The sequence below is a fragment of the Ovis aries genome, chromosome 5, assembly GCF_016772045.2.
Source record: "Ovis aries strain OAR_USU_Benz2616 breed Rambouillet chromosome 5, ARS-UI_Ramb_v3.0, whole genome shotgun sequence".
NCBI classification, from domain to species: Eukaryota; Metazoa; Chordata; class Mammalia; order Artiodactyla; family Bovidae; genus Ovis; species Ovis aries.
Window position 1 is genome coordinate 81,273,331 of NC_056058.1, and position 1,153,433 is coordinate 82,426,763.

General features: G+C 37.4%; 1 protein-coding gene, 2 long non-coding RNA genes, 1 other non-coding gene and 1 pseudogene across 5 annotated transcripts; 4 read left to right on the forward strand and 1 right to left on the reverse strand.

Moving 5' to 3' along the window:
- Nucleotides 1–119,930: 119,930 nt before the first annotated feature.
- Nucleotides 119,931–594,061, reverse strand: EDIL3 (EGF like repeats and discoidin domains 3). Of its 2 annotated transcripts, XM_027970497.3 has the most exons (11): nucleotides 593,536–594,061; nucleotides 458,932–459,060; nucleotides 427,294–427,323; nucleotides 380,694–380,822; nucleotides 332,178–332,291; nucleotides 296,091–296,272; nucleotides 261,284–261,439; nucleotides 259,519–259,663; nucleotides 250,432–250,616; nucleotides 171,597–171,752; nucleotides 119,931–123,102 (listed from the first exon to the last, which is right to left on the reverse strand). In XM_027970497.3, the coding sequence occupies exons 1-11, from the start codon at nucleotides 593,600–593,602 to the stop codon at nucleotides 122,953–122,955; spliced, it is 1,443 nt and encodes a 480-aa protein (XP_027826298.1). In that variant the 5' UTR covers nucleotides 593,603–594,061; the 3' UTR covers nucleotides 119,931–122,952. The 2 variants fall into 2 exon arrangements, with proteins under 2 accessions (XP_027826298.1, XP_027826299.1); XM_027970498.3 differs by lacking the exon at nucleotides 427,294–427,323.
- On the forward strand, nucleotides 189,859–189,931 carry TRNAS-GGA (transfer RNA serine (anticodon GGA)). The gene has a single exon. It is a non-coding gene; the product is annotated as a tRNA-Ser (tRNA).
- Nucleotides 593,722–601,320, forward strand: LOC132659838 (uncharacterized). The gene is made up of 2 exons (XR_009600735.1): nucleotides 593,722–593,832; nucleotides 594,214–601,320. It is a non-coding gene; the product is annotated as an uncharacterized LOC132659838 (long non-coding RNA).
- Nucleotides 601,321–677,069: 75,749 nt separating this feature from the next.
- Nucleotides 677,070–681,490, forward strand: LOC132659853 (uncharacterized). Its single transcript, XR_009600757.1, has 2 exons — nucleotides 677,070–677,257; nucleotides 681,179–681,490. It is a non-coding gene; the product is annotated as an uncharacterized LOC132659853 (long non-coding RNA).
- Nucleotides 681,491–1,015,038: 333,548 nt separating this feature from the next.
- On the forward strand, nucleotides 1,015,039–1,016,159 carry LOC101103893 (cystathionine gamma-lyase-like; annotated as a pseudogene).
- The last annotated feature ends 137,274 nt before the right edge of the window (nucleotides 1,016,160–1,153,433 follow it).

The following is a 1,153,433-nucleotide window of genomic DNA, read 5'->3' on the forward strand; positions in this document are numbered from 1 at the left end:
TCCTAAACTACCTATGCCTATCCCAACAAGGAGAAGCTAGAAATACAATTTCATACTTTAATTACTGCTGTATTAAGCAAAGAGTATTTTAAGATAATGGCTGACTTGCATTAGCAATGCAGTGAAAACAATGTTTTCATTTATTCAGCAAGTATTAATGGCCTCCTGTATTACATATGCCAGGCACTGTTTTGAGGCTAAAAGGAAACACTGAAGAGCAAGAGATGCAGCCCTGCTCTGCTATGGACTAGTTGGGAAAAGACATATTAGTCAAATGAGAGTGCAAAAGGATGTATGATTATGAACAAAGATATGTGCTAGAAAGGAGGGGAGAGAGGGAGATGGAAAGAGAGGGGCTTTCTATGTAGCAAAGGAACCTGGCCTAGAACGTGAGGAGGTAAGGCGAAGCTTCTAGCGTTCATAGGAGGCAGTGGGATGAAAAAGAGCTTTATAAACAGAATGGTAAGATCAAAGGCCTGGTGTTTACAAGGAAAGTGGAGAATTTAGAGAGAAGGCAGTTTGGCCTGAGTGCATAGACAACGTGAGAGAGTGATGATTGAGACTAAGGAGATAAGCAACTAACAGGCCTAGTGGACGCTGAGGCTGTGCTTTGGATGCAGTTGTTCCGTTTATCAGCTATGGGAAGCTACTGTGGGGTTTTAACCTTGGGGGATAATGTAATTGGTTGGCTTTGCATTTGAAAAGATTCCTTTCTGCTCCTGGCAGACTTTGAGTTTGGTGAAAGGGAACTCAGTGATCAATTTTGTTCTCTGGTGTCCAATTATTATTTACGATTTTATCATTAAGAAAGAGAAAATTGAGAAGCATGTTCTATAATGCCATCAGTGAATTTCTTTCTTTCTTTCTCCCCTCCCTCCCTTTCCTACCCTCTCCCCTTTTTTCCGCCCTCCCTTTCTCCCCCATCTTTCCTTCCTTCCTGCCTTCTTCCCTTCTTGAATTAATACTATTAAGGCTAGCTTATTCAAATAGAAAAAAGCTCTTTGGAGAAGGCATCACTAAGCTTCACTTATAAAGATGTATAGAAAAATTTAAATTCTCATACAGTGCATGAAGAAAGACTGATTATAATAATCAATGGCCACGTACAGGTTTATAAGCTAGGAGCAAATTTATTTCTCATATGAAAATAATGTACAGGGAAGACATGATATGCTTCCATATGTACAAAGATATTTTAATCATTTTTGGAGTGTTCCTCTAAGAAATGTAGCTATTTTTAGAGAAACATGAAATCTCTTTACCCAGAGAGAAGTACACCAAAGCACTCTGGACAGATGGTTATAATATTTCTCTTAGTGTGAAAGGAAGCTTGTATTTGATTGACTGATTCATTCACTAAATAACACATTCTTAAGGATGTCCACCCTGTGTCAGATACTGGTTTGAGAGATATACTAGAAAATTAGAGATAGCTGCTGTTCTTATGAGGCTTTTATTTTGGGTGGAGTAGATATTAAATAATCAAGGAAATACATGGTATGTTAAATGGTATAAACAAAAGAAAAGTGGGGAGGGAGTGGAATAAGATGTCATGAAGGGTACTTGCAAGTATGTATATGCTACCAGTAAGGTTTTTTTCTCAGTATGCATGTACATACACATATGTACATATACTTGTGTATACTTGTTTTTGTACAAATTCATATTGAGAGAAATATCTCACTGATGAGGTGGCACTTGAATCAGTCAAAATACTGACACCCTGAATGAAAGAAAATCAGAGAAATCTCTTTAAAAATTTTTGCTCCACCAATTGGTGAAAGAAACACCAGTTCAGTTGCTGAGTTGTGTCCTACTTTTTGCAACCCCATGGACTACAACACGCCAGGCTTCTCTGTCCTTCACTACTTCCTAGAGTTTTCTCAAACTCATGTCCATCGAGTCAGTGATGCCGTCCAACCATCTCATCCTCTGTCATCTCTTCTCCTCCTCCCTTCAAACTTTGCCAGCATCATGGTCTTTTCCAGTGAATCAGTTCTTCCCATCAGGTGACCAAAGCATTGGAGCTTCAGCTTCAACATCAGTCCTTCCAAAGAATATTCAGGGTTGATTTTCTTTAGGATTGATCTAAAGGCAGTTTAGATCAATTGGGCACTTTGATCTCCTTGCAGTCCAAGGAACTTTCAAGAGTCTTCTCCAACCCCACAGTTCAAAAGCATCAATTCTTTGGTTCTCAGCTTTCTTTAAGGTCCAACTCTCACATCCATATGTGACTACTGGAAAAGCCAAAGCTTTGACTATACAGACCTTTGTCAGTAAAGTCTCTGGTTTTTAATATGCTGTCTAGATTTTTCATAGCTTTTCTTCCAAGGAGCAAGCGTCTTTTAATTTCATGGCTGCAGTCACAATCTGCAGTGATTTTGGAGCCCCCCCAAATAAAGTCTCTTAATATTTCCATTGTTTCCCCATCTATTCGCCATGACGTGATGTCACCAGATCATCAATTATCTAAAAGTTGAGTTTTAAACCAGCTTATTCATTCTCCTCTTTCACTTTCATCAAGAGGTTCTTTTATTCCTCTGTACTTTCTGCCATTAGAGTGGTGTCATCTACATATCTGAGGTTATTGATATTTCTTTTGGCAATCTTGATTCCAGCTTGTGCTTCATCCTGTCCAGCATTTTGCATGATGTACTCTGCACATAAGTTAAATAAGCAAGGTGAAAATACACAGCCTTGATGTACTTCTTTCCCAATTTGGAACCAGTCCATTGTTCCATGTCCAGTTCTAACTGTTGCTTCTTGACCTGCATACAGGTTTCTCAGGAGGTAAGGTGGAGAAGGCAATGGCACCCAACTCCAGTACTCTTGCCTGGAAAATCCCATGGACGGAGGAGCCTAGTAGGATGCAGTCTATGGAGTCGCTAAAAGACATGACTAAGCGACTTCACTTTGACTTTTCACTTTCATGCATTGGAGAAGGAAATAGCAACACACTCCAGTATCCTTGTCTAGAGAAACCCAGGGATGGGGGAGCCTGGTGGGCTGCCGTCTATGGGGTCGCACAGAGTCAGACACGACTGAAGCGACTTAGCAGCAGCAGCAAGGTGGTCAGGTATTCCCATCTCTTGAAGAATGTTCCACAGTTTGTTGTGATCCACAGAGTCAAAGACTTTAGAGTAGTCAATGAAGCAGAAATAGATGTTCTTCTGGAACTCTCTTGCCTTTTCAATGATCCAACAGATTTTGGCAATTTGTTCTCTGGTTCCTCTGCCTTTTTTAATCCAGATTGAACATCTGGAAGTTCTCAATTCACATACTGTTGAAGCCTCAGTTCAGTTCAGTTCTGTCGCTCAGTCGTGTCCGACTCTTTGCGACCCTGTGAATTACAGCACGCCAGTCCTCCCTGTCCATCACCAACTCCCGGAGTCCACCCAAACCCATGTCCATTGAGTCAATGATGCCATCCAACCATCTCATCCTCTCATCCCCTTCTCCTCCTGCCCTCAATCTTTCCCAGCATCAGGGTCTTTTCAAATGAGTCAGCTCTCCAGGTCAGGTAGCCAAATTGTTGGAGTTTCAGCTTCAACATCAGTCCTTCCAATGAACACCCAGGACTGATCTCCTTTAGGTTTGACTGGTTGGATCTCCTTGCAGTCCAAGGGACTCTCAAGAGTCTTCTCCAACACCACAGTTCAAAAGCATCAATTCTTTGGGACTCAGCTTTCTTTATAGTCCAACTCTCACATCCATACATGACCACTGGAAAAACCATAGCCTTGACTAGACAGACCTTTGTTGGCAAAGTAATGTCTCTGCTTTTGAATATGCTATCTAGGTTGGTCATAACTTTCCTTCCAAGGAGTAAGCGTCTATTAATTTCATGGCTGCAATCACCATCTGCAGTGATTTTGGAGCCCAGAAAAATAAAGTCAGCCACTGTTTCCACTCTTTCCCCATCTATTTCCCATGAAATGATGGGACCAGATGCCATGATCTTCTTTGGAACTCTGCATTCAGATGGATCTATCTTTCCTTTTCTACTTAGCCTTTTACTTCTCTTCTTTTCTCAGCTGTTTGTAAGGCCTCTTCAGACAGTTATTTTACCTTTTTGTGTCTTCTTCTTGGAGATGGTTTTGCTCAGCACCTCCTGTATAATGTTATGAAAGGCACACAGAGTCATCTTGTTTTTTTCTTTAAACATCATGCTAAAGTGGATCGTTGGTGTGTGACATTGGAGGATCGCACCACTGCAACCTCACCTCCACTGCCACCCTCTCTTCTGCTTTATTCTTAATTCCTTTTGGCTGATCTGCTTCTGGCTCTGTCTGGAGTGCCTGCTATTTGATGATTATGGATGCTATGAAGAGCGTGTTTGGGAAAAGATCCACTTCATTTGCAACACAATTTAATTATAAAAGAACTTTTTAAACTAATGTTTTCTTGCTAATTCCTTTCTCAAACTTAGTCTTTCTCTTTTGTTTAGCAGATGTGTTTTCATTACACACCCATTTGGCAATTTTGAAACAAGTTCACAACAGAGCCCATTTTCTAAACAAATCTGCACAAATATGCAAACTGTGAACTTGACATTCAGCTTTACAGCTGCAACAACTGAAGGATAGATAGTTTTGTTAGAAATTACCATCACAAGTTGAAGATTAAAATTCCCTTTCAGGGCAGTATCACCAAACACTATTACTTATCTTGATATCTGGAAAGAAAATGATATATTTATTTTTAATAGAAATGACTTCAAAGTATTTAAGAATCCATTTCTTCAGTTCAATAGTATGAAAATATGTCATGTCTGAGCACATTTAAAAAATCACTTTCATGTAAATACTTTCAAGATGTAAGTCTGTCATTGGCCATCATATTGCACAGAATTTTTAAAAATGGATCAGATTGCTGAAAGCACACATATGGGGTTGTATTACAAGCTGTATGTTCTATGTTAATAAATGAACTCACAGAGAAAAGTAATACGACTGAAATACTAATCTGAAATTTCCATGTAGGGTATCAGCATAAGGAAGCAAAATTATGAAAAAGAATGTGGCAGGACATGCACACCTGGTATTCAAATCTTCTGATTTGGAACAAGCAAGTATTCAAGAAATGCTTTATCACAAGGGCCCCAATTCATCTTGCAGACCCTTAAGATTCACAAACACATGCAAATATATTGCCCACCGCAGGCTTGCCTAACTTTCAATAATGTTTGATATAGTAGCAAGATGTTAAGGAAAAACAGTAAGTTGACATCTCACCGTGGTGATGATATTTGTTTATCACCCAAAGTTTAATTCTTTTATTTTAACAAAGAACATGGAAGGGCTTCTCTGGTGATTCAGACAGGAAACAATCTGCCTGCAATGCAGGAGAACTAGGTTCAGTCCCTGGGTCCAGAATATCCCTTAGAGAAGGAATGGCTACACACTCCAGTGTTCTTGCCTGCAGAATTCCATGGACAGAGGAGCCTGGCAGGTTACAGTCCATGGGTCTCAAAGAGTTACACACAACTAGTCCATGAGTTTTAAAGAGTCGCACATGACTAAGCGACTTGTCACTTTCATAAAAGTTTTACATTATTTTTTGAGCTAGCATAGAACTAACTGAGGGATAATTCAAGAACTTACATGAACTTATTGATATGATTTAAATATTTTTATTCTTTTGTGGAATTCTGAATAGCATGATATAGAAAGTTTGAGTCAAGAACAACTGTTATACTCACCAAAGTGATCACTGTATTTTTTTTCCCCCAAGAATAACATGCAGGAATTTAAATTGAAAAAAAAAGAAAAAAGCAGTTGTTAAATATGGTCTGACTTAGAATCATGACTAAAAAAAGTAAATTCCCTCAAGGATTTATGAAAGATAAATTATGAAAGATAATTCACATATAGAAAGATAATTCACACATAAACATCTTCCCTCTTGTCCTTCTATAACCTAGAAATGAAAGGTAAGGTTACTGTTACCTAGAGAGTAAGGATATGAGAGGAAAGCACTGAATATAGTTTTTGAATTATATTTAAAATTATGTCGATGTTTGAGTCTTGGAAAGTTACTTTCCCTTCTCATTCATAAGGTCCATAATAGTGAGCAGTAATTAATGATTAATTACTGCTACTGCTAAGTCACTTCAGTCATGTCCAACTCTGTGCGACCTCATAGACGGCAGCCCACCAGGCTCCCCTGTCCCTGGGATTCTCCAGGCAAGAACACTGAAGTGGGTTGCCCTTTCCTTCTCCAATGCGTGAAAGTGAAGTTGCTCAGTCATGTCCAACTTAGCGACCCCATGGACTGCAGCCTACCAGGCTCCTCCGTCATGGGATTTTCCAGGCAAGAGTACTGGAGTGGGGTGCCATTGCCTTCTCCAGATTACTAGGTTTTCCAAAAATTTTGTTGTTGTTCAGTCCCTCAGTCCTGTCCGATTCTTTGCAGCCCCATGGACTACAGCATGCCAGGCTTCCCTGTCCTTCACTATTTCCTGGCTCAAAATCATGTCCATCGAGTCAATGATACCATCCAACCATCTCATCCTCTGTCATCCTCTTCTCCTCCTGCCTTCAGTTTTTACCAGCATCAGGATCTTTTCCAGTGAGTCGGCTCTTCACATTAGGTGGCCAAAGTAATGGAGGTTCAGCTTCAGCATCAGTCCTTCCAGTGACTATTCAGGGTTGATTTCCTTTAGGATTGATATGTTTGATCTCCTTGCAGTCCAAGGGACTCTCAAGAGTCTTCTCCAGCACCACAATTCCAACGCATCAGTTCTTCAGTGCTTGGCTTTTTTTATGTCCAGCTCTCATGACCATATATGATTACAGGAAAAACCATAACTTTGACTATATAGACCTTTATAAGCAAAATAATGTCTCTGCTTTTTAATATGCTGTTGAGGTTGGTCATAGCTTTTCTTCTAGGGAGCAGGTATCTTTTAATTTCATGGTTGCAGTCACCATCTGCAGTGATTTGGAGTCCAGGAAAATAACATCTGTCCCTGTTTCCACTGTTTCCCCATCCAGTTGCCATGAAGTGTTGGGACCAGATGCCTTGATATTAATTTTTAAAAGTTTTACTTTATTTTACTTTACAATACTGTATTGGTTTTGCCATACATCAAGATGAATCCACCACAGGTGTACACGTGTTCCCAATCCTGAAGCCCCCTCCCACCTCCCTCCCCATACCATTTCTCTGGGTCATCCCAGTGCACCAGTCCCAAGCATCCTGTATCCTGCATTGAACCTGGTCTGGTGATTCGTTTCTTATATTATACATGTTTCAATGCCATTCTCCCAAATCATCCCACCCTCTGTGTCTCCTGCAGAGTCCAAAAGACTGTTCTATACATCTGTGTCTCTTTTGCTATCTCACATACAGGGTTATCATTACCATCTTTCTAAATTCCATATATATGTGTTAGTATATTGTATTGTTGTTTTTCTTTATGGCTTACTTCACTCTGTATAATCGGCTCCAGTTTCATCCACCTCATTAGAACTGATTTAAATGTATTCTTTTTAATGGCTGAGTAATACTCCATTGTGTATATGTACCACAGCTTTCTTATCCATTCATCTGCTGATGGACATCTAGGTTGCTTCCATGTCCTGGCTATTATAAACAGTGCTGCGATGAACATTGGGGTACACGTGTCTTTTTCAATCCTGGTTCCCTCGGTGTGTATGCCCAGTAGTGGGATTGCTGGGTCATAAGGCAGTTCTATTTCCAGTTTTTTAAGGAATCTCCACACTGTTCTCCATAGTGGCTGTACTAGTTTGCATTCCCACCAACAGTGTAAGAGTGTTGCCTTTTCTCCACACCCTCTCCAGCATTTATTGCTTATAGACTTTTGAAAGGATAAATAAAATTGACAAACCATTAGCCAGACTCGTCAAGAAACAAAGGGAGAAAAATCAAATCAATAAAATTAGAAATGAAAATGGAGAGATCACAACAGACAACACAGAAATACAAAGGATCATAAGAGACCACTATCAGCAATTATATGCCAATAAAATGGACAACATGGAAGAAATGGACAAATTCTTAGAAAAGTACAATTTTCCAAAACTGAACCAGGAAGAAATAGAAAATCTTAACAGACCCATCACAAGCATGGAAATTGAAACTGTAATCAGAAATCTTCCAGCAAACAAAAGCTCAGGTCCAGATGGCTTCACAGCTGAATTCTACCAAAAATTTAGAGAAGAACTAACACCTATCCTACTCAAACTCTTCTAGAAAATTGCAGAGGAAGGTAAACTTCCAAACTCATTCTATGAGGCCACTATCACCCTAATACCAAAACCTGACAAAGATGCCACAAAAAAAGAAAACTATAGGCCAATATCACTGATGACCATAGATGCAAAAATCCTTAACAAAGTTCTAGCAATCAGAATCCAACAACACATTAAAAAGGTCATACACCATGACCAAGTGGGCTTTATCCCAGGGATGCAAGGATTCTTCAATATCCACAAATCAATCAATATAATTCACCACATTAACAAATTGAAAAATAAAAACCATATGATTATCTCAATAGATGCAGAGAAAGCCTTTGATAAAATTCAACATTCATTTATGATAAAAACTCTCCAGAAAGCAGGAATAGAAGGACCATACCTCAACATAATAAAAGCCATATATGACAAACCCACAGCAAACATTGTCCTAAATGGTGAAAAATTAAAAGCATTTCCCCTAAAGTCAGGAACAAGACAAGGGTGGTCAGTGTCTCCGCTACTATTCAACATAGTTCTGGAAGTTTTGGCCACAGCAATCAGAGCAGAAAAAGAAATAAAAGGAATCCAAATTGGAAAAGAAGTAAAACTCTCACTGTTTGCAGATGACATGATCCTTTACATAGAAAACCCTGAAGACTCCACCAGAAAATTACTAGAGCTAATCAATGAATATAGTAAAGTTGCAGGATATAAAATCAACACACAGAAATCCCTTGCATTCCTATACAGTAATAATGAGAAAATAGAGAAATTAAGGAAATTGCAATGAAAAGAATAAAATACTTAGGAATATATCTACCTAAAGAAACTAAAGACCTATATATAGGAAACTATAGAACACTGGTGAAAGAAATCAAAGAGGACACTAATAGATGGAGAAATATACCATGTTCATTGATATTCATTTTATGAATGTTGAGTTTTAAGCCTGCTTTTCCACTCTCCTCTTTCACCTTCATCAAGAGACTCTTTAATTCCTCTTTGCTTTCTGCCATTAGGGTAGTGTCATCTGCATATCTGAGGTTATTGCTATTTCTCCCTGATATCTTGATTCCAGCTTGTGCTTCATCCAGTCTGGCATTTCGCATGATGTACTCTGCATAGAAGTTAAATAAGCAGGGTGACAATATACAGCATTGATGTACTCCTTTCTCAATTTGGAACAGGTCCATTGTTCTTTGTCCAGTTCTAACTGTTGCTTCTTGACCTGCATACAGGTTTCTCAGGAGACAGGTAAGGTTGTCTGGTATTGCCATCTCTTTAAAAATTTTCCACAGTTTGTTGTGGTCCACACAGTCAAAGACTTTAGCTTAATCAATGAAGCAGAATACATGTTTTTCTGGAATTTTCTTGCTTTTAAAATTATCCAACAGATGTTGGCAATTTGATCTGGGTTCCTCTGGCTTTTCTAAATCCAGCTTGTATATCTTGAAATTCTTGGTTTATATACTTGTACATCTGGAAGTTCTTGGTCCTAGATTGAAGGATTTTGAGCATTATCTTGCTAGCATGTGAAGTGAGTGTAACTGTATTGTAGTTTGAACATTCTTTGGCATTGCCTTTCTTTGGGATTGGAATGAAAACTGACCTTTTCCAGTCCTGTGGCCACTGCTGAGTTTTCCAAATTAGCTGGCATATTGAGTGCAGCACTTTCACAGCATCATCTTTTAGGATTTGAAATAGCTCAGATGGAATCCCATCACATCCACTAGCTTTGTTCATAGTAATGCTTCCTGAGATCCACTTGACTTTGCACTCCAGTATGTCTGGGTCTAGGTGAGTGATCACACCATTGTGGTTTTCTGGATCATTAACATCTTTTTTGTATAGTTCTTCTGTGTAATCTTGCCACCTCTTTTTAATATCTTCTGTTAGGTCCATCCTATTTCTGTCCTTTATTGTGCCCATCTTTGCATGAAATATTCCCTTGGTATCTCCAATTTTCTTGAAGAGATCTCTACTCTTTCCCATTTTGGTGTTTTCTTCTATTTCTTTGCATTGATAGCGGACTTTCTTATCTGTCCTTGCTATACTTTGGAACTCTGCATTTAGAGGGGTATATCTTTCATTTTCTCCTTTGCCTTTCACTTCTCTTCATTTCTCAGCTATTTGTAAGGCCTCCTCAGACAACCATTTTGCCTTCTTGCATTTCTTTTTCTTGGGAATGGTCTTGATCACTGCTTCCTGTACAATATCACACACCTTTGTCCATAGTTCTTCAGGCAGTCTATCAGATCCAATCCCTTGAATCTATTTGTCACTTCCTCTGTATAATCATAAGGGATTTGATTTAGGTCATACCTGAATGGCCTAGTGATTTTCCCTACTTTCTTCAACTTAAGTCTGAATTTTGCAATAAGGGGTTCATGATCTGGGGTACAGTCAGCTCATGTTCTTATTTTTGCTGATAGTATAGAGCTTTTCCATCTTTGGCTACAAAGAATACAATCAATCAGATTTTGGTATTGACCATCTGGTGATGTCCATGTGTAAAACCAAAGATTTTAATGGTTAGCTATGGTGGTGGTTTAGTTGCTAAGTCATGTCTGACTTTTGTGACCCCATGAACTATAGCCTGCCAGAGTCCTCTGTCCATGGGATTCCCCAGACAAGGATACTGGAGTGGGTTGCCATTTCCTTCTTCAGGGGATCTTCCTGGCCTAAGAATAGGATCTCCTGCATGCAGGCAGATTCTTTACCAACTGATTTATGAGGGAAACCCCTATTGTTAGCTATAGGAGATAGCAAATACTAATTTAGCCCCCAGTCATAAATTTCCTTTTCAAATTCAGTTACTTTAAGGTTTAATTCTATCTGCCTGTGTTTGATCCCTGTGTCAGGAAGATCCCCTGGAGAAGGGAATTGTTACACACTCCAGTATTCTTGCCTGGAGAATTCCATGGACAGAGGAGCCTGGTAGGCTGCAGTTCATGTGGTCACAGAACCAGACATAAATGAGTGACTAACACTTTCATTTTTACAGTTTTAATTCTATCATTACTTTGCCAACAAAGGTCCGTTTAGTCAAGGCTATGGTTTTTCCAGTGGTCATGTATGTATGTGAGAGTTGGACTGTGAAGAAAGCTGAGTGCCGAAGAATTGATGCTTTTGAACTGTGGTGTTGGAGAAGACTCTTGAGAGTCCCTTGGACTGCAAGGAGATCCAACCAGTCCATCCTAAAGGAGATCAGCCCTGGGATTTCTTTGGAAGGACTGATGCTAAAGCTGAAACTCCAGTACTTTGGCCACCTGATGCGAAGAGTTGACTCATTGGAAAAGACTCTGATGCTGGGAGGGATTGAGGGCAGGAGGAGAAGGGGATGACAGAGGATGAGATGGCTGGATGGCATCACCGACTCAATGGACGTGAGTTTGAGTGAACTCCGAGAGATGGTGATGGACAGGGAGGCCTGGCGTGCTGTGGTTCATGAGGTCACAAAGAGTTGGACACAACTGAGTGACTGAACTGAACTGAATCTGAAATGAATCTTGCACTTGAGTGTGATATCATGTTCATAGGGAAAAAAAGTCTCAAAATAAAATATAAAATACACATGAAAGATAATTCAGTAAAATGTGATTGAGGAAAATCTAAAGCAATAGCATTTCAGGACATACTGGTGAGTTAACCTTTTTCAATTTGATCTTGGACCTTTAAGAACACTGTCCAACAAATTATGTGTATGCGTTAAACCTTAACCAACATTCATTAGCAATAGGCACATAAGTTCATGCAATCTCTTTTTTAAGCTCTCTATCCTTCTAGAGGCTCAATTTGTATAAATAATTAATCATCAGTTTGTATAAATTATAACACACACCCAGCCAAGAACAGACTGAAGAAGGCAGCTGGACACTCATACTACATCTGCGTTTCTTTTGCCGTATGTTGCTTTGGTTGAAGCATATAAAGAATCTATCTTCACACAGATGTATTGTTGGGAAAGAAGCATTTAATAGCCTTTCCAATTATGTATATTCTTCTTTGATACTGTACTAATACTTGACATATGGTGGTTTCTTTAAGATTAGTTGCTGTGTAGAATTTGAAGTCCTATCAATGAGCTTTTCTTATACTATGTAATGTTAAAACTCATAGGTCTGTCTTGCATTTTGAATACCAGTTACACATGTACGATTGATTTTGTAACATCATACGTTTGTTACTTGGAAAATATTGGTTTATTGAGTTACATAGATTTTTTGAATGTTGATATAATTTACAAAGTCAAAAAATCATTTTCATTTATATCCCACCAATTCTATCAGAAATGTCTATAAGTTTGGGGACACTTTCAAATTCACCATGGTAAATACAGTTTTTCAAAATAAATTTCCACTTGGCAATCTTATTCTATTACTTGCAACAAATATTGTGAGTTGCTTTTCTGAACTGATGGATTCACATCATTCATTAAAACAAAAAAAAAGATCCCAAATACTCATGTGTGTAGCCATAATTTTTCTTCAGTTCTTTCAAATAAAAATGGTATTCTGCCAAAAATAAAGGAAGAAAGATGGGAAAGAATTTGCATACGTGCTTTACCTAGAGATCACTGTCATGCTTATTTGTGCAGTAAAATTGCTTTATGTGTATTTCATATTCAGTTATAAATAATATTTTAAAAGATATTTACTGAAGAACAGGACCTTAATAAATAAAATTCATTTTATTTATCAAGGACCTTATGTAAAATGGACTTTTTAAGAACTAGAAGTACATATAACAAGAGAATACGCTGACCATTATTAAAGTTTGGCGCTGCTGCCCTGATTTGTGTCAAGAGATCAGTAGATTTATCTACAATTGCTTTTGCAACATCAGTGCAAATGTTAGCACAACAACAAAAAAAATAAACCTGTTGTATTATAGAAATAGCTTTTATCTTTCAGAAACCCTTGAATGGTCTGGGGGACTAAGAGCTCCACAAAACACACGTTGAGAACTACTTACTGTTCTATATCAATGATTCTTACCTTTGTTTTGTTCTTAGAGTAGAAACAAATCATCTTATAATATTGACAAATTGATTAAAGAATTATAGTGATAATAGTCACTGCTATCTATTTAGCGCATCTACTGTGGCAATTATATACTAAATATCTTAGATGCACTATCTTATATAATCTGTACTGGAAAACAGAGATGTATTATTGTGCCCATTTTATAAAAGAGAAAATTGGTGAACTTAAAAGGTTAAGTAGTTTTCCAAGATCGCATAACTTGTAACTTGCAGGATCGAGAATGGAATGTTGGAACCCTAGCTACTCTTAACCATTAGGTCAATTCAGTTTTCAATAGATGTACATATTTAAATATGAATTTAAGGAGATTCAGAGACCCAAAGAAGTCAATTTATATAAACAGTTATTGTTCTGGAATCTAGATCACTTTATAAAACTTCCAAGGAAAGCTTCCTAAGATGCTTTCCACGGAGCAACATCCTTTACACTTTTTCCTACAGAAAATTTTAATTTTTGTTTTATCCATTCATTCCCATTTCTTCATCACTTTCCACTCTTTGAAAATTTAGTCCTCCATTCAATACAGCTTCACTTTTAAAACTTTGGTGTAGAACATTGACCATATCATCTTTAAAGCTTAAGTCCTCTTTGAAATTGATGGAATTTCAGTAGTTCACATTCACTGCAGACCCTCATATCACTCTAGATTAATCAGGCATAACTGACTTCCTTTTCCAGAAGTGTGTTATTTTCTTTCAGATGCTAAGCCTTTGGGAACAGGAACTTGTTTCATCCCTATATTGTTTCCTGTGTGACATCATTGGTGCTACTCCTGATTAGTAAGACAGGGTGATAAGGGGGTGTCCCCTGACAGGAATTGATAACCCAGCAATGTCTGTTCATTTCCTAGTTGAGTTGATACTTCCCTTTCAGATAACAAGGTCTTGAAATCTGTGGGAACTCTTCTCCCCGAGTGGTAACCAAGAGCATAGTGAATAACTGACATCCAGGAGGACAGAGTTTGACTGATCACTAAACGTAGCAAATGCTAGCTGTGTGAATGCTGCATCTTCCCAGCACTTAGTTCCCAAGCTCTTACTGCAGGCAAGGTGTTAGAAGCTGGAAAGCGACAGTGAACAAGACATTAGGTTCCTGCCCTCACAAGACTGGCTGTCTATGGGAGAAGTCAAATAGTCAGCGTGTAATTAGACACATGACTGTTCTTACCCTTGCTTGGTTATAGGAAAAAAAAAAAAAAATCTCAGAGGAGGAAAAGCTTCCTTTGGAATCAGGACCTGATAAAACCACCTATCTGGTTTCAAAATCAGCCTCTGCTGTGGGCAACAACTTGCTGGCATACAAAACCTCTTCCTGACCATTCCAGGCCTTCCTTTACTTGGAATGACTGTACCCTCAGGCTCCTCTGTCTTCAGTTTTCCAGCCCTTCTGTTGTATCCTCTGGCATGGAGTAAACCAGAAAATGCAAGCTTTCCTTCCAAGGATTCAGAATTCAAGATGCTTGTGTTTGAAGGCCAGCTCTTCTCTACCTACTGTGTGATACTGGACTAGTTTCATAAACTCTCCAAGGTTCAAGCTTCTCAAACTAGATTATAGGATAGGTTGACTGTGTACATTTGTGAAATAAGCTGGCACATAGTAAATGCTCAGAGTTTATTGGCTAATGATATATTCGTGATTGCATCCATTCTTTGACAGGACTTCCTGAATCAGTATGTGAATACTCAAAAGCCTCAATGACAGCACTTCTCAATCTGCTGTGACATCTACCGTGGCTTCCGTCTCACTCAAAGTCAAAGTCAAAGTCATTCAAATGACCTATAGTAGGACTCTAAGCTGGCTTCCCTGGTGGCCCAGTGGTAAAGAATCTGTCTGCCAATACCGGAGATGTGGTTTTGATCCCTGGGTTGAGAAGATGCCCTGGTAAGGAAGTGGGAACCCACTCCAGTATTCTTGCCTGGGAAATCTCATGGACAGAGGAGCCTGGTGGGCTACAGTCCATGGGGTTGCAAAGAGTCGGACATGACTTAGCAACTAAACAACAGCCACAGGGCCCTAGGCAATCTGTCTTCTTTTCCGTCTCTGGCCTCACCTCTTGTTACTTTTTCTCTCCCTCACTCTCCTCCAGCTACGCAGGCTTCCAGGTTGTTTTACATTTCAGCAGTTTCTGTCTTTGATCCTTTGCATTCCTTAACTCTTCCTGGCCTGATCTTCCCAGGGATCTTCCCATCTTTTCAGTGAAGGGCCACCTGCCCCCTTCAGCTACCCTTGCCCTACTCCTCTTAATGTCAGTCCTTAGCTCATTTCCTTGCTCCATTTTTCTTTATAGCACTTATTATGGCTGTGCATCTTGTTTCTCACCTAATCCCTATATTAAAATAACCTTATGAAGTAGACATTTATGACTTTCATTCACCACCCGAATCCTGAGCACCTAGAACAGTGCCTGCGTCTAATAGGTGCTTAGTAACTGTTGCTGAAAGAAAAAAGAAGTGGTTTTCCTCCCTTTCCTTGAACCCCTTCATAGTTTCATTTGCAGGAGATATTTAGCAAACACCAGTTTAGTTTATGCAAATAAATTGTGGTGAATGAACTGAATTAGCAGGTTACCTAGTCAACTTTTACCTTTAAAGATTAATATGAAAGATGCTTTCCTGTGTGAACAAGTCTTTCTACCCTATGGAACTATGGGTTTTCACTGCTCGTACCAGAATCATTTTCAGAAATACCTTATGAAAGTATTTATTATTCAATGCTTCCCCCTCCCCATAACCAGAACACGCTATAACTCAAAAGGATAAAAAATATTTATGACATTCAAGTGTGTTTGTTTTGTTTTGTTTTTTGAGCCTGGAGTCTTGAAAAATGTAGAACTTTATCTTTGCAGTTGTGAAATTTTCACTTCTGAATAATAATTTTTCATCAAAAGGTTTAAATTGCTCATGACCAGTTTTTACTCCAAGAGGCAGTATCATATTTACAAGGGCTTCAAACACATAATTAATTCTAAAGCGGTATCAGGTTGCAGCCAACTCTTACAGGAGTTGGCTTTACTGTCACTCCACTGATATTACCATTTAAGGATCAAATCTATAGCCAGGTTGCTGTTTGCTTCTTTCTCAGTTGCTCAGTAGTTTGAGCAAATTATGTAATACTATTTTAAAAATATTCACTCTCAGATGTATCCATTCAGAACATATCTTTCAGTCTTAAAGGCATCAGTTTTTTATCTTAATTTTATTATTGGAAGACTTTGCTTCCCTTGTAGCTCAGCTGATAAAGAATTCACCTGCAATGGAGACCTGGGTTCAGTCCCTGGGTTGGGAAGATCCCCTGGAGAAGGGAAAGGCTACTCAGTCCAGTATTCTGACCTGGAGAATTCCATGGACTATAGTTCATGGGGTTGCAAAAGAGTCAGACACGACTGAGTGACTTTCATTTTCACTTGCAGAATATAGGTGGTGTATGTATACATTGCAAAAAACTCCAGAAATAAAATACATGGCTAGAAAAGATGAACACATATTGGTGGAGTATAAGACTCTTTGATAGCAGGGGAAGTGAGTAAGTAGAATGTTAGTGATGCTTAGATAATGACTGCTTTAAAAAAATACATATTACAGCTCTCTAATACTTAATTATTAAGGAGACTACAGAGATTAATGGTAAGGGAACTTGGGAAGAAACCAAATTAATTTATCATGTTTTATTATCATTATGAATTTTTGATCACTGAAGAAGAAAATACTTATTTTACTGATTTAGTATTATAATTCCAAATGTAAAATGAGTTATTAAATATAAGTTATAAGTATGTGGATAAGAAATTACAAAATTTAAATAACTATAATTTTGAAGGAAAAAGCGAGAAAGGCAGAAATGAGCCTTCATTTGCTCTGGGGAATTTGCGAACATGGGTGTTCTGAACTCACTCACAAATCTTTCTTCTTTGATGCTCTTTCCTTTTCTACAGACCCTTTGGTGGCAGAAATGGTTCATGACTTTCTGAAAAGCAGCTCTCCAGCCAAATTCTGTCTGCTGGGCCTGAAACTGAACTTTAAAGGTGATATATGAAGGCTGACTTTCTCATCAGGGCTGAGGTTAGCTCTGTGGGTTCCAACTAGTCAGGCATGTCAAGAAAGACCGCATATATCTTGTGTATGCCAGGTTTCGATTTATCTGGTTTATTCTATAGTTATTGTCATGATTGTTTCCTAATTACACTTGAGCAGTTGTATGCAGGACTTTTTCATATTAGAAAACCAGAGACTATACTAGCAAGGGTGAACTTTACATGTATATTTTATTTTATCATCTATTGGAGATAAGAAAATATATTCCAGGGCAAATGGTCATCCACTTTACTAGCTATGAAACTGTATACAAATTATTCTCTCTGGGATTCAGTTTTCTCATTTGTAAAATGGGAAATGTTAAGGTGATTGTGAAGATAAAATGATTTCATAAATGGAACACACTTAGAATTATGCCTGGCTTATAGTATACTCCTTGGAAAGAAAGTTATGACCAACCTAGACAGCATATTAAAAAGCAGAGACATTACTTTGCCAACAAAGGTCCGTCTAGTCAAGGCTATGGTTTTTCCAGTAGTCATGTATGGATGTGAGAGTTGGATTATAAAGAAAGCTGAGCACTGAAGAATTGATGCTTTTGAACTGTGGTGTTGGAGAAGACTCTAGAGAGTCTCTTGGACTGCAAGCAGATCCAACCAGTCCATCCTAAGGGAGATCAGTCCTGAGTGTTCATTGCAAGAACTGATGTTGAAGCTGAAACTTCAATACTTTGGTCACCTGATTCAAAGAGCTGACTCATTTGAAAAGACCCTGATGCTGGGAAAGATTGAAGGCAGGAGGAGAAGGGGACGAGGATGAGATGGTTGGATGACATCACCAACTCAATGGACATGAGTTTGGGTAAACTCCGGGAGTTGGTGATGGACAGGGAGACCTGGAGTGCTGTAGTCCATGGGATCACAAACAGTCAGACACAACTGAGCGACTGAACTGAACTATAGTATGTGCTTAATGAGCATCAGCCATTTTAGTGTTGAGGGGTTTTAATTTTTGGCTTAATGAAATTGCTCTGCAATATAACATCCCAGGTTAATAGCACCATCAAATGCTGCAAGCGAACATTTTTTGGAGATAAAATTATGCATGCCAACCCACTCCAGTATTCTATTCATGGGGATTGCCTGGAGAATCCCCATGGACATAGAAGTGTGGCAGGCTACAGTCCGTGGGGTGGCAACGAGTTGGACATGACTGAGCAACTAAGCACAGACATATATACTGCTTCTCTAACCAAATCCAGTTCTTTAACTTTATTTCTGGTCACTGCCATCACGTTTTAGTGAACAAGTCTAGAATCTAGGGCATACTTCATTCTTCACTGGAAGAACTTCAGGCATTTCATGTAGAGAAGCGATTCTGAAATGTCAGCATGCTTGTGGAATATTTGTTAAAACACCAGTCATTGAGCCCTATTCCCAAGGTTTCTGACTCATTCCCCTAGGGTATTGTCCAAGAATTTGCCTTCCTATCAAGTTCCCAGGTGGTACTGATACTATTGATACATGGACACACTTGGAGAATCTAAATGAAATGGTACACTTTTTTAGGTGTCTTATAATTCCTTTTGTTGTTGTTCAGTTGCCCAGCCATGTCTGACTCTTTGTGATCTCATGGACTACAGGCCTCCCTGTCTCTCACCATCTCCCTAAACTTATAATGCCATCCAGCCATCTCATCCTCTGATGCCCTCTTATTCTTCTGCCTTCAATCTTTCCCAGCATCAGGGACTTTTCCAATGAGTCAGCTGTTCGCATCAGATGACCAAAATACTGGAGCTTCAGCTTCAGTATCAGTCCTTCCAGTGACTATTCAGGGTTGACCAGTTTCATCTCCTTGCTGTCTGAGGGACTTTCAGGAGTCTTCTCCAGTACCACAGTTCGAAAGCGTCAGTTCTTGAGCTCTCTGCCTTCTTTATGGTCCAGCTCTCACAACTGTATGTGAACACTAGAAGACCATAGTCTTGACTATATGGACTTTCGTCAGCAGAGTAGTGTCTCTGCTTTTCAACACACTGTCTAGGTTTGTCATAGCTTTGCTGCCAAGAAGCATCGTCTTCTGATTTCATGGCTGCAGTCACCAGCCACTGTGATTTTAGAGCCCAAGAAGAGGAAATCTGTCTCTGCTTCCATCTTTTCCCTTTCTTTTTCCCATGAAGTAATGGGGCCAGATGCCATGATCTTAGTTTTTTTAAATGTTAAGTTTTAAGTCGGCTTTTTCACTCTCCTTCACCCTCATCAAAAGGCTCTTTAGTTCCCCATTGCTTTCTGCCATTAGAGTGGTATCATCTGCATATCTGAGGTTGTTCATGTTTGTCCCAACTATCTTGATTCCAATTTGGAGCTCATTCAGCCCAGCATTTTCTCATGATGTGCTCAGCGTATAGGTTAAACCACTGGGTGATAGCAGACAGTCTAGTCGTACTTCTTTCTGTTTTCTTCCCTAATCTGTGTGTTTGTCTTTACTTGTTTACATATAAACCTCTTGATTTCAGGTTTCAAATTAGAAACTGGTGAAGGCTAGGTCCTGAAAGCGTTGAAAGAGAAGCAATAACAGAAAATCACAAAAGACGACAGAAATTTTGACAAAATGGCATTCTTTACACTTTTAATATTGCATTAAAAAATCATATTGTATTTACTTTCCCTTTAATAGCTGCTTTGAAAAATCTTACAGAGATTTCCTCTTATACCTATCTTGCGGATTACAGGGCCACCATTTCTAGTCCCGTGGAGCAGCACAAGATGTAAGTAACAAGAATGATTAACTCTGAGTATTTCTTTCTAAAAAGGTAACAGAATATTTTGCTTTATTAATCTCCTTTTGTTTGCTTTTCTTTTGAGAAACCACATTGCCTAGCAAATCAGGTTTGGAATGTAATGTGATGTAGTACATATTAGACTCAATATATGAGTGGCAATTCTGTTTTTTCATAGCTATTTTCTAAGCTTTTGTGGCATATAAGAACATTATTAAGAGGAATGGCAACATCTCAGTTCTAAGAGTACTTTAAAAAAAAAAAAAATCAGCCCTGGATGAGTACTTTTTGGGCTGAATATTACAACCTTAAGATGAATCACAATGTTCTTATTTTTTGAAAATATTAAAAAAAAAAAACCCATAGATAAAATTGAATGAATGTTGGGCCATTTGAAATGAGCAATTGATGGGTGATAGAAGGATCCAATCAGCTAATCATGGCAGTATCTAGAGACTGTGTCTTTTTACAGTTTGCTCTTTTAAGAAATATCTTTTAAGAAATAGCCATTAATACAAACTACAAACAAAGCCCGTTCAAGTCCAAGGATAAACTTTCTTATTTAACACCACAGACCTTTCCATAAAGGATGTACGAGTTTCCCTCACACCTGTAACTGAATTTGACCTTGTATTGGAAACACTTCACCTTGTTGGATATACACATTTTAAAAAGAAACACTCATTTTAATTTAAAATATCTAATTTATTGTATTTAACCCAACGTTAATACATAGTGACTCAGGAGATCCTCTCCCAAACACCTCAGTCAGGAGGCCATTTGTAAGACATCCAAAGACAAGTGACCACAGGCATGAGGCCTGGGAAGGGGATTTGAAACAGCAGCCAAAGAAAACTGTATCTTGTTAAAGGGGCGTGTTACTTAGAAACAAAGCTGCCCTTTTGAAAAGTGTACATTTGGAATGTTTCCAACATTGGGGTGACACTAAGCAAAATAAGAGTTAAAATGGAGTCCTTCAACCTTGCTGTCTCATGATTTTGGAAGTGAAGCATCAGGCTGTCCACCGGAGATGCCATTTTAGGACTGGAACAGAGAAGCAGCTGAAAGGAAAGCAGAGCACTTTGCTGAGACAGGATGTGCCTGTGTGCGAGCTCCCAACAGCTGTGTCCTCAAAGAGGATAAATGAGGGCATATTCACTCATTAATCAACCGAGAGGGATCACACACACAGAAAAAGGCTCCAATTGAGTTGCTCGGATGTTTTGGTCTTTAAGCGCGATCACTAATTGCCTGGAAATGTGCCCACAATTCTTAGAGATGGCCCTGGGCTCCTCTCATTGTGAGTCCTGTTCAAATAGCAAGAGCCAGCTCCCAAAATTCTGCCTACATCTGGAGCCTCAGATCTCGACACACTCAGCTGCTCTCCCCGATTCTGCCAGAAAGAACGTGGCAGCCTGGTTTGAAGTGGCTGGAGAGATAGGGCTGGGGATGAAGGGGTGGAGCATGCCATCTCTTTCAGAACAGCCTTAATGACTTAGTTGGGTTCCTCTTGGGTTTTTATTTGTTTTACATCCCATGTAGCTCTCCTTCCTACAGGAGAGGTTGAAGATGCCACATTTAATGCTTGTCAATGAGACAGTGTGAGTCTGCTTACAGCTGAGTTCCCTATGAGCCCGAGAGAAGAGCTATTTCCAGTTTGGAGTGAGTTGTAAGACGAAGCTGTGCTGTGGGATCTAGACAGCAATTCTTCACAGCAAGACTTTACTATTTAAAGAGGAACTCAGAGACACTTTGATTTGCTATGCTGTGAGGGGCCCTAGATTCAGTTTCTGATCTCGTTCTTTGTTTTCCCTAAGAGGAAATGAGGCCAGAGAGGGGCAATCACTTACAGAGGTTACTCAGTCTTGGATCCAAGACTAGTTTCCCCAGGGCTGTGGTTCTCAGCTACAGTGCTTCAGTTTGAAGTGAATTTCCAGATCATTCATATTCAAACGGGAGAAACAAAATACATTCTGAAGTGAAAGATAAAGGTTTCTTCCCAGAACACTGGCTTGCTTTGTCTTCATTAGGAATAGTCAAGTACTAAATATTAATTATTTGCAGTGTATATTTTAAAAAAAGAGGGAATAATTAAGGCAAATGTATACCTATCTTGTAGGTATAGTGAAGAAGTAACAATATTTTAGAAAGACTTTTAAAAGAAATTTAGACTAGATTAATTAATATTCTGAATTTTATATCCTAGTTAGGTAAGATGTGGACAGGTGGGTTTGGTTGGGGACTGAGAAGAAGCAAGACTTTATGATTAAAATCCCCTCACCTTTTTGCATTCATCCACTTTCCTTCAGCTCTCTAAACATGGCATAGGTGTTCTTTTTTAAATTTTTATTTGTTATTGAAATATAGATGATTTATAATATTGTGTTTTAAGTGTACAGCAAAGCGATTCAGTTATACAGTGTATGTAACTCTATTCTTTTTTAAGATTCTTTTCCCAGATAGGTTCTTTAAAAAGTGTTCTTATATCCTCTACCCTATATGGGCAAGTACAAGAGGTAGGGTTGAGTCTCCAAGCTTTGGTCAAGCTGGGTAAGAGTCTGCTGAGGCGTACGTGTTTTGCTGAGCCTTACAAAGACCCTTCCTGGGAGGAAGCCAGCCCCCAAACTTAAAGAGCAAGATAATAACAAACATGGAGTTGTTAACAAACTTCTAAAAGAAACACTGTGTATATAACAGGAAAGAGAGGAGAGGTTCTGCCTTTGTAGGTTCTAATGTGACAGGTAGGTTTTCCTCAATAGATTTTTGACACCATGGAGTAGAGTTTTAATGTTCATAAATGAGGCTAGCTTCGGAAGTTTCTAACACATTTACCTTCTTAGCAAATGTATTTTTTCTTCAGGAGTATAATCTTTATAATTTGAGAAGTTACTGTACATCAAACCCAGGTTTACTCATGCCTCAAAAGAAAGACAGCAGGAACCATATAGCAAACAAAAAAACAAGCTCCAAGGCTATTCTCATCAATACAGCTCAATAGATCAACAGTGGGATAAAGATGCTAAAGCATTGTCTTTGGCAATTTAGTTCCATTCCACTCCACTTCTTCTTTAAATTTTCCTCTCCTCTGCTGTCAGTCCTGCTTGCTCTGCAAAGATAGGCTTTTTGACTTTAGGATAATGTTGCTGGTGGTAAACGCTGGAGGTAAGGATAAGCATGGTAAGTAGTTTTGTGAAGAATCACGCAAGTTCTGGGCTGGACTAGAGTAGAACTGGAATATACTATGAGGAAAGGAGAGAAGGGGGCAGGAGGTGTAGGGTAAAAGAGTCAGAGAAGGTGAGGTTCAGAAAAAGAACAAGACCAGCACTTGACAGGAACAGATCACCTTTAATGAGGCTAGAAGGGGCAGCAGTCAGATTAGTGAGCTGCTGCACTGACCCAAGAAATGAGTAGGTATGTATAGGCATATATATGGAAATCTGTTGTCTTAAGGGGGCCTGTTCTTCTCCAAGGTTGTTCAGATTAGTTATCTCTTTTTTTCAGAGTTTTTTTTTAAATTAATGTATTTATTTTAATTGGAGGCTAATTACTTTACAATATTGTAGTGCTTTTTGACAAACATCGACATGAATCAGCCACGGTGTATATGCGTTCCCCATCCAGAACCCCCCTCTCACCTCCCTCCCCATCCCATCCCTCAGGGTCATCCCAGTGCACCAGCCCTCAGCATCCTGTCTCATGCATGGAACCTGGATCCGGAATCTACTCCACATATGATAATATACATGTTTCAACGCTACCCTCTCAAATCATCCCACCCTTGCCTTCTCCCGCAGAGTCCAAAAGACTGTTCTTTACATCTGTGTCTCTTTTGCTGTCTCACATAAGGGGTCATTGTTACCATCCTTCTAAGTTCCATATACATGCATTAGTGGATCTTCCCTGGTGGCTCAGGTGGTAAAGCATCTGCCTACAATGCGGGAGACCTGGGTTCGATCCCTGGTCTTCCCTGGGATGGGAAGATCCCCTGGAGAAGGAAATGGCAAACCACTTCAGAACTCTTGCCTGGAAAATCCCATGGACAGAGGAGCCTGGTAGGCTACAGTCCATGAGGTCTCAAAGAGTCAGACATGACTGAGCAACTTCACTTCACATACTTGTATGTATGCAAACAGTTAGTATACCGTATTGGTGTTTTTCTTTCTGACTTACCTCACTCTGTATAATCGGGGCCAGTTTTATCCACCTCATTAGAACTGATTCAAATGTATTCTTTTTAATGGCTGAGTAATATTCCAATGTGTATATGCACCACCACAGCTTTCTTATCCATTCGTCTGCCGATGGACATCTAGGTTGCTTCCATGTCCTGGCTATTATATCCCTTAAACGGATGGGGCAAGGAGTTCTGGAGATTGGCCAGAGGTTGGGACCGGCTGGGAGCTGGTGGTAATCAACCTTAAGGTCCATTTTTTCCTGTGGGTGAGAGAGTTCTTTGTTTTGCATAGAATGCTGGGGAGGACCTGGAGGAGAGTTTTAACTCCAGGCTATTTTGAGCCATGTAACTTTCCTTCAGGAGGAGCTAGGGCTGAATCAGAAGGTACCACTCCACTCAGCAAGCACGTCTTGTACCAAACTTTGGATCTGGGAAGAAAAGTGTCCTTATACTGCTGCTGCTAAGTCGCTTCAGTCGTGTCCGACTCTGTGTGACCCCCATAGACGGCAGCCCACCAGTTTCCCCCATCCCTGGGATTCTCTAGGCAAGAACACTGGAGTGGGTTGCCATTTCCTATGAATTCTCATTTTTTATGTATCTCTGTAATAATTTAGTAGTAATTTACTGCCTATCCTAAAATATTTTAATATAGATACTTCTTTTGTTCAAAAATAGACTCACGTTCGTTGTAAAACACTGTTACATTATAAGCCTTCCTGCTGTTAGTCATATGAATGCATTTTCAGAACCATGCCCAGGTAGGGGCTCATGGGAGAGGCTGCCCATGGTTCAGGCTATCAGGGATTCATTGCCTGGGGAGAATTTAAGAGCAAAAGTAAAACTTTTAGTGAATCTGCTTTTTTATTAACACTATTTGCCCCAAATCCCAAAGGATGTCAGTAATAAAATATTCTTCCTCTCCAGAGAGACTCATTCCCGCTGTCTTGCCCTTTCTGTACTACTGTTTTTCCTTTAACAGAATTGGATCATTCTATATTTTTTTCAGTACTCAATGAGCATTGAACATTTTCTTTTATCACTAATCAATACCCTTCTAGGGCTTCCAAGGTGGCGCTAGTGGTAAATAACCCGCCTGTCAGTGCAGGAGACATTAAGAGATGAGGGTTCGATCCCTGAGTTGGGAAGATCCCTGGAAAACGAAATGGCAACCTGCTCCAGTATTCTTGCCTGGGAAGTCCCAGGGATAGAAGAGCCTGGTGGGTTAGTCCATGGGGTTGCAGGGTCTGGCACAACCGAGTGACAGCACAGCACAATATCCTTCTCTGTTATAAATTTTGTATCTGCCTATCATGTCATCAGTTACTTACACAATCCCATGCTTTTGATTAGACTGCTTCTAATAATTCTTTCATATTTAATTACTTGTATTTTAAAAATGTAACTACTGACTCAAAATGTATGGGGAAACTTTGACTATTTATATTAATTTTTTAACATTTATTTTTTAGTTGGGAGATGTGTTGTATTGGTTTCTGCCATGTAACAGTGTGAAACAGCCATAAGTATACATATATCCCCTCCCTCTTGAACCTCCTTCCCACACTCCCATTCCACCCCTCTAGGTTGTCACAGAGCAACAGGCTGAACTTACTGTGTTATAGGGCAACCTTCCAGCTAGCTCTCTTTTACACATGCTAATGGATATGTTTCTTTTCTTTTTTAATTAGCGGAACACTGCTTTACAGCATTGTACTGGTTTCTGCCGAGAAACAAAGAACATTAGTTATAACTGGCAGTGTATTTATTTCAGTGTTATTCTCAATTCATTCCATCCGCTCCCTCCGCCACTATGTCCACAAATCTGTTCTTTCCATTTGCACCTCTATTCCTGCCCTGCAAACAGATTCATCAGTACTATTTTTATAGATTCCTTGCATATGTATTAATATATGACATTTGTTTATCTCTTTCTGACTTACTTCACTCTATATAACAGGCTCTAAGTTCATCCACCTCAGTTCAACTGACTCTAATTTGTTCCTTTTATGGCTGAGTAATATTCCATTGAATATGTGTACCACAACTTCTTTATTCATTCATCTGTTGTTGGGCATATAGATCGCCTCTATGTCCTGGCTATTGTGAATAGTGTTCAATGAACATTGAGGTTGTTGTTGTTCAGTTGCTCAGTCGTGTCTGACTCTTTGTGACCCCATGGACTGCAGCATGCCAGGCTTTCCTGATCTTCACCATCTCCCGGAGCTTCCTCAAACTCATATCCATTGAGTTGGCTGTGTTGTCCAACCATCCTCTCTCATCCCCTTCTCCTCCTGCCTTCAATCTTTCCCAGCAACAGAGTCTTTCCCAGTGAATCAATTCTTCGCATCAGGTGGCCAAAGTATTGGTGTTTCAGCTTCAGCACCAGTCTTTCCAATGAATATTCAGGACTGATTTCCTTTAGGATGGACTGGTTGGATCTCCTCGCAGTCCAACGGACTCTCAAGAGTCTTCTCCAACACCACAGTTCAAAAGCATCAATTCTTTGGTGCTCAGCTTTCTTTATGGTCCAACTGTGACATCCTTATTCCTTAAATTTTATTTCTTTTTTGGATCTCTCCTAACAGGGATGCTTGAGTTTCCACTTATTATAGTCCAACTCTCACATCCACACATGATTAGTGGAAAAAACATTGTTTTGACCAGATGGACCTTTGTTGGCAAAGTAATGTCTGCTTTCTAATATGCTGTCTAGGTTGGTCATAGCTTTTCTTCCAAGGAGCAAGTATCTTTTAATTTCATGGCTGCAGTCACCATCTGCAGTGATTTTGGAGCCCAGGAAAATGAAGTCTGTCCCTGTTTGCATTGTTTCTTCATTCGTTTTCCATGAAGTGATGGGACTGGATGCCATAATCTTCATTTTTTGAGTGTTCAATTTTAAGCCAGCTTTTTCACTCTCCTCTTTCACTTTCATCAAGAGGCTCTTCAGTCCCTTTTCGCTTTCTGCCACTAGGGTGGTGTCATCTGTATATCTGAGGTTATTAATATTTCTCCTGGCTATCTTGATTCCAGCTTGTGCTTCCTCCAGCCCGGCATTTCACATGACGTACTCTGTGTATACGTTAAATAAGCAGGGTGACAATTTACAGCCTTGACATAACTTCTTTCCCATTTTGGAACCAGTCCGTTGTTCCATGTCCAGTTCTAACTGTTGCTTCTTGACCCATATACAGGTTTCGCAGAGACAGGTAAGGTGGTTTGGTATTCCCATCTCTTCAAGAATTTTTCAGGTTGTTGTGATCCACACAGTCAAAGGCTTTATTCTAATCAATGAAGCAGAAGTAGATGTTTTTCTGGAATTCTCTGCTTTTTCTGTGATCCAACCTTCACCATCTCTTGGAGCTTCCTCTAACTCATGTCCATTGAGTCAGTGGTGCTGATGTTGGCAATTTGATCTCTGGTTCCTCTGCCTTTTCTAAATCCAGCTTGAATATCTGGAAGCTCTTGGTTGACGTAGTTTTGAAGCCCAGCTTGGAGAATTTTGAGCATTACTTTGCTAGAGTGTTGCTGCTGCTGCTAAGTCGCTTCAGTCGTGTCCAACTCTGTGTGACCCCATGGACGGCAGCTCACCAGGCTCCTCCGTCCCTGGGATTCTCCAGGCAAGAACTCTGGAGTGGGTTGCCATTTCCTTCTCCAGTGCATGAAAGTGAAAAGTGAAAGGGAAGTTGCTCAGTCGTGTCTGACTAGTAGCGACCCCATGGACTGCAGCCTACCAGGCTCCTCTGTCCATGGGATTTTCCGGGCAAGAGTACTGGAGAGGGGTGCCATTGCCTTCTCCTTGCTAGAGTGTTAAATGAGTGTAATTGTGCAGTAGTTTGAACATTCTTTGGCATTTCCTTTCTTTGAGGTACATATGTCTTTTTCAAGTATAGTTTTCTCAGGATATATGCCCAGTAGTGGGATTGCTGGGTCATATGGTAGTTTTATTCCTAATTTTTTAAGGAAACTCCATGCTGCACTCCACAGTGGCTATATCAGTTTACATTCCCACCACTAGTGCAAAAGGGTTCCTGTTTCTTCACATCCCCTTCAGCATTTTTGTTTGTAGATTTTTTGATGACGGCCATTCTTACTGGTGTGAGACATACCTCGTTGTATTTTTGATTTGCATTTCTCTAATATTGGCAGTGTTGAACACCTTTTCAAGTGTTTATTGGCTATCTGTATGTCTTCTTTGGAGAAATGGCTGTTTAGGTCTTCTGCCCATTTTTTGACTGGATTGTTTGTTTTTCTGATATTGAACTATACGAACTGCTTATAGATTTTGGAGATGAACCCTTTGTCAGTTGCTTCATTTGCAATTATTTCTCTCCCATTCTGAGGGTTGTCTTTTTGTCTTGTTTCTAGTTTCTTTGCAAAAACTGTTAAGTTTAATTAGCTCCCATTTGCTTATTTTTGTTTTTATTTCCATTACTCTAGATGGTGGGTCAAAGAGGATCTTGCTGCACTTTTATGTCAAGAAGTGCTTTGCCTATACTTTCCTCTAAGAGTTTTATAGTTTCTGGCCTTACATTTAGATAAGACTTTTAATAATGAGAAAATTTCTTTAAATAGTGTTTACTATTGACAATCCCATAGCAGCATAAGAGAATAGGCATTCCCCAATAGCTGTGCCAACACTACAATTTGTCTCACAACAAAGCAACGTAAAAACATAAACATTTGATCAGTTTGGTAAATTGGTGACTACATTTGATTGTGTTGTAACTTATTTTACTTTGACTAGTTGTGGGGCTGATTATTTTGTTATATTTATTATTTTTAATTCTGCTCTTATAGTCACCCTCTTAACATCTTTAAATGATCTCACCCCTCTTTTGAACTGTGTGTATATGTGTTCATACATTCATAAAAATCTGTGTAGGTTAGGAACATTACCATCTATTTGTTGTATATGCTGCTGATATTTCTATAAAGTTTATCATTTGTTTACTGATTTTGAGTCTGAATTTTTGGGTTAACTAACATTTTTTAAATTTAATACTATTGTATTCTATCTTTAACAACATCCAAAATCAGCAGTGGAAATGTCAGTTTTCATTCCAATCCCAAAGAAAGGCAATGCCAAATGATGTTCAAACTACCACACAATTGCACTTATCTCACACAATAGCAAAGGCTCAAAATCCTCCAAGCCAGGCTTCAACAGTTCATGAACCGTGAACTTCCAGATGTTCAAGCTGGATTTAGAAAAGGCAGAGGACTCAGAGATCAAATTGCCAGCATCCACTGGATCATCAAAAATGCAAGAGAGTCCCAGAAAAATGTCTACTTCTGTTTTATTGACTACACCAAAGACTTTGACTGTGTAGATCACAACAAACTAGAAAATTCTTCAAGATATGGAAATACCATACCACCTTACCTTCCTCCTGAGAAATCTGTATGCAGGTCAAGAAGCAACAGTTAGAACTGGAACAATAGACGGTTCCAGATTGGGGAAGGAGTGTGTCAAGGCTGTATATTGTCACCCTGCTTATTATCCCTATTGGGATTCCCTGGTGGCTCAGATGGTAAAGCGTCTGCCTGCAATGTGGGAGACCTGGGTTCGATCCCTGGGACCTTGGGTCGGGAAGATCCCCTGGAGAAGGAAATGGCAACCCACTTCAGTACTCTTGCCTAGAAAATTCCATGGATGGAGGAGCCTGGTGGGCTACAGTCCATGGGGTCTCAAAGAGTCGGACGTGACTGAGCGACTTCACTTTGGGTAAAATTATTATTGCTAGTTCTATCTTCCAAATTCAGTATTTTTCCTTTGCTTTCACCTACTGCTTCTTAATTTATTATTAACAGTTATTTTTGTTTGTTATTTTGATTCCTATTCATCCCTTGTGGATTGGAACACATTATCAATAATTTTTATATTTTAAAAAGCCAGAGAAAAGTATATGTGTTTATATTTATAAATTTCTTATATTTCTGACAGTTTAACTTCCTTTATGTTGCTATTTTATTAAGTGACATATAAATGTAAATGATCATTGTATATTTGTTGAGAACTGTGTCTCTTAGCAATATAAAATAGTGAATTTCTATCTCATTTAATGTTTGTCCTTGAACTTGTTTTGTAGGCTGTTTATATCACTGCTTTTCTGTTTATTTGCATTTTCTTATAATCCTGTGTTCCCTCTTTTATTTTGACTCTTTTACCTAATTTTATCTTAGATGCTTCTCATATGAAAAGTGTTTTTATATTAGAGGAAAATTGTTAATTTAAAATCCAAATAGACTAAAACAGTATCTGTCTTTAGGAACTAAGGGAGGATATGGGAACAGGTGATGGACTAATTCATATTCAGGGAGGAAAGCAAAATCTCTGACTCCCTTGCATTTACATAGGCTTATAGAACAGTCAAAGTGAATAGTGAAATTTCAAAGCCTATTCTTCTGGATTGCTAAAAGGTGAGACCTAGAGTGAAAGGGCTGTTTGAATAGTGATATTAATAGAGTTTGGAAAAGCAAACGCAGGATGGAAGACTATTTGTGGTTCAAAAGCTAGATAGATTGCCCTGTTTAATGTAGGGAGGATAGCTGAGTTTTCTGTAAGTATAACAGTGAGGAGTTCTTGGAAATCTGAGGGACCTTGTGATATGCAAGGCCTCTTGAGAACAAAAGAATATGCAATAAACAGATGTGTTGGGGCCCTGCCATGGTCTCAAAGCTTCAGTGATGTCTGCAACCCACACCATTGCTTATCTAGGGAGCTGGACACGGTGAAAAGCCAGGAGGGAGGGAGGAGTAAAAGCTGGAGAGATAGGAGGTTAGATCAAGTGAGATTTAGAGTTTAGAAGTTAAAGACCTTGACTCCAGCAAAAGCAAGAACATACCAACTCAGAACATTGATCTTCCTGTAAATTGTGAGGTGATACAATGTGTATTTCTTTTAATCTCATACAGCATATCATCTCACCTGACATCTGGGTTACATATATCTGAAATTTTTGTTTAACCTAGACTGACCATTTTTGCCTTTTAATAGGAAGCATAATCTACTTATATTAATCATCTTATCTGATATATTTGCATTTATTACCATCACATTTATACATATTGGGCCTATTTTTAAACTTAAAATATAAAATATTTTTCAGAATGGATACATGGACAGATGCATATTTTTTAAGCACCTAACTAAAAATATTTTTATAACTTTTTCACATGAAGAGAATCAAAATGGAAAAAATATATCTTGGGTTAAATTTTTTATTATTGTTGTTTACTTTTCAGAACTCAGTAAACATTGTTTGTTGCCTTCTGGAGTCAGTGTTGAGAAGGAGATATCTAAATTCAATTCGAATTTTGTTCTTTTGGGCATCCCTGGTAACACAGCTGGTAAAGAATCTGCCTGCAATGTAGGAGACCCCAGTTTAATTCCTGGCTCGGGAAGATCTGCTAGAGAAGGGATAGGCTACCCACTCCAGAATTCTTGGGCTTCCCTGGTGGCTCAGCTGGTGAAGCCCGATACAATGCACCTACAATGCAGGAGATCTGGATTTGATTCCTGGGTCGGAAAGATCCCCTGGAGAAGGGAAATATGACCCACTCCAGTATTCTGGCCTGGAGAATTCCATGGACTGTATAGTCCTTGGGGTCGCCAAGAGTCAGACAGGACTGAGCGATTTTCACTTTTGTAGATTATCTGCTTTCCTTTATAGTAGTTGAGTGTCTTCTACCCCTCGATTTTGTGAAATATAAGTCATAACTAGGATATATTACCATATTAACTCTTTTCATTATTTATATCTTATTTTTGTCCAGTCCTTTAGGTAAAGACTTTGTCTTTCTTAAGCTTAAACATTTTTTTTTAAATTTCATCTATTACTAACCTTGTAATTAAGTTTTTTTTTTTTTTTCCTTTTAATTCTGGGATGTCTCATATAGGTTGGATTCTGACTCTTTCCTCCGTACCTAACATATTTCATGACACTATTTTTATCTTTTTGTCTTTCTTTTCTGAATTCAGGGTTGATTTCTTAAGTTCATCTCCTACCACACTAAAGTAAATATGCAAAACCCAATGTACTGTTCATTCTCATTGTCAAGGCTCAAAATGCAGGTAAGTAGGAGGCATATTTTCTGTAGAGACTTTAAAAACAATAATAAAATCAAGTTAAATCACTTTTCTTTTCTTTATCATTATGTGGCAGGAACTGTAATAATGCTTGCTTAGGGTACAGATTATGTCTCTAATCCTGGTAGGACTACATATTTATGCACTAAATAGTCATTATAAGAATTAACAAACAGATCATTAATTATGTCAATTCTGCTTTTCTATATGGCTAATTGAGTTTTGTTTTTGTTTAGAATTTAAATTAATGAACTGTTAGTATGATATTTTTAATTGATAAGTGAAAATTTTAGCTTCTAAGTAAGACATTTTATTGCACTTAAATAGTAATAAATATATAAATTCTAAAAATAAAGTGCTATTCTTTTAAATGATAATTAAAAAGTAGTGACAATGATGATTACTTATTACTACGTGATTGTAGTTTTTGTCATATAGAGGAAGGAGATTTTAAAACACGATCTGATTTTGTCATCAAATATGCTAGTCATGTCACTGCCAACCATGGTGATATCAGCTTTTTTCAGCAGCTCATTCTGTGAGGAAATTTGATCAATTAGGTTTTCTCTTTAAAACCCTATTAACATTGACAATCTGCTTGCTGTGGCCATCTGGTCTACCCAGTCTCCTTTCTCTCCCTGCACTTTGATGCTGTGTAAGTGAAACGATGTAGGATCTTTTAAAAGTCTCCTACCCTTGTTTCCTAGAAAAGCTGAATTTTTGCAGGTCTCTAATGGCACCCCACTCCAGTGCTCTTGCCTGGAAAATCCCATGGACGGAGGAGCCTGGTGGGCTGCAGTCCATGGGGTCGCTAAGAGTCGGACACGACTCAGTGACTTCCCTTTCACTTTTCACTTTCATGCATTGGAGAAGGAAATGGCAACCCACTCCAGTGTTCTTGCCTGGAGAATCCCAGGGATGGAGGAGCCTGGTGGGCTGCCATCTATGGGGTCGCACAGAGTCGGACATGACTGAAGTGACTTGGTAGCAGCAGCAGCAGCATGCCTCTTTTAGTGCAGTCCTATCTCCACTTCCTCTTGAAGAAATTCATCAAAGCTTTCAACTCTTAAAAAAAAATTGTTTATTCATTTTTGGCTGTGCTGGGGTTTGTTGCTGTGTGCCGTATTTCTCTAGTTGCAGCAAGTAGGGGCTACTCTCTAGTTGTGGTGTGTAGGCTGCTCACTGCAACGGCTTCTCCCGTTGTGGTACATCGGCTCTAATACGCAGGCTTCAGTACTTGTGGTGCACGGGCTTAGTTGCTCCATGGCACGTGGGATCTTCCCAGACCAGGGTCACACCGATGTCCCTTGCATAGCAGGGAAAATTCTTAACCACTGGACCACCAGGGAATCCCCATCCTTTCCCCTAGAAAGGATGGAACCCTTTCTACTTTCTAAATGGGTAGGAATTTTTCTGTATTTTGCTTTCTATTTCCATATACACAGAAAATATGAGGAAAATGTGAGAATGGTGGGGACCATCTATGCTCCTGTCATTATCTTTCCCTCAGTTTTCTGCTGCTTATTGATTTAAATCCCCCCGACTCTTACTCTCATTGAATGCATTTCTGGAAGAGGCGTTAATAAGCAGGCATTGTGTGTGTGTACACACAAGTATGTGTGATGGTGTGCATGTATGTGTGTATGGATTAATTTTAAAGACTTACAGCTGTTAGAAGAAAGCTCTTGAGTAATCCTGTAATTACAGTGCACTGCATAGTTTAATGAAACCATACAGTTTTTTTCTTTCTTTTAAAGGAGTTAATGTAAGAATCTGAGTAAGTGTACTGTTACAACAATTTCTCAACAGAAATTTTAAAGTTTATACATGCTTGCATTCATAAAAGAGGAGACCTAGAAAACCACTTTGACTAGTTCAGGAAATATAAACTTTATTTTCTCAAAGATAACACCCGCAGTAGCTTGTAGAGGTAGTAGAACAGCTTAAGAATTACTGTTTTGAAGATGAAAGTTGAACATCAGTTTAGGGAATTGTGGTATCCCTAAGACTTTAAAACTCTTTATTTCTATCCTATATGTTTCAGAGCTGGTGTTTTTCTACTCTTAGATTTATCCAATATAATGTACTTTTGATGAAACTGATTCTACAGAATGTGACCAAATCACTGGCTTCTGAGGGAAGGCTAACAAGTCCCTAATACTGGCTGCAAGTACAGCAAGTGTATAAAACTCCTAGAAAACATCAGTGGAATTTAAACAATTCAGGACTAGGCTCAAAATCTAGGGTTAATAGGTAGAATCCTGTTATTGAGATAGTATTATTTGCCAAGATTAATAGTTAATTCAGTGAAAAATTAGTATTTATGATGTGTAAGAGTTAAGTCCACGTAGAAGGAAGACAGAAGGCTATTTCATAATGGCAAATTTTTAAATGAGAATAGTACCTTGGGGGCAAAAGCAAGGCACCTGTGTGTGTGGGGTTGGGGAGGAGGAGAAGATGAATCAAATTCTGACTCCTTCTGGGGTCTCTCTGGTTCACCTTCTGAGTATAAGCCTCATTCCCATGCTACCACCTTATATGTCTGTTTTCTTGGGCTCCAGAATCACTGAGGACAGTGACTGCAGCCATGCAATTAAGATGCTTGTGAAAGTTTGCTGCTGTGAGCTGAGCCATGAATGATGTGATTCCTGGCCTCTGGTGGAGAGGAATTCAATCTGGGGCCAGAGACAAGGCTTGATCACTCAGAGCTTTTGTGTAATATTAAGGTTTATTAAAGTATAAAAGAGATAGAGAATGTTTCTGACATAGACATCAGAAAGGGATAGAAAGAATGCTCCCTTGCTAGTTTTTAGCATGGAGTTATATACCTATTAACAAGCTACCAATTAGAGAAAGGAAATGCCTCAAAGCTGAGAGTTTCACCAAGACTTTCACCCACAACATGCATTTTGAGATAGTGTTGGCACAACGTGAGTCATCCCTGGCCATAAAACAATTGACATGAATCTTGAAGAAAGGCAGTTTTCTAAGCAAATACATAGTTCATTAACACAGCTTAAGAAAATATTTCCATATGGAAAACACAGTGGTTAGCTCAAGGTTTGAGATAAAGTTAGAAGAGAAAAGAAAAAAAAATTGAAAAACACCTACCACTTGCTGTTAATTTTTTCCTGCCACTTGGGGACCTCTGACCTTGCTACTGAGGCTATTAACACTCTCACTTGCTCCTTGGAAGAAAAGCTATGACAAACCTACAGTTCAGTACAGTTAAGTCGCTCAGTCGTGTCCGACTCTTTGCGACCCCATGAATTGCAGCACGCCAGGCCTCCCTGTCCATCACCATCTCCCAGAGTTCACTCAGACTCATGTCCATCGAGTCCGTGATGCCATCCAGCCATCTCATCCTCTGTCATCCCCTTCTCCTCCTGCCCCCAATCCCTCTCAGCATCAGAGTCTTTTCCAATGAGCCAACTCTTCTCATGAGGTGGCCAAAGTACTGGAGCTTCCGCTTTAGCATCATTCCTTCCTAAGAAATCCCAGGGTTGATCTCCTTCAGAATGGACTGGTGGGATCTCCTTGCAGTCCAAGGGACTCTCAAGAGTCTTCTCCAACATCACAGTTCAAACGCTTCAATTCTTCGGCGCTCAGCCTTCTTCACAGTCCAACTCTCACATCCATACATGACCACAGGAAAAACCATAACCTTGACTAGACAGACCTTGGTCGGCAAAGTAATGTCTCTGTTTTTGAATATGCTATCTAGGTTGGTCATAACTTTTCTTCCAAGGAGTAAGCATCTTTTAATTTCATGGCTGCAATCACCATCTGCAGGGATTTTGGAGCCCCCCCCAAAAATAAAGTCTGCCACTGTTTCCACTGTTTCCGCATCTATTTCCCATGAAGTGATGGGACCGGATGCCATGATCTTCATTTTCTGAATGTTGAGCTTTAAGCCAACTTTTTCACTCTCCTCTTTCACTTTCACCAAGGGGCTTTTTAGCTCCTCTTCACTTTCTGCCATAAGGGTGGCATCATCTGCATATCTGAGGTTATTGATATTTCTCCCGGCAATATTGATTCCAGCTTGTGTTTCTTCCAGTCCAGCATTTCTCATGATGTACTCTGCATAGAAGTTAAATAAGCAGGGTGACAATATACAGCCTTGACATACTCCTTTTCCTATTTGGAACCAGTTGTTGTTCCATGTCTAGTTCTAACTGTTGCTTCCTGACCTGCATACAGATTTCTCAAGAGGCAGGTTAGGTGGTCTGGTATTCCCATCTCTTTCAGAATTTTTCACAGCTTGTTGTGATCCACACAGTCAAAGGCTTTGGCATAGTCAATAAACCAGAAATAGATGTTTTTCTGGAACTGTCCTGCTTTTTCCATGATCCAGCGGATGTTGGCAATTTGATCTCTGGCTCCTCTGCCTTTTCTAAAACCAGCTTGAACATCAGGGAGTTCACGGTTCATGTATTGCTGAAGCCTGGCTTGGAGAATTTTGAGCATTACTTTACTAGCAGGTGAGATGAGTGCAATTTTGTGGTAGTTTGAGCATTCTTTGGCATTGACTTTCTTTGGGATTGGAATGAAAACTGACCTTTTCCTGTCCTGTGGCCACTGCTGAGTTTTCCCAATTTGCTGGCATATTGAGTGCAGCACTTTCACAGCATCATCTTTCAGGATTCGAAACAGCTCAACTGGAATTCCATCACCTCCACTAGCTTTGTTCGTAGTGATGCTTTCTAAGGCCCACTTGACTTCATATTCCATGATGTCTGGTTCTAGTGATCACATCATCATGATTATGTGGGTTGTGAAGATCTTTTTGTACAGTTCTTCCATGTATTCTTGCCACCTCTTATTAAATATCTTCTGTTTCTGTTAGGTCCATACCATTTCTGTCCTTTATCGAGCCCATCTTTGTACGAAATGTTCCCTTGGTATCTCTAATTTTTTTGAAGAGATCTCTAGTCTTTCCCATTCTATTGTTTTCCTCTATTTCTTTGCATTGATTGCTGAAGAAGGGTTTCTTATCTTTTCTTGCTATTCTTTGGAACTCTGCATTCAGATGCTTATATCTTTCCTTTTCTCCTTGGCTTTTCACCTCTCTTCTTTTCACAGCTATTTGTAAGGCCTCTCCAGACAGCCATTTTGCTTTTTTGCATGCCTTTTCCATGGGGATGGTCTTGATCCCTGTCTCCTGTACAATTTCACGAACCTCATTCCATAGTTCATCAGGCACTCTATCTATCAGATCTAGGCCCTTAAACCTATTTCTCACTTCCACTGTATAATCTTAAGGGATTTGATTGAGGTCATTCCTCAATGGTCTAGTGGTTTTCCCTACTTTCTTCAATTTGAGTCTGAATTTGGTAATAAGGAGTTCATGATCTGAGCCACAGTCAGCTCCTGGTCTTGTTTTTGTTGACTGTATAGAGCTTCTTCATCTTTGGCTGCAAAGAATATAATCAATCTTATTTCAGTGTTGACCATCTGGTGATGTCCATGTGTAGAGTCTTCTCTTGTGTTGTTGGAAGAGGGTGTTTGCTATGACCAGCACATTTTCTTGGCAAAACTCTGTTAGCCTTTGCCCTGCTTCATTCCGCATTCCAAGGCCAAGTTTGCCTGTTACTCCAGGTGTTTCTTGACTTCTACTTTTGCATTCCAGTCCCCTGTAATGAAAAGGACATCTTTTTGGGTGTTAGTTCCAAAAGGTCTTGTAGGTCTGCATAAAACCGTTCAACTTCAGTTTCTTCAGCATTACTGGTTGGGGCATAGACTTGGATAACTGTGACATTGAATCGTTTGCCTTGGAGATGAACAGAGATCATTCTGTCATTTTTGAGATTGCATCCAGTACTGCATTTCAGACTCTTTTGTTGACCATGATGGCTACTCCATTTCTTCTGAGGGATTCCTGCCTGCAGTAGTAGATATAATGGTCATCTGAGTTAAATTCACCCATTCCAGTCCATTTTAGTTTGCTGATTCCTAGAATGTCGACGTTCACCCTTGCCATCTCGTTTGATCGCTTCCAATTTGCCTTGATTCATGGACCTGACATTCCATGTTCCTATGCAACATTGCTGTTTACAGCATTGGATCTTGCTTCTATCACCAGTCACATCCACAGCTGGGTATTGTTTTTGCTTTCGCTCCATCCCTTCATTCTTTCTGGAGTTATTTCTCTACTGATCTCCAGTAGTATATTGGGCCCCTAATGACCTAGGGAGTTCCTCTTTTGGTATCTATCATTTTGCCTTTTCATACTGTTCATGGGGTTCTCAAGGCAAGAATACTGAAGTGGCTTGCCATTCCCTTTTCCAGTGGACCACATTCTGTCAGACCTCTCCACCATGACCCGCCTGTCTTGGGTTGCCCCACAGGAATGGCTTGGTTTCATTGAGTTAGACAAGGCTGTGGTCCTAGTGTGATCAGATTGACTAGTTTTCTGTGAGTATGGTTTCAGTGTGTCTGCCCTCTGATGCCCTCTTTCAACACCTACCATCTTACTTGGGTTTCTCTTACCTTGGGCATGGGTATCTCTTCACTGCTGCTCCAGCAAAGCACAGCTGCTGTTCCTTACCTTAACCTATAGCATATTAAAAAGTAGAGATATCACTGCCGACAAAGGTCCATATAGTTGAGCTATGGTTTTTCCAGTAGCCCTGTATAGTTGTGAGAGTTGGACCATAAAAAAGGCTGAGTGCTGAAGAACTGATGCTTTCAAACTGTGGTGCTGGAAAAGACCCTTGAGAGTCCCTTGGACTGCAAGCATATCAAACCAGTCAACCCTAAAGAAAATCAACCTGGAATATTCATTGGAAGAACTGATGCTAAAGCTCCAGTAATTTGGCTACCTGATGCAGAGAGCTGACTCATTGGCAAAGATCCTGATGCTGGGAAAGATTAAGTTCAGGAGGAGCAGGGGATGACAGAGGATGAGATTGTTGGATGGCATCAATGACTCGATGGACATGGGTTTGAGCAAACTCTGGGAGATGGTGAAGGACAGGGAAGCCTGGTGTGCTGCAGTCCATGGGGTCACAAAGAGTTGAACACGACTGAGCAACTGAACAACAATGTTCTATTTTTGATAAACTGTGGACCATTTCCTAAACATGTGTTTCATTTCATAGCATTCTTCCTTTGTATATGCTGATCCCTCTCTTGGAATGCTTTTCCTATTCTTGCTTGCCTGAATAACCCTCCTCATGTATTAGGGCCCACTTCACACGTCCCCTGTTCCATGAAGCTTTCTCATCAACTATAAGTAAACAGTATAAGTTGCTAGGATCCCTGTGCCCAGTCCCTCACATTCACCAAGCCCAGCATTTTGTTTCCACCGGCACCTACCACATTGTTCATAATGTTTGTTTTTTCATGTATCTTGCTACTAGACTGCATGGTCCTTGAGGACTGAACAGTGTCATGCATTTTTGCATTTTCATTATCTTATATAGGGCTTGCTTTTTAGTAGAAGCTCATATATGTTAAATGCATGAAGGAGTGAAGGAACAATCCTATAATGTTAGATTTACCTCCGTAACACAGACTTAATTTTTCTAAGAATGGTGAACATAGAATTGTGTTTGTATTATTCAGAAAAAAAGAAACTTCAAGTGCTATGTTGCTTCCTTTGGGATGTGGGCTTTCTAGAATGGTGGAAAATTAGAGATGTTGATATTGTTCAAGGGTACCTAGGTACTAGGGCTTCCCTGGTGGCTCAGTGGTTAAAAATAAAAAATAAAAAAAATCCACTTGCCAGTGCAAGAGAAGGGAATTCTATCCCTGGGCCAAGAAGATCCCCTAGAGAAGGAAATGGTAACTCACTCCAGTATTCTTGTCTGGAAATCCCATGGACAGAGGAACTTGGTTATAGTCCATGGGGTCACAGAACAGTCATATATGACTTAGTGACTAAACAACAGCAACCTGAGTACTGGCAATGCTTTCTCCTTATAGTTGAGAAGCTCCCTGTTTTACGCTCTTTGTATGTGGAACAGGATATTTGTGAATAGTCCTTCTAAAGAGGAATATAGATCATTGGTAAAAGTTTTTCTAGATTGGGGGTGAAAAAAAGACTAAGTGTAAAAAGGGCACTGGCATAACACTATTTGCTTCATTCTTAACACTTTAGTTCAGTTCAGTTCATTTCAGTCACTCAGTTGTGTCCAACTCTTTGAGATCCCAGGAATCGCAGCACCCCAGGCCTCCCTGTTCATCACCAACTCCTGGAGTTCACTCAAACTCACCTCCCATCGAGTCGGTGATGCCATCCAGCCATCTCATCCTCTGTCGTCCCCTTCTCCTCCTGCCCCCAATCCCTATCAGCATCAGAATCTTTTCCAATGAGCCAACTCTTCTCATGAGGTGGCCAAAGTACTGGAGTTTCAGCTTTAGCATCATTCCTTCCAAAGAAATCCCAGGGCTGATCTCCTTTAGAATGGAATAGTTGGATCTCCTTGCAGTCCAAGGGACTCTCAGGAGTCTTCTGTAATACCACAGTTCAAAAGCATCAATTCTTCAGCACTCAGCCTTCTTCACGGTCCAACTCTCACATCCATACATGACCACTGGAAAACCATAGCCTTGACTAGATGGACCTTTGTTGGCAAAGTAATGTCTCTGCTTTCGAATATGTTATCTAGGTTGGTCATAACTTTTCTTCCAAGGAGTAAGCATCTTTTAATTTCATGGCTGCAGTCACCATCTACAGTGATTTTGGAGCCCAAAAAAGTAAAGTCTGACACTATTTCCACTGTTTCCCCGTCTATTTGCCTTGAAGTGATGGGACCAGATGCCATGATCTTCGTTTTCTGAATGTTGAGCTTTAAGCCAACTTTTTCACTCTCCTCTTTCACTTTCATCAAGAGGCTTTTTAGTTCTTCTTCACTTTCTGCCATAAGGGTGGTGTCATCTGCCTATCTGAGGTTATTGATATTTCTTCTGGCAATCTTGATTCCAGCTTGTGCTTCTTCCAGCCCAACATTTCTCATGATGTACTCTGCGTAGAAGTTAAATAAGCAGGGTGACAATATACAGCCTTGATGTACTCCTTTTCCTGTTTGGAACCAGTCTGTTCCATGTCCAGTTGCCTAAAAGGCTAACCTGGACGCTCCAGGAAGAGGGACAGAAAGACCACACTAAGTGTACTATTTCTGCAGCATTTTCTATAATGCCACGTACAAATTCTCATAACTTAAAAATGCATAGCAGGTGTGCATGTAAGATCTTTTCCTGCCATCTGTGGTCCACCTGCAGTGCTGCAAATTATTTATACTGGATTGTGTTGATCACCCTCATTAGTACTTCACTTATCAAAGATTGTCTATACAAAGAGGAATATCCTTGATTTCATAGAAAAACTCCTTGGGTTCCCAGTTAAGTTTCAATAGAAGTGAACTTAGAGTGAGTGTTAGTCACTCAGTCATGTCTGATTCTTTGTGACCCCATGGACTGTGGGGTCCTCTGTCCATGGAATTCTCCAGGCAAGAATACTGGAGTGGGCAGCCTTTCCCTTCTCCAGGTGATCTTCCTGATCCACGGATTGAACCCAGGTCTCCTACATTATAGGCAGATTCTTTACCATCTCAGTAATAGGGAAGCCCAGAATGAATTTACTTTACACTTAATGTGTATCTGTGTAAATCAGCATCTACTTTTTGAGTATTCACAAACATGCTTGTTGCTGAATTAAGATGACATTCTGAGTCAAAATAACACAGCTACCCATGACCTAATTGGTTTATCTACTTGTGAGCTCATCTTCTTGATGCTTTCATGCGTCCTTTGTATGCTAGTTCCTAATTCTAGAATTGGTTGCAGTTTAAATAGAATGTTTCAAAGTTTGACTCTGCCTTGAACAGTTCTATCTATAGTAGCTAGTTATAGAGAATTATGTCAGCATTTCTTAATTGTTGCACTAAGAAACACTTGTGTGTCTACAATTCCATGATATTATGCTGAGATACTGAGTTCTTTAATCCCAAGCATAGCCAGAAAACACACACACACACACACATATGGAATGGTACTTCTAGCCACAAGCAATCCTAAACTTTGATTCCAATCTGCTGGTCAAATGTTATCTTTTTTTCTTGTCTGTGCCATCATGTGAAAAATGCAGAGGCACTGAATTGTAGCACGTTGATATAAAAAATTCCACAAGGTGTATCTTCAAGAGAACTATAAAGATGCTGAGAGGGTCGTAGAATAGTGGTTGGGAGCCTGTACTTGATGTGCTATATGAGTCTGAATCCCTGGTCTCTTCTTTACTAGTTGTGTGGAATTAGACAAATTACTTAGCTTCTCTATGCTTTACTTTTCTTATCTGTAAAATGGAGATAATAACAGAACCTAGCCTACTGGACTGAGAAGATAAATTAATATAGCCAGAGTGCTTAGAACATGCCTGATATACAGTCAAGGTGATGAAAGTATTTACTGTTATGATTTATTTTCTTGTTGAGGAATAAGCTCAATTATCGTATAATTGGAAGGAAAATTTGTCTCTGGCGCTTAGTATACCATCATTAAGATGCATTCATCTCCAATACACCATAAACAAGTATAATATGTTTATAGTTATTCACATAAAATACATAGCATTAAGGGCTTCCCTTAATATCCTCATACTCTCATTGACATCACTTTGCCAACAGAAATTGCTTATTCTAGATGAGTCTTATAAAAATTCAAAAATTTTTTTCTTGGGTCATACAAATGACTTATTAATTAGATATATGGCAGGGATGAAAAATATGCTGATGAATAGCAATAGTTTGTTGGCCAGATAATTAGGCTCACTAGAGTGTTTTACTAGGAAAAACTGGTGGAGCATACAGGACACCAGAAGCCCCATCATTCCTAAAAGGGCAGTCAGGTTGATGGATCAGCACATCTGCTTGGTAGAAGAACATAGACTTTTGTTCAATAGATTAGCACAAAATAGAGCTAAATTTGTGATTTAATTGACTCAAACTATAAAGTTTCATACATAAAATTAGGCCAAATGTGATAGTTATAAGATTCCTTTTAAAACTGTAAGTGGTGCATGTGTAATTTTTTAAATTTGTAGTTAAAGTTGACAAGGATTTAATATTTCAACAGCATCTTCATTTGTGGTTCCCAGAGAATTGCAGAATATGTTGATACAGTTCAGGAATCTTTTCATCTATGCTACTGCGTGCGTGCTAAGTCACTTCAGCCGTGTCTGAATCTGTGCAACCCTGTGGACTGCAGCCTGCCAGGTGCCTCTGTCCATGGGATCCTCCAGGCAAGAACACTGGAGTGGGTTGCTGTGGCCTCCTCCAGGGGACCTTCCCAGCTCAGGGATCGAATCTGCGTCTCTTACATCTCCTTCACTGGCAGGCAGGTTCTTTACCACTAGCACCACCTGGGAAGCCCGTCTGTGCTATTATATTTGAGGAATACCAACAAAGATTTTTTTTTTCATTTCATACTATCAACTGAATGCTTCAGTTCATTCCCATCCAACACACATCTGATAACTGCTTCCTCCCTGAAAATTAAGTCTACCCGTTAACTAACATTGCAATCAAACCATAAATTAATCATGTAGTTTATTCACCCCCTGCTGCCATCATCCCCCAATAGCAACTTAGATGCCTCTGAGAGTATGTTGACTATGGAAGTGCACAAAATGGCATCTTAATGACCTGAAAGAGCTAATACCCTTCTGTAAGTGCCTTGCTAAATATCACAGAGTGACTTGGACGCTGGGGAAGGCTTGGCTCATTATTCCACTCTGCTGAGCTAAATCATTTGGGTTCTCTTTATTTGCTGTTGGCCTTTCTCTTTGCCTCTCTCTGCTCATGCATAAAGGATATTGATTTAAATAAAAGATACTGTAAACATGCACTTTGTTAGGGAAATCTGACTATGCAAGTATAATTTCAAAGGTCAGAGTTCTAACAATGCTTGATTTACATTAATTTGTGCTTGAGGAAAATGCCTACTTGACTTAAAGAAGAAAAGAAAAAGAATTTAATTCACATATTGCTCTGTGTTTTTCCATCATGTTCTTCCAGAGCTGATCAAAGAGGAAAATCATATTTACAGCAATCTTTACTGGGATCACTCAGTGTAGCACAATAGATTAAACCTTTGAGAAAAATATGTAGTCTGAATGTAAATCTGAAAGAATTTGGGACCTCCATCCTAAAATGATTGCCATAGTGAAATAAACAATTTGTATTTTTAAAGACTTTTTTACAGCTTTTTCTAGGACAACATAATAGTTTAATTCTGTAAAGGTATTTTCCGTAAAGGTCTATCTTTACTGACATGGAAAAACAGAAGAAAAATTTAAAAAGATGATTATATGCTCTGTGAACTGAAAAATTGCAAATAATTTAACTATTTTGCATACTCCAGAAACAAATCTGCCTTTCATTGCCCTTATTTTTCTACATAACTTCACTTTTTAGTCCTGATTTGCTTGTATTAAAATGTACTTCTATTAATATGGTTAATAAGTATTTTTTGAGTGCTGTTCCTTTTAAAGTATTTTCAGACTTTTTAATTTACCATTTTATTACTTTATTCAGTGTCGTTTTAAAATATTTATTTATGGCTGCCCTGGCTTTTCATTGCTATGCAGGCGCTCTCTAGTTGCCATGGGCAGGGTCTACTCTCCAGACGGAGTGTGCGGTCTTCTCATTGTGGTGGCGTATATCGTTGGAGAGCACAGGCTCACGGCACGTGGGCCTCAGTTGTTGCAGCGCCTGGGCTCAATAATTGGCGGTGCGCTGGTTCTAGAGCTCAGGCTCAGTAGCTGTGGTGCAGAGGCTTTGTTGCTCCACGGCATGTGAGATCTTCCTGGACCAGGGATCAAACCTACATTACAAGGTGAATTCTTAACCACTGGACCATCAGGGAAGCTTCTATTCTGTGTATTTAAAATATAAACATGAATTAAAACTTTGTAAGTTAATGATCAAATGCACAATAATGTCAGAAGCATAAAATCCCCCTATGTAGTATCACATATATATTTTTTAAACTTAGAGTTTGTTTGTTGTTATTGCTGGATTTTTTTTTTCTTTTTGTCGTTTTTTGATGCCAGATTTGGTTCCAATTGGCAGATTTACCTCTTACTAGATAAATTGTGAAAGGGAGGTGACAAGTACCACCTTATACATTGTTGAGGAACTTGCTGATAATAAAGTGATCGTTTAGTGATCATTTTATTGTGTTCACTCTCCCTGCAAAGTCTTAAAGACAGTACTGTTCCTTTTCATCCTTATAACAAACCTTTAAGGTAGACAGCGAGATTGTTATATTTACTGATGAAAAATGAGAAGTTAAGAGAAGTGAGGTAATATTCAAGATCAGATACCTAACAAATTGCAGAAACAGGACTGGAATCTTGGAATCTGACTTACACACACACGCACAAAAGCTTAACGACAGAACTGTATTGTTCCTAACTGTAGGGATGTAGAAAATCATCTGGAATCTGATAGAGTAATAATTGATTACTATATTTAAATATTTGCTATTGCTTTGATATTCAGTAAGAGATGGTTGAATGCTCAGAATTCAAAATTATAATACTGGAGTTAATGAGTGTTTACTTGTCTTGGTAGTTGAAATTTTAGACCTACAATTGACTTAGCTTATTGTTACATTAATTATCTTTGGTGGCATTTATTTTTCTCTGCTTGAATTCTGACTTTAAGACCAGTACTTCCCTTCATTGTCAGATCCTCTGAAACTATATATACTTTTGACAGATTTATAATCCTTCAGCTGTCAGATGCTAATTGTAGTATAGAGTCCATTTTTTTTGAGGTATATGCAAGTCACTTATCTTTCCATGCCCATAAGATTTCCTTAGGCTTCCTGACCTAGTCCATGAAGCCTTTCATTCATAAGTAGTATTTGCCACCCCAATTTACATCTCTGCATTTCTGCTTCTGCTTCCCTTTTCATTGACTCCATACTCATTTCCTCCCATAAAACCCCTACAGTATAGAATATACATAATATAATTTTTAGGTTGCTGTAATATTATATTACCATTTGCTTCTGTTTCCACATGTTGCTAAAATATTCAATAACTTTGCCCAGGAGGAGGATATTAGTGCTCAGATAGCTCATATAAAATGTTTTCTGAATATTCCTAATTGTTATTCAAGTATTTTCAGTCATTTTGTTCCAAGGCCGGCATAACACTTTGTTTCGTGTTATAGCTTATTTTTCCTTTATAAAAGCCCAGAGTATTGTGCACAGATAATGGAATCATGAAGTTTTGTAAACTTGACGTGTGCTTGTTGTTTTCAAATGAGTGAAAGCTATTCTGTCTTAGGGATATTCCTGAGTATCCTCGTAAGACTGAAATGAATGGTCATTGCTAGTTCTAATGCTCCTTAAACTACTATATCTTGAATTTTTTCTGGAATAGAGAGCTGGGAACAAAGATCAGAAGACTATTTGTTTAATCTCTGTAATGACATTATTCAAGTCCATTATGTTACACACCATTACACACCAAAAGTTCATTCATTAAACTACAGATGCCTGAAAAACATAATTGGAACAAAATTTATTATATGCATAGGTATACATCTCTTTGGTGTTGTAAATACTTGTGTGTACACAAACATGGGCTTCCCATGTGGCACAGTGGTAAAGAATCTGCCTGCCAATGTAGGAGATTCAAGAGACTTAGTTTCAATCCCTGGATTGAAAAGATTCCCTGGAGTAGGAAATGGCAGTCCATTTGAGGAGTTTTACCTGGAAAATCCCTTGGACAGAGGAGCCTGGCAGAGTTGGCAGGCTACAGTCCATGGGGTTGCTAAGAGTTGGACCTGGCTTAGCATACACGCACACGTACATAATATGTATATATATTTCACATATGTATAGATATGCAATCATATAAATTCTACAGAAATAATATTACTGTGTATATTACACTAGAAAATATATATAGTAGTTCCTTTCATCAAAAAGAACTAGATAATTAACTGCATTTTTATTTGGCTTCACTTATGTGGCTAATAGCTCTAGTTTTCCATTTCCCTCTGTGCATTTGTGTATGTGTGCATCTGTGGAGTCAATTTATTTAATGCAATAAAACCTCACCAAAAAGTTTCTCTAGATCATCTTTTCAATTATATCAATGCAATAGAATATATTTTGTGCATTCATTATGATACTGGGTAGTTCTCTCTCCTTTTACGAGTGAGAACCTGAAAAATAGATCCATGTTCCTCAATATCACATATTTCTTAACTACTTATATTAAGCATTTGGGTTTAACTGTATCACCATCCCCATAGTTTAAAAATTATAACAAAGGCCCAGTCAAATCGTCACCAAACTTTAGAGTTGTAGAGAACTCTACGGGTTGTTTAATCCAGAGTCTTTATTTTGTGTATTTTAAAAGGAGCTTTGTATGTGTGTGCATTATAAAAATATAAAATGTCAAAAATTAGAACAAAATGCTTGATATTAAAAGATTGGAATTTTTAACTTTCGGAATTTTCTGTGACATTTTAATGAGAAAGGAAAAAGTATCCTTTACTTAATTTTAAAGTTTCTCTTTGCACTTTTATAACAGCATCCCTCCCTGGGAAAGAATCTTCTAAAATGTTCTGGAGTAGCCTCTATGGGATAATGGTTTATAAATACATTTTAGTTAGTTCAGTGGTAATTAGTGACACATGAGCGAAGAACCATATTTTAAGTTCATGGATACTGAGCTTAGTGAATGATGTTTTGCTTTATAAGAGTCTGTTGGGGGCTGTTATGAATAATAATGAGGGAAGAACATATATTTGCATCTATAGTGAATGCCCCCTGGCAGCAAGGCCTTGAGAATCCTCAGTGTCCGGGTATGGCTGCCTGAGTGACACTCCAGACTACGCTCCCCAGCACAGCAAAGCTGCAATCAGCGTATTGCTGCAAGGATCATTACCTTTTTGACACCACTTTCATTGCTTCTTTCATTCTAAATTTCTCTGAGAATGAGTTTTATTCATTCTATAACTATAATACATCTAGTTTTGACACTTTTTATCAGTAATTACAAAAGAAGCAGTAGACTGGAGTTTGGAGCAATTCAGATATCGTCTAACTCAAGCGTAACTCTTGCTTTTGGAGAGTTCCTTGTCTGAATTAGGACCAGCGCACTTGCCTACATTGTAAGCTAAGGCCTAAAGACAGTATCTGCTCCAAATCCCCTCATTAAGGCAACCATTTCTAAACCAACACCTTTCCCGTCCTTCTCTGTGTTCTTTCCCTGCTTATGTTCATTCTAGCACACATCACTCCCTGACACACTGTTTAATTAGAATTCTCTCAATCATTTTCCAGTGGAAAGTAAGCTTCATAAAAACAGAATTTTACCTGTTTTACTCACCTTTGTATCTTTAGTTCTAGAACACTGGCTGACACATTATTGTTGGATGAATGAAAAATGATGAATTATAAGAACTTTGAAGCTGGTTATATATATTCTTCTTATGGTTCACAATTCCAAAATAGATTTCAGCATTTATTCCTATACTAATTGAATTCTGACTATGTGCTTAGGCATTACGACAAGTGAAGATGAATAAGATAGAATTCTTGCCCACATAGAACTGACTGACTCATGTGCTGTGCTTGGTTGCTCAGTGTGTCCAACTCTTTGTGACCCCATGGACTGTAGCCCTCCAGGCTCTTCTGTCCATGAGGTTTCTCTAGGCAAGAATATCGGACTGGGTTTCCATGCCCTCCTCCAGGGGATCTTCTCAACCCAGGATCGATCCTAGGTCTCCCACATTGCAGGTGGATATTCTTTACCATTTGAGCCACCAGAAAAGTCCAAGAATACAGGAGTGGGTAGCTGATCCCTTCTCCAGGGCATCTTTCTGACCCAGGAATTGAACTGGGGTCTCCTGCAATGCAGGCAGATTCTTTACCAGCTGAGCTACCAGGGAAGCCCTACTGACTCATAGGATGTTCTATTAATCTGATTTTCTGATGATGATTTTAAGGCTGCATAACTTGAAGAGTGTCCTTTACCTATAAAGTAAGGGGCTCAATTTGAATGTCATGAAAGATACTACTAATCCCAGAATAAAATTATTTTTATGAATTAAGCCATTGTTTATGTCAGGCAGTGTTGAATGCAAACATGTTAGCAAGGGGTGGTAGTTTATTAATGCAATGACATGTAGTACATTTTCATTACAATTTTTTATTGAACTTCTGTACCAGGTGAGTCTATATCTATAATTACAAAAATACTTAGAAGTAGCACTAGAGAAGATCAGGTTTGTGGAAGGCACAGGCTAAGGACTGAGACAAGTCTAGGTGGAGCACAGAGTTTTGCCAGGAGTCTCAGTCTTACCACAGATGAGGACCTGGGCTAAGCAGGGAAAAACATGAGGCCAGAGCACCTGGTAGACAGGCATTAAAGGGAAGGGACATTTATGAATTATCATTGAACTCTATGGTAAATTCAGATATTAGAAGTCATCCAGGTCAAACCTGCATCTTTTTTAAAAAAATATGTTTTAATTGAATGAAAGATTCTTTATAGTGCTTTGAAAGGAAGAAAGTGAAAGTGAAGTTGCTCAGTCGTGTCCGACTTTGAGACCCCATGGACTGTAGCCTGCCAGGCTCCTCCTTCCATGGGATTCTCCAGGCAAGAGTACTGGAGTGGGGTGCCATTTTCCTTCTCCATTATAGTGCTTTACAATTTTCAAAAGTTTCACACACACAATTTCATATAATCCCATAATAACCCTTTTTCAATCCCCTACTGCTATATTACTCCTCCTTCCCTTTCCCCCCACTGAGAACTTCTAGTTTGTTCTCTATATCCATGAGTCTTCTTCAAAAACAATTTTTTATTCACTAGTTTGTTGTATTTCTTTTTAGAGTCTATATACAAGTGCTATCATACAATATTTGTCTTTGTCTGATTTATTTCAATTAATTTCACTAGCATGATGCACTCCAAATCATCCATGTTGCTGCAAATGGCAAAATTTCATTCTTTTTTTAATAGCTGAGTCATATACCATTGTATACATGTGTGTATATGTGTGTGTGTGTGTATATATACACACACACACACCTCTTTTTTATCCATTCATGTTGATGGCCACTTTCATTGCTTCCTTTCCTTGGCAATTATAAATAATGCTACTATGAACATTAGGGTGCATGCATCTTTTCCAATTAATGTATCTGTTTTTGTCAGATATATATCCAGGAATGGAATTGCTGGGTCATAAAATTGCTTCCCTGGTGACTCAGATGGTAAAGAATCTGCCTGCAATGCAGGAGACCTAGCTTCAATCCCTGGGTTGGTAAGATCCCTGGAGAAGGAAATGGCAGCCTACTCCAGTACTCTTGCCTGGAGAATCCCATGGACAGAGGAGCCTGGCAGGCTACAGTCCATCGGGTCACAAAGAGTCAGAGGGTCATAACATCCACTTTTTTTTTTGATAGTAAGTACTGAGTGACTAATAACTTTCACTTTCTTTCATAATAGTTCTATTTTTCGCTTTTTAAGAAACCTCTATACTGTTTTCCATAGTGGCTGTACCAATTTACATTTCCACCAACCGTGTAGGAGGGTTGCCTTTTCCCAACACCCTCACCCATATTTGTTATTTATTTTCTTTCTGGTGACAGCCATTCTGGAAGATGTGAGCTGATATCCCATTGTGGTTTTGATTTGCACTTAGCTGATGATTAGCAGTATTGAGTACCTTTTCATGTGCCTGTTGGACATCTTTGGATGTTTCCTCTTTGGAAAAATGTCTATTCAGTTCTTTTGTCCATTTTTTAATTGAGTTGTTTGTTTTTTGATGTTGAGTTCTACTAGCTGTTTATATAAGTTGGATATTAACTCCTTATCAGTCATATCATTAGAAAATATCTTCTGTCATTCAGTAGGTTGTCTTAATTTTGTTTTTGGTTTCCTTTTCTGGGAAAAAAGTTTGTAAGTTTAATTTGATCTTTGTTTTTTTTTTCTTTCATTTCCATTTACTCTACAAGATGGATCAAAAAATTTTTGCTGCAATTTATGCCAATGAGTATTCTGCCTGTTTTCCTCTAGGAATCTTACAGTATCTGGCCATATATGTATGTCTTTACTCCATTTTGAGTTTATTTTTGTATATAGTGTTAGAGAATGTTCTAGTTTCATTTTTTTTCAAGTAACTGTCAAGTTTTCCCAGCATCATTTATTGAAGACACTGTCTTTTCTCCATTGTTTATTCCTGCCTTTTTTTGACATCGATTAGCTGACCATAAGTGTGTGTGTTTATTCCTGGAATGTCTATCCGGCTCTGTTGATCTATGTGTGTGTGTTTGTGACAGTACTACACTGTTTTAATTACTGTAGCTTTGGAATATAGCCTTAAGCCAGGGAGTGTGATTCCTCTAGCACTGCTATTTGGCTATTTGGGGGTCTTTTGTGTTTCCATACAAATTTTTATATTATTTATTCTAGCTCTATGAAAAATGGCATTGATACTTTGATAGGGGTTACATTGAATCTGTAGATTGTCTTGGGTAGTATGGTCATTTTGAGAATATTAATTAATTTGCATATGGTCAGTTGAGTATTTGGTTGCTATGGTTTTATGATCAATCAACATCCACTTTTTCTTTTGGTAGTAAGTACTGACTGGGCTTCCCTGGTAGCTCAGAAGTTAAAGCGTCGGTCTCCAATGCGGGAGACCCGGGTTCTATCCCTGGGTTGGGAAGATCCCCTGGAGAAGGAAATGGTAACCCACTCCAGGATTCTTGCCTGGAGAATCCCATGGATGGAGAAACCTGGTAGGCTATAGTCCATGGGGTCGCAAAGAGTCATACACGACTGAGCGACTTCACTTTCACTTTCACTGACTGTGTTTAAGGATCTGCCTTTCTTATATCCCCAGCTCTTGTGACATAGTGAGTACCATTCAGATTCCAGAGGTGGCGTATGAGATGTCAGCCTAACCCCATCAGAATAAACCATCTCCCTGAACACAGTGACGTCTTACCACGACTCATGCTGTGTGACTCAAGTGACACTTTGCTACTTCCAGTCTTTTTCTGGTCCCATGAGAAAGTGTTCCTTATTTCTAGTGGACTCAGACTTGAAGGACCGAAGCTGCTTCAAGTGTCTTGAAGGTAGAAGTCTGTCTGTGACAAGTAGAGCCAGCTTGTGACTGGAAGAGGGTGCGGGAGGGCACAGCCTGGTGCCACTGTTGGAACCCCTGTATCAGACAGTGTTTGGAATAGAACAATGCCTCCTGGGCTTCCCAGTTTCCTGAGCCATTGAGCTGCTTTTTTCCCCTCTTTTTCCTTTTTATCCATGCTTGGATTAAAGCTTGGGTTTGTCTGGTTTTGCAAAGTAAATGTCCTCACTGACACACTGGTGGATTTCTAGTTTAGTTCTTACTTGTTTGGTGTTTTTGTGTGTTTTTTGAACCCTGACATAAAGAGTGTTATAGGTGAATGTGTGTGTGGTACAATTTGGTGGAACTAGTTTTAATTCTAATGATAAAGCCACAAAAATATTAGTATAGTACAGAGGTTAATAATACCAAGTTTGGAGTAGAAAACTAGGAGCTCAAGTCTTCTTTCTAGTTCTGAGATCTTCAGTAATTTCCTGAGACTCACTTCTTTTGTGTCTTTTAGAGACACAGTGGAAATAATGGTTATCCTTGCATGGTGGGCTCACTGTGAAGATTAAGTGAGATTATATGCCTATGGCATGTTACAGAGCACAGCATGTGGTAAACAACCACAGGTGTGTAATGGGGATTGATATTATATTGTGCTAACAACTGCTTAGTCATTGATAAGTAAATGATACATTGAAAAGAGATTGTTTTAATTTGGGATCAGAAGAATTTGACTTTATTCTCTCCTTCAAAGATTTCATTTTTAAAGTCTCATTCTGCTCCTTTTTCAATTTTGTAAACTTTGTTTAGGCAATTATTTTTTAGGCTCTTATTTTTTCATATTTTTCTCAAAAAACCCTTTTGGGATTTTATTTCCATCCTTGATTTCCTTCTGCATAGCTAGATATTGAATGGGCAGCTTGCCTGCTAATAAAACATACTCGGAGAAACTACGCCTAATCCATTTATTTTTATTTCCAATTGTTTTTATACACTCTCTAAAGATGCTACTTGCAAGTTTTATTTGAGATCCCAGTCATTTTTTGGTCTAATAAATACCATTTTATGTTTCTAAAACATATGTTAGAGTAGGTAGAAAAATTGATCTCTCCTGTGTTTTTAGTTATGCTATCCTCACAAAGTAATGGTAAAACTTCTTTTGCACTGATAGAACAATTTCATGTATATATTTTCGCACTGAAGGTTTATCTTCATTTTTGGTAATTACACTATTCAGGGGTTTGAAATTCTCTGATTATGTATTAACTGTCTCTCATCACTTTGTGTTAGCATGTACCAGAAACATGATTTTAAGTTAGAATGGACCACATGCTGAGAAAAATGGGATAACCCAGGCAGTGAGAACTTAATAAGTTTAGTAACCTAGGATTCTCCTTCTAGTCTCCTTACTGGGTGATTAATGAGGAGCCGTGTACATAAGGTAATCCTAAGGCAAGATTTTCCAATTACATTATTTTGTTCTATATAATAAAATTTTGAGTGTGTAACTGATGTCTTTTCATATCCCAGCAAAACTCCAATATGGAGAATTATGCTGAAGAAAATTATATTATTTATAGGTCTTCAAACAAAACAGCTTCTACTGTTCTCTAGGGTCTGAGCTCCTAGGATCTAAACAAAAGTCTGCCACTGATTTAGAATCAAGGAATTTTTAAGAGCATATGCAAACCAATGGACCTAGCAGCACTTCTATCAACCACTGTCTTGAGTGTGCCATTTGGGTAAAAGCCCATTAAATGTTCTTATCAATGATACATGAAAATATAATTTTTTATGATAAAGAATTCTCTTAATCAGTGTGATTCAGTAGCTTGAATGATATAGATTTTTATGAATTTTGTGCATTCTATTTTGGAAATTAAAACGGTGATATCTATAGTTGATAGATTTATCCTGTAGTGAATTTCTCATTAGCAAAAATGGATTGTCTGAAAGAAGAAAGTATACTTAAGTAGTCTGGTTTCTTCCTGCAGCTAGAGTAAGTTTATCAGTCTGGAGTCTTAACTACAGAAAATAAAATGTATTCTAGATGGTTTAAATTCAAGGGATTATTATGGCTCATATAATCATTGGTAGAACTGATGAAAGAGATGCTCAGAATGTTCAGGAATAGATTCCCAAACTGTATAGCAGGGGTGGACTGCAGATGGATCATGTAACTCTTCAAGACCCTGTTGAGCCAGGAAGTTATTACCACACCTGTCAACTCAGCCCCCTGAACTTGTGTCACTATGTGACACACATCCTACTCCTCCTATGAAATTCAGCTTAGATTCAGAACCCTGGGATTCCATCTGATTGACAGAACCTAAATTGTCTGTACTGTTAGCTGCAAAGGAATCTGGGAAATCTAGCGTTTAGCCTTCAAGCCAATGCAGATGGAAAGGGACGTAGAAGCAGGTGGGAATGACTGCTGAGTGAGCCAGCTACAGTGTTTGCTATGTGTAGCCCAGAAGTGCACATGTTTTAATAGTTTAAAAATCTGATGTGTGATATCCTTAAAAGCAGATTACATTACAGAAAAGTGTAGGTTGTAAATATCTGACTATTTGGCCGAGGCACATAGAAGGAAGGGAAAGAGATCAGAAGGAACAGGACGAGTTTACAGGAGCCATGATTCTAAAATCAGACAGATGCCTGTTGGTGAGATCTTGAGAGTCTTCAGTCTCCTTTAACCCCTGTCTCTGCCCTGCTTTCTTCATGGGCAATTGCTTACATGAAACATCTTCTTGCCTTACCTCTTTACCTTGCTTATTCCACCTCTTAGACAGAAAGCTTTAGTCTGTGAGCGAGGAATAGTTTTCTCTGTGGTCCTTTCATTTTCTGTACAACTAACACCAAATGCACCATTAAATGCATCACCATTCTCCAACCATCACCACTATACAAGAAGAGGGCTAAACTAGTTCCTTACCAGAGGTATCCACTCTGTGCATTTGGATCTCTCTTTGCACAGCCTGGGGCTATTACCAGGAATGTCTGCTTGGGGAATGCTAAAAAATTGGCAGAATCTGGCATTGCTTCAACTACAGGGTCTGAAATGTGAGATTTTAGCAGACATCTTATGGCCCCGCACCAAGCTCTCAATTCCCCAGCCCTGACCAATTAGCTGTTTCTCTCCTCTTCTCGAGTGACAGCATCTGTACAGTCTTCAAGATGAGAAGCATCTAATTTTTCATTTTTCCTGCATCTCAGACACAAAGCCTAGTGCACAGCTGAGCCCATCAGCAAGCTATGTGTTTGAGTGGCAAATTGGGGTGTGTGTACCCCTTTCTGAGCTGTTTGCAACCTCTCTCTTGTCATGACACTGGGTCCATCGTCTGTGGCTCTCTACAGGCAAGGCTGAATTTTGAAAGCACAGAGTTCTATTGATGCTCTTTTGATTCTGATTATCTTTAAGATGAGTGACTGAGATATTATGATCAAGATGAGAAAAACCCACAGTCTTTCCCCTCCCAACACTGAAATTATCAGGAGACATTTTTTTGGGGGGGCTTCATTGGAGTGTGGAATGAGTATTTTCAAAGAATTACCTAATAGCTCTTAGTAGAGGGCTTCTGAGCATTTTTGTTTCCCTTGTAAAACAGACAAACTAGTAGGAACACTATATCGATTGTTATTTCAAAAATTCTGAATCCTCTGAACTTTTTTTGTAAGATGCTAGACATTATCAAACGTCTACAAAATAGGCTGTTACCTTGCCCACACGGTGACCTTGTCCTTTTAAACAATTTAGCACAGTTGGCTGGGTGAGTCAATCCGATTTATGTCTGCTCTTTGGGAGAAAGTAAATGGTCATTTGAGTCTACTAGAGGACAATAGTTATCTTCTAATAGGGACAGGCAATATTAAATGTTGGCTTTAATTGTGGAAGTATCAACTGTATGTCAACTGGATAAATGCTTTACCAAGTGAAAGGAAAGTTCAGATGGATAGAAACGTTTTCTTTTTTAGACTCATAGTCTTCAAGTTAATAAAATTTAAATTCAATAAATAGTTTTCCACATGAATATAATTCTGAAAACGTTTGTCTAACACTTATCATCTCTAATGGCATTTATAACAAATCTGCATTCATTAAAACATATTGCAACAATAATTTTGTGTGTGTCAGTATTAACTGAGTTTCTTTTGAAATGAGTACTCTTTGTAGAGGAAGGTTGGAGGTTATATTTGCTGTAGTAGGATGTCATCAATGTAGTAAAAAGCATACATGTTTGAAATTCTGAACCCTTTTGTTTCGGGAAATTTGGGCAAACATTCTGCTTCTGTTTTGTCATAGCTACTATAAGGATAATTATGGTGAAATTAAAAATTTATTGGAGGATTAAATACAGTCATTGATGCGCTCAGTAGCAATTTGTTGGGTACACACTCTGTGCCAGGCACTAAACTATTATTCCAAAATAAGACTGACTACTGCCATTAAGAAGTTGTAATATAGACTATGAAAAAGCACTTTGGGTGTATAAAAGATGTTAAACAAATACTTGAAGTTACTACTAAAAATGTAAAGATGGAGTAGTTATCTATTCTGTCTTTGAGCTAAAATATTCAATGCTCTCTTCTTAAACAGTAACTTGTCAATGTTAAATCAGTTTAAGCAGTGTAGTCTCTCAAAGAGATTCTCTACTTTTCCGAGACTCTATCACAAATAATTACAATAATAGTATCTTTATAATTCCAACTCTTTCATGTGACTTAAGCAAAACCTTGATTATCTCACCAGTATCTAATTTCCAAAAGGACAACTCACTAGTTTTATTAGTCATAGACTGATTAATCTTTATAGTTTCTGAAGCATATACAAATTTGCGAGTTCTCTTTAGAAAAGAAAATCTAATATCAAAATACAAAATTCGGTTCAAATTAATATAGATTTAAAATAAAATGATAAATCAAATCACATATATTTAAAAAGCCATCATATACCAGAAACATCACAAAATTCATAAGTAATGCTTTATTAGTTAATTTTTTCTAAAGGTTAAGATTATTTTCCTTATAATTTTGGCAACCTACTCCTTGATCAGGCTTCCCAGGTGGCACTAGTGGTAAAGAACCCACCTGCCAATGCAGGCGACATAAGAGATTGGGCTCGATCCCTGTGTCAGGAAGATCCCCTGGAGGGGAGAGCATGGCAACCCACTCCAGTATTCTTGCCTGGAGAATCCCATGGACAGAGGAGCCTGGTGTCCTACATAGGTTGCAAAGAGTCAGACATGACTGAAAGCGACCTCTCAAGACACACGCATTCCTTGATCACCTATCCATATGACAATAATTTTCTAACACCGCTTTCTATAGAGATAATAGAATTCAGCTTTTATCCATGTTTTATCAAACATGGATAATTGAAATCTTCTTTTTGTTAATTTAAAAATGTTTCTTTCAGCTTCAGCTGAAGCTCTCAACTGATGATGTTGTATACATTTTTAGAATTTCTATCAAATTTGGGGAAACTTCTATCAAATGTCTTTTATACATGAATTATACAGTTTGGAAGAATTTTCTCTGGTCCAGTCCGTTTCAAGCTGCCTTTCTCTTTGACTGCTGGTACCTTCCAGGCATTAGAACAGAAGTTGATATTCTAATCCAGTTGCATGGATTGTATGCATGTCATGGAGCTGGATGAGTAGGCATAACTAGGGGTAAATGTGTTCCTAAAATTGTTCCTACATTGGTCAGTAATAACTTAATCATATGTGGAAACAAATGAAACTATATATATATTACTAAACCCAAGCTAAACATATTTTCAATTCAACATTTCCCTAACTGTACTTCCCAAATCCCTATGACGTCTCCCACATGAATGGAAGGGAAGCAAAATGGAAATAAGTGTAGAATGAGATACACGTAGTTATATGTACAGCATCCTATGTTTTTAAATATTTTAAAAAAGTGCAAATGACCCTGTGAACATATTGCTGGAACTCCTCCAAGAACTGTGGAAGTGGCCTCTGCAAGTGAAAATGTCCAAGATTATGCTTCATTATTTCATGGTAAAATTTCCTTTGTATCTAGTGTATCTTTTTCCTTATAGAGCAGAACATTTATCAGATGACTGTTACCCTTGCAGTAGTATTATTTAATATAAAATGGTACTATTTTAATGTGAGAGTCATGTAGTTCCATTTTCCTGAGTAGGGCCTTTATTTCAAATACTGTCTTTATCAGCTGTTAATTTGCTTTGAACCATTTGTTCTTAATTTAGTCACACAGATAACCAATGGATGTCACCTATGCAATGTAGTGTACTGACCTTGCAGAGGATGAGAGGTGGAGAAGAGTTACTGCCCTTCAGGGGTGGTGGGTGGGTTTTTAATAGAGAGTGTGCAGTTAGTAAACTGATACTGTAATTCCTTGGAATTCCAGCTTTTCTCTCATATTTTACAAAATAGTGCAGAAAAATATCTGCTTACCCAAATGTCTCTTAGTATTGTATTTTTCTTTCTCAAAGCCACAGTAGTACATTTCTAGTATTCTCCAACACTCTCTAATATCCTCTATTTTTTAAGTGGATAAGCCACTTCCTACCACCATTATGCAGATTCCAGAGGCTGTCTCTCTCTGCTACATGTAGCTTTATAATTAGATGTTTACAGCCATGTCCTTTGGCAGAGACTGATGATGGACAAAAATCTTTGAACATTGCCAATGGTCTTGAAATGCTGTCTCATTACTAGATTCATGGGGCTATCAAAGCACCTCATTTCCTTGTGATGTTTCTTTCTAACATTCTCCCCATGGTAAAGATATTTCCTTGCACATTTGCTTTAGATGTTATCAAAATCATTCTATGTCTTCTGGCATGTGAGTTGGTAAAACAGAGATACTAACTGATAAAATGTTGATAATTTATATCAAGTATCATTGTGTTTCATTTCTGATATCCTGTTCTTGCAGGGGGCCTATTTTTATTTTTGTTAGTTTAGTTGTTTGTGTGGGATAGTGTCGTGCGTGTGAATAGATTTTCTTTTGGGGGCCATGCCTTGCAACTTATGGGATCTTAGTCCCCTAACCAGGGATCAAGCCTGGGCACAGGGTAATGAAAGTGCCAAGTCCTAACCAGTAGACCATCAGGAAAGCGTGTGTGAGTTGCTCAGTCGTGTCTGACTCCGTGCAACCCCATGGACTGTAGCCCACAAGGCTCCTCTGTCCATGAGATTCTCCAGGCAAGAAAACTGGAGTTGGTTGCCATTTCCTTCTCCAGGACCACCAGGCAATTTCCACATTTTCTTTTTCTTTAAAGAAGAGTACTTCAGTTAAGAATTATACTATTCATCTGAAGAACTAACTTTCTACAGAAAGAGAATCAGAGGCCTAGGATGAACTTGGGAGGGCCTCCTTGTACTGGGCCAGGATTATCATCTAATTAATCAAGATAGATTAAAAACAGTATTTTGCGTTTAAAGAAAGCATCTGAACAATTTTCCTAGTTACCCATTCCAGTTTTAAACAATTCTCACTCTTAGGCAGTTGTTTCATTTATAATAAAATGGCCCAATAGTGAATTTTGGAAAGGAATACAGGTGGCTTATAACATGAGTTCTCCAAAGGGTACCATGAATTAAAACAATGATATTGAGGCTTGGAGTTTTGAAAACCTCCAATAGCTAACAGGGGAAATAAGGTAAAGAATTCAGCTTTGCAAAGGATTCCTATTAAGACCCTGAAAACTCACAAATTTATAAAAATTCACTGAGTCTCTCTACAAAAGGCAACTATAATTCTGCTTCTCAGAAATGACTTCTTCCTTGTTCAAATCTCTTTGCTGTCCTTTGGTGAAATGTTTTCTTCTGTATGCACTTATTTTTTCATTCAATATACTTTTTCATGGTCTGCAGTGGTGTTCATGGGCTTTCCTGATGGCTGAGATGGTAAAGCGTCTGCCTGCAATGCGGGAGACCTGGATTTGATCCCTGTGTCGGGAAGATCCCCTGGAGAAGGAAATGACAATTCAGTCCAGTACTCTTGCCTGGAAAATTCCATGGACGGAGAAGCCTGGTAGGCTACAGTCCATTGGATCACAAAAAATTGCACATGACTGAACAACTTCACTTCAATGGTGTTCAAGACAAAACATTAAGGATCAAGAGATGAGCAAAGATCCACAGCCCCTGGCCTCGAGGAACACCGTCTAGGAAATGATAGACGCGACACTAGGTGTAGGATTGTTACGGTGGAGTTAGGCCCAAACTGGTTGAAGCCTATCAAAAGGTACCACTAGGTAAGGGAGAAATCGCAGGAGTTCTACCCACCCTTACTATGCTGCTGCTGCTGCTGCTAAGTCGCTTCAGTCATGTCCAACTCTGCAACCCCAGAGACGGCAGCCCACCAGGCTCCACCGTCCCTGGGATTCTCCAGGCAAGAACACTGGAGTGGGTTGCCATTTCCTTCTCCAGTGCATGAAAGTGAAAAGTGAAAGTGAAGTCGTTCAGTCGTGTCCAACTCGTAGCGACCCCATGGACTGCAGCCTACCAGGCTCCTCTGCCCATGGGATTTCCCAGGCAAGAGTACTGGAGTGGGGTGCCATTGCCTTCTCCGACATATAGTGGCATTTTAAAGCAGCTTTTCAAATTAGAAAATAAAACGCCAAACTCCCCAAAGCGTATGTTCCATTATATCTCTGAAGTCTAGAACAATCAAAATCTAGTAAATGGATACCTGAATGAGAAGGCTCAGGAAAGCGATGCTCTCCAGACAAACTCTTTGGAGTCAGGTTTCTCAACTAATTGACTTAGAGGAAGTAAATTCTTGGTAGTGTTACAACAAATTGTTGATCATTTCTTCAATTTATCAACACTTCAGAAATACTGAGATCCAGTCTTAAAGCACTTATCTGTGCAAGAAAGAACAATTAATTATGCAAAACATAGATTCTAGAATCCATTTAAAATTAGTCTGATCAGTAGGTAATGAATGGGAGTAGAAACTTCAATAATGTTTTTAGGCATTCTGAGTGAGATTGAAACAGACTTGAAAACTGTATATAGAATAGTAATTCTCACTCTTTTTATATCATAGATGAAGTATGGATCTTCTTACAAAAATGCACATTCACAATTTTAGGGGTTTCATTGAAACCTTTTAAATGGAGTTTCCATCAGTTTTTTCAGACCCTTTCCTTGTTTTGGATTAGCTTGCTAGTACTTCTTTCATCAAGAAACCGTATGTCTTATAATTACTGTTGGAATACAAGAAGCACTTGAGAATAATGAAATCACACAGCTAAATATTTCTGTTTCCTGAAGCTTTGGGGTTTGGGCCTAATAAGATCAACTTCTACATTTCCAATGGTGCTTTCTTCCCGAGGCTTGGTCAAGGATTACCCTGGCTATCTGAATAGCCTCTTAGCTATTTAATATGTCACTCTCCCCATGCCTCCCACCCCTCTGCCACATTAGCTGTCAGAGTGATTGGGCCAAAGCATGCGTCTCATGATTGAAAACCTTCACTGGCTCCTGAAACCCATATATTCAAGCCCTGCATCATGGAATTGAAAACCTTAATCATTTTTCCCTGGATATCTCTCCAGCCTCATGGCCCCCTGTTCCATCTGCTATTTCTTTATCAGATGCTTGTTACATTCCATTATGGTAAAACCCCAAAAAACTGTCATAGCTTATACCTCCATTCTGCCTTTTTGCTTGAAATCTATTCATCTCTTGCTCTCCTGTGAACTATTTCTCATTCTATAAAATTCAATGCAGAGGTCAGTTCACCTGAGGAAACCCTCCCAGGCAGCACCAATCACTTTCCCTCTGATTCATGGTATTATGAACAGAATTCTACTGATGCTTTCATCATATCATATTTAAATCTTTGCTCATTTATTTGAACCACCACTAGATTCTTGTGAACATTAATTTTTTGGTTTTATAGCCCAGTACCATAGTCAGCACACTGGGCAAGGTAACTGAATTGAGAAGTACAGCGTCATTCTTCTGAAACTTTAAAAAATCCATTTAATTTTAGTAATAACTGTTTTGTTTGCAGAAGAAAGGACTAGTAACACTTTAGTTAGTTCTCTATTACTGCATTAAAATATTAATAGTAACATAGCAACAGTTTAAAAATCATCCAGAAGCCAGTGATGTAAAGTGATCCTTAGAAGAGAAAATCATAGATAATGTAAAGCCAGCCCTAAAATATGGGCAGACAAAGCAGGAAAAACACATAACATATATATGAGTGCAATAAATTGACAAATTTATTGGTGCAATAAGTTGACAAATATTACTAAATATCACTTGGAAGCTCACCCAAACTCCCAAGATCAATTTAAAGTGTAGAAAGTTGGGGAATGAATGGCATGACTTTTATCTCCTAGAATAGCAGATTTGACCAACTTAGCTGGCAAATAAATAATTTCAAAATAATTTTTGAAGGATTTGGTAATTTAGTTTTAATTAGTAACTATTCACATGTAGAATTAGATCAGCATTATTATCCTAATTTTAAAGACCAGCCTTTGTCTTCTAAGTATTTATTTATTCTTCCTATATTTTTGATTTCAAAAGGCATTTTTTCCTTGAAATATAGCAGTTGCTTAAAACTTTCTACTCATAAAAAGTCATTCTTGGTATTGTTGGGTAAATATCTTTATAATGCTATAATTACAGGACAGATACTGGTTAATTTTGTAGATAATTGAATCTTCATTTTGACCTTTTCATGTTTCCTTGAAATATTTTTCTTTAAGCATTGCTATTTTAAGGATAACAACATACCAGTTTATTCAAAATTTTAGTACAAATCACAAAACAACCAGAGCAGAAGAAGTGTTATGCTGGTGCATTAGAAAAGTACTTGTTTCTATTTTGTTTTCAACATTAATTTTGTTGTATTTTTTCAATATGGTATTATTTGACTCAAAAACTGCCTAAATATATCACTACATATAGAATTGATACTTTCTAAACTTTGAAATGGATAAATCTGCTGTTTCAACTAGAAATAATCTTAGTGATGATAATAAAATATGATTATAGAATAAATATGAGGAAAGTGAAAGAATAAGACTTGTGGAGGTTTTACTGACTAGGAGAGCAGGTTAACTTTTGGAATGAAGCATCAAAATAATTATTAGCTTCAGTGATTTAAATATGTGTGTATACAAATGTATGTATATAGGGGTATGTAAGTATATGTGTGATTCCATAATTTTATGTACAAATAGTATCTATCTATTATACATAAATATATTATTTATATAATATAACACACACAAATGATCTACTTTATATAATAATATATTATCAGTATTCATACATATTTTATATATTATATATGTGTATATACATAATAAAAAGCAATGAAATAACTAGATATTTACATATTTAAATATCTTATGTTACATTTATATATACACACATATTTATATTTATTTATTTATCTCCAGGAAGATAATTAGTGGAGTCTTTAAACTTTGAGTGAAAAAGTTAAAGAAATTTTAAAAAAATGTTAAAGAAATCAAAGCATGGTTTTATGTCTGTACATAATGCACCTGGACTGCAATTACTTGATTTATCAGCTTTAGTTCAGTTCAGTCGCTCAGTCGTGTCCGACTCTTTGTGACCCCATGAATCACAGCATGTCAGGCCTCCCTGTCCATCACCAACTCCCGGAGTTCACCCAGACTCACATCCATCGAGTCAGTGATGCCATCCAGCCGTCTCATCCTCTGTCGTCCCCTTTTCCTCCTGCCCTCAATCCCTCCCAGCATCAGAGTCTTTTCCAATGAGTCAACTCTTTGCACAAGAGGGCCAAAGTACTGGAGTCTCAGCTTTAGCATCATTCCTTCCAAAGAAATCCCAGGGCTGATCTCCTTCAGAATGGATTGGTTGGATCTCCTTGAAGTCCAAGGGATTCTCAAGAGTCTTCTCCAACACTACAGTTCAAAAGCATCAGTTCTTCGGTGCTCAGCCTTCTTCACAGTCCAACTCTCACATCCATACATGACCAGAGGAAAAACCATAGCCTTGACTAGATGGACCTTAGTCAGCAAAGTAACGTCTCTGCTTTTGAATATGCTATCTAGGTTGGTCATAACTTTTCTTCCAAGGAGTAAGTGTCTTAATTTCATGGCTGCAGTCACCATCTGCAGTGATTTTGGAGCCCAAAAAAATAAAGTCTGACGTGGTTTCCACTGTTTCCCCATCTATTTCCCATGAAGTGATGGGACCGGATGCCATGGTCTTCATTTTCTGAATGTTGAGCTTTAAGCCAACTTTTTCACTCTTCACTTTCACTTTCATCAAGAGGCTTAAGTAGTCTTTATTGATCTCTTGCTATAAAATGTGGGCCAATCACCTTTATCCACCTTCCTTCCACTATTCCATCTCCCTTTTTTTTGTGTGTGGCTATTTAAATTATTTCTACATTTCCAAATTCCTATAGTTATGCTTTGATTTGCCCTTAGAATGCATGTAAAGTAAACTCAAATCAGAAGCTGATTTGAGTTTACTTTACATGCATTTTCTCATATTAGACAATATTTTCTCCCAGAGGGAGAGAAAAATCTATTGCTTATAGTGAAAACAGGTAAAATTCATGAAACAAAATAAATGAACAACAGCTCATAAAAAGCCAGGTTCTTATAGGCCTCTGGAAACATCAGTGTTACTGACCTATAAAGTATTCATTTACTCTGTGAAAGAATGCATGTCCTTTGTCCTCTGAGGGTGGGTTGTCAACCAATATATCTTTGAACCAATACCATGAAGGAGTTACCAAGTTATTATCCTTTCAGTGTCTTCTCTATACAGATTGACAGCTAGGCAGACAGCAAGAGTGTAAACCCATGTTTCTTAAAGTGAAATAGTTTGTAGGGAATTCTAGGTCACTCTAATTACTATCACTCTAACTTACACATAATGGCAGGTTGCTTTTTGATTCAGAGTCTGATGGTGTAAAGGGATTTGAAAGATGAAACAAGCTTTTAATCCAGTGTGTTCACAGAAGGTTGAGTTGACAGTCACATGGGCAGAAGCAGGGGCAAGCTTTGAATCAAACTGAGAGAAATAATCCATTTAATTTCCTTTTTCCCATAATTTTGATCGTCATGCTGATTAATCATAGACCATGTCATGAGTATCTCAAGATTCCTGGACAGGTAAAATTAGAATAATGCCTTTGATCAAAAACAGTGTGTTAATGCTTGTAAATGGAGTCGGTCCTCTTGGACTGTCTCTTGTCAGGAAGAAGGTTCCTGCTTGATCCTCTTGAGCCCTGTTTTGTTGGAGCATCTGCTTTCATTGGCTCTGACAGGAGCACTTACCTGAGGGAGCCCCACTTTCCACTTTCCTTTCTAATTATTATTCAGAATGTTTCCATCCTTCTCTTAGCTACCTGCATTGGGGCAAAGCTGTGTTCAGTGATTTCTCCGGAGATGAAACTGAGCTGGCAACTTACCATAGACAACACAGATGTGACAAGAAGTTATCTAAGAATTCAAAACTATGAACAAGAAAAAATGTATACCCAAGCAGCTTAAGCAAAGAGGTAATCCATGTAAATATCTTTCCTGATGCTTCAAAGACCTCTCAGAGCAGGAGTTTTTATTATCTTGCATACATTGGGTGCTTAAACTTTGCATCTTGATACTACTAATAATTATTGTAGGTCTGCCTCTTTAGAAAGAAATACGATGTAAAAATTGTAGCCGGCTAGCTGCTGAATTCGGAGAAGGCAATGGCACTCCACTCCAGTACTTTTGCCTGGAAAATCCCATGGACGGAGGAGCCTGGTAGGTTGCAGTCCATGGGGTCGCTACGAGTCGGACATGACGGAGCGACTTCACTTTCACTCTTCACTTTCATGCACTGGAGAAGGAAATGGCAACCCACTCCAGTGTTCTTGCCTAGAGAATTCCAGGGACGGGGGAGCCGGTGGGCTGCCGTCTATGGGGTCGCACAGAGTTGGACACAACTGAAGTGACTTAGCAGCAGCAGTAGCTGCTGAATTGAATGGCTGTGCAAATTTTCTTAGCTGGCTATTCATTGTTCCTTAAAGTTAACTGCACATAGAATAACCTGGGAGGTTTGAAATATGGATGCCTGGATCCCATCATCAGAAATTCTAATTTACATGGGCCAGTGTATAGCCTGAGCACTGGGACTTTTAAAACCTCCCAGGTTGTATGTACAAGGTTGAAAATCATTGTCTAAATTGTATTAGCTGGCATATACTGAGTGCTTATTTTGTTCTGGCTCTATGTTAAACACATTACCCATGGCATCTTGTTTGCTCAGCAAAATTACACTTTGAAGTTGCAAATAGTATCTCCAATTTACAGATGAAGACTCTAAACTCAGACAGGCTAAGTAAATTTCCCTAAGCCATGTTTCTGGTGGATAATAAAGAGAGGATTTGAACCGTGTCTGCCCACAGTATTATACAGTTGACCATCCTCATTGGTGGAAGTTTTGAGGCCAAGATAGAACAAACGGCTTATGACATGTTATTGGGCTTCCCTTGTAGCTCGGCTGGTAAAGAATCCGCCTGCAATGTGGGAGACCTGGGTTTGATCCCTGGGTTGGGAAGATCCCCTGGAGAAGGGAAAGGCTAGCCATTCCAGCATTCTGGCCTGGAGAACTCCATGGACTAAGTCCATGTGGTCACAAAGAGTTGGACACGACTGAGCGACTTTCACTTCACTTCACTATCAATAGTTTAGGGAGGCACTGGGCTTGATGACTGCTGCAGAATCCTGGGATTCTGTGTGAGCCTTTTTCCAGTCCTTCCAGGGAAAAGTCTGAAGAATGATGGTTCTGAATCCTGTTGAAAACTGGTGACAAAGACAACCTTTGTGCTACATACTCCTAAATACAAGCTCAGGGTGTAATCCTGTCCCAAGGGTTTGGAGGCTGCTCTTGGGGTACCCATATCGGCAGTATTGGGACCTATGCCTTTTACAGGTTTCTGGTCCTGCCCCATCATTTCAGCCCCTTTCTCTTAAGAGTTGATTGTGCTCATCTCTGCCTGTGTTTCCTCTGCATCCAGTGATATCACATTGGCAGTTTGAAGTTGGCCATGTTGGAATTCTTAATTTTTAAAATAAATTTTTATTTTAAGGTAGTTTCAGATGAGCAGAAAAGTTGCAAAGATAAAACATGGATTTCTCCCACCAAGTGGAGAATTTGGGTTGGAGTTTTGACATCACAGAAATCAGCAAATGCTAAAATCAGGACTTCATCTCTGTTCCCACTCATCATCCTCCAGCTCATTTTTTTAAAAAAAATTGGAATATAGTAGATTTACAATGTTATGTTAGCTTTAGGTATGTAGCACAGAGATTCAATTATACATATATATGTATATAGTGAAAGAAAGTGAAAGTTGCTCCATCATCTCTGACTTTGCCACTCCATGGACTGTAGCCTGCCAGACTCCTCTGTCCATGGAGCTTTCCAGGCCAGAATACTGGAGTAGGTACTGTTCCCTTCTCCAGGGATCTTCCCAACCTAGGGATTGAACCCAGGTCACCCACAATGCGGGCAGGTTCTTCACAGTCTGAGACACCATGGAATCCCATATATGTATATTTAAATCACTTCTTTTCCTCTATAGATTATTACAAAATATTGAATATAGTTCCTTGTGCTATATAGTAGGTCCTTGTTGGTTATCTATTTTATATATAGTAGTATGCATATGTTAATCCCAAACTCCAGATTTATTTCTTCCTTTCCTATGGGAAACCATAAGTTTGTTTTCTGTGTCTGTGGGTCTATTTTGTAAATAAGTTCATTGGTATCCTCTTTTTTTTTTTTTTTTTTTAAGATTCCACATTAAGTGAGGAAATGGCAACCTACTCCAGTACTCTTGCCTGGCAAATCCCATGGACAGAGGAGCCTGGTAGGCTACAGTCCATAGGGTCACAAAGAGTCGGACAGACAGTGTCTTTACTTACTTTAAGTGATATCATGTGATATCTGGTTTTCTCTGTCTCATTTACTTCACTTAGAATGATAATCTCTATGCCCATCCATGTTGCTACAAATGGCGCTATTCCATCCCTTTTTGAAGGCTGAGTAACATTCCATTGCATGTATACACCACATTTTCTTTATCCATTCATCTGTTGATGGACATTTAGGTTGCTTCTATGTCTTGGCTATTGTAAATAGTGCTGCAGTGAACACTGAGGTGCATGTATCTTTTCAAGTTAAGGTTTTCTCCAGCTGTATGACTTGGAGTAAGATTGCAGAATCAGATTTTCAGGTTTTAAAGGAACCTCCATACTGTCCTCCACAGGGGTCACACTAATTTGCATTCCCCCCAACGGTATAGCAGAGCCCCCTTTCTCCACATTCTCCCAAGCATTTACTATTTGCAGATCTTTTGCTGATGGCCATGCTGGCCAGTGAGAAGCGGTACCTCACTGTAGTTTTCATTTGGTTTGCTCTAATAGTGAGCAATGTTGAACATATTTTCATGTGCCTGTTGGCCATCTGGATACCTTCTTTGGAGAAATTTCTGTTTTGGTCTTCGGCCCATCTTTTGATCCTCCAGGCCACTTTCTAAACATTTAGCAGCAATCTCCTGCTTACGCATCTGAAGATGCTTACAAAGGGTATTAACATTTCCGCCTGGAAAAGTTAAACTTTTACTTAGCAGTTATTTTCAATTATTCACAGACTTTTGGTTTTGGTAAGATTCTACTATAAAAATTTTCAAATGTAAGAGATGGGTGCCCAAAGGTTGAAAGATAGAATGCAATGCTATTTCCTTCTGATAAATTTTAAATGACGGTGAACATGATGAAAAAAAGAAAATAATGCCTCTATTTTATATTTAACACGTCTCAAGGGGACTACTGGATAAACTTGATCTAAAAACGTCTGTAGAAGCCTGACCTCATCTCAACCTAAAGGTATACATACAAATATATTATATTGCTTTCATTTTTTATGTAGTACTTCAGTTCAGTCTCCTAGTCGTGTTCAATTCTTTGTGATACCATGCACTGCAGCACACCAGGCTTCCCTGTCCATCACCAACTCCCAGACCTTGCTCAAACACATGTCCATTGAGTAGGTGATGCCATCCAACCATGTCATCCTCTGTTGTTTCCTTCTGCTCATGCATTAAATCTTTCCCAGCATCATGGTCTTTTCCAATGAGTCACTTCTTCGCATCAGGTGGCCAAAGTATTGGAGTTTCAGCATCAGTCCTTCCAATGGATATTCAAGACTGATATCCTGCAGGATTGGCTGGTTGGATCTCCTTGCAGTCCGAGGAACTCTCAAGAGGCTTCTCCAACACCATAGTTCAAAACCATCAGTTCTTTGGTGCTCAGCTTTCTTTAGAGTCCAACTCTCAAATCCACACATGACTACTGGAAAAACCATACCTTTGACTAGATAGATGTTTTCAGCAGAGTAATGTCTCTGCTTTTTAATATGCTGTCTAGAGTTATCACAGCCTTTCTTCCAAGGAGCAGGCATCTTTTAATTTCATGGCTCAATCCCCATTTGCAGTGATTTTGGAGCCCTAGAAAACAAAGTCTCTCGTTTCCACTGTTTCCCCATCTATTTGCCGTGAAGTGATGGGACTGGATGCCATGATCTTTTTTTATGAATGTTGAATTTTAAGCCAACTTTTTCACGCTCCTCTTTCACTTTCATCAAAAGGCTCTTTAGTTCCTCTTTGCTTTCTGCCATAAGGGTGGTGTCATCTGCATATCTGAGTTGATTGATTTCTCCCTGATATGTTGATTCCAACTTGTGCTTCATCCAGTAGAGCATTTTGTATGATGTACTCTGCACATAAGTAAAATAAGGTGACAATATACAGCCTTGAGGTACTCCTTTTTCAATTTGGAATCTGTCCATTGTCCCATGTCCAGTTCTAACTGTTGCTTCTTGACCTGCATAGAAATTTCTCAGGAGATAGGTAAGGTGGTCTGGTATTCCCATCTCTTGAAGAGTTAAAGGCTTTAGTGTAATCAGTGAGGCAGAAGTAGATGTTTTTCTGAGATTCTCTTGCTTTTTCGATGATCCTTCAGTTGTTGGCAATTTGATCTCTGGTTTGTCTGCCTTTTCTAAATCCAGCTTGAACATCTGGAAATTCTTGGCTCAGGTACTGTTGAAGCCTGGTTTGGAGAATTTTGAGCATTACTTTGCTAGCATGTGAGATGAGTGCAATTGTGCAGTAGTTTGAACATTCTTTGACATTGCCTTTCTTTGGGATTGGAATGGAAACTCACTTTTTCCAGTCCTATGGCCACTGCTGAGTTCTCCAAATTTGCTGGCATACTGAGTGTAGCACTTTCACAGCAGCATCTTTTAGGATTTGAAATAGCTCAACTGGAATTCCATCACCTCCACTAGCTTTGTAGTAATGCTTCCTAAGGCCCACTTGACTGCACTCCAGCATTACCCAAATAGAATTTTCACTGCAACACAATACAGAAATTTGTTTCATAATTACTTCATTATAATTTAATATTTCTAAGTTTCTGTCCTGGAGACTTTATGACATAATCAAGTATATTAAGGGTTTTAGAAAGAGTTTCTGTTTAAAATACAAAAGAATACCCGCCAGTTATCAAAGCCATATTGCATGCAATATCACTGTGAACTTAGCTAAATCAGACTCCTCAAAGACAAAACCATTTCTCACTTCAAAATAACGTTTCATCCCTACTCCAGTGAAGAATGATCCTTCCGCCTTCTAATTTATTGCTACTTCCTGTACTCACCAATCTATTCACTTGGCACTTAACACCAAAAGATTTGTCTGGACAAAGTTGCTTTTCAGGTTTCTTAAGACAGGTCCTGTCTTGTTGCAAATTTCTTGCTTTGATATTCATCTTAGGATACATGTTGTTTTTTTCACTTACAGTAACTTCTTAAAATCTCCAATTCCATAGTATCTTTGGATTTGGAGAGAGTGTAAAGGCTTCCTTTCCAGCACCTGTTTGATGATATCTCCTCATACATGCTTCCTGTTTGTAACTATGTAGTCACTGAGCCAGAGTTGACTTCAAGGGTGAGTGACCCATGTGATGAGATGGGACCCTGTATTCAAAAGGACCTTGTCGTTGTTTATTTACTCACTTAGTTGTGTCTGACTCTTTGTGACCCTATGTTCTGAAGCACACCAGGCCTCCCTGTCTTTCACTATCTCCAGTTTGCTCAGACTCTTGTCCATTGAGCCAGTGATGCCATCCAACCATCTTATCCTCTGTCATCCCCTTCTCCTCCTGCTCCCGATCTTTCTGAGCATCAGGGTCTTTTCCAATGAGTTGGCTCTTCATATAAAGTGGCTAAAACACTGGAGCTTCAGCTCAGCATCATTCCTTCCAATGAATATTCAGGGTTGATTTCCTTTAAGATTGACTGGCTTGATCTCCTTGCTGTCCAAAGAACTTTCAAGAGTCTTTTCCAGCACGGCAGTTTGAAAGCATCAGTTCTTCAGCGCTCAGCCTTCCTTATGGTCCAACTCTCACATCTGTACATGACTACTGGAAAAATGGTATCTTTGACTATAAGGATTTTTGTTGGCAAAGTGATGTCCCTGATTTTTTATACACTGTCTAGGTTTGTCATAGCATTTCTTCCAAGGAGCAAGAGCCTTAATGTCATGGCTGCAGTCACCATCCACAGTGATTTTGTGACCCAAGCAAATAAAGCCTGTCACTGTTTCCATTGATCCACCATCTATTTGCCATGAAGTGATGGACTTGATGCCACGGCATTTGTTTTTTGAATGTTGAGTTTTAAGCCAGAAGGACGTTACACTTTGTTTAATGCTCTATTGTCATGTCTTTAAATTCTTCATAATTTTTGGACACTGAGTCCTGAATTTTATCAGTACTAGACCTGTAAAGTGGAGAAGGCAATGGCAACCCACTCCAGTACTCTTGCCTGGCAAATCTCATGGACAGAGGAGCCTGGTAGGCTGCAGTCTGTGGGATCGCTAGGAATTGGACACGACTGAGTGACTTCACTTTCACTTTTCACTTTCATGCATTGGAGAAGGAAATGGCAACCCACTCCTGTATTCTTGCCTGGAGAATCCTGATGGGCTGCCGTCTATGGGCTCGCACAGAATTGGACACGACTGAAGCGACTTAGCAGCAGCAGCAGACCTGTAAATTAGGGGACCATTTCTGCATCCAACTGTTCATTACTGGAGGACATTGACTACCTCTTTCATTACTTTATAATACTCATTGCTTAGCATGTAATTATTACTTATTAGATTAAATCTTTTCTGATTGTATGGAAAAAATTCCCCGCTGATCCTTGCTGATTCCACCCAAGAAGACAGAGCATAGGGGTATATACAATGTGTTTGAATGTATAATAGAATGTTTTCCCAGTGGTAATAGCTTTTACTGTATAATTAAATGATTTGATGTTAGGCATAGAAAAGGAGACTTGTCAAGTAAATAGACATATTATCTTACAAGGTGACTAACATTAAAGACCATTTTTTTTAACACTAAAAAGTTAATGGTTTAGGTTTTGTGTATAATGTTGGTAATAATAATTTATGCTAAAAATATTTATAACATCAGGAAAAATCCAACTGAGATTCCTTGTCTCATTTTCACTTAAGCCTGAAGGTATTAAAAATACCAGTTGGCAAATGTAGGTTTTGAATAATCAATTAGCAAAGTTAAACCCTTTATTTAATGTTTCATGAAAATTTTTTTAAAAAGATTTTTACCAGAGACTCAAACTGAGCTATACAACTCAGTGGGAAACCTTAGTCAGAACATTTTTGTGTTATGTTATTTGCCTTCATTAAGTAAATGAATATTGAAGAATAAAATAAGGAGCAAAAAATCGTCTTAGGTCTGTACCTTGAAAAAGCAACAAAAGACCCACCAGCCATTCAAGTGCAGACTCTAATAAAATTGGAGATTTAGACTATGGTATTTTGATGTTTGAATGTACAAGTGGTAAGCATGCATGACATGTAAACAGAAATGCTTACTGCAGTTTAAGATAGTTCCTCAAATACTGAGGTGTGATTCAAGCAGTTTTATTTATGCATATATATATTAATAAAACACATCTCACTTTTATGATGGAGAGTAGACGGGGGAGCCTGGTGGGCTGCCGTCTATGGGGTTGCACAGAGTCAGACACGACTGAAGCAACTTAGCAGCAGCAGCAGCATAATTGAATGAAGGGAAGTACTTAATGATATATAATATTGTTGCAGTAGTGTTCTGGTCCTGCTGCTGCTCAATCGTGTCTTACTCTGAGAACCATGTACTGTAGCCCTCCAGGCTCCTCTGTCTATGGAATTCTCCAGGTAAGAAGACTGGAGTGGGTTGCCTTTTCCTTTTCCAAGGGATCTTCCCAACCTAGGGATCGAACCTGCGTCCGTTGTGTCTCCTGCCTTGGCAGACGGATTCCTTACCACTAGCGCCACCTATATATTAATAAAATATATTATTGTTGCAATAGTGCACTGAATTCCTTTTTAAAATTTTATTTATTTCTGGCTGTGCTGGGTCTTCATTGCTGTGCAGGATTTTCCTCTGGTTGTGGCGAGGGTGGGGCTGCTCTCTAGCTGCGGTGCACCAGCTTCTCACAGTAAAGGCTTCTGTCGTTGCAGAGTACAGGCTCTAACACGTGTGGTTTTCAGAAGTTGCACCTCCTGTTCTCTAGAGCACAGGCTCAATAGTTGTGCTGCACAGGCTTCATTGCTCTGTGGTGTGTGGGGTCTTCCCTGACTAGGGGTCAAACCCGTGTCTCCTGCACTGGCAGGCAGTGAGCCACCAGGAAAGCATAGGTATAGACTTCTTACCATGGGTAATAATGCTGTTTTATGTTTAGAAAATAAATAAACTAAGAATCTTTGTTATCTACTGATTTAATTTAGCCTCCCCTGAAATCATGTAATTGAAGAAAATTAGGCTGCATTACATTTTAAAGACAGAGGTGATATATGCATAATAGTAAACACTGTAGGGACAAAAAAACATTAGCGACCATTATTGTAATATTGAAAACTTCCCCTTTCTGGTGGAGCAGGTAGTTTTCTTCTGAAAATCCAGGCCACCCTTTGTCATTTTTATCTATTTGAGTTCCATGCTGAGAAATATTACAGGGTAAGTGTTCAACAGTAAGCATTATACTAATGATTTCTACCTAGATGGGTACTTAGCCTAAAAAGAAAGCATTTATTTGCTCTGAAATTTTGAGATTTTAAGAATTAAGCCAGATGCATCATTCCTGTTAAGTGGATTAAAAAAGGCAGCACTCTGAGTTTTCAAAAGTTAAGGAAAAATTATAAGCTAATTTTTGGTTTAAATGTGAGAGAGCTCTCATACGGAAACATGTAAAATGTATCAAAAAATAGTGACTTTGGAAATAAGTTAGTTGAAAATCCTCCCCGAATCTCCATATTACATTCTGTTTTAGATAGGTTAGTATTCATACATACATTCATTTATTTGGTAGACTGTAACTCCTAGTGGCAGGGCTAATTTAATGTCTGTACCACTTTTGCATATATTTACTAAAGATACATTTGTGAAAGGAACTGTGGAATTTTTTCGTATTTTCCATTGTGGTTTATTATATGATATTGAATATAGTTGTCTGTGTTCTACAGTAGGACCTTGTTGTTAATCCATTCTATATATAATAGTTGGCACCTGTTAATCCCAAACTCCATATCCCTCCCTCCCCCTTGGCAACCGCAAGTGTGTTTTCTATGTCTATGAGCCTGTTTCTGTTTTGTAGATACGTCCATTCATGTCATAGTTAAGATTCCACATATAAGTGACATCATATGGTATTTGTCTTTCTCTTTTTAACTTACTTCACTTACTATGGTAATCTCTAGGTTCATCCATGTTGTTCCAAATGGCATAATTTCATTCTTGTTTATTTTAATGTCTGAAGGAATTGTTGAATTATTATAGATGTGGTAAAAACTGATAACCGGATGAAGCAACCATACAAATCACCCAAGAGAAAAATCAAAACCATTGACAATGTGTGAAAATGATATAAATAGAAATGCTGAAATACTCATTTTGGCCTTCAACAGACACATTATTATATGAAATGCAGTAAATGAAACTTGCATTTCTCTCTTTCACTGAGAAGTCTTTAAAAAAAAAAAAAAAGATTCCTCAAACTCCCCTTTGTTAGGAACCCAAGAGACTAGCTCCTTCAGTAAATCTAATCCCTTGGACTACACCTAATTTGCATGTCAAGTACGCTTTTCCATAGTCATACATCTACAGTTTATATCCCCCGAATATTTTTCTTGGAAGTTCATAGGATGTTGAATTTCAAATCGTATCTGTAATATCTACATTTAATTTCCAGAAGTCACACAAAATTAGGCTCAAAAGTAATAAATTGGCTGCATGAGTGGGAATCTTGCTAATTCTCAGGGAAAGCTGATCCCTGCTAGGGCAGAAGTGGAGGCCAGGCAGGCAACAGGCAGGCTTACTTCCTGCCAGGCTCAGGGATAAGCTATCTCATCCTGCAGAGCCAGAAAGCAAGAAACCTGAAGGCCGGAATTTGGGAAATGCTATGTGAAATCTGAAAACAGGCTTCCCATGAAATGTAACATTTCTCATTAAACTAACGATTGGAGAACAGCTGTTGACTTTAATTCAGTGAGCTTTGGGGCTTTCTCTTATTGCAGCTTTCATAATGTACAAGTGTTAGTGGAAGGATAAAGTCTGGGGCCTCCAGTTAGGTGACCTGAATTCACTTCCTTTTCCAGCACTAAGAGGCTCTGTGATCTTCATCGAGATTTTCCCCTGTCCTGCTTCATTGCCACTTATGAAAGACAGTAATAAGTTATCTTTTAGATATTTTGTAATTTTTGTCATCATATTTAAAGGAAAACAGATACTTTAATTACATATATTCTTGTCATTTTTTCTAATTGATTTATTCTCTACCTCAAGACATGTGTGTACACACACACACACACACATGCACACATATCTTGTGGCTAAATGGAAAATATTTGTGGGTAACCCTCTAGGCAAAGGCACTTCAGTGTCGAATATCTAAAAGGTCTTTGCGCAAGTCTTTATGCGAGCTTCTTTCTTGTCACAGTGAGTTTATTTTATTTTGCAGTTCATATTCCCTGCTCTGTATTTATAGGTATATATTGTACACACCCTTTGGTTAAAATCTCAGCTTACAGATTATTTTTGTTCACATCAAAGGGTCCATTAATTTGCTTTGGTTCATAAAAGTCTGCATTTAGTTCATAGGAAAAAGTTCATAGGAAATATTTGAAGAATGTAACTTTTAAAATTAAATGTACTCAGAAAAAGGTAGGGTGTCAGTAGATCCTTTTCCTGTGGTTATCCAATGACTTTCTTTTCTGAAAATGTTAAATTATTAGAAATGATTTAATGATTTTAAACAGCACACATTTTATTTCTGTTAATGATAAAACAGTATGTGAAAGAACCTAGATACCCCATGGTTTTTATTTATATTATTTATTAAACCCAATTTGGGTTCAAAGTGATATGGTAAATTGGAGAACTCCTCAGAATTCATATGTTACAGATGGTAAATATGGAGGATCTTTAAGCTCCCTGGTTACTGGATTTGAAGTCTAATCTCCTGACTTACTTAAACTGTTTCTATTCAAAAGAGCTCAGTGAACTCTACTATTCCAAATACTTGGCTTTTTCTTGTTGTGGTATGAATCACCTTATTCCATTTTCTTGCAATTCACAAAACTTTGTGCAGTGTTGAAATAGTAAGTGCATTTATCCAACTACAAAACTTTCAAGTTGAAAAAAAATACTGGATTTGAGAAAACCATAATTCAAAAAGACACATGTACCCCAATGTTCACTGCAGCACTGTTTACAGTTGCCAACCCAAGAAAGCAACCTAAATGTCCATCGACAGATGACTGGGTAAAGAAGATGTGGTTCATGTATACAATGAAATATTCAGTTCAGTTCAGTCACTCAGTCGTGTCCGACTCTTTGCGACCCCATGAATTGCAGCACGTCAGGCCTCCCTGTCCATCACCATCTCCTGGAGTTCACTCAGACTCACGTCCATCGAGTCAGTGATGCCACCCAGCCATCTCATCCTCTGTCATCCCCTTCTCCTCCTGCCCTCAATCCCTCCCAGCATCAGAGTCTTTTCCAATGAGTCAACTCTTCTCATGAGGTGGCCAAAGTACTGGAGTTTCAGCTTTAGCATCATTCTTTCCAAAGAAATCCCAGGGCTGATCTCCTTCAGAATGGACTGGTTGGAACTCCTTGCTGTCCTCAAGGGACTCTCAAGAATCTTCTCCAACACCACAGTTCAAAAGCATCAGTTCTTCGGCGCTCAGCTCTCTTCACAGTCCAACTCTCACATCCATACATGACCAATGGAAAAACCATAGCCTTGACTAGACGGACCTTAGTCAGCAAAGTAATGTCTCTGCTCTTCAACATGCTATCTAGGTTGGTCATAACTTTTCTTCCAAGGAGTAACTGTCTCTTAATTTTAAGGCTGCAGTCACCATCTGCAGTGATTTTGGAGTCCAAAAAAATAAAGTCTGACACTGTTTCCCCATCTATTTCCCGTGAAGTGATGGGACCAGATGCCATGATCTTCATTTTCTGAATGTTGAGCTTTAAGCCAACTTTTTCACTCTCCCAGCCATAGAAACGAAAGTGATTCATTTGTAGTGATGTGGAAGAACCTAGACTCTTGTCATATGGAGTGAAGTAAGGTCAGAAAAACAAATATTGTATATTGACACATATATATGGAATCTAGAAAAATGATATTGATGAACCTATTTGTAGGGCAGGTATAGAGACACAGACATAGAGAATGGACTTATACAGATGGGTAAGGAGAAGGTAGGACAAGCTGAGAGAACAGCATTGACATATATATACTACCATGTGTATTAATAATACTTAACTAGTGGGAAGCTACTGTATAATACAAGGAACTCAGCTTGGTGCTTTGTGATGACCTAGTGGAGTGGGATGGGGGCAGTAGGAGGGAAGCTCGAGAGAGATGGATATAAGTATGCATATAGCCGATTCAGGTTGTTATAAAGCAACATTTAAAGCAATTATAACACACTGTAAAGCAATGATACTCCAATTTAAAAACTTTTTTTTTTTTAAGGGTTACAGTAAGACCAAAACTACCATGAAAAAAATGGAACCTTTTATCAAAAGTGGGATGTGGCATTGGGCCAATGCTTATAGAGAAGTCACTGGTTTTATCATGTTCCTGCAAGCCTGAAGCAGCTGGTTTCATAGAATGATGAAATGGTCTTTTGAAGACCCAGTTAAAACACCAGCTAGTTGGAAATACCTTGCAGAACTGGGGCCAGGGTCTCTAGAAGGCTGTATATGCTCTGAATCAGCATCCAATATCTGGTGGTGTTTCTTTCATAACCAAGATTCACAGGTCTGGTAATCAAGGAGTGGAAATGCAAGTAGTACTATTCACTAGTACCCTGAAAGTGAAAAGTGAAAGTGAAAATCGATTAGTCCATCTGACTCTTTGTGACCCCAAGGACTATACAGTCCATGGAATTCTCCAGGCCAGGTTACTGGAGTGGGTGGTATTTCCCTTCTCCAGGGGATCTTCCCAACCCAGGTCTCCCACATTGCAGGAGGATTCTTTACCAGCTGAGCCACAAGGAACGCCCAAGAATACTGGGGTGGGTAGCCTATCCCTTCTCCAGGGGATCTTCCTGACGTAGGAATTGAACCAGGGTCTCCTGCATTGCAGGCAGATTCTTTACCAGCTGAGCTATAGTGACACACTACTAGTATTTTTTTCTTGTTTCTGTAACTTTATGCTCTGCTGGCCTACTGATCTTAGTTCCAAAGGGAAGGATGCTTCCACCAACAAGAGTCCATTGAATTGGAATTTATGACTGTCATCTGGTTACACTGGGTTTCTCGTTTCTTTGAATCAACAGGGAAATAAAAGAATTACTCTGTTGGCTAGGGTAATCGATCATGACTACCACAGGAAAAGGGCTTCTCTGATTGCTCAGTTGGTAAAGAATCTGCCTGCAATGTAGGAGAATCTGGGTCGATTCCTGGGTTAGGAAGATCTGCTGGAGAAGGGATAGGTTACACACTCCAGTATTCTTGGGCTTCCCTTGTGGCTCAGCTGGTAAAAAATCCACCTGCAATGCAGGAGACCTGGGTTGCCTGGGTTCAATCCCTGGGTTGAGAAGTTGCCCTGAGAAGGGAAAGGCTACCCACTCCAGTATTCTGGCCTGAAGAATACCATGGGATAGCCAAGAGTTGGACATGACTAAGTGACTTTCACTTCACCACAGGAAAATTGGAGTACTACTCTACAATGGCAGAGAAGTCAATGACACCCCACTTCAGTACTCTTGCCTGGAAAATCCCATGGACAGAGGAGCCTGGTAGGCTGCAGTCCATGGGGTCGCTGAGTCAGACATGACAGCGACTTCACTTTCACTTTTTACTTCCATGCATTGGAGAAGGAAATGGCAACCCACTCCAGTGTTCTTGCCTGGAGAATCCCAGGGATGGCAGAGCCTTGTAGGCTGCCATCTATGGGGTCGCACAGAGTCGGACACAAGTGACGTGACTTAGCAGCAGCAGCAGCAGCAACAACATTCTACAATGGAAGTAAGAATAAGTCTGGAATACAGGAGATCCTTTAGAGTATCTCTTGGTAATACCATGGACTTGTGAATAAAACCAGTGAAAAACTACAACTCAGTTCAGGCAAGACTATTAATGTACTAGATCCTTCAGGTATGAATTTTGGGGTCAACACACTGAGAGAAAATTACAATGAGAAGAAGTACTTGCAGGACGCAAAGGGACTACAGATTGGGTAGTAGAAGAGGGTTATAAATAATATTTATAACCACATGATCAGTTACAGAAATGAGGACTGTGATTTCTTTCTTATTTTGTTGTAAGTATGTTTGTGTATATACACACACACAATAAGCAAATATATTTGTCTTCTTCCTCTTTAAAATCTCTTTATCATTTAACAAATACTATGATACAAATGTATTCACCTCGTATCATAATGTTTAAGTTTTATTCGTTTTACATCATAGTATTTAAGTTATGAGATATCAGGGAGAAACTAAACATTACCTAAGTGCTTTATCTCCTCTTACGAGGAAACGTTCAATGTGTTTTCAGTTGCGTTCAGGATACCTGTATGGTGTTCAGTGGAAGTATGATGACCATGTTTTTGTCTTTATTCAAAGACTAAGTGTTTAAGAAGGTGTGTTTAGATGCCAAGTTGACAAGGGGTGAACTTGTGATGGTTAATTTTATGGATCAACCTGGCTGGGCCACAGTACCCATATATTTGTTCAAACATTATTCTAGATACTTCTGTGGTATTTTTTAGATGAGATTAATGTTTAAGTCAATAGATTTTGAATAAACCTTCAAAACATGGGTGGACCTCATCCAATCACTTGAAGGTCTTAATAGAAAAATACTGGCTTCCCTGCAAGAAAAGGGAATTCTTCCGGAAGAATGAGCTTGAACTGCGACATTGACTCTTCCCAGGGCTGCAGTCTGTCTGCCTAATCTGCAGATCTGGGACTTGCCAAGTCCCCACGATTACATGAGCCAATTCCCTAAAATAAATTTATCTCTATATATACTTCCTGTTCTGTTTCTATGGAGAACCCTGACAACTTAAAAACCAATAATAACAATTTGCTGTAATATAATGGAGTTCCACCAGAATTAACTGATACAGTGGAGTTCCACCAGAATTAAGTTCAATGAAGGCAGGGGTCTCTTTTTATTATTATTATTTTTTTAATGAAAGATTCTTTCAATTATATAGTGCTTTAAAGCTTTCTAAAGTTTCCAACACGTGATTTTGTATAATCCCTTAATGTTGCTGTTGTTGTTCACTCAGTTGTGTCTGACTCTCTGTGACCCCATGGAGAGCAGCACATCAGGCTTCTCTGTCCTTTACTATCTCCTGGAGCTTTCTAGCCCCCTTTTAAATCCCCTTTCCCTGTTGGCTCAGTGTAAAGAATCCACCTGCTAAAACAGAAGATCCAGGTTTGATTCCTAGATTAGAAAGTTCTCCTTGAGAAGGAAATGGCAACCCCCTCCAGTATTCTTGCTGGGAAATCCCATGGACAGAGGAGCCTAGCGGGCCACAGTCCATCCTGCAGCGGAAAAGAGTCGGACGCTCCTGAGTGACTAGACAACAATAACAACGGCCCTTACATTGCCGCTCTCCCTTCCCTCTTCCTACTGGTAGCCACTAGCCTGTTCTCTGTATCTGTGAGTCTGCTTCTGTTTTATTCACTAGTCTGTTGTATTTTTCGTATTACACATGTAAGTGATATGCAGTATTTGTCTTTCTCTGTCTGATTTATTTCACCTAGCATGATGCTCTTCAAGTCTGTCCATGTTGCTTCAAATGTCAAAATTTTATTCGGTTTATACCTGGGTAGTATTCCACCGTGTGTGTGTACACACACACATACATACATACCACCTATTCTTTGTCCATTCATCTGTCGATGGTCACTTTTATTGCTTCCTTACCTTGGCAATTGTAGAAATGCTGCTGTGAGCACTGGGGTGCACTCATCTTTCCCGAGTAATGTCTCTGTTTCTGTTAGCTCTGTAATTAAGAATGGAAGTGTTGGGTCATATGGTAGTTCTAGCTTTAAGTTTTTTGAGAAACTTCCATACTGTTTTCCAGGGGCTCCCCAGGTGATGCTAGTGGTATAGAACTTGCCTGCCAGTGCTGGAGACGAAAGAGACATGGGTTTGATCCCTGGGTTGGGAAGATCCCCTGGAGAAGGAAATGCCATTCCACTCCAGTATTCTTGCCTGGAGAATCCCATGGACAGAGGAGCCTGGCAGGCTATGACCATATGGTCACAACGAGTCAGACACGACTGAAGTGACTTAGCCTACTGTTTTCCACAGTGGCTGTACCAATTTACGCTTTACCAACTGTGTAGGAGGGTTCCCTTTTCTCCTCATCCTCGCCAACATTTGTTATTTGTGCTCTTTTTGATGACAGTCATTCTGACGGGTGTGAGGTGGAACCTCATTGTGGTTTTGAGCTGCATTTCTCTAATGATCAGTGATGCTGAGCATCTTCTCTTGTGCCTGCCGGCTGTCTGCATTTCCTCTTCAGGAGAATGTCCATTTAGTTCTTCTCCCCCTCTTAATCAAGTTGTTTGTTTTGTGACATTGAATTCTATTAGCTATTTGTATCAACATATGTGGGATGTTAATCCTTTATCATCCGTATTACCTGAAAATATATCTCATTCAGTAGGTTGTCTATCATTTTTTCAGTGGTTTCTTTTTCTCTGCAAAAGGTTGTTAGTTTAATCCTGTCCCATTTGTTCAGTTTTGTTTTTGTTTCCATTACTGTAGGAGATGGGTCCAAAAAATTATTGCTACAATTTATTTCAAGGAATTTTTTGCCTATGTTTTCCTCTAGGAGTTTTTATAGTATTTGGTCTCACATTTAGGTCTTTAATACATTCTGAGTTTGTTTTTATGTGGTGTTAGTGCTTAGTCACTCAGCCATGTCCAACTCTTTGTCACCCCTTGGACTACAGCCTGCTAGGCTCCTTGGTCCATGGGGAATCTCCAGGCAAGAATACTGGAGGGGGTTGCCATGCCCTTCTCCAGGCAATCTTCCCAACCTAAGTATCAAACCCAGGTCTCCCACATTGCAGGTGGATTCTTTACTGACTGAGCCACAAGGAAAGCCCACATGGTGTTAGAAAATATTCTAATCTCATTCTTTTACAACTAGTTATCCTGTTTTTTGAGCACCACTTATTGAAAAGACTGTCTTTTCTCCATTGTAGATTCTTGCTTCCTTTGTTGTAGATTAATTGACCACAAGTGAGTGGGTTTATTTCTGGGCTTTCTATCCTATTGTATTAATTTATGTGTCTATTTTTGTGCCAGGACAATACTGTTTCAATTACTGTAGCTTTGTAATATAGTCTAAAGTGAGCTGGTGTGATTCCTCTAGCTCTGCTTTTCTTTCTCAAGATTGTTGTGCTATTTGGGGTCTTTTGTGTTTTCATACAAGTTATGAAATTATTTGTTCTGTGAAATTGTGAAATTTGTTCCATGAAAAACATCATTGGTATTTTCATAGGGATTACACTGACTCTATAGATTGCCTTGGATATTATGGTCATTTTAACAAGACTGATTCTTCCAATCCAAGAATCTGGTATGTCTTTCCATCTGCTTTTGACATCTTCAATTTTTCATCAACATTTTTCAGATTTTCAAAGTACAGGTCTTTTGCCCCCTTTGCTAGGTTTACTCCTAGGTATTTGTTTCTCTTTGATGCAGTGATAAATAGAATTGTTTTCTTATTTTCTCTTTGTGATATTTCATTGTTAGTGTATAAAAATGGAGCGTATTTCTGTATATTGTTTTTTGTCCTGCAAATTTACCAAATTCATTGATGAGCTCTGGTAGTTTTCTGGGCTTCCTAGGTGGTGTTGTGGTAAGGAATCTGCCTGTCAATGCAGGAGACCCGGGCTCAATCCCTGGATCAGGCTCATCTCCTAGAGTAGGAAATGACAATTCCTTCAGTATCTTGCCTGGAAAATTCCATGGACAGAGGGGCCTGGTGTGCTACAGTGCCAGGGGTCACAAAGAGTCAGATACAACAGCACACGCCATCTGCACACACACACGTGGAACAGTAGTTTTCTGGTGGTATCTTTAGAATTTTCTATCTATTGTGTCATGTCATCTGCAAATAGTGACAGTTTTACTTTTTCCTTTTCAATTTGGATCCCTTTTATTTCTCTTTCTTCTCTGATTTCTGTGGCAAGGAATTATAAAACCATGTTGAATAAAAGTGGTGAAAAGTGGACATTCTTCTCTCATTCTTGATCTTAGAGGAAATGCTTTCAGCTTTTCACCATTGAGTATGATGTTAGCTGTGAGTTTTTAACATGTGGCCTTTATTATGTTGCAATATATTCCCTCTATGCCCACATACTGGGAAATCTTTATCATAAATGAATGCTGAACTTTATCAAAAGTTTTCTCTGTACCTACTGAAATGATCATATGTTCTTTATTCTTCAATTTACTAGTATGGTATTTATATCAATTGATTTGTGGATGTTGATATTGCATCCCAAGGCAGGGGATTCTTGATCTCTGTTCTCTCTACCACTCAAAATATTGCCCAGGAAGTCAATATATACTGTTTAATTAATGAATGATAAGTTTTCAGAGGGATAATCATTTGGTAAATGAAAAACTACAAAGTTTATGAAGGGATTAATCAAACCTGTTAAATACTTAGAGTGTGGATTTGATGATGATTGATAGTCATTGATAGAGAGATGGTCTTAGAGGAATGGTAGAAACACAAGGCAGTTTAACGTTGATTTAGGACTTGGTTAAGAAATTGATACAAATGTATATCTTTCAAATAATTTGGTAATAGTGGTTCTTTCTCTGTATATGTTTGTATCTCTCTTTTTCTCACATACAGATATGCATACATAAAGTAACAGGTGGGCCACAGCAAATTTTCTTAAAAATTAAGGGAGTTCAGCATGTTTGGGAACGCAGTACACCCGTGGTGGATTCATGTCAATGTACGGCAAAACCAATACAGTATTGTAAAGTAAAAATTTTAAAAAAATTTAAAAAATTAAAAAGAAAAAAAATTAACAAGTTCAGTAGACAAAGATTAAAGACTGTAGGGGAAGAATGATTCACACTTGTTAGGAGTAATACTTAATAAAAAGAGCTTTAAAATATAGGTTTACTCACTAGCTAGCTGTTTGACCTTTGGCAAGTCTGTTTGCTGTGCTGAGACTCTGCTCATTCATCCATAGAATAAATATAATGATTTCTACCTCACAGGATATAACTGGAGACTAAAACACAGAAGAGTTCCCAGAATGTTTAATTGGTGAGTGTAGCAGTTTCAAAACTTGGCCATAAATTCCCTAACACTCCTTGAGATGTTCTACCCACTTGAATCTGGTTTGAACAACAGGGTGTCAAAAGTGATGATGTGCTATTTCTGACACTAGGTCAAAAAATGCTAGACAGCTTCTGCCTTGTGCTGTTGCAATACTGAACCATCATGTAAGAAATCTGACTACCCTGAATCTACCTGTTATGCTGGAGAAGGCCATGTGCAGGCACTCCAGAGACGGTGCTAGCTGAGTCCAGTCTACTGCCTTGATGGGCTCGGATGGAGCTGGATGAAGGTGGCAGGGAGCTGCCATAACCCCAGTCTTCTCTGTTCTGAGTGAAGGGCCTTTCATGGGGCTGAGAAAAGAGGAAAATGGTAAAGGTTTTAGATTTAGACCACTACTGTTGGGCCCAGGAGAGGGAATTGCCTAAGCAGAGGCAAAAAATTGCTGGACAACAACTGCATTATGAGTCCACAGGACCTGGAGATGGAGAATCTGTCATGGCAGCCAACTACAGCACTGTCACTTCCCTCTAGGGTGATGTCAACCAAATACAGACTCTGCAGAGGAAATGCTGAGCTTGGTTGAAGGTTAGATGGTTGCAGGATCAGTGTGCTGGAAGTATGTGGTAAGACAGGGGCAATGAAAAGAAATTCGATCAGGTTTCTATCTACTCCATGCCAGGCACTCAATATGTATTGACATACGAGTCAAGGATGCTGGGGAGGCAAGGTCTAGATTAGTGAGGGTGAACTCCCTCAGTCTAGGGAAGGAAGGTTTGAATGAGAACAGAGAGCAATTGTAGGAGAGTGAGGCAGTGAGAGATCCTGACAAGTGGGAGAGAGTGAGATTCTAAAGTTTAAAATATCAAAGAAATAATATATCTTCTTGGTGACAAGGTCTTGAAAGTTGAGAAGCTGTCTTTAAGGAACTAAAGGAAATGGTAGACAAACGGGATTCAAAGAACACGGAGGCTAGACATATTTGTTCCATCCTTCTGGACCTTCAATCTGCCTGACATATGATAAGATGACTGCTATGGTTGCCTCAAAATTCACACGCTGATGTCCTAAGCACTGTGGTGGTATTAGAGGCTCAGCTTTTGAGAGGCAAGTGATTAGGTCATGAGGATGGCATTCTCGTGAATGGGATTTTCCTTTCATAAGAAGAGATCCAAGGGAGCTTGCTCCCCTCCATCTCTGCTTCCCATTGTATGAGCATGCCAGAGACAAACTTCTGCAATGCCTGATGAGGATGCTCTTCCTCACGAGACACTACAAGTGCCAGCATCTTCATCTTGGAGTTTTGTACCTCTAGAACTGTGAGAAATGTTTATTATTTAAGCTTCCCAATGGACGGTATATTTGTTACAGCAGCCTCAGCTGGCTAAGACTGTGACTTTTAGGGTAAGCCTTGAAGAATGAATAGGATGCTTCCATATATTTTTAAAAAATAGTGAGGAAGGATATAATAGTCACAGGGCACAGATTGAATAGAAAATCAGAGATAAGAGCCAAACTAAGTGCTTCCATGGTGGCTCAAACGGTAAAGAATCTGCCTGCAATGCATTAGAGCCCAGTTCTATCTATCCCTGGGTTGGGAAGATCCCCTGAAGAAGAGAATAGTGATCCACTCCAGTTCTTGTCTGGGAAATCCCAAGGACAGAGGAGCCTGGTGGGCTACAGACCGTGAGGTTGCAAAGGGTCAAACATGACTGAGCAGCTGACCCTATGAGCCAAACTAGCTCAGCTATTGTCTTAGATAGTGGCAACAGGAAGTGTTTGCACAGGGATAAGTGGGGTAGATCAACCCTGGGATTTCTTTGGAAGGAATGATGCTAAAGCTGAAGCTCCAGTACTTTGGCCACCTCATGCGAAGAGTTGACTCATTGGGAAAGACTCTGATGCTGAGAGGGATTGGGGGCAGGAGGAGAAGGGGACGACCGAGGATGAGATGGCTGGGTGGCTGGATGGCATCACGGACTCGATGGACGTGAGTCTGAGTGAACTCCGGGAGATGGTGATGGACAGGGAGGCCTGGTGTGCTGCGATTCATGGGGTCACAAAGAGTCGGACACGACTGAGCAACTGAACTGAATTGAAGTGGGGTTAAGCTCTATATGAGGCAGAAGACCCCTCTGAGTGCCAGCTTTTCAATGAATTTAGTAATATTAGATGTTTGAAAATGATCATTTCTATTTCTGACACTAAAATAACTCACTTGTGACTGTAAACACATTGGTTATAAAAATACACACTAAGTGTGTGGAAAGCTATGTGAAAGTATATAACCCCTGTAATATAAGTATGTTCCAAATTCTGATGCTCATACACACATAGAGGGCAAAAGAAATCCTGACTTCTAGCCAAATAACATTACCAGTGAAATTTGAACGAACGTGCTTAATTGAGATTTTAGGAGCCATCAGACAGCTGGACAAAGGTTGTACTTTTCCCTCTATCCACCCAAGAACGTGAACAAGGTGCTTTATGAGTTTATCATTCATAGTGCATTGTACTGTCAGTCTGAAAAATAACAGTTCAGCTAGAATCGCTCTGTAAAATGAAGATCCCCGAAGGCAATGCATGTGGAAATCCTACCACTAATTACTGCCTGTGCCGAACATTCTCATCAAGCAAGCCCAAGCCCTGCATGCTGCTTTAGGCTCAGGAGGGCGCTGTGATTCTGAGCACAGAGGGCAGCCAGTGAGCTTCCAGTGACCAAAGGGAATGTCAGTTAACATGGATCACAAGAGAGAATTGCCTAAAGTGGCTGTTCTCGGGCTGCTGCTCAGCGGAGCAATTCAGTAAAGCAGACAGAAGCCATGCTTTCGGCATCGCTTGTCTCGATCCCAGATATGCCAGCTGCCGAGTCTCTCTGAGGTCTGGCCTGCATCGCTGCCTTCCTCTTCCCTGTTTCTACAATCACCGCTTTAATTAAATTCATCAGCTCTCATCGAGGCTATGTGATGTTCTCATGGATCTCCTCCTTCCCTCCAGATACTCTACTCACTCTTAAAAAGTATGTTTCTCAAACACAAGTTGATTATTTCATTTATTTAAAGGTGAGGTTGCTATTTAGCTGAAGAATCCTTCCTTGGGTCCAAGGATGTGATTAGATTGTGTCCAAGGGGACATGAATTGATGAGTGCATGTCCCAGCCTATGGACAGGGAAAGGGCTGTGTCTTCATCCACCCTTGTCACTTTTCCCTCCCAGGATGCATATATGATCTTGGGGGCTGGATCAAGCATTTTAGGACACCTGTTCAAGATGCCAGAGCAACAAGATCCAAGAGGCCTGGAACCTCAAAAGCCCTATGCCGCCCTATCAGCACTGGTTTGCTTATGCTTGGATCGCTGTGTGTGAGAGAAATAAACTTTCAGATTGTTTAAGACACTATTAATTTGGCCCTTACTGTGGCAGTAAAACCTACATTCTAAGACACTTTGTTTCAAAAGCTCTCCAGGGCTTGAAGGTAAGTCCCTCTCTCTAGGGAGGACGTTGAGTATTCTCTCAGATCTAGGTTCAGTCCATCTTTGCAATTTAATTCCCTTCCATTTGTCCTGTGCTCAGTCACTTCAGTCCTGTCCAACTTTTTGTGACCCCGTAGACTGTAGCCCGCCAGGCTCCTCTGTCCCTGGGATTATCCAGACAAGAATACTGGAGGGGGCTGCCATTTCCTTCTCCAGGGGATCTTCCCAACCCAGGGTTTCAAACCCGTGTCTCTTGCATTCCCTCCATTGGCAGGCAGGTTCTTTACCAACTGTGCCACCTGGAAAGCCTAGGGGTGCATTCCTCTAGCCAAATTAGTCCTCTCTGTCTACCACATATACCTTTATTTAATGGTTTGACACATGTTGTTCCCTCTTTTCCCCACTTCCAAAAAGCTTCTCACTCACCTTTCAAGTTCTGAAGGTATGTGCTGCTTTCTTGGGCTTCTTGCAATGATTTTTCCTGGCAGATTTAATTTCTTCTTCCTCAGGGCTTTTAGAGCACTGTGTATGTGTGTTTAAGAAGAAGACAGTCATATACTCATTTCCTATAGTTTCTTGCATTATTTGTGTTTATCTTCCTTGCTAGGAATTATTCCATTACAGTGTTATTGGTCAGAACCAGACTACATCCCAGTCCTCCACCTTTAGTCTTGTCATAGGCAAAGTAAACAGTGAATGATCAGAATGGACACAAAATTTCATGGGGAGTGGAACCCTGAGTGAAACTGACATTCTGTTTGCAAGGAGGAATGGAGCACTTTTTTTTTTTTTTTTTCCTCAATGAGTATGTTTTTGACAATGGTAGGGAGACTGGGAAATTCAACAGCATGGGGCAGATGTCTTTGATTACTGGATTCAAGCTGGAAAAACAGTCCCTGACGAACTACAGTCATTACTGTGTATTTCTAGAACTTTGAAAGATAAGGAGGAAATCTGCAGAGTAGCCCCCTAAGGGATAGGAAGGGAATTGGGCCATTGTAGTCCCCAAAGACAGGCTTTTCTTGTTTCACTGGTTGTAGAGATGTCTTCTTTAGTATCCAACATCAACAGCTGCCCCTTGACTCTGAGATTCTGACATGCCTGACTACAAAAGTCCCAGTTGGTGTGGAGTGCAAAAAGTCACAGCTGGTGCATTTGGTTTAATCTGCTTTACCCCAGTCTCAGCCTTAAACAAAGACTTGTTTAACCTCCTCCAGCCTCAACATTTGTAAGTGAAAATCTATGCATTTTAGCATCTTTAATTTCCATGGAGAAACACTGTGCTCTCAGGTGTACCCCAAGTGTCCAAGCTCTGTGAGATGGATGTATGGGCAAGACTTGACTGAATTCTAGTTCTATGAAACCAGGAGACATTGGAAAGATAATGCACATGTTTACAGTTACAAAATGATTTTGAAAATAAACCAGTGATATAATAGTGTTCTTGTCTCTTCCTCCCCCACCCACTGCAATATCTTAATAAGCTTTGTAGAGTAGAAAAAGCATAATGTTGAGAAGAAAGGAAGGAAGGTAGTCACTTAAATATAATGGTTGAGAACTTGGGTTCTGAAGTCAGAGTGTATGGGTGGATGGCTTGGGTTCATTGCACAATACAGAGAAGGAAATGGCAACCCACTCCAGTATTCTTGCCTAGAGAATCCTGTAGACAGAGGAGCCTGGTGGGCTGCTGTCTTTGGGGTCGCACAGAGTTGGACATGACTGAAGCGACTTAGCAGCAGCAGCAGCATTGTACAATCGAAGGCTACTTAAACCTGCTGTACCTTTAGCTTCCTTATGTTTAACCTGGAGATGATGTTACTGTCACCTCATAGGTCTTCTTTAAGAATTAAATGAGCTAAATATATAAGATCTTCCTTTAGTAACGGCACATAACAAGTACAATAAATATTAGAGCTATCTATGACTATTTTATGTAGCATTCATTTGTCAATTAATACTCCTTCTTGATCTCTTAACAGCCTGAGATGCTGGACTGTTTCACACATCATATCATATTGCTCACATTGGTGACCTTATAAAAAGAGAATGTCAAGAATTCAATATCTTCTTTTCCAGCATACTAAAACATGAGTTGGTAGAATATAAGTTGATGTCTCAGTAATGACTCCAGATTGGATTTAGAAAAAAAGAGTGTCTATTATATTGGTTCTTGTGAAAGTGTGAATCAGACTGCATATGATGGAATTTTGTAGGTAGACATTTGGAGGTGGTAGTGGATAAAAATCATAAATGTGGGGGAGGAGAAGGGTTTTTAAAATTAACCCACACAGCATTTTTGGCACATAACTTTCTGTTGGCCACCCCTGAGACAGTGCGAGGGTTTGAAGTGGATTTATGCCCAAATTCTTCAAGGCATAATTTAAAAGATTTTAAGCAAAATGTGCTGCCACAATGAACACACACTCTATGCTTTATGAATGGCCTGTTTATTGCTGTGGTTCCTCACAACTAGACGAAACTGGTCTAAACTAGTCAAATTCATGCAGAGTCACGGGCTTGTGCTCTAAATCCATCCCTCACTTCTAAATCCACTTTCAACTACTGTAATGTGTAGATATTGCAATGAAATATACTGGGTTGCGCACCTTCGGAACGACTCCCCGTCTCTCACTATTTAATGTGGAGCCTGAAGGAATTTCTGATTCTCAGGCTGCAGTGTGTTCTTCCAGCCCGTGCAGGTCTGGCTGCAGGAAACAGCAGCTCAATCTTTGAAGCAAAGACTTTTCCTCTGCCTCTCAGAGTAAATAGCCCAGGAGAGCTTCCTCCCTCCAAGGAAGTCGAGATAAGTGTGTGATAGGAAGCGAGAGAGCTGTCTTTGTGTCTGTCAGAATGGCACCCGGAGGAAGGCAGCTGGTCTGCTGAGTGATAAGGTTAAGGTTACAGAGGTAGAGAGAAAAAGTCTGCTTGGTCAAAAAGCATTACAAACCAAAAGACGACCAACAGGAGTTTTTAGCATTACACCCCCAGCCTGTCTCTGAACAAAATGACAGTCTGTTATTTTTGTTGTTGTTGTTGAGGGGATGTGAGAAGTATACGTCACTAAGTGGAAGAAATGTAGGGGACACACACACACATCACACACACACACATCCCACACCACCCTCCCCCACACACCCCCCCTCCCACACACACACCCCAACACACACACACACACACACACCCCACCCCAGCTTTACTAGCTGTAGGTGGTTGACTCCTTCCCCAATGGAACACTTTAAGAAATCATTGCAAAGGACCAGAATAGATGGGACAGAGGATTTTATTGCTTGAAGCAGGAACTTTTTTTTGCAGGCGTTGGTGGTGGTAGTGCTGGTGGTGGTGTTAGAAGTCGGGGAGTGCTCGGAGTAAAACGCCTAAATGTAAGAGTTGTGGCCAACAGTACTAACTCAGTCCCCTTACCTGCATAATATGAAATGATATTATCACCTTGACCTGGCTCCTTTCACACTAGGTATAAAACAGTCCCTCATACCCCACGGATGGGGTTACCACCCTTCCTCACCCTCATGTATGCTGGAATAACTAGTGAAATGACGAAATTTGCCTAAAAGAGACCTGGCAAAATATATGCTGCAATACAGGGGTCTTAAAGGGAAATTCCTATTACTTTCCAGTTTTAAAGAACAAATAGAACTCTCTCTTGCTAGTTTCCTTCCTTGAGGTGAGATTTCAACCCCTATGTTTTTTGCATACCTCCAAGCAACAGTCCCTAGTGGAGCAAGAATTCCTGAACAAGAGCTTGTATTTTGTTGACCCCTTGCCAAGTGAGATCTGTCTTACTGAGCAAGGCCATCAGGGGGAGCTCTCTGAGCTTCTGTGAGGTCTGGGAGAAAGACAAGGCAAGACTTGTTCAAGGTCACAGAGTTGCAGGACCAATAATTTCTGCATGCAGGGACCACAAAGGGCTTCCCTGGTGGCTCAGCTGGTGAAGAATGCACCTGCAATATGGGAGACCTGGGTTCGATTCCTGGGTTGGGAAGATCCCCTGGAGAAGGGAATGGCTACCCACTCCAGTATTCTGGCCTGGAGAGTTCCATGGATTATACAGTCCATGCGGTCCGCAGAATTGGACACAACTGAGCAACTTTCACTTTCAGGGACAACAAAGACCACCCTTCCCTTCCTACCCAGTAGGTTTGCTGGGTAGCAAAAGAAGCAGCCCAGCAGAAATGAGGACCTGGTCAGCATTTAAAAGGAAATGAGTGTAGGGGAATGCTTGATGGTTGGATGAGGAGGAGATTTTTGGGCAGAGAATAGCGGGCATTCCTGTTAGCTCCAGGCATAGTTTGTAGGAATCTAGACCTGTAAACATTGAGGAGAGAGGCCCCAGCAAAGACTCTAGCTTCAAGGGTGGAGTCAGCACCTAGTGGTGGCCTATTGATGGAATAAGTACCAGAGGTGATTAAAAAACAAAGGATATTTTTGTTGCCTCATTTACAGGCTTGTTGGGGGGCAGAGTGGAAGTACAGCTGTGGTGATACTAATGCAGAAGACCAGGTTAATTGGTTTTCAGAATGATGGAGGAAATGGCAGATGACACAAGATAGAAAAGGGGGAGATGTATATATGAACCCTTTTGTAGGCCTCTGTGAGCCAGAAAGCAGAGATCTGAAGACACCATAAGTTCCAGAGATGTTGCTCCCAGTGGGTGAGTCAGATTTACTGTTCTGATGCCCAATTAAAGTCCCGTCATCTAGGATGACTTGGGAAAGTGTGTTTCCTTTGCACATATAGCCATCTAACAGTATCTCTCCATCCCATCACAAAGACATTCAGAGCTCCAGATATCACTCTCCATCTCCAATATGTCCAAGTTATGATTTCCCCACCCATCGCCTGAACTATATTTTTGTTGATAAAACAAAAGTGCAAAAAACCAAGAGAAAGCAAATACAAGGCATAGCTTTTTTCTCTCTCAGATTCCCCAGAGAGAATTCCACCAGTGATGCCACATTTACCTGTCACCGCTCTGTAGTAACACTGTCTCCTACGAAAATGATTTCTCGAGAACTTTCCATGAGGCTAAGCGCTGGCCTTCTGCCCGGCAGAGTGAATGACAGACTCGTCAGTGGTGGCTCTGACCTGAAGTTCTGGCTGGCACAGCCCAGGTGCCCCGACATTAGGGAGACGCCACTGAGATGCTGCTCTATGAATAGCTCCTTGCAGTTGTGGTTGTTGCTCCTGGAACCAGCTGGATTAAAGGAGTTCTGTATGCAGCAGACTTTTCCAGACTGTGGGCTACATGCGACTGTTTTTTTCCCCCCTTTGGTATGTTCAACTTGACGGTTGTATTTTGACCTCCTTGTTGGAAACAATGGGACAGTTGGGGCACATTAATGACTCTTTTCAAAAAAACATGTTTTCTAAACTGAATTTGGAGACTTACGGCTTCAGATGAGTGAAACAGTTCCAAGTGGTATTTGCTTTTTCAGCCCAACCAGCTATTTCTGAATTTATAAGTGGAAGAGGTTCAGAATAAGAAAGTCCAGGAGGAAAGAGAGGTTCACAAATGGAGAGAAAGGGGAAGGAGAGAAATAGATAACAAATGGGGAAAGAGAGTATAGTGAAAAGAAATTACTTGTGGAAATACTTCAAAGGTCAGAGTGGTTTTTAGTTTATCTTCATTTATTTATCGATTCCCACAGCCTTAAACCATAACGACAACAGTGATAATCATTTGTTTTAGTAAATACAAATAACTTCTCACAGCTTCTACGTGCAGAAAATAACTACTAAGAATTTTCATATGTATTTTAAACTACTTAAGCTTACATATAGTTACTAAATATAGGATTCCTGCCAATTGTGTTTAAAATCTTCAAATAAAGGAAGAAAAATACATGGTCATAATTCATTGTGCTTTAATTCAATAAGGCTTCAGAGTGCGAGGCCTTTATCTGTTTGCAGGTTACACAGCTCTTTCATTTTACTGATAGGGAGGCTGAAGTCAGACAGGTTTAGTATATTTTTGTTTATGCATGTGGCTCAGTGATATAAAAAGTATTAGCTGATAGGTTTCTTCTTCACAGGCCTTCATATTTTTAATCATTGTCTTCTCCCAATTCTTTAATTTCAAGTAAAAGCAGAAAAGTCAGAGTCTAGGGGTCATTCGCAACATCTGAGACTCCCCAAGCCCCTTGGAGCTTAGAGGGAAAGGGCAGAGGGAAGAATGGCCCTTTTGGAGCAGGTCCGTCTCCCCTTTGGTAATAGGATGCTCACGAGCAGAAAGGACCCGTGACTCCCGTCAGTCCAGAAGGCTGGGAGTTGGCGGCCTCACAGAGTGCTTATACCACATTGTCCTGGGCACCTAGACTAGAGCTGCTCTGAGGAAAGTTCCATGTCTTTCCCTCTAAAGACAATCTCAGGAGAAGCTGTATTCATTCTTTCATTCATTCAACAAATTTCCAGAGAATAGACATCTGTACAGGGCTGAGATTCAGCAGCACATAAAAGCCTTCATGGAGCCCAGTATCCTAGTGAATCATCTTAGTCACCCAAAGAAGGGCCCGTGTCAGCTTAGGCAGAGGACAGTGGTTCGAGAAGTAAAGAGCAGTACCTTCTGACAGCATGATGGGGAAGCAAGAGGCCCAGTGGAAAAGGCCACCCCAATGGATGGCAACAGAGATGCCATCAATGAGATAGGATGCTTCTCTATATTCAACCAGATGCCAGACGAGGAGGAGACCTGGGTATTCCCTGTCCCACTCACTCCTGAAAACTCCTAAATACCCTGAAGCTTAAGGCAGGAGAAAATTAGTGCATTTGCAGAGAAATCACTAAATCCATAAAATAACTTAAAATTACTAAAGTAATTTAGTTTTCTTGGAAATGATTAAACTACTTTCTTTCTTTCTTTTCTTTTTTTTTGGAGGCAGGCCTTAGATGAAATACAAAGAACAGCATTTTGTACACCTAAGTTTGTGGTCTCTGAAAAGTAAGCCTGCTACAGTGACAAAAGCAACAATCACATCCAAAAAACAAGTTTACTGAGTGTGGGTTTGTGTGTATGTGTGTGTATGCATATACATACATACACACACATACATGTATACACATATGTATATATATACATACCTACATATATATATATATATATATATATATATATATATCTTTCCAGGGGAAAAACTCCTAGAAAGCTGCCGAAAAAAGATCTGACATCTAAACTCAGGGCTGTCTGATTTCCAAACCTAAGATTTCTTTTTTCTTGGTACGGGAAAATATAGGTTTATTAATTATTTGCACACATCGATGCCTTGGATTTACTAATCTAAAGAAGGAATAGTCGCCAAAAAAAAATTGGCACTTGTCAACAGATGCTGCTCTTGTAGGAAGTCTGGTGCACTCCCAAGGGATAGATTTCCTCCCCAGGGGGATCTTTCCTAGTCAGGGATCGAACCCAGGTCTCCTGCATTGCAGGCAGATTCTTTGCTGTTTGAATCACCAGGGAAGACCCCAGATAGATTTAGGTTTGTAGCTCAGATGGTAAAGAATCCACCTTCAGTGCAGGAGACTCAAGTTCAATTCCTAGATCGAGAAGTTCCCCTGGAGAAGGGAATGGCAACCCACTCCAGTATTCTTCAACTTCCCTGGTGGACCTGACCGTTAAGAATCCACCATCAATGCAGGAGACCCAGGTTTGATCCTTGGGTTGGGAAGATTCACTTAGAGAAGGGAATAGCTACCCACTCCAGTGTTCTTGACTAGAAAATTCCATGGACAGAGGAGATTGTCAGCTACAGTCTATGAGATCGAAAAGAGTTGGACAAGACTGAGCAACTAACACTTCAGTTCAGTTCAGTAGGGTCTGACTCTTTGCGACCCCATGAACTGCAGCATGCCAGGCCTCCCTGTCCATCACCAACTCCCGGAGTTCACTCAGACTCACATCCATTGAGTCAGTGATGCCATCCAGCCATCTCATCCTCTGTCATCCCCTTCTCCTCCTGCCCCCAATCCCTCCCAGCATCAGAGTCTTTTCCAATGAGTCAACTCTTCGCATGAGGTGGCCAAAGTACTGGAGTTTCAGCTTTAGCATCATTCCTTCCAAAGAAATCCCAGGGCTGATCTCTTTCAGAATGGACTGGTTGGATCTCTTTGCAGTCCAAGGGACTCTCAAGAGTCTTCTCCAACACCACAGTTCAAAAGCATCAATTCTTCGGTGCTCAGCCTTCTTCACAGTCCAACTCTCACATCCATACATGACCAGAGGAAAAACCATAGCCTTGACTAGATGGACCTTAGTCAGCAAAGTAATGTCTCTGCTTTTGAATATGCTATCTAGGTTGGTCATAACTTTTCTTCCAAGGAGTAAGCGTCTTTTAATTTCATGGCTGCAGTCACCATCTGCAGTTATTTTGGAGCCCCCCAAAATAAAGTCTGACATTGTTTCCACTGTTTTCCCATCTATTTCCCATGAAGTGATGGGACTGGATGCCATGATCTTCGTTTTCTGAATGTTGAGCTTTAAGCCAACTTTTTCACTCTCCTCTTTCACTTTCATCAAGAGGCTTTTTAGTTCCTCTTCAATTTCTGCCGTAAGGGTGGTGTCATCTGCGTACCTGAGGTTATTGATATTTCTCCCGGCAATCTTGATTCCAGCTTGTGTTTCCTCCAGTCCAGCGTTTCTCATGATGTACTCTGCATATACATTAAATAAGCAGGGTGGCAATATACAGCCTTGACGCACTCCTTTTCCTTTTTTTTTTTTTAACCAAGATTTAATGTACATTTATTCTTAACACGTGGAACATATAGTATAAAGATTTCATACTGAATAAATGATATTCATTAAGCCAAAAAAGGAAAAAAGGAGGAATTTACATCAAGTTTTAGCTACATTGTTTGAAATACAAATATGCAGATTTTATCACTGAAAAAAAATCTCAATTGTGTTTCTTCATCAGGAACTTCAACTGAACCTAGAACTTTTTCACACCTCGATTAGAAAGAAAACAAAAACAAAAACCCAGAAAAAAAATAAACTATAAGTTGATTGACTGCTGAGACAGCAAGGACTTTTTACAGAGACCTGTACAGCATCGCACCAAGAGGGGCAATGTCTGGCAAGAGATTAAATAGCTGTGTCTCGCTTTGTGCAGGTCACCAACTCGTTAACACGTCATACTATAAAGGGGTACCTGGGAGGGGGACCAAACTGTGGGGATCCAAGGGTATGTGCAATGTACAACATCCAGTCTGTTGTTCCATGTCCAGTTCTAACTGTTGCTTCCTGACCTGCATACAGATTTCTCAAGAGGCAGGTCAGGTGGTCTGGTATTCCCAATCTCTCTCAGAATTTTCCACAGTTTATTGTGATCCACACAGTCAAAGGCTTTGGCATAGTCAATAAAGCAGAAATAGATGTTTTTCTGGAACTCTCTTGGTCTTCTCCAACACCATAGTTCAGAAGCATCAATTCTTTCCAGCTGACTGGAAAAGTCAGCTTTGGCTACACAGACATTTGTCAGCAAAGTAATGTCTCTGCTTTTTAATATGCTGTCTAGGTTTGTCATAACTTTTCTTCCAAGGAGTGTCTTTTAATTTCATGGCCGCAGTTACCACCCACAGTGATTTTGGAGCCCAAGAAAATAGACTGTCACTGTTTCCATTGTCTCCCCATCTATTTACCATGAAGTAATAGGACCAGATGCCATGATCTTTGTTTTTTGGATGTTGAGTTTTAAGCCTGTTTAACACTACTCTTTCACTTTCATCAAGAGGCTCTTTAGTTCATCTTCATTTTCTGCCTTAAGGGTGGTATCATCTGCATATCTGAGGTTATTGATATTTCTCCCGGCAATCTTTATTCCAGTTTGTGCTTCATTCAGCCCTGCATTCCACATGATGTACTCTGAATATAAGTTAAATGATCAGGGTGACAACATACAGGCTTGGCGTACTCTTTTCCCAGTTTGGAACTAGTCCACTGTTTCGTGTCCAGGTCTAACCATTGCTTCTTGACCTGTGTACAAGTTTCTCAGAAGGCAGGTCAGGTGGTCTGTATTCCCATCTCTTGAAGAATTTTCCACAGTTTGTTGTGATCCACACAGTCCAGGGCTTTGGCAAAGTCGATGAAGCAGAAGTAGATGTTTTTCTAGAATTCTTGTGCTTTTTCTATGGATATCGGCAGTTTGATCTCTGGTTCCTCTGCCTTTCCTTAATCCTACTTGACCATATGTGAGTTCACATACCGTGCAGCCTCACTTGGAGCATTACTTTTCTAGCATGTGAAATGAGAGCAATTGTGCAGTAGTTTGAACATTCTTTGGCGTTGCCTTTCTTTGGGATTGGGATGAAAACTGACCTTTTCCCTTCCTGTGGCCACTGCTGAATTTTCCAAATTTGCTGGCATACTGAATATAGCATTTCAACAGCATCATCTTTTAGGGTCTGAAGTAGCTCAACTGGAATTCCATCACCTCCACTAGCTTTGTTCGTGACACTTTGTACAGTCCCCTTGACGTCACACTCCAGATGTCTGGCTCTAGGTGAGTGATCACACCTTCCCGGTTATGCAGGTCATTAAGATCTTTTTTTGTACAGTTCTGTGTATTCTTGCCACCTCTTGTTTAATATCTTCTGTTAGGTCCATATTGTTTCTGTCTTTCATTGTGCCCATCTTTGCATGAAATGTTTCCTTGGTATCTCTAGTTTTCTTAAAGAGATTTCTAGTCTTTCCCATTCTATTGTTTTCCTCTCTTTCTTTGCATTGTTCACTTAGGAAGGCTTTCTTATCTCTCCTTGCTATTCTTTGGAACTTTGCAGTCAGATGGGTATATCTTTTCCTTTTCTCCTTCACCTTTCACTTTTCTTTTCTTGGCTATTTGTAAGGCCTCCTCAGACAACCATTTTGCCTTTCTGTATTTCTTTTTTTTTTTTTTTTTGAATTCTGACTTAAATTGAAGAACATAGGGGAAAACTTTAGGTCATTCAGGTATGACCTAAATCAAATCCCTTACGATTATATAGTGGAAGTGACTAATAGATTCAAGGGACTATATCCTGAAAAACTATGGACAGAGGTTTGTAACACTGTACAGGAGGCAGTGATCAAACCATCCCCAAGAAAAGAAAACACAAAAAGGTTTGAAAATGGAATTTTACAATTTAAAATACCAAACTTACAATGCGCTGATGATATTAAAGTTTTTATATTTCTATTCCACCAGGGGATTGCTCAGACAGTAAAGTGTCTGCCTACAATGCAGGAGACCTGGGTTCAATCCCTGGGTTGGGAAGATCCCCTGGAGAAGGAAATGGCAATCCACTCCAACACTCTTGCCTGGAAAATCCCATGGATGGAGGAGCCTGATAGGCTACAGTCCATGGGGTCGCAAAGAGTCGGACACGACTGAACGACTTCACTTCATTCCTTGAATACTGTCAATGCTTGAGCCTGAATAACTTTTGGGGAAGATAAAACAGTTAGCAGAGGTAAGAATATAATTTTTAAAGAGAAAGTAAAAGTGTTAGTCGCTCAGTGGTGCCTCACTCTTTGAAATCCCATGTACTGTAGCCTGCCAGGCTCCTCTGTCCAAGGGATTCTCCAGGCAAGAATGCTGGAGTGGGTAACCATTCCTTTCTCCAGAGGATCTTACCAACCCAGGGATCCTGCATTGCAGGCAGATTCTTTACTGTCTGAGCAACCAGGGAAGCCCTATAACTCTCAAATGGATAAGTAATGTTATTGAAAGTTAACACGTAGAACTGAACCATTCCAGTGGAATGAATCTATCCTAATAAATATTCTCTAAGCTAATGTAAATTTCAGCTGAACCAGAGTTATTATTTCAGGGCTTGATATTGTGGTAGGGCCCAATTATACTTTTATTTAGGCAGCATTACATAAATTCTGAAAAAACCAAAGGATATGCCAACAGAAAGAAATATGACTTATAGGGAAACCATTGCTTTTCTTTTCCTGTGATTGTGAGGAATAAATTTGCTTAAACCAGAAGCTAACTTAGGAGACATATGTTTTTAATATTTCAAGAATCCTTTTAGAATATAAATCAGTGAGTCTCATGCCCTGTTAATTATGGAAGTGTTCTAATAAAAGTTTTTGTGGAATCACCTAGCAATTCAAATTTGCAAAAACAACACTCTGCCTTTCATTCCATGTTTCTTGGTAATATGCAATATAAACCATAAACTATAATATAAATGGGTGGATATTTGGTTTTATTTGCATTCTTAAATAAATTTTTGATTAAAATATTCCAATAAATGTACTGTGAAGGAAAAAAGTAACTGAAATATTTTATAGATAGGATGAAAGGTAAATATTGGGAGATTCAATATTTTACCAGCTATAAGCATATTCTTCAGGAAGGGTCAGTAATAAAGGTCTCAGGCACTTAATCAAAGGTGCGATTTAAATCAATGCAATAAAAAAAGCTTTTGCATATGAAGGGGTGCAATTTGCATCAGTTCCTCTCCAAATTCTACCGTTATTATTAGCAAGCTCTCTGAGTTCAGTAGAATGTCAGCTATTTTATGTGGTTCTTAAAGTCCAAGCCACACTGAGTAGACACTTAATTGTTGTTTAGTCACTAAGTCAAGTCTGACTCTCTGTGACCCCATGGACTGTAGCATACCAGGCTTCCCTGTCCACCACTATATCCCGGAGTTTGCTCAAACTCATGTCCATTGAGTCAGAGATGCTATCTAACCATCTCATCTGCTGCCCTCTTCTCCTTTTGCCTTCACTGTTTCCCAACATCAGGGTCTTTTCCAATCAGCTGACTCTTTGCATCAGGTGGCCACAGTATTGGAGCTTTAACTTCAGCATCAGTCCTTCCAGTGAATATTCAGGGTTGGTTTGCTTTAGAATTGACTGGTTTGGTTTCCTTGCAGTCCAAGGGACTCTCAAGAGTCTTCTCCAGCACCACAATTCAAACCCATCAATTCTTTGGTGTTCAGCCTTCTTTATGGTCCAGCTCTCACGTCTCTACATGAGTACTGGAAAAACCCATAGCTTTGACTATATGGATCTTTGACAGCAAGGTGATGTCTCTGCTTATTAATAGGCTATCTAGGTTTGTCCAGAAAGAATACTGGAGTGGGTAGCAATTCCGTCTGCAGGGCATCTTCCCAACCTAGGGATCAAACCTGGGGCTCTTGCATTACAGACAGATTATTTACCATGTTAGCCACCAGGGAAGCCCCAGACACTCAATAGTAACTTATTTAATGAATAAAGAAGTTTCTAGAATCTTTTTTAAATTTTTCTGTCCAGTATATGACTTATCTGATATTCTTACTATAACTATTCTAGCTTTTTAAAATGATGTGTATACAGTAAACTTTTTTTTTACTATTATATATTATATTGAAGTGTAGTTGATTTACAGTGTTTTAGGTATACAGGAAAATGATTCAGTTATGAAAATATATATAGTTCAGAATATTATACAATGTGGCAAGATATTGAATCTAATTCCCTGTACTCTTCAGTGTGTCTTTGTTGGTTTTCCATTTTATATGTTCAGTTCAGTTTGCAAAGAGTCAGACACAACTGAGCAACTACTTTCACTTTTCAGTTCAGTTCAGTGGTGTAGTTGTGTCTGACTCTTTGTGACCCCATGGACGGAAGCACAACAGGCTTCCCTGTACATTACCAACTCCCAGAGCTTGCTCAAGCTCATGTCCATTGAGTTGGTAATGCCCTCCAACCATCTCATCCTCTGTCACTCCCTTCTCCTCCTGTCCTCAATCTTTCCCAGCATCAGAGTATTTTCCAGTGTGTCAGCTCTTCACATCAGGTGGCCGAAGTATTGGAGTTTCAGCTTCAGCATCAGTTCTTCCAATGAATATTCAGGACTGATCTCCTTTAGGATTGACTTGTTTGGTCTCCTTGCAGTCCAAGGGACTCTCAAGAGTCTTCTACAGCACCACAGTTCAAAAGCATCAATTCTTTGGTGCTCAGCTTTCTTTATGTTCCAATTCTCATATCCATACATGACTACTGGAAAAATCATAGCTTTGACCACACAGACATTTGTTAGCAAAGTAATGTCTCTGCTTTTTAATATGCTATCTAGGTTGGTCATAGCTTTTCTTCCAAGGAGCAAGCGTCTTATAATTTCATGGCTGCAGTCACCATCTGCAGTGATTTCAGAGCCCAAGAAAAATAAAGTCTGTCACTGTTTCCATTGTTTCCTCATCTATTTGCCATGAAGTGATGGGACTGGATGCCATGATCTTAGTTTTTTTGAATGCTGAGTTTTAAGCCAGCATTTTCACTCTCCTCTTTTACTTTCATCAAGAGACTCTTTAGTTCTTCTTCACTTTCTGCCATAAGAGTGGTATCATCTGTATATCTGAGGTTATTGATATTTCTCCCTGATATCTTGATTCCAGCTTGTGTTTCATCCAGCCTGGCATTTTGCATGATGTACTCTGCATATAAGTTAAATAAGCAGGGGCAACAATATACAGGCTTGACATACTCCTTTCTCAATTGGAACCAGTCTGTTGTTCCATGTCCAGTTTTAACTGTTGCTTCTACACCTGCACACAGATCTCTCAAGAGGCAGGTCAGGTGAGCTGGTATTCCCGTCTCTCTAAGAATTTTCCAGGTTGTTGTGATCCACACAAAGACTTTGGCATAGTCAACAAAGCAGAAATAGATGTTTTTCTGGAACTCTCTTGCTTTTTCGATGATCCAACAGATGTTAGCAATTTGATCTCTGGTTCCTCTGCCTTCTATAAGTCCAGCTTGAACATCTGGAAGCTCATGGTTCATGTACTATTGAAGCCTAGCTTGGAGAATTTTGAGCACTACTTTGTTAGCATGTGAGATGAATGCAATTGTGCAGTAGTTTGAACATTTGGCACTGCCTTTCTTTGGGTTTGGAATGAAAACTGATCATTTCCAATCTGTGGCCACTTTTCCCAATTAGCTGGCATATTGAGTGCAGCACTTTGACAGCATCATGTTTTAGGATTTGAACTAGTTCAGCTGGAATTCCATCACTTCCACTAGCTTTGTTTGTAATGATGCTTCCTAAGGCCCACTTGACTTTGGAACCCAAGATGTCTGACGCTAGTTGAGTGATCACACAATCATGGTCATCTGGGTCACTGAGACCTTTTTGTATAGTTCTTTGTGTATTCTTGCTGCCTTTTAAAAAAAAATCTTCTGCTTTAATCCTAATATCCCCTCACTTTTCCCTTTGATAATCATAAGTTTGTTTTCTGTCTGTGAGTCTATTTCTGTTTTGTAAATAAGTTCATTTGTATCATTTGTTCAGTTCAGTTCAGTTCTGTTCAGTTGCTCAGTCATGTCTGACTCTGTGACCCCATAAATCAAAGCACGCCAGGCCTCCTTGTCCATCACTAACTCCCGGAGTTCACTCAGACTCACGTCCATCGAGTCAGTGATGCCATCCAGCCATCTCATCTTCTGTCGTCCCCTTCTCCTCCTGCCCCCAATCCCTCCCAGCATCAGAGTCTTTTCCAATGAGTCAACTCTTCGCATGAGGTGGCCAAAGTACTGGAGTTTCAGCTTTAGCATCATTCCTTCCAAAGAAATCCCAGGGCTGATCTCCTTCAGAATGGACTGGTTGGAACTCCTTGCAGTCCAAGGGACTCTCAAGAGTCTTCTCCAACACCACAGTTCAGAAGCATCAGTTCTTTGGTGCTCAGCCTTCTTCACAGTCCAACTCTCACATCCATACATGACCACTGGAAAACCATAGCCTTGACTAGACGGACCTTGGTCAGCAAAGTAATGTCTCTGCTTTTGAATATGCTATCCAGGTTGGTTATAACTTTTCTTCCAAGGAGTAAGCGTCTTTTAATTTCATGGCTGCAGTCACCATCTGCAGTGATTTTGGAGCCCCCCAAAATAGTCTGACACTATTTCCACTGTTTCCCCATCTATTTCCCATGAAGTGATGGGACTGGATGCCATGATCTTTGTTTTCTGAATGTTGAGCTTTAAGCCAACTTTTTTATTCTCCACTTTCACTTTCATCCACATATAAATGATACCTTACATTTTTCTTTCTCAGATTTACTTTAGGATGATAATCTCTGTGTTCATTCATGCAAATGGCATTACTTTATTCCTTTTTATGGCTGAGTATTCCCAGGTGGTGGTAGTGGTAAAGAACTTGGTTTCTGGGTCAGGAAGATCCCCTGGAGGAGGGCTTGGCAAGGCACTCCAGTATTCTTACCTGGAGAATCCGATAGACAGAGGAGCCTGGTGGGCTGCCATCCACAGGGTCACAAAGAGTCAGACACAATTGAAGTAACTTAGTATGCACACAAGCACTATTTCATTTTATGTGTGTTTGTGAGTGTGTGTGTGTATAAGTTTCACTTGTGGCTCAGATGGTAAAGAATCTGCCTGCAATGCAGGAGACCCAGGTATATACCATCTTCTTTATCCATTCATTGGCTGAGGGACGTATAGGTTGCTTCAATGTCTTAGCTATTGTAAATAGCTGTTATGCATACTGAGGTGCATGAATCTTTTTGATACATGCCCAGGGATTGCACGGTAGCTCTATTTTTAGTTCTTTAAGGACTTCCAAACTGTTCTTCACAGTTGTGTACCAGTGTGCATTCCCACCAACAGTGTCAAGGAGTTATCTTTTCTCCATGCCTTCTACAGCATTTGTTATTTGTAGGCTTTTTGTTGATGGTCAGAATGACCATCAGGTGTGAGGTGGTACCTCATTAGAGTTTTCTTTTTTTTTTTTAATTTTTATTTTTACTTTATTTTACTTTTACAATACTGTATTGGTTTTGCCATACATTGACATGAATCCACCACGGGTGTACATGCATTCCCAATCATGAACCCCCCTCTCACCTCCCTCCCAATAACATCTCTCTGGGTCATCCCCGTGCACCAGCCCCAAGCATGCTGTATCCTGCATCGGACATAGACTGGCTTTGTATCTCTGTAAGACTAGCAATGTGGAGAATCTTTTCATGTGCTTGTTTGCCATCTGGATGGCCACCCCTTTGAAAAAATGTCTGTTTAGGTCTTAGGCTCATTTCTTAGATTGGGTTGTTTTTCAGTATTGAGCTGAATGAACTGTTTGTATGTTTTGGAAATTAAACACTTGTCAGTTGCATTGCTTTCAAATAATTTCTCTCATTCCATAGCTGGTCTTTTCATTTTGTTTATGGTTTCCTTTGTTGTGAAAAAACATTTAAGTTTAATTAGGCCCAATTTTGCTTTTATTTCCTTTAGTCTAGGCTGCTGTTGTTGTTCAGTCACTCAGATGTATCCGACTCTTTGTGACCCTTGGAATGCAGTACACCAGGCTTTCCTGTCCTTCAGTATCTCCTGCAGTTTGAACAAATTCATATCCATTGGATTGATGATGCCATCCAACCATATCATCCTCTCACCCCCTTCTCCTCCTGCCCTGTCTTTCCCAGCATCAGGGTCTTTTCCAGTGAGTCAGATCTTCACATCAGGTGGCCAAAGTATTGGAGTTTCAGCTTCAGCATCAGTCCTTCCAATGAATATTCAGGACTGATTTCCTTTAAGATCTCCTTAAGAGATCTTTTGCTATCCAAGGGACTCTCAAGAGTCTTCTCCAACACCACGGTTCAAAAGCATCAATTCTTCAGTGCTAAACCTTTTATATAATCCAACTCTCACATCCATGCATGACTACTGGAGAAACCATAGCTTTGACTATATGGAGCTTAGTTGGCAAAGTAATGTCTCTACTTTTTAATATGCTGTCTAGGTTTGTTATAACTCTTCTTCCAAGGAGCAAGTGTCTTTTAATTTCATGACTGCAGTCACCATCTGCAGTGATTTTGGAGCCTAAGAAAATAAAGACTGTCACTGTTTCCATTGTCTCCCCATCTATTTGCCATGAAGTGATGGGACTGGATGCCATGATCTTCATTTTTGAATGCTGAGTTTTAACCTTGTTTCACTCTCCTCTTTTACTTTCATCACTAGGCTCTTTAGTTCATCTTCATTTTCTGTCATAAGGGTGGTGTCAACTGCATATCTGAGGTTATTGATATTTCTCCCAGTAATCTTGATTCCAGCTTCTGCTTCATTCAGCCCTGCATTTCCCATAATGTACTCTGAATATAAGTTAAATCAGCAGGGTGACAATATACAGCCGTGAAGTACTCCTTTCCCAATTTGGAATCAGTCCATTGTTCCCAGTCCAGTTTTAACTATTGCTCCTTGACCTACATACAGTTTTCTCAGGAGACAGGTAAGGTGGTCTGGTGTTCCCTTCTCTTGAAGAATATTCTTCAGTTTGCTGTGATCACGTAGTACAAGACTTTGGCATAGTGGGTGAAGCAGTAGTAGATGTTTTTCTGGAACTGTCTTGATTTTTCTATGATCCAGTGGATGTTGACAATTTGATCTTTGGTTCCTGTCTTTTGTAAATACAGCTTGAAGATCTGGAAGTTCTTGGTTCACGTACTGTTGAAGACTCGCTTGGAGAATTTTGAGCATTACTTTCCTAGGCATATTACTTTGCTAGGTGTGTGAGGTGAGTGCAATTGTTCGGTAGTTTAAACATTCTTTGGCATTGCGTTTCTTTGGGATTGGAATGAAAACTGACCTTTTCTAGTCCTGTTGCCACTGCTGAGTTTTCCAAATTTGCTGGCATATTGAGTGCAGCACTTTCACAGCATCATCTTCTGGGGTTTGAAATAGCTCAACTGGAATTCCAATACTTCCACTAGCTTTGTTCATAGTGATGCTTCCTAAGGCCCACTTGACTTCACATTTTAGGATGTCTGTCTCTAGGTGAGTGATCACCCCTTCATGGTTATCCAGGTCATTAAGATCTTTTAAAAATAGCTCTATTGTGTATTTTTGCCACCACTTCTTAATATCTTTTGCTTCTGTTAGGTCTATACCATTTCTGTCCTTTATTGTGCCTATCTTTGCATGAAATGTTCCCATAGTATCTCCTGACTTTCTATGAGAGATCTGTAGTCTTTCCCATTCTACTGTTTTCCTCTATTTCTTTACATAGTTCACTTAGGAAAGTTTTCTTATCTTTCCTTACTATTCTTTGGAACTCTGCATTCAGATGGGTATATCTTTGTTTTTTTTTTTTTATTTTTTTTTCTTTTTTTTCTTTTTTTTTTTAAATTTTAAAATCTTTAATTCTTACATGCGTTCCCAAACATGAACCCCCCTCCCACCTCCCTCCCCATAACATCTCTCTGGGTCATCCCTATGCACCAGCCCCAAGCATGCTGTATCCTGTGTCAGACATAGACTGGCGATTCAATTCTTACATGATAGTATACATGTTAGAATGCCATTCTCCCAAATCATCCCACTCTCTCCCTCTCCCTCTGAGTCCAAAAGTCCGTTATACACATCTGTGTCTTTTTTGCTGTCTTGCATACAGGGTCGTCATTGCCATCTTCCTAAATTCCATATATATGTGTTAGTATACTGTATTGGTGTTTTTCTTTCTGGCTTACTTCACTCTGTATGATCGGCTCCAGTTTCATCCATCTCATCAGAACTGATTCAAATGAATTCTTTTTAACGGCTGAGTAATACTCCATTGTGTATATGTACCACAGCTTTCTTATCCATTCATCTGCTGATGGACATCTAGGTTGTTTCCATGTCCTGGCTATTATAAACAGTGCTGCGATGAACATTGGGGTACATGTGTCTCTTTCAATTCTGGTTTCCTCAGTGTGTATGCCCAGAAGTGGGATTGCTAGGTCATAAGGTAGTTCTATTTGCAATTTTTAAAGGGATCTCCACACTGTTCTCCATAGTGGCTGTACTAGTTTGCATTCCCACCAACAGTGTAGGAGGGTTCCCTTTTCTCCACACGCTCTCCAGCATTTATTGCTTGCAGATTTTTGGATCGCAGCCATTCTGACTGGTGTGAAGTGGTACCTCATTGTGGTTTTGATTTGCATTTCTCTAATATTGAGTGATGTTGAGCATCTTCTCATGTGTTTGTTAGCCATCCATATGTCTTCTTTGGAGAAATGTCTATTTAGTTCTTTGGCCTATGTTTTGATTGGGTTGTTTATTTTTTTGGAATTGAGCTGCATAAGTTGCTTGTATATTTTTGAGATTAGTTGTTTGTCAGTTGCTTCATTTGCTATTATTTTCTCCCATTCAGAAGGCTGTCTTTTCACCTTGCTTATATTTTCCTTTGTTACAACAGATGGGTATATCTTTGATTTTCTCCTTTGCCTTTCACTTCTCTTTTCTTAGCTCTTTGTAAGCCCTCTCAGACAACTGTTTTGCCTTTTTGCATTTCTTTTTCATGGGGATGTTTTCGATCACTGCCTCCTGTACAGTGTTACCAACCTCCATCCATAGTTCTTCAGGCACTCTGTCTATCAGATATAATCCCTTGAATCTATTTGTCACTTCCACCATATAATCATAAGAGATTTAATTTAGGTGATACCTGAATGGCCTAGAGGTTTTCCTATGTTCTTCAATTTAAGTCTGAATTTTGCAGTAAGGAGCTCATGATCTGAGCCACAGTTAGCTACAGGTCTTGTTTTTGCTGACTGTACAGAGCTTCTCCATCCTCTCCTGCAAAGAATATAAACAGTCTGATTTTGGTACTGACTATCTTGTGATGTACATGTGTAGAGTTGTCTCTTTGTGTTGTTGAAAGAGGGTGTTTTCTATGACCAGTGCATTCTCTTGGCAAAACTCTGTTATCCTTTGCCCTGCTTCATCTTCTACTCCAAGGCCAAACTTGCCTGTTATTCCAGGTATCTCTTGACTTCCTACTTTTACATTCCAGTCCCTTATGATAAAAAGGATGAAAGGGACTTGTGTGTGTGTGTGTGTGTGTGTGTGTGTGTGTGTGTGTGTGTTCTAGAAGATCTTGTAGATCTTCATAGAACTGTTCAACTTCAGCTTCTTTGGCATTAATGGTTGGGGCATAGAACTGGATCACTGTGATACTGAACAGAGATCTTTCTGTCATTTTTGAGACTGCACCCAATAGTGCATTTCATATTATGAAGGCTACTCCATTTTTTCTAAGGCATTTTTGCCCACAGTAGTAGACATAATTGTGATTGATCTGAATTTCACCGTAGGAGATGAATCCATAAACTCTTGTTGCAAGGTATACCTATGTTTTGCTCTATGAGTTTTATACTGTTTGGTCTTACATTTAGGCATTTAATACATTTTATCTTTTGTGTATGGTGTTAGACAATGTTCTAATTTCATTCTCTTACACGCAGTTGTCCAGTGTTCCCAGCAGCGCTGCTAAAGAGACTTATCTTTTCTCCATTCTATTTTCTTGCCTTTTTTCTTCCAGATTAATTGACCATAAGTGTGTGGGCTTATTTCTGGGCTTTCTGTCCTATTCCACTGACCCACGTGTCTCTTTTTTTGTATCAGTATCATACTCTTGTGATCCCTGTAGTCTTGTAGTGAAGTCTGAAGTCAGAAAGGGTGATTACTCCAGCTCTGTTCTTCTTTCTTAATATTGTTTTGGCTATTTGGGGTCTTTTGTTTTTCCATAAAAACTTTAAAATTATTCTGTGACATGTTGATGTATGGCAAAAACCACCACAATGTTGTAAAGTAATTATCCTTCAATTAAAATAAATAAATAGGGACTGCATTGAATCTGTAGATTGTTTTGGGTACTATGGCCATTTTAACAATAGTGATTCTTTCTATCCAAGAACAGAGTATACCTTTTCATCTATTTGTGTGATCTTCGATTTCTTTTATTTGTACCTCATAGCTTTCAGAGTATAGGTCTTTTGCCTCTGTAGTTAGGTTTATTTCTAGGTATTTTATTCTTTTTGATGTGATGGTAAGTGGGATTGTTTCCTTAATTTCTCTGACATTTATTTGTTAGTGTATAGAAATGCAACAGATTTATGTATGTTAAATTTATATCCTGGAACTTTACTGAATTAATGAACTCTAGTAGTATTCTGGTGGTGTCTTTAGGATTTTCTCTGTGTAGTTGTCATTTCATCTGCAAACATTTGATAGTTTACTTCTTCCTTTCCAATTTGGATTCCTTTTTTTTCTTCTCTGATTGCTGTAGCAAGGACTTGGAAAATTATGTTAAATAAAAGTGTCAAAAGCAGGCATCCTTGTCTTGTTTGAGATTTAGAAGCTATGCTTTCAGCTTTTCATCACCATTGAGTATGATGCTAGCTGTAGGCCTGCTGTATATGGCTGTTACTGTGTTGAGGTATGTTTTCTGTTTCCACTTTCTGGAGAGATTTTATCATAAATGGATGTTGAATTTTATCAAAAGCTTTTTCTGTACCTATTGAGATAATCTTATGATTTTTTATTCAATTTTTTAATGTTGTGTGTCACACTGATTTTTGTGGATATTGAAAAATCCTTGCCTCCCTGGGATAATTCCCACTTGATTATGGTGCATGATCATTTTAATGTGTTCCAACATAGGAGGAACTCACTATAGAAGGCAAATATTAACAGGCATAAAGGAGGAATCAACTGTAATACAATAAACCTAGGGAACTTTAAAACCCCACATCATCCAGATTATTCCAGAAAATCAATAAGGTGAAACCAGCCTTAAATAACACATTAGACTATGACATTTTCTTCTGAATCATTTAGTCCACTATTGATTCCTTCTCGTATATTTTTCATTTCATTTATTGTATTCTTCATCTCTGATTGTTACATTTTCTAACTCTGTTTAAAAAATCTAACTTCTTGCTCTGTATATCCATTCTTCTCCCAAGCTCTTTGATAATCTTTATAATCATTAATCTGAAATTTTTCTTGGGTGGATTGCCTATCTTCCCTTAGTTCTTCTGGGGTTTTATCTTGTTCCTTTTTCTAAAACATTTGCCTCTGCTGCCTTATTTTATCAAAGTTTCTATTCATATTTTTATGTATGAGGCAGGTTAGATACATTTCTCAACTTTGGAGAAGTGGCCTTCCATAGGAGACATCCTATGCATCCTAACGGTTCACTTCCCTCTCATCACCCAAGCAGTATGCTCTATGGAGTTGTGTGGGTCCTTCTGTTGTGGTGAACTGACTATGTGGGTGGTCTGGTAGGCTCGGTTGGCCCATAGTCCAGTTGGTTGCCAGGCCCTGCCTTCTGTGGATGCCACTGGTTGCTGTTTAGTGGGTCCTGGTCATGAGATATCTGGTTGTAGAACCCTAGGGGCTCTGGGACTACTGCTGGCTCACTGGAGGATAGAATCAGAGCTCCTAAGATTCTGGGGTTTGTGCCTACTGGCAGGCAGAGCTGCTTCCTGGAGTCTGGGTGCAGGGCCCACAGGTCTCTGGGCTCATTTCAGACTGTTAGTTTTGGGGGTGCAGTGTTCCTGACACAGTTGGCTTTGGAGTCCTGGGTATCATGAAAGATGTGCTGGCCTGCTAGTGGGCAAGGCTGGGGCCCAGCTAGTCCCAGGGTCTAGCTTGCTGTTGGCAGGCTCAGTCTGCAGGTTGTTGGGATCATAGTTTCTGTGCTTCTTGTGTGCCCTAGTGGTGATATTGGTCTAGTGGCTGCAGCTTCCTCTTGGGGAGGGATGGTCCCTGCTCATTGGTGAGTAAAGCTGGGCCTTAGCCTTCTGGTGGGCAGGACTGGGTCTCGGGGCATGTCTAGAGGCAGGTCTAGAGGCAGCTGTGAACTCAAGTCTTTAGGAAGGCTGTCTGCTGATGGGTGGGCTATCTACCCATCCAGTTAGTTCTTTGGCCTGAGGCATCCCAGCACTGGCACCTACAATCTGTTGGGTGGGGCCAGGTCTTGGTGCTGATAAGCCAAGATGGCAGCCACCAACAGTACTGTTCATGTGTTTGAATGCTCCCCAATATGCCTGCTGCCATTGTGGAAGTCCCTAGGGTAAGCCACAGCCACCTCCCCAGCCTACCGGTAAACTCTCCAAGACCAGCAGGTAGGTCTGACCTCCCTGGTCTGGCTCCTAGCCAATTGTTGCTTTTTCTCTGGGATCTGGTGCACGTGGATGTTGTGATGCCCTTTGAGTGAAGTCTCTCCCCGAGTCCAATGAGGCTCCTGCAATTAAGGCCCAGTGGTCTTCAAAGCCAAATGTTCTGGGGGGCTTATCTTCCCCATGCTGGAGCCCTGGGCTGGGGATCCTGATGTGGGGCTCAGAACTCTCACTCCTGTGGGAGAACATCTGCAATATAATCTCTCTCCAGTTTGTGGGGCACCCACCTGGTGGGTGTGGGATTTGATTATATCACAGGTCTGTCCCTCCTCCCCTTCTCCTTCTTTATGTCTTTAGTTCCAGAAATCTTTTCTGGTAGTTTGTAGTCTTTTTCATCAATAGTTGCTCTGCAGATAGTTGTGGTTTTCATTTGCTCATGAGAGGAGGTAAACTCAGGGTCTTTCTACTCTGCCATTGTGTAAGTCAAAGTCGCTCAGTCATGTCCGACACTTTGCGCGTCATGGACTATACAGTGCATGGAATTCTCCAGGCCAGAATACTGGCGTGGGTAGTTTTTCCCTTCTCCAGGGGATCTTCCCAACCCAGGGATCAAACCAGAGCCTCCTGCATTGCAGGAGTATTCTTTACCAACTGAGCTATCAAAGAAACCATTGTGCCCACTCCTTTATTTTAGCCATTTTAAAATTCAGGAATAAGTGGTAGGAAAACAGGACCTCCAAACTCATTTTAGGTGCAACTTGTGATCTAAAACACAAAGGAGAGGAAATTGAAGCAAATCTGGAATTTTCACTTTTATGCTTAAGATTATACTGGGGTGTCATCCCATGGACTGGATCCTGCCAGGCTCCTCTGTCCATGGAATTCTCCAGGTAAGAATACTGGAGTGGGTTACCATTCTCTTCTCCAGAGGAAATATTTAGAATATGCTAAACATATTACAAAAATGTAAGATAATAACAGTCTTCTATACTGGAAGATTGGCTTAATAGAAGTGGTAGTCAGGCACTGAAACTAATAAGCCTCTACCCTCAGAATATAAGATGCTTATTAAAATTGGCAAAGGCACCTCTTGTGGGAATATGATATACACAAAGGCACTTTGTGTGGACAGATCTTCCTCAGGGTTTGAGCTTGCCAAATGGGAAAGAGGCTAGATACCAGCCTTCACTCATATCTCTTGGCCTGTCTCCTCTGTGCATGGCACAATCTATTTGGCCATACACAAATGCTGTGGGCATAAATTTCACACTTGATATTTTTATGAGTCCTTTTGCCTTTAGTAGACTCTAAATAAATTTCTTAGATGAGAGAGTGCCTGCAGCACAGGTTTCAAATCATAATTTACCATGAAAATGGTTTTTTAAAGAGAAAATAGGAATACATATATGACAATGTGTATAATAAGGAAAAGAATATTGGCCCAAAACCAAGACTCAGAATAACTTAACATGCAGAAATGCATAGAGATAATCAGGTACTAATATTAGACTGCAGATTGAATATCTTTCAGGCTTATAGGTGCTACTGTTAAATAAGCCTACTAAAAGCATAAACAAGATAAGGATCATAAATAGCCTTTTCATTATAGTCAGTGTACCTTATCCAGTTTGAGACCTAACATTTTCAGAAGATTATTTAAAATATTGAGTAGGTTTAAAGAAAATGTTAAAGAGAAGTGAAAGGGAAAAAACAGGGTAGTCATAAAAGACCATAACTACCAGTTTTCTGATTTTAGAGAAATATATGATTTCAGCTTTAAGCAAGGATATAATTCAAATATTGGGGTTAAGATTCATTAGTCATTAAAACTATTAAGAACTCACTTAGGTTATACTATTTTTTCTTGAACACATTTAGATATTGGATGAATACAACCTAGGGAATTAAACATTTAAACAAATGCATCCCAGAGTTGATGGTTCCTTAGTTCCAGTTGTCTACGATTCTTTCAGCTTATCCTGCTTCACTGATGAAACATTGACAGAGAATTGACTATTTAAATCAAGTTGTAGAAATTTCATTACTAATTACATGAAGTTGCACAGGGTTATTAGTCACTGGTTAAGTCCCTAATTCTACTAATTGAAAAATCATCAGGGAATGAAAGAGATAATGCCATCTATTTATTGTTAAGATGTCGGTTCCTTAAATTGGGTTAGTAGACATACTTTTGGAGAAGGCAATGGCAACCCACTCCAGTACTCTTGGGGAAAATCCCATGGACGAAGGAGCCTGGTAGGCTGCAGTCCATGGGGTCGCTAAGAGTCGGGCATGACTGAGTGACTTCACTTTCACTTTTCACTTTCATGCATTGGAGAAGGAAATGGCAACCCACTCCAGTGTTCTTGCCTGGAGAATCCCAGGGACGGTGGAGCCTGGTGGGCTGCCGTCTATGGGGTCACACAGAGTTGGACACGACTGAAGTGACTTGGTAGTAGTAGTAGTAAACATACTTTATTTTCTAAGATATTGTTCACTACTTAGCTTCTCTTCTGATCAAGCAACTCACAGATATTGGGTACCAGAACTTAAGAAGAGGTGGTTTTATATTTTATATTTTTTGAATGTTATTTGGAATTCTTTTTAAAAACTGAAAATATATGTGGATTCTTTTTATATATTGAAAACTATTCTCAAAATTTTCTTAAATATAACTGTTTTGATTATTACATTGACAGTCTTATGCGTTACACATGAAGACAGTCCATTAATTGTGCCTTGGGATAGTGGACACTTTGACATTTGGGGCTTATTCTCCTTTTAAAAAATCGATGCTACCAAATATCTCACAGTGGTCATTAGCTGTTCATCATTTGATGATCTTTCCTCATATATTCATGTGATGATCAACACCTCATCCACTAATGAATTATTTCAAAAGCATTACTAGTTAATACTAGTATCTTCAATTATTCAGGACACTATGAGAAGTTGCAAAGTAATGACAGCTGCCTGGAGGCAAATCATTCCTGTTGTTAAGTACTAGTATGTAATGAAACGCATTTTCAACAGCCTCAGACTTGGGCATTGCAGTGCGAAGGAGATGTCATCAGGTCTAGGTGCAGATCAGAGCGGTGTTCCTTGGGCAAATCTCTTAACCTCTTTTAGCTTCTCTTCTCTTCTCAAGAGGAAATGTTAATCAGTTCTTCCTAGAATTGTCACGAATAGTCAATTATAGTTTTCAGGGGCCATGAATATTAAAGTGGACGGTTCTGATGTCCTTTCAGAGGTTCCTCCTCCCTGCCCAGGGTGCTTTGCCTGACATGCTTCCTTTACTTGTGTGAGTGCTCATGTTCCGTGCTCTCTTTGCACTTTGAGTATATTTCTGTCACAGCACCCACTATGACTGTTGGCTTCCTTGTCTCCCCTGTACCCCCATCCTCCAGACTATGAGCTCCTGAAGGTCAGAGTATTTCCATCTTTGTATTTTTAGAAATTTACATCGTTCTTAAACTTATCTTAAAGAAGGATTTTTAAAAAAGGTTGGTTAATCTTTCCTTAATATTGATTTAGTAGTTTCCATAGCATTATTTATGAAAGAAAAAAATTTTTATATCTCCAGTGAAAGATTTCAATATCTTACAGGTTGTGAAATACAGCCTAATGCTACCATTTGGAGGTATAAGTATTTGTGATACTAGGTTTAGGTAGGAAAACTCTCAAGCACAGAATTGTGAGTTTCTGAAAGACAGGCTTAAAAGGTTAGATTAAGGGTATTGGGGGGTGGGGGATCAGATTATGGACTTTTAAGCCAGAGAAGTTTTAAAGTCCATTTTAAATGTAGAAAAATCCTTAAAAAAAAAAAGAAAACCAAGCATCGTCTTTTCACAGAAACAAATTTTGATATATAAATCTGCAGTATATTTAGCCTCTCAAGTGCCAAGTCTCCACTTGCAGCCTCTGCTCACGCCACAAACCCACCTTTGAGCTGTACTCAACACCTGGGTACATCTTTCCTAGCAGAAAAAACAATGAAATTGAAGAAAGACAAACTTTTTAAAGTATTTTAAGGGGAAAGAGACAAAGGGTTTTGCCCACCACATAGGAGAACTTGACACAATTTTCTGTGTAATATCTTTATTTGTTTTCTTGGCGTCTCTTAGACCTCCAGCACCACATGCCTTCTCTGTCTCCAACCAGGCCCTAAAAGCCTCCTGTTGACAGGATCCATCTAAACCTGACTCTAAACTCACATTGGGCCCCCAGCATACCTGGCGGCCAGGAGATGCCACCCATTTAGAAAGCTATTCCGGACCATATGGCAGCGGTTTTCAAACTTCAACTGCTATATAAGAGGAAGAAAAATAATGAGTATGGTGATCAGGAACAGGTATATACATAGGATTATAACTGAAATAATAATGCTTTGTGAAAGAACTTTAACAATGCAGTCATTCTGCCCCACCCCCCCGCCCCCCCGCCCCTGCCCCACAATGTATTTACTTAAAAAATCAAATACTAGTCCTAACCCACCAATTTCTCTTCATTGGAAATCTGAAAAACATTTTACTATTTTTTAGAAGTTCACATCCCCAGCAGATTATCCAGGTATTTATACCACTAAGATCAGATTCCTTTTTGGGATGTGTCTTAGTCCATTAAGGCTGCTATAACAAAACATAGGCTAGGTAACTTATAAACAACAGAAGTTCATTGCTCATAGTTCTGGAGGCTGGTAAGTCCAATTTCAAGATACCAGCACGGTCACTTTCCGGTGAGGGTCAGCTTCCAAGTTCACAGCTAGTGTTTCACTTGGTAGAAAGGGCTGGGAAACTCTAATCGGGCTCTTTTAGAAGAGTACTAGTCCCATTCATGAGGGTTCCACTTTCATGACCTAATGCCATACACCACAGTCTTCACCTGCTGTACCATCACATTTGGGGCTGAGGAGTCCAACATATGACCTTCTGATCACAGCAGGATGCTTCCACTGTTTTTTAAAAAAATCTCTGTCATTATCTAAGAAACTTGAGAACTGAGGAAATTAAACTCTTGCAGTTGATTATTTAGTGCTTACTTTGTAATATGCCGTCTTTAACCTCTGTTCAATTCTTTCCCAGGCTGAGGTGGAAACTGTCATTGGCCTTGAGAAGTGCTGTATGAATTCTCTCTGCCACAGCTGTTGGCCCGCTATGGTTGTCTTCCTGAAAGGCAAGTCTTTTTTTTTTTTTTTTTTTAAATTTTACCTTTAAAATTCTAAAAAGTGGGAAAGTTATAAAATATGGGTAAAGCTATGCTTAATTGGTCACTTAAGTAATTTATCACCCAAAGCATTCCTTCTCTCTCAGGCATGGAGGCCACTCCCAGTTGTCTTCATGTTAATCCTCCACAGCGTTCTGGCCTGATGCCTAGGGAAGTTTCCCAAAGCTGCTCCCACAGAGGCTGTGGGGGATATATTGTTTGAATGCACCACCAGTCTCACTGCCTCTACTTCTTTCCAAGGTGGCAGCAGGTTGAGCTTATGTCACCATTTATCATCATTATTAACACATTTATATGTGAGCATATGTATCGTTCTATGGGGATTTTTACATAAATATGGAAAATATGGAAGAGTGTGGTTCATACCCTTGAGGATGGTAAAATAAAATTAAATCAGAGTCAATCACCATATGCAATGTTTAATCACGTCATGTGGTGACCATTTGCTGACACTCTATGCCATATCCCCACAGCATTCGTGTTTTCTAATGGCTGAATCAACTCCTGCCAAGATATGCAAAAACAACAAGGGGTGTTTTCCAAAACTGTTTTCCCATTTCTGCTACCAAATTCACCTAATAGAAATAACTCTGAGTAACTGCTCCTTGCCTACTGTGGAAAATACTTTATTTGGTGGCAGTGTTGAAACATCCAATGTGAATTATAGCCTCTTACAGTGGCGGTAGAGTCAAGGAATCCGAGTTCCTTTTCAAAACCAATGGAAAAATTGCTACCTACACTTGGTATTCTTTCTTTGTAAAGACAAATGACAATGCATTCTCTTTCAAGGTCAGCTATTTCTCAGCTAGCAAAGTGGTTTAATCCTCCACTTTAACTGCTCAGGTAAAAGGATTCTTTTGCATCTCAAAGAAACCTTTGTGACAGTATTTTTCATAAACAACATACTACCTCTATTGTCAATATTATTTCAAACTAGTGTTTGGGAAGACAGAGAGCATGGCATTTCTAATGATAAAAATTAATGTTTTTTTTACCAAAATATTAAAATGATATACTCAAAGCTGAAGTGTTGGTTGTTTTAAAATTTTATGTTATATAGAGAGAATATTTTCCATTCGTGAAGCTATTCTTATTTTTCAAGTCAAACTTCAGTATGATCAGACTTTCTGCCCTGAAAATGTTCTTGAACCAGTAATTTCAAAAGTCTCATAGTAGAAAATTTTGTTGAATAGTTATTCTGTTATCACAGAATTTTATAAGGTATAGATGTTGAATTTTACCCTCTACAGATGTTGTCATAAGTTTTATTGGCCTTATTGAAAAACATGTATAATCGCTTATATTTGAACACATTGGGCTTGTGAAAACCAGGCAAGCAATGGAAACCCACTGAACCATTCATATTAAAATGCAGTTAAATAGGAACATGTATGGGTACACAAACATATATAATAAGCTAGTATGTAACTGTCAGATTCATTGAAGCTGATAGTTCATTCATTGAAGTTGAAACTAAGGAGTCAATGTTTAATATCTCAAAATTTTTTCCCCTAAATTTTTTGAATCTTAAAATATCTAAAAAGTAGGAAGTTCTCAGACTCAGTATTTACCAGTGACTTTCAGAGAAGGTGAAACAGGGTTTATGATGAATCTAAGTGTTATGATTTTCTTTAAGTGGAAGCTAGGAGAATCCCAGGGACGGGGGAGCCTGGTGGGCTGCCGTCTATGGGGTCGCACAGAGTCAGACATGATTGGAGCGACTTAGCAGCAGCAGCAGAGTTACACAGATAGATATATTAGTAGCATTTGTATGATAGCTTACTATTGACTAGATCTCTTCATTATATTCCTGAGAGTCATGTACTTAAGAACAACAGAAATACCAGCAATAGCATCCGCTTACCAGTGGACAGATCAGTCCTGGAGCACAAGACTTTAATTATGCATGAGGCAAAAAAAAAAAAAAGACTTTGGGTTATTAGTATTCCAATAAAATTTCCACAGCTAAAAGCAGGAGAAATGCACAAATTTTAATAATTTTGCAAAGGCCAATTTGGCGGATATCAATGTACATTTGAAGGCTAATATGATTTCCTTTTTCTGTACTTCTTTAATTTTCCTGTACAAAGAAAAAGTAAACCAGCATGTAGTTAAGAGTAGTGCATATTCATATTCAGACAGTTTGTGTGTTCTTACAAATGTGTTTGATTACAACTGCTTCAATAGTATCCCAGATTTTCAAAAGTTTATTTTAACTTTGAAGACTAGACAAGGTCATACTGATTTTACAACATCCTACATGATTTAAGTATATATTACAAAGAAAAAACCCAACATTGGAATGTTACACAGCTTGAAAGTTTGCAAAGGTTATTTGTATCTTACTTATTTCTGTACTTACTGACACATCAGACGCCAGCAATGAATATTATATTTCATATTTTGTTGATTAGCAAAGATACAATCATTAGTACCTTAAGTCTTCAAAATTCACATAAACCTTTATGAAGCCATTCAGAAAGAGAAAGTCAACCCTAAAACTAGAATTAGTGATTATGATAAATGCTTTTAATAAGACAGATATACTGGAAATGTTTAAAATTATAATTTCGTAGATTATGAAATTAGCATGTTATAGTTACTCATGGTGAAGGCTAGGTGATTCTTCTGTGCCTTGTGCTTATGAGGTTTTACTTGCTTTACTGTGAATTTAAACAGAATAAATCTGCTTCACTTTAATGTCATTGATAGAAATTACACAAAAGCTATATACTACCTCACAATACATTTCTACAGGGAATCCCTTTAATCTGGGGCATTGTGGGTTAAAGAGATATTCCATGTTGGTGAAAAGCATATACAGAAGAGAGAAAATGCACAAAGAAACAAAAGCCATTTCTATGCATTTCTAATAAAAGGTAACATTTTAGCAAACTCTTTGAAAATATATCTTTTTAAACTACCAATAAAATAAAACATCATAAGAAGCAATGAATAATTCTGAGAAAGTAAATCATTGCAAAAAATTACTCATAACTTTAAAAATATACTATGTAGAGAATCAAGGGAGAGTTCAGTGGGACAGTAAATCTTTAAAGAAATAAGGGCCATTGGCTGCAGAGTAAATGTGTATATCCCTTTGACCCAAAGTATTTACTTGTGATATGATCTTACAATTTAGTAAATTAAATATAGTTACATTCCCAATTGAAAGCTAGCTTAAGAAGATGTTATTTATGACATGGCAGTACTTTTTTTTTTAATATGCTAAAAACTGATCACCATTTCAGATGCGTCAAAGTAACAATTTTATAATAGAGTCTGAAGTAGAAAGCATGTAGGCATAGGCCAAATATGTGGCCAGCCAGTACTAATTTTGCTTTTACTAAAAATGCCATTATGATCGACTTTCTCTTTATAAATCATCACTATGATTGAAGACCACTCCATATATACATCATCAAGAAATGCTGTTAACACATGGACAGACAAGACAGTAACAGTCTAGGCGCTTTTGTTATGCAGCACAAATAATAACGAAAAAGAAAACAACTTAGTGTTGCACAGGACCTCAAAGCTTTGTACACATACCATACTTTCTTTTCCAGAACCTTTAATTTAAAACTCCAATAATTCTGTGTCTAAGCCTTAATGAAACAAACACTGGTAAAGCTTATAAATTAGATGTTGAGGACTTTCATGGAGGCAGTGAGAACTTTAATTTGTGAGAATGTCAATGAAACCTCCATTATCAATAACAAATTGTTATGATAATTGCTTATTTTTTTCAGGACCTTTGAAGCAAAATAAATAGAAATCAATTTTTACCTTGAAAATGGTTGACTACTTTGCCATTAGTAAATACTTTTCTCCTCACAAATATCTACACATTGTGCTTTCCTGAGAAACCATCACTAGTTTCAAACCTCAATAAAATTCTAGTTTCACAGGAAATGCAGAGATGAACAAAGAAATGATGAGTATGGTTGGCCAAGTTATGCAGTACTATGTCAATATTTGCTAAAAATTTTTTTAAATAGACAAATAATTATTCTATTATTTTTAAAGTGAAGATAAGACTATTTGTAAATACCATCAAAACAAAGATTTCAATTTTGCTTTAAAGAAACATAATGGGATTTTGTTTATTTTGCAAGATGGTAGTACTGGGGTCTTTAATTAAGGAAGTATTTCAAGATTATATAGTTATAGCTTCCTTCAAAAACCAAAGAATTGCAGATTTAATCTACTGATATTAAATATGCTCAATCTACTGATACTCAATCCTGTTTCACATGTATATGTGTGTGTGTATATATGTGCACATATATATATATATATATATATATATACACACACACACACACAAGCATACTTTTTTAGGCAAGTAATAGGACAAAAGTCAACTGGGGAAAAATATGAACTTATTCAGGCAGTATGTAATATATAGAATATAGAATAGCACAGAAAATAAGATCATATAATCTGATTAGAAATAAAAGTCAAATGAAAATTACAATATCAATTAGTACTGCATGTTACAGATTCATCTTCAAAATTCGATTACAAACACTGACAGTGTTTGGTAGGCACCGGGAAATAATTAGGATAATATAGACTCATTACAGAAGGACAAAACTTATTGCTAACATTGCAGTATTCTTTTTATAAGTTCAGTATTGATCACGAAAGCTCTGACAACTCTTGCTTTTATTTAATAATTATAAGATTGTTTTACCCTTGCTATCAAGAGTGCTACTTTCTTTGCCTAATACATTTCAACCAGTATGAATAAGAAAACAATGAAAAAACTAATTTACAGTTAATGTGATGTTGCTTAAGGAATTTAAACGATAAAAATCAAATTAAACCATTGAAAAGGCAGGCTTAGACCTCCTTAAGAAGACAGTTAGTGGCCTACCGTAATTTGAGCACTTTTCATGAAAAATCCTGTTCAGTTTCCTATAGATTTTGCAGAGTTCATTCCATGGAGATACTTAAGGAAAATAGAGAGGAGGCCTGTGATGTCTCTTCACTCTTCCTCTGTGCAGCCCAGCAGCTCCGACCTCAGTGTGATCCTCCCGTACCAGGACCAAGGAAGGATCCTTATGTGCCGTGCATAGATAGGAGGATCAATGACATTTTTTCTGTGAGTATCATTGTCAAAATTGCCCTGGAAAACCTAGCAAAGAAGAACAGACTATTAATCATTTGGCCTTCCTTCTCTTGGGAGTTATTTTTATTATTTTCTTGTTTGGATTTCCCCCCACCACATGTGAGGTCTGATAATGATGTTTTTTAAAACACACTGCTGCCACTTTCTTAATGATAATTTTAAAACTGAATGGGTGATGAATGAGCTTCCCAGGTGATGCTAGTGGTAAAGAACCCGCCTGCCAATGCAGAAGTCAGAGATGCAGGTTTGATCCCTGGGTGGGGAAGATCCCTTGGAGGAGGGCACAGCAACCCACTCCAGTATTCTTGCCTACAGAATTCCATGGACACAGGAACCTAGAAGGTTACAGTCCATAGGGTTGCAAAGGAACCTAGAGGGCTACAGTTCATAGGGTTGAAAAGAGTCAGACATGACTGAAGTAAGCTGCATGTAACACAGGCAATGAATATTTAAAGAGTTAAATAAGTTGAAAATTGGTTTTCTGAAGCAGGAATACATAGATTTATCATTTTTATGTATTTTAAAAAGATCTTTTTTTAATGCAATCGGTATTTATTTTTGCTTCTGGCACAGGCTGTTGGTCAGGCAGTTTGCTGAAGGTGGTCTCTTCTAAAGAGTGATTCAGAGATCCAGGCTGTTGCAAATTTTAGCTAGTATCTGAAAAATGCAGCATTCACATTCACAACGGCCAACAGGAAAGAGCTGTGAGATTATGCAGGGTGTTTTAAAAAACCAAGGTATGGAAGCAGCTTAAATCATTTCTGGATACATTGCATTGACCTTAACTAACTATATGACCTCAGCCAAATTGCAAATAATGTTGGGAAATGGAGAGGAGCAAGTGGATATCTGGTGCGCATAATGGTCTCTATCACAGGGTCATTTGTTAATTTCTCACCTAGAGAACAAAATCAACCCAGTATCAAGAGAGATAACGCCAATCAATGCTATTTTTAAAATACTTTTTTTTTTTTTTGCCTTCTGTATTAATTCCTAGATCCATACAATACTCTTGAGATCATTGTGACCTATAGTGTCCTGACGCAGGGCATTGCATGACTTTGTTCTTCATTCTTTAATTTCAAAGATTTTTGAACTTTGTCTGTCTATTTTTCTCCCAGAAGGCTTTTAGAATAGTAAACTGTGAGACGTGCTTGCTTCAGAAAGAAACAAAACAAAATTAGCAGCTGGTTGGTAGAGCATGGAGTAGTGGTACGTGGCATGAGTAACTGAGGTTTTCCCGTGTGCTTACTTGTGCTGTGAACACTTGGAAATTGGAAAGGAAAAGTTACAGTGGACACCACAGTAATATAAAATGTCAACTACAAGTTGGCACTAGCCAAGAGCATTGTCAACAACTGAACAACAGGGGCATTTGCCATCGGCCTCTGCGGAGACTGAACCCCGTGCTGCTGCAGCTGCTGACCTTCAACGCCCGCTGAGGGCGTTCAGGGTGGAGTGAGGCACTCTGTGCTCCAGGGAATCTGGTGGGATGGGTCTTTGGATAGTTGGATATTTTCAGGAACAGAGTTTATGACCCCAATCCTGGCACCTCCTCATATCTAGAAAAGCACGAAATCCCTCGTGATGACATCAGATCCTCCTGACTAGCAGGAAACCTTTTGTAAAATGAGTGCCTAATGGTACTGAACTCCCCCTTCACCAAAACCTTACACGATGACCGTCCCTTGCTGCGTCTTTGGAGCAGTCTCTCAGAAATCTCTGAGGTGCTGCTTCCCAGGCTGCAGTCCTCATTTTGCCCCAAAGAAAAGTTAACTTGCAACTCTCAAGTTGTGCATCTTTTTTAGTTGACAGTTATGACAACCGCTGAAGTGACCCAGAGTGGAATTCCTTCCTTCGTCTGAGCCCCATGAAGAACCGGAACTTTGGTACCAGCAGCGGCACCCTGGGCCCATCTACCTCCTCAGGGAATGCAGATGAATTTGGGTAAGTCTCTTCTGGTTCTCGAATCTCCTGTATTGGTTGAGATTCTGAGTTTTGTTTGGTGGTGGAGCGGGTTACCTGCTCCCTCCCAGCTGGAAACATACTGGGGATGGGTGAAACATTCAGGGCATAGCCACCCAAGAGCTAGACACTGAGTTGGGCTCGGTTGGAAGACAACAAGAAATTTCCACCCGGTGGAAAGGTACTGGGGGTGGGGGCTGGATTGAAAAAAATCAAGGAATACCTGGGTCTTGGCTGAAAGATGCCGAAGTCGCTCCGTTGGAGGGGACTGAGTGGTTTTGTTGAGTGGTTAGGTAAGAGGCTGATTGGACGCTTTTCCTCAAATCAACTGCCTTTATAGAATTTGTCAGGATAAAAGTGAGGAGAATATACGAGAGCTTTGCTCTGAAGAAAAGTGACAATACTCCTCCTAGCAGATTTCGGTGTTGTCAGGTGACTGAGAAATTTACTGGAGTGGTGGCTGCCTAGTCCTCATCCATGCAGTGGTCCCACAGGGAAACCCACTCATTAATGAAAACACTTGCTCACCCCAGGCTCGCAGATAAGAACTGGCCATTCAGCGACCTGAGAAGCCATGGTGGTCTTAGATTGCCAGAGGCAGAATCTGAGCCACCACGTAAGACGGGCTGAAATGACTCTGGGGTGACTCCTGAAGGAGTTAAGCTCACAAGCAGCACACAGGCCCACTACACAATCTCACTAGTGATTTTTACCCCTGACAAACTCAACTTAATATGGGAAACAGAATCTCTCAAAAACAGAAAACAGGGGCATCAGAAAGCCCACCTCTGACTAACATTCCAGGCAGATTCATGTACAATACATGCAGAACTCATACTTGCAAGTACATACTTAATTGGAGAAATTATACTAAAAGAGATCTCAACCTAAAATGGCCAAATTGGGGCTCTTTTGATATTCCAAAATTGATATTTTTCATGCACGATTAGAAAAGGCCAGCCATGCTTGCTTTTATTGGTTATCTAGAAGTTTCTAAAAGAGGAAACAATAGAGTAACTTCTTTGTAGGAAACAAACAAGAAATCGCTTGCAACTATATCAGAGCTAAAAAATGGCTGCTAGCAGGGACGCTGCCAAGTTGCAGGTCTAGTGGGTCTGGGAAGTCACATTTGACTTTATGCCATTTGACTTCTGCTTTATTTAGAGTGTGACTCCCAGCTGGTAAGGTTCTGGTTTGGTTTTGTTGGTTTGGTTTGAACACACAGACATCTGGTACAAAACTGCTCAAGCTAATATGGGAAGACCTTCTTCTAAGGTTCTACACTCCACCTGGGTACCCCTTGGAAAAAATGTTTTAAATGACTTGTCAACCTATAGCTATGATCCAAGGACAAGAAAAATGGCCTAAAAATATTAGATCTTTATTGACAAAGGATAGGAAAATGGATGGAAGTTCCCTTATGTCCAGGACTTTCTCCTATAATCAACAGCCTGGGTCTGATTAAATTAAGACCCCCACTTCCCCATAGGGACACTCCCTGCTGGGGCTAATCTGCTCTTGTTATCAGGGCCAATTTGAGCACTATCTATCTGAATCTTGGCTATAAAACTATGACCATGGAAAAATATGATTTTTGACAGTGTATTAAAGACTTCAGAGAAAGTTTGAAGAAAAAAAAATTTCTTTAAGAATTCTTGCCCTGAGGAATTAACTCTTCTTATACCTTGAGACCAGAGCTCTCTGGATCATTTATCTAGTAGTGCAGTCACTACTAGTAGTTGTTCAGTTGTATCTGACTCTGCCTGCTAGGCTCCTCTGTCCATGGAATTCTCCAGGCAAGAATACTGGAGTGGGTTGTCATTTCCTCCTCCAGAGGATCTTCTGGACCAGGGATCCCACATTGCAGGCAGATTCTTTACCATCTGAGCCACCAGGGAAGCCCTTATCTTATCTAAACAATCTCTAATTCTTGAAACCAAAAGAAAAAAGGGATCAAAGCCTTTAAAAAATCTTCTTATTCCAACTGTTGTTAATAACTAATGAGTTTTGTATTGTGATATCTAATTTATAACTAAGTTTGGAAAGCAAAGCTATGAGATCTCTTTTGTGTCTATTGGGACATATATCTGCCTATGGTCTCCCGTGTGTGTCTTTGTTTTGGGATAAGATTGCTGAGATTGGTTTGTAAATGAGCTCTAATTGGCCTAAAGAAAAGTAAGCACTTACAAATCAAACAGTTCTAAATACAAGACAAATTAAACCTAAATGAATTTCAGGTTCATATGAATTGGGAAATATTCAGTATTAAATACCTGGTATTATTGTTTGTTTGTTGACCTAACATAGACATTTCTAAGAGTCATTAACATGAAGCAAAATATTTTCATCGTGCCTAGGTTTAATATGTAAAATACTATTATATCTGTTACAAGTTTGTCAGCAAGGAAAGTACCTTGAGTGAGGAAACTTCTAAAAATAATGTAAATGATATATGAGCTTTTAGACAAACTCTATTAAGAATAATTACACTTTAGGAATGTCTGTCTAAAATAGTTTCTCCAGAATGAGGTAATCTGAATTTGTAAGGGTTGTGCTAAACTAAGTGTTGGAAGTCTATTGAATAGCTAGATCATTTCCAAATAGAATAAGAATTTGAAATATTTATTACTGAACACTATGTTCCTCTTACGGAGAAACCAAGGAGATTTGAGACTCTTAATGAATAACGTTTGGTGTCATCCTAAGATGTACTCTATAAGAAATCAAATGTTTTTAGAAATTATCACTGGTAGTTATGGTTACCAATCTACAGAATGCTAATATAAAGGTCAGTTCTTGTTTGCTTAAGGAAGGTAGGATGTGTAGTTTTCAGTAAAGAAGGTATGAGGAATGGAATTGCATTTTATGAGGAAAAGGAAGTAGGTCTGATTTACCGGTGGCTATTTCTGAATGGGAGAAAAGAGTAACTGATACAGAAAGTGATAAAAAGGTTTGTGGAAAGTGGACCCTGAGAAAAGAGTTTCGTGCATGGTTAGGACTATGTTTAGGCTTTCCTCATACCTTAGTCAGTAAAGAACCTGCCTGCAATTCAGGAGACTTGGGTTCGATTCCTGGGACAGAAAGATCCCCTGGAGAAGGAAATAGCAACCCACTCCAGTAGTCTTGTCTGGAGGAGAATCCCATTGATGGAGGAGCCTGGCAGCTTATAGTCCATGCAGTCACAAGAGTCGGACACGACTGAGTGAATTTCACTACTAATTAATTAAGTTTACCTTTAAATGAATTTAAATGCAAGCTGGTACAAAAACTTGAATTTGGTTTTTCTCTCTGTTAAGGGCACATGCTTTCTTCAGATGTTGACCTGCCTCTGATAATAGATTTAAGTTTATTTACCTCTTAAATGATCAGTTCTATATTGCCTCTGAAATACTTTATTGTTACTTTGACTAAGTGAATAACTATTGTTTCACAATGACATTTAATCCTATCTGACTGAGTGTCTAAACCTTTTTGACATTTGTTGACAAAACTTCCTGAATCACTCTAATGCAGCACTTTTGACTTCTAGCTAACTTTGGGATGCTTCAGAGGGCCCCTGAAGCATCCCTGAAAGAGATATTACACTAATTAGGTTCATTTTGTATGCAGAATTACATGGGAAGTATTGTCAAGTCAGTCCGTTGGAGAATCTGCCTGCAATGCAGTTGACCTGGGTTCGATCCCTGGGTTGGGAAGATCCCCTGGAGAAGGGAAAGGTTACCCACTCCTGTATTCTTGCCTGAAGAATCCCCACGGACAGCTTGGCAGGCTACATACAGTTCATGGGTTGCAAAGATTTGGACATGACTGAGTGACTAAGCACACAACACACTGTCAAGTGAGTAATAAATCTTGGGTTATATTGTAAGGTAAATGTTACTAATATAGATATCCTAGAAACTATATGGAGTTCTTAAAATTCCGCTATGTCCAGGTAAAATGTTATCAGTCATAATTCTAGCTAGTATCACAGCACTAACCAAGTTTCGCAAAAATGCTTCCACTTCAAGAAGCTTCTAGAAAGGACTATTGGATAAATACAAGTTTCAGAACTAGGTAAGAAATGAAAGGATTCTAATGGAAAACTTGATGACTTCACAGAGGTTAACAAAAGGACTGAATGAACTGGCAAATATGTTTATAACTTTTATGGTTTCTATCGGAAAAGTTATTGGTTTGAGTCTATGTTTTCCAGGTGTAAGAAAAACCTTCCCCTCAGATTATTATGGCAGTACTTTCAAAAAACTATACTTTATAAACAAATTGAAACATTTATTTTTTTCTATCTGGCCTGTCCAGAGATTGTAAAACAAGAGTTTCCAATAACTTTATCAGATCAGTTAGGAAGGTTATCTCACAAACAGGTACAGAAATCTCAAAGAATTTTGGAGAAGTTGAGAAAGGGAGGACTTCACTGTTAGGCAAAATCTGTGATAAGACTTCAGTGTGACTTTCCTAGCCCTGAAAGGTTTTATTTTAAAAAGTTCAGTTCAGTGTGAGACTCTATGAAAGTTTCAGCAAAAAGTCTATGATCAGTTATGATTATATAAATAATCAGGCCAAATTTATTGAGACCAAACCAATTTCACGAACAGATCTATTTGGTTATAGTCAGTAAAAATGAAAGTGATTTTAGAGAGAAAAAGATATTTCAATGAATGTTAAATCCCAGTTTGTTAATGGAGGTCTGTATCTACTAAGACTCATTTCTTGAATAGTTCTTTTCTGTTAGGGTATTTTAATGTAATATTTAATTGAATTATTAAACAACATTCTAAGTTTATTTCTGAAGCTTAGCCCAGTAATCTATCATTGGATGAAGATCAGATGCCTCACGAACTGCAACCAAGACTGGAAAAAGACATAATTTAAGAAACTATCTCCAACGTGAATGGAAAGACCTTTTTACCAGATACTCTTTTAACTATCTCATACACAGTGAAACTGAAGTGAAATTGACTACTGGATTAACTCCTACTTCCAAAGGCCCCTACACTGGACTGGTCTATAGAGAGGCCTGCTGACCTCAAACTCACCTTAAAACGATGCTCAGAGGAAACTGCACTATACTGGAATGAGAAGAAAACGACATCAGGAGTAGACAGCTTGCCCAAGATGCTGGACCTGATTTGTATGATCATTTATAATGGTTTTTTTTTTTTTAATTTCTTGGACCTTTGCATATCCATCAAATGTTTTCTATCATGGACACGATTCTATGCTAGTTTACAGCTCAATCCAATTGTTGCGTTGTGGCCAGTTACTTCTGTCTAGTATTTCTGGGTTGCCTTGGTAGACTTCTCCCCTCCAGGGTTCTGATTGGATAACCACTAGGAAACTTGTTTTAGAAGAGAGTTCAGTCCTTTTCTGTCTATTCATGATATTACTAGATGAGATCCTCTCACCGGGCCAATTAATAATACCTGCTCTGACCCTGGCCATTTATTTAAGTAAGTTTTTTCTTAGAGTCATTCAAACTCAATCAGAGTGATGAGCTAAGTCTCAATCAAAACACTGTAACTTCTTGTCTAGTAAAAGGAAAACTCCCATAATTATGGGATGGATCTATATGGTTGACACCAAGCTATCATCATTTAAGTTTAAAAGCTCCTCTATGTTGGGAACAATTAAATCATACAAAGAATGATCAACCTAGTAATATTATGAAACTAGGCTGGGTATTTTATGAACTATGCCTATTATTACCCTTAGAGAGACAGTGATATGGAACTCAGTGGATTTGTGGAGTGGTTCAGATGGTAAAGAGTCTGCCTGCAAGGCAGGAGACCTGGGTTCAATCCCTGGGTTGAGAAGATCCCCTGGAGAAGGAACCGGCAACCCACTCCATGGACAGAGGAGCCTGGTGGGCTACAATCCATGGGGTCACAAGGAGTTGGCACGACTGAGTGACTAACACAATAGGCTGGGTACTTTATGAACTATGCCTATTATTACCCTTAGAGACAGTGATTGGTATGGAACTCAGTGGATTTGTGGTACTAATTTATGGCCTTGGTATCTACAGAGATGGATAAGAAGGTGTAGCCATGAACTTAAGGTTATACACGTTAACAAATTAGAGGTAACCCCAACCAATCTACCATTCGTATGAGTCTAATGGATCAAAAGATTTGTATTCTACTGATATGACCATTTAGCAGCCTTTTCTTTTTTTTAATGTGTGTGTGTGCCTTCAATGAGATTGGAGGATGTAATTGGCCATATCGAGGTGAGCCTTAACAACTTTCACTCAACAAGCTTTAAATGATGGTAACCAGGTTATTAGCTTATTGAACTCTGAGGTCTCCATAATGAGAAAGGCAGTGCTACGAAACTGCATGGCCCTTGACATCCTTTCGGCACCTCAGGGGGGCACCTGTGCCACAATTCAAGCTGAACGTTGTGTTTTCACACACGATGAATACTTTAATGTAACACATTTGATGAACCATATGAAAAATCAGATTTCTGCCTTAAGTAACCATTTCCTTGGTCTTGATGATCTTGAAAGAAAATAAACTGGTTTGGTGTGGGAGGCTCGTGGCTGAAATATTTACAATTCCACTAATGTTATTAATTTGTATTTTGCCTGTTTTATAAGATTATTGTCTTGTATTACCGAGTGTACGACTGAGCCTCCAACAAAAATAATGATGACTAGACTTAAAGCAGTTGATCAAATGTATGCTTTGATATATGATCAATGATTAGATATGGGAAAATGCAACGAGAGGGAATATTTTTTGGACCATAACTAGAAGATAGGTGTCCAGAGAGCTTTAACCATTACGACTTCGGCCACTCCATGTGCTATTACTGGACTATCAGCAAAAACCTTCTTTAGAACTGGGAATGAGCCATTCTGGCCACATGGGACAACATGGTCATGAAATCTCTCCCCAAATATGGTTGAATTTATGACCACAAGGGGGCCCTGTCAACTACAAATTGGCACTTGCCAAGAGCACTGCCAATGACTGAAAAACAAGGGCATTTCCCATCCGCCTCTGTGGAGACTGAACCCCGTGCTGCTGCAGCTGCTGACCTTCAACACCCGCTGAGGGCGTTCAGGGTGGAGTGAGGCACTCTGTGCTCCAGGGAATCTGGTGGGACAGGCCTTTGGATAGTTGGATATTTTCAGGAACAGATTTTATGACCCCAATCCTTGCATTGTTATTTTTGAACTGTGGTATTGGAGAAGACTCTTGAGAATCTCCTGGACTGCAAGGAGATCCAACCAGTCCATCCTAAAGGAAATCAGTCCTGAATATTCATTGGAAGGACTGATGCTGAAACAGAAACTCCAATACTTTAGCCACCTGATGCAAAGAACTGACTCATTAGAAAAGACCCTGATGCTGGGAAAGACTGAAGGAGAGAGGAGAAGGGGACGACAGAGGATGAGATGGTTGGATGGTATCACCGACTCAATGGACATGAGTTTGAGCAAGCTCCGGGAGCTGATGATGGACAGGAAAGCCTGGTGTGCTGCAGTCCATGGGGTTGCAGAGTTGGACACAACTGAGTGACTGAACTGAACTGAATCCTTGCATCTCCTCATATCTAGAAAAGCACTAAATCCCTTCACAGTGACATCAGATCCTCATGACTGACTAGCAGAAAACCTTTTGTAAAATGAGAGCTTAATGGTATCCACTCCTCCTTCACCAAAACCTTGTATATTGAAGGTCCCCCACTGCATCTTTGGAACAGTTGATCAGAACTATCTGAGGTGCTGCCTCCCAGGCTTCAGTCTTTCTTTTGCCCCAAAGAAGACTTAACTTGCATCTCTCAAGTTGTGCTTCTTTAGTCAACAAAAGGATCATAAGATACTACTACAAGCAACTATATGCCAACAAAATGGACATTCTGGAATAAATGGATGAATTCTTAGAAAGGTATGATCTCCCAAAACTGAACCAGGAAGAAATAGAAAATATACACAAATACCAAAATGGAAACTGGGATTAAAAACCTCCCCCCAAAAGTTCCAAAACCAGACAGTTTCACAGGCAAATTCTATCAAACATTTAGAGAAGAGTCAAGAGCTAGCTTTCTGAAACTATTGTAAAAAATTGAAGAGGAAATAACACTCCCCAAATGCATTCTATGATGCTACTATCACCCTGATACCAAAACCAAAGATATCACAAAAAAAGGACATTACAGGTCAATATCACTGATAAATACAGATGCAAAAATCCTCAATAAATACTAGCAAACCAAATCCAACAATACATTAAAAGAACATATACACCATGATCAAAGAACATATACACCATGATCAAGTGGGATTTATCCCAGGGATGCAACAATTCAATATGTACAAATTAATCAGTGTGATACACCACACTGACAAATTGAAGAATAAAAACCATGTGATCATCTAAACAGATGTAAAAGAAGCTTTTGACAAGCTTCAACACCCATTTATGAAAAAACTCTCTACACAGTAGGTATAGAGCAAACATATCTAAACATTAAGGGCATAAAAAGGGCATGAAAAATTTCAAACTTAATAGGGTAAAGGTGAAAACATTTCCTTTTTTCAAGAAGGTCAAGAAGAAGAATAGGATGTCCACTCTCACCACTTTTATTATATATAACTGTGGTGTTGGGGAAGACCCTTGAGAGTCCCTTGGACTGCAAGGAGATCCAACCAGTCCATTCTGAAGGAGATCAGCCCTGGGATTTCTTTGGAAGGAATGATGCTAAAGCTGAAACTCCAGTACTTTGGCCACCTCATGCAAAGAGTTGACTCATTGGAAAAGACTCTGATGCTGGGAGGGATTGGGGGCAGGAGGAAAAGGGGACAACAGAGGATGAGATGGCTGAATGGCATCACCGACTCGATAGACGTGAGTTTGAGTGAACTCTGGGAAACTGGTGATGGACAGGGAGGCCTGGTGTGCTGCGATTCATGGGGTCGCAGAGTCGGACATGACTGAGTAACTGAACTGAACTGAACTGGAAGCCCTAGCCATAGCACAGAGGAAAAAAAAATGAAGGAATCTAAATTGAAAAAGAAGTAAAACTGTTTGTTTTTGAAGTCACTGTTTGGAGATGACATGATACTGTACACAGAGAATTCTAAAGATGCTACCAGAAAACTACTAGATCTCATCAACAAATACAGTAAAGTTATAGGACACACAAAAATCTGATGCATTTCTATACACTAACAATCAAAAGTTAGTGACCAATCAAAAGAAAGATAAGGAAATATTTACCATTGCAACAAAAGAATAAAATACCTATGAAGAAATCTGCCTAAGGAGGCAAAAGACCTGTACTTTCAAAACTATAAGACACTGATAAAAGGAATAGAAGATGACAGGAACAGATGGAAAGATAAACCATGTTCTTGGATTGGAAGAATCAGTAGTGTCAAAATGACTACACTATGCCCGGCATTCTATAGATTCCATGCAATCCCTATCAAATTACCAATGTCATTTTTGGCAAAACTAGGTAAAAAAATTTTAAATTTATATGGAGGCACAAAAGACCCTGAATAGCCAAAGCAATCCTGATGAAGAAAAATGAAGCTGGAGGAATCGGGCTCCCTGACTTCAGACTATGCTACCCAAGTACTGTAATCAAAACAGGATGATATTGGCATAAAAACAAGAATATAGATCAATGGAATAGGATAGAAAGCTGAGAAATAACCCCCCACATCTGTGGTCAGTTAAACTATAAAAAAGGAGATAAGTATTTGCAATGGAGAAAAAATAATCAATCTCTTTATAAATGGTGCTGGGAGAATTAGATAGCTACATGTTAAAAAACGAAATTAGAACATTCTTTAACACCATACACAAAGATGAACTCGAAATGGATTTAAGCCCTAAATGTAAAACTGGATACTATAAAACCCTAAGAAAACATAGGCAATATATATATTTTTCTAGAGTAATAGAAATAAAAATAAGTAGACCCTCATTAACTCAAAACCTTTTGCACATCAAACCATAAACAAAATGAAAATACAACCCACAGAATAGGAAAAATACTTGCAAATCAGGGAACAGAAAAGAGATATTAATCTCAAAAAATAATAAAGAGCCCATGCAACTATGTCAAAAAAACAACCCAAACAAAAAATGGGAAGAAGACATGACAGACATTTCTATAAAAAAGATACACAGATGGCAAGGAGGCTCATGAAAAGATGCTCAACATTGCTAATTATTGGAGAAATGCAAATCAAGTCTACATTGAGATATCACCTCTCAGCACTCAGTATGGCCTTCATCAAAACGTCTGCAAACTCTAAAGGCTGGAAAGGGTGGCAAGAAAAGGGAATCCTCTTACACTGTCGGTGAGAATATAAATTGGTATTGGTACTATGGAGAACATTATGGAGGTTCCTTAAAAAAAAAACAAACATTGAGGTGCCATATAATCCAGCAATCCCACGCCTGGGCATATCCAGAGAAAACCATGATTTGAAAGGATACATGTACCCCAATGTTAATTGCAGCATGGTTTACAATTGCCAAGACAAGGAAGCAATCTAAATATTCACTGATAAAGCAGATGTGGTACATATAAGCAACAGAATATTACTCAGCCACTAAAGCATGAAGTTTTGTCATCTGAAGCAACATGGTTGGACTTGCAGATGACCAAACTAAGTGAAGTAAGTCCGACAAATATCATACGTCACTTATATATAGATCCTAAAAAAAATGCTACAAATGAACTTATTTAGAAAACAGATTCAAAGAATTAAAGAATGAACCTATGGTTACTAGTTGGGAGGGACAAATTGGGAGATTTGGATTGACATATATATGCTGCTATATTTAAAACAGATAACCAATAAGGATATACAGTATAGCAAAAGGAATTCTGCTCAATATACTGTAATAGCCAAAATGGAAAAATAACTTGAAGAAGGATAGATAGATTTATATGAATAACAGAATCACTTTTCCGTACATCCAAAACTAACACAGCAGTGTTAATCAACTGCACTCCAATATAGTTGGAATTGATAATAAACTATACTCCAGTACCAACAAAGCCAGTGGAGGTGATGGAATTCCAGCTGAGCTATTTCAACTCCTAAAAGACAATGCTGTTAAAGGGCTGCACTCAACTGACTGGTTCCAAATTGGGAAAGGAATACATCAAGGCTGTTTATTGTCACCCTGCTTATTTGACTTATATGCAGAGTACATCATGCGAAATGCTGGGTTGGATGAAGCACAAGCTGAAATCGAGATTAATGGGAGATATAACAATAACCTCAGATATGCAGATGATACTACCCTTATGGCAGAAATCGAAGAGGAACAAAAGAGCTTCTTGATGAAAGTGAAAGAGGAGAGTGAAAAAGCACTTTATGTCACCAGAGATTCCTTAACTCCCTGTACCTCAGTTTCTTCATTTAAAGGTGGGTACAATAAAGGACAGAAATGGTATGGACCTAATAGAATCAGAAAATATTAGGAAGAGGTGGCAAGAATACACAGAAGAACTGTACAAAAAAGATCTTTATGACCCAGATAATCATGATGGTGTGATCACTCACCTAGAGCCAGACATCCTGGAGTGTGAAGTCCAGTGGGCCTTCGGAAGCATCACTACGAAAAATGCTAGTGGAGGTGATGGAATTCCAGCTGAGCTATTTCAAATCCTGAAAGATTGTGCTGTGAAAGTGCTGCACTCAATATGTCAGCAAATTTGGAAAGCTCAGCAATGGTCCACAGCATTGGAAATGGTCAGTTTTCACTCCAATGCCAAAGAAAGTTTAAACTACCACACAATTGCACTCATCTCCCACACTAGCAAAGTAATGCTCAAAGTTCTCCAAGCGAGGCTTCAATAGTACATGATCTGAAAACTTCCAGATATTCAAGATGGATTTAGAGAAGGCAGAAGAACGAGAGATTAAATTGCCAACATCTGTTGGATTATAGAAAAAGCAAGGGAATTCTGGAAAAACATCAACCTCTATTTCACTGACTATGCTAAAGCCTTTAACTGTGTGAATCATAAACTGTGGAAAACTCTTAAAGAGACTGGAGTTCCAGACCATCTTTCATGCCTTCTGAGTAGCCTGTATGCAGGTCAAGAGGCAATATTTAGAACTGGACATGGAACAACAGACTGGTTCCAAACTGGGAAAGGAGTGCATCAAGGCTGCATATTATCATCCTGCTTATTGAACTTATATGCAGAGAACATCATGCCAATGCCAGGCTGGGTGAAGCACCAGTTGGAGTCAAGATGGCTGGGAGAAATATAAAAAATCTCAGATATGCAGATGACACTGCTCTAATACAGAAAGTGAAGAAAAACTGAAGAGCCTCTTGATGAAAGTGAAAGAGGAGAGTGGAAAAACTGGCTTAAAATTCAACATTCAAAAAAATAGGATCCAGGCATCCAGTCCCATCACTTCACGGCAAATAACAGGGGAAAAAAGTGGAAACAGTGACAGATTTTATTTTCTGGGGCTCCAAAATCACTGTGCATAGTGACTGCAGTAATGAAATTAAAAGATGCTTGCTCCTTGGAAAAGAAACTATGACCAACCGAGACAGCATATTAAAAAGCAGAGTTATCACTTTGCCCACAAAGGTCTGTATAGTCAAAGCTATGGTTTTTCCAGTAGTCATGAATGGATATAAGAATGGACCATAAAGAAGGCTGAGCACCGAAGATCTGACACTTTTGAATTGTGTTGCTCAAGAAGACTCTTAAGTATTCCTTGGACAGCAAAGAGATCAAACCAATAAATCCTAAAGGAAACCATCCCTGAATATCCACTGGAAGGACTGATGCTGAAGCTACAATACTTTGGCCACGTGATGTGAACAGCTGACTCATTGGAAAAGATCATATTTCTGGGAAAGATTGAGAGCAGGAAGAGAAGGAGGCAACATAAAATGAGATGATTGGATGACATCACCGACTCAAAGGACAGGAGTTTGAACAAATTTTGGGCGATTATGGTGGACATGAAAAGTCTGGAATGCTGCAGTCCATGGGGTCATAAAGAGTCAGATACAACTATGTGATTGAACAACAACAACAATACTCCAATATAAAATGAAATTTAAAACTGTAGTGATAAAAGTAAGCATATAAAACATTGGGGAAAAAATAAAAAGAAAGTTCCAGAGAATAGTTAAGGAGAGATAAGGCCTTCTTAAATGAACGATGCAAAGAGATAGAGGAAAACAATGGAATGGGAAAGTTCAGAGAGCTCTTCAAAAAAACTGGAGCTATCAAGGGAATATTTTATGCCAAGATGGGGATGATAAAGGACAGAAATGGTAAGGACCCAACAGAAAAGAATAGGTGGCAAGAATACACAGAGGAACTATACAAGAAAGCTCTTAATGACCCTGATAATCACCATGGTGTGGTCACACACCTAAAGCCAGATATCCTGGAGCGTGAAGTCAGGTGGGCCTTAGGAAGCATTGTTATGAACAAAGCTAGTGAAGTGATAGAATTCCAGCTGAGCTTTTTAAAATTCTAAAAGATGATGCTGTGAAAGTGCTGAATTGAATATGCCAGCAAACATAGAAAACACAGCAGTGACCACAGGACAGGAAAAGGTCAGTTTTAATTTCAATCCCAAAGAAGAGCAATGCCAAAGAATGTTCAAACTATCATAAAACTGTACTCATTTGATATGCTAGTAAGGTTATGTTCAAAATCCTTCAAGCTAGCCTTCAGTAATATGTGAACTGATAATTTCCAGATATACAAGCTGGGTTTAGAGAAGGCAGAGCAATCAGAAATCAAATTGCCAACATTTGTTGGATCATGAAGAAAGCAAGGGAACTGCAGAAAAACATCTGCTTCACTGACTATGTGAAAGCCTTTGACTTGTGGATCACAACAAACTGGAAAATTCTTAGAGATGGGAATACCAGACCACCTTACCTGTCTCCTGAGAAACTTGTATGTGGGTCAGGAAGCAACAGTTAGAACTGGACAATGAATGATGGAATAGTTCAAAACTGGGAAAGGAGTACATCAAAGCTGTATATTGTTACCTTGCTAATTTAATTTCTATGCAAATTACATCATGCGAAATGCAAGTTGGATGAATCACAAGCTGGAATCATGATTGCTGGGAAAAATCAACAACCTCAGATATGCAGTGGACACCACCCTAATGGCATAAAGTGAAGCGGAACTAAGGAGTCTCTTGATGAAGGTGAAAGAAGAGAGTGAAATGCTGGCTAGAAGCTCAGCATTGAAAAAGCTAGATCATGGCATCCAGTCTCATTCCTTCATGGCAAATATGTGGCAATAAGTGGAAGTAGTGACAGATTTTATTTATTTTTTTCTCCAAAATTACTCACAGTGACTGCAGTTATCAAATTAAAAAATGCTTGCTCTTTGGAAGGAAAGTTATGATCAACCATGACAGAGAATTAAAAAGCAGAGACATCACTTTGCCCACAAAGTTGCTGGTGCAGTCTACGTGGTTGCAAAGAGTTGGACACGACTTAGCAACTAAACAGTAACAGCAAGTAAGGCATGGGAAAACAAAAAAGAAACAACAAAACCAAAACACTGAGATCCTGATAGGAATGGCATTAAATTATAAATTACTTTTACAGACATTAATATATTTATAATATTTAATTTCACTGGAAGATTTTATCACGTTTAACCTATAGATTATGAATATTTATTATTAAAGCAATTTCTAACCATTGTATATTTATATTTTTGTCCTAATTCAACTAGGGTAGTGAAAATTGCTTCAAAATTTTCTCTCAGTTTTATGAGGCTTCTTACAATTAGAAGATAATTTTTAGCTTGCTAGAGATCAAAAGATGACTACATATCCAATGAAAGACTTGAAAATAAAAGTCCCCAAAGGGAAAAAAAAATAAAGAAAAGAAATTCCATTATCTCTTGCCAGAGTATTTAACCCAGATCTTTTAACAATTATGAAATTAAAGGGAAAGTTTTAAAAATGGCCTTCTCCAGTTGGTTCAGTCTCACGTGGTCACAAAAAGTCCCCTGGAAAGAGGAAAATAAAGATATTCTTCCTGATAGCACTGGAGAGTGTGCTATCACTCTATTAGTGTAGCTATTAGTGTCACTAATAGACACAAGAGACACGGTGGCATAATCTCTTTTGCTAGTTCCATGAAAAGATTATGTGCCACTGACAGTGAATACAAAGTGCCATCCCCATCTTACAGGGGAATAACTTTTCAATGTGACGCAAACTATATCTCAAAGGCTGTTTCTGAATAAATATTTGCTGAAGAAAGAATACTGAACTGTGCCAAGTCTGGAATTCAGCATTCTGACATATCTGAATCCATGTTCTTGAAGTACAAATTTTATCCTCAGCAATGTTCTGGCTTACACTGACCAAAAAGGAGCTAGTTTTGGACTGAAATGTGTTACTAAATAGCAATGTCTCTGTCAGTGAAAGTTCACATGTATAGGATATACCACATAAACACTCACCAAAAAATCTTGAGAAATATCATTGTAACAGCAGAAAATAAGAGTACATTCTGTGGTTTCCTGACTTTCTCTCTGACATATGGTGTTGGGATCAATGCTTCACTGAGACTGTGGTGTTACAATTTAATAGAAATTCTAAAATCCAATTTCATAGCCCTGCTAGTGAACTTAATGCATATCTTTGGAATAATAGAGTTTAAATTCATTAACTTTCATTGCAAGATCTGCAATAGTCCAAAATATATAATGTTATACCACTTCTTGGGAAGGAAATACAGGAAGAAATAATTTTCTTTTAAATTGTTGGTTTTCAGCATAAGCTCCAATAAGGAACTAGCAATCCACAAAGCAGTAATTGAATTATTAGTTTTACTTATCTCTTTACACTTAATAGAGAACACCTAGAGGGAAACTACAGCAACTCTGAAATTGCATACAGCTACGACATATCTAATTTAATGTGTGAAAGTTATGGACACTTGAATGCCCATTAAAAAATAATTAAAAAACCAAAAGTGCCCACCAAAAAACAGCCTATGTCTGTATTGTTAGTCCCTCAGTGGTGTCTGACTCTTTGTGACCCTGTGGACTGTAGACTACCAGGCTCCTCTGTCCATGGAATTCTCCAGGCAAGAATACTGGAGTGGGTAGCCATTCCCTTCTCCAAGGGATCTTTCCCACCCAGGGATTGAACCCTTGGACTCCCACACTGCAGGCAGATTCTTTACCATCTGAGCCACCAGATAAAACCAAGATCTAAAAGTACCAACAGTATTCTTTTGCTTTCAGAGTTCTCTCAGTGATGATACAGCACATAACACAAGGCACACATTTGCAAATTCTAGCATGACATCTTGTGCTTGCTGTGCAAACATGTGGCACATGTGCTGTTTTCTTGTCTCAAGCACGAGGAAGACCCTGCTAAATAATGCTATTTCAGTGCGTTACCTGGCAAAGGAATGCAAACTCAGTATTTTCAATTAACTAGAAGTTTTTAGAAGGAGTTTGCACCTATTTACAATAGCCGTGACATGGAAGCAATCAATCCGAATGTCCATTGACAGAGAAATGGCTAAAGATGTGTCTGTGTGTACACACACACACACACATAACGGATACCCACTCTAATATTCTTATCCAGGTCAGAATACTGGAGTGAAGATCCCCTGGAGAAGGAGATAGAACCCAGGGATCGAACCCAGGTCTCCCACATTGCAAGTGGATTCTTTACCAGCTAACCTCATGTGAAGAGTTGACTCACTGGAAAAGACTTTGATGCAGGGAGGGATTGGGGGCAAGAGGAGAAGGGACGACAGAGGATGAGATGGGGGGATGGCATCACTGACTCAATGGATGTGAATCTGAGTGAACTCTGGGAGTTGGTGATGGACAGGGAGGCCTGGCGTGCTGCAATTCATGGGGTCGCAAAGAGTCGGACACGACTGAGTGACTGACTGAACTGAACTGAAGCCATAAGGGAAGTGTGTCAAGGAGTATGTGAAGGCTGTGTGTTGTTACCCTGCTGATTTAACTTTTATGCAGAGTACTTATATGCAGAATACATCATGCAAAATGCAGGGATGGATGAAGCACAAGTGGGAATCAAGATTGCTGGGAGAAATATCAATAACCTCTGATATGCAGATGACCCCAAACTTATGGCAGAAAGTGAAGAACTAAAGAGCCTCTTGAGGAGGAGAGTGAAGGAGGAGAGTGAAAAAGTTGGCTTAAAATTCAACATTCAGAAAACGAAGATCATGGCATCCAGTCTTGTTACTTCATGGCAAATAAATGGGGAAATAATGGAAACAGTGACAGACTTTATTTTTTTTGGGTGGGGGGAGCTCCAAAATCACTGCAGATGGTGACTGCAGCCATGGAATTAAAAGACACTTGCTCCTTGGAAGAAAAGCTACGACCAACCTAGACAGCATATTAAAAAGCAGACATTACTTTGCCAACAAAGGTCCATCTACTCAAAGCTATGGTTTTTCCAGTAGTCATGTATGGATGTGAGAGTTGGACTATAAAGAAGGCTGAGCACTGAAGAATTGATGCTTTTGAACTGTGGTGTTGGAGAAGACTCTAGAGAGTCCCTTGGACTGCAAGGAGATCCAACCACTCCATTCTAAAGGAGATCAGTCCTGAATCTTCATTGGAAGGACTGATGCTGAAATGGAAACTCCAATACTTTGGCCACCTGATGTGATGAACTGACTATTAGAAAAGACCCTGAGGCTGGGCAAGATTGAATGCAGGAGAAGGGGATGACAGAGGATGAGATGGTTGGATGGCATCACCGACTCAATGGACATGAGTTTGAGTAAGCTACAAGAGTTGGTGACAGACAGGGAAGCGTGGCATGCAGCAATCCACGGGGCTGCAAAGAGCTGGACCTGACTGAGTGACTGAACTGAGAGATTATAATACTACGTAAACTAGGCACAAAAGCCACATATAATATGATATCACTTATATGTAAAATTTAACAAGTGATACAAATGAACTTATTTTCAAAACATAAACAGACTCACAGACTTTGAAAACAAGCTTTAAGTTACCAAAGGGGAACGAGGGGGGAGGGATAAAATCAGGAGTTTGGGATTAACAGATACACACTACTATATATAAAATAACCAACAACTCCATCACAGAGTACTACATTCACTCTCTTATAATAATTTATAAGGGAAAAGAATCTGGAAAAAATTATGTGTATGTATAAAGAAAGTAGATGGCAACCCACTCCAGTTTTCTTGCCTGGAGACTCACCCTGGACAGAGGAGCCTGGCAGGCTACAGTCCATAGGATTACAAAGAGTTGGACACAGCTGAAAAGACTTGCTTAGTGCACACAGAACTGAATCACTTTGCTGTACACCTGAAACTGCTGCTAAGTCGCTTCAGTCGTGTCCGACTCTGTGCAACCCCATAGATGGCAGCCCACCAGGCTCCCCAGTCCCTGGGATTCTCCAGGCAAGAACACTGGAGTGGGTTGCCATTTCCTTCTCCAATGCATGAAAGTGAAGTCGCTCAGTCGTGTCTGACCCTCAGTGACCCCATGGACTGCAGCCTACCAGGCTCCTCCATCCATGGGAGCTTCCAGGCAAGAGTACTGGAGTGGGGTGCCATTGTCTTCTCCAACACCTGAAACTAACACATTATTAATCAATTATACTTCAGTTTTTAAAAATTGAATATGTGTATGCACAAGTTTCAGGTTTAGGAGAAGGTTTAACTAATTAGCTGGTAATAAGTTTGCTGAGATACTCAAACATGATGTGCTTAGGAGTCTATTAGGTTTTCCCAACACATGGCGCCTGGAGATAAAGGCATGCAAGGTACTTCGGAGAGGCTTCCACAATTACAAACCAAGAGAAGATAAGAAAGAAAATAATGAAACTGCTTCAGTGTGACTGAAATCTTGGATTTGGTTTTCTTATGTCAACTCTCCTGTGATACTAGATAAAATTCAAATCGGATTCTAGTGAGGATTGAAAATCTCAACACAGAGGGACTATCAGATAAAATAAAACAAATGTTGCTAGAAGCTACATTTTTTTGTAAGATAAGACTTGTCATTCTTTGGTAGGGAAAATGCTGGGTTTAGGCCAGGGTTGTTGTTGGTTAGTCACTAAGTTGTGTCAGGATTCTTTTGTGACCTCATGGACTATAGCCCACCAGGCTCCTCTGTCCATGAGATTTTCTAGGCAAGAATACTATAGGGTGTTGCAATTTCCTCCTCTGGGGGTCTTTTTGACCCAGGGATGGAACCGATGTCTCCTGCATTGGCAGATGAATTCTTTACCACTGAGCTACCAGGGAAGTCCCTTAGGGCAGAGCAGTTGTCCTGGATAGGAGGCTGCCAAGCAGCACAGAGTAAGGCAAGGTTATCCTCCTACTAGCCAGAGAGCTGAGGCACATATCAGCTTCTCTTAGCAGTCAAGTGCTATGACTCTGCCTCTCATAAATACCATGGATTCCTCTGAGGATTTCTTTCACACACTACTTATTTACTAAGTCATTGGGTTTGTAAAGATGTACTTTTTATTTGTCTTAAACCTAACTCATTAAAAGTTTTTAAAGAGATTCTCATTGTCCTAACCTTTTGGAATTTACATTCACATCATCCAAATAGTAAGTGGTTTTAAGCATTTTTCTATAGTGTCCCTGAGCTCTTCAAGGCTAACAGGTCAGTATTTCAGCAAGGTCTCCAGTGATCATCGTTTTATCCCTGTTGGCCTTCTGGTTACCCCCCCTAGGTGTCTTTATTTGTCTTCTGATATGCAGAGGCTGGAACCATATTTGGGATTCCAGATATTTTGGAAATAAAAGGGTTGAATCAAGCTTTCTCAAGTTTCCTCTACTGTTTGCATTTGCCTTGGTAATAGAGTCAAACAAAGCATTGACTTGATCGAGTATACCTCTATAGTGATCTGATGACTTAAAGGAGAAAGGGCAAAGATAAAAACCCATTTCCTTATGGCAGCATGTGTGTATATGTGCATACAGAGAGCAGGGGGGCAAAAACTAATCATTCTTTTTCTAGCATGTGTGCATGCTAACTCACATCAATCATGTCTGACTCTTTGCAACCCTTTGGACCGTAGCTCACCAGGTTCCTCTGTCCATGGGATCCTCCAAGCAAGGATAATGGAGTGGGTTGCCATGTCCTTCTCCAAGGGGTCTTCCAGACCCAGGGACTGAACCTACCTCTCCTGCATGGCAGGCAAGTTCTCTGCTACTAGCGCCACCTGGGAAATCCTTACTTAGCATACATATTTCAATCATTTGTCCTTTCATCCAAAGTGCATAAAAAGAAGTTGGGAAAAAAAAACAAACATCTTTTCCACCTCTGATCCCTGAGACAGACTGTTTTTATGGAATTCTATTCATCCAATGAGAGATTCTGAGACTTGGAAGAGAGGGCATGCTAGTGCCAACTTCCTTCTCTAACATTCCTAACATGGAACTTTCAGCTTATCCGTGAAACTCTCAGTATAATAGAGCAGCCAGCCCCTCCCAGCAGGAAGCTTGCAAAGCCTCTTGTCCTCATCCATCAGAAGGCAGATGGAATGAAAACCACAATCACAGAAAACTAACAAAAATGACCATATTCATCACAGCTTTGCATAATTTACTGAAACTATGAGCCATACCGTGTAGGGCCACCCAAGACAGACGGGTCATGGTGGAGAGTTTTGACAAAATGTGGTCCATTGGATAAGGGAATGGCAAACCACTTTAGCAGTGTTGCCTTGAGAACCCAATAAACAGTATGAAAAGGCAAAAGATATAACACTGAAAGGCGAACCCCCAGGTCAGTAGGTATCCAATATGCTACTGGAGAAGAGTGGAGAAATAGCTCCAGAAGGAAGGAAGAAACTGAGCCAAAGCACAAAGTATGCCCAGTTGTGGATGTGTCTGGAGGTGAAGGTAAACTCTGATGCTGTAAAGAATAGCACTGCATAGGAACCTGGAATGTTAGGTCATGAATCAAGACAAATTGGAAGTGGTCAAACAGGAGACAGCAAGAGTGAACACTGACATTTTAGGAACCAGTGAACTAAAATGGATGGGAATGGGCAAATTTAATTCAGATGACCATTATATCTACTACTGTGGGCAGGAATCCCTTAGAAGAAATGGAGTAGCCCTCATAGTCAATAAAAGAGTCCAAACTGCAGTACTTGGGTGCAATCTCAAAAATGACAGAATGACCTTGGTTCATTTCCAAGGCAAGCCATTCAATATCACAGTAATCCAAGTCTATTCCCCAACCACTGAAGCCAAAGAAGCTGAAGTTGAATGGTTCTATGAAGACCTGTAGGACCTTCTAGAACTAACACCAAAAAAAGATGTCCTTTTCATCATAGAGGACTGGAATGCAAAAGTAGGAAGTCAAGAGATACCTAAAGTAACAGGCAAATTTGGCCTTGGAGTACAAAATGAAGCAGGGCAAAGACTAACAGAGTTTTGCTAACAAAACACACTGGTCGTAGCAAACACCTGTTCCAACAACACAAGAGACAACTTTATACATGGACATCACCAGATGGTCAATACTGAAATCAGATTGATTATATTTTCTGCAGCCAAAGACAGAGAAGCTCTATACAGTCAGGAAAAACAAGACCTGGAGCTGACTATGGCTTTATTGCAAAATTCAGACTTGAAGAAAGTAGGGAAAACCACTAGACCATTCAGGTATGACCTAAATCAAATCCCTTCCAATTATACAGTGGAAGTGACAAATAGATTCAAAGGATTATATGTGATAGAGCCAGAAAAACTATGGATGGAAGTTTATAACATTGTACAGGAGACAGGGATCAACACCATCCCCAAGAAAAGAAATGCAAAAAGGCAAAATGGTTGTCTGAGGAAGCCTTACAAATAGCTGAAAAAAGAAGAGATGTGAAAGACAAGAGAGAAAAGGAAAAATATACGCATCTGAATGCAGATTTCCAAAGAATAGCAAGGAGAGATAAGAAAAAAGCTGTCTTAAGTGATCAACGCCAAAAATAGAGGAAAAACAATAGAATGGGAAAGACTAGAGATCTCTTAAAGAAAATTAGATATAAAAATGGAATATTTCATGCAAAGATGGGCATAATAAAGGACAGAAATGTTACAGACCTAACTGAGCAAAAGATATTAAGAAGAGGTGGCAAGAATATACAGAAGAACTATACAAAAAAGGTCTTAATGACCCAGATAACCATGATGGTGTGATCACTCACCTAGAGCCAGAATCTGGAGTGTGAAGTCAATTGGGTCTTAGAAAACATTACTAAGAACACAGCTAGTGGAGGTAATGGAATTCCCGCTGAACTATTTCAAATCCTAAAAGATGGTGCTGTGAAAGTGCTGCACTCAATATGTCAGCAAATTTGCAAAACTCAGCAGTGGCCACAGGACTGGAAAAGGTCAGTTTTCATTCCAACTTCAAAGAAGGGCAATGCCAAAGAATGTTCAAACTACTACGCAATTGCACTCATTTCACATGCTAGCAAGGTAATGCTCAAAATCCTTCAAGCTAGGCTTCACCAGTATGTGAACTGTGAACTTCCAGATGTTCACACTGGATTTACAAAAGGCAGAAATCAAGAGCTGAAATTGCCAACATTAGCTGGATCACAGAAAAAGCAAAGGAATTCCAGATAAACTTCTGCTTCATTGACTATGTTAAAGCCTTGGACTGTGTGGATCACAACAAACTGTGGAAAATTCTTAAAGATGATATGGTATGGGATGTGGTATAGGAATACCACAACACCTTTCCTGCTTTCTGAGAAACCTGTATGCAGATAAAGCAGCAGCAGTTAGAACTGGACATGGAACAACAGACTGATTCCAAATTGGGAAAGGAGTACATCAAAGCTGTATATTATACCCTGCTTATTGAACTATATGGAGAGTACATCATGTGAAATGCCAGGCTTGATGAAGCTCAAGAGGGAATCAAGATTGCCAGAGAAATATCAATAACCTCTGATATGCAGATGAAACCACTCTAATGGCAGAAAACAAAGAGGAACTAAGCAGCCTCTTGACGAAGGTGAAAGAGCTGAGTAAAAAAGTTGGCTTAAAACTCAACATTCAAAAAACTAAGATCATGGCATCCAGTCCCATCACTTCATGGCAAATAGACTGGGAAAAAAAAGAAACAGTGACAGACTTTATTTTCTTGGATTCCAAAAGCGCTGTGGGTGTGTTGCAGCCATGAAGTTAAAAGACGTTTGCTCCTTGGAAGAAAAGCCATGACAGACTTGGATGGTGTATTAAAAGCGGGAACATCATTTTGCTGACAAAGGTCTATGTAGTCAAAGCTATGCTTATTCACTAGTCATGTATGGATGTGAGAGTTGGACCATAAAGAAGACTGAGCACTGAAGAATTGATGCTTTCGAACTGTGGTGCTGGAGTAGACTCCTGATAAAATGTTGGGGAGCAACAGGATCAAAGAAGTCAATCCTAAAGGAAATCAACCCTGAATATTTTTTGAAAGGACTGACCACCTGACCTGCCTCTTGAGAAACCTGTGTGCAGGTCAGGAAGCAACAGTTAGAACTGGACATGGGACAACAGACTGGTTCCAAATAGGAAAAGGAGTACATCAAGGCTGTATATTGTCACCCTGCTTATTTAACTTCTATGCAGAGTACATCATGAGAAACGCTGGACTGGAAGAAACACAAGCTGGAATCAAGATTGCTGGGAGAAATATCAATAACCTCAGATATGCAGATGACACCACCCCTATGAAAGAGAGTGAAGAGGAACTAAAAGCCTCTTGATGAAAGTGAAAGAGGAGAGCGAAAAAGTTGGCTTAAAGCTCAACATTCAGAAAACTAAGATCATGGCATCTGGTCACATCACTTCATGGGAAATAGATGAGGAAACAGTGGAAACAGTGTCACACTTTATTTTTGGGGGCTCCAAAATCACTGCAGATGGTGTTTGCAGCCATGAAATTAAAAGATGCTTACTCCTTGGAAGGAAAGTTATGACCAACCTAGATAGCATATTCAAAAGCAGACATTACTTTGCCAACAAAAGTCCATCTAGTCATGGCTATGGTTTTCCCTGTGGTCATGTATGGATGTGAGAGTTGGACTGTGAAGAAAGCTGAGCACAAAAGAATTGATGCTTTTGAACTGTGGTGTTGGAGAAGACTCTTGAGAGTCCCTTGGACTACAAGGAGCTCTCCCCAGTCCATCCTAAAGGAGATCAGTCCTGGGTGTTCATTGGAAGGACTGATGCTGAGGCTGAAACTCCAATACTTCCGCTACCTGATGCAAAGAGTTGACTCATTGGAAAAGACCCTGATGCTGGGAGGGATTGGGGGCAGGAGGAGAAGGGGACGACAGAGGATGAGATGGCTTGATGGCATCACCGACTTGATGCACATGAGTTTGGGTGAACTCCGGGAGTTGGTGATAGACAGGGAGGCCTGGCATGCTGCGATTCATGGGGTCGCAAAGAGTCAGACATGACTGAGTGACTGAACTGAACTGAACTGATGCTGAAGTTCAAACACTTTGACCACCTGATGCAAAGAGCCAACTCACTGGAAAAGAACCTGATTCTGCAAAAGATTGAGGGCAAGAGGAGAAGGGAGTGACAGTGGATAAGATGGTTGGATGATATCATTGATTCTACGGACATGCTTTTAAGCAAACACTGGGAGATTGTGAAGGACAGGGAAGCGTGGCATGCTGCAGGCCATGGGTCACAAAGGGTTGGACACTACTGAAGGAGTGAACAGCAGCAACATGTATTTAGACACTGAAAATCTCTCTTCCTATTAGGCTGAAATAACATCCATCTCTCATTATAGAGTTTTATTCTCAGTGGGCATAGAAGTCTATCTAGCAAAAGAAAACACTGTTGACATATTTAACAATATCTAAACACAAGCCTTTCAAAATCAGAGTCAATGCTTCTGGCTAAACATTCATGGTTCCTTAAAATATTCCATAAGTTAGATGATTTTCAGACTTACATTAATTATGTTCCATTGGATAAACCCTAGCTTAATTGTGATTCTGTTAAAGTGTGGTATTTGCTTGGACATAGTACATAGTTATTATGCCAATGGCTCAAAAAATAGAGCATACCTTTGTTGTAGATACAATGGTTCTATCAAAATAGTCTAAGATTTAAAATGACTATATTACATTTTGGGTCATGATTGATTGTTTATGGTCAAATAAACTCTGAACTTTTTCATAAAATTTTTCTAAAGCCAGGGCTTCCCCAGTTTCTTGTTTGTAAAATGGATTTATAGTACTTTTAGAAATTTACATTCATCCTGATTTCATTTCATTGAACACACGGCCTTTTAAAATTAGCAATTCCTACTTAAAATTATGATCTATTTAAAAAGTGTGGAAAGAGTGGATATTAGATAATCTGTTTTATAAAAATATATTTTTATAAAGTAACAATATATTATGTGAGAATAAAATTTGACTTTTGTGACTAACATAAAGGACTTATATTTACTAGTTTATAGTTCGGCATCATAAAACTTATTTTTATATACTTAGCATCAACATACTAGAATTTTTTTTGACTTAAAAATTTCAGAGTTACAACTTGAATCAATGCTTTAAGTGATTTAAAGTCTTAAGAAAAAATTTCAGTGAATTAGTATGCACAAATGACATTCAACCTAATATTTATCCATATGTATAGTGTTTATAAGAGGCTTCATTTCTTTCTGATTCTGTGACTGGATTGTTAATATTCTTTAGGCTAAGCTGCATTGTAAGTTATATCTTGCTTTGTGTTATATTGGAGCATCCCAAAAATCAAAACTTTTTATGAAAAAAGCAAACTAAAAGCTGTGCTACAATGTATAGAATTTTTTTAAAATTTTCATTGAGTGGCATAAATCTAAATTACATTTAAAGAAGTCTTATTGGAAGTTTTATATTTTGTTAAACTTCTGTTAGTGATTCAAAATAAAAAGTTTGAAACTAATGTTTGGTTCTTTTATCTAACATAGACTCTAGCTATTATTCAGTGAATTCAATTTTCTAGGAAAATTTACCAGCACCCTGAAACCATTTCATGATTGAATGGCTGGTATATCATTCTTGATGGTTTTCTTTGCAATCAATTCCACTAAACCAATGAAACTCTGTAACAAAATTAGTCTAAATATAAGTACATTCTTTCAGATGTAATAAGGAAACAAGAAACAAGTTTCCAGGTAAATTTCAATATTCTAGGACATGTTCCTTGGAAAATAGTTCATATTGATAATCACATTCTAAGAAATACACCGAAGGTGGGGGAGGGAAGGAGAAGGGGAAGGCTTTGGTTAGAAACAGTAGATTGCATTAACAAAAGTCTACATACACTGTCACAAAAGAATAAGCTAGGAGATGAGTCCTCACTATGGTGCATCCCAACAATGTTGCAGCAAAAATCCTCATTTGCAGAAAGGAATAGGAAGCTGTCAAATTGTCCTTTAATCCAAATAATCTTAAATAAAATTATTGCTGTCCAAAAAGTGCAGATGAAGTAATTGCCATAGCCAACAGAAACAATAGCAGTAATGTCAGATCAGAATAACAGAAACATCAGCAGTAGAACATTTCTGTAGAGTTCAGGATGTGTTGAATCCAATGTCATCATAGTTCTTGCAGATACATGTCATTGCAGTGAGGGGTGTACAGTTCATACAACTTTGTGTGATATGAGTGTACAGTGAAAAATTAAGTTTATCCAAGGTGGAGTGGGGGGGGTTACATTTTGCCCTCAGCTCCTGGGATGATAATCTCCATAAACCCCTGGAAAATCCTACATAATAAAAGTGTCCTTGTGTGTACATGGGGGTCTTAAATCACACAAGACAGCCCATGATAACAATGTGATGGATGGTGGGGGCTTTGTGTCACCTTGACCACCAGACGCTGGAGACTAAAGTTAGCCATGCAAGTGGTCAACCATATCTACATGATTAAACTTCAGTGAAAACTCTAACCATCAAGGCTGAGGTTCTCTTCCCTAGTTGGCGACACATGATTGTCGAGAGGAGTTACCACTGTCTGAGGTTCCATCGAGTGAGCAAATGACAGCTCGTGTTCAGAACCTTCCTGGATTCTGCTCCAGATGCCTCTTCACTTGGCCATTTTATTCTTTTTTTTTTTTTTACTTATTTTTATTTTTATCTATATCCTTTATCATATACTGTAACTATGAATATAAGAGTTTCAGATGAATTCTATGTCTTTCTAGTGAATCATCAAATGGAAGATGGTCTTGAAGATCTCAGAACTCTCAACTGATACCAGGAGTGAGGGTGAATTTGAGAACTCACAACGTTGCACTGAGCAATTGGTGTTCAAATGTTATAGGTTCCACAAGGCTTTTTGATATTTGCAACATTCACTTGTCTAAAAGAATTGTATTCAACACTTCCTCAACATCATATACCAAGCCTGTGACATATACTCAGGCTTCAAAATTGTGAATTTTTTTTTCCAGATTCTTTGAATAAACCCTGACATGACAAGCTATTAAAATATACTTAATGTGGTCCTGAGTACACTTTCTAAATCCTCTACTATTAGTTTCTACTCTTTGTTTTATTCTAATTTCTAGATGATATTAATTCTTATGGACAAAAACTTAATAAAACAAACAACTATTTCTTTAATATCATTTCTGCAAAGGTTTATATGTTCTTTGGAGAGTACTACTTTGGCCTTATATGGGGATTAATTTAAAATTCCCTGTGAAACTATAGTCAGGTTTTCTGAAAGCTACAGAGCATGGTGACATATATAAATAAATCTGTGTCATATTTCATATTTGATAACAATTTTCATAACTTTCAAATGCTGTTTTGTTCCATAAACCCTTTTAAAAATCTGGCTTGAGATTTCCTTGCTTTTCAAAACTCTCAATTAAATTATATGAGGTTTTCAAACTGCCTATCAAAAGATTTAACTTCAAAGGTCCAATTATAGAATATTTTTGTTTGATAGGGAAAGTGAAAAGAAAAATACGGGGATAAGTTCAATGTCTTTCTTCCACTAGTACATGACTCACTTTAAACCATTAAAATGAATATATGCATTCTCTGAGAAAATTATCTCCACCCCATGGTTGCTCACAGATTTCCTGTGACTCTGAAGTTTCCTCTCTTTTGTAATTATGTCCTAGTAAGTCTTTGGCTAGAGGGAATGCTGCATTGCACTGAACCAATACTGTTTTGCTTCATCCTCCTGGTAATATTTAGATTGCTGATTTTATCCCAAGAAATTTTTTATTCAACCACAAACTTGATGTTCACTTAGATCCCCTGAGGCATTCTTTGTGCTCTATTGTTCTTTCTTGTTAGACATTTGTTTTCAAAATGCACCAATGTAAGATTTAAGTAATAATTGGCCTTAAAATGCAAATATGTTGTCTTTTTTCTCTCCTACCTTGACAATAAAGAGCCTTTTATTGCTTTTAAAATCATCACACAGTCTTCTTCATTTTCTGTAATTCATGTGAATGCTGTTGACTGATAGTTAATTCTCGATTGAGAAAGAGAGTTGTGATATGTTTCTAGAATTCCTTCTATCCTGAGTACTCTGGGAGTTTCAAGTATTGGGAAATGAGGAAATGGAACATCTTTGGGAGTATTTTTGAGAACTTTCAACTGCCTCTCATAGAAGGGCTCAAATGACCCAAATTGGCATGAGAATAAGGGATATATTGTTCCACTGTAACTTCTGTATTACTGGCAAGCAAGAATAGGTTATCTTGTGATTCCCTAGTCTACTATGAGAATGACAAATTGAGCTAAAGAATTGCTAAAGAAAATAAACAAATGGGACTTCATCAAGCTAAAAAACTTGCATAGCAAAGGAAACCATAAGCAAATCAAAAAGACAACCTACAGAATGGGAGAAAATACTTGCAAATAATGCCACCAACAAGGGATTAATTTCCAAAATATACAAACAGCTCATACAACTCAATAAAAAAACAAACAACCCAATAAAAAAATGGGCAGAAGACCTAAATAGACAAAGATATGTCTCCAAAGGCGACATACAGATGGCCAAAAAACACATGAAAAGATGTTCAACATCACTAATTATTAGAGAAATCAAAACTGCAATGACGCAGCAGCTCACACCGGTCAGAAGGGCCATTGTCAAAAAGCCCAGAAACAATAAATGCTGGAGAGGGTGTGGAGACAAGGGAATCCTTCTACACTGTTGGTGGGAATATAAATTAGTGTAACCACCATGGAGAACAGTATAAGGTTCCTTAAAAAACTAAAAATAGAGCCACCATATCCAAAAGTCCTACTCCTAGACATACATCTGCGCAAAATATGGATTCAAAAATATACATGTATCATAATATTTATAGCAGCACTATTTATAATAGCCAAGTCACGGAAGCAACCTAACTGTCCATTAACAGATGAATGGATACACACACATGCACACACAGGGATATACTCAGCCATAAGAAAGAATGAAATAATGCCATTTGCAGCAACACTGATGGATCTAGAGATTATCATACTAAGTGAAGTAAGCTAGCATCCTAAGTTGCTTCAGTCATGTTCGACTCTTTGCGACCCTATGGACTATAGCCCACCAGGCTCCTCTTTCCATGGGATTCTCTAAGCAAGAATACTGGAGTGGGTTGCCATTTCCTACTGCAGGATATCTTCCTGACCCAGGGGTTGAACCTGTGTCTCATACATTTCCTGCATTGGCAGGCAGGTTCTTTACCATTAGTAATATCTGGCAAGACCCAAGTTTGGCAGAGAAAGCCAAATGTAATATAATATCACTTATATGTGGAATCTAAAAAAAATGTTACATATGAACTTATTTACAAAATAGAAACAGACTCATAGACTTTGAAAACAAACATGATTACCAAAAGAGGAGCACTAAATTAGCAGTTTGGGATTAATTATATATATATATATATATATATACACATACCACTATATATAAAATAATAAAATAATCAACAAGGACCTACTGTATAACACAGGAAACTCTCCTCAATATTCTGTAATAAAATATGTGAAAAAAGAATGGATGTATGTATATGTATATCTGAATCCCTTTGTACACCTGAAACCAAACCCACATTTTTAAGTCAACTATAATATAAAATAAAAGCTAAGAAAAGAAAAGAAACATGCACCTAAACGCTCATAGCAGCACTATTTACCATAGCCAAGACATGGAACCAATCTAATTGTTCACTGACAGATGAATGGATAAACAAGATAAGGTGTATAGATACAATGGACTCAACCATAAATAAGAATGAAATAATGCCATCTGCAGCAACATGGGTGGACCTAGAGATTATCATACAAAGAGGAGTAAGTCAGAAAGATAAATATGATACCACCTATATGTGGAATCTTGAAAAAGTGATACAAATGATCTTATTTACAAAACAGAAACAGACCCATAGACATAGAGAACAAACATAGTTACCAAAGGAGAAAGGTGAGGGAGGGTTAAATTAGGAGTTTGGGATTAGCAGGTACATACCACTATGTATAAAAATGATAACCAACAAGATCTTACTGCATATCACAGTAGGAGATATCTACTTCAATATTTTGTAATTAACCATAATGGAGAAGAAAAGGAACTGCTAAGATTCAACCCAGGCTTCCCCGGTGGCTCAGTGGGAAAGAATCTGTCTACCGCTGCAGGAGATGCGGGTTCAATCCCTCGGTCAGGAAGATACCCTGGAGAAGCAACCCACTCCAGTACTTTTGTCTGGGAAATCCCATGAACATCAGAACCTGGCAGGCTACAGTCCATGGGGTCGCAAAAAGGTCAGACATGACTTAGCGGCTAAACAACAACAAAGATTCAACCCAACCTGAGGAAAGGGGGAATCGGCCTGGGGACCAAATTCCACCTCCCTTCCTTCTGTGGTTTTCTAGCATAACCTTTGCACCAAGCAACTGGAGACCTGGCAGCTTGAAAAGAGCCAGAAGAACTCCTCTGAGAAATCACATGACTTTTATTAATAGGTGTTGACCTTGGAAAAAGATCCAGAGAAAAACCAAAGTAAAAGTTCTAACTCTGTTGACTGTTACCTTCCTTCCCCTCAACTGACTGGCATTTTGAATGTTCACTCTAAAAGTCAGTAGGTAGGACACACAACCATATTAACTTCTTTTTATGATGAAAATTTCCTTAAGTAACAAGAATATCCTAGGAAATACATCACATAGGATGATTGCCTATAAAGATTTATGAAACATAAAATATGACATTCTAAATTGTTGCTATATATTTAAACTATCTGCTTTCTAGCGACTGGGATCTTGATTGTCATAAGAAATATTCCGATAGGAGGGAATAAAAAAGAACTGGGAAAAAAATCTCTGCTTTTCAAAGATCTCTCTTTCCAATTCTCTATAAAAATACAGAACATCCTGCCTCTCTTTTGAAGCTCAATGCTCATCTCTCAGAATTTCCTAAATGACACCAGTCATTATGCATTTTATCAGAACAATCTATGCTATGATTTCAATCCCTTCATAGTAAATATCGAAATGATGACAGGAGAGAAATTGGTATCTGATAATTTCCACCCCACATTAGGAACCTTTTAATCACTGTGTGTCTCTTTGAAAAGTTTCACCTATCTTGGTCAGAAATGACTTAGTACAGAGCTATATGCATGAGAGCAGTAGTGATTTAGGCATTCGGCCATGTGTCTTCTAAGCTAAAATAGTACTGAGGAGAAAAGTGTTAGGGAGACGGAGAAGATAATCCTGGATATGGATGAGGAGGTGGCAGAGGGGAATCTCAGAGCTGAAGCAGAGTGTGGGTGTGGGTGAGGTGTGGTTTGTGTGTGGGTGCATGTGTATTTAGGCACAGAAATAAGGCCTTTTCCTTTCCCTGCTCTTCTGTGTATTCTCAGGAGACCATCTGGTCTAGCTGGGAAATTGGAAGATCTTTAATGGAGACAAGGCTGCAAGATTATGAGTTATGGGATATACTTATACTAAAATTGCACTGTTTATCTGAAATGCTAATTAACAGATGTCCTGTTTGTCTAACCTCCTGCACTGCAGGCAGATTCTTTACCGTCTGAGCCACCAGGGAAGCCTCTGTATTTTATTTGCTAAATTTGGCAACCCAGGGAATCCTGGCCCTGAGTTGAGCAGGTACAAACTCTGTTTTGATCTGAACTGACTCCCGAGTCTTTATCTCAATGATGTAAGGGTTTACTGATTATTAAAAATATATTTGATATTAGGAAGGAAAGTCAGCTTTGCTATTATAGTGATAAACTATCAAAAAGAAGAAAAAAATGGTACAATATTGTATGTAAAAGTAACATTTTTACTCACTCAGGAGGAATGCCTCCTTTTATTATTAACATTTCATTTATCTGTATGAAATTAATTTTCCCTCTAGTTTTATGGTAAAGTAGGAAATTATTTCTATGTTTGGTCTTCCAGGGTATAGCAATTTGTTCACAGTTATAGAAAATGTGAGAGGAATGCCCTTTCATGCAGGTATAATTCCTAGATTAATCTTTCATTTTTTAAAGATATATTTAAATCAGTTTTGTGCCTCAGATTATATCAGAAGCTTTTAATGATGAGAAATGCATTGCCTCTTTAATAAAGATCCCAAGGGGTTTTGCACAGACATGCATCTCAAGAGTGCATAATACATATTAGTATGTTTTCTCTTTGAGTTCTAACAAAAGGAAATGCATGAGAGTCACTGCCAAATGGGTCCTTTTATAGGGTGGTGGTAGAGTCAGAAATTCTTTTATGGTTTCCCATAAACATAGACCTGTAGCAGGTATTGTTTATTCTCTTTCAGATTTAAACTATGACAAAATAGACATAAATGTTAATTCATCTAAAAAGGATTAGAGACTTAATTGCTCAATATATTGTAGTTGATGGTGTGATGGAGGCTAGGAAAACTGACGTGTGCACTGTGGACAGTGTCTCTGAGGAATTATTACCTTCAATATTCATTGTTTGCTAATTACTTAGAAATGAAATGGATTCATATTTTTGCTGTATTTTAGTCAAACGTCAATGCATAGTTCTAACAACCAAAATAATGACATGGTTTCTGTCTTATACTGACTAAGCACTCATTTTCATAGTAAAATTATCAGATTCACATTAAATAGAATTTTGTAATTATTCTGGTAAAACATTATAAAATTTTTTTCACAGTTATGCTCTCTTATTTTAATCAGGTTCATCACCTCCTTTTTATGAATAATAATACATGAATTTTTAACAATTTATTAAAGTTTGATGGCCTTGACCATTCTATTGGGAACCTATCACCATTCAATACACATATTTTTTCTTTTGTTGAAATTTAGTAAATTCACAGCACTCAAAAACAGTTTGCCTTTTGCCTCTCCTCCAAACACTAATGTTTTTGCCTTACAAATAACAATGAAAACACAACCATACGCAACCTATAGGCTGCAGCAAAAGCAGTTTCTTAGAGGGAATTTCATAGTGATAGAGGACTTCTTCAAAAAACAAGAAGAACTCTGGTAAACAACCCAATATATCACCTAAAATAATTAGAAAAAGGACAAACGAAAATTAAAGTCAGCAGAAAGAAGGCAAGAATAAAGATCAGAGAGAAATAAATAGAGATTTAAAAACCAACAGAAAAAATCAATAAAAACAAGAATTGGTTCTTTGAAAGGGTAAACAAAATTGGCAAAGTTCTGGTGAGTCTCACTAATAAGAAATAACCCAAATAAAATAGGAAATGAAAAAGGAGAAATAAGGACTGATACCACAGGAATACAAACAAATAAACAACAAAAAAAGAGAATACAATGGACAATTTATATGAGAACAAATTTGACAATCCAGAAGAAATATACAAGTTTTTAGAAACATACATCCCATCAAAACTGAATCAAGAAGTAACAGATAGTGTGAACAGACTGATAGCTAGCAGTAAACTAGAATCTGTAATTAAAAACTCCCTACAAATGAAAAGTCCAGGACCAGATGACTTCACAGGCAAATTCTACCAAATATACAAATAATTTATGCTGATCCTTCTCAAAAGTCTTCCGAAAGACTGATGAGGAAGTGGAGGAAGCATTCCCAAAGACATTCTATGAAGCCACCATCATCCTGATGCCGAAACAAGACAAAGACATTACCAAAAACTAAAATGACATGCCAATATCCTTGATGAATATAGATGTAACATTCTCAATAAAGCTATTAGCAAACTGAATCCAGTAACACATAAAAATATTACATGCCATGACCAAGTTGGATTCATCCCCGGTTCACAAGGATGGTTTAAGGTATACAAATTACTGTGATATACCACATCAATAAAAGTAAAAACAAAAACCACATGATCATTTCAATAGGCACAGAAAAAGCATTTGATAAAATTCATCATCTATTCATCATAGAAACTAAAGTGGGTATAGTGGGAACCTTATCTCAACCTAATAAAAGCTCTTTATGACAAACCCACCACCAATATAATACCTTGATGAAATTGAAAGCTTTCCTGCTAAAATCTTGAATAAGACATGAATGCTCACTCTCACCACTTCTATCCAACATAGTATTGGAAGTCCTAGCCACAGAAAACAGTCAAGAAAAAAGTAAAAGGGATCCAAATTGGAAAGGAAGAGGTAAAAGGGTCTTTTTATAAAGATGAAATATGATACCGTATATAGAAAACTGTAAGGACTCCACACAAAAACTGCTCGAATTGAGAAATGAATTCAGCCAGGTAGAAAGAGACAAGATTAACATACAGCAGTCTATTGCAATTCTTTACAATAATCTGAAAGGAAATATATATTTTAAAAAAACCCTTTTAAAATCATATGCAAAAAAATAGAATAATTTGAATAAACCTGATCAAGAAGGTGAAAGACTTTTATGCTAAGAAATATAAAACATTTATAAAAAATTGGAGATGATTCCAAGAAATGGAAAAATATCCTATGCTCTTGAATTAGAAGAATTAATTTTGTTAAAATGGCAATATTATCCAAAGCTATGTGTGGATTTAATGTGCTCCATATCAAATTACCCATGACATTTTTCACAGAGCTAGAACAAATAATCCTAAAATGTATATGGAACCATAAAAGACACAGAATTGCTAAAGCAATCTTGAGGAAACAGAACAAACCAGGAGGCATAACCCAAACCAGACTTCAGGCAATACTACAAAGCTACTCAAAAACAGTAACCAAATCAGCATGATTTTGACACAAAATTAACATATGGGTCAATGGAACAGAATAGAGAGCCTAGTAATAAACCCACACACCTATGGTTAATTAATCTTTGACAAGGGAGGCCAGAATATACAATGGTAAAAAGACTGTTCTCTTAGGCAAGTGATTTTGGGAAAGCTGGACAGCCACATTAAATCAGTGAAGTTAGAACATATCCTTCAACCATACATAAAAATAAAGTTGAAATGGCTTAAAGACTTAAATATGAGACACGACAGCATAATATTCCTAGCAGAGAATATATATTCTCTGACATAAATCGTACTAATATTTTTCTTACGTCAGTTTCTCAAGGCAATATAATTAAAGACAAAAATAAACAAATGGGAGCCTAATCAAATTTAAAAGATTTTGCACAGCAAAAGCAAAGGATAAGCAAAATGAAAAGACAATCTACAGATGGGGAGAAAATATTTACAAATGATGCAACCAACAAAGGATTAATTTCCAAAATATATAATTGAATAACAAAAATATAAACAACCCAATAGAAAAATGGGCAGAAAACCTAAAGAGATACATCTCCAAATAAGACATACACATGGCCAGCACACACAAGAGAAGGTGTTCAACACTGCTATTTATTAGCAAAAAGCAAATCAAAACCATTAAAATGTCTACAAATAAAAATGTTGGAGAGATTGTGGGGAAAAGGGAACTCTCCCATGCTGTTAGTGGGAGTGTGTGTTGGTGCAGCCACTATGGAGGACAATATGGAGATTACTCAAAAAACTAAAAATACAGTTGCCATACAATCCATCAACCCCACACCTCGGCATATATCCAGACAAAACTCTAATTCAAAAAGTTACATGCACGACTATGTTCATAGTGACACTTCACAACAGCCAAGACAGGGAAAAAGCCTAAGTGTTCACTGGCAGAGGAATGGGTAAAGAAAATGTTTTACACACAAACATATACATGGAATATTACTGAGCAATGGAATATGACTCAGCCATGAAAAAGAATGAAATAATACCATTTTCAGCAATATAGATGAACCTAGAGAGGATCATACTAAATGAAGTAAGTCAGACAGAGTAAGAAAGACATCACTGATGTCACTTTCACGTGGAATCTAAAATATGACACAAATGAACCTATCTACAAAATAGAAACAGTCTCACAGACATGGAGAACAAACTTGGATTTGTTGAGGGGGAGGGCCCTACGGTAGGGATTTGCATTGGGAGTCTGGAGTAGCAGATGCAAACTACTGTATATAGAATGGATGGATACACAGCACGGTCCTACTACAGAGCACAGGGAACTCTATTCAATATCCTGTCACAGACCATAACGGATAAGAATATAAAAAATAGTGTATGTAAATATTAAAAAATTAGGTTAAAAATAAGATACAAGGATACTTTTATAGCACAGGGAATATAGCCAGTATTTTTAATAACTTAAAATGGAGTATAATCTATAAAAAATCAAATCACTATGTCGTACATGTGAAATTTAAAAAAAATATATATTTTTTTATGTCTTAATATTTTTAACTGATGCATAGGCTCATAGTTGGTCTAACATTTGATAGTCCTCACAACAGTTATCCAAGAATGAACTAAATAAAAAGCAATTCTTTTCCATTAAAAAATATCTTCCTTATGCAACTGTGCCTCATAATACAGAAGTCAAACATGAACATGAGACATTCAGAATTTTCAGTGAGGAAATTTTTATTAATTTTTGGTGAGTGATGGTGGATTAGAAAGACAAAAATCATGAAATTTTAAGGTATCTGGTATTTGAGTATTAGGATAAGTAAGACCATAAAGCCAGTAATCATAAAAAAATATTATTTTTTACTAATGAACATTTTACTTGAATAACTATATAACATATTCCCTGAGCTTTTCACACATTTTTGTTTTTATTCACGCAGAAACATCTGTTGACTAGAAAGACTATAGTGTTTCAGACTTTAAGGTAGTTTATCAAATTTTCTTAAAGAAGTTGAGTTTTATACATAAATGAGACATATATAATTAACACAAAGAACAAACATATTCGTTCCTCATTCCTGTATTTCTCTGTATTGTTTTCTCTTTTCCCTATAAACTTCCCTATAAACTGAGAATGATGTTCCCCAGCATCTGTGCTGGGATGTTACCTGTCACTAAATATGAGTCATACTGGCAGGGATGTATTTCCTCCTCCAACACACTCCCAAATTGGTGAGTTTTATGGATCTTGTACCTGATGTTTGATTGCTTTTTTTTCGTCTATTATCTGATGATATGTCCTTAGAGAAGCACTCTGCTTTCCCTTTTTGTTTCAAATGAACACTAAAACTCCAAATGTCTTCTAAGATATTTAAACACTTCACTGGCCAGAATTAACCATATATTTTACATGGCTAGTTTTTAATATTATAGAATGTGAACTGACATACAAAAGAGTTTTCTTTGCAACTTCAAAATTGATCCATGAAGAAAGACAATTAGGTTTCTAATTCTGTCTCCAAGTAAACCTAATGTCTTTTTAAAATTATCGAGCGCCTTATGATGCACTGGCCCGTGACTACTCCTGTGGCTACTCTGTCACTCCAGCTTGTCCTTTACTTCTAACAGACAGGTAGTTATTTGACTGTACACTTGTAGTTCCTTACTAACTAACCCTCTCCCTGTTCACCTCCATCCCATAAGCCCCAGTTCCTGTTCCTTTGCTTCTCTTCTGCTCTTAAACTCTTCATCACCCTAGGTTCAGGAACAGATATCTTTGAGTAGGCAGACTATGTGGAGCTTGCGTTAAACATGAAATGGAAACAGAGGTCTTTTTACAGATGATCCAGCCCTTTTGCCTCTGGACTTGCATCTGGGCTTTGGCCTTGTTTCTGACCCCAATCCCCCACATCACAACTGACTTTATGTGAGTCCCCACCAATGTTCATCACAGCAGTGTTTATAATAGCCAGGACATGGAAACAACCTAGATGTCCATCAGCAGAGGAATGGAGAAGAAAGCTGTGGTACATATACACAATGGAGTATTACTCAGCCATTAAAAAGAATACATTTGAATCAGTTCTGATGAGATGGATGAAACTGGAGCCAATTATACAGAGTGAAGTAAACCAGAAAGAAAAACACCAATACAGTATACTAACACATACATATGGAATTTAGAAAGATGGCAATGATGACCCTGTATGCAAGACAGCAAAAAACACACAGAAGTGTATAGCGGACTTTTGGACTCAGAGGGAGAGGGAGAGGGTGGGATGACTTGGGAGAATGGCATTGAAACATGTATACTATCATGTAAGAATCAAATCGCCAGTCTATGTCCGATGCAGGATACAGCATGCTTGGGGCTGGCGCACGGGGATGACCCAGAGAGATGTTATGGGGAGAGAGGTGGGAGGGGGGGTTCATGTTTGGGAACGCATGTACACCCGTGGTGGATTCATGTCAATGTATGGCAAAACCAATACAGTATTGTAAAGTAAAATAAGGTAAAAATAAAAATTTAAAAAAAAAAGAAAAAAACCCATTATGTTCTTTATGTACCATGAACAACTGCTTTCACAGTGGTCACTGGTGAAAATATGCTACTTTCTTTTTTTTTTCTTTTTTTTATTAATTTATTCCTTGCTTCTTTGAGAACATCATCCATATTTTATTTTATTTTATTTTTAGTTTTTTATTTTTTAAATTTTAAAATCTTTAATTCTTACATGCTACTTTCTGAATTTAAATTTGTTCACTATGGCTGCCCTTTCCCAATCCAACAGGCAGACCTTGCTCTGCAAACAACATCCCCTTTGATGAGTCAGTTCTTCACTGGAATACTTTCTGAGATGTGGTCTTCTTGGTCAGTGACCTAAGCAAAATTTACAGGGATCCCATATTTTTGGCACGATTTTAAAAGCTATATAAGGAATTGGGTTTCCCAGGTGGTGCTAATGGTAAGAATCTGTCTCTCAATGCAGGAAGCACAAGAGACTCAGGTTTGATCCCTGGGTCTGGAAGATCCTCTGGATTAGGAAATGGAAACCCATATAATCAGAGTCTCTTGGCCACTCATTGCCAATTAATCTCGAGTTAAACGTGAGTTAAGCAGCACATGGAACACAGTATCTGGACAACTTGGTGATGATGCCACTGCGGGTGGTGTGGGGTGAGGGGAAACAGGGTTATTTGTAGTTGCACTCACAGTTACAGATAGCATCTCTCATGTTTTGGCAGGATGCTGACGTATACTTTGACTATTTTACATGCTTATTACAGGCAGAAGGTGGGGTTTCCTTACTGCCATGTTTTCCCCTGCTGTCTTGGCCAAAGGAGCTTATCTCAGGTGGTGTCCAAAGTTTCAAAATCCTATAACACTCCCATTTATGTGAACATAGGCAATTTTGTATTCTTTACACCAACTATATAGTAGTCGGGTCCCATAATATTGAATTACAACAAGGGAAGAAAGCAGATAAAATTGTAAATAACAGCTGATACCAGATGGTGTTTATTTAAATAACACTGTACTTAAATTCAGACAATGCTGAAACTATATCCTTGTCTCTTTAACTTCCAATTAAGTCACTCACTAGATCCCTGAGTAAGTACACTACTGTGTCTATATCACGAATCTCTAGCAAATAGGGGCACAAGTCACTTGCTATTTTTAAATTCAAGTGTTTTGTGTGAAGTCAATTAATCCTTGGAAATCAGCTTTTCTTTCCCTTCCTGCCTTATTTGAATACAGCAAGAGGACTCTGAATGAATGAGATGAAGGGTGTCCATGCAAGATGGAGAGATTGCCCTTGATCTTGCTATTCCAAAACATGTAGCTGGTCCTCCTTGAAAGACCAATTCACCCCTTTCATTTTATGCTGCTAGCATCCTCCTTATTGACTGCTCCTGAGGATTCCTTTTATTTACTTCCTAGTGAAATGAAGCAGGATCTTCTTTTCCTTACTCTGCATGTTCTCTGACTGCTTTTTTCTGTGGAAAAACTTTAGCCCAGACTAAGTTTAATCAGAAGTGAGACAATACAGGAACAAAGGAAAACAGTCAAAAGAGACCAAATACTAATAACGTTGTCATTAAGTATAGCCCTTCAGTTGCTCCTCAAGGGCTATAGATAATATTCAGCTGCATCTTATGAGCTGTCTTTTAGATGCTGAAACTCGCACCAGTCATGACATAAGCTGCCACAATCCCAAGAATTGGCCTCAAGGAAATGAGAACAAGCCAAACACAGAACTGAAGATTAACTGTACCTAAAATAATCAAGATGATGCTGGTCAGGCCACCAATGACCAATTTCAAGCCAACTGTCAAGAGTTGACTATTGTTTCTACATGTAGCCTTCTCCCTCTGCTAAGCTGCTGCTGCTGCTGCTAAGTCACTTCAGTTGTGTCCGACTCTGTGTGACCCCATAGACGGCAGCCTACCAGGCTCCCCCGTCCCTGGGATTCTTCAGGCAAGAACACTGGAGAGGGTTGCCATTTCCTTCTCCAATGCATGAAAGTGAAAAGCGAAAGTGAAGTTGCTCAGTCGTGTCCGACTCTTTGCGACCCCATGGACTGCAGCCTACCAGGCTCCTCTGTCCATGGGATTTTCCAGGCAAGAGTACTGGAGTAGGGTGCCATTGACCTCTGATTGTCAGGGCAGGAGTTGGCCTTTGGACCAGCATCCAAAATAAAGCAAACTTTCCTTTCCATCAGCTCTGCCTCTTTATTGATTTTTTTTTTTTTTGAGTGGCAAGCAGCTGGACTCCACTTTTGGTTGCACTTAGGCATGCTTCAGGTTCTAAATTTCTGGTCCAAATCAAATTTCAAAGGAACAGCATGGGTATTGACTGCTGGAATGATGTCTTCTTCAGTTTGCTTCACTGATGAGCTGGACTTTCAAGGCTTTAAGTATTCAAATTTAATTTCAGCTACCTGGGAGTGCTAGCGTCAGCAGGAAAGAGAGCATGCCCTGCGGCATTTGCAATTACTCTTGGATTTGAATATACTCTCCGATACAGATTTGCAGGCTGTATTAATAAGGACTGTTATGCTATTGCTCCTTTTTTTCACACTGAGTTGAGAAAAGAAAGGCAAGAGGGAAGGACAAGGAATTTTTTTTTTTTTTCTATTGGAAAGTCACAAACTTTTTGAAATGGACATCTGTGCTACTTCTTTCCTAGAGTTGTTTTATCAAATAATACACTGGGTAGAGGATATTTTGATTCTTTAAAATAAGCTGAATGAATCAAAGTTTTTCCATCTTTCCTGAGTTCCTTATTAGGCTGAGAGTTCTTTGAGCCACTATGTCATATTCAGACATCCACCCCCCGCCCCTGCCACCTTACATATGGCATGGAGGGGACAATAACTGCAGAACACATATTTCACATTCTTCTAGATGCTTTCCCAGAAAATCTGTATTCCTAACTACTTAAATCTATTTAAATTTAAAATTTGTTTAAAACTAGTACCTGTTGCTTTCTGGTGTTCATAAGAGAACTGGTAAACATATCAAAATCTAAACCTCCTTTTGGAAGCACCAATTCATATTGATTTCTACTGACAAATTAGAGGCCAAACAAAGCCCTAAGGAATAAGTTCCATTCTCATTAGAAAAATACAAAACTGCATTTAGTTCAGAAAGCTTAATCTGAGTTTTGGTATTGATTAGAGTCATCTTTGCTTATTATTTAAATTAGCTTAGGCTTTTGTAAACATTTAAATTCCCAGAGCCTCCCTGCAGAGTATGAGGCAGAGCCCAGAAAACTGTGTTTCTTAACTAGCTCCCCCATGAGTGTTATAATCAGAAAATTTTGGTAACTACTGAATTAGAGAGTCCGCCAAGTTGCAGAATAGTTCTTGATGACTATACGGAATTCATCTTTTTAAGAACGAACAAAGAGCAGGGTTTAGGATTTTCTTTTACAGAAAACCCAGAATGAAGTTGCAGTTTTTTAACTTTTTTTTTTTTTTTTCAAACAGGGTAATTTTAGGGGAGAGACAAAATAGACTATTACCAGCATTTTTTTTCTTCTCCCAAAGAAGAAAGCTCCCATGGTGTAAATTCAGGTCTACTTAAAAACCATATTATGACTAATACATTGGTTCAGAAAACCAATTTTCATTTCTACTTTTTCCATAGAAGTACTCTCCCTGAAATTTATTATTTTGGCTTCTAACCTTAAAAATTAAATACAGAAAGTGTCTGTCAAATTTTGCAATTTTCCTGCTGAAATTTGCAGTAAAACAGCTCCAAGAGTACAAAAACAAATGTCACTTTCATGAGAGCAAAGGAACATTTGACTTTTAAATGAAAGAATCTGAATCCATGTTGGAAAGAAATACAAAATTAAATGTTAGAAAATATTGTAGACTAGAAAGAAAAAATATTGATAAGAATGTAGGGATTGTACTGAGAGAAGTATTATCACATGCTCCATAGCAAAAGATTTCATGGAGAATTTTGTTCAAAAATAGAATACAAAAGTCAATTCTTAAGAAAGCTCAGAGAAGGTAAATGAGAAAGTGACATTTTAATGATGAGAACAAGGCATGTCTATTCCTGCAAGTAACTTTTGTTGTACATGTACACACATACACACACGCACAGTCATGCATATATTTAGATACTCCTATACACTGGAAAAGACTCTGATGCTGGGAGGGATTGGGGGCAGAAGGAAAAGGGGATGACAGAGGATGAGATGGCTGGATGGCCATCACCGACTCAATGGACAAGAGTTTGAGTGAACTCTGGGAGTTGGTGATGGACAGGGAAGCCTGGCGTGCTACAATTCATGGGGTTGCAAAGAGTTGGACACGACTGAGTGACTAAACTGAACTGAACTGATACATATACATTGAATTGGTTGAACTGAAAGTCACTCAGTCATGTCCAAATCTTTGTGACCCCATGGACTCTCCATGGAATTCTCCAGGCCAGAATACTGGAGTGAGTAGCCTTTCCCTTCTCCTGGGTATCTCCCCAACTCAGGGATTGAACCCAGGTCTACTCACATTGTAGGTGGATTCTTTACCAGCTGGGCCACCAGGGAAGCCCACTCCAGTACTCCTGCCTGGAAAATCCCATGGACAGAGGAGCCTGGTAGGTTGCAGTCCATGCCGTCGCAAGGAGTCAGACACGACTGGGTGACTTCACTTTCTTTCTTTCTATACATATACATAATTTTTCCTTGTCATTGTTTTCACAACATTAATCCTGTTTCTAGATCTACATTAGACTTCCACATCCATAGCCCCCAAAATTGATTACAGGAAGTGTTGGGTAAAAACAGAAAACAAGATAGGTAACTTTTGTGAATATTTCCTTTGAAACGTGCATATATAAAACATTTCACAGGCATACGTTTTGCCGTGAAACATTCATTTATTATATTTATTTGAATGAAAGCTTGTGGTTGACTTTATACTTGTAAGAAATGAATTTATTGAAGACCTTTTCCTCTTATGGCAGGTAACCACAGAAAACAAGATATAAATAATAAGAATCAAGAGAAGATGGTTTATTCAACTTCAGAAAAGTTAATTGCTGAGTTGTGTAGGACCTCTTGAAAGAAGAAAAACAACACTTGTATAAATATATGAAACTGAAGTGGCAGTCCACTCCAGCACTCTTGCCTGGAAAATGCCATGGACGGAGGAGCCTGATAGGCTACAGTCCATGGGGTCGAAGAGTCGAACACGACTGAGCAACTTCACTTTCACCCTTAATTTCCTAGTATTAATAGTAATACCAACACAAAACACAACTACTTGGAGACATATATATATATACACACACACATATATATAAATATAAAAACATACCTTGATTGGTGTGTGTGTATAAGATGCTTGTATTTCCAAGTGCTAAAATAACACATGCAATCCATTTTCTCACTTATTTTATAAAATTCCCTTCTCTGTAGGAATGGAGATGTTTATGCCCTATACTTCCTTCTTATACATAAGGTATTTTTTTATTATGAGAGTAACTGCAGCATTCTTATGTTATTGGTTTATTGGTGCTAGTTGCTTTCTTTGGTAATAAATAGTGAACTTATTAAGGTTTTTCTTCAATGTACCAATCTATAATATTAAAAACAGAACAGCAAAATCTAATTTTAAAACTACTAGTTATATTGGCTGAGTTTAGCCAGCTGTCATATTTATATTATAAACTAAAACAATCACTAAAATAAAAAAAAGTTATGGCAAATAAGTCAACAAATGAAACACAATGGAATCACTAAAAAAATGCAATTAATTCAAGAAAAGACTGAAAAGAGGGAAAAAAAATGAAAGAAAAGATGAGATACATAGGAAATAAATAACAAGATGAGATTTAAACCTGATCACTTCAATACTCATATCAAACACAAATGGTCTAAATGCTCCATTGGAAAGCAGAGATAGTTGAATTGGAAAAAAGGAAAAAATCTTATGCTGGATAGAAAAAATACATTTAAAATATAAAGCAGAAATAGTTAATAACAAAAAGATGGAGAAAAACATATACCAATGCAGTACTAATCAAAAGGAAGCTAGAGTACCTCTATGTAGAGAAGCAAAGTACGTTTCAAAGCAGAAATACCACGGGGAATTAAGAAGGTCCTATTCTAATGACAAAAGTTATTTGATCAAAAACACATTACAACCCTAATGATTCATACATTTTTTAACAGACTTTCAAAATACATGAAGTAAATACCAATATAACTGCCAGGAGAAATAGAGAAATCAACAATTGGGGTTGGAGATTTTCACATTACTGTCTCCGTTACTAATAGTACAAGTAGATAGAAAATCAGTAAGAATATAGGAAACCAGAACAACACTATCAAATTACTTGGCCAACTTGACACCAAAATTTTATGTACATTTTAGACTGAGATAATGAAATAAAATGAATTAATACACATATGTCCAATATATCAGTTAATGAAATTTAAAAATTATTCACAAATAACAATTAAATCATATGCTTAATATAAATGGAGATAATGAAGTACTTCATGAGCACAATAGTTTACACCTCTTCCCTAAATTGGGCTACACAAGGATTTTAATATTACAGATATATGCTTTTCAGTGAATACTGCATTAATTATAGATGAGAATACTTACCTTAGAAATAATTTTAAGAACTGTATAATTTATGAAAAATTACACCTTACAGCATATATTTTCACTCTTTGCACATAAAAATGCCTACTGTAAAAGGTGAGAACAGGAATTGAAGGAGTTATTTGCCATAAATTATAGCAGATATTTGTCTACACATAAAAAATTTGAAGACATTTTACAAAATATTCAATATTTATTCAATTGAAGATGCCTCTGATTATAAAACATGCCATTTTTTATATTCTTCTAGAAAATAGTAAGCTTCCAATTAAATTGTGATATTGAGATACACCAATTTCTGAGATGTTACAGCTCAAAATATGTTTTCTGAGATGTTAAGTGAACGTGTCCATCCTGAGATGCTAAATGGGCATGTTCTGAGATATTAAAATGTAAGTAATTGTAGTTTTTGTAATCTAAAACTAAAAACACATCTCTCCTAAAATGAATTTCCTGTTAATTAAATTCAGACTTTGTAGACCTATTGAAATAGCCACTCTGGTCTTAGTATTTCCGGGAAAATTAAATCTTCTACCTTGGATATTTGAAGAGAGAAAGATATTCCCAACCTTTCTATTGGTTAATAACAAACAACAGTAAGGAAATAAAGGTGTTACAGAATATGGAAAAAATCATTATTAACCCAGAAATGCTGAACTTGGATGAAAGTATATTTCCCCCCACATCACTGAGCTAAGATATTTCTCCTGATGTGTTCAGAAAGCTATATTTCTTGCATAAAAACTCTAAGCAACAAATTCAATTTCATTAATGTAAGGCCACATTTTACCATTTGATCCAATTAACTACTGATAGTTTCCTTGAGCACTTTCATTCTCCAAGGTCCCAGAGACATTCAGGCCATCAAACACTAACTAAGAAAAGATGTTCAACACACTAAGAACTTTCTTGGAAAAATAATTAGAGATTTTATGGTGCAGTTTAGGTATACAAATATATGTTGATTATTTTAATATTAAAACATTTTATGGCTCAAAAATTAAATCTACAAATTAAAACACAATCAAAGAAACTCAACAAGAAACAATGAATTAGTAATCAAATCTGTTCGCTTCTAATTATAATTCTACAATCCCTAATTATCAAAATAATCAAGGAAATTAAAAATGTTAAACACTTTGCTCCTCCACTTCTGCATGTCATAAATCACCAGAATGACTTACCTTATCTTTTCTTTGTTTTCCATCCTGGTATACGGTCCAGTGTTCTCCATCATTGCTGTAAGCTAGTTTGTAGGAGCCTACAAACTGCACATGACCAAAATCTTTAGCTCCTTGTGTGATAATGCCAGTCACTTTGGTAGGGACTAGAAGATCTACCTACAAAAAAGAAAAGACATCATTTAAATGCCACGATAGAGTCTATCATAAATTTGTAATTCTTTTGAACTCAGGAGATTAAGAAATATAAAGGCTAAAGCCAAAAATCCACTTGATTATTTGCATTTTGAAATAGATGACTGAGTCTATTACTGGCTTGTAATTTTGATTATGCCAGTGGGTAAAACTAGTTTAAAACTTGAACAACTACTCTGAGCAGTCATTTCATTCTACCATTTAATTTTATATTAAGTTGATTCATCTAGCGTGTGGTTTTTGTGTAACTGAGATAGTACAGAACTGGCAAGGCTGACCTTCTTGAGATTGATCATTTTCTCCCAGAGTCTGTGCTTATAATTCAACTTTCTGACTTTATTGGACACTTCAGTAATAATAAAAATAAAACTGTTGTTGGTCACTTCAGTAATAATAAAAATAAAATTGTAGTTGTGATCACATTACAAAATATTTGTTTTATAATTAAATTAAAAAATCAACCTCATTTCCATAAATTTTAATTGGTTCAGTAATACATAACTGAATAATAGCAATCATGTGAAATGCCAGGCTACATAAATCACAAACTGGAATCAAGATTACCAGGAGAAATATCAGCATCCTCATAATGCAGATGATATCACTCTGATGGTAGAAAGCAAAGAGGAGCTAAAGCGTCTCTTGGTGAGGGTGAAAAGAGGAGAGTGAAAAAGCTGGCTTAAAAGTCAATATTCAAAAAAACTTGAGATCATGGCATCCAGTCCTATCACTTCATGGCAAATAGTAGGGGAAAAAATAGAAGCAGTGACAGATTTCACTTTCTTGGACGCCAAAACTACTACAGATGGTGACTGCAGACACGAAGTTAAAAGACATTTGCTCCTTGGAGGGAAGGCTATGACAAACCTAGACAGCACATTAAAAAGCAGAGAAGTCATAGACAAAGGCCCATATTGTCAAAGCTAATGGTTTTTCCAGTAGTCATGTACAAATGTGAGAGTCAGTGCATAAAGAAGGCTAAGTGCTAAAGAACTGGTGTTTTTGAATTGCGGTGCTAGAGAAGACTCTTGAGAGTCCCTTGGACTTGTGAGGGGATCAAATCAGTAAATCCTAAGGGAAATCAACCCTGAATATTCATTGGAAGGACTGTTGCTAATGCTGAAGCTCTAATACTTCAGCCACCTGATGGGAAGAGCTGGGAAGAGCTGACTCACTGGAAAAGACTGTGATGTCGGGGAAGATTGAAGGCCAAAGGAGAAGAGGGTGGCAGAGTATGAGATGGCTGGATGGCATCACTGACTCAATAGATGTGAATCTGAGCAAACTCCAGGAGATAGGGTAGGACAGAAGAGCCTGGATTGCTACAGCTCACGGGGTTGTAAAGAGTTGGACAGACTTAGTAACTGAACAACAATAGTAATCACTGTCCACTGAAAATCATATTTTAGAAAGTTACAATCCTAAAACTGTTGAGGAAGACAAGTGTTCTTTAAAAATGAGAGAGAATTAAAATGCATCAATGGCATTGGGATCTGTATTCATAATGTGCTCACTGTTGCAAAACATTTATTAAAGGGCTTAAGACTCATTGTGACTTAGAAAACATTAAATTCTTCAAATGCAACACTGAAATGCAAAAGACAGGGGTGATTTTCATCAAAGAAGACTACATAACATTGAATAGTTTAGTTTTCCCCTTTTTGTTCTCTACTTCATGCATCTTTTCTTATATCTTATGATGCTAATTAGCAGAAAAATTATAGGAAACTTTGTTTTCCATGTGGAAAATTCTTATAAGAACTTTACCATTTGTTGTCTTAATGTTCTTTGATCTACAGCTTCCTGTATTCCTACAATAGCCTACTACTTCTTCCTGCTTCCTATGACTAAGTACCCTGGTACATCCTTGATCTTATCTTCTTCAACTGTCATCATTCCACATGTGACCTCAGTGGCTTTCAACCACTCTGACCTCCTGTTTCTATTTCAGTTTCTCCATTCTGAGATGTACAGAGCCACAAATAGACAGTCATGGGTCAGACAGAGGCCATGGCTAAGAAGAAGGGACTAAGGAGAATGCACTGAATAGACCATATTTAGTCTGACATAGATGCTTACCAAGAAGGATATGAAAAAGTTCCCAGTGTTTCCTGGTATAGGAATATATTTCTAAAAACTCACATGGGCTTTTTCCCCACTTTTTGGAACATTTATCAGTGATATCAGGCTCAAATTGCACAATGGATTAAGACAGAAAACCACCTAATGCTGCCTTAAAATATTCTAGAAAGTTTATAAAAAATATAAAATATTTGTTGTTGCTGTTTTCCAAATAATATATTATGTCATCTAAAACATCTTGTGTATCCTCAGCAAAGAAGGATGGCAAAATTATGGTATCCTGGGAAGGAGAACTGTTGCTGCCGCTATGATAAATGCTTTGTGGTATGTCTTCAGTGACTCCTCTGAACACGCTTGTATGGCAGGGTATCATCTCCACTTTAGCGAGAACAGATGCCTATGGAGCTAACATGACATGTGACCCAAAGATCAGCAGTCGGTAAAGGAAGGGCCCCAGATTCAAACCTGTCTTTCTGAGTCGAAGTTCTACCACATGCATGGACTCTTATGCAATGATCTCATTGCACTCTCTTTTTCAGAAATTTCTGAAGAGTCTCAAAGCTTTCTTGCCACACTCATCAAGCATAAAGGCACTCTAAGCTTCAAACAAACAACAATTCAGGCTTTACAATATTAGGAGAGTCCTGTCTTTAAACTTTCATTTCCTCTCTGTCCTTTAGCTGTCTGAATGGATTGCTATTGCAATCCTAAATCCAAATCTAATTGCGCAGAAACATCTAGGCATAGTGGCTGGTCTTCAAAGTGCTCTTAATGTTGCTGACAATAAATGGAAAAAAAAAAAAAAGAAAGAAAGATCTTACAGTACTCCCAGTCACTGTGTTGTCATCGAGGCTGTAAACACACAAGAACTCAAACTGTCACAAGAATACAAACACCTCCAGTGGCTTCTTCAGTGCCTAAATGTAAGTCTTGAGCTAAGACGATGCAGTGAGGAATCTTGTAGCATCTTTTGCAGTGGCATTTCTTAAAGTCACGGTTTCCTGCTGGGTGGAGATGTTTTCTCCTTAAGTTGTGTGTCTTGGCTCTTTCTAACAGATCTGTTTTTCTCCCAGTCTAACTGCTCCCCTTCTCAGCTTTTTTTTTTTTTTTTTCTGATCAAGAAATGTTTTTCTTTTTTGTTCCAACTCCTCGATTTAAATAGTCAGCAATCTGTTTCAAGCTGGATTTTGTCCTAAAATTTGTTACATTATAAACTTAGAATACCAGGCCTAAGCAAACCTTCTTTCTGCATAAAAATAACCAGCATCCCACACTTCACATGAGGTTGCTGCAACAGTGATATACAGATTTCACTCCGAGACATTGCAAGGATATATCACTCTTGTGTTCAGTATGCAGGGTGATTCCAGAGAAGCCCTCTATTTTGGACCTATGCCTATCCCTGGCCCAGGACCACTCTGCCCTCTCACAGAGTTTTTGAGCTAAAGTTGTACTCCAAACATGCTTCTGCTATTTTAGACACCTCCCAAGGCTTGGCTGAGATATAACAGGTTATTTAGGGCACTAAGCTGGCACATGGGTAGGCTGGCACTGCACCTCATGTCCAGATCTGTATTAAAAGTGCCTAACATGTAATGGTCTCTTAATAAAGTTTTGCTGGATTGAGCTGGAACTGCTTCCTAAGTATGTTCAATGGACAAAATCAACCCATGGCAAAGGATGTTATAGAGCATCACAGCAGGAAACGTTAGCTGCTTTTCTCATGGTTCTCTACACAACATTACTGGTCAAGGAAATATTGTTATAGCTGAAGTAACAATTTTTACTGGGGGTGCAACTAGCTAAAAATCTGCTCCAGTCTTCAGGAATGTGATTGTGAGAACCAGTCTATTCTAGCAGAACTGAATGGCCTGGGTTCACGAACAGCCACTACCTTACTAGTTACATGTCTTTGGCAAGCTACTTTACCTCTATACAGTTCAATGTCTTCATGTGAAAAAAATGAGAACAGCCCTGTTATTAATATTTTACAGATATTATGAGGATTAGATGAGTTAATATGTGTGCAAAACAATATATAGGGCATAGTAATGGTATATAAAACTTGGTTAACAGTAAAACAATAAGTAAATCTGGGGGAAGAATTTAATATCACTCTGAGTACCTGTTAGAAATATAAATATAGAAACAGGGAAACTAGGTTCCCAGCAACTTTTTATCATAGCACATTTTGGTCACCTTCTCAGGATGTACACAAAGATAATCATTTCATTTTTCTTGGGTGAAATGGTTAACTAAGAATAAGATAATTTATGAAATTTGTACATCTCTTTTTAAATACTAAGATTATGTTATAATAAGGAAATGGTCTCACTGTTTGCAGATGACATGTTACTATACAGAGAAAATCCTAAAGATGTTATCAAAAAACTATTAGAGCTCATCAATGAATTCAATGAAGTTGCAGGATACGAGCTTAATACATAGAAATCTGCTGCAATTCTATACAATAACAATAAAAAAATCAGAAAAAGAAATTAAGGAAAAGATTCCATTTATCATTGCATCAAAAAGAATAGAATACTTAGGAACAGAGGTACCTAAAGGAGGCAAAAGCTCTATACTATGAAAACTATAAGCTACTGATAAAAAAAATCAATTCCACAAACAGATGGAATGATATACCATGTTCTTGGCAGGAAGAATCAATACTGTCAAAATGACTATACTACCCAACGCAATCTATATATTCAGTACAATTCCTATCAAATTACCAAGGGCATTTCCCACAGAACTAGAACAAAAAAAATTGCAAATCTGTATGGAAAAACAGAAGACCCCATATAGTCAAAGCAATCCTAGGAAAGATAAACGGAGCTGGAGGAGTTAGGTTCCCTGACTTCAGACTATAAAGCTATATTCACCAAAATAGTACAGTACTAGAACAAAAACAGCAATATAGGTCAATGGAAGAGGACAGAAGGTCCACAGATTAACTTGCACACCTATAGTCAATCAATCTAAAACAAAAGAGGCAAGAACATACCATGGAGAAGACATAGACTCTTCAATAAATGGAACTGGGAAAACTGGGCGTCTACATGTAAGAGAATGGAATTCGAACACTCCTTAACAACACACACAAAATCAACTCAAAATGGATTGAAAACCTAAATGTAAGCCTCGATGCTAGGCAGAACACTCTGATATAAATCACAAGAAAATCTTTGATCCATTTCCTAGACTAATGAAAATAAAAACAGAAATAAACAAATGCGACCTAATTAAACTTAAAAGCTTTTGTCAGCAAAGGAAATCATAAACAAAAAGACAACTCACAGAACTGGAAAAAATATTTGCAAATGAAGTAACCATTGAGGAATCAATCTCCAAAATATATAAACAGCTCATGCAGCTCAATATAAAATAACCCGCTAAGTCAAAAAATGGGCAGAAGATTTAAATAGACATTTCTCCAAAGAAGACATGCATATGGCCAAAAAAACACAAGGAAGATGCTCAACATCACTAATTATTAGAGAAATGCCAAATCAAAGCCACAAGGAAGTGTCACTTCACTCTGTTTTAAAATGTGCTGTGCTTATCGCTCAGTCCTGTCCAGCTCTTTGCAACCCCATGGACTGAAGCCCACCAAGCTTCTCTATCCATGGGATTCTCCAGGCAAGAGTGGGTTATCATGCCTTCCTCCAGGGGATGCCAACCCAGGCATTGAACCCAGGACTCCCTCATGGCCATCATCAAAAAGTCTTTAAACAATAATTGCTGATATATATGGAATTTAGAAAGATGGTAACGATAACCCTGTATGAGAGACAGCAAAAGAGACACAGATGTATAAAACAGTCTTTTGGAGTCTGAGAGAGGGAGAGGGTGGGATGATTTGGGAGAATGGCATTGAAATATGTATAATATAAGAAATGAATTGCCAGTCCAGGTTTGATGCAGGATACAGGATGCTTGGGGCTGGTGCACTGGGATGACCCAGAGGGATGGTACGGGGAGGGAGGTGGGAGAGGGGTTCAGGATAATGAAGCAACCTAAATGTCCATAGAAGAATGGATAAAGATGTGGTTCATATTATTATATTACGACATATTACTCAGCCATAACAAGGAATGAAACAATGCCATTTACAGCAACATGGATGGATCTAGAGATTATCATACTATGTAAGTCAAAGACAAATATCATATGATATCACTTATATGTGGGATCTAAAAAAATGATACAAATGACTTATTTATAAAACAGAAATGGACTTAGACAGAAAACAAACCAATGTTCCCAAAGGTAAAATGGTGGGGAAGGGATACATTTGGGATTAACATATACATACTGTTATAGTATGTATACATAGATAACCAACAAGGGCCTACTGTATAGCATAGAGAACTATATTCAATCTCTTGTAATAACCTATAGTGGAAAACAATCTGAAAAAAGACGTACATTTGAATCATCTTGCTGTACACCTGAAACATTGTAAATCAATTATATTTCAATAAAAAAGATGAAACAACCAACATTATAAATATTTGGAGGTAATAAAATAATATTATAAGGGCTGAATCTAATACCCTTATGTTAATTTACTTAATGATATATAAATAAAAATAACTTAATTTTCTGTATTTTTGATGAGAATTTTGTAATATTCTATATAAATTTTGTCTTGAATTGTTTTGAAAAATTATTCTCAAACAATTTTAGTTACAAGTAACTAAAACTGACATCAAATTAATAGGTAATCTATGTCCCAATTTCTCTAAAACCTATGTCAGAAAGATTAAAACATTTCTGAAAAGAAATGTAAAACTTTGAAAATTATTAGTGAAAATAATCATATTTTTCTCATTGGGTTATTTAAGTGACTTTATGCTGAGTTCCTAAAAAGTAAGACCACACTGAAAAGTAGAATGAACATATCTTCTTTATTTACCTCTCAAGCCTGATTTTGGTTAGGATGGGAACTTTGACTTATTCCATGAACCACTCAGGGTGGTGACTAATTGAATTACCCTGTAATGGATGGAGTAATTATTAATAGATTAATGGAGACTTAAACTAGTCTTTGATCAAATAGCATGATGATATCCAATAAGTGTTTTTTAAATACTTTAATTATAGCAGTGCCAAAGCCCAAATAAAGTAGAAAACAAAGAAAATGACCAGTAAATGATATGCATGTAATTCAGAAAACAATACCATAACTTTTAAGTAAGAATTGAAATAGTATTTTATCCAGTGCTTTTTGAAAGCACAATGAAAGGACAGCCTATGCAGAAACCTGCATCTTTTTATAAAGGTAAAGATCTAATGAACTGGCATGTACTTCAGTAGTCAGAATTTGGTTGGTTGTTGACTTGAAAGAGCTGTTGAATATATATTTTTGATAACTACATTACTGAATATAATCTTATCAAAGGCATTTGTGTTTTTGTATAACCATTACATATATTAGATACCGACATTTATAAGCATAAAACATCTATACACAAATATGTGTCAATATGTATATTTATAGAAATCTCCTTGTTCTGTAACAAATAAATGAAAATCATGAGAATTCTGAAAATAAAAACATCCACAGCATACCATATGTTGCAATGGCAAATCACATTTCATATCCTCAATATTTAGAGGCCCATGAAAAGTAGGAAGGTTGACAGAAAACACAGAATATTTTTATGTACCATGCTTGCTGAAGGAACTGTGCATTTTATGTTGATATAAGACTTTGCCATTCCCACAATTTGTAAATCATCCCTAGAGTCCTGTACATCCTTTTGTTTCATGAGATCATGCAAGCCTTAATTCTAGACATTTTGGTCTTAACTGACTATGTGCATGTTTTATCATGATTGCTTTTTAGGCTAAAACAGCAACAATGCAAAGAAAACCTAGATGTAATTTTTTCTCCTTGTCCTTACAAAAAAAAAGTAGAAAGGGGCATGGCCTCTTAGGAATCAGGATGAGATAAATGCTGGAAATTGCTTTGGGAAAATGTAACATCAACATCAACAGCTGAAAAACAGCCTGGGTCAGCATGTTGCCCTGAAGTGATTGGAGGGGAATGGGTGGGTGATGCAGGAAGAGAACTGCCTGCAGATTTCAAGGTTAAGAGCCACAGACACAGAAAGTGGACTGCTCTAAAGCGCAACATTAAAAAAAAAAAATCTTGTGTATACACTGTACATATCACATAGGTAACAAGGAGATAAATTATTCCCATTCAAATGTATAGTCAATAACATTGTCAACATTTTATTTGTGTAAGAAGGACAAGCTCAACTCTGGTGGAAATGGCAGGCAGGGCTATCTAACTCATGAGAACTCCAGTCACCACAAATTATAGTTGTCTTCTTGGAGAGCCTCATTAGAAGCCATGGTTATAGTCCTTCTCTGAATTTGCGTGAAATCAACATGCTTTATTTCTTCATATTAATACATTTACGGTAAAGTGTTTTATCTGTATTCTTCTGCTGTTATTGACATTATTTTCAATTTATTTTGTTTCCAGGTGGAAGTAGGAACAGCTCGTATATACTTGAATTTCCAATCTCATTAAGATTTTCTTTATGTCTCAAAATGAATTTATTATTTATTCTCTTTAACATAGTATCCAAGGTCTTTTGAGCTTATTAAGTGGAAAAATATAAAACAGGGTGCTGAATGCTGATAAAAATCTGAATACTAGCTGATGAACATATTTTAATTAAGCCCCACAGTGCAATATGACCTGAAATCTCTCTAATGAAGTCCCAAACTTGTTAGGTATATGCCTAACAAGTTATAATGATATGGCTCAAGAATAGGGTACATAACTTTCACAAAATATGTTCTTCTTGACTGCATGTGAACAATAAGATACTCATACTTTCTTCTTTCTAAAGTTGACACATTATTTAAGGGACTCCTGTATACATCCCTATCTAGAACAAGTGTTCATTTCTTTGTACAGTCAGCTCCAAACAATCTCATATATGTAAAATCACATTCTTTAAGACTATTCAGGCACTATATTTTCTATTATTATAAAATGGCTCATAAACCACCATAGTAAATTAGGTATGGAATTAGTAAATCCCTTGGAACAAACTTACTATATTAAACTTACTTAATTTTTTTCTTTATGTATTCAAGATTTGTAAAACTCTCCAGGTTATACCTCACTTCTCTGAAAGCCCACTTATAGATTTAAGTGAAGACTTTCATGAGATAGTCCCTGTGGTTGAACATCTCTGTAATAATACTAATTAATATCTCATCTGAGACTTCAGGCACAAAATTTCTGACATTTTAAACATAATATGAAAAAAAATGAAAAAAAAAAACCCAGAAAGTTGGGGCATAACTCCTTCTTATTGGATATAAGTGCTTAAGGATCCTGAAATCTAAAGATATTTTAATGAAATTCAACCACCAATTTAAAGAAAAGAGGTATCATGTAGAAATTATTAGAATAACACTAAAAATACAATTTTAGAAAGTTATTCACAGTGGAAATAGCAGGGAAGTATAAACACAAAAACTTTAAAAAGCTGTTCATCCTCATAGACAACTCACAAGATCAGTCTCTTATCTTGTGGCTTGTCAAACTTAAACAGGTTATTTTGACATGTTTTTCCCATAACAGAGAAATTGTTATATTTCAAGAAATACTGAAATACCTGTTTATGAATCAGAATATAAGCTTTGACCCATCTTTATGGGAAACAGTATCACTACAGGCCCAGCACAAATGACTTTTCCAAATCTCCCTTTAGGGGACACGGGATGGAGCTCACAAATAAAATTTACTACACTTTAAATGGTTCTAGGTACTTTTGCCATAAGACTCTTTGATGTAGACATCTTTGCCACAGATATTTTTGCATGTAACTAATTGGTTATAAGGCAATTTTGCCATAAAAGATAAAAAATAACCTAAAATAAAACTGGGACATTATAAAGCACATAAACACTAAGCATGAAAAATTAATAACAAAACTAAAATGACTTTATCATGAAATAGAGAATATTTGAATACACTTAAAATGGGGCTTCCCAGCCCATTGCCAGGTGGCACTAGTGGTAGGGAATGCAGGAGACGCAGGAGACATGGGTTCAGTCCCTGGGTCAGGAAGATCCCATGGAGTAGGAAATGGCAACCCACTCCAGTATTCTTGCCTGGAGAATCCCATGGACAGAGGTGTCTGGTGGGCTACAGCCCATGGGCTTGCAAAGAGTCGGACATGGTTGAGTGACTAATACTTTCAACACTTTTAAAATGTGTGTAGATTCATAGCTAGACATATTTTGAAAGTGTTAATCCAACTCTTTGCGACCCCATGGACTGTAGCCTACCAGGCTGCACCATTCATGGGATTTTCCTCATTGTAGGTATTGTTCAGTTCAATTCAGTTCCTCATCTATTGAATCAGTGGTGCCATTCTCGGAGTCAACTCTTCGCATGAGGTGTACTCAGCTTTAGTTCTGATCTCTTTCAGAATGGACCCTTGCAGTGGACTCTCAGCAGTTCAGCATCAAGTGCTCCATGACTACTTAGCCCCAGATGCTGGAAGTCCATAGCTGCAGTGTCCGACTCTGTCCATTAGGCTCCCAGGATTCTCCAGGCACGAACAGAGTCACATCGCTCAGTCATGGACCCCACTGCAGCCTACCAGGCTCCTCTGTCCAAGGGATTTTCCAGGCAAGAGTACTGGAGTGGGTCGCCATTGCCTTCTCATAGCAATACTACACATATAACATATTCTTTTTTTGCAGATTGTGCCTATTCTTGTACTCAAAGTTTTGCATTCATTGAAACATCTTTTTTTTTTTTTTTTGCTTGCTGATTACTTTGTTGGGCATCACACTTGTTTCTTTTTTGCTAGACTTTCTTCCTTCATTAAGAGAGTATTTGTTTCCATACTAGGATGCATATTTGTAGCTGAGCTTTGTATCATATTATGAATGATTAGGCATTGTTGTTGATTCTTGACATCCTGTTCTATGTCTATTGATATTCCAAAGTTCTGTGGGAAGTGTCAACTCTGTATCTTCCAGGCCTTTGACTCTGGCCACTTCCTGTTCCTACGCAAAGTACTGCAAAATAACCAACTCTTGGGGCATGTCCTCATATGTCTGTTTAATAAAGCCATCAACAATGTCACTATCCAGAAGAAATACTAACTCATTTCAACCAGTTGAAAGCAAATTGTCAAAGCAAAACTATAACCAGTTATTTCATGGTCAAACTGCCTGATGAAAAATTAGTTATGCAGTGAAAGTGTGGCAAAAAATGCTTATAGCAAAGATACTTACAGCAAAAAAGCTATGGAGAAAATACTGGATATGCTTTTTAATACCATCTATTCTGAAAAAGCGTGACCTTGTAATGCATTGCCTCCAACTCTTTTGTAGAGCAACATTTTCTTTAACAAGTAACATCAAGTGGCATAAAAGATTAGGTAGAAATTATGCTTTAAAAGCAAGATATGTCACTGTTGTTGGAGAGATTGGAAGTTAAATTATGAAGAATCATTCTGATATAACATATTATTTTAACTTGCAGATCAAAACAATATCTTGTATTTTCAAGATGGAAATTATAATTAAAAGTAATCCAACAAAAGGAATTTCCCTGGAAGTCCAGTGGTTAAGAATGCCCGCTTCCACTCAGGGAACACAGGTTTGATCCCTGTGAGGGGAACTAAAATCTCACATGCCTCAGGGTGAGCCCTGACCGGGCTCCCACCCCCCAGCCACAAAAAGTAATCCAACAATAAAAACATAGACATTGAAACTATGTATCTAATGCTTCTGCAGTGAGAATGCTTTTCCATGTTGCTTTTTTAAAGATACATTTGATTATATTAAGGACTTTTCCTCCTGTGAGTTGTTTCAGAATTTAAAAGTCATGAATAGGTGCTGAATTGTATCAAATTATTGTTTATTCATATTGAGATGCTTATACATATGTCTCCTCAGTGAGCAGTCATGAACCCAATCAACCTAAGAATCAGACACTGACAATATCTATATGTGCATTTCCCACTGTTTTCCTGCTTCTCTGGAACATGTTTACTAATCATACATTTTCTGTTATTTCCTTACTTTTTCAAGCACAGTTCTACTAGATATGAATGGATCTCTAAATAATATTTAGTTCTAAGTGTTTTAAACATTCCTAAAGGAGAGACATACAGTGATATTTTAGGACTTATCTTTTTCATTCAATATTATATTACTAAGACTTATCAATATGTTTGTTTATAAGGCATATTTTCTTTGGTGACTCTGTAGTATTCCACATGCACATATAAGTCAATACATCTACCTAGTCTACTGATATGAGTATTAAACTATTTTCAGTTTTGTTTTTTAAAACCAGTGCTATGGGACTCACAGATATAGAGAACAAATTACCAGTGGTTACCAGTGAAAAGAGGGAGGGGAGGGGAAATACAGGGATGGAGGAGTGGCAGGTACAGCTCTTGGGTGTAATAGAGGCTACAAGGATGCATTTTACAACACAGGGAATGTAATCTATATTTTGTAATAACTGGAAATGGAGTAACTATTAAAAATTATTAAAAAATAGAAAAAATCAATGGTATTAACCTTCTTGTACTTGTTTCCTGGTGTATATAGTACTCAGAATTTTTTTAGTGATGATACTTATTTAACTTATATGCAGAGCACATCATATGAAATGCTGGGCTGGATGAATCACCAGCTGAAATCAAGATCGCCAGGAGAAATATCAACAACCTCAGATATGCAGATGATATCACTCTAATAGCAGAAAGTGAAAGGGAACTAAAGAGCCTCTGGATGATGGTGAAAGAGGAGAGTGAAAAAGCTGGCTTAAAATTCAACATCCAAATAACTAAGATCACGGCATCTGGTCCCATCACTTCATGGAAAATAAGGGGAAAAGTGGAAGCAGTGAAAGACTATTTTCTTGGGCTGCAAAATCCCTGTAGATGGTGACAGCAGCCATGAAATTAAAAGATGCTTGCTTCTTGGAAGAAAAGCTATGACAAACTTAGAGTATTACAAAGCAGAGATGTCACTTTGCTGACAATGGTCTGTACAGTCAAAGCTATGGTTTTTCCAGTAGTTATGTACAGATGTGAGAGATGGACCATAAAAAAGCCTGAGTGCTAAAGAACTGATGCCTTTGAATTGTGTTGGTGGAGAAGACTCTTGAGAGTCCCTTTGACGGCAAGATTAAACCAGTCATTCCTAAAGGAAATCAACCCTGAATATTCATTGGAAGGACTGATGCTGAAGCTAAAGCTCCAATAGTTTGGCCATTGGATGTGAAGAGCCAACTCATTGGAAAGGCCCTGATGCATGGAAAGTCTGAAGGCAAAAACAGTAGGTGATGGCAGAGGATAAGATGGTTAGATAGCATCACCAATTCATGAAACTGAGCAAACTGCAGGAGATGGTGAAGGACTGGAGAGCCTGGCGTGCTGCAGCCCATGGGATCACAAAGAATCACACAGACAAAGCTACTGAATGACAACAACAGCAAACTACAAATCGATTTTTTGGTTGGAGAGTGCACAAACGTGTAATTTTATAAATTTACTTAGCAATTTCCAAAATGATTTTATCAGTTTATATTCCTACCAGAAAGATATATACATTTTCCACTTTCAATTTCCTGTCTTGGTGAGTAACATTAGTAGATTATTTTAGGAAGATCATTTTATGCATTCCTTTGATAAATTCTTTTTTATTAGTAAACATATTTAAACCTTGATGGATTCAATTTAGTAATGTTCTGCTGCTTTTTACATTCTTGCATTTTACAAGTGAGATTCTAAATCATTTCCTTTCTTGTACTTTTCCCCAGATTTAGTATCAGGAAATCATGATTTTATAAAAGAATTTGGGAAGCCTTTTTCTTTTACTTTAGAATAGTTCATGTAACACAGAAGGTATATGTTTTTGAAAACTGTAAAGTCTGGCTTGACATCTATAATAATGGTAAGTCTATTGAAGGATTCTTTGCTTTCCCTCTCTCTTTTCTGTGCCATACAGGTTTCCAGTTTTCTTTGAGTAAATATATTTTGATAATGTACCTTTGCTATAAATATGTGTGTATATATATACACATATAATATCTCTATATATGAAGTAACTATGGTATGATGCTAACTTTTGTTAGATTTAGGCATTATATTATTCTCTGTACATGACTGAAATATTTAAAAAACACAGTAGTCCCTGGGGAAGGACTTAAGTCATCCTTGTTTTTACATCTTAAGAAGAATGGAGATGAGGGCTAGCATAGACTCTGCTGCTGCTGCTGCTAAGTCACTTCAGTTGTGTCCGACTCTGTGCAACCCCATAGACGGCAGCCCACCAGGCTCCCCCGTCCCTGGGATTCTCCAGGCAAGAACACTGGAGTGGGTTGCCATTTCCTTCTCCAATGCATGAAAGTGAAAAGTGAAAGTGAAGTTGCTCAGTCGTGTCTGACCCTCAGCGACCCCATGGACTGCAGCCTTCCAGGCTCCTGTGCCCATGGGATTTTCCAGGCAGGAGTACTGGAGTGGGGTGCCACTGCCTTCTCCGATAGACTCTGCTAAGCTATCTCATTTTCAGTAATAATGACATGATGTGTTCCATTTTGCTATATACCTTCAAAACACATTCAATCTTCAAATGAAAAAATATCATATTTAAGTAACTTCTAATGTTTTTAAAGAAATTCTGCTTGACCAACATGAGTCTAGGCCTAATAAAAGCTAGTATACTTGTGTTTAAAAATCAAAGTTCTTTTCTTTTATTTTTTGGCATTTCACATAAGCTCTTTTCATTACTGCAACCATACCACCAACATTGAGCCATTCGTTTTAAAGAAAGGTTTTCTTCTGTTAGTTGAATTCATTTTGTATAATTAGTTTTCATGTTTCTAGACTTTTGCTGCCTTTGGCATATGACAGTTATAGCAAAATCAGGTACATATGAAATAACAATGAAATCTGAAATATTTCATAAATTATATTAAAAAATTATGTGTTTCATAATGATAGGTAAGGAAAGTCAATATAATTGTCTTTCATAAATTTTATCATTTTCTTAAGTTTTATGGAAAACAAAACTTAACATACAGACATTAAAGATTTTTTAAAACCATGTATAACAGTAACAAGCTTTAATGAAAGTAATTAAAAAATATTTATTGCCTTCCTGACATGTACTGCCATGCCTCTCCCAACCCAGCTTTTCTAATACTGCGTGATGCCTAGTACAAAACTAGATGCTCAACAAATTTTGTTTTTATTTTCTCAGTACTGAATGAGACACAAAATTAGTACATCAACACACCAAAGTTAATACACTGACATTTGACATTTACGTGAAACTTGACTACAAGGGGCTCTAAGCCTTTTTTCAATCCAGTCTATGTTGTTCAGCTGATCCCTCCATCATAGTAGATACCACACTGTGTCCACAATAATCTGTTTATGGATGTTTGTCATCTACCAAATTTTGCACTCCTTAGGGTCCTCCAATCATGGTTTAGTCATCCTTGCATCTTCCAAGTTTATTGCATGGTCTGCATATGTTAGGTATCTGAGAACATGCTTATTAGATGGTAAACAGATAAAATGGAAAGAAATTGGGTCAGGAACATAGACTGGGTTCATTTTTAAAACACAGCAGAGTCAATTTTTCTTCAGAGATTAGCAGTAAGGAAAAATGATGTGTAGATATGTAAAGAAGTGTTGAGGGAAGAAGACTTTCCTGAAGGAGAAGTTTTAAGACATAGTATTAAGAATTTCATGATTATAGTCCTTGGCACTGTGAATTCGGCAGCACTGCCAAACTTTGGCAGGAAAAAAATTAATGAGAATGACTTTAATGCTTTGTCAGTAATGCAGAATGAAGGAAAGGTCCTTAGAATCAAAGAGTGGTAGTGAGAATGGAAAACCCAGGGACAATCTGACAGGTGAAAGGACAGGGTCTCTCTTGCTTTTTTGCACTGTTCATTTAATTTAATCAGAGCTTTCATCAAGGTAATGAGCACCAAAATGACAGCCAATGACAGCCCTCAGGAATAAGAGTGAGTTAACACATCTAGCTCAGAAGCAGGTAGGTAAAGATGTGGGGACACGTAGGAGAAACTAGTAGAATATCAAGTCCAATGTCATTTTGCCAAGTAAGTTTCAGAATCAGAAGGCTAAGTGAAGCAGTATGGGTTGGATTCTCTTGCAAGGACTGGAAAGATAGACTCTGCAAATGTGAACTCCACGTTGACTAAAGAGGCTGGATCAGAGGGATGATAAACATAGGGACAATGAAAAGAGATGAAGTCAGGCCAGTTGGTCTCAAGTATCTTGGGAGACAGCATGTTAAGTGTGGCTGATGGAATTTTGGGGACCCAAGGATGAGAAAAGACAAGAGACCTGTGGCAGAAAGTTGCAGATGTCAGAGAAGTCCAACAATAAGTACTATGTAAGCAGGCAGGCAGGAGAAGGGGATGTGACCGAGGATGAGATGGCTGGATGGCATTACCAACTTGATGGACGTGAGTCTGAGTGAACTCCGGGAGTTGGTGATGGACAGGGAGGCCTGGCACGCTGCAGTTCATGGGGTGGCAGAGAGTCGGACACGACTGAGCTGAACTGAAGCAGGACTATACAAGTAGAGTGAATGAAGGGGTATCAAATGGGGACTGCTAGGGGCTTTGCAGAGGTCTTCTAGAAAACAACAGGTAAAGTTCCAAACACTGTGTATCATGGAACAAAGACAGGGGCATAAGACTGTGTCTCCTCAGTGACTGGATTCTCTTCTTAGGGACTATTGGTGAGGCTACCTTTGGTAAGGGCTGGAATATCATGCAGGGAATCAGCTCAAAGGCAGAAGAGAATTCTTGTCCAATGCTGCATACGGCATGAGAGAGGAATAGCTGCCTATGACCCAGAGTTCATTTGACAGGGTTTTATATGTCCACTGTCTTGGAATAAGATAAACTCCAAAGAGTGGGACTCTCAGGGACACTACTGTGATTATGCATGGACTGCCCGCACTTGTGGGGGCTCGAAGTACACAGAAGTAAAATGCCAGAGAGGTCATTACACTGACGAACTCCATCCAGATCAATGAGGGGCAGAGGGCCCTGAAAAGGGCTCTACCAGATGTCATCTGTGCTTCCACCTGTTCCCTGGCATCAGTGGCAACCCGTTCACAACCAGGCAGCTTCTAAGCTGCCCATGACAGACTGCATATTATGATGAAGCCACATGGGTCACACATCACAGTGCTAAGCAAAGATGTACGCACACACAAATGTACATGGAAAGACTATACTTTCTACAATTTTAAAATTTCATTGATTTACTCCTCAAACACTTCCTTGCTCCATCTTCTTCCATTCCAGACTAAGTAAAAGGAAGAATGCAGGAGACTGGGAAGGATCTTTCTGCTTGCTGTCTGCAGATTCCTTTTCAGGCTAAGGTATATTATATTCCCTCTTATGCTGATTACTCTGGAAAAACCTAATCAGAAATACATATAATAAAAATCTCTCATAATCAATAAAAGGCATAATTTTTCCTATAATTTGGCAAGTCTCAGTGGGGCATACCCACTAGGAAAAATAGAAGGTATATTTTGATTGGACAAAATATTCCATAAGAATAATTCCCATTGTTTTTCTTTACTCTTTGTTGTAAATATGAAGTATGGGCTTTCAGTGATAGGATTTAATTGGATTTAATTGTAATGCCTGTATGTTGGTGCTGTGCCCAGAAATCTTTGGGAAATGAATAATTTTTGTATACCAAAGAAATAAATTAAGGCCATACACTCTCTGCTCTAAAATGTCTTGCTTATTCTTGTTCCTGAAATCAACTTAAGGTTAAAATAAAAAATTTTATTTTTGAAATAATTATTTTTTGAAATAAATAAACTTTTTGAAATAAATAAACTGACCCTGATTTAATGTTAGCTTGAGGTGTCTTGATTGTTTTTTGTATTTCACTTGTCTTGTGTCTGGGCTTCCCTGGTGGCTCAGAGGTTAAAGCGTCTGCCTGGAATGCAGGAGACCCAGGTTCGATCCCTGGGTCAGGAAGATCCCCTGGAGAAGGAAATGGCAACCCATCCCAGTATTCTTGCCTGGAGAATGCCATGGAGGGAGGAGCCTGGTAGGCTATATAGTCCATGGGGTCGCAAAGAGTCGGACACGACTGAGCGACTTCACTTTCAGTTCACTAGTGGGGAGCCTGGTGGGCTGCTGTCTATGGGGTTGCAAAGAGTCGGACACGACTGAAGTGACTTAGCAGCAGCAGCAGTGCTAGTTAAAAAAAGAGTTTAATTTTACTTTAAAATTCAGTACATTAATTCATGCACTTTCAAATCTGCTCTTAACAGTTGTTTGTACAGTCTTGTATTATTATTTTATACATAATACATGTGTAAAATGTATATATCATATATTATATACTATATTATTATACATAATATGTATTATAGACACAATATATTCTAAAAAATAAGTGTTATTCCTCAGTCATCTCCACCTCTCTATGATCCTATGGACTGTAGCCCACCAGGTTTCTCTGTCCATGAGATTTTCCAGGCAAGAATACTGGAATGAGTAGCCATTCCCTTCTCCAGGGGATCTTCTTGAACTAGGGATTGAACCCAGGTCTCCTGTATTATAGCAGATTTTTTACTATCTGAGCCATCAGGGAAACCAGCAAACTACTGCAATAATTTTAAAAAAGCAAAACAAAACACAATAATGTGTATAACAGATCAGTCATCAAGTACTCACTAATACTTGCAACATTTTTAATGTTTATGAACTGGTAAAATTCCAAGTAACCAAGATACAGCTTGTATAACAAAGTTATCTCATCAGATGGCTTACAATATAGAATTAAAGTTTGATGATATGGATTTGAATTTTTAATCTGCTGTATACTAGCTTGGTAACCTTATGTAATTAACCTCCTTGAATATACTTGTAAAATGAGACATAGTTTTAGAGGATTTTCAAGTTTCCTTTTATTAGAAAAATCTCTGACTCCCTATGCTACATGTTAATTGAAAATAACCACTTCTATTAAATTTTGTCTTCTACTCTATTTATCCAACATTAATCCAATATTTATTGAGTGCCTACTATGTGCTAAGCACTCCAGTGACTAAAATTCCCTCGTGGAACTCTGGTGTCAAGGGAGAAGCAGACTTGGACCACATAGATTACAGCAGGGGTAGGGACCCCCACCCCCTTGTGGAGAAGGCTATAGCACCCCACGCCAGTGCTCTTGCCTGGAAAATCCATGGATGGAGGAGCCTGGTGGGCTGCAGTCCATGGGGTCCCACAGAGTTGGACACGACTGAGCGACTTCACTTTCACTTTCTACTTTCATGCTTTGGAGAAGGAAATGGCAACCTACTCCAGTGTTCTTGCCTGGAGAATCCCAGGGACGGGGGAGCCTGGTGGGCTGCCATCTATGGGGTCACACAGAGTCAGACACGACTGAAGTGACTTAGCAGCAGCAGCAGCAGCAGCATGGACCCCTGGAGGCAGGGGAATGGTGCCAGGAGCTGTGATGAGCCAGTGGAGCAGAGGTGAGCCTGAATGTTGAAGGATGCTTATGAGTGAGACAGCGAGGAAAGGAGGGAGGAACATTCCAGACAAGGGAAAGTGTACTTGCAAATGTGTGATATCTTCAAAGAGTTTTCTGTGTTTACAGAAGGAGGAGGATTTTCTTGTGGCTAGAATATATGGCAGAAGAACCTTAGGAGAGGAGGCTGGAATGGAAGGTTTGAACAATTTGTGAAGGGCTTTTCTTAGTCACCTGCCATAGTTAGTAAATGAAGAAATGTATAGCTTATAAGGAATTTAGATTTTAACTTTAATGTGCTCTTTTAAAAAGGAAAGGCACTTACAATTTTATCATGTGCTCTACTTGAACAAAACCTTTAACATCTCTGGATTTTAGGTTCTTGGTAAAATGCCTTATCCCACTGCTCAACACTACATTTCTGCTTTTCAATCTTCTTAGGTCTATCTCTAAATTTGGGTAGTCCCAGCTATCAATTTTTATATAAATCACTCCATTTTCAAATGGCATTTTTTCTTCTTGTTTAGCGTTCAATAGCATAAAATCTATTGCCAGTATATAGCTTGTGAGGCCAGTGAGCAATTCAGTAGCATTGTATACCTTTGAGAAAAAAAATACCATATATTTATATAGTATGATGCAAATTGAAATCTTTTGACTTAGCCAGATTACCAAATAGTATTCTATCTTTAATTTCTGGTGACATTAGTATGCTGACTTTTTCATGTTTATTATTTGTCAAAATATATAGCCAATTTTTCATCTAGGGAGAAATTTCGTATAACACATTTTAGGTATGCTAGAAAAGAAAGCAGCTGCTAAAAATCAATTTTCCATTTCTGAAAAGTGCAGATCCTTTGTGTATATGTGGCTTATATTTCAAAGTATTTGCTTCTTACAGCTTAATCTTTTCAATGGTCACTGCAACTATGCCTCATTAACCATATATATGTCCAGTATAAGCAGACTCATCACTTGTATCCAAACTTCCACATTTTTGTTATAGTCTCTGAGGAGGAAACAATTACATATTTAACAAAGAATCTGGAAAGAGTAATGTAACACATTCTTTTTCATATTTCTTTGGGTTAAAAATTTTTTGTTTTACAGCTCCTACCAGGGAATACATACCTAAATATCATTATATATATCACACATAGCTTATATATATAACAACTAACTATACATCATATAGTTTATTATGAAAAATCTCAAATGACATTTGTTATAATGTAACCAATGTCCACTATAAAGCAAAATAGACCCTGGGCTGGGGTCCCAAACTGGATTACTGTGACTCTCTCAGGACCTCTCTTAGGTAGTGTTGTCTTCTGACTACACAGGATACGCTTGTCTGCAACTCGCCTTTTTCCACTGAAAATGACCCTCCTTGTTTAGATATTACCATTTCAAATCCACACTGAAACTGATCATGAAGCTCTCTTTGTAAGTTGTTTCTCATATTTGAGGACAACAGTAGCGGCAGCATTACGTACAGCAGCCAAAATCAACACATATGTGTGTTGACATTTCGAGTGATTTATGTGCTTATCAGACTGCTCAATAAAACAATGCATAATTACCAAGTCTACTGACATATGAAAGAACTAATGATATTTTCTTGACACAGGCACCTTCTTTTTAAAAGGTAAATGCAATTCAGTCAGTTTATGTTTATTAAAGTTAAGTATATTTCTATCTTAATGACTAATTAAAATTACATTCCCATAAAAGCCAGAGGAAAACAGCCCTTCTTTCCATTTTCCTCTGGATTCGGTGCCTGTTCCATTTTGCAAAGAGCTCATCTGTTCTAGTCAGGAAATACATGGAAGAGCTTTCTCTGTAAAGCTGCAGCCTGCATTTAGCCTGCATTTACTGGCATCTTAGTCATTTTTGGCCTGGGTACCCCTGGATAGGGCTTCTCTGGTGGCCAAGATGGTAAAGAACCCACCTGCAATGCAGGAGACCAGAGTTCAATTCTTGAGTTAGGAATATCACCTGGAGAAGAAATTGGCAACCCACTCCAGTATTCCTTCCTGGAAAATCCCATGGACAGAGAAGCCTGGCAGGCAACAGACCATGGGGTCACAAAGAGTCAGACACAACTGAGCAACTAACACTCACTCACTCCCTGGGCAATTGCATATCCTTTCTGAGACTATTTCCTACAAAGTAGGGTTCATATCCGGAGAAGGCAATGGCAACCCACTCTAAGTACTCTTGCCTGGAAAATCTCATGGACGGAGGAGCCTGGTAGGCTGCAGTCCATGGGGTCGCGAAGAGTCAGACGTGACTGAGCGACTTCACTTTCACTTTTCACTTCCATACGTTGGAGAAGGAAATGGCAACCCACTCCAGTGTTCTTGCCGGGAGAATCCCAGGGACGGCGGAGCCTGGTGGGCTGCCATCTATGGGGTCGCACAGAGTCGGATAGGACTGAAGCGACTTAGCAGCAGCAGCAGGGTTCGTATCAGCTGCCCCTGACCTCTTCATCTAACTGCTCTTAGGGTCAAGTGAGATACGAAAATATTTCTGTAAAAGTAAAATTCTGTACCAAGATGTATTTTTTAATGACTTCCTTTTATCAATACATTTAGTCAAAAATATGTTTGTTCCTAAAGAGCAATATAAGCTGAGGCTCCTAGAAATAAAATGACATCTATTTAAAATCCAACATAAAGATGTAATAAGTAGCAAGAGCAGCTATATTATGACCACCAAGGATGGCATTTCTTAACTCGAGGTTAAAAGCTAACATCACTACTTGAAGGAGTGGTCAGCTTTTCACATTGAGAATCTTCTGAGAAGGGGTATTTTTAAGTCATTGGAAGAAGATTTTTAAGAGAAAATGAAATCAATTTTTAAGGCTTTGATTCACGAATTGATTTAGGGTTACAAAGTAAACTTGCAGATTGCTTCCTTTCACTTTCCATGTGGTTTAGGATAGTTGAATCCCTAGCAGTGCAGTAGCAGTTCTCCCTTAGGTACCTAAACACCAGGACCTGAGAATGTGGGGAAACAGAAATTCTCTTATTTTAACAAATGCCGAGCAGAGAGAAGCAGCAGCTCCTTACCATTTGCTTTTCATCTTCCAGCTATAAGAAAACATTAGTCCCATTAGACAAAGATCTAGGATCTCACCACCTTCCTCTGTCCTCCTCTGCCCCACACCCTGGAGAAGGCGATGGCACCCCACTCCAGTACTCTTGCCTGGAAAATCCCATGGACAGAGGAGCCTGCTGGGCTGCAGTCCATGGGGTCATGAAGAGTCGGACACAACTGAAGCGACTTAGCAGCAGCAGCAGCAGCAGCAGCCGCCCCACACCCTGTGTGAGGGTTGCCTTTGTTCTCATTGTCCAAATGTGAGGCTTCACTAACAGGTCTATGAAATAGAGATGGCTCCTACACAGAGGAGATATATTGCCTGGAGGAATGTTCTGATTTCTTCCCTTGCTGATGCTGTCTTAAAATTTGTTATTACTTCTTATCTTTCAGGAAGGGGAGTTGGAATGTCCCTGATGATTATTTTGAGCCTTTACAGAGTGTGCTTTGGAATCAGTCCTTTGAGTGAAAGGAGACAGAGGATGCGGGGGGTACAGGATGTCTAAAGAGACAGATGGATCTTGTAAGAGGTGTGTGATGAAAGTATGGACTCTAGGTGTGGCAGACGGGTAGTCGGGGTGGCCCCACGATTTTCATCCTCCCTGCTGTCCACACTGTTGCACACTTCCCTCCACAGAGTGCAGGCAAGACCTGTGACTTGCTTCTAACCAACAGAATAATACAATGAGATTTCAGTTTCTGTGCACATTACATTATTTAAGACTCAGCAGACTTCAGCTAGAGTTTCTTTCTAGTAGCTTCATAAATTGAGAGACCATGCTGAGAAATTTACTTGGCAGGAAACTGTGGATTACTTCTAGGAGAATGTGACCTCCAGCAACTAAAGGTGTCCTCTAGGACATGAGGGCGGCCTCCAGCTGCCAGCCAGAAAAACACTTGAGCCCTCATACGGCAACAGGGAAATGAATTCTGACAACAATTCGAATTGGCTTGGGAGCAGATTTTTCCCCAGTCAAGCTTCCAGACATGAATACAGCCCAACTGACACCTCGATTGCATTCTTCTGAGTCCTTGAGAAGAGGACCCAGCTACTAGATTCCTGACCACAGAAATATGACCAAATAAATATGCATTGTTTTAGTTTGCAATAATTGGTTATAGAGCAACAGAAAATGAATACACCAAATAACAGGAAGAAGTAAGAAAGATGACTTGGCGAAATGATTAGATGTCAAGTAATAAAGAAAAAGATGAAAGCAATACTTTAACTGAAGGTCACAGGGCAGCATGGGAGAATGGATACCATGACTGTTCCATATTACTTACAAAGAGTAAAGACCTGCATTTGTGAATGTAATGTGAAGCATTGCTGTACAGCCTACCTTTAGAATGCAGAGCCATTTCAACTTATCCTGTATTTTTCAGATTTTGAATCTTTTCTTCCTATTAAACATTTATATTGCTTGCTTATTTAGTGCTATCTCTGTATTGCATGTTTCATTTCATGGCTTTGTTTAGAATCTCTATAGCAACTGGTCTATTCCCACTTCCTTTCGTTACCTAGTTGAACTGCTAAAACTCTACTTTCCCTAATAACATAAATAGCGAGATTTGACATTGTAAAAGTCTCTTTTATTAGGGGTAAGAGTACAATGAAGTAGTTAAATCTCTTTTTAATTAGGAAAAGCTAGATGTACTTTCTGGTAACCAATCACTCTGTCTTACTGTATTTGCCTCATCGATTCACCATCTGCTTCCAAATTTCATCCAACAACATGTTTTTCTTCTTTGATCACACCTCTTATTTTCTCACTTTTATTTAAATTCATATGAACCTTATGAAAGTTAACACGTTCATGCTCTCAACACTGCACATATAATCACAGTCTCTTGGCCACTCATTGCCAATTAATCTTGAGTTAAACGTGAGTTAAGCAGCACATAGAACACAGTATCTGGACAACTTGGTGATGATGCCACTGGGGGTGGTGTGGGGTGAAGGGAAACAGGGTTATTTGTAGTTGCACTCACAGTTACAGATAGCATCTCTCATGTTTTGGCAGGATGCTGACGTATACTTTGACTATTTTACATGCTTATTACAGGCAGAAGGTGGGGTTTCCTTACTGCCATGTTTTCCCTTGCTGTCTTGGCCAAAGGAGCTTATCTCTCCAGATTTTCCCATGTCAAATTGTGAGTATACTCATATTCCCTGCTGCAGTGAATCTATTTGTCATCCATTTGGCAAACTTGTGAATTCACATAATTTCCATTTTATGCTCTGCAATCTATTAGTTGGACTTTGGAAGTTTCACAAAGCTTAGCAGGTGCAACACACAGGGATTCAATGATGTAAGAATGATGGTAGATGGTAAGTGCTATTGTTACAGTGCTATATTTCTAGATGGCAATTCACAGCTTGGACCCACAAAGGAATCTAAAGGTAGACTTTGTGTAACTCCAAGCCAGGTCATAGCAACAAAGGATGGAAAGAATATGATAACTATGTTCAGAAGTCCACTTTATAATTTTTTTAAAAAATATCTATATTTATTCCATAGACATAAAATCATGATGATCAGCCATTGAGAGAGAGCCGGAAAGAATGCAGCCTCAAAGGGCATGTGAAAGGAAGACAGCCCTGTTGCCATTATTGTGGGTTTCCAGGCTGCCTTGAGCTATGTCTGCTGTTGCAAAGACTTTTTAAGATACTCACTAAAAAGAACCAAACAAAAAATACTGATTTGAATTTGACCATTATCAAGTCAATTTAGATAATACGCTCCATAAGTAAATAAGTAAGTGAAGTCGCTCAGTCATGTCCGACTCTTTGCGACCCCATGGACTGTAGCCTACCAGGCTCCTCTGTCCATGGGATTTTCCAGGCAATAGTCCTGGAGTGGATTGCCATTTCCTTTTCCAGCGGATCTTCCCGACCCAGGGATCAAACCTGGGTCTCCCACATTGTAGACAGATGCTTTACCATCTCAGCCATCAGGGAAGTCCTATAGGCTCCATGAGCCTTCATAATTAAGACTGAACACACTCCTGATTCTTAAAAGTATCTTCATAATACATGATCTTACAATGATCATTTCAATCAGATTCAAAACATTGCCATCTAGACACTGGTTAACAAATTAGCAAGGAAGAGATAGAGGCAAATAAAATAACAGAAATTTCTATAAGCATTCAATACTTAAAATATGCTTATATTCAGGTTATTAATGTAAGTTCATAGCCAATTTCGGTTTTAAGGTACTTTATCAATGAAGACACTGTGATATATACACATATTTCAGGGTTTTTTCACTATTCAGTTATTTTAAACAAAGTACAGCCTGGATAAATGAAAGGTGTTTTACATAAATCTATTTATTTTTAATGGAATAGAGCAATCGTTGCTCTCTACCAACGATCATTGTTATTATGTTTGGTGTTAGTCTCTCAGTGGTGTTCGACTCTTTGTGACCCCATGTACTGTACCCTACCAGGCTTCTATGTCCATGGAATTCTCCAGGCCAGAACACCAGACTGGGTAGCCATTCCCTTACTCCAGGGGATCTTCCCAATCCAGGGATTGAACCCAGGTCTCCCACACTGCAGGCAGATTCTTTACCAGATGAGCCACAAGGGAAGCCCAAGAATACTGGAGTGGGTAGCCTATCCCTTCTCCAGCAGATCTTCCCAACCCAGGAATCAAACCAGGGTCTCCTGCATTGCACATGCATTCTTTACCAACTGAGCCATCTTCTCTTTTGGATTGGAGAAGGAAATGCCAACCCACTCCAGTATTCTTGCCTGGAGAATCCCATGGACAGAGGAGCTTGGTGGGCTACAGTCCACGGGTCACAAGGAGTCGGACACGACTGAGTGAATTTTAGTAATGTACAAATATAAAGGTTTAAGATTTTGGTGCAGATTAAGTGCCTACCCAAATCAACTACTGCTGAAGTATCTGTGGAAGCCCCAGTTGCAGTTTTGGAAGATTCAACTGCTGCTGCTGCTGCTAAGTCACTTCAGTCGTGTCCGACTCTGTGCGACCCCATGGACTGCAGCCTACCAGGCTCCTCCGTCCTACTAAATAAGAGAATATCATAAAGAGTCACTAATTTGAAACATTAGAATGAATAATTCCAGTGAGGAAGGAATATAAGAGACCAAGTGGTGAAAAACTGCCCTTTAAGCAAAACTTTAATTATAATAAAGCAATATTTCTTGCCTTTATAAAAGGCATGGTTTCCTTTGTTGGACAAAAAGGTTTCACAGCTATAATATTATCTGAAAATTTTTTTTTTTAATTTTATGAGTAAAACCAAATCAAAGTAATGTGACAAAATGATGTTTTGTTATAAACCACACCTATTCTCCTCCATTCCTCTTTAAATTAAGAAACCCCAGGGGTGCACTACTTTCTCCAATCTGCATCCTTACCCTTCCATTCTGTAAATGACATCCTTTAATCTTATTAAAGGAAAAATGGAGAGAATCTTCACAGCTTATTGAATCACCTTGTCTACCTGCCATAAAACCTTCTTATATTCTAAATCAATGGTATCCAAGTATGTCGAATTTTTAATTAATCCCAGTAGGGAATAAATTTCTTTGAAAACCAATATGAGGTATGATTTCTTTGCATATAATTTAAGTTATACCTTGTTTTTTTGGGCTTTCCTGGTGGCTCAGTTGGTAAAAGTCCACCTGTCAATGCAGAAGACCTGGGTTTGATCCCTGGGTTGGGAAGATCCTTTGGAGAAGGGAATGGCTATCCACTCCAGTATTCTGGCCTGGAGAATTCCATGAATTATTCTATGGAGTCAGAACAGTCAGACACAACTGAGTGATGTTCACTTTCACTTTCACACCTTGTTTTTACAAACATGATCTTCATGGAAACTGGATCTGCAAAATGGTGGACTGAGGACAGGAGCAAGGCTTCCCTAAACCCACTTGTTAAGTCTTCCTGCTGCCCTCTAGTACCCACTCTGAACCCAAGAACTCTACAGCAGCCCAGAGTTCTGAGGCATATGTACTATGCTTGGTCACTGAGTTGTGTCCAAGTCTTTGTGACCCCATGGACCATAGCCTGCCAGGCTCATCTGCCATAGGGATTCTCCAGGCAAGAATACTGGAGCGGGTTGCATACTCTCCTCCAGGGGATTTTCCCAACCCAGGGATCTATTTCTGACATATTCTGTTATTGCTCATATTGTGCCCTTCCTCCTCTGATTCAATTATTGACCACTTTACTTCCTAAAGAACTTCCTTCCAAATGGTAAAGTGTCTGCCCTCAATGCGAGAGACTGGGGTTTGATCCCTGGGTTGGGAAGATCCTCTGGAGAAGGAAATGACAACCCACTCCAGTACTCTGGCCTGGAAAATCCCTAGGACGGAGGAGCATGGTAGACTACAGTCCATGGGGTTGCAAAGAGTTGGATACGACTGAGCAACTTCACTTTCACTTTACTTCCTAAAGCTTTCTGGGACTACGTGCAGTTACCTTAAGGGGACCATAGCAACAGTGTTTTATAACATGGTTACTTTAAATTAGGACACAATTGGAAACCTTGCAAATTATATCTCTCCATCATTTTGTATTTAAGTACTTTGTGTCTCCTTTATGGAGCACATAGTCTTAGATCATCCCATAGAGCTAGGAGTTTTAAACCTAATGTATAAGATACTTTTAGATATCCACATTCTTTTTCAATAACTATATGCCTGCTATACTTAAATTATCAGTAGACTACATCAAATGGAAGAGATTTTGATTACTTTATCAAGTGACTTTCTGGAAAGGCATTTGAAACTGACCTTCTAGAAAGCCACTGAGGACAATTTCACAAGACATTTTTTTTTTCCCCATTTCAATTATTCTACCATTTCAGATTATCCTGCAAAAGTTTTGTTTAACAAAATATAGTTCATTTTAAAAGTTAACAACAAATCTAAATTGCATTAAAAGCACCCATTTAATAACATTTTTTTCCTATACTGGTGGACAGAAAGAAAATTCTGAATAAAGTCTTAAATTTGGAGATTGGTAATTGTTATAGACTCTTTTTTGGCTGGCATTTTATGAGAAAAAAATCCCACTGTTTACCAACACCATATTGCTTAGTTCTTTCCAAATTACTTTTTGCCTGGAGAGAAAACCTGGATCTACTGGATGTATTTCCACCTAAATTGTGTACAGAGAAAAACATCTCATTTTGTTTATCAAGGAAACTTGTTTTTCATTGGAATGACTTAAAATTTGGCCTAATTAGGAAATATAATTGTTTGTAAAACTCTTTATTTCAAAACTTCTAACTCTTTACTTATCTCATTCTTTCCTTTATATCCTATTTATCTGGACTGTTGGTAGGTGAAAAATATGGTCTCTTCCACTGCAGGAGCAATTGGGATTAAATACATATACATACACACACACAGCATTTGAGATGTCTTTTCCCTTTTTTTATAGAAGTAGTTTTACTTTTAATACCTGCTTACTGATAAAAGACATAATGTGAAAAGAAGCATTTCAGAATCCAGTGACGCTTTTAAATGCATTTTAATTCCTAACTGCAATATCTATACATATTTTCTTAATCCTGACGACAATACTTAATATGTTATAAATTCCAAGTACTCTAGCAAACCCTCTGGCCCTCCTCTCTCCTCTCTTGTTCCCTAATAGTAGGCTTATAGGACTCTGACTCAGAGTTACTATATTTTTATATAACACATGTTTCAGGGCAGAAGGGTGAGGAGCTAAGGGAAGTCATTTATTCCTCAGATGTCATTTTCCATAGTGTCCCTGCACCAGTATCTGGCAAACAACTGATGAACCATTTGCAAAGTTATTTCTACATCAATCTAAAAAGTAGAATTATCTGGCAATAATCATTAAAACTGCTGAGCTGTTCCATGCTAAAAATAAATGTCAAATCTAGGAAGTTGAAACTTTAATCCATTTTCATATACTCTTAAAATTTTTAATAAAACCCAAACTCTGTAACACGTATCACATAATCACTTTAAGGATTAAAAAATATCATAATCTTGGCTGATGAGTCATTTTAATGGTCAGTGAAATCTATATGCTATCTGAGATCTTACTTAGTGGATATGTCTCAATTTCTGCTTTATTACATTCCATTACCATGTTTTATTCATTTGCATATTCCTCTCCAGCTCAAAATATCCAACTGAGAACAGAAAATGCTTTAACTTTTATGAAGGCTCATTCTCCCTCCTACCCAGTAAGCAATGCTATAAGTCTGATTATGTTCTTAACAAAAGTATTTTTATCCATAATGAGCTGAGACAATTGATACCCTAAATTTCCCTTGGCTTCTGTAATTGATCAATTAGTAAGCATAAAGTATAGCCCCTATGTTCATATTTTCCCCTGACCTGTTTATGAGTAATCTTAAGCTTCCCTCATTTCAGTAGTCAAACTTAATGATCCTTGGTAAACCTAAAGATATTTTGAGATGAATAATCTAGATGAAAAGAGGGCAAGGTATTTCTGATTAACTTGAGTTGTTTCTACAAGCATGTCAGCCAACATATTATGTAAGTGACATCAGACAAGTGTAAAACTTTCTAACAATACTGGACACAGAGTGATTAGGTAGTAAAATCCCATACCACAGTAATGAGTAAGAATTTTCATGATGTCTATATTTCTGGATAATTATAGCTGTGTTTTCCACTCAATCTACTCTGACAGCAAGGATCTCAAGTACCTCTCCTCTCATCCCAATATGTGTAAGACTATAGAATAGGAGAGAGAACATGTCTGTCAGAGCAGCACAAAACACCGATGGTGCCAGAAGATGCATGCACCGTGGAGAACGAGCGTATTCTCCAGCCGTGAGCCAGCCCTGCAGATGATGAAGGAGAAGAGCAGACAGAGCAGCAGTAGAGGCAAGGAGCAGTATCAGCATGGGGCATGCCAGAGCAGATCCAGAATGTCTGGGATACACTGTGGCGTATGATGACATTGTCGGTCCATTCGATTGTGGTGACATTGTAATAAACAGGCACTAACAACAAAGGGCTTCCCTGGTGGCTCAGAGGTTAAAGTGTCTGCCTCCAATGTGGGAGAGCTGGGTTTGATTCCTGGGTCGGGAAGATCCCCTGGAGAAGGAAATGGCAACCCACTACAGTATTCTTGCCTGGAGAATCCCATGGACGGAGGAACCTGGTGGGCTACAGACCACGGGGTTGCAAAGAGTCGGACACGGCTGAGCAACTTGTCTTCACTTCACTTCAACAACAAAGGGCCATGAGCACTGTGATACATGGGAATACTCAACATGTTATAACAAAAGAAGCTTTCCAATCTTGAAAGGTCAGGCAAGTCTTCCCAGAATTAGTGATATCTGAAGTGAGTTCCAGAACTTTCCTAGTCAGAGTGTCATCTACCAGACTGTTGCCGTCATCCAGAAGTGATCGTTAGAAATACAGAATCTTGTGCTCAGCTTGGACGCACTGAACAAATCCATATTTTAACCAGATCTCCAGGTGACGTGTGTGCACATGAAACTTTGAGAAGCACTTTCCTGGAAGACAACTTGTGAGCAGTCAAGTGAACAGGCAGGAAGACAGGCTTCTAGGCAGAGAAAACAACATGGGCAAAGGGCTGGAGGGAGGAAGAACCTGTCCTGTGCCAGGGAACGTAGGCATGACCGTGATGCTGGCAAAGACTGAGGGCAAGAGATGAAGGGGGTGACAGAGGATGAGATGGCTGGATGGCATCATCAACTCAATAGTCATGAGTCTGAACAAACTCTGGGAGATAGGGAAGGACAGGGAAGGCTGGCATGTTGCAGTCCATAGGGCTCCAAAGAGTCGGACATGGCTGAGTGATGGAACAACAACTGGTTAGTATGGGCGGACGGCAGAGTTTAACGGGAGGGTCACTGGATATGAGGCAGGAGAAATCTGCAGAGGTTGGGTAATGATAGATAAATAACATTGCATACATATAAGTTGGGATTTCTACAAGATAATGATCAAGAGGATTGGCTATGTATTGGCTATGTATTTTAGTAGAATCCCTTCAGCTGTTAATATGGAGAACTTTTTGACAGAGAGCAAGTACTGAAGCAGGGAGACCACTTAGGAGCCTGCTGTAGCAGTTAAAGGGAAAAAGGATAATTACTTTAACTAGACAGTGGCCATGAGGGTAGAAAAAAGTGCACACATATACGGGATATATATATGGGATATTGCTGCTGCTGCTGCTAAGTCGCTTCAGTTGTGTCCAACTCTGTGCGACCCCATAGACGGCAGCTCTCCAGGCTCTGCTGTCCCTGGGATTCTCCAGGCAAGAACACTGGAGTGGGTTGCCATTATACGGGATAGTAATATGAAAAATCTGAATAGACTTGGTGTCTAAGTGAATACAGAGAACTGAGGCGGGGGGCGGGGGGGTGGGTGTGAGCAAAGGAGAAACCACAGAAACTGCTAGATTTCTGGTTTGAGTATTGTTGGCAGCCCCAATCCCTGAAAATAAGGACTGAATTTGAATAGAAAAGGTAAGCAACTTGTCAAGCATGTTGAATTTGAAATATCTGTAGGACATACAAGGATACTATCTAGTAATAGCTGGCTCTGTGGGTCTAGAGCTATAAATTTGGGAGTCATCAAAATACAGTTGTTACCAAAGGATTATATCCACACAGAGGAAGCATATAGTTTGAATAGCAGAGAAAACAAAAAGAGTATTGAGCAGTAGAAAGAATATCCCTAAAAACATACCAGAAAGGATTATCCAGAAGGTTAGGAGAAAAAAACATAGTATTATTTCCACAACAAGAAGGGACTTCCTAACTATGTCAAATGTAAAATCTTGATTGCTGATATGGTCTTGCTGAAAAGCAGTCTCAAGGAAGTGATGGGGCAGAAGAGTGAGTAGGGGGTGAGATGACTGTTAAAAAAAAATGAAGATAATGAATAGTTAATTGACTATCAGTGGGAACAGAGAGACGGGATATTCCGGAGTCAGATGTTAAAAGGCCAGGGTTGTTAAATAGACATATCTGAACTCAGTGGGCACACTCAGGTTGCCTATCTTTTTGTTTCATTTTCAACTTCTTCCCAAAGCAGAAAAAATAAACACAGCCACTTTCCTGATAAAAATCTGCTTAATGAGGCTTCTTTCCATTTGCATTTGTTCATGTTATACAAATATCATAACTGGGAAATGATAGCAGTGATCATCATTAACCTGATGATCATTTGATTTACAGCCAGGAACAGATGGAGCCAATGGGATCTCCTGATATTCTTTCTGAATTTGGAAGATTCCGACTGCAATGCGAAGAGATGGCATTTTCACTCCCTGGGCCTTATTAAGCTTTTGTTTTGAATAATAAGTATCTTTAACACATTGAAGTCACTATCAATCTGTGATATGATCATCTGTGGACATAATCTGAGCATGCAAACATTATTGTCAGGTTATTAAGCAAAATTCCAGGTAGATTAATGTTTCATTTAATGAGGCTAACATTTGAGTTAAGAACTTGTGAGATTAATGACACTGAGAAATGTCAAGAGTAAAAAATACTGTCGTGCACAGGCTCTTGCACAAACATCAAAGAGATGGCTGGAGACTGGGAGGTTTCTAGGAACTGCTGAAAACTATGACTAGAATCAGACACTTGAATGGATGAGAAGGGATAACTTTCTGTTGACCAGGAAGGATGGGGGTTAATACCACATGCAATCTTTTTATACAGTTTTGGCCCTGGCCCAGATGGCAGCTGACAACCACCAGTTCAGGCACAGGGTCAAGTTCTTTGCTAGTTCTTTATTTCATGGACAATTCATGAGTCTGCATAATTACTGCTATTCTGAAAAGGCAAGAACTAAGCATAGTCAGGGGCTCCCCTAGTGGCTCAGGTGTTAGAAAATCTGCCTGCAGTGCAGGAGGCCAGGTTCAATCCTGGGTAGGGAAAATACCCTGGAGAAGGAAATAGCTAGCGACTCCAGGATTCTTGCCTGGAGAATTCCACAGACAGGGGAGCCTAGTGGGTTGCAAAGAATAGGACACAACTGTGTGAGTAACACACACACACACACACACACACACACACACACACACAAGCATAGTGGCATAGCGACTGAACAACAACAAAGCATAGTGAGGTTAGGCAGCTGCTGCAAGTCACACAGCGAGCAGATGGCCCACCTAGGACTCAGCGAGTCCAGCAGATGCTGAGACTCCCGCTTGTAACAGCGAGGTTCCTGCCTCTCAGGAGCCCACCAAGTACTTATTTTTCAGGTGCATGGTTGGTTGGTTTGAAATCTAAGCTTAACGTCCAAACTTTTCATTTCTCCCTCTTTCTCAATATCTTTTTCTGAGTAATTTCTTTATCAAAGTAGCCTTTTTATACAATTAATTCACATGCAATTCTTTCTAAGATTTCTGTTGGAGTATAGTTGATTTACAATGTGGCATTGGTTTCGAGTATACCAGCAAAGTGAATCAGTTATACATATACATATGTCTACTCTTTTTGTCTTTTTTTGATTCTCTTTCATTATAGGGCAGCCATTACAGAGTACTGAGTAGAGTTCCCTATGCTATACACTAGGCTCTTATTAGTTATCTCTTTTATATAGAGTAGTGTGATCAGAGAAGGTGATGGCACCTCATTCCAGTACTCTTGCCTGGAAAATCCCATGGACGGAGGAGCCTGGTAAGCTGCAGTCCATGGGGTTGCACAAAGTCGGACACGACTGAGCGACTTCACTTTCACTTTTCACTTTCACTTTCCTGCATTGGAGAAGGAAATGGCAACCCACTCCAGTGTTCTTGCCTGGAGAATTCTAGGTACGGGGGAATCTGTTGGGCTGCCATCTATGGGGTCGCACAGAGTCAGACACGACTGACCCGACTTAGCAGCAGCAGCAGCAGTGTGATATAGGGGCTTCCCTGGTGGCTCAGATAGTATAGAATCTGCCAGCAATACAGGAGACCTGGGTTCAATCCCTGGGTAGGGAAGATTCCCTGGAGAAGGAAACAGCTACTTGCCTGGAGAATCCCATGGACAGAAAAGCCTGGTGGGCTACAGTCCATGGGGTCGCAAAGAGTCTGACACACCTGAGTGACTAAGCACTCAGGCAGCGTGTATACTTAAGTCCCAATCTCCCAGTTTATCCATGCTCTTATCCCCTGGTAACCGTAAGTTTGTTTTCTACATCTGTGACTCTACTTCTGTTTCATAAATGAGTTCATCTGTACCCTTTAGATTCCACATATAAGTGATATCATATGGTATTTGTCTTTCTGTGCCTGTCTTACCTCACTCAGTTGTTTAGTCACTAAGTCAGAACCAACTCTATTGTGACCCCTTGGACTGGAGCCCACCAGGTTCCTCTGTCCATGGGATTCCCCAGGCATGAATACTGGAGTGGTTTGCCATTTCCTTCTCCAGGGGATCTTCCCTGGAGATCGAACTGCATCTCTTGTTTTGCAGGAGAATTCTTTACCATGGAGCCACTAGGAGAGTCCACTTCACTCAGTACTCAAATGCAATTCTTAATCAGCCATCTGGGGGCTCTGTAACAATCATCCTTTCTCATTCTTTGTAACATTTTGCTTGCACTTTTCACTCATACTATGGCAGGCTGCTCATTTTCTCTAGCTTTGTCTTCATTCCTGGACTATATTCTACTCTCCTTCAAAGGTATTATTAATTCTTCCTGATTACCTTTCCAGGACAGGTTCCATTTCCTTCAAAATTTACATGTGTGGTTGTAGCTGGTTTCACAAGTGTAAGGTATATTATCTTTCATATTCTCATCTAGTTTCACAGGTACGATTTAATGTTGGTAATGCTGTATACAGTCTTGTGTTTCGCAGTTTAGAAAGCATAGGTGTTATCTCAAGGAAGCATTCTTTTTCATTTGCATGTAGTGCCAATTCTCTTGTTCTTCTTGCATCAACTGTATCTGGGATCTGCGCACATCGGTATATAAAGGGATGTCTAAGAGGCAGTTCACACTTACATTCAGTCACATTCTCTCCTGCAGGAGAAAATTTCAGACATGCTTGAAGCCTAACACAGCCAGGAGTGCTTCTGAGGAAACAGACCTAGACTTCAGTCAAAAGGAAATCCATCCCAGTGAGCAGGTGGAACATAACAAGAGTGCCTAAAACAGTGTCGGGGGTCATGTGTGGTATGGAAGGCGGCATACCCGCACAAAAATGACTTCACATCATACCTCAGGGTGGGAGGTTTCCTCTAAGCTCCAGGGAAAACGGTAGGGCCCTGGGAGAGCCAAGTCTCTTGACTATAGCTTGCTGTGGTATCCACTGTTTCATTTAATAAATACTGCCTTTGCCATTAACGACACCTCATGTCATCTGGATCTTCACACTTCTTTAGTCAGCTTACATCACTGTCCACTACAGACCCGCAAAATCCTAAACTTGCTTTTCTTCTAATCTTCCCTATCTTGGTAATCAACCCAAAACCTAAAAATCATACTTAATTTCTCCTTGCCCTCAAATCCCACAATCATTCTATCAAATCTTGTAAGTCCACCTTCAAACTTTAATCTGAGTCTGTCCACTTCTCCTTATCTCCACCACTGTCAGCTCAAAACCCTTTCTCACCTGAATACTGCACTGTTCTCTTAGATGGTCCTAACTAGTCTCACTGCTTTTAATCTTGTCTTTCTCTTGTCAGTCCTCTCTCTTCATAGCTGCCAATATCATCTTTGGAAACCACACATGGCTCAGATTCCTTCCACCTAGTTTAAAGTGTCCAGTGACTTCTTATCACACATGAAGCGGGTGGCCTTGTTTGGTCTGGACCCTGTCCACCTCTCCAACCACAACCACACATATTCCTGATTTGGTCATACTGCTCTGGCCAGTATTCTTCCATCTGCTCTAATACATCCAGTTTATTTCTGCCTTAGAGCCTTAGCCATTGCTAGTGGCCTTAGCTATTCTTCCCATGAATTTCCTTTGCAAGACTTGCTTCCTCACTTCAAGTATCTATTCTAACTTCAGGTCTTTAGAGAGGTGGCCCTTCTGACTCCCTATCTAAGATATTACCTTACTTCCATGCAAGCACACACATATATGCCCTCACTCAATTCTACCGATTTTGCCCTGTTTCGGGTTTACTTTACGGACTTTTTCACTACCTGGCATTATCACTAATTTACATTCTTTGTTCACTGGCATCCTCTCCACTAGAGTATATGTACCACGAGAGCAGGGATTTTGTTCATTTTAGTTTTCCCTTGATTCCCAGTGCTTAGCATGATGTCCAGCCATGAAATACACTCAGTAAATGTCAGCTGAACAAACTGTAATTATTTACATCTATCTTTACAAGAAGATATGAAAATGGTAAGCCTGATAGGGAGGGTTCACTTAAGAGTCAGCAGGATAGATGGTAGAAGAGGTTGTAATCTGGAGTTAGACAGACTTGGACTGGCTAGAAGAGCAAGTCAGCCCTTAACTAGCTAATTGTGTGATTTTAGGCAAGTTACTTACCTCTCTTAAACCTGTGTGTGTGTGTTTCTTTCATTTTTGACTTGTAAATAGCGATGATGAGACTTATTTTTCATACTTTCTGTAAAGACCAAAGATAACGTCTATGGAAATCCTAGCTTCCTGCCTACCCCTGCAGTTGGTTAATTCCTATAGGACTGTCACCAGTCAGGATACACAGAGCAAGTGTCACAACAACGACCTCATTCTGAGTTCAAGTGACACATACCAATTCAATAAAACAAACTGTTTGATTTAAACAAATGTTCATGCTCACATTAGAAATGCAGTCCAAAGGCACTGGGAATAATGCCTGTTTAATATTGACTGTACCAAGGCTTTTTTAAACCTTGCATTTTAAAAAAATTACACAGATTTTGAGCACAGTGGACCAACTTGCCACTGAATCAAAAATATTCCATTTGTAATTATAAACACAGTTTCCCAATTTGCTATTCTCCATGGTTTAAAATACATTTTAAAATTATAATTACTTTATCCTAACCTATTGAAAGAGATGATAAAGTAATCAAAGGAATTTCAAATCCTTCCAGATATGATTTAATCTTTTTTTCCCCTGACTGAAGAAGCCAAGCTTATTACTCCACAAATAGCTTTCATTTTCTATGACTCTAACTGAATATATAAAATCTATTAGGTACATTTCCATTTATATGAAGATTTTACTGTGTTCAGATAAAATGTGTACTTCCAATCTTACTAGAGTTTCCTCCTAATTAAAGAACATACGGTGGCTTGCAGATTTAAACAATTTAAAAATGCTTTAAATTGCTTTACAAATATAATTTTTAAATAATAAGAAAACCTTTCTATGCTTTCAGGAAATGATTTTTAACCTATTATGCTTATTTTATTTCTAGGAACAGAAACTTAAAAAGTGCATCTTCTATTTTAACATAATCTTATACACAAGTATAATATACATTAAGGGAACTTCAAAATTAAGTTTCAGACCTTTAATCTAAAAACAATCAGGGACACTGTTCATTACAAAAAGTACCATTTTATTATGAAATCACAGTTGAAGTACTAAACATGGTTTATGATTTATAGAAGGCATATTAAGAGCTGGAATGGCCGATAGTTTAGTTTTTAAACAAGATGAAAAGACAGCCTTCAGAATGTGAGAAAATATTTGCAAAGGAAGAAACTAACAAGAGATTATTCTCCAAAACATACAAACAGTTCATGCAGCTCAATATCAAAAAAACAAACAACCCAATCAAAAAATGGGCAAAAGACCTAAATAGACATTTCTCCAAAGAAGACTACAGATGGCCAAGAGGCACATGAAAAGATGTTCAGCCATCACTCATTATTAGATAAAAAGCAAAACTACAATGAGGGATCACCTCATACCAGTCAGAATAGCTATCATCCAAAAAAAAAAAAAATCTACAAACAATAAATTCTGGAGAGGGTATGGAGAAAATGGAACTCTCTTATACTTTTGGTGGGAATGCAACTTGAAACAGCCACTATGGAGAATAGTATGAAGGTTTCTTTAAATCTAAAAAGAACAACCATATGACTCAGTAATCCCACTCATGGGCATATACCTGGAGAAAACCATAATTCCAAAAGATATGTGCAGCTCAGTGTTCACTGCAGCTCTGTTTACATAGACAGGACAATGGAAGCAACCTGAACGTTCACTGATGGGGGAATAGATAAAGAAGACGTGGTACATTTACACAATGGAATATCACTCAGCCATAGAAAGGAATGAAATCGTCCATTTGCAGAGATGTGAGTGGACCTAGAGACTGTCATAGACAGCTAACTAAATCAGAAAGAGAAAAGCAAATATTATATATTAACGCATATATGTGGAATCTAGAAAAATGGTACAGATGAATCTATTTGCAAAGCAGAAATAGAGTCACAGATGTAGAGAACAAACTTATGGACACCGATGGGCATTGGGGGAAGTGGGATAAATTGGGAGATTGGGACATACATACGCTACTGTGAATAAAACATAACTAATGAGAACCTACTGTATAGCAAAGGTATATACCTACTGTATATAACATAGACTCAATGTTCTGTGGTGCCCTAATTGAGAAGGAAATCCTAAAAAAGTGGATATATGTACACATGTAGCTGATTCTCTTTGCTGTACAGCAAAAACCAACACAACATTGCAAAGAAATCATACTCTAGTAATCTCTTTAAAAAAGAATTCTCTAATCACAAAGCCTGAAACTATCTGATATTTACCAAAAGGCTTCCAAAATATTATTTGCCAAGAACAGAGATTCTTCCTTGTGGGCAGTGATTATTAATATATTAAATGAAGAAATGTTGAGGTATATCAGATAAACATGTAATTCCCTTATTCATTCTTTCTACAAATATTTACTGAGTGCCAATCACATGGTAAGTTTGGTTCTGAAGGTTGGTATTCAGTAATGAAGAAAGAAAAATGTGTTGTGTAGAAGAATATGTTCATATTGAAGCTTACAGTACATCCTCAACCCAAGTCAGATGATGTAGTATGTACAAATACATCTTCCAGAAGAACATATCTTATAAATATAACCTATTTTCCAGAGAATACTCTTAAATGGAATTAACAAAATGCAGAAGTCCCAAATCAATCTGGTTGAAAAGTTGGCCAATATGATAATATTGCATCATACAGATTTAATTATTGTAAATCAAAAGCTATTTTGTTGTTTGTATTTGGCTATTTTTGAGACATGATGCACCTTAAGATCAGTCATATCTCAAGATACTGTTTTTGTTTTTCTAAGCTTCAAAATCTGGACCTTGATGATTGGACAGGTCTATAAACCTACTCCGTATAACACTTCATTTGTGTACAAGAATATTGCCTTCATTATATGTAACAGGATTTTTCAAGGTGCTAATTTCTCTACTCTTCTGAAATCACATAGCTGACGTATCAGTTGTCTAGAACCGTTGAGTCACTTTAGAAAAGTCTTTGATCACATTTGTGACTAAAAAGTAGCCTCTCTAATGAAGTATAAAGTGAAATGAAATGCTGCTTTAACAAGAATCCAAAAGAAAAAAACGAAAAACTAGTTAACAACCTAGCTAACTAACCAAGGAAATTCCTTTTCTCTATCTGTGGGTCAGTTGGCTGTGGGTTTTGGCTAACTGAAGATCAGATCAGGAGCTCTGGATAACAAAATAATACCAGAAATTGACATGCCCGGCATCTCGGCCACAGTAAGATTTGCAGCTAAAAACGGAAGGCAGGACAGAGTGCAGAGCGACCTCTGTACCCCTGAGCAGTTTTGTAGACTTGCTACTTCTGATGATTAAAATGAACTGCTCTTCTTTTATAGATAAATGCCATGGGTCAGTTCAATGAGGTAAGGAGGGATTTTAGTATGTGGTACACTCACGACCCAACAGGGTAGAGCTAGTGACTGCTTCATAAGCATGGCTTTCTAAGAAGTGAAAAAGACTCTTTCTAAGTGAAGTGATTCTGAAGGGAGAAATTAAGTTGAAGGGCAAAGCAGGTATATCACAATACTACAATGGCATGTTAGAACTAGATAAATGGTATAAGTCATCTACTCCAAATGGGGAATGGGTAAAACTACTACTTAATAGGTAGCATAACTCAGACTGATATGCTAGACTCTGGTTCTTAAGCCAATATTTTAGCATTTCAGTTGAGAATTTACTCCTAAGTGTCTTTTCTAGGTGTAGCTCAGCCATTTTTTTTTTCCCCAAAGATTGCAAATAAGGACTTGGAATCAACTATATAAAAATATTTGATTCCTAAAATGAAAATTTAAAAAAAACCATTATTTTTATACCCAAAATGCATAGTTTCCTAACAAAATTCTCAGTATGGTATGAAGAAAATCACTTGCTTAAGATGAAGCAAATAATAATGAATATTATCAATGTACAGTGTGGACTATCACAAGAGTACATACATAGGAACATGGTTGCCTGGTGTTGAAATAGAGTGGGGAAAATAAAGTTTTCATCAGCACTAAAAACTCACAGAACTTCTATCAAACAGATGAACCAGGCTGAGAAGCTTCTAAGACGTGAAAAGATTCATATGAATAACAGAAGTTCTCTTTGGAAGTAAATGTTAAAATTGTGGCAACAGCCTTGAGAGTTTTCATTTAGAATTACAGCTTTTCTGGAAACTGGATTTCTCCTCTACTTTTGTCATCTCACAAATCCGTTTATTACCATGTGTGTTACAGTTCGCAGAGCAAATTTGCTCTAAATAGTGTGTGATGAGATTTGTAGCCAAAGGAGGACGTTTAAGTCAAAGTTTAGCATAAGACTAGTTTATTTTCCTGCACACCAAAACCCTGGTTAGCTCTAATGAAGCTCATCTCATTTATTTCCCTTTATCTTAAGTCTTTTCTAATCCCATTGTTATGAAATGTGTGGAAATGAATGTTCTGAATTTATATTCCCTATTGTGTTTCACATTTGACAGGTGCTGCAATTCGTCTAGTTCAACAGATACTGAGTGTAAAGACTTTGTATTAAGAATAGATGAGATAACAGATGATTTAAAAATCCTAAGATTATTAGAGCTGAAAAGGTTTCAGATTATTTGTCCAATCTTCTTATTTAAAAAAGAACCTGCTGAAGATTTCTGTACTGGCTGGTAGGGCTAAGACTAAAACGGAGGCCCCTTGAATTCTGATCTATCTTGCTTTATACTACACTTTAGCAGGCCAGAATCCTTGAACTTCTGAAGCTTACTATTTTCTAAAGGTAATAAACCTTTTTACAGTTGACTTAAGGAAAAATAGAAATACGAGATCCTACTGGGGCTCGAAATATTATACCGGGAACAAAGGAAACTTCAAGTAAACAAAAAGGGCATTGTGGAAGTTATCACAGTAAAGGAGTGGTGTGTGACACCTGTAATCCATTTGTGGTAAAGTTATCTGTTCTACTTGGACTGCTACACTTTTTGCTGAAGGCTACCCAACTGCAGCTATATAAACAAAGAGTACATCAAGATGGGTAGTGGTCATAGAGAGAGCCAACAGCAGGAGGTCTTAAAACTACCCTAAACATTTCTATATAAAAAGCCAAATTTAATCCTCTCAACAGTCCTCTGAAGGAGCTAGCAGATATCTTCTTTAACAAATCATAAATAAACAGATGAGGAAACAGGACCTAAATAGATGAATTTGGCTGTCTAGAGTCAAAGCTTTTGTGGGAGAAGGTGGATCCGTAACTAGACCATTCTGTTCAAATCTGTTCTTTCTCAGGAAAACTGGGTGGGGTTGAGGAGCAGAAGTCCAGGCCTGTCACCTTGTCCTTCAAGCCTAAAGTTATCTAAAATGTTACTTTTATGGAAACAAGCTGTGTGGGAACCCTGCAGAAATTCAGCTTCCACACAGGCTGGTTGTCCTCAGGTAGTACTGGATGTGGCCACTGGAAGACCCAGGCTTGATTCTTTATTACGTAGTAGCTCTGTAACATTAGACTTCATCCTTAATCACTGTGAGTCTCACTTTCCTCGTGTACAAAATGATGAGGGCAGTGAGGATGGCAGTATCTGCTCAACATCTTTCACTGTTTTTACGAGGATCAATGCAGAAAGTGCTCAAAAAGTCTACTGATGTTCTTCCTCTCATAGATGCCATTCCGTGCAATTAAGTTCTATCGTCAAGGTTCACGGTATTCTTTTTGTAAATCTAAGCTGCTGTACAAATAGAAAGTATGACATAATGTTTCACACTGCTATGTAGAATTTTGCTACTGATGAACCTGTTCTTCCATTTGTTATTCAGTATGGTCCATAGAAAGGTGCCGTGAGAGTAATTATGGTATTTATTAACTTTTCAGAAGCTTTCACTTTATAAACCTATAAAAAAAAACTCTGATTTCATAAGGATCACAACCTCTGAATTATTATTTTTTATTTCATAAAGTTGGAAGCATCTTTTATAAGCAGCTATGTTTATTCTTGTAGAAATCTGTGAGGGTCAAAATCATACTTAAATGTAGGGCTTTACTCAACAGTTTAGGGATAGAAACATGTGACATACCAGTGCAAATTTCAAGCTTCTTTTTAAAATTTTGTTTTTAAAAGAAATGTGTAACACATGTGGGAATTGCATTCATTGGACAGGAAATATATAATGAACCAAGCTTTTGGAAAAAATGATGGGAAAAATGTCATACTGGGTAATAGGACATCAAATAAAAAACAGTACAAAGTGAATTCATTCTGTTATTTTCTTTTCAATGATTACTTATTCTGTCATTTCTTAGTATTGATCATAAATTGTGTCACTTCCAAAAAAGTTTCCATATAAATCCAGAGGAACAAATAACACATTCTCAAAGAAGATTTGTTTTACTCCATTCTGAGTCATCAAAGACGTCATCTTTCTCTTGTCATCATATGAAAAGCTGTCCATGGGAGGAAAAATCATTGACTTAACTGTGCATATATTAGCCTTACTCTTTCAAAAAGTGAAAGTGTTAGTCGCTCAGTCATGTCTGATTCTATGTGACCCAATGCTTTGTCGCCTGCCAGGCTCCTCTGTCCATGGAATTCTTCAGGCAAGAATACTAGAGTAGGGATCTTCTCCAGGGGATCTTCCCAACCCAGGGATCAAACCTGGGTCTCCTGCATTGCAGGCAGGTTATTTACCATCTGAACCCATCAGGGAAGCCCCTACTCTTTTATGTCCAACAAAATCCCTCCTTTTCTCTGAAGTCCATAGTTATCACTTTCTTTGGGGATTTTTATGGCACGGTGATCTAAAGTATGCAATTGGCAATCAGCATAAGTAACCTGGACTGTTTTGCATGTTTATACTGAGTATAAACTCTCGCTCTACATTTAGATATGAGACTCTTACATCTAATACTTCTGATAACCGTTGTCTAATACAGCATCTGCTTTATTAGGCAACCGTACAAATCCTTGTTGAGATTCATGAAGCAATGATGGCTTAGAAAACCTCCTGGTATTTTAACCCCTATTTCCCCAAGCAGACTAATTCCCTTAAAGACAAAAGCAGTGTTTGGTTCCTCTAATCTCTCTGGGTTTAACACACTGGTAGGTTAGAGGGGCATGAATAAAACGTTCCATCTCTTCACCGCTGTCCTAACTCTCACATTTGTCCTTGTGCTCAACCTTGTTCTATTCCCAAGAATCATAAAGTACCATCAGCACCTGATTCTTCTCACTCACTCCTTATGATGGCCTCTGTCTTCAGCTGGAGTTCGTTGGGGATGCTCATAAAACTCCCCATTCAAAGAACTGTTAAGGTCTTCTGAGGCTAGCCTTTCTCCAGTAGTGTTAGAAACTTCCTAACTTTGGAATTACAAAACTTTGAATCTCCAAAAGGCAAAGGGAATCTCTGTCCCTGGGGCTGGTCAGAATGTACATTGCAAAGATTCTCATTTCGCTCTTAAAATGTAGAAAACGGATATAACACAGGGAGTCTAACACACTTTCCTTGGGTTTTTAAGTAATTACCAGTGAAAGGTTGGATATGCAAGACCTATTTTCATCTGATTTCCTGGCAACATAAATTTGAATGAGAAACCTGAAGTAGGCTAATCATGCTGGTTCTAACTGAAACTTTGATTCTGTTCCTGACTCCTTGGAACTTTGTTAGTCAAGCTTTCCGGTAAGACCTTCCTGGGAGGTCCTGGGGCTGCTGTGCAGAGCAATTGGCTGGCAAAAGTGCTTTGTAACCAAGAGCTCCTTGGCCAGATCAGTGTGGGAAACACGGCAATTAACAGCCCTTCTCCAATATTCATAATGAGTATTAGTGTATCAAACTGTAGATTTAACTTTGAGCAAAAAAGATGCTTTCCTTTTATAATCTCATGTATTTCCTTCAGCATTAGCTTTCTAAGGACAATGCTTTGTAAAATGCTGTTTCAGTACAATATACAATACACCGTTTACATATAGAGAGGGGCATTTAGGTGCTTCCAACAGGTTTTAACCTCATTTGAGCCTTATACTCAGATATCAATTGCTTTAATAATTTAGGAGACTTGAATGGATAGGGAATGACTCAAATTTATATGCACCCAAAGGAAATATGGATTAAGAAGATTGCTTTCTTATGGGCCATTTCTCCAGAGATAGTTTGCTGAATTAAGGAATAAAATGTCAGGTCAAACTCATTTCTTATTACAATCTAGCACTCTAAATGGCAGCCATTGAGATAAGTCCAGAGGGGGTTACATTTATAAGGGAACAGGTTTATTGACTGCTTTAAATCAATTCTTCTTTGCATCTCTTCAACTTTTAGAGGGATACTTTTTACAGGGTTAAAGTGATCATTCTCTTTTAAAGAAATCTTGACCCTCGATATGGTTAACTTTGCAATGAGATACAGTAAGTCAGTTACACACCCACACACAGAGCACATATAAAATGATAGCTGTCCCAGTGATTGACCTAGCTATAAAGCTAACTACTTCTGTCAGCAAAATCAGTATAGGAAAGGTCTAAATAAACACATAAATCATATTCCCTACCAAAACAGTTATATTAGAGAAATACCATTCTAATTCTTTTACATTTCTTTACCAAAATACTATCTAAGGATATCAGTAAACAGATATGGTGTAAATGCCAACAATTTCTAATTTTAGGTGGAATAAGGGAAAAAAAATTACTTGTATTTTTAAAAACAGTTAAAAAGTAAGTCAAGGAGAAAAAAGTGTTCCTATAGGATTATATGGAATCATTTAAAAAGACCTTAAATGATCAATGCAGAGAAGTAGAGACAAACAATAGAATGGGAAAAACTGGAGATGTCTTCAAGAAAACTAAAGATATCAAGGGAATATTTCATGCAAGGACAGGCACAATAAAGGACAGAAACAGTTGGGAACTAACAGAAGCCAAAGAGATTAAGAAGTGGTAGCAAGAATACACCAAAGAACTATACAAAAAAAGATCTCAATGACCTGGATAACCATGATGGTATGGTCACTCACCTAGAGCTTGAGATTCTGGAGTTTGAATTCAAGTGGGCCTTAGGAAGCATTACTATAAACAAAGCCAGTGGAGGAGATGGAATTCCAGCAGAGCTATTTCAAATTCTAAAAGATGATGCTGTTACAGTGCTGCACTCAATATGTCAGGAAATTTGGAAAACTCAGCAATGGCCACAGGACTGGAAAAGGTCAGTTTTCATTCTAATCACAAAGAAGGGCAATGCAAACAACGTTCAAACTACCCTACAATTGTGTTCATTTCACATGCTAGGAAGGTTATGTCAAAATCCTTCAAGCTAGGCTTCAGCAGTACATGACCTGAGAACTTTCAGATGCACAAGCTGGATTTAGAAAAGGCAGAGGAACCAGGGATCAAATTGCCAACATTTGCTGGATCACAGAAAAAGCAAGTTCCAGAAAAAGGAAGGAAGGAAGGATCCACTTCTGCTTCATTGACTACGCTAAATCCTTTGATTATGTGGATCACAACAAACTGAAAAGTTCTGAAAGAAATGGGAATACCAGACCACCTTACCTGTCTCTTGAGAAGACTGTATGCAGGTCTGTATTGCAAAAGCAATAGTTAGAACTAGACATGAAACAACGGACTGGCTCAAAATTGGGAAAGGAGTATGACAGGGCTGAATGTTGTCACCCTGTCCATTTAACTTCTATGCAGAGTACATCATACAAAATACTGGGCTGGATGAACCACAAACTAAAATCAAGAGAGCTGAGGGAAATATCAACAACTTCAGAAATGCAGATGATATCACTTTAATGGCAGAAAGTGGAGAGGAACAAAAGAGCCTGTTGATGAGGGTAAAAGAGAAGAATGAAAAATCTGGCATAAAACTCAACACTCAAGGAACTAAGATCACAGTATCCAGTCCTATCACTTCATGGCAAATACAAGAGGAAAAAGTGGAAGCAGTGACAAACGTTATTTTGTTGGGTTCAAAAAATCACTATGGACAGTGACCGCAGCCATTAAATTAAAAATTGCTTGCTCCTTGCAAGAAAAGCTATGGAAACCTAGACAACATATTAAAAAGCAAACATCACTTTGCTGACAAAGGTCTGTCAATTCTCTGGTTTTTCCAGGAGTCATGTATGGATGTGAGAGTCGGATCATAGAGAAGGCTGAACCCTGAAAAACGGGTGCTTTTGAACTGTGGTGCTGGAGAAGACTCTTGAGAGTCCCTTGGACTGTAAGGATGATCAAAGCAGTCAATCCTAAGGGAAATCAACCCTGAATAATCTTTGGAAGGACTGATGCTGAAGCTGAAGCTCCAATACTTTGGCCACCTGATGTGAAGAACTGACTCATTTGAAAAGACCCTGATGCTGGGAAATACTGAAGGCAAAAGGAGAAGAGGGCAGTAGAGGATGAGATGGTTAGATAGCATCACTGATTCAATGGACATGAATTTGAGCAAACTTCCAGAGATAGTGAAGGACAGGAAAGCCTGGCATGTTACAGTCCACAGACACAACTTAGCAACTGAACAAACAACAGCAACATGAAACCATTTGGGTGAAACTTTTGAAAACTATGGAGCACTATAGAATTTAAAGAATCATTCAATAAAAATATACATTAAAATATTTTTTAAAATTTAAGGAACAGTCTAATACAAAGTAATGTATTTAAAGGTAATACAATTGAAAGAGAAGATAAGTAGATTTTAAAAATGAGCTAAAGAAACATCTGACATATTCATTCTTTATGTCCTAAGACTTCATAAATTGTAGAAACTATTTATGCTGCTATGCAGTAATGTATAGGGTGGAACATTAAGCACCTTTTGCAAATATATGTTCATTTTAGTCATTTATGAATTTAAGAACAAATAGATATTGGATAGCACAAATTGAGTCCAAATATTAATGTATCATAAAATCTTGTCCTTTGGAATAATACATGAATAGCTATTAAGTAATATTTTGATGTAATATTCCTACTGATTTAACAATTTCAAGATTGCACAAAACGTTTAAGCTACATGCCTGCATTTTGTCTCACAAAGCCTGTAATAACATGTTTAATGTAAATGCAAATTATGTATTTGACTATTTAGATTATATTCAAATTTGAAGCTGAAGAGATGTGTTCTTTAGAAGAAACAGTTGGGTGTCAAGGTTCCTATTAACCTGTCTCATGAGGACTTTCTTCTTTATGGTATACTGTGGAACCAATTACTAGCTAACATAGGGGAAATTGACAAATCATCCCATTATCACCCAAATGAGAAAAACTTGAAAACTTATTTCAATATTTAAATCACTTGCAAGATTACAGTTCAAATGACACAACAGCATTGCTCAATTTAAACTTACATCTTTCTATAAAGCTGAAAAGCAGATTAAACTTGAATAATTAATTTTAATGTTTTCATTTATATGGGGTGCATTAAAAATTTACTTGCTTTGAGCTGTTAATGATGGCCTATAACCCAATTTCCAGGATTTAGAGATTATTTCCACACAGATTAGCCTCAGTGTTTGTACCAAGCAAACCTTCTAAGAGCAATGCAAAATTTGTAACTATACTTCACTCTTAATTGGCCTGAGTCAGGCATGCTATAACTAAGATTCTTCATGGTATATGGTTCTCAAAGATATTGTAGCAATTTTCTGGGAAATATCCTCTCTCAGTTAATTTTCAATCACTTTTAAGTACAATATAGTCCTTTAACATTACTCTTTTTAGCTTACTTTAAATCAAACATTATTTAAGATTGCCAAGAAGAATGTTTTAATAAACTTTCCTTAACATCAGCATTTCATTTGCTTTTTCCTTCTGTCCTGTAATACCTAAAAATTCAATCACTTATTCATTCACTTAATGTCTGTGTGCTAAGCACCCACCACATATAATACCCTGAGACAGGCACTTTTCAGGGCATAGATGTTGAAGTTCAGAACCTGGTCCCATATAGTTTATTGCAATGTGATATAATACAAGGCAGCATGGAAAAATCTGCAGTACGAAGAAAGAGACTGAACAGGGAATCAGAATCTGTGGGTTTTGATCGTGAAAACTGCTACTTTCTAGCTCAGTGATGCTCTGAGCTCTAAGTAACTGAAAAACTCAATCCATGATGGTTTAAATATATCGTGAAATCTATTATTTCATATAACATAAGATGTTAAAATAGGGGTGCTCCAGGGCTGGTTAATTGAGGGGCTCATTAGTATCCCCAAAGACACAAGTTCTTCCTAATTTTTCTACCCCACCTTCTTGAGAATATTGATGTTATCCCTCCAACTAGCTTCCTTCAGTATCCCAGGATGGCTGCCACAACTACATACCATATCAAATGCCAACACAACACTCAACATTCATTATTCAGCAAAAATCATGTTTATCAAAGAAGAGGAGTTGTCCCTTTCTTTGTAACAGTATGCAAAAGACTGGGCTTTTGCCACCATGAGGTTACTCTTGTGTGCCTTGCACCCTTTGCTACTTCACTCAACCTGTGTTAATCATATTTTCTCAAAAAATTAGGGCTGAGCACTGGCTCATTAGTTTGCCTGATGAAGATATAAATTTGATTCCACAAGAAATTCTAGTACAGTACCTTTCTACTCAAAGTGAGATCCCTGAACCAGTATAACATGGCATCACCTGAGAGCTGGTTAGAACTGCAGAGTATCCAGCCTCACTCCAAGATGTCCTGATTCAGAATCTTCCTTTTAACAGGATGCCCAGGTGATTCATTTGCACACATTGATGCATGGCATCAGTCTTGTAGAATATAAGATTTCTGGACCCCAAAGATGTTTTGAATTCAAGTATTTTATCAGCATTATGCTAACATTGATGTTTTCATAAGAAAGCATTTTCTTAATTGGCTTTGAGCCAATTAAGCTTTGGCTTAAACAATTAAATTGCTTTGAGCCAATTTAATTCTTTAATCAATTTTCTTTACAGAGAAAATGTTTCTCTTCTGTATTTTTTTCAAATTATTTTATTGGATTAATTCTTCTCTAAATAAAATTTATAACAAATTCAATCACTTATCTTTTATTTTTCATATAAAATTATAGTATTTAACCTACTGCTACTATGTCTTTTTTTGTGTGTATGGGGGGCATATTTCACTAAATCCAATTTTTCTTCCTTAAATTGATCAATTCCAAATGTTTTTTCAGAAATATTTGATTAGTCTATTAATATTTAGTTAATACAAAATTTAGTTAGCACAAATTTTACTATATTTGGTTTCAGCCACAGCTAATTTTATTTTCATTTGCTTATTTATAACTGTGATTTTCTTTATGAAGAGAAAAAAATCATCTCTGAATGCTTATCTTCAAACCAGTTAAACAGCTGCAGCTATCCTGATATGTTGTCTATTAAGGACTTAAATGAATAAAAGAGGTCTCAACACTCAGGTTCAAAATTGTTAGCTCTGATATCATTTGAACTGAAAATAGATTATATTCATTTATTTTTGTACAATATAAAGACATTATCATATATAATAGCATGTGTTGGTTACTATATAAGTATCCACAATAAAGATCCTACTGGAATATAATCTCCTAAAGAATAAGGTCTATGTCACATTTACATGTATTCCCCTAGAAGAATCTGTGGTACAAGTGTTCAAAATAACTGTTGAATTAGGAATAATAAATATGTCAATCTTCAAACACATACTATGAGAATTCAGAGAAGGAAAACTTCCTCTTATCTTGGTTGTAGGAAACTTTCATGGATTATTGGTATTCTTTCTACAAGGTAAAGCATAATCCAAAAATGGAGGTGGAAAATGTCCAGAGCTCTTTCTGGGACACTGTCCATTTTGATTGTGTAAAACATTCATGAACTAGTATTAGAATGTGAATTTGGACAGATGGAAAGATTTTGAGAGGCTGAACATTCTGATCAGTGAGATAATCTGATAGTCAAGTGCATACTAGATGGATATAGAAAGTGGGGAGTCTGATGAGAAGAAAGTATTAAAAAAAAAAACTGGAGAAATTTGTGTAGGGCATGAACCTAGGAAACAGGACTGGAGTGGAATAAAGGATAGATCCTGAAGACACTTTGTAGCATTGGTGTCCCTTGCCTTTGACTCTCTTCCCTTTTCATGACATATTCTTCTTGAGGAATTTAACCCTCTGTGAAGTTATTTGCTAAGAGCTTTCAAATTCTAGTTGGTTCTCTCCTGAACTGTGGACACCATTTTAATTACATTAGTCTAATTCCTGAGCATTTCTACTATCATATTTTCTATGAACCTATGTCCCAAAGAATAATCCTCCATGTTCTTTCCCAAACTAAGATTTGCTTTCTTGGTAACTACCTTACGACACATAGAAAGAATTTCTTGAAGGACTCCCAATTTTACCCCTTAATTTGCTATTCCAGTTTTCTCCCTGCCTTTTCCCACTCCTACCGCCAACAGCCAAGGGCTTATTATTTTACACTTACCTTTATAATTTTTTAATTATAAAATATTTTTATATTTTATATAAGGCAAGTATCCTATAGAAAAAACATTTACATGTCTCCCTGAAATATAACCATGTCACTCTTTGACTTAAAATCTGTCAGTGGTTCATAAGTCTTGTCTTTGGGAGATGTAGTGAGTTATATTGGAAAGGGCAATATGATTTAGAATCAAACATGTAAACCTAAATCTTGATTCTACTACATATTAGTCATGTGGCCTTGAGCGAGTTATGTATCTGGTCCTCAGTTTCAAAAACTGTCCTTATAAGAATATTCTGAAAATTAAAAAAAGTATAAATAAAAAGCTTAGCACAGTACATAATAGGCATTGGATACACACACACAGACACACATATATAAGAAAATTACCATTGAAAATAAACAATAATAAATTATAAAATATTCTGGGAAAAACCAAGAATGAATATTTTCTTAGCCTAATGTGGCAAAATATCAATTACCTAATGAAGAAGCAATGAAGTTGGTGTGAAGATTAATATTAATTGTTTAGGAAAACACAATTCAACTATAGAATTACCTATTTTCAGTGAATCTTGACTCATGTTATAATAAAGTCATACATAAAGAAACCCTCTTTGATATGTTAGTTATTGGCCTCTCAACCAAGTAAATATGTCCTGAAAAAATCCTGGTGTCCTATATAAGCATACTGGATTGGCTTTACTGCTTTCGGATTTGTGTCCAGGTTAAGTATGAGACTTCTCTGGTGACTTAGATGGCAAAGAATCCACCTGCAATGCAAGAGACCCAGGTTCAATCCCTAGGTCAGGAAGATCCCCTGAAGAAGAGAATGGCTATCCACTCCAGTATTCTTGTCTGGAGAATCCCATGGGCAGAGAAGCCTGGTAGGCTACAGTTCACGGGATCGCAAAGAGTTAGACATGACTGAGCAACTAACACACTTATGTATTGATATCATTTCTATCTGGGCATGCCATTTGGTAACTGATGGTGAGGGGGAAATGACAAGATATGGCCACCATTAGAAGCAAAGAGAGTTAACAGTGATGGAGAAATTGTTGAGGAAGGGAATGGGACTAAAGTTATCTTCTGATAGTGGAGGGAAAAGAAATAGAGGATTGTGCTTTGACATATATTTCGAGAACTAAGAGATACTTAAGCTTTTTTCTAGATAATGGGTAGGAAGAAGTGAGAGACTCAACCTGTAGTACAGAAGCATATAACTAAAGTATCAGATGAGTTAAGAGGGGGGTGTAATCAGAAGATTTACATGGTAATACTTGATAAAGGATCCTTGACTATAAAAAGAATACTTGATAAAGTAAGCCTTGATAAGAAGGAAGAGTCCTCTTCTATTGAAATGGAAAGAAGAGGGTCAAAGATTCATATTATTGAGATAAATCTGTGGTCATGAGTGATTTCCAATCTTGTCTGCACATTAACATGAGGGAGCTTCAATAAAAGGACAACAGGGTACTGCTCTGGGACTCTGACCTAAGACATCAGGACAGATATTGGGTATGGGGATTTTTTTTAAGCTCCCATGTGACTTTAATGTGCAACCAAGGCTGAGATCTACAGTTGCCATGATGTAGAGGAGATAAAATGGAAGGGAAATGATATCAGGAGATATCATTTATTTTACCTCAGTAGCTATGAAGAAAGTGCAGTTTTTGCAGGAAGAGGGAAGTGTTTACCGGATGGGGACAGGGAAACTATTGAAGGCTGTACAAAAGCTCCCATTTCTTATCATACTACTCCTTCTGTCTACATCTGTCTGTGGTTAAGCACTACTTAAAGACATCAAGAACACATCCTAGAATGAAGAGGAGCTTCATGGAACCATCCATCTGCTATTAAATTTCCAAGGTGATGTTCAGTAAAAGTGGGGGTGCCTGGTTTAGAAGAAGAGATGACACAGGGTGGCATATTTTTTCACCCACATTAATGGAAAACCCAAGAAGAAAAAGATTACATTAAAAAATCCCAAAATAAAACAAGGTCGCTATAAAGAATATATATGTGTGTAGATGATAGTTGCAGTATATATTATGAATTTATACTTTCAATTAACAACTTATAATTCTGACACATAAAACATCTAATATAGGAGAGCTCAATTAGGCAAACCTGATACGTAAAAATACACACAAAAAAGCAATGGACAATTTACTGGAAAATTTTAAACTTCAAAACATGTTTCCAAAGGTTTCCAATAGTCCTATATGTACATATGTATGTATGTATGTATATATATACATGCACATATATAGTTCCACATATATATACTCACTCAGAGTCTTTAAATATATATATATATATACAACATAGCTTATGTATAATTTTAAATTTGAGTAAATTATGTCCATCTGTTTTGAAGTTCCAAACAAAGACACATACTTATATCTCATGAGAAATAACAGAAATAAAAGCACAGAAATAAGCTACTTTAATGTTTTCACCAAAAGAGAGTATTCAGTTTCCCCAGACCAAGTTGATATTTATCACAGGTATATCTTTGAGAATTGCTTTGGCAGCCTGCAGTTAGTTGGAATAGGAAACAAAATCTTACAGTTTTATGTTGGGGTATGCTTCCCTAGTGGCTCAGACAGTAAAGCATCTGTCTGTAATGCAGGAGACTTGGGTTCGATCCCTGGGTTGGGAAGATCCTTTGGAGAAGGAAATGGCAGCCCACTCCAGTATTCTTGCTTGGAAAATCCCATGGACAGAGGAGCCTGGTAGGCTACCGTCCATGGGGTAGCAAAGAGTCGGACATGGCTGAGTGACTTTACTTTCACTTTTCACTTTTATACTAACAACACGGGCTTCCCTTGTGGCTCAGCTGGTAAGGAATCTGCCCGCAATGTGGGAGACCTGGGTTCAATCCCTGGGTTGGGAAGATCCCCTGGAGAACGGAAAGGTTACCTACGCCAGTATTCTGGCCTGGAGAATTCCATGGACCATATAGTCCATGGGGTCACAAAGAGTCAGACACGACTGAGCGACTTTCACTTTCACATACAAACAACACACAATAACTTCTTTCATCTCTTTCCTGTAAGAATGCAATATACTCCAACAGTGTGATAATACTGAAAGAACGATAAGAAAACCTTCTCTAGTACTGGGTCGCATTTATTCAAGTCTGTATCTGTTACAAACTCAGAGGCAGGGACACCATCACAGGGTACTCTGTCCTCCTCACTCCATACTAGCTAGAACATTTATGGAGAAATGTGATCAGTTCTGAGGACCACATTTTAAAGGGGATATTATCTCAAATCTTGTAATAACCTAAAACAGAAGAGAATGTTAATAAAAGAATATATGTATATATATATTCTATATATATATAAACAAATCACTTTACTGTACACCTGAAACTAAGACAACATATATCAACTATATTTCAATAAAAACCTAAAAAAAAATAAATGAGTTATTAAATTTAAACAACTGTATGGAGAGAAAGACAAATGAGTTGGCTAGGATGACCATACTTTATTTACAATGTAAAGGTTAGAAAGTGGCTAGAAAGTCACCAAAGTTTTTATTAAAGGAAGGGAAACTTATTAATTTTAAAATTCATCACTGGAGGGAATTCCCTGTAACTGGAATTACCTAGGCACAGGTTCAATGTTTGTATGTCTGTAAAGGCTATGTTAAAAAAATTCTAAACATCAAGTTTGATTCATCACATCTGATTTTTCACCTGGATGACCTTGTCTCTCTCTAAATCTATAATGTAATTATTAGGAAAAGAGACACATGCATAGTAGATAACCAGTTGAAAGTACAAAGGTGTTTGGGTTTTTCTTTTTTGTTTAAGTATTTTAAATGTCTTATATGTGAAATCCTCTATGTTTACACACATATTTGCATATCTAAATGTAAGTAATATTCTTTTAAAAATTACATTGAAAAATTACATTTCTCAGGAAGCTCAAACCATTTATCTGCAATTTTTTTTTTTTTTTACTTCCAACCTTGTAACCTCTACTTCATAAGCATTAAACATGAGGTTAAATGGCTTTCGCTAAGGAACAGAGGCATCAAGAGTTGTTCTAAAAATATCTTATGTACTAAGCAAAGCAGTTTTCTAAGACATAGCTGAGATATGATAAATAGCACAAGAACTATGTGCATTGGATTTTTGATTATTCTTAGGTCTGTATTTATATATTTATAATATATAAGGGTTTATAGGCTATTCAATTAAACATTTATCTTAAAGCACCTGCCAGCCTATGTTGTGATGCTATGGATTTCCAGCTTCTGGGGTTTGGTTTTATCATGAACAAGGCAGCATCTTCTCCCCTCTCTAGGTTCTGTCCACTGAGGGACACTACATTACTAATTCTGATTTCTGGAGTAGCAGAGTCATAGGTGGCCTAAACAACTGGGGAGTAGTCAGGGCCCCCAAGATGTGGCAGTCTGCCCCTGTGGACCCTGCCTTTTTGAGCTTTTCACACAATCCCAACCATTGTTCTACTTTTCCCAAATCTTGTCACTTCAAAAAATCCTGCCACAGATGGACCAGTTTCAATAACTGTCTTGGTTTACTGGGGCTGCTGTAACAAAGAAACACCTATGATTAGATGCCGTAAACAAGAGAAATTAATTTTCTTACAATCTTGGAGGCTAGGAGTTTGAGAAGAAGATGTCAGCAGATGGCCGACTTTTCCCTGTGTCTTCACGTGGTTTTTCCTCTGTGTATGCCTGTGTCCTAATTTCCTCTTCTCATAAAGACACCAGTCATATTTGATTAGGATTTTTACATATGACCTCATTTCATTTTAATTACTTCTTTAAGAGTCCCTATCTCCTAATGCGGTCACATTCTACTAGAAGTTAGGACTTCTAATATAAATCTGTGAAGCTTCCCTGGTGGCTCAGAGAGCAAAGAATCTGACTGCAATGCAGAAGACACAGATTCGAAGACTGAGGTGGGGAGATCCTCTGGAGAAGAGAATGGATATCCACACCAGTATTCTTGTTTGGAGAATTCCATGGACTGAGGAACTAGACACAGTATTAAAAGGCAGAAACTTTGCCAACAAAGGTCCACATAGTCAAGCTATTCTTTTTCCAATGTTATGTACAGATGTGATAATTGGACCATAAAGAAGTCTGAGTAACAAAGAATTTATGCTTTCGAACTGTGAGGCTAGAGAAGACTCTTGAGAGTCCTTTGGACTGCAAGGAGATCAAACCAGTTTATCCTAAAGGAAATCAACCCTGAATTTCATTGGAAGGACTGATGCTGAAGTTGAAGCTCCAATACTTTGGCCACCTGATGCGAAGAGCTAACTCACTGGAAACGACTCTGATACTGGGGAAGATTGAGGGCAAGAGACAGGGACAACAGAAGATGAGATGGTTGGATACTACCACTGACTCAATGGATATGAGTTTGCACTAACTCCAGGAGATAGTGAAGGACAGGGAAGCCTGGCATGCTGCAGTCCAAGGGTCACAAAGAGTCAGACACAACTTAGTGACTAAGCAACAACCTATGAATCTGTGGTTGGGGGAGACACAATTCAGTATATAACAATCACTTAAAAAAAATAATAATGCATGTACTAAGCTGATCTTTTTGTATAAAATACTTGCCTTCAGTTCAGTTCAGTTCAGTCGCTCAGTCATGTCTGACTCTTTGTGACCCCATGAATCACAGCACGCCAGGCCTCCCTGTTCATCACCATCTCCCGGAGTTCACTCAGACTCACATCCATTGAGTCCGTGATGCCATCCAGCCATCTCTCACATACTTGTTTTCAAGATTTGATTAGATGTCTTTGCATTATGGAATTTTGCTAAATTAAAGATAACTGTACTTTCAGGCAAATGTCTGGTTACTATTTGAAATTGTGAATTAGTTGGTATCTATCTGTTGACCACTTATTACCAGAGAAGTTCTAACGAGAGATGACACAAACCATTTTCAATAACTTAAAATATTTGAAAGAACTTTCAGTTGTAATTTCAGATTTGCAGGACTTATTAGCCCAAAATTTTATTAAAGTTTGTCGATGTGCCCCATAAACCATAAGAGGAAGAAGTGTAAAGTAGTATTTGAAAATTGTATTTCTTCTTTACATATGGAGAAATCACTGATTTCTTTTTCTTATGAAAGAACTTCTCAGAAAAGAATTCATGTAAGATTGCTAAATGACTTTTCTATTTAATTAAAAAATAAAGTTTTATCTGAAGTGGATTAAACAAAACCGCTATTTAATTAAACGAAAACCTTTAAGAGGATCATTTCAGTAAGATCAATTAGTAGTCTGTTCTATGTTATAGAACATAATTAGAAAGACAATTCTTGTAATCCATTGGCATAACCTTTAAAATATGCTTGGCCTTTACAACATACCTATATGGTATTTTTTTAAAATCCACAGAGTTAAACAGAAAAAATTCTATATTAAGTTTAATGTTAGTTTTCATTTTAAAATTAAAATCATTCTAATAATCATTTGAATAGAATTCAAAATAGAACTAAGAAATCTTATTTGACAATTGGTACTTTTGATTAACTGAGAATTCTCCATGAAAAATACATTCCCATATGTGGGCAGGGCAGGGGCAGGGGGGAAGAGTTAAACCTTAGACAAAGAAACTGCTATATTGAGCAAATACAACCAGAATTTGAATTTACACATTCCCTTTTTAAAACTGAAGTGTTTTCAGTCAGGATTTTTGAAATATTTGCTTTAAATTTCTGAGTCACACAGATTAAATAGACAGAGCAAGGTTTTATTAATGCCAATAATAATTTGAAAAGAAATCTTCTATTTCTAAGTATTTGTATGAAATAGTCAGGAAAACTTCAAGAAACAGAGAAAAGCTATACTGAAGTGTCCTCTGAGGGCTCTTGCTTTGTAGTATAGTGATTATTAATGAAAAATTTTAAAGGATGCCCTATACTGTTGATACTGTCGTCAACAACAGTGTTGATACTGTCATACAAAACAGTATGCCACTGTTTGTTCCAAATATATGCAGTTTTTGCCTTAGAAATAGTTTGACATATGGTCTGAGACAACTAGGTAAGTAGTTAAGAGTGTGTTTGAGCATGACATTTAACAATGCTCAAGGGGACTAAGCGACCCTTCAGAGGGGTCTGGCCTTGGGCACGCTCACTGGGGAAAGCCAAGATACCAAACAAGGTAGAGTTTTAGAACGCTCAAGTTTGAACAGCTCCTAGTTCCATAAGTCATATTTTTAGGTCTTTAATTTTTTTTGTCTTATTTCCAAATTGATCTAAAGCAACATACAAGAGTAATTCAACATTATTAAAATATTAATCAGTTGGTATGTGACACCTAGATAAGATTTGGTGGGGGGGAGTGTGTCTAGATCTTTGATACAATTTCCTGTGACTTACCAGTTACTTCTGGACAGTTGCACTCTCTGTAGGATATACTAAAATAGTGATCTGAACTCTGAGTTGTTCTGGGACTACATTTTAACATAGTAGTCAGACCAAAAGGGGTCTGTTCCCTTAACCTGTATGGCTATCTTTCTGACACAAGAACAAAATTTTCCTCTCTCCCTGAACAGTCGTTTCTGGAGGGGAAGCTCTCCTGGGAGGTAAGAGGCTCGCTGGCTCACTCTATGCCACTTTCCACCCAGCAGAACACAGGGCAAGTTTCTGAATCCACTGAAAAGAGTCTAGGCTGCACTGTTGAACATAAAAGCTGTGTGCAGCTACTGCATGGAATTAGAAGACCAGAAATTTGATAGTTATAAAGGTTTTGGCATTTAAATCTACTCATTCTAAAAGAGTAATTTGTTATGTATTTCCTAAATAGTTTAATCAATTTTACTAAAATTAGAAGAGCCACGCATTGCAGGTGCGTAATTACACTTGCCATTAAACACAAACACAGATGCACGCAAGAAAATTAGATGCAATCATTTCATTGAGAAAAGAATGGTGCCTGTTTCCCATTTTTCATTTTTGATTCACAAAATGAAAATAAACTTTGCTTTTTCTTGAAGACCAATGGGCATATTGTACCCAGTATTTTAATCCCCCCCCCAAAACTTTAGTGGGAATTGATCACGTCATTCTAAAAGTAATGGAAAGAAACTTTACCAAATTGTAGGCCAGGCCTCCATCACTACATTCACGGTAATCATTACTCTGTCATAATCAACTCTACAAGTTATAGACACCACAAAAAGCAAATGTGCCTTCAAGCAATCTAAAATGGCCCTTGCTATAATTTTGTCCATTGGATATCCATGTGGCGAAAAGGCATTACTTATGTACCAGGTGGCTTGGGAATGACTTTCCCATATGTCCTCTCATTTTACCTCCACAAAATTCCCTTAAAATAAGGATGGCCTCATTTTGAGGATGAGGAGCTCTGGGGTGGTGAATTCATTTGCTCTGTTAATAAAGATAGTAAGAAGCAGAGCTAGAATTCGAACCACAGTACTTGGAAACTATTTTGGCATTTCACCTCCTCACCAGTCAATAAATCCTCAGAAGACAAAGCCTTCTCCAGCCTTGATAAGATTGGCCACACCACTGATATTTTGAAGTCCCAGTATGTTAAGTCCTGCTGGCTGAGTGAGTGACCCCTCCCAGTACCAGATCTTTCACAGGACAAAAGTCATGGTGATTTATTTTTCTATGATATTGCTTTTTATCAGAGACTGTAAGACTATACTGATGTTTCTAAATTGGGCTTATGAAACTAGAATGAATTTCTCAAACCAATATGACCTTAGGAATGTCTAAACTGAATCCCACATCAGAATTCTCATCAATATTTAATTCATTTGAGCATCTATATAAATAAAGTGCTTTATTCTAGACTTCACGCAATTTAAGGGGGAACAGGGAGCAAAATTCACCCTCATGTTGATATAATTTATAAGTCTCAACAAAGCTATGCTGATTAATTCACCTTCCTTATGCTAGAATCATGATGTGAATTCTCTTCTCCAACTCTTATTATAGAAACTTTTCAGTTTTAATATTAAATGGCATGTTTTTAATTTTTCTTAGCTAGAGGATTAAGAAATAAACCGGCTACATTTAAAAAAATGGTGATAATCCTTTAAATTAATTCAATGCATAATGAATATTTATGTATTTCCTGAAAAGGGGTCATTTATTAGTACAACTATTCCATTAAGCATCTTGAATTCATTATACTTTTATGCTATCACCTTATGGAAAATTATACACAGAGATTACATAGGGTAACATACATAAAGTATCATTTAAACTGTTAGGAACTAAACCTCTTTCAGTTTCTCTGCCTTCTATCACCTCAAGCATTACCCATATTGTTCTTTCTGGAACATTTTTTTTTTTATCCCACCTCCCTACTCCTACTTGCAGGTACAATTAACTCTTGCTTCTATTCTAGGTCTCAGCTCAAACATGTTCACAGGATGCCTTCCCTAATCCCCACGCCAGAGCAGATTTCCGCTGTATGTTCTCATGGTCTTCTATTTTCTCAGAATAGTCCTTTTTCTTTTCTTTTCTTTCTTGTGTATAACTCCGTCTTTATGAGCTATAAAGTTTGTAAGAGCACAAAACTTTCTTCTTCACCTCTGTATCCCCAGAGTTTGGGGCTAGAAGTCACTCAATAGATATCTGCTGAATTGAATGGGTGATACTGAGTAATACTGTAAAAAAGTACATATTTTTGTTTAAAAATCTCATAAGATAGCATGATGAAAATTATTGAAATGAGAACCAATGATCATCATTCTTTGGGTCATTCCCTCCTGAGTAGCCTGAATTGAAGCTTCTGGATAATGATGTTAAATGCCCAGGAGACTTCTTTCTCCTGGACTGGCAACTTGGAGCACAACATATGGCTCCTGGGAGAGGTTTGTGTACAATGTGATCAAATGTTTGTGTCTGTGGAGGATCATTCTGGGTTTGGTCTGGATCAGATAGTATCTTAAGGCACAACTGTGGTACTTTTCCTTCCCGGTTACCAGACACGTATCAATAAGAAAGGTAGATTTTTTTCCCATTTCTGTGATAATATACCTCTACTTTAAAAATAAGGACTCCAGAAGAGGCAGGTCACCCCCCAAGGCATTTCTCTACTTCTTCATTCATTTTAAGGCTAACTTTTCTAAACATTTTAAGGAGATACACATTCAGCATTGCTAAGGGGAAGGTTCTAAAATCAACTAAAGACTCAAGGGACTATAGTAAAATGTGATGCAAAATTATAAAATCTTAGTTCTGTGAGAGACTTATCTCATTTGGAGCTGCTTGAGAAGTACTGTTCATGTCTCCATTTTCTTTGTGATTCTATGTGTATTTGGTATATTAGTGTATGTGTATTTTGGTTCAGTGGTAGAAAAGTAATAAGCCTCATTTATTTGACTTTCAGTAGGAAATAACTGCTGCTTCTAATTTATCTTGGAGCCATTGAAAAGTAGGTAAACTTTTCAAAACTATAAAGGAAATGCTAAGAAATATGATAGATTTCTTTAATATGTTTTGCATTTATTTGATCCATTAAAAAACCAACCTTGGAAATAAATAAATTTGTGTTCTATATAAGCAAATTTTAGTATATTAAAAAAAAAAAACTCAAAGAAAAAAACTTCCTAAAGAGATTCTATACTTTCTGTATTTAAAGCTAATTAGCATTTTAATTCATGCTATTATTTACACATTAAATATTTCAAGTGCTGAAGTTTCCAGTTGCATTTTTTTCTTCAAGACCTGAATAATAGGCAGAACAACTCTTTCTACTATTATCCTATAGACCTCCAAAGCCAACAACAAAAATGATCCCAAGACAATCTAGTAGACAGAGTTTTCTACTTAAGGCCTTTCAACATGAATTTTTCTTAAATATTGGCCATCCTCTCATTTGTTATAGAAACAGTGTCCCTTTAAATGAACAGTGAGCTCAAGAAAGAGCAAAGCATGTTGGGATTTTCTTCTCCACTCAGAGAACCACTCTTCGATTGGTTAGGGACAGTCTGTATCTAGCCTGTCTCTCAGTTTCACACCTGAGGGTGGAATGGTGACTCCAAGGTGGCTGGGAGTTTTCAGTTTCTCCTGAAAGACTCTCTTAATAATCCTTTTGTCATACATTACGGAGTGCTTGCTCTACAAATGCAGATTAAAGAAATATCTCCTACTCTGTCTCTACCTTCTCTGCCACAATTCCAACAAGGTGCTTCCCTTTTCATCAAAAAGTTCTGGCCTCTCCCCTTAAGAACTCAGCTGTGATGAGTGAATGCAGGACTATATTGATAGCTCCTATTACACATGCTAGGTTAGCCTGGGATTACCCCTCAAAGGAAGAGAGACTTCCTGGAAGGAAAGATAGGTTGATAAAACAATGGATAATCTCCCAAAGTGGTGAGGGAGAGGAGATTTACAGCATTTTTCCAGACAGTTAAGTAGAACTATTGCGGGAAAACTCAGGAGTCTAGGCAAATTTTGAAAAACATGAAATAATCTGAATGAAAGCTAGAGACACAAAGTACCCTGCATTTCTTCCTTAATTTGTCTTGTGATTAAATATAATACAGCCACAGGGTATGGGATCAAAGTTGGTTGCACTACTGCTAACCTCTAGGGTTTCTGCCTAAATGCTGAAGCAGAGGCAGGGAAGAGAACACACAGAGGGCACTTAGTCTGTTCCAAGGACCTTAAATTGTGTTTTATATTGCTAGTATCTCATGGTCACTGTTAGAAATATCTGTTATTGTGCTATCCAAATGAAAGGATTACCAAAAATCCATGAGAACATTAATTCTGTAATCCCATTGCTGCTGCTGCTGCTAAGTTGCTTCAGTCGTGTCTGTCCCATTAGACCTATACATATATATTTCATACTCAGCTAACTCAGTCTTCCAACAAGCCGGTGGAATGGGCAGTTTATTTCTCAAATGAACAACTTGATGCTGGAGGCGGGTAGGGTATCATCTCCTCATTCAGGGGATCAAGAGTCAGGTTCTAAGGACAGTGTCTTTTTATAATATGAACTCACTGAACTAAAAATCTTTGAGTATTTTAGACACCATCCAGTGATAATTTCTGCAAACTGTAGACACAATATCCTAAATGTCATCAAGAGTTAGTCACTCAGGGGCATTTCTAGCAACTTACACCCATTTCCAAGATGAAAACTATTATACTGAATCTTATATATTTGAAAGAGACTGATTTCCAGCATTTATTGCTTTGTTCTATGTGTGGATCTCTTTTCCCCCAAAAGAGATTCATCTTATCCCCCAAAATCCACTAAATGTAGAAGAGTCAGAAGGAAGAATAGTTTCTTTTTGTCCATAACAAAATATGGATTAATAATTTTGAAGTAGAAGGCAATTTAAGCATATTTTTCTTGGGTTTAATAAAGTATTGGATTTCTAATATCTATTCATCTGGTATATAGGCACAATGAAAAACAATTATAGATGAGCAATTAATTTAAAACATTATCTATTGACTAAATCATCACTATATCAATGTAACAACTTAGTTCAGTCAGAGCAGAGATTCCAGGGGAAAGAAGGCAAAGCCAGATTGAAAATACGGCTGTTGAATGAATGAATACAGGATGTCCAGTTAAATTTTGAGTTCAGATTAACAACACTGGGTCTCTCTCAGTGTGTGTGTATAAATATGGCCCTTGCAATATTGGGACATCCTTATATTAAATGATTATTCATTACATATCCTTAACTAAGCATTCTAGATTTTTTTTCTTTATTGGGCAACCTTAAAGTCCTATACAATAGTTTCACTGGTAACTGACTCATTCTGATTAATAAAGTAACTAATATTTTTAAGTGCTTATTTTCAATTTGTTAATTAACTTATTCCTTAACAGCCCTATAAGATACTATTGTTACTAGTTTAGACAATGAACCAGTGAGACAATAACAGGTAGAGTCACTTGTCCATAGTTAGATAACTAGTTAGTGGCACAGTATGAACCCAGATAGTTCTGCTATAGAGGTTACCATCTGAACATTACATTACATTACATTTTCTTATTGAATATATCAATTAATTTAAAATTAACTCTATAAATGACACATACATTGACAGGTTTTGAAAATATTCAACAGATTTTCAATAAGCATCTTCTCTAAATAAGGCCTCTTTATGAGACAAAAACAGTAAACTTAACACTTTATCTTCACTGAATATATTTTACTCTCTTCAAATGTTGCTTCAGAAATTGATAATGTTTCACGATCACTGTTAGGAATATCTGTTATTGCACTACACATACCAAAGGATCAATTAAGAAAAATTTGTGATAATACCATAGTCACTCCATAAATCCATAATTCCACAAACTAGACCTTTATTTTTTCTTCTTTTCTGTCTGTCTTTCTTGCTTTCTTTCTGGCTTTCTATCCATCAACCTACCTACCTACCACCTACGTACCTAACTTCAGATCTAATGACCACATTCAGATCTAATGACCTACCTAACTTTCATAGCCAGAAGATACTAGAGATACAGAAACCAATACAAATCTTCTTCCCAGATTTTAGATCTGGTTCTATGTGAGTATGTTTGATACAACTTATTTCTTATCAGTTCAGTTCAGTCACTCAGTCATGTCCAGCTCTTTGCAACCCGATGGACTATAGCACGCCAGCCTTCCTTGTATGTCACCAACTCCCAGAAATTGCTCAGACTCACGTCCATTGAGTAGGTGATGCCATCCAACCATCTCATCCTCTGTCATCTCCTTCTCCTCCTGCCTTCAATCTTTCCCAGCATCAGGATCTTTTCCAATGAATGAATCAGTTCTTCACATTAGGTGGGCAAAGTATTGAAGTTTCAGCTTCAGCATCAGTCCTTCTAATGAACACCCAGGACTGATCTCCTTTAGGATGGACTGGTTGGATCTCCTTGCAGTCCAAGGGACTCTCAAGAGTCTTCTCCAACACCACAGTTCAAAAGCATTAATTCTTTGGCACTCAGCTTTCTTTACAGTCCGACTCTCACATCCATACATAACTACTGGAAAAACCATAGCTTTGACTAGATGGACCTTTGTTGGCAAAGTAATGTCTCTACTTTTTATTTCCTATAGAGATAGGAGAAATGACTTTGACACCAACATGCAAGAATATGCAAGCAGCTGGTGGTATGCTTTTTCCCTCTCAGGACTTTAAAGATTTGTTGTTGGATTCATTCATTTAATAAAAGTCAGAGAATACAAGGCTGAATTTTTGAACTCTGAATTCTGGTATCATGACATTTGCTTAATTAGAAGTATCTGAAACTCTGTTCCTAAATTGCAATTAGATACATACTAAAATATTAACATATCTAAGCAGGGCCCATTCAAATGGTAGACTCTAAACAAATATGTTTATCCATTCAGGCCATAAATTACTAATTCCATTTCTCTCCTGTTATACTAAGTGCAAGAATCCCTTGATACATATCCCAAAATATACATTTCTATGCTCATTCTAGACTGAAAAACATCAGAGTCTTTGGGGATGGCATTTGGGAATCCACATTTTCAGCTAACTCATGCCAGCTGATTCTGATGCAGGAGGTCTCTAAACCACATTTTGAGAAAATGACTTTGACACTAACGTGCAAGAAGATATAAGCAGCTGGTAGTATGCTTTTTCCCACTGAGGACTTTAAAGCTGCTTTATTTTTAGAATTTCTCCTATTTTCCATTATGGTGCTTTGAGGCAGCTGTATACATACATACATACATACATACATACATACATACATACATATATATGTATATAGAGAGAGACCGTTATGTTCAAAGTACTCTTAGATCCATTCTCTTGTGAATACGACTCCTCCCACATCATCAGGCATGTGCCTAACAGAACAGATGGGTGCTGTGTTACTCATGAAGGGCCATCAAATCTCAGAGCTAATTTTGTGGATAAAAAATCCACAGTGCTTCTCATGAAAGAAACAAAGGCTGGGCCTCAAATAGGTGGCAGGACATTGGGAGAAGGGAGAAAGGTAACTCAGAGTTTAACTGCAAAAACAGCTACTCAATTATCCTTGCTTTTATTCATTTACCTTAAGCCCTTTTAATCATATTTGGTTTGTTAACTAAGTTACATATAAAATGGTAATGATAATCACATAATTTCACAATGATAATTAATAGCATTTTGAATGCAATTTACAGATTTTTATTTTTAATTTTAAGACTATAGATATCACATAAACAAGTACTAATTAATGACTATAAGTAAATTCTCTTGGTTTCTTCTTATATTGGATAATTTTGGACGAAATGCTTTTTATCTGCTGTTAGCTTTCTCTATCAAATTCCACTGAGCATGTAGAAGAGAAAATATATGGGACAGTAGACGTCATATTCAAACAGACTGTGGTCTGAATTCTTAAGTGAGGAAAATCTCCAAGGAACTTATTTATAAAATAACAATGCTTTCATAGTTCTGAGTTCATGTTGCTCGACAGAGGTGAATGCTAAACATGTCTATTATGTGTGTTTTATGCCTGATTTTACTGTAAAACAGTGACTATTCTAATAAGAATACTGTGTTAAAATTTAATGTAGGTCAGTTACAAAAGTCTCTCCCATTGGAATAAAGAGAAAACTTCATACTATGAACACAGAGAAGGCAAAACCAAAGAGTATGATCATCTACAGGAGGACCAACTTTATTGACTTAAAGATAGGTTCCAATGAAAATCTTCTGTCATCTTAAGTGAGAGGCAGAGATTTAAAGATAATTACCAAATGCACTTTTCAACAAATGAGAAATTTTTATTTTTACCAATTGAGTTGACAAATAAATATCTGCGTACTGTTGTAAACTCCTCTTGCTAGTAAGCCCACTAACTCATAGGAACTGTTTCTTAAGAGGCGAAACTGTTCTTATGTTACTTGTTGCTCTTGGAGTGGTCAATGTATAGAGACCATTTTACTCATGACATGGGGTGACTACACTTCAGATACACCAGGGTCGACTTTAGCTTATATGCAACATTCCTTCTGATGAGAAAATGAAAATGCTCTGAATCCATTTAGGCAATTTTATAGGCTTGGTTTGACCATACAATTGAGCTTAGTTAACCTGCTAGTAAGGTTATGCTCAAAATTCTTCAAGCTAGGCTTCAGCAGTATGTGAACTGAGAACTTCTAGATGTAAGCTGGGTTTAGAAAAGGCAGAGAAACCAGAGATCAAATTGTCTATATTAGTTGGATCATAGAGAAAGCAAGGGAGTTCCAGAAAAATGTATGCTTCACTGATTATGAGAAAGTCTTTGACTGTGTGGATCACAACAAACGGTGAAAAATTCTTAATGAGGTGGGAATACCAAAACACCTTACCTGCTTCTTGAGAAACCTGTATGTAGGTAAAGAAGCAAAAGTTAGAACCAGGCATGGAACAACTGACTGGTTCCAAACTGGGAAAGGAGTACGTCAAGGCTGTATATTGTCACCCTGTTTATTTAACTTACATGCAGAGTACATCATGGGAAATGTCAGGTTGGATGAATCACAACTTTGAATCAAGATTTCCAGGAGAAATATCAATAAATTCATATATGCAGATGATACCACTGTATGGCTGAAAGTGAAGAGGAGCTAAGGAGCCTTTAATGAGGGTGAAAGAAGAGAGTGAAAATGATAGCTTAAAAATAAACATTCTAAAAACTAAGAAAAGGAATCTGATTTGTTTTAAAGTATACACATTTTCAGAATGAAAGAGTGATAGATATTATTCTAATTTCATCAGTTCATAATCAGACTGAGAGAGGACTTTTTAGAAACTCCAGGTCTATAGCTGAGAAGACTGGATTCTGGTAGGGGAACTATTTGAAGAAAAGAAGCATCTGGAGAAACAGAAATTTTGAGTGCCAGGACTAGAAGCTAAGAGAGCTAAGACTGAAGTCAGCTAGGACAGCAAGACGGCCCAGTGAGAGCCAGGGCAGGGCTGAAACCACAAAGATGAGAACGAGCTGATGATAAATAGGCAATTAGCCTTTAGAGGGCAGGCTGGAGCTGGAATGCAAGACCAAAGAGGAGATAAACCAAATCGCAAGAATCCAGGAAAGCTGAGATGAGAAGAGGGCACAAGGTTTCACAGAGGGGAGCAGGCAGGTCAAATGGAGGGAGTAGCGCTGGCTAATTTGGCAGACCTGGGTGAAGAGCCCAAGTGATGCTTTATGAAGTCAGAATTCTGGTTGGCTTGATAATGGTCAAGAAAACTGATGTCTATTTTCCTCTGAAATACACAGTAGCTCCAGAAAGTGATTAACTGGAAGCTAATTAATTGGTTGGCAGACATGTCAGGCACATCCTAAAAGATATGAGGGAATATTCTAACCAAAGGCTAACACGAAAAGGGGCATGGGTAGGTGTACCTACACTTTCCAGGAGACATACTGTGCCACAGAGACACTAGAAACTTAAAAGTCACTTCACTAGGGCATGTTTTCCTCATTGAAATGCTAATAGTGAAAGAGAAAATGAATGTAATATTTTCTATAAATACATTTATGTTGACAATAGCTAGCAAATAAATACTTCACAAATGAAAGACACCTTACTCATGAATGTAAATTAAAACTCAATAACCTATTCATCACAGCACCACTGACTTTGAACAAAAATGACAAAGATCTCTAGGATAAACCAAAGTAATCAGACCAGGTGGCCTTAACTACAATCAAGAGTGTTGGGTAAAAAAAAAAAAAAAAAAAAAAGAGTGTTGGGTAGAGAAGCTTTGTCTAAGAGGTGGCATGTGCACAAACAATACACCGGCGAGTTGTAGGAAGAAAAAGCTAGAATTTGCATATTTCCTATCTGCTTCATCTTAGAAGAAAAAAAGAAAAGGAAAAGTTGTAGATATTTAATGTGTGGGCTCAATGTTTAGCAACACCATAAGGGGTATACTATTTCTATAGTGCCAAACCACAAATGTAGAGAGCAAGCTGGATCCACAGAGGTGCCAGAAGCTCTCCTTCAAGAAAGCCATAGACAGAGCTACACTGGCTGGCACTGTACCCTGGAAGAGCTTCCTACACCAACAAACATCCCCTGAAAATAGGAGTCCCCACACTCACTTAATCGCTCAGTCGTGTCTGACTCTTTGCAACCCTATGGACTGTAGCCTACCAGGCTCCTCTGTCTGTGGGATTTTCCAGGCAAGAGTACTGGAGTGGGTTGCTATTTCCTTCTCCGGGAGATCTTCCCAACCCAGGGATCGAACCCAGGTCTCCCACATTGCAGGCAGACGCTTTACCATCTGAGCCACCAGGGAAGACTCAAATGGTTTACCAGAGTGTGGTACAAATCACTGCATGAGCTTCCTGCTGTATTGAGTTCCCCTTCTACTGCTGACTGCCTGCTTAGTCTTTAGCACGTCTCTCAGACTCTCTTGTAGCCTCATAAAGCAGAAATAGCTTAGTCACCGAGAAGGCTGCTCTAAAGACAAAATGAGATCGCCGATTAAAGTTGATTCCTATTTTATCTGAAAGCCTTTACAAATGCTCATCTTACTTGAAACAGTATTCCCAAGTTCTCAGTTTTACTCACTGGCATATTTTCAACTCATATTTTTAGAGGAAAATGATTACTATTCTTGTAACTATATTTTGCTACTATAAAGATAGCTAATAGCCACAAATTAAAATTCATTTGCACACAAAGGAATCAGAAGTCATTCAGTTCTCATTATCATAAAAACATGAATGGGCCTGCTGTGCACATACAGTTCTTTTAAATCCTGCTGTTCAGGTTTGCAGTGGTTTCAAATACAGCCTCTAAGCAGACGCATCCAACTTCCTACATTTCTGTTTATCGCTTTTGGAATGTTGAATCCATGACAATAGAGCCTCAGTAATCATACCTGCAGGCAGATGCAGTGCTGACTATTTCTTTCAGTTCTTTGTACCTGGTATAATAGGTATCTCAAAAATATTTATTTGAATTAAAAAAATTATGAAGCCATTTAGAATAACCTCTGAACCTCAAAGCCAACATATAATTTTTAGGTACAATCAAGGCTTGCTTTCCAAAACTGCACCCTGCCCTCAATCTCATCTACTCCTTCCATCACCCGAACTATTGCTTTGTGTATTTTTCATGATGTGCTATACGTAAATGCTAATACACTAGTACTTCATAACGACTTGATATGTCTCATTGCCTTGTCTTAGGAAATTCTTTTCTTTCAAGCTGTTTAAAGAGAGATATAACACAAAGAAATTATTCCAAATGAGAATGGATGGAAATGTAGGGGCAATATCTGGAGTATTAAGTAGATATAATATGCATAACAGGGCTTCCCAGGTGATGCTAGTGGTAAAGAACTTGCCTGCCAATGCAGGAGACTGAAGAGATTCAGGTTCAATCCTTGGGTCACAAAGATCCCCTGGAAGAGGGTATGGCAACCCATTCCAGTACTCTTGCCTGGAGAATGCCACGGCCAGAGGAGCCTGGCAGGCTAGGGTCCATAGCATCGCAGAGTCACACGACTGAAGCGACTTAGCATGCATATACACAATATGAATAATACAAAGTTAACTTTTAAAAAGATTAATTTATGCCTATACTGTAACACTAATTATATGATGTTTCTATTAACTTCACCAGAAATTATCTGGGAGGCTTGGTAATTTTCTAACTACTTTGGATTTGGCTAGTCATCATTTAGATACCAGAATCTTAGTGATGTAAAAGTTTTTTTTTGTTTTTTTTTTTAAAGGAAAGGCTTCCTGAGAGATTATCTTTTTTGTAGTATCTATAGTTTAGGAAAAGAGCAAAAGATGATCCCATAGTATTGATGTGATTTGTCAGCCTTTGAAATCAGGTTTTGGGCATTCAAACTATGCACTCAGTACAAATACACTGATGTTGATAGCACTTTCTTTTGCCATAGAAGTATTTTCTGTATAAATACCCTACTCAATTGTGCTTTGCTCATCAAAAGTGATCCCCCGCCCCCCGCCTCCCCTGGACTTCCCTGGTGGCCCAGTGGTTAAGAAACTGCCTGCCAGTGCAGGGGACATGCGTTTGACCCCTGGCCTGGGAAGATCCCACATCCTAACTAAGGGACAACTAAGCCAACGCACCACACCTACTGACCCAGTGCTCGAGAGCCCAGAGGCCACAACTACCGAGCCCTCGCATCGCTGCTACTGAAGTCCACACACCCTAGAGCCTGCGCTCTGCAACAAGAGAAGCCACTGCAATCAGAAGACCATGCCCCGCAAGTGGAGAGCAGCCCCCACCCACCACAACTAGAGAAAGTCTACGTGCAGCAACAAGGACCTAGCGCGGCTAAAAATAAATGAATAACTCTTTAAAAAATAAAGCATTTCTTTCCTAATTGGATTGTGGAGATTTCCTTTGATATTATAAAATTATAAACAAATTTAAAGGTGAATTTATAGTCCAAGAAAAGAATAGTCCTCCTTTGATTCATTTAATGCACTCCAAAATACATTACCATTTATGAAAAGTAGAAGATGTTTTATAATCCTGCATAAATTGTTTCATTATTTGACCTCTTTTAGATCTGCTTTATAACTGAACCCTTCATGTAGGCTTGAAGTGAAGTGAAGTCGCTCAGTCGTGTCCGACTCTTTGCGACCCCATGGACTATAACCTATCAGGCTCCTCTGTCCATGGGATTTTCCAGGCAATAGCACTGGAGTGGATCGCCATTTCCTTCTCCAGCGGATCTTCCCGACCCAGGGATTGAACCCAGGTCTCCTGCATTGTAGACAGACGCTTTACCGTCTGAGCCACCAGGGAAGTTTCCTATATATGAAATATTGAAAGAGTGAATCAGAAATCAGAATATTCCTTCTTCTTGCCAAATGTTTTCCAGTGGCCGAGAGGCCCCTTGACCTTCAAAAATCTTTCCTTTAGCTCTTCTCTATATGAATTGTCCAGAAGGCAAGGGAAGTTAATGGCTTGAAAAAAGTTAATAAATTTTATGGCTACAACACTCCCTTTTAAAAATATGAAAGGGACTAAATTAAATAAGGCTTATTTAATTTGAAAACCTAAATTCAATTGCTTTCTTACACATTTCCCCGAAATTAGTATTGAAATGAAACTGTGTAGGGTTAGCTGCAATTTTGACAAAGGTCAGCATTAAAGTATGCAGTCTAACAACTCTATTAATTCTACTAATCTGGTTGAAATAATATGCAAACTATCTTAAATTAGCAAATGTCTCATGAAACAGAACAAAAGGTCATTTCTTAAGTGACATTGTGGCATTTTTCTTCCTATTAGTCATTTATCTTATGCTACTCTTTATGAAATCTGAAAATTTTTTAATAGATTCAATTACAGATAGTGAGTTATCCATTTTCTTTAGTCACCACCAATAAATAGGGCAATGAGTATATACACAGAAAATTTATGATGTCTTATTCAACAGAAGTTTTTAATCAAGGCAAGCTAATTTATAGTGTTCTTTGTTTACATGCATCTACTACAGCAAAATATTTCTTCACAATTTTGAAGATTATCAACAATAATACACCTACTCCTGATAGAATGTCACGAAACATCTTAACCTCATGCTGAATTTTAATCATTTTGTATAATCCGAGCATAAACCAAAGGGAATTTACACAATCTTTTGAAAACATCCTGAAAATGAACTTTAAAAGCATTCAGCCATTCTAAAAAGGGCATGATTTCAGTACAGAACCTCGCTAAATGACATAATGTCCTTTTAAAGTTAGTAATAATATTATTACTACTCTCAGGTAAAGAATCTGAAAAACAGCTGATGCTGCCTAAACAAAAATATTTACAATTTTTGCTTGACAATGCAAATGTATGTAATTTATCAACATTGCTCAGTCTGTAACTGAACTAATGATATTTCCATTTCATAGTTTTATTGGAAATTTCCTTTTGGAAGAAGCAAAAATACATATGCATATCTTTTTGCTTGGTTAATATTGGCGTCAGATGATTGTCTCCTGTTTTATCAAAAGCCACCAAAAGAGAAAGAAGGGAACTAGTTGCTGAGTATTTACTATGTGCTTCCTCTTTTCTGTTATTTGTCTTATTTAATCCATGTTAAAACTCAACAAAATTTCTGGGTTTTTGCTTAGAAAATAACACAGGAGGTAATAGCTTGATTCTAAAAGATCTCTGTAAATTCAACTTGCTTAAAATGCCACTTTATCTTATGAGCTTCCCTGGTGGCTCAGATGGTAAAGAATCTGCTTATAATGCAGGAGACTTTGGGTTGGGAAGATCCTCTGGAGAAGGGAATGGCTACCCACTCTAGCATTCTTGCCTGGAGAATTCCATGAACTGAGGGGCCTGGTTTGATTCTAAAAGATCTCTGTAAATTCAATTTGTTTAAAATGTCACTTTATCTGAAAACAAGGTTTAAAATCTAGTGTAACCATGTGTTAAGAATGTTCAACTCCAAGCCAGGAATGATTGCATTATGACCTTTCAACTTAGGTATAGTAAGACTTTTTAAAAGCAGGACTTACAATTTAACCTCTGCAGGCTTCTGGAAAACACATTGATAGAATTTCCTGCTTAAAGCTTAAAAGACCATCAAACATATCAAGAGATGGGATAATGGTTTTTCAGAGGTCTGAGAAATGCCTCTTATTTAGGACTGCCTGTGGACTTAACACATTTTTACCATGTTCATACAGAAATATTATGATGATTACAAGATTAACAGTAGCTCAAGGAGGCAAATCAATTAGGTAAGATCACGCCAAATAAATTCCACAAAAACATTTGGTTGAGGATTTTCTGAGATTCTGACTTTAGAGAAGAGACTAGAAGCAACATTAGAGTAATAATAAGAATAAACATTAAAATGATATTTGAATACATAAGAATTTCTTAAAAGAATGCATAAGTATTCCTTAAAATATATCACAATTGGGCATAAAGGGTTTTTGAGGATTCATTTTCAATTGTATTTCCAGATAATATATGATTACATTTTGAAAAAACTACAAAACTTATATAAAACTCTCATTACTAGAGGGTTACATGCATAGTTGGCATATAAAATAATTTTAAAAAATTAGCAGGAGATCAATAATGAAGGAAGAGAATTTAAATTACCATCATAGTTTCTCTTCTGAAGAGCTATTTCTCTAAAGCAATGCATCTTAGTTAAGATTACAGCTAAAATTTATAAATTCAGAAGTCCCAAATAAGGATAAAAGTTGACTGTACACCAAAAATTAAACAAATATCACCCTATACATTATCTATGAAAATATTAATCTTATTTCCAACAAAGATACAAGTATAACAATGTACAGTTGAACAGATTCTACTCTCTTGAGGAGAAAGCACTAAAAATAGTCACAGTGCTGGAGCTTTTTCTTGCATGATGTCAAAAAAGAAAAAAAATAAGTAAAGATGTCAATTTCCCTTGCCTTGGAGACTCTGAATATGTTTTGACACAACAAAAGAATAGACATACTCAAAGAATTGGTCCTTGAATTGACAGAAAATCTATCACCAACAGAATGAATCAATTTCAGCATGCAAGTGGCTTTAAGAAGACAGATGAAAGGTCATCTTAAAAAAAGTGATGGATGAAGGTTTGCACTGAACATTACACCCTGATTCATGTACGTAAAAATACTTGTTTTATCTTTCTAAAGAAATTTTCCATTGGCAATACCATTATGTGGGTATTTCTAGAGTCTACCAGCCTTTTTGAATTACTTATGGGGTGTAAAATATTTTATTTCACATGGCATTATGATTCACAAACATTAGCCATAGCCAGTGAATCTGAGATATGACTGGTATGTTTTCAATTTTAAAAGTATTATATAGTGACAAAGAACAAGTCTAACTTCACCATTCAAGTCTAACAAATGGAAAGGAAATTCTCCATGGTCTCTTCTAAATAAGAACTTGAAAAGTTCACAAAAGCTATCCAGTTCCTTTAGTAAAAAGGTTAGACTTTTAATATGACCTTTTAGATTTACTTTTCAAATATTACTCAAAATTTTGAGGATGTTAGCAGTTGGTCTCAAACTGGGGATCAAATTATATGCATTTTAAGTACAAATCAATAACTTAAATAATGCTTTGATGGATGAATGCATTCTTTCACTCAGCAGTACTTATCGTGAGAATATAAAGTGATACAGCCCCAGTGGAAAACAATACAGAGGTTCCTTAAGAAACTAAACACAGGCTTATAATATGATCCTGTGATCCTACTCCTGGGCATCTAGTTGGGGAAAACTATACTTCAAAAAGACACTTGCAACCAATGTTCACTGCAACACTTATTAACATTTACAACAGCCAAGACACTGAAATACCTAAATATCCAGCTACAGATGAAGAGATAAAGAAGATGCTGCATATATATATATACAATGGAAAATATTCAGCCATGAAAAATAATGAAGTGATGCCATTTGCAGCAACATGGACGGACCTTGAGATTATCGTACTAAGTGAAGTAAGTCAGGCAAAGAAGGACCAATATCATATGCTATCACTTACACAGACCCACAGACATAGAAAACAAACCTATGGTTACCAAAAGGGAAAGGGGATGGGGAAAGGATAAATTAGGAGGTTGAAATTAATATATACACACTGTTATATATAAAAAAAGATGACCCACAAGGACCTACTGAATGGCACAGGGAACTATACTCAATATTTTGTAATAACCTATAAAGGAAAAGAATAAAAATGAATATATATATATATATCTTACATATTTATGTGTAAGATTGAATCACTGTGTTGTACACATGAAACCATCACAATATCATAAATCAGTTATACTTTAAATAGACAAAAACAGTATTTACTGAGTGCCTACCACATGTCAGATGTTGTGACAGGTTATTTAGTTAGGTACTGGACAACAGGTTGAGAAAGTAGAAAAAAGACAAATGTGGTTCCATCTGCCCTGAGCAAGTAATGCAGCACAAAAACACAATTTCCAGTGGATTGTGATAATGGACTGTGAGAGAATCACAGAGGACACAGTATATCCAGGAGACAATTTAAGCCAGATGTGGTATGGGATGGAGCTGGCAGCAAAGCCTTCCCAGAGAAAAGCACAGCTACAGAAAAGCAAAACTACAGTTGAAGTATTTAACCAACAGAAGGCTGAGATATTGTGGGCAGAGGTGCTCTTTCCATTCTTTTTCTCCAGGAAGACGATATTTATAAAGGATGGGGAAGACAGAGAGTGTTGTTTCGTTTGAGAAACTGAAGCAAAATTAGAAGGGTGGTGAGAGATGAACTGAGGCCAAATCACAAACAGATTTTTAGGCTATCTTAAGGAAGCTGCCCTTTATTCTGTGGCTGATAGGGAACAACTGAAGGGTTTAAAAAAGGGAGTCAAAGAATCACATTTACACTTCAGGAAAAATTCACACGGATGGCAATCTTGGAAATAGGTTTTTAGAGAGTAAGGCCAGAAGCCAGAAGGCTGGTTAGGAGGCTTCTGCAAAAACCCGGGTAAAAGAGGGCAGTGGCCTAGTTCTTGGAAGTGGCAGTGGGGATGATGAGAAGTAATAGAATGTTAAAGCAGTTGAATCCATTCCAGTAGTTGAAATAACCAGTTCTTGCTAAAGTAGTTAAGGTGAGTGTATGGAGTTGGTGAGAGTGAGGTTGTTAGGAAGATAACAACCTGGAAGGGTGGCCTGGGGAAGGATAGTGGGAAGAACCAGCTAAAAGGATGAAGATAAACAAACCATGGTGTCATCCAAACCAAATAAGAACAATGGTTGATGGAACAGGTGAGGTCTTAGGAATACAAACTGTGTTGCTCGCTTCTGTACCATCACTATTTATCATGCTCTATGATGCTTCACAGGTGCATCACAGACATTTATCAAGTGAATTATTTCATTTAGTAGTATTGCTACTTATACACAAGGACATAAGACTGGGTTGTGGGATGATAAATATTTACCTAGGTAAATACCTAGGTATTTACCTAGGTAGGTATATAAAACCTACCTTCAAAAAGCTCAAAGAATTGTAAAAGGAGAAAGACATACATAATTATGCATAGTATATGGTAATGCGAGACCTTAATAAAGCTTCAGATCAATAAAGATCCAGATACAATGTCACAGGACAGTAAAGAAAAAAATAAGAATAGTGAAAAAGAGTAGGGAAAAGTAAGGTCAAGAAAGAAGAGACTATGAGAAATTTCAGGTGATTTGGTAAGAATAATTTTGTACGTGCAGATTTGGTTCGATGAGGGGTGAGATTTGCTATTGTAATTGTTTTTGCTATTTCCAGAAATACAATGAATTACCACAACTTTGAAACTCATAAATGCAGCATAAAAATCAGTAAGAGGAGAACTCATCTTTCTCAAATAAAATGAGCTCATGATGGAATTAAGCTGTCTTACTTTGCCACAGAAGACATTAACAAATTTGTGCCTACTTAAAAGTACTCCACAAATAAGTGCATTTCAAGAAGGTTGTTTTAAAAAGCACTGACTGTAACCTTACCTCATTTGCAAATGATAAACACACTCTGCAGTGTCTATGCTTTCCTTCTATAAGCAAGCACTCTTATGAGAATGCAATCAAATCACTCCATTGCTTAGCAACCACAGGTAAAGGGCTAATAAACCATGAGTCATGATTCTATGGGAACAATCTGCAGGTCAGTGGCATGATTTCAAGGTGGTTTGGATTTCTGCTGTGATGCTTTCAAACCAATGCTGACACAGAGCATTAGAAGAGATGAGAGTTAAAATGCAAATGATCACATAATCAATTGAATTGACCTATACATAGTGTGATTTGGTTCACTGTGCTGCCTCAATCTGACAGTAGCTTCGGTAAATCAACATCAGCATAAAAACAACACATGAAAATGAATTCATAAGGAATTTTTGTTTTACCCATTTAGTTAAGCCAAACAGGAAGACACATTTAAATTAGCATGAAGGTAATGACTCCTATAGACACCTAACTAACAGGAAATCTTATAAGGAAGAATGACAGTGGGTTGTGAGACATTTTTAGAAAATATTACCTGTAGCCACTGTGATTGGTCATTGTGGCCGGAGGTCCAGGCATTCACTTTGCCCTGCTTGTCCAGCCGGGCTTTCCTTGGTTCCCAAGTGAACATGTCCATATTGAGAGTTCTGAAGATGCTGGAGGCAGTGATCTGATAGTCTTGTATATGTCCTGATTTCATCCCCAGAGGCTCAGAACAGCCTGGAAGAAAATGAGAGGGGTGCCATGAGAAAAATAATTTATCACCCTGAAAGTCTGCAGCCTTCAGTTTAGATAGGCAAGAGAAGATTAAGCATAATGCTATTCATTTCCCGAAAGAGAGAGCATCTAAAGTCAAAAAAAGGCTATAATCAGAAATAAATCTGAAACAAAATCGAAAAACAAGATAGCCAATTCAAACTATTCTGTCTGAATATATTTTGGAAAAATTGAAAACAAGATAGACAATTCAAACTACTTTTCTCTGATATATGATTTGGCAAAATGAAAACAATGTTGAAATGCTCTCTCCTGTCTCATTACTGATAGCCTCATGACGGGTCCCTGGTTCTCAACAGTTTCATTTTGTCCTTAAAATTGGAACATTTTCTCAGAAAATATATTTGGTTTTCTTTTATCTGTTTCTATAACACTGCAAATGAAAATTCTCCCAGGACAATGTCATTTTCACAAACTGCTCCGATGTTATATTCTAAACTGGACAGTATTTCATGTTCCAAGAAACCTGTTAATCATTATCAGTGACTCTTATAGTACCAATATGGCTTCTTCCGGAAGGTAAGAAGCTATTATTTATTCAGTGTTTACCATGTGCCCTGCTTTGTGCTAGTATAAAACTTAATAGGTAACAGAAGAAATGAGCTAATTCTAGCAAAATCCATGACTGGACAGCCTTTTCATAAATTTTTGTGTTTCAGTCATACTCAATAACTTTTAGTAGTGGATATTTTTTGAAGATTCTCAAATCTGCCACATATATTTTCAGGTGTGACATGATGTGAAATTTGGGTTTGTTTGTCTTTGAAAAATCTAGCCTGTGTGTGTACATATACACAGAATTTCGTAATCTTGAGTTGCAACTGTGACAAAATTACATTCATAAACCTTGTAAAATGCAGTGTGATTATATCATTACATTAGACAGCAGTTGAGTCATTTGTAAAATTTTACATTTTGGCCAAAGAACACAAAAGGTAGTATGATCATCAAGAACACCAAGATAAAATAGGAGACTTCTCTGATCAATGCCATCTCTTCACACTCAACTGGTGCTTGACTTATTAGATGTGTCGCCTTGTACCTAATACTAAACCTGTTTGTGCCTCAGTCTTATCATCTGTAAAATGGTGATAATAATAAGTTCAGTTCAGTCGCTCAGACATGTCCAACTCTTCATGACCCCATGGACTGTAGGACACCAGGCCTCCCTGTCCATTACCAACTCTGAGAGCTTGCTCAAACTCACATACATTGAGTCGGTGATGCCATCCAACAATCTCAACCTCTGTTATCCCCTTTTCCTCCTGCCTTCAATCTTTCCCAGCATCAGGGTCTTTTCCAATGAGTCAGCCCTTTGCATCAGGTGGCCAAAGTACTGGAGCTTCAGCTTCAGTATCAGTCCTTCCATGAATATTCAGGATTGATTTCTTTAGGATTCACTGGTTGAATCTCCTTGCAGTCAAAGGGAACCTCAAGAATCTTCTCCAATAACACAGGTAAAAAGCATCAGTTCTTTGGTGCTCACCTTTGTTTATGGTCCAACTCTCACATCCATTGATAACAACTAGAAAAATCATAGCTTTGACTAGACAACTTTGTCAGCAAAGTAATGTCTCTGCTTTTTAATATGCTATCTAGGTTGGTCATAGCTTTTCTTCCAAGGAGCAAGCGTCTTAATTTCATGGCTGCAGTCACCATCTGCAGTAATTTTGGAGCCCAGAAAAAGAAAGTCAGCCACTGTTTCTACTATTTCCCCATCTATTTGCCATGAAGGGATGGGACCAGATGGCATGATCTTGGTTTTCTGAATGTTGAGTTTTAGGCCAACGTTTTCACTCTCCTCTTGCACTCTCATCAAGAGGCTGTTTAGTTCCTCTTCACTTTCTGCCATAATGTGGGGCCCTAAATGGGAAACCTTGAAAAAAGAAGGGCTAACTTTGTGGTTTAGAGCTAAGATGGCGCCTGGGGGAAAAGATGAGGGCGTGGCCTAAGTTGTTTGTTAAAACTTTTGATTGGCTCTCTTGATTTCCGTGCTCCTGGACGGGGAATGATCACCATAGACTCCTGTTACAATGAAGCGCATGACGACTTGACCTTTAATGTGATTGGTGCAACTATGGTATATTAAGATTTGACCTTTAACGTGATTGGTGCAACTATGGCATATTACAATTTGACCTTTAACGTGATTGGTGCAACCCTCGCAAAACCCCCTTGCTTGACTATATAAACCAAGAGTTTGTGGCAATGAAGTGGAACTGCTTAGACGGAACCCCTGTTGGGTCTGATTGTCTCTTGCTTGCTGAGGGGCTGGGTTGGCGGACAGCAGGCTCACCTCTCCTCGGGACCCCTTGGCTTTGCTGAGGGAAGTTCCACTGCATCTCTCTTTCTGCGGACCGCACCCTGCACCATAAAGGTTGTATCATCTGCATATCTGGGGTGATTGATATTTCTTCCAGAAATCTTGATTTCAGTTTGTGCTTCATCCAGCCTGGCATTTTGCATGATGTACTCTGCATATAAGTTAAATAAGCCGGGTGACAATATATATAGTCTTGATGTACTCCTTTCCCCATTTGGAACCAGTCCTTTGCTTCATGTCTGGTTCTAACTGTTGTTTCTTGACCTGCATACAGGTTTCTCAGGAGGCAGGAAAGGTGATCTAGTATTCTTATCTCTTTAAGAATTTTCCACAGTTTGTTGTGATCAACAGAGTCCAAGGATTAGCATAGTCAATGAAGTAGAAGTGGACGTTTTTCTGGAATTCTCTTGCTTTTTCAATGATCCAATGGATATTGGTAATTTGATCTCTGGTTTCTCTGCCTTTTCTAAATCCAGCTTGAACATCTGGAAGTTCTCAGTTCACATACTATTGAAGCCTAGCTTAGAAAATTTTGAGCATTATTTTGCCAGTGTGTGAGATGAGTGAAACTGCAGTAGTTGGAGCATTCTTTGGCATTGCCTTTCTTTGGGACTGGAACGGAAGCAGACCTTTTCCAGTCCTCTGGCCACTGCTGAGTTTTCCATATTTGCTGACATATTGAGTGCAGCACTTTCACCGCATCATCTTTTAGGATCTGAAATAGCTCAGCTCGAATTTCATCACCTCCACTAGCTTTGTTTGTAGTGATGCTTTCTAAGGCTCACTTGACTTTGTACTCCAGGATGTCTGGTTCTAGGTGAGTGATCACACCAGTGCAGTTATCTGGGTCATTAAGAAATTTTTGTATAGTCTTCTATGTATTCTTGCCACCTCTTCTTAATATCTTCCGCTTCAGTTAGGTCCATACCATTTTTGTCCTTTTTTGTTCCCGTTTTGCATGAAATGTTTCCTTTGTATCTCTAATTTTCTTGAGGAGATATTTAGTCTTTCCCATTCTATTGCTTTCCTCTGTTTCTTTGCTTTGATCACTTAAGAAGGCTTTCTTATCTGTCCTTGCTATTCTTTGGAACTCTGCATTCAGATGGATATATGTTTCCTTTTTTCTTTTATCTTTGGCTTCTCTACTTTTCTCAGCAATTTATAAAGCCTGCTTAGACAACCATTTTGCCATTTTGCATTTCTTTCTTTGGGGGGGGGTGGTTTCAATCAATGTGCCCTGTACAATCTTATGAACCTCTGTCCATAGTTCTTCAGGGATACTATCTATCAGATCAAATTGCTTGAATTTATTTGTCACTTCAACTGTGTTATCATAAGGGATTTGATTTAGGTCATTCCTGAATGGTCTAGTGGTTTTCCCTACTTCCTTCAATTTAAATCTGAATTCTGCAATAAGAAGTTCATGATATGAGCTACAGTCAGCTCACAGTCTTGTTTTTGCTGACAGTATAGAGCTTCTCCATCTTCGGCTGCAAAGAATATTATCAGTCTGATTTTGTTATTGACCATCTGGTGATGTCCAAGTGTAGAGTCATCTCTTGTGTTGTTGGAAGAGGGTGTTTGCTCTGACCAGTGTGTTATCTTGGCAAAACTCTGTTACCGTTGCCTTGTTCATTTTGTACTCCAAGGCTAAACTTACCTGTTACTCCAGGGATCTCTTGACTTCCTACTTTTACATTCCAGTTCCCTATGATGAAAAGGACATTTTTTTTTTTTTGAAGTTTAGAAGGTCTTTTAGATTGCCACTGAACTGTTCAGCTTCTTTGGCATTAGTATTTGGGGCATGAAAAGTGAAAGCCACTCAGCTCAGTTCAGTCACTCAGTCGTGTCCAACTCTTTGCGACCCCATGAATGCAGCATGCCAGGCCTCCCTGTCCATCACCGACTTCCAGAGTTTACCCAAACTCATGTCCACTGAGTAGGTGATGCCACCCAACCATCTCATCCTCTGTCATCCCCTTCTCTTTCTGCCTTCAATCTTTCCCAGAAAGCCACTCAATTGTGTCCAACTCTTTGCAACCCTATGTACTACACAGTCCATGGAATTCTCAGGCTGGAATGCTGGAGTTTGTAGCCTTTCCCTTCTCCAGGGGATCTTCCCAACCCAGGGATTGAACCCAGGTTTCCCACATTGCAGGCAGATTCTTTACCAGATGAGCCACAGAGGAAGCCCAAGAATACTGGAGTGGGTAGCCTATTCCTTCTCCAGGAGTCAAACTGGGGTCTCCTGCATTGCAGGCTGATTCTTTACCAACTGAGTTATCAGGGAAGATTTGGGGCATAGACTTGGATTACTGTGATATTGAATGGCTTGCCTTGTAAGAGAAGAGAAATCATTCTTTCATTTTTGAGATTGCACCCAAGTACTGCATTTGTTTTGCTGTTTTTTTTTTTTTTAGTTTTTTTTTTTTAAATTTTAAAATCTTTAATTCTTACATGTGTTCCCAAACATGAACCCCCTCCCACCTCCCTCCCCATAACTTTTTGTTGACTAAGAGGGCTACTCCATTTCTTCTAAGGGATTCTTGCCCACAGTTGTAGATGTAATGGTCATCTGAATTAAACTCGCCCATTTTGGTCCATTTTAGTTCACTGAATTCTAAAATGTCGATGTTCACTCTTGACATCTCCTGTTTGACCACTTCCAATTTACCTTGATTCATTGACCTAACATTTCAGGTTCCTATGCAGTATTGCTCTTTACAGCACTGGACTTTACTACCATCCACAGCTGGGCATCGTTTATGCTTTGGCTCAGCCCCTTCATTCTTTCTGGAGTTATTTCTCCACTCTTCTCCAGTAGCGTATTGGGCACCTACCCATCTGGGGAGTTCCTCTTTCAGTGTCATAGCTTTCTGCCTTTTCATACTGTTTATGGAATTCTCCAGGCAAAAATAATGGCGTGGTTTGCCATTCCCTTCTCTAGTGGACCATATTTTGTCAGAACTGTCCACAATGACCCATCTGTTTTGGGTGGCCCTACAGAACATGGTTCATAGTTTCTTTGAGTTAGACAAGGCTGTGATCCATGTGATCAGTTTGGTTAGTTTTTGTGATTGTGGTTTTCATCCTGTCTGTCTCTGATGGATAAGGATAATAGGCTTGTGGATGTTTCTTGATTGGAGGGCTAATACTAAAAATGACCTCAAAGAAGTATATTAAAAAAGTAGTTAACTATTTAGAAACAGTGCTGGCATGTAGCTAGCATTCAGCAAATGTTAGCTAGTTTATTATTTCCACAAAATTCATTGCAACAGGTGACAATGTTACATCCAGAAGTCAGCATATCAGTGGGTATTAAAGAATATATTATGACTGACTATGGTTTCTAAAACTAAGTATTTTAAGTGTAATCTAAGAGAGGTGGCTTAAACTCTTCTTTGATAAAACTAATTCTTAACTACAATTACTTGATTTCTGTTCTAGTCAATCTAAGTCAGTTCGTCCTTCTTGAGTCTCTTCCATGTTTGTCTTCACCTGTACCTTCTAGGAAACTCCTACCTATGCAAAATGACAAAAACTGACACAGAGGTTCAGCAACTGGATGTCTAGCTCAAGTCTTGCTTCCATAGGAAACCTATATCCCAGGTCTCATAAATAGTTCTAGATCCTAAATATAAATTCTAGAAAAGAAAAAAAAAAAAAAACTCATGACCAACTGCTAATATCCTCAAAAATTCATGACAAATCTCAAAGATTCCAGAAAGTTCTAAAGTTTTAGTAGCACCCTGCTTGTCTTCAAGCACTTATAAATTAACATGTGTTCTCTGTATTGTGACTGATAATAATAATAATCAGTCAGATTTCTGACTCATTCATCTATCATCACCACCAACTCTCTGTCCTCCTCCTACCTTGCCACTGGAACTTTGTACAACTGCTTCCTTGGCTTTTGGAAGAGACACAAGTGAAAGGAAACATATTTGTTTTTCTCCTTTTGTGAGATAACACAGTACTTGATGTATTGGATAGAAAAGGAGCACTTTTACTTTGACCACTTCTACTTAGCCACAGAATTCATTTCATTGCCCACTTTATTGCCCAGAGGGGGTGCTGAATAATTTGTTCAAAGAATGAATGAATGATTATTCCTCTACTAATTATGATCACGATCCATTTCATTCTAAGTATCTTAAGTCACATCTCTTTCAGAGAATATTGGGGAATTTTCTTTTTTTAAGTGTCTGGGAAATGATTAACTGCTATCTCATACACTGAGAGATCTTATAACAGTTTATTGACTCCTATAAGGCAGCCTTGGGCTTTACACTGTTGCACTGTGGGAAATAGTTTGTACATTATGTTATTGTTCATTGCCAAGTGTTATAGCTAGTCTATCCTGCCAATTTGCCTCATACCATGAATTTACCTTCTCATCCATAATATTTTATACATACATATTAACTCTTTCCAGAGAAGGCAATGGCACCCCACTCCAGTACTCTTGCCTGAAAAATCCCATGGACAGAGGAGCCTGGTGGGCTGCAGTCCATGGGGTCGCAGGGAGTTGGACACGACTGAGCAACTTCACTTTCACTTTTCACTTTCATTTGTTGGAGAAGGAAATGGCAACCCACTCCAGTGTTCTTGCCTGGAGAATCCCAGGGATGGGGGAGACTGGTGGGCTGCCGTCTATGGGGTCATACAGAGTCGGACACGACTGAAGTGACTTAGCAGCAGCATTAACTCTTTTACCAGCATGCACAATGTGTTATCTATGTGATGGACAATAGCTGAACAGAATAAAGTATTAACAACACAACTGATTATTTTTACAGTTGAAGTGCCCTAGCTTTTATAAACATTCCTTAAGAGATATCATTCCCTGTACACACTTTTAAAATAGATTCGTGGGGTCAGGAGATGGGGTATGACTTCTTTCTGAAAATGTAAAAATCCATAAAGGGTCAGGTATAATCTCTTGTCAAACTTGAAAGTAAAACATATTCATATCTTAAGGGTGTAAACTGTGCCATGTCTGAGACTGGCCTTCATGAATTAAAAGACTGAAAAATTGGGGAAGGTGATGTTCACCAACTAAAAAGCATAGAACTTGCAGCAGACTTCATCGCACGAGGGCTTCCTCTTGATTGCTTTATGATGAATGAGTTCAGGATGACACTGGCCTGTGGTGATGCAGTGACACGCAAGATAAACACTGCAGCAATAATTCTGCCGAGATTTACGGGGAGTCAGTAAGCCTGCTCGAATTACCAAAATAGGGAAAACATCCCTATCGGGGTAATTAATGGTACTAAATCTGTACCATTGATTGCTTCATAAAGGAAACCCACATATAGTATGAAAGTGTGATTCTTAAAATAGATTCACTCATCTGCCCAAATGCCTGTAATTCCTCTGAATGTAGAGGGTTCATTTAAAGTTTGGTTGTTTTGAACAGTCTCTTGCATTTCCTTCAAAACCATTCCCTTTCTTAGCATCACAAATAAACTCCAGAAGGTAAATAGATATAAAGTGTGCATTTTAACCATTGCATGCAGCCTTTTGAAATGAATAAAATGCTCTCAGTTGTCTCTTTGCAGGGATGTGTTACCTAAATGGAATGTTTATAAATATAAAAGGCTCTCATACTTGGAGGTTACACTAAAAAGTGGGACACACATGGATATTTAGTTTTCTTAAAAACACGGTAGTTTCAACAAAATTTCAGGCTACAGTGACAAAGAGAGTTGTAAATGTTTATGACAAAAATATAAGAGTCATCGCCAAAAATACAGCACAGTGAAATGCCTGGGCAAGATTTTCTGTTTAGTGCAGAATCTACCTAGATTGAAAGTGAACAACTGAGAGACCCAGTCATAAAGTCTTCATTTTTATATCTAGTCTTGAAGCTCCAGGAGGCCTAGGATTATTTAAATTTGAGTCCTTTGGTAGTTATCTTTGTGTTTAAAAATCACTTTTTGGGTAATAGGTAAGTTGCTAGATAATAACAATCTAGGAATTCATAGTAGCAATCTTGGTTTTTAAAGTATTGTCTCCTTGGAAACAATGATCAATTTACATGTTTTGGAAAACCTAAAGAAAAAAAAAAGACGAAACTAAACGCTTATGGTAGATGTACAAACAAAAAGCTTACTTTTCTATGCTATACAGTCTAAGTGTAACTGCAGTTTATGAGGTCAGGCAGATTCCAATTTTCACTGAAATTTTCCTAAAACATAACTCATAGTTGCTATTAAAATTAAAAAGACATGTTTAAATTTGACAAGAGTTTCCAGTAAAAATTTGTTGTATTTTCTTTACCACTAAAAGAAATACACTGCCCCTTCTACATTAATCCTATTCTGTAGTGTGTTTTAGAACTTGTTTATCTTTTACCCTCTAAATCTTGCTCCTTCTCACTGAACCAAGCCTTAGACATTTTGTAGCAAAAATGAACATCTATGAATATTGAAAAACTGCAAGCTAGCAACACACTACATACAAGTGTGCTTTGTTTTCCTTTAAAGAGAGTACAAAAAGAGATGATATGAGACTTACCTGACAGTTCACATCCAAGAAGCTCCATTCTCAAAGTGCAATGCCTTCGACAAACTTGGGGATACAGTCTCACATACTGAGCTTTTATGGGGGGTGTGAAAGAGTTAGCATACGGTGTGTTGTTATCAACATTTCCATGGAATACCTATATAAAGAAATAACAGAGTTTAAAATTATTAATTTCAGTTTTTAAAAAAACCTATTTTCAAATATTGACTCTATATCCTACCCAACCAAATCCCTCAAAGACTGGATTAAATAATTTAGAGGTCTGGAGCAATTAGAGAGCACCTTACCATCAGGGCTTTCCTTGTGACTCAGCTGGTAAAGAATCTGCCTGCAGTGCAGGAGACCTGGGTTCAATCCCTGGGTTGGGAAGATCCCCTGGAGAAGGGAAAGGCTACCCACTCCAGTATTCTGGCCTGGAGAATTTCATGGACTACCCAGTCCATGGTGTTTCAAAGAGTCGGACATGACTAAGCAACTTTCACTTACTTTGCCATCAGAAGCAAATCTAAAACCTATAGATAGAATCCTCATTAAAGCTGTAAACCACTGTAACCTATGGCTTAATCTATACCCTATTATGTTGGGCTTATCAATTTAAGTCTAGTCCTTGAGAATGGAATGCTCCTAAAGGGAAATGCCTCCTCAACTTAGTTCGGGATCTGGCTCTATCTATTTATTTTGCTACTTGGTAATTACGTATGTTGTTTTAGGAACCAGCCTTCAGTGTTATTTCCTGATCACTTAGTTTCTCTAAAGAGAAGTCGCTCAGTCATGTCCAACTCTTCATGACCCCGTGGACTGCAGCCTACCAGGCTCCTCCATCCATGGGATTTTCCAGGCAAGAGTACTAGAGTGGGTTGCCATTTCCTTCTCCAAGCTGTGATCAAATTTATGATGCTTTAGGGTCTGAGTCCTCCAGTCCCAGATCACTGGATAAGAGACTCACTTCTTTATATATACATCTCCAGTGAAAAACCAATTTATCTCTAAAATTTAAATGCTAAAATGTTTTATTTTTAATTCCTTTAAATCTCATTTCACTTTATCTTTTCTATAACCTAGTAATCAAAAAACCTATTTACATTCATTTAAGAAGTTAATTAAAAAATCTTTCATAAAATTTATCAGTCTATTTTCATGATTCAGTTTTAAATGGAATGAACTACATTGCTGCTTTTTAAAATTAGAAATTTGTGTTAAAATTAATTAAAAAATTGGAAATATATGAAAGGGCAAAGGAGATACTGAATATCATTATGTAAGATGCACACAGATAAATATTCCTCTAGAATATTTTATTCTGCAGAACAAAAATTTCTTCCAATATTAAGATATTAAGTAATAGAGAGATAGTTAATTTTTCTATAACTAGGTGTTTCTCTTTAAAAATTTTATTTTTTCTTTAACAGTTTTGATCTGTATTTATTTAAGGAGAAGGATCATCTGTCAAAGCAATAAAATGAAATTGAAAGCTGACTATTGTTAAAATAACTGTTATGCACAGGACTATGCTAACCTTGTGATAAAGTATTTATAGTCCCACCAGTTAAAATCTGAGGAAGATTTAAATGGTCGCTACTACACACTGATAATTTGGGATAACTCCTTACCCTCTCCACACACCACTGGTCCTATTAAAAAAGTCATAAATTTATTTTCAACAACATAGGACTACTTTTGACTATTCAGTAGTCACTTGGTAATAGATTATGTATGACAGGTTATGCTCAAATTAAGCAAGACATGGAAGTCTTACCATGTCTTCATTGGTTCCTTTCGCTCTGTACATTGTCCAGGTTTTTCCATCATTACTGTATGCTATTTTGTAGGATTTGATATACTCTGGACTTCCAATCCTCTTGGCTCCTTGAGTAATCACACCAGTAACTCTCATTTTTCTCTGTAAATTTATCTGAGGAGACAAAGTACAATCAACTATAATTTCCCTGCTTTCAGATAACAATGCTTACAGTGTCACATTTGAAAATGGAACATTTTTATTTATTAGTGAAGATTGAAAATAGTATATATCAAGCCTATATCAAGCCTAGCTTCAAAATGCCTTTCTCTAATGGTATACTTTTCATTTTTAAAGTAAAGTAATATATATGAACAAGTTTTAAAAAGGGTAATGTGTCCCCAAAATATAAGTATTGAAAGCATTTGGTGATTATGATATGTGAAGTATGAGTTAGCAAAGTGAAAAATGAGCATGTTATCTTCTCAAAATAACCTCAATGATGTTACCATGAAACTAATATCAAAAAACTGTTAATGTGTCTCAACTGCTTTAGACTTAAAGAAATTCCATTAAAATAAACCATGCAAATCCCTGAGATCTTTGAGTGTTAGAATAAAAAAAGGTAAAGATAACAATGATGGCAAAACACAAATGCAAAAATATCTTCAGTTTCTGAATCTTTATACTGTAGTTTCTGCTTGTGTTAAGTACACGTTCGTCATGGAGAGTTTTTCACCAAATACTTTTCAGTGTATGGAGATGTTCTAACTGATGTTTTCTCTCCATATTTTCTCCCCATTCCAAGTCATAATACAACAGTTTGCTACAGCATAATTATCACCTAAGAAGTTTTTCAACATTTTTCTCATTTAAGTAGAAATTTCCTCGTAATACAACATAATAATTCATTAAATACTACCATGTTAGAAAAATATTTTCTACATATATGGCAAATATTAAAAATTGTTACGGTCACTTTAAAATGCCTTTATGATGTCTATAAAATCTCAAGTTCAGTAGAAAGGTAATGTTTTAATGATCTTGACAAATTGCTATAAAGCTCTCCACTCTTAATTATTAATATTAATAATAACATAGTATAAGAGATTTAAATTGGTGTAATTCAGAGACCACTTCCAGAGAAATCAGGAAATCTTCACATTCATGTAAGTGATAAGGGCTTTCTACTCTCTGACGGGACTCTAAGAGTTAACATATGAAATGGCAGAGGTTGAGCATGAAAAAACCAGCTCCTCTAGAATCATTTGTTTTTAATATGTACATTCATGTCACGTATTTAAAAAGTCAAAAATTGGAACTACAAAAGCAATCCCTGGAGTTTGCACCCCAGACAAAGACTGCAACTCAGTTCAGTTCAGTCACTCAGTCGTGTCCGACTCTTTGTGACCGCATGGAATGTAGCACGCTAGGCTCTTTAGTTCTTCACTTTCTGCCATAAGGGTAGTGTCATCTGCATATCTGAGGTTATTGATATTTCTCCCAGCAATCTTGATTCCAGCTTGTGCTCTTCCAGCCCAGCATTTCTCATGATGTACTCTGCATAGAAGTTAAATAAGCAGGGTGACAATAGACAGCCTTGATGTACTCCTGTCCCCATTTCTAACTGTTGCTTCTAACTGTTCTAACTGTTGCTTCCTGACCTGAATACAGATTTCTCAGGAGGCAGGTCAGGTGGTCTGGTATTCCCATCTCTTTCAGAATTTTCCAGTTTATTGTGATCCACACAGTCAAAGTCTTTGGCATAGACAATAAAGCAGAAATAGATGTCTTCTGGAACTCTCTTGCTTTTTCGATGATTCAGCGGATGTTGGCAATTTGATCTCTGGTTCCTCTGCCTTTTCTAAATCCAGCTTGAACATCTGGAAGTTCATGGTTCATGTATTGCTGAAGTCTGGCTTGGAGAAGTTTGAGCATTACTTTCCTAGTGTGTGAGATGAGTGCAATTGTGCGGTAGTTTGAGCATTCTTTGGCATTGCCTTTCTTTGGAATTGGAATGAGAACTGACCTTTTCCAGTCCTGTGGCCACTGCTGAGTTTTCCCAATTTGCTGGCATATTGAGTGCAGCACTTTCACAGTATATCATCTTCCAGGATTTGAAATAGCTCAACTGGAATTCCATCACCTCCACTAGCTTTGTTCGTAGTGATGCTTTCTAGGGCCCACTTGACTTCACATTCCAGGATGTCTGGCTCTAGGTGAGTGATCATACCATCGTGATTATCTTGGTCGTGAAGATCTTTTTTGTGCAGTTCTTTTGTGTATTGTTGCTACCTCTTCTTTTTATCTTCTGCTTCTCTTAGGTCCATACCATTTCTGTCCTTTATTGAGCCTATCTTTGCATGAAATGTTCCCTTGGTATCTCTAATATTCTTGAAGAGATCTCTATTCTTTCCCATTCTATTATTTTCCTCTATTTCTTTGCACTGATCACTAAGAAAGGCTTTCTTATCTCTCCTTGCTATTCTTCGGAACTCTGCATTCAAATGGGTATATCTTTCCTTTCCTCCTTCGCCTTTCGCCTCTCTTCTTTTCACAGCTATTTGTGAGGCCTCTTCAGACAGCCATTTGTTTTTTTGCATTTTTTTTTTCTTGGGGATGGTCTTGCTCCCTGTCTCCTGTACAATGTCACTAATCTCAGTCCATAGTTCATCAGGCACTCTATCAGATCTAGTCCCTTAAATCTATTTCTCACTTCCACTGTATAATCATAAGGGATTTGTTTTAGGTCATATCTGAATGGTCTAGTGTTTTCCCTACTTTCTTCAATTTAAGTCTGAATTTGGCAATAAGGAGTTCATGATCTGAGTCACAGTCAGCTCTCGGTCTTGTTTTCACTTCTCTATCTTTGGCTGCAAAGAATATAATCAATCTGATTTCAGTGTTGACCATCTGGTGATGTCTATGTGTAGAGCCTTCTCTTGTGTTGTTGGAAGAGGGCATTTGCTACAACTAGTGCATTCTCTTGGCAAAATCCTATTAGCCTTTGCCCTGCTTCATTCTGTACTCCAAGGCCAAATTTGCCTGTTACTCCAGGTGTTTCTTGAATTCCTACTTTTGTATTCTAGTCCCCTATAATGAATAGGACATCTTTTTGGGGTGTTTATTCTAAAAGTCTACAATCTTTTATTTCCCTGGATTTATGGATTTTAAGGGACTTCCTAGGTGGCGCTAGTGATAAAGAACCCACCTGTCAATGTAGGAGGAGACATAAGACACACGTTCTATCCTTGGGTCTGAAACATTCTTTGGAGAAGGAAATGGCAACCCACTCCAGTATTCTTGCCTGGAGAATCCCAAGGACAGAGAAGCCTGGCAGGCTACAGTCCATAGGGGTCACAAAGTGTCAGATATGACTGAAGCGACTTAGCACAGCACAGCACATAGATTTTAAACATGTTAATATGTTAAGGGAAATCCTGAATCTTCATGTAGTCAGGGCCCTTTCAAGCTTCTGAAAGTTTGCTAACATGGCACAGTCCACTTTTCTCTCTATTCTGAGTGTCTCTAAATGTCATTTCTATCTCAGATTCTTCTTCCCCAACTAATGTTCACAAAATGATTCTCTGTCTTTGTTATTGTTGTTCTTTTGCTCAGTCATGACTGACCGTTTGCAACCCCATGGACTCCAGCATGCCAGGCTCCCCTGTCCTTCACCATCTCCTGGAGCTTGCTCAAACTCATGTCCATTGAGTCGGTGATACCATCCAACCATCTCATCCTCTGTCGTTCCCTTCTACTCCTGCCTTCAATCTCTCCCAGCATCAGGGTCTTTGTCTTACTCGATTCTTTGTCTTACTTGTTTATAAAGAAAATCCAGAAATTGGATAAGCTAAAGAACTGGGGCGGATGGTCCCCAGCCTCTGATATGTGAGCATACCCATCTTTCACTCCTGTAATGCAAACCTATAAGTGATATTTTTCTTATTAATTTCTGGGCCTGTAGGTTCTTTTTTCTCCAACAGGGCCAAGTGAGTTGACTTACATATCCAATTTTACTTTTCTCATTTTAGCACTTAAGATATCAAAATCACTGACATGAATACATTTTATGTCCCATTTTTGTTTGGAGGTACAAATAAGAGAATATTCACCATCAAGGCAAATTTTACTTATTACTCTTTAATCTCAATTAGTCTCTAAAGATTGATTTTGGAATTATAATTGTTAGATTCAGTAAAGGTAAGCTCCAAAAGAGACTATCTTAACATATTAGGTAAATGAGCACAACCTTGTGAAAGAGCCATATTCATCCACCATCTTATATACAGCATTCCTCTTTATTTTTCAAGTGGAGAGTCTTCATAGTCTGAATCTTTCTAATATATATAACAAACACTAGACACTATGAATAAAGTGTCCTCCCATTTTGCAAGCCAAATTCCACTTGAAAGTACTGAACATTCCTTTTTCAATTATCTTTTATCTTGTTTACACCTTCTTATAGATGGCCAAATTATCTCTGCTAGAGTTTCAGCTGATGAGCTGTTGACTAATTTTTCTGAAGCTTAAATTGAGTAACAATCAAAAAATGAAAATCTGTGTACATGTTTCTAAGTCATGGCAGAAATGATGTTTTAAAAGATTATTTGCTTTAATATTTATAAGCTCTGAATATATATCTCAAGGAGCTGGAACTCCAGAGAGTAAAGCAGCACCCTCCTTGGGTTGTATCTATTTTAAGTAGTTGAAAGTAAAGGTGTTAGTTGCTCAGTCATGTCCAGTTCTTTGTGACCCCATGGACTTTACCAAGCTCCTCTGTCATGGAATTCTCCTCTCATATACTAAACACTTTAAGCAGGTATCTGTAATTAAATTTCAGTACTGTTTTCATCAAATAAAAAATAAAAACCAAAAAGTGATTCACAGAACACTGGTTCAGGGATTATTAGCAATTATTAAGTTTTAGGCTTTTGAATGCTCCTCTATCTAGTACTACTAAGCTTGGAATAATAAGAAAATCATATAGAAAAGAGCTATGATTTCACTGTCACTGTCATATTCAAATTTAAATACCAGGAATCTATATTACTGTGAGAAATAAACAAAGCCTTGAAGAAGGTTATCACCTGATTTTAGAAATATCTCTACCACAAAACTTATTGCAAGCCATTCCCTCTCCTCCTACTCCAACATTATTTAGGGATTTTTGTGATTCTTTGTAAAATAACATTGGCTAGAAAGTGATCTGATTTCTATTTTGTCTTTTTCTGCCTTTATGGAGGTCTAAATATACTAAAGAGTGGGGATTGCATCAGAAATTTCAAAATTACTCCCTGTGACCTTGATAGATGTTTGGATATGCCATAAAATATTTTCATTTATTTATCCTGTTTCAGAGAAATTATTTTTCCACTGGATGGTAGGTACACTGCCTGTCCTTAAAAATAAAAGTACTTACATTCTAAGGTATTTTGAGTGAACTGCTTTCCCTGTACTAATGTAAATATTAAGAAACATAATCTGGACCTAGAATGCCTAGAATCCAGGCAAAGCCCAGGCTGAAGGCAAAAAAGGACTGACAGTTTCAGCCCTGGTTTTTTCCACTTCTCACCAATGTAATCTTCAACAACTTGTCTAAGCTTCCTGAAATTTAATTTCCTCCCCAGTAAAAGGAATTTTAATAGAATTCTTACGTGTGAAAATTAAATGATAGAGTACATGCAGAAATTTAGTAACACCTGCCACCCAGAAAGCTCCGTGGTTGCTTTTTTTGGGTTGATTTTTAGTTTTTTTGTTCTCTAAATGAAAAGGAGCATTCCTTTTCCATGTTCTCCCCTTATGTGAGCTGATAATCATAATAACCATATTTAAAAAGTATGAAATCAACTTCCAAAGCTATGTACTAATAAGACATTCAGGGTTATTATGTTTACGTGTGTGTGCCTCTGTGTGTGTGTGTGTGTGTGTGTAAATCTAACCATTAGATTCAACATGGGGGAAAGGGAGAAATCAATGAGGTCCTGACAAGATGGCAAACTAGCATGGGCTTCTAGCTCTCTCTGCTGAATCCAGCATCAAATGTATTCTAGGAGAGAAAGCCTTTTGAGACTGATCAAACTCTAACACAAAAAACCTTGGGAAACCTTCAGGAGTTTTTGAGACTTTAGTGCATGGTTGTGTGTCTGGGGTGTGCACAGAGGAAATCCAGGAGCCAACTATGATGAAAACAGGCAACTGAGGGAAGAGCTTTCTAGAAGTGCCATTTCTCATTCTCATTTTGTTTGCCTGGCTCCTCCTCAATTTTCCCATTTCCAGCCTATTGCCTATGGGAGGCCAGCTGGGAATGAGGAGCCCACAGTCACTAAAAGACCTGATTGCTTCACCTTCTGCACCATACTTCTTGTCCACGGATTAAGAAAGTAAAACAGAGGGATGGAGGTCTTGATAAAAGCAATATCTGGAGTTGACCTGGTCTTCTGCAGGGAGAAGACAGATTTTAGTTGAATACAGCCATAGTCAATTCACTCAAAGTAACGAAGCTAGGGCATGGGTTTCACCTTTCCCTCCAGGTATATCACTAGCCAAGATATTAATAAAAAACAACTCTCTCAGGAACAGAAGAAGGAAAAAAAAGAACTAATATAGAAAAAAATAATTTAAAAGTGGCAAGTTAAGACTTCACATTTTTAAAAAAAATCTCCAAGATAAAGAAGTTTTTGGAACATAGGACAGAAATAAGTATATAAATAAGAACCAATTGGAAATAATGAGAATAAAAAATATAAAGTAAAATGAAGTTTAAAATGAAGCTGAACAAGTTCCCATTGGGGCTATTTCAAGCAAAGAGTCACAGTTGAAGAAGACAGTAGTGAGCAGAAAGACAGGTTATGAAATCCTTTCTAAATGGCAATGGGATGGGATAAAGATATTGTTCATATTGGCAGATGATATAAAAATTTACTTTGAAAATTCAACAGAAATTAATAATAAATATTAATTAAAAAGTTCTGCCAGTTTGCTTAATATAAGATCCACATTTAATTAATCTGTATCAATAATTATTTAATAATTATCAACAATTATCGAAGGAAAATATAATACAAATAATCAAAATAGCATGATCCTGGCACATGTAAAGGCAGCTTGATCAATAAAACAGAAGAGAAAATCAGTAAATAGATCCCGGTATGTAAGGAAATTTTGCATATGAAATAAACAATACTCAAATTAGTAGATAAAATGAGCAAAGGATTTCATTAGTTGAGATCTAAGGAAAGACCTATGAATATTAAACATGAAAGATACTCAGTCTTACTCATATAAATCAAATTAAATCTACCCCAAGTTACTAAAATTCACCTTTCACAAGAGCAAAAAGGAAAAAAAAAATTATATGCTATATCAAAAGTATAAAGAAATAGGCAAGCATATAAATTCATGATGACAGTATAAATGACATAGTCTTGTATGAAGGACAATTTATGACTTGAAACAAAATGACAAATGCATATTTTCTTAAAGTCACCAATTTCATTCTAGGAATGCTGGCTACAAGTATAATCATATATAGGCAAAATGATGTAGGTACCAAGTTGTTCTCCCGGTACAAAGTTGTCCCCTGCAGTGCTCTATAAAACACAATTTCAAACAATTTAAAATGTCTGTTTATAGGGGTCTAAGCCATTTTATTATGAAGTCCAGAAAATGAATACAATTCAGTTGTAAGACAAAAGAATAGGAATGAAGGAGAGGAAGTGGGCAAGGAGAGAGGAGAGAGAGATCTTGGGATACAATTTAAGAAATTACTGCTTTCAAGTTTTGGTGTGCTATCAAGCAGATCTACAATTATCTGGAAACTGCGTGAAAAGAGAAATAACAGGACAATGTGTATTGCATACTCCTCTTTATTATAAAGGGCAAATAATATGCATATTTTCTTATATGTAGTTATAATTATATGGCACAAACAAGAAACTGCCTAACAATAGTTTCAAATGAAGTTAAACAGATACCTTGAAGAGAGAGAAGTAGGAAGAATTTTTATTATAATCTTCTGTGTCTTTTGAAACTTCTAATGTGTAGGTGTCTTACCTATTCAAAATACACATAAAATTAAAGTGAAAAAAATGATAAGATGCTATTTATAATAGCAAACTAATTATAAAATACCTAGAAATTTACCTCAAAAATAATTAATATGATCTTATGGAGAATATTTTTTAACTAGAAGATCTTACAGAATACCAGTATAAATTTTAATGGATGAGATAATACAATAAATTTATTCTTTCAGTTCTGTAAATTTGTCATAAAATTTTATTCTAAAAATGTATACTTTTTTATTTTGAATGATACACTGACAAACTTCCATTAATAGCGAAATGAATCTTCAAAAAGAAGTAATAAAATGGGAGAAGTCTGCTATGTATTAAGAATTCCAGGACCATGTGGAATAAAATAATGTGGTGCCAGCACATAGGAATACCCAGACCATCTTACCTGTCTCATGAGAAACCTGTATGCACGTCAAGAAGCAACAGTTAGAACCCTGTACGGAACAAGTGATTGGCTCAAGATGGAGAAAGGAGTACGACAGGGCTGTCTGCTATCACCCTGTTTGTTTAATCTATATGCTGAGCACATTGAGAAACGCCAGCTGGATGAGTTACAAGCTGGAATCAAGACAGATGGGAGAAACATCAACAGCCTCAGATATACATTGGATACCACTCTAATAGCAGAAAGCAAAGAGGAACTAAAGAGCCTCTTGATGAGAGTGAAGAAGGAGAGTGAAAGAGCTGGTTAAAACTAAACATTAAAAAAAATGAGATCATGGCATCCAGCCCCATCACTTCATGGCAAATAGAAGGGGAAAAGGTGGAAGCAGCAACAGATTTCCTCTTCTTGGGCTCTAGAATCACTGCAGATGGTGACTGCAGCCATGAAATTAGACGGCAACTGCCTCTTGGCAGGAAAGCTATGACACACCTAGACATGTATTGAAAAGCAGAGACATTACTCTGTCAACAAAGGTCCATATAGTCAAGGCTATGGTCTTCCCCATGGGCACATACAGTTGTGAGAGCTGAACCATAAAGAAGGTGGAGCTTGGAGAATTGATGCCTTTGAACTGTGGTGCTGGAGAAGACTCCTGAGAGTCCCTTGGACAGCAAGGAGATCAAGTCAGTCAATCTAAAAGGAAATCAACCCTGAATACTGGTTGGAAGGACTGATGCTGCAGCTGAAGCTGCAGTATTTTGGTCATCTGATATGAATCATTGACTAATTGGAAAAGTCTCATTTGGTGGGAAAGATTGAGGGCTGAAAGAGAAGAGAGCCATTAAAGGATGAGATGGTTGGATGGAATCATTGATGCAATGGACAGGAACGTGGGCAAACTTCGGGAGATGGTCAGGGACAGGGAAGCCTGGCATGCTGCAGTCCACGGGGTCGCAAAGAGTCCAACATGACTGGGCCACTGAACAACAGCAGCACTAGGTAGGAAAAAATACACGTGAATTGGAAGGGGGATCCAGAAAGAGATTAAAATATATACTTACACTTGAGGCAGCATTACAAGTCAGGGGGGAAAGGATAGATTATTTAGTAAATGGTGCTGGGAAAATTGATTCTCTATGTAGAGAAAAATGAAGTTGGATTGGAATGTACTAAGGACCGAATGTGAAAAGTAACACTATTCATCTAATAGGAGAAAATGTAGAAACATATTTTTATGACCCTAAAGTTAAAGAAAATGTTCTTTTAAGAAGGCCAGAGAAGTACAGAATGTGAAGGAAAAATAAAATTGGCTCCAAAAGGAAATTAAAGGTTTCTATTCAACTAAGTACATCACAGGGAAGGTTAATAGAAAGGTGACAGCCTTTGATATTTGTAATGTCAAAAACTGGCAGGTTATTTAATGTACTAGTTCTCATACTTTTAGATCTCAAGACTCCCTTACTCTTAAAAATTATTGAAAGACCTAAAAAGCAAATGCACTCACATCTGATACTTGGAACACACACACACACATATAAAAATGCTTATTGTATTAAAAATGAAAATATCACATTTTAGAAATATTTGATTTTTTAAAGAACTATTATAATCATAATAATTTATTAATCAAATATTACAGTAGCAAACCAATTATATCTTAACATAAGCTTCATAATATCATAAAATTGTCCAAAGCCAAAATTCTACTGAGTTGTGTTCATTTTATATTTTGTAAAAATGTCTTCAGTATCTGACTTAAAAGAAGGTAAGTAGGTTCTCATATTTGCTTCTATATCAAGTGGACTACAAAACATTATTTGCCTGAAGTATGTGAGGAAAATCTAGCTTCACATAGATATCTAGTTGGAAAAAGAAGCAGCATTTTAATAACTTTCCAGATAAGTATTCATATTCTTCTTTGCTACCATATCACAACTTAACAAAAAAAACAGTTTCTTAAATGTTAGCTATGGTGTGTAATCTAAAATCTACCAGGGAAATTCTCACAGTCATCATGTTAAAATCCATTGGCTTATTTCGCACTTTGAATGGATCTTTATTACTCACGCATTTTTGGTTTTGTAACATCATGCATTGGTCATTTGGAAAATACAGACTCACTGAGCTATGTGGATTCTTTAAAAGATTACACATTTTATTATTATATAATATCAAAAAAGGCATTTTTGTTAATATCACTACCAATTTCATTAAAAAATCTTAATCTTAACTTGGAATCTCTCAAGTTCATGCTGGCAATTGTATTTTTTCCAAACTTCTAATTTTCCCTTGAAATTTCAAGCTTTATCTAGCAACAAATACTGTCAATTGTTTTCCCTAATATGGCAAGGCTACTTGAGTTCATTTTCAAGAAAATATCTGCCAAATCTCCAGTTGCGAATAGTCATGGTTTGTTAGTTGTTCTTTGAAGTAAACTTGATGCTCAAAAAAGGAGGCAGTGGTTCAGCTTGCAAATCACACAATCTCCCAAGTACGACTCCTGAAGATTATTGCTACACTTCAGTACCCAGCAGAAGTTCTCTCCCTGTGAGACCCATATCATCACACAGAATATTAAAGATACAGCCAGCACTGGCATTTAATAAAATTAATGATCATTACTGTTTCATGAAGGACATTCTTAATTGAGCTTGATCTTTCTTTTCTCTTTTTCTCCAGCATGTACATGATGAAGGTGACTATAAAGACTATTAGTACAGTTTGATGCTACTGTCTCGATTTGTGCGAAAGCTCCAGCAGTTTTACCCACCAGTCTTTTGTGGCATTAGTACCAATGTTAATATAGTGAAGATATTCAAGAAAATCTTATAATTATTATAGAAACAGCGTTGACCTGTGAACCTTCTGAACAGATCTTTGGGGATCCCTGCCTCCACGTGTACTGCAAGTTCAGTTGAGAACTACTGACATGAAATATACAAGAGGTTATTACAAACACACAACACACACACAAACTCCAAAGAGATGAAGAAACTAACAGAAAAAAGAGGAAAGCATATTAATAGGCAATTCAGATAGTTAACTTTCACTTTTAAGTAAATGCAAACTAAATGAAAAGCAATTTATAACTAACAATGAATGTATAGCCAAAGTGGCAAAACAAAAAACATGAGATAATATCAAGTATTACTGGAGTATTCCTCTGCTTATGGTGGGAGTATCAAATGGTTTGTAACTATGAAGTAACTACGGTAACTATGAAGTAACTATGGTTACTTCAATGCATTAGTTGTTAGTGAAAATTAATCAACTTATTCCTGAGCATTCTCCCCACCTCAAATTTCTCTGTTGGTAATCAATGAGAAATACATATACGTATTTATTGTAGAACTTTTTTATATTAGCAACGGATAGCAGCTGAAATGATTTATCTCTCAAGGAATAAAAATTTTAAACATAAAATGTGCATGCAAACGTGTCTGTGTGTGCCCCTGCACGCATTCACAAAGGCATACTTTCTGAGATCCAGAAGTAATTAACTAGATTCAAATATATTGGGTTGGCAAAAAGTTGGTCAGGTTTTTCTGCATAGGAAAATAATAGTATTAATAGCTTTTCTGTATAGAAAAACTCAAATGAATATTTTGGGCAACTCAATAGCTATCTAAAAAAATAATTATAGATCAATGGAATATGATAGAAAACCCAAAAATAAACCCATGCAACTACGGTCAAATAATATATGAAAAAGGAGGCAAGACTATACAATGTTGGAAAGACAGTCTCTTCAACAAATGGTGCTGGGAAAACTGGACAGCTACATGAAAAAAATGAAGTCAGACCCCTCTTTAACACCAAACACAAAAATAAGTTCAAAATGGATTAAAGGCCATAATGTGAGATCAGATACTATAAAACTCTTGGAGGAAAACAAAGGCAGAACACTGACATAAATTGCAGCAATATCTCCATCAATTCATCTCCCAGAAATGGAAATAAAAACAAAAATAAATTGGATCCACCTAAACCCAAAAACTTTTTCACAGCAAAGAAAACAATAAACAAAATGAAAAGACAAATCACAGATTGGGAAAAAAAAAAAACAATTTGTAAATGGTGTGATCAACAAGGTATTAGTTTCCAAAGCCTCCAAACAGCTAATTATGCTGCACAGCGTCAAAACAAACCACCCAATGAAAAAATGGGCAGAAGACCTAAATAGACATTTCTCCAAAGAAGACATATAGATGTCCAAGAGGCACAGGAAAAGATATTCAGCATCACTGATTATTAGAGAAATGCAAGTCAAAACTACAATGAGATATGAAGTCATACCTCCCAGAAATGGCCATCATCGAAAAATCCACAAGCAGTAAATGCTGGAGAGGGTGTGGAGGTAGGAACTAAACTGTTGGTGGGGATGTAAATTGGTATAGCCACCATGGAGAACAGTATGGAGGTTCCTTAAAAAACTAAAAATAGAGCTACCATGAATCACTGCAATCCCATTCCTGGGCATGTATCTGGAGAAAAACATGACTGGAGAGGATCCATGCACCCTTGTTCATTTTAGCACTATTTACAATAGCCAAGACATGGAAGCAACTTAAGCGTCCTTCGACAGAGGAATGGATAAAGAAGATGTGGTACATAGATGCAGTGGAATATTACTCAGCCATTAAAAAGAATGAAATAATGCCATTTGTAGCAACATGGACGGGCCTATGGATTGCCATAGTGAGTGAAGTAAGTCATATGTAGGAGAAATATTGTATGACATCCCTTATACGTAGAATCTATAAAGAAATTATACAAAATAACTTACAAAAGAGAAAGACTCACAGACTTAAGAGAATGAACCTACAGTTACCAGGAGGCAGGATAGGGTGAAGGATTAGTTAGGGACTTTGGGATGGACGTATACCGACTGCTATATTTAAAATGGATCACCAATAGGATCTACTGTATAGCACATGGAACTTGGCTCATTATTATGTGACAGTTTGGATGGAAGGGGAGTTTGGGGGAGAGCAGATATATGTATATGTATAGCTGAATCCCTTTGCTGTCCACCTGAAACTATCACAACATTGTTAATCAGCTATGCCCCAATACAAAATACAGTTTTTTAAAAAATGACACAATAGCATTTATATATTTAAAAAACATATACAACATAACACAACATAACCACGAACTTTTCAATATATCACTTGTGCAAATCAACACAGGACAGGTAAAATGAAAGGTTATACATCATCTCTTCTAGGTTGAATTTCTATAAGAGAAGAAGAATGAGAGAAGACGGGGAATGAGTAACAATGCCAGGAAAGGAGATTCATCCTGAAATCAGTGCTTGCAAATGATATTCTAAGTGGGGGAAGGGATTAGTGGTGCTTCTCATTTCCCCTTCTGTTCTCAAGGAAAAGAACTTAAGTATGTCATATGAAGCTGAAGCATATGAATACTTTGGCCACCTGATGCAAAGAGCCGACTTACTGGAAAAGATGCTGGGAAAGACTGAAGGCAAGGGGGAAGAGGGCTGCAGAGGATGAGATGGTGAGGTAGCATCAGGCTCAATGGACATGAATCTGAGCAAACTCTGGGAGACAGGCAAGGACAGGGAAACCTGGCATGGAGCAGGCCACGGGCTCACAAAGAGTCAGACAGGACTTACTGGCTGAACACTGAATAATCGCCATCTGATCTAACAGTACATACAAAAGTATTTTCTGATACTCATTCTCTAGTATGAAATACAGTGCCATAAGCATTTCAAACATAATAACATACTTAGAAGTATTTACAGTTGTCAGTCTTAGGCAAAGGCTAGTATTAAATAAGCAATTAGCTTTAAGAATAGCTTTATGAATAGTTAATTGCTTTTTTTCTCTTTCTACCTCAAGCTAGAAGTTCTGATATGCCTAAATAATGCATTCCAGTGTGAGTTTGACTGGTATTACTACATAAAAACAATACGAACATAAAATGCAAGTAAACAGTTTGCCAAAAGGAACTACTTGCTACTTAACTGAAAAAGATTTCAGTATCTAAAATTTTGTAATATTTGGGAAGTGGAAGAGGAAATTTTTTTTTCAGAAGAAACTCTAGGAAACATTTGCCAATTAAAGGTTTATAAAAGATAAAGTGAGGCATATTAAAAATTTAAGGGTTTATCTGATCAAACATTGATTGGAATGGGGTAGCACCAAATCAGATGTAAGAATGTTCCACAAACAGGAGCTTAGGGGAGACTTTGAGAAGAGGGGAAAGTAAAGCAATTATTTGATTAGCTATAGCTTAAGCAGTTGCATCATTTGGGAAAATCTAGTCGGTTGTTTGTGATTGGTTGTATTTAGGTTTCCATTTCTTAACCTTGAGGAATTTATAGGCTTAGGTTTGTGTTTGCTTATGTAGGCTGCTAAGGTACTAAAGTCAACTCAATCTAAAACATACAAACAGCTCATATAACCCAATATATTAAAAAAAAAAAACCCAAACAATCCAGTAAAAAAATGGGCATAAAACCGGAATACACAGAAAATACACAAATGGTTAACAGGACATGAAAAGATGCTCAACATCACTAATTATCAGAGCAGTGCAAATCAAAACTACAATGAGATATCACCTCTAATCTGTCATTAAAATGTCTAAGAATAACAAATGTTGGCAAGGATATGGAGAAAAGGGAGCCCTTATACACTATTAATGGGAATGTAAATTGGTATAGTCACCATGGAAAACAATATGAATGTTCCTCAGAAAATTAAAAATAGAGTCATCATTTCCACTCTTGGGTACATATCTGGAAAAAATGAAAATACTACTTTGAAAAGATCCATGCACCATAATGTTCATAGCAGAATTTTTAATAAAAGCCAAGATATCAAAGTAACCCAAGTGTCCATCAACAGACAAAAGGATAAAGAAGAAGTGACATGTACATATATGAACATTATTCAGCCATAAAAACAATGATACTTTGCCATTTGCGGCAACACGGATGGATCTAGAGAATACTGTGCTTAGTAAATTCTCAGACAGAGAAAGACAAATTCTAAGCATTTTAACTTATATGTATAACACAAAACATAAAACAAGTGTTCATATATATCAAAACAGAAACAGACACACAGATACACAAAACAAATCAGTAGTTACCAATGGGGAGAGGGAAGGAAGGGCACGTTAGGGGTATGGAAATAAGAAATAAAAATGATTATGTATTAAAAATGCAACAAGGATATACTGTATAAATACAGTGAATTATGGCAATTATCTTATAATAACTTTTAATGGCATATATACTATAAAAATACAGAAACACTATTCTGTACACCTGAAACTAATATAATGTTGTAAACTCTACTAAAGCTAAACTCCTTGTTTAATTTAATAAGATCAATTAATAAGAAAAATAAATGCTTGATTCATAACTTATTAGTAGGAAAATGATATTAAAGTCATGCTGAATCATGTTAAAATCACTTCAGTTCAGTTCAGTTGCCCAGTCATGTCCGACTCTGTGACCCCATCAATCGCAACACGCCAGGCCTCCCTGTCCATTACCAACTCCCAGAATTCAATCAGACTCATGTCCATCGAGTCAGTGATGCTATCCAGCCATCTCATCCTCTGTTGTCCCCTTCTCCTCCTGCCCCCAATCCCTCCCAGCATCAGAGTCTTTTCCAATGAGTCAACTCTTCTCATGAGGTGGCCAAAGTATCGGAGTCTCAGCTTCAGCATCAGCCCTTACAGTGAGAACCCAGGACTAATCTCCTTTAGGATGGACTGGTTAGATCTCTTTGCAGTCCAAGGGACTCTCAACAGTCTTCTCCAACACCACAGTTCAAAAGCATCAATTTGGTGCTCAGCTTTCTTCACAGTCCGACTCTCACATCCATATGTGACCAATGGAAAAACTATAGCCTTGACTAGATGGACCTTTGTTGGCAAAGTAATGTCTCTGCTTTTGAATATGCTCTCTAGGTTGGTCATAACTTTCCTTCCAAGGAGTAAACACTTAGGGGTTGTTTATTTCATTGTTGTTGGGACACACAAAAATCAGTAGTCTGTGATTTGCTATTTAAAAAATGAATATTTGAAGGTTAGGTAACATATTCCACTGCTTGCTTGCTTAGTCCTGTCTGACTCTTTGCGACCCTATGGATGGCAGCATGCCAGGCTTCCCTGTCCTTCACCATCTCCCAGAGCTTGCTCAAACTCCTGTCCACTGAGTCAGTGATGCCATCCAACCGTCTCATTCTCTGACGTCCCCTTCTCCTCCTGCTTGCAATGATTCCCAGCACAGGGTCTTTTTCAATGAATCGGCTCTTTGTATCAGGTGGCCAAAGTATTGGAGCTTCAGCTTCAGCATCAGTCCTTCCAGTGAATATTGACGATTGATTTCCTATAGGATTGATTGGTTTGATCTCCTTGTTCTCCAATGGACTCTCAAAAGTCTTCTCAAAAAAAAAAAAAAAAGTCTTCTCTAACACCACAGTTCCAAAGCATCTATTCTTCAGTGCTCAGGTTTCTTTATCTCCCAATTCTCAAATTCATACATGGCTATGGGAAAAACCATAACTTTGAGTATATGGACCTTTGTCAGCAAAGTGATATCTCTGCTTTTTAACACATGGTCTAGGTTTGTCATAACTTTGCAAGGAGCAAGCATCTTTTAATTTAATGGCCATGGTCACCATCCGCAGTGATTTGGGAGCCCAAGAAAATAAAGTCTATCACTGTTCCCATTGTTTCACCATCTATTTCCCATGAAGTGGTGGGACCAGGAGCCATGATCTTAATTTTATGAATGCTGAGTTTTAAGCCAGTGTTTTCACTCTCCTCTTTCACCTTCATCAAGAGGCTCTTTAGTTCCTCATCACTTTCTGCCATAAGGGTGGTATCATCTTTATATCTGAGGTTATTGATATTTCTCCTGGCAATACCAATGTTTTAATAATTTTCAAAAAAATTATTTAAATTGATCACTTAGTGCTAATGAATAGTTTTAATTCCTAATTTTTCTCTTCTGAATGATGTGGGTTATGGATTATCATTTAAATATTAAAAGTATCAAGTAAAAGATTAAGTAATAAAATAATCTGCCAAACAGGATAAGGTTGATATATCAGAACTGATAAAAGATAACTTGAGAAATTTGCTGCAATTATGTATTAGCTATGCACATAGTCAAGCTTGAACTAAAAGAAAAGTATATATTTCTTAAGGAAATAATAACCAATTAAAATGTTTTTTTTTTCTTTTAATCAGTTTTGATTAACTAATGTAATAATTAGTTCTGAAGCTCCAGACAAGAGGATTCCTAAATTACCCTCCACTGTTCTGAATGCTGGTCAACCTGTGACATGGGTTCAATTAACCCAACTCTCTTCTTTGAAGAAAAGATGGGGAAACTACAGATGTGAATGAGTTTTAAAAACTATAATCTCCTTATGACTCTTTGCACCTGGTAAAATTTCCAGTCAAAGTGGAACACCCTAGTCACTAAGTAGTCTGAAACAGAAGCAATACACCATCATGGGTGTAATCTGTTAGCTGTTCCAAGAGTCCTGGCATAACAGTTTCCTCTGAATTTCTACCTGGTTCTAAAGGGCTTTCTGTGTATTTTACTCTTCTCCCCTTTCTTGGTACTTGCTGCGGTTAGAGTTTCTTAACACCGTCCAGTATTTATATTCAGGAATGAACTGAACTGTGTATATTTTGTTCAAATACTTCAACCTGTATATTCAATTAGATGTAATAGTATGTATTAAGGCAGTAGTACTCCAGAACTCTCATAAATCAAGTTTTATGGTCAGAGGTATAGATTTTAATTCTTGTGTTCTGAACTTTAGATTTTTGTCTTTTTCTTGGTTATACTAGAACAAGAATGAAAGGAGTCATTGTTTGCAAAAAGCCTGGCAATTTGAATAGACTCAGTAAAAAGATGGGAGGAAGGAAGGAGTGAAATACAGAAGGAAGGAGAAAAATAGAAACTTCAACAAAAGATAGAACATGACGATGAAAACAGATGATTAAAAAGAGAAAAAGATAACAGTGTACGAGTAGAAACACGACAAGTGACTTAGCAGCAGCAGCAGCAGAAACATTCATCTCAATAAAGATACCTTAGAAATAATAAAAATAAGGTTACTTTACTAATCTATATATTTTCAAGGAAGCCCGAGGTGATACCAAGAAGGAAAAACAAATCCTGGATGCACCAGCACATAAGCAGTGGGTGTGCCATGAAGGGGAAAAGAAAGAGGGGGGCTGTGGGTGGGGGACTGGACTTGCTAAAGTTCCTATACACGTGGCCAATGTCAGCAGCAACAGCTCTTAGGTGGATATAAGGAGGGCAATCACCTGCTCCACCAAGAGGGGTGAGGAGGAGAAATTAGCATGTTGAAACATTTTAATAAGTTTATCAATTAAAAAAGTAAATAAATCAGGTAGATATTAGGAGAGGTGCCTTACTTCTAATAGCTGGCCCAGGACCGAGGTAGGGGGGATATCACTTTAGGGTCCACTTTAGGGTTCTCTGCTTCTACCACCTCACTGAGCACACTTCAAAGCGAGCGTGACTGAGGACAGTGCTAAGGGAATGAGAAAACAAAAACGAAAAACAGGATCTCTAGGTATTTTAAGTATGCTGCTACTGCTGCTAAGTCGCTTCAGTTGTGTCCAACTCTGTGCAACCTCATAGATGGCAGCCAACCAGGCTCCCCCGTCCCTGAGATTCTCTAGGCAAGATCACTGGAGTGGGTTGCCATTTCCTTCTCCAATGCATGAAGGTGAAACGTGAAAGTGAAGTCGCTCAGTCATGTCCGACTCTTCGCGACTCCATGGACTGCAGCCCACCAGGCTCCTCTGTCCATAGGATTTTCCAGATGAGAGTACTGGAGTAGGTTGCCATTGCCTTCTCTAACTTTAAGTATAGTCTTAGCTAAATCTGAGAATTCCCCAATATTCATATCCAGGACAATGAAGGGTTGGCAGGGAGAGAAGAATGCATTATTCCACGTGTGGTTTTTTTTTTTTTCTTATTTAAGAGTGCTGTTGTTACACACAGTCACCAACAGTGTCAACGGAAGAGTTTCTGAGTTTTGCTATGAGAAAACCTGATACTTTTCTATTCGTGAAGATATTATTGGTTGTGGCAGTAAGTGCCCTGATATTTAAAATGTGGACATGGGATCAATTAAACATCAAGACAGAAACAAATATCACATAATAAAAACTTAAAGGGTACTTCTGGGGAGCCGAATAGTATGATACTTTTTATTTTCATGTAGTGAAGGAAAAAATCTAAGCAAACATATGTTCTAGCTAACAGAGTGGCCAATTTTCTAGGACATTATTGTCTAGCATTGGGCGATATGAATGAATTAACCAGAAAGAGAAATCAGAGGGCTAAACAGAAAGAGTTGAAATCCCTGGGACACAGACGCAGCAGCCATCACCAAATAATAACTTGGTGTTCTACACTTCTTGTGTTCTTCTGGCTTTATTTTAATCTAAATAAGTACAATCTTCCATCTGTGTTTCAAAAATAAAATTAAATATTTTTAGAAATTAAACTTCATTGTCACCATGGAATATATCAGCAAATGTTCTAAACAGTAACCAAACAGACTTAACATTTCATGGCTTTTTTGAGAACTTAACTTCAAGATTCAAAAACTCTGTTTAAATAGACAAACCAAACAGTGCTTGGCTATTTTTCCTTATTATTAAATTGTTACTCCAGACCTGGAGGTGGCTTCTAGGAATGTTATTACCTGAGATAACCAGATTATCTAACTTCAGACATGCTGAAAGCAAGTGTTTCATACTGAGTCCAAAATCAGACTCACATTGGCAATATTCCATAGTATCTTAGAGTGCTGCCTGATACAAAAGATTCATTGCACTCTATAAATGTCTCCCCAGAAGAAGCAAGTAATGTGTTTTAATCCTGCCACCTGTTTCTACACTTCTGTAGGAAGGATTCATTTGTAATTTGCATTGCAGTTTTACGAAAATTATGGGCACCACATTTAAATACCTAATTATTTTAAAATAAGGGACTTCCCTGGTGGCTCAGACCATAAAGAATCTCCCTGCAATGCACGAGTCCTGGGTTCGATCCCTGGGTTGGGAAGACCTCCTGGAGGAGGGCATGGCAACCCACTCCAGTATTCTTGCCTGGAGAATACCCATGGACAGAGGAGCCCTGCAGGCTACAGTCCATCGGGTCGCAAAGAGTTGGACACCACAGAGCGACTAAGCACATTTTTAAATGAAATATGAAAGATGAAATGCTCAAAGCTATTTGGACACTGTGAATCCTTTTATGAGCAAACAAATCCTGAAATTTGAACTCAGCTTTTCCACAGCAACTGATATCCGGGACTGAACTTATTGAGCCTGGACCTCTTATTAGGTTTTGGGAGAAAGACAGCAATATGGGAACACTGGAAAGCTAGGAAACAAAGAGCAGCAAAAGCCTGCAACTGGGAGCCCTGTACGGTATGCCTTTAAGATATGCAGACAGGCCCCTCCTTTCTAGGTGATGACCAGTGACAAGAACTGCTATGACTCAAAACTTCCTGCCTCCACCAAGGGATTTTAGAAGGAACAACAAGAACTCTTGTTTCTTTCGGGTGGGAGAGGATCATTGGACTTAAGACGTTTGTCTTCTGAAAACCCATGCTAGAAAGCCGGTTGTGCCACAGAACTTCCTAACAGGACCTTGTGCAAGGTTTTTAACCATTCCGAAACAGAATTTCTTTATCCATACAATGGTAAAGAGATGCTATCCAGCTTACAGTGTTGAGTATTAAAGGTGATGTGGACTGTTAGGGGCCTAGCATCTTTACGGATTCTATGATTGTCTGCTATCATTACCATTCTTTCCAGGAAAGAACAAAGCTGAATTTCTCATTTGCAAACATAGGAAAACAATAAAAAGAAGAAAATGATTCTTTACTTCACACTGATCAGGTGTATTAGACTTCATTTCCTTAACTTCTACTTTTCAAAGTGCTTTTATACATGTTATACTATTTCTTTGCCTTTTTTTTCTTTTTAAAATCTGCCCTAAGAAATACAGTGGATAATTCTGGTCTTCCATATGGGTCAACGGGAAGGATGATGGGGGAATTTTGGTCACTTCTGCTTCCTGAGAAGGAGAAGAACACAAAAAGAGCAAAGGCAAACACAGAAAAAAATCTGCTCCCCACACAACACTCTTGTCCAATATCAACTCCTTGATAAAGTAGAAAGGTAATGCTTCTACATGTTTTCAAAGAAACACAGATCTGCCATTATCTAAAAAAAATCTGCACAGCAAAATATTAAAATATTTGAAATTTAGGAGGAAAAAGTAGAATATATTTCAATATTTTAAAATGATAATTTTGCTGAATAGATGTTGGCAATTAAAAAATCTTTGAAAAATGTAATGACTATATCATTTGGAAACTTTCATTTCCTCTTCCTCTAATTCAATACTATAATTCAACTTGATCTAACATTTTCAAAACTTCAAAGAATAAATTATTTTTAAATCGAAGAATATCATTCTTTTATTTTTGTGCTTCCATTAGAGTGTGACACGAATTTAAAAAATAAGTAACTTTTAATGGCCGAGAGCTATACATACTAATTACTGACCAAATTTCTTCATACAAAATTATATCCGCAACTCTAGGTTTACAGTTAATTTTATAACCCATTTTTCTAAGATTCATATGATTTTAAAACTGATATAAAATTTCTGATAATGAAATACTATAATCATGTTATTAGGACATTCAAAACTAGGCACACTATGTTGCACTTGATTTTGTTTTTTGTTTTTTTTTGGTGTCTTGAACTGTAGACTTTCTCCAATCTTAGATCACTTCTTTGTTTTCAAACCTTCAGCAGTTCACCCCTTACCACCAAATTAAACAGGCACATTTTTCACTCTGGCATGCACTAATTCCTACCAGGTCATTGCAACTATATTTTCAGCTGCACTTCTAATTACTTAATAGATTTAATTTGTCCCATATGTCTATAATTTACAAATATGATGATAGAGACAGTGGAATATGGAAAGACAGAAAAGCTATTTACACATGTAATCTAGAGGAAAAAATACAGTTGACTTGTAATTCAAAGTAGAATATTTCAAATAATAATGGAAGAAATGCCTTGTCATGGACATAGAGAAAATATCAATTAATAGTGACTGGAAACAGAAAATTAAGGTCTAGAAAGGTCAAGTGGCCTGCCCAAGGCCACATGCCAGGATTGAATGGTCATCTCAGACTCAGAGGAGAGCAAGTGAGACGGTGGAGCACCACTAAATTTCTGAGGGTCTGGTGAGGCTGGACAAAAAGGTAATTTTTCTGTTGCCATGTCTGTCTATATGGAAGGCCTCTTTCATCCACTGGAGCAGTCTGAAATCTTACCTGGTCTTTGAGTCTCATCATAAATAGCTTCCTTTGCACTGACACATAATACTTAAAAATTATTATTGAGACACTAATATATTCTGCCTTGGAACTGATATTAAATATGTCATTTGCAGACTCATATTAAGTACAATTCTTTTCAGATGTGAGTGACAAAAAGCCAAGTTAATTAAGAGTGGCTTAAACGAAAAAGAACTTGGCTTCTCCCTTGTGTAAACACGTGACGAGGCAGAAGGGGCAGACATAGCATGGCCCCAGGGGCCTTTGTCTTGTTGCCACCAGATATAACCCTGATCTCATGATCCAAGATGGCAGCCTCTGAGTTCCTGGCAGCGGGATGCAGGAAGAGACGAAGAGGGGGAGAAGGGGGCACGTGGGCAGTCTCTCAAGGAAGATTCACCAAAACCACCATGTGATACACCTACTGATATGCCGTAAGCCATTTTTTAATCACATGGCTACACTGAGTGGAAAAGGAAGTTGGGAAATATAGCCTAAAGACTATATTTTTATATAGAATATACAGAATATTACACTGAATAAAATAATCTTATACAGAATAAGACTATATTCTGAGGTAAAATATGCTTATTAGCTAGTTATTCTCTTGCTATGGAAGCAAGTGAATGGGATGTTGTGAGACAACTAAAAGTCTTGGCTACAACTTTAAATAAATGAGTGAGAATGTACACTTACTAATCACTCGCTATATGGTCAATATGTGACAACATTCATCATATAACACAGCAATCCTAAAAGCTACTCTATTTTTGTTTCCACTTTATATATAAAGTTGTATCTTACAGTGGTTAAGCAATTTTGCCCAGAGTGACAGTAGCCAGTTGAATCTAGAACTGCTGATCTTGAACAACACATTGCTTTACCACAGAAAAAGACTCTTGCAAATATGTTTTGTTTTACTATAAGATATTATAGAAAAACCCAAATAAACATGTTGGCCAACCCAATATTAGATTTACAGGTAATGTGGCTTATCTTCACTTACTTGTTAATTCATTTTATAAATATTTATTGAGCAAATAAAAACTGTTCTAGGTCTTGGGGATACCAAAAGAATTATGATAGCAATTTTATCTTATTTATTAAAGGTTTAGTCACTGGGATTGCTAAGAATACAAAGTGCCCCTATCCTCATGCAGCTTACCTAATAAAATAGCCTCCTGGATAGTCTTTAATTATAAGCAGCAACCAAAAAAGAATAAGAAGTTGTAAGAACATAGATTAGGAGAACAAAATCTAGGCTGGGGTGAAGAGCTGAGTCAGGGAAGGCTTCCTTGAGAAAGTTGCCTCCGGAAGAGCAACTGACATGTGAAATGCTCCATGTATATACTGAATTAATCAATTTATTAATGAAAAGGGAGATCAGTTCAGAAGATATCTTTTCTAAGCCTGGGAAACGGAGGGCCCTTGTAAGTACCCATGTGGCTGTAACTCAGAGTAGATTCTCCCACTTCCCAGAGCAAATGGTTGATTCCAATTTCTCATTGCATTAAATCAAACAGCTTTGTTTCCCCTCTCAAATGTCCATGCAATGAAGTAAAAATTTTCAGCATAAGATCACCTAACACGTGTTACTTACTTAAAAAAGCACCACATAGGATCAGAAAACCTGTCTATTGCTCACATGGTTTTCTGAAAATAGGAGTTGCTCAATAAATATTGATTCATCGACAGCAAATTCAAAACTAAGGAAAGCATTCTAAAAAATTTGTAACAGTACTCTTCTTTCAACGTTTACATACATCTTTTCAAATTTGGGTTAATGCTTCTAAGAAAAATGCAGTTAAGACCCACCAGCAATATCACAATGTTTTACTTGTTGTTTTGTTTTGCAAGATAATCACATTTCAGTTTAAGAGCTTCTTGAAAGCTACCCTTATGGAAAAATACTGGCTTAGGTTGGGCTCCTGCTGGGAAAACTAAGATAGAAAATTTTGCATCTGCATTTGAAACTCAGCCCTCTCTCTCTTAGCAGTGCTAATGATGGTAACTAAGGTGACTGAGTTTAACATTGCTTTTTTCTTTAATCTGAAGAATGAAAACATAGCCTATTATTATGAACTGAGAGAAAAATACTTCAGATATATTGAAACATTAAATACATAATGTAAACAAGAAATCTGAGAGCCCATTTGCAGGGAACAAAAGGAAAACTGTTAATTTTTTTTCAAGAGCCAAAATCACAACAAAATAAAATAACCCATGGGAAATAGATGGGGAAACAGTGGAAACAGTGTCAGACTTTATTTTTGGGGGCTCCAAAATCACTGTAGATGGTGACTGCAGCCATGAAATTAAAAGACACTTACTCCTTGGAAGGAAAGTTATGACCAACTTAGATAGCATATTAAAAAGCAGAGACATTACTTTGCTGACTAAGGCCCGTCTAGTCAAGGCTATGGTTTTTCCAGTGGTCATGTATGGATGTGAGAGTTGGACTGTGAAGAAGGCTGAGTGCCGAAGAATTGATGCTTTTGAACTGTGGTGTTGGAGAAGACTCTTGAGAGTCCCTTGGACTGCAAGGAGATCCAATCAGTACATTCTGCAGGAGATCAGTCCTAGGTATTCTTTGGAAGGAATGATGCTAAAGCTGAAAGTCTAGTACTTTGGCCACCTCATGAGAAGAGTTGACTCATTGGAAAAGACTCTGATGCTGGGAGGGATTGGGGGCAGGAGGAAAAGGGGACAACAGAGGATGAGATGGCTGGATGGCATCACCGACTCGATGGACGTGAGTTTGAGTGAACTCCGGGAGTTGGTGATGGGCAGGGAGGCCTGGCATGCTGCAGTTCATGGGGTCGCAAAGAGTTGGACATGACTGACTGACTGAACTGAACTGATTCTAAGTATATGGTGTGGACTTCCCTGATGGTTCAGCGGGTAAAGAATCTGCCTGCAATGAAGGAGAGACAGGAGACTCAGGTTCGATTCCTGAGTCGGGAAGATCCCCTGGAGGAGGAAATGGCAACCCACTCCAGGATTCTTGCCTGGAGAATCCCATGGACAGAGAAGCCTGGCAGGCTTCAGCCCAAAGGGATGCAAAGAATCGGACACAACTTACTGCGCACACAAGCTTACTAAGTATACCAATTTTAGGCTGAAACAGCCACTGTTTTAATTAAATATATCAATTTTGGGGAAAACAACAACAGCCACAGCAATATTGAAAACAAATTCATGGATAAAATGTAATCAACATATACAGTACAAAAAATGAAATGTCCTGAAAAAGGTGTTAATGTAGAGTGGATACACTTATTTCCAAGCTCAGAGTTCAGTTCTTTGCTTCCTCAGGGTGCAGTGGTGTTCCCAAGTAAGCTATGGGCTTATAAACTGTTTTGATGGAAACGGAAATAAGAGAGCAAGGCACCTTTACCTCTGTTGGAGGACACTCTCTTAGAGGTCTCCTCTGTTCCCTCAAATAGATATTGCAACTCCCCGTGGACACCACCTAACCTCCCATTCCAGCAGGCCCGGCCTTGCGACTCAGAGCAGTCAGTGGTAAAAAGGAAGACGGTCACACAGTGGTGGTGTCCATTTGATCTACTTCTATTCTCTATATAGCACAAACACTTTTCCAACTTCATGCTGGACATTTACTTTCTCAAGGCAAATCACCCAAAATACATCCAGCATTTTCATGCATAACTTCTATATTTCTGTTCATGGTACCAAAATCATGCTCAAGCTCAAAATCCTGGAATTTAATTTTTCTTACTTTTTTCCTTCCCCTCCTCCCATAACAGACAATCAATTGTCAATGATGCACCCTCAACCCTCTTACAATCTGATTATTACTTTTATTTCAATAGCCACCAGTCTCATCCAAGTTCTTCTCTGGGGAGTTAGCCATAAAAGCCTCTTAACTGGTGTGCCTGCCCTTAGACTTGCCTCTGCGTTAAATATAACATTTATTCTGGCTGAAAACCCTTCAGTAACCATCTTAAATGTCTCCTTCATCTAACATTGATGTAGTTCACATTCTGGTATCTCCTTATCATTGCAGACTTTTATCCTTTCATTCCACACCTCCCTCCCTCCTTCTCCCCTGCTGCCAGCTCCATCCCCAATATATACCTATCTTTTCAGTATAGCAAACCAGTCCCTGTAGTACCCTGAGTTCCCTTCATCTCCCTTGTGACTATATTCATTCTATTCCATCCATCTGAAATAACCTCTTTAATGTTATCCTCAAAAATGGTGAATATGCTAAATTCACCTTCAATAATTAACATGTAAATGGCTTTTTGATGTTTTTATTATACTCTGGTTGAATAGAAAATAAGTATTTCTTCCTTAAAGACTCCTAAGACCCAGCTGAGGATTTAAAAATAAAACATTTAAAGCCTGATCTTCCAGGGATGTGGATATTTTATGGTCCTTTTACTATTTAATTAAGACTTAATTATTGAAGGTCTCCTGTCATAGGCAAAAATCTTTTGAAAACAATTAAGCATTACTATTTCCAGTTCATGGAGGAACGGGGATTCCACTTAACGCAGACAACTCATACAGGCAGGTTAATAATAAAATATCACCAAAGCAGCTTAAGTAGTTAGGTCTTAGAATTGGGACGTGTTGATGCCATCCATTACTTTAAAATATTCCACACTATTGTCTCATTTGGAAGAGCAACATGCTATTCTCCAACATCTTAATTTATTTAATTGATTTGCTTCTAATAGTGAAAGGGGCACATCCAAGGATAAGTGTGTTTCTCCTGCCAGATTGTGAGCTCCATCAGGGTAGCAATTATTACTCTTCCCCTAAGATCACCAATATTACAGTCCACCTGAAGTGTCTGCTCATTAAGTAATCCCCTGGGTCTAACTCTGACCTATTAATTCAGAAACTCTAAGGATGGGGACCATATTTAAAAAAAAAAAAAAACACAACTCTCCAGGTAATTTATAAGTAGTTGAAGTTTGAAAACCACTGCCCTAGGCTAGAGGAGAACTTCTTGCTTATAGGAAGATTATAAATGTTATAAAATACAATAGCTACTTTATAGAGTCTTAAGAAAATCCAAGATTCTCCCATACCCACTACCAGTGCCCACTGTCCACCTCCCCCCAAAAAAAAAAAAAAAAAAAGGAAAAGAGCACTTTCAAGAGCTTTCAAAGTAAGAACAGTACTGAGGTTAGGATAGTTTAGCTCTGACCTCACCCACAAGCTGCCTGCATTTAAATCCCAACTATGCAATTTACTAGATTAATCAATTTGGGTAATGTACCTTTCCGAGCCTAGATTTCCCTATCTGACTAATGGGGATAATAACGATAGGAATTGCGTGGAATTATGGACTCAACGCATGCGAAGTTGAAACAGCACATATTGCTAGCTCTCAGATTAAAGTTAATACATAATGGTGTGGATAGTGAACTCAGCTGGACTAAGTAGAAGTGAACAGAGTAACTTTTTCTGCACTTAAATCTAACCACATTCAGTTAAACCACCATCAAATTCCACAGGTTGAAATGGTTTCAAATTAATTACTGTCTCAAGAAAAATAAAGCTTTCAGAATTAGGCCAGGTGGCTTGGTACTTGGTCACATTTTCAACACAAGGAGGTTTTCAGTGAGGCCTTGCGGCAGAACAAATTTGTTCAGTGTCTGCAGTGGAAATAAGGGATTCCTTCAGCTCAATCCAAATAGAAACCCCAGGAGTTCCCAGACGATAAACATAATGAGACAATCACACCTTTAGCTCAGAATCTCACTTTTCCCCTTGCTTCTCTGCATTTCCCACCCCTGAGGACTCAGGACAGACTGCCAGCAGACCTTCAATGCCCTTGCAGGAGGAGCTGCTGCCATCCTTTCAGGATGAGTTGTTGCCTTGGAGGCAGTAGCTGATGCTGATTCCTAAGCAAAATTTCCCACGGGCAGGTGTCATAAGCAGGTTTAACACCTCTGGTTGAAGTCGGATTCACATACACAGCAGACTGACGTTCATGAGCGCGTGTAGGAATAACTGAGAAAAGTTCCAAGAAACTCTAAAAGACAATAGGAACTCAGAATGTTGTCTCCTTTAGTCCTAAATGTCAGAAATTGAGATATATAGTCCAGAGGCTGCCCAGATGGTCATGTGAAGAGATTTGAAGAAGGAACCAGAATAAGTTTGCCATGAACGTGATCAAGGTAGACTGGAAAATAAATTAAAGAGAGATTAAACTTTGAATGTTTTGTTTTTTCCATGACAAGAGTAAGTTATTTTCAATCAATTCAGATGATTTCCATTTTAATCTACCAGTACCATAAACTAAAAAATCACTCTGGTAACATTCATGAGACCATGGGAACTAAAATGAACCATCTCAACCTTTGTAATATAGAAGGTAAGTTGGAAATGCTTTCCTTGTACCAAAAATGTAGAGCAAGTATATATCATGAAAAAGTATTTTATACAAGAGTAGTTTACTGAATTATCTACTAAGATTTTATCAGATGCTAAAAATTGTGTTAAAACAACTCCCTATAACTCTTCATATTCTATATTTTATGAATAATAGTAATAGATTTAGTTGTTTTTTCTGACAATTCAGGTAAGGGTGAAAATGACATAGCATAAATTAGGGAAGTACTAATATTTTAAATGTTTTTCTGTGGTCAATTAATCTTAGAGAGAGAGGATATGGCTATTTTAACAACAGAGATGTCTAAAGTTTCAAACTCTGATGGCGCAATTATAGCAAATATTTTGCAAGAAGCTAAACAAACATTTAATTTGTAACATTTCAGGAACAAACCATAAAGAGGATAGGAGAACATGAAAATTCTAGTGTTTGGTACTCAGAGTTTAATTAGCAGACTTCCTGGCAAACACCTTACAAATATTATCCCCGCCCATTTAAAGTTGCATATGAAAGGGGTTTGCTGTGATTACAGAGGAAAGAATAGGCCACTGTGATTACAGGAAGCTTGATTCCTCTGCTGTCCAGATGGGTGAGGGATTTCTTAAACTGTAGAGAGATACAGTACTCTCTGCACCAGTGGGATCATGCTCAGAAGACATAATTCACATTTAAGTACACAACAGCTGAACACAGTGAGCTAGGTCCTTTGGACATTCCCAGTACCACTCAGTGCAGTTTAATTACCATGTGAAAACAACCACTCTCTCTCCCATCTATTCTGTTCAATAGTCTCTATTCTTCTATAAATCAATTGTCTCTATCTATCCATCCAATATAGTTTTTTTTTTAAATCAAGGTGTTATGAAATAAACTTAAATCAGGTATAATACTAACTCTCGCTATGATTGTAATGTATACTTATCAGGGTGGGAGAAAAGGACAGTGTAGTCACCTCTGGCTTTAGAGATAAAAAGCAGGAATTCTAGGAATCACTTTATAGACAAGGCAGTGAAGGAGTTGAATCTAAAGAAGACTGGTAGATGGTCAATAGAAGAACCAAGAAGTGTATGTGCCTAATCACAGAAGCATCAAACAGCCAGGTAAAGCTGAGCAAAAGCAAGAAATCCAGGTCAATGAGGTCTTGGGTGCTGAAAGAGAGGGAGCAGCTTAGAGGAAAGAGAATCTGATGCAGCTTCTTTTATATTAGAGAACAATTTCTACCTGGTTAGTCATCTGTTCCATACTTCAGAGAATCTGGAATTAAGATTCAGATCACATTCTTTAAAGCAAATAAGCAAGCAATATGCATTACTATTAGTATAAATGAGGTAAATGACCAAATAATTACTGTATTATTTTTCAGTATAGATAAGTCCTTTTTACATAATGCTAAGTGCCTTTTTGTTTTTAAAAATTAAAAGTTAACATTAAAAAAAAAAACACATACAACTATGTGTGGAAGCTCACTTCAAATAAACAACTTAAAGGAAAGTAGTAATTTTCCATACAGGATTACTGTTTTTTTTTTTAAAGAAAGATGATTAGAAGCAATATATGAATGTCTAGATGTAACTAACCTTATAGAGACATATGGTATGGATGAGAGTGTATCTGAGAACATAGCTTTTTTTTCCAGGAAAAAACAGGATAAAGACTTTTTACTTGAATAAAGAAGTAGTAAAGACATGCTAAATTCTGCGTAATTCAGGTTCTGTAACTAGAAAACATCCTGAAAATGAAAAAAAATTTTTTTTACTTCTTAAATTCTATGATTCTAAAAATGGTTTTGGTGTCTCAAGGAGCTCCAGGTGCCTAGAAGTACCAAAAAAAGTCTTTACACACATTATATATAGGCTTTGTAAAGGAAATAGATGATTACTCTATTTTTTGCAGCATTTGTGAATCTGGTTCACGAAGTTTTAAAAAATCCCCACTGCGTATGCAATTCATATTCTAGAAATCTGAATTTGTAACATAACATGTGTTCACATAAGTCTGTTAGGCCCATGTATTCCACATTATTATTTTGTTTAAAATGTAAAAGGCAGATGGTCTTGCTTTCGGGTATTTAAAATTTTCTAACAGAGAAGAATCTAATAGTCATTTAGGGACATTAACTTTAGAAAATACTTTAAAACTTTATGACTAATGAAAAATGACTACTGATGAATTGCTGCAAAGGTGGGATAAACGTCTGACTGGAATATACAAGATGGTTCTGCCTCCTTCTAGTTTAGAAACTTTTTGTGGGTCACATAATTCCTACTACATTTCCTCATTTTTATTCACTTTCTTCTCCTCCACCTTTACAGTTTATCACTACTTGCAGTTTCAAAAACAAAGTGCCCAGATCATCAAGCAAAAGTGTCCTTTGCATTTTATTTATTTTTAACATCTCATGCAGTACAAATTTATAAACTGATAAGACATGTTTTTACAGTGCGGTCTGCGGATGACCTTCAATAAATGGGACTGTGGGGCAATCCAGAAGTTTCTGTTTTCATCCAGTGACCCACGTGATTCCTGTACCCACTGAAGTCTGAGAAATAACTACCCTCCACCAAGCTCTGTGGCATACAGAAAAGGAACATATTAAGATCATATTCACATTTTCTAAGGGGTAATGAATTACTTAAAATAGAGATCAACATCTATTTTTTTCCGTGATTAAATAGTAGCACTGAAACAATTACTGTTAAATTAACTTTCAAAGGAAAATTATGGCTTTTCCTTAGTATGTCTGTACATGTTATGTCACTTCAGTCATGTTTGATTCCTTGCAAGCCTATGAACTACAGTAGCCTACCAGGCTCCTCTGTCCATGGAATTTCCCAGGCTAGAATACTGGAGTGGGTTGCCATGCCCTCCTCCAGGGGATCTTCCCAATCCAGGGACTAAAACTGGGTCTCCTGCTTTGGCAGGCAGGTTCATTACTGCCAGTGCCACCTGGGAAGCCCTTTCCTTGGTATAGCCATCAAATAGATCTGCACGTAATAACATAGCCATGCAATACATATATAATGGGAATTTCCTTTTGTATTCTATAAATACACTAAGCTAGTTTTTAGCTTAACAAAAGGTCTATTAAAAATAGACTGTCTCGATATAAAATATTATGGCTCAAATAAAATGGTTAGCAGATGATGTAACACCAGGCTACACATGTTGCATTATTATGTTTACTCTATTTACTTTCCTATATCTTAGATACAGAGCATTGTAAAGGCAAGTGGTATTGTCTTTCTAGAGCCCAGTGAAAAATAGACCACAGGGCAGACATTCATTTAGTGAATGTCTGGTGAGTGGATGAATAAATAAATGACTGAAAATCCAATATGTGTGCATCCCAGAAAGAACATATACAAACAAAAATTACTTTAGAAATTAAAAGAAGAAAACAATAAAACATATTTTACTACATGTATCTGTAAAAAAAGAAAAGGAAGATAATAGGAATGGAAAATATTTATCTTTTAAAATAATAATCATCCTGATTAATCTGATTCAATAAGCAAAGTTCCCAGAGGTTTGCTGCTGCTGCTGCTGCTAAGTCGCTTCAGTCGTATCCGACTCTGTGCGACCCCATAGATGCCAGCCCATCAGGCTCTCCCGTCCCTGGGATTCTCCAGGCAAGAACACCGGAGTGGGTTGCCATTTCCTTCTCCAGTGCGTGAAAGTGAAAAGTGAAAATGAAGTCACTCACTTGTGGCCGACTCTTAGCGACCCCATGGACTGCAGCCCACCAGGGTCCTCCATCCATGGGATTTTACAGGCAAGAGTACTGAAGTGGGGTGCCATTGCCTTCTCCATCCCAGAGGTTTAGATAAGCTTTTAATTTCTGCATAATACAAGGCATATTTCTATAATTGTATAGTTATTATTTCTAACATATCAGCCAAAAGGGAAATTGATATTCCAGGATGCTAATGAATGAGTTAATGTTTAAGATGGTGGTTATTTATAACTTGGGGAAAAAAATCTAGGTGAGGAAATAAAGGTCAGAAAAACTTGAAAAGAAAAACAAAAAGATTTCTGTTTAACTATATTTACTGAACTAACTCCTAAAATTCAGAACCAATTATGAACATTGAGGTACTATCCATAATTGCACACTGAGTGTGTAAATTTAAAAATGGCAATTTTAATTTTCATTTCATCAGGATAAGGGAGAAAATGAAATTGAATACTAATTAGTATATGTGTCTTATACACCTAAAAGATTAGGGGAATACTGTGCTCATTATAAGTAAGTTTAAGCAAAGTACTCAAATGCTTCATTTGAATGACTGAATATAAATAAAAGAATACAGTGACAAGGGAAATTAATAATGCTCAAACAAAGAAAATCTGTAAAAATTACTAGATATGGTTGTTCTTTAAGAAAAGAGACATATTTTTTTTTGAAAAATAACTTAGAAAATGAGGTGTTATTAAAGACTATAATAATTCTCTCAACACAATAATGAAATATGTATTGAAAACCAATAGTGAGTTTTCAGTTTTCCTCCATCATATGCAAGATTTCCTTATCTAACATAAACTCTTTTAATTAACTTTTACTGTTTTTATATGAGTTCATTATCATCTTCATAGAAAAAGCAAGAGAACTCCAGAAAAACACCCATTTCTGCTTTACTGACTACGCCAAAGCCTTTGACTGTGTGGATCACAACAAACGGTGGAATATTCTTCAAGAGATGGAAATACCAGATGTCCTTACCTGCCTCCTGAGAAATCTGTATGCAGACCAAAAAGCAACAGTTAGAACTGGATATGGAACAACAGAGTGGTTCCAAATTGGGAAAGGAGTACATCAGGGTGCACTGGATTTCCTGTCTTTTTAGCACACCTCACTGAATCGTTAAATGTTATTAACATGGGCCACACGAACAGAGGTATAAGCTTTCACAGAAATCATAGTTTGAGGACCTTTTCTGCCTTCAAATATGTAGTTTTCCTGTCTCACTTCAGTAAAGGGCTCAAAAGGTATTAAACGGATAATATATAAGATGCAGGTATTACTCCCATCCATCATACCTTTCGAAAATTATTTAATTTCCTGGTATTGCATCATTTTCTCACATTTAAAAACATAGCTGATGATAATAAATGATAGAGTATGAATTGAAACACACCCAGTTATTATAGAGGGTGCTGAAGACATTTGAGATATTATACTCCATTGTATAATTTATATATACACATATGGAACCACTAACAGAGAAGGAAAGGACACCATTTTCATTCTCCTGAAGTACCAAAAATTGCTGCTAAGTGTTAACACAGTACTAATGGACACACGGCATATGTAAAATCCTCTCTTTGACATGTACCTTCAGAGAGTGATATTTGCAACTCAAGGTCATTTTAACATTTTTAACTCACTTCATTAACTTTCAAAAGGAATATTCATATTTCCCACAGTTGCAGGATTTATAGTCAGTTTGGACTCTAGCTAAATCATCCTTTCTTCTGTGACCATGAAGAAAAGTCACACATTGGACACTCACTATCTTCTTTCTGAAATGACTCTAGCCATTCCTTGGCAGAAACCCTGTCCTATCCCATCTGTTACCTGAATCCACGGCCATCTGTCATTTTCTGCAGCTGTCCAGGCATTTATTAGTCCCTTCTTATTCAGACGTGCATAGTAGGGATACCACTTCTGGAGTCCAAAAAGAGCTCGGTGGGTAGATGAAGCTGTGATTTGCTGATTTGAAATGATTCCTCCTTCAATTCCCAATGGGCCAGAGCATTCTAGGAACAAATTAGATGAAAAATGTGAAGGTATCAGAAATAACATATCCAAATGTGGCTGTTAGACTTGATAGGAAATTTTTAAAAGTGATTTCAACTTAGACCATCATGCCATTCAAGCCCCTCTCATTTCACAGGTTTGTTACAGATCACAGCATGAAGTAATTCTTGCTTCTCCCGCCACTCTCTTCTCACTTTGCTGTGAATGTGGCATCTGAACAGACATGTCCCTTCCGCACTGCTATTGTCTTATACACTGCCATCCTTTATTGATCACATCAACAAAAAGTGTAACGTCCTTAGAAGGTCTATCTCGTATTTTGAATTTCCATTAGCACACCTCACAAATCATAATTTGTCAAAAAATATCCATTGGTCCATTATTTCTTGGCTAGGCTACATCTGAGTTTAGTATTAAAATAATTTTCACACTGACTTAGCACTTCTCACTACTATAACTTTTTCAGTTGTATTTTTATAATGGCTGGCAGTTATGCTTCCAAAAAAAGGGTGATGTGTAAACCTGTTAAAACATTTTAAACTATTATAATAATAACTTGCGATATGCTATAAGTAACAGGAAATATGTAGACAAATTATTTTTATAGAGTAAGCAGGTAAGCACTCAGACATTATATAGAACAGTATAAATACCACTCAGTAAATCAATATATTAAAATATTTACATTTCTAATTTTAATTCAAAATACACAACTCTATCGATAGGGATTCTGCATATATTTTAGCATGTTTCTTTATTTTTTGTTAAATTTGTAAATTGGAATTCAAGATACATTTACTAATAAATACTTAAAATACCAAGATTAAGGCATAATATACTCAAAATAATAGGTCCTCAGATACTGAAGGTATTTAGATTTAAAAATCAGAATTAAAAGTTAATTGATGTAAAAATAATATATGTATTCAGAATTTTTTAAATTAAAAAATAAAAATAATATAAGTACTATGTATATAATATACATTTGAATTTCTTAATTATTTACTAAAAATTCACCAGACAGTACACTTATTTTTAATTCAGTTTTGAAAATTCAGAATAAGTATTATTATAATGAAAAGCAATACCTAGTTTTCTTAATTTCAATAACACATACTATACTCATTGAAAAATTAGGTTTGTATAATAAATATGATAATCCTATTATAAAATATACTACAATGATAACTAGAATTCTTGAAAATATGAAAGGAGTATACTGCTATTATTAAACCTTAGTGCATATAAGTCACAGAGAAGGCAATGGCGACCCACTCCAGTACTCTTGCCTGGAAAATCCCATGGGCAGAGGAGCCTGGTGGGCTGCCGTCTATGGGGTCACACAGAGTTGGACACAACTGAAGCGACTTAGCAGCAGCAGCAGCAGCAGCAGCAGCATGTAAGTCAACTTAGTCATTGCTACCAAGGATGTTTTAGATTTTAATTACAACTGAAGTCTAACAATTGTTAGTAATTATATGTTTACATTCAGATTGAGGATGCAAATATGAAAGGAAGAATTCTGCCACTGGACTATAATATTTTAAAAAGTTACAAGGATGATTCTCACTGGTAACCATTTTGTTTTCCACTAAGCATAAATGTTTCTTTTTTCTATTCCAAGCTCAGATAATAAGTAGCTCAAAGGACATTACTTAGAAACATTTTCCCAATGAATTTAAAACCTTTAAACACTTTTTATAAAAACAAAACTTGTGGCTAAGTTATCATCTTAATCAGTTGTTATTAGTATATATGACATTAATATAGCAAAAATTACATCTTTGTGATTGATAGCTGACAAATTATTCACTTGCTGAGTTAAACTTAGTATAGATATTTTCTAAAGCATTGTATTTAGAACTCTAGCACTTTATAAAGGTGCACTATATCACTTGGAAGTCATTTAATTAAGAAGCCATTCATTTTTAGAATTGCACCATTAAGAGTCACGGATAATAATCTGATTTTCACATTCCTAAAACATAACATTGAAAACTCAGATATTGAGTCTTTGGATTCTTGCTCTGCTTTGCATTTCAAACTTCAAGATCTTTACAGATTTCCTAAAAGCACTAAGTAACTTTCATGATGACACTTTGATTTTAAGCAACTGCAGGAGGCTGGGTTTTTAAGAACGCTGCCATTAAAAAGAGTCTCAAGGATGCTTGTCCTTGATTTGTACAATGTTTGGATGGAAAAGTACAGCAGGCAGGGAGGCCATTTATTGTAGGCCAGTCAGTGGAATGGCAGAGCCAGAGTCAGCTTTGATTAATTAAACTGCAAGATAGCCTTAGAAAGAACTCTGTACCATTTAGTTGTTTACTTCTAAAGACCTTATGCGGAATTGGATATCCTCACCGAATTTGTAACCATTAAAAAAAATTAGACCTCAAACCACAGTATTCAGCATGTCTACTTTGTCAGTCCTCTTAACCTCCCTTTACTAGCAACCATATCAGCAAACAATGGCTATGAACTGTTACCTTATCATATAGGCCAAACACCAATGAGCAATTTAAAAAGATATTTGCATTTATTTACTCTGCCATAGGCTCCCAATTTTGTCATGTCCTCAATAGTCATACATTCAAACAAAATAGAATTAAAAAATATATATTGACATGCTGTATATATATAGTATTTCACAGCTTACAAAATACTTTCTCCTGAGCTATTTCAGTGCTGTGAGGTCAAAACGGATGCATTTTTCTTTTCTCAGCCCTCAAGTCCACAAGTTCTTTTAGAATGAACTTTTGTAATATTTACTTACATACCATACATACTACATGTGGGCTGTGACTCTGGTTGCGGGGGTGGGGTGGTGGGGTGGGGTGGGGCGGTTCTTGAGCAAAACATGAGTGTGTGAAGTATCAGCTTAATTCCTTAAAAATGAAATGGTCTTCAATTTTTCTTATTTCAAAAATTGTGGTTATGGTGACACTGAGTCTACCAGCTGTGAGGTAATGACAGATAAATGGTGTGTTCCCTTTGTGACCATAAATTGTTAATAATGAGCCTGGTTCCACAAGGTCACTTGCACGTCTCTCCTTAGAGACGAGGCCATTGCAGCCTTTTAGCTCTGTAGAGCAGGCACTGAGTCTTACACTGCTGCATTCTCAGATGCTCACAGTAGCTTGGCTTGTACACAAGAGCTCAGGAAATATTGCTGAATACTGGTACTGGGTGCTTTTATTCCTAGACAGTAACCTAATAAGCAAATCTCAGTATTACACTTTATTTCACACTGGAAAGTTGTCACAACAGCAGCTTTTTCTTCACTAATCATTTGGACCACAATCAAATGGATGTCATCATAATAAAAGGTTCAAAATCCAATTTCCTTTTGCCTGTGCCATCCACTTCCCCAATGTCCTATTAAATACAACAGTTATAAAAACTAATGAAGGAGCTGCAATTCAGAATGCAAATGATTATACACCTAAGATTAAGTGACCTTAAGCTGTGAACAATAAGATGATTAAAAGAAAGATAACGTGGAGATATATGCTATCACCATCCATAAATGAGGGAAGGACATGAAATCATACTTGATGAAAAATAATATTAGATGAGCATTTTGAAGTTTGAAAAGTGCATCCACATGCGTTTCCTCACATAATCAACATAACAGTTCAAGGAAAAAAGGTTATCACACGCATTTCATAAATGAGGAAACCAGTGAGGAGGGAAGGTAAACTCGTAAAAGGTAAGTCTGGAATTTAAGCCAAATGTTCCTGCAGAAACAGAAAATAATATCAATTGATAAAGTGAAGAGTTCAGTAATTCTTTAAAAGCTGATGCTGAATTGTTTTTCTTCTGTTGTTATTTTACATGGGGATGTGTGTACACATACTAGGAATAGAGGATAGGAGAATTAACATGAAGGAATCATGTAGAGTATTACAAGTGGTACTCAGGATATGCTAGAGCTTTCACACCGGGGAATATGAAAACAGTAGGCAACAGTCTGTGACAGTGAGTCACAGAAGTAAATATTGAGGCAATATGGTGGTCTGTGTCCCTTTACACGTGTTAAAAAAAAATTGACCCTCTACCATTATTGATCTATAGATTGCTTTCCTAATTTGGATAGGTTTACTCAGTCCTGACTAATTCATTGACCTCTTATTATGTGCCCATCTACCCAGCAATATATCTATCTATTCATCCATCCATCCACTCTCCATTCATTAAATTCAATTTTGAAAGCTGCATATTAATTGAAGGCCTTCTATACACAGGCACTTTTTAAGGCAGTGGAGATACAAGGATGAAAAAGGCAGAAAAAGCCTCAGCTCTTGAGGTTCATATTCTAGTGCAGAGACAAACTCTAAACAAACACTTACATAAACAAGGAAACACCATAAAGTGGTAAGTGAAGAAAAAAAAGGGTGAACCAGGTGGAGGTGTGAGATGATCAACGACAGGCTTTCTGAGAGATGACATATATCTGATCTCTAAGTGAGAAGCAGGAATTGGCTACTGCACTAGATTTACTGTACTGGTTTTCTGAAGGAGCTTTCAGTCCAGTGGGAGAGACACCCATAGAAACAAACAAAGAAAGAAACAAAAAAATCAATATAACATGGCAGATGCTGTGATGTTGGATGTACAGGATTCCCTGGGAGAATGGGAGAGGGAATTATAATCCAGCCTGGGCTTCATGGTATAGAGTAGGGGTTAACATATTGAAGAAGAAAGGGAGGGCAGACAGAGAAATAGGAAAAAACCTGGCATGACTAGGGACGTGAAGGCAGATCAGTATTATTAGGGCAAGATGGGTTGGTGAGAGGTTAAAGGATAGGGTAAAGAAGCAGAGACAGATTATTTTTCTGGAAATCTTGCTGAAAAAAAAAACACCTGATTCTATTAGTGAGGGGAAATTTTCAAAGGATTTTAACTATGGTGATATTGTCACTTAGCATAAATGATTTAAGAGGGGCCAAAACTAGGGCCAAGTAGCAAACTACTACTACAGTCCAGGTGAAAAATGATGCAGGTCTGAAAGAGCACTGGAGAAGAAGAGGAGTTCAAAGCGTATTCAGAAATCAAAATCAAGCATCAGTGTTTACAGTGTTAGTCATTCTGTCATGTCCGAATCTTTGCAACCCCATGGACTATAGCTTGCCAAGCTCCTCTGTCCATGGGATTTCCCAGGCAAGAATATGGAGTATCCATTCCCTTTTCCAGGGGATCTTCCTGACCCAGGCATCGAACCTGGGTCTCCTGCACTGCAGGCAGATTCTTGACTGTCTAATTAGATGTAGAATGGAGGAGAAAAATGGAGTTATCTTCGAGGGTGACAGACAGTAAGTAGCAGATAGTTGTTCCCAGTTGAGGGATTGGCTATGTCTGACAAATAACACCTTTAACTCTAATTCCTTCCTTAAAATGTTATCAACAATTATTCTTGCTGCTGGACTGCATTTGAGAGGATCTGTCTTAATCCCACTTGCTATTACTATGCAGAACACCACAGGCTACATTCACATCAACCAGGCTCCAGGGACAGTTTTGAAAATTGAAAACCTGTTTCTATGCTGAGGCCACACCCAGAACTTGCCTGCCTCACAGCGCATCCATGCATGTACATCTGGTGTCCCACAAAATGGGGAGCCCCTCATAGACCAGGGTTATATCTCACATGGTATCCGGCAGCAAGCCTCATTCTCAGCAGAAAACTGATCTCAAAATAAATATATAAGGCAAATAAACAGTAATAATTACAGCCAATATTATAACATTTTATTTTTATAATTTACTTATAAATTAAGAACATTTCACCTAGTCTCTCAAGAGTACACCAATATTGAGACCTTTAGAATGTTTAAACATTGAGCAAAGAGGAAGAGCATCTTTTCCATTAAAAAAAAAAAAAGGACTGACAATCAAGTAGGTTAGTTCTGTTTCTCAACTTGTTGCTGCCCAACAACCAGGTATCTCTGAAACCATCTACTCTTACGCCTTGAGTAGGGTTTTCCCAGGTGGCTCAGATGCAGGAGATGCAGGTTCGATCCCTGGGTCAGAAAGATCCCCTCGAGTAGGAAATACCAACCCACTTCAGCATTCTTGCCTGGAAAATTCCATAGAGAGGGAAGCATGGTGGGCTGCGGTCCATAGGGTTGCACAGAGTCAGACACAAATGAACACACACACACACACACACACACACACACACACACACACACACACACCTACAGTGTGCTAAGTGGCAATTTGATCACCGCCGAATATGGCGATAGAACATGGCGGTCTACGGTTTGTGACTATTAGACCTGTGTTTATGTATCTTTGGTCCTGTGCTTGCTTTTGTCAGATGCAACAATAATTCTAAATTAATGAGTCCGATCAACATCAATGACTAGAGGCTTTTAGGTGGCGTTTACATAATCAGTTAAATAATCAGTTTGTCGGAATGGTCTGAGTGGCCTGGAAATGCCTCCTGCCCTTCACACGGACAGGGTGAGTGAGTGATGTCACCTGGCAGGGGTGCTCAAGCAGCTGGGGCAGCTGGGGCCAAGCCTCATGCGTTCTCCCCAGAGCCACTTTTCCACCTTTGCCAAGTCCACGCGCAAATAAAACGGCTTCAACATGAAGCCTTTCTCACTCTGCAAACTCATTCTCTGGAGTGTGGTAAAGAATGGCATCTGCATTTTATTGATCTTGCAGCTGACAGGGAAGTCATACTTCAAGATGTCTCACATCTTGTTCCTGAGTGTGCTGGTTAAGCCTTTCAAATAAGGGGGATGCTTGGCTGCATCCATAACAGGAACGTATTGCTTTCATTTGCTCTATCTCAATATCCAGACATCTTCAGAATGAAAGGATTTCAAATTAAAGCCATGTTAGAAACAAATCTTTAAACATCTCCAGTCCTCTCCTTCTCTGAGCATCTCATCTTACAGGAGTGCGGATCCTCTGCTGTGCTTAGCATAGCACGATAATTGTGCTGAACAAGAGTGCTGGCGAAGGAATTACTGATGACCTCCAATACTGCGGAAACAGATGCTGATTCAAGCAGAAACTTCTCTCTGTGCCACTTGGACCACAGCCTTTCTTTTATTCCTAGGGTTTGTTCTATTTTGAGAGTTGTCTTGAGACTAGGTTCTAAATTGGTGAGGGAGAGATCAAGGCCACTATTTCTCACTTACTGGCTCAGAAGTTGAAAGGAACCCTTAAAATTTTTGCTTGTGAGTTTTCCAGTATTGAAAATAATAGAGTACAGTTCTTAATAGAAAGGGGAAATTCTTTAGTGGCCACCTATCACAGAACCAGTCTTTAAGACTGAAGAAAATTAGCATTTATCAAGAGTAAGCAGCCCATCCGATGCAAAGAAGTAGAGTTTTCTCTAAGGTGGACAGGCATTTTATGTGCATTCCAAATAAGCTTAACTTATTTGGAATTTAAGTTAAATTTAAATTTAAGTCCCCCCCATCCCCACCCCAGCCTTCCCACACGCTTGCTGGTTTTTCTCAGCTTATCATTTTTCAGGGGTTGGGAAGTGGTGTCAGAGGAAAGTGGACAAGGAACCGAACAACCTCATAGAAGTAGAAAAGTTGCTCTCAGAAATAAGGTTTGGATGCACTAGCTTGGAGGTAGGAGAGCAGGGGGATGGGGAAGGAGCCCCCTGGACATGGTGAGAGAATGTGAAGGTAGACACACACAACACAGCCCTCCTATCACTCACAAACCACCTCGGAGCGCCCGTAGGGATCAGCCAGCCTCGCCTCATCGCACTGAGAGTGATCATCTTAAAAGGACTTAGAGCGAAAAATCCCATTTGGGGATGTTTGCTTCTCTCCACACACTTAGAGAATGCTTCAGGACATAGATTTCACATATGGCCACAGTAACCTTGCTTAGGGAAGCTAGTACTTACAAAAATCATCAAAATAGTTTCTCCGGATTAGTTAAGCTTATTTGGAATTCACATAAAATGCATGTGCACCTTGGAGAAAACTCTACTTTTTTGCATTGGTTGGGCTACTTATTCTTGATAAATGCTAATTTTCTTCAGTCTTGAAGACTGATTCTGTGATATATGGCCACTAAAGAATTTCCCCTTTCTATTAAGAACTATACTTTATTATTTTCAGTATCAGAAAGCTCAGAGGTGCCTGAGATAAATGATGAGGAACTACTATTTATGCGTATTTTTTCCTCTTGGACAATAAACTTCTTAACGGTAGAAACCACGCCTTTTGCATTCTGTATGTTTTCAAAGCACGTAGCACAGTGCCTTACAATTGGCAGTTCTCAGTTCTATGGGTTATCATAAATTAAAACTAATCACTGCTGTTTTGGAATTACTTTTCTTCCTTTCTTGAAACTAAATTAATCTTCTAAACATAGATATTATCACTCTAGGGATTCTACATACTAGGTGGGCATTAAAATCAGAAATACTTTTGGTATGCTGGACCACTTTAAATACATAAGAATTAGCTCTTGGAGGTAGGGGAAATATGTTTGGAATGCAAATCAGCCTTCATAAAGTTACAAATTCAATTATCAGCCATCTAGCTATTTCCCTATAAAAGATGGTTATGCTTTTCTTCACATTGTATTATCTTAAATCAATTATGATGTAATCTCAGTTAAATTAATTGTTTTAAGTTCAGGAAAAATTAAACTCATGAATAAGCTAAATTAGCATAGGAAATTGTCCATTAATATTTCCCCAAGCTAATTTTTTGAACATATTGATGCAGAATGATAGTGTTATTTAAATAGCAGGGTCTACAGACTCTAGTATTCAAAAGCCAAAATTTGTATTGAGATAATCTACAGAAGTCAATTAAATCTAATATTATCATCCTATCACAGTTAAAAGGCATTGCCATAGGACAATCAAAGAGCACATTTTAGTTTGTGTAAGATGGATTCTCTCAGAAGAGAAAAGCACACGTGCTTTTCAAGCACTGAATGCACTTTTGCAGGCAGGCAAGATTTTAGTAACTTGTACTCAGGCTTCCACCTACACTGCACAATTCATCTTCTACCAACTATGAAGATAACAACATGGTTTGATGAAATATTTGTCTGTAGACTCAAAAGCCTGCAATTCAAAAACCTGCAGGTATACCTACTCTCGCCTTCTGACAAAACATATCTGCACAGGAAAAGCTAAAAAGGGGTATAATGGCATGGTAAATGCTAAAGGTGGGATTCAGTTGCTTCAGGACACAGGAGTCGAATACTAAATGCAAATATTCAAGCACTGCCATGCAAAAGACACTTTCCCACACTTACAAGTTATTTACATCTTTTAGGTGTCTTTGGTAAATGTCTATCATGGTAAGTACTGCAAGGAACTGCCTCTGATGTTTGGTTATAACACAATATGACTGGTATGCCAAACACAGACTTTTATTTCAGAGATAAATCACTGTCCCAAATCCAATTATTAGCTACCTAGGTGTTTTTTTCTGTACAATGCAGCTTTGCTTTTCTTCATGCTGGATGTTATCTCAGGTTAAGTATGAAGTCTCAGTGTTCCAGAGGTCAAAAGAAACTAAGCCGGAAAAGAACAAACAGGAAGCTACTATAGATGGCAGGTACAGCACAACCAGCCCTCTCTAAGGCTGGCATTCCTTGAGAAGTTGGTGGAACGAAGGCTCGAGGGCAAAATGGAGCCTGAAAGTACACAGCAGCTGATTTGATTATTTGAATTCTAGAACTATCTATTGATACATGTATATTAACTCCTAAAATATCTACATAAATAGCTATACTATATAAATGGATAATTCTTATATAGTCAGAGAGGTATGAGAGCAGAAAAGGGAACTAAAAGTTCTCCCAAGTAATTTTTTTTTTAAAGTCTGCTCTCCACATCACAGCATCAGCTGCTGTTTTTCCTCTTTCCAAACTAAATCAAAGAGTAAATCTTGGGCTTCTATTGTGGTCCAGTGGTTAAGAATCCAGTGGAAACCTGCCAAAGCAGGGGATATAGGTTTGATCCCTGGTCTGCAAGGATTCCACGTGCCACAGGGCAACTAAGCCCATGAACCACAGCTACTGGGCCCAAGGGCAAAATCTACAGAAGCCCAAGTGCCCTAGAGCCTGTGCTCCACAAGAGAAGCCACTATAATGAGAAGCTTGTGCACCCCAGCTAGAAAGTAGCCCCGAGGCAAAAAGAGAAAGCCCACACAGCAACGAAGAGCTGCTGCTGCTGCTAAGTCGCTTCAGTCGTGTCTGACTCTGTGCGACCCCAGAGACGGCAGCCCACCAGGCTCCCCCGTCCCTGGGATTCTCCAGGCAAGAACACTGGAGTGGGTTGCCATGTCCTTCTCCAATGCTTGAAAGTGAAGTCACTCAGTAGTGTCCGACTCTTAGAGACCCCATGGACTGCAGCCTACCAGGCTCCTCCATCCATGGGATTTTCCAGGCAAGAGTACTGGAGTGCTAGGGCAGCCAAAAATAAATTAATTTTTTAAAAGTTAATCTTTTGTCACTATTTCCAGGACAGAACTGAGACAGAAGATTACATTTCTAGAGAGTATCACAAATGCTTTGCATAGAGTGTTTGCCATGATTTTGGAATTTCTGAAAGGGAAAACTGAACAAAGAACTTATAATAAAACAAAAGTAAAGCTATGGAAACAAAGGATGAATTATGAATTTTATAGAAAGAGCACTCTAGGAAAAGTTAATAGAGTACCATTTTGTTATAAATCTGTAGAAGCTAGGCCAGCTTTTCATACATTATTTCTTATCTGAGATTCATATGAGATCAGTTTTATAATGTAAGGAATATAGGTCAGCCTATTAAAATAGGAAATTTACCTTTGCTTCTTTTCAAAGCTACTATATATAATAATAAAGTAGACCTTGATGTTTTGTTATGTTCAGGTTAAAAGTTCATTTTTGTTAGACAGTATTTGTAGAAAAAACAGCTAAATAGTGTATTGTGCTGTGTGCTGAGTTGCTCAGTCATGTCTGACTCTTTAAGACCCCATGCATTGTAGCCTGCCAGTATCCTCTGTCCATGGGGATTCTCCAGGCAAGAATACTGGAGTGGGTTGCCATGCCCTCCTCCAGGGGATCTTCCCAACCTAGGGATCAAACCCCGGTCTGTTACCTAATAATGAACACTAGTAATATACCTAATCATGGGAAAGGTTGAAGGCCAAAGGAGAAGAGGTGGCAGAAGACGAGATGGTTAGATATCATCACCAATTCTACAGACATGAATTTGAGCAAACTCTGGGAGATAGTGGAAGACAGAGGAGCCTTGTATGCTGCAGTCCGTGATGTCACAGAGTCAAACACAATTCAGCAACTGAACAACAACAAATAATGACACATATATTTCTGAAAAGTAAGGTATTAAAAACCTTACATCTAGAGTTAGATATTCCGTTGCTGGAAAAGGTATCGAATATTAGCTGTGTTCAACAAAATATTCATATACTTTATGATACACTGCTATTTTCTGGTATGTTCAAACAGAATACATAATTGTTATGTAGTCTGACCTTAATGATTAAGTAAATAGATATGCTTCTTATAAACTTCTTATAAACTTAAAAATAGATGTCAAATATAAAGTTTTAAACTACAAATAATCCTGTGACTACCCATTACAAGTTTCAGATTTTGAAAAGGTAGTCAAAACTAGGATTTTATGCTTTTTCTTAAGCTTTTAATTAAAAGAGGACTTAATATTTCTCTTACTTTGGAATGAGATAAAAGACTAGCTTCTCCAGAGGCTTTATCTTACCATCTTACTCATGATGAATTGCTCAACACCCTAGTTACATATTTACAAGATTAACCAGGAATCAGGTAAAGGTCAACAAATCACAAACATAAAATAAAGCATAGCCATTAACCCAAAGCCATTAATGCTTCTCTTGTGGCTTAAAAGGTAAAGTATCTGCCTGCAATGCCAGAGACGTGGGTTCAATCCCTGAGTAGGGAAGATCCCCTGGAGAAGGTTATGGTAACCCATTCCAATATTCTTTCCTGGCTAATCCCATGGACTAAGGAGCCTCATGGGATCACAAAGAGTTGGACACGACTAAGTGATTAACACTTTTATTTTCATTAACCCAAAATGAAGATGGAAGAATTATTATCATTGCTAAAAATTCCTGTAAATTATGCAGAAAGTGATTTTCATTCTTAGGAATTCTTCACTTTAGTCAAATGTTTCAAAAAATACTAAAAGCAGTTACTTTGCAACTTAACAACCATTAGGACACAGCAAGATATAGCTATTATTATTAATATACAAGAATGATAAGTTACACAAAATAGAACAAGGGATATAAATTTTACCTTGTATTATTAGGAAAAATATTTCATTAGTTGAACATTTTTCTTCAATTACCCAAAACCTTTTTAGACACATAAAAAGAAATATTATGAACTTTAAATATTATGTGAACTATAAATTGCTCAGGTAGGAGTTATTACAGTTCTTCTTTGTGCCTTAGTTCTTTCAAACGTTATCTGCTCAGCTAAATCAAAACTGAAGAGATAAAACGAAAATAGAAACATTCATTTTATATTAATAGATATAAAAGTCTACAGTTTCATAGGATCATACAATTTTCAAATGTAGGTAATTTATTTGGGAAATAAGGTAACAATTAAGTGTCATATACTGGGGACATAATGTATATAAAGTGACTTATTGAGTCTTGGCCCACTTTCTAGTATATTAGTTCATCAAGACTATTTTCACTGTAATTTTGGTGGAGGGTATGAATGAAAATACAGTTCCAGATATCTGTATTTTTAAAAACATCTGGGTGATAAGGGCTTCCCTGGTAGCTCAAAGGTTAAAGCATCTGCCTGCAATGTGGGGGACATGGGTTTGATCCTTGGGTCAGGAAGATCCTCTGGAGAAGGAAATGGCAACCCACTACAGTATTCTTGCCTGGAGAATCCCATGGATGGAGGAGCCTGGTGGGCTACAGTCCACTGGGTCGCAAAGAGTAGGAAACAACTGAGAACTTCACTCACTCAATATATATAGCAAAGTATGGAAACTATGAGTTAATCATCTGTATTATTGGGAAAAGAACATCCACCTTAGATTTGTTTCATAGACTAGAAACAATATATCGTAAACACATAGTAAATCATATGGCAATTAATATGCCCTTAATGAATAGCAGTTCCTTATACTGTAATTGTTATTTTATTGTTGTTATAAAGCAAAAGTTAGGATTAAAAGTTATGGTTAAGAGAGACTGACTTTCACTATGACTATCTGAATACTGAAGACTGAAAAATATATTGCCAGTTCAGCCAGGTTTTCCAAGTATTCACTTCTTATTCAGGAAATAAAAGAAGAGAGAACATCTACTCCCATTTCCCACACAAAATATTCTTAATAAAAATTAATACATACATAAGCATGATTATTAATCATGAAGAGTCATTGAAAATGATCCAAAATGTCATGCCACTTGGCATTTCCTTAATATCAGATTCATCATCAAATAATTCTGTCACCAAAGCATTCAAATTGTCATATAAATCTCTGCCTAGGGGAAATATACACTATAGCTTCTTATAATGAATGAAAACGAAATGGTTCCCCACAGTATATTGCCAGACTCACTGGATATAAAAATAACTAATTAAATAATCTCTTTTTAAAATAGGTCTGTGACTGGCATGCACTTTTTTTCATTGTGGTACAAAACAGGGATTTCTCCTATGGAAAAATCTCATATTAATACTTTGATAAACTAGATTATAACTCTGAAAAGAGCCTTTATAATCAAGTTTTTTTTTTCCCCCAATTTAATATCCGAGTAATCTTATCTTTAGTTTGGATGGAGATAAAGTTTTAGCTGGCAGCAATTTTGCTGCAGTAATCAAAGAAATCTCATTTCCTCAAGTCCATAACTGACAGTAAAGCAACAAACCATTTCCCCCCAAATTGAATAGTACCTGATTTCTTTATCTTCAGCATAACCGTTTTTGTTTCATCATGACTTATTTTTCCAATCAATGTGAGAAGAATGTTAATATTCACTGTTTTGGATTTCCAAAGACATAAAGTGGATGTATTAGAAGAAAAATCATGAAATGCCCTGTTAGTACCTAGCCACCTCTGTTTTGATCTGATTTTCAGACATAAGAAAAACACGCACGAGTACTGGTTTCTTGTGTATGTGTGTTAGTCTCTCAGTTGTGTCTGACCCTTTGCGACCCCACGAACTATAGCCCCCCAGGCCTCTCTGTCCATGGAATTCTCCAGACAAGAACTGGAGTAGATTGCCATTCCCTTCTCCAGAGGAACTCCCAAGCCAGGGATCGAACCCTGGTCTTCTGCCTTGCAGGCAGATTCTTTACCATTTGAGGTGTTAAATAAGCAAAGTAAAATAAAGAGACACTTTCAGAAGAAACTTCTTTGCTCCAAATGTATGGATTTTTTCTCTCACAGACATTCTTAAAGAATAAAAATGAAGACTGCATATGTTTATTGCAAAGAAAATATGTCAAATATTTCAGCCTCAAAATAACCCCATGGAGACTAATTTCATTCCCAATTTTAAGTGAGGCTCAGAGAGGTTAAATAACTCCTAAGTTCACAGAGGAAAGATTTGGCCCTAGGTGTTTTGGTTACCAAAGGGTCATGACAAACACTATGGCATGATACGATGTTTGGGGGACATTTGCTGCACTGTGTGTTAAGGGTGTGGAGAAGTGATGAGAAGTGACAAGCAGTTCCATCATATTTATAAAGACGAAGAGTAGTAAAATAGCTCACTCTATGTTCTTCATCATTTTTTCTGTCAAGGCGTATAGGCTGAAGGGTCAACACTGATAGCTATCCATCTAACATTTAAAAAGAGATTTTGAATGTTGAAGGAGCAAAGTAGAGACATGACATTTCATACTCTAGTCTTAAGGTTCAAGTGACGCTAATTTAAAGTTAGCATCATTTGATAGCTAGATATCCATAGAAAAGGACTATAGTGAATGGCCTACCTCAAGGGTTTCTATAACTTTATTTTTCTTCTCTCTCTTGCTTTTTATTTTCTTTCTATAATACATGAACTGCTTTCATATATTCACCTATGAGAAAGTCAATTACAATAAGGGCATTCTTCTCTGTTTAACAAAATACCTCTGCCTAAATTATGGAGGCGACTATTCTCAATGTTAATATCTTCAAACAAGAAATTCGCAAATGGGTAAGTATCACATTAGTCTATATCTATAATTTATAGTAGTAGCAGTGTTAGTGGCTTAGTCGTGTCTGATTCTTTGCGACCCCACAGACTGGCCCACCAGAATCCTCTGTCCATGGGATTCCTCAGGCAAGAATACTGGAGTGGGTTGCCATTCCCTTCTCCAGGGGATCTTCCCAACCCAGGGATCAAACCCGGGTTTCCTGCATTAAAGGCAGATTCTTTACCAGCTGAGCTACAGGGAAGCCCATATACATAGTTTATATATAGTTTATGTATATAATCTCCAAAATTCATATCATTACTTTATCAAGAACTTTATGTTCTAAACCTAGGATTGGGGTAGCTGTTAAGCTTTGTTCTTAAAGCTTTGTATTTTAGGTGCGCAATAATTGTTAGAAAAATGAACAGACACCACTTATACATTCACGTACACATGAACTTGGATTTCCCCAGTGTATTTCCCTTTCCTTTCATACTCAATTTATTGTATATCCAAGATTCAGTGTCTGTGATAGCATATTGAGAAGCATGAAGAAAATAAATCAATCGATTATATTTACTCCACATACCTTATAATTACTTTAAAATTCAGTTTTAACTCTAATTTCTCACGAGCATGCTGTAGGCTATGCTTAGTCTCTCAGTTGTGTCTGAATAGTTGTGACCCCATGGATGGCAGCCTGTCAGGTTCCTCTGTCCAACGGAATTTTCCAGGCAGGGATACCAGAGTGGGTTGCCATTTCCTCCTCCAGGGGATCTTCCCAACCGAGGGATCCAACCCAGTCTCCTATATTGCAGGCAGATTCTTTACCTACTGAGCCACCAGGGAAGCCCAGGCATAGCTATTTAATAATGCGAATTATTAACTGAAACACAATTTTTACAGTATTTAATTTCTATCAATACTCTCTGGCTAAGGTGGAATACTAAAAATAAATTTCATTTCAACCAGTAATAAAAGCAGCCTATAGACAATTTACCTGGCTAGCCAGCTCCTGGAATTTCAAAAAACTGTATGTACTATTATATTCTTGGGAGTAGAGAGGCTATGAGTATAATGTGAAGTGGTTACTCCTTTTTACTTATATGCTGGTAAAAAGTGTAAGACCATACCCATCACATTTTCCAATATTTTTCTTTTTTAAAATTCAGTTTAAATTTAGATTACATGTTTCCAATGGTCTGTTCATTATGTTTCAATAAATGATAGTCTGTTTCCCCTTCTTATATTAATCAATATAGATGAAAGCTAAGTGCACAGAGATAGTCACTAGAATCTCCTTGATAGATAAATGTGCCTGCTGCTGCTGCTGCTGCTGCTGCTGCTGCTGCTGCTGCTGCTGCTGCTGCTGCTTCAGTCGTATCCGACTCTGTGAGACCCCATAAATGGCAGCTCACCAGGCTCTGCCATTCCTGGGATTCTCCAGGCAAGAACATTGGAGTGGGTTGCCATTTCCTTCTCCAATGCATGAAAGTGAAAAGTGAAAGTGAAGTTGCTCAGTCGTGTCTGACTCTTCACGACCCCATGGACTGCAGCCCACCAGGCTCCTCTGTCCATGGGATTTTCCAGGCAAGAGTACTGGAGTGGGGTGCCATTGCCTTCTCTGGATAACTGTGCCTAGAAAAAAGATAATTAAACTGTTTTCTAACTAAAGTAGGAGTGTGTGTGTGATAGATAGAGAGAAAGGAATGTTTTATAATGATCATTTTTGGTCTTGAATTATTCTAAACACATTTCCATATATGCAAAGGGTAATCTGTGGGTAATAACTGGCTTCTACAGATGTGGCCTGATGTAAATAATGGTAAAGTATTCATACAATGGGAAATACAAATGAACAGCATGAATTTATGCATCATTTTTTTTAGTGTTAATACATATTTTTATTCTATTGATTTAAAATCATTACTTGCGGTGTTAGAAAGTGATCTAGTTTCATTCTTTTACAAGTGGTTGACCAGTTTTCCCAGCACCACTTGTTAAAGAGATTGTCTTTACTCCATTGTATATTCTTGCCTCCTTTGTCAAAGATAAGGTGTCCATATGTGTGGATTTATCTCTGGGCTTTCTATTTTGTTCCATTGATCTATATGTCTGTCTTTGTGCCAGTACCATACTGTCTTGATGACTGTGGCTTTGTAGTAGAGCCTGAAGTCAGGCAAGTTGATTCCTCCAGTTCCATTCTTCTTTCTCAAGATTGCTTTGGCTATTCGAGGTTTTTGTATTTCCATACAAATCTTGAAATTATTTGTTCTAGTTCTGTGAAAAATGTGGCTGGTAGCTTGATAGGGATTGCATTGAATTTGTAAATTGCTTTGGGTAGTATACTCATTTTCACTATATTGATTCTTCCAATCCATGAACATGGTATATTTCTCCATCTATTAGTGTCCTCTTTGATTTCTTTCATCAGTGTTTTATAGTTTTCTATATATAGGTCTTTAGTTTCTTTAGGTAGATACATTCCTAAGTATTTTATTCTTTTCGTTGCAATGGTGAATGGAATTGTTTCCTTAATTTCTTTTCTACTTTCTCATTATTCGTGTATAGGAATGCAAGGGATTTCTGTGTGTTGATTTTATATCCTGCAACTTTACTATATTCATTGATGAGCTCTAGTAATTTTCTGGTGGAGTCTTTAGGGTTTTCCATGTAGAGGATCATGTCATCTGCAAACAGTGAGAGTTTTACTTCTTCTTTTCCAATTTGGATTCCTTTTATTTCTTTTTCTGCTCTGATTGCTGTGGCCAAAACTTCCAGAACTATGTTGAATAGTAGCGGTGAAAGTGGACACCCTTGTCTTGTTCCTGACTTTAGGGAAATGCTTTCAATTTTTCACCATTGAGGATAATGTTTGCTGTGGGTTTGTCATAGATAGCTTTTATTATGTTGAGGTATGTTCCTTCTATTCCTGCTTTCTGGAGAGTTTTTATCATAAATGGATGTTGAATTTTGTCAAAGGCCTTCTCTGCATCTATTGAGATAATCATATGGTTTTTATTTTCAATTTGTTAATGTGGTGAATTACATTGATTGATTTGCGGATACTGAAGAATCCTTGCATCCCTGGGATAAAGCCCACTTGGTCATGGTGTATGATCTTTTAATGTGTTGTTGGATTCTGATTGCTAGAATTTTGTTGAGGATTTTTGCATCTATGTTCATCAGAGATATTGGCCTGTAGTTTTCTTTTTGTGACATCTTTGTCAGGTTTTGGTATTAGGGTGATGGTGGCCTCATAGAATGAGTTTGGAAGTTTACCTTCCTCTGCAATTTTCTGGAAGAGTTTGAGGAGGATAGGTGTTAGCTCTTCTCGAAATTTTGGTAGAATTCAGCTGTGAAGCCATCTGGATCTGGGCTTTTGTTTGCTGGGAGATTTCTGATTACAGTATCAATTTCCGTGCTTGTGATGGGTCTGTTAAGATTTTCAATTTCTTCCTGGTTCAGTTTTGGAAAATTGTACTTTTCTAAGAATTTGTCCATTTCTTCCACGTTGTCCATTTTATTGGCATACAACTGCTGATAGTAGTCTCTTATGATCCTTTGTATTTCTGTGTTGTCTGTTGTGAACTCTCCATTTTCATTTCTAATTTTATTGATTTTTGATGAGTCTGGCTAATGGTTTGTCAATTTTATTTATCCTTTCAAAGAACCAGCTTTTGGCTTTGTTGATTTTGCTATGGTCTCTTTTGTTTCTTTTGCATTTATTTCTGCCCTAATTTTTAAGATTTCTTTCCTTCTACTCACTCTGGGGTTCTCCAACTCTTCCTTTTCTAGTTGCTTTAGTTGTAGAGTTAGGTTATTTATTTGACTTTTTCTTGTTTCTTGAGGTATGCCTGTATTGCTATGAACTTTCCTCTTAGCACTGCTTTTATAGTGTCCCACAGGTTTTGGGTTGTTGTGTTTTCATTTTCATTAGTTTCTATGCATATTTTGATTTCTTTTTTGATTTCTTCTGTGATTTGTTGGTTATTCAGAAGTGTGTTGTTCAACCTCCATCTAAATGTAAGATCAGAAACTATAAAACTCCTAGAGGAGAACATAGGCAAAACACTCTCAGACATAAATCACAGCAGGATCCTCTATGATCCACCCCCAGAATTCTGGAAATAAAAGCAAAAATAAACAAATGGGATCTAATTAAAATTAAAAGCTTCTGCACAACAAAGGAAAATATAAGCAAGGTGAAAAGACAGCCTTCGGAATGGGAGAAAATAATAGCAAATGAAGCAACTGACAAACAACTAATTTCAAAAATATACAAGCAACTTCTGCAGCTCAACTCCAGAAAATAAACGACCCAATCAAAAAATGGGCCAAAGAACTAAATAGACATTTCTCCAAAGAAGACATACGGATGGCTAACAAACACATGAAAAGATGCTCAACATCACTCATTATTAGAGAAATGCAAATCAAAACCACAATGAGGTACCACTTCACACCAGTCAGAATGGCTGCGATCCAAAAATCTGCAAGCAATAAATGCTGGCGAGGGTGTGGAGAAAGGGAACCCTCCTACACTGTTGGTGGGAATGCAAACTAGTACAGCCACTATGGAAAACAGTGTGGAGATTCCTTAAAAATTGCAAATAGAACTACCTTATGACCCAGCAATCCCACTGCTGGGCATACACACCGAGGAAACCAGAATTGAAAGAGACACATGTACCCCAATGTTCATCGCAGCACTGTTTATAATAGCCAGGACATGGAAACAACCTAGATGTCCATCAGCAGATGAATGGATAAGAAAGCTGTGGTACATATACACAATGGAGTATTACTCAGCCGTTAAAAGAATTCATTTGAATCAGTTCTGATGAGATGGATGAAACTGGAGCCGATTATACAGAGTGAAGTAAGCCAGAAAGAAAAACACCAATACAGTATACTAACACATATATATGGAATTTAGGAAGATGGCAATGACGACCCTGTATGCAAGACAGGGAAAGAGACACAGATGTGTATAACGGACTTTTGGACTCAGAGGGAGAGGGAGAGGGTGGGATGATTTGGGAGAATGACATTCTAACATGTATACTATCATGTGAATTGAATCGCCAGTCTATGTCTGACGCAGGATGCAGCATGCTTGGGGCTGGTGCATGGGGATGACCCAGAAAGATGTTATGGGGAGGGAGGTGGGAGGGAGGTTCATGTTTGGGAATGCATGTAAGATTTAAAGATTTTAAAATTTAAAAATAAAAACTAAAAAAATAAAATAAAATAAAATCATTACTTGCTTAGCTTAGATATAAATGCTTGCTTGTGGTACATTTTTTTGGAACGGTTATGTTACCAAAATTTCTGTTTTGTTATTAATTTAGTAGACTTCAGTGAGTCAAAGATCCCATTATTATATACTATTAACATATCAATGATTTTAAGATGCCTCCCCAAATGAGAGATGTTAATATGTTTCAAACATAAAGGCATATACATCTTGGAATTGTGGAAATGAGGAACTGTCCATGATGCATGTTTATGTTTTCTGTTAGAGGTGCATGTTTTCATTTTTTTCTGGACAATTCTTTATCCTCATATTACTGGTATTAGTAGCGGTTTCCCTGGTGGCTCACATGGTAAAGCATCTGCTGGCAATGCAGGAGACCTGGGTTCAACCCTGCGTCAGGAAGACCCCCTGAAAAAAGGAATAGCAACCACTCCAGGATTCTTGCCTAATCCCATGGGCAGAGGAGCCTGGTAGGTTACAGTCCATGGAGTCGCAAAGAGTCAGGCACGACTGAGCAACTTCACTTCACTGGCATTAGGCAATTGCTACTGCTGCTAAGTCACTTCAGTCGTCTCCAACTCTGTGTGACCCCACAGACGGCCTCCTACCAGGCTCCTCTGTCCCTGGGATTCTCCAGGCAAGAACACTGGAGTGGGTTGCCATTTCCTTCTCCAATGCATGAAAGTGAAAAAGTGAAAGTGAAGTCGCTCAGTTGTGTCCGACTTTGTGCAACCCCATGGGCTGCAGCCCACCAGGCTCCTCTGTCCATGGGATTTTCCAGGCAAGAGTACTGGAGTGGGGTGCCATTGCTTTCTCCGATTAGGCAATTAGACAACCCTATAACTGATACAGTTAAACCAGAACTACAAATATTCTCTTTTCTAGGTCATATTAGAAACCAAAATCTGAGGGCTTATTACCAGACTGGGAAAATGACATATTTTTTCCTATTAAATTATCTTATCCATTTTATGTGATAGAATTTTATATAATGCTCTGTAATATTTTCAGGCAACAATTTGCCATTATTCTTAGAATATTAAACAAAAATTGTTTTACGTGACTAGACCAAACACTAGAATATAGTTAGTAGTTCTGTGAGGACTTCTGTAGTGTTCTGCATAATGAATGAACTCACTTAAGCCCCTATGATAAAATCCACTTGACTGCTCAAAAGGTTAAATGTGTATAAAAAAGCTGCCATTTTGCTATGCTAGAAAGAAGAGTTAAGAGACACTAAATAAATTGTTTTTCCTTCTCAGATACAATTGTAAGCTTATTGCTTTTTTGTGTTGTAAGTAACCTTTTCAAGTGCAATCCACAGCACTATTTATTATTCATTAAAAAAGCTATCTCAACTAAAATATTGCTAAAATTGAAGAATATTCAATAAATTGAAATTCATCATGAGTATGAAAGGAAGCAGGGTAAAAACAGAGAAAAGCAAAAAAGTTCTATGAGAATCCATGTGACGTGGAAACAGGAACAAAAATAGAATGAGAATGTAAGACATAGGTCCAAGTGGCCCACAAGCCTTCTTTATAGTTTTGGTTCACATATAATCTTAAAAACAGTCCTCTTAAAAGATGAAATGAATGACCATATTTTTCCTATAATCAAAAAAAGCCAGAAAAAATGACATCAGAGTAATATTTCAAAAGTCTTAATGTCAATAACTATGTGTTCTATATTTTGATAGTTGTCTTATCATCTAACATAATGCCACTGTTACAGTCCTGTTGCAAAAGATCTAGGTTGTTAGATGTCTAGTCATTTCCACCTTTTTATTCCAGTTCAGCACTTACAGATCTGTGCAAACTTTTCCTCCTTATGTGAACCGTGAAATCCCAGATGTTCAAGCTGGTTTTAGAAAAGGCAGAGGAACCAGAGATCAAATTGCCAACATCCGCTGGATCATGGAAAAAGCAAGAGAGTTCCAGAAAAACATCTATTTCTGCTTTATTGACTATGCCAAAGCCTTGGAATATGTGGATCACAATAAACTGTGGAAGATTCTTCAAGAGATGGGAATATCAGACCACCTGACCTGCCTCTTGAGAAACCTATATGCAGGTCAGGAAGCAACAGTTAGAACTGGACATGGAACAACAGACTGGTTCCAAACAGGAAAAGGAGTACGTCAAGGCTGTATATTGTCACCCTGCTTATTTAAGTTATATGCAGAGTACATCATAAGAAACACTGGGCTGGAAGAAGCACAAGCTGGAATCAAGATAGCTGGGAGAAATTAATAACCTCAGATATGCAGATGATACCACCCTTATGGCAGAAAGTGAAGAGGAACTAAAAAGCCTCTTGATGAAAGTGAAAGTGGAGAGTGAAAAAGTTGGCTTAAAGCTCAACATTCAGAAAATGAAGATCTTGGCATCTGGTCCTATCACTTCATGGGAAATAGATGGGGAAACAGTGGAAACAGTGTCAGACTTTATTTTGGGGGGCTCCAAAATCACTGTAGATGGTGACTGCAGCCATGAAATTGAAAGACGCTTACTCCTTGGAAGGAAAGTTATGACCAACCTAGATAGCATATTCAAAAGCAGAGACATTACTTTGCCAACAGAGGTCTGTCTAGTCAAGGCTATGGTTTTTCCTGTGATCGTGTAACGATGTGAGAATTGGACTGTGAAGAAAGCTGAATTGATGCTTTTGAACTGTGGTGTTGGAGAAGACTCTTGAGAGTCCCTTGGACTGCAAGGAGATCCAACCAGTCCATTCTGAAGGAGATCAGCCCTTGGATTTCTTTGGAAGGAATGATGCTGAAGCTGAAACTCCAGTACTTTGGCCACCTCATGAGAAGAGTTGACTCATTGGAAAAGACTCTGATGCTGGGAGGGATTGGGGGCAGGAGGAGAAGGGGACAATAGAGGATGAGATGGCTGGATGGCATCATGGACTCAATGGATGTGAGTCTGAGTGAACTCCGGGAGTTGGTGATGGACAGGGAGGCCTGGCGTGCTGCAATTCATGGGGTCGCAAAGAGTCGGGCACGACTGAGCAACTAAACTGAACTGATCTTCCTTAAAGAAAAAAGGCCAAATAAATGATGGAATCATATGAGTCTTAGAAGTATAGACTGCTTAAAATAATTCTAGGTACACATAAACTATGAATTAAGAACTAAATTCCAAAATAGACTTAATTATATACTTAGTGACAATAGCCTGATGCTTTGAAATTGATGTGATCACCAGTTAAAAATATTACTTAGTAGACTGGCATTCTTTTTTTCTCACATAATGAGCAATACACATTTTACTCTGTATTTGATTCTAGAGAACTGGCAATTTTTTGTTAATTTATACACAAGCTGTATTCTTCTAAAGCAATTATATATATATGTCAAATTCTAAATTGACTATAAAATAACTAAATAACTAAATGATTATAAAATTTTACACAGATTATAATTGGTCTTAAGAAAATTGGAAAGGCCCTGGTTAAAAAGAAAGTAGACTGGATGTTTTCAACTGCAGACTGTAGTGTATCTTTAGTGTATCTGTTTTTTTGTCTTTTAAATATGGATTAATACCCATATCTAACTTCAAATATATCACTTCTCTATGGGGTTAACAAACTTTCTGAACCACCATTGTTGGTGAGAAGCAGCAATGCTCACTAACAACTCTGCTGTTAAAACTCCTGTAAACACAATGACAAAAATGTGGCTTCACAGTATCATTTTCTGCTACTTATTTTTTTTTATACATGCAGCTAGAGAACCGAACTCAGAAGATGGCTAGAAATGGACATTCATGGAGCTAGAGAACCAAACTCAGAAGATGGCTAGAAAATGGATCATTAGTAGCTTATATTTCCCAAAGCTTCATGAATATTATCCCGGAGGATAAAATATCTTTTGAAACCAAAAAGCCAGTAACTCAGGATTCTGAATCTTTTCTGCACTATGGATACTTTCATCAGTCTTGTGACGCCTAGAGGGCCTTCTCAGAATAATGCTTTTCAGTTCACAAAATGAAATAAACAGAAGCACAAAGTAATTATCAAAATATTTTAAAATGTGTGATATAATAACATGCACGCTCATCTATTAACACATTCAATAACAGAGGTGGTGGCAGGACCACTATAGTTTCTTATTAGTGAAAACTAAATGGTATTTTCAGTGATGCACAACAAGATAATGTGGTATGAAAATAACTGTGGTTTCTGTTCGTGACAAAGTCACTGGTACTGCTAATGCAATGATTCATTGTTGTCTGCATCTGTAATGGATGGAAATTCTAAGTTTCAGAGAGCTATTAGTAAAAAAGAAACATACAATTTTTGTTTCCTCATCAAAAAACACCGACACCCTGAATTCTAGCTATCCCAGAGGGTCCTGTAGCCTTGGTCAAAAACTTTGCATTAAGCACTTAGAGGGGATGGGGCTAAGAGCATCTTTTATACAAATCCCTGTAGGAAAGTGCTCATGTTTTATTATACTTAAAGCTATTAACAATGGTAGAATCGAGGAATAATTCTAATGGGAAAGGAAAAGGCATTATTAAGTTACTGCTGAGTGGATATGAAGCAACATTTATATATGAAATAGCCAGGTTATGGATGTTCAAAAAAATTGTGTGTCTTCCTGAGTGTACCAAAAAATATAAATTGAATTTTATTTTGAACAAACTACCACAAATATCCTTGGATTTCTTGGAGCTAAGAGGCACAGTTTCAACTCTTTGGTGTTTTGTACTTAGATAATAGTGCTGAGTATTTATAGGCTCCCTTATATAACTATAGTTCTATCCACTTTTCTTGTCAGAATAGTTTATTTTCTGTCCCTGCTCCTGTTTTCCTTGAATTTTAGTATTGAATTTACTGACTTTGCTCTGGCTCTACTTCCTTTTATAGAACCATATTCCTCCAGTTCAATTTATTTTTAAGTTGGATACTTTATATGTCCATTCCCTTTGGAGTTCTAAAAAGAATGTGTATTATTGACTAGATAAAGCTATTAAAGTAACTATCATGAAACTTATTTTTAGGTCCTTGGCTACCTTAATGGTTCTTTGGGGTTTAAGATATGCTCAAAGTTGAGCATTCCATAACCTGGGAGGAGCAGTCTGTGGCGATTATTTCTTCCTCAACACCTGTTCCATATGGAACAGGTGAAATCTGGCATTCTCTCTACCACCCACCACACTTATTTCAGGACTATTAATGATTACAGGATCTACATTTTTTTTAAAAAGTGTCTTTTCTTAGGTATCCATCTCCCTGACCACCTCCTATTCTGGAAGCATTATTTTCTTTGCCCTCTCTACATCTTTATTCTCTACTTCTCTGATGACTCTCTTTTCGTCCCTTGGCAGACAGAATTGCCTTTTGTTAAAGTCTATTTTAGCAATCTTGTACTCTTTATTCTTTTTAATCTCTCTTTTGACACTAATATTAAACCTTTAGTTCAGTTCAGTCGCTCAGTCGTGTCCAACTCTTTGCGACCTCATGAATCGCAGCACGCCAGGCCTCCCTGTCCATCACCAACTCCTGGAGTTCACTCAAACACGTCCATCGAGTCAGTGATGCCATCCAGCCATCTCATCCTCTGTCGTCCCCTTCTCCTCCTGCCCCCAGTCCCTCCCAGCATCAGAGTCTTTTCCAATGAGTCAACTCTTTGCGTGAGGTGGCCAAAGTACTGGAGTTTCAGCTTTAGCATCATTCCTTCCAAAGAAATCCCAGGGCTAATCTGCTTCAGAATGGACTGGTTGGATCTCCTTGTAGTCCAAGGGACTCTCAAGAGTCTTCTCCAACACCACAGTTCAAACGCATCAATTCTTGGGCGCTCAGCCTTCTTCACAGTCCAACTCTCACATCCATACATGACCACAGGAAAAACATAGCCTTGACTAGACGGACCTTAGTCGGCAAATTAATGTCTCTGCTTTTGAATATGCTATCTAGGTTGGTCATAACTTTTCTTCCAAGGAGTAAGCATCTTTTAATTTCATGGCTGCAGTCACCATCTACAGTGATTTTGGAGCCCAAAAAATAAAGTCTGACACTGTTTCCACTGTTTCCCCATCTACCACTTCTCCCTTCTCATCTGATTCTTGAATCTGAGTCTGTGTTACCAGCGCTTCCTTGAGTTATCATTCACATTTTTACAACTGGCTGTCCTAGCTTACCATGATGTGCCAGTTGCACCTACCATTCAATGTGACTATGCAGGAAAGAAATTTTTTGGAATCCTCTCCTTCAGGTGAAGAAAAATACTTTGAAGATTTGATTCAAAACATATACAAGGCTCTTTGTGCTACATGCTGCTAGAAGCTATCACTTCTAAGGCTGCAGATGTAGCTAACAACTGCAGCCAGCAGCATACCAGGGGTTGGTGTCCCGCCCAACTCAGCTCCATGGTTGCCAGTAAAATTTTATTGGTACTATTTGAAACCCTTGGGATTTCAGGAAATCCTGGAAAGCTTTGCATATTTGATAAAAGATTAGATGTCATCTATGTTCTTTTCTTTCTCCTGAGAAAAGTGTCTCTGCTATTCAGTGAATTTGATTAAAAAAAGAAACAAAACACAGTGATTTATGCCTGTAATTCTTCCATGATAAAATAACCATTTCAGCCTCACCCTGATAATCAGACCCCAAATTTCACCTAAGCACCCCAAAATGCCATGGCACACATGTAAAGAATAATGACTAGCCCACAAATTACATCTTAACCATGTTTCAAATTGCAAGTCATAGAATGACTTCTTTTCTAGTAGTTTTCCTATAGGAGATTTTTTTCTATAGTGAGTTCTTTTTTTTTTTTTCCAAGGGTAAGGATGGAGTGATAATTGAAAAGATTGATATTTACGGTCTGAAAAAATTGCGGTATTTCTCAATCATATATTACAGTTTTAAATGCTACAAAGATGACATCACATTATCTTGTTCCCACACTCTCTTAATCTCTGCATACTTTACCTGCCTTTTTTGAGATAGGGATATATTAGAATGAGTTTCAGTTTGGAGAATAAATGCAAAATTAATTTTGATCCCTGAACATATGCTATTAAGTGCATAATGGGAATGTTACATAATTTGAAAAACAAGAAGGTCTTCTTGAATGTTTCAGTAATTATTTGTAATGAAATACAAAACTGTCAGGTAATGAGAATCTGATTCAATTTGTTAGATGTACTTAGTAAGTCCTAGGGGATCTATTTGAGCATTCTGCAGATATTTTTACATCTTTCTTCTATTAGATTATCACTTTAAGGTACAGCAGGTGAACTTTCAAAGTGTGACATCTCTGTACAAAATTGTTGGGCAACATTTGGAAAAATATACCCAGAGGCATCTGATTGAAAATGGAACTTCTGTGTTAGACACATAAAATCCAATTTGGTTTTGTCATTAAGTCAATTTTTTGTGTTTATTGTTGCAAAGACTTCATCCTGCAGTAATGTTGGAGTCATTTCTTCCCTTGAGGGCTATTGATATACTTGTACAGTATTCTGGATTTTTTGTACTTATTGCCAGGTCTTTGTAAAGAATGTGAGAAACTAAATTAAATAATTATCCATGTTCAAGTATTTATAGTTATGGTTACTTCCATTTATATCGCTATATATTTATGGGTAAATTTTAAATATTGTGTGTCTTGGATTTAACATTATACAATTAATCTTAAATATAAAACTTTCATCAACCCATAGTTACTTTTTCTTTTTTTTTTTAATGTTCACAAAAGGTGACATCCTGTCCTATTGGAGTTCTGAATTAATTCCTATTCTATGTATTCAAGGAAAGTAACCTTACGCTGATATTAGGCAATGATTTCAAAGGCAAAAAGCACTGCTAAAGCACCATTTCAAAATTCTAAAACAGAGTAGACTTTTTTCATCTGGAATAAAACTAGAATTAGCATTAATGATTATTATTCTTTGCTGTTCTTTGATTTCTTGCTATACCTACAAAAGCTAAAGTCTATTTTGTTGTTTTAAAAATCCCTTGTGGACACACAAAATAGATAGTTTGTGAGATGGATTATTATAATACTTAAATATCTTTTCCATCAGCTGGTCTTAACCCTGTATTGTCAAAGCCTAAAAGGCAAGTGATCATCCTAAAAACCTCATCACATGATTACTACACAGCAATCAGAACTCATCCACTTAATATTTGTCTTCGTATTAAACAAAGAGCCTGTTTATCCTTGAGCATATTGTCCTTCTTGTGAAATCCTCATTTCGACAGCCCACCCTCTGTTTGGTACCTACTATTATGTTCCTCTGGCCTCAGTTCACATGTCATTTCCTTAAACTTCCCCAAACAGAACAGGTGCCCCACCATGGCTCCCTCTTCAGGCACAGTGCTCATGATGTTCCGTAATCAGCTATTATGTGATTCTTGGTTTTCTCTCCCATTAATCTGCATGCTCCACAAGCACAGGAACTGAATTTAACCGCTATTGCTGCTCCAGCTGTAGCGGGTGGCTACTGTTGGATCTAGGTTGGTGAAGGAATTAATTCATACGTTTTCTGAAAATTCTGTACATAGTTAAGAAAAAAAAATCAATAAATATCTGTGGCTAGTTTATTTACTGAACACCTAGCTGAATACTTTCACTATGTTATAATACTCAACTTACACAATTTTCTTATTAAATTTATGTGTGTCTTAGTTCTCATTTTCATTTTTATTATTTTTAAAACTCTTTATTTTAATTAGAATCTCTTATATTTTACCTTTGGATCTATGTAATATCTGGATATAGCAGAATAGGAATTTAGTGTTATATAGGCTAAAACTATAATCTCTGACCATCTATATTAGATAAGAAAATACTGAAATTATTTGCTCCACTATTTCTGTTCACCATTCACTAAAATACCTAATCAAATAACAGTGGCATCTTAATAATAATTGCAAACAAAAAAACTTAAAGAAATGAACTTTGGTATTTGTGGTTCAGAGTATGTTATGATATCATGTTTTTCAAAAACTAAAGCAACTCTTATCCCCTATAATGGTTTTGGTTGAATTAATAATATTTGTTTATTAAAAATTCTGCTAATGTCACTGGATTTCCTAAATTAATGTACTTGTAAAACATGGTATGCAGTGCATTAAAAAACTGACTTCTATACATTTTTGTTCTCAATACACACAGTCAGTTGCTAAAGATATGCAGTACTTTAAAATTTTTAAAAATTATAACAAGGAAAAGGGGACTAAACTAGCATTAACTTTTTTTAAGTAATTCCAAATCATTGTGTCTATTTATTTATGCAATTATTTGCTTATCTACATGTATTGACCTATGTAATTTACTAAATAGTTTATATATGCTCCTAGTTTTAATCTAGTCATCAATTTAAACCAAAAAGTGCTATTTATTCTATTTATAGATGAAGAAGATGAGGCTCAGAAAGGTCAACTAATGCTATTCAGACATATAAAGGTAACAAGCCAGAATCTAAACCTCAATTCTACAAAAAAAAAAAGTCAGTTTAAACTTTGATTCTATTTCAATTCAAAGCCTATGTTCTTTCCTTTTACTCTGCGGCCACTTGTCAAGGTCACTCTAGTGAAAGTGTTCTTAAAGTGTACTGTGTAGTAAACAGTGTTCCTTTCACCCGCCAAAGGGCAGGATCGATCACACTTGGGAGGACAGGCTATGCAGATGCAATGCCTGGGGTTAAGACCAGGATCTGAACTTTACTAGCCATGTGAACCTACACAAATTATTTCACCTCTCAGGAGCTCACTTTTTTTCTGTAAAATGGAGCCAATGATAAACAGGATCTACAACAAAGAGTGTTAAGAGGATCAAATAAGTTGTTATTTAAAGTACTTAGAACAGTGCTTGGCTCATAGTAAAATTAAAATCAACATTATCATATAACAATTGGTAATACAATTTAAGAAAAGTTGAGAGTTTTTATTTACAAGTTTGTCTTTCAAAAGCAATAATTAATTGTTGAGCATATAATAATGCAGATGACATTATTTACTTATCAAATGTTTTATCAATTTTAACAGCATAAGTCTTCACTTATAATTCAAGTGTACTTGGCAGCATATGTTGATTTCAAAAGAAAAAACACATATATACATCTATCTAGCATATGTTTGTTTGTAAATACTAGCTCATTTATAATGAAGGCTTAAAGAGTTACAGCTGCTCAAAAATGAAGATACAGAAATATTAATCTATAGTTTTCAAACTCTGTTCACATGTATCATCATCTTTTGGCCTTATTAGTTTATAGATGGAATTCCTAAAGTACTATAGAATTATGTAGATTATTTCACTAAATTAAAAAAAAATGAATTTTGACTTCTAGGAACATCACTTTCTCCTCAGTTGAAGATTTGTTTTGATTTTTAATAAAATGCTCTGAAATCATCCAAGTCATAATATTTTCTGGCATAATAGTTTGGGGATGCTGTATTCTAAGGGCTCCCACGGTGACTATTTTAATTTCCAGAAATAGTATCAATAATGGAAATGAATTTGAGTGCCATTCCTGAAGTTTAATCATGTCACGTTTAAACACCCAGAAGGGAACTGTATACGGCTCCTGCAGCCACAAAAGCCCCCAAAATGAAACTAATCCTAGTTATTTTTAGATAGTTAACTAAAGTGCTATCAATTTCCATTGAATTTACTTTAAACATCATGTTCTGTTAATCCTACATGACAAAGCATATCTATTCTCCTGAGAACAGGTTTCTCATTCCAGTTCATCATCCTTGTCCTTTGAAGATGTTTATAAAAATGGCCATGTGAACACTTGAACTTATTTAAAAGAAACAAGGGAACATAAATTAGAACTTCAATTAGAAGAATATCTGTAAAACTGTTAATAGATACTAAGTGTGTGCTTCGTCGCTTTAGTCAGGTCTGACTCTTTGAGATCTCATGGACTGTAGCCCATCAGGCTCTTCTGTCCATGGGATTTTCCCAGGAAGAATACTGGAGTGGGATGCCATTTCCTCCTCCAGGGAATCTTCCCAATCCAGGGATCAACTCAGGTCTCCTGCATCTCATGCATTACAGGTGGATTTTTTTTTTTTTTTTTACCACTGAGCTACCAGGGAAGCCCCATTAGGTGCTATGGAAACATCTTAAAAATTTTCACATATCAATCAAAAGTAACTTCAATTAAAATAAAAATAATCAAAGTTAATCAAATGCCCTGTAGTATAAAAAAAAAAGAACTAAAAAGTAATTGAGATCTTCAAAGTCAATGATAAGCTCTATGAACCATAATTGGAAATCTAAACTGAAATTATATAAATCAGATGTATAATTGCCGTAACTCATCCACAAATATTAGGAAATAATCAGTGTTAAAATTATAAGTACATTCTTTGCCAAGTATTAAAACACTTGTTGTTAACATATGAATTAATTATATTGTTACAGAAAATGTTTAACAGGTGATTGATACACATAATAATTATTACCACATAATTAAGCATTATCTTATAATAGAGCTAGATATAAATTTATTCCTTACAAATAAAAAGAACTTAATAGCTGTATTAATTAAAGACATACATTATAAAAAATAATTCACATAATAATTTAAAAAATAATATTAAACTCTCATCTCAACATAAATGCCTTGCCTTTAATTGTTTAAATGAAAATGAATAATGAATGAATAAATGAATTTATACTTAGGTTTTTAAAATGAAGGCTATAATTAGTATTAAAAATATTTCATTTAATTACACTGAAAATCAGTCATAATAAATTGCTTAAAATTGAAGTTATGGTAAAAATGAGGAAAAGGCAAAGAAAAAGCTAAGGACTGAAAAAAAAACCATCTTTTGATGATAAGTATATAGATATCAAGATCAGTCTCTCTACACTGTGAGAAATGCAACCTCCAAAATTACCACTTTTATATTTTGATATAAGGCTTGCTAGTAGTAGTAGCAGCTGGTAAGATCATAGCATCTTATGACTGCTGATTATTTGGAGTGAGTGAGAAGTAAATAAGTGATCTCAGATAAACTATCAAGATGCCTGCATGCAGAAATGGCCTAAAATGAGAAACTCTTATTCAAGTTCATTTGCATAACCCCATTGCAAAATGTACCAGATCTCAATAAACCCATCAATACAGTTAAGAAGGAAGTAGATATCTGTCAACTATACTTCAATATAAAATCAAAATTTTAAAAAGGCAGAAGTGGTGCAAGTCAGGCAAATGTAAGTGCAGGAGCCCCAGTTAGACTGAAGACAATTTGAATGCAAACACAAGGACAACAGCATTTTGGTATGGATGTCCTCTAACCCTTCCCTCCCCTAATCCCTCACCCCCACACCCCTACCCCAGCTCCCTGCCCCACCAAGCACTTAATCTCCATCATTCTCTCTTCCCTCCCTCACATGAAATATCTGCTGAAACAAATGGCTTGTCTCCCATTATCGCAGGTATAAACTGACCTTGTGGTATTCCTATGGGACAGCATACAAAGCCTGAAGAAAGTGTATCAATCTTAACTTCAGAGTGGACGTGAGCAAATTGGTTATAATCTCTGTAATGTCAACTCCCAAGATCCTAAACTCAATCAACTGGGAGCTGGCACTAGCTGTAACCTGCAGGTACATCTATACGCTGTGTAGTCAGGGGCGGTCTAAGTTTTCAATGTGAGCACTGAATCATCACTGTGGCAAGGTGCACTTTCTTACTCTGGATTTTCTAAACATTATAAAAAGCCACACAAAAAAGCAAAACCATATATCCTCAGCCACAAAGACAATGGGAAGAATCAGAATCCTTATTACATATTCTCATAAATCAATGCAATAAAAACAAATACCCCAAGAGGAACATATTTTACAGTGTGCCTTACGTGACCCTTTTTGATCCCTGACAAGGCACAGAGATGAAGAAGGGAACAGCAGAATGTCAGAGAATATGATAGATAATGGGAGGCACCTCACTATCACATTTATGTCAGAGAGCAGTCTGGATTTACATATAGATATTATATAGAGACAAAACCAAGTCAAAGAAAAACAAAATTTTGTTCAACACAGTAGCAAAAACTAACTGGAAGACACTAGATGCAAGCTGGGGGCAATTAAGCTGGAAGTCTATTTCGATACATCCTTCTTAATCTATCAGGTTTCTTTCTTTCCAAGGATATTTTCACATGTGGTGACTTCAGTAAAATCGCTAATGGAGAGATGCACAAGCTTTAGTCATTGGTTTCACTTTCTAGCTCACATCCTTCCATTTTCAATGGGTGGAGGTGATGGAATTCCACCTGAGCTATTTCAAATTGTAGTGTGGAAAAAGTCTCGAGAGTCCCTTGAATAGTGAGATCAAACCAGTCAATTCTAAAGGAAATCAACCCTGAATATTCTTTGGAAGGACTGATGATGAAGCTCCAATACTTTGGCCACCTGATGCGAAGATCTGACTCATTAAAAAACACCCTGATGCTGGGAAATACTGAGGGCAAGAGGAGAAGAGGGTGACAGAGATGAGATGATTGGATGTCGTTAGTGACTCAACGGACATGAGTTGGAGCAAATTCCGGGAGATAGGGAAGAACGGGGAAGCCTGGTGTGCTATATAGTTCATGGGACAAGGAGTCCAACACAGCTTAGTTACTGAACAACAATAACAGGCAACCAACTGGTTGTCTAGTTGCTCCTTGATCAATACAGGTGGCAAAGGCTTGCTCACTAGGCAGTATATTCAGGTCCCGTGAACCAAAGGTTCATGCAAGAGCTGGGCCTGGGTGGGCCAAGGACTACTTGAAACTGAATTTAACTTAGTGGGAGGTTAGTTAAACTCTTTGTAGGAAGGTTGCTAGGTTAGTTGACTGGATGGCTATGGGTTATTCAGAATAATCCTCTTACTCAGACTCTCCTTTCCTTCCTTTCATCCATGCTTGAAACTCCCTTTACTAACGTGTGCTCCGTGTCCTTCTCCAATTATTTTCATTTTTTAAACAGTCTTATTTATTTGTGACTGTGCTTAGTCCTCTTTGCTGTGCAAGCTTTTCTCTAGCTGTGGCCACGGGGGCTACGCTCTAGCTGCAAGGAGCAGGCTTTTCGTTGTGGTTCCTTCTCTTGTTGTGGAGCACAGGCTCTAGGGCATGGCTTCACGGCCTGTGGGATCTTCCCGAATCAGAGATTGAACCAGTGTCTCCTGCATTGGCAGGTGGATTCTTTACCACTGAGCCACCAGAGAAGCACCCTCCAATTATTTTCAAGCTTAGAAAAATTTTGCTCAGTCTCAAGTATTTCTTTGATATTCACAACTTCATCACTTCCATGAAGGTTTTCAGGACTAGTGTGATGAGAATCCCCAGATAATTTTGTTTAAATATATAACCCAAATTAATTCTTCAACAATTTTCCTTGTTTTATTTTATAAATTACCATTGGCAAAGGAGCATAAAGAGAGGGAAAGTGAGAAATAAAATTGTTACTCTGGCTAAAGAGAAAGAGGGAGAGAGAGATGGAGTGAGTGAGTGAGTGAGTGAGTGAGTGTGTACAAGAGAGAGTAGAGGTGGAAGGTGCTTTCAAGTTTACCATGTTCAGCTCTATCCACAGAGACATCTTGATTTAGAGAAAAATATACAGAATTTGCAATCTTAAGACCTGATTCTAGATTCCTTCCAGTTCTGCTTTCGGCACTAACTTTGAGAGCCTGGGAAAACCACATAGCCCACGTGTCTTAGTTTCCATGTCTGAATTCTCATCTTTATTTGCATTCTGAAGTTGCATAATGTTACAATGCTCTAACATCAAAGCCATGGCACTATGAAGTTTCTATAAATGTCCAACAATTAATAAACTACACCACTACTGTTCTCATTAGCAAGTATTTGTGCCCAATTCCAGTCTCCTTCCATCAACTGTATTCCTGTGATTACCTCTCCCTCGTTTTTGTTTGTTTGTTTTTGGAAAGGTGGGGTGCTCTGTGCTACATGGTAAACACTTCAGGCAAATTATTGTCCTATAATTTGATCATCACTTCAAGACCTTACGGACTTAGGCTTCCAAGAAGACAAATAAATGGTGTTTAAAATTCTTACCAATAGATAGGCCAGCTTAACATGAATCCTGATTAATCTCTACCTTTTATTTGTGACCGAGGTTCTCTGTTTAGAATCCTCTGAATTTATTGTTTGAATCAGAATAACCAGTCTGGGAGGAAATTAGGTCCTATATATACTCAAAAGCCAAAATGAGGCTCATAAAAGTGATGTACTTGTGTCTTTAAGGAACTGTTGAGCTCCTTTGAGGTCACAAGGTAACCACTCATATCCCTATCATGCTCTGAGACCCATCCAGGAGTATATATGTACACTAACAACATTTGATTGTTGTTATATTTGATAACAACAAATATGAAATGCACATTTCAATATATTATAAACCCCGGAAACAATTATTACTGATTTTGACCCAAATTCCAGATTAAGTGAAAGTGATGCAAACAGAGGATATATATACATATATAGATATTCACATACATGTGAATACTTACTGTATTGACAATTTCTTCCCATGAATTCCCCTGGGCACTCACAGGAATAGTTAGCAACAAGGTCTGTACATATCCCACCATTTTTGCAGGGCTCAGCTTCGCATTCATTTATATCTGAGGAAAATAGGAAGAAGAGAAAGAGAATTATTGGTGAAAAAAGATAGATTTTTAGAAGGTTTTAGGCATTTCAAATAAGAGAAGGTCTAAATAATGGCGTGTGTGTATGTCTTGTCAATAATATAAATGGTGCTTACAATAGACAATTTACTAACAATAAAACTAAGTCAAGTTCAAATGGAACTGAGAATCCAAATCCAACAGAACTAAAACATCCTCTAATCCCGAAAATAAATATGACTAGTTGGGGAAATATTCAGTGTATCCTTAGAATTAAATCAAGCAAATTAACCCCGATCGAGAAATGAATTGGTATCACTTACAAGATCTAGAAACCCCCCAGCAGCAACCACTGCCAATTAACACTGTCTCATTTCATCTTAATTCATTAAAATTCTAACTGACAGAGATGTTTTAGTTTCTAAATAGTTCGCCTTTGATGAATGCGAAGAGAAGCAAATTAGAGTTAATAGCTAAAGCTTGTTACATGCAAAGTATAATAAATGTAAATGACGATCATTTCCTAATTTCATTCAAGGGTTTCTAAAGTTAGGATGACTAAAGGGATTTACCTTTGATATTCTATTATTATATCTGATGAAAAATCATATGCTATATAAAACATTCAGCAAATTATACTACATTCCATGCTAATTTTGGATAACAGGGACAATAAATGGGTTTTGAAGAAAAAAAAGGGATAATGATAATAATGAACTCAGTGAAGTATCAATCACTGATATTTGCACATCACTTCCTCTAAGCGCAGCACTGAGTTTGGTTCTGTGGGAACTAGGAAAGTAATTGGAGGACGTACACGGCTCTGCACTGCTTTCCCTTCTATCATCTGTTTCAACTGAACACCTGCTCTGCTCCTGTTCCCACATCCACTTCTTACATACCTAGATGCTCTTCTCTTCCTTAGGAATTTCTTTCTGTGGGTCTTTCCCTCTCACAGTCAACCTGTGAACTTTACAAATGCAGGATCTGCCCAATACTATTCTTTGTACCCCCCAAAATTCCACACACTATCAAAAAGACCACTGCTGCTGCTGCTAAGTCGCTTTAGTCGTGTCTGACTCTGTGCGACCCCAGAAACGGCAGCCCACCAGGCTCCCCCGTCCCTGGGATTCTCCAGATAAGAACACTGGAGTGGGTTGCCATTTCCTTCTCCAATTCATGAAAGCGAAAAGTGAAAGTGAAGTCACTCAGTCATGTCCAACTCTTAGCGACCCCATGGACTGTAGCCTACCAGGCTCCTCCGTCCATGGGATTTTCCAGGCAAGAATACTGGAGTGGGGTGCCATTGCCTTCTCCAATAGTGCCCAGTAAATATTGCTTGATCAAATATCTAACAAAATAGTGGTGCAATCTGAAGAAAATTATTTCAGATGTGTAATATGCCTTCTGATAAACATATCAAAAGCTATTCTAAAGTTTTGGGTTTTCACGGTGCTTAAAACAATATGACCATTATATTACCCTCTCAATATTAAACAAGGACAAAATATTAGAAAACCTCTAGTTTTCCTTTTCCTTTAACTTCTTTCTTATAAACAGGATCTCCTCCTGGAAGCAGATTCGTTCACCCTCTCATTCTCAGGTTATGGCAAAGTTTGGTCTAAATTTCTTTAGGCAGGTGACCACTTCATAAAAGATTTCTGGTCCTTTTAAGTTTCTGGTCAACTGGTATATCTTGAGAGTAGAGATAATTCATGACTGTGTTCAGAAATAATCCAAATCATTTAAACCAAGGTGGAGTGCTCAATCATGTCTGACTCTTTGCTAGTTCAAGGACTGTAGGGCGCCAGGCTCCTGTGTCCATGGGATTCTCCAGACAAGAATACTGGAGTGGGTTGCCATTTCCTACTCCAGGGGATCTTCCCAACCCAACGTGGCAGGTGGAGTTTGTACCACCTGAGCCACCAGGGAATCCCATTTTAAGCAAATATAACATCAAATAATAGGATTAAATCAGAATCTGATCATTCTAAGAAACAGCTGTGTACTATAAAATAGACTCAAATTTTTGACACTAAAACTTTCAAGAGAGGAAGAAGGAAGGAAGGAAAGAACTAAAGGAAGAAAATGTCATTTATTCATTTTCACACCCGATGAAACATTTGGCTCTTTTTTCCCTCAAAAATTCATCTTTGCCTACATCATATCTATGGCAATTTGTTTCAGGTGAGGTATGTCAGTGGCTGATAAAAAGTTAAATCTTCATGTCTTAAAGAATACATTGCCTTATTTTGTAAAGTTAGATATAAAAAGTATATATATATATACATACATATATATATATGCATGTATGTATATATACTGAGGTGATACTGAGTATTAATGTCTGAAAAAGACCACATGCTGCTTCTGTTACTGCTGCTAAGTCGCTTCAGTCGTGTCCGACTCTGTGTGACCCTATGGACAGCAGCCCCCAGGCTCCTCTGTCCCCAGGATTCTCTAGGCAAGAATACTGGAGTGGGTTAAGGGGAATAAAATTTGATCTTGGACTTGAGGGGAAGTTTCAGTTAGGATTAATAAAAACAGGATGACGAGGGTATTGTATTAACATTGCCAAGCAGGGATCCAGAATGAGTCACAACTTTGAAGAGGAATGTTCACAGTGTGATGGTGTGTTCAAGTACACAAACAGCAGTTTGTCTGAAGCAGAGAGTGGGAAGGAGGGTGCTAGAAACCAAGTATGGGGATGTAGGTAGGGGCCAGATTACTATGAATGCCCAGTGTCAGCTAAGGGAGACAGGCTTTCTCTTTTGGCACTGAAGACGTGGAGCTGGCTGGGAAGGTAGCTTCTGTACCCTGGTTTCCTAGAAAGACCTAGAAAAGTCACATGTGGAATGGACTTAAGAAATGAATGCAGGAAGGCTGCATAGAGACTCACCCAGGATTTGAAGCTAAGGGATACAACATACATTTTAATTCTCATGTAAGAGAATTACCTTATCTGAGCATTTCTCATTTCAATATTGACCTATATCACAAGCAAAATCTAACTCAGCTCTTGCAGCTTTGCAATGATGACAGAAGGAAATCTTCACAGCTGATGATATGAGACCAATCAAGAGTTATTATATATACTTTTAGGATATGTATGCACCATTTTTCTTTGCTTCCTCATTTCTTCTGTTTTTAAATAATAAGTTGTACTTTACACAGGAGAATGTGAATTTAATTGAGATTAATCAACCTTTGAATTTCGATCTACTTGTCCATCAGACTGGGTCTACAATCACCAACAATGAAGTTAAAATTAACAATATTTGTTTCTAAAAATACAGTTACACCTTTACCCAGGGGTTAACTTGAGGTGGAATGAACTAAAATTGCATTTGCTGAAGAGAAATGCAATGCTTTCTAGCCATTATTCAGTTTGTGATTTTAAAAAAAATGACATTTTACTGTTTATGCATTTTTTAGATAAAAATAACTACCTTAACCTAAATTCATAAAATTAAAAACACTATATTGAATTTCATACTTTAATAAAGTAGAAAAATAACTAAAACATTTCTATGTACACACCTAGTAACATGTAGGCTCAGATAGCAGATGCAAATTACACAGGAGCTTTTATATATCAATATAATATAAGAGTTCTTACAGGAGTGAAGGCTATTTGCACAGTGATTAACACTGAAAGGAATCTAAATGGAAACAGACCTCAATTTGGATAAATCATGTTTAATTAAAGACTGGATATAAATGTTCACAGAATATAATGTAATGAAATGAAAGTTAAACTCCTTTGTAATAAATCACATACATCTCTCTTTGTCATAGATCATGCCATTGCCATTTCCAGAAAAATGTCCTCATATCTTGGGCTCCAAAACCACTGTGGACCATGACTGCAAGCATGAAATTAAAAGATGCTTGCTGCTTGCGAGGAGAGCTATGACAAACTTAGTGTATTTAAAAGCAGAGACATCATTTTGCTGACAAAGAACCATATAGTCAAAGCTATGGTTTTTCCAGTTGTCAGGTCTGGATGTGATAGCTGGACCATAAAGAAGGCTGAGCACCAAGAATTGATGCTTCTGAATTGTAGTGTTGGAGAAGACTCTTGAGAGTCCCTTGGACAGCAAGGAGATCAAACCAGTCAATCCTAAAGGAAATCAACCCTAAATACTCATTTGGAGGACTGATGTTGAAGTTGAACCTCCAGTACTTCAGCCACCTGATGGTAGAGCTGATTCATTGGAAAAGACTCTTGATTCTGGGAAAGACTGAAGGCAAAAGGAGAAGGGGGCAGAAGCAGAAGAAGAGATGGGGATAGCACCACAGACTCATTGGAGATGAATTTGAGCAAACCCCAGGAGACAATGAAGGACAGGAAAGCCTGGGCTGCTGCAGTCCATGGGGCTGCAAAGAGTCAGATATGACTTAGCAACTGAGCAACAGTGAATTTCAAATGCACTGAGATATTCTAAACATTTTATAACTAAGAAAATTTTGATACAGCAATTCTATATAAAAATAGGAATTTCTATATATGGTTATTTAATAGTTCATTTATAATTATTACTTTTTGAGTTTTTTAGTTCTATGACTGCTTCCCTGTGAATTGTTTTTAAAAGTAGCATCATTCAAAGCTAGATTTTATAACAACACATCTAGCTGAATCCTGATTCCTCACTGAAAACATTAAACTTTGCTGCCTACCCTCTAGCTGACTGAAGGACAGTGGCAAGAGTTGAGCACAAATTCCCAGATATAAATTCATGGTGCATGTGTGTGAAGAAATTAAAAAGCAAAGCAAAGGAAGGAAGGAGAGAAATAGATGAGAGAGTAGATAGTTGATCACAATAGCATGCATATCTTTGAAACAAAAAGTACTCTACAAGGCTTTCCAGACCCCTTTTCTGTTGTAAATACAGAAACTCATTAGTATTATATGCATAACTTAGCTTCTTTATCTTTACCATCATTTTGCCCTTAGCCCACCTTACACCGATTTGGAAAGGTATGCTGCAGTCTTTCCTCTTAGGATTGGTTTTTTGCCAACAGAAATAATGCAAGTCCACGCATTCTCTGGCGGTGTCATTGTAAAGAAGTCTAGTAATTGCAAAACACGTATATTCATTCTGATCATTCTGAGTACTCAGGAACTTGCACACATCTGCATCATGAGAAGTGCTCAGTTACTTCGAGTCTTTTTTTCTTGATCTTTGTTAGACCCATCACTGTGTAAAATATAGCCCCAAGCCCATGAAACTGACTTCAGAGTAGTAGGTTAGCACAGAGTTTTTAAAATCAAAATTATATTGGAATGGCCACAAAGTTCATTTGGGCTTTTCCATAACTTACAGAAAAACCCAAATTAACTTTTTGGCCAACTCAATATTTGCTAGTTCCTTTATCTGTGTCTTCAAAAAACAGTGACTTCTCTGGGCATGATTCTTGCGACAGAAATGCTGCTGCTTCTTCTCAGATAATTATATTTAAATAATCTGTAATCCCATTCTTCGTTATAGACTCCACGAACTGGCCAGAGATGAAATGGAGATTTCTGAAGTCTAATTTGCTAGGACATCCAGTGGAAACTTTCAAAATGAATTGACTAAATAATTAATTAATTAGTTTTTAAACTGGCTGCCATTTGCAACATGCAGAATAGAAATGACTGCCCGTTGTACTCGTGGGCCATTGGAGTCCCAGCTTAGCCTTGCTTCTCTCCAGAGCTCCCGAGGTAGGCAGCATCTAGCCCCAGTCGTTCAACTACATTTACTTTGCCAACTTGGCCTGGAATGTTTTCAATACTGACCATCATTTAGACTAGGACATCCGATCCTTTTTAGGACAGAAATCCATATAACCTCCTCTTGAGCGGAGGAAAAAAGACAATTTAATTCACTCGGGAAACGACCTCCTTTTGATCCCCAAGTATATTCAGGTTCCATGAGCATCAAGAAAGAGCAACTGATTGTCAGGCTGAGCACCCTCATTTTGATATATTAAAAGGACACCATAATTAAGCCCTTTTTTTCTTCTCAAAGACATAATTCCTTGGTTCCCTTATTCCCTTCCCTCAGGTTGTCTTTTTGCCTGCAATATTGTTATTGACTGTTAATTAGCCAGCAAGAGCTTATTTTCAAGAGTCTGCTCTTTTTGATCCTTAACAACCTATCTTCCCTGGGCTCCCCATTAGCGGTTAAATAGTCTCCAGACCTCCTGTGAGTGACTGTCTTTTAAAATTTGACCTTTTATTTTTTTTCTTATCTAAAGACTACGGTTATTCCATTTTTCTTTTAAGGCTGAATAAATTATGATGAATTTCTAGGAATTCTGTCCTCCCACTCAGATACTGAATTTAATTATGTCATAATCAGAATAATCTATAGGATTCCCCAATCATTTCTAGGACAAGACAGTATATTTTTAATTATGTGTGCTTGAACGCTGTTTTGATCCAGCCTTTTGCTATATTGCTAGCAATTCCTTTTAAAATAGCAAATTAACACATATGGACACCTTATCTTTGACAAAGGAGACAAGAATATACAATGGAGTAAAGACAATCTCTTTAACAAGTGGTGCTGGGAAAACTGGTCAACCACTTGTAAAAGAATGAAACTAGATCACTTTCTAACACCGCACACAAAAATAAACTCAAAATGGATTAAAGATCTAAATGTAAGATCAGAAACTATAAAACTCCTAGAGGAGAACATAGGCAAAACACTCTCAGACATAAATCACAGCAGGATCCTCTATGATCCACCTCCCAGAATGCTGGAAATAAAAGCAAAAATAAACAAATGGGATCTAATTAAAATTAAAAGCTTCTGCACAACAAAGGAAAATATAAGCAAGGTGAAAAGACAGCCCTCTGAATGGGAGAAAATAATAGCAAATGAAGCAACTGACAAACAACTAATCTCAAAAATATACAAGCAACTTCTGCAGCTCAACTCCAGAAAAATAAACGACCCAATCAAAAAATGGGCCAAAGAACTAAATCGACATTTCTCCAAAGAAGACATACGGATGGCTAACAAACACATGAAAAGATGCTCAACATCACTCATTATTAGAGAAATGCAAATCAAAACCACAATGAGGTACCACTTCACACCAGTCAGAATGGCTGCGATCCAAAAATCTGCAAGCAATAAATGCTGGAGAGGGTGTGGAGAAAAGGGAACCCTCCTACACTGTTGGTGGGAATGCAAACTAGTACAGCCACTATGGAGAACAGTGTGGAGATTCCTTAAAAAATTGCAAATAGAACTACCTTATGACCCAGCAATCCCACTTCTGGGCATACACACCGAGGAAACCAGAATTGAAAGAGACACATGTACCCGAATGTTCATCGCAGCACTGTTTATAATAGCCAGGACATGGAAACAACCTAGATGTCCATCAGCAGATGAATGGATAAGAAAGCTGTGGTACATATACACAATGGAGTATTACTCAGCGGTTAAAAAGAATTCATTTGAATCAGTTCTGATGAGATGGATGAAACTGGAGCCGATTATACAGAGTGAAGTAAGCCAGAAAGAAAAACACCAATACAGTATACTAACACATATATATGGAATTTAGGAAGATGGCAATGACGACCCTGTATGCAAGACAGGGAAAGAGACACAGATGTGTATAACGGACTTTTGGACTCAGAGGGAGAGGGAGAGGGTGGGATGATTTGGGAGAATGACATTCTAACATGTATACTATCGTGTGAATTGAATCGCCAGTCTATGTCTGACGCAGGATGCAGCATGCTTGGGGCTGGTGCATGGGGATGACCCAGAAAGATGTTATGGGGAGGGAGGTGGGAGGGGGGGTTCATGTTTGGGAATGCATGTAAGAATTAAAGATTTTAAAATTTAAAAAAAAAATAAAAAAAAATAAAATAGCAAATTAAAATGAGCCTTCTTCGATTAGAACATATCACCCACAAACCTTTTATAATAATTTACTGATAACTTTTATTACCAAGAATAACAGTGTAAAAAAATATCCAAGAGGTATTTACCCATCACCACTTACTAACAAAGACAGTATTCTATGCTCATCTGTATGGCATCCTGAAACTTATTTTGGGACCTCAATTTTGACACAAAAACCTCTGCTACTGGTAACCAGGTAGAGTCCAATTCTCTAGAATGTTTCCATATAAAATTATTTCAGTAAGGCTTTATTTGTCTCAATCAGATATTGGCCAGCAAGATAAGACAGCCATTCCAAGATACTTATAAAGCCAAAACCAGGGAATATGGAAGAAGGGTTGAGGGAGGGGTAATCAAGAGGGTGATACAACTCAAATATTAGAGCCCTTGAAGAAATTCATTTAAAAAGCTATATGAAAAACATAGTAGATGCCAAAATGAACCAATGTCTCTGGTAAAATTTTTTACCAAAGAGCAAACCATTGCAAAGAACATGACCTTGGGGACATGTGGCATAGTAAGTTGACCTGCAATAAATATTTGCTGATTGGCAAGAAAGAACTGAGAATATTAGAGACCTGGGGAATCTCCATGTGTACTAGGACAGTGAATTCCTTGATTGGGGCAGATGTACCAGGCTATTTCTAAAGGGGTTCTATTAAAGAAAATGGATTTAGAGCAATGCTTCCTTTAAAAGTTAGAACTTTAAAATACACCAGATACATGGCCACCCTACTAGAGATTCTAATTTAAATGGACTTGAGAGGAATGAAGGCATATTTATGTTATACATTTTGTTATTATACAGTCAGCCTTAGATTCTAAGGGTAACCAGGGTTGACAGGTACATAGAACCTCTATGTATAAGCCTATCTATCCATCCACCTATCCTCAGTTCTCTGCTAGGTTCCAAGAATGCAAAGATTAATATATCATGGGCCCTTACTTTCCTCAAGGCTCTTATACAGTACAAAGTGACAAGTGCTCTAAAAAATGGATGCTAAGTTTCTCAAAGAAGTTTTAAATATCAATAACTAAATTACTCTAGCGGGCTAGACAATGTTGAGTTTGAGAGGAATCTGACTGTAGAAAACACATTATGTCAAGTTATAACTAATTACTCTGCAAGTTATTTTTCTAAAACTATAAGCATCTTATTATTCTGCAGATCTGAGAGTGACTCCTCATTGTCCCATAGTTCTTTGCTCCAAGTATAAAACTTGTATGTTTCCCAATTTCCTACTTTCATTATGTGTGCTATAATTTCTATATTTTTGCATATTCATAATGGTCTATCCAAAATTAATTACTCTATTCTGTCAGATGCATGTTAAATTAGTTTGCTAGCAGTTCTCCCAATTTTAGTGGTTAATACTAAGGTTCAACTATTTTGGTTTTTTTTTTTTCTATAGTGAGCTATCAAAAATCCATAACTGGCTAAATGAGTTGGGATTCACATGGGAAGCACAGCTACGATTCACATGGTTGCTTTTCACCCACCCATTCACTCACTCACTCATTCCTTCATTCATTAAAGCTCTGGTGAGCACCTTCTATGAATCAGATTCTAAAATATATCATAGGATACTTCAGGGAATAGGGATAGCCCCTCTTCTAAGAGAGCTCACCTCCTATAAGTCTATCCAGACAGATAATTATAATAAAATGTGCGCTACGTATCATTATGTACAAAATGCGCTGTGATCACAGAGGAGGCAACAGCTTTCTCTAGAGATGTGGAAGAATGCTGAAAGAAGGCAATATTTGGTTTTAAAGGATCAGCAGGAGATTTTTAGATGTGTTAAAGTAGGAGGGACCATAAAAGGACACAATGTTTTCAGTGAGAACTGAGCACTTTCAAATGTCTGGATATGCACAGCGACTACGTGTGTGGAACTACTAGGGATGGTGGTGACTAGCTAGTCTGGGACTAGATTTTTACACCCTTACAAATCAAGTTAAGGAGTATTAACTTTAGTCCTTGGATACTGGAAAGCATAGAGAATTTAAAAACAGTGGAAAGGGGGGCAGGGATTCAATAGATCTATGGTTTAAAAAGCTCATTCACCCTAGAATTTCATTACTGGTAACGTTTGGAAAAATAATTCAAAAACTTGGAAGGGAAATTTAAATTGACTCTATATCACTCAGACCATACATATAACATGATGACTATAGCATGCATTTTTAAACATTAAGCTTGATTTTAAATGCACAGAGACTTCCTAATATTTAGGGTTGCCAGATTCAGCAAATAAAAATACAAGATGTCCATGCAATATTTGACTCATAGCTTATCAAAAAAATTTTTATGTGCAATTCAAATTCACCTTGCCATCCTATATTTTATTTGGATATCGTACTTGCATTGTCAACTAGAATATGATCTCTCCATATTTTCTTTCTTTCCTTTTATATAAGCACTTTAATTTTAGCAATATGGCCATGCTTTCCATTTTGTATATGCAGCAGACCCTAAGGAAAACTACCTACAGTAGAAAATCATTATTGACAAATGAGTCCTCAGGTTTTTGCTCAAACTAAAATTTATTACTTGAATTCAGCAAAGCAGTTCATAATCTTTAGACTTTACCTGTATGTAAGCTTCAGTGTATTATTTATATAGGTATACTTGTATATATACTTCAGTTATGTAAGAGCCAAAGAAACTCACTTCTAAATAGACAAGCAGTTAGGGATTTCAGAGATAAAATATTAAGATATTCATTAAGCCAATCACTTAAGAGTTTAACAAAAATTACTAGGATGAATAAAAGAATTAGGGGAAAATTTGAACTCTTATCAGCAGATTAATTCAAAACAGTTTGGAATCTATAATATACATGAAACTTACCATAACCACTTATTTCACTACATATACAAGTTGTAAGTGGAGAGTTTAACATCGATATATTATTTTTAAGACATATATTTTTATCAAGAGAAGCTTTTAAAGGAGTAAACTGAAACTTCCAATTCACCAGGTTGAAGTATTTTTCTCTTCAATGACAGTAATAAGCAACAACGACAGACAATAACTTATACTAAAAATGATGAGCCACTAAAAGCATACAGGCAATGCCACATTTAAATAACAGGCGCTGATACACAGTTATACTTTGAATACATAGAAACTTTAGCTCTAGAATTAATTTCTTAAAAATAACTCTGCAATTTATATTAGGTATGTACAAATAGTACTTTGGGATGACAACCTATTGACAATAATTAGCACATTCAACCACTTGTACTATGAGCCAAACATTGTTTTAAGCACTTTGTATTATTATCACACCTTCTGAGCTACATACTACTATCATGAGTGTTTTCCAGATGAGTGACTTGAGACATTGAAAATATAAAAAACTAGCCCAGAATCACACATATGGTAAAACTGAGATTAAAACGCAGAAATTTATCTTCAGAATCTGTACTATTCACCAGTTAACTTCACCACCACTAGGAAATATGAAAGTCTTTCACCTTCACGCCATGGTTGCTTTCAAGGCGCCACTCTATGTGCTGAGGAGGGCAGAAAAGTCACAGTACCTGGTCCTTGATCTCCAAATGTAGTGGGATTCCCAGTGGTTCCGTGGCAAAGAATCTGCCTGCCAATGCAGGAGACTTGGGAGATGCGGGTTCAGTCTCTGGCTGGAGAAGATGCCTTAGAGGAGGATATGGCAACCCACTCCACTGTTCTCGCCTGAAGAGTCCCATAGACAGCCACAAATCCCATAGAAATCCCACAGGCTGAGCAGGGACAGAGTAATATTAGTATTGCCACTCTAGGCCAAAGACTCCAGTACTAAAATCTTAGTTTGGAATACTTTTCCCTAATTCTTTTGTTCCTTTCAGGAATTTTTCTCATACTCTTAGTTTAGGCTTAATAGGCATCTGTTTTAATTTTATCCCTGAAACCCACATCGCTGTCTATTTAGAAATGGACAATTTTGGCTCTTACACTCTTTTCTACTTGCCTTTTAACCTTACATTCTGATGAAAAGAATACATTTTTGTTTCTTTACAGAGGACACAGATCTATTTTATACCTGTACAGTTAGAATTTTTATTTTTCAAAGGCGGTAATTCACATTTTTAAAAATCTTTGTTTGCAAGATAATACACACACAGAGAAATACACAGAGCAATAGAGTTAAATGAGTTATTGTTAAGAGACAATCTGTGCGACAGTCACCAAGGTCAAACACAAGAATAATGCCAGCACTTCAGAGCTTTCCTTTGCCCTTCCATTCACAACTTCCTCTCTATCCTCACAAACATAACTGATTTCCTGCTTATTATGCAATCCCAGCCTCACTCTTTGTATGGTTTAGAGTTTTGTGGTCTAAATACACATTCCTAAATAGTACCTTTTATTTTTACCTTATATTTGAAATTTATATTAGAAAGAAGAAATCATTCAGTATGTGCTCTTTTGTTTGAGGCTTCAGTCACCATGGTTCTATAGGTAGTTTCAGTGGGTTCCTTTTTACCGCTTTATGATATTTCACTGTAAAATGTATGACAATGCATTTTCCTTTTCTATTGTTAATGGCACTTATGTTGTTAAAAATGAAAGCATCCATGAGTGCACTTGTACATAAGTGTATTGAACTTTCTCTGCATATACCTAGGAATGAAATGGCTGAGTCATTTATATACTTTGGTAGATAATGCCAAACTGGTTTTTAAGTGGTTGCACCAACTTGCACTTTGATCAGCAACTTAACTCATAATATTTTTGAAGATACACATGAAACTTGCATTTAATCACTTATTTCATATACAAGTCATAAGCTGAAGGGCTTAATACCCATATATAATTTTAAGATATTTTATCAAGAGATTTTTTTGAGGGAGTAAATTAAAACTTTCAACTCACCAGGCTGACTTATTTTTATCTTCCATGACCATGATTTTTTTTAAACATTGACAGTAACTTATACTAAAAATGAAGAAGCACTGAAAGCATAGTGGCCAGATCACAATTAAATAACAGGCAGTGATACACAGTCACGTCTTATATATAAAGAAAAATAATTTCACTTAACTCTAGAATGATTTCTTAAAAATAACTATAAATCAGTCTCACCTACATATACATGTAGACTCAGGTAATAAAATAAGAATGGTTCTGACTTTTACATTTTAATATCTTTGAAATTTTTTATCATAGGCATAGTTAAAAATAATGAATTCTATTATACTTTAAAGCTGCTCTATAGATTAAATGATGTAATTTATGGGTAAATATCAACTTTAAGGACTAAAAAACAACTGTCTACTGTATTATAATATGGGCTAATTGATATTTCTATTGTTCAGTTGAATGTTTATTTATCATGTTGCTGGATAAAAACATAGGTATATTTTTAATGAGACTTTCTGTACACAGATACTTCTACTTTGGGGGTTATCATCAGGGTGAATAAATGGGCAGCAATTTAAAAAATGTTCTACAGAAGAGCAGCCCTGCCCTGGAGAGGCATGGAAGAGTAGTTATCCCCACAACTGCAAAGCCCATAGGAATTCTGATCCACTGAATGGGGCAATTTAACAGACACCCTCAGTATACTTCTTTCTAAAATGGTGCCATTTACTATTTTTAAAACTAGTACATTGACTCTCCATATGTCAGGTCTAAGAGATCACCGAGCTCTGTATACGATAGACATACGTTATGGCTGGTAGAGAACATTCCTTTCAAAATTCTTAGGCATTTCAGTTTCCATCAGAGTAAAACAGCTGGCTGGCTAGATTACCTCAATTCCAGGACCTCAACTGCATAATTACAGGAGGTTTCCTGGCAGAGCTGGAGGCAACACAACTTGGGCCACACTCAAGGCCACCGTGGAAGCTTCTGCCTCAGCAGCTGACTCAGTCCTCAATGCCAAGTGTGCCTACAAGCCGCTAATCTTTATATTTTATTTTTTCTCCCATATTTATTGTTAAGGATGCCAAATCAGCATATTTTCTTCATTAAAGCAATAATGTCCTGGGATTCAAGAGAAATCTTGCTTCTGGCCAAGGCAGAGTATAGGAAGGAGAAGTGCCCTTCTGCCTGAAACCACCAAAAATTAAAACAGACAAAACATATGAGACAACTGTTTTCAAGACACTTGACATTAGGAGAGAAACGGTAGTAACAAACCAGCTGAGTTCTACAACTGCCCAAGTTGACTGCCTTAAGAGAATTCCAAGACATGGCACACTGAGGAAGAATCCAGGTGGAACCTGGCCAACTCCATGAATTAAAAAGAGGAAGGTAAGAGTCTGGAGAGCCCAGGAGGCTGGAGTTTGCGAAACAAAATGGCTATAAAGAGGCAGCCCTCAGGGACCTGCAGAGCACGTCCTGAATCCTGCAGTGCTCTCTCGGGAGTTCAGCAGCGCGTGTAGCAACCCATGCAAGTGAAGAAAATACCGAGGAAGGAGCCATCCAATTGGCCCAGTATGCACGTGTGTCCAGTCACTCAGTCGTGTCAGACTTTGTGACCCCATGAACTAGAGCCCACCAGGCTCCTCTGTCCACGGGATTCTCCAAGCAAGAATACTGGAGTGGGTTGCTATTTCCTTCTCCAGGGGATCTTCCTGCCTCAGGGATCAAACCTGCATCTCTTAAATCTCCTGCATTGGCAGGAGGAATTTTTACCACCTGGACCGGAGGGAGCCATACTTGGGGATAACACTGGCCAGGGAAACTAGCAATTCCCTCCTATTAGACTGGGAAACAAACTAATTCCTGGGGCCCTGAGCAAAGAGGCACTGAGTTAATTACTCCTGCATTAAAAATCTTACTGGTCCCACCAAAGAAATTTCAGAAGACTCAGTAGAATAAAACCATTTTCAAGTAATTTAACCTTGTTTATGCAAGCTCAAGAAGATATTCAGGAATACAGAGTATCTAGCAGTCAACATGGTAAAATTAATGTCGGGAATCCAGTCAGGGTTAACAAACGTGAAAAAGTAGGTAAAAAGCATATGAAAACCGTTATAACTGTGTTACATATATTGGAAATGTTAAGTACAGACATGGAAAATACAAAAAGAGACCCAAATTGAACTTCTAGAGATGAAAACTACAACTTGAGATGAAAAATACACTAGAAGGAAATACAGCAAATTAGATACTTCAGAAGAAAAGATCAGTAAATATTTAAGATATAATAGAAACTATACAAAATAAAATACAGACAGGAGAAGAACTTGGACATCGTGAGTTGTGGGACACACACAAATAGGTAGCCTAAAATAGATGCAATTGGAATCCCTGAAAAGAATGGGCAGGAAAGTATTTGAATATATAATTTTTCCAAATATGATGAAAACTATATCTGCAGATCCAGGCATCAGCAGTGCCAAACACCAGAAATATGAGGAAAACTAGACAAAGACTCAATATGATTACAAAAGATATAAAAGTAATTCTGTAGACGTCATCTTTTCAGGAGGTAATTCGGGGACAACCATTCAACTAAGTACATGACAATCACAAACAGATAAATAAAACAAGTAGTCAGATCCATATCATACACTACATGGAAAAATTAATGCAAAATGAATTATAGACTTTAGAATAAAACCTAAACCTCTATAAAATTACAGGAGAAAGTCTCTTGGGATTCAATTTTAGGCAAAGATTTCTCAGACATAACATCAAAAGTATGAGCCACCAACATTGATAAATTGTACTTGAACAAAAATTATAAAGGTGCATTTTTGAAAATCAATTTTAAGAAGTAAGCCACAGATTGGGAGAATATATTTGCAAATCTAACATCTGATAAAGTATTTGTATGCAGAATATATAAAGAACTTTCAAGACTCAATAGTAAGAAAACAAATGACAAAAAATGGACAAAAGATTTCAACTTCAGAAAAAAAAATATGAATGGAAAAACATGTAAGATGTTTGACATCATGTGTCAATAGAGAAATCCAAATTAAAACCAAAAAGGTATCACTACACAATTTTTACAATGACTAAAATGAAAAAGACTGACCATAACAAATATTAATGAATACGTACAGGAATTGAACTCTTATATACTGCTGGTCAGAATGTAAAATAATACAATCAGCTGGGAAAATAGTTTGACAGTTTCTCCAATATTTAAACGTGTATTTACCATATGGTCCAGTCAGTCCTCTCCTAGATATTGACCCAAGATAAGTAAAAAGTCATGTCCAAATGAAGACATGTATGAATATTCACAGTTGCTTTATTTGTAATAGCCAAAAAATAGAAACAAACCAATGCCCATCAATCAGTGAACAGCTCAAACGATTATGGTTTATAGCCATATAATTTGAGTACTACTCAGCAATAGAGACGGAAAAGGCAATGGCACCCCACTCCAGTACTCTTGCCTGCAAAATCCCATGGATGGAGGAGCCTGGTGGGCTGCTGTCCATGGGGTCGCTAAGAGTTGGATTGAGTGACTTCACTTTCACTTTTCACTTTCATGCATTGAAGAAGGAAATGGCAACCCACTCCAGTGTTATTGCCTGGAGAATCCCAGGGATGGGGGAGCCTGGTGGGCTGCCATCTATGGGGTTGCACAGAGTCAGACACGACTGAAGCAACTTAGCAGCAGCAGCAGCAGCAGCAATAGAGAAGAATGAACCACTGGCACAAGCAACAACATGAAAGGGTCTCAAAATAATTATGATGAGTGAAAGAAAACAATCCAAAAAGTACATTTATTTTTTACTCTATATGACTTTCTAGAAACGCAATCTAATCAATAGAGACAGAAAGAAAATTAGTAGTTCTCTGGGATGAAACTGGAAGGACAGATGGGAAGGAATATAATGGGGAGGGAGAAACTTCTGAGGGTGATGGAAGTGTTCAAAATCTTCATTAAGATGGTTGTTTCACTGGAAATAGAACTGCCATATGACCCAGCAATCCCACTGGCAGGCATGCACACTGAGGAAATCAGAATTAAAAGAGACACATGTACCCCGATGTTCACTGCAGCACTGTTTACAACAGCTAGGACATGGAAGCAACCTAGGTGTCCACTGGCAGACAAATGGATAAGGAAGTTGTGGTCCATATACACAATGGAATATTACTCAGCTATGAAAAGGAACACATTTGAGTCAGTTCTAATGAGGTGGATGAAACTGGAGCCTATTATACAGAGTGAAGTAAGTTAGAAAGAGAAACACCAATACAGTATATCAATGCAAATATATGGACTTTAGAAAGATGGTAACGATGATCCTATATGCAAATCAGCAAAAGAGACACAGATGTAAAGAACAGAATTTGGACTCTGTGGGAGACGGCGAGGGTGGGATGATTTGAAAGAATGACATTGAAACATGTATATTACCATATGTAAAATAGATGACCAGTGCAAGATTGATGCATGAAGCAGGGCACTCAAAGTTGGTGGTCTGGGACAACCCAGAGGGATGGGGTGGGGGGTGGGGTGTGGGTCGGGGGTTCAAGGTGGAGGGACACATGTGCACCCATGGCTAATTTATATCAACATATGGCAAAACCACCACAATACTGTAAAGTAATTATACTCCAATTAAAATAAATTAACTAATTTTAGCAAGATGGTGGTTTCACAGATGCATATACATGTCGAAATGTATTACACTGTATATTTTAAATATGTGTATTTTATTGCATGGCAAGGATGCCTCAACAAAGATACTGAAGATAGTGAATGTCAAGGTGCTTTCTATAATCCACTTATTTACCATCTGTGGGTTTAGTTGTACACAGATGTATGCATTCATGCACACACACGTATGCATTCATGCACACACACACTGCATCACAATAACAGGCCCACAAAATTAATGAGGGACATCAGCCTTCTGAAATTCACATCAGAGATGGCTTGTTTTCTTTTACACTTACACTTCAAACTGAAAGCCATGTAGCCCAAATGAAATGAGGCAGGCCTTATTGGGAAGACTGAGTAGTTTAATAAAACATACTAATAGAAGGAGCTGTATTCATAAAAATGACAAAAATACTAATTTTTTCACAGTCGTTCACCTCCTGCTTCGCAGGTTATTTTCATCACTCAAGAAAGGCTTTGCAGGAAGCCTTAAATGAAGAGGAATGGGAAAAAAGTAACATAACTGCAAGATCTTCTATTGCTCATATATTTTTGGTTTCAGATTGGATTTATTTCTGATATGGCTGACTGTCAGAAAACTGAAGATTATTAAACTATAACTGAAGTTTCCTGTACCTTCACTAATAGTTCTTATTTCCCAGAAATTTTTCTGCACTAAGTTCATAGAGTATATTGATATGTATGTATCCTGGACTCTTAGGATCTATTTAAGAGGTTGCAATTTTCATATAAAAAGAATGACATGCATTTCTCTAGTTTTCTTTGCTCCTATAAGAGATGTATGACTTTAAACACAGAGGTACACATGTATATTTAAAAGGCAACTTTTATTATTAATTCATTTTAATATACAGTAAGATGGAAATCTCAGTGCTATTAATTACTTACTATGTAATTTCCCATTGTAAAAGTAAGCCTTCAGGGCAACAATTTTCATCATCTGCAATGAACCTGATTAAAATAATTGGCTATTTCCATAACAAGTGCTTTAACAAATGATCCTATGTCAAAGAGGACCTGGTCTGATTAGAAACTGCATTGTTGCATTATGCTATTATCAGATTAATGCAAATAGAGCTTAGTTCCTTTTAATAAAATCCAATGACTTGTGAATTGGACTATCAGTTAACTATCAGTTAATAGTAAGCATAAGTGTAACCTCATCTCCTTAATTTAGTTGTCTAATTTGGCCCTGAGTATAATGACTTAATTTACACAGCAAAATGTACTTCCCCACCCTTGTTAAGACTCCATCCGTGTTTCAGAGAATAAAGGAAGAGAAGTGAAGATGAGAAGCTAAAGGCAAGGAGATAATGAAAGCTATATCCATCTGAATGCAGAGTTCCAAAGAATAGCAAGGAGAGATAAGAAAGCCTTCCCTGGTGGCTCAGAGGTTAAAGCATCTGCCTCCAATGCGGGAGACTGGAGTTCGATCCCTGGGTCAGGAAGATCCCCTGGAGAAGGAAATGGCAATCCACTCCAGTATTCTTGCTTGGAGAATCCCATGGACGGAGAAGGTTACAGTCCATGGGATCGCAAAGAGTCAGACACGACTGAGCGACTTCACCTTAACTAGAATGCAAAGACTAGAGATCTCTCCAAGAAAACTAGAGATAGAAAAGGAACATTTTATGCAAAGATGGGCACAATAAAGTACAGAAATGGTATGGACCTAACAGAAGCAGAAGATATTAAGAAGAGGTGGCCGGAAGATGCAGAAGAACTACAAAAAAGACCTTCATGGTCCAGATAACCACTATAGTGTGATCACTCAGCTAGAGCCAGACATCCTGGAATGTGAAGTCAAATGGGCCTTAGGAAGCATCACTATGAAGAAAGCTAGTGGAGGTGATAGAATTCCAGTTCAGCTATTTTAAATCTTAAAAGATGATGCTGCTGTGAAAGTGCTGCATGCAACATGCCAGCAAATCTGGAAAACTCAGCAGTGGCCATAGGACTGGAAAAGGTTCTATGAAAGAAAGGCAAATGCCAAAGAATATTTAAACTACCACACAATTGCACTCATCTCACATGCTAGCAAAGTAATGCTCAAAATTCTCCAAGCCAGGGTTCCACAGTTCATGAACTGAGAACTTCGAGATGTTCAAGCTGATAAAGAAAAGACAGAGAAACCGGAGATCAAATGGCCAACATCTGGTGGATCACAGAAAAAGCAAGAGAGTTTCCGAAAAACATCTACTTCTACTTTATTGACTACACTAAAACCTTGATTGTGTGGATCACAACAAACTGGAAAATTCTTCAAGAGATGGGAATTCCAATCCCCTTACCTGCCTCCTGAGAAATCTGTATGCAGGTCAAGAAGCAACAGTCAGACCGGACATGGAACAACAGGCAGGTTCCAAATCGGGAAAGGAGTACGCCAAGGCTGTATATGGTCACGCTGCTTATTTAATTTATATGCAGAGTACATCATGAGAAATGCTGGACTAGATGAGCACAAGCAGGAATCAAGATTGGCAGGAGAAATATCAATAACCTCAGATATGCCGATGACACCACACTTACGGCAGAAAGCGAAAATCTAAAGAGCCTCTTGATGAAAGTGAAAGAGGAGAGTGACAAAGCTGGTTTAAAACTCAGCATTCAAAACACAAAGATCATGACATCCAGTTCCATCATTTAATGGCAAATAGATGCGGAAACAATGGAAACAGTGAGAGAGTTTATTTTCTTGGGTTCCAAAATTGCTGCCAATGGTGACTGCAGTCATAAGATTAAAAGATGCTTGCTCCTCGTAAGTAACGCTATGACAAACCTAGACAGCATATTAAAAAGCAGAGACATGACTTTGCTGACAGAGGTCCATCTAGTCAAAGCTATGGCTTTTTTTCCAGCAGTTATGTATGGATGAGAGAGTTGGACCATAAAGAAAGCTGGATGCTGAAGAATTAATGCTTTTGAACTCTGGTGTTGGGGAAGACTCTTGAGAGTCCCTTGGATAGAAAGGAGATTAAAACAGTCAATCCTAGAAGAAATCAGTCCTGCATATTCACTGGAAGGACTGATGCTGAATCTCCAAATCTTCGGCCACCTGATGAGAACTGACTCACTGGAAAAGACCATGATTCTGGGAAAGACTAAAGGCAGGAGAAGAAGGGATGACCGAGGATGAGATGGTTGGATGGCACCACTAACTCATGGACATGAGTTTGAGCAAGCTCCAGGAGTTGGTAATTGATAGAACAGCCTGGCGTGCTGCACTACATGGGGTCACAAACAGTCAGACATGACAAAGCGACTGAACTGAACTGATGTAGTCTGAATTAAATGTACTTCAGAAATGAAGTTAATATTTTCCCAAAGTAGAATCCATCCACAAGATACTACAATAAAGCGCTTTGATTAATTTATCAGAGGTAAATAACAACCAAAATCAATTGATGAATCTATTATATTGAATATACAAATGTATTTTTGAAATCTGTAGACCTCTTTATAAGTATTACCACTAAAGTATACTAAATTCATATTTTAAAGAACATAGGTTATTGTAATTACACATATTACACATTTATTTTTATCTTATTACATACTTTATCTTATTACACAGTTATTTTTATTATATACATCATATAATTTTATGGATGTATAATTTTTTAGTTTCTGGATTTTATTCTACGTGATTCATTATCAATAATAACTCATTTTACAAATGAGTAAATTATCTTCCAAAACTACCTCCTATTATCCTCCATGCCTTCTGAATTTTCTTAATTGCTTTCCTTCTTCTACTGATTACTGTTACAGTCTTAACCAGCATATTTAAACCTGCTATTTGTTCATAACCTTTAGACATCATTCTTAAAACCTCTTTCCTTCCTTTAGAGTCTCACTATTTATTCCACTACCAAAATTTTATTTCTGTTTTTCCAACACATTCTGTTCTATCATGGTAAGTGTGTTAGTAAATGAAAGCTACAGTTAAGTCTGGGTAACAATCAGAAACCTCCATAGCACACAATATGTATGTTTATTTCCCAGTGAATGCTTGTGGCATCAGGAGATCTCAGGTGGGCTCCATAGAGGAGCTTGGCTTTGACCTAAAGATACCGCCGTGCTCAACTCCTCACTGACATTTGTGCTCAAGTCCGCTCCCTGTGCGACCATTCTGAGATCCAAGCTAAAGGTATAGCAGCTATCTTTTGACCTCATCCATGTGATATCATACCCCAAAGTTCACTGCAGCACTGTTTATAATAGCCAGGACATGGAAGCAACCTAGAATTCCATCAGCAGATGAATGGATAAGAGAGCTGTGGTACATATACACAATGGAGTATTACTCAGCCATAAAAGGAATACATTTGAATCAGTTCTAATGAGGGGGATGAAACTGGAGCCAATTATACAGAGTGAAGTAAGCCAGAAAGAAAAACACCAATACAGTATGAGTGAGTGAGTGAATGAAGTCAGTCACTCAGTCATGTCCGACTCTTTGCGACCCTATGGACTAATGTGTATATATGGAATTTAGAAAGATGGTAACGATAACCCTGTATGCAAGACAGCAAAAGAGACACAGATGTATAGAACAGTCTTTTGGACTCTGTGAGAGAGGGAGAGGGTGGGATGATTTGGAAGAATGGCATTGAAACATGTGTAATATCATATAAGAAAGGAATCATCAGTCTAGGTTCGATGCAGGATACAGGATGCTTGGGGCTGGTGCACTGGGATGACCCAGAGGGATGGTATGGGGGGGGGCAGGTGGAAGGGGGGTTCGGGATTGGGAACACGTGTACACCCATGGCAGATTCATGTTGATGGATGGCAAAACCAATACAATATTGTAAAGTAAAAAAATAATAATAAATTAAAAAAATTTTTAAAAAGAAACATGAAATGCTTAAAATACAAACGATAAAAACAAACAAACAAGTGAAACATGAAAGATTTCTTAAGGCCTAGGCTCAGAAGTGGCTCGCTGGCATTTCCCTTCATTCAATTGGTCGAACCAAGTCACATCTCCAAACTCAGTCAAGGAATGAGAGAAATATATTCCTTCTTCACAGGAAGATGCAAAGTTACATATGACAAAGTGGGAGAATATACGGAGGGACGAAGAACAGTGGCAATATCATCGGCTGTATATTAATTCTCCAAAGTCTTGTATATAATTAATTGTAAGAAATGGGAAATGAAGAGCATTTACACAATTGTACAACAATATAAATATAGTTTACTATAGAACCAAGTAGAAGAATGTTACTGTTCTTTATTAAAAATATCACACATTAGGGAGGACGTTCTAGCATCACAGTCAAATGAACTTCCTTTGATACATTCTATCAATTGTTTAAAATCATGTCACATCTAGATGCCTCATATTAACAGAGTGTTTATTTTTCTTTCAGTTTTTCTGTAATATTTGTTTTTCTTGTTGTGAGAAGTATAAAGGTATTCAACATGTGACCACAGTCTTTCTCTATTTTGACTGAAATTTATTCCCATGTTTCTTGAAGAGATTCTGGTGGGATCCCCTGATTTCTTGTTCTGAGTTGGGCTGCTTGCTTTCTGGGGATGCTGCGAGCTCCTTCCTGGGGTTTCTTTTCCTTCCCACCCCCGTTTCCTTCCTTCTGTACTTCCTTGGACACTAAGTTTCTTTTCCATATTCACTTTTCATTGCCAACATCTTCAGGTAAACAATTCCACGATGGCTTAGTGGTCAAGAATCTGCCTGCAATGCAGGAGATGTGGGTTCGATCCTTGGGTCAGGAAGATCCCCTGGAAGAGGAAATGGCAACCTGCTCCAGCATTCTTGCCTGGAAAATTCCATGGACAAAGGAAACTGAAGGCTATAGCCCAAGGGGTCACAAAGAGTTAGACATGACTGATCTACTGAACATATCTTCAGGCAATGTTCACGAAAGAAGTAAGATAAACATTATTTTGAGCCTTTGTCTTATTGTCCCCACATCTAAATAAAATATAGCTGGTAAGAGAAGTCTAAATTCAAATTTATGTATTCCCCGAAATGTAAAGGTACATTCATTCCTTCACTGAATTCTAATAAAACTGTTGCTGTCTGGGAAGTTTGAAGTCAATGAAATTTTTGCTTCTTTAGGGTTAGCATGTTACCTCTCTTAGGGATTTTGGGATTTCCTCTATATCCAAATTTCACTATAATTTATCTGGATATATCTCGCTTTGTGTTCGATGCTTTGGTACTAACAAATTTATTTCAATATGAAGTATTATACATTTTTGCCTACAGTTCCTCTATTTCCCCTGGATCTACAAAATTGGTCCTATGTTCAATTTCTTAAATTGACTCTCCATGTTTGCATATATCTCATTTTTAAATTTCTTTGTATTTTCATCTAAGCCTTGGAAGATTTCTCCAACTTTACTTTTCTTCTGTATTAATTTCTTTTAGTTTTATTTTCATATCCATTAACTTTTTCATTTTTATCTTATGAAGATCATTTTTTCTTTATGTTTCTAATTAGGATGTATTAAAATGTTCTCTCTGATCCATGAATCACGCTTGCTTCATCTAGTACCAGTTATTCTATGCGTCCATTTTGGATCTTCTGTTTTGCATAGTTGACTTCAGTGATTGACTACTGTTCAGAATGAAAACTATATTGATGAATATATTTAACTTGTATGGTTTCTTCAGTCTCTATAAGTTTATTTCCACCCAGTCTTCTCTCCTTCATGGAGGGACTGATTGGAAACTCTTACCACATGGAATGTAAGGGAGTAGGCCCCAAGGTCCCCTCCATTTACAAAATGAAAAAGGTTTTATTCAGTGATAGCTACTTCCAAGCTTCCCCCAAGGAAACTCTGATTATAGCTTTTTGACAGCAGTCTCCCACTGTCAGACTCAGAAATCATGCTTTGTATACTGGGGGCGGGAAATGAAAAGTTCACTGGGGTTGCTGTTGTAAAGAGTGTTCCTAATGAATGATCCTTGTTTCTGTCCCCTCATGTCTCTGTACCAGATGACTCCCCTTGGCTCCTAGTTTGTATTCTTCCACTAAAAGAAAAATAGCCATTGACACTATTTCAGGCTTTTTGAGATCAAGGATTTAGGTTCTTGGTTCCCTTCTCTATTAATGCTATTCTGTCTCATTCCATCATCTAAAAATATTTAAAATTACTGGATGCTTAGAGTTCCACCTCACTATGTTTATAATGTTAAAATCCTAAACCTCAAAAAATCTTCACTGTCACTTTCATGAGATTTGAGGACTTGAGAATAAAGGGATGGTACTATTGTCACCCTGCTTATTTAACTTATATGCAGAGTAAATCATGCGAAATGCCAGGCTGGAAGCACAAGCTGGAATCAAGATTGCCAGGAGAAATAGCAACAACCTCAGATATGCATATGATACCACTCTAATGGCAGAAAGCAAAGAGGAAATAAAGAGCCTCTTGATAATGATGAAAGAGGAGAGAGAAAAAGCTAGCTTAAAATTCAATATTCAAAAAATGAAGATTATGGCATCTGGTCCCATCTCTTCATGGCAAATAGAAGGGGAAAAGTGGAAGCATTGACAGATTTTCTATTTTGGGCTCCAAATTCACTGCACATGGTGGCTGCAGCCATGGAATTAAACATGCTTGCGCCTTAGAGGGAAAGCTATGAAATACCTAGACAGCATATTAAAAAGCAGAGATAATCACTTCGATGACAAAAATCTGTATAGCTAAAGCTATAGGTTTTCCAGTAGTCATGTACAGATGTGAGAGTTGAACCACAAAGAAGGCTCAGCACTGAAAAATGGATGCTTTCAAGCTGCGGTGCAGGAGAAGGCTCTTGAGAGTCCCATGGACTGCAAGGAGATCAAACCAGTCATTCCTAAATGAAATCAACCCTGAATATTAATTGGAAGGCCTGATGCTGAAGCTGAAGCTCTAATATCCTAAGAGTCAATTCATTGGAAAAGACCCTGAAGCTGGGAAAGATTGAAGGCAAAGAAGAAGAGGGTGGCAGAGGATGAGATGGTTGGAGACCATCACCAAATCAATGGACAAGAACCTGGGCAAACTCCAGGAGATGGTGAGGGACAGGGAGGCCTGGTGTGCTTCAGACAGTAAGTTCAGTCCCAGAGACTGTTTATGGAAGCTTCAGGAAAAATTATCCTTTTTTTTTTTTTTTCCAAATCTAGCATCCACTAGATAAAATCTTCCTCTAACATATTCACTTGAGACACCAGAGTACTATCAGCACATGTCAGAGACAGAAAGAAAAGGAAAACATAGCTGGACTTTCCCCTTCTCCAGTGCCATCCTTAACAAAAATTTTGTGCCAGAAATTTACCATGATTCATAATTGTTTCTATAGGTTTTCCTTACACAAAGAAAAAATAGAGAATTCTTAATAAAGCTCTAAAAATATCTCTGTTACCATTTTATTCTAATAAAACTCTAGAGTATTTGACAAAAATATCAATATAACACTTTGGTTCTCCCTTTAAAATGGAGTGGTGAACTTACTCACATCATTGATTCTAAACAGCTTTACATACAATCCAGATGTGAAATAAGGTGCCCAGTAAATAAGATTCAGACTATCATGAAGAATCAATATGGAGAAAGGTGTTGGTGATTCTGGTAGAAAAGACACTCGAGGTTTTTAAATTTTCTTATTTAACAATTTACAAAAAGACGATCTTAAAGGTTTTACCAATTTACTTCTTAACTGTCAAAGTAAATACTGCTCTCTGTGTTCACTCCCTATCTCTCACAGTTTCTGGAATTATTTACTTAAGCTCTATTTTCTTGAATATTCACATTCTGCACAATCAACATAACATTAAAAATACAAAGCCTGGTTCTATGCTTTCCTAAAATCAATTTCTTGGACACTTTCCCATTCTGCCTACAAAATATAACTCAGTGTTCCTGACAAACTGTGATATCTGTAAGGAAGCCTGTGGAGAGAATGATCTTAAAGATGATGAGGAGGTATTTTTAATTCTTCTGCATTCTTTTCAGCAAATTTGCTTTTTCCTTATAATTATTTCTTATTAAGATGTGTTCTAAATGAAAAGAAGTAGCATATAGAAAGCTAAATGCATAAATATTCAGAAGAGGTAATCACAATAAAACAATACTTCAGTTTTACAATACTGCATATTTTGGTGACAAATCAAACTGGTATATGTTTCTGAAACTTTCTAGACCACAATAGCTAGAATATATTACTGAACAAAGAAGTGTCACTATAATGAAGCGACATGCTGCATATAATTAAAGTATTAGAATAGTACACAGACTATTTTAATAGTCCACAGACAAAACTGTTAGGTACAACAAGCTTCATTACATACGAGCAAAGAGAAAAAAGAATACATTTGCAAAACCATATATCCTAATAAGTACAATTAACATTAATTGAAATCTGACTGGTTTATAAATCTATCAATTATACTGGACAGAGTCAAGTAACTTTCGGCATTCTCATTTTCTATTTTTACCTAGCAATTCACAAAAAGCGGCAACTTTAAGGGTTTTACCAATTTACTTCTTAACTGTCAAAGTGAACACTGCTCTGATATTTTAAAGAACAGTATTAGCATTGAAGAAATTAAAGTGAATACTGGGAAAATAATTATCCAATTCCCAGTAGGAAAACACACGCAAGTTCAGCTGCATTCATACATATCCAAATATGGCAGCTTTTCTGCAGAGACATGCTTTGAATTATCCTACAAAATAAAATACCTTGGAGATGAAAGAGCATTCAGAACAACAACACAAATACACTGATTACTAAAACACAATTGTAAAGTGCCTCCAGCATACATGAGATATATTTATATTCCACAGGCACATTGTACATAGCCCTACCTTACCATGAAGTAAGCTTTGCATCTATTTGCTATTTATCCCTTAATTACATGGCAAAATTGGATAGTTAAAAATAGAAGAAGACATAAATAGAGAAACCTTTGTTTTTTATGTCCTAAAACCTTTCATGTTAAGATGTGCAGAAAAACAAAGTATTTATGATAAATTCTCCATTTTCTATAAAAAGGTGTTTGTTTTTATTTTTGAAACATTCAAGTCAAGGAATACGATTGTGCCACTCCATGCTTTTCTGTTTCAGTGTCATTTTCAGTATACTGAATATTGATCTAATAATAATACTCTACTACCCCAAATATCTAGTCATTTTATATCCCCCAAACTAATTTATTATGAAACCCATAAAATTATCCCCTGTAGTGCCTATAACAAAGGAACAAACAGAACAATAAAAAGAAACAATGTACATTTTTATTACATTTTAATGATATCCCCATTGCCTATATATATGTACAACCACTTGGAAATATTTTAGCCACAGGCATCTCTAGAGATTTACTTTTTACCACCCTGTAATACAAATTAATGGGTAGAAACTTCCATTCACAAAACAAGTTAAAAGGCAACCATCTATCCATTATAAATAATAGGGCATTTATGAGTTAGCTCATCTTAAATCATTGTATGAAAACTAGGGTGGAGACATTGTTACAAGTACTGCATTTCTCCCAGGGCTGCATAAATCCCTCTGAATGAAGTTTTATATTGTTTCCATAATCCAAAATAGACTACAAATTGATAACTAGAAAATGGCTTCTTTGAGGTTAGCTAGAAGCAGAGGAAATAGGTTAACATAAATATAATAAGACCATCATTTGTCTTACAAGTTGAAATATACATGAGTTCATCTGTCATATTCTTCAAAAAATTTACATATTCTTCAATCCTTTCTAATCATAACCTCAAAACTCTTAATCATATATCTCTACCAGTAAAATTTTAATTGTGATATCTACTTTCAATAAATGTATAGTTAAGTGTTTGTAAAGTATATACAAGTATTAAAAATGAATATATTTTTGCATATAATGTAGGCAGGAAATAAAAATTTTAAAAAGAATGAGAAAGTTTGCAACACAATTTTTAAAGAATCATCCTAATTGTGATGGCTTCATATCATCATTAATATCTCAAACCATGATATTTACTTGGAGTGAATTCATCAACAAGAATAGTAGACATAAAATGTATATCTTGGTGATAATTTTGACTTGGGGGCCAATGTCCTGTTGGGTATAACTGCTGCTGCTGCTATTAAGTCGCTTCAGTCGTGTCCGACTCTGTGTGACCCCAGAGACAGCAGCCCACCAAGCTCCCCCATCCCTGGGATTCTCCAGGCAAGAACACTGGAGTGGGTTGCCATTTCCTTCTCCAATGCATGAAAGTGAAAAGTGAAAGTGAAGTTGCTCAGTCGTATCCAACTCTCAGCAACCCCATGGACTGCAGCCCACCAGGCCCCTTCGTCCATGGGATTTTCCAGGCAAGAGTACTGGAGCGGGGTGCCATCGCCTTCTCCATCTCTGTAGATTTCTTTTTAGGTCAGTTGTGGATTTGGTGAGGGTTAATTTACCTGAAACTCATAACACAGGCAGCCACACTGTGCTAATGGTGTGCTGCTTTGTACAATTCCTACCGTCACTCAGGACCTCTGCACTGGTGTCCCTCTGACAGAAAAACCCAGTGAGGCGCCTCTGTCAATCCATGTGGTAAACAGCAGTATGATTAACATATAAAAGTAAGCATAAGCTATCTAACTTTCTTTGCTCTTATCAAAGGATTGTCTCCAGCACTTTTCTAGGGTATATGTACCTCAGTGTGGAAACAACTGCACTATGGGTAAAGGTATAGGAAGATGGACCTGGGGATTTAACATAGGTCCATTTGTTTTTAATCATAAAGCCTTGCTCAGCTACTTGTGACTTCTAGAGCATAACTAATGGTTAACAGAATTTGATTTTTGCTATTTAAATTATTTCTAATGTAATGAAGTATTCCCAACTTTAGAGAAAAAAAAAAAAAAGCTTTGTTTGTTTGTTTGTTTCCCTTTGGCTAATTTCAGGACAATTGCCTTTTCAAAAACTGGGTTTGGTAGGCCTAAGGTACTCAAGTCTCCGTACTTTGGACAGATGCTAAGATCACAGAGTGACTGTAAGAGAATGATCTACACGAATTAAAAAAAAAAAAAAGAAAACTGCATTCTTCATTACCCAAAGAGATTCCTAGTATGTAAGATTTAAGAAAAAATAAAAATGGCCTTTGAAAGTTTAAAACATCCTTTACCTAACACTGAGTGTTTCTGTCTATCACTGAATCAAATTTTGAAGCAGCTTCCATAGATTTTCTGGTTACTTATGAATAACAAAACTACCCTTAGTTTGAAAGTGAAAGCCAATTGAGTCTGACTCTGTGACCCATGGACCATAGCCCACCAGAACTCTCTGTCCATGGAATTCTCCAGGCAAGAATACTGAAATGGGTTGTTATTTCCTTCTCCAGGGGATCTTCCCAGCCCAGGGATTGACCCTGGGTCTCCTACACTGCAGGTAGATTCTTTACCATCTGAGCCATCAGAGAAGTCCTATCCTTAGCTTACTTTGAATTAATAAACAAATAGCTCACTTATATTTTATATATTAAAATAAGTCTACTCATAATTATATTTGATTTGGACATTTCTTCTCCAGCTTAGCATTACCTTAGGCTGGTAAAATTGCAGTGGGGAAGGAGCAGGCCCTCCCTTAATATTTTCAGAATCTCTTACATATCTAACTATTTTAAAAATTAAAATAAGTTTAATAAATCATATATATTAAATAAGTATATATATACACATATATATTCTCCTACATTTGTAACAACGTGGAAGACTAGGTTTGAATCGAGACTCTCAGATGCTTCAGAGTTCCATAAAACAAAGGAGGACCCCGGGGAAAAGGACTTCCAACCCACTCTTCTCCATGGCTACCCCAGTGTGAACACCCAAGTTCTTCCTCTGTTCCAGTAAACAGATACTCAATCGCCTGTCACTGAGCTGAGGGGTACACACACTAGGGACACAGTCCATTCGTGGCAGGGCAGATAAGGGAAAAGAGGCCTGCACAGGCCTTGAAAGTATGTTGGAAGCCTTTTGACAGAGTATTCTGGAATCCCAAGTGTGAGCATGGTCCAGGATAGGGGAATCTGTCTCCAGGTGAGCATGTTCCTTGTGCCCACTGACTCGTTGCCCCACAGAGAGGGCTGATGCCAGAGAAAGACCAGAGCAAGGTCTCAAGGGTGAGGTCCAGAGCAGGGGGCCCTCCTGGCAGGGTCAAGGAAGGAACTGGGACTTAGGGACCTCCTCTCTCTCATTCCAACTCATCCTCTATTCTCTAGCTGTATTTCAGCCTCTCCAGTTTCAGAGTAGATGAAAGTCTTCCTTGATATTCAAATTGAAATGTGGCACTGGTGACCCTGGATGCGGCAGATACAGGTGCAGGCTCATTCTCTTGTGGGGCAATTCTGGGAGTCCTTTGAAAACATCTCATCACTGAGAATTCCCTGCCTCTCACTTGCCTTCTCTGATGGGTCAGCATGCTTCGCCCCTCGGTTTCCTGTGGGCCACCATGTAGGTGGGTCAGAGGGCTGCTCAGGGTTTTCTACTTAGCCTCCATTTCTTTTAAGATAGCACAGCTGCTTGGTTTGGGGTCATATCTGACCCACAAGAAATCCACACATATCCTCGCCCTACCATTTTCTGTAAGTGCAATCTACTCCTGAAATAATACCTTGGGCTTGCACCATAACACACAGGGGTAGCTTCAGTTACTAGCCTCTTGTCTTTGAAACTCTCCAGGCAGGCATTAAATCACTGGTATGTAAATGTATATAAGAAATAAGTACAAAAGAAGACAAAAAAAATATATTCCTGCCTGATCTCCCAGTGTCTCTCTTTTTCTTTACTAGTGATAAGGTACTTAATATCCATCATGCTTTTTTTAAAAGGAAATGGTTGGAGGAAAAAAGATTGTCTGCTTTTAAAATCTACCAAGGCTCATGCGTTCTGTATTTGAGAAAGTTTTAAAAATGAAAGTGGGGAAAGAAAGCTGAACCTCAAAGAGTAATTCTAATTCCAAATGACAGAACCAAATCATGTCCAAAGTCCCTGAAAAGCAGAAAATGACCTAAAGGTTCATTTCAAATATACTTGGTGAACCATTGGAGAATGGCAGGCCATAAACTTGGAGAAGGCAATGGCAACCCACTCCAGTATTCTTGCCTGGAGAATCCCAGGGACAGAGGAGCCTGGTGGGCTTCCGTCTACAGGTTCGCACAGAGTCGGACCCGACTGATGGGACTTAGCAGTAGCAGCAGCAGGCCACAAACTATACAGCAGAAAGATAGCTGGCAAGAAATATTTTCCTTCAATTCAATCTCTCTGAATAGGAAAGGAAAAGATTATGTTCTCAGATAAAAATGTCATTTACATTCTTACAAGACCACACTTAAAGAGAAATCGAAATAAGTTGTGTTTCCTATGAGTTTGAAATAGCAATTAAAAAACAAAGTCCACTAAGACTTAAACTACCCCAAGGAAAGAAGACAATTTCACATCTGTTGTTGATATATAAGACTATCAACACACCATTTATTAAATACCTTATATGACTTTATAAGTTTAAAAAGTAATCGACAGTATAGGAACTTACCTAAGCAGACTTAAAAGATTAACCAGTTTATCATGAGAGAACAATCAGCAATCCTGAGTCAATCTGTCTCTATCAGTTAGGGCAATGTTGATAGTAATGCATTAACATGGAGAAGGAAATGGCAACCCATTCCAGTATTCTTGCCTGGAGAATCCCATGGACAGAGGAAGCCTGGCGAGCTACAGTCCATGGGGTCCCAAAGAGTTCGACATGACTAAACGACTTCACTTACTTACTTTTCTATTAATATGGGCATTGTGCCATCTTTTACTGAGACAAAAATGCGTGTGGCAATTTTACAAAAAAAAAAAATTCACAGGTATAGACTTGAAGATATATAAAGAACTTCAACTTAAATGAAGACACAGAGTGATTCTAGAATACGCTAGCCATACTGTCACCAAAATAATACTTTATTCATTTCTAAGTGCACTCCATTGCTTCTCTATTCAAATATGCTAAATCATTTATACAGAGCTTCTTAGAAATTTGGAGTAATTGTTCCGTCTCTAAAAAGACTGACTTGGACCTTTGGAGCTGGCCATGAGGGATTTATCTTTATTGCTATATATGCTGTGCTGTGATGTTCTCATTATATATGCAGAACCAATTGGGAAGCATTTTGAAAAAATATTTATTTTTAATATATACCCTGCTTTTCTACAAAGCAGTTGAAAAAGCCTGCAATAAAATCTCTACAAATCAAGATAGTTAAAAATAGATACCCAAACCTATACAGCAGAGTGAGAGCAACAGGAACTTAGGATGGAATACTTACTGGATTTGAACATTAAGTTTGTCCATGCCAGCCAAGCAAAACAGCTTTAATAGTTCTCAGTATCAGATAACATGGAGCATCTCTGTACCTCAGAAAAGAGAAATATGTGCTTCCCTGCATTTATATAAAATGTATAAATAAAAAATTGATGTGTCCTCACATTCATTCATTCAACAAATATTTACTGTATACCTACTATGTGTACATTGCTAGATACAAAGGATAAGTTGATGAAAACAGACATATAATATTAAACAGACATATAACTGCCAAATAAGGCCAAATAACCCCAACAGGTCTAGTGCAAGAGACAAAACAACTGCAACCATCTCTGTTGTAATCAGCATGGTTTTCTTAATGTTTCTATTTTAGTAGTCAAAGAATAAGCAAGGGTTTACTGAGCTCTTACTAGTCAGCCATTTCTTCGTTAATTTATCAACTACATCTTGAGTACCTACAACATTCAATGTACAATTCTTGGCTGTGATCAGGAATCAAGGATAACTCAGGTGTAAAGGGTCTTTAAGCTACCTAGCAAGACGAGAAATACACAAATCATACAAAGCAAGGTAGACAGAATAAGAAAAAGAGCTATGCGAGGTGGAGGGCGTTGGTTGGGGGGGTTTCTTGCTTAAGGAAGGAGTGGGATCATGGAAGCGCTCCTGGAGGGTCTGTGGCTGGTATTACAGACAAGTCTATGGGGGGAAGGGCTCCAGGCACAGGCAGCACACCCGCTAAGGCAGCAGGACAGGCAGTTAAGGAATGTGAAGGACCAATGGCAAGTGGCTCACTTGGATGATGCATTTGGCAAATAAAGGGGAACATGGAAATAAAGTAGGGAAATGCGTTCAGTGTTAGATTTCAGCAAGAGAAGAGGTTTAGCTTATGCAGCTGGTGCCCCTAACTGTGCCTCTTGCAGTGAAAAGCTGGCAAAGGAAACACACAGCTGGACTTGCCCTCAAGGACTTCATAAACTAATATGTGTGTGGAAAGGCAAATACAAGAAGCTTGCATCTAATTATTCTCATGTACTTTGCTTCTACCACCTGATGTATACAGAAAGCTCTCTAAAAGAAGCAACTGCCACAGCTCTGGGAAGGGCACATATTTGGAGCCATCTGATCTGTGACAGAATCACTTCTCCCTGGGCATACCTTTTATGTGTGACTAGTGTTCTTAGGACCCATTTCTCCCACAAGGGCAACTCTTGCGGTGCGTTCCCCTGTAAGTGCTGCTGGAGCCTGCCTTGTAATATTACCCTTGAAGGATTCACTGCCTGGGCTGCGAAAACACAGCTCATAAAGCTCTTTAGTTCAGTCTGAAGAGCTGGAACATTAAAACAAATACAACAGGGAAAAGGCTGCACTGGACCAAGCTGGTGAGAAGGTAGAGGAAGACAAGCGGCCCCAAGAAAGAGTATGCGGACTGTAAACCACGAATAATGGCGATGCCTCCAGAAGCAAAAGTGGCGAATGGCCCTCTAGGTAATCTTGATGGAAAGCATCACTCATTACTCCCTTCCCTCTTAGACAGAGGAAGTCACCAGAGGCAGGGCAACGTTAACATGATCACTATTTCCAGGAGAACTGTACATATTGAATTGATGCTCACACACAAGTAGGCATCGGTGGATATTCCTCCTTGTGCATATTTGCATTAAAACATGAGTATGTGCAGGGCTTCCCTGGTGGCTCAGATGGTAAAGAATCTGCCTGCAATGCGGGAGACCTGGGTTCAATCTCTGGGTTGCGAAGATCCCCTGGAGAAGGGAAAGGCTACCCACTCCAGCATTCCTGCCTGGACAATCCCCACGGACATAGGAGCGTGGTGGGCCACAGTCCATAGTGTTTCAAAGAGTCAGACCTGACTGAGTGACTAAGCACATGTGCAGATGCAAAGGATCCCTGAAATAGCTTTCCATCTCATCCTACCCTTGTTTCCCACATATTTTCCATTCCTTTGGCAGTAACATGCTCGCCTTCTGAATCTCTACCTCATTTTTTTTTTTTTAATCTGTCCTCTCTCCTTTGCTTACAGTGTCAACTCTCTATGGTCACTCTCACTCCTGTATCTTCACAGTATTAAAAAAGTTTTTTTTAAAATTATATAACAGTTATCAACTGAATTGACAATCAAAGCACTGACAATCTCTTGGCCGTATGTAAAAGGAGGAAAAAACGGACAGTTTTCTCAAACTTATTTGGCCATAGGACTCCTGTTGGATGACAGCTATTTGGTTATCTTTCTCCATACTAATTTCACAAGCCATTGACGGCAAACACTGATTTTTAGGGTTAATTTTTGGTCTTGCACAGACCTCAGCATCATGGAAGACAGAGAATTAGTAGATGATACATTAGTGGGGTAACAGACAAACGGTTTAGCTATTCACTTACTCGTTGAATGAGTATTTATTGAGTACCTACTATGAACTTTTTAGGCATAGGGAGCAGAGTAAAAAGTAAACAAATCAAGTCCTTGCTCTTAGGAAGCTTATGTTTAGAGGAGATTAAAAACGATAAAAAATAAATATATGTCAGGAGGCGAGGAATGCTAAAAAACAAAGATGAGTAAAAAGGTTGGAGAGTAGAGGTGGTAGAGGAAGTTTTTATAAAATTACATTTTATTCAGGTTAGTTTAGTTGCAGAAGGGCACTCTGGTGAATTACCACTTGTGCAAAGATCTAATCTGAAAGAGAAAAGGAGAGAGTCTTGTAATTCTCCAGGAAGGAGAGGGCAGGTAAGTGAATATAGAGGCAAAGACCCGAGACTAGAAGCAGGCTTGGCATGTTTGAGGGCAGCAGTGACAGTGTGACCCCTGCTGAATCAGCACTATGGAGGATGGCTGGGGTCAAGGTCAGAGGTGGCTGGGAAGAGAATGCATCAGTCTCTCTGGGTCGATGCAGCACTTTGGATTTTACTCCAAGTACACTGGGAAACCCTGGAGGGCTTTATACACAGAAATGACATAGTATGAATTGTGTTTTACGTGGAGCACTCTAGCTGTTGTTTTGAAAAGAGACTAGGGACAAGTGTAGAGACAGCACAATCATTAAGAGTACTTTCTAGTGGATAATGGTGCCTAAGGGAAGAAGTGAAGGTGGAAGGAGGTGATCAGAATCTCATATACAGTCTTTAAGTAATCACGGAGCACACAGAAGACACTGAGTACAGATGACTCATCTAAGGAGCTTTAACAGAAAGCTGACAAATGGAACCAAAGTACTGAAAAGTACTCTCTCTTCCTCTTTTTCTTCCTCTCCTTCTATTTCTCTGTCTCTATCACTGTGTCTATGTATCTCTCTCTCTTTTCCCCTTCCTTTCTCCCTACCTCTCACGCTACCTACTGGGAAGGTATACACTCTCAATGACAAGATTTCACTTTTTAAATTGAGGCCTTTAACCTTCCTATTCTCTCTGTTGTAAAATCTGCTTAGATAAAATCAGTATTTATTTTAGTACCAATTTATTCTATAACGACTAAAGAAAAAGTATTTCAAAAACTACTCAGAAATAATAATAAGAATTTATAAACATACATACTTCTAATTGTCCATAACACTTTTACATCTATTAAATTGTCTGGGCATCATTAACTTGGACCTAAAGGTAGGCAAAGGGCCCAGTTATTTCTATTTTTCAAAGGAAGAAACCAAGGCTTAGTATAATCATTATTTCAAATTGATATGACTTGTTAATAACATAGAAAGAATTCAAATTTGAGTCTCTTCTACATTTAAGTTCTTAACCTCCTTAACAGTCATGCTTTTGTTATTCAAATAAACTATACTCTTTCTATTTAGCAAGAGTCAAAAGCAATTCCTTTACTTACCACTGAAAGAGTCTTTTTCAATATTGTTGGGGGAACAATACCCATTTAGAAATGTTTCAGTTTAAGATGCATCGTATAAAATGATTAAAACTTTCAGAAAATCTAAGAACAAATTACTTCTAAGGAATATATTGCCTCAAATTTCTATACACTGTATCATGATTACAAAATCAATTTGGAATCACTAAAGCAAAATCCATCAAATTATATTCTAAAACTGATGTCAGAAAATATCCACTCAAAGCAATTCTGATTTCCGGATTTCCCATTAAAATGCAAATAATGTCTTCTTTTTCAAAATCATATTATATTTTAGTATGTAATTATACTAGTCTTGATTTATGTATTACTTCTGTTATAATGTTTTCCTTAAAATATATTGCACTATACTATTAAGACTCAGCTAATGTGAAAGATAAAGTGATCATTGTTGCTGTTTAGTTGGTAAGTCATGTCCAATTCTTTTGTGACCTCATGGACTGTAGCCCACCAGGATCCTCTGTCCATGGGATTTCCCAGGCAAGAATACTAGAGAAAGTTGTCATTTCCTCCTCCAGGAGATCTTCCTGACTCAGGGATTGAACCCACACCTCCAGCACTGGCAGGTACATTCTTTACCACTGAGCCACCAGGAAAGTCCCCATTGATTATATATGTATATACATATGTGTATATAATACGTTTTTTGTTTAAAATTCTAGATTCTATCTTAATGATACTGTTAAAGGCTAGAAACAAACCTCAGTAACAAGGCGTAATGAAAAATATAACCATATATCATACTGGCAAGTTCATGACAAGAAATTAAGTTCAAACAATAATTAAAATGCTATTTAAATTAGTTAGAAACCAAGTATTTACAACCTCAGTGTCAGCCACTTGAAATAATTTTCCAAATCTCATTGTTGTTCAGCTCAACTCCTCATTACACCCTCAGTCCTAGCCACCATCATCTTGCCTCCAGCAGAGCCTGTTCTTCACCAGTGATCAGAGTCATTCTCCAAACAAGTGAATTAATGTACTCTTTTGCTCTCCACTCTCCAAAGATTTTTTCCATAATTTCAATACCAGAAAAAGTCTAGTCTATGCTTAAAAGGCACTACCCTGATCTAGCGCCAGTCTGGTGCTGCCTTTCTGCCTCCCCTTCTCATCATTCATTGTGCTCCAAGAACACACCCCGCTTAGGACCAAGCACTTGCTACTCCCTCTGGTTTACTTGGCTGACCCCCGAGTTCATTCACATCTCTACTCAAGTGTCACTTCCTGGGAGAAAATTTTGGACATGCTCTAAAACATCACTCAAAAACCTCTGCTCCTTAGACCGTTTCCTTATAATATACATCATTGCTATTGCTGACATTACATGTTACTATATATTACTATAAGTTATATAATATATATATTTTATAATTAAACTTCTATTAAAATAATTAAAGATTCAAATGTATGTATAAAAAAAAATCCTGCAGAAAATACTGTATACATTTTACCTAGTTCACAATGGCTAACAATTTACAAAGCTGTAATATAAAAGCACAATTAAAATATTCAGATTTCACCAGTTTTACTTAATACTCATTTGTGTATATATAAGCAATTCTGCACAATTTTATCACATAGGTAGGTGTGTGTATCTATCATTCTATTCAATACATAGAATAGTTCCAACACTGCAAGGATACCTCATGTTGTCCTTTTAAGACCACCTCACCTTCCTCTATTCCCTCCCTAACTTGAAAATCGATTCTCCTTTTCCAAAATTTTGTCATTTCAAAATGTTTTATTTGGAATCATCCTATAGGTATCCTCTGGGAATTAGTATTTCCTCCCACTCAGCTTAATTTCCAGGAGATTTACTTAAATTGTGTTTATCAACTGTACCTTCCTTTTCGTTTCTGAATACTAAGCATTTCATGGTATGCATATACTAGTTTTTGTTTAGTCATTCACCTATTGAAGGATATATGGGCCAATTTAAGGTTTTGGTTATTACCAAAAAAGCTGCTATGAACATTCACATACAGACATTTGTGTGAATTTAAGGTTTCATCCACTGATCTCCAGTAGCATACTGGGCACCTACCGACCTGGGGAGTTCATCTTTCAGTGTCCTATCTTTTTGCTGTTTCATACAGTTCATGGGGTTCTCAAGGCAGGAATGCTGAAGTGGTTTGCCATTCCCTTCTCCAGTGGACCACATTTTGTCAGAACTCTCCACTATGACCCAACCGTCTTGGGTGGCCCTACAAGGCATGGCTCATAGTTTCATTGAGTTACACCAGGCTGTGGTCTGTATGATTAGATTGGTTAGTTTTCTGTGATTGTGGTTTTCAGTCTGTCTGCCCTCTCTGATGAAGGATAAGAGGCTTATGGAAGCTTCCTGGTGGGAGAGACTGACTGAGAGGGTACTGGATGGTAAATAGATGGAGAAACAGTGGAAACAGTGGCTGACTTTATTTTTTTGGGCTCCAAAATCACTGCAGATGGTGACTGCAGCCATGAAACAAAAAGATGCTTGCTCCTTGGAAGACAAGTTATAACCAAACTAGACAGCATATTAAAAAGCAGAGGCATTATTTTGCCAACAAAGGTCCATCTAGTCAAGACTATGGTTTTTCCAGTAGTCCTGTATGGATGTGAGAGTTGGACTATAAAGAAAGCTGAGCACTGAAGAATTGATGCTTTTGAACTGTGGTATTGGAGAAGACACTTGAGAGTCCCTTGGACTGCAAGGAGATCCAACCAGTCCATCCTAAAGGAAATCAGTCCTGAATATTTACTGGAAGGACTGATGTTGAAGCTGAAACTCCAATACTTTGGCTACCTGATGTGAAGAACTGACTCACTGGAAAAGACCCTGATGCTGGGAAACATTGAGGGTGGAGGAGAGGGGGATGACAGAGGATAAGATGGTTGGATGGCATGACCAGCTCAATGGACATGAGTCTGAGTAAACTCCAGGAATTGGTGATGGACAGGAGGCCTGGCGTGCTGCAGTCCATGCGGTCTCAAAGAGTCAGACATGACTGAGTGACTGAACTGAACTAAACTGAAGGTTTTATCTCTCTGGGATAAATGCTCAAAAGTACAACTGCTGAGCCATATGGTAAATGCCTATATTCTATTTAATTATTTTTTTTTCCTATTAGAATGGAAGTCCTATGACACCATGGACTTGGTTATTTCAGTATCTTCCCCTTGTTCCTGGTACACAGCGCCTGTGAAACCCTTATAGTTTCCTGGGTGTTAGGACTGTCTTTTGTTCTAATGAGGCAAGACTAGGTGCTCTCTTGGATGACGGATGATTACATAAACACCAAACCATGATCAGAAGCTTGATATTTTTAGCATTGCCCTCCATCCTGGGACAAGGGCTGAAAGTAGAATTAATGACAGAGCATGCTTATATGAGGAAGCCCTGATAAAAATCCCAAAGGTTCGGGGCTCAGAGAACTTCCAGGTTGGGGAACATATCTTACTGGGAAGGTGACATAGCCCAATTTACAGAGAGAAGCTCCTGTGCTCAGGGCCCTCAAAGACCTCGGCCGTGTATCTCTCCATCTAGTCTTCCACCTGTATCCTCTATCACACCCTCTAATAATTTTGCCTGCATACTTAATGCTTGCTTACATGGACTCCTTAGGGATGAGCACCAGCTCTGTGGCTCTGCTCTCAGTTTCACCTTGAGAATATCACTAGAGGGTTGGCTGCTTTCTCCTCTGGTGACCCAGGCACCAGAAACTGCTCATGGTCTGAGAAACTATGGTCTGATCTTATTTAACACATGTTGGTTCAGAATTTACGGTTTCCTGACAATCAACTTTCTTTTAATAGGTAACAGGAAAAACTGTTGAACTGTCACTTAATGTAGAGAGTTTCAAATATGTTGAGTTTGACAATATCTGAATATTTCATGGCAAAATTAATGTCAGTATAAGCAAGTGTTTTCCTGAGATCTGTGCAAATTAAGAGAACTGTAAGAGGGAACACCACATTTGCAGCAAAATCCGACAGCAGTTGTTGCAACCTGGAGACCTACTATGTTCCACTGGTATCTGGAGTGGGGAAGGGGCAGTTTTGTGGTACTGAGCTCTCAACCTGTGGGAACTGACGATATCTTCAGATACACAAGGATAACAATCACCACCGCTTGAGATGAACAGAACAAAACTGTTGGTTGCCAGAGGCAGCGGGGTGGAGGAGAGGGTGAAATGTATCAAGGGGGTCAAAAGATAAATAAGTGCTGGGGATGTCATGCACAGCATGATGGCTATAGTTTTAATGCTGTATTCCATATTTAAAGGTTGCTAAGAGCATATTTCAAAAGTTTTCATCACAAGAAAAAAAGTGCTGTATACCTGATATGAATATACTGTTATTCATCCACTGTACCTCAGTTAAAAACAAAAAGAAAGAAGCAGCAGTTAGGGCAGGAGGTTGAGTGGTTACATCCATAAAGAGACATGTGAGGCTCTGGGAAAAGTCCTGTGACCCTCCGGTCTCAGGGAACATGGTTGAACCCAATGTCCTTAAAATGGCTCATCTCAGTCTGATGGTTCCTCAGACCATGTGCAATTTCAGGTGCCTGGGTTGCCACAGGAAAAAGCAGCCAGCCCCTTAGCAACATTTTCAAGGTGGAACCAGGGGCAAGGCCAGGGAGCTTGTACTCATTCCTAAGCATGTGGCAGCCTGAAGAAAGTAAGTAAGCTTTCAAAAATCACTTGTCAAATCCATAAATAAATAAACTCCTAGCCTGAGTGAGGAAGAATTCGGGTGAGAATGAGGCCCCACCAGGGCAAATGACATTAGAAAATGGTAGCAAAGGGCAACAGGAATTTGGAAATCAAAGATAACATCCTTATAAGCTGACAGGCCTGGGAAGTTTGGATTACATGCAACAGATTTCTTTTTTAAGCTGTATTTGTGGTACTATCTCTATTACCAGAGAGATTCTTTATAAAATCATAAGTGAATCTGTTTTAGGTCACATCTATTAGCACAAATACATCACCTTCATGAGTCTAATCTTTGTGGCACATTTTGCTTAACATATTTTTGTTCAGAATTATGGTTTCCTGACAATCAAATTTCTTTCAATAGTTAACAGGAAAAAAAATGTTTAACTGTCATATGAAGGAGTGATTTTCAAATATTTTGAGTTCAACAATATCTGAAAATTTCATGGCAAAAAATCCCAGATTATGTCTATATTTGAATAGTGTTTCAGTGCAAACATCTATTGCATTTCTCTGCCAGGACAGTGCTCTTTGTGAGGCTTCTAAAAAGACTGAAAACAAGAAAATGAAAATGCCTTGGAACTCCGACTACTGCAGATGGATTAAAGGGTAACATATTTTAAGAACAGTAAGTTAATGTCTTCCTTTGGCCTGATTATTTCAATCAGTTGAGGGTTCTTGCTGTAAGATGATTTCCTATATATTAAGTAAAGGTTAAAAGAAAAAAATTCAATAAGGTTGCCTGATTATGCATGTAGTGTGCAGGTACATTTGTCTATCCTAAGCTCTGTTTCTTTTTGAGTATTTCTCTTCTTGGTATCTTTAAGACATAGTAATTCTTCACAGTATGGTTCTAGAACACTGATTCCCAGACTTGGCTGCACATTAGAATCATCTTGGGAGGTTTTTAAAACTCCTAATGCCTAGACCATACCCCAGACCAATTAAATCAGAATCTCTGGGGTGGAAGTCAGGCATCAGTATTTTTCATAAGTCCCCAGGTGATTCTAATGTGCAACCAAGGTGAGAACCAGTGTTCTAGAATCATTTGTGTCAGTTTCACTAGGGTAATTGTTAATAGACAGACCTGAGTACAAAATTACCTCTATTAAACTGGGATCTCTATGGATGAGCAAGAGGAATTTGAATATATTTCTGTACTCCTTGACGATTCATATGCACATCGAGTTTTGCAAACATTTGGCTTATAGAGTTAAGGGGGCTAACGTTGACTTGTGAAGTCCTCAGCGAACAGAAAAATCTGAATTCTCAATCTATAGTCAGAAATCTTTTGGGGTTGGAGGCAAGTCTATTTTGAAAGTTTCCTTAGAGGTCTTTAGTTAGCACTGTAATTCTATAGCTTGCAGGTGTCAGTAATAACTTCAGGTTAAGTTTCCACACAGTTTTGAAGTGAATACTTTAATCAGGACAAACTGATCCTCTAGTGGGCAAGATAAAATAAAGAGGCCATCAAGCTAAAATTAGAAAGAATAATTTAAGAAAATAATAATTACCTATTAGAATTAAGGATGTAAGAGGAATTTAAAATAGAAAAGGATAAAGCTCCAATTTAGCCTTCCCCCTGAGCCACAACTCATTTTTTTTTTTACAATTGAAAAAACTTTAAGAGAAGGGAAAAATTAAAGACCAATAGGACTAAGCATTATATTTTAAATTATTCATCCATTCAGAATATGCTATCCTTTAAGATATGTAAAGTATGTTCTAAAACTTCTCATATGGTTCTAACAAACATCCTACTTAGTGAAGCAGGACAAAGGATTATCAATTCTACTTTTTATAACCGTGTTATTTCCGGCAGCTAATACAGTATGAAGTTCTCTGTGTCTATTGAGTTGAACTGAATCATCGGATAAGAAAGCTGAAGCAAAGAAACATTAAATGCTAACTGAGTCTTCATCAACTGATCAAAATAAAACTGCATCAGAAACCCAGGTCTAATCCAGAGTTCTCTCCCTGAAAACAAGCTTCCTTCCAAACAATTTGGAAATTACAGGTCATTCTTTTAGCCAGTAGTCCTGAAGGTTGATTCACTTAAGGATCATATGGATGCTTTTAACTGTATCCAGGATACCAACCGAAGACTGTGATTCAGTAGAGCTGAAGAGGAATCAGATTCTGTTTAACAAGCACTACTTCCCTGGTAGCCACCAGAGGTTAAAGCGTCTACCATATGTAATTGCCAAATATGTAATTAATCCAGTTAACAGTGATTGTCAAAACAGCAAATACCGTTAACTAACTCTGAGAAAAGTGAAACATATGTTAAAAAAGTAAAATGACTCATGTCCCCAATAAGTTTCTGTTGAATGTATGAATGTACTAGTCGATAGTATAAAATTAAGACCAAACTGGTTTACAACATTTTGCATAATGTACACAGAGGAAAGGGCTTCCCTGGTGGCTCAGCAGTAGAGAATTCACCTGCAATTCAGGAGCCGCAGGAGATATGGGTTCGATTCCAGGGTCAGGAAGACCTTCTGGAGAAGAACATGGCAACCCACTCCAGTATTCTTTCCTGGAGAATCCCATGGACAGAGGAGCCTGGCAGGCTATAGTCCATAGGATTAAAAGAGTCGGACACAACAGAATCTACTAAGCACATATGCACAAAGAGGAAAGTTTTAGATTCTGTGGTGTTTTCTGGTCAATTTTATCAGTGTGATAAGGGATTCAAGATTATCTTGAGCTAATCTGATAACAAGGGCCTGCTTTAACTTTTCTTTTCTTTCTTTTTTTTTTTTTAGGGCTTGGAGGGCACCCAGATCAACTCTTCCTCAAAAAATAGGAACCAATAAAACTTGTTCTTTTAAAAGAAACTGAAGGTTCCAAATCCATGCACAGGTATGGAAGAACTCAGAGAATGCCTTCAGTGGTAAGATGGGCAAAGAATTCTGAGACTAAAGAAAGAGTTCTCCCCTAAGGCATTAGATTTGTAACTAGGCAACAAATAAAATATGATTACTTCTAGCCAGCCCAAAATGCAGTTCTCACCAGAAAAGTGCTTGCTTAAAAATGCCTTTCAAACTTTCAACTCTTAGACATTCTGGGATTCATTTTATCCTATAATTTACACACACACACACATATATACATACAAACATAAATATATATATATATATATATATACATATACATGCATATATACGTACATGTACACATTAACATGATATTTAAAAAACATACAATTTGATAATTCTATATTAAAAACCAATACTAATCAATATGACTTCTAAAGTTATAACCTCACGCTATTTTCATTATCAAAAAAGCATTTGTAATGGCTAAAATACAAAACACTGACAACAACCAGTGCTTGTAAGAGAAGGAAATTCTCAATCGTTGCTGACAAGCATACAAAATATCACAGCCTCTGTGGAAGGCAACAGGGCAGTTTCTGACCAAACTAAATGTGCTCTTAACCATAAGAATTGCACTCCTGGGTCTTTAGTCAAGTAAAGACATGAAAACTCAAGTCCACACAAAAACCTGCATATGAATGTTTATAGCAACTTTATTCATAATTGCCAAAAGGAGAATAACTATTAATAAGATGTTCTTTAATAGGTGAATGAATGAACACACTGTAGTACATCCCTAAAGTGGAATATTATTCACTGGTTAAAAGCAAAAGAGCTATCAAGTCACAAAAGAAAATGGAGGAAACTTAAATACATACTGCTAAGTAAAACAAGCTAGTCTGAAAAGCCTACATACTATATGATTCCAGCTATACTCTAGAATTCCAACTGTATGACGTTTTGGAAAAGGCAAGATCACAGAGTTAAAAAAAAAGAATGAGTGATTGCCAGGGGTTTGGAGTAAGGAGAGAGGAATGAATAAACAGAGCACAGAGATTTTTAGGTTAGTGAAACTATTCTGTATAAGGCTTTGGAGGACACATGATATGCATTTTTTTTAAATCCACAGAACTGTACAATGCAACATCAAATCCTAATGTAAACCATGGACTTTACTTAATATATGAATATCCGTTCATCAATTTCAACAAAGTGTTAAAAATTGTTAATCACGAAGTTGTTGCTGACTCTTTGTGACCGCATGAACTGCAGTCTGCCAGACTCTTCTGTCCAGGGAATTCTCCAGGCCAGAATACAGGAATGCATTGCCATGCCCTTCTCCAGGGGATCTTCCCAATCCAGGGTTCGAACCTGAGTCTCCTGCATTTTACGCAGATTCTTTACCATCTGAGCCACCAGGGAAGCCGAAAAGGAATTTGGGAGGGCTATGGGGATCAAACCTGGATCTCCTCCATTGCAGGTGAATTCTTTTTGGACTGAGCCACCAAGTGAAACCTCATGGCTCAAATATACCATATTAATGGAAGAATTTAATATCAGAGAAGACTACAGAGGAGGAGGGATATTTGGGAACTCTGTACTCTCTGCTCAGTTTTTCTGCAAACCTAGAACTGTTCTTAAAGCCAAAATCTAATTTTTTAAAATGCATATATAATGTTAATGCTAACACTAGAAACCTTTCTTCTAATTTGTAACAGTGACAAAATAGTTGTTATACTAAACTATGTATTTGTCACTCCTGTATCATAAAACTTAAAATTCTTTAGCTATTAAGCTATATTCTCAAAGATATTTACTTCACAATCTATCACACAGAACTAAATTAATAAGCCCTCCTATACATGGAAGTCTGAAGAATTGTTTTCAATTCTTTTCCCAAATGAAATGTTCATATTATGTTGGTCTATCTTTCATTTTCATTGATTTTCAATATAGCTTTTATTAGCCAAAACATAATAAATATTTTGCCTATAACGCATGGTTATGTATCTGAATGCAGAACTGCTACCTTAACCTACAAGATGACTAGGTTTAGCTACTGAAAGTCTTGTGCAGTATTTCTCAAGCTTCAACATGTGTGGGAGTCAACTGGGAATGGGATCATTTTGAAATACAGTTTCTGATTTAGTTGGTTTGAGGTGGCACCTGGCAATCTTCATTCCCAACAAGCTTCCAGGCAATGCTGACGCATGACTACACTTTGAATAGCAAAGTTCTAGGCCATAAAACTCTTACCACTATGAAAAACACACAATTCCCTAGCAGTTCTTGCAAGGAAGTAAAGAGCTGCTTTGTTTGTTTATTTTTCTGTTTATCCCACTTGGAAAAACTCTCAGTGCTTCCAGCACTTTGAAATTTGCTTTCCCAATATATAATCCATTTCAATTTTATCTATAAAGACAGAGACTTGATAACCTATGTACAGTAAGCAAGCTACCCATTTAACCATAATACTCTTCTATCCTGTATGAACCAAAGATCATTTATTTCTAGTTTGACTCCTCTATTTCTATGTCTTCAAGCACAGAAAGGTCAAGTGACTGTCTCCACTTATCCAATAACTTAGAAGTCAGGTCTCAAATCCAGGTCTCTGATTCCAAATCCCGTCCTTTCCCCCTCCATTCTCTGCTACTTCTAATAATGACGCACTTCAGAGAAGAGGCACCAGTTTGTTTAGCTCACAAAATCCCAGTTCTAAATTGAATTCCTCAGCCTCCAGTTTCCCATAAACCTTAAGCATGCGTTTAAGGTCTTCCAGGACCTGAGTCTTGAAGCATAGGGTATTGACCAGAGGGAGAGGAATGCGGGGATGGCAAGTGGCCTGGAGTGGGCAGTGAATACATGGGCCATGAACACCACAGTGATGATTAAGCCCATGGTGTGAGGAATGAGTAAGGAAAAATTGAGTCTGTCAGTCAGAGCCAGACTTTCAACCACCAGCAAAAAATTATAGAGTGCACCCTGGCTCTGAGACTTTGAGAACATTGTGTCCTTCTCTGGAGACCTGCAATGGCCAGGAACGTGTGGAATTTCTGTACAGGCCTGTTATAATACAGCCTATTGTAATACGTACACTGCTTGTAACTGGGTTCAATCACCAACAAGGAATGAGAAGCTCGTGATTTTTCTCAGGCTGAGTTCAAAGTCACCATGGCTGATTTTTCCTTGTTATAGAATCGCTGCTCAGCCTTTATACATGAATATCACAAAACATTTCAGGAAAGACAGGGATTTGAGCTCAGAATCTTGACTGCCTTGACATTCCCCTGATCACCTAAAGAGGATATTACTAATCCTACTTATTTCCAAAGATTTGTGACATAGTGTCAGAGCAGTATCCAGAGTTTCCTCAGTCTGGCCAACCTACCTGAGCCTCTCAATTAAGGGCTGCCTGCATGGAGCACACACGCTACAGTGGAATTCCCCCTTGAAATGAGAACAAAGTTTCCATAATGGGATATTGCCCAGTGTCTAGAGGGAGGGTTTGCACCTAAGGGCATAACATCTGAACTATTTTTTTTCCCTATGCAACAGGGTTCTAAGACAAAGAGGGTGAGAGTATACAAAGGCATATTCTTACTGTTAGAAATACTTAGAAGGACAATAATGCTGAGTCATACTTCTAAGAAGAAATCATCACAAGTGGACAAATTTTGTTTAACTTCAGGATAAACAAGAACAAGAATAAAACAGAGAAGTGCAGATAACACCCTTTTGGAACTTTCAAAGATTTTCACACTAAAAATGCTAACATGTGAGATGGAGAAAACTAGCTTATAGAAAAGACAGAGTGGGCAGTTTTCTCTTTTAGGTATCATCTCTGAAGCCAAACAAAAAAATGTCTGGGAAGCTTGAAGAATATAGCTTTAGGACACATGTGAAAGAAAGACATAGATATGAGATCAATACAAAAGCAGCATTTTGCAAGTATGGCCGAACGACAGTGAAAAGGGTTGATAGAAGATTGCTAGCTTCCCACACCCTTGGGAGAATAGAAACACAGACTAGGGATAAGTCCTCGGCTGGGGATATGGTGTATCCAGTGGGAGAGAAGCAGGCTCAAAGATTCTATCATTCTACTCCAAACAAGAATGATAATGACCTGCATACTTTGCAATCAATGATAATAAAAGCACAAAGACTGTGGATGACTTACTGTGCTGACAGTGAATCCCATTAAATCCTTGGGGACATTTACAAACGTAGCCTATGAATGTGTCTCCTCGGTACGCTTCGCTTATTTCGCAGGTTCCTCCGTTATGGCATGGATTAGGAGTGCAGGGGCCTGAAAGACAGAAGGCAATATTGCTACATGATACATACGCTTTAAAGTAGACACCAGGTCAACACTTTGCAATTAACAATTTTACGGAGAAAAGTGTTCTGGATAGTAGTGCTACAGGAAATGCAGAAGCTGTGAGGGCTCTGGAGACCAATGGCCTGGGCTTGAATACTGGTTTCACCACTTTCTAGCCATGTGGTCTTGGATGATTTAATTAACCTCTCTATACCTCAGTATCATCTTCTGTGAAATGTCAAGACTATAATAATACCATCTACCTCAAAAGGCAATGACAGAGAGGAAAAGAATCCATACATATAAAATACCCCGAACAGACACATGTCAAACATTCACAAAGTATCAGCACTAAGTAAAACAATGTTACTAAGGTTCCAGATTTGAAAATCTCCTCTGCATGTTTAAAATGCAATAGTGAATGGCAATTTCTACAGTTAAGAACATGCAAGACTTCTTGTACCCTGCTGGTGAAAGTAGCATAAACTTAAAAGTCATTGTAACCACATTGGCCAAGTGAAGTGGATGGTTGGTTGCAATACTTTTATTGACTATTTGTGAGTTTGTGGTGGGGCATACTTCAAGAGAACTCCAATTTTTGCCAATGTATAGGAAGTAGCTCATTGAAACTTGCAAAGATAGAGAAGAGACAGAGAGTTATTTTTGAGCCTTGAAAAAGTAACTTCACCAGAATGACTGGTACCTGGTACCTCTATTGAGGTACCAATACCTCAACTGGTACCTCTGTTGAGAGTCAACAGAAGTGTGGTGCTCCACCTCTGGGAGTATACAGCTGAATCAGTTCTGCCTGAACCTGGGACTCCTCTACTGCACATTCTTGCCTGGGGGGTACTCCTTTGGTATGGCTGTGATTCTTTTTCAACTGGCATAGCATCCAAGAATATTGTTTTCTTTGCAATAACCCTTCTGTCCTTTCCTTACTTCAGAGCCTACAGGCTTGTGTCAGTCTGAAGGCTCGTCCTATCTACTCTTGTGCTTTCTCTCTCGTGTCCATCACAGCTATTCCCCCTAATAAACCTTTGCCTCTCTAATTCTGTTTAATAGCTGGTTTCTTGAAGGATGCTGAATGACTCATGGCAGAATCCACACTGGATGTTGTGAAGAAGAGACAAGTTGAAGGAAGAAAAAGCTCTCCCTGGGAGATGAAGAGAGATCAAGCAAACTATATAGCATTGCCTAATTTTGTGGCCCCCCCCTCCTTTTTTTAAATTGGAAAGACTAGAACATATTTATATGAAACAAAAATCACTGAAAAGAAAGTTAAGATGTACACACTAGAAAAACAAAGCAAGTGTTATTAAACCAAGTGTCTGACTCTGTATACAGAGATGAATTCTGGAGTCACGGAGGGCATAGGAGAAGAAGAGAAGCCAGTGGTTTCGGCAGAGACTAGAGAGAAGGTAACAGTGTTGGCAGGAGAATGGTGAGAACGAGCCAACTGGGTGGGAGCTCCATCAGGTAAGGCTATAAAAGAGCACAACAGTGAACGCTGCTCAGTTCAGTTCAGTTCAGTCGCTCAGTCGTGTCCGACTCTTTGTGACCCCATGAATCGCAGCACGCCAGGCCTCCCTGTCCATCACCAACTCCTGGAGTTCACTCAGACTCACGTCCATCGAGTCAGTGATGCCATCCAGCCATCTCATCCTCTGTCATCCCCTTCTCCTCCTGCCCCCAATCCCTCCCAGCATCAGAGTCTTTTCCAGTGAGTCAACTCTTCGCATGAGGTGGCACACTAGTCAAGTGTGGGTCAAAACCCTTTAACGTCTTAATGACAGAAAAGGAAATTCACCATCATCACAAAGTTAACAACAGGCAGCCCTTAAGAGTTTGGGCAATGCTATTCTGGAATATTTTATAATTCTATTACCTCCTCCAGCAGCTCTTAGTACAGTTTAACATTCCATGACAGTCAATAATTATATAATTTAATAAAGATATGCATGAAATAGGCAACAATATGACAACTATGCTGTCAAGATCTTAGTACCACTGACTTTCAAAAAGTGCAAAGAAAGCAATGGGTCCATAATTTTCTTCAGATATCTCCGTACCGGTTAAAAACAAAACAGTTATTCAAGTAGGCAGTTTTGTGCCTTGCAGTACTGGTCAACTAAAAGGACTAACACCTGCCCTTGAGATAGTATGTTGTCAATGATTGAGACAGGAAGAAGGTGCAATACCAGGGACCATTTTCTCCCATCACCAAGAGATGTAAACCATGCTACAGAACCCTTTCCCCCTCTTCTTTCTCACTTTCTAATTCTTCCCTCCTCTCAAATTAATTAACATTAACAATGCCAGACAAGTTACAAATTACTTTCAGATAAATAATCTCATTTATTCCTCCCAGCAACTAGCAGAGGTCATTGTCTGTATTATTCTCATTTACCTTATTTAAAAAAAAAAAACCGTAGGTCAGAAATTTTAGATAATATTTCTCAAATGAACATTACAAATGAAGCATTCAGTCTCAAGCCAAGAATCTGTGACCCTAAAACCTACATTCCTTACAGAATCAGCCAAATGGGGAAGGGAGAATGAAATAAAGGTGATATTAGAGCTTTGACTCATCAGTTCACTCACGCAAAATACAAAAATACATGACAGGTTTTTAAATAACTCATAACTGACAGCCATGCATGTAACTGCTAAAAAAAAAATTATAAGAATATTTGTGAAAGTGAAAGTCACTCAGTCATGTCTGACTCTTTGCAATCCCATGGACTATTCAGTCCATGGAATTCTCCAGGACAGAATACTGGAGAGGGTAGCCTTTGCCTTCTCCAGGGGATCTTCCCAACCCAGAGATCAAATCCAGGTCTCCTGCATTGAAGGCGGATTCTTTATCAGCTGAACCACAAGGGAAGCCCAAGAAATATATAATTTTAAACAAATAAGGAGTGTTAGAGATCATCCAATCCAATCTTTAAATTTCGCAGATAAGGAAACAAGCCTAATAAGAACTCAGGATTTCTCAAAAATAAAAACAAAAACCTCAACTAATATGGGGAAAACTGAGTTTGAGGAATTCCCTCTAGTAGGAAAAACCTTTTTAAAAACAAAATTGATAAAGCTATTTCTGGCCCAACAAGAGAGCAATATGATTTCTACCAGAAAGAAAAGAAATATTTTTCATGTTTCCTTCTACTGATACCCTGGAGAAGGTAATGGCTACCCACGCCAGTATTCTTGCCTGAAGAATTCTATGGACAGAGGAGCCTGGTAGGCTACAATCCATGGGGTTGCAAAGAGTCAGACATGACTGTGCAACTAACACTTGCTCTTTCTACTTATAAAGCTGAGGGAGGGATAAAAAACAAACTGAAATAGTAAGGCCAATGCCAGTCCTTGGGAGCAGTTAAAGACATGATTACGAGCGGAGTGGTCAATGGAAGTTACTTGGAAGAACAAGGAGCAAATATGAGCCTGGAAGGGATGATTACATTTAATCAAGCCTTCTACATCTCTGGAAAAGTAAAACTTGGCTGAAGAGGAGTCAGCAGCTCTGCCTTATAAAGGAAGGATTTAGGAATGGATGGGGGTAACCCTGGAGGAGAGACCCTGCAAACAGAACAGAAAGTCAACTTCAAGGAGCAAGGGGGTATGCTCATAGAAGTATGCTATGAGGCTGGAATATGGGAAGAAATGTCGCTAGTAGGAAACCATGATGCCTAAAATTCAGTTTTGTTTGTAAAGCTACTATGTGACCTGTCTTTGTGGGACTATCCAAGTCTGCTAGACACACAGACCTATGTATGGAATTGGGGGAAGTCGGAGGGAAAGGGCTGTGCTATTCATCAGGCTCATCCTGGCAGAAGGGAAGAAGCGTTGCAGCACACGATGCCCAAGGAACTCAAGAATCCAGTGGATACAGGAACCTGAAAACCGCGCTGACAGCTATCTAGTCTTAGACACTTTGTAGATATTTCCTGGGGGCACAGGCAAAGTCTATCAAGTAATCCTGGTGTAGCCTCTGGAATTCCCCAAAGACAGGAGTTAGAGAGTTGGAGCTCATTTTATTTATACCTGCAAAGACATCATTGACCTTAGCTGGCATCTTGGTTTCAGAGAAAGATTACTTGTTACAAAGGCTGTTTGCTGCTGTTATTTTTCCTACTCCAAGAAATTCAGTGATTTTCATTTACATGACAAAGATGACATAAAGCAAAGGTGGCAAGCATTTAACCTTTTAAGAGTGCTTTATATGCTAGGCAACATGAAATACATAGTATTCTTTACGATACTTTGTTAAGAACATAGGTTTTTTCTATAGGCAAAAAAATCGAAAAGGCTTACTCAGAGGTTAAGTGTGAGTCTAACTGCAAAAGCCAAGATCTGTTTTTTAACACATTCTGCCTGACTACAAACCTAAGTCCTTTCCATTAAACTACACTTCCTGCCCAGTTACAGATCTGTAGATGAATACAGTCAATCTTGATAGATGCTTCCAGAATTTAGCAAGTACTCACTAAGGACACAGGATTCCAAAACCTTCCTAAATGAAAATATTTTCAGCAAATTGGTCAGAGTGTATTAGATATCATGAATATAGAGAGTCTCTGCCATGCTAACAATACTCCACTTCAGCTGTGTTTGAAATAAGCTGTCAAACGTGAGTATTTCCCCACTGTTGTTGCTGCTGCTGCTGCTAAGTCGCATTGGTCTTGTCCAGCTCTGTGCGACCCCATAGACGGCAGCCTACCAGGTTCCGCCATCCCTGGGATTCTCCAGGCAAGAACACTGGAGTAGGTTGCCATTGCCTTCTCTGATTTCCCCACTACTATTTCGTAATGTACTTGGTATGTGTATACTGCTGCTTACACTGTGAAGAAACTGACCCTGGCCAACATATAGATTTATTTCCTTTTTCTATTTTGTCCCTAACAACTGTACTGTGAAACTAATGTTATAAGCCTTGTACATACTCTTTTGGAGAAGGAAATGGCAACCCACTCCAGCATTCTTGCCAGAAAAATCCCACGGACAGAAGAGCCCAGTGGGCTATGGTCCATGGGGTTGCACAGAGTCAGACACGACTGAGTGACTGAGCATACACACAAACACACACACACATACACACATACACACACACACACACATACACTCTTTTGGAAAACTCATGACAGAGTGCTGAAATGACTGCTTACATGGCATGTTCCCCCATTAGACTCTTAATTCTCTGTGGTAAGTCATGGTTGGCACACAGTAGGTTTACAATATATCTTTAATAAAGAGTGTGGCGATAATGAGTGATAACCACCATATCTTTTGCCTAACCCCATTCAAGCTTACAAGATTTATAAGCTATAAATATCTTTTGGCATTTCAATTGATAATTAAGATAGTCTAACTTTTCTACACTTTCTAAGGTTCAAATTCTTTAAATTTATATATCTAATATGGTATAAGCTTCTAGAGTATCACAGGTATAATATTATTGTATCCCTAAATGTACAATGTGTTGGCGACGGAATGACACACCAACACTGCAGAGTGATTTAAATCTTTATATTTTAACCCTTGTTTTTTATAGCTGTTTAATTTTTATATCTTTTGTACAACCCCCTACAGGGCAAGCTGCCAAGCACTATGATTTAGAGACTATACAGTGCGCAGGCGCAGGGCGAGATAACCTTTACCTTGGCTTATTTACTGCAGCTAAGACTTTGTTTTGGGGAACTTTCTTATCAACTTAGAATCTGTTTTGTCCCAAGGTCTGTTCCTATTGAGGAATCAGAGAAACATCCTTGTGTGCAATGCAATGTTCTTTTCCCACGGGAACAAACAGGATTTTTAGCTGAGCATCTCGTTAGCAAGCACTTCTCAATCTTCCTTAAACCTAGTTCCCTACACTGGGCAGAACATCTCGTTTGCAAGAATGTCCAGCCCTGGTTGAGAGTCTCGTTTGCAAGCACTTCTCAACCTTCTTTAAACCTAGTTCCCTACACTGGGCAGAACATCTCGTTTGCAAGAATGTTCAGCCCTGGTTGAGAGTCTCATTTGCAAGCACTTCTCAACCTTCTTTAAACCTAGTTCCCTACAACAATGATTACACATATCTTAATTCTTTAGCAAATATATAATCGAGAAATATGTGACATTATACAATCCTATCAATAGTGTTTTGGTCTCCTAATTGAACAATCCTGTGTAAATAAAGACATTCACTTGGAGCATTAGCAAGATGAAATAATCAGAATATAAGTTAGTACATAAAGATGATAAATGTAGCCCAAGGTTTCAACTCACCAAATTTTCATGTAGCCAGAAAAATTTGTGTTTGATGTTAATCAGTGACAATTAAAATGTGTCAGGAGTTTTCAGGTTTCTTTCTCCAAATGATAAGCAGACTAATCATATGAGAACTAAAGATCCTAGGAAACTTCTGTCTGTTTTTATATTTCCTCCCCATCTAACAATCTTCTCTATTTTGATACTGAAAGTAAGTAGGTATCATTTTAAGGTGTTCACACACATAAATAATGATCATCACATATAGCATTTACATTGCTCTCATACTGTGAGAAGAAGAAACTGACCATAACGTTGTTCAGCATAAAAGTGTTTTTCTTTATTTTTCATGATTTCAGCATAATATTCATTTATTAAGCATCCATTATGTGCTGTGTACTCTGTTACTTATTTGTGATACATGTTTTAAGTGGAGTTACTATTGTCAGCTGCTACAAGAGGATGCTAACAACTCAAGGAAATATTTACTTATCCAGTTTATAAGGTAATTTTAATGACTTTTTTACTGTCAATGTACTGTGCTCAGTATTAATATTTTTTATGTAATAGTTTCTGAAAAATTAATTCTATAATTCTCTTTGTGACATCATATTAACAAATGTTTGTAATATTACCACATCTGTAATTTTTGCTGTCAAAATTTTGGAATATTTAGGGTACCTGATACATTTTTTTGTAACGTCAGCACTAATCTATAGCTGATACATAATTTTGAAAACAATTTAATAGTAGAGCAAATTCTGAAAACAAATGAGTCTTACTGAACCACTCAGAACTTGTAAAAACAAGTATGATCTCAATTCCTTCTTACTTCAAAAATTTGCTTCTTTTTCTATCACAGGTATACAGAAGTATGCAGAGTGCTGGTTATGAGCTTCAGTTCTGATTAGTATTCATAAAAGTTGAAATGATCTGATTAGATAACAATATTTGATAATATCACTCTTAACAGTGAAAGTGTAAGTGGACTTTCAAGATACAAGAGGCATCAGGGAGTTTTAAAATCGGTAATGCTGTAATACTTTTGTAGGTAATCTTTAAGTAACTCCTAACACAATGGGGACAGCATATGATCAATATTAATGAACAACTGAACAACAGCATGCTCTCCAGGCATTTTTATGCAAGCTCATATAAATATGTCAACAAGATTAATAACTCACAAAAGCAACAGATCTATATATGATTTTCTACTTTTCTGCATTGACCTTCTCCCAATTCCAACTGTAGAGAGTCTAAGTGATTTCTATATATGTAGGATAGTTAGTTTTTCACACATTTAGAGACTATGCCCCAAATCATTAATTCCGTATAGTGTGGAAGCAAATTATTAGAAAATAAATAGGCTAACACTCTCCTGTGACAATGTATACATAGACACAGTCAATTTTACAAATTATGCTTTCAAACACTGGCATCTAGATATTAAAAATGAATGTACATTTTAGAGAATGTAATAAGGAAATACCAATTGGGTCACAAAAAGAGCATTGTTTCAGCATTTATTCTAGCAGTACAATCAAATAGGAACAGATATGACCCAAAAGTTCACTCCAAATTCCTGTCTTAAAAACATGCTAAAATCATATCATGATGTTGCTCTTACATTTAATAAGGTCTGAACATTTTGGCAGTTTTCATTTGGAGTCATTGCCACTCTATAACTAGTTGAAAAAGAAGAAATTATTCTGGTAATATTCACATGATTGATGCTTTCAAATCATTTTTGACGCTAGTTGCTTCTCCTCCTTTTCTTCATCCTGGTTTCTCCTCCTCCTCTCTTTTAAATGTAAACTATAAAATCAGCCATTTGAAGGAAAAAAAAAAAAAACTGTCCATATTTTCTGGGTATTTTGTATGCATTCAGAAAGGTAAATTATAGTTAATCTAAACCATTCCATTTAACAGAGAAGGCAATGGCACCCCACTCCAGTACTCTTGCCTGGAAAATCTCATGGATGGAGGAGCCTGGTAGGCTGCAGTCCATGGGGTTGCTAAGAGTAGGACACGACTGAGCGACTTCACTTCACTTTCACTTTTCACTTTCATGCATTGGAGAAGGAAATGGCAACCCACTCCAGTATTCTTGCCTGGAGAATCCCAGGGATGGGGGACCCTGGTGGGCTCCCGTCTATGGGGTTGCACAGAGTTGGACACGACTGAAGTGTCTTAGCAGCATTCCATTTAAGGGGAGAATCAGCAAAATGAACAAATTGTTCCTCAAACATAAAATATTTGAATAGATTATGAAAATTGCAATCTGGAGCTAAAGAGAGATTTTTTAAAAATACACTACTGATAAACTTTCTTCTCAAGGATTAATATTGGACTCTCTTTGTACATATCTGTCCAAAGGAAAATACTGACACAACTAGTGATCAGAAAGGGTTTAGGGACCCTGTACTTGTTTCCATGAGCTACTCTATCAAGTTACTGCAAACTTTGTAGATTCAAAGAACAGTTATTTATTTTGTCTGAAGTCAAAGTGTCAGGAGGGCCATTATCCCTCTGGAGACTAGGCAGACACCCTCCTGACTTCTCCAGCTTCTGTTGGCTCTTGGTGTTCCTTGGACCATAGCAGCATAACTCCAATCTCTGCCTCCATCCTTCAGGGCCCATCCAAATCCAGGATAATTTCATCTCAAAATCCTTAATTACTTATATTTGCAAAGCCCCTGTGATGGCTAAATTGTATCCCTCCCCGCCACCCCAGTTCACATGTTGAAGCCCTAACTTCCAGAGCCTCAGAACATAACTGCCTTTGTAGATAAGCCTTTAAAGAGGCAATAAGGGTGAAAGAAGGTCATATATATGGGCTGTAACCCAATCCAATCTCCCATCTAAGAAGTCAAAATTTGGACACACGAAAGAGATATCAGTGATGAACCACAACCAGAGGAAAGGTCACATGAGGACAAAGTAAGAAGGTGACTATGACAACCCAGGAAGAAAGGCTCAGGAGAAACCAAGCCTGCCAACACCTTGATCTTGCGCTTCAAAAACTCTGAGGAAATGCATTCCATTGTTGAAGCCACCCATGCTGTGGTATTTTGTTTTTGGCAGTCCCAGTAAACTAACACAGACTCAGTTTTCAAATAAGGTCACATTCTGAGATTCGTGGCAGACAGGAATTTTGGAGAGGTACTCTTCAAACCACTACAGTCCCCAAGTAGTTTTTTCTTGTAGCCAAGAAGTTGATTAAGGAAACCCTCATCTAATGTTAGAGTTGGCTGACAAAGCACTCACATTTATTAACAATTACCAGCTTATCTAAAACTAATTTCACTTTGCTCTCATCGCACAGAGTGGTAAAAAGTTTTGATGATTTTGGAGATCAGGAAAGCAGTTTAATTTTTTAGCAGTCCCAGGGAGAATTGCAGAAGTGGCTGTTTAGGTGGCATCAGGGAGGACCTGTCACTGTAAGACAGAAGGAAGTACTGAAAAAAGAATTAAGATTTCCGGCAGTCATTCTTTATCCATTTACTCTAGAGTTGGGCCTGCAAATGGCAGTACACGGTGAGTCCATACTCAGAGAAAGCCATTATACACATTATTTCCATGTTGTTGTTGTTCAGCCACTAAGTCATGTCTGACTCTGTGACCCCATGGACTACAGCAGGTTAGGCTCCTCTGTTCTCCATTATTTCCTGGAGTTTGCTCATTTTCATGTCCATTGAGTTGGTAATGGTGTCTAACCATCTCATCCTCTACCACCCCCTTCTCCTTTTGCCTTCAATCTTTCCCAGTATCAGGGTCTTTTCCAACGACTCAGCTCTTTGCATCTTGCAGCCAAAGTACTGGAGCTTCAGCTTCAGCACCAATCCTTCCGATGAATATTCAGGGTTAATTTCCTTTAGGATTGACTGGTTTAATCTCCTTGCAGTCCAAGGGACTCTCAAGAGTCTTCTCCAGCCCAAATTTGAAAACATCCATTCAAATCAATTATTTCTAAAAATACATGTAATCATTTGTATAACAATATCTGTTATTTCTCTTTTATCAATAGATATGATTAAATATTAATATTAGTATGGATTTTAAAAATTATTAACAAAATAGAGCTAAAGGATCTATTGTTTACAAAGCGACAACTGTTATTATAGAGCCATCTAACATTTTGTCCCCTGTCCATTTATCCCCTGTCCATCCTGCACTGATGCCAAAATAAGCTTCCTAAACCCACCACGAGCTCAGAATGCTTTTAACTCACACAGAAATTTGTCTCTTCAGGTGTAGTCACAGTGCACATATATATATTTTTTAATTCTTCAAAACATGCTACTTTAGGACATCTTTACTCAACAAATAATACTTACTTCCTGATCGATTATGTGATATTATCCTTAACAGAACAATATATAGTAAATACAAGACAAAAGATAATTAGCCCTTTTATTTTCTTTCTAAAATAAAGGACATCAATTTTGGCATACTATGACTATGAACATTAAACATAGTATACAGAATCCTTTTATAAACTACAGAATGTCCTATGAAATTAAGTAATGATTATTATTGTTGAAGTTAGTAACAGAAGACCTAAGTATACCTTGAAATCTTGGGTCAATAGGATAAACATTTTTAAAATCTAAAGGAAACATGGGTATCTAAAGTATGGACGATCATGATAATCAATGTTATGCTTTCATTTTCTTTCCATGGCCAATAGAGTAAGAGAGTGAAACTTCCCATAAAACTTTAGGAACCATAAATGCAATCCAATCTAAATGAAAAAAAAAAAAAACCTGACATTCAATAATTTTTTGAACCATAGAAGGGAAAAAAATCCCTTTCTGCTTCAAGTGATTTTAGTAAACCAGCTCTGAGTAATGCCCAGAAATCGTAATAATTTCTAATTACTTAAAAAGCCCTTAAAAATCAGGGAGCTGTTTCCAAGTAGAAGTCTGCAAATCACTTGTCTGAAAAGCGCATCTGTCAGAATGCACATACCATGCATTGCAAAATACAATTCGAGCTCCAGAATACACATTAGCAGGTGGTACAAAGTGGTAAGATATCGTTCACGTTTGCCGTTAGCCACCTTTGTTTGCTTCCTCTTCTATATGTCACTAGGACAGGTCACGGAGAAAAGACAGAGACCAGCGTATTTCCATTATAAGCAAAAATCTGAGCCCAGGTTTCAGAAGCATCAAGCAATCTCACTGTTTTACATGGTGTCTCTAAGCAGCTACAAAATTTCCATGTTCTCCATCAATCTTTCTCTGACAGCTCTTCACCTTCTTCAGGCTTCTACTGAACTTGCTGCCTGTACTATGCGATTAGTATCTCACTGTATACCGCTTCCTTCTCTAATTATTTTATGCGCCTCTCTTGTCTCCCTGATGAGGTTATAAACAGTTCTTGCACAGGAATGCCTACGCCCTGTATTCTTTTATACCCCCACAGACTCTGATAAAGCACTAGATTCTCTAATGCTGCTTCATAAATACATGATGATTGAAAATTATTAATTATTTTAGGAATAACAGCATATATTCTAAACTACCGTTCACAGTCTATAACAGAAACCTAAAGTTTAGAGGTTGGATGCATTTTCATTTGTAGCTCTTTCTCATCCACACTTAGCAGGTTGCGACAACCCAATTTTAAGCCTGGAGCCAAGTTTAATTTTCTCTGCTGAAGGCTGTGGTAATTTGTAGAATTCCAGACTGCGGATAATCTTATACATAGGTATTAAAAGTAGGTGCACTCTTTCTATAAAACTACAGGTCTTTCTTTTGAAATCTAGCAGAGCAGTTTTGATTTTAAAGCCAATGACAGAAGGTAGAGGAAAGGATTTCTATTTTCACTTTCAGAATCTGGCCTCTGTGACTGCCATGCTAATCATGAGGCAGGGAGAGCCCTGGAGCTCAGGAATTCAGAGCACTAAGATGGGAAGGGTGCCTACCCAGACTTCATAGCTGAGGACATTGAAACACAGCTGGACAGGCAAGGTACTATTTGCATGGCCTCCTTAGGTCTCTTATGTGACTTCTTTGTGGCAGACGAGAAAGCATGAAAAAAAGCAGGCATGGATACCAGCCAGCTGGCCATCTGTTCCTTCACCCACTGTGATAATTTAGTCTTGTAGAATTTTGTTAAGTGAACATTAAGTAATGACCATGTCAAACGGAGTGCATAATGAATGCTTCCTAATCCCTGGATAAAAGCTTAGGGGAAGCTTGCCCAAACACGGAAAAGGTCACCAATGCAAACCAAGAATTAAAAACAAGAGAGCAATGAAAGTGATGGAGAACAGCAATAATTAACTTCTTTTCCAGTTTCACTTCTGATCATATGGAATCTATGTCACATGGAAGATGGGGGTCTCATAAGGAAGCTGGGTAGTAGTGTCATAGTTCCTAATTTCCCACTATACATGTGTCAAACTCAGGAAAAAAATTTAAATGAAGAAAACATGTGAGGAGATTTATCATTCAGACTCGAGCTGAAGGCACCAGGGTTATAGCTATTAACACCAAACTTTTCCAAATAATTCCCTGGGTTAAGGTTGAGAATTCTGGAAAATATTTTCTGTGTTGTTTTCTATAAAGATCAACTGAAATATCTCATTCTGAGAAAGAAGGTTTTTTTTTTTTTTCTCTCATAAACAATACTTGCAAAGTTATAAAGTTTTTTAATCCCCCAATGGAATGATGTACTCGATTAACTGTTATTATTGGGATGGTCGGTCTCCTACTGCCTGGAATTATGAAGTTCATAAGTTTACACTAATCTTAGACAGTCAGTGTTACCTCCACTATTCATGAAAAGGAATCAGAATGTTTTACTTGGTTGCTACTATCCTATCACCTAAAGAAGACAATATCTATTCCTAAGAATCTGCTTATATGGTTCCCCAGCTCAGAATGCCTTTCTTCACTCCACTGTCTCCTTCAAATCTCCCCTTCCTTCCAAGACCTTCCCAAGTTTCATATTCTCCACTCAGCCAGTGGACACAAGATGGGAATAGGTCAGTTTTCATTCCAAAATCAGAGCAGGGCAATGCCAAAGAATGTTCAAACTATCATACAATTACACTCATTTCACATGCTAGCAAAGTAATGCTCAAAATCCTTCAAACTAGGCTTCAACAGTAGGTGAACTGAGAACTTCAAGATATATAAACTGGATTTAGAAAGGGAGAGGAGCCAGAGTTAAAACTGTGAACATTTATTTGTTGGATTATGGAGAAGGCAAAGAAAGGCATTACAGAAAAACATCTACTTCTGCTTCACTGACTACACTAAAGCTTTTGACTGTGTGGATCACAACAAACCGGAACGTTCTTAGAGAGATGGGAGTACCAGAACACCTTACATATCTCTTGAGAAATCTGTATTCGGGTCAAGAAGCAACAGAACTGGATATGGAAAAACTGACTGCTTCCAAATTTGGCAAGGAGTATGACAAGGTTGTATATTGTTACCCTGTTTATTTAACTTAAATGCAGAGCACATCATGCAAAATGCCAGACTGGATGAACCACAAGCTGGAATGAAGATTGGCCAGGAGAAACAGCAATAACCTCAGATATGCAGATGATAATACCCTAATGGCAGAAAGTGAAGAGGAACTAAAGAACCTTTTGATGATGGTGAAAGAGGATAGTGAAAAAGCTGGCTTAAAATTCAACATTAAAGAAAAAAAACACACACTAAAAAAAACAAAAACTAAGATCATAGCATCTGGTCCCATCACTTCACTGCAAATAGAAAAAGTGGAAGCAGTGACAGATTTCATTCTTAGGCTCCAAAATCACTATGGACAATTATTTCAACCATTAAATATAAAAAGACACTTGCTTCTTGGAAGGAAAATTATAACAAACCTAGACAGTATATTGGGCTTCCCTGATAGCTCAGTTGGTAAAGAATCCACCTCCAATGCAGGAGACTTCAGTTCAGTTCCTAGGTTGGGGAGATTCACTGGAGAAGGGACAGGCTACCCACTCCAGTATTCTTGAGCTTCCCCTCGTGGCTCAGTTGGTAAAGAATTGGCCTGCAATGTGGGAGACCTGGGTTTGACCCCTGGGATGGGAAGATCCTCTGGAGAAGGGAAAGGCTACCCACTCCAGTATTCTGGTCTGGAGAATTTCATGGACTACAGTCCATGGGGTCACAAAGAGTCAGACATGACTGAGCAACTTTCATTTTCACAGACAGTGTATTAAAAAGCAAAGATAACACTTTGCCAACAAAGGTCTATACAGTCAAAGCTATGGTTTTTCCAGTAGTCATGTATGAATGTGAGAATTGGACCATTAAGAAGGCTGAGCACTGAAAAATTGATGCTTTAAAATTGTGGTGCTAGAGAAGACACAAGAGTCTTGGACAGGAGATCAAACCAATCAGTACTAAAGGAAATCAAATATGACTATTTATTGAAAGGACTGGCTTTAAAGCTCCAATACTTAGGCCACTTGATGCCAAGAAGCTGATTCATTGGAAAAAGAACCTTATACTGGGAAAGACTGAAGGCAAAAGGAGAAGGGGGCAGCACAGGATGAGATGGTTAGATAGCATCACCGACTCAGTGGACATGCCTTTGAGTAAACTCCAGGAGATACAGAGGCGCCTGGTATGCTGTAGTCCATGGGATCACAAAGAGTTAAATAAGATTTAGCTACTGATCAACAACAATAGCATACAACAAATACTTGCTGGATGGATGAGAAATGTTCACAATTTTATGAACTGAATGTACTGGCAAAATATGTTAGGGATTTAAGTGACATTATTGCATACCAAGAGGACATTCTGGTTGATTCTTCCACTTATCTAGGGAGTCACTTTCATATAAATTACAGGAAAAGTCAAGTTGGATAAACTGTTGATACTCTTTGTTGCTTTCAAAAGAAGTTTTGTTTGCTCTATAAGAGTAACACATTCTTTAGCAATGTCAATTCCTTTTAGACTTCACAAGAGGAAAAGAAAAAAACACGAGAACAAAAACAATGATAAGAAAATGAAGGTAGGAAGAACATGTTGAGAAAAGTTTCAGACTTACCTAAAGTCCTTTGGCTGGTTTTTGTTTTTCCTTGATCTCCCTGGTGCTACTCTCAACGCTACACTGTCATTTCACTAACCTTGTAAATCCTTTTATTTGACTACACATCTAAAACTGGGTTCTGTAAGATCATTCTGACAAGAGAATCTAGTTTAAGCCGCTACACTATTAGGCTGAGAAAACCTCTATCAAGACTTGCCCATAGGGATAAGCAGTGTGTGGGTGAAAAAAAGGAGAAAGCCATTTAAAAATAATAACATCACACTTTACATAAAGTAATTGTCTGCTTGCTTCCTAGTAGACATGAAAATGTAGGTGGCAGTTAAATATTTGAAAACTCTAGAAATCCACTTAAAAATGTGTATAACAATTTATTATCATTACAAAGCCAATTAAAAAATGTTGAGCTATTAAACACAATTCAGTTTCCAACCCAGGAGAGAAAATACTAAATGTATTCAGCACAAATTTGCATTACTATAAAAATCTATATTTCTACTTTTCCAGTGTTACGCATTTAAATTTGTAAATTCCATGTTGCATTAATCACATGAATATAGATGGGTAATTTTGGAGAGCTACAGTAATCACCCTATTCCCTATAAAAGAAATCATTCCTGCTGACAATTTTGTGGTGAATTTTGCTAAAACTGACTATTGGTTCATAAAATAGCAAGGCTTCCTTCACAAAAGTTATTAGATGCTTGAGCCCTTCTCAGCTTTATCAAAATAATGAAAAAAACTTGTTAAATACTACACTTTAACAGCACTGTCTTTGGACTCTGACACTGCACTTAATACTACATAGAATATGGCCATATAACCATTAAAAGAAATGGCAGTAATCCAAGTTTGACTGTACCTTGATTTAAACTGTATAGTGTTTTCATGATTCAAATAAAGTATGCTGATTAAAACGATCAGGATGCCACCACATGGATGGACAAAGCAGCTGAGGTTCACATCTTCAGTATAAAATGCCTCAACTTACTTCTGCCTGTTATCCTTTCTTATTTCCAACACAATTTCTGTTAAATGAAATATCATAGTACAAAGAAATTATATACAGTAGAGAAGATCTTCGTCAACCAATGAATACCTTAAATAATTAATTAGAGAAGTTCTTGCCAACATGCTACTTAAATATGGGTTTCCTTGGTGGCTCAGTACAAAGAACCTGCCTGCAATGTGGGAGACGTGGGTTTGATCCCTGGGTCAGGAAGATCCCCTGGAGGAGGGCATGGCAATTCAATCCAGTATTCTTGCCTGGAGAATCCAGAGGACAGAAGAGCCTGGCGGACTGTCCAGTCCAGTCCATGGGGTCACAAAGAGTAGGACATGACTGAAGCAGCTAGGCTAAGCATGCCACCTATTTAAATATGGTATGTTAAATATAGTATATCTGAAATTTATATTCAGTAGCTCATTCTTTAAGATCAGCATATCAAATATAAAAGATTTTGAGAGTAATCAATAGTTTACAAGAAGTGACTAAATGTGTAACTGCCATTTGGTAAATATGGTATGACTTTCAGTCTGATTTTTCCTACAAAAAGCCTTTTAAAATAATTTATGGGTCTAATTGAAGTAGGTCACAAACAGTAAAGAGATTTATGACTGTTGACTCAGCACTTGAAAAAACAGCTGTAAATATACAGACATGGTAATTTCCAAAGAAGCAACAAAATTACATCTTCATATCACTGTACAAGATAGAATGGAACTATGATAGGAAGAGCACACTGAATTCTAATGAAGATTAACAAGCAGCAAAATACTCTAACATGGGTATTCAAGGATAACCATATTGTTCAAGATTAAATTTCTCTTAGATGTGGACTCAGGCTCACTCTCATAATTGTAGTAGGAACCTTATTACACTATTTTAATATTTTTCTGGATAAAATAATCTTGACCACAATTTAGTTCATAGAACTGTAAACAAGGGTTCCAAGTTTCCTTGATCTATGTGCCAGAGGGGAACCTGAAATCTCAAGAATCTTAGCTCTTTACAGAGAAAAACTACCTTAGTCCACCTCTGGGCTAAAATGCACAGTCTTTGATTCACACACTTAGGCCCATCAGGCCTCTCAACTTCCCTAAGAGGATGTCCTCAGCTCTGCCTATGTTGCCCCTTGGAACATAAAAGACATATATGCCTTTACCCTGCAGCCAAACTCATTAGGAAACGCTATTGATTCCACCTGCAAAATATAACTGAGTGACTATAAAGCCAGGGAACACAGATAAATACTCACAACAAATGATACATTAATATTACACTGCAAAACAATGAAAAACATTGTGTTTACACAGCCCCTGTTGCTGTATTGAACAAAACGATGCTACCTGTTTACTATTCAAAACTGCAAGTCACACCTTCAGGCTCAATATTCCTATTTCTCCCTTATTGTGATCTGGTTTTCTTAAAAGCATTTACCACCTTCTAATAGAACTTGTTTATTTTACCTCTTTCCCTTCCTCCTCTTCCTCCTTCTCTATTATTTGGGTTTTCGCTTATTAGCTCCATGAAGACACAGAACTTTGTTTTCACCACTGGCATATCCCAAGTGTCTGGGAATGATGTACTCAGAGTACCTTTGTTGATTGAATATGTCTCTGTATTTAAGTAGCTAAGTTTTCCAAGTGTTTGTCGGGAAATAGAATGTTAAACTTACTAAATACTGGTCAAAGCTGGATTTAGCCTTGCATTAGGTCAGAAAGGCCATCATATATATAGGATCATTTTGATAAACACGACAGTGTTTTTATAGGATTGCTTTTACTGTAATCCTATTGACCTACATGAAAACCAAACTGAATAAACAAACTAAAACTTTTGGACAAAAAGAAAAGAACACCCTGTTTTATTTATTGGAGTCATGTTATCAAGGATCCGAGGTGGAGAATCTCTGAAATTGAGACCAAGAATAGTTTTGTTTTTCATGAGAAACAAATCTAGTTATTTCTTATGAAAAATTTGAATTTATAACAGCATTCCGTCATCAGAAACTTCTTAAGCAGCTGCTATACTGAATCATGGAAAAAGCAAAAGAGTTCCAGAAAAACATCTATTTCTGCTATATTGACTATGACAAAGCCTTTGACTGTGTGGATCACAATAAACTGTGGAAAATTCTGAAAGAGATGGGAATACAGACCACCTGACCTGCCTCTTGAGAAATCTGTATGCAGGTCAGGAAGCAACAGTTCGAACTGGACATGGAACAACAGACTGGTTCCAAATAGGAAAAGGAGTACATCAAGGCTGTATATTGTCACCCTGCTTATTTAACTTCTATGCAGAGTACATCATGAGAAACGCTGGACTGGAAGAAACACAAGCTGGAATCAAGATTGCTGGGAGAAATATCAATAACCTCAGATATGCAGATGATGCCACCTTTATGGCAGAAAGTGAAGAGGAACTAAAAGCCTCTTGATGAAAGTGAAAGAAGAGAGTGAAAAAGTTGGCCTAAAGCTCAACATTCAGAAAACGAAGATCATGGCATCTGGTCCCATCACTTCATGGGAAATAGATGGGGAAACAGTGGAAACAGTGTCAGACTTTACTTTTCTGGGCTCCAAAATCACTGCAGATGGTGAATGCAGCCATGAAATTAAAAGACGCTTACTCCTTGGAAGAAAAGTTATAACCAACCTAGACAGCATATTCAAAAGCAGAGACATTACTTTGCCGACTAAGGTCCATCTAGTCAAGGCTATGGTTTATCCAGTGGTCATGTATGGATGTGAGAGTTGGACTGTGAAGAAGGCTGAGTGCCGAAGAATTGATGCTTTTGAACTGTGGTGTTGGAGAAGACTCTTGAGGGTCCTTTGGACTGCAAGGAGATCCAGCCAGTCCATTCTGAAGGAGATCAGCCCTGGGTGTTCTTTTGGAAGGAATGATGCTAAAGCTGAAATTCTAGTACTTTGGCCACCTCTTGTGAAGAGCTGACTCATTGGAAAAGACTCTGATGCTGGGAGGGGTTGGGGGCAGGAGGAGAAGGGGACGACAGAGGATGAGATGGCTGGATGGCATCACTGACTCGATGGATGTGAGTCTGAGTGAACTCCGGGAGTTAGTGATGGACAGGGAGGCCCGGCGTGCTGCGACTCATGGGGTCGCAAAGAGTCAGACACGACTGAGCGACTGAACTGAACTGATGCTACAGACACTAGGTATCATGAACAATATCAAAAAGAGCCAGTGGTCTCAAGAATCCTGTATGTCAAAGAAGATTACAGGGAAGTAAACAAAAAACTTCAGTACAATGAATTAAGTGCTAATGTATGGCAAGTACTGAGAGTTTTGCGAGAATGTAAGAGAAATACCTAATTCAATAATGGAAAATCAATTTTGAGATCCTAGAATAATGAACTTTTAAAACTGAGATCCACAGGATGAATAGAATAGGCTAATAAGGTAAGTAGGGTATAGCCCTTCTGGTGGAGGAGGGCTTTATCACACATGAATACTTAAAGTAAAAAAAAAGAAAAATAATAATAGGTAATTTGAAGAAATGAAACAAATGCAGTGTCACTGCAGTCCAAAGTGTAACAGGGAATGGTAGGAGAAAAAGAGAGATTAGCAGAGCCTAAGGTTTGTCCAAACCTCACAAGCCCACTTAGAGATTTAGACTTTATCCTGAAGGCAATGAGAAGTTGAGTGGTTTAAGCAAAGAATGACTGATCAGATGCACACAAATTGAATGTGTAGGATTAGCTACTTGATAGAGTTATTGAGGGATGGTTTCTATTTCCTCTACGAAGCATATCTGTCTCAATACTAGAAAAGATATGGCCAGCAGCCACTATGTAAAACAGTATGGAAGTTCCTCATAAAACTAAAAAATGAGTTGCCATATGATCCAGCAGTTTCACACCTGGGCACATACTCAGACAAAACTATAATTTGAGAAGATGTATGCACCCCTATGCTCACAGCAGCACTATTTACAATAGCAAAAACATGGGAAAGGCCTAAATGTCCATCAACAGACAAACGGATTAAAAAAGATGGAGTACACACACACACACAATGGAATACTGTTCAGCCATAAAGAAGAATGAAATAATGCCACTGGCAGCAACATGGATGCACCTAGAGATTATGACACTAAGCGAAGTAGGTCAGAAAGAGAAAGACAAATGTATGCTATCATTAAATGTGGAATCAAATATATGACACAGATGAACATATCTATGAGACAGAAATAGATTCACAGACAGAGAACAGGCCTGTGGTTGCCAAGGGGGAGAGGGGTGGGGAAGAGAGGTACTGGGTTTGGGATTAACAGATGCAAACTATTATATATAGGATGGATAAACAATAAGTTTACACTGTATAGCACAGGAAACTATATTCAATATACTCGGATAAACCATAATGGAAAAGAATATATATATATATATATATGTGTGTGTGTGTGTGTGCATGTGTATGTGTGTGTATTTAAGTAAGTCATTGTGTTATACAGCAAAAATTGACAAAATATTAAATCAATTATATACTTCAATAAAACTAAAAAAAAAGATAACGGGTGGTAGTGTGACACAAAAGGTAGCAGAAACATTTTAAACAGCAACTGGCGGAGCTTAGGAAATATCAGATGAGCAGTGAGAGTATCTGCAGGCAGTACTGATGTTCAGCTGCTGTTGAAGACTAGGAAACTGTAATGGTGGCATTCTCTGTAAGACGTGACATTTCTTCTTGTGTGCTTAGTAGAGAATGATGACGACACCACTAATCCAAAATTAGAAGTTTCTAGTTGTATGCAGTTCAATAATGGCAAGCAAAGAAAAATATGTGCAAGAGAGTGGTTTTGATGATGGAACTTGTGGTCTTTGCTAGGAAAAAGAGGGTGATCAGGCTCAAAGGAGCTGAACAAGAATGCTAGCATAACATAGGGACTGGAGGTGTGAAGTCAAAAGAAAGGTGTAGTTTAAGAATTAAATAAATTCTGGATCTGGAAGGAAAATAACCGTTCTAAGTCAGATAATAAATGTATACGTACACTTTGAATATACATTTATAATGTGCTGCTGCTGCTGCTAAGTCGCTTCAGTCATGTCCAACTCTGTGCGACCCCATAGATGGCAGCCCACCATGCTCCTAAGTCCCTGGGATTCTCAAGGCAAGAACACTGGAGTGGGTTGCCATTTCCTTCTCCAATGCATGAAAGTGAAAAGTGAAAGTGAAGTCGCTTACTTGTGTCCAGCTCTTAGCGACCCCATGGACTGCAGCCTACCAGGCTCCTTCACCCATGAGATTTTTCAGACAAAAGTACCGGAGTGGGTTGCCATTGCCTTCTCCATTATAAAGTGCTAGAGACTTGTTAAAGATTAGCAACACACTGAGCTATTCTTGACTTGATCAGAATGAATAAAAGAGAATTAGCATGAAGGCAACACTTTGTGTAACACCATGTCATTCAAGGTTATTCATGTCTTGTCTGCCTACCACCTAAGGTCATCCAATGACAAGCAGCAGTAAGCACCATCCTTTTGGAAACACTGTGTTAAGAGAAAGACATGTCTGCAAAGACGTCCAGCATGTCATGGAATTTGTGTGCCATGGAATAGGGCTCTTTAATTTTAAGAACAAGGTGACAGCAGAAATTTGGATATGAGCTGAGTAACCAGAGCTGTATGAGAACATGGACTAATGAAGATCACCAGCCAGAAGGCTTCGATTTTAGGAGTCATCAAAATATTAAGGTTTCTGAGATGGAATGAGATTGCTGAACTGTGAAGATTTCCAGAATAATTAATTCCCAGCAGTAACTTACTCAATGGAGAGACCCAGAATTCTGTTTAAAGAGCAAACTGCAAGTTGATTTCGCTTCTGAATAAGTCTTTGGTGGGTAGTGATGAGATGGTCCAGTGTGTCAGGACCTTTTATATGTTGAAAACAGCAACCCTTAAGGGAGATGTTTAGAGCCAAATTCACGGCTCACCTCTATCATCCAGAGCTATGCTAAGAGTGTGCAAGCCCTTTAGACACAGATCGTTCCCCAGTTTCATCTTATTGACTGCTTTCATGTTTTTTCCTTTGTCACATATAACCAGAACAATCACCCTCACTTTCTAACCATTTTTAGAAGAAAGAGATGGAAAACCCTAATATTGCATATATTAAACGTTCAAACATCAAAGGAAGACAATAGGTTCCAAAATGTGATGTAGTCCCCAATAAACACCTCTTAGGTAGGAATTCTTTTTGTTTTTGCCTGGCAGTGCTTTCTAATGTTGATCTCTTATACTTAAGTAGGTATCTGCCATTACCTGAAGCATGAGATCTTCAATGGGAGGATTGAACAAGGCAGCAGATTTCAGAGCGAAAGAGGTTTTGTGCGTGTGCGTGTGTGTGTGGTTTTGTTGTTGTCATTATGTTCCTTTTATTTCTTCCAGGGAGCCTCAAATCTCCAGTAAAATTTTTGCAACAGGAAGCTTTTTGTGTTGGTTGGATTGAAGAGGCTTTAGTGGTGGCAGTAAACGCAAATGTTCAATTCCTCCTATCCAACCTCAATGGCACCCCACTCCAGTTCTCTTGCCTGGAAAATCCCATGGGTGGAGGAGCTGGGTGGGCTGCAGTCTGTGGGGTCGCTAAGAGTTGGACACGACTGAGCAACTTCACTTTCACTTTTCACTTTCATGCATTGGAGAAGGAAATGGCAACTCACTCCAGTGTGCTTGCCTGGAGAACCCCAGGGACAGGGGAGCCTGGTGGGCTGCCGTCGATTGGGTCACACAGAGTCGGACATGACTGAAGCCACTTAGCAGCAGCAGCAACCTCAGCTTAGGTGAGGGCTCCATTAGTAGCAGCAGATGGAGGAGCCCTGGAAACTTAACCTGTGATGGACTACAAAGTGAGCGAAGCTGACAGCCAGGCTGAGAGCAGCTAAAGCAAATAGTACCTGATGACTGAGGAAACCAAGCCCTTCCCATGTGTGAAGATGGGATATTGGTACAATTTCCCCAGAAGCTTGAAAAGAGTAGGGGACCTGAGATGACTACAATCAGGACTACATTCAGGGATTAATTTTCTTGAATGAGTTTATTTAGAATATGAATTATAAACGCTCTATGATTTATATCTGAATTTAAAGATGATTTTGTAAAATTATTCTGAACAAAAACACAGAGCTGATAAATTAATCAACTTATCAGTGAGTTCAGATTTGGTCAGGGATTAAGCACAATGCTATGTAAGATATTCAGTACACATAAGCAATGAAGCATCTTTGTCTTCAATAAAACAAACTGGACATAAAAACTAATATCTATGAGTGAAGAAAATATAACATAACTTCTCCTCAGTTCTAAAAATAATCACAAATTCCAAAAAAGGAATCCTAATATATATAGGAGAGAATAGCAGCGTATTGTCTTAAATTACTACAGAGTTTGATGATATCTGATATGATTTCAAACTAAGAGATAGGAATATATTTTATGACATAACCAGATAATTAAACTTTTTCACAGCTCTGTGAAATACTATTTTTTTAATAATAAAACTGAAGTGATTAGTCACATAATTACTCTAATGAAACTGAAACTTATTTTAAAAGAAACAAAATATTTTAAGTCCACATCAGGCCAGTGTTTGCAGCAGACAGGCATTGCTAATTATGTAGATATTGATAATAAGAAAAAAACTTCCAATAAAATACTGGCATAATTGGAAAGACCTGGAAAAATTGTTTTCTAAGGGTAAAAATTGAGTGACAAATATTCAAGCTGATATGATTTAAGATTGACTAAAATTCATATTCAGAGGAAAGCCTAAGATATTCATTAAGCATTTGTTAAGCACTCAAGTGTGGATCACAGTAAAGTTAAGTGTTTATAACATTTTAACAGGATATATTTGCTTTTGTAATAAAATAATTTATTGTGTATTATATCTCAACGAAATAAACTGGTTTATGAATACTAATTACCAAACATGTATCACCTGAATCTTGTGGAGAGATTAGCCAAACAATTAAGGGTATGAGAATCCCTTGGACTGCCAGGAGATTAAATAGGTCAGTCCTAAAGGAAATCAATCCTGATTATTCATTGGAAGGACTGATGCTGAAGCTGAAGCTCCAATACTTTGGCCACCTCATGCGAAAAACTGACTCATTGGAAATGCCCCTGGTACTGGGAAAAATTGAAGGCAGGAAGAAAAAGGGATGACAGAGGATAAGATGGTTGGATGGCATCATTGATTCAATGGACATGAATGTGAGCAAACTCCAGGAGATGGTGAAGAACAGGGAGGCCTGGCATGCTTTGTCCGTGGGGTTGCAAAGAATCGGACACGACTGAGTGACTAAACAAGAATCAGGAGTGTGATCCAAGAGAAAGACAGGCAAACGCTTCCATTCTTTGTAAATATACAGATAACTAAGGCTGCTAACAAATATTTGCTAGCAGGAGAAGGCAGTATATTTCTAGTTTAGGACTATTTCTGGTAAACAATCCATAATCTATGAATTTATAAGGCACAGTTTTATGGCAAATGTCCTATAAGCTAGTCAACTATATTAAGATTGATCATTATCTAAACACCCATGTACACGTGATAATCCATGTCCATACATAGAGACCCCAATTGTTTTCCAGGGTCAGATATCATGTGTCCAGTGCACAAATGAAGGACCTAGGGAGCTGTCCTCAATGTCCTAAATCTCTCTGCTTCACTTGTGCCTCTTGACTGCTTCTATCATTGAAATTGCTAGTAAGCTTTTTTTTTTTTTTTCAGATAGGAATTTCTTTTTTTTTTTCAGTTTTTTATTTTTTAAATTTTAAAATCTTTAATTCTTACATGCGTTCCCAAACATGAACCCCCCTCCCACCTCCCTCCCCATAACAGCTCTCTGGGTCATCCCCATGCACCAGCCCCAAGCATGCTGCATCCTGCGTCAGACATAGACTGGCGATTCAATTCTTACATGATAGTATACTTGTTAGAATGTCATTCTCCCAAATCATCCCACCCTCTCCCTCTCCCTCTGAGTCCAAAAAGTCCGTTATACACATCTGTGTCTCTTTCCCTGTCTTGCATACAGGGTCGTCATTGCCATCTTCCTAAATTCCATATATATGTGTTAGTATACTGTATTGGTGTTTTTCTTTCTGGCTTACTTCACTCTGTATAATCGGCTCCAGTTTCATCCATCTTATTAGAACTGATTCAAATGAATTCTTTTTAACGGCTGAGTAATACTCCATTGTGTATATGTACCACAGCTTTCTTATCCATTCATCTGCTGATGGACATCTAGGTTGTTTCCATGTCCTGGCTATTATAAACAGTGCTGCGATGAACATTGGGGTACATGTGTCTCTTTCAATTCTGGTTTCCTCGGTGTGTATGCCAAGCAGGGGGATTGCTGGGTCATAAGGTAGTTCTATTTGCAATTTTTTAAGGAATCTCCACACTGTTCTCCATAGTGGCTGTACTAGTTTGCATTCCCACCAACAGTGTAGGAGGGTTCCCTTTTCTCCACACCCTCTCCAGCATTTATTGCTTGCAGATTTTTGGATCGCAGCCATTCTGACTGGTGTGAAGTGGTACCTCATTGTGGTTTTGATTTGCATTTCTCTAATAATGAGTGATGTTGAGCATCTTTTCATGTGTTTGTTAGCCATCCGTATGTCTTCTTTGGAGAAATGTCTATTCAGTTCTTTGGCCCATTTTTTGATTGGGTCGTTTATTTTTCTGGAATTGAGCTTCAGAAGTTGCTAGTAAGCTTTGACATTGGCTAAGATCTCTTGATTTGTGTAAGGCTGATTTAACAATCCAGTCTTTTGAATTAACTCTATACTTACTCAACCTTTCTAGAAAAGTTGTATAGACTAAAAGTGAAATGCTTGAAAAAATTCAAATGTCCATAAGCTTAGGAATAGTTAAGCAGCCCTCAGTATAATTATGAAGTATAATAGAAATCAGCCAGTTTAAAATATGAAAACTTCATTACATGATAAAATCTACATAAATTCTGTTAAATGCAAAAAGCAGTTTATGCTACAACAAATGATCCTAAAAAGTCATGTTTAAGAAGAGAGTGAAATAGAAAGTGTCTTGGATGTTCTATGTCTGACAGAGAAACTGGTAATGTCATTGAGAAAGCTAAGACATGAGAGCAAAGGGGGAAAAAGTTAAGAAAATTTTTGAAGTTAAGAAAAAAATTTTGCCTTTAAGTCATTAAATCTGTCTAAATGATATCTGAAAATGGAAATATGAAATTCGATAGTGAGGCCACATTTATAGAAAAGAAGAGGAAGAAGAGAAAGCAAACTCCCATATTTTATGAGCTGGGTATTCCCCTCGGTCTTTTACATATATTTTTAATTAATAATTGAAAGTTTCATCACTGCACTGACAAAACTGAATCACTAAGATGTTCAGCTACCCAGATTTGGGAATATTTTCCATATAGGAACTAATAGAAGCCTGGGAGAGATTACAGAAAAAGGGGCAATGAGACAGTAAAAACTATATTCAAAAGACAGGCCAAAGAAACGGGACACTAAATAAAAAGCAAACATTTTAAAAGTCAAACCAACATACAGGGCCATTGAGGTCAAAGAGAAAATGTCAACAGGTGAAAGACTGTTCTGCTCATGTAGAATGCTTCAGAGAAAACTAACTAGATTCATTATCTTCAAACTACTGAATTTTGTTTCAAAAAGATTATCTTACAAGAGGCAAAAGCTGAACAGTATTCAGGTTTTAATATATTAATATTATGCAGAACATTAAGGTGAATGAATCTCAAAGATGGGGTGTTTTATGAGCATTACACCTCATGTTTTTCTAAATTAAAATCTCGGGAATTAAGTAAATACTACCACTAGGAATTTTTTTTTATTTCTTTAGATAAAATTTCCAGCAAAGATGACCCAACAGATGTTGAATAAACCCCTTAACAGGCTTGAATCATCCAGGTAAATTAATTCCACAAATTGCTCTCAAAGGGAATCTGAATCTCAGTGCTGATTTTGATGTGCCAACAGCACATGTTCCCGATGGTTCATAATGCTTCATGAGATGCTTGGGAACCTCTGGATTGGATGAAAATTCAAAGTGATCTTCAGGGAAATACTAAATTAGAATGCACTCCAATAATTGAATGGAAAGGTCACATAGGTGAGTGACCATTATAAAATCTGTAACATAATGGAATCATTGTATTCTCACAAGTGGCAGTTAGGAACTTTAGGTCAAAGATTTATTGCATTTCTATACTTATAAAAAGATAATACTCATAACAAGTGTTCAAATTTCTCTAAGGAAAAAAATATACTCTTTTTTATGAAACCAGACAAAACACTTATATTTCTAACATCAACTTAGAAAAGAGGCAAATTTTAAGTAAGAGAAGCACACATCTGTAGATACATCTTTTTTTTTTAACATTTAGATTGTTACAGGCTTTTGCCAATTCCTTAGATTGGATAGAGAATTTGTATAGATATTGGGTTCTACTATTAGAAAAAATGCTTTATTTACCTGTTTGCTCCACTTTTGTTGTTTTGTAGTTTTATTACTTTTATTCTAAACTAGATAGTAAAAGCAAAACATCAAACATGATTTTACTTTAGTAGAGAACATTTACAGCATTTTGGGGACACTTGGTAAATAAATCCAATCATTATTATCATAAAATTTATTTAAAATATTTCATTAGAAAATCATTAGTTGTCCAAGGACAAATTACGCATTTGTATAGTCCTATTAGTTAAATTCATTTTCATATACTTCAGGGAGGAATATCTACTATCTACTGTAAATCTTCTGAGAGTAACAATACAGAATACAACTGATTTTAAAACTAAAATATTTTGAATACTATCTATTCTAATTATATTTGGTACAGAATTTATTTCCTTTATTTTTATCATAAAGTAGGTTAAAAAAAAGTGACTGAATTTTCTCAATCAAGATAATATATTTTTATAACCAGGTTTAGCCCTTTCTTTAATTAAAAAACTCTTCATTTTTTCTTCAATTCTATCACAAAATCTGCATACATCTCCATTAAGCCCCTAGTTTCAGTCATTATGTAATTATTTTCTGTCTCTAGGTCTACATGCAACCTGTTCTTCCCTTGTTGGCTTGAGTTCCAATAACTTGCAAATTCAGCAGGCCTCTTAAAACTGAGACATCAATATCCTTCAAAGAGTCTTCTGCTCTTCTTTTGAAGTAGCATATTAGGGGTCTCAAGGTAGCTCTTAAAATCCTCTTTCCTATTGTGACCATTTATAAGCACAAGTTAATTGGCCCAAGCCAACTATCAAGAAATGGATATGTGACCTGAAAGGGAAATGTTACTTTTGTATGGTTTTTCAAATGCAGTGTGTCCTATAAGAAGTTTTAATAATTACTATAGTAAATTTCTACATGCTCATGTGTTTGTACCTGGGTCTCACTTTTATTCCAGGAGGGATTTTGAATAGCTGCAAAATAATGGAAAATAAACTAGAAACATTCAATAACTAACAAAAAATAAAGATGAGCAGTGATGCAAAAAAGGAGCAAGAAAGCCAAAGAACTAAGCTGTGTTCCTGTAAAGACTCTATTTCTTTTACAGAGGCAACTGAAGAAGTGTAACAGTCATGATATTTAAAATCTTATAAAGAAGCTGTGTCCACTTGAAGAACTTGACTCTAATAACAGATGGTGAACAGTAAGGCTATTCTCAAATTCTATCAATCATAGGGTAGAGAAGTTGGCAGTGCCATAAACAACTCAGCAACAGTAATACTTGCATTTATTGGGTATCCTGGTCACTGATAAAGTGGAAGAAATTCCGTTAAAATGTTTTCCTGACACATTTTTCACAGCAATCTACTGGTATTTTCTGCTCTATCCCTCAAGTTACTCAACATGATGATTTCCCAAGGGTTGTTTCCACATCACACTGAGAAACTTGGTTCTTGTTACCTGAATCTAGAGAGAGCTTAGACTCTTGTCCAAGCACATTCTAATTTACCCTTTATTGCCACCCCTTTCAAAGAATATCTTTTAGGTATAAACATACAGTAACTTAACAATAAGATTTATTATAGTTAAAATTATTATGAAAGTAAAATGTTAAATAGTAACAATTTAAAAGTTTCTATATTTATTACAGTAAGGTTAAGCTTTGGTTCCCAAATTGCAAAAAAAGAAAAAAGAATTTGGACAAAAAGACTGCTCTCTTTGCCACAGTAAATATTTGCTTTCTATTTAAAACAGATTACCCATATCAAGACAATTTTGTTCTGCCGATAAATAATAAAACTAAAATAAAAATAAGATAAAAGTTTAATTTTATGTTTTCTCATTATGTGTCACTTTAACTAAGTTGACTGAATAAAATAAATGCATTTCAGTTTTCTAAAATCTGGGGCTCTGCTTTCCTTTTTCTTGCTTTTACAAATTAGTGAATTCAGCATTAAAGCTGAATAAATTGTAAAACACCAAGTAATTATAAAAACATGTAAACATATTTAAGAAGAAATTTGTGAATAATACTTTTCTTTAAAATGAACAGGAGATACTTCATAATGTAGTTAAAAATTGCAAATCTGTTTTTTTTTCTCCTCTGTAGATATTTCTAAACATATCTGTTTAAATTAACTATATTATATCTATTATGTAATTTTTTTGTTTTACCTAGTACCCACTTCATAGAAGATACAGAGTTTTCAGTAATATTGAAGTCAGATCCACTTTTACTGAATTATAATGGACTTTGACCACATCTATAGGGTTGGGAAGACCCCCTGGAGAAGGGAAAGGCTACCCACTTCAGTAGTCTGGCCTGAAGCATTCCATGGACTGTATAGTCCTTGGGGTCACAAAGAGTCGCACAGACTGATCGACTTTCACTTTCATAGGCTTTATGAATGTTTTCTGTGCTGCTTTATTGAGTCAATTATGATTTCATCATTATACTTTTATGATCCATTTTTAATCCAGGGAATAAAATATATTAGAGGTGCAAGAATAAAGAGTCTATCCATTTTTGCAAAAATCTTTCATTGAACATTAATATGTTCATTTACTTAAATTTTCCAGTCCAAAAAGAGGACAACCTAATTCACTGTACCTTTATTTTACCATATTTACTTTAGCTGTTGAAGTAAGTTGAATGATGTCCCCTAAAAAACAATGTCAGGGATTAAATCCTCAAATCTCTGAGTGCTATGTTATCTGACAAAAAAGGTCTTTTCAGACGTAATTACAGTTAAGGATCTTGAGAGGAGATCATCGTATATCACATGGGTAGGTCTTAAATCTGATGGCAAGCGTCCATATAACACACAGAGGAGAAGCTGCAGACAGAACAGGAAAAGAGGATGTTAATAAGGAGGAAGGGATTGAAGTGATGTGGCCACAACCACCGGAGCCAAGGAATGCTGACACCCACCATGACCAAGAAGAGGAAAGGGGGGGGGTTCTCCCCTAGAGCACTCAGAGGGACTCTGGCCCTCATGACACCTTGGTTTCAGAACTCTGGGCTCGACAACTGCAAGAGAATAAATGTATGTTGTTTTAAGCCAATGAGGTAATGGTAATCTGTTATAGGAGCTCTGGAAAACTAATATAGCTGTAGTCAAAGTGATTAAGGAAAGACTGAAATCAAGAAATGTGACTAACATAACTGTAATTTATACCAATCCAAGAGGATATAATTATCACATAGCTTGTATACTTTGTATATTTGCAAAGCACCATGTTCAGTTAATTTCTTTCTCTCTTTTTGCTGTATGATCCTAAGGGGTGAGAATAATGGTATGTATCTTGATCACAACACAGATATTGAACCCTAACCCTGTCTTAATCATTGCTGGGAATAAAATAGAAAGATGAGTCACAGTCAAGCCTGAGTCACCAGTTCAGGGGGTGAAGCAATTCCAATGAACATCTAGTATATAATAAACTCAAATCCCTGTAAGAATAGAAAATATTATATCCCCAACCTCTATTCCATACCTGTTTTTATACTCACAGAAACATGGTGTATTTGAAAGGTAGTAATGATGGCTTCCCAGATGGCTCTGTGGTAAAGAAACTGCCTGTGATGCAGGAGACCGGGGTTCAGTCCCTAGGTCAGGAAGATCCCCCCAGAGAAGGAAATAGCTACCCACTCCAGTATTCTTGTCTGGAGAGTTCCATGAACAGAGGAGGCTGGTGGGCTACAGTCCATGGGGAAGTAAAGAGTTGGACACAACTAAGTGACTAATACTTTAATGAAGATGCTGTGACCTCAGAGAATGGACTCCTTCCCCAGTCATGTTAATCTCAGTTACCTGCTACAGAGAACACTCCAACAGATACACAAATTGAGATTTGGGAAAAGAAGAGACATCAGTGTAGGTTGCAGCAGATGAGAAACACAGGACCTGAGAGGAGTGTGAAAAGATGGGTAGGTTCTGGAGATGTAAAAGGGAAAGGAAAGTATGCCCTAGACAGAAAAACATGAATTAAAGCTTTGAAGCAAGACTGAGCGCAGCAGGTATGACTTGGAAGAGCAGTGACTGTTTGTCTCCTAGGGAGAAGAAACACGCGTGTGACGGGTTATAAAAGCTAGGCACAAGTTTCATGGAGCGAAATGAAAGAATGTTTTTAGGAGACCAGCTTTCACTGGTTCCCTCATTTGCAGAATAAGAATAAAATTAGTGTGAAGCAATAGTTCTGTCTGTCTCCTGCCACCCGCCAAAGTATTAAGGAGTACAGAAACTGAACGATATATATACAGGAAATTGAAAAAAAGAAAAAAAAAAGTCTGAAAACTCAATTTACTTAAAAATATGCTAATCCTTCTTCTGTAACTCTATTAATCTTGAAGGTTAGACAACTTACTTGAGCATTCTGCTTAAAAAGTATCAGATCAAAGAATGGCATATCATAAGAACTCAACATGGATCAGAATTCTCAGTGGTTTCTTGATGATACTATAAATAAATCTTACTACAAAACAAAGCGTTTGAATAGGTAAAGCGTTTGAATAGGTAAAGATGCTAAATGTTAAAATTATGGGCAAGGGGGGCTTCCCTCGTGGTCCAGTGGCTAAAACTCCAAGCTCTCAAAGCAGGGGGCCCAGGTTTGATCCCTGGTCAGGAAATAAGATTCCTCATGCCACAGCTGAAGACCCCTTGTGCCACAAATAAGACCAAGTGCAGCAAAATAAATAAATAAGTACATATTTTAAATCCTGGGGGGGGGGGGGAATCCCTATTTATTCACTTACTTATCATTTTTATTTTAGTCTGTTTATATTCATCATTTATTACCTATACAACTCCTCTCACACATTTCTAAACACTAAATTATGGAATGAAACAGATTTCACAGGGCTTCAGTCATAAGGTCTTTTAAAAATCTCTAAAGCCTTAGTACAAACTTCTACTTGATTTGAACAATTGTTTCTATTTTTGAGAATTGGATTGTTCATTCTTTTTCAAGAGTCTCTAGTAAGTTCTCAAAACATATGATTTAACTTAGATAAGAAACACTGGATATTTTCTCATTTGAGATTTATGTTTAGAGTAGCAGAAAATTAGATGCAAAGTATAGAATGGATCTCTAAATCTTTGCTAATTCTAGAAGTTAAAGATCTGTATTGGATAAAAGTTAGAAACAAAAAGGTGTATCCCAAGAACACTATATCCAGATACTATTCAAAGACTTAAAAAGTCTCCCACCCACACAACTTGGAAAATAAAACTACCTGAAATCATGTCTGTGAGCTTATTAATGAGAATTGCATTGATAACAATGCAATAAGAAGGAAGGTATTGCACCAAAACAAACAAACAAACAAACAAACAAAACTACAGGCCCTTTTTTATTTCCCTTGGAGTTCAAACCCTGGAAGCCAATGGCCCAGCCCACATCCTTCCTGCTGCCTCCTGGAGCTCTACCCATGCCTGGCTCTAGATAGCGGTTATTGCCAAGTTTGAGGCTTCTTAGCATTACTGCAGAGTACATCATGAGAAATGCTGGACTGGAAGAAACACAAACTGGAATCAAGATTGCCGGGAGAAATATCAATCACATCAGATATGCAGGTAACACCACCCTTATGGCAGAAAGTGAACAGGAACTAAAAAGCCTCCTGATGAAAGAAAAAGAGGAGAGTGAAAAAGTTGGCTTAAAGCTCAACATTCAGAAAATGAAGATCATGGCATCTGGTCCCATCACTTCATGGGAAATAGATGGGGAAACAGTGGAAACAGTGTCAGAGTTTACTTTTCTGGGCTCCAAAATCACTACAGATGCTGATCGCAGCCATGAAATTAAAAGACGCTTACTCCTTGGAAGAAAAGTTATGACCAACCTAGATAGCATATTCAAAAGCAGAGACATTACTTTGCTGACTAAGGTCCATCTAGTCAAGGGTATGGTTTTTCCAGTAGTGTGTGGATGTGAGAGTTGGACTGTGAAGAAGGCTGAGCGCCAAAGAATTGATGCTTTTGAACTGTGGTGTTGGAGAAGACTCTTGAAAGTCCCTTGGACTGTAAGGAGATCCAACCAGTCCATTCTGAAGGAGATCAGCCCTGGGTGTTCTTTGGAAGGAATGATGCTAAAGCTGAAACTCCAGTACTTTGGCCACCTCTTGTGAAGAGCTGACTCATTGGAAAAGACTGATGCTGGGAGGGATTGGGGGCAGGAGGAGAAGGGGATGACAGAGGATGAGATGGCTGGATGGTATCACTGACTCAATGGATGTGAGTCTGAGTGAACTCCAGGAGCTGGTGATGGACAGGGAGGCCTGGCGTGCTGTGATTCATGGGGTCGCAAAGAGTCGGACATGACTGAGCGACTGAACTGAACTGAACTGAACATTACTGCTGCAGGGTCCATTCAGTAATTACTAACAATCACTAAATTATCAGCTTTGTTAGGACACCATGCTCAAAGAACTACTAAACAAAATGTATTTTATTGTACTGCAATGAAAACAGAAAAACAAAAATCCATGTAATGACTTTTAACTACTGATTTCAGACCTTTAAAGCATCCTTAGGGCTTCCCAGGTGACACAGTGGTAAAGAAGCCACCTGCCAGTGCAGGGGATGCAGGAGACCTGGGTTCGATACCTGGGTTGGGAAGATTCCCTGGAGAAGGAAATGGCAACCCACTCCAGTACTCTTGACTGGAAAATTTCATGGACAGAGGGGCCTGGCAGGCTACAGTCCATGGGTTCTCCAAGAGTTGGACACTATTTAGCATGTGCATACACATGCAAAGTATCCTTAAAATTCTCATTAAGGTATTAGTGCTATCCTTTATTTAAGCTGGGAACTACATCTATCATCACTCCTCTTTATATCATACAGGGAAGAACTGTGTATGTTAACAATGCTTTAAAATCAGCATAACTTGATTGATTTTTTTATTCAATCATACGAAAAATATTTATTAAGCATCCACCATGTACCAAACAATTATTCTAGCAGCTAGGCATTTAGTATTGAATAAAATAGATCCCCAAATCCTCTCCCTTGGGGATTTCTCTCTCAGGCTAGAGAGAAAAATAAACAAAACACATCAACCATGCAGACAATACTAATGTTACAAAATTAAGCAAAGCAGAGGATCATGACATGGTGGAGGTGGGACCATTTTAGAGAAAAAAAGGTCTTTCTGAGAAGGCATCTTTAGGTCAAGACATAAAGGATACGATGGAGGAGTCATGCAGATAACTTTTAGGAGAAGCTGTCTGATAATGGGTCTGTGAGTGCAAAACCCACCCAAGACAGTGTGTGTTCAGGCCTTGTGTCTATTATATGGAAAATAGAGGACAGGATAACTACAGAGAAAATGTAGCCAGGAGATAATGAAGGGTGCAAATTACATCCAGCTTCAATCCTAGATCTACTGGAGGGTTGAATGAGAGGTTCTAAAGTAGCCTAAGGCTGAAGAGTGATGGGATCTCATGGCCTGGTAGGAGAATCACCCAGCCTCTCTGCTGAGAATGAACTGCAGATGGGCTGAGGGTGCCAAGAAGAGAGCCACTTAGAAGGCTACTACGTGATAGACCAAGTGTGAGAAGATGACTTGGACAAGGGTTATTGTATATGAGATGGCAAGTGATTATGTGCAGTATATATTTTGAAGGAGAGGCTAAAAGGGTCTGGTGAGAATGGAATGTAGTGGGAATCTTTAGGGTTGACCCTGACGATTTTGGATTGAGCCACGGACATGGATAAGATTATAAGAGCAACTAGACTGAGGCAGAATGTTTTTTGAAAAAGCAAATATTCAATTGGGATGAAGGTAGGCAAGAAGATTTTCATTTCGCTATTTTATTATTTTTAAAATGTCTACAAGGTCCATAAATGACTACGGTAATCATATTATCCTTTAAAATAATAGGAAAAATTTTGCACATTATTAGGTACAGCTTTATAATATAGTTCATTTGGGTTTTCTATAAGATGGTATGGAAAACCCAAATGAACTTTCTGACCAGCCTTATATATGCATGACAAAAAAAAAAAGAATAACTATTACTTTCATAACTGAAAGAAATAGTATATGTGATCCTTACAGCAGGCCTTTTATTAATCCATTTTATAGACAATGAACATGAAACCTATAAAAGGAAAATACTTCATAGGTAGGAGGCAGCTATTTCTAAGTGAATAAAAGGCAGTTTGCTACAACAGAGTAAGCATAAGTTTCTCCAGAGAAACCTGAATTGAATCCTCCTTTCGTTAGTTGCTTACTGAGTAACCTTGGACATGTTTCTTTAGGCTTTAAAATTAACTCAGTGCTTTCCCCTTTAATAGGAATATATATATCTGTACATATGTGTGTGTATATATATGTATATATACACACACACATGTATTTAAATAGGAATATTTAATTTAATTAGCTGTATTCTTTTATTGTGAAAATTAAATTAAACATTGCACATAAAACACTCAGCACATTGCCTGACAAATGATCATAATCAAAATAACAACAATAATATGGGAAACAACACTGATGATAATGAATGTAACAGCAACAGCTTAGAATCCCTGTGCTTATTATAGGGTAGACATCATATAGTAACTCTTTCAGTTCAGTTCAGTTCAGTTCAGTTGCTAAGTCGTGTCCAACTCTTTGCGACCCCATGCATCGCAGCACGCCAGGCATCCCTGTCCATCACCAACACCTGGAGTTCACTCAGACTCACGTCCATCGAGTCCGTGATGCCATCCAGCCATCTCATCCTCTGTCGTCCCCTTCTCCTCCCACCCCCAAACCCTCCCAGCATCAGAGTCTTTTCCAATGAGTCAACTCTTCGCATGAGGTGGCCAAAGTACTGGAGTTTCAGCTTTAGCATCATTCCTTCCAAAGAAATCCCAGGGCTGATCTCCTTCAGAATGGACTGGTTGGATCTCCTTGCAGTCCAAAGGACTTTCAAGAGTCTTCTCCAACACCACAGTTCAAAAGCATCAATTCTTTGGCACTCTGCCTTCTTCACAGTCCAACTCTCACATCCATACATGACCACAGGAAAAACCATAGCCTTGACTAGACGGACCTTAGTTGGCAACGTAATGTCTCTGCTTTTGAATATGCTATCTAGGTTGGTCATAACTTTTCTTCCAAGGAGTAAGTAACTCTTTAACGCACCATGTTTTATCCTCATAGCAAATCTTTCAGAAGATAGCTATTGGTCTGAAGATAAAAACACCTAAAGGCATAGGCTTAGGCCTTTAGGTCCATAGGTTTTACCCTGCCCATCATGAATAGCAAAATTCAATGCCTTCCTGAGCCAACACATTTCTGGAATATTAAATTAATACTTCTTCAATGCTCTATTTGTAATAAACTTTGAGGTGAAACTCTGGACAACAACAACCAAAAAAGGACAAGGACAATTGGAGAGGGACTTAGAGATAAATATAGTCATAGCAAAGAAGACTAGAAGTTAAATAAGGCTTGAAGTCCAAGTGTATACAGATAGTGGGACAACATGTATTGGTCTATTTTCCTGAAGCACATAGGTTGAAAATTAAAATATTTTGTATTTATATAACGTTTACTCATTTTTGGTGATAGTTCAATTTTGTCTGTCAACTTGGGCTAGACTGGGGCACCCAGCTGCTTGGTCAAATACTAACCTAGATACTGTTGTGAAAGTATTTTGTCAATGTGATTAACATCTACAATCAGTTGGCTTTAAATAAAGCAGATTACCCTCCATAATATGAGTGCACTTCAACCAATTAGCTCAAGGCCTGGACAGCAAAACCAGATTTCTCTGTGAAGAGAAACTTTGCCTCAAGACAAACAGAAATCCTGTCAGAGTCTTCAGCTGGTCAGCCTTAGAGATTTCAAACTTGACAGCCCCACAAGCACAGGAGCCAATTCCTTAATATAAATCTCTGTATTTTATATACTTTTATATATTATATATCCTTTTGATTCTGCTTCTCCAAAAACACTGACTGATATACCTTTCCTTTCCATTGATATATCTTTACTACTATTTTTGTTTACCTTAATAAAACACCAAATATAAAATAAGAAAAATACTATCTACCTATAATAGAAATTTAAATAACTATTTTTCTCACAATTCAACATCACTATCAAGTATTTATCAAAAAAAAAAAAACCACCACATTTTTTTAATTAAAAAAAGAAGCAAGCACTATTTGGCCTTTTCACCACTGTCTCAGTGAATTGGCCAAAGCTAAATTTTTAGAAGGAATTACTTCTTTCCTATTCCACTGAGAATCTACAAATAATGACTTCTCACTATTCTTTAAAGATTGCAGCAAAAATCATTTCAGTTTTTAATATGTAAGCCATTCGTTTCTCTAGGGGATCTTCCTGACCCAGGGAATGAACCTGGGTCTCCTGCATGGCAGGTGGATTCTTTACAGTCTGAGTCACAAGAAAAGCCCATAATCCTACTTAGTATGTATTTATGAGCAAAGGATATACTTGATAAAATAATTAGTAAGCTTCCTTTATGCACTAGAGGGAAAACAGACATGCCTGTATAAAAAAGGAGAAAATGTGTAATAAACGTAAAATGAAACAAAAAAGGATGTGAAACTTTACTGTAGATTCCCAAGGAAATAAAGTGCTAAGATCAAAATGAAAAAGCAACTCATGTTCATTAGAGAATAATATGGTTAGATATCACTCCTTTTAAAATGCATAAGTTGTAGAATAATTGAGCATAGTCTGCCATGCAGAATTAAATTCTACAAGAAAACAGAAAGGAGATCTAGAATAATCTGCACCACAGTTAAGAAAATCAGAAAGTCCACCGTAAAGAGAAGTAATGCTTTTGTTAAACTAAAACTGAGCATTTCAAAAGTTAGAGAAAACTACCTAATCACTGGGTCCTGTGGTTAGCTTCCATTTATATATATATATAAATGGATATTTTAAAAATCTGTTTGCAATGCAGGAGACTTGGATTTGATCCCTGGGTTGGGAAGATCCCCAGGAGAAGTGAAAGGCTACCCACTCCAGTACTCTGGCCTAGAGAATTCCATGGATTGTATAGTCCATGGGGTTGCAAAGAGACACGACTGAGTGACTTTCATTTTCACTTTCATGTATACATATATATGTGTGTGTGTGTGTATTTGTTTTAAACTATATATATATATGAAGTTTCTTTATAAAACTATGAATATACATTTATAATATAAAACTATATTAAATCTTTATTACTGCTAAGGTGGCTCAGTGGTAAGGAATTCTCCTGCCAGTGCAGGAGATCCAGGAGACATGGGTTCGATCCCTGGACTGGGAAGATCCCCTGGAGGAAGAAATGGCAACCCTCTCCAGTTTTTTGCCCAGAGAAATCTCATGGACAGACAAGCCTGGATGGCTATAGTCCTTGGGGTCACAAAGAGCTGGTCGTGACTAAACAACTGAGCATGTGGCACTGCACATCCTCAGTGGCCAAATTGATCACTTCGAAGATGAAACACATTAAAAGATTTAGAAGGAACTGGTAACAATGATGAAGCTCTGGTGTGCTGAATTACCACTGCCTCCACCTCTGATGGGCATCATGAAGGTCACAAGAATTCTTTTATAAACTATTGTAACCAGGCAATTATCTCTGTCATTACTACTATTTGGAATCAGATGTTAATAGGCCACAAATACAGATGTACATTTAAGTAAATGATGAAATTTTAACTTTATAAATATATGAAGAACAGGATAGCATTTACAGTGTAGTGTTTTTAATAAAGCTGATTGCTAAAAAGATTTTCCTTTTACATTCATCTAAAATTTCCATTTTTTTCTAATATTTTTATTATATGAGCTAATTCAGTATTAATATTTATTTTATATATTCAAAACTCAGTCTCTTTCTTTGATATTAAAAAACTGACATATGACAATTAAAGCAATTAAAAATCTTCCCTTAGGCAAGAGAAGAAGGATAAAAAGAAAAAAAATCAAGTTTTGCTTTTGAGTTGTTATGAATAAAAAGCTAACTTGCAGCTTGATTAATTTTAGCCACTGATTTATCATACAGCTACAAGATCTCAACTGTGTCATTTTCTGACAGATTGATCCCATTCAGTAATATTTTCTATTTCCAGTCTTCTTAATTTTTATCATGACTTAATTAATTATTGAGAAGAGGTAGTAAGAATACACAGAAGAACTATACAAAAAAATCTTAATAACACAGATAAACATGATGGTGTGATCATTCACCCAAAGCCAGACATCTGGGAGTGCAAAGTCAAGTGAGCCTTAAGCAGCATCACTAGATGGTACTGGATGTGATGAAATTCCAGCTGAGCTATTTCAAATCCAAAAAGAGGATGCTGTTAAATGCTGCATTCAATATGCCAGCAAAATGTGGAAAACTCAGCAGTGGCCACAGGACTGGAAAAGGTCAGTTTTCATTCCAATTCCAAAGAAGGGAAATATCAAAGAATGTTCAAAATTACCGCACAATTGTACTCATCTCACACGCTAGTAAAGTAATGCTCAAAATTCTCCAAACTAGGATTAGTACATGAACAGAGAACTTCAAGATGTCCAAGCTCGATTTAGAAAAGGCAGAGGAACCAGAAGCAAAATTGCCAATATCTGTCAGTTCATAGAAAAAGCAAGACAATTCCAGAAAAACATCTACTTCTGTTTCACTGATTACGTTAAAGTCTTTGACTTTGTTGATCACAGCAAACTGGAAAATTCTTAAAGAGATGGGAATACCAGATCACCTTACCTGCCTCCTGAGAAGCCTGTATGCAGGTCAAGAGGTAACAGTTAGAACCAGACATGGAACAACGGACTGGTTCAAAATTGGGAAAGAAATACGCCAAGGCTGTATATTGTCACCCTGCTTATTTAACTTATAAGCAGAGAACATCATGGAAATGTCAGGCTGGAAAAAGCACAAGCTGGAATCAAGATTGCTGGAAGAAATATCAATAACCCAGATATGCAGATAATACCACCCTTATGGCAGAAACCAAAGAGAAAATAAAGAGCCTCTTGATGAAGGTGAAAGAGGAGAGTGAAAAAGCTGGCTTAAAACAACATTCAAAACAAAACAAAAAAATCATGGCATCCAGTCTCATCAGTTCAGTTCAGTTCAGTCACTCAGTCATGTCCGACTCTTTGTGACCCCATGGACTGCAGCATGCCAGGCCTCCCTATCCATCACCAAGTCCCAGAGTTTACTCAAACTCACGTCCATTGAGTTGGTGATGCCGTCCAACCATCTCAACCTCTGCCATCCCCTTCTCCTCCAGCCTTCAGTCTTTCCCAGCATCAGGGTCTTTTCCAATGAGTCAGTTCTTCACATCAGGTGGCCAAGTATTGGCATTTCAGCTTCAACATTAGTCCTTCCAGTGAACATTCAGGACTGATTTCCTTTAGGATGGACTGGTTTAATCTGCTTGCAGTCCCAGGGACTTTCAAGGGTCTTCTCCAATACCACAGTACAGAAGCATCAATTCTCCGGTCCCATCACTTCATGGTTAAATAGAAGGGAAAACCATGGAAACAGTGACAGACTTTATTTTGGGGGGCTCCAAAATCACTGCAGATGGTAAATGCAGCCATGAAATTAAAAGATGCTTGCTCCTGGAAAGAAAAGCTATGACAAACCTAGAGAGCATATCAAAAAGCAGAGACATTACTTTGCCCACAAAGGTCTGCATAGTCAAAGCCGTGGTTTTTTCAGTAGTCATGTATGGATGTGTGATCTGGATTATAAAGAAGGCTGAGCGTCAAAGAATTGATGTTTTAGAACTGTTGTGTTGGAGAAGACTCCTGAGAGTCCCTTGAACTGCAAGGACATCAAAACAGTCAATCCTAAAGGAAATTAGTCCTGAATATTCATTGGAGAGACTGATGCTGAGGCTGAAGCTCCAATACTGTGGCCACCTTAAATGAAGTGCTGACTCATTAAAGACTCTGATGCTGAGAAAGATTCAAAGCAGGAGGAGAAGGCGATGACAGAGGACAAAATGGTTGGATGGCATCACCAACTCAGTGGATTGAGTTTGAGCAAACTCTGGGAGATGGTGAAGGATAGGGAAGCCTGGTGTGCTGCCATTCATGGAGTTGCAAAGAGTTAGACATGACTATGTGACTGAACAACAACAAGAATTAATTTGATGAATATTTCTAGAGAGGCAAAATAATAGCTTCTAAGTCAAAACAAAGAAAAATGAAGAAGTTTATATGACAGCAAGCTGAATTTGATAGACCTTATAGTTAATAAATTAAATTTATATAGATTAGTTCATTTGCAGCAGTTAATTTTCTAATGTAAATGTCTTAATTTCTTAAAAGACAGACAAAGGATTAGTGTAATCAATTTATCAAGTCTCTCCTTATTATGAAATTTAATAAAACATAAATGAAAATTGGATTTGTGCAACATGGGAGAAGCATCCGCTGACTTAACTTTATTAAAGAGCATTATTAAAGTTATAAACTGATCTGTATTTTACACCTACAGATACATACACACACAAACACTCTTAATATTTGGACATCTTTGCTTTGAAGGCCTATTTTTTAGACCACTGTGTGGTGAACAGAGCAACGCAGTTCTGAGACTATAAAAGAGAATAATTGATATTGCAATAGCTGGAGGATATTTTGAAAGAGAGCTACCAAAATTATTTGAGGAACAGCAATATAATTGGAATACATATATCACCTCTTAATATGAGTCATTTGAAGTTACAGTATCTGTTATGATTGCTCCAAAAATATGAATCTCATTAGTTTATAATTAGATCTTGGGCTATAACCTAGTTTGACAGGATTTCTTATATAGTTCATTTGTGTTTTTATACTCAATGATAAGATGTTTAAATACCTGAACATAAGATTCAACTAAGATAAACAAAAAGAAACTTCTGGTAGTTACAGAACCAGGTGTTAGGTGAAACTGCCCTAGTAACTCAGATGCTACAAATATGTTGCTCTGGGCTAATGCATCCCATCTGAACATTTGGAGATAAAAATAATGAACAAATGGATGGCTCCATATTCAATATGGGGATACATCTCCATGAGGAGTAATGCAGATGTGACAGGTTTTTTTTTTTTTTTTTGCATCCCCTCTATAACTCAACACGCACACAAAAGCTGTTACTAGGCACTTGCTTTTTGCACGGCAATTTAGAGGTTCAAATAAGAGAAATTAGGTGTATTTGAAAACAGACTAAAGACACAGTGAAGGATAAAAATATTGTAAATAGAATTATATGGGGAGAGAGTAGAGGGATCAGTTGTCTGTTTTAATGCTGCAGTCATAATAATTCTAAATATAAGGCAAACAAAATATGCTCTATTGTAAAGAGAAAAGCCCAGATCATTTTGTAGAATTATAACACAAGTAACACACTCTCTAATATCTCATTAATTTTCTCAGAGTTATAATGTCTCTATTTTTATACTATCTGTTAGTCCAGACAGAAATCTATTATTTCTCTAAAATATATTCTGGACAATGAGAATTTGTCATGATTATCAAATTATAATTGATTAGTTCTGTATACTTCTGGGGTAATAATAACTTAGATTTATTATATAAATCTCTACCTTCCAAATATTTAATAAATAGTATCATTCAGTCACAGTGTCCAGTAGGCCCCTGTATATTTAGATAAACCATACACATATTTTTAAATAATAATTTTAACTTTTAATTCATATTTTAACATCTAGTGATCAGGAACCTGTGATGCTTTGGCAGCAATAAACACCTCCATTTACTTCATTTCTTCTACTGTTGAATTTTGAAGAGTAGCAGATCTCCTACTAGAAATATCTGAATTATTTAATTTAAAGAAACTGTGTCAAAGAACTGATGCTTTTGAACTGTGGTGTTGGAGAAGACTCTTGAGAGTCCCTTGGACTGCAAGCAGATCCAACCAGTCCATTCTGAAGGAGATCAATTCTGGGTGTTCTTTGGAAGGAATGATGCTAAAGCTGAAACTCCAGTACTTTGGCCACCTCATGCGAAGAGTTGACTCATTGGAAAAGACTCTGATGCTGGGAGGGATTGGGGGCAAGAGGAAAAGGTGACTACAGAGGATGAGATGGCTGGATGGCATCACAGACTCAATGGACATGAGTTTGAGTGAACTCCAGGAGTTGGTGATGGACAGGGAGGCCTGGTGTGCTGCGATTCATGGGGTCACAGAGAATAGGACACAATTGAGCCACTAAACTGAACTGAAAGTGTATTTTAAAAAGTCACTGTCCAATTATACTGTGAATCAGAAGGAAGAATGTGAAACTGATAAAGCTATCATAAGGGGACATATAAGAGTTTAATCCAGGTACAATTACTGTGTCAAACAAATCACTGGGTTTCACTGATAATTTAAATAGAATCAAGAAATAACAGGAAATAAAGATAGAGAAGGATCACAAAGGATAAATTAAGCAAGTCTGAACCTGGAAAAGATCATTCTAGATAAACTCTGTTGGCAGGAGATGAAAGCAAAAACAGAGAATATTAATAATCCATTAAATATATTATGCATAATATTTTAAATAGACATATTTTGATAAAATAGACATATGAATATAATAATAAATATTTAATTTAGAAAATTATTGAAAAAATTAGGGGCAAGTAGTAGCAACAAAGGACTAAACAATCTAATCCACTTTCCACAATTATTCATAGTCTTTATGAAATCAGGCCTTTACTAACCTCATAATACCACATCAAAAGTTTTAATAGAACTACACAATTATATCTTTTATTATATATTTTGATAAAATTAAAGGAATAACATTTGGTTCCCAGTGGCAGTGCAATGTAAAAGGAATGTCTGCTTTATTAAATGCAAATTTTCTTAATGTAATATTCATGTGAAATTATTTAAGATATTACTTAAGAATACATTTGCTCTATTCTAATTGTCTATGCTAAAATCACACAAAAAAACCTGGTCATATCTGAAAAAACAATTTTTTTAAGCATAATTTAAAGTCTATGATGTTCAGATCATTCTCAAGTTAAATATTTGTGCGGGGGAAGTATTTAGTTGCATTTACAAAAGAATTTCTTAATAAGCATAGAAAGTATTAAATTAATTTAAAACAAGAAAATTATAGCAAGAAATATTTATATTTTAGGTATTATTTACATTAAGTTACAATTAATCTTCATCATGCAAAAATAATAATTCTTTTGCGAAGTCCCCAAAATTGCTTGGCAGGCAACCTAACAAGGAATGGGGTATAAGAATATTAGAGGAATGAGCCTGGGCTAGAAAGCACGGGCTCACAAGGACTTGTACTCACAGAAAGAAAAGATTCAATTGAGGCTGAGAAATAGTCTGTCAACACTAAAGCCTCAAGTTAGGGCAAAAAATTCAGAAACCAGGCAGTGGAAACTCATAACACATAAGTCTGCTACTGAGTCATATGATTAGGTTGCTCCTAAAAGTATGCTACATAATACTGACTAGAGTAGGAGAAAATTATAGAGAGTTCTTATCCAAATCAGGTTACAGACTATCTAGCAATATTATGAAAATTAAACATTAATTGAGAATTTACCTTATTCTGTGATTCCATTTCAAGACAGCGATAATGAGCATAATGCAATATGGTATTTTTGAAGTTTACCAAAGATATTTGTAACTTGTCTATTTCACTTTCTTCCATTGAATTTTGACTTTCTGAACTACTTTTACAGGTAAAAATCCCTACCCAGTTTTAGAAGGTAGAAATCAAGAAGTCTCCTACCAACTGAAATGTTGTCTCTGAATTGAAAAGACCCTATCTTGTACCCAAGTTCCAAATAACAGGGCTACATTTCACATTTCCTATAAAGTCAAGTCCCATTTGTGTCCATTAGTTTCAGTAACCATTTCCTGCTTATATGTCTCAGGCCTATCTCCCTCAAACTGCCTAAGACAGATTCTGGTGCAAAGGTCTCATCTTTCTCTTCCAACCAGCCTCTGACCTCCATCTTAAGACTTCATCCCTTTTTCCTGATTTTGCTGTCTGCTAGCCTGGGCCTTTTATTGCTTGCTAACCAGACTGGCTGTGGTGCTGACTTTCTTCTTATAAATGTACTGTTGGCATTCCTCACAGATTTTAGTTCAGATCTCAGCCTTTACTTGATAAATGCTGATCGGACAAATGAGGAGCAATATCATGGAGCCAAATTTCAGTATCACTAAGTTATAACTACAGAAATTATTTTCTTAAAGAAAGTGAGTATTTGAAGCAACAACATGATTTTTATCCTTAAATTTATATGAATATCATGTTCAATATCAGTCAAATATGTGATAATGCAATATTCTATCATGGTAAGTCATATTTCTGAAAGTATGTTTTACCACTTTCCTATTTTTCCTTTCAGTCTCATTTATTTTTCTGCATTTTATCATTTCAGTTTTTCTCCCCATTTTATTACTTATTGGCACTTTTCTCAATGTTTTAATATTCCAATTTTCCTTATTCTTTCCTACCGATGTGTTCTGTGTTATGATTTCCTCTGTGACAGTTCATTTTTAATTATTTTCTCGTTTTACTTTAAACTCATAACAATGTCATTTAGTCTGGGGCAGTATAATGGATTCAAGAAATAAAGTATAGTAAACTGTGCCAGGTTTCTGGTTGAAACCTGAACAAATACATCTCTATTAAAGGTCTTAAATAGGAATAATTTTTATAGCATAGAAATTTTACCTGCTGAAGTTGGCTCTTCTTCATCTGATGCTATGATGGAGGAAAAGAGATGGAGGGGGGAGTAGGGGGAAAGAGAGGTGGGAGTGAGGTGAGAGGGAGAGAGAAGGGGAGAAAGAGAAAGAGAAAATGAGATTGAACATAAATATATTTCACATTTCTAAGAATAAATAAAAGTATTGACTTGACATTCTGTGTCATACATTAGAAATTTGTCATTAGATAATTAGATAAACTGATACACATGTTAAATGAACAGTTAAGTACTCCCATATTTTTAAATAAGGATTAGAAAAGACCATTCAGTTATTTAAATTGGAATTTTCTGTCCTTTTGCAAACAAGGTTGATTTTTTTTTTAGTCTGAGTGCAAATTATATTATAAATAATATTGTTTAAGTATAAATTATATGTTACATATGAATACCCCAACCATCACCACTTCATGGAAATTTTCCATTAGCAAAGAGGAATTAAAAGGTATTGTTAACTGTCAAAAATTTTGCTTCACAAGGTAGAAATTATTTTTAAAAAATAGGAATTATTAAACCTTAAAGTAACTTAGAATCACTCTGAATGTTGGTTAAACACAGAGATTGAATCTTTCTCTTGCCCCAACACATTCACACACAAATACACTCAACTCATGGGTATCACACATTTCAAGATTCAGCAGCGGCAGTTCTGTGGTGAAACTACAGGATCCTGCAATTTAAAGGTTGATCCCAAGTGATTCTGACACTAGTGTTCTACTGCCCATACATGGATAAGCATGGGTATTACAAAAGGAGAGATCACATTATGAAAACAACTCTCTGCTAAAGCAGTTCATAACTCCACATCTATACAAGATGCCAAACTCTGGGCCCCATTTCAAACCAATTAAGCCAGAGTCTCTTTCAACAGTAGTAATTTGGAGCCAGAATTGAGATAAGACTAGGTAATATCATTATAACGTATTGATTATATTGGAGCTATAACTCAAATTGTTAATCGTTTTGATTTGTTCTTTAAAGGGAAACATTTTTGAGAAGAGCACAACTCCAAGGGTAATCATGAACTCTGTGTTTGTGGAGGATGGAGCTGCAAGAGTGAAGCTGCAACAGTGAAGCAGTTCACAATGTTGCCTAGAATTCACATTTCACTAACAGACATCCTCTGTGAGAAGATATTTCTGCTCTGTGCACAAGTGCAACTTAAGCAGAATATTACTGTTGAATTATATTACTCTAGGCAATACTACTTCATTGGATTTATGAAGTTTTAAAATAAAAATTTACTCAGCTGAATTGCTTATAAAAGAGCTTTGTTCCCAGGCGATTCGTTCATCAAGGTACCACTGTCTAACTAGGGAGAGTTCTCCACTCTTTCCCGTTAGGGTTACATCTGCACAGAGTACACATTAGACAAGCTCACTTTGTGTCCTGACAGTATTTTCCTCTCACACTGTTTGGCTTGTCTCCTTGGCACCAGAAAAAAAAAAGAAAAAGAAAAATCGAGAGTGCAAACACACTTGGCACGCATGGTGTAGAGAACATACATTTTTAAAAGCTTTTTGCTGCTTTATCATGTCCCAAATACATCACAACATGTTCAAAGAGGAAAACCTTCAGCAGCTTCCAGGAATTCCCTTTTAGGAAAATACCACAGGGGCTTAAAGAAGTGTTGACTTTTATAGGTCATTGTTAGTAAAAGTCTGGAGATTCAAAAGGAACAACAACCAAAAAAAAAAAGTTTATAGCAGGTCACTTTGTGTGTGTGAACTGAATTTATAAAAGAAACAAGGAGATGAAGTATACTCTTATTTGACAGACGAAGGGACAGAGGTTCCTAGTGACATAACAATTTGTCTAAGGTCAATTTGAATTTGAGCTCATGTGATTTGAAAACCACTTTTTCCACTGTGCATTACTTTCTCACAAAGTGCTGATTCAGTATCCAGTAAAATAGAAAAGTAAACAAGAGAAGGAATCAAGAAGTAAGGATTAGTTATAACTATGATAACATTCCTTGGTCTTAGCCTAAGGGAAAAAAACAAAAACTGGATATAAGGGCTGCAAGAGAAATCCCTTTAAGAAATGAAGTGCTGTCTTAGAAACTTTTTCAAGTCCCTTACAATCCAGGGATAGGCAGAGGCAGCTTAGAGTCTGCCTAGATGGTTAAACAAAACATCCTAAGCCTGTAATGCCTACGAAAGAAGATCAGAACTACTAAGATTTTACTTCTTCATTATATATGGAGAAGCAAGAAATTTTAGGAAAGAACCAGCAAGCATAGAAGTAAAGACAATTCTAAACTTACAGGAGTAATAGCAATTAGTCTTAAAAACAAAGCTTCTGGGGCAAGCAGTGCACTAACCTACACTTGAGACTATAATACCTAAAAGAAGGTTTGTAACAAATTAACAATATTAGAATCAAGTCTGCATACAGTTGCATTTCCATGAAACATCTCCATAATCGTGGTTTCTCATAACGTGCAGATGTAACTATATTCATATTGCTAACTATATTCATACTATTAACCAATATGCATATTATTAAAACAACATTCCCTGGTGGTGGCTCAGATGGTAAAGTATCTGTCTACAATGCGAGAGACCTGGGTTCAATCCCTGGGTTGGGAAGATTCCCTGGAGAAAGAAACGGCAACCCACTCCAGTACTCTTGCCTTGAAAATCCCATGGACAGAGGAGCTTGGTGCAGGCTACTGTCCATGGGGTCGCAAAGAGTCAGGCACAACTGAGCGACTTCACTGTATACTCACAATGTCACATATGCGTTAGGATTGGTATTAATTCACTGTTTCAGATATCGCTGGCAAAGACGGCTTTGTAGACTAACTCATTTCCAAAAAAAGCACCATGAGTTGGAGTACAACCAAAACTCTAAATGGACAGTAGTGGTTTATTTAGTGACATTTAAGTGAAATTAAGGATCACAGAAGTCATCTCATGATATCCAATGATTCCTCACTCTTTTATTTGCTTCTTGGAATTCATGAATCAGCAAATCAAATAAACACAAACATATTTGTGTCACATGCAATTTATTCTAATCCTGGAAATTAAAAACACAGGAAAACTAAAAACTAAAAACTCTGTATTGTTCTCCCTGGTGACAACGTAGATGAATGTACTGAAATTATAGTAATAGTAGGAAAACAGAGAGCAAATGTATATATTTGATACTAAGAAGCTAACCCAGCATGTGGACCACAATAAACTCTGGAAAATTCTTAAAGAGATGGGAACACCAGATCACCTCACGTGCCTCCTGAGAATCTGTATGCAGGTCAAGGAAGCAATAGTTAGAACTGGACACAGAACAAGAGACTGGTTCCAAATAGGAAAAGGAGTACGTCAAGGCTGTATATTGTCACCCTGCTTATTTAACTTATATGTGGAGTACATCATGAGAAATGCTGGGCTGGAGGAAGCACAAGCTGGGATCAAGATTGCTGGGAGAAATACTTATAACCTCAAATATGCAGATGACACCACCCTTTTGGCAGAAAGCGAAGAACTAAAGAGTCTCTTGATGACAGTGAAAGAGGAGAGTGAAAAAGTTGGCTTAAAACTCAACATTCAGAAAACTAAGATCATGGCATCTGGTCCCATCACTTCATGGCAAATAGATGGGGAAACAGTGACAGACTTAATTATTCTTTGGGGCTCCAAAGTCACTGCAGATGGTAACTGCAGCCATGAAATTAGAAGACGCTCACTCCTTGGAGGGAAAGTTATGACCAACCTAGATAGCATATTAAAGAGCAGAGAGACATTACTTTGCCAACAAAGGTCCATCTAGTCAAGTTGTGGTTTTCCCAGTAGTCATGTATGGATGTGAGAGTTGGACTATAAGAAAGCTGAGCACTGAAAGAATTGATGCTTTTGAACTGTGGTGTTGGAGAAGACTCTTGAGAGTTCCATGGACTGTAAGGAGATCCACTCAGTCCATCCTAAAGGAGATCAGTCCTGAATTGTAAGGACTGATCCTGAAGATGAAACTCCAATATTTGGCCACCTGATGTGAAGAACTGACTCATCTGAAAAGACCCTGATGCTGGGAAAGATTGAAGGCAAGAGGAGAAGGGGATGACAGAGGATGAGACAGTTGGATAGCATCACCGACTCAATGGACATGAGTTTGAGTTAACATCGGGATTTGGTGATGGACAGGGAAGGCTGGTGTGCTGCAGTCCATGCGGTTGCAAAGAGTCAGACATGACTGAGCGACTGAACTGAACTGAACTGAAACCAGAGTGGTCCTCTCATTGCCCATAACAGAATCATCTGGGATTTTGTTAAAATGTCGTACAGGATTTGACATTTGGGTGTTTGGATTTGAATTCTGGCTAATAGCCCAAGTTTTTGCATTTTTAGAAAGCTCATCATGTGCCTGTTATGAACACTAGGTTTGAGAATTATGGCTCTACCCATGAAGTTTGCTGCAGAGCAATGAGTTCCGTTGTTGGAAGTACAGAAGCAAATTAGCAGGCTTGTAGAAAACCCTCTTCAGTGTACACTGTGGTTGCTTCAGCTGCTTTCAATACTTTATCTTGCAACATGTTCACGTTTATTTGGCTTTCTCACTATCAGTGCCTTGGGGGTGATGACTCGCCCTTCAAATTTAGAAAGAAAGTTTGTATCTCAGAACAAAGTAAATATTTTTCCTTGTCCTGCGCACAGTTATTTGTCTAGGTAAGTATATGATCCATTTGGGGACAGTAATATATGAGGACAGGTTTATGTTTGGGCAAGAAGAAGCTCTTGGAATTTACTTCCTTCTGAGAAAGTGTCTGCTAATAACCCTCTCTCTCTCACCTCTTCAGACACAGACAAGCAAGTCTATGGCCCCAGAAGCAAGTTGACAGACATCTTGCAACCAAGATGGAAGCTGGCTTTAGAAAGAAGCCAATTCTCAAAAGACTAAGTAGATAAACAAAAGGAAATTAGATTGTTGATGATATTATTAGGCCATTGAATCATACCCTGATCTCACTCTAGACTTCTCGCTCTGAGGAAAAATACTAGCACTTTATTGTTTATATAGTTTCAGTTGAGCTTTCTCTTATTTGCCAGTAATAGCACTCTACTGCAAAGCTACATAGTTTTGCTGTTCCCACTTAAAATATGTTTGAACGCCTAAGAAATTAATTGTCTCTGAAGGAGGCAACAAAGCTCCGCCTAATCAAGGCCATGATTTTTCGAGTAGTTAGGTATGGATGTGAGAATTGGACTATAAGAAAGCTGAGCACTGAAGAATTGATGCTTTCGAACTGTGGTGTTGGAGAAGACTCTTGAGAGTTCTGTGGACTGCAAGGAGATCCAACCAGTCCATCCTAAAGGAGATTAGTCCTGGGTGTTCATTGGAAGGACTGATGTTGAAGCTGAAACTCCAATACTTTGGCCACCTGACGCAAAGAACTGACTCATTTGAAAAGACCCTGATGCTGGGGAAGACTGAAGGCAAGAGGAGAAGGGGATGAAAGAGGAAGAGATAATTGGATGGCATCACCAACTCAATGGACATGAGTTTGAGTAAATTCCGAGATTTGGTGATGGACAGGGAGGCCTTGCATGCTGCAGTCTATGGGGCTGCAGAGTTGGATACCATACGACTGAGCAACTGAACTGAATTGAACTGAGGGAGGCAAGACTAGAAATATATACAGTTCAGAACTGTACTTCAGAGGACAGGTGGGCTTTCTGCAAATTTTAATTTTTCCACATAGCACACCACCACATCTTGATACAATGAATCTATTTCTCTAATTTCAAAGTTGCTCACAAACTTTTCAGGGCAGTCTGGCAGTGAACATGTTCATGAACTGATCTGGTGCTTGATCAAAGAAGAATGCATTCTACAGTTTTTTCTTCCCTTCCTTCTCTCCCTTCTCCTTCCCTTTTTCCTTTGCTCACAGGATCAACTATCAAGCACAATAACTATCCACTGATGCTGTGAAAGTGCTGCACTCAATATGCCGGCAAATTTGGAAAACTCAGCAGTGGGCACAGGACTGGAAAAGGTCAGTTTTCATTCCAATCCCAGAGAAAGGCAATGCCAAAGAATGCTCAAACTACCACACAATTGCACTCATCTCACAGGCTAGTAAAGTAATGCTCAAAATTCTCTGAGCCAGGCTTCAGCAATACGTGAACCGTGAACTCCCTGATGTTCAAGCTGGTTTTAGAAGAGGCAGAGGAACCAGAAATCAAATTGCCAACATCCGCTGGATCATGGAAAAAAGCAAGAGAGTTCCAGAAAAACATCTACTTCTGCTTTACTGACTATGCCAAAGCCTTTGACTGTGTGGATCACAATAAACTGTGGAAAATTCTCAAAGAGATGGGACTACCAGACCATCCAACCTGCCTCTTGAGAAATCTGTATGCAGGCCAGGAAGCAACAGTTAGAACTGGACATGGAACAACAGACTGATTCCAAATAGGAAAAGGAGTACGTCAAGGCTGTATATTGTCACCCTGCTTATTTAACTTATATGCAGAGTACATCATGAGAAGCGCTGGGCTGGAAGAAACACAAGCTTAAATCAAGACTGTCAGGAGAAATATCAATCACCTCAGATATGCAGATGACACCACCCTTATGGCAGAAAGTGAAGAGGAACAAAAAAGCCTCTTGATGAAAGTGAAAGAGGAAAGTGAAAAAGTTGGCTTAAAGCTCAACATTCAGAAAACTAAGATCATGCCATCCGGTCCCATCACTTCATGGGAAATAGATGGGGAAACAGTGGAAACAGTGTCAGACTTTATTTTTCTGGGCTCCAAAATCACTGCAGATGGTGACTGCAGCCATGAAATTAAAAGACGCTTACCCTTGGAAGAAAAGTTATGGCCAACCTAGATAGCATATTCAAAAGCAGAGACATTACTTTGCCGACTAAGGTGTCTAGTCAAGGCTATGGTTTATCCAGTGGTCATGTATGGATGTGATAGTTGGACTGTGAAGAAGGCTGAGCGTCGAAGAATTGATGCTTTTGAACTGTGGTGTTGGAGAAGACTCTTGAGAGTCCCTTCTGAAGGAGACCAGCCCTGGGATTTCTTTGGAAGAAATGATGCTAAAGCTGAAACTCCAATACTTTGGCCACCTCATGCAAAGAGTTGACTCATTGGAAAAGAGTCTGATGCTGGGAGGGATTCGGGGCAGGAGGAGAAGGGGACGACAGAGGATGAGATGGCTGGATGGCATCACTGACTCTATGGACATGAATCTGAGTGAACTCTGGGTGTTGGTGCTGGACAGGGAGGCTTGGCGTGCTGCGATTGATGGGGTCGCAAAAGTCGGACACGACTGAGCGACTGAGCTGAACTGAGCCGTGTATTGCTCTGATATACATGTGCTATTAAAACACACATACTTCTTCACTGGACCAGCTCTAATTTCTATGTGGTCTCAACAATTCTTATATCTCCTTTTTTCTTTTTTTGGTTGCTGTTATTTTGTTTTTGTCTTATCCTTGGGTGTTTTAAGTACACTTTCAAAACATAGAAATTCTACCCATTTAAAACAATTATATACACAGCATGGCTCACCATCAAGTTGGAAAAGCTCATTACGAAATATATAAAATACACTTCTTAGCATACGATAATTTATTTTACGAGATGTTACTCAGTTCATATTGATTTATGGATCATTTTGTCTGCTATACTATATAGTTAATTATGCACTGAACATGCTTTGCAAATATAGAATTATCTATGCAATCCTTTATTTCCGTGAGCAAAGCAACAAGAAATATGTATTTTTGTACTTTCACAACATCTTAGAATGCTTTTACTCAACTGCAGTGATGCAAAAATAACAATGATGTTATGTATGCACGATTATTCATGCCTGCCCAGATGTTAAATGCTATAAATGTGTGTGTGTATGTGTGTGTGGGTGTGATTACTAACACAAAGTAGAGTAAACTACCATTTAAAATTTGTGAATTTAGTCATTTAAGTAAGTTGTGGAGCTGCCTCTGGAAGTTTTCAGGGAAGTATTTAGAGGGAGGTTTTGGTTTATAAAATCTTTGTTTTATTGTTTGTTGATTTGCTTGTTTTTGGCCAATGGCCCAATGAGGAAGTGCCTCAGGACTTACAGTTGTTATTACCAACTGCTTGTTTGCGAAAGCATGAAGAGAAGCGATAATCTCTCCTGGCCAAAGACTTCAGAAGGCATACTGTGTGGTCACTGCCCCACCCTAAGAACTGCAGAATAACCGGGCCACAGTGAGGAGCAGCAGAAACTGCATAGAAAATGTGCAGAAAATTACAAAGTCTCCTCTACATGAAGTTTAATTCTGGTGCTAGATTTGGAGGATGGTACTTATTTGAACACAGTTAACAATATGCAATACCTAAGATATAAGTATCTACACATGTGGTTAGCATGTTTACTAGTCTCTGCCATTCGACTAGGAGTTTCACGAGGGCAAGGATGTGCCTCTTTTGCTCACCCTTATAACTATAGTTTTTAGACTAGTACTTATAACACAGCAAGGCTCAAATATTTGTCCACAGAAAGAAAGAAATTATCAACAAATACTTAATTCAGTCTTCCGTGTTACTCAGTAAAATTTAGCTACTTCATTATGTTACATTAGTAGGCTTACCAAAGACAAAGTCTTAAATGTCATCTATATTTTAGTGAGATCAAGTTATATGTGCATGGGTGTGTGCTCATTTGCTTCATTCATGTCCAAATCTTTGTAACCCAATGGTCTGTAGCCTGTCAGGCTCCTCTGTTCATGGGGATTCTCCAGGCAAGAATGCTGAAATGGGTTGCCATGCCCTCCTGCAAGGGATTTCCTGACCCAGGGATCGAACCAGTGTCTCATTGTCTCCGGCATTGGCAGGCAGGTTCTTTACCACTAGCACCACCTGGGAAGCCCCAAACTTATATGTAATTATATATAATAACTTGTATCATTAAATATAGTCATATAAATCAGATTTTCTTTCTCGGGGCAGGAGAGAAAAGGAATAATAATTGAAAATACAGTGCTCTAATAACCATTTGATCATCTCATGAAAATACAAATCTGTGATTTTAAATTAAAAAGCACCAAACTATAGCTTATTAATTTAATAGATTCATTAACATAGAAAACACCAAATTCACTCTATAAAGTTTAGTAGTACTAGAGCTCACATGAGTTTTATAAGCTACTTATATAGTGAATCATCTTAACAGCAATTAGCAATGCATTTGTGATTTTTCAGTTTAGAAAGAGGTACAAATGGGGAAAATAATAAAGAATGAATGAAAGCTTTGGTTTCATTTTTTTCCTACTGAGTAAAAAAACAACATGTAATTTACAAAGTATTCCCAGAGTACTGGGTAGCAGACAGTAAGCAGACTATATTCATATCCCAGGTAGTATTAAAGAGACTTTGGGGACATAATTAGGGCATATTTTGCTACTTAAAGGAATCACTAAAAAGATCTTTAAGCTAGGTGATTTGACATTATAAAAGCCTATAATCCAATATCTCATGTATCTATACAACTGTTCTCAAATATCCTTTGTTTATTCAATGTGCCCTCCCTCATATCTGAATTCGTCTCATCACTATAGACTGAATGCAAATCTTACCACCCTCAATTCTTTAGTATTTATTTCAGTTTTTAGACTTAGTTGACTCTTTAAAGTTTCCACTAGCTTTTAAACTATAACCTAAAGGCAGTTCTAATCAAAATGGCAACAGTATTTTCCAGTCTTGGTCCTGAGCTGGGCATTTTCCATGACCCTTCTTTCCAGGGGAGCAGTTACGTTTTAATTTTGCACAGCGCACATTATTAGCACTAAGCAAATATTTCTGGAAAGCTATCCAGTTTTAGAGATGAGCAAATGAAGTCCAGTTAGTGACTGGGAGTCATGTAAAAGGCAAATTAGAAATTAAACCTAGAGCAGCGTAAGAAAATTCATGAACCAACAGAAGAAACTTGTGAAGGATAAAGCAGATCTGGAGTTAATATAAATGATTGGTCACATTTATCAACTTCCAATAAAATTAATTCATAATTGTTTAAAAATTTAATACAGGAGAGAGGGGATAGACCTGGAAAGAAGAATGCTATTTAATGTGACAGGAAACTCATGCAGGTTAGGTCACTTGCTTATCATATGTGAATTTCAGATGGTTACAGAATCCATATCATTCTGTTTCACAGCAACTGACAGAAGGAAGCTAATATCATCAGGCTCATGTTCTATGGATTTCTGCTTTATTTATGCATGGGCAACCACTCACTTCAACCTCAGTTCACTCCTATATTTCTGGACAAACGAGCTAATCTAAAATGTAAATCTATTAAAACCGAAAGAACCAAAAAAGTAATGGCTAAGTCAGCAAGACCGGGACAAATCTCACAGAAACACCCACTTAAGGAAACCACAGAATCGTTGCACATAAAATATTAATGTCAGAAGAGATTTTGTGATTAAGGAGTCGGCAAACAAACAAACAAAAAAAAGAATTGTTATAATCGGTTAAGATTTGCATTATAAGATAGAAATGTATTTATTAAATTATCTAAATTATCAACTAAAAACTCAACATAAACTGTACTTTTAAGTCAAAATAATGAAATATCAGATTATATATATAAATATATGTCAGTTAAGTTGCTCAGTCGTGTCCGACTCTTTGCAATCCCATGAACCGCAGCACGCCAGGCCTCCCTGTCCATCACTAACTCCCGGAGTTTACCCAAACTCATGTCCATTGAGTCGGTGATGCCATCCAACCATCTAATCCTCTGTCATCCCCTTCTCCTCCTGCCTTCAATCTTTCCCAGCATCAGGGTCTTTTCAAATGAGTCAGCTCTTATGATTAAATATTTATATCATAAAAGTAAAAAGAGGATTATGTAATAATGATATTCCTTAACTTGCTTCCATTAATATATTGCACAATCTTTTCTATGAAAATATAAAGTAGTATTTTATTTTATGGATAAATCATGGTTTATTTAACCGAGTCTCCACTGAATGAGGGACTTCTAAGGTGGTGCTAGTGGTAAAGAATCTGCCTGCCAGTGTAGGAGATTCAAGAGACATGGGTTCAATCCCTGGGTCAGAAAGGGATAACTCTCTCCAGTATTCTGGCCTGGAAAATTCCATGGACAGAGGAGCCTGGCAGGCTACTGTCCATGGGGCCACAGAGAGTCAGACACAATTGAGCAACTAAACACACACACAGCACTAGTGAATGACACTTGGATGGATTTACGGTTTTTCTCTTAGAAATACTATTTCAATGAATAATCAAACTCCATTTGAATGGTGGTAAACAAAAATCAGTTCAGTCGCTCAGTCGTGTCCAACCCTTTGTAACCCCATGGACTGTAGCACACCAGGCCTCCCTGTACATCACCAACTCCTGGAATTTACCCAAACTCATATCCATTGAGTCAGTGATGCCATCCAACCATATCCTCTGTTACCCCCTTCTCCTCCCACCTTCAATCTTTCCCAGCATCGGGGTCTTTTCAAAAGAGTCAAACAACTGACTGACTTTGGCCACCAAAGTATTGGAGTTTCAGCTTCAATGTCAGTCCTTCCAGTGAACACTCAGGACTGATCTCCTTTAGGATGGACTGGTTGGATCTCCTTGCAGTCCAAGGGACTCTCAAGAGTTTTCTCCAACACCACAGTTCAAAAGCATCAATTCTTCAGAGCTCAGCTTTCTGAGCAAAATAAATGAGCAAATAATTTCATTAAATAAATAAAAGCCCATAAGCTTAATCACAATATAAACTATTAACTTCTTGTAAATAAGGCTTTTAAAGGAACCTCTTTTATGCTGTCAGCCTATCTTTAGTAACATGCTTCTTAAAAATACTGGACAATATTATTGAGTCAGTGATGCCATCCAACCATCTCATCCTCTGTTACCCCCTTCTCCTCCCACCTTCAATCTTTCCCAGCATCGGGGTCTTTTCAAAAGAGTCAGTCAAACAACTGACTGACTTTGGCCACCAAAGTATTGGAGTTTCAGCTTCAATGTCAGTCCTTCCAGTGAACACTCAGGACTGGTCTCCTTTAGGATGGACTGGTTGGATCTCCTTGCAGTCCAAGGGACTCTCAAGAGTCTTCTCCAACACCACAGTTCAAAAGCATCAATTTTGTATTTGTAACTTCTTCCCATTAAAGTTACTCCCTTGGATTTGAGTTACTGTTAATGAAGATTAAGTAAAAGTTGCAGTGACCTATGCCCAAACAGCACAAGACACAGGCAAAGAAATGCCTTGAGCTCTGGGCTTGAGCAAATGAAGCTGCGGAGGATCAGATTTCCCTGACCATCACCGTCACCTCAACTGGGGTGTGTAGGGCTGTACATTGAATATAATATCCTTACACTGAATAATATACAACTTCAATGTTTAGTAAACTTAATGGTTACTGAAAACAGAAAATTACCTTATTACAAAATATTGACATATCTGTGTGTGTGTGTGTGCACAAGCAAGTATTTACTATGCTACGGTTATGACAAATATGACATTTATACCACTAATGAAGTTTGAGAAGCCTTTTTAGTAAGATATCATTCGTTTTTCACTACTCGTAAAGAGGAATTCAGAAATTTTATGATGGCTTTGAAATGACAGGCTCCCAAAACACAGATCCACACATCTGGCTTAATTAAAATATCTTTGAAACTCAAAAGGTGAAGGGAATAAAACAGTGGAAGGTGTAACTTAGAAAAGAGCTGAGCTACCTCTGGTGGATCTACCTGTTTCTGTTTGGTCAAGGGGAATTACTGTTTCATGTAGTTTGAACTCATCCCAAGGACACTAACTGGAAGAGATAAAGTACAGTCTCTGCTTGCCTATACAGAACTCGATTAATCTAATGTGCCACTGACTTTCTCAGCAGTGAGTTAATGACTGCTATAGAGAATTTTTTCTTGCCTGTTAAAATAGAAGCTAAAATTAAATGTTTTCTCTTCAGACTCGTTAGGACCTTCTTTAAAAGAAAATAGCCAGTGTATCCACATTTAGGTGTTAATCAAATGACATTGACAATGTAATTTCCCTGTCTTCAAAACTTGGCTCCCTGGGCTGAATTTTTCGTTAATTGGGATGTCTTTAAGGAACTCAACTGAAAAAAAGTGGACAGGTCTAACTTTGAGACAATGAAAATGAATAAAGATACCGGTATTCAGGGGGAGCCCAGGCCCCATTCCTGTTATCTTTGAGGTAATTTTCAAGGTGTGAATGCACACTATTAACTTCTACTTTTCCAAACCATCAAGAAACAGTCTAGGAAACAGCCTGTTCAGAGAACAGGATGTAAAGAACTTCACATAAATAAAAGTTTAAATCCAAACCCACATTGAAGATCATTTAGTCTAACTTGCCAACAAAAATCTCAAAGTTGCTTTGAAACTTCTAGTGGCAGGGAACTCTAAACTCACAAAGAAACGTCACATCACTCTCCCAAAGATAGCCTCTGGAAAACAAAGGAATAATGGGTCTTTCTTTGACGTACCAGCCATTCAAATATTTGAAGACAACTATATAATTCTCTTAACTGAGACAAACATCTCTACTTAATTTTATAATCATAACATACAACCTGGCCATCCTTTTTTGTTAACTATTTCTTGATAAATTAAAATGTATCAAGGTCTTTCAAAATGTAGCAACAAAACAGAAATCTTAGAGCAACAAGAATTGATGTCCAGGTGAGATCTAACTAGCACAAAATGCAATGGCATTATTACCTGACTTCTTTAGGCTACTGAAAGAATTCACTTCCATTCCCTCATTCCTCCTGGGCATCCCTAATAGGTCAGTTGGTAAAGAATTGAGTGATTTTCACTTTCCTTCCCTTCCCTTCCCTCCTTCCTTCAGCCCCATCTTATAGACCAATAGCTAGAATGCTGGGGACAGCCAATCCTATCTCCTTCCCATTGGAGGGCAAGCTTGAGCAGAAAAAAAGAAAGGAGAAAATCATGAGGTGACTGTCAAGAAAGAATAGACTGGCTTGCAGGCAATGCTAAAAGTACCTTATAAAAAGGAAAATCTGCAGAAGTTTAAAACCAGGCAAAGCCTTAAAGGTATGCTTCCAATCTTTCACTTTCTCTCCAGCAAAAATATCTAGCTTGCATATATTTCATATGTAGCTGATGAAGTTCACAGAGAGGAAAAACAAACATTTTCGGCATTGAAATAGTTTCCTTAGTGACCGGGACTAGGTACTCACCCAGGTGGATATAAATATTTTGTGGTTTTTCATGGGATTTTTCCACATGTCAACGACATTTTTAGTCATAGAAGGGTCTCCTGAAAACTATTTTTGAAACTTTATGCTTGTTTCTTTCAACAATTATTTCTGGTTAGAAATTCTAGGCTAGAAATTAGCACTGATTTCAGTCAATAAGCCACACTGAGCCTTTTCCAAATCAACTACCTATTACACTAAGTCTTATTGAAAACAATCACAACAGTTAATGAATCTGAAAAAAAGACTTATCTTGGAGGCAGAAAAAAAAATGTAATGGAAAAAACAGTACAATTTAATCCTAAAAAAAAAAAAAAGAAGCCTGAGGTAGTACTTAAAAATTATCACAAGTTTTGTTAAGAGTTTTGTACTGTTTTGTTTTTGTGTTTGTATACTTCAATTATATTAGGAAAAGAGATTACGGAATCATGTTCCTGGAATAATACTGTTAATAACACTGAAATCTCTATTATAGAAATAGTTCAAGAGGATCGACTAAAAGCCCTGTACAGCACAGAGCCAAACCACTATCCTGTCCGGCTCTTCATCATCTCCACAAACCCCGCATAGTCTAGAAAAGCACTCCCGCTAATTCTTCCAGAAGGTTCCCAAGCTTCTTATCTTTGTGCTTTTTATCATCTGGAAGAGACTGCTAGGCTACAGAACAAGGAGTCACAAAGAGTCAGGCAGGACTTGGTGACTAAACAACAAACTTTGCTGAAAACGTGTCTACTAAATAATTTTACTCGTGAAGTGAAATTTTATCCCATCCCATCTCAAAAGCCTTCTCACCCAACAAATTTGATCCTTGGGACTGGAATTAACCTTTCCTCCTCCTGATACCCACAGTATTTTTTTTTTCTCCTCTTAGGATAATTATTTTCTGCATTGTGTAATGACTATCGATGTGTGTGTTGTAGTCTTTCCCAGATGTATTTCAAAGTCAAGCTCTTTAGCTTGGGGGCATAGACAAAGAGAAGAGTATACCCTGGAGTGAGGAACAGCTTTCCAGAGATGCTCGGTAATAATCATTAAATGGAAGATTCTAGTTTTCTTTCTGCTCTGTGATTCTATCATCTTTATGCAAAGCCACAGAGAGCTTATTGTTGATGTATCACATCTAAGAACCTAATATTAATATGCTGTCATAAATTCTAACTTCATATTTATTATGCCTTTATAGGATTTCCATTTTGCAATCTTATAAAAAAACAAATTCATAAGTTATTTGCTGTAAGCATAAGGAAAGCTCTATTCCAGAAAGACCAATTCCTAATTATACAAACATTACTTACATTACTCATAATTTTCAAATAATAAAACATAGGGTTCTCTTTTTTCCCATAATAAGTGAGGTGATTTGTCAAATTATACACTGAGGAAAAGAAAATTTTGAAAAATTAAAAGCTGACAGCTAAATTGCCCCCAGTTTGCATATTGAAGCACAAGCAGAAAAAATCCTGACATAAAAATAACAGGTCAGGATTTATTGGACATTTCAACAATATTATTAATGACTGAAATGATGGAAGAATATTCAGGAACTTCAAAATTTGATTTCTGCATATGTTTGAATTGTCTATAAGGTTTAATTATATTTATTTACTTATTTGTACAACTCCTACATAGCTTTTATTACAAATCAGGAATAATCCTAAGAACCTTATATATATAAATCACTTAATTTGAACAAAATCTCTTTGAAGTTGATACTTAGTTATTACCCAGATTTTACAGATAAGTAACAAAGGCATCAAGAGGTTAATCAACTTGGCCAAACTAACAGGGACAGTAAATAGAAGAGTCAGAATTTGAATTCAGTCTGGCTGAGCTCTTGATCAAAATATCATGATACAGGTTCTTTAAAGAATGTGTTTCTACAGAATTCCAAGAGCATGATCAGCATGAAAACACTGGAAATACAGGTTTTATTATTATTATTATTGCTATTGTATCTCTAGGTTCTCTCTGTGTTGCCTCTTGAGAAATCTTGTGCAGGTCAGGAAGCAACAGTTAGAACTGGACATGGAACAACAGACAGGTTCCAAAGAGGAAAAGGAGTACATCAAGGCTGTATATTGTCACCCTGCTTATTTAACTTATATGCAGAGTACATCATGAGAAACGCTGGGCTGGATGAAGACTGCTGGGAGAAATATCAGTAACCTCAGAGAAGCAGAACACCACCCTCATGGCAGAAAGTGAAGAAGAACTAAAAAGCCTCTTGATGAAAGTGAAAGAGGAGAGTGAAAAAGTTGACTTAAAGCTCAACATTCAGAAAATGAAGATCATGGCATCTGGTCCCATCACTTCATGGCAAATAGATGGGAGAAACAGTGGAAACAGTGGCAGACTTTATTTTGGGGGGCTCCAAAATCACTGCAGATGCTGACTGCAGCCATGAAATTAAAAGACGCTTACTCCTTGAAAGGAAAGTTATGACCAAGCTAGACAGCATATTAAAAAGCAGAGACATTACTTTGCAAACGGTCCATCTATTTAAGGCTATGGAGTTTCCAGTAATCATGTATGGATGTGAGAGTTGGACTATAAAGAAAGCTGAGCACCGAAGAATTGATTCTTTTGAACTGTGGTGTTGGAGAAGACTCTTGAGAGTCCCTTGGACAGCAAGGAGATCCAACCAGTCCATCCTAAAGGAGATCAGTCCTGGGTTTTCATTGGAAGGACTGATGCTGAAGTTGAAACTCCAATACTTGGGCCACTTGATGCGAAGAGCTGACTCATTTGAAAAGACCCTGATGCTGGGAAAGATTGAAGGTGAGAGAAGAAGGGGACGACAGAGGATGAGATGGTTGGATGGCATCACCAACTCAACCGACATGAGTTTGAGTGAACTCCGGGAGTTGGTGATGGACAGGGAGGCCTGGCATGCTGCAGTCCATGGGGTCTCAAAGAGTCAGACACGACTGAGTGACTAAACTGAACTGATCCATCAGCATATGTGTAATAGGTACACTTTAATTTGGATACAAACACTGGACTGTGGAAACAGGCTGGAGCAAATTTTCAGGTTTATTACGTACATTTGTCTCTGAACAGGAATCTATGACCTGGGTATAGTCATTCTGTTTATCTCAGAACCCCTTTCCCAATACTGAGATTGGTATTTCTTTAACTGTTTATTTCATTATTATTGCAAGAATAATACATAGATTAGCCTTTTAATGGATAGAGTACTCTAAAAGCACTATTAAAAGGGAAAAGGGTGAAAGAAAAGAATGTCCTTGGAATTATGGTCATTGGCAAACTGCTTAAATGCCCAACTTCAACATTTAATACATGGCCTTATACCCAGAATGATTATGAGGCCAGCCTTACCACAGAAATTTTAAGTCAACAAACCATTGTGGTGATAATATAGCTCAACCTCCATAGATGAATAATTAATGGAAGCTGACAAAGGTCTGAGCATGTTCTGTGATGAACCTTGATTTATGCCATTTATACCATTTATGCCATTCAGTCAATTCCATTGACTGAAATAGAGATGAGTTGACATAAACATAGGTCTTATTGAAAATATTTAGTAGCTAATGTGTTGATGAGTAGCAGTAATGAGTTCTATACTCAATTGCTGGCTATGATTTGGATGAAACATTTGGGGATCTGATTTCTCAATTAAAATGTTACCAGGCAAAGACACTGTGGGGGTTTACCAATGTGCTATGCAAAGAAGGTGGTAATTCTTACTTAAAATTTGCTATATTTTAGAAGGATTAGTACTAAAGGAAACACCCTTATCTGTGGTTCTTTTCCTGAGAAACAAAAATTGTGTCCTCCCTACTTTATTTTACAAGCTTTGATAAATATAAAGATAACAGTAAATACTGATTATTTTCTGTTTCAAATCATAGTTTAGTGAATTTTATACTTTCTTAGGGAAAAATTAAATAAATCCTGAAAAAAATTAAATTAAATCCTGAAAAGGATTTGGCTCAATTCTCTCTCATAATATGACTCATTTAAAAATTATGTGTTGTTACTATACTTCAAGTATGGATTACAGAATTTGCTTTCACATAAATACTTTGATATATGCTGAACAATAAATTTTCCATAGACAACACAAGTTGTCTTGATGCATCACCCAGGTTTCCTACGGCTTCAGGAACTGTGGCCAAATAAGCCTTCCAACACAGTGACATCTACTTGAAGCTCCTCGAGACATGATTCATGCCTTCTGTTTCACTGTAGTAACCATGATGCTTTACCCTAGCAATTCCTTGTAACAAAAAGTATGATTATAGCACATAATAGGTGCCAATATTTGTTGATCAATCTAATTCACTAATATTAAATACTACAGAGATTTCAAATAGCTTTAAAGAAATATCAACCTATCAAAATACAAATTTCAATGAATCTTTAATGCTTCTTCGCTTTCTCTTCATTCTACCTTCTATGTAATTAATGCTAAGTGGGAGCTTTCTTTTCATTCTACCTTCTATGCAACTAATGCTAAGTGGGAAGAGGACAGCAAATGTTCTGTCATGCATCTTACAGCCTTTCACTTTCCACTAGAGACATACCTATTTTTCCCCTACTTTGTACCTTTATCAAACCTTCTTAGGTTTTCCTTCCCTAGTCATTCTCAGTCCGTTCCATACTCTAAATGCTCTACAGCCATTTTTAAGATTTCTTTGATAAAATGCCTCTCCTCCTCTCCTTGGCCTCTTATTTTTAGAGAATAGCCTTTTCCTAACAGTTTTTTTTTTTTTAATCAGTCTAACTGAATTGGTAAAAAATTTCATTATTTTATATGAATATTTATAGTTTGCCCTTTTTAAGGATAAACTATTAAAACAAGGACTATAAAAATAGTCCTTTTAAAATGATCTATGGCCTTATTTAACTGTTTAAGTAAATAATAGAAGGGGATGTAGCCTTCATGTGTGTGTGTGTGTGTTAGTCCCTCAGTTGTGTCCAACTCTTTGCAGCCCCATGGACAGCAGCTGCCAGGCCAGTCTGTCCGTGGAATTCTCCAGGCAAGAATACTGGAGTGGGTTGCCATTTTCTATCCCGGTAGCCTTCATATGGTATTTTAAAAATATATTTGATAGGAAAACAATCTCTTCTTTTAATAAGTATATTTTTCTCCTCCTATTATACAAATAACTCCAAATCCACATTATTATGATTTAGTAAATTTAAGCCCGTTAAGCCTTCTTTTCACCAAAAAACCCACCATGATAACTGTTTACCTTCCCTACGTAATACTCTTGATAGTAAAGTTCTCAAATAACTATTACCCAACCATTTACTTTTAAGTATTTAGTCTAAGGAGACAGTGGTGAACATGCACACACACACACACACAATTTAGTTAGAAGAATATTTACCAAAATGTCGATAATAGAAGAAATTTATATGGAACTTATATGTCCAAAAATAGGGGCTGGCTGAATAAAATGAAAGTAGACGATGGAATGTTAGCTGGATATTTTAACGTCAGGAAAGAATTTTTAATGAAATGGAAAGATATTAATATCATATCTTAAGTGAAAAGGAGTGATCAGAGAATATGCTACATACAGTATAAGTTTTATGCACATGCATGTATACACATATAGACAATTTTATATAAAGATGTCAATTTAATTTGCTATGACTCTTTATATCACTGTAATACGGTGTTCTAGGTGACTCAGTGGTAAACAATCTGCCTACCAACGCAGGATACACAGGAGACGTGGATTCAGTCCCCAGTTTGGGAAGATCTCCTGGATTAGGAAATAGCAACCCACTCCAGCATTCTTGCTGGGAAATCCTATAGACAGAGGAGCCTGGTGGGCTACAATTCAAGGGGTCAGAAAAGGGTCAGATACTACTTAGTGACTAAACAACAAATCCCAAGATAAAAGCGTTCACTTTTCTTCCTGTTAATGGCATTCAGCAACTCAACCTAAAGATAATTACATTCTCATTTTCTTGTTTCTATTGTAATTACAGGAAGAATATTTTGTTTATTTTTTAGCAAAATTTCAATTTCCTTGAAATAACAGAATCTTAACACCTTGTCAAAGTTGGTTAATGGCAATATTAATTTTTAATGACTTGCTTTGTTTGGGATACCATGGGTTGATGAGTAGTTAATTTAATTGAAAGGAAACAGACAATAGCAACAATTGTTAAAATCAAGCAATAGATTGATGGTGAAAATAACTGAAGAAGATAAAAGCAAGTGACAATATGCTGGCATGTATGCTCACTCACTCAGTTGTGTCCAACTCTCTGCAACCCCACGGACTGTAACCTGCCAGACCCCTGTCCATGGGACTTCCCAGGCAAGAACACTGAAGTGGGTGGCCACTTTCTCCTCCAGGACATGTTCCTGACCCAGGGATTGAATCTGTATCTCCTGAGTCTCCCGTATTGGCAGGCAGATTCTTTACCACTGAGATACCTGTAATAGCAGTGGTAGGTCCAAGAAATGGAATAGAAGGTTTAAAAGATTGTTGGACATGCTCTAACTATTTTATAAGTCATGTGCAAGTTTCCTATATATCTCTTTTCAATTAAATTGGAAGAGAATTTTTTTCCAGAGGTTAATGCTAAATTTGTAATTTAGCCTATTACTTAAAAATAGTAATTTTCATAAATGTGGGAGAATTGTACATATTGGTAGTGCCACAAATCCATTTGGAATCTGAATAAAAAGAAAAATTAATGTCACTACAAATTTTCATGCTTCTAATGTCTTCAATGTATTTTCCTAGATTAAACAGAAAATAATAATCAAGCTTTGCCTTTTAAAGAATTTTGTACTTTTTCCTCCCTTATAAAAAATAGAGGACTGTTTTGATGAAAATTAGTGTTATAAATTTTTTGTATTCATAGTTTCTAACATGAAAATAAATATCCAGAGACATATCTACACGCTTACCAACTTTTTGCTGCAGTCCATGGGGTTGCAAAGAGTCAAGACACAACTGAGCTACTGAACTGAACTGAACCAACTTTTTGTACTGCTAATAAAAAAGTGAAAAGATCAAATGAAAAAACAGCAGACTAATACTTCAAGGTAAACTGTAGAATTGGCTATAAGTTCTTTTTGCATTCTTGCTTTGCAGTGCTGTGCTGTGCTCAGTCAGTCAGTAGAGTCCGACTCTTTGCCACCCCATGGACTGCAGCCTGCCGGGCTCCTCTGTCCATGGGATTCTCCAGGCAAGAATACTGGGGTGGGTTGCCATGCCCTCCTCCAGGGGATCCTCCCAACCCAGGACTGAACTGAGGTTTCTCGAATTGCAGGTAGATTCTTTACCATCTGAGCCACCAGGGAAGATGTGCCTTAGAAAAGTGGAAAATCCTCCCAACAAAAGTATGCTTGGTTAATGTGGTACAGGCTAAGATTCGGTAAGCGCTTGTAACTGGGATTTGGTCTTTCTCACTGCTTTTGGGACCTTTCCATGACCGCTATGTAAGGGAGCGTGAGCTGTCAGAGACACGCCAACCCATCCAAGCCATCTTCTTCCACTAGGCAGTACTTGTTAACCAGGACACCACTTACACAACTCACAGAATTGTGAGATGAATTGTTATTGTTTAAACCCACTAAATTTGGGATTTGTTAAGCAGAAAAAGCTTAATAATACACATCTATCACTTCATTCAGGAGATATTTATTTCTAACTAATGGGAAGGGTATACTTAGGGGGAAAAAAAGAGACTGGTTTAAATGGTATATATCAAGAAAAAGAATTTATACACTGTCTTTTCTTAAAATTAAAAGCCTTACCACACAGTGACACTCATCTTTTGGCTGGGCAAGAGAGGATTTCTGTGTTTGATATTTTCTGAAGTTCTTTGATGTTATATTGATATATATGTTCTCTGAAGTTAGTATATAATTGGGTTTGGAATTGCAAGTTAACAAAATCTAATCATTATAATTAACAGTAAACACAAAACAATTTCAAAATTAATAAGCTGGTTTATATGCTATGTTATAAAAATTTATATGTGTATATATAACAAAATTATTTTTCTGTAATATATGCAAAATAAGTGGCAAAATATTTCCCTTAAATTATTAATTCTGTCATCTTAACTGCAAAATTCTGTTTGTATGAATACATACTTAATCATTTTTACTATCAAAAAATTAACTAAACATAACTCTGAAAATAAATCCCTTTGACTCTCACTGACTGAGAAATTTCTAAACTATCATGCATGGCTAGCAGCTTTTGAGAAAAGATTTTAGTGTATGCAGAAGAGCTCTCATTATGATAATTTCAAGAAATATGGGTTTAATCATGAATTATCCTTCCTTAATCCAAGAAGTAATCTTAAGGGGAAAAGCTGATAACTACTCATAATTTCATGTAATAAATGAATAATTTAACTGAAATTTACCAAATCTCTCTCTCATTTGGTAACCAAAGTTCAGAAATCTAAAAATAGCCTCATTCACCCAAGAGATCCACTTGAAGCTTTTTAATATTCTGATATTTCATTATCACTAACAAGAAGTCTTTTAGACAGAGTCAGTCAGTCTTTGCTACACTATTTGAAATTCTGACACTGATCACCCTCTAAAAGATAAATATGAATGTGGCTATGCATGGAATAAGATGTGCAGTGGAAATTGGTAGCTTTTTCTTTTAAATTTTTATGAAATACTTTGTGTTTTGGAGGCAGATGTAACTAATTTATCATAATGAAATGCAAGCAGAAGGACAGATGAGCAGTGAAGGCCACAAATTTAAAAGAACCTGAATTCATGTTCAAAATCGGATACCGACTACCAAAAGGAAATGAGTTTTGATGGAGTGCTACAGAAGAGGACAAAAGACATAATAGGATAAAGCATCTTCATGTTTATTGTTTTTTTTTTCTAAATGAGAAAATCTGATCAGAAGCCAGTAAAATGACAGAGAGAATAAAGAGGAAGAACAAGAAATGAAACGATATGCTAACTTTGTTACCCTGAACCGAACAGGATAACTTTGTTACCCTGAACTCTCAGGAACACAGGTACTTTGAATTCTAAAAGTAATGATAGATTTTACATTACTATCAAATTCCAATGTTTACATCCTTGTTTTCAGACTGATAGCTTTAATAGGTTAAATGTATGCTAAATACTATTGACATATCTACATAGGTCATTCAATATAGTTTATTCTTAGTAAAATACAAGCTACGGTTGTATATCATATTTCTGAATCATAAAGACATCACAGTTCATCTTAAAAGAAAACCCCCCTTTACCTAAATTTCTCTTTAGTTACTGTCCTCACTGTCCCATCCATATGCAATGAGGGCATCAGCTCCTCTCTCTGTTCAAACATCAACCTCTCAATCTTTCCTAATGGTCTGACCAAAACATATATCTACTCTTATTCCAGCTCATACTTGTCTTTATTTTTTAATAGAGCTTACCATGGTAAGTGTAGCAGTTTACTGTCTAGTCCCCCTTTAAACTAGAATATTTGTGATATCTTTTTTTAACAGTTATATTCTCACTGCCTGAAAGAGACTCTGGCACAGAGTACACGCTCAATAAATATTTGATGGACAAATAATTGAATAAATTGATGGATGTTTAATATAGTCATTCTCTAAAATTAAGGACTACTTTTTAGAGTAGTTTCAGGTTCACAGAAAAACAGAGGAAGGTACAGAGATTTTCCATATAGTCTCCGACCCCACACATGCATAACACCCTCCATTATCACCACTCCCCACCGAAGTGGTACATTTGCTGCAACTAATTAACTTACATTTACCCATCATAACAGTTCACGGGGTCGCAAAGAATTGGACACGACAGAGTGACTGAAATGAACTGAACTAAACCCATTATAATCATCCAAAGTCTATAGGTTACATTAGAGTTCACACTTGGTGTTGTATAGTACATGGGTTTGGACAAATGTATAATAACATGTACCTAACATATACTATAATATCATACAGATTATTTTTATAACCTAAAATCTTCCTTACTCTGTCTATTCATCCCTATCACCCTTCCCCAGCATCCACTGATCTAACTGTCTCCAGTTTTGGCTTTCCCAGAATGTCATATAATTGGATTCATACAGTATGTAGCCTTTCAGTCTGGTTCCTTTCACTCAGTCATATGCATTTAAGGATCCTCCATGTCTTTTCATTACTTTATAGCTCATTTTTTAAAAGACCTGAATAATATTTCCATATTTTAAAACATATCTAGGAATACAGGGGGAACTTCCTCAACTTGATGAAGAATATCTATAAGAAACTTACAATACCAGCATACTTAATGATGAAAACCTCAAAGCTTTCCCATTAAGATCAGAAATGCTTTTTAAAATATTTACCCATTTATCTATTCACCTACTGAAGGACATCTTGGTGGCTTCCAAGTTTTGGCAAATATGGATAAGGTTGCTGTAAGTATCTGTGTGCAGGTTCGTGTGGACTTAAAGTTTTCAACTTCTTTTGGCAAATACCAAAGAACATGATAGCTGGATCATACGGTAAGAGTATATTTTGCTTTGTAAAAAAACTGCCAAACTATTTTCCAAAGTGTCTGTAACATTTTGCATTCTCATCAATAATGAATGAAAGTTTCTACTGCATTATCTGCTTTCTAGCACGTAGTACTCCAGCATTCAGTATAGTCCGTGTTTTAGAGTTTGGTTATTCTGAGAGGTGTGCAGTGGTATCTCATTGTTTTAGCTTGCATTTCCTTGACAACACATGATGTGGAATATCTTTTCATAGGTTTATCTGTTTTCTATATGTCTTCTTTCTTCCCAATCTTTGTACTTCCTTTACTTGTCTTACTGCATTAGATAGCACTTATAGTAGAATATTAGAACAGAGTGATGATACAGGTCATCCTTGCCTTGTTTCTGATCCTAGTGGGAAAGCTTTGAATTTCTCAGCATTAAGTATGATGGTAACTCATAGGGATTTTTGTTTAATAAATATTCTTTATCAGGTTGAGGAAGTTGCCCTGTATTCCTGGCTACTTTATTAAAAAAAAAAATTCCTCTAAATCTTCTATGTGCCACAATTGATTCCAGCAAAATTGATCTTGGCAAGACCATAGTCTTGCTGTAAGTCACATGTAATCAATGTAAATGTTTGCCTTGGTCAACTTCTCCACGGTATTTGGGCATAGCTGATCACTCATTCCTGTCTGCTCTTAACTTTGGCAGCAAAACCCTTTCCTGGTTTATCTTCTGTCTCCCTAACCACTCTTTCTCAGGCTTCTTTATAGATTTTACTTTCTCTTCTTATTGCTTAATTCTTGGTCCTCTCATTTCACAAGTTGTTCTACTTCTGGACAGACTCATACACTCCCTGAGCTTAAATAACTATCTGGATAATTATGACTTCCAAACCTGTCCCTGCTGTCTTTACTACTATCTAGCAGATTCCTCCAATTCAGTAAATGAAATATTCGTTTTCTGCCTTCCAATCCCTTGTATCCTCAGCATTCACTGTCTCAGTAAATGGCACCAAGTTGCTCAGGTATCAGACATTTGAGCTGTTTCTTCTTTTTCCTCCCTTCATGCAAACTCCTTTTATTCAATAACCCCATAAGTCATGAATAATATATTGCATTCTTTAAATACTTTAATTGAATACTTCAAATACTTTAATACTTACTGACTCTCTCCTTTTCATCCTGTTCCTGACCTAGGATAAGATCATCAAGTCTGACCTGGTTTCTGCTGTAGCCTACAAATTGTCTCCTAACTTACTTTGCTATGATTTTTTTTTCCCATATTGCAATAGCAGTGGTCTTCTAAAAGCACAAATCCCCTCCATTACTCTTAAAAAGAAGTTCAAATTCCTTAGAACATCACTCAATACTGCAGAACCTGCCACCATCACCATTGCCAGACTCACAGCTTTTGGCCTGGTGGATTAAAATTATTCTTTGGAAACATGTCAAAATACTATTTTTTTTTCAGGTAGGCATGCATTCTCTGACACCAGCTTTAAAGAGGACAACTGCTTTATATTCTTATGGCTCCATCTAGTTCTCCAATCACAAAGTCCATCATATTTATTTATTTATTTATTTATCTGATTTCCAAGCTAAACAGCAATTCCTGTAAATTTTGTTTACCAATGCATCTCTGCCATTAGGTAACTACTACTTAGTCAGTGCTTAGTAAATATTTGTTTAAAAATAAGTGAAAGCTAAAATTTTATTTTTTTGAAGTCAATCAATCACATTGTCCCCCTTGATTACATTAATATACTATGTAATTGATTTGTAAAATTTATATTTGTTACTAATTCACCAAATTATTCTGAAAGCATAGAGTGGAGAATTATACCACAGAATTCAGATGCTTTAATAAGTCCCAAGATTTCCATATATGAATGTCAGAGTATTCACTAGCAATAGAAATTTTTCTATGAAGTAAATGTGTCAACGTTTGGCTCAAAACTCCACAGTGCCATCAAGGAATGTGAGTAGGTAATTGGGAAGTAATTTGGGGTTTGATCACATGGTGCTCTCTCTACGAGTCCCCTGGAGAGGGTGGCAGTGTCCAGTGAACATCTGTGCAAACACTGGGAAAACTGGCTGAAGTCTGCAAGGCAGAGGATGCTAACTAGGCTTTTTTCCCCTTTCCTTTGCTCATAGAGATGCTTTCCTATTGCCTTTTGTGGAGATCAGAAGTGAGCTTTCATAACTCTTACGAGGCTGAGAACATCGTGTGTACGTGTGTCTGTATAAGGGATATGTGTGGGGGAGGGGCAGACAAAGAGACAGGAAATGACAGAGATAGAATAATGATATTGGAGTACACAGCTAGATCAAGAATTAAGTCCAAAGAAAAGCAATGCTGTCTAGTAAGTGAAGTTCACAAATCTGAATAAGTTAATTTCTCCAAACTGCCACAGGTAGTATAGAAATGTAAGTGATGTGAGGATTTGATGTGAGGATTGAATGCAAACAGGGTAAAGTGTTTTGTGCTTATCTGACACTACATGCTTTGAGAGGCACGAATGAAAGCACAGAAATGCATGAGGCTCTCTTTGAAATAAGTAGCATCAAGAAATTAGGTTTGAGGTAAAATCAAAATGCAATTTTTATCAAAACGCAATTTTTATCTCTGAGAGTAGCATATGCTTGATACCCCCATATACTGCAATAAAGTATATTTTTGATTGTAGAATAAAGAGTAATAATAATGTTTAAACTTAGATCAAACCACATGTTTTTTAAGCTAATATAGATCAGATTATTTTCTATTCATTGCAAATTTAAGGCAATTTAGAACTTCATATAATCACAAAATGTATATGGTTCAAAAGGCTAACAGAAGGCTTAAACACCTCCATCTTTGGGAGGATTAACGTGAAAGTGAAAATACAGCAGTGCTGACAGTTCAAATAATTTGTCTTTTAAGACAGCACAGCAGCTCAATTCCAGAAAAATAAATGACCCAATCAAAAAATGGGCCAAAGAACTAAATAGACACTTTTCCAAAGAAGACATACAGATGGCTAACAAACACATGAAAAGATGCTCAACATCACTCGTTATCAGAGAAATGCAAATCAAAACCACAATGAGGTACCATTTCATGCCAGTCAGAATGGCTGCAACCCAAAAGTCTACAAGCAATAAATGCTGGAGAGGGTGTGGAGAAAAGGGAACCCTCTTACACTGTTGGTGGGAATGCAAACTAGTACAGCCACTATGGAGAACAGCGTGGAGATTCCTTAAAAAACTGGAAATAGAACTGCCATATGACCCAGCAATCCCACTGCTGGGCAAATACACCGAGGAAACCAGAATTGAAAGAGACCCGTGTACCCCAATGTTCATCGCAGCACTGTTTATAATAGCCAGGACATGGAAGCAACCTAGATGTCCATCAGCAGATGAGTGGATAAGAAAGCTGTGGTACATATACACAATGGTGTATTACTCAGCCATTAAAAAGAATACATGTGAATCAGTTCTAATGAGGTGGGTAAAACTGGAGCCTATGATACAGAGTGAAGTAAGCCAGAAAGAAAAACACCAATACAGTATACTAACGCATATATATGGAATTTAGAAAGATGGTAATGATAACCCTCTATGCAAGACAGCAAAAGAGACACAGATGTATAGAACAGTCTTTTGGACTCTGTGGGAGAGGGCGAGGGTGGGATGATTTGAGAGAATGGCATTGAAACATGTATAATATCATATATGAAATGAATCGCCAGTCTAGGTTTGATACATGATACTGGATGCTTGGGGCTGGTGCATAAGGATGACTCAGAGGGATGGTATGGGGAGGGAGTGAGGAAGGGGGTTCAGGATGAGGAACACGTGTATACCTGTGGCAGATTCATGTTGATGGATGGCAAAACCAATACAATATTTTAAAGTAATTGACCTCCAATTAAAATAAATAAATTTATATTAAAAAAAATACCTAGAGCTTTTGAGGGCTTTTTTTTTTTTTTTTTTTTGGATAAAATTCTAGTACAGTCTGTTCTTCTGCCTCAGCACTACCCAACAGCAGGGAAACAACAGCAATGGCCCCAAAATGTTCCAGTAGTAGATTTTTTTAATTAAAAAGGCAAGGTGGTATTTAATGATCTAATGTTCATATATTTTGTACCAATTGTTGCTGTTTAGTTGCTCAGTCGTGTCAGCTCTTTGCAACTTCATGGGCTATAGCCCACCAGCCTCCAGTGTGCTTTGGATTTTCCAGGTGAGAATGCTGGAGTGGGTTGCCATTTCCTTCTGTGAGGGACCTTCACAATCCAGGGACCAAACCTGCGTCTCCTGCATTGGCAGGCGGATTCTTTACCTCTGAGCCACAAAGTAAACCCAATAATTACTTTTCAAGTCATGAAAAAAATAAGATAGGCTAGATATTAAAGATATTCCTATTAACTATTTTTACTCAATAAATACTTAGTATTTCCTGATTATATGCAAGAGATAAGAAAGAGGTACAAGAAATGTGGGGGCTTCCCAAATAGCACAGTGGTACAGAATCTGCCTGCAATGCAGGAGCTGCAAGAGACACGGGTCTGAACCCTGGGTTGGAAAGATCCCCTGGAATAGGAATGGCAACCCACTTCAGGCTTGTTGCTTGAAAATTCAATGGACAAACGAGCTTGGCAGGCTACAGTCCCCAGGGTTGCAAAGAGCTGGACACGACTGAGCGACTGAGTACATACACACACAGAAGAAACATGAGGTGCTTTAGTAACAGAGAATACTGGATCTAAGTAAATTTTAATTATATACACATTTGAGTTTTCAAAGTCTCATTGAACTACGAGGAGTATGGCAGTATGTATAGTTTTTAAACTACTGTAGCCTATAGTATCATTCTGATAAAATGGCAAATGTTGTTTAAAAATATAGCCCAAAGTATTCAAGTATTTATTTCAAAATTCTATAAAGATACATATCCACCATAGTCAAAGCTCTGGTTGCTCAGTGTCATGTACAAATGTGAGAGTTGGACCGTAAAGAAGGCTGAGAACTGAAGAACTGATGTCTTCAAATTGTAGTGCTGGAGAAGACTCCTGAGAATTCCTTGCACAGCAAGGAGAGCAAACCAAGTAATACTAAAGGAAATCAACCTGGGATATTCATTGGAAGTACTGATGCTAAAACTGAAGCTTCAATACTTTGGCCATCTGATGCAATGAGCCAACTCACTGGAAAAGATCCTGATGCTGGGAAAGGTTGAGGGCAAAAGGAGAAGGGGGTGACAGAGGATGAGACAGTAGGATGACATCACTGACTCAATGGACATGAGTTTGAGCAAACTCCTATAGATACTGAAAGGCAGGGAAGTTTGGCATGTTGTTGTCAATGCAACTGCAAGGAGTCAGACATGGTTTAGCAACTGAACAACTGGCTTCTTAATTATTAAAACACATTTGCCTCTTTGATTCCAGATTTTACTTTTGTAAAGTAGCAACCAAAACATTATATACTACAAATCTAAGGCACTGCTGATTTGGGGTCAGTGGACTCAAAATATAACACTAAATTTTAATTCTATTCATATATTTTTGTTAGGAAAACTTATGACTCTAATTTTTCTCAGAGATATAGACTTTTGTAAGGAAAGATTCCTCATATTAAACCCTGAAACTCACTGTACATACTTGGAGACTTGTCAAAGTAGTTAAAAGTTGTATTCCTATAACACTGCATCAAATCCCCTAAACTAGCAGCAAGTTAATAAAAGATTTACAAGAGAATTGTCTTTGAAATGAATCAAATGAGTATAGTATCTGTTAGCAATAACATAATTAACTTTTTCAAATATACTAATTCTTACCAATGTAACATAAAAAATACAAGTGAGATACACTTGTACTTTAAAAAGTAAAGCACACTAAAATGTAAAAGGTAGTAGCCAAAAATGACTAGTTAGTGGTTTTATTTAATTATTCTTTCATTCATTCAACAGTTATTGGGTTCCTATTGCACATTAACTAGGTCAGATACATCATTGCATTAGATGCAATGATGAGTAACACACTGATCCCTTACTATAGACACAATTACTTCTCTTCTTCAAAACTATTTTTAAAATGCTATGAAAACTTCTGAGTTCCAAAGTTTATGCTGGTTGATTGAACTTTAATCCAATACATAATTTAGTTTTCCTGTATTGAACAGATACAATCTACTTTTTTCTTCTTAGTATTGACATGAAAAAGACAATTTTTTTCAAACATAACCATGGTATTACCTTTAATCAGAGGAAAAAAATCTATATAAATTTACATAGTGTTAAATTATTTAAAGTATCATTACCTTCTCAATGGGGAATAATTTTGAAATTATGGAAGCTATCCTGAATCCATAATGATATATGCCAGTGAAGTACTTCACACATGAAAACATTTTGAAATGTGATCACTGACTGATATTTATCAAGCATGTTTTTGAAATTCTGAAGAACAATCCAGCTGGAATAATTTTTCTTTCATCATATAGTCTTAGAAAAATAATGATTAAAACAGCTATAAAATATTGATGAATATTTTCAGGCATTAAAATAACTTCTATTTTATTTACAGTGACTATTTAACTTGACTAAATTGACTTGGAAATTACTTTCCAGTGAAAATAAAATTTAAATGCATATTAATATTACAAAGATAAGAAATTTATTATATTCAAGTAATACATGTAGTGCCTTTAAAGTATAATGTTAATCACTAAGTCATATTTTTAAATTATTTGTGAGCACTACAAATAACATAATTTAAATATTAAATAAAAATGTTACAGTTGAGAGACCAACAGAAGATTACACTAATTAGCAACACACAGCAATCTTATAGAGAGCACCCATAACGCACTCATCTCCAAATATGTCAGTCATTCATGAAAACAATGATGACAGCTATTGAGATGCTTAAATCTTGCACTTACCAACCTCCACAACACTAGAACAGTTGGGGCCTGTGAAGCCATCTGGACACTTGCAGGAAAAGGAACCGTCAGACGATCCTGACAAGCAGATACCCCCATGTTCACAAGGATTGGGATCACAAATATCACCTGAGAAATAAAGAAACAGATATTGACTGTTTTTGCCTTAGGTACTAAACTGTATTATTTCATAGCCCCCACTCATCTTCCTTTGTAAAATCACAATACTTTATACAGATTTACAGATAAGGTAGGCAAGACCCATTTGAAACCATGTGCTTCTAAAAGAAATGGTATGTAACAAGGTTAAAATGAAATTTTTCAATTCAAACATTGCGTACTAAACTGCATACCAAAAGCAAGTAATGTACTTTGGAGTTCTTTCATTATGTGTAAATGAAAGATTTTCTAATTTGTTAAAGATTAACCAAAATGTCTGTAGTTGACTGGTCTGCTAATTACTCCTATAAATAACCTATCTATATCCGCACATTTTGCTTGATAACTTTGCAAGTTCTCTCAGTAAAGGGGGTGTTTATTTCTTGATGTCTAGAGTCTGGGCTTATCCATGTGACTTGCTTTGGCCAGTAGGGTGTTAAGAGACTTAAAGTCAGTTGATATTTGATAAAACATTTGAATAATTCTGCTTCCTTTCTTGGAACTCTGCCACAGCCCTGAGAGTAAATTCAGCCTAGCCTGCTCAAGAGAACTGAGAGGAAACATGCAAGGAAAGAGAAATAACTTGTGCAGTAACCAAAACCAAAGACACGGGGCATGGCTTTAATACAGGGAGTCGATGGAATCTGGAAAAGTACTGAAAGAATGGCCACAGAAGGCTAGAAAAATGGGTTCTCTGTGCCATATAGAGATGCAGTTGGTAAGATCATCACCTGAGGAAACTTTGGTGAAAGCAAATGTACCTAATAAGCTACTGTAAATGAGTAAAGGCGTTTGTAAGCAGAATGTAAAAGTATCACTTGATTCAATAACTGTATTTTATAAGGTATGATAAGAAATACACATGCTAAATAAAGAACTGATGAGTTTGAAAGTAAAGGAATAGGGAGGCACCAGGACTTAGGATAGAAAACAAAACAATTTCTCAACCCCAGCTTCTCAAACCAGTGGAAGATCAAATCCAGAGCTTTGTCAGAAAGACATGGCTTCAACATAAATATCAAATGAAGGCTGTAGCTACAAGACCTCTGTGAAAACTTTTCATGTAACTCAGGTGCAGCCTGAAAGAATCTCTCAGCTAAATAGAAAGAGATTCTAGAAATCTTAAGGATATTATCCCTGAGCAACCTGACAGATCCAAAGTAGTGCCGATTAGGTATGGAGTGATAAACAGGCTTCAGAGAGTCACGGTTGTGGCTTTAGAAAGAGCATGTGAATCAGATTCAGAAAAGCCCATACAACTTCTAAAGGAGCTTTATAGGTGAAGGTGCCATCTCCTGGAATAAAAAAGAATGAAGCTTTTCAAAATTAAAAAAAAAAAAAAAAGCAGCAGGGCCCCAACTTCCTTACTACTTGGTATTTCATAGGAACTTTATTCCCCTACAGAAGTTTTCTCATGAATTATTTCATCTATTTTCCAGACTAACTGCTCTAAAACTTTACAAAAAAGGAAAATGGAGGTTAAGATATTTGTGAAATGTATAAAGCAGGTCATTAGCTATACTAACATGATAGACTAAAATACTACATTGGCACTGGATAAGATATTAGAAAAAGAGTCCTGAAATAAGTTAATAAATGAATGAAAGAATATGCTTTGGGATTACCACAGAATTTAGCATGGCTGAACCCTGGAGTATTTGATTGGCAATGACTGAGAAAGTATAAATATGTCAGATCAGGGGAGATTAAAAAGTGACATCACCAATTATCAGCTGAGGAGAGAACAAATGTTTTTAATATGTATTTTAAAATTTAACATGGTCAGATATATTTTAAGAAGACTATTCTGGCAGCATTATCTATCAAGTACATTTGAAAGTGGAGGCTGATGAATGGTAAAGATATTTCAATAGATTATTTATCTATCTCTTTATATATCTAGCTAGTGAGTCATTCAACTATCCCTCCATTTGTCCATCCAACTATCTATTCTTTGAGTACCTATTTAATGATAGGCACCAAGTGGTAACTTAAGAGACATATATAAAGACAGTCCTTACGATCAACAAGTACAGATCCCACTATAGGAGATGAAAAAGACAGAAACAATTACAGCACATGGTAATAAGAACTATGACTGTATACATGATCCAAATCATAGGAGCACAGGAGACTTCTAAATGGATGCAGTGCTGTTCACTGATGCAGAAGAAAAGGTACATGCTTAATATCCCAGGAAAAGAAAATAACATATATGAAGGACAAAGATCACTGTGCATCCCAGGAACTTCAAATAGGCCAGTATAATTAAAGCACAGAAGAGTATGATGAATAGAAAGAAATGAGTAGAAAAAAAGGTTAGCATGGTCATCTAGATAAAGGCCTTGTATGCTGTACCCCAGATTCTGAAGTTTTTATGTAGGCACTGAAAAATCATAAAAGGACTTTACATATGAGCAAGTATATGATCACATTGGTGTTATGGAATGCTGACTCAGGCAACACTGTGTTGAATCAGATGGAGGAGTCAAGGCTAATGGCAAAAGGACTACGCATGAATCTTCTGAGGTAGTCCCCTAAAAAATGATGACTTTCTTAACTCTCTTTAGAGGTAGCTATGGACAAGGAAAGCAATGTAAGCATCATTTAAACCCAATCCAGTTAATAAATGCTAGCTAATAAGACAGGAAATGATAGTCCTCCCAAATTACTACTTCCTCCATTAGAAAAAAGGCATTACTGTTGAGATTGTCTAGAAAGTAAATTACTAGTTTAAAAGTGTGATCCTGCCTGTCTTCAGTGTGAGCAAAGAAGCACAGCTTTGTACAGTCAGACTAACAACATTGTCATCTGCTCACTCTGTACATTGCATAAAGATGAGTCTTAACACTGAAGCTTTTTTTGATAAGATGTCAGTCATATTTCTGTGCATTGTGAACACTACAGAAAGAGAAGTTCTACGTTCCCCAGACGAGGATCTGTTGTTGCAGCAATGTCAACAGATCAAGGAATATTGTGGATGTTTATATTGATTTATTTACACTGACAGGAGTGATCTCCACAGGAAAAAGGCAAGGCATGAACAGTATCCTACAGGTTCACAAGAATACAGGCTATATTTATACATTTATCCAAAATCAAGATCTCTCATACTCATCCCTCTCACTCCTACAGCCAGTTTCCTTTAGTGAGCTCACCCAGGGCCACATGAGACCACGATGTCTGGTCCCTTTGGTTAACCCACCATCACACAGAGCTTTGTTGTCCTAAGAAACCTTTCTTAGTACTTGTGCTGCCCTTTCTAAGTGATAGTACTTAATCTAGTTGGTTTTCTACTGGTGCGTCTGCCAGTCATACGATGCATGTGGTCACAATGAGACAGGATGGTCTGTTTACCTCTCATTATAGCTCATAGATGCCAGCTGCTCTTCAGCTGACCTGTTTTCTCTTTTGTACTTCTTGTTCTTTCTGCTTATTACTTATATCTAAGACGTTAATATTGTGGAAACCCATATTTTATCACCATTATTGATATCTACTCAGCGCCTTTCTGAAACATAGAAAAGAGGTAATAGATTTGACCAAAATATGCCAGTAGAACTAAGAGGACATCTTGACCAAACTGACATGTGGGTTGAGGGAGAGCGAAAAATCTGGATTGATTTCCAGAGATCCTGCCTGTACGACTGTAAGGCCGTCTTTCATAAGGAAATATAATGGGTTCATTGTTAAAGGGATTATTGTGTTTAAGAAGTCTGCTGAGTATCCAAAATGATAATGTCCTATAAAGGTACTGAATGATCACATATGGAATCAGAGTGTTTGATAAAACACAGATTGTTAAGTATGGATGTGAATACTATAATCCAGTGAGAGTCATTAAAGGGAGGGGAGGAGAGCAGAACAAAGGGGAAGGGAAAGGGGAGGAGAAGTTCTTGGGCACACTAACAAATAAATGAGAATAAAGAGGGAAGATTCTTCAGGAGAGAAAGAGGAGAAAAATAGTGATAGGCCTCTTCCACAACAGTATGTATATCCAGTCTATTCACTTAGGGTCTAATATGTCGAAGACTGCCTGAGATTAATTAAAGGCCCCCACATGTAGCTGTGGTAGATGGATAATGTCAGGAAAAAAAAAATGAAAGTTTAGATGGGCACAACAGAATCCAAACACAATTAGGGTGATTAGCTGCTGCTGCTGCTGCTGCTGCTGCTGCTGCGGCTAAATCACTTCAGTCATGTCTGACTCTGTGTGACCCCATAGACGGCAGCCTACCAGGCTCCTCTGTCCCTGGAATTCTCCAGGCAAGAACACTGGAGTGGGTTGCCATTTCCTTCTCCAATGCATGAAAGTGAAAAGTGAAAGTGAAGTCTCTCAGTCATGTCCGACTCTTCGCAACCCCATGGACTGAAGCCCACCAGGCTCCTCTGTCCATGGGATTTTCCAGGCAAGAGCATTGGAGTGGGGTGCCATTGCCTTCTCCTAGGGTGATTAGAGGCTGTGCTATGCATTTGTTTCCCCACACCTAATTATTAACAGCACCCCTGTGTCAGCTGGGTTCTCCATGAAGACAAAGAGTATAGCAAGTTTATTAATAAGTAACACCCAGGAAAAAATGAGGAAGAAGCAGAAAAGGGCTGGGAAAGCTTGGATCTTGTGACGCAGATCTGACACCTGTGAAAAGAAATGGGTGGTGGTGGGAAGCGGGGAGGTCACTGAAGGAAGACTGAGTCTAGGAGTCTCAGTCTATAATGCAGAATTGACAAAGTCTTAGCTAATCTACCTGGGAGCTCCAGAGCAAAGATTACACCTTAGAGGAATCCCCCAAAGGCAGAAATGACCTGACACTTACTCAGTTTTTGGCAGGAGGAGGCCCAGGCAGAGTGAGGCTCTAACGCTCTAATGGGATCATGAAGAAAGTGCTACCAAAGAAAGTCGGTGGAAGCTAAGTGCATTCTTTGCAGCCAAACAGCTTGTTCTTTCTTGAAAGGATATTGCACCTCCATGGGTACCAAGGTCCTCTTTCACCCTCAAAGCTGTCCTGGTTTGGATAAGTTACATAGTTACTTTGGTCAAAATCAGGTTATCTTAGCTTTCTTTTATCTACACCCACTATCTCAGTAGGCTGATACCTTCAGTTCAGTTCAGTTGCTCAGTAATGTATGACTCTTTGCGACCCCATGGAATGCAGCACGCCAGGCCTCCTTGTCCATCACTCCGGGAGTAAACTCCCAGAGTTTACTCAAACTCATGTCCATTGAGTCAGTGATGCCATCCAACCATCTCATCCTCTGTAGTACCCTTCTTTTCCAGCCTTCAATCTTTCCCAGCATCAGGGTCTTTTCAAATGAGTCAGCTCTTCGCATCACGTGGCCAAAGTACTGGAGCTTCAGCTTCAACATCAGTCCTTCCAATGAATATTCAGGACTGATTTCCTTTAGGATGGACTGATTGGATCTCCTTGCAGACTCCTCAAGAGTCTTTTCCAACACCACAGTTCAAAAACATAAATTCTTCAGCGCTCAGCTTTCTTTATAGTCCAACTCTCACATCCATACATAACTACTGGAAAAAACCATAGCTTTGACTAGACGGACTTTTGTTGGCAACGTAATGGTCTCTGCTTTTTAATATGCTGCCTAGTTTGGTCATAGCTTTCCTTCCAAGGAGTGAAAGTGAAAGTGAAGGTGCTCAGTCATGCCTGACTGCACCATGCTCCTCTGTCCATGGGATTTTCAAGGCAAGAGAAACGGAGTGGGTTGTGACAGTGAAGTTGCTCAGTCGTCTTTTAATTAATCTTTTAAACGTCTTTTAATTTTAAGGCTGATACCTTAAGTAGAAACAAACCCTTTCTGGCTAAAATTTCAAGTCTAATTCAAATGTACTTCAGGGACTTCTGATTCTCTGTCATTTCAATTAATCTGAAAAAGCATCAGCTTAAGAATCCTGATTAAAATGCAACTGACTTCTGGATTTCAAGTCAGTGCTTTGTTGTCTTTGTTTCCCAGTGGATGCGTTGGTAGAGTCTTTTATGTCTAAGATGGCAACTGTACAAGAAGTCAGTCTCAGGAACGGAAAACAGGACAGCACACGCTTTCATGGTTCTTTATTTCACTGTCAGCAGGTTCCTGAAATATACCTCTGCAGATTGTAATCTGTGTGCAGTGTTATACCTTGATGCTTCTTGGCTGGCTGGCCTCACCTGCTTTAGATTAGGACAGATGTGTTTAATTTGAATCTAACTATGTTTTATGATTCCATCTGCAGTTTATGGCAGACTCAGGCAAATTAAGCTGATGCCGATTTGCCTTTTGGCAATCGAATGCAGCAATTATTTTTCCCAGGGGCAAGAAATCATTGCAGGCTAAATTTAACTTCCCATTTGCCTTCTCTCTCCCCCATTCTCCAGAGTTCTGTTTGGACTAGGACCATCCTGACTGTGCTCCGTGTCCTCCTCATTCTTCTCACTGACCCATCACCTGTTGCCAGTCACCTCCTGTTCAAAATGATTTAGGGATTGTCTTATTTCACTATATTAGCAATTGCCTGATCTTTTAGCCAAAATCGCAAAGTGTATATGAATCTATAAAATCCAGCACTGCAGAAGAGAGTGCAGAAAAGAAAAAAAAAAAAACACTAAAATTTGTACCATTATGATTGTGGTTGTATTTTTCTGTGAGCTCAGTATACAGCCATGCAACTTGTGATGTAGGGAAAAGGAAAAAATTCTATGTTGGCACTAACCTGGGAATCGGGTGGACAGAACAGCTAATTTGCCTCATTGATATGTAACTATCTGATGGTTTATGCATTGAGTTTTCTTTACATATTACTGCTTATCTCCAGTTTACAAATCAGAGAACCTCTGACTCAGTTATCAGGTATTGATACTCCAGGAACCAAACATTAGACACTGGGAATGTGGCCTAGATGAAGACACATATGAACCCTACATTCCTGAAATTCATAGTATAGTGGAGGGGCTGCACATACGAAACTGACAAATAAGCGAGGCATGGTCCACTGCAACAAAAACCACGCTGGGGTGGGGGAAAGGTAAGAGGAGAACAAACTGAAGAGAGGGGCAGTAAATACAACTAGTTACTTAAGACACCCAGTCAAGAAACGCTTCTTTAAGAGGTGCCACTTGAGCTGAAGCTGAACATTAGCCAGTCATGTTAAAACCTAAGGAAGAGTCTTCTAGGCAGAGGGAATAGCAAGTGTGTGGCCTGAGTGATAGGCAAGAGAGTGATGAAGTCAAGCAATACGAAGGAGGCCAGAGTGTCCAGAATACAGTGATAAAGTGTCACTAAATGTTTTTTGTCAGCAACAGTTTTAGCAGGAACCAAGTTATAACTAACGCCCCACATTTGATTCTCTGTCCTTGTGATAATCAAGGACATTTCTTCTAAGCCTACTCTTACTATATTATCAAACATCTACTGAAAATATACTATTTTATTTCTATTTTTTAGATATTAATACAGGTACACAGTACTGTATTAACATAGTGTTGTAAATATATGAATAATTTATTTGGATGAATGCATGCATCTCCATTTCCTTTGTTCCTTTAGCAATCCAAGAAGCCACCTACAATATATCTGTACCTTCATCCCTGCCCTCTCATTTCTGAAAGAAAATTTGTATACAGATGCAAAATTAAAAACAAAAATGTAGTAACAAATCTCTAAAACATATAGCTACACTAACACGATATTAATATTAATTTCTTCAACATCTCTGCAAACTAAATGTAACAATTGTCACAGTACATATTTATATGTGGTTAAGTAAATGGAGAATATATTTTGTTTGTTTTACTTTGGATCTTTTTTAATACAATTATAATTGACAAATAATATTATACAGTTTCAAGTGAACAACAAACATAGTGATTTAGTATTTTCATACACTACAAAATGATCACAACAAGTCTAGATACCACATGTCACCACACAGAGTTATTATAATATTACTGACTATATTCCCAGTACTGTAATATTACTTCCCTGTGACTTTTATTTTATAGCTAGAAGTTTGCACCTCTTAACCCCCTCCACACATTTCTCCCATCTTCCAACACTCTCCCCCCTGCAACCACCAGTTGCTTCTCTGTATCTGAGTCTGTTTCTATTTTGTTTATTCACTTGTTTTTGTTTCTTTGGCTGTACTATGGGACTTGTGGGATTTTAGTTCCCTTAGCAGGGATCGAACCCCAACCTTAGTAGTGACAGCTCAGAGTCCTAATCACTAGACCACCAAGGAATTCCCCTTGTTCATTTGTTCCATTCTTTAGATCTACATTATAGTGAAATCATATTATATTTGTATGTCTCTGTCTGACTTATTTCACTTAGCTTAATACCCTCTAGGTCCAAGTTTACATGATCAATTAATCTATGACAAAGGAGGCAAGGATATTCATTGGGGGAAAAACAGCCTCTTCAATAAACGGTGTTGGGAAGACTGGGCAGCTACATAGCACAGAATGAAAGGACTTCTTCCTCACACTATACATACAAAATAAATTTAAAATGGATTAAAGATTTAAATGCAAGACCTGGAACTATAAAACTCCAATAATAAAATAGGCTCTAGTCCCTTTAACACCATTATTAGCACAATTTTGGGGATTATGTCTCCTCAGGCAAGGGCAACAGAAGCACAGATAAACAAATGGGACTACATCCATGTAAAAAGCTTCTGCACAGCAAAGGAAACCATCAACAAAATGAAAAGGCCAACCTACTGAATGGGAGAAGATATTTACAAATGACATATCTGATAAGGAGTTGATATCCTAAATACATAAAGAACTCATATAACTTAATATCAAAAACAAAAAGCAAACAATCTGATTAAAAATCAGACAGGGACCTGAGTAGACATTTTACCAAAAAAAAAAAAGACATGCAGAAGGTCAACCGGCACTTGAAAAGATGCTCAACATCCCTAATCATCAGAGAAATGCAAATCAGAACCACAGTGAGATACAAGAGAACATTTAAATTCATGTTCCACAACCAGGACAACCTCATCTTCCGTTTATTGCTCTCCATTGAACTTGGCAGCTATACCATCCCTTCATTTAAAACTGAAAGAAAACAAAAGCTTTGTCTTCAATTGCACAAGTTAGAATTTGAACCAATCTTAAAGCAGAGTACTTGGCAAAATGAGCCACTTCTCATACACAAGTGAGCAATAACTCTAGTTAAAATGAGATAAAGTTCAGGAGAATTTGCATAGTCAACCTGGTAAAACTCACAAATGTTAGCACCCTTATGACTTACTGCCAGTGAAATTGTACAGAACAAAATAAATGTCACTTTTGAATCAACAGTAGGACTGAATTTACTTCGGTGCCTCTTGAGAGACCATTTATGCTGAATACTACAATTTTATTTGTTGCATGCTCTAATCAATTTGATGCACAGACTTTTATTTTAAAGTCTTTCTTCGCAAGCTAAAGCTTAAAAAAGTGGACAGTTTAAATTAAAAAAAAAAAAAAAACAGAACAAAACACAGTTCAAAAGGTTTGGTGCGATTGCTAGCTTCATTTGTGCTTTAAAAACAAATTTTAGTTGATGTTTCAGACCATTCTGCAATTTGGAAGAGAAAGAAATAAGATTAAAAAAATAAGAATATTAGTGTTGAGAGAATCTGTCATTTCACTGGAAAAACCATGCGATACACTCGTTAACGAAAGAAAAATTAACACCTTGATGTCCACAGGACTCCCAAATGACCACATGCAGCTTCGGAAGACAAACTTAAATTTAATGAAAGAACAAGGAAACTTTGTAGACTCACCCAAGGATACCCTAAAGCTAATTTAAAGCAGGATGTTTCTTAGTTGTTTTTGGAGTTTAGTCTCTAAGTCCTGTCTGACACTGCACCCCACTGGACTCATGGCATAGGCCCCCAGGCTCCTCTGTCCATGGGATTTCCCAGGCAAGAATATCAGAATGGATTGTCATTTCTTTCTCCAGGGGATCTTCCCAACCCAAGGACTGAACCCACATCTCCTGCATTGCAGGCAGATTCTTTACTGCTGAACCAATAGGGAAGTCCTTCTTAGCTGTTAGCCAGTGGTTTATCCCAGTATTTTTAAAGACAGTTTTTTTCTTCTTAGATAACTCTTTAAATGTGAGAGAAATATAGTATTGAAGAGAGTCAGAAGGAAATCAGCAATAATTTTGAATGTTGACTATTTGAATTTTACATCCTTTACCACACAGCTTCAATCAAGGCTAATGGCAGGAAAATATAAAAATATTTTGGGCTCTACATTTTGAAAGAGGCTTTTGGCATATTTTGTATTTTAAAACACTCTAGAGAGTCCCTTAAAATAACAAAATCTAGAGTTTTTAGAATTGAAAAGGACATTAGAGATGATCTAACACAGTGGTTCTCAAACTTTGCTGAATATTAGAATCACAGGGGAGTTTTTAAAATTCCTGATGCCCAGTCCAATTAAGTCAGAATCACTGGGGTTAGAAAACAGATATCTGCATTTCTTAAAGCTCATCCAAACTTTTCAACTTATTAAAGAGAAGGAAAACAAATAAGAGAATATGAGGAAGGCAGAAAGTTTGTATTTTCCTGTTTTCAATTGAGAGGAAGGCAAAAGAGAAAAGAATTTATTAGACTAGCTTTCTTGGTAGTTCAGAATGAGTTATGGAAAAAAAAAAAACCTGCAGGAAGTCAGAATCAGCAAATTGAAAATAAAGGCATGCAGCCATGTTAGGGAGAGCAGAACAGATACTACTTACTACTAACATATTGAATTTCCATGGAATAATTAGCTGGAACTTTATAAATCACCAGCTAATTCAACCATATCATGGAATTCCCAAGTATTTTTGGACTATATTATTTCTACCTGTGAAGAATATTCATCAAGTTAATATTAACTGAAGCCCATTTACATGACATTAAGAGATAATTGCTGCACATATAATGGGGCCCCTGATGGACAATCACCTGTTCTTTGGAGTCTAACAAAAGACAAAGATAAGTTGACAGGTGGTTACCAGGGCATGTTAGGTGTATGAGAAGGGAAACTCCTGGTGCCAAAGGATCATGCAGGAGCAGCACCAAAGTCTGCCCTGTGAGTTAGGAAGCTCTCCCAGGGCAAGTGATCTTCAATTCAAAACAAGAGGATTAATGGAAACCAGCCAGGCAAAGGGCTGGCCCAGAGATCCCCTACAGAGGGGAACACATGTGCACATGTAGGGAGCAGAGCCAGAGCCCTGCTTAAGAAACAGGATGAAACTCATTTTAGCTAGACAGAAGACAGAGAACAGAAATGCAGAGGCAAGACTGAAGAACAGGCGTTGCTCAGGGTGTGCAGTGTCTGTAAGACACTCCTAAGGAGTCTGAGATTTCCCTGGTGGCTCAGACGGTAAAGTGTCCGCCTACAATGCAGGAAATCCAGGTTCAATCCCTGGGTCGGGAAGATCTGGAGAAAGAAATGGCAACCTACTCCAGTATTCTCACCTGGAAAATCCCATGGACGGAGGAACATGGTCAGCTATAGTCCACAGGGTCGCAAAGAGTCAGACATGACTGAACGACTTCACTTTCTTAAGGAGTCTGGGCATTCCTGAGTATAAAGGACAGCCATTTAGGGGTCTAATCAGAAGGATGAAATGATAATTCACCCTGGAAGCAATGTGGAGAACGGATTACAAGAGGTAAAGTCTAAGGGTGACAGACCAGTGAGAAAGTGGCAAATTTTAGTCTGGCAGAAGGGACTGCTGACTTGCCTTAGAGTACTAATGGAGAGAAGAGGATCCCAACAGACACATGGAGAGAGGAAATTCATAGAGCCAATGGGATGGCTGAAAAGAAAGAGAAGAACTAAGGATGAAACTCATATTAAACTTTAACAAAAAACTCTGTCTTTCATTTTGATAGAAAACATGGTCTAAGGAGCAACTTTGGTGATGGTGATGAAGGGGAGTGAAGATTTCTGTTTTGGAAATGCTTGGACAAAAATGCCTATAGCCATCCACTTAGAGATATTTAGTGAGAGGGTAATTTTATGGATTTGAATCCATGGAGAAAGATTCAGTTTAGAGATCGAGAAAACAGCATAAAATCGATCTTTTAAATCATGGAAATACAAACACAAATTCTTAGAGGTGTTTCTGGAAATATGATCTAGAAGTAGATACATGTTTCTACCTTGTAATGGAGAAGGAAATGGCAACCCACTCCAGTATTCTTGCCTGGAGAATCCCCATGGACAGAGGAGCCTGGCAGGCTATAGTCCACGGGGTTACAAAGAGTTGGGCATGACTGAGTGACTAAGCACGGCACACTTGTAAACTCTCTTAAGTGTGGAATCATTTCAACTTATTCACCAAATTCTCCCCATGGCAAAGATTGGTGTCTGATCATTTTATTCAAATAAAATGCTATCCAAAAGACAATTGTGTGGGAGAGAGTTGGAAATGTATTTAAAATGGCAGAAACCGGATAAGTGTTCTGGCACTGATGGGAAGCAGCTATCAGAACAGAAGATGTTAAAGGGACAGTAGAGAAGGAAATGCTCAGAAGGGTTTGAAAATCACTCAGTTGTGTCTGACTGTTTGTGACCCCATGGACTATACAGTCCATGGAATTCTCCAGGTCAGAATACTGGGGTGGGTAGCCTTTCCCTTCTCCAGGGGATCTTCCTGAACCAGAAATTGAACCAGGGTCTCCTGCATTGCAGGTGGATTCTTTACCAACTGAGCTATGAGGGAACACTGTGAAGGATGGGCTTCAGAGATATATGGAAGGAATCACCTTTGGCACGAGGAGGGATCTGATATAATACAACTTGGATGTCTATATGTTTACAGATGCTTTAGACAAATTGAGGGAGTTTTCTGGTGGCTTCTCTGTGTAGCAGGGCTGCTGAAAATATGAAGGGATCATAGGCTTGAGAAGAGTAGACTGTAAGTAATATGTACTGAGCGCCGAAGAATTGATGCTTTTGAACTGTGGTGTTGGAGAAGACTCTTGAGAGTCCCTTGGACTGCAAGGAGATCAAACCAGTCCATTCTGAAGGAGATCAGCCCTGGGATTTGTTTGGAAGGAATGATGCTAAAGCTGAAACTCCAGTACTTTGGCCACCTCATGCGAAGAGTTGACTCATTGGAAAAGACCCTGATGCTGGGAGGGATTGGGGGCAGGAAGGAAAAGGGATGACAGAGGATGAGATGGCTGGATGGCATCACCGACTTGATGGACGTGAGTCTGAGTGAACTCCGGGAGTTCGTGATGGACAGGGAGGCCTGGTGCGCTGCGATTCATGGGGTCGCGAAGAGTTGGACACAACTGAGCAACTGAACTGAACTGAACTAAACTGAATATGTACTTGCAGTAAATAGAAGGTTGCTGCCTGGAAAGCATAGAAAAAAGCCTGAGGGAAAGGAGTAGGCCCCAGCTAGGCTTGGAGTCAAGAACTGACACCAGCAACACGTACCCAACCTTGTTATCTGGTTAGAGGACAATAGCTGGTGCTCAGGCAGGAAGACGACCCTGACCCAGGTTTGTTGTGTTACCAGACAGGTGTGATGGAGGTCAACAAAAGAGTGACACCTGACTGCTTTGGATTTTTTAATGCATAAATAAGATAACTTATTGTGTGTTATGCTCTAAGATTATATATTTTTCTAATTATGAAAACATTCTAAACCCAGCGAGTTGTTCTTTCAGAGACTATCATAGTTCTTCAGTTGACAGCAAAGGACAAACTGAAAGATAGAATTTGGCTGCTGTATATAAATAATTCAGTACATCATGATGATAACACTTAGTCCATCAATCCTTGTCAAGAAAACAAACTCACACTGACTTTACAAAAACAATCAGCTGCTACAAAGAAGATGAAATCCAGTGCCATATGCAATGGTTGAAGATTCACATTGCCTTCGTTTTTAGACCTTAGACTGTGAATTACTTCGTTTCTAAATGTAAAGCTGCACAGACACAGAAGACACATAATCTCCAAGGAAAATGAGTAGAACAAGAAATTGGCTATATTGATCACTTATTAAGCATAGTGACTCAAGAAACACCAGGACATTTTATCAATCATCACATTACCCATTTAATTATGTTTTTCAGGTAGAAAGGGTATGTAATACTAAAGTTAGAGAAAAAATTTGCAAAGTCTAATTTTGTGTTTTATTTAGAATCTTATTTTTAAAAGTCATAATTTAAGACAGCAGTAAAATGATAGTTTCAAACTCCAGCATGCAAAAGTTGAAGCAATATATTTCACTGTTTTAAGGGCAGCCCCAACTATTTACTGCTAGAACGTTTAAAGTAATCAATCGTTTCATTAAATAACATGTTTATAAACTGTGCCACTGAAACTGACTATATATGTTCCTCCATTTGGTGCGTGGAGGAAAGAAATCACAAAAATTAAAACTAGTTCTTTTTCAGCTAAAGATAGGCAGTAGAGACACCTATCTAACTTACAGAATATAAGTCATATTTTACAAGTCTGATTTAGATCTTGATTAAATTTTATAAAAAGTGAATGATTTCATATTTATCTTTTACAGTAATATTTTCACATGAAAGCAACATTTTATAGAATAGCTGCCGAATGCTCTAATTTCAGGTAATCTCTAACATTTCAGAATTTATATCGTTTATCCAAAGATAAAACAACCTTAAAAGAAACATAAATTACTTTGATAGGCCACTCTCCGTAAATAGATTCCTGATAAACAATTTGATATATTTACTTGCTTGCTTAAATTTTCATATATCCTTTGATTCTATCATTACATAATTCAGCCAATGTTAGAATATTTCATTATTGTATAGTAATATTAGTTAATATTTTGGTGACTATGTAGCAAACACTATACTAAGTGCTTTATGGGTATTATATCATTTAATCTTCATAATATGCCTATGATAAACTTTGCTGATATTGTTAATAAGCCTCATTTTATTTATAAAAAACTGAAATTTACTGAAGTTCCAGAATGTAAAGGCATAGAATAACAAGGGCAAAATAAAATTCCCAGGTAGTCAGCATGGCTCCAGGAATAAGAAACTATGCCTGTTGGAGTGATTTCCCTTGCCCCTGTTTTCCTTCACCTTTCTATTTGCTGCTTCAAATTCTTTATTTTTAAAAGTTCTTTCCATTCTCTGACTAGAGGTCAGTTATTTCGTATTATTATGTGTTGTCTACCTTCTCATTTTTGGATAATTTCAGCCTCTTGGAAAATTAAGTGGATGAACAACATATGAATCATTGCTTGAGTCAATGATAGCAAGCACTAGAATAACACCTGGTTCACAGTAGGATATATACACACACATACAAATATACGCATATATATGGGGAAAGAGTATCATATTCGTATTTGAAAGAACTTATACATAAGTTCTATTAGCACAAGAAATACAATGATGACAATTATTTGAAAATAATGAAACACTTGCAATAGAAATAAAGCTTTTAGAAAAGTGAGGTAGAATATCTCACCAGCAATTTGGCTAGAAAGAGGTAAAATCCAGGTAACATTTCACACACTGATATTACTGTCATTCTGTTGTTTAAGTCTGTATTGTATACAAACATGAACATAAAGGCTTTTTTCCCTAGACTTTAAGTTAATAATAACAACACCTTCATTTTATTGATCACTTACTGTGATCCAAGCACCTTCATATTTAGAAAAAAATCAAAACAATTGCCTATATTCAGAGCATGTGAATTCTGGCAACATAATTAAATCAAGAACCTGAACTATTAATTACCACTTTATAGCATTATGTTAAAATTCCACATTTTTCCTAATTCTAAAAACAGTATATATTCTAGGGGGAAAAAAAAAGGATAGCCACATGCGAAACAGGGAAACTGGACCCTTCTCTGCATTTTACTCTTGAACCCTAGCAGTAGCCACTGTAGTGAAGTTCACTCAGTTGTATCCAACTTTTTGCAACCCCTTGGACTGTAGCCTGCCAGGCTCCTCTGTCCATGGAATTCTCCAAGGAAGAACACTGGAGTGGGTTGCCATTCCCTTCTCCAAGGGATCTTCCCAATCCAGGGATCAAACCCAGGTCTCCAGCACTGCATCAGATTCTTTATCATCCAAGCCACCAGGAAAGCCCACTGTTAGCTCATTCTTTTGTATCTTTCCGAAATTTACAAGTCAGTACTCTTATATTTGTTTTATACAAATAAACATAAATGGTGTTTATACTGGGAATATAACCTTATAAGTAAGTGTTTGCTTCAGAAAATTTTATTGACATTGCCTAATATCCTTTCAATATTATTATCCCAATCTAGAATATCACTAATAGAGAACTGTACAAAAAAGATCTTCATGACCAAAATAATCACGATGGTATGATCACTCACCTAGAGCCAGACATCCTGGAATGTGAAGTCAAGTGGGCCTTAGAAAGCATCACTACGAACAAAGCTAGTGGAGGTGATGGAATTCCAGTTGAGCTATTTCACATCCTGAAAGATGATGCTGTGAAAGTGCTGCACTCAATATCCTGTCAAGTTTGGAAAACTCAGCAGTGGCCACAGGAGTGGAAGAGGTCAGTTTTCATTCCAATCCCAAAGAAAGGCAATGCCAAAGAATGCTCAAACTACCACACAATTGTACTCATCTCACACACTAGTAAAGGAATGCTCAAAATTCTCCTAGCCAGGCTTCAGCAGTACGTAAACCGTGAACTTCCAGATGTTCAAGCTGGTTTTAGAAAAGGCAGAGGAACCACAGATCAAATTGCCAACATCCGATGGACCATGGAAAAAGCAAGAGAGTTCCAGAAAAACATCTATTTCTGCTTTATTGACTATGCCAAAGCCTTTGACCGTGTAGATCACAATAAACTGTGGAAAATTCTGAAAGAGATGGGAATACCAGACCACCTGACCTGCCTCTTGAGAAACCTGTATGCAGGTCAGGAAGCAACAGTTAGAACTGGACATGGAACAAAAGACTGGTTTCAAATAGGAAAAGGGTACATGAAGGCTGTATATTGTCACCCTGCGTATTTAACTTCTATGCAGATTACATCATGAGAAACGCTAGGCTGGAAGAAGCACAAGCTGGAATCAAGATTGCCGGGAGAAATATCAATAACCTCAGATATGCAGATGACACCACCGTTATGGCAGAAAGTGAAGAAGAACTAAAGAGCCTCTTGATGAAAGTGAAAGAGGAGAATGAAAAAGTTGGCTTAAAGCTCAACATTCAGAAAACGAAGATCACAGCATCTGGTCCCATCACTTCATGGGAAATAGATGGGGAAACAGTGGAAAAGTGTCAGGCTTTATGTTTTGGGGCTCCAAAATCACTGCAGATGGTGATTGCAGCCATGAAATTAAAAGATGCTTACTTCTTGGAAGGAAAGTTATGACCAACCTAGATAGCATATTCAAAAGCAGAGACACTACTTTGCCAACAAAGGTCCGTCTAGTCAAGGCTATGGTTTTTCCAGTGGTCATGTATGGATGTGAGAGTTGCACTGTGAAGAAGGCTGAGTGCTGAAGAATTGGTGCTTTTGAACTGTGGTGTTGGAGAAGACTCTTGAGAGTCCCTTAGACTGCAAGGAGATCCAACCAGTCCATTCTAAAGGATATCAGCCCTGGGATTTGTTTGGAAGGAATGATGCTAAAGCTGAAACTCCAATACTATGGCCACCTCATGCAAAGAGTTGACTCATTGGAAGACTCTGATGCTGGGAGGGATTCGGGGCAGGAGGAGAAGGGGACGACAGAGGATGAGATGGCTGGATGGCATCACTGACTCGATGGACGTGGGTCTGAGTGAACTCCAGGAGTTGGTGATGGACAGGGATGCCTGGTGTGCTGCGATTCACGGGGTCGCAAAGAGTCAGACACGACTGAGCAACTGAACTGAACTGAGCTGAACTCTTCTTTAAGGTTCACGTCATTGGGTTAGGACTGTTTGCAAATTAACCTACATTATCGTAAGCATTATATACATATGATTTCCATTCCTCCTTAATATATGCAATTTAGAACTTAGTTCCAACAAAATAAAAACTCTGAGTTTTGTTACGTGAGAAGAAAAAATAAGGGATGATCTGCTTAACTGTATAACTAATCTACAAGATACACAAACATGGAGACTCTTTAATTCTATTCTGAATGTGGGCCACAAAGTGAGATTGCTGTTGGCAATTTTTTTTCCCAGACCCAGGGTTAGGAAACTCAAGAGGCACGTCACTGCACACTAAAGGGTCTTCAAAAGACCTACCTTCCATCCTTACCCTCTTCTCCCTAACCTTGAGGATGAAGTAACTCTTTACAGGAGATCATACAATTTGTAAGCATAGAGTCAATATATGAATGCTGTTGGATCATATCAAAATCCTGTGTTAAATGAAAAAGCAGGAAATACTCTATAAGCTCTTTCTAGAGTTGGAGAGAAGAAAAGAAAGATCTGGAAAGGTATATGCAAAGAGATCAAGAACAGCCATCTCTACATAGGGAGTAATCAAAATATTCAAATATTCTTCATCATGTTTATCTTTATTTTGTAATACTTCCCAAAATTTTGTGCAGCACTTTTTTGAAATAAGAAAAGAATCTACTTAAAAATCTCTTAACATTTTAAAATCCAATTAGCAGCTAGGTAGAAGAAGAAATGATAACTACCAAGGTTGAACTGAAAGTAACAGAGGTTAGTGAGCGTTATGATGTTTAGTGAGCATATTTACTTATTGCTAAAAATGTGCTCTTTAGGAACTCAGTCTATTCCCATCAACCATATGACATGCATACTAGTATCAACATACTACTACTATTATCAGTCACTTTGTGATTAGAAACAAGTAGTGAATAAAAAGTAAGGTTAAATAACTCACTTGAAATTCCACATCTAATATGTAATAACACCTATATTCAACCCCATGAAATCTGATTTCTTATTCTTTGATCTAGAACCTGATAGGAAATGAAGTAATATCCATGGAATAGGCAACCATAAAAATATTATCGAAATGTAATTAGTGGTCTAGATCACTTATACAGCCCAATTCTGAGAAAACTATCTTAGGCATTCAGTAACTCCTTGAGTCATTCAAAAATGTTTCATCACCCCTGTTATATTCAGGGCTTCCCTGCTGGCTCAGCTGGTAAAGAATCTGCCTGCAATGCGGGAGACCTGGCCTTGATTCCTAATTTGGGAAGATCCCCTGGAGAAGGGAACAACTACCTACTCCAACATTCTGGCCTGGAGAACTCCATGGGCTGTATAGTTATGGGGTTGCAAAGAGTCGGACAGGACTGAGCAACTTTCACTTCACTATTATATTCAAAGCAGAGGGCCAATTGGTGTGAGTTAAACTGCAAACTTATGACACAGCCCTGTGCTGTGCTTAGTTGCCAACTGTTTGTGACCCCATAGACTGTAGCCTGCCAGCCCCCTCTGTCTGTGGGATTCTCCAGGCAAGAATACCAGAGTGGGTTGCCATGCCCTCCTCCAAGGTATCTTCCCAATCCAGGGATCGAACCCAGGTCTCCTGCATTGCAGGCAGTTTCTTTACTGTCTGAGCCACCAGGGAAGCCCATGACACAGTACTGGTCTTACCTAATTTATTCTTCAAATTTTATCTAGACAACTTAAAATTCACCTTTTCTGGGTCTTCCTAAAAGAAGAGAAATAGAAAAAATTGACTGTTTGAAAGCATCAGATTATTAACATGAAATTTGACATGAAATTAGAATGTTCCTTTAACTGTCACTTTAAATAAAAAAGAGACATAGTTTATCACAGAAAGAAGACTAATGCTTATGTTCAGAGGATCCCTCATGAATGATTTATACACCTTTGATTTTCCCATGAAGCCACTAGTTACTGATGTAAGCTTATAAGCTACTGTGATTTAGTTTACTTCTGGAAAGAGAATCTATTTTATGTTCATTTCAAATCCCTTATCATGTTTCTCACTTTGATTAATATAATTATGTTTCAAGCTTTTTAATGTAATTACTTAATTACTAAATAAGCCATTTCTAATACTATTGGGAGTTGAGTTCAATTTTAGTATCTTTATTGGCATGATAAAATCGAGAAGAATTTCCAGGATCAATACAGACACTCTTCAGGCAGGATGTCATAATTCACAGCAGTCAAAGAAATTACACACTGCATCCTCAATTGAGGAATTATTCATATTTGGATATTCCACTATCACCATATTCTCAGAAGAGTTTTGTTGGAACATTCCTTCTTGCTTTAATTTTTTTTTTTTTTAGTTTTGTTCTTTAACAATAAAAGCAAGGGAAGAAAGGAAGGAGGAAAAGAGGGAGAGAGGGTGAGAGAGAAAGAGGAAAGGCTGGAGAAATAAAGAAATCCTGGAACTACTTACAATTTCTACAGATCCTATTGTTTAAGGGCATGGAGTTAAAAGTTCAAGAAACATCCAAGAGCATGGCAATGATAATCCTTGAAGGGGTGCCTTCTGAGTACAGGGTGACTCTACCTCTCTTCTCCTCAGTTCTCTTGCCTTTGCTTGACTTTAGTCCCTGGTCATGTATCAGAAGGATCTCTCTTACAGCGCCAAGAAGACAAAAAGCAGTAATAAGATGTGAAACCTCATCCTGTGAGATTCAGAAGAAAAGACTCTCTGAGAAGCCCCTTTTGCTACGAGCAAAAGGATTTCTCTTCCAGAAAATTCAAGTAGTAGAATTTTCCCCACTACTTCAGTTCAGTTCAGTAGCTCAGGTGTGTCCAACTCTTTGTGAGCCCACGAATCGCAGCACGTCAGTTCTCCCTGTCCATCACCAACTCCTGGAGTTTACCCAAACTCACGTCCATCGAGTGAGTGATGCCATCCAGCCATCTCATCCTCTGTCGTCCCTTCTCCTCCTGCCCTTAATCCCTCCCAGCATTAGAGTGTTTTCCAATGAGTCAACTCTTTGCAAGAGGTGGCCAAATATTGGAGTTTCAACTTTAGTATCAGTCCTTCCAGTGAACACCCAGGACTGATCTCCTCTAGAATGGACTGGTTGGATCTCCTTGCAGTCCAAGGGACTCTCAAGAGTCTTCTCCAACACCACAGTTCAAAAGCATCAATTCTTCGGTGCTCAGCCTTCTTCACAGTCCAACTCTCACATCCATACATGACCACTGGAAAAACCATAGCCTTGACTAGACGGACCTTTGTTGGCAAAGTAATGTCTCTACTTTTTAATATACTGTCTAGATTGGTCATAACTTTTCTTCCAAGGAGTAAGCATCTGGTGGTGGTTTTTTTTTTTTTTTTGGCCATTTTTCACCTTTATTTAATTATTATTATTTTTACTTTACAATACTGTATTGGTTTTGCCATACATTGACATGAATCTGCCATGGGTGTACCTGAGTTCCCAATCCTGAATCCCCCTTTTATGGCTGCAATCGCCATCTGCAGTGATTTTGGAGTCCCAAATAATAAAGTCTGACATTGTTTCCACTGTTTCCCCATCTCTTTGTCATGAAGTGATGGGACCAGATGCCATGATCTTCGTTTTCTGAATGTTGAGCTTTAAGCCACCTTTTTCATTCTCCTCTTTCACTTTCATCAAGAGGCTTTTTAGTTCCTCTTCACTTTCTGCCATAAGGGTGGTGTCATCTGCATATCTAAGGTTATTGATATTTCTCCCGACAATCTTGATTCCAGCTTGTGCTTCTTCCAGCCCAGTGTTTCTCAGGATGTACTCTGCATAGAAGTTAAATAAGCAGGGTGACAATATGCAGCCTTGACGTACTCCTTTTCCTATTTGGAACCAGTCTGTTGTTCCATGTCCAGTTCGAACTGTTGCTTCCTGACCTACATATAGGTTTCTCAAGAGGCAGGTTAGGTGGTCTGGTATTCCCATCTCTTTCAGAATTTTGCACAGTTTATTGTGATCCACACCGTCAAAGGCTTTGGTATAGTCAATAAAGCAGAAATAGATGTTTTTCTGGAACTCTCTTGCTTTTTCCATGATCCAGCAGATGTTGGCAATTTGATCTCTGGTTCCTCTGCCTTTTCTAAAACCAGCTTGAACATGAGGAAGTTCATGGTTCATGTATTGCTGAAGCCTGGCTTGGAGAATTTTGAGCATTCCTTTAGTAGCGTGTGAGATGAGTGCAATTGTGCAGTAGCTTGAGCATCCTTTGGCATTGTTTTTTTCTGGGATTGGAATGAAAACTGACCTCTTCCAGTCCTGTGGCCACTGCTGAGTGTTCCAAATTTGCTGGCATATTGAGTGCAGCACTTTCACAGCATTGTCTTTTAGGATTTGAAATAGCTCAACTGGAATTCCATCACCTCCACCAGGTTTGTTCATAGTGATGCTTCCTAAGGCCCACTTGACTTCACATTTCAGGATGTCTGGCTCTAGGTGAATGATCACACCATCGTGATTATCTGGGTCGCAAAGATCTTTTTCGTACAGTCCTTCTGTGTATTCTTTCCATTTCTTCTTAATATCTTCTGCTTCTGATAGGTCCATATCATTTCTGTCCTTTATTGTGCCCATCTTTGCATGAAATGTTCCCTATATCTCAAATTTTCTTGAAGAGATGTCTAGTCTTTCCCAGTCTTTTGTTTTCCTCCATTTCTTTGCACTGATAACTGAGGAAGGCTTTCTTATCTCTCCTTGCTATTCTTTGGAACTCTGCATTCAAATGGGTATATGTTTCCTTTTCTCCTTTGCTTTTCACTTCTGTTATTTTTATTACGATTTATAAGGCCTCCTCGGATAGCCATTTTGCTTTTTTGCGTTTTGTTTTTCCTGGGGATGGTCTTGATACAAATATTAAGAGGTTTTTAAGTAATGCACAAAGAATATTTTGTTTATTGATTTTAATATGCCTTAGAAAAAATAAAATTGATATATGAAATCACCCTTATTAATTTCATTTTTAATTTTAAGTTAAATGTGATAATTTTGTAAAATGTTATACAATTAAATGATGGTAAATAGTTACAGTAAAAATTCTGGCTATCATAACAATAGTTGATTTTTTGAAATACTACACAGCACTGAAAATCAACAGCAGCAAGAACAACAACTATTACTACTACACCACACACACACATACACACACACACACAGAAAGAACTTCAGAGGACAAGAGTCATCAAGGGCAAGAGGCCAAGAATGGTAACAAGAAGCATAATTATAAGGCAATAATATACTGCATTTTATACCAAATTAATTTGTGAGCATTATGATCATAAACATATTTTAATCTCACAAACAACCTTTTGATTTAGTACGGAATATATTAATAAAGTTTCAGAGATAAAGAGGACCTCAGAGACTACATGATCTGTCTCCCTTGTTTTTTAAATGAATAAAGGGAAGTCTAGAAATGTAGTCATGTGCCACCCAGCCAAGTATGTGCACATTTGGAATTAAAATCTTCTTAATCTCCTGATCCCTAAACCAGCATTTGTCTGTTTTACTGTACCATGCCATCTAAGTTTTCCCTTCCCTATAGTTATTCTTATTTTAGGGAAGGGAAAACTTAGACTCTGGTGCTAATGAGTGACTAGAACCCAGTTTAGATGTCAGGATCATGCTTCTACTACCTGCCACACTATGAGGTTGAGAATATAATAAAATCCACTCTCCAGTTTACATTCAGTAGAGATTTCTTTTTGTCAAATATGAAAAATAATTGACTATCACAAAAGTCTTACACCAGTTTTTGATTTCCTATTCTAACCACTCATTTAAAATATAGTTGGTTCATTTAGCAGCACAAAAAGGAAATTGGAAGCATCTACATAAAATGTATTAACATACTCTTAGCAATCACTCTCAATTATGTGTAACTTATAATTTATTTGTTGGTTTCACTTACACATTGAATTCCATTGAATGTTTTCCCATTTATTCCCAGCTGAACTGATTTTGGTGTGTGGTATCTGTTAGATATTAAAAGAATACTCCAGAACTTTTAAATTTTTACTCCAAAGGCAATCTAAAGAATTGGAGGTGAGGATCTAGAATATTTGTAGTGCTAATAAGTGATTAAAGAAGCATCCTCATTCACAGACAGTGGATATGAGAGAACTATAACAGCAAGGCAAATATTTTAACTGAGTCCCTTGAGGGAGGTGGTGAATGATTTTGACAAATGCATGCTAAAAAACAAAGATCTAATAGATAAAATGCAAGAGTAACTCTTAAGCATCAACATTTTTCTTGTCAAACAGAACTATTAATTCTAGCTCAGGGTCTCAATATGGCAAGACGGAACTACTTTTTATTCATTGGATTTATATATTTGCTGCAGGGAGGTTTCCTACTTTGCATTTTTCAAGCATGAATATTCGGTAAGTTTCTCCTTGTATTAGTGGAATCTCACTTTATTACTACCCTGAGCCTTTCAAAACAAGCCACAAGTCATTCACAGTTTTCCTTTATAAACCTGCTTGAGCCTATAAGGCTGGTCCTTTGCCATCTCACCCTACTGCACATTATCTATTTCGTTGGATGATTATCATAGTCATTTGTTTGTAAAACGTTTGGTTTGTTTAGTGATACAGGGAACCTCAAAATAAGAAATATGGCCCTCTAGTTCCAATCCAGTTTTTGAACACTACAGTGTGAAGGTGTACCATTTACACTCAATGAATTTTAGAAAATATCTACATTTTCTTGCTTATGAATTTTCAACACAAACTCAATATGTGTTTTCAGAATTCTCGGTTCTGGTTATTAACCCTCGTTAATCTCTAAATGTGCTTGATTGGCTTCTTTGTAACTTTATAATCTTTCCCTTCATAATCTGTCAATTTGATTTTATTTGTTTTTTGATCTGTTTATTTTGCTTATCAATGTCTTCATTTCCTCCTTCATATTAGTTTGCTGCTATACTTTTGACTTTATGTTCAAGTCAAATAATGTTGGTTTTATTACACAGCATATTCTAAGAGTAAACAGAATCAAAAACAATTTTAATCATTTAAACTTTTAAAACATATAACTTATAATAATCAGAACTTTTTTTATTCTCTAACCTTGGTCCATTAATACCTGTAGTGTATAAAACACTTCTTCTGATATAAAGTAAGCCTCTTGAGAAACCTATATGCAGGTCAGGAATCAACATTTAGAACTGGACATGGAACAACAGACTGGTTCCAAATAGGAAGAGGAGCACATCAAGGCTGTATATTGTCACCCTGCTTGTTTAACTTCTATGCAAAGTACATCATGAGAAATGCCGGGCTGGAAGAAGCACAAGCTGGAATCAAGATTGTCGGGAGAAATATCAATAACCTCAGATATGCAGATGACACCACCCTTACGGCAGAAAGGGAAGAGGACTAAAAAGCCTCTTGATGAAAGTGAAAGAGGAGAGTGAAAAAGTTGGCTTAAAGCTCAACATTCAGAAAATGAAGATCATGGCATCCGGCCCCATCACTTCATGGCAAAGACATGGAGAAACAGTGGAAACAGTGTCAGATTTTATCTTGGGGGCTCCAAAATCATTGCAGATGGTGACTGCAACCATGAAATTAAAAGATGCTTACTCCTTGGAAGAAAAGTTATGACCAACCTAGACAGCATATTCAAAAGCAGAGACATTACTTTACCAACAAAGGTCCGTGTAGTCAAGGCTATGGTTTTTCCTGTGGTCATGTATGGATGTGAGATTTGGACTGTGAAGAAAGCTGAGCGCTTTTGAACTGTGGTGTTGGAGAAGACTCTTGAGAGTCCCTTGGACTGCAAGGAGATCCAGCCAGTCCATTCTGAAGGAGATCGACCCTGGGATTTCTTTGGAGGGAATGATGCTAAAGCTGAAACTCCAATACTTTGGCCACCTCATGTGAAGTGTTGACTCACTGGAAAAGACTGATGCTGGGAGGGATTGGGGGCAGGAGGAGAAGGGGACGACAGAGCATGAGATGTCTGGATGGCACCACGGACTCGATGGACGTGAGTCTGAGTGAACTCCGGGAGTTGGTGATGGACAGGGAGGCCTGGTGTGCTGTGATTCATGGGGTCGCAAAGAGTTGGACACGACTGAGCAACTGAACTGAAGCCATTTTTAAAATTAAAAGGATGTCATGTCTTGCTTAATTAAAATTTCAATTATTGATCACTTGCTATTTTGTTATATAATGACATTTATTTGTGAAAATATTACCATTTATTTATCTTTACTTTCAAATATAGTTACTAAAGCTATTAAGACCAGTCTTTCAAATCTCTTATATGTTTACTAATAGTTCATAAAACATAGTTCAGCATAGCTGTCATAATTTTAAAATTCATTCATTCATTCTTCACTCCACATATATATTTTAAGAATCTGTTGTACCTAATACATTGAAATAGTAATTTATAGTATCACAGTTATAGTTTCTAGCATTAACATGTGAAATTTGTAATATGTTTTTCCTGAAAACACTGAACTAATAGAAACCAAATTAAAATTGATTCTTTTAATTTAAAAATCAGTTTCAGTGCATAAAATTGAACCTCTTATTTTTGAAGTTAATTCACATCATAATGTATTTATTGAAAACAATGTATTCCATTCTATCAGTACTATACCCTTGAAGTATTATCGCTGAAGATTCAACCTTTTAATGTTTCCATCACTGTGACTAGAATTCTAATAATACCATTTGTATATAGTGTACTTACCCCCAAATAACTCAAAGCACTTACACAAATCTTTTTTCCCCTAATAGTTGATATCAATCACATAGTCTAACATGTACCCCAATGTTCATCACAGCACTGTTTATAATAGCCAGGACATGGAAGCAGCCTAGATGTCCATCAGCAGATGAATGGATAAGAAAGCTGTGGTACATATACACAATGGAGTGTTACTCAGCCATTAAAAAGAATACATTTGAATCATTTCTAATGAGGTGGATGAAACTGGAGTCTATTATACAGAGTGAAGTAAGCCAGAAAGAAAAACACCAATACAGTATACTAACACATATATATGGAATTTAGAAAGATGGTAATGATAACCCTGTATGTGAGATAGCAAAAGAGACAGAGATGTACAGAACAGTCTTTTGGACTCTGTGGGAGAGGGAGAGGGTGGGATGATTTGGGAGAATGGCATTGAAACATGTATAATATCACATATGAAACGAATTGCCAATCCAGGTTCAATGCATGATACTGGATGCTTGGGGCTGGTGCACTGGGACAACCCAGAGGGATGGGATGGGGAGGGAGGAGGGAGGGGGGTTCAGGATGGGGAACAGGTGTACACCATGGCAGATTCATGTTGATGTATGGCAAAACCACTACAATATTTTAAAGTAATTAGCCTCCAAATAAATAAATAAATTTATATAAAAAAATCACATAGTCTAGCTTGTTTTGATTTTAGGTTAAAAAAAAAAACTATATGCAGATGGACAAAAAAGGGAATGTCTAAGAATGTTCTTATACAGAATAAGTAGATGGAAGGCAAGAAAGTTTAGTAGAAGTTGAAGAGGATGGGTGGATAATATAACAGGGTGTGCGGCCCTCTTGTGTCTCACAAAGTGCTTCACTCATTCATTTAACCACTGCCTCCATTCCTACCTAGAGTGTATGCACTTGAGCATATGGATTGAGTCTACTATTTGTGTTTCTAGCATCAGCTTTTACACTAAATAGAGACTCAGAAATTATCTAGACTTTCACAGAATCAGACGGGTAAAATTATTTTCTCAAAGACACAAACTTCCACATAAAGGCTGAAATTTCTGATCTTTTCATTTTCGTCCTCTCAACACAGATTAGCACACTGGGTCCTACCATGTACCCAATACTATGACAGAGATAAGGGATGAGAAACACTGCCTGATGCCCCCAGCACCAAGGAAAGGGGCCCTTAACACACCCGTGAGTGCACTGTTGCTTCCTAAATTCTAACCCTGCCTCAGAGACCAAAATTCTTAATGGAAAGAAACAGCACAGTGCAGAATGTCAGTACATAACATATTTGCCTTGCCCAAGTGACTTTATCCTAAATAAATGCAGATCTGCTCACTCTTTTTTGGGAGAGTGGTGATTTTCATCCTTCTCCTGGAATCTTCCTTGATGTCTCTGAGAGGGAGGCACCAGTAATTGTCCCTGCCCAGGGACCGTTGAGAGGGGACCACTGCTCTCCTCCTCTTGAGAGCTCGCAAAGGGCAGTATTTCATAATACAAGGGTATAGGCTCTAAGAACCAGATCGACCTCTTTCACATCTCAGTTCTACTACTTTTAGCCTTGTCACCTTGAGAAAACCTTCTCTGCCTCAGTTTCTTTTTCATTCTTAAATTGAAAATCTTAGCTGGGATTACAGAATAGAGCGTGTAAAGCAACTAGCGCAATGCCTAGTGCATGAGAAGAATTCAACGACTATAAATTCCCTGCTCCCCTTCTTCTGATGAAAGAAAAATTATTCAAATCCTGCACTAGAATAAAGTTTATTAAGCCCAACTCCCTCCAGTGAGAAGAAATCATTTAAATACATGCAGAGTAATCACATCAAAACACTCTCTTAACTATGAGTAAACACAATCAATAAAAGAAAACCAATACTCTCCTTTGAAAAGTTCCCTCAGCATCCCACTGGCATGCTAAAAACTGTTTTCTTATATTTTCCTTAGGAATCTTTCCACATAGATTAGCGTAAACTCTGCAATCTGCATTCTACATATGCATTCCCTATCTGTAGGCAACGGTATTTACAGAGATTACTAACACTGTGTTCTCTTAAACCCACAATGGCTGCTGCTTTGTGAACAGATTATGCTATACTGTGCCTATCTTAAAGCTGTTCCTTTTTATATTTGTAGTCAAAGCTACTCTTTACAGAATCTTTTGCTCTTCGCAACCCTGCCAGCCTCTCTGATTCCACTTCGGGTGGATGGTTTGGTCTCCAAGGACCCCTGCCCTTCACCGCTGCTCTGTCTTGTTCTCCTTGTTCCTCATGTGACTCGCTGCACACGGAGAAATCCCAGGGCTGCGGCTTCTTTCAGATATTTCTCCTGCCCTTTCTGCTGACACCTTCTCTTTTCCAGCTCCCATTCCAAAACTGTTGGAATATTCCATTGCTGCAGCTCTCCTCAGATACCCAGGAATTCTGCACTGAAATAAGCATTCTTTTGTTGCCAGTGGACCGATACACACCAGGACTTAATCCCCAGGGTCTCCTTCCTGCAATTTAATGTACCACTGCTCAAGATTTGATGCTGTCCAGTTTTCACAGAAGAGTGAAAGCTGCACATTCTCATTGCTTTATGGCACTTGACACTTTGGCCACGTTGCTTTTCATTCTTCCCACGACTGGTATCATCGAAGGACGATGGTGAAGTAAGGGAAAGGCAAAAATGTGATGTTTTTGTCACTTCTCTCTCTACAAATGCCTGGCAGAGAACTGTTTGCCTGTGGCATCCAGGATTCATGTCCTTGTTATTTTGCTCTTCCCTTTCCGTCCTCTTTACTGAGTAGTAAAGAGTGTGTCATTTACCAATGTCACGAGGGATAACAGTAACATCTCCCGAGAATCCCACCAGACATAAAGAGAATGTAAAGTTCAAATAGGATGTATTGTGGTACAGAGAAATGGATCTCTGGTTCACAATGCGTGCATGCATGCTAAGTTGTTTCAGCTGTGTCCGACTCTTTGCGACCGCATGAACTGTAGCCTGCCAGGCTCCTCTGTCTTTGGGATTCTCCAGGCAAGAATTCTGGAGTGGGTTGCCATGCCCTTCTCCAGGGGATTTTCCTGACCCAGGGACCAAACCTGTGTCTCTTATGTGTCCTGCAATGACAGGCACTGTACCACTATGCTATTTACCATTCTTTACCACTAGTTGCCACCTTGGAAGTCCCTGGTTCACAGACCGGTGTTCAAATGCTAACTCTACCAAATATGAGACGTATAACCCTGCACCGATTCATTACTCTCTCTAGGGTTCAGGTTCACCTCCTTGAAACTGATATTGCTAAATAAGATAATGACCATCTAGTAGGCATCCATTCGATAGTGACTGCTCTTTTACTAAAAGACTCTTTTTCCACATGTTTTCTTTTCATTGTCATGCTACATGTCTGTATACCTTTTTCTTGGTAGACTGTATTCTTAACCACTATTATATAATGATGTCTTTTCTTCACTTGTGAGGTATTATTTGCAAATATATTTTTCTATCACTTTTCACATCATTATTGTCAGCAGTACATTATGGCTAAGAATACCAGCCCTGGAATTCTGCCCTTATTACAGACTGACTTTGTGGATTTGGGGAAATTGCTTAAAATGTGTGCTTCAGTGATCTTTTCTGTGAAAGAAAAAATATCCAAGGATTTAACTCACAAGTGTCACTGTGAGAGAAAAATGAGTTCATGTTCACAAAGCTCTTAGAACAGTGGCTGCCACACAGTAAGTGTTCAATAAATGACCATTCTTATCAACTGCTAACTTCCCATGATCCAGTTAATAGACTTGGTGTATTTCCTGAAGTGCTGAAGTGTAATATTTATTTTTTTCTTCTCACTTGATTCTCATTCAATTCTAATTCTTACCTTTACTGTGACCATTAGAATTCAAATCTGACTTTCATGAGTTATGGTATTTTTATGCACAGGCTACCATCTAAATGATTACAAAATGGAAAAAGAAGCTGACTCCAAATAGAGGAGGATGGCATCTATATTATATGACATCACTTCATCCTCAAATACATCATTCACTTGGCGTTTAATGCCTTTTGCAACCCAAATCCTCTGTCAGTAATGGGCAGTCCATTATAAAGCCCATTAGGTCTCACTTAAATGACTTTCATTTTCATCTCACCCTAATATTGTAATACAGATAAAAACACTCAGCAAACTATCTAATAGTGAGGTTTAAAATGTTAAATCTATGACTTGTGGGCAACATCTGCGATCACAGTGTGGAAATGGTTTGGTCTTTTTCTCCATGGGCAGTTGTATGTACAGCCCTGACTCCAGTTTGCTCTCTTCTAGTTATGACAGCCACTCTCCTGAACTGGCTGTGCTAATAATAACCTGTAACCTCAGGCAGTTCAGGTTCTTTTTTCAAATTATGAAATATTTCAGGAAAACAGAAAAGTGTGATTAGTACAATCAACACCCACATATCTAACTACCACCTGATTTTGCCAAAGTTTAACATTTTCATCTGTTTCATTTTTTTCTTTTTAAAGCAAAGCATTAAAGACATGATGGTAAGTTTATATTTACCCTTCTTGATTCCATTCCATTTCCTTGCCCATTCTAAAGAGGAAATTATTAATATAATTGCATATTTATCATTTTAATATATGGTATATATTTTAATATATACACCTGCTAGAAAAGTATGAAAGTGAAAGTGAAGTCGCTCAGTCGTGTCCGACTCTTTGTGACCCCATGGACTGTAGCCTACGAGGCTCCTCCATCCATGAGAGTTAAGAGAGTATTAGAAAACTCTAGATTTGTGTGGATCTATGGAAAAATCTAGATTTGTGTGGATCCATGGAGAGTATTTTCTAATACTCTCTTAACTTTATTTATAGTACTATACTAAATGTACCCTTTCACATTCTTTTTCCTTAAATCTGTTTTTGTAATTTATCCACAGATCTCCAATTAGTACGTTGTAATTGCTTTATTGTGTTCTATTGTGTACATATACTGGAATGCATTTACCTTTTCTCCTGTTGATGGGTATTTAGGAATTAGGTTCTTCCAGTTTGTTTTGCTTTTGCTGTTATATTTTAGTATGTTTCTCCTGAAGCACTGTGCAAAACAATGTCTTTTGGATATCTATCTAGAGGCAGAGTTACTGGGTCAAATGATATGCATGTACTAGACCATTTACAAGCTACTCTGCCAGGCAGCGCACCTACATTCCCACCATCAGTGTGCGTCTCCACTGCTCCACATTCTTGCCATCACTTGGTGCTGTTGGACTGTTTATTCTCTATAAATGGACAGGGATAGTGTCGCCTCTCTTTATTGCTCTAGTTTGTATTTTCCTGATTACTGTTCAGTTTTCTTTTACTTAAATTGAGGAAATGGACATCTAAAGTTAAGTATCCAATATTGATATTAAGTGACTGACTCGCCATCATGTATCTTCCAGTGGGTTTCTTACATTTTTTTGAAAACCTATTACATACTGATTATTTTTTTCAATTAATTTGTTCTTGGGATTACCTAATCAAATGCCATGAAGGAAAGATAAAAGGGTGCAAATAAACTGTGTCTATTTATTTTAGTTCTTTTTTATTTTAAATCTACATTGAACTGTGGAAGATGAGCTAGTAAAATTCTATTTTGGGCTGTTCTGTTCAGTATTCCACAGTTACAAGAACAACTATGGAATATAAGAAACATATTGGAGAATTAACTATAAATGTGCACTATGTGGGGCTACAGGTTCTTTCTAACTATGTCATCTCATGTGGTTATTTAATAAATAGCTGCTGATGATACAATAATAACATGATGATGATAATCATTATAATAAGATTCATCACCTATTCTTGTTTATGTTCTGAGAGTTAGAAATTGCTGTGATTATGGCTGGCTGCTCTTTTCAAATAAACAAATTTTTTCACCCTAACTCTGCTTTTCTTCCAGGAGAACAGACTGAGATAACTCCACTTTGTTAAGGTATCATTAGTATAAGGACTCCTATTTTTACAGCCAAGTAGAGCCATAGGTTTACCTTCAAAAGCCATTTGAGAGTAAACCAGGCTGCAGTTTAAAAATCCTTCAGAGGTGCACCATTCACTTTAAAAGAAAAATGTCAATTATATAGAATTACACACAAATTCTTGTACATTTCTGGCAATATTAAACTACTCACTTACCCTTCACACATCTTTCTCAGTCTCTGCCATTTAGCAACAGAAGCATTATCTCTTCCATAAACACTGTTTACATATATTCCTAGTTTCCTAGCACATATCCCTAGATTTCTTCCTACCACTCTGGCCATAGTTTTTTTGTCATTTTTTGTCAACTGACTATCCCAATTCATCTATCTCTATGCCACCAACTTTATCATATTCAAAATTGAGCATGGGTTCCCTCTAACTGCCCGCAAAGCCTTCAGTGATGAGCACAACCACTGACTCAACCACACAAGACAGGAGTGTGTACAGGTGCTCTCTCCTCATTTCCAGCAGCCAGTCCTTTCATCTTCTGCCCTTTATATCACCTTGGAATCCACTCCCTTTTCTTCACCTCCACCCTCAACTCCATCATCACACCTCTGCACTTTCCATACAGCCTTGCTAAGAATCCTCACCCTCACGCTTTCCAGTCTTCATCTCTTAACTATGGACTGACCTCCCAAATCAGAGCCCCTTCCCCTGACTTCCTTTCACACCTATTCCTCCCAGAAGCCCCCTGGCACGTCTCCTACAGCTTCACTGCCATAGCCATATCCTTGTTCTGTGTTCTGGTCCTTCCCCACTAGACCACATCATCTCTGAAGACAAAGGCCTATCCTTCATCTCTTTATCGCTGGCACCTAGAATACACCGTGCCATCATCACGTCCAAAAACCATTTGGTAAAAGAACTGGTGACAATAAATCTAATGAGATGGACATTATAAAGGAAAGTAGTCTTAGGTTGCTTTTCCTCTTTTGTTGTTTTTGATGAACAGACATTTCTGCCTCATATAAAAACAATTCTAACTTCTAAAAGTCTTTAAATAGTTTTGTCCTAACATTATAATTAAAAGCATTGCAATAGAAACAAAAGTCTTAAGGAATTCAGACCGAAAACCAATTACAGTAGACAGATGCCATAGCTTATTGCTGTAATGCTACCTTCGTATTCTGTGCAAAAAAAAAATGCTGTTCCATTCCTTCCTGAAAGATATATTTTTTGATTAGTTTCTAAGTATCAGTTACCATCCAGAAGACAATGGGAAAAAAATCTATAAAAACTATTATTTTCAGTGACATTCTGTGTACCAGAGAAAGCTCTGTGATGGGCTGAAATTCAGTTTAACAAACAAAGCAAACAACTGTCACAAGAAGTCAATACTTACAGGAGTGTTTCTAAACATGCCTGTAAGTGAGTCTACATTAAACAGCACTATGATGAGAGTATATATGTAGACTACATATATAATCTGTGTAACAATGAAATTGAATATTTCTGAATAAATAGGCTCCTTTTAAATGTCAAAAAAATTATAAGCTCTCACATAATCGGAATTGCACTCCTAAGGTTCACTGGTTATGAAAAAGCTTAATGACAAAAAAGCTACTACTAATTAAGTAAACTAAATAAAAATCTTCTAATCCCAATAGTCCCCACATATCTTTCAAAATAATAGTGTGTGTTTGTGAATGTAGTATCAAATGTTACTTTGCCTGCAAAGAGACTGGCTAATCTGAAACCAATTGAGAGCTACTGATACCTTCTATATAGGCATTACTGGTTAGAAAGCAAGGATCATTTCTAGCTGACTTAAAATCCTTTGTGCCTGGAACAGTGTCTGGAAGGACATCATAATGAAAAAATAATCTTAAATTGGACTGAGGCTTCTAGGTTGTTGAAAATAAATTCCACATGTAGTTACTAAGATGCTTGGATCCAGTTGGTATGCCTTACTGCACTTTCCATGATAGCCTCTGCCTTTGCCATGGATTTAATGAAGGGAAGTGATGTTCTGTGGAAGGCCTCAGATAGAAAGGCTTTACAGAAGTGTCAGGGTGACTGTTGTCAGTGGCATGAGGGATCCAGTGGCACTGATTAATTTCAGTGCCGGCACTTTATATGGAAATAGGAAGACACATAGAGCACAAAATTGTAACTATATTATACATGGAGTCCTTTTTACCTGTCTGAACATAATTGCTGGCAGCCAGAATCTCAACCTATATAATTCCATGGGAATTTTTTTCATGGATTTTCCTAAGATGAAACTTTTGTCCTGCATCCTTAAATTCTTGTTTTAGCTTTAGGCTTCATAGTCAGACTGCATAAATATTCTTGAGCTGTGCTTTGAGAAGCCAAGCTCTCCAGAGAATAGCACAGGCAGTAGACTGCAGTTTAGGATGTTAAAATTGTTTCTAATTCTGTGATATCATGTATTTTCACACACATACACACACACACACAAACTGATATGTGTTTAACTTTCTATACTTTCCATTCTGTACTTTTAGAAGGGATTGTAAGGTGTAACAGTCTATCCCTGATTTAAAAAAGAAAGAGATAAGATATCCAGATGAGGGAACAGAAGATTTATTAATGGAAAATTAAATAAAATACTCTTTAAAGTATAAAAAAAGACAATTCAGCATTAAATCTTGCAGTACAGGCTGATAGGCTGTGCTTAAGATCTTATCAAGCTTGTATTTAAGGAATTTAGGAGACAACCACACTGGATCAAGACAATATATTTAACATCTATTCTCCAAGCGCTTGTTTTATTTTGATAAATATAAGCTAAAAATCCACAACAGCAGGCCTTTAGTTGGATTCTTTATACAAATTACTCTTTATTGCCCTTTTGTATATTTTATAACATTAAGTTAAATATGGCAATCAAATACATAGAATAATATAGAACCTATGTGTTCTCTCTGAAGACTTCAGATGCAGTGCTTTCTCTATTCATGCCGTTTCTCCTGCCCATATAAAACAAAGCCCCACACTTCACGTTAGAATCAATTGAGCTGATCCTCAGCTGTTCCCTGGTCAGGGTTCCCAGTGGGGCAGCCCACATGTGGTACTTGCTCTCCTCCCTGGGCTTCCAGGGTAAACTCTGGGATTCTGGCCACCCTTCACACCCTGCACAGTAAGCCAGCCATGCTAGTGTGTAAGGCTGAAGAGGATTGTAAGAATCCTACTTCATGATGAAGATCGCATTTTATCAGTATGCTGGAGAAGGGTAAATTTCTTGCTCTACCCCTCTTGAATTCTTGTGCCAGGACTAATAAAAAATGGCACAAGGCAGATTAATAGGAGGGAAAAAAAAACGTTTTAATTCATGCACATGGAGTTACCACAGAAATGGGATCTAAGAAGTGGCCGAAGCAGGCAGATTTTATGTTTTTGAGGTAAATAAAAATCTGTAAGGAACTGACAGGACAAAGAAACTTGGGTTTGGGGTGCCCAACTGGTAAAGAATCTAAACCGAGTTTGGGCTGGGGGCAGGAAATTAGAGAAGTAGCAAGGTTGTTTATATAGGATTCTCGGCTTGAATTCCCTATCATCAGCAATAAGGGTGTCCTTCTAATTCCAGACACAGCAAATACACATTTGACCTGAGAGATTTATTTCCTGTTTTCAGGGAGACAAGAGGGTCAGAGTTAGTCACCCTCTAGCACTGATCATTTCTTAAATAACTTTAATTCAAAATAATCAATATATCATTGAGGCACATTTTGGGGTTGCCAAATCTGGGCCCCAACAAATACTCTTCTGAAAACAACCCTCTACCTAAGATGTCTATAACTGAAGACTATTCCTGGGAATAAGAGTAAGATGGACACATAACAGGAGATACAGAGACTTTTGGTTGGTGATGATTCACAAAATATTGTTGAAAGATTTAATACAGGCATATGTTTTATAAATTGTAGAGTTTTGTTGATTTCAAATCTGTGTTTTTCAACTTGCCTTATTTCATAAGGTATACATAGTAATCTACACTCCAAAGACAAATGTGCTATTTTGATTCTTTATACAAGCTTAGTTTATGGTACACGAGACTTTTAAATGGAAAGCTTATTATTAAGAATACAAGTTGATGTTTGACTTCCAAGGGTGTTGGTCTTACCATAGTATACCTTTAGGTCATCATTAAAAGAACTAACAGGAACAAAAATGAAGAAAGCTACTGCTTTTCAGATTCTGAATATTTAAGATATTTAATTTGGAGGTCAGATCACCACATTTGCCAAATGATTTCCAATGTTGTTTGAAATTCAGGCTTAATAAATAGGGATCAAAGTCCAAGAATGCCTGTTTCCTAAAAGGATACACATATAGGACAGACCATACAGATTTCTGCATGGTCATATGGGGAAATGATGTGAACCATTTAAAATCATAAACACTACATAATGCAACTGTCAATTCTTAGTTTTTATCTTACTTGACCAGTAATAGCCTTTGACATAGTTGAACCCTGCCTCCTCTGTAAACTATTTTCTCCACTTAGCTTTCAATATGCTTCTTTCTCCTGGATTTCTTCTTTTCAGGCTCCTTCTCTTCCTCTCCAACTATTAATTTTAGAGCACTGCAGGGCTGTCCTTGGACATTTTGTCTTTTTTTTTTATCTATGCACACTCCTTTTGTGATTTCATCCAATCTCCTGGCTTTAAATACCACCTACAGACTGATGACTCAACACTTTTACCTCCAGCCTGATACACTGCATTAGAGTCCAGACATAAAATTACAAACTCACTTGGATGACTAATGGGCATCTTAAATTTTACACGTCCAAGCTCTTGATCATCTCCCTCAAATCTACTTTTCCTACTGTCTTTCTCATCTCAGTTAATGTCAATTCACTCTTCCAGTTGCTCAGGCCAAAAGCCTTAGAGGCATTCATGACTCATTACTTTCTCTCATACCCATAGCCTCTCTGTCAGCAGTTTCTGTTGGCTCTATCCTCAAATTACATCAAGAATTTGACCACAACTCGCTCCTCCACTTCTAACACTCAAATGCAAGTTGTAATCCTCTTTTGTCTGGATTATTGCAATAAACCCCTAACTGGTGTTTTTTGTTTTTTTTTGTTTTTTACGTTCACCCTTGCCCCTTTCAGTATTTTCTCACATGTCAGCAAGAATGATTTTGTTAAAACATGGCAGATCATGTTACCCCTCTACTCAAACTCCTCAGTGTTAAGGATATATTTGAAAACTTTAGCAGGGAATATAACACTGCCCTGACACACTGAAATAGATGCCTGCATCAGCCTAGTAAAATGAGCCTAACATCCAACCCCAGTGGGTGTGGGGGACCCCCATGCCAACAAGCGATTCTCAGACACCAGCTAGGTGTCCTAAAACTTTATCCTGTCACTATCCACTTAGAGATAACTTCAGATCTCACAGGTTAAGGGTTCATTCCTACCAGACTGTCCCCCTGGCCAACCATATGTTGTTGGTTAGCATCAGATGCCAGTCACAAGCCCACAAACTCACACAAACTGACTTGCTATTATAGATCAGAGGTTCCAATGACCCTGTCTCTGGGTTCTATTAATTTGCCAGGATGGCTCACACAGTTCAGAGAAACACTTTACCTACTATGTTACTACTGCTTTATTATAAAAGGATATAACTCAGACACAGCCAGATGAAAGAGACGCAAAAGGTACAGGAAAAGGGGCAGAGTTTCAGTGGCCTCAGGGAGCATACCATTCTCCCCTCGGCACCCACATCTTCACCACCCCAGCACCTCCCCCAACTTTTGTGTTTTTATAAGGGCTTCATTACACAGGCAAGGATGATTAAGTCGTTGGTAATTGGCAACTGATTCTACTTTCAGCCCCTCACTTCCACTTTGATGTGGATCTAATCTGAAAGCTCTAACCCTCTAATCATATGGTTGGCTTCCATAACAACCGGTTTCCATCTTTAGGTTACCTAAGAGGTTTCCAAAAGTCACCTCATTACCATAACAAAAGATACTTTGGTTGCTCTTATCACAGGAGATTTCAAGGTCTAGCAGTTCCCTTCTCCAGGGGATCTTCCCAACCCAGGGATCAAACCCAGGTTTCTCATATTGCAGGTGGATTCTTTATCAACTGAGCTGCCAGGGAAGTCCAAGAATATTGGAGTGGGCAATCTATCCCTTTTCCAGTGGATCTTCCTGACCCAAGAATTGAACTGGGGTCTCCTGCATTGAAGGTGAATTCTTTACCAGCTGAGCAACCAGGGAATCCCTTCAGAAACATAACAAAGACCAAATATGTATTCTTATTATAACCCACAAGATTATACATACCAATTTAAATACTATACTCCAACGGCTTCCCAGATGTTTGTTATCTTTCTGACCTCTGTTCCCAATCCTCCTTCTCCTCATCTCTTGGTTTGCTTCAACTCATGACCCCTTTCTATTTCTCAAATATTTCAGCCTTAAGATCTTTGCATCTAAAAAACTTCCCTCTGTTAAGAATGCTCATGTTCCAAGCATCAGAAGTCCTTGTTTCTTTACCTTATTTAAGTCTTTGCTCAGATATTACCTTTGTAAAGTCCTCCCCTGCGTCCTCAACCTAAATTTTTTAATTCATTGCCCCCAAATCCGGACGTTTCCTTTATAACACTTATCACCAACTATCATACTGCTAATTTTACTTAAACATTTTGTTTATGGTCTCTCTTTTCCACTACAATGAACTCTCACAAAGGCAGGGTTTTTTTTGGTTTGTTTGTTTTTACTATTATGCCCATTACTTATAACCAGCCTACATACAATATGTGCTTTAGAATATTCAATTCAGTTCAGTCCCTCAGTCGTGCCGTACTCTTTGTGACCCCATGGACTGTAGCACACCAGGCTTCCCTGTCCATCACCAACTCCCAGAGCTTGCTCAAACTACCTAATTTTAAAATTAAAGTTGAATGACTGAATAAATCAACACATTTGAAATGTACAAAGCTAAGAAATATAGATCAAGGTTTGGGGATTGTGACTAAAACATCCCTGCCCTACCTGTATTTTAACAATATGTCTCTTTTTCCAGGCAATCTACAAAACTCAAGCATTAACATCCTCCAGGTTTCTAAATGGAGCTGAGCAGCTAAAAACAAACAAAGATAATAAGTTTTGCCATGTAAACTTTGACTTTTGGTTTTAATGTTACATATTTAACATTCTGTTTCTTTATCTAAATAAATTTACTTAAACTTGGCCATTAACAATAATAGAGCATTTTGTGAAATACTTCTTCCTTTAAATTAGTAAAAGAGCTTAACGAGGTAAACAGATCACTGTATGAGTTTTCTGTACTATGTGTTCTTTCCAGAACCTATCTTTTTCCATCTGCTCATTGGTGAGAGTTGCCAGCCCTCAGTTCTCTGTTCTTTGAATTTTCTCTTCATCAGCTACTTGTGGTCAGCACTGAAAGAGCTTATGAAGCAAGTTCTTTTACTGACATGCTCAAATTGTCCAATACACTTCCTCCCCTATGAATCATTCAGTCACTTCTTCACTCCTTGAAAGCTGTTAATCAGCCTCCAGTTCCTCACCTTAAAAAGAACCAAGGACCATTTGGTTGTGAATCTCATAGGTATTCCTCAGTTCCTATATTTTCTGACTTCCTGTCAGCAACTAACACAACGGACCATGCTCTGATTTTTGGAACATTTTCCTCCTGATAGCATTCACTTCCTTTTATCCTTCCATCCCTCTATTCTCTCTAGGTTATTCTTTCTGATATTATCCTTATCAGAAACAGATAGGTTTGTTGAAGTTATTACTGATCATTTCATTCACGTCCAACTTCTACTCACTAAAACATAGGGAGGAAATTAAAACCTTAATACATGAATTGTATACTCTTCCAGGAAAATGTCCTCACTGTTCAACATAAGAAATGCCATTTTATTAATAATACCTCTCTGTCTAATGAAAAGAATTAAACACAAACTTCTCCTGTCTTCTAAATTATATACTGTATAAGATATGCTCGTGGGTCTCTTGAATCCCCTGTCAGGAACAAAACACTAATTTTTCCCCAGTTAGGAGTACTTGCTCCTACAAGCTTCGAAGTTAGTTCCTCCTTGTCTGGAGAAGGGAGCTGCCTCACAGGGCCTCACTGGAGCCACCACCCCCTTCCCAAAGACTACATACATCCAGGACTTGTTGGTGCTGGAGTACAGAAATACAGACCTTGGGTTCACTGCCAGACACCTTGTAAGGGCTTTCCCAGGTTTAGAGCTGCCCATGGTACCACCTGAGACTTCTTTCACAATTTCATCATGGTCAACTTTGTCTTCTACTCTTTTCTGCTCCCCTTATTCCCTGCAAGTATTCTCCCTCCAAGCAAATCTCCAATCAGAGTCAGCTGTCTGGGGAGTCCCATCTGGATATATAGCATCTCTAATACTAGGATATTGAGTGTCTATGCTATTTCAAGTAGCTCAGCTTCCATCCTTGAACAGACTGCTCACTGAACACTTGCTATTTTGGCTTTCCTCTGACTGCAACATTTAAACTAAAATATCCTCTGCAAGGGAACATTATAACCAGGATAGCTTGCTCATATTATAAACTGCCTGATAAGCCAATTTAAAATTCAATATATGGTATCAAAAAAAAAGCAAGGTAATGTCTGTCCAACAGTGAGGCTATGTGACATTTTGAATCATACAAGTTACTCGGTAGCTGCTTGTAAAATTGAACAGAACAAAAGCAGAGAAAAGAACTCATAGTTTTATATTCAGCTAAATCAATTAAGAGTTACCATTTCTCCTTACTAAATTGATTTTCATTATCTGACCAGAATGTTAGACAAATGACAAGAGAAATTTAATTATATCTTAGCTCTATTTATGGACACACACACACACACACACACACACACACACACACACACCCCAACTGCTTAGTTCGAGTAGAGTGAAAGAATATTTGAATAAAGGAATCATTTCACTTTTTAAGACAGAGGTTATCAGATTGAATTTATGGAAATCCATTTCTAAAATCCTTCCTTGTAAAAAGGGAAGAAAGCAAAACAACTCTGAAAGAAAATAATGACATTTTGACACACATATATTACTTAAATAAAAACAATATAAATATCAAAGATGGAACTTCAGACAAAATTCTACACAAGGACTGTAAAAGAAGCGAAAATACACCAAGAAGTTAGAACATTCATTATCATGCACACACATAAATGCAGAGCCCATGTATAGAGAAAATAATAATTGAAAAAATTCATAGCATAAAATACAGAACAAATTTAATTATATTCTATAGTCCTTCCTCCATACACAAAATACATATATTATTGCTCTGCTCGGATATAATTTTTAAAAAGCTCAGAAGATATACTAGAATTTTACTGTCTATTGTGGTAGAAGTGACAGTATGTGAATTTAAAGTTAAAAATAAAATTACAAATACAAACTCAGATCTTCACATTAGCTACATTTTAAATGCTCAATCAGCCATGGGGCTATTGAGTGGCTGCTGCTGCTGCTGCTGCTAAGTCGCTTCAGTTGTGTCCAACTCTGTGTGACCCCATAGACGGCAGCCCACCAGGCTCCCCCATCCCTGGGATTTTCCAGGCAAGAACACTGGAGTGAGTTGCCATTTCCTTCTCCAATGCATGAAAGTGAAAAGTGAAAGTGAAGCTGCTCAGTCGTGTCTGACTCTTAGCGACCCCATGGACTGCAGCCCACCAGGCTCCTCCATCCATGGGATTTTCCAGGCAAGAGTACTGGAGTGGGTTGCCATTGCCTTCTCCATTGAGTGCCTACCTTATTACATTAATCAGCCATAGAACATTGCCATACTCACAAAAGTTCTATTGAGTAGGGCTCTGCTAGAGTGGAAATCAAACTTTCAACAGAGAAGACAGGGGTTGGGGGGAATCACTGAAGACAAATTTCCTTTGCACTGTCACCTAAATATTAAAAACAAACAAACAAACAAACAAAAACAACTATATTCATGGATTGTGCAGCTAAAATAACTTTTGAAAAGGAATCATCACTGCTCACCGAACTGATAACTTCCATGAATGATTCTATGCATGGTAATGTCTTAGATGTTTATATAAATTTTGACGTACATCACAATATGTAACAGCAGGAAGAAAATTACACAGACCAGACAAGTGTCTAAGGAGATTCTTACCATTACCATAAAGCAGAATCAAAAACTTTGCATCCTGATATGGGGTACTTGGGGCCCAATTGTGCCTCCCCAAATCCGTAAGTCCCAATCCCCAGGACCTGAGCATGTGACTCCATTTGGATATATGGTCTCTAAAGAGGAAAATAAGTTAAATGAGGTCATGAAGATGAGTCTAGTCTAGTATAACTGATGTCCTTGTAGTAAGAGAAAATGTACATGAATTCCTGCTAAGTCCCTTCAGTTGTGTCCGACTCTGTGTGACCCTATGGACTGTAGCCTGCCAAGCTCCTCCATGGGATGAGGATCCATGGGATTCTCCAGGTAAGAATACTGGAGTGGGTGGCCACGCCCTCTTCCAGGGGATCTTCCCAACCCAGGGACTGAACCCATGTTTCCTATGTCGCCTGCATTAGCAGGCAGGGTTTTTTGTTTTGTTTTGTTTTTACCACTAGCACCACCAGGGGAGTGTAGACACGGAAATAAATGTACAGAAGGAAGACTACGTGAAGATACAGAGAGAAGACAGTCATCCACAAGAGACAGAACGAGGTCTCAGGAGAGGCCCCCCTTGCTGACACCTAGATCACAGATTTCTAGACTGCAGAACTGTGAGAAAATAAATTTCTGCCATTTAAGCCATGTAATCTGTGGTACTTTGCTACACCAGCTTTTATAAAAACCCATACATCAAGCTTGGCATCTTTCTGCTATGCCATGCTCTCTCTCCTACCTGTTCACCAAGAGTGTTTGTGAACATTAATGTGGTAATCATATTATTTAGGGAAAAAACTTCAAAATTAATAACTTTTTCAAAATTTAGATCCTGTATTCCGAATAAAATACTACAAAGCACTTAGAGTTTCAGAATCCATCTCATGCTGAATAGAATGCAGTGTTCTACAGCCAAGAAAGCATCCACTCATTATTAAAGCTTTTCCTGTTCAGTTCTCTCAGCTGTGTGCAGAAGAAAGAGGACAAAGGCATGGCACAGATTTGCACAGCGTATTGTCAAGTCAACAACAATGATACAAACTCTTCATGGCCAAAGGGCAGCTATCTGCTTGTCGTCAATGACCGATGATAAAAACAAAGAAGTATGCTACACTTACATCTTCACTATTTAAAAATACTTTTGAAAATACCCTACCATCAAAATATTTGGCTCTCAGACTATATACTCTTAGTGATTTCACAGGCTGATGAATATATCAGATGTTAGAAACTTATGAGTATGTTGATTAAACCAAAGGCTATTGGTGAAAACATAATTTTAACTGTTGGTATATTTGCTTAATAAACACAAAGCACTTTGCCAAGTCAATTAATGATATTTTTAATTTTTACAACAATCCTATAAGCTAACACTATCGTTGTAACCAAGCAGGATTCTGCGGGACCTTACTAGGACAGACACCGCCTCTCATGTTCTCTGTCCTCTTGTTTGTTAAAAAGTTATAGTCTGCCAGGCATCCCTGGCTCATGAATTAACAACTGAAAGAACCTGAACATGTAGTGATGAAAGCAGCAGTTAGGAGAGGAAAACTGGTAAGAATTTATAAACAGTCACAGAATCTTTATTTCCTCCCTGAAGTACCCAACCAGTCCATTCTGAAGGAGATCAGCCCTGGGATTTCTTTTGGAAGGAATGATGCTACAGCTGAAACTCCAGTACTTTGGCCACCTCATGCGAAGAGTTCACTCATTGGAAAAGACTCTGATGCTGGGAGGGATTAGGGGCAGGAGGAGTAGGGGATGACAGGGGATGAGATGGATGGATGGCATCACTGACTCAATGGACATGAGTCTGATTGAACTCCAGGAGTTGGTGATGGACAGGGAGGCCTGGCGTGCTGTGATTCATGGGGTTACAAAGAGTCCGACATGACTGAGCGACTGAACTGAACTGAACTGAAGTACCTAGATAACAATATCAGAGATGCACATTTCCTGAATTGTTTCATATTTGCTAAAACCCCCCCTAAAGGGAAGAAGTGAACTGCTTAATGACCATGTACAGGCCCATAGCCCCACAGACCTATGGGTACCTGAGGATGATAATGTTAACCCCCATGACACTGCCCGCCAACCTCACCATTAACCATCATAGAATTGTGCATGAGCTGATCACACATCCTGTGACTCCCCTCCCTTACCTTGCTTTTAAAAATGCTTCACTGAAACTCATCAGGGAGTTTGGCTTTTTTTGTGCATGAACTGCTCCAGACTCTGGTACCTTACAATAAACTCTGTACTTTCTTTCACCACAACCTGGAATTAGTAGATTGCCTTGAGTCTGTGGGTGAATTGACTCAAGGCTGGTTTAGTATCACTATTACTCAGTTATACAGATGAACCTGAGGTGCAGTGATGTTGAAAAACCTTCTCAAGGTTTCTGAAGCACAGCCAGGATTCCAACCCAGGTTCTCCAGCTCCAGAGTCTGTGCTCTTAACCACTGTGCTTTCATTTGCAAATAGCTCTGCTAAATTGCTACAGTCCCTGGGGTCTCAGAATAGGACAGGATTTAGCAACTAAACAACAACTGCTGTACTTGCTTTCAAGGACAGATCCACTCATGCGTGGGGAAAATAAACTGTCAAGTTCAATCCATATGTGTCCCAGTGAAATTTTACATGAAGGCAAAATTTAAAAGTAGCAGTACTATGGTCTTTAAGGATACATTTAGAAGTTGCAATGTTGTAAAGAAATCAAGAAAAGTGATTACTATACAAATAAAGAAAATGTTTCCTTTGCTAATTGGGAAGAACAAGGGAGGGAAGAGCTGTGCTTAGAAAGGGACATCAGAGGTAGTATCTCAGGGATAGAGACTGTTAGGTGATGGTTACATAAGTTTAATTAGGGGCTTCCCTGATCGCTCATCTTTGCATGAAATGTTCCCCTGCCCTGCCCTGCTAAGTCACTTCAATCGTGTCCGACTCTGTGCGACCCCATAGACAGCAGCGCACCAGGCTCCCCCATCCTTGGGATTCTCCAGGCAAGAACACTGGAGTGGGTTGCCATTTCCTTCTCCAATGCATGACAGTGAAAAGTGAAAGTGAAGTCGCTCAGTCATGCCCGACTCTTAGTGACCCCATGGACTGCAGCCTACCAGGCTCCTCCATCCATGGGATTTTCCAGGCAAGAGTACTGGAGTGGGATGCCATTGCCTTCTCTGAAATGTTCCCCTGGTATCTCTAATTTTCTTGAAGAGATCTCTAGTCATTACCATTCTATTACTTTCCTGTCTTTCTTTGCATTGATCACTGAGGAAGCCTATCTTATCACTCCATGCAATTCCTTTGAACTCTGAAATCAAATGGCTATATCTTTCTTTTCTCCTTTGCCTTTAGATTCTCTTCTTTGCTCAGTCTTGAATATGGTATGGACCTAACAGAAGCAGAAGATATTATGAAGAGGTGACATGAATACACAGAAGAACCACACAAAAAAGATCTTCATGACCCAGATAACCACAATGGTGTGATCACTCACCTAGCCAGACATCCTGGATGTGAAGTCAAGTGGGCCTTAGGAAGCATCACAATGAACAAAGCTAGCGGAGGTGATGGAAATTCAGTTGGGTTTTTTCAAATCCTAAAAGATGATGCTGTTAAAGTGCTACAGTCAATATGTCAGCAAATTTGGAAAACTCAGCAGTGGCCACAGGACTGGAAAAGGCCCATTTTCATTCCAATCCCAAAGAAAGGCAATGCCAAAGAATGCTCAAACTACCACAAAATTGCACTCATCTCACATGCTAGCAAAGAAATACTCAAAATTCTCCAAGCCAGGCTTCAACAGTATGTGAACAGTGAAATTCCAGATGTTCAAGCTGGATTTAGAAAAGGCAGAACAACCAGAGATCAAATAGCCAACATCCACTGGATCAGCGAAAAAGCAAGAGAGTTCCAGAAAAACATCTTCTTCTGCTTTACTGACAACACCAAAGCCTTTGACTGTGTGGATCACAACAAACTGTGGAAAATTCTTCAAGAGATGGGAATACTAGACCAACTGACCTACTTCCTGAGAAATCTGTATGCAGGCCAAGAAGCAACAGTTAGAATTGGACATGGAACAACAGACTGGTTCCAAATCAGGAAAGAAGTATATCAAGGCTGTATATTTTAACCCTGCTTATTTAACTTATATTCAGAGTATATCATGCAAAATGCTGGGCTCAATGTAGCACAAGCTGGAATCAATTTTGCCAGAAAAATATCAATAACCTCAGATATGCAGATGACACCACCCTTATGGTAGAAAGCAAAGAACTAAAGATCCTCTTGATGAAAGTGAAAGAGGAGAGTGAAAAAGTTGGTTGAAAGCTCAACATTCAGAAAACTAAGATTGTGACATCCGGTCCTATCACTTCATGGCAAATAAATGGGAAACAATGGAAAGAGTGAGAGACTTTATTTTCTCGGGATCCAAAATCACTGCAGATGGTGACTGCAGCCATGAAATTAAAAGACACTTGCTCCTTGGAAGAAAAGCTATGACCAACCTAGACAGCATATTAAAAAGCAGAGACATTACTTTGCCAACAAAGGTCAAAGCTATAGTTTTTCCAATAGTCATATATCAGTGTGAGAGTTAGACTGTTAAGAAAGCTGAGCACCAAAGAATTGATGCTTCTGAACTGTGGTGTTGGAGAAGACTCTTGAGAGTCCCTTGGACTTCAGGGATATCCAACCAGTCCATCCTAATGGAAATCAGTCCTGAATATTCATTGGAAGGACTGACGCTGAAGCTGAAACTTCAATACTTTGGCCACCTGATGTGAAGAACTGACTTATTGGAAAAGACCCTGATGCTGGGAAAGATTGAAGGCAGGAGGAGAAGGGGATGATAGAGGTTAAGGTAGTTGGATGACATCACCGACTTGATGGACATGAGTTTGAGAAAGCTCCAGGAGTTGGTGATGGACAGGGAGGCCTGGTGTGCAGCAGTCACAAAAGTTGGACATGACTGAACCACTGAACTGAACTGAATTGATGGCTCAAATGGTAAAGAATCTACCTGCAATGTGGGAAACTCAGGTTCGATCCCTGGGTCAGGAAGATTCCCTGGATAAGGGAATGGCAATCCACTCCAGTATTCTTGCCTGAAGAATTTCATGGACAGAGGAGCCTGGTGGGCTATAGTCCATGGTCTTGCAAAGAGTCAGAAATGACTGAGTAACTAACACTTTCACATGAATTTTCTCTTTTAAACAGTCTATTGATCCCAATGTATATTTGTTTTTATTCACTTTTTTGCTTCCTTTTTTTTTTTACAATAAAACCTTTATAATAAAGAGACATACAAATATATCTTTTGCATTTGTTGGAAACAGAGAATGTTGTATATCCCATCTGAAAGTGTTTATATGAAATACATGAAGTATCACAGCATGTAAAGTGTAAGTCAAAATTACATACTGTAAGGTAATAGATTCCTTTCAAGAACTGCAGTGTACCATAATGCCCATAAAACTGACCCATCATCAGAAAGAAATACTGTGAGAAATTTCAACTAGCCATATACACTATGCAAATATTCATAATAACTAAAATGTTTTGATGCTATTCTACCATCAGGGTTTAACCTTTTGGCATATGTATACAAACGTACATGTATATATCTCATGTATGTGCCCATGCTCAGAGTACTATACTAATTCAAGGAATTCTTATTACAAAACAAAACAAAACAAAAAAACACCCTGCAAAACATTTTTATTACCTGAAAGCATTCACATTATGTGAAAGCATTTTTAAAAAGTCAAGTGGATTTTCCAGTTAGGAAATATATTAGCCAACATTTATTGGTCAATCTTTATTGAGTACTTACTAGGTGTCAGATGGTATAGTAATACATTATGTGTATTACCTCTCTAAACCTCAACAATGAAGCAACCATCATTATTATCCTCATCTTACAGATCTTAGAGGTTAAAAACCTGAACAGGTTATAGTGCCAGTATGTGCTGATTAAGGATCTAGACAAAAGAAGACTTTCAAGGCATCTCATTATTTCACAGAAGCAACGGCAAAATTGAAATGTGCCATTATATTGAACAGAAAATACATTAAGATGTAATGCATTTTAATATTTATACATTTCAATAAAGTGTAAGTTTATCTGGAGCACTTATCTAGTTCCCACAGATGTTACACAAGGAATTTAGTACAGCAATGGTGGCTGGAAAAGAAAAAGGCAGAAGACACAGGAGTCATAAAAAAATGGAAACTTCAGTGTTTTTTTTTTCTATTCCTATGCCACACATCCATCATAACATAGAGGAAATTAAATAAAAATATTATCATTTATATAAATTTAAAAATAACTCTGTAAGAATGAATATGTAGGTGAGTGTTTTAATCTGTATATTTAACTAGAATGTCACTTGAGGAAAGATGTTACCCCACGTCAAAGCAATGTTAGATCACATTCATGTTCTAAGAATATGAACACCAAAGGAAAACATCTAAAGTAATTCAGACAGTGGTATTCACGCATAATGATAAATCTAGCAATTATTACCGAAGCAACAGGAAAGTCTGTCATTACAACAATGGGATATTAAAACGTGTGTGTGTGCTTGGTTGCTGAGTTGCGTCTGACTCTTTGCGACCTCATGGACTGTGGCCCACCAGGTTCTTCCATGCATGGGGATTCTCCAAGTAAGAATACCTGAGTGGGCTGCTTTGCCCTCCTCCAGGGGATCTTCCCAACCCAAGGATCAAACCGAGGTGTCCCTCATTGCAGGCAGATTCTTTACCATCCAAGCTACCAGGGAAACCCATGAATAGTAATATTGGAGTGGGTAGCCTATCCCTTTCCCAGGGGATCTTCCTGACCCAGGAATCAAACCTGGGTCTCCTGCACTGTAGGCGGATTCTTTACCAGCTGAGCGACAAGGGAAGCCCCAAATTAGAGCGTATCTAAACATAAAGGTGGAGAAGGCAATGGCAACCCACTCCACTACTCTTGCCTGGAGAATCCCATGGACGGAGGAGCCTGGTGGGCTGCAGCCCATGGGGTTGCTAAGAGTTGGACATGACTGAGCGACTTCACTTTCACTTTTCACTTTCATGCATTGGAGAAGGAAATGGCAACCCACTCCAGTGTTCTTGCCTGGAGAATCCCATGGACGGAGGAGCCTGGTAGGCTGCAGCCCATGGGGTTGCTAAGAGTCGGACATGACTGAGCGACTTCACTTTCACTTTTCACTTTCATGCATTGGAGAAGGAAATGGCAACCCACTCCAGTGTTCTTGCCTGGAGAATCCCAGGGACAGAGGAGCCTGTTGGGCTGCCGTCTATGGGGTCACACAGAGTCAGACACGACTGAAGCGACTTAGCTTAGTAACCATAAAGGTTAACTAAATTAATTGTTAAGACTTTATAGGTTTTTTTGAATATTCAACAAAGGTTTCACATGTGAAGTAGGAAGAAGGCAGACCTACTAATCTTTCTTAAATTTAATGACTAACTGTTGGAAAGCTAAGAATTCATTGCTTCATTTTAAAAATAGCAATAAGAAAAATAAGGATATGGACCTTTAAGTACATTACTTGGAAAGACACACCTACATGCTTTCCTAAATTACTTATAATAACGCAAACTGATATTCACTGCCATTGTTTATTATACAAAAAATGAGTTTAATTACTCCTCTGTGTTTCTTAACTGCTATACAAACACGACTTACTATATTGTAATAGAAACATTTTGAATGCCCAAAGACTGTAGTTGTGAGAACAATGACTCGGGATATCAGCAATCATACAAGGAAGGAAGATTTGTCATAAGCATTAATAGAAGTTAGTGTATCTTTACTTCAAAGTTGGGTTTTCTCAATTTTCTACCTGGGCCACATTTTCAAAAAGTAAGAAAAAACTAAAGTAAACCCCTTCTAATCTTAGTTCTCTTCATTTGTAATATGAGGATAATCAAAGTAACCACCTCGATTATATTGTAACAATAAGGGTAAATTGATACTACACAGAAAGCAAGAAACTTTGTATTTGACACATAGTAGGCAATTGATACCAGTCAGTTACCTGCTTTCTTCCAACTCTAGCAAGCTGTAGGTTAGTCACAGAAAAGATACTAAACTCTTTCCACCTTTCTTTCCCTAGGGCATTCATCATCCTTTCTACGTAAGTTTGGGAGCTCCAGGCAGCATAGTTCAGACTAGCTAAGTAGGTCCCTTACTGCTTTGTATCAAAGCTTAGCTAGATATTTTAGTGATTTTTATGGATACAATTTATATTCTAGAATAAATGTTTTCTGTTCTGTATTTCCCACAGGACCCAGGAGAGTGACATATAGTCAATGAACATTAAACCCATATTCTGAAATCTATATCTGAAGAGCTCAAGGTATTTATTTCTTATTTTGAGAAAGTTAATGTGTTTTTAAACTGATGAAACTAATCATACAAGTTAATTTTTATGTCATCTAAAATTTAAACAAAAGTCAAGTTTAGGTGGATGCTTTATTAAATACATCAAGGGGCTTAAGAAAAACTTGACACCACCATGTGGCAGGTGCCCACTGTAATTCACTGTAATAGAAAAACTGGCTACAAGACTCTAAAGAAACTGTTATCATCAAGGTCACATATAACTTCCAAGTTGTGAAAGCAATGTTCACATCTTCATCTTCCACTCAAACTGAATGCAGCTGACCTATACATCCTTCTTGAAACCACTCTCCTCTCATGCCTGCCACTCTCCACTGGCTCCTCTCTTGTCTCGCTAAATACTGATTCTCAGTCTTTTTGGTTGGGACCCCACTAGCTTCAGCCTTATTGCTGCTTCTTCACCAACTACCTCATTCTCTGGAAACCTCATAGAGCCTCACTGCAAGCTGCCTAGTTGTCACAATAGCATCCAAATCCACTGTGAAGAGGGGAGGCATAACCAGCAGTTAAAGTATTTAACAAATGTCTGGAAAACTTACGAGCTCATACTGAGAAATTCAATACTGAGAGGGACAACTTAGTTCAGAATATTCTGTTAACAAGTTGTAGTGGAGGTAGGGAAGATTCACCTTGAATCCACTAACAGGTAATGGAAAGACAGGTACAATCTTCATCACATGTGGTAGAACTTCAGTTACAAAGTTGTTGAACTGGTGGGGTAGACCTACATTTTCTAAAAGTACATAAGCTAACATGAGAAGAAGGAGCTAAAGCAGGTGAAAGCAGTGATGCCAAGAACAGTAGAATAGAGCTGGGTGGCAGGGACTGCTGTTTCCTCTGTGAGGACTTTTGGCATTATTTGATATATTTTAAAAACAAAATACACATTATTAATTAAGTATATATATTTCATATATACACGCATACTCACATACATATAATTGTATATATATATATATATATATATATATATGCACACAGTTGTCTCAAGATCCCCAGTCCTTATATATTTCTACAGAAATTTATATATTAAGGCTGATCCAATAATTCTACCTCCTTAAATCCATTTTTTTTCTATAGCAAAAAATGTTTCATCTGTCTTTTGAATCTAGCCTCCATTTTCCCAATATACATTTAACAGGATTCATATGGAATTGTTTCATCCTTACGATTATAATTATTGCTTTCTGTTGTTCCAAGTAGTCTCCATTTATTATATTTATATTCATATACAAAGCTCAGTTTTTCTTAGAGTTAGCAATTGCATTTTAAAAATTTTCCTGTGCTTAGTGATCTTTGTATGTAGTACCTCCATTTCAATCACATCTCAGAATGGATAGTGAGTCAACATAAATAATAAGCTAATCACAATAACCCTATATTTTTGTCTATAGAGCAGTCATTATTAACCGATACATTTAGAACATTCTATATATAATAACATTGGAAATTTATGTTACCACACCATATATCTCTATCAATCTTTTTAAAAGTCTATCCTTTTGATCTAAACTTATTTCTCAATGTTTTGGTTTTCTACTGTTGTCATAAAAAATTACCGCACACTTAATGGCTCAAAACGACAAAGATTTATTATGTTAGAGTTCTGCAGGGTCCAAGTCTGACATATTTCTCACTGGATTAAAATCAAAGCATCAGCAGGATTGCATTCCATGCTGGAGGCTAAAGAGGAGAATCTCTTTGAAGCAGTTTCCAGCTTCTACAAGCTGCCTACATATTTTGGCTCTTGGCCCCCTTCCTCTATCTTCAAAGTCAGCAGCACTGCACCTCTCTGACTATTCTGTTGTTACATCTTCCTCTCTTTTGAACCCAGCTAGGGAAGGCTCTTTGATTTTAAGGGCCCGTGTGATTAGCTTTGGTTCACCTGGATATTCCAGGATAGTCTTCTCATCACAAGGTCCTCACCTTAATCACACCTGCAAAGTGACAAGGAACACAGTATATTCACAGATCCCACAGGTTAGGAAGGATGTAGGCATCTCTGGGAGGCCATTATCCTGCCTTCTACACCAAGTATGTATTACCTACACAATCTTTTCAGTGAAAGCTCTTAGCAATGGATATGCTGTATGATTTAAGGAATTATTTTATTTCCTGGGTTAAATGTCTATGATTTCAAATTAGCTATGATTACAGGGCTTCACTCATAGTTCAGTCAGTGAAGAATCTGCCTGCAATGCAGGAGACCCGGGTTCGATCCCTGGGTCAAGAAGATCCCCTGGAGAAGGAAATGGCAACCCACTCCAGTATTCTTGCCTGGAGAACCCCCATGGACAGAAGAGCCTGGCAGGCTACAGTCCATGCAGTCATAAGAGTTGGACACAATTTAGCAGCTAAATCACCCTATAGAAGATAAAATGTATATCCTAACAAAAAACACAGAAATATATGTCTAAGAAATATTTGTTAATTAAGAGTGAATATACAGTATGGGGAATATAGTCAATAAAGTCATTACTAATGTAGTATTTTGTTTCCCTGGTGGCTCAGATGGTAAAGTGTCTGTTTGCAATGCAGGAGACACAGGTTCAATCCCTGGGTTGGGAAGATCCCCTGGAGAAGGAAATGGCAGCCCACTCCAGTATTCTTGCCTGGAAAATCCCATGGACAGTGGAGCCTGGTAGGCTACTGTCCATGGGGTTGCAAAGAGTTGGACACGACTGAGCGACTTCTTCACTTCAGTAACAAAACTAACTGTGGTGACCATTTTGTAATATATAGAAATATCAAATCACATATGTTGTATATCAGAAATTAACATAGTTCTTTGGTCAGTTATACTCCAAAAACAAACTCATAGAAGAAAAGATCAGATTGATGGCTACCAGAGGTGGTGAGTGGGTAGAGGGGGAACTGAAGGTAGGTGAGCAAAAGATACAAACTTCCAGTCATAAATAAGTAGTAGGGATGTAATTATAACATGATTAGTACAATTAATGCTGCCATATATTATATACAAAAATTGTTAAGAGAGTAAGCCCTAAGAGTTCTAATCACAAGAAAAAAATATTTCTTGGTAAAACCTAGCATAGAACTAGAATTCAGGTATACTGACTCCAAGCCAATCCTAATATAAGCTCAGAAGCACACAAATGCACACGTGAATGTCTCATAGAGTATTTTAGAAACTGTACAGAATCATATGGAATCAGAAGGAAGAAAAAACTCAAATCAAACTCATGAAATAAAATGAACCCAACACCAAGAACTACAAAAGATAGTAATTAAGACAGGACAATTTTTAGATTTGCCAATCTCAAAATAATCCTGTTAAATCAACTCATATGTAATACAGAATACTCTTATCTTTGTAAGCTTTAGTATCTGCTTGCTGTAGTGGGCTGAGTACAGAAATAGAATAGTCAGATCCTTTCCTGCTAAAATATGTCAGCCTCCATCTTGTCATATAAATCACAATTATCATTACTTTAAGAAAAGCCTGTCATACTTGTAGTAAAGAATGAAACTACAACTATAAATCATCAAGTTGCAGGCCACTGTGACTTATGGCTTGTGAAGCAATCATTAATCAAATAAATTCTACATTTTAAAAAATCAGCAAGACTGAACTCTTTTGTGATGATCTTTATGGATCCTTTCATGGAGTGTCTCTAACTCTTTAGCACTGACTGGTCCAAAGCAGATAAGGAGAATTTAAGGAAGACGATGAAAAGGTAACAGGAATTCTAATTGCTAATTCACCTGGTGTCCAGCTGTGTGTGTGTCTATGTGTGATTTTTTTTTTCCCCCTGACTAGAGATGCCATAGTTTTCATCACATTATCAAAGTAGTTTGAGACACAGGAAGTTAAGAGCCATTCTAAGATGAAATTAAATAGCTGGAAAGCCAACAATGAAACAGTTATTTTGTAACATTTTTCTCTATCAAAAGTATTGATTATGTAGAGAAGGTATTTTCATAATATCTATCGTAAAAATCAGTCTTCTACTGCAATTATAAATCTGCCTGGTAACTTCCTGAGAGACTTAGTATTAATTGTATCGCATTCACTTAATCATGTGTGTGCTCAGTCATCCAGTTGTGTCCAGCAATTTGCAACCCCATGAACTATAGCCGACCAGGCACCTCTGTCCAGGGGTCTTCCCAGGCAAGAATATTGCAGTGAGTTCCCATTTCCTTCTCCAGGAAATCTTCCCCACCCGGGGATCAAACCCATGTCTCCTGCACTGCAGGTGGATTCTTTAGCTGACTACAATGCAGTTAAGAAGCTCCTAACTCCATCTCAGAGACACAGACGGTTTCCTTTCTACAGAGAATTTCTCTACCTACAACTCTGGGTCTCACCTCTTGGCACATCTGCCAGACTTTTATTCTGCAATGATTGCCTCCAGCACCTTTAATTATTCTTCTTATCATGAACCTTTTAAGGTTTTATTTGGGCCCACGTCTTTCTTAAACTTAAAAATGAGGGACTATACAGAAGCCACATAATTCATTCAGTTTCTCTGTTAATATCTTTAAAATAGTGATCTCTACAGTTTTCACTTCAATGCCCCATCTCAGTCCCTTTGAGTGGAACAAAATCACTTGATCATCCATTAATTTACTGAATTCCAGGAACAGGCTAGACACAGTGCTTGTTAAAGTTCTCTCCACCATAATCTGTACTATGAGCCACAGTGTCTCTAAAAGCAAGTGAAAAATACTGGTATTTTTCTGTGAAGCAATTTTCTGATCAAATCATGACGATCTCTTTCAGGATAGTGTGGACCATTGAACAGTTGTGTATTGCACAGCTCTAGAGGTGCCATATATAAGGATGTTAATGGTGGCAGCTGCAACTGTATAGTGTAGGGGCCTTGGACTTTTTAGTCTTGTGGCTCTATTACGTAAATTCTCCCTCTGTCTTTCATGGGTCCTGCTTAAACTGGTCTATGCGTCTTTATCCACACAATCCTGTTCTCTTAAAAAGAAGTGAATAACAAAACATGCCATCTAGCTCCTATCTCTGAGTCATTGGCTATACCCTTTGTGCAACCTCAAGGTGAACCTGTGCACTTTTGCGCTAAGTTGCCATTTTCCAGTTTCTTTCTGGTATACACACTCTGCTCTCTTTCTTAGCTGTTTGGCCAGAATCCTCCCCACCTCCGTTTATTTTCATTATGTACAATATCTAAGGAATGGCGACAGTGTATTTGCAAATACTTTCTGCTGCTTTTGTCCTGACTTCACAGTCATCGCACTCAACTAAGAAAACTAGAGAACCAGGAATACTTTCAAGTTAAACACATTACTCATCCTAGCCTTGCTCTCCTAACCTGACTTATAGCTGTCCACCACTAATGTAATTATTAACATCCATGTGGGCACATGAAAAAAAGTTAATATTTTCATTGTACTATATATTTTATTGAATATATTTAATTAACATTAAATATGCTAATATATTATTTATTTTATTATTATGCCTAAAGTTAATAATTAAGCATAGTTAAATATTTATTAGGTATAAATTCACTTTAATAGTTACCACTGAATTTTTACAGTACAGCAAATGGTAAGATGACAATTTTAAATTCTTTCTATTCCTCCTTCTCTCAAATACAACTTCCCTGATGCAACAAGTGTGTGTTTGTGTGTACGTGTGCATATGTACGTCTGTTTGAAATAAAATGGATGGTGCCATTTAAACTGTTTTGCAACTAGCTTTTTCACTCAACAATACATCTTGGGCAACTTTTCATGACAACCTATATAAATTTATCACTGTATTTTTAACGGTTGCAGAGTAATGCATTCATACGGTGTACAAACCATAATTTATGTAAAAATCTGACTGTAAGTGCTTTTAGAAAAATCTGCTATAACAGTAAATATATGAAGATATGCAGAAGTAGATGGTCCAGTAAACAACATAGCTCATCTTTAATGTTTTCACCATTGAGTAACAGGGGTGTTTTCTAGGTAAAAACTGAATTTGTAACAGAATATCTAGTTTTAACATAACGTAACAGGCCTGACTACACTTTTTGGTATATGTCAATGAACTGACAAGCATGTCAAATTTAGGATTTTCAACTCAAAGTCACCTAGGGTGCCCCAAAATTGTGTTAGTTAGAATATGGAACTTTCTCAATGTGCTATAGGACATCTAGGGCATTTCTGTCATTTAACTGACATGCATGACAGACCACAAAATGTTGAATGCCAGCTCGCATTTTGTAGGTCTGAACAGGCAGCCTCTATTCCGCTGTTCCTGCTGCAGTGAAGTTGACATAAGAATACCAGGGAAAACCTTCTTATTTTATGTATCCTAAATGAACATTTGAAGCCAAACCTTAGAACCAATTGTTATAAAGATCAATGAAGTGTGCAAGGTGCAATTATGCTTTGAATATCATATTGAGGATTTGATGAATGATTTGTACTGTTTTGAGATAAGCTCATTGAAATCCATTAATTAGTTATATATCTTTATGACTAAATCTTCAAAAATTACTTTAATATAAGTAAATCTAAGCAGCCAAAAAAATACAACCAATGAATATAAGGCAAGAAATCCCAGGATGATGAAAACTGTCATATTTAAAAAAAAATAAAAAAGCCCACATTGTGTCTCGTAACACATTTTAGAAATATGTCAGAAATAAGGATCTCACTCTTTGAAAAAAAAAATAAAGAAAAATAGTCTTCAACAATATAATGTGATGTAATGCCAGGTAGAGGAAAATATTTTAATGTAAACTTAACGTGGCTAAAAATAAATCTAAAGCTCATAGGAGGGCAAAACACTGCAATAGATACTGGCTTAGAATGTCTTGGATAAACTAACATAAAAACACATAGTATTTAAGAAGTGAATAAAATTAAGCAGTCAGAAAACAAATCTAGGACTACCAGATTTAGAGTTTAAGCAGTAACTAAATAATCCTGACTTCACCATTCTTTAGGAATAGAAAAGATACATTTAAATGCTATTAACATTTTTAAAATTCTAGTGATTTCCCCATGGGTACATATGCTAACACATACTAAATATGTCTTTCCTTTTGTATAGTAAAACTGCTTCTTTGGACCACCTTGCAACTATTTTCTGTGTCACTGTTGTACATAATTTGTTCTACGAAATTTAGCTCTTAACAGTTATTGTGAATTACTCCCAAAGGCTCACATTAGCTTAGCTGCCCCATATTCCAGGAGTCTTTTTAAATGTAGACTGTAATCAACTTGCTAACTGAAGCAAGGTCTCTCGAAAACCCAGAGCTTGATTTGGTGCTATGATGGACAAATCCAAGCTGTGAGTTCTAGTACTCATTACTTAAAAAATAACTTCAAAATATACTGTCTATATGTTTTCTTTTGTCTTCTGTCCTTCAAATTCTATGATCTGTGAACTTCAGCACAATCCTCTTCAGATTTATTTAAGCAATAGAGTTTTCTTCTGTTTCATGATGAGAATTGTTTTCTAACTTTGTATTTTTAGACAAAACATCAAAGCAAGCTTAGGATGTTATCTTAGGAATAGTCACCCATACATTTCTTTCACTGTTGGGAGAAAAGGATTAGAATCAGTTGCCATATAAAAAGTTCATTAGCTTGGGTTGAGCAATGGCTACAAATATAGGAGGAAGACCAATCACAACAGCAGGTAATGCATTTGGAAATGTATTCCATAGTCAAGTTTAATTAATATTGGAAATAGTGATATATGTGAACTAATTGAAGTCTAATGCTCATAATAAACTTCTAAAGTTAGGACACACTTGATTGAAATCAGCACACTGGTAAATATTACTGTTATAAATAACAATGATTTTACTCTCATTTCTCACCTTCTACAAACTAAATAGAATCTTCCTTGAGATCTGAAATTATGGCAAATGGGTAAAGAACATTCTACAGTCAAACTGTCTACAACCCTCTCTTGACCAATATAGCTTAGATGGTTTCAGAAAAAATTAGAGCTCAGTGAGACAGTTAGCCCTCAATCATGAGTCAAGTGCTAAACACAAATCCACATCTAATGAAAGCAGTTCTTTCCCAGTGCTTCTGCTTTATTATTTTGTGGTGTCAAAGTTGGTGGTGAAAATTTTGGAGCTAGAAGGTACATGTCCTGAACAAGTAATTTCCTGAGAAGATTTAATCATCAGTGGGATGTTATGTTGCTCTTTTAAGTCATATTTTCCAAACTGAGTTAGTGATTATACACAAGGTTCCAAACTCCAGCATCTCTACTCATCCGCCATCAGTTCAGTTCAGTCGCTCAGGTGTGTCCGACTCTTTGTAAACATCTATGGTCATCTTCCATATGACTTTATACAAAACATTTTACCTCCTGTGTCTTAGTTTCCCTATATGTAACAGAAGACTGATAATAGTACCACTTCAGAGGAGGTTTCTGAAAAATGAATGAGATGACTCATGTAAAACACTTTCTATAATACTTGACACCTAATAAATAGTAAGAGTTAATTATTACTCATATACTCTTCTAGAAAGCATCAATTAAGTATCTATCTCTTATGTCTTACATACTAAGGATCCAAAAAAAAGAAAAAAGGCATAAATAACATGATCATAACAGATTTGTTCAGTTCAGTTGCTTAGTCATGTCCTACTCTTTGCAACCCCATGAATTGCAGCACACCAGGCCTCCCTGTCATCAAAAACTCCTAGAGTTTACTCAAACTCATGTCCATTGAGTCAGTGATGCCATCCAGCCATCTCATCCTCTGTCATCCTCTTCTTCTCCTGCCCCCAATCCCTCCCAGCATCAGAGTCTTTTCCAATGAGTCAACTCTTCGCATGAGGTGGCCAAAGTACTTGACTTTCAGCTTTAGCATCAGTCCTTCCAATGAACACCCAGGACTGATCTCCTTTAGAATGGACCAGTTGGATCTCCTTGCAGTCCAAGGGACTCTCAAGAGTCTTCTCCAACACCACAGTTAAAAAACATCAATTCTTCAGCACTCAGCTTTCTTCACATTCCAATTCTCACATCCATACATGACTACTGGAAAAACCATAGCCTTGACTAGACCGACCTTTGTTGGCAAAGTAATGTCTCTGCTTTTTAATATGCTCTCTAGGTTGATCTAATTAAAAAATAAGAAGAAATATGATAACACATTTTAAAAGTAGAAGATAAATCCAGAAAGAGTGACAGGAGAAAAGTAGGGTTAGTCAAAAACAGTTTCACAGAATAAGCAGATCCCATATGGGTCTTATTGCAAAATTCAGACTTAAATTGAAGAAACTATGGAAAACCACTAGGCCATTCAGGTATGACCTAAATCAAATCCCTTACAATTTGGAAGTAGAAGTGTAGATTCAAGAGATTAGATCTGATAGACAGAGTACCAGAAGAACTATGGACAGAGGTTCATAACATTGTACAGGAGACTGCGGTATAAATTATGCCGAAGTAAAAGAAATGCAAAAGGGCAAAATGGTTCTCTGAGGAGGCCTTGTAAATATCTGCAAAAAGAAGAGAAGCAAAAGGCAAAGGAGAAAAGGCAAAATATACCCATCTGAATGCAGAGTTCCAAAGAACAAGGAGAGATAAGAAAGCCTTCCTAAGTGATCAGTGCAAAGAAATAGAGAAAAACAACAGAATGGGAAAGACTAGAGATCTCTTCAAGAAAATTGGAGATACCAAGGGAACATTTCACAGTAAAGGACAGAAATGGTATGGACCTAACTGAAGCAGAAGATATTAAGAAGAGGTGGCAAGAATACACAGAAGAACTGAACAAAATAGATCTTCATGACCCAGATAACCACAATGGTGTGATCAATCCCTCTCCTAGAGCCAGACATTCTGGAGGGTGAAGTCAAGTGGCCATAGGAAGCATGACTATGAACAAAGCTGATGGAGGTGATGGAATGCCAGCTGAGCTATTTGAAATCCTAAAAGATGATGCTGTGAAAGTGCCACACTCAATATGCCAACAAATATGGAAAACTCAGCAATGGCCACAGGACTGAAAAGTGTATGTCAGTTTTCATTCCAATCCCAAAGAAGAGCAATGCCAAAGAATGTTGAAACTACTGCACAACTGGACTCATTTCACATGCTAGCAAGGTAACATAAATATCTTTCAAGCTAGGCTTCAATTGGATGTACATAATGGATGTAGAAAAGGGAGGGGAATCAGAGATCAAATTTCCAATATCTGTTGGATCATAGAAAAGCAAGGGGATTCCAGAAAAATATCTACTTTTGCTTCACTGACTTATGCTAAAGCTGTTGGCTATGTGGATCACAACAAACGGGGAAGTTCTTAAAGAGATGGTAATACCAGACCACCTTACCTGCCTCCTGAGAAACTTGCATATAGGTCAAGAAGCAACATTTAGAACTGGACATGGAACAACGGACTGGTTCCAAACTGGGAAAGGAATATATCAAGGCTGTATAATGTCACCCTGCTTATTTAACCTGTACCAGAGCACATCATGTGAAATGTCTGGCTGGATGTAGCTCAAGCTGGAATCAAAATTGCTGAAAAAATATCAATAACCTCACGTATGCAGATGACACTACCCTAATGGGAGAAAACAAAGAGGAATTAAAGAGCCTCTTGATGAAAGTAAAGAGGACAGTGAAAAACCTGGCTTAAAAGTCAACATTTACAAAACAAAGATCACGGCATCTGGTCCCATCATTTCATGGCAAATAGATGGGAAAACAATGGAAACAGTGACAGACTTAATTTTCTTGGGCTCCAAAATCACTGCTCCATAATCACTCCAAAATCACTGCCATGAAATTAAAAGACACTTGCTCTTTGAAAGAAAAGCTATGACAAACCTAGACAGCATATTAAAATGCAGAGACATCACTTTGCTGTCAAAGGTCTCTTAGTCAAAGCTATGGTTTTTCCAGTAGTCATGTAGAGATATGAGAGTTGGACCATAAAGAAGATTAAGCTGAGGAACTGGTGCTTTTGAACTGTGGTTCAAAAGAAGACTCTTGGGAGTCTCTTGGACAGCAAGGAGTTCAAATCAGCCAATCATAAAGGAAATCAAGCCTGAACATTCATTGGAAGGACTGATGCTGAAGCTCCAATACTTTGGCCACCTGATACGAAGAGCCAAATCATTGGAAGGAGCTGGATGCTGGGAAAAATCAAAGGCAAGAGGAGAGGGGGATGACAGAGGATGAGATGGTTGGGTTGTATCACTGACTCAATGGGCAAGAGTTTGAGCAAACTCTGGGAGACAGTGAAGAACAGGGAAGCCTGGTGTGCTGCAGGCATAGGATAGCAGTCAGATATGACTGATGGACTAAAGAACAACAATCTGTGTCTTGAGTTTAATGACACCTGCAGATTAAAAGAAAATTGGGAATGATGTTCTAGGTGAGAAACCAAAAGGAAAAGTCACAGAAAAGAAAATTAACAACATGATACGAGTGAGACCAGAGCTGAGGTAATATGAATAAGGAAAAATAAAGAGGATGCACAAAAATAGAGGGGATGTTTGAGAAGAGGTCCCACAAAACAGAGAAGTCATTTGCAGAAATGTCATATAAGCTACAGTTATGAAAGAGGCATTTAGATTAGCCCTATCCATTTATATACATAAGCAATAAAAAAAAATCATTATAGCTTCATGAAAAGGAAAATAACTTGTCCAAAATCATGTTTTAGAAAGGTTACGTCAGCAGCTGTAGGCTGCATACTCTGGGTTGAGGAAACATGGTAAGCACAGGTGGCAGTTGAAGCTTCGAGAGCAAATGAACTCTCTCTGAGGGAGTTATTAGAGGTAAAAAAAAAAAAAAAAAGCAGAGGGCAAGGCTGAACTTAAGTCCACAGTTATCTAGAGCCTGTACAGGAAAGAGAGATATAAAAAATATAGGAGAGATGAGAAGGTGCAGTACATAAAAAGTTTAGTTTCTAGTACACAAAGCAGTGAAGAAATGGAGGAGAATACAAATTAGGAGGAGGGGAAAAGCCATGTGAGTTTGAAAAGTGTGGCTAGGGTAGAAAATGAAAACAGGTAGTTTGAGGCCAAAAGTTTGTGGGATTCTTTCATTCTTTTTTCACTCACCAAAAAATTTCAAACAATCATGACTAGATCTATATTTCACAACAATAATTCTGGACAACAGTGTAAAGGAAATACTGGAAGGCAGAGGAGATCAAAGGCAGGGAGACAACCTCAAGGTCACCTGGAATACTCAATGCGAGAAGAGTGGACACAGGAATGAAGAGGAGAGGAATTTAAGAGACAGCTGTGATGTTGTATCAGTCTGACCTAATGGTCTCCTGGCTCTGGGCACCGTTACTAATAAATGATCCAGCCTGGGTCGACAGAAGAGAGATTACAAAGAATTTTCTAAATGCTGAGTGTGAGAGGCCTGTAGGATATTGGTAGGCAGGTACAAACGTGTATCTGGAATGCAGAAGAGATACGCAGAAGCTGTATACAACTCTACAGCTCAAAGTGATCTGTACACACTCATGAATAGTCCTAATGTCTCTTGTGCTCACTTCCCAAATGAAGCCTGTTCCTAACCATCTGCAGAGCAGTCTAAACGAGTGGCACTTTAATTGCAGTTGCTTTTTATATGATAGGTATATGCCTTCTGTTTTAAGTTGATTCAGTTTCATTGAGAATTATTTCCTCTGACAGGTATAAAGATAATTTTAGAACTTGTTTGTGGCTAGCAATTTTTAGAAATATTTAAAATGATATATACAAAAGATGATGCTGTTAAAGTGCTACACTCAATATGCCAGCAAATTTGGAAAACTCAGCAGTGGCCACAGGACTGGAAAAGGTCAGTTTTCATTCCAATCCCAAAGAAGGGCAATGCCAAACAATGCTCAAACTACTGCACAACTGCACTCATTTCACATGCTTGCAAGGTCATGCTCAAGATCCTTCAAACTAGGCTTCAACAGGACATGAACCGAGAACTTCCAGATATGCAAGCTGGATTTATAAAAGGCAGAGGAACCAGAGATCAAATTGCCAACATCCGCTGGATCATTGAAAAAGCAAGAGAATTCCAGAAAAACATCTACTTCTGCTTCACTGACTATGCTAAAGCCTTTGGCTATGTGGATCACAACAAGCTGTATAAAATTCTTAAAGATGGGAATACCAGATCACCTTACCTGCCTTCTGAGAAACCTGTATGCAGGTCAAGAAGAAACTGTTGGAACTGGACATGGAACAAATTGGGAAAGGAGTGTCAAGATTGTATATTGTCGCCCTCCTTATTTAACTTATACGCAGAGTAAGTTAACGCAAAATGCAGAGCTCAGTGAAGCCCAAGCTGGAAAAAAACTGCAGGGAGAAATATCAATAACCTCAAATAATGGATATGACACCACCTTAATGGCAGAAAGTAAAGAAGAACTAAAGAGCCTCTTGATGAAGATCAAAGAGGAGAGTGAAAACGCTTGCTTTAGACTAGCATTCAAAAAGCTAAGATCATGGCATCTTGTCCCATCACTTCATGGCAAAAGGCAGGGGAAAAAAATGGAAATAGTGACAAACTTTATTTCCTTAGGCTACAAAACCACTGCAGATGGTCACTGCAGCCATAAGTGGAAAGATGCTAGCTCCTTGGAAAAAAGCTATGACAAAACTAAACAGCGTATCAAAATGCAGAGACATCACTTTGCTGACAAAGGTCTGTATAGGCAAAGCTATGGTTTTTCCAGTAGTCATGTATGGATTTGAGAGCTGGACCAGAAAGAAGGTGGAGCAGTGAAGAATTGATGCTTTTGAACTGTGGTGTTGGAGAAGACTCTTGAGAGTCTCTTGGACCGCAGGGAGATCAAATCAGTTAATCCTAAAGGGAGTCACTCCTGAATATTCACTGGAAGGACTAATGCTGAAGCTGAACCTCCAATACTTTGACCACCTGATGTGAAGAATCAGCTCATTAGAAAAGACCCTGATGATGGGAAAGATTGAAGGCAGGAGGAGAAGGGGACAACAGAGGACAAGATGGTTGGATGGTATCACCAATTCAATGGACATGAGTTTGAGCAAGCTCCAGGAGATGGTGAAGGACCGGGAAGCCTGGCATGTTGCAGTCCATGGGGTCACAAAGAGTTGGACATGCCTGAAAGACTGAACAACAATAAAAAGGCCTACATTCCCCTCCCTCCAAGCTTTTCCTATTAAGATGCTATTTAAACCTGAATTCTTAAGCCACTTCTTTGAGTCACCCTTTTCTTCCCCAGAGTATCTACCATGTATGCATGATTCATACAAGTTAATAAATTTCTGGTTTTTTCTTATTAATCTATCTTTCAGTAGAGGGGTCTCAGCTGAAGGGTAAAGGGAAAATTATTTTTCTGTTCCCACACTAGTCATTCAACCTTTCTGATATTCTATTTCTTTTTTTCTACAATGCATATATAATATCTCAATATTTTGACATTAAGTAGATGGTGATTCTGGAGAGAGAAGCAGACTTCCCAGTACATTTCAGCAGTTCCCAGATTACACATTAGTCACCTGAAAGCTTTCTAAAATCCCAATTCTCAGGCCACAACTCAGATCAATTAAATCAGAATCTCTAGGGGTTGGACTTAGGTACCAGTATTTTTAAAGCTCTCATGTGAGTCCAATTTTATAACCAAATTGTAGATACTTATGCAAGATGCATATAGCAAAGGTGTAAAGAACACAGGGCAGATACAATTTAGTGGGGCTCAGGAGTTGAGAAACTAAAGGGAAACCACAGTGGGAACTAGAAGAGAATCAGATTTAGGACACAATAATCTGAGATGCACAGACCATAGGAAAGGGAGTACGGTAGTGACTCCAGTGACAAATCTCTGCCATCATAACTGTGACTTGCTCTACTGGGTCTTTACAGTATCAGAAACATCTGCTTTATCTTCATGCCCAATTTGCTTTATCTTTTTCCTTCTTAATTTAGTGTTTGACTTTCATATAATAAATGCATGAAACAAAAAGTCTATTTTAAGTTATGGAGAATCATTCATTAATACAGACGTACAGAAATATAAGTTAAAAGGTTTTGCTAGATTTCATAAATTTCACCATGCTAAAATTATGAGACCAATTTACCTTTGCAGGAAAGAACATCAATCTTCCTCCAAAAACACTCTGAAGATTAAATGGCATCATTTAATCTTTTCCACTATCTCCTATTCTATAACATGAAATATTCAAAATATATAAAACACAAATTTTCTATGATGTCCCAAAGATGACATTATAGAATAAAATTTTTGAAAAGTTTTCAAGACAATAAACTTTAAAATCCACTATTTTAATGAATATGTACGCTTATGCCATTTTGTAAATAAGTAAGTCTCAGGTATCAGAGAAGTCTCTAAAAACTTATATTCTAACCTCATCATTTCAAGTAGTTCAAACAACTTAATTTAAAATATAAATAACTTTAGAATTTTGTGCTTTTATGGTATTTGTAATGAGGAATGTGAGGGGAGGTTACATTGTGAATTAAAATATTCACAATACATGGTTTTTCTTATTGTAATTTTTCTTTTTATTTACCTCCGATTTAACAGTATATATGACCATGACTAGAAGGATAAAAGGTGAACACTGATCTATTTACAGTAAATTTGATCATCTAATACCAATAACCCAACTGAAAATACTCATTATATTTCTCAGTGATTGAGATAACTGCCTGGATTCAACTCTGCCCTTTGATACTTATGTATAGATGATCTAAACTCTCATATGTGAGCTATTTCAAAACTACTATAATTATGAAAATTTTATAACTATGGCAGTTTAGGTTGGAGCAATCCAGAAAAATCATGCAGCTCATTCAACTCCTACTTCTTCAAAATAAGAAACTGAGAATTAGATAATTTAAATCATAACCAATTAGTTACAGACCTGATTATCACCTTGGTCTCATGATTACCAAATTTAGAGTTTTCATTTGTTTATTTTCTGCTATACCATGATATCTCCTTTCATGCTAGAACTCTTTTTAAAAAGATTAAAACACTTTGCTGATTTCAGTGTATCTGTGATATGAACTATATCAAATAGCTAATTAAAGCAATGTAATGCAACTGATACTTCTGAAAAAATTGTCTGTAACTAAATCTCTTTTTAAGATCAGTAAATAAACCATACTGATTGAAAGAATTATTCTAAAAACTCTTCAAAAAATTACTTCACTATCTGAAATTTAAAATGTGGAGCAGCAGGCACTGGCATCACTTGTCATAAAGGTAGAAACTCTGGCCTCATGCCAAATCCAATTAATCTGTATCTGCATTCTAACCAGAGCCCTAGAAACTTAGATATCCACAGAAGTTTGAAAAATATGGCAGCCAGCTCTGGCCCCACCCAGGGTAAGGGACAGTAAATGCAATCTAGGCAGTAGCAGGAATTTTGAAGAACCAGAAATAGCAGTTGATATCTGCAGACTTTGTGAAAATCTCTCATCTGAGGCTGAATTAGAATTAGCCTAAGTCTCTTGCTGCCACACCATCCAACAAATCCTATGCAATACTGACTGACTCCAGGGAGATCTATCCTTTCTTACTGACTGTAAAGGCAGGGAAAGCAAACCAAAACCTCAAATTGCTGCAAACATTCTTGATTCTAAGCCATCTCACACCAAATACAGAACGGGGGGAAGAAAAAGAAAGAAAAAAAGAATTTTCATCAAGGTTTCTTCCCTACGGGGCTGCGAACAAGAAGGAAAGCTAAGACAATAATATATACAATTTTCCCTCAGTATTCATAGGAGATTAGTTCCAGGACCTTCAATGATGCCAAAATCCACAAATCCTTCATATACTATGGCAAAGTGTAGCAGGCAGACCTGCAACTACACCATTTCTTGTGGGTCTGAGGCTTGCTGAAGTTTAGGTCAAGAACCCATATCAAGAAAGGAATTCTCTGCTTTTCTACTTTACTGAACATTTTTCTCAAAAATATTATATATATATTCATTTATAACTGAATGTTATTCAATTGCTTATAATTTTAAAAGCAAACAATTTTAAAAGTTTGAGCCAGATTATATGCATGGGATATTATATATATTCTCCATTTGATGTTGGCAGTGCTCTATGTATGTCCTTAGATCAACTATAAGTTGTACACATATGCCATATACGTAATATTTTATCTGCTTGCTCAATTATAGGATTTGAGGTTTAAAATCTGCCTTGACAGTAGATCTGTCAATCTATCCTTTTTAATTTTGGATTTACATATTTTAAACTATTATTGGTTGACATAAGATCACTGATGCTGAGGCTGAAACTCCCAATACTTTGGCCACCTGATGCGAACAGCTGACTCATTTGAAAAGACCCTGATACTGGGAAACATTGAAGGTGGGAGGAGAAGGGGACGACAGAGGATGAGATGGTTGGATGGCATCACCGACTCAATGGACATGAGTTTGAGTTAACTCCAGGAGCTGGCGATGGACAGGGAAGCCTGGCGTGCTGCAGTCCACGGGGTCAAAAAGAGTTGGACACGACTGAGCAACTGAACTGAACTAAGATCAGAAAAGATACATGACACTAGAGATTTAAAATTTTATCAATATGTGAAAGGGTTATCCCTTTCAATCTCTATAGTGCTTTTTCAAGTCATTTATTATTGTTGTTCAGTTGCTCAGTCATGTCAGACTCTCTGCAACCCCATGGAGTGCAGCATGCCAGGATTCCCTGTCCTTCACAATCTCCTGGAGTTTGCTCAAAGTCGTGTCCACAGAGTCACTGATGTCATCCAACCATCTTGCCCTCTGCTGTCTCCTTGTCCTCCTGCCTTCAGACTTTCCCAGCATCAGGGTCTTTTCCAAATGAGTCAGCTCTATTTTCTCTAATGAAAAAATAGCTTCACTTTGGTATTCACCCAGTATATATTTTTCCTTATTTTAGTCTCAACATTTTGTATTTTTATAAATATACGGTCTGTAAATGTTTTCTTTATTATTTCATTTGGCAACCTTTTCTTTGAACTAGAGTCCATTCAAGTTGACAGATCACTGATATATTTGGACTAGTTCCACCATCTTCCCTTGTGTTTTTAAATTGCCCTGCTTTTACTTAGGCATATTTTTTTCTTCTCATTTGTACTCACTAAAATTTTCTCTACCTTCACTCTCAGTCCATTCACTCTCATGGTTGTAATATATATTTATATTTTCTTTCCTTTTAGTTATTATTCTTTAGTTGTTGCCTTATTTTGACTTGAAACTAAATTTGAAAATCTATCTTTCATTTAACATAATGTGTTAGGTTAATATTTTTTTCCTTTCTCAGACTAATACAAGGATCTTTACATTTTTACCTATCATTCACCTTTAGATTTAAGTGTAATTGCTAGCCAAGGCTTTGTTTGTAACTTGATTTTTCTATCCTGAAAGAAATTGTATGTTTGTTATGATTTTATACAATGAGCATTTAACTATATTTTTCTCTGTGTTTACCTTTTTTATTTGCTCACTATTCCTTCGCACAGACTTTCCTATGATTATGCTCCCTCCTCTGGAAGTGTATAATTTAACACTCCTCTGGTCTGTTAGTATTGAATTTTCTCAATTTCTGTTTTTCTGAAAATACATTTATTTTGCCTTCATTTTTGAATGGTGACTTTAAAGCATATAATTTTAAGGTGCAAATACTCTTATCTTTCATAAAATGAGATTCATTATCTTTCGTCTTCAACTATTCTATTAAAAATTAAAGTCAATCTAATCTTTTGGCCATCTGTATTTTCTCTGGCTACTGATAAGATTTGTTTCTAGCGTTTTGTAGTGTCACCATGCTGTATTTCAATGTCGATTATTCTTAATTTTGTTTTTGCTTTCATGTCCTTTGCATCCAAAATCCTTCATAATTTCTAGAAAGTAGTTCAGCTACATTTATATGCTATGCTATTTCTTGATTATTTTCTAAATTTTCTTCTTCAGAGAGTTCAACTAGACAAATGTTGCAACTTCATTCTTAACTTCCAAATTTTCATCTCATTTGCTCTTTGTTCTGTAATCTAGATCATCTCTTTAGATATATTGTCTTGTATCCTGAATGTCTTTTGTGTCTACTCTTTAGCTTTTCAGTTCAATGAATCCATTTCTTAAAATTAAGTTCAATTATTACATTTTTCATTTCCATAAGTTCAATTTATATAGCTGGCCAGTTTTTATAGTCATTGGTGTTTTTGTGACAGTTTCAACTCCATCTTTTTTGGTTGGTTTGTTTAAAGAGATTAAAGATATTTATATTTGCATAATATAATTACATAACTACATACATAATAAAATGTACAGTCTGTGCAAACTTGATTCCACATTTTAAAAACTTTTTCATTGTAGCTTATTTCTCGGAATATTTAGTGTTATTTTGTTTGTTTTTTAATTCATGTTCTTGGAAGCTATTTTCTATAAGAACATTTGCTGTTGTTTTTTAGTTGCTATATCTTGTCCAATTATTTTCTGACCCCATGGACTATAGTGTGACAGGCTCCTCTGTCCATGGGGTTTTCCAGGCAAGAACATTGGGAGTGGGTTGCCATTTCCTTTTCCAGGGGATCTTTTAACCCAGGGAGTGAATCTGTGTCTACTGCATTGGAGGATTCTTTACCAATGAGACACAGGAGAAGCCCATGAGAACACTTCGAGTTGTGAATTTCATATTTTTGCCGAACAGAGTAGTTTTGCATTTCCTTCAGTTATGTACTTTGGACACCAGCTTCTCAAGACCACTTCATGTCATTGTATGGCAAAACCAATACAATATTGTAAAGTAATTAGCCTCCAATTAAAACAAATAAATTTAAAAAATACATTTTAAAGCAGTTTTCAGAACCATGAATGGAGTCCCCATGCTTAAGGAAGAGGGGCCTAGTATTAGGAACTCTCTGGGAGACACTTTATTTTTATTACTTTAGCATATTTCACTAAGGGGAAAGATTAAGAAAGCTGGTTTTTTTCTACTTTCTCCCATTGAGAGCATAACCCTAATTCATCTCAGTTTTATAGGAGGATAGCTTGCAGAGGTCTTACCAGCACAAAAGCATTCCAAAAATGCTGGGAGGTCATGTGTATTTATTAAATGAATAAGTGGATGTTGCTTAAAGAGAATTTATTTATAATATTAACTTCACCATTTCAATAACATTTACTAATGTTCTTTAGAATTACCATTTCCTTTGGTTTCATGAGGGTAGAAAAGGAGCCAAAAATGAATAATTTTTTTTAAAGGACAAGTAATAGAAAATTTTCTGAAACATAATTGGAGAAGGGTGTCATGTGCATTTAAACATTTCAGCCTTCCCCAGTAATCTTCTTGCATAGAACTAGAAGTTTTAAATATAGAACAAGAAGTTTTAAATATAGAACTTATTTCAAGCTGTGTCTTAAGATGAAATCAATCCAAGCATATAAGACTTTGTGAACATTTATGCCATGGTGATATTGGCTGTACAGAAAATCCCTCCCACCCCTACTGCCTGCCTCTCCTCCATCTCTGTGCTCTGACTTTTTAGAGAGATGTGGTTATTGCCCTAAGAGAATGAGTTGTAATGTCCTCGAGGGAATAAATCTTTGCATATCCCCACTGAGCAGTGCAATTCATCTAACAACAGATGCTTCTGAAGTCTTTTGATTTCTGAAACTTGAATCAAATATTTCTGAAATGGATACATGATCCCTATATGCCTTGGGTTTCTTCATGTATATTACAAATGGACCTACAGAAATACAAAGTTCACCCCAATATCTCCTTACCATGCCTCTGCTTCAGTGAGAAAATGACAAATTTCTCCAGCTCAAAGAACACCAGGATTCAGCTGAGATAAAATGCCTCATATCATCCCATCAGTAAAAGAAGCGCACTACCCTGAATGAAGTAAAATTCAAGTAACTGTCGGTGGTTCATTTTATCTCTCACTGCATCTGGAAGATTAGTTCAGTTGGGAAAAGGAGACGAGGCAGATGCTTGCAAAGTTTCTTACAAACACTTGAAATTTTCCTCAGGGAACGTTCAACTTCGCTGTCTGTTTGACCCTTCAGAGAGAGATCACCCTCTGAAGGAACTATGGTTCTTTGCCACAGTTATACTGGTGCCAGAAAGCAGGCAGCTCTGAACTTCTCTCATTACTTGTGAAATTCACTATCTGCATACTAAATGATTTTATGCTAAGTATCCCTGTTCTGCACATTTCCTCCTTATAATAAATGAAAGTGTATAGCTTCTTTGAGAACAGGAAAACTGCTCTTTGGTTTCTTCATTTTATTTTTCTCCCTTCACTTAACAAGCAAGACAAAGTCATGAAAAGGAAAATGACCATTGTCTTTTTTTCTCTTCCATGATGGCTGCTTTGCTTAACAACCTAAATGACCTGCCTACCAGCTGAATATTATCAACATCCCATATGAAAAAGAAGACAGGAAAGCTGAAGTAAAAGTTGGGCAATTTCCATTAAATGTGTACTGATGTTTTTCTGTAATACTAATATTTATCTTGAATATTTATGATAAATACTTTAGCTCTATTTCTGAATGTTGTAAATGCTTGAAATACACTCTTTAGAGACCTTACTATGACTACATCTGTGCCTATTACACAGTGATAGCCATGAAAGGCTTCCAGAATTGAATAGCACTTCTGACTGCATTTCACAACACTGTGCCAGGTATTAATTTATGTAATTTTCTTGAAAGTTAGCATATTGATTGCACTCCATATTGTCTATACTGCTTGTCTCTATTTATCCACTTGATTTTCTGTTGCTACCTCAAATTAGTAAGTTATTATTGGTATTATTTTGCTTCTTCATTTTACTGTATAAAAATCACCATTTTTATATAAATGCTAAAGATAGTTTAAAATATAGGTGGCTTACATGGTAATACATCTCCCTGCAATGCTGGAGACCCAAGTTTGAATCCTGGGTTAGGAACATCCCCCGGGGAAGGGAATGGCTACCCAGTCCAGTATTTTTGCTTGGAGAATCCATGGACAGAGGAGGCTGGTGGGTTAGAGTCCATGGGTTCGCAAAGAGTCAGACACAACTGACAGAATAACCCTTTACTTCATAAACTTATCACCATTTATATATTAATGCTAAAGACAATTTAAAACAAATACTATAATAGCACTTTTCAAAGCATTTACATATATACTACTCACAACAATATTGACAAATAAGAGAGATAGTATTTCCTTTGCACAAAAGGAAAAAGAGAGACTTAGAATTATCAGCTGGCTTGTCCAAAATTACACAATGTACATTTTTCTATACATTACCTACATATTTTCAGAAGCCATTTCTATCTAAATACCTAGATATCTAATTACTTACAGTTGTCATTATAAAGTCAGAATATAATTTTCCAGAGACATATATTATAGATGATTATTAATTGCTAATATTAACCTGCAAAGAACTAATTCATTCCAAGTAAATGTAAAATACAAGTGTGATAAACAGAGAGACTACAATTTTCAGAAAAACTATCATATTCTCCTGGAATAATTAGTTGTTGTTTCAATACAAAAAGAAAGATTTAGTTCTAAAATCGACCTTGTAATGTTTGAAACTCAGAACTATAGCAGAGTACATTCTACTTTCAGTCAGATGAAGATAAACAAGCATGAAACAGACAGACCAAAACAGGCAGGTCACAGCGCATACTATACTGAGTTGCCAAAAATGCTTCCTTAGGGGTACAACTTGTCACATCACTGTTTAAGTACTCAAATAATTTATACCACACACTTTCAGGATAGCTAATTTCAATGTTTAAACTAGTATACTTCGTATTTTCTATGTATGTACATATTCTTATCCTTAAAGTCAGGAAACTCATTTTATGAAAATAAAGATGGAATTGTTAGTGTATGTAGTTTTAGCACAGAATTAGTATAAATACAGCTAGCTCTTGAATTCATACTTGACGTATTATTTTAAAATACCTTAAAGATAAGCCTTTTATGGATAGTCATGTCTATTCCCATCAGAACAAACTGAAAAGAACAAAATTTTTAAAATATTATTCTTATCAGCAGGATCATTCCTCACATTTAGCTGTCTTCCTGTATCTGTCTTTAATGAAAAGAATAAATAAAAATATCATCTAGATGAAGGTAGAGACATAAAACATGTGGTCAACATTTACAACAGAGATTAATTACCAATAAAATTCCCTAGTTCTTTTTGTTTTATTTATAATCCAGATTCTCAGTTCTCCTTATCTTTTAAGCAGAGAGCCCCACTAAGAAGGTTCCTGGGGGCCGCTTGCATGACTGTGGTCAAGCTCACCTGGCCTGAGTCCTGCAGCTGCTTTTGGCTAAAAGCAATAAAGAGCAAGGTTGACTCCATGCTTCTAGAATACTGTGAGGCCATAAAAAAAATATCAGGAAGGGGTTGGCATTCCAGCCCTTAAGCAACTTCTCTGTTATTTTATTTCACTGTTTCCTCCCTAATATTAATCTTCAAAAGATTTTTTAAAAATCAGAACAGTTATATAAACGTTCCTCTCTATACTATTTTTTTATTTTTTATTTTTTTTAATTAATTAATTTATTTTTATTTATTTTTTTTTAAAATTTTAAAATCTTTAATTCTTTATACTATTTTTTTAAACAGTAGCATCCCACTCCCTCCTCGGGTACAGGGACTATTCTTTTTTTTTAAATTCATACACATACTCAGAAATGGAACAATGGATTCTCAACACTTGATAAAAAGAGAAGTAAAATTATTATATGAACTCCTCAAATGACTGAATTATTCAGTTATAGAGTTAGGGGCTGTGCTCTGCTCAGTCGTGTCTGACTCTTTGCAGTTCCATGAACTGTAGCCAGCTAGGCTCCTCTGTCCATGAGATTTTCCAAGAATACTGGAATGGGTTGCCATTTTCTACTCCAGGGGATCTTCTTGATCCAGGGATTGAACCAGTGTCTCTTAATTCCTGCATTGGCAGGCGCATTCTTTACCACTGTGCCACCTGGGAGGCCCTAGAGTTATGGGGCAAACGGGCAAGTATGAGACTAACTACATCTGCCACTAAGAAACTCATTGAAAGCCCCTCCAGTCAATCCAGTGGATGGACATTGCTTGACTGATAAAAGAGAAAATCTAATATGAGACTCTTCTAAGAAAATAAACTATATGTAGTACTGCAACGGTTGATTTCCTAAATCAGGTTAAAGCTGAAAGCTATTACAGAAACTCTCAAGATAAAGTTCTGATTACAGAATTTTAACTCAGTGCAAGATTCCATGAGTCAAAGTAGCTATTTTCCTTACTACACTTAACAGGACACCTCCCTCTGCAGGCATGCAGAAGACATGTGAGGCTCTCAACTGGGAGAGACATAAAGTCCTGAGAAACGAGGACCCAGGGCAGTATTCCTATATATCTATTACTGGTGTTTGTCATGGATTCAATCAAAAATATAATGGCACAGGTATAGCTTCAATAAGTAACTTCACAGTCCCTCAAAAGGCTATGATGAACACAAAGAGCTCCTTATGGTGAAGATCACCTTGAAAATCCCATTAGCCTACTGTAGAATGAGGCTGAAACCTGACAGTCTACATCCATCATACTACATCGAGGACAAGGATAATCAGTGCATGTTAAATGTAAGTCTACACATTCATAGACCGATGATGTAGGTAGGGAGGGAGTTAAGTAGGCAGTTAGGTAGCAGTGAGGACGGAGCAGAAAAAGAGAGAGAGAGGTGTGAATGAAAATGAGAAGAGGTGAGAAGTGTAGAGGGACAGAGGGAAAGGAGGGTGGTCAGGAAGAAAAGGGGAAATGTGATAAAATTAAATAATAAAAATACTTGCAAAAGGAAGATACAGATTTATGCTAAAGCTCAAGGATAATCTTCTGCTGACATATGATTACATAATTTGGTGTTTCTCCTTACTTTATATTATGAATTAGTACATGTTAATAATTGACTTTTTTATATATAAGTTGCAAAACATGTGGCTGATGATCAAGTGTTGAAGTGATGAAAAGAATTTAGCAACTAAGTTATGCATTTATGCCCACTCTCACTTCCGTTCAACCTACTATTGGCAAACCTGGCAGCAGCAATCAGACAAGAAAAAGAATTAGAAGGTATCCAGTTCGGAAGGGAAGAGGTAAAATGCCATTATATGTAAATTATTTGATACTTTATATAGAAAACCCTGAAGATTCCACAGAAAAACTACTGCAACTGATAAACAAATTCAGCAAGATGGCAGGATACAAGATTAATATAAAGAAACCAGTTGTATTTCTTTATACCAATAATGAATTATCAGAAAAGGAATGTAAAAAATATATATACCTTTTAAAATCACAACCCCCAAAATATAATACATAAGAATAAACTTCACCAAGGAGTTGAAGGGCTTACAAAATGAGAACTATAAATTGTTAATAAAGCAAAGTGAAGAAGATTCAAAGAAATGAAAACATATCCCATGCTTCTGGTTTAGAATATTGTTAAAATGGCTATACTACCCAAAGCAATCTACAAATTTAATTTGACCCCTGTCAAAGTATCCAAGACTTTTTTCACAGAACTAGAATAAATGATACTAAAATTCATTTAGAACCATATACCCAGAATTGCCAAAGAAATCCTGAAGAAAAAGAATAGGAGGCATAACTCTCTCAGACTTCAGACAATATTACAAAGCTATAGTAATCAAAACACCATGATATTGACACAAAAACAGATATATGGATCAATGGAGCAGAACAGACAGCCCAGCATAGACCCACATACCCACACACAGTCAATAAACCTTTAACAATGATGGACAGATTATATAATGGGGAAAATACAATTTCTTCAGCAAGTGTTGTTGGTAAAGTTGGACAACCTCGTGTAAATCAGTGAAATTTGAACATGCCATCTCACCATACACAAAAATAAACTCAAAGTGGTTAAAAGACTTAAACTAAAACACTACACCATAAAACTCCTAGAAGAGAACATAGGGAAAATATTCTCTGATAGAAATCATACCGATGTTTTCTCAGGTCAGTCTCCTAAGGCAATATAAATACAAACAAAATAAACAAATGGGATCTAATCACACTTAAAAGATTTTGCACAACAAAGGAAACCATGAACAAAATGCAAAGACCACCTGTAGAATCAGAGAAAATGTTTGCAAGCGATGTGACAAAGGACTTAATCTCCAAAATATACAAACAGCTCATACAACTCAACAAGAACGAAAAAACAACTCAATCCAAAAACAGCCACTATGGAGAACAGTGTGGAGATTCCTTAAAAAATTGCAAATAGAACTACCTTATGACCCAGCAATCCCACTTCTGGGCATACACACCGAGGAAACCAGAATTGAAAGAGACACATGTACCCCAATGTTCATCGCAGCACTGTGTATAATAGCCAGGACATGGAAACAACCTAGATGTCCATCAGCAGATGAATGGATAAGCAAGCTGTGGTACATATACACAATGGAGTATTACTCAGCCGTTAAAAAGAATTCATTTGAATCAGTTCTGATGAGATGGATGAAACTGGAGCCGATTATACAGAGTGAAGTAAGCCAGAAAGAAAAACACCAATACAGTATACTAACACATATATATGGAATTTAGGAAGATGGCAATGACGACCCTGTATGCAAGACAGGGAAAGAGACACAGATGTGTATAACGGACTTTTGGACTCAGAGGGAGAGGGAGAGGGTGGGATGATTTGGGAGAATGACATTCTAACATGTATACTATCATGTGAATTGAATCCCCAGTCTATGTCTGACGCAGGATGCAGCATGCTTGGGGCTGGTGCATGGGGATGACCCAGAAAGATGTTATGGGGAGGGAGGTGGGAGGGGAGTTCATGTTTGGGAATGCATGTAAGAATTAAAGATTTTAAAATTTAAAAAATAAAAACTAAAAAAAAAAAAAATGGGCAGAAAACCTAAAGACATTTTTCCAAAGACATACAGATGGCCAACAGGCATATGAAAAAGATGCTCAGAATCACTAATTATTCAGTTCAGTTCAGTTGCTCAGTCATATCCGACTCTTTGCAACCCCATGAACTGCAGCACGCCAGGCCTCCCTGTCTATCACTAACTCCCAGAGTTCACCCAAACTCATGTGCATCGAGTCGGTGATGCCATTCACCCATCTCATCCTCTGTCGTCCCCTTCTCCTCCTACCCCCAATCCTCCCAGCATCAGGGCCTTTTCCAATGAGTCAACTCTTTGCATGAGGTGGCCAAAGTATTGGAATTTCAGCCTCAGCATCAGTCCTTCCAATGAATACCCGGGACTGGTCTCCTTTAGGATGGACTGGTTGGATCTCCTTGCAGTCAAAGGGACTCTCAAGAGTCTTCTCCAATACCACAGTTCAAAAGTATCAATCCTTCGGTACTCAGCTTTCTTCACAGTCCAAAGCTCACATCCATACATGACCACTAGAAAAGTCATAGCCTTGACTAGACAGACCTTTGTTGGCAAAGTAATATCTCTGCTTGTTAATATGCTATCTAGGTTGGTCATAACTTTCCTGCCAAGGGGCAAGCATCTTTTAATTTCATGGCTGCAGTCACCATCTGCAGTGATTTTGGAGCCCAAAAAAATAAAATCTGACACTGTTTCCACTGTTTAACTATCTATTTCCCATGAAGTGATGGGACCGGATGCCATGATCTTCGTTTTCTGAATGTAGAGCTTTAAGCCAACTTTTTCACTCTCCTCTTTCACTTTCATCAAGAGGCTCTTTAGTTCCTCTTCACTTTCTGCCATAAGGGTGGTATCATCTGCATATCTGAGGTTACTGATATTTCTCCCAGCAATCTTGATTCCAGCTTGTGTTTCCTCCAGCCCAGTGTTTCTCATGATGTACTCTGCATATAAATTAAATAAGTAGGGTGACATTATACAGCCTTGACGTACTCCTTTTCCTATTTGGAAGCAGTCTGTTGTTCCATGTCCAGTTCTAACTGTTGCTTCCTGACCTGCATACAGGTTTCTCAAGAGGCAGTTCAGGTGGTCTGGAATTCCCATCTCTTCCAGAATTTTCCACAATTTATTGTGATCCACACAGTCAAAGGCTTTGGCATAGTCACTAATTATTAGAGAAATGTAAATCAAAACTACAATGGGGTACCACCTCATAACATTCAAAATGGCCATGACTAAAAAGTCCAAAAATAAATGCTGGAGGAGAGAGTATGAGGAAAGGGAACCTTTCTACACTGTTGATAGGAAAGTACGTTCTTGTGGCCACTATGGAAAACACTATGGAATTTCCTCAGGAGACTAAAAATAAAATTACCATGGGATCCAAGAATCCCATTCCTGAGCATATATTCAGGAAAAAACTAAAATTCAAAGCGATACATGCACCCCCAACTTTGTAACAGCACTATTCATAACAGTGAAGCTATAGAAACAATGAAGTTTCCAAATAGGAAGATAGCTGGATAAAGAAAATGTGGTATGTGTGGATACACACACATATACATACATACACACAAACACACAATATGGAATGCTACTCAGCCATAAAAATGAATGAAATAACATTTACAGCAATATGGATGTAACTAGAAATCACCATACTAAGTCAAGTAAGTCAGAAAGAGAAAGACAAATAGCATATGATATCACTTCAATATGGAATCTAAAGATTGACACAAATGAACCTACCTATGAAACAAAAACACACTCATGGACACAGAGAACAGACTGGTTGCCATATGGAGGGGTTTTGGGGAAGGATAGAGTGGGAGGTTCGGGTTACCAAATGTAAGCTTTTACATAGAATGAATAAACAACAAGTTCCTTCTATACAGCACATAGAACTATATTCAATATCCTAATATAAACCACGATGGGAAATAACATTTTTAAAAGAATGTATATATGTATAATTAAATCATTTTGCTATATAGCAAACATTAACACAATATTATAAATAACTCTACTTCAGTTTAAAAAACTGTACATTTCACTTGCTTAAACACCAAAATTTCTTCTGACTTGACAATTAACATAATTCACCTTTTGAAATTAGGGTTGAAAGGAATTCAGTTTTTGATAGAGAAGAAAGTTAAGATAAAAAGTGATTTAAGTAAAATATTAATCAAGATTTCAACTAATAAATACATGCATTAACACATTCTATTTATTAACTTCAAAGTAACAAACTAATAATGAACTAGATAGAATAAAACAAAATTGGCACAATGCTCTTAAGTCCTCATCCTTTTAGAAAGGAATAAGATAAATATATTTTTATAAATGGAAATAAATACTGTTTCTATAGGGACTTTTTAAGATAAATTATCACATGCATTGGTTGGGAAGATCCCCTGGAGAAGGAAATGGCAACCCACTCCAGTACTCTTGCCTGGAAAATCTCATGGACAGAGGAACCTGGTGGACTGCAGTCCATGGGGTCGCAAAGAGTCGGGCATGACTGAGCGACCAACACACATTCAGAAACCATTAAAATTCAATAGTGAAATAATTATAAACTTAGAGAATATCACTAAATAATGTTACTTATATATGAAAATTGAAAATTATGTTTGATAAGTAAGATAATAAAAAGAAAATCCACAGCTTCCTAGGGAGGGACAAAAGGAACTATTTTCTCCCACCTTATACCATGGGTATAAGATTAACATTTCATTGACAAATATTTTAGAAAAGTAGTTCCAAGAAATGACAAAGTAATTATGATTTCCATAACAACAAACAAACACAAAGATCAAAAATATAAACACAATAGAAGAGTTACTTCACATTGAAAGATTGTTTCTGCACCAAAGAGTAAATAGAAACTAATTTCTTTTAGGGCATTATCTTATGATAAAATTTTGCTTTTCATTTTTTGTTTTTCAATTTTTGAAGCTTATACTCTTCATTATTCAATAGGATCACAAACCTCAGGTTAAATGAATAATGAAGTACTATACTAAAATCCATAAATATTATACTGATATATTCTATTTCCTGTAATAACACACACAATAGGAAAAAGGTATCAACACATAATTCTCCCTCAAACACTGATTTAGAAACATCAGTAATTTATTAGATTCAAAGTTCTTATTTGGAAGAATTTCTTAATGCTCCCTGATGGAAGATAAAGAAACCAAAGATATCTGGGATATAACCTTTAAGTGTTCAGGGAAATGGAGCAACTGCCATGACTTAAAAAGTGCAATAATTATACAGTATGTTTCTTCCTGACCAGGAGAATAGAAGCAGTATCAGTAGACACTGAATTTCTTTCATCTTTTCATGTAAGAATGGTGCTCTTGTACAGTGGCCATGTGGGATGAATGAAATATTTTATCCTTCAAATAATGCAACTAAAAAGAGGGAAGATTTTTTTTTTTCCTACAGTACAAGAAACCAAGTTCTAGCACCTTCTTTACTGTAAATTTACCAAAACATCCTCATTCAGAATTTGTTAACAATGTGCCCCAATTCACTCTGCCTTTTCAATCTTTGGTTTTCAATTTCCTCCCTGTCCTTTCAGTTATATACTTATTAATTTGACAAATATTTATTTTATGTGCTGGGATATATTTTATGCACTGGGAAAAAATAGTGAAAACGTACCTGTTTCCTACATCCATTGAGCTTGAAGTCTCATTATGATGAAATCTCAATCTTTTGTAATGAGATCCTTACAGGTTTTGAAAATTTATTTAGATTTATTTATGTTTTGCCTCAAATATCATCTTCTAAGACTTCTCTGGTGGCTCAGATGGTAAAGCATCTGTCTACAATGCAGGAGACCTGGGTTCAATCCCTGGTTGGGAAGATCCCCTGGAGAAGAATATGGCAATCCACTTCAGGACTACTGCCTGGAAAATCCTATGGACAGAGGAGCCTGGTAGGCTACAGTCCATGGGGTTGTGAAAAGTCGGACATGACTGAGCGACTTCACTATATCATCTTCTAAATGTATTCCTAAAATGATCTCTTCTTTATTAATAAAATTTTATTGAGGCAACACTAGTTTCAAACATTATGTACGTCTCACATACACAACATTATAATTTGACTCTGTACTATACACTACTGTGTCTCACCACCAAATGTCTAGCTTCCATCCATCACCATACTATTGATCCCCTTCTCCCACTTCCTCTCTACATTTCACCTCTCCAATTCCCCTCCAGGAATCACCAATCTGTTCTTATATTTATGTTTTTGTTTTGTTTTTGTTCATTTATTCTAGTCTTTTTTTATTTCCCGTTTGAGAGAAAATACACAATATTTGTCTTTGACTTCTTTCACTTGGCGTAATATCCTCAAGGTCTATCCGTACAGTCACAAGTAGCAAGATTTAATCCTTTTTATGGCTAAGCAGTACTGCATTGTTTATTTATACAGTAAGTCCTCTACAGTCAAACAAGTTCTGAATTCCAAGAGTGCATTGCTAAGTCCAGTTTGTTCATAAGCCCAACAAAGTTAGTCTGTGTTCCCAAATCATACAATTAGCTATGTAGTATTGTCGTATAATCGGTTTACAATAGTTTTCACACAAATATATAAAACATAAACAAAAACAAAAAACAAAGATAACATTTTCAATCTTATTGTACAGTATTCTAAAAAGTACAGTAGTACCAGCTACATCACTGCTGCTTTTACACCTGCTTCTGGATATTCTTGAATAAAGATATTTCACTACTGTACTCTACAGGGCTGAAAGTAAAGTACACAGAAGCACAACCGCTTGCAGAGGATGCATGAGGAGGAGACACTTGTAGAGGTGACGATGGTATGCGGGACACACGACTAACGTACATGATTGGGCATACAAGCACAAGTTTCCATCTTCAAGGTTTGTATGGAGAATACTTACTGTGTATACAGATATCACATGCTAATCTATTCATGCTGGGCACTTACGCTGCTTCCACATCTTGGTGATTGCAAACAACACAGCGATGAACATGGGGTGGGGGGAGCATGTCTTTTCAAGTTAGTATTTTCATATTCTTTGAATAAATACTCATCAGTGGGAAAGCTGAGAAGTACTTAGTAGTTCTGTTCTTAATTTGAGGAATCTCCATATTGTTTTCCATACTAGCTGTACCAATTTACATTCCCACCAACACTCTAACACTTGGTATTTCTTATCCTTTTGATAATGGTCATTCTGACAGGTGTGAAGGGATAGCTCATTGTAGTTTTAATTCGCATTTCTCTGATGATTAATATTGTTATACATCTTTTCATGTCCTGTTGGCCATCTGCATATCTTCTTTGGAAAAAATTCTATTCATATTCCCTGCCCATTTTTTAATAGGATTGTTTTTTGTTAACTCATATAAGTTCTGACAGAATGTGGTCCACTGGAGAAGGGAATGGCAAACCACTTCAGTATTCTTGCCTTGAGGATCCCATGAACAGTATGAAAAGGCAAAATGATAGCATACTGAAAGAGGAACTCCCCAGGTCAGTAGGTGCCCAATATGCTATGGAGATCAGTGGAGAAATAACTCCAGAAAGAATGAAGGGATGGAGCCAAAGCAAAAACAATACCCAGCTGTGGATGCGACTGGTGATAGAAGCAAGGTCAGATGCTGTAAAGAGCAATATTGCATAGGAACCTGGATTGTCAGGTCCATGAATCAAGGCAAATTGGAAGTGGTCAAACAAGAGATGGCAAGAGTGAACATTAACATTCTAGGAATCAGCAAACTAAAATGGACTGGAATGGGTGAATTTAACTCAGATGACCATTATATCTACTACTGCAGGAAGGACTCCCTCAGAAGAAATGGAGTAGCCATCATGGTCAATAAAAGAGTCTGAAATGCAGTACTTGGATGCAGTCTCAAAAATGACAGAATGATCTCTGTTCGTCTCCAAGGCAAACCATTGAATATCACAGTAATCCAAGTCTATGCCCCAACCAGTAACACTAAAGAAGCTGAAGTTGAATGGTTCTATGAAGACCTACAAGACCTTTTAGAACGAATACCCAAAAAAGATATCCTTTTCATTATAGGGGACTGGAATGCAAAAGTAGGAAGTCAAGAAACACCTGGAGTAACAGGCAAACTTGGCCTTGGAATGCAGAATGAAGCAAGGCAAAGACTAATAGAGTTTTGCCAAGAAAATGCACTGGTCATAGCAAACACCCTCTTCCAACAACACAAGAGAAGACTCTACACATGGAATCACCAGATGGTCAACACTGACATCACATTGATTATATTCTATGCAGCCAAAGATGGAGAAGCTCTATACAGTCAACAAAAACAAGACCAGGAACTGACTGTGGCTCAGATCATGAACTCCTTATTACCAAATTCAGACTCAAACTGAAGAAAGCAGGGAAAACTGCTAGACCATTCAGGTATGACCTAAATCAAATCCCTTATGATTATACAGTGGAAGTGAGAAATAGATTTAAGGGCCTAGATCTGATAGATAGAGTGCCTGATGAACTATGGAATGAGGTTCGTGACATTGTACAGGAGACAGGGATCAAGACCATCCCCATGGAAAAGAAATGCAAAAAAGCAAAATGGCTGCCTGGGGAAGCCTTACAAATAGCTGTGAAAAGAAGAGAGGCGAAAAGCAAAGGAGAAAAGGAAAGATATAAGCATATGAATGCAGAGTTCCAGAAAATAGCAAGAAGAGATTAGAAAGCCTTCTTCAGTGATCAATGCAAAGAAATAGAGGAAAAGAACAGAATGGGAAAGACTAGAGATCTCTTCAAGAAAATTAGAGATACCAAGGGAACATTGCATGCAAAGATGGGCTCAATAAAGGACAGAAATGGTATGGACCTAACAGAAGCAGAAGATATTAAGAAGAGGTGGCAAGAATACACAGAAGAACTGTACTAAAAAGATCTTCACGACCCAGATAATCATGATGGTGTGATTACTCATCTAGAGCTAGACATCCTGGAATGTGAAGTCAAGTGGGCCTTAGAAAGCATCCCTAGGAACAAAGCTAGTGGAGGTGATGGAATTCCAGTTGAGCTAGTTCAAATCCTGAAAGATGATGCTGTGAAAGTGATGCACTCAATATGCCAGCAAATTTGGAAAACTCAGCGGGGGCCACAGGACTGGAAAAGGTCAGTTTTTATTCCAATTCCAAAGAAAGGCAATGCCAAAGAATGCTCAAACTACGGCACAATTGCACTCATCTCACACACTAGTAAAGTAATGCTCAAAATTCTCCAAGCCAGGCTTCAGCAATATGTGAGCCGTGAACTTCCTGATGTTCAAGCTGGTTTTAGAAAAGGCAGAGATCAAATTGCCAGCATCCACTGGATCATGGAAAAAAGCAACAGAGTTCCAGAAAAACATTTATTTTTGCTTTACTGACTATGCCAAAGCCTTTGACTGTGTGGATCACAATAAACTGTGGAAAATTCTGAAAGAGATGTAAATACCAGACCACCTGAACTGCCTCTTGAGAAATCTGTATGCAGGTCATGAAGCAACAGTTAGAACTGGACATGGAACAACAGACTGCTTCCAAATAGGAAAAGGAGTACGTCGAGGCTGTATATTGTCACCCTGCTTATTTAACTTCTATGCAGAGTACATCATGAGAAACGCTGGACTGGAAGAAGCACAAGCTGGAATCAAGATTGCCGGGAGAAGTATCAATAACCTCAGATATGCAGATAACACCACCCATACGGCAGAAATTGAAGAGGAACTAAAAAGCCTCTCAATGAAAGCGAAAGAGGGGAGCGAAAAGTTGGCTTAGAGCTCAACATTCAGAAAACGAAGATCATGGCTTCCAGTCCCATCACTTCATGGGAAATAGATGGGGAAACAGTGGAAACAGTGTCAGACTTTATTTTGGGGGACTCCAAAATCACTGCAGATGGTGATTATAGCCATGAAATTAAAAGACACTTACTCCTTGGAAGAAAAGTTATGACCAACCTAGATAATATATTGAAAAGCAGAGACATTACTTTGCCGACTAAGATCCGTCTAGTCAAGGCTATGGTTTTTCCTGTGGTCATGTATGGATGTGAGACTTGGACTGTGAAGAAGGCTGAGCGCCAAAGAATTGATGCTTTTGAACTGTGGTGTTGGAGAGGACTCTTGAGAGTCCCTTGGACTGCAAGGAGATCCAACCAGTCCATTCTGAAGGAGATCAGCCCTGGGATTTCTTTGGAAGGAATGATGCTAAAGCTGAAACTCCAATACTTTGGCCACCTCATGCAAAGAGTTGACTCATTGGAAAAGACTCTGATGCTGGGAAGGATTGGGGGCAGGAGGAGAAGGGGACGACCGAGGATGAGATGGCTGGATGGCATCACCGACTCGATGAACGTGAGTCTGAGTGAACTCTGGGAGATGGTGATGGACAGGGAGGCCTGGCATGCTGTGATTCATGGGGTCGCAAAGAGTCGGACACGACTGAGCAACTGAGCTGAAAACCAATGTCAAAGAGAGCGCTATCTTTTCTTCTATGCGTTATGTGGTTCCAGGAATTATATTCACACTTTTGATCCATTTTGAGTAAATGTTTATATATGGTATGAAATAGTGGTCCAGTTCATTCTTTGGTATGTGGTTGTCTAGTTTCCCTAACAACATTTATTGAAAAGACATTTCTTTCTCCTTTGTATTTCCTTGGGTTTTTTGTTGTGAATTAGTTGTCTATGCAAGCATGGATTTATTTCTGGTATCTCAATTCTGCTTCATACTCTAAATCTGTTTTTCTGCCAATCCAATCATCTTTTCTTTTAAATTCTCCCTCAACAGATATTGGTCATTTGTTTATGATTCTAACTAATCATTGTTTAGTATTTGATTCACATGCCTTTTTTTGTGCAATAAGATTTTAAACTAAATTGTAGTCAGAGGACTTAAATGGTTTCCTACTTTACTTTCCATGTCAGAAAAAATAACTGGCAGATAAAATTAATATAAATTTACATAAAGTAATTCTTACTACTTTTCATTGTAATATTCATTCTTGATTCTCTCAGTTATACCAAAATTAAGGAGAGGTCTTGTAATTTCCTGGTAAGTGGATTTCACAGGGAGAACTTCCTAAGTGCAAATACCAGCAATATATCAGCTCTATGAGGTGTTTGGAGTGAGAAGTTATGATTAAAAGACATGCCACAGGTGAGGAGTACCTTAAGGAAAGTGCATTGTGTAATCACAGCCTCGTCCTTAGCATTTATTGACTCTGTAAGCAGAAAGTCATTCACCACTCATAGTCTCAATGTAAAAGGAGCTTTCAGCACAATAATAATCTTCCACCTTAACACAAAGTCAAGTAATCATGAATTCATTCTCTGAGATATGGTTGTCCAGCATAGCATGTCAATTAAGAGTTGGACTCACTATGAAGAGTTGAATCTTGTTCCTGCTCTCACTAAATGGTTGGGAACAAAATGGTTTTGTCTTCTCTAAACTTCAGCTTTTTTTTCCCCAGAAAAATGAGAATAATAATGCTACCTACCTCAGAGAGGGGCTTCCCTCATAGCTCAGTTGGTAAAGAATCTGCCTGCAATGCAAGAGACCCAGGTTCAATTCCTGAGTCCAGAAGATCCCTTGGAGAAGGAAGTGGTAATCCACTCCAGTATTCTTGCCTGGAAAATCCCATGGACAGAGGAGCCTGGCGGGCTACAGTCCATGGGGTCAAAAGAGTCGGACACGACTGAGAGACTAAACCACCACCACCATTTCGGAGAGAGTCTGAGCATTAACGAGAAGATGCACGTATAATGCAGCTTGGAACTCATAAGTAAGCCCCTGGTAACTAACAGCCCTTACCACGCTCACATGACACATTTCCAGGGGTTATGCTGGGGGCTGATTCGTTTGGGGATATTTTACCTCCAGAATCTGTCAAACTGGACATTTTCAGATATATTTACACTATAAACAGTAACTATCTTGCAGTATAAACCTATCTAGCATGTACAAAATTACTTCACTGTAAAAACAGTATCGGTGACTGGCACTTAGATGTCGAACCACCAGCAGTCCTAACTGGCTGATCCTCAAGAAGGTTTAATAGTTAAAGTAAATGATGTGACATTTAGTGATCAATGCCGATCAATTTAAGAAATAAATTATCTTGATTTTTTAAAAAGTTGAATCCATGACAAAAGTCCTCCTGAGTGGGAGAAAATAGAATATGGGTGAGGGAAGAAATCAAGTTAAGTTAAAGTTATGCAAAATATCTTAACAAATGAATGTGGACATATAACCCTAATTTTACCTACCTTGCAAGACCTAAGTAAATCATCCAGTCAGCCCAGCCACTGGGGCAATGGGACTTCTCCTACTTTAATCCAGTTGAGTTTCTGATGAAGCTTAGCTCTGGACTCAGAGATGCGGTAACTCTCACAGAGGCTAACTGGCTCATGTCTTTCCTCCTCTGAAGCACCAGCTAAAGCTTGGCATCTTTAAAGTGATGCTGTAGTAAAGGACAACCTAATGGTGATGGTTCCTTGCACCAGTTTACATTGTCCATAATATTTTACTATCTTCTTTCATTTTATATTCATACACAAGAGGCTTTGACTTGATCTTTTGTCTTCCTTTAAGAATAGTGTATTTGAAAGCAAAGCAGGAGTACAATTTACAGTTTATTATTCTATTTTTCTGGCAATTATGCAATTCTAACAAAAGCTAGATATCCGTTTTTTAAAAGGAATCTCATTTTCTTGATAATTCTAAATATAATAATAGTATTTCAACAAATCCTTCACAGTAATTTTTTTAGTCTTTTAGTTTACACATTGATCATTTCCATTTCTATTACTCCCTATCACTTAAGTCACTTTATATTTTATGCCCTTCATTTGCGATTTTTGTCTACATCTTCTTTTGGCAGAGCCATCTATGTTCAGTCACAATTTTCTTATCTGTTCTACATAGGCCATTCTCCACAATCCATTCTAGATAATCTCTTTGTCTACATTAAAAAATTCTTCAAATGTTACAATTCACCTTTCTTTCTCTAGTAAGGGTTTTGCAGTTTAATTTGTCCCTGCTTTCAAGACCTGCTTCTCATTCCTCTTTCTGACCTCCTGTCACTAGAATCTCCTTTCTTTTCATTTTCTTTTTACTAGCATCATTATATCCCCTGATTTACCCCAAGCTATGTCTTCTTTTATGGTGTGGTATCTATCTGTACTGGAAAGGAAGCCCTAACCCAGACACAGACTGTGTTAAGTACTGCCATTCCTTAGAAGACATGTGCAGAACAGCTATTTTGAGTCATCCCTTAAATAATAGTCTAAAGATATTTAAAAATAGAAAACAAATAACTAACAACTTGACTTCTAACTCAAAGCACGCAGAATCAAATGGAGACCATAACTTGTAAATAAATAATTACAATACCAGTGGTATCAACTGTTACAAACAAGAAAGTGGTGTATGCCTTGGGTATGGAATATTTGAACTGACTCACAGAAGCCTTAATGAATGGGTATGAAATCACAGGAACTGGGCATTTGAGATAGTGGGACCAGCACATTCAAAAGTAAAGAAGAAAAAAACAAACAACAAAGAAGTGTGAAAAACAGCTTCATGTGTTTAGGTCTTTGTGTAGTTGAAGAACACAAAGATAGAAGATGAAACTGGAAAAGTCAATGGGGATCAGAAAAGTCACATATGTGATGCTTACAACTGAGATTTATCCCTGTGCACTATGGTCTGTCATGGAAGGATTTCAGGAAGAGGGGAGAGCTGTACTGTGAAGGCACAGTATGGAGATTGGGTTAATGGGATTGAAACATGGTTCAGAATTAAGAAGCCAGTTATCACAGCAATGCACAGAAGTCATAATAAGAGTCTGAACCAAGGTGGTGAGAGTCGTGATAGAAATAAGGTGAAATATAACTAGTTTTTAAAGAAAGGGCACTGAAACAGACCAGTAACTATGACAGGGAAAAGAGAGAGAGTGGAAAAGGTGGTTCATAAAGAATCCTTGGACTCAGGCTTGATTCACGAAGTGGATGACAGTTTCTTTAATTTAGATATATTTAATCCATAATTAACTTGCATGCGTGCTTGCTGAGTCACTTCAGTCATGTCTGACTTTTGTGACCCTATGGACTGTAGCCCACCAGGTTCCTCTGTCCATGGGATTCTCCAGGCAAGAATATTGGAGGGGGTTGCCTGCCCTCTCCTCCAGTGGACCTTTCTGACCCAGGGATCGAACCTGCATCCCCTGCAGCTCCTGCATTGCAGGCAGATTCTTTGCCACTTAACCACCAGGGAAGCCCATAATTAAGCTGCTGCTGCTAAGTCGCTTCAGTCGTGTCCGACTCTGTGCGACCCCATAGACGACAGCCGACCAGGCTCCGCCGTCCCTGGGATTCTCCAGGCAAGAATACTGGAGTGGGGTGCATTGCTTTCTCCATAATTAAGCTGAGAGAATACTAAATATTACTATAAAAATATCAGTGTTCTGTAGCTTTATTTCTCTGGTGCTGGAGAAGACTCCTGAGAGTCCTTTGGACAGCGAGGAGATCAAACCAGTCAACTGTCAAGGAAGTCAACCCTGAAGACTCATTGGAAGGACTGCCCCTGAACCTGAAGCTCCAATACTTTGACAACCTAGTGTGAACAGTCAGCTCACTGGAAAAGTCCTTGATGCTGGGAAAGATTGAGGGCAAAAGGAGAAGAGGACATAAGAGGATGAGATGGCTGGACGGCATCAACGATGCAATGGACATGAACCTGGGCAAGCTCCAGGAGATGGTGAAGGACAGGGAGGCCTGGTGTGCTGTAGTCCATGGGGTCGCAAAGAGGCAGACACAACCGGGTGCCTAAACAACATAATACAATTAAAGTTTCAAAACAAAATACAAGAACGTATTGTCCCTATTCTCCCTTGAAGTGAAACAATATCTCAAAACTCTAAGATAAATGGAAAAAAAAATCTTTGAAGTTTAAGGAACTTGCTCAATGTCACTTGCTAATAAATAACAGGGCGGGAATCCAACCAAGTTGTTGCCTAGGTTGGGGTAGGTCTTTTAATCATAGGGATTCCATACAGTTTCACAGGTTGTTAATGCCACGAGAGTGCCCAAACAAGCAACCAGAGGAGGGTTGAATTCCAGCTTATGTTCCATTGGCTTAGTCCTGTGCACTGACCAAGCCTGCATACAGCACTTTAAAGAGGTGTCCTTTCCTCATTCGTAGAAAAGTCCTCTGAGAACCAAGTTATGTATCCTGAGAACTCTGTCTTCTTAGAGGGGTGAATTGTTTCAACTTGCACAAAGGTACCAAAGCCACCTATGGTCTTGAGGTGGCTCATAATCCATTGCATTTTAAGAACATTCTCTACCTAGGTATACACTGATCTGCTTTGGCAAAGAGTACAGGGAAACTATCCCCAAACTGGCAGCAAGCAGGGAGTGGATGGAATTTATTCTGAATTTATATATAACAAAGTTTGGTGTTGGAAATTTCCTGCATTTGGTAGCCACATCTCCAAATTAGAGACCAAAGGCAGCTAATAATAAAATTGTTGTTTTTCTAGCACGACTGCAATTAATTACCTCATACATATATAAGTGTGTATATGTATGTGCATATATATACACACACTAGTGGAAAAAGTAGTAAGACATCACACTGAGGGCTTGGCTCCAGAGCACATACAACATAGATTATGATTCCGAAATAACAAAGAATAGAACCCCCTTTTCTGGCACTAGATAAATTTTATTTTATACCACCTGCAAATTTGGGACTCAATGACTATATTCAGGCTGACCTTCAATATTTTACATAACCATTTTTGGTCATGGTAAACGGTGTATCATAATCAGGAAAGTGATTTCTATAATGATGCAAATATTTCATTTTTACTATAGAACTATAATATTCAATTCCATACTGAATTAGAAATCATAATGATATGTATCACTATGCAAAGGTCATGAAGTTGTCCTTTTTTGTACCATAATAAAGTATAAAGCTATTATTCATCGACTTGAAAAGACTATATTTTCCTTTCTTGTTGCATCAATCATCCATGCTTCTCTGAAGTTTCTTAACTATTAAATACTAATCTACATACTTAGATATATACATATAATGGTCAAATAATTGGATCAGCTCAGTTTAGTCGCTCAGTCATGTCTGACTCTTTGCAACCCCATGAATCGCAGCACGCCAGGCCTCCCTGTCCATCACCAACTCCCGGAGTTCACTCAGACTCGAGTCAGTGATGCCATCCAGCCATCTCATCCTCGGTCGTCCCCTTCTCCTCCTGTCCCCAATCCCTCCCAGCATCAGAGTCTTTCCCAATGAGTCAGCTCTTCGCATGAGGTGGCCAAAGTATTGGAGTTTCAGCTTTAGCATTATTCCTTCCAAAGAAATCCCAGGGCTGATCTCCTTCAGAATGGACTGGTTGGATCTTCTTGCAGTCCCAAGGGACTCTCAAGAGTCGTCTCCAACACCACAGTTCAAAAGCATCGATTCTTCGGCGCTCAGCTTTCTTCACCGTCCAACTCTCACATCCATACATGACCACAGGAAAAACCATAGCCTTGACTAAACAGACCTTTGTTGGCAAAGTAATGTCTCTGCTTTTGAATATACTATCTAGGTTGGTCATAACTTTTCTTCCAAGGAGTAAGTGTCTTTTAATTTCATGGCTACAGTCACCATCTGCAGTGATTTTGGAGCCCCAGAAAATAAAGTCTGACACTGTTTCCACTGTTTCCCCATCTGTTTCCCATGAAGTGATGGGACCAGATGCCATGATCTTCGTTTTCTGAATGTTGAGCTTTAAGCCAACTTTTTCACTCTCCACTTTCACTTTCATCAAGAGGCTTTTTGTTCCTCTTCAATAACTGGATACAGAAGCATATTAAGAAAGGTGACTCTAGATTTATGTTAATAAAATTATTTTCTTCCCCAATAATATTGGGTTGGCCAAAAAGTTCATTTGGGTTTTTCTATAAGATCTTCCTACTCAGGCAAGAATCTTCATAACCATCTATCAGTTGAAGTCAGGCACTAATGCTGAAGAGGATAAGGAACAAGGATACCATCCCATAAGAAGCCCATTTCTGAATGAATACCGTTGGCCCTGTAACTTTCTTTGGCTAACAGAATGCATGAAGATATGAGATAAGCAAAAATGTTAAAATGTCCTCATTGAGTTCGGTTAGCTTCTTGCACTCCTATCATCTGTCACAAGGAGACCATTCCATGAAAAATATGAACATATTAAGTAAACATGAATTTAAGTTGGAGCCTGCAGTTAAGCTAAGAAAACCTAAGGTAGGAATGGAAGCTGCCCTTTGGGACCTAGTCTAGAGATAAATACCAATTGCTCTGCAGACATGTAAGAGTACTGGCACAGAAACAGACACACAGATCAATGGAAAAAAATAAAGAGCCCAGAAAGGAACCCACATTTACATGAACAATTAGTCATGAACAATGACAAAGGATGCAAGAATATACAATGAGGAGAATACAGCCTCTTCAGCAAATGGTGATGGGAAAACTCGACAGCTACATGAAAAAGAATCAAACTGAAATACTTTTTAATACCATCTGTAAAATTAAACTCAAAATAGATTAAAGACCTGAAGATTGAAGATGTAAAGGTAAGATCTGAAGCCATAAATTTCTAGAAGAAAACACAGGCAGCACGCTCTTCAACACTGGTCTTAGTAATTTCTTTGGATATGTCTCCTCAGAAAAGGGAAATAAAGGCCAAAATAAACAATGAGACTCTCAAACTAAAAAGTTATCAACAAAACAAAAAAGCCACCTACTGAATTGGAGAAGATATTTGTAAAGGACATATCTGATAAGGGGTTAAATCCAAAATATATGAAGGACTCATACAACTCAACAACAGTAAAATAAAAATGAGATTTTAAAACATGGGCAAAGGACCTGAAAAAAAAACATTTTTTTTTTTTTCCAAAAAAGGCAATAGATGACCTGCAGCCTACTAGGCTCCTCCGTCCATGGGATTTTCCAGGCAAGAATACTGGAGTGGGTTGCCACTGCCTTCTCCCAAAACAGAGCTGAGCCTCACAGAAACCAAGGGAAATTAAAAATAAAAGTTTCAGGTTAAAAGAAAAAACAAATGATTCAAACATTTATATAAGGCTTGTTAAGTATCTCCATACTTTTCTTCAAGGTAACTTTGAACAACTTCTAATGTCATTTATTGTACAGGTAGGTCAGAGATCTCATACCATCACCTCAAATCTTTTGAGACTAGACTCTAAAAAAAAAAAAAAGAAAATTGATGACCAGAGCAAACTAATATAAGCTGACATGGGATAGGCCAGAAAATCTCATTTCAGCTAATTATTTTTTTACACTTTTAAGTTTCTAGTGGCTGAAGAAGTTTTGAAAATGTATTTTTGCCACTGGCCTATGAGCATATTTCATACGAAAAATCCAACAGAGCATTTAAATATAATATCCTCCTGCTATTAATCCAAATGTCCCTGTTGTAACAACGAAATTTAATCCAAATATTATAGCTTATTTTAACACAGTTTTTTTCTCCCTAGAAGGTCAGTCTGCATTAATCACATCAACAATGCATGCTTTTTCCTTATACCATCCTCATGTATTTAATAAAAATAGCAGTCTTCCTCTCATTTTTAAATGAGGAATGTTTATAATCGCCATGTGCTCTCTTTTGGCCCTGAAGGGAAATTGATTTCTTTCCTTTGAAAGAAATTTTATCAATAAAATTTATGAACCACCATTACTCAGTTTCCTAGAAATAAATAAGCCTTTCTTTCATCTATTCTTTGAACACAGAACAAGTCACTCTTTGTATGATGAATTATCTATCCTTTATGATTGTTCAGTATTACATCTCAGTTTTAAGTTTAAATACTGACTCAGAATCAAGCTGTCTGGCCCAACATTACTCCTCATTTTTCATTGTTTCCTCATTTCAGAAATTTTCCAACTTCTAGAGCTGAGAGCAAACTTAGAAACCACCTATCCATACATTTATAATCAAGTTTCCTTTCAAATTTTGATAGCAATTTTTCTAATGAAAGAGTATTTTCACTGAATTTGTTAAGTTCTACTTATATGAGAACTACTTATACATCCTCCCTATTCAAAGAACCTTAATGTCCTTAAGCAAGATGTTGAAAGTTAGGTGTAGTAAAGTTAGGGCTGTAATTCTTCACTTTTTCTCTGTTCAAATTCATTTCCACTTTCTCGTGAATTACTTCAAATCTTCATGATTCGAAACCATAATTTTCTACATTTTCAAAACTCAGATTCATGGTAAATATGTTAATAGCTACAATGAAGGAACAAGCAAATATTTGCCTGGTCTTTATTTTCTTTAGAGAGAAACATAAAGAGCTATTTAGAAGTTATTTAAATTTTACCCAATTAAAATTTGAGATGTGTACTCTCTTTGCCTACTAATAAAAGTTGGAAACTTTCATTTGATAAAATTCATCACTTGAAATTACTTATTTTTCTTTTAACTTTAGTTCTCAGTACATATAAAATATTGGAAAAAAATGTGCTTGGCATAATGTCTATTCTTGGCTATGTTCGTGAATTGCTGTAATAATGGGTCAGGTCGTTAAGTCCTTCAAACCTGAAGTGAAAATAGTCTACTGACATTCATGTTATGTTGTTAATGAAATGCTGTCTTTCTTTTTGGAGGAGAAATAAAATTGTCTAGTTTTCTCTATTTTAAGATGGGCCAACTCATCTGCCCTGGGACAGGAAGTACACTTGGATTTACTTTAATTTTTAGAAAAGTGTGATAATGAACAAGTGATATAATATTTCCATAGAAACTTCTTACTACCTTAGAACTTCAGAAAATCCACCAAAACCAACTATTAAGGTATACCATATAGATCACATGAGTAGCTGTAAATTTACTTATGCTTTGTCCGCAGGAGATGAAGAGTCACAGATCAATTTCTGTGGACTGTGGTTTGCCTCTAACCCATAATCTCTAGCAGGATCCTTTGGCTTGGAACAGTACCTGGGAAAGAAATAGGGGTGTCTTCTCTCCGATGGGAAATCCTCTCAAGTCAGTCCTAAAGGCCTAAGGCCTTCATCACCTAAGAGTTACTCTACAGCCAAAGCTCAGGAAAGTTTCAAATTGAGGTCCCACCAGGATTCTGACATGAAACTCTTCCATATTTGGGAAAATAGAAAAATATATATTAGAGGAATGCTCCTTATTTTTGAGGAACATTGATTCTATTTAAAGAAGTTCTATTTAAATGAATATATTTAAAGAATAGTAGTCCATCTACATCTGAAAGTGGCTACTTGTAGTAGAGGCTCTTAAACTGTGGAAGAGGCAGCAGCATTTGGAACTTAAAAGGGGGCGGGGGGGGGGGAGTTACATCCAAAATGCACACATATTTTGTGCCAATCTTTAGTGCGAAAATTCATTTTAATATATTTTGTTATAATTGGCACACTGTAAATACTCCTATTCATATATTTTGCTATTGTAAGGAAACAAATCACAAGTATTTGAAAATTTGACCTATAAGACTGAGTAATGTTTTACGACTGCGCTGCCCAATAGTATCCACCAGCCACGTGTGACAACTGAGCACATGAAATGTGGCTAGTGTGACTGAAGAACTAAATTTTTAACTTTTTGCTAAATTTAGCAACCTGGATATGCGATTCTCCTCTTTTAAATATAACTTTATGAAACAAATACATATAAAGTATTTTTGATGAAAAATTAGCATCTAGATTGAGATGCACTGTTACTGTAAATATAGCCCTGATTATACCTAGAATAAAGCAGAGAATGCAATACATATCATTAATAAGTTTACACTGTAAAGTTTTTAAATGAGGTTTTTTTTAATTAGCCTCCAATTAAAATAAATGAGAACATGTTTGATGTACTGGGTTAATTATTGTGGTATAATTCACAAAGTTGTAAATTATTTAAAGTGTACTATGTGGTGATTTGATATATATACATTTGAAAAGATTCACACCCTCTCCCATCCCCCATTGTTAATCAGCACATCTATCACTATAGATATTTACTTTTTGTTTTGTTCTGATGAGAATATTTCAGTTCTAAGAATTTCAATTATACAATGCAGTGTTGTCAACTACAGCCACCATTAAGCCATATTATTAAAATTAACTTACCCATTTCTTTTTGTCTTTTTTAACATAGCTACTAAAAATTTTAAATTACGCACATGTGGTTTGCATTACATTTACATTAAATAGAATTTCTTTGGACAATCATAAATCACGACAATGTCAAATACTAGGGTTGTTGATTTAAACATTTTATGTTGCTTCAGAATTACAATATCCTTTTCAACCTATCAGTCATATTACTTACACTTAAAGTAAACTGGTGGTGCCATTCTAAAAACTCTTGGATTGCTTATGAAGCATTTTAAGAGGATTATGTATTTTCACATAAGTATTTGAATAACCAAGTTGTTATTCTCTCATCTTTTTCTGTGGCTCATTTTCTTGGCCCACACAGATAATATTCTGCAGGCTCTACAATATAAATCTATTCTGTAACATTTCCCATTTCACCTCAGAGGAAATACCTAACCACTGAAATCTTTCTGTAATTATGTTATTGGGTAACACACACCACTAATTCTCTTGCCATGGAAAGACAGAACCCTACTAAAGAGAGACATCTGAAACACATTTTCTGCCAAGGAAATGTCATTTGAGTTCACCTACTTGCAAAAAGAAAGAAGAATTACTCAAATATTCTTTGCAAAGTATCTGTTATTCTTGGGGTAATTTTTAATGAGACAAATAAACAGCAACGATAAAAAAAAAATTGGAAACCAAAAGTCAGATACTCTCTAAATCTAAGAGCTATCATTGCATTTTAAGAATTAAAGTAGCACTAAGGTTCTCCAAATATAATGTTGCCAAAAGCTGATTTTGAGTCATCACATAAGAAAATGTCTACAAGCTGTAAATCTCCCACAGATGGTCTACTTTAAAAAATATATATCACAATATTATTAATTGTTCCATAATTAGATGGGACTCAGGATAGTACCGGGGCTTCCCAGGTGGCTCAGTGAAAAAGAACTTGCCTGTCAATGCAGAAGACTTTAGAGACTCAGGTGCAATCCCTGGGTCGGGAAGATCCCCTGGAGAAGGCAATATCAACCCACTCAAGTATTCTTGCCAGGAAAACACCATGGTTAGAGGAGCCTGGTGGGCTACAGTCTATGGGTTTGCAAAGAGTCAGACATGGCTTAGTGACTACACTTGCATGAAAGCATGCAACATGGCACAGAAAGAGATAATGTGTTTAAGTTTTATTTTTAATTTATATGGATACATGAATAAGGGCCAAAGGGAAAAAAACATTAGGCACTGCAAATATACACACGTATACACACAAAATTAACCAAGCATTTTGCAAAGTTTTCCAAAAAAGAAACAGTCATGTATAAGTCCAAAAAAGAAAAAAAAGCTACTAAAGGCTGGTTCAAAACCTCTAAAAATAGGTACAGATTGAAGAATCTCACTCAGCAGATCCCTGTGCAACCATAGCAATGTTTCCTCAACTACTGAAGCTGATGATTTAGGAAAACTGTCTACTGGAAAAAGTTCAAAAAGAAAAAGGTCTATTTTAAAAGCTGATGCTTATACCAATTTTATTTACTCTATTAAGTGCACCAACTTTATTCTATTATTATCTTAAATCTTTACTTCAAGGTCACCAAACTTTTTCTTAAGAAAAGCCAGATAATCAATATTTTAGACTTGAGGGTCATACTGTCTTTGTTGACTTAACTCTGCTGCTATAGTGCAAAAACAGCCAGAGACAATACATAAACCAATGGGCTTGGCTGTGCTTCTATAAATCTTTATTTACAAAAACAGGCTGTGGGGCTGATTTAACCTGAGGGCTGTAGTGGAGGGATCTAGCTCTATATCTTTGAACTACTGCTCTTGGGTGCTAAGTCACTTCAGTAGTGTGCAACTCTTTGTGACACTATGGGCTGTAGACCACCAGGTTCCTCTGTCCATGGGATTCTGCAGGCAAGAATACTGGAGTGGGTTGCCATGCCCTCCACCAGGGGATCGTCCCAACCCAGGGATTGCATCTGCGTCTCTAAAGTCTCCTGCACTGGCAGGTGGGTTCTTTACAACTAGCACCACCTGGGAAGCTGATTTGGCTAATTTAATTTTGCTTATCCTGGTATTTTCATAAGTATTCTCCTTAAGTAGATGAGTATAAAAGGACATGTTTGATATCCCTACTTGTCTTTTGTTCCTTTTCTTCTGTTAATAGCCCCCTGATGTTCTTTGGGAAAGTCCTCTCTCTACTAATCTCCATTGTTTTAAGTGGTTGTTTGCGTAACTCAAGGATGATAAAGTGAAACAAGAACACCAAAGCCAGTGATATTTATTGTGGGACTTCCGTGAAATTTTTCAGAGACAGAGGTCACCCCTTTTCTACTAGGCTTGAAACTAATAAGCTGTGTATTTAGAGCCACTGGTAACCATTTTGCTTCTGTATGGGAAGAGCCTATCTGAGGATGAAACCAACACAGAAGCAAAGGATGCCTGAGGGCATTATTTAAATCCCTGAATCCAGTTGTATGTGAAGCCAGAACGTTTCAATTATGAGACAAGGCTCTCTCTCTTTTTGTGTGTGTGTAGGGGGTGGGGATGGCACCCCACTCCAGTGTTCTTGCCTGGAGAATCCCAGGGATGGGGGAGCCTGATGGGCTGCCGTCTATGGGGTCACACAGAGTCGGACACAACTGAAGCAAATTAGCAGCAGCAGCAGCAGCAGCAGGAGCAGCGGTGGGTGGGGGGTAATGCTCAAAATTCTCCAAGCCAGGCTTCAGCAATACATGAACTGTGAACTTCCTCATGTTCAAGCTGGATTTAGAAAAGGCAGAGGAACCAGAGATCAAATTGCCAACATCCACTGGATAATGGAAATAGCACGAGAGTTCCAGAAAAACATCTATTTCTGCTTTATTGACTATGCCAAAGCCTTTGACTGTGTGGATCACAATAAACTGTGGAAAATTCTGAAAGAGATGTAAATACCAGACCACCTGAACTGCCTCTTGAGAAATCTGTATGCAGGTCACGAAGCAACAGTTAGAACTGGACATGGAACAACAGACTGGTTCTAAATAGGAAAAGGAGTACGTCAAGGCTGTGTATTGTCACCCTGCTTATTTAACTTCTATGCAGAGTACATCATGAGAAATGCTGGACTGGAAGAAAGTCAAGCTGGAATCAAGATTGTCGGGAGAAATATCAATAACCTCAGAAAGTGAAGAGGAACTAAAAAGCCTCTTGATGAAAGTGAAAGTGGAGAGTGAAAAAGTTGGCTTAAAGCTCAACATTTAGAAAACGAAGATCATGGCATCTGGTCCCATCACTTCATGGCAAATAGATGGGGAAACAGTGTAAAGTGTCAGATCTTATTTTTTCAGGCTCCAAAATCACTGCAGATGGTGACTGCAGCCATGAAATTTAAAGATGCTTACTCCTTGGAAGAAAAGTTATGACCAACCTAGATAGTATATTCAAAAGCAGAGACATTACTTTGCCGACTAAGGTCCGTCTAGTCAAGGCTATGGTTTTTCCAGTGGTCATGTATGGATGTGAGAGTTGGACTGTGAAGAAGGCTGAGCACCGAAGAATTGATGCTTTTGAACTGTGGTGTTGGAGAAGACTCTTGAGAGTCCCTTGGACTGCAAGGAGATCCAACCAGTCCATTCTGAAGGAGATCAGCCCTGGGATTTCTTTGGAAGGAATGATGCTAAAGCTGAAACTCCAATACTTTGGCCACTTCTTGTGAAGAGTTGACTCATTGGAAAAGGCTCTGATGCTGGGAGGGATTGGGGGCAGGAGGAGAAGGGGATGACAGAGGATGAGATGGCTGGATGGCATCACCGACTCAATGGACGTGAGTCTGAGTGAACTCCAGGAGTTGGTGATGGACAGGGAGGCCTGGCGTGCTGCGATGCATGGGGTCGCAAAGAGTCAGACATAACTGAGCGACTGAACTGAACTGAACTGAGGGGGTCGGGTGAGGTGCTGGAGTTGGTTTAAATTCATATCTAGCTTTTGAATACAAGGACTACTAACAAAATACATTGAGAGATTGTAATATCTGAAGGGTATAATATCTAAGCCAAGCTCTGGAACTTTAGCTGCATAGGTAACCCGACTTCTTTGATAACCTCAGAATGTCATAGATGGTAACAAAATGTCCTTTTGTCCATAGTTCAGTCCTAGGCAACATTAAATATATATGAATGGAAGGAAAACAGTAAAAAATGTAGATGTATTCAGATCCTATCAATACAAAGTTCTATTTTTATCTGTTCTCTTATCAGAAAACACCTCATATTGCTTTAAATGTATAGATCTTGTATCATGAGGCAGAGGACAGAAACTGAATATGTATAAGAAGAAAGAAATGCTATACTCCATTTGGAACTAGCTAATTGACATTTCCAGTAATATTTGCCTTTAATTTGATTGTAATGCATTGTACTCACATCAATAATTACAATAACTCAAACTAAATGCACATGACTTTTCATGGATCTTCTTTCCCTAAATATACATAACCAGGTTTGGGCTTTTCCCCTATCATCTCAGATACAATCTATTAGCTTCTAAAGACAGAGTTGGATTAAGATTACTTTAGGAGAAAAATTTTGGTGAACATTAAGATCCAATATGTAAAATAGGAATACTTATTTAATTTGAATGCATATGTTGTACTTGTCTATCTTATAATCAGCTTTATGGTCACTGTCTCTCCCAGTATTAAACTGCAGTTTCCTAGAAGGTCGATATGCGCCTCTCTAGTTTAGTCTCTGCAGGGCTACTGTAGTTTCTTCGAGTCCGTATCTACTCAACTGAATTACTTTTCTCTATAAAATACATTTAAAATATTTGCTCCCATCTATATTTGAAAGCTTTGGAATGCTAACATTACCATTTTGCATGAATGAGATAAAGACTTTTTCTGGCTCCTGTCAGTATGCTATAACCCTATTCAGGTTCCCCAGAGAGAAACTCTGACACGAGGTTCAAGCCCAGGAAGCAATGGTGTGGGAGTGGGGAAATGATTCATGGAAGGAAAGACAGTCAGAGAAGAAGGCTTCTTAAGCTGCTGCAGAGGGTGACTTGGGTTAAAGTCTATGAGGGAAAACTCTGGAAAAGGTGCAAAATGCACTTCAGAGATATACGCCATTTGAAGAAGAGAGCCAGACTATTTATACAATAACTCCCTGCAATTATTGCTTGAAGATTAATCCACAGAGGTGTTCATTCCCTATCATTTCCACTCTACCTTTTTCAAAAGAGCCGTTAGGCATGGAAATAGTATGGCAGCTGGACATCATCCTGTGCACCCCAAAATGCAGAGCCTGAGTATTTAGGTGGGGTATCAATAGCATCTGCTACACCCATCTTATCTTTCTCTTTTTCCACTTTCCCTGTGCAATATTATTTTAAATAACCATTTTCTCAAACTTCCTTATTCAAAAACCTTCAGTGATTCTGTCCTTTAGTTTACCAAAATCTAAAATCTCTCACCTGATTTTCCTTTTTGTTTCTTCGGGTTCTTATGTAGCAAATCATACCAAAAACTATCCACACATACAAAAAAAATTATCCATGGGGATGCTCATGGCTAGGTGGATTAAAGATGCACAAACTGAAATATATTAACAATTTCCAAATAAGCTAATAAGTTTCTCTCTCTGACTCTGGTACCAGAACACTCCCCAACACATAGAAGGGCATCAACACCTATTGAAGATACAAGTATCCTAACATTTTCACAGGATTTCAAGTACCACACCTCAACTCCTATTTGAAATTCGCAAGAGATTAATAAAACTTAGCCTTGAAATAACAAAAATAATATTCATAAAGTAACAGCATGCTATTATCTAGCTTTTTAAAAAACAGTGAGCCAGAATTGTCTTTAAAGGGCTGCCATACTATGCATCATTTAAATTTACAAACGAAAGTTCTCCATGAGCAGACGTCCTGTTTCTGATTGGAATGTTCACTCTTATCTCTTATTCTAGCCCAGCTTTGTTCAAGAGAAATAGAAAACAAGCTACATATGCAATTTTAACTTTTCTGGTAGCCACTTTAAAAAGAGGAGAGACACATGAGAATTAATTTAAATAAAACTATCATTTGAATAGGTAGTAAATATAAAATTAAATGAGTTAATTTACTTTTTGTGTTTTAACTCTTTGAAATTCAGTGCGCGCTTTACATTCACTGCACATATTAATTCAGACTAGTCCCATTTCCAATAATCAACAGTCATCTGTGACTAAACACTACTGCCTTGAACAGCACAGAAATAGCCTTTATCAGCTGAAGCATCCACACCACCCCTTTTTATCCTTTAAACTAGCTCTCTGGGGTATTAAAAAGGTGTTCACAAATCAGCAAGGACAGGTGGTTCTGGGGAGCCCTATGATTTCCTCAGTGGTATTTGCATATTTTTATCTATCTTGACTTTTCTCAGGATTGTTGAGACAATAATTTTGCAGCATTCTTGTTTTGCAGTATTATTTGACTCAAAATATATCCATCCACAATCTTTGGCATTATTTTAAGACCTCTTGTTGACAAAAGCTGTGCTGTGGCCCTAGGTATGTTCCTAATCAGGTGTGTGCCTATTTTTCATCCCTATAGGCAATAGCTACTGCAGGCAACCAATATAATAGGCTTTCCATCCTATAACTCTGCCAAGGCTCATGTCCTTTCTTGCTGAAGATGAGCTAAGTGATGGTGGGAAAGTCAATGAAGCTCTCGTTTTCCCGTTTGTCAAATGGAGGTAATACTTACTTAATAGAGATGCTGTTAAGAGTAAATTATATCCTGTTTACTCTGTATTGAACCTGAGTTACATTTAACAGTTATATATGCAAATTTCCTCATCTACAAAATGAGGATTGGATTTGAACCAGAATGCTCACCAAGATTCCTTCCAATTAAGAAAAACTCAATATCCAGTGAAATGTATTAAACCTTGCCATGTGGCTAACAGAAGTAAATCTAAAGAGAACTCATCCCCTCACCTCCCACCACAGGGGAGGGTAGGTTAGTTTTGTTTCCCCATTGGCTGTACTAAGACAGCTTGGGTGCAGGGCAGGCCCAGGAGTCCCTGCAGCAGGCCTAACTGGGAAGAGTAATTCTTAGAGGCGAAAGAGTCAGGGGTGACAGTCAACGTATTTAACAACTGGTGAAACATGAATACCAACCAATCAGAAGAGCTGTTGTGACTGATCAAAGGAAGGGCAGCTGCATGTCACCAAGCAGTAGGACTGCAGTGTTATCTCCCAGTGAGATGAGCACTGCAGGGAGGCAGGCTGCGTGAGGGAGGGTTTGAGCTCCGAGCACTGACTTAACGTGTGCTTTTGGGCAAGTAACCTAAACTCATCAAGCGGCAGCTTCTTCATCTATAAAAATGAGGTGTATTATACAAGAGGTCTTTCATCCAAGGATAATTAATTCTAGGATAAAGGGATTTTAAATGAATACACTTAAATAGTACCACAAATATCTTAATGCTACAGCGAAAATCATTTTAATTGGGGCTTATCTTGAGCTAAAATCTATGAAAATAAGTTTATCTTATACATAGCAAAACCAAGGTATAATTGTTCTAGTGCTCAAAACAAGTAATTAAGAGTTGATGGGGGGGTGCTGGGTTACTTTTCCCTCCAAATTTGGAGAATATGATCACATATTTTTTACTTCAGTGATAACTCTGACAGTGCAACCATAAAGAAGGTAATGTGAAAAACACTTTTGTAAGTAATCACCAGTTAGTCCAAGGATTTCTCTATTTGTATCATTTTCAACTGAAGCCCTGTTGCTGTGGGTTACCATTCTATTTTATATTATTCAATATTTCCTATATCTGATAACTGGTGAGTAAATGACAATATTCAAGTTCAAGCTGCTATGTTAACCAGAAAGTGCTGTTAAAATGAATACTAATTTTATTAGTCATCTCATCACCAGCTGCTGTCTTTTCCTCTAAAATTATTTGTTTTCCTGCAAAACTTTACAACTCTGGGCATGCACACAGTATACACTTGCTTAATCAGGACCTGATAGATGAATCACTTTTGACTCTAGTGAAAGCCGAATGAAAGAAGGTCAACTAAAATACAGCAGGTCCATGACAAAAGCCAAAGCCTAGCCTAGTTTCCATTTGACCTTAGTGATCATGAAGTTGGAGTAGGACACTGGAAACCGAGCCATGCTGGGGCCTCTTGCCTCGCCCTTTCCATGGTAACAATGCATGGAGACCAAGAATGGAAATATGTTTCTAACTTCCACTGACTCCACTAAAAATCATTTTTACATGTCCAGTTATTCAATGATAATTAAATGACTATCATATAAAAGGCATTTAAAATAATTTTATATTTTCTTAGGTTTACATGTATTACAATTCCCCAAATATGTATAACTGAAATACATTCAAGACATAATTTGGTATAGAATCCCATCTTTATCTTATATAAATTTAGTATCTTCATATTCATCTTCATTTCCTTATGATAATTTTTATAACACTGAACTACCTCTAGATTAATGTTTGCCTCATATTTTTTAAACACCTCATTAAAAATCACCTATCATATTCTGTTAAAATGTACCCTGGATATATAGACCTCTGTATGAAAAGAAAAATGCTCTCAAATTTCAGCAGATGGCCAATTTATCTCAGGCAATATTAAACATAACTTTATTTTAGTACTGTGAAATTATATAGAAAACTTTTACAGATAATTTTTAACAAAGATACAGAAATATTAGAAAGTATAATCTCTCCTCAAAATTAAGAAAAAGGGACACACTCTTGGGATAAAATTGTATCCCAGTTCATCACTACAATTAAGTTTTCTAAATGAATTCATAGACATATTTGTAACACACTGTTCTCTAAATTAGTTTCTAATCCAGACAATTCACTCTATGAATGTTTTAAAAGTCTTAACAAATTACATAAAAACCATTTGAAAATACATTGTTCTCAGGATTCAGGATGTCTACGCAAGAATGGTGATAAGGAAGAAACAACCAAGATTGTATAAGTGGGAGAGAGGCTCTTGCATCAGTGTATTAATTTCCTATTGCTGTTGTGACAAATTACCACGAAGTTAATGACTTAAGACAAAATAAATGTATCCTACCTACAGTGTGAAAGATAGAAATATGAATGGGCTTCATTGGACTGAAATCAAGGTGTTGGCAGAATTGTGCTCCTTTCTGGAGGTTTTCGGGGAGAACCTGGTATCTTGCCTTATCCAGCTGCCAGAAGCTACCCCATATTCCTTGACTGGTGTGGCCCCCTTCCATCTTCAAAGTCAGCAATGGCCAGTCAATTCCTTTTTATAATAAACACTTCAACTCTGACTCAATCATCACAGCTCATTCTCTGAATTTCTTGCCTCCATCTTTCCCTTTAGGGACCCCTCATAACTACCTGAGAACCAACAGATAATCCGGGATAATGGTCCCCGTATCAAGATCTTTAATTTATTCATATTTGCAAAGTTTCTTTCTCACAGATTAAAGGAAGTAGGACCTGAACACCTTTGGGAGACCATTATTCTGCTACCACATCAGAAACATTGCTATTACTTCCTCTCCCATACAATCTTATACCTAACTGATCACAAAAGGCAAAGGAGAAAAGGGAAGATGTACCCATCTGAATGCAGAGTTCCAAAGAATAGCAAGGAGAGATAAGCAAGCCTTCCTAAGTGAGCAATGCAAAGAAACAGAGGAAACAACAGAATAGGAAAGACTAGAGATCTCTTCAAGAAAATTAGAGATACCAAGGGAACATTTCATGCAAAGATGGGCACAATAAAGGACAGAAATGGTAGGGACCTAACAGAAGCGGAAGATATTAAGAGAAGGTGGCAAGAAAGCACAGAACTGTACAAAAACTACACATCAGGAATGGATGTGAGAGTTGAACCATAAAGAAAGCTGAGCACCAAAGAATTGATGCTTTTGAACTGTGGTGTTGGAGAAGACTCTTGAGAGTCCCATGGACTGCAAAGAGATCAACCCAGTCCATCCTAAAGGAGATCAGTCCTGAATATTCATTGTCAGGACTGATACTGAAGCTCCAATACTTTGGCCACCTGATGTGAAGAGCTGACTCATTAGAAAAAAACCCTGATGCTGGGAGAGATGGAAGGCAGGAGGAGAAGGGGACAGAGGACAAGATGGTTGGACAGCATTTCTGACTCAATGGACAATAGTTCCAGCAAGCTCCAGGAGATGGTGAAGGACAGAGAAGCCTAGCCTGCTGCAGTCCATGGGGTCTCAAAGAGTCGGACATGGCTAATTAACTGAACAACCACAACAACAAACTGGTCCCACTTATTTTCTTATAAGTACTCACCATATCAATGATTCTGGAATTGACTCTCCAGATATCATTTATCTGGTTTTTCTGACTTTGAAAAAGACAATCTTTCTGATGTCAGTTCCCACTTTTAGTTGCAGACCCAGTCCATCCTAAAGGAGATCAGTCCTGAATATTCACTGGAAGGACTGATGCTGAAGCTGAAGCTCCAACACTTTGGCCACGTGATACAAAGAGCTGACTCATTTGAAAAAAAACCCTGAAGCTGGGAAAGATTGAGGGCAGGAGGAGAAGGGGATGACAGAGGATGAGATGGTCAGATGGCATCACCGACTCAATGGACATGGGTTTGGGTGGACTCCGGGAGTTAGTGATGGACAGGGAGGCCTGGTGTGCTGCAGTTCATGGGGTCCCAAAGAGTCGGACACGACTGAACAACTGAACTGAACTATTCCCACCCCTACTCCTGGATTTTCATCAGGTTCTTCTCTTTCTGAGAGTAAACGGAAGCACAGGAACAATGGTCAAGTATTCACACATTTCTTCCTCTCCAGTGCTGCTGAGTCAGTCATAGAGCCACAGGGAAGCAAAATTCACACAAAAACCCAGACTAACCACAAGAATCCTCCATGCTGCCAAGGAACATTCCGTACAAGCAATAGTCAACTCTGGTATACCCAGGAAACTCATAATTTGGTGGTTTACAGGCCAGTTCCAGTGAATGCATTACAAATAGAGACTGTGTTCTGGAAATACACCTAGCCTTCCAGTAGTCATGTATGGATGTGAGAGTTGGACTGTGAAGAAAGCTGAGTGCCGAAGAATTTATGCTTTTGAACTGTGCTGTTGGAGAAGACCCTTGAGAGTCCCTTGGACTGCAAGGAGATCCAACCAGTCCATTCTGAAGGAGATCAGCCCTGGGATTTCTTTGGAAGGAATGATGCTAAGCTGAAACTCCAATACTTTGGCCACTTCATGTGAAGAGTTGACTCATTGGAAAAGACTCTGACGCTGGGAGGGATTGGGGACAGGAGGAGAAGGGGACGACAGAGGATGAGATGGCTAGATGGAATCACTGACTCGATGGACATGAGTTTGAGTGAACTCCGGGAGTTGGTGATGGACAGGGAGGCCTGGCGTGCTGCAGTCCATGGGGTTCCAAAGAGTCGGACATGACTGAGTGACTGAACTGACTGAACTGAACTTCTCTAATTATTTGATGCATCTTCCCTTCTCCTTAGACCCTAAGTGGGTCAGCTTTCTCTAATCATATGTAAGGCATAAGGTCACAGAAAAGTGTTACTGATAATCATAAATATCTATAATAATGTGATGTGAGCAAACTCTAAAAGAGCAAAAAGTTCCCTTTTGAAATTGCTTTCATGTATTGTACTATAATATACTGAAGAACCTAAATGGTAGTTTGGGGGTCAATTAAGGTTATATGCATTTTCTAGAAGTAAAACATCTCTCGATATCAAACCTAGTAAACTAGTTAAAGCTGAGTTTGGGGACCAAAGTGAATTACTGCATGAAAAAAAGATAGATGATTCTCATTTTATCCTATGGCTTTAAAGGCAATTTCAAAAGGAGTTTAAGACACTATTTGAATAACTATGGCATCATTTGGAAAAAAGGAACAAACATCTCGGGATGACTACCTTGAAGGAGAGCATTCATCTAGGTATGAGAATTTGGGTTTATAAAGAACTGCCATTTTAAGGCTTCTGCTGCTCTGCCCCAGACAAGTTAGCATCTTACATTTTTTAGCTTGTGGTTTCAGTCCAAGATGACTCAAATATGAAGAATAAAATTTTTATCAACCATCTGATTAAGATATTACCAGGCATGTCTGCCTTTATATTATTATCATAAACTGTGCAAGGAGGCTATACTCAACACAGTAAGAATTTGGGTAAATGTCCTCTCCCATGCCCAACTTTTACCCAGAATTTGATCACATAAGAATTTAAATAGATACACGATATGATACACTGCTAATTATTAAACTTGAAAGATGGAGAAGGAAATTGCAACCCTAGTATTCTTGCTTGGAAAATCTCATGGACAGAGGAGCCTGGCAGGCAACAGTCCATGGGATTGCAAAGAGTCAGACATAAGAGCAGCTGAACGACAACAATGGCCTTCAGTTAAATGGTTCAGGCATATTATGGTTGCAATTTTAAACATGTTCATAATCCCCTAAGAACTTGGAAAACTGAAAAATAAAATTGCCAACTGCTACTTATATTATAAAATCCCAATAGATAGAAAAGGGGCTTCCCTGGCGGCTCAGGCAGTAAAGAATCTGCATGCAAGGCAGGAGACTCTGGTTCAATATCTAGGCCAGGAAGATCCCCTGGAGAAGGGAATGGCTACCCACTCCAGTATTCTTGCCTGGAGAATCCCATGGACAGAGGAGCCTGGTAGGTTACAGTCCATGAGGTCACAAAGAGTCAGATACAATTGAGAGACTAACACTTATACTTTCAACAGAGAGAAAAGATTGACTTTCCAGGATAGCAACAGTTGATATGGACATAATGGAATGCATAACCATCCAAAGAGAGAATGTCAGAGTGTGTTGGTAGATGAACAGGACTGTGGGAAAGAGGTTATTCAGCAGTTAGAGCACCCAAACCTGAGACAGAGAGGCTAACCTTGGCTAACCATGGCACTGTCCATCCAAGCACTGAGCAAGAGAATGCAACACAGACCGTGAAGAGGCGTGTCTCTGCTGTGGTCGGATCATCTTAGGCTCAGACTGCTAAATGTTCAAGTTGTTCAACCAACTCCTCTTTTCTAAATCCCCAATAAATAAGCAGTAAATGGCAAGAAGTTTCCTGTATCATTTTGTATCCTCAATGATTATAATTATGATTATAGAATTAAAAATTTATATTCTGATATAATGGTTTTAAAAACTATATGTACACCTAGGAAATGAATCTATCCTCAGTGCAGTGACCAAACCACGTTTCTAGGACTGAAACACCACTATTACTACTATCTAAGCCTGAATGGGACGACAAAGGATGAGATGGCTGGATGGCATCACGGACTCAATGGGCATGAGTCTAAGTGAACTCCGGGAGATGGTGATGGACAGGGAGGCCTGGCGTGCTGCGATTCATGGGGTTGCAAAGAATCGGACACGACTAAGTGAATGAACTGAACTGAAGCCTGAATGAACACCGAGTCAAATCAGCTCAAGACCTGGGTGAGCTGAAGATTCACATGTCACATAAGAGGCAAAATGATGTAAACTGAATTGAAAAGTAACGGAAGGCAAGTGAGGGTTAATAGAGGGAAAAGGCGAGATTTTATAAGGTCAAAGAACAGGTGTTACAGGTCTAACTGAGTAATTCAGACTCTAATTGCTTTCCAACAGTTTGGACCCTACAGAAATGTGTGAGAAGCTATAGGAACAACTATTTGTACAACCTTCTCTGAATTCAATTATTTCAGTAGGAACCCCTCTAATTTACTTACAGACCGAAGTTTGATAAGTTAAAGCCAAGGTGTTTGAAGCCTGGGAATAAATTTACTGCCCTCAAAAGTATCTCTTAATGTGAAGTGAGTAGATAAATCGAATGCCCTTTATCAGTCATTTCCTATTAAATTAGTAAAGAAGGAATAAGTAATGCCATCACTTGTGTAGGCTTATAACCTCCAGAATCGTAATTACCTAAATAAGAACCTCAGTAAACACTGAAAGGAAAAAAGACCTTAGCAAATTTCAAAGCTGGGCTTGGTAAAGATCTGAGGAATTTTATCACAGATCCACACAGCAAAAGGTAGTCTTAAAAAAATGTTATTTCACTGTACTCATATATGGTATATATAAATCATGGGAGGAGACTGGATATAAATCCCCTTCTAATAATGGCCTCTCAAGCAAGAAGAATGCAATCCCTTTTCCAATAACTCAGTCTAGCATTTAATTATCATATAAAGCAACAAAAAATTTTACTTGGGGAGTGGCTTACAGTTATATAGCAAGATTTATCTAAGAATATTTTTTTCATAAATTTTTTTCAAATGTGCTGGAAAAGCGACAACAGTGAGGGGCTCAAAATCATGTATCTTGCCTTTCAGTATAGCTTTGGTCCACTTTCCTAAGTCAGTTCCGCAAAACAAGTGGTGATAGAAAAGACAGACAATTGATGGGTTTTGCTTAACTTGTTTCAAAGAAAATCACATTAGTTTGGACTTGGTTCAAGAGATTCAGTCAAAGCAAAAGCTTTCTGGTTATAACACCCTTCTGGGACAAGGTCATCAACACACACACACACAATCTTAAAGTTTTTAAAGCAGGATGAAGCCGCTGCACAACAGCTTCCGGCCTTGCGAATTTGACTATTCTGTATAAAGTTATAAATAACTAAACTGCCATTATCTTTATAAATAGAAAAATCACTTTCTTAACCAAGGTGGCTACAGTGCAATCTTTATTTCTAGGAGAATAAAATTATCACAGGTACTCTCCCCTTCTCTGATGTCATCAACTATTCAGTGTTTTAAAGGTTTTGTTTTTTTGAGCTTTGAACTGGTGTAATGCACTGTGGTGTCGGAGAAGACTCTTGAGAGTCCCTTGGACTGCAAGGAGATACAACCAGTCCATTCTGAAGGAGATCAGCCCTGGGATTTCTTTGGAAGGAATGATGCTAAAGCTGAAACTCCAGTACTTTGGCCACCTCATGCAAAGAGTTGAGTCATTGGAAAAGACTCTGATGCTGGGAGGGACTGGGGGCAGGAGGAGAAGGGGACAACTGAGGATGAGAAGGCTGGATGGCATCACTGACTGGATGGATGTGAGTTTGAGTGAACTCCGGGAGTTGGTGATGGACAGGGAGGCCTGGCGTGCTGTGATTCATGGGGTTCCAAAGAGTCGGACGTGACTGAGTGACTGAACTGAACTGAACTGACTGAATGCTATGAATCTCAGTTTGTTTTTCTGGAAACTTACATATTTATATACTTTAGTTTTATAAAAGACTTCATTATTGGGAAGGCTGGTTTTTCTCCTAACAGTATAGTCATGTTATACAAGTATTAATAAAATGGTTTTCAATTTGTCTATACAGTATATTCTATGTGTAAAGTGCTTTTGTAAGTACTGTGAGGCTTACTATGGTGCTGAATGAGTTCCACTTTTATTACTTAATTTCCATTTTAAAACAAAGTAAGCATGAGTCATCAATGTAAAAATGCTTTCTATTTTATAAAACCTTACAAAAGTAAAAGGAATGAGTCCTTTTGTTAAATATGGATCCACACAGATATATGAATGAACAAATAAAACATTTTAATTGGTTGGAAGATATAATATTGTTAATATATCCCTTCTTGTCAAGTCAATCTACAAATCTAATGCAATTTTAATCAAAATCCCAGCAAGCTTTTTTGAAGAAATTGACAATCCTAAAATTTAGATAAAGTACAAAAGAAACAGAATAAAGTAAATTTAGAAGAATTACATAAATTCAAGACTTACTATACGGCTAAAGTAATCAAGGCACCCTGGTAGTGGTGTAAAGAGAGAGATTCAAGACACAGAATAGACGCAACTAATGCACCAAGTCAATTCAAAGGAGAAAGCAGTTTTCCAACAAATGAAAATAAAATAATTGATCTCTCTATGGAAAACAAATCTCACTCTATTCCTCATGATACATACAAAAATTAATTTAAGAAGGAAAATAAACCTGAATATAAAAATCAGAAATATGAGATTTCTAGAGGGAAAGAATAAAACAATATATGTGTGACACCTGACCAGGCAAAGACCTTTTAGAACGTTAGAAATACTCTAAAATAAAAATGTTGATAAAACGCACTTCACCAAAATCAGTAAGTTCTACATCAAAACACACTAGTAAGAAAGGACTATGAAGTCACAGGCTAAGAAAAAACATCTGCTATATATATCTTGCAATGTAATCATATCCAGGATATATACGAAACATCTACAGATCAACTTTAAAATTGTCAAACAACAACAAAAAGTAGTATTTGCAAAATATTGAACAATTTGCAAGATATGTGAATGTCAAGAAACTCATATGTCCTCAAATCCTAAGTCATTAAGAAATACAAATTTAAAATATAGTGAGATACTATTTCTTATCAACTGGAATAGCTATAATCAAAAGAATAATACAGTTGACCCTTGAACAGCAGGACTTTAAACTGTGAGGGTCACTTTTAGGTGGAGAGTTAATAACCCTAAACCTTTCATTGTTTGTCAACTGTAGAACAAATTTTGGTGAGGATATGGGAATAATTGGACCCTTCACAACTATGGGAGAGCAAAATGATACAGTAATTTAGAAATCTGTCAAGTAGGTAAATCAAGTTAACACATATTAGCCTATGACTCAACAATTCCATCCCAAGGTATTCATCCAAGAGAAATGAAATTCATGTCTATTAAAAAAGTGTATAATATTTTCAGATTACCTTATGCATAATAGCTAAAAACAGGAAATAACTCAATTGTCCAACAACTAGAGAACAAATTGTGCTATAAATGTATGATATATTATTCAGGAAAAAGAAGGACTTCCTCTCCCTCTCTCAGTTGCTCTCTCTTTTGCTCCTAACAATGGTTTGAAGTCTCAACCAGACAAAGTTAATCTAAGGTGACAGAAATAAAGTACAGATGTTGGAGAGAGGCAGGTAAGGATGGAATTTGGTTGGACATATAGCATGGGAGAATTTTCTAGGATTATGGAAACAGTCTATATCATGTTTCAGTTAAGGATCTAATGGGCATATACAATTTTGAAAATTCTCTGAACTAGATACTTCAGGTTGTTATGCTTTTCTGTGTATCAAAATACCTCTAAAATTTATAGTAACTTTCTGGTGGCTCATGGTAAAGAATCTGCCTTCAATGCTGAGACCTGGATTAGATCACTGGGTCAGGAAGATCCCTGGTGAAGGAAATGGCTACCCACTCCAGTATTCTTGCCTGGAGAATCCTGTGGACAGAAGAGCCTAGTGGGCAACAGTCCATGGGGTCGCAAGAGTTAGATATGACTGAGCAACTAACACTTAAACAGTGTTACTGCAAATATATCAGCAATTTTTATAAAACCAAAGAACCAACATTGACCATCCCAACAAAATAAGAGCCGGCACACTAAGCGCGGGCGGCTGCGAGAGGAGCTACTCCACGTCGGGCAGCGGCCTAGAGTGCCAGACTGCGACAGCACAGGAACCACCGAGAGGACCTACCCTGTGTCCAAGGTCAGGGGCCGCAGCCGAGAGGAGTTACCCCGTGTCTGAGGTCAGTGGCGGCCAAGAGGAGCTACCCCACATCTGAGGTCAGGGACGGCGGCCGGGAGGAGCTATCCTGCGTCCGAGTTCAGGGGTGGCCAGGAGGAGACACCCCGCGTCCGAGGTCAGGGCGGCCGGGAGAAGACACCTCGTGCCCGAGGCCAGGGTCGGTGACCCTGGGGAGCCACCCCGACCCCAAGGCAAGGGCAGCAGCTGGGAGGAGCCACCTATGCCTGAGGCCAGGGCCAGCGGCTGGGAGGAGCATCCCAAGGAGCGGTGGCTGCACAGGCGCAGGAGGGCCTAGAGGAGCTATCCCACCTTGAAGGTCAGGAACGGTGGTGTCCAAGGTAAGGAGCAGCGGCTGTGCTTTGCTGGAGCAGCTGTGAAAAGATACCCCACGCCCAAGGTAAGACAAATCCAAGTAAGATGGTAGGTGTTGCAAGAGGGCGTCAGAGGGCAGACACACTGAAACCATACTCACAGAAAACTAGTCAATCTATTCACACTAGGACCACAGCCTTGTCTAACTCAATGAAACCAGCCAGGCCTGCAGAACAACCCAAGATGGGCAGGTCATGGTGGAGAGGTCTGACAGAATGTGGTCCACTGGAGAAGGGAATGGCAAGCCACTTCAGTATTCTTGCCTTGAGAACCCCATGAACAGTATGAAAAGGCAAAATATAGGATACCAAAAGAGGAACTCCCCAGGTCAGTAGGTGCCCAATATGCTACTGGAGATCAGTGGAGAAATAACTCCAGAAAGAATGAAGGCATGGAGCCAAAAAAAAAAAACAATATCCAGCTGTGGATGTGACTGGTGATAGAACCAAGATCCGATGCAGTAAAGAGCAATATTGCATAGGAACCTGGAATGTCAGGTCCATGAATCAAGGCAAATTGGAAGTGGTCAAACAAGAGATGGCAAGGGTGAACGTCGCCATTCTAGGAATCAGCGAACTAAAATGGACTGGGATGGGTGAATTTAACTCAGATGACCATTATATCTACTACTGCGGGCAGGAATCTCTCAGAAGAAATGGAGTAGCCATCATGGTCAAAAAAAGAGTCCAAATGCAGTACTTGGATGCAACCTCAAAAACGACAGAATAATCTCTGTTCATCTCCAAGGCAAACCAATCAGTATCAGTTATCCAAGTCTATGCCCCAACCAGTAACACTGAAGAAGCTGAAGTTGAATGGTTCTATGAAGACCTACAAGACCTTTTAGAACTAACACCCAAAAAAGATGTCCTTTTCATTATAGGGGACTGGAATGCAAAAGTAGGAAGTCAAGAAACACCTGGAGTAACAGGCAAACTTGGCGTTGGAATGCAGAATGAAGCAGGGCAAAGACTAATAGAGTTTTGCCAAGAAAATGCACTGGTCATAGCAAACACCCTCTTCCAACAACACAAGAGAAGACATTACACATGGACATCACCAGATGGTCAACACTGAAATCAGACTGATTATATTCTATGCAGCCAAAGATGAAGAAGCTCTATACAGTAACAAAAACAAGACCAGGAGCTGACTGTGGCTCAGATCATGAACTCCTTATTGCCAAATTCAGACTCAAATTGAAGAAAGTAGGGAAAACTGCTAGACCATTCAGGTATGACCTAAATGATTATACAGTGGAAGTGAGAAATAGATTTAAGGGTCTAGGTCTGATAGATAGAGTGCCTGATGAACTATGGAATGAGGTTCGTAACATTGTACAGGAGACAGGGATCAAGACCATCCCCATGGAAAAGAAATGCAAAAAAGCAAAATGGCTGTCTGGTGAGGGCTTACAAATAGCTGTGAAAAAGAAGAGAGGCGAAAAGCAAAGGAGAAAAGGAAAGATATAAGCGTCTGAATGCAGAGTTCCCAAGAATAGCAAGAAGAGATAAGAAAGCCTTCTTCAGTGATCAATGCAAAGAAATAGAGGAAAACAACAGAATGGGAAAGACTAGAGATCTCTTCAAGAAAATTAGAGATACCAAGGGGAACATTTCATTCAAGGATGGGCTCGATAAAGGACAGAAATGGTCTGGACCTAACAGAAGCAGAAGATATTAAGAAGAGGTGGCAAGAATACACGGAAGAACTGTACAAAACAGATCTTTACGACCCAGATAATCATGATGATGTGATCACTAATCTAGAGCCAGACATCTTGGAATGTGAAGTCAAGTAGGCCTTAGAAAGCTTCACTATGAACAAAGCTAGTGGAGGTGATGGAATTCCAGTTGAGCTAGTTCAAATCCTGAAAGATGATGCTGTGAAAGTGCTGCTCTCAATATGTCAGCAAATTTGGAAAACTCAGCAGTGGCCACAGGACTGGAAAAGGTCAGTTTTCATTCCAATCCCGAAGAAAGTCAATGCCAAAGAATGCTCAAACTACCACACAATTGGACTCACCTCACATGCTAGTAAAGTAATGCTCAAAATTCTCCAAGCCAGGCTTCAGCAACATGTGAACCATGAACTCCCTGATGTTCAAGCTGGTTTTAGAAAAGGCAGAGGAACCAGAGATCAAATTGACAACATCTGCTGGATCATGGAAAAAGCAAGAGAGTTCCAGAAAAACATATCTATTTCTGTTTTATTGACTATGCCAAAGCCTTTGACTGTGTGGATCACAATAAACTGTGGAAAATTCTGAGAGATGGGAATACCAGACCACCTAACCTGCCTCTTGAGAAATCTGTATGCAGGTCAGGAAGCAACAGTTAGAACTGGACATAGAACAACAGACTGTTTCCAAATAGGAAAAGGAGTACGTCAAGGCTGTATATTGTCACCCTGCTTATTTAACTTCTGTGTAGAACATCATGAGAAACGCTGGGCTGGAAGAAACACAAGCTGGAATCAAGATTGCCTGGAGAAATATCAATCACCTCAGATATGCAGATGACACCACCCTTATGGCAGAAAGGGAAGAGGAGCTAAAAAACCTCTTGATGAAAGTGAAAGAGGAGAGCGAAAAAGTTGGCTTAAAGCTCAACATTCAGAAAACGAAGATCATGGCATCTTGTCCCATCACTTCATGGCAAATAGATGAGGAAACAGTGGAAACAGTGTCAGACTTTATTTTTTTGGTCTCCAAAATCACTGCAGATGGTGACTGCAGCCATGAAATTAAAAGACGCTTACTCCTTGGAAGAAAAGTTATGACCAACCTAGATAGTATATTCAAAAGCAGAGACATTACTTTGCCAACAAAGGTCCGTCTAGTCAAGGCTATGGTTTTTCCTGTGGTCATGTATGGATGTGAGAGTTGGAATGTGAAGAAGGCTGAGAGCTGAAGAATCGATGCTTTTGAACTGTGGTGTTGGAGAAGACTCTTGAGAGTCCCTTGGACTGCAAGGAGATCCAACAGTCCCTCTGAAGGAGATCAACCCTGGGATTTCTTTGGAAGGAATGATGCTAAAGCTGATACTCCAGTACTTTGGCCACCTCATGCGAAGAGTTGACTCATTGCAAAAGACTCTGATGCTGGGAGGGATATGGGTGCAGGAGGAGAAGGGGACGACCAAGGATGAGATGGCTGGATGGCATCACGGACTCGATGGACGTGAGTCTGAGTGAACTCCAGGAGTTGGTGATGGACAGGGAGGCCTGGCGTGCTGCGACTCATGGGGTCGCGAAGAGTTGGACACAACTGAGCGATTGAACTGAACTGAACTGAATAACCTAAACTAGAAGTCACAAATACTCTGGTTATACAAGAGTTTTCTGTATGTTGCTCCATAGCAGCAGTCTGAGTAACAACACCCTACAATAACAACCTATGTAGATACTAACAAAATGAACTTAATGTAGGATATATATAAGCCAACTTCCCAAATGAGCAGTAATGCCAAAAGAATTAAGTATTAACTATAAACATGTATTAGTAGTTTTCCTGGAGTGGCTTCCATTTAATTTCTGGATTATCAGCTTTAAATGCATATATCAATAATACCTTGTTGCTATACTACATACCTTGATTATTACTCCAACAAAAGAAACAACAGTGTTTAAATTCCTGGAAAGCAACCAAATTATTCAATTCATTTTACTTTAATTTCCTTTTGTATGAGTCAGGGAACCATAGAACCATGTGAATAAGCTCTAAATTGTTAAATTGTATCTTTCTCAGAGTCAGTATTTTCCTACGACTTCTGGGAAAAAAAAAAAAAGGTTGATTCAAAGTACACCTAATAAATGTTATGGAGTGATGGTTTATATTCCTCATATTGCCAAATGACATAAATATTATGTTTTCTATAATGCAGTTACATATTAAAATGCATACTTTCAGACTGATATACCAACATAAATGAGTCCAAGAAGTCATCATTAAACTTTGCATGCTCCAGTTGCCTGGGCTAAGCTTTGTTCCTAATAATTGCTTTCAAAAACAATTGACCCTGGAAGAGTTCTTCATGCCTCTTCCTATCCCAAAGTCAACTGACTGAATTTATAACACAGTCCCAATTAAAGTTATATCAGCAATCTGAAAACTCCAACCCTATATTGGTAAACTATGCAGCTACTGTAATAACATTTAATATTTCAAAGTAATCTTGAATTATGAAGAATACAAAACTAAATAATCTATTTAAAGTAATAAAGAAATGTTACTTCAAACTGATCTATACCACTTGCCAAAGAACATATAGAAATTATTTCTAGTAACAATTTTGCTTATTTTTGTTTTCCTATTTGTAAAGTTGACTTCTGAATATATTTTATTTTTAAAGTAATCATCATGTGAACTCTACTATGAACTAAATAAGTCATTCATTAGGGCTTTTATTCTTCTAACTTATTTAATACTTTCCTTCATAATAAAGGATTAAAAGTTTACATACATAGAATAAACATTTACAGTTACTAGAGGAAAAATTCCAATAATGTGATTGTACTTTGGTATCAAAATCTAAGTTAATTCTGGTACTGAAAAGTATAATCAAGAAACTGCTAATTCAAAAATAAGCTGAGGTTTATGATCCACATATAATTTTGAAAATGAGCATTTTAAAAAGCAAAATAAAGCCTATTTCTTTGATAAAACAATTTAATAACACTAGCTAAAATATTTTAAATAGTGTCACTACTACTATTCTTAAGGACATTTTTATTAAGCTATTTATGTGGACTGGCATTAGGACTGGAAGAAGTTGAAGTTTTAGGTAGCAAAACACAGCAGAAGAAAAGATGACCCTGATTCCTTTGGAGGTGGCAATTTTGTCAGGAGGGTGACAGAATTACATAACTTTTTAATTCTCTGCATTTGCATGAACAAAACAGAATTTTTGCAAACATTTCAATGCTATATATGTGAATAAATTAGAAAATATCGTACTCAAAAAAGAGGTCAGACAGCCTAGTATATGAGTCATGTCAAAACTTCAAGAAACAGAAAATTCCTATAGAACATTTAAAGTGCTCCACAAGACAGAAGCTTCCCTTAATTCTGCATATCTACTAGTGCCCCCAAACCAAGCTTGGCAAATACAGCTCAAAATATCACTTATGAAAATAGATATAAACATCCCAACTAAAATATTACCAGACCATATTCAGATATACTTCTAAATAATTACACACAGTAGCACAAACATATTACAAAGCTACAATAATTAAAACCATGTGGCACTGTCACATTAATGGAGAAGCAACCCAGTAAATATGCCTCTGAACTGATGCAAATATATACTATCATTTAGTATAATACATGCTTCATTTTCCAACAGCTGTTTTAAGTCATATCCCCCCACAGATAACCACTGGTGGGGAAAACAAATGGCAATTCTTACACATTTAAATATGATAACAAAAGCAGAATTCATAAAGGAAAATAAAATGTATTTTACAAAATAAACTTGCTTTTACTTTTGCATAATAAATGTAATAAATATAAAGACAAGTGAAACTTGAGACAATATACTTGCAACAGATAAGTCACTTCCTTAATATCTCTGAAGTCAGGCTTGACATAAATACCCTACATAAATATGAAATTCACTGTTGAAATACCTACCTCCTCCTTTTAACCTCCAAGACAATTTCCTTAGTTGATTCTCTGTTTCTCTCCATTAGCACGTAAGCTCTAGTGAACAGGAATTTTTGTTCCCTGTCTGTAATTCCAACACCCAGGACAATTCTTTGTGTCCACCTCTACTCAATAAAGTTATTGAATAAATTATAAAACTAGTAGCTTGATATTTATTGAAACAAGTCTCTAAATGTACACTGAAGTGTCACCATTAAAACTTTTCTTCAATGAGCATATACTTTAAAGTTCAAAAATAATTAAAACTTCAAAACAAAGGAGTTAACTGCCCTTCAAAAAACAAACAAACAAAAAAAAGCTGAAGTTTCTTTCTTATCACATAAAAAGGAGCAAAGCAATAGATTTTATAAATTTTATTCTACATAATCCTTTGCCATTATATCTTTTATAGACATATATGCCATTTTCAGAGCTTTGAGACTGGGAGTGGAAACCACACAATTGCCAGGGTCACAAGCATACAAACTGTTTCAGAACCACTGCAGCATTTAAGAGAGGCAGAAGTATAGTTGCCCAAAGATGAATAAAGAGCAGTTTGCAGTGACATAAATATTGTCATGACGCAAGCAACTCTAGTGAAGTTGATCAGTTGTGTCCGACTCTTTGCGACCTGTGGACTGTAGCCCACCAGGCTCCTCTGTCCATGGGATTCTCCAGGCAAGAATACTGGAGTGGGTTCAGAGGCTCTGGGCTCCTGGGCAGACAGAGCACCCAGGCTATCTTTTCCTCTCTGCCAAGTACATCTGGGCTCACAGGTGTCACTGTGTGGTGAGATGAGGAAAAGGAGATAGGTTTGGAGGAAAGTCATTGCTAGTAGAGCTCATGGGAGTGATCACCAGGATGCTGGGTAATTAGCAGATTAAAGGGCTGCCTGCAGTCCTTCACCTGCCAAGGAAAACCACCAAGGGCTTTGCCTTTGTTGCACATACTGTTCTTGTCAACGTTTGGTAATAAAATGACCGTCTGAAGCTTACTATCTTCCATATTCAGTGACTATGTTATTGCAATTTGATAATTTAAGGTAAAACCCAAATCTTGATTTTTAAGCGTTTATAAGTTAGACAGCTGTGGAAACAAGTAGGTAATTTATTTAGTCAGCTCTCAGTGTTTGCCTCTACTTACGTATTTATTGCTTTCTAAGAGTGTATCACTTGTGTCATAAATCACACGTCACTGCATTGGTGTGACAAGTAGATAAGAATTTATTAAATGAGTTAATGGGTCTATCAAAGGAACACTTTTTTTAAAAACCAGAGAAAGATTTATATATGAGCAGCATTGTTTATCATCCATATTTTCCACTCATCCATGTATGCCATTCAGGCAACAAATATTGGGTACCTACTCTATACAAGGCATCATGTTTGCAGGTGAATATACACATTAATAGCTTCCCTGGTGGCTCAGATGGTAAAGAGTCTGCCTGTAGCATGGGAGACCGGGGTTCGATTCCTGGGTCGGGACAATCCCCTGGTGAAAGAATTGGCAAACCACTCCAGTATTCTTGCCTGGAAAATCCCACGGACGGAGGGGCCTGGCAGTCTACAGCCCAAGGGGTCCTAAAGGGTCAGATACGACTGAGAAACTTCACTTTCACTTTTCATACACATTAATATTCTTCTACCCCAATGGAGCTTGCAAGAATACATTATAAATAAGAGAGAAAAACAAATAAGCTAACAAGCAAGTGATTATATAATATGATTTTTGAAAAATGCTGTAATTTCAAAAAATATCAGATAATAGAAACTGACAGGAATATACTGTGTGCGTGTGTGTGTGTGTGTGTGCATGTGTGTGCTGAAGCCTCAGTTACTTGGGGAAAGCTATCAGAAAGATTCTCTGAGGTTGTGCAGTTTAAGGTGAGGAATGATCTGGGAACAGAAAATGGCAGCATATCAGAGGAGATAGCTAGAAATAAATAAAGCAATAGGAAAAATACAGGAATAGAGACAGATGATGGTTTCAAGAAGATAATGAATACTTTACAGACCCAAAAATAAATAAATATGCAAAAAAAACTAAGGATGGGAATTTGTACATTGCATTATTATTTAGCTGATATGTACATGATATTAAAACAACAATAAATAGCAGAATAATATAATTTGCAGGGAAGAAATCAGATTATTCTCAGATTCTGTGGGCAGAGAATGCATCATATAGTAGTAATGATCATTATACTGAATACAGAATGAAGAAAAAATAGAAAGCAAAACTCCAGTGAAGGCTAATGCAAAACAAAATTATGAAATAAAAAAGGCATAGATAAGTATTACTTGGAAAAAGATGGTCTGATAGAAAAACTTAACCAGCAAAACAATCATATTTGCACAATTAAAAAGTACAGACTAATGTGAGTGGCATTATTTTAGGAAGCACATCCCTAGAATTCTCTTTTGAGACTTTGGCAAGCCTGTTGCATAAATATGTAGGCTACTTGGACAGATTCCAAATGAAACAACTAAAATGATGAAAGGAATGGCTTACAAGGACAGATTAAAGGAAAAATATGTACGGCTTTAGCATGTCAGAAACTCGAGAAGGAACATCATGGTTGACAAATATCTGAAACATGTAAATTTGAGAAAAAAAGAATTCTTTATGGAAAAGGCTGCACAATTATGAGCATGTTACAAAGAGAGAGAGAGAGAGAGAGAGAAAAAAAAAAAACTTCCCATAGTAATAATGCTATTTTCCAGTAAGAACCATTTGAACAAATAATCCAAGATGGGCAAGGATTAAGGCACCATGCTGACGCAGACATTATACCCTGTAGCCTGAATTCTGCAGACCTCAAATATGCAGAGGCCTGAATAGGACAAAGTAGGTCAGGGCACAACTGCAGACATCTTACCCAGCTGTGCTTTACATTTAGAAGGGATCCTTCCTTGGATTTAAGGCTTTTCTCTGTAATTTTGCTAAAGTGAGAAGAGTCCTGGACTTGTGTCTGCAAAACCTAGTTGTGAGTGCTTATCACTCGGAATAGAATTATTCTCTCTATATCTTTATCTGTCAATGGGGATAATAATAATCTCCTGAATTTTTGTGAGGCTTAAAGGAGCTGTTGCATATGAAAACACTTTCAATGTGCTTAAAAGCATAGCTCTTAGTGAACATATCGCTTATTTTAATGAGCTCAATGTGTCAAAAAGCATAGGATGAAGACTGTCAAAGAGCATGATGCCTCAGTTCAGTTCAATTGCTCAGTCGAGTCCGACTCTTTGCAGCCCCATGAACAGCAGCACACCAGGCCTCCATGACCATCACCAACTCCCGGAGTTCACTCAAACTCATGTGCATAGAGTTGGTGATGCCATCCAGCCATCTCATCCTCTGTCATCCCCTTTTCCTCCTGCCCTCAGTCCCTCCCAGCATCAGGGTCTTTTCCAATGAGTCAACTCTTCGCATAAGGTGGCCAAAGTATTGGAGTTTCAGCCTCAGCATCAGTCCTTTCAATGAACACCCAGGACTGGTCTCCTTTAGGATGGACTGGTTGGATCTTCTTGCAGTCCAAGGGACTCTCGAGAGTCTTCTCCAATACCACAGTTTTACAGTCCAACTCTCACATCTATACAAGACCACTGGAAAAACCATAGCCTTGACTGCTGCTGCTGCTAAATCACTTCAGTCGTGTTTGACTCTGTGTGACCCCATAGACGGCAGCCCACCAGGCTCCCCTGTCCCTGGGATTCTCCAGGCAAGAACACTGGAGTGGGTTGCCATTTCCTTCTCCAATGCATGAAAGTGAAAAGTCAAAGTGAAATCGCTCAGTCATGTCCAACTCTTAGCCACCCCATGGACTGCAGCCTACCAGGCTCCTCCGTCCATGGTATTTTCCAGGCAAGAGTACTGGAGTGGGGTACCATTGCCTTCTCAGATAGCCTTGACTAGGACTACGCTATTACATCTGCCTTCCTGCTCAAGAGGAAATCATCTCTCCTCTGAGTCATTATTTACCCTGCACTCCTGTGACACGGTTACCATTATCTCTCCGTGGCTTCTAGACATGAGACGTGGCCTGGGTCCCTCAATACAACTCATGGCTCCTCAATGCAACTTCCTAAACATTCTCCCATTCCTCTCAAACAACAGCAATGAAAACCTACCCAGTGTCAGTTTCATGCCAAAGACGTCTGTTCTCCAATATTACCCCCCATTCCAGTTATCTCTTGATCTCTGTACCACATTCTCTCAATCCTTAAAGATTTGTGTCCCTGGTTCACTCTCCTTGCCTCCAAAATATTTCTCCTGGTATAATTTTTTTGGAATGTTGGTACCTACATACATGATTTTTCCAAAGGCTTTGATTCTTTTCCTTCAAAAATCTTGTCTTCTACTCTCCTTCAATCATAACTCCTATGGTCATACTTTCAAATTTATACTAATAATTATCAATAATTAATTACAGTGGATTACTGCAATCACCCAATCATCTTATTCCTCATATCATCACTTTCTATGTTTCTTACTCATTCCCTTTTGAACCCACAGCTCAGCCTTTCAAATTTGCCAGGATTTCCAGTGGATCCTATCACTTCTTGACAGAACTCCAGTTTTCTCATGGCCAGAGAGGGGAAAGGGACTTTGGAAATTACCATAGTCTGAGATTTCATGAAGCAAAAATGATGAAAGCATTTGGGCTTGAAAATTCCCAAATGGTTGAGTATCTCTTGAAATGGCGAACCCCAAAGAATAGGCTGGAAAAGGGAGACAGATAAGAAGGACTGAAAATTAGAGCAATGATCAGAGCAAGTTCAGTGGGAATGAAGGACAAGGAGAGGTAAAAAGAGAGAAAATTCTAGTAAAAAAAATGGAATGTCTGAGAAATTTCAAGTTATGTTAAATGAGCAAATCATGTGATAAGAAAATCTAATGAATAGCATTGCCAGTGGGTACCTAAAAATGGAGATGGGAATATTTAGTGTTGGGAACTTCCAGGAAGTTTAACACCAGAATGTTAAGAGTCACAAGCTTCTGGGGGCAAATGATAGAGAAGAAGCCTTTAAGGAAGTTCAGGATGTTGTCATGGTTAGTAATTGGATCCAAAGAGAAAAGGAAGTGGTATATACTGATGGAAAGGAACTGCTAATGTTGTACTGAGAGGCAGTAATAATATTTTCTGAAAAACCGAGTAGTACATCAACTCCTTCTCATCTTGTGAATTTAAAAACTGAAGAAAAAAACAAAAAATAACACCAACTATAACTACCTCGAGCGAAATGGGATAGCAGAAAAGGGTAAAAAATATATATATTAAGTTGGAATCAGAACACACAGAATCAAGTTCAAGCTCTATTATTGGCTGCTTGAATTACAAGACATGTTGAATGTGAGTGATGTGACTTTCTTGAACTTCATGTTCCTTATCCATTAAATGACATTAAGAATGTTCTGCTTATGTCCCCTAGGATACAGGAAATGCTTATGAAATTAAACTATTGTTTTATTATTATTATTTTAGGGGAATAAATATAATAATAAATCATGAATGGTTTATTTCAACTATAAAATACTGTACATGTGTACAGAAGATATTAACAAAGTGATCTCATATTAGATGATGTACTTTTCATTAGTTTGTAAAATATTTAAAGTAAATACAATTCCAGTTTTTAAAAATAAATCATATTTTGGTTAAATAACTCAAAAGAAATCATAAAATATAATTTTCTAGCTGATATGGTTTGAGCACCATTTGGTGCTTTTGTTTGGCTACAATTTCTAAATGGGATTACATAGAAATAAAATTAAATGAGAATGGTATATAAAGCAAATAAAATACCTTCATTAACCTGCAGAAATGAAAACCTAGTTAACCTCTAAAATCTCTATGTCCTACATTATGTATCTGTTAACCTTTAAAGTCATTTTGTCCTACATATCTGAAAATTATAGGGAAAGCATGCTCTTACCATATCAAACTGAGTAACAATGGAGAAATGGAATCCTAAAAAACCAAGTAAATTATAAAAGTCAAGTTGAAGTAAAATCGAGTGGCAAGATTTTGAAGAAAATGCATTTTGAATCACTTCTCAACTTCTCTTTAATTCCTGTCTTCCCTATTCATATGAGTGATGCATTTTTCTGAAAGACATATTAACTCCTTCTGACCAAGTATATGCCAACCTTTATTTCTGAAGATGAAGAGATGTACTGATGTTTTACTGAATTAAACTTGAAAATTTAAAAAAATATTGTCCTAAGAAAGTAAATATAATTTGTCCCTTCCAAAATATCCACCAGTTAAACAGAAACTGGACATGATGTGTGTATTCTACAAATAAGAAAATCATTTGACACATTATCTCCATGACACAGAGGATGTGTGACTTATTGAAATATAGCAGAGCCCAGTATTTAAGAAAGCAGGCTCTAGATTTAAACTGGTTCTATTTCTAATGAGATACTTAGTAGATTGTTTATTTGGGAGATTATTTAACCTCTCTGTATCTCTGTTTTCTCATTCATATGTAAATAATAATATGACTCACTTCATAGAATCCTTGTGAGAACCAGAGATGGTACTTAGAACATAGGAGCACATAACAAGTATTAAATAAATGTTAAATTTACTAACTATACTAAATAAGAATCAAATGTCCCTTGTTAATTTATCTAGCAAGATTCTTAAACAGACATGAAAGAAAAAAGATGAATAAACAAATAGGAAAGACAGTGTGGATAATATTAGAGTTCAGTTAATATTTGGAGCCAAACATGTGAGAAGAAATGAGAAGAAATGGGTATTAGAGATGTGAGCACAGATAAGACTGGTGCCTATAAATGGGAGACTACATTACTGGGAGGGGTTCCGCAAAATATTCCCAATAAAAATATTCTTCAGTATTCCCACTTGATTGTTCCAGTCTTCTCTGCTCAAGAGTCATGAGCCTATTTGACTTGGGCGGTGTCCACATTATCTCCAGTAGCAGTAAAATATAAATGGTCATCCTAACCTCAGTATAAGATGAGGATTATTGTGCATTCCCAGAATACATGCCTTTATCAAATACCAAGCATAAACCTAAAAGAATGCATGGTGTCCTGACCCATCTAGAGATTACTTTCAATCATACACAAAACCAGTTAACAAGAGATTAAAACTTTGGCCTTTCCATCTATGGAATGTTACACTATAGTAAATTATTTTTAAAGAGACTGATCAGTTTGATACAGACCTGTTTTAGAAAATGGAAAGAGTAAGGCTTAGCTCTAGAGTCAATTTTCTTTCTCCATAGTAACAATCACATACAAAAGTGCTTTAGTACTTAAAAAGCCTTCACTTAAATTCTTGAACGTAAATCCTCCATTCTACTTCATGCACTATTAAAGCTTCTGTGGAACAAATCCTACATGGCTACTATCATCATCATAATGCATATGGTAAAACAGACAGCAATACATTTTCTTCTAAAATATAACCAAATAATTGCCTGACATCTGCATTCTGATATATGCTTCTTTTCTACAAAATTGAGTCCTGTATTTGATAATCTGTACCTTCATTCATTACTTTAGGAGAAATGCAATAAAATATATATATATAAGAACAGAATCTCTGAAATGATGGGAAAACAAAGTTTCAAATCAGCATATTCTTCAGATATGTCTCTTTTACCTTTAAACAGGTTTTCAAGCTTAAACATTTTGGACAAAATCTCTTTAATAATACACACATCTCAGTGCCTCTGTACCCCTGTATCCCTCAAATGTTGAACATAACGGGTAGTGAGTCTTTCCCTAGTATACAGGATCAGTATCTGCATCAATTAGGGCTATATTCTCTGCCAGGATAAAGCCTCTTGGCCTTTAGACTTAGCCTCTCCCCCATATAAAGGTTCCTAGTTTCTTACATTGTAAGGAAGCTTTGCTTTTACATATACTTTGTTCAATCTCCTCTTTGTCTAGTAGCTGCCATGTTTTATTGCTCTGATTAAGCCTGACTTATTACCTCATATGCCTTTAATTTTGGGGATTCAGTTTATAGTGAGCCTGGAAACCAAGCGAATAGACTCTTCTATATGATTTAAGGCAGAAATGCAATTATCTGTTTTAAGTGGTTAGGAGTTTTTGATGTTTTCTCCTAGGTTCTCAGCTCTGTGCTACAAGTAAAGCAAGAGACTTCTCTACAGGTGGGGTGGATATAAACTATTAACCAGTTGACAGTTTTAAGCAGGATACTCAGATTAAATCAAGGTGTAAAATCCTGAGTTGCTCCATAATTCAGATCCTACCTTATTTCCATTTATGTTTTAAACTTCAGGAGTTAGTAGTAGCAGCTTTACATTATCATATTTTTTTTTTTGTTCCTCACAAGAAAGCAAACTGCTAATGCCACAATGTGTTGGAAATTTGCAACTTTTCAATAATGATGACAAATTTTTATTGTGGATGCTGTGCCCTAGTTGCTAACCAGCAAACAAATGTTGGGAAAGGGGTTATTTGAGGATGTGTCTGTCACAGAAAGGATATACCACTGGAGACAGACTACTTGGCATGATATCAGTGACTTCATAAAAAAAACTGAGAGAATTTGTATAATAGAAATGGTGCAGTGGTGAATCTGTTTTAATACTGTTAAATACTATATTACTGTTTAATACTGTTTTAAGAGTTATATCAGCAGATGCTAGAACTAACCTTTGAGGAAAGGTTATTCACTAAGGACCAATTAGAAATAAACAGTGTCAAGTCACTGACAGATACTGAAACACAATAGGTACATATACAAGGATTAACACCTGTCTGAAACAGGTAATAATAAAACTTTATCATGTCATTTAGTCTTTTTTAGCCACATGGCTTATTTTGAAACTTACAAGTTCCAGGAAACATACACTTTAAAACTGTGACAAAAAGAATAAGTGGTAATCTCTTTCAGGACTATAGATCTGCACATATAAACAGTTGAATATACATCCACATAAATCAACAGAACAGCATTTCCATGTATAAAATTTACAGTGGATATAGAAAGCAAGCTTAAAAGTATTCCAAACATTTCAGTAATAATTGCTTTACTACAAGTGCCTCTTAGCTCTAAGTACATTTCCTTGTAAGTTACTCAGGAAACCCCTGAAAATTAAAGGTTCAACCTTGACATATATTAATTTCTGTGTGGTTGTTAGAACTACTCTGCCTCCAAGTTAACGTCCTGTGGTACAAGCAGTAAGTCCTTACAACTCACTTTCCCTTTCTTTCTCAGGGGAGCAATGAAAACTAATAACATCAGTTTCACAGAAAGTAGAAAAGTCACTTTATGTGGATTTGCAGATAAGCATTTATTCCTTTATTCCCCTTGACCTGCATCCCTCCTTTAAAAATATCTCCATTGATTATCCTGACACCTGCTGGCAAGGGCACAGTGCATCCCAGTCTACTTTTCCCTTAAACAATTCCCACAAAGCAAAGACTGTTGGGGTATTTTCAGTAACAATTAAGTGGCCATTCATTCAGTTTAAGTACTTAATTTCTAGCATTATCATGTAACCATGAGAAATTTTTCAATAATCTATTTCACATAGCCAACTACTTATGTTTTTATATATAAATACAGGTTTCTTTCATTAACCAAAAGATGGTAATCATTACATGGGCTGTGACTTAAAAAACAAAAACACGCTAGACATCTTCCTTAAAACACAGATAAGAACTGAATAACAGGAACAACTTGGCTTTGGTTTTCTATGATTTTTTTTAACATAATAAAATCAGCTTGCAAACTATTTGGGGAATAAACTCAAACTCACATAAACTCATAGGAGTAAACTGATTAGCTATGAGAGAATCCATACCATTAATTACATATTTGCAAAATTTGCTGTTTCTCATCTGATTTGAACTGAGTTCTGAAACCCACACTATTTTTGTGGGTTTCTTTATTTGGCAAGGAATATAATGAACTTACTACATCATAAATGATACTCAAAGCTCTTTGCCCCTGCAAGTATATTCAATAAACAACAAATATCAGAATTAACCTTCTTAGGCTTTAGGAAACTCTCAAATCAGTCAGGTTTTCACAACCAGATGCAAGTGATAACATATACAGTCCATCCCATCCTCAAAACCCTTCAAAAGATGAAAAGTTTTAAAAATAAATTACCTAGTTAAAATTTTTATCTTTAATATCAGTGAAAATAAGAGTTTGGACTACTAATTTAGAATCTGAAAATTGCCAAATTTGTACTTTGTCATGATTTTGAGTAACCAGGCTTTTTCAGTTTAGTCATGTATATTTTAACCCTTTGCATTGCTATCATTTTCTGAGAAGGAAAAGTCATATATCTAGCATTGAAGGCAAGTTTTAGTAAAATGCTTATTAAAAATACCCTACATCCTGAATACACATTTTATATAAACACTGATGATAAGATATTTGAGAAAAATAAGAGAGTTTTAATTTAGAGAAGAGTTTAGAAGTAAAAGACATTTGCCTGGTTTTGAAGATCTTTGCAAGTTCAAGACCACAGAAGGGAGAATAGACCATTTCGATTTTATAACCCTTAATTTGTATTTTTATGTGTCTTCCCCAAACTATATAAATTTAAAACAAAATGCATTTCATCTCTAAGAAAATATTTTAAAATAATCAGAAAAAAAATTGTTTAGGATAGAGGGTGGGGGTGGGGGGGAATGTGTTTTGTATCATAACAGAGATCAAGGCTTTGCACTGGTCTTCACTTAGTTATTATGTTTAATTTAGTATTTCAAAATTATTTTTAAATGTTTCACTTCAAATCTGAAGTTAGCATTTAAAGTACAAAATTAATGAGCATGCAAATCAGGTAATGAAGACACTAATGTGTAATAATTTTTAAAAGTACAGAAATCTGTTATTTCAGCAAAGACACTGTTATAGTAATTATAGAAGCATGGGTGTTTTTACTTGGAGTGAGATTATTCAAGTATTAATTGATTCCCATGTAGAATTAACTAAAAATCACCACTGATTAAAAAAGCAAATGCAAGTGCCAGTGATTCATAGTATTTAGGACATGTCTAGACATTTTTAGATAGTGCTATTTGCTTAAAGACTTCAGACACAAACTGCAAGCACAGGGACAGATTGCATAAGATATCACGTGCTTGCTGCAACTGTATGCATGTATTGGATTTTTTAGAGCAACCCATAACGATGAATAATTTAAGAGTTAATAAAATATTCAATCTGACTGATCCATTGGTTTAATTTTAAAATAAAAATGACTAATAAAAAGAATTACATATCCTTATTAAATCTTAGTCATTAATGCACATAAATTGCAACCCACACAGGGAACCAATTCATAAAAGGTATACAATAGGCAAACTATGTCTGGGCAGGTGGGGTGGGGGCAGTGCAAGGGAAATTTTCATCCTTAACACTGGCTTCAGTAAGTTTGTTCACAAAGTTTAATTGTTGGGAGCTGTCATGCAAGATGCAGTCTGCCTTTTTGCAGGACTAAGGGAGAATAAATTAGATGCAAGTTTAACAAAAAGAGCTCAAGGAAAGCAGTCCATTTCTTTCCTACAGCCCTCTATCCCTTTCTCCACAGGTTGACTGGAATAAAAAGAGAAATCTAGCGAAGAACGTGGAGTATACAGTGCCGAAGCATTGTCTAGGAGCCGGAAAGAGAGCCCAGGCATAACACCAAGGTTGGACTGCCTGGCAGAGTAAGCTCCCTCGGCGCGGGTAGGTTTAGGTGCAGAGCTGGGATACTCTGAAGATGCCCCAGGTCTCCTGCAACCAGACCTAGGGAGGCAAACGCGGCCCCACACGCTAGACGCACTTTCTCCTCCTCCACCCACTCAGCCCTCCACCTCCACGCGGGTACCGGACTGATGGTGGAGGCGATGTTGGCATGGAGTAGGTGCCCGTGTGTGCGTGAGTGTGTGCTTTTCGGTTTGGGGTGGGAATGCAGGCAGGGAAGGAAGGTGGAGATGGGAATGCCTGCTGTTTTCCCTTCCATTCCTGCTAAGGGATCAAAGTGCAGGAGGAATCCAGAGGGGAAATAAGAGAAAGGAGAAATGTCCGTAGCGGGAGCACGGCCTTTTTCATATCGATGAGAGACTCCGCAGCGCAACTACAGAGCTATTACCATTCCTTAACCTTCAGTGGAGTGGCTGCCTCTGCCGGATAACTGGAAGGGCACGTTGTAAACGCCAGCGAGGCACACACCTACACACGCCTACACGCTGGGAAAAATAGCCACATTCTGGATGAAGGAGGGAGCAGGGAAGCCCCCCTCCCCCCAGGAAGGGCTCGACTTGGATAGCTACTAGCTGGGTATCGAGGGCAACTGGCCAGGAACACCCAGCTTCTTGGGCAAATTGTAGCCCAAGAGTTCACAATTTTCCCGTGAAACAGACGGACGGGCGCCCGGATAAATGGTGTAGAATATTCATGCAGTGTCTACTATTAAATGGATCAGAGTCAACGCATGTTTTAATCCAGCTACCTTTTTGGAGAGGCACAGCATTTTAAACCCTGTACTGCACTCAGCTCTCCACTTGAAGCAGCCTGTGGACCGTTTCATTACCCGCGGAACACTGAGAGGGGGTCGCCTGCATATGTGGGCGCAGAAGGGACTCAGGTCCACCTCCGATGACCCACCCAGGGTCCCTGTTGCTCCCGCTGGCCCTTTCCAGGCAGCCAACTACAACCCCAAAGCTAGTGGAGATGGAGCCAGAATGACTTGTATTGACAAGCCATCCTTCCAAGGGACCTGGAAGCCGGCTACGCAACTCAGCAGGAGAGTCCTCAAAGTCTTGTATTTTATTTTTTTAACAGACTGGTTTATTTCATGCAAGTCGTGAAAACCACCACCAGACCAGCTCTTATAACTTTTCCGCTCTTGGGCGGGGGCGCCAGGGCTGTCTTGCAATGCACGATTCCTTATTACCAAGAGTTAGGCTTATACCAGGAGGATATGCTGAGCAAAGCTTGGGGCCTCTGGGGTTACAGGAGAGGCGGGTTCCTGGGGTTTTTGTATTATTGATGCAGCACGTCCAGGATGGGGAGACGCGAGCAAGCCGAAGGGACTTGTCAGACCCGTCTCCACCGCACCCACGGCCCAAACTCCCAGCACCAGGTTCGGATTTGCAAACTGCTCAGCGTGGGCCTGGTAGTAAAAGCACCGCACTCTGGAGGCGGACAGCCCAGTGGGTCTCCAGCCTCTTCCCCTTTCAACTACTCCACGCCCGCCCGGGGCGACCTAGCTTCCCTGGCTCCCCAGCGAAAGCCCCGCCTGGCGCCTGCATCCGGCATCACCCACCGGGCTCTGGGAGGGTTTGCTTGTCGACTGTGAGCCAAGCAAAATTTCTCTCCCTCCTCCCCATCTTTCCTAGATCTCATCTGGGTAACCTACACCCCCTTCCCAGCTCAGCCCCACCAACACTCCGCTCTGACTTTGCAAAGCACTTTTCCTGGGCACCCAGGATAGGGAGCGCAGCCTCCTCCGGGCCACCCACAGGGCTCGCCACTCCGGGCGCGCCCCCGGGACCGCCTCCAGCTCCTTCGCGGTGTCTCCCAGGGGGACCCACCGCCTGTCCCGGCCGCCAGCCCCTGGCCCTTTGCCTCACCTCTGCAGAACTGAGGGACGCTGAGGCTGAGCCCAAGCAGAAGCCAAGCAGCCACCGAGTGCTTCATGATCCCGTCTCTTGGACGTGACCCCGATGGTCAAGGGTCTTGGCGGAGGGTAGTGTCGCCCGAGGTGGCACCGCAGGGTAGCGGCAGACCCCACCCCGATAGAGGATTCAAGAAGATGTCTTCTTCCCGCAGCGTCTCCTGAAACAAATTGTCGGAGAGGACGAGAAAGAGGGGTGACCCAAGAGAGGAATGTTGCTTCCCCTTTGCCTGCGCTCTGGTGGCGCCGGGAGGTGGGTGAGCTCCGAGGAGTGGCCGGCGGGCTCAGCCTCTGCGGCGGGTGGGTCCCGGCCGAGGCGCGGCGGGTGGGGCGGGGCGCCGGGTCCCCCGCGCCCGCGGACCCGCAGACTGTGCGCTTGGCTCCGGTTGCTGCGGCCGGCGGCTGGGCTGCCGACTTGGAGAACAATGAAGCGTGAGCTGGCTGGGAGCGAGCAAGCCGCTGGTCGGGAGCGCACTGTGTACAAACAGAGGCGGCGTGCGTGCGAGCCTGAGCCTCGCAAGTGCCCGCCCGCCCAGCGCACCCCCCACCCCCCGCCCCTTCCTTCTTGCTCCCTCCACCAGCCTCCCCCTCTTCGCCCCACTCCTCCTGTCTTTCTTCTTCTTCTCTGTCTCAGAGGTGGCTCCTTCTGCTGGAAGAGAAGAGGGAGACAACTGCAGCCACACCCTGGCACCTGCCACCACCTCTGAAGTTCCTACAGTGCCTGTACCGTCTGCATCCACGCCAGGGACTCCCCGGCTTCAGGAGAAGCACACTCAGAGTCTGAGATGCCCCTGGTTTCCAGCCTGGACTTTATAATGAACCACGTTAAGGAATCCCCTGAAGTCCCCGTCCGCAGTCTAGCCGGGAAAAGAAGTTAAGAGGTTTGGAAAAGTGGCTCTCTGGGGCACAGAGCTGCTTGAGAGACAGAACGCTGGCAAAGGGATCTGTCCCGGATTCTCAGGAAGCACAACCTCGTCAAGCAGGCAGACTTTCATCAGCTTAGACCGGGGGGATGGTCTACTACTGATCTGGCCACCCTTCAGTTGGCTCTAGGGTTGAGGAGAGAGGCTTGTGGGCTCCTCTATAAACCGGAGCAAAAAGGTGAAGGCACAGAGCAAGTGAGTGCCAGACACATCTCCTTAAGCAGGACATCTGTTTCAGACAAGAAATAGTGGGGCAAGTTTGCGGACCATGGAAGAAAATAAAAGACAAGGACAGATTCTTGAAGCATCACTATGGGAGATCACATTTCCTTGCTACCCACCAAAAGCAATGTAAATCGACTGGCTTTTGCAGTCAAAGTGGCCGAACCAAAATACAGCCCATGGCTTACAATAGTGCTTACTTCTCTATTTTCCATTTAAACTATTTGCTTGGGGTATACGGATTCAGCTCCAGCAGTTGCAGGTACCAAAATCAAAGTCTCAAAAAAAAAAAAAATTGTTCCCCCCCCCCCCCAAAGAGGGGGGTAGGGAGAGAGACAGAAAACACATATAAAAAAAAAATTGAAGGAAACATTCTTGAAGGAAGGATTTTTAAAAATGCACTAAGAAAAAGATAGCAGAGGACAACTGGTCATGCAACTTCATCTCCTTTTGCTTCCTTGAGGCCTTTCAACTTCAATTTCTACCTTCCTTTGGAATCTGAAGTGAGATCAAGGATGCAAGACTGATGCAAAAGTAACATTGCCTACTGCTACAGAGAAGTTAAAGTATTGTACCACTGGCAAAGAAATAAAAACTATGGTAACAACAAAAATTAAGTGAAAACAAGGTTTGTTCAGATCTCAAGTTTGGTGGGAGGTACAAGAACATTTTCTCTAAAATGATTTTGCTAAAGGAAAGAGAGAGAATCACTTATTTACAGTCTGCTTTCTTGCTGAAAGCCATACATGTTAGAGCAAGGTGCCACTGTCTAGAGCTGCCACAAAGCAGCTGTAAACAATCACATTTCAACTTTCTGGCTCATCACTGTTACTTAATTTTGAAAGTACGCTATCAGTCATGTGGTCATATGTCCACTACAAAATATCTAGCTCTTTGACTCTTTGGCATGAGATGTTTAATATTAGTTTTAAGGTATTATTCCTAAAACATAGTGCTAAATCTCAAAATATATATATATATATATGCATGTGCATACAGTTATATAACCAACAAGGATCTATTGCACAGGGAACTTGATTCAATATTCTGTGAATCTGAAAAAGAATGTATATATGTATAATTGAATCACTTTGCTATATAACTGAGACTAATATAAACCAACTCTGCTCGAATAAAATTAAATTAATAGCAAAATAAAATTAGAAACTAGTGACTCTGTGATGAGATATTAAAGGAAAAAAGTATGCCAAAAGTTTTGTTTACTTTCCTATTTATTCTCTGTTCATTTTCACTTTTCTGATAATATATGACCTCAATAGGAATGTTAGGAAGTTAAATAATTTTTTGGCAACAGTGTACATTACTACAATTTTATCTTTCCTTGGTTTTAGTTCTTTAAAAAAAAGCTCCAGAATAGAATATTTGCATATTCTATGGTCAAATGCCTGGAATTGTGACTATAAATGCCATTCTTATTACCTAGTAGTCGACTTGTAAAATATTTCCAGTTTAGGAGCTCTACTTTCTTAAGTCCCATTTCTAACTGAAATTTTATATATAGTCTTACAGTCTTATATTCATACTTCCCAGTACACAGCTACTCCTTTTTTTCCCCACTTACTGATAATGGACATGTACTAATAAGCCTTTTATTTGGAAAATTCCAGGCCCTTTACCTAATTTACATTTATAGGACTTGTTTCACTCCTACTAGCTTATATACAGCCTCTTCAGAAGTGGAATATAAGAAATGTTAAAGGATCACAAGAAACAGACATTTTATAAAAGGAAAAGAAAAGGTAAAAGGGCAAAATTGTTATGAATTTCTACCTTACATCAAGTGCTAAGGGACCTTTACTAATCACGCACAGTCTAACCTACAGTTTTATAGCTTCTCCAAATATATGCCTAGAGCACCAAAAATGAATCTATATATCACTTGAAGACAGCAAGTCCCAAAATATTTTCTGCAGGCTTATTTTCCCCAAGATGCTAATGGGAAAAAAAAAAGTTTCATAGTCAAATAATTTTGGGCAACATCACCTATCAAAGCAGTTCTTAAAGATTCATGGTGAATGTTAGCATATTAAAAACTTTGAAAAGTCCTGTGATTAAGAAACTTTTTCAAAGTGTTAATCCACCATTCTGTAAGCTTATTATTTTTTTTTTTACTAAGGAAAGCTTTTTCTCTGAACACCTGTTAACATATTTTATTTAACACCACAATGAAAACAACTCAAGAAACGTTGTCTGAAAATAAAGCAGGAAGAAGTATCAGGAAAACAAACAAAAAAAGGGACTGTGGGAAGTTTACTTGTTTTCAAGAGCTAGTTTTATTGGCTCTGTGTTTACATTCTGGAGCAGAACATATCTGAATTGGAATACTGTCTCTCTCTTTAACTCTTTTAACATAGAGTTAGCCAGTTAATTGCCAAGTCTCAATATTCTCATCTGTAAAATGGAGTTGGTAAGAGTATCAAACTCATTGTGGTAAATTATTGTAATTGCAAAAGGACCAAGGCCAGTAGTGGGCACACAGTGCTGATGACGACGTGATGGAGACAAAATCCCAAACAAAATCCCAAACTTTTGTATGTGATTTTCCTCAATAGCTGATTATCTCAATTTTCATCCCCCACCCCCATTAAACTATCTGGAAAAATTTTAACTCATCTTTTAATTGACCAAGCAGCAAATAACATAAAGGTAGCATTTTGTATTCTTGTAATTATTGAATAATATTTATGAAAAAAAACTAGATTTAGGAAGAGTCAGACTATTTGATCAAATTATACTCAGTACTATTATTAATTTTTAAAACCATTTTGTGCTTACTTTATTTTGCATTTCAAAACATCTATTTTCTTTAATATCTAAAATGACTCTGGAGTTAAATCTCAACATTGTGGGATCAAAAGTGGAAAACCCAGTCAAGGCCACCTGAACTTCTGACTTACAGAACTGTGAACTAATAAACTGGTGTTTTAAAACTGCTAGATTTGTGGTAACTTTTAAGCAGCAAGGGAAAAGTAATACAATAAGTCACTATCATCAGAAGGGATACAGCACAGTTTTGTTAAGTACATTGTCTGTGGTCTCAAGTTAGAGTAGGTTTGAATAGAGGAACCTTTTTACCGGCAGCAATTATAGAGGGTCAGCTGTATGCTCAGAGAAGGCAATGGCACCCCACTCCAGTACTCTTGCCTGGAAAATCCCATGGACAGAGGAGACTCATGGGCTGCAGTCCATGGGGTCGCTAAGAGTCAGACTCAGAGTGACTCAGAGTGACTTCACTTTCACTTTTCACTTGCATGCATTGGAGAAGGAAATGGCAACCCACTCCAGTGTTCTTGCCTGGGACGGGGGAGCCTGGTGGGCCGCCATCTATGGGGTCATACAGAGCTGGACACGACTAAAGAGACTTAGCAGCAGCAGCAGCTATATGCTCAGCACTAATGCATCTTTAATTCTGGTGCTTCACTAAGTCATCACAAAAGCACTTATGAAGTAAATATTATTATAATTTCTATTTAACAGCTGAGGATACCAAGGATCAAAATATCTAAGCGATTTGCCCAAGATTAAGATGGCAATGAGGGGTGGAGGCAGGAGCCATGATCTGAGCCCTGGTTTGTTTCCAGGAGCAATTTCCATAACCATTGTGTTGTAGCATCTATTTCAGTCACTGTCCTAACTTATTTCCTTCATTTATATTTTCAGTTTAAGTGGCTATAACTGTAATCGTCATTTTTTAGTATAGTCTGCAACCACTTTGACCTTGATTTATCATTGTAGAGCATACTTTGAGTGTAGAGTTTCAAGTACACTTTAAAATTCTCTAAAATATTTGCATAACTCATAACATTTTTTCATTGCTCTCCATAAATACCACGCTAATTCTTTCCTCCAAGCTCCTCCTGTTGTCCCCATTTGAAAGGAATTCTTACAAATTCTGCTAGCTGAATTCCTGTCTCCCTGTCAGACCTCCCAAATTATTCCAGCACCACAGAACCATGATTCCTTACAGTTAACACTTCTTGTTTTTCTCTAGTTGTCTCATTGTTATTAGCCTTACGGTTTCAAATCATTACAAACGGATCTTGCCATAAAGATAACTATACTCCTTGGAGATAACTGAATATGTTTTAAACTTCTTGTGAATACTAAAAGAAGAATCATTTATAAAACTACATATTTTACGCCAAATTAAGAGTTCCTACTCTTTCCCTGCTTGGTTCCCTGATGGATGCTCTTTTCAGAACATATGCAGTGTCATTACACAGGAGTGAGCCTTTGACTTTAGGGTTTAACCCTAGTAAGAGAAATCCGTTGTGCCTCTTCTTCCTTCCCTTGTGTTTCCTGTCCAACCTATTGAGGGACTTAGTTTTAGGTCCTTAAAATATTTTTTTAATAATTAACACATGCACACACATGTAGTTAATACGTGTAGTCCCTTGGACGGCACAGTCAATCCTAAAGAAAATCAACCCTGAATATTCATTGGAAGGACTGATGCTAAAACTGAAGCTCCAATACTCTGGCCACCTGATGCCAAGAGCCAGCTCATTGGAAAAGCCCCTGATGCTGGGAAAGATTGAAGCAAAAGAAAAAGTGGGTGGCAGACGAAGAGATGGTTAGAAAATGAACATGAGTTTGAACAAACTCCAGAAGATAGTAGAGGTTAGGGAAGCCTGGTGTGCCAGTCTATGGGGTCACAGGGTCAGACACAATTTAGCAACTGAACAAACAATAACACGCACACAACTAAAGTTCAAAGGTCCAAGTGGGTATACAGGGATATAGAGGTTTCCTTCTTGATGACATTCCCTAGTTATATAGGGTTGCTGCCACAGGGCCAACAGCTGTAGCTAGTAGCTATTGCTGTGTACTTTTCAAAAGATATGCATATATACACACTTATACATACAAACACATACCTTTGCACATGTGTGTTTACAGTGTATGTGTACACACACTGTTCACAATAATGTTAATTATACAATAATCATACAACAATATTGCTAAATTATACAAACATTATGCCTCTCGCTTCTTTTCACCAAAAAAAATTATATATTTCTGAAATTGCATCAAGGACAGGCATAATATTTGTGTAACAGAAATCCTTTTGGATAGATATTTGTTTCAAATCTTTCCTGACTGCAAGCAGTGTGGCAGTGAATGCACATTTTGCACACATGTGCACTACATGTATGTGCATTAGAACAGACTGCTTGAAGTGGCATTGTTGGCTGAAGGTGCATGCATTTAACTTGTGGTGGATACCGCCATACTGCCATTCATGAAAGATGCATGAATTCATTCTTCCACCTATAATGCATCAGAAAACTTGTCTTCCTTACATCTTGGCCAATACAATGTGTTTGCAATTTGTGGCCTTGTCAATCTTGCAGAAAAAAAATGCTATCTCAAGATTTTGAATATATTTTATTAGGAGTGATTTTAGCAACTTTTCATATATTTAAAAATAATTCATATTTTCTTTATGTTACCAACATTTCATGTGTCTTACCCTTTTTTTCTACTGGGCTGTTGACCTTTTTCTTGATTTGTAGGAGCTCTGAATAAAAAAAGAAGTTAGCCCATTGTGTGTCATATTTATGTCAAAAAATTTATCCAGCTAGTTTATAGCTGTTTCATTTGATTTTGCTGTGCTAAAATGTTTTATATTTGTAATGATGAAATTTAACTATCTTTGCTTTATGATATCTAGGTTTGATTTTTTGCTAAGATAGACTCTCACTATTCTGAGTTTATAAACATATAAACATATAATATGTTCTCATATATTTTTGTATAATAATTTTATGGCTATTATACTTTCATATGTGTATTTATATTTCTTACTCAGCTGAAATTTGTTTTTTTGTGGAAAAGGGTAGTGTAGAGCTTACTTATTTTATAGAAAACTATTACTTTTATAAAAGCCATTTATTGAATAAATTCCTGTCTTTACTGATATGAGATGCCAACTCAATCAACTAGTCATATACATTTGGTTCTACTGACTGCTTTTACAGACTGTTCCATTGGATTATCTACCCATGTGCCAAGTCCACATCCTTAATTATGTTTATTTACAACATTTTTAATAACTGATAGAGCAAATAACTTCATCTTCTTCATTTAAAAAAAATTTCCTGACTAATACTATATATATATTTGTCCCTACTAATACTTATACATATATAAGGACTTTAGAATGAGCTTGTCTAGATGAAATGAGAGAATATGCATATTTATAATTTTATTATTGCTATCTATATATCCAGGTTTTAAGTTCCCCTTGTTAGGTTTCTATATATGCATTTTATCTTTTTTTGTACCTATTCAAACAAGGGGTTTTTTTCAGTTACCTTTTGTAACTAGCTATTTATAAGAAGGTTATTTGTGTGTATGTACTTATACTCAGTCACTTTATCAACATCATTTACTGTTTTTTACTTGCTTTACTCTTTTACAGCTTTTTTAGTTGCTTCTCTTTCAGATATACACTTATATCATCTGAAAATAATGTTAGTTTTACCTCCCTCATCATATTTTCATATGTCTTTTCCCCATGAAACTGTTACAGCTGCTGCAAAACAAATCTAAATAAATGGACATACTTGTACTGTTCCTGACTCTTATGTGACCATTTTAGTGACCTTTTGTGGCAGAGCATATGGCCTCTGATTTCCTGGGTCCAGGGCAGTTGGTATAGTTATTTTATATATACCAGTCTTTGCTCAAAAAATATCTTTAAGGAATGAATTACTGTCAGTGTAGACAGGAAGTAAGTTTTCATAAATACACAGGATAGGTTTTTTATTAAAAAAAAAAAGACTTTTTTTGCCAGAAAGAAAGGCTTGTGAAGATTTGGTGGGATTGGATGCTGTAAACCTTGAGGTTGCCTTTGACAGGATCCTGGAATGCAATGTCTTTTGATGTAAAACAAAATGATAAAAACTTCTTTCATGCCCACCATATTCATAGCTATTTAAATATACGATTACCTGGGGGAAAATGATATTGTAACAGTCCAAAGGACAATTTTAGACTATTGCCTCTTTTATCTGGTTTTCATTGACTCTCCCTCTCTTTTTCTCCAAATGGGTATTTGTTTAAAATACACAAGACTTCTGGTTTGACATATCAAGCATAGTAATTAGACCAAAGCTAAATGAAACTCAAAGAAAAATGCCTCTGTCTCCATAAACAATGAATGTCTAAGATTTTATTTGACTTTCCTGGTTCCAAAAGACTATGACTTAAGGAGAAAAGTCTCCAATAAAAAATTTTTGCAATCACTGCTTCATCTAAAAAATTCAACAAAATACATTTTAATATATGGTATATTGGCAAATGCAGAAATACCGTTTGTTTTTTCAGCCATGGGGAGAATAACACTTAACATCATGTGTTTCATTGACATTGATTCTGTTACTTCTAAAGATAAAATACTCCTAGCACATTCCCTAACATAGTAATTTTAAATAATTAACTAAAGCAAAATAAAATATTATGCATGTTCATATGACAGCTCCAATTTTTCTTAAATTATTATTGTATTAATATTATAGGAAATATTTGATTAAATGTTTTCAACCCATACTTTTCCCAAACTTAAACAAAACCATAATGTCTGTATTAAATTGGAAGATGAAGGAAATATGGCCCTCACTGTGAAGAAAATTATAACATCTTGACCTTATGCCTTTGAGAGTGAGCAGAACAAAATAGTAATTTGAAACCAAGAGATTTTTAATAAGGTTTTGAACACACAATGACAGCATGCCTTTTTTGTTGTATTTGATGATCTTGGGGACTTTAATTCATAGAGAAGCTCTCATTTTTCTAGAACAAAACCATAAAGCATATATAAAAAAAACTATGAAGCAAAACTTCACCATTGTCTTGCTAAATCCTTCAAGAATTCAGGGATTTATAGTCAGATTCTAATCATTATCTTTTTCTTAAGCATATACAGGAATGCAACTTGACTGGTAATATAATATGTGGTCTAAAATATAACGAAGTAGATATTTTGAACTGAAAAGTTACAGGTGATAGAGTAAAATCCCATTGCAATGTGGGCCTTCAGCTATCTAATCATCAATAAAAAGATTAAAATTTCCCATTTATTTAGTGGAATTATTATTTATGATTTTATTGTAAGGAATAAATTCCTGACTATTTTCTATTTAATTATGTAATGAAAAAATTAACATGAATTTGAAAGTAGAGATTATAAAGCAATCTAAAAATCAGGTGTTTTTTTTTTCAATGATGAGTTTAGAGGATACGTTAGATTGTTTCAAATTAGAGATGAGTAAATTAAGCATGCATTAAAATGGAAGGTTGCCAAAGGTTTTAAAATTGCATTTGTCTATTTTCAAAAATAAAATTAATAGGGGTATTTATATGTAACCTAGTTTCTGGTTTTCTTATTAATGAGTAGGATACAACATAATAGTGTGTAGGGGAAGGGGTGGAAATGTTTCTAGTATTGCATATGATGATGTGACTCAGCATCAGCTGAAAATATCTTTGTATTATTTTAACATTTTTCTTTCCTATATTAAGTAATGTGTCACTCTGGGCTAGGGCTCAAGCTGGTGACTCAGTTCTGCCTGAGACTCTGCCTGGGGAACCTTAAGCAATGACTGAAATGCCCAGAAGTTGTCCCTTTGGAAGAGCCTTTGTTCTGATAAATTAAGTATGCATATACTATTGATCCACAACTTTTAGTCAGTTTACTTAAAGGAAATTGCTAACCTCTTTAATATTTTTAACCATAGCAAAATATTTTCTTGTTTTATCTGCTTAATATTCTACTTATATTTGAATTATAATATTTCTTTTAGCTTTTTTTTTACTTCTTCACATGCAGAAGAATAATCTTAGGAATTTTCTGACTAGCTTACATCATTAACAAGGGGGTGGCTAGCCCTTTTGCTTCCAATTAGTTCTGCAGAATCCTTTCTAATGCTAAAACAGCTCTCCTTTTTCAGTCCCAGTTGGCACCTTTGCCCTAAAAGGCAGTCTTGTGGAGGAGGTGGGGTGCATGGAGCTTAAGTCACCACTTTTGGCAGTGGCTAAGGACTCCTTCCTATGGGAATAATAACCACCATCTCATAGACAGCACAGGATAACGGCTAGATTATTGCTGCTTTCTAAATTATAAGATCACTCAGTCCTCAATAAACAAATCTATGAATCAAAGATAACTCCTGACAGTGACCTAGCCTTATATTCAGCCCACAGTATGGGGCAAAAAGGAAATTGGAAATCTTTATAATTCCTTTTATATTATTCACTTCATCTAGCACCTCCAGACAAATCTAAATAACTCTTAGTAGTATGAATTTACAGTGGCATTCTAGCCTGACTACAGTGTCAGAAGTGTGCAAAGGTAAGCAACAGATACAAGTTCTTCATAAACTGGGCAGTCTCTGTCCCTTGCAGGAATCTCCTAAGTACCTGAAGCTGAGAAGGAAGATACATCATACCTCTTTGCATAAGCCTTTAAAAGGAGTAGTGATTCCCTCCCTCACTCCATTTAAAGTCTAAGAGGTCTAACAAAGAAACTTACATTCTAGGTTGATTTTGTCTCTTCTTTGAAGCCAAAGTAGAAAAGGAAGGGAAGGAGGTAGTGAAGGGAAGGAAATGTGTCAATGTCTTCCCAGGGAGGACAGTGAGAAGTATTCCTTTCACCTGACCTGCTTCTTGAGAAACATATATGCAGGTCAGGAAGCAACAGTTAGAACTGGACATAGGACAACAGACAGGTTCCAAATAGGAAAAGGAGTACGTCAAGGCTGTATATTGTCACCCTGCTTATTTAACTTCTATGCAGAGCACATCATGAGAAACGCTGGGCTGGAAGAAGCACAAGCTGGAATCAAGATTGCCAGGAGAAATATCAATAACCTCAGATATGCAGATGACACCACCCTTATGGCAGAAAGTAAAGAGGAGCTAAAAGCCTCTTGATGAAAGTGAAAGAGGAGAGTGAAAAAGTTGGCTTAAAGCTCAACATTCAGAAAATGAAGATTATGGCATCTGGTCCTATCACTTCATGGGAAATAGATGGGGAAACAGTGGAAACCGTGTCAGACTTTATTTTGGGGGGCTCCAAAATCACTGCAGATGGTGACTGCAGCCATGAAATTAAAAGACGCTTACTCCTTGGAAGAAAAGTTATCACCAACCTAGATAGCATATTCAAAAGCAGAGACATTACTTTGCCAACAAAGGGCCGTCTAGTCAAGGCTATGGTTTTTCCTGTGGTCATGTATGGATGTGAGAGTTGGACTGTGAAGAAGGCTGAGCGCCGAAGAATTGATGCTTTTGAACTGTGGTGTTGGAGAAGATTCTTGAGAGTCCCTTGGACTGCAAGGAGATCCAACCAGTCCATTCTGAAGGAGATCAGCCCTGAGATTTCTTTGGAGGGAATGATGCTGAAGCTGAAACCAGTACTTTGGCCACCTCATGTGAAGAGTTGACTCATTGGAAAAGACTCTGATGCTGGGAGGGATTGGGGGCAAGTGGAGAAGGGGACAACATGAATGAGATGGCTGGATGGCATCACGGACTCGATGGACGTGAGTCTGAGTGATCTCCGGGAGTTGGTGATGGACAGGGAGGCCTGGCATGCTGTGATTCATGGTGTCGCAAAGAGTTGGACATGACTGAGCGACTGAACTGAACTGAACTGAACTGAAGGCTAAGGGTATCCTCACTGATGACCCCTGATACCTGGATAACTGGAGCTCAGCGTGCACATTAGAATGTGAGACTCTGCTAATGGGATAGGGTGGGGGTGGGTAGGGGATAGTTCTAGAAGGGTCTGAAGCAGAACTCTTTCCTTATAAAATTAGGAAGTTAGGAAAAAAAACACCTGGATAGCACATTACAGGAAGCTGAGGCCTCAGCAACCATGAGAGAAGAAATTTTTTTTTAAAATTAAGAAGTGGGCATTAGTCTGCTTTTCACCTGTATCTTAAAAATGTAAGATTTTATTATTTTCTGTTTATTATATTTCATTCTACAGAAGAATTCTTGCAAGCAGGAGTGTTGGTTGTCTAAAATAATTTGTTGTCCTAAATTTTACTTCACTGTCAATATTTTTAGAGAAGTTTGATTATCTCAAGGGGAAAAAAAAATATACATATATATATATATATATATATATATATATATATATATATCCAAATGTACTATGTATGTTTGTCTTCAGATGAACAGGGAGCTATTTTTGCATTGACCAGCTTCCTCATAAAATTAGACCAACATATTGAGTCTAAACGGTATACATTATTTTCTTAATTTGAAACTTCATCTAATAACACTTTTATCAATTAAATTTCCTGATCAGTCTGTTTCTTTGATCCATCTGCCAAGGTGGACTCATGACAAGCATTACCATCTCCTCTGTCACTTGGTACTATTTTCCTCTTCACTTACTCTGAGCTTTTAAGTTTTTTCAGGAATTTGAGTGGTCTCTCATTCCCCTTCAGTTACTTTCCCTTGCATCAGCAATGAAATCTACTTGTTGGATATTCAATCATTCATCTACTCTTTCATATGTTCTAAAAAATAATAATAATTTATCACATAGTATGTCTCAGAGATTTCTAGCAGTTCCTTTTAAATCACTAAATCTAAAGCCTGTTAAATGCTAAGATGGTCTTTGTTGACTTAGTGTTATTGTGCAGCCCAAATCTTCCACTAGCCAATAGTCTTGACTAAATTCCCCAGAATATACCTCCACACTCCAGGGACACACCCCTAACACTGATCAGCCAAAACCACACAGTCACTGGAACTCAGTAGAATTGGAACCTATTCTTCTCCAGACACCAGTGACAGCACACAATTTTATAAGGAAAACAAAGCCCAGATTAATCCTGATGTCTCTTCTGTGACCATCTATCTAATTTATCATTTAAAATAAAAATTCCCAATGAATGCCTACCATGCTGAAGGAGGCACACACAAGAGTGAAAATAGACCTAAGAGAACCCAGTAAGGAGAGATGGCAAACCAGAAGGTATATGCACAGTCTAACGGAGGCCGCAGCTACCCGCTGCAGTCCATTGTAGCCTTGGAGATTATGGGCCCAGAAAAACCAGAACTCAAGTTTTCAAAACCTAATGTTTAATATGAAATGTCCCAATTTTTAATATACAGGTATATCTCAACTTTTCTGCAAATCAAATAAAGTAAGCATACTCCTAGTAACTGAATATTTTTGAAAATAAATTAAAAATTGATTAGTGTCCTAACTAGCTTTTTGATCAAACCATATAAAATAGAAAAATTTAGGTATATATTTTAATCTAATTTTGAATAAGTAAAAGAAAATAATGAAAATATGAAAGAAGTGACAAATTTCCTTGTCTACATAAAGATGAAAACCAAAACTTCTATATATCAAATAAAAAAAACAAAACCAATTAAAAGGCAAATATCAAAGCATAAAAATATTGTGATAACTGACCATCATACCACCAGTGGGAATGTTAATTCTTTCTAACTCCTAAGAAGCAATTTGACAATATAGATGAGGGATTTAAAATATAAGTTTTGACCCAGTAAAATAAGAATTCTAAGAATTTATCCTAAGGAATTAATTTAATATAGTTGTATATATGATTATAGTTCAGTTAAAAGAGGAGTAGTAGTGTAGTGCTTCAGGCGTGTCTGACTCTTTGAGACCCCATGGACTGTAGCCCACCAGGCTCCTCTGTCCATGGGATTCTCCAGGCAAGAATATTGGAGTGCGTTGCCATTTTCTCCTCCAGGGAATCTTCCTGACCCAGAGATCGAACCCAGGGTCTCCTGCATTGCAGGCAAATTCTTTACCATCTGAGCTACCGGGAAGTAGTTATTATTGAATGTTTATTAGATGAAGTATAATGTATATCACTTTATTATACCTAGTTACAACGTCCAGTCAGGGCTTCCCTAATAGCTCAGTTGGTAAAGAATCCACCTGCAATGCAGGAGACCCTGGTTCAATTTCTGGGTCAGGAAGATCTGCTGGAGAAGGGAAAGGCTACCCACTCCAGTATTCTTGGGCTTCCCTTGTGGCTGAGGTGGTAAAGAATTTGCCTGCAAGTCCATGGGCTCATAAGAGTTGGACACAACTGAGGGACTTTCACACACTAAACTTGAAGTAATGTAGTTTTATACTTTTCATAACAATGATTTTTATTAATTTTTAAGACATTTATATAAATTTTGTTTTTATCTAGATTTTATTAAATGCTAGAAAAACATCACCCATAAATCACCTTTGCTTCTTAATGACTGCTAACATTTTAGAATTTCTTTCGAGAATATATCCTAAATGTTTATGAACAGAGTATTAATACATACACATTACATCTCTCTTTTTCCTTCTTTTTCTCCTCTCATTTGGCCTTAAACAATGTATCATAAATATATTTATTGTTCATGACATATTTATATGTAATTTTAAATGGTTATATGTGTGAATATTTTCATTTAGAAAGATCAAGATGTTTTTATATCTTAAAAGCTAAGATAAAACACAAAGTTTCAAAGATCACAAAATAAAACGTAAACATAGCCTGACACATGTCTTATATTCTGTCACTTCTTTTGGATGTATACTTTTTGATCATTTTTTAATTTAAAATCAGTTTTAAAATGAGTTTCCACAGAGAATGAAAAAAAATTGATTTTTTTCTCTAGCATGATCAAAAATAATAAATGAATAATTTTGTTAGCTTTCTTTGTATGTCCCAACTCATTCAGTAATGTCAACACTTATAGAATGGTATTAAATTTCATAAAACTCTCACAACTTTCTTTTATGAACACGGAATTTCAGGAATATTCCACAGACTGGATCTCTGAATTTGTATTTGTCAAACTGTGTTTCTCTTTCACTATCTACATACAATTGGTGCTGGTAATTTCTATAGGGTTTATCCCTGTATCTTGTCACGGTCTGAGTCAGGCCGGGAAGTTTTGTACTATTTATCAAGTTATTGCTATAAAACAACAGTAAGGGTTTATTACTACAAATAAAAGTGACTGAAAATCATATAAATACATGCCATTAAGCTCAAAATAAATGTATCCTAAACTCAGCTTTTTCATAATCACATTCCCCAATTCCCATGGTTCCTACAATGCCACCTCCCTCATAAAAGAAGATACTGACAAACCGGGAATTGGACTGCAAATATAAATGGCTAAATAGTTTTCTTTTTCAAAGTTTTCAAAAGCATATGACCATATGAACACAATGCTGGCATCCTCTCAAGGCCTTGGAAGGAGATGGTACAAATGAAAGTCCCTGAAACTTAAGCTTCACTGACATCAAGGTAAATCTGCCTTGAGAACTGTGAACAATCTGTTCTTCCCCAGAATAGTCAGTTGCTCAATAATCTGTGGAGTAACTTGTGTTTTCTATTACCAATTTGGAAAGGAAAGGTAGAGTCAGTGCCAACTGATGCTAGAAACCCTAGTTCATGATGGGCATCATAGAAACCAACCAAACTGCTTGTGAAAGGCAAGCACGTCTTATTCTAGAGAGGGGGAAACTTTATCCTTTTATTCATCAGAGCTATGTTTCTAAAAGTTAATGTTAATACTAACAGGCTAATTAAATGTAAACATTTGATTAATTAAATAAGAATACTTCCAGGAATGGGATGCATGTAATTCTTAATATTGTATCATAGAAAAATATCCATTAAAACAAAAGTATCCATTAATACAGAAAATAATAATTCAGTGATCAAAAATGCAATTTTCAAAATTGTATACAATATGACATACTTTTTATAAAAATACGTTCATAGCTATTACTTCTTTAAAGAATTAGTAAAGGTTATCCCTAAGCATGTCATTGCAGGCATTTTAAATTTTAATTAAAATTTTTAATTTAATAAATTAACTGCTACACACATTGCTTTTTGAAATGTTGCAAAGTTATAAAATCATTTTTATTTAAAAAGCAATAAAATATATGATGCTTTGTAGGTAAGCCACACAATAATATGAAGGTTTCAAGTAATAGAAAAGCATTTTGGTTCACATAAAACACTTTTAATTCAGGGCTTATTTTTATATCAGTTATTTGACTCTAGCATCAGTCATACAGCATTTCTGTGCTGCCGCACAAGCCCATGGGTTTTGTACTTTTTTTGAACTAAATCTCAATGAAGCAGTGATAATCTGAGGCTTGCCTGCTATATTCTGAAATCCCTCTGTGCTTTTAATAAAAGTGTCATCTATACTCTACCTAAAGTATGTGACAAGAGTGGCAAATAATACTCTTTTTAAACACAGGATAACATATTTATTGACTAATTACTTGAGCTACTATTTATTAACTATAAATATATCTTTATGATAACATATTAAGCATTTCTATGAACCGCTTATTCTACTGTGAAGAATATACCAAGGATTCCAGTAAAATTTATTTTCCCTATTTTCAAAGATAAAGAAAAGCAGTGTACTTCTCTGATTATATATTTTATAGTCCATGTTGTGTTCAGGAACAGAATGTTACTAATCTTTGAGATATTGTAGCCAGTGTGGCCTGCAGAGTTTAGCAGCTCAATTTATCTTATCGTTAATATGGATTTGTGGGCTCTTAGGCCTATCAGCTATCCTATGAAAAGGTCCTCCTTTGCTACTTCTGTTTGTCATTAAATTCTTGTTTTCAATCCATCAGCACACTCTTCGCCGACTTATTTTGTTAAAGCAAGACTGAGGAAAAGGGAAAGGAAGTAAAAATCACAACCTACCCTTCCAAAGCTCATAGTCCGTGTGCAGATGGAGGAGCTGTGACATGCGAACACCAGGAATTTACAAACACTAGTTCAACAATAAATATTGAGGATTTTTTTGTTGTTGTTGTCATCATTCTAGTGCTTATTTATGTGTTTTTGCCAAGAGTAAAATATATGGTTTAAGTGTTTCCAGAGACGAGAGAGCAGATAAGGCAGTGAGTAGCATACTGTGTGTGTCTATAATATAGTTGGTGGTATAGACTAAACATAGAAACCAGAAAGAAACATCAAGTTCTGGAAGACTTGGAAATGAATTTGTTACTGAAAATGTTTGATTGAGACTGACCTACTGAAACCTCAAAAACTCATTTGCACGTGTATCAGTTAGCATTAGTGTCTTTAACTTGCAGAAAACCAAAAACTAAACCTACATGGGGATTTCTTGTTTATACGATTGAACTTTAGGGATCTTTCACAACCCACACACAGCTGGATTCAGGGATCAAAGATGGTACAAGCACTGACTTTTCCCTACCTCTTGGCTCTGCCTGTCACTATTGTTAGCGCCAGTCAGACAAACGTACTCCATGTGGGGGAGAAATGGCTACAGAATTTTCAGCCTAGTATCATCCCAGGGTATAGTACATGCAGAAAGAAAGAACACGAAATGTATTGGCATGGCTGTGACCTGGATCACATACATGTCTCTGAAATAGAAATGGAACCAGTTCCACTAAGGCACATGCACTGAAAGTGGGGTCAGGTTGCTCCCCAAAAGGAAGTTTAAAAAATTCCTTGAAATAGTCTTTAAATTTTCAAAAAGTGGTAGGTTTCCATTTCAACGGGCATCGTGGGCCTTCATCTTTAATACTTTATAATTCATACAGTTGAATGCTTTGTATGAACATATGGGGAAATGGTTATATGGTGGCCAAAGTATTTAAATGATACTTAAGAAGAGGATTTCAGGACTTCCCTGGTGGTGCAATGGGTAGGAATCTGCCTGCCAATGCTGGGGACATGGGTTCAATCCCTGGTCCAGGAAGATTCCATATGCTGTGGAGGATTAAGCCCAGGCACCACAACTACTGAACCTGCACTCTAGGGCCTGTGAACCAAAACAACTGAGCCCATGTGTCCTAACTACTGAAGCTCATGAACCTACAGCACACACCTCACAAGAGAAGCCAGCCCGATGAGAAGCCCACACATCAAAACAGAGAGTAGCTCTCACTCTCTATAACAAGAGAAAGCCCACACAAAGCAAGGTAGACCCAGCGCAGCCAAAAAAGAAAAGGAGAGGACTTCAGTGTTAGGAAAGGACTGTTAGGAAATAAGTACAAATGCAAAATTATTATTTTTTTAATCTGTAGAGAAATTTAACAGTAAATATAAGAACTTTTTAATACTGTAAAGCCTTTGACTGTGTGGATCACAATAAACAGTGGAAAATTCTGAGAGAGATGAGACTACCAGACCATCTGACCTGCCTCTTGAGAAATTCTGAGCGCCAAAGAATTGATGCTTTTGAACTGTGGTGTTGGAGAAGACTCTTGAGAGTCCCTTGGACTGCAAGGAGATCCAACCAGCCCATTCTAATGGAGATCAGCCCTGGGTGTTCTTTGGAAGGAATGATGCTAAAGCTGAAACTCCAGTACTTTGGCCATCTCATGTGAAGAGTTGACTCATTGGAAAAGACTCTGATGCTGGGAGGGATTGGGGGCAGGAGGAGAAGGGGACGACAGAGGATGAGATGACTGGATGGCATCACTGACTAGATGGACGTGAGTCTGAGTGAACTCTGGAGTTGGTGATGGACAGGGAGGCCTGGCATGCTGCGATTCATGGGGTCGCAAAGAGTTGGACACGACTGAGTGACTGAACTGAACTGAATATTACATTAAATAAATCAGGTTAAAAAAAGAGCATATGTACTCTGATTATACATACAAACGCTTAGAGAATTAGATGCATATACAGCAAGAAATTAAAAAAACAATTATATCTCAGTTATAAGATTGAAGGCAATTTTTCCTTTGGCTTTCCTGTAGTTTTTTCTTGTAAAATTTTTTTAAAAAATGTTATTTTAAAATAATTGTAGGAAGAGGGATTGGAAAAATTTCCTCACTTTTTATTTACAAAGTAAAAAACAAATTTAATGACAAAAATTTAGTTTTATCTTAAAATATGAGAAATATGGTTATTTCATTCTCAAAAAGAAAAATAGTTTGGACTATTGTGAATGCTTGTGTACGTATGTGTATACAAATGCCATGTATGCATAACTTTTCATTTTTAAAAACTTTCAGATTTTATGTTATATTGTTTTTAATCCAAATACAAATGTTTTCTTCCCATGACCAAATCACTGAATTACATAAGTAGTATATAAAATAATAGAGCACTGCCATTGTGCTTTAGAAATTTAACTGTATACATGAGGGAAAAGACCTTGTAATTTCCAAGTAAGAAGAGAATTACTAGTATCAAAAGACTTTCAGTTCTACACTGGTCATTTTGAAATCCGACACTTCATGTCAGCGTTAAGATGACTCAGAAAGGTTTATCATAGGATAGTGCCAGTATCTTGCAGAGGAAAGCACATCACGTTTCCAAATATTTATAACAGCTGGCATGAAAAATAAATACAACTATCCAATCCAGATAAATCTTGTTTTAAAAGGAAAATATAATTTGTACAGGTGTTTGAAAGAATCACAGAATTTCAAATTTGAAGCAAGGCAAGTTTTAGAGAACTTCCAGTTTTGGCTCTGTGTTTTATAAATATGAGAAACTAGATACTGTGACACAAGGTGACTCACCTGAAGTTCTATAGCTCAGTGAGGGAAAATCCAAGACCAGGTCATCTGACTCACACAGCCTTGATCTTGCTGGCATGCTACACTCCTAAGCAACCAGAAATGAGCCCAGTACTCATCAGATTTTCCTCAGTGCAGGTCTGGAAAAGCAATGATTTGTCTTGTGGTGTCAAGGAAAGGGTAAGAATCTGAGTCAAATAAGCTGATTTTTCCTCACAATTTACCAACTATATAAACTTCAGCATGTTAGTTAAATTCTCTGAGTCTTGCTATTTTCATCTCTTAAATGGGATGAAAAATATTTACATAAAAGTGTTTGTGAGGCTTGTAAGTTTGGGAGGTAATATTTATGAAGAGTCTAGTATCCACCAGGTTTTGATCAGACTGTTCTATTGATTCTCTTTTAATTTTGTTATGCTATCTTGCTCAGGATTAAAACTGATCAATCTTTCATGGTTTTAGGAATACTGATAAGGTAGTTGCCTGCAGTATTCTACTTTAGATGATCCTTACAAAAATTTTTGTCCAGGATACAAGATGTTAATTCTTAAGTCTCTATTTTTTGTATTTAGTCACTTTCTTTATTTTATTCAAGAAAATCTGATTTTTTAATACAATGAGAAGGAAAGTTTTACTGATCAATATAAGTAATGGAATTACTAAGGAATTCTGTAAACCATGTTTTTATCTATATTTTCAGAATATATATCTGACTATTTTCACTCTAGAAGGTATGCTTATCTGAGTATTTCATTCATTAGATATTAGATCTCCTAATCATTTAAATAAGCTTGATTTTCTATTTATACTTCATTCAGACAGTTTAAGGTGTATGTTTCACTGTCATTTAAATATGCATATAAAATAGTAACCTTTTTCCTTCAGAGGTTTTTGTTGTTGTTCTAAATTAACAGCTCTGACTACCTACTGATAAACTATTTCTCAGTAAAAAGCTATTTTAAGATATCCGTTTGAGCAGCAAAGTTTAGCAGGTAACTGTGATCATCTCAGGCCCTAATCACCACCTCAAGGGGTGTATATATCCCATTAGCATCAAGGGAATAAGCCAAAACCTCAAAGAGACCTACCTAACAAATATGATACCCAACCCAAAGGGCATTTCCAGCAATCCAGGGAACTATAACAAACCTCCTTGATTACCATGATTATCAAGGTTTGCAAAAAACATAAGAATAACCACTGGCTTCAAAAGATTCTTTCTACACAGAAGAAGAAGAAGTACTTGATAGGATGAAGATAGCTCTTGTTTCCATTGTGGACAGATCATTCTAGAAAGGGCTTAAGTGAGAAATACTAAAAAGAAGTTACCAGGAAACAGATTTCAGCTATGTAAAAGGAAGATTTTAATATTCAGAACTGTGCAAAGCTGCAGAGGAGATGGTGAGTTCCTTCTCACCCAGTTCTTCATGAAAGGATTGATATACTTAAACATGCCCCATTACTTCCCTAAAATATGAAAATATCCTTATTCATATTACTGCAAAGCAAACATGACAAAGTATAGTTTTTGACAATGATATTTTGATACATTTAAAATCTTCCTTATTATGAGATTAAAACTAATTTCCAACATTAAAATATAAAGCTGTTTAACCTGCATTTAAAAAATCAACTATTGATTCAGGATTTAAAAGCAAATAGCTTTATGGACGGAGGAGCCTGGTGGGCTGCAGTCCAAGGAGTCGCTAAGGGTCCGACACGACTGAGCGACTTCACTTTCACTTTTCACTTTCATACATTGGAGAAGGAAATGGCAACCCACTCCAGTGTTCTTGCCTGGAGAATCCCAGGGACAAGGGAGCCCGGTGGGCTGCTGTCTATGGGGTCACATAGAGTCGGGCACGACTGAAGTGACTTAGTAGCAGCAGTAGCAGCTTTATGTTTACCTGTGCAATGATCTTTAAAATTATGATCCTTACAGATGCTTCTCCTTACACTGTTTCAAATTAAAATAACATCATATCCTACTATTGAATCAACTAAAACAATTACAAGATTTTAATTAATTTCTTAGATCATTCTTTTGCAGTGACATCACTAATATTAAATCAAGTGCATGTCGTTATCTATCTGTATCTCACATGCAAGCATACACATATGCTCTACAATTGAGTTATTGAATAAATATGAGTAATTCTCCTATATAATTGAATTTAGAGAAGGGATATATGATGAATTAGAATTGCAGTTCATGCTTATTTAATTATTTCTAGGGAAAGTCTATCAAAAAGTTTAAAATAGTAGTGATAATGATATATTTACAAGTATTGACAAATTGATACTTATACGCCCTTTATTTAAATCTTTACATATGTTGCTTACAGGAGACATCTTTTGTTTCTTTTATTACATAAAAGAAGTAAGAAATCGAGAGTGGACTGTGGAAGTAAATTGGCATACCCATAAAGGATATATATTAAAAGATTGGGTAAAACTGTTGCTCTACTTGAAAGGTTTAAACCTGGATAATTCATTTAATTACTATGGGCTATAATACTCCCATTTATAAATTGAGTGCAATATTATGAGTAAATACAATAGCAAACAAAAAGTATAAAAATAAACCAAGGAAAATAACAAAAACTTCATGTTAAACAAAAATACTTTACTATATTTATTATACCTACTCAACACATACTATGGTGCCACAGGAGTTAAAGAATCTGCCTGCCAATGCAGGACACGTGGGTATGATTGCTGGATTGGGAAGATACCCTGGAAGAGGAAATGACAACCCACTCTAGTATTCTTGCTTAGGAAACCCCATGGATGGAGGAGCCTGGTGGGCTACTGTCCATGGGGTTGCAAAGAGTCAGATATGACTTAGACTGAGAACAGCACAACAAACCACCAAAAAAGACTACTATGTTTATTGTGACAATTCAATCCATACTATGGGAAAGTATGCTTGGTAATGAAGATATAATTTGTAAAACACAAAGGGAGAAAGCAAAATGAACAGCAACAAAACGGCCAGCTTTCCAATTTCATGGAACTTTCCTTTATTGGGTTCTATGACTTTAGTATTTTGTTTTTACTGAGATATAGCTAAAATATGATGCTGTGAAAATGCTGCATTCAATATGTCAGAAAATTTGGAAAACTCAGTAGTGGGCACAGGACTGGAAAAGGTCAGTTTTCATTCCAATCCCAAACAATGGCAATGCCAAAGAATGCTCAGACTACTGCATGATTGCACACATTTCACAAGCTAGCAAAGTAATGCTCAAAATTCTCCAAGCCAGGCTTCAACAGTACATGATCCAAGAACTTCTAGATGTTCAAACTGGATTTAGAAAAGGTAGAGGAACCAGAGATCAAATTGCCAACATACTTTGGATCATAAAAAAGGCAAGATAATTCCATAAAAACATCTACATCTTCTTCATTGACTATGCTAAAAGCCTTTGACTGTGTGGATCACAACAAACTGTGGAAAATTCTCAAAGAGATGGGAACATCAGACCACCTTACATGCCTCCTGAGAAACTTGTACACAGGTCAAGAAGCAACAGTTAGAACCAGACATAAAACAATGGACTGATTCAAAATTAGGAAACAAAAATGTCAAGGCTGTATATTGTCACCCTGCTTATTTAACGTCTATGAAGAGTACATCATGTGAAATCCCAGGCTGGATGAAGCACAAGCTGAAATCAAGATTGCTGGGAGAAATATCAATAACCTCAGATATGCAGATGACCCCACCCTTATGGCAGAAAGTGAAGAGGAACTAAAGAGCCTTTTGATGAAAGTGAAAGTGGAGAGTGAAAAAACTGGCTTAAAGCTCAACATTCAAAAAAGAAAGATCATGGTATGTGGTCCCATCACTTCATGGCAAATAGATTGGGACACAATAGAAACAGTGAGAGACTTTATTTACTTGGGCTCCCAAATCACTGGGGATGGTGACTGCAGACATGAAATTAAAAGGTGCTTGCTTCTTGGAAGAAAAGCTATGAAAAACCTAAACAGCATATTAAAAAGCAGAGACATTGCTTTGCTAACAAAGGTCTGTCTAGTTAAAGTTATGGTTTTTCCAGTAGTCATATATGGGTGTGAGAGTTGGACCATAAAGAAAGCTGAGCACCAAAGAACTGAACTTTGGTGTTGGAGAAGACTCTTGAGAGTCCCTTGGATTGCAAGGAGATCAAACCAGTCAATCCTAAGGGAATCAGTCCTGAATATTCATTGGAAGGACTGATGCTCAAGTTAAAGCTCCAATCCTTTGGCCACCTTATGTGAAGAACTGACTCTTTGAAAAAGCCCCTGATGCTGAGAAAGATTGAAGGCAGGAGGAGAAGGGGACGACAGAGGATGAGATGGTTGGATGGCATCACTGACTTGATGGACATGAGTTTGAACAAGCTCCAGGAGTTGGTGATACACAGGGAAGCCTGGCATGCTGCAGTCCATGGGGTTGCAAAGAGCAGACACAACTGAGCAACTCAACTAAACTGAACTGAGATATAACTGATATATAATATTGCATAAGGTGTACAATATGGGTAATTTGCCTCATATTTACGGCAAAGAGATTATCATGATTGTTAGTTCATACTTCTATCCCCTCACATTATTACCACTTGTGTGTGTGTGTGACAGGAATATATGATTTACTCTCTGTGACTTGAATGCCTATAATAGGGTATTGTGAACTTTACTCACCATGAAGTACATAAAATCCCCAGAATTATAAATGGCAGCCCACTCCAGTATTCTTGCCTGGAAAATCCCATGGACTGTGGAGCCTGGTAGGTTACGGTCCATGGGGTCGCAAAGAGTTGGACATGACTGAGCGACTTCACTTTCACTTTAATTCATCTCATAGCTAAAGTCCATACCATCTGACCAACATCTCATTTCTCCAGGCTCCTGGGGACCAACTGGAAAACACAATTATACCCTCTATTTCTACAACCTTGTCTTCTTTTATTGCACAAGTTCAGTGAGATCATATAGTATTTCTCTTTGTCTGACTTTTTTCACATAGGGTAATTCCATCAAGGTCCATTAATGTTGCCTTCAATGGCAAGATTTCCTCCTCCCCCTTCTACATGCACATACACAACACTTGTTATTTAAAAATTCACAAATAGTCTACAAATAATAAATGCCGGAGAGGATGTGCATAAAAGGGAATACTCCTACACTGTTGGCAGGAATGTAAATTGATACAGCCACTATGGAAAGTGTGGAGGTTCCTTAAAAACGAGAAATATAGGTACAATATGATTCTGCAATATCACTCCTGCACACGTATCTGGAGAAAGAGCCATAATTCAAAAAGGTGCATGCATTCCAATGTTCACTGTAGCACTACTTACAGTAGCCAAGACATGGAAGCAACTTAAATGTCCACTGACAGATGAATGAAGAACATGTGTAAATATATATCCAAGATGGAATATTACTCAGCCATGAAAAAGAATGAGATAGTGCCATGTAGCAACATGGATAGGCCTAGAGATTATCATACTAAGTGAAGTAAGCATACAGAGAAAAAAAAATGATACAAATAGATTCACAGACATTAAAAAAAAAAAACCTTATGGTTACCAAAGGGGGAAAGAGCAAGGGATAAATTAGAAGTTTGAGATTAATATAAATGCCATTTCTCTATATAAAATAGATAACCAACAAGGGCCTGCTCTATAGCACAGGGAACTATATTCACAATTTGGTAATAAGCTATAAGGGAGAAGAATCTGAAAATAGTGTATATATATATATATAAAACTGAATAACTTTGCTGTAAACCCAACACTAACACAATTTTGTAAATCAAATATACTTCAATACAAATAAAGCAGATATTTCAAAGCTTCCTCAAATAAGGAAACCGAGATATGGAATGAGTTAAGATTTTAGTTATCACATACTGCATTAATTTTCTGACCCTTTGACAACCGTAATAGGAAAGCTTATGTTAAGGCAGAGAAGCTTATTTTGATAGAATCTATAACCTTCCTTTTTGAAGATTCTAGGTCCTTTGTGATTTAATCCAGTGAATGGTGATTCCTGCAACTATGTTTTCATAAAAACCTATTAATATTTAACTAGTGTTTTCTGGAGACACTGACTCACAATTTACTTATTTCTAAAGTGAATGCTCTTTTCTCATGGATATTAACAGAACATGATAGAACGACTTTCACTTTCAATTTTCCAAACATTTTGAAGACTGCACCATGGAGGCACGATCGAGACTGAATCTCTAAGGCCTAGGTGCAATCTCATTTATCATTGTATTCCTGGGGCTAACATTTTGCAGTTCTATGGTAGAAGGAGATTATTCATTAGATGTTAGCCTGCTCAATGAATGTTCAGAGGATAATGGTTAAATCTAAATATTTATAATCCAGATTCCTGGTAGCTGTGTGATTCTGAGTTGAAATGATCTGCCTCCTCCTTACATCTTTCTCAAAATGTAATGAGAAAAATACTGAAACGCTCAGTTTGCCCAGGCAAAGTGAAATATGTTACATGATTTCCTTTGAATAAAAACCAGTAAGGGGAAAAATTAGTTTTAAAAACATATGTACTGATCTTGTTTATCAAAATTGTGACATGTGAATATGTTGTTGGAGGAGTCAGAGTAGAAAATGGGAGAAAAGTACTTCTAAACTATAACACTTACATCAGAGTGTTAAAATATGTGCTACAAGTCTGGAATGGATTAAAGGAAAATCCAATATTACTCCAGCACTGTAGCAGTTTCCACTGCCATGGTTTCTGTCTCAGGATTTCTGGGCTGTTATGCCTCCACTGCTTGGGCCATATTTTGTTTCTATTAGGAGAGAACACAGGGGTATCCTGGATGAAAAGAAAGAGGAATTTTCTAGTGCCCATTATCTTCAACTGCCCTTTGGCTTCAAAAATGATTTCCCCTCTGGATAGGTTAAAAAAAATTTTTTTCAGAACATATTGATTTGAAAAAGCACTTTGTGGTTTACTTGTAGAAAACGCACTTAGTACTAATAGCATGTTTTTTCCTTGCCCCTGATGTTACAGAAACAGGTCATTTTTTTTTTTTCTCAGAAATAAAGACAGAGATATTTTTATTTTGGAATAGACTATATATTTTCCCCCATATATTTATATTTATTTTGAGGCCTAATATCTTTAAATTAGGCTTCAAAATATCCTTCAAAATTCAAAATTCAAAATAAATAAAAAGAACAATAGTAGTTCTAATGAAACATGATTAGGTATAATTCACAATAGTAACAAAATATATGAAGATTATATTCAGATGTGGAACATAAGCTAACTGAAATATGCATTCAAGGTTTCTTCAACGACGTATAAAGTTTATCAATTTAGACTACTACCAAACATAATAATACAAAAATATATAGCAGGCAAATATTAGATATGAGTTATGGTTGTTACATGATTAATTTTGCTGTTTGTGAGAATTTTATAGAAGAAATTTCTGAGTTAGGTATTCAAATACATAAAATAAAGCAAAGGGATTCTGAATTGCCGTTTTCTGAAATAATACTTGCCAAGGTTTCTCAGTACAATGTTATAAATGACCATGCAATATATATTCCTTAATCAAAATGACTGAGGAAGAAATCCAGAAGTATTCAATATAATTACAGCTGTCCCCTTTCCTTCCTCCCTTGGATTATTCCATTCTGAAGGAATTAGGTGGACAGAGTTGGCTTTCATATGACAGTGAAGGCTGGCATGGGGTCAGCCCAACCCAGGCAAAATGGTTGCCCTGCTGGAGGCAGCATGCTGGCCCTGAAACGTTCCAGAAAGAGGAAAGTTTTTTGTATTGTATTATACTTGCAACTCTTCTGTGAGTTTGAGATAGCTTTTATTTTTTTAATTATGCAAAAAATATAATTACAGAAGTTTGTGCTTGCTAAACAGAGACAATAAAAATCAGTCAGATTGAAAAGTTGCAAATAATTATCTAAAGTGTAGATTGGATATATCCAATAAAACTTCTCAACAAATTAGTTTGTTGTTTCTTTTCCAAAGAAGCCTAAATACTTTTTTAGATTCTGTGATGATAGAAATCATTATTTATCCTGGATTTTTATGTATCACTGAGCAATAGGTAAATAACTCAGTCAATACTGACTGACTGAAAATTATAAACTAGCAACTTTCAATATGCAATGAAATCAAGAAACGCTACTCAGAAATGCAGTTGCAGCACAATCTTAAGGAAAAAATCTAATCACAACCTTAAAATTATAGTCATGCCTTTTAGACAGCCTTATTTTCTTTGTCACTTGGTATTTTGTATGTAGAAATAAAACTGTTAGAACAATTAATAACTTAAATAGGTTGAATGAGGTCACTGTAGTATGAGTTGATGGTCTTTGATGAACTATAGAAATAAGCATTTAGTGTGGATACTATTGTCTTAACTTTATAGAGACACAGCATCATACATCTATCTCAGTATTTACTTGAGTAAATACGAGTAAATACAGCTCTAACATCTTTTTAAAAATAATGTATCAATGTATCATCAGGAGTCTACTTATCCAACCTTTTGTTATTGACCTATTCATGGATTTTACATTTTTCAGAGAGTTAAAGTGGACTTTTTTGCATGTGACAACTGGTAAGAAGCTTAATAAACTCATTTTAACAAGTGATTTTAGCTTTATCATTTGTGTAAAGTTTTTTCAACTTAGAATAACAATAGATAAATTAAACTCTGTATTAAGCATGTAGCTCAGATGGTAAAGAATCTGCCTGCAATGCAGGAGACCCAGGTTGATCCCTGGGGGAAGATCCCCTGGAGTAGGAAATGGCAACCCACTCCAGTACTCCTGTCTGGAGAATTCCACACACAGAGTCGGGTGGGCTAAAGTCCATAGCATCACAAATAGTTGGACATGACTGAACAACTAACACTTTCACATATAAGACACCATGGACTTGAACAGCGTATATGTGGACTATAATGAATGGAAAGATTTCAGTTGTTTACATTTTCTGTAATTCTTCGCTTAGTAAGTATTTTGTTTTAGCAAATATGAAATATTTTTCCTCACACTGTCATAAGAGAGAATATTTTTCTATCCCAAAGATTTGGTTGGGTTATATGACTTTCTTTGATCTGTGGAATGTTAATGGACATGACACAATAAATGTGTGAAAAATGTTTTGAGGTTGCTTTCTTGGCTTCAGTCTCCTGCAGTAAGAACATGCCTCAGATGGCTGCTGGCCCAAGAAAGAAGTGAGTCTTGTAAGGCAGATAGGAATACACATCTCCTTTCTCTAGAGATGGTGATAACATTAAAATGAACTTTATCAAGAAGCACAATAGTGTACAAGTATCATAGGGAGAAAGAGAAAAATCTACAATGGCAAAGACAGCAAAGGCATATTAAGGAGTTAAGGTCAGAGAAAAATATGAATTTGTGTTTAAGCACATTTATCTATGAATCACTAAACTATATTCCTATAGGTCAAGGCTTTCTGTTGAATGATAAGAATTTAATGAGATTGGGATTTAAGATACTTACTGAATCAAATTAAGATTTGATGTATCTAAATAGGCCAATAAGTGTTGATTAAAAAGCAGGGAATGTGCAGATAAACAATATACAGAGATTTCCCTGGTGGTCCAGTGCTTAAGAATCCACCTTCCAACACAGGGGACACAAGTTCAATCGCTGGTTGGGGAACTAAGATCCCATATGCTGCAGGACAACTAAGCCTGCGTGCCGCAGCTAGAGAAGCGCATGTGCCACCGTTACTGAATCCAAGCACTCCAGAGTCTGTGCTCTGCAGCAAGAGAAGGCACCATGTGCACCGCAACAAAGACCCAGTGCAGCCAAAACTAACATGCAAACAAAACCAATGAACACTATCCCTTAAATTAACGAACTGCTGACACTAGCTGTTTAGCATTTTAAACAATTCACACAACCTAGATGTCCATCAGCAGATGAATGGATAAGAAAGCTGTGGTACATATACACAATGGAGTATTACTCAGCCGTTAAAAAGAATTCATTTGAATCAGTTCTGATGAGATGGATGAAACTGGAGCCAATTATACAGAGTGAAGTAAGCCAGAAAGAAAAACACCAATACAGTATACTAACACATATATATGGAATTTAGGAAGATGGCAATGACGACCCCGTATGCAAGACAGGAAAAAAGACACAGATGTGTATAACGGACTTTTGGACTCAGAGGGAGAGGGAGAGGGTGGGATGATTTGGGAGAATGGGAATTCTAACATGTATACTATCATGTAAGAATTGAATCGCCAGTCCATGTCTGACGTAGGGTGCAGCATGCTTGGGGCTGGTGCATGGGGATGACCCAGACAGATGTTGTGGGGAGGGAGGTGGGAGGGGGGGTCATGTTTGGGAACGCATGTAAGAATTAAAGATTTTAAAATTAAAAAAATAAATAAATAAAAAATTTAAAAAAAGTTAAAAAAAAAAACAATTCACACATTATAATAGTCGAAATCTCATTAAAATTTTCTTTTAGCTTTCATACTTTGTGAAAGTCGCAACTATTTCTAAGAACTCAGCAGGTAAATAATTATGCTTTTGTCTGTGTACAGATGCTAAGTTACTGTTGAGACGGAGATATGTATAAGGGATATCTCATCTCATCCAGCCACCTTGGTGATATCACTGTACTCAACACTTTTCCAACTCGATATTATTGCCTCAGAAAAGTTCATTCTGATATATCAGCATAGATACTACAATGTCACCTAATAAGTAGTTTTATGCTGAGCAGTTGCAGAAAAACATTACTACATAATCCAAAGTAACATTATACATTCCAACATATTTGTGTGTGCTCAGTTGCTCAGTGGTGTCCAAGTCTTTGCAACCCCATGGGCTGCAGCCCACCAGGCTCCTCGGTACATGGAATTTTTCAGGCAAGAATACTGGAGTGGCTTCCCATTTCCTCCTCCAGGGGATCTTCCCAACTCAGGGGCTGAATCCACGTCTCCTGCATTGGCTGGTGGATTCTTTACCACTGAGCCACCTGGGAAGACCCATATTCTAATATAACAAAGTATAAAAAATTATATTGAAATTGATGGCCCTTCATTCCTTTATACATCTAACAGTATTAACATTGTTGATGCTGATTTAGGTGTTTACATAATTCATATAATTATTCTAACGCTCCACTTCAATTGTCTATTAGAAACCTAATTAAACTGCAAATGGAAGGGAATGAACATTGACACTAAACAGTAAAACTCTGCTCAAAAAACTAAAATAATTATGTATGATATTAAAATTTAATATAAATATTGTATTATTCCATTATCAAATTACCACTTAACTGAGTGTGGATTGAATTTAATGAGTTGATGTACAGGGTTTCTTTGCAAACTTATTTTCAATAATTACTGAGTAATAGTATATTTCAGTAAATATAATCTTTATAATGTAGTGTGAGTTCTCGATTTTTCATGTCTTCACCCTGCTTGCAGGCTTTCTCCAACTTGTAAAGGTTTTCCTCTATCATTCATTTTGCTTTTTTGGTAAATTTTTAAATATTATAAATTTTCTTGTTGTAGAACACTGACAAAGATTAATAAATAAAAATCACTTTATTAATTAACTTCACAAATATATTACTCAATTTTAATTTTCATTGATTTTGTGATGGCTTTAAATTAAATTTATTCATTCATTTGCTGAACAGTTATTGACTGCCTTTTATGCATTAGGGATCATATTAGGCAACAGAGGAAAATGCTGAGCAAAAATATGTAACATTTTACTCTCATGGAACTTAAAATCAAGGTAAGGACAGATATGAGCCTAAAAATTACACAAATGAATAAAAAACTATGCATTGTGATGAGGAAAATACATGGAAAATTATGAACCTTTTGACCTCAATTTGGGAAGTTAGGGAAATTTTTCATGAAGTGATGGGTCAGCTGAACTTTAAAGAAAACCCTGATTTCAGCAAGTGACAAGAGGAGAGGATGTAGCATAAGCATAGGAAATCACAAGGGGATGGTCTCAGGCAGAAGAAATTGCTGGGATACATGTCATGGAAGGGATGGTGTAGCTACTACTTTTGTTTGTATTTAATGAGAATATTTCCAACCATAAATCCAATAAAAAAAATTAGTGTTATGCTGGAGTTGTAGTATATAGCTGGTATCTTCTACAATGTCAGAATTACACAGCGTGGGAGTTACCTCAATCAGAAGACTCGTTTGTCTGAGGTGTTTCTCTGATTCTGGCTTTGTATGGAAGACAGAATCTTTGAAGTATATAATGGTATATCCAGTGTTTATTGCCAGAACAATGCTGCATAGCGAACTGCCCCAACATTCTGTGATTTAGAATAGTTACACAATCCATGTAGCTCACAAATATGCAGGTAGGCTAGGTGCTTCTTTTCACCTCAACTGGGCTTCTCATGGGTCCTTTCTCAAGAAGCCTCTTACAGTCTTGACTGGCTTATTTACACGTTCATCAGCTGGTGTACAGTGGCCTTAAATGGGATAACTGAGGAGATTCAGATATGTACCAGCTGGCTTATCTTAAAGCAGAAGAACAAGAAAGGAAGTAAGAATGCACAGGTGCTTTCCCAAGCCTTCAATTTTTGTAAATTTGCTATTTTCCCATTGTCCAAAGCAACTTACATGGCCAGGAACACTCAGTATGGAAGGCCATTAGCAAAGGCATGAGTGAATAGAGGGATGGAAAATTGAGGGTATTAATTCAAGCAATCAACCATTGGTGGCATCTTGAGCAACAACTGTGATATCAGGAAAATAGGAGCACTCTTACTTTTGGAGAGTTTTCTAATAGGCTTCAGAGGCCAACAAAGAAACTTTTCTATTGTTATTGTTCAGTCACTAAGTCATGTCCAACTCTTTGCAGCTCCATGGACTGCAACACACCAGGCTTCCCTGTCCTTCACTCTCTCCCACAGTTTGCTCAAACTCTCATCAATTGAGTTGGTGAGAAAAATAAAGTGACAAACCAACAGAGACAAAATATGAGTTTCTTTGGTATGAAATTTTCTAAGAGTAACACTGAAATTTAACTAATAATTTTAATAAAACAAAAATTATAAAAAGCTCATTCTGTTACTTAAGAACTATGTAATTCTACAATTTCAGTTCAGTTGCTCAGTCATGTCCAACTCTTTGCGACCCCATGAACCGCAGCACACCAGGCCTCCCTGTGTATCACCAACTTCCAGAGTCCATGCAAACCCATGCCCATTGTGTCGGTGATGCCATCCAACCATTTCATCTTCTGTTGTCCCCTTCTCCTTCTGCCCTCAATCTTTCCCAGCATCAGGGTCTTGTCAAATGAGTCAGCTCTCCACATCAGGTAGCCAAAGTATTGGAGTTTCAGCTTCAGCATCAGTCCTTCCAATAAACACGCAGGAATGGTCTCCTTTAGGATGCACTGGTTAGGTCTCCTTGCAGTCCAAGGGACTCTCAAGAGTCTTCTCCAACACCACAGTTCAAAAGCATCAATTCTTTGGCACTCAGCTTTCTTTATAGTCCAACTCTCACATCCATACATGACTACTGGGAAAACCATAGCCTTGACTAGACGGACCTTTGTTGACAAAGTAATGGCTCTGCTTTTTAATATGCTGTCTAGGTTGGTCATAACTTTCCTACCAAGGAGCAAGCATCTTTTAATTTCATGGCTGCAATCACCATTTGCAGTGATTTTGGAGCCCAGAAAAATAAAGTCAGCCACTGTTTCCCCATATTTGCCATGAAGTGACGGGACCGGATGCTATGATCTTAGTTTTCTGAATGTTGAGCTTTAAGCCAACTTTTTCACTCTCCTCTTTCACTTTCATCAAGAGGCCCTTTAGTTCCTCTGCACTTTCTGCCATAAGGGTGGTGTCATCTGCATATCTGAGGTTATTGTTTTTTCTTCCGGCAATCTTGATTCCAGCTTGTGCTTCTTCCAGCCCAGTGTTTCTCATGATGTACTCTGCATAGAAGTTAAATAAGCAGGGTGACAATATACAACCTTGACGTACTCCCTTTTCCTACTTGGAACCAGTCTGTTGTTCCATGTCCAGTTCTAACTGTTGCTTCCTGACCTGCATATAGGTTTCTCAAGAGGCAGGTCAGGTGGTCTGTATTCCCATCTCTTTTAGAATTTTCCACAGTTTATTGTGATCCACACAGTCAAAGGCTTTGGCATAGTCAATAAAGCAGAAATAGATATTTTTCTGGAACTGTCTTACTTTTTTGATGATCCAGTGGATGTTGGCAATTTGATCTCTGGTTCCTCTGCCTTTTCTAAAACCAGCTTGAACATCTAGAAGTTCATGGTTCACATATTGCTGAAGCCTGACTTGAAGAATTTTGAGCATTACTTTACTAGTATGTGAGATGAGCACAATTATGCAACTTAACAATATAGTTAAGTATACTTTCTAATTTGTCAATGTTTTTAAATGGAAAATGATTTCCATACTCACTTCAGTGCAAAAGTTGATTTGTGTATTAAAATTTAATTGTCTGTTTTTTGTTTTAGTGTTTAAGATAAAATACATTTTTTTACATGGCTTATGTTTCTTTTATTTTCCTAGAGTGTACTCTTCCAATTTAATATTCTTTTGATTCTTATCCTTTACAGTGTTTACTTTGATCCCAATTTGGTAAATTTTTAAACTGTGATACACATGCAGAAAAGTATACAAAATATATGCGGACAGCTCACTTCGAAACCAAACTTAATTGTTGTAGGAACAGCTAGATCAAGAAATAGAATATTATCAGCACTTCAGACATTCCTCATCTATTCTCTCCCATGTATTACCCCTCCCTTCCCCAAAGACAATCTCTGTTCTGATTTCAATCACCATAACTTAGTTTTTCTTTTTTGAACTCGATATGTTGTTGCTTAGTTGTGAAGTCTTGTCCGACTCTATCCAACCCCATGGACTGTAGCCTGCCAGGCTCCTCTGTCAATGGGTTTTCCCAGGCAAGGATACTGAAGTGGGTTTCCATTACTTCCAGGGGTCTTCCCAACCCAGGGATTGGACCCACGTCTCTGGCATTGGCGGGCAGATAATTTATTGCTGAGCCACCAGGAAGCCCCAAGCTCTATATAAGTAGAATTATACAATCTGATTTATCTTGATAAACTTTGTGATTGTGAGGTTAACTGCATGTAGTAGCATTTTATTGATTCAAATTGCTAGATAGAGTACTAAATATGAAAACACTATAATTTATATATTCCATTACTGATGATGTTTGGTTATTCCTAGTTTTGTGGCTATCACAAAATGGTGCTTTATTGGTAATTCTGTACACGCCTTTTAGTACACATATGTGCATATTTTAAATAGTTATATAATTATGAGTAATACTTACAAGTACTATGTTTATGCCTATCAATACATAAATAAGAGAATTGGGGTATATACCTAGGATATGTACCTAAAAGAATTGGGAAAACAAAATGTTATGTTCACCTTTACTAGATAATGCCAAATAGTTTTTCAGAGGCCTTGCACTGATTTTCATGTCCTCCACCAATATGAGATTTTTATTGCTCCAGATAACTCTCAAATACAAGGACTACTGTTATATTAGTTATTAATTAATTTTATCCATTCTGATATCTATGTAGTTGAATATAATTGTGGTTGGTTTCATAATTCCCTGTCAGGTAAACAGGTTAAACACCTTTAATTTGTTTTCTGGCCACTTAAATATCCTCTTTTTTGAAGCACATCTTTAAGTTGTATTTTGCTTTTAGACTGCCCATTTTTTAGTGACTATTTATTTTGTATTGTCTTTTTATTATTGATTCATAGATTTTTAAAAATGTGTCCCATCTATGAATCTTTCATTGGATATTTGCATTATGAGTATCTTTTTCTCAGCCTGTGGTTGCATTTTCATTTTTATTGGGATCTTTTGAAGAATAGAAGTTCTTAATTTTAATGAAGTCAAATTCCTCATTATTTTATGTTTAGTGGCTATTTTCTCCTATGTAAAATACTATTATTTATTGAGTATCTTTAAGTGAAGAAATACTCAATATTTTTCCTTTAAAAATTTAATTTTTCACCAGATTTAAAATTGATCTGGAATTTACTGTATTTTCTGTGTATTTAATCAGATTTCAACAAATGGATACACTTATTCCTTTCTTTTGACCAATTTTTTTTTTCTTGTTTAATTGTACTGGCTAGGACCTCTGGTAAAACCATAAATAAAAGTAGGAATAATAGTAATCCTTTTTCTTTCCTAGTCTCAAAGAAGAATTTTTTAATTTAATATCTTTCTAATTTTCTTAAATATAAAATCATAAATGATTGAAATTTTAAAATGCATTTTATACATTCATTGAAATAATATGTGGTTTTATTTGTTGTTTTCTTTATGAAATTATGAATTATAATTAAAATTGTCATACTCATTAATTTTTGAATTTTAAACAAGTTTTGCTTTTCTGAGTTAATAGACCCTCTATAATAAATTCCTAGATCTGTATTATGGTTTCCAGAGAAAATAGAACACCCACATGTACACGCACACACATCTTCTCTCTCGCTGGATACATACATACACGCAAACACATGTATGAAGAAAAAGGAAAAAAAAATATTGACTATGAAACCTACTTGGAGTTGTTTAGATGACACCACCCTTATGGCAGAAAGTGAAGAACTAAAGAGCCTCTTGATGAAAATGAAAGAGGAGAGTGAAAAAGTTGGCTTAAAGCTCAACATTCAGAAAGCTAAGACCATGGTATCTGGTCCCATCACTTCATGGCAAATAGATGGGGAAATAGTGGCAGACTTTATTTTGGGGGTCTCCAAAATCACTGCAGATGGTGACTGCAGCCATGAAATTAAGAGACTCTTATTCCTTGGAAGGAAAGTTATGACCAACCTAGATAGCATATTAAAAAGCAGAGAGACATTACTTTGCCAACAAAGGTCCATCTAGTCAAAGTTATGGTTTTTCCAGTAGTCGTGTATGGATGTGAGAGTTGGACTATAAAGAAAGGTGAGAGGCCGAGAATTGAAGCTTTTGAACTCTGGTGTTGGAGAAGACTCTTGAGAGTTCCTTGGACTGCAAGGAGATCCAACTAGTCCATCCTAAAGGAGAATAGTTCTGAGTTTTCATTGAAAGGACTAATGTTGAAGCTGAAACTCCAATACTTTGGCCACCTGATACAAAGAGCTGACTTATCTGAAAAGACCCTGATGCTGGGAAAGATCGAAGGCAGGAGGAGAAGGGGATGACAGAGGATACGACGGTTGGATGGCATCACTGACTCAACGGAGATGAGTTTGAGTAAACTCTGGGAGCTGGTGATGGACAAAGAGGCCTGGTGTGCTGCGGCCCATGGGGTCGCGAAGAGTCGGACACGACTGAGTAACTGAACTGAACTCCTTAAAAATCAACTTGCCTATGACATTTCCTCTAAAGTTTATCAAGTTTACTGATAAAATTTTTCCCGACTTCAGTGTATTAAATTCAATGATACCCATCTATTTTTAGCACCAAGGAAATTAATTCACAAATCTAAGAGTTCTCTTTATCCTGTACCATCATGACATCTGTAAAAGTAAGGTGATCAGATGTAAGGATACTTCTAAGGTGACCTATTCCATTTCTACATAACTTTTAATCTTGGTAATCCTTTTCGGAACAGTGGCAGTTTATAGCAATCATAGAGCATTTGTTTCTTTGTCCTGCTATTCTGAGCCAGCTCCACATCCCCTAATGAAACCATTCAATTACTTCCTGAGATATAGCTTTCTTTTCATTAAGACAGACATTCTGCATGTGCATATTTGTTTTCACAATATCATTTCAGCCTATCACTTATTAAAGTAAAAAAATAAATAATATTTTTTAAGCAACTGATCTGTTTTTCTTTAGAATTTTACATAAAATTCATTCCACATGTTTCTCAATTTTCCTCCAATTTCCACAGTTTTCCTTCATGTTCCACAATTTTCCTTAAATTCATAATTGAAGAAGAAATCGGTATTTTTGATACAAATTTTTAAAAACAATACAATAGAAGGTGTAGGTTTTTTCCTTAGATTATAATAAATAGCAATATCGATTAATTCAAGGCCATTTAATGTTGAATCTGCATAATTTAGTTCATTAAAAATATGTACTGACCACAACTATTTTATAAGCACTTGAAATAATAAATAATACATGGTAAATAATAAATGGTCTCCGTCCAAGTTTTTTTATCCAGATGATACAAGTATGAAAAATATAAAACATATTAACAGTTATAAACTATTAAAAATAGAAAAATAGAGAGATATAATAAAATTAGAAAGTGAATAATATTCCTAATAATTTTGGTAGCTAATACTTTTACATCAATTGTATAAAATTGCTGGTAAAATGGTTAGTAATTCTGTATTAGCCAAATAGATGAACTCACTCTTTACTTTCTTTTCTCTGGCTCTCTTGTGAGGAGTGTATAGTCATAATCCTTTGCTCAGCTTTTAGGAGGGAATTAACACATCCACTAAATTTCTAATCCATGAGCTTTTTTCCCAAAGTTCTAAAAATATCAAACATTTAGCTCATGTTTTTATAGAAATTAGAAATTAACTTTGAGCAGCTGCATTTTCCCCCACATATTTCAAATTTGGTTTATATACTTCAAAATGAACCCACATTTTACTTCTCAGCATCTCAGTGAAGGAAAGGAGAATAAATGAAAGTTCTGGTGTAGTAATTTCTCTTGACTGTAATTATTGTGAGACCATGGTTTTATACTGAAGGAACTACTTAAAACCACCTCAAGGTCATAATTTGTTATATTCTTTATTCATACACATTGACTTCCTTTTAGCTTTAGGGGGATGAATAAAATCTTATTTCAACAGAAAATAAGAACTTTATAAAAGACAGACCCGCAGTTTGTTCTTTCCTTAGAGGTAGGTGTGAAAAAAAAAGAAAGCAGATAAATCTACATAAACAGGAGAGGACTGACAAGGAAATAAAAATCTAGACTCTTCCAGGTAATTACTACATACATGTTAATTCATTCAATATAGACTGTGATCCTTCCAAATAGGTATTTTAATGCTTATTTTTTAGCTCACACTCCCATCCTGACCAAGAAAGCAGTCTTTTATTTATACAAGAACTTGTTATCGTTTTCTCAGACATTGGGAGATTTCTGCTTTCTTGCATTGCAAAGGTCTTCATCTTCTAGGTTACTGAAGACAAATTATTCTCAAGCTGTTTCTCAGTAGTTCCAGCCCCTGAAGATGACTAAAATATAAGCCTAATTTTTTTCCTATTATCCTAATAGTTGTCTTAGACTGTACCTTGTAGTGACGTCAAAGCCAATGCCAATACCAGTACAACACCAGCATCACTAAGAACAGGAATACCACTATAAACACAAATACCAATGCCAACTGTATCAATACAGTCATAATACCAATGCTTCTAAGTTATTTCACGTCAAGGACAATGCTAGTGTATTCTATCAGCATTAAATTCCCACAACAAATATACAATGCAATTATTAGTATTCTTATTTTAAGATGGGGAAACTGGGCCCCAAAGAGGTCAAGTAATTCACTTAGTGTCTTAGAGTTAGCAAAGTGGCAGAGCCAGAATTGGTTCTCAAGTCTGTCACTACAACAAATATAATACAGTAAGACTTTTTCATCCCAGTTCTAAACCTGTCATATTAATAGCATATTCTCCATTTCCTCCCACCCATGCAGGGTTCCTTCTTAAAATTATACAGATGTAAGCTTCCTTTCAGATTTCAGAAAGAAATGAGCATATTCATTAATTTTAATTTTTCAATCAAATTGTAGAAACACTCATTACTGATTGATCTTTTAACAATATGTGAAATTTGCTAGTGCAGTCCCTTGTTAAGATTCCACTACAGGGACCTTCCCTGGTGGTCCAATGGTTAAGAATCCTTCTGCTCAACTGGGGACATAAGCTTGATCCCCAGTCCAGAAAGATCCCACAGGCTGTGGAGCAACTACTGAACCCATGTGCTACAACTACTGAAGCCTACGCACCCTAGAGCCCATGCTCTCAACAAGGTGAGAAGTCCATGCACTGCAACTGGAAAGTAGCAACTAGAGAAAGCCTGCACACAGCAAGGAAGACCCAGCAGAGCCAAAAATAAAAAAATAAATCTTAAAAAAAAAAAATTTCATTGGGCCTCAATTCTTCAGCCATAGTTGAAAAAATTATGCAAATATTTTTGAAAAATCATACTCAGATTGTTAGCATTGGGACTCAGGAGCATAAGGGCATTCTGGTAACCTGCCAACACATCCAGCTGGGAACCCTCCCATTTGTCATGATTCCCAGTCACTAGAGCGACGCAGCATCATCATTCCAGGCAAACTTTTGTTCACATCGTTCAGCAGAGTCAATGGATTTGGTTATTTCCTCCCAATTCATTTCCCACTTTCTAGGCTTTTAAATGTTCAAAATCTCCACTTTGAAAAAAAAAAATTCAGGTGTCCTTATAGTTCCCCATTACCTTTAATACATTCTCTGAAAGCAACAGAGAATATCAATGGTATATGGACTCATTTCCTTTATTTATCTTCTATTAACCTTTCATAACATACAAGGGAGAAAAAAATAAAGGATTTCCAGGTTCATGGACAACGAGACACTACACTGAGAAGACCAAATCAACGTGGGAACCTCATGTTTGGTTATCTTAAATAGCCATCTACTCTAGCATGGTCCCATTACAGTCTCTGCTCTTTTTCTAACTAATCATCGTACTGTTCTAATTCCAACTGACAATTGCAAGTTGTTTATCTTTTCAGTTATTTCCCAACTTAACTAAGTAACAACTGAAATATTCTTTTTGGGTTTGCTCTCCTTTTATCAGCATCCCATTTCTCTGCTTTTACATTCCAACTCTTCAAAAGTTGTTTATTCTATCTCCACTTTTTAAGTAACTCGCATTCAGTGCTCAAACTTCTCAACCAGGATATGACATTGCCTATACCCTACTTTACTCTTTTTTCCCCATGATACTACTTCTCATTCATAATTTACTGAATAATCTACTCATTTTAATACTTATTGGTAAAAAAATATTTCTCTCTCCTATTAGATATAAGTTGGACACAGAGATCTTCCCCTTAGATATTTTAATACAAGTATCTAGAATAGAGACTCTTATAAATTATCATTCAGTTAATATTTGACAAGTATTGAATGACCCAGGATCTTATCCATTTCTTTCTATTCATGAAAATTTAAAAAATCATACTTGTTAATATGTTACTATTTAATCTATAAAGTATGGATATAATCAATAATAAATAAAATATTAAGTTCTTTGGTGGTAATTACAAGAAAAACATTGAGCCATAGATGGAAGAGCTGGTGCAGAGTCTGATAGCTAATAAAGGTTGTCACATGGTAGTAGACACTGACTGGTAAGATTAAGATTTGATAAAGGGGTTCTATAGATGGAAAGCATTTCAGGTATCAGAAATAGCATGAGTAAATGTAGAGCAGTGGAAATGAATGTGACATTCACGAAGACAATGAAAAGGCAGGATTGGAGAGCAAATATTAGGCAGAGTAGAGATAATGTTAGATAGCTAGGGAAGAGCAGAATGTGAAGAACTGTGGATTCTGACCAAACACTTTGAGTTTTGGAGAAAAATAAATGAGCAAATAAGCTCTTGATTATGGAAATGGAAAGACAAAATACATGTTTTAGAAAGATTAAGCACTGCCATCACTTGTTATTTGTAACTGGGGGTGTGTGTGGGGTATTAACATGAAGTGCAATTAATACATTTTTAGTAACTACTTTATGCCAGGCTCTGTCCTATTGCTTTACATATTTCATTTAGCAAGAAAGTTTAATGCCATAGGACAATGTTACTTTGTAAAGTAAATTGACCTCCTCCTCGTACAGGCAAAATTAATTCTCTTTTCATAACATATTACATTTGCAGATATGGTCTCTTTATTTTTCAGATATATTTCAATGTTTTCTGAAATTGCTCTGAATATACTGATAACTGTACTGAATCACACCTGTGTTTTCTTTATGTCAGCCAGAATAGCTGCTAAAGTACCCTATATTTGAAGCACCTAATATGTACCCTGTAAAAATAATTTGCATTATGTTTGTATATATTTATGTGAATATACATATATAAATACAATGAAAAAGTGTATCTATTTCAGTATATTACATTTTTAAAACATGTCAATAATAATAGAGTTACAAGACTGAGTTCCTAGGGACCGGCCAAATTTTTATGCAGTATTTCACATATCCATTTTATACAGTTGATAGGTGCTTAATTGGATTATGTTAGTATGTAACAGGACTTCTGCATAAGAACTCAATAGTGGCAATGATAGAAAAAAGTAGAGTGACACTGTATCAGTTGATCACTAAGGTCTCTCTTCTACCAAAAATTTTCAATGTACTTTTAAAATATTTGGGAGAAATGATTTTGTTAGTCACATCACTATAATTTTGGCAGTTTTTTAAAATAAGAAATATAACATTCGCCCTTGTTAGAATTTTGATTCAGAAACTATAATACTTTTCTCTATGTCCTCTAAAAACAGTGCAGATGTTAGACATAAAGAAAATGTTCCTGACAGTGTGAGCTGTTAAACTTTGGAATAAGTTATAACAGGGCAAGGTTAGAGGACTTTAAGAATGAGATCAATCATCATCTTAATATCACAGCATAAAAGCATGTAAGAAATGTCACTCAAGTTCAAACCAGTGTCTATCCAGATGCTACCACATAAATACCTGAAATGTTTCTTTTCCTAATCAATTTTAAAGAATATAACTCAAGTATCATTAGTTTCACTTCACATGGTTCTTGAGGAGTGAATTTAATCCACCTTATCCATCTCTTTACCCAGCATAATCTCTTTTAAGATATCAGGAGAATTTTCCATATTAATTTCCCTATCTATGTCATTCAGGCTTTGTGGGAGGGTTCAGAGTTAACTAATTTCAATACATTAGTTAATTCATCTGATAAATATAATTAGAAATATTATTGGAGTTTTTTACATAGAAACTGAAGTGTACACCCTGTAAACTCATTATAAATGGCATATTTTCAATCTGATCTCTGTGTCAGTTAAGGAATGCCAATTCTTGACTGGTAAAATCTTAACTGAGAATCTTTTAACCATCTGAGCCACCAGGGAAACCCACAAATGAACTTATTTACAAAGTTCAGTTGTGAGAACAGAGATCCATAAAAAGTACCCAACCAGACAGGGAATTATTTTCAAAAGAATATACAAAAATGCACTGAAGTATGGAAATGGCATAACAAGTCCATTGTATCATCAGGACTCTGGATTCTTTCACTCTTCCACTTAACCTTCTGTAGGATATACTACATATGTGTCCCATAGTTATAAGAGAGCAGCAAAAGGTCCACCCTTCATATTTGCATTCTAGGAATCTGGAAGCAAAAAGGCAAATGACAAAGAGCACCCAAATAATGGGAAAAAATACTTACAAATAATTAAACTGACACGGTATTAATCTCCAAAAATTACAAGCAGCTCATGAGATTCTATATAAAATAAGTTAAAAATCCAATCAAAAAATGGGCAGGAAACCTAAGTACACATTTCTTCTAAAAAGACATACAGATCGCCAAGAGGCACGTGAAAAAATGCTCAACATCACTAATTATTATAGAAATTGAAATCAAAACTACAGTGAGATATAACCCCATACCTGTCAGAATTGGCTATCATCAAGTCAACAAACGATGAATGCTAGAGAGAGTGAATAGAAAAGGGACCCTCAGGTGGTGTCTGTGTTGCATAAGACCTGTAGCTGTGGTGGGTAATTCAAGGATGAACCAGTTTACTCAGGAGCCTGAAACTAGCCTAGCCGGGTATGAGACATCAGGCTCCCCCCAAGATAATGAAGAGGACAGTGCCTTTGATCTGAAGAGCAGTTAAAAGTTCCAGATACTGGAGGCTCACACCATGAACACTGGCCTCCCACACTGCCCTCAGCAGAGGCTCCAGGAGTACTTGGGGGCCCATCCTGCCCACCTCATGGACAAGAGCACCTCTTAGAGATGAAGCCTTGAGCCTTTGGAGTGGAAGCACTGACTCCAAGACCCTAGATTACCAGAGAACTAACCCTGCTGCTACTGCTAAGTCATTTCAGTCGTGTCCGATTCTGTGCAACTTCAGAGATGGCAGGCCAACCAGGCTCCTCCGTCCATGGGATTTTCCAGGCAAAAGTACTGGAGTGGGGTGCCATTGCCTTCTCTGACCAACCTTAGGAGGGCAGAAACCAAAAGGAAGAAAGAATTCAACCTTGAAGCCTGGGAAAAGGAGACCTCAAACACAATAAGTTAAAAAATAATAATAATGAAAAAGTAGTGAAATACTACACAAATGAATGAACAAACTAGAAACACAGAAGTCCAAATAAATGAAGAGGTAATAGGCAAACTACCTGAAAAAGAATTTAGAATAATGATAGTAAAGATGATAAAAAAGCTTGGAAACAAAATGGAGAAAATGCAAGAATCAATTAACAAAGACAGAAGAACTAAAGAATAAATATACAGAGAAAAACAACACAATTACTGAAATTAAAAATACTCCAGATGAAATCAGTAGCAGAATATCTGAAGCAGAAGAATGAATCATTGAGCTGAAGATAAAATGGTGGAAATAACTTCTAAAGAGCAGAATAAAGCAAAAAGAATGAAAAGAACTGAGGACAGTCTCAAAGACCTCTGGGAAAATATCAAACACACCAACATTCAAAGTATAGGGGTTCAAGAAAAAGAAGAGAAAAAGAAGTGTATGAGAAAATTTTTGAAGAGATTAGAGTTGGAAATGTCCCCAATATGGAAAAAGAAATAGTCAAGTCCAAGAGGCACAAAGAGTCCCATACAAGATAAACCCAAGGAGAAACACTCCAATACACATATTAATCAAACTAACAAAGACTAAACACAAAGCAAGAATATTAAAAGCATCCAGGGAAAAGCAACAAGTAACATACAAGAGAAACCCCATAAGTTTAACAGCTGATCTTTCAGCAGAAACTCTGCAGGCCAGAAGGGAATGGCAGGATATACTTGAGGTACTGAAAGGGAAAGATCTACAAACAAGATTATTGTACACAGCAAGGATTTCATTCAAAATTGATGGAGAAATAAAAAGCTTTTCAGACAAACAAAAGTTAAGAGAATTTAGTACCATCAAACCAGCTTTACAACAAAGGTTAAAGGGACTTAAATAGGCAAGAAATACAAGAGGAGGAAAAAAAAAATCTATAAAATTAACCCCACACAATTAAGAAAAATGACCATATGAGCATATATATCAATAATTACTTTAAATGCAAATGGATTAAATGCTCCAACAAAAAAACACAGGCTGGCTAAATGGATACAAAAACAAGACTCATATATATGTTGTCCACAAGAAACCCACTTTAGACCTAAAGACACACATAGACTGAAAGTGAGAGGATGGGAAAATATATTCCATGCAAATTGGAAACAAAAGAAAGTTGGAGTAGCAATCCTCATATCAGATTATGCACCCAACATAGGAGCACCTCAATCATAAAACAAACACTAACAGACATAAAAGGAGAAATCAACAGTAACACAATAATAGTAGGAGACTTTAGCACTCCACTCACACCAATGGACAGATCATCAAAACAGATAATTAATCAGGAAACACAAGTCTTAAATGATGCATTAGATGATCTAGATCTCATTGCTATCTCCAGGATAGTCCATCCAAATGCAGAAAAATACACCTTCTTCTCAAGTGTACATGGAATGTTCTCTGGGATCTACCACATCTTGAGTCACAAATCAAACCTCAGTAAATTTAAGAAAATTGAAACCATATCAATCATCTTCTTCAACCAAAATGCTATGAGATTAGATATTAATTACAAGAAAAAAAACTGTAAGAAACACAAACACATAGAGATTAAACAATACATTTCTAAATAACCAACAGGTTACTGAAGAAGTCAGAAGGGAAATAAAAATATTTCCAGAAACAAATGACAATGAAAACACAACTCAAAACCTATGGGATGCACCAGAAGCAGTTCTAAGAGGGAAGTTTACAGCAATACAATCCTACCTCAAGAAACAAGAAAAACATCAAATAGACAACCTAACTTCGCACCTAAAACAACTGGAAAAAGAGGAACAAAAAACCACCAAAATTAATAGAAGGAAAGAAATCATAAAGATCTGAGCACAAATAAATGAAAAAGAAATGAAAGAAGCAATAGTAAAGATTAATAAAACTAAAAGGTGGTTCTTTGAGAAAATAAACAAAATCGACAAACTTTTAGCCAGACTCATTAAGGAAAAAAGAGAGAAGACTCAAATCAACAAAATTAGAAATGAGAAAGGAGAGGTTATAACAGACAATGCAGAAATACAAAGGCTTATAAGAGACTGTTATGAACAACTATAGTGAAAGTGGAGAGTGAAAAAGTTGGCTTAAAGCTCAACATTCAGAAAATGAAGATCACGGCATCTGGTCCCATCACTTCATGGGAAATAGATGGGGAAACAGTGGAAACAGTGTCAGACTTTACTTTTCTGGGCTTCAAAATCACTGCAGATGGTGACTGCAGCCATGAAATTAAAAGACGCTTACTCCTTGGAAGAAAAGTTATGACCAACCTAGATAGCATATTCAAAAGCAGGGACATTACTTTGCCGACTGAGGTCCGTCTAGTCAAGGCTATGGTTTTCCAGTAGTCATGTATGGATGTGAGAGTGGGACTGTGAAGAAGGCTGAGTGCCGAGGAATTGATGCTTTTGAACTGTGGTGTTGGAGAAGACTCTTGAGAGTCCCTTGGACTGAAAGGAGATCCAACCAGTCCATTCTGAAGGAGATCAGCCCTGGGATTTGTTTGGAAGGAATGATGCTAAAGCTGAAACTCCAATACTTTGGCCACCTCATGCGAAGAGTTGACTCATTGGAAAAGACTCTGATGCTGGGAATGATTGGGGGCAGGAGGAGAAAGGGACGACAGAGGATGAGATGGCTGGATGGCATCACTGACTCGATGGATGTGAGTCTGAGTGAACTCCGGGACTTGGTGATGGACAGGGAGGACTGGTGTGCTGTGATTCATGGGGTCACAAAGAGTTGGACATGACTGAGAGACTGAACTGAACGGAACTGATGGTAGTAAAATGGATAACTTGGAAGAAATGGACAGATTCTTAGAAAAGTTTAATCTTCCAAGACTGAACCAGGAAGAAATAGAAATTATGAACAATCCAATTGCACTGAAATTGAAGCTGTGATCAAAAATCTCCCAAAAAAACAAAAGGCCAGGACCAGATGGCTTCACAGGAGAATTCTATCAAACATTTAAAGAAGAGCTAATGCCTATCCTTCTAAAACTCTTTTGAAAAATCACAGAGGAAAGAACACATCCAAACTCATTTTATGAGGCCACCATCACCCTGATACCAAAACCAGACAAAGACAACAACAAAAAAAGAAAACTACAGGCCAATATCACTGATGAACATAGATACAAAAATCCTGAACAAAATTTTAGCAAAAAGAATTCAGCAACACATCAAAAAGCTCATACAGCATGATCAAGTTGGGTTATTCAGGAATGCAAGGATTCTTTAATAAATGCAAATCATTGTGATACACCATATTAACAAATTGAAATATAAAAACCATATGACCATCTCAATAGATGCAGAAAAAACCATTGACAAAATTCAGCACCCATTTATGATTAAAACTCTTCAAGTAATGGGCACAGAAAGAACCTACTTCAACATAGTAAAGGCCATATATGATAAGGCTACAGCAAACATTATTCTCAATGGTGAAAAACTGAAAGCATTCCTCCTAAGATCAGGAACAACACAAGGGTGTCCACTTTCACCACTATTATTCAACATAGTACTAAAAATCCTAGCTACAACAATTGGAGAAGGAAAAGAAATAAAAGGAAATCAGATCAGAAAAGAAGAAGTAAAACTTTCACTGTTTGCAGATGACATGATACTGTGCATAGAAAACTCTAAAGGTAGTATCAGAAAATTACTAGATCTAATCAGTGAATTTAGCAAGGTTGCAGGATACAAAATCAATACACAGAAATCACTTACATTTCTATATACTAACAATGAAAAATCAGAAAGAGCAGTTAAGGAATCAATCCCCTTCACTATTGCAACAAAAAGAATTAAATATCTAGGAATAAACTAACCTAAGGAGGCAAAAGAACTGTACACAGAAAATTATAAGAAACTAAGGAAAGAAATTAAAGATGGCATAAAAAGATGGAGAGATATTCTTTGTTCCTGGATAGAAAGAATCAATATTGTGAAAATGACTACGAAATGCAATCTACAGATTCAGTGTGATCCCTATCAAATTACCAATGACATTTTTCATGGAACTAGAACAAAAAATTTCACAATTCACGTGGAAACACAAAAGACCCTGAATAGCCAAAGCAGTCCTGAGAAAGAATTGAGCTGGAAGAATCAACATTTCTGACTTCAGATTATACTATGAGGCTACAGTCATCAAGACAGTATAGCACTGGCACAAAAACAGAAATATAGACCAATGGAACAAGATAGAAAGCCCAGAAATAAACCCATGCACCTATGGGTACCTCATTTTTGACAAAGGAGACAAGAATATACAATGGGACAAAGACAGCCTCTTCAATAAATGGTGCTGGGAAAACTGGACAGCTATATGTAAAAGAATGAAATCAGAACACTTTCTAACACCATACACAAAGATAAACTCAAAATATATCAAAGACCTAAATGTAGGACCAGAAACCATAAAACTCTTAGACAAAAACATAGGCGGAACACTCAATGACATAAATCATAGGAAGATCCTCTATGACCCACCTCCTAGAGTAATGGAGATAAAAACAAAAGCAAGCAAGTGGTACCTGATTAAACTTCAAAGCTTTTACACAGCAAGTGAAACTATAAGTAAGGTGAAAAGACAACCCTCAGAATGGGAGAAAATAATATCATATGAAACAACTGACAAAGGATTAATTTCCACAATGTACAAGCAGCTCATACAACTCAATACCAGAAAACAAACAACTGAATCAAAAAGTGAGAAAAAGACCTAAAAAGACATTTCTCCAAAGAAGACATACATACACACACATGAAAAGATGCTCAAGATCACTCATTATTAGAGAAATACAAATCAAAACTACAATGAGATATCACCTCACACCAGTCAAAATGGCCATCATCAAAAAGGCTACAAACAATAAATGCTGGAGAGGGTGTGGAGAAAAGGGAACACTCTTGCACAGTTTGTGGGAATGCAAATTGATATAGCCACTGTGGAAGACGGTATGGAGATTCTCTAAGAAACTAGGAATAAAATCACCATATGACCCAGAAATTTGACTCCTAGCCATATACCCTGAGGAAACTAAAACTGAAAAAGACACATGTATCCCATTGTTCATTGCAGTACTATTTACAATTCACCATTGTTCATTGTAGCACTATTTACAATTTACATGCATCCCATTGTTCATTGCAGCACTATTTACTAGAACATGGAAGCAACCTAGATGTCCATCGACAGTTGAGTGGATAAAGAAGCGGTGCTACATGTACATGATGGAATATTATTCAGCCATAAAAAGGAATACATTTGAGTCAGTTCTAATGAGGTAGATGAACCTAGAACCTATTATTCAGAGTGAAGCAAGTCAGAAAGAGAAAGGTAAATATCATATTCTAACACAAATATATGGAATCTACAAAAATGGCACTGAAGAATTTATTTAGAGGGCAGCAATGGAGAAACAGACATAGAGAAGAGAGTATGGACATGGGGAGAGGGGAGGAGAGGGTGAGATGTATGGAACGAGTAACCTGGAAGCTTACATTACCATATGTAAAACAGATACCCAATGGGAATTTGCTGTGTGGCTCAGGGAAATCAAACAGGGGCTCTGTATCAACCTAGAGAGGTGGGATGGGGAGGAAGATGGGAGGGAGTTTCAAAAGGGAGGGGATATATGTATATCTATGATTGATTCAGGTTGAGTTCTGACAAAAAACAAAAAAAAATTCTGTAAAGCAATTATCCTTGAACAAAAAAATAAAAAATAAACAGAAAAGGGAACCCTCTTACACTATTGGTGGGGGTGCAAATTGTACAGTCACTATGGAGAACAGTGTGGAGTTTCCTTAGAAAACTAAAGCTAGAGCTACCATATAATTCAGGGATCCCACTCATGGGCATATGCTCCAGAGAAAAGCATGGTTTGAAAGGATATATATACCTCAGTGTTCATTGCAGCTCTATTTACAATAGCTATGACATGGAACAACCCTAACGTCCACTGACAGATGAATGAGTGAAGAACATGTGGTACATATATACACTGGAATATTACACAGCTATTAAAAAAGAATGAAATACGCCACTTGCAGCAACGTGGATGGATCTGTAGATTATCATACTAAGTGAAGTAAGGCAGACAGAGAAAGACAAACATATGATAACATGTGCATGTGAAATATTAAAAAATTATAAAATGAATTTATTTGCAAAACAGAAACAGACTCACAGACTTAGAGAAAGAACCTATGATAACCAGTGGGGAAGAGCAGGTGGATAGATTCAGAGTTCGGGATTGACATGAACACATTGCTATATTTAAAACAGATACCACCTGACCTGCCTCTTGAGAAACCTATATGCAGGTCAGGAAGCAACAGTTAGAACTGGACATGGAACAACAGACTGGTTCCAAATAGGAAAAGGAGTACGTCAAGGCTGTATATTGTCACCTTGCTTCTTTAACTTCTATGCAGAGTACATCATGAGAAACGCTGGGCTGGATGAAGCACAAGCTGGAATCAAGATTGCCGGGAGAAAAATCAATAACCTCAGATATGTAGATGACACCACCCTTATGGCAGAAAGTGCAGAGGAACTAAACAGCTTCTGGATGAAAGTGAAAGAGGAGAGTGAAAAAGTTGGCTTAAAGCTCAATATTCAGAAAACGAAAATCATGACATCCAGTCCCATCACTTCATGGGAAATAGATGGGGAAACAGTGTAAGGCTTTATTTTGGGGGGCTCCAAAACCACTGCAGATGGTGACTGCATCCATGAAATTAAAAGACGCTTACTCCTTGGAAGGCAAGTTATGACCAACCTAGATAGCATATTAAAAAGCAGAGACATTACTTTGCCCACACAGGTCCATCTAGTCAAGGCTATGGTTTTTCCTGTGGTCATGTATGGATGTGAGAGTTGGACTGTGCAGAAAGCTGAGCACCGAAGAATTGATGCTTTTGAATTGTGGTGTTGGAGAAGACTCTTGAGAGTCCATTGGACTGCAAGGAGATCCAACCAGTCCATCATAAAGGAAATCAGTCCTGGGTGTTCATTGGAAGGACTGATGCTAAAGCTGAAACTCCAGTATTTTGGCCACCTCATGCGAAGGGTTGACTCATTGGAAAAGACTCTGATGCTGGGAGGAATTGGGGGCAAGAGGAGAAGGGGATGACAGAGGATGAGATGGCTAGATGGCATCGCCAATTTGATGGACATGAGTCTGAGTGAACTCTGGGAGTTAGTGATGGACAGGGAAGCCTGGCGTGCTGCAATTCATGGGGTCGCAGAGTTGGACACGACTGAGTGACTGAACTGAATTGGACTGAACCAATAAGGACCTACTATATCACACAGGGAATTCTATTTAACTCCCTATAATAACATATCTTGGAAAAGAATTTGAAAAATAATTTGTACATGTATTTGGTGGTGCTAGTGGTAAAGAATCCACCTGCCAATGCAGAAGATCCAGGTTCAATCCCTTGGTTGGGAAGACTCCCTGGAGAAGGAAACAACATCCCACTCCCATGGTGTATCCCACGGACAGTGGAGTCTGGCAGGCTACAGTCCATAGTTTTGCAAGAAGTAGGACATAACTCAATGACAGCATGAAGCACTGTGTCCAACTCTTTGTGACCCCATGGACTGTAGCCTACCAGGCTCCTTAGTCCATGGAATTTTCCAGGCAAGAATACTGGAGTGGGCTGCCATTTCCTTCTCCAGAGGATCTTCCCAACCCAGGGATTGAACCTGGGTCTCCCGCATTGCAGGCAGACGCTTTACTGTCTGAGCCACCAGGGAAGTGCACGAAGCACGCAGGTGTATAACTGGATGACTTTGCTGTATACCTGAAACTAGTACAACATTGTTAATCAACTGTAGTACTGATCAGGGTGCTCAATTGTGTCAGACTATCTTGCAACCTCATGGACTGTAGTTCACCAGGCACCTCTACCTGTTGGATTTCCCAGGCAAGAATACTGGCGTGGGTTGCCATTTCCTCCTCCAGGGATCTTCCCAGCCCAGGGATCAAACCTGTGCCTTTTACATTGCATCTCCTGTATTGTAGGTGAATTCTTTACTGCTGAGCCACCAGGGAAGTCTGTTAATCAACTATATTCCAATATAGAATAAAATTAAAGAAAAAACTGCCTGCGAGACATTAGCCTCATTTTAAAGAATGTTTGTCTATAGCATATCCAACAATTTGACCAGAATACAATCACATGGACACCTGTACTAGGTGGCTGGGAAATATCATTATTAATTGGAGAATATTTCTTCCCTAACAAATCAGAGTCCCTTTGAGGAGAAAGCAAAATAATGAATATTATTTGAGGTCTATGGCACATTCCTTATGTTCACATTCTATGCTCATTACATTGAACTTTCTCATTATTCTCACGCTAAATTTCTATTTTCATATTTCTTCACTTTTGCTTATTCTACTTATTCCCTCTGACTAAAATATGTTCACCCTGTTCACTACCAGTTGAAATCTTAACTGTTTTCAAAAGCACATCTCAGAAAGTTCCCTTTTTATGAAACAATTTCACCTTCTGCAAAATTTATTACTCTCCTTTACATAGTCTCCTAAAGATTTTCTTCTTCTTATATTGTGCTTATACAGAGTAATTTAAAGTTTTACACATTGTATTCCTTTAGTATATATTTTTCTAGCTGCTTAAAAAAAAAAAACTGAGTTAAAGTACACATAACAAAAATCTACCACCTTAACTATTTTTAAGTGTATAGGTCAGTGGTATTAAGTACATTCATATTGTGCAGCCATCATCATCATCCATTCATTAACTCTTGTAAATCTGAAACTCTCTACCTAGTCAACAATAACTCCCCCTTCTCCTCTCTCCTGGGATTCCCTGGTGGTTCAGATGGTAAAGCGTCTGCCCGCAATGTGGGAGACCTAGGTTCGATCCCTGGGCCAGGAAGATCCCCTGGAGAAGGAAATGGCAACCCACTCCAGTACTCTTGCCTAGAAAATTCAATGAATGGAGGAGCCTGGTGAGCTACAGTCCATGGGGTTGCAAAGAGTCGGACACAACTGAGCGACTTCACTTTCTTTCACTTTCTTTCTCCACTCTCCAGCACCTAGATATCACCATTCTACTTTCTGTCTCTATGTTTTTGACTAATCTAAGTATTTCATATAAGTAGAACCATACAGTATTTGTCTTTTTATGACTGGTTTATTTCACTTAGCAGAATGTCCTCAAGGTACATCCAAGTTGTAGCATGTGTCAGAATTTCCTTCCTTTAGGATATTTTTAACTCTTAGAGATCAAAGACCCATTCTATGTATTCTTGTGTTACATATCAATGCCTACTTATAAAAGGTGCAAAATGGAATATTTCCTGCCCAATCAATAAACAAGGATCCCACAGCCATCCATGATTCCAGTCCTCCAAATGTGAATTTCTGAGTCCAGGAAGAACAATGTCTGCCCCCAGCAGCCACCAAACCACTGCTATGAGCTGCAGCCACTCCCTTTGGTGAGCAAAGAACTAAGGATATGAAAAATCAAATCGCAGAATGCTGGCCCCAGATAGCTGAGATGCATATAAAAGGAATGATTTCAGTAAGCCCAGACTCTAGTGTCTTCCCATACAAAGAAAAGTGCCAAATTCCTTAACTTGAGATATCTGGCTTTCTTTAAATTAAAATAATCATGTATGATTCATCGCTCAGAAACAACTGTATTATGTATATACTGTAGTTTTCAAAAAAATACATATTTTGATGTTAATAGGGCTAATCATTAAAATTAAAAAATATTTATGATGAAAAGTACAATTTTATAATAAAAACCACTGAACTTAGAGCTAGTTAAAATAGAAGTATGGTCCCTAATTATAGATGAAAATGTATGTTTTTTAAAATAAAATATTGTTTTTATACTGTCAACATTTTAGAGAAGGTAGTATAGCTGAAGAGTGTCTTTCATCCCTTTGTGTATCATCACATTTGGTCAGGGTCCCTGGTCTTTGAAATAGTCAGGTTTACTTAAAGTTTATTTAATTCTTTTTTTCCCCCCTTAGTGCCATTGACAAATTGAAAATTCTTGCCATATCTTTAAATATTTTTTCTGTACTATTTTCATTGAAAATGAGTATTTGTACTTCTGGAAGGCAAAGGCTATTGTGTGGAAGATATTTCTTCAATTCTTTGAGTATACAATTAATAAATGACTATTGCTTGAAATAGAACAATAATCATCTGACGTTCAGACTACCTGTCCTGTGAAAACTTCTATATACCCTGGCTCCCCACTCACCTCCTCAGAGGAATTCCCTCAGGGTTCCTTGAGATGCTATAGCCCAGGATTGAAGTCTTAAAAATTCCCTCCGAATAAAACATAAATCTCAACTTTTCAGCTGTGAACAAAACAAACTCTTTTAAATTGTGATGGGAACCAACTTTACCCACTTTCTCACCATAAATTCCTTCCTTTAAAGCTGTACATTCTGGATTACCTTCTTTTCTCTCCTTTTAGGAAAATCATTTATCGCTTCTTGACAGTGAGGACAGAACTCTTGTTGCAGCCACGGATTCCAGGAAACAAACTCACTCAGAAGGACAATGCAGATAGTGGACTACAGTTTATTACACTGGCGGGCCTACGGCAGAGTCTCTCCTTAGCCAAGGACCCCGACCAGTTTTTGTGAAAACCTTATATACCTTAAGTGTTAAGTGTCCAGACACATCTCCCCAAAATTCCCTGAAACTAGTCTGAACAAAGGAAAAAGAAAGATACAATCAAAGTTAACCTGTGATTCTTAAGCCTAGGTAGTTAACAGTGGACAATTATCAATAGGTTTGTGGTCACAGCCCAATAAACATGATAGAATGTATGATTCTATTCAGTTAGATAATTAGGGTATTCTTTTAGGCAATGGAGAGCCCTGGAGCTCTTCCTTCCAGGGGTCTGGTTTTCCAGTTGGTATGTCGTTTCCATAGATACTGGGCATATAGCTCAAAGTCCAGTCCAGCCCAAGATGGAGTCCTGCTTTCAAGATAGAGCCTGTTCTGTTTCCTCCTTCACTCTGAAGATTCATTCCAAGGCAAGTCCCCTTCCCTTTAGAGAAACAGTGCTCCTTGGAAGGTCTGTGAGAGAGGGGGTAGATGAAAACCTTGGAAAAGGCCATACGTATATGCATAAGATAAATAGAAGATTAAGCCTTTTTATTATTCATCAGAGGAAAGCAGTGTTACATTGGCAAGTGATTTAAAACAATTTAAAGTTTTTACACTAATATATTTGAATTGGATGCAAGCATTTTCATATATCTGTTTACTGAAAAAAAAAGTACAAAATGAGAGTTGTGAGTTGAGTTTTATTTGGGGCAAAATGAGGACTATAGCCCAGGGGACATATCCGATAGCTCTGAGAAACTGCTCCAGAGAGATAGGGGGTAAGGTCAATATTAATATATATGTGATTTTGGTGAAGGGGGAGTACATGCAATTAAGCACATATTTTTTGCATAAGGTTACTACTGCTAGTCATGAAGAACAGACATAATCATGAAGGATTTTAGTGCTTTTCTAGATATGAAGAGACGCAAGACAGGCTCATAAAATTGTCTTCTAAAAATATCTATTAGTAACCATTTGAAGATATTTTCTGCCATTTTTTTCCCCCAGAGCACAGACTGCCTCATTTCTGATCTCCATGCTAACTCCTTTTGGAGGGTGTTGAAGGTCAGCAGCTGAAGTGGCTCATAATTTAATCCCTGTAGAGGTAGATGACAAGTGCCAATTTGTAGGTGACATATTCTATGAGAGCATGTACTTCAAAATATAGTGCTTGGCTATACCATATATTACCAAGATAGATCAATGGAGAAATTATAAACTTTATTAAAATAAGTATCATTCAATCTTATTAACTATGGAGTAATATTTACCCTGGAGCCCTGACAAAATTTAAAACTGTAGGTAAATTATATACAGTATCTAAAATTGTAAGAGTTAATTACCTTAGATAATATCACATACATGTTTCATTAGCTTGAATTCTAATGCAATTTTAAATTCTATTGAATTTTCTTACTTAAATAATGTAACTAATCACCAAGAAGAAAAATATAAAACATTAACTTGCTATTAATTTTATGACACATTATTTGATAGTACTAGATATTAAAGCTAAATTAACAGGTAACTTTAATGGTATTTAGCCAAATTATTCTATATCTCTAACTGGTTTTTAGAAAAACAGTGAAACTAATATAAAAGTAAGTTAGAATTTTGAACTGCTTCTGATTTTACTACATATATATGGTCAATGGAAAACATAGGTAGAATACAAAAAAAATAACAAAGACTAAATTTTTTAAATCCTCTTTGCATGTGTATCACCAAAATAATAGTTTCAAACTAATTGACAGCAGTTTGCCTTTAACTATTGGTATTTTGACCTCGTCCCTCATTTCTCTTATTATCTCTTTTGAAAGCTACATGTGGACTGTGCCTTCAGAATAATACCTAAAAGAATGTTAACTGTAGTTACACTTGGGCAGTAGGTTTTCAATGGTTTTATTATTTTCCTTTTTGTTCATCTGTATTTCTAATTTCATCTGCAAAGAATATATGTTCCCTAGAAAATTAAAATAGAAATAATCCAAACTTCTAATATGTTAATGTTTAAAATATCTTATCATAATATTACATATAATATATATTGTATATAAATGCAAACAAGTCAGAACTAGATGGGACATAAGCTGTCTCTTCCTATTAAAGTCAATGTTTCAGTTTCATTGATTTTAGAATACACTTGAATTTAACTTGATTCAATTTAGAACACACTGCTGAGTACCTATTATGTGCCCTACGTTCCCTGCTAAGCTCTGAACCAGGAAGAGGAGATGTAGTCTTTACCTTAAAGATATAAGAACTATAGTACAAAGTCACAGGTAAAAGAAGTCTCCAGGGTTGTACCAACTAAAGTAGAGAAGAGTCTATAATTTTCAACTTTTTTCAGGTGAAGGATTTCAGCAAGAGAGAAATATTGTTCAGAATCTTTAAAGATGAGTAAAATCTTAGCATATGAAAGGATAGAACCCTGCAGAAAGAACGTGAGGATTTTTAATTTGGAAAAAGAACATTTAGGTGGCAGCAAGTTTCAGTGCCCTTCAAATATGAAGATGACTATTATATGGAAAAGAATATAGATGCAGTCCATGTTGCCTTAGCCAGCAGGACCAGGATATATTTTTCTTTTATCGGTCATTGTTAGTTGTCTGTGATTTATGTCAGTGCCTTGAGAAAACACAAAACTTACAGGTACAATACTGTTAATGAAGAAAATATGAGCTATTTATGAATATCACTTTTTGACATGTTTCAAGGAATGAATTTTGCTCTTAAAGAGAGGTTTCCTTTACATATTTAGGTAAATTAAGCAAGATGCCTTGGTTTAATATGTTTATTAAGAGTGTACATCTTTGCTCTGAGCTTTATGTGCAATGTAACATGATGTCAATTGTCTGTAACATTATGGGGTGTAAACGGATGAGGAAAACAAGAACACTGAAAATTGTTATTGAGTAAACGCTACTGAACAATTTAAGTCAATAAATGTAAAGGCAGTCTGGCAGATTGTTCTTTTTCTGCTATTTTCAAGGAACTTTATAGATAGTGAAATCAGAGGCAGAAACTGCCAAAAGTAGAGATGAGAAAGTTGACTACAGTGAGAAATCAACTGCAAAAGTTTATCTTGTGTTATGATATTCACAAATAGATGAAAGTTTAAATACTATAAAAAGTTTAGAGTTATGGACCTAAGCTTCAATGTGGGAAACTGGGTGAGCTAGTGATTTGTGAGCTTCCATTTGTGCCTCTTAGAGTTGAAAAGAAGAAAAAGAGTCTATTTGGAGATAAGAAAGAAGAACCCTACAAGTAAGCTGATCCCAGGGGAACAAAGCGCTTGATTTGAATGGAATGTATTTACTATGCTTTTGTTTTTATTTGTCCTTTGTCAGAAAGATTTCACAGTCCACAGTTTAGGAGACATAAAATGAAATAATAAAGCTCTTGGAGAAGGGAATACTTCCTTCAAAATTAATAACAAATAAGCCTAATTATTGAACTTGGATATGTTACAATTTTATTAGAATGCAATGCTATAAATTATTTTGAAGATCAACTTTTATGTTTTGCAAATCGCTTAAACTATGATTAGAAAATATCCTAGAAAGATGAACAGACATAATTAAAGTTGCTGTTAGCTAATGTTATTGGCATAACTGTGATTAAATATCCTGAATATTCAAACACATATGTATTTTATAAATTTTGGCAAAGAACAAATGCTGGTACTGTTCTAGGTACTAAAAAAGATGAGATAAATAATAAAATAGTAGATGTTGAAGGGCAGTAGCATAGTTCTAGAGGGCATCAGAGATTACACTGAATTCATTCAACAGTTACATATGGGCTGCTATATTCCCAGGCTAATCTGGTGGCTCACTGGTAAAGGACTGGCCTGCCAATTCAGACGTGGGTTCAGTCCCTGGGTCAGGAGGATCCCTTTGAGAAAGACATGTCAACGCACTCCAGTATTCTTGCCTGGGAAGTTCCACGGACAGAGAAGCCTGGTGGGCTATGGTCCATGGGTTGTAAAGAGTTGGACATGACTTATCAAGTAAACAACAACAAGCTATATTCCCATTATTGTTCTTGGGGCTGGGGACAGAGTTAGAAGTAGCACAAACAAAAGAAACAGAACAAATGATCATTATAAAACTTATTCTTAAGGGAAGAGTCAGAGGGCATTACATGTAAAGAACTTAAGTTGATGGCAAGAGGATAAAAAAAGTCTCAGAATTCTAAATATTTCTATTTGCTCAGTAAAATATGAATGAAGATAGTAAGTACAGAGGATGGGAGAAGACTTGATAGTTTGAGGGCAAAATAGAAAGCATAAAGTACTCATCTAGGAGAGGGTTATAGATTGGCTAGAAGCACTAAAGCCCTATTAAGGTCTGTGATCAAAGACAGACTTTTAACATGTTTGTATGTATTTCTTCAAGCAGACATGGAATACAAAGTTAGATTAAACCAGAATTGGGATTATTCTCAGAAAATACTATGGAAAGAGATAAAGAAAGGTGTGGAGGATCTATGCACAGGAGTAATAATAATGATTGGTGTGAAATTTAAGCCAGATAAGGAAGAGGTTGAGGAATAATGGGTTGAGAAGGAATAAAAAGATGAATTGGAGGTTTTGATGGAGTCAAAGAATTATTGTAATCAGGATACCAGAGAGAGTGAACGGAAAGATAAAAAATGTTGTAAATGGAGAGCTAGATAGTTTACATGGAGAGTATGGAGTTGTGGGCAATTATTACTAAAATGTTTGAGAGTTTGACTGTGGGAATGAATTGACTGAGGGAAGGAGAAGAGCAGTATCACTTTTAATGAGCAAATCAAGGTAGTCAAGGCTAGTATTTTGCCAGGATCAGCTGCAGAGAGAATGAAATATCCAGAAAATATTTGCACTGATTCTAGGTCATACTTTGAGAGAACATAATGTAAATCTGTAATATTCACATAACTTTACTCATTATTCCTTTTTCTTAAAATCAAAGCACATAAAACTATTCTAACACACTAGGCATTCAAATCTATTAATATACAGGCATATACATATGGAAAGATCTCAAATAATAGGCCAAGTCTAATAATGATGCTAAAGCTGAAACTCCAGTACTTTGGCCACCTCATGTGAAGAGTTGACTCATTGGAAAAAACTTTGATGCTGGGAGGGATTGGGGGCAGGAGGAGAAGGGGATGACAGAGGATGAGATGGCTGGATGGCATCACTGACTCGATGGAAGCGAGTCTGAGTGAACTCCGGGAGGTGGTGCTGGACAGGGAGGCCTGGCATGCTTCGATTCATGGGGTTGCAAAGAGTCGGACACAACTGAGCGACTGAACTGAACTGAACTGAATAGCAAAGGGACACAAGCAAAGGGAAAATCATTCTGATTCTGGAAAGTCTGTATTAGGTTAGCCAAAAAGTTCCTTTGAGTTTTTCCATAAGATGTTAATGGAAAAACCTAAACTGACTTTTAGGCCAACCTAATAGATTATGAAAGTGAAAGTGTTAATCATTCGGTCATGTCCAACTCTTTGCAACCCGATGGACTGTAGCCTACTAGGCTCCTTTGTCCATGAAATGCTCCAGGCAAGGACACCGTAGTGGGTAGACATTCCCTTCTCAAGAGGATCTTCCCGACTCAGGGATCAAACCCAGGTCTCCAGCATTGCAAGCAGGTCCTTTACTGGCTGAGCTATCAGGGAATATAATAGATGATATTATAGTAACTCTTTATTCTGCATTTTCTTGAAGATTATTATATCGAAGAAAGTACAGCACACAACCCTCGTCAAAACTTCCTAAAACTTCTACTAAGTGATTTCTTGTCCATTCAATTTTCCCTAACTTATTTTCCCATCTATGCTAATATGCTTCTCTGTTTTAACTGTCTAACACTCTCCACTGTGTGGTCACCTTGATGAAGCTATAAGGCAATCAGGAGTTCCTGGTATTTCTGCCATTTGCATCTTTCCCACTTTAGGTAGTGCAGATTATACATTTTATTTAAAAGGCATGAGAGGGAAAAGCTATAAGCTCTCTCTTTTTTTTAAATCATATACATTCTTTTATTTTATTTATTTATTTAACTTTTTTTCTTTTTAATTTTATTTTTAATTTTAAAATCTTTAATTCTTACATGTGTTCCCAAACATGAACCCCCCTCCCAGCTCTTATACTTTCATTTATTCTCTGTCAAATGCCTTTATGTATATCTAATATGCATAAATATTTATTTGTATGTGTCAGTGAGTGAGAGCTTATTTAAAGACATGAGATGCAGTGATTTACCTCAATTGTTGAGAATCAGAACTGTGGGGGAGGAAAACTTTAAATGATAGATCTTCACAGGTTTCATATTCAGGTAAGTTTGGGAACATGACTGTAAATAAATGAATGAGGAATCGAGTTTGACATTTGTATGATGAAATATGAAGCACATTTTCAATAATTTCAGTGATCCCCTAAATATCATTCAGAAATGTTAGCCAACCTAAATTTCCATTTGGCTAATGACTTTCTCTGCAAAGCATATGACAAGCTGTCACTGCCATAACTCTAGTAATACATCAATAAATTCCACCTTTCTGAGTTTTTATATATTTATACCTAAAGCAATAGAAAAATCCCTGTGTAGAATAGAAATTGACACAATTTCTTACAGACCCAAGAGAGAATATTAATCTTTGAAACATTCATGTATTTGAATATAATGCAAAATGCAGGGCTGTACATATCTTTTAATAAAAACATTTAGCTGTATCCTGTGGTAAGAAAACCTCATTTATTATTTTGGGGTATAAACAAAATAACCTTCGGAAGTCTGAAACAAAGGTTTTCTCTAAAAATACTTGCAAAGCAAAAGGATTTCAATAGGCAGGTGTTCTCTCCCACTCTCTACCTCCCACCCCCACCACCCACCAAACACAATTAAACTCCTAGCAAATAATACTAATGTGTTTCTCCCATACTTGGTTTGATTTTTCAAAGGGAAATTATTAACAAGAAATAGACGAGAAAAACATCATGAAATATATATTTAAATTTTATAACTCTAATCCTGTGAATTGAAATTCTCATCAATTTATATATCTGAATAGCTATTAGTGCATAATTAGGTGTTCTGATCAGTGAATGACATAAGATCAATTTAAATTGATCTTTCATAAATGGTTTGGCATTTACATGGAAAATCAGTGCTGAATAGGTGAAGGTCTATTGCTGTAGGCAGAGATTATCTGATTTCAAGAAAATGAAGCAGCACAATAAGGGAGCTCAAGCAAAAAAAGGAGAAATACTGGTAGGTGCATACCATATGACCCAGAGGTGTAAAAAGAAGCTGGTTCTCTCCAGGGTCTAGAGTTATACAGTTGCCATACATTCACATCTTCTCTTTCCCTCATGTACCTCTGCAACCAAATCTCAGGCTACATAGTCTCTCCTCTTTGCTAAACTTTACACACCTACTTCTTTTACTCTCTCTTAGACCAACTGCTTTAGCTTTACTCACAAATGGCCCCACATATGGCTGTCCTAGTGGAGGCTTTCACACAGCTTCTAGTTCAAGGGCTGGAGAGAGTCAAACTAGATACCTGAGTTGCAAATTCAGCAGCTTTATCAGGTGAGCACCCCAGAACCAATGAACTAGACATGGATAGGGTTACATAGGGAAGGAGAGAAGGTGGGAGGTCACATTGTGAGCACACTCTCTCAGAATGGCACAAAGCAAGTGGCATAAAAGATTAAAAGTTCCATCTATTTGCTATTTTGCAATGGTCTAGAAAGTCCCTTAGCCCATATACCTTTCCAGTTTCCTATAGAACTCCCCATAATTCCTATGCAAAAATCAGTTCCTTTTTTGGGAAAGCACAGTCTGTTAGAAATTCAAAAATCTTAGGGAAAGATTACATGTGATAAAACAGAACTAAAAAATACGTGTTAATTTGAAGGAACTGAGTCATCTGCTTGTAATAGTTATAACTTCAAAGAACCTGAGATATCATCTAATCTGACTCCTTGTCTTATAGGCAAGAGAAGTAGGTACAGAAGTTTAAGGGCTTGCCCAAATCCATGTGGTTGGATATTTTTTAAAGGTCAAGGCTATAGTCTAGTTTTATTAACTCCAAGTCCAGTATTACTTCTACTGTACCAAAACGTTTCCTTTTTAGCAATTCAGTTTGATCAGTGTACCAAGGAAATTGAAATTTTGTTGTATTTCAGCAACCGCATTAGTTTTCTATTGTTACTGTAACAAAGCACAACAAATGTGTGACTTAAAACACAAAAATACTATCTTGCAGTTTTGAAGATCAGAAGTCTGATATGGGTCTCACTGGACTAAAATCAAGGTGTCAGCAGGGCTGTGCTCCTTTACGGAGGCACTAGGGAAGAACACATTTCCTTGCATTTCCTAGCTTCTAAAGGCTGCCCACACACTGTCTGAAGGCCCCTTCCATCTTCAAAGCCAGCAATACCAGGTTGAATTCTTTTACATCTAAACGCTCCAGTCTCTACAACCATCCTTATATCTCCTTCTCATCCTCTTCCCATCTTAAAGACTACTGTGATTATACTGGGAGAAGGCAATGGCACCCCACTCCAGTACTCTTGCCTGGAGAATCCCAGGGATGAGGGAGCCTGGTGGGCTGTCGTCTATGGGGTCACACAGAGTCGGACACGACTGAAGTGACTTAGCAGCAGCAGCAGTGATTATATTGAGCCCACCCAGATAAACCAGGAAAATCTTTCTATTTTAAGGTCAAGTGTGTAGTAACCTTAATTCTATCTGAGACACTAATTCCCCTGTTATACAATCAAATGTTTTCACAGATTTGGGGCATTAGGACATGAAATTTTTAGTGGGGGGCAGGGTAGGGAATGAGGGCCCTATTAGTCTTCCTCAAAGGAGATGATCCTTGAAATGGCTCAGAGAGATGGAGAGATACTTACTGGGGAATGCATGGGTTGTCTGGAAGAGAGTTTCCTTGGTCTCTGCCACATTTGCCATCTGGGTCCTCTTTTGACCTTCTAAATTTTCTCTATCATTTTAGCCCCATATCCTTCTACTGCACCTCCTAGATATAGGCAGTTCTCAAGACTGAATTTCAGGCCATATATTAAGTTACATCTTTTAGAAAATTTACCTAGTTTCAAAAACAAAACAAAACAAAAACAACCTAATATCAGTAGCAGAAAGTGAAGAAGAACTAAAGAGACTCTTGATGAAAGTGAAAAAAGAGAGTGAAAAAACTGGCTTAAAGCTCAACATTCAGAAAACTAGGATCATGGCATCTGGTCCCATCACTTCATGGCAAATAGATGGGGAAACAGTGGCTGACTTTATTTTTTTGGGCTCCAAAATCACTGCAGATGGTGACTGCAGCCATGAAATTAAAAGACACTTACTCTTTGGAAGGAAAGTTATGACCAACCTAGACAGCATATTGAAAAGCAGAGACATTCCTTTGTCAACGAAGGTCTGTCTAGTCAAGGCTATGGTTTTTCCAGTGGTCATGTATGGATGTGAGATTTGGACTATACAGAAAACTGAGTGCTGAAGAATTGATGCTTTTGAACTGTGGTGTTGGAGAAGACTCTTGAGAGTCCCTTGGACTGCAAGGAGATCCAACCAGTCCATCCTAAAGGAGATCAGTCCTAGGTGTTCATTGGAAGGACTGATGCTGAAGCTGAAACTCCAATATTTTGGCCACCTCATGTAAAGAGCTCACTCATTGGAAAAGACCATGATGCTGGGAAACATTGAGGGGAGGAAGAGAAGGGGATGACAGAGGATGAGATGGTTGCATGGCATCACCAACTCAATGGAGATGTGTTTGGGTACACTCCGGGAGTTGGTGATGGACATGGAGGCCTGGTGTACTGCAGTTCATGGGGTCACAAAGAGTTGGACACGACTGAGTGACGGAACTGAACTGAATTCAGTAGGCCCTTCTACAGACTTATATAGTCAGGCATTAAATCCTGTTTTTATTACTTCTCATTGCTAACAATTTCTTTTTTAAAATTTTATTTATTTTTTTTTATTGAAGGATAATTGCTTTACAGTATTGTGTTGGTTTCTGCCAAACATCAACAGGAATCAGCCATAGGTATACATATGTTTTCTCCCTCCCACCTTCCTCCCCATCCCACCCCTCCAGGTTGTTACAGAGCCCCAGTTTGATTTCCCTGAGTCATATGGCAAATTCCCATTGGCTATCCATTTTACATAAGACAATGAAAGTTTCCAGGTTTCTCTCTCCATACATCCCACCCTCTCCTTCCTAAAAATTTCTTATTTCAACCCACTGACTCTGATTCTCTGAAGTTATTTGTGGGAAACATTAATATCTCTATTTGTTCAAGGGGAAAAACAGAGAGATAATTGCTTTGGTGACTTCACATAACCTAGAGCAACAAGACAGTGACAAATTGAGAACAGAGTTCAGTTCTTCAACTTTCAATTCATGTTTCCTACAAAGCATAACTCAGCAACCAGGAAAAAAAATCCCATATGATTTAAACATTCTTCTTTGAATTGAAATAGCTTTTCTCTCCAACATCAACACCTTCGCCACAGGATATTCTGTGAACTGAAAAGAAAGACTCTGTGCTAAACCTGTGTCATGCTAACACTGCAGCAGGCATATTAGCTTCTTGTTGGAGAGCTATTTAACTTGAATAGAATCTGAGCAGTTACAATGGTAGAAAGATTTTATGTAACTGTTATTTTTCTATTAATGAAAGCTCTAGTACCCTTAAGATCTGAAAAGGCAAGACCTCTGCCATTAAAAAAAATTCACAGTTATCTGAAAGACGTATTCACAAGTAGTTAGCAAATACTGCATTGACTTTTTAACATGATACTAGGCCACAGACGAGGTGCAGTGATGAGAACAGGGAGTTGACAGGCTCTATAAGTCGAAAATAATAGAAAATACTACTAATAAATGAACGCATGATTAACCATGAAATATATAATTATTTTTCATGTTAAAGCTTATTTTGGAAAGAATTGAAATTTCAATAAAGAAAATAAGATTTAAAAGAAATGGCCAACATTTTAGCTAAAATTCAACGAACAATTATTTTGCTCAAAGGTTACAGTTCTAAAACAGGAAATCCATACATAATTTGCTATCAAGTTTGAAAGGGCCCTATCAATGTATCATTTGTCTACTAAGAAGAGGTGAGGGTGTTTCTTTTCATCCTGAAAGGATCCATAGTAGTTTGTAAGGGTTGCATTTTTATGCACAGAATAGCTTGCTCCTCTATGTAAGTGAATAGACTTGCAACACCCACGATAGGGTGACCACATTTTAAATTGCTTTAAAAGAGATAATAATTTGTATGCCACAACTTTGGCATTTCAACAGGTGGCTAAGGTTTGGCTGAATTATAAAGTTTAAGTTGAGTTATTTACATTTTTCATTAACATGGATAGACATCTGAAATTGATATACAAATTTGAACTCTACCATTCATTCATAACAATGTGTTGAGTGTGTTTATTCTGTTCTACTGCCAGGTTCCAGAGAGCTAAAAACAGATAAAGTGCTGTGCAGTAGAAAACATATATATGAATAATTAGTAATGAAAAACTAAGGGATAGGCATAGATAACCTGAATCTTTAAAACAGAATAACTTGTAGAAATTATTTTACAAGGTGAAGAGTGGGGTAAGAGCATTCTCATAATAAGAAATTTCATTTTAAGATCCATTGTTGGAGATTACGAGTGAAATGACACAAAACAAGATACACATACACAAGAGATAGACGATACACACACTCCGGCCAGAGGAACAGAACTGCGCAAACTATTTGCACTTTATTATTATAAAGCCCCCCTAGGCAGAATTCCAGACTGCACGAATAAGCCTTTTCAGTACAGCACAGGTGCATACATGTTATCATACAGCAAGAGGCAGTGAAATCCCGGCCTACTACAGAGTCTGTCCAGAGCCCTTATCACTAGAAGGAAATGTTCCCTCGTTTGCAAGGGACCATTAGTCTCAAGGTTGTGTCCGTCTCCTTGGCAGAACATCTTGTTTGTAAGCAGCACATCTCCACTTTCCCTATTGTGGCCGCATTAACTCTTCATCTCCCCCTTTTTTATTTTATTTAAGCCCTCGAGACATTTGTATTGATGTTCTGTAGAGCAAGGTGTAAAGCTGTAGGTGGCCAACCTCCAGCCTCGCCAGCCCCTCTCGTGGCTGTGCTTGTCTTAGGTTGCCCTCCTCTGAGGGTCTTACCCGTCATTGGCTATCCAGCCACCTCTTGGGGGCTAGGCGGAATCTCTCTAGATGATGGGCATCTAGAACTCTTTTTATTTATATGTCTTGGTTAATCTCTTGAAGGGCTCATGTTAAATGGTACAGGTGTTATACAAAACTGAGAAGAATTCCAATCACATTTCAACACACTTCGTGTAGATAAAACAGCCAATTGATCTCCAAGCCAGGAAACGGTGTGCTGAAGATTGAGCACGTCGGTAGCAAGTTGGGCATCCAAATCTCGCTGTTGTTGCCATAACAAATGAGAGTCTTTATGCCAGTCCTGAATGAAATCAGCTGTTTGAATTCCTTGGTGTAACGCAAGACCTGCCACCGCTGCTGTTGCAGTTACTGACGCAACTGCTAGAATCGAAGCAATGACCACACCAAGCATACGTTGAGATCGGTGTAGCAAAGTCTGTACAGCGGTTACTAGATGAGAAACAGCAAAAGAATCTGACCACGGCCGAGTCAGATTTATAGGTAACCATACTTCGGTCCGAGCCTCAACAATTACTAGCGAGAAACTGGAATTAAAGGCTCGTCTTTCAAATTCTTCCCACCAAGACTGATTTACACATTGAGTTAGATTACAATAGTCACATGACACAGACCCCACAGTATCATTCCAGGCCCAATTCCCATATAGCAATGCAAAAGGATATTTTACACATGCCATTGCAGAATAAGATTTATTAACATGTAAATTAACATGGAATGGACACGAAGAGTCACCATTGTCCAAAGTATAGTTTCCTGACCAGATAGTGAGATTACCAGAAACCGCCCATAGTTTCCAAATATCTCCTTGAATGTGCGGACATCCTTGCAATTGTAATTGAGGAGGGACAAGTGCAAATTGCTGTCATTTAACTGTTTCATTACCATTGCCCATCAAAGTGCTATTTGCACGATGCCACCTAAGAGATTTATTTGACCATTTTTCTAAGAATTGCCCATGATCTGGACTCCAATCTACAATGATGGCCCCAAAATAATTCATGACTTTAAAGGGTCGATGACCTCGGCAACGTTCCCACTCCAAAGATTCTGACATGTCACCACCGCCATCATGGCCAGCAAAAGATTGTTAGGATTCAGAGGTTGCCCCGCCTTCATTAACGTCTTCTCTGCTTCCTGGGTCAACCTCTTCATTTGACCCCATGTAGGAGGTGTTGCTTCCCTTGTACAGGAAGTAAGGCTTCTCTGAATAGTAAGCTCTTCGAATTTTTGAACAAGGGGATCAGCCATTGTTGATTTTGATCAATCTTGCTGGGGTCCAAAACCTGTAATTATCAACAGAAATGAAAGCATACCCTTATCCCAAATATATTAATGATGCTGGGGTCCAACCTTTCTCTTTATCTTTATACCAAATAGGCATATTCAAGATCTTCTTATCCTCTTCTTTCCCTTGAAAATGCAACTCTGCTGCTGATAGATTTCCCTTGCTCCAAACATTCAAAAAATTTAAGGTAAGTAAGGTTTTATTCAGAATGTCTTTAGGTTTCATAAATCTCTCTTGTTCCCCCTTTTTTATTTTTTTAAGATAATCACGCAAGGTACAATTAGCTCTTTCAATGACAGCTTGCCCTTGACTATTATAAGGAATACCAAAAGTATGAGTTATATGGTATTGAGATAAAAAGTGAGCTAATTTTGCAGATTGGTAAGCAGGTGCATTATCAGTTTTCAATTCAATTGGTAATCCCATAACTGCAAAACAAGATAACAAATGAGTAATAACAGCGTCAGCTTTTTCAGAATGTAATGCAGTGGCCCACTGAAAATGTGTGCAAGTATCTATAGTATGATGCACATATTTTTGTTGTCCAAAGGAAGAAACATAAATTACACCCATTTGCCATATCTGATTTGCTTGTAGTCCTCTTACGTTGACACCGGGTGGGGTAAATGGTAAAGCAAAGGGTGCACATATGGAACAAGAACGAACAATATTTTGAGCTTGTTTTCAAGTAATAGCATGAGATTTTTGTAACCCTTTGGAGTTGGTATGTTGTAAGAGATGTTCTTGTTTTGCTGCTTCTATATGATAAAGTAAGGCATCAATTGTAGCATTTCCGAATGATAAGGGTCCAGGAAGGGCAGAATGTGTGCGGATGTGAGTAAAGAAAATTAACTCTGAACGTTGCAAGAGCAATTGTTATACTTGGTAAAACAGTTTATCAATAGCTGTTTTAAGGGTCAGTGGAAGGGAGACATGGGGAAGCTGTAGGCAAGAGAGAACAGCATATCGAGAATCTGAAACAATGTTAATAGGAAGTTGGGGAAAATCTTGCTATATAGATAGTCCACAATTCAGCGGGCTGTATAGAAGAAAATGAGTGGGGGAGAACCTTGGAACTTTCCGGGGTCCAATATCCAGCAGTGTTTCTATTTGCATCTGTAAAAATAGTGGGTCCCTTAACTGGAACATCTGAAATTGGGGAATGAGATATCAGTGTTAGTCCGGAGAAAATCAATCAATTTAGATGATGGATAATGATTAGAAAACGAACCAGGATATGAGGCAAGAGAAATTTGCCAGTTTTCATTAAATTGTAAACATCGAGATATTTGAGCAGTTGTTAACTGAGTAACAATCTGGTGTGGTTCACATCCCGACAATTGTAAAATAGGATGGCGACCCTTCTGTATAAGGAAGGCTAATTTATCCATATATATATAGTCAATTTTTTGGAAAAACTGTTAGGTAAGAAAACCCATTCTGTTAGTCCTTTTTCTTGAGCAATTACACCAGATGGAGAATAAGGGGTATGAAATATTATAAAAGAAATAGGTTGATGGAGAAGGAAATGGCAACCCACTCCAGTACTCTTGCCTGGAAAATCCCATGGAGGGAGGAGCCTGGTAGGCTACAGTCCATGGGGTCCCAAGGAGTCAGACACGACTTCACTTTCTTAAAAAATAAATTAAAAAAAAAATTAAAAAAATAGGTTGAGACGCATGTAAGTAAGTCAAAAAGCCGCCATTTAGTCGTTCCTCAACAAATTGAAGTTCCTGTAAAGCCAATGGGGTTAAGGTCCAGGGGCTATCCAGAGTTGTATCTCCTCCTAAAGTAGAAAACAAATGTCGTAATTGATAAGTAGGAATCCCAAGTACCGGGCGTAGCCAATTAATATCTCCCAATAACTTTTGAAAATCATTTAAGGTTTTGAGATGATCTCTTCTAATTTGCAACTTTTGGGGCCTAATTCTATGTTGTTCCAATATTGTCCCTAAATATGAAATAGGAAAGTCCTTTTGAATTTTTTCCGCGGCTATTTTCAAACCGTATAGTCTCAAAGCCTCCTGTACTTTTAAAAAGAGTTCATCATGTTCAGCAATACTAGGAGCTGCTAATAGGAGATCATCCATATAATGATATAGAATATAATTGGGGTATTCTCGACGGAGGGATTGTAAAGAGCGAGCTACGAATTCTTGGCATAAGGTAGGACTATTTATCATTCCTTGTGGTAAGACTGTCCATTGATAATGCTTAACAGGCTGAGCATGATTAAGAATAGGAACTGTAAAGGCAAATTTATCCCTATCTTGCAATTGTAGGGGAATGGCAAAAAAACAGTCTTTAAGATCTAGCACCGTTAAGGACCAATTCTGAGGAATAAGAGCTGGAGAGGGGAGTCCCAATTGCAATGTTCCCATAGGTTCAATACATTTATTAACTTCTCGTAAATCAGTTAACATTCTCCATTTTCCAGATTTCTTTTTTATAACAAAAACAGGAGAATTCCAGGGTGAGATAGAGGGCTCTACATGACCAAGTTGGAGTTGTTCTTGTACTAATTGTTCTAATGCCTCGAGCTTCATTTGTGGTAATGGCCACTGCTCAACCCATTTTGGAGTATTAGTTAACCATTTTAATGGGAGTGCTCGAGGAATTTGAGTAGTGGCTACTAGTTTTCTGATGGAATGGTTACAGAAGCCCCCAAAGGAGAGAGAAGATCTCTTCCCTATATATTTTTTTTGGACATTTTAACTTTTTATTTTTACTTTATTTTACTTTACAATACTGTATTGGTTTTGCCATACATTGACATGAATCCACCACGGGTGTACATGCGATCCCAAACATGAACCCCCCTCCCACCTCCCTCCCCACAACATCCCTCTGGGTCATCCCCGTGCACCAGCCCCCAAGCATGCTGTATCCTGTATTGGACATAGACTGGTGATTCGATTCTTACATGATAGTATACATGTTTCAATGCCATCCTCCCAAATCATCCCACCCTCACCCTCTTCCTCTGAGTCCAAAAGTCTGCTATACACATCTGTGTCTTTTTTGCTGTCTTGCATACAGGGTCATCATTGCCATCTTTCTAAATTCCATATATATGTGTTAGTATACTGTATTGGTGTTTTTCTTTCTGGCTTACTTCACTCTGTATAATTGGCTCCAGTTTCATCCATCTCATCAGAACTGATTCAAATGTATTATTTTTAATGGCTGAGTAATATTCCATTGTGTATATGTACCACAGCTTTCTTATCCATTCATCTGCTGATGGACATCTAGGTTGTTTCCATGTCCTGGCTATTATAAACAGTGCTGCGATGAACATTGGGGTACATGTGCCGGTATATTTACAATATAAAAGGTAACAAACACTGATCTTCCATTATGGAATTGACATTGTAAGGGATGGGTACTCTTCCAGACATCTGCAATGGAGCCCAATCCTGTCAGCATTAAAGGGCTTTTTTCTTTTTCCCAAACTTGGGGCCATTGTTGAGAAGAAATGACTGAAACATCCACCCCTGTGTCTACTAGTCCCTCAAAGTTGTTTCCCTGTATAATCAAGGAGAGAAGAGGGCGGGAATCTTTGATAAGCATTTCCCAAAATATATGTCGCCCAGTACTTCCAAATCCTCCTGTTCGTTCATTAGGAAGAGCCAAAAACGGGTGATAAGGTAGGAGAAGTATTTGAGCAATACATTCCCCAGCTAACAATGAAAGCGTGGTAGAAGTAGAGACCATAATTAAAATTTCCCCAACATAGTCAGAGTCTATTACCCCAGGAATTATGGTTAAACCTCTCAAAGCCACGCTGCTACGGCCTAATATCAAGCCAAAAGTGCCTTTAGGCAATGGTCCAAATACATTTGTTTTTAATTTATAAATGCTTCCCCTGGTGACAAAAGAACATTGTCAGCTAGTGGCAAATCAGCAGTAGCACTCCCTGAAGTAGCAGACCGTAAGTCCGAAATCATCATCTGAGGTCCTTTTAATGGGGCATCGACTTGTAACGGTTGCTGGGAGGGAACAGGGTTGGGGCAGGTGGGATGGCAGGAGGGCAAGGAGGAGAAGTCCCCGGTATTGTTCCTGGACCCCAAGGACTTAGGCCCGCAGGATAGTTTCCCGGTATCGGGTTGCCCATTTGGTCTGTTTTAGATTTGCACTCATTAGCCCAATGAAGCCCCTTCCCCATCGACAGCAAGGTCCAGGAGGAGTCTTATGCCTCCCAGCAAAAGATCTGTCTTTAGGAATTGAACCTTGATCAGCTTTTAATTTCTGATACTCTCTTTTCATATGACCAGGTTTTCCACAGTGGAAGCAGTTACCTCCCTTTGGTGGTCTCATAACTTTGGCCAAGGCTGTAGCAAAGACATTAGCCTGATGCTCAGTTCCTCCTATTCCCAAGCAGGCTCTGATATATTCAGCTATAGACGCACCCTGTCCCTTTAAAGTTCCCAGTATATGCTTGCATTCAGGATTTGCATTTTCAAATGCTAAAGTTTGTAATAATATCTCTGAAATCTCATCCCTCCCTACAGCCCGCTCCATAGCTACCCTCAATCTTGCTAGAAAATCAGAATAAGGCTCATTGGGGCCTTGCATTGTTTTAACAAAGGAGGGCTGGGCGTGGCCAGTAGGCACCACATGGTGCCATGCTTGTAAAAAGACCTGGTGGACTTGTAAGTCCTGATCAGAGTATTGAGCCTATTCTCTTAAAGCCCAATACTGGCCTTCTCCCATTAGCTTGTCCTCCAGCGGATCAGGGGGATTCTGTCCCTCATTAATCCGAGCCTGCTTTCTAGCTTCTTCCCACCAGCTACGAAGTTGCAACCATTGAGAGCCCTCCAAGACAGCTTGGGCAATAGATTCCCAATCTAACGGAATGATTAATTTGCCTTTTCCCAATGATTCCAACATAGCCAAAACAAAGGGAGATTGAGGACCGTACTGCTCTACTGCAGCTTTAAGATCTTTAAAAAATTTATATTCCAAAAGAGCATATTGAACATTTATCACATTGTCATTCTGCTGTCTCTGGATGGGAAACAATTGTGGAGGATCAATAAACCCACCAGGGGGAGCAGGCAAGTCATCGTCATGAAGCATAGACAAAGGAAAGGAGAACCGACAACGTTCCCTGCCTGCATCGGGCCGACCAACTGCAGTGGGGAAAAGAGAAGCACAAGGAGGAGCAGAAGGGGTAGATTTTTTCTCCCCCTTACAGGATTTCCACCATTCCTGGAATAGATGGGTCATTTCTTTAATCTTTTTGCCCTCCTCTGATGAAACCGAAGAAGCCTCCGAATCTGATTCTGAACTGTCAGATGTTTCACCATTTACAGGAGAACGCTCATTTGTATCCTTGCCTTCAGGCCATGCAGAAGCCCCACCAACATCTGACATATCCTCATAAATTATTTCTCCTCTCCTTGAAGCATTGGATTTAGTTTCCTTATCAGTAGAGAGCAAGGTCAAAGCATGTGTTATAGCACTATACAAAGTCCATAACTTCAAAGGGATAACATTACCCTTCTGATGTTGCTTTCTCAATTCCTTTTGAATTATTTTCCATTCCTTCAAGTTTAACTGTAACTTAGTTTGATATTGAAACCAATGACAATATTGCTCCACCAAGTGAAAGAGCTCACTCAACTGACGAGTCGAGGCTTTAACGCCTATGGAGTGGAGAAGTCCTTGGACTAACTCCATGTATTGTGCCCGTAATGACGATGAGGAATTCTCCATGATTTTTTGAAAGTTCCCCTCTGCTAGGGTGAGGAATTCCCCATGATTTTCCCGAAAGTTCCCCTGCTATGGATTTAAAATCCCCCCGGGGTTATTCACCCTTTCAGTTTCACTCGAGCCCCACATTGGGTGCCAGATGTTGGAGATTACGAGTGAAATGACACAAAACAAGACACACACACACACAAGAGATGGACAATACACACACTCCAGCCAGAGGAACAGAACTGCGCAAACTATTTGCACTTTATTATTATAAAGCCCCCCTAGGCAGAATTCTAGACTGCATGAATAAGCCTTTTCAGTACAGCGCAGGTGCATACATATTATCATACAGCAAGAGGCAGTGAAATTCTGGCCTACTGCAGAGTCTGTCCAGAGCCCTTATCACAAGAAGGAAATGTTCCCTCGTTTGCAAGGGACCATTAGTCTCAAGGCTGTGTCCGTCTCCTTGGCAGAACATCTTGTTTGTAAGCAGCACATCTCCACTTTCCCTATTGTGGCCGCATTAACCCTTCATCCATGAAGACAGAAAACAAGGTCATGTCTGCGGAGAACTACAAGCAGCTCAGTGTTGCTGGATCATAAAGTTCAAGCAGAGAAGAGTGAAGATGTGTCTGGAGAGTTGAAATAGTACAGGTCAAGATAAGTTAGCTGTGGCATACAAGGTGGTCTGAATTTCATCCTACAGAAATTAGAAATCCATTGAAGAGTTTAAGTGAGAGCTTCTGTTTTAAATGAAGGCATCTGGCAGTGCCTTCCCTGGTGGCTCAGACAGGAAACAGTCTGCCTGCAATGCAGGAGACCCAGGTTCGATCCTCGGATCAGGAAAATCCCCTGGAGAAGGAAATGGCAAACCACTCCAGTATTCTTGCCTGGAAAATCTCATGGACAGAAGAGCCTGGTGGTCTACAGTCTATGGAGCCGCAAAGAGTCAGACACCACTGAAGTGACTTACCAAGCATGCACCCTGGCAGCGGGGTGGAGAACAGAGTTGATAGTTTAAGATTAGAAGCAGGAAAAGATAGTTAAGAGAATGTTGAAGCGGTGTAGGAGAGGGATGTTTTGAACATCAACAAGGACAGTGATAGTAGTGGAAAAGAGGTAGGAAAACTTTAAAGACATATTTAGGAGACAAAACTGCAGAGACAGGGGGCAAACTGCCAATACTAGCAGATTGTGGGGCAGAGAGACAGAAGAATCAAGAGTAATTATTCTTGGGTTTTTCACTTGAGTGACTGCTAGATGGTGTAGTATCAACTTAATTAGATAATAATAATAATAATAATAAAAAGATGACATTCAAGAGAAGAATGGGGAAATGAGAGGGAGAGAATAGGGAATCTTTCTACTGATCACTGCACTTGTAGGCAAATTTACTCATTTTCCATTAGTAGATACTGAATGTTACTGTAGTGACATCAGAAGGTGTTCATTATCTTTGAATAATTTTAATACAGAATGTGCATTCTCAACTACATTAGCATATTTATTATTTTGATTTTCACTGTGGAATACTATAGCATTTTATTAGAATTTCATCTATTCAGTTTTTGTTTGTAAATGAAAATAGGATAAGCTTGAACATTTGTAGAGGAAAAAAATAGTGAATAAGACTCATTTTTGAGGCATTCCTTCATTCTGTCCCACGGGTAACCTTTAAGACGTAATTTTTAAAGTTTCAGGATATTTATCATGGATCCTTAAGCTTATTAATGAGTTAAAGATTTGTCAGCTGTAATTCATTTTATCTATAGAATTATGGATGAAATAGATAGCTCAACCTACCCAGCTGGTTCATGCTCACTCTGAGATTAATGTTTATACTTCTTAGACTTGGTCATTACTTCATCAGCAAGAGGCAGTGGTAAAACCCAACCCAAACAAAATCAAGCAAAAGAAAAAGTCATCTAACAAAAAACAGTACCTCATAATGACCTTCATTTCATCTTCAAGCAGCAAAGACTTGATGGTGTGTTACACTATGAAAAGGATTTCAAAGTCTGCCTACATGAAAATAAGAAAGACCTGTGTCCTATTAACTGATCCTGAAAACATATAGTTTGGAATGCAAGGAGATCCAACCAGTCCATCCTAAAGGAGATCAGTCCTGGGTATTCTTTGGAAGGATTGATGCTAAAGCTGAAACTCCAATACTTTGGCCACCTCATGCGAAGAGTTGACTCATTGGAAAAGTCTCTGATGCTGGGAGAGATTGGGGGCAGGAAGAGAAGGGGACAACAGAGGATGAGATGGCTGGATGGCATCACCAACTCGATGGACATGAGTTTGGGTAAACTCCAGGAACTGGTGATGGACAGCGAGGCCTTGCGTGCTGCAGTTCATGGGGTTGCAAAGAGTCAGACATGACTGAGTGACTGAACTGAACCTGAACTGAAAACATATACACTTTTTTGCATTTTTCCTTCATTAAAATAATATTAAAAGATTTATAAATATTATATCACATAATGCTAGAAAGATATGATGACAAAAAATTTCCAACACTAAAATAAAATACCTCTAGATTTCTCACATTTCTGGGTCTCCAAAAGCTAGAAATCCTTAATATACATTTATAACACTATACTCTGTAGAATTATACTTGCAGGACAAATGTTAGGAAGTAATTTATACCATGATTTGTTACATATATAATGCCCATGATTTTCAGTGTTTATTTTCACTAAAAGGAATTACCTATAGGCTGGCACAAAGGTAGACCTTAGGAACAAAGACCTTTTAAACTTTCAGGTTATTTTATTTCTTCATAAATTATTATGACTACAATGTATTAGATGATACCCAAGTGACCTAAAAGATGTGCTTCCCTAAGCACTTAGAGAGTACTATACTTTGGCAGTGGGAATAACTGACATTTTATGTTTAATCAATTACAACAAAGAGTGCTTTTTATATTCACTGCTGATTTTGCTAAATATTCTTAGGATACTACTTAAATCTCAAAGGAATGAATGCCACACACCGGAAATCATTAAACTACTTAATCTAAAAGGATTTAACACCACTGAGTAATTAGAAACATGGTCTATCTACACAAGTACACCTTGTCAAGGCAGTTTAGTGGAAGACTGGTTTAACTTCTTAGTATATTCCAAGTTGGTACTTGGTCGCGAATATCACAGTGATGTTTGAAATTCAGTCTAGAAACATGTAACCTCCAGTTATTTCTTGTAAAGTTGTTGTTGTTCGGTTGCTAAGTTGTGTCTAATTCTGTATGACCCCATGTACTGCAGCACACCAGGCTTCACTATCTCCCAGAACTGGCTCAAATTCATGTCCACGAAGTTAGTGATGCCATCCAACTATCTCATCCTCCATCACCCCCTTATCCTCCTGCCTTCAATCTTTCCTAACATCAGGGTCTTTTCCAGTGAGTCAGGCTTTTGTGTAACATGGCCAAAGTATTGGAGCTTCAGCTTCAGCATCAGTTGTTTCAATGAATATTCAGAGTTGATTTCCTTTAGGATGGACTGGTTTGATATCCTTGCTATCCAAGGGACTTTCAAGTGTCTTCTCCAGCACCACTCTTTGAAAGCATCAATTTTTCAGTGCTCAGCCTTATTTATGGTCCAACTCTCACATCAATACATGACTACTGGAAAAACCATAGCTTTGACTAGAAGAACTTTTGCCAGCAAAGTGATATCTTTGCTTTTTAATATGCTGTCAAGGTTTGTCATAGCTTTTCTACCACGAAGCAAGCATCTTTTAATTTCATGGCAGAAGTCACCATCCACGATGATTTTGGAGCCCAAGAAAAGAAAATCTGTCACTGCTCCCACTTTCCCTTTCTATTTGCCATGAAATGATGGGACCAGATGCCACAATGTTAGTTTTTTGAATGTTTAGTTTCAAGTCAGCTTTTTCACTCTTCTCTTTTACCCTCATCAAGAGGCTCTTTAGTTCCTCTTCTCTTTCTGCCATTAGAGCATATCATCTGCATATCTGAGATTGTTGAAGTTTCTCCCAGAAAGCTTGATTTTATAAAGTAGGTCATACTTTTTTTTTCAGATTTTTTAGCCAGCTATTACTTTGTCTTTGAAATAATTTTATTCAACACTGTTGGTTTTTTCCCCCTGAACTGGTTTTAACATGTTATTCCATAGCTGTTTGAAAGCAGTTAAACTAAAATTTTCCCCAGGAATGAGTGATAACAATTTTAATACTACGATGAGAGGAGAAGGGGATGACAGAGGATGAGATGGCTGGATGGCATTGCTGACTCAATAGACATGAGTCTGAGTGAACTCCAGGAGTTGGTGATGGACAGGGAGGCCTGGCGTGCTGCGATTCATGGGGTCTCAAAGAGCCGGAAACGACAGAGTGATTGAACTGAACTGAGAAGATATAATGATTCCAGGGTATCAGTCAACAAGGCCAACCTCCCTCTAATTCTACTATAAGAATGAAGTTCATTTAAATGACTGTCTACTGGGAAAAACTTGGTAGAATCATTCTAAAATACTTTTAGCATAAGAAAGAACATATACTTGTCAATTTCCTAGTTACCAAAGGGCCAGATTAAAAATATTTGTTTCAGTTGAGGGATTTTTCAAGGTTATGATATTGCCCACCAAACATCAAAGCATGAGATGCATAAGACTCTGGAAAAAATTCAGTAACTTTCAGTTCTACATTCAGTAGTGAGTTCCTGGGAAAAAAGTGAATGTCCTTGATACCGTACTATGGTTATTTTCTGCTGCTCGAGGCATTTTGCTGAACACTGTTTTTGCCTGCATGGGCATGCAGTCATAAACAGTGCCAGGGAATGGTGAAATATGTACATGAACTTATTTGGTCTTATTCACAGTAAGAATTCAGAAAACATAGGACTCATGATTCAGATGCAAGCTCATTGCTTTTTATGTGTTTATATAATTGAATGTGGTCGTTTTAAAAATTAGAGTGGAATAAATTTGGAGCAAAAACATTTTTTGACTTGTGAGTAATGCTTGATTTTACTTGAAACTAAATTATTAGATTTGAAATACAGTGTATTATGGAATTCCAGTTCATTTTTTCTTCAGAGAAATATATTTCCATTTTAATAAGAAAATCAATGCATTTGAGTCATGGAATGTTAACATCATTAAAGTAAAAAATGTATTATGGTTCATAATCCCAGTTTTCACATACGAATCTATAATAATTATAAAAAATATACAAATATTCAGTGAAAGGACAAGATCCTTGTGATGGAAACATGCTATGTTATGATTCATTACTGGGAGACAACACAAAATGTAAAACATACCTCATCAATTGAGTCTTTAATACATATATTATTAGAAAAAGTTAAGAATCTTTTTGTCACATTCATTTCATAGCTGTAAGTCTGATTTCAGCAGACACACAAAATGGTCTCACATGAGGTCCCAAAGTTCATGCTGAGAACAACGCTTATGAAAACCTTTATTTGGCTGTTCAAATTGTTCCTGAGGCTGTTATTCACAAATGGAAGTGAATATTTTATATTAAAGAGGAATGCTAATGCTTTAAAGGACTATGTCATCTGACTATACATCCTTTGTCTGTCACCTAGTAGGATCTCTATAAATGCTCACCAGATCAATAGCTGATTTTATGGGTGTGTCCTTAAGTATTTACTATTCATATTCTTAGATTATCTTATTAGCTATGTAAAATGCCTTGGCACATTATGCATTCGATAAAAAAATAGAATTGTGAAAATTCTTTTATGTAATAAATTTGGTCATTTTTATATCTATAACTTAGCTAATATAATTTGACAAGACATAAAGAATTGGACATGGAACAACAGACTGGTTCCAAATAGGAAAAGGAGTACATCAAGGCTGTATACTGTCACCCTACTTATTTAACTTATATGCAGAGTACATCATGAGGATCACTGGGCTGGAAGAAACACAAGCTGGAATCAAGATTGCTGGGAGAAATATCAATAACCTCAGATATGCAGATGGCACCACCCTTATGGCTTGATGAAAGTCAAAGAGGAGACTGAAAAAGTTGGCTCAAAGCTCAACATTCAGAAAATGAAGCTCATGGTATCTGGTCCCATCACTTCATGGCAAATAGATGGGGAAACAGTGGAAACAGTGTCAGACTTTATTTTTTGGGGCTCCAAAATCACTGCAGATGGTGACTGCAGCCATGAAATTAAAAGACGCCTACTCCTTGGAAGGAAAGTTATGACCAACCTAGATAGCATATTCAAAAGCAGAGCCATTACTTTGCCAACAAAGGTCCATCTTGTCAAGGCTATGGTTTTTCCAGTGGTCATGTATGGATGTGAGAGTTGGACTGTGAAGAAGGATGAGCGCCGAGGAATTGATGCTTGTGAACTGTGGTGTTGGAGAAGACTCTTGAGAGTCCCTTGGACTGCAAGGAGATCTAACCAGTCCATTCTGAAGGAGATCAGCCCTGGGTGTTCTTTGGAAGGAATGATGCTAAAGTGAAACTCTAGTACTTTGGCCACCTCATATGAAGAGTTCCTCATTGGAAAAGACTCTGATGCTGGGAGGGATTGGGGGCAGGAGGAGAAGGGGACGACAGAGGATGAGATGGCTAGATGGCATCACCAACTCGATGGACATGAGTTTGAGCGAACTCCGGGAGATGGTGATGGACAGGGAGGCCTGGCGTGCTGCGATTCATGGGGTCGCAAAGAGCCGGACACAACTGAGCGACTGAACTGAACTGAAAGATATATCCCTGCCATGTACAGCTAGCCAGAGGTTTTGACAGCCATATTGTCATCCCCACATAAACATTAGGAGAAACTATGTTAATGACTTGTTTTTCCACTGCTGCTGCTGCTGCTGCGAAGTTGCTTCAGTTGTCTGACTCTCTGAGACCCTAGAGATGGCAGCCCACCAGGCTCCCACATCCCTGAGATTCTCCAGGCAAGAACACTGGAGTGGGTGTTTTCCAACTGATGGGCAGTAATTCCTATAAACCAAAGTAATTTCTAAATATTTTCTTATGGAAAATATAAGTAGGTTTAGGGTTTTTAAGACCCAAATCCTTGGTGATGAGAACTCAATACAAATACAGGGTGAAACTTATTAAACTCCTAAAATTTAAACATGAAATAAACTGACATATTATCTTGCTTGATTTGTATTTATCATCATTTTAGTAAAGGAGTATAATACTTTTAGTGTTTTGACATTTTGCCACTATTACATTCCTCACAGGGTTTTGTTTCTCATATAATATGGTCATTGTAACTCGACACAATAAAATGTAGTCACTAAGGTTAGGACAAAAGATTACACAATTTTTACCATAACTGTAAGTAACAGTATCCTGAAATTTAGAAAGAGAGCTAAGAAAGTGTCAACCTCAGACTCTATGTCAGCAAGAGAGTAAATTAACCTTGTTAGCCTCAATTCCATTATGTACTGAGAAGGATTAGGAAAGATGTTTCTAATATTTATACTCTAAACATCTCTGGCATAACACATTTATTATGATTACCATTATCACTATTTTCATCATTTTTTTAAACTAAAAGTTCTAAGAATTTATATATATACACAGACACACACGTACATTTTCTCTGATCTAATTTGGTATTTAGTAGTATGTTCTACATGCTAAAATGTGCCACACTACAAGACCAAAAATGTTAGAACCTAGTAGGTAGGTAAACTTTCAAGTTTTTTTTCTAAAACCTTTGTACTTTTAAAAACAACTTTTACACCCTTGAAGTAACATAGAATGAAAGGTGTGTTACATGTTGGTTCTCAAACATTTCAGCAGCATACCTCTTTTCTAAAAAGTAAAAAGTAGAGGTGGAACATCATTTTAGAAGCATTATCCTTTATGTTATGCATGTGTGTGTGTTACAGAAAAGGCCTGCCAATTACTAACTGAAAGATTAGATAATTCAGTTCCGGAAACTCAGATTCTTCATTTGTAAAATGACGTAAATAATGGTTTACTCGTGGGGTAGCTGTGAAGATTAAATGAGACAATGCTTGTGTAGGTTTTACTACTCAACATAACAGCAATAATTACAAATGAAAGAGGAGATTTGCTCTGGTGAAACATACATTCTGGGTGTTAGTCACTCAGTCGAGTCCCAATCTCTGTGACCCTATGGACTGTAGCCTGCCAGGCTCCTCTGTCCATGGGATTCTCCAGGCAAGAATACTGGAGTGGGTTGCCATTTCCTCCTCCAGGGGTTCTTTCTGACCCAGAGAATGAAGCTGGGTCCACCACATTGAGGGCAGATTCTCTACCATCTGAGCCACCAGGGAAATCTAAAACATACACTGAAGTGACCAAAGTCCTGCTCTCTTAAGCTTTATTCTTGCTCCCTTCTGGGCATCATTAATGGTTCAGAAGACACATTCTAAACACTTTCTCCTCCTCATTCCTGCATTAAATAGAGGTTTTATCTACAATCAGGAAACAGGGCTTCAGATAAATGGTAAGTATTTTCCTTATGATATGCAAGATTTTCCCCTACTGTCTCATTAAGACATAGAATCAGGAACATTTCCTTGATTACAAAAGCCCACATTAGAGCAGCTTTAGGTTATAGCTCAACACTCAAAATGACTCCTGTCTCATAGGTAACGACTGATAATGATGGGTGGTATTTTAACTCTAAATCCTAACAAGTACTAAGGGGTGGAGGCTAACATTTGCTATGGGACTCCATGGAGCATCAGAAAGCCCAGGATTGTCTGCTCCCATTTTTCAATCTTAGGAAGTAACCCAAGTTTCATTAGGGCAAAAAGAAACCTGGGTTTGGGATAGCTGACAAGTTCCTATTCTTCATTATCTGAAAGCATTCCTCCTTATTATCTGAAAGACTAACAACCAGAATCATATCCAGGGTTAAAGTGCTCACATGTTAATTGAGGGAATAAAACATGGGAATGTTTTATGTGACAACCTAGGCATTACACTAGGCAAATGAAAATTACTGTGTCTAGCATTGTGGATGAAGCTGTAGGTCATCCACAAAGCTAGACATAGAGGCTGGGATGGATATAGCTTGATTCCATCAAGATGGTCCACAGGTGAGCGAGGAAACTCTCTTTCTGGAATGGCAGAGGTGACTGAGTCATATATACCTCTCATCTTCCAAATAGGCTATTCTGGACCTAATCCCATCTTTTCTAAAACTGACACATGCTACTGTCATTCCAATATCCCAGAAAATCTCAACCAATTATGGCTCCAGGCTCAAACCTTGAAATGTTCAGTCTATATCCATTTTAGATGCAGCTCTTTGAATATGCCTCATTTTGCTCCAGAGATGTATGAAAGATGAGCTGTCTTTCTCTTAGACCCCAACAGATAATTGAGAAGCAGGAATAAACAGATTACAAGAATACTCCCATCTGGGGAGAGAGGTGGACAAAAGAATATTGCATCACTGGTCTACGCCATTCAGAAATCCAGTGAGACAAATATCAGCCCTACCCACTCTAAGAACAAGAAATATTTTTTGGTAAGGATCTAGTTCTGATCCCTGGAAATCACTTCTCCAGTTCAATATTTTGAATGATTTCAGCTCTAAATTTTTTATTTCTCTATTGTTGTCTCCAGAATCTCCCCCTTCCCAACTGGCAGATAATTGCTTTACAATTTTGTGTTTCTTCCATAAAACAACGTGAATCAGCCGTAAGTATACATATGTCTGCTCCCTCTTGAACCTCTCTTACACCCTCCAAACCCATCCTACTCCTCTAGGTTGTCACAGAACTTCGGGTTGAAATTTCCACCTTTTGATAACCTCTCGCTTTTACTAGGTCTGAGGATTTTTCCTAGTCTAGTTCTTGATAAGGGAAACATAGGGGCCCAAAGGTTTCTTCTTTAACTGCCTCAGTCAGTCCCCTTTCTTCTATGCAGGCAGTGCTTTTGCTAGTATAACTCTGTTAAAAACTTGTGATTTCCAATAATTATTTTTGTACAGATTTCGTTCACCAAAAGCAACACTCTCAATCCCATCTACTTTGATGAGGCATTGTCAGGCTGCTGGAATGGTCTTAGAAACTCTTAGAAACACTTTTTTCTAGTTAAGAAGGTCAATAAACACTATCTGAATTCTTTCAGATGTCTTTAAAAAGGGGTCTCTCAGTCATATCCCTGATTTAGTCACTGCCCCAGATCTTATTTATCTGAAGAGTATTTTATCATTTGAAGAAGATATATATATACATACATATATATATATATATATATATAAACAGTTTTTATTTTCCAACCCAGCTTCAGGCAAGTTGGGCAATATTCTTTTGTCCACTGCACACTCCAAATGAGAGTCCTTATGTAGTTTGCCTGTTCTTGTTTGGTTAGCTGTTGACGGAAGTAAGGGGGACAACTGTGCAAGAGTTTCACATGCTCCAGTAAGCTAATTCTGGCCTTGTTCACATGGTGATGTCACGGTTCCAAGAAAGAAGAGAAAGGAGCAAGGTGTCAGAACTGGTGCCTGGTCACTTCTTCCACATTCTAATGGAAGGAATATCATGTTATTACATAATCCTCTTTTTACTTTTATGATATAAATATTTAATCATAATTGCAAGAGCTGACTCATTGGAAAAGACCCTGATGCTGGGAAAGTTTGGGGGCAGGAGGAGACGGGGACAACAGAGGATGAGATGGCTGGATGGCATCACCACCTCAATGCACATGGGTTTGGGTGGACTCTGGGAGTTGGCAATGGACAGGGAGGCCTGGCTTGCTGCGGTTCATGGAGTCGCAAAGAGTCGGACACGACTGAGCAATTGAACTGAACCGAACTGAGGCATTAGAAATGGCAAAAGCAAAATATCACTTGCAGAAAAATAGTTAAAATTAGACCCTTCCACTATACTAATAACTGTGACTTTTAGATTACTGGAGTCAAAAGAAATTTTCAGAGCAAAAATAATTTTAAAAAAATCTCCAAAGAAATATTATTATCAGAATGGATTCAGATCTTGATATCTGAAGCACATCTTGATACTGAATGAGCTTCAGAAAACATTTTCAAGAGATAACAGCAATGTGTAGAACAGTATTATGTCAAAAAAATACAGTCACATCTGCATATATGCATGAAGACAAATATGCATACATATATATGCATGCACGTGTTATACACACATGCATATACATTTCTGTTTATTTTCTATATCTCCAAAATGATTTTTAAAATCTTGGTAAAACTGGTCACCTCTGAGGAAAAATATGGCTGCATGTGGACTAAAGATGGAAGGAGCATATTTTTAACTATAAACTTTTTATACTCTTTGCTCTAGTACCATGCCTAATTGCTAACTCAAAAATTAATATAAGAATAAATAACTTCCAGCAAAATGAGAAAATTATACAAAATTGTAACTCTGCTGGAGAACTGAGTCCTCACTCTGTTCTGCAGTTTGTCTGCTGGTTTAGCTGCAGTTAAAATGACGACCGCTTTATGGGCCTCAGTTTTCTCCTCTGAGGTCCACTAATATTTTACCTAATAATTATGTCTCCTACACTAGCAAGTAGGTTCTTTACCACTCCAGACACTAAACAGAGGTGTATAGAGTGAATGATTGAATGGAAATTGTCTCAATTATTACTAGAAAAAAATTCTCAGGGGTCTGACATTTTAGGCAGAGTTTGAAGCTCCTTAAGCTGTTAATATACAACTGTGCTCTCATTAGAAGTGCAGTATATCAAAGAGCTCACCCTGTTTGAACAGTCAGGAAAGTAAGGTTCTCACTTAGACAGAAGCTGTTATTTGTATGTCTCATCTCTCCCTCAGTGGCTGTGGCGATACATATTTAGTCCTGAACTTATTTGTGATTAGATTCCAGACATCATTATTCCAATTAGCATCCTTATCTCCAGAGAATAAGGGACAGGCTGACTCACACTGTTACAATTTACAACCTGAAAAATTTCAGATTCTGAAGAGAAAACCTAAACCAATTTGTCAAAAGAAAATCTGATTTGTTTGTTAGAGCTGGAAATCATTATCTTATATATTTATAATAGACATCTGTTTCTGACTCAAACTGAAAACATATAACCCACCAGAATTTGATTGTGTGAAAGTTTAAGAAACATTTACCACTTTTAACTGATTAATCAATAAAAATATATATATTTCAAGAAATAGATCAAAAACTAATTAAATGCTCATATGCTCTGTAACAGCTTTTCTGTGGGTGACATTTGTGATAATTAGTTTTTCATTTCATATAATTTTGCAAAAAATTATGAAAGCTACATTCAAAAGTTATAGTTTTACAGGGGAATAACCTTGAAATTGAAAAATGTCATTAATTCTAAGGTTGAAAAAGTTTTGCACAGTTGGTCTTAAACCATCTCAAGTTTTCTATATATTTCAGTAGAGGAGAAATCCATACTATAAACTTTCCCAAGCTGACATTAAAACAGAAGAAGAAGAACTAAAAATGTACATGCACATTCATTCATTTATTCAAAAGCTCCTTAGTTAAGTACAGGCACTATATTCGGTATGTGGGATTTTAAAATAAGGATTACACATTAATTTTTATTCAGTCTTGATATATCTATATATATATGAACTGAAATAAATATAAGCCAAATTTTTAGCTTTAAAAAATGTTTTTTTTTTTAAATCATGCAAATCTAAACTGCATATCCAAGATAAGTCAACAAATTTGCTTAGGGAAAAAACTATAGAACACCACTACTGTATATATTGCTAATTAGACTGGTAAACATTCAAATCCATTCCTTAGTCTCCCTATTTTCCAGCAAGTCATTCAGTAAAGCCTTCATTTCAGAACTGTTTTAGACACTGGACATACAGCAGTAAGCAAAATGAACACAAGTTGCCATCTTCATCTAATTTCCTATCAAACTTCAAAACAGAGTCAATAAAGTAATAAAATTGAAAACACAGGGCTTCCTTGGCTGGGTGAACTTGCACATTGCCCAGAACTAAGAGGAGGATAAATAAAAGGTCAGTGTGCTTTGTCTGGGCTATCAGTAAGCTGCAGGTTACAATTAAGCAATGGCTATGATCATCAGAGGCCCCCCAGGTGGCTCCTTGGTAAAGAATCTGCCTACGGAGCAGGAGATGCGGGTTTGATCACCGGGTTGAGAAGGTCCCCTGGAGAAGGAAATGACAAACCACTCCAGTGTTCTTGCCTGGAGAATTCCATGGACAGAGGATCTGGGCAGGCTACAGTCCATGAGGTCACACAAGAGTCAGACAGAACTTAGTGACTAAAAAACATGATCACCAAAACTTCATACCATTGTCACCTCACTCATTCTCAACTCTCCAAATCACTTTATCTGAAGTAGTACTGTTCATCCCCACCACTCATCCCTGCTTTGCCCCACCTGTTGTCATTCATTGTTCAGTGCTCAGGCATGTCCGACGCTGAGACCCCATGGACTGCAGCACACCAGTCTCCCCTGTCCTTCACTACCTCCCAGAGCTTGCTCAAACTCATGTCCATTAAGTCAGTGATGCCATCCAATCATCCCATCCTCTGTCATCCCTTTCTCCTCCTGCCTTCAATCTTTCCCAGCATGAGTTTTTTCTAATTATTCTGTTCTTTCCATCAGGTGGCCAAAGTATTGGAGCTTCAGCTTCATCATCAGTCCTTCCAATGAACATTCAAGATTGATCTCCTTTAGGATTGCCTAGTTTGATCTCTATGAAGTCCAAGGAACTCAGGACTCTTCAAAACCACAGTTCAAAAGCGTCAATTCTTCAGTGCTCAACCTTCTTTGTGATCCAACTCTCACAACCGTACATGAGGACTGGAAAAACCACAGCTTTGACTATAGGGGCCTTTGCTCCACCTAGGTCCTCTTTTAATCACAAGCCCCTGTTTACATCCTTTACTGGATATAAACTTTCACAATCCATCCTTATCTTTTTGTTGTTTTTGTTCAGTTGTTCAGTTCTGTCAGACTCTATCCTTATCTTGAATCCTTAGTTAATCTCCATCTCTCCCAAAGAGAAGGCAAACTCTATGAGGTCAAGGTCCTTATCTCTCTCGTTCACTGTTGCCAAGCACATTCTGACATATAAAAGAATCTCAGTAAACGAAGAATGAAACAAACTATGAAACATTTAAGAGATATACGTAATAGATTGTGTAGAGGCCTGGAGGTAGTGAGTGAAGTCAGCTGACATAACAGAGAATAGATAAATCTGGTTAATGTTAATGCAGTGGAAAGGGAGATTATAACCTTTTGCCAAGAAAACATTTTGAACCCATAATAGTTTCTGCATAAGACCCAACCTGATTAGGCATCCTACACTTAATTTCTGTGAGATTCTGCCTTTCTTGCTCCATATAGATCTCTACATTAAATTTCTTATCTTTAGCAATCTGGATAAGTCTCTCTCTGAGTACAATCTTCTCACCAATCTACTGGCAATATACCTTACTTGATTCATGCATTGCTCCTTGACAGACCAATGTCACATCTGTGACACAGGTTAACTTTAAAAAATCCTCCCTTCAGAGAATTGGCATCATTTTCTTAACAGTATTAAACCAGTAAGAAATGAAATTATTCTAGTTATGTGAAAAAGTCTATCCTAGCTTAGTAATTCAAAATCAGTTCAGGCTATGTTGATTATCTTGTATGTGATCTGGAGACATCAGAATATTTCCTGATAGTAACGTATATCAACATCATAAAACCACAATATCCAAGATGGGCTGCAGTCATCAGCAAGAGAAAGCAATTTAATGACATATAAAAAGATTTTTGGCTGAATTGAGTTATTCTCGTCTGACAGCCAGTTCCAGTTATGAGGTTTAAACTCTAAGGAATTTGAAGACTTATTATTTTAGAGATTACCTGCACTCTGAGTGGCCACAGAGTAGCTGAAGATTACTCCATTTTAGAGATAACATGTTCTAATTTTTATATTCAGCCACTAGAAATGGAGTATTTTATCAAGTGCTCTACATTCTAGTGGAACTTCTTAGCATCTACTGTACTGAGGGCTAAACATTCCACTCACAAAACAGTGAAGCTATTTTTGGATTTACATACACTTCAGAAAAACTTGCCCTAAGTTCATTTCTTAAGAATGATTGGAGGATTTGTGAAACTTGTAACTTGCATATAATTTCACAGATTAATTTTTATAAGCAAGTAGTATAGATAAATAAAATTGGGTTAGTATTTTCATTTCTAAAACTTACAAACCTTTCATAAATAACTAAAAAACTCAATTGAACAGTCTTTATTTCTGGAGACCCAGCATCATGCAAAAATAAATGGTAAGCTGTTGGACATGTTGATTCTAATTGGAGCAGAAGTGGAGGCTGTAACTGGGTGAAATGAGACTTCTTTTTCAAATGTGGGTTTGCCAGCAGGATCTTCTCCCTCTGGCAGGACAAGAAACAATGTCTAGATCATCTCCCACACTGGTACTTGCACTGGTCCTTCCTAAAGTCACTATTGATGCCTCTTATCTAACTCAGACTAATTTTTCTCTTGGGTTCTGGAGTCAATCCACTCTTGTCTTCTTAGAAACATTGATTTTGCAATAATATTCTCCTCTATGAAATTTTCCTCTCAAAAACCTCATCCTTAAAGAACTTATATTTGATCTTAACAGAATTAAACCAATAACATTTTGAATTATTTTAGAAATGTAAAATGACTTAACTATAAGTATCTTTGTATAAATAACCAGCAGTATCTTCCATCCTGTTGCTGCTGCTGCTAAATATGAACAAAACCCCTACTGGTCTAGGATATACAATAGTATACACTAGAAAATGGTTAATAGCCAATTTTCCAGGGGCTTTGGGAAGAGGATGTTAGCTTATAACATTTTACAAAAGTCATGATATAAATGCTGTCACTCTGGTTGATTTCAAGGTATCACTAAACATGGAATTAGAATGAAATGCACAAGAGCACACTGTTAGTTTTTCTACTATATAAACATTGTAGATATAAATAATCTGAAGGGTATATATTATAGAAGAATTGTGTTCCCCCAAAATCATATATCCAAGTCTTAATCCCTAAAAAGATGGTAAGATAAGTTCATGCACCTGATCTTTTAAGAGAGGTCACCATTACCTTCATTACCTCCACCAGAGTTTGGCCCAGGACTGAGCAACTGAACTGAACTGAAATAGCAGGGAGGGAACACAGCTCCACCCATCAACAGAAAATTGGATTAAAGATATACTGAGCATGGCCCCGCCCATCAGAACAGACCCAGTTTCCCCCTAAGTCTGCCTCTCCCATCAGGAAGCTTCCATAAGCCTCTTATCCTTCTCCATCAGAGGGCAGACAGACTGAAAACCAGTCACAGAAAACTAACCAATCGGATCACATAGACCACAGCCTTGTCTAACTCAATGAAACTATGAGCCATGCCCTATCGGGGCACCCAAGACAGATGGGTCATCGTGGAGAGTTCTGACAAAATGTGGTCCACTGGAGATGAGAATGACAAACCACTTCAGTATTCCTGCCTTAAGATCCTATGAACAGTATGAAAAGGCAAAAAGATAGGACACTGAAAGATGAACTCCCCAGGCCAATAGGTGCCCAATATGCACCAATATGCCCAATTTCCCCAGATCAGTGGAGAAATAACTCCAGAAAAAATGAAGAGATGGAGCCAAAGCAAAAACAATACCCAGTTGTGGCTGTGACTGGTGATGGAAGCAAGGTCTGATGCAGTAAAGAGCAATACTGCATAGGAACATAGAATGCTAGGTCCATGAATCAAAGCAAATTGGAAGTGGTGAAACAGGAGATGGCAAGAGTGAACGTTGACATTTTAGGAATCAGCAAACTAAAATAGACTGGAAAGGGTGAATTTAACTCAGATGACCATTATATCTATGACTATGGTCAGGAATCCCTTGGAAGACATGGAGTAGCCTTCATAGTCAACAAGAGAGTCTGAAATGCAGTACTTGGATGTAATCTCAAAAATGACAGAATGATCTCTGTTCATCTCCAAGGCAAACCATTCAATATCATGGTAATCCAAGTCTATGCCTCAACCAGTAACAGTGAAGAAGCTGAAGCTGAATGGTTCTATGAAGACCTACAAGACCTTCTGGAACAAACACCCAAAAAGATGTCCTTTTCATTATAGGGGACTGGAATGCAAAAGTGAGAAGTCAAGAAACACCTGGAGTAACAGGCAAATTTGGCCTTGGAATATGGAATGAAGCAGGACAAATGCTAAAAGAGTTTTGCCAAGAGAACACACTGGTCATAGCAAACACCCTCTTCCAACAACACAAGAGAAGACTCTACACATGGACATAACCAGATGGTCAACACCAAAATCAGATTGCTTATATTCTTTGCAGCCAAAGATGGAGAAGCTCTATATAGTCAGCAAAAACAAGACCGGGAGCTGACTGCGGCCCGTTTCATGAACTCCCTTATTGCCAAATTCAGGCTTAAATTGAAGAAAGTAGGGAAAACCTATGGACCATTCAGGTGTGACTTAAATCAAATCTTAATGATTATACAGTAGAAGTGAGAAATAGATTTAAGGGACTAGATCTGATAGACAGAGTGCCTGATAAACTATTGGTGGAGGTTCGTGACATTGTACAGAAGACAGGGATCAAGACCATCCCCAAGAAAAAGAAGTGCAAAAAGGCAAAATGGCTGTCTGAGGAGGCCTTATGTAAGGCCTATTTGAAAAGCTATTTGAATAGCTGTAAAAGAAGAGAAGCCAAAAGCAAAGGAGAAAAGGAAATATATACCCATTTGAATGCAGAGTTCCAAAGAAGAGCAAGGAAAGATAAGAAAGTCTTCCTCAGTGATCAGTGCAAAGAAACAAAGAGGAAAGAGGAAAACAATAGAATGGAAAAGACTAGAGATGTCTTCAAGAAAATCAGAGATACCAAGGGAACATTTCATGCAAAGATGGGCTCAATAAAGGACAGAAATGGTGTGGACATAACAGAAGCAGAAGATATTAAGAAGAGGTGGCAAGAATACACAGAACAGTACAAAAAGATCTTCATGACCAGATAATCATGACGGTGTGATCACTCAGCCAGAGCCAGACATCCTGAAATGCAAAGTCAAGTGGGCCTTAAGAAGCATCACTATGAACAAAGCTAGTAGAGGTGATAGAATTCCAGCTGAGCTATTTCAAATCCTAAAAGATGATGATGTAATAGTGCTACACTCAAAATGCTAGCAAATCTGGAAAACTCAGCAGTGACCTTGGGACTGGAAAAGTTCAGTTTTCATTCCAATCCCAAAGAAAGGCAATGCTAAAGAATGCTCAAACTACCGCACAATTGCACTCATCTCACATGCTAGTAAAGTAATGCTCAAAATTCTCCAAGCCAGGCTTCAACAATACGTGAACCATGAACTTCCAGATGTTCAAGCTGGTTTTACAAAATGCAGAGGACTCAGAGATCAAATCGCCAACATCCGCTGGATCATCAAAAAGCAAGAGAGTTCCAGAAAAAATCTATTTCTGCTTTACTGACTATGCCAAAACCTTTGACTGTGTGGATCACAATAACCTGTGGAAAATTCTGAAAGAGATGGGAATACCAGACCACCTAACCTGCCTCTTGAGAAATCTTTATGCAGGTCAGGAAGCAACAGTTAGAACTGGACATGGAACAACAGACTGTTTGCAAATAGGAAAAGGAGTACGTCAAGGCTGTATATTGTCACTCTGCTTATTTAATTTATATGCAGAGTACATCATGAAGAACGCTGGCTTGGATGAAGCACAAGCTGGAATCAAGATTGCTGGGAGAAATATCAATAACCTTAGATATGCAGATGATACCACCCTTATGGCAGAAAGCGAAGAAGAACTAAAGAGCCTCTTGTTGAAAGTGAAAGAGGAGAATGAAAAAGGTGGCTTAAAGCTCAACATTCAGAAAACAAAGATCATGGCATCTTGTCCCATCACTTCACGGTAAATAGATGGAGAAACATTGGAAAAGGTGGCAGAATTTTTTTTTTTTTTTTTTTTTTTTTTTGGTCTCCAAATCACTGCATATGGTGACCACAGCCATGAAATTAAAAGACACTTACTCCTTGGAAGGAAAGTTATGACCAACCTAGACAGCATATTGAAAAGCAGAGACATTACTTTGCCAACAAAGATCCGTCTAGTCAAGTCTATGGTTTTTCCAGTGGTCACGTATGGATGTGAGAGTTGGACTATAAAGAAAGCTGAGTGGTGAAGAATTGATGCTTTTGAACTATGGTGTTGGAAAAGACTCTTGAGAGTCCTTTGGACTGCAAGGAGATCCAACCAGTCCATCCTAAAGGAGATCAGTCCTGGGTGTTCATTGGTAGGACTGATGTTGAAGCTGAAACTCCAATACGTTGGCCATCTGATGCAAAGAGCTGACTCATTTAAAAAGACTCTGATGGTGGGAAAGATTGAGGACAGGAGGAGAAGGGGATGACAGAGGATGAGATGATTGCATGGCATCACCGACTCGATGGACATGAGTTTGAGTAAATTCTAGGGGTTGGTAATGGACAGGGAGGCCTGGTGTGCTGTGGTCCATGGGGTTGCAAAGAGTCGGACATGACTGAGTGACTGAACTGAACTGAACAGAACCTAGACAGCATATTAAAAAGCAGAGACATCACTTTGTCAACAAAGGTCCGTCTAGTCAAGGCTATGGTTTTCCACTAGTCATGTATGGATGTGAGATTTGGACCATAAAAAAAGCTGAGCACTGAAGAATTGAACTGTGGTGTTGGAGAAGACTGTTGAGAGTCTCTTGGACTGCAAGGAGATGAAACCAGTCAATCCTAAAGGGAATCAGTCCTGAATATTCATCAGAAGAACTGATGTCAAAGCTGAAACTCCAATAGTTTTGCCACATTATGCGAAGATCTGAGTCATTTGAAAATACCCTGCTGGGAAAGATTGAAGGTGGGAGGAGAAGGAGACAACAGAGGATGAGATGGTTGAATGGCATCACCAACTCAGTTGGCATGAGTTTGAGTGAACTCCAGAAGTTGGTAATGGACAGGAGGCCTGGCATGCTGCAGTTTATGAGGTAGCGAAAGGTCAGACATGACTGATCTGAAGATGGTATTAGGAGGCGGGGCCTTTGGAAGGTAATTAGCTTTAGATGAGACAATGCTGGTTGGGCTGCCATGATAGGATTAGTGTGCTTTGTAAGGAAGAAAAGAGAACAGAACTTCTTCTGTTTACCCTGTAAAGATACAATAAGAAGACAAGCTTGGATAGGGCTCTCAGCGAAGATTTCAGAACTTCAATGATCCTTGAGGCCCTCTTCAAACCCCACCCTTTCATTCTCTATACAAAACCACATCTGCATGGAATCACTAAGTCAACAAAGAATAAAGGTGTACTAGGCATCTTTTTCACAGTGCCTAGCACAGTGCCCTGGAGAGTAAATGACTCTGAAAACAATGTGTACATTGTCTCCAAAGAATTTACAGGGAAATAACTCATAAGCATGTGAATTAACCTAAACAAATCATTAGCTTTCTGAGAATCAGCATCCTCATTCATCCTAGTGAGGTCTACTTCAGGGATGAACTAGGGATACTGTTAGGAAATGGAGCAGACAGGGTTGCAGAAGCTGATCAGTATAACCATTAAACATATTTTTTGAAGCCTGTATGATTATATTTGATAAAATATGGTTGATCATTTTGCTCAGCAGATAGGAAAAGATTATTAATTGTAGCTTTCCCATCTGTAGATGAATGTTTCTTCAAGATTTTTATGGAAACACCAACAAATGAAAAATTAATAAGAATATAATATGATATCCTTGGCAATCAAACTATGCTCTTGCTAAATAAAAAGAAAATTAAAAAAAAAAAAGCAGTATAGAAGGACCACTGCAAAATTCTGGGAAATATCAATGACTATTTTCAAGAACTCATTAACTAATTATCTAAAAGCTATTGACTCAGTTTGGAACTGTTCAGGCATTCAGAAAATTAAAAAAGGTTTCACTCCTCTATGAAAAGCTATTAAAGAAAATAAAGACTAAAAGTGAAAGTTTTAGATGTTTGGTAGAATAGCAGTAAATAATATAATAGATCATAATGGTTACTAGCTAAAAGCAAGTACTAGTTAAAAGTAAGTAGCAAATAGGGACCCAGATCACACTGAGATGAATCAGTGATGGAGCGGTCATTTCTGAAGGGAGTACAAGACATAGCACAGGTTCCTCATGAGCGTGTGGTATTCAGTGCTGGCTGTGGAAGCACTTAGGGATTGGAAGTAGACAGTTTTGAAACAGGTAAGCTCCTAAGTGCAGCAATTTGATGAAAAGATTTTGACATCAAAGCAGCCCACTTCATACCATATTTTGACATCCTCTGCCTCAGAAAAGAATCAACATTTAGAAATTTCTGTCTTAGAGAACTCTCAGGCACTGAGAAGCATCTAGAAGGAGATCAATCCAAGACTGAGTTATAAGCAAGTTTTGTAACATATGGCGAGAAAGCCAGAGTAAAGTAAATACTGATAACCTTTATTTTCTAGGCAGACTTCATTGAAATATTATGACTAGTGTAGATTTTGCTATTATAGTTTACATAAACTTGTCTCAAATCATGGTTCAATTCATCATAATTTTCTATAACAATTCTTTAAAAGTTATACCATTTTTGAATGATAACTAATTTTTTTTGTAGCACAACTGACCCACAACACAGGGGTTATGGGTGCTGACTCTCCAGCACTGAAAAATCCAGATATCACTTCTAGTCGGCCCTTCCTGTGAATGTGGTGCCTCAGGATCAGAGGTTCAACCAACTACAGATCATGTAGTACTGAGGTACTTACTAGTGGAAAAAATGCACACACAATGGACCCAAAGAGTGCAAACCCATGCTGTTAAAGGGTCTATTATATAAGATTTCTTTCACTTCAGAACACATCAAATAAATATGCTTTAAAATTAATTATTCAATATTATGCTTTTAGGCAAAAACAGTTTGTACCAATTAAATTGATACTACTTTTCTAATCAGAAAAGTTCACAAGGAACAAAACTTGTGTCCCATGTTTGGATGAACCCAAATGGTTTGCTATGTATAGTTAAACTAAGCAATATTAATTAAGAGGTAGTAACTTCTGTTACATCCCTATGCTTTTATTTCGGTTTTATCTTACCATAAAGTTTTTCTTTTTCTATGCTAAAACCCTGTTTGAAATGTACTTTGAAAGCACAGTAACCAGGAGCCCCAGTTGATTTTTATTTTTATTTTTATTTTTATTTTTATTTTTTTTTATTTTTATTTTTTTATTTTATTTTTTTTATTTTTTAAATTTTAAAATCTTTAATTCTTACATGCATTCCCAAACATGAACCCCCTCCCACCTCCCTCCCCATAACATCTTTCTGTGTCATCCCCATGAACCAGCCCCAAGCATGCTGCATCCTGCGTCAGACATAGACTGGCGATTCAATTCACATGATAGTATACATGTTAGAATGTCATTCTCTCAAATCATCCCACCCTCTCCTCTCCCTCTGAGTCCAAAAGTCCGTTATACACATCTGTGTCTCTTTCCCTGTCTTGCATACAGGGTCGTCATTGCCATCTTCCTAAATTCCATATATATGTGTTAGTATACTGTATTGGTGTTTTTCTTTCTGGCTTACTTCACTCTGTATAATCGGCTCCAGTTTCATCCATCTCATCAGAACTGATTCAAATGAATTCTTTTAACGGCTGAGTAATACTCCATTGTGTATATGTACCACAGCTTGCTTATCCATTCATCTGCTGATGGACATCTAGGTTGTTTCCATGTCCTGGCTATTATAAACAGTGCTGCGATGAACATTGGGGTACATGTGTCTCTTTCAATTCTGGTTTCCTCGGTGTGTATGCCCAGAAGTGGGATTGCTGGGTCATAAGGTAGTTCTATTTGCAATTTTTAAGGAATCTCCACTGTTTTCCATAGTGGCTGTACTAGTTTGCATTCCCACCAACAGTGTAGGAGGGTTCCCTTTCTCCACACCCTCGCCAGCATTTATTGCTTGCAGATTTTTGGATCGCAGCCATTCTGACTGGTGTGAAGTGGTACCTCATTGTGGTTTTGATTTGCATTTCTCTAATAATGAGTGATGTTGAGCATCTTTTCATGTGTTTGTTAGCCATCCGTATGTCTTCTTTGGAGAAATGTCTATTTAGTTCTTTGGCCCATTTTGATTGGGTCGTTTATTTTCTGGAGTTGAGCTGCAGAAGTTGCTTGTATATTTTTGAGATTAGTTGTTTGTCAGTTGCTTCATTTGCTATTATTTTCTCCCATTCAGAAGGCTGTCTTTTCACCTTGCTTATATTTTCCTTTGTTGTGCAGAGCTAAGAAGTAAAACTCACTGTTTGCAGATGACATGATCCTCTACATGGAAAACCCTAAAGACTCCACCAGAAAATTACTAGAGCTCATCAATGAATATAGTAAAGTTGCAGGATATAAAATCAACACACAGAAATCCCTTGCATTCCTATACACGAATAATGAGAAAGTAGAAAAGAAATTAAGGAAACAATTCCATTCACCATTGCAACGAAAAGAATAAAATACTTAGGAATATATCTACCTAAAGAAACTAAAGACCTATATAGAAAACTATAAAACACTGATGAAAGAAATCAAAGAGGACACTAATAGATGGAGAAATATACCATGTTCATGGATTGGAAGAATCAATATAGTGAAAATGAGTATACTACCCAAAGCAATTTACAAATTCAATGCAATCCCTATCAAGCTACCAGCCACATTTTTCACAGAACTAGAACAAATCATTTCAAGATTTGTATGGAAATACAAAAACCTCGAATAGCCAAAGCAATCTTGAGAAAGAAGAATGGAACTGGAGGAATCAACTTGCCTGACTTCAGGCTCTACTACAAAGCCACAGTCATCAAGACAGTATGGTACTGGCACAAAGACAGACATATAGATCAATGGAACAAAATAGAAAGCCCAGAGATAAATCCACACATATGGACACCTTATCTTTGACAAAGGAGGCAAGAATATATAATGGAGTAAGACAATCTCTTTAACAAGTGGTGCTGGGAAAACTGGTCAACCACTTGTAAAAGAATGAAACTAGATCACTTTCTAACACCGCACACAAAATAAACTCAAAATGGATTAAAGATCTAAATGTAAGATCAGAAACTATAAAACTCCTAGAGGAGAACATAGGCAAAACACTCCCAGTTGATTTTTAAAAACACTAAGAAAAGAGGACAGTAAAGAATAATTTCTGAAAATATTCTTTACTTCTCCTTTACCATATAGAAACATATCTTTCTCTTGGACTGAGTATATGTGACAAGCATTTTCAAAGTTCTGCATTTGATGCTTGGACCTCTTGGGACCTTGTTGACCTTGGAGGGACTATTTCTCCCAAGGTTAGTCAATTGCTAGAGATAATAAAACACCTTTCATACATAAACCAAAATATTTAAAGAGGACAAGTCACTTTATGCTATGGTATTTTTGGAAACACTGTGTGCATGCTTAAATTGTTAAATATGCATAGATACACATCTTCCTTGCTTGATGTTTTCAAAATATTTTGGTGTTTTAAATTGGGTTGGAAAGCATCATAATATAATGTCATTAAAATTAATGTTTTTTTTCTAAAATCAACTCAAATAGATTGAAGATTTTAACATAAGACCTAAAACCACAAAACTCCTGAACAATAACATAGAGGGTAAGTTCTTACCATTTGTCTTGGTGAATAATTTTTTGTACTTAAAACCAAAAGCAAAGGCGACAAAAGAAAAAGAAAAGAATCAACAAATGGGACTACATCAAACCAAAAGGCTTCTGCACAGCAAAGGAAACCACTGACAAAATGAAAAGGTAACTTAAGGAATGGGAGAAAATATATGAAAATAATACCCAATAAAGGGTTAATATTCAAAACACAGTAAAAATTTCAACAACTCAGTAGATTAAAACCAACCAATATGACTTAAAAATGTGCAGAGACTGAAAAGACATTTTTCCAAAGAAGACACACAAATGACCAACAGGTATGTTAAAGGTATACATTATAACTAATCATCATGGAAATAAAAATCAAAACTACAAAGAGAAGGCACTTCACACCTGTTAGAGTGGCTATTATCAAGAATTCAGGAAAAAAGTGTTGGTGAGAATGAGAAGAAAAGGGAGCTCTTGTGTATTGCTGGTGAGACTATAAGTTGGTGCAGTCACTATGAAAATAACATAAAGGTTCCCCAGAAATTAACAATCAAACTACCATATGATTCATACAATCCATTTCTGGGCATTTGACTGAAAGAAACAAAACCACTAACCTGAAAAGATATCTCACCCCATGTTCATAGCAGCATTATTTGCAGTAGCCAAAATGAAAACAATCGAACTGTCCACTGATGGATAAATGAATAAAGAAAAAACTGCCACAGACACACAAATATTATTCAGCCATAAAAAAGAATGAAATCCTGCCATATGAGACAGCATGGATGGATTCTGTGGGTATTATGTTAAGTGAAATAAGTCAGAGAAAGATAAATATTGTATGATCTCACTTATATGTGGAATCTAAAAAATCCTCATAGATATAAAGAACAGATTGGTGGATGTACAGCAAGGTGACAACAGTTAACAACACTCTATTTTGGAAGTTGCTAACAGAGTGGATCTTAAAAGTTCTCATCTTAGGGGGCAAACCATTAACTATGAGTTAATGGTTGTTTATGAGACTTATTATGGTAGTCATTTTGCTATACATATACATATAGAGTATATCAGTATATTTTATGCATAAAATGAATACAATGTTATATGCCGATTGTATCTCAAACTGAATGTGGGGTGGGGGAAGTTAAGGTACCTATTTCTGAACACTGACCTGAGTTCTACATTGTGTATTAAACCTTCATGAATATATTTTTGAAATACAAAATACATAAAGATGAAAAATACATAAAATAAAGATATTACTTCAAGAGATAACAAATCGCTATTAGTAGATTTGTAGGTGGGTAATGGTATAATTTTATAACTGTTGAGAAGTGGATTATCCTTTAAATTCATGAAAATCGTTTTTCTTCCTTCTCTCTTTGCTTCTTTCCTTTCCTTCTCACTTGCCTTTGAGCCTTCCTCTCTCCCTCCATCTCTGGTCTCATCTCCTTTCCTTCCTCTCTCAGTCCTTCCATTCATTCTCTTTTGTTACTTCCTTTTTTCCTTCCTTTCTCTTATCTTCCCTTCCCTCCCTCACTCCCCATCTCTTTCTATCCCTTCTTCAGTCAGATAATGTCCCCATTAAGCATTTCTTTGGTGCTGCATGCTGGTCATGAGGATCTTGGAGGCGAATAAGACAGACACAGTCTCTATCCTAGTGAAGCTCACAGGCTTGTGGCAGGGAATGGAGGAAAGCATCAAAAAAATAATCAAAATATAGTTGTTCAATTACTAAAACAGAGGAAGGTATTTAGGAACTTGTAATATAGGATTTGATCTAGACCAGGGTTCAGAAAATTCTTTTCCTGAGGCCAAATCTTTTAACACACAGAGATATGATCATAAACAGCTAAATTAATTGTATTGATTCTGTCTGAGATTACATTTTTATATCAGGTCATTTAATATGACTTTAAAGTAGTCACTTCTGTAGAACATTGGACACGTTTATTTTAAGGTATATTCGAATATTTGATTTATATTAAAATTAAGGCTTTAAAAAACAAAACTAATTTTACTCTTCAGAAAGTATGATTATTTTATATCTATTTTTTCTTCTCAAAACACCTGTAAAATATCAATGAAGAAATAATACTTGACTTAAAAACATCCAGCTTACACAAAAGGAATCTTTTTAGAAATATATCCTGTTGCATAATTCAAAAATACTTTAAAAGTTGGTTTTGGAACATCAAAATTGTCATACATAAAATAACCTCATTATGTTGTTAAGTGAGTCACAGATGTTATTACAACTGGAAAAACTGAAGAACAAGTGATTTTTCTCAGTACAGCAAGTCATATTTTCATCATATAGTTAGCCTGTTATTTCAATGTAATCAATCCCACAGGGCATTTAAATTGGTGGGTCCAGCTGAAATGGAATTGTTTGAAATGAATGTATTTGAAGAAATTATATTTCATAGTTTGAGGAATTTTGAAATGAAAGAAAACTCAAGTTCAGTCTCATAGAAGAAAATCAGGATGTGACTTGAACCTACTGGATAGAGAACTACAATATATTATTGGCTGCGTATCCCTGCATTAAAAAAAAAAATAAATCTGTTATTTTATTTGGGTCTTAATTATGTATTAAAAACTTGATTATTTAATTTTACTGTTTGAACTGGGGAAGAGTAAGCAGTGTTGAAGGTGAAAGGAGTGGCTATTTAATGACAATACAGGGAATACGAAAATTCATCTGCAATTGTTTTCTCCCTATATAGATGCAAAGAGGACACAAATGAATGTTTATTTTAGTATCAGAGATAACAGTTGTAGACAAGTCTATTGGTTTTCTACTACTATGTAACAGATGACCACAGACTTACTGGTTACAATAAACACCAATTTATGATTTCAGTTTCCTAAGGTCTGCAGTCTGAGCACAGACTTTCTTGGTCTACTACTCAGGGTCTCACCAGGCTGAAATCAAGTTGTCAGCCAGGCCTGTGATCTCATCTAAAGTTTCAGGTTCTCTTTCAGGCTCATGGGCTGTTGGCAGAACACAGTTCCTTGAAGCTACAGGACTGAGGCCCTTAGCTCCTACCCAAGTTGTGACTGTTCCCTGTCTCCACAACTTGGTAGTTTACTTCTTCAAGATCAAGGGGAAAAGGACACATATTTTAAATCTTTTCTGTTATTGACCTCTAGAGATATTTTTTGTAGGGTATTCTTAGGGTCATGCCCAACTCTGTGCAACCCCACAGATGGCAGCCCACCAGGCTCCCCCGTCCCTGGTACTCTCAAGGCAAGAACACTGGAGTGGGTTGCCATTTCCTCTCCAATGCATGAAAGTGAGAAGTGAAAGTGAAGTTGCTCAGTCGTGTCTGACTCTTAGCGACCCCACGACTGTAGCCTGCCAGGCTACTCCATCCATGGGATTTTCCAGGCAAGAGTACTGGAGTGGGGTGCCATTGCCTTATTCTTAGCTGGGAAACCCCATGGACAGAGAATCCTGGTGGGCTAAAGTCCGTGGGGTCATAAGAGTTGGACTGAGTAACTATACGACAACAGCTGACTAGGAGAGAACCACCAGGGTAACTTCTTTTTTGATTAATGTAAGGTCAATTGTTTAAGGACATTCATTATTTCTGCAAAGTTCTTTCTCCATAGCAATATTTCATCACAGTCACACTGGGCCCACCCACACTTAAGTGAAGTGGCTTATGCAGGGCATGTACACTGGGGATCAGTATCCAGGAGGCCAGTAGAGAGCTCTGCCTACCACAAGAGCCTTCCCCAAGATGACTGCAACCTGTATTATTTTCAACTTACGACACATAGAAGGAATACAGCCAGGAGAAAATCCACCCTGTTTCAAAGTAACTACACAACAGGTAACATGTCTCTAAAAAAAAAAATTAATACAAAAAAGAAAATTCTTTATAAATTTTATAATTATAGAAATATAAATTAATCACTTTTCATACACCTTTAAAAAGTTCAAAATGCACTGAAACATGCATATAGTTTTGGTACAAAAATATAAATTCGATTTTATGAGAAGGTATATCTGTGTTGTATCACATGCTTATTTTAAGTTAGCCACATTATTAGTGAATTGGATTTCTGAATTAGATTTGGCACTAAGGCTGCTCCTACATTTTGCCTTCATTGTGGCATATTAGGAAAACTCTTTCACACTGGTAAGCTTTCAGAATAGGAAGGAAGGGAGAAAACTAACATGTACAATGCCCTCAAATTAGGCTGTTCCCAAAGTCATTTATCACTTCATCTTAGGCAGCTTACCTCCCATTTGCTAGAAATCATTGCATGCAATTTTGCACCTTTCATTTGAAATATTCTGATGTCTGCATTTTTTATTTGAATACAATTTTACATTTAAAACATCTTACTGCCTTGGGTCTCAATGTAGAACATATTTTTATAAAATGTACATTCAATAAAAATAAACACTAAAAATCTCACAACTATTGAAATTATACAGAGAGAAATTAACAAGCCAATAATATATACAATCTTGAGAAATTCAGCCAATAATATATATATAATCTTGAGAATTAGAAATGTTCCCTGGCATCCATACAAAAATAGAGCATTAGAGCTTCCCGTTCATGTGTTGTATTACACAGAATATATAACTTCTTAGCTATTTACTTCCTAAAGACATCAAAACAAGCAAATCATTAAAAAAACAAGTTGAGTCTTTCAGAATATATAATAGTAATTTTAGAAAAAAAAGTTTTCCTAGCATCTATTCATCTCCTTTTACAGTAATTTATGTAGTTGTAGTGACTCCTAATATCCCTAGGAGACTTGTACCAGATCAAGTCCTATTTAGGGGGTCTTCCATAGGACCCCTTTGATAGTATTTATTGAAATGCATATGAATTTATTTTAGGCCCTGATGCTGTCTCAGTTCAGACATTGGAATCAGACAAAATTAAAAGTGATCCTTGTGGATCATTGTCGAGCCAGTGACCTTGGCCTATAATTTAATCTCTCTGAAGCCAATTTCTTCAGCTCTAAATTCAGACATATAGAAATAATCAATGAAAAATGGTTAACATAATGTCTGAGACAAATTATGATCTGAGGAAGTAGCAGTTAATACTGCTATTATTAAAATATGGCCATCCTATATGTTCTGATAATCAAAGTGAATTTTTGGCTCCAATTTTTGATCTTGCTTTATGAAGCATTGGAAAAGAATGTAACAGTGATTTAAGCAAAACAGTGCAAGAATTCAATGCTCTTGCGTAATGCATAACTGGTTAAACAAATAAAAGGACTGTTTTTGTTTGACCATCTGCATATCAGCCCCATACTGACCATATTCTACATTGTTTCTGTGATTTGGGAAAATGGGCATCATTCAATGCTTTGTGTTAGAACTGGAAGAAAAATTACATTATGTCAACATAACCCATTCCCAATCTCAGACCTTTTTATTTTGGTAGTATCTGTCTTTTCCTCTTAAGTTCGAGGAAAAATAATAAAAATCCTAAACAAAAATTGTGGTGCATGTAGTTGAGGAGTTGATACGATTTATGTCATTACTTCAAAAAAAGAAAAAAATCCCTGTATCCAGGAAAGAGATTATATCGATTTTGCCAGATTTTAACTCCTGGGGATGTTGTTGACATTCTCGGTCTGCCATAGTTCATCAGAACATGGTGTGTCTTTAGCAAAGACAGATGTCTGCCCGACCTTCTGCACTAAATGCTGATCTCTGCTTTGCGTAACTCCTGCCAAGCACTGGATGTTCACACAGAAGTCAATGATCACTGTCATTTTTGTGCCAAAATTTCCCTTATGCAAAAACACTCATAACTAGAGTTTCTGAAATGAATATACTATGTTCTGGTCATCACCACAGCTAACTATTTTATATTTACTCAGTGAAACAATTAAAAAAAAATACTATTCCTTTATACCTTGAGACTGTTCATGTCAACCAAAAGAAACAAAATACATTACTGAGATAATGCTAGGAGAGTGGGCTAGTTGAATTGTTGACTTGGTCACTATGTTTTCATTGAAAGTCTACTTTGTTTACAGATGTTTTCAAGGAAACTGGGAAACAAATAGGGCTTATCTTTGAAAAACTTAAAATTCTATTCAGAAATTTGTAATCTAGAGTCTACAGAAAACACTAATTTAAAATCAGTACCCTTCATCCAAATTATCCATTTTTGTTTAAATTGCATTCTGTTCCTTTAGTCTTCAGGCTTTATTTTTAGGCCTTTCCAGTTGTATGACCCTAGTCAGTTCACTAATCCACTTCAGCTTCAGTTTCCTTGTTTGGAAAACAAATATTAAAGTAGTTGTTACCTCAATTTTTCTGAGGGAAAATATGATGACTAAAAATCATTACTATCTGATAGAGACAAAAAGCTAAGCTCTAGGAATCAGAATAATAATTATGGTTGTCTGAATAATAATCACAACAATAAAAGTTACAATAATAGTTTTTGTTTGTTCATGATTGAGTTTCACCGCAATGCTAACACTTCAGAACAAATATCACATGTAATTATAGCCACAGGATAACAGAATCTTAGTGTTTGCTTGAACATATGAGATCAGACACTGCAATACTCCTAGCTTCACAGAGGAGGATACTGATGTCCGGAAAGGTCATGCAACTTGCTTGTTAGGGGTGGGGAGCCTAGCTCTTTTTCTGCATTATTCTGAGTTACAGTTATAACTTAACAATGACTGAACACTTATTAGGTCTAAGGAATGCACTAAAAGTACCAATATTATTACATTTATTATTAATTTTCATAGCAATCTTATGATGCCTATATGTTAACTGCTATTATCTCTATTTCTATCCATGGAGAAACTATGACTTCTCTGCTGTGGGTAGTGAATCCTAGATATGAACATATTTGACCAAACTCTAGTACGCAAATATATGACCACTTTGCCATGTGGATGAATTTGTACATATGTCTGTATGTATGTGTGTGTTTAATTATACAAATGAGATGCATGAGTTAAAAACACATATGTGGTGATTTTTACAGATTTTCATTCCTGTTTTTTTTTTTTTACCCCTCTTCCTTAGGTTTAAAGAGCATATATTTTAATTTTTTAAAATCTTACAATGTTCATTTGTAGTAATGGTTCAGAATATGAGAAATTAGATGATTTAGGGGAACCAATTCAGAAAATGTTCAGATGACCTTCAAGTTAATATCTTCAAAACAAGAAGAAAAAAAAAATTGACCTAAATAAATAAATCTGGGATAGTGTCCAGGAGGAAGTCCATATTCTTCAATTAAGAATAAGAGGAAGAAAAATTAAGCAGAGCAAAACAAAACAAAAACCAAGAAATGGTGTAGATATGCAATTGAAAAAGGGTGGTTTCTTCTATACAACAGGTTAAATACATTTTAAAAATCGTGTTTTAACAAAAGGCAAATATGGCATAGCATTATTTTGACAAGGATGTAATCTGTGAGTTTAGTATTAAATGGTCTATAGTCTATAGCCTACATTTGTGCCTGCACGTGTGCTCAGGCATGTCTGACTCTCTCCAACCCCAAGGACTGTAACTCACCAGGCTTCTCTGGGATTTTCCATGGGATTTTCCAGGCAAGAATACTGGAGTGGGTTGTCATTTCCTTTTCCATATATTCTACATTAGACAATCACTAATACTGAAGGCTGGAAGAGAATCTTCTATGGAGCTTAGGAATTTCTGAATATGTTACAAACAGCACTGAGTGCCATTATTCTAGAAGGTTTTTCCAAGGCAACGTTCTATAGCACAAAGCATTGAAGAGAAAGGTAGCTAGTACCTCCCTCCAGTATAATATTCATGTTCTTTAAACTGAGATTCCTTCTGCTGTAACACAATCAACTGTATATGCAAATGTCACTTGACCTTTTGTCTATAACTCTGGCTTCCAGGTGACCCAGTGGTAAAGAATATGTATGTCAACACAGGAGCTGTGGGCTCAGTCCCTGGGTCAGGAAGATCTTCTCGAAAAGGAAACAGCAACCCACTATAGTATTCTTGCCTGGAAAGTCCCATGGACAGAGGAGCCTAGTAGAGGGCTACAGTCCATAGGGTTACAAAAGAGTAGGACACATTTAGAAACTAAACACAACTGGGAATTTGCACTTGAAAAGTGGACATCGAATGTACTCATGCTCAATGTTCCATGCTGTGTTGAGAGAAAAAAATTATTCTGTCCCTCGATCTAGGAATCTCGTGTCTTCTACCAACATTCAAGACACTGAGACATTTTAGCTTGCAAGTAGAGTAAGATGTCAGACTTATAACCATTCTTGACATTAAAGTTTCTTAAATAATGTCAACTGACTGTGGAATAGGCTCCTTTGGGCCTGTCCAACTGAATGAAACATTTATTTTCTCCACAGAACAAGTTTTGGAGATGGATTTCTCATTTATTCTTAACATTCTTTACATTTTCCCCTTTGGGGGGATATTTATTTAAATATATTTCTTAAAGGCCTTCACTTTGGGGAATTCCCTGGTGGTCCAGTGGTTAGGGCACCACAGGTTCACTGCTGAGGGCACTGGTTCAATCCCTGGTCTGGGAACTAAGATCCCTCAAACCACACAGAGTGGCCAAGAAATAAAATAAACTAAAGGGCCTTGCTTTAATTCTCCTTCCATTATGTCACTTCAGTTATGTTCCCTGAGTTCTGCCTTTTGAACAAAATAGTATTCAGATACTTACTATGCTACATCAGTTTAGTTCAGTCATTCAGCTGTGTCTGATTCTTTGTGACCCCATGGACTGTAGCACATAGGGGATTTCACCTATGTGCTACATAGGAGAAACTATCAGTGTGTGTATGGAATCCTTCACACTGTTTATATATATAAGCATTTTTGAAAGTCCCACATCCGCAGTATAATAATTTCCACCTTTTGTGACATTAACACTTTTTCAGTTCAGTTCAGTCACTCAGTCGTATCCAGCTATTTGCGACCTCATGAATTGCAGCACGCCAGGCCTCCCTGTCCATCACAAACTCCCGGAGTTCACTCAGACTCACGTCCATCGAGTCAGTGATGCCATCCAGATATCTCATCCTCTGTCGTCCCCTTCTCCTCCTGCCCCCAATCCCTCCCAGCATCAGAGTCTTTCCCAGTGGGTCAACTCTTTGCATGAGGATGCCAAAGTACTGGAGTTTCAGCTTTAGCATCATTCCTTCCAAAGAAATCCCAGGGCTGATCTCCTTCAGAATGGACTGGATCTCCTTGCAGTCCAAGGGACTCTCAAGAGTCTTCCCCAACACCACAGTTCAAAAGCATCAATTCTTCGGCGCTCAGCCTTCTTCACAGTCCAACTCTCACATCCATACGTGACCACTGGAAAAACCATAGCCTTGACTAGATGGACCTTTGTTGGCAAAGTAATGTCTGCTTTTGAATATGCTATCTAGGTTGGTCGTAACTTTTCTTCCAAGGAGTAAGCGTCTTTTAATTTAATGGCTGAAATCACCATCTGCAGTGATTTTGGAGCCCCCCAAAATAAAGCCTGACACTGTTTCCACTGTTTCTCCATCTATTTCCCATGGAGTGATAGGATCAGATGCCATGATCTTAGTTTTCTAAATGTTGAGCTTTAAGCCAACTTTTTCACTCTCCTCTTTTACTTTCATCAAGAGGCTTTTTAGTTCCTCTTCACTTTCTGCCATAAGGGTGGTGTCATCTGCATATCTGGGGTGATTGATATTTCTCCTGGCAATCTTGATTCCAGCTTGTGTTTCTTCCAGTCCAGCGTTTTTCATGACGTACTCTGCATAGAAGTTAAATAAGCAGGGTGACAATATACAGCCTTGATGTACTCGTTTTCCTATTTGGAACCAGTCTCTTGTTCCATGTCCAGTTCTAACTGTTGCTTCCTGACCTGCATACAGGTTTCTCAAGAGGCAGGTCAGGTGGTCTGGTATTCCCATCTCTTTCAGAATTTTCCACAGTTTATTGTGATCCACACAGTCAAAGGCTTTGGCATAGTCAATAAAGCAGAAATAGATGTTTTTCTGGAGCTCTCTTGCTTTTTCCATGATCCAGCGGATGTTGGCAATTTGATCTCTGGTTCCTCTGCCTTTTCTAAAACCAGCTTGAACATCAGGAAGTTCATGGTTCACATATTGCTGAAGCCTGGCTTGGAGAATTTTAGTTCCCAGATATAGACAAAAAACTTGAAAGAAAGTGATTTATTCATACTCATTCAGAAAATTTGAAGGAGAATCTTTGTTAAAATTCCAGCTGTATATCAGTCTAGGTCAGTAGCTGCTAGATTTGGTATATCTGAGGTGTGTGAAAGTCAAGAAAGGACAAAACTGCTAAAAATTTTACCTTGTCACTTCATTTCAGAATCTATTTGTCTTTCATGATCATGAACAACTGAATTTTTTTCCCTAGAAATTGCAGAAAACTTATATTGTATGGATGCTAAAACTTTATTAGCTGATAAAATTTCATCTGGTGAAATTATAAATTATAATATAAGTGGCTGAAAATGAATGCTATTCTACATGATGGGCTAAAATGTCATCAGTAAACATTAATGGAACATTACTTATAACATGCTGTATGCCAGGCACTATACAGTAAATTAAAAGGAAAATAATTAAGCCAGTGTGTTTCTCAGTCAACTACATGAGAGGAACAAGGATTAGCCAAGCCAGTCACAGACTATTAACATGAAAACATTCAGCCTGGAGTGACTTTTAGGCATTCTACTCTAGGAGGATCTTTACTCACAGGATGAAACGAAACACATATGTCTCTATCTTTAAGTAGCCAAGACACATCTGTGTCTTCTGAGCTATCAAATTACTTTTCAGATTTCTTCTGTCTCTCTAAAAAAATGTGCTTTTATCATTTAGTACTGACTTAAAAAATATATGCTGAATAACCACAGTGGTGGCAATTTTTATGAGAGTATATAGTAAAGGGCCTGATGCCCACAGAGGTGCCTTGTCGAGGGATCCAGGATGTCATTAAATTCTCTCTGTTCTCTCATTAGGAATTAAGATTGCATGGAAAGGTAAGAGTTAGTAGGAGAAAACAGTAGATGCACAAATTCAAATGTCACTATCATTTGACAGATTCTAGTCAACTGGAAGGGGCCTTGAGATCAGGTATTCAAATTACAGTAGTGAGCAGGACACTGGATGATATCTGAGATGCAGTTGATATGAAAAAATTGCAAGAGAAAAATAAACACAAAATAATAAAAGCTAATTAGAATCTTCTGAAAATGTGATGACATACCTTCACCCATTAAAAAAAACAAATAGTCATAATGGGAGCTGCTATTCTTACATGAGAGATCCTATATTTCCTAATGATTTAGGAGTGAAGATTTGAGTTCCTGCCAAAATATGAGAGATTTCCAAATAGGAGCATTCACTCCTTATGAAGTCTATTTTCCTTTTCTGAGTTAAAAACAAGTATTTTTTATCATTTGCTTTTTAAATCTTGCAAAGTAAAAATTATTTATTTATTTTTGTATTTCCTGATTACCGTGCATACTCTGGAATTCTGCATCCTTCAAAGACTGTAGATTATTCTCCTGGCTCCGTAAAAGCCTTTAGGATTTGATTAACTGTCACCTTTTATGTCCATAATTCTTCTTTAGGTTACCGAAGTTCTCTTGAAAAGAATATATCTCAATATATCTCTAAGTAGCTCTCAAATTTAGGACTTGGAAATCCAAATTTACCAGAGAGAAATAATCTTTCAGAAGCTTACCAAACCAAGGATCCTTTAAAAATATTTTCTTGACATTTGGGGGAAGCTATCTATACCACTTTACTTTGAATAGTCTGGTTTTCCATGGCTCAAGAGGGAAAAACAGATGTAAATATGGCCATAGAAAGCCAGAGAGAAGTGGAGGTTAATATCTTTTTCCCAATGTGTATATATACAAGGTAATAAAAGACAAGTCCAGGAATCACTGATGCCTGCCAATTTGTAGCTAATTTTTGAGCAAAGGGGTTTTAAAACCCACATTCCCATCCATCACAGCTTCCTCTCTTGATATTTTTCTATAAACTGCTCTTGTGGAGTTCCCTTTAAGGAAGTCACTGCCCTCCTTTTCCCTAGTGCAGGGAAAGTGGGCTAAAGAGTATTTCATTTGCTGAAGGTGACTTGAATTCTTTCTTATCGAAATGCTCCTTTAGGATCAAGTGAAAGCACTCAAAATCTTACTTGTAGACTTGACTCATCTGAGGTTGCTGTCTTGAGGACTGCTGAGCAAAATTTTCTGTTGCTTTAATTAAGCCCATTTTGTTCCACAGTTAGGAGAAATGGGATTTCTTTTCTGTGGGGCTGATGAGGTGTATTCCTCTTCTTGTCATGCTTCTGTGTTGATAATAAGCTTCAGAGTTGGAAATCTTTTCCATGTGTTTCTAGTTTGGGATCTTAGCAAACTGTCCCTCTGGTCTAGTAGGAAGCTGTTATACATTATTGAAAGATCTTTTGTATGAGTTAGAATTACTTCACCAAACTTAAATTACGGTATTCAGAATTCATCCTTGCCATATGGAGCAGTGTTATAAAATATATTGATCTATGTCACTGGATATATATCATTTCAGAAACTGATCAGCCCTTCTGTTGTGTTTAAAACATTGAGAGGAGCATCCCTTATTCTCTTACATGTTACGAGTCATAATTTTAGAATTTATTTTCCACTATATCTTAATATAAACATTTTATATGCATGCTTCCTTTACACATACATACACATATATGTGAGTATATAGAAAAAAACTCCAGAAAACATGTAAAAATATAATGAATGCATTCATTGATCGAAAACATACACTAAATGCAAAGCACATCTATATCCAAACTTCAGAATAAGTCAAGATACGCAAAAGACTGAAAACTTATAGTATTTCTCTTTTTTTTAACCCCCACAGAATTAAGGAACACCTGCTGCGTTCAGAGTACCTTTCCTTCTTTATAAAAAGCTTTATAAAAGGCCAAGACACAAAGATAAGAACTGTTTGATTCTATATAAACGGTTGTCCTGTGGGGATCAAAGTCTTGTCCAGACCCAAAGCCCCAGGCATCTATCCACATTACAGAACTCCTACGAGTTGGCTGTAGAGAAGCAATACTTCTGAAGGCTGCAAGAGTCTCCTTGAAGTAGAGAAAATGTTTCTCTTCTGAATCACCTCCTTAGAATGTTTTGTTCTCATTTTTTTTTTCAGTCTCCCAAATTTTAGTGCTTTCTGCCACTTTAAGCACATGTTTGCTCATGTGCAAACTACTTGTCCAGGCCCTACTAAAACTAGGATTAACACATTGAAAGTGAAAGTTGCTCAATCCTGTCCATGTCCATGGAATTCTCCAGGCCAGAATACTGGAGTGGGTAGCCTTTCTCTTCTCCAGGGGACCTTCCCAACCCAGGGATTGAACCCAGGTCTCCCGCATTGTGGGCAGATACTTTACCAGCTGAGCCACAAGGGAAGCCCATTAACACATTAAGGACATGAAAATCTTTGTCTCTAGTAGGGCTTAGAAACTATATCTATTTAAATTGCTATCATTTCAAATGCTCTGGGAACCATACATCTTGATGTAACTACTAGAATTCTATTTTAGAATGGTTAGATTAAAATAAAGTATCTCTGTAAGGCGGGGGGTGGGGGGGAACTGCAAGAAGAGATGAATGAATTTCTTCAGTGATTCAGGGGAAAAAGAAATCAAACAGAACTGAAAAGTTATGAACTGATTCTTTCAGGAAAACTAATAAAATGGTGAAATTGTTGGAAAATACATTTAAGAAACCAAAAATCACAACATAAAATTTGGAATATCAAAGGTAATACAGTAAGAGATATAAAGATTTTACTAAAAAAAACCAGAGATCATTGTTATTTAGTTACTAAGTTGTTTGCAACACTTTTATAACCCCATGGGCTATAGATCACCAGGCCCTCTGTCGATAGAATTTTCCAAGCAAGAATACTGGAGTGGGTTGCCATTTTCTTCTCCAGGGGATCTTCCTTGATCAAGGATTGAGCCTGTGTCTCTTGCATTGGCAGGCAGATTCTTTATCACTGAGCCACCAGGTTACATTTGACTGCTGGGACTGAAAAGCCTTGTTAGTTTGCTTTATATTTACACTAGATCAAACATCACAAGTCTGAAACAAATGGGAGGAAGGAGAATCAAAGCTGTTGCACAGTTACCAGAGACGTAAGTATAGACTCACACACAGGCAACATCCCTGCCAAGGGAAGATGATGCCAAACTAGTGCTCTGCTTTATAAGATACACCAGGTAGGAAAGGAAGCTACTCTCTTGGGTATACATTTTGGTAGGGGGAGCTGGACAACTAGCAGGATATTCCAGTGCAATGAAATAAACATGACATTGGCGGTAGGCAGGGAGGAGGAGAAGGAGTTGGGAACAGGGAGGTACTAGAATGAATCTGCTCATGGCTGCCTTGTGGTGGCACTGGAGCCAGGGAAGAGGAGAGATGAGACTTGAAGAGGTAAGCAGAGCCTAGAGAGTGAAGCAGCGTCACAAAAAATGGTTGCCTCTATTTTTCTTTTTCTCTTGCAGCCATCTTTCTGGGGCTCACTGATCTTTTATAGCATGATATGGGCTATGACAATGCTTACCCCAGTCACTCAGTGGTAACCTAAGATTTTAACCAGTACAATCTCACTCCATAATCCACACTCCATAATGCACACTTGTAATCACTACACTCTGATGTTGCTTTCAAATGATATGTGAGACTATTGAGTCAATATCTAGAATAATTTGTGGAGTTGACACCCACTAACCAGCAGTTTTGATCCTTTCAGTGTACATTTGAGCGAATAGTTTAATATGGCTGAACAATAGCACCTAGAAGAAGGAGGCCTGGACCACATTAGTATCAAGTATGTTTGCTGCATGAATAAATAAATATATCTTCCAAAATAAAATATAATTTATAGCTAGCAAGCAAAAATATCATCAATACTAGGATATAATTTGATTTTTTACACAGATATTAAAGAACTCTTAAGAAAATTGAAGATAGCAACTCATACATGTGGAATGTGAATAAAACTGATACAGATCATCTACCTTATTTACAAAGGAGAAATAGAAACACAGACTTGGAAAACAAACATACAGACCCCAAATAGGAAGGGTCCCATGAGAGAACGAATTAGGAGGTTGGGATTGACATATACACACTAATGACATTATGGATAAAATAGATAACTAATGAGAACCTACTGTATAGCATAAGGAACTCAGTGCTCTGTGGTGACATAGTAGTAGTAGTTAATTGCTCAGTTGTGTCTGACTGTTTACAACTCTATGGACTGGAGCTCACCAGGTTCTTTTGTCCATGGGATTCTCCAGGCAAGAATACTGGAGTGGATTGCCATTTCCTCCTCCAGAGGATCTTCTGGACCCAGGGACTGAACCCGGGTCTCCTGCATTGCAGGCAGATTCTTTACCATTTGAGCTACAGAGAAGTCCTGTGGTGACATAAATGGGAAGGAAATCCAAAAATGGGGGAATATATGTATACGTATAGCCGACTCACTTTGCTATACAGTAGAAACTGACACAGCATTGTAAATCAGCTATACTCCTATAAACATTTTTAAAAGAAGAAAATGAAGACAGCAAAGAGTAAAGCTCTATTTTTCTCATCTCTTGTTCATACAATTATTATTATTATTATTTTTACTTAATTTTGCCCAATACTTTAAACAAGAAGTTTAAGTTCTTTCTCTACTGGCTAGTTAGTGCTCAGTACCTAAACTATTACAGAAGCTTACTTTACTTAATACCTTCAGATATTATTTTAGATACATGATGATCAGAATGCCTGGATTTAATCCTAGCTCTACTATTGAGAACTGGGTATTTATCAGACTAAAGGCAGAGCAGTACACTTATGGGAAAATTCACTAGAAGGCAAGATGGTATATACATAAGCTGTAGACATTTTGGGGAGACATATTTCAATGGTTCTTCCTTATTCTGCATGTCTCATAAGCAGAGACTAACTGTCCTTATGTTCCACAGTATCTTTTCAAGTGTGCTTGTTTATAATGAACAATATTAGAATTTAGAGTGCCTCCCTCTGGACAAGAGTGAAAGAAAAGGAAGTCAGCAAAATAAAATCAGTCCCTCTCCAGAGTTAAGTCCAAGCAGGTTATCTTATCATTCCTTATAAAACAACAGATTTCCTAGGTCAAGGTTTCCTCAGTGGTAACACAGTTGGGTATGCAGGGTACCCACCTGGATCCCTGTATGTTGCCCATGTGGGACTTAGGGGCAAAGGAATCAACATAAACATGAAAGTCACACTATTTGACACGTAATACATAAAAGTCTTTTGTCTCTGACCCAGAAAACTTGTGTCTTGCCAGCATCAGTGAAGCTGTAGAAAATTAACTCATTTGTTTGTAAGCAGGGTAAAATCTTAGGGCTTTCAGTTATTTCCTGGTCCCTCTAAATTATTAGACTACTTCTCTATATCCTAATTGTAAAATCAAAAGGAACTTGGAATAGTCCTACTTAGGATTGCTGAGAGGATTAAAGTGAAGTGAAGTAAGTGAAAGTCGCTCAGTCGTGTACGACTCTTTGCAACCCCGTGGACTATACAGTCCATGGAATTCTCCAGGCAAGAATAGTGGAGTGGGTAGCCATTCCCTTCTCCAGGGGATCTTCCCAACCCAGGGATTAAACCCAGGTCTCCCGCATTGCAAGGCAGATTCTTTACCAGCTGAACCACAAGGGAAGCTGAGATGATAAATTTAAATGGCCTAGTCTAGTGTATACCACATGCTGCTGCTGCTGCTAAGTCGCTTCAGTCATGTCCGACTCTGTGCGACCTCAGAGACGGCAGCCCACCAGGCTCCGCCGTCCCTGGGATTCTCCAGGCAAGAACACTGGGGTGGGCTGCCATTTCCTTCTCCAGCATACCACATAGTAACACTCAACAAAGATTAGCTAGTATTACCTAATACTTAAACGTGTGTGCTGCGTGCTCAGTCGTGTCCGACTCTTTGCAAGTCCATGGACTATAACCCTCTAGGTTTTTCTGTCCATGGGATTTTCCAGGCAAGAATACTGGAGTGGACTGCCATTTCCTCCTCTAGGAATACTTAAACATCATGAGCTGATAGTGCTTAAAGTAATTAGGGATGTGCAACTGACAACAGCCTATTCCAGCCAAAATGAAAAAGAAAATTCCCTTCCTTGCTCACTATGTTTTCCTCCGTGGGCACTTTCCCTATACTGTCTTGGATTTTCCTGTTTATTTCACTTCAGCTTAATAAACATTTATTTGAACAGCATTGGGAATACTCAGTTATAGAGTTTATGACACTGAGTAGAGCAGATAGCAAACTGTTCACCCTCATGCGACCTCCCTTAAATCAATTTTTAATAATTATGTTTAAAAAGTCAAAGCCAAACAAAACACTCATTCACCCTTGGTAAGTGCAAGAGCCAAGTACACCTTGAACTCTACATACATATTCAATAACTGATTTGAAATCAGAATGTCCTCATGCCTCTCTAGCCTATAGGTCCAATCAGGTCACACTAATATAAATTCCCAAATATTGCTGGCCTGTTCTCTGCATAATTTGAGGAAATCAATGTCTACTTCAACATCTCTCCCAGTTGTTTCTGGGAGTCTGTAGACTATGTCTAAGGGGAATCAGAAGGACATCTGCGTCAGTTCTGTGTTCTTTTGCAGAAGTGCTCTGCTGGGCGTGCCAGGGGCTGGTGATGGGCACTGCTGTCCCTTCAGTGGCAGTGCCTCTTCCCCCATGGCAGATACTCTGACCCCTGAGCTGACAAAGCTATGCAGATGCCTGGGGCAGAGTGGGGTTGTTTTCAAGTTGTATATGTTAGACATGGTATGCTAAAGCTGGTGCAGCCACAGGACAAAATGAGAACAAGCCTACCAGGAAAAAGTTGATTATAGTCCCAGGTCCCAGAGAATGGAGTCAATGCATGCTACTTAGGGCCACGGGGGATGGCACTAGCATAGGACAGGAGGCGGCAGGGAAAGAGCAGGAGGCGCTCAGCCCGTGGCCTGTATTGAGGGCTCCATAGGAAGAGTAAGGCAAGGCAGGGTCAACAGTTTAGCACAGGTTAATTTGAATAATTTCAGATAACTTGGGTTAGATGGTCTTTAGTTGCCTGGAAACTGGCCCTGGGCTGATGAAGACAAGAACATCACCTCCCAGGGTGCACATGCCAGAGAAAGGAGATATGGTGCTAGCTGGGTTAGTTTGCATATCAAAGGTATGTTCCCCACTGGGTCCTTTGCTATATCTAAGAATTGCCTAGCCAGCAGGGACAGTCTCTGCTCAGCAAGAAAAGTAAGTTTTTGTTTTATGATGTCAAAACGTCATAGCATAGAGAGAAAAAAAAGTTATATAATATATAGGGAGAAAGGGAACATTTCTCAATTCTGGATTATATATGTCAGCATCTGGGCTCAGAATCGCCACTGTTTGTGTCAAAACTCTGTCTGCTCTGAAAACTGGTTTAACTTCTGCCTTACTCCTTCCCTCTGTGATAGTCCAGACTTGGTCCCTGGGAATCTGGCTGCGAGAAGGCTTTCTATTATCCTTTTCTATTTATCATTTTCCTTCTTCTGTGACCTATTACCAACATCACAAAAATGTTGAAAGCTCTATTCCCAACATCTATGTTGTCTACCACAAATACAGATATTTCGAGCACAGCACTTTCTCAGATTAACTTCTTATGGCTATTAATTGGTTGTTAAATTTCAGGTAGAGAGGATCACCCTCCTTATATTTTTCTAACCCATCACTTACAAACCCATCAATTCTTTTTTCAGAGCCCCATGAACTGTCAAGTATTCTAATTAATACTTGAATAATTCATAAGTAATTATTTTAACTCTTAATATTTGACATCTAATCAGTTCCCAGTCTTATTATTTGGGTGTCAAAATACATTGCTCTTGACCTTTGGGCTCAGCATATACTGATAGATCCTGAACACTGCACACAATTCTTCTCTGGTCAAGGCACCTCCTTAGCCTCAAACAAAGGTGTAGCTCTCAACATACAGACTGCTTAGTTCCCACAAACAGTCTCTCTCTTCTCTTGTTTCCCCAGTCTTCTATAAGGACATCAACTGGCTCCAGAAACACCACCTCTGGAAAGACCCAGAACACAAATTAACTCCCCTGATTACCCTACCTCTTCATCCCTCATCCCTCACTCTATCCAGTGGCCTTAATTTTATGGTCAACTCTCAGAATACAAAGAGTTTAATTTACGTCTCTTTCTTGTCAAGCTTTCTAAGCCTAGTTTTAATGATTCCGAGATAGTTGTCTGGCAATTCTTTCACTAGAAAGAAGAAAAACCACAACTCTAATTTTTGGCAGGGAAGCCTCTGTTAGAGTACTTGATGCACAAGCACACCCTGAATACCAGCTGAGCCTCAGTCTCAACTCTGACTAAATATTCATCAACATTGACCATTCTATGGTCATTCGGCATTTGAAGGAAATTAGAAAGGTGGATTTTAAAAACAAAATTCAAATGGTCTGTTTACGATACCTGAACATGAAAATAACTTACTGTGAAAAATATTTACCTAGTAAAACATCTTAATAAAAAAGAGGTAAGATTAAGCTCATGTTGTTTGGGAAGTTAATGAAAATCACCTGTTTTTAGAAGTATACTGTATGAGAATTTTCTCTCTACATAATCAAAAACTTGGTGATATACATTATTTAAGAGACTTTAAAAACTTTTTAACAGGTAACAACTTTTTAATGCTAAGTAGAATACTTTCAAATAATAGCTTGGGAGATTTTGTTTGTTTGTTTAAATGAACTCTAAGTACTTCCTGAAGATTTATTTTCTGAAGTTGTACGAAATATTGATTATATTCTTTTCCTCCGTGCATCTCACAGTATTTTATTCTATTTTAATTTTTATATACTTTTAGACTTGACTAACATTAGAGAATAAAGGATTATTAGATGGTAGTGCCTTTGTAATAACACTATTAACTTGGGAATCATTCTGGGATGACAATGACTTATGCTGTCAGACTCAATTATCTCTCTGACCCCCTGGGCTACATTCCCTTTCAGCAAAGGATCTGTGTCGACCTTTATTATGTCTATTATGGATACAAAGAGTGAATTTCTCAAAGCACAAGATCAGAATTGTTCGGTAAGAATACAGGGAGAATGGCTAACATTTCAAGGTACATTTATGCATACTCTAAATATACATTTAAAGCATAAAATAGCAGTCACTCTTTAATAATGAGGAGATGTTTAAAAACCATTACCATAATGTAAGATAAGTTGCTCCAGTATTTATTGAACTTATATTTCATGTTAAATAAATGAAGTTCAGTTCAGTCGCTCAGTTGTGTCTAACTCTGTGACCCCATGAATTGCAGCACGCCAGGCCTCCCTGTCCATCACCAATTCCCAGAGTTCACTCAAACTCATGTCATTCGAGTCGGTGATGCCATCCAGCCATCTCATCCTCTGTCATACCCTTCTCCTCCTGCCCTCAATCCCTCCCAGCATCAGAGTCTTTTCCAATGAGTCAACTCTTCGCATGAGGTGGCCAAAGTATTCGAGTTTCAGCTTCAGCATCAGTCCTTCCAAAGAACACCCAAACTGATTTCCTTTAGAATGGACTGGTTGGATCTCTTCACAGTCCAAGGGACTCTCAAGAGTCTTCTCCAACACCACAGTTCAAAAGCATCAGTTCTTCGGCCCTCAGCTTTCTTCACAGCCCAGCTCTCACATTCATGCATGACTACTGGAAAAACCGTAGCCTTGACTAGATGGACCTTTGTTGGCAAAGTAACGTCTCTGCTTTTTAATATGCTATCTAGGTTGGTCATAAGTTTCCTTCCAAGAAGTAAGTGTCTTTTGATTTCATGGCCGCAGTCACCATCTGCAGTGATTTTGGAGCCCCCCCAAGATAAAGTCTGACACTGTTTCCCATCTATTTGCCATGAAGTGATGGGACCAGATGCCATGATCTTCATTTTCCAAATGTTGAGCTTTAAGCCAACTTTTTCACTCTCCCCTTTCACTTTCATCAAGAAGCCTTTTAATTCTTCACTTTCTGCCATAAGGGTGGTATCATCTGCATATCTGAGGTGATTGATATTTCTCCCAGCAGTCTTGATTCCAGCTTGTGCTTCTTCCAGCCCAGTGTTTCTCATGATGTACTCTGCATAGAAGTTAAATAAGCAGGGTGACAATATACAGCCTTGACGTACTCCTTTTCCTATTTGGAACCAGTCTGTTGTACCATGTCCAGTTCTAACTGTTCCTTCCTGACCTGCATATAGGTTTCTCAAGAGGCCGGTTAGGTGGCCTGGTATTCCCATCTCTTTCAGAATTTTCCACAGTTTATTGTGATCCACACAGTCCAAGGCTTTGGCATAGTCAATAAAGCAGAAATAGATGTTTTTTCTGGAACTCTCTTGCTTATTCCACGATCCAGTGGATGTTGGCAATTTGATTACTGGTTCCTCTGCCTTTTCTAAAACCAGCTTGAACATCTGGAAGTTCACAGTTTACGTATTGCTGAAGCCTGGCTTGGAGAATTTTGAGCATTACTTTACTAGCATGTGAAGTGAAGTGAAGTGAAGTCGCTCAGTCATGTCCGACTCTTTGTGACCCCATGGACTATAGCCTACAGGGCTCCTCTGTCCATGGGATTTTCCAGGCCATAGTACTGGAGTGGATTGCCATTTCCTTCTCCAGGGGATCTTCCCGACCCAGGGATTGAATCCCAGTCTCCTGCATTGTAGACAGACGCTCTACAGTCTGAGCCACCAGGGAAGTCTCACACTAGCCTGTGAGATGAGTGCAATTGTGCGGTAGTTTGAGCATTCTTTGGCATTGCCTTTCTTTGGGATTGGAATGAGAACTGACCTTTTCCAGTCCTGTGGCCACTGATGAATTTCCAAATTTGCTGGCATATTGAGTGCAGTGCTTTCACAGAATCATCTTTTAGATGTTACCTATTTAAATATACTCTTAATCACTGCTTAAGATAAATGCACTTGAATTTTATGAAAATAATCATAACGATACAGAACAGAGGAATCCTTAGTAGTAAGGGCACAAAGCTAGGGCTGACAGTCAACCTTTTGGCTAACTTTGGAAAGACTTTCCATTGCTTATAAGCAGACTAACTCTAACATACGTAGACTTGGAACAAGAATATAAATGAAGACTCCCAGACATGTGCTGGACGTATTCCAAAAATGCCCTTTGTTTTCTACCCCTCCTGTATTCTTAGCCCTGTGATCTGAATTTGTAGCTTGTTTCATTAAGTAGAATGTCTTCTTCTACCATTGGCACTTGTGCTGACCTTGTGACTTGTTTGTGCCAATAAAATGAATGGAAATAGTATGTAGCTAGTTGTAAGACTAAACTTGATAAGACCTTGCATACATCTGCTTTTTCTATTCAAACTCTGATACCACCAGCCAGCATGGGCTCCCAGAACAGAGTTTCCCATGTCAGTTGAGACCATTTTAAGCTAACTAGCCTCCAGTCAAGGAGCTAGGTGACCATCTAGATAGTTCATTAGAATAGTCTAACCAACCCATAGATCCATAATTTCCAAGGATTATTTACATGTATGCATTTTAGGATCTCAATTATTAAATTTCCTGACATTTTTAAAAGTTATAACACTTTTCAATGTTACAGAAAAAGTAGATAAGTAATAAACATTCTTAACGGTGATGTATTTATTTCTAAACTGGCCATATGATACAGAATGTTTTTTCAGACAGTTTTCAGATAGTTTCATTGATTTAAAAAGATGAATTTTAAATGTGATGAAATGTTTTACAACAAATTGAGTTATAGTTTTAAGATACTTAAAAAGACTAATGTTTTTTTTTGATTTGATGCATTTATTTGTTAGGTAGTGTGGCCGTTATATAGCTTAATTAAAACAACAGTATGTAGTATATTCTTCAATGACTTAAAAATGCTGACAAATGGAGCAACATCAGAAAATTTATTGTGTTATAAACAATCATGTATTTGAAACATCAAATATATGCTTGAGATGATACAGAAATAATTTAATTACTTGTATATAAATCTTCCTTTGAATCCTTACCTAGTTCACAATTTGCTATTAGCAAACTATATTAATAAATTCAATTCATTCAGATTTGTCAAACTCTTGATTCTGTTTCCTATGTGTGTCATCATAAGCATTCCTGACATTGAACAAAGTGAAATTCAAACTCAGCAATTTCTTTCAAAAATATTTTTCTAACAAAATATGACAGTGATATGTAATCATCTGCCTAAATATTTTAATTTTATAGTAAAAAATATATGATATCTATTATCTTTCTAAGTATTAATGTGATGACAAGTGAGAGCATGCTATTAATAAACTACTTTTATGATGCATAATATTTATTATGCATATTGTACTTTAGACTATATTTTAATTTTTAAATTGATATTCAGGTCAACATCATTAAGCTCAAAGTAACATTTGATTTTTTTCCTTTAATGTAGTATGATCTATTAAATTTTATTTGCATTAAAATAAATGAACTATTCAACTTGACTAAGCACATCATATTCAGTACTGGGAGCCATAAATCAAAAGGGTTTCTGGTAATCTAAAACACTTCAAGAAAGGAAAATACTGGAAGAATGAAAGTCTGGAACCTCTGTTATACTAAGACTCATAATCAGGGCTGCTTATCAAGGAAAAGAAATCTTCAGGGCTATCATAGGGAAGAGGAATTATATCCCTTCTAAATAGCACCATTAGATAAAATATATTGGGTTGACCAAAAGTTTGTTTGTTCACCTTTTTCCACTACATTGTATGGAAAAACTTGAACAAACTTTTTGGCCAACCCAACAAAATAAACCAAAGCATACTGCTAAGGAACAGCAGAGCAAAATTTATTCTTGGTCCAATTTAAAGATAAATTGAATATTTTTGAGAATGTAAGCATCGGATTTGTGAGGGAGTTGAGAGTAAACACATGAAAAAAGTGTAAAAGCCTTGAAAGTCCATTCTACAACTTACAATCTGCTGTAACAATGATCAGAAAACCGATCCATAATTATATGCACAATTTAATCACCACTGAAGGTATTAATACTTAATTTAAACCATCCTGTATGTTAATAATGGAGAGCCACAACATTACCATGTTTTTAACATTGAGAAACGTACAACTTAACTAATCCAAATCTTTCATGTAAAACACAAGGAATGTAAAGCAAAGATACATGACACTGCAAATTGCTAAGGAGATTTGTGTAGTCAGAATGAGACTGTACAGCTCACGTTCATAAACAATGGCATGCTAGTAGAGTGATTAAGAGCACTAGAATTGGTACGAAAGAAGACCCATGATACCACATTAAATTTTGAGATCTCGAATAAATTATGTAATTTTTCTAAACCTTAGTTTCTACTTCTGTAAATTTGGAATTGGAGAAAAGAAAGTACTTATGAAGCTTTCTATGACTATATGGAGGGACAAATAATAAGAAACATATAGTATAGTAAAGAAAAATATTAAAAGGATTATTTCTTAATTCCCAATTAACTGCATTACTTTTTGGAGCTTTATGAAATATTTCTGCTACTCTTTCTGCTTCTCTAGTATTTCCCTACATTGATATAAAATGGACTTAGATGGTAAAGACCAGGTGGCTTAGGTGGTAAAGACTCTGCCTGCAATGCAGGAGACCTGGGTTTGATCCCTGTGTTGGGCAGATTCCCTGGAAAAGGGAAGAGCTACTCACTCCAGGATACTTGCCTGGAGAATACTGGCATAAAATACTAGTATAAAATATTGGTACACAAAGCATGGAATCAAAATAGGTAGAAGAAACATCAACAATCTCAAATGTGCAGATGATAACACAGTAAAGCCTGAGAGCAAAGAGAAACTAAAGAGCCTCTAGATGAAGGTGAAGGAGAAGAGTGAAAAAGCCAGCTTAAAACTACATATTGGAAAAAAAAAAAAAAAAAGATAAGATCATGGCATTTGGCCCCACTACTTCATGGCAAATAGAAGGGGAGAAGGTGGAAATAGTGTCAAATTTTCTCTTCTTGGGCTCTAAAATCACTGTGGATGCTGAGTGCAGCCATGAAATCAGAAGGCGATCACTTTCTGTCAGGAATGTGATGACAAACCAAGACAGTGTGTTAAATAGCAAAGACATTACTCTGCTGACATAGGTCTGTATAGTCAAGGCCATGGTCTTCCCAGTGGTCACTTACAGTTGTGAGAACTGGACCGTAAAGAAGGCAGAGCATCAAAGAATTGATGCCTTTGAACTGTGCTTCTGGAGGAGATTCCTGAGAGTCCCTTGGACAGGTAGGAGTTCAAACCAGTCAATCTTAAGGGAATCAACGTTAATACTCAATGGAAGGACTGATGCTGAAGTTGAAGCTACAGTATTTCAGTCATATGATGTGAACAGCCAACTCACTGAAAAAGTCCTTGATGCTGGGAATAATCAAGGGCAGAAGGATAAGAGGGCATCAGAGGATGAGATGGTTGGATGGCATCACTGATGCAATGGACATGAACTTGGGCAAACTTTGGGAGATGGTGAGGGACAGGGAGGCCTGGCATGCTGCAGTCCATGGGCAAAGAGTTGGACATGACTGTGCAACTGAACAACTTCTCAAAGCACAGCTTTTTTCTCTAATGTTTGTACAACTTCATTGAATTTTTATTGTTTTTAGGCTTGCTGAAACTTTAGACAAAGTTTAAGCTTAACATTTAATGTAATTTACTAATTTTATTTAATAACTTTAATACTAATTTATTTTTAGAATTCTTTTGTAAGCTTCAGGAAACTATTTTCTTGCTTTTTGTTCTGTATCTCAATTATTTCTAATAATAAATATCACTGAAGTTTGAATGTATGTATCATAAATACTATAAAAGAATAAAATAATAATATATTTTGGAGACTTCTAATCATACCAAAAGTTATTTTCAATAAAACAGCATGCTTGGGAGTATACTATTTATGATTTCTCTAAAAACTCAGCAAATGCTATAAAATAACAGGAAAAATTTGATATTAAACTAACTGAAATTATATTTCTGATAGACTTTGGCATCATAGACTAATTCTATGTGACTTGAATTCTTGGTGGTAAAACCCACATATTCTTTTTCAGTAAACTACAAATGTCATAGCAAAGCTAAGGCTTGAATTTGGACCATCTGTGAATAATAATTCATTTAAAAATATTTAATGATTCAAACATGCCTGCATATCAATGCAGTACATGATTTAGTCTAATATTACATCAATATTTTTGACTTCTCTGGAATCATTAACCTTTCAAAGCAAAGGTATTTCTAATAGCTCTTCCCAGAAGAATACTTAAAGTTCCTCCTTGATTTGAATTTATTATGAAATGGCTCTGTGCTGGTGCTTGGACAAGTAATGATATTTCATGCATACAGAAGAATCAAGCATTGGGCTTCCCTAAAACAACCAAGTTCACTGCTAACTCCTGAAGCATGCCTGACAATACCCTCTATTCTATTCTTTTTACTAGAACTATTCCTCTCAGAACTTCATCCATTATGGTGGTGGTGTAGTCACTTAAGTCATGTCTGACTCTCACGACCCCATGAACTGTAGCCTGCCAGGCTCCTCTGTCCATGGGATTCTCCAGGCAAGAATACTGGAGTGGGTTGCCATTTCCTTCTCCAGGGGATCTTCCTGACCTAGGAATCAAACCCAGGTCTCCTGCACTGCAGGCAGATCCTTTACCAACTGAGCTACATTATACTTTTCTTTAATAAAGAAAACTAATATTGAACTCTCCAAAGTTATTTATAACCTTGAAATGATATTTGCCTTGTCACTTAAAAAGAGCCTTTGAATGTTATTTAATATTGTCAGTGTGCCAACATCAGGAACTTGATATTTCTTTAATTCATTTGATTTGCCTTTACTCTTGCTAATGAAATAAGCAGCTTTGTGAAAATGAAAGTCATTTTAAGAACTACTTTCAGAAAAGGAATGCTTATATTTTCAATTACACTAAAGAGGTGTATTCACATACACACTGATTTATTTATTTATTTTTTTTTACTGTTTAGTTTTTTATTTTTAAATTTTAAAATCTTTAATTCTTACATGCATTCCCAAACATGAACCCCCTCACCTTTTAACATCTTCTGGGTTCAGCACCAGCCCCAAGCATGCTGCATTCAATTACACATAGACTGGTGTATTCACATACACACTGATTTAAAGTAGCAAATAGGCTACTGATTTAGCAGTGCATCTTCTAAAAATTTAATAGCATTTTAACCAAGGAATATACAAATATCCACCCTGATTTTCCATGCTAGTGAAAGGTAAATATCTTATTGATAATAAAATATATGAAATTATCTTGGATGAAAATGACTGTTGCTGCTGCTGCTAAGTCGCTTCAGTCGTCTTTGACTCTGTGCGACCCCAGAGACGGCAGCCCACCAGGCTCCCCCGTCCCTGGGATTCTCCAGGCAAGAACACTGGAGTGGGTTGCCATTTCCTTCTCCAATGCATGAAAGTGAAAAGTGAAAGTGAAGTTGCTCAGTCGTGTCCGACTCTTCACGACCACATGGACTGCAGCCTACCAGGCTCCTCCTCCCATGGGATTTTCAGGCAAGAGTACTGGAGTGGGGTGCCATTGCCTTCTCCTGAAAAATGACTGTAGTGAAAATAAAATAACAAGCACCTCAGTTAAACAGCTATTCCTCTAAGCAAAGTGAAGTAAAATTTCAAAGGATCTTTTCTTCTTTTTTTAAGAGCCTCCATAACATTTTCCATGTTGGTTGCACCAATTTATATTCCCACCAACAATGTATGTTCTTAGCAATACTATTTTGAATAGGTCTCCTCAAGTAAGGGCAAAAAAAATAAAATGCACACATTCATACACACATGTGTGTGCACACACACATTGAAATATTACTCAGGTATAAACAATAAAATTCTGCTGTTTGCATCAATGTGGATGGACTTAGAGAAGTAAGTCAAATACTATTATGACATCACTTTTATACGGAATCTAAAAAGTAGTACAAATGAATATGTATATAAAACATATACAGTCTCACATATATAGAAAACAAACTGGTAGCTACTAAAGGGAGAAGGAAGAAATAGAAGGGCAAATTCGGGATATGGGATTAAGAGATACAAACTACCATCTATAAAACAGATAAGCAACAAGGACATCTTGCATAATACAGTTATAATAATTTTTAATGCATTATAACTGTGAACTTTCAGATGTTCAAGCTGGTTTTAGAAAAGGCAGAGGAACCAGAGATCAAATTGCCAACATCCACTGGATCATCGAAGAAGCAAGAGAGTTCCAGAAAAAACATCTATTTCTGCTTTATTGACTATGCCAAAGCCTTTGACTGTGTGGATCACAATAAACTGTGGACAATTCTGAAAGAGACAGGAATACCAGACCACCTGACCTGCCTCTTGAGAAATCTATATGCAGGTCAGGAAGCAACAGTTAGAATTGGACATGGAACAACAGACTGGTTCCAAATAGGAAAAGGAGTACATCAAGGCTGTATATCGTCACCCTGCTTATTTAAACTTATATGCAGAGCACATCATGAGAAATGCTGGGCTGGAAGAAGCACAAGCTGGAATCAAGACTGCTGAGAGAAATATCGGTCACCTCAGATATGCAGATGACACCACCCTTATGGCAGAAAGTGAAGAGGAACTAAAAGGCCTCTTGATGAATGTGAAAGAGGAGAGTGAAAATGTTGGCTTAAAGCTCAACATTCAGAAAACTAAGATGAGCTTTCATTAATAATCATTGAATAGATTGATTATTTCAAAAAGGGTTAGAGAAGTTGATTTTTCTATCATTCTTTTTATCTTTAATACCTGGAGTTCTTCTATATTATTTTTATACTTTGCTTCATCAATTAATTTATCACCTTGAAATAAAGTACTTCAAGGAAGGTAGGATGATTAATTCTTTGCCTAAAATACAAAATAGGTAAAGAGAACGTATAGATGGCTTCGTTTGATTACTAATTTGATATGTACCCTAGGAGAGAATTAAATGCATATATTTATGTTTAAATATGTATATAAACACATACTTGTTTTCACCTAAAGGACTGGTTTTTCAAAATATGCTCTGTGAATCACCCCTAGGAATCCATGAGACTTAATTGCCATTTTATGTAATGTGGGAGATCACTGGTTTTGTCATATGAAACCCGTCTCCTTTTCTGCATTGTTTTTAGATTCTGCAACTGCCATTAACTGTGCATCTCTCCTGTACCTCAAGTTCAAACATGCCAAACATGAATGTCTAGGGAGATCAGTCGTCATCCTCAGCCTTTTTATGCTGAACCACTCATCCAGGGTGAATAGATATATGAACCAACATGACAATTCCCATTTAACAAATTACTTATAAGTAGACTGTGCAGACAATAGCGTAAATCAAAGTTAAAATATCTTGCTGAGTGAATGAAGTCAGACCAAAAAGAAAAGAAATACTTTTGTATAAATTCCTAGAAAATACAAACTAGTCCAGTGATATTCAGCAGACCAGTGATTGCCTCGAGGTGACAAAAGAAGACAGGAAACTTAATGGGGATGAATATGTTTACTATCTTGATTGCTCATTAACTTAATGGTTTTACAGTTTTATTCACATGTTTAAACTTCCCATATGGGATACTTTAAATACATGAAATTTGAAGCATGTTATTTAATCCCAATAGTTTCTTTTTTTTAAATAGGTTATGAAAGTGGAGACTAATCTGAAGAAAAAACTGACACTCCAGTGTCTGATAAGGATGTAAACAGTATTAGAATGACTTAAAAAAGGAGAAGGGTCTGATGTATAGGGTGCTACATTAGGAAATCAGTCTAAGATTAGGCATCCCAATGGGACAATTTTAGAAGCCTAAAAATAATACAAGAACATTTGCCTACCAAACCAATCAATTTTTCAAATTAATGTAATTTTATTTTAGAAAAATAAAACATTCCAAATGCTTTTTATATTATAGTCAAGTCCAGTCAATGACAAAGAAGAGAAGACTAAAGCACAGAAACAGTATAAAGAGACACACAAGGGAATCTAGATGGACAACAAAAGCTATACTTGGAAAGAGAAATATGGAGAAACAGAAAAAAAAAAAAAAAGTAATCCAGGCTTGAAGAAAGGCCAAACAGGAAACTATCAACTCTGGTTCATGCCACCAAATTTCTCATCTGGTCAAAAAGTGGTAATTCCTGAACTATCAATCAGTGAGCTTTATGGGAGTTTGAAGCAGTCCTTTCTGTAATAAGATTCTCTTAGTTTATTTTCACTTACCTATTTTTATTTACTTTTAGCATAATTCTAAAACAATTGCATGTATATGAAGGATGGACTTGGTTTTCTGAAATACATCTCAAAGAGAAATATTTTAAACAAATATACTATGTTGTCAAGTGATATACACAGGTCAGTGTGCCAGCTTACAAGAACCCAATGTCATTATCTGGCTATGCTACAAGGGAAAAGTTGGCTCATTCACTAATCTTCCTTTCTTTTTTTATTAATAAGAAAATTGATCTCTTATCTGAACAATTTAAATATGTTTACCAATAATTTTAAAAATCTACTTGTTCTATTTAAGGTTTACTTAAATTTAATATTATTATAGTACATTACCATTAACAGTAAATGAAGATCTAAAAACACTAGTGATGAACCAGGAATTTACAGAAATGATTCTGTGATTGAAGACTGTTTCTAGGATTGTATACTTACAGCTTCTTATAAGGGAATGACTATATAGAGAGTTAAGTTATTTTCATTTATGTAATTCTTAAACTGTTGCATGAAGCAGTAGAAAATTCAGGGGTAACATTGGTATGATGAACGATTAAATTCAGCAAAGAAGCATAAAAATAATAATGTTTAGTGTATGTAAATAATTGAATGTAGATACGATCAGTCACATACATACACATACAAAAAGCACAAATCATGATGTCCAGAGATGACAGACACTCAGCCAAGATGGCAGGTTAGATCATAAATGGTTTGCAGTTACGGAGAAGCAGTAGCAAGGAGATCGTGAATTGACATGACTTCAATGTGGAATAGAAAGCCTCATCTAAGGTTTCAATTTTGTTTGGATCTAGCACAGACTCTGAAGATAGCTATTTATGAGTCATTAGATGTAACAGTTATGGGGAGAGTTTGGCCATGGAATTTGGCATATTCTGTAAAGCAGACACAGAAGTTTGATAGTATGGAAGTGAACAGAATATAAAGTAAGAACTAACCTTAAGGCAAATTAATGGTCTTTAGAATGTTCTTATTTCAATGATATACCATTATTTATATGGCACTTCCATGATGTTATTGAACAGTGAATATTCACTGATAATTTTTTAAAAGATTTCTACAGTAATTATATTATCTGAATTTACTCCTTCATGTTTCAGATGAGGACTCTGGAGCTTAGGTGGGTGTACTCGGACTAATGTCACATAACTAATTAGTAGTAGATTCAGGCTTAAAATAGGGATTTGTGTTTATACCAGCAACCATGTTCCAATCTTTTGGCAGTAAGAAAAGTGTAAATAAATAAACTCCTGATGAAGTTACACCTTTGGCCTTCATGCAAGGTACATTTATTTCCAAATGGCAGTATAATTGAGGTGTCATATATATGCTGAGGAGGGCATGGCAGTCCACCCCAGTATTCTTGCCTGGAGAATGCCATGGACAGAGGAGCCTGGAGAACTATGGTCCAAGGGGTCACAAAGAGTCAGACACAACTGAGCGACTAAGCACACATATATGCTAGGGATGTGGGGCAGAATTTTGTTGCTAGAAAACTACTAAATCCTAAAAACTATTAAAGCCTTTTATGGTTTTCTGCAGGGGCATTATATGCACAGGATTCAATGCCAGTTAGAAATACTCATTCTTAATTCCAAGGTGATTCCAGTCCTGTACTGCTAGGGGAAAAAAAGGCTAATACCATGTTTATTATCCACTTTCCAGGTGGTACTAGTGGTAAAGAAGCCTCCTGTCGATACAGAGATGCAAGAGATGCAAGTTTGATCACTGGGTCAGAAAGAGCCCCTGAAAGAGAAAATGGCAACCCGCTCCAGTATTCTTGCCGAGAAAACCCTTGGACAGAGAAGCCTGGTGGGCTATAGTCCATGGGGTCACAGAGTTTGATGTGACTGAGCATGCATGCATGCAACACATGTCTAACATATTTTGCAATATTTATTTTTTCCCCTAAAGTCATATCCAAATCATGAAACCAATACATTTTTAGGCCAGATTATTCAGAAACCAAGACAATTTTACTTCAATTGTTAATAGAAGAAAATACCAGCACATCTTAAGATATAATCTGACACTTGCTCACTATTCCACTGTATCTAAAGCTGAAGTGAAGTGAAGAGAAAGTCACTCAGTCATGCCTGACTCTTTGCAACCCTATGGACTATACAGTCCATGGAATTTTCCAGGCCAAATACTGGAGTGGTTAACCTTTCACTTCTCCAGGGGATCTTCTCAACCCAAGGATCGAACCCAGGTCTCCTGCATTGCAGGTGGATTCTTTACCAGCTGAGCCACAAGGGAAGCCCAAGAATACTGGAGTGGGCAGCCTATCACTTTGACAATGGATCTTCCCGACCCAGGAATCGAACTGGGGTCTCCTCCATTGCAGGTGTACTCTTTATCAACTGAGCTATCAGGGAAGCCCATATAAAGCTAACATGTTATATATCTTTGTGAGGTAAGATATATTTTAAAACAGCTTAAATGTAAGGTCTAAAGTAGTGGCAATGAGTTCTAACAAGTAATTAAATGGCTCTCTGTCCTTATCTTTAATTCATCCTGACAATCATTCTTCCTAGAATTAATTTATAGCATTCATCTAAAGTTTCTTCCACTTGATGTCAAGCTTTCTTGAGAACTGAAACAATTTTCTTCTTATAGAAGGTCGTACTGAAATGTATCCCACTTTAGCTTACATTCAATTTTTCCATTATTTGACCTGGACCTGAATGTACTTAATGAATCCTGAGAAGACAAATTCTTATATATGACTATCTTGATTAACTTGATCTTTCAGCAAAGTATTGCACAAATTGAAACCACACTCTAATATGTAGTATACTTGAAAATTGAGTTGGTTATTCAATTACTGTTTACTGGAAAAAAAAGAAAAACAGTAGGTTTTCTAGGCTAAAATGTGACTTAAAGCTTAAATCATAGTCTCTCTTAGTCTTGCTCTTGTCAAATTCATATCTACATCTTAGGACATAGTTTGTGCCCCTGTTCTTATATTACTTTTACTTTTTTATTAGCTTATGAGTGTTTACATTATATATACTTTCTAATTGTTTTTCCAGTTTGTCTCAAGATCACTCACATCCTCATTGTGTGTGTGTGTGTGTGTGTGTGTGTGTGTGCATGCACTTGCACACTCATGTGAGAGTACTGGTGAGGGAAGCCCATTTGACAATGAAAACTGGTTTAGATATAGAAAGATTGGCTATAATAGTCTACGTCAGTGATTGGCATCAGTCACTGATTATATAAAGTATCACACAAAGTGGCTATTTATCTGTTTTTCCCTTAGGATCTACCCGACCCATTGCTGTAGACACTTGTGGGTCAACACATCCTAACTGTCACTTTAATCTCACTGTTCAATAGTGAAACTGCATCTACCCTGTAGCATATAGCTGTGAGTTCAAAACTAGCCTCTCCCATCCTGCTTTACCGTTAGACTTTGATATTCATTAATAATAGGAGCAACCCTGCCATCACTGCCAGCCTCTGGAGGTCATCTTCTACTGAGCATCTCAGGGATGTTGGGACCACCATACCCCTAGTACATTTCTTACTTCCTACATTTCTTCTTCTCCCAGTGAAGGCAGTGTCCTCTGGCAACTCCTAAGAAACAGTGTGAAACAACAGGCTCCATTCCAATGTCTCCATATCCCGAAGCCTCCTGATGAGGAAGTTAAAATATGTGAGAAAGAAAAGAAAATAATATTGAGTAACCCAGGTCTCCCACATTACAGGCAGACGCTTTAAACTCTGCACCACCAGGGAAGCCCAATAAGAACAATAAGTTGAATTAAAATATGTTACATATAGGTATAGTTGAACAGCTACCTCAGATTGGATGATCAGATAAATTCTCTCAGATGAACTTAATCTGAGCATTGAATGAAATAAAGGAGGCAATATTTTTAAAATTAATGAAAAAAGTTTTAAGAAAATTCCTAATCTGTAGATTCAGCTCATGTATCTTTCCTTACCTTCAAATTTTATATTTTCAATGCCTTCTGGAGTTTTTCACAATGATTTCAAATATAACTAACAAAAATCTGAATCAATAATACCTCCTCCCCTACCAATAATCTTACTTGCTATAATATGTTCCTAGATAATTACCACAAACGCTGGCTTAAAACAATCAAAATGTCTGAGAGTGTTTTGCCTATGTTCTCCTCTAGGAGTTTTATAGTTTCTGATCTTACATTTAGATCTTTAATCCATTTTGAGTTTATTTTTGTGTACGGTGTTAGAAAGTGATCTAGTTTCATTCTTTTACAAGTGGTTGACCAGTTTTCCCAGCACCACTTGTTAAAGAGATTGTCTTTACTCCATTGTATATTCTTGCCTCCTTTGTCAAAGATAAGGTGTCCATATGTGTGTGGATTTATCTCTGGGCTTTCTATTTTGTTCCATTGATCTATGTGTCTGTCTTTGTGCCAGTACCATACTGTCTTGATGACTGTGGCTTTGTAGTAGAGCCTGAACCTAGATGTCCATCAGCAGATGAATGGAAAAGAAAGCTGTGGTACATGTACACAATGGAGTATTACTCAGCCGTTAAAAAGAATTCATTTGAATCAGTTCTGATGAGATGGATGAAACTGGAGCCAATTATACAGAGTGAAGTAAGCCAGAAAGAAAAACACCAATACAGTATACTAACACATATTTATGGAATTTAGGAAGATGGCAATGACGACCCTGTATGCAAGACAGGAAAAAAGACACAGATGTGTATAACGGACTTTTGGACTCAGAGGGAGAGGGAGAGGGTGGGATAATTTGGGAGAATGGGAATTCTAACATGTATACTATCATGTAAGAATTGAATCGCCAGTCCATGTCTGACGTAGGGTGCAGCATGTTTGGGGCTGGTGCATGGGGATGACCCAGAGAGATGTTGTGGGGAGGGAGGTGGGAGGGGGGGTCATGTTTGGGAACGCATGTAAGAATTAAAGATTTTAAAATTAAAAAAAAAAAAGGTAAAAAAAAATTAAAAAAAAAAAAACAATCAAAATGTATTCTGTCATGGTTCCAGAGGTTAGAGCTCCACAATCAAATTGTCGTCAGGTTTGGCTCCTGTGGGAAGCTCTGAGAAAGAACTCATTCCATGCTCCTTTCCATATTTTGGCAGTTGCCACCAATCCTTGGCATTCCGTGTGCACGCGACCTGCTTTCCTGTGCGTGTCTCTGTGTGTCCTATCGTTTTGAAGGCTATTAGTCATTGGATTTAGGGGCCACTCCAATATACTATGGGGCTTATCTTGATATCTGGAAAGACTCTACTTTCAAATATCACATTCACAGATTTCAGAGGTCAGGACTTGAATATGCCTTTTGGGGTAACACAGTTCAACCCACCACACTTGTCATCCCGTATCCCCAGGATTAGTCATAGAATATCTTAGTCCATTGCTCTCCACATTTAGTCACCAAACATTCTCAAGTGTTTTTATTTTTTTAATACTTATCGAATATATCTAATTCCAACTGCACCTTATATCACTTTAACTTGGATCTTCATTATTTTTAAAGCCTTCCAAAACAGCATTTCAAAACATCTCACTGCCACTACTATCATCTTCTCTCCCTCATCCAGTCTTTCTAAATTCATTCTACAGCCAGACTGTTTTAGACTCCAAAAAAGTCTAACTTGGTTGAATCATGTCAATCTCCTGTTAAAAAACATTAAAGTCTTCCCTTTGCCATCATTTAAAAAAAAATGCACGTGTGTGTGTATAACCAAAAAACACACACACACACACACACAAAATATCATAAAAATAATTTTTAAATATGTTTTTAGGGTCATAATTAAATTTTGCCTTTGAGTTTAGTAAGACCTTCATTCACTATGTCTTAATGCAGACTGCAGTTTGGGTGGCTACTGACTATCTGAATCCCATTTTTCTCACTTGCTAAGTGGAGCTAAATTAATTGGTTAAGCAGAATTATAAAACTGTAATGAAGAACAGGGGCTTACTCCAATTCCTGGTACACCGTGAAAGCCTAGGATACAGAACTACCATCCACTACCTCTCCAGGGCCTTCTCCAAACCTAGTATACAGTGAGGTTAATATCTGAGGTCTCAGGTGACTTCTGTGACTTCGTAATAAAGGGTAAGATAAACTTTCTCAGAGTAGGAGCTGTATCATAAACTGATACTAATTATGAGGGTTTTACATGCTTTCATTGAAGTGCTCCGCAATTTTGATTTTTAAATGGACTTTGGGATCCTTAGAACACTTAAACAGTTATTCATGAACAAAACAAACATTTCATGCCAATCTCTTCTCTTTGCCTGGTGTGCTAATTCAGTGGAATGTTGTCCATTTTCAACTTTGCACAATCTACTCCCAAGCTTCTTGACCTTTTCACTTGACTTGCGAAGCTGCTTAACTTCCCATCTTTAGTGGGTTAATTTCTTAACACTCTTTAATCCTATTGGACACAGGTATCAGCTCTACCAGGAAGCTGAGACTGACTTCTTAGTCTTAATTAGAGTTTCTCCTTTGTGCATACTCCTGTCACAGCATTTATCAATGTCAACAGCAGTTGTCCTCCATTTCTGTCTGCTTCAACCATTTCTGTCTGCTTCGATCTGCTATCAGCTCTTGAAAGCAAGGGCCACATCTCATCCTGTGTCTCTCCACCAGTGCCTAGCCTAGGGCTCGGTGCTCTTACAGTAGGTGAAAAGATGAGACTGTTTCTTGAGAGTAGTGATTTATCTATCCCTTGAATGAATATACATTTTTATTACTAGAACTAAGTCCCAAGGAAGCCCTGACATCATATATTGAGTTTACTGTTGTATTCTCAAGTTTAAAGCAGAGATGGACAGTTAACACTCAATAAATACTTGACTGTTGAATGATAAGAGAAACATTTCATTTAAATTAACAAAAAAGGAAAGGTTTTTATCAGAACATTTCACTCTTACTCTAAACTGTAAACATGTGTATTCCAAATACAGAAAGAAAACTGTGGAGCTCTGTTGGGGAATAATGTCTGTTACTTGGCATAATGTAAAGACACTCTCTGGGCATCCAGGAGATCTGGCTCCGGTCTCTCAGAGTGGTGACATACCTCTGCACTTGGGACTGAGTCTTTCATTTTCTGTAGGTCTCAGTTTCTTCCTTTCAGAAGTGAAGGTTTTGGATTATTATCTATCTCAGGGGCCTCTTCTAGGCTGAAATTCTTTCATTTTTAAATATCAAGCCTTATCTAGATAAATCTATGATTCTATAGCATTTTTCATGAAAATATAAGTGAGGAGAATTGACCTATATAGCCCTTGTATTAAAAATAAATCCCACTTTGTTTTGACAATTTGCAATACTGTGTCCTAATTAGAGAAGAAGTTTTCATTTGAAATGATGGAATTTTGCCCATTTCCCTGTTATCTGTTCAAAAATATACAGTATTCTTACAGTTAAGTATTAAAACTAAATATGCCAAAAATTATGTTATTATTACAAAATATTAATGTTTCATCACTGGGAAAGATATGGAGGTAATCCGTTAAGTCCTTATGCTTTACAGATTGAAGAATGGAGACACAAAGGCTACATATGGCTGTCCCAAGTGACCATGGGGTTATTTCGGGGCAGCAAAGTATGAGAAATTCAGTCCTCCTAATTCTTTAAGAGGTGCTCTTTCTTCTACCTGAGGTTTTACTATCTCTGAAGTACTGCTGCTGCTGCTGCAAAGTCGCTTCAGTTGTGTGTGACTCCGTGCTACCCCATAGACGGCAACCCACCACGCTCTTCTGTCCCTGGGATTCTCCAGGCAAGAATACTGGAGTGGGTTGCCATTGCCTTCTCCAAATGCTGTTCTGAACATGGCCAAATCCAACGGTCAGTTCTCACTTCTCATCTTACTTGTCCTAGGCACCAGCACTTGATCGTCTATCACACTTTCTCTTCTTTGAAATGTCTGTTCCACTTGCACCAAGGACACCATATTCTAATGGTTTTATATCTCTTTTATCTATTCTACCCAGAATCCTTTGCCATCTTCTGCTTGTACTCCAAACTCTGATTACTGTTGTCCCAAAGTCTGGAGGTGGAGGGGAACACGTGACAAGGAATGAGAGCAGTTTTCTAGAGCTGAAAATCACCCTCAACTGATAGTCAGCAGCCAAATGGAGACTTCAAATCTACAGTAGCAAGAAACTGAATTCTGCCAATGATCTTACAAGGCTTGCAAGCAGATTCTTCTATAGAGTCACGAGAGAGGAATTCAGCTAAGTTGATACTTTGTGAAGGTTCAGTTCAGTCGCTCAGTCGTGTCCAACTCTTTGTGACCCTGTGAACCACAGCACGCCAGGCCTGCCTGTCCATCACCAACTCCCGGAGTCCACCCTCACCCATTCTGAAGGTTAATTTTGTGTATTAACTTTACTGGACTAGGGGATGCCCAGGTAGCTGGTGAAACATTTCTGGGTGTGCCTGTGAAGGTGTTTCTGGCAGAGATTCATATTTGAATTGAGTAGCTGAGTGAAGCAGACCTTTCTCACCTACATGGATGGGCACCATTCAATCCACTGAGGGCCTCCATGGAACAGAAGGCAGAGGAAGGCCCAGTTCCTTTTCTCTGAGGTGAGACGTCCATCTTCTCTTGCCCTCAGACATCAGAGCTCTTTGTCCTTGGCCTTCAAACTATTATCAGACCTACACCATCAGTTCCCTGCGTTCTCAGACCTTTGAAGTTGAACTGAATTATACCATAGACTTTCCTGGTTCTCTGGCTCCAGACAGCAAACAGATTTCTCAGCCTCCATGATCATGTGAGCCAATTCCCATAAAAAAAAAATCTCCTTTATATGTGTGTGTGTAATCATACACACCTCATTTCAGCTTTGAGAACCAATGCAGAAAACTCAGGCACACCATGCCTGGACTTCTCATCTGGAGAACTATGAGCTAATAAATAGTTACTTTAAGTCACTATGTTTGTGGTAATTTGTTAAGCTGCAATAGTAAACTAATACAGCACTCAATAAATATGTGCTAAATAAATAACATTACATTTTATCAGTATAAGTCTTTCAAATAATTGGTATTGTGCCAGGAATACTGATTTTATATTATATAAATAATTTCTCTAGCTCCTGAAACATCTCTGTTTCAGATCAAATGTGTAGTATTATAGTTTCACAACATTAAAAAAATGGCTACTTGGTAAAATTAGAGATCCACTCAGTACTATGTATCTTGGATTTTCAGGATTACATTATGGTTATATTTAAAGTCTTTGTTAGTTAGTGATATGTTTAAATCTTGAAATTTAATCTGTAAAGATGGGTTTAGATTTTAGCCTTTTTACAGTTCTGAGGTCAAATGTATTTCCCCCCTCTCCCCTTCACACCACTGGATACTAATGACAGCTGTTCCATTTTTACTTTGGGTGATCACAATTTGAAAATGATTGAGCATGGCAAATTAGAGAGCATATGCATAATAGGTTTTCACCTAGCACTTACGTTTCAAATTCCCATCTATTCTGCACAGTCTCACTAAAAGGCAAGTGTTACATTTTAATCACACTTTCTGACACAAGCTTTTCTCTTTTCTATTGAAAAATAGATTAGATCTTCTTCCCATCTGCATACCCTATAATAAAGACTAAGTGATATCTTACTGCTTGATGTTAACTTGATATGAAAACCATCACTCTTTTATGTTTTTAATTTTCATAAAAAATTTTGGCTTATTACATAGTTTTAGAAATGTTTCACATTAGCAGGTAAATAAAAAAATCAATTAGAGAATAGACTTAAATATTCATATCATATGTAAAAGTCAAGATAAAATATGATAGTAGGTAGCTGAATTTTTTTCATTATTTTCTAGAGCGTGAAAAATATGTTGTCATTTGTTTAGTTGCTCTTCTGGTTGTCATCAGTTAGTAGACAAAAATATAATGATGCTAGGAATTTAAAAATAAAAAGGTTCATGCTGGAGACACCATGCTGAGACAGAGGCAGTGTGGATTTTATTTCTTAAATAAATTGATAGCGATGTTTTAGTCCATTAACGTTTCTTATAAACTGTTGTTCAGTTTTCCCTTGATGACATACGAGAACAATGTAAATGGCTATCTCTGGATAAACTACTCAGTAGGTAACTATGAACCATGCATCCCCTTTTTTTATATTAAAAATGTAGTAAACCTGCAGAACATGAAACTAAAAGGAGCCAGCAAATTTTTTCCTTAGTGTTGATTAAAAAATAAAAGTAACAGAAAACTTAATTCTAAAAATACTGTTTGCTCAATTAAGAATGGAACTGGAGGAATCAACTTGCCTGACTTCAGGCTCTACTACAAAGCCACAGTCATCAAGACAGTATGGTACTGGCACAAAGACAGACATATAGATCAATGGAACAAAATAGAAAGCCCAGAGATAAATCCACACACATATGGACACCTTATCTTTGACAAAGGAGGCAAGAATATACAATGGAGTAAAGACAATCTCTTTAACAAGTGGTGCTGGGAAAACTGGTCAACCACTTGTAAAAGAATGAAACTAGATCACTTTCTAACACCGCACACAAAAATAAACTCAAAATGGATTAAAGATCTAAATGTAAGATCAGAAACTATAAAACTCCTAGAGGAGAACATAGGCAAAACACTCTCAGACATAAATCACAGCAGGATCCTCTATGATCCACCTCCCAGAATGCTGGAAATAAAAGCAAAAACAAACAAATGGGATCTAATTAAAATTAAAAGCTTCTGCACAACAAAGGAAAATATAAGCAAGGTGAAAAGACAGCCTTCTGAATGGGAGAAAATAATAGCAAATGAAGCAACTGACAAACAACTAATCTCAAAAATATACAAGCAACTTCTGCAGCTCAACTCCAGAAAATAAACGACCCAATCAAAAATGGGCCAAAGAACTAAATAGACATTTCTCCAAAGAAGACATACGGATGGCTAACAAACACATGAAAAGATGCTCAACATCACTCATTATTAGAGAAATGCAAATCAAAACCACAATGAGGTACCACTTCACACCAGTCAGAATGGCTGCGATCCAAAAATCTGCAAGCAATAAATGCTGGCGAGGGTGTGGAGAAAAGGGAACCTCCTACACTGTTGGTGGGAATGCAAACTAGTACAGCCACTATGGAGAACAGTGTGGAGATTCCTTTAAAAATTGCAAATAGAACTACCTTATGACCCAGCAATCCCACTTCTGGGCATACACACCGAGGAAACCAGAATTGAAAGAGACACATGTACCCCAATGTTCATCGCAGCACTGTTTATAATAGCCAGGACATGGAAAGAACCTAGATGTCCATCAGCAGATGAATGGATAAGAAAGCTGTGGTACATATACACAATGGAGTATTACTCAGCCGTTAAAAGAATTCATTTGAATCAGTTCTGATGAGATGGATGAAACTGGAGCCGATTATACAGAGTGAAGTAAGCCAGAAAGAAAACACCAATACAGTATACTAACACATATATATGGAATTTAGGAAGATGGCAATGACGACCCTGTATGCAAGACAGGGAAAGAGACACAGATGTGTATAACGGACTTTTGGACTCAGAGGGAGAGGGAGAGGGTGGGATGATTTGGGAGAATGACATTCTAACATGTATACTATCATGTGAATTGAATCGCCAGTCTATGTCTGACGCAGGATGCAGCATGCTTGGGGCTGGTGCATGGGGATGACCCAGAAAGATGTTATGGGGAGGGGAGGTGGGAGGGGGTTCATGTTTGGGAATGCATGTAAGAATTAAAGATTTTAAAATTTAAAAAATAAAAAAAAAAGTAACAACAACAACAACAACAAAAAAAAAACCTTATGTGATTTTGCCTATGAATAAATGTTATAAAAAGTAGAAAAATGGAAGGTCATAGATTTTGCTCTCAACTAGAGTAACCAGTTCAGTTCAGTTGCTCAGTCATACTCAACTCTTTGTGACCCCCCAGACTGCAGCACACCAGTCTTTCCTGTCCATCACCAACTCCCAGAGCTTGCTCAAACTCATGTCCATCAAGTAGGTGATGCCATTCAACCATCTCATCCACTGTTGTCTCCTTTTTCTCCTGCCTTCAATCTTTCCCAGCATCAGGGTCTTTTCAAATAAGTCAGTTCTTCACATCAGGTGGCCAAAGTATTGGAATTTCAGCTTCAGCATCAGTCCTTCCAATGAATATTCAGGACTGATTTCCTTTAGGATGGACTGGTTGGATCTCCTTGCTTCCAGGGACTCTTCAAGAGTCTTCTCCAACACGAGTTCTTTACCAACTGATCTATCAGGGAAGCCCAACTAAAGCAATAATTTATGTTAAAACATGTATTATGGGGACGGACTTGCTCTATGCCTGACTTCAATATATTTTTCCCTCCTTCATTTTCCCTGGAAAAACACTTTCTTCTCCTCCAATGTGTTCTTTCTCCATGTCTTTTAGCAAATTAACTCAAATCCTTTGATTAGAATGGGAAAGGAAATCCCATCTTTACTCTTGCGGGGCAAGCAATGAAACTAGTGAGCTATCTCAATTATCAGACTAAACATATGACAAAATTTAAACATTTTGCTTATGATTTTTTTTTCCTCCATGGGTTGCTGCTGCTAAGCTATCCATCTTAAGACAGATTTAAAATACTCAGCAATTTATTACAAAAGAGGAGAACTTTCTACTTGCTCTTTAAAGTTGGGTTTTTTGGGGGTACTTTTATTATTGGCTTTGGGCCAATAATTTAAAAACTTAGAATATGACAGGAGGAAATACTACCAATTATTCTTAAAATTTGGATTAAAAAATTAAATTCGCATTCAAAGAAAGTGTGAAAGCCATGCTATAACCAGTTAACAAGTTTAAAAATGGAAAGAAGCTAAATTTTGAGGAATTGAGGCACTGTGTCACTTTCTTGATCAACAGATAAAGGTTGAAAAAATGATATTGAGTTTTATGGCATTCTGAAACCCTATGACTTGTCTAATCAGTTTATTGTTCTAACATTTTAATATGTTGAAAAAGTGAACTTCTTTAACTCATTTTTTTTTAACAGCTTAAAGACATTCTTCAAGGCATCTTTGTTATTGTGTCCCTGTAATATTAAAAGTAAAATAAAAATAAATGACAATGAAGTCAAAAGGCATCATTCTGCAAAAGAACAAACTTTTTGAGATATCTTTGTATCTATACTAAAGACTTCTGAATGTACCTAGAGCCAATAAAGAAGAAAAGTATCTCTAGAAGTTCAAGGCTCCAGAATCATGCTCAGACAGTCTGGCTGAATTTATATGAAGCAGAAACTGCACAGAGTTATAGGAATCATTACAGGGTAAACTCTATTAGTCCGTTAGCTGAAACAAGCTGCGAGACAGAAATATAATGTGGACCAGGGAGGGGTAGAGGTTGAATGAGTAAAGATTTATTCTTTGTGGAAAGCAGCATGGTGGCATTTGAGAAACTAGAAAGGCTGAATAGATATGTGGACAGGTCATAATGCTTTTTTTCTTGGGAAAGTGAAAAACTGCTCATAGGCTCCTTTCAGGCAAAACTTAAGATCAGAAATTTCTTGTGTGTTCTCCCACAGGCTTTTGAAAGTACCTCTTATTTCAGAAGCTCAATTTATAGTAGATAAATAATCTCACATTTTAAAGTTTTTGATTAATGAAATTTTCCTATTTGAGGAAAACAGTGGGCTTTCCATGGGAAATAATACACGCCTTGCATCATCTCATTAAAAAAGAAAACAAAGCAATAATAGCAACAACAACAAGCTTTAGATTGTTTCCCAGAATGCCAAGCTACAGTGCATGGGGGAAACAGGAGATAGGACTTTGAAGAGATGTGTTTTGAGGATACCACCAAACAACAAAAGATTCTTGGATAACACTTATTTAACCTAATTAATTTACTCAAACTTTCTGCTAAAACACTTTTTCTTCTGAAGAGTTTTTTTTCCAGTTGATGCTCTTTTCTCAACCACGACTCCTGGCAGAAATTTCCATCATTGAAATTTGATCTTACTCATATTCTCTTTTAGCACTTACTTCTCAGAAGTTTAATTATTTTTCACATGACCATATCTCTTATAAGATTGTGTATGTATTTGAGAGGAAGTGACTTTATTTTATCTATATCTCTGTCCTCATTGCCTGAGTTATGCTAGTCATATTGCAGGTATTTAGTAGTTAAACAGTAAATGAATGATTACCAGTACAAAAAAGCATCTGTCATCTCAACTTTGAGTAAGACTTATCAGTTTATGTGTAAAAGCTTAGTCTCACAGGACATTCTAATTTATTTTTTAACCAAAATTATAGGTGGTTTGAGATAAAATTTTAATAACTTCCAGAAACCTCGGATGCTTATCAAAACTCCAGGAAATCTTTAAAGATTCACTTATCACTTAATTGATAAATTTAAAATCTTCCCCAATCTGTTCTTCATTGTTTAACACGCATAGAAATAGCTGTGTAAATCCTAAAAGGTGAATTTATCATCGACTTCTGAAATGCCTATTTCTGATTACATGCTTTAATTTTTCCATGTGGTGTACTTAAAGAATTAACAAGAATATTTTTAGAATGGCTAGAAAAGGCCCATCATATTTAAATTGTATTAATGTTAATTATAATGAACTCTTTACATTTTAGAAAATATAATTTTAGGGTCTATCAACTGATTGAAATTTAATTATCTTTCATAAATTACTGGCATGCATTCATGTGAGAAAGAATATTAATGTTTATCAAACTAAAACCCTAAGAATTTAAAACTAAGCTATTACTCTGTATAAATTTATAGCCAGGGTTACCTGAAAGGTCAATTATGCATTTATGTGCCTTGGCGCTTAGTCCTGGAATCAATGTGATTCTTTACCCTGAAGAAATTTTGTTTATCACAAAAGGAAAAGCAAAATAAAAATATTCTTCAGGAAATCAGAGTAGCCACTACATTGTAACTGATGATTGCATTTCTGCACATCAGGATCAGGCAGCCATATTTGTAGATCCTGGTTTTGCACCGCCTGGAAAATCCCATGGGCGGAGGAGCCTGGTGGGCTACAGTCCATAGGGTCACTAGGAGTCGGACACGACTGAGCAACTTCGCTTTCACTTTTCACTTTCATGCATTGGAGAAGGAATTGGCAACCCACTCCAGTGTTCTTGCCTGGAGAATCCCAGGGACAGGGGAGCCTGGTAGGCTGCTGTCTATGGGGTCGCACAGAGTCAGACACAACTGAAGAGACTTAGCAGCAGCAGCAGTTAACCCTCTGTGATTCAGTATCTTGATCCACAAAGTTAAAGACAAAATGTTAGTTGAACTGCTGTGGATACTAAAGGATCAGAACATAATGCTGGATGTTATTACTACTTTACCAGCTAGCTTCCTCCCCCATCCCCTCTCTTCTACTTTGCCAATTCTGCTTTCAATTTTCTTCTTACTTTTCATGTTTTCTTTCTGCATACTTCCTTGGGTTTGATGGTGATCCTATTATGCATTGCCACTCCCCTCCAAAAAATAAACTGAAGTTAAATGTTTATTCCAAATAAGATACAAAACTGAAATGAAAAACAAAAGGCCTGATTTTCTGTTTCTTTGTTCATCTCCCTAATTGCAAGATCTCTGTCTCTTTCCCTCCTCCTTCCCTTTTACAAGTAGCTTTAATTAGGAAACAAGATGAATGTATGAAGTAACAAATTTAAAATTTGGGAAGACACTAAAGAATAAACTGCATATTCGTAAATGGATAAAGGATTCAAAGATTTAACAAAATCTTTGAACTAAATATTTAAGGAAATCAAGAACTATCTTCAAATTTTAACATTTATATTGCAGGAAAAATGGCCAAACCAATACCAAAGAAATAGGTGGACTCAAGGTAAAAAATGAATTCATATAGTAAAGAATACAACACGGAATAAAGCTTTTATTTGGGAAAAGCAGTATCACAAAACAGAACTTTAGCCTTGTCATTTAGGCTTTGTCATGCTAATCTTGAAGTACTTCCACAGTGTTTCATTTCCTCCTTATCCAAATACTGCCACGTCCAATTCAGAGACCAATTTATTCTCAATCTGTCACTCCCTATCTGTGCTTCTGGTCCATGGTTAGATCCAACATTATGGAGGCCATATTTAAGCATAAGAAACAAACAAAGTGTGTATTTCAAAATTGCATGAAAGAAGGATCCTTAGAAATTGCTGCTTTCTTCTATATTACAGTATTTATATTGGCATATCTTCCCAACTGGATTAAACCCACAGGAAGGCAAGATTATAGAAAAGTTCCAGAACCACTGTGTCAACTGAATGTTATTAGACTTTTGGGATGGCTACTCTCAGGAAACTCCAGTGAGATTCAGTTCAGTCACTCAGTAGTGTCCAACTCTTTGTGACCCCATGAATCGCAGCACGCCAGGCCTCCCTGTCCATCACCATCTCCCAGAGCTCACTCAGACTCACGTCCATCGAGTCCGTGATGCCATCCAGCCATCTCATCCTCGGTCGTCCCCTTCTCATCCTGCCCCCAATCCCTCCCAGCATCAGAGTCTTTTCCAATGAGTCAACTCTTCGCATGAGGTGGCCAAAGTACTGGAGCTTCAGTTTTAGCATCACTCCTTCCAAAGAAATCCCAGGGCTGATCTCCTTCAGAATGGACTGGTTGGGTCTCCTTGCAGTCCAAAGGACTCTCAAGAGTCTTCTCCAACACCACACTTCAAAAGCATCAATTCTTCGTTGCTCAGCCTTCTTCACAGTCCAACTCTCACGTCCATACATGACCACAGGAAAAACCATAGCCTTGACTAGACTGACCTTAGTCTGCAAAGTAATGTCTCTACTTTTCAATATACTATCTAGGTTGGTCATAACTTTTCTTCCAAGGAGTAAGCGTCTTTTAATTTCATGGCTGCAGTTACCATCTGCAGTGATTTTGGAGCCCCCAGAAATAAAGTCTGACACTGTTTCCACTGTTGCCCCATCTATTTCCCATGAAGTGATGGGACTGGATGCCATGATCTTCGTTTTCTGAATGTTGAGCTTTAAGTCAACGTTTTCACTCTTCTCTTTCACTTTCATCAAGAGGCTTTTTAGTTCCTCTTCACTTTCTGCCATAAGGGTGGTGTCATCTGCATATCTGAGGTGATTGATATTTCTCCCAGCAATCTTGATTCCAGCCTGTGCTTCTTCCAGCCCAGCATTTCTCATGATGCACTCTGCATATAAGTTAAATAAGCAGGGTGACAATATACAGCCTTGACGTACTCCTTTTCCTATTTGGAACCAGTCTGTTGTACCATGTCCAGTTCTAACTGTTGCTTCCTGACCTGGATACAGATTTCTCAAGAGGCAGGTCAGGTGGCCTGCTATTCCCATCTCTTTCAGAATTTTCCACAGTTTATTGTGATCCACACAGTCAAAGGCTTTGGCATAGTCAATAAAGCAGAAATAGATGTATTTCTGGAACTCTCATGCTTTTTCCATGATCCAGCGGATGTTGGCAATTTGATCTCTGGTTCCTCTGCCTTTTCTAAAACCAGCTTGAACATCAGGGAGTTCACGGTTCATGTATTGCTGAAGTCTGGCTTGGAGAATTTTGAGCATTACTTTACTAGCATGTGAGATGAGTGCAATTGTGTGGTAGTCTGAGCATTCTTTGGCATTGGAATGAAAATTGACCTTTTCCAGTCCTGTGGCCACTGCTGAGTTTTCCAAATTTGCTGGCATATTGAGTGCAGCACTTTCACAGCATCATCTTTCAGGATTTGAAATAGCTCAACTGGAATTCCATCACCTCCACTAGCTTTGTTCATAGTGATGCTTTCCAAGGCCCACTTGACTTCACATTCCAAGATGTCTGGCTCTAGATTAGTGATCACATAATCATGATTATCCGGGTCGTGAAGATCTTTTTTGTACAGTTCTTCCATGTATTCTTGCCACCTCTTCTTAATACTTCTGCTTCTGTTAGGTCCAGACCATTTCTGTCCTTTATCGAGCCCATCCTTGCATGAAATGTTCCCTTCGTATCTCTGATTTTCTTGAAGAGATCTCTAGTCTTTCCCATTCTGTTGTTTTCCTCTATTTCTTTGTGTTGATCGCTGAAGAAGGCTTTCTTATCTCTTCTTGCTATTCTTTGGAACTCTGCATTCAGATGCTTATAGCTTTCCTTTTCTCCTTTGCTTTTCACTTCTCTTCTTTTCACAGCTATGTGTAAGGCCTCCCCAGACAGACATTTTGCTTTTTTGCATTTCTTTTCCATGGGGATGGTCTTGATCCCTGTCTCCTGTACAATGTCACGAACCTCATTCCATAATTCATCAGGCACTCTATCTATCAGATCTAGACCCTTAAATCTATTTCTCACTTCCACTGTATAATCATAAGGGATTTGATTTAGGTCATACATGAATGATCTAGCCGTTTTCCCTAGTTTCTTCAATTTGAGTCTGAATTTGGTAATAAGGAGTTCATGATCTGAGCCACAGTCAGCTCCCAGTCGTGTTTTTGTTGACTGTACAGAGCTTCTCCATCTTTGGCTGCAAAGAATATAATCAATCTGATTTCAGTTTGACCATCTGGTGATGTTCATGTGTAGAGTCTTCTCTTGTGTTGTTGGAAGAGGGTGTTTGCTATGACTCGTGCATTTTCTTGGCAAAACTCTATTAGTCTTTGCCCTGCTTCATTCCACATTCCAAGGCCAAATTTGCCTGTTACTCCAGGTGTTTCTTGACTTCCTACTTTTGCATTCCAGTCCTGTATAATGAAAAGGATATCTTTTTTGGGTGTTAGTTCTAAAAGATCTTGTAGGTCTTCATAAAACTGTTCAACTTCAGCTTCTTCAGTGTTACTGGTTTGGGCATAAACTTGGATAACTGTGATATTCAATGGTTTGCCTTGGAGATGAACAGAGATCATTCTGTCGTTTTTGAGATTGCATCCAAGTACTGCATTTTGGACTCTTTTTTTGACCATGATGGCTACTCCATTTCTTCTGAGGGATTCCTGCCTGCAGTAGTAGATAAAATGGTCATCTGAGTTAAATTCACCCATTCCAGTCCATTTTAGTTCGCTGATTCCTAGAATGTCAACGTTCACCCTTGCCATCTCTTGTTTGACCACTTCCAATTTGCCTTGACTCATGGACCTGACATTCCAGGTTCCTATGCAATATTGATCTTTACAGCATCAGATCTTGCTTCTATCATCAGTCACATCCACAACTGGGTATTGTTTTTGCTTTGGCTCCATCCCTTCATTCTTTCTGGATTTATTTCTCCACTGATCTCCAGTCAGTGGAGAAATAACTCCAGTGAGATTAGAACACTAATTATATTCATTTTAACTAATCAGAATTCCATCTTGGAAAAGTGCCTTGCCCATCTCCACTATCTAAAGTCATATTATAAAATCTTTCCAGTGACACAGGATATTATCTTCTCCTATATTTACTATAATGGTTGGTTACTGACACTCTACTTACCCTTATACTTTTTTGAGAAATTTTTTTTATTGTGTATCTCATTATTAGCCTTATGATAAAAGTGGAAAACAGTAAAACAGACAGAACAATAACTCAAATATTATGAAATGATACACTTGTGTAAATATCTGTTTAAAAGAATTAAAGGCAGTGGGGAGGACAGTGAGTGCTTTGAAGAGAGGTGTAGTTAGCCTTTCAACTAAATACAGTGCTTCATACACTGACTTTGTCAGAGTCAGCACATCAGAGCAGAATCAGACACTTTAACCTGTTCTGTTATTTTTACCGCTTTTAGACCTCTACAATTGTTCACTTGGCCAAATATAAAAGGTGAAAAATAATAGACCATTGACCCTCCAAACCTTTAACTATAAATTTGAAGTATAAGCAAAGGTCAATAGCAGTTTCTTTAGGCTTACAGAAATTCTTGAAAAGTTCAAAAGATGTCAGGATGGAAAATATGTGAGTTCCTATTTCACTGAATTTACTTGGTTCAGTAAAACTTGCATTTCTGGGGGTTCCTGAAAGAAGGCTGGAGTCCCTCTTATAAAAAAATTTTGGGATTAAAATTTGAACACCATCATAATGTAAAACTGTATCTTTATGGGAGGAAAAAAGCTGCAAAAGTTGAGTACTATACATTTATGATCCTGTTTTATATTGACATTTGTGTGAGATATTATCCCCATTTTCAGATGGGAAAAGAGAAATGGGGTACATTTTGTCCAAAATACAGAGCTAAGAAAACATGACAGAGTCTGAAATCAAGACGGGAAATGAGGATAGGAGGCTGTGAAAGAGACATTCATCAAGGTCATTCAAAGCCGAGAGTGTTCTCAATGGATAAGCACACAAGTTCCACCAGAGAAAAATTTTCATGAACAAGGCAATGGAAAAATTCAAGTCTTTGAGACAGACGATTTCGTCTAAGTATATTTTAAAATTTGATACCCACAACTTTTGAAAGCAAAAATTATATATGTTTCTTTGTGAGGGGCAATAGCTGTAAGATGCCAACCCATGCTTTATGTCCAATAGATGGGAGGCACATGGGAACCCAGAACCTTTCAGGCATTCGCACCATAGCCCCTGGCCTACTGTACCAGGTCATCCAACATAGGTGCCTGCAAGGAGAATCCCCTGCTTCCAGGGTGAGCACCCCACTCCCAACTGCTCTCCCCAAGGCGCCTGCCAGTTCTGGTCCCCAGACTAGGAGAACCTGCTATAGACCCTGACAGCTCAGCAGAGGCAGTTGTGGCAGGAGCATGGCTGGTGCAGCAGCAAGGCCCTTCACACACGCCCATGACCTGAAGCACCACCATTTATGCTCCACACCAGCTTCTGCTGCTGCTTCAGTGTCTGAAGACAGCACTTCTAGTGAAACGACCATAGGGCTCCCAGATCCCAGAGCACTTGAAGGAGATTTATGTATAATCCAAGATACATGGTAACTGATTCATTCTTACATTCAGCAGACAGCAATTCTTCAACCTCTGCCGCTGTTCTACAATTTTTAGCAAATATTGTTGTCAGTAGGCTTTCCTCCCCATGTCCAACCACATTCTATTTCATGAAAATTTAAAGTGAAATCCTTAATATCTATCCTTCATAAAGACTGGAAAAACTCACTAAACATGAATACTCGCAATCTTTCCATATATGATGATGTATGCTGATAAAACAATTCTTTTTGTCTTTTTTTTTTTTAGTTTTTGTGCATCTGTATTTAGTCTTAAGATTTCAAAGCTTTTAATTTTAGTCAATGAAGTTTTTCAAACATTTAGTAGTTCACATGATTTGTTTCTTTTCAATAATATATTTTATATCATATACGAAACGAATCGCCAGTCCAGGTTCGGTGCATGATACTGGATGCTTGGGGCTGGTGCACTGGGACAACCCAGAGGGATGGTACAGGGAGGGAGGAGGGAGGAGCGTTCAGGATGAGGAACACATGTATACCTGTGGCGGATTCATGTTGATGAATGGCAAAACCAATACAATATTGTAAAGTAATTAACCTCCAATTAAAATAAATAAATTTATATTAAAAAAATAATATATCTTATAATATATATTGACTTACCTTTCAAAGTAGTAATATTCTATCATGATCATTTAATATATGCTTAACTCCTGATGAGTCAGGCTCATTTTGCTAAAAACTTACAAATCATGCCACTTTTAAGAATTCATTTTCTCTAACCTCAAAATAGTACTAGCATTCACTTTACATTGCAGGAAACTCAACCTGCTCTGAAAAGAAAAAATATTAACCAAGTTCAGTAGCTTCAGCTACTGCTCTGCTGTAGGAAGTCTTCATGTACTACAAAATTGAAAATTCTATAGAATCACAAAAGACCTCAACTAGTCAGAGTGATATGGAAAAAGAAGAACAAAATAAGAGGAACCACATATCTTAATTTCAAACTACATTACAAGTTATAGTAAACAAACAGTATGGTATTGGCATAAAAACAGATACATAAATCAACAGAACAGAAATAGAGAGTCCAGGAAAAAAACATAAGAAAAATCAATTAAATTATGACAAAGGAGTTGTGAATATAAAATAGGAAAGGGACAGTCTCTTTAATAAATAGTGCTGGGAAAACAGGATGCCACATGCAAACTGGATCACTGTGTTATATCACATACAACAATCAACTTAAAATGGAGTAAAGACTAAAATGTAAGACCTAAAACCATAAAACTTTCTGAAGAAAGCATAGATAGTAAGATCTTTGACACTGGACTCGGTGATAATTTTTTAGATTTGACACCAAAAGCAAAAAGTATACGTGTGAGACTATATCAAACTAAAAAGCTTCTGCATAGCAAAGGAAAAAAATCAACAAAATGAAAAGGCAACCTACAGAAAGAGATAAAGTATTTGCAAATCATGTATGTGAAGTTTCTAAAATTTATAAAGAACTCATATAACTGAATATAAAAAAAAACAATCTGATTAATGAATGAGTAGAGAAACAGAATAGATATTTTTCCAAAGAAGAAATCCAAATGACCAAATGGGATACAAAAAAGTGCTCAACATCACTAACCATCAGGGAAATGCAAGTCACACAATGACACCTTGCCTCGCACCTGGTGAAATGACTGTCATCAAAAACACAAGAGACAGCATGTGTTGATGATGATGTGAGAGATAGGTAGGAGTGTAAACTGGTAACAGCTACTATGGAAATCGGTATGGAAGTTTCTTAAAAAATTAAAAACGAAACTACCATATGATCCAGAAATTTTACTTCTGAGCATATATCCAAAGGAAATGAAAACAGGACATAGAAAAGATGTCTGCACTCCCATGTTCATTGTGGTATTTATCAAGATATGGAAACAGCATAAGTGCCATCAATGGAAAAATGAATAATGATGTCCCACATGCTCGCATGTGCGCGCACACACACAAACACACAGAAATATTATTCAGCTATGAGAAAGAAAGAAATCGTGCCATTTGAGCCAGTGTAGGTGGACCTGGAGGGGATTATGCTAAATGATATAGCCAGTCAGAGAAAGGCACATGCTGCCTGGGGTCACTTACATGTGGAATCTAAGACAAAGTCAAACTCATTGAAACAAAGAGTAGAAAAGTGGTTATAAGAGCTGAGCGGGGGGCGGGGGGGAGGTGGGGTGGGGTGGGGGGGTGGCGAGAAATAGGACAAATGTTGGTAAAACTGTATAAACTTTCAGTTATAAGATGAATAGGGTCTGTGGATCTAACGTAAAACATGGTGATTATAGTTAATATCATTTACTATAAATTAGAACACTGCTAAGAGTAGAAGAACTTAAATGTCCTCACCAAACATAAAAAAGAAAAAAAATTGAAAATGTAGTTAGTTCTGTTCAATTTGGTGACATTGAGTGTATCAATTTTCTGTTGCCACTTAGCAAATTGCTACAGGGTCATCTAGAGGTTCAAATAGGGAAATAACAGTTTTTAGGCTCATTCAGGTTTGTAGTAGAATTCATTTCGTGGCAGCTGTATGACTGAGGGCTCTGGCTTCTTTCCGGCCCTCCCAGGTCCTGGAGGTTGCCCTCCTGCCACAGAATCTTATTTCTGGGCAGTTTCCAATGTGGCTTCCTGCTGTGTCAAGGCCAAGAGGGGAAGCTCTGGCTCTAGTATGCTAAAACAGTATTCTATGTAAAAAGAAATACTTTTTACCATATTATATTGTCTAGAATCAAGTCACAGGTCCTCTTGCACTTTGGATGAAGGGATCATACAAGGGTCTGACTCAGTTCAGTTCAGTTCGGTCGCTCAATCGTGTCCGACTCTGTGCAACCTCAAGAATCGCAGCACGCCAGGCCTCCCTGGCCATCACCAACTCCCAGAGTTCACTCAGACTCACATCCATCAAGCCAGAAAAACAGAAGGGTATAACTCATGTGGGGTTCATCTTGGGGGTAGCTGTCATATCTTTCCAATCTCATGTTTAAATGTCCTAGTACAATCACTTGAAAACTAAGCGTATATTAATGTATCTTGTGAGATATTTTTATATTAAAATATGCATCCCCAAATGGTTTAAGAGATATTAAAGAATATCTGTTCTCACTAATATTGATATTTTTAGCTATTTGAATACAAGTATTCCTAATTCATTTACCGCATTTCATACAAATAATATTTCAGTTACCTTACAATTCTTTTTCTTCTCTTCTGTTTTTCTTTTTTTACTCTTATGGGCTCAGTAAATTAACTCATAATGTTCTCCATTTTGCATTTATTCATATCCTGAGGTCTTCTCTTTTTGTAACAAAATGTATTTTTGATCTTCAAGGATGGTTTTATCTACAATCCTTGTATCTGTGTTTCCTTACAAAACGGGAGAGAGGGGGAGCTAGCTAGTGCTAGCAACTGCGGCATTCAGAATAACAAAGACAGGCATTGAAAGGCTGGGCTGGATTGACATCAGTAGCAAAAACAAAGCATTATTTATGAGGCCTGCCTGGCTACAATTTTCCAGTGGTAATTTTTATTCCCTGACTCATTCCTCTTTTAGCATACACATTTAATAAAAACATTATGGAACAAAACCCAAAAGTGATCTGATGCCAAAGCACTCTTAAGTATTGCTTAGCATGATGAAAAATGCTGTAAGAACAAATCGTTGTGACTAGGATATTAATGGGGCAAGCCATAGCTTCAAAGTGACTGCAGGTATAGATTTCAGTACACCAGGTAAACAAAGTAGCAGCATTTGCCTTTGGATAACACAGAAAGCTACACCTTTATCTAATCACCAGGCTAAAGCTTCCCCCACTTTGGAGTAAAACTATAGTGCCAGTATTTGGGAGCATTATCACAATGGACCAGACAGCTGAGGTAATGATGTAACCAGGGTTACTGAATAATTCACTGCATGCATTAGCAAGAAGATTATATAGTTAATCAACCCACATACTTCCTGAGTCCTTATTAAATGCAAGACACCCAGGGACAAAATCACCTATAATCAAATGAGATAATGCAAATGATAGCACACTGTATATTGCATCTCTATTAAAATGTGAGTTATGACTATTTAAAAAAGTATAAATTATTTTTACATTGTTTAACAGCTGGGCCCCCAAAGTGGCAAGACAATGCTTTTATCTATTCTGTTGGGATTGACCCAGAGTTATCTGGATTGAAGTACATTATGCTTAAAACCAAGCATACTGGGAATGGGGTCAAAAGGTTAATGGTGATGGGTACTAACTAAATGTACTGCAATAATCATTTCACGACGTATATAAATCAAACCATTATGTTGTGCATCTTCAAACTGTACACTGATGGATGTGAATTATGTCTCAGTAGAACTAGAAATGGAGAAGGCAATGGCACCCCACTCCAGTACTCTTGCCGAGAGAATCCCATGGATGGAGGAGCCTGGTAGGCTGTAGTGCATGGGGTCGCTATGAGTCAGACACGACTGAGCGACTTCACTTTCACTTTTCACTTTCATGCATTGGAGAAGGAAATGGCAACCCACTCCAGTGTTCTTGCCCGGAGAATCCCAGGGACGGGGGAGCCTGGTGGGCTGCCGTCTCTGGGGTCACACAGAGTCGGACGTGACTGAAGCGACTTAGCAGCAGCAGCAGCAGAACTAGAAAACCAGTTAACAGAGAGCAAGTCAGATTCTTAGGAAGGTGGTCCCAAAACTCCATTATTTTCACTATACATAAGTAATAAGATCAAGAGTCTTGGCTTCTCACTAAATACGTGGACCGACTTGGACAGAAAAGAGTGCATTTGTGGATGTCCAATATTTCAGATGAACCTAATTTATTAACCAGGGCTCTAAATTAGAGATGTTTTTCTTCTATGCTCAGTTGTGTCCGACTTTTTGCAACCCCATGGACTATATAGTCCATGGAATTCCCAGGCCAGAATATCGGGTTGGGTAGCCTTTCCCTTCTCCAGGAGATCTTCCCAATCCAGGGATCAAACCCAGGTCTCCTGCACTGCAGGTTTATTCTTTACCAGCTGAACCACCAGGGAGCATCACAGAGTTGGACACAACTGAGCAACTGAACTGAACTTTTTCTGTGCAAAGTGTTATAGACCCCCAAACCATCATGTTATCACCACACATACCTCTGATTATAAATGCAGAGCTTGGCATAATATTGGTACATTTTATACATAAAGACATTGAGAAATGGCTTTTATACATTTCCCAGTTATGAAAGGAAAATTATGATTTAGCTTTAAGCCAATTTCCCTTCCTTGGGCTCCGGGCTTTTTTTCTTATTTTCAATTTCTTTATCATTTACTGAGCAGCTTTTGTTATTGTGCATTTCTCTTCCACAAATAGAGCTCTGAATTCAAGGCACTAATCCAAGTTACTTATTAAGTAGATTTTGATTACATATAATTCAGTGCTATCTCTTTGACTTGTCAGGTTTGGTATTGCCTTCAATGGGAGTCAGTCAGTTAGTTAGTTCAGTCACTCAGTCATGTCCAACTCTTTGTGACCCCATGAACTGCAGCATGCCAGGCCTCCCTGTCCATTATCAACTCCGAGAGTTTATTCAAACTCATGTCCATTGAGTCAGTGATGTGATCCAACCATCTCATCCTCTGTCATCCCCTTCTCCTCCTGCCTTTAATCTTTCCCAGCATCAGGGTCTTTTCAAATGAGTCAGTTCTTCCCATCAGGTGGCCAAAGTATTGGAGTTTCAGCTTCAGCATCAGTCCTTCCAATGAATATTCAGGACTGATCTCCTTTAGGATGGACTGGTTGGATCTCCTTGCAGTCCAAGGGACTCTCAAGAGTCTTCTCTAACACCACAGTTCAAAAGTATTAATCCTTTGGCTGGAGGGCATGTATCAATACAAGATTTTTCTTTGGCCTTTCTGCTTTGCAATCAGCAGCAGTAATATCTGACCATAGACAGTGAACAGCCCTCAACCCAGATGGCTTCTGATGCTGCCTTCATATTCTTTAGTGAAGGAGGGTGAGACTTTTCAAACAATTACTGAGTGAGTGAGTGAAGTCGCTCAGTCGTGTCCGACTCTTTGCGACCCCATGGACTGTAGCCTACCAGGCTCCTCCCTCCATGGGATTCTCCAGGCTAGAGTACTGGAGTGGGTTGCCATTTCCTTCTCCAGGGGATCTTCCCGACCCAGGGATCAATCCAGGTCTCCCGCATTCCAGGCAGACGCTTTAACCTCTGAGCCACCAGGGAAGTCCCTCAAACAATTACAATATCCTTTCAATCTGCAGGTTGCCATTTTGATGCTAATGTAGTTTAGTTCCTGAAGAATATTTAAATTGCTCAACAGATGCAGTCTCCTGACATTTGTCTTCAATTCATAGGGAGTCTCAAACTTAAAGGCACATAAAATGGTTTTCTTGCAATGAAGGCACTTACTTCTGTACTTACCAGTTCGAATTTCATGTATAAAAGAAAAGTTAATGTGTCTTTACTTTAATTTTCACCTTCTTTAAAATTTTTTCAATCTAATAATTAAGAAACCACTTTTAGCATGTTTATTTTATATTTTTGTAATATAGAAAAACCTGGTGCCTAATTAATAGGTTCCTATAAATTCTATGTAAACCTAGCATACTCCTGCCAAAAGCAGATAGGTACTGAGGTTCAACCCTTTGAAACAGCCTCATAGAACCCAACAGTCCACCTGTCCAGAGATCACTAGGCCAACTTTTTACAACAAACCATTAAAATCCAAAGTGGCTTTGGCTGGATGGAGAGGATCCTACAACATGAATGAATCCACAATTATTTGGAACTTTTCTCAGTGGTACCCTGCTGTTTGGAAAGTTCTTGATCAAGAGCTTTAGATGTTATATATAAGAGAGCCACTAAGTTCAAATATCACCAACCTCAGTGAGTACACAAAAGGATTAAAACTTAGAAAGAAATGAACTTGCCTAGAGGCATCTTATTAAAAGTTTAAGTATAGCTTGATGGAACATTTTGTTGAGTTCTCCCACAGTGTAGTGAAGGACTATATAGGGTTGTTGGGCTGTACCTCATTGGCCTAAAAGTCTGTGCTTGCCCAGCTTCAAGACTGAAGAAAGAGCCTGGAGTCAGCAACAGAGCCATCAGTGGTTTAATGGACAGGGAATACTTTTATTCCCTGGCTCATTCTTCTTGTAGCACACACATTTAATATAATGTTATGGAAGAAAACCTCAAACAAAGGTTAATCATTTTAATTTTTCTATATGCCAGCAATGAACAAGTGGAATCTGAATTTAAAAACATGTCATTTACATTAGCAGCCCCTGAGATGAAATACTTCAGTTTAAATCTAACAAGGTTTGTATAAAATCTATATGAGGAAAACTACAAAACAGTGAAGAAGTGAATTTTTAAAAAATTGAAATAAATGGAGAAATATTCTATGTTCATGAATAGGAAGGCTCAATAATGTCAAAACATCAGTTATTCTCAAAGTGATCTATAGAGTCAATCCAATCCCAATCAAAATTCCTGCAAGTTACTTTATGGATAATGACAAACTGATTTCTAGAGTTTATATGAAGAGGCAAAAGACCTTGAATAGCCAACACAATACTGAAAGAGAACAAAACTGGAATACTAGCACTACTTGACTTCAAGACTTACTATTAAGCTATGGTAATTAAGACAGTATGGTATTAGTAAAAGAACAAATGGGTTGATGGAACAGAATACAGAGCCCAGCAATAGATTCCCATAAATACAGGCAACTGATCTCTGACAAAGAAGCAACAACAATATAATGAAGCAAAGACTGTGTTTTCCACAAATGGTGCTAAAACAACTAGAAAATGAATCCAGACACAGAGCTTATACCTTTCACGAAAACTAGCTCTAAATGGATCACAGACCAAAATGAAAAATGTGGAACTAAAGATAATATAGGAGAAATTCTAGATGACCTTGAGAATGGGCACAACTTTTAAAATACATCAAAGGTACAACCTATGAAATAAATAATTCATAAACTAGACTTCATTAAAATTAACACTTCTGGTTTGCAAAAGACATTTTGAAAGAATGAAAAGACAAGCCAGACTATGAAATAATATTGACAAAGACACATATGATAAAGAATGTTACTCAAAATGCACAAGTAACTTTTAAAACTCATTAATAAGAATATAAACAACTTGGCTTAACCATGGGCAAACCCTAAACAGACATCTCACCAAAAATGATGCGTGAATGACAAATAAGCACATGAAAAGGAACTACACATCATATGTCATTGAGCTCATTAAAAAATAAAAGGTACTGCCACATACCTATTATAATGGCCAACTTCTGGAACACTGGTATCACAAAATGCTGGTGAAGATACGGAACAAAAGGAACTTTGATTCATCGTTGGTGGAGATGCAAAATGGTATAGCCACTTTGGAGGACACTTTTGTAGTTTCCTATAAAAGTAAATATACCCTTTACCATACAATCCATTAATTTCACTCTGGTATTTACCCCCAAAAGTTGAAAAATTTATCTTCTCAAAAACCTGTGCATGGATGTTTACAGCAACTCTATTCATAAATGCCAACACTTGGAAGCAACCAAGATGTCCTTCAGTAGGCAGGTGGGTAAATGAAGTGTGGTATGAAAGACACAAAGGAAACTTAAATGCGTATTAGTAAGTGAAAGAAGCTAACCTGAAAGTCCGCATACTGTATGATTATGACATGACATCCTGGAAAAGGCAAAACTATAGAGGCATAGAAAGATCAGTGGCTGTGGGTCAGGGAAGGAAGTGACTAGAGCACACATGGTTTTAGGGCAGTGAAAAGACTCTTTATGATACTATAATGATAGACACACATTATTACCATCTTCCCAAACCGACAGAATGCACAATACCATGAGCTAAAGCTGAGATAAACTATGAACTTTGGGTGCTTATGATATGTCAATGTAGGTACTTCAGTTGGGATCAATGCACCACCCTGGGGGATGTTGATAACTGGGGAGGCTGTGCATACATGGGCACATGGGATATATAGGAAATCCCTGTATATTTTCCTCAATTTTGTTGTAAACCCTAAATTAATCAAAAACTAAAGCCTTAAGAAATAAATAAATTATATTCAAGGAAAATAATACATGGTATGCGTCCTTACAAAAATTTGTCATCTAACTGTAGAAATATATTGTGAACCATGAGACATTAGAATAACAAATACAGAAAATGTGATGTATGATATTTCATGCTTAATGTGTCCAGAAAGAGTTGTGAGTTCAGAACAAGGAAATTTCTGTATGAGATGGATTTGCTCAGGAAGATTTAATGGAAAAGAAGAGATTGAAGTCAATTCTTGAAGGATAGCTTGGTTAAAGAAAAAGGAGAATGAGAAGCCTGTATTAGAGATTAGGTTATAAATGACATATCATTCTTTAAAGTAGTGCCCCTGACCTTCCTGTTCCAGGATTAATATATGAGTTTGTTGTTCTTAAAATGACTGGTGAAATATTGTTTTAACCAACTGTGGACAATCTTTATAAAACAGTGTTATGTTTAAAAATAAATTTGATGAATACTTTGTTGATTTCATGACATAACACCATTAAAAGGAAGTTCTATACTGGTTTGCCTACTCCATTTTAGTTCAACAAGAAAAGACAGGACATTGATTTAATGTAAACATCATAATATTATTTTCTTGAAATTCAAAAATATCATATAAAGGAAACAAAAAAAATTAGTTAAAAATATTTGTAACAGGTGGCAATTTCTTGAAAGTACCTGGTTTTACTTATTAATGCTTACAGAAAACCTAGCACATAGAGGACACCCAAAAATCTTTTTCTAGCTTTAAAAATAATTCAACTAATTTAAGTCTCATCTCACATTAAGCATCAGTTCAGTTCAGTTGCTCAGGCATGTCTGACTCTTTCCGACCCCGTGTGCGGCAGTATGCCAGGCTTCCGTGTCCATCAGGGAAGCCGGAGTTTACTGAAATTCATGTCCATTGAGTCAGTGATGCCAACCAACCATCTCATCCTTTGTCATCTCCTTCTCCTCTCGCCTTCAATCTTTTCCAGCATCAGGGTCTTTTCAAATAAGACACTTCTTTGCATCAGGTGGCCAAAGTATGGGAGTTTCAGCTTCAGCATCAGTCCTTCCAAAGAATATTCAGGACTGATTTCCTTTAGGATGGACTGGTTGGATCTCCTTGCAGTCTAAGGGACTCTCAAGAGTCTTCCCCAACACCACAGTTCAAAAGCACCAATTCTTCAGCGCTCCACTCTCTTTATGGAGAAGGCAATGGCAACCCACTCCAGTACTCTTGTCTGGAAAATCCCATGGATGGAGGAGCCTGTTAGGCTACAGTCCATGGGGTTGCAAAGAGTCACACACGACTGAGTGACTTCACTTTCACTTTTCACTTTCATGCACTGGAGAAGGAAATGGCAACCCACTCCAGTATTCTTGCCTAGAGAATCCCAGGAATGGGAGCCTGATGGGCTGCCATCTATGGGTCACACAGAGTCAGACATGACTGATGTGACTTAGCAGCAGCAGCAGCTCTTTTTATAGTCCAACTCTCACATCCATACATGACCACTGGAAAAACCATAACTTTGACTAGACGGACCTTTGTTGGCAAAATAATGTCTCTGCTTTTCAATATGCTATCTAGGTTAGTCATAACTTTTATTCAAAGGAGTAAATATCTTTTAATTTCATGGCTGCAGTCACCATGTGCAGTGATTTTGGAGCCCCTCAAAATAAAGTCTATAACTGTTTCCCCATTTATTTGCCATGAAGTGATGGGACCAGATGCCATGATCTTACTTTTCTGAATGTTGAGCTTTAAGCCAATATTTTTACACTCCTCTTTCACTTTCATCAGAGGCTCTTTAGCTCTTCTTCATTTTCTGCCATAAGCGTGGTGCCATCTGAATATCTGAGGTTATTCATATTTCCCCCAGCAATCTTGATTCCACTTTGTGCTTCATCCAGTCTAGCATTTCATGATGTACTCTGTACATAAGTTAAATAAGCAGGGTGACAATATACAGCCTTGACGCACTCCTTTCCCAGTGATTTGGAACCAGTCTGTTGTTCCACGTCCAGTTCAAACTGTTGCTTCTTGACCTGCATACAGATTTCTCAGGAGGCAGGTCAGGTGGTCTGGTATTCCGGTCTCTTTCAGAATTTTCCACAGTTTGTTGTGATCCACACAGTCAAAGGCTTTGGCATAGTCAATAAAGCAGAAGTAGTTGCTTTTCTGGAACTCTTACTTTTTTGATGATCCAATGGATGCTGGCATAATTTTTTTCTTTTTTTACATTTCGGATGATGATCCTAACATAATGAGGTGATAAATTATGGGCAAAAGAATTAATTTTGAATGCAATAATTTTGTGTATATAAATGTATAAGCTACAGCATGTTTTGATTATGGAATGGGGCTTCATTTTCTTTTGGACTTAATTATAAATTACAGATAAATTCATCACATATATCATCATCTCATATTTTAAAACTTCGTAAGTTATTTTTTTAAATAATCAGCCAAATGATTTTTTAATTGACGTCACAGTATATTGCTAACAACTTGTTCAATTTAAAAGGTTGTTAGACATTTATTATTAAAAATCTGAGATAATTCTGCATTAACTCTAATTTATACTGATTTTGACAGCTTTTCAGTAACATGATATGGCAGTAAAATGAATATAAATCACACCTTAATGTTATTTTAAAAAGCCCGAAGCCTATCTTTTGAATAGCAGACATTTCTATAAATTGCTCACACATGATTAAGGCATAGAGCTAAACTACACAGACTATGATAAAAGTGTGATGTGAGTCTCAAGTTACGTTCACTCATTCACCGATGCAGTCATGTCTCAGTCTTTCAGTTCCGTTTAATGCCTTTCACCATTTGGTGACTTTCACATCGGAAGTGATACTTCCTCCCCGAAAATTTCTCTCTGAAATACTCTACTTTCCGAACACACTATTTCATCTTTTCAGTTCACTTTCCGTAAACCATGCCCTTTTCCCATGTCAAAATTCTACAGCATCTTAGAGGCTGCAAGTCCATGAATCCCATCACCTACTGTCAATTTGCTCCTTTGTCTATTGCCTCCCTGCTGCTGCTGCTGCTAAGTCACTTCAGTTGTGTCTGACTCCGTGCGACCCCATAGACAGCAGCCCACCAGGCTCCCCTGCCATGGGATTCTCCAGGCAAGAACACTGGAGTGGGTTGCCATTTCCTTCTCCAATGCATGAAAGTGAAAAGTGAAAGTGAAAAGTGAAAGTGAAGTCGCTCAGTCATGTCCAACTCTTAGCCACCCCATGGACTGCAGCCTACCAGGCTCCTCCGCCCATGGGATTTTCCAGGCAAGAGTACTGCAGTGGGGTGCCACTGCCTTCTCCACTATTGCCTCCCTACCCTACCTAAATTTCATGATCCATATAACCACACTCTTGCAAACACCTTCTGCCCTCTGCTTTCTTCTCGCCTGGACCCATGAACTGAATAATTCTGGTGAAAACCAACCAGTCCTAGACAAAACAAAACAAACCCCCACAACTGGGAAGGTTGGTTTCAGTATAAATAAATATACCTTCATCTCCTTAATACTACTCGTCTTCTCCTATCTTCTCCACCATTGCCACCAACTTCTCTTTCCCTAATGTCTAGCTCCATATTTTGTTATGGCCCTCCTGGCTATTTAATCTTTGCCCGTTTTCATGATGTATTCTGTAAAATGTAAATCACTCCCTTCCACTCCCAAGGTTAAAAGGCTATAAGAGTTGTCTGTTGCCCTTAAGTAGTGTCCTAAATCCTTTAAGGAAATGTAAGTGCTCTACATTACACAGCTCTTTCGTCTGCCTTTTCTTCTTCTCTTAGGCTGTCTTTTTCTTCAGCACACTTACTTCATATATCCTTTCACTTTCCCTTAAATCTTCTCACTTGGGGCCTTACTCATTTCTGCAGTTAGACTGCTGGACATCCTCTTCGCATTTCCAGGTAGGCCTTCCCTCATCTCCAAATCAGAGATAGATTCTTCAGGACTATCTCTCAAAGCATCTTTTCTTCTAATCATTTTTCACCATGTGTAGCTACAGTTTTGCATTTTCCTTCGCTTACTCTGTGTATCTCCCAGCAAAATCTATGAGCCAGCCAGCAGGGCACCTTACCATATGCCCACTGTATAGCAGAATATCTGGAACACAGACATTACCTCGTAAGTGTTGGTTAAATGAATGAAAAGACTGAAACTGTGAATGGAGTGTGCCGTTGGCTGACAAATACAGCAGTCTGAGAGCACCACATTTTCAATCCTGGTACATAGCTGAGAAAAAATCCATTAAGATTTCTTAAATTACCAATGGATTAACATGTTGTTTAGAAGTTCTATCGATACATGATTTAAGTCTAATAAAATGAACTGATTTTTAAAAACTTTTTCCACACGGATATCATGCAATCACCAATTTATATATTCTTAATATGGTTTTAAACCAACTTTACTATGCAGAGGCAGAAACCAACAGCCATGGAATTTAAGTGCCTCTCCAAAAGCCATGCAACTAAGTGGCAGAACTGCTAACAGGATCTGAGTGTAAACTGTAAATCTTCCTTTTTTAATAAACTATAATGTAAAAATCTTCCAAATGTTTAGGTTTTACCTAGCTACTTATTTAAAGTACGATGACAGAGGATTTTAATAAGATCCTAAGGTACTGAGTTATCGTGGCTCATATGTTCTAACAGTAGCTAAACAACACTTTTCAGCTCAGTGGAACACAGTGTTGCTTTTCTGTAATTGGTTTTCAGTGAGACTGTGTTATTATTATTATTATCTGTATTCACTTCTCTTTGTTAGTACTCCACACAGAGGTTTCCTATACAATTGATACATGTTTACTCACATGCACACTGATATTTAAGCGCTCTCTAGCAATGGCAACCCACTCCAGTACTCTTGCCTAGAGAGTCTCATGGATGGAGGAGCCTGGTAGGCTGCAGTCCATGAGGCTGCTAAGAGTTGGACACAACTGAGTGACTTTACTTTCATGCCTTGGAGGAGAAAGAAATGCCAGCCCACTCCAATGTTCTTGCCTGGAGAATCCCAGGGACAGGGGAGCCTAGTGGGCTGCCGTCTATGGGGTCACAGAGTCGGACATGACTGAAGCGACTTAGCAGCAGCTATGACTTTAAATTTAGTTAAACTGCATTTAGTTCTTGACTGAAGGCTCTGGAGATAAGATCAGATCTGTCAACTTGACTGCGTCCCTAAGACCTCCAGAAGGGGGATTTATAGGGGAAATAGAAGCAGACAAGAAGTATAAGTTGAACCTCTGTTAGCCAATGTAATAAAATAAGAATTTGTTTTGATCACATTTCTTTCTAAATTGTGTTTAAATATGCATCCTTCTCCAGTCCAGTAGTGGTTAATACATCCAGACAGTAAGTGTTATTTGGCCTGTTTCCTTATCACTACATTTTCCAAAATCTCTCCTGTCCTTGTCTCACTGTTTCTTCTTTCCAAGACACATCTTTCAGTTAACTTGCAAAGATATTGAGACTTCAACACAACAACTGTCAGAGAATGTTTCCAACTAGGCAGGTTCATTCAATTAAAATAAAGTGAGCTGTATTTCATCGGAATAGGTAATGTTGTAGAGTTCCAAGGTAGAGATAATTGCATCCACAGATCACGTTGCTTTTATTTATGGTTTTATTAAATTGTACTGCTTATTACCATGTAGGAGTCTATAATCCACACTCATTCTGTTTTCTTTTTATTTTTCTTTGTTCCTAAAGAATAATATGCCTCTACATTCAATTCTAACTTCTCATTCACTGGCTGTTTTATATGTCTTTCCTTTTTAGTTTATAATTCTTTCTACTCCGTGGAACCTTTATACAGAGATCCGTGAGAGCATTAGCAGGAGCTATTTATAGCTCTTGTCTCTGAATGTAAGAAAGGTGCAAATACATTTCTCACTACAGTAAGTCTGGCTTCTTTCATGTACATGCCTATCATATTATAAATCTCTTGATCTGTAAGTGATATGAATCTCAAAATGTTCAAGCCTTGTTACCTTGGGCAAGTCAACATTTAAACCTCAGTTTCTTTAGGGAATATCAATACTGGTCCTATCTAATCCATAAATTATTGTGAAGCTCAAATATTTTTAATAGAAGTAATTTATTATAGAGATATAATGAAATTCTGCTATTTTGCTATTTTTATGTTGTTATTCACTGTATTGTAGACAGAAATACAGATATGCAACTCTTCTCTAGTGGTAAATCTCCAAAGGATTTTAGTGGTTTTGCAAAGTCTTCCTCAGCATCTCTTCTATTCAAGGAAATGCCAGTATAGAGCTCACAGTTGAAGGCAAGGGTTTTGAATTTCTAACTTAAGTAAAATATAATTAAACTATAATTTTGAAAAGTCAGATTGTTATAAACAAGGCAAAATTTTAGCTTGTAACTTAAAACAGGTACTGCACTTTAATTTTCTCAGGTCAATTTTCATCTCTCCTATTTTAAGTCTCTGAACTCTTCTCTAAGCTGGCTTTCATGCATTTAGCATTAATATTTGTTTGATGGCTTTAATATTATTAGGGCCACAAGAATCTCATCTATTTCAAGCCCTATTGCTCAAGCACCAGACTTTATAAGTTATCTTAAAAACATTCTGTTAAGTTGCTTAAACATTTTTATATTAATTTGTGGGTATTTTGACTCATAAAATTCAACTGGAATTAACAATAATTTAAACTATTTTTAATGTAAATTATGCATATTTTTGAAGCTTTTCTCTAAATATTCAATTTTATTTTGTAAATACATTAGAGATTAATGCAAGCATTTTTCAGAAGAAAAAAAATTCAGCCCTTTCAGGCTCTAACAGAGCTGCTGATAAATTAGTTTGGTTAGTGGCTCCATAGATTTCTAACCTAACACCCTATAATCAATTAAATTCAGGAGAGACTTAGTCCATCAAAAGTGGTTGGTGAGCTTTAACAAGGAGAGGTTCACTGTTCTCATCAGACTTTACTGATAACCCTTAGCAACACTAGCTGTGGGGCAAACTGACATTGTCTTTTTGTATAACAGTTCTTATATTTGACTGTCAGTTAGAACTTCCTAAAGAGCTTTGGTGAAAAAAAAAAAAAAGTGCTCAGTCCATGCCTTGGATCAACTGCGTCAGATCTGAGAGGTGTGACCTGTGCTTGGGGATGAAATGGCAACCCACTCCAGTATTCTTGCCTGGAGAATCCTGTGGACAAGAGGAGCCTATTGGGCTGCTGTCCATAGGGTTGCACAGTTGGACACGGCTGAAGCTACTTAGCATGCATGCATTCATTGGAGAAGGAAATGGCAACCCACTCCAGTACTCTTGCCTGGAGAATCCAAGGGACGGAGGCACCTTGTGGGCTGCCATCTATGGGGCTGCACAGAGTCGGACACGACTGAAGCGAGTTAGCAGCAGCAAGCCTATGATGATAACTTTTGTTTAGAAATATTTGATTATCTTCATTAGATAATTCAAAGGAGTTAGTATTAAGTTTGTAAGAATTATTAAGTATGTAAGTCTGTAGAATTAAGTTTGTAAGGTGTAATAATGGCATTGCGATTGTAAAAGAAAATGTCCTTATTTCTTTCAGAAATGCACAGGAGTGAAATGACATGGTGTCACTGTCTAGAATTAATTCCTAAAACATTTTAGCAAAGAATAACAGAGAAGAAAGGTGATCAATAAAGGAAACATTGCAAAATCTATGTAACTAGTGAATCCAGGTGTTTGGCATATTAGACTGATAGATTATATTGTTGTTTCTGTGTATATGCAGGTCAGGAAGCAACAGAACTGGACATGGAACAACAGACTGGTTCCAAATAGGAAAAGGAGTACATCAAGGCTATATTGGCACCCTGCTTATTTAACTTCTATGCAGAGTACATCATGAGAAACGCTGGGCTGGAATAAGCACAAGCTAGAATCAAGATTGCAGGGAGAAATATCAATCACCTCAGATATGCAGATGACACCACCCTTATGGCAGAAAGGGAAGAGGAACTAAAAAGCCTCTTGAAGAAAGTGAAAATAGAGAGTGAAAAAGTTAGCTTAAAGCTCAACATTCAGAAAACCAAGATCATGGCATCTGGTCCCATCACTTCATGGGAAATAGATGGGGAAACAGTGGAAACGGTGTCAGACTTTATTTTTGTGGCTCCAAAATCACTGCAGATGGTGACTGCAGCCATGAAATTAAAAGACACTTACTCCTTGAAAGAAAAGTTTTGATCAACCTAGATAGCATATTTAAAAGCAGAGACATTACTTTGCCAACAAAGGGCCGTCTAGTCAAGGCTATGGTTTTTCCATTGGTCAGGTATGGATGTGAGAGTTGGACTGTGAAGAAGGCTGAGGGCCGAAGAATTGATGCTTTTGAATTGTGGTGTTGGAGAAGACTCTTGAGAGTCCCCTAGACTGCAAGGAGAGCCAACCAGTCTATTCTGAAGGAGATCAGCCCTGGGATTTCTTTGGAGGGAATGATCCTGAAGCTGAAACTCCAGTACTTTGGCCATCTCATGTGAAGAGTTGGCTCACTGGAAAAGACTCTGATGCTGGGAGGGATTGGGGGCAGGAGGAGAAGGGGACGACAGAGGATGAGATGGCTGGATGGCATCACTGACTCAATGGACGTGAGTCTGAGTGAACTCTGGGAGTTGGTGATGGACAGGGAGGCCTGGCGTGCTGTGATTCATGGGGTCACAAAGAGTCGAACACGATGGAGCGACTGAACTGAACTGAAATATAAAATGTGTATAGTTTATCCTCATTATTTGTGGATTCAGTATTTGCTCACTTGCCACAATATACTTGTAACACCAAAAGCAATTCTCCTGGGGCTTTCCTATCATTTATAGATTTGCATTGTTGAAAAATTTGAGTTCCTCAACAGCACACTTTCTCAGCTGTGAGTAAACAAGATGATGCTCTGCTATCTTGATTCAGCTCTCATATCAAGGTTTTTTATGCTATTTAGTGCCATGTTTACCACATTTTTGTGCTTTTTGTTGATGATTTTGCTATTGAAAATAGTCCCTAAGCACATTGCTGAAGTGCTGGCTAGTATTCCTAAGTGCAAGAAGGTTGTGAGGTGCATTATGGAAAAAAAAAACACATATAATGCTAAAGAGACAAACTTTGTTTAGTTATAAGTTAGTGCTGTTAGTCTGGAATTCAATGTTAAGTAACAATACGTATTAGACAAGCTTTCTTTAAACATATAAAACATGGTTATGTATTGTTGTACTGAGGAAACAAATGTATGGCTTACATGGCCCTAATCCTATTTTACCCTAGGAACAATTGTTTACTATTCACTAATTTAGTGTTTGTGGTGAATTTATGGAACATAACTACCTCAAATAAGGATTGACTGTATATATCAAGTGCCTAGGTTACTTACTCACTCAAAAATTTTTGAACTCTCCAAGGAGTCAACAGAAAATGTAAACTAGCACACAGTTTATTATGGTGTTATTGACATCACTAATAGAAGTTAAAGGTACAGAGGAAAGTCAAAATGGCCTGGGGTGTATGAGGATCCCAGGCCAGAAAATGGGACAGACCTTACTACTCTTTCCCCATCACTGTCCATATACAATCCCATCACTATTTTCTCTGGACATCATCAGACAAATAATGTCTCCACAATCCATCATTTCCTCTATCATCACTTCTGGACTTTCTGAATAATTTCCTAAACATTCTTCTCATCTACGATAGTGTCTTCCTCACATTCATTCTAGTGACAAAGGCTATCATGATACACTACTTAAAACTGCCACCCTGGTTAACATCATTCAGTGACTCCAAGGGACACACGAGGATTCTTAACCTCAGTCTAAGAATGATGTTCAGGAGACCAGGAGCCCATGAAATTGTATGCAAAATGTTAAAACTCTTCTAAGTGACTCCCTGCCCCCACTGGAAAGGATATACATCTTTTTATAATATCTGCAAGAAGTCTGATCACATATCATTACCAAAAATATAATATCCCAACACTCTTAACAAAGTCTAGAAAGACTTTCATAACCTCATTCCTGTTACCTATTTAGACTTGTCTCTCACCATGCCTTGTTTATTTTGCAGCAGCAGTAAACTTGCTTGTGGTCCCCAGCACATACCATGGCTGGGCTCATGATAACCACACTGGAATGATTTTTGATTGCACATTACTACACATTACTTGGTTATGTCCTCTTCATTCTTAAGGACACCCTTATTCAAAATTTGAAAGTAGATTAGATGGGCTAAAATAAGTAATAAAAAATCAGTGTATCTGAGCAGAGTGGGAGAGGATGCAGTGGGATAAAACGATGTCAGAATGCTGAGTACTTCTGTTGGCCAGAAGTGCTGGTCTAGAAAGTTTGCGTTTTGTTCCTATGTGATGGAAAGCCATTAGAGAGTTATAATAAGGGAGTCCAAGGTGAACTAATTCCAAAGTTTGAAAACATCATTCTGATGTATAGAGATTAGACTGTAGGTAAAGTGATGGGCTGAAGTAACAAGATAGACTACGAGGATATTGCAAAAACCCATTCAAAATGATGGTAATTTAGCAAGGATGGTAGTAGCAGAAAGATGGAAAGAAGTAGCTTTCTGAATTTAGACTGGGGTATGTTTTGGAGGTCAAGTTGACAAGGGATATTGATGAATAGCACATACTCTATGTGAGAAAATGGAAAGACTCTCAGATTTTTGACTCTAGTAATTAGATGGTGGATTTTATCATTTATTAGGGGACAAAAGAAGAAAGGAAACATGATTCCCAATATTCTTGCCTGGACCATTTAGTGGATAGTAATAAGCATGACACAGATAAGTAACCCATAAGGAAGGACAGGTTTTCTATGGGGCAGATTGTGCTTATATTTAAACATGTTTTGTTTCAGGCATCTGTGAATGTCTAGTTTGGGAAATCTAACTCTAACTCTAGGGAAGTTTTGTTTTCAAAGAAAAATTAGGGAAATTAGCTCTAAAAGCAATATTTTTACCCTGATGATGTTTATGAAATAACTCTGTGGACATAATAAACTATTATGGAGTTTTTGAACCCATAGTGAGAAATATTCATATTTAATTAGAATTATCCATACAGTCCTTCAGACTTCTTTCTTATTGAGCTTTTATGAGTATTGATGGTAAGGATTTATATACACCTTGACTCATTACAACTAATCCATTTTAAGCCATTGACCTTCTGTAATAAATCCTTAACAAAATCCTTTAGATGTTATAGGCTGTAATTTTAAAATCTTGATGACAAAAGAGGACAAACAGCTAGAATTCTGAATCTTGAATAAAGATGATAGAATTTGGCTTTTCATTTTTTTTTAACAATAAATGTGGAATAAATACTTTGATTTATCATCTCTTCAACAGTATGCATTATGACTCAAATTCAGTTACCTCACAGGAGAATACCTTTTTCAGTTTTTTCTTTTCTCTACTCGTTGGGTTAAAGTTGCTACATTATGTGTCATTTTGACAATGCTTTGACTCCCTCCTTAGCAGCCAGGTATGAAATCCAGACGTGTGACTGACATTTCCAGTTGGATGTCTAAAAGAATCTCAAGCTTCCCTTGGTCCACACAAGCTCCTGCTTACTCCTTGTAGTTAGTACTATCATTTTCTCCCCCATAGGTGCCTCCAGTCACTTACTTAAACTTGCTTAAACTCACTCACTGAAAAGCCCTGGCTGACTTCTCATTTCCAACCGTCAGCATCTACAATTTTGGGCTTGAAGACTGTTTCCTTCACCTAAAGAAACTCACTATGAAGCCAAGACTGCTGCAGAATCACCATCCAACCAGTGACTAGGTGAGGATAAATGCCTCGACTTTCTCACTGTCAAAGTAGGATATTTCAGAGTTACCTGCAGTGCTCTGTCCTGATGATGCAGGAGACAAAAGAGATGCAGTTTCAATCCCTGGGTTGGGAAGATACCCTGGAGAAGGAATTGGCAACGCACTCCAAAATTCTTGCTTGGGAAATTCCATCAACAGAGGATCCTGGTGAGTTACAGTCTTTGAGGCTGCAAAAGAATCAGACACGACTTAGTGACTGAACAACAAAATCAAGCTAAACTTCAGACATTCTTTGTCATCATCTGGCTTAACAGAACATCCACAGTGGCAGCCTTCCTTTTCTTATTTCACCTCCATATGTCCCTATTTTTGTTCTTGAAATTCCCCAAATAGACTATTTGCATTCAAATGATCATGAATCAAGGGAGTGCCTATGGAGATGTTTCCCTACAAACCCACTCTTCTTGGAGTCTTCCCTGTGCCAGTCAATGACAACTCCAATTCCACCATTTGCTGGGCCAAAGACCAAGGTGTCATTAATTCTCCTTTCTTCATACCTCAAGTTGGCTTAATCAGAAACTCCTGTAGCATCTGTTTTAAACATTTCTAGAATTTGACCAATCATCTCCACCCTTAGTGACTATATCAAACTGCTTGCACTGCCTAACAAAAGTAGCACAGACTGAGTGGCTTAAACGGCAGATATTTACTTTCTTACAGTTGTGGAAGTTGGAGGACTCAGATCAAGATGCAGGTAAGGATTTTTTTTTCTGAGGCTTCTCTCTTTGGCTTGCTTTTTACTGTGTCCTCGTCTCTATGAACTCACATCACTGTTGCTTTTTGTGTGGCCTTATTTCCTCTTACAAGGACACCAATCACACTGGTTTAGGGTCCACCCTAACTGTCTTGTTTTAACTTAACTGTCTCTTGGAAGGTCTTATCTCCCAACAGAATCATGTTGGGAGGTACTGGGGAGCAGGGTTTCAAAATATGAATTTTAGAGGGACTCCATTCAGCCTGAAACAGTGACCCAATTTTGTTGGAGACATCATCTTTTTCTGCCTAGGAAAGCAATCTCCTCTTAACTGTCTGCCCTACTTCTGCCCTTTCTTACGGTCAGTTCTCAACACGACAGCCAGAATTTTCCCATTAGCACTCTACTCAGAACTGTCTACCGGCTTTCCATCTGACCTAGAATAAAATTCTATGACAAGCAAAATCTACACTGGCCCAGGTTCTTTCATCTCCTGACATCACATTCTATTATTCCAGTCTGCATTCCAACACTCGTCCAGAACACTGACCTTGCTGTTACTTGAGCAATCTTGGCTATTCCCATCTTAAGGCCCTTCCATGTTATTCCCTTAACCTAAAATTATATTCCCACATTATATGTACGGCTATATAAGTTCCTCCTTGCAGGTCTTTACTCAAATCTCATCTTAAGGAGGCCTGTCCTGCTCACCATACAAAAGATCTCAATCCCTCTCTGACACTTCCTGGTTTTCATTATCCTTAGCATTCATCTTCTGGAATATTATATATTTTACATATTTAATCACTTTATTTTCTGTCTCTCTGATCAAGTTATAAAGCTTCTTGAGGGCTGGGATATTTTTTAATTCAGTCTTGATACTTCAACATCTAGAGCCATGCCTGCAACATAGGTGTTCAAAAAATATTTGCTGCATGAAAGAATAGGTTTTTAGTGTAGTAGTAAAATAATTACTGTTATAAGAATTCAATCTGATACATATTTGTTGGAGAGCCTCATAACCTTTCATGCATCTCTTTGCCATGGCTCTTATATAATAGACTAAAATAGCAGAAAATAAAACAGCAAATTGAAGGGCAGCACACTCAGACTGGGCATTTCAGAAAGGATTCCCAGAATGATATCACCATTTTGATGCTTAAGAGAAAAAATGTTCATTCATTCAACAATGATTTAATGATTATTATTAATGTACCAGTCACTCATTAAAAGCTTGGGTTCAGTTCAGTTGCTCAGTCATATCTGACTCTTTGCAACCCCGTGGAAAAGCTTGCATAGGAAGACAGAGAAGACTCTGGCCTTGCTTAGGAAGGTTGTACAGTCCATAATTTTTCTCCTATTGTTTTGAAGTTGTAATTCCCAGCTTTGCATGGCTGTGAAGAAAGAGGAGAAGGCTAAGGAGGAGGTTTAGGAGGAAGAAGATGAGAACAGGAAGGAACAGGAGGATCAATCACTCACACGTTAGTAGAACTAAATTATTAGGCAAATAGAAACACAGAAATTAATGGGTTTCTTAGGGGCTAAACAAGGAAATGTACTCATCTCACACGCTAGTAAAGCAATGCTCAAAATTCTCCAAGCCAGGCTTCAACAATACATGAACCATGAACTTCAAGATGTTCTAGCTGGTTTTAGAAAAGGCAGAGATCAAATTGCCAACATTCACTGGATCATTGAAAAAGCAAGAGAGTTCCAGAAAAACATCTATTTCTGCATTATTAACTATGCCAAAGCCTTTGACTGTGTGGATCACAACAAACTGTGGTAAATTCTTCTAGAGATGGGAATACCAGACCACCTGACTTGCCTCTTGAGAACTCTGTATGCAGGTCAGGAAGTAACAGTTAGAACTGGACATGGAACAACAGACTGGTTCCAAATAGGAAAATGAGTACGTCACGGCTGTATATTGTCACACTGCTTATTTAACTTATATGAAGAGTCAATCACAAGAAATGCTGGGCTGGAAGAAGCACAAGCTGGAATCAAGATTGCTGGGAGAAATATCAGTAACCTCAGATATGCAGATTATACCACAGAAAGTGAAGACAAACTAATGAGCTTCTTGAGGAAAGTGAAAGAGGAAACTGAAAAAGTTGGCTTAAAGCTCAACATTCGAAAACTAAGATCATGGCATCCAGTCACAACATTTCATGACAAATAGATGGGGAAACAGTGGAAACAGTGGCTAACTTTATTTTGGGGGGCTTCAAAATCACTGCAGATGATTGCATGGTGACTGCATGGTGATTACAGCCATGAAACTTAAAGATGCTTACTCCTTGGAAGAAAGGTTATGACCAACCTAGATAGCATATTGAAAAGCAGAGACATTACTTTGCCAACAAAGATCTGTCTAGTTAAGGCTATGGTTTTTCCAGTGGTCATGTATGGATATGAGAGTTGGACTGTGAAGAAAGCTGAGGGATGAAGAATCGATGCTTTTGAACTGTGGTGTTGGAGAAGACTCTTGAGAGTCCCTTGGACTGCAAGGAGATTCAACCAGTCCATCCTAAAGGAGATCAGTCCTGAATATTCATTGGAAGGACTGATGTTGAAGCTGAAACTCCAATACTTTGACCACCTGATGTGAAGAGCTGACTCATGTAATGACCCTGATGCTGGGAAAGATTAAAGATGGGAGGAGAAGGGGATGATAGAGGATGAGATGATTGGATAGCATCACAGACTCAATGGACAAGAGTTTGAGTAAACTTCAGGAGTTTGTGATGTACAGGGAGGCCTGGCATGCTGCGGTCCATGGAGTCACAAAAAGTTGAACATGACTGATCCACTGAACTCAGTCCTCTCTCTAAAACCAGCCCTAATATGATGCTTTGAAACTTTCTTCAAAGGCCCATATTGTGTCTTACCTTTGTTCTAGCTTTGCATGATCAATATCCTGTTTATTATAAGAAAAATAGCATAGGGAAAAGCAACCATAGTAAGTTTATGGTATTGCTACAGTTGGAAGGAGTACACGTTATGGAAAAGGAACTTTTTAAACTAAGGGCAATTATATACTTACAAATATACATTTCTTAATACATGGTTTGCTATCCTAGTGAGAAGTGAGCTTGATTTTCTTTCTGGGCATATGTCTTGTGTGGGGAGAGTGTAGACTGATTAGAGGAAAAAGAGTTAAACTCAGGGTATGATTATTCCAGGCCCAAGGTTTCCTCACAGGCACATAATAATTGCTGTTAGCAATGTACTTTTCTAAAGTTTAAAGCTACAGCATAAGTAAAATAAATGTTTATAGATATCAGACCTCACAGCTAGTGAAAGTGAAACAAACATTCTTAAGTCGCTCCTTAGAGATGCACACAATTAATTGAAGACAGATAATTGCATGTGTAATGGCGTCTTGTACACTAAGTACCTGTTTACAAATCAAATTATTCAATTTGGAGTCTCAAGTGTGTGCTGTCTATGCTCGATTAACCCCTTATGGCTATGCATAAACACCTAGTTTGTGAAGAGGTGGCCTTAATAATATCTTTAAGATCATTTAGATTATAATTTAAATTTAAATCTGTGAAGTAAAAATCTATGATCACTTCCTAAGTAAAGAAATGTAACAGATCAAGTATTATTCTGAGTCACTTGCTATTATTGTTTGAGGCTCAGAGGTTTATTTGTAAAACTTGTGTTTAAACAAGTTCTCCTTTCAAGGGACTTCCCCCTGCAAAGAGATAATTAAAACATGCTTTATAAAAATCTGAAAAGGCAGTTTTGTAAAAGCATTTGAGAGCCTTAACCAAGTTTCTTTAAAAATACTTCTTCTAAGCATGAAAATTAGGTGCCTTCGAATTACTCATGTACTCATTCCTTCACATGAATCATATTGCACACAATAAGGAAACACCATGGAAATGCACAAAGAGAAAGAAGATGTGACTCCTGCACACAACACGTGATTAATGCATCGGATCCGTAACACTAATGCTTTAGGAGGGATGGACATGCTGCTGAGCTCAAACCCTGGTGTTACACAGGCCCTAAAACCAGCTCCATAGCTCAGGAAACAAGCAAACGATCTTTATGTCATCATCTTTAGCCTTAGTTTTCTCATCGATAAAAGCAGACTAACCTAGTACCTCGCTCAGGTAGTAACGTGAGAATAGAATGTCTAGCACATTCTAAAAACTCACAGAAAAGCAAAATCTATTGATAAGTTAAGAAAAAAGTTTTTTCTATTTTTCCATGACTTAATATCTATCATCTTCATAGATGGGTAAAACTAGATTAAAAAAAAAAAAGACTCATAATGGATCATTAATGCCACAGGAAAAGTATGATTCTTTTGCAGAGAGGGAATGAAAAGCAAGGTTAAGATTATGATTCATATAGTGAAGATAGACTGTTCCCTTGAAGGTTATGTGAACATATGGCTAAATAAACAGCAGAATAAGAGGTTAAGAGGTCAAATTGTAGAAAGTGTACAGTAGATAAAAAAAATTATATTTGCTACTGTTTTAAATATTTGAAGCTGTTTTATAGATTTGAGTTTAAAACAAAAAAAAAGCCTTTGATAGGAAGAATATGAAAAACATAGGAATAAAAAAATAATTTGAGGTTTTTAAAAAAAAATTTCTATTTTGTATCAGACTTTCCAACTTGAAGAAAAAGTTCAAATCATTCTTTTCTCCAAGTGAAAACAAAGGAAAATCATTATAGAGCACTTGGGATGAAAATAGAGCTCACACTATTTTTATATTGTTCTTTAAATAGGTTCTGTTCAATAAAAGAGTTTAGTTTGCTTTTTAGTGGCAGTAAATACAAATAGATATCTCTGGTATTAGTTTTCCCAGGTGTAGGAGACTTTATAGGAGACTGTTAATTTCTTAAACATTACCATTTTTAGTATTCATTTTGGTGACTGAAACTGAATGTTTGAATTGGGTTCAGATTGTTAGGAATCTATACTCATTTTACTTGGCTTCTGAAATATAATTGGATTATATGTGAGACTTACAGGCTCAGGAAAAACAAAGCATTTATGTGGTTCATTTTCACTTTTGTTTCTTTTCTCTCGTTTCTAACCTCCCTTCTTTTCTCCTTTCCTTGTTACCTTCCCCTTTTTCTTCCCCTCCCCCTCCTCTTTTTTTATTTGCTTATTTCCAAAGAAGGATAAACAGTGTTTCCTATTTATACTGTTTTCTTAAAAGGAAGAAATGTCTGAAAAAGTTATTTTTCATTACTGACAAATTTTTCCCAAGATAATTTGACTACCCATGTTTAATATCTACAGTAAATTAAATTCAAATAGAAAAGACTGAGCCTTTTGTTACAAAATGACTGTGGACTGCCTAACTCTAATTGCCTATGTCCCTATTTTTGTGGTTAGATAGAGAACACACACTGAAAAATAACCATACACGCATCGCATGCTTTGTACTGCTCTTTGGGAATTACACTTCTGACGGCAATTGCACATTTCCAGCGGTAATCCAAGGCATTCAGCTTCTGCGCCCCTTATGCTTCACAGCCTTTTCTGAGTCTAATAGACAGCCTTTTTCCATGTTCAGCAGTCTATCTCTTTCTCATAAATGCCTTGGTGGTAAACTGAAGTGTATGTTAAACAGTTAATGCAAGAAAAGGATAGGACTGTAACTCTACTGGATGTAAGAGGCATCATGAAAATATTACAAATCGATCAAGTATTCATTATTGGAAAGATGATATTATTTTATAGTAACTATTCAAAACACTAGGCAGTTGGCTCGATTTCTCTCTGAGATAGTGGACAATAAATGGGAAAAAAATCTCATTTACTCCATCTGTCTCATTTAGCACCCATTGTATTCCTTTGTAGTATAATTTAAAAATGTTACTTCGAACATAGTGGTAATGGAGAAGAAAAGAGTACATCTGAGAAAATTTAGGCATGAAACTGGCAAATAACTATCTTAAAAATATTGTGAAAGAAAAAAAAAAAGGATACTTCCAGAAAATTTATATTGACAGAGCCAACATTTCTTTTAAAATGTGGTTCAGCTTCCTAGAGACAGAAAAATGTGACTTGTTGCCAAAGGTCCTGTTATTAATAAATACGAGAAAATCTGCAGAAGCACAGAGTAATGGCAAGTGTCTTCAGTTCTCTGAAACAGTGTGGCATCACAGAATCTGACTGTTGCTTTGTCTTTTTTTGCTTTCTTAAAGAAAATGTGATACTGGAAATTCTTTATATTTTACCATCAGTTCTGCCAGTGAATATGTAAAGAAACAATATTCCTTGCACTAACACGAAGACAAAATATAATCAAGGTATCTAACCTACAGATGTCATCTTATTTACTAAATGGCATCAATTTTTTTATATCCTACCAAAATTAAGAAATAAAGTCTAACATTTTTAATGTTTAGCTACCACTTATCATTGTGTATCAGAATTTCTTAGTCCTAAGATTTATTTTGTAACATGATAATATTCTGTGTTCATCTTTATTTGGAAGTAATATCTGTTTTAAGTGAAAGTATTTTCAATGCACAAATAATAGTGCATGTGCTCTATGTTTCTACATACAAAATAATGCACTGTAAGGAGTGACAGCTGGAGATATGTTGACAGAATTAGAGAAATCCTAGTCTTGTATAAGTTCTGAGAAAAGTCCTATTAGGAAAGATTTTCTGTAACTTTAGTGTTCTCAGTAAAGCAATGTATGTACTATCTACCCTTCCAGATCTACAAATACAGTCATATTATTCTAAGCTAAATTTATCAGAAAAAATAAAAAATAGGGCATTTTGGTTTATTGTTTTAGCCAATAAACTTGCTACATGTTAAATGATTTTTCACATATTAGATATACAACAGAAGTCAGTACTAAAATTATAGTTTGAAAGGTAAAACTTGCGTCAAAAAAATGATAGTTTAAGCTATGGGAGAGTTTGATGTGTTATCATTGTAAACAATAATTATCCTGTTATAATTCAAATAGCTGAAGAACATGAGATATTTACTCAGCTATTATATGAGATATAGCATGTAAAGATTAACTTTAGTGGAACTAAGGTGATCAGTAATTTACTGTTGTTATTTTGTCTGTGGGCTTCTCTTGTGGCTCAGCTGGTAAAGAATGTGCCTGCAATGTGGAAGACCTGGGTTCAAGCCCTGGGTTGGGAAGATCCCATGGAGAAGGGAAAGGGTACTCACTCCAGTATTCTGGCCTGGAGAATTCCATGAGCTGTACAGTCCAAAGAGTCACAGAGTCAGACAGGACTGAGCAACTTTCACTTCACATTATGTCTGTAGAATTAAACAACAAAAAATAACATTTTTTTCAAAGGAATACATAAATGTTTGTTTTTGGATATACTAGTATTGGGCCTTCCCTGGTGGCTCAGAGGGTAAAGAATTCGTCTGCAGTGCAGGAGACCTGGGTTCAATCCCGGGGTTGAGAAGATACCCTGGAGAAGGACATGACAAGCCATTTCCAGTATTCTTGCCTGAAGAATCCCACGGATAAAGGAGCCTGGAGGGCTACAGGAGGGCTCTATGGGGTTACATAGAGTTGGACATGACTGAGTGACTAAGTACTAACTAGTATTGACTTTCTCTAATATTAATTATCGTGATCCACACAGTCAAAAGCTTTGGCATAGTCAATAAGGCAGAAATAGATGTTTTTCTGGAACTCTCTTGCTTATTCCATGATCCAGTAGATGTTGTCAATTTGATCTCTGCTTCCTCTGCCATTTCTAAAACCAGCTTGAACATCTGGAAGTTCACAGTTCACATACTGCTGAAGCCTGGCTTGGAGAATTTTGAGCATTACTTTACTAGTGTGTGAGATGAGTGCAATTGTGCAGTAGTTTGAGCATTCTTTGGCATTGCCTTTCTTTGGGATAGGAATGAAAACAGACCTTTTCTAGTCCTGTAGCCACTGCTGAGTTTTCCAAATTTGCTGGCATATTGAATGCAGCATCATCTTTCAGGATTTGAAACAGCTCAACTGGAATGCCATCACCTCCACTAGCTTTGTTCATAGTGATGCTTTCTAAGGCCCACTTGACTTCACATTCCAGGATGTCAGGCTCTAGGTGAGTGATCACACCATCGTGATTACCTTGGTCATGAAGATCTGTTTTGTACAGTTCTTCTGTGTATTCTTGCCACCTCTTAATATCTTCTGCTTCTGTTAGGTCCATACCATTTCTGTCCTTTACTGAGCCCATCTTTGCATGAAATGTTCCCTTGGTATCTCTGATTTTCTTGAAGAGATCTCTAGTCTTTCCCATTCTGTTGTTTTCCTCTATTTCTTTGCATTGATCACTGAGGAAGGCTTTATCTCTTCTTGCTATTCTTTGGAACACTGGACATGGAACAACAGACTGGTTCCAAATAGGAAAAGGAGTACGTCAAGGCTGTATATTGTCACCCTGCTTATTTAACTTCTATGCAGAGTACATCATGAGAAATGCTGGGCTGGAAGAAGCACAAGCTGGAATCAAGATTGTCAGGAGAAATATCAATAACCTCAGATATGCAGATGACACCACCCTTATGGCAGAAAGCCTCTTGATGAAAGTGAAAGAGGAGAGTGAAAAAGTTGGCTTAAAGCTCAACATTTGGAAAATGAAGATCATGGCATCTGGTCCCATCACTTCATGGCAAATAGATGGGGCAACAGTGGAAACAGTGTCAGACTTTATTTTGGGGGGCTCCAAAATCACTGCAGATAGTGACTGCAGCCATGAAATTAAAAGACGCTTACTCCTTGGAAGGAAAGTTTTGACCAACCTAGATAGCATATTCAAAAGCAGAGACATTACTTTGCCAACAAAGGGCCGTCTAGTCAAGGCTATGGTTTTTCCAGTGGTTATGTATGGATGTGAGAGCTGGGCTGTGAAGAAAGCTGAGGGCCGAAGAATTGATGCTTTTGAAGTGTGGTGTTGGAGAAGACTCTTGAGAGTCCCTTGGACTGCAAGGAGAGCCAACCAGTCCATTCTGAAGGAGATCAGCCCTGGGATTTCTTTGGAAGGAATGATGCTAAAGCTGAAACTCCAGTACTTTGGCCACCTCATGCAAAGAGTTGACTCATTGGAAAATACTCTGATGCTGGGAGGGATTGGGGGCAGGGGAAAAAGGGGACGATAGAGGATGAGATGTCTGGATGACATCACTGACTGGATGGATGTGAGTTTGAGTGAACTCCAGGAGATGGTGATGAACAGGGAGACCTGCCATGCTGTGATTCATGGGGTCGCAAAGAGTCAGACGCAACTGAGCGGCTGAACTGAATATTAATTAAGAAGTTTAACACTTTTTTCATTTTTCCAATTGTCTTTTTTTATTGAAGTATATTTGACTTACAATATTGTATTAGTTTTACAACATAGTGATTTAATCTTTCTATGGGTTATAATTCATATAGAGTTATTATGAAATATTTACTATGTTCCCTGTGCTGTATACTACATTCTCGTAGCTTTTTTTATACCTAATAGTTTGCATCTATTAGTCCCCTGCACCAAACTTGCTCCTCTCCTCACTTTTCTTCCCACTGATAACCACTAGTTTGCTTTTTGTATCTCTGAGTCTGTTTCTGTTTCATTATATTCATTACTTTATTTTTTAGATTCCATATAGAAGTTAAAATATACAGTCTCTCTTTCTCTTTCTAACTTATTTCATGGAGCATAAAACCCTCCAGGTCCATCCACATTGTTGCAAATGGCAAAATTTCATTCCTGTCTGATTATGGAATAACATCCTACTGTGTGTATATATATACAGAACACCTTCTTATTCACTTATCTATTGATGGACGCTTAGATTGCTTCTATATCTTGGTTATTATAAACAATGTTGCTATGAATACTGGGGTGCATGTATATTTTCAACTTAAGGTATGTACTCAGGATTTAAAGTGCTGGCTTATAATATAGGTCTATTTAAACCAGTTTACACTTCCACCAAATGTAGACTAGAGTCCCTTTTCTCCAGATCCTCACCAATACTTGTTAGTTCTTTTTTTTTTTTTTTTTTTTTGACACTAGCCATTCTGACAACTGGGAGGTGAAATCTCACTCTGGTTTTGTTTTGCATTTCCCTGATGATCAGTAACGTTGAGCATCTTATCATGTACTTGTCAGCCATCTGCATGCTTCTTCAGAAAAATGTCTGTTCAGGTCCTCTGCCCACTTTTGAAAAAAAAAAATTAATTGAATTGTACGCTTTATTTCTATTTCTTTGTTTCTATTTCTGTGCTCTTCTATTACTTTCTCAGGTTCTGTTAGCATTTTTATTACTATAGCTTTGAACTCTTTATCAGGTAAATTATCGACCTCAGTTTCATCAGGGGTTTTGAATGTGGCTTTATCTTTCTTTATTAGAAACATACTCCTCTGTCATCTCAAATCATTTGACTCTGTTTACTTCAGTGAGATTAGGGAAAACAGTTATCCCCAAGTCCTTATGTGGGAGCGTCCCTATGCAGTTGATGTATGCCTAGTGACTTTGGTGGAGAGCTGGGTTTGCAGTGAGCACAGGCTCTCTCTAGGGACTTCTCTCAGCCACCACAGATGGGATCCAGAGCTGGAGTCACAAGGGTGAGCCCCAGAGCCAGCTGTGAGCTGGGACTTCTCTTAGGCTTAAGGTGGTCGGGGCTCTACAGGAAGTGGAGGCCGGGCTTGAGGGGGTGGAGCAGGGGCCATGAGGGTGCAGGGCTTCTCCCAGCATGAGGAAGTCTCCTCCCCGGTCGGGAGCATGGCCCAATCTGTGGGCTTGGAGCAATGCTTCTGAAGTGACTCCACTTCCTCCCCTGGTATGTATGCCCCCTTAGTCACAGGTGGGCTCGGAGCCCTTGGAGCTGCACTTCTGTGGAGGCTTTGCTTTTCCCATGTGCACGGACACCAGAGAACTGGTGGTCTCCAACTTAGGGGGAGCAGTGCAGAGCTTGAGGGGCTGGAGTGGAGTCCAGTGTGGGCAGGGGAATGCACTGGGGTGCTCCTGGCAAGCTGGCCAAGTACAGGGCCATTTTCAGTCGCCTGCCCCTGTGCTGGGACTGGAGGCAAGTGAGTATGTGTACAAACTCGTAAAGCGGAGTCTCAGTTTCCTACAGTCCTCCAGTATGACATACCAGATTTCAAACCAGCTAAGGGGCTCAACATCCTGGTGTCAGGGTCCAGGGTTGCTGCAGCTAATATGAGGCGTTGACTCTTTGTTTGTTAGGGAGGATTCTGTGATAAAGTCTTTTTCTTCTGAATCACTTGTTAGGGCTGGGGGTCCTGACCAGAATTGCCTCTCATTCCCCCACCCCTACCAGATTCTGTGTGGTTCTTTCTTTACAGGTTTGCTTGTAGATGAGATATTTTGCTAGTTTTCTGGTCATTCTCTGAGAGTTGCTCTCTATAGACAGCTGTCATTTTGATGTATTCATTGGGGGAGGTGAACTCAGGGTCTCTCTTATTTGACATCTTGACCCGACCTCAGTTCAGTTCAGTCGCTCAGTCATGTCCGACTCTTTGAGACCCCATGAACTTCAGCATGCCAGGCCTCCCTGTCCATCACCAACTCTCGGAGATTACCAAAACTCATGTCCACTGAGTCGGTGATGCCATCCAACCATCTCATCCTCTGTCATCCCCTTCTCCTCCTGCCCTCAATCTTTCCCAGCATCAAGGTCTTTTCAAATGAGTCAGCTCTTCACATGAGGTGGCCAAAGTATTGGATTTCAGCTTCAACATCAGTCCTTCCAATGAACATCCAGAATGATCGCCTTTAGAATGGACTGGTTGGATCTCCTTGCAGTCCAAAGGACTCTCAAGAGTCTTCTCCAACACCACAGTTCAAAAGCATCAATTCTTCAGTGCTCAGCCCTTCTTATAGTCCAACTCTCACATCCATACATGACTACTGGAAAAACCATAGCCTTGACTAGACGGACCTTTGTGGACAAAGTAATGTTTCTGCTTTTGAATATGCTATCTAGGTTGGTCATAACTTTCCTTCCAAGGAGTAAGCATCTTTTAATTTCATGGCTGTAGTCACCATCTGCAGCGATCTGGGAGCCCAAAAAAATAAAGTCAGCCACTGTTTCCACTGATTCCCCATCTATTTGCCATGAAATGATGGGACCAGATGCCATGATCTTACTTTTCTGAATGTTGAGCTTTACGTTAACTTTTTCATTTTCCTCTTTCACTTTCATCAAGAGGATCTTTTGCTCTTCTTCACTTTCTTCCATAAGGGTGGTGTCATCTGCATATATGAGGTTATTGATATTTCTCCTGAAAATCTTGATTCCAGCTTGTGCTTCATCCAGCCCAGCATTTCTCATGATGTACTCTGCATAGAAGTTAAAATAAGCAGGGTGACAATATACAGCCTTGATGTACCCCTTTTTCTATTTGGAACCTGTCTGTTGTTCCAGGCCCAGTTCTAACTGTTGCTTTCTTACAGATTTCTCGAGTCAGGTCAGGTGTTCTGGTATTCCCACCTCTTTTAGAATTTCCCACAGTCTATTGTGATCATACAGTCAAAGGCTCTGGCATAGTCAAGAAAGCAGAAATAGATGTTTTTCTGGAACTCTCTTGCTTTTTCAATGATCCAATGGATGTTGTCAATTTGATCTCCAGTTCCTCTGCCTTTTCTTAAACCAGAACGAACATCTGGAAGTTCATGGCTCACATATTGTTGAAGCCTGGCTTGGAAAATTTTGACCATTACTTTACTAGCATGCCAGATGAGTGCAATGGTGTGGTAGTTTGAGCATTCTTTGGCATTGCCTTTCTTTGGGATTGGCATGAAAACTGAACTTTTCCAGTTCTGTGGCCACTGCCGAGTTTTCCCAATTTGCTGACATAGTGAGTGCAGCACTTTCACAGCATTATCTTTTAAGATTTGAAACAGCTCAACTGGAATTCCAACACCTCCACTAGCTTTGTTCATAGTGATGCTTCCTAAGGCCCACTTGACTTCACATTCCAGGATGTCTGGCTCTAGGTGAGTGATCACGCCATCGTGATTATCTGGGTTGTGAAGATCTTTTTTGTACAGTTCTTTTGTGTACCTCTATTCTTCATTTTTTAAAACAAATAATTTAGTTCTCTGCCAGGGTCCAGCCCCGGTGGATCCAGGGTAATTTGAAGGGGAGACAGAGTAGGCGAGGAAAAACTTATTTATTTATAAATACAAAGAGAGATTAGGAAAGAATAGTATAGTATGAAAATTAGTGGAGAAAAGAGTCTGAATAACTTGGTTTACACAGAGAGCTAATAAAACCTCAAGACAAGAGGTTTGCACCATCTATGTAAGCCACCGGCGCCCACTTGAATAGTGGAGGGTGCCCCACCTTGGGCTCCCTCTCACGTGGGTCTTAGAAGCCAGGGCAAGTAAGTAGACATGGTAAGCCTCCACGCCCCAGGTGGGAATTCAGCCTGAAAAAGAGAGGGAGAAAAGACCACACAGGAGAAACCAGTCTTTCCAGTGACAGGCCCATCCTTTATTGTTAGGGAAAGCCTTTTATACTTTTGGTTGTACATAGAGATCAATGGATAATACAAAATTATGCAATGTCAGCAGCCCTGACTCTTATTGAGACCAGGCTTTCTCTCTGCATATCTAGCTGTATACACAAGTCTTAGGTGATTTACATCATCTTCTGGTCATGAGGCCAATTAACATTTTACGGCCCTTTTCTGATAAGGGTCTGTCACCCACAAAACTTATTACCTTATTAGTGTTCTTTTCCAAAATCTGGTGCCATTCTCAGAAAGCACTAAATAAAGTTACATTCTTATATAGCAAGGACACAACAATTTATAATGAAGAAAGAGTAGTACAGTGATTTATAACAAAGAGAAAATTAATTAACTCAAAAGTCTAGTGTTGCTAACATCAAAAACTACTATATTCCTAATTCTGCATCCCGTTTACATTGATTAATATCCTCCCAGGTGCCTAAAAGATAAAGGATATGGAGGCTTGGCGGCAAACATTAACTGAACAAACAAACTAATTCTTAGCTCTAAAAAGCTCTATATCTTTAAGATGTTTTAAGCTTCATGCTTCTCACAGTTGGGGGCTGTAAACAATCACAAGTTGTAAAAGTCCAGGGGAAACTGTCAGGCAAGTTAGAGAGCCATCAGAGGGATTTGAGCTGAAAAATTCCTTTCATATGCAGGAGACCAGTTGGAGCTCTAAGTTAACTTTTTCCAGAGAAAGGTGGTCGAGGATAGTCCCCTGTAATGTCAAAAGAGTATAGTATAGCAGACAGTAAACAGACAGATTTTGGTTTCAGGGTAGATGCTCAGGCAGAGGACCCCTTGAGACCTGACTCGCCTTGCCCGTCAGGTCTCTCTGCATGGGTGGGATCTCCCATGCTGGCTCCCAGCAGTTCTCCTTATATAATTTATTTTTAATTTGGTGAAGATTTGTATTCAGATATGTCCATAATTTTCTACATCATGATTTCAAATGGATGAGATTCTTGTTACTGATTTTTTTTTCCATTGATTCAAATTTTGCCTCAGACCTCAAACTGGTTATGAAAATAAAAGCACTATTCACCAACCCTGAATATTCACTGGAAGGTCTGATGCTGAAGCTGATGCTCCAACACTTTGCTCACCTGATGTGAAGAACCAACTCATTGGAAAGGCCCTGATGCTAGGAATGACTGAAGGCAGGAGAAGAAGAGCACAGCAGAGGATGAGATGGTTGGCTTACATCACCTACTCAATGGACATGAATTTAAGCAAACTCCAGGAGATAGTGAAGGGCAGGGAAGCCTGGCATGCTGCAGTCCATGGGTTTGCAGAGTCAGACAAACCTAGCAACTGAACAGCAACAATTCACCAATCAATGATTTAAGTAATGATTCTGCTTTTCTCTTTCTATTTTAGGTTCTTTAGCTATTATTTGTAGAGCAAAGAATGCTGAAGATTTTTAGGAGAGAAGTATGCTTTGTGCCTAATAAAGAAAAATTCAATGAGGTGGGCTTGTAAGAGGAAAATATTTTGAGAAAAGTAATAGTGTTATCTTGTTCCCTGACTGTACCTAATTGGTTTACAGTGAACACACTCTTCTGTATTAATATATTCTCTCCAAGTCACTCTTACTCTATTCTGCCAACATAAAAGTGCCACCATGTTTAATATCACTTCCTCCATACAAATTTTTTACCTTTTAGTTTATAACATCTGGAAAACAACATAATTCTTTAACATATCAATAAATATTTTTTGAAGATGAATAACCCTCTCTTATTTATTTTCCAGAGAGAATGCGGAGGTTAATTGCATTCTAAAATATTTCTATGAGTCATGAAACGACATAATAACACTGAAGCCTTAACAGAGTATGAATAAAATGAATATAATATCTTTAAAGTATCTTTAAGGTATGACCTCTTCATCACCAACCATTGTTTATCAAAAGCAACAGTGATGGGTGAACAAGTGTATAAAAAACAAAGTGTGAAAATGGTTTCTGAGAAATACTCTGCAAACATGTTAGAAACAGAAGTGTAGAGATCAAAGTATAAGTCTGTTTTTAATTGGAAGAAAAATATTGACAGTATTATAAGAGTAGCTAGCTAGCTAATTTATGCTCTTCAGAATCTGAGATAGATCAGAGGAAAGCATTAGGAGCAAGAATTCTCTGTCCATAGATTCTCTAAGAAAGTGATTCCCAACCTTTTTGACACCAGGGACCAGTTTTGGGGAAGAAAACTTTTCCATGGATGGGGTGGGGAGAGTGGGAAAGTGGGGGGTGTGGTTTCAGGATGATTCAGCTGAACAGTGGGAAGCTGTAAATAAATAGAAACCTTCCTTTGCCCTCTGCTCACTTCCTGCTGTGTGGCCCAGTTCCTAACAGGCCACAGGATTTGAGTACCCCTATTCAAGAGGGTACAAAGTAACATTTAAAATTTGTATGTGTGCATTGTTGGATTTGTTATTTTATTTCCACTCTGGGTTTTCAGAATTTTTCACTTATCATTACATTCTAATTCACTGTTTCTTATATTCGAAAAAAATATACTTACCACTTTCAATGGAATAATATTATGAATCCATAGCACTGACATAAAATACTTAAATTACAATGGTACTTACAATAGTATTTAAAATGGTAGAAAAATAAAATCAGATGTAAGACCTTTATGCTTATAGCTCTTACAAATTATAAGTCAAACCATTTTATAAACTAAAGATAAACTATAAAAACAATAGAATTCAAATTAACAATGTAAATTTTATTTGACAAATAAATGTTTTACTAAAATTGCCTTTCAAGATGTGAATAGTAGCTTTTAGGCACTGGCTCCTCCAAACTACTAAAATTTTCAACTTCAAACTATACTAAGATTTTTATATGTAGAGCAGTGACACCATTCATTGTTCTCTTGGTGTGAATTGTGTTATTGTGTCCACTCGTTTGTCCCCCCTCATAAGCTTGTGTCATAGTGGTACTATTGCCAACTCAATCACATAATAAATACAAATGTAGTCTCTTAAATACAGTGATACTTGGTATTCGGCATGTAGATGATCCAATATGTACTATAAATCTATTTTTTAGGGATTTTTTAAAAATTGAATACTCTGAGTCTCTTTCCCTGTCTTGCATACAGGGTCGTCATTGCCATCTTCCTAAATTCCATATATATGTGTTAGTATACTGTATTGGTGTTTTTCTTTCTGGCTTACTTCACTCTGTATAATCGGCTCCAGTTTCATCCATCTCATCAGAACTGATTCAAATGAATTCTTTTTAACGGCTGAGTAATACTCCATTGTGTATATGTACCACAGCTTTCTTATCCATTCATCTGCTGATGGACATCTAGGTTCTTTCCATGTCCTGGCTATTATAAACAGTGCTGCGATGAACATTGGGGTACATGTGTCTCTTTCAATTCTGGTTTCCTCGGTGTGTATGCCCAGAAGTGGGATTGCTGGGTCATAAGGTAGTTCTATTTGCAATTTTTTAAGGAATCTCCACACTGTTCTCCATAGTGGCTGTACTAGTTTGCATTCCCACCAACAGTGTAGGAGGGTTCCCTTTTCTCCACACCCTCTCCAGCATTTATTGCTTGCAGATTTTTGGATCGCAGCCATTCTGACTGGTGTGAAGTGGTACCTCATTGTGGTTTTGATTTGCATTTCTCTAATAATGAGTGATGTTGAGCATCTTTTCATGTGTTTGTTAGCCATCCGTATGTCTTCTTTGGAGAAATGTCGATTTAGTTCTTTGGCCCATTTTTTGATTGGGTCGTTTATTTTTCTGGAGTTGAGCTGCATAAGTTGCTTGTATATTTTTGAGATTAGTTGTTTGTCAGTTGCTTCATTTGCTATTATTTTCTCCCATTCAGAAGGCTGTCTTTTCACCTTGCTTATATTTTCCTTTGTTGTGCAGAAGCTTTTAATTTTAATTAGATCCCATTTGTTTATTTTTGCTTTTATTTCCAGCATTCTGGGGAGGGGGGTTCATGTTTGGGAATGCATGTAAGAATTAAAGATTTTAAAATTTAAAAAATAAAAAAAAAAAAAACCAAAAAAACAAACAAAAAAAAAATAAAAAAAAATAAAAATCAGAGACATAAAAAAAAAAAAAAATTGAATACTCAAGAATATCCAAAATATGCTTGGAAAACTTCAGAGAGCCTCAGAACTCAGTGGAAGAATATCAAATCAGTTATAAACAAATTATTGAAAAACATATTTTAAGACATTACCACCTATCAGACTAAATATGCATCACAGAAAATAGACAAGGTCACAAAAAATAAAACAAACTATACAAACAAACAAAATTCTCCAAACAAAGAAAAAACGTGGGGGGGGGTAGTTTGAAAGAATGAGAAATCAGAATGCATAAAAATGAAAACTATGAAACTGCAGATACAACACAGATCCTTTTATTTTCTTCCCTTGGAGAAAGGGAAATAAAAGGTAGTGTTCATTTCAGGGATAAGGCTGGAAGGAAGATGGAGTCAAAGTGAAGGTGGGCTATGGTTCGGACCTAATGCAGAGTGACTAGAGCTCAAAGAAGAGTGCTCTAGTCAATTCAGAGTCTAACACAAAGTGGGAAGAAAATGTTCAAAATGTTCAAAATTATTTTGGGGAGATTCAGTTTTGTCTAGCAGTCAAGTCTTTGTCTTTGATGTGAACTGACTTCTATCTACACTTGGGATGATTTTCATTCTCCTTTATTTTCATATTTTTAGTACCACAAAGCAGAATTTCCCTATTTTTGCCAACAGAAAAACAGCTGTCCTGCTGGACAGGAGGAAGGACCTTAACTATATGATCTTACTGCAGAGAAGTAGGACTATAGCAGAAATAGAGCCTTCCTCGTGTTCTGCAGGGGAGATACCTCTGTAATAGCCCACATTGGTGCTTTTCTTCTGTGGCTACTGAAATGCTAATTCAGTTGTGGTTTAACACAAACGGTTTGTAGTAACATCAGCATATATTTCAACTGAAATCTTTTTATGACTTCTCCAAATGTGAATATGAGGTTGACGTTTGAATTGATATTGCAATTTAAGACAAATTCAATTGTCAAACATTTCACTGGACAACTCTATTCCCAAACTGCATTTAAATTGAAGTAAAATGTAAAGTAATAATAAAAACTTGTGAAATATTTATCTGTCATATTTGCTATGTGCAAACTTCTAAAAATAGATTCTTTATTTACCTGTTTCAATAAATTTCCTGTTTATGAAACTAAAAGCAATAACCAAAATAACAGGATGTAATTATCAGACTTGTGTTTCCTCCCTACGTGTTTACTTTAATATATTTAACATAGATGTAATCTATGTCCTTTGAATTTTCCTGATTCCCATGAAAAATATATCACCAGTAGCTTTCGTTTCATTCTACAGTATATTAACCATAACTACAACTAACTTCTACCACTGAGTTTCACTATAAAAAATTAGATTAAAAGAGAAACCATGAAATATTGAAGAGCAAAACAAACACAATATATAATCACTCAGATACCATTATTGCTAATGTTTTTTTTACTTATGCTTTTTAGAATTTCATTTTCCTAAAGATATGTGTATATATCCATTGTTGTTTAGTTGCTAAGTCATGTTGACTCTTTTGCGACTCCATGGACTGTAGCCTACCAGGATCCTCTGTCCATGGGATTTCCTAGGCAATACCAGAGTAGGTTGTCATTTCATTCTCCAGGGAATCTTCCCAACCCAGGGATTGAACCTGTGTCTCCTGCTTGGCAGGTGAATTCTTTACCACTGAGCCACCTGGGAAGCCCATGTGTATTATATGCATACTTATAAAAAAAAAATCACTAGTTTCCCTAAAATACTCCCTGTGCTCTCACTGATTCATGCTCATGGTATCCTTTTGAAAGCACCCATGATGCTCTGCCTGAGAGCTTTTTTCTTCCCCAGGGAACAGTTCTTAGCTAATAATAATGGGAATTAAAAGATTAAGAGCTCAGCTTTCTTGAAATTCAGGTGCAGTATCTTTAAGATACTGCGGTGGCTCACTCCTGTGAGATGCAGAACTCTTCTAAAGAACAAAACCTGGAGAATTTGCCATTAGTCTGACAGAGCTCAATGAGTCTCTTCTCACTCAATCTTCTTTCTTTCTCTGCACTGTGGTCCAAGTGCTCTTCCTTCTAATTCCTCCTACTCCCCTTTATTCTTCGTAGATGTTTCCCTGATTACATCTATTTTACATCAAATCCTATCTTGGCTGCCTTGAAAAACCTAAAACAAAGATAATGCCAGTGGTAGTTAGAGGAAACAAGAGATAAGATAGAGTTTGGAGACTGGCCAACCAATCATCCTATGGGCAAAGAGGAGGCCACTGGCATGGCAAGGACACCATTAAGCCAAACTATAGATGCCACCAGGGCACTCTGGACTCCTGGTGAAAAAAGGAGCCACCATCTCGGCCAGAGTAATAGATGCTCCTAAGCATGAGGTGGCAGAGCTGTTTTCATACAGCTGGGGCAGGTAGAAATATTTATGAATCCTGGGTGATCCATATGTGCTTCTTGGTACCCTCAGGCCTATTTTAACTATGAATGAACATTTGCCAACAATTGTGGCTCAAGAAGTCATGATGGCTAAGGGTTTAGGCCCTCAGGAATGAAGTTTTGGGTAACAACACAAGGTTAGTCATCCAAATCTTTCAAGGTAATAACTGAGAGTGAGGGTGTCTTAGAGTGGAAAGTGGAGGTGAGGATGTGTACGACTTATGAACCCAAGACAGACTGCTAGAGCTGGCATCATCAATCTCTCTTCTAAGCTTCTCTTCAAGAAGAGAGGGCCACAGCAACCGTGATGAAGTTATTCTTTGAACTTACATTGAGAACTGGCTCTGTGCAGGGCAATGAACGGACTGCAGAAAATATATTTCTCAGATCTTATGCTATAGGGATGAGAGCTGACCAACAGTTCTGACTGCTACCTTCCTGAATCCAACACTGCTTTTATACTGCAGCCATACTGAGTATATCATTGAGCACATGACTGAGCATGGTGGGTTACTAATGTCTGCCCTTTTGAAATCACTGATGACACTTCTAATGAGTAGTACTTTCAATGTACTGAAACTTAGACTTTTACTACTGTTTGAGACTTTTTCCATTCAAATTATCTTTGTTTTTCCTTTTCCTTTCATAGGTATCTTACTATCACTATATTCCAAATGTTCTCCCTGCCTATTCTTTCTCCTCCACTTTTATCCTTCATGCGGATTTCTCCAATAAATTTACTGCCTATTTTGATCTCAATTTCTCAGAAAAACCACAAATTTGCCCCATACTCTCCTAGAGGGTCCAAGGAGGAAGTGAGCTTAGTTGTCCACAAATAATATTGACTTACACATTAATATAACCTGTTATGAATTCTTTTCATTCACTGTTTCATATCCTTCTTCCTCAGTCAGTCTTTCCAAAGATTAAATTAATAAGATGGTTTTAGTAAATATACAGTGTCTGATACTCCTGTCAAGTGGTGGAGCCCAAGTCTTCTCCCCTTGAGGGTAAATTGGAATTAATAAGACAGGTCTGATGAAGAGAATGTAGCAGAAATGATGGCCTGATCTGCTAACAGCCAGAAAGAAACTAAGGCCTCCTGCCAAGAGCTATGTATTTGAGACCTTCTAGAAGTGGTCCTCTCAGTTAAGTCCTCAGAAGACAGCGCTGACATCCTGATTCCAACCTCAGGAAAGGTTCTGAGTCAGAACTCCCCAACTAAGCCATCTCTGTACTAGACTCTCAAGAATCGTGTGAGATAATAAATGTTTGTTGTTTAAGAAGCTATGTTTTAAGGTAACTTGTTACATAACAGATAAGTAATACACACTTAAATTTAATACATATATTCAAATCCTTTTCTCAAGATTCATTTCTGAAGGAATATACACATGTATACACACACACACACACACACACACCGGTGTATGTGGGTTTTTCAAATAAATAAACCACTTAGTATCAAGGATTTATTTTTCACTACCATATTTTGAGTTATTTCAAAAATATCTATGTATATTTCATTATTATTAGTCACTCCATAGTGTTCCACCTAAATTTCACATGTTTTAAGCATGTTCTTTTTTATGAGAAATTGAAGATGTTTCTCATTTTTAGGCTCTTGTATACTTATAAAAAATGAATATACTAGTTGATATATAACTAGTGATTGAGAAATAAAACATTTAAATCACTTGTGCCTTATTCTGTGACATAATTCATAATTACAGTCATCTAGCAACTGTAATTAGAGCAAAAGACAGATGGTAAAGGTTTAAAAGGATGTATTTTTTTTAAATTATGTAGGCTGACAAATAATTTATCTCCATCACAAGTGTCCATTCATTAGCTACTCCACTGAGACAGGGTCAATGAAAATTTAAGATGGATAGATAGAATTAGTAACTCCAGTGTCTAAACAGAAAGTATACATCTACTCTTAAAGGGGCAGCAAACAACACCATGATCAATTGTTAAAGCTTTAGTTTTATCTCACATTTGATAAAACTTTCCAAGTAGTCACAGAATTTCTAATTTTTCTACCAAGAGTAATAAAAGATAAATTAATAATGTAAACAATATTCTGGATATATGTCAATTTCTCCCATTATGTGTGGCTCCTCTGCTTGAAAGTAGATCCATTACAAATAGTATTAAACTCAAAGGAATTTTATTGTGAGATTATTGGAGAAGCTTCTGGAAATGGAAGAAGAACTCACTAGACATGGAAGACATCAAAAGACAAGGGCTCCAGTAACATCAGTTTTTAATTTCTTGACTTTGTTTTCTAAATGTAGGTAGACTTGGTCTACTTTTTGATCTATAGCACTTCTAAGCAACAGTAAACCAAAAATAACAACAACAAAAAAACTAACTCAGTAACCAGTTATTGAGTACATACTAAGTGCCACACCTTCTACGTTATCCTTTGTAATCCTCACAGGAGCCCAGAGAGGAGGAAATGACAATTCACTCCAGTATTCTTGCCTGGAGAATCCAATGGACAGAGGAGCCTGGTGGGCTACAGTACAGGGTCACAATGAATTGGACACAATTGAGCATGCACTAACACATTTGAAAAAAGTGCCCCAATGAATAATAACTAAATCAGTAGTTACATATTTTCTGACTTGACTTTCTGAGTACCAAATTCATATTCATAAGGAGTGTACTGTTGGCCTCAGTGTGGATCCTATCCCCACATCTAATCCAGTCCACTATACCTGGAGGATTGGACCACATTGTGCTCAAATCACATTTCCTCTTTAAACAAAAAAGATAATGGGAGGAGTAGAAGCCTTTGCTAGAAATATAATAAGTGTGGTAGTATATGGACTAGCATATTAAACAAACGAGAAAATATGACTAAACACCAAATTTTTGCTTGAGTTGGAAGAGTCAACGAGGGCACTTTTTTGGTTTTCAATGAGAATTAGTAAACAAAAGAGCACTGAGTCTTTTTAAAGAAGAAATATGCTCTTATCCAAGAAATACAATGATAGTAATTTAAATTTTACAATATTTTAAAATGAATACTCAAAAATCAGGAGATATTCTGTGCCATGGATCAATTTTAAATTACCTTTTAGGGTTGGAAGGCAGAATTCTGTGTAATGTTAAACATTCCTGAGGGTTACATTTGATGCTGAATAGAGCACCTGTGCAAGGATTTAATGTAAATCTATGATTTGGTAGACAGTTCAGGAAGGATTATAGTGAGAGGTGAGTAAAGCATATCTTATAGCCTCTTATATAAATATCTGTCCTCAAGACTTTAAAGTGGTGTGAGTTGTTTGTCAATATAGTCATATACTCTCCCAATAGTTCCCTAATATCTAAAAGAGTATAAAATTGTTAGTCTAGGTAAGGATTATATTTTGACCACCAATAGATAAAAAATGGTGATTAGCAAAGTTCATTATTATATAGGAAACTAAAAATTGACCCAGATTGTTCACTGATTTAGTATTTTCCTGATGTCTTTCTTCCCTGACAATGGCTAACTTTATTCAATATGTAATGAAATTTAGTAACAGTGTACAGATTTAATTAATCTAGCTACAATTATTAGATTTTTGAGATAGGAGAAAAATCCTAACATCCCAGACATAGTCAAGATAGCCCCAAACTGAAAAACAAATGAAGACAACTTTCAAAAGTAAAGGGAATTTGGAAAGCATAATAACTTAAAATGAAAAAAAAAAAAGAGTTAAAAAAATTTTTTTTCATTCTTTCTTCCAGTTTTGAGGGTCAAGTTAAAAGCTGTATACTGTAGAACTACTATTTATATCTAAACCTGTGTAATCTCATTTATTTTACTTACAATAAAAAGAGAATATGATTTCAGACTCAAATATGACACAAAAATTATATTTTAAGTACCAGAGCATACACTGTATATAGTAATTTATTTGACATCTGACTGAGTCAATTTTAAACTATGGGTATGTGTAAAGATTAGAGCTTTGTCTTCTCAGAGTTTCTTCCAGGTTCTCCTGAAATTGCATCCAAGGTAGCACTACCTTTTTTTCCCCCTGTGAGTCTTCTATTGATTTTCATCCTTCAATTGTGAGTTCTTTTTATGTGTGTCCTAGTCTTCAAATTGTTATCTGATTCCTAGAGTATTAATTATCTATGCTGCATTACAAATTACACCCAAATTTAGCAGCTTCAAACAGCATACATTTATAATCTCACACTTTCTATGTGTCAGGAATCTGGCATGAATCCTCTAATTCAAGGTCTGAGGAAGTTGCAATCAAAATTTTGCCTTGAGACAAATTCACCTCAAGGTTCAGTAGAACCTTGAGAATCCTTTTTCAAGCTCACTTAGTGTTAGTGGGCAGGATTTCATTGTTTGCAGGCTGTTGACTGAAATCCTCAGTTGTCTGCATAAACTAGCCAGTGGCCTTCTTTATCACAGCAAACATTTGAGAAAAATGAGAGAAAGAATACCAGGGAAATGAAAGTCAAAGTATTTTATAACTGAATATTAGATATGGCATTCCATTACTTTTGCAGTATTCTACTTACCAAGAAGAAATCAAAAGAGTATGGTACTGGCATAAAAGCAGATGAATAGAAAAAACAAACAGAGCTGAAAGTCCATAATTAAACCCATACTTACATGGCCCACTAGTTTATGCAAAGAAATGAGCACTCAGCAGGGGAAAGATAGCCTCTTAAGAAATGGTGTTGGAAAAACTGGTCAGACATATGTAAGGCGGTGACACTAAACCCCTATCTTGCACCATACACAATAATAAACTCACAAATGGTTTAAAGGTTTGAATGTAAGACCGGAAATCAAAGAACTAGAAGGAAACATAGGTAGCATACTCACTGAGACTGGTCTTTATCATCAAAGGCTAAGGCAACACAATCAAACACAAACAAGTGGAACTGTATCAAATTAAAAAGTTTCTGTAAGACAAATGAAACCATGAACAAAGTGAAAGGGCAACCTGTGGAATGAGACAATATTTGAAAATCATATATCTGATAAGCAGTTAATTTCTAAATTATATAAAGAACTCCTACAACTCAGTAGATTAAAAAAAGCAAGCAATCCAATTAAAAATGGGCAAAGGAAGTGAATAGACATTTTCTGAAGATATGAATGGCCAAAAGATACATGAGAAGATGCTCAATGTCACAAAATATTGTGGAATTGTAAATTAAAACCACAGTGAGATGTCACATCACACCTGGAAGAATGACTATTATCAAGAAATAAATAAGTCATGGTGAAGATGTGGAAAACAAGTCAACACGTGTGCACTGTGTTACACAAGTGGGAATGTAAGTGGGAATATAAATGGGTATAGCCATTATGTAAACAATGAGGTTTCTCAAAACAACGACAACTTTAAACTACCATGCTGCTGCCGATGCTGCTAAGTCACTTCATTCGTGTCTGACTCTGTGTGACCCTATTGACGGCAGCACACCAGGCTCCCCCGTCCCTGGGATTCTCCAGCAAGAACACTGGAGTGGGTTGCCATTTCATTCTCCAATGCATGAAAGTGAAAAGTGAAAGCAAGTCGCGTCCGACTCTTAGCAACCTCACGGACTGCAGCCCACCAGGCTCCCCGTCCATGGGATTTTCCAGGCAAGAGTACTGGAGTGGGTTGCCATTGCCTTCTCCATTAAACTACCATACCACTGAGCAATTCCACTTTGGGGTATTTATCCAAAAGAAATGAAATCATGGTCTTGAAGGAAGCTGTACCCCAATGTAAAGTGCATCATTATTTAAAATACCAAGATATGGAAACAAGCAAAGTGTCCAGTGACAGATGAATGGATAAAGAAAATATTGTATATACATAAAACAGAATATTACCCAGCCATTAAAAAATAAGAATCTTAAAAAAAATAAAAATGAAAAAAATAAACAAGAAGGGAATCTTGCCAATTCTAACAACATGGATAAGTCAGTTCAGCTCAGTCGTGTCAGACTCTTTGCGATCCCATGAATCGCAGCACGCCAGGCCTCCCTGTCCATCACCAACTCCTGGAGTTCACTCAGACTGGCATCCATCAAGTCAGTGATACCATCCATCCATCTCATCCTGTTGTCCTCTTCTCCTCCTGCCCCCAATCCCTCCCAGCATCAGTCTTTCCCAATGAGTCAACTCTTAGCATGAGGTGGCCAAAGTACTGCAGTTTCAGCTTTAGCATCATTCCTTCCAAAGAAATCCCAGGACTGATCTCCTTCAGAATGGACTGGTTGGATCTCCTTGCAGTCCAAGGGACTCTCAAGAGTCTTCTCCAACACCACAGTTCAAAAGCATCAATTCTTCGGCGCTCAGCCTTCTTCACAGTCCAACTCTCACATCCATACATGACTATTGGAAAAACCATAGCCTTGACGAGATGGACCTTAGTTGGTAAAGTAAGGTATTAGGAGTTTAATATTTACTGAAATTATTCAGACAGAAAAATGCAAATACTATATGATATCATGAGAGATCTAAAAACAAAAACAACAAAACCACAATAGAATTCACAGATGAAAAAAACAGATTGGTAGTTTCCAGAGACAAGGGGTAGGAGTGAGAAAAACAGGTGAAGTTGGGTCAAATGACACAAATTTCCACTTACAAGACAAACAGACACTGGAGACAAAATGTACAGCATGATCTCTACAGTTGACAATACTGTATGTACATTTGAAAGTTACTAAGATGTCCTTTTCATTATAGGGGACTGGAATGCAAAAGTGGGAAGTCAAGAAACACCTGGATTAATGGGCAAATTTGGCCTTGGAATACAGAATGAAGCAGACTGAAGGCTAATAGAGTTTTGCCAAGAGAACCCACTGATCATAGCAAACACCTTCTACCAACAACACAAGAGAAGATTCTACACATGGACATCCCCAGATGGTCAATGCCAAAATCAGACTGATTATATTATTTGCAGTCAAAGATAGAGAAGTCCTATATAGTCAGCAAAAACAAGACTGGGAGCTGACTGTGGCTCAGATCATAATCTCCTTATTGCCAAATTCACACTTAAATTCAAGAAAGTGGGGAAACCACTAGACCATTCACTTCAGCTCAGTTCAGTTCAGTTCAGTTGCTCAGTCGTGTCCGACTTTTTGCGACCCCATGAATCGCAGCACGCCAGGCCTCCCTGTCCATCACCAACTCCTGGAGTTCACTCAGACTGGCATCCATCAAGTCAGTGATGCTATTCAGCCATCTCATCCTCTGTCGTCCCCTTCTGCTCCTGCCCCCAATCCCTCCCAGCATCAGAGTCTTTTCCAATGAGTCAACTCTTCACATGAGGTGGCCAAAGTATTGGAGTTTCAGCTTTAGCATCATTCCTTCCAAAGAAATCCCAGGGCTCATCTCCTTCAGAATGGACTGGTTAGATCTCCTTGCAGTTCAAGGGACTCTCAAGAGTCTTCTCCAACACCACAGTTCAAAAGCATCAATTCTTTGGCGCTCAGCCTTCTTCACAGTCCAACTCTTATATCCATACATCACTAGTGGAAAAACCATAGCCTTGGCTAGATGGACTTTAGGCGGCAAAATAACATCTCTGCTTTTGAATACACTATCTATGTTGCTCATAATTTTTTTTCCAAGGAGTAAGCATCTTTTAATTTCATGGCTGCAATCACCATCTGCAGTGATTTTGGAGCCCCCCAAAATAAAGTCTGACACTGTTTCCACTGTTTTCCCATCTATTTCCCATGAAGTGATGGGACCAGATGCCATGATCTTAGTTTTCTGAATGTTGAGCTTTAAGCCAACTTTTTCACTCTCCTCTTTCACTTTCATCAAGAGGCTTTTAGTTCCTCTTCACTCTGCCATAAGGGTGGGGTCATCTGCATATCTGAGGTCATGACCTAAATCAAATCCCTTACAATTATAAAGTGGAAGTGAGAAATAGATTTAAGGGACTAGATCTGATAGACAGAGGGGCTGATGAACTATGGATGGAGGTTCATGACACTGTACAGGAGACAGGAATCAAAACAATCCCAAGGGAAAAAAAATGCAAAAATCAAAGTGGCTGTCTGAGGGAGCCTTACAAATAGCTGTGAAAAGAAGGGTAACGAAAAGCAAAGGAGAAAAGGAAAGATATACCCATTTGAATGCAGAATTCCAAAGAATAGCAAGGAGAGATAAGAAAGCCTTCCTTAGTGATCAATGCAAAGAAATAGAGGAAAACAATAGAATGGGAAAGACTAGAGATCTCTTCAAGAAAATTAGAGATACCAAGGGGACATTTCATACAAAGATGGGCTCAATAAAGGACAGAAATGGTAGGGACCTAACAGAAGCAGAAGATACTAAGAAGAGGTGGCAAGAATACACAGAAGAACTGTACAAAAAAGGTCTTCATGACCCAGATAATGATGATGGTGTTATCACTCACCTAGAGCCAGACATCCTGAAATGTTAAGTCAAGTGGGCCTTGACCACTCTAATGGCAGAAAGCAAAGAGGAACTGAAGAGCCTCTTGATTACAGTGAAAGAGGAAAGTGAAAAAGCTGGCTTAAAACTCAACATTCAAAAAACTAAGATCATTGTGTCCAGTCCCATCACTTCATTGCAAATAGATGGGGGAAAAGTGGAAGCAGTGACAGATTTTACTTTCTTGGGCTCCAATATCACTGCAGATGATGGTGACTGCAGCCATGAAATCAAAAGATGCTTGCTGCTTGGAAGAGAAACTAAAACAAATCTAGACCGCACATTAAAAAGCAGACATCGCTTTGCTGACAAAGATCTGTATAGTCAAAGCTGTGGTTTTTACAGTAGTCATGTGTGGATGTGAGAGTTGGGCCATAAAGAAGGCTGAGTACCAAAGAATTGTTTTTTGTTTTTTTTTTTTGGATTGTGGTGCTGGAGAAGACTCTTGAGAGTCCCTTGGATTACCAGGAGATCAAACCAGTCAATCCTAAAGGAAATCAACCCTGAATATTCATTGGGATGACTAATGCTGGAGCTCTAATACATTGGCTACCTGATGCAAAGTGTCAGCTCATTGGAAAATGAGTTTTCCTGTTGCTGGGAAAGATTGAACTCCAAAGGAGAAGAGGGCAGCAGATAATTAAATTGTTGGTTAGATAACATATCCGACTCAATAGACCTGAGTTTAAGCAAACTCCAGGAGCTAGTGAAAGACATGGGAGCCTGGTGTGCCATAGTCAATGAGGTTTCAAAAAGTCAGACACGACTTGGTGACTGAACTACAGCAACAAAATATTAAAAGGTCGCATCATACACATACACAAATTTTTGTAACTATGTGTATGATGAATGTTAACCAAACTTACTAATCATCTTCCAACATATACACATATCAAATAATTATTTTGTACCCCTAAAACTACTACAATGAATGTCATGTCCATTTTATCCCATATTTCACATTTTTTTAAAATTACCAGAGTTCACTTATATTCTTTACCCTGATTAATTTTACCAGCTTACATAACTGTAATTATTAAGAACAGGAAATTTCTATTCATTCATGATTAGTAAATAAACTACAGACCGTATTCCAATATCATGAATTTTTCATCTACAATACTGTCCTTATTATCCCCAGATCCTATTGAGCATCCTGCATTGTATTTAATCATTATTTCTCCACCTACAAAAAGTGAAGCTGTACTGAGCCACCCAAATGCCCTAAAAATATAGAAATGGTAATTTCATTTAATGAATAAGCAATGGAAAAGCTTCAGTAAGATTCCATGTGTAATTTATGATGAGAAGGAAAGATAACAAGGAGTAGAATAGTATCCCAATGAGCAATAAAAAATATATCAGAAAACTTCTTAGATTAGATGAAAACAATAACTTAAAATTTCAAAATGATAAGAATTAAGAATAATAGGAACATATTAATGACAGGATACATTCTCTCAACCTAGGATCATGTAAGTGAAAGAATTTTATAGTAAGCTTGCAGAACACCTAAAAACAAAATTAGTGAAGCAGATTTACAGATACGTAGCTGATTTTGAAAATGGACAGTATCACCTATTTTTAAGTATATATGGCACATTTTTAAAAATGGATCATATTTTAAGTTATAATAACAGCTTTGTCCTGTGTCAATTTAGCTAAGCTGGAACTACAGTGTCCTTTTCCTGATGGTTCTAGGTTAGGATATGTTATGTAGTTGCTAAGTATTATTTGACTCTTTCATGACCGAATGGACTGTAGCCCACCATGTTCTTCTGTCCATGGGATTTTCCAGGCAAGATTACTGGAGTCAGTTGCCATATTCTTCTCCAGGGGATCTTCCTGACTCAGGGATGGAACCCACCTCTCCTGCATTGGCAGGCAGATTCTTTACCACTGAGCCACCTGGGACGCTCCCAGGTTAGGATTAGCCACAAGAAAACTTTTCCTAAAGGTGGAATAAGGAACTGAAATGGCAGCCATGCTTTCTCTCAGATCAGCATTGCTCAAGAACTGGTTGGGATGTGCTGGCTCCTTTTCTCATATTAGGATAGCTAGGGGCTGGGTCATTAACTCTTCTAATTCACACTGGTTATGCTACTTCCTTTAATTTTGCTGATTCCTGGATCAGTGAGTTTTGCTGATTCCTGGACTAGTGAGTATACAGGTCTTTGGCAAAGTGCATCACCATCTCCATAGTTGACCTGCATCATCAAAGTTAGAGGCCTGGAAGCAGGGACAGACATGCTGGTTCAGCATAGAGAGTAAGTTCTAGTTCATTTTTAAGTTTCTGATTCATTCTCATGAATTTCAGTGTCACTGACACTCACCTACTGCAATTCCATGTTCCCTTCCAGACTTTAGCCCCACCACTGGACACAGGCATCCAGACTTATATCACCTCCTGTTTACTTAAGTCCTAATCTACATAACAAATACATTTTATCACTCCTAGACATTACTTTACCAACAAAGGTCTGTCTAGTTAAGGCTATGGTTTTCCAGTGGTCATGTATGGATGTGAGAGTTGGACTGTGAAGAAAGCTGAGCACTGAAGAATTGATGCTTTTGAACTGTGGTGTTGGAGAAGACTCTTGAGAGTCTCTTGGACTGCAAGGAGATCCAACCAGTCCATTCTGAAGGAGATGAGACCTGGGATTTCTTTGGAAGGAATGACGCTAAAGCTGAAACTCCAGTACTTTGGCCACCTCATGCGAAGAGTTGACTCATTGGAAAAGACTCTGATGCTGGGAGGGATTGGGGGCAGGAGGAGAAGGGGACGACAGAGGATGAGATGGCTGGATGGCATCACTGACTTGATGGACCTGAGTCTGAGTTAACTCTGGGAGTTGGTGATGGACAGGGAGGCCTGGCATGCTGTGATTCATGGGGTCACAGAGTTGGACATGACTGAGCGACTGAACTGAACTGAATGGCTCTTTGTCAGATATCATTTTCCAAGAATGACTTTTAACAATATTCCCCATCTCAGATTCCCTTTGAGAATCTTGTTACTGGATTATATTTCCCCCTCTTCATCAAACTGGGAGAGGTCTTGGCTACTGCCTCAAACAATAAAACAGGATGGCAAGGATCCCTAAAACTTGATCAGAGAAAGTGATAAGAGCTTCTGCTGACTCTCTTAGGATGCTTGATCTTGGAATCCAGGCAACCTGTTGTGAGCAAGTCTAAGCCACACACAGAAAGCCATATGAGAAGAATCAAGACCTCTATCCTTCAGTCCAAGCTGTATTTTCAGCCTTATCCTGCACCAAATTGCCAACCATGTTAGCAACTCATCTTGGAAGTACATCCTTCAGTTCTCAGTTGAGCAACCCTAGATAAGGCTGAATTGAACAGAGATGTGCCATCCCAACCGAGCCCTGCTTGAATTGCAGATTTCATGAGAAAAGCAAATGATTATAGTTGTTTTAAGCCACTAGGTTTTAGAGTAGTTTGTTGCACAAGAATAGATGATGAGACCGTCATTTGCTATTGCTCTAACAAATCAGCCTGCAATTCTCTTTTATGTGTTTTATGCCATGGTTGAATAATCCTATGATTCCAGTAAGCTTTAGATCTTTCTGCTCCTTACCAAAAGATGCATTAATAGGCAAATTGAAAATGCTCAATAGCAAAAGATGCCATGGTTTAGGTGGCAAGGCATGTTAATTGTTTTGTACCTTACTTCTCTCCCTGCTGCCCTTATTACTGGGTCCTCTTAGAATACATGGAAGACTGGAAGGGATTTGAGGAATTTAGTCCTTTTCTGGAGTCAGTCTGCATGCAGGAAATGTCAGCCAGCACCTGATCCTTCTGATGGTTATAGGAGCAGTCTCCTGGACAGACAAACTGGAGCTGTAAATATTTTAATTTCACCCAATTATCAGTCCCAGGGGTTTCTGTCATGTCTCTCAGTAACAGCTTTGCAAAAGTTAGAAGCCCTTTTTTGAGATCCCAATTTATCAACTAGTGGTTTAATAAGTGATATTAATATTTCTATTCAGAAGAAATATGGAAAAAATGAGGAAATGTTTCATCATTTATGCTGTTTTCTAGAAAATAACAAAGACTATATTGCTAAATATACAAATGATTTCAGTGATCAAAATTAGTTTTCTTTGATAATGTTATTACCACCTGTTTTCAACAAGCACCACTCTAGATAATGAGAGCAACCTATGGGAATCAAAACAGATACAAAACATAGTCACACAGAATTTATTTCCAATAAAACTTGGGATGTTGAGCATGTACACTGCCATATTTGATTTTTCAGTTAGATCATTTCAAATTTGAAGGTAGCAAAAAGAAAGGTTGTATATTTTTATTCTCTTTCCATAGTTCATATTTCAGTATCCACTTGAACTTTCCCCAAAAAGTCCCTATTGGCATTTTAGCATATATTAGTCTTAAATAGAATCAAATTAATAAGGTTGCTGTGTAAACCAAAACACATTATACTGTTATCATTTTTATGCTAAGTCAGGAGAAAATTTTAAATTTGTCTGGGATTTAATTTAACTGGGATTCACAGAAATCTTGCTAGGAGACTCAGAACGTTAGTCAATACTTTATTCATCTCAACTCATAAGGTTTTAATTTAGTTATTTTTTCCTACTTATTTTTCCCCTTAGTCAGGAATTAGAATTTCTGAGAAGTCTTTCTTCTCAGCTCCTAAAAAATCTTCCCTAATAGTACAGTACTGAGTTGACCCACTGTTAATTCAAAGCAGATCCTGGGCATGTTGCCTTGATTGAAGGTTGTGGTTGGAAATCATTCCATGGATATTTCTAAATGCTTCCACTGTATATTATATAACACAGGCAGGACATTTGTGGAGGCTGAGGCCAAGAGGCAAGAGACAGCCTGTTACCAACCTCAGACTCTAACTATTCATTTCTCTCTTTGTGTATTTATATCTGATACATAATTACAATAACAATTTTATAACCTATATCCCTGGAAGGTAAAGATTCACAATTTTCTTCCTTATAGAGAGAACAGAACTGTTATTGGAGGAATCTTTTGTGTCAGACTTTGTAATAAAATGGTAGAGAGAACTGAATGTAAATATAAATAAGATATGGACTGGCTTTTGAGAAATTAGCAGCCAAAAGAGAGAGAAAGATACACAGCATGGTATACTATGAGAGGAGTTCAAATAAAGGACAGAACATTCTGTGGAAGAAGGAAAAACCAAGAATTACATATTAATACAAGAACATTAATGCAAGAACAAAGCTATCAGAGCAGGAAGAGGAGAGGAATTATCCCATTATAAAAGAAAGAAAAACGCTGAATATAAAACAAATCTATTTTCTAAAGTTAAGCAGTTGAAATTGGGTTGTAGAATATGGATACATAATCATAGGACAAACTGACCTCATATTCAGTTTGAAATTTGAGTCCAATGGTTTTCTTGATTTGTGTCATATGCATTAAAATTTCAACATCTTATTTCTTAAAAAAAAAGGTCTTTAGCTTTCTTTCAACAGCTTCACAGGCCTCTCTATTTTTCCAGTGTTCAGTTCTGTGCGTCCCTGAACTTAAAATTTATTTCTGTCAAGGGTGATTTTCTTTACTTACGCAGCTGCACCAGATATCTTAACTGACGTTTTATAGTTTCAAGAATAAATCAGTGGCTCTGTTCCCACTGCAGAGTCCTAAAGGTATTATTTACCACAATGAGCACACAGTTATCTTGTCAACAACTCCCATGTCTGTATTGTTTGGAGAAAGAGTATGAGGGTTGGGGGGATGTACCTAACTTCAGTGGCAATAAATCAGGATATAGAATACAGAAAACATCACTCAAACAGACCAAACATTAATACTCTGACACAGAATGAGAAATTAAGCTGAAACAGAAAATGTGATTTGAGTAATTCTTTTCACCAAAGAGCAACTTCACAGGTAGTTGTCAGGAGGTTGACAGAAGTTCATCAATAAGTAATATGGCATTATTGTGAATTAACTTTCCCAACAGGTCCATGAATCTTTACACAGAATCTTTATTCACTTCGTTTATACACACTACAAAATGCTAGTGGTGGAAATCTATTTTAGGATTGGGATCAAAGTTAAAAAGTGGCACAACTGATTTGACATATTCACATGATTGGCTTTGTCAGAAATGCATCCGGAAATGTAGCAACTCAATAGCCTCATTGTCATTTGCAGTAATCCAGATACAGAGTCTGTCAGTGAAAAATTTTCCCCAGCATGTGGCAGCATCATCATTGCTCCACTGGATTATTTGTACTATAGAGTGCAGAAATGTTTATCTTTTTATATTCTGAATGGTAAACTGTATGATCATAATACATATATTTTTCTAGTAACCAAGAATTTTAAGACCATGAGAAAATACAATGGATTATAAGGATATGAGGTTCTAATATGGATATTTATGAAAAAATGGTGATACATGAGCAGAATCATCCAGTTATACAAATGAGCAAGGAAACTAACCTCACACTGACAAAACACGTAAAGAACATTGGGTTCCATTTTTTGAAATAATTGGTCTACTATAGAAGTAAAAATTATTGTGAATACAATCAACATTCCCACATTCTGGGTTTAGGCTTTTATATTTGAAAATGACTTTATACATTCATTATTTATGAATTCATAAACAATTATGTTTATACATTATGTTTATACACTCATAATTATTTATTATTATGAATTTCTAGTCATCTTATTTCTCCAGTATAGGGACTAATTTGTCATCAAATGTTTTGTGATCCAAAGGCTACTGACTTCCTTAAGACTGCATAGAAAAGAAGGCATATGGATGGCAAACAATTATGTGAAGCAATAGTCCATATCATGTTACTATAAAATTTCATATTAAAAAGAGATACCACTACATACATATTAGAATGGCTAAAATTTAAAACACTGACAATACTAAATGCTGGTCAGGTAAATTTTTTCTCTAGCTAATTTTTTCATATTCTTATCATATATTCAAGCAGATTTCTTTTTAATACTGAAAAGGATTCCCAGTTTCTGTTACTGGAAGCTGTGGTGTTTAATCTATGGTTTCAATTCTGTCACTCTATTGAAAATCTTTATTTCTGTAAACAGTAAACTTCACTGTCAATTTCACTGGATCCATTTTTACTTTTCATGTATAGTTACTTAGAGTAGGTAAGATGTAATCAAAGTCACTGACATTGCAGTTACCTTGAAACTCAAAATTGCATAAAACATTAAGGTGTATTAATTTTTTCCTGTACTTAATAAACAATGATCTCTGTTCATTTCCAAGGCAAGCCATTCAATATCATGGTAATCCAAGCCTATGCCCCAACTAGTAATGCTGAAGAAGCTGAAGTTGAACATTTCTATGAAGACCTAAAAGACCTTCTAGAACTAACGCCCCCAAAAGATGTCCTTTTCATTATCGGGGACTGAAATACAAAAATAGGAAGTCAACAAACACCTGGAGTAACAGGCAAATTTGGCCTTGGAGTACAAAATTAAGCAGGACAAAGGTTAATAGAGTTCTGCCAAGAGAATGCACCTGTCATATCAAACACCCTCTTCCAACAACACAAGAGAAGACCCTACACATGGACATCACCAGATGGTTGAAACCAAAATCAGATTGATTAACTGAACTGAACTGAAATTCTTTGCAGCCTAAGATGGGGAAGCTGTATACAGTCAGCAAAAACAAGACCGGGAGCTGACTGTGGCTCGGTTCATGAACTCCTTTTTGCCAAATTCAGACTAAAATTGAAGAAAGTGGACAAAAGCACTAGACCATTCAGGTATACTACCACTAGACCAATCAGAAGATTGAAGGTTTGTGTCCCTTCGTGGTTGGCTTCATTTTTGGGCTTCCCTGGTGGCTCAGAGGTTAAAGCGTCTACCTCCAATGTGGGAGACCCGAGTTCAACCCCTGGGTTGGGAAGATCCCCTGGAGAAGAAAATGGTAACCCACTCCAGTATTCCTGCCTGGAGAATCCCATGGACGGAGAAGCTTGGTAGGCTACAGTCCACAAGGTCGCAAAGAGTTGGACATGACTGAGCAACTTCACCTTCATTCAGGTATGACCTAAATCAAATCCCTTATGACTATACAGTGGAAGTGAGAAATAGATTTAAGGGACTAGATCTGATAGACAGAGTGCCTGATGAACTATGGGTGGAGGTTCGTGACATTGTACAGGAGACAGGGATCAAGACCATCCCCAAGAAAAAGAAATACAAAAAAGAAAAATGGCTGTCTGAGAAGGCCTTACAAATAGCTGTGAAAATAAGGGAAGTGAAAAACAAAGGAGAAAAGGAAAGATATACCCATGTGAATGCAGAGTTCCAAAGAATAGCAAGGAGAGATAAGAAAGCCTTCCTCAGCAATCAGTGCAAGGAAATAGAGGAAAACAACAGAATGGGAAAGACTAGAGATCTCTTCAAGAAAATCAGAGATACCAAGGGGACATTTGATGCAAAGATGGGCTCAAAAAGGACAGAAATGGTAGGGACCTAACAGAAGCAGAAGATATTAAGAAGAGGTGGCAAGAATACACAGAAGAACTGTACAAGAAAGATCTTCAGCACCCAGATAATCATGATGGTGTGATCACTGACCTAGAGCCAGACATCCTAGAATGTGAAGTCAAGTGGGCTTTAGGAAGCATCACTATGAACAAAGCTGGTGGAGGTGATGGAATTCCAGTGGAGCTATTTAGAATCCTGAAAGATAATGCTGTGAAAGTGATGCACTCAATATGTCAGCAAATTTGGAAAACTCAGCAGTGACCACAGGACTGGAAAAGGTCAGTTTTCATTCCAATCCCAAAGAAAGGCGATGCCAAAGAATGCTCAAACTACCACACAATTGCACTCATCTCACACACTAGTAAAGTAATGCTTAAGATTCTCCAAGCCAGGCTTCAGCAGTATGTGAACCATGAACTTCCAGATGTTCAAGCTGGTTTTAGAAAAGGCAGAGGAACCAGAGATCAAACTGCCAACATCTGCTGGATCATGGAATAAGCAAGAGAGTTCCAGAAAAAATATCAATTTCTGCTTTATTGACTATGCCAAAGCCTTTGACTGTGTGGGTCACAATAAACTGTGGAAAATAAACCGTGGAAAATTCTGAAAGAGATGGAAATACAGACCACCTGACCTGCCTCTTGAGAAACCTATATGCAGGTCAGGAAGCAACAGTTAGAACTGGACATGGAACAACAGACTGGTTCCAAATAGGAAAAGGAGTATGTCAAGGCTGTATATGGTCATCCTGCTTATTAAACTTATATGGCGAGAACATTGAGAAACGTTGGGCTGGAGGAAGCACAAGCTGGAATCAAGATTGCTGAGAGAAATATCAATAACCTCGGATATGCAGATGACACCACCCTTATGGCAGAAAGTGAAGAACTAAAGAGCCTCTTGATGAAAGTGAAAGAGGAGAGTGAAAAAGTTGGCTTAAAGCTCAACACTCAGAAAACTAAAATTATGGCATCTGGTCCCATCACTTCATGGCAAATAGATGGGGAAACAGTGGCTGGCTATTTTTCTGGGTTCTTAAATCAGATGGTGACTGCAGCCATGAAATTAAAAGACACTTACTCCTTGGAAGGAAAGTTATGACCAACCTAGATAGCATATTCAAAAGCAGAGACATTACTCTGTCAGCAAAGGTCCGTCTAGTCAACACTATGGTTTTTCCAGTGGTCATTAATGGATGTGAGATATAGAGAAAGCTGAGCACCGAAGAATTAATGCTTTTGAATTGTGGTGTTGGAGAAGACTCTTGAGAGTCCTTTGGACTGCAAGGAGATCCAACCAGTCCATTCTAAAGGCGATCAGTCCTGGGTGTTCATTGGAAGGACTGATGTTGAAGCTGAAACTCCAATACTTTGGCCATTTGATGCAAAGAGCTGACTCATTGGGAAAGATGCTGATGCTGGGAGGGATTGGGGAAAGGAGGAGAAGGGGATGACAGAGGATGAGATGGTTGGATGGCATGACCGACTCAATGGACATGGGTTTGGTTGAACTCCGGGAGTTGGTGATGGACAGGGAGGCCTGGCGTACTGCGGTTCATGGGGTCGCAAAGAGTAGGACACGACTGAGCGGGTGAGCTGAAGTAGGGTACCAAAAAGTGAGACTGGCTGATGGATAATAATTGTTAACACCTTGATGTGTAATGCAGAAAAATATTCCTATCAAGTATACATGTATGCCAGACGTGGATAACAATCATTTTAATTTTCCACTAGTGTACTGTGAGAGTGTAAAATCAAAGATCTTGAAACTTTTATTTCATTTTATTCTCAGGCTGCCTTTAATCTTATTAAATTAACTCCTGAGATACACTACATGTACAACTATATGTTCATACAAATATGTTATATATAACGTAACATATTGTATGTTCCTTATGTCATAGTATGCAATAGAAAGAGACAATCAACAATAGCTTGTTCCTAAGGATGTAAATCTGGTTTTTTACATGAACGAGTTCACATGATGTCCTAAGGGTGCCTAGAAGTGAATATTTTTTGAGGCCATCCTTTTAGAAATTGTCTGATTTGCTTAATCTGTAACTGCTGATTCCATTTAGATACAATCATGAACTAAACCATGGCTATTTTGCTGCTCAGCGGTCTAGTTTTACAAAATCAAACTGTCTTCTTTCTACATCCTTGAACAAATGGAACTATCATGGCTTGTCAGCTGAATTTCAGTAATCCTTGTGGTGGTGATGACATTTCAAGCAAAACTTTATGATTTTTGAAACACAAGTCACATTCCTAAAGGAAAAGTTACAGTAAAGCATTTACAAGATATACTCAGTATACGAGACTAAGAAACGAAGATGTGTTCTAAGCATTTCAAATTTTAGCTTTATTTTCTAATGCACTAAATGACAAATTTGTTTTTATTCAGATAGTGGATAATCTGTATTTTCATATATTCCTATTAAAGCCATCGTGTGAATTATTATTTATGCCAACAATGCAAGTTTCTGTAAAGCACATAGCTGAGGAAAAGAACTTAATGTTTTTCACACAAAAGACTAAATGACTCAGAAACCTTTTTTTGAGTAATATTAAGAGTAAGAAAAAGTCTCAGGTCCTGCTTAAAATTCTAACTTGGAAATGGAGTTGCTATTGTCTTGATGTTCTTTACTCTTGATTTGCACTGCTGCTGCTGTTAGGTCGCATCAGTCATGTCTGACTCTGCGACCCCATAGACAGTAGCCCACCAGGCTCCCCGTCCCTGGGATTCTCCAGGAAAGAACACTGGAGTGGGTCGCCGTTTCCTTCTCCAGTGCATGAAAATGAAAAGTGAAAGTAAAGTCGCTCAGTCATGTCTGACTCTTAGAGACCCCAAGGACTGCAGCCTACCAGGCTCCCTTTCGTTATTTTTCTTGACTCAATTAACCATAGCCAAAATTCCTATAGGAATGTGGCTATGTGTTCCAGTTCAAAGGAACACGTCAGAAAATTGAGGGCTAATGATCAGTAGAGGAAGCTCAGAGCAGAGTTAGGAGTCTACATTATGCCCCCATCCTGGTGCTGGGCCTATTGTGTCTATCACCGGCTGATCTGCCATAATGAAAAACAATCATATTTAGTAATTTGCTTTTTTCTGGAAGCATTTCATGTTCTGATACACTCTTAATTTTCCCATAAGGGAACTGCTTCAAACTCAGGTGTCAATATGATGGGCACAGGCTTTTATCACCCTTCCTGCCTTCAAAAATGTGCATAATAAATCTTTTTCTACACATATCTTTGCTATTGAATACCTCTGATAATGAGGGACTGAGTATTGCTGGGGCCTAGCAGTGATTGCCAAGAATTCTGGTAGATAATTTTCACTTTAATTAAGTATTCATTGTTTATTACTTAGCATAGTATGTTTAAAGATTTTAAAATTTAAAAAATAAAAAACTAAAATTAAAAAAAAAAGACATATCAAGCAAATCAAAAGTTCCCTCCAAAGTGTGTGCGCTCTCTCTCTCTCTCCTCTCTCTCTCTCTCTCACACACACACACAAACTTCTTGGTGTAGACTGGCTCAAGAACTTGGCAAATAACATCAATGGAATGAAGTGTAAAAGGGACTTCTGAGTGGAGAAATAAACGACATGCTTAGGGGTTTACGTATGCCTTAGATGACCAACACAGGGGAAAAAAAAAACAAAAAAAACAAAACCCTGCATCAAAAACTTAGGTCTCAAGTTGTTTCTTTTCAAGGGAATAAATGCTAGGAATGTATTATCCTTCACATCTATTTTTTTGAAGGGGGAAAAAAAAAACACTCCTTAAAATTTCCTTTTAAGGCAGAATCTATATTTATAAAAAACTAAAGTCAGATCTCAGCTTTGCCACAATTGAACAGATATTAAAGCTAAACTAGTCCATGATTTACCACAAAATACTTAACTCTACTTACAGAGTTTAATGGTACTTTGTTCTAACTCAGCTATTAAAGTAGAAACTTTCTAAACTTGAAGTCCAACTGCATTTCAAAGTGCATTTTTTTTTCTTTTTCACAATTTTATTAAATAATCTTCTTTACTCTGCTAGATAGACTTTAGAACAATTTTAACTACCTTTTTTTTTAGGATATTATTTCTTTTGAAGGATAATTGCTTTACAAAATTTTGTTGCTTTCTGTCAAACCTCAGCATGAATCAGCCATAGGTATACATATCAGTTCAGTTCAGTTCAGTCGCTCAGTCATGTCTGACTCTTTGCGACCCCATGAATTGCAGCACACCAGGCCTTCCTGTCCATCACCAACTCCCGGAGTTCACTCAGACTCACGTCCATCGAGTCAGTGATGCCATCCACCCATCTCATCCTCTGTCGTCCCCTTCTCCTCCTGCCCCCAGTCCCTCCCAGCATCAGAGTCTTTTCCAATGAGTCAACTCTTCGCATAAGGTGGCCAAAGTACTGGAGTTTCAGCTATACATATATTCTCTCCCTTTTGAAGCTTCCTTCCATCTCTCTCCACACTCCACCCCTCTAGGTTGATACAGAGCCCCTGTCTGAGTTTCCTGAGCCATACAGCAAATTCCCTTTGGCTACCTGTTTTTCATATGGTAATGTAAGTTTCCGTGTTACTCTTTCCATACATCTCACCCTCTCCTCCCCTCTCCCCATGTCCATAACTCTATTCTCTATGTCTGTTTCTCCACTGCTGCCCTGTAGGTAAATTCTTCAGTACCATTTTTCTAGATTCCATATAGATGAGTTAGAATATGATATTTATCTTTCCCTTTCTGACTTACTTCACTCTATATAATAGGTTCTAGGTTCATCCACCTCATTAGGACTGACTCAAAGGCATTCCTTTTTATGGCTGAGTAATATTTCATTGAGTATATGTACCACAACTTCTTTATCCACTCATCTGTCGGTGTAGGTTGCTTCCATGTTCTAGCTATTGTAAATAGTGCCGCAATGAACAATGGGATACATGTGTCTTTTTCAATTTTGGTTTCCTCAGGGTATATGTCTATGAATGGGATTGCTGGGTCATATGGTGGTTTTATTCCTAGTTTTTTAAGGAATCTCCATGCTGTCTTCCATAGTGGCTATGTCAATTTACATTCCCACCAACAGTGCAAGAGCATTCCCTTTTCTCCATACCCTCTCCAACATTTATTGTTTGTGGACTTTTTGATGATGCCTATTCTGACCATTGTGAGGTGATATCTCATTGTAGCTTTGATTTGCATTTCTCTAATAATGAGTGATGTTGAGCATCTTTTCTTGTGTTTGTTAGCCATCTGTCTACCTTCTTTGGAGAAATGTCTTTTTAGATCTTTTTCCCACTTTTTGATTGGGTTGTTTGTTTTTCTGTTACTGAGCTGTATGAGCTGCTTGTATATTTTGGAAATTAATCCTCTGTCAGTTGTTTCATTTGCTATTATTTTCTCCCATTCTGAGGGTTGTCTTTTCACCTTGCTTATAGTTTCCTTTGCTGTGCAAAAGATTTTAAGTTTAATCAGGTCCCAATTGTTTACTTTTGTTTTTATTTCTATTACTTTAGGAGGTGTATCTTGTTTTTGTATCCATTCTTCCAGTCTGTGTCTTTTGGTTAGAGCATTTAATCCATTTACATTTAAAGTAATTGTTGATATGTATATATCCCTATTGCCATTTTTAAAAATTGTTTGGCATTGATTTTGTAGATCTCTTCCTTCTCTTGTATTTCTTGACTATATAAGTCCTTTTAACATTTGTTGTAAAGTTGGTTTGGTGGTACTGAATTCTGTTAACTTTTGCTTGTCTGAAAAGCTTTTTATTTCTCCACCAATTGTGAATGAGATTCTTGCCAGGTACAGTAATCTTGGTTGTAGATTTTTCCCTTTCAGTATTTTAAATATATCCTGCCATTCCCTTCTGGCCTGCAGAGTTTCTGCTGAAAGATCAGCTTTTAAACGTATGGGGTTTCCCTCGTGTGTTACTTGTTGTTTTTCCCTTGCTGCTTTTAATATTCTTTTTTTGTGTTTAGTCTTTGTTAGTTTGATTAGTATGTGTCTTGGCTTGTTTCTCCTTTTGTTTATCCTGTATTGAACTCTTTGTGCCTCTTGGACTTGAATGACTATTTTCTTTTCCTTGTTGGGGACATTTTCAACTATAAACTCTTCAAAAATTTTCTCATACCCTTTCTTTTTCTCTTCTTCTGGGAACCCTATAATTCATATGTTGGTGCATTTGATATTGTCCCAGAGGTCTCTGAGACTATCCTCAGTTCTTTTCATTCTTTTTACTTTATTCTGCTCGTCAGAGGTTATTTCCACTATTTTATCTTCAGCTCAATGATTCATTCTTCTGCTTCAGATATTCTGCTTTTGATTCCTTCCAGACTATTTTTAATTTCAGTAATTGTGGTGTTTGCTTCTGTATGCTTATTTGTTAATTATCTAGGTCTTTGTTAATTGATTCTTGCATTTTCTCCCTTTTGTTTTCCAGATTTTTGATCATTTTTATTATCATTATTCTGAATTCTTTTTCAGGTAATTTGCCTATTTCCTCTTCATTTATTTGGACTTCTGTGTTTCTAATTTGTTCCCTCATTTGTGTGGTATTTCTCTGCATTTTCATTATTATTATTTTTTTTAACTTATTGAGTTTGAGGTCTCCTTTTCCCAGTCTTCAAGGTTGAATTCTTCTTTATTCCTCTTGTTTTCCTATTGCCATTTTTCTTAAGGTTTCCTAAGGTTGGTCCAGTGGTTCTGTAAGCTTTGTGTAGGGTGAGATTTGTGCTGAGTTTTTTTGTTTGTTTTTCCTCTGACTGGAAAGGCTCAGTGAGGTGGTCATCCTGGCTGCTGATGATTGGGTATGTATTTTTGTTTTGTTTGTTGTTTAGATGAGGCCTCCTGCACAGGGTGCTACTGGTGGTTGGGTGATGCCAGGTCTTGTATTCAAGTGGTTTCCTTTGTGTGAGTTCTCACTATTTGATACTCCCTAGCGTTGGTTCTCTGTAGTCTAGAGTCTTGGAGTCAATGCTCCCAACTCCAAAGGCTCAGGGCCTGGTCTCTGGTCAGGAGTGAAGATTCCACAAGTGGCTTGTTATGGCATTAAGTGAGATTAAAACAATTACCCAAAAATGGGAAACCGAAGATGAACCCCTGACAAATGGCAGTTACAAAATCAGGCAAATAATAATTAAAATAATGGAATATACACATACGCATATACTCCCATAAGCAAAGTCAAAACATTCCAACTAAAATACAGTAGATTGATCTGGCAAATAAAGGAAATGAAAAATTATATTTAGCAGTTAAGAACAAAACTAACTAGAGTACAAACTGGAAAACTAAAGCAAGGCGCCAATTGGGGAATAAAACAATGAAAATGAAACTAACAAATATGTTGAGAGGAAAGGAAAGAAAGAAAAGAAAGAAAGAATAGATATGCAAAGTTAAATATAGGTAGATAAAGAAGATTTATATACAGTAGAGATTAACTGCAAAGGGAAAAGAAAAGTAGGAAGAGCAAACAAAGGAAAAAATGTACAAAAACTAATAGGTTTAAAAAACTAAAAATTAAAATTAAAAAAAGAGGAAAGAAAAAAAAAAAAAGAAAGCTCCACAGAACTGCAAATGCCCAACATAGAGTCAGAGGTTTATAATAACAATAAAAAATGTGACTGAGGTAAAAAAAAAAAAAAGGCTCAAAATCTTAATTTGATTTCATAGTGCCAATAAAATTGACAACTACAACAGAGGTTGGGGGGAGAAAAAAAAATCCAAAAGAATCTACAGAACAAGTCAAATCAGAAGAATAATAAATGTTTTTCTTGAGTCACTGCTGTCAGAGTCCTTTCCTTCACCGGGAGTCACAGTCCTCCTCACCTTTCTAGGATGCCCTCCAACACTGTACTGACCCCTGACCTATTGTGGGGGCAGCTCAGATTCTAATCTGCTTCCACTCTTGTGTGTTCTTGCCTCCTGTGTCCACAGCTATCAGAACTAGTATGTTTTCTTTCGTGGGAGCTCTCAGTGACTTTTTATATATTCCACATAGAGTCTGCCTAGTTGATTGTATGGATTTAATCTGTAGCATGTACAGCTGGTGGGAAGGTTTGGGGTCTTCTTCCTTAGCCACACTGCCCCTGGGTTTCAACTGTTGTTTTATTTCCACCTCTGCGTGTGGGTCGTCCACTGGGGTTTGCTTTGAGGCTGAGCTGGAAGATTTGGGTTTGCCCCTGTGAGGGCCAGGTGTGGAGGTGGTGCAGTTGCTTGGGTTGCAGGGGGTTCTGGAGCACTAGGTACTCAGAGGAGTTGGCAGCTAGGGAATCAACAAATATAGTGCTCTAGAAGGGTATGACAACCAATACTGGCCAATAAGCTCCAGTATTCTTGCCTGGAGAACACCCTCTGACAGAGAAGCCTGATAGGCCACAGTCTACAGGGTTGCCAATAGCTGGATATGACCAAAGCGACCCTGCATGCATAACAGACACAAGACGTTTTGCCTGTGGTGGCTCTGCCCTAGTGAGAGGTGAGCACGAACGTGGTGCAACTGCTTGGCTTGTGGGGACCCTGGTGGCGCCAGGTGTGCAGGGACACAGACTGCCTCCACCGCAGGAGTTACGGTCCTATCAGAGTCTTTTTTCAGACCTCTTGTAGCTGGCGTTCAGAGGCCCCTTTGGCCAGTCTTTCTCCATAGCTCCATCCTTTCAGGCACTTAGAGGGCTCCCTTGCGTGGGGTGCTTCTCTGTTGTTCTACATGTCAGGCTCACAGAGGGGCCCCCCGACTGGGGTCCTACTTATAAATCATCACGTCAGGCACTCAAAGGGGCACCCTGGGTGGGGTCCTACTCTATAGTTCCACCCATCAGTCTCTTAAAGGAGTATCCTGGGTGAGGTCCTACTCCGTAGTTCAGCGTGTCAGAGGTTTGATGGGCCAGCCTCTCTATTGTTCAGCTGCCGATGCAAATGTTGGGGAGAGGCTATGGTGATGGCTCCAACCTTTATGCATGGCTCAGCAGTTTCGTCTTGCTTCCTTGGCTGCCTGGCTTTCCTCCACAGGCTTTCCCACCACAATCTCCTCCCTCACACCCCCTCAATCAGTCTCTCCACAGTCAACAGCAGCCCTTGTCCTAGGATTGCTCCACAATCCCTAAACTCCAGCTCCCAGCCACGGCGCCTTCCAGGGGACCCTTGTCCCTGTCTGGGGTATGGATGGTTGCCACAAGGACTGCCTGATTCTCAATTCAATTTAGGCTGCCACAGATCAGCTGTTTCACTCTCAGCCTTAAGTTTCTCTTCTGACTCAGACAGTTGCCCTGATGTGGGGATCAGACCCCTGCTTCAGTCCCCCCACCCACCAAGGGCAGGTCCAGGCCTACTAACCCTCCTGTTTTTCTCCCTAGTTCCTTCATCCTACCGAGTTTTGGTTGGTTCCGTACATTCTTTTCCACTGGTCAGGTACTCCTGTCTCAGCTGGTGTTCTCATGCACTTCTGTGTCTGCAGGTGTATTCCTGATGTATCCGTGGAGAGAGATGTACTCCCTGTCCACCTACTCCTCCGCCATCTTGTTCTCCATATTTTATTTTTAATAAACAACAACACATGAATGCATATCTTGTAAAATCTTAGTATCAATACAGCTGAAGTGTCCTATGACCATTTACCCCTAAATCCAGTCCCCCTCTCCATATTAAATTTAGATTTAAAAAATTTAATAATAAACCAGAAAGCATGGGGGTAAGTTTGAGGAAAAAAATATGCTTTGTGTAACTAGGCAAGTGTGAATTCAAAGCCTGTTTTTATATCTCTAAGCTATGTTTTCTAGGGCAAATATCTTCCGTTGTCTGAGTTTCAATGCCCTTAAGTATAAAATTCAGGGTAGGTATGGATTTTGAGAGAATGTGTTAGCTATCTGCTATGTACTAGGTGCTAAATAAATTGTGAAATAAGACACCACAAACACAAAAGTATTAAAAATTTAAAGACATAGTGAAAAATCAGATTCTAAACTGAAGGCAAAGAAACACAAGCTTAGTAAGATTATTTAGACATTCTCAACCAAGAAACTAGAGATGAATTTTCCTGATGCCATATCTATAGAATAAATTCCAAAGGTGGTAGATCAAATACCTCAAAGATCCATGTGTGCTCACTCTGACAAAGAACCTCTGGAGCAAAAGCCAGGAACAATGTGAATAAAAAAACCGCTTCATACCCCAAACAAAGCGAAAGCCAAAGAAAACAAAATTTCACTTCCAATTCTCAAAGTGCAAACTTTAAGTCAGTACCAAAATAGAACCTCCATGGGGTCGCAAAGAGTCGGACACGACTGAGCAACTTCACTTTGACTTTTTACTTTCATGCATTGGAGAAGGAAACGGCAACCCACTCCAGTGTTCTTGCCTGGAGAATCCCAGGGACAGGGGAGCCTAGTGGGCTACCGTCTATGGGGTCACACAGAGTCGGACACAACTGAAGAGACTTAATCTATCATTTCAGAGGAAAAAAAAAGAATCAAACTATAAACTCTCAAACTATGAAAAAATTCAAAACTATATGGATTTAGTAAACTCAAGCCAACCCTATACTGACTGCTATATTTTAAATGAATTTGGTAATAAAAACACATTATCCCAAATATGTTGAAAGGTAACACAAACCTCCCTGAATGTATGGTGCTAAGCTTATGGCTCAAGTGTCAAAATCATGAATGTGTCTATGGCCCAGGTATGTATGATATTGTGTGAGAGCAGAGTCTGAGAGATGGCATTTCTGACAGTAGCAAACCTGTGAGCAGTCCTTCAACATTTGTAATATTAGGAACATTTTTAACCAACTGCTTCAACTTTGAAGCCTGTATGCTTGCAAATGTTGAGTGTATAAGCTTTAGAAACATCATTTATTCTGAGAGGAGGCTGGATGGGGGGACTTGAAAGAGAAGAGGAATAATTTCAAAGTCTGTAAAAAAAATCATTGATGAGAATAAAAGGATTTAGGTAGAGAATCCTTTGCCTTTCAAATGTAATGTGATAGACTTTATAAAACCAAACTGAGAACTAGGCAAGCTTTCAATTCCAAAGGGAAGGAAGAAGACCAGAGGGTATGAGATGAATAAATGTTCTAAAGAGAAGAAAGAATAAACTTGGTGTTGGATGAATAAATGTTTGGCTCCTTTGAAAGAACTGGTTAATTTCTAAGAAAATAAAATGAAAGCGTAACAAGCTGGTAGAAAGTAGCTAGAATGAAAAGCTAGAATATTTGTCATGACTCAAATATTATGTAGATATTTTAATATACCATCTAATTTTCATCCCATGTGTACAAGAATTATGACACATTCTCCTATTTTCCAGAATACATCTTAAATTAGAATGAAGTTTAAAATATATTTAATGAGTAACACAATCATTCTGTAAGGGGTTGTTCATATTATTGCAACACTAGCTCATCAGTTGAATTTCCATATTTTACATATTCCTTTACTAAAACTAAGAATTAGAAAAAAATCAATTATGTCCTCAATTTCCTCTCAATTTAAGACTGAGATTTAATATTTAATGACAGGCATCATACCAAAATCTTAAATAATCAGAAATAGAAAAGCTTCAAAATGTTTATCAGTGCAAATGTTAATTTGAACAAATATTGCAATGTGATTTATGAAATGTTATCAAAATAATTAAAAACATATGTGCTTCCAATGCAGAACTTAAAACCAATAGGAAAGTTTAACTTATTTTCTTCTTTTACTGATGGATTTTAGGAGTTTGGTAAAAATAGATTTTTTCAATGTTATGCTAATATATTTACGTGTCTATTTTAAATCAAAAAGATAAAAAGTATGAAAAACATTTATAAAAGGGAAACTAGGAAGCTTATTAAATATTTATGGAGGTCTTATAATAATAGATACTTATTTTAGGGTTTAACTAAATACGATGCCATCCTCTATTTTTATCAGTCCTTTGTTTATATTGGATAAGAACCTACATATAGACAGACTTCTTTATCTAGGTATTTCCCACATGTTCCCAATAATTAAAAAGTCTCCTTTTCCCCATTAAATTGATTTTAATTATTATATAATTGTCAGAGTATTTTAAAAACTTTTATCAAACCAACAAGTTTTGGCTAGGAAGCACTGCATTGACTACTGAGATTTATAGGATATTGATATTTTCTGGCACTCTTTAAAGAACGTATTGAAATTCCTCCAAGCCCTCAAATAACACATCATCCAGGCTATTAGCAGATTTTTTTTTTTTTTCAGTTTTGTTTGTATTTTCAGGAAACATTAGTAGCGGCATGATGTTTTGGAAAAAGTGTGAGCCAAAGAATCGATGTGTTAGTTGGAAGTGCAAATAGAAACTTTTTTTGGTTGGTTATCCCCTATCTCAGCTTAGATTTTACTTACTGTCCATGTTATTTATTTCTTATTTATTTTGGGGGCAGAAGCATTTCTATGCATGGCCTCCATGGCCAGAAGGAACAGCTGGCATTTGCTATTCTTGAAAGAGGTGCCAAAGATAGAAATACGTGGGTAACTGGCAGTGTAGAGGACTTTGAAATCTGTCTCAGCAGCTGTCACTGCGACGGGCACAGTACAAATACGCAAAACGTTGCTTTTTGCTGCCAAGGCCGTCTGTACTTTTGGCAGCGCATCCTCAACAGTTCTGAATGTTGTGTGGCTGCCTTCAAGGCAGTGGCACTGTGTGCGTTAATACGTAGAAAGATACTGGATCTTTCATTTCATGGCATGTTTGCCCAAGGAAAACAAAGGGAAGGCATTGCTATCTTTGTTTCACTGGCTTCATGAATATCCTTTAATTTGATTTGGTTTCAGGGTCAAGTAAATTTTAAGAAATCTGCTGGTGGTTTTGAAAATTTTGTGGTCCTTAAGAAAACAGAACTTGAAAAAGGGAAGCCAAATTCCTAGGTACAAGATCCACCAGGTGGCTCAGTTGTCTAAAGGTAATTTCACATTTATTGCTTCCTATCTACAATATAACTTCAAAAATATATTTTGTGAACTTCAAAGACCATCAAGCGGGAGAATGTAAACGACTTAACTCTTACATCCCGTCTTTTTGAAGTACTTTTGCAATCTTGGCAACACATCTATGCTGTTGTTCAAGTCGCTAAGTCATGTCCAACTCTTTGTGACCCCATGAACGGCAGCACGTCAGGCTCCTCTAGCCTCCACTATCTCCCGGAGTTTGCTCATATTCATGTCCATTGAGCTGGTGATGCTATACGACCATCTCATCCTCTACTGCCCCCTTCTCTTTTTGCCTTCAATCTTTTCCAGCATTAGGATCTACAGATGATTAGTGTATATTTTGGCAAATAAGGTAAGGAAAAAGGTAGATAAGAATAATTTCATTAGATAAGCAAAGATTAAATTTAAATGGATTGGGGCAATTAGTTTACCCAAGTGGTAACTACTATAAATAAACATTTTACACACCCTACGGGTTTAAATGGAAGATAACATTGTTTGGTCCAATCTGAGTGTGAAGCTAAACACAGAAAAAATCTTGACCCTGATGGGCTTTCCCCTACCCTCAATCTATTCTTGCCCCAATTTCCCTTTCCAGTGGCACCCTTCTCCAGAAAAACCATCTTCCTTTCTACTGTGCACATTCATTGCAACTTCCTGCCTCCTGGCCTGTGTTTTCCCTACATATGACTCTTCTCTTTCCCCACATACACCTAACGACTGAGAGACCCTTTTGCTGTACCCTACCTAAATGCCAGTAGCTGGTGGAAGCCTGAGTAAGATGCTCTAATATACGTTTATTGGGCCTTTAGTCTTGAATAGGAAACATTTAAATTGCATTATGTGAGGTAGTAAGAGATATTTATAGTAAACAGAAAGGACACAGCCTTGACTTTAAATGGCACATTGATTAGGGAAGCAGATAGTGAGAGAGTTTGGGTGACAAGATATCTACAACTGTGACCGGAGTTCAACAACGGTGAAAATAAAATAAAAAAAAAAAAAAAAAAAGCAGGACTGGACCAAAGCAGAAACTGAATGGCAATACTCTCAGGTCTCAGCCACCCCAGTGGGGGCTCTGGAGGGGGTGTGCCAGCGTAAGCTCATGTTGGCTGTGCCTTCATACCACTGCCTCACCCACACCTCTCAGCATTCAGCCAGCTGAGTCTCTGCAATGGAGGCAGGTTCTGAGGAGCTGACAGAAATCCTTGACTAATGAAATGTTATTGTATATTTTTGACAGCAAGGTAGTAGAGTGACAGATCATAAGATCTTCTGACTTAATACACACACACACACACACACACACGCATATATATGTAAAATACAACTAAGTGCCATTAAAGCACTTATAGCTTTGTTTATTGGCAACATTGTTTTTTCTTCTAACTGGTATAACATTATTGGTCACATTTTGTTCAGCCCTGTCTGACTCTTTGAGATCTCATGGACTGCAGCATGCCAGGCTTCCCTGTCCTTCACTATTTCCCGTAGTTTGCTCAAACTCATGTCCACTGAGTTGATGATTCCATCCAATCATCTCATCCTCTGTCGTCCCCTTCACACTTTACAATATTTTAAAATGGAATTTATTTTTAGAGCGGTTCTCGTTTTATACCAAAATTGAGTGCAAAGTACAATGTTTCCATATATCCCTTCCTGCCTGTTTCCACCTCTCTCTCTCTCTCTCACACACACAACCTCTCTATCAACATCCGGCACCAATGTGGTACATTTGTTACAATATTTGTTACGTTCACACACCATCACCCAGAGTCCTTAGTCTATATTAAGGTTCACTTGTGCTGTATAATACCTTAATATGGGTTTGAATACATTTAAAATAAAAAAAATTATATGTACCTACTACTATAGTATCACACAGAACTGTTTCACTGCTCTAAAAATCTTCAGTTCAGTCCCTCAGTTGTGTCTGACTCTTTGTGACCCCACTGACTACAGCACACCTGGCCTCCCTGTCCATCACCAACTAGCAAAGATTGTGCAAATTCATGTCCATCAAGTCAGTGATGCCATCCAACCATCTCATTCTCTGTCATCCCCTTCTCTCCCGCCTTCAATCTTTCCCAGCATCAGGAGTCTTTTCCAATGAGTCAGTTCTTCGCGTCAGGTGGCCCAAGTAGTGGAGTTTCAGCTTTAGCATCAGTCCTTCCACTGAACAGTCAGGACTGATTTCCTTTAGGATTGACTAGTTGGATCTCCTTGCAATCCAAGGGACTCTCAAGAGTCCTCTCCAAAAATCCCCTAAAAATCTTAGGCTTCACTGATCCATTCCTTCCTTTCCTTTAATCTTTGGCAAGCATTGTTCTTGACTGTATCCAGAGTTCAGCCTTTTCTAGAATGTCATACAACCGGAATTATCAAATACATAGGTTTTTCAGGTTTTCTTTCACTGAATGTGTATTTAGAATTCCTTGCTGTCTTTTTGTGCCTTGCTAATTCATTTTATTTTAGCACTGAATAACATCCCATTGTCTGCATATGCCAAACTTTATTTAATCACTCCATTGTTGATGGAAATCTTGGCTGCTTCTGTTTTGGAAGTAATAAAACTGCTATACTATACATTCCATGTGCACGACCCATTTCAAGATTTATTTTTAACTTTTACTACTTTTTTCTTTAAAGTTATCATTTGTTTAGAAGTTGACAAATATTTTGAAGAAAAATTGCACTCCTCTTTGGTCTTTTAATTCCATACATTATTTAATACAGCATAAATGTATGGATGTTTTTATATATTTTAACTCATTCAGTTAAGTTTATTAATGTTTTATATATTTTTAGATAATTCAAAGACTATACAAAGCTCTGTCTCTGACATGCTCCTTTTCCTGATTAACATGTCCTTTTAATCAATACCATAGTTCTATCATTTTATCTTAAGATATTAGTCATTATAATTGCTATATTTTGCAGTCCACATATAGTTAGATTTATCCAAGCATTTACCGCTTTCTTTACTTGCGATATTTTTTTTGTACAGAACTTCCTTTTATATTACTTTCCAACTCCTTGCAAAGCACACTTTTGAAGTTTTTAAATGAGATTCATTGCTGTTAAAATTTTCTACATTCTGGGATTACTTAAATGATTTCTATTTCACTCAAAAATGATTAAAGATTTTTTTGAAAATTTTTTCAGTGGACATTTAGTCTTGGCATTTTGAAAATTTATTCTACTGTCATCTTATTTCTGTTTTTGCTCTTATGAACAACTAACTCTCAATAGATTTATCATTTGCCTCTAGCCAATTTTAACATCTTTTCTTTGTCTTTGGTGGCTAGTTTAAAAATCACATATAAATGTGAACATGTATTTTTACTGATTCATTCTGCATTCATTGTATTTGCTGATTTTGAGTGCATGTCTCTCAACAGAAAATGTTAAGACGTTACTTCTAAAATATTTGCTTTCCCTCATTTGTTGTATCTCATCTATCTTCCAAGTTTTGTAAGTCCTCTATCTTTGGACAGTGGTTTTGGACATGTATTCTAGATAATTTCTTCAGTTCTTAGAATAGTTCATTAATTTTCTCATAAAATATAAATAAAATATATTTAGAATTTCTAATTTAAATAATCATATACATGTTTTCAAATAAGTGATTGATTTCATAATTTTAAAACTTTCTTATCCTGATCACATTTTCTAATTATTTTAAAATACTGGTAAATTTATTTTGCACTGTGTAGCCAAGACTTTCAGTTCTTACTAATTCTTGCCAAAATGTTGTGTCATCCACCTACAAAGTAGAAAAATTAGTAAGCAAATAGAATTAATTTTTTTAATACTAGTAAGAAAAGTACAAACTGAAACTGTATTCCAATAGGTACTCTTAAATGTTTTCATTTTTAGTATGCTATGATTAATAATGGGTTAGAATGATTATAAATTATTAGGTAAACAATTAAAAAGGTAGGCTGAAAAGTGATATGCAAATTGTAATTGAAATTTAATGCATAATGTGTCTGTATACATAGAGAGAAAATTACTATCCTATGTGTACCAAAACTATATTTCAGTATAAAGGTGATTCTTTTTATTTTATATAGATTTATATACAACATGTATTTTTACTTGTGAAAAAGCAAACTATAATTATATAAGTTTTAAAAAGCACTTATCTTCCCTAGTCAGCTAAAGACATTACAGTAGAAATAGATATACTTAATATATTTACTATATTTAATATAATAAATCAATGAATTAGCCCATGTGCATAGTGCTTCACAAAACATAAAAATGGTCTCTGCTCTTAAAGAGTTTATATTCAGTGACAAGACAACATACCACAAAGGAAACAGAGCAAAATACTAGCAGATTTGTTGAAATGTACGGCAGTATTTTCTCTTAAGCCTGCTACAACTAACGAACAGAGGGAAGTCAGTTAAACTCTATGTAATCTTCCTCATTTGTCAATGTCATTGCTATCCTACCTAAGTCAAGCTGTTGCAAGATAAAACTCAGTCACACACAAAGTAGTGCCTCACACACAAATGTATTAAGTGGATGCATTACTAACACTCTTCTGGCTGAGAAGCGATTTAAGTGTTGCTTTGTGTCTCAGACACTGAACCTGAGTTAAAATTACTCTCTTAAAATAAACTTATAAATATATGCGGAAAGGATAACAGAGGACTGGTGGGTAGTCTCACTCTTCTCTATTCAAAGACTGAAAGTCTAATTTCCAAAGCTGTCTTGACTTTTTTTTAACTACAAAGGAAACTGGAGAAGACAAAGAATCCACATAATTCCTGGGAAAACAATGTGTCTACTCTCTAAAACCACATTTGACTAGGTAGATTTTTTCTTTTTTTTTGGCTTGGGAAAAGTTGTACCACACCACAACTCATGGTCTTTAGGGACACTAAAGCTTCCTGAAAGAAAGAGGTCGATAGATTCCCACTTTCTTTCTTCAGTTTCATGGTCATTGATATATTTCTAGTGATTCTCAAGGAAGGTCTTTACTGACACTGGTGAGCAGAAAAGGGTACAAAACTTCCGCTATGTGAAAGACTGGAAGGACTGATGCTGAGGCCGAAGCTCCAATATTTTGGCCCCCTGATGCAAAGAACTGACTCATTAGAAAAGATCCTGATTCTGGGAAAGACTGAAGGCAGGAGAAGGGGACGACAGAGGGTGAGACGGTTGGATGGCATCACTGACTCAATGGACATGCATTTGAGCAAGCTCCAGGAGTTGGTGCTGGACAGGGAAGCCTGGCATGCTGCAGCCCATGGGGTCACAAAGAGTTGGACACAATTGAGTGACTGAACAACAACAAATGGGAAAGACTGTGAATGGACTTTGTTGATGACCAGAGCTCAATATGTGCTTGACTGTCATGGGAAAGGGCATTATGGTAAGCATCACATTTGGATAACTCCTGAAATATTTCCCGAAATCTATGAGTAATAAACATATTTTTGATCATTTAATAACTCCAACATACTTCACTATGTATTATGAATTATATATAAGTTCAGCTGTCCCTTAGTATCCCTGGGGGATTGGTTCCAATATTTCCTGCTGCTGCTGCTGCTGCTAAGTTGCTTCAGTCGTGTCCGACTCTGTGCAACCCCATAGACGGCAGCCCACCAGGCTCCCCCATCCCTGGGATTCTCCAGGCAAGAACACTGGAGTGGGTTGCCATTTCCTTCTCCAAGGCATGAAAGTGAAAAGTGAAAGTGAAGTCGCTCAGTCGTGTCTGACTCTTAGCGACCCCATGGACTGCAGCCCACCAGGCTCCTCCATCCATGGGACTTTCCAAGCAAGAGTACTGGAGGGGGTTTCCATTTCCTTCTCCAATGCTCCAATATTTCCAATGGATAGCAAAATCCGCAGATGCTCAAGTTCCTTATATAAAATGATATAGTACAGTTGGTCCTTGCTATCCCTGTGCTGTACACCTGCCACTAGGGAGGGTCAACTGTATGTATCTATAAACAAAATCTGTTCCAGGAACTCACATGCTAGAGAGAAACAGTAAGCTACATATGTTAACAATTATATCATGAAACTAACACTGATATATACTAAACTTACTAATTTTATACAAGCAGAAGATAGGTTTTACTTCTATTACTTGAAATTGAGAAAGATTCTGCAGAAAGATTCAAAGATGAGATGTCAACTGACTAGAACTTTAAACCATAAAATGTAAAAGGTGGATAGAATCTCATGATACAGAGATACAGGACAAGGCATTTATGATTGAAAACCATAGATAACTGACAAGAGAGAAAATAGAAAACATAGAATGGATCTGGGTAACAATGGGCAGTAATTTTGTGTTTTAATTTTTTTTAGTTCTTAAAAGGTTTTTTTTTTTTTCCTTGTTCCTTTATCACTGGAGGATGACTGCTTCACAATATTGTGTTGGCTTCTCTCATACAACAATGTATACATATATCTCCTCCACAAGTATACATGTCTCCTCCCTCCTGAACCTTCTCCCCACCCCCTCCCCACCCCACCCCTGTAGGTTGTCACAGAGCATCAGTTACCCGCCTGTGCCGACAGCAGCCTGGCACTGGCTATCTACGCTACATAAGGTAATGTATACAGGTCAAAGCTACTCTCTCAGTTTGGTCCACCTTCTCCTTCCCCTGTTGGGTCCAAAGTCTGTTCTCTACATCTGCGTCTTTGAGTTTCCATTCCAAGGAGGTAGTACACTTAGAAACATGGATTAAAAAAAAAAAAAAAGAGTAGAGAGCTGGATGTGAATGAGGAGCTGTGTTAAAAGTTCACTTTGGAACCTATTCAAATATGTGCTGGCAAGCTATCCTGGTAGAATGGCATATAAGGCAGGTTGAAATGTGAAGCTCGATTGTTAGAAATATATCAGAACTTTATGGAAGTTATTCTCAGCAGAAGTGACTATTGAAGTCATTTAGGATTTTGTATTTTAAAACTACTTCCCTAAGTTATGACCAACTTAGATAGCATATTGAAAAGCAGAGACATTACTTTGCCAACAAAGGACCATCTAGTCAAGGCTATGGTTTTTCCAGTAGTCATGTATGAACTGTGAAGAAAGCTGAGCGCTAAAGAATTGATGCTTTTGAACTGTGGTGTTGGAGAAGACTCTTGAGAGTCCCTTGGACTGCAAGGAGATCCAACCAGTCCATTCTGAAGGAGATCAACTCTGGGATTTCTTTGGAAGGAATGATGCTGAAGCTGAAACTCCAGTACTCTGGCCACCTCATGGGAAGAGTTGACTCATTGGAAAAGACTCTGATCCTGGGAGGGATTGGGGGCAGGAGGAGAAGGGGATGACAGAGGATGAGATAGCTGGATGGCATCACTGACTCCATGGACATGAGTCTGAGTGAATTCCGGGAGTTGGTGATGGACAGGGAGGCATGGCATGCTGCAATTCATGGGGTCGCAAAGAGTTGGACACGACTGAGCGACTGAACTGAACTGAACCTTCAAAGTTCTCTAGGACTTTCATTTTCTAGACTTATGACTCATAGGGGGAAAAAATTGAAGTATATTAAATTCCGTAGGCAATTTTTATTTGTTTTAATAGAAGTTAGGGTCTTTCCTAATTAAGACCATTGTTTAAATTCTTCTGTTCATTTTTTAACTTTAGAGATGTTATCATCTTTATATATGCTACCAATATAACAATAAATAGTCACTCTAAAGTATATTATTAAAAACAAATTATGTCTTCAAATTAGGAAAGACATAGCTTTCTTTTGAAAATATAATTTGTTTTTAACTGAGCAATTTTCTTTTTTGCATACATGTAATTTGTGTTCACTTTTGTACTTCTGTACTAAACTTCAGTTAAAATTTTACTCACAATAAGGCTCATCATTTTATTTAAGTTACTTATTTAATCCGAACTGAAGTGTGCGCCCGAGAAGCCCTTTCCAAATAATGGGAATGTGTCTTTAGTTTAACCTAGATCAAGTGCTTGTATTTTAAAACTCATGTGAATAGGCCTTCATAGCAATTACCTGCAATCTGCCCCTGAGCTTTTGACATTAAACAATTAAGCTCTATTTCTTGACTTTCAATTAGTGTATTCACTATCCCGCTCCATATTTGATAAGCTGATTAATGAATCACCAGAGCAATTTCAATCTTGTCAAAATAACAAAGAATTCACACTATTTGTTCTTACTAACTACATTTAAAATCTTAATTCAGGCTCTGAGGCAGAACTTCACCTTGGGGATTCTAAAGAAAGATGCGGAGTGGGAGAGAGAAGGGTAGGTGCTTCCAGAAAAGTTCTAGAGGTCATGATGAAGGAGAAGTAGGTGTGGGCAGACCCAAAGAGCTCACGGTATTGTATGTAATTCTTTTTTAGCTTCATGGTTAAATTATACAGTAACTTTTGACTATTGAAATGCTATAAAAATATTGGGTTCAGAAATGTTTCATTCCATTTTTCCAAATGCAAAGAACTCTTTTTAATGATTTTGTTTGGACATCAGATGCTACATTTCTCTAGGAACCAATTATTCTGCCTGAAACATTTGTTTGCTGCCATGTAGACATGGGTTAGGTGACAGAAATCACAGACTTTCAAAAGATTAGCAGAGGCAGAGAAAAAAAAAAAAAAACACTTTAAAGAGCCTTAGGGGCAAACATAGCAACAACCCACATGGAAAAATTGAACCAATGATGGAAAATGCATCTTTTGATATTTTACAGAGGCAAATAAAATGTGGAAATAACGTTGCTCAAAATAAAATTTCTTTTGTAGTTGTATGAAATGACTTCTATGTAGGATTACATAATGTGTGAGGTGAAAAGTGAAAAAGAACCTATAGCAAATGTTTTACCAGGGAGTCAGATTTTCTGATATCACATATGATAGGATACAGTGCCACTATTTGGGGGACAAATGAAGTTTTTAGACCATAAACATCAGAAAGTCACCTAAACCTAAAATATTTAAAATCCTAATGAATGGAAAAGATGATTTTATAGAATTCTAAAGTTACTACGGGCTAGTGCCTTTCTTTGGGCCTTGGATTCACAGGAAGGTCAATCTTCTATAGCTCACTATAATGTCACTATAGTCACTAGCCAATCTTTCTCTTCCTCTTCAAATATTTTGAGGTAAACTTCCAGGTCTCAAGTGTTACTGTTAGTTGCTCAGTCATTTCTGACACTCTGTGACCCCATGACTTTAGTCCACCAGGCTCCTCCGTCCATGGAATTCTTCAGGCAAGAATATTGGAATGGGTTGCCATGCCCTTCTCCAGGGGATCTTCCCTATTCAAGGACCAAAAACCTGGGTCTCCCACATTGCAGCCAGATTCTTTACCATCTGAGCCACCAGGGAAGTCTTTCCATGTACCAGGGCTACCATAATTTAGCCTTACGGAGTAGCACCCATTGCTCTCTCTCTCTCTCCCCCCAACATTTTGGCATCCAAATATTCAATTAAATGGAAACCACTCACTCAGTTCTTACCATGAACACATTTTGACCAGACCAATTTTTTCCTATCTATCCTCTAGTTAACTCCCAACTTCTAGTTGTACTAGTTCACTAGTGGCTAAACTTGCCCTTTAGCACAAGTCTTGTCCTTTGCTCCTTCCCCTGCATGGCCATTTCTTCTGTGATGAGTCTTTCTACCCCTTTTCTCTGCTGTAAACCAGGGAACCTATTACAAATGAGCAAACACTCCCCACTCCACCTCCTGCCCTCAGAGAATGACATTTCTTTACCAAAAATATTCTTTCCATTATTTATTTCATATTTCCTTGTCTGAAAAATATAACATCTTCCAAAATGCCCCTTCCCTGTAGAAATTTCCCGAGAGGGTTAATCTCTTATGGCGTGAATTTCCAAAAGAGAAGGCAAACGAGCCTCGTCCCTGCTCACCAGTTCTAGTTCCCTGCTCTGTTTTCTTAGCTACTCAAGGAGGCATGTTTTTGAGGTCCTAGGTTCTATCACAGAGTAACAATATACCTTTTAGAGCAAAAACATCAGAGGTTTCTTCCCAAATGCATCACGATTTTTCTTAATTTCTTCAATGCTCCTCTACCTGCCTCCCTATAGCACTTAGGTTTCCCTTTTCTCTTTCTTCGTTCCTGTCTCAGTATTGGTAGATCATTCACACTGATGGCAAGTTGTGCACTTTGATGGATCAAGTTATTTCACTAAAATCCCCCATCATTCTTTCAAAAAGACTCAGAATCCAAGATCTCCTTTTAGGCTCCCCATTACCACATACTGATAAAAATCGATTTTAACTATTAAAATTATTGTTTAAAAAATATTTAAAACATTCCTTATCTGTTAAATATCGGCCTTTTCCAGGGTTGGCCACCCCCAACACTTCAATGCTGGGAAGTCATATATACTTCTTTATTTCACTTTTACTATTACATTTTGCTAACCAGCCCTGACTAAATCCTCACCAGGGAGCTATCTGGTCTGAGCCACCAGGGAAGTCCAGATCCTCACTACCTCTCAGCTATTCCTTATTCCTTATTTTCTCCCAACTGTATTCTCCACCAATGACTGCCTGAAATCTTTTCTGACAGTACTCCCTGACTGCGGAATCAGAGTCCATGGGTTCTCCATCTTTCTTACTCTTTTTTCACAATTATTTCCTCATAGATAATTGAGGGCATGCTTTCATTAGTTCCAGCAATCAGAAACCCCTCCAATGTGTCTTACAATATCTGTGTATCATCACTGAATCATTTCTATCTCTTCTCCAAAGCGAAGCGGGCACTCCTGCCTATTCCAGTCTCACTCGTAGAGCCTTGCCCCACATCCTCTTTTTTCCCCTATATGCTTTTATGTGACCTTTTTCAAGATGAATGTATTGTAGAGGTTAAGAACATGGGCTCTGGCACCAGACTACCTGAATTCAAATACTCATGCTGCAATGTATTAACCACGAGAACAGTTATAAAAACCTTTATTAGCATCAGGATCCTCATCTGTAAAAGAGAAGGGGTAATAACTATACTTCTCTTATAGAGTTGCTGTAATAAATGAGATAATACATCTAAGATGTTTCTATTAGTGGTGACCAAACTGTTTTCTACTGCTATAAAAATATTTTTCTTAATTCCAGCACTTTCAATTATTTTACTCTTCCAGCTTCTTTACTACAACCTACTAAAATAGACAAATCACATATTTTAAAACAGAATTCTCTGTAACTGGCAAATTTACTTGAAATAAAATGACGTCATAAAATATTTAACAAGATTGGTGCATTTCATTTTCTGGATTTACCACAAATGTAATATACAATGTTTCTAGATCAATATATGGAAATTACAGTATTTTAAAAGTATTATTAAATAATAGCATGACTGCTTTATTTAATCTAAGCATTAGTAGTTAGTAATTAATGAGCAGAAATATGTTGTAGTCTTCCTCTTGATGCTTTGATATTAAAATACTATTAAAGAGCATTCACATGTATTTACCATATCTATAAATATTTCAATGAGACTTTGAAAAATGTCTTTCATTTTTGGTTATTAGAAACAGAAAAAGTATTCCTTTTAGTTGTTCAAATTTTATATTCCTCTGTTCTGCCTATGATAAGACACATTATTTCTTGAATTCTGATTGAAGCACACGAGCTTGTCTGTTAATTCCAACTGGGTATATGGCAACTAGGCTTTGTCTCTTGCATTTGGTACTGGTATCTGGCTATGATGTTCTCAGAAGACCTCACAGGGATGATTTTCAGAGTTAGAGAATTCTACTGGGCACCCAAGTCACTTAGAAGAATACTTTGTAGTTTGTTTCCATGCTTACATTCTTAAAACATAAGGAACATGTGGATAAATGAACATTAGATATGCAAGGTAATGCATGAATATAAATGTAAAGAATATTGGAAAGCAAAAAGTTTCCTATTGTGAAACTTTGCAATGGCTTAAGACATATAAGTAAAAGTTTAAAGCTTTAAAAGAACATTTGCAATTCACATTGAAGCCAATAGCTCTATTGCAGGCATTTTAAAAGGTTGTGTGCATCAGGGTAGAAAAAGAAATTGCTTTAATCTAAATATGGTCTTGCTACAACCATCTGGGACAAAAATATGAAATTGGATTCTCTTACATTCAGTATTTACAATCCTAGTTGCACTTTTTCAAAAGTATATAGGGATTCCATACTTAAGAATCAAAATCACAAAAATAATATGTTATGACAAGAAAAAGTTATGGTGAATAGTTTTAATATCTACTGAGATTTGTCTTTAAACTATTCAATAAATTCTTTATTTAAACCTAAGCTAATTAAAAAGAAAAACCCTTTTAGCAAAGTTTTGGCCTAGATGTACATGAAAGGTTCCCTTAAGAAGTAAATAATAGAACTCACAAACTCAGATGCATATTTTTCTTTTTTAAAAGTTAATTTTAATGAAATTCTTATAGTGAGCTGCATTCAAATGTAATGAAAACTGGCAACTAACTGTAGTAGAATAAAATGCATGTCAAATTTAATTGTCTTCAGTAATTCAGTTTTATTAATTTATAATTGAATTAGAGTTTAATATTTGGGGAACTTTTTTTCCCTGTGGAATAATTCTAAACTGATCTGTTCTTATGCAACTTCCTGAGCGGAGACCTTTTATAAATGTCAAAAAAATAGACAATAATAATAAAAATACTTAAGAAGAAATATCATTTCCTATGGCTTGGATAATGGCACCTTAATCAACATTAAAATCTTATCAATATAATTGCCATAAACATATTCCTTCAAAAGGAAGTGACTTTTATTTATCTATCTAGTTGTCCTGCAGTCTAAAGAACACTGGCATTTTATCAGGTATACTATATAGTATCTGGTTATTTTGAGCTTGTTGAGATTATCCTTTTTTTAAACTTGTCAAATTTATTTTATTTCCACAGTTTAAAATATTTATGACATGCTTTAGCTTTTGGTATACAATAAAGTCTTTCTGGTTCACTTATTTATCAGAGGTTTTCACAATGTGTTATGGAGACTAAAATATTTAGATAATGATGATGAGAGCCCATGACATTCTACAGACATTATATTAGGCTGGTACAAAAGTAATTGCATTGCAAATGCAATTTTGCATTGCAAAATCAAAAAAGGTTTTGCATTGCACTTTGCCATATGATATTGGGGTACATTCTTAAGTAAATGTGGTTATGGTATTTTAATACATATTTCTCACTTTATTTTTTTGCTAATGACATTACTTGCTGTTTATTTTATATTTATGTTAGACTAGGGAAATAGTGTTAGACAAAAAGCAAACTCAAGCAATTTTCTAATTTTGAGTTCAAATGGGTTATAAAGCAGCAGAGACAGCTCACAACATCAACAACATATTTGGCCCAGGAACTAATAACAAAAGTACAATACAGTGGGTTCAAGAAATTTTTAAAAGGCAACGAGAGCCTTGAAGATGAGGAGCACAGTGGCTGGCCATTGGAAGTTGATGATGACTAACTGAGAGCATCATCAAAGCTGATCCTCTTACAACGACACAAGAAGATGCTGAAGAACTCAACATTGACTATTCTATGCTCACTCAGCATTTGAAGCAAATTGGGAAGATGAGAAAGTTCTATAAGTGGGTGCCTCATGAGCTGATCAAACATCAAAAAAATTTTCATTTTGAAGTGTCATCCTCTCTTACTCTATGCAACAACTATGAATTATTTCTCAATCAGACTGTGATGTGCAATGACAAGTGGGTTTTATAAAACAACCAGTGATGACCAGCTCAGTGTTTGGACAGAGAAGAAGCTCCAAAGCATTTCCCAAAGCCAAACTTGTACCAAAAAAGGTCATGGTTACTGTTTGGTGGTCTGCTGTTTGTCTGATCCGCTAGAGCTTTCTGAGTTCTGGTGAAACCATTACACGTGACAAGGACGCTAGGCAAATTGATGAGATGCACCAAAAACCACAATGCCTGTAGTCAGCACTGATCAACAGGATGGGCCTAATGCATCTCCACAACAACACTAAACACACATTGTACAATCAACATTTCAAAAGTTAAACAATGTATGTAAAGGAAATAAAAAGTGTGATTAAAATATGACCTCACATCAGTCACAATAGCCATCATCAAAAAAATTACAAACACAATGGAACAAAATAGAAAGCCCAGAGATAAATCCACACACCTATGGACACCTTATCTTTGACAAAGGAGGCAAGAATATACAATGGAGAAAAGACAATCTCTTTAACAAGTGGTGCTGGGAAAACTGGTCAACCACTTGTAAAAGAATGAAAGTAGAACACTTTCTAACACCACACACAAAAATAAACTCAAAATGGATAAAAGATCTAAATGTAAGACCAGAAACTAAAACTCCTAGAGGAGAACGTAGGCAAAACACTCTCCAACATAAATCACAGCAGGATCCTCTATGACCCTCCTCCCAGAATATTGGAAATAAAAAGCAAAAATAAACAGATAGGACCTAATTAAAATGAAAAGATTTTGCACAACAAAGGAAACTATAAGCAAGGTGAAAAGACAGCCTTCAGAATGGGAGAAAATAATAGCAAATGAAGTAACTGACAAAGAATTCATCTCAAAAATATGCAAGCAACTCCTGCAGCTCAATTGCAGAAAAATAAATGACCCAATCAAAAAAGGGGCCAAAGAACTAAACAGACGTTTCTCCAAAGAAGACATACAGATGGCTAAAAAACACATGAAAAGATGCTCAACATCACTCATTATCAGAGAAATGCAAATCAAACCTACAATGAGGTACCATTTCACACCAGTCAGAATGGCAGCAATCCAAAAGTCTACAAGCAATAAATGCTGGAGAGGGTGTGGAGAAAAGGGAACCCTCTTACACTGTTGGTGGGAATGCAAACTAGTACAGCCACTATGGAGAACAGTGTGGAGATTTCTTAAAAAACTGGAAATAGAACTGCCTTATGACCCAGCAATCCCACTGCTGGGCACACATATCAAGGAGATCAGAATTGAAAGAGACACGTGTACCCCAATGTTCACTGCAGCACTGTTTATAATAGCCAGGACATGGAAGCAACCTAGATGTCCATCAGCAGATGAATGGATAAGAAAGCTGTGGTACATATACACAATGGAGTATTACTCAGGCATTAAAAAGAATACATTTGAATCAGTTCTAATGAGGTGGATGAAACTGGAGCCTATTATACAGAGTGAAGTAAGCCAGAAAGAAAAACACCAATACAGTATACTAATGCATATATATGGAATTTAGAAAGATGGTAACGATAACCCTGTATGTGAGACAGCAAAGAGACACAGATGTATAGAATAATCTTTTGGAGTCTGTGGGAGAGGGCGAAAGTGGGATGATTTGGGAGAATGGCATTGAAACATGTATACTATCATATGTGAAATGAATTGCCAGTCCAGGTTCAATGTATGATACAGGATGCTCGGGGCTGGTACAGTGGGATGACCCAGAGGGATGGTATGGGAGGGAGGTGGAAGGGGTTTCAGGATGGGGAACACGTGCACACCTGTGGCAGATTCATGTTGATGTATGGCAAAACCAGTAAAATATTGTAATTAGCCTCCAATTAAAATAAATAAATTTATATTAAAAAATAAAAATTGAAAAGGACATTCAGCTCATTAGGAGGAAATGAGTATTACCAAATGGGTTTGTGATGCTTAAGAATAAATTTATTCTGGTTTTATTTTTTTAAGGAGTGGAATATTAAAATGTCAGAAGAGCCAGTGAATTTTTTACAAATCTGTAGACTAATAAAAAAAAAAAACTAAATAATCTGTTTTAAAAAAAAAATTACAAACAATAAATGCTAGAGGCAGTGTGGAGAAAAGGGAACCCTCTTGCACAGTTTGGTATGTAAATTGATACAGACATGATAGAAGATAGTATGGAGGTTCCTTAAAAGATTAGGAATAAAACCACCATGTGACCCAGCAATCCCACTTCTAGGAGTATACACTGAGATAAAGCAAAATAGAAAAAGACACATGTACCCTAACGTCCACTGAAGTACTATTTTCATTAGCTAGGATGTGGAAGCAACCTAAATATCTATCAACAGGATAAAGAAACTGCAGTATACATATATATGTGTATATATATATACACACACACACGCACACACATACATACACACAAAGGAATATTATTCAGCCATAAAAAGGAACACATTTGAGTCAGTTCAAATGAGGTGAATGAACCTCACAGAGCCTATTATACAGAGTGAAGTAAGTCAGAAAGAGAAAAATATTGTATATTAACACAAATATATAGAACCTAGAAAGATGGTACTGATGAACCTATCTGCAGACCAGAAATGGAGATTCAGACATAGAGAACAGGCTTATGGACACAAGAGAGGGTGGAGGAAGGAGAGGGTGGGATGAATGGAGAGAGTACGATGGAAACATATACACTACCGTATGTAAAACAGACAGCCAGTGGGAATTTGCCATATGACTCAGGGAACTCAAACTGGGGCTCTGTGAAAACCTAGAGTGGTGAGATGGGGTGGGAGGTGGGGTGGTTCAAGAGGGAGGGGGCATATGCATTACCTGTGGCTGACTCATGTTGATGTATGGCAGAAACCAACAATATTGTAAAGCCATTTTCCTTCAATTAAAAATGTTTGATTTTTTTTTTTTTAATTTCAAGTTGGGCTATGAAGTTTTGCCTCACTATATTCACCTGACCTCTCGCCAACCAACTACCACTTCTTCAATAATCTTCACAATTTTTTGCAGGCAAATGCTTCCACAACCAGCAGGAAGAAGAAAATGATTTCCAAGAGTTCATAGAATACTGAAGCATGGATTTTTATGCTACGGGAGTACACAAACTTTTTCCTCATTGGCAAAAATGTATTGATTATAATGATTTCTATTTTGATTAATAGGGATGTCTTTGAGCCTAGTCATAATGATTTAAAATTCATGGTCCAAAATCACAATTACTTTTTCACCAACTTAATCGTACTGAGTACTTTATCACCACCCAGCTGTACAGAGGGGAGTGTGATATCTATAGTTCCCAAGTGGGAAGAAAGTATAATGGAAGTAAGCAGGTTATCTAAGCATTCTAGTATTAATAGGTCTTTTATAAACACTTACAGTAAATAAACAAATCTATTCTGTGAATTCAGCAACGTAGTCTGTGAATTCATTGATTCAATGTACAGATTATATTGGTTTCTGAACTTTTAATATGAACATTGCTGAAGCAGATAAGGCAAATACTACTCCCTTGTTTTTTTGTTTTCCAAATGACTTTTTTTTTTTTAAATGATACTGAAGCTGGCACTTATTTCATCAGTAAGGCTATTGGTCCTGCCATTCTAGGGCACAGGTGAGAAAGCGTAGATAAGATCATCTCGGGAGGTATGTCCTTGATGCTAGCCACAAAGGGTCTCCTTTGGCAAGGTTACAACTTTCTTAATGAGAAAAGATGACTCACTCTTTCCTATCCTTTTATTTTTCTGCCGTTTGGCATAGTACTGTTATAACAAATACTCCCTCCCCCCATATTCTTTGGGGTTCTAATACCCATCTCCATATAATATTAGTGAGCTTTTGTGGATACTGGGTTAGCCATGATTGTTTTAATGCTCGAGGAATAAATCCTGATATGGAGAGCTGTTCAGTCGCTAAGTCATGCCCAACTCTTTGTGACCCCATGAAATGCAGCACAACAGGCTTCTCTGTCCTTCATTATCTCCTGGAATTTGCTCAAACTCATGCCCTTTGAGTCAGTCATGTCATCCAACCATCTCATCCTCTGTCACCTCCTTCTTCTCTTGCCCTCTATCTTTCCCAGCATCAGGGTCTATATTATTGCTGATGACTGACTGACCTCCCATTAGAAACCAGTGGCCTTTATGATACAAATCTGAGAATCACAGGGAAGCCACGCAACTAACTAAAATACACCCATTTCTCCTGCTTAAATTGTGAAGTTGCATAATAAGACCATTCCTACTAATCATGTACATTTGAAAAGCTTTAAAATTGAAACATCTCTGGTAACACATTTCTTCTCAATTTATATTAAATGTTAGTATGTGAAATCATGGGGAAAGAGACAAGGAAAGCCAAATGACACCAATTTTGCAATATTAAAGAAGGGAGGGTAAAGAAGGAATAAAAAGATTGAAATCAATCTATGTCTTTAAAATATGAAAAATACGGTAAGCAGATGAGACATCTGCTATTTCTTTTTCTTTTACTGTGCTTTGAGTTTAGGACAGCTGGTTGATTTTCTGCAATTGTTAAATAACTTGCCTTTTTAAATGATAAATCCCGTTAGGCTTCTTTTTCCTTGATCATACCTTTAGCACAACCTTGACAGCCAGTTGAGAACACTGGTTTGAAATTCTATTCTTCTACAGGCAGTAACCCAGTTACTAGATTGATGTGTGGAAATGTATAGATTGGAAACTATTAAAACTTGTCATTGGCCTAATGGTGAGTGGCTGATCAAAGTCAACAAAGGAGAAAAATACGTCTTTGAATGAAATTAGAACATTTTAAAAATATAAGACATATCTTGCAAATATTTATAACACAGCATTGTAATAATCTGTGTTTCCCCCTTCTTTCCTCTTTTTTCCCTTCCTCCCATTATCTCTGTCTCCTCCTTTGTGTACATAGTCACTCAGTCCTGTCCGACTCTTTTAGACCCAGTGGACTGTAGTCTACTAGGCTCCTTTGACCATGGAATTCTCCAGGCAAGAAAACTGGAGGGGGTAGCCTTTCCCTTCTCCAGGGGATCTTCCCAACCCAGGGATCAAATCGGGGTCTTCCGTATTGCAGGCAGATTCTTTACCATCTGAGCCACCAGGGAAGCCCTCCTTTGTTTTTCTTCAAAAACAATGTCACAGTATACTGTAATTTCCTTTCACAGTAGCAATAGGAACTATTAAATGGCAACTCAAAACAGCTGAGAAGTTGTTTCCATTGAGGTTTGTTGATTTTTTTTTTTTCCTTGCTGACAGGAACATGCCAAGAGAAGGCATCAAAATAATCCAGGCAGCAGACACTGATCTGCTATTCTGATGGTTAATTAGTGGATTGGGTAACAACAGGAAGTGTGTAATTATGATATATGAAAATTAAGCTTCTTGCTATGTTCCTTACCTATTATTTAAGCTACAGCATGTGGCTCTAATGAGTGCAATGTGTAGAGAGCTACAGTTCTAAGCATAATAAATAGGAATCAAATGCAATTATTCTTGACTTTTCACAGAGTTGTGCTGAGAACATGTGTTTAGCTGGTGATGCTCTGCTGAGTGTTTTCTGTTTGAGGGCACTATAGCTTCCATTATTAGGTTTTAGATTATAGCTCACTTTGTATTTAAACTGTTGAGAATAATAATGGCTATTGCCATCAAGATAATCTATAAGAGACAGTAATTTTAATGCTCCTCTTCCTGGTTACAGTTTGCATTAGAGTTCCAGGCAATGTAGTTAAGAGTGTAATCTCTGGTTTTCTTTTTATTTATGTTCTTTGAAAAATGTTAAATGTTTAGAGGAATTATATGGCATTCCTAGTTATGCAGTGAGTTTATTTCTATAATTTAGAGCTAAAGAGAAAAAAAAAATGTCCTTTCCCTTTCCATACTCCACTCAGAGTTTTTTACTTCATGTTCAAAGATAAATAATGGAATGTTTGAGCCACCCCATGATATTACAGTAGTAAATGTTTATATCTTAAAACAGAAAAGAAATTGTCTATAGGAGACTTAGGTCTTCCCAGGTGGTGTGAGTGGTAAAGAACCTACCTGCCAACGCAGGAGACTTAAGAGACCCAGATTCAATGCCTGGATCAGGAAGATCCCAGGGAGGAGGGCATGGCAACCCACACCAGTATTCTTACCTGAAGAATCCCATAGACAGAGAAGCCTGGTAGGCTATAGTCCATAGGGTTGCAAAGAATTGCATATGACTGAAGCGATTATGTATGTATGTATGAATAAATGTATGTAGAGGAGATCTAGGAGGCAATTTCTTTTAATCTGAAAATTTAGGAATCTTGTGCTTCGTCCCTATGAGCAAATAACATATGTTTGGAGGATGAACATCGCTGCTTTCCTCCCACCTCTCCTAGCCATAATTAATGATGTTGGAATCAGGAAATACCTGATTTCAGTATTTTGTGGGCTAAAACAAGTGGTTTGCTAGAATATGAGGCATTTTATGCATAATACATTTGCAAATTAAATAAACATGAAAAAATGGTTTAAAAAGATTATAAAGGAAAGTGGCCCTTTAAAAGTCTCAGTTTTAACAAAAACAAAATTTCTTCCTACTGTATTTTTTTTTAACCTTTCCCTACTAATTGTATAACTTGAATCACTGGTGAAGCCACTAGTGTATGTAATGATTCAAAAGCTTCATAAAGTGAATGTTCAAAGTAAGCACAATTGGACTTTGGCCTGTAGTTAGAAGAAGAAAGATTAACTCCCCGAAGAGAAAGAGATAAAAGAAATGATGGGCCTGGTTTGACAAAAAATATTAAAGATGAAAGATGGAAGGCAAAAGGACAATCTTAGGAGAATTCTAGTACTAAAGTATTCTAAGTAGGCTATCACCATCTCACTTTGTATATATATATTTGTTAATTTTGCTGCCTTTTTTAAAATACAAAATCATCCATGGTCATTTGGCAGGAGCACAGGTGTGGAGATATAGCACTTTATTTACTGGAGCTGAAACTAAAGAAGAGCTTTGAAATACAGCCAGGTTAACTATGCACTGCTAATAACCTTTAGCATTTTCTGAATTTTTAGACACTCTCCTCTCATGGCCTCATTTCCTCCCATCTTAATACATACATAAGTATATATGGTTATATAAGTTATATATAGTCATATATACGCATCACTGATGTAATGTATATACTATATATTATAGTCATGTATAATATATACATTAATATTATATATTAACATAACACATATGCCCTTACATATAGTTATACATGCATTATTAACACAGCTTCAAATTCTTATCTCATTATACATGGAGTATTTCAGCTTGTATTTGTTTTAGAGTATTTTCAATGTTAATAGTGTTAAATTTCTATATAAAATGATTTGATGTTGTTGACATTTAACAATGTTTTCTAACATGAAATTTAGTCAGAATACTGGATTCCAAGCCAACTTTGTTTCTTAATGTAATTTCATAAGTATACAAGCATTCTTCTAAGTGTATTTAAAATATATTACAACTTTATAAAAGACTAAAATAAAGATAATTTTAATATTTAAATTAATTATGAGTACATGCATGCACGTATTGAGAGAGAAGGATGAAATACAGAAAAAGGCTAAAAGAAAATACAAATGGGTGAAGAGGGAAAAACAATTCAGCTTATAAAACTTCTTACTGCAAGAAGAGTCATAATCAATTTTTTAAAGTTAAAACAATTTGAGTTTTAAGGTATGACAAATGTTTCTTATGTAATTATTATCTCTAACACAGAAGATCAATTTTTGACTTGCATGAATAATTTGAATGATCTGCTTGAGGGACCGTTTGACTAATATAGAAAAAGTGTTCTGAAACTTAATTTTAAAAAATTCAATGAGCTCTCTGAAGTTGTTAATGGGCCATGACAAAACATGGTTGAGAATCCAAAAATATGTACTGGTTTTGCTCACTGATTCCTAGTAAAGAGAAGCTTTAGACTATTTTAGAGGATTTTATAATGGAAAATTTTAATTAAAACCTAACACAAATCATTTTTGGTAAAGTTGAGTTCGTTTAAAATGTAAATGAATACAAAATGTCCCCAGATACTTTAGCTATAAATAACAAATGACTTCTCATAACTGAATAATTTATAGGTATATAAACATATCTTTTAAAAATGCTTTTCTGGTTACTTCTAGCTGAGTTGAAAATCTAGACAAATGAATGTGATGTTAGAGCAATTAGCAAAAAGAGGTAAAATCAATTTAGCTATTTTTAGAACAACATAATAAATTTGTTACTTTAAAGGTCAACCTACAGATTATATCTTGAGCATGTTAAGCAATCATGAGTAATCTCTCATGATAAAAAGATACAGATATTTGATCTCTTTCAACAGAAAGCATATAATAATACATCAATACTGTAATATAATTAAGTGTTCAGATTTAGTGCTTCAGTAGTTTGCTGTGTTATCCAAAGTTCACAGGATTTACTAAGTCTTAGACCAAGACATCTTAATAGGATTCTGGCCAGAAATCTATGTTATTTAAACACATATTTCGTTTGACAGTGGAAAAGACATATAATAAAATTAGATGTGTGGATTCTATGTCAAATACACTTAACCTAATTAATACCTACCATGTGCACAGACCAATGGCCTGGATGCTACATATCTCTTTTCTCCACTTAACCAAGGTCATAATCACCTTTTAAAACTAATCTTACATATTACATTTCCACAAGCATTATTTAACAGCCCAAAGTTTATTAAACCCATTCTCTGGGCTTTCTTGGCACTCTGCCCACCTTTTGCATAATATTTGTACAATAATTTAAATTGTTTGACTTTTAGTATCTGTCTCCTCACTTGACAGTTAAGCCCACTGATAGGAAAATAATCTAATACACAAACTTAGCAAATGCATAACTGGGTGATCAAATGAAATAATATCTCATGACATTAGGAGAACCATTCATTCTGTCTTCTCAAAATCGTCTCCCTCAGAATTCTGAGTCACATAAGAAAGTCAATAATTGTGATGTTCATCCTAAGAGATCAAAGTTTGCACCTTCTGAACCACCACTAATTTAAATACATAGAGGCTAGTTCTGATTGCCTAATGTTTTGAGCCAGTATTTACCTACATCTTCTAATGTACAGTGGTGGTGGTTTAGTCACTAAGTCATGTCCGACTCTTGCGACCCCATGGACTGTAGCCCGCCAGGCTCCTCTGTCCTTTGGATTTTCCAGGCAAGAATACTGGTGCTGATTGCCATTTCTTTCTCCAGGAGATCTTCCCAACCCAGGAATCAAAGCTGGGTCTCCTGTATTGCGGGCAGATTCTTTACTGACTGAGCTATGAGGGACACCCTAATGTACAGGCGTATGTATGATTTATATATATGGAAATATGTGGCCCCATGATTCCATGCGTTGGCTGGGAAGTTTTATCCTTTGGTTTTGTCTAGATTCACTCTGGTCAACATGTCTGACAGTTAAGACTGCCTGCTGGCTAGGGCACCTGTGTCTCCTCCACAGGGTCTTTTAGGTCCTATAGGCTCGGCTGTTTTTCTTACATAAAGGTCTCAACACAGCACTCCAGGAACTCAGCACTGTCCCTATACCCCATGAAGCTGGTCAGAGAAATTCACAACAGAAGCCTAGATTCAAAGGGTGGAGATAACAGATATCATGTCTTTATGAGAGAAGCCATAAAATGTGGCTATGTTTTCAATCCACTACAGGATTCTGTTACTCACTTAGTGGTTTCCAATACCTGATGTCACATTCATTCTCTAAAGTTTGGCTACTATTCATGCAGAGGGTAAAACCCTATCATTTTCTGTCACTGTGCTTACTTTTCCCCATCAAGTTTCCCTTATTGACTTCCAAGAATAATTTGTCATGACCAAGTCACATTCTGCTACTTTCATTAAGTCTGGTTATTCTAGTACATATAGAAAAACGAAGCTATGTCTAAACAGTTACAAGCATTTTCAATGGGTAAACAATGTATTTCTAAACACTGTCTCATATGATTATGAGAAAATGAAAAAAAAATCCAAAATAATAGCATAAAACACTAGGAATAGGATGCCAGTAGGGTTTTGCGTGTTTTTTTTTTTTTTTTCCTCCTTTTGGTCTCATGATTTCCTCTAAGAACCAAAAGTAAAGAAAACAGGACCTATTATTTTTGGACCATTATTCTAAAGACAGCTCTGAGGGACTGCCAGATAATTCTTCTAAATTTATTAATACTAGGACATTGCCAATCCTGTTCTCCTCACACTCAGTAATGAGGCCAGTCTATAAAAGAAACCTGAGGCGGCTGTTCACTAAAGTGGAGGTACTTAGGAGCACTGTTTTGTGGACCAGGTAGCTAGTGCTGTGTCTCAGGAAAGCACATTTAGCAGAGGGTAGGGGGGAAGTAAGGAGGAGGCTCCAAAAGAACCAAAGAGTGAGGCTGCCAGTGCCAGCTAGCAGAGATTGCCTGGGCCCTCTGAGCTTTCCAGAGAGCTGACATGCAGAGGCATATCTCTGGGCTCCCACTGGACGGGAGCCCAGTGGAAGAATTAGTGAGAATTTGGAGCGTATGTGAGAGCCAAGACTGACACCTTTTTGCCTAAAAATTCTGGAAGTCCAAGGTTGCCTGGAGTGGTTATTAAAGGGAAGGGAAAGGGGGAAAGCAGCAAAAGTGGAACAGCCTGCACTCCCACTTGGGCTAGGTGAATGGTTTGAAAGGAAACCAAGATTGAGCCAACTTAAAACTACCCCCACTCAAAAGAGTAATTTTTTCTTTTTTAGAGTAAAGGAACTTCTACAGTAGGAGGCTCTGGGTACATTGCTGAGAGCAGGACAGGAAGGAGGTTGAAAGAGGTTAGGAAATTTCACAAATCAAGACCCACAGGAATTTGATGGGCCCATAGAAGTAGCTTACATCAGGAACGGCATTGGACCATCTATCATAAAAGGGGCATCCATGGCCATATTTTAGCAGAATGAGTGTTATAAACATCTTGCTTGATACTGATCTTAGTTTCTCTACTTAAATAGAATCTCAGTTTCCTGACTTTTCAACTTTTCATGCTGCTTAACACCTGCTGTATTTTTAAAGAAATGGCCACTAACACATTTCACTAAGACATAACTTAGGGCAAGTCTGTCTTCTAGTTAAAGAAAATAACTTGACACCATTGAACTGAATAAACTGAACAATATGGCCGTTCCCATATGAGGTTCAAACGCTATAATTTTATTCTTCTCTTTCATGTTGAAAGTCAATACCTTTATAAGGAGTTACTACAGATACAACCGCATAAATCTAAACACTGGGCCATAGCCTGGTGATAAAAATAGATTATGACATTTACAGAATAAAATTTCTCCAGCTTTTCACTCAAAAGTGTACTCCATCTTTAGATGGATTATGCAAGCAAGCACAGTTCCAGTAATAACAAACCTCTCTTCCAGGAGCCATTTCAGAAAGTATGAAGGGTATTATCTCCCATGGTCAGGGTGATCCAGGACAAAAGATAGAGATGTAAACTTGGAATTACTGTGGACCATTTGTACAGTTAGTTTCCCCCCTTTTCTTCCTCTTCTTGCTTATCTCTCATGCTCAGTGTCCCATGTGTTATCCATTCCTCAGTTGTCCCCTTCCTTAATGCTGCTTTTAGATGCCCAGATAAGTGCTATGAGCAACCTTACTCCCTTCTCTTTGTCCAAACACCAAATTCTCAATTATACCACTCAGTGTTGCCCCACCTACTATGAAATCTCAGACCCTCTGCTCCTGGCATGGACTTAGGCATTTTAACGCTCATGACAATACACTATGCTTGATAAGTTCACACTTAAAGAAGCACAAATAATAGTCTATTCAGAGATAAACACAGCAAGTATTTCGATACCCCCAGGGACCATTTACTACATTTTAACAACATATCTGCCTGTCAAAGTAGGAGACCTGGGTTTGATCCTTGGGTCAGGAAGATCCTCTAGAGAAGAAAATGGCAACCCACCACAGTAGTCTTGCCTGGGAAATCCCATGGACAGAGGAGCCTGATAGGCTACAGTTGACAGGGTCCTAAAAGAATCGTACATGACTTACCAATTAAACAAAAACAACATATAATGATTCCCATAATTTTTTTTCCTGTTCCAAGATGTTTTTACATATTCATTGAGATATAATTGACAAACAATAATTACAAAAATTTCTAATTTTATCACCAAGTAAAGAAATACACAGCCACAGGATTTTTTCTGTAAAAGCCAGATTCACAAGTGGCAGACTGGCCCTCATGGTAGAGGAGCTCTGACCCTGGACATCAGCTCTCAAGAGCTGAGTGTTCATGTCCTGACTTGATTCATAAAAGTTAAGAGTAAAAGTCTGCCTTGAGGGAGCTTGCATTTCTAATTTAATGGATGATAAAAGAGAAGAGCCAGAGATACTGAATTTTATTGTAGGACAGTTGCTACTATGTGTATTTAATCCACAGAATTTTTAATTCAAATGGATCTTGGAGGTCACTGAGTCCAACCCTCTTAAGTGTATGACTCCCTGTAACAAAATTACTAGACAGTGGTAATTTGATCCTGCTTGACTAACTCTGCTAATATAACTTAACTAAATTTGTGAGGAAGCTTGTTCAATAATTAAAGCTTTGTAACTATTCAGAATCCTTTATATAAGATCAGTCTACTTCAGTGTAACTTTTTCTCAGTTCTCTCTCTCTCCCTGCCCCTCACACACTCACCTTTTACTTACAGACCTTCAAAAGGTTGTTTTGGTCTTTGTAATTAACCAAGTCACTCTCTGCATTAGTAAAATGACTATCTTTCCCAAGCAGTGGCAGCAATGGCAATATAAAATATGTTCAGCAACTGACACTGTGCATGACTTGTTACATGCTGTGTGCTGTGCTTAGTCACTGAGCCTGTCCGACTCTTTTCAACCCTATGGACTGTAGCCCACCAGGCTCCTCTGTCCGTGGGAATTCTCCAGGCAAAAATACTGGAATGGGTTGCCATGCCCTCCTCCAAGGGTTCTTCCCAGCCCAGGGATCAAATCAGGTCTTCAGCAATGCAGTTCGATTCTTTACCATTTGCGTCATCAAGGAAGCCCAAGAATACTAGAGTGGATAGCCTATCCCTTCTCCAGGGGATCTTCTCAACCCAGGAATCAAATCGGGGTCTCCTGCATTACAGGCAGATTCTTTACCAGCTGGGCTATCAGGGGAAGTCCTGGCTTGTTACACATAATACCTAAAATCTCATTTTACCAGTTAAAGAAACTAAAGTACAGAGAAGCCAACAACTGCTCAGGATCACACACAACACAACTCAATATTAGTTTCAAGATTTCATTCCAGGTACTCTATCTCCATGGCAAGTACTCTCAACTACTTCATCTTGGTGACCAAAAAAAAAAAAAAAAAAATGTTTTCTAAAAAATTAAGACTTTTTATTTCCTGGAAAATTAACTCAAATTCAAAAATTGGGAAAAGAAAATTTAAATGAAAATGAAAAATAAGAGTCCATAATAAATGATTAAGGAAAGACAACTAGCATATTTAAAATCAATCAATATACATGCTATTCCACAATGGAATAATATTAATGAAATATTGTTGTTGTTGTTTAATTGCTATTTCATGTCCAAGTTTTTATGACCCCATAGACTTTAGCCTGCCAGGCCCTTCTGTCGAGGGGATTTCCTACGTAAGAACACTGGAGTGGGTTACCATTTCCTTCTCCATGGGATCATCCAGACCCACATCTTCTGTACTGGCAAGCAGATTCTTTATCACTGAGCCAGCCTCTTCCCCCAAATATAGTTGAATTCAAAAAGAACAGAATGAAATTTGGGAAAAGAAAAGGTTACATTATCTCAAACAGTAACTTCCTTATATTGGGACACTGGTTAAAATTCAATTCTGATACAATATATATTTCTTGAAAGTGAAAGTCACACAGTCGTGTCCGACTCTTTGTGACTGCATGGACTATAAACTCACTCCATGGAATTCTCCAGGCCAGAATACTGGAGTGGGTACCCTTTCCTTCTCCAGGGGATCTTCCCAACCCAGGGATGGAGCCCAGGTCCCCTGCATTGTAGGCAGATTCTTTACCAGCTGAGCCACAAGGGAAACCCAATATATTCTGACCACTGATAAGCAACTTACATGAAATTATTGTGTTTCAATGTTTCACTATAAAGCTACTATTTTGACCAATTGAAACAACAACAGCAAAAACTCCATTATGGTGACATTGAAAGAAAAAAGACAGTACATCCCAATTTTTATTTATTTAAAAGAGATTTAATTCAATAATTTGACCCCTCACTATTTGAAAACTACATTTTCTTCCTCAGCACTGGACAGCACTGAGGTGAAAACTGTGTTCATGATCCTTGACTTTCCTTTAAAGGAAAGCATTATGGAATTTCAGCAGTGAACATTATCCAGTTCCTACTCAAATCCTGTCTCCAGGAATATGTGAAAGTATTCTGTAAAAGGCAAGAAGAAATTCCAGTTTCGAACATTTCACTCCAACAACCTGGTCAGACCAGCTGCCCCATCACTGAGTAGAATGATCACTAGTGCCCTTGTCACTGCCATTGCTAAATCTTATGCCCTGTGTTATAGCCAAGTAAATGCACAGAAAACATTTGTACAGATAAATTAGTGTTAAGAATTAAAAACTCTCATCTCTACTTTTTAACATATTCTTAATAAACTTAGTAGCTTCTGAATCAATTTCACTCCCGGAAGCAAAAAATACACAAACATCAATCAGCTTATGCAGAAACCTACCAAAATTGAAACAAACATTACGTAGATTTGACAAACGAGATTAGCTTAATTAGCTACTGACTTTAAGCCTTAGCAAGCTTCTCAGCAGGCTTCCTCATCTGAATCACAGAACATGGGTCATTTTCTTAACTTAGAATTCATTATATACTGTGTAATGAGACCAGTGTCTTCTGAAACTGCCACTAGAAGAAACTAGGATATTCTTAATAGATACTCTTGGAGATCATCTTTGCTATATGCAGATGAGTTAAAATTTTCACTTTAAGGGTTAACAATAAAATTAAAACTAGATGTCAACCTAACAGCAGTTTTTGTCTGGGAAGATGAAATGTTATTTTTCTTTTTTTTTTTTTTATCATGCTTTCACTTTTCTAAAAGTCTTGTAAAATAACATTTTGTATAATTATCCCCCTATAGAATGAATGGTCTCTGGGTACGTGAAATATATGTAAAACAGTGCTTATGACAAACCACAAACCTAGGTGATAACCTAAAACTGGGTTTTAAAAATAACAAGAATAGAGTACATGCCAGATTTTTCCCCTGATAAATAATCTTAGCCATTATTTCTTGACAGTCAATCACTAATTATGTTAGTAGCACTTCTCCTGGTGACTAGATCTTTCTTGATGTATAAAATTAATGTCTCTAGAAGCTGCATTAGAATTTTCATGTGGTCATATTACTGATAATTAGAGGAAGTTAACAGTTTACTACATGAGGATCCCACCTGGTAATTCTATCAGCCAAAAATACTGCATTAAAAAAAAAATTTCATTATCCTCTTTATCTCCTATCCTAATTCCATCAATAATGTCAACATTCTAAAATCACCCACTGGTTCCAAACACTGGAACCATCTTTGCTTATTCTCTTTGACTTGTTATTTCTAACCACAGTATCTGACATGGAGTTCCTCGCCAAGCCTTTTTCAGTTATGCTTACACTGGTAACTCTCATCAATGCCCTCTCATCACTATTCTCAATGGGGTTAACCCACTTCAATTATTTCTAGACTATTCTAATGACTGTCTCATGTTCCTTCTGCCCAACCAGCCAACCTACTGTGCAAAAACTACTGAAAGAAAGCACCAACTGCCCTCTATTGTAGACAGGAATGATACTGATAATTAAACTCTGAAAAGAAGATTACTCTGTAAGGTTTCTACATTTTTCTGAATGCAAATAATTTAATTGCCTATTATAGCAATTTGTTGTTTTATTTATTCAGCTTATTATTAAAATAATATATATTTTTTCTAACTTGTTTACAATCATTCATGAATTATATTTCCTTTATATTTGCCTAAATTTGGTTTGATAGATGAGTAAAGAGATGAAATCACCACAGATCTGTGGTCGACTCTTCATGTTAAAAACAGGGAGCAATAGTACCTATCACACAGTGTAATTGTAAGGATTAAATGAGCTAATATATACAAACTGTTAAAACAGTGCATGCCACAGATCCTCTCTCAGGCTAACATAAAAACAGGATAATATTAAAAAGCATTTGTTAGGGTCTATGTATCATTTACTTGACCCATAGCTGGCACTTACTTTCTGCCTGGCCCTTCGTACTCGGTCTTCTAATCTTCAGTCTCAGAGTTATTTTCAAATGATTCTTTGTGATCCCATTCTACTTGCAACCTGACTTACAAGTCCCACGTCTGTAGAAAATGCCATGATATTTCAATCTGTTCCACTTAATGAATTTGTTGCACACTAGGAAACCTATACCAATCATTCTTTTATGATATAAATTTGCATAGAAAGGAGATGTCCATGTCAGTCTTTTGAAGGTTGTGGGCTTCACCCTGTTTATTAATGGAACAATGTCAAGAAATAAATTTTAAAGCAGTATTATCTGTCCTTTTGTCCTTTGTTGTTGGTTGTAGAATTTTAAATGCATACCATGTAAGCTGAAACAAAAAGTATATCATAGGGAAATGAGGTTTTCCAGTAAATACATACATTACTTTTAGAATTCACCAACATTAAGTATCTTGCTCATATCAGCCATAAATACTTATTTGATAACTTCCTTACATTTAGGGAAGTGTACTAGTAGCACAGCCTGGTTAGCAGAAGAGTTATTCTGTATTTATATCTTACTAGACGCCATGCTGTCAGCTTCTACAACCATTTTATTATATCTCATGACAGTTAGAACTGGACATGGAACAACAGACTGGTTCCAAATAGGAAAAGGAGCACATCAAGGCTATATATTGTCACCCTGCTTATTTAACTTCTATGCAGAGTACATCATGAGAAACACTGGACTGGAAGAAGCATAAGCTGGAATCAAGATTGCTGGAAGAAATATCAATAACCTCAGATATGCAGATGACACCACCCTTATGGCAGAAAGTGAAGAGGAACTAAAAAGCCTCTTGATGAAAGTGAAAGAGGAGAGTGAAAAAGTTGGCTTAAAGCTCAACATTCAGAAAACAAAGATCATGGCATCTGGTCCCATCACTTCACAGCAAATAGATGGGGAAACAGTGGAAACAGTGTCAGACTTTATTTTTTGGGGCTCCAAAATCACTGCAGATGGTGACTGCAGCCATGAAATTAAAAGACTCTTACTCCTTGGAAGGAAAGTTATGACCAACCTAGATAGCATATTCAAAAGCAGAGACATTACTTTGCCACCAAAGGGCCGTCTAGTCAAGGCTATGGTTTTTCCTGTGGTCATGTATGGATGCGAAAGTTGAACTGTGAAGAAAGCTGAGTGCCGAAGAACTGATGCTTTGAATTGTGGTGTTGGAGAAGACTCTTGAGAGTCCCTTGGACTGCAAGGAGATCCAACCAGTCCATTCTGAAGGAGATCAGTCCTGGGTGTTCTTTGGAAGGATTGATGCTGAAGCTGAAACCCCAGTACTTTGGCCACCTCATGCGAAGAGTTGACTCATTGGAAAAGACCCTGATACTGGGAAGGATTGGGGGCAGGAGGAGAAGGGGACGATAGAGGATGAGATGACTGGATGGCATCACTGACTCAATGGACATGAGTCTGAGTGAACTCCGGGAGTTGGTGATGGACAGGGAGACCTGACGTGTTGATTCATGGGGTCGCAAAGAGTCGGACAGGACTGAGTGACTGACCTGAACATGACTCAGTTGAGATTTCTATTCCCAATTTAATGAAGAGGAATGTGATGGTTGGAGAAATTTTATGACCCTCCTGAGGTAGTACGTTCAGGATCTGAGATTGATTCTTCTGCCTACAGAATTAAGTTCCTTCCAAAACATCAAAATAATTGGATTTATTGAAGATTTCAAAATAAGGGACATTATTATCAAAGAACTAGTTTTCTTATCACCTTTCCTCACTACATGCATTTGCCCATTCATATCCTTTGTCTAATTTTCTTAATAGAATTTTAGATTTTTAGTCTATATTGACATGCCTTTCTACTTGGAAACAGTTGACAAAATAACATCTACATCAGAAATTCACAATGCAATTGAAAACCCTAAAGCCTTATATAATGAGATTTGCATGGCTTCTTTATGTGTATTTAGAGAATCAAACATTTCATAGTGTATGACTTTAGAAATAAACAAAGGTCATCTGATAGTTTATAATTAAAATTTAACTTTATACTTTCATCAACATCAAAATGAAACTCTCCCTGTACTTGGCAAATATTTAAAGAATTCTTCTTTAATTTTTACATTAATATAAATTCAGAGTAGACTCTGATAAGAGGCTGTAGGGTAAAAGCCCAAGGAAACAGGACATTTGAAGACTAAGAAGGCTAAGGCTGTGTCTTGGATAGAGAAGTTAACCAAAATGGCTACTCAAGAAACCCAAATGAATGCCACTTAAGACAGCCTCCTACAGAAAAGAATGGAAACTAAGTGATGACTAGATGATAAACGTCACATTTCTATGATTCTAAGAAATCTCCATTTAATAACAACCTTTCAGAAGTGATGTGTCACAACTGCGAAAATGCTAAAATAGGCAACTCAGTGGTGGAGTGGAGAGAAGCACTATTTTTAAAATATATACCTGTCTTAAAAAGGATCATGGTAGACAGTGTGAAACTCAGGTTAAAACTCTTTTTTCCTGGCCCTGTTAACACATTTGTAAACACCCAAGCCCTACAGTAACTCTGTCTCCCCTTTAAAATACATAAAGTGGTTCATATTTTCTTTACTAAACCTGATCGATTTAGTGCTTGATACTTGACATGTTTTCTAGGAATAAGTAGTGTTCAGTTGCTTTACATGAAAAAATGATATACCAGAATTCCACAGCATAAGACGGCTAATGAATTTCTTAGATTATCTTACATAGTCACCTGCAGTGAAGTGCCTATTAAAGACAAAATAGTCGTGAACCAAGTGGCTGTTGCAACAACAGGTCATTAGAGTAGGAATAGCGGTTACAAGTGCTGTGGGATGGCCCAGAAATTTTTGACTGCACTAGAAAGAAAATGTCCTGATTGGGGTTTAAATTCTTGGCTTGAGAAATACACAGAGGTCCAAGGAGCTACTGCGACTATACGGACATAATCTCTTATCTTTGTAGACAGAGAAACTGATGTAGCTGGAAATCAGACACCGATTTCACTCATACTCTTCCAAGGTTTCCCATGTGAAATTTAATGTATTAACTGGGAGTGACTGAAGGTCTCAGAAATGAAATGAGTGAAACACTGGGTTAATTAAGATGAATATATGCAGATGATATTTCTTTTTTTTTAATGTTTTTTTTTAGTTTTTATTTTTAAATTTTAAAATCTTTAATTCTTACATGCATTCCCAAACATGAACCCCCTCCCACTTCCCTCCCCATAACATCTTTCTGTGTCATCCCCATGCACCAGCCCCAAGCATGCTGCATCCTGCGTCAGACATAGACTGGCGATTCAATCCACATGATAGTACACATGTTAGAATGTCATTCTCCCAAATCATCCCACCCCCTCCCTCTCCCTCTGAGTCCAAAAGTCCGTTATACACATCTGTGTCTCCTTCCCTGTCTTGCATATAGGGTCATCATTGCCATCTTCCTAAATTCCATATATATGTGTTAGTATACTGTATTGGTGTTTTTCTTTCTGGCTTACTTCACTCTGTATAATCGGCTCCAGTTTCATCCATCTCATCTGAACTGATTCAACTGAATTCTTTTTAACAGCTGAGTAATACTCCATTGTGTATATGTACCACAGCTTTCTTATCCATTCATCTGCTGATGGACATCTAGGTTGTTTCCATGTCCTGGCTATTATAAACAGTGCTGCGATGAACATTGGGGTACATGTGTCTCTTTCAATTCTGGGATGATATTTCAAAACCAGACAGTTGTCTGGCAGCAAAAGCAGTCTCTCACTCTCTATCCCTCAGGTCTACAATCTTTTAAGGCTGACCTGACTTGTCTTAAGGTTCCAAAATCATTATACCTGACATAACTAGGTGGTAAACAAATTTTGTTTTCCTTAGTACTTATTCTGTACTGTATCTTATTTCTTCCACATTTCAAACTAAAATCAGATACTAGCATGATTAAAAAAGCAAAGGCTTAAACACCCAAAGAGTTGTTTTTGACGGTGGCAGATATATTAGTAGAATGCTAGAGGACACACGTGCATCCTAAAAACGGTGCACTAGGAGATGCGGCTACAGCAGCTTGTAGTAGTCGTGACTTTGGTTAGTAAATCAACTGAAATTTAAATCTAACTATGGCTTGTCAGGACGACTATCATCAGAAAGAACACAGATAACAAATGCTGGTGAGAATGTGGAGAAAGGGGAACCCTTGTACGCTGTCGGTGGGAAACGTAAATTGGTGTAACCACTGTGGAAAACAGTATGGAAGTTTCTGAAAAAACTAAAGACAGAACTACTTTAGGGCCCAGTGATCCCACTTCTGGATGTATATCTGGGCAGGGTGTGGTGGGCGGGGTGGGGGGGTGAATAGAAACATGAATTCAAAAAGATACATGCACCCCAAAGTTCACTGCAGCATTATTTATCATTGCCAGGATCTGGAAGCAACCTAAGTGTTCACCAACAGATGAATGAATAAAGAAGTGTATACATACAAATATATACACACACACACACACACATACACAACGGAATCCTACTGAGCCAGAAAAAGGATGAAATTTTGCCATTTACAGCAAGACTGATGGACTTAGAGGCCATGCTAAGTGAAGTAAGTCAAACAGAAAGATACACACTGTATGATATCACTTATATATGGAGTAGAAAAAATACAACAAACCAGTAAATGTAAGAACAACCACAAAAACAAGCAGTCTCACAGATAAAGAGAACTAGTAGTACCAACGGGGAGAGGGAAGGAGGAAGGAACAATATAGCAGTAGGGAATCAAAAGGTACAAACTATTCAGCATAAAATAAGGTACAAAGATATGCTGTACAAAATGGGAAATATAGCCAATATTTTATAATAGCTATACGTGGAATACATTTTACAAGTGGGAAACACTATCTCGTATACCCAAAGTTCATAATATTGCATAGCAATATACTTCTATAACAGAAAAAAAAATGGAACTAACTGTGGCTATAATAAATGGATCTGAAATCTAAAAATCCATGTTTACTGTGAGTGAAGAGGTCAAAAGTTTAGGTAGCAGGAATGCAATCCACCTTCCCATCATCTATTTATTTCCTGAGAAGGTTAAAAGGACATTTATTTTGCCAAAGCACTTAAAAAGAAAAAATTCACTGGTGATGGGTTCACTAGCATCCTGACTAGCACCATAGTGTTGGCCCTCTAGCTGACAGGGATGAAGGTATACAAACAATGCTACCACTGCAATAGGCACCTCTATTTCACTGTGCATGAGAGACTCTATAACGTCAGAAGGCAAACGGCAGCTTAACTACCAGCAGAAATGTGCATATTATTTTTATAATAGGTATTACAACAGGAAACAAAATTAAAATGGTGATATCAATAAGGATAGTTGAGGTAGATAAGTAATCTGAAATTTTTAAGGGACTGTGACTATGTTTCCTCATACTGCTACACTTAATAATGTATTCACAAAATTGTTGCTATCTTTCTGATTCAGAGGTTTTCTGCATTAGGGGTGTTAGTACTCAAGAGTGAGTCCAACAAGATAACAACAATTGTTCTACCTGGTCTTTTTGGACTTCCCTATGCTTCTGAATCCATAGACTGATTTTTAAAAGTACTACTAGTAATGTCAGGGTGGGGATATTGCTTCTACCAGAGAAAAAATGCCAGTACTGTGACATATGGGAGCAGGGGAGAAGATCATGTATATTTCTTGATCAGTTTTCTAGAAAATCCCTCATGTGTTCACAGTCAGTGTCAAATTTAGTGTGAGATGATCACAATGTAGTGACACCAAGTGCTCATACTGAGAGGGTAACAGGCAGGAAGGCTAGGGGTCTCCACACAGAGGAAATAGGCTGCAAGTGTCAGATATTATTTTCTCTCTCTCTGAAGGAGTAGGAGGAAACAAACTACAAGTGTCTGATTTTTTTTTCCCCTTCTCCATACAAAATTAAAAAGAGGTTTCTCTTAAAATTCCGTGTTGCCATGACGACACCTGGCTCCACCAGAACTTTTCTCAAGCCTTGAGCTAAGCAATGCGTTTTTCTTATGGATATGTTTTACGTAAGCTATGTGAATGAACTATGTATTTACCCTATACTCTGTCTTTCTTCAGCAGTGGCCACAGGACTGGAAAAGGTCAGTTTTCATTCCAATCCCTAAGAAAGGCAATGCCAAAGAATGCTCAAACTACCGCACAATTGCACTCATCTCACATGCTAGTAATGCTCAACATTCTCCAAGCCAGGCTTCACCAATGTGTGAACCATGAACCAGATGTTCAAGCTGGCTTTAGAAAAGGCAGAGGAACCAGAAATCAAATTGCCAGCATCTGCCAGATCATGGAAAAAGCAAGAGAATTCCAGAAAAACATCTACTCCTGCTTTACTGACAACGCCAAAGTCTTTGACTGTGTGGATCACAATAAACTGCAGAAAATTCTGAAAGAGATGGGCATACCAGACCACCTGACCTGCCTCTTGAGAAATATGTATACTGGTCATGAAGCAACAGTTAGAATTGGACATGGAACAACACACTGGTTCCAAATAGGAAAAGGAGTATGTCAAGGCTGTATACTGTTACCCTGCCTATTTAACTTATATGCAGAGTACATCATGAGAAATGCTGGGCTGGATGAAACACAAACTGGAATCAAGATCGCTGGGAGAAATATCAATAACCTCAGATATGCAGATGACACCACTCTTATGGGAAGTGAAGAAGAACTAAAGAGCCTCTTGATGAAAGTGAAAGAGGAGAGTGAAAAAGTTGGCTTGAAGCTCAACATTCAGAAAACTAAGATCATGGCATCCAGTCCCATCACTACATGAAAATAGATGGAGAAACAGTGGAAACTGGCAGACTTTATTTTTCGGGGCTCCAAAATCACTGCAGATGGTAACTGCAGCTATGAAATTAAAAGACACTTACTCCCTGGGGGAAAAGTTATGGTCAACCTAGACAGAGTATTAAAAAGAAGATGTGTTACTTTGCCAACAAATGTCCATCTAGTCAAGGCTATGGTTTTTCCAAAAGTTATGTATGGATGTGAGAATTGGTCTGTGAAGAAAGCTGAGCACCGAAGAATTGATGCTTTTGATATGTGGCATTGGAGAAGACTCTTGAGAGTCCCTTGGACTGCAAGGAGATTCAACCAGTCCATTCTAAAGGAAATCAGTCCTAATAGTCATTGAGAGGACTTATGTTGAAGCTGAAATGCCAATACTTTGGCCACCTGATGCAAAGAAGTGACTCATTTGAAAAGACCCTGATGCTGGAAAAGACTGAAGGTGGGATGAAAAGGGGACGAGAGGGTGGGATGATTGGATGGCATCACTGACTCAATGCACATGAGTTTGAGTAAATTCTGGGAGTTGGTGATGGACAGGGAGGCCTGGCGTGCTGCAGTCCATGGGGTCACAAAGAGTTGGAAACGACTGAGCTACTAAGCTGAACTGTGTTTCTTCAAGTCCTTCAGCTTAAGACTGATACCAGATGAAGGCTCAAACAAACCAGTTGTTTTACTCATACATTGTTCTCCTAATTTATGTTAATAAACCTATATATTTACTTGGAAACCTGCCTTTCTTCAAGATTCCTGTCAATCATTATATGGCCTGGGATGACGCACCTGGTGCCAATGTTATCTCAAAATGCATGCTGTGAGGGGCCTTTTGCCACTCTGAATTTTGAGACATTTCCTTTCTCTAACAGCTTGCTGATAGGTATATAACATACTGCTAAAGGCTAGCAGGGGGTACTATTTCTGATCCCTTCTGATGTCTGTGTCAGAAGCTTTCTATATCTCTTTTATACTTTAATGAAACTTTATTACACAAAAGCTCTGAGTGATCAAGCCTGGTCACTGGCCCCTGACTGAATCCCTCTCCTCTGGAAGCCAAGAATTCCAACATCTTTCATGGCTCAGCAATAATCTTCAATACATCTATCAGTTCAGTTCACCTCAGTCTCTCAGTTGTGTCTGACTCTTCACGTCCCCATGAACTGCAGCACACCAGACCTCCCTGTCTGTCACCAACTCCCAGAGTTTACTCAAACTCATGTCCGTTGAGTCGATGATGCCATCCGACCATCTCATCCTCTGTCGTCCTCTTCTCCTCTCACCCAGCATTTTGCATGATGTACCCTGAATAAAAGTTAAATAAGCAGGATGAGAGAATATAGCCTTGCTGTACTCCTTTCCCAATTTTGAACCAGTCTGTTGTTCTATGTCTGGTTTCAATTGTTGCTTCTTGACCTGCATATAGGTTTCTCAGAAGACAGGTAAGGTAGTTTGGTATTCCCATATCTTTAAGAATTTTCCACAATTTGTGGCAATTCATACAGTCAAAGGCTTTAGTGTAGACAATGAAGCAAAAATAAATGCTTTCCTGAACTCAGACCCATTAATTTCTTTGTATCCTATTGCTTAAAGAGGAAATAATTAAAGACAGTGCCCATACAGTATATAAAGCCACTTGAGGTAGAGGGGAATAAAATTGTTAAACATATTAAACTGGCAGAAACAAGGAAGGAAAGAAATAAGTCAAGGGAGAACACAGCAGGAAACAAAACATTGTTATAAAGTCCTCATGTTTCAAAATGGCTTGAGAACATATCCAGAATTGCCATATAACATTCATCTTTTACCCCTTTTTTGTCCCCTTCATCTACATCTAGAACCTCAACTGATCAAATTTCTCTACATCGTAGCCCACCAATTTGTTTATTCTTAAGAAGTATGAGTGCTTGATATCTTTCCAATTTGTTAATTCTATAGATGTTCAAGCTGGATTTTAAAAAGGCAAAGGAACCAGAGATCAAATTGCCAATATCTGTTGAATCATCAAAAACGCAAAAGAATTCTATAAAATGTCTATTCCTGCTTTATTGACTATGCCAAAGCCCTTGACTGTGTGGATCACAGCAAACTGTAGAACATTCTTAAAGAGATGGAAATACAGACCACCTGACCTGCCTCTTGAGAAATCTGTATGCAGGTCAGGAAGTAACAGTTAAAACTGGACATGGAACAAAACAGACTGGTTCCAAATCAGGAACGGAGTACATCAAGGCTGTATATTGTCACCCTGCTTACTTAACTTATATGCAGAGTACATCATGAGAAACGCTGGGCTGGAAGAAGCACAAACTGGAGTCAAGATTGCTGGGAGAAATATCAATAACCTCAGATATGCAGATGACACCACCCTTACGGCAGAAAGTGAAGAGGAACTAAAAAGCCTCTTGATGAAAGTGAAAGAAGAGAGTGAAAAAGTTGGCTTAAAGCTCAACATTCAGAAAACGAAGATCATGGCATCTGGTCCCATCACTTCATGACAAATAGATGAGGAAAAAGTAGAAACAGTGATAGGCTTTACTTTATTGGGTTCCAAAATCAATGTGGATGGTGACTGCAGCCATGAAGTTAAAAGACACTTGCTCCTTGGAAGAAAAGCTATGACAAACCTAGTCAGCATATTAAAAATCAGAGACAACACTTTACCAACAGATGTCCATATAGTCAAAGCTATGGTCTTATTAGCAGTCATTTATGGAAGTGAAAGTTGGACCATAAAGAAGGCTGAGTACTGAAGATGCTTTCAAATTGTGGTGTTGGAGAAGACTCTTGAGAGTTTCTTGGACAGCAAGGAGATCAGACCAGTCAATCCTAAAGGAAATAAACTCTGAAAATTCACTGGAGGGACGGATTCTGAAGCTCCAATACTTTGGTCATCTGATGCAGAGAGGAATCATTGGAAAAACCTTGATGCTGGGAAAGACTGAGTGCAAGAGGAAAATGAGGTCATGGAGGATGAGATGGTTGGATGGCCTCACTGACTCCACTGACACTGAGTTCGAGCCAACTCTAGGAGATCGTGAAGGACAGGGAGGCCCGTTGGGCTGCAGTCCATGGGGTTGCAAACAGTCGGACACGTCTTAGTGAATGAATCGGAACAGTGAACAACAATGTGTCTGAATAGGAGAGGATGAACATCAGCCAGAAAAGAATACATTTGTTAGTGGAACTTTGTGTACACCATTTTGGAGAAATAGATTATATTCTTATATGGTGATGAATAATTTCTTACTTTAGGCTAGAATATGTGGTTATTGCTATGGTTGTAGTTTGGAAGCTTAAGTCAATGTAATCTCCCTGGTGTATTAATTCTGTAGAATTGGCAATAATTCCTAAGGATCAGTTTAGGGCTCATTTCTTCATTCTTCCCAATGGATGTGTAAGTACATAATTTCCAGTATGAAATCTCTCTCTGCCTAGAACAAGTAGGGCAGTTTTCTTATGTTGAAACTTAGGTAATGCAGAGGTTGACTTTATTTAATGGAAATCCCTATTTTTCTATAGAACTCCTAAATAGATTTCAATATGAAAAAAATGTGTAGTTTAGCAGTAGGAACTAGAGAAATATTATTTACTCTGCAAAATGCTAAGAAAATAATTTTAATTCCTAGGTAATTTACAGGATAGAGACAACAGAAGAAATGAGTTAGTGAAATGGTACAAAGATAGAGCAACAATTTAGAGTGAAATGAGCTAAAAAATAAATATTTATAGTGGAGGGATGACTGAAGGAACAAGAGGCTTATTTATCATCTGCAATAATTTTTTTAAAAAACATTCTTATGACCACTGTTATTCACCCCCTCTCTTTAAAATAAAAAAATAACTTCACTGAAGTCTATTCTATTCACAAATGCCCTGTGAATCTCAACTTAAGAAACTGAGATAAAACTTAAAATTTGCATCTTGTTGATACAGAATGGAACAAAGAACTTTCAAGCAAGATGGAAATGTAATACACAACTTTTCTGATGCGGGAGGAGGCCTTTGAACTTGAACTGATTAAGAGAATATAGTCCCCTCTAGTAATTTATAGAAATCTCGGCCAAAGTTTAAACTTCTATAGGACATGGAGGAGGCAATGGCACCCCACTCCAGCACTCTTGCCTGGAAAATCCCATGGATGGAGGAGCATGGTAGGCCGCAGTCAATGGGATCGGGAAGAGTCGGACATGACTGAGCGACTTCACTTTCACTTTTCACTTTCCTGCATTGGAGAAGGAAATGGCAACCCACTCCAGTGTTCTTGCCTGGAGAATCCCAGGGACAGGGGAGCCTCATGGGCTGCCGCCTATGGGGTCGCACAGAGTCGGACACAACTGAAGCGACTTAGCAGCAGCAGCAGGGCATGGAAAGATGAATTCAGAATGATACATATACATATTTGGAAACTTTTATCTACTCTAAATTCTTCTGCTCTCTTTCCCTTAGATAAAGATCTTCATAAAAATCTTCCAGTAAGAAAGAGCATTTAAATTGGTTAAAACAAATGTCCTATTGTCTCGCGTGTGTTAATTGCTCAGTTGTGTCCAACTGTTTGTGACCCCATGGACTGTAGGCCACCAGATTCCTCTGTCCGTGTGATTCTCCAGGCAAGAACACTGGAGTGTGTTGCCATTCCCTGCTTCAGTCCTATTGTCTTAGCACTGATAAAACAAACACATATTTAAAAGGTAAGTATTCATTACTCATGGATTCACACATAAGCATTTTTGGATATCCATTTGTCTGCTAACTCTGTGAATATACAGTGGAATAAGACAGAACTCTAGTGTCTATAGGTTCTACTGCTCACATAGAGGAGTAACTAGGCAATTTTAATACTGGAGAAACAACTAAGACACAGGTCAATGCAGAATATGGGAGGAAAACCAAGGAGGAGGTATGATACAGCCTCTTAATTAGGATGATGCTGAAATATCTTGAAGACTGAGAAAGTCACCCAAATATAGAGCCAGGGAGGAGACCACTCTCTGTCACTCTCTCTCCGTCAACCAGACAGAACAGTGTTTGACAACTGCACATGGTTGGTATGGCTGGAGAACAAGGTCAAAGTCAAGGACTAATGGGTTGCTACAGAGGAACCTGGAGAATATAGAAGGAATCAGACAATGAAAGACTTTGGATTTCACTCATAAGGCAATAGTAAACAATCAAGGATTTATATGAGGGTGATTAGGCTGTTATATGAAAAAATGCCTTGAAATGTATAAGATCAGAAACTATGAGGCCAGTAAATAATATAATAACTCAAGTGTCAATAATAAGGGCATGAAATTAAGTAGGCCACTGATGATGAAGGTGGTTACCAATTCTAGAGACATTACGAAAATAAAGTAGACTGGGCATAATGATATACAAGGGTGAAAAAGAAAGCAAAGAGCCAAGGATAAATCCTAGATTTCTCTCTTGCAGTTAAGAGTCAATGCAAAGATAGTAGTAATAAATATGAAGTTATTAAAGCAAAAAAAAAAAAAAACCACTTTTTGGTCTTAATGAATTTAGAAATTATCCGTTACACTGGACTAAAACATTAAACATAAAGATTTTGTGTCCTTAGGGCTGGGAAAACATTTCATGGTAAATTAGCATGCAAACAATTACAGCTGCCTCATCTTTTTAAGTACTTAATCCCAGCAGGCAAGTGTGTTCACACGTATAATAAATGTCCCCTCCCATCAAATCGTTTTCTATAAGGAGCCAAGTCCGGTTTTATTTGAGACAGTGTTTGTAGCTAAATGAGTTATTGGTGTGCCAATATCACACGCAACCACTAAATGAACAGCAGATGTAAGTACATAACAATTATTTAATGTGATAAGATACATCTGACATAAAAAGATCCATTCACGTATCCATTCACTCTCACGGTTCATATCTGGTGAATGGTCTCCACATTATTGCAAGATTCTGAATCAAAATAATTTAATCAAAATAGATTCTGATGAGAAAATGGCCAATAAATAGAGTAGGCTTTACCTCTTAAAAGTCCCAGGTAGAGTAGACAAGAAGCTATTCATACTTCTTTTTCTAGATAATGATGTCTCAGAAGGAAATAATTCAATGTTTTGGAGATGTTAAACTCAAAACAGCTTAAAGACTTAAACATAAGACACAAAACCATAAAACTTCTAGAAGAGAACATAGGGAAAACACCCTCTGACATTAATCATACCAACGTTTTCTTAGGTCACTCTCCAAAGGCAATATAAATAAAAGTAAAAATAAATAAATGGGACATAATCAAACATAAGCTTTTGCACAGCAAAGGAAACCATAAGCAAAATGAAAAGACAACCTATGGATTAGAAGAAAATATTAGCAAACAATGTAACTGACAAGGGCTTAATCTCCAAACATCAGCTCATATAATTCAATAACAATAACAACAATGACAATACATAAAAAAACCCAAAAAACACAAACAAAATTGAGAAGATCTAAACAGACATTTCTCCAAAGACGACACACAGATGACCAAAAAGCACATGAAAAGATGCTAAGCATCTTTGATTATTAGAGAAATGTACATCAAAACTACAATGAGGTATTACCTCACGCTGGTCAGAACTGCCATTTTAAAAAAGGTCTACAAATAATAAATTCTGGGGAGGGTGCAGAGAAAGGATAACCTCCTATACCATTGATGGGAATGTAAATTGGTACAGCCACTATGGAGGACACTATGGAGGTAACACAAACAGTTATGTATTATCCAGCAATTCCACTTCTGGGTACATATCTGGAGAAAACTCTAATTTGAAAATATGCTTTCATTTCAATATTCATAGCAGCACTATTTACAATAGCTAAGACATGGAAGCAACCTAAATGTCCATCGACAGAGGAATAGACCAGAAAATGTGGTACATATACGCAATGGCACATTACTCAGCCATAAAATGAATAGATTATTGCTATCTGTAGCAACATGGATGGACCTAGAGACTATCACACTAAGTCAGACAGAGAAAGACAAATATTATATATATATATATAACAAATATTATATACTGTCACTTCAGTCGTGTCTGACTCTGTGCGACCCCAAAGACTTTGCTAAACATGTTTGTTTTCTATGTCTGTGAGTTTGTTTCAGTTTTGTAAATAAGTTTATTCATAATAGAAATGAGTGGGAGAAGAATAAATTAGGAGTATGGGTTTAAAAGATAAATACCATTATGTTTAGAATATATAAAAACTAGGGCTTACTATCTAGCACAGAGAACAATATTCAACATCTTGTAATAACCTATAATGGAAAAGAATCTGAAAAACAATATATATGTTTGACTGAGTCACTCTGCTGTACACCTGAAACTAATACACTATTGTACATCAACTAAAGAAAAAAATCTTTCTACCTTTATGAAGTACTAGAAAAAGCTGAAGGTAACTAGAATTTCTACCTAGTTCCTCTTATATTGTAGTTCTATGGATTATTAATGAATAATAATACATTTGAATTACAATCACTGGTCCTGTGAAATTTGACATGATAAAATGGCTTGCTTCTGCCCCATCAAGTTTTCTTCAGGGCTCAACAGAATAAAGTATGTTGATGAGTGGCCATCATTAGTGGTGGCAATGATTTATGACAAAAAAAAAAGAGGGCTAATACTTAGCAAAGAGGAAAATTAATCCCTCTAAGAGTTCCTTAAACTGCAAAGAGATCAAACAAATCAATCCTAAAGGAAATCAACACTGAATATTCATTGGAAAGACCGATGCTGAAGCTCTAATACTTTGGCCACCTGATACGAAAAGACAACTCACTGAAAAGATCCTGATGCTGGGAAAGACTGAAGGCAAAAGAAGAAGGGGGTGGCTGAAGATGAGTTGGTTAGGCAGCATCACTAACTCAATGGACATGAATTTTAGTGAACTCCAGGACATAGTGGAGGATACAGGAGCCTGGCAAGCTACAGTCCATGGAGTGGCAAAGACCTGGACATGACTTAGCAACTGAAAAACAACAATATATTATCTTGTAAGTTAGTGGACACTGCATTTAGAAAAGAAACCATAGATATTCAGGTGACACATTCAATGAACATTCTTCCGAGTCAGGAGCTTAGTGCTATGAATTCATGAAGGAAATAAATTCTCTATGGCTTAGTAGTTTGTTAGAAAAGTAAAATAATATAGCAAATGATTAAAATCGAAAGTTTAAGTGTGAAGAAGACATGCATGAAGGTTATAAGAACCCAGGTAATGGGACGTTTGACATTCAACAGGCAGACGAATGAGCAGGAAGTTTCACAAGGATTGAAAAGTTGAGCAATGTCTTAGAAAATGTGATATAAAATCTCATAATTTATAGAAGAATAGCCTTTCCTCATAGATAGGCTGATTTAATTAACATTTAAAGAAGTTTATGCAAACAGTGAGTAAATGAGAAAAACCTTGAGAATGATAGCTACCCTAAAGATGACCTGAATTATTAGTTAATGCTTGCTTCCTCAATTTTTCCCCCAATTTAAATCTTACTCAGGACCTAGAGAGTAGCCAAACCTGCCATTACGTTATACTTGATACTCTGTCTCTTTTGGGGGGCAAGGGGCATCCAAATCTTTGGTTTCACCTTCTGTTTTCATGTTCTTTTATTATTAAGTCTTCTCAGAGCCTGGCTGTTTCTATGACTTGGAGTTCATCAATTTATCATAGCACCTGTTCGGCCTTTTTATTCACGTCTGTCAGGGGGGTTATTATGTATTTGTTTCAGATCTTTATATCACCCTGCTGAAAACTGCAATTTGTTTCCAAACTAACTCATTTTGTATTGTGTCTCTTAATTGAATTGTTACTTTTCTCTCAATTATTCTAGTAAAAACCTTTACACTGGATTTTCTTCTCTCCCTTAGCTCTAAAACACCTTTAGAAGCGTAAGATTTTTTCCCCCTAAATCTCCTTCGAAACTTATCCTCATCTTGATTCTCAGTGCCATTGTTTTAATTTAGGTCATCATAATCTTTCATTTAAAGAATTGGAATAATGAATTAGAGTTACTTGACATCATTTATTTTCACTTATAATCCACCGCCTCTTCTTCCACAAGGTTGATCTTTATAAAATTTCATATGCTATTCTGTCTCTAGCTTGAAATCCTGGATTGACTCTCACTTATTTGCTTAAGTGATAAATAAGTTTCTTAGCAACTTATACCAGGTCCAGGTCATATATAAACTGGCCCTTGTATTTCCTTGCCAATGTTAGATCAAAATGTATCTCTGCCCTAGGCCCCACTGCAGTTCATACTCTATCAAACTGAAAATATACACCATTCCTTTCTTTGCCTTTTAGTGTACACACACTCTGACAGAGCACTTTTATTTATCACCTTGGGTTGGATTATCATTTCTCTGCTGATGACTCCCAAATCTCTGTCTCCCTCTGATACTTATTTCCTGGGCTACAGACAACGATATCCAACTCAAATGTTTATTTCTTCTAAAGTGTACCACAGACATCTCAAACCCAACATTTCCAAAAAACTGGATTTATAGTCTTCACCCACAAATTCACTGCATATAGCACTTTTAAGAAAGTGTAGTTATTTTAGGGAAATTGACATATTATGGCAATACTTCATCTTATACATGTAGAAGCAGGCTCAGGAAGTTTAATTTGTCATGACTCCTGGTATTTCAAAAAGCCTACACTCTAACTAGATTTAATAAAAAAGGGCATGAATTATGTCGTGTAGTTGAAAGTACAGAGTCAAATCATGCAGGGCGCAAACCATCACTTCAGTCTATTTAGTCCTATTTTCTCCATTTCTTGGTTTCTACATGTCAGTTTAGAGTTTTTCTGTGTTGCCTCCTTTCTCACACAAGCTTTTCCTTTTGGGGGTAATATGACAGCCAAACATTTTAGATTTGCATCATATAATTTCAGCAGCCATGAGATAAAGAGAGTTTTACTTTCCTAATGGTTAAACAATCTCCCACGGAAAAATGTTGAATGCGTACCCCTTTCTGAAACAAATCACTGTGAGCACAGGGATGGGTTCTGGTGAAATATGTGCTATTCCATGAGCTATAAGATGAAACTCCAGTGGAACCAGAGACTGAATAAGTGTTTGGGGTCATCTAAGAAACGGGAATGGGGAACGACGACATCACTCGCAGATGGAGAGATTGATGTGAAGCAGGCAAAAGCAATTGGAGAAGGAAATGGCAGCCCACTCCAATGTTCTTGCCTGGAGGATACCAGGGATGGGGGAGCCTGGTGGGCTGTCGTCTATGGGGTCGCACAGAGTTGGACACTACTGAAGCGACTTGGCAGCAGCAGCAAGCAAAAGCAATTACTTGCTCATAGTTACTCAGCAAATAAGTAGCCAGGAAAGGACCGAAACTTAGGTTACTTAGTTCCCACAGTATTTTTTTTTTTTTAATGCGCTACAATGAAAATTGTCAGCTGTAACTTAGCAACTGGAGACAGAGAAATGTAAGACACAGTCCCTCTTTCTAGGGAATAGTAAATCTTATACCATAGGTCAGGAGTTTGTAACCATTTCATCAATAATTTATAGTGTTACTTCCTAAGAAAGGGCCAGTTTAAAAAGCCTTATAAATGGCATTTATTTTGTACTGCTTGCATATATGTGTCTTACTGAAATAGAGCATTACATTTTATTACTCAGAAAATTTACCTTGGTTGAAGACTGCCCTGTTTAGTGAAGAATACCAAAGGCTGGTGAACGGGGACATTGCTTCTGCATATGAGACAGGTGCCTACCCTCATTTCTGCTGTGCCTCCAAGGTTTGCTTTTTATGTTCCAGAAGCATACAGATGTCTGGTTCTTACCCAACTAGCCATCAGCCAGAATGTGGTATAATGAACTAATTTACAACAGTGTGCTGTTGATCATTGGGGTTATTCACAAATGTGCTGTTCCTTCTCCTTTTGGGTAGATGTACACTTTCCAAACATTTTAAAGTGATACATGGTCATGGGACTCACTTTGGCTGACCAATTTTGGTGTGGTGTGGTGTGCTGTGGTGTGGTGTGGTGTGTGTGTGTGGTGTTTGGTCACTGAGATTTTAGGGGTTGTCTATTACTACAGTATAACACAGCCTATTCTGATTGAATCAAGTGTATTCACTAAATCATCCAGGTATGTACCCATGTCCCAAGATGTTTACAGTGTTAGAAAATGCCAGGAGAGACAATCAAAAGAACAGAACATTAATTGTGAATTTTCGGAATTTCAGAGGACTAAAGAATATTCATATTTGAAGGGTTTCACATTAGGTAAATACTCTCCTCCTTGCTAGCAAACAAAAGAAAACTAAAGAAAAATAGTCATAGAACTTGAATCTGGAAAAAGAGGCCTAGGAATTTCATTTATTTTTCTCTGAAGCAAATAACACATGGAGACATATCTACTCTTTTTGAAATTAAAATATGGAAGCCACCAAATGTAAGGAGCTGTCATTTACAGTTACTTCTAATTTATTAACATCCAGAACATTAAAAAATAAAGTTCTGAGTCCCTGTACTTCTGTTCAAAATTCTGTCTGGAAAGAAAGAACATGATAAACTGCCCTTGAAATTCTGTGAAAGGGAAATAAAACTTTATTATCTCTTTCTAAAGTTAGTTAGGGAAGGTTTTCCAGCTTGTCATAGGAAACGGGGGAAAGGCTGAAGTTAATGAGCTGCGTGCATTGTAATGGGCTTCTTTGAAAGAAGCTGTGCTTTCCATAGTGAAGTCACCAGAAAAAAAGAATCAGCAGGGCAGCAGGAAGCATCATAATTAATAAGAAGCCCACAACACAATGCTATTCAATCTAACATGACTACTATGTACTGTAGACAATAACAGCATGAGTCTTCATTTACAATGCAATTTATCACTTTTTTCCCTCCAGAAAATGAAATGATATCAGTTTCTCCAGAAGCTTCAAATACTGCAGAACAAAATAAACTTCAGAGGACAAAAAATAGTTTAAGAGATGTGGAGACAAGTTAGAGATTTAATCTCAGTACCCGAGATGCAGTAGACAGTGGAAATTCCATTTACCATCTGTGACTGAATATTCTGATGCCAAACTTCTAATCTCAGTAGTACCTTTAAGTGGCCTGTGGCTTATTACCTAAAGGTGTGGGAATTATAAATTTCCTCTAATGGCTTTGTAATGGAAGTAGAAGATTGCTTTAAATATCTCTTGAGGGAATCACTGATTAATCAAGAGGAGAGTTTGCATTCCTCAAATTTTCATTCTGGGAATATGGGAAGGAAAGAGCTCTAGAATGTGAGAGTTCTTTTGCAACCTTTATTCAGGTGCCCTGGTCTATTTTCTTCTTATCATGCTAATTCTTTTTTTATAAACCTTTATAAGCAACTGAGTCCTGAGGATAAATTTTACTCTAAAAGTAGAAATCAAAGAGACATAAATTGCAGCAACATATTTCTTGATGAGAGTAATGAAAATAAAAACAGAAATAAACAATGGAGACCTAATTAAAGTTAAAAGCTTTTGAAGAGCAAAGGAAACCAACAAAATAAAAAGAAAACTCACAGAAAGGGAGAAAATATTCAAAGCAACCTACAAAGGATTCATCTCCAAAATATACAAACAGCTCATGCAGCAAAAGTTAAACACACACACACACACACACACACACACACACACACACACACCCCAATCAAAAAAGTGAGCGGAAGATCTAAGTAGACATTTCCCCCAAAATGACAATATAGATGTCCAACAGACATATGAAAAGATGGTCAACATCACTAATTATTAGCGAAATACAAATCAAAACTACAATGAGGTATCACCTCACACCAGTCAGAATGGCCATCACCAAAATATCTACAAACAAATGCTGGAAAGGGTGTGGAGAACAGGGAACTCTCCTACACTGTTGGTGTGAATGTAAACTGGTACACAACAAACTGTGGAAAAGTCTTAAAGAGACGGGAATACCAGTTCGCCTTACTTGTCTCCTGAGAAACCTGTATGCAGAACAAGAAACAACAGTTAGAACTGGACATGGAAAAAGTCTGGTGCAAAATTGAGAAAGCAATTCATTGAGACTATATATTGTTACCTTGCTTATTTAAGTGCTATGCAGAGTACATCATGCAAAATGCTGGGCTGGATGACGCACAAGTTGGAATCAAGATTGCCTGGAGAAATATCAACAACCTTAGATACACTAACAATATCACTTTAATGGCAGAAAGCAAAGAGGAACTAAAGAGCCTCTTGATGAAGGTGAAGAGGAGAGTGGAAAAAGCTGGCTTAAAACTCAATATTTAAAAAACAAAGATCATGGCATCTGGTCCCAACACTTCAGGCAAATAGATGGGGAAAAAGTAGAAACAGTGACAGATTTTATTTTCTTGGGCTCCAAAATCACTGCAGATGGAGCCATCTGTCACTGCAGATGACTGTAGCCACAAAATTTAAAAAAAAAAAATGCTTGCTCCTTGGAAGAAAAGCTATGACAAACCTAGACAGGAATTAAAAAGCAGAGACATCACTTTGCCAACAAAGGTCCATATAGTCAAAGCTATGGTTTTTCCAATAGTCTTGTATGGATGTGAGAACTGGACCATAAAGAAGGCTGAGCACCAAAGGATTGATGCTTTCAAACCATGGTGCTGGATAAGAAACTTGAGACTCCCTCGGACAGCAAGATCAAATCAGTCAATCCTAAAGGAAATAATCACTGACTATTCATTGGAAGGACTGATGCTGAAGCTCCAATATGTTGGCCACTTGATGCAAAGAGCTGACTCACTGGGAAAGACCCTGATGCTGGGAAAGATCAAGGGCAGGAAGAGAAGGGGACAACAGAGAATCAGATGATTGGATGGCATTACTGACTCAATGGACATGAGTTTGAGCAAACTGAGAGACATAGAGAAGGACAGGGAAGCCTGGCATGCTGCAGCTCATGGGGTCATGAAATAGTAACTGAACAATAATAACAACTGTCGCCATGGAGAACAGTATGGAGGTTCCTTAAAAAATCCAATACTAGAGCTACCATATGACCTTGCAATCCCAGTCCTGGGCATAGATACAGAGAAAATCACAATTTGAAAAGATACAAGCGAGAGAGAGGGAAAGATGGCGGAGGAATAGGACGGGAAGATCACGTTCTCCCTCACAAATTCCTCAAAAGAACATTTCAACGCTGAGCAAACTCCACAAAACAACTTCTGTAGGCTGGCAGAGGACATCAGGCAACCAGAAAAGCAGACCATTGTCTTCAAAAACAGGTAGGAAAAAATATAAAAGACGAAAAAGGAGACAAAGGAGGTGGGGAGGGAGCTCCGTCCCGAGAAGGGAAGCCCGTCCCGGGAAGGGAATTTTAAGAAGAGAGGGTTCCAAACACCAGGAAACACTCTCCCTGCCGAGTCTGTGGCGAGCCTTGGAAACACAGAGGGCAACATAATAGGAAGGAAAAATAGATAAATAATTAAAACCAACAGATTACAAGCCCACCAGTAACTCCCCCAGCGGAAAAGCAGCACAGACGCCTGCATCCGCCATTGGGAAGTGGGGGCAGGGCAGGGACGCGCGGGAGGCGCGGGCTGCAGTGCTTTGTAAGAATCGGGCAGGAACGCCCCACGCGCAACCAGAACGACCTAACTTGGGCTAGCAAACCAGACTGTGGGATAGCTACCACGCGAAAAGCTCGAACATAAGACACCGCCAGGACCGAGCACAGAACAAAGGACGGAGCGCAAAAAGCCGGCTGCAGACCATTCCCAGCCGGGGACAGGCAGCCAGAGCCGTAAGGACTGGAAAGGGGCAATTGCAGACCCGGAGAGACTTTACTTACCTAACTGCAAGCAGGCTCCTTTGCTAAGACTTCTGGGGGTGCTGGACAGTCACAGTCTGCCTCACGGGGTGCGCCAGCGGTCCACCCAGAGAGCTGAGCGGCAGCGGCGGAAAAGGTGACAAGCCTCGGCGATCGCGCTCGCCAAACTCCTGAGCTACTCGGACCTGGGAAGGGCACAAAGCGCAGTCCCAGCCGCATTTGTGCCTCTGAGGGCTGCCTGAGGGCCGAACCTGAGCGGCTTGGACCGGGGAAGTGCACGCAGCCTAGGGCCAGCCCCAGACGGCTCCCAGCTGAGCATCGTAGAGCCAGAGCGGTTTGTGCACCGCGAGAAAGGACAGGTCAAGCGGGGCAGAGATACTGTGTACACACGACAGTGCTATTTGTTTGCAGCATCCCCCCTCCCCACAGCGCGACTGAACTAGTGAGCCTAAAAACCAGCAAACAGAAGAAGTTAAACAGAGGGAACCACCTTGGAAGTGAGCCCACACGGCCCATAACATCAGAGAAGAGCCAGATATATTTTTAATTTTTTAATATTTTTAAAATCATTCTTTTTTTTTGCTTTTTGCTTTTTTTTTTCCTTTTTTTTTCCCGAGCTTTTTTTTAATTGTTAAGTCTTCTATTTCTCCTCTAATTTTTATTTCTATAACCTAGTATTACTATTTTTTAAAAAAAAAGACTTTTTTTTTTTTTTTAAGGCAAACACCATATATACTCTTTGGATGGTTGTTGGTGTTTTGTTTTGTTTTGTTTGTTTGTTTGTTTTTTAATAATTCTTTTTCTTTTCTTTCTTCCTTTTTCCTTCTGCTTCTCTTTTATATTGTATCTTTGAAAATCCAACCTCTACTCCAGATTTTTAATCTTTGCTCTTAGGTTTTTGTTGTCAATTTTGTACATTTAAAAACCCAAACTTCACTACCCAAGTTTACCTGAGAGCGAGATTACTGGCTTGACCACTCTCTCCTCCTCTGGACTCTCCTTTTTCTCCACCAGGTGGCCTCTGTCTCTTTTCTCCCCCATCTCTTCTCTATCCAACTCTGTGAATCTCTGTGTGTTCCAGACGGTAGAGAACACCTAAGGAACTGGTTACTGGCAGGATTTGTCTCTCTCCTACTCATTCCTCTCTCTTATCCTCCTGGTCACCTCTGTCTACTTCCTCCCTCTCCTCTTCCCCGTATAACTCTGTAAATACCTCTGAGCGGTCCAGACTATAGAGCGCACATAAGGAAGTGACTACTGGCTAGCTTGCTCTCTCCTCTCTTGATCTCACCGCATCTCATTCCAGTTACCTCTAACTACCCCCTCCATCTTCTCTTCTCCTTGTAACTCAGTGAACCTCTCTGAGTGTCCTTCAATGTGGAGAAACTTTTCATCTTTAATCTAGATGTTTTATCATCGGTGCTGTATAGATGGAGAAGTCTAGAGGCTACTGTAAAAATAAAACTGAAAACCAGAAGCAGGAAGCTTAAACCCAAAGCCTGAAAACATTAGAGAACTCTTGAATTCAGGGAACATTAAGCAATAGGAGCTCATCAAATGCCTTCATACCTACACCGAAACCAAGCTCCACCCAAGGGCCAACAAGTTCCAAAACAAGACATACCACCAAAATTCTCCAGCAACACAGGAACACTCCCCTGAGCCTCAATATACAGGCAGCTCAAAATTATCCCAAAACCTTTGATGTCTCATAACCCATTACGGGTCACTCCACTGCACTCCAGAGAGAAGAAACCCAGCTCCACCCACCAAAACTCCAACACAAGCCTCCCTAACCAGGAAACCTTGACAAGCCACTGACAGAACCCCACCCAAAGTGAGGAAGCTCCATAATAAAGAGAACTCCACAAATTATCAGAATATAAAAAGGCCACCCCAAACGCAGCAATATAACCAAGATGAAGAGACAGAGGAATACTCAGCAGGTAAAGGAACAGGAGAGTTGCCCACCAAACCAAACAAAAGAGGAAGAAGTAGGGAATCTACCGGAGAAGGAATTCCGAATATTGATAGTGAAAATGATCCAAAATCTTGAAATCAAAATGGAAACACAGATAAATAGCCTAGAGACAAGGATTGAGAAGATGCAAGAAAGGTTTAACAAGGACCTAGAAGAAATAAAAAAGAGTCAAAATATAATGAATAACACAATAAATGAGATCAGAAACTCTCTGGAGGCAACAAATAGTAGAATAACGGAGGCAGAAGATAGCATTAGTGAAATAGAAGATAGAATGGTAGAAATAAATGAATCAGAGAGGAAACAAGAAAAACGAATTAAAAGAAACGAGGACAATCTCAGAGACCTCCAGGACAATATGAAACGCTCCAACATTCGAATTATAGGAGTCCCAGAAGAAGACAGAAAGAAAGACCATGAGAAAATCCTTGAGATAATAGTTGAAAACTTCCCTAAAATGGGGAAGGAAATAATCACCCAAGTCCAAGAAACACAGAGAGTCCCAAATAGGATAAACCCAAGGCGAAACACCCCAAGACACATATTAATCAAATTAACAAAGATCAAACACAAAGAACAAATATTAAAAGCAGCAAGGGAAAAACAACAAATAACACACAGGGGGATTCCCATAAGGATAACAGCTGATCTGTCAATAGAAACTCTTCAGGCCAGGAGGGAATGGCAAGACATACTTAAAGTGATGAAAGACAATAACCTACAGCCCAGATTACTGTACCCAGGAAGGATCTCATTCAAATACGAAGGAGAAATCAAAAGCTTTACAGACAAGCAAAAGCTGAGAGAATTCAGCACCACCAAACCAGCTCTCCAACAAATTCTAAAGGATATCCTCTAGACAGGAAACATGAAAGGGTGTATAAACCCGAACCCAAAACAATAAAGTAAATGGCAACGGGATCATACTTATCAATAATTACCTTAAACGTAAATGGGTTGAACGCCCCAACCAAAAAGACAAAGACTGGCCGAATGGATACAAAAACAAGACCCCTCTATATGCTGCTTACAAGAGACCCACCTCAAAACAAGGGACACATACAGACTGAAAGTGAAGGGCTGGAAAAAGATATACCACGCGAATAGAGACCAAAAGAAAGCAGGAGTGGCAATACTCATATCCGATAAAATAGACTTTAAAACAAAGGCTGTGAAAAGAGACAAAGAAGGCCACTACATAATGATCAAAGGAACAATCCAAGAAGAAGATATAACAATTATAAATATATATGCACCCAATATAGGAGCACCACAATATGTAAGACAAATGCTAACAAGTATGAAAGGGAAATCAACAATAACACAATAATAGTGGGAGACTTTAATACCCCACTCACACCTATGGACAGATCAACTAAACAGAAAATTAACAAAGAAACGCAAACTTTATATGATACATTAGATCAGTTAGACCTAATTGATATCTATAGGACATTTCACCCCAAAACAACGAATTTCACCTTTTTTTCAAGTGCTCATGGAACCTTCTCCAGGATAGATCACATCCTGGGCCATAAATCTAAACTTGATAAATTCAAGAAAATCGAAATCATTCCAAGCATCTTTTCTGACCATAATGCATTAAGATTAGATCTCAATTACAGGAGAAAAACTATTAAAAATTCCAACATATGGAGGTTGAACAACACACTTCTGAATAACCAACAAATCACAGAAGAAATCAAAAGAAATCAAAATATGCATAGAAACTAATGAAAATGAAAACACAACAACCCAAAACCTATGGGACACTATAAAAGCAGTGCTAAGAGGAAAGTTCATAGCAATACAGGCATACCTCAAGAAACAAGAAAAAAGTCAAATAAATAACCTAACTTTACAGCTAAAGCAACTAGAAAAGGAAGAGTTGGAGAACCCCAGAGTGAGTAGAAGGAAAGAAATCTTAAAAATTAGGGCAGAAATAAATGCAAAAGAAACAAAAGAGACCATAGCAAAAATCAACAAAGCCAAAAGCTGGTTCTTTGAAAGGATAAATAAAATTGACAAACCATTAGCCAGACTCATCAAGAAGCAAAGAGAGAAAAATCAAATCAATAAAATTAGAAATGAAAATGGAGAGATCACAACAGACAACACAGAAATACAAAGGATCATAAGAGACTACTATCAGCAGTTGTATGCCAATAAAATGGACAACGTGGAAGAAATGGACAAATTCTTAGAAAAGTACAATTTTCCAAAACTGAACCAGGAAGAAATAGAAAATCTTAACAGACCCATCACAAGCACGGAAATTGAAACTGTAATCAGAAATCTTCCAGCAAACAAAAGCCCAGGTCCAGATGGCTTCACAGCTGAATTCTACCAAAAATTTCGAGAAGAGCTAACATCTATCCTACTCAAACTCTTCCAGAAAATTGCAGAGGAAGGTAAACTTCCAAACTCATTCTATGAGGCCACCATCACCCTAATACCAAAACCTGACAAAGATGTCACAAAAAAAGAAAACTACAGGCCAATATCTCCGATGAACATAGATGCAAAAATCCTCAACAAAATTCTAGCAATCAGAATCCAACAACACATTAAAAGATCATACACCATGACCAAGTGGGCTTTATCCCAGGGATGCAAGGATTCTTCAATATCCGCAAATCAATCAATGTAATTCACCACATTAACAAATTGAAAAATAAAAACCATATGATTATCTCAATAGATGCAGAGAAGGCCTTTGACAAAATTCAACATCCATTTATGATAAAAACTCTCCAGAAAGCAGGAATACAAGGAACATACCTCAACATAATAAAAGCTATCTATGACAAACCCACAGCAAACATTATCCTCAATGGTGAAAAATTGAAAGCATTTCCCTAAAGTCAGGAACAAGACAAGGGTGTCCACTTTCACCGCTACTATTCAACATAGTTCTGGAAGTTTTGGCCACAGCAATCAGAGCAGAAAAAGAAATAAAAGGAATCCAAATTGGAAAAGAAGAAGTAAAACTCTCACTGTTTGCAGATGACATGATCCTCTACATGGAAAACCCTAAAGACTCCACCAGAAAATTACTAGAGCTCATCAATGAATATAGTAAAGTTGCAGGATATAAAATCAACACACAGAAATCCCTTGCATTCCTATACACGAATAATGAGAAAGTAGAAAAAGAAATTAAGGAAACAATTCCATTCACCATTGCAACGAAAAGAATAAAATACTTAGGAATATATCTACCTAAAGAAACTAAAGACCTATATATAGAAAACTATAAAACACTGATGAAAGAAATCAAAGAGGACACTAATAGATGGAGAAATATACCATGTTCATGGATTGGAAGAATCAATATAGTGAAAATGAGTATACTACCCAAAGCAATTTACAAATTCAATGCAATCCCTATCAAGCTACCAGCCACATTTTTCACAGAACTAGAACAAATAATTTCAAGATTTGTATGGAAATACAAAAACCTCGAATAGCCAAAGCAATCTTGAGAAAGAAGAATGGAACTGGAGGAATCAACTTGCCTGACTTCAGGCTCTACTACAAAGCCACAGTCATCAAGACAGTATGGTACTGGCACAAAGACAGACATATAGATCAATGGAACAAAATAGAAAGCCCAGAGATAAATCCACACACATATGGACACCTTATCTTTGACAAAGGAGGCAAGAATATACAATGGAGTAAAGACAATCTCTTTAACAAGTGGTGCTGGGAAAACTGGTCAACCACTTGTAAAAGAATGAAACTAGATCACTTTCTAACACCGCACACAAAAATAAACTCAAAATGGATTAAAAATCTAAATGTAAGATCAGAAACTATAAAACTCCTAGAGGAGAACATAGGCAAAATACTCTCAGACATAAATCACAGCAGGATCCTCTATGATCCACCTCCCAGAATTCTGGAAATAAAAGCAAAAATAAACAAATGGGATCTAATTAAAATTAAAAGCTTCTGCACAACAAAGGAAAATATAAGCAAGGTGAAAAGACAGCCTTCTGAATGGGAGAAAATAATAGCAAATGAAGCAACTGACAAACAACTAATCTCAAAAATATACAAGCAACTTCTGCAGCTCAATTCCAGAAAAATAAACGACCCAATCAAAAAATGGGCCAAAGAACTAAATAGACATTTCTCCAAAGACGACATACGGATGGCTAACAAACACATGAAAAGATGCTCAACATCACTCATTATTAGAGAAATGCAAATCAAAACCACAATGAGGTACCACTTCACACCAGTCAGAATGGCTGCGATCCAAAAATCTGCAAGCAATAAATGCTGGAGAGGGTGTGGAGAAAAGGGAACCCTCCTACACTGTTGGTGGGAATGCAAACTAGTACAGCCACTATGGAGAACAGTGTGGAGATTCCTTAAAAATTGCAAATAGAACTACCTTATGACCCAGCAATCCCACTTCTGGGCATACACACCGAGGAAACCAGAATTGAAAGAGACACATGTACCCCAATGTTCATCGCAGCACTGTGTATAATAGCCAGGACATGGAAACAACCTAGATGTCCATCAGCAGATGAATGGATAAGAAAGCTGTGGTACATATACACAATGGAGTATTACTCAGCCGTTAAAAAGAATTCATTTGAATCAGTTCTGATGAGATGGATGAAACTGGAGCCGATTATACAGAGTGAAGTAAGCCAGAAAGAAAAACACCAATACAGTATACTAACACATATATATGGAATTTAGGAAGATGGCAATGACGACCCTGTATGCAAGACAGGGAAAGAGACACAGATGTGTATAACGGACTTTTGGACTCAGAGGGAGAGGGAGAGGGTGGGATGATTTGGGAGAATGACATTCTAACATGTATACTATCATGTGAATTGAATCGCCAGTCTATGTCTGACGCAGGATGCAGCATGCTTGGGGCTGGTGCATGGGGATGACCCAGAAAGTTGTTTTGGGGAGGGAGGTGGGAGGGGGGTTCATGTTTGGGAATGCATGTAAGAATTAAAGATTTTAAAATTTAAAAAATAAAAAACTAAAATTAAAAAAAATAATAAAATAAAAATTAAAAAAAAAAATGAAAAGATACAAGCACTTCAATCCAATGTTCACTACAACACTGATTACAACAGCCAGAGTATGGAAGCCACCTAAATGTCCATCAACAGAGGAACTGATACAGAAGATGTGGTTCTTTTATACAATGGAATATTATTCAACCAAAAAAATAATTCCATAGTATAGTTTAATATTGAAGTATAATAAATCAGACATAGACAAATATCATATGATATCACTGATGTGTGGAATCTAAAAAAAAAAAAGGTACAAATGAACTTATTTACAAAACAGAAATTGAATCACAAATGTAGAAGGCAAACATGGTTTCCAAGTTTGGGGAAGGACAACTTGGGAGATTGAGATTGACATGTACACTCTGTTATATACAAAATGGAAAACTAATAAGATTCTACTGTATAGCACAGGGTACTTTATTCAATACTCTGTAATGACCTGTACAGGAATAGAATCTAAAAAAGAGTAGATATTTATATGTCTAGGTGACTTACTTTGGTATACAGCAGAAACTAACATCACTGTAAATAAACTATAAAACAACAAAAAAATAAAATCAAAAGATTATGAAAAATACATTGTGAACTTCCATCTATTTCAAAAGTTTGTTTTTGTTCTATATAAATAGACAAAGACAGAAGAAAATTGATTTAAAATGATGCTATTCAATTTATTAATAAGTATTAACACTAATTGAGTCATCTAACATGGACATCACCAGATGGTCAACACCGAAGTCAGATTGATTATATTCTTTGCAGCCAAAGATGGAGAAGTTCTATACAGTCAGCAAAAACAAGATTGGGAGCTGCCTGTGGCTCAGATCATGAACTCCTTATTGCCAAATTCAGACTCAAATTGAAGAAAGTAGGGAAAACCACTGGACCATTCAGGTATGACCTAAATCAAATCCTTTATGATTATACAGTGGAAGTGAGAAATAGATTTAAGGGACTAGATCTGATAGACAGAGTATCTGATGAACTATGGATGGAGGTTCGTAACATGGTATAGGAGACAGGAATCAAGACCATCCCCAAGAAAAAGAAATGAAAAAAAGCAAAATGGCTGTCTGAGGAGGCCTCACAAATAGCTGTGAAAAGAACAGAAGTGAAAAGCAAAGGAGAAAAGGAAAGATATGAGCGTCTGAATGCAGAGTTCCTAAGAATAGTAAGAAGTGATAAGAAAGCCTTCCTCAGCAATCAATGCAAAGAAATAAGAGGAAAACAACAGAATGGGGAAGACTAGAGATCTCTTCAAGAAAATTAGAGATACCAAGGAAACATATCATGCAAAGATGGGCTCGATAAAGGACAGAAATGGTATGGACATAACAGGAGCAGAAGATATTAAGAAGAGGTGGCAAGAATACACAGAACTGTACAATAAAGATCTTCACGACCAAAATAATCATGATGGTGTGATCATTCACCTAGAGCCACACATCCTGGAATATTAAGTAAAGTGGGCCTTAGGAAGCATCACTATGAACAAAGCTAGTGGAGGTGATGGAATTCCAGTTGAGCTATTTCAAATCCTGAAAGATGATGCTGTAAAAGTGCTGCACTCAATATGTCAACAAATATGGAAAACTCAGCAGTGGCCACAGGACTGGAAAAGGTCAGTTTTCATTCCAATCCCAAAGAAAGGCTGTGCCAAAGAATGCTCAAACTACCACACAGTTGAACTCATCTCACATGCTAGTAAAGGAATGCTCAAAATTCTACAAGGCAGGCTTCAGCAATACCTGATCCATGAACTTCCAGATGTTCAAGCTGGTTTTAGAAAAGGCAGAGGAACCAGAGATCAAATTGCCATCATCTGCCAGATCATGGAAAAAGCAAGAGAGTTCCAGAAAAACATCTACTTCTGCTTTATTGACTATGCCAAAGCCTTTGACTGTGTGGATCACAATAAACTGGAGAATTCTGAAAGAGATGGGAATACCAGACCACCTGACCTGCCTCTTCAGAAACCTATATGCAGGTCAGGAAACAACAGTTAGAACTGGACATGGAACAACAGACTGGTTCCAAATAGGAAAAGGAGTACGTCAAGGCTGTATATTGTCATCCTGCTTATTTAACTTCTATGCAGAATACATCATGAGAAATGCTGGGCTGGAAGAAGCACAAGCTGGAATCAAGATTGCTGGGAGAAATATCAATAACCTCAGATAAGCAGATGACACCACCTATATGGCAGAAAGTGAAGAGGAACTGAAAAGCCTCTTGATGAAAGCGAAAGAGGAGAGTGAAAAAGTTGGCTTAAAGTTCAACATTCAGAAAACTAAGATCATGGCATCTGGTCCCATCACTTCACGGGAAATAGATGGGGAAAGAGTGGAAAGAATGTCAGACTTTATTTTTGGGGGCTCCAAAATCACTGCAGATGGTGACTGCAGCCATGAAATTAAAAGACGCTTACTCCTTGGCAGGAAAGTTATGACCAACCTAGATAGCATATTGAAAAGCAGAGACATTACTTTGCCAACAAAGGTCCGTCTGTCTAGTCAAGGCTATGGTTTTTCTAGTGGTCATGTATGGATGTGAGAGTTGGACTGTGAAGAGGGCTAAAGAACTGATGCTTTTGAACTGTGGTGTTGGAGAAGACTCTTGAGACTTCCTTGGACTGCAAGGAGATCCAACCAGTCCATTCTAAAGGAGATCAGCCCTGGGTGTTCTTTGGAAGGACTGATGCTAAAGGTGAAACTCCAGTATTTTGTCCACCTCATGCGAAGAGTTGACTTATTGGAAAAGACTTTGATGCTGGGAGGGATTAGGGGCAAGAGGGGAAGGGGGCAAGAGGATGAGATGGCTGGATGGCATCACTGACTCAATGGACATGAGTTTGGGTAAACTCCGGGAGTTGGTGATGGATAGGGAGGTGTGGCATGCTGCAGTTCATGGGGTCGCAAACAGTCGGACACGACTGTGTGACTGAACTTAACTGGACTGAACAGGGAACTGACGCTGGGAGAAAATAAGAAAGATTTTCTTAGAAGCATTACTCCCAATCTGAACTTTTAGAGGTTTCACTTTTATGCTAAAAGTTTCACAGCACAGATTGTATATGAAATCTATTTGAAGATGGGTTTTTTTTAAATGCCCAAATGGTGAGAGGAGGCTTCAAATGCTAATAAATTAGATTTATTGTCAGTAAGCATTAGAAAGGTTGGAGGTCAGAGAAAGTATGATTTTTAAATACATTTTAAATTTTCTCATTGTCTATGTTTTCAGAATTCATTGTTTTTAAGAGTTCTTTGTTACAAAATTTTTCTCAAGAAGAAAATTAAAGATTTCTAAAACCCTGTCAACTTTTAAATTACAAATTTCAAATTACACCCAGGAAAGCTGATATATACAATTTGAAGTTTGAAATAATGAATTTATAAATATTTTTCTTGGTAAACTTGATATAGTTCATTTTAACAAATATGCTACTTATTTTTCCAATTACAGTTTTATTTCATGTACTTGACACAGATTTTTTGAAAATTTTGTGTGCACGTATGTGTAAAATTAAGTTACTTCTGTATGCTTTTCATGTTGCTTTTATATATAGTTTCGTATATCCAGATTATTAGCCATTCCTATTTTGCATGTGAAACAAAATGACTAAGGGCTGTTTCAGTGATTTTTCTAAGTAACTGGATATGCTGTAATGAGGTATTTGGAACCTCAATGTACATGATACAAAACTTACGATGCACTTATGTCTTTCTTACCTGAGCTTCCTTTAGATGTTAATCTTTGTACCATATATTTTACAATGAGATGAGTATATTATTATTTTCAGTTTATATGAATCACTGGATATTTCAAGAAAACAATGATACTGAATTAAGGGGAAATGTACATGGTTTACATATAAAAATAATTTTTAAAAATTATACTAAAAAATAAGAAAATTTCCCACCTTATTCCTTTTTAGGGTACAGTTCAGTAGTGTTATGTACATTCACATTGTTATGAAACAGAGCCCCAGCACTTTATAAATCTGAGACTATATCCAATAAACAACTCTCCCTACCCTTCTTCACCTTAGCCTCTAGGAACCACCATTCTACTTCCTGCTTCTATGAACTTGACCACTTTAGATATCTCAGGTAAATGGAAACATACACTGTCATTTTGTGACTGGCTTATTTCACTTAATATAATGTCTCAAGGTTCAACCCATTGTAGCATGTGACAGGCTTTTCCTCCTTTTTGTCTGAATGATATTCCATTGTATGTATATAGCACATTGCTTATTCATTCATCAGTCAACTTTTAAGTTGCTTCTGCCTCTCAGTGATTATGAATAGCGCTACTGTAAACATGGAAATACAAGTATCTCTTTAAGACCCAGATGTCGAAAAAGGCTTTGGCTATCTGCCCAGGAGTGGGCTCACCGCATCACATGTAGCTCTTGTTTTAAGTTTTTGAAGAACCCCCACACTGTTCTCCACAGAAATTGCACTATTTTACAATTATTACCAATACTACAAAAGGTTCCAATTTCTCCACATCCTTGTCAACAATTGTTATTCTCTGCTAACTGATAGCAGTTATCAGCCCTGGGTGTTCTTTGGAAGGAATGATGCTAAAGCTGAAACTGCAGTACTTTGGCCACCTCATGCGAAGAGTTGACTCACTGGAAAAGACTCTGATGCTGGGAGGTATTGGGGCAGGAGGAGAAGGGGATGACTGAGGATGAGATGGCTGGATGGCATCACTGACTCGATGGACGTGAGTTTGAGTGAACTCTGGGAGTTGGTGATGGATGGCATATGGTAAGGCATTACTGAGATGGACAGTCCACGTTAGTATACTGGGGCGTCTGGCTTACTTCACTCTGTATAATCGGCTCCAGTTTCATCCATCTCATCAGAACTGATTCAAACATGTACCACAGATCCATTCACTGATGGACATCTAAGGCAGTTCTATTTTGAAATGGAATCTACTGTTCTCCATAGTGGCTGTACTAGTTTGTCAGTTGTTTTAATTATCTGGGTTATAATTAAATCAATATTAATGGAGGTTAGGCAAGAGTGACAAGATTCCTTCACTACAGAATAATGTAAGATTATACAGTCTCACTTATAATTCTTGCCTGGGAAATCTCATGGACAGAGGAGCCTGGCAGGCTATTAATCCATGGGGTCGCAAAGAGTTGGACATGACTGAGTGAGCAAACATACACAAACGATCTTCACAAACCATGTCTGAAGAGCTATTATATTCAGAGTGTTGGTGATACTATAGGAGCCTGAAAACTATGTATGTTGGAGTTCCCTGGTAGTCTAGGCATTAAGAATCTACCTGCCAATGAAGGGGACACGGGTTCAACCTCTGGTCTGAGAAGATCCCACATGCTGCAGGACAACTAGACCCACACGCCACAGCTACTGCGCCCTCGCCCTGGGACCTGTGAGCTACGGCCACTGCCTCCATGTGCCGAAACTACTGAAGTACTGGTGCCCTGGGGCCCCTGCAGTGAGAGGAGCCATTGCAATGAAAAGCCCACGTGCCACAGCTAAAGAAAGACTGCGAGCAGCAACGAAGACGCAGTGCAGTCATAAATATTTTGTTTTAAAGACATATGTTGAAAGCTTTAAAAATCACATTTATTAGAACAAAGGATAAATTCCAATAAATGATCATTGTATGTTTTCTAGCATGCAGTAGTATTATGACTCATACCAGTGTATTCCTGAAATGCCTTTAAAGTATAATTTTATTTGTGTTTTTTTTGGGTTTTTTTTTTTTTTTTGGCTGTACCAGTGGCATGGCATGAAAGATCTTAGTTTCCCAGCCAGGGACCAAACCAGTGCCTCATGAAACGGAAGTGTGGAGTCTTCACCCCTGGACCACCAGGAAAGTCCCCAAATAAAGATTTCCTGGAAATATATTTACTGATGGTTTCATCTACTTATACAGATCTGAAAACAGCTGAAAACCAGAATAATGGAATTCAGATCAATTTTCTACAAAATGAAAAATTTTAGATATACTTACATGCATCATTTCTTTCTACCGAGAACTGACCTTACCCCAGATATTTAATTTGGGTTTCATAGCCCTAAATTTTTGTTCAGTAACATATGTCAAAGCATCAGTCCTAATGATGACTTCAAATTAAAAACAAATATGATGGTGGTGAGGCCCCAAGAAATCAAACATTAGTAACAGGAGGATCCTGTCTAAATTTACATGAATTTTGACATTTTTATTCCTACGTGTATATATTCACAAATATGTTTTCATTTCATATTTAAATTTGGAATTAGGCAGGTGAATTTGTTCTTTCAATACGTGTCATAGTATATTTTAGCAGTAGTCACTGTTCTTATGATTTTCATATAGTATACTCCACAGACTGAAAGAGGAGCACAGCATGAGCAATCAGTCACCTACTTTCTAGTTTCATTTTAGTAAACTTTAATGCTTAACAGAGGATAAGATTATTAGACAGTATCACTGACTCAGTGGACGTGAATCTGAGCAAACTCCGGGAGGTAGAGAAGGACAGGGAAGCGTGGCATGCTGCAGTCCATGCGGTCACAAAGAGCTGGACAAAACTTAGCAACTGAACAACAATGCTTAACACAGACTCTGTAGTATTTCATAATACATTTATATATCCATTCATAAATCTAGTATTCTTATGACAAGCATACTGAACACTCATAATATGCCAGGAGTTATGCAAGTTTCTTGATTTTAAGACATACACAATAATTTAACCCGTGCCTTCAAAGAGTTTATAGTCTAGTGACAGAGAAAGAGATACTTGGTAGAAAGGTTTGATGAAGTGTTTTTATTAATTATATGGTAGAAATTAATCCAGCACAGAGTAGAAGAACAAAGGGGGTACCAGCAATATTCGATGGAAGGATGGTAGGTAAAAAGACCCTGCAGTATCTTCCCCAGGACAGAGAAAAAATACACTGCAGGGTATTCTCAGCAGCATCTCTGCAACAGACCTAATTACTAGTTTACAGTATTCACTTTTTTTTTCCATGTCCTTTAGTGTTAGCTGGTAGCAGAAAACCAGAACTGAATTTGATAAAAGCAATTATATGAAACAGTCAAATGGTGTAATACAAATTCAATGCTTTTTAATGGTCTAGCCTGATCCAGGGATAAAGTGGAGTTTATCAAATGGGACAGATGAGCTAACTGAGTATTGTTGTATATCACAAGAGTTAGAGCAAATTCTATCTCATGCGGAACATCCTCCCAGTGGTAGGGGATGTACTGTCATCACTGATTAACATCATCTATGCTTTGTCTGTGTGGAACATGAAAGTTTCAGTTCATAAGTAAAACTCTTATCTCCTAAGTTCCCACTCATCCATACTCTGGGAAATATAAACATTTCTAGCATTTTGTCTGCTTTCAATAATATATATTAAAAAAATACTATCTTGGTTAGGAAAAACCTATGCTCCCCATGCAGTCTCATTATAGTGCAGTGCCAGGGAGGACTCCTCCTCATAAAATTCCTAAGCCTTTAAAAGATCCAATTGGTAGTACACAGACAGAAATGCCTAAGACCAAGGAACAGTGTCAAAAAATCAATTTTGAATTCATTCTAAGTGAACTATAGCTATAAATCTGAGTATAATGAAAGTGTTGAAAAATAAGGAAAATATTATTGTAGCTTTAACAAGCTTATCTGTTTACTCACTTTAATCAGCGTATCACTGCCAAGCATTGTGCCAAGTGCCATGAATTTTGGTACAAATTGGAAGACATTGAGCTCACACTGTATGGGGTGGAACAGTCAATACTAAACAAATCAACAAAAATAGACATGATCTTCATGACGACCACGGGAGAAATGCTGACTAAAATTACAGCAAGTAGAATGTATATTCAAATATCTGTGGAAGTGTTAACTGATCACTTGAATGAAGATTCCCAAGTTTCTAGCTTTTAATTCATTTTACATTAAGCCTAATTTTGTTCAGGCCAAAAAACCTGCAGGTCACCAGTAACTTGCATGACTGAAAAAAGACTTTCATTATCTCTTTTAGCATGATGGGGGAAAACATCAGCTGAAACTGTTTTCTTTGAAGTTGCTTCAGGCCAAACAGGCACTAATAGGTAATAAATAAAACTTTACATGAGTTTATGAAACAAACTCATTGAAAGATGACTACATTCCACTCTAGAACTTGTTTCCTAGGTAGTCTGCAAAGCAGAATTTTGGATTTTAAAAGATTATCATTCTGAAATTGAGTCCAGTGGTATTAGTAATGTAGCTTATTACAATTAAAGATATGAATTCATTTTTATTTTTATCTCATCTCTTTCTTAGTGATTCTTCAGTGAACAATTGTTAATTTGAGTTTTACTGCACAAAGTGATACATCTACCAGTGTTTCAGTACCAATATACATTGTTTTTTCATTTTCAAAGTTGATTTTACACAGATTCTCTAACTTAAAAAATAAATGTATAATTTCTCTTTTGTATGTGAATTTTACCAACATGAGTAGGAACTGTTTCCTGATTTATTATGTATGAGCCCATTTTGTTCTTGTACTACCCACACAGGAGCAATTTCTGTGCTTCATAATTGAGCAGTAAGACTTTGACCATAAGTGCCTTCCTCTGTCTCCATAGAATATTTACAGGAGTAAAGGCTGAAGTACAAGTGATTTCAATCATCAAAGCAGTATGATAATCTCAAACAAAAAAACACTTGTAGTCTCCTAATGATATTAAAAATTCAAATAATAAAAATGGAATCATCTGCAACTAGTGGATCCATTCAGTGGGTATTAATTTGGGGATGCTGTTTCTTGGCAGCAAATCAGTAAATTCCATTTGTGTCAAGAGTCCTGAAGCTGTTCCACAATAAGTTAGTTATTTCTCTATTGACATGCTGAAAGAAAATGGCTTAGTTCTGCAATTTGCTTGATAGGAAGACTATGCAAATATATCCCAGGAGGATACAGTAATTTCGAATAAAGAAGAAATCTCATTGATTATTTGCTTGTTTCCAGAATCAGAAGCTGGAAAATGAGACCTCAGTCTCTGATAGAAAACACCCCATTGAAATCTTTCTTTTACTTATTCCTAAGGTACAAAGTCCTTAACTTGTCATTATCCTTTGACGTAAAGTATCTAAAGTGAACTCATACTATGTTTTACATGTAGTCACTATTAGCAGGCATCGGACGGGACAGAGATCTGAAGCTGCAGTGGTTCACTGTCCCTGAAAGAACCCAAAAGCTAATGATTTGAGACTACTTAAACAACTTAAAGAAATATGAGATTATTCCACAGTTGATAAAAATATCAAGTCGAAAAAACCTGAGTGTTTCTCATGATATCTCCATGAAAAAATAAATGTTAGTGGAAATCTTATTTTTTCAATTAACTGCATGGTTGGGTTTCACAGAACCAGAAATTTGCAAGATTGAGAGAGCTTAACCATGGGGAGGAGAGGAGGTAAGACAAATTGAGAAAGCAGCATTGAGCTATATATACTACCATGTGTAAAACAGTTAACTGGCTGGAAGCTGCTCTCTGTTACAGGGAGCCCAGCCTGGTGCCCTGTGATCATCTAGATGAATGGGACGGGGGATGGGGTCCAAGAGGGAGGGCATATATGTGTGTACATATATATGACTGATTGACATTGCTGTACAACAGAGACCGGCACAACACTGTAAAGTAACTATCCTCCAATTAAAAAAAAAAAAGAACTTAATCATCATTACATGGTTGGCACTAATTAAAATGCCACTAAATCTATGAGAAGTTTGAGGCCCTGAGTCAGCTGGCTCCTTCAGGAAAGGCCAAGGATAACATTCTTCTTTTTGTGAACACAAAAAACATGTATGATGCAGACAGAGAATATCCAACCCATCACTTTTACTGAGGAAACTAAGATATAAGGCAAGTTTCCCTTTAGCATTTGCAGAGCTTTGGACAAAAATGTAAATATAGAACCTTATATACCTAAAGCTTTAAGAATTATGAATGAAGCCACAGATTTTAAGTAAAGCATGTTTTATCCTTCTTTCTGGGCAATATATAACTGTCAAAATAATCTTTTAACATCTATAGTTTTAAGATGAATTAACCTTGGTAAAATATTCTAAATAAGTGAATTTAATGATTTTTACACATGTGTAGGTATTCTGGTGTGGTCTGATGAGCAATAAAAACAATTCATATTTTTGTTTCATAGGTCCACTAAACTGGGGTATTTTAATTTCAGAAAATATGTAATTCCTGCTTTAATTAAGATTTCCATGTAACTTGTACTTGGTTGAGAATAATGACAATTAGAAAATTTTTGATTATATAGATCTCAGATTTTTAATATTTCAGTATGTAAAACACTCTGAAAACAGCAACTTGAAGTACCTACAATTAACATAATTATACCTAGATTAGGAAAGAAAATTGATTTTACAATGAATGTTATCGGCTCAGTTCTACAAGATTACTGGACATTATAAAGTGTAAGTATCACAACAAGCTTCTACATCATAAATTCATTATTAAAGAAAACAAATATTAAGTATGAAAAAATGAGCAAAATTTACAGTTTACAGAAACTACAATTTGCTGTTAACAATCACTGATCATTTCTATAAATTTTATCATGCATCTTGATAAAAGTAATCAAATTACCTTAATATTATTTCATTGATATATTTTGTGTCTATGAGTACATGTAAGATCAAATTTGATATATGCTTTCCTTTGTCAAGATATTTCATCTTTAATTCAGAATATGTTATACTAAATCTATAAATTGTTCCAAAACATGTCATCACTATAGGCACAATTGAGGTCATGACTCCCATAAGCAATTTAAACTAAAGGTAATATATGGCACATTCACACATATAGAGTATACTTCTGCAATTGCAGACAGAGTCCCAAGAAAGCCAATGCCATTGTTAAAAATTTGTAGCTAATAATATTTGTAATTATTTAAAATAATTGTTTTAAAGTTACTTTTTAACTAAATTTAATTGTATTAGATACAAATTAGCTTTCAGTTCCATTGTTTAATATTCATCTAGTGAGCAATGTAGAGACTGGCATCATTCTTTAAACATGTTACACCCAGACTTACATAAATACAAATTTAAGAATAATATAAACTAATAATATCAAACATTCCTTAGCCATCATGTGCTACTATTGAGAATGTACATTCATTTGCCGTACTGAATACCTTTAAAATAATGAAAGAAAGCCAAGAAAAATGGACACTCAATACTAATAGAAAATGACACTTCCTTGTGGAAGGAAATCATAGTCTGTGAAAGAAGGAATATGACAAGTTCAGTTCAGTTGTTCAGTTGTGTCTGGCTCTTTGCGACCCCATGGACTACAGCACAACAGGTTCCCTGTCCATACCAACTCCCAGAGTCCACACAAACCCATGTCGTTGAGTCAGTGATGCCATCCAACCATTTCATTCTCTTTCATCCCCATCTCCTCCCACCTTCAATGTTTCCCAGCATCACGGTCTCTTCCAATGAGTCATTTCTTCACACCAGGTGGCCAAAGTATTGGCGTTTCAGCTTCAACATCAGTCCTCCCAATGAATATTCAGGACTGATTTCCTTTAGGATGGATTGGTTGGATCTCCATGTGGTCCAAGGGACTCTCAAGAGTCTTCTCCAACACCACAGTTCAAAAGCACCAATTCTTCGGCACTCAGCTTTGTTTACAGTCCAACTCTCACATCCATACATGACAACTGGAAAAACCATAGCCTTGACTAGACAGACCTTTGCTGGCAAAGTAAAGTCTCTGCTTTTTAATTTGCTGTCTAGGTTGGACATAGCTTTTCTTGCAAGGAGCAAGTGTCTTTTAATTTCATGGCTACAGTCACTATCTGCAGTGACTTTGGAGCTCCAAAACATAAAGTCTCTCATTTTTGCCATTGTTTCCCTAGTTATTTGCCATGAAGTGATGGGGCTGGATGCACTGATTGCAGTTTTCTGAATGTTGAGTTTTAAGTCAACTTTTTCATTCTCTTTCACTTTCATCAAAAGGCTCTTTCTTTAGTTCTTTGCTTTATAAGGGTGGTGTCATCTGCATATCAGTGGTTATTGATATTTCTCCCAGCAATCTTCATTCCAGCTTGTGCTTCATCCAGCCCAGCATTTTTCATGATGTACTCTGCATAGAAGTTAAATAAGCAGGGTGACAATATACAGCCTTGACATACTCCTTTTCCTATTTGGAACTAGTCTGTTGTTCCATGTCCAGTTCTAATTGTTGCTTCCTGACCTGTATACAGATTTCTCAGGACACAGGTCAGGTGGTCTGGTATTCCTATCTCTTTAAAAATTTTCCAGTCTGTTGTGATCCACACAGTCAAAGGCTTTGGCATAGTCAACAACGCAGAAGTAGGTGTTTTTTTGGAACTCTTACTTTTTCAATGATCCAGTGGATGTTGGCAATTTGATCCCTGGTTCCTCTGCCTTTTCTAAAACCAGCTTGAACATCTGGAAGTTCACAGTTCACTTACTATCAAAGCCTGGCTTGGTGAATTTTGAGCATTACTTTGCTAGTGTGTGAGATGAGTGTAATTGTGCAGTAGTTTGGACATTCTTTGGCAATGCCCTTCTTTGGCATTGTAATGAAAACTGACCTTTTCCAGTCCTGTGGCCACTGCTCAGTTTTCCAAATTTGCTGGCATATTCAATGCAACACTTTCACAGCATCTTTTAAAATTTGAAATAACTCAACTGGAATTCCATCACCTCCACTAGCTTTCTTTGTAGTGATGCTTCCTAAGGCCCACTTGACTTTGCATTCCAGGAGTTCTGGCTCTAGGTGAGCGATTATATCATCGTTGTTATCTGGGTCATGAAGATCTTTTTTGTATAGTTCTTCTGTGTATTCTTGCCACCTCTTCTTTATATCTTCTGCTTCTGTTAGGTCTATGCCATGTCTGTCCTTTATTGTGCCCATCTTTGCATGACATGTTCCCTTGGTATCTCTAATATTCTTGAAGTGATCTCTAGTCTTTCCCATTCTATTATTTTCTTCTGCATTGACCACTGAAGAAGGCTTTCTGGTCTCTCCTTGCTATGACAATTTAGTCTGTCTTGGCCCTAAAGCAGTGTCCACCTTCCATTTTGCAGAGGCACAGCTGGCTCATCTTCACCTCATTTGAATGTTTGACTTGCAATTTAAGACACAGGACAGGAGATGCAGTGAAATGTTTCTGGGTTTCTCTGAGGCATTTAAATACCTCTGATATAGTAGACCAAGAAGGGTCTAAAAGTAAAACTTCTCAGGAAAGAGATTTCATTTCTCACAGCCAATTAGTAGTATAGTTTACCTGGGCAGTAACATGTTTTTTTTGTTTGTTTGTTTTTTTAATACTGTGACCTTTAATCTCCAGTGTAAAGCTTATATAAAGATATTTTAGTAAACCTTCCTAATTTTATCACTCACAGAAAGCATGAGATAAGAATCACAATAAACCTCACAGTGACTCTGTGTAAAAGTAGACTAGAAACTATATTTTATGACTAAGGAAAAATCAAAGTATTATGGTAATTAAAATTAGCATTTCATCTATTATTGGTGTTACACAGTATTAACAAAAAACATAAAAAAGAATTATGGGAGGAAAGGCCAATGAACTGCAGAGTCAAGAAACCTTGATTTAATTTCAGATTTATAACTGGCTACTTAAATGCTCTAGTTTTCTAAGGCAAAACAAATAAGAAAACATGAAATTTAAGATTTTTTAAAAGCACTATAAGTCTATGAATGTTTTATAGTTTATGGTTAGCAAGTTTAACAAGTAAATGTAAAGAAACACTACTGACATTACTGACATACATATCGGTAGAGATTTTTCTCTTCAAAAAAAAAAAAACAAGAAAAAACAAAGATGTGCTGTGCCTCTTCTTCCAGAAGTGTGGGTTCCCAAATGGGGTCCCCAATAGTGCATCATGACAATTATGTGAGAGTTTGTTAGAAAAGCAAATTCTCAAGTTTGACAACTACTGCTCCAGAACCCGGAGAGGGCGATGGCACCCCACTCCAGTACTCTTGCCTGGAAAATCCCATGGATGGAGGAGCCTGGTGGGCTGCAGTCCATGGGGTCGCTGGGAGTCAGACACGACTGAGAGACTTTCACTTTTCACTCTCATGCATTGGAGAAGGAAATGGCAACCCACTCCAGTGTTCTTGCCTGGAGAATCCCAGGGACAGTGGAGCCTGGTGGGCTGCCATCAATGGGGTCGCACAGAGTCGGACATGACTGAAGCAACTTAGCAGCTCCAGAACCACTGCAGAATCTTCTCCAGACTCATTCAGATTTAAAACAAAAAACAAAAAAATTAAAGAAAAAGTGATAGAACTGAAGTGAATGAATTTGGCAGATGTTGAAGTAAAGTTGTAAGCTTTTTTTTTTTTTTTTTAAAAAGATATTAAGTACCTTCCTGTTAACAGCAATAACTAATCCTTTAGGTGATTCAAAATGCATTTACATTGACCCTCATATCACCAAAAACCAAAATGTGGGAAAGTGAAAGCAAAAGGAAAGCAGAAGCCTAGAGAGCTTAGATTTAAACATAAAAAGAGGACCAGAACTCTTCAACCATTCTGGGGCTTCCCCAGTGGTTCAGACAGTAAAGAATCTGCCTGCAATGCAGGAAACCAGGGTTGGATCCCCTGGAGAAGGGACTGGCTACCTATTCCAATATTCTGGAGAATTCCATGGACAGAGGAACCTGATGGGCTACACTCCCAGGGGTCACAAAGAGTCGCACATGACTAAATGACTAACGCACTCTTCAACCATTCTAGGAATATCAGGTAAATAAAGCAGCCAATATTAGCAACATTACTTTTAAATAAAGCAGCATTTTCAGAGAAATTAATGACTATATTTTCAACAGCAGAACTTTGAGAAATTGTATAAATAAAGTGCAAGAGATAGGTGGTCGATATTCTAAGGCAAGAGGCAGATATCCAGGATATATGACTTCCAAAGAGGACAGGCTTATTGATCCCTAGACTCTGGAAGAAAACCACCTGGACTACCCCCTCTTGAATTTCCTCACTCCAGTTCATCAGTAGTTCACTTGAGAAAAACTAGGTACCGATACTGAAAATCATGGTGTGTCATGTGAAGAATGTGTAGGAAACTAATTTTACCATGTTTTTACTCATTCTGCTAATTGGGAAAAATTGTTTAAAAGCCACAGATACATAAAGACCTATCTAGACATGTTATTCATAAATAGATGAATTGGGTGGATCCTATCTATTTTATTTCACAAAGCGCATGAATAGAGTAATGTAATAAGGCTTCTTTCTTTCTTTCATGCTGGATGCTACATTGGCATCATAGTAGAAGAAAGATGTAAGAAATGTATTTATGCATTGAAAACTAAGAATAGAAAGATATAAAAATAGAGAACTTTTAAGAAACATAAGAATTAAAAATTCTGGAATACATCAGTATGCCAATTATGAAACTGATTAGAGCCATGTATTCCAAAACTTAGTGTTATTAAAAACTAGGTAATCTTAAAAACTAATTCAGCAAACAAAAATGAAAAATATAGTATGGAAACATCAGAAAGGAAGCTGTAAATATATATGCATAATTTAGTTTTTAACAAAAAAAGTTAGTAGAGATAAGCTGCAGAAAGATATTTCTACTTTTTCAAGTATATAAACAATAAATTGATATTATCTCATCATTTCCTTTTATTATCAAAAGTCCTATCAAACCAGATTCCTTTATAATAAACAATTCTCCAGACCCAAATTACTGGTTAAAGAATTTAATTGTTCACTGATATTTAACTCTGCATCTAAGTATTATGCATTATTTGAAAGTCAGTTAATGAAAAGCCTCTTGATGAAAGTGAAAGAGGAGAGTGAAAAAGTTGGCTTAAAGCTCAACATTCAGAAAATGAAGATCATGGCATCCGGTCCCATCACTTCAGGGGAAATAGATGGGGAAACAGTGGAAAGTGTCAGACTTTATTTTTTAGGCTCCCAAATCACTGCAGATGGTGACTGCAGCCATGAAATTAAAAGACACTTACTCCTTGGAAGAAAAGCTATGACCAACCTAGATAGTATATTCAAAAGCAGAGACATTACTTTGATGACTAAGGTCCGCCTAGTCAAGGCTATGGTTTTTCCTGTGGTCATGTATGGATATGAGAGTTGGACTATGAAGAAGGCTGAGTGCTGAAGAATTGATTCTTTTGAACTGTGGTGTTGGAGAAGACTCTTGAGAGTCCCTTGGACTGAAAGGAGATCCAACCAGTCCATTCTGAAGGAGATCAGCCCTGGGATTTCTTTGGAAGGAATAATGCTAAAGCTGAAACTCCAGTACTTTGGCCACCTCATGCAAAGAGTTGACTCATTGGAAAAGACTTTGATGCTGGGAGGGATTGAGGGCAGGAGGAGAAGGGAACGACCGAGGATGAGATGGCTGGATGGCATCACGGACTCGATGGACGTGAGTCTGAGTGAACTCCGAGAGTTGGTGATGGACAGGGAGGCCTGGCGTGCTGCGATTCATGGGGTCGCAAAGAGTCGGACATGACTGAGTGACTGAACTGAACTGAATGATAAGGAAAATGTTTCATACAACCAAGGTTTTATATACCTATATTTGGGTTGAAAATAAAGCCTGTCAGTGATGATGCTTCCTGTTTGATCTTATACAGCTCCATAGTCATCATTTTGTAAAAACAATATTCAAATTCAGAGTAATGATAAACGCTTTTTCACTTATCAGGCTTTCTACTATCACCTACAAACACACAGAGGAAGGATTTCAAGTAATTTCTTTTAAACTACAGTTTATCATTGCAATTGTCCTCAAAGTAAAACAGATATAAAAAGACATCAGAGGACTTCTCGTTTCCTTTCTGGCATGTAAGAAGCTTGGAAGTTGTTACTCTGTTTTAACGAGTAAAACGAACAAACTGAAAAATCAACAACTCTGTTTAGATCTCTAGGAAAAGTGAGGTCATAGAATACTCACTGCATCTCCCCAACCCCCTAAATTGGAGAGACAGACAGGCAGACACAAAGATCACAACTTACCAGGGCAGAAACATAGGAGTAGAAATCTCTCTGGAAGTCAGTGCCAGGAAGCAAAACTTAAACCGCAACTGACTGTTAGATGCTCAGTGTGTGTGGGCAGCACTGAGAGTGAAAAAAATAAAAGTTCCTGGAAGATCCAGTCATTGGGAGGACAACAGTTTTTTGAGTTTTACATCTATAAACTTGACCCAAGTTCTCACAATGAGTATCAGAGAAAAATTCACTCATGCTTCCAGCAGAGGAGAGAAAAGTAAATAAACATTTTGAAAAACATCAGAGTTCTCTGTTCTTACCAAGGCTTTCCCTCAGGAGAAACTATTTAACTAAAGCCTAACCTGCTGGGATTTTATCAGAGGCTAATTATCTTAAGGGATGGGAAATGCTCAACTCCAGCCCACTCTAGCTCTCTTCTCCCATCTAATGGGACAGAGGAGGGGGTGAATTGAGAATGCTTGTAAAGTTCACAGTCCAGAGGCGTAGGCTGACCAAAAGATTGAAACCTAATTCATAATGGTAATATAAGAAGGATAAGAAAGAGAAAGAAACAAAATACATATTACAAACAATAACGACTGATAATTTCCTCAAATTAATCTAAGACATGAAAATTCAGAGCCAGGAAACTCAGAGGACATCACACATAAATGCCAGAGAAAGACATTTAGGCATATTATTTTACAACAACACAGAATCAAAGATGAAAAATTCTTGGAGACAAAAAAAAAAAACCTACTTCATGTAGAGGAACAAAGATAAAAATTGCATTCAACTTCTCCATAGAAACCACACAAGCTAGGAGAGTAGGATGAAATATTATGATTTAGAGGAAAAACCTGCTAACCTAGAATTATGTACCCATTCTTTGAAAGTGAAGTTAAAACAAAGACTATTTTAGAAGAAAATGTTTTGCTAGTAGAGTTGTCTTACAAGAATTGTTAAAAGTTCTGTAGAAAAAAAGTAAACTATACGTTGGAAAGTGAGAACTATGTAAAGCAAGGAAGAACAATGAAGAAGCAATAAATGAAGGCAAAAAAATTTATTTTTCTTAATTGGTTTAAGAGTTAAAGGTTCATTTGAAACAATAATAGCCATAATATATTTGACTCTAAAACACTTCATGATTTATTCACTCCTGTATCCTTATCCGTAAGTGAAATGAACTGCAGCAGCAGCACAAGAGAGAGAGGGAGAATTGGGGCTGTTTTGTTTGCATAAGGTACTTGTTCTGCCCATGAAGCAGTGTAGTGTCATTTAAAAGTTAATATGAAGTAGTTGTATGTATAGAGCAAACTCTAGGTCAACAACTAAAAAAGTATAATTGCTATTATAAGACAGGAGAAAAATGGAATTATCAAATGTTCAATCAAAAAACACCAAAAACTTACAGAAGATAAAGAATGGACAGAAAACAATGGAAAACAAAACAGTAACAAACAGCAGATTGTAATCCAACTGTGTTAATAATTACTGAATATAATGGTCTAAATGCATCAGTTAAAAGGCAGATTTTTAAGGGTGGATCACAAACCAAAAATTCCAGCTATATGTTGTCTACAAGAAACTCACTTTAAATATAAAGACACATTGATTTAAAGTAAAGGGATAGGGAATTCCCTGGTGATTCAGCAGTTAAGACTCTGTGTTTTCAATGTATGGGGCATGGGTTCAATCCCTGGTTGGGAAATAAGATCCCACATGCTGAGTGGGATGGCCAAAAGAATAAAAAGAAATAAAGGGATAGAGAAAGATATTCCACGCTAACTAATCAAATGAATGCAGGAAGAGAATACCTAATTAATTTCAGAGGCAGCAAACTTCAGAGTACGTAAAGTTATCAGGGATAGATAAAGGCAATACATTAATGCAATAGGATCAACTCTCTAGAAAAGAATAATTCTTACATGTATGCATATAACTATAAAACAAATTGGGGCAAAAAAAGAACTGTAAGAAGAAATAGATGAGTCTACTAGTACAGTTAGAGACTTCAATATCTGTCTGTCAGAAACTAACCTGTCTAGTAGACACAAAGTCAGTAACAGCATAGTTGAATTCAACATCAATCACCTGCATATAACAGACATGTACAGAGTACCTGATCCAATAACAGCAGAATACACATTCTTCTCAAACTCATTTGGAACATTCACCAAGACAGACTACTTTACAGGCCATAATTTTTTTTTTTTTTAAGAATATGAATCATACAATGCCTGCTCTCAAAACAAGGAAATTGTAATTGACCCTTGAACAACATGGGTTTGAATTGCATAGACCCTCATATCACCTTCAGCACTGTACCATCTGCCACTGGTTGAATCTGAGAATGCAGAAAGTGATCTATAAAGTTTTACATGCACTTAACTTTGAAGAGAGTTGAGACCTCTAACTTCTACTTTGTTTAAGAGTTAATCATAAACTAGAAAACAGTAACAAAAAAAAATAGCTAGAAAAATCCAAGTTTTTGAGATGAAATAAACAATTTCTATTTAGCACATGAGTCAAAATAAGAAATTTCAAAATATTTTGAACTAAAAAAAAAGAAAAGTTAATTTGTGGGATGCAGTAAAAAGCAGTGCTTACCGAGGAATTTATGATATTAAATGCTTATCTTAGGAAAGAAGAAAGGCCTAAAAAAAAAAAAAATCAAGGTTTCTACCTTAGAAAACTAGAAAAAGAACAGATTAAGGAAGATTTTAAAAAAATCAGAAATCACTGAAATTTAAAAGAAAAAAAAACAACAAAAGCTAAAATCAATACTTTGAAATGATCAATAAAGATGATATTCCTTTACCCATGCTAAAAAGTAAACAGAAGTCAGAAAAATTACTGTCAGAAATAAGCAGACAAGACTATAGAACCTATGTACATTGCAAGTGAAAGTAACTCAGTCCTGTCCAACTCTTTGCAACCCTATGGGCTATACAGTCCATGGAATTCTCTAGGCTAGAATCCTGGAGTGGGTAGCCTTTCCCTTCTTCAGAGGATCTTCCCAATCCAGGGATGGAACCGAGGTCTCCTGCATTGCAGGCAGATTCTTTACTAGCTGAGATATCAGGGAAGCCCAGAAAAAGGGAATAGAAAAGCAATACTATACAGCAATTCTATGCACACAAATTTGACACATAAATAGACAAATCCCTTGAAGTACATAATCTGCAAAAACCCATTCAAGAATAAACTCTGAATAGCCCAAATCCATTAAAGAGATTAAATCTATAATTAATAACCTTCAAAGTCAGAAAGTACCTGATAGGTTCACAAGTAAATTGTAAGAAATACTTAAGGAAAACCTCCCAGTAACACTCTACAACTACTTTAACAAGACAGAAAGAGAAAATACTTTCTCATTCATTCTATGAGGCCCATAATGTCCTAATAACAAAACTAATAAAATACAAGAAAACTATAGATCAATTTCTCTCATGAACATAGATACAAAACCACCAATAAAATTTTAGCAAATTGAATTCAGCAAGAAAAAAATTAAATGCAACAACAAAGAGGGATTTATCTATGTATGCAAGTTTGGTTCAACATTGAAAAGTCAATTAAAGATATTCATCACAACAACAAGCAAAAGAAGAAATCACATGATTATATCAATAGTACTGTAGAAAACTCTGCACAAAATTCACCATTCATTCATGCTGAAAATTCTCAGAAAAACAAAAAGAGAGGAGAAATTTTCAACTTGATAGTAATTTTCTACAAAACAAGCAGCTAAACATATTCATTGATGAAAAACTAAAAAGCTTTCCCATAAGATTAGAAACAAAGCATGTCCCCTCTCCTAATTCATTTTCACTGGTGGCTCAGAGGTTAAAGCGTCTGCCTCCAATGTGGGAGACCCAGGTTCGATCCCTGGGTCGGGAAGATCCCCTAGAGAAGGAAATGGCAATCCACTCCAATATTCTTGCCTGGAGAATCCCATGGATGGAGAAGCCTAGTAGGTTACAGTCCATGGGGTCGCAAAGAGTTGGACACGACTGAGTGACTACACCATACCATACCATACAGTACTTTAAGTCCCATGCAATAACACAGGAAAAGGGTTCAGGATAAAGGCACAGAGTATGGACAGAAATAAATAAAACTGTCTTTATTCACAGATGACATGACTGACTATATTTAGACTATATCTGAAAGAAAAAACAAAACCTCCTGGAAGAAGTGGTTATAGTGAGGTGCAAGATTCAAGATCAGTATGTAAAAGGTCATCTCTTTTCTATGTACCTGCAACAAACAAGTGGGATTTGAAATTAAAAATACAATACTTATCCAACACCACAGTTCAAAAGTATCAATTCTCCAGTGCTCAGCCCTTTTTATAGTCCAACTCTCACATCCATACATGACCACTGGAAAAACCATAGCCTTGACTAGACAGACCTTTGTTGGCAAAGTAATGTCTCTGCTTTTGAATATGCTGTCTAGGTTGGTCATAACTTTCCTTCCAAGGAGAAAGCATCTTTTAATTTCATGGCTGTAGTCACCATCTGCAGTGATTTTGGAGCCCCTCAAAACAAAGTCAGCCACTGTTTCCCCATCTATTTGCCATGAAGTGATGGGGCCAGATGCCATGATCTTAGTTTTCTGAAAGTTGAGCTTCAAGCCAACTTTTTCACTATCCTCTTTCACTTTCATCAAGAGGCTCTTTAGTTCTTCACTTTCTGCCATAGAGTGGTGTCATCTGCTTATCTGAGGTTATTGATATCTCTCCTGGCAATCTTGATTCCAGCTTGTACTTCTTCCAGCCCAGCTTTTCTCATGATGTACTCTGCATATAAGTTAAATAAACAGGGTGACAATATACAGCCTTGACATACTCCTTTTCCTATTTGGAACCAGTCTGTTGTTCCATGTCCAATTCTAACTGTTGCTTCCAGACCCGCATACAGGTTTCTCAAGAGGCAGGTCAGGTGGTCTGGTATTCCCATTTCTTTCCGAATTCTCCAGTTTGTTGTGATCCACACAGTCAAAGGCTTTGGCATAGTCAATAAAGCAGAAATAAATGGTTTTTCTTGGAACTCTCTTGCTTTTTTGATGATCCAGTTGATGTTGGCCATTTGATCTCTGGTTCCCCTACCTTTTCTAAAACCACCTTGAACATCTAGAAGTTCATGGTTCACATATCGTTCAAGCCTGGCTTGGAGAATTTTGAGCATTACTTTACTAATATGTGAGATGAGTGCAATTGTGTGGTAGTTTGAACATTCTTTGGCATTACCTTTCTTTGGGATTGGGATGAAACAACTTTTCCATTCCTGTGGCTACTGCTGAGTTTTCCAAATTTGCTGGCATATTAAGTGCAGAACTTTCACAGCATCATTTTTTAGGATTTGAAATAGCTCAACTGGAATTCCATCACCTCCACTAGCTTTGTTCTTAAAGATGTTTACTAGGGTCCACTTGAATTCACATTCCAGGATGTCTGGCTCTAGGTGAGTGATCACATATTTGTGATTGCCTGGGTCATGAAGATGTTTACTATTTACATTAGCACAGCTCCAAATGAGTATATATAAATCTGATATGTACAATGTCTACATAAGAAAAACTAAAAACTCTGATGAAGCAAGTAAATGAAGAACTGAAGCAACAGAGACATATTCCTTGTTCAAAGATATGAAGACTCAGTGCAGTTAATATGTCAGCTTTTCTCAATATTATCTACAGGTTCAATTCAACCCTTATCTAAATTCCAAGTTACTTCATGGACATTAAAGTGAATCTGAAGTCTATATGAAAAAGCCAAAGACCCAAAAGAGCCACCACAATATTGAAGGAAGAGAACAAATTTGGAGGACTGCATCTACCTGACTTCATGATTTAATATAAGACTATAGTAATCAAGCCTGTGTGAAGGCAGTCAAGGAACTAATAGATCAATCAGTATAACAGAATGGATAGCCCAGAAGTCAGCTCACACAAATACACTCATTTGACATTGGACCAAGAAGAAAAGTCAATAAAATGGAGCAAAGATAATCTTTTCAACAAACGGTGCCGGCAAACCTGATCATCCACGTGTGAAAAAATAAATCTAAATGTAGAACTTATACTCGAAACAAAATAAACTACACATGGATCACAGATCTAAATACAAAATGCAAATATATAAAGCTCCTAGGAGATAACATAGGAGAAAATTTAGTTAACTTTGGGTTTGGTGATGACTTTTTAGATACAACATAAAGGCACAATCAATGAAAGAAAATATTGATATGCTGGACACTGTTAGAACTAAAATTCTCTGCTCTAGAAAAGAGACTGTCACGAGAGTAAATGGATAAGACAGAGACTGGGAGAAAATATTTGTAATAGATATATGATAGAGGACCACTATCCAAAATATACATAGAATCCTTAAAAAAACAACAGTAAGAAAGCAACCTGATTAAATAATAGGCCAAAGACTTTAAGTGACACTCAAAGATATACACAAGGCAATTAAGCATATGAAAATGTTACACATGTTATCAGGGAAATGAAATGCAAACAATGAATTTCCTCTCCAAACCCATTAGAATGGCCATAATCTGGAACACTGATAACACCAAATGCTGATGAGGATGTGGAACAACAAACTATCATTCACTGCTTGTGGGAATGGAAAATAGTACATCCTCTTTGGAAGACAGTTTGACAGTTTCCTATAATATTAAGCATACTCATTCCATATGTTTCAGTAATTGTGCCTCCTGGTATTTACCCGAATCAGTTGACAACTTATGCCCACATAAAAACCTGCACATGGTTATGTATAACAACTTTATTCAGTATAGCAAAACTTGGAAATAAACAAGATGTCCATAGGTGGACATATAACTAAACTGTGATACATCGTAATGGTGGAGTTCAGCACTAAAAACAAAACAAGAATGAAGAATTATCAAGCAGGAAAAAACATGAAGGAAACTTAAATGGATATTACTAAGTGAAAGAAGCCAATATAAAAAGGCCACACATTGTATGATTCCAAGCATATGATATTCTGGAAAAAGAAAAACTATGAAAACAATAAAAAGAACAATCAGCAGTTGCTAGAGGTTGGAGAAAAGGCAGCAAAGTCGTTCAGTCCTATCCGACTCTTTGTGACTTCATGGACTATATGGTCCATGGAATTCTCTAGGCCAGAATTCTGGAGTGGGTAGCCTTTCCCTTCTTCAGGGGATCCTCCCAACCCAGGACTGAACCCAGCTTTCCAGCATTACAGGTGAACTCTTTACCAGCTGAGCTACCAGGGGAAGAGGTTAGTGGGGAGAGATAAAGGAGTAAGAGTAGTACAGAGAATTTTAAGGGCAGTGAAACTACTCTGATAACATCATGCTATTATTTGTCCAAGCCCACAGAATATGCAACATCAAGAGTGAACTTTAACTATGGGCATTGTGTGATCATGATGTGTTTAATGTAGGTTTATCAGCTGTAACAAACATACCTTTCAGTGCAGTCCCTCAGTCGTGTCCGACTCTTTGCAACCACACGGACCACGGCACGCCAGGCCTCCCTGTCCATCACCAACTCCCGGAGTCCACCCAAACCCATGTCCATTGAGTCGGTGATGCCATCAAACCATCTCATCTTCTGTTGTCCCCTTTTCCTTCTGCCCTCAATCTTTCCTAGCATCAGGGTCTTCTCAGACGGTAAAGCATCTGCCTGCAATGCGGGAGACCCGGGTTCGATTCCTGGGTTGGGAAGATCCCCTGGAGAAGGGAATGGCAATCCACTCCAGCACTCTTGCCTGGAAAATCCCATGGACGGAGGAGCCTGATATGCTACAGTCCATGGGGTCGCAAAGAGTCGGACACGACTGAGCGACTTCATTTTTCCTTTCCTTTTGCATCAGGTAGCCAAACTATTGGAGTTTTGGGGGGTGGATATTGAAAAGGGGGAGGATAGGCATGTGTGAAGGGCTTCCCAGGTGGCTCAGTGGTAAAGAAACCACCTGCCAATGCAAGAGATATGGGTTCAATCCCTGTGTCAGGAAGCTCCTCTGGAGAAGGAAAGGACAACCAGCTTCAGTGTTCTTGCCTGAAAAATCCCATGGAGAGAGAAGCCTGGCAGTCCACAGGGATGCAAGAGAGTTGGATAGGACTTAGTGACTAAACAACAAACACGTGTGTGTAGGCAGGGTCTATATGGGAAATCTGTGTATCTTTTGGTCAATTTTTCTGTGAACCTAAAACTGCTCTATAAAGTATATTTTCCAAAATAATATCAAAGTACTAGGTGTACCAGCAAAAACAGCATATAACTACTTTTCTTTGAGAAGATGTAGGATATGTTTCAAACCCATCTGAACTCTATATAAATGTAGAAAACTGTATCTGACTTGCAGAAATAAAAGTAATGTGAATGCAATATGGGCAAGTGATGAAAGTACATCATTTACTAGGGAGTTTTTAATTTCTTTACTCTTAAACCATGGCTAAAAACATAATAGCAAGTGTGTCACTACTAACATAGGAAGTATTATCAGTCATCAAATATGAGGTGTGTCTTTATATTGTTCTGTATTACTGAGATTAATCCACATTACTGATTCTTGTTTGGAATTCCTTTGGAATGATGGTGATATAACACAGGTGTATATTTGTGACTCGAAACAAAGTGATGCCTTTTGTCCCACTACATCAAAGCATGAAACGTTTGTCTACTTGGGTACTTTGACATTTTTTCTTTTAAATTTTTTCATAGTTACCATAGTTTCTATAATATATATTATTTTATGTGAAAATTTTTAGACAATTTCAATTTATAGGCAAATAATTTGAGAAAGTATTGCAGTTTTTCTTAAAAAATCATAGTTAAGTATGACTATGACATTAAATATATATCTATCTCTAATATATATGTTAGTTGCTCAGTTGTGTCCAACTCTTTACAACCCCAGAGACTGCCAGGCTTCTCTGTCCATGGAAGAATACTGGAGTGAGTTTCCACTCCCTTCTCCAGGGTATCTTCCCTACCCAGGGATGGAACCTGGGTCTCCCACACTGTAGACAGATTCCTTACCATCTTAGCCACCAGGAAGCCCCTGATTATATACTGGAGATAAATCTCCACTATATCTGCTCCATTCCTCATACAATGGGGATTCAATTTATATGTTACAAATTAAACATACAAACCAAGTTATGTAATTTTTATATAGTCCTAGAGTAAACATATTCTGGAGAATAAAACAGACAATAGCTATGGGAGCATTAGATACATTGTTTTCTGGCACCATAATAGACAAAGGAGAAACTATTGGCTCTAAACTCCAAAGCAGTCAAAGGTAATTGTCATGACTAATAAAGGAAACATTAGCACATTTTTTTTCTTTTTTTTTTTTTGCAGCTCTCAGAAATAATGGGTTTGAATAGAGGTCTAGATATGACTATATTTTTAAATTTAAAAAGTAGAATCCTTACCTCCTTTGCTGGTTTATTTGATATATTCTTTGTTGTGGCAGGACTCACGTGTTTTAATTTATAAAACATGTCCTTGAAGCTAGGATTCAGAAACCTGGATTACAAAACAAGTGAGTGCTTGGGATCAAGTTAATCCATGGCCTGATTACTGCTGCTGGTAATGTTTATTGTACAACCATGTCTAGACTTTGGTTTTTGGCATAAACTAACTTCTAATCTCTCCCATTATAGAACAAAGACAGCAATGTTATATGTTCATTTGTTTCATTGTGAAGTTCTTATTTTTATAAAAATGAATTTTTTTCACAAATAGAAATTAGAAGTAATATTAAAGCTATTATAACAAAGAAACCCAATCAATCTTCAATTCAAGATGGTGTAAGCAATGTCATATTCCCTTGGAAATCTCATTTTACAATACTTTGTCTCTAATTGCTTTTGCTGGTAATTTCAGAAGTTTAAACTTGTTAATTAGAATTGCTTGACAAGCCCAATAGTCCAATACTGAGCTCAGCAGCATCTATCTAACTTGGAATAAGTCTCGTTCTGAAATGGTTAGGAAACTCTTGTCCTTTAAATCACACCAAGGAAAAAGCATTTACATGTGAAAGAAGAATGAAATTACTCAACATTTTTCTTTAGGACAAACTAATGACCAGTTTTATTGTTCTAAATATTTTAAATGTAATTAATATGGCAAAAATATAGTCAACCAAGTGGAGCAAGATATTGTAATAATCTATACATTTCTAATGAAAAATATACTTTTAAGATAGTAGACACAGAAGTTTGAACACACTTTAGGGAAATGACAACAAGCTATGAAGTGTGCAAATCCAGATAGATGTATTGGGTTTTTCATTCTGACAAAGGAAGGTGAACAAAGTAAGACCCAGAATAAGCAAAAGGTCCAGAACCACCATGGAGAATAATAAAAGGACCCACACAACTGAAGGAATAGGAGGGGTTCTTAAATTAGTTCTGGTAGCCAGACTACCAGAATTCACCAGATTCCTCCATCATGATGAATACAGTGATTGACTTGAGGTCTTTTTAAGCCCTTATATTTAGTGTCCAAAACAAATAAGTAAAAAAAATAAAGAATTATTTCCTTGAAATATTCTATTAATAAATGGTACTCTCCAGGGATGCCTTTTGATGATCAAGGATATATATTTTTTTCTTATGTACAGACACATTTTCATATTAAATTACACATTTTGACTGGGACGCCCTGTTCTTGTCTCAATATACAGAGTGCAAGTGATGAGAAAGAAAATAATTGGTTTCCTAACTATGTTCTACCAGCAAGCAATGACCTTTCAATCTTAGCTTAATACATGAAATGTGGATTTTAAGATTATTTCAAATATTATTCTATCCATAGTTCTCAGTGCCTAAGTGCAAATGAATATCTCAAACAAGAATGTCAGATGTGCAGGCATATCTTTATAGAGTAGGAAGGCAATTTTTTTCAAGCATACTCTGCTTACAGAGAGACAGGAATCCCCAAATCTTTGAAAAGTAGCTAGACATTTTGGATTCTTTCAAGGTCAATGCAGTATGCTTATGAGGGAAATCACTGAAGTAGAAATTGGAAAGATGATCAGCATAGAGAAAGGTTGGCATTTTAACCAGTTGAGAATCCCAGTGTATAACCTTACTAGGCCACACTGATTAAAATGTCTAGAAAGACCAGCTAACTGGGAGTGATGACAGAAAATTGGTGGCTAGAAAGAGGATGCATGTATGTATCCAACCACAGTTCACTCCCTGAGCAAAAGCCTGAAATTTAGGGTCCCTATCTGAGTATCTTTCCAGAATGATATTACACTTCCCATGGTAACGTCAATTTTAAATTTCTATTTCTGAGTCAAGCTATTCTGCATGTAAATATACATATGTTTTTAAAGATTAAAAACATCCAGTGAAAAAGGAGATTGTTGGAAAGATTATCAAGATTACCTTGAACTGTGGGGCACCCTCACAGAATTTTCATGTCCAGGCTTCCTCTGATTTAAGACACCTTTCACAGGTAAGGATCTTGCAAATGGGGTTTCTATTTCTCCACAGAACAGCCTCTGTAAATTTCCTAGGGACTCCAGCAAGTTAATCTCTGCTGTTGCTGTTTTGTGGTAGGCCTCTCAAGTTCTAGATAGGTAATCTAGGATGATTCATTTTCCTCCAGCTTTCACACATTCTGTTTGTGATGAATGTCCAAGAAATGCACTGATGCTCTGCCCTGATAATAAAGCTTTTGGACTGGTTTTGCAAATCTTTTACTTGAACCAAAGGAACACATTATACAAAAGTGCCAGAAAGCATCACAATCAAATTAGATTGTCTAGAGCTGGAAAGCAATTTTTGCCAGTAAGATGTAGGCTGACATAAATGAGGCGAAAGACAAATGAAGACATGCATGTTTTCTGTTTGAGGTGTATATTAACAGTTTTGATGTAGTGTTTTCTTTGTGCGGCTTTAAAAATGGATTTTTGTGTGTGTGTGGTTTTAATTTAAGTTAAGGCTGGGAGGACCTAAGGCATATAAAAACAAAACATTTGGGTAATTGAGTAATATTCAGACAAGCCCTAGCAATGAATAAAGTGGTGAAATTTAGTCAGATCTGTGAAGAAGTGGAATAAATCTTCAAGGCTTTCCTTATAAATATTCATTTACACAGACTACATCATGTGTCTGCATATCTATCTAATGCCAAAAGTTCAGTAGCTAACTTCCATAAAACAAAAACTAGTTAATCTCCATAGGATATAAACCATGAGGTAATTCCTCCCTCAACTTTAAATTCTGTTCATTTTTAGGTAGCCATTTGTATTACCCCAATAATATATGTGTTTGTGACCCTGGGAATGTAGTAAGTTCTGTTTATGTTGCCATTCTTGCTTAAAGTTTATTGAACATTTAGTATGTGAATGTTATGTGAAGATTGAAGGATACAAGTAACCAAAACAGAAATGGAGCCTAACATTTAAGATGCCATAAATGAAAAGGGAGTCTGATGAAAGTAACAGGAGATCAACAATGCAAAGTAGAACTTAAAAAAATGAATGCATAGAGAAAACCTCCCCAAAAGGCACTGCACAGTTTCTTAAGAAAGTGAGATTTATACCTGGGGAATTAAAATAATTTAAACCATTTAAATATTATTTGAACATGCTGATACTTCCAGGTCATTTAAAAGACCATTCAAGTTAGATCTGTGCACTTCTTTAAATTGATGCTTTATAAATGCTTATCAATATACTTCAATTGACAAGTCAAATTTTGGATTGTGTTTGGAGTTTATGTTAGAAAGAGGGAAGTTTTATGACGGAATTGAACATCCTTAATTTTGAGTTAAAACAATTAGAAAAGATTACTTTCCACCTTTTCTTATTCAAGGATTATTCCTTTCATACTAAAAATCTTGTGATTTAAGCAATTAATTATGGGACTTGTTGCATATTGGGTCATCTTGTCTCGACTTTATTCTTTTTGTTGATAAACTTTGTACTGCTCAAAAGATACAATTTAAGATTAAAACAAAAATTAATTCAAAAGCTGATGTATTGCTGTCTTTACTTTCTTCACTAAGTGGAAAAGTCTTTTGTGTAAAACAGTAATTCCACAAAGCATTATACATTGCTTGCTAATGGAAAGCTGAGAGGAAGCTGTTTAATCCTGGAGTTTGATCATCTCAGTTTATAGCATTAAAAAGAGGTAATTTTTTAGGGGGGGGGGCTATCATTCTATAATAGTTCATTAATGTAAAATAATTAAGTGAAATATCTGTTTGAATTAGGCAGATGAATATTGCTTAGTTTGAATTATAAACAACAAAGTTCTTTATTTTAAGAAACAATGCAGATAAGTAAAAAAGCTAAAGGGCAACTCCATTCAGATAAAAGGGGTAAGTCACTCCAGGACACTCCTACACATTAATTTACACAAATTATGTTTTAATTTAATGACTGAAACCTCTATGAAGCTCTTCAGTATATTTGCACATGTATTCACATAAATGAGTAAAAGAAATAAGTTGTATCTATTTTCAATTCGTTGCAAGAGGGCATCAGAGGGCAGACACACTGAAACCATAATCACAGAAAACTAGTCAATCTAATCACACTAGGGCCACCACCTTGTCTAACACAGTGAAACTAAGCCATGCCCTGTGGGGCCACCCAAGACAGGTGGGTTATGGTGGAGAGGTCTGACAGAACGCAGTCCACTGGAGAATGAAATGGCAAACCACTTCAGTGTTCTTGCCTTGAGAACCCCATGAACAGTATGAAAAGGCAAAATGATAGGATACTGAAACAGGAATTCCCCAGGTCAGTAGGTGCCCAATATGCTACTAGAGATCAGTGGAGAAATAACACCAGAAAGAATGAAGGGATGGAGCCAAAGCAAAAACAATACCCAGTTGTGGATGTGACTAGTGATAGAAGCAAGGTCCGATGCTGTAAAAAGCAATATTGCATAGGCCCTTGGACTGCAAGGAGATTCAACCAGTCCATTCTAAAGGAGATCAGCCCTGGGTGTTCTTTGGAAGGAATGATGCTAAAGCTGAAACTCCAGTATTTTGGCCACCTCATGCGAAGAGGTGACTCATTGGAAAAGACTCTGATGCTGGGAAAGATTGAAGGCAGGAGGAGAAGGGGACAACAGAGGATGAGATGGCTGGATGGCATCACCGCCTCGATGGACGTGAGTCTGAGTGAACTCTAGGAGTTGGTGATGGACAGGGAGGCCTGGCATGCTGCAATTCATGGGGTCGCAAAGAGTCAGACGAGACTGAACTACTGAACTGAACTGATTTTCAATTCAGTTTCAGTATTTGACTGACGTATTATATTGATGTCCCAGATATATTTTTGGTTATATTTTCACATTATCATCACATTTAAGACTCAAATAAGAAATGGTTCCCCAGTTCAACATAATTTCATGTATACACACACACATATATATACGTGTGTGTATATGTATGTGTACTTATATGATGCCTCATGTATGAAACAGTATATAAACACAATTATACTCAACAGTATAATTTTGTTCTCAAAAGAGAGTCTAAATTTATAAAAATAACTTTTTCTGCAAGAGTTTATTATAAACCCATATGAAACTACATGGGTTTTGTAGAAAGATTAGATATGGCTTTTCTCTCAAAGGGTAGAGCAATGCATCTTATTGATGGAAAACGAGATAAGGTCTTCCTTAATTTAATTTCTCATTTCAACAAACCTATATGCAATTTTTAAAAGTTTATGCCTCAATTTCCCACTCAGGTCATAGACTATTTCAGTAATCAGAAAATCCTTACATGCTCTTTTTCAATCTCCACAGCCTCCACTGTCTAGACAGTCACTGTCTTGTTTTCTATCATCATGTATTGGTTTTTAGTTTTGCTTCATTTAGAACTTCATATAAATAGAACTATATACTGTACTGACTTCCTTTGTCAACACTATGGTTTTAATATCCATCTATGTTTTACATGTCAGTTGTTTACTCCCATTTACTGTTAAGAAGTATTCGACTGCATGACAAAATCACAAATTGATTGATCCTTTTCCTGTTACTGAACATTTGGATTGTTTTCTGTCTTTAGCTATAAAGCCACTAGGAACCTTCTTTTGTAATATTTTTTCATCACTCATTGATAATTAATGAGCATAATTGCTAAGTCATAACTGTATGTTGACACTTTAAAGAAAATGTTATATTGTGGTATTCCATGGTTTTAATTTCCATTTTCCTGATGATTAATGCTGCTGAAAACCTTTTTATATGCTTACATGCCTTCATTTGTAATGTGTCTTTTTAAAAGTATCTGCTTATATCTTTGGCTTTTAGGGGGACAGGGGAGCTGTTGGAGTTGTTGATCATTTTGTTATTGAGTTATAAACATTCTTTATGTATCCCAATGCAACTGCTACCATGTCAAATCACAATGGTTATTTTCTTCCCTTTACGGCTTGCATTTTCACTTTCCTCAGTGGTGTATTTTTATGAACAGAAGTTTTAAATTAAGTATAATTAGCCCTTTTTTTTTCCTTCTATGTTTTTCTTTAAACCTTTTCTAACTCTAAGGTTGTAAAAGTATACTGTTTCTTTTAGAAACTTTACAATTTATTCTTCACTTTTCTGTTTATAATACATCTGAAATTAAAAATGTATGGTGTGAGGCAGAAATTGATTCATTTTATTCCTTTAGGGATGTCCAGTTGTGAAAATGAAAACAAAAATTCTTAATTTTTGATTTAGTGCACGTGTTGGAAAAAAAAAATCAACTTACTGAATGTTCAACCTACTTCCATATCATCTGTTTTGTTACCTTGGTCTTACTATGTAATATTACACTAATTTCATATTCCCTTGATTTCTGTAGCTGTATAATGGGTCTTAAAATCAGATACTGTATCTCCCAACTAATAAATGTACACACCCAAATATACTAGTTCCAAATCCACTGTCACCGTGTTATAGATCACAACTTCTCTTAGATTATTTTTGGTGGTTATTGTTGAAAAGTTGACTAAAGAAGAGGATTTAAAAATTTCCTCTATATAAGAGGATTTTAAAATTTCCCAATAATGAAAAGGATATCTTTTTTGGGTGTTAGTTCTAGAAGGTCTTGTAGGTCTTCATAAAACCATTCAACTTCAGCTTCTTCAGCATTACTAGCTGGGGCATATATTTGGATGACTGTCATATTGAATGGTTTGCCTTGGAAATGAACAGAGGTCATTCTGTCATTTAGGAGATTGCATCCAAGTACTGCATTTCAGACTCTTTGTTGACTATGATGGCTACTCCATTTCTTCTAAAGGATTCTTGCCCACAGTAGTAGGTATAGTGGTTATCTGAGTTAAATTCACCCATTCCAGTCCATTTTAGTTTGCTGATTTCTAAAACATTAACTTTACTCTTGGCATCACCTGTTTGACCACTTCCAATTTGCCTCGATTCATGGACCTAACATTCCAGGTTCTTATGCAATATCGCTCCTTACAGCATTGGACCTCGCTTCTATCACCAGTCACATCCACAACTGGTTACTGTTTTTGCTTTGGCTCTGTCTCTTCATTATTTCTGGAGTTATTTCCCCACTGGTCTCCAGTAGCTAGTGGAGGTGATGGAATTCCAGTTGAGCTATTTCAAATCCTGAAAGATGATGCTGTGAAAGTGCTGCACTCAATATGCCAGCAAATTTGGAAAACTCAGCAGTGGCCACTGGACTGGAAAAGGTCAGTTTTCATTCCAATCCCAAAGAAAGGCAATGCCAAAGAATGCTCTAACTACCGCACAATTGACTCATTTCACACACTAGTGAAGTAATGCTCAAAATTCTCCAAATGAGGCTTCAATGGTACGTGAACTGTGAACTTCCAGATGTTCAAGCTGGATTTAGAAAATGCAGAGGAACCAGAGATCAAATTGCCAACATCTGCTGGGTCATCAAAAAAGCAAGAGAATTCCAGAAAACCATGTATTTCTGCTTTATTGACTATGCCAAAGGCTTTGACTGTGTGATCACAATAAACGGTGGAAATTCTGAAAGAGATGGGAATACCAGATCACCTGACCTGCCTCTTGAGAAATCTGTATGCAGGTCAGAAAGCAACAGTTAGAACTTAACATGGAACAATAGACTGGTTCCAAATCAGGAAAGGAGTCCGTCAAGGCTGTATATTGTCACCCTGCTTATTTAACTTATATGCAGAGCACATCATGAGAAACGCTGAATTGGAGGAAGCACAAGGTGGAATCAAGACTACCGGGAGAAATATCAATAACCTCAGACATGCACATGATACTACATTTATGGCAGAAAGTGAAGAAGAACTAAAGAGCCTCTTGATGAAAGTGAAAGAGGAGAGTGAAAAAGTTGGCTTAAAGCTCAACATTCAGAAAACGAAGATCATGGCATCTGGCTCCATCAATTCATGGTAAAGAGATGAGGAAATAGTGGAAACAGTGGCAGATTATATTTTTGGGCTCCAAAATAACTGCAGATGGTGACTGTAGCCATGAAATTAAAAGATGCTTTCTCCTTGACAGGAAAGTTATGACTAACCTAGACAGCATATTAAAAAGCAGAAACATTACTTTGCCAACAAAGTTTCATCTAGTCAAAGCTATGGTTTTTCCAGTAGTCATTTATGGATGTGAGAGTTGGACTATAAAGAAACCTGAGCACTGAAGAATTGATGCTTTTGAACTGTGGTGTTGAAGAAGACTCTTGAGAGTCCTTTGGACTCCATCCTAAAGGAGGTAAGTCCTGAGGGTTTATTGGAAGGACTGATGTTGAAGCTGAAACTCCAATATTTTGGCTACCTGATGCGAAGAGCTGACTCACTGGAAAAGACCCTGATGCTGGGAAAGTTTGAAGGTGGGAGAAGAAGGGGACAACAGAGGATGAGATGGCTGGATGGCATCACTGACTCAATGGACATGAGTTTGGGTAAACTCCGGGAGCTGGTGATGGACAGGGAAGCCTGGCGTGCTGCAGTTATGGGATTGCAAAGAGTTGGACACAACTGAGCGGCTGAACTGTGTACATAAGCATAAGTTCTCATCTTATTCTGACACAATGTTCAATGTCTCTCTTTCCCTTTGGCTAATTGATTCTACTTTATTCTGGGTTTCCTTATTTCTCTTTCTGTTCCTCCTCAGCTTCTCGCCCTGCACCCTCAATTACTTGATCTTCTATTAAATCAAGTGCTTTGGAAATAAAAATACATGAAATTGGTTCTGAACAGCCAGTGAATGAGTTATTTGAAAAACTTATGCCTAAATTTAAAGTAGTAGTTGAAACATATCAATAAATAACAGAGGTCTTTTTAAAACAGATAATAAAGAACATGAAATAAATATGAGCTCAAAAAATTATTATAAACTGATAAAAAATATTTAACTCTCCTGTGAAAGAGATTTAGTACATCTTTCCAAAAAGTTAAACTTTAAGAACTGGAATTTTTAAATTAATGAGTCTAGAACATCATTAATTTAACATGCTTATGGACTCTTGAAAATAGGGTCTAAATTTTAAACACCCAGATTTTTGTCAGTTTAACATATTAAACTTATTCAATCATTTAGCAAACATTTCATCGGAGTATAGCTGGTCCATGAATTTTATAATTGCAAATCAAAAATTAATGAAATATAGTCTTGCTTTCAAGAAGTTCACACTCTAATGGAGAACCAAGAAGTTAAATGTTTAATATTGCATATTTAATATTACTTATCAACTTTACATAATTTACTTGTGTCAGTGTCTCAAGTGCTACAACAGATGTGGAGTACATTGGAGATCAACCATGTTTGCCAATTGCTAACGGGAAAAAAAAATGACCTAGTTCTTGCTAGAAAATTAGCTTTATTCTCACCCATTAAAAGGCCAAACAACTATCAAAGCAGAGGACATAGACATGTGCATTTCCATAAAAGAGAAAGGCAAAGAAGCAGATCTATAAAAATGCCTTAATTGTGATAACGTACTAGATTGGTTGATTATCAGTGCATGAGAGATATGTGTATGTATATGATTCAGAAGAGTCAGGAGATGATGGTAGCGAATGTAGATTACTACTAAATTGAAAAGGATTATACAAATTAAGAATTTAAAAGTATACCATCTTATTTATTGAGATATTTAAGCAAGCAAAGAACTATAAAGCTGAACGATTTGAATTTTTGGTAGGAGGATGGGATGAAAATTCTGATAGGAATATAGAAAACCGAAGTTGTGAAATAAAAACGTGCAGATTCAAATAAGGCACATGTTTAAGGAATGTCTACTCAGAGTCCGGCCTTTAAATATGTTACCTAGGGCCTTAGGGAGTTTAACAGTTTCTTTAAGGCCATGTACTTCTGGAAAATACTAAGTATTTTTAATACCAAGGTAAGAATATTAGCAAATTAAACTAAAACAGTGAAAGTGGACATATAGTAGGGGGGTTTCTGTCAAATGGTTCTGAGATATAATTTAAAAACTGACATCTGATTTGATGGAATTGATTAGATACATGTGATAAGAAAAACAAGAGGAGTTGGGAATTCTTCTAGAAGGTCTAAGCCACTGGAATTCCTGGAAGGGTCTCTGAACTTATTTTTTTTTTTTTTAACATTTTCCCTACCTGTTCCATTCTGGCAATGCTGGCCCACTGTTTCACAAACATACTTCCATTCCAGGTTCTCTATAGGAACTGTTGTTTGGAATTCTCTTTCCTGAGTTACCCAGTACACATTCCTCAATCATTCAGGTCTCTGCTTCTATGTCACTTCATCTGAGACCTCTGTCACCATGTCACATAAAACAGCACCTCCATGACTTCCCTGGTGGCTCAGATGGTAAAGCATCTGCCTACAATGAGGGAGACCCAGGTTCAATCCCTGGGTTGGGAAGATTTCCTGGAGAAGGAAATGGCAACCTACTCCAGTATTCTTGCCTATTCTTGAAAATCCCATGGACGGAGGAGCCTGGTGGGCTACAAGTCCAAAGGATTGCAAAGAGTCAGACACGACTGAGCAACTTCACTTTCACATGCCTCTCTCACAGTGCTCTGTCTTACTTTTCTGTGTATCCCTAAGCTTTTGAACTGTGGTGTTGGAGAAGACTCTTGAGAGTCCCTTGGACTGCAAGGAGATCCAACCAGTCCATTCTGAAGGAAATCAGTCCTTGGTGTTCTTTGGAAGGACTGATGCTAAAGCTGAAACTCCAATACTTCGGCCACCTCATGCAAAGAGTTGACTTATTGGAAAAGACTCTGATGTTGGGAGGGATTGGGGGCAGGAGGAGAAGGGGATGACAGAGGATGAGATGACTGGATGGCATCACTGACTTGATGGACATGAGTTTGAGTGAACTCCAGGAGTTGGTGATGGACCGGGAGGCCTGGCGTGCTGTAATTCATGGGGTTGCAAAGAGTCAGACATGACCGAGTGACTGAACTGAACTGAAGCATAGTTTGGTACAAGGTTGATGTTTAGTAAACATTTGGTTAATTGATAAACAATTCCAAAACAAAGGTACAAAAAAGGTTATAATTTTAAGAACAAAGGGAATGAATTTCAAATGTTGGCATTTCGAGTTCCTTTACAGACTTGTGAAGTCACTCAGTCATGTCCAACTCTTTGGGACCCCGTGGACTGTAGCCTACCAGGCTTCTCAGTCCATGAGATTCTCCAGGCAAGAATACTGGAGTGGGTTACCATTTCCTTCTCCAGGGGATCTTCCCCACCCAGGGATCGAACCTCTGAGCCACCAGTGAAGCCTTAAAGGGAGGTAATTTGGGGACAGAGGATGTTTTCTACTTGCAACAGAAATAACACATACAATACAGGCAGCCACATACTTGAAAGTCCCAGTCAAAATGCTTGTTGTATATTCTATTTGAAAAGCAAATCATCTAAACCTATGAAAGATCTTTGAAAAAAAATCTACCTTGATTCATAAAATCAAGATTCTGGGGTTCATTCTTAGTATTATTTCTTTCTTTCTTTCTTTTTTACTGAAGCATGGTTGATTAATAATGTTAGTTTCTGGTATACAGCAAAGTGATTCAGTTTCATATATATATTAATATATATATTATTTTCCATTATGGGTTATTAGAGGATATTGGATGTAGTTTCCTGTCCTTGTTGTTTATATATTTGATATATAGAAATTTGTATTTGTGCACATCTCCTGTTGCAACTCAAGCCTTAAGCCTCTCTGCACAGCCAAGCCCAGGCCTCCCCGCAAGTCTGTAATAAAAGTCTGAACTTCAGCACCCAGTCCCCAAGTGTACCAGATGTGCATCTGAGGCTAGGGAGTACAGGGAGTTGGCTAGGATCCTCTGTTCTGATCCCTCTCTGCTCTCCCTGACACAAGCCAGCTTCCAAACTTTTCTCTGATTCTCTGAAGTTCCCTTTCTGTCTCAGCTAATCTCCCCATCAGTTAAAGAGCTCCACAAAGAGAGGGAGTATTTCTACTTTCACAACTCCCTCCCAGGAACACAGGTCTAGTCCCAATCCTATTTAACAAAATTCTTTCATCCTACCCAGTTACAGGATGACCTTTCTAGCAATTTTGGTTGTCTGCGATATGGTAAGCATTCAGCTGGTATTCTGAGAATTACTCTACATGCAGATTTATTTTAGATGTATCTGTAGGAGGAGGTGAGTTCCATGTCCCATTCTGCTATCTTGATGTGTCCTCATTTAGCATTATTTCTAATATAATCACTGCAACATAAAATGGTCCTTCTACTGATTTATATGACAAGTCAAAATTTTAGCTTCAATCTGGGTCTCCTTTAACTTACATTTTTTGTTAAGAAATGTTCTTAAAATGATTCCTATGAATTTTCCATGAAATATGGATAGATTTGATATCACTTTTTAAATAACCCTAAGACTCAGTTTTCTAAGCATATCTGATTTGTGTTAAACCACTGACCTCAACAGTACAGATGACAAACTGTGTAGTGAATAAAAGATACAATGCGGCGGTTTATTATAAGGGGCAATTAGCCAGAATTTTACAATTTCGCATTAGACTGTGGGCTGAAACAAAAAAACCTCATCTAAGAGATGAAAGAAATAGGACTGACGGAAAAGTTTTAGAAAGGAAATCACCCCCCAAAATTGAGACAATGCCTGCAAAATCTGTTATGCATTTTGATATATCATTTATAGTGCAAATACTTTCTAAAAAGCCATCAATAAGAATGCTTTTGAGAGCCTATGTACTCTATATTGGATATATTTTCAAATTTAAGATGCACAAATTGAACCTGGTTTTATATGGTACATTTGAACATATATAGCAAATTTACTTTCTGGAAACACCCTGAATATGCAAATACTGTTATATTAATTTAGTGCTCAAAGTGAAAGTCAGTTTTATAACATGAAAATAAATTTTCATATAAGGCTATAGATTTAAGAGTAAATTTAAGTCATCTTGTTAGAAAAAGAAAAGATGTGTGGGGTAAATCTAATTATTAAAAAGTTTTAGGAACTCATTCTAATCAGTACAAAATATTTGTTTTCTTTACATAGCCAAAATCATATGAGAAGATTTTAAGAAACAGTAAATTAACTTGTATAGTTTACATTGAGAGAATATTTGCAACAAGACAACTTGGTAGTAAAACATTAACAGAAACTTTTTATGAGCCGAAGATGTAATGAATACCATCACAGGACAGAGAAAAGTTCAGATATTAGAAAAGAGGGCTGGAGAGAAAATTAAATAGGCTATGTATTAATCCTGAATCATTCAATTATTGACCTATTAAATTCAACATACCATCTAATATAAGTATAATGACTTTATAGTTTTCACAGACCTACCACATACTAGTTCTACTTTCTTCGAAAGAAATTTAGATTATATATTTGAATATTTCATTGAGACACTTCTACTTCTGACCATGATGTAGTAATTATAATTGGACTTGCCTTTCCACCATAAATAACTACAAAACTGCATAAAATATACTTTTAGGTAACCATTTTCAGACATTGGATAATAAGAAACACAGGACTGAAATTGCTGAGTGAAAGAGGACACAAGAAATTAGTTTAAGGTATGTTTGAAGAATACCAAATAATGGAGGTTGGTTAGAGCTTATAGCTAATGATGAGACTGTGAGATTGGAGACTGACTGGATACCCTCATTATTTTGTGTGAAGTGGCACAAATTCACAGAGTATCAGATAAGTCCATATTCAAAGGTATACAAATACTTTGCAATGCCAAAATTAAAGGATGTTGGCATTACCGTCGCTAACACTTTATGCAGTTTGCAATGCTATTTCATTAGCACAGATAGCATAAAAAATAGAAAATGTTTTCTATTAGCACAGAGTCAATTGTCTATGGGGTGTATAAATATACATACACACACACACACATATATATATTTGGCAGTTTCATACTTAGACTGCTCATGGGGAGAGTAGTCTCTGGCACTTTTGTAAGTAAGCAGGCTTTAAATTCAAAAAATGATCAAATAAAATGGCTACAGTTTAAATTGTGGTTTCCAGAATACTGCACAACTGGCTTATATAGGTTGCAATACAAAGACTAAGAACTAGATTCCAAGAACTATACACATCCATTAACAGTTTCTGATTCTTGCACTACAGGAAGCAGTTGGGATGGGAAGAATGCTCTGGAATAATGGACATCACTATACCAGTGTGTCCATAGCACACATTACTGGGTGGCTCAGATGGTAAACAATCTGCTTGCAATGCAGGAGACCCAGGTTCAATCCCTGAGTCGGGAAGATCCCCTGGAGAAGGGAATGGCAACCCACTCCAGTATTTGGGCCTGGAGAACTCCATGGACAGAGGATCCTGGCAGGCTACAGTCTGTGGGGTCACAAACAGTTCAACATTACTCAGCAACTTTCAGAGTGTGACTGAAAAATTTCAAGTGTGACTAACACACTTTCATGCTTAAGTAAAAAAGAGGGGTTCTTGCCCCTCTTTGGTAATTATGTAGCTTGAACAAGCATTCTAATCGCTTTTGAAAAAATGTCTTCTTCATTTCACAAACACTTAGGAGAACATGCATACATACAAACACACACCCATACTAAATGCAGATTACCTTGCACATAAGAAATATTTGATATTCACTTTAAAATTTACTTATAAGTACTGCTGCTGCTGCTAATTCGTTTCAGTCATGTCCGACTCTGTGCAACCCCATAGATGGCAGCCCACCAGGCTCTGCCACCCCTGGGATTCTTCAGGCAAAAACACTGGAGTGGGTTGCCATTTTCTTCTCCAATGCATGAAAGTGAAAAGTGAAAATGAAGTCACTAAGTCGTGTCCAACTCTCAGCGACCCCATGGACTGCAGCCCACCAGGCTCCTCCGTCCATGGGATTTTCCAGGCAAGAGTACTGGAGTGGGGTGCCATTGTCTTCTCTGACTTATAAGTACAACAAACCTTTATTTTTTCATCCTCTATAAGGAGAAAAACCTAGTATTGTTTGTATTTTGTTACAATTAAAACCAAGTTCAACACTATCAGTTTATTTTTTTTAACTTATATTTCGTACCAGGCATTACCAAAATTAACAAAATATCAACCTCTGTACTCAAGACAGTCAGAGTCTTCAGAAGAAGAGAGATGCCATCCAAAGTGAAGAGTAGTAAGAGAGGGCTCAGTAAAGATCTGGAAGGGCATCTAGCTAAGTGAAATGTCCTTTCGTGTGTCAAATCTGAACATTTTTGTCCTTAACACAGAACATAATTTCTAAAAGAAAAATGTGAAATTGATTGAACATTTTTTAATACATCTTCCAGCATGGGAAGTAAAATATTATTCAATTTAGTGTAGGCATATATTATCAACATGAAATATCGTTTCAAAGAAAAATAAAACACTATTGTTAAGTGATATTTCTACATAAAGCATTTCAATTGACATTCCATGTTAATTAGTGGTAGATGGATAGACATTTTGCTTTCATTAATGCAGCTTTCTCTTGAACGTGACTTTGACTTTACAAAATGGTACATGAAATTTTTCTTGTCTATACTTTGCAAACTGCTAACAAAAAGTTACAGACTTTAATCCATATTTATGCAGGGTCATTTTGTCCAGAATATTTCACTAGTACCAAGAAAATATGTAAGTTTGATAAGCTGAAGCTAGCACATGATCCACCTAATGTTGTTTATAAGGTCATCAAAATTCCAACTGGAATTTCTTTTAAAAGGGGTAGGGTAGGACACAAGATATTGGATGAATGAAGAATTGGCAGGACTTCTACACACCTATTACTATGGAGGAAGAGAAATGACTTTTAGAATTGTTACTGGTAAAATGTAGATATATCACAAGTTGGGGAGCTAGGGCTGAAACCGTGGCCACAGTTGACGAGGCTGAGTCAAGCTGCAGCTGGCCCCAGGATGGAGTCAGAGCAGCCTGGCCTTTGACCTCAAGAGGCAACTAGAGGTTTTAACTACCTCAGTGTGCAAGCTTCTCTTTCCGCTCAGTCTAAGCAGGAGCTGCTACTATGAGAGAGGGAGATCCAATCTGATGAGAAAGAGGAATTTATCTGATCATTGCTGTATTCAGTCGAACTCAAAGTCCTTGGTCCCAGAATTCAAATTACTGATGCCTTCAATGAAATAAAGGATCCCAACAAAATTACAGAAATAAGTTTGTGGACTTCACTGTTTATTTCTGATATTGAGTATGAACTTGCTACTAGTATTTATGAATACTAATCTGAAATAAAAACACATGACTATCCATCAGATATATTCAAGGTTGTTCAAAACCTTAGTATTGATTCTAGGAAGTTAGATTCAGCACTTGTTATTTCGACAAGATATTGAACAATCTTACAACATAATTTGTCAGCCTTTACTTGTTGTCCTCAGTTCAGTTCAGTCGCTCAGTCATGTTCCCATGAATTGTAGCACTCCAGGCCTCCCTGTCCATCACCAACTCCTGGAGTTCACTCAGACTCACGTCCATCGAGTCAATGATGCCATCCAGCCATCTCATCCTCTGTCGTCCCCTTCTCCTGCCCCTAATCCCTGAATATTTTGGACTAGCTGTACTTCCTAACCTGCCCTAAGTGAAAGTCGCTCTGCGGTGTGACAGTCCCTGGAATTCTCTAGGCCAGAATACTGGAGTGGGTAGCCTTTCCCTTCTCCAGTGGATCTTCCCAACCCAGGAATCAAACTCAGGTCTCCTGCATTGCAAGCAGATTCTTTACCAGCTGAGCCATAAGGGTAGCCCACCCTAACCTGGGACGAAAGCTTTAAGTACCTTCACTGACATTCTCTAGTCTTCTTCCTGCAGATCCTTTTAGAAACAACTAGTGTCATGCCAGTTTGCCCCAAATGGTTCTTAGAATCACATTTGAGTGATTCTGGGATAGGCGATGAGCATTCATTCTAACTTATAAATATCCATTTCCTCCTTCTTAATCTGGTTCTACCTTTAAATTACTGCTGATGCCCCAAGTGGAAAGTCTGTTCACAAAGTTCTTTAAATTTTCTATTTTTCCCTCTGATACTAGAAGGACATGATGGCTGGTACTCCTGAGCTTGCCAGTACCCATGGCTGCAAACATCAAAGTTGAAACAAGTTGAAAACTCCATCATTAATACTGTGTTTATCAGCAATAGAATAATCGTTACCACCAAGCTGTGATGCCTTTTGGTATTCAGTATTTATTGAAATTTTAAATAGAGAGATCTTTTGGTTCAAAGAACCCTGATTACTGGGTTTGACTTGATGCTATTAGACCTATTTGGGAACAATGCTGAAGTAGATAAACAATCTTTTCAAATGCTCCTTCACTAGCTTAAATCAAACTTCAGCTGCTAAGTCCTTCTTCTATATAAACTCTATCCTACTGTTACCAATGGTTCATTAAGGAATGCTTACTATACATATCAAAGTCTAAAGCTGGGACCACAAAGACTGGCCTCATAAGTTTAACAGAGACTGCTGAAGAGAATTTCACATTATTGAACAAAGGGAAAAATGGCTTTGTCTCAAAGGGGCATTTTGCTCTTTCATGCTAAAATTCAAAATACTGTTGGTTTCTACATAGTGACTACTGAGCTAATGTTTAGGTAAAGTTTCTTTCAATTACTGAGAGATCAAACTTAAACAAATAAATTGACTACAGAAGCATACATGATTTGAAAATGTATAATGCTTGTCTACTTAAGGAGTGTAAATGCTAAGTAGGAACAGTTCCTTCCTCTAGTAAATGATAATAATATTCAGTTAATTTCTTTTCAAAATTTGTGTCTATTTAGATCTGAAATGCCTTATTGGAAAAGCATTAGAGGCTGCAGCTGCTAAACAGAAAGTTATTCAGAAGGCCAGGATAATGATATCTGTTTTCCAATCTCTGAAAAGAACTGACCTGAATGTAAAATGTGGGGTATTGTGTTTAATTAGAAATCATTGACATCACTCCCAAAAGAAGGTGCTTCTCCTCAATGAGAGGGGTCATAGTAGAATATAAACTAGGTATTTTACAAATGCTGCTGGGTAGCTAACCCAGTTTTGCTTTTCTGGATCATCTGGAAGAGCTCATTAAACGGTAAGCTTCGCATATTATGCTGTGCATGACTTCCGAAATGCTGGAAAATTAAATCCTGGTGGCTCACTGCTCGTCCACCCCATTTGATACTGTGGTCTTGGCTTGGAGTGGCTGATATAAGTCAGCACCTTGACAGATAAATGGCATTTGTTTAATTTAAATGACACTCGTCATACTGCCTTTTGTTCTAAAGCACTATGAGGTTAATTGAGCAGATATGAAAAATTAGCCAGGCTAAAATTGCCTCTGCTCTAAATCAGAAATATTAATCCACTGGCCTTAATTTAGAGCTTCTCTATTTTCTATGATCGACTGAATCATGCAGGCTGTTCAAGGGAGAAATGCTAGTGATAATAACCTAGTTTTTAAATTTTATGTAACCAGGAATTTCAGCACAATCAAATTGAACAGATTTCAAATTCTCACCATAGAAATGTGGCTTTATTATCTAACTTATTTATGCCATTATATAGTAAAGAAAGTGTGAGAGTAAGTCTTATCAGCAACTTTTAATTTGCAAGTTTGCTTACGACCTTTAAAACCATTTCACACTAAACATAATCTAAGATTTCATGAATACACAGCGCCTTTCCATTTTATGTAGATAACAATGTTTTGAAGACTTTGTATCTTATAGCAAAGTAATTAAGGCCACATCCATTGTGTTTCCATATAGTAAGTAATTACAGAGGTGATTGGAACATTTCTGTAGAGGATTAGCTTAATTTATCAAGCAGTGATTCCTGCGGAATAAATAAGCAGAGACACCCTTCAGCTAAATTGTCTTCCCTTCTCTACCTACAGAATACGAATGGGATGAAAGGGATAATTTAATATAGTAATGAAGTCCATGCCCTTCAGTTAAGAGTGATTCCCAAAGCTTCCAAAGGTTCAAAGTGGGGACCACCAGGGAATATTTGGAGCCTATGGGGAGACAGTACCATTTCCTACTTCAACTCATCCATACAAATCTACTTCTTTCCATTCTAAATTGTCTGTGCCCAGTTCCCATATACAGTTAAGGCATATTTTATATATAATTTAGGTATAGACTTTGGATGTTCTTCATGGTCACAATTACACTTCAAAATCCCTTAAATTTGTCAGATACAACCTTTTGAGTGCTCAAAAGCATCATTTTCTCATTTTGTTAATGTTATCAGTTATTTTTATTAGTAGTAATTTATTTTACAACTGCACTTCATTTCACATGTATACCATACTTCAAAACTACGTTGTCTGTGTACATATTTTTATCATTATCCATAGTTAAGGTTATTCTTGCAGACAAGAACTGTAGCATTTAATTTGTTTGCAACATGAGGACTTTCCTGGCAGTTCAGATGGTAAAGAATCTGCCTGCAATGCAGGAGACCTGAGTTCAACCCCTGGGTTGGGAAGATCCCTGGAGAAGGAAATGGCAACTCATTCCAGTATTCTTGCCTGGGAAATCCCAAGGACAGAGGAGCCTGGTGGGCTACAGACCATGGAGTTACAGAGTTGGATAAGACTTAGCAACTAAACCACACAGTAACACAGGTACCTCTTTCCTGTTGAATCCCTAGGACAAAACAGAATTCAGTTTTAGCCATGGAATTTAGCTGTGAACATGACTAAGGACAGATACACTAATCAAGCCAAATAAGCAAAAATACACAGTGAACTTTTTCTACAGATGCCACGTGATATTAGCAATTACCCAAACCCTGTTGACTCAGATGGTAAAGAATCTACCTCAAATGTAGGACACCTGGGTTCAATCCCTGGGTTGGGAAGATCCCCTGCAGAAGGGAATGGCTACCTACTCCAGTATTCTTGCCTGGAGAATTCCATGGACAGAGGAGCTTGGTGGACTGTAATCCATGGAGTCAGACATGACTGAGTGACTAACGCAGGTAATATTCCTACAAGGACAGGAGGCTTCTTTGAAGCTACCTGTATGAATTCACACAGAATTTTTGAATAAATGGGGGCAAAAGCGAACACTAAGGGAAAGGAAAAGACTAAAAGTATATTTTCTGTATGAAAATTACCTCTATAAATGTTAATTTATATATTTGTTGGAAGACAAAAAATAACAAAATAAAATTAAAGACAACAACAAAGCTTTACCTTCTCCAAAGATTTACTATAATTTTGTTAATGATTTGCCTGGAGAGCCAATAAGCTCAATAAATCATTTTTTTGTTAAATTCTGGTTAACTTTGTTTTTTCTGATTCATGATCCAAGTTTAGACAATATATTCCAGGCATCAAAAAATATCAGTACTGTCTAGCTGGGTGAAAACTGTGACAGTATAGAATTTTACCTTCTGTTTTGAACATATTTCCTAATTTAACAAAATAAATTCAAGCCAGTGATCTAGTTCAATATATTAGATCAACTTTAGAACTTCATTAGATATAAACAGGGAATTTGTTCAGCCTCTAGACTTTAAAGTCTTCTATCCTAACAAGTTCAATGGCATACATTCTTATGTACACTAAGATAGGAGAAAACTAAACAATTCTTATAAAGGTATTTAAAAAAATTATGCATTCTGAAGAAAAATCCAATCATATGGAAGGACTAGGATTATCTGTAACTGTAGAAACATGCATCAGATATGAACTGCTTATGAGTAGAGATAATTTGGCTTCTTTAAATTGCAGGATTTTTTTATGTACACAGACAATAAGCAGTTAGATGATATAACACAAGATTCTACATACAGGAAAAAAGTCAGCTAGATAAACATACAACAGAAAATATCTGGAGGTTTGGAGGGGAAAAACAAAGAATTCAGTATAATACTCCTGAAAGAAACAAGAGTATAGTTGAATAAAAGGTAAGTATTTCCAAGAAAGAAAACGTTCTTGGACAGAATGATTCAATAAGAATTGCATTTCTTCCTGGATGCTAGGTAATTTTATTTTAAAAATCCCTTAAAAGAATCAATATGCCATGAAAACACTGAAGAATATCAGTGGAAGCAGGTTGAACGATGTTATATTACAGTATTTTAAAATACATTAAAGTATATTATTTGTTGTTGCTGTTTAGCTGCTAAGTTGTGTCTGACTTTTTTGTGACCTCATGGACTGTAGCCTGTCAGGATCCTCTGTCCGTGGGGATTCTCCAGGCATGAATCCTGGAGAGGGTTGCCATTTCCTTCTCTAGATCTTCATGACCCAGGGATGGAACCCACATCTACTGCTTTGAGGGTGGATTCTTTACTGCTGAGACACAAAGGAAGTCAAAAGTACATTTTATGGCTCTATAAATTTAAAAGGTATTCTTAAAAATTTAAAAATACACAGAGAAATGTTACACTAAAATATTCAAAAATAGATATAAATGTATAAGGAAATTTATGAAAGGTGAAGAAAAGGTCATTTTAATAAAGTGCTGAGACAACTGTACATCCAGATGGAAAAATATAAGATTGTGTTAAATCCTGTCATCCAATAGTATCAATATATAATGCATATGAAGTCAAAACAATAAAACTAGCCAGTACCATATACTGGTCTATTTGATAAGCAAAAGAAACTTTTCTATGACCTAAAGTTCAGAGTCTATAAAAAAAAAAAAGCTAGTTAGATTTAGTTACATAATCAAAATATAAACTCATTCATTAAAAAAAGTAGAATGAAAAATGACCAAAAAATGCACTTGCACTTATATTGGAAAGGATTAATAGCCTTATTATACAAAATGTTTCAAAACATTGAATAAACCACCAATAAAAAATGAGCAAAACATATAAATTCAGTGAACAGAATAAGAAACACAAATATCCCCAAGAATATGAAAAGATACTCAATCTAGTTCATATGTATTATACATATACAAGTGAAAAATGCATTGATATGCTACTTCTCACCTGTCAAATTCAGAACATTTTAAAGTTTGATAACATAATAAGCTTCTAAGACTGTTTCATAAGGAAACAAACTCAAATAGTTGGTAGAAATGCAATATTTTGAAATCACCATTGTGTTGGCAATGTTGCTGCTGCTGCTGCTAAGTCGTATCTGACTCTGTGCAACCCCGTAGATGCCAGCCCACCAGGCTCCCTGTCCCTGGGATTCTCCAAGGCAAGTGGATTGAGGCTCCAATGGCCTGGAGTGGATTGCCATTTCCTTCTCCAATGCATGAAAGTGAAAAGTGAAAGTGAAGTCGCTCAGTTCTGTCTGACTCTTTGCGACCCCATGGACTGCAGCCTACCAGGCTCCTCCGTCCATGGGATGTTCCAGGCAAGAGTACTGGAGTGGGGTGGCCATTGCCTTCTCCGGAGTTGGCAAATAACTAGCTAAATTATACATGAGCCTGACTTCTGGGAATCTAATATACAATGGCAAAAATATGAAATGTATGTGGAGAAGGCAATGGCACCCCACTCCAGTACTCCTGCCTGGAAAATACCATGGATGGAGGAGCCTGGTGGGCTGCAGTTCATGGGGTCGCTGAGAGTCGGACATGACTGGGCGACTTCACTTTCACTTTCATGCACTGGAGAAGGAAATGGCAACCCACTCCAGTGTTCTTGCCTGGAGAATCCCAGGGACGGGGAGCCTGGTGGGCTGCCGTCCTTGAGGTTGCACAGAGTCGGACACGACTGAAGCGACTTAGCAGCAGCAGCAGCAGCATGCACATGGCTATTTATTTTTGCATCATTCATTGGAACAAAGACAAGTAACAAAATGGTAACAAAAATGTTACCAGAGCACAATAGAGTTCCATGCTTATTTTAAATGGATGCAAGGAAGATCTTAAGGGTAAGCACAGATTGTGTAAAAGGACTCAGGGAAATAAAATTATAAATATGCCCACAGTTGCTTATATTTCTAAGAAGAAATAGTAAAAGAATAAGCCAAAAACTATTAAAGATAGCCACATGTAGGATAAAAAACATGAAGAGGATAAATGAAAGAAATTAAAAATTTCTGAAATTCCATTTTTTATAATTTTGACATGAGAAACAATGCAAATACTTTGTTTTGAGTTTTATAAACTTTTAAAAAAATCCTACAATTTAAAAACAAATGGGATTAAATTAAACTGTATATTAAGTTTGTGGCATAATTGCCCAGGGAATATTTATTATAAGAGATTTTAAAACACCACAGTTTGACAGTTCCAAGTGAAATAATCCTAAGAGAAGAATATAAACAAAGAAAAACTAAACTGTTTTCAATGCTATTATTGACATAAGTAGTCTTACTATTTCTATTATATGGTATTCCTATAAGATGGTAAAATTAAAAAGTATATAATTAGTAAATGGCAAGAAGCGAGATATACTAAAGAAAATAACCAAGCAACTTATTTGGTTTTTCTCATATGAGCTGTATTTTAGATTTATGAAATGTAGTTGATAAAGTTATTTTTTATTAAAAGAACAAAGTCCAGTTAATAAATACAGAGGAAATGAAAAGACAAACACTACCTTTTTTTTTTTTTTTTTTTTTTTTAAGACGACTGAATTTGGGACAATCAGAAATCTGGTGACTCCTGGTGTTGACCTGAAGCAAGCAGACTGCCAGTTATCTCTTTGGCAAAAATGGGCTTATTTTGGATTAGCAGAGAATTATAATTTGGGGTCAAAGGCAAGCCACATGCAAGTACTTTCAGAGCAAGAGGAGGAAAATGTGTTTATATAGAGGAAAAGGAAATTGGGAGGGCTGCTGCTGCTAAGCCACTTCAGTTGTGTCTGACTCTGTGCAGCTCCATAGATGGCAGCCCACCAGGTTCCCCCATCCCTGGGATTCTCCAGGCAAGAACACTGGAGTGGGTTGCCATTTCCTTCTCCAATGTATGAAAGTGTAAAGTCAAAGTGAAGTCGCTCAGTTGTGTCTGACTCTTAGCGACCTCATGGACTGCAGCCTACCAGGCTCCTCTGCTCATGGGATTTTCCAGGCAAGAGTACTGGAGTGGGGTGCCATTGCCTTCTCCGATTGGGAGGGCTACAGTCAACAAAGAGGCCATGGCTTTTCATTGACTGAGTCCTTGCCAGGAAAGAGAAGTCTTTTCTTCTGCTGGGCTTTGATATCCTCATAGTACATGGCAGGTCCCCTTTCTGGTCTCTGAGCACTATTTACTGAGGTTTCTGTTTGGTTATTTCTTACACTGATATGATAACATTATTTTTTTTTTACACTGATATAATAACATTAAGTATGCATAACCAGTTAAGATATATTATTAATTACTATGCTTGCTAAAAATTCAACTTGAATTTTATGGTGCCATCAGACTGGTATACAATTTAGAGGCAACCCAGGGAGCTAAAGAAATGTGTTAAATGATCCAATTAGAAAGCGACTGGTCAACCCAGAATGTGGGGAAGTCTACAGAGCAAGTCTTCAACAAATAATGCTATGAAAAATAATTGAGCGTAAAGATATCACAGATTAAAAGAAATTTAAGGGGCACATGAACGAAATGCAATATGTGGACATGATGTAGATCCTGTTTTGATCAAACCAAACTTACAATTTTTTTTTAGAGACAACCAGGAATATTTTGACAGGCTAGGTATCAACTAACATTGAAGAATTACTATTAATATTAATTTGGATAAATGTGATAATGTGTTGTTTAAAGAAATCCTTAAGTTTTACAGTGATGTATTTACAGTGATGTATTTAAGGGAGAAATGGTATGTCAGGAGTTGTTTAAAAATACTGAAGCAAAAAATACAGGAAATAGATAAAAGACTAGTCAACACTGACATGTTGAAGCTAGGTGTTTACTTTATGATTAGTTTATTAAACTGTTCATCTCATTTTTAATATTTGACCATTTCTATTTTATTACAAAAGTGTTCAAGTATATATAACAAAAACAGGGCCACTATATGCTATCATTTCAGGCCAGTGACTAATTGGAAACAGTGGAGCCAACAGAACAACAGAATATGCTTCTGTTTAAAAAGCAAACATTAGCACATGAGAAAGCATTGGGTTCTAGCTCCATGAAGAAGTTATTTTGAAACATGCTAAAGAAAGGTTATTCTGCAGAAAAAGCCATGATGTAGGAAGTGGAGGCAGACTACTGACCATGGACAGGTTATTCGGGGAAACAGAAACAAACCATGTGGGCCCAATATCTACTTCCTGTCAAGTCTAATGAAGACAAAGGGTATAAACATATGAAAAAAAATACGGACTGCCCTCTCTTAATGTCTATATTAGTCCCACTTTTATTTTTGGATATGCTTCACAATGAACAGAATTTTCCCACATTATTCTAACTGATTATTAATGGATCACCAGTATATCTACACTATTATAACATATGTGAGGTACATAGTTATAGACACATTTGATTTTTACAACACAATTTAATATATGCATATATATATATTCCCTGAAAACAAATCACATGAAAACAAATGAAGCTTGATTTATACCTTTCAAGTAGGTCTGCTTATTGATCTAAGTTTTAGCTGTAAATATTAACACTGATAAAATGAATGGATTTTTAAAACTTCCCCTTCTCTTTGACAAAATACAATTCACCTATATAAGTCAACAGGCCCAATGTGGATTATGCTTATATCAAGTTCCACATCACCAAAGACTTAATTATAGTTTCAACTCTCCAAAAAAATCAGTCAATCAAGAATCACCGGACCAGGGCTTCCTCAGTGGCTCAGTGGTAAAGAAGCCTCCTGCCAATGCAGGAGACCCATGTTCCATCCCTGGTCCAGGAATAGTCCACATGCCACAGGGAAACTAAGCCTGTGCACCACATCTTTTAAGCCTGTGCTCTTGAGCCAGGGAGTGCAACCACTGGACCCACAGCCCGCAAGTACTGAAGCGTGGGCGCTCTACTGCCTGAGCTCTGCAAAAGGAGAAGCCACTGCAATGAGAAGGCCACACACCGCAACTAGAGTGTAGGCTCTAGTTGCTGCAAATAAATAAAAGCAGCCATGCAATGGAGACCCACTATAGCCAAAAATAAATAAAATAAAGAGGAATCACCTCATCAGCTCTAGTTATATAATCTGCCTGAGAAACCCTCACCATCCTCTAAAGAAAAATAACTTTGCAATAACTAACCTTTTCCTATTTTGTGTAGTATAACCTGCTTGTTCCTGTGCCTTTTGTACAGTTCCTCAGTTTCTTTCTTTCTGCTAGATTGAATGCTTCCCCATTTGAAATGGCTTTTGCTTAAATTAACTCTAAATGTTTAATATATGCCTCTGTCTTAGTTTATATTTTTAAAGTATTATATGATAGATCAGCTACTTTGCATTTTATTGATGTTTCTGGGAACACACTGCAGAATAGTGACCAATCATAACAAACTTGGAGGCACTAATATTTCCTATAGGAGATGTATTATTGTAACTTCTCACACAATTTTATTATTTGTTCTAACTTTTATATATCATGATAATAGACAATGTAGTAGAAAAAATTCATATTTTCTGTTCTTAAAACATTTTCTCCTGTTGATGATACATTTCCAAATTAGTTGAATGTCTTAAGTTACATGCCATTTTTACATAGATTATGTACAGAGGATATGGCATGAATATGTTTTCTAGAATTTAGATCAAAACAACTCTAACACTCCACTTGAAATTTTTCTTCCATTTACATCTTGTATTTTTTTTTAAATGCTCTCCTTTCCAACGTATTTATCCCTAATATTGGAGAAGGAAATGGCAGTGTTCTTGCATGGAGAATCCTGGGGACAGAGGAGACTTGTGGGCTGCCATCTATGGGGTCACGCAGAGTCGGACATGACTGAAGCGACTTAGCAACAGCAGTAGCACCCCTAATACGGCATTTAAAGCTTCATGTTTTTCTGCACTCTCACACGGCAGAACTTACTCTATAAGTAACTACCCTAAAATAGTGATTCTTGGACTAAAGTTTCAACCATTTTAGGGTTCTGCATGGCCCCTTTAAGGACTTCCAAATGAAGAGAAGAAATAACCGCAATGCTCTCCAATCTTAACTCCACCTACTCCTGTATCAATCTTTGCTTTTGTGCTTTCACCAATATTTTATGCATTTCTTTATGAGTTCATTTTAATGAGGGTTCTGCTGTTAAAAGTCACACCCAGTAAAATTTTCACACAGATGACTTCAGAACTATTGTACTGTTGACCCGAAAGTTTTAACATTCACCTTATAGCTATTTTTTGAGAATCTATTCTTTGCTAAGCATTTTGGTAGGTCGGAAGTCTACCTTGACCTTGAGACCAAAGGCCAGTAAGAGGAGAGAGTTGTATTTAAATGTCAGCAGAGGGAATTTTAGACTTACAGAGAAAAAGGCAGAGGAGAAAGAAAAGAAATTTAGTCCTAATGAAGCTGGTGGAGAAAAACAATTCAGATAAAAAAATGCTGATAATTTTTCCCTTCATGAAATTCAAGAGCCTTTTACAGGGAAGGGTGAAGGGGAATTGAGACTTCAGTCTTCTCAGCCTGTCTCAGTCCCCTTGTTTCTCTCATCATGAGCATTTTGCAATGGTGAGGTGCTTCAGTTGTTTAGACATAGCATTGTTTTCCAAAGCATGAGCCTCTATCACATCAAATACACAATTAAGAATGGACAATGCATTCTAACTTGAGGGAAAGTTTGCCATGTTTGAGTTAAGAAAAGTTTCCTGGAAGACAGTGTATTAATCACCAACTTCAGAGGTGATTTTTAAGATTTAAGAAATTATCAAGTGTCATTTTCACTTTATGCACTTTTATGCAAACTCCACTGTGCATGGTAATGGAAGCCGTAATGAAGTTTCACCAGATGGAGGTTGATCTCACTCTAGGGAAGACTCAGAAGGTGAGGACTGACTCTGGAAGTGGATGTAACAGTGGAGTTCATGGCATGTTAGAAAGGAGAGAAAAAAAACAAAACTTCAAGGGCAGTGAAATATACATTTGAGAAAAAGTGGCATGGATAGTAGACAGTAGTGTAGCAGTTCACTTTTGTTAATAGCACTGGGCTTTTAGGGGGAGGGAAAGCAAAAACATCTCCCCTACTGTCTAGTTGGCTCCCTTCCTTTTTCCTTTTTAATGTGGTCTCCCCTTCCTCTGATGGAAAATGAAGAGTGCAAAGTGGACAACAATCCAAGAGGGGAAATTTTCTCAAAGAGATATGTGGCTTTGGAGCCTTGCCAAATAGCATTGAAAAACTCATCCCAAAACCATGCCTGGTGTTAACAGAAACTTGTAACCAGCAGAAATGTGTCCTCCTGTCTCCTTACTTGGCTGCATTTAGAATAAACTGTTTTAAACTTTGGCATCTCAACATTTGGTTTGCTGCACCTGATTCTTGGAAATGAGTTTAATACAATCCGAACCTTTGATCTTTAGCAGTAAAAAGAACCGTTCTACGCAGATAGCTTGCCATGAGATTTGGAAACTGAAGTCCCCTGTCAACCAACAAAAGGGTAGAGGTTCCAGTTCCACTGAGATTTGACAATGTGTAAAAACTGCCCACCACAAGCTGAAATCAGCTTTTCACATTTACATCTTACAGGAGATAGTGCCTTCCCTAACCCTTTAAAAATGTATTAATGTGCATTGAAGCTGCCTAAATACCAGTTCAGCATTTCAAATGTAAGATCAGGACAGTAATTATGGCTTGTTGCATAGAATGTAAAAAAAAAAAAATCTACAGAAAATTAATAGACATTTCAGTTTCCAAAGTGACACCATCACTTTTGTGTTTGTGCACCCTGGCTGGCGATACTATTGAATGCACTCCCAATACAGATGGAAATGGTGAACTGAACAAAATATACTATTAGGTGAGAGAATCTTGACAATTTAATGCTGCATGTTACAAAACACTTAAAGTACACGTTTCTTCTACTGGAAAAAATAACATCTTCATGTGACTTACAATGTCATAATCAGAAAAGTCTTATTACTCTTCTAAGTCAGAAAAAATAAGATGCAATAAAACAGAAAATGAAGCATGGATCATGAGCAGCTCATCCCTTTGGTTCTACAGTAAAGAGGTCAGCAAACAGGTCAAGTGAGAAAATACAAATCGTTTATTGGCTTAATGCATAGCTTTTCTTGCTAAACAGATTAGTTTCCCTAAACTGATGTCTGGCATCAGATGTATGCAGCTCAGTAATAGTCTGTGAGGGATACTGCACTCACAGAAGGGAGCTAGTTAGCTCAGATGATGACTCAGAACATCTCTTCTGCAATTGCATGTAGTTTTGACTGAAGAGTTAGGCTCATCAAGAACCTAACTCAACCAGCAAAAGATCAGAACAGCTGGAAGAGGGTGTTCACATGAGAAGTCTATGTTTAAAATCAAGAAAGCAGGCAGATGAGGAAGATTAGCACAGACAGATTAGCTAAGGGAAAAGCCCGAGGAAGTATGAAGGATGAAGAGTTTTTCCTCTGGTTACACATGTTCTTGGACAAGGAGAAAAGATTAGTTTATATACAGCTTATTCAGAGATCAGGACTCATACTGTGTTATCATAAAGCAAATATATCTTCTCCACACTTGTAGAAATCTATTTGGTAGGGATAGATTTTTCCTGCTTCAGAATAAAACCTCTGCCTAGACTTAAAGCTTATTTGCTTGCTCTTAAATCACAAGAAGCCCTCAGGTCATTTTAGTTCTTTAAAAACAAAAACAAGAACAGTGTTGTAGTTATCACTTCCAGTCCAGTTAACAAAATTCTGAAAATTTTCAGAGATAATTTATTCTATCAAGTCTGGTATAGTCTGGAAATGGGAAAGTGAGGAAAAAGACAAACTTAGCTTTTCTTGAGATTCCAACATTGTGAGGGAAAGAAAAGGTCCTCCTTGTATTAGTACTGGTTTGAATAGCTGCACTGTTTGTTCAGTGGGACTGAAGTATGTTTAAAGCTGATTTCTTTCTTTCTTTTTTTCCTTCTGGAATGCTATCACTAGCAGGATATTCTCATCATCCCAGAAGAAAGAGAAAACTGACACCTCTCCTACCTCATCCCCCTCCATGATGGCAAGAGAAGTTGAAATTCTCTTCTCTGTCTCCAATACAACTCTATCATGATCACAAGTGTTTAGAGCCAAGAAGCATGAAAGGAATTTAGACACTCCTTCTGCATGTCCTGAATTGATGATCCTGAACCTCAATTCGGGCTGTGGGAGTATGTGTCCTGTTATTGTTATGAGGCAAGCAGGTCCTCCCGGCATACACCGAAACTGCTCGTTACCAACAAAACACTCATCACCTTCTCATCTGATTTTGTTTAAAGATCCTTCTTAAAATACATATACTTTGACTACACAGGGACATCACTTATATTTATTTCCCTTTAGATATTTCTGTTTTTATTATCTGTCCCAATACTGCAGTGATGAATTCAAGTCCCTTTTCTGTTCTGCAAAATGCCTGCAGCAAACCACTCGTAAGAGACTTCTATGAAAATACTTTCTACAGCTGAGGTCAGAGTGGCTTTCGAGACCTTCCTTAACTTAGAGGGAAACATACAAACAAAATCTTTCAAGCTGATTATTACCTGGGAGATTCCCCCCACTAGTGTGTTAAGTTGTTTCTTATCTTCTTCTGCCAGATACCACCTTTTTGAAAAATTTGAGAGTCACATTTTTCCTCCCTGCATTGCTTAGGCTTTGCTCCTCTTTTATTATGATTGCTTTTAAGGTTTCCCTTCAGGCATGTGCAGAATACATAACTTGTTTTCAAATTCTCTAAGATATAGAGAAATATTGACTTCAGAAGAAGTATCAAATTATCAATCTATGTTATTTATGGGAAAACAAAGAAATATCCCGATCCCTCAAGTCATTCCTCACTTCACTGCAATTTATGTTCTGTTGATACAAATTACAGCAACTGCTCTCACCAACATCACCACCTTGACCTTTCCAAATCTTATCCTTCTTGTCTCCTGCAAGCCAGTTGACACTTTTGGCCATTTGACTCATCCTCAAAACCATTCTTTTGGTTCCACACCATATTCATATACTCTTTCATATTCTCTAATATACACACCTTAGACAAGCACATACACACACAAATTTTGGCAGTTCTCTTTAGTCGTATGAACTAGGTCCTTCCCCTCTGCACACCTTGCAATATTGCTTTTTCTCTTCAATCCATGGAAAGTAATAAATAAAAGTCCTATGTATTCTTAATCCACACCCATTGCATCAATTACCACATTTACAGCAATTAACTCCTGTGGTGCTCGGTGGAGTGGTATTTCCAAATTCTAATTCAGTAAGCTTTTGTTGACTATAGAGATGAAAAAAGTAAATGCTACATTTCTCAGAGCCCCTTGCAGCTAGATATATGGATATGACTTAGGGTTTACTGAATGGATGAATACACTTAGGATCTCAAAGAGACTGAAAGCAGGTGTGTTAGTTTCTCTTCTTTAACAAATTACTTAAGCTTAGTGGCTTAAACCTCAATGAGATGGATAAATTCCTAAAAATACACAATCCACTATGACTGAGTCATGAAGAAATAGAAAATATGAACATACCAAACATGAGTAACGGGACTGACTCAATAATCAAAAACCTCCCAACAAATAAAACACCAGGACAAGACGGCTTTGTTGGTGAATTTCATCTAACATTCAAAGAATTAATCGCAATCCTTCTCAAATTCTTCCCTCCTCTCCCCAAAAAAATTGAAATGAAGGGGAACACTCAACTCGTTTTAGGACAGCAATTCATGTTAATACCAAAACCAAACAAGGGAGGCACAAGAAAATTACATGCCAATGTCAATATCCCTGATAAACACAGACACAAACAGCCTTAACAAAATGTCAGTAAACTGATTCCAACAAACTTAGTGGTTTAACACTGATTTGTACACTCATTTCACAGCAGCATTATGCAAAATACTCATAGTCAAAAGATAGAAACAACTCACGCTTCCATCAAAGAATGAATGTGTAAATGAAATATAGTACATATGTACAGTGGAATATTATTCAGCCTAAAAAATTAAAGAATGTTGGACACTACAATAGGCATAAACCTTAAAGAGGTTATGCCACTTGAAATAAGCCAGTCATGAAAGACAAATACTATATATAATTCCACTTACATGAGATAACCAAAGCAGTCAAATTCGTAAAGACAAAATAGAATGGTACTTATCAGGGGTTGGGGGGAGCAAGAGAACAGGGAAATCATTTTTTAACAGGTATAAAACTTCAGTTTGTAACACAAAATTATTTCTGGGGATTGGACAAAAATTATACTGTGAATATACTTAATGAACTGTATGTACAATTAGTAACAGTTAAAATGGTGAACTTCATGTTCTGTATATTTAACACCATTAGAAACTTTAAAAAAATTAAACATATTTCAGACACACACGAACACACACAATTTTTTCTTACCGCAGAGTACTATCGGTTGGAAGTCCAGCATGGGTCTCAATGGAAACAAATCAAGGTGTCAGTAGGGGCTGTATGTCTGCTGGAGAATGTTTCTTCTAGAAAGAGGTCCGTTCCCTGGTTTCTGGCTGCCTTCCTCCATCTTAAAGCCAGCAACAGGTGGACTGAATCCTCCGCACGCGGAATCTCTGATTCACTGCAGCTGGCAAGGGTTCTCTCTGCTTGTAACAACTCGCGAGATTAGATCGCTGTTGGTTCACAAACTGGGAGTTCCCTGGGAAAATCTAAAACCAGTCGCTGAACATCGAGGACACGAGACCGAAGAAAGAGGCAGATCGCTGCAGACTGAGGGGTGGCAAGAGAACTTCCACAGGAGGCTCGTCTTGAGTGGCTGCAAGAAGAAATGTCTGATTCCGCCTGCTGGAATCTGAAAGGTTTATTTAAAGACCTTAAGGAGGTTCAATCATGAATTCAGTCCAGATGTGAAACTGTGGGTTATCATTAGTTGAATCCACTTCACCTATACCTGCTTCAATAAAAGCGATTTTTTAAGACTTGTGTGTCCTCCAAGTGGCACATAGTCCAAACAGTAAGATGTTTGTCAGAGCTGTTTTCCCGGAACTTGAAGTCAGCTCTGTCTAGTTCAAGCTGAGCTGGTAGAGCACGGAGAGACCCAGTCCTGAACCTTTGGATGCCAGAGGGTTGAAAACTCCGACCTCAGACAGTACTAAGAGGTTTCTGCTAAACTCCTTCTTGAAAAGTGCCGAGGCATCTAGCCTCCTTACGCCTGTGCAGAAGGAGGAATGCTCGTTGCTGCACCTTTTTTCAATCACATTTCCCCACTCCCCTTACGCCTCATACTGCACAGTGGCTTTATCTCAGAAGTACCCCAAACCCCTTGCATTCAGGGAGATTTAAGTATTGTTCTCCAATTTCCCTGCTTAGCTGCCTTGAAAATAACCCTATATTTGCTGCAAACCTTGGCGTCTCAGCCTTTTATCTTGCTTCACTTCGGGGAATGGTTCAGTATCAGATGATCTCAACAACTCTTTACCCTCTTAAGTCTATGTTCCTGAAACAGCTCCTGGAGTGAAAATGATGAGCAAAACATACACTCCAAGAATAGGAGATGGGGTGAAGAAGTTATGATTGCCAGAGTCTAACTCTCAGATCAGTCAGCAGTCACACAGGTGACCTCCTCCAACAATTGGGCCCACCTGGATAATCAGGACAATCTACCCATCTCAAGGTCCATACCCTTAATTACAATCTGCAAAGCCCTTTTTGCCATGTTAGGTAACAGGCCAAGCTTCCCTGGTTATCATTCAGCTTCTCACAGTAAGTTAGGAGGCAGACTATGTAATAAGCATGTGTTTTTGCTGCCATGACTGGTTGTAGTCAGTATCTTAGAGGCAGCTCTTTAATCATAGCATAGGTAGTAATTTTTTTTTAAATTAGCCATAGCAAAAATCACTTTTTGACTCAGCAGATGCTTGATTATGGCTGAGTCATTTTCCCCTAGAAGTCCAGGCCTGAGCCTGTTCCTTTAGACAGCTTGTCAGTAGACATGAAATCTAAAATAACTTGTAATAAATCTTTTTCTACAAAAATATGCAAGGTTGAATTATATTATCTGAAACTGAACCCTGGTTAGTTTAACTTCCACATCTATATTACAGAGAACTTACTGAAAAACATCAAATGTCCACTTACCTGTTGGATAACTACTCTTGTGAAATCCTCAGGGATTTCAAAAATCAGCATGCTGCTGCTGCTGCTGCTGCTGCTAAGTCGCTTCAGTCATGTCCGACTCTGTGCGACCCCACAGACGGCAGCCCATTGGGCTCTGCCATCCCTGGGATTCTCCAGGCAAGAACACTGGAGTGGGTTGCCATTTCCTTCTCCAGTGCATGAAAGTGAAAAGTGAAAGTGAAGTCGTTCAGTCGTGTCTGACTCAGCGACCCCATGGACTGCAGCCTACCAGGCTCCTCCGCCCATGGGAGTTTCCAGGCAAGAGTACTGGAGTGGGATGCCATTGCCTTCTCCAAAAATCAGCATACAAAAAGCTAAATACGTAATTGTACTCTCATATTCAGACCCATTTCTTGTTCCCTATAACAGCTAGAGCTTTGAGTTCTCAGTTGAAACCTTGGGAATCACCCAAGAATGAACTACTTTTTAAAAATCTCTCATATTCATTTAAGATTCAAATAGTATTGAACCCTTTTCTCCATATCTCTCAAATACATACCTGCCTGTTTATTCTTACTGTTCATGCTTCATCAGCTCTTAACTAGATCACTATAAACATGTTAACCAATCTCTCAATTACTCTAGGCTCCTTTTCTCCCAACTTGATTAAGATATAATTGACCTATAACACTGTCAGTTTAAGATGTATTACAATGTGATGATTTGATATCAGTGGTAAAATGATTACCACAATAAGATTAGGTAACACATGCATCAATCTATTACCTCACAGTTATATTTGCATGCGTGTGTATGTATGTCTCTGTGTGTGTAGGGGTAAGAACTTTTAAGATCAATTCCCTGAGCAATTTTCGAATAATGAATACAATATTATCAACTATAGTTACCATGCTGTTCATTTTCTCCCCAGAACTTACTCATCTTATGACTGGAAGTTTGTACTCTGTAACCACCTTTACCCATTTTCCTCACTTTCCTGGTGGCTCAGACGGTAAAGAGTCTGCCTGCAATGTGGGAGACCTGGGTTCAATCCCTGGGCTAGGAAGATCCCCTGGAGGAAGGCATGGCAAGTCACTCCAGTATGCTTGCCTGGAGAATCTCCATGGACAGAGGAGCCTGGAAGGCTACAGTCCATGAGGTCCCAAAGAGTCGAACACCAGTGAGTGACTAAGCACAGCACAAAATCACCAATCTGCTCTTTGCAACCACCGGTCTACCGGCCTACTCTGTTTCTATGAGTTTGGATGTTTTACGCTCTACATACAAGGAAGATCATATACTATCTTCCCCTTCAAATTTCATTTAGCATAATGTCCTCAAGCTCCATCCATGTTGTCACAAATGGCAAGATTTCTTTTTTTAAATATGACTGGATTTGCACATACACACAATTTTCTTTATTCATCTGCTGAAGGACACTTAGGTTGTTTCCATGATTTGGCCATTGCAAATAATGCTGTGATGAATATGAGGTTGCAGATAACCTTTTCATTCTTATTAAGATACTTATTTATTTTGGATATACTTAGAAGTGAGACTGATGGATCATACAGTAATTATATTTTTAATTGTTTGAGGAAATTCCTTACTGTGCCAGTCTACATTCCTGCTAACAGGTTACGCCCTCTGTAGCATTTTTTTTATCTCTTGACTTCTTGATGACAGCCACTCTATCAGGTATCAGGTAATATTTCATTGTGGTTTTGATTTGCAATTCCCTGATGATTAGCAATGTTGAACACCTTTTCAGGTACTTGGCCATTTGTACATTTCATGTACTTGTCTTCTTTGGAAGAATGTTTTTCCAGGTATTTTGTACATTTTGAAATCAGATTTTTTTTTTTTTTTTTTTTGCTATTGAGCTGTATAAGTTCCCTACATATTTTGGATATTTACTAGATATATGATTTTCAAATATTTTCTGTCATCCCACAAGTTGCCTTTTCATTTTGTTGATGGTTTTCTTTGCTGTACAGATGCTTTTTAGATTGATATATTCCCATTTGTTGATGTTTGCTTTATTTGTCTTTGCATTGTGTGTCATTTCTTCGAAGGAGTAATTGTCAAGGAGCTTTCCCCCTATGTTTTCTTCAGAGCTCCCACAAAAGGCTCTTTCTGAAGTATGTATTAGATTATATGGCTCCTTGGTTAGAATCTTCCAAAAAGCATTAATTCTGTGTGCCTATCCTGACTTATCCACCGTAACTTACTGTTTAACTTTTCCTGACTACTATTTTTCATCATGGTTCCAAATGCAGCCCCTGCTCAAACCATTTTAAACTACCATGTTCCTGAAACTACCATGTTCCCTCCTTTTTTAAGATAGGCCTTCATTTTTATTTAAAATGTCCCCTGTATTTGAAACTCTATGAGCTCACACATGATTCAGCTCCCTAACTAATTTTCAGGCCTCACATTCTTAATCTCTGATGTACATCAGAATCTATTTCTTTTTCTGGAGTGGGTGGTTTGTTTTAATTAACCTGAGCCAAGGCATAAGTCCTGAAGTTTTTCACTCAATTGTTTTATGCACAGGAAATCACTTCATTATTAAGAAATATTCCAAAAATGTTTCTGATACATAGTTATAACAGAGAATAAATGTCACAGTGGTTAAATAGATCATATTTCAGAGTCAGACAGATTTAAGGGATTGGACAGGTGCCTTGAGTAGACAGGTCACATCACTATCAAAAGATCAATTCATTTTTTCATCTGCAAAAGGAAAAAAGTAACCCCTATACCACAAGTTTATCTAAGGATTTGCACTATCATTATAATTAGCACAAATACTGAATATTTTTAAGGATTCTACAGATTTAAGTATATGACCTTCCTCTGATTTTTCAATATGACCCAGAGTATATCTCTTAACTTTGCACAATATAAATAATAGTAACAGTATCTTGACTTTCTAAATTGTGAGCTATTTGTAAAAACACTTTTTTACTTATAATTATTTTAGACTTACAAAAAATTGAGAAGATAGTATAGAGGTTTCCTATGTGTCTTGCACTCAGTTTACCTTCCTATTAACATACTGGTATGATACATTTATTATAATTAGTGATTCATAATTGATACATTGTTTTTGTTTGTTGTTGGAAAAACAGAATGGGAAAGATTACATACATCTTCAAGAAAATCTGAGATTTCAAGGGAACATTTCATGCAAAGATGGGCACAATAAAGGACAGAAAAGGTAAGGACCTAACAGAAACAGAAGATGTTAAGCGGTGGCAAGAATACACAGAACTGTACAAAAGAAAACCTTAATGATCTGGATAACCATGATGGCGTGGGCACTCAACTAGAGCCACATATCCTTCAGTGGGAAGTGAACTGGGCCTCAGGAAGCATTACTACAAACAAAGTTAGTGAAGGTGAAGGAATTCCAGCTGAGCTATTTAAAATCCTAAAAGATGATGCTGTTAAAGTGCTGCACTCAATATGCCAGCAAATTTGGAAGACTCAGCAGTGGCCACAGGACTGGAAAAGAGTCAGGTCATATTCCAATCTCAAAGAAAGGCAATTCCAAAGAATGTTCAAAGTACCACACAACTGCACTCATTTCACATGATAGCAAGGAAATGCTCAAAATATTCAATCTAGATTTTCACAGTACCTGAACTGAGAATTTTCACAGGTGGAAGCTGGATTCAGAAAAGGCAGAGGAACCAGAGGTCAGTTGCCAACATCCATTGGATCACAGAAAAAGGAAATTCCAAGGAATTCCAAAGAAAATGCTTCACTGACTAGGCTAATGCCTTCGATTGTGTGGATCACAACAAACTATGGGAACCTCTTAAAGAAATAGGAATACCATTTTCTTTTCTTACCTAAAACAGACCACCTTACCTGCCTGCTGAGAAACCTGTGTGCAGGAAAAGCAGCACCAGTTAGAACCAAACATGGAACAACAGACTGATTCAAAATTGGGAAAGGAGTACATCAAGGCTGCATAATGTCACTCTGCTTATTTAACTTATATGCAGAGTATATCATACAAAATGCTGGGCTGGATGAATCACAAGCTGGAATCGAGATTGCCAGGAGAAATATCAATGACCCCATTCACTAAGCCTGTTTCATTCATTTGTGATGTACTTACATCAAATTCAGTATTCCATCCTTGAATTACCTCAACTATTAATTTTTTTTTTATTTTGCATGCAGTATGGTTAATGTTCTATGATGGAAAATACTATGCTTAGGGCCTTATATCCAGTATTATAAGATCATGAAAAATAGTTTCACTACCATAAAAACTTGCCTATTTATCTATTCAACCTTCCTACATTCAGTTCAGTTCAGTTCAGTCACTCAGTCATGTATGAATCTTTGCGACCCCATGGACTGCAGTAGCCAGGCTTCCCTGTTCAATCACCAACTTCTGGAGTTTGGTCAAATTCATGTCCATTAGGTTGGTGCCAAAGAATGCTCTAACTACCGCACAATTGCACTCATCTCACATGTTAGTACAGTAACGCTCAAAATTCTCCAAGCCAGGCTTCAGCAATACGTGAACTGTGAACTTCCTGATGTTCAAGCTGGTTTTATTTATTTATTTATTTATTTTAGTTTTTTATTTTTTAAATTTTAAAATCTTTAATTCTTACATGCGTTCCCAAACATGAACCCCCCTCCCACCTCCCTCCCCATAACATCTCTCTGGGTCATCCCTATGCACCAGCCCCAAGCATGCTGCATCCTGCGTCAGACATAGACTGGCGATTCAATTCTTACATGATAGTATACATGTTAGAATGCCATTCTCCCAAATCATCCCACCCTCTCCCTCTCCCTCTGAGTCCAAAAGTCCATTATACACATCTGCGTCTTTTTTCCTGTCTTGCATACAGGGTTGTCATTGCCATCTTCCTAAATTCCATATATATGTGTTAGTATACTGTATTGGTGTTTTTCTTTCTGGCTTACTTCGCTCTGTATAATTGGCTCCAGTTTCATCCATCTCATCAGAACTGATTCAAATGAATTCTTTTTAATGGCTGAGTAATACTCCATTGTGTATATGTACCACAGCTTGCTTATCCATTCATCTGCTGATGGACATCTAGGTTGTTTCCATGTCCTGGCTATTATAAACAGTGCTGCGATGAACATTGGGGTACATGTGTCTCTTTCCATTCTGGTTTCCTTGGTGTGTATGCCCAGCAGGGGGATTGCTGGGTCATAAGGTAGTTCTATTTGCAATTTTTTAAGGAATCTCCACATTGTTCTCCATAGTGGCTGTACTAGTTTGCATTCCCACCAGCAGTGTAGGAGGGTTCCCTTTTCTCCACACCCTCTCCAGCATTTATTGCTTGCAGATTTTTGGATCGCAGACATTCTGACTGGTGTGAAGTGGTACCTCATTGTGGTTTTGATTTGCATTTCTCTAATAATGAGTGATGTTGAGCATCTTTTCATGTGTTTGTTAGCTGGTTTTAGAAAAGGCAGAGGAACCAGAGATCAAATTGCCAACATCTGCTGGATCATGGAAAAAGCGAGACAGTTCCAGAAAAACATCTATTTCTGATTTATTGACTATGCCAAAGCCTTTGACTGTGTGGATCATAATAAACTGTGGAAAATTCTTCAAGAAAATTCTTCAAGATACCAGACCACCTGACATGCCTCTTGAGAAATCTGTATGCAGGCCAGGAAGCAACAGTTAACTGGACATGGAACAACAGACTGGTTCAAATAGGAAAAGTGGTACATCAAGGCTGTATATTGTCACCCTGCTTATTTAACTTGTATGCAGAGTACATCATGAGAAATGCTGGACTGGAAGAAACACAAGCTGGAATCAAGATTGCCGGGAGAAATATCAATAACCTCAGATATGCAGATGATACCACCCTTATGGAAGAAAGTGAAGAAGAACTAAAGAGCCTCTTGATGAAAGTGAAAGAGGAGAGTGAAAAAGTTGGCTTAAAACTCAACATTCAGAAAACAAAGATCATGGCATCTGGTTCCATCACTTCATGGGAAATAGATGGGGATAAGTGGAAACAGTGTCCGAATTTATTTCTGGGGGCTCCAAAATCACTGCAGTTGGTGATTGCAGCCATGAAATTAGAAGATGCTTACTCCTTGGAAGAAAAGTAATGACCAACCTAGATAGCATATTCAAAAGCAGAGACATTACTTTGCCAACTAACGTCCGTCTAGTCAAGGCTATGGTTTTTCCTGTGGTCATGTCATGTATGGATGTGAGAGTTGGACTGTGAAGAAGGCTGAGTGCTAAAGAATCAATGCTTTTGAACTGTGGTGTTGGAGAAGACTCTTGAGAGTCCCTTGGACTGAAAGATCCAACCAGTCCATTCTGAAAGAGATCAGCTCTGGGATTTCTTTGGAAGGAATGATGCTAAAGCTGAAACTCCAGTACTTTGGCCACCTCATGCAAAGAGTTGACTCATTGGAAAAGACTCTGATGCTGGGAGGGATTGAGGGCAGGAGGAGAAGGGGATGACAGAGGATGAGATGGCTGGATGACATCACTGACTAGATGGACGTGAGTCTGAGTGAACTCTGGGAGTTGGTGATGGACAGGGAGGCCTGGTGTGCTGCGATTCATGGGGTCGCAAAGAGTCGGACAGGACTGAGTGACTGAACTTAACTAAAGTTGGTGATGCCATCCAACCATCTCATCCTGTGTTGTCCCCTTCTCCTCCCACCTTCAGTCTTTCCCAGCATCAGTGTCTTTTCAAATGAGTCAGTTCTTTGCATCAGGTATCTAAAGTATTGGAGTTTCAGCTTCAGCCTAAGTCCTTCCAATGAATATTCAGAGCTGATTTCCTTTAGGATGGACTGGTTGGATCTCCTTGCAGTCCAAGGGACTCTCAAGAGTCTTTTCCAACACCACAATTCAAAAGCATCAATTCTTCAGTACCCAGCTTTCTTTATAGTCCAACTCTCCTGGCAGTTTGATTCCAGCTTGAATTTTTGCAGTAACTAATGTTTTCCATTTTCCAGAATGTAATTGGTATGATATATTAGATAGCATTTTAGGCTAGATTATTTCACTTAACAATGTCCACTAAAGATGTTTCCATGATTTTCACTGCTTGACAACCAACTCATTTTTATCACAGAATACAATATATCTGCATGGATGAATCAAACTTTTAAAAGCCTTTTGAAGGACATCTTTTTTGCTTTCAATTTTTGGTGACTGTAAAGAAAGTTGCTAATGCATTCGCAAAGAGTTTTCTGTGTGGAAACATTCTCAAATCATTCGGACCTAGGAGTACAATTGTTGGAGCATATGCTAAAACTCTTTAGTTAGTAAAAAACTACTACTTTGTCTTCCAGTGTGGTTATGCCATTTTTATTTCCATCAGCAAGAAATGAGAACTCCTGTGGTGTGGCTCTGCATCCTCTTTTGCTATTGATGTTTTCATATTAAAACATATATTAACCATTTTAATAGTCAGAAAGTAATATTTTATCTTTAATTTGCAGTTTCTTAATTAAATATGATGTTGAGCATCACTTTTCATATGCTGACTTGTCATCCACATATTTTCTTGTTAAGGTGCTTGTTCAGATCTTTTGCCTGTTTTCAAATTGAGGTATTTTCTTATTATTGAGGGTGTTTTTTTTTTTTTTTCAAATACCTAATACTAGCCTTCTACATTTGTTTTACAAGTATTTTATTCCATATTGAACTAATATACTGATTCCCTTCACAGGGTATTTCATGGAACATAAGTTTATTTTAATAAAACACAACTTTTATTTTTGTTTGATGGATCAGATTTTTGATGTTATACCTAAAAAGTCGACAATAAACCCAAGGTCACCTAGTTTTCTCATATTTTTTTCTAGAAGTTAGACTTTTATAATTTTATATTTTTCATTGAGATTTATGATCTCCTTGGAGAGATTCTGAGTTAATTTTAATAAAAGAGTAAACTCTATGCGTAGGTGTGCTTGTTTTTTATATAGACACAATTTTTTCTACCACCATTTGTTGAAAAATTACCCTTTTCCAATAAACTTTTTTTTCTCCTTTGTGATAAATCAGTTAGCTACATGTCATTTTTCTTTTTCTGGGTTCTGTTTTCTCTTTCATTGACCCATGTGTCTATTATTTTGCCAATACGATACTGTCAGGATTACTGTAGCTTTATACTATGTCATGAAATCTGGTGGCACTGTCAATATCTATAAAATATTATACCAACATTTTGACTGGAATTTCAATGACCTAAAGATATTTTCAGAAAACAATAAAAACAAGAAAATTGAGTCTTCTCTCAAATAACACAGATCATCTGTCCATTTGTTTGGGTCTCCTTTAATTTCTTTCATTCAAGTTTTGTAAGTTACATATATAAATTGTGTACATAGTTTGCTAGACTTATACAGAAGTATTTCATTTTTGGTGATGTGTTAATTTTAAATTTCATATTTTAATTTATAATTTTTCTTTACAGAAAATCAATTAACCTTTATATATATATTGATCTATCTGGTGGTTTTGTTTTATTCCTATAGTCACTTATGATTTCCAGGAATTTTTGTTTTTATTTTTAATGTTGTTGATTCTTTAGAATTTTCTAAAGCCAATCATATCATAGAATTTTCTATATAGCCAATCATATTATATTTCAAAGGTAAAATATCTGAGAATAATATAAATAATAAGCAATTGGAACAATGCAATGAGACTACAGATGGTATGCACTGTCAGACACAGATCTTACAATGATTCTAGTCAATTCAAGGAGATAAAAGATATATTGATAATTTAATTAGATACCCAGAAATATTTTTAAAAATCAAATGAAAATTATATAAATAAATAAAGGTAGAGCTAAGCAAGTGCTGTAACAAGATCAGACATAGCTGGAAAGGAAATTCAGAAAATAAATGATAACACAGTATGAAATATACTGAATGAAGATTGAAGGGAATAAAAACTTTAAAAATATCCAACACATACTAAGATAGACGTAGAGAAGACTGTGGGGAAACCCACCCTATCTACAATTGGAAGACTTGGAAAGAGAGGGAAAGATAACATGGCAGGCCTATTGACAGGATAACAAATGAGAACTATGTCTGCGAGGCTTGCCATAACAAAATACCACAGACTGTGGGGATTAAACAAAAGTTTTCTCACAGTTTGGAGGCTAAAGCAGAAAATCAAACTGCCAGCAGGGTTGGTTTCTCCTGAGATCTCTTTACCTTGGCTTGCAGATGGCCATCTTGTCACTTGTCCTCACACGGCCTTTTCTCTGTGTTCATGTATTTCTGGGGACTTTTCCTCTTCTTTAAGGACTCCAGACCTATTGAATTAAGGCTCCACACTCATGACTTCTTTAAGCCTTAATTGCCTTCCAGAGGACCTGTATCCAAATATAGTCACACTGGGGCTTTGAGATTTACATATGAATTTTGGTGGAGAACAGTACAATCCATAACATGAACTCTCCAAATTTGTTAAAAAATAATTAAACAAAAATATTCAATGTAATATACATAAGCATTCAACCAGATGGTAGTTTTAATTCAATTATATGATAATATTTAAATATAGATGGAGTGAAGAATTCGGTGAAGAAACAAAGACTGTAAGACCATGTAAGACCATATTCAAACAATGCGCTATTTATAAGAAAGAAAACACAATATTATAGAAAATGTAGAAGGGCAGTAAAGAGTTTACTCACATATACTAAACAAAGAAGGTGATGAAGCGATTGTTTTTATCAAAACAGAATTTAAAAAATTAATAAAAGTACATCACATTTAAAAGTGGACACTTGATATTGATATAGAAGAATGAAGTTCAAAAGGGAGTATATAATATATATGCATATGTATGGCTGATTCATTGTGCTATGCAGCAGAAACTAATACAACATTGTAAAGCAACTACATGATAATAAAAAGTAGTTAAAAAAGAATGAAATCCAGGGAAACAAAACACAGTTTAAAATGTATATATATTTTTAGTAGACATATTTGGAAATGAGGTATAAACTTTGAACAGCCATATTCATAAATTATTTAATTCACACATGATTATATTAACTTGAAAATATAATTGTATAACAGTCTGCATGTTATGATATATATTAATTTCTACATATACATTTCTTTGCCCAACAGCAAAACATATATGTTTTTGAAATATAGAAAAGACTATGTGCTAGTATATTTCAGCAAAATTTAAAAGACTAATTCATATAGAGTATATTTTCTAAATACATTGCCAATAGTCTAGATGCAAATTTCCCATATGTTTAGAAATATAAAAATATACTTTTAAACAACATACAGGTCAAAAAAGAAGTCACAGTGGCACTTAGAAAATGTTTTCAGCTAAATGATAATCAGTTCAGTTTAGTTGCTCAGTCGTGTCTGACTCTTTGCAACCCCATGGACTGCAGCAGCCAGGCTTCCCTGTATATCACCAACCCCCAGAGCTTGCTCAGATTCATGTCCGTTGAGCTGGTGATACCATCCAACCATCTCATCCTCTGTCATCCCATTCTCTTCCTGACTTCAATCTTTCCCAGCATTAGCGTCTTTTCCATTGAGTCAGTTCTTCGTATCAGGTGGCCAAAGTATTGGAGTTTCAGCTTCAGCATCAGTCCTTCCAATGAATATTCAGGACTGATTTCCTTTCGAATTGACCAGTTTGATCTCCTTGCAGTCCAAGGGACTCTCAAGAATCTTCTCCAACACCACAGTTCAAAAGCACCAATTCTTTGGTGCTCAGCTTTCTTTATAGTCCAACTCTCACAGCTATATATGACTACAGGAAAAACCATAGCTTTGACTAGATGGACCTCTGTTGGCAAAGTAATGTCTCTGCTTTTTAATATGTTGTCTTGGTTGGTCTTAGCTTTTCTTCCAAGGAGCAAGCGTTTTTTTTTTTTGTTTTTGTTTTTGTTTTTGTTTTTTTTTAAATTTCATGGCTACAGTCACCATCTGCAGTGATTTTGGCGCCCAAGAAAATAAAGTCTGATGCTGTTTCCATTGCTTCCACATCTATTTGCCATGAAGTGATGGGACTGGATGCCATGATTTTTTTTTTTTTTAATGTTGAGTTTTAAGGCAGCTTTTTAAATACTACAAATCTAACCACTGAAGTAAATCAAAGCCATGCTGAACAGTTTATAGATCTAATTGGATACTGAAGGAAAAAATAAAGGATAAAAATAGATGGCATAACTTAAGAAAAATTGTAAAAGTAATATTAAAAGAATGTAAGAGAAAGAAAATAATGAAAAGTAAAAATTAATAAGGTAGTAAATACACAACAGAAAGAAAAGAGAGATCAAGATAAAAGAGAGACAGCATAAATAAACAGATTCAGGATGAGAAGGGGAACATTACCACAGAGTCTACAAGATTTGGTTTCAGGTGTATGAAAATACCAACGGTTTTGAGTCAATACGTTAGAAACCACACATGAAACAGTAAAATCAAAATTACTATATTTTATGGAAACTCGCACAAGAAGGAATAGAAAATCTTTATGGGCCTATAACTATTTAAAAAATCAAATCAGTTATCAATAAAGCCAGCTTCCCAGGTGGCTCAGTAATAAAGAAACTGCCTGCCAATGCAGGAGAGGCAGGTTTGATCCCTGGGTAGGGAAGATCCCCTGGAGAAGGCATGGCAACCCACTCCAGTATTCTTTCCTGGAGAATCCCATGGACGGAGGAGGCTGGTGGGCTACAGTCCATGGACTCATAAAGAGCTGAACATGACTGAGCATGCACAAACATCAATAAAGCCATCTGATCCTTTTATCTATTAGCTCAGATGTGTTCCCTAGCAAATACAAGCAAAATTTGCTTTCAAAAAATTGCAAATTTTATCAAAATCTTCTAGAACATAAAATAAGATGAATTTAAAAATTGTTTCTAGAAAAATATTCATGTCAATACTTTTTCTAAGAAAGAAAATCTATTTAACACTATCATTAATGAATCATAAATAATAAGAAACAAAATCCAGGAAAGATAATACAAAGTTTAACACATAATACACAAGTTGAATTTATTTCAGTAGTTCAAGTTTACCATCACATTAGAAAATCATTTAACATAATTCACCACATTTTTTGAATGCAGCAGAAATTATATCTGATGTTTTTAATTGATGCAGAAAAATATTTCATAAAATAAACATATTCATGATTTTTAAAAAGTCTGTAAATTAAGGAATACAAGAGATTAATTTCCTTAGGATATCTACTGTTATGTTTAATGATATACTGTTATATTTAATATTTAATGATAAACTCAAATACTTAATGATACAATATTTAAAAAAACTCTTGGAACTGAAAAAAATACAATCCTGCTCTTCTTTACCACCTTTATTCAACACTGAACTGTTATTACCAATTAATACAGAAGGCAAGAAAAATAAATGATTGAGGAATTTTAAAGCCAGAAATACAAGATTAGTTATTTGCAGATGTCATGGTTGTATACAGAAGAAATTGAAAGAATCTGATAAATTATTAAAATAATATTAGCAAGCTTTTCCAGAAAAAGTTCAATATATTCAAATTATTTGTGTCATGGCACACAAATAATATTAGAAAATACAATTTTAAACAAAATACCATTTATAATAACATTAAAGAATATAAAATAACCAAAATTAATTTTAATAAAATATGTACACACTCATACAAAAAAACATAAAACATTATAAAAATAAAGAAAACCTATAAGAGTATGTGGATATAGAACTGTAAAATGTCAATTTCCACATTCATCTATTCATTTACTGTTATATAGATAAAAATCCCAACAGATTTCATTACGGAGAGTCACAAATTAATTCTAAAATTTACAGGGGAAAGAAAGGGCCCATCATACTCAAGACTATTTTGAAGAAGTAGTTAAGAGGATTTGTCCTACTAAACACTAGCTTCAGTTCAGTTCAGTGGCTCTGTCGTGTCCGACTCTTTGCGACCCCATGAATCGCAGCACGCCAGGCCTCCTTGTCCATCACCAATTCTCGAAGTTCACTCAAACTCCTGTCCATCGAGTCGGTGATGCCATCCAGCCATCTCATCCTCTGTTATGCCCATCTCCACTTGCCCCCAATCCCTCCCAGCATCAGGGTCTTTTCCAATGAGTCAACTCTTCGCATGAGGTGGCCAAAGTATTGGAGTTTCAGCCTCAGCATCAGTCCTTCCAAAGAACACCTAGGACTGGTCTGCTTTAGGATGGACTGGTTGGATCTCCTTGCAGTCTAAGGGACTCTCAAGAGTCTTCTCCAACACCACAGTTCAAAAGCATCAGTTCTTCAGCACTCAGCTTTCTTCACAGTCCAAGTCCCATAGCGATACGTAACCACTGGAAAAACCATAGCCTTGACTAGGTGGACCTTTGTTGGCAACGAAATATCTCTGCTTTTGAATATGCTATCTAAGTTGGTCATGACTTTCCTTCCAAGAAGTAAGTGTCTTTTAATTTCATGGCTGCAGTCACCATCTGCAGTGATTTGGGGGCCCAGAAAAATAAAGTCATCTACTGTTTCCACTTATCCCCATCTATTTCCCATGAAGTGATGGGACCAGACGCCATGATATTAGTTTTCTGAATGTTGAGCTTTAAGCCAACTTTTTCCGCTCTCCTCTTTCACTTTCATCAAGAGGCTTTTAGCTCCTCTTCACTTTCTGCCATAAGGGTACTGTCATCTGCATATCTGAGGTTATTGATATTTCTCCCGGCAATCTTGATTCCAGCTTGTGCTTCTTCCAGCCAAGCTTTTCTCATGATGGTAGTCTGCATATAAGTTAAATACGTAGGGTGACTGTATACAGCCTTGACATACTCCTTTTCCTATTTGGAACCAGTCTGTTGTTCCATGTCCAGTTAAGTGTTGCTTCCTGACTTGCATATAGGTTTCTCAAGAGGCAGGTCAGGTGGTCTGGTATTCCCATCTCTTGAAGAATTTACCACAGTTTATTGTGATCCACACAGTCAAAGGCTTTGGCATAGTCAATAAAGCAAAAATAGATGTTTTTCTGGCTTCAGTTTAGTTCAGTTCAGTTGTTCAGTCGTGTCCGACTCTTTGCGACCCCATGAACCGCAGCACACCAGGCCTCCCTGTCCATCACCAACTCCCGGAGTTTACTCAAACTCATATCCATCGAGTCGGTGATGCCATCCAGCCATCTTATCATCTGTCATCCCTTCTCCTCCTGCCCCTAATCCCTCCCAGCATCAGAGTCTTTTCCAATGAGTCAACTCTTAGCATGAGGTAGCCAAAGTATTGGAGTCAGCTTTAGTATCAGTCCTTCCAATGAACACCCAGGACTGATTTCCTTTAGAATGGACTGGTTGGCTCTCCTTGCAGTCCAAGGAACTCTCAAGAGTCTTCTCCAACACCACAGTCCAAAATCATCAATTCTTCAGTGCTCAGCTTTCTTCACAGTCCAACTCTCACATCCATACATGACCACAGGAAAAACCATAGCCTTGACTAGATGGACCTTTATTGGCAAAGTAATGTCTCTGCTTTTTAATATGCTGTCTAGGTTGGTCATAACTTTCCTTCCAGGCTTAGCATATTGCAATTAGTCAGTGAAAGGAGAACCTAACCTAATGGTTTATGAGAACTGATTTGTATCAAAATCAGCATTGCAGCACAGACAGAAAGGATCCATTCTTTTAGTAAATGGTGTTAGGAAAATTGGAAATTCATATGGGACAAAAATGATATTTCTAACAGACAAAACGTCCAGATTTCAATTTTAATAACATTGTAGACATTTATGAAAATTTAAACATTAAAGTTCCTAGAAGATAAAACAGGAAAACATCATCATTAACTATGAATGACAAAAAATTCTTAAAAGTGAGAGGAATAGTACTTACTATAAAAGGAAATGTAGTTTATTTTGATGATATGAATACCCAGAATTCATCTCATCAGAAAAACAATTAAAGACAAAAGGTAAGCCAGAGAGTGCGAGAAGATATATGCAAAACATGTAAAAAATAAAGAATATTAAAAAAAAAATCTTTTCAGTCACAAGTGAAAAAAAAAGAGAATAAAATTTGAACATTCATTTTAACAGATAGTGTCTAAGGCACTTTGAGGAAGGATATGCTCAATGTATAATAATTACAAGAAAATCTGCTCATACTGTCCATAATCTAAAATATATAAATTAAAACCAAAAATAATTTACTACACAGGTGGCTAAACATAAAGAAATATTGATAGCACAAAGGGTTGGTGCAATGTAGCATACTGGACATACACGTGCACTGCTGATGGAAGTGAAAAGCAGTATAACTAATTTGGAAAACAGATCGGAATTATCTAATAAAGCTGAAGTTCCATATATTCTATGCGAAAGTTATTGTAATCCTAGAATTTAACAAAAAGAATTATGATATATTTTCTAATTGGCACAACAGAAATGTTCATAATTTGTTTTTTATACTAGCACTCAAAAAGGAAACAATCTAATGCTCCACAGGAATAGAATGTATAAACAAACTGTTATAATGAAAATGAAAACATTACCATTAAATGCAAGATTTGGATGAATGTCACAAAACACTTTTTAAATGAAAGAAAATAAACTCAAAGGATTTCACTTATATAGGTTTTAAAACCAGCAATGTGATTTGTACTCATTGTGGTCATGTGTTCAAGACTGAAAGCATAGAAAATAAGGAAAAAGTCGCCTATAAAATTCAAGATACTGACTACCTTTCTTGGTAGGGAAGAAGTCTTAATTTGAAAATGACGAGCAAAGGATTGCTAGAAATATGCTATCTTTTGACCTCAGTAAAAATTATACAAGTGCTTACTTTATAAAAACTATTGATGTTTACATTTATATTTTATGCAGTTTTAAAATTGTGTAGTATATTACCCATTAGAGAAACTTTGTTGTTGTTCAGTATATAAACTTTGTTATTGTTCAGCTATAGCTCGCCATGCTCCTCTGTCCATGCATTTCCCAGGCAAGGATACTAGAGTGGGTTGCCATTCCCTTCTCCAGTGAACCTTCCTGACCCAGAGCTCAACCTTGCATCTTCTGCTTGGTAGGCAGATTCTCTGCCACAGAACCACCTGGTAAGCACAAGTAAACTTTTGTTGTTCAGTCACTAAGTCCTGTCCAACTCTTTGTGACCCCATGAACTACAGCACTGTTTAGGAACTCAACTGGGGATTTCCAAGATCCATAAAGGTCAAAAGGAAAAAACTACAGGAAAAAAAAATAAAGTTGAAAAAAATGAACTTCAAGAAATGAAAATGATGATATAATTTTAAACATAGCTCCAATAATAACTTAAAAACTGGGACATAGTTCCTAAAGAACCTATCCAGCAGGACAGTAAGACAGACATGAACATTATGCAAAAAAATTGAGAGTCAAAGAGGGTCCTGCAGAAGGTACAGGAGAGACATTAGGAAAGAAAAATATTAATGGAGAAGTTTCCAGAACTAATTAATAAAGGACATTATTCTTTCATCTCAGGAATCTCAGCGAATCCCAAGGCATTAAATAAAAAAGAATCCATACGTAGACAAATCATGAAGGCTCAGAAAACACAGATAAAGAAAATATGAATTTTAAAAGAAAATACAAATTCAAAATGTAAGGGAGCTTCTTATATTTATATCTATATCCAATTAAGCTTTCAGTTATAATTTCTTAATGTCTCATTAAACAAGTCAAGCCTATTTGGTAAACTTATGAAGAAATGAAATACTGGCTAAAATAAGATTATCCTATTTTCTAGGCTTCCAGAAAACAATAACATAACAAAACAAAAGAAAGTTACAATAACTTGGCTTCATTCCTTCTTTATAAGGAAACTTGTTGAGCTTTCTCTTGAATTGATGTACAATATTTACTTCTGTTGCTGACTCCAGCACTTTGTTCCATCTCATTAATTCAAGAAGTAAGAAACATCAAGGAACATCAGGAACATCATTAATCCAAAGACCATTTCTGGTTATGCCTAAGTGAAGCTATTACAGATATTTCAAGATCTGACTAAAATAGTTATTAAAAAGCCTAACCACTATGTCTCAATTTATTTTCCTAGATAATTGTACCATCTTTGTCTTGGGTCATGGGTTGATACATGTCTTTGGGTTTCATATGCCACATTTTTTTTTCAGGCCAAGGTGAAAAGAAACTTTAAGCCACAATCAGAAACACAAAATTTTTCAAGCTAAGTCTGAATCCTTTCATGTGTCATAATGCAGTTCTAGGAGAAGATATCCTTACATGGCATCATTTGAGAGCCTGGTGTCTCTTTCTGCTGTCTCCTATAGTCTATTTTAAAGGAGAAGCTTAAGTATTCCTCTCCATTCTCTTTTTCAAGAATTGTAACTATATATCACTAAGAAATTCAATATTGCACTGATGTCACATATGTGAGCAAACAGCATTATCTTTATGAATAATTTTTATCTAAGTGCATGCTACTTTCTGTTTTCATGTAACTTTCTCTCCATTTGTAATTTTGCATTTAAATGTGTGATTGTTTCATTACTACCTCTCTTCTGCACAAAACTAACTGGTTTTTCATTACTACCTGTCTTCCACATAAAATGAACAGTCCCATGAGGGCAGTGACCTGACCTACGTACTTCTCCACTGTAGCCAAATAAGTACCATAATCCCCCGAACATAGTAAATATCTGACAAATGTGTCATGAACAGACACAAACCAAATACATTGATAGGAAAATAATTTTGTAATGTTTTCTTTTATTCTGAATCTTATTTTTTCTATCAGTTTAATGGTTTAATTTAAAAAGGTGGCATAGGAAGATATACAGTTGCACCTATATACAAACACACACGTATATACATATACATATCTTCTAAATTATCAGATGAGGAAGGAGTTGAAAATAAATAGTTCTAACATAATGGTTCCTTCTCTTCAGTTATCAGAGCACACTGATAACTTACACTGAGTCTTACATGACTCGAGGGTTAAGGATTTCTGAGGAATCACCTAGAAATATATATCTATAAACTAGACAGAGCTTTTTATTTTTGGTTGATACTAGGTAATCAGCTCCATTAAAACAGAATGGATTATTGTATTCCTAAACTTAGATCCAGTATTTTGTCTCATTCTTTAGGAATTCTTAGAGCAGCTGTAAATGCCATCTTGTATTTTCCCAAATTTTCATAAAAATCACTGAAGCTCACTTCCCACTTAGCACTGTATAGACCCTGCATTTGTAATATGGTTCATGGATCCATCTTTGCTCTGCATCAAAGCGATCAAAGGCGCTTTGAATCTGGAGGCAGCATGCTGCAGAAGAAAGAGAAACATCAGCTGCAGTTGTTGTAAGACCTTGAGTTCATTTCTAGCTTTGACCTTCAGAAGCTAGAAATGTGTGTTCTCCTGATGTTTCTGATCCTGGGATTTTTTTATCTGCAAGTGGTGATAATTCAATACTAAGAAACTTACCACATAATTTATTAATAATTACATGCTATACGTATACAAGTTATTGTTCAGAGAACTCATTTTTCTGAAAACATTAGAATGACTAATTATTAGTTACATTGAGGACTTTTAAAATGCAATAAAAGAATAGTGTCATCTGGAAAGAAGTACTGAAAATAGGAAGAGGAATATTAAAAAACAAGGCTTGCTTGATAACAAGTTTATAACAAAAATTACAAAACTGACTTGTTACAAAAATATCATGATATTATAGTCTTGTATTATTTTACAATGGGACTGATTGCACTCTTTTTGAAGGCAAGAGACTTTCTGTTATTTCTCATCATGAAAGTGAAGGTTGCTCAGTTTTGTCCAACTCTGTGACACCACGGACTGTAACCTACCAGGCTCCTCTGGCTATTGAATTCTCCAGGCAAGAATATAGCAGTGGGTAGCCATTTTCTTCTCCAGGGGATCTTCCCAACTCCAGGATTGAACCTGGGTCTCCTGCATTGCAGGCAGATTCTTTGCCATCTGAGCCGCTATAGGGAAGCCCACTACCCATTTTATAATATGCAAATATTTTAGCAAAATTACAGAGCTTATACAGTACAGAACATTTAAGTCCAAACTTTTTTGTAAAACTAATAAAATAACTGAGATAGATGGAATCCGTGGCTTTCTTTAGGGTCTCATAAATAGTCTTAATCAGAATAAACATCAAAACTTGTCATTATCTCTAGCACACTAGTACAGGTATCACTGATTTGTCAAGATCGAGTTTCCTTCCATTCTCCAACTCCTATTTAAAACAAGCAAATAAATTCCATCACTAAAAGGATATTATGCAAAATTCCAGTAACTGAGCCTTTTTGAAGTTCAGAATCTTCTTTCAATAGAACTACCTACATTTCTCTGTAGTCCTTATGTTTTTACTCTTAATCATGACAATTGTATAGGCTTGTATTTGATCTGTACCACTGAGAAAAAGAGAGAAAAGTGTGTGACTGTGACTGCTGGAAGATTTTGCGTGCAGTCTGTGATACGAAAGGACAGGAATAGGTTTGAAGTCCTCAAAAAAAAAAAAAAAAAAAAAGAGGTTAAAAATCCAAAAGTGGGTAGAGACTTTGGAATTTGCCAATGGACCCCTCTAGTTTAGTATTTATCATCCAATCTGCTGGAGTTTATGAGGCAGAAGAGTGAAAAACATAGGACTCTGCTTAAGGCTAAAAATAAGAGTGCTTCATTCTGACTTACAAGAATTATAGGCCAATAAAACTAATGTGAGAAATATCATTTTAAAATTGAATAAATGTTTATCTATGAGTTTGATCTTGTTTTGCAAAATAGATTTGAAATTTTTGGCCACTTGTATTTACTTTTATTCTTTACAGTATATTTATTTGATGCTGGGAAGTGTGAAATGATCATCAAACTAGTCATCAAATTTAATGGATGTTGGATAATTAAAGACAATTTCATTTGGCACTGACAAGTTACTCAGGAATGATGCTCAAAGATGGCACTGTATCACTCCTGAGGGGTACTCTTTAGAAATATAAAATTTATTTTGCATATTTTCCAGTAAGGTATTTTAATAATAAGAATTGTCACCTCTTTATATAAAGAATGATCAAGCTCCAATGCAAAATGAGAATGGAGTGACTTGGATATTCGGTGATCATTTCTACATTCCCATTAAAAACTGATTTTATATTCTTATAATTAATAAATTCTATTAAAATAAAGAAAATATTTTAAATCCATAATCTCCTATTATTTAACTACATTTTACTATAATATTTGATCTTGGAGTTACAACTCTCACATCAGCCTGGTGAAAATACCATACGATGGTTTGTCACTGTATACCTCTTCTCAAATTTACATTCCGGGATATCATGTTGCTGTCATGAAATCAGTCATGGCAGCAGTGTCTACAACATAGAAATTATCAGGTGCTATAAATGAGTGGTTGATTTGTTAACTGACCATCATCACTTGCTTTAAAAAGGTGATAAAAAATTAAGTGATGAAAATAAAACAAAATGGCATTGTATTTATGGTTGCCATGTTAATAGCACAAAATTTGGAAGATATTGTCTTTCAATATTCCAAAATTATCAACTGATTTACAAATAATTACGTTATTGACCAGAGAGACTTTCTAACTAGATGCATTGTCACTGTTTCACTTTTGTCTTTCTGAAAATATTAACAAGTAATGATATCAGGACTATGCTTGTTTGTCAATGATATGAGTGGAACTGATCAGTAATTGAATGTTTACATATAACCTGATTTTGAGGAACTACTATTGGTAAAAGAATTATTAAACAGTAGATTTTGGAAGAAATAACAATTCAATCTGATGTTATAAGTGTAGAGAATTTTTTAATTGTATATTTTACTGTTATTTGTAGATTATTTCATGTTTCTTATATTAACAAACTTTATAAAAAATATAAGTATGTACACAAACTTTTTTTTCCCAGAGACCCAAATTTGAAACATTTAAAAGCTCAAATAGCAAGTCTTAATAACAGATAACATGATGCTGTGCTGAGTTTTGGCTTTTATCATGGTGAAATGGGAGCTTTTGCAAAGTTTGGAATAAGGGATTAAAAAGATCAAATAGTTTGATAGAAATCTACTTTTGTTTGGAGAACACACTGATGATTGCCACTTAGCATCATTAACCTCTGATTTTTAGATAGGAACATAGGACTTCAGGGGGAAAAAAGCACATTTTCTAATAATGCTTGTGGTAATCCATGCCTATGTGAGTAAATTCTGGCTAATAGGTTGTGGATAAAAGTAATGAAAGTGAAAGAGGAGAGTGAAAAAGTTGGCTTAAAGCTCAACATTCAGAAAACGAAGGTCATGACATCTGGTCCCATCACTTCATGGGAAATAGATGGGGAAACAGTGGAAACAGTGTCAGACTTTATTTTTGGGGGGCTCCAAAATCACTGCAGATGGTGACTGCAGCCATGAAATTAAAAGATGCTTACTCCTTGGAAGAAAAATTATGACCAACCTAGATAGCATATTCAAAAGCAGGGACATTACTTTGCCGACTGAGGTCCGTCTAGTCAAGGCTATGGTTTTTCCTGTGGCCATGTCATGTACGGATGTGAGAGTTGGACTGTGAAGAAGGCTGAGCACCGAAGAATTCATGCTTTTGAACTGTGGTGTTGGAGAAGACTCTTGAGAGTCCCTTGGACTGCAAGGAGATCCAACCAGTCCATTCTGAAGGAGATCAGCCCTGGGATTTCTTTGGAAGGAATGATGCTAAAGCTGAAACTCCAGTACTTTGGCCACCTCATGCGAAGAGTTGACTCATTGGAAAAGACTCTGATGCTGGGAGGGATTGGGGGCAGGAGGAGAAGGGGACGACAGAGGATGAGATGGCTGAATGGCATCACTGACTCGATGGATGTGAGTCTGAGTGAACTCTGGGAGTTGGTGATGGACAGTGAGGTCTGGCGTGCTGCAATTCATGGGGTCGCAAAGAGTTGGACACGACTGAGTGACTGAAATGAACTGAACTGAACTGAAAAGTAATGAACACACCATTCAGATTATAATCTCAAAACAGGAGAAGTGTACTATGTTTCTGTTTTATAGATGAGAAGACAGAGACTGTTGCGTTTAAGAAGCCTGTCAAATGTCATACAATTAATAAACAATAAAAACACTTTTAAGTGGATGGCTTCTCTGTAGAATCTCTGTTTAAAGCCACTGTTTGTTGCTAAGTCACTCAGTCATGTCCAGCTCTTTGTGACTCCATGGTCGGCAGCACACCAGGATTGCCTGTCGTTCAGCATCTCCTGGAGTTTGCTCAAACTCATATCCATTGAATCAGTGATGCCATGCAACCATGCCCCCTTCTCCTCCTGCCTTCAATGTTTACTAGCATCAGGGTTTTTTCCAATGAGTTGGCTGTTCACATCAGGCAGCCAAAGTACTGGAGCTTCAAGTTTAGCATCAGTTCTTCCAATGAATATTCAGGGTTGATTTCTTTCAGGATTGACTGGTTTGATCTCCTTGCAGTCCAAGAAACTCTCAAGAGTCTTCGCCAGCATCACACTTTGAAGGCATCAATCCTTAGGTGCTCAGCCTTTTTTATTGCCCAGCTTTCATATCCATACATGACTACTGGAAAAACCAAAGCTTTGACTATATGGACCATTATAGGCTAATGGCAACCCACTCCAGTGTTATTGCTTGGAGAATCCCAGGGACGGGGGAGCCTGGTGGGCTGCTGTCTATGGAGTCGCACAGAGTCAGACACGACTGAAGTGACTTAGCAGCAGCAGCACAGGCAAAGTAATGTATCTGTTTTTTTTAATATGTTGTCTAGGTTGGTCATTGCTTCTCTTTCAAGTGGCTTTTTAAATTAAATTAAATTAAATTATGGCTGCTGTCACCATTTGCAGTGATTTTGGAGCCCAAGAAAATAAGGTCTGTCACTGTTTCCATTGTTTTCCCATCTATTTGCCATGAACTAATGGGACTGGGTGCCATAATCTTAGTTTTTTGAATGTTGAGTTATAAGCCAGCTTTTTCACTCTCCTCTTTCACCTTCATCAATATGCTCTTTAGTTCCTCTTTGCTTTCTTTCTGCCATAGGGGTGGTATCATCTGCATATTTGTGGTTATTGATATTTCTCCCCACAGTCTTGATTCTAGCTTGTCCTTCATCCAGGCCAGCATTTAGCTTGATGTACAGCATATAAGTTAAATAAATCATGTCACAATATACAGCCTTATGTACTCCTTTCCTAGTTCAGTCCATTGTTCCATGCCCGGTTCTAATTGGTGTTTCTTGAGCTGCCTTCAGGTTTCACAGGAAGCCAGTAAGGTGGTCTGGTATTCCCCTCTCTTTAAGAATATTCCACAGTCGGACATTCAAAGCCTTTAGATTTGATCTTTGCATGAATGTTCAAACTACTGCACAATTGCACTCCTTTCACATGCTAGCAAAATAATGCTCAAAATCCTGCAAGAGAGGCTTCAACAGTACATGGACCAAGAACTTTCAGACATACAAGCTGGATTTAGAAAAGGCAGAGGAACCAGAGACCAAATTCCATCATGTCCATTAGCTTCATTTGCAGTGAGGTTTCCGAAGGACTGCTTGACTTTGGACTCCAGGATGTCTGGCTTTAGGCGAGTGACCACACTATTGTGGTTATCTGGGTCATTAAGACCTTTTTTTGAATAGTTCTTCTGTATATTCTGCCACTTTGTCTTAATATCTTCTGCTTTGGTCCATACTGTCCTTTATTGTGCCTACCTTTGCATGAAATATTCCCTTGGTATCTCTAATTTTCTTAGAGATTGCTAATCTTTCCCACTGCATTGTTTTCATATGCTTCTTTGCATTGTTCACTTAAAATTAGCTGGGGATTTAAATTTCTAGCATATGTTTTAAGCAGTAAATAAAATTTTATTAAAAGTCAAATGGGTGGGGTAAATGGACAATGGATGACTTGTTCTGTGGATTGGAGACTGTTGCAAGGTCTGCAGAATTATTTGTCTTATAAAATACCTTTGTATGTGTATTTGTGGGTATGCATTTGTACAAATACATATATGTTTGTAGGTATACATGTATACATGCATATCTTATGCATCAGTGATAAACCTGAAATTTTAAATATATATATATATATATATATATATATATATATATATATATACACTTAAATGAGTATTTTTGGTTTGGCCTACATTAAATGATTTAAAAACTACCAGAATACTTAACTGTTTTCCTCCAAACTCGCCCCAGAATTAGAAGAAGTCATGCATCTTGATTTCTTAAATGATAAATTAGGGTCTCTGAATTCCAAGTCCATTGCATTTTCTTTCTGTAGCCTCAGCATAATCACTGCCAACAGTTTCAAAATATGAACTATTTCAAGAAACTTTTTTTTATAAAACCTGTCAATGACTTAATTTGCAGATAAGGTGAAACCAGGAGAGCAGCAAAAACTGACAACATTTCTGAAAGTACACTGTATTGTTATAAAGTGCCAAAGTCTTTGCCTTAAAAAACATGTTAGGAGGAAGTTTTAAAATTACTACTGCTATCCTACTTTAATTTATTTTAATGTGCACCTCTCTGTTGCCACAAATGTTTTGAGTAGGTAGGCATTACTTGACAAGCCTATTTTAGCATCAGAATAGCAATGAAGAATAGGTTATGTCAAAGAGAAAGTTACTGAAAGCAGCCTGTTTTGCAAAACTTCAAATTGGATGGAGAAGTTTGAGGGAAGAAGAGTTCAATATTTCTTTAAACCACTGAAACTGTTTTTATTGAATCATTGAAAAAGTAGAGCACAGACCCTATGAAATAGAGTGATGGTAAAAATGTATGAATTCCTAAGGAAGGTGTAATGCAATTTTTGCAACACAGGGCTGTTGTGGTGTAGAATCCAAAGAGTTAGCTCTGGGGTCAGATCCCACTAAAATCCTGGATTAGTCCCATCTTGGTTATGAGAAATTGAGCAAATTGCTTACAAAAATCTAAGCATCATTTAGGTAATTTTAAGAATTAAAACAAACTGCAAGTGAAATATTTAACGAAGTTACCAACATGTAGCAGAAGAACCGGCCATAATGAAGAGTGATATCAAAACTGGAAAAATTTGATGTGGTAGAATGAAAGTGTTCCTGTTAAGTTTACTAACAAATAAAGAAATTCTTCAAGAAGTAGTAATAGTTGAGGAACTTAAAATACTTAATGATACAAGGCACACTTTATTTCAGGATGCTGTTTGGTTTCACACACAGAACTCCTAAAAATTCAAAAGCCAACTGCCTTAGCAATCACTGCAGTCGAATCATAAAGTGTACTCTCTAGACATATCTTATTAAATAGTCTGAATAAACGTAAATGGCTATGAGACTCTAAGTTTCATTCTACATGCAAGTACAGATGAAATGGAAATTTAAATTATTTATTAAAGTTTGAACTCTACTCACACTTCTATATGCCCTTATGGGTAATGAACTGAAAGTCAGAAAAAGGTGTCATCCTCATACACCAATGAATTTATCCAGGGCAATGTTTCCAGTTTCTTTAGAGCATCAGGGTTTTGAATGAAGGAACTCAAGGATCACAGAAATGAGGATTAGGTAAACATTTGGGGATTTTATCCTTACAGGCAACTTCAATTTGAGTGAACATATTTCTTTTTGTGATTTTATATATATCATTTGTCTCTGACTTTTCTATTTAGGAAGTTATCACAAAAATATTATAATATATTTTTCTCTAGCAATTGCAAACTTTATGTAAATATGCATGTATGTGTACACATATATACATACATATGGAAATTAGGAAGAATGTCAATAGAATAAGTAAAAACTAACAAGAATCCATTCGAATGCAAGGAAAATTAAATTTAAAATCAACTAAAATAAAGAATGAATTCATTCATCTCACACAAGAAGAAAGATGGAGAAAACCCAACACTGGCACAGTGGATTAAGTTCTTAGCATTCAGGTCCTTTCCTTTTCCTGCTGTGGTACCTTTGACATGTGACTCAATTTTTTTATGGCCTGAAGCTAGCCACTAACTTTCAGGGATCAGGGATCTCTAATCCAGACAAGAGGAAGTGGGAAAGATAAATGAGCAGAGGGCTTGGGGTTGGGAGGAATTTTCCAGCTGATTCCACCTACCTTTAAAATGAAGTTTTGAAATCCCACCAAGCAACTTCAGCTTATAGCTACTTTTAGAACTAGGTGGCAAACCACTCCAGTATTCCAGAATCCCATGGACAGAGGAGCCTGGCAGGCTACAATCCATGGGGTCGCAGAGTCAGACATGACTTAGCGATTAAACCACCACCACCGCCTTGACTACTCCAGCTGCAAAATCACAGGTAGGTTCATGTTTTGGCATTTTACAACATTAAAATAGAGGAATACAGGGGAGACCTGGGCTGTGGGTGATTTTGTATAACTAATCATCACACCTGCCACAGTAAATTTTTAATTTAGATACTTCAAAATTACAGAATTTTAAATTACTTATTCCTTGAAAATTGGAATGAATTATTTTATATTAGTTTAGCCAAGACTACTACAATTCAGACATTGAGTAAGAACATAAAATTAAATGAAAAGAAGAAAACAAATACATTTCCTTGTATTTAGAGAGATCCTCTCATTTTCAAGGGAATTTGAAACAAACATTTAATATTTTTCAAATAAAACCACTGTAATATACTTTTTGAAAATTAAAAAAAAGTTATTTTTGATTATTTCAGTAACTCTATAAGATAAAGAAAGTTCTTAACTCTTGTCATTGAACATTAAAGAATTACCTTAATTATTATAATTAAAACTATATACATTTAATAATGTAGAAATATTAAATGATGATCCATTGCTTCCAATACTTTTCATAGCTGAAAAGTCCTACCTATGGAGCTCTCCAATAACAAATAATTTCAAAATCCCTCTTTCAATCACTCAGAATGATTACTAAGTCTTTGAGATCTCTCTCAGACACCCTGGGTCACAAATAGTAAACCCCCTGCTAGCATTTACTACTTTTGGCATTACAGTCAAAGTCTATGAATTGAGGAAATAGGCATTATTTTATATTTTATCTCATCTGCTCTTTGCATTACTAAATAAATTGAATATATTATGGGAAATATGGCAGGGAAAAGTTATTCAATATGTCTAATTGTTTAGAATTTAAAAAAAAAACAACTTTGATAACCTCTATTAGATTTTATGAAAAAAATGTCCTCTAAATTGCTAGGCAGGTCAGGGGAGAGGTTTGTGCTGCTTCTGAGAGGGTGCAGGGAGCCAAGTGAGAACAGAATGAAAACAAAAGATTTTGAGAGACACTGAATAACTGATACCTTGGGATGAGCGCTGGGTCCTCTCAGTTACACCTTAAGATTTGAAATACTTGGTGTGACTGGAACTCTAAGGAAAATTGGCTGAAGGAGTTTTGCACATAGTTGTTAAGTGAGAGGAAGAGAAAATCTACTAATGGCAGCAGAAGCCAAAAGTACAGGTAAACTTCAGCTCATATTTATTAATAAATGGCATATTTGAAGAAAACTGATTTTGCAATTTGAAGTTTTACTTTAGTAGTAAATAAATTTCATGATCTTTATCTGAAGATAATACAACTGTTAAGAGCAACCGAAATGGGTTCTGTTTGTTGAAAGAGTTTTTTTCACTAATTTAGATTAAATTAAATAGGATGATTTGTAGCACTTTATCAACCCCAGACTTTAACAGGCTTCAGTATCAGATCTAAAATTTAGAATTACTATAGGAAATATATGCTGGAAGGTAAAGAAAGTTCATTCTCTTAGTTAAATTAAAAGTAGCCTGGCTCCTCTAAAATGTCCATGTCGTAATTCTTGGAGCCTGTGAATATGTTAACTATAAAGGATTGTACAGATGTGGATAAATTAAGGATATTGTGATGACTTAATTTTGGGGGGCTCCAAAATCACTGCAGATGGTAAATGCAGCCATGAAATTAAAATACACTTGCTCCTTGGAAGAAAAGCTATGACCAACCTAGACAGCATATTAAAAAGCAGAGACATTACTTTGCCAACAAAGAACTATCTAGTCAAAGCTATGGTTTTTCTAGTAGTCACGTATGGATGTAAGAGTTGGACTATAAAGAAACCTCAGCACTGAAGAATTGATGCTTTTAAACTGTGGTGTTGGAGAAGACTCTTGAGAGTCCCTTGGACTGCAAGGAGATCCAACCAGTCCATCCTAAAGGAAATCAGTTCTGAATGTTCATTGGAAGGACTGATGCTGAAGCTGAAACCGATACTTTGGCTACCTGGTGTGAAGAACTGACTCACTGGAAAAGATCCTGATGCTGGGAAAGATTGAAGACAGGAGAAGAAGAGGATGACAGAAGATGAAATGGTTGGATGGTATCACCAACTCAATGGACATGAATTTGAGCAAGCTCCAGGAGTTGGTGATGGAATGGGAAGCCTGGTATGCTGCAGTCCATGGAGTCTCAAAGAGCTCGACACAACTGTGCATCTGAAGTGAATTGAAGCCACTAAGTTTGTGGCAATTTGTTACAGCAGTAGAATACCCATAATATTTTGAGTCTTTATAAAACAGTAAGAATTCATTACTATGTGTGGTGCATCTTAAATTCCAAAGTTTATTTGCTTTCTTCCCAAGGCTGCTGCTGCTGCTACTGCTGCTAAGTTGCTTCAGTTGTGTCTGACTCTGTGCGACCCCATAGACGGCAACCCACAAGGCTCCCGTGTCCCTGGGATTCTCCAGGCAAGAACACTGGAGTGGGTTGCCATTTCCTTCTCCAATGCAGGAAAGTGAAAAGTGAAAGTGAAGTCGCTCAGTCGTGTCCAACTCTTAGCGACCCAATGGACTGCAGCCTACCAGGCTTTTCCACCCATGGGATTTTCCAGGCGAGAGTACTGGAGTGGGGTGCCATCGCCTTCTCTTGGTGCACCTAAATCGTGCAACATTTAAATAAAGGATTTTCTTACTCCTCTAACATATAGAGTAGAGTAGACCTTATTGTCAAGGTGTCATTATTAGCATTTCCTTTCTGGAGAAACTGAATCTTTTCCTAATTTCTACGTCCTGTTTTCCTAGAACTACCACAGGTTCTTTATCATTACTGCTACTGGGCATGGGTCTGTAGGAAGGATTATTTCATATTTTTATGGACAAGCTCAATAGAGGATTATTGTATTCTAAAGGTCAGTGCACAATTATTGGGGTTACTAATTGACTTTAATTTTTATGAGACTTTCAGAAACTTTTAGTATATTTCAGTCTGCATGTGCTATAAAAATGATTTAACAATTGGCAGTTCAAAAGTCTTAAAGAAAACACTGCCTGGATAAAGTACACTGGTGAACTGTGAAATGTCTCATCAAGCCTAGGCTTCACCTAGGCTGTGAGGAGGTGTTTCTAGCTTACAGAAAAACTCTGTGATAGAAATAAATATAAAGCAAAGGAACAGTGTATGTGGCTGTAACTTTGAGGGGAAAACAAGGTGCTTTGGTCATTTTACTTCTGCCATTTGCCTGTCTTTAAATAAACTGAAAATGTAACAGAGGAACTATACCACTATGATTTAATATACTATATAAAGTATTATTTATTGATAGAACATAGAAGTAGCAAAATTATATTACTTCAAAATTTATTCTATAAAATTATTTCAATTTCTGCTAGCCTCAACCCATTTTATTTCTACTCAACAGGTTTTGTTTATTGCTTATAGACTTCAGTAGGAGTTCTATACATTATTTTTTTATTCAAGACAAGAGATATAAACATTGAGTGGCAATTCAGACAAGCCTGAAGACCCCTGAGACTACTCTGCTACTATTCTTAACATGTCTATGTCCCTTTGACAGTGACTATAAAGAACTGAGTTTATAAAAGGTCACATTTCAGCATCCAAAAAAAAAATGTACACATTTTTCCAGTGGCTAAGAAACTATTCATATCCCCAATATATCTATTTTTCCCTTTGTGTTACATTTGATGTTTAATTCAACTTGCTATTTCCCTTTGAGGTGAAATTTGGTTTCATTTGGCAACATTTCAAAATCATGGCTTGGTATTTGATCAATAAATCTGGTGTTAATTTCACTATTATATATCAATTATACGTACATTTCTGGCTTCCCTGATGGCTCAGCTGGTAAAGAATTTGCCTGCAAAGCAGGAGACCTGGGTTTGATCTCTTGGTTGGGAAGACCCCCAGGGAAAGGGAAAGGCTACCCCCTCTAGTATTTTGGCCTGGAGATTTCCATGGACTGTTGACTCTCTGTGACCCCAAGGCCTATACAGTCCATGGAATTCTCCAGGCCAGAATACTGGAATGGGTAGGGTAGCCTTTCTCTTCTCCAGGGGATCTTCCCAACCCAGGGATCGAACCCAGGTCCCCGCATTGCAGGTGGATTCTTTACCAGCTGAGCCACCAGGGAGGCCCTACTGGAGTGGGTAGCCTGTCCCTTCTCCAGGGGGATTTCCCAACCTAGCAGTCGAACTGGAACTTCTGCATTGCAGGCAAGTTCCTTACCAGCTGTGCTACCAGGGAAGCCCATTTTATGTATATATATAAAATGTATATGTGTGTATATGTGTATACATAGATACATTACATACATGAATGTATTAACATAATGTGTTTCAAGATAACTAGGTCCATAGGCCACATATTCATTTAAGCAAACTCATAAATTTACAAATATATGTTTCATTAATGAACTACAAGTCTCTAAAACTATATATGGCAATAATTTCTAAGTGATATTCCCTAATAATTTTCAATTATATAAATTAAATTATGTAAGTACTAACAGTATTTTTCTGCTACTCTCTCAGTAATGTAAAGACTGTAAAAATCAAATAGTCTAATTTTCCAGGGCCAGAATCATGTTAGCAATTCACTATAAGCCAGTAAGCTCTGTAGCAAGAATAAACTCTCCCTTTTCTGACTGAAAGTAACCACAATGTTTGCATTTTCTATTTTTTGGACAGGTAAACTGAATTGTTGTTTTTCAGTCACTAAGTCATGTTCAATTTTTTTATGAAATCATGGATTGTAGTCTACCAGGCTCCTCTGTCCATGTGACTTCCCAGGCAAGAATACTGGAGTGGGTTGCCATTTCCTTCTCCAGGGGATCTTCCCAGCCCAGGGATTGAATCTGCATCTCCTGTATTGACAGGCAGATTCTTTACCACTGAACCACTTAGGGAAGCCCCTTTTAGGCACATGTGTTATTACTCAGTATTATGATATAATCCAAGGTAAAAGGGGTGATGGAGTTTATATGAGCAATTATACAGATAAAAGTATGTACGTCTGGTCATGAAAAAGAAATTGTTGGTGAAAATGTTCATGAATGAAACAAATGATACTTTTTAAATTTCATTTTTCTAAATTTGAAAATCATTTTATTTGTAACACTACATTCAACAGCCCTGTGAAGTAGATGTCATTATCTGATTTCATAGAGTGGTTAAATGCATTTTCTCAATTCACTGGACCGGTAACTGGAGAAGTATAAACTTTAAAACTTTATTACACTGGTCCTAAGTGAAGTTTTCTTTCTGGCCTTATGCTTTAATGGAAACTGGGTTCCACTTTTACTTGGCTTTCCTCCATATTAGCCACAACCTCCCAGCCCTCACCCCGGCCCTGCCAGGAATCGACTCTTATCTTAGTACTAAAATTAATGAGAATGGGCTTACTGAAAAGTCAGGAGTCTAAATGTTTAGACACTATCCTTTCTCTTTTCAAAGTCTTCATTGTCTCTTTCAAAGAATCTTTACTAGTGAATTCACTCCCTCTGTGTGAGTGCCTAAAACAAAATCCGATGAAACTGAACACAGCATTTCTTCTTAAATTGGTTGCTTCAGCAATAAGTGAACCGTGAACTCCCTGATGTTCAAGCTGGTTTTAGAAAAGGCAGAGGAACCAGAGATCAAATTGCCAACATCCGCTGGATCATGGAAATAGCAAGAGAGTTCCAGAAAACATCTATTTCTGCTTTATTGACTATGCCAAAGCCTTTGACTGTGTGAATCGCAACAAAGAGTGGAAAATTCTGAAAGAGATGGGAATACAGACCACCTGACCTGCCTCTTGAGAAATCTGTATGCAGGTCAGGAAGCAACAGTTAGAACTGGACATGGAACAACAGACTGGTTCCAAATAGGAAAAGGGGTACGTCAAGGCTGTATATTGTCACCCTGCTTATTTAACTTATATGCAGAGCACATCATGAGAAACGCTGGGCTGGAAGAAGCACAAGCTGGAATCAAGATTGCCAGGAGAAATATCAATAACCTCAGATATGCAGATGACACCACCCTTATGGCAGAAAGTGAAGAGGAGCTAAAAGCCTCTTGATGAAAGTGAAAGAGGAGAGCGAAAAAGTTGGCTTTTTAAATCTCAACATTCAGAAAATGAAGATCATGGCATCTGGCCCCATTACTTCATGGGAAATAGATGGGAAACAGTGGAAACAGTGTCTAAATTTATTTTGGCGGGCTCCAAACTCACTGCAGATGGTGATTGCAGCCATGAAATTAAAAGATGCTTACTCCTTGGAAGAAAAGTTATGACCAACCTAGATAGTATATTCAAAAGCAGAGACATTACTTTGCCGACTAAGGTCCGTCTAGTCAAGGCCATGGTTTTTCCTGTGGTCATGTATGGATGTGAAAGTTGGACTGTGAAGAAGGCTGAGCGCTGAAGAATTGATGCTTTTGAACTATGGTGTTGGAGAAGACTCTTGAGAGTCCCTTGGACTGCAAGGAGATCCAACCAGTCCATTCTGAAGGAGATCAGCCCTGGGATTTCTTTGGAAGGAATGCTGCTAAAGCTGAAACTCCAGTACTTTGGCCACCTCATGCGAAGAGTTGACTCATTGGAAAAGACTCTGATGCTGGGAGGGATTGGGGGCAGGAGGAGAAGGGGACGACCGAGGATGAGATAGCTGGATGGCATCACTGACTCGATGGACGTTAGTCTGAGTGAACTCCGCGAGATGGTGATGAACAGGGAGGCCTGTTGTGCTCCGATTCACGGGGTCGCAGAGTCGGACACGACTGAGCGACTGAACTGAACTGAACTGAGACACAACTACAAGATCTCAACAGGTGTGCTTAGCCAAATTGCGTAGTAACTTAGATTATCATTAAAATGTCATCAGAAAATTTTCTATTCTGTGCTGATTTGTTTACTCGAATCTACGAAGATAAAGGCCTGAAATGCATCTGCTACATCAGTTTGGTTCAGTTATCATGTTGTGTCTGACTCTTTGTAATCCCATGGACTGCAGCACTCAAAGCTCTGTCCATCACCCACTCCCAGAGCATGCTCAGGCTCATGTCTGTCGAACTGGTGATGCCATCCAACCATCTCATCCTCTGTCGTCCTCTTCTCCTCCTGCCTTCAATCTTTCCCAGCATCAGTCTTTTCTAATAATTCAGTTCTTCACATTAGGTGGCCAAAGTATTGGAGATTTAACTTCAGCATCAGTCCTTCCAATGAACGTTCAGGACTGATTTCCTTTAGGAAATTGTCTGGGGCCAGATAACAAGGTTCTGGTCATAGGTATGTAGATGGAAGTGATACATATCACTTTCAAGTTTGGCATGCAAGACTCCCCCAAGTCTGATCCTCCCATATGCCAGCTGGTTATTGATGGATAAGGTGATCTTGGAAGATAATATTCAAGAAGACAGAACCCTTTTAACTTTGGGTCCTTAATGACAAGTGAGACAGAAGACCCTTTCCCTTTCTATCAACCAATAATAGGATATATATGAACTAGACATAAAATTTTACTATGTAAAACCATTCAGATTTGAAGGTGTTTCTATTATAATAGCTAGTAAACCTTAATTGTTCATGTATCAAATTGGAATTGCTGGATTTTATTTTTCTTTAAACAGTGTATCAATTGGATTCTAAAACATCATGTCCTTATTTGTGCCCTGTTTATTCAGCCATTACGTCTTGGTTGTATTAAAAAGCCTACTATATTTTCTGAATTTCAACTACTGGAATGCCACTGTATTCAATCCTTGAACAAAAATTCCCTAAGTGATCTCATCTAAGGCTTTAACCATCTGTATGATTTGACTCCTGAATTTTTATCTCCAGTCTTAATCTTTCTGCTAAACTCCAGATTAATATGCAAAATTTTATTAATCTTATCCACTGGTATGGTTGACAGGCTTCTCAAAAGAGTATATTCAAAAAAAGTTAAAGATAAGGAAAAAACATCTCTCTCCCTCCCAAATCATTTCTCATATAACCACACCTGATCTATTACTCTCTGCTTCAGGAAATAACATCACAATTCACCTGCTGATTCAGGGGAAAACCTCAGAAACTCTTCCTGATTAATGTCTTTCCCTCACACCATGTATCAACTCTTAGAAACTTGTGTTACCTCATTCTTTATAATTCATCCTGCAAATGAAAAGCACATACACACCATATGTATCAGATAAATATATGGAGCACTACCAATGCTCTAGAAAGTGTCCTTGGGTTCTTTCCTATTCAATATCCTCCTGAAAAAATTAGTATTATTATTTTGACTTTTACTATCTTTTGCCTGTAATTGTTATTTATGCATTTTAAACTTTTCTGAGGTTTAAGTTAGTGCACTAAACTGAATATATTTATACAGTTTGATTAGATTAGACACATGAATACACTGTGAAATGATCGCCATAACTAAGATAAAAAATACTTGAATAACCCAGTTTTATCTGTTTTGAATCCGAAACGAAAATAATAATGCAGTGTGTTTACTTTGGGGAAAAATTTGCTTTCTTTCATTGGTTGCTGTATCTATTAGAATCGCCTTCCCCTTGTTGTGTCTAAGTGTAGCTGTACTTTTAATTAAAAAACTAAATTTCTGTATAGCATTCCACTGTGTGAATAATTATGTATTTAAACATTCTATTGTGAAATACTTAGTTTTCTATCTATGGCTATTATGAATAAAGTTGTTACTTAGTTTCCTATACATGTCTTTTAGTGGGGGGCATATGAACTCAATTCTCCTGGGAATATAATTAAAAGTGAAGTTACATTATGGGGAGCTATAGATTCAGTTGTATTGAAACTGATGCACAGTTTCCCAAAGTTATTTTAAAGATATAAATGCTCACCAGTAACTTAAGAGTTATTCCTCATCCTTGCCATTATTTCAGTTCAGTTCAGTTTATTTCAGTCGCTCAGTCGTGTCCAACTCTGCGACCCCATGAATCACAGCACCCCAGGCCTCCCTGTCCATCACCAACTCCCAGAGTTCACCCAAACAAATATGCATAGAGTCGGTGATGCCATTTAAACATCTGATCCTCTGTCATCCCCTTTTCCTCCTGCCCCCAATCCCTCCCAGCATCAGGGTCTTTTCCAATGAGTCAACTCTTCACATGATCTGGCCAAAGTATTGGAGTTTCAGTCTCAGCATCAGTCCTTCCAATGAACACCCAGGACTGGTCTCCTTCAGAATGGACTGGGTGGATCTCCTTGCAGTCCAAGGGACTCTCAAGAGTCTTCTCCAACACCACAGTTCAAAAGCATCAATTCTTCAGTGTTCAGCTTTCTTCACAGTTGAACTCTTACATCCATACATGACCACTGGGAAAACCATAGCCTTGACTAGACAGACCTTTGTTGGCAAAGTAATGTCTCTCCTTTTCAATACAATTACTAGGTTGGTGATAACTTTCCTTCAAAGGAGAAAATGTCTTTTTATTTCATGGCTGCAATAATCATCTGCAGTGAGTTTGGAGCCCGCCAAAATAAAGTCTGATACTGTTTCCCCATCTATTTGCCATGAAGTGATGGGACCAGATGCCATGATCTTAGTTTTCTGAATGTTGAGCTTTAAGACAACAATTTCACTCTCGTCTTTCATTTTCATCAAGAGGCTTTTAGTTCCTCTTCACTTTCTGCCATAAGGGTGGTGTCATCTGCATATCTGAGGTTATTGATATTTCTCCCGGCAATCTTGATTCCAGCTTGTGCTTCTTCCAGCCCAGCATTTCTCATGATGTATTCTGCATAGAAGTTAAATAAGCAGGGTGACAATATACAGCCTTGACATACTCCTTTTCCTATTTGGAATCAGCCTGTTGTTCCATGTCCAGTTCTAACAGTTGCCCCCTGATTTGCATATAGGTTTCTCAAGAGGCAGGTCAGGTGGTCTGGTATCCCCATGTCTTGAAGAATTTTCCACAGTTTATTGTGATCCACACAGTCAAAGGCTTTGGCATGGTCAATAAAGCAGAAATAGATGTTTTTCTGGAACTCTCTTGCTTTTTCCATGATCCAGCAGATGTTGGCAATTTGATTTCTGGTTCCTCTGCCTCTTCTAAAACTAGCTTGAACATCTGGAAGTTCACAGTTCACATATTGCTGAAGCCTGGCTTGGAGAATTTTGAGCATTACTTTACTAGCCTGTGAGAAGTGTGTAACTGTGTGGTAATGTGAGCATTGTTTGGCATTGCCTCTTTTGGGATTGGAATGAAAACTGACCTTTTCCAGTCCTGTGGCCACTGCTGAGTTTTCCAAATTTGCTGGCATTTTGAGTGCAGCACTTTTACAGCATCATCTTTCAGGATTTGAACTAGCTCAACTGGAATTCCATCACCTCCACTAGCTTTGTTCCTAGTGATGCTTTCTAAAGCCCACTTGACTTCACATTTCAGGATGTCTTGCTCTAGGTGAGTGATTACACCATCGTCATTATCTGGGTCGTGAAAATCTTTTTTGTACAGTTCTTCTGTGTATTCTTGCCACCTCTTCTTAATGTCTTCTGCTTCTGTTAGGTCTATACCATTTCTGTCCTTTATTGAGCCCATCTTTGCATGAAATGTTCCCTTGGTATCTTTAATTTTCTTGAAGAGATCTCTAGTCTTTCCCATTCTATTGTTTGCTTCTGTTTCTTTGCATTGATCACTGAGGAAGGTTTTCTTATCTCTCCTTGTTATTCTTTGGAACTCTGCATTCAGATGCTTACATCTTTCCTTTTCTCCTTTGCTTTTTGCTTCTCTTCTTTCCACAGCTATTTGTAAGGCCTCCTCAGACAGCCATTTTGCTTTTTTGCATTTCTTTTCCATGGGGATGGTCTTGATCCCTGTCTCCTGCACAATGTCACAAACCTCTGTCCACAGTTCATCAGGACAATAGGAGGCCCCCCACATCTGAGGTAGGGGCATTGAATGAGAGGAACAACCCCATATCCAAGGCCAGGCGAGGTAGACAAGAGGAACAACCCCACGTCCAAGGAGCGGTGGCTGCAGGAGTAGCTACTCCACAATCAAGGTCAGGAGGGGTGACTCATCCAAGGTAATGAGCAGTGGCTGTGCTTTGCTGGAGCAGCCATGAAGAGATACCCCATGACCAAGGTGAGAGAAACTCAAGGAAGATGGTAGGTGTTGCGAGAGGGCATCAAAGGCCAGATATACTGAAACCATAATCACAGAAAACTAGCCAATCTGATCACATGGACCACAGCCTTGTCTAATTCAACGAAACTAAGCCATTCCATGTGAGGCCACCCAGGACAGGCATGTCATGGTGGAGAGGTCTGACAGAATGTGGTCCACTGAAGAAGGAAATGGCAAATCAGTTCAGTATTCTTGCCTTGAGAACCCCAACAGTAGGAATAGGCAAAATGATAGGATACTGAAACAAGAACTCCCCAGGTCGGTAGGCACCCAACATGCTACTGGAGATCAGTGGAGAAATAACTCCAGAAAGAATGAAGGGATAGAGCCAAAGAAAAACAATACCCAGTTGTGGATGTGACTGGTGATAGAAGCAACGTCCGATGCTATAAAGAGCAATATTGCATAGGAACCTGGAATGTCAGGTCCATGAATCAAGGCAAATTGGAAGTGGTCAAACAGGAGATGGCAAGAGTGAACATTGACATTCTTGGAATCAGTGAACTAAAATGGACTGGAATGGGTGAATTTAACTCAGATGACCATTATATCTACTACTGTGGGCAGGAACCCCTCAGAAGAAATGGGGTAGCCATATGGTCAACAAAAGAGTCTGAAATGCAGTACTTGGATGCAATATCAAAAATGATAGAATGATCTCTGTTCATTTCCAAGGCAAATCATTCAATATCACAGTAATCCAAGTCTATGCCCCAACCAGTAATGCTGAAGAAGCTAAAAGTGAACGGTTCTATGAAGACCTACAAGACCTTTTAGAACTAACACCCCAAAATATGTCCTTTTCATTATAGGGGACTGGAATGCAAAAGTATGAAGTCAAGAAACACCTGGAGTAACAGGCAAATTTGCCCTTGGAGTACAGAATGAAGCAGGGCAAAGGCTAATAGAGTTTTGCCAAGAGAACGCACTGGTCATAGCAAACACCCTCTTCCAACAACACAAGAGAAGACTCTACACATGGACATCACCAGATCGTCAACACCAAAATGAGATTGATTATATTCTTTGTAGCCAAAGATGGAGAGGCTCTATACAGTCAGTAAAAACAAGACTGGTAGTTGACTGTGGCTCAGATCATGAAGTCTTTCTTGCCAAATTCAGACTTAAATTGAAGAAAGTAGGGAAAACCACTAGACCATTCAGGTATGACCTAAATCAAATCCCTTATGATTATACAGTGGAAGTGAGAAATAGATTTAAGGGACGAGATCTGATTGAGTGCCTGATGATGCCATTATTTGATATCATAATTATCTTAATTTTTACCTGCTATAAAGATTGTATGGTATAATCTCATTTCTTTTTCATGATAGTTAATGATTTTAACATCTTTTCATATGCTTAATAGTGTCTTGAACATCCACTCTTAAGAAGTATCTGTTAATAGTCTTTGGATAATTTTTACTTGGTGCTTTAGTTTATTTGGATAGATTTCTAGTATTTATTTATATAAAATAAATGTAGAAAGATAAAAAATAACAATTAGTTATAATGTCATATTATTCTGTTTTAATGATTTAGAAATATAGTGTTAAAGTACTCTAAGGAACATTTAGGACCTGATGGCAGGCCCAAAGGGTAGAAATGAGCTAGAGCAAGAGTAGCAGCAAGCTAGCATGAGAGGATTAGCAACTGGAATGTGTCTTCCTGAGTTTAAGTAGTTAAGTAGTTAGTATGAATATAATCAATACAACCTGACTGAATCTTGTCAGGTGTATTTCTGAAAAGTTCTTGATCTGATTTTTCATATTTTTGTTGTTGTCATTACTATCTTACTTAAAAAGTCCAAATTTGGACAAGTTTCCTAGTAAGACATTCATCACTGAGAAGAGTTCATTTAGGATCCAAAAAATTGTTACCAGTTATTTTGAACTTAAACTTATGTTTCTTAAAAAAGTTAAGCTATTAAGCTGAGAAAAAAGTAACTTCACAATTTTTCTCTTCTACTCATTTATCTTTACTATATAACTTTGTTGTTGTTGTTCAGTTGCTCAGTCGTGTCTGACTCTTTGCGACCCAATTAACTGCAACATACCAGGGTTCCTTGTCCTTCACTATCTCCCAGAGTTTGCTAAAACTCATGTTCACTGAGTAGGTGTTGTCATCATCATCTCAGTATATAATTATATGTTGTTAAATCATGGAAACTTATTTGCTTGATATACATAAATATGTATCATTATTTATTCTCCACTATTCAACATCTTAAATCTATGTCTGCTGCTGCTGCTGCTAAGTCGCTTCAGTCGTGTCCGACTCTGTGTGACCCCATAGATGGCAACCCACAAGGCTCCCCCGGTCCCTGGGATTCTCCAGGCAAGAACACTGGAGTGGGTTGCCATTTCCTTCTCCAATACATGAAAATGAAAAGTGAAAGGGAAGTCACTCAGTCATGCCCGACTCTTCAAGACCCCATGGACCGCAGCCTACCAGGCTCCTTTGTCCATGGGATTTTCCAAGCAAGAGTACTGGAGTGGGGTGCCATTGCCTTCTCCGTGCTTCATTGTAAATTATTTTATTCTAGGTAGTATTTTTTCCCAAGTGTCTGGAGGTTACAGTCTTACTTTTTAAAGAAATTTTATTACTAGATCATTAATATCACTCAACTGGTAAGGACAACAGAAATCTAATTACACCTGTCTATAGTGATACGTTCTTTACTTTGGCACCATAAATATTACTAATCACTTAGTGATACTATAAGTACCACTAAAGACTCCCTTGATGCCTCATATCTTGCAATCATTTTTTTTTCATTCCCAAATACATGTTTTCTAATAATGATATAGATTCTGTTCTCATTTAACTTGGGAATCTCAACATCTGATGAGAACACCAAAAACCTCATCTCAGTTTTAGTCATTTAGTCATGTCCTACCCTTTGCGATCCCATGGACCTATCCCATGGATAGGTTGCCAGGCTCCTCTGACCAGGGAATTCTCCAGGGAAGAATACTGGAGTGGGTAGCCATTCCCTTTTCCAGGGGACCTTCCTGACCCTGGGATCGAATGTGGGTCTCCTACATTGCAGAAAGATTTTTTACCATCTGAGCCACCACATAAAAATCTCATCAAGCTAATTCTATTAATACCCAGCTTCTTTCATTGATGCAACTTCCACCAAGGACTTACCACACATGATTATGTCTCAGAAGGGAGCATTAGCCACAAGTTATTAAACACAGGAACCTGGGAGACATTTAAGTGAGAAAACTCAATCATAGTAGTTTTTTTGACTATTAATTCCCCACACCTACTGAACTTGTTTAGAATTACAGAATCTTCATTCTTCTCTCAGGTGAAGTAATACAGGGACCATGCTTAACTGTTTGTATTGCTTTTCATTTTACACTCTTCCTACACCAGATGTCTACTGACAAGATGACCAGGAAAAACATGAATCCCAATCTGTTATCATGGGGACTATTTCCAGATAATGTCTCAGTAATTAATAACTAGTAGTCAATACTAGCGGTGCATTAAAACCACACGAGGATCTTTTAAATTATATCAGAGTTTTGCTGGAGTAAATTCTTGAATAAGTAAGTTTTGTGGTGGAGGTTCTATTCAATATTGGTAATTATTGACGCTGCAGTCAAGGATGTGAACCATTGTAAAACAGGTAAATTCTGTTAGAATTAAGGGTCTCTCTTCAATACACTATCAAAACAAATATATCCTAATTTTTGTTCCTGTTTTTTCCTTTCCACTCACTAAGCAAGCTTCTAGAATCATTCATGTTCTCTCACACTCTGCTCTTCACAATGTTTGACTCTGTTCCTTCCTCCTGAGTTACTATAGTCCCCTTTATCTGGAATTCTCCTGCTGTTAACTCTGGAATTCCTAGTCAGTGAACAGTTAACTACCCTCCACCACTAGCTCTTTTGAATATACCTTGTTTCAAATGGAGTGTGTACTTTAAATGAAGTGTGACCGCTCATGTGGATACCACTTGGTTCACTGCCACACTTAATTTGCTGTGAAGTGAGTTTCTTGATCATTTCAGTTTGTGGATTATCTTGATGGTGGATTAGACTTTCTGGAGGTCCATGGATAGTAGTTTTGACAGAAGTACTTCATGTAGGAATGGCAAATCTGTGCACAGAGTAAGTGTGTATTTCAGTAAGAACAAAGCATTGCATCATTCTGATGAAAGTGATCCCAATGCAGTTAATCAACCCCTAGGTAACTGGTTGATCACCCCAGGGGTTGTGCCATATTTGGAACTCAGTGTTAGTCTCTGCTGCTGGTAGATTGGTCAGTTAGCAGTAACTGCTGCCAGGTTGGCCTTGGAGAGTGAAACTCCATGTCACTGAACCCATGCATTGCCTCTGTATCTGTTACCATGTTCGGAAGCCCACTGGACAATAACAGGAATGACTGGGGAAAGAGGCTGGAAAGTGATAAGAAGTAGCTACTTCAAACATATTGGTATTATAGAGTTGTCCAATTATTTGTACTCATTCAAAAATTGGGGAGCCTAATCAAGTGCGTAAAGAGCCTAAAGAAATGGAACAGGATGTTTATTTTTTCTTCCCTTATTACTTTTATGGCAGGTGTGTGAATTCATTCGTTCTTTGAGTATTAGCAGCTGACAGAAGCCTGTGTTCTCTTGACTCAGTGAGATAAAGAATGGCTGACAAAGTGGAAAATGGCTGGAAGAAGAGAGGTGGATAAGATCATATTTGAATGAGAAACCAGAATATCTATATACTGATTTAGACAGCTTTAAGGGAAATGATTTTTCTACTATGTAAAAATGACCCCAGAGTTTAAGAAATTGGACATTGTTCAAATAACAATATCTAATCTTTCACAATTATGAGAATGAAAAGACAAACCACATATTGGGAGACAATATTTGAAATGTTAAATTTGACAAAGAACTTGCTTCTAGATTATTGAAAATCTTACAGCTCAACAGTAAGAAAACCAACAATCACATTTAAAAGTAGGCAAAATATTTAACAGATAGTTGACAAAGTAGATATATTTGCCCAATATGCACCCAATAAAATGTTTAACATCATTATACATCAGAGATATGCAAATTAAAAGCACAATGATACCATTACACACCTATGAGAATGTAGGAAAGTGAAGAGTCTGACAGCACAAAGTGTTGATAAGGATTTGGAGCAAATGGAAATTTCATATCCTGTTGATGGCAATATAAAAATGGTACTATGGTAATAATTTTAGAATTTTATTTAACAGCACCTTAAAATCTTAAACATATACCTAACTTATGGCTCAGCCATTCACTTAAGAATTTACCAAAGATAATAAAAATGTATGTTAATGCAAAGATGGGTAGATGAATAAACATAGCTGCTGTAATCACAATAACTCAAAGTTGGCAATAAATAAAATATCCAGTAATAGATAACTTGCAACTTATTTTATCTCAATAAAATTGAGTTAAAAAGTGTCCTAGAATACATCCTAGCTTGTTCTGAATTGAAGTGAAAGTCAAGCTTAACCCACATACAAGCAAAAGTGAGAGAAGAGTGTACATTGTTTCCCCCACCCCGAGTTTCTTTTAAAATATGTTGTAATGACATAATAGTCTCCCTGCCTATATTCAGACCACATACATACTAAAATAGGTATAAACTTTTCTAAATATCAGTTGGGTTGATGTTTGCAAAATTCAGACAATGGACTCAGTTGAATCATATCCCAACATATGCAAGAAGCTCTAAGAACTCAATTCATATGTGAGATAATGTCTATGCCCAAGCTACAAAGAGCTGAAATGACTGAAATGTCAATTTACCTATATCTAATAACTTGTTTTTATGCACAGTGAGATTCCTATTAAATCCTTTTTCTAAAAGAAGTTAGATTTTGGCACAACAATTTCCTGCTGCTTTTTCATATGGCTCACTTTCCTTCACCATTATAGTTGAGACTGCATCACTACTGTTGCAGAACATGAACTTATGATATGTGATGATGCTTGGAGGTAGAAGCACTGCAAATGAGAGCTGAAAGTCATAATACTTCCTTATCCTTGTCTTCTATTTGGGTACTGAATATATTCTTTCTATTTTCCCCTCCATTTATACGCGGCTATAAAAGACCTCTGTGTTTCGGGCTTGGATCTTTTTTTTTCTATTATAATTGGAAATACTATATTTTCATTTCTATTTCATTTCTAAGGCTGCACTCTGCTGTTAAAATTCAGGGTTAAATTTTAGGTTGTATTCAGAATTTTTTCACAGACGATAGAATGAAATAATGTCAGTATTTTACATGACAAATAGTCAGTGATTCCTTCATAGCTTTCTTGAGAGGAAGGTGAATTTCCGTAAAGGGAGAAATACCAGAGAAAATTTCAATAAAGGCCATATCAGAAAATAAAATTGATACCTATAATAAATCTCACCTTCAGTACTCCAGCACCAAACAATGTCTTGACCAAAACTGGAAGGAACCAGCACGCTCTAGTGTATAATAATTTTGGTATTTTCCCTCCATATACAGCACTAAAATTCTACTAGTATTTAAAGTTGTACCTTATATTTCTCACATTGTAAAAGATAGTGTGGTATGAGATCTTTTTTTAAAAGTTAAATAAGCAAGATTTTATGTTCTTTGCATTGACAAAAAAAAATTACTAAAGTTATTAGCTATTTGATTGGCATGAAAACAACTTTCCTAACAGAATTGCTTTATTTTTTAAATTTCATGTATCAAGTTAGTAGAAGTACAACTTTCTCAATGGATAGCTTTTAGAATAGGTAACATATATTAAGCGGTTACCAGAGAAATATACTTTTAATTAGTAATTAATACTACTTGAAATTTGTATAATCTAATAAAGAACAAATCCGTTTTTATAAACTGAAGGACTTGAACATCTGTGAAGGATATGTAGACCAGATTGTCATCAATTATTATAATCTAAATTAATCCTGAATCAGATAATTTCACACTGCTATTATTAATATTATTTATAGATGTCAAAACTCAGGCCTAAAGAGAGTAAATAACTTGGACAGGATCACAGAGTTTGTAAGTGGCAGGCTAGAACTGAAATCTCGGTCTATCTGACCCTAGGACTTAAGACCTTTAGTGGCAAATTTTATATCCAAAGCTTAATTTGTCCATGGAAATTACATCTATGCTCACAAAGGAATTAATTTTATTCTACAGTTTTACCAGTGTGTGCTTCATCTTCAGGTCATGGACTACTTTTCTATTTAAACAACATAACAATTAACAATGATAAGCTCACATCATTGCTTATTTGAATCTGTGTAAAACATTTTAAAGAAATTATTTTATTCGGTACTAAAAGCTACCTTACTTAAAAAAAAAAAAGATAACTAAGATTTACGCAAGGGAATCTCCCAGAACAATGCTACATAAGATGAATTGCTAGAGCTGGGATGCAAATCAAATTCATGTTATGCAAAGTTCAAACAGGCTTTGAACAACTAAGGTCTCATTGCCTCAGACAGTGACCCACTGAAAAGGTTGTTCCTTTCTCAGTTGCTAAGACTCCCTTTTCTTATTTCTGCAACAACAGTATATTCAAACACATGTCTGAAATTTTGCTAATATAGATATAAAGAGTATGGGAAAGGTCAGGGCAGAAAGACCTGGGGTGAGTTCCACCTTCCACATCAGCAAAATAACTCACTAGAGAGAGTACAACCAGCTTGTCTATATCCTAGTTTCCATCATGATCTCTATTTCCTTTCATTCCACATTTGCTTATACCCCATATGTATTTTTTACTTTCTTTCAAGGACAACAGCTTCTAGAATTTTAGACCTTTGATCTAGGAGCTTATGAAATATTGGTTGACTATATTAACTCTAATTTGCCTATATTAATGGCTATCATTTACAGAGTACTTGAAATTTGCCAGGCTCTTTGGTGAGAGTATGTTCTTCACTACTTAATATTATTCTACCAAATACTCTAACAGGCAGGAACAATGATCATTCTCATTTTTTTAGATGTGGAAACTCAGGCCTTCAATTCATTAGTTTTTCCAAGGTCTCACAGATTCCATGTGGTGGGGTCTATATTTAACCTGAGATCCTCTGAGTCTTCATTTTTAATGACTACAAACTACATATGCTCAATGCTCTCCTTTATATGTTATGTTCTACAAAAGCTTGGATTTATAGTCTGGGATAGTTCTATTTATTTTTAGATCCTATACTCAAAGTTTTACTTTCGATATTCTGGCAGAGTAGCTAGTGAGAGAACAGAGCTCTGCTTGAACGTTTGGGATGATACAGAGAAGGCTTCTTTACTTATGAGAAGCGTTGGAAACATTACAGGTATTTATCACCTTTTCCTGACCTTTAGAAGAGGAGTGGCTAATTCAATTAACTATACTTTTTACCCTTGTCCAATCTGTTTGCTGTAATTTAGGACTAGTAAATTTTGATAGTAAGACAGGACATATCTAAATCGATTTTCAAACAGTGTTCTCTTGTTTGGCTAGTTGTAACTATCTGATACAATGAAAAGACAAAGGACATAATGTTTACTTCTTGGAGGTTGAAAATATAATTAATATTGATATGGCTAAAAGAAAATTATTAAGAATGCACTAATGTATTTTCCTCATCTGTCACTTGACATTTACGAGGATCAGATGATGCACAGATGTTGCCATTTCCATGTTTTTCTCCAATATTACACTTAGATTCCAGAAACTGAATTCGTATTTATAAGATAGCACTTGCTGCTATTGTTCAGTCGCCAGGTCATGTCCAACTCTTTGCAACCCCATGGACTGTAGCATCCCAGGCTTCCCTGTCTTTCACTATCTCCCAGAGTTTACTCAAATTCATGTCCATTGAGTCAGTGATGCTATCTAACAGAGATTTAAAGAGAAATCCTTAAAGATCCCTTCTTGTTTAAAGAAGAGTTAGTAATGATTTTATCTTATTTAAATGAAAGTTACATGCCTGAAAGCACAAACAATATGAAGCAGATTTAACTTCACCAATATTACAGGTCACCTACAGACACTCAGGTGTGTGTGAGAAAGCTAAAGACAAGATAATTCATTCAAAGGTATATATTTGGAAAAGGGCCCAAGTGAGATGCCTACAAATTAAACATTTGACAAAATTCCTTAGATAAATGGAAAAGGTCATTTTGAAAATTTGGTTTGGTAGATTTTAACAGCTACACTATAAACTGTAATTGCAATTTAAACAACCTCTCTTGCCATTCTAGAAAGATCTTAACCTACTTAACCTGCCACCCCTCTGTGCTTGCCAGTAAGACACAGATAAGATTTTATGAGCTGCTGGAGAAATTTTCCCATTACTTGATTTCACTATCTCTGTTACATGTAACTAACTTGAAAGTTAAATATGACCCATGGGTCTGTGAAAACAAACAAACAAACAAAACTTGATACTTAAATGATGGGTCTTATTTCCAAGTGTACTTACGAAAGAAAAAGCAAATAGTTATACAATCACTAAAATGTTAATTTTTTCACACTAATATTCTATGTGTGTTTTTTAGAAAATATGAAGGCAACATGTATTTTCAGGATAAATTTTATCTACATGAAAATAGGTATTTCAATAGTTTTACATGAGTTACAACTTTTGGAAAAATAAAGGTTATATTTCTTTTCCGTTAGGAAATTCAAAAGCATTCTTTTGTAAAATATACAGTAAATTTCATTCAAAAGTGTGAAGCCAAAATAAACATAAACAATGCATGTCAATTCTTAATCTATACCTAAAATTACATTTCAAATGTGTCAAAAAATCATAAACTTACAGACACTTTAAGACAGATACGAGATTACTCCATGGAATAGCAAAATATAAAAGTAGCCCTTTTGTCCTTATTTGGCAGTTTGGCTAATTTCAAATTTAAGTGTCATAATAAATTACACTATTATGGTCTCTTTTCTCCTTTTAGTTTTATTTGATAATGAAAAATCATTTTTTCAAAAGAAAAATACTGTGACCATATTTCCTACATTGACTTTTACATTAATTTGAAGCATGCTCCAAATGTATTATAATAGTCAAGTAGTGTAGAATATTGAGATAAAACTGTTTGAAAAAATATAAATCCAATGAATAATAAAGAAATCAGTATTTTTTTCAGTTGTAAAGAAATAAATCATAACAAATCAACTCAATATATAATTTTTTTTAGCCAGGAATTAACATCCAATTTAAAGTTGTTTTGTTCAATAATGAATTTACATTTCTAAGTGGATGCTACATATAGTATATCTAATGTTCAAGAAAATAGCTTTCCCTTATGATTTAACACTTGTAATATTTAAAATTAAAGTGTAATGTATATTTTCTCAGATCTTTATTTGCCCTTGAAATGTTTATTTTAGATTAGTATAGACTAATAAGGGAAATTTTAGAAAAGACTCTTAAAATCTCTACTGTATTTTTACATACCTTCAATAGTTATTTAGTTAGAGCATTTAAAACTGTTAACACACTATGCTTTTAAAAATGTCAAAATAGGACGTTTCATAATAATAATGACTTTCATTTTACCAAGATTGTCTGCATTATAGTTTTCATTATTTATTTAAAAAATTAAATTAAAAATACTAGCATTTGCATTAAATTTTACGGCTTTCATATTATTCTAATACTTTCACTAGTGATTTTTTTCACTAGTAATTCTTATCTTGGTTTAACATATAGGAAATTTGAGGCTCAAAAAATTTCACTCAAATATTAATAAAAATGAACTGGAACTCAAACCCTGTCTCTTGAGAAACCTGTATGCAGGTCAAGCAACAGTTAGAACCAGACATGGAACAATGGACTGGTTCCAGAATGGGAAAGTAGTATGTCAAGGCTGTATATTATCACTCTGCTTATTTAACTTTTGTGCTGAGTACATCATGCAAAATTCTGGGCTGGATAAATCACAAGCTGGAATCAAGACTGCTGAAAGAGATATCAACAACCTCAGATATGAAGATGATACCATTCTAATGGTAGAAAGTGAAGAGGAACTAAAGAGTTGCTTGATGAAAGAGAAAGAAGAGAGTGAAAAAGCTGGCTTGAAACTCAACATTCAAAAACTAAGATCGTCGCATCTGGTCTCATCATTTCATGGCAAATAGATGGGGGAAAAAGTGGAAGCAGTGACAGGTTTTATTTTCCTGGGCTCCAATATCACTGCAGATGGTGACTGCAACCATGAAATTAAAAGACAGTTGCTCCTTGGAAGGAAATCTATGACAAACCAAGACAGAGTATTAAAAAGCAGAGATATCACTTTGCCAACAAAGGTCTGTGCAGTTAAACCTATGTTTTTACCGGCAGTCATGTAGGGATGTGAGGATTTGTCCATAAAGAAGGCTGAGCACCAAAGAACTGATGCTTTTGAACTGTGCTGCTGGAGAAGACTGTTGAGAACCCCTTGGACTGCAAGATCAAATCAGTCAACCCTAAAGGAAATAAACCCTGAATATGCATTGGAAGGACTGATGCTGAAGCTGAAACTCCAATACTTTGGCCAGCTGATGCAAAGAACCAACTTATGGGGAAAAAAGACAAAAACAAAAACAAAATACCCTGATGCTGGGAAAGATTGAAGGCAAATGGAGAAGGGGAGGCAGAGGATGAGAGGATAAGCATCACTGACTCAAAAGACTTGACTTTGATCAAACTCTGAGAAATAGTGTAGGACAGAGGAGCCTGGCATGCTGCAATCAATGGGGTCACAAGAAGTCAGTATGACTTGGTGACCAAACAAAAACAACAGCAACAAAGAGCCCAAGCTCAGACTTCAGATGCGTAAGGAAAGATTTTTTCCTCTATATGGTATTCAAGACATCTTTTTAAAAGATGCTTACTCAATTGATTATTCTCCCCAATTATATCTCTTTAGAAGACCAATAAAACCATAAACAGAGTTTAAATTGAATTAGTTCTGTATATGGAAGAGAGTTTGGATAATTAAAGTTAATAAATTATGACAGGCAAAAATAAACACAAGCACAGAAATTTAACTAATGCCACTAAGGACCATATTAACTATCTGACAAAGTCACATATGCATGTTACTTATGTAGATGGATAAAGTAACAGCATAACATATATGGATCATGCCACTTAAATCTTAAGTGCCATGAATGTAATTTTTCCTTAAAGCAAGAATAATTTTAGTTCAGGAAAGCAGGGGAAAAAATGACTTACAGAAAGAGAAAGAAACCCAAATATTCTTCACAACTCAAAGATCTAAGCTTATGTAAGAACTTAAGTTTAAGGCTGGTACTCACTTCCTGGTGCATTGTGAATGGATGAGCCAAACCCTTAGAGATGCTACATTTTTGACATTTCATTAACCACAGATCTTTTCCTTCTTTTCAGGAGAGCCAAGTACAAGTTACATATTCCCATGACTCATTTCAAAGTAAGTCAGAGGTGACACAGGTGCCTTAGTTGAATAATTCCCTTGTCAATAACATAAATTCTAATTAGATGTGGTCTAACAGAATACACAGAAGAACTGTACAAAAAAGATCTTCACAGTCCAGATAATCACGATGGTATGATCACTCACCTAGAGCCAGACATCCTGGATGTGAAGTCAAGTGGGCCTTAGAAAGCACCACTACAAACAAATGTAGTGGAGGTGATGAAATTCCAGTTGAGCTATTTCAAATCCTGAGAGATGATTCTGTGAAAGTGCTGCACTCAATATGCCAGCAAATTTGGAAAACTCAGCAGTGGCCACAGGAATGGAAAAGGTCAGTTTTCATTCCAATCCCAAAGAAAGGCACTGCCAAAGAATGGTCAAACTACCGCACAATTGGACTCATCTCACACGCTAGTAAAGTAATGATCAAAATTCTCCAAGCTAGGCTTCAGCAATACATGAACCGTGAACTTCCAGATGTTCAAGATGGTTTTAGAAAAGGCAGAGGAACCACAGATCAAATTGCCAACATCCGCTGGATTATCAAAAAAGGAAGAGAATTCCAGAAAACATATATTTCTGCTTTATTGACTATGCCAATGCCTTTGACTGTGTGGATCACAATAAACTGTGGAAAATTATTCAAGACATGGGAATATCAGACCACCTGACGTGCCTCGTGAGAAACCTATATGCTGGTCAGGAAGCAACAGTTAGAACTGGACATGGAACAACAGACTGGTTCCAAATAGGAAAAGGAGTATGTCAAGGCTGTATATTGTCACCCTGCTTATTTAACTTATATGCAGAGTACATCATGAGAAACACTGGGCTGGAAGAAGCACAAGCTGGAATCAAGATTGCTGGGAGATATATCAATAACCTCAGATATGCAGATGACACCACCCTTATGGCAGAAAGTGAAGAGGAACTAAAAAGCCTCTTGATGAAAATGAAAGAGGAGAGTGAAAAAGTTAGCTTAAAGCTCAACATTCAGAAAACAAAGATCATGGCATCTGGTCCCATCACTTCATGGGAAATAGATGGGGAAACACTGGAAACTGGAAACAGTGGCAGCCTTTATTTTTGGGGCTCCAAAATCACTGCAGATGGTGATTGCAGCCATGAAATTAAAAGATGCTTACTACTTGGAAGAAAAATTATGACCAACCTAGATAGCATATTCAAAAGCAGAGACATTACTTTGCCAACAAAGGTCTGTCTAGTCAAGGCTATGGTTTTTCCTGTGGTCATGTATGGATGTGAGAGTTGGACTGTGAAGAAAGCTGAGCACCGAAGAATTGATGCTTTTGAACTGTGGTGTTGGAGAAGACTCTTGAGAGTCCCTTGGACTGCAAGGAGATCCATCTGGTCCATTCTGAAGGAGATCAGCCCTGGGTGTTCTTTGGAAGGAATGCTGCTAAAGCTGAAACTCCAGTACTTTGGCCACCTCATGCAAAGAGTTGACTCACTGGAAAAGACTCTGATGCTGGGAGGGATTGGGGGTAGGAGGAGAAGGGGATGACTGAGGATGAGATGGGTGGATGGCATCACGGACTCAATGGACGTGAGTTTGAGTGAACTCCAGGAGATGGTGATGGACAGGGAGGCCTGGCGTGCTGCAATTCATGGGGTCACAAATAGTTAAACATGACTGACCAATTGAACTGAACTGAACAGTTTCTTATGGGATATAGAAAAGACTGAACCATGTATTTTCTCTCAGAATTAGATAAAAATAAAACGTTTGAAGTTCATTTAAATACAAGTGATTAGCTTTATTCAGCCCCTTTGTGCCATTTATCTTTGCCTACCGCAGCTTCATTGGAGGCTTACCTAGTAGTGCCATGGAATTTTCTGGACTTAAGGTTCTATGAACTTTAAGACATTCAGTGAGATCTTGTGTTGCGTTCAGTTAGGACTCCAGAAAATGTAAAGCTATTTTTTAAAGATACTTATCAGTGAGTGTACCAAATACAGCCCTTAGAGACTAAGAGCCTGCCTGGGCCTATTCCAATTTTTAATGCTCCCTGGTAATTTGAAAGTAAATGAAGTGTGAAAATAAAGTTACAAATTATTTTAATATTTTACATTTAATTAGTTAAATGTAAACAAACAATATACAATGACTTAAATGTTACCATAGTACATTTGAGGTTCTTTTTGAATAAGCCTTATGAGACTTGGCCCAAAGGACTTTCTGGTCTCTAAATAAATTAGTCTTGATATGACTCTCCTAAAATACTCAAGGGTATTGAAAAAAGACAAAGTGTAGCTCCTACAAATGAGTATTTTTAAAAGAATGCTCATTTAAATTCAGGTAGTACAGTGTGAAACTAACAGTAGAAACTGCAGGGAGAATGGTTGGGAGTGATTATTGGTACTACTACTTATAGCTGTGTGAACTTGTGTTGTGTTTCCTCTTTGTATAATAGAAATAATAATATTACTTATTTCATAGGGTTAATGTAAGGATTAAATGACTTAATATACACAAAGTGCTTAGGAGAAACAAAGAAATGTACATTGAAACTATAACATTAAGTTTTATCTACCTCAAAAAAACAGCACAATGGCACTTAACATTCATAAAGAATCTCAATTATTTATGGCTTCCACATTCTTTTTCTTGGCATATACATTTTTTGTTTCTAAATAAATCAAAAAGAAATAGCATTGTTACGTTTTCTTGGCTTCTATAACAAACTCCCAAAATTTTAGTGGTCTGAGTTCATGTGATTGTGTTTATCAGAAACCCATGTGAGTTTGGAGACTTTATTAAAAATCCTGCTCAATGTAGTTAAACAGGGATCCAGGCCGCTTTAATTTTGTGGGTCTCTCTCACATCCTGATGTAGCTCCCAGGCATTTAACTGGCTGACAGATAAATTAAGAGAGTGTGTAGAGAGTCACTTAGGATGTTTTATGAGAGTGCGCATTTCTACCCATATTCCACTAGCCAGTCCTTAGTGACACGGCCGTAATCAAGTAAAACAAAGGCTGCAAACTATTCTTTCTGTATACCTGGGGCAAGGAAACAGGGTTGATTTGCACCTGACAAACAAAGAAATGTACATTGAAATTATAAGATTAAGTTTTTATCTACCTCAAAAGAGTTTGAAAAAACAGCACAATGGCACTTAACATCCATAAAGAATCTCAATTATTTATGGTTTCCACATTCTTTTTTTCCAATAAAGATGTGGAAGTCAGTTATATAAAGATGGATAAGTATTATTGACAATTATTTACCTCTTAAATCCACTGGAAATTATTGTTAGGTTGACTATGTAAAATGAACTATCTTCAGTATATATTTGAAGTATGTTTTTCCTTTGGACAGACCGAGCTCCTTCCTTTTCTCCTTGTTTGTTTTATGATCCTAAAAACCAATTTTCTCTGAAGGTCATTTTACCTCTAAATATTTCTTAAATCCATATACTTCATTCAACTTATTTGGCATAATTTGAGATCAAATTATCATTTTTCTTGCCTGGACGATTCCATTGGCTTTTGAATTGATCAACTTATATTTACCATTGTCTGCTTCCAATTTATTTGCTGCAGCCATTTGATTTTATCACCTAAATATTTTTACAATCAGTCCATTTGTTGGAGTCAGCTCCCCCAAACACTAATTTAACTGACTTACACGTTTCTTTCGGTGACGTACTCTTACCTGGTCTCCACCATACAAATCACCCTTCATTTCTAGGACATGTAGGGATGCTTCTTGTCCTAGGGCTTTAGTAAAAGCTATTCCTTACATACAGAATTTCTTCCTGCATACCTTGGTTAGGTAATTCCTACTCTGAGTCAGATCTCAGAGATTGCTTCTTCAAAGACACAGTGACCTCCTAGACTATGTATCATTTTGTTTACTTTCTCATGGTAACTCTGACTCTTATTCATAGCACTTCTTTATAATAATTAATAAATGGTGCAATTAGATGTCTATTATCTGTCCTTTACGCAAATGTTTTCTGTAAGACTGTATTGATCAGAACACTATCTCTAGCACTTGGCAATATGCATTACAAAGAGCAGACACTTAATACTTACTGAACAAATGTGGCTCATTTTATTCCTGCATCACCAAATAATTTCATTCATTATCAGTTTACGTTTGATTTCTTATAATATACTAAGAACTGTACTGCATGACATAGATTCAAATTTAACTGAACAGTCCTATGGTCTTCGAGTTGCTGATAATGCAGTTGAGGGGCCAAGAAAGTAAATGAAAGGTAATAAAATGTAATAAATATTTGGGTACAAATTTCATGAGGAAACAAAAGAACATTTATAATTTTTCTTTTTTAATGAGATAATTTTCAAGAAGAGATAATATTTTAGCATTCTTCCCTTTGTCACTGTGGATCTTGACATCTACCAAATCGGGGAGGGCAGGTTCATGCATAAAGCCCTATGAACTTAAATTCCAAAGGCACAGCTGGTTAATGAAAGGAATCTCTCTGAGAAAAAGAGAGTTCTATATTGATGAAGACTTTACTGATTTCAAGGAAGAGAAACACATCGTGTAAATGAGACATCCATTGCAGAAGTACAAAGAGATACCATGGGCAGAATAATTATTCAGTATGTAATAAATATAATGTTAAAAACTTTTGACCCCATGCTTTATTTATACATTAAAGTAAATATCATGCAAATGTTATCTCAAATCAACTAGGTTTCCATAAAAGTGAAAACCAAAAAAATCCTCAATAAAGAGAATTCTGAACTATAATTTATCCTATTTGTCTTCATGAACTGATCTATTTTATTGTTTTTATATCTAAATCTTTTAATTGGAAAAATCTCTCATCCAAAGATTACAGCTAATTCCTCGTTGTGAATTCTATGTCTCAACAATCTTATGTTCCCAGTTTTATATACTAAACAAGAAACAAAATTTTATTTATTATATTTATATTTTGTTTCTGCATGAGGATGACTGATGATGATTTCAGAGTCTGGATTCATATTTTATTTATTCATTCTATTAATATTATGTATTTATTCTATTTACTCTCTCATTTATTTATGCTTTACACAGTACCTTCTTTCTACCAGGCATTGATTTACTAGCAATATGACAAAGAACGGTATTGTTTAATGTCTGTGACCCAGATAAATCTTTAGTTACCAGTGCTATTTAATCTATCCCTTACTTGAAAATATGAAGAGAAAACTTAGAATTACCAATGGTTTAAAGTGAAAAACAAACAAGGTGGCTCAGAGGTAAAGAATCTGCCTGCCAATGCAGGAGACGTGGGTTCATTCCCTGGGCTGGAAGATCCCCTGGAGGAGGAAATGGGCAACTCACTCCAGTATTCTTGCCTGGGAAATTCCATAGACAGAGGAGTCTAGCAGGCTAGATAGAGTCCACAGAGTCACAAATAGCTGGACATGACTGAGCACATACACATAGGAACCAAATATTTGAAACAGAAGAACTTACTGACATAACATACTCAATGAAGGAAAGAGAAAACCACTCATTAATAAAATAAATATCTTTGAAGGGATAATACATCCATTAAAAGACATAAGACACTTTCCATTTTTGATTCTATAGGAAATCAGATAAGCTGAAAATACTCTAGTTATAATCTCATAATAGCCCATACAATATTAAAAACATGTTGATATTGTATAGCTTAGCTGCCAGGGTAGTAAGGGAAGATCATAGGTATAAATTTTTCTAAAAGAAAGAAAACCAAAAGAATCACAGTGGTTAAGCACATGCTTTGATAGTGGTGGCAGTGGAAGTCAGAGTATGTGGGAAGGTTGGGGGAGATTGCTAATCTCTTTAAACAAAAGATTATTTATCTTTTATTTTATTTTGCTATAACTTTAGAATCACAGAAAATTTCCAAGAATGGTGTATATAATGCCCCAAAACTCTTCTTTGAGATTCTCAAAGTGTTGAAATTTACTTACTCATAATTTCTCATTTTTCTTTTTTTTAATTTTTATTTTTACTTTATTTTACTTTACAATACTATATTGGTTTTGCCATACATTGACATGAACCCACCACGGGTGTACCTGCGTTTTTCAACATTTGTCTTTTTCTTCATCTGCACCCATTTTAGAGTCATGATCTGAGGATCATTTACCAAAATTAATTGAAAAAGTAATGAACAAATTGTTAAATTAACAAAAATTTCATAAAACACAATGAGAATTACTCCATCTCAGAACTGTGGGAAACAATTTCATGATAATTAGTTTTGCATATGTATGTGATTGTTAAACAGAATTAATTGTTCTACATCATGTGCATCCACAGAGTGATTTCTAATATCTTTGGGGTACGATAAGAGTGAAACATAATCACCAATGCAATATTAAGAAATAAATAAGATCTCTATTTAATTATTAATTTAGGACAGATGAATGCAGGTACAAAGTAAGAAATCCTTGATCAAATTTTACCTTTGATTTCATTATCATCAATGCCTTCACTAGTTTAAGATCATTTATCAGCTTATAAGGGCTTCCCAGGTGGCTCAGTGGTAAACAATCCACAGGCCAATGCAGAAGATACGGAGAAACAGGTTCGACCCCTGACCTGGAAAGATCCCCTGGAGTAGGAAACGGCAACCCACTCCAGTATTTTTGCCTGGGAAATCCCACGGACAGAGGAGACTGGTGGGCTGCAGTTCGTGGGGTCACAAAGAGTTGGACAGAATGAGCATGCACACACACACACACACACACACACACAAACACACACACATCAACTTACATCTCTTGGGACCTACCCTTTGGAACAACATGTCTTCTGAAATTGTTCACTATGATTATTTGCTTCTTATACAGAATTCATGCTAACATAATTGCCTTTAAAAAATGTCTCTTTAAATGTACAAACTATCTTAGCAAGAATACCTATTTGCTTATCTTCACACATCTGCATATGAATCTATCTTCAGTTCTTTTCTATTGTTTACATATTACTGAAAATGTATTAGATTAGAGCCTTATTCATTCACTTGTCACCCACAAACTAAGTTACCTAACAGATTCTAGCCACCATTTTATGCTATCTTATGTTCATAATTTATTTGTCTCTCTCTAGGTGATGAGTCTAAAAATAATTGAAAATATGTTTCTAATATTGTTCTACTTATAAAAAAAATCCAAAACTGTGAAGTAGAAGCTTAGAATTATAGTTCTAAAAGCAATGTCTCTGTTTGTGGTGTGCTGGAGTTAGGCCTATGCTGGTGATGCTAACAGAGGAGTGCAGTTAATTACGCAAGTGGTTACCAAAACTGAGTATAGCATATATTATGCAAGTAAACTTCAATAAAACTTGCATTCAGTAGAAAAACATTAAAATATTCATTCAATTCATTTTACCTAGAAATACACTATCTGAATTTCAACATCATGCTAATATTGCACTTAGGCCTATAAATTCCACAAATATATATCTGCAATTTTCTGAGACTGAATTCTAGCTGAAGAGCAAACACCATTTAATTATTTATTTATTTTTTGCTATATAGCACATAGAAACTGCAATTACCCTTTAGTGAAACAGAACATTCTAGCTTGAATAAAGAATTTTACATGCTCTATCAGAAGATATTTATATGAAAACTATATATTTTGAGTGTAAAAGCAGTTTCTAGAAAACTCTTTTATCAGCTTCCTATGGCTGCTATAACAAATTCCCAGAAATGGCAGCTTAAAACAAGGGGAATTTGTTAAGTCACCATTCTGAAGTTTAAAGTCAGTATCACTGGGTCAAACCAAGGTATTAGTGTTGCACTTCTGCAAGTTTCAGAGGAGATCCCCACCCTTACCTCATTTAACTTCGAGTAGCTACCATATTCCTTGCCTGTGGTCCAATCGCTCAAATTTCAGCCTCTGTGTCACACCGTCTTCTCTTTCATCTGTCAAATCTTCCTCTGTCTCCCTCCTTTAAAGAGACAAGTGATTGTATTTAAGGTCTAGTAGGCTAATGCAGGATAATCTCTTCATCTGAAGATACTTTTGTTTTTATCACATCTGCAAAATTTGTCAGAGTCACAGGATTCAGGCATCTAGAATATAGCTAAATTTGGTGGGGGATATTATTCAGCCTACCACATCTCTTTATATCAACCTTCAGATTTTTCAAAGTCCAAAGCCTCATACATATATGGTGACTAAAGTACTTATTTAACTCAAAGCTTTTTAGTGAATTTTGAGTCATAATGTAATTTCCCAGAATCTAGAGCTGTGCTAGGTAACATTCTTCAATGAGTTTTAAATAAACTTTAAGTTATAGAGCATTCTGTATCTGCGAATGTTTTCTTCTAGCATCTCTGAGAATAGTACCATCTTTTCTCCTAAAAGATACCTAAGACATATCCTTCTCCTTCCCTTCCCTCCACTCTTCCCCTACCCCGAATTCCAATCCACCGCTTGTCCTTGATGACCTTGACTCTAAATACAAATTTTCCCATTTTTTCCTCTATTCCCCTCAACTTCACTGTCCATCCTGCAGTTAGAATTATCATTTCAAAGCGCAAAGGTTATAATTAGGTGACAAATCCATTCTCTGATTTGGGGACAAAGGTCACAATTCTTAACAGAGTCAAAAAGGCCACTTTTCAATCACCGTCCCCATAGTTTTCTTCAATTCAGTCCACAGTTGTGTGCTGGGGGACACTTCTACTGAAGGCCAATGACCACATGATCAGCCTAGCGATAATTATTAAGCTAGGGAAGGCAAAGCCCCAGGGCACCTGTGAGCTCAGCTAAGACTTTTATATTTGAATAGAATGAAGTTATCACACTCTGATTTAAAAACACTCTGTTCTGAGATGAATTAAAGTAACAGAAAAGACAAATCATCACAGAAGGAAGTGAAGATGCTAGAAAAGAGTAGTCATGATGGATTCCTGAATCAGAGAGGGAGATCATCTTGTGTACCTGAATTTGCTCTTCCAGAAGAGCAACTCTACTATTCTTTAGTGTGTTGAATTCTATGAAATCTTGTTGAGCTTAAAATAAAATTTCTGTTTTTTATAGTCTTCCACTTATTCTGCAATTTGAATGGGTGTTTGTTTATTAAAACCAAAACATCAGTGGGTTGGCCAAAAGATTAAGGTTTAAAAAGTCAGGACATCTGTGGTCAAGTACATGGATTTAATGAGAACAAAATCTTCTTTCTAAGGTAAAAAGAGCTCAATTTCCCATTACACATAGGTCAGGAAGCAACAGTTAGAACTGGACATGGAACAACAAACTGGTTCCAAATAGGAAAAGGAGTAGGTCAAGGCTGTATATTGTCACCCTGCTTATTTAACTTATATGCAGAGTACATCATGAGTAACGCTGGGCTGGAAGAAGCACAAGCTGGAATCAAGGTTGCCGGGAGATATATCAATAACCTCAGATATGCAGATGACACCACCCTTATGGCAGAAAGAGGAACTAAAAAGCCTCTTGATGAAAGTGCAAGTGGAGAGTGAAAAAGTTGGCTTAAAGCTCAACATTCAGAAAACGAAGATCATGGCATCTGGTCCCATCACTTCATGGCAAATAAATGGGGAAACAGTGGAAACAGTGTCAGACTTTATTTTTTTGGGCTCCAAAATCACTGCAGATGGTGACTGCAGCCATGAAATTAAAAGGCGCTTACTCCTTGGAAGGAAAGTTATGACCAACCTAGATAGCATATTCAAAAGCAGAGACATTACTTTGCCGACTAAAGTCCGTCTAGTCAAGGCTATGGTTTTTCCTGTGGTCATGTATGGATGTGAGAGTTGGACTGTGAAGAAGGCTGAGCGTCAAAGAATTGATGCTTTTGAACCGTGGTGTTGGAGAAGACTCATGAGAGTCCCTTGGACTGCAAGGAGATCCAACCAGTCCATTCTGAAGGAGATCAGCCCTGGGATTTCTTTGGAAGGAATGCTGCTAAAGCTGAAACTCCAGTACTTTGGCCACCTCATGCGAAGAGTTGACTCATTGGAAAAGACTCTGATGCTGGGAGAGACTGGAGGCAGGAGGAGAAGCGGATGACAGAAGATGAGACAGCTGGATGGCATCACGGACTCGATGGGTGTGAGTCTGAGTGAACTCTGGGAGATGGTGATGAACAGGGAGGCCTGGCGTGCTGTGATTCATGGGGTCACAAAGAGTCGGACACAACTGAGCAACTGAACTGAAATAATGCTAAAATTAGAAATATTAAGATAAAGGACTTAGAGATCATCTTACAAAATAACTATAGGAGTGATATGCAAAATCTTAACAGACTTTTTTTTTGGTAAAAAGTGAAAGAATGTGAGTCATTCGGTTGTGTGACTCCTTGTGACCCCATGGACTGTATAGTTCATGGAATTCTCCAGGTCAGAATACTGGAATGAGTAGCTATTCAATTTTCTAGAAGATCTTTCAGATGCAGGAATCTAAGCAGGGTCTCCTGCATTGGAGGCAGATTCGTTACCAACTGAGGTATCAGGGAAGCACCCCCCCCCAACATACCTTTTTTGGGTAGATATGTACTATATTTCATATACTGGGACACTGGAAACATTCAGTATATAATAACTGTTTTTGTTAACACGTTGATGACGCTGATAATTACATCTTTTCTGATCTTCAATTCAGTTCAGTTCAGTTCAGACGGACCTTTGTTGGCAAAGTAATGTCTCTGCTTTTCAGTATGCTATCTAGGTTGGTCATAACTTTCCTTCCAAGGAGTAAGTGTCTTTTAACTTCATGTCTGACTATTTGCGACCCCATGAATTGCAGCACGCCAGGCCTCACTGTCCATCACCAACTCCCAGAGTTCACCCAAACCCACGTCCATCAAGTTGGTGATGCCATCCAGCCATCTCATCCTCTGTCGTCCCCTTCTCCTCCTGCCCTCAATCCCTCCCAGCATCAGAGTCTTTTCCAATGAGTTAACTCTTCGCATGAGGTGGCCAAAGTACTGGAGTTTCAGCTTTAGCATCATTCCTTCCAAAGAACACCCAGGACTGATCTCCTTTAGAATGGACTGGTTGGATCTCCTTGCAGTCCATGGGACTCTCAAGAGTCTTCTCCAACACCACAGTTCAAACGCATCAATTTTTCGGCACTCAGCTGTCTTCACAGTCCAACTCTCACATCCATACATGACCACAGGAAAAACCATAGCCTTGACTAGATGGACCTTTGTTGGCAAAGCAATGTCTCTGCTTTTCAGTATGCTGTCTAGGTTGGTCATAATTTTCCTTCCAAGGAGTAAGTGTCTTTTAATTTCATAGCTGCAATCACCATCTGCAGGGATTTTGGAGCCCCCAAATAAAGTCTGACACTGTTTCCACTGTTTCCCCATTTATTTGCCATGAAGTGATGGGACCAGATGCCATGATCTTCGTTTTGTGAATGTTGAGCTTTAAGCCAACTTTTTCACTCTCCACTTGCACTTTCATCAAGAGGCTTTTAGTTCCTCTTTCTGCCATAAGGGTGGTGTCATCTGCATATCTGAGGTTATTGATATATCTCCCGGCAACCTTGATTCCACCTTGTGCTTCTTCATGCCCAGCGATTCTCATGATGTACTTACTCTGCATATAAGTTAAATAAGCAGGGTGACAGTGCCTTCCTGATCTTAGTTAAGTTAATTAATCAGGACAGGATGCTAATGAGGTTATGGCTATAGATCTTACAGTTAGCTCTGTTTAGTTTAGTTCAGTTCAGTCACTCAGTAGTGTTCCATTTAAGTGAACACAGATTGACTTCTCACCTCAGTAAGTCACCACTGCTGTGTATCATTAACTGAAATACCAACTAAAATTCGATATTATTATACTTCTGAAAAATGACTACCTCAGAAGAAAAATTTTAAATCTTATACTTTACTTACTGTGGGTCACTAGTTCCATCTTTGTATATGAAAATTAGGATACTTTATATCTTTGATGATGAGACAAAGAAAAACAGGCTTTTTTGGTCTCTGTACATAGTCATATAACACATTCCTTTTTAATATTGTCCTGTAACATAAATTAATCCTTGTTTAAAATTCTGAAGGCCAATTTCTATTCTTCAAGAACTACATCAACCATTTTAATTGTTTTGATTATGTGATAGAATTTTTCCATATAATTTCACCAAGAAGAGATGCCAGCTAACAATTAAATTTTCTCATGCAATTATAATAATTATCTTAATGTTATAAACTTACAGCAGGTCCTATGGAAATTATTAATGGTAGCAATCAAATATTACATAAGTTAAATCAAATTTTTACCTACACTGATTTGATTTGTGTTAATATTGTATATTAAAGTGAAGGAAAGTAACAGAAAAAAACAGAAATTATAATGAATTATTCAATCAAAATCCAGTAAACAAAGAGTTGCTGGTTACATGGAAGAAACTGGAAGTTTATATTCTTCAAAAAAAATTCTTAATGAAAGGCTAGCATCAGGACAATTTCTGAAATCCTCATAAGACAGCTGTAGTTGATTCATCAAGGCTTTGACTAATACTAGTCTCAGAGGTCTTCATCAAATTAGGTGCCAATTTGAATATACAGTACCTGCGTGATATTCTCAGGTGTTCACCTGCTGTTGCTTACATAAGTTAGTTCCTTTGCCTATTTCTTGGTTTTAGAAAGATGTCCCAATTATTATACTGGATAAGGTACTCTTACATATGTTACTTAGTTATTTAAATTGATTATCTGAATAAAATATTATGTAAATAAGGTGATTAACCTCAATTTACAGATTTGGAAAATGCTGCTACTGAGGTCAGCAACATGACCAAAGTGATACAGCTAGTAAGTTATGTACCAGAATTAGGATTTAGACCCTAGGTTAATGATTCTTAAACCCATGTTGTAAACTACTTGTTGGCTTTTTATGTATACATTTATGTACCTGTATTTTACAAATATTAAACATTGATATCATCTAGAAAATGCTGTGATGGAACACTGACTGTCATATACAAAAAGTTCAGGTAATTAAAACTTTATTAAACCAACTCTAGCATTATTATAAAAATGGTTATTTAAAACTATATTAACATTATAATAAAGTTTATTTCAAACCTTTGTATAGTATAAATTATGACTTCATAAAACTATCTGGTTTGTTTAAACTTTATTTCCTTTAGATGATTTTCTCTCTCTTCCTTTATCTCTTTATATACATATAAACAAGTATAGATATTATATATTATATATATTATTTAATTTTATCAAAATATAGATGGAATGGTAGACAGAATCTCTTAAGAAATTTATCAAGCATGTGTGCTTGCTCTAAGATTTTTTTTTAGCTTAGTATGTGATGTAAGTTTTATAAAACAAAAATTGTACCCTTAGATGTCGAATCATTTCAAAACACATTTAACAGAGTCCCAACTGCTGCTACACTCCAATATTGGTGAGCCAGGCTTGAAAGCTGAGGATATCTTTCAGATATCCTGGAAAATCATCAAAAATATTTTTTCTAAAATAGTGGATAATAAACTTAGCAGCATTTAGACAGAAAAAAAATTTAAACAAGAAAAAATTATTTAAACTTCTTGTATATCTTTCTTGAAAGGTCCAAGGGCCTAATTCTATCATTAAAAGATCTATCTCTTTGAATGTCAATTTTTTATCTCATTAAAAACAAATGTGTATGTATACTCACACCTATAGGCACACATAACACATATATAGATATAACTTTCTATTGAATGGCATATATAGGTATAATTTTCTATTGGATGACTGTTAATTTCATCCATTTTAACTTAATTGGTATGACCTTTTAAAGCTTCACAGTGAGTGATTATATAGTTAGCATATTGTATCAACCCACTAGTTACCCAATTTATTAGAGATCAGTGAATGTAGCAATAATTCACAATTCTACAATCACCCATCTACAGTCACTGTAAAAAATTAGTGAGCTTTCTTAAACATACAGTGTATATTTTCACATGCACTTAGACATTAAACACATATATAGGTACTCACATATATATATATATATATATTCGTTGAACTTTGATAATTATACATTATTCTTTAATTTTGAAGAGTTTTCTCCTTTGAATAGCTTATTATTTTGATGAATGGATTTTTTTTAAAATAAGCAGTTTTTAAATTTAAAAAGAAAAGAACCTTTTCAAATAAAAGTTTGAGAGGTTTATAAATAACAATTTCAACAACTCCTTATCAAATTGTCTAGTTAAAGCATTTATTTATGAGAAAGATGTTCCACAGAAGAATAAGGGGAAAGGAAAATTCAACTAATACAATCCATAAAACTCAGTGTGCAGTCTATTAGGGCTTGAAGACTTTTTACTGGTTTAGAAAATGAAGCAGATGTTTCAGGGAACAGGAGACGATAAAGAGAATACTAAAAATATGCAGCAGCACAGCTGCGTCTGTGTCATTTTTCTGACCAGGAATTTTTGAGAAAATTAAGCCAATTTTGATTTTTCACTTGGTTTAATTAAGTCCTCTGTAGTTGTGACACTGAATTCAAATTTGTAAATCATAAACATGGGACTTAGGTGCCGATCTGAAATAGAAGTGATAACTCAGATTTTATAAATTAATTGATTAACCAAGCATACAAAATGGACAAAATGAGCATAAAGATGACATTTTTTTTGCTAATATATAATCAATCAATGGAAAGAAATAAAATTGTGAAAGAGGGTCTCTTGAATTTTTAAAATTATTGCACTCTAGTTTCCTGGATGTAATGAATGACTTAAAAATTCATCTTTAAATGAGAGCATTCTTAGTTGTCATAAAAATGTTCCTTATTAATCATTACTTTTAAAATTTCTCCTGAAAGATTACACTGAATTCAAGACACAGAAGTGCCAGTTGGTTGCATTTATAGAAATTCATTACCATAATAAGTAACCATAACTTTATGCTTATAGACATCTATGCTGTATGTGAAGCACACACCTAAGCTATTCCATTAAGCATATGCAAATATAATATTTTCTCATATTCATTCCAACAATTAGTAGAAAAGAGTTAAAAATATGTCGTGATTAAAATTTTTAGCATCAGGTAATTTCAGTATAATCTTTTCATTTTAATGCATGCTTTTGTAGATAAAATATTATAAAATTATTAGAAACTAGTCTAAAGGAGTATGTAATACAATTGGTAGAAGCAAACCAAAGAGTTTAATTTTAAAATTTTTATCTAAATAAACATTCATTTATAATGAATTTGGTTCAATTACTTGAAATCAAAATAAACATATATTAAGCAACAAATTCCCTAATGTAAATCATATGACCTAGAAGAGCTAGACCAGAGAAGGAAATGGCAACCCACTCCAGTACTCTTGCCTGGAAAATCCCATGGACAGAGGAGCCTGGTAGGCTGCAGTCCATGGGGTCGCGAAGAGTCGGACATGACTGAGAAACTTCCCTTTCACTTTTCACTTTCATGCATTGGAGAAGGAAATGGCAACCCACTCCAGTGTTCTTGCCTGGAGAATCCCAGGGATGGCAGAGCCTGGTGGGCTGCCGTCTATGTGGTCACACAGAGTTGGACACGACTGAAGTGACTTAGCAGCAGCAGAAGAGCTAGACAGATAGAAATACATCGCTTATAAAATATGATTAAGCCTACAATTCCTAATCCAAACTCTAGGGACCAGATACATTCCTGGTGGGAATTGGGATTGTGTCTGAATTTTTTAATGGTAACATTTAGCTTGTATCTTATATTATGCTAACACTCAGTGGGGCCCGGAACAGTTCCCCCTATTCAGATTTGTAAACAAAATACATAAACAATATATCTGATTCAAACAAGAAAAAAGTTAATAAATAATCATACATCAGTATAGATCTATTTGTCACTATATGAAAACCTTTTGGTTGTCAGGGCTTTCTGATTGAGGGATTTTCAATATATATTACAAAACATACCAATTTCCCCATACATGGGTTTGCTTTATGTTGGTTCTCTTAACAATGTAAATGTACGTGGGCCCAGCTCTTTGACTCTATAACCATGAGCATTTAACAGTGTTTTATGATCAAGGTGGTATTTGGACTATTTCAAACCTCTTTATCACTATTAAAATACAAGAAACTTCGTTAAGCAGTTCTGAGAATATGAAGAACACAATGAGGTGAAGGAAAAGACTCCCTCTTTCAAGAGAGACAACCAGACTAAGGCAGAACTTGATCAGTCACATTTACATGTATTTAAATTTCTATCATCTCAGAAATACTAAATTTCTTACCTGGAATAGCCTCTCTATATTTTCAACTATTTTATTGAAGTTGTTGGTATTATATCTTTTTTAATGATCACATGTTTCTGTAATCATTAACTATAACATAACTATACAGCCTACTCAAGTGTTTCTCAATCCGTAGGTTGAATAAAACACCTTCCATTTTCCTTCACTACATAGTCTTATTCCAGATATGAGCAGTCCTGGCAAGAAAATTACTTTTTTTTCCTGTCTGGCCTGTTCTCAGAGGAGTAAAACATCCAAAACACATTCATTTAGGTGAGTAAAATACAAGAGAGAGAGAAAAAAAAAAAGCTGTGTTATTATAGGTTAATCTTAGTAATCTCAAATTTGGGTAGCAAAGAATAGACCAAAATACATGATAGTCACTGACAGCAGTATATGATATTACTTGAAGCAATATATTCTTATTATGGGATTCAGGAGGGGTAGATGAATAAGAGGACTCACAAAGACAGGCTACCTATGTCTAGTTAGCCTGAGATTGACCATGATATTTCCAAGAAGAGGTTACAGAACAGGAGAGGATTAACAGTTTGTGTGAGCCAAATTCCTTGAAGAGATTATGAGTCTCAGAAATTTCAGTCCTTTTTCTTCTTGGCAGATTCACAGAGTTCTAATGAACATTCAAGCCAGAAAACTACCCATGTACTTGCTTTTGTGCCATAGTATCCTCCAAGTACATATCACCAAATCCCAATTTTTCCAGTTCTCATTGGATCTGCATCTGTCTGGGTGATTATCTTTCAGAGTCAAAGTAAATTAATCCTGCAGCATATTACTTCTATATTTGGGATAGCTTTATGGAGCAGTAATGTTGATAGTTGGCATTCCTTTTCTTCAAGCCTCACTGTAATCTCTAAGTATTCTAATTTTATAGATGAGAAAACAGAAGTTTAAAAAGCTAAGTAACATGGGTTATATTACACAAACTTATAAATGGTGACGTAGGCATTTGAAGCCAGATTCTCTGATGCCAATCTCTTTCCATAATTTCATGGATAATTAAAATAGGACATTTTGGTGAGGAGTCTTTCATTTGTTTAAATTTGACAAAAGTCTCAGATATGGTTTTGTTGCATCTCTGCTGAACAATCAATTAATCAATAATTACTGGCTTGACTATAATTATGGATCTAAACCAAAAAGACTTATGAGGAATCTCTGGGCCCAGTTCCTGAAACTTTACTGGATTCTTCATTTCCTCAAACGCACATGTATTCATGAACTATTTCTAAACCTTGGCCTTAAAGAAATATCTTTTAACCTGATAAATTTTAGAATCCTGCTACTAACTGGTATAAAATGAATGTCAGTCTTGAAATCTCTTTTTCACTTGGAAAAGATGGTCTCACTCTGCATTGCAAAAAAGGGAGAGAGCAAATGAAGAGAGACAATTTAATTCCATCAATAAGGGGGAAGGTAGTTGTATGAATCCCAAAAGAAGAGATAAACATGTTTGAAAATTGCCTGAATCAGTTAAACATTTTATTGTTATCAACACTAAAGCATATCCTCCACTAGAAAAACAGTAGGTGTAACTGAATTGCTTTTAAATGACTTTTAATGATTCTTTTTTGAGATGAGGCATTAGAATAATTTTATTATAATTTCACAAAATTTTATTTTCATTTGTTTTGTCTTCCTGTCAATTAGAGGTGACTGATGAAAAGACTGTGAAGCAGAGTAATTTTTGCTATTGAAATTGAGAGGTTCTCAGGGATTAGCTAGGCTTCTGTAGTTAGAACTTTGATCTCTATTTTTAAAGATTTAAGATATTTCTTAAAATAAGAAGCCTTGAGATTCATAATAATTTTATTAAGCAATAAGATGGTGAAATTATGAGAAGGTCAAAGATTCTAAATGGATTAAAATAAATATGTTGGGAAAATTTTATAAGAATAGATTTTCCAAATTATGCTAAATCTTATAATAAATGGAAAAAAGAATTATTGTTTTAAAATATAAAAATGTTTTTATAGCATTAAGAAACATTATTAAATTATTGGGAATTTATCTGTATTTATTGTTCCATTTAGATTTAGAACTATAGGCCAGTTGTCTTGGATTGTGTTCAGAGAATTTCCCAGAATCCCTTTTATTGAAAATGCAATTGCCCTAAAGGGAAAATAAAAGCCTAAATCATCTAGTATGTAGTTAATTTTTATGCTTGATGTAGACAGTCTACTGGTTCATACAAGTCATATTGGTAAGATAGCTACTATTTCAGGATAAGACAAATGTCAACTGAAGTACCCTCTTTCATGTATTTTTGAGATCTGCATGATTCGTGTCATCTCCATGTTTTGAAGTCTACAGTAAGAAGTTGGCATCACTTCCTTATTGTCACCACTGGCTTTGGTTGCTTTATGGACCATCTTACCATTCCCAACAGTTTGTTCCTCTTAAGGTCACACTGTCTAAATGTGAAACATGGCACACTTTATTTTATTTATACACTATCATTAAAATAATAAGCAAACAGAAAATAAAATTAACATATAACTGTTTCCATTTTAGGTCTGGAAAAACCAATATGGGTGTATTCACAAAAACATCAAAGCATAAATTTTAAATATTGAAAAGTATAGTTTTTACAAATTTTATTGGCCACTATTCAAAAGTCTAGTCAAAGCTATAGTTTTTCTAGTAGTCATGTATGGATGTAAGAGTTGGACTATAAAGAAAGCTGAATGCTGAAGATTTGATGTTTTTGAACTGAGGTGTTGGAGAAGACCCTTGAGAGTCCCTTGACTGCAAGGTGATCCAGCCAGTTCATCCTAAAGGAATTCAGTCCTAAATATTCATTGGAAGGACTGATGTGGAAGCTGAAACTCCAATCCTTTGGCTGCCTGATGTGAGGAATGGACTCATTGGAAAAGACCCTGATGCTTGAAAAGATTGAAGGTGGGAGGAGAAGGGGATAACAGAGGATGAGATGGTTGGATGGCATCACCAATTCAATGGACATGAGTTTGAGTAAACTCTGGGAGCTGGTGATGGACAGGGAGGTCTGGTGTGCTGCAGTCCATGGGGTTGCAAAGAGTTGGACACAACTGAGCGACTGAACTGAACTGATTCAAAAGTTCTTGGATTCCACCATATTCATTGGATTTATCTATAGTACTCTCATTCTGTTTATATATTCTTGGGAAAAACAAAACAAAACAAAACACTTCTTTCCAAATGGAACTATAATTATTGTTGTTCACTTGCTAGGTCATGTCTGACTCTGCAATCCCATGTACTGCAGCACGCCAGGCTCCTTTGTCCTCCACTATCTCCTGGAGTTTGCTCAATCTCAGGTCCATTAAGTCAGTGATGCCATCTAACCATCTCATCCTCTTTGCCTCCTTCTCCTCTTGCCCTCAGTCTTTCCCATCATCAGTGTCTTTTCCAAAGAGTCAACTCTTGGTATCAGGTGGCCAGATTTTTGGAGCTCAGCTTCAGTATCAGTCCTTTCAATGAATATTTAGGTTAATTTTCTCTAGGTAACTTCCCTGGTGGCTCAGATGATAAAGTGTCTGCCTACAATGCAGGAGACTCGGGTTCGATCTCTGGGTCCGGAAGATCCCCTGGAGAATGAAATGGCTACCCACTCCAGTATTCTTGCCTGGAAAATCCCATGGAAGGAGGAGCCTGGTAGCCTATAGTCCATGGGGTTGCAAAGAGTTGGACATGACTGAGCGACTTCACTTTCTTTCTGTGTTCCTTTAGGATTGACTGATTTGATCCCCTTGCAGTCCAAGAGACTCTCAAGAGTCTTTTCTAGCACCAAAATTAAAAACCATAAATTCTTTGGTTCTCAGCCTTCTTTATGATCCAACTCTCACATCAACACATGACTACTGGAGAAAGCATAGTTTTGACTATACAGATCTTTGTTGGCAAAATGATGTCTCTGCTTTTTAATAGGCTGTCTAGGTTTGCCATATCTTTCCTTCTAAGTAGGGTCTTTTAATTTCAGGGCTGCAGTCACCATCCACACTGATTCTGGAGCCCAAGAAAATAAAATCTATAATTGCTTTCACTTTTCTCCCCTTCATGGATCACAGCCTTGCTGTGGTAAAGGGGCTTGCATAACTCACTGTAGCTATGAGCCATGCCACACAGGGCTACCTAAGGTAGACGAGACATAGTGAAGAGTTCTGACAAAATGTGGTCCACTGGAGGAGGAAATGGCAACCCACTCCAGTACTCTTTACATGAGAAATCCATAAACACAATGAAATGGGACTATAGTGCTAGGTAATTAAATAACACTTTTTATAGCTATTATATTTCATAATAATTCTAAAATATAACTATATAATCATTATTAAAATTAAGTTACATGTTTTCAAATAGCTTTTATTTTTCTTTAGTAACATTTTATGGATCCTGCAAAAGCTGTCTCTGCTCCCCAAATATGATGTTTTGTTGTGCTAGTCATTCAGTCATGTCTGACTCTTTGCGATCCCGTGGACTGTAGCCGGCTAGGCTCCTCTGTCTATGGAATTCTCCAGGCAAGAATACTGGAGTGGATTGCCATTCCATTCTCCATAAATATGATGTAGACATGACAAATGTATTAATTTTTGTAGTTAAAACATCATGCAGATAAAATATGTTCTCTTCAATCAGTTTTATGAGGATGGCCCAGGCTGTGTATCAAATAACAGTGAACAATGAACATAGTATCTTTCCCATGTGGTCCAGGAAGAAGGTAAGTAAATAAAAAATAAATGCTTTCTATCTTCCAGAGGGGATGCACGCATGTTATGACATGGTATTAGTATGACATAGTATTAGTTACGCTGTTATATTACATACTGTGCTATAATACACTATGCTATGCTATATGTTATGCTGTGCTATTCTATGCATTACACTATGATGTCTCTTTTTCTTGGATGTTTGTTTTCCAATTCTATGAAGTCCTCTTTAGGTGCATTGCTTGGCTTAAGGTGTTATGAATTTGGAATAAGTTCTGAGGTATAGAGAAGATTGAGAACTGGTTCACTCCAGGATACTTATTTATGCATCATTCCCCTGTGACTCATAGTCCTATCACTCCCTTTGGCTTCTAGTTGGTGGTGAATTGTATTCAGGTGCATCGATAGGTGAATGTTATTTATCTTTTCTCATACGATGTTAGCTCCTCAAACTAAATCTCAAGTCTAGCACAGTCTTCTCTAGAGCTGGGTTTACCATGCCAGACAAAATTTCTATGCATTAGACAGAGTCTCTGGTAGGCAAAGGGAAGCTAAGAGAGAAACAGCTGTTATTTCTCCCATATTGTCAGTATTAGGGATTCTGTGCATGCTCAGTTGCTCATTCATGTCTGACTCTTTGCGACCCCATGGACTGTAGTCCACCAGGCTTCTCTGTCCATGGAATTTTTCAGGCAAGAATACTGGAGTGGGTTGCCATTTTATACTGCAGAAAATTGCACCCCAAATATGAAGCAATTCCCGACCCAGGGGTTGAAGCTGTGTATCTTGTAACTCCTGCGTTGGAAGGTAGATTCTTTATCCCTGGGTTACCTGGGAAGCCCGTAGGGGATTATGCCTGAAAGGAAATCAGGCTGACTAGGCAGCATATAGTTCTAAACACAAATAATAAGAAATTAGATTATTACTCTGGTTCCTTTAGGCCCTCAAAGCTTCCTGTTTCCTTTTGAGGTAGTTGTCATTACTTTTTCCTATCATGTACTCAGTACCTCTAAATAAGATTTAACTTTTGCTTGACTAGGGCCAAATTTTCAGAATAGTGAAAGCAAATTGATCTAAAATGCCATTTATAATAAATGCACCATTATTATATATACCATTAAATGAAGAGGAAAATCTCTGCTAATTTAACACTGATACTACATTTTATATCACTTAGAGTTTTTATTTCATTCTACTGAAATACTTCTTTGTATATATTACACTTGTGCAGTCATAAAAAGAGTATTTAAGTGAAATAATTGATTAAATGACTCTAAAACTACAACTGCTTTCCATTCAGGGTCCAACTTCTTGATCTGGAAACACCAGTGCATTTTTTCCCATGTAAAATCAACCTTGGTGGCTACACAAGCATTAATGATTCATTGTTTCTTGAAAAATGCTACAGTAGTTTCTGTATACTTATTGTCCAAGCAACTAACTCTATTTCATAATTTTTCATACACAGGGGCAGGCAGTAAAAACTTCCAAGCCTACCTGTTCCTGAATGACAATAATTATGTCATCTAAATTTGGATATGTTAAAATTTGAAGGAAAAAAAAGAATCCCTGAAATAATGCAACTACATGTTAGTGGGAAATTTCAGATTCTCAACCACCATAGCTAAAGGGTAGGAATGTCTGCTTCTAAGCATTCAGGATTCAGCTCCAGAACACTCCTAGTACTGTCACATTTACAGTAGTAAGTGGAAAAATTCCACATGTCACTGAGTGGCATAGGTGGGTTTCCCTAGTGCTTCAGTGGTACAGAATCTACTTGCAATGTAGGAGACCCAGGTTTGATCCCTGGGTCCGGAAGATCCTCTGGAGAAGGAAAAGGCAACCCACTCCATTATTCTTGCCAGGAAAATCTCATGGACAGAGGAGCCTGGCAGGCTACAATCCATGGCACCACAAAGGAGTTGGAAACAACTTAGCAACTGTAAAACTAAAGCACAGTTGTGTATTTTGTCTGGGAAATTTTGCTTCCTATAACCATAACAAGAAGATGAACCTTTCTGATTCCTTTGCTCCTGGATTTTTCCCCAACAAGCACCCATGTCTGGGAACATTTCCAAAAAAACGTGGTGTAATTCATTGGATGAAGAAGTATGTGGGAACACAACCCACTATAGTCCTAATAATCATTCTTGGATACCCTCCTTGCTACATTCACATAGTCACAATCATTTCAGACTTCCATATATCAGAGAGAGGTTTATCAACGGATTATAGAAAGTTATTTTTTGTTTATGAGTCAACTGCCTACACTGGTAGCAAGCTAAGAGGTTAGTAATTAACAAAACATCCTATGAAAAAGTATCCTAGAGAAGGGGGTCTGTCACACAAACTCAAAATAACTTCCCAAGTCTGAACACTAGAAGTTAAACATGGTCCCTCTTTTCCCTGATTTCTTCAGAGACCATTTGCATATGTTCAGTTCAGTTCAGAGGCTCAGGCGTGTCCAACTCTTTGCAACCCCATGGACTGCTGCATGCCAGGCTTCCCTGTCCATCACCAACTCCCGGAGATTGCTCAGACTCATGTCCATCGAGTCAGCAATGCCAACCAGCCATCTCATCCTCTGTCATATCCTTCTCCTTCTGCCTTTAATCACTCCAAGCATCAGGGTCTTTTCCAATGAGTCCATTCTTCCTAAGAGGTGGTCAAAGTACTGGAGCTTCAGCTCCAGCATCAGTCCTTCCAATGAACACCCAGGACTTATCTCCTTTAGGATGGACTGGTTGGATCTCCTTGCAGTCCAGGGAACCCTCAATAGTCTTCACCAACACCACAGTTCAAAAGCATCAGTTCTTCAGAGTTCAGCTTTCTTTATGGTCCAAATCTCACATCCAAACATGACTACTGGAAAACCATAGCTTTGACTAGACTGACCTTTGTTGGCAGAATAATGTCTCTGCTTTTTAACATGTTGTCTAGGTTGATCATAGCTTTTCTTCCAAGGAGGAAGCATCTTTTAATTTCATGGCTGCAGTCACCATCTGCAGTGATTTTGGAGCCCCCAAAAACAAAGTCTCTCATTGTTTCCCCATCTATGTGCCATTATGTGATGGAACTGGATGCCACGATCTTAGTTTTCTGAATATTGAGTTTTAAGCCAACTTTTTCACTCTCCTCTTTCACTTTCATCAAAAGGTTCTTTAGTTCTTTTTCACTTTCTGCCGTAGGGGTGGTGTCATCTGTGTATCTGAGGTTACTGATATTTCTCCTGGCAATCGTGATTCCAAATTGTGCTTCATCCAGCCCGGCATTTCACATGATGTACTCTGCATAAAAGTTAAATTGAGTTAAATAAGCAGTGTGACAATATACAGCCTTGACATACTCCTTTTCTGATTTGGAACCAGTCCGTTGTTCCATGTCCAGTTCTAACTGTTCCTTCTTGACCTGCATACAGGTTTCTCAGGAGGCAGGTAAGATGGTCTGGTGTTCCCATCTCTTGAAGCATTTCCCACAGTTTGTTGTGATCCACACAGTCAACGGCTTTGGCATAGTCAATAAAGTAGAAGTAGATGTTTTTCTGAAACTCGCTTGCTTTTTCAGTGATCCAGTGGATGTTGGCAATTTGATCTCTGGTTCCTCTACATTTTCTAAATTCAGCTTGAACATCTGGAAGTTCATGGTTCACATACTTTTGAAGCCTGACTTGGAGAATTTTGAGCATTACTTTTCTAGTGTATGAAATGAGCGCAATTGTGTGGTAGTTTGAATATTGTTTGGCATTGCCTTTCTTTGTGATTGGAATGAAAACTGACCTTTTGCATGTGTGCAGTCAAATTATTGAAGATTTGAGAAGAATGAAGGAAAATGTCCAATTTCAGCAACTTAAATTGAATATTTTTCATTTATTATTTATCCTGAGCATTTCCCAGAGTCAGACTCTAATCTTCTTTTAAGCTGCTTGACCCTGCTTGATTCACTCTGTGCTCCATGGACTCTTTTACACTTAATTTTTATTTCTTGCCCAGAGAAGTTTCATGGTCTTATCTGCTTCCTCAACTCATACTTTCAGTCTTCAAAGGGCTTAAGCAGGTAAAAAAATATTCAAATAGAAATCAAGGCCATGCACAATTTCAAAGACTTCATGCAAGGGTTAGGCCTGACTTGATTAGAAATTTAAGTACAGACAAAAATCAAGAGTCAGTAAGAAATTTGATGCAGGAAGTCAGAAGAAGTAACAGAACCAAGGGGGAGAGCTCTGCCTCATTCACTTAGGGAAACTAGTTAGCTTTAGCCAGTCCAACTTTAGCTTTATGCATATCCCCTATACTCTTACATTCTTGCTTCTGTTATCACTCCTTAATGGTAAAGCAGATAGAACCCAACATCAATTTATCAGTAAGGCTGCATTAGGAAACATCTTTTTAGCTCGGATTTCCTAAGCTCCACTTCCAGAGGTGTGTCTTAATAGATGTTAGAGTTGATGCTGTGAATATATAATAATTTTATTTATTTTAAGGATTTTTAGTTGACTTAGTCATCATCCATTAAGGGATCATCAGATATAAGGGACTAGATCTGATAGACAGAGTGCCTGATGAACGGTGGATGGATGTTCATGACATTGTACAGGAGACAGGGATCAAGACCATTCCCACGGAAAAGAAATGAGAAAAAGAAAAATGGCTGTCTGGGGAGGCCTTACAAATAGCTGTGGAAAGAAGAGAAGTGAAAAGCAAAGGAGAAAAGGAAAGATATAAGCATCTGAATGCAGAGTTCAAAGAATAGCAAGGAGAGATAAGAAAGCCTTCCTCAGCAATCAATGCAAAGAAATAGAGGAAACAACAGAATGGGAAAGACTAGAGATCACTTCAAGAATATTAGAGATACCAAGGGGACATTTCATGCAAAGATGGGCTCAATAAGGGACAGAAATGGTATGGACCTAACTGAAGCAGAAGATATTAAGAAGAGGTGGCAAGAATACACAGAAGAACTGTACAAAAAGAGCTTCACAACACAGATAATCACGACGGTGTGATCACTCACCTAGAGCCAGACATCCTGGAATGTGAAGTCAAGTGGGCCTCAGGAAGCATCACTATGAACAAAGCTAGTGGAGGTCATGGAATTCCAGCTGAGCGATTTCAAATCCTGAAAGATGATGCTGCATTCAATATGCCAGCAAATTTGGAAAACTCTGGAAAAAGTCAGTTTTCATTCCAATCCCAAAGAAAGGCAATGCCAAAGAATGCTCAAACTACCGCACTATTGCACTCATCTCACACGCTAATAAAGAAATGTTCAAAATTCTCCAAGCCAGGCTTCAGCAGGATGTAAACTGTGAACTTCCAGATGTTCAAGCTGGTTTTAGAAAAGGCAGAGGAACCAGAGATCAAATTGCCAACATCTGCTGGATCATGGAAAAAGCAAGAGAGTTTCAGAAAAACATCAATTTCTGCTTTATTGACTATGCCAAAGCCTTTGACTGTGTGGACCACAATAAACTGTGGAAAATTCTTCAAGAGATGGGAATACAGACCACCTGACCTGCCTCTTGAGAAATCTATATGCAGGTCAGGAAGCAACAGTTATAACTGGACATGGAACAACAGACTGGTTCCAAATAGGAAAAGGAGTACGTCAAGACTGTATATTGTCACCCTGCTTATTTAACTTATATGCAGAGTACATCATGAGGAACGCTGGACTGGAAGAAACACAAGCTGGAATCAAGATTGCTGGGAGAAATATCAATAACCTCAGATATGCAGATGATACCACCCTTATGGCAGAAAATGAAGAGGAACTAAAAAGCCTCTTGATGAAAGTGAAAGAGGAGAGTGAAAAAGTTGGCTTAAAGCTCAACATTCAGAAAACTAAGATCATAGCATCTGGTCTCATCACTTCATGGGAAATAGATGGAGAAATGGTGGAAACAGTGTCAGACTTTATTTTTGGGGCTCCAAAATCACTGCAGATGGTGACTGCAGCCATGAAATTAAAAGACACTTACTCCTTGGAAGAAAAGTTATGAGCAACCTAGATAGCATATTGAAAAGCAGAGATATTACTTTTCCAACAAAGGTCCGTCTAGTCAAGGCTATGGTTTTTCCAGTAGTCATGTATGGATGTGAGATTTGGACTGTGAAGAAAGCTGAGTGCTAAAGAATTGATGCTTTTGAGCTGTTGTGTTGGAGAAGACTCTTGAGAGTCCCTTGGACTGCAAGGAGATCCAACCAGTCCATCCTAAAGGAGATCAGTCCTGGGTGTTCATTGGAAGGACTAAATCTGAAGCTGACACTCCAATACCCTGGCCACCTCATACAAAGAGTTGACTCACTGGAAAAGACTCTGATGCTGGAATGGATTGGGGGCAGGAGTAGAAGGGGACGACAGAGGATGAGATTGCTGGATGGCATCACTGACTTGATTCACATGAGTTTCGGTGAACTCTGGGAGTTGGTGATGGACAGGGAGGTCTGGCTTGCTGTGATTCATGGGGTCACAAAGTGTCGGAAATGACTGAGCGACTGAACTGAACTGAAGTGAGTGATCATCCGGACTAGTAAATTAATTACCACACTTAAAATGGTTTAATATAATTACATAATCCAGTATCCAGAACACATTCTGAAGAAGAAAACATATTTTCCAGGAAGGAATAAGTAACAATGAAAGCTTAAAATTTGAAAGGATGGGCCAAAGGGAGGCCCCATGATGAGGGCATTTGCAGATATCCAATTTACCTTACAGGGAAAGGACACCTACAGGATAAGGGAAAGTAAAATTTAGGATGTAGAAGGTGTTCCAAAGGATAGGGACTAGGAGAGTAGCAAATAAAATTTCTCATATTTGCCGTTTGGTTTAGTTTCTTCCTGGAAAATACAAACATTTGCATACGCTGGAATATCATTTCATTGCCACTGTTTAAAATGCTAGAGATAAAGGGAGTGAACCAAGGGGATGAGGGACCTAAGCAAGAGGGAGACTTGCTTAGAACTTGTCTGTTGTTTGTGCTGTGTGATGCCATGCATCTGAAGAAAATGAAGCATTTTCTCTGATTAACCATGTATATTTCTGAAAAGATTGACAGTTCTCCTTAGTTCTTGGTTCCTCGGTTTAGGGGATTACATCCTTGTAAATTTTGACAGCAAATTCTCTTTAAGAAATGTTTTTGTTTCCTTGATATCCAATAGTGTTTGTCATATAGTCATGTATAACACCTACCTTTTGCATGTGTGAATGACTGAATAAATGATTGGATATAAAGCAAGCTTGTTCTGAGGAAGGAGACAAGGAAAAAGAGTTTTACTCTCCCATTAAGTTCTCTAGAGTTCTTTGAATGGTCCAGGCCAGATTTCTTATGTCATTTCTTGATGTACCCTTTGAATCATCAATTAAATAAAATACCTAATTTTTTCCCATACGTATTTTGCACATATCAAGATATTTTTTTTCCATTTTATGGAACATTAATAACAATTGTAGGATTAGCTACAGCTAATAATTGTACATTACTGTAATTCAATTATTTGCAAGAGCCAAAAACTCATCCCTTACTTTGGCCATGCCACCTGCAGAGAAAATTTATTTGTGATAGAATGCTGTAGAAGGTTCCATTCTCTCCTCCATATATCTCCTAGAGGAACTGAGGTCAACCTTTGTGAAGCAATATTCCTTCAGGGCACTGACCATTTCCAAGAAATTTTAAAACAGAAACTTTCTCCATAATAGAACTTCCCAACTGAGTTCTGCTTAACCACAGTTTGGCTACATTCTCTCCTGAGAACTCAGTCATATTTCTAGAAACTGCCTTGTTTTCAGAAAACACCTTGCTTGTTATTATACATTTGACTCCATTCATTTTAACCATAATGAATCATTTACTCTTTGGGTAGGCCCAGTAATAACATCAGGAATCATTGCTGGGAAATCTAGAATATAAAATAATCTAGCTACCTGGTAAGGACTTTAGGGTAAGCACATGAATGTGCATGTTAAATAACTCTTACAAATTCCAGTCTTTTGAATAGTATGTATTATATTCACAGATAAAAGAAGGCAATGACAGAAGGCAGAAGCAAAATTTAATTCTATTCATAAATCAATATACATATCTAAAGCAAATTTTATTTCTTCCTTAAATTTGTTCTGCTTAATTTTGTGTTGTCTATATTTCTGATTCTATACCAAAAATAATTACAACATTGAGATAGTAAGCTATTTTATTTGGAGTAATGGCCTCCTCAATTCCAAATAACGTATATGCACCAAAGAAGTAATTTTCCTCTTAAAGTAGACTTTAGAGGAGATAGTCCTGCTACCTACATGTCCCAAACAATATATGGTATATAGGTTAATGCCATTATGACTGATCAATGACTTACTCTTTAAATGGTTAACGCATATGCCCTGACAGGTCATGTTTGTCAATCCAGTAATACTAATCAAGGAAATTCCAACAACTCTGAGCAGCTTAGCTACCTTACTGTTGGAAGTCTAGTATTTAATATTGCTGTTTCTTAACATTTCTAGTACAGAATACAGGTTCTTACACCTATTTCTAAACAGGCCTGGTTGTTCTGTGAGGGTGTCAAGACTCATGAACCTTTATACTTGTTATACAGTGCTTATGTTTCTGTGATTATGCTATAATCCATCTTGCCTAATACCTCTTCTGGAATATTTGGGGTTATTTTATATTGTTTATGTTATAAATTGAGCCAAATGGCCATTAGACAAATACCAATCATCTAGAATAAAGAAATTTGAGAAGGTCACTTTACTAATTTGTCCCTTCTTACCTGCCAAGTGGCCTGATAGCACTCTTCATTCTTCCTAGCCCCCACTGAACGAAGTAGTCCTGCTTTGCCCATCACTTTCCTATTTTTTGCCTTGCCATCTGTTCTGCTTTGATGGGACTGTTAATAATCTGTGTGACCTAAGTGATGACACCATCAATTTAGAGATTCGAGGGCATCTGCACTCTTTTGCTGCTACCTTTTGACATTCTTCATCAAGTTGACTGCTGCTCCCATATTCATTTCTCCTCTGAATTCAAGACACATACCATACATTGTCTCATATATATCTCTACTTGGACATTTAAGAGATATTTTAGAGATCATTTTAGAATCTTGATTTCTTTCCTGCAACAATCTTCTCCCAGAATAGTAGCCAAAGCAATGAATGGTAACTATACCCTTCCCATCACCTAGGTCACAAACTTTGAAGTCATCACTGTCTCTCTCTCTCACAAAATTCACATCCAACTGATCAGTATGTATTGGTATATCAATTCTCTGAAAATTATACAAGATATGTCCATTTCTCACTTTTCCATAGCTGCAACCCTCGTCCTAGCCACCAACACTTCATTTAGATTATTATAATATGTGCCTAGTTGACAACCCTATCTCAACAAATCATTCAGGGCGTTTCTGCAAAATTGTTAAAGAAGATCATTTTATGACTCATCTCAAAAACCATCACTACAGATCTTAGGCCAAGAGCAGTGAAAGGTCACAGAGCCCAGTTTTCATGTGCAACGTGCTGGTTCCCAGGCGTGCTGTTACCGCTCCTTCACCTAATGCTTCTGTCATTTTCAAGTCCCAGTGCGCCAATTTCATACTCTTTCTCCCTCACTGTTTAACTCTCTCTCTCTTTTGTAGTTCAGCATGCAGTAAAAAGACACCTCTCCAGACGGTTTCCTGCCTAGGCTCCAACATCTCCCTATGCAGCCATCCATGTGGAACAGGAATTTGGACCTCCCAGGGTGCAGTGCCTCCTATCTCACTGTCTACCACATTCAAGCAAGGGGCTCCTAGGTGACTCTAGGGTCTTGAGTATAGCCAGTCTGGAATCCCACCAGGAATTGCTTGAAAAAGCTGTGGCAGCCCTGGAGGGGACTAAGTAGCCTCTGTGACTATTAACAATCTGTTAAAAGCAGGGGGCCAAATTGTTTATAAAGATGAGGTATATAGAGATACAAATAGGGTACTTCAGGTGACGGCTGAATTTGGATTAAAGATTTCTTTGTTGATTGTTCCAAAACCAAACTGTTAGAGATAGCTATTATGCCAGAAACCGAGATTGTTTAGATTGAAACCCCCACACATCCTGGCCTGAAGATGATTGACAATGAAACCTGTGCACATGGTGTCCTTAAACTTGGAGACATTATTTTGGTCATTGATAACACATTTATGTCAACATATTTCCAGTGGCCTTCAGCACTGAGAGCATGTATTCAGCAACAAAAGACATGAATGACCAGATGTTACAATGGGCTTAGTGTCACTTAATCCTCTGTTTCTTACAAAATTCTCTTGGAGCAGTTCCATAACCCCCGCAATAAGGCCTGAAGAATCTATAAGTCCGTATGGAGAAGAATTTTGAAAATGGAATGGCAGTTGCTCAATTTCTGGAGTCAGATCCTTCGGTAGAAAAGGTTATTTATCCTGGGCTGCCCTCTTATCCTCAGCATGAGTTGGTAAAGCATCGATTCAGAGGTCACCCAGAGATGATCACCTTTTATATCAAGGGTTCCTTCAACATACTGATACTTTCCTCAAAAACCTTAATTTATTTACTCTGTCTGAGAGCTCAGGGGGAATATGAAAGTCTTGCTGAGCTTTCAGCATTCATGACCCATGTATCAGCGGCTAAGAGTGAAGTCCTTGGAATAAGTGACACACTGATTCTACTCTCTATAGACTTAGAGAATAAACAAGACCTACTAGACAATCTAGATCAAGTTTTGAAGGCAGCACACCCTCCAAATGCAAGTCACAACTAGCATTCCATAACTGCTATCCGAAGTTGCTTCCAGAGAAAATCAAATCTTCCACATAATTGAATGGACCATTAATGAGTCTTTACAGAATTTTCAAGTGAAAAATTTAAGGCACCTCATTACCTTTCACAGCTGTAATCTTCCTGGGATCATCCCTCTTAAACTGTTTCCTCTTTCCCTTAATATAATTGACAGATTAATTCTGTTAAGATCTTTTTGCTAATTCTGATATTCATTTGCCTCTGAAGGAGGTGAGATTTGTGCTGCTATTGGGGATTGTGTTCCTTTTATTCCAAACTTAAGATCTATATTGATCATGTTAACAATATAATGGTAATTCATTTTTTATTACATGAATTTTGTTAAATCATGAGTGATTTTTTTATGTTGTTGAAAGTAGCACTCAAAACAATTGTTTAGACAATTACCATAAGCCAAAAATCAAATATCTGAAAAGTCTGTGAAATTTTACTGATTTAAGGTTGCACTTATTATTTTTTTAAATAAATCTAATTACTAACATACAAATACTCAAAAAAACTAGTAAAAATTAATGTCCCAATAGGGGCTTGGTTGATCTTACTTGATTGAGCCCTTTTATTTCTTACCTCATCCCCACCACTCCCATCCTCTCCTGAGTTGTTTCTTTATCAAATTTACTGTTGTGTTTTGCATATTCCAAGCAATGCAGCACTTGGGGCCTTTACATTTACTTTTTAATCTAACTCAAATATTTTTCTCCATTACATTCAAGTATCTTCATTACATTCATTCACATCTGCATTTGTGAAAAGATATTGACCAAGTAAGACAAGATAGTAGAGTAGGAAAAACCTGGGCTTACCTTTTGTCATGGAATGCAAACTAGTACAGCCACTATGGAGAACAGTGTGGAGATTCCTTAAAAAATTGCAAATAGAACTGCCTTATGACCCAGAAATCCCACTGCTGGGCATACACACCAAGGAAACCAGAATTGAAAGAGACACATGTACCCCAATGTTCATCACAGCACTATTTATAATAGCCAGGACATGGAAACAACCTAGATGTCCATCAGCAGATGAATGGATAAGAACGCTGTGGTACATATACACAATGGAGTATTACTCAGCCGTTAAAAAGAATACATTTGAATCAGTTCTGATGAGATGGATGAAACTGGAGCTGATTATACAGAGTGAAGTAAGCCAGCAAGAAAAACACCAATACAGTATACTAACACATATATATGGAATTTAGAAAGATGGCAATGATGACCCTGTATGCAAGACAGCAAAAAAGACACAGATATGTATAGCAGACTTTTGGACTCAGAGGGAGAGGGAGAGGGTGGGATGATTTGGGAGAATGGCATTGAAACATGTATACTATCATGTAAGAATCGAATCGCCAGTCTATGTCTGATGCAGGATATAGCATGCTTGGGGCTGGTGCACAGGGATGACCCAGAGGGATGTTATGGGGAGGGAGGTGGGAGGGGGGTTCATGTTTGGGAACGCATGTACACCCGTGGTGGATTCATGTCAGTGGATGGCAAAACCAATACAGTATTGTAAAGTAAAATAAAGAAAAAAAAAAAAAGAACATATAGAACATTTTCATTTCTAAGAATGACCTGAAAACTAATAGAAAAGATTTTCTGCAAGTACAGATAAAAAGAAAAAGCCACAAGAGATGGGGTAGGAGTATGGAGAAATAATCTGGCTGGGACCCACACACCAAGCACTGTGTTCAACAAACAGGAGGAATTTTGCAACTTCAAAAATCCTCCCTGAAGAGTGACAGGGCTCTGAGTTCCACTTTGAGGTCTTCAGTTCAGTCACTCAGTCGTGTCCAACTCTTTGCGATCCCATGAACTGCAGCATGCCAGGCCTCCCTGTCCATCACCAACTCCCGGAGTTCACTCAGACTCACATCCATCTAGTCAGTGATGCCATCTAGCCATCTCAGCCTCTGTTGTCCCCTTCTCCTTCTTCCCCCAATCCCTCCCAGCATCAAAGTCTTTCCCAATGAGTCCTCTCACATCCATACATGACTACTGGAAAAACCATAGCTTTGACTCAGTGGACCTTTGTCAGTTGATTAATTGAATCTAATTAAGATACATTTAACTGTCTTAGTGTGTTTATGGCTTTTAAAACCTAAAGTAGATATGTAAGCACATTTAAAATTTTTGCTTAAAAAAAGACACAGATGTGTATAACGGACTTTTGGACTCAGAGGGAGAGGGAGAGGGTGGGATGATTTGGGAGAATGGCATTATAACATGTATACTATCATGTAAGAATTGAATCGCCAGTCTATGTCTGACGCAGGATGCAGCATGCTTGGGGCTGGTGCATGGGGATGACCCAGAGAGATGTTATGGGGAGGGAGGTGGGAGGGGGTTCATGTTTGGGAATGCATGTAAGAATTAAAGATTTTAAAATTAAAAAAAAATAAAATTAAAAAAAAATAAAGAACATGACACCATACAACCAATGGATCATTAAAGAAATAAAATTGGAAATTAAAAAAAATATATTGAGAAAATGAATATGGGGACAGAACAATCCAAAAATCTATCAGACACAACAAATGTAGTTAAATAAGAAAATTTTTACCAATACAGACCAACCTCAGTAAATAAATGAACAAACAAACAAAAATCTAATTTTATACCCACAGAAACTAGCAAAATAAAGACAAACCTAAAATCACAAAAAGAAGAAAGTAATAAAATGTCAGAGAGTAAATAAATGAAATAGAGACTAAAGAAATAATACAAATGTCAAGAAAACTAAGGCCAGTTCTTTGAAAATATAAGCAAAATCAATAAACTTGTAGCCACTGCCCTTTTTTCTTCAAGAGGAAAAGAGAGAGTGCTCAAATATAGAAAATCAGTAATGAAAAGTTACAAACTATACTACAAGAATATAATTGATCATAAGAGATTACTGCAAACAATTGTATAACAAGTTGAGCAACCTAGAAAAAAAACTGACATATTCCCAGAAGCATACAACATTATATGACTGGATCACGGAGAAACTGAAAATTTGATAATGCTAATTACATAATGAAATTGGATCAAGTAATGAAAGTACGGGTCTAGTTGAATTCACAGTTAAATTTTGCTAAACTTTTAAGGAAATTTCAATATCAATTATTTTCAAGCAATTCCAAAAAAATGAAGAGAAGGTAACAATTCCAAGCTAATTTTACAAGGCAGCCATTGCTTTGATATCAAAACCCAACAGACACTACAAAAAGATAAAATTATAGGCCAATATCACTAATGAAAAAAGATGCAAAAATACTAAAAAATATTAGCAAATTGAATTTAATTATACATAAAAGGATTATATACCATGATCAAATGATATTTATCCCTGGGATGCAAGGAAAGTTCAATATCTGTAAGTTAATGTTACATACAACATTAACAAAATGAAGGACAAAAATCATATAATTATGGCAATAGGTACAAAAATTTTTGGCAAAATCCAACATTGATTTATGACAAAAACTCTCAGCAAAGTATGTATAGAAGGAACATACTTCAACATAGTAAAATCCATATATGATAAATGCATAGCTAACTTAGTGGTGAAAAACAGAAAATATTTCGTCTAAGATCAGCAACAAGACAATGATGACAAATAGCCACGTTTAATCAACACAGTATTGGAAGTCCTGGTCACAGTAAGCAGATAAAAAGAAATCCAAACTGGAAAGGAAGAAGTAAAACTGTCACCTGTACATGAAAAATGCAAAAGATGTCATCAGAAAACTACTAGAACTCATCAATGAATTTGGTAAAGTTGTAGGATACAAAATTAATACATATGTAAATAAGTTGCATATTTATACCCTAATAATGACCTATCAGAAAGTGAAATTAAGGAAACAACCCCATTCATAAAGAATAAAATACCTAATAATGCACTGAATCAAAGAGCTGAAAGACCTATATTGAAAACTATGACACTGATGAAAGAAATTAAAGATGACACAAATAATTAAGGATTGAAAGAATGAATACAGTTGAAATGTCCATACTGTCTAAAGTAGTCTCCAGATTCAATGCAATCCCAATCAAAATACTAATGTTTTTTTCATAAAAATAAAACATGTGATCCTAAAATTTGTATATGATCACAAAAGATCTCAAAGATCCAAAGCAATCTTGAGGATAGATAATAAAGGTGAGAGGCATCACGCTCCCTGATTTCAAACTATACTACAAAACTACAGTAATCCAAATAGTATGGATTACTACAAAACCAATCACAAAGATCATTGGAACAGGATAGGGAGCCTAGAAATGAAATCACATTTACATGGTCAATGACTCTATAACAAAAAAGGCAAGACTACACAATGGGGAAAAGATAGCCTCTTCAACAAATGTTGTTGGCAGACCGGGACAGCTACATGCAAGAGAATGAAATTAAATGTTTTCTTATAACATATGTAAAAATAAATTCAAAATGGGTTAAACAATTAAATGTAAGATCTGAAACTTCAATTTCCTGGAAGAAAACAGGCAGATCTTTGACATGGATGCTGGTATGATTTTTTGATATGCCTTCTCAGGCAAGGGGAACAAAAGCAAAAAACAAATAAACAAATGGTTTTTGCTATGCGAACTAAAAAGTTTTTGCTATACACAATCAAAAGGGAGACGTCAAAATGCTATCATCTTAGACTTCAATGAATCATTATTTTTTGCAATAGTAATATTAAAGATCTCTGATCACAGGTCACCATAACAGATATAATAACAATGGAAAAATCTGAAATTTTTTGAGTCATCAAAATGTAACACAGAGACATAAAGTGAGCAACTGCTGTTGGAAAAACTGTTCTAATGGACTTGCCAGACAGAGGGCTGGTACAAACTCTCAATTTATAAAAACAAACAAACAACAAGAGAGCAACAACAGAAAAACAGTATCTGCAAAGCACAGTAAAGGAAAGCATGATAAAAAGAAGTATGTCTGTGATAAATACAGGAAAAATTTTTACTCTATATTTCTGGTTTGAATATTATTTCTTACTCATCAACATGAATGTTTCTCTTCCATCCCTATTTTAACATTCATCTATTTGTTCTGGTGTTGATTTTCAAACTTTCAATCTATTGCACAGCATGGGCTTTTAAAATAAATCCCTTTTGAAAAGGATGTGGACAATAGTAAATTTCCCCATAAATGAAAAGTACTAGATTAAATAATATTAACCTAGCATTCCTTAGTATATTATCCAGAAAGATGAAGGAGTAACCTATCTCAGTGGACGGAGGTGAATATACTATTTAGCTAGTATCTGAAATTTGATATGTTCTCCATTGTTTGCCTACTGCTAAGCACAGATAACAGCACACAGCACCTCTTCAATAAAGAGGTGAAGAATAAACCACAGATCCTCTCATTGTTCAGGCTCTCCTGACTACTAGAAACTAACAGGTTAGATCAGTTCTCTGTTGTAGGCATGGTTGACTTCAATCATCACATTTGGCTTCAGTTAACTTTGAATTTCTGAACCAAGAGAAAATAGCTGAGAGAAAAAAATCAAACAAATATTTTAAAGCAAACAAAACAGGGCAGCGTAGTGAATGAAAATGCCATGAAAAAGTCAAGGCTATGGCTTTCTCAGTGGTCATGTATGGCTGTGAGAATTGGACCATAAAGAAGGCACAAAGCCAAAGAATTGATGACTTCAAACTATGGTGCTGGAAAAGACTGACAGGCCCTTGGACAGCAAAGAGATCAAACCAGTCAATCATAATGGAAATCAACCCTGAACACTGATTGGAAGGAATGATACTGAAGTTGAAGCTCCAGTATTTTGGACACCTGATGTGAAGAGCCGAATCTTTGGAAAAGTCCCTGAAGCTGGGAAAGATTGAGGGCAGAAGAAGAATAGGGTGTCAGAGGGATGAGATGGATGGATGGCATCACCAATGCAAAGGACATGAACTTGGGCAAACTTTGGGAGTTGGTGAGCGATGGGGAGGCCTGGAGTGCTGTAGTACATGGTGTCCCAAAGAGTTGGATACAACACAATGACTGAACAAAAACAACATAATCCTCCTACAAGGGAGTTCAGTTCAGTTCAGTTGCTCAGTCATGTCCAACTCTTTGTGAATCCATGGACTGCAGCAAGCCAGACTTCCCTGTCCATCATTAACTCCTGGAGCTTGCTCAAACTCATGCCCATTGAGTTGGTGATGGCATCCACCATCACATCCTCTGTAATTCCTTTTTCCTCCTGCCTTCAATCTTTACCAGCATTAGGGTCTTTACAAATGTGTCCGTTCTTCCCGTCAGGTGGCCAAAGTATTGGAGTTTCAGCTTTAGCATCATTCCTTCCAAAGAAATCCCAGGGCTGATCTCCTTCAGAATGGACTGGTTGGATCTCCTTGCAGTCCAAGGGACTCTCAAGAGTCTTCTCCAACACCACAGTTCAAAAGTATTAAGTCTTTGGCGCTCAGCTGTCTTTATAGTCCGATCCTCACATATATACATGAGTACTGGAAAAACAATAGCTTTGACTAGACGGACTTTTATTGGTAAAGTAATGACTCAGCTTTTTAATAAGCTGTCTAGGTTGGTCATAGCTTTTCTTCCAAGGAGAAAGCATCTTTTAATTTCATGTCTCCAGGCACTATCTGAAGTGGTTTTGGATAACAAAAAAATAAAGTCCCTCACTGTTTCCATTGCTTCCCCTTCTATTTACCAAGAAGTGATGGGACCAGATGCCATGATCTTAGTTTTCTGAATGTTGTGTTTTAAGCCTATATTTTCACTCTCTTCTTTCACTTTCATCAAGAGGCTCTTTAGTTCTTCTTCACTTTCTGCCATAGGGGTGGTGTCATGTGCATATCTGAGGTTATTGATATTTCTCCCATCTATCTTGATTCCAGCTTGTGCTTCATCCAGCCTGGCATTTCACATGATGTACTCTGCTGCTGCTGATGCTAAGTCACTTCAGTTGTGTTCAACTCTGTGTGACCCCATAGATGGCAGCCCACCAGGCTCCCCCATCCCTGGGATTCTCTAGGCAAGAACACTGGAGTGGGTTGCCATTTCCTTCTCCAATGCATGAAAGTGAAAAGTCAAAGTGAAGTCACTCAGTCGTGTCTGACTCTTAGCGACTCCATGGACTGCAGCCTACCAGGCTCCTCCATCCATGGGATTTTCCGGGCAAGAATACTCTGCATATAAGTTAAATAAGCAGGGTGACAGTATACAGCATTGACATACTCTTTTCCTGATTTGGAACCAGTCTGTTGTTTCATGTCTAGTTCTAACTATTGCTTCGTGACCTGATACAGGTTTCTAAGGAGGCAGGTCAGGTGGTCTGGTATTCCCATCTCTTTCAGAATTTTCCACTGTTTGTTGTGATCCACACAGTCAAAGGCTTTGGCATTGTCATAAAGTAGAAGTAAATGATTTTCTGGAACTCTCTTGCCTTTCCATGATCCAGCAGATGTTGGCAATTTGATCACTGGTTCCTCTGCCTTTTCTAAATCCAGCTTGAACAGATCGAAGTTCATGGTTCATGCACTGTTCAAGCCTAGTTTGGAGAATTTTGAGCATTACTTTGTTAGCATGTGAGTTCAGTGAAATTGTGTGGTAGTTTGAATATTTTTTGGCATTGCCTTTCTTTGGAACTGGAATGAAGACTGACATTTTCCAGCCCTGTGACCACTGCTGAGTTTTCCAAATTTGCTGGCACATTGACTGCAGCATTTTCAAAGCACCATTTTTAGGATTTGAAATAGCTCAACTGGAATCCATCACCTCTACTAGCTTTGTTCATAGTGATGCTTCCTATGATCTATTTGACTTCACATTCCAGGATGTCTGGCTCTAGGTGAGTGATCACATCATCATGGTTATCTGGGTCATTAAGATCAATTTTGTAGTTCTTCTGTGTATTCTTGCCACCTCTTCTTAGTATCATCTGCTTCTATTAGGTCCATACCATTTCTGTCCTTTACTGTGCCCATCTTTGAATGAAATGTTCCCTTGGTATCTCTAATTTTCTTGAAGAGATCTCTAGTCTTTCTCATTCTGTTGTTTTCCTCTATTTCTTTGCACTGGTCACTGAGGAAGGCTTTCTTATCTCTCCTTGCTATTCTTTGGAACTCTGCATTCAAATGGGTATATATCTTTCCTTCTCTTTGCCTTTAGCTTCTCTTATTTTCTCAGCTATTTATAAGGCCTCCCCAGACAACCATTTGGCCTTTTTGCATTTCTTTTTCTCAGGGATGATCTTGATCACTGCCTCTTGTACAATGTCATGAACCTCTGTCCATATTTCTTCAGGTACTCTGTCTATCAGATCTAATCTCTTGAATCTATTTGTCACTCCCACTGTATAAAAGTAAGGGATTTGATTTAGGTCTTGCCTGAATATTCTATCCTTACTTTCTTCAATTTAAGTCTGATTTTGTCTTAAGGAGTTTATGATCTGAGCCAAAGTCAGCTCCTGGTCTTATTTCTTTTGACTGTATACAGCTTCTCCATCTTTGGCTGAAAATAATATAATCAATCTGATTTTGGTATTGACCATCTGGTAGTGTCGATGTGTAGAGTCTTCTCTTGTGTTGCTGGAAGAGGGTGTTTGCTATGACCAGTGCATTCTCTTGGCAAAACTCTGTTAGCCTTTGCCCTGCTTCATTCTGTACTCCAAAACCAAATTTGCCTGTTACTCCAGGTTTCTCTTGACCTCTTAATTTTATAATCTAGTCCCATTCAATGAAAAGGACATCTATTTTGGGTGTTAGTTCCAGAGGTCTTGTAGGTCTTCCTTGAGCCATTTAACTTCAGCTTCTTTAGCATTACCGGTTGGGGCATAGACTTGAATTACTGTGATACTGAATAGTTTTCCTTGGAAACCAACAGAGTTCATTCTATTGTTTTTGAGACTGCACACAAGTATTACATTTTGGACTCCTATGTTGACTATGAAGACTACTCCATTTCTTCTAAGGGATTCTTGCCCACAGTAGTAGCTATAATGGTATCTGAGTTAAATTCACCCATTCTGTCCATTTTAGTTCACTGATTCCTAAAATATTGATGTTCATTCTTGCTGTCTCCTGTTTGACCAATTTGCTTTGGTTCTTGGACCTAACATTCCAGGTTCCTATGCAATATTGTTCTTTGCAGCACTGGACTTCAAATCCATCAGCAGTCATATCCACAACTGAACACTGTTTTCACTCCATTTCTTCATTCTTTCTGGAGTTATTTCTTCACTCTTCTCCAGTAGCATACTGGGCACCTACTGACCTGGGGAATTCATCTTTCAGTGTCATATGTATTTTTGCCTTTTCATACTGTTTATGGGGTTCTCAAGGCAAGAATGCTGAAGTGGTTTGCCACTGCCTTCTCCAGTGGACCATGTTTTGTTAGAACACTTCACCATGACCTGTCCATCTTGGGAGGCCCTGCACAGTGTGGGTAATAGTTTTGTAGAATTAGACAAAGCTGTAGTCCTTCTGATCAATTTGATTGATTCTGTGATTGTGGTTTTAATACTGTCTGCCCTCTGGTGGATAAGGATAACAGGCTTATGGAAGCTTCCTGCTGGGAGAGACTGACTGTGGGGGAAATTGGGTCTTGTTCTGATGGTTGGGGCCAAGCTCAGTAAATCTTTAATCCAATTTTCTGTTGATGGATGGTGCTGTGTTCTCTCCCTGTTGTTTGACCTGAGACCAAACTATGGTGGAGGTAATGAAGATAATGGTGAACTCCTTTAAAAGGTCCCATACACACACTGCTGCACTCAGTGCCCCCCACCCTGCAGCAGTGCCCCCCACGCTGACCCACGCCTCCACCAGAGACTCCTGGATACTCACAGGCAACTCTGGGTCAGTCTCTTGTAGGGTCGCTGCTCCTTTCTCCTGGGTCCTGGTGTGCACATGATTTTGTTTGTGTTCTCCAAGAGTCTGTTTCCTCAGTCCTGTGTAAATTCTGACGGCTCTATGTTGGGGCTATTGGCGACCTCCTCCAAGAAGGCTTATGCCACACCCAGATCTGTTGCACCCAGAGCCCCTGCCCATGTGGCAGGCCATGCTGATCCATACATCAACAGCAGACAGTCAAACAGTCAAAGGTAGGTCTGATCTCAGTTTCTGTGGGATCTCCTGCTGTGCATAAGGTTTTGTTTGAGCCCTCTGAGCATTTCTGGTGGGTTGCAGTTTGATTCTAAATGTGATTTTGCCCCTCCTACCGTCTTGCTGTGGCTTCTCCTTTGTCCCTGAACATGGGGTATCTTTTTTCTGGTGAGATCCCACATTCTCCAGTTGATGATTGTTCAGCAGCAAATTGTAATTTTGGAGTTCTTGCAGGAGAAGATGAGTGCACTTTCTTCTACTCTGCCATCTGGGAGTACAAATAATGGGGAATAAAAAAATCTTTCATAATACATAGTGAAAGAAAAACCTGGAAAATACATAAAATCTGTAGATAATACATGAATAATAGGTAACCAGTTGCTGGAAGAACTCAGATGTGAAATAATAATAGATCATATTTATATTTTGTATTTTACTCTACCCTAGGCTTAACATATATAATTACATTTGATACATCCTCTTAAAAGGAGACTTTTTAATGTATATTTAATAGGTAATGAAATTAACATTAGGTTAAATAACTTGATCATGTTATTATCTTAACACAAATAATAGGTAATCTTGTTAGATATTTGGTTGTTTTGATATTTGTAATAGTCTTGTTACTTCTTTCTATTTTGTTGTTGTATCCATGTGAAATGATTAAAAAAAGTGAATATCCATGGGATGCTTTAAAGTGAGTAAATCTGAAGTGATTGATAATGAATGGTTTATTTTTTTTTTCCTTTGGCCATGGGGTTTATTTTATAAAAGCAAAAATTAATCTAGGTTCTTTGATTCCTTTTTTTGTAAAAGCAAAATACTGGCCTTACTGTAAAGTTGTGTTGGATGGTAAGTAAGCTATTGTAGAATGAAAGTTATGACAGGACTATATAATTGTCATTTAATATAGAGACTTAAAATATCAGTTTAAGACAATAATAAATGTGTTTAAGTGTTGATCAAAAGGAATTTTCTATAGGGATAAAATTGCTATTTGCATAACAAGTAGGTGGTGGCACAAAGAAGGTAAATACATAATTACCATTATAGATTTTTATCCTCACACTAATTTTCTAGTCTTAAATCATTCACTTGAGCACTCATTTATTTATTCATTCACTTAACACTGTTTTAATAATTACTTGGGTGAGTGAGAAAAACTTCCTGTGTTTTAAGAAATCAACATCATGTGGTGGAGGTGGAAATAAATGCAAGTAATTGCTCAAGAGTGTGATAAGTGCTAAAGCATGTGTTTGCAAAAGGTTAAAATAACACTTATGATGTGACTTCATATTTGTGGCATTTTGGCCAAACAGAAAGTTAGAGAAGACTGTGAACATGGTAGGGTGTTCTAGAGAGAAAGATGCAGAGATGGGGGTGGAGAGCAGCGGTGAGAGAATATTCTTCTTCAGAGTGGAAGAAGGAATAAAGCCCAAATGTATATATCCTCTGCAGTTTTCTGAGTTGAACCTTACCAACTTGAAACTGTATATCAGCAAATCTTACATAGCATTATTGGTTCTGCTTTATTCCTTACTTTCAAATGCTAGAATAAAAGTCCATGCTTAAGAAATCTCTAACTAGAAGTTAAGTATGTGCTGTGCTGTGCTGTGCTGTGTTGCTCAGTTGCGTCCAACTCTTTATGACCCCATGGACTGCAGCCTTCCAGGCTCTTCTGTCCATGGGGATTCTCCAGGCAAGAATACTAGAGTGGGTTGCCATGCCCTTCTCCAGGAGATCTTCCCAACCCAGGGATCCAACCCAGATCTCCCACCTTGCAGGCAGGTTCTTTATTGTCCGAGTCACCAGGGAAGCCCAGAAGCTAAATTAAAGGCACTGGAAAGACAGATATGGTCAACCACAACAGGGCTTCCAATGTGGAAGAGTCAAGTTTTCACTTAAGTCAAGGAAGCTGGTAATAGTGAAAGAGCCTAGAATAAGCAAGAACCACATCTGCTGCATAAGATCAATGCCATTTTAAAAAGCAACAGGAAAAATTGAGCTGAGTTGCACCACCTGCTGTGATTCCAACAATCCCGCTGCTCAGTTCTTCTCAAGTGAAGCTTTGACAGTTTTACAGAAACTTTTATTTGTTTGGTAGTATCTAAAGAAGGCTCTCTGTTTTGGGCTGCCAAATGAAACAATCAAAATAACATGGTTATTGCCTTGCTTCAGACTTACTTTCACTGATTCACTGTAGTTTTTCTACTTCTGGAAATAGTAAACTGCAAAATACTTGACTTTTGTTAATAATTTATTAATGATATAAACATCATACAAAACATATGGTATTATTTTATGACTTGCGACTGTGTTTTTACTAAATCTGAATATACAATAAACATGGTTGAGTATACCTGTACATATCTAGAAAGATATATCAATGTATTTGTATGCATGTCTGTATGTGTATGTATATATATATATATATATGTGCACATAATATAAATATACATAATGTATTTTTGTGTTAAAATTTGAAGATAATTATCTTGTGGACAAAACCAAAACAAAAACCAAAGAACAATAAAAAAAATTAGTTAAAGAACCCAGCTGAAGAGATGCATTCCTATAGATTAAGAAATGCTAGTGGTAAAGACCCTGCCTGCCAATGCAGGTAGACATGAGAGACAGGGTTTCAATCCTTGGATCATGAAGACCCCCTGGAGGAGGGCATGGCAATCCACTACAGTATTCTTGCCTGGCATCCCGTGGACAGAGGATCCTGGCAGGCTTCCTTCAAATTAAAAAATATCTTTAGAATATATCCATTCATTATTTTGTTGTTAAAAACATAGATGGCCTAATTGTAAAATCTAAAACATGAATATATATTACTTTCTTTCATTTAAAAAAAAAGAAATGCTTCAGTTTGTAATTTTTCTTCTTAATGCTTTATATTAAAAGAGAGACAAGTGGTGCTGGGAACTGGTCAACGACTTGTAAAAAAATGAAACTAGAACACTTTCTAACACCATACACAAAAATAAACTCAAAATGGATTAAAAATCTAAATGTAAAGCCAGAAACTATAAAACTCCTAGAGGAAAACATAGGCAAAACACTCTCTGGCATACATCACAGCAGGATCCTCCATGACCCACCTCCCAGAATATTGGAAATAAAAGCAAAAATAAACAAATGGGACCTAATTAAAATTAAAAGCTTTTGCACAACAAAGGAAACTATAAGGAAGGTGAAAAGACAGCCTTTAGAATGGGAGAGAATAATAGCAAACAAAACAACTGACAATCTCAAAAATATACAAGCAACTCCTGCAGCTCAATTCTGGAAAAATAAATGACCCAATCAAAAAATGGGGCAGAGCTAAACAGACATTTCTCCAAAGAAGACATGCAGATGGCTAACAAACACATGAAAAGATGCTGAACATCACTCATTATCAGAGAAATGCAAATCAAAACCACAGTGAGGTACCATTTCACGCCAGTCAGAATGGCTGCTATCCAAAAGTCTACAAGCAATAAATGCTGGAGAGGGTGTGGAGTAAAGGGAACCCTCTTACACTGTTGGTCAGAATGCAAACTAGCCACTATGGAGAACAGGGTGGAGAGTCCTTAAAAAACTGGAAATAGAACTGCCATACGACCCAGCAATCCCACTGCTGGGCATACAGACTGAGGAAACCAGAATTGAAAGAGACACGTGTACTCTAGTGTTCATCGCAGCACTGTTTATATTAGCAGGGACATGGAGGCAACCTAGATGTCCATCAGCAGATGAATGGATAAGAAAGCTGTGGTACATATACACAATGGAGTATTACTCAGCCATTAAAAAGAATACATCTGAATCAGTTCTAATGAGGTGGATGAAACTGGAGCCTATGATACAGAATGACGTAAGCCAGAAAGAAAAACACCAATACAGTATACTAACACATATATATGGAATTTAGAAAGTTGGTTCGATAACCCTGTATGAGAGACAGCAAAAGAGACACAGATGTACAGAACAGTCTTTTGGACTCTGTGGGAGAGGGTGAGGGTGGGATGACTTGGGAGAATGGTATTGAAACATGTATATTATATGTGAAATGGATCGCCAGTCCAGGTTCTATGCATGATACAGGGTGCTCGGGGCTGGTGTACTGGGATGACTGAGAGGGATGGGATGGGAAGGGAGGTGGGAGAGGGGTTCAGGATGGAGAGCACATGTACAACCATGGTGGATTCATGTCAATGTATGACAAAACCAATACAATATTGTAAAAGTAATTAGCCTCCAAATAAATAAGTGGAAAAAAAAAAAAGAGAGACACTTGTTTGAATCTTAACTTTAATCATATATGCACTGAATTTTTTTCTTCTCGGAATTATTTTCTTCAATTTTGATTATTGATATGCACTGTAAACACATAGATCTTCATAATTATGCAAACTGACTTAATAAAAAAGCAATCAAAGTGTAGTTTCATAATGACTAAATAATTATATAGTAATTCATCAAGTCTTAATTATTACAGATTTGTTTTAAGGTTTCCATTTATTTTATTCAGTAGTAGTATTAGGTCAAAATAATATTCTGGTATATTTGGATAGTAAACAATTATTTCCTTTCTATCCTCTTTTTGTAAACTAAAGTAAAAAAATTATGCTAAAATAAGTTTTGTTTCATGCTTTCTTCATTATTAATTGGCAACTAAAATGCCTTGATTGAACTTTAATGGAAAGTTTTGTTTTATTTAATAAATAGTTACAATGATAGAATTTAAATTTTATAGCAAGCAATTCAGATAACATATGTTATACCAAAGTTCAGTACATGCATGTAACATACAGAAGAAGGATGTATTGGCTTTATTTTACCAACAACTATAATAGTTACTATGCCAGTATGGCTCAGAGGGTAAGCAATCTGCCTGAAATGTAGGAGACCTGGGTTCCATCCTTGGGTTGGGAAGATCCCCTGGAGAAGGAAATTGAAATCCACTCCAGTATTCTTGGAAGAATACTATGTACAGAGGAGCCTGGCAGGTTACAGTCCATGGGGTCACAAGGAGTCAGACACAACTGAGTGACTAACACTATAACCATAGGTCAGAAATGTCAATTGAGTTCTCTATTTAGCAAAGTTTTATTATTATATAAATATCTTCTTTATTTCCATTTATGGCTTGAAATAGAATTAATTTGAGGGCAAGGGATTTAGTCATTTTAGTTACAATTTCTTGGATTAGCTTGGTTAAACTCCATAAGGTGGTGTGGACAAGATATGGAAATGACAATATTTTAACACATACAGTGAAAAATTTATATCTTTCAGTGTACAATAAAATTAAACATTTAATTATATGGATTCAAGCTATATACATGCATTCAGTTATTTGACATTTAAAATCTAAAATCTTGCATAGTTAAAAATTTTATCACTGATAGTCTAAATGCTTCATATAATCAAGTGAATTTTAATAAAATAATTGAGGCCAAAGATATTTCTACTAAATTACCTATATAACTTCATATTGTATTGGTTTTATCTTGACTAACTCTTTTTTTCATGATTTTCTTACATTTAAAAAATACTACATATTAGAACATGGAATTTATAGAGAATTAAGTGCATAAGTGATGAATTCAAACAAGGCTTCCCCTAAATGATACCTCTCAACAGGTAAAATAATTGGTATTTTCATGGAAATTACCTCAATTATACATTTTACTTTGTATAAAGTGGACGTTAAATTCTGTACTTAACATTGATAGATTTATTTGTAAATATAAAAAATGTTAAAATTAATTTGAAAGTGATTATTTTTGTATTTTATTCTGTTCAAAATATGCACAAAAATATACACAGATATTTTAGTGTCCACAATTCAACACTTCTCGCATCTAAGTGAGATGTAAACCCATAATTGATGAGAAAGACTCTGCCATTTTATACAACTGTGATCCTCTGACTGTGTTTCTCCCTGAGGATAGCTTACTGGAAGGGGGAAAAGGGAGGTAAAAACAGGAGCAGTGGAAACAGGGAAGAGAAAACTCAAGGCAATGTGGGAAACACTTGGGAGTCAGAAAAACTAGCTCTGAGTGCAGTTTTACCTAATATGTGTGTGAGCTTTACTAAGTCATTTAGCCTTGAGAATGTTGACTTTTTCATCTGTAAAATGCAGAAACTAATACAACCTCCAGTTATTATATGTTTTTAATACAGTAATTTATATGAATGGCCTACTCTAAAGCCAGGTATATTTCATTAAATGGTTGATTTCTTTTTGTTTTTCTCTTCTTCTCTTCTTTCCTTTTCTTTACCCACTCTTCTTCCTCCTCTACCTCTGTCTCTTCTTTCTTATTTTCCCTTCTATCATCATCATTATCAAGAATGGCAGAGAAGGGAAAGACAAATAGCAGCTGCTGAAGTTCACAGTTTAATGAAAAATGAGATGTTAGGCAATCACTTGTTTTGCGCTATGATGATATACTCTATTGAATTTGGGGGTAGGTTAAAAACTGATAAATTACACTGCTTACATCTATGCTCAATAATGTTACCTGAGTTAAAACAGATAGGATAAAGGTTAACAAGGAAAATGATCAGTGCTCCTCAGATGTTAAAAAATGAGCAAGGAACTTATAAAGAATGCACAATTCAGATTGTATCAAAGTATTCAAAAATATTACTTAAAATAAGTTGATCTTATTCCCTATTGGACATTTTATGACTTATGTGTGGTAAATTAAGGTAATGAATCTGTGTTAATTATATAGTCATTTTTTTTCTTTCTAAGAAGTATGCTGTTAAAATGTATCTCCTTAGTTTTCTTAGTTTAATATACCTAAGATAAATTTAATCACTTTGCCTATGATATACTATTGACATGTCATCAACTTTATTAATAACTAGGTTGAAGGAAGAATATGGAAAAGACATATAAAGATATTTATGACTTTTTCCAAGTTCAGAAAATATTTACATTGCTAACACAGAGTAATATATTATACCGTTTTGGGAAATTTGGACAAAATACAAGCTAAAAAACCATTAATTTACTGTAACTATGGTTACAATTGGTTTATATTTTCTCTTTCTGAAAACTATCTAGTTTCTATTATTCTGGAAAGCTCACTGGCTTTTAAAATAATACAGTTGTGTTGTGAGTGTTAACACATTGTAGAAAAATTAGAATGTAACAAAAATTATAAAATAAAAAACAAAAATTTCTAAGTTTTAAGCAAGACTTAGAATAAACACTTGGTATGCACCTATCCATTGTACTCATATATGGATCTCTATACAAATAACGTAGTCATAGTGCCTGTTCCATTTTGTACCCTGCATTTAACATCACATTGTGTCATAGAATCCTTAATGCTAGTGAATTGACTTAAATAATACAAATAACATTCACCCAGCATTCAAGAATGAGAACTCAGGTCAATCATAAAATATTTTCATATTAATCAACAGTTGATCCTGTTTAAATTGGAAAGATGACTATGTGGAATGACTGGCAAAATAAAGAAGGAAGGAAGGAAAGAAAGGTAAATTCTCTAAAACTGGGAGGTCAATTCCAAAGACCTCTATGCAGGTTAAAACTAACAAATATCTGTTGTGATGCACTGGATCATCAAAAAAGCAAGAGAGTTTCAGAAAAACATCTATTTTTGCTTTATTGACTATGCCAAAGCCTTGGACTGTGTGGATCACAATAAACTCTGGAAAATTCTGAAAGAGATGGGAATACCAGACTACCTGACCTGCCTCTTGAGAAACCTCTATGCAGGTCAGGAAGCATCAGTTAGAACTGGACATGAAACAACAGACTGGTTCCAAATAGGAAAAGGAGTACATCAAAGCTGTATATTGTCACCCTGCTTATTTAACTTATATGCAGAGTACATCATGAGAAAGGCTGGACTGGATGAACCACAGGCTGGAATCAGGATTGCTGGGAGAAATATCAATAACCTCAAATATGCAGATGACACCATCCTTATGGCAGAAAGCAAAGAAGAACTAAAGAGCCTCTTGATGAAAGTGAAAGAGGAGAGTGAAAAAGTTGGCTTAAAGCTCAACATTCAGAAAACAGATCATGGCATCTGGTCCCATCACTTCATGGTAAATAGATGGGGAAACAGTGGGAACAGTGGCTGACTTTACTTTTCTGGACTCCAAAATCACTGCAGATGGTGACTACAGCCATGAAATTAAAAGATGCTTACTCCTTGGAAGGAAAGATATGACCAACCTAGATAGCATATTTAAAAGCAGAAACATTACTTTGTCAAAAAAGGTCCATCTAGTCAAGGCTCTGGTTTTTCCAGTAGTCATGTATGGATGTGAGAGTTGGACTAAAAAGAAAGCTGAGCACAGAAGAACTAATGCTTTTGAACTGTGGTGTTGGAGAAGAGAATCCCTTGGACTGCAAGGAGATCCAACCAGTCCATCCTAAAGGAGATCAGTCCTGGATGTTCATTGGAAGGACTGATGCTAAAACTGAAACTCCAATATTTTGGCCACTGGATGCAAAGAGCTGACTCATTGGAAAAGACCCTGATGCTGGGAAAGATTGAGGGCAGGAGGAGAAGGGACAACAGATGAGATGGTTGGATGGCATCATCGACTCAATGGATATGGCTTTGGGTAGACTCTGGGAGTTGGTGATGGACAGGGAGGCCTGGTGTGCTGTGGTTCATGGGGTCACAAAGAGTCAGACATGACTGAGAGACTGAACTGAACTGAACTGAACTGAACTGAACTGAACTGAGTAGCTTAGTTGTGTCTGACTCTGCAATCCTATGGACTGCAGCTCGTCAGCCTTCCGTGTTCTTCATTATATCCCAGAGTTTGCTGAAACTCATATCCATTGAGTTAATGATGCCATCCAACCATTTCATCCTCTGTCGCCCTCTTCTCCTTCCTTCAACCATACCCAGCATCAAAGTCTTTTCCAAATGAATGGGCTCTTTGCATCAGGCGGCCAAAATATTGGAGCCTCAGCTACAGCATCAGCCCTTCCAATGAACATTCAGAACTGATTTCTTTCAGGATTGACTGGTTGGATTTCCCTGCAGTCCTAGGGACTCTTAAAAGTCTTCTCCAACAGCACAATTTGAAAACATCAAGTCTTCAGTGCTCAGTCTTCTTTATGGTCCAGCTCTCATATCCAACCATGACTACTGGAAAAATCATAGCTTTCACTATATGGGCTTTGGTCTGCAAAGTGATGTCTTTGATATGACTCTCTAGGTTTGTCAGAGCTTTTCTTCCAAGGAGTGAGCATTTTACTTTTAGGACTGCAGTCACCATCTGAAGTGATTTTGGAGTTCAAGGAAAGAAAATCTGTCACTGCTTCCACTTTTTCCCCTTCTATTTGCCACTAAGTGATGGGACAAGATCTTAATTTTGTGAATGTTGAGTTTTAAGCCAGCTTTTCCTCTCTCCTCTTTAACCCTCATCAAGATGCTCTTTAGCTCCTCTTCAATTTCTGCCATTAGAGGAGTGGTATCATCTACATATCTATTTGATATGATATCAACATACATACATGTTGATATTTCTCCTGGCAATCTTGATTCAGCTTGCGACTCATCCAGCCTGGTATTTCATATGATGTACTCTGGATGGAAGTTAAATAAACTGGGTGACTATACACAGCCTTATCATATTCCTTTCCCAGTTTTGAACCAGTCAGTTGTTCCATATGGAGTTCTAACTATTGCTTCTTGATCTGTATACATGTTTCTCAGGAGACAGGGAAGGTGGTCTGGTACTTGCATCTCTTCTAGAATTTTCTACAGTTTGTTGTGACCTACACAGTCAAAGGTTTTAGTGTTCTCAATAAAGAGCAGTAGATGTTTCTTTCTGGAATTCTCTTATTTTTTCTATTATTCAGTGAATGTTAGCAATTTGAACTCTGGTTCCTCTGCCTTTTCTAAACCCAACTTGAATATCTCAAGATGTATTTTCAGACAATGTCCATCTTCCTTCAGTAACAAATGAGTTTAATATTCCTATAAGCTTCCATACTACAATTGCTAAGCAAATGTTTAATACTCCACAGCTTTAGCAAAGGTCTTATTTTATTTAAAAAATCTAATCATTTTCATGATTGTTTTCCTTGCTTAAAAGAGAAATTATTCTAAAAAAATTGAGTGTGTTTTTAAATTATTAATATCAAAGTGCAACCACAGTAATAGAGCCAGACAGCATGTCTCTTGGTACTAACACAATGCTTTACTTTCAGGTTAAGAAAATGAAAAATATTGATTCTTCAAAGCCATGCTAGTGTAGAAAAGGTCAGATATTGACCCTTTGTATTTTGAAACTTTTTATTTTGTGTTCTACTTGTGGCCTATTTCTGTAAACATCTATAGATAGGAAATAATCCATTTACAAATTCCACTTTGGCTTGAGGTTCAATAAGGTTTACATGATGCTATAAAAAATTATCTGCTAGACCTTAACCATATCTGTATCAGTTAAAAGAGTTATAATATCAAAATGTTGAAAAAATAAAATTGAGAATTACTAAAATGTAAAGATTTACCAATGAATCATTGTCAAATAATACCAACAAATTCTATAATAATACTTTGTACCCAATTAAGAGTGACACTTTTATTTCTATTGATTTTTGTTATGTTAATATTTCAGAGGGTTATTTTGGTCATTTTCAGATGATAAAAATTCCCCATACAAAAGTTTTATCTCAGTGATTGAAGAGTTCTTTTCTCTGACAGGTAACTGACTTGCTTTTTTGGTACTTTCTGAATATAGTGGTGCATCTCTATCTACTTATACTGACGTTGATTAACCTAGTAAGAAAATCACCTTGTGTTATGATTCTTTTCAAAATGACCTAATCGGACTTTCTCCTGCTGTCTGTATGTGGTCCATAGGAAAACACCTCTATCTTTCTCCTGTTTCCACTATTCTGTTCCCATACTCCAGTCTAGCTGGTGTGCTGGCTGTGCACTTTTCAAGGGTAAATCAGATATCAGTCAACTGTGGTTCCCCAACCACAATGAACATTTGTTAACTTTTCCAAGGGGTTTTTCAAGTGACTTGGCTTCACCCATTGGAGGAAGTAAAGGATATTTTCACAATACTCCAGCAACATTCTCCACACAAATCATAGCTTTCTTTGCTCAGTTCAACACATCAAAAATTGTATGCCATTGAGGTAGACAATTTGACAAAGGTTTGAAAGATGCAAAACATTAAAAAAAACCATACAGCGTTTTTCACAACCTAGCCTCTATTTTTATATTGTAAAAGTACTCGTCTTCTATTATCTTGCTTTTGAATCCTATTTGTAACTGTTGATTCAGCAAAGCTGGCTCCCTGTTTGGGATGTGGTTTCAAGTTTTGATTGAACAGACAAGAAAGAGAAGTCCAGATCCCTTAGCAATCAGGCCCTGTCCATCCAATGGGTAAATAAGACAGTGGCCCCCTTTCTGATCTGATCTCCCATCCTGCCCTGCACATTCTTACCCCTCAGAGTGGAACCTCTCTCCCAAATTTAGAGAAAGACTGACTTTCATTGGCTGTTTTGCTTTGGAAAACTCAAATAAAGCAGAGCATCATTATCATTACAGACTCTACTACTTTTTTTTTCTTTAACAGACAAATTTTAATAACGCCAGGGATCAAAACATTTCAGTGCCTGAGTCATGGTGACCAGTACAAAATAACCTCTAAATTGCTTATTTCAAAAAAACTAACCTCAATATATTCAGTTTGTCTCTGAGTTCATGAAAGTGTGATAGAAGGAAAAATAAAATTCTTTGGAAGATTTCCATATAATTTAGTCTAATAATTGACATGTCCACATCCTCCACCTTTCTCTGCCATTTCCTATTTGTCTTAAATCACACTCAGAATCTTTATTGATTGAAAAATAGAACATGAAAAAAATTAAAAATAAAAAGTTTAGATGTTTTAATATTAAATATAAATAATGCTAATCTGGTTATGGTTTTATCTACAGAGCCAAAAATCATAAATACAGGATGGAGTCAAAATATTGGGGTTCCAAATCCCATGTGAATTTCTATATATGCAGTAGCATTTATTCTCCATGTGCTTTCGCTATGTGCTACTAATTTATTACTGCTTCACAAATTACCTGGAAACATTCTTGTTTAAAATAATGAATATGACCCTGCTGTTTTGAGGATGAGGGATTTAGACATACCTGAACTGAGTTTTCTGGTGTAGGTTTTCTCATGTGGCTGCAGTAAAAGTGTTGGCTGGGACTGCAGTCGTTTCAAGGTTTGATTGAGAGAGGGTCCACTTCCAAGGTCAGTCACGTGCCTTTTGATAGACCTCAAGTCCTCAGTGGCTGTTGGCTATAGATAGCAGTTCCCTGATGCTAGGATCTCTCTATAGGGCAGCTGACAAGACAAGAATGGCATATAGCAAGAGAAGTGACATTCTATCATTTTTACCATACTCTATTCTTTAGAAGTGAGTTACTAGGTCTAGCTTTCACATAAGAGCAGACAGTTACCCAAGCTTAAGAAAGCTAGGAGGTCAGTTATCAAACAGCACATTAAAATTTTAGATGTTCTCTACCATGGTTAAGGGATTCTCTTGTAGCTCAGTCAGCAAAGAATCTGCCTGCAATGCAGGAGACCTGGGTTCAGTTCCAGGGTTGGAAAGATCTGCTGAAGAAGGAAATGGTAACCCATTCCAGTATTTTTGCCTGGGAAATGCTATGGACAGAGGAGCCTGGCAGGCTACAGTCCATGGCATCACAAGAGTCAGATACGACTTAGCCAGATCACCAGATAACAACCAGATAACCACCATGGCTGAACATTTATCATCTATAAGCCTCCAAAAGAGTAGCATATATTTTTATACAGCAATGGACAATTTGGGAAGCACTACAAACCATTTAGTTCCAAAGTTGCATAGACTGTGTTGAAATTCTATCTAGAATTTAATTATTAAAATAGCTCTCCTTGTCTATGAAGATGAGGATATATGAGATGAGTAAAGGTTAAGTGGAAAGCCTTTCCATTAAAAAAATAACTTATAGAAACATCTTACCATTTATGATGCAGAAATTTTATTAAAAATTTCATATCCTCAAACAATGCATTAAAATCATTTGCTGACTTACCACATTTCATTAAACAAAACAAATAGACAAAAAAATGAAATGTTCCTACTGCTGCTGCAATAGATTACCACAAAGCTAGTGGCTTAAAAAATCATAAATTTATTATCTCAGTTTTAGAGGTCATAAGTTAAAAGAGTCTCACTGGGTTAAAATCAAGGGTTTGGCAAGACTGTACTCTTTTCTGAAGACTCTAGGCTAGAATCTGTTTACCATTGTTTTCCCCTTTCAGCTCCCAGAAGTTGCCTACACACCTTGACTTGTGCCCCTCTTCCATCTTAGAAGCATCAGTGGCTGGTTGGATCTTCCTCATGTTGCAACATACAGAAGCTATCATACCTCTCTCTTTCACTTATAGGACCTTCAGATTTTAGTAGTCCTACCTAGATACCCCAAGATAATAGCCTCATCTAAAGTTCTGCTGAATAGTAAACTTAATTCCATCTGCAATTTAAATCTATCTTTGCCATATAACATAATATAGGCTATGGGAATTAGCATGTAAACCACTGTAGAGGCTATTATTCTGCCCACCATACTTTGAAATATTGGATTTAATTAAAGCAAGTATATATTTATACATTTTAATATACATAATACATTATACAATTATTGTAGTAACTTCAGAGCGATCCATGCTTGTTGCATGAGTAAATCAATACATATTCACCAGCTGAAGTTGTTATGTCTGCTGTGAAAGAAAGTGAAAGTGAAAGTCGCTCAGTTGTGTCTGACTTTTTGTGACCCCATGGACTGTATAGTCCATGGAATTCTCTAGGCCAGAATACTAGAGTGGGTAGGCTTTCCCTTCTCCAGGACATCTTTCCAACCCAGGAATTGAGCCCAGGTCTCCTGCATTGCAGGTGGATTCTTTACCAGCTGAGCCACAAGGAAAGTCCAAACCTCCATTTCTTCTGCTTCCAATTTACCTTTTATATTTTGTCAGAAATAAATTTTCAAGATTTATATATGATTATAATAGTCTTCTACATAAATTTATCATGACATTCTATTTATTATAAATTCCTTAGTGTGGCATTTGGGGCTTTGCATAATTTAACTTGAAGTTATTTTTCCACACTCTCTCATAATTACTCCCCTGGATATGTCTGCTATATAAAGTCAAAAGAGCCTGAGTTTCCTAGGTTGATGACGAGAAGAGAGACACAGGTACTGGACACTTCCTACTGAAAAGTCCTCTTGGCTTGGACTTCTCTTTGATTGCATTTTCTCAGTTGACTGTCACAATTTCCAAATTATGTTCTTTTTTTGTTTTTTAGAGTACAGTGGCAACAGGCACCATGTAAGAAGATATAAAGATAGGAAAATGATAAGCATAGGAAGAATGAAAGGAGAAGTACAAAGTCTAATAAATAAACTGACAAAGTCTAGTAAATAAACTTTATTTCGTCTCCCCATTACTAAAATTGTGTTATCTATTTTAGTGAAGGTTTCACACACAGTTCTTAAAAACCTGAACTCACCTCTACTGTTTAACCTCCCTCATCGAAAATCCCATGGATGGAGGAGCCTGGTAGGCTGCAGTCCATGGGGTCACTAAGAGTCGGACACGACTGAGCAACTTCACATTCACTTTTCACTTTCATGCATTGGAGAAGGAAATGGCAACCCACTCCAGTATTCTTGTCTAGAGAATCCCAGGGATGGGGGAGCCTGGTGGGCTGCCGTCTATGGGGACACACAGAGTTGGACACGACTGAAGTGACTTAACTTAGCATCTTCTAATCCAAACCTTTTCAGTTCAGTTCAATTCAGTCTCTCAGTCGTGTCCAACTCTTTGCGACCCCATGAATCACAGCATGCCAGACCCTCCTGTCCATCACCAACTCCCGGAGTTCATTCAAACTCACGTCCATTGAGTCGGTGATGCCATCCAGCCATCTCATCCTCTGCTGTCCCCTTCTCCTCCTGCCCCCAATCCCTCCCTACATCAGTCTTTTCCAATGAGTCAACTCTTTGCATGAGGTAGCCAAAGTACTGGAGTTTCAGCTTTAGCATCATTCTTTCCAAAGTACACCCAGGACTTTTCTCCTTCAGAATGGACTGGTTGGATCTCTTTGCAGTCCAAGGGACTCTCAAAAGTCTTTGCCAACACCACAGTTCAAAAGCATCAATTCTTCGGCGCTCAGCTTTCTTCACAGTCCAACTCTCACATCCATACATGACCACTGGAAAAACCATAGCCTTGACTAGACGGACCTTTGTTGGCAAAGTAATGTCTCTGCTTTTGAATATGCTATCTATCTAAGTTGGTTATAACTTTCCTTCCAAGGAGTAAGTGTCTTTTAATTTCATGGCTGCAGTCACCATCTGCAGTGATTTTGGAGCCCCCCAAAATAAAGTTTGACACTGTTCCCACTGTTTCCCCATCTATTTCCCATGAAGTGATGGGAACAGATGACATAATCTTCATTTTCTGACTGTTGAGCTTTAAGCCAACTTTTTCACTCTTCTCTTTCACTTTCGTCAAGAGGCTTTTTAGTTCCCATTCACTTTCTGCCATAGGGTGGTGTCATCTGCATAGCTGAGGTTATTGATATTTCTCCTGGCAATCTTGATTCCAGCTTGTGTTTCTTCCAGCCCAGCATTTCTCATGATGTACTCTGCATATTTAAGTCATATCAGTTCCACCGCTTTATCACCATCTTCACTTCCAATACATACTCAGATGTCTTCAGTTCATAATACATAACCTCCATCTCTTCTTCTTCCAATGTACCTTTTATATTTTGTCAGAAATAAATTTTCAAGATTTACATGTGATTATAATAGTCTTCTACATAGATTTATCATGACACTCTTTTTTATTATAAATTCCTGAGTGTGTCAGTTTGGGCTTTTCATAATTTAGCTTGAAGCTATTTTTCCACACTCTTTTTAAATTATTTCCCTGGCATACCTAATATTCTAATATTCCCTACTCATTTGTAGTTTGCATAGCATATGTCTTTATTCAAAGTTGCTATTAGGTATGTCCTTCTTCTTTCCTGCTTCTTTGGTTCCTATCATTACCCAGGAAAACTCTGTGAATTCTCCCAGGTCCTTTACCAGTATCCAATCCAACATAAGTGAAATTGGTACCTGTCTTGCTATTGCACCTACATTTATTTTAAATCTCTATTAAAACAATATCATCCCCCCCCCTTTCCATTTAGGCCAAAATGTGTGCAAGTTGGTACTTAACTATTTTGTATTAAGAGCCTTAGGTTTGAACTGAGGTGGTACCCTGATCATGTGTATACTTACCACAAGTGTGGATATCTAAAACTATGCTCTACCTGGAAGAAAAGGGCACTAAGTATTGGAAAGAATTTCTCACTGAGGCTTGTTATATAAATGCATAGAGCAATGTGTTGCATATTTTCAAGATTTTTCATCTCTTCGTCATTCTCCTCAAAGTAGTCTCAAGCTGTCCTCTTTTGGGGACAGATGTTCCTCTTAAAGCTGGAGACTCTTATCCTCAGTGTGAGGTAGCTTTCAGGTGCAGATCTTATAAATGTGCACACAAATGAATTAAATTAAAAACAAAATATCTCAACTTGACTATTCTTTAATGCTTTTCTCCCATATGTGCACTGACCCATTACTTACAGCAAACTTACACTATAAATCCTGACAATTACATATCCTTAGAGTTTTGTGAATCAGATTTCATCTGAATAGTTTTAAGAGACTGCTGGGGGCAAGAGATGGAAAATTTCATGTTCATCCAGAGACTAGATTACATCAGTTATTATTATGCTGCTTCATTCTCCTGCTACAAAAGTCTTCCCTCTGTGACCATTTTTATTACATAATAATAATTACTATTATTTGTTAATTTGCTGAGTTCTAAGTGTGCCCTATTGGAGAAGGAAATAGCAACCCACTCCAGTATTCTTGCCTGGAGAATTCCATGGACAGAAGAGCCTTGGCAGGCTACAGTCCATGGGGTCCTAAAGAGTCAGACATGATTAAGCAACTAACACACACACAAAACAAAGAATTCACTATTTCTTTTCAGGGTTTTGCAATGTAAGTCATCGAGTTCAATATTTAATCTTTAGTGTTATTGTATATACACATAAATACAAAAACATACACTGTACAAACATGAACTACGCACATATGTATAGGCACACACACATATATGTCAGTAAATGAAGGGATTACCTTTGCAGATAACCAGGATGGTATGATCAATCACCTAGAGCTAGATATCCTGGAATGCAAAGTCCAGTGGGCCTTAGGAAGCATCACTAAGAACAAAGCTAGTGGAGGTGATGGAATTCCAGTTGACCTATTTCAAATCCTGGAAGGTGATGCTGTGAAAGTGCTGCACTCAATATGTCAGCAAATATGGAAAGCTCAGCAGTGGTCACAGGACTGGAGAAAGGTCAGTTTACATTCCAATTCCAAAGAAAGGCAATATCAAAGAATGTTCAGACTACTGCACAATTACGCTCATCTCATACACTAGCAAAGTAATGCTCAAAATCCTCCAGGTCAGGATTCAATAGTACGTGAACTGTGAACTTCCAGATGTTCAAGCTGGATTTAGAAAAGGCAGAGGAACCAGAGATCAAATTGCTAACATCCGCTGGATCATGGAAAAAGCAAGAGAGTTCCAGAAAAACATCTACTTTTACTTTATTGACTATGCCAAAGTCTTTGACTGTGTGGATCAACACAAACTGTGGAAAATTCTGAAAGAGATGGGGATACCAGACCACCTTACCTGCCTCCTGAGAAATCTGTATGCAGGTCACAAAGTAACAGTTAGAATTGAACATGGAACAATAGATGAGTTCCAAATCAGGAAACGAGTACTCAGGCTGTATATTGTCACCTTGCTTATTTAACTTATATGCAGAGTGCATCATGCAAATTGCCCAACTGGATAAAGTACAAGCTGGAATCAAGATTGCTGGGAAAAATATAAAAAAACCTCAGATATGCAGATACCACCCTTATGGCAGAAAGTGAAGAACTAAAGAGCCTCTTGATGAAAGTGAAAGAGGAGAGTGAAGAAGTTGGCTTAAAACTCAACATTCAGAAAACTAAGATCAAGATATCTGGCCCCACCACTTCACGGCAAATAGATGGAGAAAGAGTGGCTCCAAAATTATTGCAGATGGTGACTGAAGGCATGAAATTTCTTCTCCTTGGAAGAAAAGCTATGACCAATCTAGACAGCTTGTTAAAAAGCAGAGACATTACTTTACCAACAAAGGTCTGTGTAGTCAAAGTTGTAGTTTTTCCAGTAGTCATGTGTGGATGTGAGAGTTGGACTATAAAGAAAGCTGAGAGCTGGAAAGAGAGAGTCATGGCACCAAAGCTTCATATTCCCAGTATGACTCATGTATAAGCAATCTCTTCTGATACCTCAATACTAGAAAACAACTCAAAGGCTTTAGTAGGTCATTGAAAAGGAACAATTAACATGAATTTCATGGAATCTCGATCTATGTTGAATCACCCTGTTAGAGGACCAGCGCATGTATGAATGGTAGACCAAGATTGTATGCCATTTGGCAGAGCTTTTACACCTTAATACATTAGTGTATGAGCTCAAGACTGGTGTATCTGTCCAATGATACACTTTATTTTCCCAATGATTAATAGATTCAAATAGACTTTATTTCTGCTAGATTAAGTGTGAGGCAAATAGGAGAAGCAGCAGGCCAAATGACTATAGGAACAGATGGAGACAGAAGGAAAGTGCATCACCCAGCTGGTAACTGTAAAAGCCAGATAGACCCCACCTCCCCCACCCCACCAACCAAGTTTTTTCTGCTAGAGTTTCCTCAACTAAAATCTCATTCTGTCTGAGGCCCGACTTTCTGACTACTGAGATATTGTGCTATGCTGACCTAATTCCTCCAGAAATTAGTACCATATGCCCTAAATACTTGGGGTAATATGAACATGTCTTTCCTGTTTACGACATGAAGAGCTAAAGGCAGGAAAGGCAACAGGTGAGAGGTTGAGACAGAAGAAAAAAGGGGATGAAGATATTTGTTGCTTATCTATTTTATACATAGTAGTTTATATCTCTTGATCTCATACCTCTATTTTGCCCCTGCCTCCTTTTCCACACTGGTATCTACTAGTTTATCTGTGAATCAGTGTTTGACTTAAATTAACTATATGCTTATTATTCTTAGTAAGAATAAGTGTATGCTTATTTCTCTAACCATAGTACTTTCTAGGTCCATCCACCTTGTTACAAATGCCAGAATTTCATTTTTCTCTTGATGAACATGTGGGTTGCTTCCATGTCTAGCTTATCGTAAATAATGCTGCTATGGACATCAGAGAGCATGTATCTTTTTTGATTTAGTGTGTTTTCATTTTTTTTCTTTTCACATATATACTCAGGAATGAAATTGCTGGATTATACGGTAATGCTGGATTTTCAATTTTGTGAGAAACAGTCACACTGTTTCAGTTCAGTTCAGTCGCTCAGTCGTGTCCAACTCTTTGCGACCCCATGAATCGCAGTACACCAGGCCTCCCTGTCCATCACCAACTCCCGGAGTTTAACTAAACTCATGTCAATCGAGTCAGTGATGCCATCCAGCCATCTCATCCTCTGTCATCCCCTTCTCCTCCTGCCCCCAATCCCTCCCAGCATCAAAGTCTTTTCCAATGAGTCAACTCTTTGCATGAGGTAGCCAAAGTATTGGAGTTTCAGCTTCAGCATCAGTCCTTCCTATGAACACCCAGGACTGATCTCCTTTAGGATGGACTGGTTGGAACTCCTTGCAGTCCAAGGGACTCTCAAGAGTCTTCTCCAACACCACAGTTCAAAAGCATCATCAATTTTTTTGTGCTCAGCTTTCTTCACAGTCCAACTCTCACAACCATACATGACCACTGGAAAAACCATAGCCTTGACTAGACGGACCTTTGTTGGCAAAGTAATGTCTCTGCTTTTCAATATGCTTTCTAGGTTCGTCACACTGTTTACCACAGTGTAATTTGGTTGCACCAATTGACATTCCTACTAAAAGTGTAGGAGGCTTCCATTTTCTCCACAACCTTGCTAGCATTTGTTATTTGGGATTTTTTTGATGATAGCCATTCTGACAGGTATAAGGTGGTTTTGACTTGGATTTCCCTGATTATTTGTGATGTTCAGTATCTTTTCACATGCTTGTTGTTCAGCTGCATTTTCTCTTGTAAAAATGTCTATTCAGTTTTTCTATTTTTATTCAAATTTTTTGATGTTGATTTCTATGAGCTATTTATATATGTTAAATATTAATCTCTTATCCATCCTATTATTTGCAAATATCTTCTCGCATTCAGTAGATTGTCTTTTTGTTTTGTTGATGATTTCCTTTGCTATGCAAAAAATTTAAGTTTAATTAAGTTTCATTTGTTTATTTTTGGTTTTATTTCCTTTACTTTAGGAGATAGATCAGAAAATATTGCTTTGGTTTATGTCAAAGAATGTTCTGCTTCTAGGAGTTTTATAGTATATAGTCTTTATTCCATTTTGAGTTTGTTTTTGTATATGGGGCTATACAATTTTCTAATTTCTAATGCAGCTATGTGGTTTTCCAGCACCACTTATTGAAAAGCCTGTGTTTTCTCCATTTTTTATTCTTGTTCCTTTTTTGTAGATTGATGGACCATAAGTGTGTGGGTTTTTTTTCTGGGCCATCTATCCTGTTCCACTGATCTTTGTGTTTGTTTTTATGTCATTGCCATACTGCTTTAAACACTATGGCTTAGTAGTATATTCTGAAGTCAGGGAATGTGATTCCTCCAGTTCTGTTCCTCATTCTCAAGATTGTTTCATTTTTTTTTGGTGTCTTCTGTGCTACTGTCCAAATTTAAATTTCTTTTGTTCCAGTTCTATAGAAAATGGCATTGGTATTTTGACAGACATTGCAATGAATCTATTGATTCTCTTGGGTAATATGGTCACTTTATTAATGTTGATTCTTCCAATCCAAAAACACAATATATCTTTCCATCTGTTTGTGTCATCTTCAATATTTTCATTGGTGTCTTATGGTTCTTGGAATATAGGTATTCTGCCTCCTTAGGTAGGTTTATTCCTAAGTACTTTATTCTTTTTGATGCAGTGATAAATGGGATTGTTTCCTTATTCTTCTTATGTATCATTGTTGGTGTATAGAAATACAACAGATGTCTGTGTATTAATTTTGTATCAAATTCAATGATGAGTCCTAGTGGTTTTCTGGTGGTGTCTTTAGAATTTTATGTATATAGTATCAAGTCATCAATAAACAGTGACAGATTTATTTCTTCCTTTCAGATGTGGATTCCTTTTATTTATTTTTCTTGTCTGATTTCTTTCTGGATCATGGAAAAAATAACAGAGTTCCAGAAAAACATCTATTTCTGCTTTATTGACTATGCCAAAGCCTTTGACTGTGTGGACACAATAAACTGTGGAAAACTCTTCAAGAGATGGGAATACCAGACCACCTGACCTGCCTCTTGAGAAACCTATATACAGGTCAGGAAGCAATAGTTAGAACTGGACATGGAACAACAGACTGGTTCCAAATAGGAAAAGGAGTACATCAAGGCTGTATATTGTCACCCTGCTTATTTAACTTATATGCAGAGTACATCATGAGAAATGCTGGACTGGAAGAAACACAAGCTGGAATCAAGATTGCCGGAAGAAATATCAATAACCTAAGATATGCAGATGACACCACCCTTATGGCAGAAAGTGAAGAGGAGCTAAAAGCCTCTTGATGAAAGTGCAAGTGGAGAGTGAAAAAGTTGGCTTAAAGCTCAACATTCAGAAAACGAAGATCATGGCATCTGGTTCCATCACTTCATGGTAAATAGATGGGGAAACAGTGGAAACAGTGTCAGACTTTATTTTGAGGGGCTCCAAAATCACTGCAGATGGTGATTGCAGCCATGAAATTAAAAGACACTTGCTCCATGGAAAAAAAAGTTATGACCAACTTAGGTAGCGTATTCAAAAGCAAAGACATTACTTTGCCAACTAAGGTCTGTCTAGTCAAGGCTATGGTTTTTCCAGTAGTCATGTATGGATGTTAGAGTTGGACTGTAAGAAGGCTAAGCGCTGAAGAATTGATGCTTTTGAACTGTGGTGTTGGAGAAGACTCTTGAGTGTCCCTTGGACTGCAAGGAGATCCAACCAGTCAATTCTGAAGGAGATCAGCCCTGGGATTTCTTTGGAAGGAATGATGCTAAAGCTGAAGCTCCAGTACTTTGGCCACCTCATGTGAAGAGTTGACTCATTGGAAAAGACTCTGATGCTGGGAAGGATTGTGGTCAGGAGGAGAAGGGGACGACCGAGGATGTGATGGCTGGATGGCATCACTGACTCGATGGACGTGAGTCTGAGTGAACTCTGGGAGTTGGTGATGGACAGGGAGGCCTGGCGTGCTGCGATTCATGGGTTGGCAAAGAGTCGGACATGACTGAGCAACTGAACTGAACTGAAATGTGGTTAGAACCTCTAAAACTATGTTGAATAAAAGGCTATTTTTAATAGATGATAAAGACATTTAAATTTTTCTACAATGATATTGATTTGTTTTTCTACTGCTTATATAAAATATTATAATATGAATTTCTAGAAACATTTATTTCATGAAGATCTGAATTTTTTTCAGAATAGTGCCAGTAATGTTATTTCAGTCAAGCATTCATTTAACCAATATTTATTGTGTATCTATCATATGTCATATTCTGCTCTAAATATTCAGGATTTATCCGTGAAAAACACATTTGAAGATATCTTCCTTATGGGTTTTCATTTTCATAGAAAAGTTGTGAGTAATGAACAATCAATCAATCAGCTACATAGTACCTCAGAATGTAATGTGTTATGACAAAAAGTAGAATAGTGCACAGTAAAAGGGAAGCATTACTACTATTTTATAAAGAAGCATAGATGAAGACAGTACTAACAAAAGAGACATGTTGACCATTATGTTAATGATTATTACTAGCATTCATCATATGATCTACATGTAGTCAATTTATGCTCAAAGTTGATTAGAACAAATTGATACATTAGAATCTAATTGTCTAAATACATATATCCATTAAAAAGTATACTCATTTAAAATAATCACAGAATGATCCTAGTTTCTAAGGATACTTATTAAAGAGAAAATTACAGTTAGTCTAACTGAAATGCAAAAAACTATATGAGTGAATAATGAGCTATGGATCTTGTACTTTTGACCTGAGTTAAATTTAATTACATTTTATATAAATTACCTTTATATAAAGGCATTTTATAGGGTTGGCTCAAAAGTTGGCCAAATCCGAACAAACATTTTGGCCAACTCAATATAACTGACTTATTTGAATAATTTGAATGTTATTTAGTTACTTCAGATTTTACATAATTCAAGTAGCTGCAACACTTCTTTCTAACAATAACAATAAAAAGAATTCCAAACAATATTTCTAGGAAATAAATACATATAAAACATAATATAATTACACATATTTAAAATTTGGTGGTAAGTTTCATTTATCAATTCTTTTAGATACATTGAGTAAACCACAATCTACTCCAACCACAGTAGCATCCCTATAAGAAGTTATTAATATTTGGTATATATACATTTAAAATAGTCAGACAAATTTATACTAATACTAATACTAACACATATATATGGAATTTAGGAAGATGGCAATGACGACCCTGTATGCAAGACAGGGAAAGAGACACAGATGTGTATAACGGACTTTTGGACTCAGAGGGAGAGGGAGAGGGTGGGATGATTTGGGAGAATGACATTCTAACATGTATACCATCATGTGAATTGAATCGCCAGTCTATGTCTGACGCAGGATGCAGCATGCTTGGGGCTGGTGCATGGGGATGACCCAGAAAGATGTTATGGGGAGGGAGGTGGGAGGGGGTTCATGTTTGGGAATGCATGTAAGAATTAAAGATTTTAAAATTTAAAAAATAAAAAAAAAAAAAAATGAAAAAAAAAAAAAAAAAAAAAAAACATTTGTTACCAAATAACTTCCTTTGCCACTGCACTCCTAGTAGGACAAAATATCAAAGGGTAGCTTAATAAAAAGAGATTGCTGAGAGCAGCTGTATGTGATATGACTGACCTCTATTTGATGCAACTGGCGATTTCTTTAATGGAAAGTACTTAGAATTACACAGCGATTGATTTTGTTTCTTTTCGGTTGTGGGCAGTAAATGTTCCTACTTTGATTACTGTTGCACTCTTAAGGACATATTCAAACTCCTAAGAAAACAATGTCAATAACTAAAAGCACAATTCTCTTTTACAATAGCAAGTTGCATACTATACCTAAGCACAATTAACATGATTAAAACAATATTAAAACTTACTTTAAAAATTGGCCCAAGATCACTTTCTTTATTCAAGAATTTCCAATAAATTCTCCATGAAAACTTGTTTTTGTTCTTTCAATTCAATGCTTATAAAATGGCAGCAAAGTTCTAGAAGACATATATTTAAAATAAATATTTTAAAAGGTATAAATGCATATTTCATATGCCTTAATGACTACATGAAGACATTTCTTTGGTAGTATTTGGCATTCACATCATATAGCCATGCTCCATGTATTATTTAAGCATTTTAAAATTATAGTTAGTTAATTTCTGTTCTAAGACATTTTGTTTTATTTAAGAGCTGACAGTATTTCAAAACTCAAGAAATGTTACTGTGGGCTAAATCACTGATATAAAGTTGCTTATATATATATATATATATATATATATATATATGGATATATATTCCTATACAAAGATATATAACATAATTGTTAACAGAATTCAAAATTTCAAAAAAAATTAGGCAATAATTTTGAGTTTTTTATATAGGGCGTTATTGGAAGTATGATAAACATTAAAAAACATAAATTATATATCTGAGATAAAGAAAAATAGATTATTTTGCAGTTACTTTGTATTAAAACTGAACATTCAAAGAACAATATCCATATACTTCTTTTTTGTTTCAAGTAAATCTATCCATTCATAAAACAATAGTTGAAGAAAATGTAGAGATTCTTAATCAAATTGGCATGAATACATTAATCAAGAAGGTATTTTATTAAATCAGTAGTTATGACAGTAGAATAAAAATGAACTTTTCAGACATGTTAACTATAATGAAATTGTTAGAGGCAATACTATTCTCACAGCAGTCTATATCCTTTTTTTTTTAACATATGAAAATGTTTTCCCTTTTGGAAAGTCTTCCTGCTTATTAGAGTTGTTAATACATTAGTGTTAAAAAGCATGACAATACCAGCTTTTACTTCTCTTTGTATTGTTTAAAACTTAGTTGCTAACATTGATTCAACACTGAACACATAAAAAAAGCTTTTATTTGACATTAGGTATTGGTTCTAGAAAATTTTCTTTGCAACTTCACCTGATTTGTTTCTGAATAAAGACAACAGTAACAATAACACTCATAAACACATGCAAAGCAGCCTGCCCAAAGTATCTATATGTAATATTTTATTTAATTATCATGACAACCTTGTTAGGCAGATATTATTATTGAAGTGGAAATGAAAATATGATTGTGTTAAATAACTTTCCAATGTTGCAAACCCTATAGATAAAGTTAGGGAAATTGAATTCAAATCTTTTGAATTGCATCAACTAATTTCTTACAAAGTTTTGAATTTTCTATCACAGAAACAGAAGTATAGATCAACTGAACAGTGTAGAAAGCCCAGAGATAAATCCATACACCTATGGTCACATAATCTATGACAAAGGTGAGACTATACAATGGAGAAAAGACAATCTCTTCAATAAGTGGTCCAGGGAAGACTGGACAGCTACACTTAAAAGAATGAAATCAGAACATTTCCTAATACCACACACAAAAATAAACTCCAAATGGATTAATGACTTAAGTGTAAGGCCAAACACTAGAATAAACTCTTAGAGGAAAATATATGTAGAATACTCTATGACATAAGTCACAGCAAGATCATTTCTGACTCACCACCTAAGTAATGGAAATGAAGACAGGAGTGAACAAGTGGGATCTAATTAAACTTAAGAGATTTTACACAGCAAACAAAACCATAAACAAAACAAAAAGACAATCCTCAGAATGGGAGAAAATATTTGCAAACAAAGCAGTTGACAAGGGATTAATCTCCAAAATATACAAACTGCTCATACAGTTCAATATTAAACAAATGAACAACCTCGTCAAAAACTAGGTGGAAGAGCTAAACAGACACTTCTCCAAGGAAGACATACAGATGGCCAACACACACAAGAAAAATGCTCAATATCACTATTAGAGAGATACAAACAAAATTACAATATCATCTCAGATCAGTCAGAATAATCATCATTAACACATCTACAAACAATAAATCCTAGAGAGGTTCTGGACAAAAGGGAATCCCCTTACACTGCCCATGAGAATGTAAACTGATATAGCCCCTAAGGAGAACAGTATGCAGGTTCTTTAAAAAACTGAAAATAGAAATTCCATATGACCCAGTAATCCCACTCCTGGGAATATAACCAGAGAAAACCATAATTCAAAAAGATACATTAAAGATATTGTTCATTGCAGCACTATTTACAATAGCTATTTACAATGGAAATAATCTAAATGTCTATCAATAGACGAATAGATAAAGACAATGTAGTACATGTTTACAATGGAATATTGTGTGTGTGCTCAGTTACTCAGATGTGTCTGACTCTGCGATTCCATGGACTATAGCCCTCCAGGCTCCTGCTACTGCTAAGTCACTTCAGTCATGTCCAACTCTGTGCGACCCCATAGACGGCAGCCCACCAGGCTCCCCCGTCCCTGGGATTCTCCAGGCAAGAACATTGGAGTGGGTTGCCATTTCCTTCTCCAATGCCTGAAAGTGAAAAGTGAAAGTGAAGTCACTCAGTTGTGCCCGACCCTTAGTGACCCCATGGACTGCAGCTTACCAGGCTCCTCCATCCATGGGATTTTCCAGGCAAGAGCACTGGAGTCCGGTGCCATTGCCTTCTCCAGGCTCCTAGGTCCATGGAATTTTCCAGGCAAGAATATTGGAGTTAATTGCCATTATAATTGAATATTATGATTGAATATTACCCAGCCATAAAAAGGAACAAAATTGTGTTATTTATAGACATGTGGATGGACCTAGGGACTGTCATACAGAGTGAATTAAATCAGGAAGAGAAAAAACTATATTAATGTGTATATGTAGAATCTAGAAAAATGGTATATAAATAGATACATACACTTAGAGAACAAACATATGGAAACCAAGGGGGAAAGCAGGGGAGTGAGATGGATTGGGAGATTGTGGTTGGCATATATACATTACTACATATACAATAGATAAATAAGGAGAACCTATTGTATAGCCACAGAGAACTGTACTTGGCACTCTGTGGTGATCTAAATGCGAATAAATCCAAAGAAGAGAGGAGATATATATATCAGTTCAGTTCAGTCGCTCGGTCGTGTCCGACTCTTGTGACCCCATGAACTGCAGCATGCCAGGCCTCCCTGTCCATCACCAACTCCTGGAGTTCACTCAAACTCATGTCCATCGAGTTGGTGATGCCATCCAGCCATCTCATCCTCTGTCGTCCCCTTTTCCTCCTGCCCCCAATCCCTCCCAGCATCAGTCTTTTCCAATGAGTCAACTCTTTGCATGAGGTGGCCAAACTACTGGAGTTTCAGCTTTAGCATCATTCCTTCCAAAGAATACCCAGGACTTATGGATGTTGCAAAGAGTTGGTTAGTCTATGGAGTTGCAAAGAGTTGGACACGACTGAACAACTTTCATTCATGGAGGTTTCACTTTTCTGTATAGCAGAAACTGACAGAGCACTGTAAAGCAATTATATAGTAATAAAGAAAATAAACATTGTTTTGAATCTACCTTTATAAAAGCAAGTATCAGTTCACTTTGGTTGCCCAGTTATGTCCAACTTTTTGAGACCCCATGAACTGCAGCATTCCAGGCATCCCAGCCCATCACTAACTCCTGGAGTTTACCCAAACACATGTCCATTGAGTCGGTGATGCCATCCAACCATCTCATCCTATGTTGTTCACTTCTCCTGCCTGTAAACTTTCCCAGCATCAGGATCTTTATAAATGAGTCAGGTGGCCAAACTATCAGAGATTCAGCTTCAACATCAGTCCTTCCAATGAACACCAAGGGATGATCTCCTTTAGGATGGATTGGTTGGTTCTCCTTTCAGTCCAAGGGACTCTCAAGCATCTTCTTCAACACCACAGCTCAAAAGCATCAATTTTTTGGCATTCAGCTTACTTTATACTCCAACTCTCACATCCATATATGACTAATGGAAAAACCATAGCCTTGACTAAATGGACCTTTGTTGACAAAGTAATATCTCTGCTTTTTAATATGCTGTCTAGGTTGGTCATACCTTTCATTCCAAGGAGTAAGCATCTTTTAATTTCATGGCTGCAATCACCATCGATGGGACTAGATGCTATGACCTTAATTTCTGAATGTTGACCTTTAAGCCAACTTTTTCACTCTCCTCTTTCACTTTCATCAAGAGGCTCTTTAGTTCTTCTTCACTTTCTTCCATAAGGGTGGTGTCATCTGCATATCTGAGGTTATTGATATTTCTCCCAGAAATCTTGATTCCAGCTTGTGCTTCGTCCAGTCCAGCATTTCTCATGATTTACTCTGCATAAGTTAGAAAAGCAGGGTCACAAAATACAGCCTTGATTTACTCCTTTTCTTATTTGGAACCAGTCTGTTGTTCCATGTCCAGTTCTAACTGTTGCTTCCTGACCTGCATACAGGTTTCTAAAGAGGCAGGTCAAGTGGTCTGGTATTCCCATCTCTTTCATAATTTTCCACAGTTTATTGTGATCCATGCAGTCAAAAGCTCTGGCACTGTCAATAAAGCAGGCATAGATGATTTTCTGGAATTCTCTCGCTTTTTCCATGATCCAGTGGATGTTGACAATTTGATATTTGGTTCCTCTGCCTTTTCTAAAACCAGCTTGAACATCTGGAAGTTCACGGTTCATGTATTGCTAAAGCCTGGCTTGGAGAATTTTGATCATTACTTTACTAGCATGTGAGATGAGTGCAATTATGCGGTAGTTTGAGCATTCTTTGGCATTGCCTTTCTTTGGGATTGGAATGAATACTGACCTTTTCCAGTCCTGAGGCCACTGCTGAGTTTTCCAAATTTGCTGGCATATTGAGTGCAGCACTTTCACAGTATCATCTTTTAGGATTTGAAATAGCTCAGCTGGAATTCTATCACCTCCACTAGCTTTGTTCAAGTAAGCAAGTATAAGCAATTCCAAATAAATCACCAAATACCTACAATGTGCAAAGTCATTCATTTCACATAGATTCCACATCACTAGCAAAATGTGATATCAATAGTTGATATTGGAGCTTAAATTAAAATTCAGATCATCTGTAACATACCTAAAATATTTATTAAATAGCTCAAAACTCGTTACATTAATTTTTATTAATCAAAACTGGGTTTAATATTTTGGTAGGCTTGACTAGGCAGAAAATATATTTATCATAAAAAGACAACCTATCCTAAATATATTCATCATTTGGGGTAACACATATTCATTAATCAAAATGTGTTTAATCTATGTAAAAACTGCCTCACATTGGAGGATATAAAGCACCATTATTTTGAAAAAATGTCTATGACTGTTCTGTAGGTTTAATTACAAATCATAACATTGCTAAAGGTGTCATTTTAATCATTATAGTGTTAAATTAATATTTATGAATCGAATATATATGTGAATCACATAAAATATTTAATCCTTAGTTTATTTGATTTATTCATTTATTCATTGACTCATTAGAAAAATATCTATTCTTTCCTATGTTGGGAAGATCCACTGGAGAAGGGATAGGCTACCCACTGCAGTATTCTTGAGCTTCCCTTGTGGCTCAGTTGTTAAAGAATCTGCCTGCAATGAGGGAGACCTGGGTTCATCTCTGGGTTGGGAAGATCCCCCAGAGAAGGGAAAGGCTACCCACTCCAGTATTCTGACCTAGAGAATTCCATGGACTGGATAGTCCATGGGGTCTCAAAGAGTCAGACATGACTAAGTAACTTTCACTTTCACTCTTTCCTCTCATTACTCTACCTGCTGGGATATATTATGAAAAAAAAATAGACTGGCTCCTCATCTTGTAAAATTTATGCTTTATTATGTGAGTCAGGCAATCAACAGGTAAAGCATGAAATAAAAAAAATAAATACGGTACATCTTTAGAAATCAGTTGGTTGTCTGTGAAGGTTTCTCAAAGAAACTGACATTTTGAGGAGAACTAAAGGTCACAACCAGGTAAAGAGTGGTGATAAATTAATTTCAGGGAATATTAATGTCCAAAGTTTCCAAAGTGAAAAAGAGCTTACTATGTTCTGTGATTGACAGAAGGCCAGTGCAATGTTTCTCAGGGAGAAAGATGAAACATGGTATGAGATGCACTAGAGGAGAAGGGCAGGAGCCTGCCATGTTGAGACTCATAGGCCAAAGAAAGTGGTGTGCCCAGAAGACATTGATATGTTGCTAAGAGGGGAATTAGACATTCTGATTTATACAGTATAAAGATAGCTCCAGGTCCTTTATAGGAAATGCATTGAGAGGAATGGGTAAAAGTGGGGAGAGGATGAGACCAGTTCAGTCTATTATGATAGTTCATCACATAAAATGATGATGCCTGGACAAGTGTGGAGCTAAGAGAGTTATCGAGAACTGGATACATTTGAGCAAAAACCTGCGTAGCTTTCTGGATTGAGATTTTGATTTAATAATAATACAAACAACAAAACCCTAAGCTCTACTTAGGGAAGGAAGATCAAGGGAAATTGTCCTGCCTCATTATCCCATGACACATGCTGCTGAGACTAAATGATTGTTCAGATTAAATGAGTAATTTTGCTCACTAGCTATTGAGAGTGTCTGCAGTAGTATGAGAGGCAGGCTAGGAGGAGGAGGTGGGGGGCTGCCCTGTTTGGCACCAGGCCCTGTTGTTGCTGAGGCTCCTGTTTGCCTCTGAAGCTCAGATCCCACCAGGCCTCTTGAGTGCTCTAACAGTTACAACTCTTAATAGTTAGAAATGAAACATCTGGGTTGAGATGCAAAATGAAATGAGAAGTCTATTTCTGAATAAAATTAAATGACTACTATGGCTACTGAAAAAGAGAGAAAAATTAAACAAACTCATTTCCTTTGAGTTTCATTAGATGATGCTCTTGCAGATTTTCTTCCATCCCTCTAATGCTCCTTTGCAGTTTCCTTTGAAGGCCTTTTCATTTTCATTCTAGCTCTAAATATTAAAAGTCTAGCTCTTAACTTTAGTTATCCAACACTTTTGACCTAGGCCCTCTTAGGGCAAAGCCTTCATTTCCAAGGCTTCAAATACTTATTAGTGATAAATGTAATATATTTCATTCATAAGCATCTGAGTTCCAAATCAGTTTATCCTAGCTCTTAACACTGACTTCTTAGCAACATCTCTAATACAATATATTTAAAACCAAATTCTTGCTCTTCCTTATGCTGGAGTGTTTTAGTGAAACTTCAACCCACCTAAGTTTCAATTAAAGCCAGATATATTCATTTAAATCTTAAGACTTCCCTCTCTACTGCTTGTCCAACTCCCTTACTCAAAACTTGCCATCCATCTGGTCTGATTTCTGGTCTCTAATGCTTCAAGCACTTTCATAAATCAGAGCCACTCGAATACTGTATTTTCTGCCAACGATCATCTCCTCCTCCTCATTCTTGCTTCATCTTTGATGAAGATTAATTTCTACTCAGTGTCTAGAAGGAACCATAAATATCACCTTATCATAAAGGTCTTATGCAATATCCCCTCAATCTACATTTTTCTCTTACATTTTCCCAAAGCACTCTCCATCTATTTTCTTGCAAATCATTTATCATTGTTTGTCATAATACTTTTGTCATTATATTTTGTTTAAAATAATCTTAACCACTAGACCATATACTACACAACAGCATCAATCTTACCTATTTTACTAACTACTATATTCTTGGGACCTACAGCTACTGCTAAAGGTCTGTACTTCAAATAAGTACCGTAAGAATTACTACTTAATTTTGTTTGCAGTATAGAAAAAAAAAAAAACTTTTAAAAAATAAGTTAAAATTAACTATCTTTTTAGTTAATAAAAGTAAAAAAGCACCTTCAAAACATATTGAACAAATTGAACTGCAGCAATAAAACAAAATATTGTGTAATTAATGCAGTTTCTGGAGTTTTAGTCAATTAAAAAAAAAAAAGATTTCACCTGGAAGAGGAGTTACTAAAAAATTACACAAATGTTACAGCCATTGCCTTCCTCACTTTTATTCTTGCAAATATTTGAATTACTTTCACTGATATGTGCTTGAGCAAATGGCTGTTCACTACTGATATGCCATTCCTTTTATGGTATATTTTATTAGTTTGAAATTAAGAATTGGATATTTAAAAAATTTCAAGAACACAGAAATTCCTAAAATCTTGAAATCTGGGCATTGTAGTAGGTTGAGATAATCTTAGGCAATTACTAAATTTACTATTCAAAAGATTAAACCCTTTTAAATAGGGGAATATGAAAATAAAATACAGATAAAATACAGAGAATATTTACTAAACAGGTTATTTTAAACAATTCTAATTTTTTCCTAAAATTATACAACACAATTTTATTTAAATACATTATTTAGTTTCTAAAATTTGTTGAAATTTTTATCATACTAATAATTTTTAATGATTTATGATTATTATCTAACAAAGCTTATAATTTAAAGAACAATCTATAGTATTTAAGATGGCAAATATTATTTTCTTTTAGGAAGTTCTTCACTTATGTGTTGATTTATTTTAGTCTTTTAAGTAACTGAAAGTGAATTTTATGGAAGTCCAAAATCAGATATGCAAAACTCAGTAAGAATATAAGATATTCAGAGCAACATTTTCTCACCAATTTATATTTTGTTCTCTTTACTATGCACACTTAAAACTGCATGAACTCTGCCTTTCTTTGTAGTAATATGAAAATGTGGATGGAAGAATCTCTACTACACTGATAATTAAATGATTGTGGCTACGTAATTCCTTGTAATTTCTTCTATACTTTACTCTTAAGATGATTTATTTGTAACTAGTGAAGTTTCACAAAATGTAGTTATCTGTAAAACGTTCAAAGATCCTTCATCCTTTCCAACATGTCAGGAAAATCAGTCTTGAAAAGACCAAGATAAGACTTCCAAGATCTGGCTACATGCCCTACGATGTTTTCTCCTCCTCTCCTCCTGTTTTCCTGAAAATTAAAATCAAGTTGCTCTGTCTGCAAAGCAGTTCTCCAGATGTCTCCAAGACTAAGTGAAAAATGACAGATGAAGCATAAAAATGGAAAAAGCTTGAAAATAATGAACCAGGTTGAACTCAATGTAGTGTGTACAGTCTTGCCTTAATTTTCTTACCAACACCTGTTAGTATCAATATAAATGATAAAACTCAGATCATTAGTCCTAAAATGAAATTCTATTAAAGAAAATATCACACAGTGTAGCTTTTTTTTTTTAATGCTCACTCATTCAATTTCAGTAGTGCTAACTCATTAAAAAATAATCTTAAAGGTCTGTACAAGCTGAGCCATGGGTATTTGTTTTTTCTAAAATCTTAAATATACACTCTTAAATAGTGGGGGAGATGAATAATAAAGGCTTCCTGCAGTTAAGAAAATAAACAATTACAACTGCCACTACATCAAAAGTGGTCGCAATTTTCTTAGAAATGGAGTAAGAAGACAGAAACACCCTAGAGAATTTTCCAACTCTTACTTAGCCATGGATAAACGTTATAAAAAAAAAATGCAGGGACTGTGGTCCAGTTATCAAAACATACAATCAACATCCAAAAAATCCATTCTTCTCTTTTTCATAGGATTATTTATATTATAATTTGAAATAAATTGTAAAACCTTACTCAGTTAAACATATTTGACATATTGTTTTCTTTTTCTGATAAGTTGCTAGTTCATTTCTCCTAAAGCAAATTTCTTGAAGTAAATTATATTAATATTTTACTACATTTTCTATTAGTTAATATTTGAATTCTTTATATTTAGCCCCTGCCTTTTCTATTTTCTTTGACTGTTCTTCCACAATCCCTGCATGCTGTCTCTTTCTTGACAATAGGTCTTCCTCATCACCTTATCCATATTACACCCTTCCCATAACTCATTATACTTTTCCCATTGTTTTCCTTATAACAGGTCACCAGTTAAAAAATAACTACTTGTTAGTTATTTTCTGTCTCTTCTCTTACGAGAATATCTTGGCCAAAATGCAAAGAACTTGCCTCTTTGAAATGCTACAGCCTTTTTACAGATACTAGCCACTTAAATCCTCAGGGCCACTAAAGCTGCTGGTGTAAAGATGGTGCTTAATAAGTCTTAGTTGAAACTTAAAGAAAATAAGAATTAAGAAAGCATGAAGAAAAAAGGAAGGAAGAGAAGAAGTACAATGAAAGAGTTAAGCAATAACCTTTTATTTTTTTGGCCACATGGCTTGTGGGATTTTAGTTCCCTACTAGGGGTTGAAGCCAGACCACAGCAGTGAAATCTCCAAGTACTAACCACAGGACCACCAAAGAAATTCCAATAACTTTAAATATAGTGGATCTACTTACAAAGCTTTATTCCAAAGGAAGAAGTGAAAATAACACTTATTTACAAGGTACAATTTATTTTTCTAATTAATTTTTAAATGTTGGTGTAGTTGGTTTACAACATTAGTTTCAAATAGACAATACAGTGATTCAAATTTTTTATAGATTATATATACTCCATTTAATTCCCATGCTGTAAAACATATCCTTGTCATTTATTAATTTATTACTTATTTTTATTGGAATATAATTAGCAATGATGTGTTAATTACAGGTGTACAGCTAAGTGATTCAGTTATAACCATATAAGTATCTAGTTTTTTCAAATTATTTTCTTATATAGGTTATTACAGAATATTGAGCCAAGTTCCTTGTGCTATACAGTACGTTCTTATTGGTTATCAATTTAAAAAAAGGTGTGCACCTGTCAATCCCAAATTCCCAATCTATCCCTCTGCCCAACAATTCTCCCCCTCTGCCCCACAGTAACCATAAGTTTTGTAGATGTGTGAGTCTTCTATTCTGTAACTGAGTTCATTTGTATCATATTTTTCAATTCTGCATATAAGTGATATCATACAACATTTGTCTTTGTCTGACTTACTTCCCTTAATATGATATTCTACTTTCATTCATAACACTTATTTTTGAATTTTCCAATGTGCCAGCTTTTTTCCTATTCTTTAAAAATATAATTATTACAAAGAAAAAAACAATATTTTTCTTTGATGCACAGTCTATGAATTCAACTAATTTATAAATTTGTGTGATAGCCAACACTACTAGAATTACAACAGTTTCATCGCTGTTAGAATTACAGAATGGTTCCATCATCCTTAAAAATCCCTCAGGCAGCCCCACTATAGTCAAACCCTCTGGCCACCACTAATGATTAGAAACTACTTATCTGTTCTCCTTCCTTACAGTTTCTCCTTTTAAAGGATATAGTATCAATAGGCTAACACAAAATGTAACTATTTGAGGCTTGATTTTGATGCAGCATTATGTGTTTGAGACTCATTCACAGCTGTGTTTACTCACAGTTGGTTTCATTTTATTAACATGTAGCATTTCACCAATGGATATGTAAGAATATGTTTTATTGAAGGATGTATTGGCTGATTCCAATTTTTGGCAAATATGAATAAAGCTGAAAAAACATTTTCCAGGCAAGTTTTTTATGTTAGCATAAATTTTAACTTTCTCAAGTTAAAAAAAAAAATAGATCTTCCATATTGAATACTAAATGCATGCTCAATTTTATAAGTAATTGCCAAAGTGTTTACTTTGTATTGTTTTGCATTACCAGCAGCAATACCATATCCTCACTGTTAGTAATACTAACTCTGTGTGTGTTTGTGTGTATGTGCTTGTGTGATTTTCATTCTAAGACTCGTGCTGTGGTATCTCAGTGATGTTTGTTTTCTTATTGATAAATTCTGAGAACTCTTTATATATTCTACATAGAATTAACATGCTTGATATCTAACTTGCACTTTTTTCTCCTAGTCGTTTGGTCTGCCTTGAGTTTCTTAAATGGTATCTTGGCATAGCAAACATTTTTAATATTGATTAAATTCTACTTGCCATATTATTATTTTACTGATACTGCATTTGGTATGACATCTATAACTTCTTTGCCTAATCCAATTTCATGAAAATGTTTTCAAGTTTTCCTCACAAATGGTTAGCAGTTTTACATTTTATAATTCAATCTGTCATACACTGAAATTTTTTGTATTATACCTGAGGTATAGCTCAAGGTGAATTTAAAATAATATGTAAATCTCCAAGTATGTCCATTTGCTTAAAAGCCCATTATTTTTTCTATTAATTGACTTTACAGTTTTGTTAAAAATCAATTGTCCACATGCTTGTGTCTATTTCTTGAAATCTGTTAAAGAGCTATATGCCTATCATTCTGTAAATACTATATTTTCTTACTACTACAGCTTTATTTTAAATTTCAGAATTGGGAAATATGAGTCCTACAACTTTTTTTCTTTTCCAAAAGTGAAAGAGATATTCATGTTTTGTGCCTTTCCATATACACTTTGGAGTTCTATGGAAATAGTGGGACTCTTTTTTTTTGAAATTGCATTTTGGGAAAATTGACACAGTGCAATTCATGGGGTTGCAAAGAGTCAGACATGACTGAGCGACTGAACTGAACTGATAGTGAGTCTTTCAATTATTTGTTGTTTTTATTTATTTATTTTTCTTTAGTATCTTGTAGTTATCAGCATGCAAATCAAGCACATGTTTTATTAGATTTCTACCAGCAAATTTCATTTTTTGGGTCAGTTTAAGGTAACATTTTAAAAATAATTTCTAATTGTTGATTATTAATATATAGAAATATTGTTGAATTTGGTAGCCTGTACTTATTATACTCATTTATTACTTTTACAGATTTGATTTAGGTCATACCTGAATGGTCTAGTGGTTTTCCCTACTTTTTGCAATTTAAGTCTGAATTTCACAATAAGGAGTTCATGATCTGAGCTACAGTCAGCTCCCAGTCTTGTTTTTGGTGACTGTATAGACCTTTTCCATCTTAAACTGCCAAGAATGTAATCAATTTGATTTTGGTATTGACCATCTGGTGATGTCCATTTGTAGAGTCTTCTTTTGTGCTGTTGGAAGAGGGTGCTTGCTATGACCAGTGTATTCTCTTGGCAAAACTTGATTAGCCTTTTCCTTGCTTCATTCTGTACTCCAAGGCCAAATTTGCCTGTTACTCCAGGTATTTCTTGACTTCCTACTTTTACATTCCAGTCCTTTATAATGAAAAGGACATCTATTTTGGTGATTAGTTCTAGAAGGTCTTATAGGTTCTCATAGAACCATTCAGCTTCAGCTTCTTCAGCATTACTGGTCGGGGCATATACTCGGATTACTGTGATATTGAATGGTTTGCCTTGGAAATGAACAGAGATCATTCAGTTGTTTTTGAGATTGCACCCAAGTCCTGCATTTCAGACTCTTTTGTTGAATATGAAGGCTACTCCATTTCTTTTCAGGGATTCTTCACCGTAGTAGTAGATATAATGGTCATCTGAATTAAATTCACCCATTCCAGTACATTTTATTTCACTAATTCCTAAACTGTTGATGTTCACTTTTGCTATCTCCTGTCTGCTATCTCCTGTCTGACCACTTTCAACTTAGCTCGATTCCTAAGCAACATTATTCTTTATAGCATTAGACTTTACTTCCATCACCAGTCACATCCACAACTTGGTGTTCTGCTGTGGCTCCATCTCTTCATTCTTTCTGGAGCTATTTCTCCCCTCTTCTTCAGTAGCATATTGGGTACCCACCAACCTGGGGAGTTCATCTTTCAGGCTCATATCTTTTTGCCTTTTTATACTCTTCATGGGGTTCTCAAGACAAGAATACTGAAGTGGTTTGCCATTTCCTTCTCCAGTGGACCACATTTTGTTAGACTCTCCAGCATGACATGTCCTTCTTGGGTGGACCTACTCAGCATGGCTTATGGTTTCACTGACTTAGACAAAGCTGTGATCCATGTCATCAGCTTGGTTATTTTTCTGTGATTGTGGTTTTCATTCTGTATGACCTCTGGATGGATAAGGATAAGAAGTTTGTGGAAACTCCTTGATGGGAGGAACTCAAGGTGGGGGAATCTGCGCCTTATTCTGATGGGCAGGGCCATTCTCAGTAAATATTTAATCCAATTTTCTGTTGATGGGCAGGGCTGTGTTCCCACCCTGTTGTTTGGCCTGAGGCCAAACTATGGTAGGGGTAATGGCCCTAATGGTGATCTCCTTTAAAAGGACTTATGCCAGCACTGTTGTATTCAGTGCCCCTTTCTGGTGGAAGGCCTCTGTTGAGCCATGCCTCTTCCAGAGACTCCTGGACACTCACAGGCAAGCCTGGCTCAGTCTCTTGTGGAATCACTGCTCCTTTCTCCCGGGTCCTGGAGTGCACAAGGGTTTGTTTGTGCCTTCTCAGAGTCTGTTTCCCTGTCCTGTGGAAGTTCTATAATCAAATCCCACTGGCCTCCAAAGTCAAATTCTCTGGGGGTTATCAGTCCCTTTGCCGGATCCCCAGGTTGGGAAATCTATTGTGGGTCCTAGAACTTTTGTAACAGTATGTGAAATTCTTTGGTATAATTGCTCTGCAGTTTGTGTGTTGTCTGCTCAGTGGCTCTATGGTGGAACTAACGGCAACCTCCTCCAAGAGGACTTATGCACATGGTGTGCCTCCCAGGTCTGCTGAAGCCAGAGCCTCCTCCCTATCAGGCCACTGCAGGAGACATTCAAACACTCAAAGACAGGTCTGGGTCAGTCTCTGCGAAGTCTCTGGGTCCTGGTGTGCACAAGGTTTTGTTTGAGCCCTCAGAGGTATCTGGCAGGTATGGGGTTTTGATTATAAACATGATCCACACTTCTTAGAGTCTTGTTGGTGCTTCTCCTTTGCCCTTGGATGTGGAGTATCTTTTTTTGGTGAGATCAAACATTCTCCTGTCGGTGGTTGTTTAGCAACAAGGTGCAATTTTGGAGTTCTCACAGAAGAAGATGAGTGCATGTTTTTTTTACTCCACTGTCTTAGACTAAGTCTGGTTCCAAACAGGGAAAGGAGGAAAACAAGGCTGTATATTGTCACCCTGCCTATTTAACTTATATGTAGAGTATATCATGTGAAATGCCAGGCTAGATGAAGCACAAACTAGAATCAGGATTGCCAGGAGAAATATCAATAACCTCAGATATGCAGATGATGCCACCCTTATGTCAGAAAGTGAAAAGGGATTGAAGAGCCTCTTGATGAAAGTGAAAATATGATGCTGTTAAAGTGCTAACTCAATATGTTATTAATTTACAACACTCAGCAGACATCACAGGATGGGAAAAAGTCAGTTTTCATTCCAATCCCGAAGATAGGCAATGCCAAAGAATGTTCAAACATCTGCACAATTGCATTCATCTCACGCGCTCACAAAGTAATGTTCAAAATTCTCCAAGCCATGCTTCAACAGTATGTGAACCATGAAATTCCAGATGCTCAAGCTGGATTTAGAAAAGGCAGAAGAAACAGAGATCAAATTGGCAACATCTGTTGGATCATTGAAAAAGCAAGAGATTTCCAGAAAAATGTCTACTTCTACATTATAGACTATGCCAAAGCCTTTGACTGTGTGGACCACAACAAATTCTGGAAAATTTTTAAAGAGATGGGAATACCAGACCACCTGACTTGCCTCCTTAGAAATCTGTATGCAGGTCAGGAAGCAACAATTAGAACTGGACATGGAACAACAGACTGGTTCCACATTGGGAAAGGGGTACGTCAAGGCTGTTTATTGTTACCCTGCTATTAACTAATATGCAGAGTATGCAAAAAGTCGGACATGACTGAACGACTTGCTTTCACTTTTCACTTTCATGCATTGGAGAAGGAAATGGCAACCCACTCCAGTGTTCTTGCCTGGAGAATCCCAGGGAGGGGGGAGCCTGGTGGGCTGCCGTCTATGGGGTCGCAGAGAGTTGGACACAACTGAAGCAACTTAGCAGCAGCAGAGTACATCATACAAAATGCTGGACTGCATAAAGCACAGACTGGAATCAAGATAGTTGGAAGAAATGTCAATAACCTCAGATATGTAGATGACACCATGCTTATGGCAGAAAGTGAGGAACTAAAAAGCCTCTTGATGAAAGTGAAAGAGGAGAGTGAAAAAGTTGGCTTAAAGCTCAACATTCAGAAAATGAAGATCATGGCATATGGTCCCATCACTTCATGGGAAATAGATGGGGAAACAGTGGGAATAGTGACAGACATTATTTCTGGGGGCTCCAAAATCACTGCAGATGGTGACTGCAGCCATGAAATTAAAAGATGCTTGCTCCTCGGAAGAAAGGCTATGACCAACCTGGCCTGCATATGACAAAGCAGAGACATTACTTTGACAACAAAAGTCTATCTAGTCAAAGCTATGGTTTTTCCAGTAGTCATGTATGGATTTGAGAGTTATACTATAAAGAGAGATGAGCACTGAAGAATTAATGCTTTTGAACTGTGGTGCTGCAGAAGACTTGAGAGTTCCTTGGACATCAAGGAAATCAAATCAGTCATTCCTCAAGTAAATGCACCCTGAGTATTCATTGGAAGGACTGGCTCTGAAGCTGAAACTCCAATACTTTGGTCATCTGAGGTGAAGAACAGACTCATTGGAAAAACCCTGATGCTGGTAAAGATTGAAAGCAGGAGATGGGGATGACAGAGGATGAGATGGTTGGATGGCATCACTGACTCGATGGACATGAGTTTTAGTAATCTCTGGGAGTTGGTGATGGACAGGGAAGCCTGGTGTGTTGGAGTCCATAGAGTCGCAAAGAGTCAGACATGACTTGAGAGACTGAACTGACAGAATATTTTAGGAGCTCTTTGGTAGAATTCTTCAGATTTTCAATTTGGAAAAACATATCTGTAAAGGTAGGAATTTTTCCTTCCTTTACAAATGGTGATGTGCTTTTCCTTATTGCAATGGCCTGGACTGTATTAATCGTCCTGAATAATAGCAATGAGAGTGCATATCCTTGCCTTGTTCATGATCCTAGAGTAAAAGCATTTAATTTTTCAACCCTGGATGCTATTTTTAGGTTTTTGTTGATGTCCTTCAACAGTTTCAGAAATACTTTTCTCCTCCCAGTCTATGAAGTGTTTTATCTTAATAGATATTTTATCAAATACTTCTGCATCATTTGTTACGGCCATATTTTTAAGAATTATTTTTATTCTATTGAAATTATGGATTGCACTGATTATTTTTTGAAACCCTATAGGCCTTTTACTTTCTGGATAATCTTCATTTAGTGGTCATTGATTTCATGTATTGCTGGTTTAATTTGTTGATATATTGTAAGGATTTAGTTCCTATTTTCCTAAAGGGTACTCATTTATGGTTCTCTTTCCTTCAATAGCTTTGGATGACTTTGGTATCAGGGTAACAATGACCTCATATAAGGACTGGGAATAGTTTCTTTCTCATTTATTTTTTGAAAGTGATTTTGTAGAACCATCATTGATTACAAAACAAAAACAAAAACCTTTGCAGAATTTGCAATCAAAATAGTGATTTTTTTCTTCCAGATGGTATTTAATTTTGAAATAAATTTCTTTAAAGATACAGAACTATTCAGGTTATATGTTTATCCTTGGGTGGGTTTTGGTATTACTGGATTTGAAGGAATTGTTGGTCGATTTAATCTACACTGTTGAGTCTATGGACATGGAGTTTTTAATAGTATTCTCCTTCTGATATTCCTCTTCATAGTATTCCTTTTCATATCAGTGGGGTATACAGAGATAGTCTCTCTTTCATTACCATAATTATAATGTTTCTTGTCTCCTTGTTGTATTTGTTGATCAACTTGGCTAGAGTTTCCCAATTATATTAATCTTTTCAATGAGCCAGCTCTTGTATCAATTATTGATTTTCTGTACTGTTCATAATTTTCTAAATCACTGATTTCTGCTCTTTATTATTACTTTTATTTTCCCTTTGTTTGGGAAATATTTTGTTGTAGTGTCTGAAAACAGAATGTTAGATTGATCATTCTTAATTTCTAATATAAGCAGGTTAATGCTATAAATGTTCTTACAAAATATTTTAGCTGCAACTCACACATTTTGGTAGGTGTACTTTTTTGTTCACTTTAAACTATTTCTAATTTTCTTGAGATTTTCCTTTTACCAGTATATTTAATTTCCAAGTGATTTTGAAGCTTTCTTTATATTTTTCCATTATTTGTTTTTACTTTTTTATGGTCAGGGAACATAATTGTTAAGGTTTGTTTCACGAACAAGGATAAACTTGACAATATCCCACATATACTTCAAAATACTATGTATTATATTTGATAATATAAAATTATATAATTATCAATGAGTTCAAATCTGTTGACTCAAATTTTCTCTCTGTACTCTATCTATTTTAATGATCTATTATTTTAAATATAGTATTGAAGTATACTACTGTGACTATGGATTTTCTCTTTTCCCCTTTCAGTTTTATCAGTTTGGCTTCATATGTTTTGAAGTTCTATTGTTAGGTTTATACATATTAAATTTTATATATCTTCTTGGAGAAATGATCCTTTTCCTTTGTGCAGTGCCAAGGAAAATTCACTTTTATGAAGTCTACATTGCTTGATGTAAATATGGCCATTACTGCTACTTGTTTTTGATTAATATTTACATGGTATATATAGTTTTCTGTCCTTTTAAATTAACCTATCTATAGCCTTAACTTTAAAGCGGGGAACAACAAGAACCTACTGCATAGCACAGGAAACTATATTTAATATCTTGTAATCATCTATAGCAGAAAAGAATCTGAATCTGAATACACACACACACTGTGTTAGTTGCTCAGTTGGGCCGACTCTTTGTGACCACATGGAGTGTAGCCCACCACGCTCCTCTGTCTGTGGAATTCTCCAAGCAAGAATTCGAGTGGGTTACCATTTCTTACTTCAGGGATCTTCCCAACTCAGAAATCAAACCCAGGTCTTCTGCACTGCAGGCAGATTCTTTGCCATCTGATCCACCAGGGAAGCCTATATATATATATGGCTTCAGGTATATATCACACTTTACTGTACACCTGAAATATTGTAAATTAGTAGTATTTAAAAAGTTAAAAAATAATAAACCATGTTTCTCATATACAGCTTGCTGTTATATCCCCTTTTATTTGTCTAATAAATAATCCCCATCTTTCAACTGGATTGTATGGGCCACTTACATTTAATTATTGACATATTGAATTTATATCCACTCACCTCAAAGTATTAAAAGGTATTTTGAACACGAGGTGCAGAAATTAAGGTTATCCCCTGCTACTTCTAATACAATTCTTAGGAATAGTAATGGCACTGTGGATTAAATACTGGTCAGAATCATCAGGCAGAGAATTATATACCCAGAAGCCAGGTAAATTAAGATTCTTAAAACAGTTTAAAAGATCCACACCAAGGAATTAATTTTTGAGGTGAAACCTTCAGGGACTTCTTTTGAATCCAGTATGGGAGATATGAGAGAGAAAAAGATATAGAAAATACACCACCACTGTATTTGTATTTTGTGATCTGGTTTCTTTCCTCAATCAGCCTGCTACAAGATGCTCTATATTTTCTCTGTGGACCCATGGGAGAGACAAAGTAAAGTGACAACACACCATCTTAGAACAATATCAGACACATATGAAAATCTACTTATATAACTGAAATGTAAATGCCAAAACTTCTAAATAGAAGTCTTTAGATAAATGACTTTGGGGTATAGCATTTAATAGAATAATATGTACTATTCTTTAAAAGTTATACAAGAACATTTAATAACTGATAAAATGCTCACAGATTTTTCAGGAGACAGGTATGGTGGTATGGTATTCCCATATCTTTAAGAATTTCCACAGCTCTTTTCTATCTTATCTGCTTGCTGAGAAATCTGTATTCAGGTCAAGAAGCAACAGTTAGAAGCAGATGTGGGACAATGGGCTGGTTCCAAATTGGGAAAGGAGTACGTCAAGGCTGTATATAGTCACCTTGCTTATTTAATTTCTATGCAGAGTATCATGCAAAATGCCGGACTGGATGAAGCACAAGCTACAATCAAGAGTGCAAGGAGAAATATAAATAACTTCAGATATGCAGACGACACCACCCTTATGGCAGAAATTGAAGAGGAACTAAAGAGTCTCTTGATGAAAGTGAAAGAGAAGAGTGAAGAAGTTGGCTTAAAACTCAACATTCAGAAGACTAAGATCATGGCCTCCAGTCACATCACTTCATGGCAAATAGATGGGGAAACAATAGAAACAGTCACAGACTTTATTTTCTTGAGCTCCAAAATCACTGCAGATGGTGACTGCAAACATGAAATTAAAAGATGCTTACTCCTTAGAAGGAAAGGTATGACCAACCTAGACAGCATATTAAAAAGCAGATATATTACTTTACCAAAAGAGGTCCATCTAGTCAAAGCTATGGTTTTTCCAGTAGTCATGTATGAATGAGAAAGTTGGACCATAAAGAATGCTGAGCACTGAAGAACTGATGCTTTTGAACTGTGGTGTTGGAGAAGACTCTTGGGAGTTCTTTGCACAGGAGGGAGATCCAAACAGTCAATCTTAGAGGAAATCAGTCCTGGGTATTCATTGTAAGGACTGATGCTGAAGCTGAAGCTCTAATACTTTGACCACCTGATATGAAGAACTGACTCATTTGAAAAGACCCTGATGCCGGGAAAAATTGAAGGCAGGAGGAAAGGGGGACGGCAGAGGATGAAATGGTTGGATGGCATCACTAAGTTGATGGATATGAATTTGAGAAAGCTCTGGGAGTTGGTGATGGACAGGGAAGCCTGGTAGTCCAAGGGGTCACAAAGAGTTGGACATGACTGAGCAACTGAACTGAAAATGACTTCAATAGATTCCCACATGAAGAAGTGTTTTATAATAGATAGATATTATATTCTCATTTACTGTTATATGATTATTAAAGGGTTTCCACATGAAGCAAATATGGTGATATTCAATGTGTATATACAAAAACCAAAGCATCAAAACATAAAATTATTAAATGTGAAAAAAATGATAAAATTTAAATGAAAGACACATCCACAATTAAAGCTGTAGACAACATCCTTCTCCACAGGTGATAAAAAAAAAATGACAGAGAAGTATATACACACACATTGCACCAACGTCAGCATCCTGGTTTTGATATCATATTTTAGATATGCTAGATATAAGATGTAACCATTGGAGGGAAACTGGGTGAAGAGCTTCTCTGTACTATCTCTTTAACTTCCTGTAATTCTCATTATTCCTGAGAGTTATTTCCAGAAATTCTCCCTGAGATCTGAATTAGCAAATACTAAACAATACTCCTAGGAGTAACAGAGGGTTAGGTTCCTCGAATCTTTGGTCAAAACATTTTTATCAACTAACTAATCAATACATAACCTGCTTTATGTGTGTTTCTGTTTAAAGACACTTTACAAAACATGGATTTCTTAAAATAATTACTTATATAAAGTATTGCTTTAATAATAAAATGCTAGCTAAGAATTTAGTGATTTCCTGACCTTGGGTTCAGTTCAGTTCAGTTACTCAGTCATATCCGACCCTTTGCGACCCCATGGACTGCAGGACACCAGGCCTCCCTGTCCATTGCCAATTCCCAGAGTTTATCAAACTCATGTCCATTGAGTCAGTGATACCACCCAACCATCTCATCCTCTGTTGTCCCCTTCACCTCCTGTTCTCAATCTTTCCCAGCATCAGGGTCTTTTCAAATGTCAGTTCTTTGCATCAGGTAGCCAAAGTATTGGAGTTTCAGCTTTAACATCAGTCCTTCTGATGGATATTCAGGACTGATTTCCTTTAGGATGGACTGATTGGATCTCCTTGCAGTCCAAGGGACTCTCAAGAGTCTTCTCTAACACCACAGTTTCAAAAGCATCCATTCTTCGGTGCTCAGCTTTCTTTATAGTCCAACTCAAACATCCATGTATGACTACTGGAAAAACCATAGCTTTGACTAGATGGACCTTTGTTGGCAAAGTAATGTCCCTGCTTTTTAATATGCTGTCTAGGTGGGTCATAACTTTTCTTCCAAGGAGCAAGTGTCTTTTAATTTCATGTTTGCAATCACCATCTGCAGTGATTTTGGAGCCCCCAAAAATAAAGTCTGTCACTGTTTCCACTGTTTCCTCATCAATTTGCCATAAAGTGATGGTGCTGGATACAATGATCTTAGTTTTCTGAATGTTGAGCTTTAAGCCAACTTTTTACTCTCCTCTTTCACTTTCACTGAGAGGCTCTTTGGTTCTTCTTTGCTTTCTGCCATAAGGGTGGTATCATCTGCATATCTGAGGTTATTGATATTTCTCCCAGCAATCTTGATTCTAGTTTGTGTTTCATCCAGCCCAGCATTTCTCATGATGTACTCTGCATTAAGTTAAATAAGAAGGGTGACAATATACTTCCTTGAGGTACTCCTTTGCCGATTTGGAACCATCCTGTTGTTCCATGTCCAGCTCTAACTGTTGCTTCCTGACCTGCCATACAGATTTCTCTGTATCTGTATGACAGGTCAGGTGGTCTGGTATTCCCATCTCTTGAAGAACTTTCCACTGTTTGTTGCAATCCACACAGTCAAAGGCTTTGGCATACTCAATAAAGCAGATGTTTTTCTGGAACTCATTTGCTGTTTTCAATGATCCGGTGGATGTTGGCAATTTGATCTCTGGTTCCTCTGCCTTTTCTAAATCCAGCTTGCATATCTGGAAGTTCACGGTTCATGTACTGTTGTAAACTGACTTGGAGAATTTTGAACAGTACTTTGCTAGAGTGTGAGATGAGTGCAAATGTGCAGTAGTTTGAGCCTTTTTTGGCATTTTAACATAACCATAAATTTCTTTGGCTTTCAGCTTCAGAACAATAGTAGACAGCATATATATATACACATATATACGTGTGTGTGTGTGTGTGTGTGTGTGTGTATACACACACTCTTTTCAGCAATACAACACGGCTTGAATCCAGGGCCCCAGCAGTGAGAGTGCAGGGTCCTAACCACTGAAATTCCAGGGAATTCCCTTTACTGCACTTTTTAATCAGTCATATTATGAGTCCACAAATTTAGCCACTTTTCTACCTTTTTCATAACTTAATCATATATCATAAATGTAACATTACTACCTTCCAGAGAAATTTCATATATAGATTGGCAATATCCTGTTCCTTTTTCTGAATGACAATGCTGTTGATTTGTTAACACTGAACACATGACCACCAGCACCATAATTCCTACCTGATCCAAGTTTATCCAGTACTACCCCTTTCCTCCATACAGCACATCACAACCTTCTGTGCTTAGGAAAACTAGACAGGACTTCAGTATGCTACAGTTGGGGGCCAGTTTAATCAGTGAAATCACTAGCAAAAAAAAACACAAAAAATGTGAAAAACACAGTGCTGAACAGAAAAGAAAAAGACACATGTTTATAGTCAGAAAACTGAAATAGGAAATCAGGATGCCACCTTGTTTAACCTTAGCTAGAAAAGTGCTCATTTGGGGACTTGTTAGTCTATGCATATCTGTGAATGAAGAAAGCATTGTAAGTATTGATTTTAGGGTTGCTAATAATGTTAATAGGGTAGAATGGTGGTTAGCAGGGTCTGGGAGGGGGAAATGGGAAGATGTTGCTTAAGGGGCACAAAGTTTCATGTATGCAAGAAGAATACCTTGTGGAGATCTGATGTATAACATAGTGAACATAAGTAACAATACTATTCACATGGAATTGCTCAGGGGGTACATCTTAAGTGAAATCAACATTCACACACACATAGTGTATGTGTGACATAATGAAGATGTTAATTGCCTTGATCATGGTAATTATTTCACAATGTATGCATATATCAAATTATCAAGTTGCACATTTTAAATACACATAATAAAAATATATTTTTTAAACAAATAAAAATACACGTGGACATCACCAGATGGTCGACACCAAAATCAGATTGATTATATTCTTTGCAGCCAAAGATACAGAAGCTCTATACAGTCAGCAACGGCAAGAAAGGGAGCTAGCTGACTGTGGCTAGGATCATGAACTCATTGCCAAATTCAGACTGAAAATGAAGAAAGTGGAGAAAACCATTAGACCATTCGGTATAATCTAAATCAAATCCTTTATGACTATACATTGTAAGCGAGAAATAGATTTAAGGGACTAGATCTGATAGATAGAGTGCCTGATGAACTATGGATGGAGGTTAGTGACATTGTACAGGACACAGGAATCAAGACCATTCCCACGAAAAAGAAATGCAAAAAAGCAAAATGGCTGTCTGAAGAGGCCTTACAAATAGCTGTGAAAAGAAGGGAATGAAAAGCAAAGGAGAAAAGGAAGGATAGATCACTTTGAATGCAGAGTTCCAAAGAATAGCTTGGAGAGCTAAGAAAGCCTTCCTCAGTGATCAATGCAAAGAAATAGAGGAAAACAATAGAATGGGAAAAACTAGAGATCTCTTCAAGAAAATCAGATACCAAGGGAAGACTTCATGCAAATATGGGCTCGATAAAGGACAGAACGGTAGGGACCTAACAGAAGCAGAAGATATTAAGAAGAGGTGGCAAGAATATACAGAGGAACTGTACAAAAAAGATTTTCATGACCCAGATGATCATGATGGTGTGATCACTCACCTAGAACCAGACATCCTGGAATGTGAAGTCAAGCGTGCCTTAGGAAGCATCACTACAAAGAAAGCTACTGGAGGTGATGGAATTATAGTTGAGCTAATTCAAATCCTGAAAGATGATGCTGCACTCAATATGCCAGCAAATTTGGAAAACTCGGCAGTGGCCACAGGATGGGAAAAGGTCAGTTTTCATTCCAATCCCAAAGAAAGGCAATGCAAAAGAATACTCAAACTACTGCACAATTGCACTCATCTCACATGCTAGTAAAGTCATGCTTAAAATTCTCCAAGGCAGGCTTCAGCAATACATGAACCATGAATTTCCAGATGTTCAAGCTGGTTTTAGAAAAGGCAGAGGAACCAGAGATCAAATTGCCAACATCTGCTGGATTATCGAAAAGCAAGAGAGTTACAGAAAATCATCTATTTCTGCTTTATTGACTATGCCAAAGCCTTCGACTGCGTGGATCACAATAGACTGTGGAAAATTCTTCAAGAGATGGGAATACCAGACCTGTCTCTTGAGAAACCTGTATGCAGGTCAGGAAGCAACAGTTAGAACTAGACATGGAACAACAAACTTCTTTTCCAAATAGGAAAAGGAGTACGTCAAGGCTGTATATGGTCACCTTGCTTATTTAACTTAGATGCAGAGTACATCATGAGAAACGCTGGGCTGGAGGAAGCACAAGCTGGAATCAAGATTGCCGGGAGAAATATCAGTAACTTCAGATATGCAGATGACACCACCCTTATGGCAGAAAGTGAAGAGGAAATAAAAGCCTCCTGATGAAAATGAAAGACGAGAGTGAAAAAGTTGGTTTAAAGCTCAACTTTCAGAAAATGAAGATCATGGCATCTTGTCCCATCACCTCATGGGAAATAGATGGGAAACAGTAGAAACAGTGTCAGACTTTTATTTTTGGGGGGTCCAAAATCACAGCACATGGTGATTTCAGCTGTGAAATTAAAAGATGCTTACTCCTTGGAAGGAAAGTTATGACCAACCTAGATAGCATATTACAAAGCAGAGAGATTACTTTGCCAACAAAGGTCCATCTAGTCAAGGCTATGGTTTCTCCAGTGATCATGTATGGATGTGAGAGTAGGACTATAAAGAAAGCTGAGTGCCAAAGAATTGATGCTTTTGAACTGTGGTGTTGGAGAAGACTCTTGAGAGTCCCTTGGACCGCAAGGAGATCCAACCAGTCCATCTTAAAGGAGATCAGTCCTGGGTGTTCATTGGAAAATACCCTGATCCTGGGAAAGATTGTGGGCATGAATAGAAGGGGACGACAGAGCATGAAATGGTTGGATGGTATCACCGACTCGATGGACATGGGTTTGGGGTGAATTCTTGGAGTTGGTGATGGACAGGAAGTCTTGGTGTGCTGCAGTTCATGGTGTTGCAAAGAGTCAGACATAACTGAGTTACTGAACTGAACTCTATAAAAATATTAGAGTAGTAAATTGGCAAATACAGAATCTGCACGTAGTGAAGGATAATTGCATTTCAAATTACAGAACTAAACATATTTTAATAATTAAAAATTATACTAGAGGTTGCTGTGTATGGACATCTCAGTGTCATTCAATGTACTGAAGTGTGAGTGGCCCTTCCTGAAAATGTGTTGTACATACTTAGCCTAATTACACACAGTGACTATGGCACTGCATATTTCAGAAAGTGCATGGTTCATACTGAGGCTGTACTTGTATCTCCTAAATTGAAAGCATCAGACAGATTTCCTGCTGTGGGGATTGCTGACATACAACGATGAAGCAACAAGTTATTGCATATTCATAAAAAATCACATATGCAGTATTTTGAATGTGGTCAGGAAACAAAACTAACACTTGAGACAAAGTCAAAGGAAATCCTAGCCAGTTTATGTGGTCCAGGATAATTGCTTTTTAAAATGAGCTATAAAACTATTACTAAAAAGCTTTTTTTAAATGTTTAAATTGTTTAAAGTTATTAAAAAGTGATTAGCACTGGTAGAGTAGATATTAATGACCTGTGGCAACTGTCGTTTAACCTTAGAAACTAAAAGGTAAGCAACATATGTGCATATTTTACAGACTAAATTAAGCAATGAGATATGTTTTTCTAAGATCTTTGTCACTTTCAAGTAGATACTTGTTACCAGGAAATAAAATTTGAGTACAAGAAATGACATTCAATTAGTGGACATATTTATGTTGTAAATGAAGGCTTGGAAAAAGGAAAAGAAACACAACCTTTATATTTGGTTTAGAGAACTAACTTTATGAAATAGAAAAAATGTCTCCAGGGGAAATCAGTGACACTTTATAATCAGTTATTGATGTCAGCATGGCTACAATAAGATAGGAAAGAAGTTTAAGAAAGCAGTTATTAAAATAAAGCTTATATTGGAGACCAGTGAATTTATCCACTTAATTTATTACAACCCAGGTGAATAAGGGAAATTATGATTTGCTCTTTTAAAAAGGGCCTAAAGTGCTTAGTAACATTTTGGTGAAACACTCTTCTATAATAGCTTAAATTAGCTACAAGCCCCTGGTTTATTACTGGCAATTATCCTACTATTGCTTGCAAAACCTACCTGTAGGTAATTGCATAACTGTTATAAGACAACAGCCTTCTTATAGATCAATATCCCATTTTTATGCCTGATTTTCAGCTGCTGGGTAGGTGTAATTAATTAAACTCAATGTCACATACTTTTATTTAATGGATTTAAAATAGGACATCTTCAGGTCACAGAGAACAGACAGTGATTTCACAATTTAAAAGTTAGCATTAATGCATTTTGGTTAATATATTAAAAATGGTTAGTAATAGCAAGAAGTCATCCTTTTTTAGATAACTTACCCACTCTTAACCAAGTGAAAAGAAAATGTTCTCGATATATATTTATTTCAAATGCTAGGCTACCGATTTCAAAATGGTGATTATTATATATCTGTGTCTGTACTTATCTGAACTGCTAAAAGAACTCAAATTTTTTCAATTTATATTTATTCTTCTTAGTTAAAACCAATGTGAGTGTTTATTTTATATCTACACTGTGTAACTCTTAATAATGCAGTCTTATAATTTGATATTTTACAAATATAATTTCTACCTGTCTGGAAAGGTAGTTTAATATGGAGGAGTTTCATACAGGATCATTGTAATAGCAGAAAAAACTATTGTGATTTTATTTTGTGAATTGTGTCCTTAGATTTCAGAGCTAAATATTAATGTTTACTTAAACTAAAGCGTACCTGTGCTCAGAACATGAGGTGAGGCCTCTTGATGAAAGGTCACAATGGCAACCAGAGCTTATAATAGTGCTTATAGCTGCTGGCTGGGTTTCAAGCAGGGCCACATTGTGGACTAGCCTTTATATTAGATTTATTTTTTAAAATCAGATACCCAAATAGTTAACATTTTCAATAAGTCTTCCAAAAAATGAGGCTACTAAGTCCTTGGGTTTGGATCTTTTAATAATATTTAATAAATCCAGGTAATCTTACATCAGACTTTTTGTCAATTAACAGTGCCTAATTCTGCCAATGCAGGAGACACAGGACACATTGGTTCAATTCCTGGGTCGGGAAGATCCCTGGAGGAAGAAATGGCAACCCACTCCAGTATTCTTGACCCCATGGACAGAGGATACTGGTGGGCTACAATCCACGGGGTCGCAAAGAGTCAGACATGACTGAGCACATAATTTGAAATAGAATGAAGACTAATCTGAATTAATGGAAACTAAGCTATGGAATTTTTTTTTTAAGGATCTGGTTTTATTACTGTTCTGTTTTTCGAACAATGGTAATCACTGTATCTATTGACACAAGAGTAAATGGGATAGGGCTTGAATTGGATGTAATGTTGCTAAGACATTATGATTGTTTAAAATAGTTTGTTCTTCAAAAAGTAGGCTCAGTAATTTTTATAGGATTTTTATTAAAAATATTAATTTGCATGGTGTCCTTGTTTCCTCAAATAATATCAGCTGTGATATTACCTAAAACAGTGTTTTAGTCATTATCATAGCTGTGACAAATAATATAGCTAGTCAGCCACTTCTAAGAGCTTCATATTTTTCACTTATTTAATACTCACAGGAACGCCATGAGAAAGGCACTACAATTCATTTTACAGTTGACATTCATTTTACAATTGAAGAAACTGAGGCACAGAATGATTAAATAACTTTCCCAAGGTCTAAGAGCTAATTGGTGGGTATTTCAAAACAAAAACACATACTGCCTGGCTTTAGAGCTCATGCTTCTTATCTACACATCCTCTCCCAAATAGTTAGTGATATTGTTAGTAAATTTTAGATTCTGGGCAAGAATTGGACTTCTATTTTTGTACTTTTTGTCCTAGTTCACTTTCATATATGACACATAAATAATGTCATGAAAATATGTAAATCTTAAACTATTCAGATGAAGAGGCTTCCCTATAAATATGATGCAACCCACACTATTTTCACAGGAAAAATCTGTAAATACACACCTAAATATGGACATTCACATCACATTTTTTCATACAATGTAAGGTGGTTCCCAGGCTGCTGAGGCTTTCCCATAGACCTCAGATTAAAAAAAAAAAAAAAAAAAACAAAAACAAACACCTCGTCCCCGTCACTTACTACACTGATTGTATTTTTATTTTAAATTTTGTTATTTAAGGGTATTTGCATTCAATTTGATTTTTTCAAAAAGTTCATTAACATCTTGACCTCTATTATGTACAGGTTTTTGTTTGTTTGGTGTTCTCCTGCCTAGGACTTGGGATAGCGGAATGAGGCACTGGAGTCCCAGGTACACTTGCCAAACTTTCAAAGCATCAGTAGTTTTTATTATGTCCACTAAAGGCAATGAGATCTGACTTCTCAGGTCCCCTGGCTCTCTGTGTATTATTAATCATGTGAACACAAACAGATTAAGTGTATTCCCAATTTATCCCTTACATAATATATTAAGAACTCAATGATTAGTTATTACTCCAAAATTTTTCATCCTAAAGCAATAAAGTATTAAATAAAAATGAACTCATTTCATAAAATAATGTTTTCATAAAGGAATTTAGATATTTAAGATGGCAAGTGATATATTTTATTTTAATGTATTCTCAGTTTCTGAAAAGAAAAAAATCTACATAATATAGTAGATTTGAGATTACTCGTGTTTCAGATATAATATTTTTAATGCTCACTATGGTTACCTGCAGCCATGAATTAAGACACGTGCTCCTTGGAAGGAAAAGTATGATAAATCTAGACAGCATATTAAAAGGCAGAGCGATCACTTTGCCAACAAAAGTCTGTAATGTCAAAGCTATGGTTTTTCCAGCAGTCATGTACAGATGTGAGAGTTGGCCCATAAATAAGGATGAGGCTAAAGAATTGAGGCTTTCAAATTGTGGTGCTGGAGAAAACTCTTGAGTCCCTTGGATAGCAAGGAGATCAAAACAGTTAATTCTAAAGAAAATCAACCCTGAATATTCATTGGAAGGACTGATGCTAAAGCTCCAACACTTTGGCCACCTGATGTGAAGAGCCAATTCATTGGAAAAGACCCTGATGTTGGAAAAGATTGAAAGCAAGAGAAGAGGGCAATAGAGGATAAGATAGTTGGATGGCATCACTGACTCTATGAACATGAATCTGACAAACTCTGGGAGATGGTGATGGACAGGGAAGCCTGGCATGCTGTAGTCTATGGGATCGCAAAGAGTCGGACATGTCTTAGGGACTGAACAACAACAACAACTATCTATGTATATGTCCTAAGGTACTTCAGTTGTGTCCAGATCTTTGCAACTCTATGGACTGTAACCTGCCAGGCTCCCCTGTTCATGGGATTCTCTAGGCAAGAATACTGGAGTGGATTGCCAATCTCTCATCCAGGGGATCTTCCTGACCCAAGGATTGAACCAACATCTTTTATGTCACCTGCGTTGGCAGGTAGGATTTTTACCACCAGTGCCACCTGTGAAGTTCCACCTATAACACATATGAATAACTCTTGATCATCTCCACTTCTGCCTTCAACTATGAAATCTCTGTAACAAACCACTTGCCCTGTTACTGAGCCTTAGGCACATAGTCTTTTGTTCATGACATGCCATTTTTAAGTACAGATCCTGTTTCAAGCTTTCTACCTCATTATCCATGTACATGAGTCTGAATTTTTCAAAAAATATTATTCTATGACAGAAATTTGAACAAAATAAAATGAAATCAGAAGTTTTGGAGACAGACTAAAATATTAGATGATGGGGGCACCCCCTAGTCTTGGTGAGGTTATTATAGATGGAAGATCTGAAGAGATGATGGAACAGTTTGAGGGATCTGAAACTTGAGGCACAGACACCTGGGGATTAGCTTGGGACAAACAGGGAGAAAAGCGCTGTAGTTGTTTCCAAATACAAAGGTTCAATGAATCATTTTTAATGGTATGCATTCATTTGATAGTATTAGAGTTATGGTTATACAACAAGATTGCTATGGTGTACCTTTAATAGTTATTTAAAGAAAATGGTGGCATTAAAGCTTAATGCTCAGTAACAGTGCCAGTGGTTTGTTACAGACATTTCATAGTTGAATAGTAACAGTGGAGATGATCAAGAGTTATTCATAAGTCTTGTAGTTATTTATAACTGCAGGATGTAAACTCAGGAATAACATTCCCTGAGCTTAAAAGGATAGTAAAAACTGGTGAAGTAATCAGAAATTTTATGTAACTTGGAAAAGCCACCAAAATATTAAATATCAGAAAACTAATATAACTTAAATGTGAATTATTAATCTCAGAAGCCCTGGATTTATTATAACAGGTGTATAATTTATATTATTGGGAATACTAGGGATACTTATTTGTGTATATTCATCAACATGCCTATATTTATTATGAATCCAAGTTTATTTAGAAAGTTTCCATAAATAAGATGTGAAAGTAATAGAGCAAACAGAGAAGAAAAAGACAGAGGGAAGGAAGGGGAAGAGGAGGGAAGAAGCAGACAGCACAACCATCAGCTGAAAATAAACAGAACTTCTTTGATATTATACATGATTTTATGAAGTAATGTTTGTTTTTTATGCACTTATTCATACATCAGATGTTTACTGATGGCTCTGCAAATGATCTAAAATTTCCTTGACTATATCATTTATGTTTGAACTCACATCATTTGTTTTTTTCTGATGAAACTGGTTATTATAATTTATTTAAAAGTTTCTGATCACTTTATATAAAGAAAGTCATTTAACAACTGTAAAAGCCATATGTAAAAGCATATTCTATTAGTGTCATGGTTTGATCTAAAACGAAAATTTGAGAGGAAAGTATTGTGTCATTTCTGAATGGAAGCTCGAAGAACTGACAGGTGCTTCACAAGATGTTTTCCCTGTCACAAGACTGGTGATGTCCCACGTGAGGGCTGCTTCTTCAGTCACGGTGTCAATCTGAAGACATGAATTCATGCAGCAGGCCCATAGATGACACATGATGGGCATATTGCTTTAGAGAGAAATAAACCTTGGTTGTTGTAAACCATTGAGATGTGGGAGAAATCTGTACAGTAGTCTAACTTAGCTAAAATTGACATATTCATTCCTCAATGTTTGAAAAAAGTTAAACTTCTTTTTAGGCCATACAAATGATTGATTAAGTTACTAAGCAATGGCCAAATATTATCTGACAAGTTTTCCTTATACTAATCTTAAAATAATTTCTAACTGATTATAAAAGGAATCCCAAAACATTTACTGCCTTGAGATTGCTGGCCATCTTAAACACTACAGACTAGCCACTGTTACAAATATACAAGATATTCTTTTCATCTTGACAAGTGAATCTAGACAGAGAGTTAAATGAAGGGGCAAGATGATAAAGGGGGGAAAACACAGTGGAATCAGAGAATATAAAAGGAATCAATAAGAAAATAAACACTGCTTCACACATTTGATGGTGCATGATGACAAAAATTATATAAGTAGATATTTTATGCATCTCTAGAATCATATGTAAATTTTGTTTGCATTCATTTTTATGACAAACTTACAAACATGCTTACATGTTTGCCTGAGAGACAAAAAGATCACAGTGTATCCTGAGGAAACAATGTCTAAATAAATTGGAGTTTTTTGGAAAGTATAAAAAGCAGAAAAATTTTCAGAGAGGTGGGAGTTGAGTTTTGGATCCACAGCAATGTATGAATGATAATAAAAACATTAGAGCAAGTGCAAATTTTGTAGCACTCCACTATTCTGATAAATCTTACTCTGCTAAACTTGGATCATTTTTGAGAACCATACACCTTGGGCTACTATGAATAGTTAAATAAATTCATATATTTATTATATATGAATATATATAAAATAAATAAAATTACTAAAAGTCAATCTGGAGAGGTAAAAATACATTTTTTAAGTGTAAGATGGCATCTTTTGAATTCCTACAAAATTTTCTGAACATTTTATCATAAGTGCATATTTTCTTTTGCACTGGATAACTTCTGGATTAAAAAAAGTCCCCCTTATAAATTATGAGTGATAGATTTAGTTTTACTTGATTGAGTGGATATAAGAGGTTCAAAATTGCCATTTTCTTTTTGGCCAACTTTGAAGATGATTAATAAGATAGAAAAATGTATTAATTTGTAGTATATATTTTTATTGGGAAAGTTAAATTACACTTCTTTTTTAGATTTTAATGTTTTCATACATCAATATTTGCACTATTTTTAAATTGATAACATAATCTGGAATAATATAATATAAAGCTATTCAGAGGTTTGCAGGAAATGTCAGGATATACCATAGATCATATAGCAAGATACCACCAATATTATTTTGAAGTTACAATACTAATGAACTTGAAGCTACGACTCTACGGTATCACTGGTAAATGGCCTTTGAACTAAAGTAAAAAGCATAGAAAAATGAATCATGACAGAGCTGGTTTAGAATATTTCCATGTTAAATGGTTAAACTCCATTTTCAATCTAAATAAAGGGCTTCCCAAGTGGCACTAATGATAAAGAACCTGCCTGCCAATGCTAAAGGCTTAAGAAATGCAGGTTTGATCCCTGGGTCAAGAAGATTCCCTGGAGGAATACATGGCAAATCAGTACTCCAGTATTCTTGCCTGTAAAATCCCATGGACAGAGGAACCTGGAGAGCTATGGTCCATAGGGTCACAAAGAATCAGACACGATTGAAGTAACAGCATGCAATCTAACTAAGAATAGGACCCAACAGGTGGTGAAACTTGTACTTCTGCCTAATGGGATATCACCAGCCACATCTTTAAATTTTAAGGACCATTTCAGGTCACTGCTTAGGATATGGACTCCAACAGACTGACCCTGGTCATGTACTGAAAAGGAAAAGTACAAATAAAAAATTGAAGGTACAGTAAACTATGTCATTCTATTCTCAGATACCCTTAGAGTTAACTTCAACATTGCTGGAAAATGAAGTTTGATGGATGACAGAAGTGTCATATTATTGATATGGAAATGCATGCATTTCTTTATTAAACATATTAGAGGTCTAACTCTCTGCCACCTGTTACAGCATAGTAAGTAAAGATTATAAGTGCCATCTGTGGAGTCCCTAATTTATTTTCTTTTAGATGTACATTTTCATTCACTGAAGTGCTAAACCACAAAATACCCATCAAAAATTGTCTATGAAAAATATATATTTTACACACTAAAATAGCATAAAAATTTAAAATAAACCTATTTTACATTTTTTCTCTTAGTACATATTGATAGGTAAATGAAATAGGTTATTAACAGCATTTATAGGATATAAATTTATACTAATTCAATATATTTAATATACATGTGAATAAATGCTAATTTATACTTAAAAATTATCTTTACTACTCCTTTAAGAACTAAATATATTACCACATAAACACTGTTTTTATTTTTTTATTTTTTTGTCTTTTTTATTTTTATTTTATTTTATTTTATTTTTTTTAGTTTTTTATTTTTTAAATTTTAATATCTTTAATTCTTACATGCGTTCCCAAACATGAACCCCCCTCCCACCTCCCTCCCCATAACATCTCTCTGGGTCATCCCCATGCACCAGCCCCAAGCATGCTGCATCCTGCATCAGACATAGACTGGCGATTCAATTCTTACATGATAGTATACATGTTAGAATGTCATTCTCCCAAATCATCCCACCCTCTCCCTCTCCCTCTGAGTCCAAAGGTCCGTTATACACATCTGTGTCTCTTTCCCTGTCTTGCATACAGGGTCGTCATTGCCATCTTCCTAAATTCCATATATATGTGTTAGTATACTGTATTGGCGTTTTTCTTTAAACACTGTTTTTAAATTGCCAGTGTCAATGGATCATCTGATTATTTGTAAATATTTTTGTAAGCTTCTTGTGCACCTGAGGACAAACTATCTGAAAAATGAAAAAGTAGTTTTCACTAAAACATTGCTTTCATTCTGTAAAACCTAAAATAGTGATGTGGAATAAGGGGTAACTGACACATCTCCATAAATCATTTTTATTGCATAGATACTATTTCCAAAATAAATTATGTCCAGATTGGAGGTGATTTAACACATTAAATTATCTTCCAGCTGAGCACACACACACTGGCCTTTCTAAACTTGTTTGTTTTGTGTCATATGGATAGATAAAAGGCACAACTGATAAGGATATTTCAGCTAGTGGTAGCCTATGCTTTACTACCAGTGTGTAAAATGACAATACTCATAATCCCCAAATTATCCCTCATTACCTATTCTGAGATACAGCCAGGCCAACAACTGCAATTACCTAGAAAGATTAACTGTATTCAATTGTTCACTCAAGTGGAGTCCCAATTCTGCCCTGAAGGTTGTCATGTGAAAATCCCAGCTGATCCTGTGTTTAAGTGAAATGTTCTGTTCTGTGACTTCATGCCAGCTAAGGCACAAATGGATATTTTCACTATAATGATAGAGATGGACCATGCTTTCCTCCCTGGTGATTTGAAATTGTAGAGGCTATTAAATTCCTTTTTCTTAATTGTCCTATTTAGCTTCCCTGTGGAAGGAGAATATAGCCTAATACAAGCCAGTCATCAATGGAAAGCATGTAACTTGAACAAAAGATAATTTATAAGCTGCATTTGGCAAAAAATGATATTAGTCATTACTTTAGGTTCTGCTCAACTATCAGTGATTACAGGAAAGAGGGGGGTGCCTGAGGAAAAGAACATATGTAAGTAAGTGTAGTAGTTTGTATGAAATGTAGATATTGAATTTTCTAAGCTTGCCAAGAAGAGATTTCACCAAAGAATGTACAGAATGTTGTTCAGAAAGGACACTATGTCTGAAATGTACTGCACAAAGGAAAGAAGAGAAGAAAGATATCAGTAAGTATGTGGGTATATTTGAACAAACACTGGCTAAATACGGCAAAAATAATAAAGCTATACAGGGTTCAATAATATAAAACTAACATGCTGCTGCTGCTAATAACTATAGCATATAAAATAGATATGGCTACAATTGAAATTAATATATTTTTAGAGGGGAGGCTTGAAAGATAAATGGCTTTAGATGCTTAACATTGTAAGAGAGGCAAACATTAAATGCTAACATTTAGATTTTGACCATTTACATTTTCTATGATAAATAATAAATAAATAGAATATACATATAACTCATAACATAGTTAAGAAAACCATAGAATGCTAATGTAAAATTATTCAAAATAAAAGAAGGAAGGAATAGAGAAAATAAATACACACAAAGCCAAAGTAAATGGAAATCACAGAAAGGTTATGATATAAAGAAAAGAAAAATCCTTTAGTTATAGAAAAATAATGTGTAAAAATAGAATAAAAATAAAAATCTAGCAATGTATTATTTACTAAAACCTACATTTAAGACAAGAATAAAACAGTTGGAAGTAAAAGGATGGAAAAAAAAAATTTATACCAGACAAAACTTTCCAAATTAAAAATTTTAACCTGGATAAAATATTAGATTTTACACTACCCAAAAAATTAAAAAGGATATGCTGGAATCTGGCCTATTTTGCCTTGGATCCATTTCCCACTCTTTCCAGCTATTCCCATGATACAGGGGTTCTGGCTCTTGCAGGCTCCCTGTCATCTGACCAAAGAGCAGCATCAGCAAGAGATTGCACTGGGTAGGAAGGGAAGTCAGTGTGTTTCAACCCTTCTCTCAGTGTGCTGGGACTTGTGTGCAGTGGTTCCTCCCTTGTCTGTATTTGAAAGGGCTGAACAAATCTTCCCTGCTCCTGGCTTAGTTGCCTCAGCTCCTTCCCTCTTTCCTCCAGTCTAGCAAGCATAGCAGTGGCCTCCTCCTTCTGCTGCTACTTTTTCAGCTGTGTTAACATTCCCTGTTGAACTCCCAACTCTCCTGGGTCATTTAATATTGGGCTTTAAATTCCTTCTGTTTGAAGCACTTCTTGCAATTTCTGATTTCCTTATTAGATTCTGACTTCATATTAAGGATCACCTTATGCTGATGACAGATTTTTTTCACCAAAAATGCATAATGACTATAATTTGGTATATACCTAATACCATAACTTCAAAAGAAATGAAAGAAAAATTGATGTAATCACTAATAGGAAAAAATATGCCTGTTCAGTATGCCAGGAGATTTCAATATACCCCAAGCAAAGTTTCTCCTCAATCACAATATTCTCCCAAGCTTACAATACAGCAATTCCTATTTCTAAGCAAACTGTATTTGAGACATCAAGTAGAAAGCAATTTGTTCACATGCACAATTTTCATTTGTGCTACTCATCCTCTCTTTTAAGCATATCTAGAATGCCTACCATATCATTTACAAGGTGCCTGTGTGAGAAAGAAAAATAAAAAACCATGAGCATCTCCACTTTGGTGGGAATACAATCAAATTACATCATCATGAAATAGAATCAATATATTGGTAGGAATATGCATAATGTGCCATAGGAGAGAAACTGCTGATGAAGGAAATTAAAATCAGGTCTTGAAAAATAAAATGAATTTGTGAGAGGAGGAAGTCAAAAGCATATCGCTGATTATTTTACTTAAATATTCAGTCTTGACAGGGCTGTCTGCTGTCACCTTGTTTGTTTAACCTAAATGCTGAGTACATCATGAGAAATGCTAGGCTGGACGAGTTGCAAGTTGAAATCAATAGAGGCAGGAGAAACAGCGACCTCAGATATGTGGATGATACCAGTCTAAAGGCAGAAAGTGAAGTGGAACTGAAGAGCCTCTTGAGAGTGAAGGAGGAGAGTGAAAGAGCCAACTTAAAAGTAAATATTAAAAAAAAAAAAGAAACACAAACAACTAAGATCATGGCATCTGGTCCCATCACTTCATGGCAAATAGAAGGGGAAAAGATGGAAGTAGTGACAGATTTCCTCTTCTTGGGCTCTAAAATCACTGCAGGTGGTGACTGAAGCCATGAAGTCAGAAGATTATTGCATCTTGGCAGTAAAGCTATGACAAACCAAGGCAGTGTGTTAAAAAGCAGAGACATGATTCTGTGGACAAAGGCCCATATAGTTAAGGCTATTGTATTCCTAGTGGTCGGGTATGGTTGTGAGAGTTGGACCGTAAAGGAGAACACCAAAGAATTGATGTCTTCGAACTGCAGTGGTGGAGAAGACTCCTGAAAGTCCCTTGGACAGCAAGAAGATCAAACCAGTCAATCGTAAGGGAATTCATCCCTGAATACTTGTTGGAAGGACTGATGCTAAAGCTGAAGCTCCAGTACTTTGGTCATCTGATGTGAACAGCAGACTTATCGGAAAAATCCCTGATGCTGGGAAAGATTGAGGGCAGAAGGAGAAGAGGGCATCAGAGGATGAGATGGCTGGATGCCATCACCAATGCAATGGACATAAACTTGGGCAAACTTCGGGGGATGATGAGGGAGAGGAAGGTCTGGCATGCTGCAGTCCATGGGGTCAGAAAGAGTGGGACACAGCTGGGTGACTAAAGAACAGCACTATTCAGTCTTACATGTATCATGGCAACCACAGTTTCTGGTACAGAGCACATGTAATTTTTAAAGAATACTGGTTGCATTTATGGAGCTCATAGTTCATCGAAAAACCCGAGAAGACTCAGGAAGAAGGGAAAGCTAAGAGAAGTTTCCTGAAAGAGGTGCTGAATGATAAAGTTTTCGAAAAATTCTTTAAGAGTGTTTGCCAGAAGAATGAGGACATTAGAGACAGTGGACAAGAATGCAAATGCCATTTCAAATGGTGAGAAAATACATCTATGACAGAAAATTACTTTTTCCATTTCTTTTCTTTAAAAAAAAAAAAAAAAAAAAACTCTCCTATATTCTACCACTCTTGCAAACAGAATCCATACTTGTAAGCAAAAAGTTGCCCACTGTGAGATTTCTGTTTCTGCAGCTCTAGAGAATACTATTTTAAAAATATTGATGTTCTCAAAAGAGAAGAGACAAAGATTATGCTTCATATTTGTACTTTGTATATAATACTGTCAATTAGGAAGATATCCTTCCAGATTAACATGTATTTTTGGATTTCTGTTTGATTATTATTCCTTAAAGTAAAAGGAAAATTAAAATGAACTTCCTAAACTCCTCTCAAGATAAATTGTTAGTTTAAGATGACTTTATTTACTGATTTTTCCAGAAGAAACTGTGAAGAAGTAAGAATCTATTTCCTTAAGGCAGAATTTTCTTCCTATTTTCTGTGTCTGTCTTCAATTTTCAGTTAGGCCATCAAGTATTTCTTTGGCTCTTTCACGGTTTCTGAGTCTCTGCTTTGGAAAAACTAGAAATATCAATCATTGCATAAGTTACACATTAAAGCCTTTGGTTCCTTTAACACAAGGAAAAAGTTTTGCAGAATTTCAGGAAGCATTTTTGTTGGTCTGGAGTTCTATAGATCATACCACATAAGTAGAAATGAATAACACCATTTCAAAACATGAGATCAAACTAAGTTATTTTTCCCACCAATAATTTTGCTCCTTCTCTGAAATAAAATCTTAGGGGTAAAGGACTCCTTATAAATAAAAGAGCCAATATAACTCTCATCACAATTTTTCTTTTCTTTCTCATTTTCTCTGAACTTTGATGCTGTCTGGAATTCCTGAATATCCTTAAATAAAAATATTGAATTCTAAATACCCTATGATCCACATAGAAACAAACAATAAATTCCAAGAGGGCCAGAGATACCCTATTCGAAAGTGGAATAGAGGATCTCACAATTTCCAAAAAATATAAAGTTTTAGAAATCAAGTCTATCTTTTAGTACCACTGGCAGTCAGTGGCCTAATTTGCTAATAAAGTTGTCTACAGTTGAGATGAATATTTGATTGCTTTCAAGTTATTATTTTGAACTTTCAATTTTTGAATTGTTTCACTTCAAAAAATACATCTTCATGTACTCTAATGCCTTCTACTACTTTATAGAGTCTACTAATTCCTTCTACCAAGAAGCTCTAGGTGTGTCTTCATGCACATACATAGAGTTATCTTTGTATTAAAAGTTCCAAAGATGTCAAATTACACCCCCCACCCCGAAATTTCAAGATTATCAAAGCAATAGCATTTATTTTTAAATTCATACTTTCAAACATACCCTCCAACTCTGGGGTCTCAAAATACTATTCCCTAGAAAGAAATTACCACTCACATCTTTTACAAAGGGTTGTATCAAAGTTTGCTATATTGCATTTTCCTTATACTTCATGAGAAATAGTTTTAATCAAATAGTAAGCTTAAAAATTATTTCATAGTTTTCCCAAGAATTTGACATTTCAAGTTTTTGAGACTCCTGCTTTTTTTCAAATCTGACCTTTTCTACCTAAATATCATATTTTTGCATTGCATTTTGATAACTCAATATGTTTTTAAATGAATGTTGTGTGCTTTCCACTTGAAAGTATACAGAACAACACGGCAAGAGCAAGTTCCATTTTTAATTGGAATTATTTTCATGGCTTTGAGCAGATTTTAACCTTTAAAACAACCTGGATGCAATTCTGATTAACGCCTCACTATTTAGTCTGGTGATTCAGTGGAGATGAACTCCATCCCCTACAGCAGTGGTGAACGTCCCTTTTCTGATACAGTTGAGAAAAAAATAATAAAATTATTTCCAGGCCATATTTCCTTTCATTCAACATGAAACATTATTACTGATATCCATGGTTCAGGGATAAAGTAACTGTCTAATGGAATTCATAGAACATCAAGAAGAAAATAGATCTTCTATTAGACAGTAAGATATTAATATATAGGACTAACTGTGATTTTCAGCATGAATCCTTACTCCTTACATTTCTATAGTATTCTAGAGTTCCCAGAGAACATTCATATACCTTAAATTACAAAAAGAATCATGAATTACATATTATCATATTGTTTTATACATATATATATATTATACATATACAAGTATGTGTGTGATGAGTCACTTTAGTCATGTCCAACTATTTGTGACCCCATGGACTGCAGGCTGCAAGGCTCCTCTGTCCATGGGATTCCCAAGGCAAGAATACTGGTGTGGGCTGGTGGGCCACCCTCCAGGGGATCTTTCCAACCCAGGAATCACACCCATGTCTCTTATGTCTCCTGCATTGGCAGGCAGGTTCTTAACCACTAGTGCTACCTGGGAAGCCCATACATACATACATACATTTTATACTGTATTATAGATGATGAAAATCTGTACAAAAAAATAAAAAAGAAAGAAAAGACCTGGAGCTGACTGGGACTCAGATCATGAACTCCTTGTTGCAAAATTATTAAAATTGAAAAAGTAGAGAAAACTACTAGGCTATTTAGGTAATAACCTAAATCAAATCCCTTATAATTATACTGGCTTCCCTGGTGGCTCAGAAGGTAAAGTATCTTCCTGCAATGCAGGAGACCTAGGTTCTATCCCTGGGTCAGGAAGATCCCCTGGAGAAGGAAATGGCAACCCACTTCAGTACTCTTGCCTGGAAAATCCCATGGAAAGATAAGCCTGGTAGACTACAGTCCATGGGATCACAAAGAGTCAGACACGACTGAGCAACTTCACTTTCTTTCTTTCTATGATTATACAGTGGAAGTGGCAAATAGATTGAAGGGATTAGATCTTACACACAGAGTAGTTGAAGAACTATGGATGGATGTTTTTGACACTGTTTAGGAGGTGATAACCAAAATCATGCCCAAGAAAAAGAAATGCAAGAAGGCAAAATGGTTGTCTGAGGAGGCCTGACAAATAGCTGAGGAATAAGAGAAGCGAAAGGCAAAGGAGAAAGGGAAAGATACTGAACTGAGTGCAGAGTTCCAAAAAAGAGAAAAGAGAAATAAGAAATCATTCTTAAGTGAACAATGCAAAGAAATAGAAGAAAACAATAGAATGGGAAAGACTAGAGAACTCTTTAAGAAAAGCAGAGATATTAAGGAAATATTTCATGCAAAGACAGGCACAATAAAGGACAGAAATGGCAATAGAAGCAAAAGAGATTAAGAAGAGGTAGCTGCTGCTGCTGTTGCTAAGTCGCTTCAGTCGCGTCTGACTCTGTGTGACCCCATAGATGGCAGCCCGCCAGGCTCCGCCGTCCCTGGGATTCTCCAGGCAAGAACACTGGAGTGGGTTGCCATTTCCTTCTCCACTGCATGAAAGTGAAAAGTGAAAGTGAAGTCACTCAGTTGTGTCCAACTCCTAGCGACCCCATGGACTGCAGCCTACCAGGCTCTTCCATCCATGGAATTTTCCAGGCAAGAGTACTGGAAAGAATACACAAAATAACTGTACACAAAATGTCTTAATGACCAGATAATCACAAAGGTGTGGTCACTCACCTAGAACCAGATATCCTGGAGTGTGAAGTCAAGTGGGCTTTAGGAAGCATTACTACTAACAAAACTAGAGGGAGTGATGGAATTCCAGTTGAGCTATTTAAAAATCTTCAAAAATGATGCTGTTAAAGTGCTACACTCAAAATGCCAGCAAATCTGGAAATCTCAGCAATGGCCACAGGACTGGAAAAGCTCAGTTTACATTCTAATCCCAAAGAAGGGTAATGTTAAAGAATGTTCAAACTACTATACAATTGGACTTATTTCAAGTTAGCAAGAAAATGCTCAAAATTCTTCCAACTAGGCTTCAGCAGTACGTGAACTGAGAACTTCCAGATGTATAAGCTGGATTTAGAAAAGGCAGGGGAACCAGAGATCAAATTGCCAACATCCACTAGATCATAGAAAAACAGACAATTCCAGAAAAGCCTCTACTTCTGCTTTATTGACTACACTAAAGCCTCTGACTGTTGGGATAACAACAAACTGTGGAAAATTCTTATATGGATAGTAAGACCCGATCACCTTACTTGCCTCCTGAGAAACCTGTATGCAGGTAAAGAAGCAACAAGTAGAACCAGACATGGAACAATGATGTGGTTCAAAATTGGGAAAGAAGTACATCAAGGCTGTATATTGTTACCCTGCTTATTTAACTTAGATTCAGAATACATCATGCAAAATGCCAGGCTGGATGAATCACAAGCTGGAATCAAGGTTGACAGGAGAAATATCAACAACCTCAGATATGCAGATGATACCACTCTAATGACAGAAAGTAAGAGGAACTAAAGAGTATCTTGATAAAGCTCAAAGAGGAGACTGAAAAGTTAGCTTAAAACTGAACATTCAAAAAATGAAGATCATGGCATCTGATCCATCATTTCATGGCAGACACATGAGGGAAAAAAAATGGAAACAGTGGCAGATTTTATTTTCTTGTGCTCCAAAATCACTGTAGACAGTGACTACAGCCACAAAATTAAAAGACATTTGCACCCTGGAAGAAAAACTCTGACAAATTCTAGATAGCATGCTGAAAAGCACAGACATTAAGATATTAAGACATTGCAAACAAAGGTTCATATAATCAAACCTGTGGTTTTTCCACTAGTCATGTACAGATGTGAGAGCTGGACCATAAAGAAGGCTGTGTTGAAGAACTGATGCTTTTGAAATTTGGTGCTGGAGAAGACTCTTGAGAGTCCCTTGAACAGCAAAAAGATTAAACCAGTCAATCCTGAATGAAATCAACACTGAATATTCATTGGAAGGACTAATGCTGAAGCTGAAGCTCCAATACTTTGGCTGCCTGATGTGAAGAGCCAACACATTGGAAAAGACCCTGATGCTGGGAAAGACTGAGGGCAAGAGGAGAAGGGCACAAAGAAAATGAGATGGTTAGACAGCTTCACCGACTAAATGGACACGAGTTTGAGCAACTCCAGGAGACTGTGAAGCGCAGGGAAGCCTGGTGTGCTTAGTCCATGGGTTCACAAAGAGTCAGACACGACTTAGTGCCTGAATGACAACAACATATTATTTTGAGTAAATACAATCAGAACCAAGAAGTATGTGACACACTATAATTGGAAAAATTAACTCATGTTATAGTGCTGGAATCATGTATTTATATTCTATGATAAAATTAACTCTGATATACCATAGATATTAATTCTACTATTGAAGAATAAGGAAAGCTTTTTTTTTTTCACAAATAAGAAAAGAATTTTTAAGAATATAAATGAAAGTATAGTTTTTTTTCAGTATTTCTAGACCATAATCCTCTAGTCACTAGTGAAAGGACTCTAGTTTGTGCTTTGGTGCCATCAGTCTGCCCATAATTCTTTACTCCAAACACAGGAACAGATTTCTCCCTTAATTCTACCAAAGTTTGCTTAGCTCAGGTTGTAATTCTAAACCAAACTTTAGTGAAAGCTTGGAGATAGCAAGAAGAAATTATAGCTCTGAAAAGAAAATGTTAGCAACAGACAGGGGCCATAAATTCTCCTGGACACCCAAAACGATGAGTCTTCACAGAGTGAGTATTTTTGGCTCCTTCTTGCCTTATTGCCCATTCTCCTACTGTCAGATGGCAAGGGCCAGTTTATTTCCCTCAGTGGTGATGTTTTGAACCTGAATTCTACCTTCATCTTCTCAGATTATGGTGGTGATGGAAGAAAACATTATTTTCTACTCACAGGCTCTTGTCCACCTCCAATCAAAATCTCAATAAAATTGGAAATGCAAATAATCTACAAATTAAGATAAACTTTTAAATTATTGTGCAGAAGAATTTAGCCTAAATCACTCCATAAAAGCTTGCAACTGGACTTTTGCAAAAACAAAATGCACATTAATGCTTTCCATTAAATAAAAGAAACCTGTTTTTGCCTAAAGCAAGATTAACAACTACTGCTGACAGCTTTAAAATACTGATTTTTTCCCTTCTGTGGCAGTGACTGAAAGCTGATTACCAAATTTATTAACTTTGGTTTGGTCACTATTAACCACTCTCTTTTGCACATAGGTATAGAATGTGTTTACCAAAAAATTGTGGGGAAAAGTTAAAAACCTCACTTCTAGACCATACCCATGAAAATCTTTCATCATCCATGCTTTTCCCCTGTGTGGATTCATGCACAGGAGCATAGCAACCCTGAGGCCTCAAACAGCCATATATCAAAATCAGCCCTTAGAGGAGTCTCCTGTCAGGAGCAAGGGTCCCAGACTGAATAGTAAAATTCTTACGTTAAATGATGTAATTTTTTAAATACTGTATTTCCTTAATTATTGCATCTATTTTCTACCCTTTTAAGTTTCAAAAACACAGGGTCTTTCCTCAAAGAATGCTTACATTGCTTCCTTTCCCAGATTCTTTGGGAGAGAAGCTGGTGCAAACATCTAGGTCCTGGTCCTTCATGAATAGGATTATTCCTTCCTATGGTTGTAGGAGGTTCTCCCTGGGGGTTTTGGTAAAGCTGGATGAGCTAGGTGACCCCAAACTGCACAATGCTGGTGATTCACCTGCTCTGTGCCTACGATCCTTGGCTAAGTATTGATTAGTAACAGGAAACCACAACAAGCTATGGATCTTGGCTTTCATTGCTTTTGGCCTCGGCTCTCACATTCCCCGAAGGACATAGCTTCTCTTCAAGTTCTTCCCCATTCTCATGAGTTTCCTTCAGATTTTTTCTTTCACTTTAAGTATTTTTTTCTGTTGCTGAAAATATGCATTTGACATTAGTTCTTGGACTTTTAAGAGCTATATGCACCAAGAAACCTCATCCCTATTTTACTGCGCTGTCATTTATAAGGAAGAAAGATAATGCATCATGTCCCAAATATTGGATAAATTGAAAATATAAACCCCATCTCTTAGTTTCTGGTAAAAGATAAGAATACCCTGGTTAAGGGACAAAGGCACTATTTAATTATTAAACATTAACTATAATAATGTAAAACAGTCAAAGGCAAGAGTTCACATTAAACTTAGTGATATTTACCACAAGTGAAAGACAGGCAAAGTGTGCGAAAAAGCAAGGCTGGACACAAACAATACACACACCATTCTCCAAACTAGAATGACCAAACAACTTTGATCCTGTCCCTTTCTCGAGCTTTCCTTCTTTTTATTATTAACCTCAAAGCCTCGCAAAAGAATTTTTTTTCTAGTTGATTTTATTTTCTGATTACTTGTTCATGTAACTCTTTAATCTTCTCATGTAGATTTGGTGAAGAGTCACGGATTCTGTGGAATAGAAGTCCTACAGATCTGTGTTTGCATGTAAACCCTGCTACTGAACAAATGACTAAAACAGTAACTCAATTCCTCTAAGTTGCCAGTCCTCACAGGCAAAGTGGATATGGTAATATTTAACTTATCTGGTTATTATGATAATAAAATAACATACATGTAGATAAACTAGTTGCCATATTTTTGCTACAGCTAAACAATAAATCATGTAATTATTTATCAAATATAATCTCCTTCCTCAGTCTTTTTCCTCTTGACTTCTCAGAAATATCAACAATAGTGAATTCCTTAAATCTATCCCCTTTCTGGGAATTCACTGTATATCTCCTTGTATACCAGTTGGGAAACACTAATTTAAACAATAAGAAATACAGGTCTATGATATTTTCTATGATATTCAACTTCTTCCATGAGCCTTACTTAATTATTGTTTTCAAAATTATTTCCAAAAATGTTCTTCATGAACCTTCACTCCAGTCCAACTAAATACATTGGATTTTCCAGATATACATCTCTAGTCTTATAGATTATTTTCATTTCATCATTTTAATCCCTCTGTTTGAAATTATTTTGTTTCATCATTGCTATATTTTCCATAATCTGAGAGGAACTCCTACACTTTTTTTTAGAAGCCCAGAATTTAACTGTATCAGAGAATATTACTGTGCATTATTAACTGCAATCATAAGTGACTGGATCATTACACAAACTGTCCCTTTTCAAACTTTTTAAAATTTTATGGAAACTAACATAACATCTTGCATATTAACTAATATTTTAATTTGAGAATTATAAATATGCTTGGAACTAGAAAAAGTTGATTTGCACTTTCTCTAAGCAACAAATATCAGAGTCCTGATATGGACTGTTGTTTTTCAACAGATATGTGACAAATTAATCCAGGAGGTGACATTTCCTATGAAGTATTTTATGCTTAGCTTGTCACTGGTAATTGAAACAGAAGGTAGAGTGGTTTTAAACTTTTTTGATAGGATATCATTTTACTGTGGTTTCCCAATTTTTGCTTCTGTTCTTGTTTTCAAACAGTTCATGGATCAGATGAAAAAACAAAGTTTAGCTGGAAAAATAGTGTGCATTAGTTAAGGTACCAGAAGTAATGCAACAAATAGAGAATCTCTGATAGTGAAACCTGTAATTTCTAAAGCACTTTTAATCTTCTCCTCTTAACTTGAGGTATCTTGAGCACATTTTCTAAAGACAAGAGCAAATAATTTTATGTCTCTTTTTATGTGTCTTTAGGATCTACAAAGATTATAATGAAATTATCAACTAGATGTTAACAAAGCTTTTCTAAACTACAAATTACCTATATATGTATGATCTCTAAAGTTCAATAAATGAAAACATTTACCAGAATAATTTATAACCATAATCAAGTCCCTCAGTTGTGTCCAAGCATTTGCGACACATGGACTATAAATTCCATGGAATTCTCCAGGCCAGAATACTGCAGGGGGTAGTATTTCCCTTTTAAAGTGGATCTTCCTGACCCAGTGATTGAACCCAGGTCTCCCACATTGCAGGTGGATTCTTTACCCGCTGAGCCACCAGGAAAACCCAAGAATAATGGAGTGGGTAGTCTTTCCATTCTCTAGTGGATCTTCCCAACCCAGGAATTGAACCAGGATCTCATGCATTGCAGGCAGATTATTTACCAACTGAGCTATGAGGGAAGCCCCATAAAAATTATGATGAAATTATCAACTAGATGTTAATAAACGTTTCTAAATTACAAGTTAAATATATGTGTATGGTTTCTAGAATTCAATAAATGAAAACATTTATCAGAATAATTTATAACCGCAATCTATTTTCCAAGGGTATCTATGTTAAAAATCTCTACTAAAACATCCTATTAACTTTAAAAAAATTTTTTTTCTACATGTTTGTGTTATCTAAATTATCATCCTTTTTTCAGTGATCAAATGAGATAAATTTTTTTGATGGGACATATAAGTTCAGGTGATCTGACAAACAGATTGCAATACGGAGGAAAAAAACTCAAGATTCATTAGGCAAGAATAATTTGTGTGGGAAAATTAAAAGGACAAGAATGGAGGTTGTGTTGGGATAGCTATCAGACCACAGTGTAGCTCTGATTTTTGTGCAAGGGAGAGAGAAGGAAGGAAAGTGGGGAGGAGTGTCTTAAACTGCAGTGCAGTTCCAGTGTGTCCAGCAAGCCTGAAGGGGAATCTTCAAGGCTAAGTTACCTTGCAGAGGAATGCTGTATCTCCTAGGAATGAGGCTGTCTAGTATCCCTGCCATGCTCAGTCATGAGCATGGGTAAAATATTTCAGCTCAGACATGCAGATGGGTCTCAAAATCCAGAATACTAGGATTTGATCAACTATGCTTTTCTATGTCAAAGATTTGAAAAAAAAAAATTTTTATGGCAGCTATAGAACTCAAATTTAAAACCTTAAAGAAAAATAATAAATTATACATAAATTTGTCCTTAAGTGAGGGGTTATGTGAAAGCACTGTCTCATTATGTGGGCATTGTTGTTAATGACTTGTACATTTATAGGGTTTATTAAAATATCTCATTATTTTGCCACAGAAAGTACAGTAATTTGTTTAATACAGATGGATCTTTAATGCCTAACTTTGAGGGCAACCAAAAAAGGTTTGGATAATCACGCTCATAAGCCACAGCAACTGGTGGAAGAAATTCAAAGGATAGATTGAAATATAAATACAAATAATCAAAAAGAGATGATTATAAGCAACTATATGCCGATAAAATGGACAACCTGAAAGAAATGGATAAATTCTTATAAAGGTACAACCTTCCAATAATGAACCAGGAAGAAATAGAAAATATGAACAGATCAATCACAAGTACTGAAATTGAAACCATGATTAAAACTCTTCCAACAAGCAAAAAGGCCAGGAATATATGGTTTCACAGGCGGAATTTATCAAACATTTAGAGAAGAGTTAACACCTACTCTTCTGAAACTCTTCCAAAAAACTGAAGACAAAGGAACACTCTCAAGAACATTCTAAAAGGCAACCATTTTCCTGATACTGAAATCAGACAAAAACATCAAAAAAATAGAAAATTACATGCTATTATCACTGATGAACATAGACAAAAATATCCTCAACAAAACACTAGCAAAACAAATCCAACAACATATTATAAACATTATACACCATGATCAAGTGGGATTTATACTGGAGAGGAAAACGTTCTTCAATATATGCAAATAAATCAATGTAATACACTATATTGGCAAATTGATCATCTCAGTAGATGGAAAAAAAGCTTTAGAGAAAGTTCAATAGTCTTTTAAGAATAAAACTATCCAGAAAGTGGGCATAGAGGGACGTTATCTCAACATAATAAAGTTCATATATGAAAAACCAAAAAAGCGTAAGAGTTCCAGAAAAACATCTATTTCTCCATAATTGACTGAGCCAAAGTATTTGACTGTGTGGATCACAAAAAACTATGAAAAATTCTTAAAGAGATGGGAATGCCAGACCGCTTGACCTGCCTCCTGAGAAATCTATATACAGGTCAAGAAGCAACAGTTAGGACAGGACATGGAACAACAGACTAGTTCCAAATTGAGAAAGGAGTATGTCAAAGCTGTATATTTTCTGTTTATTCAATTTATATGCAGAGTATATCATGAAAAATGTTGGGCTGGATGAAGCACAAGCTAGAATCAAGATTCCTGGGAGAAATATCAATAATCTCAAATATGCAGCCCCACACATCAACAGAAAATTAGATTAAAGATTTACTGAACATGGCTCTGCCCATCAGAACAAGACAGTTTCCCCTTCAGTCAGTCTCTCCCATCAGGAAGCTTCCATAAGCCTCTTACACTTCTCCATCAGAGGGCAGAAAGACTGAAAACCACAATCACAGGAAACCAACCAACCTGATCACATGGACCACAGCCTGGTCTAACTCAATGAAACTACCAGGCACACCATGTAGGGCCACCCAAGATAGATGGGTCATGGTGGAGAGTTCTGACAAAACGTGGTCCACTGGAGAAAGGGATGGCAAACCACTTCAGGATTCTTGCCTTGAGAATCCCATGAACAGCATGAAAAGGCAAAAAGATAGGAAGGACACTGAAAGATGAACTCTCTAGGCCAGTAGGTGCCCAATATGCTACTGGAGACCAGTGGAGAAATAACTCCAGAAAAAATGAAGAGACCGAGCCAAAGCAAAAACAACACCCAGTTGTAGATGTGACTGGTGATGGAAGCAAGGCCCAATGCTATAAAGAGCAACAATTGCATAGGAACCTAGAATGTTAGGTCCATGAATCAAGGCAAATTAGAAGTGGTAAAACAGATGGCAAGAGTGAACACAGACATTCTAGGAATCAGAGAACTAAAATGGTCTGCAATGGGTGATTTACCTCAGATGACCATTATATCTACTACTGTGGGCAAGGTCCCTTAGAAGAATGGAGTAGCTATCATGGTCAACAAAAGAGTCTGAAATGCAGTACTTAGATGCAGTCTCCTAAATGACAGAATGACCTCTGTTTGTTTCCAAGGCAAATCATTCAATATCACAGTAATCCAAATCTATGCCCTGCCCAGTAATGCTGAAGAAGCTGAAGTAGAACAGTTCTATGAAGACCCAAAAGACCTTCTGGAACTAACACTGCCAAAAAGATGTCCTTTTCATTATAGGGGACTGGAATGCAAAAGTAGGAAGTCAAGAAATACCTGCAGTAATAGGCAAATTTAGCCTTGGAGTACAGAATGAAGCAGGCTAACAGAGTTTTGCCAAGAGAACACACTGGGTACAGACCACCTGACCTGCCTCTTGAGAAACCTGTATGCAGGTCAGGAAGCCACAGTTAGAACTGGACATGGAGCAATAGACTGGTTCCAAATAGGAAAAGGGTACGTTAAGGCTGTATATTGTCACTCTGCTTATTTAACTTATATGCAGAGTACATCATGAGAAATGTGGGGTTGCATGAAGCTGGAATCAAAATTGCTGGGTGAAATATCAATAACCTCAGATATACAGATGACACCACCCTTATGGCAAAAAGCAAAGAAGAACTAAAGAGCCTCTTGATGAAAGTGAAAGAGGAGAGGGAAAAGTTGGCTTAAAGCTCAACATTCAGAAAACGAAGATCATGGCATCCAGTCCCATTGCTTCATGGCAAATAGATGGGCAAACAGTGGAAACAGAGACAGACTTTATTTGTGGGAGGCTCCAAAATCACTGCAGATGGTGACTGAAGCCATGAAATTAAAAGACACTAGCTCCTTGGAAGAAAATCTATGACCAACCTAGACAGTATATTAAAAATCTGAAGCTTCACTTTGTCAAAAAGAGTCCATCTAGTCAAAGCTATGGTTTTTCCAGTAGTCATATATGGATGTGAGAGTTGGAGTATAAAGAAAACTGAGCACCAAAGAATTGATGATTTTGTACTGTGGTTTTGTAAAAGACTCTTAGAGTACCTTGGACTGCAAGGAGATCCAACCAGTCATTTCTAAAGGAAATCAGTCCTGAATATTTATTGGAAGGACTCATGCTGACGCTGAAACTCCAATACTTTGGCCACTTTGGGAAGTTCTTTGGGAAGAACTCACTCATTGGAAAAGACCCTGATGCTGGGGAAGACTGAGGGCGTGAGGAGAAGGGGAGGAAAGAGGATGAGATGGTTGGATGGCATCACTGACTCGATGGACATGAGTTTGAGTAAGCTCTGGCAGTTGGTGATGAACAGGGAAGCCTGGTGTGCTGCAGTCCATAGGGTCGCAAAGAGTCAGACACAACTGAGTGTCTGAACTGCACTGAACTGAACTGCACTGAACTGAACTGATGACAAACCAGTAGCAAACATTCTCAGTGGTGAAAAACTGAAAGCATTTCCTCTAATATCTGGAACAAGACAAGAATGTCCTCTCTTGCCACTCTTATTCAACTTTGTTTTGAAAGTTTTGCCATGGCAATCAGAGAAGAGAAATATATAAAATCAATTCAAGTTGGAAAAGAAGTAAAACTGTCATGGTTTGAAGATAACAATCATGACACTACACATAGAAAACCATGTGCATGCTTCCAGGAAACTATCAGAGTTCTTCAAAGAATTTAGTAAAGTTTCCAGTACAAAATTAATATACAGAAATCTTTTGCATTCTTATACTCTAACAACCAGTGATCAGGAAGACAAATTAAGGAAACATTTACCATCTCATCAAAAAGAATAAAATGCTGAGGAATAAACATGCCTAAGGAGGTGACCTTTTAAATGCTGATTGATCAAATGGTATGAACTATCACTGCAGATCAGGAGTATGTATGAGAAAAGAAAAATAGACTAAAATAAGACTGCTTCATCATGAAAACCATGAACATTTTATTGCTCATAATTTACCTTTTTAAGACTTTTCCCCATTTTTTTTTACATTTTAAAATTTATTTTTAATTGAAGAATAATTGCTTTACAATACTGTGTTGGTTTTTGTCATATATTAAAATGAATCAGCCATAGGAATACATATGTTCCTTGCCCCTTGAAACTCTGCTCTATGCTCCCACCACATCATGTGTCTAGGTTGTTAAGAGCCCTGATTTGAGTTCCCTGTTGAAGTGAAAATTGTTATAATGATGGGAAGACAATGAACTAGGCAAGGAGTAAGAAGGTTGATGATTTTTTGCACTATGGAAATAACTTTGGGCACAATATCTATTGTACTGACCCCTGTATTCGTACATATCACAGATGCTCCCAGACATGTTTCAGGACTAGTAAACAGGTTGGAAGTGCCTCCTACTTTGATAAAATGTGTATATAAATCAAGGATGGAGTAAATTGGCAATGAACCTTAAAGGTTAAAATTTTATAATGTAAATTTGGGACAAGATTAAAAGAGAAAGGTAGTAATATCATGAGTTCCTATACAGATCTCCTTTCCATCCTTTGTTAACAAACTGGACAATCTTAAAAGAAATTAATTGAATTTCAAGTGGAAACACTTTAGAGTGATAAATGCCATTTTATATATAAGTATATTTACTAATAATAACTGGGCTTTACTAAGATTTAGGTAGAGACCAGCATGCCGTAATCACTTTACATGTATTTTCTGGTTCCATACTTAAAATATTATATTACTTTGCCCATTTGGGGGAGGTGAGGAGACTGAAATACAGAGGATGTTTAATACCTTGCCAAAGATCTTGTTAGTAGGAACAAAACAATCTGTCTAGAGCTTATATGTTTGAACACTTATTTTATGTCTCATTTGTTCCCCTACAGAGCAGATGTCTAAAATGAAATTATGCAATCAGTGTCTGTGCCATTGAAATTAAAGAATTTGTGTGTGTAACTTTAAAGAATTTGTGTGTTTATGTGGCACGGGGGTGGTATTCCTGAATTTGGTAAGAAAACATACAAAATGAATGTAAAACTTTTAAGGTTCTAAATGCTATAAATTTACTTCATTCAGAAGCATACTGCTATTGAATTGTTGCTCAGTTGTTAAGTCATGTCCAGCTCTTTGAGATCCCTTGAACTATAGCATACCAGTCTTCCCTTTCCATCCCTATCTCCCTGAGTTTGCTCGAACTAACCGACTTGATGGACATGAGTTTGGGTGAACTCCAGGAGTTGGTGATGGACAGGGAGGCCTGGCGTGCTGCGATTCATGGGGTCGCAGAGTCGGACACAACTGAGCAACTGAACTGAACTGAATGTCCATTTAGTCAGTGATGCCATCTAACCACCTCATCCTCTGTTGTCCCCTTCTCCCCTTGCCCTCCATTTTTCCTAGCATCAGGGTCCAGTTTATCATCTGGAATAATGACTGTGCAGTAAAACAGAGCGCATTAGAGCCCACTTAGCAAGTTAATTCCTTATGTCTCCCTGGCCTCTGACTTACTTGGAAAAATGGTTAAAAAAGAAAAAGAAAAAGAAAATGCTGCTGAAGGATTTCAGAGTGAGGTAATGAGTCATCACCAGAACGGAAAAATAGGTCTAGAAAAGCAATGTCTTTTCTAGTGAGTCAGTTCTTTGTATCAGGTGGTCAAAGTGTTGGAGTTTCAGCTTTAGTATCAGTCCTTCCAATGAATATGAATACAAAAACACAAATAGAAAACACGTTGAAGTAAAATCACAACTTGCTTAATCAATGCTATTATTGCTGAAGCAATGCTATTCAGCTTCATTAGTCATATTTTATAAATTTTAAAAGTCTTTGGCACACATCTATTAGAATGGCCAAAATTTGGAACACTGACAAAACCAAATGCTGGCAAGGATGCAGAGCAATAGTAACTCTCACTCAAGGCTGGTAGGAATGCAAATTGATACATACAGTCACTTTGGAAAACAGTTTGGTCATTTCTTTAAAAAAACTAAATATACTCTTATCCAAAGTAATTGGAAACTCAGGCTCACGCAAAAATCTTCACATGGTTGTGTATAGCATCTTTATTCACAATTGCCAAAATTTGGAAATAACTGAGATATCCTTGGGTAGGTGAATGGATAAACTACATTTTATATTTCAAAATGGACTATTGCTCAGCAAAAAAAAAAAAAAAAAAAGAGAGAGAGAGAGAGAGAGAGTTATCAAGCCACGAAAAGAAACACAGGAGCCTTAAACTGATATTACTAAGTGGAAGAAGCCAATCTAGAAAGGCTAATACTGTATGAATTCAATTATATGACATCTGGAAAAGGCAAAACTATACAGACAGTAAGATCAAAGTTTGCCAGGAGTTAAGGGGGAAAACGGGATAAAGAGCAGAGCACAGAGGATTTTTAGGGCAGTGAAACTATTCTTTACGATACCATACATTGGATATATTTCATTATATGTTTGTTCAAACCTATAGAATGTACTACACCAAGAGTAAATCCTATTGTAAATTTTGGAATTTGGATGATTATGATGTGTCAATGTAGGTTATATCAATCATAACAGCTGTACCATTCTGGTGGGGATGTTGATAATGGGAGAGATACATATGTATTGGGACAGGAGGTATACAGGAAATCTCTAAACACCCTCCTATAAATTTTATTGAAAACTTGCTTTAAAAAAAAAAAGCCTCCTTTCTTAAAAGAAAAGCTTTGGAAACAAGTGCATTCATGTGCTGCAAAGGAACAACTACTGCTCTTGCCTTCTCTCTGTTTTGCAGAATCTCTTCTTATCCCTCAGCATTTTCATAATTCCTACAGTTCTCTCTCTGTCAGATACAGTTTCTTACCATTAACAAGTTTCAACCTGGTTCTTTCTTCCTACCTTGCTAAAATGCTGGTTAATTAGAATTTGGATTGATAAGCTAAGACAGGAGCACAAGAATAAAAGAAAGAGATGTGAGAAAGGGAGAAGGGAAAGAAATGCATCACTATTTGAGGATGCTAAACCTGCCTGCTGCTGACTCAGTTCTCTGGGGCAGAATAAATATGAAAAGAACCTGATTTATATTTCTCTTGCTCTTCTTGCTGTTGATAAACCTCTTCATTCATTTTCTCTAACTGAGGCTCTCAATAACCTTGAACAGCAACAAAGAGAATAGCAAAAGAAGAGACAAGAGGAACAACCTCTTCTAATTACTGCAGCTTAAGTCCCAAGATCCACATTTTGTTAGAATTCCTCTTAATATTATTTTTTTATGTACTTAATTTCTTAAATAGAAACTTAAGAACACTCACCTGGGATCCTAATGACCATATTTTAAAATACTAAATACATTTTATAGATTTTAAACTCAAAAACTGTGAGCAGCATTTTCAAACATAATCAGTTTCCAGGTTGAGAAAGATTGCAGCTACATTACACAAATACACACATACACTTCTGATTGGGCTGTGTCTTATTTATGTGATGTAATCTTGCCCATTATCTTGCATCTAAGGTTCTCTGATCCTAATATCCTGGAAGAAAAAAATGAAGTATGAACTTGAAGATAAAAAATAAAGATTACTAGTCTTATAACTTTTTAACTTAAAATAGCTGATAAGTAACCATGATTTGAAAGTTGCTTCTCTTCATATCTGTCTTATCTTTTGTTTTAAGAAAAAATATAAGAAAGTTTATGGGGAAAAATTTACAGAATACACAATCTTGGTGAGATTTCATGATGAGAAGATCTTGTTGGATATGAGGAAACAAAACAAAGAGGAAGAACGCATTCCCCACTAGAAGATGCCTTCTACAACACACACACACACACACACACACACACACACACACACGCAGAAACAAACACACACACACACACACACACACACATCCACACACACACATCCTCCCCAGCAGAACCACAACCTGGACACTGCTCACAGTTTAAGAAAGAAGCTAGTCATTTGGTGAGGAAATTTTCACATACTAATACACTTGGCAAGAAATAGGAAGGGGATACAACTGAAGGTTTGTTCTCTAGTATATTGCTAGTGAATGGTGGATTATTTCACTAAGAGAAATTTTTCTAGGACTTGATTCTCAGAGAAATAACCCAGCTTAAAGGAACCAAAGGAAAAATGTATTACAGGGTTATATACTATTTGAGCTGGGAAGAAACATCTTATAGCCATCAGCTTCTATTTAACAGGTAAGAAAACTGACATGTAACAGATATCAATTAATCCATGTATTAATTTTTAATTCTTACAAATATGAATGCCCAAAAGATAAATACATTCAATTTAATAAAAATTAAAAACTATGCCATATACAAATGCAAAATCAAAAGTTGAAAGATACATAACAAGTGATTCAAATATTTACAACTTATAAGAAAATAAATGCTTTCCTTATTACACAAAGAAGGGCTTCAAATCATAATAGAGAGTTGAAGTTCTGTTGGAAATGAAGCAAAGGACAAGAATACACAGCTAAAACAAATAATCAATTAACTTATGAAAAACTATTATTTAAATAAATGAAAATTAAATACTAAGAAATACCTTTGTTAGTCTATCAAATGCAAGCTGTTTAAAAGCTGGATAGCACCCAGGGTTAAAGGGCAGTCAGAAAGCATAATCAGTGTTGTGCTGGAGACAGATTTTCTGGTTCATGAGAGTTGATTTTACTCATTTTTCCTTAGATCTGAACAGAGTAACATCATGTTGGTACCTTGAAACTGGCATTGGCTAGAAGAAGTTTACCATGGTATTTGCCAGTCATTATCAATAAGGGCATTTTTTAAAGCCAGAAAATCCAGAACACTGTGAGTATATATAGTATGAGCACTGTGTGTACTCATACTTTTAAATGAGAATAAAACTGATACAATGTCTTCATAAAAGGACTACATATAAATGTGTAACCAAATTTTTAATGTGTATATACTGACTCAGTCATTTCATTTTAATGAATTCATACTTAAAATGCTTTTAGACAGATGTCTACTAATGAGTTTGACCATGTTTCCATTTTTGTAAAAGACAAAAAGAATTAGAAATAACCTAGATGGCCAGGGATACAAACAAACACAAAAAATTATGAAAATATAGAATTTGGGAAAATTTTGCCTCTATTTATAAAAACAGTAAAAAGTGTTACATATATAAAATTCTAACAAAGATTATCTAAAACTGAAAAACTAGTTACGAACAGTAGCTATATTTTAATTTCTGTGTGTTAATAAAATTGAGTACCAAAAAGGAAATAAGGTATTTGAAAGGGTACAAAAATGTATTATTACTTGCCTTTAAAAAGTTGGACTGTCAGGAGAAAAAATATATATACATTCATGTATCTTTTATTTTTCTAATACATAGAATTTTATACACACATATATATCTGTTTATATATATCTAATACCATATCATCTTAATCTGTAGACTATATATATGTATGTTCATATATATAATATATATGAAATATTCTTCATACTGATTTAAATTTTTAATTTTATCAACCATCATTTTTTTATTAATACCTTTTCCTTTTTTAATTGGAATATAACTGCTTTACAATGTTGTGCTAATTTCTGCTGTACAACAGCATAAATTAGCTGCATGTATGTATGTGTGTGTATATATACACATGTGGGCTTCCTGGGGTAGCTCAGCTGTTAAAGAATCTGCCTGCAATACAGGGGACCCTGGTTCAATTCCTGGGTTGGGAAGTTACCCTGGGGAAGGGATAGGCTACCTACTCCAATATTTTTGGGCTTCCCTGGTGGCTCAGTGGCAAAGAATCTGCTTGCCAATGCAGTAGGCATGGGTTTGATTCCTGATCCAGGAAGATTTCCATGGAGAAGGAAATGGAAGTCCACTCCAGTATTTTTGCCTGGGAATTGCCATAGACAGAGGAGCCTTGCAGGGTACAGTCCGTAGGGCAGCAAAAAACTGAGACACAACTGCACAACAATATACATAACCCCTCCCCTTTGAGCCAACATCTCAACCTCCCAATAAGCATCATTTTTAAAAAGAAAATGCTGTTTTAAATAAGACTAATAATTAAATAAGATGATGGCCTAGACTTTGAGTAAAGTATTATTTCCATGCCTATTTGCTTTAGTGTGATTGCTCAGTAGGGACTGTAGGTGAGGTCACCCTGCCAACAGAGTTTACTCTGAAAGCAGAGCCACTTTTACTCTCAGTCAATCCGGGTAAATAAATATAAAGCACTTAGAAATCTCAGAAGGCTGGCCTTAGATGGAATATAGAGAAGTTTATCTTCTCTCTTAATAGAGACTTTGCAGTGTGGTGGAAGGGGTGGTTTACTGAACTTGTCCTGAGCAGAAGGGTATAATTAAATTGGTATATTTCTGTTTTGCTAGTGATAGTATAAACAATTACAACACTTTGGCAAACTAGTTGGTAATATTCATTAGAAAAAAGAAGTTTTATTGCTAGTTGATCCAGAACTTTTATTTCTAGCATATTCCCTCAGAATATTAAGAAATATTCTGAAACAAGGAAGAAGCTAAGGTACAAAGATATTCAATTATAGCAATGACTGCTGCTGCTGCTGCTGCTGCTGCTGCTAAGTCGCTTCAGTCGTGTCCGACCCTGTGCGACCCCATAGATGGCAGCCCATCAAGCTCCCCCATCCCTGGGATTCTCCAGGCAAGAACACTGAAGTGGATTGCCATTTCCTTCTCCATGCATGAAAGTGGAAAGTGAAAGTAAAGTTGCTAAGTCGTGTCTGACTCTTAGCGACCTCATGGACTGCAGTCTACCAGGCTCCTCCATCCATGGGATTTTCCAGGCAATAGTACTGGAGTGGATTGTCATTGCCTTCTCCATTATAGCATTATTACCTACTTTACTGAAAAAAAGAAGCAGAATTTAACTGTTTAACAATGAAAGAATGCTAAACAAAATTAAGCATATATAATCATGGAATAAAATTTAGTAAATAGAAATATCAGTATAAAGAACTTGGTACTTGATAGTTCTTATATGTCTTGATGGATTTTCTAACTCCACTTGAGGAAGGTGAACAAATCTAACCCTTATCTAGTGTTGCCTAGCTCATAAAATGGTACCATCATATGTTGTTGTGTTAAGTCACTTCAGTCATGTCTGACTCTTTGGGACCCCATGGACTGTAGTCTGCCAGGCCCCTCTGTCCACAGGATTCTCCAGGCAAGAATACTGGAATGTGTTGCCATGCCCTCCTCCAGGAAATCATCCTGATCCAGGGATTGAACCTGTGTTTCTTGTGCCTCCTGCACTGGTAGGCAGGTTCTTTACCATTAGCACAACCTGGGAAGCCCATACCATGTAATGAACAGATTTGTAGGAGCTAGGTTGTTAAAAGGAGCTCCCCTGAAGCTCATATGGTAAATAATCTTCCTGCAATGTGCGAGACCTGGGTTCAATCCCTGGGTTGGGAAGATCCTCTGTAGAAGGGAATGGCAACTGAGCGACGAAGCACACAAGATGTTAAAAGACCAGTTGAGAAACTTAAAATAGTTTAAGTGAGAAATGGTGATAGTATGGAGTTGGGATCCTTTAATGGACTGGAACCTGGTGGTCTGGAGTTGACGATAATAAAGTGAAAGAGAGAAAAAGGCTAATATTCCCTGGTTTATGCAGAAAACCAATAAAGCCCTTGACACAGGGCTTGCATCGCTCATGAAGGCACATGGCGCCCCCTGGAGGCCATGTACCTTCTCGAGGGGGTCTTAGAAGCCCGGGCAGGGTTTCTACCCTCCAGAGAATTAGCGGGGGGCGGGGGGGGGGCGGGGGGGGCGGGGGGGGGGGGGGGGGGGGGGGGGGGGGGGGGGGGGGGGGGGGGGGGGGCGGGGGGGGGGGGGGGGGGGGGGGGGGTGGTGGTAGAGAGGGAAAGAATGAATGAAAGAAAGAAAGACACAGGGACCCAAGCTGTGATGGAGCAAAGGCATTTTAATAGCAGAAATGCAGGCTTATATAGCTTTAGTAAGATGATTACTCAGCTATTACACAGGATGAAACTTTATCAATAGTCACAATATGGATAGTCTAATACATACAAAGTCACTGATGCTGAAAACAGTCACTGAAGGGAGTTACTGAAAAAAATCCAAGCAGATACTGTTTCTCATGATCTCAGTCCTGAGAGTTGCGTGCAGCACTACCCATTCTCGGAATAAAAACTGATAAGGAACAGAGAATTTATGAGAAACAACACATAGGAATCCTCCTGTTAAAGATTCCCTGACAATATGGGTTCTCTATCTATCTATCTATCTATCTATCTATACGCATGCATGCTAAGTCACTTCAGTCATGTCTGACTCTTTGTGATTTCATGGGCCAGGCTCTTCTGTCCACAATATTCTCCCGGTAAGAATACTGGAATTGGTTGCCATGCCTTACTCCAGGGGATCTTTCCCGCTGGGGATTAAGCTCACCTTTCTATGTCTTTTGCATTGGCAGGCAGGTTCTTTGCCACTAGCACACCTGGGAAGCACCTATATATATTGCCCATACTACTGCCATTTCTCACCTGAAATATTTTAAGTTTCTCAACTGTTCTTTTAACATCGTAGCTCCTACAAATCTGTTTATAATATGTAGTCAAAATAGCTTTTCAAAACAAAAATTTGATAAAATTTCATTGTATTTTCTTTATTGTTTGAATTAAAACAAATACATAACTAACAAATATAATCACCATATTTCCTGCTAGCAGAGATTAAATTGAGGTTGTTTTGTCATTTTAACCTACATAGTTTTAGCTAATTATCATTCAGTTTGCTCTTCGGCAAGAGTTTACAGAGGAGAAACCACATTTTGGCTAGGATATATCACACTACCTTTGGGTACCTGGCACAACACCAATATTACAATTTTTTGTAGGAATTTCATATCAGTGCTTGACTTCCATACTAGTTTGTCAGTCTCATGAGAGCTGGGACATTATTTTAGCCTCAACTCCTAGCAGTATATCACAGTATAGTAGGTACTTAAGAGTCATTTTTCAATACAGAATAAAGAAAAAGGAAAAGTAAATACCTTAAAAATTATGTATGATTTATATGTAAAATTAAAAACTGAAAAGGAAAAAGCAGGATACAAATTAACTACTAATAGATTTATGTTTTTAAACTAAAGGATTGGATAATGGTTTTATATACATTGCAAATCATGACCCAGATAATCACGATGGTGTGATCACTCACCTAGAGCCAGACATCCTGGAATGTGAAGTCAAGTGGGCCTTAGAAAGCATCACTATGTACAAAGCTAGTAGATGTGATGGAATTCCAGTTGGGCTATTCCAAATCCTGAAAGATGATGCTGTGCTCAATATGCCAGCAAATTTGGAACACTCAGCAGTGGCCACAGGACTGGAAAAGGTCAGTTTTCATTCCAATCCCAGAAAAGCCAAAGAATGCTCAAACTACTGAACAATTGTACTCATCTCACATGCTAGTAAAGTAATGCTCAAAATTCTCCAAGCCAGGCTTCAGGAATACATGAACCGTGAACTTCCTGATGTTCAAGCTGGTTTTAGAAAAGGCAGAGGAATCAGAGATCAAATTGCCAACATCCGCTGGATCGTGGAAAAGGCAAGAGAGTTCTAGAAAAACATCTATTTCTGCTTTATTGACCAAAGCCTTTGACTGTGTGGAGCACAATAAACTGTGGAAAATTCTGAAAGAGATGGGAATACCAGTCCACCTGACCTGCTTCCTGAGAGACCAATATGCAGGTGAGGAAGCAACAGTTAGAACTGGACATGGAACAACAGACTGGTTCCAAATAGGAAAAGGAGTACATCAAGGCTGTATATTGTCACCCTGCTTAGTAAACTTATATGCAGAGTACATCATGAGAAACCCTGGGCTGGAAGAAGCACAAGCTGGAATCAAGATTGCCGGGAGAAATATCAATAACCTCAGATATGCAGATGACACCATCCTTATGGCAGAAAGTGAAGAGAACTAAAAAGCCTCTTGATGAAAGTGAAAGAGGAGACTGAAAAAGTTGGCTTAAAGCTCAACATTCAGAAAACTAAAATCATGGTATCTGGTCCAATCACTTCATGGCAAATACATTGGGAAACAGTGGAAACAGTGGCTGAGTTTATTTTTGGGGGCTCCAAAATCCCTGCAGATGTTGACTGCAGCCATTAATTTAAAAGACGCTTACTCTTTGGAAGGAAGGTTATGACCAACCTAGACAGCATATTTAAGAGCAGAGACATTACTTTGCCAACAAATGTCCATCTTGTCAAAGCTATGATTTTTCCAGTAGTCATGTATGGATGTGAGAGTTGGACTGTGAAGAAAGCTGAGCGCTGAAGAATTGATGCTTTTGAACTGTGGTGTTGGAGAGGACTCTTGAGAGTCCCTTGGACTGCAAGGAGATCCAACCAGTCCATCCTAAAGGAGATCAGTCCTGGGTGTTCTTTGGAAGAACTGATGCTGAAACTCCAATACTTTGGCCAACTCATGCGAAGAGTTAACTCATTGGAAAAGACCCTGATGCTGGGAGGGATTGGGGTCAGGAGGAGAAGGGGACGACAGAGGATGAGATGGCTGGATGGCATCACCAACTCGATGGACATGAGTTTGGGTAAACTCCGGGAGTTGGTGATGGACAGGGAGGCCTGGGGTGCTGTGGTTCATGGAGATGCAAAGAGTCAGACACGACTGAGTGACTGAACTGAACTGAACTGAGGAAGAGTAACACTAATAATGTTGCTCATACTTATTGTTTTAATACATGCCTGGTGGCACACAATTATATATAAGATACATTTATTTATTCTTCATAGCAAAGCTATATATTAAATAACCAAATATTGAAAGATAGATTATTATACCATTGAAGACACTGAGATATAAATTTGTCAAATGAGTGAACTTAAATCACAAAGTTCATATTGGATCTGGAATGAAACTCAGATTGTTCTGACTTCCAGGATCACATTTTTAATTAGTTTGCTACACTGTCTTTCATAATTAAAGTTTTGATATTACAGGTGATCTTGATGCTCATTTTTTCTCTGATTTTCCATAATGTAGTTATAATAACAATAATAATGAATTAGTAATTGCTTTTCCACCTTTAAGTCAATATTTACTTTTACTTTATTTCTCCAAATAAAGTTTCATTATTAAATAAATATTTGACATATATACACTGTTAATGGAGCTTCCCGGGTTGAGCTAGTGGTAAAGAACTCAGCTTCCAAGGCAGGAAATATAAGAGAAGCAGATTTGATGTCTGGGTTGAACCTAGAGGAGGGGATGGCAGCCCACTCCAGTATTCTTGCCTGGAGAATCCCATGGACAGAGGAGCCTGCTTACTATTTATAGGGTGGAAGAGTCAGACATGACTGAAGTGACTTAGCACACACACACACTAGTGATACTATGTATAAAACAGATAACTAACAAAAACATATTGTATAGCTCAGTGCTCTGTGCTTATCTAAATGTGAAGGAAATCCAAAAAAGAGGGGATATATGTATACATTAATATATTTTCACTTTGATACACTGATTCACTTTGCTGTACAGTAGAAATTGCTACAACATTTTAAGACAACTATATTTCAATAAAAATTAATTTAAAAATTGAATTAAGTATTTCAAGCACAAAAAGAAGATATACGGTCCTAGGGCTTTTGTAATCATAATTATGTCACAAAATAAAATTATATGTGAACCAACTTTAATTCAATATGCAACAAATTTGTATGAAAATATATAGTGGAGACATTATTTTTAACCTTGGAAAATTTAGAAGTTAAAGTAGTAAAGCACAGTTCATAGTTCATACATTTTGAACTTCTTGGCTGTAGCATGATTAATGAATCCTGTAACTATGTGTGTGTTTGCATGCGCGTGTGTTTTGGGGGATAGGTGGAAATAGAAGTGTGTGAATATATACATCACTGTCGTAAAATTGTTGACTGAGGTTCATTTCAATAGCTATATCAAATTTTTAATACACTAGAAAATTATGTTCACATTCTCACTGCACATAGTGTAAAATTACACAAAGGTATATAGGAATGAACTGCTAATGTTACCAAGTTTGAATTAATGAAGCCAACAGCTCCTTAGGAGCATACATCCAGCACACTCAATAAGCAAAACTGTAGTTGTCAAGTCAGTGTTGTAAAGAAGTGGGCATGGTTACTGACTTTATTCAGGTATGCACACTTGTTTACATTTCTCTGGATACTACTTAACTGCGCATACTTTGATAAAGCAAAGTAAGTCCCTCTCCTGGACCAGTATTTAATATTAATAGTTCACTAGCCCTCCAGTGCCTGGAGAAGGCAATGGCAACCCACTCCAGTACTCTTGCCTGGAAAATCCCATGAACTGAGGAGCCTGGTAGGCTGTAGTCCATGGGGTCACTAAGAGTAGGGCACAACTGAGCAACTTCACTTTCACTTTTCACTTTCATGCACTGGAAAAGGAAATGGCAACCCACTCCAGTGTTCTTGCCTGGAGAATCCCAGGGACAGCAGAGCCTGGTGGGCTGCCATCTATGGGGCTGCACAGAGTTGGACACGACTGAAGCAACTTAGCAGCAGCAGCAGCCCTCCAGTGTGTACCAGATTTTAGAAAGCCAAAGAAATTAATGTTCCTTAATATAAATAAGGTAAATACTTTATAATTGAGAAAAAAATTTTTTTTTCATAATCCTAGTCTAACATGATATTGAAATATTCTCATCTGTTATTAAGGAGCTGTAAATTTTGGAAAGATTGAAGGCAAAAGGAAAAGAGAGTGGCAGAGGATGAGATGATTAGATAGACTCAATGGACATGAATTTGAGCAAACTCCAGACAATAGTAGAGGACAAAGGAGCCTGGCATGCTGCAGTCTATGGGGTTGCAGAAAGTCAGACACAGTTTAGCAACTAAACAACAACAAAATTTTGGAAACCTGATTTCACTACCATATGCAAATACTTATGGATATACAAAAAGGAAAAGTAAAATCAAGTGATCTGTATTCATTTAAGATACAAATATATGTTCCCATTTGGAATTTTCACTGTGTTCATTACATGCAGCCATGAAATTAAAAGACGCTTACTCCTTGGAAGAAAAGTTATGACCAACCTAGATAGCATATTCAAAAGCAGAGACATTACTTTGCCGACTAAGGTCCATCTAGTCAAGGCTATGGTTTTTCCTGTGGTCATGTATGGATGTCAGAGTTGGACTGTGAAGAAGGCTGAGCACCGAAGAATTGATGCTTTTGAGCTGTGGTATTGGAGAAGACTCTTGAGAGTCCCTTGGACTGCAAGGAGATCCAACCAGTCCATTCTGAAGGAGATCAGCCCTGGGATTTCTTTGGAAGGAATGATGCCAAAGCTGAAACTCCAGTACTTTGGCCACCTTATGTGAAGAGTTGACTCACTGGAAAAGACTTTGATGCTGGGAGGGATTGGGGGCAGGAGAAGAAGGGGACGACCGAGGATGAGATGGCTGGATGGTATCACTGACTCAAAGGACACGAGTCTGAGTGAACTCCAGGAGTTGGTGATGGACAGGGAGGCCTGGCGTGCTGCAATTCATAGGGTCACAAAGAGTCAGACACGACTGAGTGACTGAACTGAACTGAACTGAACCTTAAGTTGTTCTAAAAATTACAAATAATTCATAAATATTCCAAAATTTCTAATTTATTTTTAAGAAATTTATACAGTTACATATTAAAATATCTTTATGAAAAAAATCACTGTATTTGAGATAGCTTCCTTGGTCTAGTCTTTAAGGTCTTATCCAACTTTTAATGCTTATTTCTTGTTACTGTTGGGTTTTATTTTGCAAATTTATAACTTTTTTCACATTTAACTAATGATATTTTTATTGTTTTCTGGAGGCTTTTTAGGCAAGGAGACAATTTAATAATAAAACTGAGTAAATATCTCTAGGATGAAATGTGCCAATAAAATAAGCCGTTTTTTTTTTGGTTTTGCTCTGTTTTCAGCTTCAGTGTGCAGAGAGAGCTGTCTGAATCATATTGTGCTCAGTGAAATCTGCTGAGAAAGGACTTACCAAGCAATATTAGTGTTTTACTCAGCCTTTGGGCCATTTTTAACAAATAAAGATGCACACCAAAGGTGAATGCTGTGGTGTGTATAATCAGCAAGCACGAGGAGAGTTTGTTAGCATGTGTCAAAGCAAAAATTGCATGGGATGAAATTAAAGAGATGGAAGCTACTGCTCACAGGGGACAGAAACCTGTACCATCTGATTTCAACTGTGCTGAAAAAAGGGTCAGAGAGTTTTTAATAGCTGGGATGAGGTGGATAGAGGAGAAACAGTAGGCCATTTGTGTTTACTAATCTGCCTACCCAAAGGAAAAGTAAACTTTCTTATGTGTTCATGAAAGGAGATCATTTTTATAACTTGGAGTGAGGCAGCCACTGATTTTCAGCTCTTTCTCTCCCTGAGAGACTGAGAGATAAGTCTGGCTGAGGTTCCCTGATGAAGACATTTCAAGGGGATGGCTCCCCAGTCCTTGAGGTAATCCTAGGTTGTAAAACTGGCAAAAGGTTTTTAAAGTTTTTACATCTTGATGGGGCAAAGGGACGATTCACAATTATATGTTTTCTTAAGTAAATCCTCTACAGAAAAAGTCAGGGCTTAGAGTCTGGAAGAAGCCTGTCTACAATTTAGTCAATCTGAGGGAAATACTACCACTGTCTTAGTTACATGTCATTTTCCCCTTCCCCTACCTTATGAAGTTCATATATCTCATTTTTTTTCAGATGTATGGTGACAAATGAAGCAAAGACTCAGAGAGTTTGGCACTAGCTCACGGTCATATGGCTAGTCCAACTGCACATTCAAAATGCTCTTTTTACATGTCTGCATCTTCCTCTACTTAGCAGCAAGTTCCTAGGTGAGATGTAACTGTCTCCTTTTGGAAAAATATACTGTATTCTTAATTTTATCTGTTTCCAGATTGTGTTCACTCTCCTGGCGAAAAGAGGAATAGAACTCACTGGTTCATTTATTTTTATCTATATGAAACATAGCTTTCAGGAGCCAGCATAGCACAAGGGGACGTTTCCCCATCTACAGGACACACTATTTAGAGCTGAACATTTTAAGCCAGAAGAACATAACTAATCTTTCCTTTTGCTCAGAGATCAAGAATGGTCTAGTTACTCTTGAGAAGTTCTTCCATTAAAGCCCGAGTCAGAAGAAAACTTGCCAACCACTGAAACAGCACAAGGGTCTCAACATTTTTTGAAGTCTCTTTGCCAAGTACTCACTCAGTCCAACAGTGCATAGCTTGGTGGATCTGACAGGATAAAGAGGATAAACTGCTTACTATGTTAAAGCAAGCATAAAAATAATGAGCAAAGAAAGTTCATGGATACCATTATGATAGTTGGAGTTAAATAATGTATGACATTAATGGCTTGAATTTAACATAGCTTCCTATTAAAACTTCTTTCCTGGAGGGATCAGGAAACATAATAAATTATGAGGCATGGCAAATAGAAGGGGGGAGATAAAAAAGAAGCAGTGACAGATTTTATTTTCTTGGGCACCAAAATCACTATGGACAGCGATTGCCACCATGAAATTAAAAGATGCTTGCTCCTTGGAAGGAAAGCTATGCCAAACATTGACAGCGTATTAAACGGTGAAGATATCACTTTGCCAACAAAGGTCCATATAGTCAAAGCTATGGCTTTTCTAATAGTCATGTATAGATGTGAGAGTTGGACCATAAAGTCTGAGCACTGAAGAACTGATGCTCTTGATTTTTGGTGCTGGAGAAGACTTTTGAGATCCCTTGGAGAGCAGGGAGATCAAACAAGTCAATCCTAAAGGAAATCAACCCTGGATATTCATTGGAAGGGCTGATGCTGAAGCTGAAGCTCCAGTACTTCGACCAATTGATGTGAAAGCCAATTCATTGGAAAAGACTCTGAAGCTGGGGAAGACTGAAGGCAAAAGAAGAGGGCAGCAGAGGATGAGATAGTTAGCACCGCTGACTCAATGAACACGAATTTGAGCAAACCCTGGGAGACAGTGGAGGACAGAGGAGCCTGGCATGCTGCAGTCCATGGGATTGCAAAAGAGTTGAATACAACTTAGTGATTAAACAATAAAACTTTGGTACATAAAGCATTAAAAGCTGATGGCTTACATTTACTTTTAATTTGTGAATGGACAAAGTTCTATCAAAACTCTAATGAGTTTTACCCATCCAAATAGAAGTTGAATAATCTTTTAACTTGAATTTTATGACTTTACAACTTCAGTAAACACTGATTTTGAATGTGTAAATTTTTTGTGACACATAACTTTGAATAGTTGTCTTTCTCACTAATCGTATCTTGTGATTTCACAGGTAACCAACAACTGGATATGAAGCATTCTGTATAGTCAAATGAACTAAACATTTTTTTTTTTTAAATTGAAGGATAATTGCTTTACAGAAGTTTGCCGCTTTCTGTCAAACCTCACCATGAATCGGCCCTAGGTATACATATATCCTCTCCCTTTTGAACCTCCCTTCATCTCCCTCCCCATCCCAGCCCTCTAGGTTGATACAGAGCCCCTGTCTGAGTTTCCTGAACCATACAACAAATTCCCATTGGATATCTATTTTACATATGGTAATGTAAGTTTCCATGTTACTTTTTCCATACAGCTCCTTCTCCTCCCCTCTCCCCATGTCCATAAGTCTGTTCTCTACGTCTGTTTCTCCACTGTTGCCCTTCAGTATCATTTTTCTAGATTCCATATATATGTGTTAGAATATGGTATTTATCTTTCTCTTTCTAACTCGCCTTAACCTGTATAATAGGTTCTAGGTTCATCCACCTCATTAGAACTGACTCAAATGTGTTCCTTTTATGGCTGAGTAGTATTCCATTGTGTATATATATTACAACTTCTTTATCCATTCATCTGTCAATGGATATCTAGGTTGCTTCCATGTCCTAACTATTGTAAATAGTGCTGCAAGGAACAATGGGATACATGTGTCTCTTTCAATTTTGGTTTCCTCAGGGTATATGCCTAGGAGTGGGATTTCTGGGTCATATGGTGGTTTTATTCCTAGTTGTTTAAGGAATCTTCATACCATCTTCCATAGTGGCTGTATCAATTTACATTCCCACCAACAGTGCAAAAGTGTTCCTTTTTCTCCACACCCTTTCCAGCATTTATTGTTTGTAGACTTTTTGATGATGGCCATTCTGACCAGTGTGAGGTGATATCTCATTGTAGTTTTGATTTGCATTTCTCTAATAATTAGTGATGTTGAGCATTTTTTCTTGTGTTTGTTAGCCACCTGTATGTCTTCTTTGGAGAAATGTCTGTTTAGGTGTTGATCCCACTTGTTAATTGGGTTGTTTGTCTTTCTGGTATTGAGTTGTATGTGCTGCTTGTAACTTTTGGAAATTAATTCTTTGTTAGTTGTTTCATTTACCATTATTTTCTCCCATTATGGTTGTCTTTTCACCTTGCTTATAGCTTCCTTTGCTGTGCAAAAACTTTTACATTTAATCAGGTCCCACTTGTTATTTCTGTTACTCTAGATAGGGCATACTACTACTACTACTAAGTTGCTTCAGTCATGTCCAACTCTGTGCGACCCCATAGACGGCAGCCCACCAGGCTCCGCCGTCCCTGGGATTCTCCAGGCAAGAACAGAGGAGTGGGTCACCATTTCCTTCTCCAATGCATGAAAGTGAAAATTGAAAGTGAAGTCGCTCAGTCGTGCCCGACTCTTAGCGACCCCATGGACTGCAGCCTACCAGGCTCCTCCGTCCATGGGATTTTCCAGGAAAGAGTTCTGGAGTGGGTTGCCATTGCCTTCTCCGAGATAGGGCATAGTGAAAGTGAAAGTGAAGTTGCTCAGTTGTGTCCAACTCTTTGCAACTCCATGGATTGCAACTCACCAAGCTCCTCTGTCCATGGAATTTTCCAGGCAAGAATACTGGAGTGGGTTGCCATTTCCTTCTCCAGGATATCTTCCTGACCCAGGGATCGAACCCAGGTCTCCCGCATTGCAGGCAGACGCTTTACTGTCTGAGCCACAGGGAAGCTTAGCTAGGTCATAGAGGATCTTGCTTTGATTAATGTCATTGAGTGCTCTGGCTATGTTTTTCTCTAAGAGTTTTATAGTTTCTGGTCTTTAACCCATTTTTAGTTTATTTTTGTGTACGGTGTTAGGAAGTGTTCTAATTTCATTCTTTCACATGTACTGTCCAGTTTTCTTTTTTCTTTTTTTGTCCAGTTTTCTACATGGGTTTGTTTCTGGGCTTTCTATCTTGTTCCATTGGTCTATATTTCTGTTTTTGAGCCAGTATCTTACCTTCTTGATGACTATAGCTTTGTAGTATAACCTGAAGTCAGGAAGCTTGATTTTTCCAGCTCCATTCTACTTTCTCAAGACTGCTCTCTCTATTCGAGGTCTTTTGTGTTTTCACATGAATTGCAAAATTTTTTGTTCTAGTTCTGTGAAAAATGCCATTGATAATTTGATAGGGATTGCATTAAATCTGTAGATTGTATTTGGTAGTATTGCCACTTTCACAATATTGATTCTTCTTACCCAGAAACATGGAATCTCTCTCCATCTGTTTATGTCATCTTTGATTTCTTTCATTAGTGTCTTATAACTTTCTCTGTACAGTTCTTTGTCTTCTTAGATGAGTTTATTCTAGATATTTAATTCTTTTTCTTGCAATGGTGAATGGGATAGATTCCTAGATTGGTCTGATTTTTCATTGTTAGTATAAGATCATGGCATCCGGTCCCATCATTTCATGGCAAATAGATGGGGAAACAGTGGAAACAGTGGATGACTTTATTTTTCTGGGCTCCAAAATCAGTACAAATTGTGAATGCACCCATGAAATTAAAAGACACTTACTCCTTGGAAGGAAAATTATGACCAACCCAGACAGCATATTAAAAAGCAGAGACATTACTTTGTCAACAAAGGCCCGTCTAGTCAAGGCTATGGTTTTTCCAGTGGTCAGGTATGGCTGTGAGAGTTGGACTATAAAGAAAGCTGAGCCCCGAAGAATTGATGCTTTTGAACTGTGGTGTTGGAGAAGACTCTTGAGAGTTCCTTGGACTGCAAGGAGATCCAATCAGTCAATCCTAAAGGAGATCAGTTTTGCATGTCCATAGGTAGGACTGATGTTGCAGCTGAAACTCCAATCCTTTGGCCACCTGATGCAAAGAGCTGACTCATTTGAAAAGTCCCTGATGCTGGGAAAGATTGAGGGCAGGAGGAGAAGGGGATGACAGAGGATGAGATGGTTGGATGGCATCACCGACTTAGTGGACATGGGTTTGGGTGGACTCTGGGAGTTGGTGATGGACAGGAAGGCCTGGTGTGCTGCAGTTCATGGGGTCGCAAAGAGTCAGACATGACTGAGCAATTGAACCAAACTGAACTGATATAGAAATGCAAGTGATTTCTGTGTATTGATTTTGTATCCTGCAACTCTGCTAAATTTACTGATTAGCCTAGTAATTTTATGATACTATCTTTAGGGTTTTCTATACAGTATTATGTCATCTGCAAACAGTGAGAGCTTTAGTTCCTCTTTTCTGATCTAGATTAATTTTATTTCTTTTTCTTCTCTGATTGCTGTAGCTAGGACTTCTAGAACTATGTTGAATAATAGTGGCAAAAGTGGACACCCTTGTCTTGTTCCTGATCTTAGGGGGAATGCTTTCAAGTTTTCACCATTGAGAATAATATTTGTGGCAGGCTTATCACATATGGCCTTTATTATGTTGAGGCAGGTTCCTTCTATGCCCATTTTTTGAAAAGTTTTAATCTTAAATAGGTACTGAATTTTGTCAAAGGTTTTTTCTGCATCTACTGAGATGATCATATGGTTTTTATCTTTCAATTTGTTAATATGATATATCACATTGATTTCTGTATATTGAAGAATCCTTGTCCCTGGAATAAACCCAACCTGATAATGGTGTATGAGCTTTTTGGTGTGTTGCTGATTTCTGTTTGCTTAAATTTTGTTGAGGACTTTTGCATCTATGTTCATCAGTGATATTGGCCTGTAGTTTTCTTTTTTAGCATTGTCTTTGTCTGGTTTTGGTCAGGGTGATGATGGCCTCATAGAATAAGTTTGGAAGTGTTCCTTTTGAAAGAGTTTTAGAAGGATAGGCATTAGCTCTTCTCTAAATGTTTGATAGAATTCTCTTGTAAAGCCATCTGGTCCTGGGATTTTGTTTTTTGGGAGATCTTTTATCACAGGCTCAATTTCAGTGCTTGTAATTGGGTTGCTGATAATTTCTATTTCTTCCTGGTTCAGTCTTGGAAGATTGAACTTTTCTAAGAATCTGTCCATTTTTTCCAGGTTATCAATCATATTGCCATATAGTTGTTCTTAAGAGTCTCTTATAATTCTTTGTATTTCTGCATTGGCTGTTGTAACCCCTCCTGTTTCATTTCTAATTTTGTTGATTTGATTCTTCTCTCCTTGTTTCTTGATGAGTCTGGATAAGGGTTTGTCAATTTTGTTTATCTTCTCAAAGAACCAGTTTTTAGTTTTATTAATCTTTATGATTATTTTCTTCATTTCTTTTTCATTTATTTCTGCTTGGAGCTTTATGATTTCTTTCCTTCTACTAATATTTCGGGGGGGGGTGTTTCTTCTTCTTTTCCAGTTGGTTTAGGTGTAAAATTAAGTTGTCTAGTCAATGTTTTTCTTGTTTCTTGAGGTAGGATTTTATTGTTATAAACTTTCCTCCTAGAACTACTTTTGCTGTATCCCATAGCTTTTGAGTTGTGTTTCATTGTCATTTGGTTCTAGAAATTTTTTTATTTCCATTTTGATTTCTTGAGTAACATGTTTTTTATTTAGAAATGGGTTGTTTACTTTACCCATGTGTTTGTGTTTGTGTTTCTTATGGCTTTTGTCTTGTAATTGATATCTAGTCTCATACATTGTGGTCAGAGAAGATGTTTGATACAATTTCAATTTTCTTAAATTTACTGAGGTTTGATTTGTGACCCAAGATGTGGTCTATCCTGGAGAATGTTCCACGTGCACAAAAGAAGGTGCAATCTTCTGCATTTGGATGGAATGTCCTGAAGATATCAATGAGATCCATCTCATCTAATGCATCATTTAAGAGTTGTGTTTCCTTATTAATTTCTGTTTTGATGATCTGTCCATTGGTGTGAGTGGAGTGTCAAAGTCTCCTACTATAATTGTATTACTATCAATTTCTCCTCTTAAGTATGTTAGTGTTTGTCTTATGTGTTGACATGCTTGTATGTTGGGTGCATCAGTTCAGTTCAGTTCAGTACATTTTAGTCGCTCAGTCATGTAAGACTCTTTGCGACACCATGATCACAGCACGTCAGGCCTCCCTGTCCATCAACAACTCCCAGAGTTCACTTAAACTCATGTCCATTGAGTCGGTGATGCCATCCAGCCATGTCATCCTCTGTTGTCCCCTTCTCCTCCTGCCTTCAATCTTTCCCAACATCAGGGACTTTTCAAATGAGTCAACTCTTTACATGAGGTGGCCAAAATATTGGAGTTTCAGCTTTAGCATCAGTCCATCAAATGAACACCCAAGACTGAACTCCTTTAGAACAGACAGGTTGTATATCCCTGCAGTCCAAGGGACTCTCAAGAGTCTTCTCCAACACCACAGTTCAAAAGCATCAATTCTTTGGCACTCAGCCTTCTTCACAGTTCAACTCTCACATCCATACATGACTACTGGAAAAATCATAGCCTTGACTAAACAGACCTTAGTCGGCAAAGTAATGTCTCTGCTTTTGAATATGCTATCTAGGTTGGTCATAACTTTTCTTCCAAGGAGTAAGCATCTTTTAATTTTATGGCTGCAATCACCATCTGCACAGATTTTGGAACCCCCCAAAATAAAGTCTGACACTGTTTCCACTGTTTCTCCATCTATTTCACATGGAGTGATGGGACCAGATGACATGATCTTTGTTTTCTGAATGTTGAGCTTTAAGCCAACTTTTTCACTCTCCTCTTTTACTTTCATCAAGAGGCTTTTTAGTTCCTCTTCACTTTCTGCCATAAGGGTGTAGTCATCTGCATATCTGAGGTTATTGATATTTCTCCCAGCAATCTTGACTCCAGCTTGTGCTTCTTCCAGCCCAGTGTTTCTCATGATGTACTCTGCATATAAGTTAAATAAGCAGGGTGACAATATACAGCCTTGACGTACTCCTTTTCCTATTTGGAACCAGTCTGTTGTTCCATGTCCAGTTCTAACTGTTGCTTCCTGGCCTGCATACAGATTTCTCAAGAGGCAGGTTAGGTGGTCTGGTATGCCCATCTCTTTCAGAATTTTCCACAGTTTATTGTGATCCACACAGTCAAAGGCTTTGGCATAGTCAATAAAGCAGAAACAGAGGTTTTTGTGGAACTCTCTTGCTTTTTCCATGATCCAGCGGATGTTGGCAATTTGATCTCTGGTTCCTCTGTCTTTTCTAAAACCAGCTTGAACATCTGGAAGTTCACAGTTCATGTATTGCTGAAGCCTGGCTTGGAGAATTTTGAGCATTACTTTACTATCGTGTGAGATGAGTGCAATTGTGCGGTAGTTTGAGCATTCTTTGGCTTGCCTTTCTTTGGGATTGGAATGAAAACTGACCTTTTCCAGTCCTGTGGCCACTGCTGAGTTTTCCAAATTTGCTGGCATATTGAGTGCCGCACTTTCACAGCATCATCTTTCAGGATTTGAAATAGCTCTACTGGAATTCCATTACCGTTGTCTAGGTTGGTCATAACTTTCCTTCCAAGGAGTAAGCGTCTTTTAATTTCATGGCTGCAATCACCAACTGCAGTGATTTTGGAGCCCCCCCAAATAAAGTCTGACACTGTTTCCACTATTTACTCATCTATTTCCCATGAACTGATGAGATCAGATGCCATGATCATAGTTTTCTGAATGGTGAGCTTTAAGCCAACTTTTTCACTCTCCTCTTTCACTTTCATCAAGAGGCTTTTTAGTTCCTCTTCACTTTCTGCCATAAGGGTGGTGTCATCTGCGTGTCTGAGGTTATTGATATTTCCACCAGCAATCTTGATTCCAGTTTGTGCTTCCTCCAGCCCAGCGTTTCTCATGATGTGCTCTGCATATAAGTTAAACAAGCAGGGTGACAATATACAGCCTTGACATACTCCTTTTCCTATTTGGAACCAGTCTGTTGTTCCATGTCCAGTTCTAACTGTTGCTTCCTGACCTGCCTATAGGTATCTTAAGAGGCAGGTCAGGTGGTCTAGTATTCCCATCTCTTTCAAAATCTTCCACAGTCTATTGTGATCCACACAGTCAAAGGCTTTGGCATAGTCAATAAAGCAGAAATGGATGTTTTTCTGGAACTCTCTTGCTTTCTTGATGATCCATTGGATATTGGCAATTTGATCTCTGGTTCCTCTGTCTTTTCTAAAACCAGCTTGAACATCTGGAAGTTCATGGTTCACGTATTGCTGAAGCCTGGCTTGGAGAATTTTGAGATTTACTAGCGTGTGAGATGAGTGTAATTTTGCAGTAGTTTGAGCATTCTTTGGCATTGCCTTTCTTTGGGATTGCAATGAAAACTACCTTTTCCAGTCCTGTGGCCACTGCTGAGTTATCCAAATTTGCTGGCATATTGAGTACAGCACTTTCACAGCATCACCTTTTAGGATTTGAAATAGCTCAACTGAAATTCCATCACCTCCACTAGCTTTGTTTATAGTGGTTCTTCCTATGGCCCACTTGACTTCACGTTCCAGGATGTCTGGCTCTAGGTGAGTGGTCACACCATTGTGACTTGTTATGTTTTCCTCTTGGATTGATTCCTTTTTCATTATGTGGTGTCATTCCTTATCTCTTGTAATCTTCTTTATTTTGAGGTCTATTTTGTCTGTTATGAGGATTGCCATTCCAGCTTTCTTTTGCTTCCCATTTGCATTGAATATATGTTTTCCTCCTCTCACTTTCAGTCTATTTGTGTCTTGAGGTCTGAAGTGGGTTTCTTGTAGACAGCATATATATGAGTCTTTTTTTTTTTTTTTTTAATATATATTCAGCCGGTCTGTGTCTTTTGGTTGGAGCATTTACTCCATTTTCATTTAAAGTAATTATTGATATATATGTTCTTATTGCCATTTTCTTATTGTTTGGGGTTGATTTTGTAGATCTTTTTCCTTCTGTTGTATTTCTTGACTATATAAGTCCATTTAACATTTGTTGTAAAGTTGGTTTTGTGGTATGAACTTAACATTTTTAACTTCTTAAGCACATGAAGCATTTCATCACACAGTATACCAAATGAGTAGGGTAAAATATCTGAGCAAGAATTTATATTATGGCTAAATTTTGTATTTTTAAATCTCTTTTGTTTCCATAGTGATTAAAAAAATGTCTGGATAATAAATGGATGTTCAAAATTCATATTAATGAATAAAAGAAGGAAATAAAATGGAAATTTATTTATTTAACAGATATTTATTGCACATCCAAGTCTGTCACATTCTCTTCAAAGCACTTTGGGAACTTTAGGGAACAAAACTGGCAGGGTCAAAGCTATGCTGCATATTTTGCAACAGATATTTTCAAAACTGTGAACAAAGTAATGTTTCTGAGTTTTTAGAATGAATTTCATGGTCCTATGAAAAATTTGCATTACATACAGGAATGGGAGGCAAGTATGACTTTTATATGAAAATAAAGAGGAATGTTAAAGGAATTCCTGTTATATAAATATGGATAAGAATTGAATAAATGTTAAGTTTTACAGTCATTAGGGCATTAAAGAAATAGAATGCTAATAACAGGTAAAGTAGGGTTTAGAACAAAAGTATAAAATATTATATAACTTTTAATCAAAGAAAATTTTCAACACAGTCATAAATTTTTTATTACCTTCTTCAAATCATTTTAAAATACTACTTTGATGTTTATGTGCATGTGTATTTGAAGGCCTTTATTTAATTTTTTTATTACAAAAAGTTAATTTTTATTCTTAGCTTGAAGTCACTATTCAATAAGCTTATATTAAAGTATTTGGAAAAAATGTTAAATGTAGCCTTTTATATGAAGAAACTAATCTTAAAACTAGAGCTATCAAAATTTTGATATATTAATTGAATAATCTTTTAAATATCATGTCACCTTCGAAATCTTGGAAGAAATCCAACTTGGCTGTGATGATTATCCATTTTATATATCAGTGCATTCAATTTTAAAATATTTAAAATTTATGTGCATCATAAATTTAAAAGAATATTTCAAATTTATGTGCATCAGAGATACTGGCCTATAATTTTTCTTTCTTATAACACCCTCATCAGATTTTTAAAAATTAATTTATTTTTTTATCTGGAGGCAAATTACTTTATAATATTGTAGTGGTTTTTGCCATACATTGGCATGAATCAGCCATGGGTGTACATGTGTCCCCATCCTGAAACCCCCTTCCACCTCCCTCCCCATCCCATCTCTCAGGGTCATCCCAGGCTGTTAGTTCTAACAATGTTTCTCATTCCTAGGTAAGTATTGAGGTAATTAGAGTAATTAAAGATAAAAGGAATATACTAAGTCAATAATTACATGCAAAATAATTAAAAATTTGTGAAAATATAAAAATAATATATCCTAATATAAGAATAAAATATTGCCCATTCAAGGTGTTTAGTTTATACCTCAATATAATAAAACACCAACTTGTAAATATCATAAATATAAAACTAAGTCGATGAATTCAAATTCAAACTAGGATTTTTAAATCTGAGCACTAGATAATTATGAAGCTGAGTGGCAAATCTCCATGTAGAATTCTAAGTAAATCCTACAGTATAATCTCTGAGTACAGTTTTGATAGAAAATAATTAAAATTGGGTTATCTCAAGGTTTTAGATGTGTGATAGTGTTTTTGTACACTTATCTCCTCTTAATGACAGATAAACCCTAAAATTATCACACTGTCATAGTTCAATTACTTTTGAAACTCTTTTTTAAAATCCTGAGTTAACTTAGGCAGACAGCTACAGCTTTGAGTAGCTGGGTAGGCAAAGCCAATTAATTTGCTGTATAATAATAGTTCTCACTTATAAAATACACCACAAATGGAATGCAATTTAGAGGTTTCTATTGGAATTACATAAATAAAATCTTAATACAGTTTCTGGTAGAAAAAATGGGCCAAGAAAAGGCAACTATTACTAAAATTATTTTATGATCATTATTGTTAGTATTTTTATTATCAATTTACTTTTCCCAATGCAAACCTTAAGGCAGAGGCATGATGAATTATAATTGATACAAATTGCTTAAAAACACAAGAATTATTAAATTCATAGGAATTGTTTAAAAATGTCATATATTAGCAAGTTTTAATCTACTTATGTTTCTTGAAACCAACCTAATGACTTCGAACCATCCCAGTATTTCTATCACCAAAAATAAATAATAAAAATGAAGAGAATAAAGTCCTTTATCCTGCAATACACTTGAAAGAAACACTAGAAAATTATTGCATGTGCTTTTACCTTTCATCCACCTTTCAAAAAACAACAATTTTAACAGGATTGTTCATTTACATAATTTTTCATGAATTATTCCATCATTTATTTTTTGATTCCAACATATTTCCTGAAAAAGAGGTTTTTTTGTTTTTTTATGAAATAGATTTTTGCTGGTCATAATTTTTAACTTTGAGATGTAAAAGTTAGGCTGTATGTATACTGGAATATTTATAAATACAGAAAACTAGTAGTAGAATTCCCAGGATTATATTTCCAACTGAAAACCTGTGGATCTTTTAAAAATTAGCAATCATTGATTCAATCAACATTTTTAAGTGATTTCTATGTGACTTACCTTTTACTAGATTTATTACTTTATTATATATTAGCTTGGAATTAAGGTGCTAGAAGTAACTTAACTTTGAGTTACATTAAGCTAATCCAAGACTTAACTCATAAATCTTAATGGGTAAAAGGATGTTTGGTAATGCTAATCCATGGTTAGTGGTTTTTAATGTCAGGGTTTGAGTGGTCTTAAAGTTTATTGGTCAGATTTATATTATTTCTAATGCTATTCATCTAAATTAAAACTTTAGTATCTCTTTTTAATTTTTGTATCATTTTATATCTGTACTTCAAGATACAGAGCAACACCCAATTCCTTCAGGAGAATTCCTTTCATCATACTGCTTATCTCTATAAGTTGAATCAACCTGCTCTTTCTTTCATGATACATATCACTTCTGATACCATAAAATTTCAAAGAAATTCCCCTCAAAAATACTAATGGGGTTTAGAATAGGTGTATACTGAATGACTGTATAGTAAGAAATCACCATCAGTTTAATTTTTTAAATTATTTTATAATATTTGGAGATAAGAGAACAGATCTTACTTCCTCCTGCATACAGACTGTGAGATTTGATGTAATCAGAAATATATATATGGAAAAAAAAACCCCACAAAAACATAATGACAGTGCATCACTTTTTTTTTCAGAATTCATATAGTGAATCATTTTATTACACTGAAGAGTAACAGTCCCACCTGTTTTCACCAAAGATAATATCTTTTATTAAAATTGTCTGAATTGACTGTAAAAAGTTTGAAAGTTTCTTGATTGTGTTAACTTTATGTTTTTATTTGCTAAACACACATGCAGTGGAGTACAAAGAACTAGAAAACGAAATATCTGAGACACAGTTTTTTAAATGGACTGGAATAGGTGAATTTAATACAGATGACTATTATACCTACTACTGTGGACAAGAATCCCTTAGAAGAAATGGAGTAGTCCTCACAGTCAACAGAAGAGTCCGAATTGAAATACTTGGGTGCAGTCTCAAAAATGACAGAATGATCTCTGTTTGTTTCCAAGGAAAACTATTCAATATCATGGTAACCCAAGTCTATGCCCCAAACACCAATACCAAAGAAGCTGAATTTGAATGATTCTATGAAGACCTAAAGACCTCCTATAACTATCACACACACACACAAAAATTGTCCTTTTTCATCAGAAGAGACTGGAATGCAAAAGTAAGAATTCAAAAGATATGTGGAATAATAGGCAAGTTTGGCCTTGGAGTACAAAATAAAGTAGGGCAAAGGCTAACAGAGTTTTGCCAAGAGAACACACTGGTCCGAGATGACTCTACACATGGACGTTACCAGATGGTCAATATTGAAATCTGACTGATTATATTCTTTGCAGCCAAAGATGAAGAAGCTCTAAACAGTCAACAAAAACAAAACCCGGAGCTGACTGTGGCTCAGATCATGAACTCCTTGTAAAATTCACTTAAACTGAAGAAAGTAGGGAAAACCACTAGACCAATCAGGTATGACCTAACTCAAATCCTTTATGATTATATAGTGGAAATGACAAATTGATTGAAGGAATTAGATAAGATAGAGAGAGTGCCTGAAGAACTATGGGCAGAGGTTCATAACATTGTACAGAAGGCAGTAATCAAAACCATCCCCTAGAAAATGAAATGCAAAAAGGCAAAACGGTTGTCTGAGGAGGCCTTACGAATAGCTGAGAAAAGAATAGAAGTGAGATGCAAAGGAGAAAAGGAAAGATATATCCATCTGCATGCAGAGTTCCAAAGAATAGCAAGGAGAGATAAGAAAGCCTTCCTAAGTGACCCATGCAAAGAAATAGAGGAAAACAATAGAATGGGAAAGACTGGAGATCGCTACAAGAAAATTAGAGATACCAAGGGAACATTTTATGCAAAAATAGGCACAATAAAGGATAGAAATGGCATGGACTTAACAAAAGCAGAAGATATTAAGAAGAAGCATCAAGAATACACAGAAGAGCTATGCGAAAAATATCATAATGACCCGGAAAACCATGATGTGTGATAACTCACCTAGAGCCAGACATCTTGGAGTGCAAAATCAAGTGGGCCTTAGGAAACATCACTGCTAAGAAAGCTAGTGGAGGTGATGGAATTCCAGCTGAGCTATTTCAAATTGTAAAAACTTGATGCTGTGAAAGTACTGCGCTCAATATGCCAGCAAATTTTGAAAACCCATTAGTGGCCACAGGACAGGAAAAGGGCAGTTTTCTATCCAATTCCAAAGAAAGGCAATGCCAAAGAATATTCAAACTAACACACAACTGCACTCATCTAACATGTGAGGGGTGTGATGCTCAAAATTCTCTGAGCTAGGCTTCAACAGTACATGAACTATGAAGTTTCAGATGTTCAAGCTGGATTAGAAAAGGCAGAGGAGCCAGAGATCAAATTTCCAACATCCATTGGATCATTGAAAAGCAAGAGAGTTCCAGGAAAATTTCTACTTCTGCCTTAATGATTACAGCAAAGCCTTTGACTGTGTGGATCAAAACAAAATGTGGAAAATTCTTAAAGAGATGGGAATATCAGACCACCTTACCTGCCTCTTGAGAAACCTGGGGGCAGGTCAAGAAGTCACAGTTAGAACTGGGCATGGAACAATGGACTGGTTCAAAAGTGAGAAAGGAGTACATCAAGGGTGTATATTATCACCCTGCTCATTTAACTTATATGCAGAGTACATCATACAAAATGCCAGGCTGGATGTACCACAAGACAGAATCGAGATTGCTGGGAGAAATATATAGAACCTCAGATATTCAGATGATTCTGATAGGGCCCATAAAGGGTCTCACTGATTAGATGGCTCATTATGTTGACCTTGCAAACAAAGAATAAAATCACAGTAATCTGTGAGACTGACCAAATTGCCCAAATGGCATTCTGTTTTCTCACTTGTGCCTATCTTCTCAAAGCTAGGAGACTACCAGATTCCGGACCTCTGGTTGTGTGGACTACAGGACTCAATTAGAGGCTAAAAATTAACCATCCCTTCATAGAATTTTTCATTGGTGGGGTATAAGAAGGACTCCGTCAGAAAGGGAGGATGCTGGTTCTCCTCAAGAGCCAGCCACCCTCTCTTTCCCCTTGAATAAATTTCCCTTTTCTTGCCTGACTGCCCAGCTAGCTTTCTTTTTCTCTACACTTGCCTTAGATTCTGGTGCCAAAACCTGGGAGGGAAGATCCACCATAACTGGGTGAGCTCCTCTTATGGGCCCACCTCTGGTGGTCCCCTTCCTTGGACCTTACAGAGAAACAGATGAGCTCTGGGATGGGACTCTCCACTTGCCTTGCTGGACTGACATCCATACACCGGCCCACATTTCATCCATCAGTTACAAGGGTGAGTGAAATCCCATTCCCTCAGATCCTCTCTCTCTCACCTCTTTTCCAAGTCCTAGCGCTAGGCAGGAGAATCCCCACGGCTCTCCGGCCCTTGGCCTGTGTCCCATCTGACTTTGAAAAAGTGGACACCCATTTCAAAGCAGATTATTATTACTCTCTGAGAAAGTCCTGAGAACAGGGACACCTATTCTCTCAGACCTTTCTCCTCGCTTTCTCTTGCCCTTGTCTAACCTTCCTTTTTGGCCGCAATGGGAAATTCTCAATCCCAGCCCCCAAAATCTACTTCTCTAGGATACCTTCTCTGAAACCTAAAAGCCTTGGGCTTCCAAGGGGAGATAAGATCAAAGGACGTATTTATTATTCTAACACAGTCTGGCTGCAATTCAGACCTGATAACAGGTCTCAATGGCTAGAAAACAGAACTCTTGATTTTAATACTCTACAGGACCTCAATATCTTCTGCCCCCATAATGGCAAGTGGTTAGAAATCCCTTATATTCAGGCTTTCTTCGCTCTTTGCTCTCAACCCTCCCTCTCTGAATCCTGTTCTACTCAAATAATCTTAGCTGACTCTGTGCCACATCCTCCTAATACAATGTCTCCTGATCCCTGTTTAGACTTTTCTTCTTCTTCCTTCAACCCTTCTGACCACAGCCTACCCACTGTTGCTCCCAATCCCCTTGCAGCCACTCCAGATCCAGTTCCACAGCCTCCACCTTAGTCCCCTCCTCCCTCCCTCCTTCTCAAGCACAGGCTACCAGGGCAGCTCCCAACCCTTCTCCCATCCCTGTGCTAGAGGCAAGCTCTAAGACCTCAGCCCCACCCTCTTCCCCGAGGGTCCCAAGGTTTTACCCTGATCTCCCTAGATCCCCTACCCATACCCTTACCCTGTCCGGACAACTTTAAAACAGGAAACTTCACCACAGGACCCCATTTCTTTCCCTGCTCCACTCTTCCCTTTGCAGGAAGTAGCTGGGGCAGAAGGCATTGTTCCAGTTCATGTCTCATTCTCCCTCACCAATCTATCTCAGATTGAAAAGCGTCTTGCCTCCTTCTTCTCAAACCTTGATAATTATCTGAAAGAATTCAAGTATCTTATCCAGTCTTACTACTTAAGATATTTATAAGATACTTACATCATACTTTCCTCCACTCTTCTCCCAAAAGAAAAGGAAGGAGTATGGCAAGCCTCTCAGGCACATGCATATGAGATACACAGGACAGACTACACTAAGCCCATAGGGGGAATGGCTGTCCACCAGCTTGATTCCAACTGGGGTTATCAGTCAGGGAGACTTGGGCAAACACCCTGTAATCACATGGTTGCTTGCCTCATTGTGAGTCTTTAAAAGGTAAGGCATAAAGCCATCAACTTTATTTTTATTTTTTTTTTTTTTACTTTATTTTACTTTACAATACTCTATTGGTTTTGCCATACATTGACATGAATCCACCACGGGTGTACATGCGATCCCAAACATGAACCCCCCCTCCCACCTCCCTCCCCACAACATCCCTCTGGGTCGTCCCCGTGCACCAGCCCCAAACTTTAATAAGCTCTAGGAAATAACCCAAAGACTAGAGGAAAACTCAGCATAATTTTTAGCCAGGCTTACTGAAGCCCTACAAAAACATACAAAATTAGAACCCACTTCAGCCGAGGGCACCATTTTCCTTAACACCCATTTTATCTCCCAGTCATCCCCAGATATCCAAAAGAAACTAAAAAAGGCAGAAGAAGGCCCTCAAAACCTCAATGAGACCTTTTAAATTTAGCCTTTAAGATTTTCAATAACTGGGAAGAACAGGCAAAGTTAGAGAAGGTTCAATGAGATCAGGCCAAATACCATCTTTAAGCCACTGCCCTACATGGCTTCAAGCCTCCATCAACCAACAAAGGAAGGAATCCACCTAGGCCCTGCTTCAAATGCTGCAAAGAAGGCCACTGGGCCTGCTCATGCCCAAACCAAGGCCTCCTCCAGGTCCATGTCCCAGCTGTGGCATAAAGGGACATTGGAAGGTCGACATAATGAGCCATCTTATTAGTGAGACCCCATGTCTGTCTGTCTAGTTGCTCAGTTGTGTCCGACTCTTTGTGACCCCGTGGACTGTAGCCTACCAGGCTTGTCTATCCATGGGATTCTCCAGGCAAGAATACTGGAGTGGGTTACCATTTCCTTCTCCAGGGGATCTTTCCGACCCAGGAATCAAACCCAGGTCTCCTGCTTTGGAGGCAGATGCTTTAACCTCTGAGCCACCAGGGAAGCCCCCAAACCCCATGTGGACCCTATCAAATACCACCTTATGACAGAAAGTGAAGAGAAACTAAAGAGTCTCTTGATGAAATTGAAAGAGGAGAGTGAAAAAGCTGGCTTAAAATTCAACATTCAAAAAACGAAGATCATGGGATCTGGTCCAATCACCTCATGGTAAATAGATGGAGAAACAATGGAAATAGTGACAGACTTTATTTTTGGGGCTCCAAAATCACTGCAGATGGTGATGGCAGCCATGAAATTAAAAGACGCTTGTTCCTTGAAAGAAAAGCTATGACCAAACTAGAAAGCATATTAAAAAGCAGAGACATTACTTTGCCAAAAAAGGTCTGTCTGGTCAAAGCTATGGTTTTTCCAGTAGTCATGTATGCATGTGAAATTTGAACCATAAAGAAAGCTGAGTGCCAAAGAATTGATGCTTTCAAACTGTGGTGTTGGAGAAGACTCTTGAGAGTCTCTTGGACTTCAAGGAGACCAAACCAGTCAATTCTAAAGGAAATCAGTCCTGAATATTCATTGGAAGGACTGATGCTGAAGCTGAATCTCCAATATTTTGGCCACCTGATGCACAGAAATAACTTATTGGAAAATACCATGATGCTGGGAAAGATTCAAAGCAGGAGGAAAAGGAGATGACAGAGGATAAGATGATTAGATGGCATCATCAACTTGATGGACATGAGTTTAAGCAAGTTCCAGGAGTTGGTGATGGACAGGGAAGCCTGGCGTGCTGCAGTCCATGGGGTTGCGAAGGGTTGGACATGGCTGAGCAGTTGAACTCAACTGATAGGTTTTACATCTGTTTTGGAATGCTCAATATATAGAATTTCTCTGTATTTGTTAGCAGCGTCCTTCATTATTACCCCATCCCCATATGTTTATCAGAATGAATTAGCACATGAATGTTAAAGTACAGTTGCTATCTTTTTTGTTAGAAAAAGTTAAGCACGAGAGGTATCCCAATAGATTACTGTTATATGTTACTCACCATACAGAACAAAACTCTCAAATAAACTAATTTTGCCTATTAAAGGAGGCATATTTTAGAGATGGTAGTGAAGTATGTAAAAGAAAAGTAAATAAAAGACATATAAATGGGAAATATCAGAGAAGAGTAAAGGAAATAGTAGGTAGAGCAACAGAGTACTAAAAATGATGGTTGCCAAAGACTATAGAACACTTTGATATGCTGTCTTAAAATATATATATGTATATTAATTATATATATATAATATATTTATATATATTTATGTGTGATTTCACTGGGCCAGTCTCACTACTTAGCTCAAATATTCATTATATATATAATATAATAATACATTATATATTCATTATATATATAATATAATATCCATTATATATATAATACCCTTGTGTGATTTCACTGGGCCAGTCTCACTACTTAGCTCAAATTATACTTTTATTCAGCCATATTGTATACAGTGCAGTATAAGAAAGACAGATATAGTTTAAAAAATAACCATTAAAACAGAGATCTTAAGGAAAAACTTAAATAGAATTTATTATGCTTAATAGAGTATATGCTTAATAGTATATTTAGATTTCTCTCCCTCATTTTTTTTTTTTTTTTTTACTTAACGTCTTATTATTTCTTTCTAGAGTGCACCTGTTGGGCTGCTGTCTATGGGGTCACGCAGAATTGGACACAACTTGACACAACTTAGCAACAGCAGCAGAGTGCATCTTATATATTTCAATTTGTCCTTGAATTCATTTTATGAAATAGAAGTTTTTTTTTTAATTTTTTGTAAGTTTCCACTTGGAATTATATCGATATAACAAAAAATAATATACAATGTTTACTTATTAGCCTCTGTTAAGCAAGCACCTAACTTTATTCTTCCCAAGAACTCAGTGGAGTAGATATACTGTATTTACTTCCACTCAATAAAGAATCTGAGGTTTAGGTAGCTTAAATTCCTATCGCAAATCTCCTAAGTATTAATGGTAGATTTTAACTGTAAAATTTAATTATAAGAGAACCTGATTCATACTCAGGCACTTATTAGTGTCTGTTTAATAAGTGAAAGGATTAAATAATGAGTGGTAATCTCACATATCAGTTTTATTTTATATTTGATGATTTGTTACATTTTGATTATCAATTATTTTTTGCCAAAGATGTAGTGTGGGAAATTGCCTAATGCCACAGCCCATACATTCACTCTGATGCCATGCTTTGCACATATATGAGTTGCATATATATGAGTTGGTACTGTGCATTTTTTACTAGTAGAAGTCTTGATTTCAAATGCAATAAGTTTGCAATAAAGTGTGTAATTCTTAAAAAGTTTAGGGACAAATCTTCATCACTTTCAATAACTACAATCAGTACAATTAAAATGGCCATAGGTTTTTTCAAAGCTATTGTCTAATTAGTGTTAGACACTCAGCATGTCCAACCCCATGGACTGTAGCTTGCCAGGCTCCTCTGTCCATGGAGTTCTCCAGGCAAGAATACTGAAATTGGTTGCCATTCCCTTCTCCAGGGGATCTTCCCTACCTAGGGATTGAACACTTGTCTCCTGCATTGCAGAAAGATTCTTTACCATCTGAACAACCAAGGAAGGCTATTGTCTGATTATGAGAGTGTAAATATAATTCAGTAAGTATTCACAGTGGAAACAGTGGCAGACTTTATTTTTGGGGCTCCAAAATCACTGCAGATGGTGACTGTAGCCATAAAATAAAAAGATGCTTACTCCTTGGAAGAAAAGTTATGACCAACCTAGACAGCATATCAAAAAGCAGAGACATTACTTTGCCAAAAAAGGTCCATCTAGCCAAGGCCATGGTTCTTCCAGTAGTCATGCATGGATGTGAGAGTTGGACTATAAAGAAAGCTGAGCGCTGAAGAATTGATGCTTTTGAACTGCGGTGTTGGAGAAGACTCTTGAGAGTCCCTTGGACTGCAAGGAGATCCAACAGTCCATCCTAAAGGAGATCAGTCCTGGGTGTTCATTGGAAGGACTGATGCTGAAGCTGAAACTCTGATACTTTGGCCACCTGACGCGAAGAGCTGACTCATTTGAGAAGACCCTGATGCTGGGAAAGATTGAGGGCAGGAGGAGAAGGGGACGACAGAGGATAAAATGGTTGGATGGCATCTCTGACTCAATGGACATGAGTTTGAGTAAACTCCGGGAGTTGGTGATGGACAGGGAAGCCTGGCATGTTGCAGTCCATAGTGTCGCAGAGTCAGACACGACTGAATGACTGACCTGACCTGAACTGAAGTAATCACTAACAGGTGTCACCAATTTTGTATTACGTTTTAGACTTCATAACCTTAGAAATGAATGGGATCTTAAAACAAGATATTTCAGTCTCCAGTATAATGTAACAATCCCTTTGAAAACCATTCTTCACAGGTGTTCAGTTAAATATTGATTGAACACTTCCACTGATGAGAAATTCACCACTTTAAAAGGCATCCTATTTCATTTAAAAAGATCTTAGCTACTATCCTTAGTTTTTCACAAATCTCAGTTCATTTCATAATTATAACTACTGTAAATTCTACAAATTCAACCATAATAGCCTACTATACTAATTTAACCTCATCCTTACTAGTTTTAATTTTAATTTAGGCAATACAATGTAGAGTCTTAATATTTGGATCTAATTTACCTGCCCCAAACTTGTCTAAAATATCCATGTTTGACCTGCTGCTGCTAAGTTGCTTCAGTTGTGTCCAACTCTGTGCAACCCCATAGATGGAAGCCCACGAAGGTCCCCCGTCCCTGGGATTCTCCAGGCAAGAACACTGAAGTGGGTTGCCATTTGCTTCTCCAAAATATTTCTTTGAGCCCCTTTGTTGGGGGGTGGGGGGCGGCAAGAATACTGGAGTGGGTTGCCATTCCCTTCTCCAGGAGACCTTCCTGACCCAGGGATTGAATCCAGGTCTCCGTCATGGTGTATGCACGTTTGACCTAACAGTTCCCAATACTTTAATGAGAATTGTGCAGTCAACATGCCATTTGCCCACTCTGGGGAAAGTATATTACAGAAGCAAAAGTTGAAGCATTCTTTTATAGTTCTTGCAAATATAGATGTGTTCTGAATATTTATCAATAGAAGATGGGTGATTGAATAATATTTTACCCATAATATGAAATAATTGAATAAAGAGTACAAGTTTCATCTATCTATCTATTAATAAAAATAGAAGACAAATATATCAATGGAAAATACAGAGTCCAGAAATAAATCCACACACTTATGGTCAATCAATTTATGACAGAGGACTCAAGAATTTACAGTGGAGAAAAGACACTCTATTCAATGGAATGGTGCTGAGAAAACTGTATGGCTACATGTAAAAGAATGAAATTAGAACATTTTCCAACACCATATACAAAAGTAAACTCAAAATGAATTAAAGACCTGAACATACGAATGAAAACTAAATCTCATAGCACAAAATATAGACAGAACAATCTTTGACATGAAGTGTAACATTTCTTCAGAATCATCCTCTAAAACAGACAAAATAAAAGCAAAAATTAAAAAAGAGAGATTTAATTAAACTTAAAATATTTTGCACAGCAAAGGAAACCATTAACAAAACAAATTGACAATATTCTGTGTGGGAGAAAATATTGACAAATGATATCACCAATAAGGGATTAAAAGTGAAAGTATATAAATAGCTCATATAACTTATTAAAAAAAACCTGATTAAAAAATGAGTAGAAGAACTGAATATATATTTTTCCAAAGAAGACAAATAGATGACCAACAGACATATGAAAAGATGCTCATCATTGTTAACAATCAGAGAAATTTCACAAATCAAAACCACAATGAGATGTTACCCCACAACTGTCAGAATGGTTATTGTTAAAAATACTACAAATAAGAAATGTCGGGAAATATGTGGAAAAAAGGGAATTTCATACACACTTGGCTTGAATGTAAAATGGTACAGCTACTATATTAAGGTTTCTCAAAAAAATAAAAACAGAAATACCATATGACCCAGAATTTCTATTCCTGGGAATTTTTCAAAAACAAAAAATAAAACACTAATTCCAAAAAATATATGCAGCTCAGTGTTTGTAGAGGTATTATTTAGACTAGTGAGATATATAAGTAACCCAAGTCACATACAAGGAAACACAACTTATATATTAAAAAAGAACGAAATTTTACCATATAACAACAGGATCAACTTGGAGGAGATTGTACTAAATGAAATAAGTCAAACAGAGAAAGACAAATATAGTATCACTTATATGCCTAATCTAAAAAATAAACTAGTGAATATAACAAAAACAAAAATGTCTCACAGATATAGAGAAGATACTACTGCTTACCAGTAGGAAGAAGGAAGGGGGAGGAGCAAGACACTGGTAGAGCACTAAGAGGTACAAACCACTATGTATAAAATAAGTAAGCTACAAAGACATGTAATATAGGAAATACAGCCAATGATAGAATAACTACAAAAAAAAAACTGTAAAATTGTGAATAACTGTGTTGTACACCTGAAACCAGCATAAAATATTGTACATAAGCTATATTTCAAAAATAAACACACAGGACAAGGATGAACCCCCACCCAGCACCCCAACATACTTGTACCCTCAAGCTCACACACTCAGGTAGCAATAGTACACAAAAGCCAATCCCATATGCCCTTCTTGGAGCTGCAACACACATATTTGCACAGTCCAGAGATAATCCCTCCAATGCACACATAGGCACTCAAATACAAACATTCCAAGAACTAACCCACAAATATCCATATGCACCAACACCTCATCCCATATACACACTCACACGTAAACTCCCATGCAGCACAGGAAATGACTCATAAATAGCAGTACATACCTAGACCCTCCAGAGGCCCCCAGAGCCAACCCTCTCCCTCCTCTTCCCCTTACACAGCAGTCCCAGCAGTTCAAAAACTACAATGCCATGATCTTAGTTTTCTGAATGTTGACCTTTAAGCCAACTTTTTCAGTCTCCTCTTTCACTTTCATCAAGAGGTTCTTTAGTTCTTCTTTGCTTTCTGCCATAAGAGCGGTGTCATCTGCATATCTGAGGTTATTGATATTTCTCCCAGCAATCTTGATTCCAGCTTGTCCTTCATCCAGCCCAGCATTTCACCTGATGTACTCTGCGTATGAATTAAATAAGCAGGGTGACAATATACAGCCTTGACGTACTCCTTTTCCTATTTGGAACCAGTCTGTTGTTCCATGTCCAGTTCTAACTGTTGCTTCCTGACCTGCATACAGATTTCTCAAGAGGCAGGTCAGGTGGTCTGTATTCCCATCTCTTTCAGAATTTTCCACACTTTATTGTGATCCACAGAGTCAAAGGCTTTGGCGTAGTCAATAAAGCAGAAATAGATGTTTTTCTGGAACTCTCTTGCTTTTTTGATAATCCAACAGATGTTGGCAATTTGATCTCTGGTTCCTCTGCCTTTTCTAAAACCAGCTTGAACATCAGGAAGCTCACAGTTCACGTATTGCTGAAGCCTGGCTTGGAGAATTTTGAGCATTACTTTACTAGCGTGTGAGATGAGTGCAATTGTGTGGTAGTTTGAGCATTCTTTGGCATTGCCTTTCTTTGGGATTGGAATGAAAGTTGACCTTTTCCAGTCCCGTGGCCACTGCTGAGTTTTCCAAATTTGTTGGCATGTTGAGTGTAGCACTTTCATAGCATCATCTTTCAGGATTTGAAATAGCTCTACTGGAATTCCATCACCTCCACTAGTTTTATTCGTAGTGATGCTTTCTAAGGCCCACTTGACTTTGCATTCCAGGATGTCTGGCTCTAGGTGAGTTATCATACCACCATGATTATCTGGGTCATAAAGATCTTTATTGTACAGTTTTTCTGTGTATTCTTGCCACCTCTTCTTAATATCTTCTGCTTCTGTTAGGTCCATACCATTTCTGTCCTTCACTGAGCCCATCTTTGTATGAAATGTTCCCCTGGTATCTCTAATTTTCTTGAAGACATCTCTAGTCTTTAGGGGTATAAACATATCTAATATAAAGAGGAAACTATTAATATTTTGATAGCTGCTACAAAACATTCATCAAATTCAAAATATTCTTCATAGGAATTTGAATATTTAGTAATATAATTATGCAATGGCACCCCACTCCAGTACTCTTGCCTGGGAAATCCTATGGACAGAGGAGCCTGGTAGGTTGCAGTCCATGGAGATGCTGAGGGTCGGACACAACTGAGCAACTTTACTTTCACTTTTCACTTTCATGCATTGGAGAAGGAAACGGCAGCCCACTCCAGTGTTCTTGCCTGGAGAATCCAGGGATAGGGGAGCCTGGTGGGCTGCCATCTATGGAGTCGCACAGAGTCGAACATGACTGAAGCGACTTAGCAGCAGCAGCAGCAGCAGCAGCAACAACATGATTTAGAAAGAAAATAACAAAACAGCAGCCTATGCAGCACTAAAGGAGTCTCATTACATTGAATACCAAAGGAAGTACAATAGTATTGTAATGTCAAAGCTTGTCTTTAAAATGCTAGCTAATATATTCTGTTGTTGCTGTTTAGTCTCTAAGTTGTGTCCACCTCTTTTGTGATCCCATGGACTGTAGCCAGCCAGGCTCATTTGTCCATGGTATTTCCCAGGCAAGAATACTGAACTGGGTTGTCATTTCCTTCTCCAAGAGATCTTCTTGACCCAAGGATTGAACCAACGTCTCCTACATTGCAGGTGGATTCTTGACTTCTCAGCCATCAGTGAAACAAAGCATTACAAACTAGGTGACTTAAAACAACAGAAATTTATTGTCTTAAGTTTCTGGAGGCTAGACGTTTAAAACACTAAAACATTTTGGCAGTTCATACTTCCTCTGCAGTCTTTAGGGATGTATTTTTCCTTGTTTCTTGCAGCTCCACTGGCCTCAAGAGTTCTTGTCTTGTGGCAGGGAAACTAAACTCTGTCCTCACCTGGCTATCTTTCTCTATGTCTGTGTATATCTGTGTCTTCACGTGGCATATTCCTTCCTATGTCTGCTTTCTCTTCTTCTAAGGACATCAGTTGTACTGGATTAGGTCTACTAATCTTATATGAACTCATCTTATCTTAATTACACTTGAAAAATCCCTATTTCCAAATAAGTCACACTCACAGGTACAGGGAGTTAAGGCTTCAATATATCTTTTTGGGGGACACAATTTATCTTGTAACAGTGATGTAAGAGAAAATAACAGTTTTGTTATATATTGACACTAAACAATTAGAGGCATACTTGTGTGTGAGTACATGGACCTATGGGTATGTATATAGAACATGTAAAAATGTATTTATATATATAAGCATAAAATCATAGACAATATATAATATATTTAAATACTATGTATGTCAAGTATGTGTGTGTGTGCAACCATCAGTGAAACACAGCATCAAAAATTAGGTGCCTTAAATCAAGAGAAATTTAATGTCTTAAGTTTCTGGCTGCTAGAAGTTTAAAATACATGAAAGTTTTGGCAGGTCATACTTCCTCTGCAGTCTCTAGGGATGGATTCTTCCTTGATTCTTTCAGCTCCACTAGCCCCTTGCAACTCCACTAAGCTTCCAATAGCCTGGACACTTTTCAGCCTCATGGGCTATATCTCACAAGGCTCATCTGTCCATGAGATTTTCTAGGCAAGAATACTGAAATGGGTTGCCATTTCCTGCTCCAGGGGATCTTCCCAACCCAGAGACTGAACCTGCATTTCTCGTGTCTCCTGTATTGTAGGGAGATTCTTTACCATTGTGCCGCCTGAGAACATGATATGCACTTTTATTTAAAACTATAGTGTCTCCATCACTCCACAGCTCTTTGACCTTAGATACTCTTAAAAATCTCTGTGTCTCTATTTTCACAGCTTTAAAATGAGACAACAATAAATAAGCATTAAGGGACTGAAGTGGTGATTAAATGTGCTACATTTACGGATGTGGCTTAGTTAAGGGTAAATTCATGATGTTCATCAGTCACCAAGTTGTGTCTGACTATTTGCGACCCTATCGACTGTGGCATGCAAGGCTTGCCTGTCCCTCATCATCTCCTGGAGTTTGCTCAAGATCATGTCCATTACATTGGTGATGCCATCCAACCATCTCATCCTCTGTCACCCTCTCTTTCTTCCTTTAATTTCTCCCAGCATCAGGGACTTTTACAATGAGTCAGCTCTTTGCATCAGGTGATGAAGAGTAATGGAGCTTCCATTTCAGCATTGGTCCTTCCAGTGAGTATTCAGGGTTGATTTCCTTTAAGATTGATTGGTTTGATCTCTTTGCTGTCCAAGAGACTCACAAGAGTCTTTTCCAGGATCACAATTTGAAAACATCAAGTCTTCAGCACTCAGTCTTCTTTATGGTCCAGCTCTCACATCCATACATGACTACTGGAAAACCATAGCCTTCACTATATGGACTTTGGTCAGCAAAGTGATGTCTTTGCTTTTTAACTTTTTGGCATCCTGCCTTCTTTATGGTCTGGTTCTCACAACATATGTGGATACTGGAAAGGCCGTAGCCTTAGCTATATGGAACTTTGTCGGCAAAGTAAAAAGAATTTGCTTTCTAACACACTGTCAAGGTTTGTCATAGTTTTCCTGCCAAGAAAAAATTGTCTTCTAATTTCATGGCTGCAATCACCATCTGTAGTGATTTTAGAGCCCAAGAAGAGGAAATCTGTCACTACTTCCACCTTTTACCCTTCTACTTGCCATGAAATGATGGTGCCAGATGCCATGATCTTAGTTTTTTTTAATATTTAGTTTTAAGCCAGCTTTTTAACTCTCCTTCACCCTCATTAAGAGGTTCTTTAGTTCCTCTTTGCTTTCTGCCATTAGTGTGGTATCATTCGCAAACCTGAGGGAATTAATATTCCCTCCAGCTATAATGATCCCTGCTTGTATTATTTAATAAATGCTACAGTCCATGGGGTCGCAAAGAGTAGGACATGACTGAGTGACTGAACTGAAATGAATTAATTATAAAAAATGCAAGTCTCATATAGAAGATCATACAACAATTTACCACAGTATGGAATAATGTATTGCACAAATGTTCTTGTTTAGGAAAAATCAAACTAGAAAGACAAACAGCTTCCTCAGGTAAAGTAAATCTCAGTTAAAACCAAGCTTCCATTTATGGAAGAACCTGATAGTGACAGTCATGTCATCTGACACAAAGCTACACAAGACTATGAAGAAGTTTTTGAAAAATTAAAGTAATAAGAAAAATCACTTCTCGGCCTTTTGGTTAAGATCAAGTGTAAAAGTAATAAGAAAAGAGTAGTGTTGTTAGAAATGAAAACTTAACTTTTAAAAACTATATAAATTAAGCAGCATAATAATGGAATATCGATTTATCAGATTTTTGTACTTAAGTTTCATTTGGATTTGTGGATAAAGAATTATACAATATTGCTTCTAAGAAAACCAGTTACATACTTAAAGAAATGTTAAGTTATAGTATGAACTAATATTCAACATGAAAATAATTTTCAGATGGAAAAACAATAAGTTATAGTATGAATGAACATTCAATATAAAAATAATGTTCATATGAATATAACTATGAAAACAAAAATCCTAATAAAACAAACATTAAATTCTCATGGTGGGAGAATATGTGATAAAATAGTTTAAATATGTCCATTGCCAGATGAAAGGATTAAGAAGACGTGGTACATATATACAATGTGATAGTACTCAGTCATAAAAAGGAACAAAACTGGGTCATTTATAATGATGTGGATGGACCTAGAGAGTGAAGTAAGCCAACTGCCTCTTATTTTAAAACAATCTATCCAGTAATTCCAATCTTTATAAATTTAAAGAGAAAAATACATTTGAATTAAAAAAGTTTAAATAAATACAGTGCATTAATATAAATGTATTACATCAAATATTATATAACCATTGAAATACATTTCATAAAATACTGAGAGAATAAAAGTATCTTCCTCATACAACTGTAAATGAATTAATGGGAACTAAACAAATATATTGTTTGTTTTCCTTTTTTTTTTTTTTGCAAATAAATATATAAATAGGTTTGGAGAAATATATACACAAATCAATGTAATTATTTTTTTCAACTTTATAATACATTTCCATTATTTATATAATCCTAAGGGAATTTTTTTGAAATGTAACATAAGGAATAAAATTTTGATTTATCAGTTCAAGAGCACTTTCAACAATATACCACAATTCATATTCATCTGTATGAAATGTGTTAGAATGCTTCTTTATGGAGGCACCCATTAGGCATTCTGCCCTGTTTATTTAAAATAGTAATATTTTTCCTTCACTAAATCACAGGTTTATTACATGACTAGATATGTCACCTGAAATGCTGTCAATTTAAATGTTTCTTCACAAAGTCCCAACTTTCTGTAGGAATATAAGACAAGCGTTCTAAAGGTGCTTCATGTATGGTTGCTCGAGTGAGCCTGACACAACCCAGAGACATGGCTCTTTTTGCCACTGTCAGTGAGGCGTTCGAGCTAAGATTCAAGGCCAGCAGGTGACTGGTTGCATCCTCTCCAATGTCAACATACCCTCCATGACACCTGTGATCAGACAGCCCTGAAATGAGACCTCCCAACCCACCTACCAGAACAACAACACGCCTAGCAAGTCCACTGCAGCCAAGATCCTGGGAAAGGTGGGAGAAAGCCTGAGCTGGATGTTCTGTGTCCACCCTCCAGTGGAGCGTTTCACCTTTGTGGGTGAGAATGCCAACCTGGGCACGGTGATGTGGTACAAGGAGATAAGTTCCCTGGAGGTAGGATGGGGTCCGTGGGCAATTTCCCCCTCAGAGCTTCTTCATCTCATTCAAAAGATATGGAAATTGAGTTCATTGTCAGCCAGAGATTCTTCTCTTGCCTGAAATACCGTGCCCACAGAAGATCCCCCACCTTCCTCAGGAGAGGGGTCCAGTGCTTGGAGCCATGTCTGTGATCTCCACCACAGCCTTGGGTGGACACTAGGGCCCTGACTGTGTGAAGGCAGTAAGGGCCTCAGGCCAGAGCAGATGGAGGGTGGTTACATGGAGCTGTCAGGATGGGAAGGCACTGACTCCCCTAGAAATGAGATGAGTCCTGAGAAGCCCTAGGAAACAAGCCAGGAAGCACATTTTCCCAAGGTTCCAGAGTAGCTTAGAGCCAGAAGTGTCTGAAGCCAGAAAAGCACAGACAGACAATGAGAGTGGAGCTGGAGCTGCTGCAGGTCCCAGGTAACAAGGAGGGTCTGTGACAGCTGGAAGTCCCCAAAGGACTCAGCATGGATGAGAATATCCATCTTTGGGTCTCTCTCTCCTACAAACCCAAATTCAACTCTGCAGGAGAGTTGAGGTTCTAGCCCTCATTCTTTTGATTCTGGGGCCAACTGATGCCATTTTGGAGAAGGAAATGGCAAACCACTCTAGTGCTCTTGCCTGGAGAATCCCATGGACAGAGAAGCCTGGCGGGCTACAATCCATGGGGTTGCAAATAGTCAGACACAACTGAGAGACTAACACACATAAGACAAGTGTACATAGAACTCTTTCTGTGAAAATACTGTATAACCAATATTTTATGCTGTATTATAGTGGACAATCATTTCTGTCCATTGCTCAGTGCTAAACTCTACGGACAAAAATCAGTTATGAGCCAAGTCCCATGAGTTCAATATCAGTCTATAATTGCTGCTGTTCATCCAGATGCTACATACAGCCACTTATTCTCATTTAGGAATAATCACTAATGAGAAACAAGTATAAAAAAGTCTGAAGAATTAAACGATTTTGAAATAGATATAAGGTTTGACAGTTTGTTCATGTTCTTAATATATTACCGGCTTACTATGAGAGAAACACATCCTAGAACACAAATTACATGAAATGAAATATACACTGGGATACTCAATAAGAAAACAAAACTAAGGAATTCCCTGGTGGCCCAGTGGTTAGGAATCTGTGCTTCAACTGCAGGGGGCATGGGGTAGATCTCTGGTCAGGGAAGTAAAATCCTATCAACTGTAGAAAGTGAAAGTGTTATTCTCTCAGTCTTGTCCGACTCTTTGTGATCCCATGGACTGTAGCCCACCAAGCCCCTCTGCCCATGGGATTCTCCAGGCAAGAATACTGGAGTGGGTTGCCATTCCCTCTCCAGGGCATCTTCCTGACCCAGGGATTGACCCAGGGATTGAACCTATTGCAGACAGATTCTTTAACATCTGAGCCACCAAGGAAGCCTAAGAGAAGGTATCAAAATATGAAATAATAAAGTGTCACTCAGGAAAGAAAAATAATACTTATTTAGCTTATTTCTAGTTTATTTCTAAAAATCATGTACTCTCAGATCAGAAAAAGTAAAATATAATACTGCTTCATGAAACATGATTACAATCACACGCTTTGCTTAAGCAGTGCTTGAATCAAAAAGGTGAGAAGAGTCTTCAAAGGTTGGCTATTACCAAAATGGGAAGACTTTATGGTGCCTAATACAGAAGTGTGTGCTAAGTCACTTTAATCATGTCTGACTCTTTGTGACTCTAAGGACTGTAGCCCACCAGGTTGCTCTGTTCATGGAATTCCCCAGGCAAGAATACTGGAGTGGGTTGCCATGCTCTCCTCTAGGGGATCTTCCTACAAAGGGATCAATCCCATGTATCCTGTATCTCCTGCATTGGCAGGTAGGTACTTTACCACTAGTGCCACCTAGGAAGCTCAATATAGAAGAGAAGTGAGGAAATTAATTTTTTGGCACAAGTGAAAATACTATTTACTGAAATAAATATCAGAGAGAAATGAAAGGGATCAGAGACTTTTAAAAAAGATAAATATTACATTAGACATTTTAAAGTACTTTTTTCACTATCCAGTTGAAAATTAGTATCTGTAATAACTTATATGCAGAGTACATAATGAGAAATGCTGGGCTGGAAGAAGCACAAGCTGGAATCAAGATTGCCAGGAGAAGTATCAATAACCTCAGATAATCAGACGACACTACAATTATGGCAGAAAGTGAAGAACTAAAGTGCCTCTTGATGAAAGTGAAAGAGGAGGGTGAAAAAGTTGGCTTAAAGCTTAACACTCAGAAAACTAAGATCACGACATCCTGTCCCATCACTTCATGGCAAATCATGGGGAATCATGATTTCCAGACTTTTATTTTCCTGGGCTCCAAAATCACTGCAGATGGTGATTGCAGCCATGAAATTAAAAGACGCTTACTCCTTGGAAGGAAAGTTATGACCAACCTAGATAGTGTATTAAAAAGCAGAGACACTACTTTGTCAACAAAGGTCCTTCTAGTCAAGGCTACGGTTTCTCCAGTGATCATGTATGGATGTGAGAGTTGAACTATAAAGAAAGCTAAGCGCCAAAGAATTGATGCTTTTGAACTGTGGTGTTGGAGAAGACTCTTGAGAGTCCCTTGGACTGCAAGGAGATCCAACCAGTCCATCCTAAAGGAGATCAGTCCTGGGTTTTCATTGGAAGGACTGATGCTGAAGCTGAAATTCCAATATTTTGGCCACCTGATGCGACGAGCTGACTCATTTGAAAAGACCCTAATGCTGGGAAAGATTGAAGGCAGGAGGAGAAGGGGACAACAGAGGATGAGATAGCTGGATGGCATCACCGACTCAATGGGTATGGGTTTGGGTGGACTCCGGGAATTGGTGATGGACAGGGAAGCCTGGCGTGCTGTGGTTCATGGGGTTGCAAAGGGTCAGACATGACTGAGCGACTGAACTGAATAAGGATTTGCTTTTTACCTCCAATCTTTTCCTATAAACTATTAATTTTCCATTACTTGATTGATGAATTCATGCAAAGATAAAATTCAGTGTCTCAGTTTCTTCATCTATAACAACTACTGTTTATTGTTGTTTAGTCACTAAGTTGGAGAAGGCAATGGCACCCCACTCCAGTACTCTTGCCTGGAAAATCCCATGGATGGAGGAGCCTGGTGGGCTACAGTCCATGGGGTCGCACAGAGTCGGACATGACTGAAGTGACTTAGCAACAGCAGCAGCAGCAGCAGTCACTAAGTAGTGTCCGACTCTTTTGCTACCCCATTGGTGGTAGCCTACCAGGCTCCTCTTTCCATAAAATTCTCCAGGCAAGAATACTGGGTGGGTTGCCGTGCCCTCCTCCAGGGGATATTCCTGACCCAGGGATGGAACCTGTATCTTCTGCATTGGCAATTGGATTGTTTACCACTGAGCCACCTGGGAAGCCCTATAATAACTACTGTCCTGAGTCATTGTCTTGAGGTGGGCACTGTTGACATTTTAGGCAGGACAGTTCTTTAAGGGGCAGTTCTGTGAACTGTATCTTTAACAGCATCTTGGTCTTTACCCACTAGAAGCTAGTGCATACCTCCCTGTATATTCCATTATGTGGGTTTTCAGTTCCTGCTGTCATAGTAAATTTCACAGAACATAAAGGTCATATGACAAGGTCATTCTAGAAGATTAGCAATATTAATGTGGAAAACCAGAGATGCAAAGTGTTTACTATTCAGAATTAGAAACAGCATTCTTTATTGTGTTTTACTCTATATAAAACTGTACCTTGGACAAGGGTAAGCTTCTTTTACATGACATGCATTTTCTATTCAATGTTAAATATGGGAATGATCCACCATCCTTTTTCCTACATATAAAATTATCTATTAAACACAAATTGGCAGATTCCTTTACTTACTTTTCAAAGACTGAAAGAATAATTACATGCAACTTTCAGTTATTCCTTATCTGTTTTTTTAGCTTTATTTTTAGTATGTTGTGTTATATTAAATATATAATAATACTATGTGATATATATTTTTGATAACATTTATTCATTCTGTTTAACAATTTTCCATATCTGTTTTCTAAATGACATTTACTAATACGTTATATTCTTTTCCATATCTCTGCTGTAGAATATATCTCTCCTTAATTATTTCATAATTTTTTCTACAATTATGCTGAATGTTTTTTGTTCTTCTTTGTAAAAGGACATTCTTCTCACTTTTAATTATGTTGTCTCTTAGAAGACAATTTTGCCCTTCCCCCAACAGTTGGGACACCTGTTCTCAATGTACCATATGGTTGTCACCAGTTTTTTTTTTTCTTCCATATTTGATTAATATTCCTATCGTGTTATGATTAGTAAACACATTACCTTCTGTCGTGTTGTATGCATAAATTATTGACCTCTAAGCAAATATTCATGAAAGTCTCTTTATCTTTTTTTAATATAAAATAAACAGCTCTCCTGAGGAAATGTGCACTTTACCTATAAATGTCCAAGAATAAAGCAATTATTCTGAAGGTATTTTAATCTCAACTTCCAGTACTAATATTAAGAATCCATATTAATGAAGAATTTCAAACCCAGAATAAGAGACTTAGTTCTTTATTTCATGAACTTTTGGGTATTCTCAAGTTTAATTATGGTTCCATTTGTGTGTGGTGGTGGTGTTTTTTGTCACTAAGTCAGTTGTGTCCAACTCTTTTGCAACCCCATGGACTGCAGCCCACCAGACTCCTCTGTACATGAGATGATCCCAGGCAAGAATACTGGAGTGGGTTGCCATTTCCTTCTCCAGGGGATCTTCCTGACCCAGGGATCAAACCCATGTCTCCTGAATTGGCAGGAAGGTTCTTTACTACTGAGCTACTAGGGAAGCCCCATTTGTGTGTGTATTATATGTTATGCATATTACATAAATCACTCTTTATAATTATGTTTTTTATTTAAAATCAACACTATCCTGAGTAAATTCTTTACTAAAGAGTACCAACTCATACTTTCTTGTTCATTATTTTCTTCTATCTCCCTGCTCCTGTCCCCCTCTTTCTTTAAAATGTTCACACACACACACACACACACACACACACACACACACACACACACACACACATATATATATATATATACTGTTGATCATCTGAGAGAGTCAAAATTTTTGTTATGAGAGACTTTATTTTCTGATTTTTTTCAAGTATGAGTAACTTTGTAATCAGAAAACATATTACCTTAGATAATTTTTATTGCAAACAACAGAAGTGTAACCAAAACTTATTTAATCTCATCTGGGAATTTATTGGTTCACACAACAGCGAAGTCCACCTACACAGTGTGGCTTCGGAAATGGCTAGATTTAAAGTCACAAATGATGGGTTAGATCCCTGTTTCTATCTCCTGCCTTACTTCTCCTGATAATTTGATTTTCAAGCAGTTCCTTCCCGCATGTTGTTAAAAGTGGTCACCCACAGCAGTTTTAGGTTCATATTTTCTTTGTATCTAGTGAACTCAGAGAAGAGAATACAGTGCATCCTTCTCCATAGTTTCTTTGCAATTCTGGAGAAAAACCTACTTGCATAGGTTTGGGTTATGTTTATATCCCCTTTTTAACAATCCCTAAGACAAGGCAGATGTAATGATCCTTCTTGAACTGTATGTCTCAAGTAAACAGGATAGGAAAAACTACAGGCCTTTCAAACATATAAATTATTTTTTTATCAGAAAAAAAGGAAAGAATACTGCATGTGCTGAGCTGTGCTTAGTCGCTCAGTCATGTCCGACTGTTTTTGACATCATGGACTGTAGCCTACCAGGATCCTCTGTCCATGGGGA

Bases quoted from the DNA above. Each gene is read 5' to 3' on its own strand.
- EDIL3 (XM_027970497.3), bottom strand. From the start codon at position 593,602: ATGAAGCACTCGGTGGCTGCTTGGCTTCTGCTTGGGCTCAGCCTCAGC. The intron at 332,292-380,693 runs GTAAGTCATCCA...TATTTTCCTCAG, and splicing joins TGGGATTCACTGTCAGCACA to ATATAAATGAATGCGAAGCT. The intron at 259,664-261,283 runs GTAAGACTTCCA...TTCTTTATATAG, and splicing joins AAGGAACCAATGAAGACATG to GTATTCCATGGAAATGTTGA.